This window comes from Hemitrygon akajei, chromosome 4 (assembly GCF_048418815.1).
Source record: "Hemitrygon akajei chromosome 4, sHemAka1.3, whole genome shotgun sequence".
Taxonomy (NCBI): domain Eukaryota; kingdom Metazoa; phylum Chordata; class Chondrichthyes; order Myliobatiformes; family Dasyatidae; genus Hemitrygon; species Hemitrygon akajei.
In genome coordinates this window covers 52,997,641-54,104,660 of record NC_133127.1, presented here as the reverse complement: position 1 = coordinate 54,104,660, position 1,107,020 = coordinate 52,997,641, and the positions used below count along the sequence as shown (strand labels likewise).

General features: G+C 41.3%; 9 protein-coding genes, 3 long non-coding RNA genes and 1 pseudogene across 20 annotated transcripts; 5 read left to right on the top strand and 8 right to left on the bottom strand.

The window, feature by feature from the left end:
• Window positions 1–7,263: 7,263 nt before the first annotated feature.
• LOC140726358 (uncharacterized) lies at window positions 7,264–9,591 on the bottom strand. The gene is made up of 3 exons (XR_012098617.1): window positions 9,526–9,591; window positions 7,552–7,616; window positions 7,264–7,456 (listed from the first exon to the last, which is right to left on the bottom strand). It is a non-coding gene; the product is annotated as an uncharacterized lncRNA (long non-coding RNA).
• Window positions 9,474–41,466, top strand: pigg (phosphatidylinositol glycan anchor biosynthesis class G (EMM blood group)). 2 transcript variants are annotated; one of them, XM_073042625.1, is made up of 13 exons: window positions 9,474–9,720; window positions 13,118–13,323; window positions 14,323–14,532; window positions 15,546–15,734; window positions 15,974–16,112; window positions 18,863–19,075; window positions 20,569–20,786; window positions 27,090–27,371; window positions 27,768–28,216; window positions 30,065–30,256; window positions 35,931–36,240; window positions 38,970–39,133; window positions 40,049–41,466. In XM_073042625.1, the coding sequence occupies exons 1-13, from the start codon at window positions 9,567–9,569 to the stop codon at window positions 40,275–40,277; spliced, it is 2,955 nt and encodes a 984-aa protein (XP_072898726.1). In that variant the 5' UTR covers window positions 9,474–9,566; the 3' UTR covers window positions 40,278–41,466. The 2 variants fall into 2 exon arrangements, with proteins under 2 accessions (XP_072898726.1, XP_072898727.1); XM_073042626.1 differs by lacking the exon at window positions 9,474–9,720 and adding an exon at window positions 11,006–11,131.
• Window positions 41,467–48,260: 6,794 nt separating this feature from the next.
• LOC140726352 (protein Hook homolog 3) lies at window positions 48,261–146,370 on the bottom strand. Of its 3 annotated transcripts, none has more exons than XM_073042617.1 (23): window positions 146,222–146,370; window positions 124,416–124,501; window positions 122,810–122,882; window positions 119,797–119,847; window positions 111,585–111,717; window positions 108,592–108,659; window positions 103,866–103,928; window positions 97,259–97,342; window positions 85,579–85,742; window positions 80,081–80,221; window positions 78,948–79,149; window positions 75,757–75,867; window positions 75,315–75,399; window positions 75,126–75,195; window positions 73,843–73,983; window positions 71,083–71,170; window positions 69,046–69,080; window positions 62,293–62,375; window positions 61,927–62,027; window positions 60,784–60,888; window positions 59,274–59,345; window positions 58,442–58,585; window positions 48,261–49,467 (listed from the first exon to the last, which is right to left on the bottom strand). In XM_073042617.1, exons 1-22 carry the CDS (start codon window positions 146,264–146,266, stop codon window positions 58,445–58,447), a joined length of 2,142 nt encoding a protein of 713 aa, XP_072898718.1. In that variant the 5' UTR covers window positions 146,267–146,370; the 3' UTR covers window positions 48,261–49,467; window positions 58,442–58,444. The 3 variants fall into 3 exon arrangements, with proteins under 3 accessions (XP_072898718.1, XP_072898716.1, XP_072898717.1); XM_073042615.1 differs by having other exon boundaries at window positions 58,449–58,585; XM_073042616.1 differs by having other exon boundaries at window positions 48,261–58,585.
• rnf170 (ring finger protein 170) lies at window positions 145,621–171,738 on the top strand. 5 transcript variants are annotated; one of them, XM_073042620.1, is made up of 7 exons: window positions 145,621–146,225; window positions 148,966–149,118; window positions 155,027–155,114; window positions 157,092–157,200; window positions 160,702–160,775; window positions 166,959–167,069; window positions 171,097–171,738. In XM_073042620.1, exons 2-7 carry the CDS (start codon window positions 148,982–148,984, stop codon window positions 171,364–171,366), a joined length of 789 nt encoding a protein of 262 aa, XP_072898721.1. In that variant the 5' UTR covers window positions 145,621–146,225; window positions 148,966–148,981; the 3' UTR covers window positions 171,367–171,738. The 5 variants fall into 5 exon arrangements, with proteins under 5 accessions (XP_072898721.1, XP_072898724.1, XP_072898725.1 ...); XM_073042623.1 differs by lacking the exons at window positions 145,621–146,225; window positions 171,097–171,738 and adding exons at window positions 146,356–146,560; window positions 170,446–171,071; XM_073042624.1 differs by lacking the exons at window positions 145,621–146,225; window positions 171,097–171,738 and adding exons at window positions 146,357–146,560; window positions 167,761–168,594.
• A 1,682-nt stretch (window positions 171,739–173,420) lies between these two features.
• Window positions 173,421–177,774, bottom strand: LOC140726353 (transcription factor Jun-like). Its single transcript, XM_073042618.1, has 3 exons — window positions 177,465–177,774; window positions 176,573–176,626; window positions 173,421–175,835 (listed from the first exon to the last, which is right to left on the bottom strand). Exons 1-3 carry the CDS (start codon window positions 177,712–177,714, stop codon window positions 175,222–175,224), a joined length of 918 nt encoding a protein of 305 aa, XP_072898719.1. The 5' UTR covers window positions 177,715–177,774; the 3' UTR covers window positions 173,421–175,221.
• Window positions 177,775–209,368: 31,594 nt separating this feature from the next.
• On the bottom strand, window positions 209,369–227,401 carry LOC140726351 (THAP domain-containing protein 1-like). 2 transcript variants are annotated; one of them, XM_073042613.1, is made up of 3 exons: window positions 227,294–227,401; window positions 225,188–225,389; window positions 209,369–210,440 (listed from the first exon to the last, which is right to left on the bottom strand). In XM_073042613.1, exons 1-3 carry the CDS (start codon window positions 227,362–227,364, stop codon window positions 210,105–210,107), a joined length of 609 nt encoding a protein of 202 aa, XP_072898714.1. In that variant the 5' UTR covers window positions 227,365–227,401; the 3' UTR covers window positions 209,369–210,104. The 2 variants fall into 2 exon arrangements, with proteins under 2 accessions (XP_072898714.1, XP_072898715.1); XM_073042614.1 differs by having other exon boundaries at window positions 227,327–227,394.
• Window positions 227,402–239,531: 12,130 nt separating this feature from the next.
• Window positions 239,532–247,359, bottom strand: LOC140726349 (uncharacterized). The gene is made up of 2 exons (XR_012098615.1): window positions 247,259–247,359; window positions 239,532–240,890 (listed from the first exon to the last, which is right to left on the bottom strand). It is a non-coding gene; the product is annotated as an uncharacterized lncRNA (long non-coding RNA).
• On the top strand, window positions 247,311–304,516 carry polr2b (RNA polymerase II subunit B). Its single transcript, XM_073042610.1, has 25 exons — window positions 247,311–247,448; window positions 257,944–258,016; window positions 264,636–264,786; window positions 264,886–264,998; window positions 265,095–265,314; window positions 265,942–266,100; window positions 266,258–266,422; window positions 268,127–268,323; window positions 269,554–269,673; window positions 273,586–273,772; window positions 274,816–274,959; window positions 275,675–275,814; window positions 277,510–277,621; window positions 282,198–282,352; window positions 284,957–285,155; window positions 291,189–291,357; window positions 292,376–292,472; window positions 292,573–292,667; window positions 293,396–293,646; window positions 295,861–295,950; window positions 297,915–298,022; window positions 298,102–298,215; window positions 299,316–299,476; window positions 301,515–301,710; window positions 304,178–304,516. Exons 1-25 carry the CDS (start codon window positions 247,424–247,426, stop codon window positions 304,265–304,267), a joined length of 3,531 nt encoding a protein of 1,176 aa, XP_072898711.1. The 5' UTR covers window positions 247,311–247,423; the 3' UTR covers window positions 304,268–304,516.
• On the bottom strand, window positions 304,506–338,280 carry igfbp7 (insulin-like growth factor binding protein 7). Its single transcript, XM_073042611.1, has 5 exons — window positions 337,817–338,280; window positions 318,771–318,880; window positions 309,515–309,631; window positions 306,702–306,810; window positions 304,506–304,800 (listed from the first exon to the last, which is right to left on the bottom strand). The coding sequence occupies exons 1-5, from the start codon at window positions 338,241–338,243 to the stop codon at window positions 304,790–304,792; spliced, it is 774 nt and encodes a 257-aa protein (XP_072898712.1). The 5' UTR covers window positions 338,244–338,280; the 3' UTR covers window positions 304,506–304,789.
• On the top strand, window positions 325,088–326,871 carry LOC140726347 (pyruvate kinase PKM pseudogene; annotated as a pseudogene).
• A 52,784-nt stretch (window positions 338,281–391,064) lies between the features above and the next one.
• On the bottom strand, window positions 391,065–432,332 carry LOC140726344 (insulin-like growth factor-binding protein-like 1). Its single transcript, XM_073042609.1, is given in 6 exon segments — window positions 391,065–391,770; window positions 393,914–394,031; window positions 395,139–395,255; window positions 396,844–396,953; window positions 431,799–432,260; window positions 432,263–432,332. Coding segments are annotated over 6 exon segments (900 nt in total). The 5' UTR covers window positions 432,318–432,332; the 3' UTR covers window positions 391,065–391,732.
• A 30-nt stretch (window positions 432,333–432,362) lies between these two features.
• On the top strand, window positions 432,363–442,388 carry LOC140726345 (uncharacterized). Its single transcript, XR_012098614.1, has 3 exons — window positions 432,363–432,560; window positions 436,622–437,466; window positions 441,161–442,388. It is a non-coding gene; the product is annotated as an uncharacterized lncRNA (long non-coding RNA).
• A 56,962-nt stretch (window positions 442,389–499,350) lies between these two features.
• adamtsl7 (ADAMTS-like 7) lies at window positions 499,351–990,905 on the bottom strand. Its single transcript, XM_073042603.1, has 18 exons — window positions 990,588–990,905; window positions 924,936–925,022; window positions 922,255–922,327; window positions 908,791–909,116; window positions 892,708–893,071; window positions 882,626–882,728; window positions 864,565–864,701; window positions 570,650–570,854; window positions 547,982–548,157; window positions 546,805–546,910; window positions 544,506–544,739; window positions 526,742–526,871; window positions 525,173–525,377; window positions 522,096–522,269; window positions 515,740–515,913; window positions 514,154–514,333; window positions 511,735–511,879; window positions 499,351–500,457 (listed from the first exon to the last, which is right to left on the bottom strand). The coding sequence occupies exons 2-18, from the start codon at window positions 924,962–924,964 to the stop codon at window positions 500,318–500,320; spliced, it is 2,901 nt and encodes a 966-aa protein (XP_072898704.1). The 5' UTR covers window positions 924,965–925,022; window positions 990,588–990,905; the 3' UTR covers window positions 499,351–500,317.
• Between the last annotated feature and the right edge of the window lie 116,115 nt (window positions 990,906–1,107,020).

Sequence of the window (1,107,020 nt, the reverse complement as noted above, 5' to 3'; positions counted from 1 at the left end):
TATTTAAAAAGTGAGGTAGTGTTCACAGGTTCAATGTCCATTTAGGAATCAGATTGCCAAGGGGAAGATGCTGTTCCTGAATCACTGAGTGTGTGCCTTCAGGCTTCTGTACCTCCTACCTGATGGTAACAGTGAGAAAAGGGCATGCTCTCAGTGCTGGAGGTCCTTAATAATGAAAGCTGCCTTTCTGAGACACCGTTGCTTGAAGATGTCCTGTGTACTTTGTAGGCTAGTGCCCAAGATGGAGCCAACTAAATTTACAACCTTCTGGAGCTTCTTTCAGTCCTGTGCAGTAGCCCCCCCCACACCCCCCACCCCCATACCAGATAGTGATGCAGCCTGTCAGAATGCTCTCCATGGTACATCTATAGAAGTTTTTGAGTGTATTTGTTGACATACCAAATCTCTTCAAACTCCTAATGAAGTATAGTTGTTGTCTTGCCTTCTTTATAACTGCATCAATATGTTGGGACCAGGTTAGGTCCTCAGAGATCTTGACACCCAGGAACTTGAAACTGTTCACTCTCTCCACTTCTGATCCCTCTATGAGGATTGGTAAGTGTTCCTTTGTCTTTCCCTTCCTGAAGTCCACAATCAGCTCTTTTGTCTTACTGATGTTGAGTGCCAGGTTGTTGCTGCGGCAGCACTCCACTGGTTGACATATCTCACTCCTGTATGCCCTCTCATCACCACCTGAGACTCTACCAACAATGGTTGTAGCGTCAGCTAATTTATAGATGGTAATTGAGCCATGCCTAGCCACATGGTCATGTGTACATAGAGAGTAGAGCCATGGGCTAAGCACACACCCCTAAGGTGCACCAGTGTTGATCGTCAGCGAGAAGGAGATGCTATCACCATATCTGCACAGATTGTGGACTTCCAGTTAGGAAGTTGAGGATCCAATTGCAGAGGGGGGTACAGAGGCCCAGGTCCTGCAACTTCTCAATCAGGATTGTAGGAATGATAGTATTAAATGCTGAGCTATAGTCGATGACATAGGTGTTTGTGTTGTCCAGGTGGTCTAAAGCCATGTGAAGAGCCATTGAGATTGCATCTGCCATTGACCTATTGTCGCGATAGGCAAATTGCAGTGGGTCCAGGTCCTTGCTGAGTCAGGAGCTCAGTCTAGTCATGACCAACCCCTCAAAACATTTCATCACTGTCGATGTGAGTGCTACCGGGCGATAGTCATTAAGGCAGCCCACATTATTTTTCTTAGGCACTGGTATAATTGTTGCCTTTTTGATGCAAGTGGGAACTTCCACCCATAGCAGTGAAAGGTTGATAATGTCCTTGAATACTCCCGCCAGTTGGCTGGCACATGTTTTCAGAGCCTTACCAAGTACTCCATCTGGACCTTCCACCTTGTGGGGGTTCACCTATCAGAAATGTCCCATTGTTAGGGCGCATTCCGGAGTTAGGGTATATAGTAAATACTAATTTCAACAGCCGCCAATCTTCAGATTTGAATGTGGATTGCAGATAGAAGTTTAAATGCAGCTCTGAACAATGGTCTTCCTGGAGCTGCAGACTGGGGTTGATCTTCTGGGGTGTCTGCGTATGCATGACTGCAGCTGGACTGAGACAATGGGAATTAGTGTTCACTTTGGGTGTCTGGAGATTTGGAGCTGTTTGAAAACTATATGTAATTCAAAGGAAGCATTGTGGATACATATAGAATTGTGCTGCTGTTACCTTTGACCCTTAGCATATAAAAATGTCATGTAACATTAGAACAGCTCCGGCCTATGGTTAGGCCACACATAGACCCTCTCCAGTTCGCCTACCAGCCCCGACTAGGAGTTGAGGATGCCATCATCTACCTGCTGAACCGTGTCTACACCCACCTGGACAAGCCGGCGAGCACTGTGAGGGTCATGTTTTTTGACTTCTCCAATGCGTTCAACACCATCCGCCCTGCTCTGCTGGGTGAGAAGCTGACAGTGATGCAGGTGGATACTTCCCTGGTGTCATGGATTATTGATTACCTGACTGGCAGACCACAGTATGTGCGCTTGCAACACTGTGTGTCAGACAGAGTGGTAAGCAGCACTGGGGCTCCACAGGGGACTGTCCTGTCTCCCTTTCTCTTCACCATCTACACCTCAGACTTCAACTACTGCACAGAGTCTTGCCATCTTCAGAAGTTTTCTGATGACTCTGCCATAGTTGGATGCATCAGCAAGGGAGATGAGGCTGAATACAGGACTACGGTGGGAAATTTTGTCACATGGTGCGAGCAAAATCATCTGCAGCTTAATGTGAAAAAGTCTAAGTAGCTGGTGGTGGACCTGAGGAGGGCTAAGGTATCGGTGACCCCTGTTTCCATCCAAGGGATCAGTGTGGACATAGTGGAGGATTACAAATACCTGGGGATACGAATTGACAATAAACTGGACTGGTCAAAGAACACTGAGGCTGTCTACAAGAAGGGTCAGAACCGTCTCTATTTCCTGAGGAGACTGAGGTCCTTTAACATCTGCCGGATGATGCTGAGGATGTTCTACGAGTCTATGGTGGCCAGTGCTTTCATGTTTGCTGTTGTGTGCTGGGGCAGCAGGCTGAGGGTAGCAGACACCAACAGAATCAACAAACTCATTCGTAAGGCCAGTGATGTTGTGGGGGTGGAACTGGACTTTCTGACTGTGGTGTCTGAAAAGAGGATGCTGTCCAAGTTGCATGCCATCTTGGACAATGACTCCCATCCACTCCATAATGTACTGGTTAGGCACAGGAGTACGTTCAGCCAGAGACTCATTCCACCGAGATGCAACACTGAGTGTCATAGGAAGTCATTCCTGCCTGTGGCCATCAAACTTTACAACTCCTCCCTCGGAGTGTCAGACACCCTGAGCCAATACACTGGTCCTGGACTTATTTCCATTTGGAATAATTTACTTAATATTATTTAATTATTTATGGTTTTATATTGCTATGTTTCTACACTATTCTTGGTTGGTGCGACTGTAACGAAACCCAATTTCCCTCGGGATCAATAAAGTATGTCTGTCTGTCTGTCAGACAGGCCTCTTCTTCCAAGAGTGCCTGGAGTACGGTGCCTGCTGCTAGTTTTGCTGAATAAAGACTTGTATATCCACTAGCTTCAGTGTCTGTCCGGTGACGTTGTTCACAGTCACAACATTTGGGGGCTCATCCAGGATACGTTCATGACACATCATGTGCCCAGTGATCTCAGCAGTTTAAGTGGGTGAGTATTGTTAAAATTAGCACTAACAAGGTTAGAAGGTGGAGCTTAGGAAGGTTAATGGTGCCTAACAGTGACTCCTTTGCTTGCATCTTCAGAAACAACTGTATTTCGATCTTTAATATCTCTATTTTTCCCTTACAGGGTTCTTTTGAAGAGCCTGACCTGGAGTTACATGCTGACTTCAGTCCTTTGCGGGAATGGGACCCACTCTCGGGGTTTCAGAATCAGCCGTTGTTGTTCAGCCGCCAAAGGCTCGGCCTAAGAGTCCTGCTCGGATTTGGAAGCCAAGGATCTCTGGGCCCTAGAGACAGGTGGATCGAGGGCTGGTATCATGACAGGTGACCTTTGTGTCGTCGGGGAAGTTGGGAAATCTGCGGCTGTGTGCCCAGTTTTTTGGGCACAGAGCTCGAGAAAAGCGATGTGGTGGACTTTTAACATCATAAACCAACAAGTTGTTTGTTATATCTCCCCTCTCGCTGAGAAAACAGAAACACCTCTTTCTCCCTAATGAGGGAGAGAGAGAATTTGTGGTATGTCGAATACCAGGTGAAACGCAAAGTCTTTGGGGTAACTGCAAGTCTGTGTCTTCGCTATTGCTTTGCTCACACTTGAGTGTTCGGTGGCGGTGCCAATGTATTTTTTGCAGGTGGGGGAGGGGGGATTATTGTTCACTGCAGCTTATGCGCAGGAAGGGGGAACTGTGGGGGGACTTTGGGGTTCTAAAATTTAACTGTCCTTCATTCTTTGGGGCACTCCTCTGTTCTCGTAGATGGTTTTGAAGATTGTATACATTTCTCTCACATTAAATTGTACCTTTGAACTAATGCTTGGATCTGTTCAGGCCGGTGACCATGCGATCACAAAGCATCATGAACATGGCAGAGAGCTGAACTGGTGGATTTAAAAGTTGTGTGGTGGGAGTGCGTGCATGTGCTTATGTAAAAGACTAGACATTTTTGTGTAATTTGGTGAGACAGGGCTACCAGTGGCAAAGGGTGGTTACTGACCATTTGGGATGCCAGTGGGGTGCATGCATGTATACTCATTTGGGGAAACTGATTAATAGCAGACTCTTTGTATTTGTATCCTTTAAGAATAATTCTGTAACTATAGAACATTACAGCACAGAAACAGGCCTTTTGGCCCTTCTTGGGGAAATGGCCATTTTTCTGCCTAGTCCCACTGACCTGCACCTGGGCCATATCCCTCCAAACACTTCTCATCTATATACCTGTCCAAGTTTTTCTTAAACTTCAAAAGTGAGCCCACATTCACCACTTCATCTGGCAGCTCATTCCACACTCCCACCAATCTCTACATGAAGAAGCCCCCCCCCCAATGTCCCCTTTAAATTTTTCTCCCTTCACCCTTAACCCATGACCTCTTTTTTTTCTCCCCTAGCCTCAGTGGAAAAAGACTATTGCATTCACTCTATCTATACCAATCATAATATTATACACCTCTATCAAATCACCCCTGATTCTCCTACGCCCCAGGGAATAAAGTCCTAACCTATTCAACCTTTCTCTGTAACTCAGTTTCTCAAGTCCCGGCAACATCCTTATAAACCTTCTCTGCACTCTTTCAACCTTATTAATATCCTTCCTGTAATTAGGTGACCAAAACTGCACACAGTACTCCAAATTCGGTCTCACCAATGTTTTATACAACCTCACCATTACATTCCAACTCTTATACTCAATACTTTGATTTATAAAGGCCAATGTACCAAAAGCTCTTTACAAAACTATCTACTTGTGATGCCACTTTTAGGGAATTATGTATCTGTACTCCCAGATCCCTCTGTTCTACTGCACTCCTCAGTTTCCTACCATTTACCTTGTATGTTCTACCTTGGTTTGACCCTCCAAAGTGCAATACATCACACTTGTCCGCATTAAATTCCATCTGCCATTTTTCTGCCCATTCCTCCAACTGGTCCAAATCCCTCTGCAAGCTTTGAAAACCTTCCTCACTGTCCACTACACCTACAATCTTTGTATCATCATCAAATTTGCTGATCCAATTTGCCACATTATCATCCAGATCATTGATATAGATGACAAATAACAATGGACCCAGCACTGATCCCTGTGGCACACCACTAGTCACAGGCCTCCACTCAGAGTAGCAATCCTCCACTACCACTCTCTGGCTTCTTCCATTGAGCCAATGTCTAATCCAATTTATTACCTCTCCATGTATACCTAGTGACTGAATCTTCCTAACTAACCTCCCATGCAGGACCTTGTCAAAGGCCTTACTGAAGTCCATGTAGACAACATCCACTGCCTTCCCTTCATCCACTTTCCTGGTAACCTCCTCAAAAAACTCTGATTGGTTAAACATGACCTACCACGCACAAAGCCATGCTGACTTTTTCTAATAAGTCCCTGTCTATCCAAATACTTGTAGATCCTATCTCTTAGTATTCCTTCCAATAATTTACCTACTACCAATGTCAAACTTACTGGCCTATAATTTCCCAGCTTTCTTTTTGAGCCTTTTTTAAACAATGGAACTACATGAGCTATCCTCCAATCCTCCGGCACCTGACCCATGGGTATCGACATTTTAAATATTTCTGCCAGGGCCCCTGCAATTTCAACACTAGTCTCCTTCACGGTCCGAGGGAATACCCTGTCAGGTCCTGGGGATTTATCTACTCTGATTTGCCTCAAGACAGCAAGCACCTCCTCCTCTTTAATCTGTATAAGTTCCATGACCTCCCTACTTGTTTGCCTTGTTTCCATAGACTCCATTCCAGTTTCCTTAGTAAATACAGATGCAAAAAAACCCATTTAATATCTCTCCCATATCTTTTGGTTCCATACATAGCTGACCACTCTGGTCTTCAAGAGGACCAATTTTATCCCTTACTATCCTTTTGCTCTTAACATACCTGTAGAAGCTCTTAGGATTATCCTTCACTCTGACTGCCAAAGCAACCTCATGTCTTCTTTTAGCCCTCCTGATTTCTTTCTTAAGTATTTTTATACTCCTCAAGCATCTTATTTCCTCCCTGTTGCCTATACATGTTATACATCTCTCTCTTCTTCTTTATCAGAGATCCAATATCCCTCAAGAACCAAGGTTCCTTATTTTTATTCATTTTGCCTTTAACCCTGACAAGAACATACAAACCCTGGTGTAACACTTTTAACTGCAAAGGAATATAATAAGTGGCAGATTGCAGAATACCTACTCTGCGTTTTTAAGTGTGTACTGCTCAATTTTTATCATCATCTATATTTTGCATAGTATGGGAATTATTGTGGAGATATCTGAGGGAGAGGTTATACCCAGATCTATCTGTCGGGATGGCACTGATTGAGGTCAGGCAATGTCAGGTCGAAAACCCTTATGACCCAAATCAGCCCTTGAACTTGATTACAACCATCCATAAGTCTTCACTCCAGGGAGAAGCAGAGCATTTTGACAGAGATACCCTCACTTAAGGTAACCCATGGGAAAACAGAAATCTGGCACAAGCTCGAGGAAATGATTGGAATTCACTGGATGTACCAAAAAGATATACATGTGTTGGGAAAAACAAAGTATCACAGGAATATGTGGGATAGTATGGCCCAGGGGATGCAGGATGGTACATGGTCAACTACCAGGAATGCCAGTAATGAAGAGAAATATCACTTCTTTAAGGGGGAAGTGAGACAGTGACACGGGGAGGTGAGTGTAACTGGGAAATGATAACGTCAAAGGTTCAGAGAGTTGATGACCCTGCCATGGATTATGCAGAACAGAAATATCGAGTGTATGAGGAGTATTCAGGATTGGATAATCCAGGGAAGAATGACCCAGTCTTACTGAAAATGCTAAAGGAAACCTGAGCTCAACCCACCAAGTTTCAGATTTGGGGATAGCAGTGGGATCAACTTACTCCGTGATGGTATCATGGGCCAATGAGATAGACTAGAGAGGGGGAAGAGAAGTCGTAAAGTGGCTGTAGTGAATGTAGCTGCCATGACATCACAGAGAAATTGCTGGGGCAGTGTGGTGAACTACATATACCTGTCTGGACATGTCCCCCGCTGACTGCTCCTGTGGCTCCTCCCACAGACCCCGGTATAAAGGCGATTGGAGGCACTGCTCCTCCCTCAGTCTCCAGGATGTTGTGTGATGGTCTCTTGCTTCTGATAGTGCTCTCTTCCAGCTAATAAAAGCCTGTCTCTCGCCTCACGTCTCCGAGAGTTATTGATGGTGCATCAGGCACGCAGCAAGGAACTGCTGGAATAGATGAGGGAGGGTAAAAGAGGTGAGTTGTTGCAGCCACAATTGGAGGCAGTGTCCGAAAAATAGAGATAAGTGTGAAAGTCACTCACCTGAGCAGGCAGAATCCATGGCAGTGGCCTCTCTTTCTGATTTGACTGCTGTCCAGATTATGGAGCTGGTGAAGTTAGACAAATAGCTGCCTACAGTCTCTATTGCCAGTAATGGCCTTCCACAGATGTACACAAGAGGTTTATTAGGGGCTAGCAATGTGAAATGCTAGTGCTCAGTTTCTTACCTCTCAATGCAATATCTTTATTAACTCATTTCCAGCCCTTCCATGCAATTGTCAGCATCTTCTGATGCAATATGCTAAAGGCCCCAATTTCTCCAATAACTGAACTACTCTAATACAAGCTCCTCCCAGAGCAATATCTCACTCTCCTCCCCTCCCCATCCCAAATACAATATCCAATGAGCCTCTTGCCTGTTCATCACAGTGCAATATCTCACGCATCCCACCCTGTGCAATATCTGAAACAAACAGAGAAAATGCCAGAAACAATAAGCAGGTCAGGTAGCATCTGTAGAAAGAAAAATCAGAGTTAAAAATTTCAGGATATGATCGCTTCATCAAAACTCAAAAAGAGAGATAAAAGATTAAGGCTAGTACAACCGGGTTCAACACCACTGTAAGGAGTTTGTATGTTCTCCCTGTGACTTCATGTGTTTTCTCTGGATTCTTCAAGTTTCCTTTCACATTCCAAAGATATACAGATCAGTAGGTTTAGGTTAATTGATTATAAGGTTGTAATTGCTTGCATGGGCTCATTGGGTTGGAAAGGCCTGTTATCTTGCTATATCTCTCTTAAAAAATATAAACTGCCAGTAAGGGAGAGGGGAGGTGAATCAGACAAAGGGAAAATCTGTGTTGAGGCCCAGAGTTGTAATGGGACAGTAGGTTGTGACAATAGCCACTGCTCTACACACTGTCCTTACACACCTGGAGAAGAGGGATGCTTATGTGAGAATGCTGTTCTTGGACTACAGTTCAGCATTCAACATCATAATTCCGCCCAGGCTTGACAAGAAGCTCAGAGACCTCGGCCTTTACCCTGCATTGTACAGCTGGATCCTGAACTTCCTGTCAGATTGCTAGCAGGTGGTAAAAGTGGTCTCCCTCACTTCTGCCCCTCTGACCCTCAATACAGAAGCCTCCCCAGGGCTGTGTCCTAAGCCCCCTCCTTTACTGTCTGTATACCCATGACTGTGTTTGCCACCCACAGCTTCAATCTGCTAATTAAATTTGTAGATGATACTACAGTGATTGGCCTTGCCTCAAATAATAACAAGGCAGCCTACAGAGAAGAAGTCATCACCCTGACACAGTGGTGTCAAGAAAACAACCTCTCTCTCACTGTTGCAAAAACAAAGGAGCTGGTTGTGGACTACAGGAGGAATGGAGATAGGCTAGCCCCTATTGACATCAATGGATCTGGGGTTGAAAGGGTGAACAGCTTTAAATTCCTCAGCGAGGATCTCACACGGTTTGTATATACCGGCTAATGTGGTGAAAAAAGCACAACTATGCCTCTTTCACCTCAGGCAGGTGAAGAAGTTTGGTGTGGGTCCCCAAATCCTAAGGACTTTGTACAAAGGGGCACAACTGAGAGCATCCTTATTGACTGTATCAATGCCTGGTATGGGAATTGTACTGACAGAGGTGTAACTGAACTACTCTAATACAGCTCCTCCCAGAGCAGTATCTCACTCTCCTCCCCTCCCCACCCCAAATACAATATCCAATGATTTTTACTCCTCCTGTATGTGAAGGATGTAAGAAATAAAGTCAATGCAATTCAATCTGCGGAGTGTTTTGGATTTCCAACAAGTGTTTTCTTTTTATTGATATGCAATATCTGGCCTTGCTTGCCCATCTTTCAGCATTCTCTGAGTTGACCCTTGCTTACCTATCCCCGTGCATTGTCTTTTAGACAACTTCCTCACCCATTCCTGTGCAATGTCTGAATTCCTCCTTGCTCAGCCTTCCCTTTGCCATCACCTCTCCCTGCACAGACCTTCCCTACCTCCCCGCAGTCAGTGCGCAGGCGCGCTGGAACCGGCAACGATGAGGCTACGTTCGTCCCTGTTCGGCTGCTGCGGCCTCCTGGTGCAGCTCTTTGGAATGGCCCTCTTCCTGCGCGGCTTCTTCCCCGTGCCAGCCAGGTCGTCGGGCTTCACCAAAGCCAAGGTGTCGGATGTGCCGGCAGAGCCAGCCGGAGGTAACGGGAGTGGGGTCCCGGGCCTGCTAATGGCGGTTCCTCAGTGCCGGAGCCGCTCTGCACGGGGAGAGGGGGCAGTGCGGGGAAGTATTTCATTACTGTGTCCCGGCCAGGATTCCGCAGCCCTGTCACCGTCTCTCTACCCCTGCTCTCTTAGGGGTGGAGGGAATAATAAAGTAACTTCCGCCTGTGTTACTCCATCCCCGGCACTTATTCCTGCAGACGCGAGAAGTGCCACATCTGCCCCAACACCTCTTCCCTCCCTCCCTATGATTCAGGGCTCCAAACAGTCCTTCCAGGTGAGGCGACGCTTCACCTGCGAGTCTGACAGGGTCATCTGTTGTATACGGTGCCGCCTCCTCTACATCAGAGAGACCCGAAACAGCCTGGGGGACTGCTTCGTCGAGCACTTCGCCCTGTCCGCTGCAAAAGGCAGGATCCCTCAGTGGCCACCCGTTGGAATTTGACTTCCCATTCCCATTCTGACATGTCAGTCCATGGCCTCCTCAGGTTGGAGCAGCAACACCTCATATTCTGTCTGGGTAGCCTCCAACCTGATGGCATGGACATTGATTTCTCAAACTTCTGATAATTTCTACCCTCTTCCCTTCTCTCCCTTTCCATTCCCATTCTGGTTCCCTTCTCCTTGCTTCCCCCGTTGCCACTCCTTCCCTTACTTCCATGTTCTACTGTCTTATCAGCTTACTTCTTCTTGAGCACTTGACCACTTCCCATCTATCACCCACCCTCCCAGCTTCTTTCTTCACCCCCACCTTTCCCCTCACTTGGGATTTACCGATCACCTGCCAGCTTGTGTTCTGTCCCCTCCCACTGCCGCCTTATTCTGGTTTCTGCCACCTCTCTTTCCAGTCCTGATGAACAGTCTCAGCCTGAAGCATCAACAGTTTATCCCCCCCAACTCAAGCCTGACTTGCTGAGTTCCTCCAACATTTTATGTGTGTTGCTCAAAATAGTTTGAAATTATTATTTTTAAAACTTGATTATGTTACATTCAGTTATTTTTTACTAATTAATGTAGGAAAAAACATTGATTTTCAGTAGTATTGAAGACTGCATTCCAAATGGACTTTTTATTCATTTTTTTTGGATCAAGATCACCCCTTGTCCTTCAGGAGTTGGTGGTGAGGTGTCATCTTGAACTTTGCAGACCACCTTCTGAAATTAATCTCAGTGCTGTGGAACATGTGGTTCCAGGATTCACACCTATTGATGATGAAACACTGGTGGTAGAAGATGGTGTATAACTTCGAGGGGAATCGTCAGGTGGTGTGTTCCAGTGCGCTTCCTGCCCTTGTCCTTGGTGATGGAGATTGCAGATTTGGAAGATGTTGCTGAAATAGCTCTGACTAACCACAGCACTGCTCATCGATAACGAGTGAACGATAATAAGGTGACTCAGTTTTGAAGGAACTGATGCTTACAGAGGTTGGAAGAGAACATTGGAACTATTTAGTCCTGGTGACTTTAGAGGGTCTGTTGAAGTTAAATGGGCAAATGTAAAACAGGGATTTTCTCAAAGGATGAACAGTGACTGAGAAAATCCCTGATTAAAATTTTCACAGAATGCAGCAGAATGGACTGAACCTCGCTGGACTGGGCCCACTATCCAGAATTGTTGTTAATGTCTTCAGGCAACCTTGGGTAGGATGGGAGAACAAATCTTATTGGCTGGTCTGCTGCTCAAGTCATTATTTAGTAGTGTAATGCAGAACTGTGCTTTCTCAATACTGAACACTACCCCATCACCAAGTGACTGTTGAAAGAAGGGGAAGCTGGGGAAGGAGCCTGGCTTGCTGTCAAAGTTGTTAACGACTCAAAAGTTTTCATATGTTTCTGACATTCAGATGTGTGAACATCACAACTGAAGGAAGCTTTTAATTAAAATGCAAAAAAAAGCACTTGGGATTACAGTGGATTAGGATACAGTGTTCATTGGGACACATTGGGATCAGTACATTTTGGCCCAATTCTGTCCTAATTAGCCAAAGTTTCATGGAAATAGTTAAAAACGTATTTTAATAAAAACACTTTAACTGAGTAACAAATTACGTATTTAAATGAAATGCAGAACAAATTAGAACACTGTTACTATAGTACTATAAAACTGTGTATTAGTTCTAATAGTTATCTACAGAGGATACCACATTGAACAAACTCAGCACAGTCACCTAGTGCAGATAATGGACTGCCTTCAAATAATGCATCTTCCAAATCTTCATTTTTATTGTAACATTCAAGATGATTGTAGGTACCTTCACATTCTTTGTTACTCCTAACTTGTTGAAGTGAAATCATTTCATTTTCACTCACAGCTGCTTCTGGCATCTCCAAGCCTGAATGCTTGAAATTGCTGTGAGCAAAAAGGTTCTGAATTGTCTTACTGCTTATTTCTTGCCAATGATCAGTGACAACAATCATTGTTTCTTGAACACAAATACACATAAATGATGCTATTTTAAAAACTGTTCACTCTAAGCACAGTGTAGTGTCTAACAGCCATGCAAGTGCATGCAACTCTGGTGACTGATCATGCACTAGCTCTAGATTCTAAAGCTGGTTCCCAGCACTGAACTCCATGTTGGGTTAAGGGGATTTAGAGGTGTCTAAGCCTCTCCTCGAAGGAGGAAGTAAGTCAGAGGCAACCTGGTATTGATTATTGTAACACACACAAAATGCTGGAGGAACTCAGCTGGTCAGGCAGTATCTATGGAAAAAATTGAACAGTTGACATTTTAGGCCAACACCCTTTTTCAGGACTGAGAAGGTAGGGTCCATGGCCGCCTCTTGTGCCATGATAAGGCCACCCTCCAAGTGGAGGGACAACACCTTGTATTCCATCTGGGTGCCCCGCCCCCCCCAACCTGATGGTATGAATATCAATTTCTCCCTTTGGTAAAACAATTACCCTCCCCCCCAACCTTCCTTTATTCCCCACTCTGACCTTTTACTTACTTTCACCTACCTATTACTATCCCCTGGCTCTCCCCCCTTTCCCTTTCTCCAATGGACAACTCTACTCTCATCAGATTGTTTCATTTCCGGCCTTTGACCTTTCTCACCTGCCTGGCTTCACCTATCACCTTCCAGCTAGCCTCTTTCCCCTTCACCCACCTTTTTCTTCTGGCATCTTCCCCTTTCCATCTCCAGTCCTAATGAAGGGTCTCAGCCTGAAAAGTTGCTTTGGATTTCCAGCATCTAAAAACTTTCTCATGTTTGTGATTGATTATTGTAGCCTCATCACCTTGGGTGCATATCTAATTGTTCAGCTGTCATAACCTAAACATGACATTGTGCCATATTGACTACATCAGGGAGGCTAACAAATTCTAATAGTTAAAGTATGTGTGTAAAGGATATGTTAATTCTTTTGGTTTAGGCTTTGCATCAAATCAGACAAAACCACCACCTCCATTGTTTGGAAGAGTTGTGATTATGCTGGTGGATGCTTTGAGAGAAGATTTTGTCTTTGGAGTTAAAGGAAAGCAGTTCATGCCATATACCAGACACTTGGTTGAACAAGGTTCATCACACAGTTTTATTGCTAAAGCGTGGCCTCCAACAGTTACTATGCCCAGAATTAAGGTATTTTTTTAAAAGAACTATTTGCAGTTAGTAGAAATAAAATAAATTAAAACCATCAATATATCAATAAACACAATGAATTTTGTTTATTTTGTGGTGTCTTATGATAAGAATGACAGGTTAGCAAGTTCCAGTAATGTCATCAATGTTTGAAATAAAATTATCATCAAAGTATGTACAGTATCTGTTGCCATATTGCAGGCATTTATTGGGGGGGGGGCAGGTCAAATCCAATAGAATTTATGTGCATAAAAAAATACTGTGATCATGAATTGGATCAGTTGTTAAAAGTGGGTCTCTGGGTCACAAAATCAGTTCAGAGGAGTGGTGTTTGAAATTATCCATGGCAGTTCATAAACCTGTGGCTCCTGATAGCTTGAATTTCTGCTTTGTGTTCTCTCTCAGAGAAAGGGTTAAAAAATTTTTGAAGAAGAGAGCGTTGCTTTTTTCTTTTATTTATAAGTGGGTGTCATTTCTCAAAGTGATGCATTAAAAAGGGTATGGGAGCATACTGTCTTGTTACGCCTGGGAATAGAGTGTGAAACCCTGATGTTAAGTGGAAACTAACAATTATTCTTGGGAGGGTTTGCTTGAATAGAATTTTAGAGTCGTCAGATGGAATGTTTTCAATGTCTTTTTTAAACTTGAACTTATTTATTTATTAGAGATTCAACACGAAATAGGCCCTTTTGACCCTTTAAGCCACGCCACCCAGCAAACTCCCCCAGTTAACCCCAGCCTGATCGTGGGTCAATTTACAATGGCCAGTTAACCTACTAATCTGTACATCTTTGGACTGCTGGAGGAAACCAGCACATTTGGAGAAAACTACACGTTCCACAAACTCCTCACAGAGGACACTGGGATTGAACTCTGAACTCTGATGCCCAGAGCTGTAATGATGTCAGCGTAGACTTTGAGCATTAATAATGAACTTATGCATATTTTCTTAAATGTTGACAGCATTTTTATTACCTTTTTCTGTGTGAATTTGTTTAGGCAATGATGACTGGTAAAATACCTGGATTTATTGATATAATCATGAACCTGAATTCTGCTGCTCTGACAGAAGATAATCTAATCTGGCAGGCAAAAGCTGCTGGAAAAAGAATTTTGTTCTATGGTGATGACACTTGGGTCCGAATGTTTCCTGATCAATTTATAGAACATGATGGAACTACCTCTTTCTTTGTATCCGATTATACTGAGGTCAGTATATATTCTTGACACCCTTTGAACTTGTTCTGGTGACCCTCCAAATTCTGAAGACTTTTTTAGATAAATCCCTATAGTAACCAAGTGAATGGCAGAAATATACAAAAATACAATAAAATTAAATTTACAATCATAATTTATACATAATTTAAATACATAATTTTTAAATGGGAATAAAATTTGATATTTTATATCATGTTTTGGAACTTTGAACTGGACCTTTGAAGCTTTGAACTGATGAACTTTGACTTTTATCTTCAATAGTTCAGTAGTTCCATTTAATATCAAAGAAATGTATACAATATACATCCTGAAATTCTTCACAAGCATCCATGGAAACAGAAGAGTGCCCCAAAGAATGGGTGACATTTAAAATGTTTAAAAGGCCCCCTACACTCGCCTCCTACGCACAAGCAGCAGTGAAGCTTAGTTTTACATTCTCAGCTCTAAATCAGAAGGTTGCTGGTTCAGTATCATACCTAGAACTGAGAATGTTCTAATCAGGCACAACGGTCCAGTACTGATAATTACACTGTAAAAGAAGATGATGAAATTGAATTTTGGAAGCAGAGTAGAATGAGCAATCACAATTTTAATGCTCATGAACCGGATAAATTCCTATATTAATGGCTTTATAACACTTTAAATCAGCTTGAGGATGTGAAAACAGCTGCTTATTTCTGAAGTTACTTCTTAGTATAAATTGATTTATTCACTTCATTCATTAAGCAACGTTGCTTGTTCCAATATTTACCATATGAGAGTCCTTTTTGATTATCTTTCTTGCACATTGAGAATGTTTTTCTTGTGTTCACCAGAAAAGAAGTTGTAAATCTTATTGCTATTCTTTGCTAAATCATTGGTGTCATTAAAATCAATTCTTTTAAAGTGTTAATTACTATGTTAGTATAAGATTCATAATGCCTCCCTATTTGTTACTCTTGAATGGTGTTAGTTTTGATCATTATTATAAATTTTGAAGTAAAAAATGTCTTTAATATTCACAGGTAGATGAAAATGTAACAAGGCATTTGGATAAAGTATTAGAAAGAAACGATTGGGATCTATTAATTTTGCACTACCTTGGATTAGATCATATAGGTCATCTGGCAGGACCAAATAGTCCCTTGATCGGACCAAAACTATCAGAAATGGATAATGTTGTTCAGAAGATTCATGAAGGACTTCTATCCAAGGTTTGTAAAGTTTTATTAAAATTAGCATTAATCTTGAAACTACTGAAATTCAGCAATGTAAAAGTAATGTTACAGTTGTATAGAATTTGGTCTAACTTAATATGGTGTAATATTTCAGTGTAGAAAATACTTCCTCCTGTAACCATAGGTTTTAAAATTAAAAATAAACATGTAATCCTATTTAGAATAAGTTAAGAATTATGTCCCATGTATTAATGTATTTCTGTATGACTTTACAGGAAAGTGAAGCTTCTGTGCCCAGTTTATTAATATTGTGTGGGGATCACGGGATGTCAGATACTGGCAGTCATGGAGGTTCTTCAAAGCATGAAGTAGACACACCACTAGTTTTCATTAGCTCTGCTTTCACAACGAAGAGTGAGTTACAGAACTTTTCAATAACCGTTATAAAAGTTCTGCTTTTGCATTTTACACATTTTTGTTATTTTGAACCTTTTAGGTGCTGAGTTTTTTCATTGCTATTTAACTTAATGTTTCCAATCTCTTTGTAAAGTTTAAATGTAAATTTTCTCAGTTATGTCCTACCTATGACTGTTTGCTGAGGCTTAAAATCAGAAGAGTGAGATGGTAATTTTATTTAGCCAAGATCAATGCTAAGATTTAACTTAGTGCTCAGGATGTGCTCCCAGGAATCAGTACTACAATTGTAGCCTCAAGAAAGCGATAGCACTGTTGTGGAAATTTGATTGGGAGCTTGAGCCTCTCCTGGCACCCCGAGAGCAATGGTTCGAGTATTGTTGCATGGCTCACTGTGAAGTGAGCCTCATAAGAGGTGGCTCCCTGTGAGCAGAGTTATTGGTCAAGCCAAGGTGAACAATGCATTGAAGTGTAGTACTTCAGGCTGGTAAGTGCAGACTATTGCTGGGGGTTGGCAGTGGGCGGTTCAGATTGTCCAAACTTCTTGTGGATGTGATGGAAGTAGTTGCTGCCACATCTGTTAGGTCCATCACTCTCTTCAGTCTGTGGTTCTCACTATAATAAGAAGTAACATGCCATTTGTTTCCTTCACATCCACAAGGCAGTGCTGAGAGAGTTTACAAAATTTGGGTGGTCTATTCAATAGAGAGGTCTGCAAGTAGCCCACTGTTGCCAAACTTGTCAAGGTGCAGCACTGAATTCCATATCTCAGCACTGTTCACCCCAGCCAGTGCAACGTCACCCATTGCAGGCAGGCCCTACACTTAGTAGCTTACACTGCATTGAGACATGTGGCAGTGAGATCACTGTTCCATTGTTGCAGGAGCTCCAGAGAAGGGCAGGTTCCTGGCACAGGGAGGTGCACACTTGTGAATGTTCTGCTTCCAGGACTAAGTGTGCTATAACAAATTGGTATTCTGTGGAAAATAAGGCTTTGGTATATCTTGTTTGGTTAAACACTTATAGTACTGTGCAAAAGTCTTAGGCACATACAAGATACATAGCTTGGGTTCCGAGGACCTTTGCACAGTATTGTATTTTTCGAAGTGGATCAAGTTTGTAGATCTGGCGGGAGCAAAGGATGTTGGCAATGGCAAGGGTGGAGTACCCGCAGGAGAGGTGTAGGACAGGTAACATAGAAGGAGTGCCAGGGGTGTGGGTTGGCATGGGTGCAGACGTACCTAGCCCTGAGACTCCAGGCAAGGTCATTTGATTCCAAGGAATTTGTATGTTGATCATTATAGAATGTCGCTCAGGTGCTTCCCACTCCCTCCCCTCTCCCTTCCACTTTTCCCAACCATGATTCCTCTCTCCCTGCCCCCTTCCCACTTTCAGCCCACAGCAGAAATCCATATCAGAACCAGGTTTATCATCACTCATGTATATAAAATGATATTTTTTTTGCAGCAGGAGTACTGTGCAATACAGAAAATTACTAGGGAATAAAATTATCAGGGATATTATATATAATGTCCTAAGACTTTGGCACAGTACTGAATTCCATCTTTGATGGTTTTATTTATCGAATGCTTGTTAAGATTTTGATAGTTTTGCTGAAGATGTGAATTGTCCAGTCTTGGGTTCAGTATGATCTTTTTAAACATTATTAATTTGCTTAGCATGAATGTTATGTGATTTGGTATGGTACTTGAACCCACATCATCCTGATTTGGAACAGATTCTGACAAAGCTATCTTTTGCAGGCTGACATCACCACAGTATGGAATGACATGAATCAGGCAGTACATTATAGAGTTATTGAGCACAAAAGCTGGCTCTTCCACTCACTATAACCTTCTTTGTCCAACAACCATAATTCCATTTTCCTGCATTAGCAGCTAACCTATTCTTTGTAGGAAGTGTTACAGGTACCTGAATCTAATATGCTCTGCATTTTGGACACCACTTTTTACTTAAACTCAAATCAACTTATTGGTTGTATATTAGGAAATATAGAAAATATGCAAGTATCAACCTCGAAGATATTCATGGTCCCCCCTCATAGAATTAGTGACTTCATTCTATTAGCCATTGGGCATATTAAAAAAAAATGTTGCAAGTCAATACCTCTTAGACTAGCACTTCCAAAGATGTGCTTTCGCATATTGGTAGAACATGGTTATCCATTTAAAGGATGTCTCATTTTGTAATCCATTCACTCCACTGATATTTTGCTTTTGAGATTCTCAGGTCTACATATAAATGTTTGGAAAGGAGCAAAAACTCAAGAATATGGTTTTACAATGATTTGACTTGTTAAATAGATGGCAATGCTTTTTATGATCCTCATAAAACCAAAAATATGCTCCTTGATGTTTTTATTTCAGAATCAGAAAATGTTGGAGATACTGGAACTGCTGGAGTTTGAGTAGAATATGTGGAGAGAGAAGCAAAGTTATTTCATTTTGCTGAACTTTCATGTATTTTGTTTCTTCTTTCACAGATGCTACCTAACCTTCTGATGAATATATCCAGAATTTTGGTTTTTATCTTGGATATTCAGCATCTAGTTTTTTTTTTGTTTTCTTGGGTGATTCTATTAATTTTGCAGATCAATGAATTGAAATGTTATGAAATTACAGTTTCTGTTGCTTAACTAATCTAATTAGAAGTAACTAAATTTTGTATAATCTTTCTTCTGGATCCTAGATAAAATAATTCATTGATGTTTCTCATTATCATATTCCTAGATTCCTTTGTTGCTTCTGAATATGTGGAGCAAACCGATCTCACATCCACTTTAGCATTAGGATTTGGTTTGCCTATCCCTCGGAACAATTTGGGGCATCTCATTCCATCTGTCCTAGAGGAAAGACCTTTACGAGAACAGCTAAGATACTTGAATCTTAATGGATACCAACTTAGTCTTCTAATTCAGGAGAGCATTCCTGCATATGAGAAAGGTGAGGCCAATTTGCTGTGTTTCGGATAGCACAAGGTTTAACTCATGATCCATTGAGAAGTCTTCACATTAACTCCAAAAATGTGAAGGACATTTTTTTGCCTTTTCAGTTTATGGTTCTATACTTTGATATCATTGCCTCTTCAAAAGTAGTAAGCATATTTTTCTGACTGCTGGTTAGTTTTGAGATACCTTGGGTATGCATGAATCTACTGTAAGAATTTTAATGAATTGGGAATGACACTACTTCCTACTCTTAGCATGTGATATACCCCAAAGGTTTTTAAAGGTTTATTCATGTTTAATTGCATACAAAATCCTGTTCATTTGTACTTTCAACAAGGTTTGCAAAAATATTTATTGTTTGGGCCTCTGCTTCAACTAATTCAGTCTTATTCTACTATCATTCTTCTGTAGAATTGACTGTCTGCTAGTGCTTTAATATATTCATCTGTGATTTTTAATACTTCATTTAGCTTCCCATTCCTATCTTAGTTCCCGTACCCATAATCTTAAAATTCTTGGTATTGACATTCTTCCAAATCTGCCCTCAAGCATCCCTGATTTTCTTCATTTTGTTTTAAAAGTAACCGTTTTGGGAAAAAAATGGGGAATTCCCTCATGAAGCCTCAAACTTTCCTATTTTAAGCTGATACACTAAACCTGTTTCTTTGACCAAGCTTTTGGATATTGTCCTAATATCTCCCTTTGTGGCTTGATAAACAGTTTCATCAGGTAATGCTCATTTAAAATATCCCTGATCTTTTTTTGCTATGTAAATAGCAAGAAGCCATATAATAGCTTTTTACTAACGAGTGGCTGGGTACTGATGTGTGCAAATCCAAGTCATTAAAACAAAGGCAAGGATGGGGAAAATGCTTCACTATTTTTATTTATGCTGCCTAGGTTGAGGGAGTGGTTGCCGTTGTGCCTGTGTTCTAGAAAGGAAGGTAAATTCTATTTTGATTAAATTCAGCTAATCTAATCAACATTATGAATAACTTCTTGGCATCCATAATTTGATGTTAACTTAAAGAACATTTAGAAATGCCAGTATAACCTTGTTAGAAGATAAATTGTACAGAAAGTATTTGTGTTTTTTAAAAGAAAAATAATAATTTGAAGCAATACTGTGTTTATATAACTTTTTCAGAATAAATATCAACAAATTTTACTGTAACTGTTAGAATTTTTTTGAATATGTGATGCAGAAGGAAATGTTAGTTGATGAGCAAGAAGAAAAAATATTACTTCGATTATCCTGTACTATTGTTAGGATGTATTTTGGATTTGAGCTATACCAAAGTTTATATGATCTGTCACAAAGCTTGTTTTGAAAGTTTCCTCTTGTAAATTCTCAATTCTTCCCCAAAAAATCTGTTTTCCAGGATTCATTTCACCATAACTAAGTTACAGGAATCTGAGGTGGTTGAATATTTTTATTATGGCAAATTTCCTCACCCTAAACAGTGTTTTGATTTGATCTTTTTGCAGATGCTGGGTACAAACTATTTCAAATAGCACTAAAATCTCATGGTTCCTGGATCAAACTTTATTTGGAAGGTAACACTTCAGAGACTCTAGCAAATGTAGGGAAAAAAGTGTTGAGGCAGTATTTGGATGCACTGAACTTCATGAGCTCCTCGCTTTCCAAGGTTGTGGCACAGTATGATATGTACTCAATGATTGTAGGAACAATCATTGTGGTAGAGGTAGGGTCAATTGCATATTATTCACTTCTCCTTTCCTCTCCTCACTATTCCATTTTTTTAAATAGTTTTTTTGTAGAGTAGATGGTGGATTGCAATTTGGATTGGCTGAGGCAAGTACAGCATCTGCCATTTTAGTAAAGGCTGCTCTATCTGTGACCACAATGCACCTCCAAAATAGGTTAGGCCTTGTGGTTGTGCAAATGACAGGTCTAAGACATGTCTATGGCCCTTTCTTTAACAATGTTAAACTGTACATGTTTACAGAATGCATGCATTATTAAAGAGAGGAGATTTATTTTAAAACTACTGTAGCGATGTACTACATATAGAGCTAGAGACAAAGACACACAGTCGGTAAGTTGTTTCGAGACTAGTTTATTCAAACTTTGCGGCGCTGGCTTTTAATCCCTAGTTCCCACCTTCTCCAGGCGGAAATGACATCAGAGGTGCATTACCAAAGTTTCCCCCCACGCACTGGCTATTTGTGAGCCGGTTCGCCTGCGCAGAAAGTGGGTCGCCACATAAACCCCCCCCCCCCCAGAACCGGCGATACACCCCCCCCAATGTCTACAGTCTGAATCAGGCTCTGTTTGGCCGTCTGCCTCTGCGCCGCGGTGCCTGAACCTCGACTGGCTGTGCCAAGTCCACATGGGCTGTTTTGAGTCGGTCCACCGTGAAAACCTCCTCTTCCCCCCCAATGTCCAGAACATACGTGGACCCGTGGTTCCTGAGCACCTTTTACGGCCCCTCGTACAGCCTCTGTAGCGGTGCTCGGTGTGCACCCCTTTGTACAAACACAAACTTACAGTTCTGCAGGTCTTTGGGTATGTAGGTTGGAGTCTGTCCGTGCTGTGAAGTCGGTACGAGGGCCAGGATGCGGAGCCTTTTGCATAGTCTGTCCAGGACTGCTGCGGGTTCTTCCTCTTGCCCCCTCGGGGCTGGTATGAACTCTCCTGGGACGACCAGGGGTGCGCCGTACACCAACTCGGCCAACGAGGCGTGCAGATCCTCTTTGGGCGCTGTGTGAAGTCTAAGCAGGACCCAGGGAAGCTCGTCCACCCAGTTAGGTCCTCTCAGGCGGGCCATGAGAGCCGACTTCAAGTGACGGTGGAAGCATTCCACTAGTCCGTTCAACTGTGGGTGGTAGGCAGTTGTGTGGTGTAGCTGCATTTCCAAAAAGCTGGCCACAGCTGACCACAGGCTGGAGGTGAACTGGGCGCCTCTGTCAGAGGTAACGTGGGCCGGTACCCCGAAGCGTGCTACCCATGTTGTAGTCAGTGCTCGGGTGCAGGAATCGGCAGATGTGTCGGTGAGCGGGACCGCCTCTGGCCATCTCGTGAACCGGTCTACCATTGTTAGGAGGTACCGCGCTCCTCGGGACACTGGTAGGGGGCCCACGATATCCACATGAATGTGGTCGAACCTCCTGCAGGTGGGTTCAAACTGCTGCGGCGGGGCTTTAGTGTGCCGCTGCACCTTGGCTGTTTGGCACTGCGTGCACGTTCTGGCCCATTCACTGACCTACTTGCAAAGTCAGTGCCACGCAAACTTGCTGGAGACCAGCCCGACGGTTGTCCTGATAGATGGGTTTGCCAAACCGTGTATGGAGTCGAAAACTCGCCGCCTCTAGGCTGCCGGGACGATGGGGCGAGGTTGGCTGGTAGCCACGTCGCACAGGAGGGTCCTCTCACCTGGGTCTACGAGGAAGTCTTGCAGCTGCAAACCCGAGACTGCGGTCCTGTAGCTGGGCATCGCGTCGTCTGCCTGCTGTGCCTCTGCCAGTGCTGCATAGTCCACCCCCAGGGACAGGGCCTGGACAGCTGGTCTGGAGAGTGCGTCCGCCACGACGTTGTCCTTTCCCGAGACATGCTGGATGTCCGTCGTGTACTCGGAGATGTAGGACAGATGTTGCTGCTGGCGAGCCAACCAGGGATTGGACATATTCGTGAACACAAAAGTCAACGGTTTGTGGTCCGTGAACGAGGTGAATGGCCTGCCTTCTAAGAAGTACCTGAAATGCCGGATTGCCAGATACAGTGCCATCAGCTCCCGGTCGAAGGCACTGTACTTGAGTTCGGGTGGTCGTAGGTGCTTGCTGAAGAACGCCAGGAGTTGCCAGCGCCCCTCGATGAGTTGCTCCAGCACCCCACTGACTGCTGTGTCGGATGCGTCCACTGTGAGGGTGGTTGGAACATCCGTTCTGGGTTGCACCAGCATCGCAGCATCTGCCAAGGCTTCCTTGGCTTTAACAAAAGCAGCCCTGGCCTCATTGTCCCAAGTAATGTCCTTGCCTTTACCCAACATCAGGGTGTACAAAGGACACATGATATGGGCTGCTGAGGGGAGGAAACAGTGGTAGAAGTTCACCATACCAACGAACTCCTGCAGGCCTTTGACTGTGTTGGGCCGGGCAAAGTGGCGGATCACGTCTACCTTAGCGGGCAGAGGTGTTGCCCCGTCTTTGGTAATCCTGTGGCCCAGGAAGTCGATGGTGTCGAGACCGAACTGGCATTTGGCTGGGTTGATCATGAGGCCGAAATCACTTAGGCAGGAGTAGAGCTGGCGGAGGTGGGACAGATGCTCCTGACAACTACTGCTGGCTATGAGGATGTCGTCCAAATAGATGAACGCAAAGTCCAGGTCGTGGCCCACCGCATCCATTAGCTGCTGGATCGTCTGTGCGGCATTCTTCAGGCCGAACGGCATTTGGAGGAACTCAAACAGGCCAAACGGGGTGATGAGTGATGTTTTGGGGATGTCTTCAGGGTGTACTGGGATTTGATGGTATCCCCGGATGAGGTCTACCTTAGAAAAGATTCTTGCCCCATGCAGGTTTGCTGCAAAGTCCTGTATGTGCGGCACTGGGTAGCAGTCAGGAGTTGTAGCCTCGTTCAGTCTGCGGTAGTCGCTGCATGGTCTCCAGCCCCCGGCTGCTTTGGGCACCATGTGCAGGGGGGAGGTCCATGGGCTGTCGGACCTCCATAAGATCCTCAATTCCTCCATCCTCTTGAACTCCTCCTTCGCCAGATGGAGCTTTTCCGGGGGAGCCTTTGTGCGCGGGCGTGGAGGGGTGGTCCCTGGGTTGGGATGTGGTGCTGTACTCCGTGTCTGGGCATGACTGCCGTGAACTGCGGTGCCAGAATTGTTGGAAAGTCTGCCAGGATTCTGGTGAATTCGTTGTCTGACAGCGTGATGGAGTCCAGGTGTGGGGCCGGCAACTTGGCTTCACCCAGGGAGAACGTCTGGAAAGTCTCGGCATGTACCAGTCCTTTCCCTTGCAAGTCAACCAGCAGGCTGTGAGCTCGCAAGAAGTCCGCCCCTAGGAGTGGTTGGGCCACGGCGGCCAACGTGAACCAGCTGGCGCCGAACTGCAGCTGCACTGTGCGGGTGCCATAGGTCCGTATCGTGCTACCATTTGCAGCCCTCAGAGTGGGTCCTGGCTTCCTGTTGCGGGTGTCGTACCCCGTCGGGGGTAAGACACTGATTTCCACTCCGGTGTTGACCAAGAAGCAGCGTCCTGACTGTTTGTCCCAGATGTACAAGAGGCTGTCCTGGTGGCCAGCCACCATAGTCATTAGCGGCACCTGGCCCTGGCCCTTGCAGGGCGGGCAACAACGGCAGGCTTCTGTGCCCCACCGCTGGTGGTAGAAACACCACTGTTCACTGGCCTCCTCACTCCTGCCTCTGTGCTGTGTGCGCCCCCCTGCCGGGCCTGGTCTGGTCTGCTGTTGGGCGCATGGCCTGGTAATCTGACCGATGGATGCCACGCTCTTCCTCTTGGCTTTCCACAGCACGTCTGCCCGGGCCACCACCTTCTGGGGGTCACTGAAATCTGCATTGGCCAGCAGCAGATGTATGTCCTCAGGCAGTTGCTCCAGGAATGCTTGCTCAAACATGAGGCAAGGCTTGTGTCCGTCAGCCAGGCCCAGCATCTTGTTCATTAATGCTGACGGCGGCCTGTCTCCCAAACCATCCAGGTAAAGCAGTCGGGCACCTCGCTCACGCCGTGAGAGGCCAAAGGTCCCAATGAGCAGCGCTTTGAACGCTTCATATTTGCCTTCTTCCGGGGGTGACTGTGAAATCCGCAACCTGGGCGGCCGTCTCCTGGTCAAGGGCGCTCACCACGTAATAGTAACGCGTGGAATCAGAAGATATCTGCCGAATCTGGAACTGGGCTTCTGCTTGGCTAAACCACACGCGTGGTCGCAGCGTCCAGAAAGTCGGTAGTTTTAGCAAAACTGCGTGAACAGATGAAGAGTCGGTCATCTTTGGTCCAAATCCCGTTTGGACCGTCGGGGTCACCAATGTAGCGATGTACTACATACAGAGCTAGAGACAATGACACGCAAGTCGGTAAGTCGTTTCGAGACTAGTTTATTCAAACTTCGCGGCTCTGGCTTTTAATCCCTAGTTCCCTCCCTCTCCGGGTGGAAATGACGTCAGAGGTGCATTACCAAAGTCTCTCCCCGCACGTGGGCTATTTGTGAGCCGGTTCGCCTGCGCAGAAAGTGGGTCGCCACACTACCATGGATATGTAAATTTAGATTGTCCTCCTTGGTGCAGAAAAGGTTAAGAGGAAATGTAATCATAATTATGCCTTTTTGAAAGAAAAGATTTGTTGTCTCTGGCAAGAATATTTTTAACCCCTACGATAAATTTAGTAGCAAAAGAACCCAGAGGAGATGAGGAATTGGGGAGTTTACTGGAATGTTACCTGGGTTTCAGCACCTAAGTTACAGGGAAAGGCTGAACAAGTTAGGTCTTTATTCTTTGGAGCGTAGAAGGTTGAGGGGGGACTTGATAGAGTTATTTAAAATAATGAGGGGGTAGATCGAGTTGATGTGGAAAGGCTTTTTCCATTGAGTAGGGGAGATTCAAACAAGAGAACATGATTTGAGAGTTAGGGGGCAGAAGTTTAAGAGTAACACGAGGGGGAATTTCTTTACTCAGAGAGTGGTAGCTGTGTGGAATGAGCTTCCAGTAGAAGTGGTAGAGGCAGGTTCGGTATTGTCATTTAAAGCAAAATTGGATAGGTATATGGACAGGAAAGGAATGGAGGGTTATGGGCTGAGTGCGGGCCACTGGGACTAGGTGAGTGTAAGCGTCGGCATGGACTAGAAGGGCCAAGATGACCTGTTTCCGTGCTGTAATTGTTATATGGTTTAACTATTTTTATTCATTGAATTAGTTAGGAAGTCATAATGTGTATGGAACAGCATAAAAGCTGAAGTAGTTCTTCAGCTGACCTAAGATTTGATAAAGTGATATCTGTGTCATGCTGTTGACTAGGATAATCAGTAAGTCTAGAGACTTTTGGCATCCTATAGGTCATTGTTGACAAGAGATCTAATTGGCCAAAGCTTTATTTTTGGCATTATGCTGCTTTTATGTTCACTGCTGATCTGTAGGTATTGGCTTGCAGTATAAAGACTTCCTGATTCAAAGTGGCTATCCCACATGGCAACAAACAGTAGTACAATGTAATGTTGACCTACAGGCAAGCCAGAATGAGCCTCTGCTATAAAACAGGAGAAGCAGCCCCCAGACTTTGATTCTCAAGTCTACTTTAGAAACATGCAGAAGCATCAAATAAAATAGAAAAATCAAATATTTAATTGAATATCATTTTAAAAAGCTGCATTCTTTGTTAAAAGAAAAGCATCAAAACTCAATTAAAAGGAGTCCAGTTGGAGATCCACTGCTAAAGGAACACCAACAAGTTCAAGGCTTTGCCTTTATGTGGTTATTTGAGTTCCATGGCACTTGTGTGAATAAGTGTACGATGCAGAATTATTACCTTATTGCTCTTGGAAGAACAGTTAATGGGAATACTATCATCTCTCTCATAGCGCTATCTAGAACAGACATCCTGTTCTTCATCACACTTGGTTAAAATCCTAAAATTTTTCCTTTTCACTTTCTTAGTTGATATGGCACTAATTCCTCTCAGACCTGTAGTTGAACCTCAGCCACAAGATGGAACTTAGCAGCATAGCAAGATTAATATATGATAGTAATTTCTTTATCTTTATTTAGTTTTTGATGTGATGATTGACGCCAAATATGTTGTTGTATAAGTAAGAGGGGTAGGCGTAATAAGCTGTAGCTTCAGCTGCACTCTTTCGGCCTGTTTTAAAGAATATCTATGATTTTGTTGTAATTTTGTCCTATGAAATCATCATTAAGAAATCATCGTTGTAAATGATGCTTTTTGTTATGTTTGTACTGACTGAAATAAATTAATTTCTTTCATTCATTCATCCTGGAAAACTAAGAGCCTCTGATGTATATATTCTGTTTTAGGTTATTTTCCTTCTGTTAGTAAGTATTCCAGAAGCATTGGGCAGCACTGCTGAATTTGAAGTACCTGTGTCATCACCGTTCTACTCCCTCCTATTCTACCTGCTGTGTCTGATGTTTGCAGCTATTCACGTCGTTGTGTGTACATCAACTACAGCATCCTGCTACTTCTGTAATTTATCCTGGCTCTTGGTTGCAATAGTGATAGTACTGATATCTGCATTGCAGTGTGTGCTTCTTTCAACGCTTTGGAAGCGTTTTGGTCATGGAAAACCTCAACGTAAGGTAAGGATTGCTTTGTCTGTTATTTCTAGTTATTGTTTTGGAATTAAGTTTTAGTTTAGACTTGTGGCAGACTCCAGTTTTGTACTTGCATATGGGAATGTTTGTGACTGGGTCATTTCAAACCTAACTATTGGAAAGAAATCTTATGGGAAGATTTTGACTTTATTAAATGTGTAATTTGACCATTCTGAAATGGGCAGTTTGGAAAAAAAATTAACTTGTCACTCCTGATTGAACTTGTCTGGTTCTTCTTGATTTATTCCTATTTTTTTCTTAAAGTTGTATTAGAGCTTTAACACCATAAACAGATTACAAATCTTGCTAAAATTTGTAATTGTTACATTAATATGCAATAAGCACATTCCAACTAACTAGAGAGTTTTCTTTCCCGAATAGAGTTGTGCTGCAGATTGTTCTAGCTGGTCAGAGCTGAATCTGGTTCTATTGCTTGGGACTTTTGGACACACTCTGAGTATGGGTTCCAGCAGTTTTATAGAAGAAGAACATCAGACATGGATCTTTTTAGTCAACACACTTTTATTGGTGTTCTTTCAAGATGCCTGCCGGAAATATTTTGCTGCTATTGACCCTAAAGGTAAAGCCAAAAAATGGAATCCAGAAGATGATGAACAACAGACTACAATTCACGGTTTATTTGAAGTGTCTTATCTTAACCCAGAAGATGATAAATCAAAAGATTGTAGACGATCGGGTAAAAATTATGAAAAATGGTTGGTTTTATCAAGCCCTTGGATTATTCTTGTGTTTTGCCGGGTGCTCCGTGGTTTGAATCAGACAGGAATCAAGTATGCGCAGAAGCCTGACTTTGGCCAGTGGCTGACAAGGTAGATACGTGTAAAATATGATTTGATGCTTAATCAATTTTTATAAATATTTTGATTAATGATTAATGGTCCAACATATCAGAATGGGTATAGCTAAAACTTTTGATGCATGGCTGCTCAGTGCTGGAAAAATGATTAAACTTTGTATTAATTACTGTAATGAATTAAGTTGTTCGGCCAATTATTCCATATTGGTGTTTATTTCAACATATGTCCAGCAGAACCAATTCTATAGCCCTGAATATGTTTGATACATCTTTTGGTAGTTCTTTGAAGAAACCCTCATTTAGCAAGTACAGAATAAGCACAACTTCTCAACATGTATATCTAAAACTTTTGGCTGCCATCTGTTCTAAACTGCTTCCATTGTACTTGTGTTATTTTTGTTCTACACTTTAAGCTACTATACATCTCATCCATTGCCGTTCCAGTGTCTTAGTGTCTTTATCTTTTTGCAGCATACAGTACTTTATATTTGTCTTGTAATCCATCTGCATTCTTTAATATTTAATCGACTTTGTCATGCCATTTATAACATGTCTCGTTCAACACGACTGCTCCTTTCTGGTTTAGGTACCTCTTGGCTAATCCACATTGAATATCTGAATTGAAAATATAAGTAAATTAGAAGCACAATAATTCTGTCATTGTTCTGTGAATATTCAGAATTGCATGCAGTCCAGTTTGACTGTAGCTCATCCACAATTCAAAGATTTGTATCGAATGCTATCACTTTTCACCTTATTTCACATGTTGAACATTGGTTGATCCTTAAGAAAATCTTTACACCAGTACCTTTGTGTTATTTTCTCCCAAGTGGAGGTGGTCAGGCAGTTTATTTGGGTTCTGAATTCTTGTTCATTATTGTTAAGCTGTAATGATTAGAGGATGGCATCCTGTTCATATTAAGTGTGAAAATGTCTGAATGTTACACCAATGCTGCAATATGTGCATGTTGCCACATGGCCCATCTGTCAATAGCTTTGGCAAAATGAAGTGGTGAAGAGCAAAGAAAAACAATAATTGAAACAGAGTTTTTAAAACTTGAAGAAAATTAGTAATTAAGATGCGAAGGAATAAGAGGACAGTCTGTGTTTTCCAGTGTCACATTATGCTTGGGACTGATTTAAGATTTTCCACACCATATAATTGATAATACTGTAATGACCACGCCTCAACTGTGTTTTGCTTCAGGTGTACTGCAGCTTCAGGCCCTTTTTATATGTTTCAGTTCTACGTTTCTCACTGAAGCATCTTACTACAGAATTTCCAGAGAAGCTGAACAAATCTGACAACAGCTTTCTGATTATTTTAATAAATACATGTGATCGCTGGGAGTTGCTGTTCACTTTACATATTATTAACCATGAAAGCTGATAGCCTCAATGTCATTTTTACCACAGAATCTAGACTCAAATGTCTTACAATTTGATGCCAAATATTCTAGAGAAATGTGATAAGCTGGAGATGGGAAAGTAAATCTATATGATAATTTCATAAGTCTAATATAATAAAGTTACATTTCCCATTTTGTAGGAGTTTGCTTATTCATGGTAAACATAAATATTTTATAAGAACACGCAATTTAGAGGGAAGATTAAAACTAACATTGACTGCCATTAAGTAGTTCAGTAGAGATTTAATTTTCCACTTATAAATTTGACCAATATGAGACAGCTATCATACACATTTGTTTAATCAAAGATTTGGCCTTCAGAAATCTTGCAGTACTTGAAAGTTAGAAGCTCAGTCAATAATAATATTCAAACCATTATAGAAATAATGAGCACTTAATTCCAAATACATTCTTTACAGGTGTTCACTTTTTAATTTGTGTTTCTTTTCCAGCTCCAATCATAGAATTGAACTCTCCATATTGACAGCAATTTCCCTGTTTCTGATCTTTATTTTGGTTCAGAGGACATGCTCCTTTGTTTCCAAAGCAGCACTGGCGCTGGGGCTGTTGGGAATCTATTGCTATCGTGCAGCAATTGGAAATGTAGTTTTTCCATGGAAGCCAGATAAATATGATGTTTCGAAGTAAGTACTTTGGCAGTAAGTATTTATTATGTCTTGGTTGAGTACAGTGTGCTAATTTAATGATCTTAAAATAATAACATGTACAGTCATAAAATAGAACATGAAGTAGTATCTTTCATAATGGAGAGATTTTTTGTCCCCAAATTGTAGAATTACCAGGATATTGAAAATATGTAATCTGCATAATGAGTCAATATTCCACTCCAAAATTAGGCACAATGTGCTATGAATTATTTTTGTACTCATTTCTTTTGTATATTGGCCAGCATTGTGTGTAGTCATAAAATAATTTTATAGAAGTGTCATGGCATGTAATCTTATATACAATTCAAGAACAAAGAGGCATTGAGGCCATTGAATTTTATAGTAATTTTTTTTCTCCAAATCTCTTACAGAGTCCAACCCCTAGAGATAGTGTTTCATAGGTTGGCATAATGTTGATTTATAGAAATTCTAAATTCTTGGTTGGAAGTTAGTTACCTAGGCAGCCCTTGGTTACATGAATAAATGGGATGACCATTTTAAAAATAATCCAGTTATGGAGCTGTATCATTTTAGGAGAGTAGGTTTAAATATTGTACAGGAAGCACACAGACCATTGCTTCTGAGGATGTTTGCATCAGTCTTTATGGAACTCTCAAAAACAGTTTTTTTAAAATATGACAATTTGAAATCAGATTGTAAGCAATAATGATCTAAGTGTTTAAGAAAGACAGATTTTCAGGGGATGTACAGTAAGTTTATACTCCTTAAAAATGGGGATTGATACAGGTGGAGTGATTTGCTTGCGAAGATCAGGAGGGTACCTTTTCACTGTAGGACTTTTCTTTCTGCTACGTTGCATTGGTTTATGAAGATTGGTGCGCACAGACCAATTCCACTCTTTAAAGCAAGAACATTCCACGATGGCCCAGTGAGCTGTGACGATTGCGGTGACCATGAGGCTGTAGGGTGACTATTGGAGTTCTCCTTCACCTAGACAGACTAGCTGACAAAGCTAATGAATCGGACTTGTCCTTCTCCTAGGCTGGCTGCCAACCAAGGCTAATAGCCCAGCCTGCCTGCTCAGTTATACCACTGGACACTCAGTCGCACCATGACATAGCAAACTCAGTAAGAACAGGGACGCCAAGTGAAGGTGTTGCTGTGGGCACAGTAGTGTAGGGGACCTTCAACGTGGTAAGCCAAACAGTCGCCCTGTGGTAATCACTACACATGGAAAGGAGACGCTATGGGAGACGCTTCACCTTCCTTAAGTGAGCAGGACATCCAGCCCAGGACTCATCCATCCCCTGGAGTAGCACATGACAATTGACGTAGTTGTGGAGGATTGCTTTATGTGGAGTGAGAGGTGGTGAAACTGAATATTCAGAAGTTAGTTGTGGGAATAATAACATAAGAGAACTTCTTGCTTCTCATATGCTGTAATAGAGTCAATGGTTATCTGAACATATAGAAGTGATTTATCTGCTTAAAATCCCTTTGTAGGGCAGGATTTTCAATTATTCGGCTGTCCTTCATTTAAAACTGCTTTGTGGCACATAGCAGCATACACAGTTTGTTAATTGCAACACTATTACACAGTTTAAAAATCTTGCTTCTGTCCAAAAATGTAGAGCAAAATATATAAATGGATGGAAAGTATCATAAATTACAAAGCAAGCTAGGTTGAGTTTTGGGGCATTAGAATAAATGAAATAATTTAAAAAAAGCAATGGGGGCCTGTCAGGGCTTTCTGCTGAGTTTGAGATCATTTGGATTATTAGGCAATTGGTAAGTTAGAAAGAGTCAACAGGAGAATAGCCATAGTGTGAGTGAGACAAGAGTTAGTGTAAGGCTTTTTGGCTCAAGGAGCTTCTGTCAAGTTTCTGTAAATTAGTGCCTGGCAAGTCAGTGAGAATGGATCCTAGGGCAGTGGTGTGCTCCTCTTGCAAGATGTGGGAGATCCAGTGTCCCTGATTACTACATCTGCAAGAATTGCATCTAGGTACAGCTCCTTACAGACTGTTGGGGAACTAGAGTTGGAACATACAGTTCATTTGGGAGAATGAAGTGATAAGGGATAACATGGATGTAGTCACAACAACTTTGCAGGAGGCAGATAACTGGGTGACTGTCATGAAAGGGAAGAGAAACGGCAGACTGAGTACCCTTGTGGTCATTCCCCTACATGACAAGTATACAGTTTTGTATACAGTACTGTTGGGGTTGGGAGAGCAACAACGAGATCTCTGGCATTCAGTTTGGCTCTGTGGCTCAGACAGGAAGGGGGAAGAAGAGAAGTGCGGAATGGTAGGAGATTCAGTAATTGGGGAATAGACAAAAGATTCTGTGAACATGGAAGACCTTGCCAGATAATATGTTGCCTCACAGGTACCAGGATCAAAGCTGTCTCAGATATGCAACATAGCATTCTTAAAGGGGAGGGTAATCAGCTAGTAGTCATGGTACACATCAGTACCAACAACATTTGTAGGAATAAGGATGAAATCCTGAAGAGCGAATATAGGCAGCTAGATAGGAAACTAAAAAGCAAGATTTCAAGAATAATCTCTGGATTGCTACCTGTGCCACATGCTGGTGAGGATAAGAATAAGAAGATATGGCATTTAAATATGTGGCTGAAAAATTGGTGCCAGAATCATTAGGATCAATTCTGTGTCTATCCATTGGGATCTTTCATATAGGTATGGCCTGTACTAAAGGGACGGGTTACACCTGAACTTGAGGAGGACCAATATCCTTGCGGGCAGGTTTGCTAGAGCTATTGGGGAGGATTTAAACTAGGTTGGTGGGGATGGGAACCAGAGTGATAGGTCAGTGGATGGACCAGTTGGTGTAAAGGTAGATGCAGTGTGTAGACAGACTGTGAGGAAGGGCAGTGGTTAGGGCTTAAATGCAGTCTACTGAATGGGTTGAAATGTGTATTTTTAATGAGGGAAGTCTCAGTAACAAAGGTGGTAAACTTAAAAGCATGGATCAGTAAATGGAACAATGGTGTTTTGGTCGTTACAGAAATTTGGCTGTCACAAGGGCAGAAATGACTACAGGATGTTCCAGGATTTAGGTGTTTCAAAAATGGATGGGAGGGTGGTAAAAAAGGTAGGATATTGGCATTGCTGTTCAGTGATAGTATCAAGGGAGAACATCATGGATAAAACGTCTCCTGTGAGGGTGTGGGCGGAATCCAAAAACAGGAATGGAGCAATCATTGTACTGGGAGTATTCTATAGATCCGGCAATAGCAGCAAAGACACTGAGGTGCAGATCAGGAAGCAGATTTTGAACAGGGTTGTTGTCATGGGTAACTTCTACTTCCCTAATATTGATTGGCACCTCCATAGTGCAAAACGTTTAGATGGGGCAGAATTTGTTAGGTGAGTTCAGGGAGGATTCCTGATAGAATTTGTGGACAGGCCAACTAGAAAGGAGAGGCCGTACTGGATCTAGTACCAAGCAGTGAAGCTTATCAGGTGTTGGATCTCTCATTGGGAAAGCATTTTGGAGACAGTGACCACAACTCCCTAACCTTTACCATGGCTTTGGACAAAGATAAGAACAGATGGTATGGAAAAGTATTTAATTGGAGGAGAATAATTATGATGCTATTTGGCATGAATCTGGAAGCATAAATTGGTAACAGGTGATCAGGAAATTCACTGATAATGTATTGGTTGTTTTGGGAGCACTTTCACGTTGTTCTGGAGAAGTTTGTCCCATTGAGGTAGGGAAAGGAGCCATAGTTTACAAGGAGGGTGAAGTTACGACCAATCAGGAATAAAAGAGGAAACGTCTAATCAAGAGGAAGGTTCATGTAGCAAGGATCAGACAAGGCTCTCAAGAATTATAAGGTAGCCAGGAAGGACCTTAAGAAGGGACATAGAGCTAGAAGGAGACAGTAGAAGGCTTTGACAAGTAGGATTAAGGAAAGCCCCAAGATGTTCTATACATACGTAAAGGACAGGGGGGTGAAGTTAGGGCCAATCAGGAATAAAAGAGGAAACATGCCTGAAGTTGAAGGTTTGGGAATTCGTTAATGAATACTTTGTTTCAGTATTCACCAGTAAGAGGACCTTGACAATTGTGAAGATGGCATAGAACAATCTAATATGCTGGAACATGTAGACGTTAGGACAATGTGCTGGAACCTTTGAAAAACATTAGAATAGATATGTCCCAGAGGCCAGATGTGTTGTATCTCAGATTACTGTAGGAAGTGAGGGAAGATTGCTACGCCTTTGGCAATGACCTTTATTTCCTCATTGGCACAGGAGTAGTACCATAAGATTGGAGGGTGGCAAATGTAATTTAGTTGTTCAGGAAAAGTAAAAGGGATAATCCTGGGAATTATAGAGCTTCATAGTCTTTCATCAGTAGTGGGCACACTATTGGAAGGGATTCCTAGAGACAGGATTTACAAGGATCTGGAAAAGCAGAATCTGATTAGGAATAGAATGCAATCCTTTGCAAGGGGCAGGTTATGTCTCACAAGCCAGATTGAATTCTTCAATGAAGTGACAAAACAAATTAATAAAGGTAGAGCAGTAGATGTGTATATAGATTTTGATAGAAGTTTGACAAGGTTCCCTGTGATAGACTCATTCAAAAAATTAGGAGGTATGGATTCTAGAAGAACCCTGGCTGTGGGTTTCAGAATTATCTTGCCCACAGAAGGCGGAGGATGGTAGTAGATGGAGTGTATTCTGCCTGCTGGTTAGTGACCGGTGGTGTTCCACAGAGATCTGTTCTAGAACCTGTACTGTTTGTGATTTTTATAAATGACATGGATAAGGTTGTGGATAAGTAGGTTATTAAATTTGCCAATGACATTAAAGCTGATAGTGTTGTGGATAGTGTAGAATGTTGTCGTTGGTTACAATGGGATACTGATAGAATGCAGAGCTGGGCTGAGAAGTGGCAGGTGGAGTTCAACCCAGAAGAATGTGAAGAGATACACTTTGGAAGGTTGAGCTCAAAAGCAGAGTACAGTGCAAATGGCAGGATTCTTAGCAGTGTGGAGGAACAGAGGGATGTGGAGGTCCACTTCCGTAGATCCCTCAAAGTTGCCATGCAAGTTGGTAGGGTGGTTAAGAAGGCTTATGGTGTGTTGGTCTTCATTAGTTGGGAGATTGAGTTCAAGAGCCATGAGGTAATGTTGCACCTGTATAAAACTCTGATTAGACTATTGTGGTCAGTTCTGGTCTCCTCATTATTGGAAGGTTGTGGGAGCTTTGGAGAGGGTGCCACGTAGATTTACCAGGATGCCGCCTGGATTAGAGTGCATGTTTTATGAAGACAGGTTGAGTGAGCCAGGACATTTCTTTCAACTGCACTTTGTAACTACAGCACTATATTCTACATTATGTTACTGCTTTTCACTTATACTACCACATTGTACTGAAGTGATGAAAGGATCTGTATGGAAATTTTTCAAGACTTCAGTTCATTTGAATATACCAATTTACCAGCTTGTGTTGGCTATCCACAGGATTATTAAAAACACACTATCAGCATTGACGGATTGTTAATGATTAGGGATTCCTATCTTTGACACATTCTTATTATAAAATTATGTAAAGATGTAGTATGGCATTCCTATAGTGTATAGATTCTAAGTATAACTTTATTTGTATCTTCTGTAAATATAACCATTTTATTTGTTTTTTTTTGTTAGGGGAATTATTGAAGCACGTTTTGTTTATGTATTTATCCTTGGCATACTTTTCACGGGAGTTAAAGACCTTTTGAAATCTGGAGTTGTTTCTTCTGATACAGTCTCGAACAGTCGGGGTCTCTGGGAAATCTACAATGGGCTCGTACTCTTGGCTGCATTACTCCTTCGTCCTCACAACTTGCTGGTCTTATTGTTCGTCCTTATAGTTCAAATGATTTTGACCAGATTTATCTGGAGGACATTGGGTTATGATGCAGCACAAATTACCATCATATATTACTGGTTTGGCCAGGCCTCCTTTTATTTTCAGGTACCTTTTTCATTATCTAATGAGCGGTAAATGAACTGAGCCTTTGTGCTTTCTTTTAGTTCAGTATGATGATATGAACATTAGGGCTTTAAACGCAAAATTCACATAACATTTTGTAATTATTGTCGGTCATGAAATTATATCATTCTGCTGCTAATGTGGAATTAATTTTACTAAAAGTACTTCTCCCTGTGCCACGAGCTGAGCAGATCTGAAATTATATTTTGAAGATTGTTTATACATGAAAATTATTAATGTAGGGCTTTGTGAGGGACTTGTACACTCCACAGTGCTGATCCATAATGAGAACATTCCAGTCAAAATCCTGATGGGGTCCTGTGAAGCTGAGAAAAGCCATTACATTTTACCCAGTTGTCTTGTCAATAATAATATTGTCGTGAAAATGAGTCTTGAAGTTTAATGAACCATCATTTATGTTTTGTAGTATTTTTTAAATTAGTAAACATTCAAGTCCAGCTGAATATCTTAACTTGGAGAAAGTAAGATAATTTAGTATTAAGTAACTTGTACAAAATGCTGGAGGAACTCAGTAGGTCAGGCAGCATCTATGGAAACGAATGAACATTCGACCTTTCAGGCCAAGACTCTTCATCAGGACTAGAAAGGAAGGGAGGAAATGCCAGTATAAGAAGGTGAAGGGAGGGGAAGGAGTACAGCTAGAAGTTGAGAGGTGAAGCCAGCTGGGTGGGGCAGGGTGGATGAAGTGAGAAGCTGGAAGGTGACAGGAAGGAAATGTAAAGGGTTGAAGAAGAAGAAATCAGATAGGAGAGGCGAGTGGACCACGGGTGAAATGAAAGGAGGAGGGACTGCAGTGGAGGTGATATGTAAGAAGAGGTAATAAGGGAGCTAGAGTTGTGAATGAAGAAAGAGAGAGGGAGGAGGAAAAATGACCAGATGTGGAGAAGTCAATGCTCATGCCATCAGGTTAGAGGGTACATGAATGGAAAGCAGTGGGGGGGCGGGGAGGTGCGGTGAGGGAAAGATTAGTTTGGTGTTAGGATCCCTGATGCAGCCTCTTCTACATTGGTGAGACCCATTGCAGATTGGGGGACCGCTTTGTCAAGCACTTCCACTCCATCTACATTTCCAGCATTTGTAGAATCTCTTGTTTATAATTTAATATTGATTGGATATCTTTGGGAGGAAGTTGTTCAGGACAATTCGTTAACTGCAACAGGATTTTCAGACTTCCTGTATACCGCATTAAAAAGTGTTCAGATTCTAGGAATGAAATTTTCCATGCTTTCTGCTCTCTCTGTACTGTTCTGGTTATTTATCACAGTGAAATTATAATAATGCCATTATCTGATGGTGGTATCTGGCTCACCAGGTAGTATTTCCCATGTTCCATTCCCAATCACCGGCATCCAGGTTTCTGCACTGTCCTTAAACTTAAATAGTTTATTGGAGAATTGATTATAAAACTTAATATTAACTAAGTGTTCCATGTTATTAATAGAAATAACATCCAATAGTGTGGAAAATCTGCTAGCCCTGCTCCACCAAAGGCCCAAATAAAGTCAGACAGCACAAAAGCAAGTTCTTTAGCCCAACACGTCCACTCTAAACCTTTCCCCTCCATGCACTTATCCAAATGCCTTTTAAATGTTTTTAATATACTTTACCTGCCTCACTACTTCCATTGGCAGCTTAGTCCATATATAGACCACCCCTGTGGATGGAAAAAGTTGCTCATGAGGTTCTTATTAAATCTCTCCCTTCTAACCTTAAACTATGCCCTCCAGTTCTTGATTCTCCCACCCTGGGGAAAAAGAAATTGCCGTATTATCAGAGTTCACTCTAGTGGTTTAATTGATTTACTGAAAATTCTGAAATAAACTTGTCCAAAGATACCAAGTGAGTTCCAGGATTGCATCCATTCAATACATGAAGCTTTTGTTCGTTCCCAGAATGCTGCATTCTTTTGTAAATTTATTGCAACTACTTCAGTGTACGTAGGTCTGGAATGATCTGTATGTCTGGCATGCAAAATAATCCTTCTCACTGTATCTTGGTACATGTGGGGGGGGGGGGGAGAATAAACCAATTCTCAACTGCAATGACATTCAATGTTGACTTAATGTTCTTTTCCAGTATGCAATACTTGCACATCTAGATAACCAATTCCTTTGTTATAAAATAGTCAATATAAAATAGATTTATCTAGCAGCTGTCTACTCCCCCTCCCCCACAAAGCTTCAGTTTATTGCTGATCTATATCCTAGATTTTTCTTGTCTGATCTGCCAATGATTTTCAGTTTGTTTGATATTATACATGTGAATATATAAGAATCCTCCATTTATTGTACCAGGATGAAATCAAAACACTGAACTTCAAATGTGGCATATTTAAAAAATATATTAACTGTGCATGGCATCTCTGCATGTTACACTTTTAGTTAATGCTGTGATTAGCTCATATTTTAGTGCGTTGAAAGTCTATGAATTTTCCTTTTGGTTTTCCTTATTGTAAAATTAATGCTACAAATTTGATTTTTTTTGTTTATATTTTAGTAATAATTCTTGTTTATTTCTATTGAATTTTGAAATGACATGCCTTTGTCCTTACTGCTCTTTTGTTTTGAAAGTATGTAGCTAAGAATATTATTTCAATATGGTAACTCAGAATGGGTACAAAAGGCATGGTTTTATATGGAAGTTGAGACTGAAATCATATTTGTTAAGATGAAAATGTTAATTCTCTGCAGGGAAATTCAAATAGCATTGCAACTGTGGATATATCAGCTGGTTTTGTGGGCTTTGAGGACTATGTTGAGCTACCAGCAATCCTCCTCACAACATTTGCCACTTATATAGGCCCTCTGCTGTGGGCTGTGCACCTAACCTGTTACATGAGCTCAGAAAGAAGCAGGTAATGACTTAATAGGTTTTCTTCCAATGATGAGAAATAAGCATAACTTGCCCCATTTACTTAGCTTTTACTTGTCAATAGTAACTTTACAGATGTCAAAATCTAATAATTTACTCTTGGATGTTCACTTTGTTATAGTAGTTATATTAACCATTTTGAAGTAGGTTAAACTCAAATGTCTTTATGAAAAGTTAGATTTTGTGTACTAAAACTGTCTTTATTGGTGCTATTTTTCCTTTAAAATGCATCTATGGTGCATTTTAAATGATTTGGTACCAACATTATTCTGTTCTTTTAAAAAAAAACTAAATGAAAAATTTGGTCAGTTCAATTGTGAGAGAGGACATTTGCTATGTATAGATGGTATTCATCATCTACTTGAGAAACATCTTCATTGTTGATTATCAGTTAGTGAATAACATCTTATTAAAGGAGAAATCCTTCCACTGGCTAAGGACATACTGATTATAGTTAGGCCCTCATCATTAATGTCTTTTTAATGTTCTTGCTAGAATTCACTGAGAACCATCCTCAGTCAGTGGTTTCAGTTTCATTGTAAATGGTTGCCCATTCATAAAAGTTCCATCCATTTTGGCTTTCCCACTGCCTCAGCTCTCTTAATATCCATAATATTCACATGTGGAATAAGTTGAGGGTGTATCATTATGAAAAGAAAATTTCAATCTATTATCTAAATCTTTTGGTATTTAGGATCAGAGTTTGAATGTTTTTTCTGTTGCAATTTAAGTTTTTGCAAGTAAAGGAAAACAAGTACTTATTATAAAGCAAGGTACAGTTTTTATTGATTTTATTAAGGATGCCAAGAAGTTTATTTTTCAGTAACTGTTCTACTTGAAAATTGCTTTAGTTCTGTTTCATGTTGAACATACTCTCACACTCTTTCTTTTCTGGCAGATATTCTTCTGTTTCAGTGGGACACAGCTGTTACTGTTTTATTCTGTTACGGACAATTCCAGCAGCAGTTTATATTATTCTAATTACCTCTCTACGTTACCATCTATTTATCTGGAGTGTTTTCTCTCCAAAGTTGCTCTACGAAGGTATGCATACACTTGTAACAGGAGCAGCTTGTGTCATGTTCACTGCAATGGATCAGAAAAGAATGTTGAAAACACTTTCATAAAAATGGTATTGCACTGAATTTGTTTTTCTTTTTTGGGAAAACTAATGTAACAATTGTTGTAGAGGAAAATTATTGAACTGATGTTATGCAAATAAAATCTGTATCACAGGAGAACTCTTCTACTGTAACCTTTGACGCCCTGACTAATCAAGGACTTAGTAACCTCTACTTCAAGTATACCCACTGACCTAGCCTCCACAACCAAATGTGGGAATGAATTCCACAGATACATTACCATCAGGCTAAAGAAATTCCTCCTCATCTCTGCTCTAAATGGATGTTCTTCTATTCTGAGACCCTTTGGTTCTAGAAAATATTGTTAGTGAACGGACTGCTGATTACCAGATGACCATTCATGCTACCATCAAAAGTTGGTTTCATACTTGTAGGTGCTTCTTTGCTAAAATACTTAAATTGAATCCCTTTGGATGTTGTTTTCTAAGTGAGCTACCAAGTTTCATTCCATTCTGTTTGAGTCTTCCTTGCTCAAAAAAAAAGTTAAAATGAAGAATTTTGCTCTGACAATTTGTTGCAGAGAATTCTACATACTAAGCATTCTGTAATTTTTCTCTTAATTTGAAATGACCGAAATTTGTGTCGCTTCTAGTAGACTTACTAGACATTTTCATTTTTTTCTCAAATATTTCTTGTTTTTTTAAATCAGTTTAATCAGTTTCAGAATCATTTGATGAAATTTGAAATTCATTATTATTTTGATGGGCCCCTATTGCCTCTGTTTACTGTTCACTTAACAATGACCATAATTGAGGGAGCACAGCGCAGTTAATCCCATCAGACTGAGGTGAACAATTGGTAGAAACCAGAAAAAACAAAAATGATCCTGTAATGTTTCCAGACCGATAGTAAACATCTTGAATGGACTCATGAGATCTATAAATGCTTTCTATAAATTTGTTAATGGTAGGATGGGTTACATTTTCCAGGTGCTGAAACTAGCATGAACTACATTGATCTGTTGCCTGTGATTCCATGTAAGTTTTTTTTAAATAGAGAATTTTAGATATTCTTTTCAAATACTTTGTTCAGACTATTGTTGGGAATTGATTTGGTGGAGTTATTTATAAAAAATAACAATTATATGTTCCTTGAATCTTTTAGTTGATAATGACAGCAAAACCAGTTGATTTATTTTTCAAAGCAAGGGAATAAAATGACTTATTTTTCAGAAGACTTGCTGTTTGTGTTTTAATTACATGCCTGCAGTTAATGCTACTAATCTGAACTGTAATGTGCAGCAATGAGATATTGTTCATTTAGCCATTTTCAGTAAAACATCAGGCATATTAAGTCAGATGCCTTGCCAATCTGTTCGTTTTCATAAGTTGGCTCATAAAGAGAATTCAACAGCATCCGCATTGGAGCCAACTGTTACAAATGTGCCACAACTCTGAGGGGCCGAAGGGTACAAAGTAGCCCCCTCCTTTTTGAGAATCGCAAGATCGCTATTAATTCAGGTCTGGGACCCAGGAAATGAGAGAGAATCCACAAGGGTTTGGAATGTGTGTCCTAGCCTCAGTGGTACAAAGCCACGGATAACAGCCATTGTCTCTTGGAGACGGAAGTGTGTATTGAGTACTGTACTATTCATTGAAGCCCTCAGGGGGTGACCTGAGTGGGCTGGTTGAGGGATGGCATCATCCCAACCTGATTGACATCTGAGACCCCGTGAGTAAGGATAAAAGAGGGTCTGGGGAACAACCCTTTTAGACGCACCAGGAGAAACGCTAGAAATCCCGTGACAGCGTTTAATAGCGACAGCCGGTGGGGGCCCGCGTGCGTCCTTTTCCATTTGCCTAGGAATTGGCGGGCCTTACCACAGAAGAACGGCTTAGCTAAAGGAGAGGCCACCAACAAAATTTCGAAGGATCGACATCATAAAAAGGAAAAGCTGGCAAGTTCTAAAAATCTGTCTCTCTCTCCAACCAAAAAGCTGCAGCCTGAATGAACTGAGTGACTTTTATATTTCCATCGGACAATACATTATTCCCTGGACAACGATAGAGCTTATTTCTTATTGATTATTATTATACCCGCACTTTGAGTTAGTATTGACAACGTATATTATCTGTATGTTTGCATTGATATTATTTTTGTGTATTTTTACCAATAAATACTGTTAAAAATAGTACCATCAGACTTCAACGGACCTCTCTATCTTTGCTGGTAAGTGACCCAGTTACGGGGTTTGTAACAACTTGGGGTTCTCATCTCGAGATTTGATACCAAATTGGGGGGCCAGTGAATTGGGCTTGTAAGTCCAAACTTGGATCTGGTTGCGTGGGTAGCCAGACGGGAAACCAGCAAAGATGGACGTGGGGGAATTTATAGAAAACCCGACTCTGGAGGCGTTAGAGGCGGTCACAAAGTCGGAATTAATAAATATTGCGAAAGGACTAAACCTCACAGAGGTGAGGTTGTCGATGAAAAAGTGGGAGGTGCGGAGGGCCATAACTCAGTATTATATTGTGAAGAATGTGTTTTCAGCTGAGGTATTGGAAAATATCCCTGAAAAGGTACCAGCTAGTGGGACGGCTCAGTTAGAGTTGGAGAAATTAAGGTTGGAACATGAAATTAAATTAAAGCAACTGAGAAAGAGAAAGAAAGGGCTGAGAAGCAACGGGAGCATGAGCTCCAGCTAAAGGAGTTAGAGGTGAAAAGGGAGCATGAGCTCCAGCTAAAGGAGTTAGAGGTGAAAAAGGAGCATGAGCTCCAGCTAAAGGAGTTAGAGGTGAAAAGGGAGCAGGAAAGAGCTGAGAAACAAAGAGAGCATGAAATTCAGTTAAAACAGCTGGAAGCAGCTGAAAAAGAGGGAGAGAGCCGAGAAGGAGAGGGAGGCAGAGAAACAGAGGCAACATGACTTGGATATGGAGAAGTTAAGGCAAGAGTGAAGATTTCAAGGGTCAGACCGAGAGGAGCGGTTTAATGTTAGTCGGGAGTTGAGGGTAGTACCTCTGTTCAAGGAGACGGATGTTGATAGTTATTTCTTGCTTTTTGAAAAGGTGGCAGTGAATCAGAAGTGGCCCAAAGAGCAGTTGGTGGCGTTGTTACAAAATGTGTTAAAAGGGAAGGCACAACAGGCATATGCGGCGTTGTCCATGGAGGAGGAAGAGTCTGAGAATTATGCCAAAGTAAAAGAGGCCATTCTCCGGACTTACGAATTGGTACCTGAAGCGTATAGATAAAAGTTCAGAAATTTAAAGAAAGGGTGGAATCAGACGTATACCGAGTTTGCCTATGAGAAGGGTGTGCTCTTGGATCGCTGGTGTGCAGCAGAAATAGTGGAAGAGGATTTTTGGCGTCTCAGGGAGTTAATTCTGATTGAGGAATTTAAAGGTTGTGTTTCGGAGGATATCCGGATGTATTTGAATGGGAAGCCGAATAAGTCCATCTCCGAATTTGCTAGGTTCGCAGATGAATATGCCCTAACCCACAAGACAAAGTTTTCCTCGAATAAAAGTTACCAGAGAGACCGTGGGAACGGTAGAGAAAGCCCGCCGGCTGAGGCAGAGGTCCCGCCGGGAGCTAGTGGTAAGATTGGGGAGGAGAGGCAAGACGGCGGGAGAGTTCCTGGCTTGACCTGTTTTAATTGTGGAAAGGGGGGACATATTGCATCTAGGTGCCTTGCTCTGAGGAAGGAGACAGGAAAATGGAAAGCAGCAGTCCCTATAGGATGTGCTGTGGTAATCAGTAAATCGACGAGAGAGCCCCAGGTAGACAGAGTACGAGAAGGGTCTGAGAAATGTATGTCAAAAGGAACCGTGTCTGTGAGAGAGGGAGACACACCAATTGCAGTGCAGATCTGGAGAGACACGGGAGCTGAACTGTCATTGATTAACAGTAAGGTACTGGATTTTGGTCGCAAGACGGGAATGGTAGCTTTGAAAGGAATAGGAAAAGGGACAGAAACGGTGCCCTTGCATAGGATCATTCTGAATTGTGATCTGGTATCTGGACCAGTTGAAATAAGGGTGCGATCAGAATTCCCGAGAACTGACGCGGACGTCCTTCTGGGTAACGATTTAGCCGGTGGTAAGGTTTGGTCAGCAATGAAGCTGACGAGACCACCGGTGGAGGTCCCGCCCCTAGATTCCAAGATCTATCCCGCAAACGCAATCACTCGCAGCATGTCGAGAAAGGCAGCTGAGATAGAGAGCAGTTTAAATCCGGCTAGTATCGATTTGGGCAAGACGTTTTTACCGACCCTGTACCACGAGGGTTTAGAGGATGGAAAAACAGAGAATAGAAAAGTGAAAGAGAGTAAGGGAGAGGAGGTAGACCTGCCCTTAGCGAGGAGAAAATTTATAGAGGCACGAAGATGAGAAACAGATAAAGCTGTTAAAAGGTCCAGGGTTGGACATGGATGATCTGTCTGGTTTGGCAGAACTGTTTGAAGAAGTTGAATATTCTAAAGGTGTTCCCGATAATGAAATGAGGGCAGTCCGAGATGAAAAGGATGCCATTACTTTGAAGAAGTCTGCTGGGTTGGCAGATGAGGTTGTTTCAGCCCGCGGGGTTGAGTTTACTCCGGAAGGGAGTTGCCCAGAGAGTAGCTGGGAGGATCAGGGGAATTTAGAATTTGAAAAGGGTACGGGTATTGAAAGCCTGGAAGAGGCAAATGTCCCGTTTGAGTGTGTCCAAGATGTGGATGCATGTGGTACTAAGCCTAGTAATGGAGCTCAGAAAAAGTCTGAGGTATTTGAGTCAGTTGAAAAGGAATGCAGTCCTTGTGGGTCAGATGGACTTGGTTCAGTGAAGAAAGGGTTAACCTTGGTAATAGTGGGAGGTGAGAATTCCCAGTGGTTTGTGCTCGAAGGTGTGTTAAAAGTTAGTGAGGAGATAAAAGGTGGTGATGTGAATCTAATTATTGAAGGAAAAGGGAAAAGTGTAGTTCCTAAATTGAATGAAGAAATTTTAAAGTCTGGATTGATGTCAGAAGCAGCAACCAGGCTACAGAGACAATGGCGTGGTAACGCGGTGCCTGCGAATCAATTACAGGTTGAGTTGGAATGTAAAGGTGCCCCACATGCTATTGTTATTCAAGAGTGTGGTGTGAAAAAGCAGAATTCGAAATGCTGTTTGAACAAAGGGGGATCGCTTTCAGATCTTAAATTGAGAACTAATAGCCTGAAGGGTCCTGAAGAGAAAACTAGCAACTTGCTTATACTTAAAGAATTGTGTGGAAATTCAGAAAATGGTCTAAGCTTGGAACACATTGTTGATAAAATAACTCCTATGAAAGGAGCGGGCGAAAGCCTATTTCGCCATGGTGCACAAACTCACCACGTGGGAGTTAACTGGAAAAGGGGCGAGGGTTGACGGGATGCCATTTTTAACAGCAGGATCCGGTTTAAAGGGATTTCGACAAAGCATGTGAATAATAAAGACAACCCCCATGGAAGATTGACTGTTAAGTTTGAAAGTAACAATAAAGATTAGTCTTTTGCATGAACTTTTATAGGATACATGTAAGCTAAGATCACAACTCTTTAGTTTTTGTTTGCTGAAGGAAAGAAATTTAAAAAAGGTGGTTATTAAATTGAAGTCTGATGCTACAAGACTTTAGTAAGGTACAAGATGTTAAGATATTAAAGGCAGTGACAATGTAATCGTTAACTGTTTAGATGCTGAATTGAATGTATAACTGTATTACTCTGTAGTGAAAAAAAAACTTTTGTATTGTGTTAGATTCTAAAATCCTGTAAGACTCTGTATTACTTAGTTTTTACCAATGGTAAAAACGCTTTTAAGAAAGGGGGTGTTACGAATGTGCCACAACTCTTGAGGGGCCGAAGGGTACAAAGTAGGCCCCTCCTTTTTGAGAATCACAAGATTGCTATTAATTCGGGTCTGGGACCCAGGAAATGAGAGAGAATCCACAAGGGTTTGGAATGTGTGTCCTGGCCTCAGCGATACAAAGCCACAGATAACGGCCATTGTCTCTTGGAGACAGAAGTGTGTATTGAGTACTGTACTATTCATTGAAGCCCTCGGGGGTGACCTGAGTGGGCTGGTTGAGGGATGGCATCATCCCAACCTGGTTGACATCTGAGACCCCATGAGTAAGGATAAAAGAGGGTCTGGGGAACAACCCTTTTAGACGCACCAGGAGAAACGCTAGAAATCCCGTGACAGCGTTTAATAGCGACAGCCAGTGGGGGCCCGCTTGTGTCCTTTTCCATTTGCCTAGGAATTGGCGGGCCTTACCACGGAAGAAAGGCTTAGCTAAAGGAGAGGCCACCAACAAAATTTCGAAGGATCGACATCATCCTATGATGATGGAAAACTCTGAACATCCTCTACATAGCACCATCCAGAGACAGAGACGCAGTTTCAGCGACAGGTTACTATCGATGCAATGCTCCTCAGACAGGATGAAGAGGTCAATACTCCCCAATGCCATTAGGCTTTACAATTCAACCGCCAGGACTTAAGAACTTTTTAAAAGCTATTATTAATGCTTTTTGAGATAGTGATTTAGATGCATATCATATTTTTTACTGAGTTAAGTATTGTATGTAATTAGTTTTGCTACAACAAGTGTATGGGACATTGGAAAAAAAGTTGAATTTCCCCATGGGGATGAATAAAGTATCTATCATAAAAAGGAAAAGCTGGCAAGTTCTAAAAATCTGTCTCTCTCTCCAACCAAAAAGCTGCAGCCTGAATGAACTGAGTGACTTTTATATTTCCATCGGACAATACATTATTCCCTAGACAACGATAGAGCTTATTTCTTATTGATTATTATTATACCCGCACTTTTAGAGTTAGTATTGACAATGTATATTATCTGTATGTTTGCATTGATATTATTTTTGTGTATTTTTACCAATAAATACTGTTAAAAATAGTACCATCAGACTTCAACCTCTCTATCTTTGCTGGTAAATGACCCAGTTACGGGGTTTGTAACACAACAAAGATATTGCTTTTAATTGAAAGCTGAAAGATTACAAATTAAACTTTGGAAAACAATTGACAAGATCTGTTCTAAGGCAAGGGTAATTAGTGGCTTATGAATCCTGGAGTATAATAATTTCAGTGGTAATCAATAAAGTAAGCTTTGAAGGTCTGGTTCTGACTGATTTCCTACCTTCTTAAAAAAAGGGGGATCTTCCAAATTAGTAGAGAGTTACATAAAATATCTTAAACGTAGATCAGTTAACACTAAACTCAGTTTCACCAATGAGACAGAATTTGAAGTTTACAAGTTCATTCAAACTTAATACAGCTGGCAAATTAGCAGCATAAATTAACCCTATGTTAAGGTACACTCATGTTGCCTTTCCATGACACACATGGTATATTCAAGGTGGGAAGTTGTTTTTTTCTTTGCAGAATAGGTGATGTCTCTTTCCAATTGAAATTAGGGCTTCTAGATAACTCTTTTACATAAGTATTACTTTATTCTTGTTATTACTTTAAGCTCTGATCTATACTTTGAGGTCCTGAGTTGAAGCACAAAGAAACCTGTAGTGATTTCTGCCTGCAAAATCAGCAACTCCCACACTGTAGTAACCAGCTTTAAAACTTACAGCCACTACATAAATAAACATTAAAGTCTAAAACTCAGTATGTTATTTTAAATTTAATTTGTTATGCCTGCACTGTACTACTGCCACAAAATAAATTTCACAATTTATGCAAGTGACAATAAACCTGATTCTGAAATGTGACATGTTGAAAGTCTTCTTTGTTTGATTTGATTGATACTGCTATTGGTGCTAATGACTTTAGGTTAATAAACTATCTGAATCTAGACATGACATACCGATTTCAAAACATGCTGCATCTGAAACTTTATTTCAACTTTAAGGCAATTTTTCCACTGTTGCCCATCCCTAATTGAAGGTTGTGAGTTACTAGGAAGTGCTGTTCTTCGGAAGATGTTCCCCTGGTTGCTCATGTTCCCTGCCAAGGACTCCTTGGTATTGATTTATCAATGAACATTAAGAAAATACACAATCTTGACAGATTTTTATTTACAATATACGGAACTGTACACTCCTTTGCAACATACAAAGCATTCAAAGATGTTTTGTGGAAAGTCTCATTGTATCTTACAGTTCAGTTCACTTTGTGAATATTTCCTGAAGATGTAATTCAGATGTAATTTGTTGTATATACATATTTTATAAGCAGTTTGTAGATTGCCAGCTATACAATGGGATCTATGCAGAGATCATTGACCATTCATACATAATGAAACCTGTAATGATACAGATAATAGGACACAAACACAGGTTTTCCTGAATAATTAAGTTATGTCCTGAAATACTGTAAGTCAAAATACAAAAAGGTAAATAAATATTATAATACTATATTGTGCAAAGCTTTAAAATTTGCACTATGTGGCTTTTCTTTCCATTTGCAGAATCAAGTAGTTAAAGCAGAAAATTATTGGATAGTAAACAGGAACTCATTACTCAAAGAGTAATAATGCTTTATTATAATAAAGCATTAGGACAAATCGTATTTGTGTACAAACAGAGGTGCTTAATGCTCTGAAAATTTGTTACAAATCTAAATAAACAATGGCTGTAGACTATCCATAATGCTTATTTAACAACTGAATAACAGTTATGAAAAATAGCACAAAGTGGTACTAGAGGTGCATCTATTATAGAGAAACAGTTTAGTATTTTTGAGCTTAAGTAAGCAATAGCTTTCTGAGTTCGTAAAATCTTAGTTCTGTTTTAGACAGCTAGAATAGTCATCAAACAACCCCAGATCTGCTGGAGAAAATAATTTTCTGGTTTGCTCAACTGAACAGCACCCTAATAGATCAATTTAAAACATTTTTATAGCAGCTGAGATTGCCAATACAGTACAAAGTAATGGATATGGTGCACAATGAACCTATGCCCACTTGAACTTGTATAAAGCATATCCAAATCTAACTCAATTGATATCAGAGACAAAGGACCACCATGCATCAACCTCTGTTATTCTGGTAGCAAATTCCAAAGGGCAGTGTGTGTTAAGCCATAATGCCTCCCAGTTTCTGGTAATATGTCCAAAATGGAGGACTGGGGCTATTACATCCATAGTAGAGATAGGTTAGAAAATAAACAGCAGCAAATTAAGAAATTATGCATCCAAACTCAAAAGTCATGCAAATGAGTAGTCAGTGCAGGAAAGCCATGCTGCAGATCATGCAATCACGTCACTGGAAATGAACAAAAATACATTAGTAAAGCAAACTAGATAATTAAAAATACAATCATTAAAAGTGTCAATATGTCAAATGGAAGGATTAACTACAATCAATTTTGCTAAGCACTGGTATAAGGGTTCAAACAATAGTTAGCACAATGTTTACAATAACTAAGTTATTGTAGTGCACACTATCCAGCTCATCATGCTTGTTATATTCTTTTGTATTAATATGGTGTCTAAACAGACATTGCTAGTAGTTTAAAAATTAGGATCAGATAGATGAGAGGATTATTATTGAAATTTTATGGTGTATGTAATACTAATAATTAATAGAAGGTAACTTGAATTATGCGCCTATTGAACAAGCAGTATTTTCATAATGTAAATATTAAAATATCATTGCAAATTGTTTATATTTTCTGTTAGTGAAGTCACTGAAGCAAATGTTGAAGCTTATATCATTTATAGAAATTGTGATTTAATTTAAAAGTTGTAAAATAAAACAATGATTTAAAGTAAAGCTTAAAAGCTTAAAATATCTGAACATCCTTTAATCGCTGGAAGAAGTAAAACAGTAAATCTTCCCACATTTACTTCAAAATGAGAGTCCCAATTCTTACTTGCTCACTTAAACTACAAAAGTATTTCTTTGACTTGATCTCTTTTTGTGGAAGAAACTACTTTCAAAAAGTCTAGTTAATTAATATATGTAAAAAAACATTAATATAAATTTGACACTTTCATTATGAAATTATACGAGTGTGTAAAATTTTTATCTTCAAACTTCTCTCCAAATCACTACATATTGTTAGTCTCTTTCTACAAATTACTAACAATGTGGAGCAGTAATTAGATTGCTTTATACTATGTCCACTGTTATTTTGAATGCAATGTAATGAGCTAGAAAAAATAGCTTTGAGAGTTGATTAGCTTCTCTCATTTACATTTTCAAAGTTCCTATTCTGCACATCTATTCTAGATTGTTTATAGGTATCACAGTAGATAATTATTTGTAAAATTAAGCCAATATATATTTTGATTTTTAAAGGTTTAAGATGAGAATTCCAATAAACATCACTATTAAATGTTAAACAAAAATATCTACCAATAAATGCTATTTGAATATCTCTCACTATAATAATTTTTGAACATATGCTGAACAAAATATTCTCCAGAGTGGGCTTGAAGATTAACTGTATTCCAATAAATTCGTTAGAAACTATCTGAAGAACCATTTTGAAGGTGGTACAAATTAGTTGAAACATAATGACAACGACGTCTATTTGACTTTTGAGGCCACCTAATAAGGAGTTGAGTCAGTAAGGATCCTGTGCTTTCCAAAATCATAAACATGTGCAAAACAAGAGATTATGAAGAAATTGACTAAAAAGGAATGAGTATTAGAAAAAGGTATGGTATCAGATTGATGTAAGGTGCTAAGTGAAGAATCAACAGATTTGCTATCATATGAAAGATTTGAATACTGTAGAAATACTATTATTTGTAGTAACAAAATGGAACCTGTATTGTACCAAAATGTTTTGCGAATAGTGTTCATGCAATATTATGCCAATGGATCTTGATTATATGACCAACTGCAGAAAGACAATCAGATGCGTTACTGGAAGAATGCCATTTACACTGATTAAGCAGGTGAGTAGAAAGCACCCCAACCTTGAACTGATGCACAGTAGATAACACTTGCATATAAAGGAGTGATTATGCTGTCTGTTTTATTGAAGCTATTACTGGCTCTTGTGCAGTGCTAGCTTCCTCTTGAGTTAATTGTTGATTGTTATAAAACATAGTGAAAGGGTGCTCAACAGAACTTGGAGGTTTCACTGAGATCACATGTTTTGGTGCAGGAGCAGACCAAAGGGGATTGTGGTGACTGTCTGCTCCCGGGGAAACTCCGACAGAGAAGTGATCACAAAGAGTAACGTAGCTTTCCAGGCAAGTAGCAAATACCGAGTTCTGCCCTACTTCTGTTCCATACACTATGATCTGTGCTACTGATAACTGAGTGGATCAGTATCTCTCTGCAATTCTGATGCTTTCAGCATGGCGACCAGAAACATACCAATATCAATGATTAGATCTGACTGGTAAGAACGCCACAGACACCAAATTTGAACAGCAAGAATATAAGAGACACCTAAGATATGGTGTTAGGGAAGCATCAGTGCCAGTAAAAAAAAGGAAGAGTGGGATTTGTGGAAACTGAGCTCATGAGTTTAATTTCGACAGGATGCTTTAGTGAACAAAAGAAAGAGAAAATGCGATGAGGAAGAGGGACTAGAAATTAGTGATAATGGGACAAGGAGAGTCCTTCCCTGTCCCGAATAAAGGGAGACCAGCATGGTATATGTTTAATAATTATAGGAAGGGATTGATGTTCAGAATTACAGATAGGGAATCCAAGGGTGTACATCAACTTTGGGTGTCAGAAGAACTACAGGCCATAGTAAAAGTTTTGAAAAAGCTATTCAGAAACTTAAAACTATTGTGTGTCACAAAAAAAAGTATTATGGATTTGGAAACCTTAACAAGGCATGGTTAGGCTCCAAATTTGATTTTCATGAGGTTTAATTATGACTCCGCTGGAAATGACAATTTTATACATCAGAAAATGGATCCTTATATATGTAAGGAAATTATTCTATACACTTCAGTAAAACACATGGGTAATTCCAGTATGCGGCAGCAGATCAACTTGCCCACGAAGTTTAGTGGACGATACAAGATCAGAACAGGGAATCCCATCTAACTCTCACAGTTTTCAGAGCTAAGGCGCAAAGGACCTAGGACCAATGATTAAGGGTCTGGGGGTCTGCCATGACGGATGGTCCTGGCAATGACTGGATGAGTCTGTGGCAGTTGGAAGGTGGCAAGGGCTTTCTTTTGTCACTCCCTAGTACATTAGGAGCAGAGGCAATCTTTGAACTGGAAGCTGTAGGATGATTGTTATTCAGTGCTGATATGGAACCTTTACTCTCTCCAAGGTCCCACTGCAACTTTGGGCCCTCCAACTAAGTGAAATGGGTAAGGTGCTCACAACCGAGCTGCATAAAGTGACCATCTACCCAAATGCTCCACTGCCCCACAGGGCACAATACCCTCTTTCCCTGGAGGCTGAAGAAGGGATAGATCGTATAAATCAAACATGGTTTATTGCAAGCTGTAAGTCAAGTTTGTGAAAAAAGTATGATATGTATTTTACAAAATGCAGGGAAACTAGTGAAGGTGGAAGGATCTTGTACACCACCCTCTAATGGACTATTCGTGCATTTACAGATCGATTTTATAGAATTACCTTTGTATGAAGAATATAAATAGGTATTGGTCATTATTGGAAAAGCGCTGCAGCAACTTCAAGTGGGTGATCCTGTCAGTAATGCTACCACTGGTGCTCCATCCTGGGATACACCTACTTCTGAAGCTCTGCCCAAGGAATCATAGCTCACATTGAACAGTCTCCCTGTACAGCACCTCCTTCCAAACTCTGGAGAATTACAAGACTGGGAACAGTGCACCATCTTAAAATTAGCTCCATCATGGGTACTAGCCTCCATAGTAGCCAAGACATCTTAAAGGAGTGGTGCCTCAGGAAGGCAGCGTCCCATCATTACAGATGCCCACCACCCCAGGACATGCCCTCTTCTCATCGTTACCTTCAGGAAGGAACAGCTGCTTCTCTGCCTTCTGATTTCTAAATGGATATTGAACCCATGAACACTCCCTCACTACTTTTTGTTTGTTTTGCAGTACTTATTTTAACTTACTATTTAATAGACATATATGCTTAATGTAATTCTTTTTTTTCTATATTTATCATGTATTTCATTGTACTGCTACCATAAACTTAGTAAGTTTCACGACATATGCTGGTGATATTAAGACCAATTCTGATCCTGATCTGAACTCCAAATAATTACAGGATAAACATAACATGGACTGTACAGTGGCCCCTACTTACTGTGAGAATGACAGTGATTAAACAAAAAGATTGACAGCTATGGCATATGAAACTATTGCTTATGTATTGGCAAGCTAGTGACAGATCAATTGACTATTGCTCAACTGCTGAACAACTACTGAAGAACAAGTAGTGCATCTTAATGAAGAACAACTGAAAGGGTTTTAAACTTTAAAAGTGACATTGTGTACTGCACCTAGATCCATGATACAGTTGGACAATTCACCCTGTATGTCAATGAGAAACACGACAGCAGTCTTATTTCAAGAACATGGAGACCGACAGCATCCTGTTGGTTATTACTCAGCAAAAGATTTGATTCTATACACCAATGGCTTCTCAATGATTGAGAGAGAGATTCAAGTGGTTGTTTCTGGAACGGAGGGTTTTGATCATGTAACATGTCACTGCAACTAGAAGGGCAAGGGCCTCTATCAGAGGAGCAGTGAAGGTACATGTACATATCTCAGTCCTCACTGAATGCTACTTATTGGGTATGTGGTTACTGGACCTACCCCTGGTTGCCAGGCATGTTCCCCAGGTACGAGGGGTAGTGGAGAGCTGTGGCCCTGGAAGGGCTGCTGTTATTTTGCCCACGTAGTGTCCCACATGCAACACCAAGGCGCATAAAAGAGAGAGAAATTCTGGATAATTGCCTTTTTGAGGTTTGACACTGCGAGATTGTCTCAGGAATTGATTAATATGGCATCAACCTTGGAAAAAATAGCGAATGAAACTGCATATGCCTTTGATCAAACCAAACAAGCATTAACCAAGATGTCAGCAGAACTGATGGCTCTTTGTGCAGCAGCATTACAGAACAGAATGGCTTTGGATTTTATTCTATCAGGAAAAGGGGGCACTTGTGCAACTAAACTTGGCAAACCATATCCAAGAAGCTACCAAAGAGATTAAGAAAGGAGGGGATCAAAATCACAATTATATTCTAGGAGGTGGATGATGGTCAAATATTCTACATTATGATGTAACTATTGGTATTATTATAATGGCTGTTATTCCTTTACAATTCTTGTGTGAAATAATAGGATAAAGGAGAGAATATTAATGAAAAGAATGAGTACTTGTTGAAGTGGACAGATGAAAAGGGAATTTTAGGAAGGCTTTGAAACTGCATCATTACTTTTTATGCATATATGTGGATATTTCAATTACAGTATTTGGTGAAATGTAGTGTGGTCAAGAAATGACAAAAAGAAGTGAACATGGAAATGTACTTACAGTAACCAAATGGCATTTTTGTCTGTAACAAAACGGAACCTGTATTGTATCTGTACAGTACTGTCCTAATGGTGTTTGTGCAACATTATGCCAATGGACCTTGATTATATGACAAAGTGCAGAAAGTAGATGCATTACTATAAGAATGTCCAGTACACTGATTAAGCAAGTGAACGGAAAGCACCCTGGCTTTCAACTGGTGTGCAGTAGCTAACACTTGGGTATAAAGAAGTGAGTGTGCTGTCTGTTTTTTCCAAAGCTATCACTGGCTCTTGTGCAGTGATGGTCTTCCCTTGCAGCAAGCAAAATAAATGTGCATATGACTGACCCACTGAGTTAACTGTTGCTTAAGACATAGCAAAAAGGTGCTCAACAAAACCCACTTTAAACATAACAAAAATTTTGATGACACTAGTAAGTAGTAATAGTGATGGAAACAAAGCTCAAAATTTGCAAATGAACTTACCGCAAAAAGGTAGTGTAATAGTATTAATTGGCTGCAAATTAATTAGCAAAATTTTTTCGAAAAAGTATCCAAGAGTAGCAATGTATGTCACTTCATTGCACAGACTAAACATTGAAAATGATTGTGGAAGTTGTAAAAGTTTACAAAGCACTGGTGGAATGACAATTTACAAATCAAGTACAGATCACCAGTGATGCTGAAAATTTGAAATCTTGCCCTAATGAACAATTATTGACTGATAAATCAACTCTTTCCCTACATATGTGCTTTGACTGAGATCTTCTAAAATATTCTCTTTAAATTAAGAGCCAGCAACTCAACACAACTCAAGCACAGATGTGCTCATGTCAGAAAGATCAAAAGTAATAATCCAATTGTGAACAAAAACAGTTTTATGTTCTAAAAGCAAAACCATCACAAGGTTTGTTGTGGATGTTGTGGATAGTATGGAGGGCTGTCGGAGGTAACAGCAAGACGATACAAAACTGGGCGAGAAGTGGCAGATGAAGCTCAACCCAGTTAAGTGTGAGGTGGTTCATTTTGGTAGGTCAGATATGATGACAGAATATAGTATTAATGCTAAGACTCTTGGCAGTGTGGAAGATCAGAGGCATCTTGGGGTCCATGTCCATTGGACACTCAAACCCGCTGCACAGGTTGACCCTGTGGTTAAGAAGGCATACGGTGCATTGCCCTTCACCAACCTTGGGATTGAGTTCAAGAGCCGAGAGGTAATGTTGCAGCTGTATAGAACTCTGGTCAGACCCCACTTGGAGTACTGTACTCAGTTCTGGTCACCTCACTACAGGAAGGATGTGGAAACTATAGAAAGGGTACAGAGGAGATTTACAAAGATGTTGCCTGAATTGGGGAGCATGCCTTATGAGAATAGGTTGAGTGAACTTGGCCTTTTCTCCTTGGAGCAGCAGAGGATGAGAGGTGACCTGATAGAGGTGTATAAGATGATGAGAGGCATTGATCATGTGGATAGTCAGACGGTTTTTCCCAGGGCTGAAATGGCTAACATGAGAGGGCGCAGTTTTAAGGTGTTGGGAGTAGGTACAGAGGGGATGTCAGGGGTAAGTTTTCTATGCAGAGAGTGCTGAGTGTGTGGAATGGGCTGCTGGCGACTATGGTGGAGGTGGATACAATAGGGTCTTAAGAGACTCCTGGATAGGTACATGGAGCTTGGAAAAATAGAGGCCTATGGGTAATCCTAGGTAATTTCTAAAGTAAGTACATGTTCGGCACAGTATTGTGGGCCGAAGGGCCTATATCATGCTGTAGGTTTTCTATGTATCTATAAGGCAAGTGGAAAGGTGAGTTGGAAGAGGTAGAGGTCAAAGCAAAAAAGAAAACCTGAAAGGTTAGTTCACACTGCCACTTAAAAAGAGAACATAATAATACATAGTAAATAAGAGTAAGTGATTATCCCTTCAAGCCTCTCTGAAATAATTCTACTGCCAGGGTCATAGTATAAGGAGAACATGCTTTGAAGAGTTGTTCATAAAAAACATGAAGGCAGCAGATGAATAGAAATGATAGAATTATTATTTTAAAATAGGACCCATAATACTATTTAAAAGGCATGGTAAAAAAGCAAAATTGTTAGCTTGTTTCTATCAGAGCTGCAGTGTTCTAGAGAGCGGAGTTGATGGCTCCAATGATCTTTTCTCTATATAGAAAATGCAAAGTAAATGTTACTCATGGACAAATTAAAATGAAAAAGGATATATTATTAATTGTTTAGACTTTTTCAGAAAATAACTACAAATTGTTTAGCAAGGTGACTTCAAAAGCATGCTTCAGGCTAGGTCAACTGAAAAACTCAACAATGACTGATAGGTTCTACCCAAGGGTCAGACAGGTACTCGAATATAAGTAGATAGAGATGATCTGACTGAATAGCAGAAAAATCTTAGGGAGCTTAATGGTTTATTCTGAAGTGCTGCAGTGGTCTCAAGATTTCTGACCTAAAGCAAGGACAATATGCTGCTGCAGAGCACAATAAACACATGTTCAGATTTTAATTCCAAGTTCGTCATTTTCACACTCAGTTTATCATGAGCAGGTTTCAATTACTTTTTTCAATAAAGTAGCTTATATTGCTTGAATGATCTATGGTTAATTGTATAATTATCTTCCAACGGATGCATCCTAATTGTTAATCCTGCAGGTGGAGCCTTTTGGAGCAATTTTACCCTTCTATCCTTCCCAGCACACATGACACTGTCATAGATTCAAAATTTAAATACAGAATAAAATCATAGTTGATACTGAACAAACTAAAATATCAAAAACTATAGCCTTCCCATAAGGATGAGTAACTGGATCATGAGACAACAGGAAGCAAATAACTGATCATCTGTACTTCAACATTATTAATTTTAAAAAGAGCAATTTGTTTCACTGGTACTTTAAATCTATTTAGTTCATATCACTACAAAAGTCATCACTGTTGAAAAATGGAGCACTTGATGGATAATCAGCAATGCAATGTCAGCAAATAATAAGAAACAATTGTTCCTTTTACTGTGGGAAGGATTATTAGATGGGTTGAATCACACAGTAACTATTTCCTATTCCAGATCATCTGAACCATACTGATGATAACATCAATTTACTGATGAACTGTAAGCATTCTGAGCTGTTAACATGCCTCAAGAAGCTAGGTCAAGTATTATTAAACCTTTTGTGTAGGGAAGACATGGAGCTAGAGCTGGAACAGACAAGCTGCTAACTAGATAAGTTGAAGCTAGTTATTGCATTTAATTATTTTAAAATGTATTGTTCATTTTAATTTTGCATAATGTGCTTCCCACAGCATTAATCTGACAAAGCTGGAAGAATGAGAAAAGGTCAAGCTATTAACAAGAGGCCATGTATGACTGCATCACAAATCATGTATTCCCTGTCTTGACCACACTAATTTTGAGTTCCTACCTTACAGAACAATGAGGTTAACAGTCTCTTTTTAGTAAATATTTTAAATAAAAAGGGATGAAAATTTAACCTACAGGATAAAAATGTGGAAATGAAGCCAAACAGAAAAGTATTCTCAATCACCATTGCTGAATAAATTATTTTGTGGGAATGTGGACCAACAAATTTAATCCACTGATTATTTTATATTACAACTATGGCATAAAATCTCATACATGGGTTAAATAAACAATAAATTCACTACAAATATTAGCACAAAAATTTGAAAACACAAAATGAACAAGAGTAAGTTTACAAGTAGCAGAAGGTAATCAGTTCAATTATATGCTGTATGATTTGTGCTGATGCCACTGCTTGTACCTTCTACCTTGCTGTAGCTGGCTGAACATGTCCAGGGTATGGTCGTCGTGTGCTTGTTGCCTGTCTCTGTCTAGCTAGGAAGGATTGTCCTGAACCAGTGCTGGCAAGTCTCTCTTCTGCTGCTTTTTTGTGAAGTGCCATACCCTAATATCAGAAACAAAATAAATTGTAAATTAAAAATAAAAGAAAACGATGGAAATAGTTAGCAGTTCAGGAAGTTAACATTTTATATTACAAACTGTACAGAATGAGCAGAGTCACTGAATAGTCTTAAGTTCTGATGAAGAGATTTTGACCTGAAAAGTCAATTCATTCTCTTTCTGAAGACACTGATTGATTTGTAGAAAGTTTCCGGCATTTTCTATTAAAGATGCTGACAGGGTTAGATTGTAGCATAATGGCTGGTGCACTCAAAAAAGAACAGAAATAAAAATCATTACAGTGGGTAATAGATCTATTTTTTTGTTTTATTTCTTTGGAAAAGGGATGACCCATAAGGGATATTATTTAAGTGCTTTTTAAGGGAATAGTTAAATGCAATTCTTACATGCTTGTAACTGCAGAACAATAGATAGAATCTTGAAAGGAGCATGGGAGTGTAAAATCAAATGTTCTGTTAAGGTAGGTGTGATGAAATTTAAGGAAAAATTAAGATGAATATTTGAAGATGTGAACAATGAAATGAATTTTCAAGGGGCACAAGGCTGCAGCTTTCTCTGTGTTTCTACTTATATGCTCCCACTTTATCTCTCTAGACACCTTGTATGATGTTAACCCATTTCTTTTCCCATTGTTCACTATCAACAATTTATCCATTTTTTCATATTCTTACCATGTTATACCATGCACTAACAATTAGCTTCTCTTCATGATCTCTCTGAATCTTTGTCTTCTCATATTCTTTCTAAAAGCAAAATGTTTTGGGGAAAAAATAAAGATTTTAGCTCAATAGACTAATTCGTCTAATTCCAAATGGTAAAATACTTGAATTAAGCACTGATAAGTCAAATACAAAGGTAAATAAGGTTGCTGGAGTGAAAGAATTCTGTACACAACCTGCTAGATCATTGAAAACATTGGTTTTCTAACAACACAAAATTAGGAGTACATTTGATGAAAGGAAAGAAAGAAAGATAGAGCTCTTTATTTACATATTTATCAAATTGTTCTTGAAGTAGATGTAGATCTATGTAGATCTTGATGTAGATAGAAGAACGTAGATGTTATTCTGCAAAGAAGATAACAACTGTACTTATTCGGTAGCTTTTACACTTTATTCATTACACTTAATCTAGCTCAATGAACTGTGTAATGGTTTGTACAAAATAATAAACCAATACAAGCTGTTATTATTCAATATCACACTCCAAAAATAATCTCCACATTACATGCACTGCCTATATCACTGCTGATGAGAAAAAAAAATTAAAGTTAAATGGATAGGCTGGAAAAGTTGTTTTCTTGGAAACAAAAAAGGTTAACAGGGATCTGATGAACATATTTAAAATGAAGAAGTGCTTAAATAGAGTGGATATGAGGAAATGTTCCATTGCCAGAATGGCTAGGAAACAGAAGTCTAAGAATGAAGATAACTGGCAAAAGCACCAGAAGAGTAATGAAGAAAAGCATTTTTATGGAGCGATTGGTTAGAATCTTTGGAAGGAAATAAGAGTAACATTCAAATATGATTTTCTAACAGAGCAGGGGAATAAGAGTTTCAGATCACCCGGATTGCTCTTGCATTTAGCCTGCATGGAATCAAAAGGTTAAATGGACTTCTCGGCTGTGGTATTTGTGATTCTGTGAAATGCTCAATTGAGTAATGGTATGTCACATTCCCACCCTCTTCTCATTCTTCATCCCTGTCAAGTCACATTGTCATTCATGGTTAATTGCCGGTAGACAGGTTAAAGGGAGGAGTAAATTTAAGAGATATGCGATTGCAGCATTTGCAGTCTGTAAGTCCAAGGAGACATATTGTAAAGTGGTATTTAAGGAGCAGTATTAGATATTTGAATACCATTATCTTCCATGGTGTCTGATTCACTATTGACCTTAGACACCACAATGTTTGCTCCAATGGTGGTAAGTATTTTATCCTTCATAAGGTTAAGATGAAGCTGTGCCTGTACCAGGTCAGAATGTTATTAGCTAATTAGGTATCAAGCACAAGCCAAATGGGAGGGCTCTTGTTCAACAGATTGCAGTGTAATGAATTCACAATGTAAGAATGAATGCAATTATCGAAATTCTGGGAATAGATTAATTAAATCAGAATAAAATGTAGATAAGAAAACAGAAATACGTTTACTGCTCAGTTAACTTAAAGAAAAGTATCATACCGATAAAGAATGCAACATTCGTTCCTTTTCTTGCAGTTGATTTTTCAGAGACTGAACTTCTGGGGCTGCTCCTTGGTTCTGCTTAGGGTCCAAAGTTCTGATAACCTAAAACAAGTAGAACAATTATGTTCAAACAGTTATTACTTGGTGGCTAATTTTGAAGAAAAGAACAGGAATAATACATAGAGGTATCTTAATCAAACATAGAGAGGCTAACTGAGGGAGCATAAGCACAGGGTATTCTCATGACTATGCAAGTTAATATACAGTGGGGTATATTGGTTCACATACTTTTTCCAACAAATACATAGATAGATAGATAGATAGATAGATAGATACTTTATTCATCCCCATGGGGAAATTCAACTTTTTTTCCAACGTCCCATACACTTGTTGTAGCAAAACTAATTACATACAATACTTAACTCAGTAAAAAATATGATATGCATCTAAATCACTATCTCAAAAAGCATTAATAATAGCTTTTAAAAAGTTCTTAAGTCCTGGCGGTAGAATTGTAAAGCCTACATGTAAATATTACATGTAATATTGGATCATTTTTCTCAATAAATAAATTAACAAATATAATGATTTTTGTATCATTTATTTAATTGGGTTCTCTTTGTCTAGTTTTAGGACTTGTGTGTAGTTCTGATCACATTTTAGGTTTATATTTATTCAGAAATAGGGAAATTCTACAGGGTTCACAAACTTTCTAGCACCACTGTATGATGTACATTTATTACCAGAAACCTCGTATGTTCACTTGCCAGTCTGTTTTCCCCCCCATTTATCCCAATGACATTGTTAATTTTCAAGATTTTCCCTCCACACAATACACTGTTCTAGCTCAAAGTCTTATAATCCTCCTGTCACTCAATGTCATTTTTATATGCCATTGGCAAATGGCTTAGGTGAGTCAGTGATAACTTGAGGTTTGATTTTAAGATCAAGGAGAAACTATATCTACAGCTTCAACATAACTGAATCTCAGCCATACACAACTCAATAACTTTATTTTATTCCCCTGTGCAAAATAAACCATTAAAGAACAACCAAAACAGTATTAGTAACCCTTTTATATTAATAGTAATTTTCAGGATTGTATAATATCTTCAGGGAACTTAGAAATATTTAACTCACACTCTTTGCTTTTTCTAGATACTTCTTATATCTGTCCTCCATTTGCTTCATATCTTCATCCTTCTTTCTTAAGGCTTCCTGAAGCTCTTCAATCTTTTGAGCTATACAAGGTAGGTATACAACTGATCAGCTGAATAAATTGAGTTTCTAAGTCACAGCAAAATTACAGGAATTTTCAAAAGTAAATTACTTGTCACTGTGTATAGTAAGAGGAAAATCATATCTAAGCCTCCAGTACTGAAAGAGTACAGTCAAATTTAAGATTAGATCATATATGATGGATAGGTTTTGTAACAAAATGTTTAATTATTATAAATATAACAATAAATACTGCTTTATTTATGTATATATATTTTTAAAACTTACAGCTGTTGTTGTATTTTGGTTCCAAGTCATCAATGTATGCTCGTTTCTTCTGAAGCTCTGTATGTGCTTCATGAAGCTTCTCCCTGAAACATCCAATACATGAGTTCAACACCAAGACATTATACCACCAAAGTATTGAAAAAATTACTAAATTTTTAGTTTCTTACAATAAACTCCATGAAAAGATTATGACCATTTGTTAGAAACTGAAAAAATCTAGGGGCTTGTAAAATACCAGAAAACAGATATTGCACAAATGAAAAATGCCTTTAATGAAATTAAGCAACTTTTTGAAAGTGCAGATGTGTTACCAATAGCCATCAATGTGATTTGGTCAATGTTATAAAAAAATTCTTCTTCCTTGACACAGTCTTTCCAAGTCTATATGACATACAGAATTTTACAGCATAGGAATAGCCCTTATGTCCACAATATCTGTGCTAACCATGATGCCAACTTAAACTGAACATCTATCTGTACATAGCCTAAATCCCTCCATTCTTTGCCTCTTCATTTGTCTGTTCAAATGTTGCTAGTGCATCTGCTTCCACCACTTCCCCAGCAGCACATTTCAGGCACCCACCACTCTCTGTGTAAAGTAAAACTTTCCTCAAATCCCCTTTAAACTTTTGCCCTCTCACCTTAAGCCTGTGCCTTCTAGTATTTGATAGTTCCACACTTATAAAAAGATAGTGACTACTCTTTCCATGCCTCTCATAATTTTATACACTTCTAACAGGTCACCCCTCAGCCTCCAACATTTAAAAAAAACCAATACAAATTTGTCCAATCTCTCCTCATCACTACTTCTGAATCCCAGCAACATCCTGGTGGATCTCGTCTGTACCCTTTCCAAAGCTTCCACACCATTCCTTAATGGTGTCCAAAAATCATACACAATGCTCCAAGTGTCATTTAACAGAGAAATCAATCCAAGTTTGCCCATTCTCTCCTTAATGCTAATACTTTCTAATGCACACAACATCCTGAAGGAATGGACTTTCCTTACATCTCAAAAGACAAAACACAAAACACACAAAACACTGGAGGAACTCAGCAGTTTAGACTGCATCTGTTGGATTGTATTGTATAACTGTTATTTTCCTTTGTTTAACTTTCTTGTTTGTATTTTTATATAATTATCCATATACATGTAATTGTTCAGTAGGTTCTCTAGTGGTTGCAGTTGCCTCTGTATTTTTTTAAGGAAACTTCTTAGTTTCAGTGGCAGCTATTATGTTACTTAACTAAGGGCCATCCTACAGGTTAATTTAAGATATAGAATTTTCAATAGAATGTGCGCTCTTAGTGGTCTGGTATAAGAAGACCAGACCACATTTTATCGGTCTCTTTGCTCTTTCTTTTCCTCCTGTTTCTTTTGTTCTTGTAGCGCTTAAGAAAACAACCGTAAGAAACAAATTTTAAGCCTCATTCTTGACTCCTGAAAAACCTTGGAATGACAAAAGCATGAGGATCCAAATCATCCTTAAACACATTTGCTGCAACCGATTCTTCTTTACATTGCTCATTTGCTTTGTTCTAACACTCTTCTGCAGGAATGACCTGGGCTTGTAAAAGTGCCTTCCAGGCATACCAAGTACGCACAGGACAGCCTAACTTTTAGCCGCCTCAGTTCCATTTCAGCCCAGATCTGCTGCTCAATACCAATCATTACTGATATCTGCTGCATGACACTCTACTACTCCACAGGAGCAGATGGAACAAGCATATGCAGCTATCTGCACTGGAGGACATAGCTATAGAGCACTACAGCAAAGAAATAGGCCGTCTGGCCCATCTAGTCTGTGCCGAACCATTAATCTAGCTAGTCTCATCAACCTGCACTGGACCATAGCCCTCCATACCCTTCCCAGCCATGTACATATCGAAATTTCCCTTAAATGGTGAAATCAAACCCACATCCACCACTGGCACTGGCAGCTCATTCCACACTCTCACCACCTGTTGAGTGAAGAAGTTCCCCTTAAACATTTCACCTTTAACTCATGGCCTCTAGTTGTAGCCTCATGCGACCTCAGTGGAAAAAGCCTGCTTGCATTTACCCTATAGACACCCCTCATAATTTTGTATATTGCTATCAAATCTTCCCTCAATCTTCTATGTTCTAGGGAATAAAGTCCTAACTATTCAAACTTCCAATTTTATTGATATCTTTCCTGTAGGTAAGTGACCAAAACTGCATACAAATTTGCCCCCAACAATCTTATACAATTTCAACAAAACATCCCAACTCTTGTACTCAATACATTGATTTATTAAGGCCAATATGAAAAAGCTTTCTTTACGACCCTATCTACCTATGATGCCACTTTCAAGGAATTATGGAACTGTATTTCCAGATCCTTCTACTCTACCACACTCCTCAGTGCCTTACTGCTCATCATGTAAGACTTACCCTGCTTGACCCACCCACCAAAATGCAACAGCTCAAACTTGTCTGCATTAAATTTCATCTGCTATATTTCAGCTCATTTTTCCAGCTGTTTCAGATCCTGCAGGATTACATCTCCAATGTTGGTGCAATCCACAAATTTGCTGGTCCAGTCTTCTGCATTACCATCCAGATCGTTGATATAGATACCAAACAACAATGGGCCCAGCACCAATCCCTGCAGCACACCACTAGTCACAAGCCTCCAGTCAGAGAGGCAACCATCTACTACCATTCTCTGGCTTCTCCTGTAATGCCAATGTCTAATCCAATTTACTACCTCATCTTGAATACTAAGCAACTGAGCCTTCAAGGCCATGTAGACAATAGCCACTGCCTTGCCTCATCAACTTTCCTGGTAACTTCCTCAAACAACTCTGTAAGATTGGTTAGACACGACTGTCTTGTAACTAAATTATTCTTAGAGCCTTTCTTAAACAATGGAACATTAGCTATCCTCCAGTCATCTGGCACATCATCCATGGTCAAGGGTGTTCTAGATATCTCTGCTCAGGCCCCTACAATTTCTGCACTAGCCTCCCACAGGGTCCACCTGGTCAGACCCTGGTGATTTATCCACCTTAATTTGTCTCAAGAGAACAAACATCTCCTTCTCTGTAATCTATATAGTGTCCATGATCTCACTGATGTTTTGCCTCACTTCTATAGACTCTGCTTCCATCTCCTGAGTAACTACAAATGCAAAAAAATCCATTTAAGATCTCCACATCACTTACAGCTCCATGCATAGATTACCATTCTGATCTTCCAGAGGGACCAGTTTTACCCCTTGCTACCTTTTTGCTCAATACATCTGTAGAAGTCCTTAGGTTCTCTTTCAGCTTGTCTGCTAGAGCAACACAGTGTATTCTTTTAGCCCTCCTGATTTCTTTAAACACTCTCTTGCATTTCTTGCACTCAAGTACCTATCTACCTCTATCTGTTGTGCACCTCCATCTTTTTCTTAACCAGAGCTTCAATATCTCTCAAAAACCAAGGTTCCATAAACTTGTTATCATTGTCTTTTATTTTACAAGAACATAAAAACTCTGTACTCTCAAAACTTCACTTTTGAAGCCCTTCTACTTACCAAGTTCACCTTTGCCAGAAAACAACCTATCCTAATCTACATTTGCCAGATCCTTTCTGATACTATCAAAATCAGCCTTTCTCTAATTTAGAATCTCAACCAGAGAACCAAACCTATCCTTTTCCATTATTACTTTGAAATAAATGGCATTATGATCACTAGATGTAAAGTGTTCCCCTAAACAAGCTTATGTCACCTACCTGCCCTGTTTCATTTCCTAACACAAGATCTAATATCACACTCTCTCTAGTTGGGATTTCTATGAAGTGATTAAGGAAATTTTCCTGATCACAGTAGACAAACTCATTCCCATCCAGCCCTTTTATGACATAGAAGTCCCAGTCAACGTGTGGCAAGTTAAAATCACCTACTACAACCTTGTGTTTCTTGCAACAGTCTGTGATCTCTCTATATATTTGCTTCTCTAAATCCTACAAACTGATGGGTGGTCTATAATATAATCCCATTAACCTGATCATACCTGTCTAATTGCTCAGTCTACCCGTAAAGCCTCACTAGATGAACTCTCAAGTCTGTCCTTACTAAGCACTGCCGTGACATTTTTCCTGATTAGAACTGCCAACCCTCCCCTTTCATCCCTCCCAGTTTATCATCAAGAACAACAGAACCCCAGAACACTGAGCTGCCAGTCCTCCCCCTCCTGCAACCAAGTCTCACTAATGGCTAGCATCATAATTCCACATGCTGATCCAAGACTTACCCATCTTCAGACCTTTTATCTTCCAATGCATGTTCTCCTTAGTAATAACAACTACGCTCATTTCTGCCCCTTGACATTCAAATTTCTGGCATGTTGCTTTAGCCTTCCAAAGTGAAGACTGATGCAAAAACTCATTCACTTTTTCTGCCAATTGTTTATTCCCCATTACTAACTCTCCAGTGTCATTTTCCAGCAGTCCAATATCCACTCTTGTCTCTCTTTTACTTTTTATAATTAAACTTTTGGTATTCTCTTTTTATTTCACCTCCTCTTACCCCTTCCTTCACCCACTTCCCTTTCCTACTTTCCTCCCACGCTCCTTCTCCCTTCCCATTCCATCATTTCCCTTCATTCTTCTTTCTTCCTTCTTCTTTTCCTTCTTCCTTCCTCCATCCACTGATTGACTTGGCCTGAGCTCCTCTTATGTGCCTGTTTCTCATAATGCTAAATTTTTTAGTCTTTCAAATACTTACCTATTGCCACTTTAAATGGTGTTCCAGAGATTCACAGAGCTCTGGGAGAAGATGTTTCTATGCACATCACTTTAAAATGACCATTCCCTTACTTTGTAGTTATGTCCCCTTGTTCATGGCTCTCTCATTGGTGAAAACACCTCAACAACTACCCTGTCAAGCACCTTAGAAACTTACATATTTAACTAAAGTCGCCCCTAAATCTTCTAAACTCCAAGAATACAAATTACCTAGCCACTATTTAAACAGGACAACTCTCTCTCATCCTAGAAATTAGACTGGTGACTTTCTACTTCCTTCCCTCTTCCCCTCCCACCACCACCCTTCAGGTTCTCTTCCCCTCCCCCACTCTTTCAATTCCCCCCCTTCCCCATTCCTTCAAAGCAGAGATCACAGCATCAGGATAAAGCAGTTAGGACTGAAACCAAAATTTTTCACAATGAGTGTGAATCCTTAAAATTCTCTATCACATTCAGATGCACATGATCAGTTATTTGGATGGTAAGAAAATTGACAGATTTGGATGGTAAAATGGAGCTCAAGCAGAAATTAGCACGTTCCTAATGAATCATGCATCAAATTTAAGAATTTCTGTCTCTTACTTGAACATTAAAAATAAACTGTTTAAATAGTGTGTAGCTTGGAAAATAGATTTGGATTGCTTTTAAAATATGATTTTTCACTTTTATTTGCAATGTCCTTTCATTCGCCAAGTCCTTTTACCACTTTTCTTTTGTTGAGAATACTTTATCCTATTTTCAGTGTCTGGGCATCGCTGGCAAGGCTAAAATTTGTTGATCTATAGAATTCAGCTTTTTATTCCATTTTGGACCAAAGCTGTAATGAGGTCTTGAGCTGCATGCTCTTGATGAAACCCACAGTGAGCAATGGGGGGGGGGGGGCAGTTTATGGGTGAGTTGAAGCACCTGAAAGCTCTTTCCACAATACCTAGCATTACTTTGTTGATTATTCAGAGATGACCGATTAGGCAGTATTAGCAAACTAGAATTTTTAAAAAGGATTTACAGAAAGTATTTCCACATACCATAAAGCATATTGAAAGTGCTTAGATATTTAAAAAAAAATAACTAATAACAGTATAACATTATACTAATGCCTTATTAACAAACTTCTGCAAATGTCGTGTTGAAAGTATCCTGACTAGTTGAACTTTGATCCAGTACGCTAATTTGAATGCACAGGAACTTAAAAAATGATTGCCACAGCTAGCACAACACTAGTGCAGCTCAGGGCGTCAAGAGTTCAGAGTTTAATTCTGATGCAGTCTGTCGGATAATCTGTACATCCTTTCCATAAGTGTGTGGGTTTCCTCCGTGTGCTCTGGTTTACTCCCACAGTCCAAAGACATACTGGTTAGTAAGTTGATTAGTCACTGTAAATTGTCCCATGATTAAGCTAAACAGGTGGGCTGCTAGGTAGTGTGGCTCAAAGCACTGGAGAGGCCTGTTCCATGCTATATCTCTGAATAAATAAGCAAACTGCAGAGTAGTTGACTCTTCCTGATACACCATGGGTATATCCCTCCTACCAGTGGTAGTATCGAAAGGAGGTGCTGTCTGAAGGCAACACCTATCATGAAAGACCCCACCATCAGGACCAGGCATCTTCTTGCAGCTACCATCAGGAAGGAGGTAGAGAAGCTAGAAGTCCTTCGCCACCGGATTCAAGAACAGCTACTTTCCTTCAGTCATTTAATTCATGAACCAACTGGTAAAACCCTCATCACTACAATTTAGCAATACTATGGTCATTTTTCACTAAAATGGACTTAGATTTTTTATTATTGTGTTCTTTCTTGTAAAAATAGTGAATAATTTATACTTTTGTTTTTCTTGTAAAGGCTGCTTATGTGATATGATATGCCTGTGATTTTGCTGCAAGTAAATCTGTCAGACACCTCTATATACAAGTACTTGTGCATATGACAATACAATTTAACTTTGACTTTATTTGGCCTATTCAACATTTCTTTAAAGGAGTTTAAAACCATACTTACAAATGTTCATCCAGTTTCTTTTTCAGCAAAATTGACTAAAAAAAAAGATACACAAATGTAAATGATAAAAATGAAATACTAAGTACCAAATGCAAAGTGAACAGAATATTGAAATACAAACTTAATTAGTGCAACTGTACAAATATTGTGATTTTTGAAGTTTCAGTATTTCAGTTTGACATTAGTAAATGCTGGCAGTTAGCAAGGTAAGATGTTACTTAAAAGAAGGCATACTCACAATAGCCTACAGCAGATGGCCATGGCAAGAAACAGAGATAATATGTTAGTATGAAGCAAAAACACCAGCCAGCAGAAGAAACTCTTCAGTAACAGATGAACGAGAAAAATTTTAAGCCTCTTAATTTGTGGCACATGTATGTTTTGTCTGTCTTCTCAGCTGATACCAGTAGCAGCTCCTTCATCTCTCCTGATCTGGAGAACTTTATTCATACATATTTCTTAATATCCACATTGTTTTCAAGCAAATGAGTGGCTTCCAGTTTCCACACTAAAACACAAATGATATTTACAGAAATGAAACAAATGTACAGGCTGCCATTTTTGATCATTATGTGGAGCAGCATCCAATTTTCTGACTATTGCTGAAACAAATGGAACACAGAAAGGAAAGACTAAGGGAATAATAATTTCTAATGTTACTTTATAATTAAACATTCCTATCGTACAGAAAGTTATTTTTCTTAAATTAATTTCATAAATGCAGAAATTTTGCACACCCATAAAAGTTTCACGATGAAAAGCATATAAATCAAATGGTTTTTAAATTCAAAGGTCTTAAAATGAAGGAAGTCCTGCCTCAAGCACATTATTGTGTTAAAGGAACACAAGAAGGATGCCAGATAGAACTAACTCACTTCTAGCTAATGCATACATTGGTGATGCTGTAAGCATTCCTCTCAACCCTCTCAGTCTGATTGCTAACTACTCTCTTCAAAGTCTGGAACCTTTTACAAACAGTTCCAACTGACAGAGATATGTATTATTTCAGTTTAAATGTAATTTCCAGCTGCAAAAGAGTGCTTGTCTTTGTAAATCTCTGTGCAATACAAAATTATTTTTAAAATGTGCTCATGAGTTCCAAATTCCCTGTTGCACAATAGAAATATATAATTAGTTAAAAAAAAGATGCTAACCATGCTAAAATAAGCTTTACTAATCTGTTAACAGATTCTTGTCTTTAAATAATGACTGTGAAACCTTATCCAAGCTGCAAAATATGCTTGCTTAGGAAAATACATTTTGACTCAGTTTTATTTTGCATTATTTACTTGGCATTTCCTAAAATTGAAAAATAAAATAATGGCATTCACAATGATAGGTTACCAATGTTACACACAAAGCAACTCAAGTTCATTACTAATTTAAAAAAAAATAAGAACAGTATTTTTCCCTTTATTGTCAAGGATATACACTCCTCATTCTTTCTTCAACAGTTTTCAGCAAAAATGAAAATAAAGCTATATGTGAATATGTTTTTTAAATGCTTTTGCTAGAAATTGACTGAAATATTGGATGTAAAATGAATGTATCTAAGAAGTTTAAAAGAAAATAGTAGAACATCAAAAAGCTACTGCACTTCACTGGTCAATGAATAGGTGTTAACCTCTCTGTCATCATTAAGTTATTTACTTTTATAGCAGTCAAATATTTGTATGGAAAGACCAATCAAGTTAAACTGGCAAATTGCAGACTTGAACCTATAATATCAATGAAGCAAGGCTACTGGAGATGAATTCTAATATTAAAATGAATAGTGATTTTTTTGATAAAAGCAACATAAGCAATAACATGAAGGGTGACACTGCTTTGTCAAATGACATACTGCAAGACAGCTGATTTTGAAAAAGCTAAGAAAATAAACTGGACGCAAACAAAATGGCAAAGGCAAGAAGGTTTCAGCTATTTGAAAAGGATTTCAGTTAATTGGTTATTTTAAAACAATTTATGCAGTTTATGAGCATAACTTTGAACTAAGAATGTTATCACAAGTACTTTTTAACCCAGTAGGTAACTCACATCTTCAGCCCTTGACCCCTGATCCTGTAGTGCCTTCTGAAGTTCTTCAACCTGAGACTGTATTTCCAATATCCTCTGATTGGCTAGCCTTTTAACAAAAAAAAAGGCAAGAAATTTCAGTTATCTTTATAGAGCTATGCTTCTCTTCCTCATGCAAATGTTCTCATTTAATTATCTCTTTTTGATGACAACTTGTTTCCTCTGTCTCACACATTTTCCCAAACCACAGTAGTCACCTCAAAACATTGCGGATATCAACAATGCTGTCTCAGCAAAATTAAAGTCTGCACTTCCAAAATTGAAGTCCCAACCTCAAACAACTGGTTCCAATAAACCGGTACAACTACCACATACCCAATAGCCGACTCCTAGAGTAAGCACTTTACCTGGGTTCCCACTATGGTAAGAGATTTACAGGAAGAGAGAGAAACCACTAGATGTCAACAAGAGCATATGAAGGCCACATCCCCAGCTACACATCCATTGCTCCATCAACAGAGGCAGAGTCTGTGTTTCCTGCATTGGACTCTTCAACTACATCAGAATGCACAGGACTGTAGTGACGCAAGACATCCTTGGCCAAGGGTCTGCCTAAGAAACAGAAGGATAGAGTCCATTGACTCTATGGAGCTGTCATTGCTATGTAGGAGTACTTGCACCCAATTACCCAATTGCACCTCGGGATCAATAAAGTACGTCTCTCTGTCTATCTGTCTGTTGTAAGTGACACACAGTAGGTCAGAAGTCTAACCAAGACTATTACAGTCTCTGCTCCTATAACTTTGGCCACATCTTTCCCCAAGGATTTTGAGAGGCCAGAATGCTGTTGTGATTTTCTGGCACATTCATGATATTACAAATACCTGCACCTTGATTCCATAGTGTGTTGCATGCCACATGTAAGATCCTGAACAAAGTTTTTAAATGCTTTATGCCCCGTATTTGCTAATAGTACATAATGAAGAAGTGCACATTGAGGAATTGACTAATCACATATACAGTTACCTTCTGATTTCCGCTGAAATCCGTCGCCAGCATTGGATTTATGAAGACTGTTTTATTTTCAATAACTTTCCCCACAGCACTGCCACTGGTTCTGCTTGTGACCTTTCCAGATTACTGGCACATGATTCTTTAATAATGTATAATTAGTGAGTTTCTAGCTAATATACCCAGCTACTGATATTTCCTTTAAAAATTGATCTTTTTCATAAAAGCTTATCTTTCAAAAATAGTGAAGTAACCTGTTCAAAACTGAAAACAGTTTCAAAACTAATACAGTGCACATTAGCAATTTTCCTCATTGAGCAACCTTCATACAAGATACTGTATGGTAATGTAATTGAGAGAAATGAACAAAATTCACAACCACCGACATTGAGTTGGTTGTCGCTTTTAAGATTCTGGCCTGACGTAATGACGTTGTTACGTAAGAATTTTTAGCTTACTTTGGTTGCGTAAGTTTTGGAGTTCAATAAAATGTGTTATGGGTTTTGTTAAACATAAAATGCCTCACTTAATCTTGTTTGCATAAACCTACATACAATTAGGGTTTATATATCTAGGCTCTGTGGCCTTTCATGTATAATATCCCATTCAAACATCATCTTATCATCCGCCTAACTGAAATGAGCATAGCACAAGTTGAATTCACTTGTTTATGCAACACACGAGAAATTCTTTTTGGAAGCCACTGTACAGTTCCACTATTATACAGGCAGTCCCCGGGTTATGTACCAGTTCCGTTCCTGAGTCCGTCTTTAAGTCGGATTTGTACGTAAGTTGGAACAAGTACATCCGGTATTATTTAGTGTCAGTTAGTCAAACGTTTGTCTTAGTATATAGTATGTATTTTACCTTTCTATGCATATAAAACACTTAAGAAACATATGTATTCCAATAATTATACCACTGCGTTGCTTAGTAATAATCGTAGGTTTCATCGGGGCAGGGCCATTCACACGCTCCATTATTCTCACTTTATCTGTTATCCTTTAAAATTGTTTCGATCGTTGACCGACTGTAACCTAACAATTCTCCAATGACCGATGGCGTTTCACCTCTTTCCAAACGCTTTATTATTTCCATTTTAATTTCAATCGCGATCGCTTCTCATCAATGGAACAGAAACACTGTGGGCGAAGCTCCGCTGGCTCCTGAGGTCCGCCGGGTCTTAAGAACCACCGCGCTGAGACAGGCTAAATGGGATAAGTGGGGGCTGTGCTGGGTTTGGGTATTTGATCCTCCACAATATTCCACATGGGAATTTAAACTGGAGGTGGCAGTGTATTTTTTTACGAGGTCGAGTTGCAAGCTCGACATCAACCCGGCACGGATGGTACGTGAGTCACTGGATCGACATCAACCCGGCACGGGAGCGGTCTCTCTCTGGAATGAACTCAGGAACCTCCATTCCCGGCGCTGATTTCACTGTGCCACCAGCCAACCGGAACGGGGGGGGGGTTTAGGGTGAAACTTACTAAGAAAAATTTGAGCCAAATACAAAGTTAAGCACTCAACACAGTGTCAACGGCAATGACTTAAAATGATGGATGGCGTCGTGATCCAACTTAAAATGGCGGACAGCGTCACAATCTGACTTAAAATGGTGGATGGCGTTCTCCTTCCTCGGTTCGTAAGTACAAGTTGTCTGTAAGTCAGACGTTCATAACTCGGGGACTACCTGTACACTGAACCACTAAGAATAAATCAATTGAAGACATATATATAATTAACATAGTACATAAAAATATTCATCACCTGTTCTCAGTCTCCAGTTCACTCTCTCTCCTATTGGCATCTTCCAGTAAACTTTGTAGTAAAGCTATCTTTTCATTATCGGAGCCCTCTTGGTTTAACTTCAGGATTTTGTTTTCATGTTGCAATCGGATAAGTTTTTCCCTACAAGGTCAGAGATTTAAGATAATAACATGAGACATTAAGGGCTCATTTTTAAGCTCTTTCCTTTTGCATTATCACCAGGTCTCATCACGTATGAAGTACAATAGTGCTCTATTTACTTTTTAAACTTATGCTGCAAGTACTGCATACCTTACACTAAAATGTCCACCTTCTGGAATATATTTTATTATTTGTTCATTTATTGGTGATAATATTACTTTATGTGTTCTGTATGAGTTATATGTACTGTGTTGTATACCTTGGTCCAGAGGAATGTTGTTTCTTTTGTCAGTATACATGTACACAGTTGAATGACAGTAAACAAAAATGAACTATATTCTTATTCACATTTCCTTTCAGTCCTTCCTATTTCCTCAATATACGTTCTATTTTGCTCATGATTTACCTTTGGTATTGTTAATCTTAGCTCCATCAGAAGTTTCCCATCTGAATTTCAATTTAGTATTAATCTATTCATCCATGGAAAGCTATATACTACGATGTATACCTGATACTTAGTTCACCTTGTAATTATTTTGTTCTGAGTAACATGTTTTAATGTTTCTATATAAGTTCATCTAACTACAAAACTCCTGACCTTAGAAGAACTAAACAGCCCGTAATAAGCTTTCATTTAAACCTCAGCAGAGAAAGGTTAATTTGGATGCACACAATATTAATATTCACATCTTCAGTGGTTCTAGTAAAGAGGCAAGGAGGCAGACAAGAAACCCATACCCAATAACCGTAGATTTTTTATACATAAGCAGTTTGAATAGATGATTACAACGCACTAGTTTGTTCATTGTACAAGGAAATTTACATATCATAATATTCGAATAGCAGTGTGGTCTGAGAACTATCAACCTTGTCTTTACTAACCCTGGATTTCAAGCATTTCATGACCTATAATTACAAATAGTGCTGAGGTATCAAAATGAAACTCAAACTTATTTGGAAAAGGTTAAAGAAAAAAATTCTGAAATTAAAGACATGAGAAGCTAGAAAAAATATTAAACATCACTGCAAAATAATTGATGTATATTATATATCCTAAAAGGCAGCCAAAGTTCAATCACATTATTTGCCTATGAAGTAAAGTATGCTCTTATTGAAAGATATTAACAAATCTTTTAACTTACTTGATTTCGGGGGTTATTATCTCTGCTGCTAAACTATCCGATGCCTCTTTACTATTCATTGGAATAAGTCCTATGGAAAATATTAAGGTTATATTGTTATTATAACTGGATGCAATTACTTGTGTTAGGTACATGGGTAATTTAATGAACAATACAAAGCAAAATACAAATAAAATATTAATTACATACCAGCTGTGAGTTGGCCTTGATGCACTTGAACACATCGCAGTTCTTCAATTGTCTCCTTTAAGGAATCTCTTTCTGTTCTTAGCCTCTAGAAGTATTTGAGTTTTAGAAATATTACAGAATCTTGTTTGGATTCAAAATATTACAAAACTTTGTGAATGTGTTAAATTTAAAATAAGCTATATTTCCCCAGTCAATAACTGCTTTATGTTTTTGCAAATATGACAAGTATTTTGATTAGAGATTCCCAAAAACTTTTGCTACAATACCATATTGCTTTCAACAGGTTAGCTGAAAGGGGAAAAAAGTGTATACAAATAACTGCCACACCAATGTAAAGCTTATAAATAATCTATGATGGTTTGTCAAAATAGACTTCAGTTTCAAATATAGCTTAAATATCAGACTTAGAAAAAAATCTCAAACAAACTAAAAAGAATCTTACTTCTTTTTCTTTCTGTAGGGTGTCCACTTTCTCTTTCAACCTTTTATATTCAAATTCCATTTTGTCTGCTTTTTTTGACTCCTCAGACAATCTGCTTTGAAGCTCTACAACCTGAATTAATAAAAAATTGTAGAATTTAGAAACATAATTATTTTCACTAGTCCTCCTAATTATTAGTTTTGGAAATTCAACAACCAATGATGCAAAACAGACACAGCAACTTGAATGATTGCTCCAAAAACATTTGTTAACGTGGCAGTAAGCCTTCAACATTTAAAATGACAAAACTGCAGCATACTTTGCTATAATATAGTCACAGCTAAGAAGATATGAATATTACTCTATTCTTCCATTTTATATACAAACTGTTTTCCTGCTTTGAAGAGCATCCATGACATTATTAGAAATAAAATCATGATAAGGGATAGAGTTCATCTTGAATTTTCTATTAGTTTATGTAATTATTTTGAACATCAAGTGTACCTCTTTGCAAATAGGAAAATAGCAAAAATGTAATAAACAATGGTACAAAATGCATATTAAATTGAATCACTTAAGCATTCATCAAGAAGAGAGTATAAAAAGGCAATTTGTCACAGAGCATGGAAAGTGCTAGAGCTTCAAAACAATCATTACATTATATACCAGTTAATTAAGGATAGGCACGATAATGCTTGAATTAGCTTTATGTACAAAAATATTGCTCCCGATTTAATTAAAGGAAAAGAGGTGGGATCTTTCAAATGTTGGTAATGACAGAAACTTTCCCAGATTATGCCTTTCACTTGAAATTGAAGGAAAATTTCATTAACACTAGGAAAAGAAAGGGAAACTTCAGAAAGGAATCCTAAGATAAAAACAAAGATCCTTTCTGGCAGATTCTCACTTGAAACTCTGCCCCTGATCTCTAACATTGTTCCGACAAAACTCAAAATAATCTTCGAGGATGTTATCTCATCTTTCAGATGAGAACTTCAAAGTTATCTAATCAGAGTATCAAAAAGAGCGAGTTCAGTAATGCCCTTCATTTCATTTCAATAGGTAGATTTATTGCATAGATTAACAAATATGTGACATGCCTTTGTCTGTGCCCAGAGTTTCTGGGTGAGAAGAGAAGACATGATCAGTACGTAGTTCGATCAAGAAAAGAAGTAGGACACTTCAACCTGGTTTATCTGTTCCTCTCGTTTTTGAACTGGTAAACCTGTTACAATTTGTCAGCACCTTTTATCTTAGTATCAGAGTTATTATGTTTTGAAACTAGTTCCCACGTTATTTATGATCTCTTGCACTTTCTTGCCTTGCCCTTGCTATTACAAGTACTGAATTGCTACAGCCATAGAGCTATATATTATGGAAACATTTTTTTCCATAGGATCCAGACTGACTATCGAGGAATCCTTTACACAAACCCATTCATTTTTCCATAACTCCCATCAACTTACTTCAGGTTTTACCAATCATCTGCACACCAGAGACAATTTATAATAGCCAATTAAATTACCAACAGGCACCCAGAAAAAAAACCATGTCACAAGGAAAAACAGTCAGTACGGGAGTTCAGCATTTAATCCAACTAACTGGAGCTGTGAAGCAGTAAATCTACTAATGCCAGTTCTTTTTTCTTAAAATGCTGCCCATTGTTGACTGAAATAATACCGCTAAGCTCATTTCAACAGGACACAATCCGCTCTCCTCCATGGGCTTCCACGAGTGAGAAAGACAGAAGCGCAAACTGGGATCACCCAGCTCTCTCCCAAGATACACACTGTCTTGAATTTAGTCAGCCATAGAGTCATACAGCACAGTAACAGGATCTTTGTTCCAAACACTTGTTCATATGTACAGGCCATAGATAATTTGGGTGTTTGTAATTTAGGGACGACTTGTCTGATTGGATTTTCACAAGACTTTTAAGAAAACATCACTCAAAAGTTTACAGGATAAAATAAAGCCCTGCAGGTTGGGGAATTTATGTATAATATAATTGCTTAAAGGATAAAGAAGGGGACACAGCAACTCCTTTTCAGTTTGACAAGGCTTTTATTAATGGCATGGCACAAGGATTTGTAATGGGTACTCACAATTTACATAAATGAACAACATGAAAATACAAAATATAATCTATATATACAGGTAATATAAAACTGGCTGGTAAAATTATCAATGAGGATACAAAGACTGCAAAAGTACATACAGTAGATAGATTAAGTAAGTTAGTTGGCACAAAGGGGAAAATGACAGCAGACATGATAGAGGTGTACAAGATATTAAGAGGAATAGATAGAGTGAATAGCCAGCGCCTCTTCCCCAGGGCACCACTGCTCAGTACAAGATGACATGGCTTTAAGGTAAGGAGATGGAAGTTCAAAGGGTATATTAGAGGAAGGTTTTTTACTCAAGAGTGGTTGGTGCGTGGAATGCCCTGCCTGAGTCAGTGGTGGAGGCAAATACACTAGTGAAGTTTAAGAGACTACTAGACAGGTATATGGAGGAATTTAAGGTTGGGGGTTATATGGGAGGCAGGGTTTGAAGGTTGGCACAACATTGTGGGCCAAAGGGCCTGTAATGAGCTGTACTATTCTATGTTCTATGTAACTCAGTGGTTAGCACAATTCTTCACAGCGCCAGCAATTACGGTTTAATTCCCACTACTGCCAATGAGGAGTTTGTACATTCTCCCAATGACCATGTGGCTTTCCTCTGTGTGCTCTATTTTCCTCCAACATTCCAAAGACACACAGGTTAGGATTAATAAGCTATGGGCATGTTTTGTTAGCACCAGAAGCATGCAACACTTGCAGGCTGCCCCAAGCACACTGTTGGACTGTGTTGGTCATTGACAGAAAAAACGCATTTCACTGTATATTTGGGTGTTTTGATATACATGTGACAAACAGAGTAGATGCTAAGTAGGCAGCATCCTCTTGGTGAATCAAAATCTAGAGAAAAGGCTATTTGGGAAAATTTTCATTGCCATTAAGTTGCAAATCTCTGGAAATCAACACTTAAGAAGAATGTAGATATTCAGTCTCTGAACATATGTAAACAGACAATCCAATAATCAGGTGGCAAAATAATTGAGGCACAAGATCAATTATGATCTTACTGAGTGGCAATGCAGGCTCAAGAAAAATGTGTTTTATTCCTGCCTCTAATTCATATATTCAAGGTTCTCTGTAATTTCATACCTGTCTCTTGTATGTTTCCAGTTGAGCGCGTGCAGCATTTGCTTTCCGTAGCTCCTCCTCTAGACTGACTGCATTTTGCATGTACATAGTATTCTTCTCTTCAAGGAGCTTCACCTGGCGACGTAAATCACCCAGGTCCTCCAACTTCTTTTTATACGACTCTACCATGCCCTCCAATTTACCCACTTTATCAGAGGAATGTCTGGAAGAAAATGTTTTTATTTATATAACATACTTTTATGTTAAGACATACTAAACCACTGAATTAATTTTCTTTGTCAAATGCATTGCCAGGTTTTTCCAATAATAAAGTACAATATAGCTTTTCAAACAACTTCAAAAATGCCCAAAAAATTCTGCAAGCAGCAAATATATAAAATAGGATTAGAATAACCATCCAAGGTTTCCTATTTATGCTTCTACATTACACAGAAACATTGCTGGTACTAGATATTGAACATCTAGTGGCATTACTGATTATTTATTATAGGATTGGAATGTAATAAAGAGAATTTCAACTTTGCAGCACACACTAAATGCTGGAGGAACTCAGCAGGCCAGGCAGCATTTATAGGTAAGAGTAAATGTCAACTGCTTTCTCTTGTCCATAGATGCTGCCTAACCTGCTGAGTTCCTCCAGCATTTTTGTGTGTGTTGCTTTAGATTTCCAGCATCTGCATATTTTCTCATGTTTGTTTCAACTTCGTAGGTTGAATGAACAGTTCCGAGACAAATTCAGGGGAGAAATGGAAATGCAAACACTTAAACAAAGATGACTTTTTTCAATTTCAAGCAAATTACCGAAGATGAGATAGTACTGGATTTGATGTTAAGCCAGTAGGCAGAAGATTTTGCTGAGAAACCGAGGTGTACTTATCATTGCACGGTGCAGAATTGCAGATAACTGAAATATGTTTAAGAATGCAGGGAAAAAGAATATTCTTTTTGAAAGACCAGAATAGAAAGCTCCGTAAAGTATCTTTAAAACAAAAAATCTGCCAAGGAAATTGAACTAGAGGAAATAAGCTACGAGGAAACAAAGAAAAAGATAGAAATTATCACTGAAGGTAACTCAACAGCTGAAGAATATTAGGAAGGTAAGAGAAAAGTAGTTATCAAAATAGTGAGATTACCTAAGGACATCCATTTCATCCTTTAAAGTCTGGGCTTCCTCTGCAAGGCTAGTAAGTTCTTCATTCTGTTGGCGTAGCTCTAAAAGTTCTTTTTCAAGTTCCTCACAACGAATCCGATAATCATCTTTTGCTGCTTCCAGTCTGAAATAATCACATAAATTGAATGTTAACCTTCATATACTTTAAGTAATCTAGTATAATTATCCCTACTAAGATGCTACATATTTATTAATAATAAAGATTAGACAAGCAACAATATTGTTCCTTCATTGGAGTTTCTGTCCCCACCCCAACCCCACCCAAATTGCGCATCTTCTTCACATTTAAATATGTTGCCAGTCTTTCATCTTCACTGATCTAAACAGTGGAATTCCCTCCCCAGCAACAGTTTATCAGGAGTGTGGGACTTCAAAAAGGCAACTCACCACCACCTGGCAATTATGGATTTGGGCACTTGTCAGTGATGCCCAAATCCTGAAAATGAATTCAAATATATTTCTGAATCCTTCTGGCAAGGTGGATGACCAAATGAGGACAAATGTAGGGGCGAAAGGAGGCGAATACAAATAGCAGATGGGGGGGGGGGGCAGGAAGCTGTAATGAGGCTTCATCACAGCCCTTCAAAACACTTTTTAATAAGTATCTTTAGCCTACAACCAAACTGACTCACCTCTTCCCAGGCAGAACATGAATTTAACTGTATAGGTTTCCTTTCAAACCAAGCTTCACATCTTTAGACTGACAACTATCAAGCATAATTATACTTGGCCCCAGACCTGACCTCATGGAGAACAATGCTTCACTTCCACCCCAGGTTATATATTCTCCTGAAAATGAAACTGGGGAAAAACTACAGATGCTGGAAATCTGAAATAAAAACAGAGAATACTGGAAAGACTCAGTAGATCAAGTAGCATATGTGGAAAGAGAAACAAGACTAACAGTTTAATTTGAAGATCCTTCATCATAACTGGAAAGGAAAGAAAAATAAGTAAATTTTCAAGTTCTCTCCTTTCAAGTTCTAATGAAAAATCTTTGGCCTGAAACAGGAAAACCGTTTCTCCTTCCACATGACCTACCCGATCTGCTAAGCATTGCCAGCATTTTCTGTTTTATTATACAATTGCTTCCCAACCCAAATAGTTGTATGGCAGTCATGAAATTCTCATTTTCCATGACTACAGCTGTAACTCCAGATATATACCGTAGATTCCGGACTACAGAGCGCACCTGATTAAAAGCCGCTGGCTCTAATTTTAGAAATAAAATCAATTTTTTAATTGTACAGGCCGCACCGGATTTTCGGCCGCACCGGATTTTCGGCCGCAGGTGTCCCACGTTGTAATATGAGATATTTACACAGAAAGATATTACACGTGTTGGGCTTCAAATTCTGCCCTGTGTTCGTTTTGGAAGAGAGACAACCAACACCGGATTATAGTGCAGCGTGGCTTTATTGCAGAACGCGTTCTGCCTTCCCCTTACATTCTGCTCTTATTTATACCCCTTTTTCCCCCAAACCAAACCCTCGCTACACATATTTGGTAAGGCTAAACTTTGTTATACCTATTTGGTAACATCGGACACTTGTGTCCTTATTGGCCCGATACCATTCACACACGAGTTTTCCTGTTTTTTTGTTTACTGAATCGCTAGCAGTTTCGGTGCAGCGGAATCCTCAGTTTCGCTCCCTCCCTCCCTTGTACTGCTGTCTAATATCACGTGAGCCACTCCTGACCTGAAGCGGCAGTCCCAAATTAATCCTAACACACGTGAGGATTTTTTAAACTTTTAATTAAATCCGTATGGTAACATAAACAAATACATATTGCAAATGCTTTTTTTCTAACCGTGCCTGTAACACGGCTACTTTTAAAATACATACCTATCGGTAACACACAAATTACGTTGGGTATACTTTTTTACTGAACAGTGCATGAACAACATTCCAACATCTCCTAACGACTGGTTAAAAAAAATATATATACTGCAGCCTACCAGGAAAAGTTATTGATCGCCTTCTTCATCTTCCTCCTGCGCACTAAAACCATCAAAGTCCTCTTCTTCAGTGTCCGAATTGAACAACCTCAGGATCTCATCACTCACTTCAGTCTCTTCGTTGTCGCTCTCACTTGAGCGCACGGGATCCTCTTCATCACGCAGCAGTCCAGCCTTTCGAAACCCGTTGGTGATGGTGGATGTTGTGACATGGCTCCAAGCATTTAGGATCCACTGGCAGACTTGAGTTAAAGATGCTCTTCGCATGTGGCCTGTTTTGATAAAGGATTTCTCGCCGCTCGTCATCCAAGTCTCCCACTCAATGCGTAGTGCCACTTTAAATGCCCGGTTCACGCTGATGTCCAGTGGCTGCAAATACTTTGTGGTGCCCCCAGGAATCACAGCTGGAATTGAGTTTGTACTCTTGATGGCAGCTTTCACTGAATCTGTTATATGAGCCCTCATGCTGTCCATAATGAGCAACGCTTTTTTTATGTGAAAAAATCCCCCCGGTCGCTTGGCGTAGCACTCTCTGAGCCAATCCTTCATTAGACTCTCCATCATCCAACCTTTCTTATTGACTTTCACCATGATTTCTTTTGGGAATTTTTCCTTTGGCATTGTCAGCCGCTTAAAAATCACCATCGGTGGAAGCTTTAGTCCGGATGCTGTGCAGCTCAGAACACAAGTAAAATGCGTTCTCTCATGGCCACTTGTTTTCAGTATGATGGATGAGTCACCTTTTTTATTAACAGTCCGAGTGAGAGGCAGGTCAAACGTCAAAGGTACTTCATCCATATTTATGATTTCATCTGGCCCGATGGAATTCTCCGCTATCTTTGTTTGAGTGAATGTGCGGAAGTTAGCAAGTTTTTCCTCATGGTCGGGAGGGAGCTGCTGACAGAGAGTCGTGCGTACCCTGATGGACAGGCCTTTTCGTCTCATAAATCTAAAACACCACGATGGCCCACCTCTAAAATCTTCGATTTTCATTTTGGTGGCGATTGCTTTAGCCTTCAATCTGATCTGCACGGTGGAAACACCGCGGCCGCCTGCTCTCTGTGTGTTAACCCAGTCTTCAAGAAAGTTTTCAAGTTCGGGCCATCTGCTGTGATTACCTCTGAAAGCTTTTGTCGTCTTTTTGCATTGATTCAGTTCTTCGCGCTGGCGTCTCCACCTTCTCACCATCGATTCATGTATGCCAAGATTACGCGCAGCAGCTCGATTTCCTTCTTCAACCGCCAGATTGATTGCCTTTAACTTAAAAGCTGCATCATATGCTTTTCTTTGAGTGTTTTCCATGTTGATGAGGGTGAGTACAAATGGCTGATTTACAATAATTTGTGAAGTGCGCTTGATTTATCGTACAATTTCATTGGACCTCTGTGAACTACTCATCAATTTTATTGGTCTACTGTTACGAGGTAAAATGTTTTGGCGGCATGAAAAAAACCCATTTATTAGCCGCACCGTATTAAAAACCGCAGTGTTCAATGCTGTTCAAAGCATGGGAAAAAAGTAGCGGCTTATAATCTGACATCTACGGTACATATCTATTTTGGCAGTTTTATAGCCCACTTATGAGGGTCTATTTGGCTGGGGCTAATACACCTCAAGGCACAAGTTATTTCTGGGTCTCTTCACCTTTGGGGGAAAAAACCCCCACAATCCATGTGGCTCAATCCCCTGATCACTGATACACATTTTCACATACAGTATTTACCAACCATTTTTTTCCATTCCCTGGGATGTGCAAACTAAGAACTCTTAAAAATATGACAATGCTGGATTAATAAGTGCCTTCAGGACATTTTTTTCCTGTCTCCTTGTCCACGTCTTAAATATTTCACAGCCCCTACAACCAGCAACATTATTACCTTATAAACTTCTTTATGGACTTGTTTGTATCCTTAACCTGACCTTTGACAACGTAGCTAGTCTTCAGAAAAACTTGCTCTCACTCTATAGGAAAGGTAAGTGGTTGAGATTGCTCATATTTTTCCTAACTAAACTGGTATAATTACCGCATCCACTGCTTTCATCACTACTCTAGCAAGAGAAACTTTTACCCACATTTACTTCATGCCGAATCACTCCTATTCTCTCAAGCAGCAATATCCAGTCCTGGTCACCCAGGTAGCATCACTAGATTCTTTCCTGCTACTGCCTATTTAGGAATAAAAGCAGAGTGACGAACAAACATCCTTTATTGAAGGTTGTCAACACTGTACTTATGTATCTGGTACAATAAAAAGGAATAGCATATTGTACACCCTGATCTTAAGCTACATCTGCACTTTATTTCCTACAGCTAGGAAGTATTGAGATATGAAATAAGGAACAAGGATTGGATGTGTGGGACTGATGATAGTGGAAGTGAATTCTGGGCAATTCCCCTTCTAGCATCAAACTGTTATGACAAATATTTCTTCACTCATGGATACATCACTTTTCACTACATTTGATTTAGAAGATTTCCAAGATATCAGAATACACTATTTGTCAAAAATTAAAATTCCATGAAAATTTAGGCAGTTTCCTTAAACAATATTACTATAAAAGCCTCTTCTTTAAAATAATTTAATTCCATTAAAACTGGTAGATGAAAAAACTTATGGCTGGAAAGTGTCCACCCTGCACTTTCACAGTCAAACTTGCTACACCCCTAGACTAGGAATTATTTTTATAATTATTAATTTATTTCAAACATGCAGATTTTTTTTCTATTTGGTACCTTACTGAACATGATTGTGGTATATTAGCAAAACAATGAGCTGGGACACAGCAAACTCAGCCCATGCCTCAAGAATACACCTAGTGCAGGGGTTCCCAACCAGAGACCCCTACCATTAACTAAGGATCTATGGACCCAAGGTTGTGAACTTTTGCTCTAGTGCTGCCTCTAAATCACACTATGCTTTTTAAGGTCATACTGCTCTTTAGGTCCTGCCATTGTTTTCATTTTGGCCATTCAGTGAGGCTTGGCAGGTCACAAGCTACAATTAGGAAGCAAGGAACTAAAGTTGACAGACTTCAGATGCAGTTGCCCTTTTCATTATTTCTAGGCGTCTCTGATATTTTAAAAGTCAGAATTTAAAAAATACAAGATTGGCAATAGGATTTTTTAAAACTTATTTAAAAACCGCTGTCTGAAACTAGCAAGAAATTATAAATATAAATTTACAAAAAATAAAGAAGGGCAAATACAAAATCCCTTCTAATGAAGGCCTTTACACCAATTCAACCAAATAGCGCCATGCAATATGTAGCAACTACTGGAACAAGCCAATGGGCCAGTTACAAATAATAACTGATCGCTTAGTTCATCAACTTATTGAACACCCAGAAAAGGAATGGAGCAAGAAGTCAGCTGTACATATCCTTGACTTCCAATGCATTCTTAATTTCTGTGCAGTGGTGCAGGCACAAAAATCCCAGTTGGTGATTCTCTAGAGATCGATTGTCTAGCTTTCAGACTAACACAATCTTGTTACATTTACCTGAAAGTCTCTTCCTGAAGTTGTTCCAACTGGGTTTGCAGTTGAAAGTGTCTACGTCCTGCTGGGCTGTTGGGATCTTCAATAGAATCAGACTGATTAAGTCGTTCCATAAGAGCTTGATTTTCTACTAATAAACTACCTTTTTCTTCTTGCAGAGCTGCAACCTGCATCAAGTGACAGAAAGAAAAAAAAAATCATGGTTGCTTATTTGATATGGACTACAAAAATCCAAAGTACATGAATTTTGTTAAATATGTTTAAATAATACAGAAACAACTTCACAGTGCAATAAGACAATAACTGAAATATTAGGATGCTCTCAAACCTTGGTTAGAGGATATGGTTTAAAGGTGTTCCTTAATGGAAGAAATGATGAGAAATTGAGAGATGCAAATACTTAGGGAGGGAATTCCAGTGTTTAGAGTCTGTGCCTGAAGAAACACCAGCTAATTTCCTATCTATATTGAGTCCTTTAATGTAAATTGTGTCTACATTTGCACTACATTTTAATCTGAGAGTGCCAAATATGTGACACTCTTAGTAGCACTTTTCAGTTTAGAATGGCATCAGCTCTCCAGTGAAATGATCTGCTTTCTGTTTTCTCCGTCAATGGCTTTACTTCCATGATTGGTCAAGAAATTGGCTTATTGAAAACTAATACCCAAGATCTCTCATAATATGTGAAATTGCATATTGTATACTATGTTTGGTAAGTGGCTCTTTCAGACCAGGTATTTATTAATTGAGGGAAAATGAGACGTCCTACTGGAAACATTCAAATTTCCTGGGAATGCATGCCTTCAGTGCTCAACCAACGTGGACCATCTACTTTGGAAATGTTTAAGTCCTTATAAACAAGTTCACAGATGAATATGTACATTATTAGTAAGTGAATGCTACTCTCTGGAGATCTGCCAAGACTACTTTCATGCATTATCAAGTGGCAGAACTTCAGGAGTTTCACAAAACTATCCACCCTTCTTTGCTCCTGCTGAGATGTACCTTAATTCTTCACTTCTCCATAATCTCAACTCTGCAAGACCTCTGAATGTCCCTATTTTAGCTGTCTGCAGCTCTACTACTCTGCACTGACAGTGATACCTTCAGCTAAATCCAAAACTTTTGACCACATCTCCATAACCTCAACCTTGCAAAACCTCTGAATATCTCCTATTCTAGGTTCTTATAGTTCTACCATTCTAGCACTGACAGTCCCTATAACCTTCAGCTAAATCCTGAATTCTTGAATAAATGTTTTAAAGTTCTCTCTCTTTTTTTAAAAAAAAAGATGTCTTTTAAATCATATTTAATGCCCATTTTATCCAATTACACCCTGTGAAGCACATTAACATAACTCACTACATTAAAATATTACATAAATGAAGTTATTGGTCCCTAAGTTTCCCATCTCTTCCCATGAACCCAGCCAGTTCTGCTGTGAAGATCTTCTTTCAATAAGGTGTTTGAAAGAAGGCCAGTAACATAAAATATATTTCTGCCTCATTAGAGATGTGTGATCTGCAAAGTCTGATATTTCTATAACTCCATCTCACCTTGCACTTTATTATTTTTCTCTTGTGTGCAGACAATCAATATAAGGTAGAAACAAATTCAAATAGGAGAGGAAATGCTTGGCCAGCAGGCTCAGTAAAGCAATACATATTTGAACTAATCAAGTTTGTTTACAGGAAAATGTGTATGCCAAAAGCAAGTTGACATTCATAAAAACAATTTGCTGGAAGATCACTGCACCTTCTCCTGCCCCTTCTTCATGATTTTCTTCTATTATTTTCTTTATGATTTTTAATAATTCTCCATAATACCATTCAGTGATATTTTAAATTTACAAATAGGATAGAAACAAAATCTGCCTCTGAAAAATCTTCAGTAGAAGCTGGCCAAAATGGTGGGGCAGCAAATGATAAACAGAAGAGATCCTGCACATGCTGGAAATTCAGAGCAACACACAAAGTGTTGGAGGAACTCAGGTCAGACAACATGCACAGAAATGCATAAACAGTGGAAGTTTCAGGTTGAGAACCTTCATCAGTACTGGAAAGGAAGAGGGAAGATGCCAGAATAAGAAGGTAGGGCAAGGGGAAGGAGGTCAAGCTGGAAGGTGATAGGTGAAGACAGTGGGCAGGGGAGGAGAGAATGAAGTAAGAAGCTGGGAGGTGATAACTGGAACAGGCAAAGGGTTGTAGAAGGAGTCTGATAAGAGAGAAATCAGAATCAGAATCAGGTTTATTATCACAGGCATGTGATGTGAAATGTGTTAATGGATCATTGGAGAAAGGGAAGGAGGAGTAGCAGTAGGGGGAAGTGATCGACAACTGATGAGAAGACGCAAGAGGCCAGAGTGGGGAAATGAAGAAGAGGGAAGGGAAAGAAATTGCTGGAAGTTGGAGAAATGAATGTTCATGCTATCAGGTTGGAAGCTATCTAGACAGAAAAGGAAGTGCTGTTCCTGCAACCTAGGAGTGGCCTCATCATGGCAGAAGAGGAGGCCATGGAACAACAAGTCAGAATGGGAATTAGGATAGGGATTGAAATGATTGGCAACCAGGAAATTTCACTTTTTGCAGATGGAGCTCAGATGATTGGTCCCCTAATCTATGAGGTCTCATGGTAGGGTATAATCTTCAATCAGAGAGAGGTCATCTGTACTTTGCTACTTCAAGATTCCCTTTATGAAAGTGGAATATCTGTTCTTATTGTTTTTATATAGACAAGAGCACACAAAAATCCTACTGATTGTACGATCAGTCCAACCAAACAAGTTTTTGCCTATAATAGTATTTACTGGTGCTTCAATGAGAAGAATATACATGCTGAGAGCTGATGAGGGAGTTTCATTTCAACATTACTGTGTCTGCTATCTTAACACCACATGCAGAACTGGACTTTTCTGTATGATACCAAGGAAGATTTCAAACCAAATGACATTGCCATCATAAACACCAATTCTTCATCTCTATTCTGCTTTAAACCATTTGCTACTGAAAATAAAAGAATGCCCCTCTGTTTTCCTAATCACCCTTCTATCCAACATTTTTCATCCAAAATTCTACTGTCTAAATCCTAATTCATACACATTCCATTCCATTGGACTGAATGTGTTTACTAACCAATCCAGAAATGCTTTAAATTTAAAATACACCACCTGGGATTTAAATCCTTTACAGTCTCATCTTTATCTCTGACCCTCTCCAATTCTGGCTAACTGTGCATCTACAATTTACAATGCTCTATCCATTCAGCTGCTAAACCCTCAAACTACAGTACTGTGCAACCTTAGGACATAAATATAGCTAGGGTGCTGAAGACTTGCAAAGTATTGTATTTTTCCAAAGTGGAGCAAAACAGTGAGTTTGTAAATCTGGCGGAAGCAAAGGGAATGGCAAGCTGGAGCGCTGGGAGCGGTGTAGGACAAGTGGCAGGTGTGCAGACATATGCAGCCATAAGACACCAGGCAAGGTAAATGGATTCCAAATAAAGGGTTTATTGACCATTGTAGAGTGTCTCTCTAGTGCTTCCAACTCCCTTCCCTCTCACTTCCCCTTTACCCAACCATGATTCCCCTCTCCTTGGCCCCTTCCTATACTCAGTTCACAATAGAGACCTTTATCAGAATAAGGTTTTATCACCACTCCCATAGGTCATGAAATTTGTTTTATTTTGCAGTAGCAGTACAGTACAATACATAAAATCACTAAAGTACCGTACAAAAGTCTTAGGCACCCTAGCTATACAGTACATATGTGCCTAAGGCTTTTGCCCTCTATTGTATCTCCCTAAGGTTCTTATAAATCTATATTTCAAAGACATTAAAAATGACCATCAGCCATCTAATATCTTTCATGCATCTCAAAGTCAATTTGTATTTGAACATTCTCTTCTAGAGCACTATGCCATTTTATTATGTTAAAGACGCTACGTGGATAAAAGTTATTGTACTGTTTTTCCTCAATTATATTCCACCATTCTGTCTACTTTGTTCAACTTCAACATAAAAATCCCTGTCGAAGCTCACATCACCTCTTCCATCTTATTTAAATATTGAGAGAGTAGGTGGTATATCTACAGAGGCAGTGCTCTGTTCTGGGTGTTAGATGTGGGATTTCCAGGAGACTCCCAGCCACCCAGATGGCCACATCTGCATCAAGATGCAGCTGCTTAGAGACAATATTAAGGAACTGGAGCTGCAGCACGATGACCTTCGGTATTGTTAGGGGAAGTGAAACAGTGATAGACAGGAGCTCCAGGGAGGCTGTCACCCCAAGGCTACAGGATACAGATAAACTGGTGACTGTCAGGAGAGAAAAGGGAACGTCAGATAGTGGAAAGCACTCCTGAGGCCACTCCCCTCAACAATATCAACAATACAACAATAGGTACCCTATTTTGAGTACCGTCGGGGGGGGGGCGGGGGGGGGGGGGGAGAGGAATGACTTATCAGAGGGAAGCAACAGCAGCCATGCATCTGGCACTGAGTCTGGCCCTGTAGCTCAGATGGGTAGGGAAATGAAAAAGATGCCAGCAGTAATAGGGGTCTCCATAGTAAGGGGACAGATAGGAAATTCTGTGGATACGAAAAGGAAACACAGATGGTAGTTTGCCTCCCAGGTGCCAGGGTCCACAATGTTTCTGGCCGCGACTACAAAATGCAATGTTGTCATTTATTTCAAGGGGAATAGAATATTAAACCAAGGAGATAATGCTGAGTATTTATAAGACACTAGTGAGGCTGTATTTGGGAGCATTGTCAACAATGTTGGGCCCCATATCTCTGAAAGGATGTGTTGTCACTGGAGACAGTTCAGAGGAGGTGCATGAGTATGATTCTGGGAATGAAAGGTTAACATATGAGAAGCGTTTGAAGCTTTGGGCCTGTACTCACTGGAATTTAGAAGAAGAATATTGTGGGGGGGGGGGGGGGGGAAGAAATCTCATTGAACCTACCGAATGTTGAAAGGACTAGATAAGGTGGATGTGGGGAGGATGCTTCCTCTGGTGGGGGTATCCAGAACCAGAGTGCGCAGCCTCAAAATCGAGGGGCAACCTTTTAGAACAGAGAAAAGGAAGATTTTTATTTAAAACCAGAGAGTTGTGATTCTGTGGAAAGCTCTGCCACAGATTGTGGTGGAGGCCAAGTCTGTGGGTATACTTAAGGCAGAGGTTGATCATTTCCTGATTGGTCAGGACATCAAAAGATATGGAAAAGCAGGTGTATTGAGTTGACTGGGATCCGGGATCGGCCATGATGGAACGGCAGAGCAGACTTGATGGGCGGAAAGGTCTAATTCTGATCCTATGTCTAATAGTTTATCTCATTTATTCTTTCAACTTCAACACCAAATGCACTTCAGTTATAACTGAAATAAAATTTAATTTTTCACCGTTCTGAATTACAATGCATTTCCAAAAATGACACTGTAACAATCAAATTTCCTCAAAGCAAAAGGTGTTCTGCTGACCTTTCAAGAAATCCTTAACCCATCAATCACTTGTCTTCCCAGTCCTCAAGTGGAATTTTCAGCACCCAAATGTACCTAACAAGTCTTTATTTCTAGTTCATTCTCTCATACAATCTTTGCCCTCTCCAACTCCCTTTCTTCTTCAACAGTTACTTTCCTCAATCCCATTCTCTTTCTCCATCAGTTCATGTCATCAACATCCAAGAACCCACACACTACCTCCCACACCTCAACCCTTCAATGTTCATGACAATCTCAAAGATCCTCAACTGGGCTTCTTGTTATTAATGAACCCCGCCCATCAATCAGCAAATCATCAATTTGATTGGCTATTAGACAAGAAAACAGAAGCATTTATAATTAAATCCTGTTAAATCTGTCAGGACAAATGTGAATCCAATCCTGCCAGGTTTACCCCACAGTATCCTATACTCCTTCTGTCTCCTTATAATATCAGGGTGTACAGTTCAATACTGCTGGTTTCTTTAGAGCTACAGCCATTGTTAAAAGATACATCCAATAACTTTTCAGAAAGGTAAAAGGCAAACACAACAGGCAACCAAAGCATTATTAGTTAGCAGTCTCATCAGGATGACAGTAATGCATTGCTCCAGCTGCATGCTACAATTTGAAAATAAAAAGAATAGATTTACCCTTTCTTCTAGTTCAATGAACTCTAATCTCAGTCTATCAATCACATCTTGAGAAAGGCATGCCTTCAAAGCAAGGCAAATTTGAAGGAGGTTAAAAAATTAATATCAAACAGGAGACAGAAAAGAGGAAAATGAGCAATACAAGTAAAACCATACATGATAGACAATTTAAGGACAAAGCATCCAAACCTTGCTGAAACCAAGGAATATTAGAGTTATGTGAAAGCTCCCTTTGTCACTATGCACTTCAACTAGAAAGCACCATTGTAGCTGCAGTTGTGCTGTTCAAAGAAGAAATAAAAGAATGAAGCTTAGTTTATGTAAGATAAACTTGCATATTAAACCACTGACTTCAATTCTCATATCCATTTACTATCCTTTATTAAGATCCATGAACAGAACATCTAATTTTAAAAAGTACCAGAAGGAGTGGTTAACCTTGTAATTATATTAAAAGTTATATTGAAACACGATACATTACTGACTATAAAATGTCTTGCCAAGCAGATTAGAGAAAACTGCATTAAAAGTGAATGTTAGTAAATTGTGGGGAATTTTTAGGATACAATTGATCACAGTGGTACCGGACATGATTTGCCTTAAAAGTTAGCATATTTATTTTCTAAAATGTTTTAAAAACCCTTTCTAATAGGAAGTCCTGTGAGACACTTCAGCAAAGGGCTTCTGAAATTTAATGTACATGTGCATTTTATGCATCCAGTAATTTGTCATCTCCTCAAAGAATTCTGCAGGCTCTCAAACATGAATTTCCTTCTAAATACTGAGACATCTGATAATGTTCTCATCATGGATTCATACAGCATGGAAACACGCCATTCACCCCAACTGGTCGATGCCGACCAAGATTCCTAGCTAAGCACGGCCACTACCTGAGAATTATATTAGCACCTTTTAGATTTTAGATTAGAATATTTTCTTTCATGTGTATATTTTGGTTGAAGAGATAAATCCTGATATAATTAAAAGTGAAATGAAATGAAATATAAATGAGATAGTCCCATTTGCCTCATTTGGCTCATGTCCCTATAAACTGCAAGTGTACAAGTACCTATCATCTAGATCATATATGTCAAACTCAAGGCCCGCGCGGTGGAATTATCTTTGGCCCGCGAGATAATATCTAATTACTATTAAAGCTGGCCCCAGTAATCGAAGCGCCTATGGCGTATGATATGGCTAATGCTGAGTTTATTCAGGTACCAGGTTTTCAGGGTTTTTAGTGTTTATTCGGCAGTCTTCTTCATAAGAAACGGAATTTGTAAAGTGGAACACTTTGTAGTTATAGCAGAGACTGAGACACATGAGAGCAGGCTGAAAAAACGGAGGCAAAGAAAGCTGCATTTGCACGCGTCCGACTGACATGAAGCTGCATTTTGCTCAATCCGGCCCATGACCTAAAATGAGTTTGACACCCCTGATCTAGATGTTTAACTATTTTGAATGAATAAATTAAATCAACTAAGGTATAAATGAAAATTATAGATTGACTATACTTTCTTTTTGAAAATAAGCACTTATTGGCCAATTTTCAGTCCTTTGACAATAGCATGGCATAATATTGTTTGTACTGACTATGGAATTTCATCCTGCATTTCCCTGAAGAAGCTCCTCAAAGGCTCAGCTCCTTGTTAATTTTCTCCTAACTGGCATGTCTAATAATTCTATTTACTTATTATTATTTCATTTCACTTTTAAGTATATCAGGATTTGTCTCTTCATTCAAAAGATGCACATTGAAAGAAAATATTAAATGTATCCGATCTAAAAGATCTAATATTAGTTTCCATGAAGCAGACTGAAGCCAAAGTACAACTGTGAAATAGTACAAGACTCTACTAGTAAGCTCAAGCAAGTTCTTCATGTACCTCTGACATAACAAGGAATGAAAAAGTAAAAAAATAAAAGAATGTGAAAAAGCAGCGAGGACAGGAGAAACAAAACAGATTCCAGACAGCCAGGTTTCTTCGCTGTTAAAAATATTCACAAGCTATCAATGAGAACAATAATATCAACTTGTAAGTTATCATAGATCAGCATGCACATATCTTGGAGGTTATGTCTCTTCTTTTCAGACTTTCTTCATATTTTCCCACTGCTGTAAAAAGCAGCAAGTCAATGACATAATGGATACATACATTTTTCTTTCACTTTTCATTTATCCCAGAGAACATATAGTAATTTTCTTCACTTCAGATTAAATCTTTCCATCTGATTTTAGTACACAAAAGTGCATTCCATAACAACAATAATTGAAGTGGCCAGCATGCAAGATAGAAATGGCCATCATTATGAAGTTCATGAAGTTGATGGTCAAGGCCACATATAGACATAATACATTAACATATCTTTAGCGTGCTTATCAACTTGGAAGTGGTATCTGCTAATCTTGAAAAGAATTCTCATACATGGATGTTGCTCACTTTGATAAATCCTCAACAACATCAATGAAAGGTTTTCTATCTTCAGTTCAAATATGAATTATAATTTTTAATCACACTTCCTTCATCATCCGAGATGACATTGGGACTCAAGTGGCACCTGAATCCAGGGATTTTATTTACTTTGAAAATGGACAAGAGGACTAAATAATCACCTTCCTTACACAATTCGTAATTTTGCTTTTGAGTTCTGTTCTTTCTTGACTTTGTTCCCAACTTTCCCTCACCAATACCTCATACTGCATCTGAATACCTGCTTTGAGCATTTATGCTCTTACACTTACAAATATCAGCTCTGTCTGCACAAAAAGATTCCTAATGTACAAATATAACTGTGCTTTTAGAGTACAATGCCTTTATTTCATTAGGTAACTAGGGGGAAAAAAGCTATTTAGTTCCTTTTAACTTGTATGCTGTCTCTGTCTGGTTACTGAACAAGTCATACTTTTAACATTTCTTCCTGTTTTTCCAATAATGCCGATCTAACAACCTTGTTACTAATTTGGGAATCTGTAGAAACAATATTTAACCGTTCAAACCTTTAGCAATCTTAAGAGTTCACTAGCTCTATAACTACAACTTTGTAAATTCCACTAAAAATAGTGCTTTTCCCCCAAAACTTTTCTGTCAAATCTCTTTCAATCAAAGATTTTCCACACAACTTTTTATTTACAGTCATACAATACACCATGGATGAGGTACAGCAATACAGCATGGATGGAAGTTCTTTGGCTGAACAATTTCATGCCGACTACAGTGCCCACTGAGCTTGCCCCAATTTCCTGCATTAAGCCTATATTCCTGTAAACTAGTGGTCGCCAACCCATCGATCGGTCAATCTTTGAGACTTTCCCAGTAGATCCCAAAAAAAAAAGAAAAAGAAATACACAAATTCTGTTGAGAGCTTGTTTCCGGGTTGTGAGGTTTTAGTTCCGTTCTTTCTGCCCAGTGCGCATGCGTGTAGCTCCCCCACACTACACAGTGTACTTCAGTGGTCCCCAACCACCAGGCCTAGAGGAAACGATGTCAGTCAGCCGCACCTTTCCTCAGTCCCTGTCATGCCCACTGCTGAACTTGAACCCACTCGAAGTCATCAGTCACCTAAACGCAGTGACACCCTCACGTCAGTGTTCACCTCGCTCGGCCAGCGAGAACTGCCGATGCTACTGGCCCGGAGCGCGGCCGTTGAGAACCACCGATGCTACTGGCCCGGAGCGTGGCCGGTGAGAACCACCAATGCTACTGGCCCGGAGCACGGACAGATGGGCACCACCTCTGAAACTGTTTAGCACACCAAACCTTCGTGGGGAATCCTGTGCTAAAATATTCGCAGACGGGCTCAGGGTTTCGTAAGTAGCAGAGCAGCTACCACGCTGCGATCTACTGAAACAAACTTTTGTCAGCCGATAGATCCTACAAGGGGGAGCGGGGGCGTCCTGTCGCACGCCTCGCTCGGTCGGTCACTCCCCCCAGACTGTAACCACTGCGGCCCCGGCACAGGGACCTCGGGCCCTGACCTTGTCCTCTTACCCCACTGATAACCAGTCGCACCTGGCCAAGGCGTCTGGCGGCGGGTGGGAGGCTGGAGTTTGGGCCCGGAAGCTTTCTAATGAGGCAATGAAGCCCTCAAAACTGCTTCGGTACCCTGAGTCCAAGCACCCTGCACTTAAAGACAAACCCACTGAGTTTTGTCAGCGGAAAAAAATTGAGCAAGCAGGACAGAAGCTAAGTGCCAAGAGCTGCGAAAACTAAATTGCGGAATAGACTGGACATAAAGAACCTGCTTCGAGTATTGCTGTATTCCCGTTGTGTTTAACTTCCCCCCTCCCCCATCAGCTGGTCCGCAAAAACATTGTCGATATTAAACCGGTCCGCGGTGCAAAAAAGGGTGGGTACCCCTGGTGTTTATACATTATTTCTACTTCCGGGTGGTGGGGTTTTACCTCTGGTCCTTTCTGCCCGGTTTGCATGCGTGTAATTAATTGATCTGGGGTCGATCTTGCCTTTTAATAAGGCCGAGGTAGGGGATCTTGGGCTTAAAAAGGTTGGTGACCACGACTGTAAACCCTGCTCCTTCATCCTATCCAGGTTCTACTTAAATGATATCATTGTACCCACCTCACCCAAATCCCCAGGCAGCTTATTCCATACACTCATAACCCTCTGCATGGAAAAGGTGCCGAACAGGATCCTTTTAAAACAGCCCTCCCACCCCAAATCTACACCCCTACCTTGGGGAAAAGACTGTTACCATCCACCTTATCTATGCTGCTCATAATTTTAAACATTTCGACAAGGTCATCGAATTAGCTCTCCCTATAACTCAGGTCCTCCAGTCCCAGTAATATCCCTATGTATCTTTTCTGCAGTCTTTCCAGTTTAGCCTCATCTTTTCTACAACAAGATGACCAAAACTGCACACAGTATTTCAAGTGTGGTCTCACCAACAAATGCACCTTGGACTCCTAGGTCACTCTGCTCCATTGTACTCCGTACTGCCCTACCATTCATAGCACAAACCTTATGTTGGTTTGACTTTCCAAAAATGCATCAACACACATAAATCCATATTGAAGTCCATTTGCCACTCCTCAGTTCACTTCCCTAACTGATCAAAATCCTCTTATAATCTCCAATAAATGTTTTCATTATCAATATCAGCTTCTAATTTTGTGTCATCCACAAATTTACTGATCAAGCCTTGTGCATTTGTATAATAAAAGTGCATTTAAATAAATTACAAGGGTCCTAACACTGACTGCTACAGTGGTTAAATCTAGGTGGTAGGGGTTAAATCTAGGTGATAGGTGTTAAATCTAGATGGTAACAATTAATGAAATTGTTAACGTTGTTATGGGTCACTATATGGTAAATGCTTATTTAAAGTTTATTCCAAGGAAGCTGGTGATGTGATCTGGGCCTCTTTTATGACTCATTGCTGCTCTTGAAAACTAGAGTGAAGCACCTGCCTGAATTGCTGCATTCTTTATGTACAAAGGGCTTCCTGAAATATGATGTTAAAGTCTCATAAGGTAAGGCCATTTAAAATAGCATCAATATTAAGTAAATTAAACAAATATTTTAGACATACTTGCATATCCAGCTCATGGCATCTTTGTGAAATCTCCTCCTTAGCTGCCAATGCTTCATTGAGTTCTTCGGTAGTTTTCTTCAACTAGAAAGCAGAAATGACAGAAGTCTTATTTAATTACAAGGATACAAAGAGTGACAGCTACATGTGCATGGGTATCAAATGATGAAATCTATAATCCTACAAAATATTATGAGTGCATCAAATAACTTTTCCATGAACGAACCTCTAGTTTTCAGTCTCAGACTTATGAAATGTTGGACATGAGTTTACAATAATGGCCAGATAATTTATTTTAGCAATTAGTTGTGAGATAAATATTGCTCAAAATCGCTCCCCCAAAGAGCACTGGTTGTTGAAATGAATTATACATGTTTAACTAGGAAGACACCCAAAAGGTATCATCTCCAACAATACACCTCTTCAGAGCAGCATTGACAACAGTGTGCAGATCTTGATGCCAATGCATGCTAAATGTCTGCCTCCTGTGTATCGTCCATATCCCTCTATTGCCTTCATATTTGAACCTATCTAAAAGAATCTTTATCTCCAACAAACTGCCTGCTTCTACCACTAGCCAGTAGTCCATTCCATGCACAGAAAACTTGTCCCTCAAGTAACCTTTAAACTTCTTCCTTCTAGCCTTAAAAACATATCCTCTGTTGTTTAACATTTCTAGCCTGGAAAAAAGATTCAGAATGTCTCACCTATCTATGTGTCTTCTACTTTTTAAAAACATCAGTCAGATCTCCCCTCAACCTCCAACGCTCCAGAGACAACAACCCAAGTTTGTCCAACCGTTCCTTATAGCTCATACCCTCATCATTCAATAAATAACTTCAGTGCTCTCTCTCTCTCTCTCTCTCTCTACATCCTTCCTCTCATGGTGCAACCAGAACTGTACACAATATTCCAAGTGCAGTCTAACTGAAGTTTTAGATAGCTGTAGCATAACTCCCTTACTTTTATACTCAGCACCCCTACTTCCTAATGAAGGTAAGCATTTCATACACCTTCTTTACTACCTTATCTACTTGCGTTGCCACTTTCAGTGAGCTATCAACCTAAACCCCAAAATCCCTATGTACCTCAATGCTATTAAGAGGTCTACTGTATGCTTTCTCCTTCCATTTGACATCCCAAAGAGCAACACCCTTACACTTGCATGGATTAAAGTCCATCCACCTCTTCTCTGGCCATACCTATAAATAATCTATTTACCACAAGATTCTTTAATAGTCCTTTACATTGTCCACAACTCCACAATTCTTGGTATCACTTGCAAACCTACCTATATATATATATATATATATATATTCATCCAAGTCATTAATATACACTCAGTGGCCACTTTATTAGGTACAGGTATGAAACCCGGTGTGGTTTTCTGTTGCTGTAGCTCTTCCACTTAGAGGCTTAACATGTTGAGCACTCAGAGATGCTTTTCTGCACACCATTGTTGAAATATTGAGTTATCATTGCCTTCCTTTCAGCTTGAACCAAGTCTGGCCAATCTGCTCTGACCTCTTTCATTAACAATGCATTTTTGCCCACAGAACAGCTGCTCAAGGGAGTGATTCCACATAATTCTCTGTAAACTCTAGAGAATGTTGTGCGTAAAAATCCCAGGAGATCAGCAGTTTCTGAGATAGTCAAAACATACCATCTAGCACCAATCATTTCCTGGTCAAAGTCACTTAGATCATATTTCTTTCCCCATTCTGATGCTTGGTCTGAACAAGTGAACCTCTTGACCGTGTCTGTATGCTGTTATGCATTGAGTTGTTGCCACATGATTGGTTGGTTAGATATTTGCATTAACATGCAGGTGTACATGTATACCTAATAAAGTGGCCACTAAGTGTATGCTACAGAGTTACTAGGCCCAACCCTTGTGGAACACCACTAGTTATGGACCTCCAGCCAGAATAACACACTTCCACCCCTACAAAGTCTTCTAAGAGCAAACCAGTTCTGAATCAAAACTTGCAACTCATCCTGGACCTCATGCATTTTTATCTTTTGAATCAACTTACCAAAAAAGCCCTTATGAAATGCCACATTATTGTCCACCACCTTACCTTCTTCAAGCACCTTTGTCATCACCTCCAAAATCTCAAACAATTTGTTAAGGCATGACCTGCTCTGCACAAAGCCATGTTGACTGTTCCCAAGAAATCCTATCCCCCAATAGCCTTTCTAATTGCTTTCTCTATACTTGATGCAAAGCCCACTTGCCTATTACCACCATGATTATCCCAATTTCCCTTTCAGTACAAAGACACATTTGCTATCAGCGGGACCATACCCACTGATAGTCAAAGACACAAAGATCTTTGTCAAAGCCCCTGCAATCTCCTCCTTGCTTCTTTCAATATTCTGGGGACCTGTGACTAGTGGTGTGCTGCAAGGATCAGTGCTAGGTCCACTGTTGTTTGTCATCTATATCATTGATCTGGAGGCTAATGTAATAAAATGGATCAGCTAATTTGCAGGTAAACCAAGATTAGACGTGTAGAGGACATGTGTCGATGTGAGGAAGGCTATCAAAAGTTGCAGCATGATTTGAGCCAGCTGGAAAAATGAGCTAAAAAATGGCAGATGGAATTTGATGCAGACAAGTGTGAGGTGTTGCACTTTAGGAGGATAAATTAGGGTAGGACTTGCACAATGAGCAGTAGGGCACTGAGGAGTGCAGTAAAACAAAGGGATCTGGGAATACAGACCCACAAGTTCCTTGAAAGTGATGCAACAGGTTGATAGTGTGTTAAAGAAAGCTTTCTGGCTTTCATAAATCAAAGTACTGAGTACAAGAGTTGTGATGTTATGTTGAAGTTGTATAAGACATTAATAAGGCCTAATATGGAGTATTGTGCACCATTTTGGTCACCTATGTATAGGAACGACATCAATTAGGTTGAAAGTGTGCAGAGAAAATGTAGAAGGATGTTCCCAACACTTGAGGACATGAGTTCTTGGGAAAAACAACCGCACCAGGTGTCAGACATGGACTTGTCTGACAGCAATCAAGGGCTATTGCTCCTCATTTTTCCCTCCATAATTTGTCATCTCTCACTTTAGTACCTTCTTGCAAGATCTAATTTAATATTTACTCATAACCATCTTATCCCATCCCATATTTATTTATTTATTATCTCCCCCCCCTTTTCTTTTCTCTCTCTCTGCCCCTCTCACAACCATCTCCCTCTGGTGCTCCCCTCCCCCTTTCTTTCTCCCTAGGCCTCCTGTCCCATGATCCTTTCCCTTCTCCAGCTGTGTATCCCTTTTGCCAATCAACTTTTGAGCTCTTAACTTCATCCGTCCCCCTCCTGTCTTCTCCTATCATTTCGGATCTCCCCCTCCCCCTCTCAATCTCTTACTATCTCTTCTTTCAGTTAGTCCTGACGAAGGGTCTCGACCCAAAACGTCAACAGTGCTTCTTCCTACAGATGCTGCCTGGCCTGCTGCATTCCATCAGCATTTTGCGTGTGTTACTTGAATTCCCAGCATCTGCTGATTTCCTCGTGTTTGCATAATGAGTGGTGGTCACCCACAATTAGTTCTATGAACTGGTTTGGCTCATTTCCCAAAATTAGGTTCAGTATACTCTCCTCTCTAGCTGAATTCTCCAAATAGTGCTTCAAAGACCCTACTTTGATGCACTGAAGAAATCCCACAACATCTAAGCCTCTTGTATTAAGAAATTTTTCAATCAATACTAGGTAGGTTAAAGACCCTCCACTAATGACAACAACTCTTGTGTCTACAATACTTTTCCTCCATCTCTTGGTCGCTATTCGGGGGGGGGGGGGGGGTAATGGGTCTATAGTATAATCCCATTAATGTAATTGCACCTTTCTTATCTTGGAGCTCCACCCAAATTGCCTCTATGGATGAACTCTCCAAATGCCCTCTCTGTTATCAATAGTGTAACCCCACACCCCCCCCCCATCATTCCTATGTTTATCAGTCTTCACCTTGCTGTACTTGCTTTCAATCTTATATCATCTTTCTTGTCCTCAACTCAGTTGCTTTGCTATGGTTGCCATCCCCCTGCTATTCTAGTTCAAACACCTCCAAGTAGCACTAGCAAGGATATTGCTTCTCCTCCAGTTCAGATGCAAACCCATCGTGTTTGTGCAGGTCCCACCAGCCCTAGAAGATAACTGAATGATCCATAAACCTGAAGCCCTCCCTCCTGCGCCAGCTCCTTAGTCACATAGTGAATTGCACTAAGTATCTGTTTCCCACCTCACTAGCACATGGCACAGGGAGTAATTATGAGATTATAACCCTGGAATTCCTGGTTGATTGAGCAAGCCAGAAAGAGCATGCATTTCTTCCTGTGGGAAGTAGGATAGATAAGGAACACTTGACTGCATTGGCACAATACCAAATTAACATATCTAAGTGCAAGTTTTGCTTATCTGATTATTGCAGACTATAGACAGAATAACATGTCTAACCTAGGTGTAGCATTGTATCCCATTTCCCATTCAAAGATCAATTTCCATGTATAGGTAATAAAGGAAGAAACACATATGCAATATCATGACATGTTACCCTATGCTGTGAATCTGGAAACCCCTAATGCCACTACAATGCAATCCATGAAACCAATTCAGGCAGCTAACAAGAAACATTGGAAATATTATGTGAACATTAACCTAGTAAGATATCAATATGGCATGAAAGAGCAACTGATCAACTTCAGCTTCACGCCTTCTGGTCAGAATTAGAATCAAAGAAATTATGAATACCTGTATTCATTAAGTGGTTTTTTTGAACATTAAGGAAGTAATATGTGCTAAGTGCTAAGATAATGTATTTGTCAGCTTGGTTATGATATTTTGCCTGAACATCCAACCAAGTCACAGCATGAGAAAGTTCTATTATAACCTAATATAATCAAATTGATTTAGAGATATTCCAGAGACAAAGTTGCAGGGTATTGGAACTGACAGTGAAGTACATAGAGAATGACCTCTTAAGTTTTAGCAGCTATATAGTTTATGGCATTGGTCAGTCTGCTAATATTCACATCCTCTAAAGACATCAGTTTGAGAAATGGACAAGAAATTAATGGTTGTCAATTTCTTATGCCTATCCCTAAAATATATGATATGCACTGCCTCACTGATCTTATTATGTGAAAATGGACTTTGTTAATTTTTCCCATATTATGGTCTAGAAGTTATACATCCGCTAACAGATTAATAGTAAGAACATAGATAGAGGCATTGGTACTGAATAGAATACTGTTTATCTTTTATTTGTGTATAGTTGTAAAATTATAATCACTAGACATGATGGAAAGCTTGGTAAAGTGATTTAACAGAATTTCTAACATACAAGCCAGATATATGCAGGAATGTTTGGTTTTGTAATTGTCTTTGGAGCAGCTGCTGAACTGAGACAGTGCATAAATATTGTTTTGTTAAAATGTCTTTTTCTACATAGTAAGTTAACACAATCAGTTGCCTGTTCTTTAGAAAGACTGTAAACAGAAACCCAGATAAAACTGTATGGTCATTACATTGGCAGAGTCACATGATTACAAAAGTAGCATTGGAAAAACTGAAACTGAACAGAAACCAAGGACTACAGAGAAAAGTAACAACTTGTCACACAACTCCCTTTTTAAGAAATACAGATCAGTAACAAAAGGGGACTTAAGAATTAAATCAAATCATTTTCAGATATATCAGGGAAGACAGACGATGGTCAAAAGAACACAGCAAAAACGGACAGGATCAATTAGCGAATGGAGTTTGAATGGACAGATATTTATGGCAAGCTTTGCTGATGTCCAAACCTATTGTTAAGTATTTTACAGGAACTTATTAAACCTCAGCTTAATGTGCAGCTTGAGTCTGTCCATATCAAAGTACTGATAATGGTTGGGTATTTGAAATTAATAATTTCAGAGATTTCTGCTTTCCCTTTCTGATGATACAACCCAAGATTTTACTTACTCTTTTCCACCACATATTTTCACTCATAATTGCCACAAGTAGCTTATGTTAGCACAGCTTATTTCATTGAGGACAACAGAATGTGTCCTCATCAAATTGGTATGGAACCTATCCAGTTCTTTCTGTACTTAACATACATTCCAAGTCATGTACAATCACAATTAGCTTGGCTTCCTCTAAAGATTAGAGTCTGTTTTGAGCGACAAATTAGATATATTTTTCATGCTGTGGAACCTTGGAGCAAGGGTTACAAAGAACTCATTAAAAACAAGTTCATGATGTAATAATCAAGAAGAAAGGAACATAAGTTATTTTCTCAAAATTCACAATTTTTGGATGATTTGAAAATCCTACATGGTATTACAATTCTTCTGTCCTATCAAATCTCAATCTGAACTTTGAAATTGGGAATAACTCGTTTACATAATCTACAGCAGAAGCAGCCTAGAACATTCTTCTTAAAATATGGTGTATGCAAGGAGAAATGCAGGTTTTGATACTGAAATAAGTATAAAGCAATATGGAACAAAAGTTGATAAAAATATGGTGAGGTACAAATCAATCAGGATCTAACTGGAAGGTTAATCAGACTCAAGAGGCTGACTGAACTAAGTCTATTTCTGTGCTCCTACCTGGCGATCAAGATCCAGATAAGCATCATTACCAATTGATGCTGGTGTTTCTTTACTCATGAGCTGTAAATATAAAATGAAAATTAAACTGTTAAAAATTCAATAAATTAATCAAACAAGTACAAGTTAAGAAAGTGGCTTAAACTGTTCCCACTTAAAATAAAGGTTAATTTAATTTCACAGAGCCTTTGTAAGGACATGGAGAAAAGAATTTAAATAAACAGATTTCTAAGTCCTCTCCTCTGACTAAATAATGGATGCAATTATGAACAAGACCCTAAATTTTGTAAACTTAATCACAGTTAAGTTTATCAATATACTTATTTGAAAGTTGGCTGATGCTTAAATAAGTTTGTTAGCATGAAAAACTCTACAAACACCAATAAAGCAAATTATAAATTAAGCTGTGTTATAGTGAAAGTGAGAATGAAGTATTTTGCAGAACATTAGAAGAACTTCTGTTTTTTTAATTACAGTCCCAAGCATGTGGAAATGTACATGTTGTAACACATAATCCAGAAGTCAATGGTTCAACTTTCTCACAATTCCCAATGAGATGTCAAATTGAAATTCAATTCACAGAAGTGAAGTTTCAACTTCCATTTTCAAAATGTATTAATGCACTCTGGAAACTACTTAATCAGAGATTTAAAACAGATGTATTTTAGAGTATAATATTGATTTTTTTTTTAAAAACTGTTCATCAAGAAATAATCTCTATAAAATGACAAACAAGAAAAAAATCTGCAGATGCTAGAAATCCAAACAACACACACAAAATGCAGGATGAACTCAACAGGCCAGGCAGCATTTATGGAAAAGAGTACCATCGACGTTTTGGGCTGAAACCCTTCAGCAGGATTGGAGGAAAAAAGATGAGGATTAGATTTAAAAGATGAGTGGGGAGGGAGAAACACAATATGACAGGTGAAACCGGTGGGGGGGAAGCAGGGTGAAGTTAAAAGCTGAGAAGTTCATTGGTAAAAGAGATAAAGGGCTGGAGAAGGAGGAAATCTAAAAGGACAGAAAGCCATGGAAGAAAGAAAGGAGGCGGCAATGGGAAGACAAGGAGATAAGGTGAGAGAGAGGAAAGGTGATGAAGAATGGTGAAGGGTGGTGGGTGGTGGGTGGGGGGGGTTAGGGTTTGAGAAATCGAAGTTCATGCAATCAGGTTGGAAGCTACCCAGACCAAAAATAAGGTGTTATTCCTCCAACTTGAATGTGGCCTCATAACAACAGTAGAGGAGGCGATGGATTGACATATTGTTATAGGAATAGAAAGTGAAATTAAAAAGAGTGGCCACTTCTTCTTGCAAACAGAACATAGGTGCTTGGTGAAGTGGTTTCCCAATCTACATTGGATCTCACTGATAAACAGGAAGCCACACCAGGAGCACCAAACATAGTATATGACTCCAACAGACTCACAGGTGAAGTGTTGCTTCACCTGGAGGACTGTTTGGGGCTCTGAATGGTAGTGAGGGAGGTGGTGTAGGGGCAGGTGTAGCACTTGTTCTGCTTACATAGATAAGTACCAGGAGGGAGGTCAGTGGGGAGGGATGAATGGATGAGGAAGTCGCACAAGGAGCAATCCAGGCAGAAAGCTGGGGGGAGAGAAAGAGATGTGCTTGGTGGTGGGATCCCTTTGTAGATGGAAGAAGTTCTGGAGAATTATGTGCTGGATGTGGAGGCTGGTGGGGTGGGAGGCGAGGACAAGAGGAACCCTATCCTATCCTTGGCAGAAGGATGGGGTGAGAGCAGATGTGCGTGAAATGGAAGAGATGTGGTTGAGGGCAGCACTGATGGAGGAAGGGAAGCCCCTTTCTTTGAAAAAGGAGAACATCGCCTTTGTTCTGGAATGAAAAGACATCCTAAGGCCAGATGTAGCAGAGACAAAATTGAGAGAAGGGGATGGCGTTTTTACAAGTAACAGGGTGGGATGAGATATAGTCCAGGTAGCTGTGAGAGATTGCGGGTTTATAATAGACATCAGTAGATAAGCTGTCTCTAGGGACAGAGACAGAGAGATCAAGAAAGGGGAGGGAGATGGCAAAAATGGACCAGCTAAATTTGAGGGCAGGGTGGAAGCAGGAGGCAAAGTTGATAAATTCTACAAGCTCTGCATGGGTGCAGGAAGCAGCACCAATGTAGCATAGGAAAAGTGGGGGACGGACACCGGTGTAGGCTTGAAATATAGACTGTTCACACGTAGCCGACAAAAAGGCAAACATAGCTGGGACCCGTGTGTGCATGTGGCTACAACTTTTGTTTGAAGGAAGTGGTATGAGCCAAAGGAAAAATTATTAAGAGTGAGAACAAGTTCCACCATACAGAGGACAGTGGTGATAGAGGGGAACAGGTTGGGTCTGTTATCAAGAAAGAAGTAGAGAGCTTTATGATCCGCCTGATGGATGATAGAGGTGCATAGGGACAGGACATCCATACTGAAAATAGATGATGGGGGGCCAGGGAACTTGAAATCATTGAAAAGATCCAGAGTGTGTGAAGTGTCAAGGATGTAGGTAGGAAGGGACCTAACTAGAGAGGATAAAACAGAGTCAAGGTATGCAAAGATGATTTCAGTGGGGCAGGAACAAGCTGAAACAATGGGTCTACCTGGACAAGCAAGTTTGTTGATCTTGGGTAGGAGGCAGAAACAGGAGGTGTGGTGTGTGGGAACTATGAGGTTGGTGGCAGTGGGTGGGAAATCCACTAATAAGGTCAGTGATAGTGTGGGAGAGTATGGTCCGGTACTCCTTAGTGGGGTCCTGTTCAAGGGGTAAGTAAGAGGAGGTGTTAGGGTTGTCACTGGGACTCAGCAAAGTCGAGGTCAGTACACCAGATTACTATAGAACACCCCCTTTATCTGCGGGTTTAATGGTGAGGTTCAGATTAGTGCAGAGGGAGTGGAGAGAAGAGCATTCGGAAGAGGTGAGGTTGGAATTGGCGAGCGGAGTGTTAAAGTCAAGACAGTTGATGTCCCATCGTTGGCAATAAAAAGATCCAGAGCAGGCAGAAGACCAGAGCAGAGTGTCCAAGAAGAGGAGGACGGTTGGGAGAAGGGGTCATCAGTGCGAAGTCTTTGTAAAAGAAATAGGCTCAGAGACAGAGGCGGCAGAAGAGCTCAGCATCACAGTGGGCGTGGAACTCACTGAAGTGTGGGCACAGGGGTACAAAAGTGAGGCCCTTACTGGGAACAGAATGTTCTGCCTCAGAGAGGGGAAGTTCAGAGGAAATGGTGAAAATCCGGCGTGGATGAGAGCTGGGATCTCCATAAAATGAGGTCTTTTCAGAATGTATCTTTCCTTTTATAAATATGTCAATTTTTTTGTGTAAAATGTAATTAATATTTAGTGCCTTTAGAGTACAAAACCTCATTAGGTGTTTTACTGACTTAGAAAAGTTGTGAGATCTCAAAAAGGAGAAAAAGGCAGGAAGTTTGATGGAGAAGAGCAGCATGGGCTTATGCAACTAAAAGCGCAGCTGCCAAATGGCAGAGCAAAGTGAAAGAAGTGCACAAACATACAATAAGTCAGAATCAAGAGGTCCAAAATGTTCTAGATGGGGCTAGAGGTGCTGCATCACAGAAGATTAAGTTAATGGGGTCTGAATTCAAGCAAATGTAAACTCATGAAATCTGAAACTGAGGAGCCAGTATGAGATAGTTTTAACTGAGATGATACATACAGGGTGAAAGGTAGAAAAATGGTCAGTAGTGCAATGAAATAACTAAAATGGAAACAAAAATGCTTACCCAAGTTCTGATGAAAAGTTATTGACATGTCAGTTTTTGTTTCTCTTTCCCAAACCATTGCCTGGTTTTGTTTCAAATTTCCAAGCCTACAGTATTTTGTATTTGCATTAAAGTAATTGACCAATGTGATAACGGCACCTAAGATAGATGCAGTGGAAGATAAAGGAGGCAAGAAATACAACAAAAAGTAAAGTAGTGCAATCTCTGTAACAGAAATATATAAACAGAAGCTAAACTCTGCTGAAGATGATTTAGAGACAGCAAAATCTGGGTCATCCTTTTGGCTTTTGTATTTGAATGGAAAGTGGTTCTGTGCAAATGGGTGTGTTGCCAATTACAAAGAAGAAAATGGCATGGAGAAGGAAAGAAAACAAACACAAAGCTAGAAATTATATTGCCATGATGGAACAGTTAACAGGAGAAACAAGCTACAGTCCATTGATTAATATAAGAGAAACTTCAAGGAGGAAATACTGTGGTTTGACTGGGTTAAATGTAGAGAAGAAAGTGAGAAATTTTGTACTAGACTATATTTTTCCTTGGGATTTTGGATGAAGTATTTTGATCACACAAGCAGAGATTTAAATAGGAAGTTACAATACAGCTAAGTATGGATCTATGAGATACTAATATGTTCAAGGACAGAAAGAGGAGACTAGAAATAAAACTGAAGTTTGCAAGGCCAGAAGAGCCTGGGGAATTTTCTTTTGATAATATTGACAGTTTTAAGTCAGGAATTGGTTCCCAAGAGGAGATCACAATATACAATTAGTGCAGCAATCAAGGAAGTTTTTTCAGATCTTCAGTTGAAAGTACATTTTCAGCTTTGTAAGGACAACATTGAGCCTATAGCCAAAAATTGCCTCTGAAAGCATTTAAATTCAATTGTCTTCAACACAATAAAAGGAGTGTAGCATAGCAGTAGAAGGTATTTGATAATTTGGAAGTAAGTGACATGCAAGTACAACATACCTCCTGAATGGCTGCCATGACAACATGCTGAACAGATTCTTCCATCATCATGATTGTTTGTATTTGTTCTGAAAAAACATTGAATTTGTGCTGTTTAACTGAATGTAATCATGATTAACAATTATATGTTATAAGTAACCAAATTTTTCCTCATGTATTGAGTCTAATGAATCAGTGAATATCTACAATCATGCTCTTGAACAATCAATTTTTTGGTGTAAAAAAGAATATGAAGAAAAATGCCCCATTTGAAGACAGTTCATTACATTTTTAAAAAATTAATTTCCTGTATTTTTGAAATGGTAACTTTTAATCTTAAACAACTTTTCATGAGATGACTTAGCAAAGACAAAATCCAAGATGATATTTTCAACTTTTTCTGTGCTAGGCATGATATGCATCTTGAAAATGGTGACAGATGCGACACATAATGGTGCAATAAAAGGAAAACAATGTTCTTCATGCAGCATGAAAATCTAAACAAAAATGCTGAAAATTTAAAATAAAAGCTGAAAATGCTGGAAATACTGAGCAGGTTTGGCAGCATCTGTTGGGAAAAGAAACAGTAACATTTCAGGTCAAATGTACTTCATCAGAACAGAGGATCGTCAACTGCTGTAGCATGTTCCTTTGGTGTATACACATTATCAGGATATCAAGGACCCCAAGAATCTGCTAGTTTCAGACTCCAAGTTAAAACCTACAAAGTAGGCTGATGCACTTAAGCTGTACTAAGGATGTCCCAGTGGTCCGTTAGAACAAGTATTAGAGCAGAACTCCAGTAACCCTGAAATCTGTTATTATTCGGTGGATTTTGCACATTTTCCCTGTGATTACAAGTTTCCTTCAAGTGCTCTGGTTTCCTCACACATCCTATAGATGTGCTGATGGATTAACTGGCTTTTGGAAATTGCCTCTAGTGTAAGCAGATGGGGAGAGATGATGAGCATCAAAACAGAATAGTTAACATTGAAATGAGTGGGATAATGAGAGTGCGCTTCCAGCCAACATCCACTTGGTCACTGAATGGCTTCCTTCTATGTCATAACAAAAATGAGAGCATGAGAACTATTTCACTTGCCTTTAATTAGCTGCACATTTCACTCAACATCCTAATATTCTGGTCAAAAGCCCTCCATCAGCAGTAATTTTCATAATAATGCAGATAAATGGCTAATAACCTAATTGGTAATTAGCCATTTACCTGCATTACTATGGAAATTACTGCAGCATAAAATTTCATATTTGACCAACTCCAGCAGCACTGAGGATGCAAGTCAAAGAAAAGGAACTGTTGCTTAAAATTAGCTGATGGAGAAACTATGTATGAATTATGTAATTTCACATGAAGAGGTTTTCAGCCCATTGTACCTGCTTTCTTCAAGCAATTCATGCATCTCATTCCCCTGCCTTCTTCCTCTATGCTTTAACTGTTTTCGCTGATAGCTATACTCGCTCATTTCAAACTCTTGTTTCCGCAAACTCTTTCCTTTAATCCTCTTCAGTTTATGAGCTGCTGATAAACTATATTTTTAAGACTTAATTTGTTTTGCTTTAATGGACAACAGCAAATAAGCAATGATAATCCTCATAATCAATGATCAATCAACAGAAAATCTTAATGAGATAAGGCTTGCCGTTTGAAATACAGATTTAGCTGCACCATATGCTGCAACCAAAAGTAGGCATGTTATGCCAGATGCATTATGGTAGTACATTCTTAACTGCTGGGAGCAGCATGGACCTAGAGCTAACCAATTGCCAGTTAATCAAAGTTCCAAATGTAGTAAAGGCCTAATGGTAGTAACGCAGCCATGTGTGACTTGCAAGTTGTTATGATTGATACATAAATATAAATATAAGACATAAGACATATTTAGTTGTTTGTTTTTTTCTGTCTCTCTGCCCATCACTCTGCCTGTTCTCCATCTCCCTCTGGTGCTCCCCCCTCCCCCTTTCTTTCTCCCGAGGCCTCCCATCCCATGATCCTTTCCCTCCTCCAGCTCTGTATCACTTTCGCCAATCACCTTTCCAGCTCTTAGCTTCATCCCACCCCCTCCGATCTTCTCCTATCATCTCGCATTTCCCCCTCCCCCCACTACTTTCAAATCTCTTACTATCTTTGTTTCAGTTAGTCCTGACGAAGGGTCTCGGCCCGAAATGTCGACAGTGCTTCTCCTTATAGATGCTGCCTGGCCTGCTGTGTTCCACCAGCATTTTGTGTGTGTTGTAAAAAATGTTATCTAGATTTTTAATCAGCTCTCTCATTCCCATATTCAGACTTTTTCTCATTACAAGTTCTTATTCCCTATTCATTCTTATCCTGTTTGCTGTCCCCCTCTTCCTTATGCAGCCTTCAATTATCAATTCCATGTTCTTCTTTGAAAACTGAGCCAAAATACTTACCTGGCAAGACTGCCATTTCTCAACTTACAAAAGAAATTCCTTTTCATGTCTTAAGTGGCCCAACTCATCCTTAATTTTATTCATATGTTTACAAAGGCCTTCACTATGTCCCAAAAACTTGTTGTCTTAGTACCTTCTTTATACATTTCCTACATACAGCTTATTCTTTCACATTGTTCATTTAAAATATTTTCATCTAAATAAAAAAATATCATATATAGTCTACCGCAATCTAAAGAAAGCACTTACACTAATAGGACATCATCATATCCTCAGGACATCCCAAAATATTTCACAATCAAAGTTTATTGCTGTGCAATCACTGTAGCTAAACACAATGACCAAACTGTATTTAGAAAGGTCACTCAAGCATGATATTAAATTGTAAACACGAGGAAATCTGCAGATGCTGGAAATTCAAACAACAACACACACAAGATGCTGGTAGAACACAACAGGCCAGGCAGCATCTACAGGGAGAAGCGCTGTCGACATTTCGGGCTGAGACCCTGACGAAGGGTCTCGGCCCAAAACGTCGACAGCGCTTCTCCCTATAGATATTAAATTGTAATCTTGTCCATTGTTACCTTGTTTCTGCTCACAGTTTACAGCACAGCCAAGAATGAGTTGTAACATTCGTCCAAGTTCTGCTGCATCTGAGTGTTCGCCAATCAAATTAACATCTGGCAGAGGGAAATCAGTAATCTGTTGCCCCAGCACCTATATAAAAAATTAAGATAAAATTCAACATCATTTATGTCTACTAGCATAAATTCCTACTGGCACTTGGGATAACATTAAAATTAAAACACACTACAGAATGCAATCAATGTGAAACTATTCTATAGTGTTTGCCTTAAACATGTTTCCAGGAGAGAAATATACTGTAAAACAAATATTTTTACTTATTTTACCCTTTAAATCATTCTGGACATTTGTAACTCTGTTGAAATGTTTACAGTACATTCATTAAGATGTTCAGGATCAATTTCAGACTGAAGGTATTTCCTCAATTTATCCAGTGAAAATCCAAATATAACACCCAAATATGCAACATCTGTATTTTATTTGTAAGTATTTCAATTCTAACTCACAATCTTTAAAGAAAATAATTCTTTAAAATTCCCAAGAATTGGGCTATCTTCAGGTTTGGGTTTGTGAGCAGGACACATGTACAAGTATCACATAAGATCATATGAAGGCTATCTGGTCCATAAAGCCTGATCCACCATTCAATAAAATCATGGTTTATCTCACCGTGAACTCAGTTCCACCTACCTGCCTTTTCCTCATAATCCTTAAATCCACTGCTATGCAAAAACTAATCTAACTGTATCTTAAATGTATTTAATCAGGTTGCCTCTAATGGTTCCTTGGACAGAGAATTCCAGACTCACTACTCTCTGGGAAAAGCAGTTTCATCTCATCTCTTCCTTCAATCTATTCCCGCCCCTATCATTTCTACCCCTTTCATAATTTGATGTTTCTACAAGTTCCCCTCCCATTCTTCTGAATTCCATCGAATATAGTCCCAGGTAACTGGAATCAACCTAGTGAACCACCTCCAAAGCCAGTATATCCTGCTTCAAATAAGGAGACCAGTACTGCACACAGGTGCGGCTTCACCAGTACCCTGGACAGTTACAGCATTACCACCCAGTTCTTAAATTCAATCCATTTAACAATGAAGGCCAACATTCCATTCGTCTTCTTGATAACATGTTGTGCCTGCAAACCAACCTTTTGCCATGCATCCCTCTATCAACAGCATGCTGCAATCCTTCACATTTTAAATAATCTGATCTTCTACTTGTCCGTCCAAAGTATATTAGCTCACATTGACCAGCACTGTACTCCATCTGCCATACTTTTTCCTACTCATTTAGCCTATACACTGTAGATAAATCTGCAGACTCTCCGCATTTCCACTCAATCTAGTGTCACAAGAAAACTTAGATATGCTGCACTCGGCCCAGTTCAGACCTCTTGGCTCACCAAAGACTGTCAATCAGAGAAACACCCACTTATCCCAAATCTTTACCTTCTATTGCCTAACCAATCCTTTACCCCCAACTCCATGCATCATTTTCTTATGGATGTCTTTTATGCAGCACCTTATTGAATACCTTCTGGAAATTCAAGTATACTATATCCACCTGTTCTTCTCTATCTACAGTACCCATTATATGGACCTCTTCTATCCATATGTCTCATTATTTCTTCCTTAATGATAACTTCAAGCATTTTCCTGACTACAGTGGTTAAGCTTTCTGGCTTATCATTACCCATCTTTTGCCTACATCCATATTTTAAAGATTGGTGTGATATTTGCTGTCTTTCAATTTGCTGGGACCTGCCAAGTATCCAGAGAATTTTGATAAATTATCACAAACGCATCTACTATAATTTCTGCCATTTCCTTCACATCATTCCTGGGATGCATCCCATCAGGACTGGGGACTTATCTACTTTTAGGTTCACTAGTTTGCTCCTCAGTATTTCTTTCGTGACAGAAACTGTATTTGGTACTTGCCTCCCACCACATCCATAACATTTCTCTTTGGCATGCTAGATATGTACTACACCAACATAAAATAGTCGTCTGAGCTTCAGCCATTTCTGCATTACCTAATCTTAATTCTCCATTCACACCTTCCAAGGCACCTACATTCACTTTAGCCACCCTTTTCCACTTTATATAATCATAGAAGCTTATTATCTGTTTTAATATTTTATGCTGGTTTACTTTAATAATCCATTTTCCTTTTCCTTATTGCTTTTCTCGTGGTTCTTTGTTACTTAATAAAGTTTAATACCTCACCCACTTCTTATTGCCCCAGGTGTACATTTCCTTCTTTGCAAACCTACCTATTGCCTTGCTAACACGCCTATACAATATCATAGGATTATCCTATTTGGAAAAGATGTTTCATGGCCCATTTACCCCTTCTTAATTTACTTTAATTCTTTCCAGCATCCTTTATGTACCTTAAGGACTTCATCCAACAAATTATTTCTTTTCCTTTTCCACTAAACTTGCAAAGTCTCTCGCTACAATCTGCTAGAAGAAGTCAGCAAGCTGGGCAACATCTGTAGGGTGGGGAGGAAAGAACGGTCAACATTTTGGGTTGTGATCCCTGCAGATAATACAGGATTGCTACCCGAGGCATTAACAATTCTCCTCTTCCCACTAATGTCGCTATCAGGTGTAGATTCACCCAGAAGCACCTGCTGCTAATCTACTCTCCCCAGTTCCAGCCTACTATTATTATAATCAAGTTTCCCCCCAAATTGGAACCCCTGCCCCCTCCCTATAGGTACAGTCTTATCTTTATCCATAATTATCTTAAGAGTAAAGTGCTATGATCACTTTCCTTACGTGCTCACCCAAAACTTTGATCATTGATCAGGCCCACTTCCCAGTACAAGTTCAAGGATGGTCCCTTTCTAACAGGCCACTACTGATCCCTCCAACTACAGTACTGACGTAAATGGAAAGGAATGACCTTGCCTTGTCAGGAGTCTCCTTTGTCAAAGCCTCTGAACTTTGAACTTAATTAAGAGAACTTTAGCCTCAGAAACAGCCTCTCTCAAAGTGGCTACTCCAATACAGCTGCTACTACCTCAGAGAAACAATCATATACCTCATGTTTCCATCATTCTTCCTCACTGATCAAACAGAAACTGTTTATCCTCGTTCTCTCTATTATGGTAGAAAACTTCACTACATGGTAAAAGACAACTTAAACATATGCAAGAGGTTTAGAAGGGATCGTAGAAGTAATTTTGTTCAATCAGATCAAATTTATCATACTTACCAAAGGGTTTTTGTTATTTAAAATTTAAAGTAAACACTAAACTTTGTTATCTTATCTTAAAATCAAAGTTGGTTCTTGAGGGAAAACATGAATTTAATTGGCAAAGTAATATGTAAAAAGTTTAACTAAAAGTTAATTCTGTAAAATTAATCTTGGTCTCTATTTCTGAGTTATGGGCCCCCATCAACAAAACAGCAGAAGGATTTTGGCCCAAAACGTGGGGTGGGGTGGCGGGCGGATGGGGTGAGGGCAGATGTGCGGGAAATGGGAGAGATGCGTTTGAGAGCAGAGTTGATGGTGGAAGAAGGGAAGCCCCTTTGTTTAAAAAAGGAAGACATCTCCTTCGTCCTGGAATGAAAAGCCTCATCCTGAGAGCAGATGCGGCGGAGACGGAGGAATTGTGAGAAGGGGATAGCATTTTTGCAAGAGACAAAGGTGGGAAGAGGAATAGTCCAGGTAGCTGTGAGAGTCTGTAGGCTTATAGTAGATATCAATAGATAAGCCGTCTCCAGAGATGGAGACAGAAAGATCAAGAAAGAGGAGGGAGGTGTCGGAAATGGACCAGGTAAATTTGAGGGCAGGGTGAAAGTTGGAGGCAAAGTTAATGAAGTCAATGAGCTCAGCGTGCATGCAGGAGGCAGCGCCAATGAAGTCGTCGATGTTGCGAAGGAAAAGAGGGGGATGGATACCCGTATAGACTTGGAACATGAACAAGCTTCTGCCTGCTCTGCATCGCTTTATTGCTAATTGCCGACGGGACATCAACCGTCTCGACTTCACTGCACCCTGTTCCAATTCCAACCTCACTCCTTCCGAACGCTCTGTTCTCTGCTCCCTTCACACCAATCCCAACCTCACTATAAAACCTGCTAAGGGGGGAGCTGTTGTTGTCTGGCGTACTGACCTCTACCTGGCCGAGGCACAGCAACAACTCTCTGATACCTCCTCTTATTTACCCCTTGATTATGACCCCACTAAGGAGCACCAGGCCATTGTCTCCTGTACCATCACCAACCTTATCAGCTCTGGGTATCTCCCATCCACTACCACCAACCTCATAGTTCCCACACCCCACACTTCCCGTTTCTACCTCCTACCCAAGATGCACAAACCTGCCTGTCCAGGTAAACCTATTGTCTCAGCTTGCTGCTGCCCCACTGAACACATTTCTGCATACCTTGACACTGTCTTATCCCCCCCCTTGTTCAACCTCTTCTCACCTATGTTCATGACACTACTCATGCTTTGAATTTTTTCAATGATTTTAAGTTCCCTGGCCGACACCACCTTATTTTCACCATGGACGTCCAGTCCCTATATACCTCCATCCCCCACCTGGACGGTCTCGAAGTTCTTCGCTTCTTTTTGGATTCCAGACCTAACCAATTCCCCTCTATCACCTCTCTCCTCCGTCTAGCGGAATTAGTTCAAACTCTCAATAATTTCTCCTTTGGCCCCTCCCACTTCCTCCAAACCAAGGGTGTAGCCATGGCACCCGTATGGGTCCCAGTTATGCCTGCCTTTTTGTTGGCTTTGTGGAACAGTCCATGTTCCAAGTCTATACGGGTATCCATCCCCCTCTTTTCCTTCGCTACATCGACGACTGCATTGGCGCTGCCTCCTGCATGCATGCAACTTTCACCCTGCCCTCAAATTTACCTGGTCCTCCCTTCCGACACCTCCCTCCCCTTTCTTGATCTTTCTGTCTCCATCTCTGGAGATGGCTTATCTACTGATATCTACTATAAACCTACAGACTCTCACAGCTACCTGGACTATTCCTCTTCCCACCCTGTCTCTTGCAAAAATGCTATCCCCTTCTCACAATTCCTCCGTCTCCGCCGCATCTGCTCTCAGGATGAGGCTTTTCATTCCAGGATGAAGGAGATGTCTTCCTTTTTTAAACAAAGGGGCTTCCCTTCTTCCACCATCAACTCTGCTCTCAAACGCATCTCTCCCATTTCCCGCACATCTGCCCTCACCCCAACCGCCCGCCACCCTACTCGGGATAGGGTTCCCCTTGTCCTCACCTACCAGCCTCCAGATCCAACGTATAATTCTCCGTAACTTCCGCCACCTCCAAAGGGATCCCACTACCAAGCACATCTTTCCCTCCCCCACTCTTTCTGCAGGGATCGCTCCCTATGCGACTCCCTTGTCCACTCGTCCCCCCCCTTCCCTTCCCACCGATCTCCCTCCTGGCACTTACCTTTGTAAGCGGAAAAAGTGCTACACCCGCCCTTACACTTCCTCCCTCACCACCATTCAGGGCCCCAGACAGTCCTTCCAGGTGAGGCAACACTTCACCTGTGAGTTGGCTGGTGTGGTATACTGTGCCCGGTGCTCCCAGTGAGGCCTTTTATATATTCGCGAGACCTGACACAGACTGGGAGACCATTTCGCTGAACACCTACGCTCTGTCCGCCAGAGAAAGCAGGATCTCCCAGTGGCCACACATTTTAATTCCACGTCCCATTCCCATTCTGATATGTCTATCCATGGCCTCCTCTACTGTCAAAATGAATCCAAACTCAGGTTGGATGAACAACACCTTATATAACGGCTGGGTAGCCTCCAACCTGATGGCATGAACACTGACTTCTCTAACTTCTGTTAATGCCCCTCCTCCCCTTCTTACCCTATCCCTGACATATTTAGTTGTTTGCCTGTTCTCCATCTCCCTCTGGTGCTTCCCCCCCCCCCCCCGCTTTCTTTCTCCCGAGGTCTCCCATCCCATGATCCTTTCCCTTCTCCAGCTCGGTATCACTTTCGCCAATCACCTTTCCAGCACTTAGCTTCAAATCTTTACTTTCAAATCTCTTACTATCTTTACTTTCAGTTAGTCCTAATGAAGGGTCTTGGCCCGAAATGTCGACAGTGCTTCTCCTTATAGATGCTGTCTGGCCTGCTGTGTTCCACCAGCATTTTGTATAAATACACAGTAGATTGTCGACATGGGCATCTAAATAGAGTGCACAGAACTGGAATCTGTTTACCGTAAATTCCGGTGTATAAGCCGAGAATTTGACCCTAAATTTTGGTCCTAAAATTAGGGGGGGGTCGGCTTATACAGAGGGTGCCAGCTTTGGAAAAACAAATACACGGAAGACAGCTTGTATTTATTGGCTGTTTTTGAGTCAAATTCAATCCACCGTCGATGCACGAATTCTTTGAATGGTTTGTTTAAACTCACATCTAGTGGCTGGAGCACAGACATCAAACCACCTGGGATGACTTCAATGTCCGACTGCAATTTTCAGCTTTCAATGCTGCTTCTGTCTCACCTGACAGGTGCGCTTTGAACATGTCCCAGACAAGTAACGACTTTTCCTTTCTGAAACCTTCGAGACATCGACCCCACTCCTCTTTAACCCACTTCAAGCAACCCACTTCATCCATCCAGCAGTGTTCTTGAACGTAAACAACACCCCGTGGGAATTTTCTGAGCAATCTTTGTCTCAACACAAGATCACATCTATTCATAAATCGGGTGTACCAACTTCACGTAGCTTTGAAATTTTCGCAGACCTCACAGTGTTTCTCGTCCCATTTCAACGCTTGAGCTCGAATCGTTTCTCTGGTAACAATGTATCCAGACAATCGCTGGTGATTCACTTTTTCTTCCAGTTCTAGCCACTGGCATGTTTTCCAGCAGTTTGCACATTTCATCTTTGGCATTTCCCTCAGCATGTCCTCTGCCTTTCTCCACTTTCTCACTTGTTTCTCGTTTACACTAAACTTCTTAGCAGCTGCAGAATTATTCGTTCCTTTAGCAAAATCAACAACCTTCAGCTTGAAGCCAGCATCGTATCGCATTTGTTTTAGTCTTTTGTACATGGTGGTCACAAACTCAATACTGAGTACACGTACTGATCCCGCTACCCCATGTTATGTTTTAATGAGATTACGATGGGCACTAAATGGTTTCACGGGGGTTACATTTCAGAGGATTCTTTTCCATTGGAAACCTAATCCAAAATTTCCCTCCCTGATTTACTTATTAAGAACTCGCTTATAACACTCTACAATGTGTCGGCCTGTTTTCTTAGCAGGTACTGGTTCACAAAATTTCCAGGTTCTGGATCCGGCAAAGCTGAGTACCAGCATGTGAGATCTTGTGATTGTTTCTGGTTAAATCAAAAACCTCTACAAAAGGGGTTGGCTTATACAAAGGTAACATAAAAAAGTCACTTTTTTAACCTTGAAAATGGGGGTCAGCTTATACCCTGGGTTGGCTTGTACACTGGAATTTACCGTAAAATGATGGCAAATTATTTAGGCTTTCTTTGGTACTTGATTATATAATGAGGGGATCATCCAGCATTTATTTACTTCCATACTGTCTGATACATATTGACTGCAAACTTAAAAATAGCAACTGTTGCTATGGTAGGGTGAAGATTCAGTTCAGGTTAGCGTCAACAACCTCACTGATGACTGGAAAAAATAGGGTGGAAGAGGTCATAAGGTATTCTGATCTCAGAAAACAGCATAACCAGATAGCTACAAGCTTAGTGACATTCATTCGTTATAAATGGTTTCACTCTGCAAATAATAACAATGGAATTAAAATTCACTAATACACATACCAAAGGACATTTGAAATTTTAGATCCCTTTTACATTATAGTTAAAGTTAAAGTCTGTCTCAAGCCTTATATGCTCATCAGGCTGGTGCTTATGCCAGTTTCCGTGGCGTGAAGTGACTGAGAGTACGAAACTCACTGCCCCCACCACCCCCCCCCCCCCGGATAGGACGCTAGTCCAGTCGCAAGGTTAACCCCCAGCATTTTGCCAGTACCCATTTTCAGCTGGGTGGACTGGAGCAATGTGTGGTTAAGTGCCTTGCTCAAGGACACAACACGCTGCCTCGGCTCTTTTACATTATAGCTAGCCATTTTCAACAGATTATAGAATCTCACAAACTTTCTATTTGTATTGATCATTCTTAAACTTTATTAATGAGAAGCAAATCACCTCACCTCATGATAATAATCCAGAATCCCTTTCAAAATTTTCTTCAAATTGCTAACCTGTAAAGAAAAGTTTAAATATGCTATAACAAAGAAGAATTAACACTTCAAGCCTCATAAGCAGTTCTCTTTTTGTACAGGTGGGGGCCAGCAAAGTGGGGAAACAAACCTGAACTGACCACAATATCAAATACATATGGATAGGGCAAAAGGAGGGAACAAGATTGAAAATCTGGCTAAATGGTGCTTTAACAACAACCTCTTGCCCAACGTCAGCAAGACCAAGGAGCTAATAATTGACCTCAGGAGGAAGAAAGAAGTCCATGAGCCAGTCCTCATCAGAGGATCAGAGTTGGAGAGGGTCAACAACTTTAAATTCCTTAGTGTTATTATTTCAGAGGATCTGTCCTGGGCCCAGAATGTAAGTGAAACTACAAAGAAAGCATAGATCAGTGTTCTACTTCCTCAGGAGTTTGTGAAAATTCAGCATGCCAACTAAAACTTTGACAAACTTCTACAGATGTGTGGTGGAGAGTATATTCACTGCCTGCATCACAGTCTGGTATGGAAATACCAATGCTTTTGAATGGAAAATCTTACAAATAGTAGTGGATATGGCCCAGTACATCACAGGTAAAGCCCTTTCCCACCATCTAGATGAAAAACAGAAAAGCAGCATCCATCATCAGAGACCCCCACCACCAAAGACAGGCTCTCTTTTCACTGCCATGAGGAAGAAGGTACAGAATCATCAAGACTCACACCACAAAGTTCAGGAATGGTTCATACTCCTCAACTATCAAGCTCTTGAACCAAAGGGGATAACCACTCAACTTTACCTCACCATTGAAATGTTCCCACAGCATATGGATTCACTTTCAAGGACTCTTCATCTCCTGTTCTTGATATTTATTGTTTATTTATCAATTATTATTTCTTTGTTAATTTGCATAGTTTGTGTCTTTTGCACACGTAACGAACGCCCAAGTTGGTGTGGCCTTTATCATTGATTCTATAATGTTTATTATTCTGTGATCTCCATCTCAGAGGCCGATGTTAGGTTTCTTTAAAGACAGTGAACTCTCATAAGGCAGAAGGTCCCAATGAGATACCTGGTAAGGCTCTGAAAACGTGTGCCAACCAACTGGCGGGAGTATTCAAGGACATTTTCAACCTCTCACTGCTCTGGGCAGAAGTTCCCACCCGCTTTAAAAAGACAACAATTATACCAGAGCCTAACAAGAATAATGTGAGCTGGCTTAATGACTATCGCCTGGTGGCACTCACATCTACAGTAATGAAATGTTTTGAGAGGTTGGTCATGACTAGACTGAACTCCTGTCTCAGCAAGGACCTGGATACAATGCAATTTGCCTATCGCCACAATAGGTCAACAGCAGATGTAATCTCAATGGCTCTTCACATGGCTTTAGACCACCTGGACAACACAAACACCTATGTCAGAATGTTGTTCATCGACTATAGCTCAGCATTTAATACTATCATTCCTACAATCCTGATTGAGAAGTTGCAGGACCTGGGCCTCTGTACCTCCCTCTGCAACTGGATCCTCAAATTCCTAACTGGAAGACCACAATCTGTGCAGATATGGTGATAGCATCTCCTTCTCACTGACGATCAACACTGGTGCACCTTAGGGGTGTGTGTTTAGCCCACTGCTCTACTCTCTATATACACGACCATGTGGCTAGGCATGGCTCAAATACCATGTATAAATTAGCTGACGATACAACCATTGCTGGTAGAACCTCAGATGGTGACGAGAGGGCATACAGGAGCGAGATATGCCAACTAGTGGGGTGGTGCAGCAGCAATAACCTGGCACTCAACATCAGTAAGATGAAAAAGCTGATTGTGGTCTTCAGGAAGGGTAAGACAAAGGAACACATACCAATCCTCATAGATGGATCAGAAGTGGAGAGAGTGAGCAGTTTTAAGTTCCCGGGTGTCAAGATCTCTGAGGACCTAACCTGGTCCCAACATATCGATGTAGTTATAAAGAAGGCAGGACAGCGACTATACTTCATTAGGAGTTTGAAGAGATTTGGAATGTCAACAAATATGCTCAAAAACTTCTATAGATGTACCATGGAGAGCATTCTGACAGGCTTCATCACTGTCTGGTATGGGGGTGGGAGGGGGGGAAACTACTGCACAGGACCAAAAGAAGCTGCAGAATATTGTAAATTTAGTTGGTTACATCTTGGGTAGTAGCCTACAAAGTACCCAGAACATCTTCAAGGAGTGGCATCTCAGAAAGGCAGCGTCCATTATTAAGAACCTCCAGCACACAGGGGGCATGCCCTTTTCTCACTGTTACCATCAGGTAGAAGGTACAGAAGCCTGATGGCACACACTCAGCAATTCAGGAAACCCTTCTTCCCCTCTGCCATCTGATTCCTAAATGGACATTGAACCCTTGAACATTACCTCACTTTTTTAAAGTATATATTATTTGTTTTTTTTGCATGATTTTTAATCTATTCAATGTATGTATACTGCAATTGATTTACTTATTATTATTTTTTTCTTCTATATTATGTATTGCATTGAACTGCTGCTGCTAAGTTAACAAATTTCACAACAACTGCCGGTGATAATAAACCTGTTTCTGATTCAGATTTATTGAGTATGTCCGCAAAAAACTAAATCTCAGGATTGCATATGGTGATATATGTACTTTGATAATAAATTTACTTTGAACTTTTAAGTAGCACCATGATTATTCCTTGCACTGAAGCTTCACAAGGAATGTAAATGAAATTACTAGGGTATCAAGTAATGATCCAGTGCCTTTCACTGGACTCAGATAACATTAGTTATTGCTTAACAAGTCATGAATTGTATAGCAAGGTTTCAGACTTCACTATTCTGAAACTGCAAGCAAGCTAAAAGGCAATAGCTTTCAAGGGATTTAAAACACTTTTTCCTGTGAGCCTTATGCTCCAGTGTTTCTTAAAGTTGTCTCAGTTAGCTTCAAAGGAAACAAATGGTAACAAACCTTTAGTCGCCAATTCTCCCCCACTTCTGTCTTGATTCGATTTATCCAGGTATCATCAAACCATGATTGATCTCTGTCAATTTAAAAGACATTTTCAACGTGCTAAATATCTTGAAAAATGTAAAATAGTACTTCTTCATTCCAATTGTAATACAAACATTACCTGCATTCACATTCATTTACTGTCATATTCAAACAGCCAAACTTAAGAACTTAAAAATATTGTTATGATATAAAAGTCTCACAGTACAAGATAAGCAAATCGAAATAACCTTATGGTCTCCACTACTGTAAGAAAATGAAGACACGCCATGTTTATTAACAATATTAAGTATTTTATTGATCCTGAGTGGAAAATTATTTTGTTACAGCAGCAACATTTAAAAACACACTTAGCAATAACAATATGTTAACTAATAATTAAGTACAGAATACACACAATAATAATTTACTAATGTGCAATACTGTGCAACAAAAATGTAGTTCGCAGCTGTTGATCCTAGGGGAACATGGGTTTGCGCCTCTGGTGGTCTGTGGCCTCTCCAGGATGCAAATCTGGGCAGGAAGATTTGAAGAACTGGCTGTTGCCCACACAGCAGGTTCCCCCTCTCCATGTCACTGATGTAGTTCAAGGGATAGGCAACTGCCAATACATCTTGGCACCAGTGCTGTCGTAGAGGTTGCCAGAGTGAAGTTGTAAACGACATTAAACTGTCTTAGGGACACCGGCTCCGGATTTCTTCCTCAGGGTTTACTTCTGAAGCCTTACCCGTGGGTGGGTATGGCCACAAGGCAGCGGAGGTTTAAAATCAGAGTTTTCCTTCTCCTAGGTGGGCTACCATCCAAGGCTGATGAGCCCCACCTGCCCGAAGCAACTGGTTTTGAGGCGCCAATGGTCTGCCTTTGCCCCTTCTCTTGTCAGTAGAAACAGTTCCGTTGGGCCTAGTAACTAAACCACACGTGAAGGCCAAGAGTTGGACTTGGCTGTCAGAGGCTGTACAAAAATAATGTACAACATAATATAACAGAGACTATTGTTCTATGATGTGTGTTCTCCTGTTGCTCAGATATGAACTGTTGTATATGCTTACTACATTTACCATCATTTTAGATTTGAAATTCAGTTACAGAAGGGATTACATAATATGAGAACAAACAAAATACTTACCTTTAAGTGAGGATTTCTCATTATGCAATTCAATATATAGAATCATAGAATACTACAGCACAGTACAGGCCCTTCAGCCCTCCATGTTGTGCCGACCCATATAATCCTTTAAAAAAAAGTACTAAACCCACACTACCCCATAACCCTCTATTTTTCTTTCATCCATGTGCCTGCCCAAGAGGCTCTTAAATACCCCTAATGTTGTAGCTTCCACCACCATCCCTGGCAAGTCATTCCAGGCACTCACAATACGCTGTGTAAAAAATGTACCCTTGATGTCTCCCCTAAACTTCCCTCCCTTAATTTTGTACATATGCCCTCTGGTGTTCTTAAAGAGTTGCAATTGTTTTATGCAACATTACCCATTTAACTTGTACTTGCTGATAGCTTGAGAGGTTTGGTACAAATTGAAAAGATGAAATGTGCTTTCAAACTTACATTTTCTGTAGAACCTGTGCCATCACAACTCCACTTGTTAAATCATCTACTTTCTTGCATGGCACCTGCAGACCAAATGTCTGAATCTAAAAGGCAAAGAATAGAAACTCTTAACAATTATCCATTTTTCTTGCTTACTTTAAATTTTCAAAATAATACAATTTCTTTATTTCCTAACTTACTGGCACATTATTTCTAACATCGACAACTAAAGATTCTACAATTACTATTTGGTTTTCCTTTATGAAGTTGACATAGTTTTCCAAATGTTTTAATCCATGGAGAGGGTGTCAAAGAATATGTAAAATATTTAAAAGAAGCAGGATTTTGAGTAATAACAATTTTCATGTTGTCTTTGTATAAACCCATTAGATAATTTATAAAGCTATAGAACATTGTATGAGTTGTATAATCTGATGCAAATTACCATACTCTATCCTAACTTTGAAGTCTCAACTTTTCTGTTGTCCTATAGCCTCATGATAGAGCTTATCTGGACCTGGAGACTTGCCTTCTACATTCCAACTACATTAATGCCCTAATCACTTCTCTTCTTGGCTTACACATGGCCCTCTTTTCTTTCGAATCTATTGTCATCGAACTACAACACAGTTCAGTCCTTGAGCTCTCCTTCCCTGATCATACATTATATTTCTAACCTCATTTTCTTCTCAAGAGGTGAACTGTGTTGTCACTCACAAATCTGTGCCCATCTGTTTCATTGCGTCATATTTGAATCCTTCAAATCAAAATCTTGAACCTAGTCATAGTGACATTAGGACCACGTGTCCTTTGTTTCACGGAGTCATGGTTAACCCCTTCCGTACCAGATGCAGCGACCCAGATTGATGGGTTTACTATGCACCATCAGGATAGATCTGTAGAGTCTCTCAAAAGCAAAGGTGGAGGAGTTATGCCTCATGATCAACTCTCCTTGGTGCACAAATATATCAGTGCTGTCCCAATTCTGCTCACCAGTCCTGGACTATCTAGTAGTAAAGTGCCATCCTTTTTACCTACCACGGGAATTCTCTGGGGTCATTTTGGTAGCAGTTTAAATTCCACCTCAGGCCAATGTCAAGCAGGCTTTAGATGATCTGAGAAATGGGATCAACATGCAGAAACAGCGCATCCTACCGCCTTCACCATCGTTTTGGGAGATTTTAACCAGGCCAGTCTGAAAAAAAATCACTAAGCAATTACCATCAACAGATCTCTTGCAATACCAGAGGAAACAACACACTGAACCATTGCTATACCACCATCAAGAATGCCTACCGTACTATTTCACGCCCTCACTTCGGGAAGTCTGATCACCTAACTGTACTTCTACTCCCTGTGTATAAGCAAGGACTGAAGATTGCAGCACCAGCAGTGAGGACTAAGAAGATAAGGACAAGGGCAGCACAGGAGTGCCTACAGGACTGCTTTGAATCAGTGGACTGGACTGTATTCAGGGATTCATCTTCGAAACTGAATGAGTATGCTGCAGTTGTTACCAACTTCATTAAAACACCTGTGTGGATGAGCGTGTGCCCACAAAGACTTACTGTACATTCCCAAACCAAAAGCCGTGGATGAACCAGGAGGTACATCATCTGCTGAAGGCTAGATCTGTGGCATTCAAGTCTGGCAACCCAGGCCTGTACCAGAAAACCAGGTATGATTTGCAGAGGGCTATTTCAAGGGTGAAGAGACAAATCTGAACGAGGTTGGAGGTAACATTGGATAGGGTCTGCAAGACATTACTTCCTACAAAGCAAAACCCAATAGCATGAATGGCAGCGATGCTTCACTACCAGATGAACTCAACACCTTCTATGCACACTTTGAAAGGGAGAACACAACTACAGCTGTGAAGATCCCTGTTGCACCTGATGATACTGTGATCTCCATCTCAGAGGCCACTGTTAGGTTGTCTTTAAAGAGAGTGAACCTTCATAAGGCAGAAGGTCCCAATGGAGCACCCGGTAACGTATGCCAACCAACTGGTGGGAGTATTCAGGGACATTTTCAACCTCTCACTGCTACAGACAGAAGTTCCCACTTGCTTCAAAAAGGCAACAATTATACGAGTGCCTAAGAAGAATAATGTGAGCTGCCTTAATGATTATCGCCTAGTGGCACTCACATCTACAGTGATGAAATGCTTTGAGAAGTTGGTCATGACTAGACTGAACTCCTGCCTCAGCAAGGACCTGGATCCATTGCAATTTGCCTATTGCCACATTAGGTCAACGGCAGACACAATCTCAATGGCTCTCCACATGGCTTTAGACCACCTGGACAACACTAACACCTACATCAGGATGCTGTTCATCAACTATAGCTCAGCATTTAATATCATCATTCTCACAATCCTGATTGAGAAGTTGCAGAACCTGGGCCTCTGTTTCTCCATCTGCAATTGAATCCTCAACTTCCTAACTGGAGGACTACATTCTGTGCGGATTGGTGATAACATATCCTCCTTGCTGATGATCAACACCGGTGCATCTCAGGGGTGTGTGCTTAGCCTACTGCTCTACTCTCTATATACACATGACTGTGTCACTAGGCATAGCTCAAATACCATCAATAAATCTGTTGATGATACAACCATTGCTGGTACAACCTCAGATGGTGACGAGAGGGCATACAGAATTGAGATATGCCAACTAGTGAACGGTGCCACAGCAACAACCAGGCACTCAACTTCAGTAAGATGAAAGAGCTGATTGTGGACTTCAGGAAGGGTAAGACAAAGGAACACATACTAATCCTCATAAAGGGATCAGAAGTGGAGAGAATGAGCAGTTTTAAGTTCCTGGGTGTCAAGATCTCAGAGGATCTAACCTGGTTCCAACATATCGATATAGTTATAAAGAAAGCAAGACAGAGGCTATACTTCATTACTGTCTGGTATGGACAGGCTACTTCACAGGACCGAAAGAAGCTGCAGAAGGTTGTAAATCTAGTCAACTCCATCTTGGGTACTAGCCTACGAAGTATTCAGGACATCTTCAAGAAGCGGTGGCTCAGAAAGACAGCGTCCACTATTAAGGACCTCCAGCACCCAAGGCATGTCTTTTTCTCATTGTTACCATCAAGTAGGAGGTACAGAGGCCTGAAGGCACACACTCAGCAATTCAGGAACAACAACTTCTCTTCTGCCATCTGATTCCTAAATGGACATTGAATCTTTGGACACCACCTCACTTTTTTGTAAATTCACAGTATTTCTGTTTTTGCATGTTTTTTTAAAAAGCTATTCAATACACGTAATTGATTTACTTGTTTATTATTATTTTTTTTATTTTATTTTTTTCTCTCTCTCTGCTAGATTACGTATTGCATTGAACTGCTGCTGCTAAGTTAATAAATTTCACGTCACATGCCGGTGATAATAAACGTGATTCTGATTCAAATAACATCTGACTTTATAACAACAAAGAACTTCACCCTCCCAAGAGGCAGATCACACCCCCATTCTCACTATGTCTCAGTACATGAGACAGTAATGAACCAATTCAATGGAACAGCTCACTAACAGTACAAGCTGGATAGGACTGCACTCACCTGGTTCTGTTCTTAATTATTTACTCATCATTATAAAGTCACCTATTGTAGATTTCTTTCTTGCTTCCATGTAATTACATAATGTGTCCTACAGGGATCTATCCTCAGTCCCTTCTCAACTACATGTTCACCCTCAATTTCATTTAAATGCCCATAAACCAAGGACATTCAGCAATAACAACAAAGCAGAAGCTGGTAGAACACAACAGGTCAGGCACTTGTAGAAGGAAATAGTCAGTCGAGACACTTCATCTGGACAGTAAGCCCTAACTCACCAATCTTGATCCCGCTACTGTTCCTGCTTTTTATCTTATTACTGCTCCTGCTAAATTATCATTCTGTTTATCCAAAATGAGCAGGAATTTCTCCTTTACTTTATACTGCGATGACCGAAGTCATTGGTGAGCATCACAAATCCTACTCCAAAGACATTGTCTCCTTTGGCTCAAGAGACTTCAATGAGAAGAAATGGAATAAATGAGCAGAGGCTATGGTAAGGTTCTGGTAAGGTCTTTCTTACTGCATAGGTAGAGCAGTAGGATCACTAGACAAATGAGAAATACTTGCAGACCACTTTAAGGAAATGGAGCTGGAGATGTATGTATGAACTCTGGATCATTCAGAAGGCTGAGGGGTTGATAAACAGAATTACAGGGAGGCTATCATACCTAGGTTACAGGATGTAGGTAGCTGGGTGACCATCTGTAGAGATAAAAGTAATAGGGAATCAGTGCAGGATACCCCTGACACTGTTCCCCTGAATAACAAGTATAATGCTTTGGATACTATTGGGGGTGAGAGAGGAGATGACATACCATGGAAAAGCCACAGTGGCCAGTTCTCTGACACTGAGTCCGCTGGCTCTGTGACTCAGAAAGGAATGGGGGAGAACAGGAGAGTGGTAGTGATAGGTGAGTCACTAGTTAGAGGAACACAGAGGAGATTCTGTGGACAAAAACAAAACTCCTGGATAGTACTGTATGTTGCCTTCCAGGTGCCAGGGACAAAGAGATGTTCTGAAGAGGCATGGTTAACAACCAAAAGTCATGATAAACATTGGTACCAATGACATAGCTAGGACAAGTCCTGGAGCAAATAAGGGGTGTTTTGAAGAAAGCTAAAAAGCAGGACCTCAAGGCCAGTAATCTTTGGATTGCTGCCTATGCCATCTGCTAGTGAGAGTAAGAATAGGATGATATAGCAGACGACTGTGTGGCTGAAGAGTTCGTACAGAGGATATGGTTTCAGATTTGTGGATCATTGGCGTCTCCTCTGAGGAGAGTATGACCTGTACAAAAGCTACAGGTTATACTTGAACTTCAGAGGGACTGGCATCCTAGTTTGCAAGTTTGCTAGAGCTGTTGGGGAGGGTTTAAATGAAGTTGGCAGTGGGATGAGAATGAGAGTGTTAGATCGGATGACAGGGCAATTTGTGTAAAGATAGATGCGATGTGAAGACAGACTTTGAGAAAGGATAGTCAGTGGATAAGACGTATATGAAATCAGTTGGATGGGTTGAAATGTGTTTACTTTAATGTGAGAAATTTTAAAACAAGGGTAATTAACTTGAGTGTATGGATCAGTACATGGAATTATGATGTTGTGGCCATTACAGAGACTTGGCTGTCGCAAACTTTAGAAACGTGCAAAAAGGGTTGCTATCATGAATGGCTTCAACTTCCCTAATTTTGACTGGCATATCCTTAGTGCCAAAGGTTTAGATGGGACAGAAAGGCAGATTCCTGACACTTATGTGGAAACACTGATTGAAGGAAAGGCTATAATGTCAGTGAGAGAGCAATTTGGAGATGGTGACCACAACACCCTGACCTTTAACATAGACATGGAAAAATATTTAATGGGGGGGGTGGAATTAATTATTATATTAGACAGGGACTTGGAAGCATAGTTTGGGAACAGATGGTTTCAGGGAAATGCGCAGCAGAAATCTGGAGATTATTTAGGGACCACTTGCTTTCTCTGTCTCAGATGTACTGGTCTATCTAAAACCCCATGCATGGTACGGTAAAAGAACAATGGTTGATAAAAGAGATGAATCATTTAGTCAAGAGGAAGGAGGAGGCATACTTAAGGTTTATGAAGCAAAAATCAGACAGGGCTCTTGAGAGTTCTTAGGTAGCTAGGAAGGAGGGTTCTAGGACAGCTAGAAGAGGGCTTTGATTAAGATGATTATAACCTTGATTAAGATTGAGAACACAAGACCAAGGAAAACCCCAAGGGACTCTACATATACGTAAAGAACAGGATGACAAGACCAAGGATAGGACTGCTCAGTGTTAAAGGAAACATGAGCCTGGAAGCAGAGGTAGTAGGGGAAGTCCTTAATGAATACTTTGCTTCAATGTTCATCAGGGAGAGGGAATGTGAAGTCAGTGTTCAGCATGCTAATGTGTTGGAGCATGTTGAGATGAAGAAAGAGGCGATGTTGGAGCTTCTGAAAAACATTAGGATAGAAAAGTCCCTGAGGCCAGATGGGATATATCCAAGTTTATTATGGGAAAGGAGGGAAGAGATTGCTGGGACATTGACAATGATCTTTGTGTACTCTGAACAAAGGAGTAATACTAGAGGATTGAAGAATGGCAAATGTTGATCCGTTGTTCAAGAAAATCAATAGGAATAATCCTAGGGATTTTAAACCACTTATGTCAATGGTGGGCAAAATAATGGAGAAAATTATTCAGACAGGATTTCCAAGCTCTTAGGGAAGCACACTCTTATTAAGGATAGTTAGCAAGGCTTTGTGAGGGGCAAGTCATTACTCATTGAGTCTAGGTGAGTTTTTTGAGGAGATAACAAAACAAATTGATGAAGGTAGAGCAATGAATATGGTGTACTGTATATGTCTATAAGGTGTTTGACAAGGTTCCCCATGGTAGGCTCATCCAGAACATCATAAGTCACAGGATCCATGGAAATTTGGCTATATGGATTCAGAATCAGCTTGTCTACAGAAGACAGAGGGTGTTCATATCTGCAGCATCATCTGCATGGAGGTCAGTCACTAGTGTGCCTTGCAGGGATCTGTTCCGAAACCACCATTCTTTATGATTTTTATAAAATGACCTGGATGAGGAAGAAGGATGGGTTAGTAAGTTTGCAGATGATACAAAGATTGGTGATGTTGTGGATAATACAGAAGGTTGTCATGCTTTCCAACAAGATATAGACAGAAGAAATGGCAGATGCAGTTCAATTCAAAAAAGAGCGAAGTGATTTACTTCGGAAGGTCGAACTTGAAGGCAGAGTACGAGGTCAACGGCTGGATTCTTAGCAGTATGGAGGAACAGAGGGATCTCGTGGTCTAAGCCCACAGTTCCCACAAAGTTGCTATCCAAGAGATAGCATGATAGCCTTCACTAGTTGGGTGATTGAGTTCAAGAACCTTGAGGTTATGTTGCAGCTCTATAAAACTCTGGTTAGACCATATTTGGCGGGTTCAGTTCTAGTCACCTCATTATAGAAAATATATGGAAGCTTTAGAGAAGGTGCAAAGGAGATTTACCAGGATGCTGTCCTGGATTAGAGACAGCTAGAGCTTTTCTTTTTGGAAAGAGGAAGGATGAAAGGCAACATGATGGAGCTGTATAAGATTATGAGAGGCACAGATAGAGTGGACAGCCAGTGACATTTTCCCAGGGCAGAAATGGGCAATACCAGAGGACATCCATTTAAGGTGAGTGGAGAACAGTTTAGGGAAGATGTCAGAGGTATTTTTATTTATGAAGAGAGTAGAAGGTGCATGAAACACACCCTCAGGTTTGGTGGTAAAGACTGATACAATAGGGACATAAAAAGACACTTAGATAAGCAGATGGAATTAAGGAAAAAAATAGAGGGTTTTGGATTATGTAGGAGGGGAAAGTTAAATTGATTATGGAGTAGGTTTATATAGGTCAGCACATCATGGGCCAAAGGCCCTGTACAGTGCTGTACTATTCTATGTTTGTCTCTCAGTAAAGAAAAAGAAACAATTTCCCTATTATCCCCACAAAATATTGAAATAAAAAGTACATACAAGAACAATACAATTGTTTCTGGTATCCTTAACTTTAAATTGGAAAATTCATGAAGAGGTTGGATATGGTAGTGAAAATATACAATAGAAACTCTAGTTCACCTTAACCAATGTGTTAGAATTGCGGAGGTACAGGAGTCAAAAATTGTTTTGATTATTGGCCTCAACCATTCTGCCCAAAGTCCAAGGCGTCAGACGAAATATGCCATTTGTTGCACATTTTCAGAGCAGAAGTACAACACCTGGTTTTCCTTTCCCAACCTCGGAGCTGAGAGATTTGAAATGCAAGCTGAAATTGATCAGTCATGTGCCTAGGCTACAATTTTGTAGCTTGGCATTTGTGACGGTGGGGTGGGTGGAAAAAGGTAAAGAAAGTGGGAACTTATACCCGGAAATTGGTGGAATACTGCCACAAGATGAGAAGTAGGAAAAGGAAGACAATGCAGAAATTATGGGGTCAGAGGGTGTAAAAACTGGTATCAGGAGTCAAAAAACAATTGGTATACAAATTCAGAAGACAACCAGTATTTTGCATTAAGATTTGCCAATAGGGGCAAAGATAAACTTATAATCATTAATACATTATACCATATGGTCCTGATTAATCTTGGGACATGGGGTCATGAAGTTGATTCCCCAATCAGCAAAATGATGGTTGTACCATTGAAATTTGTACTCTTTTCAGATATTTGATACATTTCCCTAGAGTCAATCATAATAGGGTGTCCAGAGATCACAAACAGTAACAACATTGCATTTAAACTTTTTGCATACAAAAGATCATTCTTCAGATCCTGTTTTAGTTAGACACAAATGTTGAACAATTTTTGTTTGCTCTGATAAATCTTTTCATAATTGTCATCCATACTACAAATGATCACGACTTAAGTGCATTCATTTGTGGGCCACAAGCTACTTTGTTAAGTTAGTATAATAAATACTCAATTCTCTTACAAAAAGACAATTTAAAAAGAGTAGCTTTATGAGTTGGGTCATTTAATAACCATTTGCAAAAATGACTTGTCACACATACAGCTAATTAAGATTCATAATCCTCACATATCTGCAACCTATATGAATACATCATCAGCCCCATGACGGGATGGACGATTTAGCATATTTTGATGGTATTGATTGAACCAAGGGTGTTTTCTACAATGCCAGAAGAATTTCTGCTTATTCTTCAAAGACCCTATACAGCTAATAAAACTATCCAAAGCACCAAACAGGTGCTTATCAGCTATCTAATATTAAGTGTGTATCACCTAAAGCCAAAACTGAGTCAAATTCAAATTGACTCAGAGTCAAATTCCAAGGACATCTTAAAGAGGAAAGAGAGGAAAATTGGTAAACAAGCTTAGTAAGAGAATTAGGGCCAACTGAAATTTAAAATATTTGGGAATGAGCAAGTGACAATTAGAGAAAATGTGATTTTTATGAAATATAATTTGGCCAAAGGAGGCACAGAAAGAGAGGAAGGGGCAAAACTCAGGATGAATTTGTGAACCAAAAAAACCACAATTTTAAAAGCAAAGTCAGAATCCAAACTAAGTCAGTTGTCACAGGAGTGAGGGTATAGTGTCAGGTATAAGTCAAAGAACTGATCTTAATGTTCAGAAAATAGAATTGAGTTTGATAAGCTTCTGAATGCAACAAAGTAATGCAAGTTCAAAGTATAATAGGTATTAATATAGGTTTCAGCAGCAAATAACTTGATGCAGGACTGGTCTATTCATGTTTCAGATGCAGACTTGACTGTTAAGATCCTCATCTTTTCCAAACTTGGTGAAAAAAAACCTTGCCCATATGCATACAAATAAGGTAAATGGCATTTATAGAAATGAATGGGTTTAATCTAGCAGCCAATGAAGAGTATGCAAAGTGACTACATTATGAATAAAGTAGTACAGAAAATCTTTAGGAGAAGGTCAAAATGAAAATGAAATTGAATAGACTTAATTTTAAAGAATTGGATAAAGGCAATAAAGGGGAATAAGCATTGCTCAGAAATTACAGACAGACATACTTTATTGATCCCGAGGGAAATTGGGTTTCGTTACAGTTGCACCAACCAAGAATAGAGTAGAAATATAGCAAAATAAAAACCAGAAATAATTAAATAATAGTAAGTAGATTATGCCAAGTGGAAATAAGTCCAGGACCAGCCTATTGGCTCAGAGTGTCTGACACTCCGACGGAGGAGTTGTAAGGTTTGATGGCCACAGTCAGGAATGACTTGCTATGACACTCTGTTGTATCTCGGTGGAATGAGTCTCTGGCTGAACGTACTCCTGTGCCTAACCAGTACATTATGGAGTGGATGGGAGACATTGTCCAAGATGGCATGCAACTTGGACAGCATCCTCTTTTCAGACACCACCGTCAGAGAGTCCAGTTCCACCTCCACAACATCACTGGCCTTGCAAATGAGTTTGTTAATTCTGTTGGTGTCTGCTACCTTCAGCCTGCTGCCCCAGCACACAACAGCAAACATGATAGCACTGGCCACCACAGACTCATAGAACATCCTCAGCATCATCCGACAGATGTGAAAGGACCTCAGTCTCCTCAGGAAATAGAGACGGTTCTGACCCTTCTTGTAGACAACCTCAGTATTCTTTGACCAGTCCAGTTTATTGTCAATTCGTATCCCCAGGTACTTGTAATCCTCCACCATGTCCACACTGACCCCTTGGATGGAAACAGGGGTAACTGGTGCCTTGGCCCTCCTCAGGTCCACCACCAGCTCCTTAGACTTTTTCACATTAAGCTGCAGATGATTCTGCTCGCACCATGTGACAAAATTTCCCACCGTAGCCCTGTATTCAGCCCTTACTGATGCATCCAACTATGGCAGAGTCATCAGAAAACTTCTGAAGATGGCAAGACTCTGTGCAGTAGTTGAAGTCCGAGGTGTAGATCGTGAAGAGAAAGAGAGACAGGATAGTCCCCTGTGGAGCCCCAGTGCTGCTGACCACTCTGTCTGACACACAGTGTTGTAAGCGCACATACTGTGGTCTGCCAGTCAGGTAATCAATAATCCATGACACCAGGGAAGCATCCACCTGCATCACTGTCAGCTTCTCACCCAGCAGAGCAGGGTGGATGGTGTTGAACACACTGGAGAAGTCAAAAAACATGACCCTCACAGTGCTCACCGGCTTGTCCAGGTGGGTGTAGACACGGTTCAGCAGGTAGACGATGGCATCCTCAACTCCTAGTCGGGGCTGGTAGGCGAACTGGAGGGGGTCTAAGTGTGGCCTAACCATAGGCCGGTGCTACTCCAGAAATTAAAGAACTAGAATTAGTTTGGGTGGAACCAAGAAGCAACAAGGAGTAAATTTGATGGAGTTATAGAAAGAATTTTCTAAGACAATAAAACCATAAGATATAGGAGCAGAACTGGGCCATTCAGCCTATTGAGTCTGCTCCACCATTATATCGTGGCTGATCCTGGATCCCACTCAACCCCATACACCTGCCTTCTCGCCATAACCTTTGATACTCTGAACAATCAGGAAACCTATTAATTTTCACTTTAAATATACCCAGTCTTGGCCTACACCTCAGTCTGTGACACAGCATTCCACAGATTCACTACTCTCTGGCTAAAAAATTCCTCCTTACCTATGTTCTAAAGGGTCACCCCTCAATTTTGAGACTGTGTCCTCTATTTCTGGACACCCCCATCATAGGAAACATCCTCTCCATATCCACCCTATCAAGTCCTTTCAACATTCAGAAGGTTTCAATGAGATCTCCTTGCATTCTTCTAAATTCCAGTGAATACAGGCCCAAAACTGCCAAATGCTCCTCACATGTTAATTCCCAGAATCCCCCCGTGAACCTCCACTGGACGCTCTCAACAACAATACACCCTGAGCAATATTCCAAGTGCGGTCTCTCTGGTGTCTTATGAAGCCTCAGCATTATCTCCATGTCTTTCTATTTTATTCTCCTTGAAATGATTGCTAACATTGCATTTGCCTTTTTTACCACAGACCAAACTTAAATTAACCCTCTGGGAGTCCTGCGTGAGGACTCCTAAGTTCCTTTGCACCTCTGATGTTTGTATTTTCTCTCAATTTAGATAATAGTCTGCACTTCTGTTGCTTTTACCAAAATGCATTATCATACATTTCCCAACACTGTATTCCATCTGCTACTTATTTGCCCATTCTTTCAACTTATCCAAGTCCTTCTGCAATCGCATTGCCTTCTCAGCATTACCTACTCTTCCACCTTCCTTCGTATCATCCACAAACTTTGCCACAAAGCCATCAATTCCATTATCCAAACCAATGAAAAACAATGTGAAAAGCAGCTGTCCTAATACTGACCCGAGGAACACCACTAGTCAATAGCAGCCAACCAGAAAAGGCCCCCTATATTCCAACTAATTGCCTCCTGCCTGTCAGCCATTCCACTATCCATTCCAGTATCTTTCCTGTAATGCCATGTGATTTTATCTTGTTAAGCAGCCTCATATGTGGCATCATAGCAAATGCCTTCTGAAATCCAAGTAAATGCTTCTGCTTCTCCTGTGTCCACTCTGCTTGTTACTTCCTCAAAGAACTCTAACAGATTTGTCAGGCAAAATTTCTCTTTACAGAAACTATGCTAATTTTAACTTATTTTATCATTAGTCTCCAAGTAACCCGTAAATCTCATCCTTAATAATGGGCTCCAACTCTTTCTCAACCACTGCGATTAAGCTAACTGGCCTATAATTTCCTTTCTTTTGTATTCCCCCCCTCTTAAAGAGTGAAGTGACATTTGCAATCTTTCCATCCTCGGAAGCATGCCAGAATCAAATGATTCTTGAAAGATCATAACCATTGCATCTGCTATCTCTTCAACAACTTCTCTCAGAACTCTGGGATGTAGTCCATCTGGTCCAGGTGACTTATCCACCTTAAGACCTTTCAGTTTGCCTAACACTTTTTCCCTTGTAATAGCAAGGGCATTAACTCCTGCTCCCTGACACTCACGCACCTCTAGCACATGGCCAGTGTCTTTCACAGTGAAGACAGGTACAAAATACCCATTAAGTTCATCTGCCATTTCTTTGTCTATTACTACCTCACCAGCATCATTTCCAGTGGTCCAATATCAACTCTCAACTCTGTTACTCTAAACAACTGAAAAAACTTGTAGCATCTTGCTTTATATTATTGGCTAGTCTGCCCTCATATTTAATCTTTTCCCTTCTTATAGCTTTTTCAGTTGCCTTTTGTTGGATTTTAAAAGCTTCCCAATCATCCAACCTCCCACTCACTTTTGCTACCTTATATGCCCTTTCCTTGGCTTTTATCCAGTCCTTAACTTCCCTTGCCAGTCACAGATGTCTACCGCTACCATATAAGAACTGCCTCTCCTATGGAACATATCTATCCTGCACCTTGTGATCTATTCCTAGAAACTTCAGCCACCTCTGCTCTGCCATCTTCCCCACCATGTCCCCCTCCAATCCACCTGAGCAAGCTCCTCTCTCATGCCTCTGTAATTCCTTTTATTACATTGTGTTACTGATACATCTGACTTGTGCTTCTCCATCTCAAATTGCAGTATGAATTCTATCTGTTATGATCATTACCTCCTGAGGGATCCTTTATATTAAACTCCCTAATAAAATCTAGATTGTTACACAACACCCAATCTAAGATAGCCTTTCCGGTACGAGTAGACTCAAGCACAAGCTGCTCTTACAAGCCATCTCATAGGCATTCAACAAATTCCTTCTCTTGTGATCCGGCACCAACCCAATTTTCCCAATCTCCTTGCATATTGAAGTCCCCCATTACAATTATGACATTAGCCTTATTACATGCCCTTTCTAGTTCCCTTTGCAATCTCAACCCCACATCTTGGCTACTATTTGGAGGCCTATATTTAATTCCCATAATAGTTTTTTTACCCTTGCAATTTCTTAACTCCAGCCCCAAAGATTCAACATGCTCCATCCAACCATAAGTCACCTCTTCCTGCAGATGCAATTCCATCCCTTACCAACAGAGCCACACCACGGCCTAAGCCTTCCTGCCTGTCCTTTCAATACAAAGTATATCCTTTGATATTAAGCTCCCAACTATGGCTTCCTTTCAACCATGACTCAGTGATGCCCACAACGTTACACCAACCAATCTCTAATTGCATCACAAGTTCGCCCACCTTATTCTGAATACTATATGCATTTAAATACAGCATCTTCAGTCCTGAATTCTTCCCCTTTTTGAATTTTGCCTCTGTGGTACAATTTAACTCTTTGCTCTGTCTGCATTTGTACCCAGTCAATGGCTTGTCCTTCCTAACATTCATGTTACATTCATCATCTACGTGTAAATCTGCTGGCTCATCCTCAGCTCTATCATGCTGGTTCCACCAACACCCCCCGCCATATTAGTTTAAACCACTCCCAACAGCTCTAGTAAACATGACCACAAGAATATTGGTTCCCCTCAGATTCAAGTGAAACACCTCCCTTTTGTACAGGTCTCACATGCCCCAAAAGAGGTCCCAGTTATCCAGAAATCTGAACTGCTGACCCTGCTCCAATTCTTCAGCCACACATTTATCTGCCATCATCCTATTCCTATCCTCACTGTCACATGGCAAAGACAGCAAACCTGAAATGACTACCTCGAGGTCCTGCTTCTCAACGTTCCTCCTAACACCCTGTATTTTGTTTTCAGGACCTCCTCTCTTATGTACCACGACTACTATCTGCTCACTCTTCCCTTTCAGGATATCGTGGAGGCATTCAGAAACATCACAGACATTGGCACTGTTACGTATCCCGTAACTGGATCACTTACCAGCAAAGATAGAGAGGTCCGCTGAAGTCTGATGGTACCATTTTCAAACGTTTTTATTTATAAAGGGGCACAAAAGTAAGGTTAATACAAACATTCAGATATCATAAGTCGTCAATACTCAATCTAAAGCACAGGTATAGTAATAACCAATAAGAAATAAACTCTATCGTTGTCTAGGGGTAATGTATATATTGTCCGCTGTATATCTGAAAGTCTCTTGCGGTCACTGCAGTTCCACCAGCTGCCGTCTGTTGTGGTGTCACGTTGGTGCACTTTTGTTAGAAAGAGAGAGAGAGATAGAGATTGAATGAAACAGTTACCCGACAGGTTTTCCAACCTTTAGGAGTTCGGCTCCTCAAAGTCTCGTTGGGAAATGGACACTCATTTGTGGCCTCCCCTGTAGCTAAGCCATTCTTCCATGGTGAGGTCGCCAATCCCAGGCAAGGAAAAGATGCACACAAACCCCACCACCGGCTGTCACTATCAAAACGCTGTCGCAGGATTTCTAGCGTCTCTTCTGGTGCGTCTGAAGGGGTCGTCCCCCCCAGACCCTCCTTTATACTTCCTCACGGGATCGCCGGTGTCAATCTCTCTCTCAACCAGCCCACTTTGCCCGAGGGCTTTACACGTGGTCTTCATGAGACAATAGTCAGAGTCGCTTTATTCTGCTTCCCGGGGGAACGTGGTCTTCAGCACGTCTCCCTCTCTCTCCCATTTCCTGTGTCTATTCAGCATGTCTCTCTCCCTCTTGGGTCATTGACCCCCCCCCCCCCCTTCACTAGGGCTCTTGCGATTCTCGCAAAGTAGGGGGCTGGTATCATAACAGCACCTGGGAGGCAAACTACCATCCGTGTTTCTTTTTCATGTCCACAGAATTGCCTATGTATTACCCTAACTAGAGTCCCCTATTACTGCTGCCATCCTCTTCAATTCCCTACCCTTATGAGCCACAGGGCCAGACTCAGTGCCAAATACATGGCCACTGCTGCTTCCCCCAGGTAGGTCATTCCTCTTAACAATGTGTCTCAATAGACCATGGATTTGTGCCTTGGAAAGTTTCCAGGGTGCAAGCCTGGGCAAGGTTTTTTTTTTCTGGAAGACCGGCAGTTGCCCAAGCTGCAAATCTCCCCTCTCCATACCACCGATGTTGTCCAAGGGAAGGGCAAACCATACAACTTGGCACCAGTGTCGTCGCAGAACAATGTGTGGTTAAGTGCCTTGCTCAAGGACACACACGCAGCCTCAGTCAAGGCTCAAACTAGCGACCTTCAGATCACTGGACAAACGCCTTAACCACTTGGCCACACGCCAACACCCTCTCAACAGTAGTCAAAATGGAGTACTTATTGTTGAGGGGGACAGCCACAGGAGTGCACTTCACTATCTGATGTTTTCCCTTCCCTCTCTTGGCAGTCACCCATTTATCTGTCTCTTCAAGCCTAGGGGTGACTACCTCCCTGTAGCTCCTATTTATCACCTCCCCACTTTCCCTAACAAGACAAAGGTCATCAAGCTGCAGCTCCAGTTTCCTAACATGGTCTCTTAGGAGCTTCATTTGCTGACATTTTAAAAGTACGTAAAATACTCGTGCACTGTATATCCCTTTAAGGCAAGAAAGGAAGCCTGATCCAAACAAGAGATGTTAAAGATAATTATTAGGTCAAAGGAAATGACTTAACACATTGCCAAAAAATAACAGACAGCTGAGGATAGGAATTTTTAGGGATTTCAAAAAAAAAGGAAAGAGGAAAATTTTTGATGCATTTACAATGAAAGCACGGCAACAGCTATATTTCATTACAAGTTTGAGGAGATTTGGAATGTCAACAAAGACTCTAACAAATTTCTACACCTGTATCATAGAGACCATTCCAACTTGTTACATCACTGTCTTGTATGGAGAGATCACTGCAAAGGATTGGAAAAAGCTGCAGAAAGTTGTGAACTCAGCCATTATGATACACCTATTACCCAGGACATGCCCTCTCTCTATATATATATATAAAAAAAACTGTAATTTATAGTTTTCTTTTAATGTAATGCACTACACTATTGCCACAAAATAACAAACTTCATAACATATGCCAGAGATACTAAACTTGATTCTGATACCAGCTGAAATCAATGAAGTTATGTGGTGTATTTGGATTTTCTGATTCCTTCAATAAGGCACCACACAAGAAATTATAGGTCATCGCCAACTAATAAGTGCTTGACTTGTGGACACTCATACAAAAGAACAAGTGTTTGCAAGTCTGGGAAAATGGACAAGATTGCATTTGCCGGCTGCTAAAAGGCTGCAGGAAACTGGGTGTTTTTGTTCACCTTCTCTCCCCAACACTCTTCCTCCACAAACCCACACACCAACCTCAAATGAGCTGCAACTTCAGCAAGCCATTAGGAAAGCAATGAAATGGCCTTAATTGCAAGAGGATCTGGTACAAGAGTAGCAACATTATTCCTATTGGGTGACACCACATTTGGAATACAGGCAGTCCCCGGGTTACGTACGAGTTCCGTTCCTGAGTCCGTCTTTAAGTCGAATTTGTACGTAAGTCGGAACAAGTACATCCGGTATTATTTAGCGTCAGTTAGTCAAACATTTGTCTTAGTATATAGTATATATTTTACCTTTTTATGCATATAAAACACTTAAGAAACGTATGTATTCCAATAATTAAACTACTGTGTTGCTTAGTAATAATTGTAGGTTTCATCGGGGCAGGGCTTTTCACATGCTCCATTATTCTCACTTTATTTTTTATCCTTTAAAATTGTTCCGATCATTGACCGACTGTAGCCTAACGCTTTTCCAATGACCGATGGCGTTTCACCTCTTTCCAAACACTTTATTATTTCCACTTTATTTTCATCCGAGATCGCGTCCCGTCAATGGAACAGAAACACTGCGGGCAGCGGGTCCCGAGCTGCACCGGCTTCCGAGGTCCGCTGGGTCCTAAGGATCAAAGTACTGATTTCCCTGAGTCCTAAGGACCACCGCACTGAGACAGGCTAAATGGGACAAGTGGAGGCTGTGCTGGGTTTGGGTATTTGATCCTCCACAATATTCCGCATGGGAATTTAAATTGGAGGTGGCAGTGTTTCTTTTTAAAGAGGTCGAGCTGCGAGCTCGACATCAACCTGGCACGGATGGTAAGGGAGTCATTGGATCGACATCAACCCGGCACAGGAGTGGTCTGTCACTAGATCGAACTTGGGAACCTCCGTTCTCCAGCCCGGCGTTAATCTCACTGCGCCACTAGCCGACCGGAACGGGGGGGGGGGAAGGGTCAGGGTGAATCTTACTAAGAATAATTTAAGCCAAATACAAGGTTAAACACTCAACACAGTGTCAACGGCAACGACTTAAAATGGCAGACGGCGTTCTCCTTCCTCGGTTCGGAAGTATGAGTTGTCCGTAAGTCGGACGTTCGTAACTCGGGGACTACCTGTACAGTGGATTCCAGTTAATTCAGCCAATGATTAATCGGGCCAGCTGTTTATTGAGGACAACTCTGAAATTAAAACTAAAATTAAATGAAGAAAATAGCCAAGATTCCCTTTGTTTATTTGGGACACTATGCCGCTTAATTGGGACGGGGGACTGTTGCCAAACAGTTTCTGACTAACATCAGTTGCATGCACTTCCATGACCGTTAGACTGTTAGATACTACACCATGCTTAAAGTGATCATTTTTTAAAATAGTGTCAATTGCATGTTTTTGAGTTCAAAAACCAGTGATTTCTGTCACTGATAGTTGGCGAGAAATAAGTAGCAAGACAATTCTGAACTGTTTTGCTCACTATAGCTTCAAGAATTCAGGCTTGGAGATGCTAGAAATGACCAGGAGTGAAAATGAAACAATTTTACTACTTCAACAAGTTAGGAATTACAATGAATTTGAAGATGTTAACAATCTTCTTGAATGTTACAATGAAAATTAAGATTTGAAGGATGCAATCGTCCAAAGCATTGTATGAAGGCAGTCCATTATCTGCACTAGGCTAGACTGATTTTGTTCATTTACAATCAAAAGAACACAACAGATGAATCCCTGTGTCGATAAATATTAGGAACTAATACACAGTTTTATAGTACTGGCAGTGTACACTATGAATTCCTCTATTGATAATTATTAGGGACTAAGTAGAGGTTAGTAGACTAAGCTGGCGTTCTAATTTGTTCTGTATTTCATTTAAATAGATACAGTGCTACTCAATTAAATGGTAGTTTGTCTTACTTATAACTTTTAACTATTTCCATGAAAATTTGGCAAACTAGGGCAAGCACTTCATTGGGTAAAAAGTACTGGTCCCCATGTGTACAAATGAACCAAGATCCATTGTATTTTAAAAAGATCTGGTCATATACCCAGGTAAGAAGAACTTGCAATATAGGGAGTGCAATGAAGGTTGATCACAAATAGACAGGGAGATGGTGTTTCTTTTTGTTGGGGAAATCACAAAATAAGGAGCAAGCCATTTAGGAATATAATGACAATAAATGTCTGCACCCAGATCATCATAAATAGTTGAAATTCATCACAAACGCACTGCAGATACTCAATCACTCTGCAAATTCACAGCTGAGATCAATATATTTTCAGATATTAAGGGAATCAAGATATATTAAGTTAGTGGAGAGAATATTGCAGCAGGTATGCAGCCAAATTATTTCTCCTGCTTTTATCCCTTACGTTTTAGCATGTTCACACTGTCACATTTACTGATGGTGATTTAAAAATTCTCATGACCCTCCAAATCTTTCCGCCTCATACTTTAAAGCTACAACCTACATATTGCTACAATCATCCAGCTTTGACACTTTATGCATCTCTAGTTTGCATTGCTGAATACTTGGGATGTGTTTCAACTTCCTAATGTTCTCTATCTCGTATTTTAAAGCCCTCCTTAAGGCCTACCTCTTTAATCATGCTTTTTCCATCCCATCCTAATATCGTTGTACATGATTCAATATCAAAATTAGTTGATGATAATACTATGTGGTATTTCATTTGATTAAGAGGGAAATGAAAATATACATATTACAGTTGTTCTTTACATGGTTTGTTGATTTATCAACAAGAGTTGAATTATTAAAGGATGGGGAGATATCGTAAATTACAAGAGCACAGGCAGTTTGAAATACATACTATTGCTGTAAAGGCCTAGATCATGAAGAAATTTGAAAACAAATATGAGAATCTTAAAACTGAATGAATGCTTAATCAGAGTTAATATGGGCCAACAAGCACAGGGTTCAAGTAAGGAGGCAAGTGAAAAGATTCTGACAAGCAAGAATATTGACTGAAATGATTAAGGAGCATTGCAGTTTAGAGAAGTATTTAAAAAGGTTAAACTTATATTAGAGCTTATTTCTGGATAATATGAAATATATTGCAAATCATTGGACCTGAATGAATTTCTGTAGCTAGACACAAGTACTTTGTAACAATTCTACAAAGAGCCAGGTGGTAATCATCTCTAACCAGAGAAAGCATCCTCTTGGCATTCTCCAGCCTCACTGTCAGTAGATCCCATATCACTAACATCTTGAAGGTCATCAGAAACTTAACTACAGAAACTGGCCAAAGGATGAATATTCCGCAGAAAGTGTTTTCACCCTCTGCATACCACAAAACCCCAGGACCAGAAACATCCAACAAAATCTATAATTAAAGTAGAACCCTTGATCAACACCTTTTAAAAAAAAATCACATCAAATGTTCAATACATTTCCTTCTGTTGAAATCCACATCCTTATGCCTATAACACCAAGGGATTGAGCACAAGAGAAAGCCAGCACCTCCCATCTTGACTTGGAAACATATCGAATTCTCAGACTTCCCAACTCAAAGAGTTCAGTGAGAGAATGTCACCAGTACACTGTAGTGCAGGGGTGTCAAACTCATTTTAGGTCACGGGCCGGATTCAGCAAAATGCAGCTTCTTGCGGGCCGGATCAGTCGGACGCGTGCGAACGCAGCTTTCGTTGCCTCCGTTTTTTCAGCCTGCTCTCATGTGTCTCAGTCTCTGCTATAACTACAAAGTGTTTCACTTTACAAATTCCGTTTCTTATGAAGAAGACTGCCGAATAAACACTAAAAACCCTGTAAACCTGGTACCTGAATAAACTCAGCATTAGCCATATCATACGCCATAGGTGCTTTGATTACTGGGGCCAGCTTTAATAGTAATTAGATATTATCTCGCGGGCCAAAGATAATTCCACCGCGGGCCGGATTTGGCCCATGGGCCTTGAGCTTGACATATATGCTGTAGTGGTTCCAACTGGCAGAGCATCACCAGCTTCTCAAAGACAATAAAAGCTGGTCATGCCAGTGAGAACCAAATTCCACAAATTAAAAAGAACATGATCATTATTATTATTTTTTTAGGATATGGTCAATTCACACAGAGTATTGTACAGACTTCAGATCATTATACTACAGGAAAGACAGAAATATAGAAAAATTACAAAGAATTAAGGATAGGTGAAAAATTGAGAGCTGGCAGCCATAATAAATATTTCACAGGTTGGCTTTTTTATATCTATAAAAAAAGGAAATAGCTAAAGGGATTATTTTTGAATAATTAATGGTTCACACAGTGGTATGAATGGAGATAATGTTGCATGTTTGCGAAAAAGTAAATAACATTTTCTTACTAAACATAGCAATAATTGAAAGTATTTATTCAGACTGTATGGACAATGGCATTTAAAACCACCCAGTGTTAAGATGAAACTTAAGAGCTTTCAAAAGAAAATCAGGGAAGAATTTTTTAAAATTCACTACCAATATATTTATTGTCAATCCCAACTTGTCCTTTAGGTGATGATGAAATGCTGCAGAGCATGAAAGGAAAGGAAACGTAGTGAAAGAGGGAGGCTCAGATGAAGTAAAATATCAACACTGAAAGTTGGACCGAATTGTCAGTTCTGGTATTGTATATTCTGAAGCATGAAAAAAATCCAGGTGCAAGAGAAAGCGATATACTACAGTGAAGGCGCGGGAATAAGTTCAGTAAAAATACAAAAGAGAAACTGCTAACAATGGATTGGAAAACTGCGTTAAACAACGGCGGTGGAAAACTGTACATGCGCGTTATCAGCTGACACATCCCAAGTTATGACGGCGAAGCCGGTTGCCACACTCAGGCCTAGACCGCTGTCAGTCGGACGGCTACCAAGTCTACTGAACGTCGGGCCCTCAGACAGACCCACTCCCGGGACAAACACCGCTCCGCCGTACAAATGGCGGTGGTGTCATTAACCACAGGGACCGGCGACAAAGGCGCGGCCCTCTGTCCTCATTCCGAGGGGGTGACAAGAGGACACCGAGCACCGTGACCGCGGCTGTGGTCGCTTTTTCGGGATGAAACCGCGCCCTCACCCAGGTTAGCAGGCTCTCGCACAGCTCGATCCGATCCACGTTCATCGCTCGCACTCCTCCTTCGCTTGCGCCGCCGCCGACAACAAAGGAACCGCCGTTCAACCGTCCGAGGTTCCACAACGTCACCACATTCCAACCTCCTGCCGGCGACTGCGCCTGCGCACCGTGCGGTTGGGATCGAGGGTGGGGGGCACGTAGTACTGGTCGGCCGTCACCCCCCTTCCTGGTGCGACATGACTTAAGAAAACGGAAGGAAGGAAAGCGTTTGCGGCAGTAGCGAAAGAAACAACCGAGTAACCCTGAACGCGTCAGCGAAGTTGTTTGTGTTTTAACGGGCAGGTAATGAGGGACGGCCTGCTAGTCCTAAGCCTAACACCCTGATTATTTCCCTACTGTGCAGTTGTTTTCTGGCCTTAGAATAAGATTGCTTTAAAGTCTTCCAATTGTTTGTGCATGCATGTAAATAAAAACGCAGATCTGGAAATACTCAGCAGATCAGATATCTGTCGAAGGGGCACCAAAGTTAACATTTCGGGTTGCAGTGGTCACTAGTCGAAACGTTGACTGTTGCGCTTACCACTGGTATTGTATGGCCTGAATATTTTCAGTATTTCTCTCGTGGTTAAGAATTAGGCAATTAGAAGTTTCAGAATAAGACTTTGGATGGGGTGGGGTGTGATATAATGTTTTGGATACAGAATGTTTCTGTAACTCAAGGACAGAATTATAAAGTTTGAACTGAACTGGAAGTGAAACAGACTTTTTCCTGATGTTGAGTTAAATATCATTCTGGAAGGTCGTATATTGCATTCTAGTGGTAACTTCCTAAGAATATATTTAATTCAATATTTTCAGTACTCTTCTGAAGAAGTAGAATTAATTTTTTAGGATCCTCTTAATCCAGTTTATTGTTGGAGGTGCCAGTATTTCAAAATTTTGTTTAATATAAAGAACTGATTATTGCTTTAATGGTATATTGTCAACACTTAAGAATTTTAGTTACTTTAGTTACTTCCACCATCAGTAATCCATTGAATGGTTGTTCAATAAAATGTTAATACAAGTTTGTAGTTGGTCTAGATATGAATTTTCTGAGATAAAAACGGGTGAGATCTTAGAAAGTAAGCATTTATAGTTATTTAAGGGATATAATTGTTTTCTTGCTGCACTTTCTCTTTGTGTTTTAACCTCCTGTATTTTTTACATTCATTTATATAAACTTATCAATTTTTTTAATGTAAATTACTTCATGTTAAAATAGACCTGAGCTCCAGAGGCAACTTTACTAGTATCTATAGTAGATAGATCTCTTCCATTCATAGTTAGACATTCCTTCCCAATTATTGTAAATTTTTTTGTAGGGAAAAAAACTATTGCCCTCACATCTCATATGATGTAAGTGCTGGAGAGGCTGGTCCTGACTTACCTTGGTCTGCTGGTGAGATCTTCGTTGGACCCTCTACGGTTTGCCTACCAACCTCGTGGGAGTGGATGATGCCATCATCTACTTGTTGCAGAGAGCTCAATCCCACCTGGATGATGCTGGTGGCATCATGAGAATCACATTTTTTTTTATTTCTCTAGTGCCTTCAGTACAATCCAACCACTTCTGAGTGAGAAGCTGCAAAGGATGGGTGTAGACAAATCTTCTGTCTCCTGAATTACTGACTACCTGACAGATAGACCCTAGTTTGTGCGGCTGGGTAGTTTTCTGACTGAGATGGTGACTGGCACTGGAGTGCAACAAGGGATTGTCCTGTCTCCATTTTTGTTCACACTGTACAGTGGGGGGGGGGGCGGGGGGCGGGGGAATCTCTTGAAATCTTGGCTAGAGTTTGCCAGAATGCTTGTGGGAGACTCTGAAATCAGCTGGAAGAGGGTTCTGTGGTCTGATAAAATCAAAATTGAGCTTTTTGGCCATCAGACTAAACACTATGTTGGGGATAAGCCAAACCCCACACATTATCAAAAGCACACCATCCCTACCATGAAACATGGTGGTGGCTGCATCATGCTGTGGGCATGATGCAGCAGGCCCTGGAAAGCTTGTGAAGGTAGAGTGTAAAATGAATGCAGCAAAATACAGGGAAATCCTGGAGGAAAACCTAACGCAGTCTGCAAGAGAGCTATGACTTGGGAGAAGATTTGTTTTTCAGCAAGACAGTGATCCCAAGCATAAAGCCAAATCTACACAGGAATGGCTTATAAACAACAAAGTGAATGTCTTGGAGTGGCCAAGTCAAAGTTTAGACCTCAATCCGATTGAGAATTTGTAGCTGGACTTGAAAGGGTTGTTCACTCGAGGCTTGAGCAGTTTTATAAAGAAGAATGGGGGAAAATTGCAGTGTCCAGAAGCATGAAGCTGATAGAGGCCTAACCGCACAGACTCATGGCTGTAATTGCTGCCAAAGATGCATCTACTAAATACTGAGTGAAAGGGGTAAATTTGTAGAGACATGTTTTCACTTTGACATGATTCTTTTCTGTTGATCAGTGTCAAAAAAGTCAAATTAAATCCACTGTGATTGAATGTTGTAAAACAATAAAGCATGAAAACTTCCAAGGGAAGTGAATACTTTTTATAGGCACTGTATTTGGTAATTGTGGTAATAGAATAGCTGTTCTTATTTTACAAACGAAACACTTTTTCAGCTGATAAAGTTCCTGTAGTTGTCATGAATTTTAAATGTATATAGTACAAGGTATAATTTGCTCTGGGTGCTGATCATTTATGTTTTATTTAGGGATCTGTCATCTGGCATGGAACAGCATCCAGAGCATGCACTTGGAACAAGAACTGATGATGTTTCACTGATTGAAGGAATAAGCAATCAGGTTCTTCTGACTATAACAATCACCATTACGATGTTGGGCAGTTTGGTAACATTCCTGTATAGGTGAGAATAAATACTTTGATCTATTTAATTTTATCTTTGACACAATTTTAAATGCTGTGCATTACCAACTCTTGTAATACATTACAGATTTTGCCATATTATACAAATAGTTGCTGATTCTAGTGTGACAGGGTGCAATCAATGAAAGAACAAAAATTTAAATAAAGTGGTCTCCTTTTAAAATGGATTTAAAAGAAATAAAAATGGCAAAATGTCTCATAAGTTGAAAGAACATTTGAGAAAAATGGCAAATTAATTTTTTATTAGAAGACAAAAGACTGCAGATGCTGGAGTCTGGAACAAAATAGCACTGAGCAGATCAAGCAGCATCTGTCAAGGTAAAATAAATTGACATATCAGGTGGAGACATTGCATCTGAATTTTTTGCAGATGCTTTTTAATGACAATATGTGGAGAAAATCCATCACAACCAAGTGATGCAGTCACAATGACAAGTTTGTATGATTTCCATTATTTTTATGAGTATGTACGTTCATGATAGGCACTTTGTTTCAATTTTTTTATTGTTTAGGAACTAGTTTTCCCTGTTGGTTCAGCTATTCATCTTTCAAGAAAGATCTTGTCTTCTGCCTATATGTGTCTTTTCAATGTCACACTACATGCCAGTGAAATGGTTCTGAGACTCACTATTTTGTAATGCAAGCAACAAATATGTTGTGCACGATCATTCAATAAACAATCTATTTCAAAGGAATTTTGCCAAAATATTTCTTGGTATGAAGCATTTCAGTTGTAAGCTGAGACAGAATAGATAGGCAGCACATATTTTTCTTGGATCAGGAAAGACTAGGGGAGGACTTTGTAAATTATTACCGGTATATAGAATTGAGGAGCTTAAATATGGAAGGTAGTGAGAAACTTCCTCAAAATGGAAATATCTAAAATCATGTTTAAGGCAAAGAAGAAAAAAGTCAGAAGAGATCTGTGGAATTGTTTCCCCCAATCTGGAATACACTGCCTGAGAAGATGGAGGCAGGTATTCTTGCAACCTTTAGTGTCTGAATGAGCACTTCAGTGATAAAGGCATAAAAGGCTATGGATTAGTGGGCCAAAGGTGCATTTCTGAAAGTGAGTAGCTCGTACTTGGTAGTATAGCAATGTGGTGTGATTTACGGTAACTGAGGAAGGGAACTTAACCATATAATAAATGTATTTATCCCAGTTGAAGAAATTAATGATTTTAGATGTTAATTGCTTGTTTATATATTTAAATGAAAGAAAAAATTACTAACCAGTTAGTAATGGATATAGTAGTGATCGGATAGTTACCATTTTATTTTACAGTATTAAAATACAATTTTATTACATTTAGAATGTCATCAATATTTGGAAGAATTTGAGGGAATTAGCAGTAACAAGAAATGTATCATGATACAGGTTTTGGAAAGTATTTAAACATGGAAGGCTAACAAAATTTATATTTTAAACATTTTTGTGTGTGTATGTGAATATAATAAATAAAGTGGGATGATAGATAGATAGATAGATACTTTATTCATCCCCAAGGGGAAATTCAACATTTTTTCCAATGTCCCATACACTTATTGTAGCAAAACTAATTACATACAATACTTAACTCAGTAAAAATATGATATGCATCTAAAATCACCCTCTCAAAAAGCATTAATAAATAGCTTTTAAAAAGTTCTTAAGTAGTTTACTTAAATACATTGAGTCCTAACCCCGGCACTTTAACATATCTTACTCCTGGCGGTTGAATTGTAAAGCTGAATGGCACTGGGGAGTATTGATCTCTTCATCCTGTCTGAGGAGCATTGCATCGATAGCAACCTGTCGCTGAAACTGCTTCTCTGTCTCTGGATGGTGCAATGTAGAGGATGTTCAGGGTTTTCCATGATTGACCGTAGCCTACTCAGCGCCCTTCGCTCAGCTACCGATGTTAAACTGTCCAGTACTTTGCCCACGACAGAGCCCGCCTTCCTTACCAGCTTATTAAGACGTGAGGCGTCCTTCTTCTTAATGCTGCCTCCCCAACACGCCACCACAAAGAAGAGGGTGGTCTCCACAACTGACCTATAGAACATCTTCAGCATCTCACTACAAACATTGAATGACGCCAACCTTCTAAGGAAGTACAGTCGACTCTCTGCCTTCCTGCACAAGGCATCTGTGTTGGCAGTCCAGTCTAGCTTCTCGTCTAACTGCACTCCCAGATACTTGTAGGTCTTAACCTGCTCCACACATTCTCCATTAATGATCACTGGCTCCATATGAGGCCTAGATCTCCTAAAGTCCACCACCATCTCCTTGGTCTTGGTGATATTGAGACGCAGGTAGTTTGAGTTGCACCATATCACAAAGTCCTGTATCAGTTTCCTATACTCTTCCTCCTGTCCATTCCTGACACACCCCACTATGGCCGTGTCATCAGCGAACTTCTGCACATGGCAGGACTCCGAGTTATATTGGAAGTCTGATGTGTACAGGGTGAACAGGACCGGAGAGAGCACGGTCCCCTGCGGTGCTCCTGTGCTGCTGACCACCGTGTCAGACCTACAGTCTCCCAACCGCACATACTGAGGTCTATCTGTCAAGTAGTCCACTATCCAATCCACCATGTGAGTCTACCCCCATCTCCGTTAGTTTGTGCCTTAAGATCTTGGGCTGGATGGTGTTAAAGGCACTAGAGAAGTCCAGTAATGTAATCCTCACAGCACCACTGACCCCATCCAGGTGAGAGAGGGATTTGTGCAGCAAATACATGATAGCATCCTCCACTCCCACCTTCTCCTTATACGCAAACTGAAGAGGATCCCGGGCATGCCTGGTTTGTGGCCTCAGATTCTGTATTATCAGCCGCTCCATGGTCTTCATCACGTGCGACGTCAAGGCAACAGGTCTGAAGTCATTCAACTCCTTTGGTTGTGGTTTCTTCGGTACCGGGCCAATACAGGATGTTTTCCACTGTCTGGGTACTCTTCTCTGCTCCAGGCTCATGTTGAAGATGCGCTGTAGGGGTTCTCCCAGCTCAGTCGCACAGGCCCTCAGTAATCGTGAGGATACTCCATCCGGTCCAGCCGCCTTGCTGGTACAGATCTTCCTCAGTTGACCTTCCACCTGTGCAGCCGTAATCCTGGGCGTGGGCAAGGTCTCCTGTGAGTGGCTATTTTCCTGTGAGGGAAGTAAGAGGGAGCACGAGTAGAAAGACAAGCCTGGTGTGGAGTTCTGCGGTGAGGATGAGGTTGTGCTGTCGAACCTATTGAAGAAGTTGTTCAGCTGGTTCGTTTTCTCCACATCTCCGCTTATGTTTGCCCTCTGCTTTGCACCGCATCCGGTGATGATCTTCATCCCATCCCACACCTCCTTCATGCTTTTGTTCTAGCTTCCTCCTATACTGCTCCTTTGCCCCCCTTATCTGTACTCTGAGCTCCTTCTGAACTCTTTTAAGCTCCAACCGATCACCATCTTTAAAGGCCCTCTTCTTCTGATTTAGGAGGCCTTTGATGTGACTAGTGATCCAGGGCTTATTATTGGGATAGCAGCGAACGAGCTAAAGATTTTCATATGTTACATATAAAACAGCAAGAGAGTTAAACAAATTGTTAGACGATTTTAATGAACAGGGAAATACATAAAGGGAACAAATATGAAAAGGATAAATGTAAAATCTTTAAAATTCTTGTTGAGGATGTAGGGGCACAGTGATTACAGTCATATACTTTAAATTTCAATTTCATACTCAAATTTTTAGAAACTTTTTAAGGATGTAGGCAACGCTGACAAGTCCAGCACTTTTTGCTGTCTTTTATTGCCCTTGAAATTGCCACCTTCTGAACTGGTACTACTGTTCTGTTCTGTATGGATTTTTTAGGATTTAGCCTAGGCAATTGACCCTGCCTTATGCAACTGGATCCTGGACTTCCTGTCAGATCGCCAGTAGGTGGTAAGAGTGGGCTCTCTCACTTCCAACCATCTGACTCTCAATACAGGAGCCCCTCAGGGATGCGTACTGAGTCCCCTTCTTTACTCTCTGTATACCTATGACTGTATCGCCATCCACAGCTCTAATCTGCTAATTAAATTTGCCGATGACACTACATTGATTGGCCTAATCTCAAACAATAACAAGGTGGCCTACAGGGAAGAAGTCATCTCTCTGACACAGTGGTTTCAAGAAATCAACTTCTCTCTCAGTGTTGCTAAAACAAAGGAGCTGGTTGTGAATTACAGGAGGAATGGAGATGGGCTAACCCCTATTGACATCAATGGATCTGGGGGTAACAGCTTTAAGTTCCTCAGCATCCACATCACTGAGGACCTCGTGTGGTCTGTACACACCAGCTGTGTGGTGCAAAAGGCACAACAGTGCCTCTTTCACCTCAGATGGTTGAGGTTTGGTATGGGTCCCTAAGTCCTAAGAATTTTCTACAGGGGCACAATTGAGAGCATCCTGACTGGCTGCATCACTGCTTGACATGGGAACTGAGTATAGGAGTTGGGATGTTATGGTGAGGTTGTATAAGACATTGGTGAGGCCAAATTTGGAGTATTGTGCACAGTTCTGGTCACCTAAGTATAGGAAGGATATCAGTAAGATTGAAAGAGTGCAGAGAAGATTTACTAGGATGTGGCTGGGTCTTCAGGAGTTGAGTTACAAGGAAAGATTGAACAGGTTAGGACTTTATTCCTTAGAGCATAGAAGAATGAGGGGGGATTTGATAGAGGTTTACAAAATTATGAGGTTTTTAGACAGAGTAAATGCGAGTAGGGTCTTTCCACTTGTTTAAGAAAGATAAATACAAGAGGACATGGCTTTAGGGTGAAAGGGGAAAGGTTTAGGGGGAACCTTCACTCAGTGTGGTGGGAGTGTGGAAGGAGCTGCCATCTGACATGGTAAATGCGGGCGCACTCTTAGGTTTTAAGAATAAATTGGATAGATACGTGGATGGGAGAGGTCTAGAGGGTTATGGACTAGGTGCAGGTCAATGGGACTAGGGGAATAAAGTTTTGGCACAGACTAAAAGGGCTGAATGGCCTGTTCTCTGTGCTGTAGTGTTCTATGGTTCTATATTACATTGACCTATTTATTATAAATTACTATGATTGTAAATTTAGATGGAGACATAACAAAGATTTTTACTCATGTGTGTGAAGGATGTAAGAAATAAAGTCAATTATTCAATTCAAGGAATAGCAATTAATTTGAGTCAGGATGGTTTGTGACTTCAAGAGCAACCTGTATGTAGGTAGTGATGGTCCCATGTGCCTATTGCTTCTGTGCTTTGGATTGAGGACTGACATTGAATAGACTACAGTTAAATTAAAAAATGATTGTTTTAAAATTTAATTCAATAAATCTGGTTATTTTTGGACCTTATTTAGATTAAGAACCTATTGCATGACCCAAACCCATGAAATTTGTGTAACTTTCGATCTTCATGATTGATGTTTTTTTTAAAAGAAAATCTCTTTAATTCAGATTCACAATCCATCTAAATTAAAATCTGTTTAGACCGTAGGCATAGAAGCAGAATTTGGCCATTTGGCTCATCGAGTCTGCTCCACCATTCCATCATGGCTGATTTATTATCCCTCTCAACCCCATTCTCCTGCCTTCCTTCATAACATTTGGCGCCGCTACTAATCAAGAACCTGTCAACCTCTGCGGTGGTCTTTGCAGCCATCTGTGGCAAATCCACAGATACACCACTCTTTGACTAAAGAAATTCCTACTCCTCTCCATTTTAAAAGGACGTCCCAATATTCTGAGGCTGCACCCTCTGGTCCTAGTCTCCCCCACTATAGGAAACATCCACTCTCTCTAGACCATTCAATATTCGATGAGGTCATGTTGTTTGCAGGAATATTTAAAGTCTTTTTGTGATATTTTAATCGGGCTAGTTTTTTTTTTCATATACTCTTGTAGAAACGAGCAGCAAAACATCCACCCCGAGAATCAGGAACATGTAAGGGAGCTCCGACAACATCTCCAAGCTGAGGCTTTAAATTCCCAGGTAAGAGCTTTATTCAGAATTCAAGAATATTCAATGGCATTTCCAGTACAAAAGGGTAAAGGAGAAGAAATAATTGTTTCTCCGGATCCAATGCAGTAGAATAAGAAACACAATATGATGAAGAACACAATAAATATAAATACTTAATATAGCTTATATCCATTGATTGTATAAATGACGCTAGACACAGGAGTATTTATACATAAGTTGAGTCTGACAGGATGAGTAATAGTAATGGTATAGTAATAGTAATCAGCCTTACTGCTTGGGCAAAGTAATTATTTGAGCTTGGTGGTCCTGGCGTGAATGCTATGTAGCGTTCTCCCTGATGGGAGTGGGGCAGAGTCTGAGCAGGGTGGGTAGGACTCATAAATTTTTTCACCATTTTCACATTATATCATAGAAAACTATTTTGCAGCAAAATTGTTAACCATACCATGTTGTTAAAAATCTTTTATGCACCATGTGTTTGCAGTATGTTTGTAGATGCTTTAAACTGGCCTGCTCTGTCAATTTAAATAGATAAGACCTATCTCATTCTACTCAAAATAGTTTCGTTTTTCTCTTTCAAAAATCAGGTGCTATTATTGCTCTTGCCTATATGCAGATAGGGTGTTGATGAGGTGGTCACAACAAAGCAGAACTGACAAATATATGGCATTGGTGTGCATTTGAGTGCCTATTCCATATTTGTAGATGATGGAGAACCTATGGGTAGAACTCTGAGAAATTTGGAGGTGACTTGCCAAGTTGAGCAAAGTCATCACTAGCAGTAGGTTTGTAGCAATGACTGGCGTGTGAACCATTCAAGTATTGGCAAATAGTTGGATAATAGAGGAAAGACAAAGTGGAGAATAGCTTCATAATATAGTTAATTAAGAGTACAAAGAAAAGTGCACATGACTGTGATCATCTGGTTGTATTGCTGTAAGGTTAGAACAGAATCAAGTGTGATATCACTGGCATATGTAGTGAAATTTGTTAGCTTAGCAGTGGCAGTACAATGCAATATATGATGAATATAAATAAATAGTAAGTATATATGTATACGTGTGTGTGTGAATGTGTGTATATATATCTCAAAATCAAGAAACAAATGATAAGATGTTAATATCTCTTGTGCCAATGGGTCATGTGCACTTGCACAAGACTGCCTTGGTGTTGGGCGTGGCACAGAATTGACACCCAGGGGTTTTCAAGTGGGCACCCACCTTCCTCAATGTTTCATCGATTAGCCCACTACATCTCCAGAAGGCTCAATGGTGATTTGTGGCATTCCTACCTTGATGCTATTTTGGAGCCCAGGAGAGGTCTTTTTGTTCAATCTGAAGCTATGACTGCTTTTTTTTCCACTGGGTTTTTTTTCTAAGTTTATATTTAAATTATATTTAATTTATTTTTAAATTATATTTAAATTAAAAATAGTGTTAAAACAGAAATAATGAAAAAGTTAGTATTCATGAGTTCTATGTTCATTTAGAAATCGGATGGCAGAAGGAAAGAAGCAGATCCTTAATCACTGAATATTTGCCTTAAGGCTTCTGTACATCCTTCCTAACATTAACAATGGAAGAGGGCATTAAGGACCCCCATTACCCAGGTAGATAAAGCAGTAATGAAACATTAGAAAATTGGCTTTTTGAATAGTGCTTGGAGGCAATAAAAAATTTTACTGATCTTAGCAAGGAAAAAGATTACAAATTGATATTGATTGAAGTTCATTTCTTGAGACTTTACACCAATTTTGAAAGCATTGACCCTAAGCAAAGAACAATGTAGTCTGCAAGAATATTGGCAAAGTTTTAACCCTTAAAACCTGCTGTTGCAAGATCTGATTCTAACATTGCAAACACTTAGAGTGAACTATGTAGAATGATGCAGTGATTGACTTCCAAAATAATACTATCAAAATATATTATGTAAAAATCTAGATCTTGAACATCAAATTTACTAAATGGGCATTGTCTTATATTACAGAATGGATTTGAAAGCAATCGTCACCAGTTCTACACTGATACGTCCTGTCCAATTTGCTTACAGCTGGCTGTATTCCCTGTTGAAACCAACTGTGGCCACCTTTTTTGTGGTATGTGATTATTGCCTTGAAATAGATGAGAGCAAAAAGAGTTTTCAAGTACTTGGGTTAGATTTTTTTATTTGAACTTCAGCCCCTTGGTTGGCAGCTGATCTAGGGGAAGAAAAACTAATTTCAAACTATCTTGTGGCTATACTTGCTCATGGGGAAGGCTTCGGGACTAAACCCCCAAGGAAAAATCGGGAGTTGGAGTCCCTAAGGAGTCCAGCGTTGAGTTGAACACTGACTGGCAACTCCGACAATGCCACGGGTCCAAACTATATTGGTTTCTGCCATTCCTTTGGATTAATCTTCTGCATGGAAGGGGGGAGTCTGCTGCATGGGTAACACCTCACTCCTCATATAGTACTGCCCCGGCTTGCGTATGATATAGACAGATAGTACGCAATATCCATGAGGTTCAAAAAAGCTGGATGAACTGCTGACCTGCTGAGTTCATCCAGGGTTTTTGTACGTCTTGATTTGACCACAGCATCTGCAGTGTACTTTGTGTTTACTATGCAATATCCATGGTTGGCCCCGACCAACGGAGGGCCTCGTACAAGGGGACGGCATCCACTTACTGATCAAGTTTAGCTTGATCTGAAACTCAGAAATGTGGAAGGAGGGGTTTAAATTTTCATTACTCTCAGTATTAGTGGGCTTAAGTGGATCACTGGAGAACATTATCCATCGTTTCAGATTGTTCTATGCTTCTAAGCTTGCTGGATAAATATTTAGTTAGACATATTGCATTTGTCTGTTGGAGGGGTTGAAATGTGTTTTCTTTAATGTGTGAAGTATTAATAAGGGTAATAATTTAAAGCTTATTGTGGATCAGTACATGGAATTACAATGTGTGGCTAATACAAAGACGGTTATCTCAAGGGCAGGATTTGACCGCTGGCTGGTCTGTGGTTTAAATGTTTCAGAAAAGATGGGGAGGCAGGTAAGAGGTGGAGGAGATGGCATTGCTAATCAGGGATATTATCACAGCTGCAGAAAGAGAGGATGTCATGGTGGGATCATCTACTGAGTCAGTGTTGATAGGTCAGAAATAGGAAAGGATCCTATTGTCATCGATGGAACTGTAGTTAAGTTCCTTGGTATACATATCACTAAGGATCTCACCTGGACTGCACGTACTGGCTGTATGGTGAAAAAAGCACAGCAGCGCCTCTTTTACCTTTGACAGCTGAAGAAGTTCAGCATGAGTCCCCAGATCCTCAGGACTTTATACAGGGGCACCAGCAAGAGCATCCTAACTGGCTGTTTAACAGTCTGGGGATAGTACTACCTTCAATCGCAGGGCACTGCAGAGAGTGATGTGGACAGCCTAGTCCATCTGTGGATGTGAACTTTCCTCTATTCCATAACACAGAGGAGCAGATTTAGGGCATTTGGCCATCAAGTCTGCTCTGCCATTCAATCAAGGCCGATCCTTTTTTTCAGCCCAGTTCCCTGGCCTTCTCCCGGTAACCCTTGATACCATGTCTAATGAACAACCTATTAAGTTCTGCTTTAAATACACCCAATGACCTGGCCTCAACAGCTACCTATGGGTATAAATTTCACAAACTTACCAGCCTCTGGCTAAAGAAATTTCTCCACAACTCTGTTTTAAATGACACCCCTCTATCCTGAGGTGGTGCCCTCTTGTCCTAGACTCTTCCCCCCCCCCCCCCCCCCCCTCCGGCTATGGGAAAAATCCTTTCCACATCCACTTTGTCTAGGCCTTTCAACATTCAAAATGTTTCCATGAGATCCCCCCTCATCCTTCTAAATTCCAGCAAGTACAGACTCAGAGCCATCAAACATTCCTCGTTAAGTAACCCTTTCATTCCTGGTATCATCCTTGGGAACCTCCTCTGAACCCTCTCCAATGCCAGCACATCTTTTCTTAGATGAGGAGCCCAAAACTGTTCACAATACTCAAGGTGAGGCCTCACCAGTGCCTTATAAAGTAGGCTCATCCAGAAAGTCATGAGGCATGGGATCCATAGAAACTTGCCTGCATAGATTCAGAATCGGCTTGCCCACAGGGTGGTGGTAGATGGAATGTATTCTGCCTGAAGGTCAATGATGAGTACTGTTCCACGAGGTTCTTTCGTGGGGACCGTCCCTCTGCGATTTTTATAAATGAGTTTGATAAGGAATTGAAAAGGTATGTTACTGAGTTTGCAGATGGCATTAGCATTGCTGGGGTTGTGGAGAGTGTAAAAGATTGTTGTGGCTTGTAGAGGGATATAAACAGGATGCAGAGCTCAGCAGAGAAATAGCGGATGACGTTCAGTCCAGAAAAGTGTGAGGTAATACACATTGGAAGATTGAACTTGAAGACAGAGTAGAAGGTTAATAGCAGGATTCTTCAGAGTGTAGAGGATCAGAGGGATCTTGGGATGCACTTCTATAGATCCCTCAAGGTTGCCATGCTAGTTGATAGGGTGGTTAAGTAGGCCTTTATTAGTCAGAGGATTGAGTTCCAGAGCTGTGAGGTAATGTTCCAGTTTTATAAAGCTCTGGATCATTTCTGGTTCCCTCATTAGGAAATATATCGATGCTTTAGAGAGCGTGCAGAGAAGATTTACCAGAATGCTGCCTAGATTTGTGAATGTGTCTTATGAGGGAAGGTCAAGCAAGCTAGGGCTTTTCTCTTTGGAGTGAAGGAGAATAAGAGGCAACATGACGGCGGTGTATAAAGTTGAGAAGCATCAACAGCCAATGCTTTTATCCCCCCACAGGGTAACAATGACCAATGCCAGAGCCAATCAGTTCAAGATGAGTGAACAAAAGTTTAGGGGAGATGTTTGTAGATTCCCCCCTCCACCCACCAAGAGTGGTAGATGTGTGGAACTCACTGCCAAAGATGGCGGTAGAGCTGATACATTAGGGACATTTAAGAGACTCATAGTTAGGCACATGGATGTAGGAAGAATGGCTCCCCCTCACCTCTCCTCTTCTTTTCACCTGCCTATCACCTTAACCTAGTGTTCCTCCTCCTTCCCTTTCTCCTGTGGTCTACTCTCTATCAGATTTCTCCATTCCAGTCCTGTACTTTTTCTACCCGTCAACTCTCTGCTTTACTTCCTTTCCCACCCACTTAGCTTCACCTAACACTTTCTAGCTTGTATTCTTTCCTTTCCTTCCCCTCCCACACACCTTTTACTGGTTTCTTCGCCCTTCATTTCCATACATGATGCTTAACCTGCTGATTTTGTGTGTTATTCTGGATTTCCAGCATCTTTAGAATATTGTGTGTTTATGGTAGTCTTTAATAGTTTGCTGCTGCTTGAAAATGGTTTTAAGGTCAATAAAAAGTGATAACATTGAATCATTGGCAATTGGCCCCTCCTAAGGCTAGAATTCAAGTTAATAAAACTTCGCACAGAAGAGGAAAACATTTGCAGGACAAACATCATATGACTTATTTTTATACTAAAATAGATTATGTGAATTGGTCAAAGTAGTCACGAAACAAATTTATTTTACAATCAATCTTTTTTTTCTCCTTAGGATCCTGCATTGTTGCATATTGGAAATATGGAACTTGGTTGGGAGCTGTAAATTGCCCCATTTGTAGGCAAATGGTAAGGTAAAAGAAGACATGGATTTTTTTCTAGATTCATTCACGGGATAGAAATGTCATTGGCAAAAATAGCATTTTATCCTATCCCAAAATTATTTTGAGAAGTTTTCAAAGGTACATTTAATGTCAGAGAAATGTGTACAATATACATCCTGAAATGCTTTTTCTTCACAAACATCCATGAAAACAGAGGAATGCCCCAAAGAATAAACTGCAGTTAAGTGTTAGAACCCCAAAGTTCCCCCTCCTGCACGTAAGCAACAGCAAGCGACAATCCCCCTCCCCCCACTGTCAAAACAAAAGCAGTGGCACCCACCACCAAGCATTCAAGCATGAGCAAAGCAACAGTGAAGACACAGACTTGCAGTACTCCAAAGACTACATTGTTCACCTGGCATTCGACATACTACAGGCTCTCCCTCCCTAATAAGGGGTGTCTCTGTTTCACAGCAAGAGGGGAGATATAACAAACAGCTCGCTGGTTTATGATGTTAAAAGTCTGTTGTGTCACTATTTTTGAGCTCTGTGCCCAAAGACCTTTGGTCTCTGAGCACACAGCCATAAATCTTCCAACTCCCCCGATGACACACACATCTCCTGCCGTGATGCCGACCTTCGATCTGCCCGTCTACAGAGCCCCAAGATCCTAGGTGAGCCGAACCCTTGGCGTGCTGAACAACGGCCAGTTGTGAAACCCCAAGAGCTGGTCCCATTCCCACAAAGAACCGTAGTCAGCATGTAACTCCAGGTCAGGGTCTTCAAAAGAACCCTGAAAGAGAAAAATAGAGATATTAAAGATCGAAATAGAGCTGTTTCCAAAGATGCAAGCAAAGGAGTTGCTGTTAGGCGCCATTAACCCTCCTATGCTCTGCCTTGAATAGCGGAGATGGCGATGAGCTTATTGAATTACAACAATATGGCTGACAAATATACTCATTATTATTCAATGGAGAGTATTGAAAGCTTTGAATTCCCCAAGTGTGAATATTCCCTAGATCTTGTTGTGTCTCATCAGACTGCTTTGTTATCTGAGTAGTTTCAAACTGAGGTCATTGTCAAAGCTCTTCCAGCTCCCATGACCATTTCTTTGTTGCCCTTTCTTCTGGTGCCTTGTTCTTTAATCTCTGCCTATACGCAAAGTAGGAGGAGGACAGACAGATGACCAGATTTAGCAAAATGCAGTGGAGAGATGGAACGGTAGGCACTCTTGATGGTCGTGTAGCAGTGGTCAAGTGCATTGGGTCCTCTGGTGCTGCAAGTGATGTGCTGATGATAGCTATGATCATCAGTAAATGGCCAGATGGTTGAACGTCTAATGGAGAAAAGGTCACTAAAGATGGATCCATTTATTTATGATGCCAGAATTTTTAAACATTTAAATTTATTTATTGTACATTGAAACATGCTGTGAAATGTGTCATTTATGTTGATAACCAACACAACTAAGGAGGCCTGGGGCAGCGAGAAGTTTTGTTTTTGTCAAGGAACTGATTATGGATTTGAGGAAGGTTAAGTCGAGGGAACACGCACACCAATCTTCGTTGGGGGTCAGCCGTGAAAAAGATGAGTAATTTCAAGTTCCTGAGTTGTCAACACTTCTGAAGATCTATCCTGGGCCCCACAAGTTGGTACGATCATAAAGAAGGAACACCAGTGGCTATATTTCATTAGGAATTGGAGATTTGGTGTGTCAACAAAGACTAACAAGTTTCTACAGCTGTGCTGTGACAATCATTCTAACAGGTTGCATCATTGTCTTGTATGGAAAAGCCAATGCACAAGATTGGTAAAAGCTTCAGAGGGTTGCAACTTCAGCCAGCAAAAACATAGGCACTAGCCCCCCCAGCATTGAGGACATCTTCAAAAGGCAATACCTAAAACAAACAGCATCCATCACCCAGGATGTGCTCTTATTACCACCATCAGAGGAGGTATAGGAGCCTAAAGTCACACTCAGCATCTTAGGAACAACTTCTTCCCCTCTGCCAACAGATTTCAGAACACTTCCTCACTACTTTTACTCTCTTTTTGCAAATGGTGTTTTGCAAAGGAAGCCTGTAGTTTCTGGCTTTGTCTTCCCTTTTTCAACAAAGAGTTAAATTGTAACTTTCCAATGTATTGGAACCTTGTCTACATCTGGAGAGTTTTGGAAAACTAAATGGATCAACTGAAGTTGCTCAAAGGCCGCAGGATGGCATTGCTGATTTGCCATTTTCTTGAATTTCCCCCTCCTTTCCAATTCCTAATTTGCAGTCATTTTTGAGATTATATCATTTATAGTGGAGATTTGAACAAAATATTTATCTCCTATCTCTTGGCACTTTTAATTATTCATACGCACAACAATGCTTGTTTTGTTAACTCTTCAAGATGTATGTAGAAATCCATTTCATCGGTTTTTATATTTCTAACCAGTTTTATCTTGTATGTTGTTTTTCCATTCATTATTAATCTTTTAGTCATTCTTTCTGTTTATTATGTCCAGTCTTCTGACTTGCCATCTGTCTTTGAACAATACTTTTTCTTTTATGTTTATACTCTTTAGCAACTTTATTTACTCAACTACAAATGTACAAATTATTTGTTAATTAAAAACAAATAATTGAAAGACATTAAACCATTAAAAAATTACCGTAGATTTCGCACTACAGAGCACACCTGATTAAAAGCCGCTGGTCTAATTTTAGAAAGAAAATCAATTTTGTACTTGTACAGGCCGCACCGGATTTTAGGCTGCAGGTGTCCCACGTTGTAATATGAGATATTTACACAGAAAGATATTACACGTGAGGATTTTTTAACTTTTAATTAAATCCATATGGTAACAAACAAATACATATTGCAAATGCTTTTTTTCGAACCGTGCCTGTAATACGGCTACTTTTAAATATACATACGTATCGGTAACACACAAATTACGTTGCATATACATTCCAATATCTCCTAGCGACTGGTAAAAATATATATACTGCAGCCTACCAGGAAAAGTTATTGATCGCCTTTAACTTAAAAGCAGCGTTTTGGCTCGGCTAATGGGCTCCCCCCCCACCTTCCCGTTTATCGCAAACCGGTATTTCCCACAAGACGCGGCGAAACCGGATGTGACGTCTAGCATTCCGGGCTGTAGTACAGAAAACATACTAACAAATGAATTACTAAGCGAAAATATTATAAACTAAATAACTGCCATAAAGGCAGCACAATGCTTTTCTTCGAGTGTTTTCCATGTTGATGAGGGTGAGTACAAATGACTGATTTACAATAATTTAATTGTGAAAGTGCGCTTGATTTATCGTACAATTTCATTGGACCTCAGTGAACTACTCATCAATTTTATTGGTCTACTGTTACGAGGCAAAATGTTTTAGGCGGCATGAAAAAAAATCATGCATTAGCCGCACCGTAGTAAAGGCCGCAGTGTTCAAAGCTGATCAAAATGTGGGAAAAAAGTAGCGGCTTAAAATCCGGAATCTACGGTAAGCCATTTTCCCTTTTGCCTCCAAATCATTTGGCCTAGAATCATCATTTGATACTATAAAGTGTCTTTCCTGGCATGGGATGAAAGAGCCATAAATTGAGCCCCATCATTGACCTCCATGTGAAGTACAGAAATGAAATTCTGTGAAGTATGTGGCACTATATGTGAATGTATATGTGTGTGTGTAATATATGTATGTTGTCAGTTATTTAATCCTGACAAAGAAGATCCAAATCATTGTTTGCACCTCTTCTCTGTTTAACACATAATATTAAATTTGCACTCTTATCATAGTCTGTTAATACGGATATTTTCAAAACCTAAAACCTACTTGAAATATTATAACCTGTCCTTTGCTATTTATTGAGGATTCATTTTTTGTTTCAGATTGTTCCTTTGTGCATAGTTTACAGACCATTTAAACAATTTATAGGTAAAGTGGATTCCATTTAATTAGGCCATTGGTTGATTGGTGAGCCGCTTATTTAGGACACTATGCAGCCCAACTGGGACAAGAGACTTGTTGAACAGTTTCTAACTAGCATCAGTTACGCACATTTGTGTGGCTGTTAGACACTACACTGTGTGTAGAGCAAACAGGTTTAAATAGCAGCAGTTCCATGTGTTTTTGTTCAAAAAGTGACTGTTGTCATTGACAGTTGGAGAGAAATGAGCAGTCAGATAATTGAAGAACTGTGGTTTCAAGCATTCAGGCATGGAGATGCCAGAAATGACCAGGAGTGAAAATGAAACTATTTCACTACTTCAAGTTAGGCCCTACGAAGAATTTGGAGATGTCAACAATCATCTTTAATGTTTGGAAGATGCAATCACTGTATAAAGGCAGTCCGTTACTTGCACTGGGTTTGTGCTGATTTTGTTCATTTACAGTTAATCAAAGAACATGGCAGGGTATGAATTCCTCCATTGATAATTATTAGGGTCTAAGTTGAGGTATTGGTAGTGTTCTAATTTGTTCTGTATTTCATTTAAACAAGTAAGTTGTTACACAGTAACGCAGTAGTTTGGCTTTTTTTTAACTATTTCTAATTGGGGCATCCACTTAATTGGGCCAAAATGTATTGGTCCTGATGTGTCCCAATGAACCAGAATTCACTGTATTCACAAGTTAGATCAAAACAAAATTCAGACAACTTGTATCCAGTTCTCATTGCTTATGTCCACATAATCCTATTTATCTCTACTATTTGCAGTTATGCTATGTAGATTGTGCGTTTAAAGCAAATTGGCATCGCAAAGATCAAAGTATGTATACTATATACAGCCTTGACATTCATCTCCTTACAGACATCCGCAAAGAAACCCAATACTGTCAAACACCAAAATGTGCAGAAAATAAATTATGCAAGCAATAAAACTAAGCAAATACATCCGGAATTGAAGTTCACGAAAGCCAGTCATCTCTGCAACCAGTTCAGGAGCCCATTAGTTACAGGGCACAGCCTCAGTTCAGTGCAGAGACGAGTAAATCTCGCGGAGTAGCTGAACCAGCCCTGACACCCCAACCTCTTCAATCCATCCCAGTGTTTAAATCATCCAAACCTCTGTCATTCCTGCTCTCAGACCTAGGCTCTGCTGCTTCTATTCAACCCATATACCTGGTGTTATTCACAGATTGTTTGTTCCATTTGTTTTTTTTTGAATAATTCAATATATCAGACCTAATTTACATATTCATTAAAACGCTGATGCAAAACATGCAATGCCTTTGGAATAGTATCATTTTTGTTTACTTGTTAGGAAGGCTATGTGAACATCTCTAATGTTATATCGGATCATAATAGATTAATTATAGTTCTTCCTTATTGCATCCTTTCAGTGTCTTGGAAGTATGTATGCATTTCCTCCCTGCCATTTTTGGGAAGTTAAATTTGGTGACTTAAAATTTGGTTTGATTATCCTTATATTTGTGCCTTTTAATTAAGTGAAGTGTAGTTTCTCAGAGTCCAGTCCAACTATACAGTTGTATACAACCGGCAAGATTTTATAGGGGAAAAAGTTGGAATAGAATAGCAGTTGAGTTGACTTTATTCCAAACTGTCTCAGAGATGCTATTGCTAGTAGTCCTCGGTAACTGATTCTTGAATACTCACTTGCGTGCTTTGCATTATATGCCATTTTAAATAACACACACACACACACACACACACACACACACACACACACACACACACACACACACACACACACACACACACACACACACACACACACACACACACACACACACACACACACACACACACACACACACACACACACACACACACACACACACACACACACACACACACACACACTCTCTCTCCCTCTCTCCCTCTCTCCCTCTCTCCCTCTCTCCCTCTCTCCCTCTCTCCCTCTCTCCCTCTCTCCCTCTCTCCCCCTCCCCCTCTCCCTCTCATGACCTCTTATAAATCCTGAACTTCGCTTAGTTTGCAGTATGCGGACACTGTATACACCTCCAGGATACTGTTTAATTTGATGGAAACCTCCCATCTTAATATAATTGTGAACACCGTAAGTTTAAAGTTTGAAAAGACATTGCGTGTTCCAAGTAATTATATGAAGTCATACTTTGAGTTAACTTCTGTCAGTTAAAATCAATTAATTTCTTAATTTATTTTAATATGTATGCTTTATGTACCAGGAAAAAGTCACTATTGATTTGAATTATCTTGTGAGCAGGTCACCTTGTTGTTTCCATTGTTCACAATGAATGACCAACATCCAGAGTCTACACAAATTATTCAAGATGTAAATGATTATAACAGAAGATTTTCTGGTCAGCCCAGATCTGTAAGTATGCTAGAAAGTTGTGATGTAAAACAATGAAAAAAAATTAATATCGGTAAACATAATGAGGAAGAAAGCTAGCTAACAATTTTTCTTCAATCAAATTAATATTTTATACTTTATTAGCTCTCCATCTCTTATGCAACATAGTTGTGCATCTTCCCTCTTCTAAATTTCACCCTACTTTCCAAAACACAACCTTTTAAAATCTTTCCTCTTCATATTTGGCAATGAGCTTATTTAGTTATTCTGAAATCTGAAGATTCCTTCTATTTCCAATTTTATGTGGCATTCTTGGCTTTGAGATCTTTCCATGTCAGTTATTACCTATACAGGTGTTTCTCTCCCCCCCCCCCCCCACAAAGGTGAAACCTATGAAACCTTTCTTAAGCCGAAATGGTGTAAAGCGAAGAACCATTAATTTATATGGGAAAAATTTTCATAAAAGCGAAAATCCTCTTTGTAATGCAAAAACAGATTACTAATGTAGGTCTTTTGTAAAAGCGAATTGGCGTAAAGCAAACATTCATAAAGCAGGGGTCACCTGTATCAACAGTATGTTATGAATCAGCCCCCTCTAACTCAGGCTACGTCCACACTAGACCGGATAATTTTGAAAACGCTGCTTTTGCGTAAAAACGATAGGCATCCACACCAGGTGTTTTTGAAAATGCCTCCGTCCACATTAAAACAGGTATTTGGGCGAATATTCACCTACTGGGCATGCGCAGGACACATCTACAGAAAACAAGCGACATGTTTGGTGTCGAATCTCGCCGTGAAAGACTTGGTGCGCGTTTGTCCAGTTACAGACTAGAAAAACTTGGAAGGAAATTGCCAAAGGATGGACAGCTGTTGGCTCTCGTGCAGGAGGACTTAAAACTAAAACAACAAATACTGGAGTGTATGGAGGCAACTGACAGGGAATTCACGGACAGTATGACCCAGCTGACGACGAAAATTGAAAAACTGACTAATTCTGTTGCAGAGGGATTTGCAATGATGAGGAATATGATGGCTCCCCCCTGAGTACTTTTCACCGCCACAATACCAGCCTCACAGCCACTACAATAGCTACACATATCGACACAGAGACCCCTGCGCGACCCCACCAACATCTTCCCCACTCCCACAGAGGGGTCACCCTGGAAACCTTTCCTACAGCTGTAGTCTCTTCACCGATGAAAGTGACGACAGCGACAACTAAATGCAATAAGGCTTGTTAGTGGGCAAAAGTGAAATTTGGTGTTACCTCATTTGTTTGCCTTTACTTTTGCCTTGTCTTTCTGTATTATTTTGCTGTTTTTAACATGTGCAATAAAACGAGTTACTGGGCAAAAGTGATTTTATTTTTACCTGAGTAAAAGTGAAACTTACAATTTTCCATTTTTTGGCCTTAACATTTTCACGTCTATGCCAAACATAAGCTACTACTTTAAAAATGACATTTTGGAAGTAGTGACAATTGTATCTATTGAATGTTTGCACAAGCAATACATTAATAAAGCACCTTGTTAAATGTATAAAACATGTCTGCATCAGTGTTATCTTGTATTTCCATACAATGCTACATTAGGCTGTTAAACATCTATTGACAGAGAGATACTTGCATAAATAGGTAAACCACCTTCATACAAGCAAGGACAGAAAACAAGGCAAAGTGAGTATACTTATTTATTCAGTAAGTTATGGAGTCAAAGTATTTGGTGAGTACATTTCTAACTCTTCTGGCTTCAGTCTCGTTGCCAGTCTGTTCTGAAATTGTTAGGTTGTGTGGGGCGTTGAAATTCTCTGTCATACTGCAAAGCTGCAGTAACATTCTGCTCAGGGACAGTCTCCTAAAGCCATCCGCCATTGTTGTGGTGTTGGAGGTTACGTTCAAGAAAACAATGAAATGCTGCACTGCCACCACGTCATGACTGTTTTTAAAAAGCTTTGGTTACCCCGTACACACTACACCACCTAATCGTTTTTTTCAGATTTACGCACAGAGCATTTTAGAAAAGCTCCGTTTCTCGGGGAGGAAAACGCTGTTTCAGTGTGGACGGAGGGTCAAAACGAAGAGAAAGGGCTTCGGTTAGATTTATCCGGTCTAGTGTGGACGTAGCCTCGGACGATCACTTTGATTAAGTCAAGTTTACTTGGATACATTTTAACTTTTTTCACACTTTGCTGATTTTCTGCTCGATCTATGCAAATACTAATGATAATGGTATTATAGCAAGTTTAATATTAAATAAAATATCCTGAAATGTGTATCATTCCCCAAAATAGCTATGAAAAATTACGTGCCATAACTTGGATGAGCTAGTAATTTGCAATATGACAGACAAAATTGTTTGTCATATTTCACAGCCTTCCCTACCAACACCAGCTTGTGAAATCTTTTCTCAAATCATGGGTACTTAAATTACTTTGAACACTGGCCATTCACTGAATTGCATGCTCCAGTGATCAACCTGTTTTATCAAGCTTTTTTTTAGTTCTAAGTGACAGTTTGACCTCTAGAAATTAGGTGAATGAATGCACATTATTTCATTCTGCTATTGTGACTAAAAAGGACAAAATCCACTCAAACATCTAATCACTTTCTTCCCTTTTTATTAATATCGCTGGTCATATTTTCTCCACTTGCCTTTATGTCCAAGCTTGTATGATTCAGTTATTTTTGGAGCCAGTATAATTTGGGCAGACTCGGAGAGGGTTTGGACAAGAAAACATTCCAAATCTGGCCATAGAGTGGTAGAACAGTGACTGAGATTTATCAGAGATCTCTAACAGGTTATTTTTAAGATATTTTCTATTGCTTAGCAATAAATGTGATCAGTTTTTCATTCTGTTAATTTCATGCATCAAACTAATTGTAACAGACTTTAAAGCTTTTGTCTGCACAGTATATTTCGTAATAATTTATCTTATATTCCCTTATATTCAGATAAGATGCAGAATTACAGAGTCTCCAGTAATGCTGTTTTGTTCTAGATATGTTCTTGCATATTTTATTTTTCAAAAAGCAATCTTGGAAAAACACTACACTGTAAACAAAAAATTGTTGGTTAAAAATTATTTTGTACTAATCATTTGGGAAAATAAAACAGGCATTTTCCTAGCAAATTCTGCATCTCAGGCTGATTTAACTAAGAGAAACATTTAATATTTCCTTTCAGAGACTCTCCTTTAGACTAAAAGATCTCCAACTTGAAGCATTAAATGTTTCTCTTCCCCCAATTGCTGCCGGACCTACTGAATGTTTCCAGTATTTTCTGTTATTTCAGATTTATTTTCTGTAATTTTATTTGCAATTAGAGCTTATTTATTTTGACTAATTATTGTTAGTACTGTTACTTTGAATGAGACTACAATACCAACCACCTTTTAGTTTTGTATCCCATCCTGGCCAAACTCCATCCTCCCCAGCTACAACACTTTTGAATCACCAGCAATTACCCAGAGGGAGGCACTAGAGGGTAAAGTATTGTTTGACTTCTGTTGTGAAATTCGATAGACTTTGCTTATTAAATCCTTGTTTAATTATTCCAAAATTCTGAAGAATTTGTAAACAATCTTTTTCCACATTCTTGTCCCTGCTGCAGCCACACTCCACCCACCCAAAACAATTTTATTTTTACTTTCCTGTTAATATATTTTAATGGATAACCCATTCCACTTGGCAAGTCCTTGGAACAACTTAACCTTTCAACTCAAAGCATGCTTCAGCTCTTTGAAGGTTTACTTGATAGTTTTAAACCAAACTTACATAAAATTTTATAAGAAAAACCTTCGGGCAAATAGTTTAAAAGTAGTTGCCTTGCGCAGTCCAGTCAGTTTTAAACAGATGGTTCAATTCCATTCAATATCATCAAGTTATAAACGTTAAAACTTAATATTTAGACTTTGAGGCATGTTCCTCAATTCTCTCATTTTTAGCTTTGAGCTATTCTTACTTTTGCATGATTGACTTGCACAAAAAGTGTCATCTTTGCACATTACTTGTAACATTTTAAAAATGAGTAATTAAATTTTGTTGCAGCTTATGGATCGCATAATGGATCTACCCACGTTACTGCGCCATGCCTTCACAGAACTGTTTTCCATCAGTGGTCTTTTCTGGATGTTTCGAATACGAATTTTCCTTTGCCTGGCGGGTGCCTTATTTTACTTAGCATCACCACTGGACTTTATTCCTGAGGCTTTCTTTGGAATTCTAGGATTTCTGGATGACCTTTTTGTTATTTTTCTACTTCTCATCTATATTTCCATTATGTATCGGGAGGCAGTGACTCAAAGATTAAATAGATGAAATGTTCCTATTAAAATGATTGCAACTAAGTTAAAATGCATGTTTTTCTGTAAAGGACTTGCTACTTACGATGAGCAGGTTATTCTGTTGCAAACTAATGCAAGTCTAATTGAAATAGCTAAGGAAATATGAAGCTCTATTATACTAAACAGAATCACTGAGAACTGGAGATCATTGAATGAGATATAATTAAGGTGTCAATTTGGGGCCTATAGTCATTTTTTGTTAATGTGAGATTTGGTTACATGAAAACTCAATTGGTAGGAAATTGTAGTTAGATTTCTTGTTTTCACCTTGTATATAAAAACGAGAATTGAATATTGTATGTACAGTTAGGAATTTTAATATTAAAGTGAAAGCCATTATTGTAAATAGCAGTGTGTTTTTGTACCTGTTTTCTACAAAGTTTTATTTTATTAGATACTGTTGCAATAATTTTGGATTTCAGCCATGTAGCAAACTGAACAATTGGCTTATTAAAAATATTGATTTGTACTTAAATTAAATCACCAGTCTTTCTCTAGAAAGCACTATTTTCATAACCTAATCCTCACGAATAAAGATATGCATGCATTGGAGATGCTTAACTGTGAAACAGTTGAAAGATGGGGTACAGTAGTTATGGAGATTGACATGAGAAATGGTATAATAGTATGCTGAATTTAGGGTATTATTTACCCTATGGTTGTTAAGAGTGGGAGATTTAAGCTTTGAAGATAAAGATGGCAAATTGATTTATTATTCTAACATGAAATGTAATGAAAAACTTGTTTTGCATGCCATCTTTACAAACTAAATCACTGACATTACATTGAAGTACAAGGTAAAGCAATAATGATGCAGAATGATGTTACAGTACTGAAGTGCAGTGCAGGTAGACAGCACAAGGCCACAATGATGTAGGTTCCATCTTATGTTACTAGGGAACCATTCAATAGTGTTCCAACAGCAGGATAGAAGCTGACTTTGAGCCTGTTTGTATGTGCTTTCACACTTTTGTATCTGGTGTCCAATGGGAGGGCAGGAAAGAGTACAGGTTAGTGAAGTACTCTACCTTCCTGAACTTAACTAATAAATGTAGGGATCTAATCTTACAAATTGCAGTAATGATAAATTACTGCTATTAATATTTTAGCTTTGAATTGGAAAAACAGCTCAATCCAGATAGCAATGAAGCCTTGGCAAGACTTACAAAGACAATGTACAATAACATCTGAGCAAAGCTATAGTTCCTCTGGTCTTTAGATGCAGGTGCAATGAAAGGAGAATTCAAAAATCCCTTAATCTCTCCCAGCTCTAGGATTCCATCCCCAAGCAATGTTTAGCTGTACTTTTTCCTATCTGGTGCACTGCATTCAAAAGCCAGTATAGTTTCCACATCCTTGGAGAAACTGGTGTACAGAGGACCTTTGTCCAGTCTTTAGGATCAACTTTAATATTTCCTACTGTAACAAGGAGTAATGCAAGTGTCTTTCATTTGTGAAAACTCAAATTTCATAATATAATGATACAGGCAGAAGAATTAAGTCCTAGCTGTAACTTTTAGTTCTACTTTCTCCATTAATACAGCTTGACAGTAATTAGTTTTACTATTACTGTAACAGCTGCCACTACCCATATAACCTGGCTCTCAAAGATACTCCCTTCTATCCATCCCCTGCTTCTAACAGTTTGCTGCAACAGGAAAATTTAACGTTTCAAATCAAAGGTCCTTGTTTTTCTTCAAAAGATGCTGCCTGACTTGTGCTATTTAATTTCATTTTATTTCAGATTTGCAGCCTTTGCAATTTTACATTTTATTCACATGCAGGACATAAGCTTTAGAATAGGAAAACATTTCAGCATGTATTAAAATGCCTCAAAACTAGCTGGCAAATACCAATGTTCTATAAAATATTAGAAATTCATATTACAGATTATATAGAAACACCCTTGCACTTTGTTAAAGATTTTGTGCGTATTTCTAATAATGATAAATCCTTTGGCGAGTATTGTTAATAACTACTTTGCTATAAAGGTTAATGCAAGTAAAATAATACAAAGAAAAACTAAAGTATTTAATAAAACTATTTATTAGAATTTACCAGAAAATCTGAACGTATCAAAAGCCTTTCTTTTGCCTTTCCAAATGTTAATCTGATGCCTGGGAGGCTAGTGCATAGTCTAAGTAGGCAAAATAAGCAATTACTCCTGCCTTTATGATGCTTTTTCATATCACTGATACACATTTTTTCCTCAAAGGGAACAGCTTTCAATAGATTATCAGTTAAATGATTGAAGTTGTTATCCTACCAGAAGTGCAAGTAAACACTGCACTATCCAGACATTTAGGTTTTTCTTGAAGTAGCAAATACCACCCTTGAACAAATAAAATTATAAGTATAAAGGTTATGTATGTACAACAGCTGAAGAACAAAGCAAGGATAACTAGAGAAAGAACCTGCATCTCTATAGCACCTTCCACAATCACAGGATGTGTGTTCTTTCTATGCACAAGTACTATGAAAATGTATCACAATTAAATGAAACATGCAGCAAATTCCAACAAATAATGAAATAAATAACCAAGTCATTAGTTTTAAAATGTTGACAGGGACATGGTGAAATCCATCCAATTTGCATAGTATCCACAAAATGTCAAGGCACAATGCAGAAAGAGCTTTGTATTAGTATCTCAATCCTCAAACAGAGGGTGGTGAACCTTTGAGAGCACGTGCCCAAATAAACAATCTTTTGAAAAATTCCCTCGAGTACCTTGGTAATTTTGAGCAGGGATTATCTAATGAATTAATTATAGTTTTAGACTTTAAGGAACAAGGATGAATCTTGTTCCTTACTTATGTAGATTCATTGTCAACTGTTTGCTGGCACCAAGCTGATGAGACATTTCCTGTGAAAATGCCTCACTAGCTTTCAGGTTGTAAAAAAAAATGATTCGCTGCTTCATTTTGCAGAGGAGGTTAATCGTTATAATTTTATTATGGGTGATTTTACAGAATCAAGGAGCAGCACTACTTTTTATGCATGCCATCTTGGGCATATAGGTTCACCAGCCCTGCCTTAGACAATGCAGGCTTCATAAGAACTTTTAAGTCAGGTATCAATACTGTGATTGAAGCCTCAGCCTAGAACGAGGCAATCAACCACATCTAATACCAAGAAAAAAAGATGTGTTCTACAAGAAATGCTGTTGGACTCTGAGCATCACAGAGCTGAATGGTCCTGTTTGAGCAACGTACCATTTTAACACCAATGAGCAAAATACAGTACTTACAGATGCAAAACTCCTCTAATATACTTAACCAAAACAAATGGAAACAATATTTAAGATCTTAAAGCATAAAGTATCACAAATAAATTGAGCATCTAAAATTTTAATGAGCAATAAATCATAATGTGATTTACCACAATTAAAACATTATCATCCAGTGTATTTAATAGGATATTAAACTTCTGTGATTTGCACAAAAATACAGCATATCAAAACTATTCTTAAAAAACATTATAAATCCTTAAAATTAAGCCTTCTGGATTTCCACTTAGAACAAAATTAAAACTAATTCTTTCACTTTAAATAAACAGCAAAAAGTTTTCCTTTAAACTGCAAAAAAATAATAAGTTTACACAAACTTTCAGAAAACATAATGTTATCGGTATTTTTACTAGGCTTTCATGAGTCAACAGAAGATACATTGGATGGCAGATAATTCTTTTCATTTTTTTCTTCAAGATTTGAAGTTGCTTCCCACAGAATAACTTATTATATTTAGCAGCTTACTGGAAATGCAAGTCAAGATGAGCATCCAATTCAGCAATTCTCCACAGAACTAAATTTTTGACCAGGCTATACTTATATTAAATGCTGCCATTTTCCTCTGGCTTTAGGAGGCTAGAGGATGCAAGAACCACCTGACATCCATTATTGAGATGATTCATTACTTTATGTTTGAGGTGTACCACTTGCTCACGTAAGACACTTGCTGTTGAGTTCAATTCAAAGTTCTCTGATTTTAGGGTCTTTACTTTATCTTCAAGTCTCGCAATTCTCTCTAACTTCCTTCTTCGACAATTTGATGCTGCAATGCGATTTCTCTGTCTCTTCTTTTCAGCTCTGATATGCTGTGCCCCATCTTCTAAGGGGGAGAGTGGTGGAGATTCACTTATTGGGCCTACTTCTGGCACTGTCTGGGGCTCTTCTTGATACTTAGGACACATAAACTGTGCCAAGGCTGAGAAGTGATGCTGTGCTGGTGCTGGGCCAGCATAGGGTGCATGGCTAGTGGGATAACTTTCAGATCCTGCATTGAGCAGGCCTGGATTGTAGTTGCCAAGGTTTGTATAGACAGGGAAATCTGCTTTCGACTGGGCTAAATGCAGACTTCCATGATAAACTGAAGTGGAGGTATGGGCTGGACATGGGGCTCCTGCCAGGACCAGGTGTTGGTTCTGTTTGGTCAAATCCTGCAATGCTTTAAAGACAGAAAAATTAAAGTTATCAGATTATTCACTATAATAGATAGTTTAATGCTAGACATTCAGCCCACATGCCAACTTCTTCAAAAATCCATCCAATTAGTCTACAAGTTATCCTTTTATCCCAATAAATTTAATTTTTTAAAAACTGGATTTTGTGTATCCATTTATAATGAAGAGAACAAATTATAACCTTATAGGTCTGAGGTATGTGCCTCACAGCACCTAGGCACAGAATCCCAAAGATTCACAATTCCTTCCATTCAAAAAGATAATCTCTATATACCATAAGAAAATCTATTAACTATTTTAAGCATTTTCATCTCAAATTTCTTTACTGAAGACTGTTAAAGCATACCCCACATTTTATGTACAGTAATTATTATTCTGGTGAATATCTATTGTATTAGAACTAAATGCAATTGCTATACAATTTCAAGCTTTCATAATCCTATGACAGACGTATTTCAAAGTTTATTTTATATACTGTTCGGTTTAGCAGCATCTTCACAAGGACCTCTAAAGTACCCTAGCACTCCATACTTCTCAACATATTTTCTATATTTTTACTTAAGGTCCATACTAATGATCTCACAGGGTCCAAAAGAATTCCATCCCCTGTAGAATTCCATCTGCCAGTCTCTTAATGCCCCAGTAACTTAGCCATATTATCCTTACAACTCTACATGTAATTACTGGTCATTCAAATGCGTTATTAGATATTAAGACTCACAATAAGGATGTGGATTTTCAATCTCATCTCTGCTTCCCAGCAAGAATCTTCTACCTGCAAATTGTAATACGTAAAATTTAGAAATCAAATCCGTTAAGATATTTGGGTGAAAATGTAAGTTTAAATTAAGAGAAAAGTACTGGTTAGAAATACAAAGGTGAGCAACGAGGTGTAAAAATGGTTCTCACGTTCATCAACGCCTTAAATAGCAATTCCATGGTGGTCTGACCCGGTCAAGTATAGGAATACTTGGGTGATTATAAATAGAAATGAAATGAAAAGTGAAACGTTCGGAAGCCGGCGCAAAAGACGACACAACCGATATAAAGCAACACAAAATGCTGGAGGAACTTAGGTCGGACAGCATCTATGGAAAAGAGTAACAGTCGACAATTCGGGCCGAGACCCTTCATTAGTACTCCCCTTCATTTCCTATGCGTAGCAAGGTAGAGTGTCTCTGATAATGATAGTCAACAAGGGGATAAAACATTAACAACGTTTATCTTGCCACAAATGCTACCCGACCCGGGTGTTTCCAAAATGTTGCGTCCCATGCTCCTAACGCTGAAATGTCGCTTCGATCCACACACCACTTTGAAACAGACCTGATGGTCTCCCATGTGCAGCCAGCCTCAGTGTTAAAAGTTCTTTAAACCACACATGAAGCGATTATGCCGGGACGGTTGGCAATGTAAAGCAGGCAGGGAGTGGGAACTACCGCAGAGTGTGAGAGAAGCAGAGGTAGCAAACAGGCAATGGACATGTGAGCTGCCATACTGTACTCCGAATTCCGACCAGGGCCCCTTCTTGAGCATCAGTCCCCGAATGCCTTCGGCATCCCAGACCCAGTACCTAAACCTTCTCCATCCGCTGAGCCCGGAGCCGCTCTCACCTTTCACAAGTGGATGGACAAGGCCCTCGGGCTCCCGCCTGGTAACGGGCCTGTCGGCCTGGGAAACGGATTCCGGCGAGGGCAGCGTGAGCAGAGTGGAATCAGAGCCGCCGCCGGTGCTGCTGCCCCCGCCACCACCCGCCAACGCCTCCTGAGGCTGCCGCCGATTCGCCGCACCTTTCTTGTCCATCGGCGCCGTCTCCAGGTGTCTGGAGCTCACCGACTCGTCGCGGTAAAAGGGAGCTGCCATCTGAAGTCAGGAACTCGCTGCCAGTCCCGAACTTCGCGTGGCGTGACGCGATACCGCTCGCTGACGCACTTATCGCTAAGCGCTTAACGTCACAACGTCCCCATAGCAACCAGACCCGTAATCCCGGACTGGGGAAGTTTGAATTGAAGTGGCGTATCTCACCGCACGCAATATGCCGGTGGAACTCGGCAGGTCAGGCAGCTCCTGTGGCGACGTTTCGGACCGAAGCCTTTGATCAGGACTGGAAAGGAAGAGGGCAGAATCCAGGATAACGGGGTAGGGGACGGGAAAGCACAAACTGGCAAGTGATAAGTGAATCCAGGTGAGGGGGGTAGGTAGGAGGGTGAGGGTGAGGTGGAGTGACAACAGGAAATGACATGGACTATATTACAAGCCTACACCGCTGCCTAGTTCGTTCTCTCCCGCATTGGGAACCGCACGGTGCTGCTTCCTGCGCCCACGCCGAGTTATCAGTGCGATCTTCGCCCGCATCTCCAACATTTCCCACACGTCTGCTCTCACCCCGTAGATCCCAACACAACAGGGATGTGGCTCTCCTTGCCCTCACCTACAAAACAAAGAGCCTCCGCACCCAATACATCCATATTCCGTAACTTTCATCTTCTCCAGCGGGAATCCAAATTCAGGCAGATCTTCTCCTCCCCTCTCTGTTGTCCTCCGCGATCGCTTTCTCCCTGGATCCCTTGTCTGTTAGTCCCTCCCTACCAATCACTCTCCAGGCACTTCTCCCTACAACCACGCTTATACTTGTCCTTACATCTCCTTCCTCACCACCATTCAGGACCCTAACAGTCCTTCCAGTTAAGTACATCGGTGCACGGTGCAGTGCAGTTACCCCTTCTCTTACACCTCTCCCATGCTCAAGATCTGCCCACCACCTTCATCTTTCTCGCTCTTCTGTTCATTCCATGATCTACTGTCTGTCCTATTAGATTCCTCTTCTTCAGCACTTTGCTTCTTCCACTTTTCACCTCCCAGCTTCTCACATCATTCCCTTACACCCTTCCCCAACTACCTACCTTCCCCCTCATCTGGACTCGCCTATCACCTGCCAGCTTGTACTCCTTCCCCTTCCCTCACCTACCTGAGAACTCATCTTTTCAGTATTATTTTTAATTTGCAAAGTTTGTCTTTTTTACATTGGTCTTTGTTCATGTATGTATAGATTTTAATAAAATTTTATTGCATTTCTTTTTTCCTGTAAATGTCTGCAAGAAATTGAATCTCAAGGTAATATATAGTAACATATGCGTACTTTGAAAAGAAATTTAGTTTGATTTTTTATTCTAGCTTCTGCCCTCAGCCTTTCCACTCCTGATGAGGTATTTCAGCCTAAAACATTCATTTGCTGCCTGAGCTGCTGAGTTTCTCCATTTTATGTGCATTGCTCCAGATTTCTGGCATCAGACGATCAAAGGTGGAGTGGGTCAGCAACTTTAAGTTCCTCAGTGTCCTGAACCCAGCAAGTAAGTGCAGTTACAGAGACGGCAGCGCCTCTACTTCCTTGGAAGTTGGCAAAGATTCAGCATGACATCTAAAAGTTTGACAAACTTCTATAGAAGTGTAGTGGAGAATATACTGACTGACTGCATCACAGCCTAGTAGGAAGACACCAATCCCCTTGAATGAAAAATCCTACAAAAATTAGTGGATATGGCCTTGTCCATCACAGGTAAAGTCCTCCCCATCACTGAGCATATCTACATGAAATGCTGTTGCAGGAAAGCAGTACCATCATCTGAGACCCCTTGCCATCCAGTTCTGGCTCTCTTCTCACTGCCACCATCAGGAGGAAGATACAGGAGCCTCCATACTCACACCACCAGGTTCAGGAACAGTTACTACTCCTCCACTAGCAGGCTTTTGAACCAGAGGTGATAAATTCACTCTACTTCATTTGCTCTATCAATGGACTCACTTTCAAAGACTCTTCATCTCATGTTCTTGATATTTATTGTTTATTTCTTATTTATTTCTTTTTGTATTTGCACAGTTTGTTGTTTTTTGCACATTGGTTGAATTGCCCAAGTTGGTGCAGTCTTTCATTGATTCTGTTATGGTTATTATTCTATGGATTTATTGTGTATGCCCATAAGAGAATGAATCTCATGTGACATATATATGGTGACATATATGTACTTTGATAATCAATTTACTTTTAACTTTGAACTTTTACCTAGTGTCCCTGGGACATTCCCAATCACTCACCATTGAAAGAAGTTTTTGGAGTTTGTTAGGAAATAAAACTGCAAACAAATAAATTTGCAAATATAAAATCTGAAATAAAAGCAAAAATGTTCAGCCAGTCAAACACCATCACTGGAAAGAGGAAACCAGTCAATGTTGTGTGTCAATGACCTTCCCTTTTGAAATGTCTTTGCAGCTGTGATGTAGGACGTTAGTTTTGCATGCAGCAAGTTCCCCTAAAGTGACTTAAATGAAAGGAAATACCCCAAAGCTGGTGAAGAAATAAAAAACAGAGTGAACTGGTTATCTTTCTTCAGACATAAATTTTAAGGAGAACTAAGATGTACAGTGTTACTATTCCTGATTTTATTGTGTTAAAAACATCTCGTGGATATTTTGAGATTTGACACCACACTGCTCAAGATGTCAAGACATGTGACATCTTGAAGTACATGTTAAAAGAGTGCCTTTAAAGGGGAAGGCAGAACAGGGGTTTTTTTTAGGTTCCTCTTGCACTTTATCATATGCTGTTATCTAGCAAACAGGAGATAAGGAGGAAATTTAAAACATTGTCTGAAGTTAGAGTGTGTAATACATTGCAATAATTGATCACATGACAACGGGGAGTATCAGCCTTAAATTAACATCTCATACTGTCCGTATGCAACAGTTTAGGGAACAAATTCCAGGACTGCAGCTGTGAATCATCTGCATTAGCAATTTTGCTGAGGGGAATCAAACATCATATTTACAACTTTGCTGATGATGCAAAACTAAACAGGTTTATGAGTAAGGAAGAAAATATAAAGACACTTTAAAACAACATACCATTTGCCTTCCAAATCGCTTACAATGTGCTGTGATGGGCCAAAGGCCTAATTCTGCTCCTTTATGTCTTATGAAAAAAGAATTTTAATCAGGACAATGCATATCTGAGGGACAATGATGGTCAACAAATACTGCAGAGATATGTGAACAGGCCTTGATGCAAGTTGACATAAGGATTTGATTGATGCTTATAAAAGTTAACGGACAGTCTGGGTATGCATTGAAATAAGTCAATTATACCAAGATACAGATAAAGGGTTCAATCCAGATTAAGCAGAAGTAGGGACTTTTTGGCGACATTATAAATGAGGAACAAGTAGTCCTGGCAATCAATCAGATATGTTATCTGAGTTTATTTTTGGATCATGTATGGCACAAAGACTGCAAACACTTTGGTTCAATTTAAAACACATTCCAGGGAGAGCAATGGGATGAGTGACTAGGGCTGAAGACAAAGTATGCTCTTCAAAAGATATATTTTGGGGAAAATTTCTACTCATCTATTGGTGAATTTTAGACATGCATTTTAATATACAGTGAGAGAGTGGTCATAGCTGGGCATTTCAACATACATGAGGTAAATGACTCTGTCTTCAGATCATCTTGCAGAGGTGATACCCAGTTAAAAAGCAGAGGGGACCATTTGGCTTTCCTTAGCATGGGTTCTTTGAATTTAAAAACATCAGGGGTGCTGTAGTTTGCAGTAACACTGAGAGGGAGCCTAGACTTGCAAGAAAGAATGGGCTCAAGTAAGGAGGAAAACATGAAATATGAAATTAATAATATGTAGGAAACAATGGAAGCTATTAAGCCAAATTACCGTAGTTCATTTTATGGCAATATCTATTAGCCTTGGCTTTGAATTCAAATATGAAGATTTAAGCACGTAATCTGTAATGGTAGCTTTTTGTTATATTGCTATATTGTCTGAAGTGGTATCTTTTGGATGAGATGTTAAAATTAGACCCCATCTAATGAAGATCGCCCTGATGTGAAAGGGTGAGAAGGGGTGGGACTTGTTGAGCTACTACTGAAGAAGGCAGTTTATGACCTAAATTTAGGGAATGGAGCCAGTCAAGTGACTAGAGTGTCAGTGGGAGAGAATTTTGGAGATAGTGACTATACTCTAAAATTCAAGGTATTTATGGAATAGGATAATGATGGAGGGATATTAAAGTGCTGAATTGGGGGAAAGCGGATTTCAGTACCATAAAATAGGGCTTGATAAAACTATACTGACTGTAGTGTACTCAAATGCATCTCTCCCATTTCCTGCACATCTGCCCTCACCCGATCCACCTGCCACCCCACTCGGGATAGGGTTCCCCTTGTCCTTACCTACAACCCCACCAGCCTCCAGGTCCAACGTATAATTCTCCGTAACTTCCGCCACCTCCAACGGGATCCCACTACCAAACACATTTTTCCCTCCCCCCCCCCCCCCCCCCGTCTGCTTTTCGCAGGGATCGCTCCCTATGCGACTCCCTTGTCCACTCATCCCCCCCACCCCTTCCCACCGATCTCCCTGCTGGCACTTATCCTTGTAAACGGAACAAGTGCTACACCTGCCCTTACACTTCCTCCCTCACCACCATTCAGGGCCCCAGACAGTCCTTCCAGGTGAGGCGACACTTCACCTGTGAGTCGGCTGGTGTGGTATACTGCGTCCGGTGCTCCCGGTGTGGCCTTTTATATATTGGTGAGACCCGACGCAGACTGGGAGACCATTTCGCAGAACACCTACGCTCGGTCCGCCAGAAAAAGCAGGATCTCCCAGTGGGCACACATTTTAATTCCACGTCCCATTCCCATTCTGATATGTCTATCCATGGCCTCCTCTACTGTCAAAATGAATCCAAAATCAGGTTGGAGGAACAACACCTTATGTACCGGCTGGGTAGCCTCCAACCTGATGGCATGAACATTGACTTCTCTAACTTCCGTTAATGCCCCTCCTCCCCTTCTTACCCCATCCCTGACATAGTTAGTTGTTTGCCTGTTCTCCATCTCCCTCTGGTGCTCCCCCCCCCTTTTTTTCTCCTGAGGCCTCCCGTCCCATGATCCTTTCCCTTCTCCAGCTCTGTATCACTTTCGCCAATCACCTTTCCAGCTCTTAGCTTCATCCCACCCCCTCCGGTCTTCTCCTATCATTTCGCATTTCCCCCTCCCCCCACTACTTTCAAATCTCTTACTATCTTTCCTTTTGGTTAGTCCTGACGAAGGGTCTCGGCCCGAAACATCGACAGCGCTTCTCCCTATAGATGCTGCCTGGCCTGCTGTGTTCCACCAGCATTTTGTGTGTGTTGTTGTTTGAATTTCTAGCATCTGCAGATTTCCTCGTGACTGTAGTAACCTGCAGGTTAGTATGTATATGACAAGTGGGAGTTAACCAAAAGTGAAAGTGAAAGTTCAGGGTCATTCCATTCTGTCAAGGGTGAACGATAAGCACATCCAGCCACAGAGACATACAGCAGGGAAATAGGCTCCTCAGTCAGTTGAGTCCACACTGATCACCCACTCATTTACACAATCCTACATTGATCCCATTTGTTTCTTCCCCCAACATTCTCATCAACTCCTCCCAGACAGAACATCACATAGAGGACCATTTACAGTAACCAATTAGCTTACTAACCCACACATCTGTGGGATTTGAAGGAAACCTGAGCACCCAGGGGAAGTCCATGGTGTCACAGGAAGGACAGGTAAATTCCAAGCAGACAGTAACTAAAGACAGGATTGAACCTGGGTATCTAACTGTACCACTGCGCTGCTTTGGGGTGGAGGGGAAAGGCAGGAAATTGTTGGGGCTCTGTCAGAGATTTGTAAATCTTCACTGTCTAGAAACAAGATACCAGATAACCAAGGGAGAACAAATATGGTATGTTTATTCAAAGAGGACTGCAGTTAAATATCAATGTTAAAGAAATTATGAAGAAAGCCCAAGGGACTGAATTAATCCAATTGGAGAGGTAGAAATGAATCAAAGGTAAAATTATTTTCTTATGAGAGGTTCTATCTGATCAACTTATTTTTTAAGAGAGAACAAGTCAATTGATGAGAGCAGTATGGTCACTGAAGCTTCCAGGGATTTCAGTGAGGTCTTTGACAAGGACCCATATGGAAGACTGGTCCTGAAGATTGGGATCCAGAGGAAACTGGCTTGGTAAAAGGAGGAAGAAGATGATGGTAGCAAACCACTGTAGCTGTCCAAACAAAATGAAGTACAGGAATTTACAGCACGTCACGTCTTTCAGTCCATTATATCCATGTCAAATCTTCACTAACACTATCTAGAAATTATCCCACCATATTACCAGATCTTGCTTCTGCATTGAATTTCTCTATGGCCCAAAGTCATTAGTAGCGTTTCACAGGGATCGGTACTGGAACCTCTGCTGTTTGTGGTGTATCTAAATAACCTGGATGAGAATGCAGATGAGTGGGTTAGTATGTTTGCAGATGATACAAAGATTGGTGGTGGTGTGGATGGCAATGTATACAACAGAATACAGATCAGTTGCAAATAAAGGCAGATAAGTAGCAGATGAAGTTCAACCAAGCCAAATGTAAAGTGTTGCACCTTGGTAGGTTAAATGCAGAGACAGCACACTACTTATAGCAAGATTCTTAACTGTGTCACTTCCTTCTCTCAATTCCTGCATCTCCACCGCTTCTGCTCTCAGGACAAGGCTTTTCATTCCAGAATTAAGGAGATGACCTCCTTCTTCAAAGAAAGACACTTCCCTTTCTCCACCACATCTCTTCCATTTCATGCATGACTGCCTCAGTCCATCCTCCTACCAGCCCACCAAAGATAGGGTTCCTCTTGTTCCTACCTACCACCCCACCAGCCTCTATGTCCAGCACATAGTTCTCTCTAACTTCCACCATCTCCAGCGGAACCACCAACAAGCAATCTTTCACTCTCCCAATTTCTGCTTTCCACAGGGATCTTCCTTCTCCATCTGTCCCTCCCCACTGATCCTCCTCCTGGCACTTATCTTTGCAAGTGAAACAAGTGCTACACCTGCCCCTGCACCCCCTCCCTCACTATCATTCAGGGCCACCAACATTCTTCCAGGTGAGGCGGTGCTTCACCTTTGAGTCTGTTGGGGTCATCTACTGTATATGGTGCTCCTGGTGTGGCCTCCTGCATATTGGTGAGACCCAACATAGATTAGAAGACCACTTCACTGAGCACATATGGTCCATCCCGAGAGAAAAAGCAGGATCTCTCAGTGACCAACCATTTTAATTCCAATTCCCATGCCAACATGTCCATCCATGGCTTCCTCTACTGTCGTGATGAGGTCACATTCAGGTTGGAGCAGCAACACCTAATATTCTGTCTGGCTAGCCTCCAACCTGATGGTATGAATATTGAGTTCTCGAACTTTCGGTAATGCCTCTCTCCCTTCACCATTTCCCTCCTTCACCTTATCTTCTTCCTCCTGGTGCTCCTCATCCTTTTCTTTCTTCCATGGCCTTCCGTCCTCTCCTATCAGATTCCCCATTCTCCAGCCCTGTATATCTTTCACCAATCAACACCTCAGCTTTTTACTTCACCCATCCTTCCATCTTGGTTTCACCTACACCTTGTGTCTTTTCCTCCCCTTTCCCCACCTTCTTACTCTGACTACTCATCATCTTTTCTCCAGTCCTGATGAAGGGTCTCCACCCGAAATGTCGACTGTACTTTTTTCCATAGATGGTGCCTGGCCTGCTGAGTTCCTCCAGCACTGTGTGTATGTCACTTGGATTTCCAACATCTGCAGATTTTTTCTTGTCCTTAACAGGATAGGCAGAATGATCTTGGGGTTCATGTTCATAGTTCCCCGAAAGTGGCTACACTGGTCAATAGGATGGTTAAGAAGGAATAAGGTATACTTGCAATTATTGGTCAAGACACTGAGTTCAAAAGTCAGGAAGTTATATTGTAGCTTTATAAAACTCTAGTTAGACGGTATCTGGAGTACTCCATACAGTTTTGGTCACCCCACTACACGAAGAGGGTGCAGAAGAGTTTTATCAGAGTACTGCCTGGATTAGAGGATATGTATTATAAGAGACATTGAACATACTTGAGTTGTTTTCTCTGGAGCAGTGGAGAGGTTTATAAGATTATGAGAGACATAGTTAGAGTATACAGGCAATATCTTTTTCCAAGGGTTGAAATGTCAAATACCAGACGGCATGCATTTCAGGTGAGATGAGGTAATTTCAAAGGAGATGTGAGGTGCAAGTTGTTTACACAGAGAATGATGGGTGACTAGGATACACTGACTGTGGTGATGGTGGAGGCAAATAAATTAGGGACTTTTAAAAGATGATTAGATAGGCACATGATGTCATCATGAAGTGCTTTGAATGACTGATAATGACACAAATCAAAGACTTAATTCTTGTCACATTGGACACTCACCAATATGCTTACTGACCAAATTCATCTATAATAGATCCCATAGCATCTGTCATGCATCTGGTCCTGATGCACCTAGAAATCAAGGACGCATGTCAGAATGTTGTTTCTGGATTTCAGTTATCTATTGTCTATTGTATCTGGTGCACCTGCTACAGCCTCCTGTACATTGGTCAGACCTCTCATAAAATGGATGACCTCTGCTCCATCTGTTAAAAGCAAAAGTAGCCAAACACTTTCATTCCCATTCCCATTCCAACATGTCCATGGCCTCCACCTCAGGTGGAGGATCAACATCTTATATTCCATCTAGATAGCCTCCAAGCTGATCAGAATCAGAATCAGAATCAGACTTTAATCGCCAAGTACCTATGCCATATATGTCAAACTCAAGGCCCGCGGGCCAAATCCGGCCCGCGGTGGAATTATCTTTGGCCCGCGAAATAATATCTAATTACTATTAAAGCTGGCCCCAGTAATTGAAGCGCCTATGGCGTATGATATGGCTAATGCTGAGTTTATTCAGGTACCAGGTTTTCAGGGGTTTTAGTGTTTATTCGGCAGTCTTGCTCGGCAGTCTTCTTCATAAGAAACGGAATTTGTAAAGTGAAACACTTTGTAGCTATAGCAGAGACTGAGACACATGAGAGCAGGCTGAAAAAACGGAAGCAACGAAAGCTGCGTTCGCACGCGTCCGACTGATCCGGCCCACACGAAGCTGCATTTTGCTCAATCCGGCCCGTGACCTAAAATGAGTTTGACACCCCTGACCTATGCACATACAAGGAATTTACTTCCGGCAGATGGTGTCTCTCTGCTCATAACAATAATAATGATAAATATAAATGAAAGTATAGATTATACATACAGGTAGTGCAATCCAAGTAATAGTCGACAGTTAACCAGCAGTTAACAGTTCAGCAAAGTGACCGCAGTAGGGAAAAAACTTCTCCAGTGCCTATTAGTCTTAGTCTGGAGGGATCTGAAGTGCCTACCAGACGGAAACAGATCAAACAGTCCGATGGTATGAATATTGATTTCTCCTCCAGTAAAAAAATTCTCTCACCCTCCCTCTATTCTCCACTCTGACCTCTTACCTCTTGACATCTGCCTATCACCTCCCCCTGGGTCCTTTCCTCCTACTCTTTCTCCTATAGTTCACTCTTCCCTCCTATCAAGTTCCTTTCTCTCCAGCCCTTTACCTTTCCTATCCACCTGGTTTTTCCTATCAGCATCTGACTATTCTCTCTCTCCTCCCCCACCCCACCTTTTCATTCTGGTCCCTTTCCAGTCCTGAAGAAGGGTCTTGGCCCAAAACTTTGACTGTTTATTCATTTCCATAGATGCTATCTGACCTATACAAAACAGGTGGAAAAAAAGTGGAGTTGATGTTTCGGGGTGCGACCCTTGGGCAGGACTTTTTTCCATAGATGCTGCCTGACTTGCTAAGTTCCTCCAGCACTTTGTGTGTGTTGCTTGGATTTCCAGTGCCTGCAGAATTTCTCGCGTTTATATTATTGTGAAAAATGGGCTTAGCTGAGGCCTACTTACAGATAGAGATGGAAGAAGAGTCCAAAATGTTTCTCAGCATAAACACTCACAAAGGGCTTTATCATTATAATAGGCTTATTTTTGGAATAGCATCTGCACCTGCACTCTGGCAGAAAGCTATGGACCGAGTGCTGCAAGGCTTCCCATGCACTCAATGTTACCTTGTGGTGAACTACATATACCTGTCTGGACACGCCCCCCCTGCTGACTGCTCCTGTGGCTCCTCCCACAGACCCCTGTATAAAGGCGATTGGAGGCACTGCTCCTCCCTCAGTCTCCAGGATGTTGTGTGGTGGTCTCTTGCTGCTAATCGTGGTCTCTTGCAGCTAATAAAAGCCTATCATTCGCCTCCCGTCTCCGAAAGTTATTGATGGTGCATCATATCTCATTGACATAATTGTTACCAGTGAGGATGACCTCAAGCCAGTGTTAAAAAGATTAGAAGATTACGGGCTCAGAGCATGCAGCAACAAGTGTGAATTCTTTAAACCAAGCATCACTTTCTGTGGTCATGCGATTGACGCATAAGGTTTACTCAAATGTGCTAAGAAAGTTCAAGCAGTGGCGGATGCCCCAAGGCCAAAGGGTGTGTCACAGTTGCGGTCCTATTTAGGATTTGTTAACTACACTAACAGGTTCCTGCCAAAACTGGCTAATGTGCTGCACTCCTGCAGGTCGGGAAGAAATGGCAATGGACGAAGCAGTGTGCAATGGCTTCAAAAAAGATAAAGGAAGTGATGAAGTCAGACACTATACTGATACTATACTGATGGTCAACCTCATCCAGTGAAGCTTGCATGTGACGCTTTGCCTTGTGGTACAGGTGCAGTCATGTCACAGGCTGTGAGTGATGGAAGTGAATACCCCATAACTTTTACATTACTTTCCTTTACCATTACAGAGAAAAAATATGCACAGATTGACAGAGAGGCCTTGAGTCTGGTTTGGGGTGTAAAACATTTCAACCAGTACTTGTATGAAAGAAAGCTTACCCTCATGATTGATCATTAACCACTGGTGTCCATTTTCAAGCCACAGAAGGGAGTTTCACTAACAGCAGCAGCATGAATGCAGAGATGGGCTCTGGTTCCTTGAGAGCACAATTACAAGATCTCATTCAAGAGGACAACTGTCACCAGGTGCGGACATGGCCCCAGTGTGGAGTGAGAGACATTGAAGCTGGTCGATAATTCACAGACTTTAATGCAAACAGTGTTAAAGAGAAAAGAAAACAATAAACGCTAGGCCAAACAGGACCATTAACGAAAACTCACAAATGGAAAACAAAGCCGACACTGCGGGTGAAAAGAACAACTAAGAATAAAATGAATACCACCAGTGTTCAGAGTCAGTTGACTCGACAGTCCAATTTCTCAGGCAAGGCAGAATGCAAATCAGGCAGCGAAGCGTTGACTGTGTCCAAGTCTCGACAAACACTATGATGGAAAGAATGGAGTTAAATACTATCACATTGAAATAATAATTAGCTAACACGTGCATATTCACAAGCGCAATTGCCAGTGCCTTCTGCACTGCTGAATCCGTGGTTGTGACCGACAACTAATCACGGAAATGCTGATGGATTGTCCCGTTTAGCCTTAGAAAAGGAAGTTAGAAAAGTTTCTAAATAAGTCACTCTTTTGGACATATTCTCTCTAACACAAATCAAAAGTTTCCGTATTATGACAGAGATGATTCAAACAGAAACCAGAAAAGAACCCACACTGTCTCAGGTTTACATGGCCATATAAAATGGCTGGAATGTGCAACAGAAATTCCACTTCCCTCATTTTTGCCAGCGCTGAGATGAACTTGCCCTTCACAGAGTAGAGCCAGTTGAGAGTTTGTGTACCATCCAAGCTGAGAGCTAAAGTGTTGGAGGAACTGCATGCCAGCCATCTGGGTGTGGTTAAAATGAATGTGTTGGCTGTAAGCTTTGTCTGGTGGCCTGGGGTAGATCAGCAGATTGAGCAGTTTGCCATGCATCGTACAGGATGCCAACATGTCCAGAAGATGCCAAGAGCAGTGCCTCTCCATCCCTGGGATTGACCTGCATTGCCCTGGCAGAGGAGTCCTGTGGATTTTGCTGGACCGTTCATGGGCACAAATTTCTTGTTAGTAGTGGATGCAGCTACAAAGTGGCCAGAGGTGTTCCCAATAACCTCCACTACAGCCTCACACACTGTCCATGTGTTGAGAAGCCTCTTTGCAAGGACTGGTAATCCAAAACACTTTGTCAGTGACAACGGACCACAGTTTGTGGTGAAACAGTTTCAGTCATTCCTAAAAGTGAATGGAATAAGACATATTACATCTGCACAGTTACAAATGGCCTGGTGGAAAGGTTTGTCCAGAGACAATGTCACCAGTACACACTACACTAAAACTGAAACAGAAGCTCACCAATTTCCTCCTTGTATATCATAATGCAACACACTCTACAGCTAACAACTCACCAGCTATACTGTTCCTGGGTCATCCCTGGTGTTCACACTTGGATCTCCTCAAACCCAATCTCAGAAGGAGTATGCAGGACAAACAGCTGAGACAAATCGAAGGCTCCTCAAAAAAGGAGGCACGATGTTTCCTTCCTGGACAAGCAGTCCTAGTGAGGGACTACAGAGGTGATCAAAAGTGGGTACTTGGAAAGATTAGGGACAGAACTGGACTACTCTCCTACACAGTGGAGATCGAATCTGATATCATCTGGAGAGGATGCATCAATCAGTTAAGGGGAGTAGAGTCAGCTGATAGAGAAAAAAGTTGGCTACTGCTATCAGTACCACTTCCTGTAGTCTCAGAGTCAACTCCTACCACCACCACGGAGGAGGCCCCAGAACACAAGTTTGTTTCACTGCCACATCTCACCTGTTAAGCAGCCAGACAGCAAATATGGAGTGGAGCCCTTAAGGCGGCTGGACATCATTGAACATCCTTCCAACAGCTCCTGCAGACAAGCCGGTGCCAAACGTATTGCTTCAAAAGCTTTCCTTTGGACTATGCTAGTGAGGCTGAGAGGGGGACCTTGAAGGCTGGGCATCTCATGATCTCCATACCTTCTGCCCAGGGTTATGATGATGATCGTCACCCATTGTCCTTCCAAACAGACGGATGCCAACCATATAATACACCGTGTATATAGCTGACATGCATTCTCCATTGAGTTGGATTTATAGCTAAGAGTGTTGTGTATGTAATACTTCAATAATATTTCAGTAATCTTGTATATAATCATTCTTCTCATTTAAATAATTAATTATGGCTTATATGTATAAATACACTAGTACACTATCATGATGCTACCACATAATCAGCAAACATCAGCATACAGGTTTTGCTGATGACTGTGCCCTCATGGCCCACCAGGAGAACCATCTGCAGACTATTGTCGACAAGTTCTCCGCAGCCTCAAAACTGTTCGTCCTGACAAACAGCCTTGCTAAGACAGTAGTTCTCCTACAACCTGCACCAAACAGTCACCCTCCTCAGCCATGCATCACCATCGACGGCACTGTCCTGAAGAATGTGGAGAGCTTCAAGTATCTAGGAAGCACCATCTCCAGTGACGGATCCCTTGACAAAGAGATCATAGCAAGGATCCAGAAAGCCAGCCAGGCACTCAGGAAACTCTGTGTTAAAGTTCTGGAGCACAAGGACATTCAGCTTTCAACCATGCTCAAGGCTGTGGTCCTCATCTCTCTCCTGTATGGCTGCAAAACCTGGACCCTGTACCACAGGCACATCAAACAGCTGGAACAACTTCACATGTACTCTCTGCGGTCAATCATGAGGATTCGGTGGCAGGATCGAATCACCAACCAGGAAGTCCTGAACAGAGCCAACAACACAAGCATTGAGGCAAGGATCCTCCAGGCCCAGCTACGCTGGACTGGCCATGTAATCCGCAGGGGTGAAACAAGGATCCTCAGGCAGCTCTCTACAGTGAGCTTGAGCATGGCAGTCGCAATCAGGGCCGCCCCGAAAAAAGATTCAAAGACAATTTGAAATCATACATCAAATGGGCAGATCTCCAGCCTCGGCAGCTTGAGGGGTCCGCAGCCAACAGGGCTGTGTGGCGCACCCTGACCAGAAAAGCTGCATCTGACTTTGAGGATGACCAAAATCAATGCCTTGCAGCAGCATGAGACCGATGCCACAGAGCTGTGTATGCACCTGTTCCAACAACCGCCATTCCATGTCCAACCCGCAACTGCATGTGTGCTTCAGCATTCGGCCTTCAAAGCCACATGTGAATCCACAGATGACTGCACAATGTTTAGTCTTCCTCGGACCCCGAGAAACAACCATCACCACGTGATACATGCACGCCTCGCTTAAAATAAACTCGAACGAGACTCATATTCCCAGTCTTCCCTGTCTTCCTTTAAATTAGTTTAACGTTTTGAAGTTACAAAACGTAACAGTCCCTGCGAAACTATGAGTGTTTTATGAAGATGGGATGTAACTGTATCAGATAGCGGAAGGGGCAACTACAGACATGAAGAACAGAGGGCTGCCCGTCAGCGTGATCAAACCGAGGGGAAGTCTGGCTGAGCAGCTATCCCAAACTGCTTTGGAAATAGTAAGAGAACCGAGAAAGCTGGGGACAGGAGGTGGGCGAGAGAAGAATATCAGTAAGAGACTGAGTTTTCCAAAGACAGCTCTCACCCCCTCCAGAAGAGCCATAAGGTTTGGCTAACTTTAAAAATGTTGATAAGCTATATGGAAGCAAAACTAGACAGGGCTATACCTAGCTCAAGAAATACTTATTATAATGTGGATTTTACATCACTCAATTTTTTTTATTCATTCATTCACTCCTTTCTCCCCACCTAAATGAGAATATGTATAAATATATATATATAGGAGGAATACACAGGGAAATCTTTTCTGTAAATGGACATACATTTGTTCACTTACTTTTATGGGTACTGCCCTCAACTCACAGGTAGGAGGGGCTATCCCCCGCGGCTAGACATTTCCTCTAGCTCAACCCAGGGTCATCTACTAGAGACCTCAGCCTTAGAATCACACCTTTGTTGCCTTTTTTTAATTATTTGCATTTCTTTGTTCTTATTTGTTCAGGGAGTAGATCGATTATGTTTTATTCTGCTAATTTCAATGATATATTGACAGATAAATACACACGGCTAAGGACAAAGTAAAATTCATTTCTTTTAATGTCAATGGGCTGTTAAATCCAATCAAACACAGTAAAATTCTATCCAAAATGAAAAAAGAACAAGCCCATGTAGTATATTTACAGGAAACTCACTTAAGTGATAATGAGCATGGAAAACTGAAGAGAATGGGCTTCACTGATTTGTTTTTCTCCTCATATAAATCAGGACACAGGAGAGGAGTTGCTGTTCTTATCTCAAACAAGCTAAATTTTGAAAAAGTATTTGGGGACTTCCGGTAAGATGGCGATTGTTTAGCTGCTCCGAACTTTTGTTCCGTTACTGTCGCTATCTTTGCACTAAATGTCTCCATTTTTTAAACCTTAGTTAGGAATTTTTTTGGTATCCTTACTTGCCTGTGAACATATCTAACTTACAATGTCTAGCAAGAGTTCTAAATCCGGGAGAAAGGAAGCTATCGCTCCCTCAGACGAGACCCTGGTTGCACTCGGAAAGCTCTGAGACGAAATTCTAAAGCAATTTAAAACTGCTTTGAAACAGTTGGAAGACAAACTGGATCGGATCAACGATAAAGTGGATAAGCATGCCGAACACCTATCTCGCATCGATTCGACTTCTGAAGATTTAGAAAGTCGTGTTCGATACTTGGAGACTCTCTGTTCCAGTTTAGAGGAAAAATCTAACAAACTTCTTTCCAAAATGGTGGATCTCGAAAATCGCAGCAGATGCTGCAATCTCAGAATTCTTGGATTGCCAGAGGCGACCGAACGGGGATCAACCGTGAAGTTTTTCGCCAAGTTTCTCTGTGAGATATTCGGGAAAGATTTGCTTCCGAACCCGCCCGAGCTCAAACGGGCACACAGAGTCTACGTTCCCCCTGGAATTCTGGGCTCCCGTCCGCGACCAGTAATCTTGTGTTTCCATCAATACCAGGTAAAACACAGTCTGATTGTAGAGGCATGTCGCAGGGGTTCATTTCCTTTCCAGGATACAACCATTCGCTTTGTGGAAGATTTTGCACCCAGACCTTAAAGATGCACGCTGAGTTTAAAGGCATAATGAAAGTGCTTTTTGATCGTGGTTTTAAACCCTCTCTTCGCAATCCTGCCGATCTACGAATCAAGCTTAATACCGGAAAATACAAGTGGTTCAAATCAGTGAAGGAAGCTGAAGCATTTGTGGCAAGTCTTCCGGCTATCCAGTCATCTTCGGAATCTGATCGGACCTCCTAAAATGGTGGATAAGTACTCCTCGTAGTAAAATTACTTTTTCTGGACTCAGACTTCACTTGAATCACTCAGACATTATTCATTGAAACTCTAAGGGCTGTTGACAATCTCTCCCAGGATTTGATGTGTGTGTAATCTATTTTTATTCTTGTATAACTTTATCTACAGAGTTCTACAACTGACTCTAACTTGCTTTGGAGGTTCGAAGTCTTTAGTGAAGGCCTCCCTGTTTGTTGGTTCACAGTTTAATTGCTGATTTATTTTTCCTTTTTTAAATATTTATTTATTTTATCTTTTTTTTCTTTTCTTCACCCCTTTTTTCCTAATCTCTGAATTTTTTTCTCTCTTCTGTAAATGGTTGATAAATACTCGTCTTGAATTTATAATTTTCCCCTTCCTCTCCTTTTTTTTTACCTTTTTTTTCCCTTTCTCTTACTTTATTCTTCTACTATTTTTCGTGGGTAGGTTAGTTTTGGTTTTCTTCCGATTTTCTCTGTATTCAGTTTTATATTTCTGCAGAAGGTGTTCTAATCTGTAGTTATGTTTTCTAGTGCATAAACTAGTTACTATTTGCTATAGTATTTATACGGAACTGTTGTTAATGACACAGATCTGGAAGTTGTATTTGGGTTAATTTTTTTGGTAGAGCTAGCTACTTGTTTTGGTAGCCGTCTAGTTTTGGGTTGTGTGGATGGGGTGGATTTTCCAGTTCCAACATCACTCACTGTATTTATTGTTTCTCTTTATTGCTCAGGACATGTATATGTTTTGATTTTATGAATCTATGTTTACATCTCTGCTCCCAGACTGCTATTGTATTGCTTGACTTTTTATATGCCTGCTGCCTTTTATGCATTAGTAATTGATAATGGCTAGTGCACTTAAATTCGTGAGCTGGAATGTAAAGGGATTGAATCACCCTGTTAAAAGGAGGAAGGTATTCTCACATATCAAACAACTCAAAGCTGACATTGCTTTCCTTCAAGAAACTCATATTCGTTGTTTTGATAACTCCCGGCTTCTGTCAAAGTGGGCGGGTCAGCATTTTCATTCATCCTTTGCCGCTAAAGCTAGGGGAGTCTCCATTCTTATTAACTCAAATATTCCTTTTGAACTCCATAATAAAATATCTGATACAAATGGCCGTTTTATTATTGTTTCTGGTAAACTATATAACACTAAAGTTGCACTAGCAAATCTGTATGCTCCCAACTTTGATGATGTTAACTTTTTTGAATGGTTTTTTTCCTTACTACCAGACTTAAACTCATACTCTCTTATACTGGGTGGTGACTTCAACTGTTGGTTGGATCCTAAACTGGATCGATCGTCCTCTGTTACCAGATCACCTACTAAATCTGCCTTAGCTATCCAATCATTTCTCTCTAATTTTGGTATCTCTGATATATGGCGTTTCCTCCATCCTACAGAGAGAGATTATTCTTTTTTCTCACATGTTCACCATACCTTCAATAGAATTTCTTACTTGATAACCAACTTATCCCATTTGCCCACTCTTGTGACTATCAGAGTATACTGATTTCTGACCATGCCCCAATTACCCTCTCTCTGAACTTTCCTGGTCTCCCTCAGAGGAATAAACACTGGCGGTTTGATTCAACTTTATTATCGGATGATGATTTTGTAAAATTTATTAAGGATCAGATAACCTTTTATTTTAACACTAATACATCACCTGAAGTGCCATCCCAGATTGTCTGGGATGCCATGAAAGCATATCTGAGGGGTCAAATAACCTCTTACACAGCAAGTCTCAACAGAAGATCCCGTGCAGATCGATCAGACCTCATTAACCAGATTAAAGATTTGGATCAAATATATGCCCAAACTAAGAACCCTGAACTATACAAGAAGCGCGTTGAACTCCAAACTAAATTTAACCTTCTGTCCACTCAACCTGTCGAACGCCAACTTCTCGAAAGCAAGAGTCACTTTTACATTCATGGGGATAAGTCTGGTAAATTCCTAGTCAATCAGCTGAGGCGTTCCAAAGCCAAACAACATATTACAAAGATCCGGAAGGAGAACGGAGACTTTACATCGGATCATTTAGAAATTAATGACGCATTTAAAAAATTTTATTCTCGGCTTTATTCCTCTGAATCTCTGAATGACAATATCTCTGTTGATCAATTTTTACAGAATCTGAATATCCCCTCACTTTCATCTGATTTCAAAGCCAAACTCAATGCGCCTATATCATCAGAAGAAATATCTTTTGCAATTTCTGCACTGTCCTCAGGGAAATCCTTTGGACCTGATGGGTTCCCTGTAGAATTTTATAAATCATTCTCTTCACTTCTTTCTCCTCAGCTACTTTCAGTATTATCTGACTCGTTTAATTACGGCAAATTGCCACCCTCTTTCAATGAGGCATCTATTATTCTTCTTTTAAAAAAGGGCAAAGACCCAACAGAGTGTTCCTCGTACAGGCTGATCTCTCTGCTCAATGTTGATGTAAAGATCTTAGCTAAAGTGTTGGCTCATAGATTAGAAACCGTTATTCCCTCCATTATCTCTGATGACCAAACAGGCTTTATTAAAAACCGTCTCCCTTTTTTTAACGTTCAGCATCTATTTAATATTTTATACTCAGCTCCAACTGGGATTCCTGAATGTGTTATTTCCCTTGATGTGGAGAAAGCATTTGATCATATAGAGTGGAACTACCTTTTTGCAGTCTTAGAAAAATTTGACCTCGGCCAAAATTTCATCTCTTGGATCCAATTGCTGTACCTGTGTCCTACTGCTTCTGTTTTAACTAATTTTCAGAAATCCCAAGTATTTAATCTCAAACGTGGCACCCGTCAGGGATGCCCCTTAAGTCCCTTTCTGTTTGATTTGGCTATAGAACCTCTGGCGAAAGCATTTCGAAAATGTCCTGAACTGACCGGGATTTGGAGAGGGGGTGTTGAGCATAAAGTTTCTCTCTATGCTGATGACTTATTACTCTTTCTCTCAAATCCGTCTACATCCTTACCTCTAATGTTTTCACTTCTTGATCAGTTTAGCCAGATCTCTGGATATAAACTTAATTTACATAAGAGTGAACTTTTCCCAATTAATAAAGAAGCACAAGAACTAATATTTCGTGATCTCCCTTTTAAAGTAGTCCATAATCAATTTACTTATCTTGGAATTACAGTCACAAGGAAATTTAAAGATCTCTTTCGTGAAAACTTTGTCAATCTTTCATATGCTATAAAACAGAGTCTGGTACAATGGTCACCTCTATCTATGTCTTTGGTAGGTCGTATTAATGTTGTTAAAATGTATGTTCTCCCTAAACTTTTATATTTATTTCAATCAATCCCAATTTTTATTCCTAAATCTTTTTTTGATTCCTTAGACTCTATTATTTTGTCATATCTGTGGAAGAATAAGCGCTCTAGAATTAACAAAGTTTATCTCCAAAAATCTAAAAAAGAGGGTGGCATGGCTTTACCTAACTTTCGTTTATATTATTGGGCAGCCAATATACGTTGTGCTACCCCTTGGTCTTTTTTCCATGGCCAACCCGAGTGCCCTAATTGGGTGGCAATGGAGTTGAGCTCCACTAAAGAATTATCTATCTCTGCACTTCTCGGCTCTGTACTCCCTAGTAGTCTGCCCAGATCAATAGCTAATCCTCTTGTTAGACACACTTTGCGTATATGGGCTCAGTTCAGGAAATGCTATGGTTTCCAGGGGTTTCCCGTTTCTAGCCTTGTCGCACATAATCACCTTTTTTTACCTACTATGTACGATTCAGCATTCCATGTTTGGTATAGGAAGGGCATTAGACATTTTGAAGATCTCTTCATTGATAATCGCTTCGCTTCTTTTCAGCAGCTCTCTGTTAAGTTCAACCTGCCTAACGCTCACTTTTTCAGATATCTCCAAATCCGACACTTTATTGCTCCTTTAATTCCTAACTTTCCTGAAATGCCTGCGAAAAATGCTATGGACCTATTTCTTTCCATTAATCCACTAGGTAAAGATTTAATATCAATTATCCGAGATAAACTAGTAGCCTTACGACGGGCCCCTGTGGATAAAATTAAAATGGCCTGGGAGCAGGATTTAAATATCTCCTTATCCGAGGAGAGCTGGGACTCAGTTCTCAAATCGGTTAACTCAACCTCTCTTTGTGCTCGCCATTGCCTTTTACAGTTTAAGATTGTTCATAGAGCCCATATGTCTAAATCTAAACTATCTCGACTCTACCCTGGCATTAGTCCGCTCTGTGATAAATGCAAGAGGGGCGTGGCCTCTCTCATCCATATGTACTGGTTCTGTCCTAGCTTGGAGAAATTCTGGAAAGATGTCTTCACTACATTATCGGGTATTCTGAATCAGCACGTAGAACCAAACCCCTTAATTGCTCTGTTCGGTTTTTGGGGCGAGACAGATTTATGTCTGGGTCCGACCAAATGCCGAATACTATCCTTTGCCACTCTCCTGGCTAGACGCTTGATCCTCCTTAGATGGAGAGATGTTGCCCCGCCCACTCATGCACAATGGCTTAACAACATTATGGCCTGCTTGGACCTCGAAAAAATTCATTATTCAGTTCTTAATTCGGATCTAAAGTTCCATAAGGTCTGGGGACCTTTTATCGAGTACTTTCATAACCTTCCTCTTGACTAGGGTTTTTTTTCTTCTTTTTTTTTCTTCTTTTCGGTCCCTTGCTTTCAGCTCCCTTTTTTTTCTGGTAGTAGGCATTATTATCCTCTGTTGCTAAGTGTATTCACAGTCTGGGAGTTTGACTGACCTGACCTATACTCTTTATATTGTGTTGTGGTCAGTCTGGAGTTGTTTTTTTTCTTGTGTTGTGGGGCTTGGGGAGGACACTAAGCTCACTTGTCTTTAATTTAGGTGCTTTTTTGTTAAATTCTCTTCCTTTGTAGCATATTGTTATTGTATGCTTAATTTTGCACTGTATTAATGCTCCTCATTGGGATTTGGGGTTTTTAATTTGTAAAATGTTTTGAAAAACTAATTAAAAAATTTTTTTAAAAAGAAAAGAAAAAGTATTTGAAATGGGAGATAAGGAGGGCAGAAATATTCTGGTAAGGGCAAATATAGATGGAAATTCAGTTACTCTATTGAGTATATACTCACCCCCAGGAAATGATATTTGTTTCTTTCAGAAAATTACTAATATTATGGTAACAGAAACAGAAGGTCTCCTGACATGTGGGGGAGACTTAAATTTACAATTACAATCAAAGTTAGACTCTTCCAATAGATAAACCTATGAAACAAAATCCTTACATAAGAAAGTTAATACACTTTTTGAGGATGTTGGTCTAATTGATATATGGAGGGACCTTTTCCGTGACAGAAGGGATTACACTCATTATTCTGTCTTTCATTCTGTATATACAAGAATAGACTATTTCATAACATTTGGAAAAGACAAAGACAAAATAAACACCTGTGGAATTGGGACAATAGATGTAAGTGACTATGCACCTATATATTTATCTGTTGATTTTGACCTAAAACCAAAGAATACTATTTGGAAACTAAATTCAAGTCTACTCAATGTTCCCTACTTTAAGGAACAAATTAAAAAAGAAATTGGTCTCTACTTAGAATTCAATGATAATGGAGAAGCTTCACCTCCCATTCTATGGGATACTCTGAAGGCTGTCTTAAGAGGGAAAATTATAGCGATATCTTCATATAAGAAAAAAATAAGGAATAACACATTAGAGGAATTACAAAATAGGCTGAAGGAACTAGGAAAAAACACAAATTGAATTTGGCACAGGATACATTAGAGAAAATTTTAAAAATTAGGAATGAAATTAATAGCTTGGCTACACAAGAAATCAGGAAAAATTTAATGTTTCTGAAACAGACATTATGAAAGTGGATCAAAGTCTATGAAAATACTGGTGTGGAAACTGAAAAAAGAGATAGCAGAAAATACAATTCATAGAATTAGGGATCCAAGAACAAAAATGATAAAATAATAAGCTAAGTGAAATTCAAGAAGCTTTTGAAGTGTTTTACAAAACTCTATATTCCAAAGTTCCAGGGGGAAGCATAACCCAAATTGACACTTTTATGAATTCTCTAGGGTTACCCACTTTAAGTGAAGAACAAACTACTGTAGAATGATGACTGTTGACGTAACTGAAGTTGAACTAAAAGCTGCAATTAATAGGCTTAAATTAAGCAAGTCACCAGGATCAGATGGGTATACAGCAGAGTGGTACAAAGAATTTAAAAATGAGTTAATTCCTGTCTTGTTCCCCACACTAAACTGGGCTCTAAAAAAGGCACAAATGCCACCCAGTTGGAAGGAAGTGATAATCTCAGCTACACCGAAAGAAGGCAAGGATAAAATGGAATGTGGGTCATTTAGACCAATATACGTTCTTAATGTAGATTATAGATTATTTACCTCCATCATGGCCAAACAATTAGAAGAGTTTCTACCCATACTGATACATAAGGATCAGACAGGTTTTATACAACAACGCCAAACACAAGACAATACACGAAGGACACTTCACATTATGGATCATATACAAAAAAAATAGAAGCAATAGTGATAAGCGTGGGTGCTGAAAAGGCATTTGATTTGGTTAATTGGAATTTTCTTTACAGAATTTTACATAGATTTGGTTTCCATGACAATTATTAAAACTATACAGGCATTATATGACAACTCTACTGCTAGGATTAAAATCAATGGATATTTATCAAATAGTTTTACCCTAGAAAGGGCCACGAGACAGGGTTGTACATGGTCACCGCTACTCTTCGCATTATATTTGGAATCTCAATACATCAGACAAAATGAAGATATCAGGGAAATTACTATTAAAGGGACAGAGCATAAATTGGCCTGTTATGCAGATGACATTTTGATCTATCTAGGGCAACCAACATACTCTTTACCTAAATTGATACAATACTTTGAACAATATGGTCAATTATCAGGATACAAAATCAACAAAGATAAAACCCAATTACTTCCATATAACTATAGCTCACCAAGAGAAATTGAAAGTAGATATCCCTGGGCATGGCAAACAGAGTATTTCAAATATTTGGGCATCATTATGCCAAAAGGTTTGGTAAAATTATCAGAATGGAATTATCAGTCTATATATAAAAATATTAAGGAAGGTATAACAAGATGGAACCTAATTTCTTTTTTTAGTCTCAGTTCAAGGATTGAATCTATTAAAATGAATATACTGCCCAGACTATTATATCTCTTTCAGACCCTACCAATAGAGACTAATCAAAATCAATTCAATGCATAGAACAAAATGTTATCAAGATATATATGGCAAGGTAAAAGGCCCAGAGTTCATCTCAAAACTTTGCAGTTAGCCAAGGAAAAGGGGGGATGGGGCCTGCCTTCTCTTAGAGATTATTATTTTGCAGCACAGTTGAGAGCTGTGATATGTTGGTGCAACCCATCATATGATGCTCAAAGGAAAAACATTGAGGAGGGGATACTTCCCATCCCCATACAGGCAATTTTGGATGATAACAACCTACAAAGGTATAAAGATAACCCATGGGTGAAATGGACTCTTAAAATATGGAAAACTACTATAAAGGAATATAAACTACAGAGAGATATTGAAATTCTTAAATGGCATGCATATGACTTGGATTTTACGCCGAATAAACTGGATGCTAGATTTAGGGACTGGACAGCTAAAGGAATATCAGTTCTTTGCAATATAATGAAAGAAGGAACACTGTTCAGTTTTGAAATGCTTAAAGAGAAACACCTATTAGAAAAACAAGACCTTTATCGGTACTTACAGATGCGACAGTATGCTAATAGGACAGTTAAAAATGTAAACAAGTCAAGTACATATTTGATAGAGCTATTTGGAAAATCATTTAATTCAGATAATGGTAGGATGGAGGTATCAATAGAAGTGTACCAGTTCACAGGAATGGAGGGAGTTCAGAAGGAAAAACTTGATAAGATATTTTATTACACCCTCTCAGAAATCCCATTATGATAGTAAACTCCCTGTTTGCTGGAGAAATTGTGGAAATCAAAATGCCCTATTATCAAAGACTATTGGAGTGGGATACACAATGCCCTACAAAACATCTTCAAATGTGAAATATCCTTAGAAAGTAAGACCATATATTTTGGGTATATACCTCAAGAATGGTTGAAAAGAGATAAATATTTAATGAATATACTGCTGGTGGCTGGTAAAAAGACTCTTACCAGGAGATGGTTATCACAGGAGAGCCCAACTTTAAATGCATGGATAGAAATTACAATGGACATTTACAAAATAGAGAAGATAACAGCATCTGTTCATCATAAGTTGGAACAATTTGATTCATACTGGGAAAAATGGTTTAATTACGTAACACCTCATAGGCCTGATTTTATTCTCACAGATCAATGAATATGTTGTAAACAGTTGTACGTAGTTTTCTCCTTTTGCTTGTTCTTTCTTTCCTCTCTTTTCTAAGTGTATACCTCAGATAAATATTATGTGAAGATTTGTGGCAAATATGACTATATGATATATATGTACAATATCTGAAATACATCTTATGGAAATGTTTGTTTGATGATGAACTTCAATAAAAAATAAATTATATTAAAAAAACTTAACAGTAACTACCAATTCAACATCTGCTTAACTGTTTGTTCAGGACTAGTTTGGATCTGCTGCCTACTCAGAGATGTCTGGGAAGAAAGCAAACTGCAGTCCACTGGAGAATATCTCATTGAGAGATACACTCCTGGCTTTCCTAAGCCAAAACATTAATAAGATTAAATAAAAATAACTTTTATTGGAATCAGTTATGTTTTGTAACTTTCAAAACATTAAATTAATTCAAAGAATACTCGGGAGTCCAAAATGTAGGTCTATTTTTGTCTTTACTTTTAAACGAGGCAAGCGCCATAAGACCATATGATATAGGAGCATAAGTAGGCCATTCGGCCCATCGAGTCTGCTCCACCATTCAATCATGGGCTGATCCAATTCTTCCAGTCATCCCCACTCCCTTGCTTTCACCCCATACCCTTTGATGCCCTGGCTAGTCAAGAACCTATCTATCTCTGCCTTAAATACACCGGTACCAAGCTGGATGGGTCCTAATGCCCTTCCCTTGGACAACATTGGTGGTGTGGGGAGGGGAGACTTGCAGCTTGGGCAACTGCCGGTCTTCCATAAAAAAATCCTTGCCCACGCTTGCACCCTGGAAACTTTCCAAGGTGCAAATCCATGGTCTATCGAGACTAACGGAGGACTACACAAATACACCAAATGACTTGGCCTCCACAACCGCTCGTGGTAACAAATTCCACAGATTTACCACCCTCTGACTAAAGTAATTTCTACACATCCTTGTTCTAAATGGACGTCCTTCAATCCTGAAGACATGCCCTTCTTGTCCTAGACTCCTCTACCATGGAAAATAACATTGCCATATCTAATCTGTTCAGGCTTTTTAACATTCAGAATGTTTCTATGAGATTCCCCCCCTCATACTCCTGAGCTCGGGGGAATACAGACATTCCTCATACAGTAACCCTTTCTTTCCTGGAATCATTCTCGTGAATCTTCTCTGAACCCTCTCCAATGTCAGCATATCCTTTCTCAAATAAGGAGCCCAAATCTGCACACAGTACTCCAAGTGTGGTCTCACAAGTGCCTTATAGAGCCTCAACATCACATTCCTGCTCTTATATTCTATAGCTCTAGAAATGAATGCCAACATTGCATTTGCCTTCTTCACAACCAACTCAACCTGTAGGTTAACCTTTAGAGTATCTTGCACAAGGACTCCCAAATCCCTTTGCATCTTTCCATTTTGAATTTTTTCCCCATCTAAATAATAGTCTGCCCATTTATTTATTTCACCAAAGTGCACTGACCATACACTTTCCAACATTGTATTTCATTTGTCACTTCTTTGCCCATTCCCCTAAACTATATGTCTCTCTGTAGTCTCTCTGTTTCCTCAGCACTACCTGCTCCTCCACCTATCTTTGTATCATTGGCAAATTTAGCCACAAATCCATTAATACTGTAGTCCAAATCATTAACATACATCATAAAAAGCAACGGTCCCAACACCGACCCCTGTGGAACTCCACAGCCAGCCAGAATAGGATCCCTTTATTCCCTCTCTCTGTTTTCTGCCAACCAGCCAATGCTCCACCCATGTTAGTAACTTCCCTGTAACTCCATGGACTCTTATCTTGCTAAGCAGCCTCACGTACGGCACCTTATCAAAGGCCTTCTGAAAATCTAAATACACCATATCCACTACATCTCCTTTGTCTACCCTGCTTGTAATTCCCTCAAATAATTGCAGTAGGTTTGTCAGGCAGGATTTTCCTTTCGGGAAACCATGCTGGCTTCAGCCTAACTAGTCATGTGCCTCCAGGTACTCCATAATCTCGTCCCTAACAATTGATTCCAACAACTTCCCAATCACTGATGTCAGGCAGGCTAATAATAGTTTCCTTTCTTCTGCCTCACACCCTTCTTAAACAGTGGAGTAACATTTGCAATTTTTCAGTCATCCAGTACAATGCCAGAATTTATCGATTCTTGAAAGATCTTTGTTAATGCCTCCACAATCTCTCCAGCTACTTCCTTCAGAACCCAAGGGTGCATTCTATCAGGTCCAGGAGATTTATCCACCTTCAGACCATTAAGCTTCCTGACCACCTGCTCAGTTGTAATTTTCACAGCATAAACTTCACTTCCCTGACACTCTTGAATGTCTGGTATACTGCAGACATCTTCCACTGTGAAGTCTGATGCAAAATACACATTCAGTTCCTCTGCCATCTCTCATTACAGTATCTCCAGCATCATTTTGTATTGGTCCTATACCTACCCTTGACTCTCTTTTACCCTTTATATACTTAAAAAAGCTTTTAGTATTTTCTTTGATATTAGTCGCTCCTCTCATAAATCATCTTTTCCTTCTGAATGACCTTTTTTGTTTCCTTCTGCGAGTTTTTAAAAGCTCCCCAATCCTCTAACTTCCCACTAGCTATGGCTTCCTTGCATGCCCTCTCTTTTGCTTTTTCTTCGGCTCTGACTTCAATTGTCAGCCATGGTAGTGTCCTTCTTCTCTTTGAAAATTTCTTATTTGGAATATATCTGTCTTGCACTTCCCTCATTTTTCACAGAAACTCTAGCTATTGCTGCTCTGCTGTCCTTCCTGTATATGTCCCATTCCAGTTAACTTCAGCCAGTTACCCTCTCATGCCATTGTAATTTCCTTAATTCCACTGAAATACTGACACATTGGATTTTACTTTTTCCCCTCTCAAACTTCAATGTGAACTTGATCATATTGTGATCACTGTTCCCTAATGGTTCCATAACCTTAAGCTCTCTTATCACCTCCGGATGATTACAAGTATTATGTGGTAACGTATTTTTACATATAACTGATAATGAATTATTTAAATAACCAAGAATGCTTAATCAACCTATATATACTAAAATATTATTGAAATATTAAATACACAACAGAATCTACAGGTTGTTACAACTACTGAAAATTTGAGTATTCTCTGCTCAGCATCAACCAATTTTAAGAGAAATGAGACACACAACAGTACATGGAAGGAACTTAACACCTTAAATAGGGATCTCTCAAATATAATCTAAAATGGCAAGGGATATATTTCATACCATCTTGAGACATTTTTGCAAAATAGTGATCTTTCAAAGATGTTGATTGTCTGTAGTGTCCCATTTAAGATTTATTTGATTCGATTCTGAATATTGCTATCACTGATGAAACATTTATTGCCCATCCCCAATTGACCTTTCCTAATTGCCCTTGAAATATATGGCCCACTGCATCATTTCACAGGACAGTTAAGTCAACTGCATTGTTGTCAGTGGAGTCTCAAAGACCAGGCTCAAGTTTCAAGATTCTTTAAAGTCATTTCTTCTACAGTACCTGGCCTCAAGCTCTTCCACTTTCTCTCTGTAGGCTGTCTTGTTGTTGGTGGTGATAAGCCAACCACTGTCCTGTCCCCAGCAAACTTGACAATGTGATTTTGCTGTGCAGTCATGTGTGAGCAGATGGGCTCAGCAGGCAGCCGCGGGAGGCACCCATTTTGCAGATAATGTTGAGGAAGGAGCAGCTGTGAAATCTGATATTCTGAGGTCTGTTGATTAGGGAGTCCAATCAACTTGATTAGGAGTTTGTTCATCAGGGTCTGTGGGACAATAGTGTTGAATGCTGCACTGATATCCAGAGACATCATTCTGACATGTGTCCTATTTTTTGGTGTATCATGGCTAGGTGCATGGCAGAAGTTAAGGCATCTGTTGTGGAGTAGTTCTCTTGGTAAATATAGTCGTGAGTTTGCAATGCAGCAAGAACGGAGGCTTTGATCTGTACCATTGCCAGTCATTTAAAGACAATAAGCAGTAGTTGTTTAGTTCTGAAGGTGTAGAATTCTTTGGTACAGATTTGAAGCATGTGGGGATAGGATGATAGTTTTCCTACTTTAAAATGACTTTGATGTCAATCTGCTAATTTCATATTTTTATATTCCAAATTTACTTAGTTGCTTTAATTAAGTGTTTAGAGGTTGGTCATGGCCAGAATCAACTCATGGCTAAGCAAAGACCTGGGCCCCTGCAATTTGCCTATCACCACAATCTCACGGGCTTTCCACATTGGACAATAGTAATACCTGCTGCTGCTTGTTGAGTACAGCTCAGTGTTCAATACCATCATTCCCTCTGTATTAATCAACAAGTTCCAAAACCTGGGCCTCAGTACATCCCTCTACAACTGGATCTGCACTGGCCAGTCTGTGCAGTAACATCTCTCTGACAATCAACATTAGTGCACCTCAAGATTGTGTGCTTAGCCCACTGCTCTACTCTCCCTACACCTGCAACTGTGGCTAGGCACAGCTCAAGTGCCATTTATAAATTTGATGCCAACTATTTCAGATGACATGGAGGTACACAGAAGATAGGTAAGCTGGCTGAATGGTGTCCTAACAGTAACATTGCACTCCATGTCAGTAACACCAAGGAATTGATTGTGGAGTTCAGGATGAGAAAGTCAAGGAATCAGCAACAGTGAGCAGTTTCAAGTTCTTAGGTGTCAACATCTCTGAAGATCTATCCTTGGTCCAAAATATTGATGCAACTACAAAGAAGGCACAACAGTGGCTATATTTCATCAGAAATTTGAGACTTGGTATGACATTATAGACTCAAATTTCTACAAATATACCGTGGAGAACATTCCAGTTACATCACTGTCTGGTATGGAGGGGCTACTGCACAGGATCAGAAAAGACTGCAGAAAATTGTGAATTCAGCCAGCTCCATCCTGGGCACTAGCCTCTCCAGCATCAAGGATAGCTTCAAAAGGCAATGCCTTTAAAAAGGCAGAATCCATCATTAAGGATCCCGATCATCCAGGCCATGCCCTCTTCTCATTGCTACCATCATGGAGGTGGTACAGGAGCCTGAAGACATACATCAACACATACACCAACACCTCAAGAATAGCTTCTCATCTATCAGATTTCTGAACGGACAATGAACCTACCTTGATTTTTTGCTCATTTTACAATACTTATTTAAATTTCTAAATATATTCATTGTAATTTAGTTTTAATTATGTATTGCAATATACTGCTGCCACAAAACAAATAGCAAGACATGCCACTGATAGCAAACCTGATTCTGAATTTAAATTCTTTATTCCTGTGGTATGATTTGAACACACTTCTGGATTATTAGTCTGGTAATTAGCGCCACTATACTATCATTTTCCCTGTAGTAAACTAGAGAACTTGTTTTTGTATAATTACATTTACCATCCTTGTTATTCTATCCAATAAGTTTTATTCAAGTTGTTGGCCCAACTAGGGAAGGAAACTAGTATGAGCCTATCATAAATTAATATTTAAAGATCATGATTTACATGCATTTGAACCTACTATTTGTCCAGCATTTAATACTATTTATCCCATGTAAAACTGTAGTTCACAACTAGCTAAATGAGTAATTTACTTGTCCTCTTTTCAAAGAGGTGGCAAACCACACATTCCAGGGGCTTGTGTACAATTCAAGGATTCACTGCTGATTCTGAAGTCTTGCTTTTGTTCATTCAGATATTAAATGAAGACACACAATGCAAGTGAGAATGTTACTTACACATAAAAAATGCAAAACTACAATACATACATTAAAACCCTCAGCATTGTCTTTACAATTAATGACCCCAAGAGCCCCTCTTTAATACTACACACACGGATTACTTAGAAAATTCATTTTGGTTTTAGAGAAAGCCACATTATTTTCATTACGTGTTACTTTTTAACATTGGCTAATATATACAAAATAAAATCCTGCAACTCTGCCCATAGATCCACATGCTATACAGGCTTATAATTTGAAAAAAAAAGGATGCCAAGTAGAAAAGAAAAAGCCAAATATTCAGATAACTCAGTTATTGTGCAAAGATAAATGTATATCCTAGAGCTTTACAAAATTAGCTTAAAATATTACGTTTTATCTTGACCTTCTATGATAATATTATGATCTTGCACCTTATCGTTCATTTCCTCCGTAGCTGTTACCCTTTATTCTGCATTGTTATTGTTTTACCTTGTTCTGTCTCAATGATGTGATTTGTAAGAACAGTATGCAAGACAAGCTTTTCACTGTTTCTTAGTACTCATGACAATAATAAACCAATTCAATACTACCACAATGTACTGACGTGATAAAATGACCTATGTTCATGGCATGTTTTTAGACTGTACTTGGTACATGTGACAATAATAAATATACTAGGAGGAAAAAGGATCAGTGCATTCCAAATTTAAGATACAAACTCTACTCTTTTGCTTCCTTAAAACAGTGGAAACCTAATGTGAAGGGTAAAACTCAAATGAAGTTCACTTAAGTTCAGCTGTTAAAAATTGGGTGCAAATAATTAAGGCATGCAGAGGCAGTTCCTGGTTCTGTATGCTGAAATAAAGTACAGATGTAATAGCAAGTTAGGCTACTAATCAAATAGTATTTATAATTTTGTACAGACCATTATACTGAAAAGACACAAGAATTAGACATTTTTAACATATGTGTAACACAAAAGGAGAAGATTTGCAGTTAGAAGAAAATTTAAAGTATGACTATTTTCCCCAAGAAATACTTTTTACCCCTTTAAGAGATTATATGGTAAACTGATGCAGGTGTTAAATAATTACGAGGGTATACAGACCACTTCCATAGCTCAGATATGCTAAAGACTAGAATTTTATAATTTCAGCTGAAGGTTTTTTTTAAAAAAACTAGCTACAGTGTAGTTAAAATGTGACATTCCCTGCCACAAATCAATTGGATCAGTTCTCAAAATAGCATAGCAAGAAAGATGTGATCATTGGCACTATTCTGATGTCACTTTCTGTAGCTGTGCTCTTTTTATTCCCTGTCAATGTAGTTAGATCTAATTTGTGATCAATTTTCTTTTTCTAACAGAACAACTAGCTGCACTGTGGGCTTTGAGTATTTTTGAGTTCAGTTCAGAAACTTTAGTATGATTCAATAACCAACAAATTTTGCAACATATAAATTTCCACTTTTTCACTAGTTTCTCTCAGTGACAGTTCTTCACAATATAAATTGTGCTCCACTCCAGTATTATGAGAACTGTACACAGTAACCCACCACCCATGTAAATGAATTAGTGGTTTGGGAAACCTTACAAGTTCTGTCAATCTCATCAGGTTGCTTTTTGGATATACCAGAATTTTTGTATATTCTTCTGTTGCTAGTCTACTTGTTCTTTTACCTGTAATTCACCAGCTCCATAATGCATTCAACTTATTAAGTTTGTTCTTATTTGTACATTTTAAACAATTTCCCCAGAACCAACCATGAGAAATTTTTACTTAAACCCCTACCTCAACCTTGGGTAGTAAAAGTTATGATTCTACACTATGCAACAAATGTGATGCTGATAAACAAATTACATCTAAACTTTAATTACTTCATACAAAGTATCATTTAACAGCACACAATTTTGATTTGACAATATATCTCGTGTATTAAGTTCTTGTAATAGCTTTTTCATTCTCTGTAATCGTTGCTCTTGGCGGCGAGACTTCTGCTGTAAGAATTTCAGTTTCTTCTTCAATTTCTCATTTTGTTCCTCCAACTGCTGAATCTTCTTTTTTTGTAAGCATGCATCTCCAACACTGTAGCTATGATCATAAACAGTTAAGAGTCCATGCGCTTGATTCAGTTCCGACTCCTCTATAATTTCCTCTGTTGCATGATGTTGGTCACTTGGTAATGCCATTTCTAACTTCTATCAATAAAGATCAACAGATTAATAGTTCAAGATATATAACTTTGACATTCAGTAAATTAAAGCTGTAAACAAAGGTCAACCATAAAAGCTACAAATAATTTATCAAATCCAACATTTGTAAAGTAAAAATGATTTTATTAAGATTTACAAAAGAAAATATTGTAGATAATACAGCAAGTACTTTGACAAAAGAATGGAACTTGTTAAATTTCTTTTAACAATAAATTTAATAAGACAATTTATTTGATAGAAAACCAGAGATTTTGGATCTATTCAAACCTGAAAAATTCCTGACTTGAAATATTATTTCTTTCCACAGATGCTGCCTGAATTGCTGAGTTTTTGTGACAATTTCAATTGAAAAACAAATTTCTGCTTTTAGCTACATTAAATGCAATGAGTTAAATAAAATTAAACAACATTTTACTTTTAACAATACACCAGTGAAGTCATTGAATACCAGATCAATGTAAGGCCTTTATTCAATAAAATGACCAAGAACAGATGTAATGACAAACCTTAGGATCAAAGAGTTTCAAACTTTTGTTTTCTTAATAAAAGCTTCAGCTCCCAGCATTCACAACTCTATTTTTTTTTAATACATTTTCTACATAGCTACAGATTAAAAAAACCCCTGGATCAAAATGAAGAACGTTGATACAGTGCAAAAATAAACATACAATAATAATATGATACAAAGAAAGATAATTGAGAAAGCACCCAAATTGAAGACATGTAAAATTAGTATCCTCCCCAAGCCCCGCAACAAAAAAAGACTCCAGACCAACAACACACTATAGAGAATATAAATCAGGACAATCAAACCCCCAAAACTGTAAATACACTTAGCAACAGAAGATATTAATGCCTACTACAAAAAAAAGAGCTGAAAGCAAGGGACCGAGAAAAAACCTTCGTTAAGAGGAAGGTTATGAAAGTACTCAATAAAAGGTCCCCAGACCTTATAGAACTTTAGATCCAAATTAAGGACTGAATAATGAATTTTTTCAAGGTCTAAGCAGGCCATAATATCGTTAAGCCATTGAGCATGTGTGGGCGGGGCAACATCTCTCCATCTATGGAGGATTAAATGTCTAGCCAGGAGAGAGGGAAAAGATAATATTCGACACTTAGTCGAACTCAGACGTAAATCTGTCTCACCCCAGAAACCGAACAAAGCAATTAAAGGGTTAGGTTCTAGGTGGTGATTCAGAATATACGATAACGTTATGAAGACATCTTTCCAAAATTTCTCCAAGCTAGGACAAAACCAGTACATATGAATGAGAGAGGCCTCGTCCCTTTTGCATTTATCACAAAGCGGACTGACGTTAGGGTAAAATCGAGATAGTTTAGATTTAGACATATGGGCTCTATGAACAATCTTAAACTGTAAAAGGCAATGGCGAGCACAAAGAGAGGTTGAATTAACCGATTTAAGAATCGAGTCCCAAGTCTCATCGGATAAAGAGGTAGTTAAATCATGCTCCCATGCCATTTTGATTTTATCCATAGGGGCACGTCGTAGGGCTGCTAATTTATCACGAATAAATGATATTAAACCTTTACCTAGTGGATTAATAGAAAGAAATAAGTCCATAATATTTTTCTCAGGCATTTCAGGGAAGTTAGGGATTAAAGGAGTAATAAAGTGTCTAATTTGGAGATATCTAAAAAAAATGAGCATTAGGCAGATTGAACTTAGCAGAGAGCTGTTGAAAAGAGGCGAAGCGATTATCAATAAAAAGATCTTCAAAATGTCTAATGCCCTTCCTATACCAATCATGGAAGGCTGAGTCATATGTAGTAGGTAAAAAAAGGTGATTATGTAAGATAGGGCTAGAAAAGGAAAAACCATGGAAACCATAAAATTTCCTAAACTGAGCCCATATACGCAAAGTGTGTCTGACAAGAGGATTAACTATTAATCTGGACAAACTACGAGGGAGTACAGAGCCGTGAAGTGCAGAGATAGATAATTCTTTAGTGGAGCTCAACTCCATTGCCACCCAATTAGGGCACTCAAGTTGGCCATGGAAAAAAGACCAAGGGGTAGCACAACGTATATTGGCTGCCCAATAATATAAACGAAAGTTAGGTAAAGCCATGCCACCCTCTTTTTTAGATTTTTGGAGATAAACTTTGTTAATTCTAGAGCGCTTATTCTTCCACAGATATAACAAAATAACAGAGTCTAAGGAATCAAAAAAAGATTTAGGAATAAAAATTGGGATTGATTGAAATAAATATAAAAGTTTAGGGAGAACATACATTTTAACAACATTAATACGACCTACCAAAGACATGGATAGAGGTGACCATTGTAACAGACTCTGTTTAATAGTATATGAAAGATTGGCAAAATTTTCACGAAAGAGATCTTTAAACTTCCTTGTGACTGTAATCCCAAGATAAGTAAATTGATTGTGGACTACTTTAAAAGGGAGATCACGAAATGTTAATTCTTGTGCTTCTTTATTAATTGGGAAAAGTTCGCTCTTATGTAAATTAAGTTTATATCCAGAGAACTGGCTAAACTGGTCAAGAAGTGAAAACATTGGAGGTAAGGGTGTAGACGGATTTGAAAGAAAAAGTAATAAGTCATCGGCATAAAGAGAAACTTTATGCTCAACACCCCCTCTCCAAATCCCGGTCAGTTCAGGACAATTTCGAAAAGCTATCGCCAAAGGTTCTATAGCCAAATCAAAGAGAAAGGGACTTAAAGGGCATCCCTGACGGGTGCCACGTTTAAGGTTAAATAACTGGGATTTCTGAGAATTAGTTAAAACAGAGGCAGTAGGACACAAATACAGCAATTTGATCCAAGAGATAAAACTTTGACCGAAGTCAAATTTTTCTAAAACTGCAAAAAGGTAGTTCCACTCTATACGATCAAATGCTTTCTCCGCATCAAGGGAAATAACACATTCAGGAATCCCAGCTGGAGGTGAATATAAAATGTTAAATAAATGCCGAATGTTAAAAAAAGGAAGACGGTTTTTAATAAAACCAGTTTGATCATCAGAAATAATAGAGGGAATAACAGTTTCTAATCTATAAGCCAAAACTTTGGCCAAGATTTTAACATCAACATTAAGCAAAGAAATCGGTCTATACGAGGAACACTCTGTTGGGTCTTTACCCTTTTTTAATAAAAGAATAATAGAAGCCTTATTAAAAGAGGGTAGCAATTTGCCGTAGTTAAACGAGTCAGATAATACTGAAAGTAACTGAGGGGAGAGAAGTGAAGAGAATGATTTATAAAATTCTACGGGGAACCCATCAGGTCCAGGAGACTTCCCTGAGGACAATGCAGAAATTGCAGAAGATATTTCTTCTGATGATATAGGCGCATTAAGTTTGGCTTTAAAATCAGATGAAAGCGAAGGAATATTCAGATTATTTTAAAAATGATTGATAGAGATATTGTCATTCAAAGATTCAGAGGAATAAAGTCGAGAATAGAAATTTTTAAATGCGTCATTGATTTCTAAGTGATCCGATGTAAGGTCTCCATTCTCCTTCCGGATCTTTGTAATATGTTGTTTGGCTTTGGAACACCTCAGCTGATTGGCTAGAAATTTACCAGATTTGTCACCATGAATATAAAAACGACTCTTACTTTCAAGAAGTTGGCGTTCGACAGGTTGAGTGGACAGAAGATTAAAATTAGTTTGAAGTTCTACACGTTTCTTGTATAGTTCAGGATTCTTAGTTTGAGCATACAGTTGATCCAATTCTTCAATCTGATTAATGAGGTCTAATCGATCTGCTCAGGACTTTCTATTAAGATTTGCTGTATAGGAGATTATTTGACCCCTCAGATATGCTTTCATGGCATCCCAGACAATCTGGGATGACACTTCAGGTGATGTATTGGTGTTAAAATAAAAGGTTATCTGATCCTTGATAAATTTTAGAAAATCATCATCCGATAGTAAAGTCGAGTCAAACCGCCAGTGTTTATTCCTCTGAGGAAGGCCAGGAAAATTTAAAGACAGAGTAATTGGGGCATGGTCAGAAATCAGTATACTCTGATAATCACAAGAATAGACAAATGGAATGAGTTGATTGTCGAGTAAGAAGTAGTCAATTCTAGTAAAGGTATGGTGAACATGTGAAAAAAAAGAATAATCTCTCTCAGTAGGATGAAGGAAACGCCATATATCAGAGATACCATAATTAGAGAGAAACGATTGTATAGCTGAGGCAGATTTAGTAGGTGGTCTAGTAACAGAGGACGATCGATCCAAACTAGGATCTAACCAACAACTGAAATCACCACCCAGTATAAGAGAGTATGAGTTTAAGTCTGGTAGTGAGGAGAAAAAACGTTCAAAAAAATTAACATCATCAAAATTGGGGGCATACAGGTTTGCTAGTACAACTTTAGTATTATATAGTTTACCAGAAACAATAACAAAATGGCCATTTGTATCAGATATCTTATTATGGAGTTCAAAAGGAATATTTGAGTTAATAAGGATGGAGACCCCCCCTAGCTTTGGCAGCAAAGGATGAATGAAAATGCTGACCCGCCCACTTTGACAAAAGCCGGGAGTTATCAGAACAACGAATATGAGTTTCTTGAAGGAAAGCAATGTCCGCTTTGAGTTGTTTAATATGTGAGAAGACCTTCCTTCTTTTAACAGGGTGATTCAATCCCTTTACATTCCAGCTCACAAATTTAAGTGTATTAACCATTATCAATTGTTAGTGCGTAGAAGGCAGCAGGCAGATAAAAAGTCAAGCAGTACAATAACAGTCTGGGAGCAAAAATGTAAACATAGATTCGTAGAATCAAAACAGAAACATGTCCTGAGTAAGAGGAAAGCAAAGGAAACAGTGAGTGGTGTTGGAACTGCAAAACCCACCCCACCCTCCCAACCCAAAACTAGATGGCTACCAAAAAAAGCAGCTAGCTCTACCAAAAAAATTAACCCAAGTATGACTTCCAGTTCTGTGTCGTTAACAACAGTTCCGTATAAATACTATAGCAAATGGTAACTAGTTTATGCACTAGAAAACATAACAAATAGGAACAGCTTCAGCAGAAGTATGAGACTTAATACAAAGAAAATCAAAAGAAAACCAAAACTAACTTACCCGTGAAAAATTATAGAAGATTAAAAGGAAAAAAAGGGAGGGAGAAAAGAGGGAAATTATAGATTCGAAAAGAGTACTTATCAACCATTTACAGAAAAAAAAAGCAAAACTTAAAACTATGAATCAACCAACAGGGAGGCCTTCAATAAAAACTCCCAACCTCCAAAACAAGTTAAAGTCAATTGTAGATCTCTATAGATAAAGTTATACAGGAATACAATGGATTGCACAAGTACAAACTAAACGTCCGCAGGGAAACATTAAACTCGGATTATCTATTTAGAAAAAACGCACCAAGTCCAGGGAGAGATTGTCTACAGCCCTTAGAGTCTCAATAGATAATGTCTGAATTATTCAAGTACAGTCTGAGTCAGGAAAAAAAAAATAGCTTTACTACGAGAGGTACCTATCCACCATTTTAGAAGGTCAGACCGGGTTCCTGAGGAGACGGGATAGCCGGAAGACTTCCAACAAATGCCTCAGCATCCTTCACTGATTTAAACCACTTATATTCTCCAGTAGTAAGCGTAATTCGCTGGTCGGCTGGATTGCGAAAAGAGGGTCTAAAACCATGATCAAAAAGCACTTTCATTACACCTTTAAACTCAGCGCGCATCTTCAGAACCTGGGGGGCAAAATCCTCCACAAAACGAATGACTGTATTTTGAAAAGCAAAATTACCTCTGCGGCGTGCCTCCATAATCAAACGGTTTTTCACCTGGTATTGATGAAAGCACAAAATTACCGGCCGTGGGCGGGAACCCAGAGTTGCACGGGGAACGTAGATCCTGTGTGCTCTTTCAAGCTCAGGTGGAGTCGGAAGAAATTCTTTCCCAAAAATCTCACAAAGAAAATCGGAAAAAAATTTCACGGGAGAGCCCTGTTCGGTGGCCTCTGGCAAACCAAGAATTCATAGATTGCAACGTCTGCTACGGTTTTCAAGATCCACCATTTTGGAAAAAAGCTTACAAATCTGCTGCTCTAGGCTGCAGCAGAGGGTTTCCAGATATTGGACACGGTGTTTTAGATCTTCAGAAGTTGAGTCGATGCAAGATAAATGTTCGGCATGTTCGTCCACTCTAGCGTTGATCCGATCCAATTTGACATCCAGCTGGTTGAAAGAAGTTCTAAATTCCTTTAAAATATCTTGTCGATGCTGTTCCAAAGCAGCGAGAATGTCAACTGGCAAAGCCGTAGAAATTTCTTTTTTCCCGGTTTTAGTACTTTTGTTAGACATTATAAGATAGATGTGTTCGCAGGCAAGTAAGAGAAACCTAATAAAATACCTAACTAAGGTTTAAGAATGGAGACATATAGTGCAAAGGTAGGGAAAATGACGGAGCAAAAGTTCGGAACAGCTAAACAGTCGCCATCTTGCCGGAAGTCCTCCCACAACTCTTTATAGTAATTTGGGCACAAAATATTCTTATTTCTCTGATAAGCTTCTGATTACTTGCATGACAATTACAGAAACCAAGCAGGTGATAAGGGAATTTCCCTGATGGTGAAATACCACATTTAAAATATTTATAGATTTGAATTCCAAAAAAAAATGTGTACTCTTGTATCAGATTCAGCTGGTTGTATTCTGCACCAGGATGGTAATAGCAATAAGATGCTACAAAAATGATTATTTTGAAGACAGCAGATGCTGGAATCTAGAGGGAAAGAAAACAAACTTCTGGAGGAAATCAGTGGGTCAGGCAGCATCTTTGTAGAAGAGGAAGAAGAATGATATAGCAACAGAGTGGAGAACTAAAGTGGCTTGCAACCAACTCTAGATGGGTCATAGTAGAAAGAGCATGGGTGTTTGGTAAAAAGGTCACCTACCCAACACTATTTCCCCACGTCTGTTAAACCACCAACTTAACTACTATATTTATGTACTCTAGCAATTTTATCAGCTAATACATTTAATTGTTAAGGTTGAAATTGTTAGCATCTAAGCATTTCATTAGCTATAATTACATCAGCTTTAGTCTGTGAACACCAGTCTTGCATTACAGTACATTTCTCTTGATACAAAATACCTCAACATTGATTCATTATTGTTAGACTTACAATACCCAAGTAAGTAATAACGAAACAAACATCAGCAAAATCTTATCTGGTCATCAACATTAGAGGAAAAAGTATATAACCCGAGCTGCTTCATTTGCAGATCTTCCTAAATATATAGAAATGGATGGTTACTTAAATGATAGTACAATTAGCTTAAAGATGAACACGAGATACAGATCATAGCTCAATTCATCTCCTTGATCCAAATTAAAAGCAAAACTGACAGATGCTGTAAGTACCATAATCATGTCATTACTGCTGTCCTAATAGTGACATGGGGAAAAAACTAATCACATACCCATTTTTTAAAGGCACTCTTTAAGAAGATTTTAAAAGAGCACAGGACCTTTCGGGACTTTTTGGTGGCCTTCAATCATCATGAGCACTTGCTTGTGAGGGAAGCAGCGCAAGATTTTAAAAGAACCTTGGGCCCTTTCGGGACTTTTCCGAGGCCTTAATCATAACGGTCTATTAGGCACTTGGCAAAGCCTAACGAAAAGACAAGAAGTGTAAGCGGAATGGCCAATATGTGAGAGGGCAAGTTTTGAGAATGGTCAGGCTTTGGCAAGAAGAGACTAATACTGTTGCTTTTTCTTTCTTTGTTAATATGCAACTAGTGCAGGGAGAATGGGTCTAGAGGTAGTAGTATGTTGTTAGTGTGAGATGTGGGAGACCTCCAGTCTCCCTGATAACACCACCTGCTGTAAGTGCATACAGCTGCAGCTCCTGAGAGACGGTGTTAATGAACTGGCACTGCACCTCCACCTGGATGACTTTCAGCTCATATGGGAGAATGAAGAGTGATAGATAAGGAGCTACAGGGAAGCAGTCACCTCCAAGTTGCAGGAGGTAGGTAGCTGTGAAACTGTCAGGAGAAGGGAAGGGAACTGGCAATCAGTGTAGCGTACCCCTGTGGCCATTCCCCTCAATAAGTATGCCAGTTTGGTTACTGTTGAGGGGCTGATCTACCAAGGGGAAGACGCAGCCACCAGGTCTTTGGCAAAGTTGGCTCTGTGGCTCTGAAGGGAAGGGGGAGGAATGATAGGGGATTCCACAGTTAGAGGAGCAGATAGTAGATTTTGTGGACGTGAAACAGGATGGTATGTTACCCCCCCCAGGTGCCAGGGTCAGGGATGTCTTGGATCATATCCACAACATTCTAAAGGGGGAAGGTGAACAGCCAGAATTTGTGGTACATATTGGTACCAATGGCATACATAGAATGAGGTTCTGAAGAGAAAAATATAGTGAGTTATGTAGAAAACTGAAAAGCAGGACTTGAAAGGTAGCAATCTCTGGATTGCTGCTTATGCCACGTGCTAGTGAGGGTAAGAATAAGATGATTTGACAAATGAATGCATGACTGACGAATTGATGCAGGGGACAGGATTTCAGATTTCTGGATCATTGATATCTGCTCTGGGGAAGGTATGACTTGTAGAAAAAGGACAGGTTACACCTGAACTTGAGGGAGACCAATATCCTTGCAGGCAGGTTTGCTAGAGCTGATGGGTAGGGTTTAAACCTAATTTGGCAGGGGATGGGAACCTGAGTGATGGGGCTGAGGATGGTGCAGTTGTAGACATGTAGATGAAGTCTGCAATGAAACTGAGGGAAAACAGGCAGATGATAGGGCAAAATAGCAGTGAGTGGGATGATTTTAAGTGTAACATGGGGGCAAAATTGAAAAGGTTGACGAATACAAGACTGAAGGCATATTTGAATATATACACTATATGAATGAAGTAGATTAACCTGTAGCACTGTTGAGATTGGCAGGTATTAAGTTGTGGGCATCACTGACTCGTGGCTGAAAAATTATCACAGTTGGGATGTACGTATCGAAAGGACTGAGGCAAAGGGGGTGGGGTGGCTCTGTTGGGAAAAAATGAAATCAAGTCCTTAGAAAGAAGTGACATAGGATCAGAAGATATAGAATCCTTGTAGGTAGAGATAAGAAACTGCAAGGATAAAAAATAGACCCTGATAGGAGTTTTATAGAGGCTTCCAAACATAGCCAGGATGTGGAATAGAAATTAGAACAGGAGCCATGAGACAGGAGCAGAATTAGGACATTCAGCCCATCGAATCTGCTTCATCATTCCATCATGGCTGATTTATTATCCTCCTCAACCCCCTTCTTCTACCTTCCCCCTGTAACTTTTGACGGAACGACAAAACAAGAACCTATCAAACTTCGCTTTAAACATCCCCAATGACTTGGCCTCCACAGCCATCTGTAGCAATGAATTCCACAGATGTACTACTACCTGGCTAAAGAAATTGCTCCCCATCTGTTCTAAAATGGACATCCCTCTATTCTGAGGTGGTGCCCTCTGGTCCTAACCTTCCACACTATAGGAAACATCCTCTCCACATCCATACCATACACAGGCCTTTTCTACCTCATGAACAGTAGCCCAGGATGTGGGATTAAAAAATGGGAGATAGAAAAGGCATGTAAAAATGGCAATGTTATTATAGTCATGAGGGATTTCAATAATGCAGGTAGATTGGGAAAATCAGGTTGGTGCTGGATTCCAAGAGACGGAATTTGTAGAATACCAATATGATGCCATTTTCAAGCAGCTTGTGATTGAACCAACCAGGGAAAGGCAACTGGTAATGAATCAGATTTGATCAGAGAGCTTAAGGTAAAGGATCCTATAGAGACAGTCATCTTAAAATGATAGAGTTCACCCAGCAGATTGAGACAGAGAAAATAAAGTCAGATATATCAGTATCTTAGTGGAATAAATGAAGTCACAGAGGCATGAGAGAGGTGTTGGCCAAAGATGATTGAAAAAAGGACACTAGCAGGGATGACTTCAGAACAGCAACGGCTAGTATCTGGGAGCAGTTCAGAAGGCACAGGCCCCCAAGCCATCAGACTCCTCAATACCCAGAGCCTGGACTGACACCAACTTACTGCCTCTACTGTGCCTATTGTTTATTATTTATTGTAATGCCTGCACTGTTTCATGCACTTTATGCAGTCCTCGGTAGGTCTGTAGTCTAGTGTAGTTTTTGTACTGTTTCATGTAGCACCATGGTCCTGAAAAACATTGTCTCGTTTTTACTGTGTACTGTACCAGCAGTTATGGTCGAAATGACAATAAAAAGTGACTTAACTTGAGATACATCCCATTGATGAAGCTGCATTCTAAAGGAAGGAAGATGCAACTGTGGCTGACAAGGGAAGTCAAAGACCATAAAAGTAAAAAGGAAGGTGAATAACACAGCAAAAAATAGTGAGAAGTTTGAGGATTGAGAAGATTTCAAAGCTAACAAAATGCAAATAAAACGAGAGAAGAAAAGATGAAAAATGAAAGTAATCTAGCTAATAACACAAAAGAAATGCGACACTGGATATTAGACCACTGGAAAAGGACACAGAAGTAGTAACAGGGGACAAAGAAATGGCAGACAAACTTAATAGTTATTTCATGCCAGTCTTCACTGTGGAAGACACTAGCAATATGCTAGAAATTCAAGGGTGTCAGGGGGCAGAAGTGAGTGCACTTGCTATTACTAAGGAGAAGACACTTGGGAGCTGAATGTTCTGAAGGTAGATAAGTCAACTGGGCCAGATGGACTACATCCCAAGGATCTGAAAAGGGTAGTTGAAGAGATTGTGGGGGCATTCGTAATGATCTTTCAAAAATCACTAGATTCTGGAATGGCTCAGGACTCGAAAAATATAAATGTCATTCCACTTTTCAATTAAAGGAGAGAGGCAAAAGAAAGGAAAATATATACCAATTAGCCGACTTTAGTGGTTGGGAAGATGTTGGAGTCCATTATTAAGGGTAAGGTTTTGGGGTACTTCAAGGCACATGATAAAATAGGCCAAAGTCAGCAAGGTTTCCTGAAGGGAAAATATTGCTTGACAAACCTGTTGGAATTTTTTGAGGAAATAATAAGCAGGGTAGACAAAGGAGAATCAGTGTATGTTGTTTACTTGGATTTTCAGAAGGCTTTTGACAAGGTGTCGCACATGACATTGCTTAACAAGAGTCCATGAAAAGATATGAACATAGATAGGAGATTGGCTAATTGGCAGGAGACAAAGAGTGGAAATAAAAAGGGCTTTTTCTGGCTGGCTGCCAGTGACTAGTGGTGTTATGCAGAAGTTGGTGTTGGGACCACTTCTTTTCACATGTCAATGATTTGGATGATGGAATAGATGGTTTTGTAGCCAGGTTTGCAATATTAGCATTCATTTGGAGTCATAGAAAACTACAGCATAGAAACAGGCCCTTCGGCCCATCTAGCTCATGGGGAACCATTTAAACTGCCTAGACCCATCAACCTGCAGCCAGACCATAGCCCTCCATACCCGTCCCATCCATGTACCTTCCAAACTACTCTTAAACGTTGAAATCAAAATTGCATCCATTATTTGCACTGGTAGCTCATTCCACACTCTCACCACCCTCTAAAGATGTTTCCCTTCATGTTCTCCTTAAACATTTCATCTTTCACCCTTAACCCATGACCTCTAATTGTAGTCTCACCCAGCCTCAATGGAAAAAGCCTGCTTGCATTTACCCTACCTATACCCTTCAATTTTGTATACCACTATCAAATCTCCTCTCAATCTTCTACTTTCTAAGGAATAAAGTTCTAACCTATTTAATCTTTCCTATAACTCAGGTTCTCTAGTCCTGGCAACATCCTTGTAAATTATCTCTGTACTTTCAATCTTATCTAGATCTTTCATGTTGGTAGGTAATTTCATACAATACTCCAAATTAGGGCTCAATAATGTACAACATAACAACCCAATGCCTGCACTCAATACTTTGATCATTAAAAGCCAAAGTGCCAAAACCCTATCCACCTGTGATACTACTTTCTATGAATTATGGACCTGTATTCCCACATCCCATTGTTCTATGGCACTTCACGGTGCCTTCCCACTGGCTGGTCCTCCTAAAGTGCAACATCTCACACATCAGCATAAAATTCTATCTGCCATTTATCAGCTCACTTTTCCACCTGGTCCAAATCCTATTAAAAGATCTGATAGTCTTCCTTGCGGTCCACTCACCCCCAATCTTGCGTCATCTGAAAATTTGATGATCCAGTTAACCACATTATTATCCAAGTCATTGACACAGATGACAAACAACAACAGACCCAGCACTGATCCCTGTGGCGTTCCTCTAGTCACAGGCATCTAGTCAGAGAAGCAACCATCTACTATGACACATTGGCTTCTCCCACAAAGATCATGTCTAATCCAATTTACTACCTCATCTTGAATACCAAGTGACTGAACATTCTTGACCAATTTCCCAAGCAAGGCCTTATCAAATGAAGTTCATGTAGAAAACATCCACTGCTTTGCCTTTATCAACGTCCTTAGTAACTTCCTAAAAAAAATCTTTATAGATTGTTTAGACACAACCTACCATGTACAAAGCCATGCTGACTATCCCTAATCAGTCCCTTACAATACCCTCCAATAACTTTCCCACTACTAATGTCAGGTTCACCAGCCTATAATTTCTGGTTTACTCTTAGAGCCTCTCTTAAGCAGCAGAGCAATATTAACTATCCTTCTATCTTCCAAGACCTCACCTGTCGCTAAGGATGATTTAAGTATCTCTGCTAGGGCCCCTGCAATTTCTGCACTTGCCTCCCACAGAGTCCAAGAGAACACTTTGTCAGGCCCTGGGATTTGTCCAACCTAATTTACCTCAAGAGAGCAAACACCTACTCCCCTGTAATCTGTACAGGGTCCAAGACCTCGCTGCTGCTTTGTTCATTTCTATAGACTGTGTCTGTCTCCTGAGTAAATACAGATGCAAAAAAAAAACATTTAAGATCTCCTCCATCTCTCTTGGCTCCACAGATAGATTACCATTCTGATCTTTCAGAGGACCATTTTTTCTACTCGAAATCCTTTTGCTCTTAACATATCTGAATAAGCTTTTAGGATTCTCCTTCACCTTGCCTGTCAGAGCAACCTCATACCTTCTTTTAGCACTCCTGATTTCTTTCTTTGCATTTCTTAAACTCAACTACCTCATGTAGGAAGGCAGATTACTATCTAAATGGAGTCAAGTTAGAAAAAGGGGAAGTACAACGAGATCTAGGTGTTCTTGTACATCAGTCAATGAAAGCAAGCATGCAGGTACAGCTGGCAGTGAAGAATGCTGGCTTTTATAACAAGAGGAATTGAGTATAGGATAAAGAGGTCCTTCTGCAGCTGTACAAGGCCCTGGTGAGACCCCACCTGGAGTATTGTGTGCAGTTTTGGTCTCCAAATTTGAGGAAGGACATTCTTGCTATTGAGGGAGTGCAGCGTAGGTTCACAAAGTTAATTCCCGGAATGGCGGGACTGTCATATGTTGAAAGATTGGAGCGACTGGGCTTGCATACACTGGAATTTAGAAGGATGAGAGGGGATCTGATTGAAACATATAAGAATATTAAAGGATTGGACGCACTGGCGGCAGGAAGCATGTTCCCGCTGATGGGTGAGTCCAGAACTAGAGGCCACAGTTTAAGAATAAGGGGTAGGCCATTTAGAACAGAGATGCGGAAAAACTTTTTCACCCAGAGAGTGGTGGATATGTGGAATGCTCTGCCCCAGAAGGCAGTGGAGGCCAAGTCTCTGGATGCAGTCAAGAGAGAGTTAGATAGAGCTCTTATAGATAGCGGGGTCAAGGGATATGGGGAGAGGGCAGGAATGGGGTACTGATTGTGTATGATCAGCCATGATCACAGTGAATGGCGGTGCTGGCTTGAAGGGCCAAATAGCCTACTCCTGCACCTACTGTCTATTGTCATATTGTCTATTTGTTCCCACCCCCCTTATATCTTCCATGCACCTCCCTTTTCTTCACAAGAGCCTCAATATCTCTCAAAAACCAAGGTTACCTAAAGCTGTTATTCTTGCCTTTTATTCTGACAAGAACATACAAGGTTTGTACTCTTAAAATTTTACTTTTGAAGGTCTTCCATTTATGAAAAGACTTTATAAGGCTCTAGTGAGGTCTAGCTTGGAACACTGTGAGCAGTTTTGGTCTACCTTTTTAAGAAAGGATATGCTGACACTGGAGAGGACTGTATGATGAACAGTTGATTGATTTGGGCCTGTACTCACTGGAGTTTAGAGGAACGACAGGAGATCTTATTGAAAACTACTGAATATTCAAAGATGTGGAACATTGAAAAGTATAGAAATATAAAGTGAATATAGAGGATGTTTCCAATAGTGGGGGAAGTCTAGGACCAGAGGGAACAGCCTCGGAATAGAAGGAAAACCCTTTAGAATACAGATGAGGAACAATTTTAGCCAGAGGATGGTATATTTGTGGAATTCAGTACAGCAGGTGGCTGTGGAGGCCAAGTGATTGGATGTATATAAAGTGAAAATTGATAGGTTCTTGATTAGAATGCGCATTAAAAGTTACAGGGAGAAGGAAGGAGAATGGGGTTGAGAGGGATAGTTAATCATTCATGATGAAATGGTGGGCCAGACTCAAAGGACAAAGTAGCTCTACTCTGTTCCTATGTCTTATGGTTTAATAAACATTATAAATTATAAATAACCTAAGAGTTACCTTAGACTGTTGATTTGATCGAGTAAAACAGAATATGGATGGCACAGCATTTTCTTCCAGTATTTTATTGTTACAGTTCTTTCTGAAACAGTCCAATGTGAAATGTTCTGAACACAAATTGCTGTTTTTAGTGGGTATAAAATTCCGTCTTCTTACTGCCTCCAGCCACTTTTTGCAGAGCTCCGGCCGCTTCAGGGGAAACCTTCAATTGGGTTTTAAAAATACTGTTAGAGAGAAGACCCATATATTGATAGCTACCAATAAAACTGGTTATTTACAATTGGATTTTCACCATTCTCCCAAGGACACAACTGGTCTCCTGATTATAAACTGCAGCCAAAAGAAACCAAACAATGTAAGTATATACAAAATAATGTCTATTCCATTCTTTAGTATATCATACTCAGTTAATGATTCAGGATAATTGATATTTGCAGGCCACTGTAGTGATGTCACACACAAATAAGTGTTTCAATCTCCAAATTTACCTGTATTGTCCAAACTGGTCCTCACAGCTATTTAATTTGGCCGTGTGTTTTAGCCAAGGCTGCAGTTATTTTACTGCTCTTCTGTGGCCATGCAACTCATTTATTCCTCCTCACGTCCCATTGGCTTTGGCTCAACATTGGAATAGAGGCAAAAAGCAATAAGATCATGGCTTTAAACCCCTTTCAGTATTACTAAATTTTTTTTTTACACCCAATCAAATAATTTTAAAGTGTAATAATAATGTTAAGAAATACAACAGTCAATTTGCATAGATCCAAGTTCCACACATGACAGTAATACACAATCTGTATCTTTATTGGTATTAGTTGAAGTATCAGCCAAGGTCCGGTCCTTTTTGGATAGCACCACAGCCTTTTTCACATCCAAATGAAAAATCCTATAGTTCCAAATGTCAGTATAATGTCTCATCAAAAAAATTAAAATGTTGATAGCACAATTCATACTCAGTGCTACGATATCAGCCTAGATTAGAATTTGATTGAATAGTCACCTTAATCACATGAGAATGCTACCATAGCCATCACTACTACTTCATGGGTAAAACAGCAAAAGGACAAGGTCAAAAGTGAAGAGAAAGACATTTCCACTTTTAGCTTTATTTAAAAATATACTTAAATGCCAGACTGTCATATTTTGTGGAAAGAAAATCCATTAACATTTCAGGTCAAATCAGTTCTGACAAAGGGTCTTTGACCTGAAACATTAACTGTTTCTCAGAGATGCAGCCTGACCTGCAGATGTTTAAAAATATCAGAAATAATGTGATTTCTATCATCCACAGCTTATTTTTTGACTTTCACATATCTGTAGTTTTATTAGACCAGTCTACCATTGATTTCACTATGTACGTTTTCTGAGTCCTACTCACACATCACATCACCAATAAAGCCGGTTTTAGGAATTCATAGAACCTTTAATACATCAAGTTTATCCAGCTGGGGTTAGATCAAGTACAGTACCACTTTGCCCATTAACTTAGATTATCACAGGCCTATCACTCTGTGCCATCACAGCTATCACAATTGCAAAGACTCACTGCAAAATATAGCAAGAAAGTCCATTACCACAGCCAAAAGGAAAACAGTATTTTAAGACATTAGAATTATGGATAAAAATAAAATGCTGCAGATAATAGAAAACTACAATAAGATTTTAGAAACTCACTACTTCAAGCAAGCTTTCCATCATTATTTTCTTAACTTAGTTTTTTTTAAAAACACAATTCTCTATCTCTGATCCAAAGGCACGCTGTGAAATCAACCCCTCACTCCATCACAACTAACCCTAGAGTTATTTACCAACTCCGCCCTCACATACACACTTCCGGATCATCCCCTTGAGTCACTCGCCCTGCTCATCCTGCTACCCTGGAGACCCTTTCAGCTTCAACCCTCCTGCCAAATTTCTTTACCCTGCCCAACGTCAGTAGCTTTCCTACCTCACCATCAACATCCCGCCTTGTTCAACTTCCTTTCTGACGCCATTCAAGGAGTGGCCTGGCTAGTCAGCCAGCACCAAGATTTCAGCTCACTCTATGTGCCAACATAGAGCCACAACCAATACACTCCCCGACGGAAGCCGCCACCCAGAGCCTACCTGTGGAAAGAAACGCCACGGTCTTTATCATACCGATTCTTGCAGCCGTAAGCAGAGCAAGATAACACCATGGCGCCGAGCAGCGTCCAAGCACCAACCGCGCCTACCTGACCCTGTTCACGGCTCTCATTGGCTGGGCCTGCCGTTTCTGCTGTATTGGCGGTGATGTCACTGACGGCGGCTGGGGCGATCGGCACCTTGTACTGTAGTGGTGGCTCTCGAAGAGAAACTAAAGGAAAACTTTGCCGAGGCTAAGAGGACGTAACAATTAATAAATGAAGTTGTTATGACTGACTAATACTGAGCCATATGAAAGCCGTAACTCGGAAATATATTAGTATTTACATAGCGAACGTCTCTGGAAAAGTAGAATCTGAGAGAGTCTCACTCTCCTGACACAAAGTTTTATACTTCTTCAACACAAAGATAACAATTAACGATCAATTGTTTATTTTAACATTTGGAATATAGTCACGTAAATGTACTGAATTACATGTTTACAATGACAGCACACCCTAACAAGCAGAACCCTTTGAATAAGGGGAGAATTCCCACTACCCAGCCCTACCTGAAGATTCATCACCATTTGAATGAAGAACTTCCTCTTAACAGTTAAATGGTCTGACCTATATTATGAGACTATGATTTCCAGTTCTAGGTTTCCCAATCAGGAGATATATATTATATTCTTACAAACCTCGTGGAATATAATAATAACAATAATAATACTTTATTGATCCTGAGTGGGAAATTCTCTCGTTACCGCAGCAATATTTAAAAACATGCTTAGCAGTGTACTTAACTAATAATAAATACAGAATAATATACACAATAATAATGTATCAATATGCAATAATAATGTACAAAATAATAAAATAGAGATTATTATACTATGATGTGTGTCACCTGTGCACAGAGATGAAATGTTGTATCTGCTTATTGCAATTGTTAGGAAAGCTTTTCTGTAACGATCCTTATGACAGCGGAGCTGAATGAGTCTGTTCAGAAGGGTGCTCCACAGTTTATTCAGTAGGTCATGGAGAGAATGTGCCATATGGTCCATAATGGCTAACAGTTTGTTTAGTAACCTCCTCTCCACCACTAACTCAAGAGTCCAGGTTGTAGCCAAGGATGGATCCAGCCTTTTTGATGAGTTTATTTAGTCTTTTTGTATCACCAGCACCGATGCTGCTCCCCCAACATAAAGCAGCAAAGAAGACTGCACTCACTGCAACAGACTGGTAAAAGAGCTCCAACATCCTTTTGAATGATCCAACATCCAACATTGAAGGATCTCAGGTTCCTTAGAAAATGGAGTCTGCTCATCCCCTTGTTGTAAACAACCTTGGTGTTGTTTTTCCAGTCAAGTCTTATAGGTTCATTGCCTTCTCATACAGCAACTGTTCTATCCCAGAAACCAATCTGGCAGACTTTCATTCCACTCCCTCTGTGGCAAGAAGATCTTTCTTTTCAGTACGGAGACCAAAAAAGCAGGTAATACTCCAGCTACAATCTCACCAAGGCTCCATGTAATTAAGATTCATTAAGATTCAAATCTTCATGAAAATGCCAACGTACCAATTGCCATCTTAATTGTTTATGATATCTCCATGTTCTTCATTAACTTTTATATAAGGATGCATAGGTTTCTGATGCATAGATTTGCCAATCTATGACCATTTTTTTAAAAATCCTACTTTCCTGTACTATACACATAAGTGAATGAACTCACATTTAATCCTACTCCTTTCTTCCCACCTGGTAAATTAATTCCCAGTCCAAGACTGTATATTAAACCCAATTCTTTGCATTGATTGAAATTCAATTCCTCTCAGGATCTGTTTCCCTTTTTCTTTTGATCCCATTTCTTCCAAATTCCAACCCTCAGCATTTTCTTCACTAACGTTTTGTTTATCTTCCCCCTCTGTTCCCAAAGATCAGTCTTCAGACATGGCTTCACATTTTCCCCCTGTGTCCCTGTGAACTCTTCCTCTAATTCTGTGTCCATTTCTTCTTCCAGATGTCTTCAGTTCAGATTACAGACCCCTTCTCCCCTCTCCAGAAACCCCAACCCATCTGGACCCTTCCCTCTGGCCTCTGATTATCTATAAAACTATTCATTTATAACTGCTGATGCAATGTTGACTGGCTTGATATTTTAAGTTCTTTCACTTGCTCTGAACTACTCAGTTTTGAACTTGTAGTACTTTGTTTACTAGAAACAATTCTTACATCAGGTGCATTTAAGAACCTCTTAAATAAGTACATTGATGACAGAGAAGTAGAAAGCTATGTTGGAGCAAAGGTTTAGATTGATCTTAGAGTTGGTTAAAAGAATGGCACAACATCATGGATTGAATTACCTGTACAGCACTGTAACGTTCTCTGTTCCATGTTCTTATATTGACACTATACTCATCTCAAAAGATGGTACCATTATGGTCTAGCAAACTGATGTTTATCTACAGAAGTTAAGCATCGTCTCTCAGCTTCCTCCTGTACCACCCTCTGGAGTGCAACTGAGTCCTAATCCCTAATTCAATGTGTCCAACAATGCCCATCCACCCTCCTTTCTTCAGTGTATCTCTGATATGTACATATTTAAGCTCAGCTTTCCCATCTACTGAGTATCTGACACTGACCAACAAACATGCTGGAGGAATTCAGCAGATCCAGTGGCATCTGTGGATGCAAAGTCGAACATTCAGGGGGAGACCCCTTCACCATCTTGCTTCATTTTTAGTATCTGCAGTCTCTGTCTTTTCTTTCTCTCTCTGTGACATTTCTCAGACACGCATTCACTGCCTCCTTCTGTACCAGGTTTCTTACAGCCCTCGCCCTCCTCAGCTGTGAGAGAAACATCAGAAAGATTTCACTAGCTCTGCCCACTTCATGATTCACAGATAACAGATACGTCCTCTTCTCATTGCTATCATCAAGGAGGAGGTACAGGAGCCCAAAGACACACACTCAACATTTCAAGAAAAACTTTGTGGTGAGGAAGGCAAATGCAATGTTAGCATTCATTTCAAAAGGTCCAGAATACAAGAGCAGGCACGTGATGCTGAGACTTTATAAGGAACTGGTCTGGCCTCACCTTGAGTATTGTGAAAAGTTTTGGGCTCCTCATCTATGAAAGGATATGCTGGCATTGGAGAGGGTTCAGAGGAGGTTCACAAGGATGATTTCAAGAATGAAAGGGTTATCATAATGAGGAACATTTGATTACTCTGGGTCTGTACTCACTGGAACTTAGAAGGATAAGGAGTGATATCATTGAAATCTTTCGAATACTGAAAGGCCTAGACAGTGTAGATGTGGAAAAGATGTTTCCCATGGTGGGAGAGACTAGGACAAGAGGGCACAGCCTCAAAATAGAGGGGCAATCATTTAAGACAGAGATACTGTGAAATTTCTTTGGACAGAGGGTGGTGAATTTGTGGAATGTATTACCACAGGCAGCTGTGGAGGGCAGTTTCTTGGGTTTATTTAAGGCAGAGCTTGATAGGTTCTTGATTACACACAATATCAAAGGTTGCAGGAAGAAGGCCAGGGAATGGGGGTGAGGAGGGGGAAAAAAAATCAGTCATGATTGAATGGAGGAGCAGACTTGACAGGCCAAATGGCCTAATTCTACTCATAAGTCTTATGGTCTTACAGTCTAACTTCATCTTTGCTATTGGAATTCTGCAAGGACAATGATCCATGAACATTACTTTTCACTCTCTTTTTCCCCCACTATTTATTTATTTATTTATTTATTTATTTAATGTAATGTGCACACACATACAGTAATTTATAGTTTTTATTCTTATGTATAACAATATACTGCTGCCACAAAACAACAAATGTGATAACATATGCCAGTGATATTAACCCAGATTTTGATATTAGGGAAAGGGATAGAGTATGGAGTTGGGAGAGGATCTGAGCTGTTGATTGAGGTTGAAGCACAGGGCTAAGGCTGCTGTTGCGAGTTTTCACTCAGGAAGGAAGAGGGCTAGAAATGGCAGGAAGCAATGAAGAAAACAGTGGTAGTGAACGCGAGCTGTATTAGGTGACAGGAATATATGGAGGAAGACGAATAGCAGGTTTCTGGAAACAGAAAAATAAGCGACTGATTGAAGGATATAGTGGCTTATCTTCTAGTGATGAAAGCAGTAGACAGGATTTAAATAATAGAAGGAAGGAAGGAAGGGTTTAAAATTTTGCTGAGTTTTGAATGTGGACCTGTTTCAGCTATCAATCCAATTAGACTAACTGATTTGGAAAAATGCAATTGTGGGTGCAAAACCTTTAAGAGAGGAGACACTCCTAGATTTTTGTAAAGATAGTAAGCAGCGTGAGAAAGCTTTGGGGGTTAAAGCTGTGGGAGGAAGGAAAGTAACACAAGGAATTATATTGAATGACATTGGCTTTGGGGAGTAATCTCTGGAGTGTCTCTAGATGTGTATCCATGGACCAAGTTAAAAACAATTTCATCAGGGGAAAGGTTTTGGATGCTAAACATTTAAATGGATTTTGTGGTGGAGTTGGAATATATAGCTTATGAAACAGATAGTTGATTAAATTTAATGGAAAAAGTTGTCGGATAGAGTTAATTCAGGTAATATGAGGTACATGGTGCTGCCCCCTCTGAGATATTTTCAATGCCATAAGTTTGGTCATGTAGCAGATGTTTGTAGTGGTAAAATGTGGTGTGGTAAATCTGGTGGAGAACATGATCAGGGCAATTGTGGAGAATGCGTTAGGCAAAATAGTAGTACAGTAACTGTGGAGGTGAACGTAGCTCTGCATATGCAGGGTGCCCTGTATAAAAGAAAGCTGCAGAATTGCTGCAAGTTCCAGTGGTTTCCTGAAAGGAAAATCCTGCCTGACAAACCTACTGCAAATTTTTGAGGAAATTACAAGGCAGGTAGGCAAAGGAGATGCAGTAGATGTGGTGTACTTGGATTTTCAGAAGACCTTTGACAAGGTGCTGCAGTTGAGGCTGTTTAGAGCCCATGGAATTACAGGGGAGTTACTAGCATGGGTGGAGCATTGGCTGGTCGGCAGAAAACAGAGAGTGGGAATAAAGGGATCCTATTCTGGCTGGCTGCCAGTTACCAGTGGAGTTCCACAGGAGTTGGTGTTGGAGCCGCTGATTTACGATGTATATTAATGATTTGGACTATGGGATTAATGGATTTGTGGCTAAATTTGCAGATGATACAAAGATAGGTGGAGGAACGGTGCTGTTGAGGAAACAGAGCGCTTGCAGAGAGACTTAGATAGTTTAGGGGAATGGGCAAAGAAGTGGCAAATGAAATACAATGTTGGAAAATGTAAGTGTAACTCTCGCTTCGGCTAGCAGCTTAATATAGGGGGTGATAGCTCCCGGCCCAGCCAAACTTAAGAAATCTCATTTGGGTGGATGCGGGGCGGTGTCACCTGTTACAAATTAGTACCCTGAAATAACAAACAGTACACAATATGTGATTAAATTATTAAGCTTTATAGTTCTTACTTTCACTATACGGTTAGTAAAGAAACATAAAAAAAGAAAAAAAGGGCCCAATCTTATTAAACAGTCTGTTGCACAATGTTGGAGCTCACTGATAAGTTGATCATCCACCATCCACCTCCTCCAATCGTCGCTGCCCTTCTGACCCTCGTTCCAAGTCCACCCCATCCAGCGGTCTATCAACTCTCTCTACATGCATCTTCTCTCCTCATCTCTCCCCGGCATGAGACCATGAAAATCTCTCTTCCAGCTCACAAGAAAGAACAACGGCATTCCAAACCCTGTTATCTCTAGTCATAACCCAAACATTGCTGCTACAAAGAAGCCATTACATTACCAGTGAAAACTTACAGCATGTTACACAGCAGTGAAACCTTACAGTAGTGGTCGCCAGCATTTTTAAGCCCAAGATCCCCTACCTCAGCCTTAGTGAAAGGCAAAATTGACCTACTAAATCATTCAGAGAAATAACAGCTCAGATTGTACTTTCAACTTGAGGCCTTTTATTCCGGCTAATTGTATTTGAATTACATAAAATGCTTTTGTCAAACTTTCAAATTAATTCAACCAAGAAAACACTGTAACTAGCATATCAAACAGGCCATAGCTGTCTTTCTTGAAGAATATTACAATACTTCATACCTTTAATTCTAAGTTTCATTATTTAATTTTATTTCAACACGAAAAATAAATGAATGAAAATTGACTGTTACATTCAGTGTGATGACTGGGGCTGAATACTTTTTGCTAGTTCCCTGAAATTTGGCTCATAACTACAGCCAGCCAGTCTGAGGCAGTCTGTGAGGTGTCTGTCAGTAAGACATCTCCTGTACTTAGATTTAATAATTTTCATTTGTGAAAAAGCAATTTCACACAGATAAGTTGACCCGAAGTAGGCACTGACCTTTAGTGCAGATGTGGTGAGATGAGGAAGCTTCTCCCTGCTGACAAGCCCCCAAAAGTCACCGTCCCTTGATCTTGCTTTAAGTTTGATGTCATTTTGCAAATCAATTATTTCCATTTCAATATCACTTGGCACACCAAATACTTGCTGGAATTTGGCTGCTATCTGTTCTATATCGATCGGCAGAAATGGGTTTGAAATAAATGCAGCAATATCCTTCATGACGTTTAACTCCCCTAAACGCCGATCAACTCTATTGTCAGTTTGTCTAGGTAAGCACAGTACTGTTCAGGGCAAAAAGCATTTTTTTTCCTTGACAGCCTGTAACATTTTCTCCAAGTTCGGGAAGTGTGTCAGCCTCACCGTTCATTAAATTTGAAATCCAAATACCGAACTTGGCCTTAAATGCATTTACTGCGCTTATTGTGTGGGGCAGGTGTCGGTCTTTTCCCATGAGCTCATTGTTAAGTGCGATTAATTTAGCCGTTAGGTCTGTCAGAAACCCTAAATCCAGTAGCCAAACATCGTCAGACAGTTCCTCGAGCTCCTTGTTTCCTGTCGACAGAAAAGTCTTTATCTCAGGCAGCAAGTCAACAAATCGTTGCAGCACTTTGCCGCAACTCAACCACCAAACATCAGTATGGAGAAGTATGTCTTCGTAAGTGGCATTGAGCTCATCCAATTGTAACACTTACCCAACAGGCTGGTATATGTCTAGCGGAAAAGGAGATCCAGCCACTCACCAACCCCACCTACCGTACACGCAGGTGCTGAGAGAATCAAGTTTATGCCGCGCGTACACACACAATATCAAACTCACACCAGATACTGTTACAGAATACACTTTAAAGATTTTACTAAAACTAAAAGAGTACTATGCAATACAATATATATGAAGGAAAAGAAAATAAAGTAAAAGGCGCCAACTTATCAAAGTTCAGTCAGTTTAGTGCACATCGTTGGAGCTCAGCCATCGAACCATTCGACCCCTCGTCACTTTCCTCCGACCTCCACGTCCTTGCACCTGGGACCACCCTGGTGGTCCACCGAGCAGTGCAGTGCACGTCCACCATCCTCGGCGTCTCCTTCCCGCCTCCCTTGAAAAGACTGCAAAACCCCCAAGCTCCCAGCCTCACAAGACAAAATAACATTCCCCATTGGTTAAAAAATGAATACAATCCCCATATCAGCAAGTCCAAAGCTAAACAACTGAAAGAGAAAACACTTATCAAACATAAAAGCATTCCTACTCTAGCAAACCAAAGAAGCCATTTTGATTTACACAGTACATTGTACATTCTCCCCCCACCAGCAAATGTCATGCCCTCATGACATTACCAAAGTTCCCCAAGGCTTCTTGCAACACACAAAACCCAACCCAGGTGCAGAAAGCAGCGACATAACTACCCAGAGCAGTAGAAATCACACTCGGTTCTCCTGGCACCACATATGTCAACCGCTCTGGGGGGTGCCTACTCCTCTGAGATCTCCGTACCCCTTCTGCCAACCCTTCCGCCTCACTGGGCTCCCTCTTCACCTGCGAACCCTCTGCCTCGGCCACCCCAGGTCTACCTGTCAGATCCTCACTCCCTCCCTCACGGGGCTCCCCCCTCACCTCAGAACCCTCTGGCTCATGTTTGGGTTCCACCCTCTCTCCCCCCAACGCTGGCTGCCTCTCCATCTGACCATCAACACCTTCCCTCCTCTCGCCCAACTCAGTAGGGGAAGGGCCAGGAGCCTCCTCTTCTGGTACTGAAACGCCAGCGAATGGGAGCAGGGGCCACTCATCTGAGTCATTATCTTCCGAATCGGTATCCATTCCCAGGTTAGGGACCCGTCTCGGCTCTTCAGCAGCAGGCTCTTCCCTCGCTCCACGCCCTCGCAGAGTCCTTGTACTAGGCGCAACCTCCCACTCTGGCTCCTTGTCCACCCGCACCGCTTGACCCGGGGGGCAGCAGGTGATTCTGATGGAGTACTTTGATAGGCCCATTCCCATCCTCAGGTTTCACCCGGTAAACTGGTAGATTCGGCATCTGGCTCTCTATTACATAGGGGCTGGCCGCCCATCGATCTGCCAACTTGTGCTTACCAGGGAGTCCCAAATTCCGTAAAAGGACCCGGTCGCCCGGCAATAATTGGGCAAACTTCACCTTTTGATCATATCTCATCTTATTCCTCTGATTTTTTTTGGTAGCCGCCGCCTCAGCCAACTCGTACGCCCTCTGTAACTCCCTCTACATATCGGACACATACTTTAGATAGGGCTTCCCGGGTAATTCACCCACTTCAGCCCCAAAACACAAGCCAATGGGCAATCTCACTTCCCACCCGAACATCAGATAATAGGGCGAGTACCCTGTAGCATCATTGCGAGTACAATTGTAACAGTGAACCAATTGTCCAATATGACGACTCCACTTATTTTTCTGCCCAATCTCCAGCGTCCCGAGCATATCCAACAGGGTCCTGTTGTACCTCTCTGGCTGCGGATCTCCCTGTGGGTGATACGGGGTAGTACTAGATTTCTCAACCCCAAGCATAGTCAGTAACTCATGGATAAGGCAGCTCTCAAAGTCCCGCCCCTGATCACTACGGATTCGCCTGGGAAGGCCATAATGAACAAAATACTTCTCCCATAACACCTTCGCCACTGTCGTCGCCTTCTGATCCTTAGTGGGAAATGCCTGAACATAGTGAGTGTAATGATCGGTGATGACGAAGACATTCGCAGTGTTGCTGGTGTCAGGCTCAATCGACAGAAAATCCATACGTACCAGGTCCAGAGGTCCCGCACTCTGCAAGTGCGACAGTGGAGCCGCCGACGCCGGCAGGGTCTTCCTCCGGATGCAACGACTGCATCCCCTACAGTATTCTTCAACCTCCCCCCTCATCCGGGGCCAGTAGAACCGGTCTTTGAGTAATCCATAGGTCTTTTCCACCCCTAAGTTGATCAGGGACAGTTCGCCGATTCAGAGTCCTGTAGTCAACACACATGCGCACCCTCCCATTCTTCTTCCATGCCACCACTATTGGGGACGCATAGGGACTTCGGGACTCAGCTATGATTCCGGCTTCCTTCAACTTGCACAAGTGCTGCCACATATCCTCAACATCTGCTGGGGCCAGCCGCCGGGATCTCTCTCGGAACGGGATGTCCTCCGTCACCCGGATGGCATGGCGAGTGCTTTTGGAGCAACCAACATCAAACTCGCCCCAAGAAAAAACAGCTTCCATCTTCAGCATCTTCTCCACTAGCCTGCGTTTCCACTCCGGCGACACTGGAGAATCCCCGAAGTTAAAGGCTTCAGCGGTCAGCTCCTTTCGATGCTCCAACGCCTTCCTGTTAGGGGTCCTCACTGGTGTGCTAGACATTACCGTCACCGGGAACAGATGTGCTAGCGGCATTCCCCTCTTAACGGTGATTTCTCTTGCCGTAGTGTTCCTGACACTTACGGCTATACGCCCCGCATGTACCACCCCTGGTCTCTGCACTTCGGGCCTCACCAGCTCCACCGCCGGAAATCGTGTCTCCCCTTCAAGATCGTCTACTAACAGGGCTTCGCCCGTCGGCACTCCAGGGAATCTGGGGGTCCCCATCACGAGTGCTATCTCCCCTGGTCGAATCACCTTGGGCCTCGCCTGTGTACACCACACTGTCCCTCGTTTACACTCTGGGTCCAGCCCTTGGGGGGCAACCCCTTCTTCGAATACCGCTCGAAACACTGGATGCACCGAGAGGGTCTCCAGAAAGTCTTCCCCCACTTTCTCCTTACAAGCTCCCAGGAGCCGTCGCACAACGGGGGAGTTAGTCTCCACCAGGAGGGCAGCACCACTGGTTTCCACCGGGTCCGGACACACCAACACCAACGTCTTAGTAGCTTCGGACACGCCCACATCGCCATCCGGGATCTCCAGTCTCACTGATAGGTACCCATCGTACGGGTAGTCATCCTCGCTCACACCCCAAATCTGCAGGGCGTCAAATGGGGTTACGGGCAAATGCTTTAGATATTTGTTGTAGAAAGACCGGTACAATAAGGTCACCTGCAATCCCGTATCAAGAACGACTTTTGCGTAAACTCCCTCTATCTGTAGACACACACTGGCACGGGGTCCTATCAGCCCATCCGGAATAGAGGCGTGGGCACCCGGTGGTCCCCTGGCTGATCTCTGGCAATGTGTTCCTCCAGAGGCTCCAGTCCGTTCCCTCACTGAGCCTCTCCTAAGTTTCCCAACACCTCTCCCTTCTTAGTCGCCCAGGGGCTTGCCCTCCGCGGGACTCCTTGTCTCTCACAATCCCACCGCAAATATCCCTCCTCTCCACAGCAATAGCACACCCTTGGCTGCCCACAGTCCCGCCTGAAATGCCCCTCTTTCCGACAGTTAAAGCACATGCTGCCCGCCGCCCTTCCTCTCCCAGGACGGCCCCTGCTCCCAACCCACTGCACGGGCCGCCCCCGGGAGTGAGTACCTTCCCTATTCTTCCCCTCCAGAGGGGGGTCCCTACTCCCCTGGGGGTTTTCAGTCCTCCACCCAGCCATCACTTCCTGTATTGCTGAGGATCGCTCCCGGTGGCCCGAGTCCCTTTTCCATCCCAATGCTCTCTCTTCCTCCTGCACCTCTCTGATCAGTTGCCCGAAGGATGGAGGGGGGCCCTTCCTATAAGCCTGCCGGATAGTCCACACCACCTTGTCCTCCTCCAGAGAGCCACTGAATATCTGACTCATCCTCATGCTAGCCACGTCAGGCGCCTTCACTACCCCCCTGGCGCCGCAACCCCGTAAGCATCCCCTCCATCCGAAATATGTACTCGGAGAGCTTTTCCCCTCTCCATTGTCTCAGGCGTTGGAACTCTGCTAAAAGCAGCCAGGGTTCCCCTGACAACCCAAACGCTCCCTCCAAAACTTATATGCATTCCTCCACTGAAACCCCAGGTTCTTCAGCTTTCAACTCCCGGCCTGTTTTGGTTGCCAAACCCCTCAAACTTCCCACCAATCGCCGCCTCTTCTGCTCCTCCGAGCCTGGCCACTCCTCTAACATCAAAGACGTATGCTCGATCCAGGTCTCATAGTCCACCTCCCCATCCGGGTTAGGCTTGGCTCCGGAGAACACCCCCAGCTTCAGCCGTGGCCTCTCGGCCACTCACACCAGGGAGTTAAGTGCGGCTGCCAGCTCCGAGGCTTCCACCCTACCGGGGGCGGGTGGGGGGGGGGCCTAATCACGCCTTCCCCCTCCGACCCCCCTTTACTAGTGACGGGCACCTCTCTGGGGGCCACCTCTAGCTCTAGCTCCTCCTCTGGTGTCTCATCATCCTCATCCTCGGAGAGGGTGTGGAGCCCCCACGGCCCCGCCTCCCTCGGAACACTGACCGTCGCCGGCAGTTCCAACGTCCTGACGTCAGCACTCGTACGAACCAACACCCAACTAGACTCTACCTCTTTACCACACCGTCTAGCTACCAATTCTACCTGCCCAATACCTTTTACCAAACTTAACCCCCGCGCTAACGCGTCTCCCGAAACTCGAAAATCCACCCTGCTCACTACACAGGCATACTGCACCGATTCATCTTCCAACTCGCACCAGTTAACAATCTTATCTCTGTCCATCTCTGCACTGCTCCCTGCGGGACTCTACAGCCCCTGACAATCCAATCCTGGATGAGCCCCCACAAATGTAACACTTACCCAACAGGCTGGTATATGTCTAGGGGAAATGGAGATCCAGCCACTCACCAACCCCACCTCCCGTACACGCAGGTGCTGTGAGAATCAAGTTTATGCCGCGCATACACACACAATATCAAACTCACACCAGATACTGTTACAGAATACACTTTAAAGATTTTACTAAAACTAAAAGATTACTATGCAATACAATATATATGAAGGAAAAGAAAATAAAGTAAAAGGCGCCAACTTATCAAAGTTCAGTCAGTTTAGTGCACATCGTTGGGGCTCAACCATCGAACCATTTGACCCCTCGTCACTTTCCTCCGACCTCCATGTCCTCGCACCTGGGACCACCCCCAGTGGTCGACCAAGCAGTGCAGCGCACGTCCACCTTCCTCGGCATCTCCTTCCCGCCTCCCTTGAAAAGACCGCGAAACCCCCAAGCTCCCAGCCTCACAAGACAAAATAACATTCCCCATTGGTTAAAAAATGAATACAATCCCCATATCAGCAAGTCCAAAGCTAAACAACTGTGAGAGAAAACACTTATCAAATATAAAAGCATTCCTACTCTAGCAAACCAAAGAAGCCATTTTGATTAACATACACAGTACATTGTACACAATACTGCCTTGATTAAGCGGTGCTGAAGCGCTTTTGCTCAAATCAAGTTTATCAGTTTGACCACCAGTGTCATTACATGAGAAAGGTCCACGACCTTCCCAGCGAAGCTCTGCTGTTGAATCACACAGTGGTAATTCAGGAAGTTGGGAAAATCAGGGTCATTATGGCATTGTGCTATAAAACCAACGCAGACACCACACATTGCTGGGGCCCCATCAGTAGTAATTGCCACCAGTTTATGAATCAGGATGTCATTTTCACGGACATATTTTTGAAATTCATTGTAAATCTCAACTCTTGTTCTCTCCTTTAAGTGCAAAAGAGTGAGGAAGTCCTTCTTTGTTGTAAGACCCTGGAAAGTCATTCTGACAAATATAACAAGCTGAGCTGTTTGCATTACATCCAGGGATTCATCGAACTGTAGTGAAAAATATTCACAGAGTGACAAGTCCTTTAACACTTGTCAATCCACATCCTCTGACAGTGACTCCACCCTCCTTGTCACTGTTGCAGAGCCAAGTGGTATATTACGTATTGCGGTTTTGATGTCGTTTTTGTTTTTAAAGTCATTAAAAACAGTCTCTATGGTAATGGCCATTGCTTCCTTGAATAAATCGCTATTTGTAAAAGGCTTCTTGTGTTTAGCCAAAAGCCAACATGAAATGATGCTTCAATAGCAGCCTTATTTTGAGCAGCATGTTTTGTGAACAACGATAGAAATTCCTCTTCCCATTCTGGATGGAATTTGTATGTTTTCGCCTTCTTTCATGGAGCCTCCGCCATGCTAGCGAACAACCTTGCAGGATATCACCAGTGAGTGCCGTATATTGATGTTTGCAACAGTCTGTACTCTTATCTAATCTAATTGGACACTTTGATGCAGCACAAGCTACGCTGAAAAATACAACAGTTAAATCAAATGTGCTAACTTTTCAGTAAAAACTAAAATTAATGCTAATTACCAGCACACTATCTGAAATGCTAAACATGAATTCACACTATCAAAGGCAAAAAATTCAAAAGAAAGAGCAGTACAACTGATCAAACTTTTGCCTGACGTAATATAAATAGCAGCATAATAGAGTCAAAACCGATTAAAGTTGATCAAATTTTAGTTAAGTCATGAATCCATAAGTGAGTCATTTTTACCCACGTGTTGTTTTCTTTCGCCATTGAACAGTCTGTCCATTTGTTCGTTTATGTTTAAGATAAACAAGGCTCTCCCATGCTCCATGGAAATTTGACAGACAATGGCAATAGTCACATGATGTCAGCACACACGTGATGCATGAAGCTGGGCAGTGGAAAAAGAGAAACACAATAACCAGGGAAAGCAACTAAGTGTGGGTTAAAAACAACACACATATGTGCTCTGGGGTAAAATTTGCTTTTGCATCACAAGGTTTATCAGGCAAAATGTATTTGTGTATTTACTTATTTTTTTTCGGGATTTACTGGGAAAGTCTCAAAGATCGACTGGTTGGCGACCACTACCCTACAGCATGTTACATATGGTCATGCACTTTGGTGGAAGAAATAAATGGGCAGACTATACCAAAACAAAGAATAACCACAGAACCCATTCAAAGAAAACATCAAACACCCAACATGCAAAAGAAAGCCATAATTTTAAAAGTCTATTCAATTACCGTGGCAAGAAAATTGGGATAAGGAGAATAAAGTTTTGCATTAATGTTAGATTCAGAGGATGGTGGAAGTTCAACCAGGAGATGGGTATAAAAATGGGGAAGAAGTATACTTACAAGTTTACTATTGAACATATGAGGTTGAATAATTCCTCGTTCAGAATTAATATGCATGATATAGGCATTCGTAGGGATTGCACTTGTCCAGAACCAGTGCTGCATATGAGGTGCAAAAGAAACATCTAATTGCTAAATTAAGATCTTTGAGACAGACACAGTTTAGCAGGGAAAGTTTGTTAGAATATTATTGCAGTCATAATGTTCCTAAGAGCGTATTTGTCTTTCTGAAAAGCATTAGACTTTTTGATATTTTTCAGTTTTTTTGGGGGGGGGGCTTGAATTTAGTGGGTATACTCCGTCTCGTTGCTCTACACTCCAATTCAATATGAGAATGTAATGCCAACCGCCATTAAACTTTCTTCTTGTTTTACAGCGGTTGGCACCCAGCTTAATGGTGCATTACCGCCACCTTCTGCTCCGGGGTGTGGATCAGACAATAGACTTACATTCTAAGTCCCTTCACCCATTCACACACACACACATACCCTAATCTACACTTTATCTTTCCTTCTTTGGCCATCCTAGTACCCTATTCCTGCTTATCCATCATATCCTATTAAAAAAAACCCTGTACCCCTAAGAAAGCTAACAGTACCCTGACCTGTGCTCTCTCACCCATGCCCAGTAACCCTTTTAATGTGAATTCCTGCACCCCCAATTCCCTTAGATGAATTCTCATAATTCTGTATCCCATACTTCCTGCAACTCAGAATTAAATGTTCTACTGATTCTTCTTCCTGCTATTCCTCACACAATCCTGTCTGGTGTTTCCCTATCAATTTCAATGTTTTGTTTAGTGCACAGTGCCCCAGTCCAGTTTCCTCTCTTCTGTATCCACTGCCTACCCCAGCAACTGTAACACTCCTTTGTATTTGGTATAAATACCTTCCTTTCCCCTCTCTGTCCCATCTTTCTTGCCACATTTGGATGATTTTTTTCCCAGATTACACACTTAGCCTCTGCTTTACTGATACTAATGTGTACTTCTATATTTTCTTTCTTTAACACTCTCTTTGCCAACTCATCCACCCTCTCATTCCCCTTCACCCCTACATGAGCTGGAACCCATAGAAATTTTACCTGACCTCCCTGATTTGCAACTCTTGTGACTGACTGAAGGACTTCATAAAGTACATCTTGCCGGCTGTTTGAGTGAAAAGACTTTAAACTTGCTAGAACTGACGATGAATCTGAGCATATCAACACTTTGACTTGTCTAGCTTTCTCCACCCATCGCAACGCAACCAACGCTGCCAACATCTCCACTGTATCTCCCTAACTTATTAGATGTTCTTTTGCTGTTTCCAATTTCTTTTGCTGGTATAGCCACCCCAAACCCTGTCACTCCTGTTTCAGGTTCCTTAGTACCATCCATATAAATCTGAGTATAATCACTATACTTTTCCATCATATGATAATTAAATGCACTTACCAAATGAGTTTTATATTTTTCTTTCCTTTTTACCTCTAACAAATGCCAGTCTATGCCAGGCCATACAATCTTCCATGGAGCTACAACTAGATAAACTACTGAAGGACTTATCCTTAGATCAAACACTCCACATTCTTTAGCAATATCATTTCCTACCCAACTAAAGTTATCCCTCTGAAACCTCCCATTCTCCCAGCACTCCTGCAACACTCTTTTTGCGGGGTGAGAATCATTGTGCCCCTGCAAATTAGCCCAGTAGTTTGCCATCAATTGCATCTTTCTTAGTTCCAAAGGCATTACAGTCGGCCCTCCTTATCTGTGGGGGATTAGTTCCGGGACCCCTCGCGGATACCAAAATTCGCGGATGCTCAAGTCCCTTATTCAACCTGTCTCAATCCAATGAACCTTAGAACCCAGTGGAACCCCAGACCTTATTTAACCTGTCTCAGTGCGGTGGACATTAGGACCCAGCGCCAGAGCTCTGAATGCCCAGTGTTTCTGTTCATGAAAATAATCACAATTACGATTGAAAATAAAGTGGAAATAATAAAGCAATCGGAAAGAGGTGAAACACCATCGGTCATTGGAAAAGTGTTAGGCTACGTCGGTCAATGATCGGAACAATTTTAAAGGATAAAGTGAGAAAGGCTGTGCCCCGATGAAAGCTACAATTATTACTAAGCAACGCAGTGGTTTAATTATTGGGTTTTGGGGTTTTGAGTTTAATTAACAATTCTTCCTTCCACATCATGTCATAGGCTTTTTCTATGTCAAATAAACACTGCAACTACTGACTCTTTATTTGCCTGGGCCTTTCTTATTTCAGTCTCTAACCTTATCACTGAGTCCATGGAATTCCTTCCCTTCCTAAAACCACTCTGATAACTTGCCAGCATTCCCCTCTTCTCAAGCTCATACGATAACCTTTCTGTTATCATCCTTTCCATTATCTTGCATAAATTGATGTTAATGCTGTTGGCCTGTAGCTAGTGGGTATTGACGGATCCTTGCCAGGTTTCCTTATTGGAATTACTACTGCTTCTGTCTACCATGGTACCAGTTTTCTATCCATCCAATTTTTACTCCTGGGTATAGATCCTTCTGCTGCCATAATAATTGCTGAAGTCACCTGACTGTTTAATTCATCTATATTTCCAGAAATGTCAATCCTTGTCAATGCTTCTTCACTCAACTTCTGGAACTTACCCCAATCTGCTTTTCCAAACACCCACTTTGGGATTCCACCACCTGATCTTACTTCAACTCTTTCACCGACTGAACATGATACTGGACAGTGATTGCTGTCTACTGTTGAAGCAGTCCAAACTCCACAGTTACTAACTCCAGCTAAGGTATTAGACATTAACGTAGTATCTAATACTGACTCAGTTCCTGTTGTTATGTTTATTCTTGTTCCTCTACCATCATTCATACACACCAAATCCTTTTCTTCCATCAACTCTTCAATTACTTTTCCATTTGAATCTGTAAACGAATCCCCCCATATTGTGCTGTGAGCATTGAAATCTGCCCACCACACTACTTTGTCTTTTTTGTCCTTGTATCCTTAGTAGGCTATCCAAATCCAACCTTTTACATGGATTATAGTACCGGGTAGTTAATTATAACCACTTCCTCCCCTCTCTCCCACACTTCCACCACTATGTATTCCTGATCATCTCCCTTTCCCAGTACCCGATCTGGTATACCTTGTTTGATTAATATAGCAGAACCCCTCCTCCCCCTAGATTTCTATCTTTCCTTATCATTGTATATCTATATACCACAAAGTCTAAAGTTGGTTTCAACCAAGTCTCTTGAATACACACTACATCCGGTTTTACAACCATTTCTTTAATAAACTGCTTGAATTCCTGGCTATTGGCTAGTAAGCTCCTTGCATTCCATTGCAAAAGTATCACCATAATTAGTATTAAACAACCCATGACATTTCCTGGTTTGACTGATTAATGAGGTTCTCCCTCACTTCTTACCATGTCAATCCTATTAACCCTAAATGGTTCATTGCTGGTTTGACAACCAGCTGAATTTTTTTACTTTACCTCAGCCGTACTATTAATCACTCCTGCAATGAATGTTACTAGAGCCTTCTTGTCTACATAAATCCTGTCAATCGTTCTTTGTTGCATCTCTCGCATCCAGCTTGCTCCCTGTTCATTAGGAGCGTTATTCTGTTCTCTTGACATTTTTTGCAGCTTCTGCATTAAGTGATCTTTCTTTTCACTCATATTTCTTGAATTTTATTCTCCTGTGTCATAACCCACACCCACTATATGCCACATTATGAGTTCCTCCACAATTACAGTATTTTAGTTGCACTCCTGTTCCACACTTTCCATATTCATGATCACCCCCACATCTGCCTTTTACAGTTTTTAGCTATGTGTCCAAATCTTTGACAATTATAGCACCTCAATGGCTTTGGCACACACTCTTACTGGGCAACTCCTGAAACCCAGGAACACCTTCCCTGGCACTCTTTCTTCTTCAAATTCAATCAATACTGTTTCACTTTACTTTTTCACTCCCTCCTTTGTTGTTTTCAGTCTTTGAACATTCATTACTTTTCCTCCTTTGATATTCCTCTTTTTCACTCCTCTGTATTTATACTCACTGGTACCTCCATGATCACTCCTTTACATCCATCACCATTTCATGTTCCCACCCTCCCTGTGTATTCCACCTTACATTTTCCTAGCTCTTGTAATTTGAGTGCTTTCTCAAGCTGTTCTTCATTCGCACATCTTACCAATAGGTTGCCATCATTAAGGACTTTTGCAAATACTATTTCCCCTTTCTTATTTGCCAGTGTTGTTGTTAGCACAAACACGAGGAAATCTGCAGATGCTGGAAATTCAAACAACACACACAAAATGCTGGTGGAACACAGCAGGCCAGGCAGCATCTATAAGGAGAAGCACTGTCAACGTTTCGGGCCTAGACCCTTCGTCAGGACTAACTGAAAGGAAAGATACTAAGAGATTTGAAAGTAGTGGGGGGAGGGAGAAATGCAAAATGATAGGAGAAGATCGGAGGGGGTGGGATGAAGCTAAGAGCTGAAAAGGTGATTGGCGAAAGTGATACAGAGCTGGAGAAGGGAAAGGATTATGGGATGGGAGGCCTTGGGAGAAAGAAAGGGGGAGGGGGAGCACCAGAGGGAGATGGAGAACAGGCAGAGTGATGGGCAGAGAGAGAGAAAAAAACAAACAACTAAATATGTCAGGGATGGGGTAAAAAGGGGAGGGGCATTAACGGAAGTTAGAGAAGTCAATGTTCATGCCATCAGGTTGGAGGCTACCCAGCCGGTATATAAGGTGTTGTTCCTCCAACCTGAGTGTGGCTTCATCTTGATAGTAGAGGAGGCCATGGATAGACATATCAGAATGGGAATGGGACATGGAATTAAAATGTGTGGCCACTGGGAGATCCTGCTTTCTCTGGCGGACCTAGTGTAGGTGTTCTCCATCTCCCTCTGGTGCTTCTCCACCCCCCCTTTCTTTCTCCCGAGGCCTCCCATCTCACGATCCTTTCCCTTCTCCAGCTCTGTATCACTTTCGCCAATCACCTTTCCAGCTCTTAGCTTCATCCCACCCCCTCCGGTCTACTCCTATCATTTCGCATTTCCCCCTCCCCCCACTACTTTCAAATCTCTTACTATTTTTCCTTTCAGTTAGTCCTGACGAAGGGTCTCGGCTTGAAACGTCGACGGTGCTTCTCCTTATAGATGCTGCCTGGCCTGCTGTGTTCCACCAGCATTTTGTGTGTGTTGTTGTTAGCACAAAAGAGTTAATTTTCTTCATGTTTCCTTGAGCCTTCTCTTTAAACCTTATTATGACAACACCTTCTCTCTGAACTTGTTCATCTTCCTCACTTTCAGAGTGTTCTCCACTATCATTTCTAATTCTTTTACTCCCCGTTGTCTCGGTTTTCATCCATCCGTCCCCTCACTACCTCCACATTCCCTTTACTTCTCCCTTCACAACCATCCATTTCTCCCCAGTGCCTCTCCGCGCGAAACTTCCTGAATGGCCAACAAACTTTACCTCCGCCATTCTCACAACAAGAGGGCACTGCACATGCGTAGTGCCGAGCAGAGGCGAGCGTCTGGCCCCTATCGGCACTTTCAACCCTGTGCCACGCGTCTGGTGAGCGGGTCGGATTCCGCCCCTCTCCGACAGGTCCCGGCGAAGTAACATCGCAGTATCAAAATGTACGACCCCGATGAGGCTGAAGGTGAGTGTTGTATTTGACTTCTTAATCTGTGGCTGTGTTCTGCGTGACGGTGAAGAAAATGGCGCTGCAGCCGGTATTCCGGGCGCCAGAGTGGGCGAACGGTTAGTTCAGCCGAGGCCTCGCTTGCTGCAGAGAGCACAGGCCGAGGTGATGACGCTATCAGTGGAAAGAAGGATGCAAACATAAACTGGAGGTCTCTTTGTCCCTGGGTTAGTACTCACTGACCCACAGAAAAACAACGTTCTTTCAAATGTGATTTATTTTATATACAACACCATAACATCCCATCTATGACCTTCCAAACAGTTTCACAGTTACTGATATTAAATGCTGGAAGAGGCAGCCACTTTGCGTACCACAAGCTGTCCTTGGTGATATTAATTGAGACGCAAATATTGGTCTTGGCAATGGGGATAACTTCTTTTCTTCAAAATAACGCTGTGTTTGAAGATGTGGACTTTTTTTCCTACTTATAACGTGAAAGGATATCTCTGAATGCAGCAGCACTTTAAATACTGGGGTGTGAACCCTGATTTTCATGCTCGCAAATCTGGGATGAGACTTGAGCCAAGACCTTCTGACATGGAGTTTATAGAGTGCTGCTGGTTGTCACATGGACAATGAAGAGAAAAATTTTAAGTTTTAAGTAAGATCCAGTATGCAATCTGTAGAATAATGTCTAATGTTGAAAATCCAAATAACTGGAGGTTGACAATCTGAAGAAAAGGCTGGAGACATTCAACAAGTCAGACTGTCTTGGCAAGAAACAGTTATAGTTGATTACATTTTGTAAATTAGTTACATAAATTTTGTTAGCTGTGGCTTGAAATTTCTGGCTTAAAACTCCTTTCTTGAGATTTGGGCCTCTAATACAAGGAGAACTGGTTAAATATTTGGAGTCAAGGGCCAAGAGTATATCTTGAAGTTCATCGAAGAAATTGATAAAGCTCCATAAAATTCGAAATCTTTATTTGTGCTGCTGCCTTGTAGGTCATTCTAGCACCATCTTCTTTATGAAGTGCTAGCTAAACTACCTTTCCCTTTCTCATTTATATTTGTATTACTGTCCTGTTGTGTTAAAATGTTAAGAAATCTGAACATGCTTCAACTATGTAAGTAGAACCCTAAATCTATCATAGTTGATACATTTACACCCCTGTGTCAGCATTCATTGCAGCAGTATATATATATAATATAAAACCAAATACTGTATACATTTTTCACCCTGGCTACTCTTTCCTCCTGTCAGAATGCTCATGGTGAAATACATGCATGGCTCCACACTTAAGCATCTCGATACAGGTGGCATTTCTAAAAGTGCTAGCATTAGATTTGGTTGTATATTCTGTACTACATCAAATCAATGATATATTCGATTAGTGATAGACGAAACACATTCTCAACATGAGCCCTGAAATATAGTTTCAGAGTCAAAAGGTACAGCACAGAAATGGGTCCTTCAGTCCACTGTCATAGTTCTAGTGCATTTTATTTTGTACAGTAGGTATAATTTACATAATCGATAAAGTAACAGTATTCTTGCGTGAGATTTAAGATTTTGTCTGAATTTTTAGAACAACAGATCTATTTGCTTAAGCACATTTATACTCTTATCATTTTTAATTTCTCCAATTTTGGCAACCACTAGAAATATCCAAAGCATATAGATGTGCTTGCAGGAGGTTTGGGACATTTTAAAGAGGCTTACATTTGTGGGAGAGAATGATGATAATAAAGAAAATTATGAAAACAAGCAAGAGGTGAATAAGCACAAAAGATTCTGCAGATGCTGTAAAACAAAAAATGCTGGAGGAATTCAGCAAGTCCAGTAGCATCTATGGAGGGGAATAAAAAGTCAATGGTTTGGGTTGAGACCCTTCATCATAGAGTCATAGAAATGTACAGCACAGAAACAGGTCCTTTGACCCATTTAGTCCATGCTGAACCATTTAAACCACCTACTCCTATCGGCCTGCACAGGGACCATGGTCCTCCATGCCCCTATCATTGAGATACCAATTTAAACTTAAACATTGGAATCAAGCTTGTGTACCAGTTGTGCTGGCAGCTCATTCCCCACTCTTGCAAACCTCTGAATGAAGATGTTTCCCTTAAACCTCACCTTTCATTCCTACCCATGTTCTCTGGTTGTAGTCTCACCCAACCTTGGTGGAAAAAGCCTATCTGCATTTACCCTCATACCCTTCTTAATTTTGTATACCCCTATCAAATCTCCCCTCAATCTTCTGTTCTGCGGAATGAAGTCCTAACCTATACAATGTTTCCTTATTACTCAGGACTTCCAGTCTTGACAACATCCTTAAAATTTTTCTCTGTTCTCTTTCAACCGTATGTACATCTTTTTTCTGTAGGTAGATGATCAGAAAAGCTCACAATACTCCAAATAAGGCCTTATCAATATCTTCTACAATTTCAACAATCTCCTATACTCAATACTTTGATTTACGAAGGCCAATATGCCAAAAACTTTCTTTATGACCCTATCTACCTGTGATGCCACTTACAATTAATTAGGGATTTGTATTCATATATCCCTTTGTTCTGCAGCACTCTCAGTGCCCTACTGTTCACTGTGTAAGACCTTCCCTGGTTGGTCCTACCAAAGTGCAACAACTCAGACTTATTTGTATTAAATTCCATCTGCCATGTTTCAGCCCATTTTTTCAGCTGGTCCAGAACCTGCTGCAAGCCAAGATGGTCTTCCTCGTTGTCCACTCCACCCCCTATCTTGGTATCATCTGCAAACTTGCTGATCCAGTTAACCACATTGTCATCTTTATCAGGGATCTGGATGATAAACAACAATGGACCCAGCACTGATCCCTGCAGCACTCCTCTAATCACAGGCATCCCATTAGAGTGGCAACCATCTACTTTGCCTTCTCTCACAAAGCCAACGTATAATCCAATTTACACAACAACACACACAAAATGCTGGTGGAACACAGCAGGCCAGGCAGCATCTATAAGGAGAAGCGCTGTCGACGTTTCGGACCGAGACCCTTTGTCAGGACATCAGTATAATCCAATTTACTATCTCATTTTTAATGCCGAGCAACTGAATCGTCCTGACGACCTCCTGTGCAGGACTTTGTTAAGTGCCTTGCTGCAACCCATATAGACAACATCCACTGCTTTGCCTTCATCAACTTTCCTGGTATCTTCCTCAAAAAATGATATAAGATTGGGTATAGATGATTTACCATGTACAAAGCAATGCTGACTATCCCCAATCAGTCCATGTCTATTCAAATACTTGTGTATCTGACCCCTTAGAATACCTTCCAATAACTTTGCTTTGACTGATGTCAGGCTCACTGGTCTATAATTTCCTGGTTTATTTTCAGATCCTTTCTTAAACAGTGGAACATCATTGGTTATCCTCCAATACTCCGGTACCTCACCTGTCGCTAAGGATGATTTAACTATCTCTGCTAGGGCTCCAGCAATTTCTGTACTTGCCTCACACAGGGTCCAGGAGAAGACCTTTTCAGGCCCTGGGAATTTATCCACTCTAATTTTCCTCAAGGCAGCAAGCACCTCCTTTGTAATCTCTATAGGGTCCATGAAATTGATGCTGCTTTGCCTGATAGACTTCGTGTCTATCCCCTAAGTAAATACAGATGCAAAATATCCATTTAAGATCTCTCCATTTGCTTTGGATCCATGCATGGATTACTATTCTGATCTCCTAGAGCACCAAGTTTGTCTGCTAGGACAAACTCGTGCCTTCTTTTAGCCCTCCTGATTTCTTTCTTAAGTGTTCTCTTGCATTTCTGAGACTCCATAACCACCTCATTTGTCCCTATCTGCCTTTATCTGCTATGCATCTTTTTTTTCTTAACCAGGCCCTAAATATCCCTTGAGAACCAAGATTCCCTGCTATCTTTACCTTTAATTCTGACAGGCAGATGTAGGTTTTGCATTCTCAAAATCTCCCCTTTGCGTGAAAACAGCCTGTTCCAATCCACACTTGGCAGATCATTTCTGATATCATCAAAATTGGCCTTTCTCCACTTTAGAATCTCAACCTGTGCACCAGACCTATCTTTTTGCATACTTACTTCAAAAGTAATGGCATTTTGATCACAATGGCAAATTGTTCTCCTTTTCAAACTTCTGTCACCATCCTGATTCCAGGCATTGATCCATGCCCTGAGCTCATTTGTCTTTCCTATGATACTTCTTGCATTGAAATATATGCAGCTCAGGACAACAGTCACACCATGCTCAACCTTTTGATTCCTGACTTTGAGGTGTTACGAACACCTTCTCCACAACCTCTCCAGTAACTTCTGGCACTCTAGTTCCCATCTCCCTGCAACTCTAGTTTAAACCCACTGTACAGCATTAACAAACCTTCTCACTAGACTATTAGTACCCCTCCAGTTCAGGTGCAAACTGTCCCTTCTGTACAGGTTCCACCTTCCCTGGAAGAGAGTCCAATGAGCCAAAAATCTGAAGTCCTCTCTCCTACACCAACTTCTTAGCCACGTGTTAATCTGTATAATCTTTTTTTGGCCTCACTTGCACATGGCACAAATAACAATCCTGAGGTCATAACTTCGGAGGTCCTGTCCTCTAAATTTATGCCTAACGCACCCAACATCCCATCCAGGATCTCGTTTTGTGCCTTGTCTGTTCCCCTAACTAACAAATCCCCTAAACAGATGCATCTGTATTTATTCCGGATATGGACAGAGTCTATAGAAGTGAGGCAAAATGCTATCAACTTTGTGGACCTGTACACATTACAGAGGAGGAGGTGTTTGTTATACTGAGGCAAATCAGGGTGGATATTCCTTAATGACAGGAGAGGTTACAGAGGATTGGGGGATAGCTTGTGTTGTTCCATTGTTTAAAAAAAGGTTCTAAACATAAACTGGGAAATTAAAGGCTGGTGAGTCTGACATCAGTTATGGGAAAGTTATTGGAAACTATTCTAAGGGACTGGAAATATAAGTATTTGGATAGATGTGGACTGACTAAGGATGGTCAGCATGTCTTTGAGTGTGGTAGATCATGTCTCACCAATCTTACAGAGCTTTTTGAGGAAGTTACCAGGAAAAGTTGATGAAGGCAAAGTAGTAGATATTGTCTACATGGACTTTGGCAAGGCATTTGACAAGATCCTGCGTGGGAGGTAGGTCAAGAAGGTTCAGTTGCTTGGCATTCAAGATGAGGTAGTAAATTTTATTAGACGTTGGCTTTGTGGGAGAAGCTAGAGAGTGGCAGTAAATGGTTACTACTCTGATTGAAGGCCTGTGACTTGTGGAGTGCCACATGGATGGTTGCTCTGTCATTTGTTGTTTGTCATCTGTATCTATGATCTGGATAACACACAGAAAATGCTGGAGGAATTCAGAAGACCAAGCAGCATCTACAGAAAAGAGTGTAGTTGATGTTTCAGACAAAGACCCTTCATCAGGACTGGAGAAAAAGGATGCGGAGTCAGTGTTAGAAGTTTGGGGGTGGGGGAGAGGAAGAAACACATGGTAATAGGTGAAACTAGGAAGGGGGGTGGGTTAAGTAAGGAGCTTGGAAGTTGATTGGTGAAGGAGATACAGGGCTGGAGAAGGAGGAATCTGATAGGAGAGGACAGAAGGCCTTGGAAGGGTGAGGAGCACCAGAGAGTGCAGGCAAGGAGATGAGGTGAGAGAGGGGAATGGGGGGGGGGGGGGAATTACCAGAAGTTCGAGAAATCGATGTTCATGCCATCAGGTTGGAGGCTACTCAGTTAGAATATAAAGTGTTGCTCCTCCAGCTTGAATATGGCCTTATTGTGACAGTAGAGGAGGCCATGGATGGACATGTCAGAATGGGAATGGGAAGTGGAATTAAAATGGGTGGCCACAGGGAGATCCCTCTTTTTCTGGTGGATGGAGTATAGGTGCTCAGCGAAGCTGTTTCCCAATCTACATTGGGTCTCACTGATATACAGGTGGCCACACTGGGAGTACCAGATTCAGTAGATGACCCCAACAGACTTTCAGGTGAAATATCGCCTCACCTGGAAGGACTGTTTGGGGCTCTGAATGGTAGTGAGGGAGGAGATGTAGGGATGAATGTAGCACTTGTCCTGCTTGCAAGGATAAGTGCCAGGAGGGAGATCAGTGGGGAGGGACGAATGGGCAAGGGAGTTTCAAGGTGCAATCCTGTGGAAAGCAGAAAGCATGGGGGGAGGGTAGGGAAGGGAAGATGTGCTTGGTGGTGGGATCCTGTTGGAGATGGTGGGAGTTACAGAGAATTGTGTGCTGGGCGCAGAGGCTGATGGGTAGTAGGTGAGGACAAGAGGAACCCTATCCCTGGTGGAGTGATTGCATTGGTGCTGTTTCCTGCACCCATGCGGGGCTTGTCAGCTTCGTCAACTTTCTCTTCACAATCTACACCTCGGACTTCAACTACAACACAGAGTCTTGCCATTTTCAGAAGTTTTCTGATGACTCTGCCATATTTGGATGCATCAGCAAGGGAGATGAGGCTGAATACAGGACTACGGTGGGAAATTTTGTCACATGGTGCGAGCAGAATCATCTGCAGCTTAATGTGAAAAAGACTAAGGAGCTGGTGGTGGACCTGAGGAGGGCTAAGGCACCGGTGACCCCTGTTTCCATCCAAGGGGTCAGTGTGGACATAGTGGAGGATTACAAATACCTGGGGATAGGAATGGACAATAAACTGGACTGGTCAAAGAACACTGAGGCTGTCTACAAGAAGGGTCAGAGCCGTCTCTATTTCCTGAGGAGACTGAGGTCCTTTAACATCTGCTGGACGATGCTGAGGATGTTCTATGAGGCTGTGGTGGCCAGTGCTATCATGTTTGCTGTTGTGTGGTGGGGCAGCAGGCTGAGGGTAGCAGACACCAACAGAATCAATAAACTCATTCGTAAAGCCAGTGATGTTGTGGGGTGGAACTGGATTCTCTGACGGTGGTGTCTGAAAAGAGGATGCTGTCCAAGTTACGTGCCATCTTGGACAATGACTCCCATCCACTCCATAATGTACTGGTTAGACACAGGAGTACATTCAGCCAGAGACTCATTCCACTGAGATGTAACACTGAGCATCATAGGAAGTCATTCCTACCTGTGGCCATCGAAATTTACAACTCCTCCCTCGGAGTATCAGACACCCTGAGCCAATAGGCTGTTCCTGGACTTATTTCCACTTGGCATGATTAACTTATTATTATTTAATTATTTATGGTTTTATATTGCTATATTTCTTCACTATTCTTGGTTGGTGCGGCTGTAACAAAACCCAATTTCCCTCGGGATCAATAAAGTATGTCTGTCTGTCAACTTTGCCTCTAGCTTCCACCTTGCCCTCAAATTTACCTGGTCTGCATCGCCCTCCCCTTTTTTGATCTCTCTGTCTCCATCAGCTTATCTACTGATGTCTACTATAAACCCACTGACCCTCATAGCTACCTTGACCGTTCCTCTTCCCACCCTTTGCATGTAAAAATGCCATTCCTTTCTTTCATTTCCTCCGTCTCCACCACATCTGCTCTCAGGATGAGGCTTTTCATTCCAGGATGAAGGAGATGTCATCCTCCTTCAAAGAAAGGGGCTTCCCTTCCTCCACCATCAACGCTGCCCTCAACTACACCTCTTCCATTTTGTGCATGTCTAGCCACACCCCATCGTTCTGCCACCCCATCAGTCTCTGCATCCAAGTCAAGTCAAGTCAATTTTATTGTCATTTCGACCATAACTGCTGGTATAGTACATAGTAAAAATGAGACAACGTTTTTCAGGACCATGGTGTTACATGGCACAGTACAAAAACTAGACTGAACTATGTAAAAATAAAACAAACAACACAGAGAAAGCTACACTAGACTATAGACCTGCACAGGACTGCATAAAATGCACAAAAACAGTGCAGACATTACAATAATAATAAACAGGACAATAGGGCAAGGTGTCAGTCCAGGCTCTGGGTATTGAGGAGTTTGATAGCTTGGGGAAGAAACTGTTACATAGTCTGGTCGTGAGAGCCCGAATGCTTTGGAGCCTTTTCCCAGACAGCAGGAGGGAGAAGAGATTGTATGAGGGGTGCATGGGGTCCTTCATAATTCTCTTTCCTTTGTGGATGCAGCGTGTAGTGTAAATGTCCATGATGGTGGGAAGAGAGACCTCGATGATCTTCTCAGCTGACCTCACTATCCGCTGCAGGGTCTTGCGATCCAAGATGGTGCAATTTCCAAACCAGGCAGTGATGCAGCTGCTCAGGATGTTCTCAATATAACCCCAGTCGAATGTGATGAGGAGGGGGTGGGAGATGGACTTTCCTCAGCCTTCGCAGAAAGTAGAGACGCTGCTAAGCTTTCTTTGCTATGGAGCTGGTGTTGAGGGACCAGGTGAGATTCTTCGTCAGGTGAACGCCAAGAAATTTGGTGCTCTTTACGATTTCTACCGAGGAGCCATCGATGCTCAGCGGGGAATGGTCGCTTCATGCCCTCCTGAAGTCAACAACCATCTCTTTTGTTTTGTTCACATTCAGAGGCAGGTTGTTGGCTCTGCACAGTCCATTAGCCGCTGCACCTCCTCTCTGTAAGCTGACTCGTCGTTCTTGCTGATGAGACCCACCACGGTCCAGCACATAATTCTCTGTAACTTTCACCATCTCCAACAGGATCCCACCACCAAGCACATCTTTCACTTTCCACTTCAGCCCCTTCATTTCCATTATATTGTTCACCTTTTTATTTCTTCATTTTAATTGGTTTATGATTGTCCTGGTACTGAGGTACAGGAAAATTTTGTTAAACATGACATTCAAACAGATCATTCCAGACACAAGTACATCAAGATAATATAAACAATAACAGGATAACAATAACAGAATGCAGAAGATAACGTTACAGAGAAACTGCAGTGCAAGTAGGTAGGTAAGGTGCAAGAACCATGACAAGATAGGTTATGAGATCAGGAGTTTACCTTTATTGTCAAGAGTTCCATTCAAGAGTTTTAGAATACAGGTTTCCTCCGCTATTCGAAGGTAGAGCATTCCTATGAAATGGTTCATAAGTCGGAATGTCGTAAAGTGAAGAAGCAATTACCATTTATTTATATGGGAAAAATTTGTGAGCATTCGCAGACCCAAAAACTAGCCTACCAAGTCATGCCAAATAACACATAAAACCTATCTGATAAATACACAGCCTATATAAAGTAGGAATACTTTTCTGCAATTATTGCGGCACTGTCCACCGTAGCGAAAATTTCACGCAAGCGGTCTTGGCAGCACTCGCGGCAAAAACACACAGCGCAAGCACTCTCGGTAGAAGCACTCTTTCCAGTAACCTTTAAGCTATGAAGCTGCTAAATCATACGAAATAACACATAAAAATACACAGCCTGGATAAAGTAGAAATAATGTACGTCCAGTGTAGTTTTGGGAAGACAGCGAGCACACTGATGATGGTGTGTTAGGCTGAGTTGTCGGAGGTTAGGGTGGTGGGACACTGGGGTGTCATCTCATTGTCGTCTGTTTCCATCAGGGCAGGCAGGTCACCTTCTTCTGTGTCTGCCTGCCTCGATGTTGAAGGTCGAGGTTTGTTGTCTGCTGTGATGTGGAAGGCTTGAGAGACGACAGTATGCTTGACTGCTTAGCCTCGTGCATTTTTCTATCATACAGTTCTTTGTAAGCATTCAAACCATCCTGCAAATATGCCCTAAACTTACGTACCCTTTCAAAGTTAAAGTCATATTTTTCTGCAATTGTTGCAGCAATGTCAATCGCAGCAAAAATCTCACGCAATTGCTTCATGTTCAGTTCCTGGACGACTTCACTTTCGGGCTGTTTGCTACTGCGTTTGGCTTCAATTGTTACCCTTTCCTCTTCATCAGCTCTTCATCTCTCAGTTCTTGGTCATGGGATGCTTTTCTGATACCTTAGAATTCATCGTGATAATGGATGCACAAAATAAACGGACATAAAGCACAGATGCTCACAGGCATGTGTTTAAGCAATGCCGGCTAGAATGCAGTTCCGGGGGAGGAGGTTGGCTGCTCGGCGTGTGCGCTGCCTTTTTTCGTAACGGTGAAAACACCTTCTGTTAGCGAAAACAGGTAACTAATGTAGGTCTTTCGTAACAGCGTGGTGTCGTAAAGCGAACGTTCAAAAAACAGGAGACACCTGTAGTGGGAAAGAAGTTGTCCTTGAGCCCTGTGGTAGTTTTCAAGTTACTGTATATTCCACCAATGAATTACCAGGATGGGAGGGTCTTTTATTATGTTGGCTGCTTTCCTGAGATAGTGGGACAGGAGCAATGTTGGGCAGGTTTCCTGACATATCATGCATGCTACTTCTCCTATCTCTCAGAATTAGCAAAATGTAACATTTTGTGTTTACCTCTGAACCATCTGTTACTTCTGAAATTATAATTGGAATTGTTTTGGTTTTTTTCTTGAAAGCTCTACATTAATAAAGAACATCCTGCTCATTGTTTCTACTTGATTTTTAGATACCCAATATGATGAGGATGATGATGAAATCACTCCTGATTTGTGGCAGGAGGCCTGTTGGATTGTTATCAGGTAAAGATATGTTCACTTGAACTTGGACAAAAAAAGTTAGAAAATAATTTTCATTTTAAGCTAATTTAAAGTCATGTGAAATTCAGAAAATGGAGGTTATTCGCAGACTTTGATTTTCATTGCTTGCGATACCTTAAATTAAGAAGACAGAAAATGGGAAAACACGAGGAAATCTGCAGATGCTGGGAATTCAAACAACACACACAAAATGCTGGTGGGACACAGCAGGCCAGGCAGCATCTATAAGGAGAAGCACTGTTGATGTTTCGGGCCGAGACCCTTCGTCAGGACTAACTGAAAGGAAAGATAGTAAGAGATTTGAAAGTATTGGGGGGAAGGGGGAAATGCGAAATGATAGGAGAAGATCGGAGGGGGTGGGATGAAGCTAAGAGCTGGAAAGGTGATTGGCGAAAGTGATACAGAGCTGGAGAAGGGAAAGGAGGCCTCGGGAGAAAGAAAGGAGGGGAGCACCAGAGGAGATGGAGAACAGGCAGAGTGATGGGCAGAGAGAGAGAAAAAAACAAACAACTAATTATGTCAGGGATGGGGTAAGAAGCGGAGGAGGAGGGGCATTAACGGAAGTTAGAGAAGTTAATGTTCATGCCATCAGGTTGGAGGCTACCCAGCCGGTATATAAGGTGTTGTTCCTCCAACCTGAGTTTGGATTCATTTTGACAGTAGAGGAGGCCATGGATAGACATATCAGAAGGCAGGCATAACTGGGACCCATGTGGGTGCCCATGGCTACACCCTTGGTTTGGAGGAAGTGGAAGGAGCCAAAGGAGAAATTATTGAGAGTTAAGAACTAATTCTGCTAGACGGAGGAGAGAGGTGATAGAGGGGAATTGGTTAGGTCTGGAATCCAAAAAGAAGCGAGACCTTTGAGACCGTCCGGGTGGGGATGGAGGTATATAGGGACTGGACGTCCATGGTGAAAATAAGGTGGTGGGGGCCAGGGAACCTAAAATCATTAAAAATTCAAAGCGTGAGAAATGTCACAAACATAGGTGGGAAGAGATTGAACAAGGGGGGATAAGACAGTGTCAAGGTATGCAGAAATGAGTTCGGTGGGGCAGAAGCAAGCTGAGACAATAGGTCTACCTGGACAGGCAGGCTTGTGGATCTTGAGTAGGAGGTAGAAACGGGAAGTGCGGGATGTGGGAACTATGAGGTTGGTGGTAGTGGATGGGAGATCCCCAGAGCTGATAAGGTTGGTGATGTTATAGGAGACAATGGCCTGGTGCTCCTTAGTGGGGTCATGATCAAGGGGTAAATAAGAGGAGGTATCAGAGAGTTGTTGCTGTGCCTCAGCCAGGTAGAGGTCAGTACGCCAGACAACAACAGCTTCCCCCTTATCAGTGGGATTTATAGTGAGGGAGCGGAGAGCAGAACGTTCAGAATGGAGTTAGGTTGGAATTGGAACAGGGTGTGGTGAAGTCGAGACGGTTGATGTTCCGTTGGCAATTAGGAATAACGAGATCCAGAGCAGGCAGAAGACCAGAGTGGGGTGTTCATGAAGAGGAGGAGGGTTGAAGACGGGAGAAGGGGTCATCGGTGGGGGTTGGAGAGTCCTTGCCAAAGAAGTAAGCTCAGAGACAGAGCCGGCGGAAGAAGAATTCGGCGTCATGGCGTATGCGGATCTCACTGAGGTGTGGGTGAAGGGGGACAAAGGTGAGGCCCTTACTGAGGACAGAGCGCTCTGCCTCAGAGAGTTGAAGGTCAGAGGGAATGGTAAAGACCCGGCACGGATGAGAGATGGGATCAGAGGGGGGGAGGGAGGCTGGTAGTATCAGTGGAGAGGGAAGGGTTGGGGTGAAAGGAAGATGGAGCCTCTGAGGGCCCAGGAGCTGATGATGGGATCTGAGGGAGAGGGGATTGCAGAGTGGTGGTGGGGGAAGGGGAGACAGGAGTCACAATCGCAGCATGTGAAGACCCAGCCTGGAGTTCAAGGCTGGAGTCGCAGTCGGTGGTTGCGCAATCGCTTTGAAGCTGTTCACTGTCGTTGGAACCTGCGTTGATGGTGCTCGTGTCCAGGTTTTCCATATGCCCTGAGTTGCTGGGGCAGCTGAGATCGACGGCCGAGGCCAATACATGGTCGTTGGAACCCGCGGTGATGGTGCTGGAGTCCGGGTTTTGAATATGCCCTGGGTTGTCGTTGATGGTGCTGGAATTGACAGAAAATGGGAATTGGTGTTTACAATTTTGTAGATAGATGCTGTATTTTGTTTGTATATGGAAATTACTGTTTTTTACAGTATGCAGGTTCTAAATATTTGCAGATTCACAGTGTCCACCATAAATCTAGAGATTCGTTATTAATGGCTGCCTTGGTAGCTTGAAGTTCACATAGGACATAGAACAGTCCAGCATGGGACAGTTCCTTCAGGCCAAGATGTGTTTAACCTACTCCAAGATCAATCCAAGAGCCTCCTAAATCTCCCTAATGTATTCATCCTTTCCACCCACACCCGTCAGTGCATTCCATGCACTTACCATTCTCTGTGGAGTGGGGAACAGACCCTACTTCTGACACCCCCCCTTCCAGATTTTCCTCCAGTAACCTTGAAATTTTCATCCTGGGGTAAGAGGTGTTGATTGTGCGCTCTATATCTCCTATCATCTTGTATATCTCTGTCAAGTCAACTTTCATCCTCCTTTGCTCCAAAAGGAAAAGCCTTAGCTTGCTCAACCTTTCCTCATAAAGAATGCTGTCTAATTGAAGCCACATAGGAAATCTTTTCTGTGCCCTCTCTAAGACTTCTACATGCTTCCTATAGTAAAACAACCAGACTGAGGACAATATTCCAAGTGTGGTCTAACCCAAGATCTTGCTGTTCCTCCACATTGCTAAGAATCTTGTACTCTGCCTTCAAGTCTGAACTTCCAGAGTGCATCAGTTCACACTTTTCTGGATTGAACTCCGTCTGCTGCTCTCAGCCCAGCTCTGCATCCTGTCCAAATGTCCTGTTGTGACTTATGACAACCTTCTACACTATCCACAGCTCCAGCAACCTTTGTGTTCATGGCATTATAGAGCATACAGCACACAGGTGCTTTGGCCCATCTAGTCCATACTTAACTATTATTATTCTGCCTAGTCCCATCTTAATGTACCTGGACCAGAGCCTTCGTATCCCTCCCATCCATATATTTATCTTTAACTTCTCAAATGTTGAAATTGAGCCCACATCCACCAATTCTGCTGACAGCTTGTTTCACACACTTGAGTGAAGAAGTTCCTCATATTCCCTTTAAGCATTTCACCTTTCATCTTTGCCCATGACCTTTCATTTTTGTCTCACCCAATCTCAGTGGAGAAAAGCCTGCTTGCGTTTACCCTATATACAGTTGCAGGAAAAAGTTTGTGAACCCTTTGCAATTACCTCATTTTCTGCATTAATTACTCATAAAATGTGGTCTGATGTTCATCTAAGGTTTTTTCTTATGTTGGACAAATGAACAGAGACCTTAGCAACTTTCAGAGTTTTCTGCAGGTTTTTTGCTGTTACCCTTGGGTTCTTTTTCACCTCCTTCAGCATTGCACATTGTGCTTTTGGTGTGATCTTTGCAGGACACCCTAGGGAGAGTGGCAACAGTACTGAGTTTCCTCCATTTGTAGACAATTTCTCTTACTATGGACTGATGAATACTCAGGTCTTCAGAAATGCTTTTGTAGTCTTTTCTAGCTTCATGCATCTCTACAATAATTCTTCTAATATCCTCTGAAAGTTGTTTTGATTGAGTCATGGTGCACATAAATAGGTATTTCTTGAGAAGAGCAGGCCCTTGTCAGTAACCTGACTGTCTTTTATAGGGCAGGGTACCTCTACAACTCACACCTCCAGTCGCACCTCATTGATTAGAACACCTGACTCCACAAATAGCTTTTGTAGAAGGCATTATCCCAAAGGTTCTCATACTTTTTTATTTGAACCTAGACTGTTATTGTGTAAATGGTGTACTTAGTATTAATGAATACAAGTGTTTGTGTGTTAATATTTTAGGCAGATTGTGTTTGTCTATTATTGTGACTTAGATGAAGATCAGACCACATTTTATGAGTAATTAATGCAGAATGCCAGATAATTTCAGTGTTCACAAACTTTTTCTTGCAACTGTAAAATTCTCAGGGTTGTTCCTCTTCCTTTGCTTAAACAGAGGACCAACATCTGACATCTTCCAATCTTCTGATACTATTCCTTTGGCCAGTGAGGATGTAAAGGTCATCTGCAAAGGTGCAACAATTTCTTCCCTTGCTTCCTGTCGTAACATGGGGTACATCCCATCTGGCCCTGGGGAATTATCTGTCCTTATTTTTTTTCAAAAGTTATAGTACTTCCTTTTTCTGGAAGTCAACATTTTTGAGCATATAGCCTGTTCTACACTGTCCTCATATTTGTCAAGGACCCTGTCACTGGTGAAATGGACCTTTCAGCAGCTATATTACTATCCCTAGTTAATAATGCTACTTCCACACCTCTTTAACCTCCATCCCTATCCCTTTCGAAACATCTAAACACAAGAACATCCAGCAGCCATTCTTGCCCTTGTGACAGTCAAGTCTCTTTAATGGCATTGAAGTTCCATATACTGATCCATGCTCACACATGAAATCAAGAAAATGGGAATTAATGTTTCTAATCTTGTATTTGCAGTATTTTACATATTAAATCTGATACTAACCTGCTCTCAGATGGGCTCAAATTTAATCTTCAAATTAAGTATAACTGCAGATGGGTGGGTTTCCCAGGCATCAGAGGGCCAGCAGTTAGAACTGCTAGATCCAGCAGTCTTTACATTTAATTGCTGTTGTCCCTTTCTCCTCAAATTTTTTGATCCTTCCACCTCTCACTTGTTATGGTCTGATGCTAAAGATATTGCCCTTCAGAATGACTGACACTAATTTGATTGCAATGCACACAGTGTGTTGGAGGTGCTCAGCAGGTCAGGCAGCATCCATGGTTGGGAATAAACAGTTAATGTTTTGGGCCAAGCCGATTCATCAGGATCAGAAAGGAAGGGGGAAGAAGTCAAAATAAGGTGGATAGAGGAGAGGAGGAGGAAGTACAAGGTAGTAGTTGATAGTTGAAACCAGAAGAGGGGAAGAGGGGTGAAGTAAAGAGCTGGGAAGTTGATGGGTGGAAGAGAGGGCTGGAGAAGGGAGAATCTAATAGGAGAGGATAGAAGACCATGGAAGAAAGGAAAGGGGAGAGGGGGAAAGCACTGGAGGGAGGTGATGGGCAGATAAGAAGAGAAGGTGTGAGAGGGAAGCAAGAATGGGGAATGGTGAAGGAGAGGTGGGGGGTGTAATTACCAGAGTTTGAGAAATCTATGTTTAGGTTGGAGGCTACCTAGATGGAATACAACTTTCCAGCTCCTTACTTCACCCCCTCCCCCTCTCCTGGTTTCACATACCACCTGTAACCTTATATATACTTCAGCTCCCCCTCCCCCCACCTTATTCTGTCTGACTCGCCCTTTCTTTCTAGTCCTGATGAAACGTCTCGACCTGAAATGTTGACTGTTTATTGCCATCCATGGCTGCTGTCTGACTTGCTGAGCTCCTCTAGCGCATTGTGTGTATTGCTCTGGATTTCCAGCATCCGCAGTACCTCTTGTGTCTACTAATTTAACAGTACTTGAAGGAAGCTGCAAACATGCTTGACAACAATTTGAAGTGGATAATATGTTACCCTGAAAAAAATCCTTTATGTTCTTTTAAAGACGTTGAAGTCTTTCACCTACTACAATAGACTATTTGTCAGTCTCATTTTGGAAATGGAGATGTCTTGATGTTTATGAAAACAACAGAGTTCTTTGAGCACAAGATTTCTGAACTTGTGATCCTATCTTTTTTAACATCTTAAATACATTGAATTATTGCATGAACTCTGGACTTTGTGGTATATTTCTAGAGGTCTAGGAGCACCTTGATCAGAAAAAAATTTGGTTATGTTAGACAGCTGTTCGGGAAGTCATTTGTGGTGTGGAAAATGAAGGGATTGCATGTTGTATTTAGGAAGAGAATCACTGGTGTCACTGCCTGGAGAGAAGGACAATAACCTTACAAAGTTTTGTTTTCTAAAATCCGTATTATTTACTGGGAATATGTTTTTAAAAATCATAGTCTTGTCTTTGCAATGCATCTTTTAATCAGATTCCTTTTGGATGCTATTGCAGGTTGGTGTTCCTTTTCAGCGCTGTCTGTAAGGAGTTTGTTCGTTCTCCCCATGACCACGTAGGTTTCCTGAGGGTGCTCCAAATTTCTCCTACAGTCCAAAGACATACCAGTTAGTAGGTTAATTGGTCATTGTAGGTTGTCCTGTGATGAGGCTAGTGCTTAAATAGGTGGGTTGTTGGGCGGCATAACTCATTGGGCCAGAAGGGCCTGTTCTATGCTGTATCTCTAAATAACCAAAATATAAATGAGAAGACTGTGCCTACTTAGATAAACTCAAAAGAAGAAGTTTTTGAACAGGTGTCTTAAACCGGGAAGGATTGAATTTTGCCTAATTATTTGGCCACTAGGTGAGTTAGGACCTAACGGTTTGGTCCTTATAATGCAAGTATTCTTTCCAAGATACTTAACGTGCAATGTTCTTGAATATTTGTTTCTCAGTTCCTATTTTGATGAAAAGGGTTTGGTTCGACAACAGTTGGACTCATTTGATGAATTCATACAAATGTCAGTACAGAGAATTGTGGAAGATGCTCCACCAATAGATCTCCAAGCTGAAGCTCAACATACAAGTGGGGAAGTGGAAGAACCGGTAAAAATCCCCACTTACTCTCACCGAACAGAAAATTCAGTTCTATTTTTATCTGTTGAGTTGCATTTTTGTTTTACATGTTATGTTTCTTTGTTCCAGCCCAGGTTTTTATTAAAATTTGAGCAGATTTATTTATCCAAACCAACTCATTGGGAAAGGGATGGAGCACCATCTCCAATGATGCCAAATGAAGCTAGACTGCGAAACCTTACGTAAGTTTCCTTGGAGGGTATATAGACACAAATTTAATTTTTAAACTTTATGTACGAAAGTAAGGATTTGGTATGTTTCATTGTCTTGCTTTATAGGTATTCAGCTCCTCTCTATGTGGATATAACAAAGACAGTGATTAAGGAGGGAGAGGAGCAAATACAAACACAGCATCAGAAGACATTTATTGGAAAAATTCCTATAATGCTTCGGTCCACCTATTGTCTTCTTAGTGGCTTGACAGATCGTGATCTCTGTGAGCTCAATGAATGCCCACTAGACCCTGGTGGTTATTTCATCATCAATGGATCAGAAAAGGTATAGAACATGCTATGAAGTCTAAATATACAGAGAAGTAGAAATTGTTTTCAGATGTTCAGTATGTGTTAGTTTAATATCTGCATGAGTTTTAATTAGAAAGCTAACTACAGTGCTTTTGTAATTAATTTTTTATATAATGTGAAACTCTTTTATGATTATTGGTTAATTGTTTATTCTTCCTGATATAAGTTGAGAACTGGGAAACAATGTTATTCATGGAAGAGGTTGAACAAACTTGGATTATTTTCCCTGAATCATCAGAGGCTGAGGGGCAATTTAACAAATAAAATTGAGAAGTGTTGATAGGATAGATAGGCAGGTCTTTTTCAAAGGATGGAAATGTCAAGTACTAGGAGCCATTCCTTTGTGTAGGAAGGAGCAACTTTAAAGGAATTGCTCAAGGCAAGTCTTTTTAAAACAGTGATAGGTCATCGTGGAAGAACCAGAAAAGACAGCAACATTCGATATTCATTAGACAGACTCATGAACAAGCAAAGAACAGAGGATATGGTCTGTATACAGTTGGGATTAGTTTAGATGTGCATCTTGTTTGGTGCAAATATAGTAAACTGAAAGACCTGTTCTTATGCTGTACTACTATGTTCTACTTTGAAATTTTTCTAGGTTCTGATTGCACAAGAAAAAATGGCAACAAACACTGTATATGTGTTTGCAAAGAAAGATTCTAAATATGCATACACAGGAGAGTGTCGATCCTGTCTAGAAAATTCATCTCGTCCCACAAGTACCATCTGGGTCAGCATGCTAGCAAGAGGAGGACAAGTAAGTCTTTGCATTCACTTTATGCTTTTTTCCTTTCCTTTGAACACTGATCTTGTTTATGAGAACTGTGGTTAACTTATTTGGCATTCACTAAAAATTAAGTCTACAACAAATTTTACTTGCTTCTATCCTTAATTACATGTGGTTTTCTCTTCAGGGTGTACGAAAAAGTGCAATAGGCCAAAGAATAGTTGCCACTCTACCATATATCAGACAAGAAGTTCCCATAATTATTGTGTTTCGAGCTTTAGGATTTGTGTCTGATAGAGACATTCTGGAACACATTATTTATGATTTTGATGATCCAGAAATGATGGAAATGGTGAGTTTCTATTTAATGAAATTTTTTTTGATTCTTCTGCAGTTCTTCTTAATTTGCTCAATGAAATGTGTTTTTGTTTAGTTTCTACTTTTAGAATTTTAAGTCAATTTTCAGACAATGCCATGTTGATCTACTAAAATCTGAACTTGTGAATAAACAGCTGTTTAGGTCTTGAAAGTGATGCTATATTTTCTTCCTTTTCCCATTTTAATATTTTTCCAGTATATTGTTTCGGTGCTACATATGATAAATAACATTTCAGTTTCTCTCTTGAATCTGCTATATTATTGAAAGAATCCTCCTTGCCACTTTTACATTCAAGTACTTTACCTTACTAATAACTGCATGGGATGCAGCCAATTGGCCCATCAGGTTTATGTTGGTTCCCAACAAACCAGTCCCAGTATCCTCTTTTTACTTCCTTGCAACCCTCTAACACATTTTCTCTCACATGCATATCAGCTTCTCTTTGTTTTTTTTTTGCCTCTTAGCTAACAAGTAATTTACATAGATCATCAGACCTACTAGCTCATCTTTGCAATTTGAGAGGGAACTGAAGCACGTGGGCAAGACGTGCAAGCTCTACACACATAGTATCTGTGGTTGGGACTGAACCTAGATCTGTGGATCGTTGAGGCCTTATTTTGCTCCTTGTGCTTTCTTCCCCTATCTTGAGATACTTCTGTCAGCCTGTACACTGTGTTTAAATCAATATTTCTCTCTGTTATTAATTTCACTGTTTTCCTATTATTGTATTTCACCCATCGGGTAAACTCTGCTATTGTACTTAGACCCTTGAGATCAGTCAATCCCTTGGTTTTACCAATGCAATTCTTACTTTTCATGGTCTATACAAAAAAAGGCTGTTACTAATTGCAGACTGAAACCCTAAACTTTCAGCGACTTTATTCATAGGGATTTGTGAAAGAACTGCACTTTTCCTATTGTTTCTCATCAAAGAAGTATTTGTTTAAATTTGCAACTGCATTATTTGATTGAGTTTTTTTTAAATTAAAGTAAATGGCTATGGAAGCACCTCAGTCAGATTTGCCGTTGATCAATGGTCAGCCATCATTTTAGACATCACAAAAATTACATATTTCAAGATTCAAGATTATTTAATGTCATTTCCAGGAAACAAGTGTAGAGGAAAATGAAATAATTGTTATTTTGGATCTGATGTAGCACAAAAAAACACAGTAAGATAAAGAACACAATTTTTTAAAAAAACTCAAATATAAATATATATTAGGTAGCTTCTGTACATTGATTGTACATCAATAAAGTGATGCTAGGCACAGGAGTGTCTGTACATAAAGTGATTCTGACAGGAAATGATGATGTGATGGTGGGGTGGGCTAGTGGATAGAGGTGTTAATCAGCCTTACTACTTGGGGAAAGTAACTTTTTGAGTCTGGTGGTCCTGGCATGGATGCTACATAGCCTCCTTCCTGATGGGTAAGGTCCATGAGTGGGGTTGGTGGGATACTTCATGATGTTATTGGCCATTTTCCGACATCTTTCTGTATATCTTTACCATGAGAAATGTTTTTTATAAAATACTAAGTGAATGAAAAATCTGGGAATCTCGTTAAGAGTAGTCTTGTTAAAAGCTTATCTAGGTTTAGTTGCTTTAAGTAGTTATAACCAGGCATATGTATTTTGTACTTCCTCATGATTATAATTCTAGAGTTTTTATTGCAGGTAAAACCTTCTCTGGATGAAGCATTTGTTATCCAGGAACAAAATGTTGCTTTGAATTTCATTGGTTCAAGAGGTGCAAAACCTGGTGTAACAAAAGAGAAGAGAATTAAATATGCAAAAGAAATTCTGCAGAAAGAAGTACTTCCGCATGTTGGAGTCAGTGACTTCTGTGAGACCAAAAAAGCTTATTTCTTGGGGTATGTTTATTAAGCATGTAAGAGAATTATTGTGTATTTAAAAAAAAGACTTTTGGTAAAGTTATGTTGGATAAGGACTGGCTGGAAAACATTATTCATTCGTGTTGTTCAGAGAAATTTGCTCATTAATGTGGATTCACAGTTAGCAAATGTGTTCCGACTGATAATCTGATGCATCAATGGAGGTGCATTAGTGCTGGGTGTAGTTTGGTGCAGTTTTTTTTATGTTCAATTTATTCGGGAGCAAGGCCATCATTTATTGACCATCTCTAATTAGTATTGAAGATGGTAATGAGTCGCCATCTTGAAACACTGCAGTCTTCCTGGTGTTGGTACTTCTTTCAGTATGTGCTAATGAAGGACCAGCAATGTATTTTGTAGATGGTACATATTGCAGCCACTGTGCATTAGGGTGGAAGATGAAATGAATTTTTAGTGTGTCTTCATCAGACAGGCTGCTTTGTCCTGTATGGTGTTGAATATTGAGAGTTGACAATTGTGGAGGGTGTGTTCATCTAGGCAAGTGGAAAGTATTTCATCATGGTTCTCATTTGTGCTTTGTCTACAATAGAAAGGTCTCTGAATGTCAAGAGGTGAGTAGCTCACTGAAGGATGCCCAGTCTCTTGACTCTTATAGCCATGGTATTTAAATGGCTGGTCCAGTTGAGTTTCTAGTCAGTGATGCCTGGGGTTATTGATAGTGGGGGACTTGGTGATGATAATGCCATTGAATGGCTAGGATAGGTGGTTAGAATTACAAGGCTGAAGTTACAAAGGATGCTTGAGATGTGCAATTGTGCTTTCAATTGAAAAGCAGATAACTGCACACAGTGGAAATCTGAAATAAAATCAATGTTCTCCATATGTTGTGATGTTAAGAGGCTTCTAAAAGAAAAACAATTTTATGTTTCAGGTCAGTGATCTTTCATCAAAACTGGAAAGTAAGCAGCCATTTTAATTTTTCTGGTTCTGATGAAGGGCCATTGTCCTGAAACATTACTTTGATTCCCTCTCAGCAAATGTGCTTTTAATTGTGTTTAGGAACTCAAGTTGGTGCTCTTTTCAGAAATTTGAGTAATGCTTGAGAGGAGGCTATGTAAAGATGCTGCACATTTTGTGTACATTTAACTTAAAAAAAGATGTGCGATTTACATTCTTTGTATTATCATAATAATGGTTGTAGCCCATTACTGTTTGTTCAAAAACAAATTCAAATTTTCTTTGATTCAGTTACATGGTGCATAGATTGCTGTTAGCCGCTTTAGGCCGAAGAGAATTGGATGACAGAGATCACTATGGGAACAAAAGACTGGATTTGGCTGGACCGTTGCTTGCTTTCCTCTTCAGAGGGTAAGGAAAGATTTGCAGTATAGTTCTATTTTGTTGTATGCAGTTAAACCAGACTTGGTGTCCTAATGATTTTTTTTTACCATTTTTCCTCCTATCTTGCTATTGGGAGGCTGTGTAGGGAAAAGAGCAGTTTATAAAGAATTTCTTCGAACATGCCAAAGACATCTGCAGAAATGACCGCAATGTTTCCTGCTTTTAACTGCAGGCTAGATGCTTGTTGGATAGAAATGTTCACTAACTTGCTCCCTGGGCTGAAGAAGTTATATAGGAATAAAAGTTGAGCAATTTATAGCCATACTCGTGGAAGTGTAGCGGATTTAATTGACAGATCCCTTATAGAAGCTTTCAAAAGTCTAAGGGGAATTGACAGGGCAGATACTGAGTGGTTTCACACCCATTGGGGGATATCTGGAAGTAGGGAGCAAATTTTAAAAAGAATGGTCATGTATTCTAGATAAATTAAGAGAGTTTTTCCCTTTTTGAATTGTGAATCTTAAGAAATCTGTACACCTGACACTGGGAAGTCAGATTCATTGAGTCTGTTGAAGGTGGGTTAAATCATTCATCTCTTACCTTTTCACCTACTGATGTATGTGACGACTGGGAAATCAGGCTTTCTGTGGATTAAAAGTTATAAAACTGGTCCTGGAAATATTTGAAGGGCAATTGCTTCTCCTACAAGCAAATTGATACCAGGTTCCTCATTCCTAGTCCTCTGTTAAAACTGGAAATGGACATGTATACAAGGTGTATTGAGTGCTTTGTAGAACTGTACAGGCATTTGGGCACACAATGTGCCGAACCTTTAACCTGGGTTCCACAGACCTCTTGCTTAATAGTGTTGATTCATAGCATAAAAAGGTTGGGAACCTCTAGTCTAGATACTTTATTGATCACAAGGGAAATTACAGTGTCACAGTAGCATTACAAGTGCACAGATATACAAGTATTAGAAGAGAAGTAATAAAAAATAAAAAATAAGTTACCTCAAACAGTCTATAGGTTAACTCATTATAGAGCCTAATGCTGAGGGTAAGAATGACCTTGTAGCACACTTTGGGCAGCGCAGTTATCTTGGTCTGTTACTAAAAGTGCTCCTCTGTTCAGCCATGGTGGCATACAGAGGGTGAGAAATGTTGGCCAGAATTGCCAGGATTTTTTGTAGGGTCCTTTGTTCTACCATAGTGTTAATGCTATTCCCCCAACACATCACCCTAAAGACGCCACTGCATACCTGGTTGTCTGCATTAATAGCTCATAAAATGTGGTCTTATTTTCATCTGTCACAATAATAGACAAACAGGACCTACCTAAACTAATAAGAATTACTTCTTGTCAGTAATGAGTACACCATTTAAACAATCACAGTCTAAGTTCAATAAAGTATGTGATCTTCTAGGGCAATGTTTTCTAGAAATGCTATTTTAAGACTGGTTTTCTAGTCAATGAGATGAGATTGGAGGTGTGGGTTGTAGAGATCCTTGCCCTATTTTAAAGATAAAGAGACACAAAAAGTCAGGTTACTGACAGAGCCTGTGCTCTTCTCAAGAAAGGTCTGTTTATGTGCACCATGGCTCAATCAAAACAACTTTCAGAAGACCTTAGAAGAATTATTGTAGAGATGCACGAAGCTAGAAAAGGCTACAAAATGTATTTCTAAAGACCTGAGTGTTCGTCAGTCTACAGTAAAAGAAAATTGTCTACAAATGTAGGAAATTCAGTACTGTTGCCACTCTCCCCATCTTGGCAGCCTGCAAAGATCACACCAAGAGCACAATGTTCAATGCTGAAGAAGGTGAAAAAGAACCACAGGATACTAGCAAAAGACCTGCAGAAGTCTCTAGAATTTGCTAAAGTCTCTGTTCATGTATCCACTACAAGAAAAAGACTAAACAAGAATGATGTTCTTGGAAGGATACCATGGTGGAAACCACAGCTCACCAAAAAAAACACCGCTGCACATCTCAAGTTTGCAAAGGACCACCTGGATGTTCTGCAATGCGTCTGGGGCAATGTTCTGTGGACAGATGGGACAAAAGTTGAACCTTTGATACACATTGCTATGTTTGGAGGAAAAAGGGCACTGCACACCAACACCAAAACCTCATCCCAACTGTGAAGCATGGTGGAAGGAACATCATGGTTTTGGGGCTGCATTGCTGCCTCTGGGCCTGGACAGCTCTCAATCATCGATTGCATCAAGACATTTTACAGACGACTGTCAGGGTAGCAGTCTGTCATCTGAAGGTTAATAGAAATTAGATGATGCAACAAGACAATGATCTGAAAGACAAAACTAAATGAACCACAGATGATTTAAAAGAAGAAAATTTGTGTTTTCAAATAGCCAAGTCAGAGTGCAGACCTTAACCCAAATGAGATGCTGTGGCATATCTTGAAGAGGGTTGTTCATGCAAGATATCCCAGAAATATTGATAAGCTGAAACTGCTTTATATGCAGGAATGGCCCAAGGTTCCTCACTGTTTTGCAAGTCTGATCAGCAGTTACAGGAAACATTTGGTGGAGATTATTGCTGCTGAAGTTGGTTTCACCAGTTACTAAGTACAAATTTTCACATACTTTTTCCAGTGTGGACGGTGAATGATTAAACAGTGTGTTCAATAAAGACGTGAAAAGCACAACTGTTTGTGTGTTGTTAGCTTAGTCAGATTGTGCTTGTCTATTATTGTAAGTCCCAGACATGGAGGTCCTGGAGCGGGCTAGCACCCACAGCGTCTACACCCTCCTACAGAAAGCCCAAGCCAGATGGGCTGGCCATGTCGTCAGGATGTCTGACTGTCGACTATCGAAACAGTTGCTGTATGGAGAGCTGAGCCAGGGCAAGCGCTCAGTTGGAGGGCAGAAGAAACGTTTTAAAGACTGCCTCTAAGTGTCCCTCAAAGACCTCAACATCAATCCCAGTAGCTGGGAATCGCTTGCTCTGGACCACCCAACCTGGTGGAGCAGGACTGCTAAAGGAGCATATGCAGCAGAAATCAGACGCACTGCAGAGGCTCAGAGGAAACGTGCCGTGCGCAAGGCTCGAGCTACCTCCACTTCCACTGCAGCACCTACCCTCATGTGTCCCACATGTGGACGAGCTTTCAGGGCCTGGATTGGCCTCACCAGTCACCTCCGGACCCACAGTCACAAACCCACCACCTGACAGAAGTCATGGTCGTCTTCGACTCCGAAGGACGAACAACAACAACTAGATGAAGATCATACCACATTTTATGAATAATTAATGGTGAAAACCAGGTAATTGCAAAGGGTTCACAAACTTTTTCTTGCAACTGTAAGTCCTGTCTCTTAAGTATCCTCTCCAATAATTTGCTTACCACTGAAGTAAGACTCACTGGTCAATAATTCTCCAGTTTATCCCTTCCCCCATTTTTCAACAAAGGAAGAAAATTTGCCACCATCCAATCATCTGGTATTCCTCCTGTGGCCAGTGAGGATGTAAAGATCATCACCAAGAGCGCAGAAATTTCTTCCCTGGCTTCCATAGTAATCAGGGTATATCCCTTCTGGCACCAGGAACATGTTCAAGCAAATCAGCCTGTTTTATGCTGTCCTCACAATTGTCAAGGTCTCTCTCACTGGTGAATACTGAAGCAAAAGTATTCAATAAGGACCTGCCCAATCTCTGATTCCATTCACATTTCTTTTGCTATCCCTGATGGTTCCACCCTCACTGGTCATTTTTTTGTTCTACATATGTGTGGAATGCCTTGTAGAATTTGATAAAATTTCTAGTCTTTTAACTACTGTACCTTCCAAAACAAACCCATTTTGTTCAGGGTGACTAGCATTCTTAAAATTCTCTAAAGTGGCTGATTGTAATTACCTTTTTGTAATAAACGCATCTACAAGCAAAGTAAAATTATGGTTCAAATTGTCATCTTCAGAATGTTTAAGAACCTACTGAAAGAAGTCCGGATATACTCACAGAAGTTTATAGACAGAGGGAAAGATTTTAACCTGGAATTAGCAATCAAAACGCGGATTATTTCTGATGGGCTGAAATATTCACTTGCAACAGGAAATTGGGGAGATCAAAAGAAGGCTCATCAAGCCAGAGCTGGTGTATCTCAGGTAAAATTCTTTTACGGAAACATACATTTTTTTTCTATGTATAAATATTCTTCAGATAATGTTTTGATGGTAAGCTAATAAATGTTTCCTGTGATAGTGAATGCAACCCGAGTAAAATTGTGGTAACTTTAGTAATGTTCAATTTTTAGGATCATCTTGTATATCAGTCCACTTTACACAAATCTGTGTCAATCTGATTCCATAAATTTGTCTCCTCTTTGGTCATTGAGATGAGTATGTAACTAAAGCAGAGATGGCCACATCTGGTGAAGAAAAAGTGCCAAAAGAACTTAAAAATATTTGAGCCTGCCAATCAATATAGAGTTCTGGAAAATGATGCTTCATGTGGCAGTGGTGAGAGTAGTCATGTTGAAGCTTGCTGGCTAAATTGTAGGAGGCTGTAGTCTTTATTTTCATTTTAGAATTGACCTCATGTGCACGTACCCCTCTCAAAAAAAAACTGTCTATTCGATTCATCCTATTTGTACATTCCCTATACTTAATGAAAACAAAATTAGCTTGTACCCACACTTAAGTATGGTATTTTGTTCAATCACAAATAGGAGAAAATCTGCAGTTGCTGGAAATCCAAGCAGCGCACACAAAATGCTGGAGGAACTCAGCAAGCTAGACAGTATCTATGGAAAATATGCCTGAAATGTTGACTGTACTCTTTCTTTTTCTCCATAAATGCTGCCTAGCCTGCTGAATTCCTCCAGCATTTTGTGTGTGTTTGCTGGCATTTTGTCTAAATCTCTTTTTTCCCCCAACCCCCATTTGTTGGGCATATCTAAAACAAGAAGCAGTAACCAAAAATTTACTTCAACTTCTGTTGTCTCCTATACAAGCAATTATCAAAAGACCCCAAAAGTATTAATGCATACCTTCAAGCATTGTTTTAACAAAAATCTTTCATATATGTATAAAATGAACTTTTTCTGAAGGTACAGTTAAAAAAACAGCAGGTCTCAGGATTTGATGAAGTGTGCAATTTCTAAAAATACAACCTCGGATTGATTATTTAACTATTCAATTGCAAATAGGTGTTGAACCGTTTGACTTTTGCTTCAACCCTCTCTCATCTTCGTCGTCTTAACTCTCCAATTGGAAGAGATGGGAAGCTGGCAAAACCTAGACAGCTTCATAATACACTATGGGGTATGATTTGCCCTGCTGAGACACCAGAGGTAAGTTCAAGTATTTTAATCAATGAAAATAAAAATTATCATTTTCATCAGTTTTCTACATCCACTGGTGGTTTGTTGAGTCAAAATATGTCTCAGAGACACTAGGGGGCATGTGAGCAAAGCGGAGATATCACCAAAATAAGACAAATGAGCATGGCATATAAAATTAATGACAGTTATTAGTTATACTGAGAAGGGAACACAATGACTGGAATCAGGACTGAAAAATAAACTGCTGGAGGAACTCAGTGGGTCAGACAGCATCTCTGGAGACAACAGTATAGTAGATGTTTCAGATCGAGGCCCTGCATCGGCTCCTGATGGAGGATCTCACTCTGGAATGTTAACTGTCACCTCACCTCCAGAGATATTACCTGACTCTACATTCCTCAGCTCAGGTGAGTGTGCGTATTACTGGACAGCAGGCAGCAATTCCTGGTTGTGAGTAGAGACCAGTGCAATGTGGCTCTTTGTGTTAACTAAGAATGTTAAAGGAATACTTAAGTGCTCTCTCCTAACCTGTGCCTTGAAGAGAAGATGGATAATATTCTAACTGTTTTAGTTGCATTGAAAATAAAACCTGTATTTCTGTTAGTTTGTTCTTGTATTTTTTGACTGGGATGTACAGCTCTGAGTTGGTTACATTGATATTTTAGTCAAATAATGAAATGTGCAGTTGTAAGTTTAAATATAACATCTTATTGTGTTGTTTCAGGGTCATGCTGTTGGACTAGTGAAAAATCTGGCTTTAATGGCTTACATTTCTGTTGGGTCTCAGCCCTCACCCATTTTGGAGTTCTTGGAGGAGTGGAGTATGGAAAATCTTGAAGAAATTTCTCCTGCTGCTATTGCGGAGTACGTGAGAGTAACAGATTGTCTTTTTTTTAAAAAAGAGATCTAATGCGGAATAGGCCCTTGTGTACCGTTTGAGCTGAGCCAGTTCAGCAAACCCCAATTTAACCCTAACTTATAATGGGACCGTTTACAATGACCAATTGACCTACTAACTAGTACGTCTTTTGACAGTGGGAGGAAATAGGAGAAAACCCGCACATTACATGGGGAGGATGTACAGTAGTGGTCACCAACCCTTTTAAGCCTAAGATCCCCTAGCTTGGCCTTAGTGAAAGGCAAGATTGACTCCAAATCGATTAGTTACATGCATGTGCACCGGGGCAGAAAAGACTGAAAGTAAAACCCTGCAACCCGGAAGTAGAAATAATGTATGAACACCAGGGGTCACCACCCTTTTTTTTGTACCGTGGAGCAGTTTAATATTGACAATATTCTTACGGAGCGGTCGACGGGGGTGGGGGGGGTGTTAAACGCAAAAGGAATACAGCGATACTCGAAGCAGGTCCCTTATGTCCAGTCTATTCCGCAATTTAGTTTACGTGGCTCTCAGCTGCTGTCCCACTTGCTCACGTTTTTTCTGCTGGAAAAATACTGAACGGGTTTGTCTTAAAGTGCAGGGTGCTTGGATTCAAGGTACTGAAGCAGTTTTGAAGGCTTCATTGCCTCATTATACAGCCTCTGGGCCTGAGCTCCAGCCTCCCGCCTACCCACCACCAGCCACCTTAGCCAGGTGTGGCTGTTCCCGTGCCGGGGCCGCGGCGGTTGCAGTCCGGAGAGAGCGACCGACCGAGCGAGGAGTACGACGGGGCGCACGTCCGCCCTCCCTTGTAGGGTCTATCGGCCGACAAAAGTTTGTTTCAGTAGATCGCAGCGAGGTAGCTGCTCTGTTGCTTATGAAACCCTGAGCCCAAATTAGGTTGTCTGTGAATATTTTAGCACCGGGTTCCCCACGAACATTTGGTGTGCTAAACAGGTTTAGAGGCGACGCCCATCTGTTCGCGCTCCAGGGTAGTAGCAACGGCACTTCTCGCCAACTGCGCGAAGCGGCTGGTTACCCGAGGCCAACCAGTGATCCCTGATGCGCTTGGGTAATGATCATGTGTGTATTCAAGTTCAACAGTGGGCATGACGGAATAAGGAAAGGTGCAGCTGACTCATTGTTTCCTTGCGGCCCGGTGGTTGGGGACACTAAAGTACACTGTAGTACATGGCAGGGGAGCTACACGCATGCGCACTGGGCAGAAAGAATGGAACTAAAACCCTGCAACCTGGAAACAATCTCTCAACGGTATTTGTATATTTATTTTTCATTTTTTCTCGGGATCTACTGAGAAAGTCTCAAAGATAGACTAGTCAATCGCAATCGATGGGTTGGCGACCACTAATGTACAGTCTCCTTACCAATGGCCTTGGAATTCAATTCCAAATGCCAAAGGCCTGAGCTTTAATAGCATCACACTACTGTGGCACCCATGTATTTAGAAAAAAATAACTACAGTAGTAACCATTGACTCTGAAGAATAGAAATGTAAATGTTTGCATAGCATTGTATGAGGGCATGGTTAGCCTTGGAGTAACTTGATACCCTGCAATGATTCATATATGAATCAGCTCATGGACTTTATTTCCAAAATATTTGCCTGAGGCATTAAATATATATTTTTTAAAAATGTTCTCCATTTTTATTTCCCTTAGTGCTACAAAGATTTTTGTCAATGGTTGTTGGGTTGGTATACATAAAGATCCTGACCAGTTGATGACTACGCTAAGAAAGCTTAGACGTCAGATGGACATCATTGTATCTGAGGTACTCCAAATATCTTTTTCTACTCAGAGATTAGATATTTTACTTTAATTGTATCTTGGAGGCTAATTACACCCTTATCCATAAAATCAAATCTGATATATCTTTTCATTGCTGGCATGCTATCCAATTATTATAAAGGCAGTTTGTTTGGCATTAAGATTGCCCATGTACCTAAAAGAGTTTGGAATAGGATATGGGAAAAATATGCTTCACTGCTTCTTACTTAACCCATGTCAATATCTTTTTGAAAACAAAAGTAAACATTTGGGATTAAGTTTTAAAATTTGTTAAAGCAGTTTATTTTTAAACTTGGAAATTGTTTTTCTACATCTGTTCAAAACAGTTTCATGGTACTGGACTAGACTGGTAGAATCTCGTGTAACATTTAAAATCATAGATGATCTTTTCCAGTGGCTTTTATTACAGAAAACTTGAATCAAGCTCATTTTGTAGCTGTAATAGGGTCATATGATGCTACAGCACAGAAACAGGCCCTTCGGCCCATCTAGTCTGCAGCTGAACCTTATTGACCAACCTCCCTTGGGTACCTCCTGCCTGATGGTAACAATGAGAAAAGGGCATGCTGGGAGTCCTTGATAATGCATGCTGCCTTTCTGAGACACCGCTCCTTGAAGATGTCTAGGTACTTTGTAGGCTTGTACCCAAGATGGAACTTACTAAATTTAAAACCCTCTGCAGCTTCTTTCGGTCCTGTGCAGTAGCCCCTCACCCTCCATACCAGATAGTGATGCAGCCAGTCACAATGCTGTCCACAGTACATCTAAAGAAGTTTTTGAGCATGTGTTTGTTGACATACCAATTCTCTTCAAACTCCTAATGAAGTATAGTCGTTGTCTTGCCTTCTCTATAGCTGCATCTATATGTTGGGACAAGATTAGGTCTTGCACTGCTCACTCTCTCCACTTCTGATCCCTCTATGAGGATTGGTATGTCTTTCTACGTCTTACCCTTCCTGCAGTCCACAATCAGCTCCTTCATCTTACTGATGTTGAGTGGTGTTGCTGCAACACCACTCCCCTACTTGGTATATTTTGCTCCTGTATGCCCTCTCATCTCCATCTGAGATTCTACCAACACTGATTGTATCATCAGAAAATTTATAGATGGTATTTGAGCTAAGCCTAGCACAGTCATGGGTATAGAGAGAGTAGAGCAGTGGGCTAAGCACACACCTCTGAGGTGCGTCAGTGTTGATAATATGTAGGCTTAACAGCATCTTTGTTCATAACCACTCTTCCATCTGGTGCTCTTGTTCTCACACTTCACCTGTGAGTCGGCTAGTGTGGTATACTGCGTCCGGTGCTCCCAGTGTGGCCTTTTATATATTGGTGAGACCCGACGCAGACTGGGAGACTGTTTCGCTGAACACCTACGCTCGGTCTGCCAGAAAAAGCAGGATCTCCCAGTGGCCACACATTTTAATTCCATGTCCCATTCCCATTCTGATATGTCTGTCGATGGCCTCCTCTACTGTCAAAATGAATCCAAACTCAGGTTGGAGGAACACCTTATATACCGGCTGGGTAGCCTCCAACCTGATGGCATGAACATTGACTTCTGTTAATGCCCCTCCTCCCCTTCTTACCCCATCCCTGACATATTTAGTTGTTTGTTTTCTCTCTCTGCCCATCACTCTGCCTGTTCTCCATCTCCCTCTGGTGCTCCCCCCTCCCCCTTTCTTCTGTGGCCTCCCATCCCATGATCCTTTCCCTTCTCCAGCTCTGTATCACTTTCGCTAATCACCTTTCCAGCTCTTAGCTTCATCCCACCCCCTCCGGTCTTCTCCTATCATTTTGCATTTCTCCCCCCCCCCCCCCCCCACTACTTTCAAATCTCTTACTATCTTTCCTTTCAGTTAGTCCTGAAGAAGGGTCTCGGCCCGAAAAGTTGACAGTGCTTCTCCTTATAGATGCTGCCTGGCCTGCTGTGTTCCACCGGCATTTTGACTGTGCTGCAATACACATTTTGAACCACATCATCAAGTTTGCTGATGACATAACCATGGTGGGGCTCATCAGCAAGAACGATGAGTCAGCATACAGAGAGGAGGTGCAGCGGCTAATTGACTGGTGCAAAGCCAGCAATCTGTCTCTGAATGTGAACAGAACAAAAGAGATGATTGTTGACTTCAGGAGGGCATGGAGCAACCACTCCCCACTGAGCATCGACGGTTTCTCAGTGGAGATCGTTAAGAGCACCAGATTTCTTGGTGTTCACCTGGTAGAGAATCTCACCTGGTCCCTCAACACCAGCTCCATAGCAAAGAAAGCCCAGCAGCGTCTCTACTTTCTGCAAAGGCTGAGTAAAATCCATCTCCCCCCCCCCGCCCCCCCCATCCTCATCACATTCTGCAGGGGTTGTATTGAGAGCATCCTGATCAGCTGTATCACTGCCTGTTTTGGAAATTGCACCATCTCGGATCGCAAGACCCTGCAGCAGATAATGAGATCAGCTGAGAAGATCATTGGGGTCTCTCTTCCCGCCATTACAGACCTGTACACTACATGCTGCATCCGCAAAGCAAACAGCATTATGAAGGACCCCACGCACCCCTCATACAAACTCTTCTCCCTCCTGCCATCTGGGAAAAGGCACCGAAGCATTTGGTCTCTCACGACCAGTCCTTGTAACAGTTTCTTCCCCCAAGCTATCAGACTCCTCAATACCCAGAGCCTGGACTGACACCAACTTACTGCCCTCTACTGTGCTTATTGTCTTGTTTATTATTTATTGTAATGCCTGCACTGTTTTGTGCACTTTATGCAGTCCTGGGTAGATCTGTAGTCTAGTGTAGTTTTTTTGTGTTGTTTTCACGTAGTTCAGTGTAGTTTTTGTACTGTTTCATGTAGCACCATGGTCCTGAAAAACGTTGTCTCGTTTTTACTGTGTACTGTACCAGCAATTATGGTCGAAATGACAATAAGAAGCTACTCGACTTGACTTGAGAACCTCATTTCTGTTCCCCTAACCAATGAATCCCCTATCACTACAGCTCTCCCACTGCCTCCCTTCCCTTCTGAGCCGCAGATCCAGACTCCATGCCAGAGACCTGCTTGCTGCTGCTTCTCCCTGGTAGGACCCCTCCCCCCCCCCCAAACATTATGTAAAGTGGCATACTTATTTTTGAGGGGAATGGCCAAAGGGGCACTCTGCACTGGCTGTCTATTCCCTTTCACTTTCCTGACAATTACCCAGGTACCTGTGCCCTACAGCTTAGGGGTGACTGCCTCCTTGTGGCTCCTGTCTATCACCTTCTCATCCTCCTATAAGCTGACGGTTATTGAGCAGCAGTCCTAGTTCATTAATATGTTCTCTAAGGAGCTGCAGTTTGGTGCACTTGATGCAGATGTAGTTAATCAGGGAGACTCCCAAAATTCCCAGGTCTCACACAAGGAACATACATCTAACTGGACCCATTTTCAATCCACTAGTATATACTGACAGAAAAGCAACTTACTGGAAACTCACTTAGAGCCTACGTGTATTTTACCCAAGTCTGTTGAGCCAAAGCCGGACCACTCTTAACATTGCCCCACTCCAAAAGTTGTCACTCTGCTTACACTTTTATTGGCTCAAACAATAATTCACTCCTGCTGAAAAGTTCGTAAATGGTTCCCACCCTGCAAGACGTCAGTCTTGCTACCTCAAACAGTGACTCACGCCCAATGAAAGATTTGATTATTAATTTAAGATTCTTTAGTTGTCCTTTCATGAAGATAAATATTTTCTTTCTGATGATTTTTTGCCAATTTACTTTCTGTTAGTCTCAAGAACTGGAATAAGAAAGTAGTCTGTACTCTACCACCTTGGAGTCCTGATGAAAGATCTTGACCTGAAGCATCAACTGTATTCTTTTCCATAGATACTGCCTGGCCTGCTGAGTTCCTCCAGCATTTTGTGGGTGTACCTTGGGATAATTGCCTGATTTCAAACAAATTAATTTACTGTTGACAAAATTCCAGATGAAGCCTTTTCTGAGTTTGTCTCTATTCCCAGTGATAATGGAGATGTTGTATGCATTATCTTTGCTGAAGAACAAGCTTTTTATTGCTCAGAATTGTCATGTCAACAATCTCAAATCTTTATTGGTAGAGTTTAAATCAAATGCACTTTCCAATGTTGGTGTACTTTCCCTTTTAGTTTTTGCAGCTGATACTTTTAATTTGCAAAGAATAAATGTTTCTAGTCTCTTTTTACATGACCTTTGTTATCCTGTCCTTTCTCCATATTTTAATTTTATCTAAGTTTTCGTAGCTCCTTTTCTGACCATAGACATATCTAGGTTATCCTTGTTACTTAGAGTTATACATTAAAATAGTCTGTGTGGAGCTTATATGACCGCAGAGAGGTGACACACAAAGATGAAATATAGGCAAAAAGAGAGAAGAAAAACATTGCACAAAAGATGCTGTGGAAGGGATCTTTTGTGTGATGCTATAAACTTGTGCCATGAGAACACATCCATGATATGTAATGAGAATGTGATTTAATAAAAATACTTAGAAAATCGTGAGATGTTGTTCGCTAATTTACTAACGGAGTTTTTCTTCTAAAGGTATCCATGGTGAGAGATATCCGCGAACGTGAAATTCGGATTTATACAGATGCAGGTAGAATTTGTCGCCCACTTTTGATTGTAGAGAAACAGAAACTGCTGCTAAAGAAAAGGCACATTGATCAATTAAAAGAGCGAGAGTATAACAATTACAGGTATGTGATGGAAAACATAGAGCAATCCTAAGAAAGTACAAATGTCTTTGCTCTTCAAGTTTCTACTTACCACTCTTTTTTTAAAAAATGATAAGTTTGGCCATATATATTGAATCAAACACGCAGTTTGTGCATGATGAAGGGTCTCGGCCCGAAACATTGGCTACTCTTTTCTCACGGATGCTGCCTGACCTGCTGAGTTCTTCCAGCGTTGTGTACGTATGCAGTTTGTGCAGTTAGCAGCTTCTGAATTTTTCCTTTGCAAGTCCCTTTAGCCTGTCTTTCTGTCCCCATTCTCAAGCATTTTACTTGGCTTTGCCTTGGGTGGCTCTAGTAACTCCTCCAAGTACCAATGTGATAGCAGGTTCCATATTCAAGCCATTCTGTTAGTAAAGATGTCCCACCTGAATTGTACAATTCATTTTTTAAGTGACTTTCATACTTTAAAACCCTTGGTTTTGGCCCCCTTCACCATGTAAATGTTTTTCCTACATCCAGTTTGCCAAATACATAATTTGAAAAAAAAGTAAGTTGGGTCAAAAAATAACTATTATTTAGGAGTTCTCCAGAAAAATGCCAACTAAATATTGTTATGCACCATACCCTAATGTCTGTGTTTGTTTTGTTCCATGTAATCTAATGTATATTAGAATCTGCTGAGAGGCATTATTCTAAAAATCTTAAGACTGTACACTGTTAGATTCCATTTTTTTTTACGTAGTCTTCAACTGTAAGTTTGACTGGTATTTGCTGATTAATACCATTTTGGCTTTTGCTTGTGGCTTAGGGAAGAACACAGAGCAAAGCAAATAAATATTCTTTTAAAAACGAATTATTAAGATCTTCCAGCAAGCTGGATTTCTGTTTGGTTTGTTTAATTTAGTTTTTGGTTGGGGTTATGATTTACGTTACCTCAAACTTGATGCAATAGAATAGAGAGTACTGTATTCCCTTCCTTAAATCAGCTTGCCAACTTTAAAGGAAAAATATCTTTATTTGCATCTCTGAAAAGGTTTACTAATGCCCAAAGAACACTAAAGTTTGTAGTTCATACTCGCAACTACTCTTTGTTCTCATGTTAAACTCATGTTCTCAGTTTTATATTTTGCACTGGTATTTTTTTGCACATTGATTGTTCATCAGTCTTATGCATAGTTATTTGTAAAATTCTGTTGTGTTCGTTCCTGTAAATGCCTACAGGAAAATGAATCTCAAGGGAGTATATGGCAACATTTATGTACTTTGATAATAAATCAACTTTGAACTATCATTCATCTACAGTATTTCAATCACAGATTCAAGTCTTGCTTCAGAGACATGACAAAAATCCAGATTTACACACCAATGCCCTAGTGACTGTAATGCACTGCCTAAGCTCCCATCTTTTCTAGAGAATTTGGAACAGAATTTACTGTTAAATATTTATAAATGATCTTGCCTAAATAGCTAGAGGACACATGGAAAATCTCCTTGCTATGCTGGCCAGTATGCTAATTATTACCTCATCAATATACACTCAGTAGGCACTTTATTAGATACCTCCTGTTCTCCTCCTTGAAGTAGCCCATCCACTTCAAGGTTCAGCATGTGCTTTCGGAGATGTTCTTCTGCATAGACTCCTGTTAGCTTGAAGCAGTCTGACAATTCTCTGACCTTCTTCATTAACAAGGCGGTTTTGTCCACAGAACTACCTCTCACTGGCTGTTTCTTCTTTCTCATACCATTCTCTGTAACCTCTAGAGGCTGTTGTGCGTTAAAATTCCAGGCCAGCAGTATCTGAGATATGCACACCACCACATCTGGCACCAACAGTCAAGCCATGGATAAAGTCATTTAGATCACATTTCTTCCCCATTCTGATGTTTGGTCTCAACAACAACTGAACCTCTCGACCATGTCTGTATGCTTTTCTGCATCGAGTTGCCACCACATGATTGATTAGATATTTGTGTTAAAAGAGCGGATGTACCTAATAAAGTGGCCACTGAGTGTACGTCAGACATTGCTTCGTACAAACAGCCGAAATTGATAAATTTGCATAAATGTTTCTTCTTACACTATGGAAAGTTTCTTCCATATGTGTTAGTATTTGATGGATTTATCATCTTCATATGGCAGTTGCTCTGCCCAAATACGCAAGAAGTAGCAGAGGGTTGAGAACACGGCCAAGTCCATCATGCAAATCAACCTCCCCTCTATTTACTTTGTGTACACTTCCTGCTGCAAACATGGTCAAGTACTCATCCAACCCTATTTTCTCTTCTCCCCCTCCTGTTGGGGAGAAGATATAAAAGCCTGAGAGCATAAGCCACCAGACTCAAGGACAGCAATGGACCCCTTGTGCATTAAAGTATGAATTCCTAATCTTTCAATCACTTTTGTCATGGCCCTTGTCCTTTGTCTGCTTGTCGACATTGCACTGCACTTTCTCTGTAACTGCAGCACCACGTTCTACATTCATTTTTCCTTTTACTGCTTTGATATAATTATTATAACATTTATGACACACAAAAGCTTTTCACTGTATCTTGGTACATGTAAAGATATTAATAATAAACTCAATACTGGATTGAATGTATTGACTAAGTTCATTTCCATCCTCAGCTGGCAGGATCTTGTGGCGAGTGGTGTGGTAGAATATATTGATACGTTGGAAGAGGAAACTGTGATGCTGGCCATGACTCCTGATGACTTGCAAGAAAAAGGTGTTGCATACTGTTCAACATATACACATTGTGAGATTCATCCATCCATGATTCTTGGTGTTTGTGCATCGATTATCCCATTCCCTGATCATAATCAGGTGAGTAAGACTAAACATAACCAAGATGAGTTTAAGAGTAAACTCTTGAAAGATGTAACAAATACCACACGGATTGAGTTTCATCCAGAGAAAGTTGTCATTATATTTGAGTTAATGTAACAACATTTCAGTGGTAGCAAAGGATAGAACATTGGACAGTACAGTAGAAGCATTTTCGTGCCAAACTTTTAATGTACTCTTAAGTTCAATCTAACCCTTCCCTCCCACATAGCCCTCCAATTTTAATTCATCCGTGCACCTATCTAAGATTCTCTTAAATTCCCTAACATATCTGCCTCTACCAGCACCTCTGACAACAGATTCCATGCATCCACCACTCTGTGTGTGTGTGTGTGTGTGTGTATATATATGGTAAAAAAAAAATACCTCTGACCCCCCCCACACTTTCCTCCAGGCACCTTAAAATTATGCCTCCTTGTATTAGCCATTTATACCTGGAAAAAGTCTGGGAGCATGGGAACCAGGAAACTTGGATGCATGGATTCAGAATTGCCTTGTCCACAGAAGGCAGAGGGGGTTAGTAGACTGAGCATATTCTGCCCAGAGGGTGTTGACCAGCGTTGTCCACAGGGAAACTACTAGCGAAAAGTTTGGCTGTCCACTTTACACATGCCTCTTATCATCATGTACACCTCTATCAAGTCATATTTCATCTTCTTTCACTTCAAAGAGAAAATCTGTAGCTCGCTCAACATATTCTCATAAGATATACTCTCTTAATTCTATTAGCACCCTGGTAAATCTCCTCTGCACCTTCTCCAAAGCTTCCACATCCTTCCTATAATGAACATAACATTCAAAGTGTGGTCTAACTGGAGTTGTATAGAGCTGCAATAGTCCCTCGTGTTCCCCCCCATCTCAAGCGGGCCAACACACCACAAGCTGAATTAAACATCCTATCAACTTGCATGGGACCTTTGAGGTATCTGTGGACGTAGATCCCAAGATTCTTCTGTTCCACCACTAGTAAGAATTCTGATACTAAACCAGTACTCTGCTATCAAATTCGACCTTCCAAAGTGTATCACTTCACACTTTTCTGACTGAACTCAAACTGCTCCTTCTCAGTTGAATTCTGCATCCAATCAGTGACCCATTGCAACCTACTACAATCCTCTACACTATCCACAACACCACTAAACTTTGTGTCATCTGCACCTTACCAACTCACCCTTCTACTTCCTCATCCAAATCATTTGTAAAAACACAAATAACATGGATCCCAGAATACATCCTTATGGAACACCACTGGTCAGCACCCTCCGATCAGAATATGCTCAATCTACTACCACCCTCAGCCGTCAGTGGAAAAGGCAATCACGTAACCAAGTTTATCTGGATCTCATGCTTCCTGACATTCTGAATGGCTACTATGGGGAACTTTGAATGCTATTTACATCACACCCACTCACTACTTTCATCAGTTTGTTTTGTCACTTCCTCAAAGAAGTGACCTGCCACTCTCAAAACCATGCAGACTATCCCTAACAGACTATGCTTCTCCAGGTGATTGTAAATCCTGCCCCTAAGAATCCTCTCCTAGTTTGCCCACCGCTGAAGTAAGAAAAACACCAAAATTGCCATGTACAAGTGAAAATTACTTTAAGCTCTTGATGTTTCTTTTATCTGGCATCTGTTACCTCTGGAATCGACTTTTCAATAGATTCACTCACTTTCATTAGTAATTCACTTTCAATTCAGTTTAGTTTTGGGATAACAAACTCTACCTGTTCTTCATAACTCACTAATCAAAATTTTCATTTGGCTCTTGAAAACTTTGTTGTAATTTGTTGTATTACTATTTGTACAAGGCCTTGGTGAGACTACATCTGGAGTATTGTGTGCAGTTTTGGTCCCCTAATCTGAGAAAAGACATTCTTGCCATAGAGGAAGTACAAAGAAGGTTCACCAGGTTGATTCCTGGGATGGCAGGACTTTCATACGAAGAAAGACTGGATCGACTAGACTTATACTCGCTGGAATTTAGAAGATTGAGGGTGGATCTTATTGAAACGTATAAAATTCTAAAGGGATTGGACAGGCTAGATGCAGGAAGATTATTCCCGATGTTGGGGAAGTCCAGAACGAGGGGTCACAGCTTAAGGATAAAGGGGAAGCCTTTTAGGACTGAGATGAGGAAAAACTTCTTTACACAGAGAGTGATGAATCTGTGGAATTCTCTGCCACAGGAAACAGTTGAGGCCAGTTCATTGGCTATATTTAAGAGGGAGTTAGATATGGCCCTTGTAGCTAAAGGGATCAGGGGGTATGGAGAGAAAGCAGGTACAGGGTTCTGTGTTGGATGATCAGCCATGATCATACTGAATGGCGGTGCAGGCTCGAAGGGCCAAATGGCCTACTCCTGCACCTATTTTCTATGTTTCTACTTTGGCCTGCTTCCAATAAAGGAGGTTAAGCTTTCCCATAGCAAGCTTATTGAAATCTTTTTAAAAACATGACAAAACAATCAATTTTACTTTCTCTGAAAGTTCTCTTTGTTTTTAGGCCTGTGTTCTTGGATATTGAAATTGTTAGAGGATCTCTGTATTGAGAAGTGCAATGTGAACTTCAAGATTAAAGATTTTTCATTTTAATGATCCATTTACCTACAATTTCCTTGTATCAGTATTAAATTGGAATAATAGGCAGAACAGCAATAGCTGGAGTTTCAGGGAGATATTTGGAAGTAATCTAAAGGGAGGATGAAACCACTGGCTGACAAGGGAAATCAAGGGCAGCATAAAAACAATAGTGAGGGCATTTAATATAGCAAAAAAATAGTGGGAAGCTAGAGGATTAGGAAACTTTGAAAAACTAGCAGAGGGCAGCTAAAAAGCCTTGAGAGAAAAGGTGTAATATGAAGATAAGAAGGCCAGTAATATAAAAGAAAATACCAAAAGTGTTTTCAGATATGTAACACTTGCCCAACAGGCTGGTATATGTCTAGGGGAAAAAACCCAGCCTCTCGCCAACCCCCCCCCCCCCCCGCCTCCCATATACGCAGGTACTGTGGGAATCAAGTTAATGCTGCGTCGCACACGCAATATCAAACTCACACCTGATACCGTTATGGAATATACTTTAAAGATTTTACTAAAACTAAATGAGTACTAATAATACAGTATATATGAAGGAAAATAAAATAAAAGGCGCCAAACTTCAGGCGCCAGAGTTCAGTTTAGTGCGCATCGTTGGAGCTCAGCCATCGAACCATTCAACCCTTCGTCGCTTTCCTCTGATCTCCACGTCCTTGCACCTGGGACCTCCCTGGTGGTCGACCGAGCAGTGCAGTACACGTCCACCTTCTTCGGCATCTTCTTCCCGACTCCGCGAAAACCCCGCTCCCAGACCCACAAGACAAAATAACATTTCCCCATTGGTTAACAAATGAATACAATCCCCGTTATCAGCAATTCTAAAGTTAAACAACAGCGAGAGAAAGCACTTATTATAACAAAGAAGCATTCCTACTCTTAACAAAACAAAGAAGCCATTTTGATTAACATACGCAGTACGTTGTACAGATATATAAAGAGTAAAAGAGAAGTGAGAGTGGATATTGAGCTGCTGGAAAATGATGCTGGAGAGGAGTAATTGAGTACAAAGAAAAATCTGGATGGATTTAAGTGTTTTGCTTCAGTCTTCACACTGGAAGACACTAGCAGTATGCCAGAAATTCGAGAGGAGTATAGAAGGAAGAAGTGAGTGTAGTTGCTATTGCTAAGGAGAAGGTGCTTGGAGAGCTGAAAGATTTGAAGGTAGATAAGTATTCTGGACCAGATGGATTACAGTCCAGGGTTTAGAAAGAGGTGGCTGAAGAGATTGTGGAAGCATTAGTAATGATCTTTCAAGAATCACTTGATTCTGGAAAATAGCAAATGTCATTCTATTCTTTAAGAAGGGATGGAGGCAAAAAATAAGGAAATTATGTACCTGATAACAGTGGTTGGGAAGATGTTGGAGTATTATGTATGACGTTTCAGGTACTTGGAGGTATATGATAAAATAGGTCAAAGTCAACATAGTTTCCTTAAGGGGAAATCTTGCTTGACAATAGGCATGATAGACAAACCAGAGTCAGTGGATGTTTGCTTAGATTTTCAGAATTTCTTTGACAGAGTGCTGCGTGTGAGGCTGCTTAACAAGACCCAGGATATAGAAAAGATACTAGTATGGATAGAAGATTGGCTATCTGGCAGGAGGTAAAGAGTAGGAATAAAGGAGACCTTCTTGTTAGCTGCTGGTGACTAATTGTATTCCGCAGGGGTTGCTGTTGGGACTGCTTCTTTTCAAGTTATGTCAGTGATTTGGATGACAGAATTGACAACTTTGTGGCTATGTTTGTGGACGATATGAAGATAGATGGAGGAATGGTTAGTGTTGAAGAAGTAGCAAGGCTGCAGAAGGACTTGGACAGCTTAGAAGATTGAGCAAAGAAGTGGCAGATGGAATAGTGTCAGGAATGCACGGTCATGCACTTTAGTAGAAGAAATAAGGCACTGACTATTTTCCAAACGTGGTGAAAATTCAGAAATCTGAGGTGCGAAGACACTTGGAAGTCCTCATGCAGAATTTCCTTAGGGTTGACTTGCAAGTTGAGTTGGTAGTAAGGAAGGCAAAAAGAATGTTAGCATTTATTTCAAGAGGATTAGAATATAAAAATAAGGATGTAATGCTGAGGCTTCATAAGGTATATTTCAGATCGCATTTGGAGTATTGTGAGTAGTTTTTGGGCCCTTAACTAAGAAAAGATGTGCTGGGATTGTAGAGGGTTCAGAGGAGGTTCACAGGAATGTTTCTCGGAGCGTCTGATAGCTCTGGCTGGGCCTGTACTCGATGGAATTTAGAAGAATGATGGGAGATCTCATTGAAACACATCGAATATTGAAGGCCTGCATATGCACAGTCATTTTCCTAGGATTGTTGAATCAAGAAATATAGAGGACATAGACTTAGGGCAAGAGAGAAGAGGTTTAATATAAACCTGAGGGATAACCATTTCACATAGAGGATGACCCTAATATAGAAGGAGCTACCAGAAGAAGTGGTTGAGGAAGATACATAACAGCCCCTAGACAAGGCATTTGGGCAGGGACATGGATAGGAAAGGCATAGCGGAATAGCGGCTAAACACTGTTCAGAGACATTCTTTAAGAATTTTGATTGGCATGGGCCAGTAGGGCCAAAGAGCCTATTTCTGAGCTCTATGACTCTTATTTGCACACTTTGACCACTGGGTGGCACCAAAGGAATGTCTGTTCAAATCTCTGCCAATGTTTGTATTGCATAAGAAGTGATTTGTCGGGGGTGGGAGGGGGATAAAGCTGTCTGTAATTTTCTTGGCTCTCTTATCGACCTTTTAAACAGGTCCCCTGATCCGTCTGAAACTGTTGCAGCTGCTCATGAGACAGTCCAATTTCTGAATCTTACCAACTAAAAATTGCACAGGTGACTTTGGACATAAAGAGCCAGACATTCCATGCACCACCTTTCTTCTTTTCAATTATGATAACTAAATGTTAAACCTTTTTGACCATTCTTAGTTTTTCAGTCTGAAAATTCATTTTCTTACCTCCTTATATACTGAGATGGTGTAACATAGGGTTTACTTTTCAGAGCACTGTGCAGTGAAACTATTTAAATATATATACACGTGTTTTCAGATTCACTACCCTTTTGAGCTAACTCCCCCTCCTCCAAATTACCTCTCCTATTTGATGCTGATCAGACTTTGCACCTTCCTGTTGAGATTGTTGTCCAATTCAGATGCAATATTTGTTTTCCTCCTGTCCCTTTCATTTATTATTAGTAATTTAACAACTTTTGATTTAAGAGAAAAAGCATCATTGATTATCATAAAGGGTCTTTGTTCTATCAGTTCTAGTTGTATTATCATATTTGTAGTGAGGTGTAGAAAATTTTTAATTATATGTTTTATGAAACTAATGCTGAACTGCCATTCATTTGAAGGTAGATTTACAGTTTTGCTGTCTTTTCCATCTATTATTCTAGTCTCCCAGAAATACGTATCAATCTGCTATGGGTAAACAAGCTATGGGAGTTTATATTACAAATTTCCATGTGCGAATGGACACCCTGGCACATGTGCTGTACTATCCACAGAAACCACTTGTCACAACACGTTCCATGGAGTACCTGCGATTCAGAGAGCTACCAGCTGGTGAGTGACTAATAATTTTTTTTTAAACTAGATGTTTGTTACAAGTGCATGGAATCAGTATAGGTGGCATGGTTGAAGTAAAGCCCAATCTCTTTATTGTGTTAACCCTGATCATACATATGAATGCCATTTAAGAAGTTACAGAAATAGAAATTATGTATTTGCAGTGATCTGGTGTTCATTTTAATCTTTTCACTGTGAAGCTTATTTTGAAAGCAGTTACCTTTATTCATAACTATAGGGCAATGTTACAGTTTAAACCTAACACTTTAAGTTTGCAATTCACTTTCCATTATAAATGCAAGAGATTCTGCAGATGCTGGAAACCTGAGCAATACACACAGTGTTGGAGTAACTCAGCAAGTCAGGTAGCATCTGTAAGGGGCAATAAATAGTCAATGTTTTGATCGTTCATCAGGATTGGAAAGGAAGGTGGCGGGGGTGGGGAGCTGTATAAGCTGTCAAGTGATGGGTAATAAGATCAGCTGAGGAAAAGTGGTTGGGTGAGGGGTAGGGGAGGAGTAAGAAACTGGGAAGTAAGAAGTGCAAAAGGTAAAGGGCTGAAGGAGAAATCAAAAGACAGTGGACTATGGAAGAAAGGGAAGGAGGAGAGGAACCAGAGGCAGGTGATGGGCAGGCAGAGGGAAGGGAAGAGAAGAGGTAAGAGTGGAACCAGAATGGTGAATGAAATAAGAGAAAAACGGGTAGAGGGTGTAACTACCAGTTCATTCTACCCATCATCTCCCAGCTTTTTACTTCATCTTCCCCTCCCCATCTACCCACCTAATTTCTGGTCTGAAATGTCAGCCGTTTGTTCCCCTCCATAGATGCTGCCTGACTTGACTAGTTCTTCCAGCATTTTGTGTGTGGTTCACTTTATTACCTGTGTTTCATGAACATAACACTACAGTATAAACACTGAGCTTGTCAACTTTCACAAATACTTTAATGTCCAAAAATGATCTGGACATTATTATGCGCCTTGTGGAAATTTTCACATTGTTCTGTGTGTTTTTAGGTATAAACTCTATAGTAGCAATTGCTTCATATACTGGTTATAACCAAGAAGATTCTGTCATCATGAATCGGTCTGCAGTGGACAGGGGTTATTTCAGGTTTGCTTAACTTGTTTACATCTTCAGTACTTTAAATGTATGTAAACTGCTGCTTTTCCATGTTTTTCTTTTCCATAATAACCAAATTTGTGTTTGTTAGGTCTGTGTTCTACCGTTCATATAAAGAGCAGGAATCGAAAAAGGGTTTTGATCAGGAAGAGGTATTTGAGAGGCCTACACGGGAAACTTGCCAGGGTGAGCCAGAATTTGTTTTAACTTTGTTGGTTGAGATCTGAATTGTGAAGTGTTGCCTATTCACATTTTAATGTTTGGGTTTGTCTTGTGGGATGGATTAACACTCCATTGAGATTGAGATAATAAGTACTCTTTTCTCCAATAAAAGTAAGGGTTAAGCTGGGATCTTACAGTTTTCCAGGAAAATCTTCTCTTTACTATGAAGTATTTACATCTTATTGGAGTCTTGTCATTTTTGGTCACATCTCAAAGCCCAGAATGCTTGTGTGAACCTTGAAATACCAAAGTGTTGTATTTCAGTCCAGATCTGTCCTAACTTATATGTGTATGAATTTGCAGTTCAAACAGAGTTGACTTGTTAGTGGAACATCTGTTGAGGGCACATGAAGTGTAACTGAACAAATGGACAGATCTATCATGTATTTAATATTTTCCTAGTTTGTAGCAATTGAATATAGCTTGTCCCATATAAGACAAAAGTAGCATTTTGTATGACCCCTTGTACAAATATTTGATCACTTTTGATCAAAAATATATTCATTAGTAAATTTACAAATGTATTAGTTTTATTTAATTAAAGTTTCATTACTAAAACTGCTGCAGAAAATGAAGTCAAATATTATGCGAGTGTGGATATTAAAAAAACAATTCCTGACATGTCATTCAGTTTCAACTAAAGTAGATTCCGTGACAGCTATTTTTCTTGTTGCTTTGTGTCTTTGGTATAGGTATGAGGCATGCTATTTATGAGAAGTTGGATGAAGATGGATTAATAGCACCTGGTGTGCGGGTTTCAGGCGATGATGTAATCATTGGCAAAACTGTAACTCTGCCAGAAAATGAAGATGAGCTTGAGAGCACAAACCGACGGTACACAAAGCGGGATTGCAGCACCTTCCTGCGGACGAGTGAGACTGGTATTGTGGACCAGGTCATGGTAACACTAAACCAAGAGGGATACAAATTTTGCAAAATTAGGGTAACTTTTAAATTATAGTTCTAAATTCTTTATTCAAACACCAAAATCATCAATATGTCATCCCTTCACAACATTTTTACAAAATGAAGTAAGAATGCATTTTGGCAATAAGAGTTTTAGAGATTTTCCCGGACATAGACAGAAAACTGTTGGTGCATGTTTTAGTGGAATTTTTATTCAAGGCAAAACAGTTTTAATACTGAAGAAATTATTAGAAGATTTGCCGATCATTGCTTAAAAATTGAATGGATAGTTAGGTTTATCCTTCAACTTAGAATAGGGATTGTATAGCATAAAATAACTACTGCTCTTGGGCACCAGTTGTATCTGAGATCATGTTTATAATCCCTTTGGTTCCCTGGGTCATGGACTCAACTTGAGTTTTTCATCTGCGTTCTTCCCTCTTTACAAAGTCAGAGGTTGTACTGTTTACAGACAATTGAGGTAATATCTCCTTTTGTAATTCTTCACATTCGTGTCCCTTCTGTTTGAGCTAGTAAGTTGTAAGTAACATTGCGTCATACAATTGCTCAAAAATAGTGACAATCAACAAGAGGTAGTTTAACCTTCTCTTGACAATTGTTAACGTTATAACCTCCAGCAGCAGTATTCTGGGAATTAGGCTAAATTTCAATATGATTTGGCTATTGATGGACAGGCAAGAATCAAAAATTAAATATCTCCACTTCGTGTATGAATATTATATGAAGAAAAATTTGAGAAAAATCTACAAAACAGCAGTAGCCAGCTGTTGTCAAATCTCCCAAATTTATAATAATGTTTAATTATACAAAGACAGTAGATTTATGAGAACTCTATCTCTCATGTGTTCTGCATATAAAGCACTATTCTAGCTTGGATGCCACTCATCTGTTGATGAGTTTAGACTTTCCCATCTAAAGAAATGGTTGGAGTGTTTTCATTATGATTCAAATTGAATGCCTACTTTCACCCTCTCAAAATGTGTTTAAAATGTGCCATATTCCCACCATATTGGAGTTCAGAATTCAAGATTGCTTAATGTCATTTCCTATACACAAGTGTAAGGAGATCAAATAATTGTTACTCTGGATCTGATGCAGCACAAAAACCCCCCACAAAAGATAAAGAACACTGATAATAAAAAGAAACAATAAATATAAAAGGATAGCTTATATATGTAGATTGTAGTCCATAAAATGACGCTGGGCTGTACGTAAGGGGACAGGCAGGAAATAAAGTAGTGGTTGAGTTAGTGGGCAACTATACTGCTTGGGGAAAGTAACAGTTTGTGAATCTGGTGGTCCTGTTGTGGAGGAAACGTATCCTCATTCCTGATGGGATTGGGACAAACAGTCCATGAGCAGGGTGTATGGAATCCTTCATGATGTTACTGGCCCTTTTCCAGCACCTTTCCGTATATTTGTATTGATGGCAGGTTGGCTGGTGCCAGTGATGCATTGGGCAGTTTTGACTACATGTTGCAGAGCCTTCCTGTCCACCACAGGGCATTTTCTGTACCAAGCAGTGATGCATCTTGTTAAGGGTGCTCTCTACTGCACATCTGTAGAGTAACATGAGTATGGATGTGCAAAGTCCAGCTCTCTTCAGCCTCCTCCTAAAGCGGAGGGGTTGGTGAGCTTTCTTGACTCTGGAACCATGAATGGTTGTGTATGACATGGTCTCCCAGGAATCTGAAACTGCTTGCAGTTTCCACTGCTGTGCCATCAATGTAAGGGGTGTGGGGGGGCCGGGGTTAGTTCTCCTTAAGACGATAACCATCTCCTTTGTCTTGTTTATGTTGACGAAGAGGTTATTTGCCTGGCACCCAGTATATACACATATATGTGTGTGTGCACGCGCCCTTAACTCGGGCGCTGTCATGACAAGCTTTTTGCACTGATATTTTTGGTGATTGCTGTCATTGTACGGCGTGTCTTGGGCATCTGAAACCTGGCGGAACCCATCCCTCTCATGCACATGTGTACACGCACGCACACACCAACACACACAGAAAGAGAGAGAGACAAAAAGAAAGAGGATTTGCAAGGCTGATATTGGATCAGTACATCAATGGAGCAATTTTAGTTTGTACACCATTGATATAATTTGTGCAGATGTAACTTTCATAACCTTTCTGTTGAGCCTCAAAATCTGGAATAAAAAATTCAGATGAAAATTATATCACTTTTCACTTCATTAGGAATGTATAACCCACATGCTGTTTGTGTACAGGTGAGATCTGTCCGAATTCCACAAATTGGAGATAAGTTTGCCAGTCGCCATGGTCAGAAGGGTACATGTGGTATCCAGTACAGACAAGAGGTAAGATGATCTTGCATTATGGATTCAAAACATTGATTTGAAATTGTGGACAAATAGCTGAATATCAAAATTTGAACTACACATTCTGGAATTCTTAAAATAAAAGCAGAAAATGGAGGAATAAAAAGGAATAGTGATTGAATTTCTGTTTTAGAATAAAATTTGCTATTTTTGATGGTTCATAAAAAAGCTTAATTATCGTCTTTTTGACCTCCTAGCAAGTAACAACCTTATTACCCATAGCTTACGTATTTACTTGTATTATGGCCATATTTTGGGCAAGAGGATGCTGATGGTTTTTTGCCATGTTCTGTTTGGGTTTCCATGACAGAGAAACGACACATGAAAGACAGAAATATGGTAGCCATCCTGTTGCTCTGCAGTTAATCTTGTGGTTCTGTGTAGAAGTGTTCAGTGAATCGCTGAGCACTTGCTTCAGGCCTTCTGGTTTTACAACAATCATAACTGCATTTTGAATGGGTGACCATCAGAAGTTAGGGTTTACATTGGTTTAATTTTATTATTTCTATGTGTGTCTCTTGTAAGTTAATAGCTCTTTCATGTTTTCAATGGATTTACAATTTTAATAAATTATAAATTAAACAACCGTTTCCAGATGTATGTGATTATCAGACAAGGAACAGTTGAAAGGGCCTTCCCGATGGTACAGATTGTAAATGCCTCAAGGTGTTTTGTGAGTGGGGCTTAAGATCCCGCCATTTGTGACCTAGGGTGACCTAGTGACCCTCAACGAAGGGCAGCAGTGGAGCCAAGCAAGTTTTAAAAAAACTTAGTACGACTGTGGAGCTAGAGTGGACAGCAGTCATGAGGCATGGATCATGATGAGCTCAACATATTTTGTTCAATTGTATCTAGAATGGAGATTGTATTCTTTTTCTTTTTACCTTTCCTTCTAGCATTATGTGCGAAACTGCTTTATTGATAGTTATATGGACAATAAATACTGAGTTGGGAAGTGTAGGTCTGTTCCGAGGAGATAGTAAGCTGAACACTTACAGGTATTCCATTTATGCAAATTACAAACAGGATAGGATACAACTGTCAACACTGGTTTCAAGGGTGTTGTGTATAAGAGGTTCTTTGTAAGAGAAATGTAATGTTTAGGCAAAGGCTTTATGATTTGGTATTGGAAGAGGCTACAAAGGAATTAAAACTAGACAGGAATTTAAAATTTGAGTCTTTACACTTGTGAGTTCAATGTAAGTCCACTAGAACTGTGCAATAGATAGCCTGTTTTCAAATCCAAAATTTTTATTTTCTAAACTCATCAGCTGGATTCCTCATCTATTATTTTATTGTCCCTAGGCTTAACTGTTTGGAATGAACTGTTTGTTAGCCTTACTCTTGCTACCCTTTATAAACTTCAAAACTTGAAGTACATTCAGTATCAAAGTTTTAAAAAGAAGCTACTGGTGCTAGACAGCGACTTTTTGCTGGCAGCTCATGGAAACTGCCTGTGGAGGTTCCATTCAAGCATCACTTCTGTGATTGCTGATGATATTGGTTTCTTGTTCAGCAAACCCTTTGTTTCCAATTAATGAAGTTTCAAACAAGCTTATCTTGATAGTTCTAAGGTAACTTTGTTCTTCCAATTCTGACCTTTTGATCATCCTGAATTCAATTGCTCCATCATTGTGTATGCCTTCATTTGGAAGGTCTCTAAGATATGGAATTCCCTCCATTAACCTACCAGCATCTCTGGCTCTGCTTGATTCAGATGATTGTAAATATATTTGTGGAAAATCTCTTAGATCCTTTGCTTTAACATATCCTTTTGTAGCATTATTTGTATGGTATCCCTCTGATGAAGCATCTATAGTAAAGGCGCTACATAATACAATTTGTTGGAAATATAGTTTTTAAAAAAGTGGGTGTTATCTACATTGCTCTTACCCTTTTTGCTCACCATTAACATTAATTATTTGGTTATTTTTGCTTTGTAGGACATGCCATTCACATGTGAAGGTATCACCCCAGATATTATAATCAATCCACATGCCATTCCATCTCGAATGACAATTGGTCACTTGATTGAGTGTCTGCAAGGGAAGGTATGTTTAAAGTCAATCAGAAATTAACTTTATGTAATTATAATTTGATTGTATTCTCATTCTTTTGTTATACTTCCAGGTATCAGCAAATAAGGGTGAAATTGGTGATGCAACACCTTTCAATGATGCTGTTAACGTACAGAAGATTTCAAACTTGTTATCGGACTATGGGTATCACCTCCGAGGCAATGAGGTAATTTTTCCTGTGTGTGTATATATACGTATACACACAGAAAAGAATTTATTCAGTTTGGCACAGCTTTTTAATAAGAGTGACAGAACACTCTTCTTGCAGCTTGAATATTGTTAGATGTATTTCCTTTACTTTCAGTTTCGAAGTAAAGATTAAATACTTTGACACTTAACTATACAGAGATATCGCCAAGAAATCAGCCTTTTTTTATTTGAAGAGGAATATCTTGGAATCATCTAAATGAGTATTTCCTTCTTCCTTTTTCTACATTGTGGGCACTTAATGAAGTATCCATGAAAAGTGAAATTCAAAATTCTAATGAAAATATTTTGATTCCTTTCAATACGTTCCAAACAAATGAAACAGTGCAAATGAAGTCAACAAAAAAAATAAATCTGTCTGTGCCACCTCTAGAATAAATCAGCCTGAAGTGCACTCAAAAACAAAAGTGGTTTTAAGTTTTCTGACATGATGTTCTGGATATGCTATTCATGTGCATTTAATCATTTGATATTAGCATATAGGTCCCATAACTGATATTATTATACAGAAAGGATTTTTTGCAAGCCATTTGATGGCCCTTGTATTCTAATTAGACCATAAGGTAACAGCAGAATTAGGTCATTCAGTCCATTGAGTGTGCTCCACCATTCAATCATGGCTGATTTCTGTTTTTCAACTCTATTCTCGCACCTACTTTCTTTACCCCTTAACCCCCTTACCAATGAACAATACAGCACAGTACAGGCCCTTCGGCCCACAATGTTGTGCTGACCCTTAAACCCTGCCTCCCATATAACCCTCCACCTTAAATTCCTCCATATACCTGTCTAGTAGTAGATGAAGATCCCATCAGTCTCTGTCTTAAATGTACCCTTACAATGCAAATAAAATGACTGGGCATTCACAGCACTCTGTAGCAGTGAATTGCTCAGATTTATCACTCTCTGAAGAAATTCTTAGTAACCTCAGTTCTAAAGGGATGTTGATTTATTCTGAGGCTGTATTCTTGAGATTTAGACCCTAGATTCAGGTTAGGATATATAATTGCTTTTTTCGCATAAAAGAAAAAATTAATGATACGTTCCCTCTCGTTTTAGGTTTTATACAATGGATTCACAGGACGTAAGCTCACATCACAGATCTTTATTGGTCCTACTTACTATCAGCGCTTGAAACATATGGTAGATGATAAAATTCATTCCCGTGCAAGAGGACCTGTTCAGATCCTTAATAGGCAACCTATGGAGGGTAGATCTCGGTAAGCTGAAATTTGGCAAATATTTTCCATTTTTTGAATCTGTGGCAATTTTGAGCAATAATCAAATATTGTGCAATGAACTGGAATTGATTTATAGAGCTTAAGGTAAAGGAACCTTTATGGGAAAGTGATCATAATGTGTTGGAATTCACCTTGCACTTCAAGAGGGAGAAGCTAAAGTTAGATGTTTCAGTATTACAATGGTGTAAAGGCAACATTAGAGGCATGAGAGGAGCTGCCCAAAGTAGATTGGAAGGGGGCTCAAGCCGGGATGATGGCAGAACAGCAATGGCTGGAGTTTCTAGGAGCAATTCCAAAGGTGTAAGATAGATACATCCCAAAGAAGAAGTAGTATGCTGAAGGCAGGATAACGCAACTGTGGCTGACGAGGGAAGTCAAAGCCAAAGAGAGGGCATACAATCGAGCTCAAATTAGTGGGAAGTTAGAGGATTGGGATGCTTTTAAAAACCAATAGAAAGCAACTTAAAAAGTCAAAGAGGGAAAAGATAAAATACGAAGTTAAGCTAGCCAATAATATTAAAGAGGATACCATGAAGGCGGCATGGTAGTGTAGGGGTTAGCACAATGCTTTACAGTACCAGTGACTCTGGTTCAATTCCCATCACTGCTGTAAGGATTTCCTATGTTCTGCCTGTGACTGTCTGGGTTTCCTTTGGGTGCTGTGGTTTCCTCCCACAGTCCAAAGGCTTACCAGTTGGTAGGTTAATTGGTCATTGTAAATAGTCTTATGATTAGGCTAGGGTTAAATTGGTGGATTGCTGGTTGGCATAGCTCGATAGGCCATAAGGGCCTATTCTGCGCTGTATTTCTGTGGAGTGTTGGAGGCTGAGGGGAGATCTGATAGTGGTTTACAAGATTATGAGAGCGTAGATAGAGTATGTTTCCCATGGTTAAAATGCCTAATACCACAGGGCATGCATTGAAGGTGAGAGGGATTAGGTTCAAGGAGGAAGTGAGAGACAAGTTTTTAACCCAGAGTCATGGATGCCTGGAATGCGCTATCTGGTATGGCGGTAGAGGCAAATACATTAGAGGCTTTTAAGAGACGTGGATATAAGGGAGATGGAGTGATTATGGATGTGGTGGAAGTAGGAGGGATTAGTGTTTGGGTGTTTTTGATTTGCTTTTTAGCTGGTTCGGCACAACACTGTGGGCCAAGTGGCCTATTCCTGTGCTGTACTATTCTATGTTCAATTAGTAAATCAACAGTTTCTTCAGATGTCTAAAGAGTAAAAAAGAGGCTAGAGTAGATATCAAACAGCTGGAAAATGCTGCTGGAGAGTTAGTAATATGGGACAAGGAAATGGTGGACGAACTGAATAAGTATTTTGTATCATTGTTCACTGTGGAAGCACTAGCAGTATGCCAGAAGTATGAGTGTGTCAGGGGGCAGAAGTGAGAGAAGTTGTCATTATTAGGGAGACTGTGCCTGGGAAACTGAAAGGTCTGAAGGTAATTAAGTCACCTGGACTCAATAGTTTACACCCCTGGGTTCTAAAGGAGGTGGCTGAAGATTCTTAATTAATTAGGGCATAAAGTGTTACGGGGAGAAGGCAGGAGATTGGGGCTGAGAGTGAAATGAATCAGCCATGATGATATGGTGGAGCAGACTGGATGGGCCAAATGGCCTAATTCTACTCCTCTATCTTATGGTCTTATTCCAGTGTAATGCCACATGGGCTATCTACTGTTCATTATCTTTTGGCTGCCAAGACCTTTCATTTCCGGTTTACATTATTTTGTTTTGTAATTATTCAATAATTGTTCAACTTGTGTGCAAATTCTTGAACAATTTTTTGTAAACAGGTTTGCTATGTTAAATCCTTTTTGTTTATGGGTCTGGATGTATCTAGTAAGGCCAGACTTTACATAGGAATGGGATGGGACAGATAATCAGATTCTGTTCAGTTCTTTCCTAAGCTCAAGAATAACTGGTGGGATAAAATTCAGAAAGACATCTGGCTTTAATTTATTAGCCTTTGCTCCTAGCAGTAAAATGTGATTTGATCTTTTTTAGTGATGGTGGTCTGCGTTTTGGGGAGATGGAACGAGATTGTCAGATTGCTCATGGTGCAGCCCAGTTTTTGAGAGAGAGGCTATTTGAGGTTTCTGATCCATATCAGGTGCACGTATGCAATCTGTGTGGGCTCATGGCAATTGCCAATACTAGAACACACACTTACGAATGCAGAGGATGCCGTAACAAAACTCAGGTATGTATGAAACTGATTATCTGTAGCATGGACGTTTGGTAGATTTTAGCCACACAGTTTCTAAGATATGGTTATTCAGAGTAATGTGGGATATTTTTGTGATTTGTTGAATGAGTATGTTGTTTGTCTATACAGAACTTGCAGTATATATATCAGCACAATTGCCATTTTGGTTGCGGGTTCCCCTATACAAAAGACACATCGTGGTTTCTGTATTTGAATTATTGCATTTCTATGTGCATGAGTAGCCTGTGTCAGTATGTTGCATCTAATTGAGGAAAACAGCTATGTGGGAATATCTATAATAACAATGCTGTCCTAAAGCTAGTTTACATTTTCCTGCTATAGTTTCTAGATAACTGTGACTGTTTTAAATGATCTGCAGATTGAGAGTCAGGTAGATGAAGGATCAGTCCACTCGGAAGTATTTCTGTGTCTGGCACAATGTATCTTCTGGTGGTGCTTGAAGCCTAAAATAGGCCCATTGCAGGCCTTTAGTTTGGCTTGGTGAATTATTTTAATTGTACTTTTCATCTCTGATCTTAATGGAAATACTCTCAGACTGAAGTTGAAATCTCCGCCCTTGTTGTAAGATTCTGTACTGGGTATTTGAAATAGCCTCCATTCAATTCCGAGGTCAAGGGGCAAAAGTCTGAAACAGACCTGAATTGGCTCTGATGGCTTTCCTGACATGATTTCACCCCAGACAATCAAGGAAAGATATATTATTGAATATGGGACAAAACTGTATTACAGCTTTAGAACTGGAGAGTTCTGCTCAGAAATAACCACACAACTATCTAAGCTGTTAAGTGGTAACAATGGAGACATCTACCCAACTATACTAAGTCAAGTTACCAAGTCTGTAAAAAGCAGCAAAATCCAATAACCATATTATAAACCCAATCAGCATACTCTTATTCAATAAAATGATGAAAAATGTTGTAATAAGTAATTATTGCTAATAACCTGCACACCATTGCCCAGTTTGTGTTTTGTCCAGAAAAAAAAACCAATGCCTTGGTCTGTATTGTGGACCAAAAGTCTGAAATTCAAGTGATTGACAATGATCTAGTGATTTGACTCATAACTTGCTCAAAGGAAGATGGCTGCAGGTCAGTGGTAGTTGTGTGGAAGTCGCTGCTGGGAATAATGGTAGAAGCAGATACATTAGGGACATATAAGAAAATCTTAGGCACATGAATGATAGAAAAATCAAGGGCTATATAGGAGGGAAGGGTTAGATTGAACTTAAAGTAGGTTAAAAGGTTGACAGAATATTGTGGACTGAAGGGCCTGTACTGTGTTGTAATCTTCTCTATTCAATCTTCATGGCCCCGTAAGTTCCTCAGGGCAGTGACTTAGCCCAAGTTCCCATCCATTTCAATACTTCATCCTTAGTCTTCCATCCACCGTTTAAGCTGAAATTGGGAATGTTAGCAGCTCATAACTATGTGCAGCAAGATCTAGACCGGGGTTCCCAACCTTTTTTATGCCATGAACCAATACCATTAAGCAAGAGTTCCATGGACCCCAGGTTGGTAGCCCCTGAATTCTAGATAATATTTAGTAATGGGATGATAGGTGGTGAACATCATTTGTTCTTGAAACTGCCAGGCAGTGTCATAAATTTAAAACAGGAAATGCTCAGCAGGTCAGGCAGGATCTGGGAAGAGAGAAAGCAAGTTAATGTTTTCAATTGAAGACCATTGTCAAGAGTGTTCAGACGGAAAGATCTTCAATCTGATACATTAACTCTTCTTTGCACGGAGAGATGCTGTCTGACCTGAATTCCTTACATGTTCTGGTTTTATTTCAGACTTTCAGCATCTTTAGTTTTGTTTTGACTTCTCATCAATGTCTGTAACCAACAGAAGAGTCTTAACCACCTGTCCCTGGCATTCAATGGCATTACCCTGGCTGAGCCTCCATCTTCAACATTTTAGATGGAGGAGGTCACCAGTGATTAGAAGTTCAACTAGACCAAGGGTTCCCAACCTGGGGTCTACAGACCGGATTAATGGTAGGGATCCACGGCATAAAAAAGGTTGGGAACCCCTGAACTAGACGAACCGCATAAATACAGTGAGTACATGAGCAGATCAGAAGCTGAATTTAATGAGGCAAGCAATTAATCTCCTGCTTGGCACATTACTAAGGTGAATAAAAAACTCCACCTGCTGGGGTGAGTGCAGCTTCAACAGCCCTTAAGAAAGCAGCTTGCTGGATTGGATCCCATCCACCATGAATTACAGTGTGCCTCTAGTCTTTACAAGGTTTGACTGATACAAGTGGCTCTGAATTCTTGACGGTAACTGAAGGCAGCAAGAGAATCATTCATAAGCATGATTTTTAATGAGGATAAACTGTGACCAGTCAGAAATGTCAGTATTGTTATTAAGGGGACAAAATTTGAATTATTGTTTTACGAAATTGATTTTTATTTATCTTGTTGTTTGATCTGCAGATTTCTTTGGTACGGATGCCCTATGCCTGTAAACTTCTCTTCCAGGAGTTGATGTCAATGAGTATCGCACCACGAATGATGGTTTCATGATGGACTGAACATGATCATCACACAGACAAACCATCTTAAATATAGATAAAGAAATATGTGACTGGCAAAATTACTTGCAGAACTAAGTGCACAAGTTGGTACAGAAAAGGGCATTTCTTGTTCAAGTACCAGATCTTGAGCCACACTTATTTGTATGTTCTCAGTTGTGAATTTATTTTTTTTGCCAGTGTTGTAAGTAGATTTTGTTGTGAGAACAAAAATAAAATTCTGTATTAAGTTTTATGTAAATTTTGTTTATTTTCTTTGCCTCAAGTATATAACAACTTCTTCCCCTTGTCCTTATTGATTTACATCATTATATTGCAAGCAGAGTAAATATAAAAGCTACGTAAACCATAATAATAAGTAACTGGGTTAATACAGTGTACGAGAATAAGATAGATCCCTGTAAAACTTAATTTATAGGATATGGAAAAAAAAATTGCGCAGAGTCTACACTTAGACACAGAATTCCCTGCAAGTAGCCGTGCTTGTGGTTCAGGCTGCCTTTCGTCATTTTTCTCATGCTTTCTCTGTAGGACAAAACACCAGAGGTTAATAGGACAAAATATGGTTCCTGCACAGTTGGCAAGTTGAGTGCATTTCACTGGATCATTTGTAATAACCATCCATTTGTTTTAGCATTGAATATAACTGCTGTAGCTACATGCAGTCTTTGTCATAAATCTTATGCTTCCATAGGAATTTTTGGTACCAGCTCATCTGACATACACTGGCAATGACATTCACAAACAGAAGAAAAGCTGCAGATGATGGAAATCCAAGCAACACACACAAAATGCTGAAGGAGCTGAACAAAGTACTGTTGACATTTCGGGCCAAGGCCCTTCAGCAGGACTGGAGGTAAAAAGTTGAATAGATTCAAAAGCTGGGGGAAGGGGGGGAGAGAAAAACAAGACTGACAGGTGAAACCAGAAGGGGAAGGAATGAAGAGCTGGTAAATTGATTGGTGAAAGAGATACAGGGTTGGAAAAGGGGGAATCTAATAGAAGACAGAAGGCTATGGAAGAAAGAAAAGGGGGAAGAGCACCAGAGTGAGGTGATGGGCAGGCAAGGAGATAAGGTGAGAAAGGGAAAAGGGGGGTGGGGAAGCATTACCAGAAGCCTGAGAAACTGATGTTCTTGTCCTCAGGTTGGAGGCTACCCAGACAGAACCCAAGGTTTTGTTTCTTCAACCTCGGTGTGGCCTTATCTCAACAGTAGAGGAGGCCATGGATTGACATATCGGAATAGAAAGTGGAATTAAAATGGGTGGCCACTGGGAGATCCCACTTCTTTTGGCAGATGGAGCGCAGATGCTTGGGGAAGTGGTCTCCCAATCTCTGTTGGGTCTCACCGATATACAGGAGGTCATGCCGGGAGAACAGGACACAGTATATGACCCCAACAGACTCACAGGTGAAGTGTTGCCTCACCTGGAAGGACTGTTCAGGGGCCCTGAATGGTAGTGAGGGAGGAGATGTAGAGGCAGCTGTAGCATTTGTTCTGCTTACAAGGACAAGTGTCAGAAGGGAGATCAGTGGGGAGGAATGAATGGACATGGAGTTTCGTAGGGAGTGATCCCTATGGAAAGCAGGAAGTGGGGTGGGGGGAGGGAAAGATGTGTTGGTGGTGGGTTCCCACTGGAGATGGTGGAAGTTGCGAAGAATTAAATGCTGGATGCAGAGGCTAGTGGGGTGGTATGCGCAGACATGCGTGAAATGGAAGTGATGTGGTTGAAGGCAGCATGGATGGTGGAGGAAAGGGAGCCCCCTCCCTTTTTTTTGGAAGGAGGGGGGCATCTCCTTCATTCTGCAACGAAAAGCCTCATCCTGAGAGCAGATGTGGTGGAGATGGAGGAATTGAGAGAAGGGGATGGCATTTTTACAATTAACAGGGTGGGAAGTTTGCCGGACTACTACAGCACCCACTTTATCTTGGGGTTTGATAGTGAGGTTAGGAGTAGTGCAGGGGGAGTGGAGAGCAAAAAGTTTGGAAGGGGTGAGGGGCACAGAACTCACTAAAGGCGTAGGTGCAGAGGGACAAAAGTGAGGCCCTACCTAAGGACAGAAAGTTCTGCCTCAGAGAGGGGAAGGTCAGAGGGAATGGTGAAGATTTGGCACAATTAGAGCTGGGATCAGAAGAGGGTTGGTAGTGTCTGAGGAGAAAGGAGGTTTGGGGTTTTCAGGGATGGTGAGGTGAGAGGAAGATGGAGTCTCTGAGGACTCAAGATTTCAAAGATTTGAATCCAGAGATGATGAAGGAACTATATCATTTTGGTGCATCACTTGGAGGAGGAGTTTTTGCATGTTTGGCTAAATGTCCCTGACCATTTTTTGTGGTTTCCATGTCTTACTGGCTCCCTCTCATCAATTTCTTCAGTTAAACTGGGAATGCACACCTGTATATGAAACCCATCATTTGCTGCACTTACCTTTAAGTTCATCAACCACATGTATACTTCCAGTAGCTGCAGCCTCTCCCTTGGTGTTAGATGCATGGCATTCATATTCTCCTGCATCTGCTTCAGTGAGCGGAGAAATCTAAATATAAACAGGAAGGGAGGGATGATACCTTTAAAATGTTGTGCATTTGTATGGTTTATATTTCCTGTCTCAAGTCTCAGATTTAACACTGCTCAACTTACCCATTCAAATTTGTAGTATGTTCTGGCCTGTTCTTATCCTGAATTATTAGTCCTATTGTCAGAAAATAGGTACCACACTGTGAAATTTAATTCCCACACCTAATGTCATCAGCTTCCTCCTCTTCCCCCTCACCCCCACCACTTTGAACTCTCATCTAAATAGACAGTACATTGGGAACAAAATGTGTAACTTTTAGTATATTTAGCATCAGTACATTTTGGATGTCATTCAGGGATTGAAGGAAAGCAGGATAGCTTAGCAGTTTTGGATAACATGTTGGCTTGTTTCCCAGCAATGAACTTCAATGAGGCTATGAATGGGTGCATTTTGGGGTGGTCTAAAGAAGAGTTAGAAAAGCTTTTGAAATTTCTGCAGACTCACAAGGAGGAATTGGTATTTTGGTGGCAGCCCCTGGGACTGAGAACATTCTAGTTCATTTTCAGAGGAAATTGCTTCATGATTGGGCAACCAATTTGCAGACCATCTTTTTTAACCTCACCCTGAACTTCCAGTTGTTTGTCTCTCCAAATCTCCATCTCACTCACCCTCGTAACACTGTGCAGGAAGCCACAATCAGTGTGGTCAAAGGTCCAAAATAAGTTTGAGGTCAGCACCCCATCTTCTGTTGGAATATGTTGCAGCCTTCATAACTCAATATTGAATTCAAGATACTCAGGAATTCACTTTGCTTACATTAGACTTGCCAGAACTCTTGTCAATTATTCATCTGTAATTTTTTTTAATCTTGATTGACACTGCTGGGCATTTAATCAATTTGACCAATGTGTTGCAGCAGTTATGTATGCTTCTGTTTTTGTCCGTTTTTCCAACTTCCCTCAAGTAGAAGGCTTCAGCAACACTTTATTACCAATAGTAACCCTGGGTTGTCAGAGATACTCCTTTTGTTCTATCTCTCCCTCTGCATCTATTCTGTATCTCAGTTCTCTCCAGGGGTCTTTATCTGAAATGTTAACCTAATTTCTCTTCTACAGATTCTGCCTGACCTGCTGAGTCTTTCTACCACTTCATGTTTTTAGTTCAAATTTCCCACATCTGTATATTTTTAAAATAATTTTAATTTACCAATGTACATGCATGTAGTGGCAGTTGTGAGGAAAGCATTTGGGTTCCTCAGGCTTTTTATATATATTAGTACAAAATAAAGGAAGTTATGTTAAATTTACACAGAACAAACTTAAGGTAGAATATTATATCTGCTTCCAATTGTAACACTTAAGGAAAAATGTGGGAATTCCAAAGAATATATATGGCACATTTATTTGCACAGATCTACTGATGAGAGAATACAGCAACAAGGTTAGTCTAGAGGGATTAGAATTGATCTTGAAGCAAAGAGAGTCACAGCTCGTTTAGAAAAGGAAGAGTTTTTATTAGCAGATTGTAGTACTGATTTAAAATTTGGGGCAAAAGAAAAAAAGCTTTTATGAATTCACTAACTGGAAGGGTGGTGGAAATAGTATATTCATTCTGCAGGGATTTTGAGAGTCAAAGAAGAATAATTTACATGCCCCTACTAAACAAAATACCAAAACAAAATGCCAGTTTTGATAGGCTGAGTGGCCCCTTGGCTGTAATAATTTTGTGTTACAGAAAACTTGTGTACCTATTTTACATTTGTAAAACGTGGGTGACAAGAATAAATTTCTAGGTCCAAGTCTTATTCTACTTTTTGACTAAGCACCATAGAATGTTTCTCAGAGGTTTATTAATTCCAAGTGGCTATTTTGTTTAGATTCTATTGAAAACTGGGAACTAAGATGCAAATTTGCCTCACAGAGAAACTGCAAATTTAGCGCCTTTGGTGGCAGGTTTTAGCTGCTTTAATCAGGAACATTCTGTAATTTTAATCCATTGTTCAAATACATTAGTTGCATTTTATGAAGTGAAAATGTAAAGCAAGTTACAAATAGTTAAAGCAGCAACAGTGTTGCAGTTCAAGTTTGTTCAGGCTCGTTTAAAATGTGAAAAATGTTAAAAGAATTTAGCAGAATAGATAAGGGAAAAAATCTTTTGATAGATTACAAGACTCCACTATGCATTATTTTAAAACTAGTTACATGAAAGACGGGCTGAACACATACTGAAGTCGTAATATTTAAAGTTTTTTCAGCGGAGACGGCATCAGTCTCAATTCTGCTTTTTCCACCCTTTCAGAGACAGAATTCAGCATAGAACTGATCATGATAAATGACAAAATTTGCAGTCTCAATCAGAGAGGTTGTCACGGTTTAGTGTGGAGAAAGGAAATGCTAACTTCCATGATGAGGTGTGTAATTAAATTCTATTTTGGGTCATTTGCATTTCTTTATTTCTGCAGTGGAATTGAAAGAGTTTTACTTCATGGGTAGCCATATCATTACACAAAGAAAGAACATATTAGGTGCTGACAGCCCAAAGTGCTTCACAGCCAATGAAATACTTTAAAATGATATTTGGTGCTGTAATGTGCACTGACTTGAGATTAGTTTGTGTACAAGATCTACTGTAACAAGTACAATAAATGAAGTTTTAACATTTTCTTTTATAAAGTTTATTTAACTTTCTAATTAATATTCTCAGATCGGGATTAAAAACTTACCAACACCCATCCTGTCACCTCGTGCTTCTCTGGCCCACCTCGAGTCTGGATGGCAAGGTTGTCACGGTCACCAGGGAGTAACTCTGCCTTTTCCACACCAGTAGTTGTTTTCATTACCTATCATTTGAAATGCAGCAGATTATCAGCTTGAGAATTATTAATTAATTTTTATCTTGATAATAAAAACAATATTTTAGATACAAGTATACCATTTGGAGAATATTTTATGCTCTGTTGGAAGAATGCTCCTGTAAATATGGAATATTCTGAGGTACCCACAAAGTGTTCTCTTGAATGCAATTCCCAAAAAGTTCAAAGCTAAGACTCTATTTGAATTACTTAGAAGCTTTAACAATGAAATATTTAATTAGCAACAAATTTATTGTTTCCGTGCACTGAACTCAAGGGATCTTAATGCAAGTTTAAAATGGTCAGAAGGAAAATAATGAAACTCGGTAGGAACAATCTCTTTTCAACCCAGATAGATTTTATTACAGGATAGTGAAAAGAGGAATTTGCTAGTTAGAATGTAAACTTGCAGTGCTATTTTCTTAAATATTTGCAAATTTTCCAAACTTGACATCTGTTTGCTCTGTGGAAGACAGCAGCAATATGCCCAAATTTCACGTGTTGAAGGCAGAAGTGAATGTAGTTGCTATTTCTAAGGCAAAGGTGCTTGGGAATCTAAAAGGTCTGAAGGTAGTTAAGTCACCTGGAACAGATGGACTACACCTAGGGTTCTGAAGAGATTGTGGAGGCAATAAATAACAATCTTTCAATATCACTAGATCTGGAATAGTTCCAGAGGACTAGAAAATTGCGAATGCCTGGTCACCACTTTAAGAAGGGGGAGATGCAATAAACAGGAATTTACATATTATTTAGCCTGACTTCAGTGGTGGGCAAGATTAGTTAGAGTCCATTATGAAGGATGTAGGTCGTAGGGTACTTGGAGACAGATGATAAAATAGGCTGAAGTCAGCATGGTTTCCTGAATTGGAAATCTTGCCTGACAAGTCTTTTGGAATTCTTTGAAGAATCATATCTATTTGAAATTCTGTGTGCCCACTACCCTGGACCCCCATCAATTTGCCTAGGTCAACAGAGGATGCCATCTCCACGGCACTTCACTCTGCCCTGACCCACCTGGACAGTCCCAACTTTTATGTCAGAATGCTGTTCATTGACTTTAGTTCGGCATTCAATACTGTGACCCCCTCCAAGCAAATCGCCAAACTTCACCAGCTTGGTATCAGCTCATCCCTCTGCAATTGGACCTTGGACTTTCTAACAGACCCCAATCTGTTAAGTTAGACAACCTCTCCTCCTCCACTCTCACCCTGAACACCGGCGTGCCTCAAGGCTGTGTGCCGAGCCCTCTTCTGTACTCCCTTTTCACCTATGTCTGCATACCTGTACACGATTCTAATTCCATAATCAAGTTTGCAGACGACACCACGGTGGTTGGCCTGATCAAAGGGGATGACGAGACGGCCTACAGGGATGAAGTCCAGCACCTGGCTGCGTGGTGTGCCGACAACAACCTGGCCCTTAACATCCAGAAGATCACTGTGGACTTCAGGCATGCTAGGAGCCACAATCATGTCCCCATTTACATCGATGGAGCTGTAGTGGAGCATGTATCAAGCTTCAAATTCCTTGGTGTCCACATTTCCGAGGATCTCACCTTGTCCCTGAACTCCTCTATCTTGATCAAAAAGGCGCAATAGCGCCTTTATTTCCTGCGGAGCATCAAGAAAGCTCACCTCTGTCCCAGGATACTGTCAGACTTTTACTGCTGTACCATTGAGAGCCTACTCAGCAACTGCATCTCACTGTGGTATGGCAATTGTCCCGTATCGGACCGCAAAGCACTCCAGCGTGTGGTGAAAACAATCCAGCGGATTATTGGCACCCAATTGCCCACCTTTGAGAACATCTACCATAAACAATTTCTGGGCAAGGCGAAAAGCATTATCAAGGATGCGTCTCACCCTAACCATGGACTTTTTACTCTCCTCCCATCCGGTAGGCGCTACAGGAGCCTCCACTCCCACACCAGCAGGCACACGAAGAGCTTCTTCCCTGAGGCTGTGACCCTGCTGAACCTCACATCACAGCGCTAAGCAGTTATTGCACACATATTGTACTGTCTCAGTACTTTTATATTTGTGTGCTGTAGCACTTACTTTTTAGATAGATAGATAGATAGATACTTTATTCATCCCCATGGGGAAATTCAACTTTTTTTTTCCAATGTCCCATACACTTGTAGCAAAACTAATTACATACAATACTTAACTCAGTAAAAAAAAAATGATATACATCTAAATCACTATCTCAAAAAGCATTAATAATAGCTTTTAAAAAGTTCTTAAGTCCTGGCGGTAGAATTGTAAAGCCTAATGGCATTGGGGAGTATTGATCTCTTCATCCTGTCTGAGGAGCATTGCATCGATAGTAACCTGTCGCTGAAACTGCTTCTCTGTCTCTGGATGGTGCTATGTAGAGGATGTTCAGAGTTATCCATAATTGACCGTAGCCTACTCAGCGCCCTTCGCTCAGCTACCGATGTTAAACTCTCCAGTACTTTGCCCACGACAGAGCCCGCCTTCCTTACCAGCTTATTAAGACGTGAGGCGTCCCTCTTCTTAATGCTTCCTCCCCAACACGCCTATTCGCAGTTATTTTGTAAATAACACTATTCTTTGCATTTCTGGTTAGATGCTAACTGCATTTCATTTGGCTTTGTATCTGTACTCGGCACAATGACGATAAAGTTGAGTCTAATCTAATTTAAATAACAGGCAGGATAGATAAAGGAGAGTCAGAAGATATTGTTTACTTGGATTTTCAGAAGACTTTTGACAAGAAACCTCATACAAGGCTGTTAAATAATATAAGGATCTATGATATTGCAGGAAAACTACTAGCATGGACAGAACATTGGCTGACTAGCAGGAGGCAAAGAAAAGGAATAAAGGGGACCCATTTTGGTTGGTTACAGATGACTACAGGTGTTCTGTAGGGGGCAGTGCTGGGTTCACTACTTTTCTCATCATTTTAATAACCTGGATGGTGGAATTGATAGCCACTAAATTTGTAGATGATACAAAGATAGGCGGAGGGGTTGGTAGATTTGAGGAAGCAGGGAGCCTGCAGGATGATCTAGACAGATGAGGAGAATGGCCAAAGAAGTGACAGATGGAATATAGTGTAGGGAAGTGGAAGGTGACAGATCAGTCAGTGGGTGAGCATTTCAGAGAGAGTGACCACAACACCCTGACATTTATCATAGCTTTGGGGAGGGATAGGAGCAGACAGTATAGGAAAATATTTAATTGAGGGATGGTGAATTTATACTATTAGGCAGAAACATAGGAGCATAAATTGGGAACAGAAATATAGAGATTGTTTAGGGAGCACTTTCATGGGGTTCTGGATAGGTTTGTCCCATTGAAGTAAGGAAAGGATGGTGGAGTGAAGGAACCATGGTTGACAAGAGATGTGGAACACATAGTCAAGGTGAAGAAAGAAGCTTACTTAAGGTTTCACAAGCAAGGATCAGACAGGTTCTGAAGAGTTACAAGGTAGCCAGAAAGGAGCTGAAGAATGGACATAGGAGAGCCAGAAGGCAGCATGAAAAAGCTTTAGCAGGTAGGATTAAGGAAAACCCCCAAGGCATTCTACACATATGTGAAGAACAGGAGGATGACTAGAGAGAGGGTAGAACTGATCAGGGATAAATGAGGAAACTTGCCTGGTGTCAGAGGAGGTAGTAGAGCTCCTTAGTGAGTACTTTGCTTCAGTGAGAAGGGCCTTGATAAATGTGATGACAGCATATACCAGGTTGATAGGCTGAAACTTACCAATGTTGAGAAAGAGAATGTGCTGGAACTTCTGAAAAACATTGGGCTGGGTAAGTCCCAGGGATTGGATCGGATAACCAAGGTTACTATGGGAAGTGAGGGAAGATATTGCTGCGCATTTGGTGATGATCTTTGTGCCCTCACTGGTCACAGTAGTAAGACCAAATGATTAGAGGGTGGCAAGTGTTCTTCATTTGTTCAAGTAAGGCATAGGGATAACTGGAAATTATAAACCAGCGAGTTTAACTTCAGTGGTGGGTAAATTATTGAAGAGGTTTCTTAGAGACAGAATTTATGGGCATTCGGAGAAGCACAGTCTTATTAGAGATAGTCAACATGGATTTGTGAGGGGCAGGTCATGCCTCATAAGCCTGATTGAATTCTTTGTGCAAATGGCAAAACAAATTGATGAAGGTAGAGCAGAGGATGTAGTGTATAAAGTGTTTGACGTTGTTCCCTATAGTAGGCTTATTTTAAGGTGTTTGGAGAAAGGTTTGGGGTGATGTCAGAGATGAATGTTTTTCTTTTTAAACACAAAGAATGGTAGATATGTGGAACGAGTTGCCGGGGGAGTGGCAGAGGTAGATATATTAGGGACATTTAAGAGACTCTTGGATAGGTACATGAATGAAAGAAAATTGGAAGACCACGCAGGAAGGAAGCATTAAATTGATCTTGGAGTAGGTGGAAAATCGGCATAAACTTGTGAGCTTTGTACTGTGCTGTACTGCTCTATGTCCTATGACTTTTATAAGGCACAGGTCAGACCAGATTTGGAGTATTCAGAGCAGTTTTGGGCCCCATCTCTAAGAAAGGATGTGCTGGTGTTGGAAAGAATCCAGAGGAGGTTTACGAGAATGGTTCCAGGAATGAACGTGTTAACATATGAGGAGTGTTTCATGGCTCTGGGTCTGTACTCACTGGAGTTTAGAAGAATGGGGGTGGATCTCATTGAAACCTACCAAATATTGAAAGGCCAAGATAGAGTGGACATGGAGAGGCGGTTTCCAAAAGCGGGAGAGTCTCGGATTACAAGGACGTCCCTTTAGAACCAGAGACTGGTCTTTAACCAGAGGGTGGTGAATCTGATGAATAATTACCTCGATGGCTGTGGAGGCCCAGTCATGGGGTATATCTAAAGTGGAGGTTGCTTGGGTCTTGATTAGTAAGGATGCCAAAGATTATGGGGAGAACGCAGGAGACCATGGTTGAGAGGGAGCATGCAGTAAGTCGGTCATGATCAAATGGCGGAGTAGACTTGATGGACCAAATAGTCTAATTCTGCTTCTATGTCTTATGGTCTTAAAAACCTGTTGACCTGAGGACGTGATTAGAATCTATTAGTTCTTTTAAAAAAATTAGCTGATCAATACAAGTCATGTTTGTACAGGAGATACTCATCATTTAACTTTAGTAAATAGATGGGAACAAGAAGGAAAATGGTAAAATAGACCACAGGGATCTATGCCTCAGCATTACTGGTAAACAGTATGGATGAAGAAATAAAGAATGGTGTATCCAAACATGAAGGTGATACTAAGTTAAAGAAGCACGGGAGATAGCAACAAAGGGAAGAATGAATGGACCAAAGAATGACCGATAAAATTCATCATGGTCTTGGATCTGTGTAAAGACGTATTAGTAATCATAAGAAACTGAGGATTGTGACAAAGCGATTCAGGAATCCATGTTGACAGGTTGGTAAAAGTGTTCTGATCAATAAGATTATGTCAAGGAATTTTTAATACAAAATTGAGGTAGTGAGGTTTATTTGTTAAGCAACTTTCCAGACGATCTGGGAAATAATGTGTTCAGTTTTGGCCACTAGAACATAGAACAGACAAGGCCCTTCAGCCCTCAATGTTGTGCCAACCTTTTAACCTACTTCAAGGCTAATTTAACCCCCACCCCTTCTATGTAGCCCTTCTATTTTTCTATCATCCATGTGTCTATCTAATTGTTTCTTAAATGTCCAAAATGTATTTGCCTCCACCACCACCACTGACAGGGCAGTCCAGCAACTACCTGTGTTTAAAAAAAACACTTGCTCTGACATTACCCCAGGCCCCCTTGTATTGTTCATTTCTGCCCTGGGAAAAAGTCTCTGGCTATCCACTCAATCTATGTCTCATGTCATCTTATATACCTCTATCAAATCACCTCTCATCCTCCTTTGCACCAAATAGAAAAGCTCTAGCTCACTCAATCTATCCTATAAAACATAGGAGCAGAATTAGGCCATTTGGCCCATCTGTCTGCTCCAGCATTCATTTAGTGATTTATTATCCCTTTCAACCCCATTCTCCTGCTTTCTCCCCATAGCCATTGACACCCTTACTAATCACGAAGTTTAAATATACCCAATGACTTGATCTCCACAGTCATCTGTAGCAATGAACTGCACAGGTTCACCACCCTCTGGCTAAATAATTGACTCATAAGACACGCTTTTCAATCTAAGCAGCATCCTGGCAAATCTTCTCAGCCTCCTCTTTACAGCTTTCACATCCATTCTATAATGAGGCAACCAGAACTAAACACAATATTCCAAGTGCAGTTTAACCAGGGTTTTGTAGAGCTGCAACAATACCTTGCAGCTCTCGAACTCAATCTCCCAACTAATGAAATCCAACACACCATGGACCTTCTTGACAACCCTATCAACTTGTGTGGCAGTTTTCAGAAATCTATGGACGTGGACCCCAAGATCCCCCATATCTCCACACAGCTAAGAATACTGCCATTAACTCTGCATTCAGTCTTCAAGTTCAAACTTCCAAAGGAATCACTTCACATTGTTCCAGGAATCTACTACACTCCATCTACTACCACCCTCTCCCATCTATCGGTAAGCTAATACTGAATCCACACAGCCTAGCTTCCGTGGATTCCATGCTTCCTGACTTCCTGAATGAGCCTACCATGGGGACCTTATCATATGCCTAACATCCATATAACCCACATCCCCTGCTCTACCTTCAGCAATGTGTTTGTTGCATCCTCAAAGAAGTCAATCAGGCTCATGAGGTATTACATATCCCTCACAAATCCATGCTGACCATCCCTAACCAGACTGTGCTTCTCCAAATGCTTGTAAATCCTGTATGTAGAAATCCTCTCCAACGATTTGCCCACCGCTGGAGTAAGACTCACTAGTCTGTAATTTCCAGGGTTATCCCTACTCCCTTTCTTGAAAAAAGGAATAACATTTGTTATCCCCAATCATCTCCTACTGCTTCTGTGGCCAGTGAAAATTCAAAGATCATTGCCAAAGGGACAATTCCCATGCTTGCCTCCCATAGTAATCTGTGATATATCCCATCTGGCCACAGGGACTTGTGTATCTGAATGCTTTTCAAAAGAGTGCACATCCTCTTTCTTAGTGCTGACATGTTCCAGCATATCAGCTTGTCTTATAGTGTCCTTACAAGCATCAAGGTCCCTTTCGCTGAATAGAGCTCAGGATAGGGATATTGACCTTCAAATACCAAGTAGTTTCAGCACAATGTTCCCAAGGCTCCAAGTTAATTAAAAGGTTAGATTGCATAAACTTAGCTTACATTCCATTGAGTTTAAAAAGTTGTTGCGTGAAGGGGGCTAATCTGATCAACATTTTTAAAATAATAAAAGGGAGTTGTCATGATTGCTATAGTATCTTATGAGAAGTAGTTCTGATAAAAGGTTTGGATAAAGTTAGTACAAAAATTTGTTTCCTTTGTATATATGCTGAGCTTTGGTTTTGAAAAACAGAAGGGCAGATTCTGATCTAAATGGCGGTAGTTTGGGAGAAGTGGAGGTACAATAAGATCTGGGTATCCGTGAGCACCAGTTGCTGAAAACAAGAGTACAGTTACAGAATAGTCAAAGGCTTGTAGTATGTGTGGTAAACTATGTATACCTCTCTGGACACATCCCCCTGCTGACAGCTCCTGTGGCTCCTCCCACAGACCCCTGGATAAAGGCAATTGGGGCACTGCTCCTCCCTCAGTCTTCAACATGGTCATGCTCCCTTTTCGCTGTTAATAAAAGCCTGTCGTTCACTTCCAGTCTCCTAGAGTTATTGATCGTGCATCAGTATGTTAACCTTCACTGCAAGAGGACTTGAGTACAGGAGCAAAGATATTTTGCTGCAGCTGTAAAGAGTCTTGGTGAGAGTTTTATCTGCAGTTTTGGTTGTTATACCCAAGGTGAGATGTCTTTTCCATGGAAGAACTGCTGCAAGGGATTCCAGAATGATTCATTGGTGACAGAATGAATGAAGGATTGGTTAGGCTAGTTATTCACTGAGAGGGAATCTCACAGGAACCCCCAAAATTCTAAAGGACTATACAGACCAGATACAGAGAATGGCTGGAGAGTCCATAACCAGGACTCACAGTCTCAGAAGATGGGGTATGCCATTTAGAACTGAAATCAACAGAAAGTTATTCACCCAAAGATTGGTGAAATTGTGTAATTCTCTACCTCAGAAGGCTATAGTGGTCCAGCCCTTAAATACATTCAGGAAAGAAGAAAATGTATTTCTTAATGGGAAGAATCTGGGAACAAGGGATTGAAGTAGATGGCCCACTATTATTCTGTTGATTGAAGCAGGGTGAGTGGATGGATGGTCTATTCTTGCTCTGACTTCTCATCTTTAGATATAATCTTAAAATTAGACTCAGATTATTCACCATTTAATTTATCCTGGACTAACTTTTATCAATTTATTTTTGTTATAAGGGAGTTCTAAAGGGGAAAGGAGCTAGATAAATTATAGCCATGCTATAAGTAAATGATCGAGCAAGTTTAAATGGCTGAAAAGTTTTTCCCTGTTTTCACTTGAGCAGAACACTTTATTTCGAATTCTAAAATTTTCAGCAAGATCAGTATATGATGTCCATTTAGGAAGTTAGCGAAAATCTTCCATCAACTTAAAATGATTTGTAAATATCTAGAATAATTTGCCTCAGAGAAATAAATTTGACACCATTTCATATTTTAAGGAAAAGTTAGACTAATATTTGAAGTAGGTGAAGCCATAGGGAGAGCAAGAGAGTGGAATTAGTTTTGGATTAATTTAGCAAGGAGTCAGCACAGAAATGATAGGTTGAATAGTCTCACTCTCTGCAGTGCGCATTGATAAGAACACCATAACTGTACTGAATTTGATGTCTTTACTGATATTCCATAGCTAATCAAAGGGACTATTGAAGATCCTGTTTTATTTCAACATAAGTATTAACATATACAGATTCTAACTCATAAAGTGATTGAGGTAAACATTACATTATGAGATTCTCATAACATCTTCAAACACAAAATGCAATTCAGAAAGACACAGAAACCTATTTTTAAAAATGTTGTAAACTTTATGATCTGAATAAAACTGTTGGATAGTTGCTAACCTTGTTCCAGGTGAGTACAGGGGTAGGTACTCCAATAACTTCGCAGCTGAGGTAAACTTGTGATCCACTGACATTCCAAATCTCCTGAGGTGTTGTTACAATAACCGGAGCTATCAAAGGGAAATAATTTCCATTTAATTTCTGTGTTGCTGTCATTTATTCAAAGGAGTAACATTGCTCTGGTAATGATATCTCAGCCATGATCAAAAACCAGTGGGTCCCCAATAGACCCAATCTCAACAAAGACCAGATTCAAAGTCACAGCATTGTCCTGACAGCTCTTTCAATATTTATCATCGTAATGCTGCAACTCACCCATACCAAACCTCTCAGGGGATCTTCAGACTAATGCAGAACTCCTGAACCGATATCAATTACACTCCAGAACCAAGAACACCCTAACCTCAGCAATTAATTTGCAGTCTGTGCTTCTGTGCTCAACTCTATGTTGCCATCAATTCCATTACTGAAGCATACAATAGAATGGGTCTTACAGATAACATCCTAAAGATGCAAGTCCTCTACTATCCTGCCCTGCTGTACAATACTAACCTCCAACAAAAACGAATCACAAGCTAAAAATTGAGAATCACTTCCCATATCTTGGGAGCCATCTCTTTGCAGAGACAGACATTGCTAAGCAACATCATCATGTCTTTAATACAGCAGTATGGTCTTCGGTCATCTGAGGAGAAGGATGTTTGAGAATCTAAGATTTGGTCTAACACAAAACTCAGTCTACTGCTCAGCAGTGAACTTTGCCTTTCAATATTTGCTGAGAGCTGGATTGCCCATTGCAAGCACATTGAGACACAGGAAAGATAGCAAATGTGGTCTTCACAAAATCTTCCAATATCCACTCAAAGAATAACAGAACCAACATCAATGACCTCTCTCAGGATCAACCTTAACACTGAGATTCTGACTACCATCAGCTCCATTGGCAAGGCCACATTGTTTGTATGCCCAACACAAACACAATATTGGAATTGGTTTATCATTGTCCTATGTACAGTGAAAACCTTGCCTTCTATACTGTTCATAAGATAAATCATTACATAGTGCATTTGAAGTAGTACAAGGTAAAATAATTACAGACACCGAGTAATGTGCAACAGCTAGACATAAAGTGGAGTTCAGGCAGACAAAGTGCAAGATCAAAATAGATTGAGATTAAGAGTCCATTTTATCATACTAGGGAACCATTCAGTAGTCTTTTAACAGTGGGTAGAATCTGTCCTTGAGTCTGATGGTATGTCCTTTTAGGCTTTTACATCTTCTGCCCAATGAGAGAGAAGGAGAGTGAAAATCTGGTGTGATGGGGTCTTTGATTATGCTATCTGCTTTACTGAAATAGTGAGCAGTATAGAGAGTCCATAGAGAGGAGATTGGTTTCTATGATGTGCTGGGCACTGATATGGTAAGAGATATCAGGCAAACAGAAGATTCAAGGGTATCCTCAAAGTGTACCTGTAGAAATGCAATGTCTCCACTGAATACTGGGAATTTCTGGCCCATGAGCACACAAAGCAGAGAAGAATTCAGGATAATATTGAGAACCTTGAGCCTATATATCATAATTGTCACTCAGAGGGATATGGTATCTATACAGTACGTAGTAGTGTTTGGTCCTAATGAGATTTGATAATTTTCTTATGTTACTCCACTGTAGGTGAAAAACTGGAGTAGAGGCAACAATTAGAAAGCATCCTATTATTAGATTTGATTAATGGATCTGGTTGAACCACTGCAAAGTTAGGAGACCTGCTGCCTAAACATGGTTGGATAAACTTTTCTTCTTCAAGTGGACCTCAAACAGCCTAAAGAATGCAACCCATCACAGGTTTACCTGGTGGGGAAATTCTCTGCATACAATGCTAATGGGAAAAAATGTGGGGATCATCAAAAAGGATGAGCCTGATTGATTACAAACCTCACTTTGAATGAACTCATTGGCTAAGAGGGCAGAAATGAAACAATGCACGTATGCAAATATTTGGTTTAACAAAATGGAAAGTGCCTATGTGACCAGTACAGCTCTCAGCTTTCATGCTTCATTCCAAACTACGATTAGGTTGACAACAGGTTGGAAGGTCATATCATTAAGCAGAATCAGTAGCTAACAAATCAGATGGACTATTAAATAGAAACAGGAAATTATGGAAATATATTAAATGGGGAAATGCTAAATTGGTTCTTTCTGAACATTTACAGCATTTTCTGTTTATGAAACCCCAATAATCTGGCACCTTTGAAACTATTTTGGGCTGGTTGATCTGATTGTTTTGGGTGTTATTCTTACCTATTAATACCAATCGACTTAAAAGTGATATAGATAATATTAGAATATTTTTTCCTGGTGAATCTGATGGGTTTAAAGCAAGTGTGGAAAATAGAGCCCCAGTGAGTTTCAGGGGAGTATGGTGAGCCAGGTGCCATACTGCTGGGATATCCACACACTCACATAGCAGGGCTGTGGAAAAATCATACTTGGAGGAGAACAGTTTGAATCTGCACATGCATTGGCCTCACTATAAAACTTGTGACAGGCCAAATCCTCATATTAAGCCCAAAACATAAAAGCTTTAGGAGTCGCATGTAAATTTTAAATCTTGTGTCATAAATTTTCATGCAACTGGATTTTGGAATTCAGGATTCATCTGGAAAGCTGTAACAATGCTAAGCATAGCCTTTTCTAAACCTGTGGTCCACAACTTTCAATGTAGGCAATCCAGTGACTGGATTCAACAGTGCGAAAACTATGCAAGAGAGTCAGAAAACATCCCAGACACTGTGAAAACATTTATTCATAATGGAGTAGAAATCTTGCCATAAAATGGTTCAACAAAAATAGCAAAACCTTTTCTGAGAGCATTCTGTCCACTCAGCTGTGTTGTTATTAATCCAGTGCTTAATAGAACTATAAAGAACCAACGGTTAACAGTCACTTCTGCTGATAGATTAGGCTCAGCAAAAAATTAATAGAGTTCAACCATTGAACAAAATTAGCCTGACATGTCAGTGCACGAGGGCTTTTAATAAGATTAGACATGCTGCTGCATAGTTTTAAGCTGAATTTAAAACAGTTTCAGTAACCCAACATAAAGCTAACTTAAGTTAATGAATACACTGTTCTGTTGAGCTGTAATTTCTTACATGCATTCTATTTAAGTCATCTGTATTATTATGTTAATGTTCAAAATATTTTAACTTTAAATTCATTTTAGTCACTTTGCTAGAATTTATAACTTTCAATGATAGTGACAGAACAATCGTATCACCAACAATCTTTAGTAATAACATCGATTCAATCTTCATATATTGGAATTGCCAATGAAAAACTTTTATTGCTTATCTAGCCTTCTTTCAGAGGCTGGTGGTGGGATGCCTTCATGAACATTGTAATCATGGACATCTGGAGAAGATCCTTGAACAGTATTACTAGGTTAGCAGTTGCACTATTTTAATCCAGCAATAATGAAGGAATGGTGATGTCTTCTAACATTAGGATAATGTATAACATGTGGTAGATGTGTAGGGTGGAGGTATCTGCAGGATGCCCTTTGGAAGGCTGTCCTTTGGAAGTGGCTAATTAAGGGTGATGGATGGGCTACCACTCAAGTGGACTGCTTCATTTTGAATGATGTCAACTTCCCTGGTGCTGTAGTACCTGTACTCATTACGGAAATTTAACAGTGTTCCATCACACTTTGTAGATGCTCATTCTAGATAATTAAGAAACATTGGGACTCGGCTTTCTGATTAGCTCCAATTCCCATTGTATTTAGTGTGACAGATCCAATCATTACAAATGATTTTCAAGGTATTAACAGTGGAGGATTCGGGTTATGGTATTGAAATTAAATACAAGGACTTTATTGCAGGGGCTGGATATTTTCCAGTACTTTTGTGGCAGAAATGTTTTTTGTCACATTAATGCGAACCTGGTTGTCAAACTTTAGCTTGCAAGCACCAACTGTTTCACTATTCAAGGAATCACACAAAGGATGAAATGTAACAGTCCTAATCTTACCTACTGATGGCGGGTAGATCCGTAATAAAGCAGCAGAATGGGGATTGGTGTGAGAACAACATTCTCACGCAAGTCAGGATTTCCTCCGTTTTCTGCATTGGTTCCAATTTTACTAGAGCTCTCTGGTGTTTCTCTCTCAGCTGAATGGCGCTTTGTCCTCAAGGAGAGTTACTGTCACTTCACGTCTGGAATGCAACTCTGGAATTCTGCCAAAGTACATTCTACGCAAGTGAGTGCATGAATGTGTTTATGAAAATTAAAATTAAAATAAATATTTTGGCAAGTTGATTGCTGAACAAAGCCATAATATTTAACTGGAGAAGTTCTGGGGAAGAATGATGTTGTTACTCATAAAGTATTCTTGGTTTTATTTAATAACAAATTCTTCACAATAAAGGCAACCGAAGAAGTTCGGCATGAGCCCCCAAAATCCTCAAGATCCCCTCCTCTCCTTTTCTACAGAGGCATCATTGAGAGCATACTGACCAGCTGTATCACCCCCCCACCCCCCCCCGCCATACAGGAACTGCACCAACCTTGATCGCTGGGCACTGCAGAGGGTGGTACGGACAGCCCAGCACATCTGTGGATGTGAACTTCCCTCCAATGAGGACATGTATAGCAGCAGGTGCAGAAAGAAGGCCTGCAAGATCATCGGGGACACCAGTCACCCCGACTATAAACTGCTTCAGCTGCTTCCGTCTGGTAAATGATACCGCAGCATTAAGCCAGGGCCAACAGGCTATGAGATAGCTTCTTTCTACAAGCCATTATTAGACTTAAATTCACATGTCTGTACATTGCAATGGAGTTATAATGCAATTAATTTTACTCCCTCACATTGTGGGATGGATGTAAATTTAAATAAATTCTAAAGGGAAAATAAAACCTCTGATGTGCAACTGTGATCACTAGGAGTAGAGTATGACTACATAATAATACATAATCAGGATGGAGGCATTTTAGTGATACTCTGTCACATCTAACACAATTGTTTGGCTTAAACATTTAAGTGTAAAATTATAGTTGTTGGTCTATTTACACAAGCCTTATACAGATCCTTCTTAGGATATGACAGGTTTCCATTTCTGTTAACTATAAACCTGAACAGTTCATAGGTCAGAAATGCAGCTACAGACAGTTCCTACACAGCAGAAGATGCCTGCAGCAGATGGTAAATTGTCCCACTGGTCTCTCAAACACTGATCTGTATGTACAGGTTGTACATAACTTGGGTACTTGGAAGACAGGGAGGACCAAAATAGCTGCTGATACTGATTGGTCCTTCTTTGTTGGCACGTGATCAAAGGTCAATGTACTTCCAGAGGATGGATGTATTTGTCCTTCAACCACTGGATAAACTCTCTTAGCCATCAGAGAACCCTTAACAGACAGGTTAATACAAATTTAATGCCAATGCATCACCAGTGGAAAACATTCTACATATAATGACATTTTTTCATGGATTTTTAGTATATGTTCTTTAGATCAGGGTTTTCCAACCTTTTTTTATATAGTGGACATCTACCATTAACTGAGAGGTCTGTGGATCCCAGGTTGGGAACATCTTCCTTAGATTTAGGTGTATGTCAATGATTATTTCTAGATGTCCTGAGACGGTGGTGGTGATTTACTCCAAGACTATGTTGAAGATTATTTGCAGCATGCTGATTCTATGCAGTCAGTAACAGTTAAGTTTTTTAGCCCTTTCCTCAGAAGCACAATGTTCTGTCTCCTATAGCATCCCAATGAATGCACATCAGATGGCCTTTGTAGTGAAGAAGGCTCACATTTGATGAAGAGTTTCAAGACTAGCACATGCAACTTGAAGTCTAAACCTGGTCTTTCAGGAGTTATGGTGGAAAAGATGTTAAAATATAGAGTGTGGTATAATCATTTACCCATAATTGCAAATTAATTCTAGGTCAATTGTAAATGCTAGATCTGCGATTGATTGTTGCTCAAAGATTCTGCAGGCATATGAGATCAAAGATCAGCATGATCTAATTGAATGGCAAAGAGCTGAGGAGCTAAAAGACCTCTTCATGTTATTCTTATAAACATGTAACATGAGTAACCAGACTTTTCTCTCTCCAAACCAGTTGAGTTTTTCCATAGGCGCATGTTTATTTCAGGATTTCTGATATTTGTAGGTTAACTTCTGAAGTTTATACTTCATAACAGAAAGTAATTGGATAAACAAGGTTTTTTTTATTCCATAGTCGGACATACAGATTAGGAGGAGAAGTGAGCTTAAATTTGCAACATCTTTGTGCAGTTAAGAGAGGGTAGAATCAGCAGCAACCATACCAACCTCAAAAGATGCGCAACACGAAATGGGAACAGCCTTCATTCAAAGGCAGCAGTTGCATGCTGCTATGGCTGACACTTTTCTGGAGCACCTGTGCTTGTTGAAGCAACAATTGCTTGCAACACTGGCATTATTTGTACCATTGGCCTCGCATCAAGATCTGTTGAGATGCTAAAAGAGATGATCAAAGCTTGAATGAATGTTGCACGGATGAATTTTTCGCATGGAAAACATGAGTACCACGCAGAATCTATCAAGAATGTCCATGAAGCCACAGAAAGCTTTGCTGACAACCCCATCGACTATAGGCCAGTTGTCATTGCTTTGGACACAAAAGGGCCTGAAATCCACACTGGACTCATCAAGGGAAGTGGCACTGCTGACGTTGAACTTAAGAAAGGAGTTAAGCTTAAAATCACACTTGATGATGCCTATAAAGACAAAAGTGATGAAAATATTCTGTGGACTACAAGAATCTGACTAAAGTGGTTGAAAAAGACAGCCAAATCTATGTAGATGATGGCTTAATTAGTGTCCGTGTGTTGGACAAAGGTGCAGATTATTGTAATACTGAGATTGAGAATGGTGGTGTTCTGGACAGCGAAAAAGGTGTCAACTTGCCAGGAGCAGCAGTTGACCTTCCAGCAGTATCAGAGAAAGATATCCAAGACCTAAAATTTGGTGTGGAGCAAGGAGTAGACATGGTGTTTGCCTCCTTCATTCACAAGGGTGCTGATGTTGACGCTGTGCGAACAGTCCTTGGTGAGAAAGAAGATCAAAATCATCAGCAAAATAGAGAACCACGAGGGAGTTTGTCGATTTGATGAGGTCCTGGAGGCTAGTGATGGCATCATGGTTGCTCATGGTGACCTGGGCATTGAAATCCCAAGTGAGTAAGTCTTTCTTGCTCAGAAAATGATGACTGGACATTGTAACAGAGCAGACAAACCTGTCATCTGTGCTACCCAGATGTTGGAGAGCATGATTAAGAAACCCAGACGCACCTGAGCCGAGGGCAGTGATGTAGCTAATGCTGTACTAGATGGTGCAGATTGCATCATGTTGTCCAGAGAAACTCCTAAAGGAGATTATCCCCTTGAGGCCATAAAAACACAGCACTTGATAGCTCGTGAGGCAGAGGTTGCAATGTATCATCGACAATTGTATTTGGAGATCGCTCATCTAGCACTTCCCATGGTAGACACAACAGAGACTGCTGCCATTGGTGCTGTGCAGGCCTGTTTTAAATGCCTTGCTGCTGTTATTATAGTCCTGACCAAATCTGGCAGGTCTGCACACCTTGTGTCCAGATATCGCCCACAAGCTCCTATCCTCGCTGTAACTCCTGAACCTCAGACTGCGTGGCAGGCCCATCTTTACTGGGGTATTTTCCCGGTCCTCTTCAAACCACCAGCCGATGCTATCTGGTCTGATTATGTTGATCACAGAGTGAAGTTTGCAATGGAAGCTGGCAAGGCTCGTGGTTTCTTCAAGCCGTGTGACCTAGTGATTGCATTGACTGGCTGGCGCCCAGGATCTGGATCCACCATCACCATGCGTGTACTGCAAGGTTCCTGAGCATGGTTAGGACTGGATATCGGATGTCCACTGCAGTATCACCTCCTAGAGGCAGACATAGCTTTGTGCACTGCAGAGCATATTCACCTCAGCAAATTAAAGTGAATGCAACCCTTGTAATGTGTTCTGCACCTGATTGTTCTGCTGTGCAGCACCTGACTGCCTGATGTAAGACTATATGCTTCACTCAGTGCACTGTATCATACCCATACAACCGTTTATTTATATTTTAGTTAAAATTAGTGTCCAATAATACACTATTAGTTATACTTCAATTAATTATTTTTAGTTCCAGATTTAAACTGTTTAAATACTCCCTGAATCAGTGTCTGACATTCGGCCTAGTTTCTCAGTGCAACATGCTGTTGTGATTTATAGCAGTAGAATTCAGTTTAAATGGTGTATGTTTGAAGAAGACATCAATAAATGCTATCTTCCTCAATGAGAAAAAAATAATTTGCAACATCTCAGCGGATAGTAATTTTTTCCCTTCAGGACAGAAGATTGAGAGTTCAAACTCCACTCCATAGGTTTGAGCAGACATTACAATGGCACTGAGGTTCAGCTGAGAGTGCTGCAGTTTTAGAGGCACCATCTTTCCATGTAATATTAAACTGAGTCCTAAATTTCCTCTTCAGAAGCATGTAAGACGTTTCATGGGACTAAGTTGAAGAACAGCAACTGAGTTAAATCATGACCAATACTTATTCCCGATTCAATGTCATTGAACGAAACATTATTTCTTAAGTCTAAGAACTTGCTGTGCTCAATTTCACTGAAGCCTGAACTATTATTCTTTTCATTATCCAGAATGGGACTAAATGTGCCTGAATTTGGATGTCATGACAAACAAGAACAGACATGAATTGTTTATTTCCCAATAAAACTGTTAACTATTTATATACATTGTATATAAATACCATGGAGGGGGGAAGCTGGGGGGAGGTCTTTGGGGTTCTAAAATTTAACTGTCGTTCATTCTTTGGGGCACTTCTCTGTTTTCGTGGATGTTTGTGAAGAAAAAGCATTTCAGGAGGTACATTGTATACATTTCTCTGACATTAAATTGGACCTTTGAAACTTCGAACCTTTAAACATTTTTAAAGCACTAGATTCAAAACACCAGCAATCTTTCCTTGCAATGCAAATATTAATAGCATTTCCAGCAGATATGCAGAATAGCTTCAAGTAACCTCTTTAAATGCCAAACTGCAGAATTATGAGATTTTGGGATTTCAAAAGAAATTTAAAAATTTGTTTATTGTGTATCAAGGTACAGTGAAAAACTTCATTTTGCATTTCATCAATAAAGATCATTTACATAAATCAGTGGATTGAGGCAGTACAGGGGAAAGTAATAACAGAATACAGATTAAGTATTGCAGTTACAAAGGAGGTGCTGTGTGTGCAGTCAGTCAAGTGCAAGGTAATAACAAAGTATGTCCATTCTTAACATACAAGGGGATTGTTCAATAGTGTTAGAATAGGGCATAGAAGCATGATGGCACATGCTTTCAGGCTTTTGTATCTCCTGCCTGATGGAGGGGAGAGAAGACAGAATATCTGGGGTAGGTGGGATTTTTGATTACGTGGGCTTCTTTACAGTGATAACAAGCTATGTAGACAAAATCCATGGAGGGAAGGCTAGTTTCTATAATGTGCTGACCATGTCCCCAACTATCTGCACCTGAGTTGTCAGCTGGCCATTCAGCAACCCTAATCCCCTGCCATAGTTCTGTTGCAGGGAAAGGCTGGCAAACTTGATTCTTCCTGGTGGAGAGGCCTTCTTGTTCTTGCTACACTTTTAATAATCTTTTCTTTGCCTTTCACAAGGCCCCACAGAAATTCCTCTGGCTTAATTCACAAACCCTGTGTCTTACTAATGATAGGAGAACGGAAAGCTACAGATTTACCATCTCCTGGGCTCTTTCAGAAATAGTGACTTAAAGAAATGTCACCAGGTTCACTTGGGATTTCTACAAGTTTCAGAAGTCACAATGTAAAACAATCATGTTGGCAGAACTTGCCTGTAAATTCCTATCTCCTTTGATTGTGATCACATAACCCACCAATGAACATCAATCAAAAATCACTTTGTAACATTTACTTGCAAACAAACTAGTCTTGGCATTAAGAAGATAGTATCGCTCTTCGATTGGTCTGAGATATGGAATACTACCCGCCTCTTAACTCGGTGGAAGGTCGCAGATTGTGGAAGTGATATAGGTCCTTCGGCACATGATGTTGTATTGATCTTTTAATCTACTCCATGATTAATCTAACCCATCCCTTCCACATAGCCCTTCAATTTTCTTTCATCCATGTGCCTATCTCTTTTAACTGTCCCTAATATATCTGCCTCTACCACCACCCTCAACAGTGCATTCTACGCACTTATTACTCATTGTGGAGAAACCCTACCTCTGATATCCCCCTATACTTTCACCAAATCACCTTAAAAGTACGTCCTCTCTTACTAGCCATTGCCACCTAGGTACAGGGCCAAGCCAACATTTGATACCACTAGGATCCTGTCTGAAGAACCTCTTACTGATTCCCATGCCATGCTTGATTCTCTTGGTGCCTGTGCTTTTGCCTCTGGATCAGTAAGTTTTAGGTTCAAATATTGTTTCAAAGACTAGCTGATGTTTAGTGTTGTACTGAAGGTGTGCTGCATCACCAGCAGATACTGTCCATTGCTCAATTTCTGAAACTTGGGCTCTTTTCCCCTACTTTAGAAACGGTGCATTTGGAGAAGAACAATTAAGTCCTTTTTGTGCACTAATCAATATTGGGATGACAGGGTGGAGATATTTCTCTACCAAAGGAGGTGCAAGGGACTCCTTCACTCCTTCAGCCTGCAGGTCACCCTTGGGTAAGTGTAGCACCTGCTTACACCCCCCTCCCACCCCAGATCACAGTCACTTGAAGCCATGGGAGCAGGTGGTAGATGGTCGCATGAGCACCTGGTACATATCACACACCCTGGTTATGCAACCACTGATGAGAGGCAGACTATCTCTTAAGTGTATTGACAATGGCTGGGGTCACCCGTCTTGTAATGACACTGCTCAAAAAAAATGCAACGGCAAATCACTTCTGTAGAAAAGTTTGCTGAGAACTATCATGGTCATGGAAAGACCATGATTGGCCACATCATATGACATGGCACATAACTAACGAACAAATCTAGATTAGTCCTTCAGTCAACATCACTGGGAGATTATCTGTTTGTTATTTCATTGCTGTTGTACAGTGCGTATATAAGCTGCTTTGTGCAGTAATGACTAAACCCCAGAAAGAGACTTCACAGGCACCAATGCCTTAGGCTTCAGTATGGCATTTACAAATGTAAAACTTCCTTTGCTTTGGAAATCCACTATCAACATGTTAATTGAGATTCCTTCTGTCACTGTACTTGGAATTTTACTCCAGAACATCACCTCCAAAGAAATTTTTAGAATTAATCTGCAGTAACTTCACTATGAGAAAACATGAAATGCACTCTAACATCTTTTGGAGTTTATTAAAGGGACTACCTTTATCACTTTCTGGTGGTATCTTCATTGATGTCGGCAGTAAATGGGCAAAGTGACAACTGCAGCCACTCGTTGCTGCATCAGCATTAGGGTTGTTGACTGTGGATCCTGGCATTCCATTCGAGGGCAAAGCCACCTCAATAAAATGCCAGCATTAAAGATAAAGATCAGCTTTACTCTCATATGTACACCAAGGATTGTGCTGTGCAAGTGTCACTACACCTCCGGCACCAATATAGCATGCCCACAGCTCACAAACCCTAACCCTACATCTTTGGAATGTGGGAGGAAACCGGAGCATCTGGAGGAAGCACACATGGTCATAGGGTGAACACACAGACTCCTTACAGACAGTGGCAGGAATTAAACCGTTATCTTACAGCACATGCTGTAATAGCATTACGCCAACTGCTGTGCTACTGTACCACAAAGATCATCAAACGTGCTCCATTGAAAATGCCAGCAGAAGGCACTCTAGCCTGTCTGCCAGCCACTCATTTCAATCCTGCTGATCTTCCCACCCTCAGCAACTCTTCTGTGTCAGTTCTCAAACCCCCAATCTTACAAAATAATTGACTGCGTAAGTATTCAACCCCCACCTCCCCTTTAATATGACACACCAAATCATCAGTGGTGCAGCCAATTGGTTTTAGAAGTCACATAATTATTTAAATGGATCTCCACAGTCCTCAGGGGTAGAGGATTCCAGAGATTCACCACCTTATAAGGGTTGCCCCATGTGCCAGCAGGCTACCTGGAATACAGAACCATCAGTACAATTCCAGAGTACAGCAGATGAAACTCCCCACCCTGAGAGTTGTACTTCAAACTGCAAAACCCTTGTCACCATCTAGAAGAGGAGTTGACTTTTGCTCAAAATCGTTACAGGTAGTGTGCATTAAACATGGCCGAGAAGGGTGGGGAGATGTGTTGAATCTAAAGAATTAAAGGTAGTATTACATTTTCTTTATGTGCAATATTCTTTGTGTTTGGCATCAGCAATGGCACATGTTGTCCAGGATTTCCTTGGAATATAGCAGAATGAGGGATAACTTTACTGAAATGTTTAAAATGATGAGAAATATTCAGTGCCTATAAAAAATATTCACTCCCCTTGGAAGTTTTCATGTTTTTTACTACATTGAATCACAATGGATTTAATTTGGCTTCTTTGACACTGATCAACAGAAAAAGACTTACATGTCAAAATGAAAACAGATCTCTACAAAGTGGTCTAAATTAGTTACAAATATAAAACACAAAATAATCGATTGTATAAGTATTCAAACCGTCCCCCCCCCCCCCCTTAATATGACACATCAAATCATCACTGGTGCAGCCAAATGGTATTAGAAGTCACAGAATTTGTTAAATGGATATCTGTTTTTGGAGACCTGTGTGCAGTCAAGTTGTTTCAACTGATTATAATAAAAATACACTTGTATCTGAAAAGTCCAACTGCTGGTGAGTCTGTATCCTGGCAAAAACTACACAACAAAGACAAAAAAACACTCCATGCGACTCTGCAAAAAGGTTATTGAAAAGCAAGGAGATGGATACTAGAAAATTCCCAAGTCTCTGAATATCCCTTGGAATGCAGCTAAGTCAATCATCAAGAAATGGAAAGAATACGGCACAGCTGTAAATCTGCCTAGAGCAGGCCGTCCTCAAACATTGAGTGACCGTGCAAGAAGGGGACTAGTGAGGGAGGCCACCAAGAGACCTACGACAACTCTGGAGGAATTACAAGCTTCAGTGGCTGAGATGAAAGAGACTTCACATACAACAACTGTTGCCTGGATGCTTAATCAGTCACAGCTTTAAGAGAGAGTGGCAAAGAGAAAGCCACTGTTGATAAAAAAATCTTGGCTAGAGTTTGCCAGAAGGCACATGGGGCACTCTGAAATCAGCTGGACGGGGTTTCTAAGGTCTGATGAATCCAAAACTGAGCTTTTTGGCCGTAAGACTAAACGCTATGTTTGGGATAAGCCAAACACCCTGTATAATCAAAAACACACCCTCCCTACCATGAAGCACGGTAGTAGCTGCTTCATGCTGTGGGGATGCTTCACTGCTTGTGAAGATAGAGGGTAAAATTAATGCAGCAAAATACCTGATGCAGTCTGCAAGAGAACTGCGACTTGGAAAAAGATTTGTTTTCCAGCAAGCCAATGGTCCTAAAGCCAAAGCTGCGCAGGAAAGGTTTAAAAGTTACTGTCCTGGAGTGGCCAAGATCAGAGTCCAGGGCTCAATCCAATTGAGAATTTATGGCTGGACTTGAAAATGGCTGTTCACTCATGATCCCCATGCAATCTGACAGAACTTGAGTACCGGTAGTTTTGTAAAGAAAAATGGGGGAAATTTGCAGTGTCCAGATGTGTAAAGCTGATAGAGGCCTATGTACACAGACTCAAGGCTGTAATTGCTGCCAAAGGTGCATCTGCTAAATACTGACTTGAAAGGGATAAATACTTATGCGATCAATTATTTTGTGATTTATATTTGTAATTAATTTAGATCACTTTGAGATGAAAAAGAGTCCTTTTCTGTAGATCAGTGTCAAAAAAGCCAAATTAAATCCTTTGTGATTCAATGTTGCAAAACAATAAAACACGAAAACTTCCAAGGGGGTGAGCACTTTTTATAGGCACTGTAGATAAGGTGTATGTTAATAGCCTTTTCTCCAAGGTAGGAGAGACCAAAACTTGGGAGAATAGATCTAGGGTGTGAAGGGAAAGATATCAAAGGGCTGCAAGGGGCAACTTTTTCATGCACAGGGTGGCAAGTATATGGAACAAGATGCCAGAAGTAGTTGTTGAGTCAGGTGCAATAGTATAATATAAGAAACACTTGGATAGGTACATTGAAGTGGGGCTTAGAAGGATATGGGCTGAAGTTGGAACTAACTGGGTGAGCACCATGTTCAGCAAGGACATTGGGCCGAAGGGCCTGTATCTATGCAGTATTGCTCTGTGACCCTTTGATTGCTAAAGTTTAAATTCTCATCCCAGAGTAGTAAAGCCACCCTTGAATAGTTAATGAAAAAATGATTCTTCTTTTGGATTTACAAGTCTCTTTGAAAAAGATTCTCTACTCACGAAAATGATCTGATTGAAGCATTGACCATAATTCATTTACAGGCATTGCATGACATTCAAAAATAGACTGTTCTGAACAGACACAAACTAACTGAATAATGTCAAGTATGTGGGGGAAGTTCTTTTAGCACACATCCTGGTTCAGCTGCTGTGCTAGCAGATACAATCTTAGAATTCACAGCACAGATTTCATTACAGAAAAACACCTCATTTGCCCACTGTCCTGAGTCAACATTGGCACTTTAAAGTTATCCATGCATAGCCTTTACCCTTTTTACCATATCCCTTCATCTTTTTCCTTTTAAAATATTCATTTGATTCTCTTTTAACCAACCTATATTTTGACAGCCACTTGTAGCAAAAAGAAGTTGTTTACCTTTTGTGATAAATCTCCCCTAATCTCAAAATTCATTCTTTTGGAAATAATCTGGAATAGCTTCCCTTTTGTTAATAGTTCACATATTTATAAATAAAAAATGCCCAATTTTTATACTGATTGCAAGATTTCACAACACATGCTGGTGATAATAAACTGGATTCTGATTCTGAGATCAAACAAATACAAAGGAAATCATCACAGCTACTGAATGAACATTCCAAAGTCTTTACACTTGGCATCATACTGCACAACGACAGGCTCTTCAACTCACCAAGTCTGTGCTAAACATCAAACACTCATTTACAATAGTCCTACATTAATCCCATTTGCTAATCTCCCACATGCAGATTAGCTCCATCTAGATTCTACCACTTACCTACGCACCTGGAGGAATTTACAGTGGCTGTATAACCACACATCTTAGAGATATAGGAACCTGGAGCACTGGGAGGAAATCCATGCAGACGCAGACAGAACATGCAAACTCCACACAGACAACACCTGAAGTCAGGAATGAAATCAGCATCTCGGATACTGTGAGGCAGCAGCTCTACTAGCTGTGTAATGAAGTTGATAATACATATACACAGTGATACAAATTCATAATACACAGTGAGTGGAATGTCAAAGTCAAAGTTAAGTTTATTGTCATATACACAAGTAGATGTATCCACATACACAATTAAAATTTACTTACAGCAGCGGTTACAAGATCATTTCATACATTTGTTGAAATGACAATATTGTATGTTTTGGTTGTGAGAAGAACGTTCAATTGGTCAGTCTTTATGCCCAAATTCCCTATCCGGGAATGTTATCCTCATTCTAAACAATTTGTGATACCACTTACATTTAACATGTAATATTAACATTACTGTACCTTTGATATCTGCCTGTATTACAGGCACCTATCTATAATGAACTCTGAACTGCTTCTCAGATTTAGACTAATATGACCAATTGAACCAAATAACATTTAAATTGTTCTGCATAACTATAATCTATCAACCCTGATATAATTCTTGTAAATCTTTGTCTCCAATGTTTAGATATAGTTTCTAAAACAATAGTATGCCCAGCATTAAGGAGACTCCTTCAGCTCTACTTGTTTTCTATAAGTATAAGAATGACTTCCTGATTTTATTTTCATTGTTGCTGTGAATAAAACCTAAAATTATGTGGCCTTCTGAGCTTCACTTCTACCTGTGCTTGTGTCTGCAGTGCTACATCTATATGTTTGCATAACCTGCTCGGAATATTTTTTATTTTGAGAATAGCTATTCTATCCCCTATATCACACAATTTCATGTATCTGATATTTTGGCATGTAACTAGCAGGGTAGATAAGAAGGAATCAGTATATCTGGCAGACCTAGATACATGGTGGTGCTGGACCAGCAGATTTTAACTACTGAAGACAACAATAATTTAAATTCCAATACTTTGTGGCACAGTAGCATAATACATTTTTCAGTGAACCTGAAATTGGTAGGAGTAGATAGATAGATAGATACTTTATTCATCCCCATGAGGAAATTCAAAATTTTTTCCAAAGTCCCATACACTTATTGTAGCAAAACTAATTACATACAATACTTAACTCAGTAAAAATATATGCATCTAAATCACCCTCTCAAAAAGCATTAATGATAGCTTTTAAAAAGTTCTTAAGTAGTTTACTTAAATACATAGAGTCCTAACCCCGGCACTTTAACATATCTTACTCCTGGCGGTTGAGTACAGTCGACTCTGTGCCTTCCTGCACAAGGCATCTGTGTTGGCAGTCCAGTCTAGCTTCTCGTCTAACTGTACTCCCAGATACTTGTAGGTCTTAACCTGCTCCACACATTCTCCATTAATGATCACTGGCTCCATATGAGGCCTAGATCTCCTAAAGTCCACCACCATCTCCTTGGTAGAGTAGGGGGAAGTGCAGGAAATAAGGCCATGGTGAGTTTTGAGGGAGAAGGGGAACCAGGTCAGTTCAAGGAAGGGCAGGTCCTGCGGTCCAGGTGTTTAAAGGGAATGCGTGAAATAGGACGAGTGAACTTCACTGCTCTGGTGAGCTTCAGAAGAGTGAGAAACAAGGGTTTGATCAGTTCAAGGTAGAGGGAGGGACTAGAATCGGGCTGAGTTTAAATGGAATGCTGGAATCAGCACATGTTCAGCCCAGGACTGAAGAAACATCCAAGATTTTTGAACAATCCAACAGTTTCTTGGAGATTTACTGGAGCTGGATTTTCAAAGGGCATTTTGTGACACCATTCAAAAGTGTTGATGCAGAACATGAGAGCTTGTTGCATTTGGAGTACTGGGAACAGATTAGGAATGTGTTGGAAGCCTGTTACAAATGGAGTATAAATTCAGCATTGGCTCGGGAGTTATTTCCAATCCACAAGAAGGATAGTCAGAAAGAGCAGAATGTACTATGTCCATGTTTGTTGACAAAGGGAGGCAGGAAAGCCAGTGTGAGAAAGATGCAGAATCCATAGAGGAAATAGTCTAATAAGTACTATGTGGGAAAATGTGAAAATATTTACTTTGGCAACATTCTAAAAAGTACAATTTTTTTCTTGACATACAAATTCTGTTTAAAATCCGCAGTAAGGCCAACCCACACTGGTATTACCGACCTATACATGTCATATGCAAGTGACATAGGATCTTAATTTGCATATTTTAATAATGTCCCATCTAAAAATAGGCAGGCCTGTTATAAATATGGAAGTCTGCAATTGCTGGAAATCCAAAACAAAATGCACAACTTGCTGGGGGAGCTCAGCAGGTCAGGCAGTAACTCTGGAAATAAAGAGATAGTAGATTTTCCGACGGAGACCCTTCTTCAGCAATTAGAAGGGGGAAGATGCCAGAATAAAAAGGTTGGGGGAGGAGAAGAGGCTAGCTGGAAGGTGATGGGCTGTGGCACTTCCAATTACAGGACTGCCAGGAAATCACATAAAAATGGATCTTTTCTTCCCTCTTTCTCTTCACTATTCTACTTGGTCTCCCTCCATCCCCCAGTCACCCCACTGCTCCACACCGACATTTTTCCCATTTGCATTCTGCCTTTCTCTTGTTCTGTCCCTGCCTCACCATCCATCATTTCCCACAGTATCCCTTTCCAATCTCTCCCTGATCTATCATCTACCCTTTCCAAATTCTCCCTGATCTATCATCTACCCTTTCCAAACTCTCCCTGATCTATCAACTACACTTTCCAAACTCTTGCACGTTCTTTGTCTCATTCTCCCTTCCTTTCTGTGCTTCATTCTCTGTTCTATTTAACACACCCGCCTCTCTTCAACTTTCCCTTTCAATCCGCACTCGCCCTTCTCACTCTATCTTTTGTTTCCTTCAACCTGTTCAACAGCTTTCTTGCCTCCTGTAGTCTTCCATTTTATTTCACTTCTTTCTCATCTTTGGCTGCATCCATCCCCTCCCTTTCTTCTTCTCTCCCCTCATTCACTATCCTTGCCACCCATTATGCCCCTCACTATTGCCCCCTACCCACGCTATGGCCCCTCCTTCTCATTACCTCCTCGCACTATCTCCACTCCCTTTCCTGTCCCTCCTCACTTACCCCTCCCTTCCTCTCTTTTCCATATATTCCCCCTCCATTTAACGTTTTCTCTTTCACATCTTCCCTCCCTTGTCTCGCAGTCTTCCTCACTCCCATTTTCCTTCCTTTCCCCATCTCACCCTCTTACTCCCCCCTCTCTCTCTACCTCATTTACCATCTCCCTAGTCTCCACCTCTCTCCTTTCTCAACTCCCTCCACCCGCGAGCACATCTTTCTCACAGGTTCCTTTCTCCCTCCCAGCTTCTCTTTCCCCCTTACCTCTCACTTCCTCTCTCTTTCCCTTCCTTTCTCCCCCCTCCCTATCTCCGCCCCTTCCTTCCTGGGCACTACACTGGCTCTCTTTCCCCTCCTGACGAAGGGTCTCGGCCCGAAACGTCGACTGTACTTCCACCAGCATTTTGTGTGTGTTGCTTGAATTTCCTGCATCTGCAGATTTCCTCGTGTTTGCGTTGTCCCGCCTTTCTCTCTCTCTCTACCCCCTCTCCCCATCCCTCCAGTTCACTCTCTCCTCGGGACCTGAGCGCTTACCTTTCTCACAGGCTCCTTTCCGAATTTTGGTCACCGGGCTGCCTCCCGCCTTCTCCACCCGCTGCGCCGCTGCTCTCAGCTCACAGCCAGTGCTGTAGGTGATGCCGTCGCTACCGCACACCTGCTCAGGGGACTTGCAGACGCAGTGCCCCCGGCCCTTCCGCTTGGAGCCGGTACGGACGCACTCGTAGCCCTGGGCGCAGCGGCCGTACTTGGAGTCTCGGCCACCGCACGGCTCTCCCTGGCCGGCGAAGCACACCGTGCAGCAGCGGCACGGACTGGGCGCTTCGCCCAGCGGACAGCCTCCGGGCGGCAGAGCCGGACATTCTGACGGCACGCAGGGTGGGCACCGGGTCGAGCCTGTCTTCAGCTCGGCGCTGGCCGCGAGCAGCAGCAGGAGACACCCACCCAGTAACTGGCCGCTCATCTTGACAGAGAATAACTCCCTCCCGTGAGACCCGTGTCCCCTTATACAGCATCTCCGGCTCCACCCTATAGAAACGTTTCATACCAAAGTCCTACTGTAGCAAATTAACCTCCTCGTGTTAACACAGTTGAGGGAGAAACAAAATTCACGAAAACTTAAACTCATATGCACCCAACTCGAGCTACGATTGATCAAACTAAACTACATGTTACAAAAACAAGTATTTCGAAAACTTAAATACAGCAATGTAATCCAGTTTATAAATCAGATAGACTAAACTTCCATCCAGTCTAAATATAAATTCACAAAAGCTAAACCAAAATCAAGCTCAACTCACAAAAACTCACAAAAACTAAACTGCCATTTAGACAAATTACTTGAATTAATACAACTAAATTGAACTCCATTTTGTCGTGCTAAAATTTAACTCTAAATGTTAAGTTAAACTAAAATTTCAATCGTAAGTTGTAAGCTTTCATTCACATTTATCAGAGTGCGCATTTTGCACACACTAACTTGTCTCAGTTGGCAATAATCTTACTCCTGAGCCAAAGGTTGTGGGTCCAAATTCCACTCCAGGTATTTTAACACAAAATATAGTCAACATATATGTAGCTCTGAGAAGAGCTGAAGTGCTATCCTTCAGGAATCATGGTCCTGTTTATTCTTTCAGGCGCACAAAGATCCCACAATGTTATTTTGAAGAATTCCAAAAGGATCCCCAATATTCATCTCTCAATCAATGTCACAGGCCATCATCTCAGAGCTGCATAATGAGTTGTTTGTTATTTTTCTACATTACAACAATGATTCCCCCCTCAAAAAAACCTCTTTTCACATTTGTGATTTAGATATTGCCCGCAAAATCACTACTCATTGCCCATCCTACTGCTATTGGTGAGGTGCTTGCATAAACATTGAGTACTCCCACAGTGCTGATCAGCATTTAGCTTCATCATTGGTCTCTGATGTATTTCCGAGTCAGGATAATGTGCAATGTGGAGTGGGACTTCTCTTGTCCTCCTTGGTGATGTAAGCCATGAGCTTGCGAGTTGCTCTCTGGGTAGCCTGGGCAGGTATTGTTGCTTTGTGCTGGACTGGCTGTACGTTTCTCTACTGTATTACGTAGCTGTAGAAAACTGAATATATACGTTGACTTCTTTTGTACTCTCACTAGTGACCAATCAGAAGTCTGAGAGGAGGGGACGTCACTCGGGTCCACTGACCAGGTAGGAAAAGGCAGCGGAGGACTGCAGCAGTTTATTTGAGCTCTGACCAGCAACCATTGGTGTTTAGGATTGATTAGCATTAAAGGGACAGGCAGAGTGGCCATCGTCACAGCAGCCATCATTGGCATGGACAGAGTTAGCGTGGTGAGGCTTTAGCTCTTTGAGGCTTCAGTCAGAGAAGGCAAAAATGAAAAGATTCTACGTGAAGTTTTTTTCCTTCCTTTCTTTATATCTGCTCAGTTGGGACAGTAGAGATGCCTGGCAGGATAGCTGAATGCTCCTCTGGCAGGATGTGGGAAGGCAGGGAGACCCCCAGTGTCCCTGACGGGAAGAAGTTCATCCAGCTACAGATTCTAACAATCCGCATTAAGGAGTTGGAACTGGAACTGGATGAACTCCGGATCATCTGCCTCTGTGACTCTGAAGGGAAGGGGTTGGGGGGAGAACAGGCATGGTGTGGTGATCGGAAATTCGTTACTTAGGGGAATGCACAGGAGGTTCTTTGTGGGCGAGAATGAGATTCCCGGATGGTATGTTGCCTCCTGGGTGCCAGGATCAGGAACATCGCAGATTAAATCCTCAGCATTTTTAAGTGGGAGGGTGAATAGCCAGAGGTCGTGGTCCATGTAGGACACAGACAGGATGAGTGACGAGGTTCTGCATAGGGAGTTCAGGGAGTTTGGTGCTAAGTTAAAGGGCAGGACCTCCAGGGTTGTGACCTCAGGATTGATACCCATGCCACGTTATAGTGAGGTCACTACTAAGAAAAGTATACAGTTTAACACGTGGCTAAGGAGTTGGTGTAGGAAGGAGGGTTTAAGATTTTTGGATCATTCAGCTCTCTTCCGGGGAAGGGGAGCCTGAACAGAAGGGACAGTTTGCACCTGAACTGGAAGGGGACTAAAGTCCTAATGGAAAGGGTTGTTAATGCTGCACAGTGGGGTTTAAACTAGAGTTACAGGGGGACGGGTACCAGATTGCCAGAACAGTTCATGGAGAGGTTGTGGAGACAGATGTTGGTAAGACCTCAGACAAAGTCAGGAATCAAACGGTTGAGCATGGTTGTGGTGAACTACATATACCTGTCTGGACACGCCCCCCCCCCCCCCCGACTGCTCCTGTGGCTCCTCCCACGGACCCCGGTATAAAGGCGATTGGAGGCACAGCCCCGGCCGCAGTCTCCAGGATGTAGTGTGGTGGTCACTTGCTGCTTGTTCTTTCTTCCAGCCAATAAAAGCCGATATCTCACCTCACGTCTCCGAGAGTTATTGATGGTGCATCAATGGTGTCACTATTATCCTGAGCTGCCTATATTTCAAAGTGAGAAGTATCGTAGGAAAGGCAGATGAGCCCCGGGCTCACCTGGAATTATGACGTTGCAGCCATTCATAAGGCTTGGTTGCAGGAGGGACGAGCAGCACTTGCAGAGTGTGACCGAGCACATGATTCTGGATCAGCTATTGGGGAATGAGACAGGGCAGGTGACAGAAGTTTGTGTAGGGGAACACCTTACACCCAGTGACCACAATGCCATTAGTTTCAAAATAAACATGCAAAAAGATAGGTCTGATCCAGGGGTTGAGATTCTAAATTGGAGAAAGGCCAATTTTGATGATATCAGAAATGATCTGGCAAGTGTGGATTGGAACAGGCTGTTTTCTGGCAAAGGTGTACTTGGTAAGCCGGTGGCCTTGAAAAGTGCAATTTTGAGAGTATAAAGCTTGTATGTGTCTGTCAGAATAAAAGATAAAGATAATAAATACAGCGAACTATAGTTTTCAAGAGATAGTGAGGCCCTGGTTAAGAGAAAAAGGGAGGTGCATAGCAGGTATATGCAAGTAGGAATATATGAGGTGCTTATGGAGTATTAAAAATGCAAGAAAACATTTAAGAAAGAAATCAGGAGGGCCAAAAGAAGGACTGAGGTTGCTCTAGCAGACTAAGTGAAGGTGAATCCTAAAGGATTCTATTGACATGTTAATAGCAAAAGAATTGTAAGGTTCAAAATTGGTCCTCTGGAAGACCAGAATAGTAATCCATGTGAGGAGCCAAAACAAATGCGGGAGATCTTAAATGAGTTCTTTGCATCTGTATTTACTCAGGAGATGGACACAGAGTCTATAGAAGTGAGGCAAAGCGGCGTCGACTTCATGGACCTGTACAGATTACAGAGGAGGAGATGTTTGCTACCCTGAGGTAAATCAGGGTGGACAAATCCCCAAGGCCTGACAAGGTGTTCCCTTGGGCCCTGTGGGAGGCCGGTGCAGAAATTGCCAGAGCCCTACTAGAGATATTTAAATCATCCTTAATGACAGGAGAGGTACCAGCAGATTGGAGGATATCCAATGTTGTTCTGCTGTTTAAAAAAATCTCTAAACATACACCAGGAAATTATAGACTGGTGAGTCTGACATCAGTTGCGGGAAAGATATTGGAAGGTATTCTAAAGGACCAGGTATGTAAGTATTTGACAGACATGGATTGATTAAGGATAGTCAGCATGGCTTCATGCGTAATTGTATAATTTTTCTTATATTTTTCTCGAGGAAGTACCGGGAAAGTGGATGAAGGCAAGGCAGTGGATGTTGTCTGCATGGACTTTAGTAAGGCATTTCTGCATGGCAGGTTCATCAAGAAGGTTCATCTGCTTGGCATTTAAGATGAGGTCATAAATTGTATTAGACATTGGCTTTGTGGGAGAAGCCAGTGAGTGGTAGTAGATGGTTGCCTCTCTGACTTGAGGCCTGTGACTAGTGGGATGTCATAGGGATCGGTGCTGTTTCTGTTGTGGTTTGTCATCTATATTAATGAACAGAATGATAATGTGATTAACTGGATCAGCAAATTTGCGGATGACGCCAAGATTGAGTGTGTAGTGGACAGTGAGGAAGACTATCAAGGCTTGCACAGGGATCTGGACCAGCAGGGAAAATGGTCTGAAAATTGGCAGATGGAACTTAATGCAGACAAGTGCGAGGTTTTGCACTTCAGTAGGACCATCCAGGGTCGGTCTTACACAGTGAATGGTAGGGTACTGAGGAGTGTGGTAGAACAAAGGGATCCGGGAATACAGGTTGATAATTCATTGAAGGAGGCATCACAGGTAGATATGGTCAAAAATAAAGCTTTTGGCACATTGGCCTTCATAAATCAAAGTATTGAGTACAGGAGGTGGGATGTTATGTTGAAGCTGCTTAATATGTTGGTAAGGCCTAATTTGCAGTCTTGAGTGTACTTTTGGTCATTTACCTACAGGAAAGATGTAAACAAGGTCAAAAGGACAAAATTTATAAGAATGTTGTTGGGTCTGGAAGACCTGAATTATAATGAAAGATTGAGTAAGTTAGGATTGTGTTCTTTAGAACGTAGAAGATTGAGAGGAAATTTGAGAGAGGGAAACATAATTATGAGGGGTATAAAAAGGGTAAATACAAGGAGGCTTTTTCCTCTGAGGCTGGGTGGGACTACAGCCAGAGGTCATAGGTTAAGGGTGAAAGGTGAGAAGCTTAAGGGGAACATGAGGGGAAACTTCTTCACTCAGAGGGCCGTGTGAGTGTGGAATGAGGTGCCAGCACAGGTAGTGCATGCGAGTTCAATGTCAAGGTTGACAAGGAGTTTGGATAGGTACATGGATAGCAGAAGTATGGAGGGCTATGGTCAATGTGCATGTCCATGGGAGTAGGCAATTTAAATGGTTTCAGTATTTGGTCTAGATGGGTCAAAGGGCCGGTTTCTGTGCTGTTCTTCTCTATGACTATATAAATCTTATATGGAAATAAACTGATGGGCCTGAGGTCGAGAGAGTGGAACTGCCCCAATGGAAACAGTGTTTTCACTTTAAAAACTCTCCGCACAGGTTTCCTGTCATTGTCAGACATGATGGACAACCACCATACTCTAGGGCTATATTTATATACCTGTATAATAAGACATTACATAGTTCAAATTCACATGACTCTAATATCAGATAGTATTGGATTAATGCTAGTGATATCAGTCTGAATATAAACTGATAACCAGACCACTTCAATTTATCACTGATATTGGTCTAATATCAGATAAGCATTCAGAGATGAGCAAGGCATTTCAAAGAGACATAGACATATTATGATAGTAGGTTAAAGTCAATGTCAAATTTATTATCATGTGCACAAATACGTGTATGCATGGATTCAATGGAAAGCTTGCAGCAGCTTCATAGGCACATAATGTCAGATACTCAACATTTTCAAGAAAGACATCAACATAAAAATACTACATTTTACAAGAAAGAACACAATTAGAATTTTAAAAAGTCCTCTAATTCATAAAGTGGTCAAGGTGATGTACTGAGGTAGTGATTAGGGTGTTCAGTTGGTTCAAGAACTGAATAGTTGAAGGGAAGTAGCTGTTCTTGAATCTGATGGTGTTGGACTTCAGGCATCTGTACCTTCTGCTCTATCTATTAAGCTGTAGAGACTGGTGGACTTAGCCTAATATACAGTACTAATTCCAGTATTAAACTAACATCACAGTATTGGTTAGATTCAGTTCAGATGGACATTAATCCTTGACAGGGACAACAGGGAAGATGCTGAGGATCTACCCTATCGTCCCTGTGGAGGATTTAGAATTGAGTGATGTACGGGTATCATTCATTTAAGACCAGGATGAGAAAAAAATTTTCTTTCAGATAGTTGTGAATCTTTGGAATTATTGAGAACTGTGGAGGTTGCTCTTTATGTAGCATACACTGAAGGATGGGATTGTAATGTGGAGAGAATAGAACAGTTAACATTGTTATGAGAATTAGGAAAAATATTAAACTCTTTCAGATTGCTCTAACAATCAATAAATCTGCATCTCAATTCTATATTCCTACCATTGAAGAATGTGGTAGAATATGCTCTGTTTGCTGGAATAGTATGACTCACACAAAACTCACAAATCTTGATACAATGCATGACAAAGTGGCCAATGTGTTTCATTCACTCCTTTGAGTACAGAGCACTATTGCTGCAGTGCGACTCCCTAGAAATTTCACTTCATTTATTTGCCCTGGCTACTCTGGCAGCCCCTCCTAAACCCAAAAGATCTACCACCAAAAAGGACAAGCACCAGGCGCATGGAAAAAACCATCTTCATGTTTCCCTCCAAGTCACACATTGCCTTCACTTGGAAATACATTGTTGTTTCATCAGCATTGCTGGCTCTAAATTCTGAAACTTTTCCATGAAGTGCTGAGGAAGACCCTTCACCAGAGGGACTGTTATGGTTCAGGAAGACGGTTCACCAGCACATGTCCAAAGGCAATTTAAGATAGGCAATAACATGTCATTACAAAGAACTTAGTCTGACACTGACAAGGCTTATGTTTCAGTGGCAAGTTTAGATTAGATCTGCTGTGTAAATACCACAACATCACTCCATTCTGTGTATCTCAAGCATAAACTGAAAGCAACTGCCTGAGGTTATTAGCAGGGCAACGATTTTTGAGTTTCTCACTAATGGGTAAATTTGCCCTTGAATGGGGTTACTTTTTTAACAAAAATTCTAATATTAATATTGCCAGTAAAGTCTACATCCCCAAAATATAAGTAAAGCAAAACTTTGTTTAAACAACTGCAACTTTATAAAGGATAGATACATTGTTAAGAGGTAAAATCCAAACATTTTTCCTAATTCTGCTGCACTGCTAATAATAGCCTTAGAAAATATTGCAACTAACCATTCAAGTGTCAGTCGCAGTCAAATTGGTGCAGGAGGTCTCACGCAAGTCAATGAGCGAGAGATTTAAATAAAGGAGCTCTCGCGAAACTTCAGCGGTGTAGTCACAGTTGAATTGGCCAGGAGGCCTCATGCATCAGCAAAGGAAAATAAAATTGAGACAGGGACTAATGGAGCAGCTATTCTATAAGTAGGCTAGTGTTAGAGTGCGGAGGCTTTATGCTTATCGGGCTTGGTTGAGGTAAGTTTCTTCTTTATTCTTAATTTTTTGTCTCTTGGTACATAGTAAGCAATGAGAGTGACTCCATATTGTGTTGTGTTCTTTGTGTGAGATGTGGGAATTCTGGGATACCACATGCACCAAGCTGCCGCCCCTCAGAGAACGTGTTAAGGAACTGTTGCTGCAACTTGATGACCTTCAGCTCATATGGGAAACTGCGGAGATGATAGGTAGAGGCTACAGGGAGGTAGATGCCCCTCAGTTGGCTGTGAGGAGAGTGAAGGAAACGGGCAGTAAGTGCAGAGTCCCCCATGGCTGTTCCCCTCAATAATAAATAGACCATTTTGGATTCTGCTAAAGGGAACGACCTACGGGGGTGGGGGTGGGGGTGGGGGATCCAAAATGACTGTGCCTCTGGCACTAAGTCTGGCAGTGTGGCTCAGAAGGGAATAGGCGAGAAGGGGACTGCAGTGGTGATAGGGGATTACATAGTTGGAGGAGTAGACACGAGATTCTGTAGACGCGATAGAGACACCTGGATGGTATGTAGCCTCCCAGGTGCCAGGTTCAGGGATCTGGTCCACGGGATTCTAAAGGGGGAAACGCAAGGAGGCCCTGAAGAGAGAATTTAGGGAGCTAGGTAGAAAGCTGTATAGCAGGACCTCCAGGGTAGTAATCTCTGGATTGCTGCCTGCGTCACGTGCCAGTGAGAGTAAGAGTAGGATGAATGGGTGGCTCAGAAATTGGTGTATGGGGACAGGGTTTCAGATTTCTGGATCATTGCGATTTCGTCTGGGGAAGGTGTGGCCTGTACGGCAAGGGCAGGTTACACCTGAACCCGAGGGAGACCAATAGCCTTGTGGGCAGGTTTGTTAGAAATGTTGTGGAGGGTTTAGGCTAATTTGGCAGGCAGGTGGGAACCAGAGTGACAGGGCTGAGGATAGGACTGTTGGTTAACAAACAGAGGCAGTGTGTAGTGAGACTGTCAGGCAGGACAGGCAGAGGATAGGGAAAAATTATGATCAGTGGGATGAGTTGCTGTGTAAAAGTGGGACAAAATCTAAAAGCTTGTCGGCTACAGAATTGAAGGTTCTATATTTGATTGCACGCAGTATATGGACTAAAGCAGATGATCTTATAGCGCAGTTAGAGATTGGCAGGTATGAACTTGTGGGCATCACTGAGTCGTGGCAGAAAGAAGACTATAGATGGGATCTTAACATTCGATGATACACATTGTATCAAAAAGACAGGCAGGTAGGGGGTAGTGTGGCTTTGTTGATAAAAAATGAAATCAAATCCTTAGGAAGAAATGACATAGGACCGGAAGATGTGGAATCATTGTGGGTAGAGTTAAGAAAATGCAAGGGTAAAAAGACCCTGATGGGAGTTATGTACAGTACAGGTTTCTGAACAGCAGCCAGACTGTGGGCTAAACTTACAATGGGAGGTAGAAAAGGCATGTAAAGTGGGCAATGTTGCGATAATCATGGGGGATTTTAATGTGCAGATTGATTGAAAAAATCAGGTTGTTGCTGGATCCCAAAAGAGAGTTTTTGTAGAATGCCTACAAAATGGCTTTCTAAAGGAGCTTGTGGTTGAGCCCGTGAGGGAATCAGCTATTCTGGATTCAGTGTTGTGTTGTGAATCAGATTTGACTTGGCAACTGGAATGCTTAGGAGGCAGTGATCGTAATATGATAGAATCTAAGGAGAAGCTAAAGTCAGATGTATTACCATTACAGTGAAGTAAGGGGAATTACACAGGCATGAGAGAGGAGCTGAATGAAGTTGATTGAAAGGGGACACTAGCAGGGATGACAGCAAAGCAGCATGAGCTGGAGTTTCTGGGAGCAATTTGGAAGGCATGGCTTAGATACATCCCAAAGAAAAATAAATATTCTAAAGGCAGGATGATGCAACTGTGGTGAACAAGGGAAGTCAAAGCCAACATAAAAGTAAAAGAGAGAGCATATAATTAGCAAAACTTACTGGGAAGTTAGAGGATTGGGAAATTTTTAAAAACAAATGAAAGGGAACTAAAAATGCCACAAGGGGGGAAAAGATGAAATATGATGGTAAGCTAGCCAACAATATCAGAGAGGATACCAAAAATTTTTTCAGATATATAAGACTATGACCATAAGATACAGGGGGCAGAATTAGGCCATTTGGCCCATTGAATCTGTCCTGCCATTTCATCATGGCTGATTCAATTTTCCTCTCAACCCGAATCTCCTGCCTTCTCTTCATATCCCTTCCTGCTCTGAACAATCAAGAATCCATCCACCTCTGCTTTAAATATACATAAAGACTTGGCCTCTGCAGCTGCTTGTAGCAAAACGTTCCACAGATTCACCACTCTCTGGCTAAAGAAATTCCTCCTCATCTCCATTATATCCTCTAGAAATGAATGCTGACATTGCCTTTGCCTTCCTCAATGCAGACTCAACCTACAAATTAACCTTAAGGGAATCCGTCACAAGGACTCCAAGCCTCTTTGTGCTTCAGTTTTTTTTTGTGTTGTCTCTCCATTGAGAAAACAGTCACCCTTTTCATTTCTTCTACCAAAGTGCATGACCATACACTTCCCAACACTGTATTCCATCTGCCATTTCTTTGCCCATTCTCCGATTGTGTCTGTCCTTCTGAAGCCTCTCCACTGCCGCAAAACTACCTGCCCCTCCACCTATCTTCATATTGCACTGAAAACTTTCCAACAAAGCCATCAATTCCATCATCCAAATCATTGAGAGAAAACATGAAAAGAGTAATAGAGAGGCAAGAGTAGATATTGGACTATTGGAATATGATGCTGAAGAGGTAGAGATGTGGGACAAGGAAATGTCAAATGGACTGAATAAGTATTTTGCATCAGCCTTTACCGTGGAAGACACTAGCAGTATACCAAAAGTTCATGAGTGTCAGGAGGCAGAAGTGAGTGCAGTTGCAATTACTAGGGAGAAGGTGCTTGGGAAACTAAAAGGTCCAAAGGTAGGTAAGTCACCTGAACCAGATGGAGTATACCCCAGAGATCTGAAAGAGGTAGCTGAAGATATTGTGGAAGCATTAATAATGATCTTTCAAGAATCACTTGATTCTGGAATGGTTCAGGAGCTCCGGAAAATTGCAAATGTCACTCCACTCTTCTAGAAGTGAGGAAGGCAGAAGAAAGGACATTATAGGCCAGTCAGCCTGACATCAATGTTTGGGAAGATGTTGGAGTTTATTGTTAAGGATATGGTTTAGGGGTACTTGAAGGCACAAGGTAAAACAGACCAAACTCACTATGGTTTACATAAGGAAAAATCTTGCCTGGCAAATCTGTTAGAATGATTTGATGAAACATCAAGCAGGATAGAAAGAAGAAGGATCGGTGGATGTTATGTACGTGGATTTTCAGAAGGCCTTTGTCAACGTGCTGCACATGAGGCTGCTTTACAAGATAAGAGCCCACAGTATTACAGGAAAGATACTAGCATCGATACAGCATTGACTGAATGGCAGGAGGGAAAGTATGGGAATAAAGGGAGTCTTTTTTGATTGGCTGTCAGTGACTAGTGGTGTTCTGCAGGGACCGGTGTTGGGACCACTTCTTTTTACGTTGTATGTGAACGATTTAGATGATGGAATTGATGGCTTCATGGCCAAGTTTGCGAACGATATGAAGATAGGTGGAGGTGCAGGTTGTGTTGAGGAAGCAGGGAGGCTGCAGATGGATTGGATAGATTAGGAGAGTGGACAAGTAAGTGACAAATGGAATACAATGTTGGGAAGTATATGGTCATGCACTTTGCTGGAAAGAATAAAAACATAGACTATTTTCTAAAAAGGGAGAAAATTCAAACACATGCAAAGGGAATTGGGAGTCCTCGTGCAGGATTTCCTAAAGGTTAATTTGCAGATTAAGTCAGTGGTGAGGAAGGCAAATGAAATTTTAACATTCATTTTAATAGGACTAGAGTATAAAAGACAGGATGAAACGCTGAGGTTTTATAAGGTAGCGGTGAGGCATCACTTGGAGTATTGTGAGCAGTTTTGGGACCCTTATGTAAGAAACATATTGCTGACATTGGAAAGGGTTAAAGGAAGATTCACGAGAATGATTCCGGGAATGAAAGGCTCATTGTATGAGAAACATTTGATGGCTCCAGGCCTGTACTCAATGGAATTTAGAAGAATGTCTTTAAAACCTATCAAATGATGAAAGGCCTGGATAGAGTGGATGTGGAGAGGATGTTACCTATGGTATGGGAGTTTAGGATAAGAGGGTCATCCATTTAGAATGGAGATGAGGAGAAATTTCTTTAGCCAGAGGGTGGTGAATCTGTGGAATTCGTTGCCACAGGCGGCTGTGGAGGCCAGGTCATTGGGTGTATTTAAGACAGAGATTGATAGGCTCTTGACTAGTCAGGGCATGAAAGGTTATGGGGAGAAGGCAGGTTGAAGGGGAAATGGATCAGCCATGATGAAATGGCAGAGCAGACTTGATGGGCTGAATTGCCTAATTCTGCTCGTATGTCTTATACTCTTACTTAAATGTATCGAATGGAGTAAAATTGTTATGGTTGCACAATAGATACATACTCACCTTAGATAGTTAAGGCTTGTCGGCTGCTCTCTGAACTCACTTTCGACATTTTAGGTATATATTTCTGTCAGACAAATTCTCAGAGAATGACAATTAAGTGTAAATATTGAGTTCTTTGGATTTGAAATGCTGGTAATTCTTTTTTTTAAAAAAAAGCTTTTAACTGGTCATCACTCCATTAGTAAAAAAAGTTTCTTCTTGTTTTCCTTTTTGATTTCCTGATCAGCATTTCATTTATTTTCTCTGCTCACTTATCCATTTTCAGATATGAAAGAGTGTGTCTGTGTCAAAAATGCAACGTATCTTTATTCAATTTTTTAAAAAAGTAACCAAATATGAAATCCCTTTTGGCTGTGGTTTGATTTTAACTCATTGATTTAAGATTCCTCTTCCAGTAACTTAAACCATTCTGCCCATATACCCCTGATCTGATAAACATTCAGAAATGAATTGGGGACAAATGATAGCAAAATAGCTTCCAGCTGACAGGGAGCAGCTTGAGATACTGGAACTGGAATCTCTTCTGTTTGAACAGAAGCATAGCTCCAGAAATAATATCTGCATTTTTGAACAGCCCATTTGATGTTCAGACAAGCAAACTCAACTACAATGGTATGTCCAACCACTTGGCACAGAGTGAAGCGGGGGAAGGAAGGTTATTAACCTCAAAGGCAGTAAGAACTAACACACCCGATCTTTGTAATTTATTTCTACAGAATGCACTTGTAACCTTCCTATTCCTTCAACAAAGTTAGTTCTTGGCAAATAACCAGCACTTACATCGCACGCAACTGAAGAATATACAGAATAGGGCAGGCTGTGTCTGTAATGTGTGAAGAGAAAGGGATGATTAAACATCTGAGTCAGAACTTGAACGATTAGGGGGTGGGGTGAGAGTGGATGAGAAAGAAGATTCCTAACTGGGTGGAATATGCGGTGTTTGTGGGGGAAGATTTAAGATCCTGCTAATGATGATGAGTGGAATGATGAAGGAAGCAGGCAGAGAACAAATATTCTCATGAGCTTCTTTGTCACACAACTATAACTTTCCATTTGTGGGAGAGTTTTAGAAAATCTCTTCCACTTTCTATTTATGGTCCTGGCATTCTCCCCAAAGCCTTTAGGCCCAAAACTGGACACATTGACAGTGCTGTTGTTCTCCCTCGTGATTGCAGCAGGCTTACAGTTCTCTGGTTGTGGGAAAAAAAACAAGTGAGGAAACCTGGAGTTTCCATTTGTGTTGCACTGGATACCTCAGACTTCCTTTGGATGGGATGGACAGGGCTCTCAGTTTTATGATGGAGGAGGTACATTCTTCACCCTCACACATGCATTCAATCTCATTGGGCCCACAGTGGTCCCCAAGAAGCTAAACTTCACAGCTTTCTGGTTAAGCTCAGCCACAGTGCAACAAAACTAGGCACAGAAGTGGCTCACCCCTTCTGAAGAAGTAATTAAAAACCTTTGATCTTGCTGTCTGGCTGGCATTTTGGAGTTTTGAGCAGCACCCAGTCAGAGACTGGAAGCCTGAGAAAACGGAGTTCACTCAGGTTCACAAATTGAGTAGAAAAGGCAGTAACTCGTGGCAGTTTGGTGCTTTGAGCTGTGGCCATTCAGCGTTCAGGACTGATTGACAAGAACTATTAAAATAAGGCTGGGGCAAGTGGAGCAGACCATTGCTGGAGCTGCAGTCGTTGGAGTGGTCAGAGTTTAAGTGGGGTTTTTGAGGCTTTAGCTCTCTGCGGCTTTAACAAGGAGAGGCGTGAGTGAAAGAAGGAGAAAAAGCTGTAGGTAGAGTTTCTTCTCCCCCACAGTTTACTGTTTTGCCTGCTTTATACCGAGATGCCAGGCAGGATGGTAGAATGCTCCTTTTGCTGGATGTGGGAAGGCAGGGAGACCTCCAGTGTCACTGATGATTACACCTGTGAGAAGTGCATCTGGCTGCAGCTTCTAACACTTTGCATTAAGGAGTTGGAGCGGGAACTGGATGAACACTGGATCATTTGGGAGGCTGAGGCGGTGATAGATAGGACATACAGAGAGGCAGTTACATCTGTGGTGCAGGACACAGGAAATTTGGTGACAGTCAGGAAGAGGAAAGGGGTTAAGCAGTCATTGCAGAGTGTTCTTCTGGTCATCTCATCCAATAACAGGTCTACCACCTTGGATACTGTTGGGGGTGGGGCGGGGGGAGACCTTGTAGAAGAAAGCCACAGCAGTGTCAGTCTCTGGCACTGATATGAGGTCTGTGACTCAGAACAGGAGAAGAGCCGAGCTGTGGTGATAGGGGATTCTTTAGGGAAACAGAAAGGAGGTTCCGTAGATGAGAATGAGGTTCCCAGATGGTACATTGCCTCACGGGTGCTAAAGTCCAGCACATCTCAGATCTAATCCTTAGCATTCTTAGGGTGAACAGCCAGAGGTCATGGTCTGTATAGGTAGCAATGGCATAGGTAGGAAGGGTGATGAGGTTCTGCGAAGTGAGTTCAGGGAGTTAGGTGCAAAATTACAGGGCAGGACCTCCAGGGTTGTGATCTCAGGATTGCTGCCCATGCCACATGCTAGTGAGGCCAGAAATAGAAAGATTATACAGTTTAACATGTGGCTAAGGAGTAGGTGTAGAAGGGTAAACACAAAGTACACTGCAGATGCTGTGGTCAAATCAACACATACAAGCTGGATGAACTCAGCAGGTCGGGCAGCACCCGTGGAAATGAATATACCTCGACTGTACCTCTTCCCACCCTGTCAAATGTAAAAATGCTATTCCCTATTCCCAGTTCCTCCGTCTCCACCGCATCTGCTCCCAGGATGAGGCTTTCCGTTCCAGGACATCTCAAATGTCCTCTTTCTTTAAGAATCGTGGTTTCCCTTCTGCCGTCATCAATGATGCCCTCACCCGCATCTCCTCCATTTCCCGCACTTCAGCCCTCACCCCATCCTCCCGTCACCACAACAGGGACCGTGTCCCCCTTGTCCTCACCTACCACCCCACCAGCCTCTGGATCCAGCATATTATCCTCTGCAACTTCCGCCACCTTCAACAGGACCCCACCACTAAACACATCTTTCCCTCTCTACCCCTCTCTGCTTTTCGCAGGGATCGTTCCCTCCGCGACTGCCTGGTCCACACGTCCCTCCCCACAGATCTCCCACCTGGAACTTATCACTGTAAGCATAAATGCTACACCTGTCCCTACACCTCCTCTCTTACCATCATTCAGGGCCCCAAACAGTCCTTCCAGGTGAGGCAACACTTCACCTGTGAGTCTGTTGGGTTCATCTATTGCATCCAGTGCTCCCACTGTGGCCTCCTCTACATTGGCGAGACCCGACGCAGATTGGGGGACCGCTTCATCAAGCACCTCCGCTCCGTCTGCCAAAACAGACAGGATCTCCCAGTTGCCACCCACTTCAACTCTGCTTCACATTCCCATTTGGATATGTCCATACATGTCCTCCTCTACTGCCATTATGAGGCCAAACTCAGGTTGGAGAAGCAACACCTCATATAACATCTGGGTAGTCTCCAGCCCCTTGGTATGAACATCAAATTCTCCAGCTTCTTGTAATTCCCTCCCCCTCCCTTCCCCCATCCCAGTTTCACTCTGCCTCCTCTTCCAGCTGCCTATCGCCTCTCTTATGATTCTGCCTTCATCTACTACCCATAGTGCTTTCCCCTTACATTCCTTCTTCACCTTTCCTGCCTATTTCCTCCCCCACCCCTTGATCTTTCCTCTTACTGGTTTTTCACCTGGCACCTACTAGCTTTCTCCTTCCCACCCTCCTCCCATCTTCTTTATGGGGCCCCTGCCCCCTCCTTCTTCAGTCCTGACGAAGGGTCTCGACCCGAAATGTTGACTGCTCATTTCCACAAATGCTGCCCAACCTGCTGAGTTCTTCCAGCTTGTTGTAAGTGTAGAAGGGACAGCTCCAGATTTTTGGATCATTCGGCTCTCTTCCAGGGAAGGTGGAACATGTGCAGAAGAGATGGTTTGCACCTAGTGGGAAAGTTTGCTGGTGCTGGGTGGGTGGGGGAGGGGTTAAGCTAGAGTTGCGGAGAGATGGGAACCAGAGTGCCAGAACAGACAGCAGAGAGATTGTGGAGACAGGTGTTGGTAAGACCTCAGACAAATCAAGAATCAAACGGTTGAGCAGGTGACTATTGTCCTGAGCTGCATATATTTCAATGCAAGAGGTATTGTAGGCAAAGCAGATGAGCCCAGTCAGATGGATCAACACCTAGAATTATGACAATGTAGCCATTTGTGAGACTTGGTTGCAGAAAGGGCAGGACTGACTGCTCATTGTTTTAGATGCGACAGAGTAGGTGGGATTAAAGGGGTGGGGTGGATTTACTAGTCAAGCTGTGCTCAGTCAGGACAGACTGGTGAACTGAGGCATTGTGGGTGTAACTGAGTAATAAGAAAGGTATGGCCATGTTAATGGGGCTATATTACAGACCACCAACAGTCTGAGGAACTTAGAGGAACAAATTTGTAGAGAGATTGTATTGCAACAAACATAAAGTTGTTAGAGTAGGTGATTTTAACTTTCCACATATTGACTGGAACTCCCATACTGTAAAAGGACTAGATGGGATAGAGTTTGTCAATGTGTTCAGGAAAGTTTTCTTAATCAGTACATAGAAGACCCAACAAAAGAGTGTACAGTGCTTGATCTCCTATTAGGGAATGAGACAGGGCAAGTGACAGAAATTTGTTTCGTGGAACATTTTGCATCTAGTGATCATAATGCCATTAGTTTCAAAGTAAATACGCAAAAAATATACGCAAAATCTGCGTGTTGAGATTCTAAATTGGAGAAAGTCAATTTTGATGGTATCAGAAAGGATCTGGCAAGTGTGGATTAGGACAGATTGTTTTTTGGCAAAGGTGTACTTGGTAAGTAGGAAGTCATCAAAAGTGAAAATTTGAGAGTACAAAGCTTGTATGTACCTGTCAGAATAAAAGGTAAAGATAGCAGGTATAGGGAACCTGGTTTTCAAGTGACATTGTGGCTCTTGCTAAGAAAAAAATGAGTTGCATTGCAGGTATAGGCATTTAGGAACAAATGAGATGTTTATGGAGTATAACAAATGTCAGATAACACTTAAGAGAGAAATCAGAAGGGCTGAAAGAAAACATGAGTTTGCCCTGTCAGGCAAGGTGAAGAAGAATCCTAATGGATTCTCTTGATAGGTTAAGAGCAAAAAGATTGCAAGGGAGAAAATTGGTCCTCTGCAAGACCAGAATGATAGTCCATGTGTGGAGCCAAAACAAATGAGAGAGATCTAAATGAATTCTTTTCATCTATATTTACTCAGCAGGTGGACACAGAACCTATAAAAGTGAGGCAAAGCAGCATTAGCTTCACAGACCCTGTACAGATTACAGAGGAGGAGGTGTTTGCTTGTGCTGAGGTTAATTACGATGGATAAATCCTCAGGGTCTGTAAAGTTTTCCCTCAGACCCTATGGGAGGTAAGTGCAGAAATTGCTGGGACCCTAGTAGAGATACTTAAAACATCCATATCAACTGGTGATGTGCCGGATGATTTGAAGATTGTATTGGAGTATAAAAGTTGTATTGTTTGCTGTGTAACCAAAACTATGTAGTCAGCTTTGAGCTTGCTATTTTGCTATGCATGTATCCAATTTAGTAGTAGAATGAAATCTTAAGAATGTAGATGATAATGGTGTGTTAATGAGAGGTAGCTAAGAGATGTAGATTAGAACATGATTAAGTCAATGCGTAGAAACAATAGTGGCGGATGTACTTGTGATACGCAACTGTAGACCGATTGGACATGCTAATGCAACTAAACCAGGAGATTGCTATAAAAAATGCTATGCACAAGGATTGGTGGGCAATCGGCGACTAGCTCAATGACCGTCTCAGCTTTGATTTGCAAATTAAAGTTTAATACTTCTTGAAGCATCTTCTGCGTCTCCTGGTCGTTTGTGGGGCACGAGAAACCACGACAATAGCCAGTGTTGTTCTGGTGTTTAAGAAAAGCTCTAAAGATAAACCAGGAAATTATAGGCTGGTGAGCCTGTCATCAGTAACGGGAAAGTTATTGGAAGGTATTCAAAGGGACCCAATATGAGTATTTGGATAATTGGGGACTGATTAAGGATAGGCAGCATGGCTTCATAAGTGGTAGGTCATGGCAAACCAATCTTATAGAGTTTTTTGAGGATGTTACCAGGAAGTTGATGAAGCAAGGCAGTGGATAGTGTCTACATGGACTTTAGCAAGGCATTTGATAAGGTTATGCATGGGACATTGATGAAAAAGTTTCAGTTACTCAGCATTCAAGATGAAGTAGTAAATTGGATTAAGCATTGGCTGGTAGAAGCCAGAGAATGGTAGTAGAGGGTTGTCTCTCTGACTGGAGGCCTATGACTAGTGGAGTCCTGGGTTCGTTGTTATTTGTCATCTATATCAATGATCTGGATGATAATGTGGTTAATTGGAACAGCAAATTTGCAGATGACACCAGGAATGGGGGTGTCGTGGCAAGCAAGGAAGACTATCATGGCTTGCAGAGGGATCTGGATCAGTAAGAAAAATGGGCTGCAAAATGGCAGATGGAATTTAATGCAGATAAGTGTAAAGAGTTGGACTTCAGTAGGACCAACTAAAGTCGGTCTTTCACAGTGAATAGTAGGGCACCAAGGAGTGTGGTAGAACAAAGGGATCTGGGAATACAGGTCCTTAATTCATTGAAAGTGGCATCACAGATTGATAGGGTCATACAGAGTGCCTTTGCAACATTGGTATTCATAAGTCAAAGTATTGAGTACAGGAGATGGGATGTTATTTTGAAGTTGTAAAGGATGTTGGTGAGGCCTAATGTGGAGTATTGAGTGAAGTTTTGTTCACCTATCTACAGGAAAGATGTAAATAAGATTGAAAGGGTGCAGAAAAGATTTATAAGGATGTCGCCATGTCTGGATGACCTGAGTTATGTGGAGAGATTGACTAGGTTAGGACTTCCTGGAGCCTAGAAGATTGAAGGGATATTTGATAAGAGGTACACAAAATTATGATACAGATAGGGGAAATGAAAACAGACTTTTTACACTGAGGTTGGGTGGGTCTATAGTTAGAGACTATGGGTTAAGGGTGAAAGGCGAAAAGTTTAAAACGAACATGAGAGGAAATTCTTCACTCACAGGGTTGTGAAGAGTGTGGAGTGAGCTGCTAGCGTAAGTGGAGCTTGTGAATTCAATTTCAATATCTAAGAGGAGTTTGGATAGGTACATGGATGTGAGGGGTATGGAGGGCTATGTTCTTGGTACAGGTTGTTGGGAGTAAGCAGCTTAAATGTTTCAGCATGAACTAGATGGGCTGAAGGGCCTGTTTTATGCTGTTCTTTTCTGTGACCCTGCGATTTTAAATATTCAAAGACTCTGCTTCCAAAATCCTTTCAGGAAGGGAGTTCCAAAGGATTATGAGAATCAGAGAATCAAAAATCATCCTATCTGTGTTTTAAATGACTGTGTCTTAAATTTTTAAACAGTATTGAACTGACTTTATTTCTTACATCCTTCACATCTTCAAAAATTTTTACATTACGTCTCCATCTAAATGTGCAATGCACAGTCATAGTAATTTATAATAATTTATAGTATTGCCTGGTTTTAGATTCTTCTACAGGAGGAGAAATTTTGTCTGCATTCACCCTCTCAAGAACCCTCAGGGTACATATAGATTTGAATCAAAACATTTTCCTTCTCCTAAACTTCGGAAGATTAAAACCTAATCTGATCATTTCCTAATATGACTATCTGCCTCTTCTTACATAAGAACATAAGAAATAGGAGCAGGAGTAGGCCATCCGGCCCATCAAACCCGCCCCGCCATTCAATAAGATTATGGTTGATCTGTCCGTCAACTCAGCTCCATCTACCTGCCTTTTCCCCATAACACTTAATTCCCCTACTATGTAAAAATATATCTAACTGTTTCTTAAATATATTTAGTGAGGAAGCCTCAACTGCTTCCCTGAGCAAAGAATTCCACAGACTCACCACTCTCTGGGAAAAAGAGTTTCTCCTCAGCTCCGTCCTAAATCTTCTCCCCTGAATCTTGAGGCAATGTCCCCTAGTTCTAGTCTCACCTACCAATGGAAACAACTTTCCTACTTCTATCTTATCTATCCTTTTCAAAATTGTGTATGTTTCTATAAGATCCCCTCTCATTCTTCTGAACTCCAGAGAGTATAGTCCCAGGCTACTCAATCTCTCCTCACAGGGCAATCTCTCCTTACTCAATACTTTGATTTATGAATACCAATGTTCCAAAGGCACTCTGTATGACCCTATCAATCTGTGATGCAACTTTCAATGAATTAAGGACCTGTATTCCCAGATCAATTTATTCTACCACACTCCTTGGTGCCCTACTACTCACTGTGAAAGACCGACTTTAGTTGGTCCTATTGAAGTCCAACTCTTTACACTTAACTGCATTAAATTCCATCTGCCATTTTGCAGCCTTCATCCCTGGAATCAACCTGGTGAACCTCCTCTGCACTTCCTGATGCTTCTCTGACCTGCTCTCAACACACTGACTTCCTTAAATAAGGAAACCAAAACTCGTCACAGTGCCCCAGATGTTCTTCCTCCAATGTCCAATATATCTGAAATGTATTGCCCCTTTGTTGATTTTTTGCCGTGCACTAGCCATTTGCAAACCATGAACTGAACACTTAGGTTCCTCTGTATCTCAAGAGCCTCAGCATGTAGATAATATGATTGAGATATAGTTGGTGGCTAGTCCACTGGGAATCTTCCCTGTCCTCTTCAAAGTAATTCCATGGCATATTGTACATCTTTCTCATTTTATTTTAATACATTTGACACCGTAGCTCTCCCTCGCTATCCTGTCAAAGTATATTTTCATGGTCTAATCTCAAACTCACAACCTCAGAACCAACCTTAATTATAAAATCTGTGATAACAATATATACTTACTTCTTTACTACATACTGGTTACTATAAATATTTGAGCCCCATTGCTGTTTCAACTAAATTTTAACATGTTATCATTTACTGTTTATTTAATATTTGCTTTCATTCTGACTGCAAGATCTGTTTTAGGTTTCATCTGACTACCAATCCAATTTGTACAACTGTGTCTGACCCTCTAGATTGGCCTCCCACTAGTTTATCTTGTTCTCTACTTTAACGCCATCTGCAGATACACTTTTGGAGTGTTATGGGAATATGATGGAACCCATACAAGCTGTTGAGAGGGAGAGATTGCACAATACAGGAGAAAGTGATGGAGCGTGTTAATGATAAACAGTATGCAGCCTTGACATACATAGGTTGTAACAGATGTTTTCCAATCATCAGGAGGGAGCTCAACTTGCTGTTATTGCGAGTGGTTTTACTGACCAAAAGAGTGCTTAATGTTTGAATCTGATGGGCTGATGGTCCTGCTTTCATGCTTGTCTCTCTATGACTAACACTTGGTTCAATATGATCTGCTGGACTGATTTCAGTCATTTAAGGTATTGTTTGAGAGAAACTCTCCCTATTGGCTGAGGTTTTCTGTTTTTTTCAACCTCTCCCTGGTGATTACATGGCCATATAATCACCAGGAGTTATGCAAGAAACATCTGGTATGTGGGGGTGGTCTGGATGAACTTGGCCTGATGTATCAGTAGTGCATGAGACAGGCTGGTAAAGAGCGAAGTGTATGAAAACTGGATGAACAGGGTAGTGAATTTAGCTGCATCAATATGACAACAGTTCACAAGCAGAAGTTAATCAATTATGAGGATGACTGTCATAAGTGGTTTGTAGCTGGGTTATTTTGTTTATTTTTATGATTAATAATACTTCAGTTGTTAAGGTGTGATAGTGCAGACATTTAATGCCCATGGATCTGTTCCAATACAAAAATTTGGAACTTTCCCTCTAAACAAGTTCATGCCTTCACCATTTAGATTGCCCTGTCGGCATTTGCATTCTATTCCTTCAACTGAAGGAATGTTAAGCACATTAACAGTTTAATAGAGTAATAGAAATGTACGGCACAGAAGCAGCCCTTCAGCCCATCTAGTCCATGCTGAACCATTTAAACTGCCTACTCACATCGACCTGCACCAGGACCATAGCCCTCCATACCCCTACCATCCATGTACCTATCCAAACTTCTCTTAAGTGTTGAAATCGGGCTCGCATGCACCACTTGTGCTGGCAGCTCAGTTCACACTGTCACGATTGTCTGAGTGAAGAATTTTCCCCTAATTTCCCCCCTAAAAGGCCCAGACACAGTGTAGATGTGGAAAGGATGTTTTCCATGGTGGTGGAATCTAGGACAAGAGGCCACAGCCTCAAGACAGAGGGGCATTTATTTAAAACAGAGGCCAGGTCATCGGGTGTATTTAAGGCAGAGCTTGATAGGTTCTTGATTGGACATGGCATCAAAGGTTATGGGGAGAAGGCTGGGGAGTGAAGCGAAGGAGGGGAGAAAAAGATCAGACATGATTGAATGGCACAGCAGACTCAATGGGCCAAATGGCTTAATTCTGCTCCTATGTCTTATGATCATGTTCACCTTAAACTCATCACCCTTAATCAATTACCTCTAGTTGTAGTTCTACCCAACCTCAGTGGAAAAATCCTGCTTGCATTTATCCAATCTGCACTTCTCATAATTTTGTATACCTCTATCAAGTACCCTCTCAAGCTTTTATGTTCCAAAGAATAAAGTCCTAACATATTCAATATTTCCATATAAATCAGGTCCTCCAGACCCTGTAAATTTTCTCTGTACTCTTTTGACCTTGCTTACATCTTTCCTGTAGGTAAGTGACCAAATCTGCAGACTATAGTCCAAAATAGACTGCTCCAATGTCTTATATAACTTCAACATAACATCCTGTCTCTTGTACTCAATACTTTGATTTATGAAGGCCAATGTTTCAAAAGCTTTCTTTACTACTCTAGCATCCTGTGACACCATTCTCAATGAATTATGGACCTGTATTCTCAGATCCCTTTATTCTACCACACTCCTCAGTGCCCTACCATTTACTGTGTAAGACCGACCCTGGTTGGTCTTTCTGATGTGCAAAACTTTGCACTTTTCTGCATTAAATTCCATCTGCCCTTTTTCAGCCCATTTTTCCAGCTGGTCCAGATCCCTCTGCAAGCCTTGATAGTCTTCTTTGCTGTCCACTACACCCCCAGTCTTGGCGTTATCTGCAAATTTGATTATCCAGCTAACCACATTATCATCCAGATCATTGATATAGAGGACAAACAACAACAGGACCAGCACTGATCCCAGCAGCATTCCGCTATTCACAGGCCTCCAGTCAGAGAGGCAACCATCTACTACCTCTCTGTGGCTTCTCCCACAAAGCCAATGTTTAATTGAATTTACCACCTCATCTTGAATACTGAGTGACTTCTTGACCAACTTCTTGTGCAGGACTTTGTCAAATACCTTGCTAAAGCTCATGTAATCAACATCCACTGCCTTGTCTTCGTTAACTTTCCTCGTAACTTCCTCAAAAAACTATCTAAGATTGGTTAAACACGACCTACCACACACAAAGCCATGCTGACTATCCGTAATCAATCCATGTCTATTCAAAGTTACAAACTCAAACTTGCTTGCTTTCACATCACAGAACCATGAATATGGAAGTGTGGGAGGAGATAATCCAGCCCATGATAATCATCGTGAGTTGCCCATTACACACGCTGGAGTAATACAATATTAATCTCACTATTCTACTTTCTACCACTAGAATTATAAATTATTTTGCTTGAAATGTTAATACATTTTGTCTATGAAAGCTCTCAGTCATCCAGGTCAGTGTATATCAAGCAGTAGTAAAATAAAGTAGTAGTTAAAAAGGCAACTGGACTTGGTGTGTTGTCTAGAAGATGTTTCATTACTCATCCAAGTGGCTTCTTCAATTCTGATCCATGGTGGGTAGTTCTCCAATTTATAAACTCTGTAAATTGTTTAAAGTTACAATAATCACTTGAGGAATGTTAAAGTTGTAGATGTAATGAGAGGGTCATTATTCTTACCTTTGCATGAATGGAGGTGTGAACTGTTGTGGGGATGCCAGGGTAGAGATGTTAGGACTGCATTGTAAGTAACTGATAGGTGGTGTTGTACCCCACCCCCTCTGTTCAGGGATGAGTTTTCCGGTTTGATGATAATAAATTGATGTTAATACGTTTTCTTTCCCATTGGAATAAACAATAGGCTCCTCCTGAACTATTCCACCTGGCAAAACATTCCATACTTTAAAACTCTCTAATTATATTAGCAAACCTCTTCACTCTAGAGACAATGTTAAGTGAACAAATCCTCATACAATGAAAATATATTTGCTTATATTATCTTGTTATTTTTTCATGCAGTATTAGGATATGTTAGTAATGGTACTCCACGTCATGGCTGGGGCATGTATTGCATGACCTCAAGCCTCAGCCAGAGTATTATGCATATCTTTGCATATTACAACACTGGAGAGGAGACTGCACAGATCTATGATCAGAAATTAAGGAGATATGTTATGATGAAATATAAATTCCTATGATTCTATTCTGCAAGTTTCCTTGAATGTAAAATGGTGACCAGTTCTTTTGATATGTGGGATTTACAAAGGGGGTTTCTGATGAGGTTGGCAAAAAGGGCAAAAATAGAACTTGCAAACTGCTTAGAAGAAAATGTAGATGAGGAAAAATATTTTATAGATAGTATAAAGCAAAAGTGTAAAGGGACAGAAATAAATCTTGCATGAAGATTGAAGTCAGATCAGATGGAAATCTTAAATAAAAACAGAAAATACTGGAAAATCTCAACAGATTAGGCAGTATTTGTGGAACCAGATATAGGGTTAATATTTCAGGTCAGAAACCATTCAAGTGTGCTAGTATTTACTGGATTTATTTTGAATTGAAAGGAAATTGATTAAAGAAAAATGTGTGGTTGAACATTGAATATTTAGCATTTTTTAAAGAAATGATATTGGAAGTACCGGTAGATTATATTTAGGAGCATTTTACGTTTCTAACATGGGCTATTTGGCCCAGAACATCATTTACGACTACATATACAAAACAGGAAATAGAGCTTTTTCACCTCTCCAGCTTACTCCATCATTCAGTAAAACCTTGCCTGATCTTATGTACCACAAGTCTACTTTCTTTTCCAAGCATGAAGACTCCTGATTTCCTTGCCTTTACCTTTTAAAACATTTTTATTGATACCCAAATTCTTTTGAAGTCAGTGTTGAGTTTCATTTGCCCCACCCATCCATCCTTTGGTAGGAGACCCAAGGGGCTGCAGGTGCTGGCATTTGGACCAACACCAAAATTGCTGAGGAACTTAGCAGGTCCGGCAGCATTATGGAGGAAAATGGGCAGTTTATCAGTTCTGGAAACAACGAGGGGAGGTAGCTAGTATAAAAAGGTGGAGCAAATACTATCAGGTGATAGGTGGATCGAAATGCGATAGGCAGATGAGGGCAGATATGATGTCAGAAGCTTGGAGTCTTTGGAATGAAAGAGATCTTCAATCAGCCTTTGGTTAAACTTGTTTATTTATTGACATACAATGTGGAATAGGCCCTTCCAGCCATTCAAGCCTCGCCGCTCAATAGCTCCCGATTTAATCCTTGTCTAATCACGGGCAATTTACAATACCAATTAATCTACGAACCTTTGAAACTGATGGGAGGAAACCAGAACACCCAAAAGAACCCAACGCAGTCATAGAGAGAACGTACAAACTTCTTACGGGCAGCTGCGGGAATTGAACACAGGTTGCTAGAACTGCAAAGCTTTGTGCTAACCACAAAGCCACCGTGCCATCCATTACGCTAACATGTATTTCCTGATTTTACTCCTGAAATACCTAGCTCTAACTTTCAAACTATTCTTCAGATGAATTAACTTCCTAGTGTTTTTCCAGCAGAATTCATTATAAGTGCCTCAATAACATGACTCAGAACTTCTAGATTTAAGAGTTTATGATATGTTTTTGAAATTTATTGGTATATCTTGACCCTTTGAACCCCAGGAATATTTGGTGCATCTACATTGCATTCATTCCAAAATCAATATATCCTTCAGGAAATGAGATGCATTGACGAAGGGACCATAAATTCACTGTATACTGCTTTCCCTTATGTATGTCTACTTGATGAAAAGGCTCTGTGAAGCTTCTTGACTGCATTTCCTATCTGACAGATGTTTGGTGATATTTGAATATGGGCATCTATCTCTTTGTCTCTACTGCTTTCTCACCATTTAAAAAATTCTAACCTATTTTAACTTACACTTCAATTCCATTTGCCAAAGTTTCATCCATTAGTTTAGTTAGACATTTGTACTCCATCCACTTTGGCTTTTTGGAGCTCCTAGTTGCTAGTCATTTTAATTCTCCCCTCCTGCCCCCATTTCCACATTGCTCCATCTGTCCTTGGCCTCCTCCACCTCAGGGTGAGGCTGAACATAAACTAGAGAAATGTCAATTCATATTCCATCTGGATAGTCTACAACCCGATGGTATGATCATTGGATTCTCCAATTTTAGGTAAGATATTCCCTCTTGGTCCCTTTCTTCTTTTCTCTTGATCTACCTAGTTCTTCCTGCACCCCCATCCCTTCCAGAACTCCACCATTCTGTTTCTCCCCTTTTTCTTCCTCCATTTACTCCATCTGCCTATCACCAATACACTCTTCCATGTCCCCTCTCCCTGATTTTCCTATCTGCCCACTTCTTTTATTTAGGCTCCATGCCCCAGTTTTTTCCCTATCAAAATCTATCATCTGCAGCCTTTTGTTGCCTTCACCTATCACCTCCTAGCCTCTGCCACACTTCCCACCCTTCTGCCAATCACCCCTCATTAAGATGCATGTATTGCTTGACAGCTCCTGCTCCACTGCTTCTGTTCAGTGCAGATGAAGAGCTTCAACCTAAAGCATTGACTATACAGTATATTTCCCTCAGCATATGGTGCCTGACTCATTGAATTCCTTCGGCATTTTGCTTCTTGCGTCGGGTTCCACCATCTGCAGTCTCTCGTGGCTCCCTCTGCAATGTTCTACTCTCATCTACTTGTGTCGTTCATATTGTTTTCTGCAGTCACTTCTCAGGAAACCTCTAATGTTCCTGTATGGCCATTGATAAACAAGGTGAACACCAGAAATCCCATTGCATATCTCTGAAGAATACCACATCACAACCTAACAAATCAGTACACCAATCATTTATTTCTTCCATTATCTCCCACTTCCTAACTCATTAACAATGTAGTTGATGTTTGATTCCATTCCATTAAAGCTTCCATTGTTTGCCAATTCAAGCAATGAGGGAGATTGAAACATCACTGCCTGCCTTTTTATTTCTGAGGGAAATCGCTCTGCTGCCAGAGAGGGGAGACTGCCTTTTGATCACTGGTGAGATTGCTTTGCTACGGAGAGGGAGAATGTTGCCGTGTTTTTAACATTTTGGATGTGAACATGGACTGTGGACTTTTTTTCACTCTTATGGCTTTTTGGTATTCTGTGTTTTTCACCTGATCTTTCTCATTTTTTTTTTGTATGCTGGGGGGGGAGGGGGATTTGGAGATTGATATGCCTGATCCATTTGTTTGTTTTTTAGTGTGGGCAGGAAGGATTTGGGGGTTGACGATTGTGATACCACTCTTTTCTTTCTTGGTCTTGTGGCTATCTGGAGAAGAAATTTTTCAGATATTTATTACTTTATATTTATATAATATATAAATATATTTATATTACTTGATATTTATTATTTATTACTTTGATAATAAATGAATCTTTGAACCCATGATGTGCAAGAGGATTTATAAACAAGTACTGGAAGATCAGAATTAGAGTGAATCTTGAAGATAGACCCTCCAAGTTGCTAAAAGCTATCTGTGTGGAGAAGGCAGGATAGGTAGAGGCAGGTTGGTGTTTCAGGTGGAGTTGAGCTTTTTTCTATCAGAAAATAAACAGCAAAGTCCTCAGCACATTTGTTGTTAAGGTGATATATATTTATTCCTTCCACTGGCCTTTCAGTACTTGGCTTTGCCAGTTTACCTGTTTTCCTTTCTTTGACTATGTTCACTTCAGCTCTTCTCACACCCTAAATGACTCATCTTTTTTGCATCTTTGGTTTCTTTCAATACAACTCCCTTTGATCCTGCAAACAACACTTCTCGTATTTAACGCTTTCTTCTTCTCCATTCAGAAAGCTTCACAGAGGCCTTCAGCTGTGAGCTGCTAGATTGCTTCCTCCTTCCCCACAGCTATATTCACATTCATCTGTAATAGTTTCATTACCATGAAAGAATCAATGTAGAACATATTGACTCCCCTCCTTTGATTTTTTTAGTATTCTCTTGAGATATTTGTGCTGTTGACAAGTCTGTCATGCCTAATTGCTTTTGATTAAGTTGCGGCAAACTGCAGTTTGGAACCACTGTACTCAATTCATTCAATGTATTGCTGTAAGGTTAAAAACAGGAGAGCTCTTTCAAGTTAAATGGCAAGAGACTTGCAAGTGAACTTGGAGTTGCTAGGGTGAGCTTGACTTTCTCTGTGGTAGATATCAAGAATTTTGGAGGTGGTAAGAAGAAACTATTGGATCTGGTGATACGTTCTTCAGAAGTCAAGAATGAGACATGAAACTTGGTGGTTATGACACTTTAAGAAGTGTTACAAGAACAAAGAATGAACAACAAAAGAGCAGTAACAATGAAGTCATGATTGTCTTATACTAAAAAAAACTAGTTCAGTGGAGAAATATAGCACGTTCCACTCATAAGAAACAACCTATGATATAGTCAGGTTCATTGTGAGACGCACATGCGGAATCAGCTATATTGCAGTTATTGACAATTCACTGAACAATTACACACAAGTCATTAAATAAAAATTATAGTTAAACTACAAGAAAAATACAAGTAAAATATTAATTCTATGCTCTAATTCAATACTCCCTGCTTTGATTCTAAATTACACATTTAAGTCAAGTCACCTTTTATTGTCATTTTGACCATAACTGCAGGTACAGTACACAGTAAAACCAAGACAACGTTTTTCAGGACCATGGTGCTACATGAAACAATACAAAAACTACACTGAACTACATAAAAACAACACAGAAAAAACTACACTAGACTACAGACCCAGTACTGCATAAAGTGCACAAAACAGTGGAGGCATCACAATAAATGATAAACAAGACAATAGGCACAGTAAGTTGCACTAAGTTGGTGTCAGTCCAGGCTTCAGGTATTGAGGAGTCTGATAGCTTGGGGGAAGAAACTGTTACACAGTCTGGTCGTGAGAGCCTGAATGCTTCGGAGCCTTTTCCCAGATGGCAGGAGGGAGAAGAGATTGTATGAGGGGTGCATGGGGTCCTTCATAATGCTGTTTGCTTTGCGGATGCAGCGTGTAGTGTAAATGTCTGTAATGGCAGGAAGAGAGACCCCGATGATCTTCTCAGCTGACCTCACTATACGCTGCAGGGCCTTGTGCTCCAAGATGGTGCAATTTCCAAACCAGGCAGTGATGCAGCTGCTCAGGATGCTCTCAATACAACCACTGTAGAATGTGATGAGGATGGGGGGTGGGAGATGGACTTTCCTCAACCTTCGTAGAAAGTAGAGACACTGCTGGGCTTTCTTTGCTATGGAGATGGTTTTGAGGAACCAGGTGAGATTCTCCACCAGGTGAACTCCAAGAAATTTGGTGCTCTTAACGATCTCTACCAAGGAGCTGTGGATGTTCAGTGGAGAGTGGCCGCTCCATGCCCTCCTGAAGTCAACAACTATCTCTTTTGTTTTGCTCACCTTCAGAGACAGGTTGTTGGCTCTGCACCAGTCCATTAGCTGCTGCACCTCCTCTCTGTAAGCTGACTCGTTGTTCTTGCTGATGAGACTCACCACGGTCGTGTCATCTGTGAACTTGATAGATAGATAGATAGATAGATAGATAGATAGATAGATAGATAGATAGATACTTTATTCATCCCCATGGGGAAATTCAACTTTTTTTCCAATGTCCCATACACTTGTTGTAGCAAAACTAATTACATACAATATTTAACTCAGTAAAAAAATATGATATGCATCTAAATCACCGTCTCAAAAAGGCTTAATAATAGCTTTTAAAAAGTTCTTAAGTCCTGGCGGTAGAATTATAAAGCCTAATGGCATTGGGGAGTATTGACCTCTTCATCCTGTCTGAGGAGCATTGCATCGATAGTAACCTGTCGCTGAAACTGCTTCTCTGTCTCTGGATGGTGCTATGTAGAGGATGTTCAGAGTTATCCATAATTGACCGTAGCCTACTCAGCGCCCTTCGCTCAGCTACCGATGTTAAACTCTCCAGTACTTTGCCCACGACAGAGCCCGCCTTCCTTACCAGCTTATTAAGACGTGAGGCGTCCCTCTTCTTAATGCTTCCTCCCCAACACGCCACCACAAAGAAGAGGGCGCTCTCCACAACTGACCTATAGAACATCTTCAGCATCTCACTACAGACATTGAATGACGCCAACCTTCTTAGGAAGTACATTCGACTCTGTGCCTTCCTGCACAAGGCATCTGTGTTGGCAGTCCAGTCAAGCTTCTCATCTAACTGTACTCCCAGATACTTGTAGGTCTTAACCTGCTCCACACGTTCTCCATTAATGATCACTGGCTCCATATGGGGCCTAGATCTCCTAAAGTCCACCACCATCTCCTTGGTCTTGGTGATATTGAGACGCAGGTAGTTTGAGTTGCACCATATCACAAAGTCCTGTATCAGTTTCCTATACTCCTCCTCCTGTCCATTCCTGACACACCCCACTATGGCCGTGTCATCAGCGAACTTCTGCACATGGCAGGACTCTGAGTTATATTGGAAGTCTGATGTGTACAGGGTGAACAGGACCGGAGAGAGTACGGTTCCCTGCGGCGCCCCTGTGCTGCTGACCACCGTGTCAGACCTACAGTCTCCCAACCGCACATACTGAGGTCTATCTGTCAAGTAGTCCACTATCCAATCCACCATGTGAGGGTCTACTCCCATCTCCGTTAGTTTGTGCCTTAAGATCTTGGGCTGGATGGTGTTAAAGGCACTAGAGAAGTCAAGGAATGTAATCCTCACAGCACAACTGACCCCCTCTAGGTGAGAGAGTGATTTGTGCAGCAAATACGTGATAGCATCCTCCACTCCCACCTTCTCCTTATATGCAAACTGAAGAGGATCCTGGGCGTGCCTGGTTTGTGGTTCGAGCTGTGTGTTGCAGCACAGTCGTGGGTCAGCAGAGTGAACAGCAGTGGACTGAGAACACAGCGCTGGGGGGCCCCCGTGCTCAGTGTGATGGTTTTGGAGATGCTGCCTCAGATCTGGACTGACTGAGGTCTCCCAGTCAGGAAGTCTAGTATCCAGTTGCAGAGGGAGGTGTTCAGGCCCAGTAGGCTCAGCTTTCCAATCAGTTTCTGAGGGATGATTGTGTTGAATGCTGAACTGAAGTCTATGAACAGCATTCGAACGTACGTGTCTTTTTTGTCCAGGTGGGTTAGGGCCAGGTGGAAGATAATGGCAATGGTGTCGTCTGTTGAGTGGTTGGGACGGTACACGAACTGCAGGGGGTCCAGTGAGGGGGGCAGCAGGGTCTTGATGTGCCTCAAGATGAGCCTCTCAAAACATTTCATGATGATGAATGTGAGTGCAACAAAAAAGAGAAAGATCAGGTGAAAAATACAGAACATAAAAACTATAAGACTGAAACGATGCCCATAGTCCAACTCCATATCCAAAACGCAGAAAAACCTCGGGAACTTTCTCCAGGCATGGCCGCAGCATCTCTCCTCTCTGGTAGCAGAGCGATCCCAGCAGTAATCAAAATGAGGTCTCCCCTCTCCAGCAGCAGAGCGATCCCACCAGTAATCAAAATGAGGTCTCCCCTCTCCAGCAGCAGAGCGATCCCACCAGTAATCAAAATGAAGTCTCTCCTCTCTGGTAGCAGAGCGATCCCACCAGTAATCAAAATGAGGTCTCTCCTCTCCAGCAGCAGAGCGATCCCACCAGTAATCAAAATGAAGTCTCTCCTCTCCGGCAGCAGAGCGATCCCACCAGTAATCAAAATGAGGTCTCCCCTCTCCAGCAGCAGAGCGATCCCACCAGTAATCACAATGAAGTCTCTCCTCTCCAGCAGCAGAGCGATCCCACCAGTAATCAAAATGAAGTCTCTCCTCTCCGGTAGCAGAGCGATCCCACCAGTAATCACAATGAAGTCTCTCCTCTCCAGCAGCAGAGCGATCCCACCAGTAATCAAAATGAAGTCTCTCCTCTCCGGTAGCAGAGCGATCCCCTGGTTTTTAAAAAGGCAGGCAGTCAGAGCTCACCTTTCACATTCATCTCAATGTTTCAATCTCCCTCATCGCTTTAATAGACGAACAATGGAAGCTTTGATTGGCAAAATGGACATCAACTTGTGCTTCATCCCGCAGTCTTCTCATCACAAGGTTTGTGCACGCTGCCTGTGTATCCCGGAATCCTCTCAGAGACTGCAGAGGGCTGAAAAACCCAAACGATCCCCAAACTGCAAATCACAGGCTCCAGCAGTTTGATAATCACATTCGAGATGAAAAACAAATGTAAAAGACAAAAAGGAAGTGAAATATGTTTTCTTGGTCTATCCAGAAGGAGTCAACCATGAAGCTGTTGTAAACGAGCGCCAACTTGACTGGAAGTTGACCATTGACTTTATGTTATGAAAACATCAAAGGGCATTCATACAATTAGATCATCCGTGGATGGATTGTTCTTATGAGTTGGTACATGAGTTTGGGCAACTCTATTACCCTTACAGAAGTAATTAAGTGTAAATGATGATAAGGCACTTCAGCCCAGCTTCTTAGCTTTGATTTGATCCAATTAGTAAAATCCCATCCATCAGATTGCTGTACTTCATTTTGCTGCTTCTTCATGGATATGATCAGCCAAATCAGTTATGTCTTCAGGTTCGTCAGGTATGTGAGTACAACTTGTTTATAACTGCATATGTTTTCCCCTTCACTGCTAAGAGTAGATCTAATGCCATATGACTTTGAAGAATAATCTTACGCGTTACAACGATTTCTGTTCTACAAAAGGACCTACAGTAGCATTACCTACTCTTTCTAAAACTGCAGCAACATTTTTAATTATACAGGACTGGTAGCAAAACAACAACAGACAACATCAGACTAAATATCACGTCCAGTAGTTACTGACTCTGTTCAACATCTTCTGGCTGGTAAGTGATTTGCTCTCTGTAGCCCAGCAGTGTCAGCATTGGGTCAGAGATTATTAGCACATTAACCTCAGTGCTTGATGTTTCATTGGGTATCACTGCAACTTGCTTGCAGTGGCTAGCATTTCCTTCTACTTCTACTGCCGAGTTCATAATCAACAGATCTTGATAAGGCCTTTCTCACTGAGTGCCCAGTTGCTCCTTGTGTGGTTTCTTAATAAGGACCCACTCACCAGGAATCAGGGAGTATTCTCCTTCTGTGGGATCATTCCAAGCTGCAGAAATCTGTTGAGAAGCAGACTGTGCAGCTTGGGTTGTTTTTGCACAATAGTTAGATAAACTTGTCTGCCATAATATGGTTATCAGCCTCTTTGAGGTCAATGGCTCCAGGTAGTGACATAGGCCGTCTTCTTACCACCTCAAATGGCCTTAACTTAGTATTTTTGCTTAGGGTTTGCTGAGATGCTACTTAAGACCATGGAAAGGGCCATAAGCCTTGTAACACCTTCTTTGTGATACTTAGTCAGTCACTGCTTGATGATCCCGTTTGTTCGTTCCTGTTGTCCTGATGCCTCTGGATGATATGGACAATGGAAGACCTAAATCAGTGTCTTATGGTCTAATTGAATGTTTAGCTTCAGGAACTAATTAGAACAGTAAATTTTAATTAGACAGCAGGAAAATATTTACACATATCCACAACATTCCTTCCTGTGCTCTTACTGCACTGATCTGTTGACACTGAACTATCGTTCATCTCCAATATCTCTTGAAGTTGAGGGAACAGTCGCACTGTCTAACAGCAATAAAAGTCTCGATGTTTCCAAAATCTTTGAAAGTTAATCAGTAAAAAATGCGAAACTACTGATGACATATGTCAATCTTAATTGTTAAACTCAGTAGAATGTAAGGATGTGGAATTGGAAAGGCAAATTTATATGCCAATTTCCAGAATGTTCCAAAGTCCTCCATAGACAATGAATTATTTTTGATGTGTAGTCACTTCAGTAATAGATCCACAAGAGATGAAGTAGGGTCAGGTTAAGTTGAATTTATTGTCATGTGCACAAATACAGTGAAATATGCATTGACAATAATTAGGCCATGATCAGAATTAGGCCATTCAGCCCAACAAGTTTGCTCTGCTATTTAATCATGGGTGATTTATTTTTCCTCTCAACCACAGTCTCCACTTTCTCTCGGTAACCTTTCATGCCCTGACTAATCAAGAATCTATCAGCCTCTGCCTTAAATACACCCAATGACTGGGTCACTATATCTGCCTATGGCAACAAATTCCACAAATTCACCACCCTCTGGCTAAAGATATTCCTCCAACAGACATCCCTCTATTTTGAAGCTGTGTCCTATGGTCCTAGGCTTGCTAACCATAGGAAACATCTTCTCCACATCCACTCCCTCTAGGCTTTTCCACATTCAATAGGTTTCAATGAGCTCTCCCCTCATTCTTCTAATTTGCAATGAGTAAAGACCCAGAGCCATCAATTGCCCCTTATATGATAAGCCTTTCATTTTTGGAATAACTCTTAGATAGATAGATAGATAGATAGATAGATAGATAGATAGATACTTTATTCATCCCCATGGGGAAATTCAACTTTTTTCCAATGTCCCATACACTTGTTGTAGCAAAACTAATTACATACAATACTTAACTCAGTAAAAAATATGATATGCATCTAAATCACTATCTCAAAAAGCATTAATAATAGCTTTTTAAAAGTTCTTAAGTCCTGGCGGTAGAATTGTAAAGCCTAATGGCATTGTCTGAGGATTGCAAACCTCCTCTGAACAGTGCCAGCTCATTGGGACATCAGAGGTCTGTGAACACTGTGGGTTCCAGCTGCCAGGAACCCTGTTCATTACGGACACCCTTTCAGGGCAATGCCACTTATGTGACACAGGTGCTCAAGTGAGTGTACTGCTGGCATTGCCTATTGATAAAAAGGCAAGCAACACCAAAACCTTGTTGGAGGCCACCAACAACAGCAGGATCCAGACTATGGGACTCGTGGGTGACGCTCTGCTTCAGTGGGCAACAGTAAACATGGGACATCATCCTGGCTAAAGTGGCTACACCTCTGCTCGGTGCAGATTTCCTGAGGCTCAAGGACTGTTGGTCAATCTAAAGAACTCCCGGCTTGAGGACGTCAAGGACTTTGGGTTGTTACCCTACTCCCTGAAATGTTCTCCACGACTCTGTCACGCGCATGCACCCATGCATGTGAGTTTACTCGACTGTTGGGTGAATTCCCAGACCTCACCAAACCCACGTTCTCCACTACAGTCAGAAACATGGGATCGAGCACCACATTCCCACAAATGGCCCGCCGGTCCACACCTGCACAGGTCGAATGGAGCCAGAAAAGAAGGCTGAGTTTACCAACATGGAAAAACTTGGCATTGTATGCCAGTCAATTAGCTGGTTGGCTTCACCCCTCCATATTGTCCCTTAGTCTGATGGTGATTGCCAATGCCTTAACGAGGCCACCACCCTAATCATTACCTGGTCCCACACATCCAAGACTTTTTGGCACATTTAGATGAAAAGTTATTTTTTTCTCGAGTCAGTCTAGTTAGGGGCTACCACCAGGTGCCTGTGTGCTCAGAGGACCTTCCCAAAGCATCTGTGATAACCCCGTTCGGCCTCTTTGAGTTTCTGCGCATATGCTATTTGGACTGAAAAATGCAGCCAGACTTTTCAACGGCCGATGGACTCTGTATTAAAAGACTTAATTTTCTTTTTGTTTACCTGAATGACATACTTGTCATCAGTGCATACAATCCAAATACATATCTCATCTCCACACGCTTTTCAAGCATGTAAGCCAACAGGGGTTGGTTATTAACCCTGTGAAATACCAGTTTGGGTTCTCAACCATTAACTTTCTTGGTCCCTATGTTCCCTACGTATGTGATCCTACAGGCACACCCGCTCCCCAACAGACCCATAGACACTACTACTGACATTTCAGACCCTGCTGTGGGTGCTGTGCTTGAACGGTTGGTGGGAGGTGTGTGGCAGCCGCTCGCTTTCTTCAGTTGGCAGCATTGTCCCCCGAAAGGAAGTACAGGATGTTTGACTGTGACCTTCTCAGTCTCTATCTGGCTATCCGCACATTTCGTTTTCCTCTAGATGGTCGCCATTTCACAGTGTTCCTTGACCCCAAACTCCTTGTGCATATGATGGCCAAAGTATCAGACTCTTTGTCTGCACAGCAGCAATGTGTCTGGCTTCTCACGACCAGCCATTGAGGCCGTAAACATAAGGGTTGACTATGGCGGCCTGGCAGCCGACCAAGTTACTGACCCAGAGGTTCAGGCTTACCGAACAGCAGTCATGGGGCTTCGGTTGGCTGACATTAAGTTCAGGAAAGATGGGGTTTCTCTCCTGTGTGAGGTCTCAGCTGCTCACCCTTGCCTCATCATGCCAGCAGACTGGATATGGACTGTTTTCAACTCCATACATGGCCATTTGCATCCATGTTGGTAGGCCTCACAGTTACTGGTTGCACTAAAGTTTGTTCAGAATGGCCTCAGAAAGGACATGTGTGATTGGACTGCAGTTTGTGTGGAGTGCCAGTGGGCAAAAATTAACCATCATGGTCGGGCACCATTGGCACTTTTTGAGGTCCCCAAGCGATGATTTGACCAGTCAATTTTTCCCTCTTACGGTTGTATGTGTCTTCTTACCATGGTGGCCTGTACCACCAGGTGGCCAGAGTTCATCCCTCTAGCACCGACAATGGCCGCAGTTGTGGCTCGGGCGTACATCAGCACCTGGGTTGCTTGGTTTGGCACCCCATCTGATATTTCCTTTGACCGTGATCCCCAATTCATTTCAGACCTCTCACTACGATGACCCAGAACCACAGTGTTAGGCTGCATCACACCACGGTGTATCACCTGCAGTCCAATGGCCTATGTGAGCAGTTTCACCGTTCCTTAAAGGCTGATGGAGGAGTGCTGGTGTGATCGTTCCCCGTGGGTGCTGCTGGACGACTCCAAAAGAGGACCTGCAGTTATCTGCGGCTGAGTTGGTATACGGGCAGCCGTTACAAATGCCAGCTGATTTCATTTCTGACACCACAAATGCCTCTCAACAGCGTTCCACCCTCCTCAGTAAATTCATTTCCTTTTTTTCCTGTCCCTAACTCCCATCATGGCATATAGCACTCTTGGGTTCCTGTTGACCTATGTTTCGGCTCATCTGTTTCCGTCCACTGCGATACACACCAACATCCCTTATGATGGCCAGTTCTATATACCATAGACAAGAGGGGTAAACCTGAACTTATTTTGGTAGATCACTTTAATCCAGCCCATCAAGATTTGGAGTATTCTGCTGCCATGCTCCTAACGTCTCAACATGACCATGAGTATGTCAACGAACCTATGGATGAGCCAGTACACTTCCATTCCTTCACCCAGGGAACACAGGACATCAGCTGGTCTCCAGAGATGCTCACAATGCCAGTTTTAGTGAATTCTGGGCATTGGGGGGGGGGGGGGTGGGGGGTGAGTGCCCGTGTAGGGTAATGTAATTGGGTGATATGTACATAATTCACAATCACCAACACTGAATTGGGGGTTTTGCTTTAAGGGGTTGGTCTGACGTGATGACGTTGTCACGTAAGGATTTTTAATGCGCTTTTAGGTTTTAGGTTTTGGAGTTCAATAAAATGTGTTACGGGTTTCATTAAACATAAAGTGCCTCACTTTGCTTTATTTGCTAAAACTGACACTCAAAGTGAGACCTCACTAGTGACTTATATCGCTTTAACAGCACCAGACAGATTCCTGGTAGGCTTGCTGTCAAACAACTACTACTGTCGAGACCCTTCATCCTGTTCTCTATTGGTGCTTTGGTTACCAGTTACTCCAGAAAGTTATAATAAGAAGATTTATGAGAGCCTGTGGGCTGCGTAAGTTGAGTCAAGGACTAAGGCTTCGTTATCTGATCTCCTCAATTCTAATGTCTAATTGACAAATTTTAAGAACATTATTCTAGGCTCAGAGGCAGATTAATCACTCAAAGTTATGCAATTAAAGGAAAAAAATTAGGGATGAAATCCGCACAATTTGCTTACAGCTCTAAACTTTTTCAGAAATCTAAAAATTACCTTCAGTTTTTAGCACTACATTTGTGCATTTACTCCCAAAGAGTCTTCAATACAGGATGTGAGTGCAACCTTTGAACAATATTCTTGGAAATGGTAAAATTGTGATGAAAGAAAAAAAATTCTTCCTTTTACGATCTATTATTCTGAGGATAAGGAAGAAATGAATATAGGAATCGAGAAAGAAGCAAAGAAAAGAAGGAATCCAAAGAAAGAAAGATGTACTTACACTCCTGCAGAAATATAAGAGTGCAATTACTATCACTGGAAAGGATGGATTAGTGCACTGAAATCAAACCTGAGTCATTAAGCAGTCAGTCTGATTGTCTATGAGAGTATTTCATTGTTGCAAAGTAGACACACCACATGACACTTCAGTCCAATGAGACCACAATTTGAACATAGATGTGATTATAGGAGAGCATTATGTTCACACTGTACCATTGCCAATGGGTTTAAAGTAACAGTGAGATAATCAACACTCTTAGTTGAAAAATCTATATTAGTCTTGAAGGCAGTTGTTGATTGATGGCTTCCTGATCTCCATACCAGGTCTAGACTTTCTGGTACTGGATTTTAATACAAAGAAGATCATGGTTCTTTGTCAGTCTTGCTCGCATTTGCTTCTTCACTTTTGAACTCCACAACTCAGACAGAACTTCATGATAGAGTGTTTCACATCTAGCTCCACTTACCTCCAGCAGAGTTCATTTGATCTACACAAACATTTCAGATTTTGTCACCAACATGAAACCAATGTCCCTTGATAGTAAAAACAGGTGTAATTCTTTATAAGAGCATAAGATATAGGAGCAGAATTAGGCCATTTGGCCCATCAAGTCTGCTCTATCATTTCAACATGGTTGATCCAATTTTTTTCTCAGCCCCAAGCTCCTGCCTTCTCCCCGTATCCCTTCATGCCCTGACCAATCAAAAATCTACCAACCTCTGTCTTAAATATACGTAAAGACTTGGCCTCCACAGTTGCCTGTGACAACGAATTCCACAGATTCACCACTCTTTGCCTCATGAAATTCCTCTTCATCTCCATTCTAAAAGGATGGCCGTCTATTCTGAGGCTGTGTCCTCTGGTCTTAAACTCTCCCACCACAGGAAGCATCGTATCCACATCCACTCTATCAAGGCCTTTCACCATCTGATAGGTTTCAATGAAGTCTTACGAATTCCAGTGAATACAGGAATTATTCCAAGAGCTTCTTACTCAGTTTGCAATATAATTTCAATTGCTCCTTGTGAGAATGTGAGAAGCAAAAATAATGGCTTTTATTTACCCATCATGTATCATGGTGACTTACTGCTGCAGCTAACCAATGAACTGACATGTTATATGCTAACCTCAGTTCATGCATGGTATTGTAATGAACAACGACAGCAGCTGAGTGCTTCTTTTCACATGTTAAGTTTTGGGGAAACCACATGAGATAAACAAAATACCACATATAAATATTCAATCAGATTCTGTGTCAAATTTTCTACATTTGTGTGGAATGCTATGCCATTAAAAAGAAAGCAGATGTTAATGCTCAAGCAGATAGATTCTATTAAGTAGCTTTGTCTCAGCTTGCCCTTGGGTTCTTTAATTCTGTCATGGTGTACAGAGAGTTAAAATTGAAACAATGTTCCTAGTTAAAATAAGTGCTTGGATATTTGTTAATTTGGTTGAGAGAAATGCAAAACCACATAGAATCATATTGTGTGATTTATTTAGATATGAATCTGGTTGGTGGAATTTCAAAGACATTTTGTGATACTCCAGTCACTGTTGTTACGAACCCCGTAACTGGGTGTCTTACCAGCAAAGATAGGAGTATCCGTTGAAGTCTGATGATACTATTTTTAACAGTATTTATTAGTAGAAATACACAAAAAATAATATCAATGCAAATATACAGATTATATACGTCATCAATACTAAACCTAAAAGTGCGGGTATAATAATCATCAATAAGAAATAAGCTCTATCGTTGTCTAGGGGATAATGAATTGTCCGATGGAAATATAAAGTTCAGTTCAGTTCATACAGGCTGCAGCCGTTGCTGATCACCGTGTGGCAATTGTTGGGGGGGGGGGGGGGGGAGAGAGAGAGAGAGAGAGAGAGAGAGAGAGAGAGAAACTTGCCGACTTTCCTTGTTACGATCTTGATCCGTATCCGTCCTTTAGCTAGACCGTTCCATGGAGGACTCGTCACCCAGGCAAGGGTGGACACACACACAAGCCCCCACCGGTCTTGTGTTATCTATAGCTTATACTCGTATATACTGTTTACCAACAATGTAATCCCAATCTCTCTGTACTACTATTGTTATTATGCTTATGTATTTGAAAATTAATAAAAAGATTTAAAAAGAGAATAGCTTGATGTGTTCATTTGATAAATCATATTCTGGAAATCTATTAATTAACCACTACAGTGCAGATGCGGCTTAAATACTTCATCAAACTATTTATTATTTTCTACAATGCTAGGAGCTAAACATTTTAGCTCTGTAAAAAATACAGTCTAATTCACCTTTCTCCCTTCAGTGTGGCATTTATTGCTCAAAATGTAAAAAAAACCCTAATGCTACTCCAGTAAATAATCTTTTAAAATTTGGATTGTGCATTTAGTTTCATAATCAGGTTAAATAAAAGCAAACTATGGATGTAGCTTCTGGCCACAAACATTCCTGTAGCCTAGCAAAGAACATTAATCTCGGCAGTACTGCCAACATTAGAATCTCCTGACAGTGGTAAGTAGACACTGACCTTGTTTAGAAATGTTTCCTTCACTTTCTACAGCTTCCATTCCTTTCATGCTCTCAGATGAACTGATCATACCGAAGCTGGATCCAGAGAGGTAGATCGCTCTTAACGGATGCCTTTCCAGTGGGCTCCAGCCCTCTGCAGATCCAGAGTAAGTGAAGGTTGTAGGTCCTATGAAGGTCTGGTTTCCTTCACACTTCATCCTGTAATCCCAGGAATTTACTGTGTTATAATAAGTGGTGATGGTAGGTGGAGATACAACACTACCAGAGGAGGTGTGAGGCACTCCCTCCCTTTGCTAGCCTGCAGGTCACCCTTGGGCAAGGTGTTGCATCTGCTTAGCCCCCCCCCCCCCCCCCAAGCAGTGTCACATGAAACCACAGGAGCAGGTGGTGGATGGTTGATTGAGCAGCTGGTGCACATCTCGAGTCCTGGTTATGCGACCACTGATAATCTCTAATGAGTATTGAATATACTGGGGTCACCTGTCTTGTAGACATTGCCCAGAAGGCCATGGTAAACCACTTCTTAAGAAAAATTTGCCAAGAACATTCATGATCACCTGTGTCATATGTCACAGCGCATAATAGTGATGATGGTGATATGTGGGAACAGGGTTTGCTCACTTTTCTCTAATGTGTGTTTAGGAATTGAAGATTTCCAAGTGTGACATAGGGAAATCAATCCTTCCATGTTTTATTACCCCTTTTGTCATCGGTATTGGCACATTGCCAAGTGGTTAAGGCGTTCATCTAGTGATCTGAAGGTTGCTAGTTCGAGCCTTGGCTGAGGCTTGTGTGTGTGTCCTTGAGCAAGGCACTTAACCACACATTGCTCTGCAATGACACCAGTGCCAAGCTGTATGGGTCCTAGTGCCCTTCCCTTGGATAACATTGGTGGCGTGGAGAGGGGAAACTTGGGCAACTGTCAGTCTTCCATTAAAAAAAACCTTGCCTAGGCTTGCGCCCTGGAAACTTTCCAAGGTGCAAAGCCATGGTCTATCGAGACTGATGGAGGCCTTTTGTAATCCTCTTTGTTAGGTAAAACCTTAAACAAGACCAGATGTGATCCACCAGTCCTCTCTTGAAGCATCATCGTGAAAAGGAGGGTTTCCTCCATGTCCCAGTTTAGCTCCTGGTTCATTCATATCCCAGGCTTAAAGCCAGGTACGCTGATGAGTTGTCATTTCTGAACAGATCATCTTTCTTGACACTCTAGTTGCCTTTTGTTAGGCTCCTTCTCTGCCTTGTATGTCCAGATCGCAAATGAAAACTCCAGGACCGTTGTTAAAATGCACTTCAAAAACATGGATAAATTGGGAGTGTAGAAAATAAAAGAGGCCCCGAGAGATCTCCAAAACCATGACAAAATGCTTTTTTTTTTAAGACCAGGAAATAGAAATTGTGTTTCACATATTTCTGGTGCACTGCGCTGTCTTTCTGAGCAACTCCAATGCCTAGAAATCACCCCACAGAAAATCATGAAATTAACATAAAAGGTTTGAAGTAGTGCCAGGGTAACTTGAACCCTGATGAGATCTATGGATTGTCACTGTCATTACTGTACCATTGTTGTGCATGGCAGGTTGCCAGAATTTAAAGGACCCATCTCTATGGCAGCCACAGAGCAGCTGCATGAAAAGCTTTCAGAAAGATATGTGAAAAAGTGGGAGAGGGAGGTAATGGAAAAATACAGCTCAGGAACAGGCCCTTCAGAACAACCAGTTTAAACTAGCTGCTGCCATCGACCTACACCGGGACCAAAGCCCTTCCTACCTCTACCATCCATGTACCTATCCAGACTTCTCTTATACTTCGCAATCAAGCTCACCTGCACCTCTTCTGCTGGCAGCTCATTCCACACTCTCATGACCCTCTGAGTAAATAAATTTTCCCTCATGTTCCCCTTGAACTTTTCACCTTTCATCCTTAACCCATGACCTCTGGTGTAGTCCCACCCAACCTCAGTGGAAAAAGCCTGCTTGCATGAATACCTCTCATAACTTTGTATACTGCTTTCAAATGTCCGCTCGATCTTCTATGTTCCAAGGAATAAAGTCCTAACCTATTCAATCTTTTCTTATAACTCAAATTCTCCAGACCAGACAACATCCTTGTAAATTTTCCATTTACTCTTTCAACCTTATTCACATCTTTCCTGTAGGTAGGTAATCAAAACTGCACACAGTACTCCAAATGAGGCCTCACCAACGTCTTACAAAACTTCGACATAACATCCCATCTCCTGTGCTCAATAGTTTAATTTATGAAGGCCAAAGTGGCAAAAGCTTTCTTTATGACCCTATCTACTTGTGCTGCCACTTTCAGTGAGTTACAGACCTGCATTCCCAGATCCCTTTGTTGTACTGCACTCTTCAGTGTCCTACCCTGGCTGGTCCTTCCAAAGTGCTACACCTTGCATTTGTCCGAATTAAATTCCAACTGCCATTTTTCACCCTATTTTTCAAACTGGTCCAGATCCTGCTGCGAGCTCTGGTAGTCTTCCTCGTTGTCCACTCCACCCTCAATCTTGGTGTCATCTGCGAATTTGCTGATCCATTTAACCACATCATCTAGGTCATTGATACAGATGAGAAACAACAATGGACTCAGCCCTGATTCCTGCTGCACTCCACTAGTCACAGAGGCAACCACCTACTACCACCTTCTGGCTTTTCCACAAAGCCAATGCTTAATCCAATTTACTACCTCATCTTGAATGCTGATGACTGAACCTACTTGACAAACATCCCACGTGGTACCTTTTCAAATGCCTTGCTGAAGTCCATGTAGACACCATCTACTGCCTTGCTTTCAATAACTATCCTGGTAACTTCCTTAGAGAACTCTATAAAATTGGTTACACATGACTTACACACACAAATCCCTAATCAATGGGGGATTTCAATATGCTGGTAGTTTGGGAAAATCAGGTTGGCACTGGATTCCAAGAGGGGGAATTTCTAATATGCCTACAAGATGGCTTTTAGAGCAGCTCTTGGTTGAGCTTTTAAAAAACTAGAGAGCAACTAAACAAACCATTAGAAGGGAAAAGATGAAATATGAAAGCAGGCTTGCAAACAATATCAAAGTGGATAGTAAAAGCTTTTTCGAGTATGTAAAAGATAAAAGAGAGATGAGAGTGGATATTGGACTGCTAGAAAATGAGGCTGGAGAAAAAATAAATGGGGGTCAAGGAGATGGCTGAAGAACTAAATGAGCCTACCAGGGAGAAGGCAATTCTAGATTTAGTGTTGTGCAATGAACCGGATTTGATCAGGGACCTCGAGGTAAAGGAACCATTAGAAGATAGCGACCATAATATGATATGTTTTAACCTACAATTTGAGAAGGAGAAGGGAAAATCGGATGTGTCAGTATTACAGTTGAACAAAGGGAACTATGGAGCTATGAGGGAGGAGCTGGCCAAAGTTCAATGGAACAATACCCTAGCAGGGAAGACAGCGGAACAAAAATGGCAGGTATTTCTGGGAATAATGCAGAAGGTGCAGGATCGGTTCATTCCAAAGAGGGAGAAGGATCCTAAGGGGAGTAAGGGGCGGCCGTGGCTGATGAGGGAAGTAAAGGGCAGTATAAAAATAAAAGAGAAGTATAACATAGCAAAGATGAGTAGGAAACCGGAGGACTGGGAAGCTTTTAAAGAGCAACAGAAGATAACAAAAAAGGCAATACGCCAAGAAAAAATGAGGTATGAAGGTAAACTAGCCAAGAATATAAAGGAGGATAGTAAAAGCTTCTTTAGGTATGTGAATAGCAAAAAAATAGTTAAGACCAAAATTGGGCCATTGAAGACAGAAACGGGTGAATTTATTATGGGGAACAAGGAAATGGCAGATAAGTTGAACAGGTACTTTGGATCTGTCTTCACTAGGGAAGACACAAACAATCTCCCAGATGTAATAGTGGCCAAAGGAACTAGGGTAAAGGATGAACTGAAGGAAATTTATATTAGGCAAGAAACGGTGTTGGATAGACTGTTGAGTCTGAAGGCCGATTAGTCCCCGGGACCTGATGGTCTGCATCCCAGGGTACTTAAAGAGGTGGCTCTAGAAATTGTGGATGCATTGGTAATCATTTTCCAATGTTCTATAGATTCAGGAACAGTTCCTGCTGATTGGAGGGTGGCTAATGTTGTCCCACTTTTCAAGAAAGGAGGGAGAGAGAAAACACGGAATTAGAGACCGGTTAGCCTGACATCAGTGGTGGGAAAGATGCTGGAGTCAATTATAAAAGAGGAAATTACGACACATTTGGATAGCAGTAGAAGGATCAGTCCGAGTCAGCATGGACTTATGAAGGAAAAATCATGCTTGACTAATCTTGTGGAGTCTTTTGAGGATGTAACTATGAAAATGGACAAGGGAGAGCCAGTGGATGTAGTGTACCTGGACTTCCAGAAAGCTTTTGATAAAGTCCCACATAGGAGATTAGTGGGCAAAATTAGGGCACATGGTGTTGGGGGCAGAGTACTGACATGGTTTGAAAATTGGCTGGCTGACAGGAAACAGAGTAGTCATTAATGGGTCCCTTTCGGAATGGCAGGCTGTGACCAGTGGGGTACCGCAAGGTTCGGTGCTGGGACCACAGCTGTTTACAATATACATTAATGATTTAGATGAAGGGATTAAAAGTAACATTAGCAAATTTGCTGATGACACAAAGCTGGGTGGCAGTGTGAAATGTCAGGAGGATGTTATGACAATGCAGGGTGATTTGGACAGGTTGGGTGAGTGGGCAAATGTATGGCAGATGCAGTTTAATGTGGATAAATGTGAGGTTAGCCACTTTGGTGGCAAGAACAGGAAGGCAGATTACTATCTAAATGGAGTCAAGTTAGGAAAAGGGGAAGTACAATGAGATCCAGGTGTTCTTGTACATCAGTCAATGAAAGCAAGCAGGCAGTGAAGAAAGCTAATGGCATGCTGGCTTTTATAACAAGAGGAATTGAGTATAGGAATAAAGAGGTCCTTCTGCAGCTGTACAGGGCCCTGGTGAGACCCCACCTGGAGTATTGTGTGCAGTTTTGGTCTCCAAATTTGAGGAAGGACATTCTTGCTATTGAGGGAGTGCAGCGTAGGTTCACTAGGTTAATTCCCGGAATGGCGGGACTGTCATATGTTGAAAGATTGGAGCGACTGGGCTTGTATACACTGGAATTTAGAAGGATGAGAGGGGATCTGATTGAAACATATAAGATTATTAAGGGATTGGACACACTGGAGACAGGAAGCATGTTCCCGCTGATGGGCGAGTCCAGAACTAGAGGCCACAGTTTAAGAATAAGGGGTAGGCCATTTAGAACAGAGATGCGGAAAAACTTTTTCACCCAGAGAGTGGTGGATACGTGGAATGCTCTGCCCTGGAAGGCAGTGGAGGCCAAGTCTCTGGATGCATTCAAGAGAGAGTTAGATAGAGCTCTTATAGATAGCGGGGTCAAGGGATATGGGGAGAGGGCAGGAACGGGGTACTGATTGTGTATGATCAGCCATGATCACAGTGAATGGCGGTGCTAGCTAGAAGGGCTGAATGAACTACTCCTGCACCTACTGTCTATTGTATTTTGCATCAGTCTTCATTGTGGAAGACACCAGCAGCGTACCAGATGTTGAAGGGTGTAAGGGAAGAGAAGTGAGTACAATCACTAATACAAGGGAGAAGATGCTCAAAAAGCTGAAAGAACCAAGGGCACACAAGTCACCCAGACCAGGTGAACTGCACCCTAGGGTTCTGAAAGAGGTAGCGGTAGAGATTGTGGAGGCTTTAACAATCCTTTGCCATTTTCCAGGTTCAGGATTACAATGTTTCGTGATTCTAGGCCACTCTCAATGTTACTGTGTATTAGAATCACAGCCTAGTTTTATCCTACAATTAACACCTGATTCACCTTTGCTTTCCAGCCAAGTGAAGCCCAATGTTCTCTTCAAGTCCTATATAATCCCTTTTGAGTCATGGAGCACTATAGCTCAGAAACAACACCATCGGCCCATCCAATCCATGCCAAACTATTACTCTGCCTATTTCCATCGATCTGCACCTGGACCAGAGTCCTCTATATCCCTCCCATCTATGTGTTTATCAAAACATTTCTTCAATATTGAAATTGAACCCACATCTACCAATTCTGCTGGAAGATCGTTCGACACTTTTAGTACCCTTTGCGTGAAGAAGCTCCCCCTCATGTAACTCTTAAATATTTCATCTTTCATGACCCATGACCTGTAGTTATAATCCCACCCTATCTCAGTGGAAAAAGCCTGCTTGCATTTACCCTACCCATACTCCTCATAATCATACGTACCTCTATCAAAACTCCCCTCGTTCTCCTATGCTTCAAGGAATAAAGTCTTAACCTATTCAACTCAGGTCTTCCAGTACCTGCAGCATCCTTGAAAATTTTCTTTGTTTTGATAAATTGTTGTCAGAAAAAGATGAATTTTGATTTAAAAATTCAAATGTTGTTTTTACTAATCTTGGGGCCAACTAGATGGGCAGCAATGATATTGTGCCTTCCTTCTGCATTCACACTTACCTGTATCTTCCCAAAGCCTGTGATGACCATATTTTACATGAGGCTCCATCTACAAGGAAATATAGACCTTTCTTGAGCTGAAGATTTAAGCTAAAGATGTTAAACTGGTAATGTCCAAACCAACAAGATTTCTTTTGCTTTACTTTTCTCAAATGGATGTGAAAAGCAAGGGTGTGAAAATGTACTTAGAACATAGAATAGTACAGTACAGGCCCTTCAGGCACAATGTTGTGCTGGCCTTTTAACTCACTCTAGGGTTAATCTAACACATCTCTCCCTCATAGCCCTCTATTTTTTCATCCATGTGCCTATCCACAAGTCTCTAAATTGTCCCTGATGAGTGTTTCTACCACCATCACTGACAGTGCATTCAGATGCACCTACCGCTCTCTATGCAAAAAACCTACCTCTGGCATTCCCCTAAACTTTCCTCCAGTCACCTTCAAATTATGCACTTTTATATTAGCTTTCATCACCCTGGGGAAAAGGTCTCCATTCTATCTATGCCTCTTGTAATCCTCTATCAAGATACCTTGTTGCACGAGGCGACAGAGGAGAACCCAAGTGCAGGACACTGGCACGTTGACTGAGTTGGGGAGGCTGGTGTAGACCTGAACGTAGAACAGCAAACCAGAGGAATCTTGACAAGGAGACAGGATTTACAGGGACTATCTTGAAACTGAAACTGGAGCTGAACTTAGAACTAACAGTTCTAATCAGACAAGAATAGACCAACAAACTGGCAACCTATGATAGTGATGTCATTGTACTTATTTCACAGTCTCTGATGAAAACCAGGTGTACTGTAATTAAGTAAACTAGCAGTAATTGGAAATCTAATGACTGAAATTAGGGCATAATCAGGGAGAAAGGAGTGTTAAAGGGGAACACCCAATCAGAACATACACCTCTCTTCCTCTTCTACAAAGAGAAAGCGCACTCAAAATTACCTCAGCAGACATGCACTCTAACCTAAACAGCATCTTGGTAAATGTCCTCTACAGCCCCTCCAGAGCTTCTACATCCTTTCTATAATGAGGTAATCAGAACTGAACACAACAGTCCAAGTGTGGTCTAACCACACTTCTCTAAGCTGTAGCACTACCTCATGGCTCTTGAAATCAATTTCCTGATTAATGAAGGACAACCCACTATACACTTTCTTAACCATCCTATCAACCTGTGCAGCAACTTGAAGGATCCATGGATGTGGACAGGGGGCAGAGTTTCAGATTTATGGATCATTGGGATCTCTTCCGGGGAAGGTATGACTTGTACTAAAATGAAGAGTTACATCCGGACCTATGGGGACCAATACCATGCCGGCATATTTGTAAAAGCTATTGGGGTGGGTTTAAATTAATTTGGCCGGGGGGGGGGGGTGGGAACTGGCTGAGGATGGAACTGCTGGTATACAAGTTTAAGTATTTTATAGTGTGACTCTGAAGGACAGGCAGATGATAGGGCAAAATTGCAGTCAGTGTGAGTTGAAGTGTAACATGGGAGCAAAATCGAGAAGGGTGATAAGCTCAGGACTGAAGATGTTCTATTTGCATGCATGCAGCATACAGAGTAAGGTAGATGTTCATACCATCAGGCTGGAGGCTACCAAGATGAAATATAAAGTGTTGCTCCTTGAACCTGAGTGTGGCCTCACTGTGACAGTAGAGGTGGCCACGGACTGACATATCAGAATGGGAAGTGGAATTAAGGTAGGTTGCCACAAGGAGATCCTGCTTTTTCTGGCAGATGGAGCATAGGTGCTCGGCAAAGCGGTCTCCCAATCTACGTCGGGACTCACTGATATACAGGAGGCCACACCGGGAGTACTGGATACAATAGATGACTCCAACTGACTCACAAATGAAGTGTTGCCTCACCTGGAAAGACTGTTTAGGGCTGTGAATGATTGTGAGGGAGGACGTGTAGGGGTAGGTGTAGCACTTGTTCCACTTGCCTGGAGGAAGATCAATAGCGAGGGACTGATGGACAAGGGAGTCACGTAGGGTGTGATCGGAGGGCGTGAACATTCATTTCTCGAACTTCTGGTAATGCCCCCCCCCCCTTACCATTCTCCATTCCCATTTCCTTCCGTCACCTTATCTGCTTACCTGCCCAAAACCTCCATATGCTGCTCCTCCCCCTCTTCTGTCCTCTCCTATCAGATACCCCTTTCACCAATCAACCTCCCAGCTCTTTCCTTCTCCCCTCACCCTCCCTCCTGGTTTCACCAATCACCTCGTGTTTCTTCCTCCCCTCCCCCCACCTTCTTACTCTGACTCCTCATCTTTTTTTATCCAGTCCTGATGAAGGGTCTCAGCCCGAAATGTTGACTGTACTCTTCCACAGAGGCTGCCAAGCCTGCTGAGTTCCTCCAGCATTTTGTGTGTGAAAACCAGTGGATGCAGCCCGATCCATCACCATCACTGAGACATCTGTAAGGAGTACTGCCACGAGAAAGCAGAGTCCATCATGAAGGAACCCCCAAATCCTTGCTTTGTTTTCATTGCTACCATTGGGAAGGAAGTACAGGAGCTTTAGATCCCACACGACCAAGTTCCTCTTACACGGGGGGGGGGGGGGGTGACGGAGGAGAACCCAAGTACAGGACACTGGCACGTCAACTCAGTTGGGGAGGCTGGCGTAGACCTGAACGTAGAGCAGGAAACCAGAGGGATCTTGACAAGGAGACGGGATTCACAAGGACTCTCTAGAACCTAGAGCGGAACTTAGAACTTCTGGTTCTAATCGGAACAGGGAACGAAGTATCACACGAGAATTGACCAAAGAACTGGCAACCTGTGATAGAGTCGCCATCGTATTTATTTCCCAGTCTCTGATGAAGGCCAGATGTACAATAATTGGGTAACTAGCAGCAATTGACTGAAATTGGGGCATAATTGGTGAGAAAGAAGTGTTAAAGGGGAACGGCCAACCGAAACCATGACAGTACCCCCACCCCCTCAATGGGAGCCTCCTGGCGTTCCTCCAGGCCTGTCTGGATGGTCCCGATGGAAGTCCTGGATGAGGAAATGGTCTAGGATAAAGGAGCGGGGGACCCAGGAACGCTCTTCGGGACCGTACCCCTCCCAGTCCACCAGGTATTGGAGGCCCCTGCCCCGACGGTGCACATCTAGCAGTCATTGGACGGTGTATGCCGGATGGTTGTTGATGAGCCAGGCAGGGGGAGGACTCTTAGCTGGGGGACACAAAGGGCTGACGGAGACCGGTTTCAGCTGAGACACATTGAAGGTTGGGTGAATACGCATGGATTTTGGCAGCGTGAGGCGGACCGCTGTGGGATTGATAATCCTATCGACCTTGAATGGTCCCAGGAAGAGGGGGGCGAGTTTCCTGTGTTCGCATTTGAGCGGGATGTCCCTGGAGGAAAGCCACACCATCTGCCCCGGTTGGTACTCCTGCGCTGGAGTCTGGTGTCCGTTGGCCGTTTTCTTACTTCGATTTGTTGATTTGAGTAGGGCCCTGCGAGTCTCCTCCCAAATCTTCAGGCACCGATCAACATGGTCCCGAACCGATGGTACCACGATCTCTTCTTTCTGTGTGGGGAACAGCGGGGGTTGGTACCCAAGGAAGCACTCGAACGGGGACCTCCCAGTGGCAGAGCTCACCAGGGAGTTGTGGGCGTACTCAACCCATGGGAGATGGTTGCTCCAGGTTGACGGGTGGTTTGCCGTTACACAACATAACGTCGCCTCCAGGTCTTGGTTGACCCGTTCTGTCTGCCCATTCATCTGGGGGTGGAAGCCAGACGACAGGCTGACCGTTGCACCTAAGGCTTGACAGAAGGCCTTCCATACCTGTGAGACGAACTGGGGACCTCGATCGGAGATGAGGTCCGTGGGGATTCCGTGGAGGCAGGTGGAAGATGTGGCGGACGAGAAGATCTGTCTGTGTCTGTCACTCGAAGAAGAGTCCCAGCTCAGTGCCTGAGTTGAAGGCGGATTCCTGTGCGGAAGGTAGTTTAGGGAGAGCCACAAAATGCACTGACTTGGAGAAACGATCCATCACAGTGAGTACAGCAGTGTTTCCATGTGAAGAGGTAGACCGGTGATGAAATCTAAAGCGATGTGGGACCAGGGACGCCCAGGTACAGGTAGGGGACGGAGTAATCCTGCAGGTGGCCGATGGGAGGCTTTTCCACGGGCACAGATGGAACATGCAGAAACATAGGAACGGGTGTCAGCGTCCATGGAGGGCCACCAGAAATGCCTCTTGAAGGAGTGTCAGGGTCCGATCGACTCCGGGGTGGCAGGCGGAGTCCTGCCTCGATGTTCATGCCCAGTGTCTGTGTCTGTCACTCGAAGAAGAGTCCCGGCTCGGTGCCTGAGTTGAAGGCGGAGTCCTGGCTCGACGTTCCTGTCCTGTGTTTGAGTGTCCAAGTTCTGGCTGCGGCGATCCTTGGTGTCCACGTTCTGGCTGCGGCCAAGGTCCTAGTCTCCAAGTCCAAGGGCCACGATGATCCAAGTTCCCAATGTCCAAGTCATGGCCGTGGCGATCCAAGTTTCCAGTCTCCAAGTCCAAGGTCTGCGGCGATCCAAGTCCCTAGTCTCCTAGTTCGAGGTTTGTGTTCCTCTTTGTCCTCCTTGATTTCCCGGTTCTCTGTGTAGCGAGTAATAAATGCTATTTTATTGAACCTAAAAAAGATGTGTTTGTGTCCTGCTTGTGGGTCCTCTCCCAGCACCCTTGCCCCCACCTGGTAACAGTTCCAGAAGAGTTATTACCCTTTAACCATTAGGCTCCTGAACCAGCGTGGATAACTTGACTCACCTCAACTCTGAACTGATTCCATGACCTCTGGACTCAATTTCAAGGTCTCTGCAACTCACATTCTCAGCATTATATATTTATTATTTTTTAGATTTGCACCATTTTTATTTTGCATATTTGTTTTTTGTCAGTCTTTGATAGTGTGTAGTTTTTCATTGATTCTATTGTATTTTTTTGTTCTACCATGAATGCCTGCAAAACTGAATCTCAAAGTGGTATATGGTGATATATACTGTATGTACTTTGATAATAAATTTACTTTGAACGTTGAAGTCAATTGGGAAGGGAGGGGAACTGAAGATTTCTCCAAATTATTCCTGAAAGGTGCTTTGGAGGCTCAGATGGCTACTTGTAAAGATGGAGGAATAAACGTCATGTCCCAAAGGGGATGTGTATTTTGGGACAGCTTGTGTCCTATAGGTACAAGTTGGTTTATTAGAGGCGTACAGGTTAGTTACCTGTTCATTTGTTACTTGCTCCCAGAATTTATAGAATATTGTTGAAATAAATAAGTACTTGAAAAACAAATATTAAAGGTAGTTAAATGTTTTTGAAGAGTAACAGTAATCTTTATTAAAACACTTTGAAAAAGAGTACACAACAAAGATAGCTATTAAATTTCTTAGCTTTCATTGGAAACCTCCATTCTAGATTAGTCATACTAGCCAAGAACAGTGCTGTGTCATACCCAGGAGTTTAGGAAGCATGGTTTCCTAAATTTGTTGGCTGCACAAGTTCCACCATGTTTGTTCATTAAAATTTGAAAGTGAACTTCTTTAAATATAAAATCACAAATTTTAAAAAACTTATTCAAAGACTAATCATTGCACTAAGCACAACACAACTGATGTATTGTTTAAGAATTTTTGCTGAAAGATTAAAACTTGGTTAATGTAACATGAAGTGTCTTCATTATGGTGCTAAGGTATATGACACCCATCTCTGTGTTTTATACAATCACTGTGAGCTTCTAACATCCTCAGTCCCAACCACCTCCTCTTCATGAACATCTAAGGCATTTTCAATTGCACACTGAGGTTCTGCAAATGCCTATCGTTTTATACTGGATGTACTAATGTTATCGTAAAAACTTTAGAAAAGTAGAAGAAAATGGTAGAAAATACATCATTTTCAATTCAATCTGTTACGTTTCATTTTTCTCTAAACTCTAAAATGCAGGAAAAGGATTTATCAATGTGGAGTTAGCCAGGATTTAATTTTCTTCCTTCAGAAAGTCCTTTTTTTTCTTACCTGGAAAAAATGACAAAAGTGAGTAACATTCTAAGCAAGAAGGAAGAAGAAATTCTAAAGATTAAAAATTAGCTTTATACTCAGTGGCCACTTTATTAGGTACATCTGTGCACCTGCTGGTTTACAAATACTAATCAACCTGTCATATGGTGGCAACTCAATACACCAAAGCATATAGACATGGTCAAGAGGTTCAGTTGTTGTTCAGACTAAACAGCAGAATGGGGATGATTGTTGCAGACCAAGAAATGATTGTTGGTGTTTGAGTATTTCAGAAACTGCTTTCATAGGGGGTGGTTGAAGCAGATAGTATCATGACCCTCAAAAGGTGTTGGAAGGGGTACTTTGATAGAAAAGGAATAGTGGGACACAGGCTGATGCAGTCACAAGGACTTCAATAGATAGATGTTATGGTTGGGATGGTCAAGGTATGATGAAAGGATCTGCTTCTGTGCTATACAATTCACTGATTCTGTTCTATGACCTGTGACTATTGATAAACTTCTGCTCCAGAAAACAAGCAAAATCAGATAAAAGTGGGAGAAACTAAAGTAAAACAAAAATGAGAAATGGGTAGGAGAGAGAAGAACACCACCAGAAAACATTCTATTCATTGCTCCTCAACTGAACCAGGAAAGTACACAGCTCCTAGTTTGTCCCAATGTCATACCTTCTGGATACACACCACACCTGTTCCTCTAACTCCTGTAGGAACCTTGATCCAGAGGTGTTACATAATACAGTGCAATAATAATTGGAAAAATGTATTTAAATATAATTTTAACAATTACACTGGTTGTTGTTAGCTCCTTCTCTAAACGTTTTAATTGAAATATTTTCCTCTGGTGAAATTCTAGTGAATGCCATCCAAGCAACACACAGAAAATGCTGGTGGAACACAGCAGGCCAGGCAGCATCTATAGGGAGAAGCACTGTCGACGTTTCGGGCCGAGACCCTTCGTCTGGACTAACTGAAAGAAAAGATAGTAAGAGATTTGAAAGTGGGAAGGGGAGATCAGAAATGATTGGAGAAGACAGGAGGGGGAGGGATGAAGCCAAGAGCTGGAAAGTTGATTGGCAAAAGGGATACACAGGTGGAGAAGGGAAAGGATCATGGGACGGGAGGCCTAGGGAGAAAGAAAGTGGAAGGGGAGCACCAGAGGGAGATGGAGAACAGGCAAGGAGTGATTGTGAGAGGGGCAGAGAGAGAAAAGAGAGAGAGAGAAAAAAAGGGGGGGTACTAAATAAATAAATAAGAGATGGGGTAAGAAGGGGAGGAGGGACATTAACAGAAGTTAGATAAATCAATGTTCATGCTATCAGGTTGGAGGCTACCCAGACAGAATACAAGTTGTTGTTCCTCCAACCTGAGTGTGGCTTCATCTTGACAGTAGAGGAGGCCATGGATAGACATATCAGAATAGGAATGGGATGTGGAATTAAAATGTGTGGCAACTGGGAGATCCTGCTTTCTCTGGTGGACAGAGCGTAGGTGTTCAGCGAAATGGTTCTGTCTGGGTAGCCTCCAACCTGATGGCATGAACATTGATTTCTCTAACTTCCGTTAATGCCCCTCCTCCCCTTCTTACCCCATCTCTTATTTATTTATCTATCTGTCTATTTATTAATTCTCCCCCCTTTTCTCTCTCTCTCTCTCTTTTTCCTCTCTATGCCCCTCTCACAATCATTCCTTGCCTGTTCACCATCTCCCTCTGGTGCTCCTCTCCCCCTTTCTTTCTCCCTAGGCCTCCTGTCCCATGATCCTTTCCCCTTTTCCAGCTCTGTATCCCTTTTGCCAATCACCTTTCGAGCTCTTGGCTTCATCCCTCCCCCTCCTGTCTTCTAGTATCATTTCTGATCTCTCCATCCCCCTTTCAAATCTCTTACTGTCTTTTGTTTCAGTTAGTCTGGACGAAGGGTCTCGGCCCGAAACATCAACTGTGCTTCTTCCTATAGATGCTGCCTGGCCTGCTGCGTTCTGCCAGCATTTTGTGTGTGTTGCTTGAATTTCCAGCATCTGCAGATTTCCTTGTGTTTGAATGACATCCATTACGTTTCTGCAGATTCAGTCACATTTTCTAATGGGACATAATTTCCCACTAGGCTACCAGTCTGTTATTATGTTCCCAAGTATCAATAGCACCTTTAGTCATAATGACTTTCTCCGTGACCGTGATTGTGCCTTCAGTCTGAGCCTCTCCAAGGATGTTGCTGGCATGACATTGATAAACACCTTCGTCTTCCTTTGTCAGTGGATTTATCTAAGTTATAAGGAGGATTTGAGTTACAAATATTATATGTAGAACCAATAATGATTGCACATTGAACTGTAAATAATGATCAACCCATTAGGAACACTATGTATAGTCCATACATTAATGAAATCACAGTACTGGTATTTATTGGTAGAAATACTTGATAGTATTTTTTAATTACAAATCACTAGTCATATTTACTAAGAAAACAATTTTAAAAATATCCATCCAGCTGGTGCTTAAATAGCCCTCATTTTAATAAATAAATTGCCATTAATGAAGACCCATTTAGGAAAATGCATCATCTCCCTCTCTTTTTGATTAAACGTTAAAAAGAGTTATGTGTAGGCGATAAACTTCCCCAGTTTCGAGAAGTCACCCAGTGAAAAATTGCTCTGCACCCGGCATTTTGCAGGGAAGGTTGTCTGATTACTGCAGAGTGGTGTTAGAAAGAAGTATTCACATAAAAAACACCACCAGGGAAATACACAATATCAAAAGTACCCTGGCAACTTTAAAAATCTATAACTGATAGATATTAGTTTTATGCTGATTCTTTTCAGCTGCTATTTTAGACCACTAGCCTTGAAGAAAATTGTTTGTTAATCCACATAATGATTTTGTTTGTGTTTTCATTTTTTTGTTGCTGAAAGGACAAAAGTCCTTTGCAGGAGAAACATAAACGTGTTAACGCGCTGGATGGTGCATATTGATCGGACAGGTGGGAGACTGGAATGGTCTGGTGGAGAAAGGGAAGAGTATTTCCATCGGAGCATCAGAGTATGTGTTTTAGGAAAGGAAATGGCCTCAACCAATATCGAAACAAGCAGGAGAAAGTAGGCGTTCAATATGTACATTGAGTAAATGCCTTCTCTTTGATTCTGTAATCCTTTAATTGAGATCTCTTAAAATCATTCCATTTCTAAACCATACAAAGCAGTCTTATTTTCTCTCAGAGATGAAGGTTAATGCATTCTTCCCGGACTGTCAGAGAACAGTGGTGCTGGTTGTAGAGCAGCTTGTTAATGAAAGAACTTGCCTCTTTATGATTGCCTCAGTGTGCACTCACCACTGGGTTACCTAATCTCTGCACATGTCCAATCTAGTACTTACCAGAACCCATCCGGTGCTTTCGTGTTTAGATGGCCCACCGCGGACCTGAACCGCAAGATTCACTCGATCTCCGGGTAGCTCTTCCAAAAGCTTTATTCCCTTGGGTGACTCGGTGACCTACTCACAGCCAAAGTGTAAATATTTGAGTGATGAGAAGGTAATAAGTACTACGTTAATGCAGATTTATTATGGAAATGTGCAGTAATGAATAAACAGAAGGCTGTGCATCAGTCTACATGCATGCCAGCACTTCAGACCAGACAATGCAACTCTGTTCCCAGATGTGAGGACTTGCAAATTCAATTTGAAATGCGTAATTAGAATTTACACGTAACAACAGGTACCTATTTAGATCTGGTTAGATTCTCTTAAAGGTAGGAAAGGTATTTTTCCATGTAAAGAGTAAACCTTGCTCATCTTGTGTTTGAGAGTCTGGTTAATGGCTGACAACTCATGAAAATGTTGACCTATAAGTGAATCTAGGATGATGGTGGATATGCAGGAAACGGGAGCTGAGGCTAGAATCAGATCAACCATCAAGTTATTGTATTGCAGAACTCGAACGGTCTATCCTTGTTTCTGCTTCTTCTGTACTGTTGAATGTACTAATTTAAACATTGTACGATACTCCTAGTCTATCATTGGCTTTCATATGTGCTTGTGTGCTTCTCTGTAACAGTACCTGATAATAAGGATGAATTGTTACCGAATTTTCCAGAATATTGCAGCAATCAAGTCAAAGCCAAAATGTATCAATTTCACTGAATTCTGCTTTCCTCCTACAAGAACAAAGCACGTAATCTGACATGTTCTTGCGGTGCCTTTTTGAACTTTAAACTTAAAACCTTGTTTGCCATATTTCATCTTCTCCACAGTCTGAAAGTCTTTAGGTCTCAAACTCACCAGCATATCACTCTTTGTTTGCACATCTGGGCCAATACTTTGCTCTGTGGTTGACATCCAGAATGCGCTGGTACAAGTTCAACATGAGTCACACCTTCTGGCATCTTCAGGAGACTCTAAAGGAAATGTGCTGAGGAAGCAACTCTTGATGACAGTGTGTGCAAACTGGAGCTTAACAAATGTAGCTACTGTCATGTGTACAACACACATGGAGGATGAAGGACCCTGCAGCAGGGAAGAAACCCTTCCTCCGTACTGAATATTTCTCCTGTGGATTATTGTGAGCTAGTGTAAATCTAAGTATTCTAGAGTTGCTGGCTTACAGGAAGGCGTGCTCCCAGAGCTCACGGAGGCTGTCTTGACATTAAAATATCTGGAGTTTGCAGTTGCTCTGTACGAAGCAGCAAGGGACTATTTCACTAGGGGTCTGCTTGGCTTCTGAAGATTGTCATCAACAGTATTGGGACTTTGGATTATGTTGGAATTTTGTACCCTGTTGCATCTCAGGACAGCCTGCTACTTAAATAAAGTGTCATCTATAGTAATGGAAAACCTGCAACAAAGTTCTAGACCGCTCTTGGTGATATTATATTTTTGTCACAAGCACAAAGAGTTTTAGTGTGTCTTTAATATCATAATGTTCACTGCAACGTTGAACTACCTTTCACAGTTTCAGACTGTGTCCTAGTATTGCATGGTATCCTTCGGTACAGGTCTGTCTACTACAGTTTTGGATTTTCATCTTCGACTGCCCCTTCTATAAGAGAAAAATAAAATATCCTGTTGATTGCCTGTGTCCTACCTTTCTCCAGGTGACAATCGGAGTTGGAACAGCTTTCACTTCACAGGCCAGGTAGACCTGGGCACCAGTCACATTCTGGACTGACTTCGGGGAGAGGATGATTACAGGAGCTATAAGAAAGCAGATGAAACAAAATCTATTTAATGTTGGGATCTCTGTACATATTGTGAACTGACTTTGAGGAGAGAATGATTACAAATGCTGGTAGAGAATTCGTTGGAGAAATTCATCTTTCAAAAGCAGAGTTTATTTAATATTGGCTTCTTATGTTTCAAATTTCTATTTGCAATCTTTCTGTCCTGCTCTTTCCTACTGTGTGAGAATTTTTCCCTCAACTGAAAATGAATGAGATGCTCCGACCACTGATGGGTAGACAGCTTTAGGAGAAAAATCAGGAATTACTTTTTCCATTAACATTATGATGAAAACCTAGAATTTTTCCCTACTTGTAGGTTAACGAGAGCTTCAAGGTTGAGCTAGTGCTAGTGAGGGCATTAAATATGTGAATAGTGCAGGAACTTAACCAATGGTAGATGAGAGGGTTGCTGTAATGTGGCTGTGCACGCTTGGTTGCAGACTTTTCCCATGCCATAGCAATACTTAACAAGTTAAAGATAACTGCCAGCCTTTGATATGCTGTGGGATCTACTGGGTCTAAATGCATCAGAAGGTAGGTCATATTGGAGCTTTAGGAGCAGATACAACAATTGTGAATACTCTCCCTTCCATCTCATATTTTCTGTACTAATTAATCCATTTGATCAATTGGATGGGATCATTTGTGATTTCCATAAACTACACTTCTATTAATAACAAAATTCCTCTTTGATTAGTTTTCCCTTTATGTAGGGAAGGACAATGTCAGTCAATTTGTGAATGAGTTGAACATACAGAAACAGGTCCTCAGCCCATGACGTTATCCTGAGCTAATTAAACTAGTAATAAAACACTGTCCATTTCCACCTTCTCTGTACATTCATGTGCCTATCTAAGAGCCCTTTAAACAGCTGACAAACAATAGAAAATCTGCGTTCCTCCAGCATTTTGTGTGTTGCTTAAATAGCTCTATTATTTTTGCCTCCACTACCATCGCCGACAGCACATTCCAGACACCCACCACTCTCTGTGTTAAAAAAAACTGCCCTACAATTCTCCTTTAAACTTACCCCCTCTCACTTTATGTGTGTACCTTCTAGAGTTAGACACTTTGAATCTGGGAAAAGCTACTAGCTATCCACTCTATCTGGCATCTCATAATCTCATAAACCTCTTTCAGCTTCTCCGCTCAGCTTATGCCATTCTAGAGAAAAGAATCCTATTTCATCCATCATCTCCTTATAGACCATGCCTTCTAATCCAGGCATCATTGTAGTAAACCTTTTCTGCAGCCTCTCCAAAATCTCTACATCAGTGGTTCCCAACCTTTTTTTGGCCATGCCCCACCTAATCACCTCTAAAATCCTGATGCCCCCTGTGGTGATATATAATTCTTATTATTCAAAGAGTGAACTCCTATTCACCTGGAGGAAGCCTAAAAGACCATTAACTTGGTTTAAACAAACTTCAAATTACCCCCACGTATGCCCCACGTTGGGAACCACTGCTCTACATCCTTCCTATAGTGTGACAAACAGAACTACATGCAAGCTAGCTGGCACATAATGTCAGATTAGATACATTAATTTAAGCATATTGTTCCTAAATCCAGAATATGGTGTCAAAACAATATTACATATACAGTACAATATTATATATAGTACTATCATAACAGCAGAAACCGATAGAGAGAGAAAGGGAGGGGTATCATTCACACACTTACTTCAATGTGAACAGGAAAAACAATAAACAGTAGGCCAAACAGGGTTGACAAACTATAACACTCAAAAGAAAAGCTAGATGCCAACACAAGGCTGGAAGGAATATCTAGATAGTAAACAAATACCACTAGTCTTCAGTGTCAGTCGACTTTATAGTCCACTCTCAGGCAATGAATGCAAGCAGGCAACGTAATGTTGCTGTGCTTTGCCAAAGTCTCGACAAGTGCTACAACGAAAAGATGGAAGTTAATATCACCTTAATTAAATAATTAGCTGACACATGCGTATTCATGAGCACAATTGCCGAATCTGCTGTGCAGCCAAGTCTGTGGTGTGACAGGGCCTCCTTACCCAGGCACAGCTCCTAAGGCACCACAGACCTGTCCCACTGGAAGTTCCAGATGAGTGACTTGTCCAAGATGTCCTTCACTGGGGATCCAAGAATGTTCATCAGAACTATATTCTTCCCAATCCACAAGGTACTGGACCTTACTATGTATCCAGCGAGATGCCAGGAGACGCCACATTGTATTGAGCAGGGAACCATATACCAAGTGAGGAGGAGGGGGAGTTTGGTGTGACTGAAGCCAGGGGAGAGGTAGTAACCGGCTTGAGCTGCGAAACATGGAATACTGGGTGGATCTTCATTGATGCCGGTAGATGCAATCTATGGGAGACCTTGTTGACAGCCTTTTCCACCACAAATAGTCCCACGTAGCATGGAGCCAATTTGCAGCTCTCGACTTTCAGGGGAAGATCCCTTGATGCCAAGCAGATCTCCTCACCTGGCTTTGAAAGGCTTTAACTGTCGGTGGATCCAATCAGCCTGCCGGGCATATTACTTCTGCGCGTTCAGCAGAGAAGTCCTGGCTTGCTTCCAGGTGTGCTTGTAGTGATGGATCAGCTGTTCAGCAGCAGGAACTCCTACATCAATTTCCTGGTCAGGGAAGAGCTGTGGCTTGAATCCCCTCTGGCATTCAATGTGGGACATACCTGTGGGGGACAACTGGAGGTTATTGTGGGTGATCTCTGCCCAAAACAATTGGGAGCTCCAGTATGTGGAGTTGGAAGAGGCAAGCAGTGCAGGGTTGTCTCCAACTCCTGGTTCACTCTCTCAGTCTGGCCATTGGCAGAACCAGACAAGAGACTGGCTGTGGCTCTACAAGACAGCAGAAAGCCATTCAAAGGTGGGAAGCGAACTGTGGTCCACGATCAGACTCTATGTCTTGAGGAAAGCCGTGGAGCCTGAACGTGTGTTGAACCATGAGTGTGGCAGTCTCACGAGCCGATGGGAGCTTAGGGAGGGCAATGAAGTGGGCCTAGAGCATAGAGAATTGATCCATAATGACCAAAATGTAAGTGTTTCCATTAGATGGGGGCAGCCCAGTGATGAAATTCACCTAGAGGTGGGATCAAGGGTGGTGGGGCACAGGATACGGACATAACAAACCAGCAGGATGCTGGTGTGATGTCTTGTTCTGTACACAGGTGGGACAGGCAGATACAAAGTCATGGACATCCTGGGACATAGATGGCCACCAAAATTGTCTCTTAATAAACTCCAGGGTCTGTTGAATTCCTGGATGGTCAGCCAGACGGTGGAGTGACCCCATTCCAACACTTTGGAGCACAATGTAGCAGGGACAAACAGCTGGTTGGGAGGTTCCCCACTTGGGCTTGGGTCCAACTGTTGGGAGGTCCTCACCTCTGTCTCTATTCCCCAGATCACTGGACCAACAATATACGAATGAGGAAGGATGGGCTCCAGATCAGCGTTGTCCCCAGATCAGTCGAACTGCTGGGAGAGAGTTTTGGCCTTGGCATTATAGCTGCTGGGATGATAGGTGAGGATGAAATTAAACGGTGAAGAGGAGAGCCCACCAGACTTGACAGGTGTTGATTCGCTTTGCGTCCTGAATGTAGGAGAGGTCCTTGTGATCTGTCCAATCCAAGAAAGGATGCTCTGTCCCCTCCAGCCAGTGTCGCCATACCTCCAGTGCCTCCTTGACAGCCAGAAGTTCCTGGTTCCCAACATCATAATTACTCTTGGCCAGGGTCAAGCAACGGGGAAGAAAAGCACAAGGGTGCAGTTGATTGTCTGCAGAAAGCACTGAGAGGAGACAGCTCTAATGCTGGCATTGGATGCATCCAACTTGACAATGAATGGCTGCAATGTGTCTGGGTGTTGCTGCATGGGGGCAGTAGCGAAACTTCACTTAAACTTCGAAAATGCTTGGTTGGCACTGTCTGTCCAATGGAATCCTGCAGGTCTTCCTAGTGACTGCATTTATGGGAGCAGCGATAGAGCTGAAGTTCTGGATGAAGCGGTGATACAAGTTTGCAAACTCCATGAAACACCATACCTGTTTGACTGTAGATGGTTTGGGCCACTCTGTAACTGCCTGAACTCGAACACTAGATGGGGTAATTATATAGCCCAGAAACAACACCTAGTCTTTATGGAATTTCTTGGGCTTGGCGTACAGGTTATTTTCGAGGAGCCATCTCCAGACATAGATAAGGATGTCATCTAAATACACAAAAACAAACTGGTTCAACATGTCTCTAAGCACATCGTTAACTAAAGCTTGGAAATCAGCGGGGGCGTTGGCCAGACCAAAGGGTATCATGAGGTACTCACAGTGGCCATTAGAGGTGTTGAAAGCTGTCTTCCACTCATCCCCTTCTGTCATATGAACTAAATTATAAGCATTGTGCAGATCAGTTTTGGAAAATATGGTTGCTCCCTGGAGATGTTTGAAAGCAGATGCAGGCAGGGGAAGAGAGTAAAGGTTCTTCACAGTGATGTTGTTCAGGGGTCGATAATTGATGCAGGGATGCAGTTTGCCATCTTTCTTGTTCACAAAAAAGAAGCCCGCTCCTGCCAGTGTGGTTGACGGACGAATAAACTCCATGGCCATTGCCTCCCTGATGTATTCCTCCATGGCCTCCATTTCAGGACGAGGCAGGGAAAAGCGCCAGCCCCGGGGAGGACTAGCGCCAGGTACGAGGTCTATGGTGCAGTCACATGGCTGGTGTGGGGGGGGGGCAGGGAGGTGGCCATTCTTTTACTGTAGACCTCAAGAAGATCAGCATATTCAGCCGGAATATCAGATAGATCCACATTTTTAACTGATACTGGAACGGAGCTTCAGCTGGACTCAGGCAGATAGACAGGCATCCCCTCCCCATTCTTGGAGTGCTTTAAGAGTCTAGTCAATCCATGAGTTATGTTGGGATAACCAGGGGAGACCAAGCATCAGTGGCATTCAGGTGAATCAACCGTATAGGACAGTTCTTCACTATGGTTGCCTTCGAGCACAAGTTTGAGGGATTTGGTGGAAAGGTGAATCTGGCCGGTTGACTGTCCATGGCTTCGATGTTGATCTTTTCTCTTAGTTCTTGTGTTGGAACTCCCCATCTTTGAGCTAGCGTGGCAAAGATTGTTGGGGCAGCAGAAAAGGAGGACCTGCGAGATGCTGGGAGTGGGACTCATGCGGCCAGAGGCTGCTAAATCGCATTGACCCTGCTGTTCGCAGTGAGTTTGTGGATGGAGGCTGTGAGAGCAGAGATCGCACATACCTGACTCTGTCTGCACATACCTGACTCTGTTGAACAGTTGCGGCGAGGGATGATACCTGTTCTTCTAGATGAGATTGGGCTTGGCGGCACAAGATTATCTGCATCAATGCTTCAGTAACTTCACCCAGGACAGATTCAATTGCCTGTAGTTTGTCCCCTACCTGACCAATGAACCTCAGGGCCGAGGTCAGCTGCTCTCTAACTGCCGGGTCCATCTTTGAGGTCAAGACTTCCGGTCAGGTCATTCGAATGTGGCCCAAGTGCGGAGAGAGAGACACTCAAGTGGGTCGATAGTTCACAGACTTTAATGCAAACAGGCTGTTAAGCGAAAAGAAAATAAAAAATGCTAGGCCAAGCAGGGCTGTTAACTAAAACTCTCAAAATGGAAAACTGGATGCCAACACTGCAGCTGAAAGGAATATCTAATTATAAAACAAACATCACTAGTCTTCAGCATCAGTCCACTTGATAGTCCACTTTCTCAGGCAAGGTCAAATGCAAGCAGGCAGCATAAATTTGCTGTGCTTTTCTCAAGTCTTGACAAGTGCTACAACGAGAAGAAGGAAGTAAAATACTGCTATAATTAAATAATTAGTTGACACATGCATATTCATGAGCACAATTGCCGAATCTGCTGCGCAGTCAAGTCCTTGGCTGTGACAGATACAGCTTAAAAAAGTCCTAGCTAATGACGTGATCTACTGACAAGGTGCAGCTATAGAGGGCTATCTGGCATAAAATGAGCAGAGGACAACAGTTGATTCTCTCTTTATAGAGACTTGTTCACTCAGGTAAGGGCTAGATGTCAGTTCTTACTACAATTATATAGAATTTCTACCTAGGTAACTATGAACTTAAAAGCAAGGGAAGGCAACACAGGTTAATTAGGTAGGTTTTTGGGATGGGGCAAATTGATTTATGGTTAGAGATTTATTAGATTTAGCTGATTATTTTAAGAGAGTTGATTATACATGATCTTATTAAATCCCACAGCAGGTATGAGGGGCCAAATTGAATCAGGCAGCAGCTATGGAGCGGAATTAACAGTTGATGCTTTGACCCGGGAGCCTTCATCAAGACTTGGACCGAAACGTCGACTGTTTATTTGTCTTGATGGCTGCTGCCTGACCTGCTGAGTTCCTCCAAAATTGTGTCTGTTTGTCTCTGTATTTCCAGCATCTGCAGAATCCCTTGAGATTATGAGTCGTCAAATGTTCTGTTTCCCCTTTTATTTCTTATTTTCTTGATGTTGGTGAGATGCTTCTTATCATTACATAATTCTGGTCAATTAGAATTAGTGTACACTTAGCGCGCATTGAATGATGAGCATTTGCAAGGATTAGAGAATGTGAAAGAGACTTTTAAATTCTGTTTTTTGTGAAGGGCAGCAAATTCTCAGAAAATTAATGATTTTTTTTTTGATTTCCAATGTTGGTTTTAATATTTCATCCAAATAACCTAATGGTCTGTACTTTACCCTGGCTCCTAAAACCATGTTAACCCGGTTAACCAGGAAAGGACACCAGATGCCAATCCCACTTGATCCAAACAGCAATTTAATATGCACTGTATGAACCATGCAGTCAGGGTAGATTTGTTTGTTGAGTGGGCTGCTTTAAAGTCAGTTTCACACTGTTAAGGGAAAACAGAGGAGCCATAACAAACTTTGGAATACAACAATAAAAACTTGGCACTTAGGCAACTTAGTAAATACGAGACAAAATTGTCACATAACAGGCATGATAACTTTGTTTCTAAGTAACTGTTCAGCAATCAGAGTCTAGACCTGTGTAACGATTAGATCTGTATGAACAGTATGCAAGACAAACTTTTAATTGTACCTCAGTGCATGTGACAGTAATAAACCAATTCCAATGATTCAGGGCTGTGGGTTCAAATCCCTCCAGAACACCTTGTAAATTTAAATCCAAGCATTTAAAATATTGTCTTAGTAATTATTGCCTTGTAAAACTGTTTCATCAAGCAAAGCAAATCTTTAATTTTTACCCAGTCTGCCCACATGTCACTAAGACTCACCAATGTGTTTGACTTTTAAATGCTCCTTCCATTCAATGCCATTAAGGATGGGCAATAAATGCTGTCATCACAGTCGGAATCAGGTTTACTATCACTGGCATATTTCATGAAATATGTTGTTTTGCAGTAGTGCAGTGTAATACATAAAAATTATTATAAGTAATATAAAAAATGAATAAATAGTGCATAAACAGCCCAAAATAGTGAGGTAGCATTCATGGGTTAATGGACCTTTCAGAAAGCTGATGGCAGAGGGCAAGAAGCTGTTCCTAAAACATTGAGTATGTGTTTTCAGGCTCCCATATCTCCTCCCTGATGGTAGTGATGAGAAGAAGACATAACGTGCATGGTGAGGGTCCTTAATGATGGATGCTGCATTCTCAAGGCACTGCCTTTTGAAGATGTCCTCGATGAAGAGGCTAGTGCACATGACAGAGCTGGTTGACTCTACAATCTTTACCAGCTTTTCTCGATCCTGTGCATCGGAGCATCCATACCAGGTGGTGATGCAACCAATCAGAAGTGAAACTGCACCTTACTGACATTGAGTGAAAGATTGTTGTGAAACCATACAACCTGCTGACCTATCTCACTCCTGTATGCCTCCTCAATGATCAGTCATGTCCACATCCCATGGTGAATGAATAAAATTAGACAGTGTGTCCGATCATCAACAAAACATCCTTGTAGTCACAACAAGTCAGCGTTATTAACTTACCTTCTGCATAATCTGGAGCTTGCTTCACAGTACAAGGCTGCTTCAAGTTAAAAACACTGCACAATATTGGAAATAGGACAAGATTTGCTTGCAGATGTTTCCTAGTGCAAACAAGCATCTAATACGTCCCTGATTGAAGAGGAGTGCAGCAGAAGGGAAAGGAAATAGCACTGTGCTGTACAGCAAAGCAGATGGGAGTTACAGGGTGAAAGAATTGCAGGGGATCTTTCCCAGGGGTTTCAGTGTCAGGGCAGGGGGGGGGGGGGCACAGGGCCAGGATCAGAGCTCCCTCTGCTGAGAACTCTCTGCCTCTGACCTGGCAGGGATCCACCTCTCTTTGTCACACTAGCCCCGCAGAAGTTTATGTATTTGCTGCACTTAGCTTTTCTCCAGTCCTCATAGCTGTACAGCTACTGCAATGAAACTTAGGGTGAGCTTGAATATAATCTTCCTAATTACACTTCCATCAGCACTAAAAAGACTCAGGCTACTCAAACAGCACCAAAATCCCACTGAGTCAAGCCAATGGAGCTATTGACTGTTGAAAACTCAAAGTTAGGACCAAGTTAAGAAGTCCATTGATTCAAAATCCCTAAATTTCTCCATGCTCAGTGTGGAACTGGGAAGAAATGTAGGTAGTAGAATTTACAATTTTATAAGGCAGTGGCTAACAGGTCTTTATAAAAACTATCAAGTGAATGCCACAGCAGGAGCCACTATTATTGAGTCTGTAGTAAATCGTTCCTCTTATTAACAAAGTGGGAGAGTGATTTTAAAGGGGGGCTCCAGAACTTTTGCCAAATATCCTCTTATTATGAGAGAACTGGGGATGTCTGCAGGGAAGCTGGGACTCCCGTGGATCATTTATAGATTTAGTTTTGACAGCTGTTACATTTCACACATCCCCATCTGCTAGTAATGTTCCATTTCTAAGATAATGAATAGGGTAAAATCGGACATAATGTTTTTCAAGAGAGTGTCGAAGGGCTGAAACAGTTTGTGCTTTGACACATTTCCTATAGAATTGTTAATTGACAGCAGCAATACAGATGCATAAAAAGCTATTGGTTCTCTAAACTGCAAGGAGCAAAGGATTATTCTGCTATCCATTTTGGTTTAAAAGTAGAATTCATCTATTATATTGTCCTTCAGCAAATGTTACAAAATAGATTTGCCTGAAATTCCCATAAACCTACTATCTTTTCTTCTCTGGCCCATGTGTGACTACGGACAATATGGACGACTCTTCCCTGCCTTTTGAAATGACCTGTAAAACCATTCACTTATATTATAAAAGCCACATTAAAACAGAATGTTGGCTTTTACCAGAGTTCAAGAAGGTTGTTTATATTTGAGGTTACTATTTAAAAGAGATATGAAGTACAGATTATTCTGTCAGGGGATTGTGAGTCCTTTAAATATCACAGAGTGATAGAAAATGGAAACAGGACCCTCAGCCCGCTGAATCAGCACTGACGATTAAACACCTATTATAATAATTCTACAATAATCTCATATTTTATTTTTCAGGTTTCCCATCAGCTGTAGGTAACAACACAGTCTCTCACTCACCGACACAGTAGGGGAAGTTTACAGTGGCCAATCAACCTATAACACACACCTTTGGGAGGTGGGAGGGAAACGCATAGAGTCATAAGGAGAACATGCCAATGTCATGCAGACAGCACTGGAGATCTGACTGAGCCCGGATCCATGGAGCTGTGAGATAACGCCTCTCTACTAGCTGCACCACTTTGAAGATCTCTACATCAAAGGACATGGAAACAAATTATTTTCATATATATTTAAAATGGATGTAGATAGATTTTCAATAAATAAGACACTGAAAGACAACAGCAGATAAACAGGAATGCAGAATTGAGGTTAGAATGAAATCATCCAGTCATTCTTGATTCAACTGAATGATGAAGGAGGCTCAGTGGTGGGGTGGGGGGGGGGGGGGGGGGGTTGGGAGGCCTTATCCTGCTCCTAATTCATACGTTGCCACCATATACAGCCAAGTTTGATGGGATTTTGCAGCCCATTACCTCATCACAATAGTAATTACCTATATTAAAAATGGGGTAAAATTGGTAGGACAGCAAATTAGCCATGTAATCTTGGCTGTACATAATTGTGGAAGAGTGGGCTTCCATGAGCCTTGAACAAAATGATAATAGGCAAAGTGCCTTTGATGCAGCCATCCAAAAACCAATTTTACTCCAGAGCAACACACACAAACTTCTGGAGGAACTCAGCAGGTCAGACAGCATTTATGGGCAGGAATATAACAGATGACATTTTGGGCTGAGACTGTTCTTCAGAAATTTAACTCTGCTTATCACATCCAATCCATTCCAGAATATGACAAACCTCACAACAGAATCCAAACGAGATTCCACACTTCTTCAAACACATTAGAATTACGATCTAGAATTATGTCTGTGTGGGCACAAGTCTTCTGAGATGAGGACTTGAGTATGTACGGAAGGATGAGTCAAAAGATGGAATAATCTCCACTGTCATGGATTTACCATTGTGATTATGCAGAAATGCCTCAAGTTAAGTCTGGTAATATCTCTAGCCCCAACTTTTGGCTCAACACCCCAAGTACTGTTTGATTGTTAGAAGTTTCAATGCATTCCTTGATCAGCTCAGTGGGCTCTTTTGAACCCTAGCCAAGATGCCAACCTGTATTCATTCTGTTAGTGGTCATTTTACCTCAAGGATAGCAACGTGGTGCAGCTGGTGAAGTTCAGAATGGATGGCTTCACTCACTGCAACACTGAACTGATTCTACAACCTATGAACTCATAAATTCCCCCAAGTGTGTAAGTGATTGTCAGAATTTGAGAGAAGTTGATGGGAATGTGGAGAGATTAGAACAGGGTGGGCAAGGATTATTGTAAAGGGGCATTTGATGGTCATTATAGACTTGATGGGCTGAAGCATGTTTCTTTTCTGTAGGAACCCACAGCTCTTTAAAAGAAAGCAAACTTCCCAAGTCCTGCCTTGGGTGAATTCCTCATTCTCATTTTTGTTTCCTTATGAAATAAAAACAGAATCTGCTGGAAATTCATAGCAGGTCATGCAGCATCTGTGGAGAGAGTAACAGAACAGATGAAAGATCATCCATCTGAAACAGCTAGATCTACACACTGGTGTTTGCATGACCATCTCCACATTTCCAGCCACTCCCATACTTTAGTTGACATCATCTACAGTGGTTTATATTATTTTTTGGCTTGGTTTCCAATCCATAAATTTGAACCCATCCAAAAATTCTCCTGACCATATACAATTCCACTTCCGTCATTGCCATCTGTTCTGTCATCTGCAATTGTCATCAGCTTTGCTGTGTTTAAATTTATCAAAGTATAAATTACCATCTGGGACTGTGAAGATTACAATATATTCAATATAACAAACATCAACAGCAGCCACGAAAGTTTAATATGACAAGTTTGGCTTCTCCTTTGTTCCAACTCTAAGTCCACTATGTCTGCTTTTTGCTCCAATGCTCTCCTGAATTTTGATGTGTGAAGAATAAAATAATCCACTAGAACCAATGAGCAGGGATCCAGAGGCACTGGTGCAAGGCAGAGACAGCTGCCACATCATTTCAACATCACTAATTGTAGTGCTTGGAGTCAACTTCCATACACTGGCAGTAAGGCTCCAAGTCTGAAATTTGTGATGTTGAAATATGTTTACTGTACCAAAGAGGAGGCTAGCTACTGCTTCAGTGAATTTGTCCATGGAGAGTCAGTACAAATGAGATTTGACTTCCTCAGATTTGGGAGAAAATAAAAGACCTGTGAATGCATCTCCAAGTAGATTCAAAACAGAGTAATAGGAGTGAGTCACCGGAACAGAAAGACTTGAATCTTTTCAATCCATTGCTACTACTGGAAGATGTCTGTACAAAGTTTTCATATTGAATTGAAGATATATTGCATATTATACTGTACTTTACACTCAGTGGCCATTTTATTAGGTATCTCCTGTACCTGATAAAGTGCCCACTAATTGCATATCGATGGCCTTCAGCTGCTGCAGCTCATCCACTTCAAGGTTCGATGTTTTGTGAGTTCAGAGATGTTCTTCTGCATGCCACTGTTGTAATGTGTGTTTATTTGAGTTCCTGTCACCTTCCTGTCAGTTTAACCAGTCTGGCCATTCTTCACCGACCTCTCTCATTAACAAGGCCCTTTCACCCACAGAACTGTCACTCACTGGATGCTTTTTGTCCATTTGCACCATTTTCTGTAAACTGTAGAGACTGTTTTGTGTGAAAATCCCAGAAGATCAAAGATTTCTGAGATGCTCAAACCACCCTATCTGGCACCAACAATCATTCCACAGTCAAAGTCATTTAGATGACATTTCTTCCCCATCCTGATGCTTGGTCTGAACAACAACTGAACCTCTAGAGTCTAGACCATGACTGCAAACTTCTGTGCAAGGAGTTCCTACATTACATGATTGGCTGATCAGATATTTGCATTATCGAACAGGTGTACCTGATAAGATGGCCACTGAGTGTATATTCAAGTTTATTCTTTACAATCAGATTCTTTAATATCTCTATTAAAAAGGATGTTTTATATATCTTAACTGTGGAGTGTAGGGTTTTAGCTCACAGTCTAACAGGAGCAAATTGCTACCATTCACTGCTACTATAGCATGTCTGGAGAACATGCATTTAAGCTGAGGGATGGAGTGAGTTTAGCGTTCATGCAGTTAAGGTGAGGGGATAGTATTGAAGGGAGATATATGGGGCAAGTTGTTTTAAAAGACAGTTAGCTGCCTGAAAAGAGGGATTCAGGTACAATAGTGAGGTTTAAGAATCTTTTACACAGACATGTGAATATGCAGAAAATGGAAGGAAAGGAATTATGCATGAGCAGGAGATATTCAGTATAATTTGGCATCTTGTTCGGCACAGACATTGAGGGCTGAAGAACATATTTCCCATGTTACTCTATGGTCTATGTACAGCACAATATGGCATTATTTATGCAATGTCTTCTTTGAGATTGTAGCAAAAATTGAATCATTTTCTGAAATCATCATGACGCCTCATCATTGTAAGAGGTACACATTTCCACTGTACAAATTTCAGTCATCTGTCACTGAGTACCATTCAGTGAATTGAACAATCAGTGTACAACAATTGGTAATCAACTAATGTAGATTATTTGGTGGCCAGCCAGTGTAGACAATTCATTGATCAACTAGCACACACTGGTCTATTCCTGGTTGGCCTTCTACTTTTCACCTTCATTAGGAGAAATGGCGCCTGTCCTAACCTGCTCCAGTTCTGAATGTGGATTAAACCTGACCAACAAGGGATCCTGGATGATCAATTTTAAACATTCCAATTCCTCTGAAATATTGCGGAATATTGGTAGCTCGGGTTGGCTATTTGTAAGTTTGGTTGATTGCCAAGCTTGACAAAATATTTACAGATGTTTCAGCTTCAATCGAGAAGCCATCATCAGTGCACAGTTGAAGGTGGTGTCTCAGAATGGATACTGATTAGACATCATGATCTGGTTGGCTGGTTTAAAACACTGAACAGTTTAGCAGTAGATGATTTTGATTGGCTAGCTAATCCCTCGAAGCTAGCCAGTCAAAATCCTCTACTTGTTTTCAAATCCATCTGTGGCTTCATCCCTCCTTCATTCTGCAACCTCCCCCAGTCTACAACTCGCTCTCCTCTGAGATAGTTGTGTTACATTAAATGTGGCCTCGGCCCTCCACATTCTTGATTTGAATTGTGTTGTCATTAGTGGCTATGCTTATGGACCTCTGCTCTGTAATTCCTTTCCTAAACCCCTTTCCCTTAAATCACTCTTTAAAACCTTTCTCATTGATTAAATTTTAGGTCACACCGAGACACTGGAGACTGCAGCCACTGGAGTCTAGAGCAACAAGCAAACTGCTGGAGGAACTCAGTGGGTTGAGCTGTGTTTCTGATGCAGGGTTTTGAACAAGGATATTGACGAATCACTACTGTGGCTCAGTGTCAAGTGCTGTTGAAACTCTTCTCTGCAACAGCAGTAAACTATAAACACAAATTGTTGTGTTGCTGATATCAATTCAGTGAGCACCACTGGCAAGTAACAAGTGGATAAAATTCAGTGTGTAACTAATGAATTAATGTACCAGTTGCCATGCTATGTATACAGAATTATCTGCACTTGTATAAAAATCCAAACAGATTATCCATGTCCCTTGGGGATATACCTGCTGGTCCCAATGCAGACAGCTTACCTGGCTCCATTCTAATACTTCGAGTGGTCTCAAGGCAGTGCGTGGGGCAATAACTGCTGACTTGTCAGTGCCTCCCACATCTTAGCAATGATCTTAAAAATATTAGTCCAACTTCTTTGTAGAAATACAATTGAACCTTTATATTAACATATTTTTGACCTTAGCTCTGTGAATAAATAAGACTGACATTTTGTATAGCTGGGAGCAGGAATTTACAGAAGGACATGAGCAGATTCAATGAGCATGAGGCTGCAATTCATTGAGAGGAAGCGTGATTAAAAATACAAATTATAAAATTTTCATAAAAGAGGACTGGTTAGTAACTTTTGGGAAGAGAGATCCCAATCTAAATACAGTATGTCTCCTGTAAATCACAACTCCGAATTACTAGTATGAAAAATGTGGAGGAAGCTAAATGTATCCTTTGACAGAAATGTTCACACTTAGAATTAGAGAAGGAAGCAGCTAGCATTTTGTGAGATATAACTCCAGGAAAACTTAAACTCAGCCAGCTGTTGGTGTGCTTGAGCACAAAGTTCCAGATTGAAAACCACTTGACAAAAAGGGAAAATGAAGGAGAGATGAAAGGCTTTGGATTGCAATGAAGAAGAGAAATAAGGGAAGAGGGAGGCTTTGTGGGGAACAGAGAGAGCTGTGGTTAACAATGAAGAGAGAAGCAGCAAAAAAAAGAAAGAAATTTATGGAAACAGTAGCAAGATCTTTAAACACTTCCTGGACTACCAGCCAGGTCCAGGCAACAATTTTAACCGATGTTTTGATGACAAATTCTGTCATCTTCACAGGGGTGATGCATGGGCATGTCTAGTCTGATGGTATATATATTAAATTCCTGTCGTCCATTCCTCGATTGGTTAGGCCTTAACCAATCAAGTTCCTGCTCTCTCACCTTGTTTAAAATCGCTTTCTAGTTCTTACTTAGAGCGAGACCTTCATCTTTCTTGAAATTCTAATTGTTCAGTCTTACTTCAATGGCTTTCTTTACCAGGCAGTCCCAAAAGCCATTGGCACTGTATAGTAGTTCTGTCTGTTGAAGTCAATCCAGTGGTCATTGCATATGCAGTCTTCTGATACCGCCAATTTCTCCGGTAAACCCAAACGGATACACTGCCAATGCTCCTTCCACCATGCACCTGTCTGGCCAAAATACGCTGTTCCTCATTCAAAGGGAACCCTGTAAGGGCCAACCATCCTGAGTTCCAGGTCACCTTTGACCAACATAACCTGGGATTTGAGATTCCTTATGGGTTTGCTGATGGTGTTACCTGGTATTTCTTCAGGATCCTGGTGATCCTTCCAAAAACCATGGAAATATAGGGAAGACAGACGGTAGTGATGGGTTCCTCCTCGTTATTAGGTCTCCTCATTTTTCCGTCAACCCTTTTAAGAGCCTGACTGATTTCCCTCACCTTGTAGCTATTCTGCAGCTTATGCAAGACTCAGGCAAGTTACCTAACCACTGCTGAGCATGAATTCTTCAGTGAGCACAGGCATAAGCAAGAATGATAAAGTCACGCAAACTAAACAGAATACACAATTGCTCAGCTTTGCACAGCCCCATTGACAGTGAAACAAATGGGTGGCATTTATTCACCTACAACTCAGTTGTTTCTGCAGTATATTAAAAAGCAGCAACTGATAAACGCCTACTAAGATAGGTGACCTGTTAATATATTACAATATTAATGTTAATGCATCTGCAGGTCAGGGCAAAGCCTACATCCTGTTAGTATTTCACCAGTAATGAGATGAATGTCTGGGCATGTTCTCTTTATGAAGGTGGACACATGAATCTCATGCAAAGCCCTGGAACCCACATTACTTGTATTGTTATTTATCTGGAGATACAGCATAGTAACAGGCCCTTACGGCCAATGAGCCCCTCTGCCCGATTACACCCATGTGACCAATTAACCTACCAACCCATGTCTTTGGAATGAGGGAGGAAACCACAGCACCCAGAGGAGACCCACGTGGTCATGGGGGGAATGTACAAACACCTTACAGACAGTGGTGGAATTGAATCCGGGTCACTGGCTCTGTAATAGCATAATGCTGACCATTACAGTGTCTTAAGGTTGTCATAGCTGGGGGAGGTAGTGGGGATAAGCTCCCACCACCTATCAAATGCTCAATGGTGTGTGTATCAATTAGCCTCTGACAATCAAAGCCCTTACATGTGGTTTAGCTACTAAGCCCAGCAGAACCATTTCTACTGACAGGAGAAGAAGCAAAGGTGGATTATTAGGCCCTCAAAACCAGTCACTTCGGGCAGATGTGGCTCATCACCTTTGGCTGCAGCTCATCTAAGAGAAGGAAAATTCTGATCTCAAATCTCCACTACTTTGCAGCTACACCCTCTCATGGGGAAGGCTTTGGGATTAAGCTAAAGGAAAAATCCAGAGCAAGAGTCCATACAGCATTTCTACGCTGAGTTCAACGCTGACTGGCTGGCAACTCCTGTGATGTCGCTGGTGTAAAACTGTATTGGTCTCTGCGTTTCCTTTCGATTCATCAGCTGCGTGGGGGGGGGGGGGGGTCCCTGCTGTGTGGGCAACAGCGTTCTCTCCATATTGTACTGTCCTGGCCTGCAGACAGCTGTGGTTGATCCTGACCAATGGAGGGCCTCAACACTACACTACCATGCCACCCCAATTTAACTCTGATCTTGTCCCTCTGCATTGGAGGATTCCTGGAGGCTAGGAGGAGGCACATACTTTAACTAATGCTTACAGAGCCTTAAAATTGAATTTAGGATTTATTCTTTGAGGCAGCAAAATTATGATTAGTTATTCTAAATCTCATGGCCCACAGTATTCAATGTTTATCAGCATGAGTCATTCTTTAGCTGAAGTAAGAGCAGGTGACATATCAAAGGAAGACTGAAAGGGCTCCAGGAAGTAAACCTTCTGATGGGACTCTATATCGGCAAAAAAAAATGAAGAGAGGGATAATGGTACAGAATTCATATGGAGCAGTTTGCAAATTCAAAATACAGACTGAAACTCTCTGGTCTGGTAATCTATAGTTGGGCAACACCCATGGTCCAGCATGTTTTAAATCTGTAGTATACATCTGTACTAGTTCACTAATTCTAAGGTCTAATTAATGTCTAAAAATAACAAAGATCTGTACTAACCTCTACCTCGTTAGCCACTCAGTACAACCTTTGCAATCTCAGCCAACAGCAATTCCAAGTTATGGAAACTTTAGGTTACGGACAGTTCTTGGATCTCATATAACCCAGGATGTCTAAAAGAGCAATGTTATAATAAATAATTCTCCTACTCAGAGTAAGATGATCATGGGGCAAATTCTGTGGTCTGGCATTTTCTGTCATCTGGCACCTGTCAGACTCCAAGGGTACTGGACTAAAGAGTACCAATGTACACGAGATCACCTGTCTTTTAAATGCAGCACCTGATATTTAATACCATTACAGTGAATCGAACTGAGTACTGTACTGGATTTATGTAACAGGTTGATGATCAGTTACTAAGTGTCAGCACCAAAAATGATTTTCTACTCTAATTAAAAGTTTCACACCAAGGATTTCTTTGAATCCCAAAGATAAAGGAAGCAAAGTACTTTTTATTTTTAAAATAAAAATTCAATTGCATAATACTGTATGATTCACAGTTGGGCAAATGAAAATTAATTTTAACTGCACTAAAATGCAATAAAAATAATTTCTAGGTCATTCCGGAAACTTTATCAAGCACTCTGCACTCCTGAGATGATTTTCATAATGGGACTCACAGGATGAATCTATATGCAATTGCTCTTTTGAAGCACTGTAGGAGAATTTAGGCCTCAACTTAAAAGCAACACTTGTTGAACTACATGGAAGATACAAGTTGGAGCCACTGTGTAGTTTCACAATGAAAACATGTCAGTTAAATCCCTTTGGGAGCCATGGCCCCACCATTCCCTACCACATACACTGCATCGATTTCTCCTCAATATTCAGTCTCAATCCTCAACTTTCAATTTCAATCCTCACTTACCAATTTGTCACCCATTCCTTAATCCTGCAATATGAAGTCTAGACTCTCATCTCTTAAACCCTCAGGAGTGTCGTAGACATGGTTCCCTGAAAGTGGCGACACAGGGTGGTGAAGAAGGTGTTCGGTATGTTTGCCTTCATCAAATGGAGCACCGAGTACAGGAGTTGGGATGTCATATTATAGCTGTATAAGACATTGGTGAGATATGCCTGCTGTGTAGTTCTGGTCACCATACTGTAGCAAGAATGCAATCAAGGTGGTGAGACAGGGCGGTAAAGATTCACAGGAATGTTACTGGGAATGGAGAGTTTGAGTTAAAGAGACATTTCCTGGGAACAAAGGAAGCTGGGGTCTATCAAATCATGATGGATGGTCACAGTCTTTGGGCCCAGGGTAGGGGAGTATAGAACTAATAAACTGCAGATGAGATTTTAATGATTTATTAATTTAAAATAAATATTGAAACCTCTCTAAAAACCTCTTGAGAAAAATTACTATCTAATTCCCTCAGAATTATGTTAGGATATTTCATGAACATTCAAAGAATAAAAAGCTAGATTTTTATTTACACAAGAGATTCTGCAGATGCTGGAAGTCCTGAGGAATGTACATAAAATGCTGAAGTAACTCACTGCATCAGGCAACATCTATAGAGAGGAAGGAACAGTCAACTCTTCGAGCCAAGACCCTTCATCAGGACTTCAAGGCATCTGCATTTTCGTTTTTTAGTATCTGATATTTCACTTTCTAATTTGACCTCATGTCTGTAATCCAATTTCCAGTTTGATTTTTTTTCAGGATGAATAAATATTTACTAAAAATAAATTCTCTTTTTAAATCCATGCTTTTTCATTTCCAGACTTGCAACCTGCATGAATTGTACAATCTGATTGGTACCCAGCCTATCTCACAACACCAGGACTACTGAACGGCAATCTATCTCCATCAAACATTACAATTCCCATCAGAAAAGTGTAAATCCTTGATAAAGAACAGTTCTTTTGTGGCAGCTTACTTCAAATTCAATGAGTGGTGACACCTTCAAATAGAGCTGCATATCGTAATGGCTTGTGTGACATTTTGGACTGGACAAGTTCTAAATCACAGATGGCCTTGGATGTGTAAAAGCTGTCAATGTAGAGTTAGGTTGCCCAATCAAATATTAATTAAACTCCACACATTTTATCCAATTCAGGAGTCTGAGTCCAACATCAATTTAACCACCATTGGTGGCTGCTTTGTATAGTATGGCTAGGCATAGTTTGTGATATGCCTTGGTGCATGGAACCTCAATGAACAGGAACAAAAAACTCGAAATGCTAGCAATCCAAAATCAAAGCAGAAACATATGGGAAACAGATCAAGCAGCATCACTGGGGAGAGAAATAGAATCAACATTTTGGGTCAAGAATCCTCATCAGAACAGAAAAGGTAAGACATTGTACGGTAACATGTTTTAAGCTGTAGATGGGGAAGAGTGAGAGAGCAAAAGAAACATCTATGAAAGTGCGGAGGGGAATGTTGCCATGGTAATGATGACATAAAATCAACAGTTAATATAGAGGGGAAAAAATAGAAAATCTGAAACAAATGTACATTCACATCTGTAGATGCCTCAGGTGCAGCATAGATGTGGAAGTAGACAAGGGGGAGAAAAGGCAGATGGAACCAGATTGAAGAAAGGGAAGCGTGAGCTTTAGACGCTTATTCCCTTGCCGCCTTCCATCTGTCATTCATCTGGCTCCATTTCCCAACTCCAACCATGTCCTTCCTTCATCTGTCTCTATCTGCCTATGATCCCTCGCTTCTCCTTGGTCGACCTAACATTTGCTGGCCCCTTTCTCACTCCCTCCTCCTCCCACCACCATTTCCTATTTATACTGGCTATCGTCCTTCACAACTCTCATTGCTGATGCAGAGTCTCGACCCAACACATCGACAATTTCTTCCCACACCAGCATTACAGATGCTGCTTGACCCGTTGGTTTCCTCCAGCCGTTTGTTTGCTTTTGCACTAGGATAGTCAAGTTCCAACATCGATCCCCATAGCATTCCACACAGTACTCAAACCAGATCAGTTTCTCTGGCAGATTCGTGTTTTCTTCTTTTACCCACTTCTCATCAATAATGAAAAGTGCATTTACCTCCGAAAAATATAAAAAATTAAAATATATTCTTCCTTCCTGATTTCCAGTACCTGCAGTATTGCTCTTGCTCTGTTTATATTTCTGAACAAGTAATGGATACCAACTAAAACATTTTTTTTTGTGAAACAGGAACCTAACATTTTTACCAAACTAAACTATGGGTCAGTGCTGTTAATTTTTTATCCTGCCTGTTCACAAGGTTGTTATTCTAATGAGCTGAACCACAAACAAAAGGGACATTATTCTGGATCTAGCACTACATCAACACATTAACGCTTGGACAAGTTTTGTAATTAGTTCATTTGGAATACTCTCAAGTTTCAAGCTCTAATAGGTTTTATTATGAACTCAAAAGTTGCTTGTGTTAGCATTTCGAATCTAGAGATATAGAGTCTGAAAAATTAAAAACAAGAAAAAAATTGCATACTAATTTTTTTACTTAGTAGGATGCCCTTGAGGAATATAACATTGTATCACTTTTGACAATTGCCATATTACCATGGATGACCAAAAGCTTGGTAGGTTTTAAGCAGTGACTTCCAGGCAGAGGTATAGAGAAGTCCAAAGATGTATTCAAGAGCCTGGTATCAAAGTAGATGAATGCATAAACACCAGTGACGGAGAAATAAAAATCTCTGCCAGAAGACAGAACTGGTGTGCTTTTGGATTAGACCAGGTGAGAGGAATAAAGGAAGTAAGGCCATGGAGCGATTACACAATGTTTGATTAGAGGGTTTGTGAGGCAAACAGTACTTAGAGTAAATTAGAATGGATACAGGCTTTGAGATTAGGCAGAGTTTTGTTTAATGAAAATAGGAAGATTTTCAGGAGGTCATTGGCATAGATTGGACAGTATGCCACTGTGGAGGGTTTCATCAGCTGGTGAACTGAAATGCAGTAAAGATGGAAGGATGAAAATGAATTGGAGTGCATCACTAGCATGTGTTATGGTATTGGGTTTGCTGACCACAAAGTTCTAATCTCAAACGAAGTTCTTAAACCCTCTCTGATATAGATAGCTATAGCTATCCTTACTAAAGGGAGGTTAAACCTTCTCCCTACCAAGGAGAAGATACTTCCTGTGAACAAAGTACTTTAAAAACACAGTCCATTTATTTTCAGTGATACATGTATAAATCCAAACAATATTCTTAAAACACATTAAAAACTCACAGATGATTTCTAACTTATAAGAGACTTCCAAACCACAAGCCATTTCTAAAACACAGGATAATTCCTATTAGCTAAAAAGACATATCCATGAGCTGCAGACAAACCAGTTGTCCATCACAGAAATCAAAGGCAGAGGAATGGACTCTAGCTCACCGTGTGTTTCTGTCATTCTTCTTGATATTCCAGGACCATTCCTAATAAACCTGAACTGCTCCCTTGATTTATTCTATTTCTCTGCCACTTAGGTGACTTCACACGCATGCAATATTTTTTCAGGCTACTTTTAACAGAAATGGTTTTAAAGCTTCTGGAGACAGAGATTCCTGGTACTCACAATTAATGCTGTGAAGCTGACTCTTTGAGTACATAAACCTTCCAGCTGATTAATAGATCAGCTGTTTTTTGTGCTATCTGATCTACAAGCTTTCTTGTACTAAACAACTTAGCCAGTGTTGACTACTTTGAAACAAACCAAATTAAATAACCAATTGTCTTATACTGTACCTTTTCAGCAATAAGCCCAGGTGCTGTTACAGACAGCGCTTGTTTGCAAAATTTGCCAGTTATATTGAGAACTGAAGACTGGCTCCTGTTTACAACAAGCAGCTAAACAAAAATATTAGTTGGAAGTTTAACATGTTCAAAAACAACACTTTGATCTTTACAAGTGTCAGTTGCTTGTTTAGAAGGCTAAGCATGGCAAAAAAACAAGGCCGTTTGGCCCTGATCAATGAATATCTATCACAAAAGTAGGTGTCTTTGATGACTGCAGCTTTTGTTTAGTAGTTCAATCCAAGGTCAAATAGGGTGCTGAGAATGGAAACTTTGGTCAATATGCTATTGATAATGTGTATTTGAATAATAGAAAAAAATCTACATTTCCATCACAAATAAATGAATGGTCATGCTTCTGATTTCACAGAAAATTACTAGCTTGAGCTAGAGTTCTTCTTTACCAGTTATCTACATTAGGGCATACTTTAATGGTTTATGTAATGAAATCTGATACGTTGAAGTACTCTGCTTCCATTTATATGGTTACTAAATCTCTACTCACTGCCATTTAACCTTTTGTAAGGATACTGTATTTATAGATCGGCTATTAATATTCATGTTTAATATACAACAGTGCTTTTCAATTAATGTGACAGAGTAATTGCAGCCTCTGTAACCTCTCAGCTACAGAGGTTATTAATTCTGTGAAATTATGTCTATTGTTCGTGGCAGATGGTTATCAAAAACTGATTACCTATTGGAGATAAACACCTTGGCAAAAGTCGCCAATACTTATCTAACTAATATCATTAAGATATTTGACAACAGTCATTGCAGCTATCATCTCGATGGTGGGCATAATTTTTGCAATGTATCTTTCAGTGAACTCTCATTACCTCAGCTAAGTAAATTTGCAAGTAAAAAGAGGTGTTGGATGCTAAAGATCCACACTCCTTGTTGTAACGGAGCTAACTTCTGAAATAATTTAAAAAATTACATTCTTAAATCTCCAGGGCGCAGGCTATTGTTTGCAACAAGTGTTCTCCGATAAATCCGGTCATCAAAGTAGCATTAATTGTAGGTTCTTAAATGGAAGTTAAGCAAGAGAATTAGAACCAATAACTGTGCTCAAAGATTACTTTCTAATCAAGTAAACATGACAAGGACCCAAGTGGTAAATTGCATCCAGGTCTAGTAAGTGAAAGACATGAAGACAGATAAATAGTTCATAAATGATTCTTCCCCATCTTGATATTAAAATAGTATTAGTTGTTAAAAAGAACATCAAGACAATACCCACCAGATAATTTATAATATCTTTGGGTTGTTTGGTTATAATTTGTCACTGATGGGTTTGAGAGAACTGCACATATCCATTCCTATTCTTTAATAATAAGTTAAAGCCTGAATATCATCTGGAACATTATTTATTTTTCTTTTCCACACCTTTACTGTGGTATCCACCAAGGGTCAGTCATCTTCTCACCAATATGCTTTGAGAGGGTGGACCTCTAACAACAAAGCAGCCCCTCAGTGCTGGGCACAGACAGGGTGAATGCATACAGTCTTTTTCCAGGAGAAAGGAAATGGAGAACTAGAGGTCAGTGGTTTACGGTGACAAAGGAAAGATTTAAAAGGGATTTGAGGGGTAATATGTTTATGTAGAAGATTGCCTATGTATAGAACGAGCTGCCAGAGGAAATAGTTAAGACAGGTACAATAACGACATTTGAGAAGGTTGGTGGATATGAAGGGTTTACAGGGACATGGGCCAAATAGGACAAGCTTATTTGGGAACCTTGGTCTGCATGGACAAGTTGAGCTGAAGGGCCTGTTTTCTTTCTGTATTACTCTCTGACTCTATGAAAAATGTAAGTCTTTGATTACATGCCCATATATTCATTAATCAGTTTGGACAGAGATTGCATTTGCCAGAATTTATGATCAAAAGGGTGTTCTCTCTAGGACAATATAGGGTGAAATGACATGCTCAAGCTTCCACCAATATGTACGGAAGCAGCAAACTGAATGTGATGTTAAAGCTCAATTATTAAAGCTTGTATCTTTTACATAGCATTTGGTTCCAATAGTTTTCTGTGCAATAGATCACAATTTCTATTGTGAGATTAAGTACTTGGCTCATGCAATCCTGAATATATAATTAATCCAGAATATTTTCCAGAAATATTCTCATTTCATACCTTGCTAAATTGAAAAGTAGAAATACAATGCATCTTTAAAAGTGTAATCTGTGAATAAATTGATTTACACCTACCTTACAAAGGAGTATTTATTAGTCTACAATGCAGAAAGTGGAATAACCCTCCTTTAATCATAGTTTTCCATATCAAAAAATGTCAGTTTTTGTCACAGTTCTTTGAAATTAAATCATTATTAGAATTAAACAGATGAGCTTCCTTTATATCATGTAATGACTCATCAGAAGGATCCTCGAATTAGAAGTTCTGCTGATATCAGATGCAATGCCAAAACTGATGAACAAGCAGACTGTATTTTGAAACTGTTCTTTATACATAGGGACTCGTGAGCAGGAGGTAGCCTTTCAGGATCCCAAACTTGTCCCATCCACAGTGTCTGCCTTGTCTCTTACCTTTATAGCCTTTTTCTCGCAGTAATTACCTAGAGTCAGATTTTGAATTATTTATAAAGATAGTAGGTGCCACTTTTTGAGGGAGTGAATTCCAGTTTTAATTTTTTTTTGCATAAATATATCTTCTAACCTGTCCTGAATGACCAATGTCTGTGTCTCCTTGTCCTTAAATCCTTCACCAGTGAAACCGAAGCTTTTCTCTATACTATCATTCTAGCACTCTAGTACCTATTCTGATTATTATTTGTACCTGTGAATACACTTTAATGACCTGTGTGTAAGGCTCCCTGGAACCCAGACTTCTATTGTTCATTTTCACTTTTAATATATTGCCTTAGAGAGATATATATACTGTATATTTGATCCAAACACAGGACATTACATTTACCTGCACTCATAGTTGAATGTAGAAACTTTATGTATCAATGTATCATGAGCCTTGGGGATTGGGCCTGTGCAGCCAGCCATAGTGCATTAGGCTCAGAGGTTTTTGTTAATTGTTGTCTTAACTAGAGTCATTAAGTCCTCATGCTTTCCATTTAATCTTGTCAAGTTTATTTTGACTGCCATGAGTTTTCCATGTACCGTGATTATTTAAAATGGTCTCCCGATTAGCATTTATTACTGGGTCCTTGTGCTGAGAATGATTTGTCTTATGACATCACTCAGTCAAGCCACTGATATACAGTTAGAATTTCTATGTATAAACTCTTGTTTCTGTCTCTACATGGGAGACTGTCATTCTTCCATACCCAAGTTCAGTCCTCAGCGCTCACCACGACAGAATGTTCCCATGATCAATGAACCCAGCGGAGGTTTAACAGGGGCTTGGACATTGGTTGGCTAGAGGCAAGGGTGCCTTCTATTCTGAGTTTTCCAAGTTTTGTTCTGAGTGTATGCTCTGAGCCACTCCAGCTTATGTTCAGGGTTTCTTCCTAGGCTCTCTAGATTGACAAGGTTTGCTAGGTCTCCCATGATATACTATGTTTCCGAGTTTAATGGAATGTTTATCAGCCCTGCAGGTCTGTCTTGAATTTAACAGCTGTCTCGGGTTCCCTAGGCCACTAGGTGCTGGCCTTAGGGAGGTAGGTAATGTCATCAGCACTGGGGCTATGTGGCCAGCTGTAGAGCGTTGGATTCTGACATTTCTGGAGAACCTGTATTTGTTAATTGTTGTCTTAACTTGTGTTTGCTCTTTAGTCTTGCCAAGTTTATTTTGACTGGCATAGGTTTTCCACACATTATGATTATTTGAAGTGGACTCCCGATTAGCACTTATTGCAGGGTCATTGTTATGAGAATGATTTTTTTTCACAGTGTTGTTCATTCAAGCCACCAATGTTCTGTTGGAATTCTTTTGTATAAACTCCTGATTCTGTCTCCACATGAGAGTCTGTTGTTCCTCCGCACCTGGGTTCAGATTATGCCAGTGCTCACCGAGACCACATTTATATGCTCCAACCCTCACAATTTCAGTAGTCCCTCAATAAATCTGTTGTAAGCTTGGATACATGCCTCTCTATATTGGGTTAACTAGCTTATCAATAAATACGAGGGGTGATTGATAAGTTTGTGGCCTAAGGTAGAAGGAGTTAATTTTCGAAAACCTAGCACATTTATTTTTCAAGATAGTCCCCTCCTACACGTACACACTTAGTCCAGCGGTCGTGGAGCATACGGATCCCTTCTTTGTAGAAGTGGTCCACAGCAGGGGTGATTGATAAATTCGTGGCCTGAGTTAGAAGGATGTGAGTTACACAGCTCTTGTTACGTGCACATGCAATGCAACTCTTTGAGTGAAAATGCATAAAGTTTGAAGTTAATAACTCATCTCCTTCTACCTTAGGCCACGAACCTACCAATCACCCCATGCTGTGGACCACTTCTGGAGGTCCAAGGTGCCGACTTCTACAAAGAAGGGATCTGTATGCTCCACGACTGCTGGACTAAGTGTGTAAATGTAGGAAAAATAAATGTGCTAGCCTATCTAAAACTGACTCCGTCTACCTTGGGCCACAAACTTATCAATCACCCCCCCACCCCGTACAGTGAGTTGCTCAGGCTGCAGCAGAGATCTTTTCGGAAACTATTAATTTTTTCAAAAATATGACTGTCATTTAATCTTGATAGTGTGAATAATGGTATAAAACTTAATCAAATTCATGTGTTTGTTTAGCTCCAGTTTTCAAAAAGAACAGGACAAGTTATATGGTTAAACCTGACTTTGATTCTGAACTAAGAATCCTCATATGTTCATTTTTATATCAAACTTAGTATTTATACAAGGGACGATGAGCCTCACACTTCAATAATTATGGCATGATCCTGACCTCTGTTGTTTGTGTGGAGTCTGAAAATTCTCCCTATGAACCTGTGGGCTTCCCCCAGGTATTCCAGTTTCCTCCTATTTCCCAAAATACAGTACTGCACAAAGTGTTAGGGTACCTCAGCCTTTCGCACAGTACTGTAGTAATTTTATGTATTGCACTGTACTGTTGCCACTAAAAAACTTCATGACATATATGAGTAATGATAAACCTGATTCTGCTATGTGTCTCTATTGTGGACTGAGAGTGGGAAGGGGGCAAGGAGAGTGGAATTGTGGTTGGGAAAAGGGGAAGGGAGTGGAATGGGAGCAGGAAGCACCAGAAAGGCATTCTATAATGATCAGTCAATGTTTGTTTAGAATCAAATGACCTTGCCAGGTGCCTCAGGGCTGGGTGTGCCTGCACCCGTGCTAACCCTGCCCCTGGCACCCCTTCTCTGTCACCTGTCCCACATCCCTCCCGCGGTGCTCCACCCTCACCACTCCAAACATCCTTTGATCCTGCCACATTGACAAACTCGCTCCCTGCTCCACGCTGCCACAGTATTGTGCAAAAGTCTTAGGCACCCTAGCTATGTATATGTGCTTTAGACTTTTGCACAGTACTGCAGGTCAGTTGACCTCTCTGCAATACCCTAGTGTTGGAGGCTCAAAGGAAATTCATGGAAATAAATGTGCAAATGTGTGAGAGCTAGCACTAAATCACTGGACTGGATGCCCTCTTTCTATACCATTATGAAAAATGAGATGAGCCATATGCTGATTGGTAGGTTAATTGTCTGAAATAAATTACCCCTTTTGTAGATGTGGCAGGAAATTAGGTCACTGCCACTCCCCTACATAATTTGACGGGTATGTGAGATGGAATAGTTTGTGGGAGTTATTGCAATGCTCAGTGAGGTGGCAGAGACCTAATAAGTCAAGTGTGCCCTTCCATCTTGTAAGGAAACAGGGCAGAGAGGCAAAAAGTTTGAAACTGCAGGGGCCCACTCGAATACTCACAGCTGGACATAATGAAGACGTAGGTGATGATTTCAGCAACTAAGGCAAATTTGGTGTCAGGCATTATTACAAAGCTGAAAGTAGACAATGGTGTTGATGGAAGAGCCAGAGTTCAACTTGGGGCCAAATGTGACATTGTGGTCACAGACGATCTGGTTCAGTATCAGACTTGTGCAAGGGAAAAGACTGAATTAGTGTAGGAAACAAAGTTTGTGATGTGGCCAAAGACAATGACTTCAGTCTTTCCACATGTTAGTTGAAGGAATTTTTTGCTCAGCAAGTATTCTGATTCTGATATGGGTCTTGATGACTCATTGACAACTAACAGTAACAATTTAGGGATAGTCAACAGGGTCAAGAGAGAGGGTGACGAGGTAAAGCCTGGTGACCATGACTTATTATTGTATGCTCTAAATGACTTATTTTCCTTCTTTCTGTCCCTAGCTCCTCAGTTGATAATGTATACAGTATTCCCACAGGCAGATCCCAGGAACTGTAAGCCAGCTCCTGATGCAGACTCAGCTTGCAGCTGCATTACAAAGTATTAAATGTTTCAGCCACTGTGGCATAATTAGATCTGACTGTCCCTGAGATGCCTATATTAAACAGCTTTGCATGCCACATCAGTAGCTTTAATTGCCTGCAGGTGAATCTGGAAACTGTACCCCATGCTGGTGCCACATTGAGGATTTTCACAATTCATCTTCACTCCCCTATGGGTAAGAACGTTACGCATAGAAACCAAGGTTAAGCTCTTCATACTTGGCTGCATTTGCGCCTCTGATTTAATTGGCCATTTACATCAATGACAAATCTTGTCTACCTTTCAAATGCCGGCTTGAATTGGTGGAAGGATGACTGACAGTCTGCAGAAGACACCAGGGGTATTCTGCACCTGACAGTGCTTCCTGCAATCTCGGAACAAAACATCATCCTAAATCCTGAGCATTCCAAAAGGCTTCACAGAGGAGCAATGTGTTTTTCACAATGTGGAAGTATTATGACAGTGGGCTTTGTTCTGTTTAATGGTTGGAAAAAAAGGCGTGCATTGAAATGGTGTATGCTGACTGTAAAGATGGAACAATTTGAAAGCATGAGATTAGTGGCTGGAAAATCCCTTAATAGGCTCTGGTGTGTCTTTAGTTTTCTTGGTTGACTATTGTATTTGGAATGAATGAAGAAAGTGTGAAGGTTTTGCTCAATTCAGTCTAGGGATTTTTTTTCTCCAATGTATGGTAACACCACATTATTTGGCTTTGCACAACTGAAAACAAAATGCGCTGATTAACAGGGCATATTGAGGAATTTAATACTGACCATTTATCCAAGATGGATAAGCACACACTTTGGTTATTTATTTCAGCACAAGCTGCTAGTTACTGCCTTCCGGGCCGTGCTTTGAAGTTGTCAGTGCTGAGGTGTAGTAAAGAACTTTTGTGCTTTGGTGAAAAGATAATTAATGTGAAAAATGCCCAGGATTACTTTTGGATACTAATTCATTTGGATGCAAAACGCAGCAGTATTCCCAGAGATTTGTCACAGAAGACTATTGTAGTTGAATTATTCACCCTCCTCTATTCAGAAATGCAGACTGATTCAGCACCCAGACATATCCATTCACAGACTAAACTCAGTGAGAGGATAAGTAAATGGCAGCTGTAATGCTTTTAATGAACAGTACGGATAAAGGTTAGTGAAGGTACGAATCAACACAATTCCCATGAACAAATCCAAAATAACAGTTTAATTCAACCGCCTTGTACCATCAGCATTTAATTTACTGCGGAAGGATATCCATAGAGATTCTTCAAATTTTGAACTGTTTCTTGATCTATTTATAAGTAGCTTTGTAATTGCTATTATAATGAATACACTTGGTCTCAATACGGCGCAATACACTACTTGCAAAAACCTCTATCTTTCCAAGGAAAATTAATCTGTGTTTCCATTCTATTGCACAAATTTGTTTTTTTCACCATTCAAAATCCTTGGAATAGTCTAACTGTTTTAAAAGTACAATGGAAAATCACATTTTTATTGCTATAATAATTAAGTGGTTTTATTCCATGTTTATTATTTAATATTACATGGAAACTAATGCTGAGCAGCAATTAAAATAAGGCAGTGTCATTATCCCTTCTTATTCCATTCCCTTTATATTTCTAGATACCGATCTACTATCTGAATAGGCAAATAGGAAAAGAATAGGAGGCTTCAATTAGAAGAGCAGAGGTGTTGCATTGAAGGATGCTTTAATTGCATGACTGCCTGGTGTGAAAACATCAATACCCAAGAATGGAAAAGCCTGGGTGGATACAGCCCAGTCCATTACAGGCAAAGCCCACTGAGCACGTCTACAAGGAAAGCTGCCACCAGAAAGCAGCATCCATCATCAATGAACTGGGTCATGCTCTCTTCTCACTGCTGCAATTGGGGAGGTGGTACAGGAGCCTTAAGTCCTACACACCACCATGTTCAGGAAGAATTATTAGCCTACAACCATCAAGCTCCTGAACCAATGTGGATAACTTCACTCACCACAACTCTGAACTGATTCCACAATCTATGGAGTTACTTTCAAAGACTCTATAATTCATGCTCTCAGTATTATTTATTTACTTGTTTAGTATTATTAGACAATAGACAATAGACAGTAGGTGCAGGAGTAGGCCATTTGGCCCTTCTAGACAGCACCGCCATTCACTGTGATCATGGCTGATCATACACAATCAGTACCCCGTTCCTGCCCTCTCCCCATATCCCTTGACCCCGCTATCTATAAGAGCTCTATCTAACTCTCTCTTGAATGCATCCAGAGACTTGGCCTCCACTGCCTTCTGGGGCAGAGCATTCCACATATCCACCACTCTCTGGGTGAAAAAGTTTTTCCACATCTCTGTTCTAAATGGCCTACCCCTTATTCTTAAACTGTGGCCTCTAGTTCTGGACTCACCCATCAGCGGGAACATGCTTCCTGTCTCCAGTGTGTCCAATCCCTTAATAATCTTATATGTTTCAATCAGATCCCCTCTCATCCTTCTAAATTCCAGTGTATACAAGCCCAGTTGCTCCAATCTTTCAACATATGACAGTCCCGCCATTCCGGGAATTAACCTAGTGAACCTACGCTGCACTCCCTCAATAGCAAGAATGTCCTTCCTCAAATTTGGAGACCAAAACTGCACACAATACTCCAGTTGGGGTCTCACCAGGGCCCTGTACAGCTGCAGAAGGACCTCTTTACTCCTATACTCAACTCCTCTTGTTATAAAGGCCAGCATGCCATTAGCTTTCTTCACTGCCTGCTGTACCTGCATGCTTGCTTTCATTGACTGATGTACAAGAACACCTAGATCTCGTTGTACTTCCCCTTTTCCTAACTTGACTCCATTTAGATAGTAATCTGCCTTCCTGTTCTTGCCACCAAAGTGGATAACCTCACATTTATCCACATTAAACTGCATCTGCCATACATTTGCCCACTCACCCAACCTGTCCAAGTCACCCTGCATTCTCATAACATCCTCCTGACATTTCACACTGCCACCCAGCTTTGTGTCATCGGCAAATTTGCTAATGTTACTTTTAATCCCTTCATCTAAATCATTAATGTATATTGTAAACAGCTGCAGTCCCAGCACTGAACCTTGCGGTACCCCACTGGTCACAGCCTGCCATTCCGAAAGGGACCCGTTAATCGCTACTCTTTGTTTCCTGTCCGCCAGACAATTTTCAATCCATGTCAGTACTCTGCCCCCAATGCCATTTGCCCTAATTTTGCCTACTAATCTCCTATGTGGGACAATATTATTATATGCATTTGCACAAATTGTCTTCTTTTGCACATTGGTTGCTTGTTAGTTTTTGTTTATGTGTACTTTTTCTTTGATTCTATTGTATTTCTTTGTTCTATTATGAATGTCCACAAGAAAATGAATCTCAGGGTAACACGATGACAGACTTAGGTAATAAATTTACTGTGTTACGAAGGGAATTCTAAATGAAGATAAAAATGTTACTGACAATATATTGGAAATACAGTAACAATTTGCTGTTTGTTGCTTGTTTGAGTAATAGCATGATACCTTGTCTATAGTGATGTGATGTGTATGGCAAAGGCTCAAGAGATTCATTCACACAATGAGGGAGGTGTAGGGATGCTATAGCATCAGTGGCTCAGGATTTAAGATCTTCTTTTCCTCGTTGCTTGCTCAATTTTTTATACAAGAAAGAATGACTTAAGCTGTCATAACTCTCATACCTCCCTGCATCTCTGACTTTGCCATTTCTCTTTAGAATCTAGCGCATTGGTTTTGACTTGAATCATCTCATTTTCTTTTGGTGCTGTTTCCTTTGCTCTGTGTTACTGTGAGAATAGAGTGGTGGATGAAAAGCTATAACATTATACATAAAGTCCCAGATGGTCATAGAGTCATCCACCGTGGAAAGAAGACATTTGGAGGCCATGATGCCCATTATGGACACTTGTTCCATACCCTTCTATGTCATGACATTTCAAGTGTTCATCTAAAACGTCCTTATACCGTATGTGAATGAATCATTTCTAGCAGTGCCTGGCAGATTTCTCCCTCAGGGTGACAAATTTCTTCCTCAAACCCCCTCTAAATCTCTACACTATATTACAATTGAGCACCCTGTTCATACAGTAAAACTCCAAAGATCAGAGCAGCATAAAATACTGGAGGAATTTAGGTCAGGCGGTGTCTAAGAAGAGAAATGAACAGGAGGCAGTTTAGGGGAGAGACTTTCTTCAGGACTAGTCTGAATGGATCTTCCAGCAAAAGCAGAATGATAAAATCATGAATGATGCTTTGAAATAATTAGAAAAATGTAAATTGACTCCAGTCTGAAAGTAAAAGTAAAAACCATTCCCTAATTTGTTTACTTTCTTTGAATTGTTTTTCAGGGTATAAAACAAGCTGGAATCCCAACAAAATACATTTCCAGTACTTACCTGCTTGTTCTATGTTCTAATATTTGTGTAGGTCACAAATTTAATTTGACGGTAATGTGAATTGCCTGGGATGCCTCCCGGTATTGACTGCACTTCATAGATATACAGTAAATTATCAAACAAAACCCCCCACACATGCACCCTTTCGTAGCGCCTGTACACATAATACCAATGGAATTCAAATACCTTAAACTTCCATTAAAACTTATCTAGTCTTAGTTAACTTAAAACGGCTAGTTATCAAACATTTTAATTTACAGTCTGGATAAATGGAATTCCTATTCACCCCAGACCAATTTATAGTCGACTGAAAGAGGTCTTGGAGTAAAACGGTCCAGTCCCTTTATTCCGGAATTCTCGGGCAAATTTATGGATCGTAATTCCAGGGCCGAGGTCTCACAGTTTTCTCGGGGCGTACGTCTTCATTTCGCCGCTTTCTGTTGTTTCCAGGTACACATGGAGAAAAGAGTTTTTTGGAACAATCGACAGAGACCCACGATCTAACCGGGCAAGCCTCCCCCGCACTCGTTCGCCAAAGATCATCCGTCCTAACGAAAGTCGATAACCTGAGCTAGTGATTGATGGAGTTTCTATTTGCCAGAATACCCAATTGCCACGAGTAGAGGCCGGCTCAGATCAAGGGGCACGCCTCAAATATTCTATTAACTAGGGTGGCAGCTGTTTCCCCATCTCCTGTTTGATGTTCACACAAGCGCCTTCTCCCAGAGGGACCAGGAGTGACCCCGGCCATATATCTGCACAATGTCGCTGACAGTAGTGCTTCCTCGGGAATCACAGTTGAAATAATCGGTGTCGGCAAAGACTAGGTATCTGCCAGAGACCAATGCGCTAAATTAAAAGCGTGAAAGGGGAGTCCAGAGGGAGCTTGCAAACAAACCTCGGACAGTTGGGGGAATTTGTAGACACGGCCGGGGCTCATTAGTTTTCTCGGAACCCGATAGCCAGCTGTTCGGAGCACGAGTCCCTTTATTGCCCCTTTTTACATGGCAGATCATCAGAGTGGGCATACGTGCGGACACAGGGAGAAAGTAGCGAAATAAAGGGACAGGAGAAGTCCCAGTCTCTGCCTAACTCTCACTTTCCGCCGTGCGTCTCCTCTCCCCAGGATGGTCTCGTCTCCCCATTCCGCCCTCCCATCTTTGGCACTTGCTGCGTCTTTCTATCCGCTCGCCTTCTCAACACCTGTCTTTTCTCCCCTTTGTTTCCGACCCACTTTTTCTGTTCTTTTCCCTCTCTCAGAGAACCAGGGGGAGCAGCAAACAAAAAGTAAGGCAGAGACAGGCAGACAGATAGATGGATGGATAGGAAGAAGAGGAAACGAGAACGATAAACGAGAGAGACGGATACACCACGCAAATGAAGGAATAACGGGAAGGCGGGGGTGGCGCAGGGGAGGGGGTGTGAGAAAAAGGGAACGAGGAAAGGAAGAAATAAGTGTTCGGCCAGCATGAAGTGCTCAACAATTTAATACAATTGTTCCAGTCCACCCTTCCCCTTCTCCCTCGTTCAGTTTCCCCCTCTACACTTGTTCAAGCTCTCCCTCCTCCGTCCCCAACGCCTAATTTCCGATGTCCTTGCGCCCACTTTCCCTCCGCCCCTCACTTCCCTCCCCTTTCTCCTTCTGCTCCATCTCCTATCTTTTTTGTTTCCTCATCCCATTCTCCTGTTCTTCGCCTTCCTGCTATCTCCTTGACCACCAACCCCACCCCACCACGCCGCCAACCCCCGCTCCCTGCCCTCTTCTTACCGTATTTGCACTCCCCGTCGTGTACTTTGTGGATCTTGCCCTTTTGCTTGTGCACGGACAGCCAGCTGGCCAGATGCAAGGCGCAGATAGTGGGATAGGTGTTAGTGTCCGACCCACACACTGGGTAGTCGTGTTTGCAAACGCAGGACCCGGTGCCCTCTTCTTCCTCCCCTTCCTTCCCCTCCTCCTCTTCCCGCCGCTGTCCGTCCGCTGAGGTCAAGCACACGTATCCGGGGGCGCAGCGGCCGTGCCTTAGACCCCGACCACCGCACCGCTCGTCCTGAACCCCCAGGCATCGGTCACAACAGCCGCACTCGTCCTTCGCCAGTAGTTCGGGCACTCGGCACTGCACGGCCGGGCAGTCGGTGGGATGGCATCGGCCGCACCCTGATTGGGCTCCTGTGCCCCAGATTGCCCCTCCGAGCATTAGCACCAAGAAGGCAAACTCCATGCTCGCGGCTCCTGTGAGAGTGACCCACTCTGGATCCCAGCTGCTAACTCGACGCACACATCATTCATTATTCATTAGGCTTCCACACGCCAGCGGCTGTGCACATTGGACAGGTTTGGATCCAAAAAAACCCACCCCGCAAATTTCCAGCCAGTCATTCACCATCTTCCTAAATAACAAGCAATGCCTGTTCCAATCGCACCTGGGATCCTCAATGCCTGCCCGGAGTTCACAACATGCCCCACTCACCTTCCCGGATACCCAAGCCCGCTCCCCCATCGGTGAAGCGTCTACCACGGTTTCTGAAGCAGGTCGGCAACAGAGCATTGGGCGCGCGATAGGCTTTTTAATGGTCGGACTTCGCAGTGTTTGAAAAGAAAAAAAAGACTTGTAAACACGACTGCACATAAACGCGAAGTCTTTTTTGTTTCACGGCAACAAACAATCTGCTGGAGGAACTCAGCGCGTCGAGCAGCATCTGTGGGGGGAGAAAGGGGTTGTTGACTTTTCGGGTCGACGCTGTGCGTCAGGACTGTGCATTTCCCCTCTCAGTAGCTACTCGACCCTTCCAGCAGGTTACAATATTGCTGTGAAAGCAAAGGGCATTGCGTTCCTGTGGCGCCTTTCGCCATCTGACGACACTCCGAAAACTCCGGGGTCACCAAGGTACTTTTGAAGTTGCTTTTCCCACAGTGAAGTAAGAAAGGCGTCAGACATTCTCGCGCAGCATGAAATTGTCAGCAGGAATAAGATATATAATAATAGTGCCCCTTTCTTTAAAAAAATGATGGAAATATAGATATTGATCATGCCGGTGAGATTTATTGTTAATATTGGTGCGGACTATCATATGTAGAGGACAGGACAAAGCAACTGGAAAACTGGCACCCTTGCAATAGCAGCCTGGATTATGTGCTCCAGTTTCTGGAATGGGACATAGTCCAAACGCTTTTCACTTGGATGTCAAGAAAACGAAGTGCTCCGACCAGTTCTTGCCAGTTTTTAAAGCTCACCTTGCCTGATTGTTCTGAAAGCCTCCCTGCCCCAGAAGGTCACCTGGTCTGACTGATGCAGTTTAAAAGTCTTTTCTCACCTTTTCACCTTCTTGCAGAGGGTTGTAAATTTAGTCGGCTTTATCTTGGATACCAGCCCACAAAGTACCTAGGGCATCTTCAAGGAGCAGTGTCTCAGAAAGGCAGCGTCCATTATTAAAGACCTCCAGCACCCAGGGCAATGCCCTTTTCTCACTGTTACCATCAGGGAGGAGGTACACACACTCAATGAATCAGGAACAGCTTCTTCCCCTCCGCCATCCAAATTCCTAAATGGACATTGAACCCTTGGACACTACCTCACTTCTCTAATATCTGTCTTTTGCACAAATTTTAATCTACTCAATATACATATACAGTAATTGATTTACTTATTATTATTATTATTATTATTTTATTATGCATTTTCTTCTATATTATGTATTGCATTGAACTGCTGCTGCTAAGTTAACAAATTTCACGTCACATGCTGGTGAAAATAAACCTGATTCTGATTCCTTGCATTTTGCCTCTCAGTCACTATTTTCTTCCTGGCTCCAGGTACCCCCTCTGGTACATCAATTGACTTCTCTGCATTTCTTCAACTACCTGTCACCAACATTTTCTTAGCCTCTCCAGCCAGCATTATCCTTATATCCATTGAGTTCCTATTCATGAGACCATAGGAGCAGAATCAGGCCATTTGGCCCATCAAGTCCACTCTACCATTTCATCATGGCTGATATTATTCCCCTCAATCCCATTTTCCTCCCACCTTCCAATAACTTTTAGTACCCTGATTAATTAAGACCCCATCGACCTATGCCTTAAGTGTCCTCAATGACTTGGGCTGTACAGCCATCTGTAGCACAGAATTCCACTCTCTGGATAAAGAAATTTTTTCTCATCTCTGTTCAAAATGGATGTCTTTCAATTCTGAGGTTGTGCCCTCTGGTATTAGACTCCTCTACTGCAGGAAGCATCTTCTCCACATTCACGCTGTCCGGACCTTTCAAATTCAAAAGGTTTCAATAGGGAGGAGGCAGAAGAATGGGGTTGACAGGGATAATAAATCATTCTAATAAATCACTTCCAAAGCCTTCCTGCACCTCTGAATTTTGACTTTCTCCCTATTTACAAAATAGTGCAAAGTGAATGACCATGCATCCCCTACATGATATTCCATCTGCCACTTCTTTGCCCGTTCCCCCAATCTGTCTAAATCCTCTGCAGGCACCCTGCTTCCTCAACACTACCTGTCATTCCAACTATCTTAGTATCGTCTGCAAACTTGGCCACAATTTTACTTTAATGTGAAAAGAAGCAGTCCACTGTGGCACACCACTAGTCACCGGTAGGCAACCAGAAAAGGCCCCCTTTATTCCCAATCTTTGCCACCTATCAGCCAATCTACCTACTATACTGCCTTTCCCATAGTATCATGGGGTCTTATTTTGTTAGCAGCTTCATGTGTCGCACCTTGTCAAAGGCCTTCTGAAAATCCAAATAAACAACATCCACTGATTCTCCTTTGTCTATCACAAGACAAAGAAACAGAAGTAGGCCATTTGGCCCATCGAGTCTGCTCCACCACACCACCATGAGCTAAACTATTCTCCCATCTAGTTCCAATTTCAGGCTTTTTCCCCATATCCTGCTTGTTATTTCCACAATAATTCCAACAGATTTGTCAGGGAAGATTTCCCCTTGAGAAAATTATGCTCTTTGGCCTATTTTATCATGTGACTCCAAGCACCCCACAAACTCCTCCTTAATAAGACTCTAACATCTTTCCAACCACTGAAGTCAGGCTAACTGGTCTATAATTTACTCTTTTCTGCCTCCCTCCCTTCTTAACCAATGGAATGACATTTGCAATTTTCCAGTCCTAAGGACTCATTCCAGAATCTAATGATTCTTGAGCGATCATTACTAATGCCTCCAATCTCTTCATCTACCTCTTTCAGAAAACTGGGGTGTAGTTCACCTGGTCCAGGTGATTAATCTGCCTTCAGACTTTTCAGCTTCCCAACCACTTTCTTCTTAATACTAGCAATGAAACTTACTTCTGCCCCTTGACACTCACACTTCTGGCAGTCTGTTAGTGTTTTCCATAATGAAAATTGATGCAAAATACTTATTAAGTTCCTCTGCCATTTCTTTGTTCCCCTTATTACCTTTCCAGCATCATTTCCCAGCAGACTGATAACCACTCTTGTCCCTCCTTATATGTCTGGAAAAAAACTCTATCCTTTTTTATATTATTGGCTACCTTACCTTCATGTTTCATCTTTTCTCTCTCTATGGCTTTTTTAGTTGCCTTCTGTTAGATTTTATAAGTTTCCTAATCCTTTACCAACCCACAAAATTTTGCTATATTATATGCCCTGTCTTTTGTTTTTATGCTTTCTTTGACTTCTTTTGTCAGCCCAGTTGCCTCATCCACCCTTCATCTTTGAAAGAAGACTCTTCATCTTTGGGTTATATATTTCCTGCACCATCTGAATTTTCCCTACAATCACTAGCCATTGCTGTTCTGTTTTCATCGCTGCTAGTGTCCCCTTCCAGTGAATTTTGGCTAGCTCTTCTCTCATGCCTCTGTAATTGTCACTGATACATCTGATTTTATCTTCTACTTCTTGAACTGCAGGGTGAATACTATCCTATTATGATCACTGACTCCTAATGGTACCCTTACCTTAAGCTTTCTAATCAAATCTGGGTCCTTACATAAAACCCAATTTAGAATTTCCTTTCCCTCAGTGGACTCAAACACAAGTTGCTCTAAAAAGCCATCTGACAGGCATTCTACAAATTCCCTATCTTGGGAATCAGGACCAACCAGATTTTCCCAATCTACCTATATATTGAAATCTCCCATGATTGTCATAACATTACCCTTTTTACATGCCTTTTGTACCTCACATTGTAATTTGTAGCCCATATCCAGGCTACTGAGTGATGGCCTGTATCTATCACTCATCAGAGTCTTTTTACCCTTGTAGATTCTTAACTCTACCTATAAGGATTCTATATCTTCTGATCCTATGTCACCTCTTTGTAAGGATTTGACTTTATTTTATCAACAGAGCCATCTCATACATTCTGCCTACCTGCCTGTCCTTTGATACAATGTGTACCTGTAATGTGAAGGGTTTGTTTACTTGCCGGTTGAAAGCCGCTTCCACCATGCTGGTCGTTGATTTTCCTGTTTGAAGGTTGCAGCAGCTCTTTCCCATCGGTTGCCTTGCACGCCACGTCACTGGTGTCCCCTTCCAGGCACCTCAGGAGTATAAGAACAGCACATATGAGAGACTCACTGGTTTTCCTTCATCTCCAAGGACTCACCTTTACGCTGGGGTTGCGACCAATGCTGAAAAACCATTGGGAAACTATGCCACAGATTCAGAAGAGCCCAATTAGCTAAGTATCGATTTGTGGAATGTTCAGTTTTGTAATTGTGTAACTTGGGGAGATTTAATGAAGTACCTGTTGAATTTGAAATGTTACTGAATGTTTAATGTCCTAGTTTTTGTAACTTGGGTGTCTTAGATGAGTACTTGTTTGACTTAGCTGTTTGCTGAAAGTTTTACTGTTTGTCTGTAAATAAATGGATAGTGTGCTTTTGTCTTCTGTCTCAATTACCAAACCCGTGAACCTGCTTCCGCTTAACAGTATCCTTGGATGTTAAGCTCCTGTGATCTTCTTTCAACCATGACTCAGTGATATCCTCTAAATCATACCTGCTACTCTCTAACTATGTTACACAATCATCTATTTTATTCTGTATACTGCATACATTGAAATATAACATCTTCAGCCCTATATTCATCAAACCTTTTTGATCTTGGCTGCCTGTTACAATTTAACATTCCACTGACTGCAGTCTTGCCCTATCATTTGCCTGTCCTTCCTCACAAACTCACTACACACTGCACCTACTTGTATACCAACTGCCCCAGACACAGCCCTATCACTCCTGTTCCCATCCCCCCACCAAATTAGTTTAAACCCTCCTAACACTTCTAGCAAACTTGCCCGCAAGGATACTTGTATCCCTCGGTTCATGTGTTTTCAACGCACTGCACCTCTGATCTTTTCAATTAACATCCCTTAATACCTGATTTCTGCTCTATTTCAGACGTACCTGGAAACCAAGATCCCATTCTAGATGGCAAAAATGAAGGTAAAAGTCCAGAGTCCCATGAGTCTGGAGGTAGAAAGCCTGAAGGCTGAAAACCAAAATCCTCAAGTCCGGAGGTAGAGGTCCAAAAGTTGGGTCTTCAAGTCTGAGTCAGGAATTGGAGGTTGGAGGTCCGATGTCAAGGACTGGAGACCCGGAAATGGTCTACCCTGGAATTGGTGCCTGCCTGCGGGTGGGAATGTGATAAGGGGCTTGTTTTGCTGTTGTCTTGTTTTGTTCTGTTGCTCTCCCGGCTTGTTGCATTTCTCAGTTCAGCAAGAACTACACTTTCCCGTGCCATCAGGAAAGCAAAATGGAGAATATTCACAGAGAATATACAGCCATTTCTGTGACACCAGAGACATGAACTGTATGATGGCAGGGCGTTCAGACAATAATGGACTCCAAATCCACTATGCACGTCTACGATGGTGGTGCTTCTCTTCCAGATATGCTGAATATCTTTTGCACCGTTTGATGCATGGAACGATGGGCCAGTGAGGAAGCCCCCCCACCCCCCTGAGGAGCTAATGTGAGGAAGACCCAAGCCAGAGTTAACCCATGTAAAGCCGTGGGGCCTGATTACATACCCTGTCGGGTACTGAGGGACTGTGCAGCCCAGTTAACAGAGGTTCCATCAAATGTCAGAATGCTGTGTATCAACTATAGCTCAGCTTTTAATATGATTATTTAATAGCTTTTAATAGGGACGGGAGAATTTCCAAAGGATTGGAGGGTTGCGAATGTTGTTCCTTTATTCAAGAAAGGGAGTAGAATTAGACCAGGAAATTATAGACCAGTGACTCTTACCTCAGTGGTTGGTAAGTTGATGGAGAAGATCCTGAGAGGCAGGATTTATGAACATTTGGAGGGGTATAATCCAATTAGGAATAGTCAGCATGGGTTTGTCAAGGGCAGGTCATGCCTTACGAGCCTGATTGAATTTCTTGAGGATGTGTATAAACATACTGATGAAGGAAGAGCAGTAGATGTAGTGTATATGGATTTCAGCAAGGCATTTGATAAGGTACCCCATGCAAGGCTTATTGAGAAAGTAAGAAGGCATGGGATCCAAGGGGACATTGCTTTGTGAATCGAGAACTGGCTTGCCCACAGAAGGCAAAGAGTGCTTGTAGACTGGTCATATTCTGCATGGAGGTTGGTCACCAGTGGAGTGCCTCAGGGATCTGTTCTGGGACCCTTACTCTTCGTAATTCTTATAAATGACCCAGATGAGGAAGTGGACGGATGGGTTAGTAAGTTTGCTGATGACACAAAGGTTGGTGGTGTTGTGGATAGTGTGGAGGGCTGTCAGAGGTTGCATTGGGACATTGATGAGATGCAAAACTGGGCTGAGAAGCGGCAGATAGAGTTCAACACAGATAAGTGTGAAGTGGTTCATTTTGGTAGGTCAAATATGATAGCAGAATATACTATTAATGGTAAGACTCTTGGCAGTGTGGAGGATCAGAGGGATCTTGGGGTCCGAGTCCATAGGACGCTCAAAGCAGCTGCGCAGGTTGACTCAGTGTTTAAGAAGGCGTACGGTGTATTGGCCTTCATCAATCGTCGAATTGAATTTAGGAGCCAAGAAGTAATGTTGCAGCTATATAGGACCCTGGTCAGACCCCACTTGGAGCACTGTGCTCAGTTCTGGTCGCCTCACTACAGTAAGGATGTTGAAGCCATAGAAAGGGTGCAGAGGAGATTTACAAGGATGTTGCCTGGATTGGGGAGCATGTCTTATGTGGATAGGTTGAGTGAACTCGGCCTTTTCTCCTTGGAACGATGGAGGATGAGAGGTGACCTGATAGAGGTGTATAAGATGTTGAGAGGCATTGGTTGGGTGGATAGTCAGAGGCTTTTTCCCCAGGGCTGAAATGGTTGCCACAAAAGGACAGGTTTAAGCTGCTGGAGAGTAGGTACATAGGAGATGTCAGGGGTAAGTTTTTTTACTCAGAGAGTGGTGAGTGTGTGGAATGGGCTGCCAGCAAAGGTGGTGGAGGCAGATAGGAGACTTTTGGATAGGTACATGGAGCTTAGAAAAATAGAGGGCTATAGGTAAGCCTAGTAATTTCTAGGGTAGCGACATGTTCGGCACAACCTTGTGGGCCGAAGGGCCTGTATTGTGCTGTAGGTTTCCTATGTTTCTATGATCATGACTCAGAAGCCGGTGGGTAAACTGTCCTCACTGGGTCTCAACACCTCTCTCTGCAGCTGAATCTTGGACTTATTAACAGAAAGACCACAGTCTGTGTTTGCAGAAATATCTCTAGCTGCATCACACCTAGCACCAGCACCCTCCGGGGATGTGTGCTCAGCCTGCTGCTGTTCACACTGCTGATGAATGACATTGCTGGATCCGGTTCACTGATGACACAACAGTGGCTGGCCTCATCAACATGACGATGACATGGTGTACAGAGTGGATGTAGAGGGGCTGGTGGAATGGTGCAGGCACAACAACTTGAGTCTCAGTGTGGATAAGGTAGAAGAGATGATTGTGGACTTTAGTCTGACCACTGCTGACTGCACATAAAACAGCTTCTCCGTGGAGAGGGTTTGGAGCACCAAGTTTCTGGGAGTGCACATAATGGACAACCACACCTTGTCTCTCAATACTGCCTCCTTAGTCAAGTGCACACAGCAGTGTCTGCTCTTCCCGAGATGAGCGAGGCTCCCCCCTCCACTCCCATTCTAATCAATTTTTACAGCAGCACTGTGGAGAGTGTCCTGACCAGCTGCATCACTGTCAGATATGGGAATTGCAAGGACTCAGACCACAATATCCTACAGAGGATTGTGAGGACATCTGAGAGGATCATCGGAGTCTCTCTTCCACCCATCCGAATACTTATCAGGAGCGCTGTGTACAGAGAATTGTCAGTGATCCCTCCCATATGTCTTCAGGCAGGAGGTACAAAGCATTAGGACAATAACTGTTAGGGTGGGAAATAGTTTCTTTCCCCAGTCTGTGAGACTACTGAACTCCCTGCCACTATTGAGTTCTCACCTCATATGAAGTGTTATACTATTTACTTTTTAACTTGTGATTTTAAATGCACCTTATTATTTTTGGTAATAGTATTTTAAGTGTTGGTGTGTGAGTTATACGTACTGTATTGTTCACCTTGATCTGGAGGAACGTTGTCTCGTTTGGCAATATACATGTATACAGCTGAAATGACAATAAATTTGAATGTGAACTTGCAGTTGTGGTGTTCTATGGAACATTGTGTATATGCTATATTGGTATCAGAATGTGTGGTCACACTTGTATTCTGCCTCCAGCACATCCTTGGGTATGTTGGTTATTTCGATGTAAATATAATACATTTCTCCAGCATTTTCTGTGTTTTGCTTTGGATTTCCAGCATCTGTTGAATCTCTGTGTTAATGGTATTCTGCCTGACCTGCAGAGATCTTCCAGCATGTTGTGTGTGTTGCTTTGTGATAAGTAAATCTGAATCTGGATCTGAGAAATCTCTGCAGAAGATCACTCCATGTAATAATCAGTATCCTGGAAGAAGTGTTTCCTGATATGTATTTCTTAAGTGTTTCTTAAACATGTAGTTTGTGTATAATTTCCAATTCATATTTGATACCCTCTTTCTGCTGCAATATTGTGCAAATTACAATTGTTTTTTTCTCCTTTGCATTATTTCAAGACTTCACTATCTTTCTTTTCCTTTCCTAGTTCTGCAGTCAAACAGTTTAGACCAAAAGCTTTGAAGAGTCAAATGGAACATTTTGAAGGAAGCTGAAGTTCAAAAGAAGTGAAGAAATGTATTTATAATTTACAATGAACAATGAGCAAGAGCAGAATGTTAAGGCTGCCTCTACATGTCCAACTATATGTGGCTTCAGTGTGTCAATGGCATTCTCTATCACAATACACGTGTTTCATTGCAATACTTCGGTCAGTAACTTATACAGGGATCTCAGCATTTCTGGCCAAGGGAGTAATTCAGAGTTCCACTTTGAGCACACCAGGCTACAAATCTATTGAGAATAAAAATCCTCATCACCCTTCGAAAAATTAAATTCCTTCAAAACTCTGCTCATCACCCTTGTTCTTGCTGACAATGTTAAAGCTACAATGCCTCAAAGATTGTTTTCAAACCCTTCCAGCACTTATCTTTCTATATACAAGCTCATGCAGCCCTTCAAGCCTTTGAAATCTCTGGGCTGCTCTTGGTGGTAACTATACTTCCAAGTGCCAATGTCATAATCACTGAAATTACAAAACTGAACTTAACTTCTCCACTCCCTGTTGACTAGGCTCTCTGTTGAAGGCGGAACCGAGAAGGTGTACAGGAAAGACTTAGATTGGCTGGTTGAGTGACTTTACAACGACCTTGCACTCAACATCAGCAGGACTAAAAAATTGGTTATGGACTTTGGGAAACGGAAGTCGGGAGAACACATACTAGGTTTAGCAGTGAAAAGTGTGAGCAGCTTCATGTTCTTGGGCATCAACAGAGGATGTTGATACAATCACAAAGGAGGCACAGCAGTGGCTATACTGCATTAGGAGTTTGAGAAGATTCAAATGTCATCAAAGACTCTACAGATGTATTATGGAGAGCATTCTGATTGGTCACATCACAGCCTGGTATGGAGGTACCATTGTGCAGAGAGTTTTCAACCCAGCCAGCTCCATCATGGGCACTAGCTTGCTCACCATTGAGGATATTTTCAAAAAGTGATGCATCAGGAAAAGGATATCCCTCAGTAAGGATCCTCACTTTTCTGGACATACCTTTTTCTTATTGCTACCACAGGGAGAAAGTCCAGCAGTCTGAACATTTTAGGAACAGATTCTTCCCTTCTGTCAGCAGATTTATGTACGTTCGATTGACTCAAGAAAGCTACCTCGCTATTTCTCTTTTGCACTATTTATTTAATTTATTTTTAAAATTGCAACCTGGATATTTTGTCAAGTTTAAGTTTATTGTCATTGAACCGTATACATGTACACTGCCAAACAAACCAACAGTCCTCCGGACCAACATGCACATCCCTGTATGTATAACCCACACACAACACATAAAGTAATATTACCATAAATCAGTTAACAAATAGTAAGGTTCATTTTCATCACAAGTTGAAAAGTAAACAGTATAACACTACTGGTACTTCATACATGGTGAGACCTGGGTGATGGTAGAGAGTTCAGTAGTCTCAAAGCTTGGGGGGATGAAGTTGTTTCCCATCCAAAAAGTCCTTGTCCAAATGCTATGGTATCTCCGACCTGATGTAGGGGTCAAAGAAATTTATGGATGGATGAGAGGGATTGCTGACAATGCTAAGGACCCTGGGTATAGAGTGCTCCTGATAAATATCTCAGATGGGTGGAAGAGAGACCCCAATGATCTTCTCAGCGGTACTCACAATCTTTCGTAGGGTCTTGCAGTCAGATATCTTGCAATTCCTGTTCCAGATGGTGATACAGCTGGTCAAGACTCTCTCAATGGAGCTCCTGTCAAAGCCGGTTAGAGTGGGGGAAGGGAGCCTCACTTACCTCAATCTCCTCGGGAAGTGGAGACGGTCAAAGATTCAAAGGTCAAGTTTAATGTCAGAGAAATGTATACAGTACACACTCTGAAATGCTTTTTCTTCGCAAAATATCCACAAAAACAGAAGTGCCCCAAAGAATGAGCGACAGTTAAACGTGTGAACCCCTAAGCCCCCCCAGCTCCCCCCACCTGTGCATAAGCGGCAGCGAGCAATGATCTCTCCTCCCCACCACAAGCAAAAAAGCAGGCATTGGTACCAACACCGAGCCCGTGTGCTAAGAGATAGCAAAGACACAGACCTTGCAGTTACCCCATAAGCTTCACATTTCATCTGAATTCGACAACCCACAGGTTCTCTCCCTGGCATGGGAGAGTGAGGTGTCCCCCATTTTCACAGTGAGCAGGAGACCTAACAACAACCCACTGGTTTACGATCTTAAAAGTTTGTTTCATCACTTTTTTTGAGCTCTGTGTCCGAAGATGGCAAAGACCTTGGATCTTTGAGCCCACAGCGAAAGATTTTCTGGCCTCCCCAGCGACATACGAGTCTCCGGCCATGACACCGACTCTCGATCCACCCGTCTCCAGAGCCCCGAGATCTGAGGCTTCTGAACACGATCGAGACTCTCAGGCCAAACCCTTGGCACGTCGAACAGCGGCCAGTTGTGGAACCCTAAGAACAGGTTGCATTCCCGCAAAGAACCGAAGCCTGCGTGTAACTCCAGGTCAGAACCCTGAAAGGGAAAAATAAAGATATTAAAAGGTAGAAATAGAGCTGTTTCCGAAGATGCAAGCAAAGGAGTCACCGTTAGGCACCATCATCCTCCTAGGCTCCACCCCAAAGCTGGCGTACTTTCTTGACTAAAGAGGTGGTGTTGAGGGAGCAGGTGAGATTCCCCACTATGTGCACTTCCAGCAACTTGCTGCTCCTAACTCTCTCCCACAAAGGAGCTGTTTTATGTGCAATATAAAATTATCAGCCTGTACCTTCCTAAGGTCCACAATCGTCTCTTTGGTCTTGGCCAAGTTGAGACTCAAGTTGTGCTTGCACCATTCCAGCAGCCCCTCTACCTCCTCACTGTAAGTTGTCTGTAATTGTTGATGAGGACAACCACTTGTGTCATCAGTGAACTTGATGATTAATTTTGAACTGGATCAAGCAGTGCAGTCATGTGTCAGCAGCAGACTCAACAGCTCTGGGGGAAGCCCGTGCTCAGCATGTTAAAGCTAGAGACATTGCTGCCAGCATGGACTGGCTGTGGTCTTTCTGTCAGGAAGTCTAAGATCCAGTTACAGAGAGAGGGGTGTTGAGACTCAATGAGGACAGTTTACCCACCAGCACCTGAGGGATGGCTGTATTAAATGCCAAGCTGAAGTCGACAAACAGGCACCATTTTCCAGGTGGAACAGGATAGAGTGGGGAACAGAGGCAGCAGCATCATCAGTGGACCGACTTGAGCGATAAGCAAACTGGAAAGGGTCCAATGTAACAGGAAGATGAGACTTAATCAGATCCATAACCAACAGCTCAAAACACTATTATTGAGGCCAGAGTCACTGGGCTTTAGTCTTTAAGGCAGTTCACTAGCACCCTCATGGATACTAGGATAATGGTAGTTACCTTGAAACCTCCGGGGACAGTGGACTGACTGTTCCAGAGAGATATTGAAGATGTCTGTTAAAACCTCTGTCAACTGGGCTGCACAGCCCTCAGCACCCGGCAGAGAATATTATCAGGCCCTGCAGCTTCAAATGGATTGACCCTGGCTAGGGTCTTCCTCACATCAGCTGCGATCTGACAGAGTGCCTACTTCCTTGCTGGCCCATCGTTCCGTGCATCAAACCATGTACAAGAGATGTTCTGCCTATCCGGAAGCTAAGCGCAGGGCAAACTTGTAGTCCGTTATGATCTGAGTGTCCTCCTGTCTGTGGTTTCACAAAAATGGCTGTATATTCTCTGTGAATGATCACGTTTTGTCTTCCTGACAGCATGGAAAGGCGCAACTCTAACTGATCTGAGAGTCATCTCAAAGGGTTTCAAAGCTACATTTAATGTCAGAGAACTGCATACAATATACATCCTGAAATGCTTTTTCTTCGCAAACATCGACAAAAACAGAGGACTGCCCGAAAGAATGAACGACGGTTAAATGTTAGAACCCCGAAGGGCCCCCTAGCTCCCCTCCCTCCTACACATGAGGGGCAGCAAGCAACAATCCCCCTTCCTGCCACCGGGAAAAAAAATGCATTGACACCTGTCACTGAGTACTCAAATGTGAGCAAAGCAACAGCAAAGACACAGACTCCCAAAGACTTTGTGTTTCACCTGGTATTCGACATACCGGGCTCTCTCTCTCCCTAATGAGGGAAAAAGAGGTGTTTCCGGTTCACAGTGAGAGGGGAGACATAACAAAAAACTCACTGGTTTACGATGCTAAAAGTCCATTGCGTCACTTTTCTTTTTGAGCTCTCTGCCCAAAGATCTCAGGGCTCTGGGCCACAGCCGTAGATCTTCCAACTCCCCCAACAACACACAGATCTCCTGCCATGACACCGACCTCCAATTTGCCTGTCTCCAGAGCCCCAAGATCTTAGGCCTCCAACAACGAGCCGAACTCTTAGGCCGAGCCCTTGGCAAGCCAAAAAAAAAATGGCAAGCTATGAAACCCCGAGAGTGGGTCCCATTCCCACAAAGAACTGTGGTCAGCATGCAACTCCAGGTCAGCGTGCAACTCCAGGTCAGGGTCTTCAAAAGAACCCTGAAAAGGGAAAATAGAGATATTAAAGATGGAAATAGAGCTGTTTCTGAAGATGCAAGCAAAGGAGTCATTAACCCACCCAAGCTCCACCTTCTAATCCCCTGAACTGAAAGCTTCCTGATCTCTCAGCAGTGCCCAGACTTCCACTGTCAACTATGGCTTCTGATTTGCCCTCACAAAGGTGTGTTTAATAACAGTGATGCCCTCATAGCACTTTGATAGCCAGTCACTGATCATCATATTCACGATATTAATGTGACAGTCGCAGATAGCTGCCTTCCTGAACATATTCTAGTCCGTGTTTTTAAAACAGTCCTACAATGTTAAAATTGCTCAATCTGACCAGGTTGCTACCTCCCTTTGAATCAGTGGTGTGTATGCAGGAGTTAGTGGTCAGAGTATCCAAGGCGAGGGCAGTGCGCAGACTTCAATGTGCTAGGATGTGGGTATAAACCAGGTCTAATGTCCTCTCTCACCTGTGGTAGCAAAGTCAGTACTGTTTGAGTTAGCACAGCTGAAGTTGCCTGCAACAATAAAGAAACTGTCAGGGTGTGTAGCTTGGAGGTCACTGATTTTCATCTCTTGCACTGTACTACTGCCCCAAAACAACAAGTTTCATAACATACATCAGTGATAATAATCTGCCTGTCATCCCCCACTATTTTTAATTTTAATGCTCAGTACAAACTACCTCTTACACCAAGCTTTGATCAAATGTTCAAACACTTTTTCTTGATCAACTTTCTAAAGATAACACACTTGAGTGTCACCTAGGGGTGTATGTGTTAAATATGTGCAAATTGATACTGTTGCTTGGAGCACTTGGAATTTGGCTTAGTAGTTGGATCCAGGGTAGTTTCCAGCTCTTCAAGAGCACTGGAGTTGTGTTCCTTCTGTTCATTGATGGATTTTCAATGCAGAATGGATTCTCACAAATAACCTTATTTTGGAGTTCTGACTAGTGCCCAATCCAGACAGAGGTTTGAGAGGAGGGGATTTCACTCAGGTCGACTGACCGAGTAGAAGGCAGCAGCAGCTCACGGCAGTTTGTCTGGAGCTCTGACCAGTGATCAACTGGCATTGGGATTGATTAACTAGAGCAAATTAAACGAAGGTAGTGGACAGAGTCAGAATGGTGAGGATTTAGCTCTTCGAGGCTTCAGCAAAGAGAGGGTTCAGTTAGAGAAGTCAAAATAGAAAAGCTGTAGGTAAAGTTTTTTCCTTTCCCTTTATAGCTGCTCAGCTAGGACAGTAGAGATGCCAGGCAGGATAGTTGAATGCTCCTCCTCTGGGATGTGGCAAGGCCGCGTGACCTCCAGTGTCCCTGACCACTACAACTGCAAGAAGTGCATCCAGCTGCAGTTTCTAAACATCTGTGTGGAGTTGGACCTGGAACTGGATGAACCACAGATCATTTGGGAGGCTGAAGGGGTGATAGACGGGACAGAGCGAGAGATAGTTGCACTCAAGGTGCAGGACACAGGAAGCTGGGTGACAGTCAGGAAGAGGAAAGGGGTTAAGGAACCAGTGGAGAGTACCTCCGTGGCCATCCCATCAACAACAGTTATACCACTCGGTGGTGGGGGGAGAACAGGAAAATCACTATGGTCGGGTCTCTGGCACTGAATCTGCCTTCATGACTCTGAAGGGAAGATGGGAAGAGGCATGCTGTGATGATAGGGGATTTATTAGTTAGGGGAATGGACAGGAGTTTCTGTGGCAAGAACATGATTCCCAGATGGTATGTTGCCTTCTGGTTGCCAGGGTCTAGGACAACTTGGATCTAGTCCTCAGCATTCTCAAGTTGGAGCAGGAACAGCTGGGGGTTGTGGTCCATGCAAATACCAATGAAATATGTAGGTCAAGTCACAAGTGACAAGGTTCTGCACACGGAGTTCAGGGAGTAAGGTGCGAACTTAAAGGGAAGGACCTCCAGGGTTACGATCTCAGGGTTGCTACCCATGCCACGTGCTAGAGAGGCCAAAACTAGGAAGATTATATAGTTTAACACGTGGCTAAAGAGCTGATACAGGAGGGAGGACATAACATTTTGGATCATTGGGCTCTCTTCCAGGGAAGGTGGGACCAGTACAGAAAGGATGTCTTGCACTTGAACTGGAGGGGAACTTATACCTTAGCAGGAAGATTTGTTAATGCCTCACAGTGGGGTTTAAATTGGAATTGCAGGAGGATGGGAACCAAAGTGCCAGAACAGTTAGTGGAGAGGTTGTGGAGACAGATGTTAGTAAGATCTTGGACAAAGTCATGAATCAAACGGTTGAGCATGGTGTGACCAGTGTCCTGAGCTGTGTATATTTCAATGCATCACAGGAAAGGCAGATGAGCTCAGGGCCAAGATCAACACCTGGAATTATGACTTTATAGCCATTAGTGATACCGTTGCAGAAGGGGCAAGACTGGCAACTCAGTTTTCCAGAGTCCTGTTGTTTTAGATGTGACGGAGCAGGAGGGATTAAAGGAGGAGGGTGGTGTTAGTAGTCAGGGAACATGCCATGACAGTGATCTGTTGGGACAGACTGGAGAACTCGACTGTTGAGGTATTATGGATGGATCAGAAACAAGAAAGATATGACCATGTTAATGGGACTATATTATAAACAACCCAACAGTCCTAGGGATTTAGAGGAACAAATCTGTAAAGAAATCACATATTGTTGCAAGAGACACAAGGTTGTTATAGTAGGCGATTTTATCTTTCCGCATAATGACTAGAAATCTCATACTGTAAAAGGATGAGATGGGATGGAGTTTCTCAAATGTGTTCAATATGTAGAAGTCCCAATGAGAGAGCGTGCAATGCTGCATCTATTATTAGAGAATGAGACAGGGCAGTTGAGAGAGGTTTGTGTAGGGTAACACTTTGCATCTGGTGACCATAATGCCATTAGTTTCAAGGTAAGTATGGAAAAAGATAGGTCTTCTCTGTGGGTTGAGATCCTAAATTGGAGAAAGGCCAATTTTGGTGGTATCGGTAAGGATCTGGCAAGTGCGGATTGGGACAGGCTGTTTTTAGGCGAAGATGTGCTTGGTAAGTGAGAGACCTCCAAATATGAAAATTTTTGAAAGTACATTTTTATGTGCTTGTCAAAATAAAAGGTAAAGATAATAGGTTAAGAAAACCTTGGTTTTCAAGAGATATTGAGACCTTGGTTAAGGAAAAAAAAAGAGGTTCATAGCAGGTATAGGCAGGTAGGAAGAAATGAGGTGCTTAAGGAGTATAAGAAATGCAAGAGAACACTTAAGAAATCAAGAGGGGTAAAAGAAGGCACGAGGTTGCCCTAGCAGACAAGGTGAAGGAGAATCCTACAGATATGTTAAGAGCAAAAGGATTGCAAGGGACAAAATTGGTCCTCTGGAAGTCCAGAATGGTAATCCTTGTTTGGAGCCAAAACAGGCATCTGTATTTACTCAGGAGATGGACACAGAGTCTATAGAAGTGAGGCAAAGCGGCATCAACTTCATGGACCCTGTATAGATTACAGAGGAGGAGATGTTTGCTACCAGAGGCAAATTAGGGTGGATAAATCCCCATGGCCTGACAAGGTGTTCTTTTGGACCCTATGGGAGGTCATAAATTGGGTTAGACATCGGCTTTGTGAGAGAAGAACAATCATAACCTATTCAATCTTTCCTTATAGTTCAGGTGCTCCAGACCCAGCCACATCTCACACTTGTCTGCATTAAATTTCATCAGCTGAAAAAAAATTGAATAGTTTATGACTATGTTCTTTAGAACATAGAATATTGAGAGGATATTTGATAGATGTATACAAAATTCTGAGGTGTATAGATAGGGTGAATGCATGCAGGTTTTTTCTACTGAGATTGGGTGGGACTACAACCAGAAGTCATGGGTTAAGGGTGAAAGGCGAGAAGTTTACGGAGAAAATAAGGGGAAACTTCTTCACTCGGAGGGTCGTGAGAGTGTGGAACGAGATGCCAGTACAGTGGTGTATGCGAACTTGATTTCAACATTTAAGAGAAGTTCAGATAAGTACATGGATGGGAGGGGTATGGAGGGCTATGGTCTGGTGCAGGTTGATAGGAGTAGACAGTTTAAATGGTTTTGGCATGGACTAGATGGGCCAAAGGACCTGTTTCTGTGCTGTACCTCTCTATGACTAACTTGGATAGTCCTTGTCAGCATTTCAAAGACCAGCAAAAGTACTGATTTGCTGTTGACATATCACACAGAAAATGTAGCTCAAAATAATTATGGGATTGTGAAAAACAGAGGAATGGGAAGGGGTAGGTGTAATTGGTGGGGTTAGTGAATTTGGGTTGTTAAAATAGGCAAAAGCAAAGCAACAGCTAATTTTACACCCTGCCTGATTTACTTCGTTATAGAAATTAATTAATGAGATATACTGGTGAAAAGTTAATTATAGTAATTCTCTTGCATTTTGTGTTGCCAATAAACACCAGTTTCACTACTGTGGTAAGGGGTGGAAGTGTGGAGATTAGCATTTTGCTATTACAGAGCCAGGGACCTGGGTTCAATTCTCACCACTATCTGTAAGGAATTTGTAAGATCTGTTTCCTCTGGATGCTCCAATTTCCTCGCACATTACAAAGGGTTAGTAGGTTAATTGGTCTTTTGGGTACAATTGGGTGGTGTAGTCTTGTTGAGCCAGAAGAGCCTGTTACTGTGCTGCATCCCCAAATTAAATAAATATTAAAAATTAATAACTGAACCAAATAGAAGCATTTGTTACACAACTAAATGGCTTAAGCAACATCTCTGAGGATCTATCCTGGGCCCAACATATTGATGCAATTACAAAGAAGTCCCAATAGCCGCTGTATTTCATCAGGAGTTTTATGAGACTTGGTATGTCACCAAACACTCTTGCAAATTTCTGCAGATGTCTTGTAGATCATTCTAACTGGTTGCATTATCATCTGGTATGGAGGGGCCACTACAGAAAAGCTGCAAAAATCTGTAAGCTCAGCCAGCTTCATCATGAACACTAGACTCCCCAGTACCGAGGGCACCTTAAAAATGTGATGCCTCAGAAAGGTGGCATCCATCATGAAGGACCCCCATCACCCAGGGTGTGCCCTCTTCTGATTGCTACCATAAAGGAGGCCCAGGAGGCTGAAGACTCACTCAATATTTCAGAAGCAGCTTTTTTCTCTCCGCCATCGGATTTCTGAATGGATAATGGAAAATGAACCCATGTGCACTACCTTATCACTTTTTTTCTTTTTTGCTCTATTTATATTTATATTCTTATGGTAATTTAAACCTTTTAATCATTATGTACTACACTGTACTGCTGCCACACAACATATTTCACAATGTATCCCGGTGATATTAAATCTGATTTTGATGCGAGATGGACACTTGCTAAAATGCCTAACCTCAACAAACATCCTTTATAGGTTGTTGACCTCACAGAAGCAGATTATCACAGTTATATATAGTGATCTGCTTCCCAGAGTGTTTCGCATCAGTGACTTAATTTTGATGGTGATGTGTGTATGTACAAATGCTGCAAAGGTTCTGCTTAATTTTTGGAGGGTCAGTGTTATCTGGCAACTTCAATGCAAAGAAGCATGAAATTATCCATGTTGGACCATGATGGAAGTGAACAGAACACTTTCAAAATGGTGGAGAACTAAAATCAGTGAAGGTTAAAGAGCCTTCATTATCCTTGTATATAAATTAAATGTATTTGAAAAGCATGTGGAGGAAATAATTAAAAAAGCTATTGGTATATATGCCTTTACATTCAGGAGAATAGAATACAAGGGGGTTAAATTTATGCTATAGCAAACCAGAATATTTATTAGGCAGACATGTACTACTATCAATTCTGGGCTACACACTTTGGTATGGATACTTGGCAACACACACAAAATGCTGGTGGAACGCAGCAGGCCAGGCAGCATCTATAGGGAGAGGCGCTGTTGATGTTTTGGGCCGAGACCCTTCGTCAGGACTAACTGAAAGGAAAGATAGTAAGAGATTTGAAAGTAGGAGGGGGAGTGGAATTGCGAAATGATAGGAGAAGACCGGAGGGGTGGGGTGAAGCTGAGAACCAGATAGGTGATTGGCAAAAGGGATACAGAGCTAGAGAAGGGAAAGGAGGCCTCGGGAGAAAGAAAGGAGGGGAGCATCAGAGGGAGATGGAGAACAGGCAGAGTGATGGGCAGAGAGAGAAAAAAACTAAATATATCAGGGATGGGGTAAGAAGGGGAGGGGCATTAATGGAAGTTAGAGAAGTCAATGTTCATGCCATCAGGTTGGAGGCTACCCAGCCGGTATATAAGGTGTTGTTCCTCCAACCTGAGTGTGGCTTCATCTTGACAGTAGAGGAGGCCATGGATAGACATATCAGAATGGGAATGGGATGTAGAATTAAAATGTGTGGCCACTGGGAGATCCTGCTTTCTCTGACGGACAGAGCGTAGGTGTTCAGCGAAATGGTCTCCCAGTCTGCATTGGGTCTCACCAATATATAAAAGGCCACACCGGGAGCACCGGACGCAGTATACCACACCAGCCGACTCACAGGTGAAGTGTCACCTCACCTGGAAGGACTGTTTGGGGCCTTGAATGGTGGTGAGGGAGGAAGTGTAAGGGCAGGTGTAGCACTTGTTCCGCTTGCAAGGATAAGTGCCGGGAGGGAGATCAGTGGGAAGGGATGGGGAGGATGAATGGACAAGGGAGTCGCGTAGGGAGCGATCTCTGCGGAAAGCAGAAAGAGGGGGAGAGAAAGATGTGTTTGGTAGTGGGATCCCGTTGGAGGTGGCGGAAGTTACAGAGAATTATATGTTGGATCCGGAGGCTGGTGGGGTGGTAGGTGAGGACAAGGGGAACTCTATTCCTAGTGGGGTGGTGGGCAGATGGGGTGAGGGCAGATGTGCGGGAAATGGGAGAGATGCATTTGAGAGCAGAGTTGATGGTGGAAGAAGGGAAGCCCCTTTGTTTAAAAAAGGAAGACATCTCCTTCGTCCTGGAATGAAAAGCCTCATCCTGAGAGTAGATGCGGCAGAGACGGAGGAACGGATATTTGGCACTGGAGAGGTATTTATTGGAATGATACCTATCCTGAAATGGTTAAATTATGAGAACAGATTACATAAATTAGGATTGTATTCCCTGGATTTAGCAATTTTAGGAGAGAATTGGTGATTTTTAAAAAAATTTGGGAAATATTTTAGATTACTGACAGAGAAAAAGTAGAGAGAAAAATATTCTGTAGCTTGTAGACTTTTGGACTAGGGAAAATAAAAAAAAGATCCAAACTTCCAGATATGTTAGGGGAAGTATCCAGTAGCAAACAATGGTAGATATTAGGAATCACCTCCTGCAAGTTAAAAAATGAGGTTGATCGTTTTATGATAAATAAATTATTATGTTATCAGTTTCAAAGGCCCAGAATTAGATGTTCAAATACAGTACAAGCTGTATGGCCTCTCCTGTTCTCCAGCTCTGTAAAAATAATTAATTTGTAGTTATCTCCAAGGGTTGTCATGGAAAGTTGTTACAGAATCATGAAATGACATGGCAGATTAAATAGACAATGGATTGATTATACTCATACCAGTTCTTTGATAGGGATCTCCAATTACTTCCACTCCCTCACTCTTCCATAGTGCTGGAACTTATTTGGCTTCAAGTGATTAGATCTGAGTGCAGCACCTTTCCAAGCAGAAGGGTTGCCTGGTCTTACATTTATTATTATTGAGAACTGAGGGTAACAGTCTATGTGAGCATTCCCTGCAGTCCTGTTGTGGCGGGGGGGGGGGGGGGGAGAGAGCAAATGCTACCCCCCCCCCCCCCCCCGCCACAGCCTTTGGATGCAATCCTTATTGCCCTTTCTGGTGGCAAGATTTTGAAATAACACACAAAGTTGTGGAAGAACTCAACAAGTCGGATTTTCCAGCAGAACTTATTTGCTGGAATAACCAGAGGCTGAGAAAGGTGTAATGCAAATGCAAGTGAACGTACACAAAAGAAGAGTGGTGGGGGAGGGGTGGTGGTGGAAGAGGGATTTTTTTTTAACCTGAAGGAGAAATTGATCTTCTTGCCATCAGGTTGGAGGCTTCCTAGATGGAATATAAGCTACTATTCCTCCACCCTGAGGATAGCCCCACTGTGACACAAGAGGAGGCGATGGACTGACAAGTTGGAGTGGGAATGTGGATTGGAATTAACATGTTGGGCCACCAAGAAGCTTCTGCTTTTGGCAGATGGAAAAGAGGTGTTTGATAAAGCGGTCTCCCTCCCCTCTTCTTCCATGTCCGCCTCAGTCCTCTTATTTCAACTCACCTGCTTATCACCTCCATCTGGGGTCCCTCCTCCTTCCCTTTCTCCTATGGATCACTCTCCTCTCATATCAGATTCCTTTCTTTCCAGCCCTTTACCGTTCCCATCCACCTGGCTTCACCTATCACCTTCTAGCTATCCTTCTTGCCCCCACCCCATCTTTTTATCCTGGTGTCTTCCCACTTCCTTTCAGATCCTGAAGAAGGGTCTTAGCCTGAAACATCAACTGTTCATTTTTATGCTGCCTGCCCTGCTGGGTTCCTCCAGCATTTTGTGTATGTTGCTTTGGATTTTCCAGCATCTGCAGAATTTCTAATATTTACAAGTGCAAGTGTCCCTTTTCTTTTTATCCCCACTTATTCTCTCTGGAGAACAATTATAGTTTCTTACTTCTCCATATTCTTGAAGTTTCTCATCTCTGGTTTTAGGTGAAATTTTAGGCTATTTCAGGTTCAGTGCAATGTTCAAAGTCCAAGTACCTTTATTATCAAAGTACACATGTCACCATATACAACCTGAGATTCATTTTTCTGTGTGCATACTCAGCAAAGCTACAGAATAGTACTATAACAGAATCAATTAACATAACTGGTATCACCCCAAAGTCACTACAGAATAGCATTAAACAATTAGGCCTACACAGCAATATTTATGTAAATCACCAGACAGCCACAGTACTAGAATAGTCCAAAAGTTCCCAGCAGTTGAGAAATGAGTGTGCTTGGCCTATACCTCAGGTTTTACTAGCTTGAGCCGAGTATAATAATAATAATAAATAAGCAATAAATATCAAGTACATGAGATGAAGAATCCCTCAAAATGAGTCCATAGTTGAGTAACATTAACCCCTCTGGTTCAAGAGCTTGATGGTTGAGTGTTAATAACATTCTGAACCTGGTGTGACTCCTGAGGCTCCTGTACATTCTTCCTGATGGCAGCAACAAGAAGAAAGCATGACCTGGGTGGTGGGACTCCCTAATGAAGGATGTTGCTTTTCTGTATCTACACTGTTAGATAAGACCACGTGATATAGTGGGAGAAACAGACCATTTGGCCCATCAAGTCTGCTCCACCATTTAACCATGGCTGATCCATTTTCCTTTTCAGCCCCAATCTCCTGCCTTTCTCCTATGTCCCTTAATGCCCTGACTAAACAAGAATCTATCAACTTCTGCCTTAAATAGGCCCCAGTGGCTAGCCTTCCACAACTGCCTATGGCAATGAATCCCCCAAATTTACCACTCTAGCTAAAGAAATTCCTTCTCATCTGTTCTAAAAGGATGACCCTCTATTCTGAGGCTGTGTCCTTGGGTCCTAGACTCTTCCACCATAGAAAACATCCTCACCATATCTACTCAATCGAGGCTTTTCAACATTTGATAGGTTTCAATGAGATCCTCCCTCATTCTTCTGAATTCCACTGAGTACAGGCTCAGAGCCACCAAATGCTCCTTAAATGTTAAGCCTTTCAATCCTGCAATCAGTTTTGTGAACCTCCATTGAACCCTCTCCAATGTCAGCACATTCTGTCCAAGATAAAGGGTCCAAAACTGCTCACAATAATCCAAGTGATGTCTCACCAGTGCTTTAAAGTCTCAACATTACATCCTTGCTTTTACATTCTAGTCCTCTCAAAATGAATGCTAACATCACATTTTCCTTCAAAACCACTGAATCCTTCTGCAAATTAACCTTTCGGGAATCCTGCACTAGGTCTCCCAAGTCCCTTTGCACTCAGTTTTTTGAATTCTCTCCATTTAGAAAATAGTCTACACTTAATTTATTCTACCAAAGTGCATGACCATATACCTCCCGACACTGCCTCTTCCATCTGTCCCTTCTTTGCTTATCTTCTAATCTATTTTTTTTTCCTGTAGCCTTTATACTTTCTTGAAGTGACCTGCCCTTCCAACTATCTTTGTATCATCCACAAATTTGGCCACAAAACCATCGATTCTGTCATCCAAGTCACTGACACATAACGTTAAAAAATGGTCCAAACAGACCCCTGTGGAAACTACTAGTCATTGGCAGCCAACCAGAAGAGGCTGCCTTTATTCCCACTCTTTGCCTCCCGCCAATCAGCCAATGCTCTGTCCATCCTAATATATTTCCTGTAATACCTTAAGCTCTTAACTTGATAGCAGCTTCATATATGGCACCTTGTCAAAGGCCTTCTTAAGTACATAACATCCAATGATTCTACTTTGTCTATTCTGCTTGTTATTTTTTCAAAGAACTTCAACAGAATTGTCAGGCAAGATTTTCCCTGAAGGGAACCACGCTGTCTATGACCTATTTTATCAAGTGTGTACACATACCCCAAAACTACATCCTTAACAATTGACTCTAATACTTTCCCAATGACTGAGGTCAGATTAACTGGCTATAGTTTTCTTTTTTCTTGAAGAGCAGAATGACATTTGCAATTTTCCAGTCCTCTGGAACCATGCCAAAATCAATTGATTCATGAAAGATCATTATTAATGCCTTCACAATCTTTTCAGCCACCTCTTTCAGAATCCTAAGGTGTAGACCATCTGGTCCTGGTGACTTATCTACCTTCTGACCTTTCAGTTTCCCAAGAATCTTCTTGGTAACGGCAACTTCACACAAGTGTGCCTCCTGATACTTTTGAACTCCTAGCATGCTGCTAGTTTCTTCCAGAGTGAAAACAGATGCAAAGTACTTATTCGGTTCATCCGCTATTTCCTTGCCCCCACTACCAACTCTGCAGCATCATTTTCCAGCAGTCCAATATCTTCTTGTCTCTCTTTTACACTTTATATTTGAAAAAAAAACTTTTGGTATCCTCTTTAATACTCTTGGCTAGCTTACCTTTGTATTCCATCTTTTCTTTATGACTTTTAGTTGCATTCTGTTTGATTTTAAGTTTCAGAATCCTCTAACTTCCCACTAATTTTTGCTCTATTTAATGCCTTCTCTTTGGCTTTTATGTTGGCTTTGACTTCTCTTGTCAGCTATGGTTGTATCATCCTGTCTTTAGAATACTTTGGGATGTACATATCCTGTGCCTTCAAAGTTGCTCCCAGGAATTCCAGATATTGCTATTCTGCCATCATCCCTGCTGGTATTCCCTTCCAATCAATTTTGGCCAGGTCCTCTCTCATGTCTCTGTAATTCACTTTACTGTAATACACTCAAATGAGAATAGCTGATCTGCTAGTGGGTAGACTCAACCATGAACTGCTCTAAAAACCCATCTCTTAGGTATTCTTAAAAACTACCCCCTCTTGGAATCCAGCACCTACCTGATTTTCCCAATCTACCTGCGGATTGAAATCCTCTGACTATCATAGCATTGTCATTTTGACATACATTTTCTATCTCCTGTTGTAATTTGTAGGCCACATCTTTACTACCGTTTGAGTGTCTACATATAACTCCCATCATGGTCTTTTTACCCTTGTAGTTTCTTAGCTCTACCCATAATGATTCTACACTTTACAATCCTATGTCTCCCCTTTCTAATGATTTGATTTAATTTAATTTTTTTTAAACCAACAGAGCCATTTCCTCCCCCCCCCACACCCCCCCGCATCTACCTGCCTGTCCTTCTGATACTTTGTGTATCCTTGGATGTTAAGCTGCCAGCTATAATCTTCTTTCAGCCATGATTCAGTGATGAATCATACAACATCATACATGCTAATTTGTAACCGTGCTACAAGTTCAACTACCTTATACCGTATGCTGCGTGCATTCAAATACAAAACCTTCATTCCGTATTCACCCTTTTCAATTTTGTCCACATTTTACATTGCAACTCATCCTATAATTTTCAGTAGGTGTTTCACTACACATTGCCTCTGTTTGTAAACCAACTGCCCCATCCTCAGCCCTATCACTTGGAGGTTTTCAATCAAATGGGGATCCATGACTACCATAACATAGTTTAGACCCTCCCAAACAGCTCTAGCAAACCTACCCACAAGGATGTCAGTCCCCCCTTAGGTTCACGTGTATCCTGTCCCTTTTGTGCAGATCATTCCTTCCCCAGAGGAGATCCCAATGGTCAATAAATCTGAAACACTGCCTGTTGGACCAGTTCCTCAGTCACACATTCATCTGCCAGATCTTCCCATTCTTGCCCCCAATGGCACAAGGCACAGGCAGCAATCCAGGGATTACTACCCTAGAGGTCCTGTTTTTCAGCTTTCTATCCAACTCCCTAAAGTCTCTCTTCACCTTTCCCACCTACGTCATTGGTGTCAATACGTACCAAGACTTCTGGTTGTGTATCCTCCCCCTTTTAGGATGCTGTGGACCAGATCTGAGACATCCTTACCCTGGAAACAACATACCATCTGGGCATCTCCATCATGCCCACAGCATTTAGTCTCTATTCCTCTGATTATAGAATCTTCTATCACCACTGCAGTCCTCTTCACCTCTGTTCTCTTCTGAGCTACAGTGCTAGAGACCCGGTCGTTGTGTTTCCTTCCCATCCCCCCCACCCCCGCCCCCACCCTTGGTAGGTCGTTCCCCTCAACAGTATCCAAAATGGTATAGCTATTATTGATGGGAACAACCACAAAGTCCTCTGTACTGGTTGCCCATTCTCCTTCCTTTGCCAGGACAGTTACCCACCTCTAGTGACCTAGTGGTGACTACCTCCCTGTAGCTCCTACCTATCCTTTCCTCTGACTCCTGTAGGAGCTGAAGGTCATTGAGCTGCAGTTCCAGTTCCTTAACACATTCTCTTTGGAGCTGCAGCTAGGTTCACTTGGTGCAGATGTGGTTATCTGGGAGGATAGAGGTCTCCCAGACTTCCTACATCTCACTCACAGAACAAAATATTGCCCCTAGACCCATTCTTACTGCACTAGCTGCACCCAAATGGACAAGCAATGAAGGGTAAACAGAAGAAACCTACCAGTTACCTACCTTGCCCAAGCCTGATGAGCCAAAGCCTCCCCACTCGAACACTGGTCCTATCACTTATCATCCATCACTCACAACAACAGCCACTCCGCTTGCCACTGCCTTATTCTTATTCACCTTTTCTCATGAATCCCACTAACTGATTGGGCTCAGTCAAATCTCAATGGTGCTCAATGGTTGGAAGAGCTTTACCCATGATGTACTGGCCCATATCCACTACTTTTTGTAGCATTTTCCATCCAAGGGCATTGGTGTTTCCATACCAGGCCATGATGCAGCCAGTCGATATGCTCTCCACCACACATCTATAGAAGTTTATCAAAGTTTTAGATGTTATGCCAAATCTTTACAAACTTCAAAGGAAGTAGAGGCACTACTGTGCTTTCTTTGCAATTGCTATTGAACTGTTTTATTTATTTAATATTGTTTATTTAAATGACTAATTCTCCTGATGAATGAATCCTCTTAATAGTCAGCTTACCATGGAGCACTCTTAGTGGGACTAATACAAGCTGTTATCTGAAATAGACAGTACAGTGGTGCAGATGTTAACGTTGCTACATCTGAACTCTGGTGACTGATTCAAGCATCACCTTGGATGGCATCTGCACGAAGTTTGCATGTTCCCTTTCTGTCTGTGTGACTTCCCCAGGTACTTCGATTTCTTTCCACAACATAAAGATGTGTTGATAACATAACTGGTTATTTGAACTTGTCATTCCTGTAGATGGTTGGTAGGAGAATCAAGCTACACTTGATGGGCCTGCATGAGAGGATAGGTTACAAGAAAATAAATGAGTGAATAGAATTACACTAAGGTCTGACTAAGAGATTGCATTCAATGAACCAAATGGCCTCTCTTTACATTATAAAAATATCTGAAGCAAAGTGAAAAAGATTGTAGATTCTTAAATTTTACCTAGTAACATTAAAAGGCTTCAATCTTTGCAAACTAGCTCAATTTACTGTAAGCAAGAAAAATAACTTTCATTTTTAAGGAAATGATGAGTTTGCTTGTGGAGACTGATTTTTATTTGGTGTCAGGAAAGACTGAAGTGGCCTATTTCAACTGATATTTGTGGATAGATCATATTTATTCTCATAAAAAGTCTTTACAGTATAATCTGCTAGTTATACAATATTTGTGACAGTTTTCTTCATTTTCTGTTTTGATTATAAAGCAATCTACATCAATTGATTGGCTTGATTGGTTAAAGAAATTTTCAGATGACTGTCACATACTGCTTAGAGTCATTAACACAAGGGGCTCTATAATCTTAAATAGCAACATCTATGTATAAGATTAGATGTCCTTGATTCTGTCCAATGAAGAGAGAATTTGTTCCTCTTCAACAATCTGATTACAAGCACATGGAAATCTTCACATGTCCACCCAGAGCTCTTCAGGTTTAATGACTGACAACTCTTCTAAGATTGTTCCTAAATATCCAATTCCTCCTCTGGTGGCCTTCCCCCATTGTTCTAGGTTCCTCCAGCAGGAGGAATAACTTTTCACAACCTCACGTATTTTAATAAGATCTCCTCATTTTTGCAAATGCTGATAAGTGGCCAATTGTATTCCCTTATTCCTTAAAGGATGTCTCCTTATTGCTGGAATCAAGCTGTTATTCCAACACTACATTGTTTCCAAGATGAACATATCGTTTTGGAGATAAGAGAAACCACTGCTGACACAAAACAAAACATTTCCCTCTTCCAGTTTATGCAGGTCAGCAGCTGTTAACAGTGTTTATGAACATAAAGATACAAAAGCTTGAGAACATGTTCCACTAGGCTCAAGGACAGCTTCTCCTGCTGTTATAAGTCTCTGGTAAGATAAATATGAACTTTTGAATTCGTGTCTACCCTTCATGACTCCGCACCTTATCTGCCTACCTGCATTGCCCTTCTTCTGGAACTGTAACATTATATTTGGCATTCTGTTCTTGTTTTTCTTTGTGCTACCTTGATGTACTTAATTTGGAATGATTGGTTGGCATGTAAATACAAGTTTTTTTTTACTGTATTTCAGTATATATATATATATTTTTTTTACAGATAAAGATTAGCTTTATTTGTCACATGAACATTAAACCATAGTGAAACGTGCCAATGACCAACACAATAAGGATGTGCTGGGGGCAGCCCACAAGTGTCACCATGTTTCAGATATCAACATAGCATGCCCATAACTTACTAACTCCAACTGATACCTTGGGAATGTGGGAGGAAACCTGAGCACCTGGAGGAAATCCACACAGTCATGGGGAGAACATACAAACTCCTTACAGACAATAGTGGGAACTGAATCCCTGTCATTGTGCTGCCCTTAGTATTAATAATTGGTATATTATGTGGCAATAAAAAACCTACCACCAGTTAATGAAATGGAGGTTCAGCCAAGCGTATGCTGAAATTTGAGGGTGCAATGGGGAAAAAGAGAGTAAAAAAACAGACAGAATGAGAATACAAGAAATAGGAATACAAATAGGCCACCTAGCTGTTGGGCCTGATCCTCCATTCAACAAGAGCTTGGCTGATCTGGCTGTGGACTCACCTCTACAATATCCTGATGAATCTCCTCTGCCCCCTTTCCAGTGGGGTGATGTCTACAGTCTCTGGAATGGAAGGTGACCCCAAAAATAGGATATAAGAGTGCTCCTTGGGCATCTTGTGGAAGATACAACACTGGTAGCAAACAATTTGCTGGAGGCATCTGTGGGGAGGAAGTGTTAACGGTCTGGGTGGAAAACTCCATTCAGGACAGAGTGGAGAATTCCTTTGGCAGATTGTTGCTCTGGTTCCAGTATCTGCAATCTTTCGTATCTTGATATTACTACACTGGCAGTCGTTTGGTGCTAAAGATGTATTCCCAGCTTCATAAGGCCTAAAGTTAAAATTTACACTGTGCTAAAAGGTTTCATTATTGCATTACATATGGACAGAGCTGCTGTGCTGGGAACCTCCTGCAGCAATGAAGCTCACTGGAGTTTAGAAGAATGAGGGGGATCTCATTGAAACCTATCGAATATTGAAAGGCTAAGATAGAGTGGATATGGAGAAGATGTTACCTATACTGGGGGAGTCTAGGACCAGAGGGCACAGTCCTTTAGAATAGAGATGAGGAAGAATTTCTTTAGCCAGAGGGAGGAGAGTCTGGAATTCTTTGCCATAGAAGGCTGGGGGTGGGGGGGGGGGTGGGATGTGAAGTCATTGGGTTATATTTAAAGCAGAGTTTCATAGGTTCCTGATTAGAAAGGGCATCAATGGTAATGGGGAGAAGGCAGGAGAATAGGGTTGAGAAGGATCATAAATCGGCCATGATGGAATGGTGGAGTAGACACAATGGGCCATATGACCCAAGTCTGCTGCAATGTGTTATAGCGTTATGGAAATGTTAACATGTTCAGTGTACAGTGAGCAATGCAGCCACTTTGTGCTGAGATGCGGAGTTATGCCCTGACTAACCCAACATATAGGGGCCACTGTTAGGAGCAGCCTGCAGCTGTGTCATTCTATCAGATCCTACCATCTCACCTCATCCCTTGTTAGGTGTGACGGAAGCTGCTGTTTCCCCTCCTCTGCTTACTTGGTTGAAACGAGGAGTTAAGAGCAACTGGGAGAGGCTGTAGGACCCAAATGATCCCTCAACACGTGGCAGATCCTGAAAGCCCCCACCATCTTGTGCAGTGTACAGTCCCAAGCTGCACTCCATCTAACACTGCCCCTTTACATGCAACCTCTACACATTGACTAGGTTGTTTCTGGCAGACAGAACCACGGGGCGAAGTGCCACGGGAGCACCGGTGGGGGGGGGGGGGGGGGGGGGGTGAGGTTCACACCAGGTTCGTGGCAGAGAGGCACAACAATTTAGCTAGACACAAGAGATTCTGCATGTGCTGGAAATCTTGAGCAATATGCATAAAATGCTAAAGGACCTCAGCAGGTCAGGCAGGAGCTATCGAATGGAATAAACAGTTGATGTTTCAGGCTGAGATCTGTCCTGTTGGACCTGGAAAGATGTGGCAAGGGATTCTGGTTCCTGTAGTTCACCAGAACTCTCAAATTCAATTAACTCTGCTGATTATGTGTTAGCATAATGCTGTTTTGGAAATTCTGCCCAAATGCACTTTAATGCCAAAATTCAAATCTATATGATTTAATATGTGACATTTTGGCAGCAATATTTTAGGATGCTTATAACCATTTATAACATGTATGGATTGGTTTAAACTCTTGTCTACATTGCCAAGTGCTCAGGACTCCTGTGATCATCAGTTCAATTTGTCCCTTTGGAAGTGGACCTGCTATATTGAGTATGTAAGTCCCACAACACCAGGTTCAAGAACAGCTACTTCCCTTGGACCATTCAGTTCTTGAACCAACTGGCAAAACTCTCATCACTAAAGTTTAGCAATACTATGACCACTTTGCAATGAAGTTGACTTAATTTTGTTCTAATTGTGTCTTCTTGTAAAATTATATATAACTTATGGTTATGCTTTTCTTGTTAATGCTGCACCTGTGGTGCTGCTGCAAGTAAGTTTTTCATTGCACTTGTGCATATGACAATAGACATGTCTGAGTTTCTTTCTTCAATTCTCATAGGTACTTGCAATTAATTTATTGGTATATACACCTGAGCTGAATTTATTCCATCCCTTTTACATTATTTTCTTTGTACTTTATGTCCATGTATTATCTTTAGGACCTCACATCTCAAAAAAACCACTGTGCCCTTTCCCAGAAAACAGTCTACTAGTTCATGGAAAAGAGTAAACAGTTGATGTTTTGGGCCAAGACCCTTTATCAGCACATGACCCAAAATGTTAACTCTTTTCCATAGATGCTGCCTGGCCTGCTGAGAACCTCCAGCATTGAATGTGTTGCTTTGATTTCCTGCATCTGCAGATTTTCTCTTGTTGGTGATTCTACTAGTTCATCTTCATTGTGACTCCTGTTATGATTTCTTTGAGCTAGATATGGTTCCATGGTGACACCTAGAGGTCACTGTTTATCAAACTGGTTATGGTTATTGTAACTTCAAAATTTTCTCAGTATATAAACGTGATCCTAATTCATTTGTATTTTCATTTCATAGTTTGTCTCCTTATGGTTTGTAGCATTATTTAAATGGGAATGGTTAAATATGGCTTAAAGGAGGAAGAATTTTAATGACATCATTAAGCTCTGTTCTGGTTGGATTTTGCAACCACATCATAAATTCTTGCTGAAATAAAATCCATCCACACTGGTCAGGAGACAGGAAGTGGTGCATCATTACTGCCACTGTGCATAGGTTTAATGTCTAGCCATTCCATTGAGGAATTTTGCCTGTACCCACATCAAAGAGGCTGGAGCTATTTTGAGTCCTCACACCTCATAAATGGAACCAGCAGGTGGCCTGTCCAAAAACAGCAGTCTGATCACTGCTGGTGGAATAAACTGAAGTGTTGATGGGATCTCCTGATTCTCTTGACCTCAAAAATAATTTAACAATTAAGTTAACAGGGTCTCCGTACCAGGGCTCTCTTTTGCCACAGATGATTTCACCAGTTTAACTTCTTCCAGTACAACATTTAGCATTTCATCAATGAAGAGATTATTCATTGGCAAAGATTAACAAGGAACATTTATGCTTTTGATGACCTCAGGACATCCCAATGTCTTTTACAACCAATGCAGGAAATCAACACTCAAGAAGGACCTTTTGTCTAAGGATGTCAGGGTTAAATGAGGGATAAATACCGACCAGTGGATATGGACATCATCCTTTGTTCTAGTCTTCTTGTCAATATGTCCATTCTAACAGATAACATGTACTGTATGCCTATTTGCACTTCCAGCAGGATTGTACCTCCCAAGTCTTTTGCTAACATTGAACTGAAGTGAATGCTTGTGCCCACTGTCAGGAAATGCATAGGGGGCTTGACCCAAACTCCGACTAGCAGAGATGATTTAGCAGCAAACAGTAACTTTAATAGCAGACCACAAATAACAAGCCGTGAGGGGCCATGAAACAAGAGAGAACAGAAACCAAACAGACCAGACAACCAGGTTAACTTTAGGCAGAGAGAATGAAAGCCAGAAGCAATGGGTTGAGGCCAACTGGTTTGATGAGTGAACAGGAATGAGAACTGGACATAAATAGGCTGCATGTGAGGAGTCTGGAACGAGTGGCAGGTGAACCCTAGATGGAAACTGAGAGGTGTCAGTGGGAGCAGGTCTGACTCATTTCTTATTGTGAAACAAAAGGAGGCTATTCAGCCAATTTAGTTGTTGGTAGCTCTCAGATTCCCATTCCTCAAATCACCTTGCAACCTATTCTCTCTCACCCCTAGCCTCCATGATTCTCCCACCTAAACCTGGAGTATATTACTGTGGCCAACTAACTTCTCAGCATGACTTTGGAATGTGGGATGTAATCGATGTACCTAGTAAAAACCCACAGTCATAGGAAGAATCTGTAGACACTAGTGTATCAGAAGGCTAACCACTGAGCTAGTATCGATTATTAGTGTTTTCCAACTCCTTTTCCGCCCAAGATCGATTGGTGGAATTTGGGAAAATGCATGAGGATTTTGTTCACAATATTCAAAGCTTTAATGTCTGGGAACTGTCACCAAGACAAGGTTTTAGTTGCCTGTGGCTGTATACCTTGCTGGGACATGGCTCGGTGTTAAATTCTGTAAGATCAAATCAGTGTTTTGAGTGGGAAAGCATATGATCAGGTGACCCCTCAGTCTGTTCCATCTCCCAGTTGTCAGGCATGGTTGGCAATGTATTATTTTATATCAATGTTCTTAAAGGTCATTACAGATGTGATAAAATCTGCAGATGTTAGAAATCCAAAGCATGTGAGGAAGGGTCTCAGCCCAAAATGTCAACTGTTTATCCTCTTCCATAGATGCTGCCTGGCTTGCTGAGTTCCTCCAGCATTTTGTGTGTGTTGCTTGATCATTACATTTACTTTCAAACTTCATCACACTCACTCACTCTTCTGGAGAAAATGCCCTCGAGTCTTATTCTGTGTAAACTTTTCCCAATGCACCAATGCTTTGGTTTCTGTTGGGTGGCCCTTGCAACTTGTCTGCCATTTATTCTCTCCAATCATCTACTCTGCAGTCCATTACACGAAACAACCTCACTTCCATTGACTCTTTCTTCACTCTCCACTCTTGGGAAACAGCCAACATAATTAAGGGCTCCTCCCATCAGAAGGATTCTCTCCCCACTTCCATTGGGCAAAGTATATAAAAGATTGAAACACATACTACCACAGTTTCTATCATACTGTAATCAGACTCTTGAACATTCCTCAGATGATAAAGATGAACTTCTGAGCTCGCAATCTACCATGTAGTGGCCCTTGCACTTCATTTGTCTACCGCACAGGCGGGTAAGCTTAGGGCATGGATCAGCATTTGTAATTAATGACATTCTAACCATTAGCGAGACTTGGAGGACTTCAGATTTTTTGGATCATTCAGTTCTCCTCCAGGGAAGGTGGGACCTGTACAGATGGGACAACTTGCAAAAGATCTGGAGGGAGACTAGTATTCTTGTGCCAAGGTTTGCACTTGTTGCATGGGGTGGGGTGGGGGATAGTGGTAGGTTAAACTAGAATGGGAACCAGAATGACAGAGCAGAGAGTGGAGTGGTTATGGGAAAGTTGTTAAGCCTACATAGAGAGTCAGGAATAGAAAGGTTGAGCAAGGTGGGACCGATGGTCTGAACTGCATATACTTCAATACAAAGAGTATTGTACAAAAGGCAGATGAGCTTAGGGCATGGCTCAGTGAGTGGAATTATGACTTTGTAGCCATTAATGAGACTGGATGTGGTAGGGGCAGGACTGACAACTCAGTGTTCCAGGGTTTCATTGTTTTAGACACAAAACAAAAATCTAATTGAAAGAAAAACAATTGAGTGGGGAGATAAGTCATGTACTTAATTGTTCTTGTTGCAGGACACAGGTATCACATGGTGGTGTCATAAATGCAATTCATGTACTTTTACACTTAACCCATAATGAATTATTTAAACAGATTGAATGAGCATTCAAACTAAATATTTAGAACATTACTCAAATATTACTGAAATATTAAATACAACACTCCTTCCTGTTTAGCTATAAACTCAAATTAATACAGAAAGGATCTCAGCAATACATACAGCATACTCTATATTACAACTACTATAGAGATATCCACAGCATAGTAAATTTTTAATTTGTCCCATTCAGGCCTAAAGATTTAATTATTACACTGAAGGATTTATTGTGGGATAACATCTTTCATGACAAGGGCCATCACTCTGCTTGGCAGGTGAGACTTGTGGCTGTGAAACAATCTCAGGTTCCAGGCCCTCCTCATGGTAATTGAAGGAGTTGACTCTGGCTCTGTAGGAAGTGGTTCTGACAGCTCTGGATACCTTTCTTCTCTAAGATTTGCCTCTGCTCTCCTCAACTGATCAATGTGTCATCCCCAGATGATAGTAGATACAATCCTCACTGTGTAGGTGTCATAACAGGGGCACTGGCAGCAGACCCAAACACAAGACACAGACACTGAAGTACTAGGAACTGGACTGAACTAGAGTTAGGAACACAGCCTTGGGCTAGGAAAGCAGGACAAGGAACTAGTAACAAGGAGCCTGGGCTTAGACTCCAAGCCAGAGACTGGACAAGGACACAGAACCTGGGTCTTGACTCAGGCTCAGACCCCAAAACTAGGCAAAGACACAACTACAGGACTGGACATGGCTTGAGTTCAAGGCTTGGCTGCAGGACTAGACATAGAACTGCTGCACAGGACAAGATACATGGACAGGACAAGAACCCAAAGTCTTGACTTAATCTTTAGACACAGGAATACAGAGCCTTGGTCTTGAGAGAGACCATGAACACAGGGACATGGAACAGAGCCAGGACCCCTCCTAAGGAGCAGGACATAGGGCCATACACAGAACACAGAGAGATAGTTCCCAACACAAAGTAGCATCAAATAGCCAGACCTACCTAGCAAAGGCCTGGACACAGAGAGAGTTCTGAACAACAGACAGTTCCTTATCTACACACAGCAAGGCTCCAGTCTTGCTCCAGCACTCAAACTTGCCAACAATACTTCAGGAAGAAAGTGAAGGGAACAGTCCCCAAAAAAAAAGCTGCACCCAGGAGCTATTTATGTAGCCAGCCCAAAATGAGAATCAGGTGCCTCAATTAGAGCACCCAACAAAACAAGGGAAAACCGGAAAACCTGGAATAAGGTATGATGGACCAGACCATGAACCGGAATGCGGACTTCACGGACTGGACCATGACAGTAGGAGAGTGGTCCAGTTCTGTCCTTAATCCTTCTGAGTACCCACATCTGATATCTCTGTAGTCTCTCACCAGGACTGCTTGTCTAGGAGTGAAACATCGAACCTCCTTATTTGAGGAGCTCTCAACTTGTCGCAGCTCTTTGTCCTGCATATTCCTTCTGAGATTGGGTTTGAGGAGATCCAAGTGTGAACGTAAGGGACGACCTTATATTCATCGCTAGTGAGTTGTTGGTTACGGAGCATGCTGCATTACAACATACATGGAGGAAGTTAGTGAGCTGCTGGTTCAGTATGTTCTGTTGACATTGCCAGAGTTCTTTAGACTCTGGAGAACACTTTCTGCCAAGCCATTTGTAACTGGGTGCTACAGTGCAGATGTAATATATTTTATTCAGTTCATTTTCAGGAATGCCACAAACTGTAGTCTGTTGTCTCTGACTAAGTGATCTGGAACTCCAGTCCATGTGAAGTGGCTTCTCAACATATCAACAGTGTGCGACTCTGTAGTGGAGGCTATTGGGAACACTTCTGGCCACTTTGTCGCAGCATCCACTACTACCAAGAAATTTGTGCCCATGAAAGGTCCAGTAAAATCCACATGAATCCTCTGTCTGGGCAGTGCAGATCAATCCTAGGGATGGAGCAACACTGCACTTGGCATCTTCTGCATGTGTTGGCAGCCCACACAGTGAATGGCAAGCTACTTAATCTGCAGATCTCTCCCAGGGCACCAGACAAAGCTTTGAGCCAATGTTTTCATTTTAACCACCCCTAGATGACCAGCATGTAGTTCCTCCAACTTTTTTATCTCTCAGTACAACAACTGCTTGAATTTTCTCAACACACTTGCATAAATCTTGTGTGCCAATGGTGTGAACACTGTAAGTGATGCTTGATCTAAAGAATTTACATTTGTCACATCGTGCTCTGAGCTTATAATCTTCTAATCTTTTTAACACACTCTTGAGATTTTGTAGATGTTCCTTGTCATCTTCACCAGTAACAATGATGTCATCCAGGTAACACTGAGTGCCTGGGCAGCTTTGCAGCACCTGGTCCACAGCTTTCTGCCAGAATGCAGGTGTAGATGCTACTCTGAAAATAAGCTTATTATATTGATAAAACTCTTTGTGAGGGTTTATGGTGAGAAACATTTTGGACTCTTCTTCAATCTCAATCTGTAGGTTATCCTCAGCTAAGTCCACTTTGCTGAAGTGTTTTTCATCAGAAAGGTTTGAGAAGATACCCGCTATCCTGCACAAAGGGGAACTGATTTACTCTTGTTGCCGGTAACCTTAAAATCAGCACAGATCCTGATAGACCTATTTTTCTTGGCTACTGGCATTGCACATGGGCTCCACTCAGCCTTGGAATGAATTCCTTCAGTCACTATGCAATCTAACTTACTGGCTACTTTTTCGCGAATTGTATAAGGAACTGGATAGGCTTTGCAAAAATTGGGTGCAGCCTTTTCATTTAACACTATTTTATCATTGATATGTTTTCCAATACCATCCTTGAACACTGTTGTGGCATCATGCAGTACCTTTCATAATTCACTTTCTGTTGGTCTTATTGCCAGGGATTTGGCATGCAAATTGTGGACGGATCTCCAATGAAGTTGTAGTTGTATCAGCCAATCACAACCCCACAATGCTGGCCCTCCTGTTTTTAGCACATACAAGTCCAATGTGGCTTATTGGTTATTGTATCTCACTGTTACAGATGTTACTCCCACAGGACTTATCTTTTCTCCAGTATGATTTCTTAGTTGGATGTCTGCAGGCTTTAGTTCAGTATCTTTGAAATGCTGTTCAATTTCATTTTCTGGAATGACTGAAACAGTGTCCAATTCCATTATAATTAATTTGTTGTTCACTTCTGGTGTAAGCCATATTGCTTGTCTATTATTTATTTTCACATTGTAACTCTCAAGGCTACTCAATTCTGTGTCACTCTCATTATCATATTTTTCATCAACATCATCCAGATTAGTGCTTTTTTTGAAACTGCAACTTGACTTTTTATATTTTTTCTCTTCCCTGTGCAGTCAATTTATTTTTGTCTGCATGATATGCTCTTTGTATGTGTCCTATTTTATTGCATTTCTGCAAGTTTTGCATTTAAATCTGCATTGTTATGGTGTATGTGAGCCCCTGCTACAACTGTAACACAATTTGTTCAGCCAGGCCAATTTGTGTTTAGACATTGCAACTTTATTCCTGACTGCGACTCAATTGGGTCTCGATCTGCTGTTTCCATTGATACAGCAATTACCACTGCTCTTTTAAATGTAAGTTGTGCTTCAGTTAGCAACCATTTTTAATGCTTTCTTGTAAGATTCCACAGACTAAACAATCTCTCAATGCATCATTAAGCCCATCATTGAACTGACAATGCTCAGACAACTTCATCAATTATGCCACATATGCTGAAATGGACTCCCCTTTATTTTGATTCTCCTTAAGAAATCTTAAGAGTTCTGCAGTCAACAATGGTTTTGGCTCTAAATGCCCTCTTTGTGTCTTCCTTTCCGAAGAACATGTGCTACACTGCTTTTTAAAAAAAACCCAGATGTCCTGCTGCACTTCAACAGGTAAGTGGTTGTTTTGTGTTTGTTTTAAAAATACCTCATTCCACTGTTAAGCTTTGTAAATCCAAAACATAAAAACTAATTGAAAGGAAAACAAGCGAGCCAGGAGATAAGTTGTGTACTTTTTAGTTTTACCTTTAGCGAGTTGTATACATGTCACGTGATAGCATCGTAACTTATGTATGCAATTCATACATTTAACCCATAAATATCTAAACAAATAAAGAATGCTTACTGAAGCAGTATATTTCCAATATTACTGAAATATTAAATACCCAGCAGTAGCATTACTAGTCAGGGAAAATGGCATGGAGGTGCTCAGACAAGACAGGATGGAGAGCTCGTCTACTGATGCTAACTGGGTGGAACTGAGGGATAAGAAAGGGATGACCATATTAATGGGATTATACTCTTGACTACCCAATAGACAGTGGGATATAGAGGACCAAATTTGTAGAGAGATTGCAGACTGTTGCAAGAAACCTAAGATTATGATAGTAAGTGATTTTAACTTTCCACATCTTGACTGGAACTCTCATACTGTAAAAGGGCTAGATGGGAAAGAGTTTGTCAAAGGTATTCAGGACATTTCCTTAATCAATACCTAGAGGTCCCAACTAGAGTGAGTGTGTTACTAGATCTTCTACTAGGGGGTGAAACAGGGCAGGTGACAGAAGTTTGTGTAGGGGCACACCTTGCAGCTAGTGATCATAATGCCATCAGTGTCAAGGTAATTATAGAGAAGAATATGTCTGGACCTTGGGCTGAGATTCCAAATTTGAAAAAAAATGCCAATCTTGATCTTGTCAGAAAGGATCCGTCAGATAGGGATTGGGATAAGTTGTTTTCTTGCAAAGGTGTGCTTGATAAGTGGAAGGCCTTCAAAGGTAAAATTTTGAGAGTACAGAATTTGTATTTTTCTGTCAGAATAAAAGGCAAGGATAACAGGTTTAAGAAACCTTGGTTTTCAAGAGATATTGAGGCCTGGTTAAGAAGAAAAAAGACGTTCATAGCAGGTATAGGCAGGAAGGAACAAATGAGGTACTTGAGGATATAAGAAATGCATGAGAACTGAAGAAGGCAATCAGGTGGGTTAAAAGAAGGCATGAGGTTGCTCTACCAGACAAAGTGAAAGAGAATCCGAAGGGCTTCTACAGATATAATAAGAGCAAAAATATAGCGAGAAACAAAACTGAAGATCAGTGTAGTCATCTATGCATGAAGCCAAAAAGGATGGGGAGATTTTAAGTGGATATTTTGTATCTGTATTGGGAGATGGAGATGGACACAGCAGGGAGGTCATGGGCTTTATACAAGCAACAGAGGAGGAGGTGTTTGCTGTCTTGAGGCAAATTAGGGAGGAAGAATCCCCTGGGTCTGACATGGTGTTCCCTCGTACCTTGTGGGAGGCTATTGCAGAAATTGCAGGGGTCCTAGGAGAGATATTTAAAATGTCCCTAGCAACAGGTGAGGAGCTGAAGAATTGGAGGTTAGCTAATGTGATCTGGACCAGCAGGGCAAACAGGTGAAATGTGGCAGATGGAATTTAATGCATGAGGTGTTGCAGTTTGGGAGGACAAACCAGGCAGGACTTACACAGTAATTGATAGGGCACTGAGGCATGCAGTGGAATAAAGAGGTTAGAGGATGAAAGATGAACTATTTAAGGAGAACATGAGGGGGGAATTTCTTCACTCAGATGGTGGCACAGATGTGGAACAAGTTGCCAGTGGAAGTGCTGGATGTGGCTTAATTGGAATATTTAGGAGAAGTTTGGATAGGTACATGGATGGGAGAAGTATGGAGGGCTATGGTCCAGGCCCAAGTTGATGGGACTAGGCAGGATTACAATTTAGTATGGACTTGGTAGGTCAAAGAGCCTGTTTCTGAGCTGTTAAGCTCTATGATTCTATGCATGACCCTTTCATTGTGACTGTAACACAGTCTGCTTTCTGTTCTCCTTTTTACTACCTCAAAAATCTGTCTTCATTGCACACAAACAAAATCTTTTCTCTATTTTGCAATAATAAGCCAATACCGAAACTGGACTGTTGCTCCATTCTGAGTCTTGAAAGAGGATCCAACCTTTTGTCTTCCAAAGGCAGCCAGTTGTCTATAAATAGGCACATGCTGTTGACATTTAATGGTCACATGCCCAGCCAGTTTTTTTAATATAGGCCTTCTTTCAGCTCTATTTGTGTCACTAGTTAATAGCTTGATCTAATTAGAGCAACACAGACTGATGTCCTTCAGGAAAAAGCTACAGAGAAAACATAGAAAGAGAACAAGATACTTCATACTGTGCAGGCCAAGTATGTACAAACCCATCATCTGAGCAAGATAAAGTACAATAGCTGTATTAATAATAGCTGGTGTCAAAGCAAATGAAAGTTTTCCTGGGTTCAGATAATAGAATGATAGGTTAGCACATGACTTTACTGAAAACTATTGAGGTGATTTTGCTATTTTTGTGAGCAAAATAGTCTCAAGAAAGAGGTTGGGATCTTGCATAATTGGCACCAATTTATTTATTTAGAGGGACAGCTGTGGCTCTTCTGACCAAATGAGCCGCACTATCCAGCGACCCACCTAATTAGCACAGGACAATTTTACAATATTCAGTTAACCTATTAGCTACTATGTCTTTGTCCTGTGGATAGAAGTGCGGTTGGTAGCATGGTGGTTAGCACAACACATTACAGTAGCATCAACCCGGGTTCAATTCCTGTCACTGCCTGTAAGGAGTTTAAACGTTTTTCCTGTGACCACGTGGGTTTCCTCCGGGTGCTCCAGTCTCCTCTCACAGTCCAAAGACTTACTAGTTAGTCGGTTAGTTGATGATTGTGAACTGTCCCGTGGTTAGGCTAGAGTTAAATCGGGGCTGCTAGGTGGTGCAGCATGGCTTGAAGGGGCCAGAAGGGCCTATTCCGCACTGTATCTCAATAAATGCACCCAAAGGAAACCCACGCAGTCACAGGGAGAGCAAACAAACTCCTTACAGATGAAACTGAACTCTGAACTGCCGTACGTCCCAAGCTGTAATGTTTGTGGTAGTCCTTTGGATCTAAAGAAGACACGCTGTTGTGCAGTTCATCTGTGATCACGGAGGTGGCTCTGCAGTCCCGGTCTGGAAGCGCAGAGTCTAGCACGATGGGGGCACTGGAAGTCCGTTGTTGTAATAATTGTGGCTGCTGTACTGTGACACCGCTCACGGTTTTTCATCAGTTTTTGGCAGCGCCCGTCTTCAAAACTGGTGTAGGTGTCATAGCACAGGGCTCGCCAGTGGGTTCTGTCAGCAGCCGCAGCTTCTAGTTTCCCTGGCTGGATGTCACAGTAGCGTAGGGCTTCCTTCACAGCGTCTTTGTAGCGCTTGCATGGATGACCTTGAGGTCTCTTTCTGGTCTCCAGTTCACCATAGAGCAGCTGGTGAGGCATACGGTGGTCATCCATTCTGATGACGTGTCCCACCCACCGCATCTGGGCTCTGATGATCAGGGACTCAATGCTGGTGGGCTCCGTGCGATCCAAGACCTCCAGGTTGGAGATACAGTCTTGCCAACGAATGCCAAGGATGGAGCATGTGAAATTTCTCCAGCTGTTTGACGTGTTGTCTGTACAGAGTCCAGGTCTCACATCCATATAGGAGGGAAGGGATGACCACAGCTCTGTAGACTTTCAGCTTTGTGGAGATGCGGACGTTGTGTTGATTGAGCACTCTGGTACGCAGCCTCCCCAGAGCCTGGGTGGCCTTGCTGATCCTGGAATCGATTTCTTTGTCCAAAGACCCATCACTCGAGATGATGCTTCCCAGGTATTTAAAGCTGTTTACATTTGTCAGCCGGGTGTCGTCAACAGTGATTTTTGGTTCTATGGGGTTGGTGTTTGGTACAGGCTGGTGAAGTACTTCAGTCTTGTTCAGGCTGATAGTCAGGCCAAAGGGCATAGCAGCGTCTGAGAATTTGTTCAGCATCAACTGTAGATCACAGTCTTTGTGCGCCAGGAGCGCACAGTCATCAACAAAGAGGGTTTGTTGAATGACTGCATGGAGGCACTTCTTCCGTGCGTTCAAGCGATGGAGGTCAAAGAGAGAACCGTCCAATCGGTACCTGATGTACCCTCCCTCCTTCAGACCTTTGACAGCATGTGACAACATGCAAGTGAAGAACAGATTGAACAGGACTGGGGCTAGTACACAGCCCTGATGAACCCCATTGGAAATGGCAAATGCAGCTGACGTATCACCACTACAAAGGACCTGTCCTGTCATTCCTGTCGTGGAGCAGCTGAATCATCTTAATCCGTAACTTCTCAGGATGATCCAGAGAACCTCCCTGTTTACAGTGTCAAATGCCTTTGTCAGGTCAATGAAAACAGAGTAAAGAGGCTTGTTCTGCTCGATGCACTTCTCTTGGACTTGCCTCACGGCAAATATCATGTCTACTGTACTGCGTTCTGGTTGAAAGCCACACTGCGCCTCCAGGAGGTTCCTTTCCGAGACAGTGACAAGTCTGTTCAGGAGAATGCTGGCAAAAATCTTGCCTGTGATGGACAGCAGTGAGATTCCCCTGTAGTTTCCGCAGTGTGATTTGCTTCCCTTGTTTTTGTAGAGAGCCACAATGAGGGCATCGCGGAAGTTGTCAGGCATCTCCTCTGTGATCCGGATGTCTTGGAAGGCCTGTAAAGGAGTTTGGGCCTAACGCTTTGTAGATCTCGGCAGGAATGCCATCCTGCCCTGTTGCTTTATTTGAGTTCATCTGTGAGATCGCTTTCCTGATCTCATCAGTAGAGGGTGGCAGGTCTGGGTCGTCCAGGACTGGCTGCTGAGGGATCTGCTGTAAGACATCAGGACCAGCTGTAGACGGCCTATTGAGTAGGTTGGAAAAGTGTTCAGCCCAGTGGTTTTTTCAGTCCTTTCTGGTCTTTGATCAGGCTCAGCTTGTCAGATGACAGCAAGGGGGAGCATCCTGATTTAGAAGGACCATAAACTGACTTTATGGTGCTGAAGAACTCTCTGGTGGCATGCATGTCTGCATAGCGTTCCACCAGCTCAGCCTTTCTCTGCCACCACTCGTCCTGCATTTCTCGCAGCTCTGCCTGTACTTTGGACTGCAGGTGTTTGAACTTGTCTTTCATTGAGACAGATGACGGGTCATTCTGCCAGTCTGCATAGGCCTTGTTCCTGGCCTGAAGGGCTGCTGAAATGGTCTCGTGGTTTTCATCAAACCAGTCTTGATGCACTCGGGTTTTCAGTCCGAGTACAGTTGTTGCAGTCTGCGTGATGACATCTTTGAACTGCGTCCACTTTTTAGAACAGGTTCCCACAAGCAGTGAATTGCCGGAGAGATTTTCATTAAGTATATCTTGAAAACGTTGGACCTGACCTGGGTCTTGCTGTCTGCTGATATTGAATGACACTCTTGACAGTCTTTGGCTGCTTACGATGCAAAGGGGCTATGTGCATGTTGAGGACTGACCGAACCAGCCTGTGACCTGTCCAACACTCAGCACCTCGCGTGGCCCGGGTGATGGTGATGTCCTGAAGGTCTCGCTGGCGTACTGTGACATAGTTGAGTAGGTGCCAGTGTTTGGACCTGGGATGCATCCAGGGTGTTTGCATTGTGTTAGTGATGCACAGGTTGTGCTCGGCACACTTGCTCAGAAGCAGCAGGACGTTACGGTTTAGTTTTCCCACCCCATGTCTCCATCCCAGTTGTCGCTGTCTGTCCCCACCCTAGCGTTGAAGTCGCCCAAGATGATGAGCTTGTTGCTGGTGGGGGTTGTCCGAATAGTCTGGTCCAAATCCTCGTAGAAACATTCCTTGTTTTCGTCTGGACTCACGAGAGCTGGTGCATAGACACTGACGATGGTGATCTACCAGGACTTGCTGGGAGGAAAGCGGAACTTCATGATACGTTCATTTATTCCAGTGGGTAGAGGAGGGATGTTCTTCAGCAGAGCAGTTTTAATTGCAAAACCTGCTCCGTGGATCCTGTTGTCAGTCTGTGGTTTCCCTTTCCAAAAGAACGTACATCCACTCACTGCTTCCTGTAATGAACCCTCGTCTGCAAGCCTGGACTCACTGAGTGCAGCGATGTCAATGTGATAATGGTGAAGTTCAGCCGCTATGAGTGCTGTTCGTCTTCCAGGCCTTGCCACCTTGTCTCTATCCAGCAAGGTATGGACATTCCAGGCTCCAAAGATGAGTTTTCTTTGTTTTGTTTTTCTTGGTGCATGTCGACTGCTAAGGAGATGATCTGCCAGCCGCGGTTAGCTAGCCAGATATTGTGGGGCAGGCAATGTTCAGGGTACCTTTTCTAAACCCCTCCCTCATGCAAGGCTGTCCTAAAAAGGGCTGCCCAGTCGCCCTGGATGCTGCCCGATGTCTCTGCTGCCCTGGGTACAGAGACAAACGGCCACTGGTCCAAAGGCGGCCTACGTGCAGGTTTGTGACTACAACTGCCGGTGGTCACCTCCACCTGTCGCTTCACCACAGGGCTTGATGAGGTGAGTTTGGACTGAGATGAATCGCACAACAGAAACCTGTGAGTGATGGAGTTTTCAGTGGACAGGGGCAATCCCACTCTCTCAGCAGAAGAGACCTTCATCCAGTGGCACGGACAATCGTTACGGCTGGAGACCTCTCCTGCTGCAGTGGATGACCAGGATGTCTAAGTGTCTTGTTGTGCTCTTAGTGCTCCACAACACCTGCTGGCCTGCCTTCTTGACCGTTGGACCATTAATCGATCTCCTCCGCTCAATCTGCCAGGTCAGACTTCACACACTGGGACAGACAGATCCCCTACCTCACCGAAGGTCGAAGACCCATCAGCTACCTTCACCTGGTTTGTCCCGTCTACTGAGATGGTTTACCAGGGTGTGACTGCTGCGCGAATTACAGCTACTTGGAGCCACAGGTGAGAGCTGAGCGCCAGGTGGGGACCAAAGGTGGATGAGCTGCCCTGAAAAGGGCACGGCAGGCCCCCCCCCCACCAGAGGTGCTACCCCTCCCTAGACACCTCATATCCCGAGCTGTAATAGCATAGCGCTAACTGCTGTGCTACTGTGGTTACCAGGATGTTCTATGGTAGTCACATCATTGGTTTTAAACAGCAGCTGAGTGCACCATACTGAATTTCCCTCAGGTGCCTTGGTTAAAAATTGGATGTACAATAGTAACCTGTAAATATAGACAATAATGCATAATGCACGTGGTATTTCTCATCAACATTACCCCCAAGTTTGGGATTATGGATCTCTGAGAAAAACCTTCTTTCCGATTATATTAAAGCAGTTTTCTTGGTATCACATCTGTGTTCAAAGATTTTTTAAAATTGCTAATTAGAGTCTAAGCCTTTCTTTGTACTTACAGTATGAAGCCAGTTAACTTGTCTTCATCTAGCTCCTCAGTCCGATAATTTTATCAAATATTACTGTTTTTTTGGCATTATGTTAATCTCAGTTCTGTCAGAAAAACACTAACCACCTTCTTGTTTTTAAGATCTCCGGAGGAACCTTCTGATAACTGTTTTCAGCATCCCTTCAGTTTTGAATTTGTATTCATTTTGATTCAATATTTAGCCATTATATTTAAAGAGCACTGCAAGTTTTGTTGCAGTGTGTTGGAGAAAGGAAGAAAAGTATTTGCTGAGGACTGTTCCTGGAATGACTCACAGAAGCTGCAGTAGTTTCCCACTACAGAATTAAGTCCGTCATATCTGTTAGCAAATTAAAAAGAACTGTATCTGTTTTGCTGGCTCACAAAGTACAATACCTCACACTTGCACAGATTAACAACCTTCGTCCCTACTGTCTATGGGCAAGCCAGTTCTGAATCCAAACTTGCAATTTATTCTGGATCCCACGCAAAGTTCCCTCTAAAGTGTGCAGTGCACATCTTCTGCTGCAAGCGCACAAAAGAATTTAAACTTTGCGCAAAAGGCTGTCACCCTCTACCGTGTTGGCATGTTAAGTATTTCATGATCATGCACAATCACATTTACTTTTCTGGTTTTCCGATGCGGATGGTGTGAACAGCGTGGAGTTTGCGATGATTTGTCTGCAGATTTTAGAACTGGCTTATTTATAGCGTTTTTATTGAAGAAATTATTCAGTGCGCTCCTGTTGTTGTCACTGGGCAAAAAAATTGCACAGCACAAGATTTTTGCACATACTGGTCACTACAAATTAGAGGGAACATTGATCCCATGTATTATTATCTTACAAATCAACCTATCACAATGGACTTTATCAATTACATTACTATAATTCACGTAGATGTCATTCACTGTTTTACCATCATCAAGCTTCTTTGTCACCTCCTCAAAAAGCTCAATTCAGTTTGTAAATCATGTCAGGAGGCCCCAAGGGGAGGGGTCGAACACAGTCAGGAGCTGTTAGAAGTAGTGCAGCTGCCTGAGGATGGAGCAATGATTAAAGTAAAGGCTCACCTGAAAGGGGATAGTAAGGAGCAGAAAGGGAACGAGTGGACAGACATCAGTGCCAGGAGGGTGGTGGAAGAACAAGAAGCAACAGAACTTAAAAGTGCACAGGAAAAGACTACAAATGATAATTTAGTAAGATTACCAGGTAACGCATTGAGGGATCGAGCAAAGCAGCAGCGACATATTGCTGATCAGAGAGAGCCAGAGGGAGAGAAGATCGCCCCCTCACAGCCAGGTGACCAAGTCATGGTGAGGGAGCTGGTTGAAAAGACAGGTTTCACTCCCGGGTAGAGAGAGCCACAGGTGGTGCTCCGAATGAATGACACCTGTGTCGGTCCGGTACAGTCCAGGCGAGGCAGCCTGTGGAAACACACTGGACTCAAGTTAAACTGTATGACCCACCTTCTTGTCGCCCTCACAGAGAGAGTAAGAGATCATGTGTACCCGGTGACAGTGTCATTGCAGAGAACCCAAGTGACAAACGCCAGCCGTCTGCATCAGATCTGACCGTACCTAATGGGAACAGATCCACAGCAAACGCAAAGGCAGAGGACACCGAGACAGCACAACAGCAAGCCGTGAATAGCGTGTTAAAGTATAACAGTAACTGTACTCTGTAATGAAGGCTGGTTGCTGAAAGCAGATGATTAGTTATATAACACAGAATAGAAAAATACTGGGGAAAATAGATAGGAAGGGATCCAAATTACAGCAGAAAAGCCATGTTCTACAACTTTGATGGCGTGGCAGAGTGAGAAAGAGAAGAAATTACATGTAGTGTTTGAACACAGTCACCCCTGCCTGAATGGGGAGTGAATACAAATGAGCTGGGCCCTTTCAATGGTTGGACCAGCGATCGAATGGACAGTCCTGATGGGGGTGCCACTGGGATGAGGTCCTTGCAGCCATCAAATAGGGACCACTTCAACCCCTCCTACATCGATGAACAAGTCTGGAAGACTAGTTTGTCTGATCATTCTGACAATCTTTTGTCATGCCAGGGAGATTGAGCTGTTGCCAGAGAGCCTGATACATTTACCTGGTTGGTCTTCCTGACCAGAGAGTAACCAATGACAGCTACTGCTGAGTTTTAGCTATCAGCGAATGAAGAGGAGAAGATAAGAGTGCCAGTAAACCGCAATTGGCCAGCAGAGAAGGAGGCCATAAGACCACAAGACTATAAGATATAGGAGCAGAAGTAGGCTATTCAGCCCATCGAGCCTGCTCTGCCATTCAATCATGGGCTGATCCAATTCTTCCAGTAATCCCAACTCCCCTGCCTTCTCCCCATACCCTCTGATGCCCTGGTTAATTAAGAACCTATCTATCTCTGCCTTAAATGCACCCAAAGACTTGGCCTCCACAGCTGCTCGTGGCAACAAATTCCACAGATTTACCACTCTCTGACTGAAGTAATTTCTCCACATCTTTGTTCTAAATGAATATCCTTCGATCCTGAAGTTGTGCCTTATTGTTCTGGACTCCCCTACCATGGGAAATAACTTTGCCATATCTAATCTGTTCAGGCCTTTTAACATTTGGAATGTTTCTATGAGATCCCCCCCACCTTCTCCTGAACTCCAGGGAATACAGCCCAAGAGCTGCCAGAGGTTCTTCATACAGTAACCCTTTCATTCCTGGAATCATTCTTGTGAATCTTCTCTGAACCCTCTCCAATGTCAGTATATCCTTTCTATAATAAGGAGCCCAAAACTGCACACAATACTTCAAGTGTGGTCTCACGAGTGCCTTATAGAGCCTCAACATCACATTCCAACATTCACCTTATTCACCACTGACTCAACCTGGAGGTTAACCTTTAGGGTATCCTGCAGAAGGACTCCCAAGTCCCTTTGCATCTCTGCATTTTGAATTCTCTCCCCATCTAAATAATATTGTGCCTGTTTATTTCTTCCACTAAAGTACGACCATACACTTTCCAACATTGTATTTCTATTGCCACTTCTTTGCCCATTCCCTAAACTATTCTCTCCTCTAGATGGAATCTTTACATACTCCCTCAAGAACATCTCTTGGATGCACTTGGATGTCATTCTGAATCTCTTTTATTAAGAAGCTTTCATCACTTCCAGGGAAGTTAAAGCCCACACCACTAATGTCAAATCTTGTTTCTGCACCTTTCCATAAAGTCTTCATATCTTTTCCTCCACTCCTCTGTGATTATTGGGGGACTATAGTATAATCCTGTCAGAGTAATTGCAACTATTCCATTTCTGAGCTCCACTCAGATTCCCACTATGGATGAGTCCTCTTGTGGGTTCTGAGTGCTACTGTGACATTCTTCTTATCAATAGTGCAACTCCTCCACCTCTTGTATCCCTCCCCAACCCCCTCCATCTAATACAATGAAACTCAGGAATATTGAGTAGTCCTCACACAACCAAGCCTCCAATGGTGGCCACATCATAATTCCTGTATGATCCAGGCTCTGGTTATCATTTTTACCCATAATATTCCTAGCATTGAAATAAGCATTTCAGCTCATCAGTCCTACAATGATTATTAGCCTTGGAAGAGACTAATTCTGCAGTTGTGGAAATGACTGGGCTAGGGACAACAGGGACCTCCGCATGGTGGAAAGTGTGGGGCATAGAACCCATGGGAGGGTGAGGAGCAGTCAATTGAATGTGAGTACCTGGGGGCCTTCGGAGGGTCTGAACTGAGAAACTTGAAAATGGATCTGGAAGTTATGCGGCACAAGGTGGGGGTGAAAGCATGTTCCCAGGGAAGATACGGGGCTGTGATCGTGTGTTTGGGTGACCACATGGTCGAAGAGCCGGAGGGCCGCAGAGATCACAGAGCAGGAGCAGTGAGAGAGGGTTTCATTGAACTCTTGTCGAAGGGAAGATTTAAACTACTTCTAAGTAGGCATCCCTGGAACAGACCTATGATTATTAGCCTGTCCCTTGCTCTCCTTTTTTTCAGTCTAACTGGTGATACTGCTTTTCTTGCCCTAAACCCTGTTACCCTATAGTACCCATCCCTGTCATTCTAGTTGAAAGTCTTCTGAGTTACACTAGCAAACTCCCTGCCACGAAATCGGTTCCCCTTCAGTTCAGAAGCAAATAATCTTATTCCCACCTGTCCTGAAGGAGAGCCCAGTGACCCATAAACCTGAAGCCCTCCTTCCTGCACCAGTTCCTTAGCCACATATGGAACTGCACTTTGTATCTGTTTCCCACCTCACTAGCATGTGGCACAGGTAGTAATTCTGAGATTACAGACCGAGATGCCCTGCTCCTTAACTATCTATCTAGTGCTGCAAATTCCCTTTGCAGGATGTCATCCCTGCTCTGGTCTATGTCATTTGGTACCTCTGGCTGCTCACCCTCCTCTCTAAGTGTGTCTTGAGAGCCTGGCATCAAGGAGGCCAGTCACTATCTTGGAGACTCAACTGCAACCACAGAAACACCCATTGACACACCCTGAGTATCACGTTCCTTAATGCACTGACTGACTTCCCTTTGATGCCACTGACCTATTTGTTGCTGCAGGCCTCTGAAATGTCATTCCCTCAGCAGTACCCGAAGGTCATACCTATTACTGAGGGGAATGGCTACAGTGGAAGCCTGCAATATTTGCCTGCTCTCCCTGCTGGGTACCCATCCACATATAGCCAGCAGTTCAGGTGACCATCTCGCTGAAGCTCTCAAACAGGACCTCCTTAGCCTCCCAGATCATCCTGAGCACACCCAGTTCCTTAATCTGGTTTGTCAGGAGCTATAGTTGGGTGCATTTCCCACAGATGTTGCCATTAGATGTGGCTCCCCGATGCCTCACGTGACACAGCAGGAGCATGCCGTGCCTGACTGCCATTTTCTCTACACTAAATCAAAGGTCATAGATAAACAAGAAAATAACTAAAACGCCTTAACTGCTGTTCACCTGTGCCTCCTTACCAACTCCCCATTTTTTACAATCCCACCTATTTAACCCTACCTTCCTGTTATTGGCAGAGTTGCCTCACCACTCAGCAAATCAAGAAAAACTTTTAAAAAAGCTGCTGGTTCCTCTCCTCCGCTGCAACTGGAAAAGCAAACTTTCAACCGCAAAATAGCTTTTAAAATACTGCTGGTTTTTGCCCTAGATTTGTTCATGGATAGGAGAGGATTAGAGAAAAATGAGCAAAATGCAGGCGAATGGGATTATCCTTTAGATGAGTTGGGCCGAAGTTCCAAAACCTGGTCCATACCTTAACATTCTATGACTCTTGCCTTTTCCCTACTATAGACGTTTTATTTTGTTCTTTCCTATATAAATTTGTATAATTTATATTTTTATTATGAATGATGTGTCTCCAATGCTATGTGCCTGTGATGCTGCTGCATGTAGGTTTTTCATTGCATCCAAGTTTGTGCACTTGACAAGAAATTTGACTTTGTATATTGTTCAGAAAAACAAACTTTCAACAGCAGATGGCGCAATTTGTACATTTTCTTTGCAAAAGCCATAAAGAAAGCCTTCTCTTGGCACAATTAGGCATCCCTGTTACTCCCAGCAAGCATAATAAACACCCTAAGTATGCATGATGTTGTAGTTGTTTCAGTAGTTGATTTATTCACTTTCTATAATTACCCTTCCATTTTTGTTGTAATGATCGGGTGAATCAACCCTGCTATTTACATCCACTGTGAAGAAGTGATTTAAGAAGTTGGTTATGAAGCATATCGACTCCTACTTGAGAAATGACTTCGATCAGCTCCATTTTGCCTACCATTATAACAGGTCAACAGCAGATGCCATTTCACTGGCCCTTCACTCAGTTCTGGAACAGCCTGTGACAATCATCGGTGTCCAAGAAGAGCAGGATGAGCTGCTTCAATGAGCATTACCCAGTTGCACTCACATCTGCTGTGATGAAGTGCTTTGAGAGGTTGGTCACGGCCTGCCTAAGCAAGGACCTGAACTCGTTGCAATTTGCCTATCACCACAACAGGTCTACAGCAGATGCAATCTCACTGGCTTTTGTTGTTTGCGCAATTTGTTCTTTTTCTGTACATTGGGTGTTTGATGTATTCTTTGAATGGGTTCCGTGGTGTATCTTTGTTTTGTGGTTGTCTATGGGAAGATGAATCACAGGGTTGTATCTGCATACGTGCTTTGATACTTTGAACCCGTACTTTGATAATAAACCTACTTTGAATCTTTGAATGTTTGATGTGCTTATTTACAATATCTAAATGCTCTAGTCTGGTCCTCTGAACTAGCAATCCCACTGCCATTATACAGTAGTACAATAGCCTTTTAGCATCCACCTAAGCAGCCAGACCAGCCTTGGTCTGGACTTTGGTATAGTTTAGAGATTTATCTTGAATAGAATGCTCAGAGTCAGGGTAGAACTTAATCTAATGACTCAGATGTGAGACTACTATCAGTTGAACCAGGTCAACATTCCCGAGCTAACCTGTTTCCCTCAAAGATCCGTTACACTTTGTACCACATCAGTAGACTTTCTTCCATGTCACTTGCCAACTTCAACTTGCAATTCTCTGAAAGAGCCAATATCATTAAGACAATACTTGCCTGATGCCTTTGAGTCCTGATTCGAACGTTCTCCAGAATACTGAGCTACAATCACTCACTTTAATTGAGCACTTTAGCAGCAATGAAGTGAGAAGAAAACAAAAAAAAGTGCAAATGCTAAATAGATTTCACACAGCGGCAACATGCCGTGAAGAACTTGTGAAGAGAATGTGCTCTTGGTTGACCGGTGAAATAATTAAACCTGACCTACTTATGGCTGAGGAAAAGATGTGAAATCGCTAGTGCCTAATTCAGAATGGTAGTGATTTATATAGAATCAAGCTTCAGTTTCCTTCCAGTCATCCACTACTGGTTGCCTTTTGGATATATCCAGCATAGAATAGTTGTAGCTGGCTGTCTGAGAGCTGATGAGGGCGTCCAGCAATTGTTTGAACAATAGGAAAACAGAGTCTGTTAGGACTTAGTCATAAATTAAACTAAAATAGAACAGTGCACTGTAATTGCCATTTTTTATATAACCATATAACAATTACAGCAGGGTATCAGGCCATCTTGACCCTTCTAGTCTGTGCCGAACGCCTACTCTATGATGTTACCTCTTCTTTACTTTTAGATAGACAAGTAACAAGCCTGACTTGGCAGCATTTTCTTTCATATTCTGTAACTGCCTTGTATATTTCAAATGTCTATTTTTCAATAAAAACAGGTTTTGATTTCACCTCTGTCAAATCTGAGAATTATGGTTATTTATTACATTTTGAATACATATAACTTTGAATATTTTGCTTTCAGAGGGATTTTGCACAATTTCAGATTCGCTAAAATTACCTGGATCTTGACCTGCCTCTCAAGGTCTCTGTCCTTGGTAAATTTTTGTGGTTGTGTATCTCGCAATACGGAGAAAAAGGCCTTTTCCACTGCCTTGTTTGTGTCTGATGGTTTGAGACATATGGAAGCAGTTGAAATAAAACTATGAATAATTATTAACAAATGTTTAAAATGACTTAAACATGAAGCTGTGGTTAATTAAAAAAACATAAATGTACATTGAAAAAGGGAAATATATAAAAATAACTACTTAACTTTACCTTTCAGTTAAAGCCTGGCAATCCTATTCAATGACATAGAATTGTGTTGGACATACCAGCCTTGTCTAACGAAATGTAAGGGATCATGTCAGAGGTGAGCTCAGGATTAAATGTGGGCAGATGGAATAGACAGCAGTTCTCTGAGGGTCTGACAGCTAGATGTGTTCTGGACCAGTATCTCTCATCCTTTGCAATAACCTGTTCAATAAATCCATTTTTTAATCTGCTGTAATTCATATTTGCATTTCTTTTTATAGAATCATTCACATTTTCATTGAACAAACCAATTTATGGAGCATAGAAAAAAGGTCCTATGGCCATTCTAGTCCACACTGACCAGCAAGCACCCGTTACACACTAATCCTACCCCAATGCAATTTTATTTTACCTTTTACCTTCTAACAGGATCTAAAAGTCCCTCTGTGTTAAATACAACTTATGTTTTCTGACTCTAGCCCTGTAGGCCTGGTTGCTGTGGAGTTTTTAGTTGGTTGATTTACTCTGGTTTGCCTTCAGGGGTGAGGCCTAAATTCCTTGTCTCTCATGTATGTATGAATTTCTGCCCCCTTTCTTGCTTGGTTCTGTTTAATAAAACAGTATGGTTCATCAATAATGCCATTTCTTGTTTGAAGAGTATACATTGAATTATTAATATATATGTAAACCTTTAATGTTGTCCCGAGGTGCTATACAGGAGGCAATGAAATGAAAACACTAAGCTACATAAGGAGACATTCATGAAAAAAGCCAAAAGCCTGAGATGGGCAGGATTTTAGGAGCAGCATAAGGCAGGAGAAAAGAGCAGAAGCTGAGGTAGGGAATGCAAGCATTCACAACAGCAGAAATTTCCATTTAAGTGACATTTTTAAAACACTTTTTAAAGATGTAGAACACTTCACAGCAGTGTAATCAAATAAAAAAAGAACCTTTAAACCTAAAAGGCAGGCAATTAGGAAATTATCTTCTGCTTTGTTCCGACTGCTAATGCTGGCACTTTACTGTCAATTCAAACAGTCAACAAGATGGTGATGAGGGCAGCTACTGCTATGGTGATCAGGTAGACTGTCAACAACATTGAACATGATCTCCTGCAGACATCACAGCTCGCAGGTGGGAGGACCTTCTTCTGAGCCCATGCTTGTTTAAGTCTGGCAAAAACACAGCACGTCTATTCATATAAATGGGGGTCATCAAATCCTGAGAGAAACATGACATTTCATACCTATTTATTTAGTTGATTTTGTGTGTGTGTGTGTGTGTGTGTGTGTGTGTGTGTGTGTGTGTGTGTGTGTGTGTGTGTGTGTGTGTGTGTGTGTGTGTGTGTGTGTGTGTGTGTGTGTGTGTGTGTGTGTGTGTGTGCGCACATGTGCACTTTTTAAACAAACAGAAGCTAAATTTGGCACAAGTTTCACTTTATCTACTGATATTTTAATTTTTCTTATAAGCCTAGAATATTACAAAAAATTTGTGGACGTTGAAGATGCCCTCCGAAAGTCATCAGCCTGAGTGGACCTTTACTGGCAGTTAATGCTATTCTATGATGGAAACTACACACCTGTCCTCATTGTGGTATCAGAAATAGAAAGGGTGAGCAGTTTCAAGTTCCTGGGTATCAACATCTCTGAAGATCTGTCCTGGAAGCAACATATTGATGCAATATCATGACAGGCTATATTTCATTAGGAGTTTCAGGAGTCTTGGTATGTCACCAAAGACTCCAGCAAATTTCTGCACATGTACCGTGGAGATCATTCTAGCTGGTTGCATCGCTGTCTGGCCTGGAAGGGCCACTGCACCGAATCAGAAAAAGCTGCAGAAAGTTGCAAATGCAGCCAGCTCCATCATAGCCTCCTCCACATTGAAGACATCTTCAAAAGGTGAAGCCTCAAAAATGGGGCATTCATCAGTAAAGAACCTAATCCCATACATGCCCTCTTCACATTGCCCCCATCAAGCAGGAGGTACAGGAGTCTGAAGACACACACTCAACGTTTTAGGAAAAACTTTTTCCTCTCTGCCCTTGGATTTCTGAACAGACAATAAATCCGTGTACATGATCTCACTATTTTTTGCTCTCTTATTGCACTACTCATTTAATTTAATTTTAATGTGGAATTCTCTGCCCAGGGAAGCAGTTGAGGCTTCTTCACTAATTATATTTAAGATACAGTTAGATATATTTTTACATAGTAGGGGAATTAAGGGTTATGGGGAAAAGGCAGGTAGATGGAGCTGAGTTTATAGACAGATCAGCCATGATCTTATTGAATGGCGGGGCAGGCTTGATGGGCCGGATGGCCTACTCCTGCTCTTATTTCTTATGTTCTTAATATTAATATTTATTATTATAATTTGTAGTTTTTTATTTATTGCAATGTACTGCTGCTGCACCACCAACAAATTTGACTGCATATGCCAGTGATATTAAAGCGGATTCTGATTCTGTTTAGAGAACCGCATTGGAAATGGTCCAGAGGAGTGATCCCTTTTGGGGATGAAAGGGATAATATACAGTACTGTGCAAAAGTCTTAGGCACCTTAGATTTTTTATATGGTCTCTGATGGTATGACTTCCCCAGAGCACTGATCTCAACATCATCGAGTGTGTCTGGGATTACCTGGAGAGACAAGCAAGACAGCCAAAGCCTGCAGAAGAACTGTGGCAAGTTCTGCAAGATTCTTGGGACAACCAACCAACCAACTGATTTTCTTATAAAACCTAAGAGAACTGATGCAGTTTTAAAGGCAATTGGTGGTCACACCAAATATTGATTTGATTTAGTTTTTTACTGTTTATTGCTCTTTATAGTAATTTTTTCTGATTTATAAACTTATCATTTCATTATCTTTGAAAGCATCTTTGCTTTACAGAATTTTTTTTTACATGTGCCTAAGACTTTTGCACAGTACTGTATGAGGAGCATTTCATGACTCTGGATATCTAATTACAGGAGTTTAGAAGAATGGAGGCGGTGGGGAGATTGGATTTTGCAAGGCCTAGATTGAATGGATGTGGAGAGGATGTTTCCTACAGTGGGAAAGTCTAGGACCAGAGGACAAACAGCCTCAGAATAGAAGAATGTCTCTTTAGAACAGAGATGAAGAGGAATTACTCACACTGGAGTGCGGTGAATCTGCGGAATTTTTTGCCACAGGTAGCTCTGGAAGCCAAGACATTGGGTATATTTAAAGTTAAGAAGAGGTGAGTCTTTTTCTTAGTGTAGAGTCATCAGGACGGGATACTCCTCCTGTCAGATGTGGGAATTCAGGACACCTTGTGGTTTCCTCGATTACTACATTTGTGGGAAGTGCTTCCAACTTCACGGCCTGACTGACTGGGTCAAGGAGTTGGAGCTGGAGTTGGATTTACTCAGGGTCATTCAGGAGGCTGAAGATATTATGGAAGAGAGTTTTGAAGAAGTGGTCATACCCAGAGTACAGGCTTCAGACAGTAGATTGGTGACCACCAGGAGAGGTAATGGGATTGGGAAGTCAGTACAGGGTTCCCCTGTGGCCATTCCCCTCGGCAACAAGTCTACCTCCTTGGATACAGCTAGGAGGATACATCTGGATGGCAGCAGCAGCCAGGCTGGTGGCCCTGTGGCCGTCTCTGAGGCCCAATAGGGAGGGGTAAAATCAGGTAGTGCAGTAGTTATAGGGCACTCGATAGTTGGGGGACAGAAAGGAGATTCTGTGGCCGCAAAAGAGACACCAGGATGGTGTGTTGCGTCCTGAGTGCTAAGGTCCTTGATGTATTGGAGCAGCTGTAGGATTTTCTCCAGGGTGGGTGGGGGACAGCCTGAGGTCAGTGTGCATATTGGCAGCAAAGATATAGGCAGAAAAGGGGAAGAAGTCCTACACAGTGAGTATATTGAGTTAAGAAACAGGCTGAAGAGAAGGACTTCCAAGGTAGTAATGTCAGGATTATGCCCTGTGCCACGGGCTAGTGTAGGTAGGAACGGAGTGATAACAGCGATGAATGAGTTGCTGCGGAGATGGTGCAGGGGACAGTGTTAGAAGTTCTTGGATCATTGGAACTTCTCCTGGGGAAGGGGTGGCCTGTACAAGAGGGATAGGTTGTATCTGAACTGGAGGGGAACCAATATTCTGGTCAGAAGGTTTGCTGATGCAGCATGGGAGAGTTTAAGCTTGTTTTGCAGGGTCTGGGATCCAGAGCCGCAGGCCAGTGTGGGAGGGATTGGACCAGAGAGCAGAGGTCAGGGAAAGAGTTGAAAGGCAAATTCAAAGTAACGGGTATGATGCATTGGATAGTTTGAAATGTGTAGATTTTAATGCTACCAGTACTGTATTATGGGTAAAGGTGGTGAACTTAGAACATGGATCACTACATGAAATGGACTGCCTGGTATGGTGGTAGAAGCAAACCCATTATAGGCTTTTAAAAGATGTTTGGATAGTCACATGACTGTAAGGAAGTTGGAGGGATATGGACATGGTGTAGGTAGGAGGGATTAGTGTTTGGGTGTTTTTGATTTGCTTTTTAGCTGGTTTGGCACAACATAGCCTGTTCTTGTGCTGTACTTTTCTATGTTCTATGGAGGTTGATAGGTTCTTGATTAGTAAGGGCATAAAAGGTTATGGGGATGAGGCAGGAGAATGGCATTCAGAGGAATAACAAATAAGCATGGAATGGTAGAGCAGACTTGATGTGCAACTGGCCTAATTCTGCCCCTCAGTCTATGGTCTATACTGCTCTGGGTCAGTGTCAGTGTAGCTTTCACTGGAACAAACAGCACGGGTCATGAGCAGGGAGCCAGCAACTCCATGGCTCAGATGATCTACACTAATAATTAGCTGGATGTCCACAAGCTTAGTCAAAGAGCACCATTTAGATGGAAAGAGACAGGTGGAGAGATTTTGGAAGAGAATTCCAGACTTAGGGCCTTGGCATTTGAAGCTATCAGTTGTGGAGCTCTCAAAAGGATGCATTTAACTCATTTAACTATCATAGGTTCTGCATGAACAGATAATTGTTTCACTTGTTTTTTCACATTTTGTGCATTTGTCAGATAAACTGGATTAATTTGGAGAAAGTATGTATTATTAACCACGCGCCAAGAAAAAATATACTGAGATATTGCATTTCTTTCACTTTTTGAATCAAATGTTATATTTTTCAAATTTAAGGATGTTTGCACTGGAAAGATGAGCCTTATTCCAATTTATATGCTAAGAATTAACATAATTTCAAAATAGAAGTTCATTGACCTGAAACTTTAGTTCTGTATTTCTCCATAGATGCTGCATCACCTGCTGAACATTTCTATCCTTCATTACTTTTACTTCAGATTTCCAGCATCTGTATTTTTTTTTTTGCTTTCGTGCAAAGAAAAGTACTTTCTCTAAATAATACATCCTAACCCAAACCTCTGATTTACCATTGTGAATTATTTTACTTCTCTCACCATCTGTGTCTGGAGAAGACCGACGAGATGCTTCAAGCTTCTGCTTTATTCTGGGGCACCTTGCCACTTTGGATATGCAACATCCTGCAAGTGTTAATGCTCACTTTATGTAGGACACACTGGTAGTGAAGACACAACTTCAATTATCATCAATTTGGACAGAAATGTGTCCCCTTAGTATGGTGCACCTAATCTCTGATTTCATTTTCCTCATCAAAAACATACTTTACACAAATAATAGTAAATTATTTTATTTAACAATGTAATAGCCGCTTATCAGTACAGATAGAGAAGTCCAAACATTTCAGTCCTAAAGAGAACCTCGGTTACCTCTCCAGGCAGATAATGGGAATTGGTGGATATGTGACTTCACACAGTTAAATACAAAACAAGTAACAAAATAACATTAGATGTTTAATGAAGCAACATCGCACAAGGGGCTGTCCTAAACACATTCTAATGACTAACTGGGAGCACTCACTACAAATAAAATAAATTATTTCAAATACAAACCGACCATACATTTTTACAATCTCCCAAACACAGGGATATTTTAGTCTGTGATTCAATTAAAATTACTATATTTTACACATCGAACTGCAATCACAGTGTTAAATCCCCTCCTCTTTTTTTCTTTTTGCAATGAAACTTCAATTATAGCCCCTTTTACCAGGTGCTATATCACATGTTTTCTCATTTCCCAGACCTGTGAGGCAGTGACTGTGTAGCAATGTAGCTTCTTTCTAGCTTCATACTATCTGCTGCCCTCTCTGAAACTTTTGTAAGTGTCTTTTATAAATTGCAGTGGTGTTAAATATTTTATAGTGACTACCACAATCTATTGATCAGCTGATATGATAAGATGCTCCAGAATTAGGGTAAGATTGTTATTTGTCTAAATGATTACAAACAGTGTTGTTCTGAAGTCCAAACAGGTCATCCTCTAATCTCATTAGGCAGAGAGTCTTGCAGTGTCATAAATCATCATATATGATTTTCACTTATAGTATTTTTGCTGTTGTCAATTTGCAAAGAACCTGAACTTTCAGTTCCACTGAAAACAGTGGCAATCGTACTGGCTTTGGACCAGTTTTCCTACTGATGCCACTTTGGGTAAATACAGTGGTGATAGTGGGCATTCAGTGATGTGATCAACACAGTTGAACACAATGGATACTTACTTGCAAACAAAATGAGTGTGCGACAGTAAGCACCTTCCACAAACTTGTAATGAGTCACAAACACAATGCAGACTGAATCAGAAATGAACTGTTTGAGGAACCCAGTGGGTCAGGCAACATCTGTGCAGGCAGAGGGATGGTTGAGGTTAAGTGTCAAGACCGTGCATCAGGACTGAGAGCGTAGAGGGGAGACGTCTGGTATAAAGAGGGGTGAGGCAGGAGCTGTTAGGTGAGGGGTGGAATCAAGTGAGGAGGAGGAGGAGGATGGTGAGCAGATGGAGCCAGATGAGGGTTGGTTGGAGTCAGAATACCATTGCTGGTTGGTGACGAATAAGAGAGGTAAAAGAGGTAAACAAAGATGGAAGCAGGCAGGGGGACTGGAGATGGAAACAGAGGCTGGAAGGCATTAAGTGAAGACACAAGCAGTTGAAGATGTTGGAATCTGATAAGCAAGACAGGTGACCCATGGAACCAGCTAAGACAGGGATGATGGGCAGACCTGACCAAGTAGAACAAGTTTGTAGGTGATGGGAAGATGGGGAACAGAAATGGGTGGGTTGGGGTGGGTGGTATATCTGATTGGTCCCATTGAGAATAGAATAGGTAGGCAGGAGTACTGCATTTGGCAGGTACTGTACATTGGACTCATGCAAAAGACTATTAATATTAATATTACACCATTCAGTCTTCAACTTGCTTGCAAATAAAATGGCTGTGCTGCCAATAGATTCAATGCCTTTGTGTCATGGTTTAGTCTGTTTGGAAAAGCTGACCAATGGAGGAGCTCAGTGACGGTGAATTTAGGGGGTAGGTCATTGATCTAGCTGAACCAGGACAATCTAGGCCATTGGGTTTATCCAGTCAAAGTGTCTTTAATACTTCCGGGAGAGTAGTGAGACAGCCTGGTCTGATCACTATCCAATGATTTTTTAGTGTGGACACTTGGCTGCTTCCACACTATTCCTAATTACAGCAGTCCATCATTTGCTCCCACTTTCTGAGCTGGGTAATCTGCATCTTCAGGACAGGAAGGGAGTAAATGAGCAAGTGAAATATAAAATAGTAATTGACACCAGGTTCTATATGGCTCATTGAATAAATTCACTTTATGGTCTGAAGCCATCTAACATGACCAGGAATAAAAATGACTGGAGAGAACATAAGCAACATAGCCTAGAAAGAAAGAAATTAGGAGAACTGGCACAGTCGTAAAATAAATTTCTGGTCAGTGCTACAATAACAAGTAACAAAATCTAGGAAACTGAGTAATACTCAGAGGAATCACTGACTAACAGAGGCGAGAAAATCACAGGGCCACGTATGGGGAAAAGTATGACTATTACTGGATGATACCTAACCTAACTGGTAATGTAAAGTTTCTAAGAAATAAACAATCTTTAAGACCCCTTAACTAATATTTTTCAATTCAAGCCCAACAACAACAGTTATTAAAATACTGCTTTGCTGTAAATGTTGCCAAATGCATTCCAAGCTTCTGCAATAAGCCAGAACATGTATTCCTGCACAGAGAGCTATACAAGAAACACGTATTAGCACAAAGTCTTTTAAGGCAACACTATTAAAATCAGAACATGTTTCACACACCACAGTCTGGAATACATTTAGACTGTTTGCTCAAACTGCCTGCTTTAATCAAAGGGTTCCCGTCAATAACCGGTGTCAGCACAGTGATTACATTAAAATGAAATACATGTTGAGGACCAATTTGGCTCAGCTTATTTGAACAGTCACAGGTTGCTTTGACCAACAGATCTGAATGTTTGAGCTGTGAACATATTCACAGCTTTTGGGAAACCAGTTGACAAACAACGAATCACATCGTAATAATCAAGATGAATGGGGCTCAGAATCACAATACAGAAGGAAATCGAAAACATCCTCTTCGTAATCCAACCAGATCACAAGTCTTTGATAGGGCTTGCTTTAACCCTCCCCGCTTTGGAAAAATGGCATGGACAGCAAGATGAAATGGTTCTGTCTGGATAATTCCCATTTCCCCATTGTAACTCATCTCAGAAAATAGCTCTAGATAGATCCACCTTCCTTTCAGCAGAGGCTGAATTTGCAGCCCAGTGGCATTTAATCGAAATGACATTTGGTTTGGTGTCATCAAACATGTCAGTAGTCAGTCAGAGGCCAGAAATACTCCTGTTGGCTTTTATTTGCACTATTAATCCTTCTCTGAAGTTCTTGGGCCTGTCCGTTCTATTGCTTCTCTTTGGCATCAACATAACGGGAAGAAAATGCTCACCTTGCTGCCCTTCATTCCCTTGGACTCACTAGTATCCCAGGGTTTGTGTCAGCTCTAGGTGCAGGGTGATGCTGTCATATTGCAATGAAATACTGGCTGATAAAAGGTGCCTAGGCATCAGTTTCTAAAGGGGTTCCATTGCCTCTTCTCAGTCCACTCACCATTCTCCAGTTAAAAATTAAGGTGACTATGCAAGTGTGAACGTGCTGTTGCCAGTTTTGAGTAAGAACCCCTTACATATCTTGAACAGTATTAGAAATAGCCTTTATGCTTAGGCTTAAGAGATTCCGCAGATGCTGGAAATCTTGAACAACACACACATGCAACATGCTGGACGAGTTCAGCAGGTCAGGCAACGTCTACAGAGGGGAGTAAACAGTTGAGTTTTGGACTAAGATCCTTCATCAGGATAGGAAAGGAAGGTGACAGAAGATGGAATAAGAAAGTGGGTGAGGGGGCAGTAGGAGTACAAGCTGGCAGGTGAAAGGTAAGACTAGTTGAGGAGGAAAGTGGGTGGACAGGGGAGGGAATGTGAAGTAAGAAACTGAGAGGTGATTGTCTTCATGCTTTTTGAATAATTATTCCAATTCCATACCAGAAACTATTTTTTTTAAAAAGCGTCAGAATATGGAGATCTTAGTGAACAAAAGCACTGTGTTAGAAATTAAATGTTCAAAACTGTTGCCAAATGTACTGAATCAGACTTCAGTTCCTGACATTCACAGTTGTGGCTTGTGGCATCTTAATTCCTAATTGTAATACTAATAAAAACATCACATCAGCTCACTTCATCAATCTGCGTTGCCATAAATAATTTGCCCTGCCCACTTTTGTTGAGTACTGCATCTGCACATTGCTGACATATCTTGAACAGCAGCCTGCATTCACATAAATTCCCGATATAGGAATTTGCCTTGGAGCAACAGCCAAATGCATGCAGAGTGTTAGTTGCCACAGTGGAAAGGAAAGTTTTATAAAAGGTTTTTAAAGGAAGGATAAAGGCTGTGAAGCAGCTTTAGAAGGGAATTTCAGAGAGGAGGGGTGCAACCATTGAACAAATGGGCTTCATTACAAATAGGACAGAAATTTAGTATAAGTTTTGGTACACTTTAGGTTGAAGTGCTCAACTGAAGATGGTCATCCAAGTGAGGATGAATAAAGCCATGGAGGAAGATAAGATGATGATGAGAATCTTTATATACTGATGTTCAAAGATGCAGTGGTTTTGTGAAAATCATCTTATAGCATGCTGGATCCACTATGGTTGGTAAGGGCTGTAGGATTCTACCTTATTCAAAGGACTAGTATTGACAGCCAATCTCATTGAATTTGTTAATCATTTGCAGCCCAAGGCATGGTTCCCCTCTGTGATACTCAAGCATTCAAAATTAAACCTAATTCATGTCTCCAATGTTAAATTGTAAGGTGACTCTGGGATAATTTTGGTGATTGGGAAAAATTAGTACGTTGTGTGTCAAGTGGACAAGATTTCAAAGAGTTTAGGGTCCCATTTATGAGAATAATAAGGACATAAGACATAGGAGCAAAATTAGGCCTTTCCGTCCATTGTATCTGCTCCATCATTCCATTATGGCTGATTTATTATCCCTCTCAACCCCTTTCTCCTGGCTTCTCCCTGTAACCTTTGGTGCCCTTGGTAATCATGAACCCATTAACCGTCACTTTAAATATATCCAATGACTTGAAGGCCAAGTATAGGGAATCCACCCCCCCCCCACTAAAGAAATAACTTCTCCATATTCACTTGATCTAGGGCTTTCAATATTCGATAGATTTCAATGAGATTACCTCACTCCTCATTCTTCTAAACTCCACTGAGTACTGATCCAAAGCTATCAAACACTCCTCATACATTAACCCTTTCTTTCCCAGGATTAGGAAAGTGGTCATTCTGCTGAACTAGAAATAGCACAGTAACAAGTGGAACCCAGGGATGCGATAATAACTATGCCCTATTAAATTAGATAAAAAAATAATTGTTTCCCATTACAGTATTTTCCGTAATACCACTGTCATACTCTCCTGCTTTTCACACCTCCTTTACACTGAAATTTTCCTCCATTCCATTATGCATTAGTGTGTTTGTATAATGAAGGATTTCCTCTTGTTCTACATATTTAGTCCTTCTATCTCATTCCAATATGCTCCTTCGCTAGTCTGTCATTTCCTGAGACACAATGGGAGAATTCTGGGGCTGAGAGCATCCTCAGGTGAGAGATGGACATAGATTCTGGTATATTCCTTTCCTATTTATTACCTCAGCCCACTGTGACGTCAATGACATAGAAATAACTTTGGGATTGGTAACCACATCCATACAACTCAAACAACAACAACATGACAACTGCTTTGTTGCATCTGAAGGTTGAAAAATACTTTCTCATGAGTACAGACACCAACTGTTATAGAATGTGTCTTGGTTAAGAGCACAGGAACATTGGGGGGAAAGGAACAGGAGGTGGCCTTTCAGGCCTTTGAATATGCTCATTACTTCAACTATGTTTGAGATCTGTCTACAGATACTGTGGAGCTAGGATCCATTGTGGCCCTCAAGAAGGAATTGCATAAAAATATGAGGAACATTTGCAAAGCTAAAGAGAAAAAGCCATTGGCTGGAAATTGTGAAGTGCTTTAGTAGAGAGCTGACAAGGAGATGATGGGTAGAATGCCTACTTCTGTGCTACAACCATTCTCTGATTCTCTAGTTCTAAAATTTCCCCTCTTCCTTGATATCCTAAAATCTACCACGCTATTTTTGAAAATTCTCAAAACCCCCAGAGGAAGATAATTTCTTTGATTCACAAACCACTGCATGAAGAAATTTCTCTTCCTCTTGGTGATATATTGACAATGTCTGGTTCTGAAACATTTCCATTCTTACCACCTTAAAGTAATATCTTAGCAACATTTGATCTGCCAAGCTTCTTGAATTTCATATGTTTTCAGAACAAATCACCAGTCAGATTTCTATATTTTGGGAAATATGACCTAGTTTGCAAGATTTCTTCTTAAAGACTAATCTAATGAAATTATGTTAGACTCCCAGAAAGACAAATGTAACCTTGCTCTTAACCTGGGAATGAAATGTATGTTGTATTCCATATACAGTATAGTCTCAGTCAGACTCCATAATTTTAATCTCATATTCTTTTGTAATAGAAGTAATGTAATGTATAGTGTGTCTGCATTTTAACTTTCTTTGGAACCAAGTGTATCTGAATGTTAATATTTCCCAGCCTCCATCTTGTTTAATAAAGGATTCTAACATTTCCTTTTTGAAGTGGTTTGCTTTTGCCACATGCATTTCCATCCAGTTAACCTAAGTTCCTTTTCCTTTCCATCTACCTTTGCATTGTCATCAGAGTAAGTCACTTTAAATTTAGCCTCCTCATCCAAGTTGCTGAAAGTAGCTGAGGTAAACATACAGCAGATTCTTGCAGCACATCAGAGGCTTCACACTGGAAACTGTTTGTGCTTCCTGTCTGTTAACTGATCTTCAGTCCAACTGTATATTACCTTCAAATCCATGAGACCTAGTTCTTTTGTAAGAACCTCTTATGCGTAAGCTCTTTGAAAACCGAAACACAGCACATTCACTAATTCCCCTTTATTACCCCTCAAATACAATTTACTTTTCACATTGACCTTGAAATCACCTTACGATTGTGGTGTCCTGTTACCCTACCTCTAATAATAAACTTGACTTTTCTCCTGATAACTGACTTCACACTTACTGGACTGTCAATTTTGGTTTCTTTTGCCCTCCTACCATGATAAATGAGGTAATGTTTGCTGCTTACAATCTGTACATTTATTCCAAAATGTAGGGAACCCTAGAACCAATATCTTGGGCCAAAAGTTTGGTGAAGTGGTGAGTTGAAGGGCCTTCCTCTGTGCTATACAACTTTATACATCTACCATCTCTTCTAACGCCTGATGATACTGGCTATTAGTTGTAGGGAACTCTTTGTTTTTAGCATATTCATTTCTTTAGTACTACTTTATTATTAATAATATTTTTCTCATCTCCTGACTTGTAGATTTGATTTTCCAAGATTCTTGGATTAGTCACCTACTGTGAAGGCAGACATTGAAAATTTGACTCATGTATATGCCACTTCTTTATTCCCCAATATATCTCTTGCCAGGGATGCTGTTTGTTTTCGCCAATCTCCTTAAGATTTAATGCAAAGTAGCATGAGTTAGAAATAGATAAAGTTTGTCAGCAAGGTTAACAGAAGTAGAGCTATTCAGAATTCTGTTCATGGCATAATGGGAGTGTTACTGCATCAGCAACAAGGGCTTTGATTGAAGAATTCATATACTGGAGAGATGGGCTTCAATACACCATTTACCAGAAGGCTGACAGTTTAATTACAACATTAAGGCTCTTAGAGACATGGGTTTTATGGCAAAGGTGAACGTCAGAGTAATCATGGTTAATGGACTGTGGGATCCAAAGTACCACAATTAAAGGAAAATGGCACTTCCTCAGTCCTATGACATTCTCAGAGGACATGTTTAAAGTAAGTAAACAACTCGCATTTATATCACTTTACTTATCTCTTGACTGCACTGAAATATGTGCAAAGAACCCATCAGGGACTTTAAATTTTGTGTTTGCCTGGTTTAGTGAAAAATGGGAGGTTTGGTTTGAAATCTGTCAGCTCTGATGTTACTGACCACATTGATCCTGACAATATCAGTGTCATTTCAAACTGATATTATTGGCTCACATTGAAAGCTTCTGCTAGTAATTTTCTGATGAATATCCAGATATGAAGTTAAATGCTAGTAGGTGAAATGTGTGCATGAGGAAATGGAGGAAAGCAGGTTTTTACTGTATAACTCCATAGAGTTGGAAAAGTTGCTTTGATGGGATAATTCTCCAGTCAATAGATGTAATTAAAAGTTAATCTACAGATGAACCTTGAATTGAAAACCATATTAAAGAAGAAATTTGGTCAAGAAATAGGAAGAGGTTATTGAGATGCCTTGTATACTTTCTCTAACCAGCCTTCTGAAACTTGAGAGTTATCCTCTTCTACTTGTGTGATGTAGTAATGCCCTTTGAATCCCATTTCTCAAACTTGGTTGCAGGTAGCTCAATGGGACAGGGTTTCAAAAGAGAAATTCAGTTCACATACATTACTACGCTGCATGTCAATGCAAACAGTGGAGGACAAATTTCTACATCCTAGGTTTGACTTCCACAGAGGGAGATCCCAAAACCTATTATGAATACATTTCATTCACTTGTAGAATGCATTTCATATTATCTAAAACAGTAAACTAACAAGAAAATTAGTATTTTGACCAAAGACCAGTATGATAATGGTATAAGATTATATTAATACTATACAGTATATTTCTTCTTTATAAACTAGCCACATCATACTAATTTTGACCATCTTTCTTTACAATTATGATGTTGTCAACACAGTAGAGTCTGCAAGTGCTCCTATGGTTAATGTAACTGCATCACGATCTGTGAGGGAGTCTCAGTGGTGAAAGAGGGGAGTTATCTCTTTCTGAGCTGGGCAGCTCTTCTTCTGGCCTTGGCACAAGATGCACAGCATGCTGTTTTGTAGTACGTGTAGACACAGAGTCTGGCTTGAACCACAACATTACAGTTGAAGTACATGTCCCTGCACTTCTCATCTGCAATGATAAGAGAGGAGGAAATAAGACAGAAGTAGATCTGTAAATTCAACAGCTCAAATATATCGTCACTTGCTGTTTTGGGGGAATACATCACATTTTCAGCAAGTTTACAACAAATGTGAGGTGCTTGCAAGCACCCTGATCATACTAACAGGTTTTCAGGTTCCCCCAGGTTACAAATGTCTTTCTGACGTACAACCTGTACATAAGCTACCGTGGGGCTGCCGGCATCTTCTGCATGGTTCAGAGCCACGTTTCTGACCTGTGAACTGTTTGGTTTCACAGGAACAGGACCTGCCATACCCTGGGGAGAACCTGTACAGCTTACATAGAAGTTTTCACAAGGATAACTTGTTCTGTTGAGCTTTAGCAAGACATTCCAGTTTTATTATACTTACACTCGGGAATGCATACCTCGAACGTGTCCCAGTGTTATTTAAATAGCTCAATAGAATGAGCAGAAACATAAGAAGACAGTAAGAATTAAAAGATGATGCCTCAATAGTAGGTCAGACATGTGTGTAATTAATTATGAAGGAAGATGATGCTCAAGAGAAATCAAGGAATGATTTTTAATTTTAATTTTAGTAAACAGCTGGTGGGAAGTCAGCTGAAAACCAGTTCAACGGTGAGGCAAGTATCAATCCCATGCACATCTTTTCAGGACTACACTACCAATGATGTGCATCAGCAATAAGTGGCATCACATTTTAAAACACAAAATTCACTACTGAAGACGCCATGGGCAGAACTAAGTGCTCAACTATTTTCTTCAGAACGTGAAGTTATACATTTGTTCTCATATCTTCACCATGCAGAGAGGTAGTTTTCATTTTAGCTGTTTTTTTTACAGCTTTTAATGTATCAACTGGAGGAAGTGAGGGATGATTCTCTGTGGCTACTTTTTATGAAGCTACGCTCAACCACAATATCCTCTGAATATTACTTCTATGATGGGCATTCTCATGGACCTCAGGGTTCACTGGGGCAACCTTGTCACAAAAAACTTACAATTTGCAAATGAAGGTATTGATATGTTAGGTACTGTGAATTTACTAAAGAACACAGAGTAAGCATACAATTCATGTAATATTAAATGTTGCATTAAGTAATTTGTCTGCCACTGTTCCTTCTATGGATAAAGTATTCCTTGTCACATTCAACGTCAAAATGGAGTTTATCATCATATGCACAACTGCATGCATGCACAGGTGCAATGAAATGCTTACTTACAGCATAGCATCAAACAAGCAATATTTACAAGAAAAACATTAACTCAATTTTTATAAGAAAGAGTGCAATGAAAACAAAACAAAAACCCTTTTTGTGCAAAGTGATTAAAGTGGTCATGGTGCTGCTTTCTCAAACAATGGAACAACATTTGCTACCTTCCAGTCCTCTGGTACCACTCATGTGGCCATGAGGACATCAAACCTATCATCAATGCTCCAGCAATCTCCGACCTCACTTCGTGTAGCAACCTGGGATATATCCCCTCCTGACTTTAAATTGATTAATGTCCCTCTCCTTGGTGAACACTGAAGCAAAATATTCATTAAAGAGCTCCACTTTCTCATCTGCCTTTCCATGAGAACAAATATTTCCAATTTATGCTCCCAAGTTCCTGTCTAATGCCATCATAATTAGCCCTCCCCCAATTAACTAATTTCCCATATCATGCGTTCCTGTCTTTGTCCATGGCCATGCTAAAGGTTAGGGAGTTGAGGTCGCTGTCTCTGAAATGCTAGCCCACCTAGAAATCTGTCATCTGAACAGGTTCATTGCCTAGTACTAGATTCAGTAAGGCCTCCCTTCTAGTCAGCTTGTCCACATATTGTGGCAGGAATCCTTCTTGAACACACTGGAAAAAAAAACCGTATCCCAGTAACATCTTTTGTACGAAGGAGGTGCCAACTATTATGTATAATTGTATCACATTTATACATATCTCCTCCAACATAAAATCCTTAAACAGCCATTCTACTCCAGACAATATAAGCATCTCACTCCTCATAGCTGGAGAAAGTTCTCTCATATCAGATCATCACTGGCTGCCATTCATCTTGGCCTAGGTACACTCTACAACAGGGAATGTGGTATGTCCTATTTTAGTTACTCATTGACTTCAGTCTCCTGCACTTTTCCAGCAGTCTCCCTCAGATGATTCATGTGGTATTCTTCCTGGTCTTTACTTCGCAAAACCTAGTTGTACCTCCCTGATGATTACAGCTTGCTGCTTTCTTTCATGTCGGTGTCAAGGTTCAATTTGGAACAAATGATTTAAGTGGTGGCATCTTCTTAACAACCTTGTTGCTATAGAAAGCTTGATCTTCCTCTCTCTCTCTCTCTCTCTCTCTGCTTATTCCAGCTAAAAGTTGAAGCTTCAGCAGCATTGCAGCTGTTGGAAGTATTGTTCTGGGTCAGCAGATCATTTGGGCTGGGCATTGACATATTTTTATAATCCAAGAGACTGAGGTATGTGTCCATATGTGCTTGTTTTCCCTTTCTCAGAAGTGATTTGGCTTCTTTTACAGCTTTCTCTGTCTGGACTGCGGGTAGTGTGTGAATGACACTCTACAAGTCAATTAATTCTCACTTGGCTACAAACTTCGAAAAGTCACCTGCAGAAAATTGTGCGCCATGTCTGCTGCAATCTCGTCTGAAATATTACATAAGGCAAAGCTGGCAAACTGAATTATAGCTGAAGAGATGGTCGAATTAAAGTATTGACAAAAGTACACTAAGAATGTACAAAGATTTTGCACTGTAATTTTGTGTATATATTTTATTATGAATAAAGGTTATTTTTAAAATAAAAATTGTGGTTAAATCAGATGGCTATTTTCCAGTGCATTTCAAAAATAATTGACAATCATCAGGTGGACTTTAGCCTTAATTGTGAAGAAGTTGGCCTCACCCAAGCTCTGTTCATCCCCTTCAGTTGGACTTTCTCTACACATAGGTGCACATCACAATTTTGTGAAAAGTCTCTGATTTCTATGTTTGTTCCTGGCAATTCATTTTTTTCCACAAGTTTTCCTCGAATTACCATTCTCTCCTATTTCTCTCCTTTAAGTCTTTGAGACCACTACTCTCTTACCACTGAGGAAGTACAGTTCATTTGGATTGCAGAATTAAGGGACCTTGTTCCTGTTGCTTTCTGGCCATCTCTCAGAACAACTGAAGACAGTTTTTGCAGTAATGTATTAAACGACGTGCCTTGCTGTGGCTCTTCCATAAACAGTTCTGCAATAGTTGGCTCCTTCAGCACATTCACCTTCTCTGATTCCACCAGCCTGCAATCTGTTTTTTGTGCAAGAAGATTTGGATGACAGGAGTGTCTATGAGGTACATCTGAATAGTGAGATAATCTGTATCATATATCTTTGAAGCTTATAGGAGATTCATTACACTCACTTAATGATCTGCGATGAGTACATATCTCCCATATGTGTCCTGGTACAATCTTTCAAGCCTAAATGTGGCAGCTAATAGCTATTTTACAATTTGAGTGCATTATACCTCAGTATTTGTCAGGGATCCACCTGCACGTGCTTTTGGTTGGCCATCTTCCATGGTTATTGCTCTTATGAACTTGTCTAAGGTATCTATGAGTGAGGTCAGCTTTTTCCTTTGGTTTTCAAACATATTTCTGCTTGTACTGTGACTTTTCATTTGATTCACTGGAATTCTTGCTCATGAATTTTCTTCTAATATCTCCTAAAAAAGTGTTAAAAGTAATCAGAAATCAATTCTCCCTGTCAATCTCCACATGCCAAAATCCATTTTGGATATTCAGTGTCCTGATGGTTTTTGCTTTGCTCACATCTGTCATAATATCTTATTTTATGTTTATTTTATTGAAATATTGTGTAGAATAGGCCCACCTGGCCCTTTGAGCTGTGCAGCCCAGCATGCCTGATTTAACCTCAGCCTAATCACAGGACAATTTACAATGATCAACTAACCTACTAACTGGTAGGTCTTTGGACTGTGGGAGGGAACTGGAGCACCCAGAGGAAGCCCACGTGGTCATGGGAGAATGTACAAACACCTTACGGAGAGCACTGGAAATTGAACCCAGGCCACTGGTTACTGTAAAGCGTTGTGCTAATCATTATGCTATTGCGCCTTTAATAGATAACCATTCTTCTTCAGTGCCTTATTCAAATCACTCGGATCTGAAGAGATTGTCAGCCTGCTTGGTTTATCCATCCACACCAAAACCCAAAGCGTAGAAATGTGTACTGGTGCCCACAAAATCACTGCGAGATTCCAGTACAGAACAAGGCCACAACAAAGAAGTCATCCATTAAGCTTAGTAGCTCAATGCACCCCAGCTAGACACAGTGTTTCTTCAGGTCATTTCCATTCTTCTGCTCATCACTTCCATGTCCTGTGGTTCTTGACCAACTACAAATGGGAAGTTGTACATCCCACAACCTCTTTTCCAAGAAGAACAACCCAGTTCCTAATGCAACTAAAGAGCCACATCCCTGGAATCAGTTTCATAAATCTCCTTCCACCTTGGTACAACTTCAGGAAATGCCTGAAGTCACAACAGTTGCACTACCATGAGATGGTGGCAGGTGGTGCTAATTCTCTTACAAAAAACAGATTCTACTACTTTTGGCTTGAGTATTAATACCACTCCCTCCTCTACTCAGCAAGGTCCATGGAACAGAGAACAAGCTTTGCTAAGCAATCTGAGCTGAATTTACAAGTCCACTGGGGGATGTGATTGAGGCCATGGTGTGGGTGGGTATGAATCTAATTACAGGTTCAATTACACTTACAGATGGCTCCAAAATGACATTATCCAATCTAGATGAAATGACTTGAAGTGACTACCAACACTTGTTTTACTGTTCTTGCTGCAGTTGAGGGGGCAGTCATTGCTTTCTGCCAGTTACATGACCCTGACCTTCAGACATCATCCAGCAGAGGTTTTCAGTCAAATTCATATTTAAAAAGGTGCCAGCTTGGTGAAGTTGCACCAACACATCACACGTGAGCTAAGCAGCCCAGAATAAACTGAGCTAACTGATCTTACAGCCAATGGTTCAAACTGGAGCCCTGCAGACCTTCCACATCCACTTGTGAATGGTGATGGACCACGTTGTGTCTGTGCACAACTACATATCAATTAAATAACAGTACACACGTGGGAGACGCCTTTAACTAGTGTATTCACACCGCAGAGAGAGAGGGAGAGAACTGCCCATGGGCGAACAACAGCACAATTGCAGACAACAGATCAATACATAATGCTAAGGGGGGGGGGGGGTTAATGCTCTAAAAGAAATTGATCTATACATTATAGACAAAGAAACAAAGAGAGAAGAGGAGCCTCTAAAAGCATCCTTATCTATAATGATGACTGAAGCATTCAAGGGTCAAGTGGAGGAATAATTTGGCTTCCTCCTGAAATTACCTCCATCACAGAAGGCAGTCTTCAGGCAATTCAGTTCACCCCATGTGGTGTCATGAAGTAACTAAGAACATTTGATTTGGCAAAGGTTATACAGCCAGATAATCTCCTGGATGTAGTACCTACTGAATGCTATGCTCCGTATCTAACTGCACATCTAAACAAGCTGCTCCATTGCAGATACTGGCAACTACCTACTAACAAGGAAAATTGCTGAGGTAACTCACAAACACCAGAAATTCTGCAGGTGCTGGAAATCCAAAGCACCACATACAAAACACTGAAGGAACTCAGCAGTGTCAATGGAAAAGAGTAAACAGTTGACGTTTTGGCTGAGACCCTTCATCAGGACTCACAAGATGGTGCTCCTTAGTGGGGTCCTGTTCAAGGGGTAAGTAAGAGGAGGTGTCTGAAAGTTGCCTAAGGTAGAGGTCAGTCCACCAGACTACTACAACACCCCCACCCGCCCTTATCTGCAGGTTTGATGGTGATGGTGAGGTTGAGATTAGTGCAGAGAGAGTGGAGAGCAGCCCGTTCAAATCAAGCGGGTTTTGAATTGGAGAGAGAAGTTTTAATGTCAAGATGGTTGATGTCTTGTTGGCAGTTACTGATAAAAAGATCCAGAACATGCAGAAGACCAGAGCTGGGTGTCCAAGAAGAGGAGGAGGATTGAAGATGGAAACAGGCATCATGTGAGGGTTGGGGAGTCCTTGCCAAAGAAGCAGGCACGTAGATGGAGGTGATGGAAGCAGAGCTCAGTGTCATAGCGGGCGTGGAACTCACTGAGGTGTGGGTGCAGAGGGAGGTATGTCCAGCACACAAATTGTTGAGGTATGTCTTATTTACAGAAGGCAGGATAAATCCAACCTGACCAATTATTTTAATCATCATTAAAACAATGGAAGCGGTCGTTGACACTGCTATCAAGCAATACCTACTCACCAAGGTTAGGTTAATTTTTTTCCCCAGGGCTGATTGAGCCCAGACATTCTGAACCAAAGGGGTGATTTGATAGGACTGCTCTTTACATCAAGCCAATATTAGCCAAATGCAGCATCAGGGAACCCTGATAAAAATGAAGTCAATGCGCATCAAGGGAAAAATATTCCACTAGTTGGATGATCTGATGGTTGGGAATATTATTATCTTAACACTATTGTAATGCCTTGGTTCACATCTTCACTGTTATGCTGTAGGCATTTCATTCAGCAGTTCTGTAAGAGCAGTCTACTCTGCTTTCAGCCTGTTTGGGTTATTTTTGAAGATAAGGAATGATGAGGAATGTGTGCCGTCCAACTAGGACGGCGGAACTGGAGAGATGTTCTTTGGCGAGGGGCACTATGGGTGGTCTTGGAGCTTTAGTTCAGCGGGAGATGAAGAGAGAAAACACTGGTCATAGGATACGACCCGGTGGGAGACCCGTTTATTCAAGATGGTTTGCAAGTGACGTTTGGAAGGTGGTGTGTGCTTTCACGCTGACCAAGGGCCCAGCGCATGAGTGACACAGAAGTTCAAGATGAGCTCCACTTGTGCACATTTGACTGGTTAATTAGAATGGGCCCTTTTGGTTTTTTTCTTTCTTTTCTTTACTAACCGTTTAGTTAAGTAAGTTTCATAAATATAATTCCTTTAGTTGTATGTAGTGTGCTGTCTGCACTGGGTTGTAACAGGGTAGCAAATTACACAGTGACCACACAAACCGGGACAAGAGTGTGTCTTCCCTAGACTTGTGCAGCCAAGGAAACCAGCGGGGTTTCACTATGACAATATTGCATAATATTTCGGGGGGTGTCTTAGGTTCAACCATCTTCAGCTGCTGCATCAATTCCCTTCCTTCCATCCAAAGGCTTGTTTGCTGATGTTTGCACAACCTCCAATTCCATTTGCAACCCTTCGGCAAACGCCGTCAGCCACAATGAGCAAAATTCCCATCACACAGCATCATGCTGCCTTGGAGATATATTGTTAATTCTTCGTTATTCCTGGGCCTACACCCTGGACTTCTCTTTCCAAAAGGACTGCAGCCATTTGAGAAGGTGGCTCACCAAAGACAAGCCCATCTGGAACAGAATGGTATCATCAAATGTGCAATCAACCCGAAATATCAAAGCAAACTTAGTTACCTGCCATTACAATGAACTGTGCTTTCATGGTGAGTGGGACAATGGACATATGCAAACGAAGGGTGGGAGAGAATATTTGGTTTGTAAGCAGTTGCTACATCAAGAATGCAAAGACCCATAACTCAGAGGTAGAATTGCCAAGAAGGAAGGTCTGAAGCTTTGTTTAAGATTTCTTTGCAAAGACTTGAATGTAACTGTAAGGTGCCCATTAATCTAAATGGCAAACAGAATCCAGCGATTAGTACTTATAAAGGTAACTTTTTCTGTTCAGACATAGACAAGTTTGTGTGGTCAAATTTTAATCTCCTAAGCAGTATTGCACCCATATTGTACTGTCTCAGTACTTTTGTATTTGTATGCTGTAGCACTTATTTTTTATTTGCAGTTATTTTGTAAAAAACACTATTCTTTGCATTTCTGGTTAGATGCTAACTGCATTTCATTGGCTTTGTATCTGTACTCGGCACAATGACAATAAGGTTGAATCTAATCTAATCTAATATATTTTTAAAAAAGATACCTGGAGATGTGCCCAGCAATTCCGTGTTTTAAAATTACTAAATAATTAGAAAATACATTGCAATTTAAGGTTTGCATTTGGCATCGGTGTCATAGGAAAAACACCATTCTTGATTTGACATCTAAACAAAAATGATCAACTTCAGAATTTTTCTTCCCATGCCAAAGAGAAAACGCTCTTATGATCATGAACATTGTTTGTGATTGTTGGTGCTCTACTCAGTTTGATCATGAAATACCGTGTAAGTGTTTCCAGTCTACCATGAGAATCTGAGCACCAATCAGTGTAACTCCTTTGGAAGTAGGTGCACAAGGCTTCTGTATTTTCTTTGAAGCTCCATTTATGGCAGGAGATTGCTGTGAGACTTCAGGGTCTTTTTCGCCTATCTGACAAGGGTGGGAACTCCACAAGGAATTAGAGAAAATGCTCAAGGACTGGTATCAAAGTAGTTAGATGCAATCCTTTCCAGCAAAAATAAAATGGCCAATCTAACACCTCACACATGCTAACTAAGTACCACAAGACAGCAGGTGGATTATTTTCTTTGTAAATAAAAATGTTGAGCTCATTAACATGAGGGCCAGCTTCCAACTGTGGATCAAAGTAACCTGTCCAAATCTCTCAAAAGTGAAGTAAAAATAGCCTTCACACTTCCAAGCTCCAGGAAGGGTGGAATGGAGAGCTACATTATTTATTTTTTGCATGGTCTGCTTTGAAGGGTCTTCTTGGAACTCATGCCAACTCTTAGCTATGGAGAACTCTGCTGAGCTGACTGGTGTGCAATCTTGAGATAGCGTTGGATATAACCTTTTGAAGTGAGGAATGTTGGCCAATAATTGCCCTGATTCTGATAACCAGAATTTAGGGCAGTTGTTTAAACAGGGTGGAGCCCCTTTTAGAATTGGAATCTGCTGCAAATACTCACCCTCAGCTGCCAATCCATCTATTTTCCATCATCCCAGCTGTCAGATTTTGAAGCCAGAAGAGCCTGCCCCTGTTCTTCCACATATTTATTATACTCCAAGCCAAGTCTAGATAGCAATCTCATCTCCAGTTTCTATTGTTTGAAAGCCAGCCTTCCTCATATTTCAAATTGTTAACCTCAATATTTTCAATGGCAGTGTTCTTCAGAAACACTGTAAGCTACATGTGGTTTTAAACAAATGACACAACATTTTTTTTGTATCACAGATGTCTGCAAACTGACCCACTTGTGCTAATGCACCTTCTCCTTTCATATGTATCAGAAGGTTGGGAAAGGTTTGTACTTTTGACACTGGTGGAACTGAAGACAAAATGGCAGGGGGAATAATGAATGTCCGATATATGTTTTTTAAGCACCTTTGAAAATGCAAATATACCTTGTTCTCTTCACAGCACAGCAAGTTCTTAGCCAATATCATATATGAAGGCATTTTTTAAGAGAAAAGGGAGTTAATTTTCGGCAGGCTTCTCTAATCATGACTCACCGCACTGCTGCATGTGCTACCATATGCTTCAAGAACCATTTCCATAAGATGAAACATAATGAGAAAGAAATAACACAGGTGCGCATCATTAGGCCTGATCGAGTGAATTAATTTGCCAGCTGATAACTGGCTGCTTGCTTCTATCACTCTTTTTGCGCATGAGGATAGATAGTTAACAGACGTTGTTCAGTTGAGTTTGCAGATTAGATTGGAGCCTTTCTTTGTCACTGCATTTTACTCTAATGCTGAATCTGACTTGAAATTTGCCACAATTAAATCTAAAACAGAGTTAAAGTGTTTTACACCCAGAAAGATGCACTAAAAGGGACCTGCATATTTTCCAATAGGGCTTGGTTCCATTGACATCTGGCTATGCAGCAATCCTTAAAAGGGTACACTCCCCACGGGAACTGGACAACAGCAACATACACCGTGGCTGTGATGGAGGTCAGACAGGCTGTAGGGGAGAGGGAGAGAAGTCCTGAATTCATTTAATGGGACATGGAAGTCATCATCAGAGGGATACATGCAAAGAGGGAAACTGAGCAGGCAAAGACGACTAGTGAGACCCACAGTTCCACTATAAGGAGCCTGGAAGGCAGTGAAGCATGATAATGCATTGATCACATTCCGCTGCAGTGAACAGAATACTTTTTTTACTACTGGTATTTCATCAGTTCTTGAAATTGTCAGCTTTGAACCTGGCTTAAAAAGAAGCTTACCCAGTGGTTTGCGAGCAACTTCTCATCACTGGAATACAGTGCAATTTATTAGCTTGAAATAGTAGTCTCTCAAGTCACGTCCCTATGACAAGTCAAATCTGATCAATATGTTGTGCAGCTACACTGGCTGTAGTGTTGGATAGCCATTGTGCTCCTATTGTATTGCAATATACTATAGAGCTTTGAGCTCCAACTCATGCCTGGATAATCAGAAATGAGTATTGCATAAATAGTGAAATCATGAGTTGCTCCTGATGCTGGATGAAGAATAGACACACTTGCATGGATTATCAGTCCATAGATTCATAGCAAAGAAACAGGTTCTTCAGCCCATTTTGTCCATGTTGACTAAACTAATCTCCTTTACCTGTGTTGGGCACATATCTCTCTCAAACTTTCCAATCTACAGTATGCATTTGTCCAAATGTATTTTATTTAATATCATAATTGTTCCAAGATCTCCCAGCTCCTCTGGTAGCTTGTTCCATATATCCCACCAGCCTCTGTGTGGACAAGCTTGCCACTCAGAGACCCTTTAAGTCTTCCCCTCGCATCTTATACCTACGCCCTCCAATTTTAGATCCCCTTACTTTGGGAAAAAGACTGTGACTATCGACCTTACAGTACCTGTGCAATGCATTATTTTATCAATCTCTATAGCATCACCTCTCAGCCTTCCTCACCCCAGGGGAACTAGTTCCAGCCTACACAACCTCTCAAACTCTCCAGTTACAGCAGCAAGCCTGTGAATTGTTACTGCGCCACCTCTAGCTTGATCACCTCATTTCCTTTGCCACTTTCACCGAGAAGCAGTCACAAACACAATTTATTCCAGGTAAAATCAAAATTGGACATTGTATGTAGGTATATATTCTATGTAAACATTTCTTAGCACATGGAACAGCAAATTCACTGATAAAAACACAAAAAATGTATTTTAACATATCAAGTACATAAATGATTTTATAAAGGTTATGGACATTATTATAGTCAGTCACTTATACTGTACCTATCTCTGGAATGCACGGGTTGGTGTTGCAAATTTCTCTGTCGACTGGCATTAGGAAGGAATCGCAATTGTTGCTTTGTGTCATGTCATCTGCAAGGCATCGAACCTCCCGAACCCGGTAACCACTTTCACAGGACTTAGAGCACTGAAAAATAAAACCTGGCTGGAGTAAGATGGAAACGAGTGGCGAGTAAATTACATTCATCTTCTATGATAGATACTGGGGAAGGAACACTGCACCAGCAGGTTGCAAATGGCTGACTGACCTCATTGATATGGTCATAACTACAGATTGACACAGACCCTAAAGCAGGCCATTTGACCCAAGACAATCTTGCTGACCATCAAGCAACCACTCATTTTATTTTATTTATTTTAATCCTATTTTATTCTCTTCACATTCCTGTCACCCCTCTAAATTGCACCACTCATCTACACACTTGGGACCATTTATAGGAACTAATTATCCTACCAGCTTTCAAGTCCTTAGGATGTGGAAGGAAAGTGAAGCCCTTGGAGAAACCAACACAAGCAGCAGGGAGAATATGCAAACAACATTGACTTGACACTGGGGTTAGGTCTGAACTCGGTATGGGTGCTGTATTAGTTGTACCGCTGTACCACTGTACCAAATTGTGTATTGCGCTTTTATAGCACTTTGAAAGGGAACATGAAAATTATTTTTCAAATATTATTTTCAAATACCTCCACTCCGTCCGCCACAACAGACAGGATCTCCCGGTTGCCACCCACTTCAACTCTGCTTCACATTCCCATTTGGATATGTCCTTACATGGCCTCCTCTACTGCCATGATGAGGCCAAACTCAGGTTGGGCAGTCTCCAGCCCCTTTGTATCAACATCGAATTCTCCAACTTCTGGTAATTCCCTCCCTCTCCCTTCCACCATCCTACTTTCACTCTGCCTCCTCTTCCAGCGGCCTATCACTTCTCTCATGATTCTGCCTTCTTCTACTACCCATAGTGCTTTCCCTTTACATTCCTTCTTCACCTTTCCTGCCAATCCCCTTCCTGCTTCCCCTCCCCCACCCCTTGATCTTTCCTCTGATTGGTTTTTCACCTGGCACTTTCCCCCTCCCCCCACCTACTTTATAGGGCCCCTGCCCCCTCCTTCTTCAATCCTGACGAAGGGTCTTGGCCCGAAACGTTGACTGCTCGCTTCCACGGATGCTGCCCGACCTGCTGAGATCCTCCAGCTTGTTTGTACGTGCCTATTTACATTGGATGCTTAACAAGAATCAAATATTCCATCTCATCAGTGTTCACATTGGTTACAACTGACCTAGAAGGAGGCTGGTTGTGGGGATTGACAGGAAAGACAGCACCATTTCCTGCAGATGGTGATAATCTGATTCCTGCTTCGTAGTGCACCCTGCTTGTAATTGTTATGTATCCAAATCTGTATGGTGATCCAGTACATGTTTTAGTTACTATAACCACATGTAAACTATTCCAGCTCTGGTATATATCATGCCACCATAGATTTTTAATTGTAGTCTATATATTACTCCTGTATAGGCATGGAGTAGGGCTAAAAGCAAGCTGGAGGAACAGCATCACATATTCCTCCTGGGTAGCCCACAATCCAGTTGTATGACAATGAATTCTCCAGTTTCAGATAGCCTGTTTCCCTCTGGCTCTTTGCTCCCTCTTTCCTGATCTACCCAATTCCTCTGACATCCACCCCAGACCCCATCGCCATAGGCCCTGTGTCTTTCTCCACCATCAGCTATTCTATCTGCTTATCATCTACTCCACCCACTGTTCTCATCTGCCCTCCCCACCTCCCTTATCTGGTCCCACGCTCCACCCTCTTTTCCTGTCAGATTCCATCATCTGCAGCCCTTTATCCCCTCTAGTGTTATCTTCCAGCCTCTTTCATGATCTCCGCTCCTTTCTCCTTCATCTGCCAATCAGCTCTCCTCACCTGGATCCACCCTTCTCTTGCTCCACCCAATCTTCCCATAAAAACAAAAAATTCTGCAGATGCTGGAAATCCAGAGCAACAACACATGAAATGCTGGAGGAACTCAACAGGACAGGCTACGCCTATGGAAATGAATAGATAATAAAGGGTCCAAAACTTCCACTGTTTATTCATTTCCATTGATGCTGCCTGACCTGCTGAGTTCCTCCCGCATTTTCTGTGTGTTTCCTTTCTCTCATTCTTTATACCAGAAATTAGTCCAGAAATGTTGGCTGTCTGTTTGCCTCTGACGTCCATCTGCACTTGACACTGCCTGACCTGCTAATCTCCTCCAAAAGTTTGTTTTGTCTTCCAGAGCCCATCATCAGCAGTCTCTTGTTCTCTACAGAATTAACAAATTCCTCACTGAGAGAATTCTTTAGTTGTGATACTATACCCACCATTGACAGAATCCCTTAATGATTATACTTACTGCACTCCACTCCGTTGTGTACCATTTGACGTCACATTTCCTCAGATGACAGATTTGTTCTGAAGCTGGTCTCTCTAGGTGGGAGCACTGAACATCTTCCGCCACCATAACTTTGTCGTCAGTCTTTTCCAGGCAAACTACACTTCGCAGTTGTGTACCATTACTACAATCTGCTGAGCACTGGTAAAGATCAGGAACACAACAGATTATTTAAGAGTTATGGAATAAAAATAGATAAATACAGATGCACACAAATCATAAACAGAAGTGATTCTGTAGTTGCTGGAAATCCAAAGTAACATACACAAAATGCTGGAGGAATTCAGTAGCATCTCTGGAGGAAAGGAATAAAGAATCGATGTTTTGTGCTGACATATGATGAACAATCTAGCTCTGAAATGTTGACTTTTTATTCCTTTCCACAGATGCAAATCAGCTGTAATGTAACTGAACAGCAGACAAGGCTCGAAGGACTGGTTGCTATACTCCAATGCCTGTACTCTATTTATTGCCTAAATAACACAATGAAATAGACTTAAGGGGCAGATTTCTGTGAGGCTTCTCCAGCTTGTCCACAATTAGCTGGCACAATTAGCCTACAGAAGTCACAAACCCTATCAACAAAGCCTTTCTATGATTTTTTTTTCGGGAACTCCCTGCTAGTTACAGCAGATTAGCTGGAAAATCTCTTTGGAAATTCTCTCCTAGTGCTTCAGAAAAATAACTTAATTGAAGTAAGCAAAAGGAAATAGCCCAGATACTTTCCCTATTTTTGGAAGATGTGGAGCCAACTCTGTGTCCTTGATTTGCACTAAGAGAATACTGCTTTATTCACTCTGGGCCTAAGATCCAAGCAGCTGCAGAATAGAGATGGCCTGAGTCAGGCTGTGAGTAATTTTGAACCCATCCTGTGATGTCTCTATGTAGTCTCTGTGCTTCTGTGGTCAGGCTTGATGTCTCTACATACAGTCCACATCCCTTTGACCCCTCCTTTGATCCAACCAGTGATTTCTTCACAAACAGTCCAGGCTCTTTGATGCAACCTGTGATGTTTCCAAGTATGGGATAGACTGTTTGAGTCAGCCTGTGATATTTCTATAGTCAAGTCCAGGCTTGTGATTCTGACTGTAATGTCTCCATACACAGCACAGTCCCCCTGCAATCAACTCTTGAAGTCTTTAGTTACAGTCTAGCCCTCCTTTATCCTGCCTGCATGTATTGTTAACCAGACTATGAATTTATTGTCAACCTTTTCTTTTTTGCTCGATTTATCCTATTCCCTCAGCTTTTTAATCTCTGACATTTCTCCAGTGTGACAATCTGCTTCATAATTGTCGGATTCATGCTAAGTTTTGAATTTCTGACTGACCCTAATTTAAAGTCTAACATGCATCAGAATGTAGAGACATGTTGCTATTCAATTACCCCAATATACTATTTATATCAATAAATAGTAATATGTCTCTACATATTGTTATTAATCAATAAATGTTAACTTATTGATTATAATCAATATTTCCTTTTCCACCATATGTAGTGATAATTTAATTGACATGACATGTTAGTTTAGTTAATTTGTACTGTACCTGGCTCCATGGCCCTGTAAACCAGCTAAAATTTTCATTGCAAGGACCAATGTTGCAAGGCCGGACATCTGCAGGCTTCTCATTTCCACAGCCTTCCAGAGGTAAACTGCTGATGTGATTCATCAAACACACAACTGATCTTGTCTGGATGCCATTTCCACACTCTGCAGAACACTGCAATAAGACAAAGGTCAACCAAAGGATTATCAGCAGCATTTTTTTTCTTCTTTAGTAGGAGAGACAGGAACTACTCACTTCAAGAACTACTCACTATAGTGGCAGCAGAAAGTAATCGCAGAGGCCTCTCAATCAACACCAAGAAGACAGAAAGCATGGTCACCTCCAGAAAGACAAACATCCCACAATGTGTGATCAAGATCGGAAATACAAACATCAAACAAGTCAACAAATTCAGATACCTTGGCAGCCAAATAACAAGTGATGGCAGGTGTGACACAGATATCAAATACAGAATAGCAATGGAGAAAGAAGCTTTCCAGAAAATGAAGACCATATTAACAGACAGAAAGATGAACACATCCACTAAAAACAGAACACTGCAGTGCTACATTTATTCTATCCTGACTTATGGAAGTGAATGTTGGACCATTTCCCCAGCAATGGAAAAGAGACTAGAGGCAGCTGAATTACGGTTCTCAGGAGAATGTTAAAAATATCATGGACCACACACACATCAAATGAAGAAGTTCTCAGAAGAGCCCAAGCAGTTAGATCACTCATACCAACAATGAGACAACTCAGATTCCTAGGACACATCATGCGGAAAGATGAATTAGAAAAACTCAGACTCTCTGGAAAGATTGAGGGGAGCAAACTGAGAGGAAGACCTCGGCTTATGTACATCAAAAGCCTGGCCAGGTGGCTACACATAAAGGGAAGGGAAGTCATACAAAGAACAAGGGATAGAACTGCATGGAAAACCATGGTCACCAATGTCCACATCGGATATGGTACCTATACTGACAGGAGGGACAGGGGATAAAGGTTATGGAATGAGGGGCAGTGATATGCTTCTCTCACAAAGCTGACACATTTCCAATATCCCTGTTGAATGTGTCTGCTGGAGGTATGTCCAGCTGCAGCTCCTGTCAGATCACAAGTGTACGTAGAGGAGCTGATGTTTCATTCACTACAGGGCATTCAGAATGTGGAAAATATGGATGGTACGTTCAGTGAGTCCATCACACTATTGGTAAACAAAGAGAAAATGGAGGATTATGAAAAACATAACATACATCTAGCAGCAACTAAGGTCATATGGGTTGAACTTAGGAGTAAGGGAAGTGCCAATGATTTACTGTAAACCTCCCAATTGTCAATGGGAACAAGAGGGATGGATATGCAAACAAACCACAAAAAGAGGTGTAAGAGCAAAAGGTTATAGTTGTGTTAGATTTTAACTTTCCCAACATTGACTGGGATTGCCTTAACGCACGACTTAAATAGGGCCAAATTTACTAAGTACACCTGAGGAAGCTTTTTATACATATAGATTCTAAAGAGAGACAGAGCAGTCCTGGATATTGTCTTAAAAATGATTGTGGGCAGGTGACGGAAGTGTAGGTGGGAACTGTGACCTTAATTCTATTTGCTTCAAGGTTGTTATGGAAAGGAATGAGTAGAGCTCTGTTAAATGAAATTTAACCCTGACAAGTACAAGATTATGCATATTGGCAAGTGATTGGGGGGTGGGGGCAGGACATATAGTAAATGTTAGGGTTTGAAGGAATGTTAATGAACAGAAGATCTTGGGAGTCAAATTGATAGATCCCTATAAATTCAAAGTTCAAAGGTTCAAAGTAAATTTATTATCGAAGTACATACAGGTATATGTCACTATATACGACCCTGAGCTTCATTTCCTTGTGGGCATACTCAATAAATCCATGGTAGAATAATAACCATAATAGAATCAATGAAACACCATGCCAACGGGCATTTGACCAATGTGCAAAAGACAATAAATTGTGCAAATACAAAATGAAAGAAAGAAATAATAAAAATAAATAAGCAATACATATTGAGAACATCAGATGAAGAGTCCTTGAAAGTGAGTCCATAGCTTGTATGAACAGTTCACTGATGTGACAAGTGAAGTTATCTCCTTTGGTTCACGAGCCTGATAGTTGAGGGGTAATAACTTGTTTATGAACCTGGTGGTGGGAGTCCTGAGGCTCCTGTACCTTCTTCTTGATGGCAGCAGCCACAAGAGAGCATGACCTGAGTGGTGGGAGTCCTTGATGATGGATGCTGCTTTCCTGCAGCAGCACTCCATGTAGATGTGCTCAGTGGAGCGGAGGGTTTACCTGTTATAGCCTGGGTTGTATCCACCACTTTTTGTAAGATTTTCTGTTCAAGGGTATTGGTGTTTCCATACCAAGCTGTGATGCAGCCAGTCAATATACTCTCCACTACACATTTATAGACAGCTATAGTGGAAAACCAGGGTGTGTGAAGAACATGCATGCCAACATAGAATATTAAAGTTGGAATGTTAAATTGCAATATTATGAACTATGGGTTAGACTGTACTTGGATTATTGTGTGCAGTTCTGGTTGTGAAAGATTAGGTTGTGATGGGGAGAGTTCAGAGGAAATTCACCAGGATATTGCCTGGTTTGGAAGTCCTGAGTTATGGGGAGAGCTTGGATAGGGTGGGTTTGTTTTCCCTGAAGGAAGCTGAGGTGTGATTCGATAGAGGTATATTAGATAATAGCAGGTGGCACAGTAATGTTGGGGTCAGAATGGTAGCGCAACATTTAGTGCATCATGTTACAGTGCCAGCGATCACCATCAGGGATTCAATTCCCACTGCTAGCTGTAAGCAGTTTGTACGCTTTCCCTGCGACCTTGTGGGTTTCTTCTAGCTGCTCCAGTTTCCTCCCACATTCCAAAGACCTACAATTAGGGTGAAGGTTAGTAAGTCTTTCCTAAGTACATGTGACACTTAATGCTAATCTTTATCTTTTATCTTTATCTAATCTTATATTAAATTATAAGAGGCATAGATATGGTAGAAAGTCAGTCCTTTTCCCATGGAAAGAGTATCTAAAACAAGAGGGCACAAGCTTAAGGTGAGTGCAAGGTGTTTTAAAGGGGAGCTATGGTGAAGGTTTTTTACACAGTGTGGTTGATGTCTGGAGGTTTTGGAATCAGATACATTCACTGCCTTTCAGTAGCATTTAGAATTGAAAAATTAAAGCAGAAAACGGAACTAATGCAATCTAATGAGATTAGTGTAGATGGGCAAAACGCTGGCACAGATATGATGGCCCTATTTCTGTGCTGTCTAACTTTATGATTCAATGATTGTGTAGCCATACTTGTCACTACCGCATAGCAGTATCCACAGATAGAATCTCAGCAGAAGTAAAACTCTGAAAGATTAAACCTCCTAGAATTAAAACTCTCAAAGATGAAAACTCCCATAGATTGATTTCCTAGAATTTAATTCTTCCAGGAATCAATCCTGTAGGCAGAATTTCCGAGTGTTACGGTGATCAAATCTCCCACACTTGGAAATTCCCACAGGTTAACCCTACCAGAAATTAAAAACCTTAAAGGTTAGTTTTTCCAGATATTTATTTAGCAATTTATTAACTTAGTGATATAGTGTGGACTGCCCCCTTTCAGCCCTTCAAGCCCCACCACCCCTGCAACCCTAAACCCCGATTAACGCTTACCTCAATCATGGGACAATTTACAATGATTGATTAACCTATCCAGTATTTCTGTGGACTGTGGGAGGAAACTAAAGCACCAGGGAAAACCTACACATTTCACAGGGAGGACGTACATAGACTCCTTACAGAAAAGTGCCAGAATTGAACTGCAAACTCTGGATCTCCCCAAGCTGTAATAGTGTCACAATAATTGCTACACTTACCCTGCTGCCCATTGGAGATAATAAATGTCCTTCACTTCCCCAACATATTAAATCTTTCAGAGATAAAAAGCTTTACAAAATTAAGTGACCAAAGATAAAACTCTCAGAAATAAAAGCTAAAGATGAATTCACAGAGATTAAAATCTCTATTATAAGACCTAGACATTTTCACTGAACTGCTGTGATTCCACATGTGGGCCAAATGGAAGATAGTCACAGTTTTAACTAATCCTCTTTAACTGGAAATTACAGGAAAGCGTATGTAAAACATGGACAATCAGGGGCAGGGAGAAATGGTACAAGTTGACAGGTGGAGTTAATGACAGTTTGAATCTCACCTTTTGTAGCTTTGTGGAGCCACATTTGGCAACTGGGCTTGACATACATTGTCAGACTGGCTTTTTGAAGTAGGATCTGTTGTGGATATTGAGCTGGTCTGCTGGGAAGCACAGGAGATGTTGAGGAGGTGGGGTGGGTGAAGGGTTGTATATGTCCATTGACACATGGTATTGCTGCACAGCAAAGGGAAGCACTCCTCCTCTTCCTAGTTTGAACATCATGGTAAGCAAAAGTTGGAGAACTTTCCATTTCCTTGGTGGATTTTAACAATCCCTTAAAGGATTACGAGTTCATTATACCACCTGTAGATGTGAGCAGTGTGTAGCTGTTGCATGCTTACTCTGTATTCCCAATTTACCATTGGAGTCCTACCCCAAATGGAGAACTTCAGGTGACTGTATTCAGAGCATCATGTCATAGATAGATACAACATGGAAGCAGTCTCTTTGGCCCAACTGACACATGCCCTGTCCAAGTTAGTCCCACTTGCCAGAGCTTGACCCTTAACTTTCTAAACCTTTCCTGTCTTTTAAAACATACAAAATGCTGGAGGAACTCGGCAGGCCGGGCAGCATCTATGGAAAAGAGTACAGTTGATGTTTTGAGCCAAGGCCCTTCATCAGGACTGGAGAAAAAAAGATGATGAGGCAGAGTAAAAGAGTGGGGGTTGTAGAGGAAGAAATACAAGATTGTAGGTGATAGGTGAAACCGGTAGGTGGGGAGGGGTGAAGTAAAGAGCTGGGAACTTGATTGGTGAAAGAGACAAAGGGCTGGAGATGGGGGAATCTAATAGGAGAGTTCAGAAGAAAGAAAAGGGGGAGGAACATCAGAGGGAGGTCATAGACAGGTAAGGAGATAAGGTGAGAGAGGAAAATGGGAATTGGGAATGGGTATGGTGAAGGAGGAGGTGCCATTTCCGTCTGGGTAATCTACAACCTGATGGCATGAACATCCATTTCTTAAATTTCTAGTACTGCTCCCCATCCCCCTCATTCACAAAAAACTGAGGTGCAAAGGGACTTGGGAGTCCTTGTGCAGGATTCCCTAAGGCTTAATATGCAGGTTGAGTCTGTGATGAGGAAGGCAAATGCAATGTTAAGATTCATCTTAAGAGGACTAGAATATAAAAGCAAGGCTATAATGTTGAAACTTTATAAAGCACTGATGAGGTCTCACTTGGAGTATTGTGAGCAGATTTGGGCCCCTTATTTTAGAAAGGGTGTGCTGAAATGAGAGAGGGTTCAAAGGAGGTTCATGAAAATGATTCCAGGATTGAATGGCTTGTCATACGAAGAGTGTTTGATGGTTCTGGGCCTATATTCACTAGAATTCAGAAGAATGAGGGGTGACCTCATTGAAACCCATTGAAATGGTGAACGATCTTGATAGAGTTGATGTGGAGAAGTTTTTTCCTATGGCAGGAGAGTCTAAGACTAAAGGACACAGGCTCAGAATAGAGTGGTGTCCCTTTAGAATGGAGATGAGGAGGAATTTGTTCAGCCAGAGAGTGGTGAATCTGTGGAATTCTTTGCAACAGGCAGCTGTGGAAGACAAGCCTTTATGTAGTTTTTAGGCAAAGGTTCATAGATTCTTGATTGGTCAGGGCTTGAAGGGAAATGGGAGGAAGGCAGGAGACTGGGGCTGAGAGGAAAATTGAATCAGCCATGATGAAATGGTAGAGTAGACTCGATGGGCCAATAGGTCTAATTCTGCTCCTATATCTTATGGTCTTATGGTCTTAATTTGTGTTAAATAAAATTATGAGCAACCCCTACTGAGTAAATGAAAGGATGTACTTCTGTTAGCAAAGAGATCAAAACTCAGGGGAATAGATTGAAAGTAGAAGGATAAAAGGAGATATAAGAAAAAACGTTTTCATACAGAGGGTGGCAAGGATCTAGAACTCATTGCCTGAGAGGGTGGTGGAGACAAGAACTTTCACTACACGTAAAAATGTAGTTGGAGTTACAGTGTTGTGATCTGCAGGACTCCTGATCTAGTGATAGGTGGAATTTAAGCTGGTTGGATGTTTTTAATGTGATGGGTCTAATGGCTTCCCGATGGAATGGTTGTAGTATGAAACGATGTGATATCAGAACAATGTTTTTACCCTTGGACTCCAGTCCGTGTGGAACCAACTCTTTGCACATGGGCCCATGTCACAGTTTTCAGTATCCACAGGCTTCAGCTGCATGTTGCATTCTTCATCATCAACGATGTCGCCGAGGTTGTCAATGCACTTCACATCCCTGAGTCTTTGCCCCACACCACAAGGCACTGAGCACTGAAGAAAAGAATAAGATTTAAATTACATGGCCAGAAAATGCTCTTGAAAACAAGAATCAGAACCGAACTATTCTGTTCTCACTGTTCTGACTAACTGTTAACAATTGTGATAGCTATCTTTATTAGAAGAGACTGCAGTTCCCAGGACTCATTTCTCCAATACTATTGGGGCAGAGTAAAGACCATACTTGCTTTAGACTCAGGTAGGAGACCCCAAATCACTCTTTCTAATGTTAATTAGTCAATGTAAATTGCCCTGAGTGGTAGAATCTTGAGTGAGTTACTGAAGATAGAAGAATATTACAATAACACGAGAACTATTATCGTATTCTTGGTGGTGCAGACTCAGTGGATCACCTGAAGCTTTCCTCTATGACTGTACTATTTTTGTAATATATAACTGCTCTTTTCTATTCCTATACTATATGACTCTATTTTAGTTTGCTATTTCAAAGGGTAGGGGCATGTGGGGTGACTGGGGAACTGAAGAAGTGGATGTTGGAAAGAGCACCTGTGTGCCTCCCTGTCAGTTTATGGTTGAAATACGCAGACATAAGGTAGCCTGAAGATTGATAGTACAAAAGTTTCTCAATCCAAAGTTTACTGTACCCAGAATTTTATTTTCCTGCTCCAGCTTTTTCAGTCCTGCTCTCCCTCTGATGCACAAGACCATTAAAACTTGACATCATCAGGGAAACTATTGGTCTTTAGAAGGCAGTGAGCTATTGTTTTTGGGAGTTGACACCAAAAGGGTTTAAGAACCTACAATGACACAAATTACAAGGTAATATAAATACATGGAGGAATTTACATCTCCTTATGAATTTTAATTTACAGTTCAATTTTGTACCTAATGAAACTGTTAATTTTTTTGTTTCTCCATCCAAAAGTTGAGTTGCCGTTAACTATTCTGTTATACTGTGCCTTTCACCCCTCTTGTAAAGTACTCTTGCTCATGGTAATAGGGCCATAGTGATCAAGTCAACCTCATCTAACCTCTTAAATACTGTGCTCCCTATGCACCCACCAGACTCAGGTAAGATCCACATTAACGTTGGAAAATATAGTTAGCAGAGTGTAATTAGAGACATTAAGCAACATTACGGGACTGTGTGAATTGCACAGTGCTGCACAATTATAATAATGGGCCCAAAATGACATCTGTAATGGTAAGGGTTCAGGGGAATAATACAGGCTGCTGTTGATCTGAGCTTCCACTATGTGAAATATCCAGCCACTTGTGGACCCTACCAATATGCTGAAGGAAATAAATTTAGGGCTGGTTAGTCCAGCACTGCTTAAAGATTAGACAAAAATTAAAGATTAGGTCTGTTTATCATGCATACATCAAAACATTCAGTGAAATGTGTCAAATCTAATCAGCATGGATTGTGCTGAGCAGCCTGCAAGTGTCGCCAGGCTTCTGGTGTCAACATAGCGTGTCACAACTCACTAACCCTAACCATACATCTTTGAAATGTGGGAGGAAACTACAGCACACGGAGTTAGCTGTAGTTGAATAACAATTTGGGAAGTAAAGTTCGCTGGCAACTTCTTAATTAAATTTGACTCTTCAAATGATCAAGAGCTACTCTAGCAGGTATTAGCAGGCTGACCATTTTCTGGTTAATAATTCTTGTCTCCAATCAATTCCTACCTGAAAATTCTTGAAATTCTATTAATTCAGGACAATCCAGTTGAATTACACTAAACCTGCCTACCTAACCAAATTTCTATAGCAAGATGAGATTATGGGATAGTAATTGATAGTTGATTTGCAAGTAGATTTTTTCAGCAGTAAGAGCGACTGCCCAGGAACCAGGCTTGACTGGTGGATGAAAGAATATTGGTTCATGGGCTTGATAAGCATCCTGAGCATTGCTTTATCAGTTAATGCATCAATGTTGAAAAGGATCTTGCCTTTACAATTCCAATGAAATATATGATTGAACCACAGCCTGACCATTTTTTTGATATGTGTTTCCACTGAGTGAGTAGTCTGCATCACTTGTTTTCACTCCAAACTATTTTAGCTGCTGTGAGATCTATGGTAAGTACATTGATTGGAGGCTTATGGGCATACACCATTTTAAATTGCTGGCTCTTTTGGAATTTGTAATATGAGCTAGAGGGTGATAAAAGGCGACATTGCGTTGGAATTGATGTCTCAAAACCAGACCCAAGACAGCCACCAGCTAGCTAGAATTGGTTAACATGATAATGGATGCAGGGATCCTAAGTGCAACTATCTAATTTGATCAGTATAGTTTTTTTTTGCTGCTTTCAGGTAAAACCCCACACATGGGAGGCAAATCACTTGCTCTGGGTTCTCACCACTCTGGCTTGGATTGACTAATGTTCAGTACTGCTGAGAGAAAATGGTTCCTCTGTTAACGTACTCCAGATATAGGTTTAGATGGAGATGATCCTGGGAATGAAAGGGCTAATGTATGATAAGTGTTTAATGGCTCTCGGCCTGTACTCATTGGGAGAAGAATGAAGGGGGATCTCACTGAAATGTATCATATATTGAAATGCTGAGATAGAGTGGATGTGGAGCGGATGCTTCCTATAGTATGGGAGGTGTAGGCCTTTAGAACAGAGACGAGGAGGGTGGTGAATCTGTGGAATTCATTGCCATAGGTGACTTTGGAGGCCAAGTCATTGGGTATATTTAAAGCGGTGGTTGATAAGTTCTTGATTAATAGGACGTCAAAGGTTAGGGGGAAGGCAGCAAGATAGTGTTCAGAAGAATAATAAATCAGGCATGATGTTATGTCAGAGCAGACTCGATGGGCTGAATGGGCAAATTCCGCTCCTATGAATTATGATGCCAGAACAAAACTTGTTGTGCCCTCTATGCCAACTGTTTCTGCCAGTCCTCCCATGAGATTGCTTTACCTCACTCCACTCTGTCCTGATGTGCCATTCACTGCAGATTTTCAACTGGCAAGTAGCTGTAGTTTCCGGTTTCTCCAAGTGCCGGCATCTCTCAGGCTGAACACTGGTCGTTCGATTGGCATAGACCTGTCTGCAGAGAATTTGCCGATGTTGTACCCCAGGTCCACATGTCTTACTGCATTCAGACCATTCACCTAGGTCCCAACTTTGATTAAAACAATAATATTGGTTAATAGAAGAGATCTCTCCAAATCAGAAACCACTAGGAAGAACTATGCTTCCAGCGTTGTCATTATTATCAGTGGCAACAAACAAGCAAATGCAAGGAAATGTGAATTAATATTTGCAGCTCTCACTTGTCAGCGAGTTGCATAAACTAAGGAAAGAAAAATAATAGAAAATAAGGGCAGTAAAAGAATAAAAAGCAGATGGACAGTAAGCAAGCATTCTTTTCACATCCTCAAGAATCCTTTTATACTCAATGGAAAATGTTTCTAAAACTGAATGTGTAATTAAAAAACTAAGCTAAATGGGTTCACAGGTCGCTCGATCCTTGATGCTTTTTTTCAAAGCTCGTACATTGTAGAACTCTAGGTCTTTCCACAGAGTTTCACCTTTCACCACAATTTTCAGGGATTCTGAGGGAAATACTGCAGATGAAGGGAAAACCATGCAGAGTATCTATCCCCAGTGTCTTTAAGACCTTCATACAACATGCAAAAGTCAAAACAGAGGAAAGGCTTTATTTTCATTCTTCAAGATTTCCCTGAGATCTGTTGAGTGATATAAACAATGCTCAGAACCGAAAACGAAAAACAGGTTAGTCAAATTTATTTTAAATAAGTAAGTGGGTTTTTGATTGAAAACTTCTATTCCCAATTTCTGTGGAAATTAAGATTTGATGATGGAAAAGTTTTGCAAAGTTGCGCCAATTTGTGTCCTTGCAGATGCTAAATAGAACTTTTTTTGTTTCAGATTATGGCTGATGGGGGAAATGGAAATGCTTCAAATGGTATGCTGGCTAATATTAAGGTATTTTATTTGGCCACACGAGAGAGGGAGCTTTAATTCTGTCCAGCTCCCCACCACCCCACTCTTTGCTTATCCTGGGAATAATATGTTTCAATGCCTCCCCAAACCAGCCTACCAACCCTCATCCTAATGAGCCAAATGCAGATCTTCCCAGAAGATCAGATCAGTCCATGTCATGACCATTATCATTCAATAGAACTACCAGGTGTTATATGTTTATGCAGAAAACTTTGCTTCCATTTTCGCTACATCTGCTCAATCTCTAGTGGTTACTTGTTATTACATTGCAATTTCATAGCCTTCACGGGGCTTTGATTAAGTCTCTGTTTCTGCTGGCCCCTGGCTGGATTGCATCCAAACTATGGAGACTGCTCTCCAGTTTTATGAAGGGTTCCATTTAAAGTAAAATTAAGTTAGGTTTATTCTGTGTGTGATTGCACTGCACTTCCCCTTCAGATCAACAGCAGATAAACACAAAACACGTGTAGTTTTAACTGTAGACAATTAATGTAATAAGCAATGTCTGTGTGAACGTACTAAGCTGGACAAGGCTGGATGTTGCAAGCTTCTTCCTCTGGTGTTGGTCTCATTGCAATTTCACACAAGTTTTCTGATACTTCTTCATGAGTATTCCTGTTAACACACTTAAAGATGAGAACACGGCTCCCTAAAAGTCAAGAAAAGATATTTATTATTAATAGGAGGATTTCCTACATCTGCATAACTTGTTTAGTGAATGCATTACTACAGATAAAGCAAACAACAAAAGTTTTCAACTTCAGGGAGAGGCAATTTTTCTTAAGCAGAGAGTAGAGCCTATATGGAACAAGCTGCAGAGAAAATGGTTGAGACAATAACATCATTTAGGGCATTTGGGTAAATACATGTACAGGAGGGGTTTAGCAGGTTATGGGGCAAATGGGACAAGTTTTGGGGGCATCATGGTTGGCATGGATGAGCTGGGCATAAGAGTCTGTTTCCATTCTGCATTACTCTGTGACTCAATGTACCAGAACTGCCAGCTTACATTTTACTAAGGTAATTTTTGTTAACTCAGGTTATTCCGAGTGACAGAACTAAGGTACCAGGCAATCATGATACCGGTTAGTGTGGTGCCAATACAGTTCAGGTGTTGGAGTTCAGAGTTCAATTCCGATGTCACCTCAGCAACACACACAAAATGCTGGAGGAACTCAGCAGGCCAGGTAGCATCTATGGAAAAAAGTACAGTTGAAGTTTCGGGCTGAAACCCTTCAGCAGGACCGGTTCGATGTCAACTATAAGGAGTTTGTACGTCCTCCCCATAGAATGCGTGAGCTTTCTCCTCTGGTTTCCTCCCACAGTTCAAAGGTGTACTGGTTAGCAGATTAATTGGTCATTGTAAATTGTCCACTGATTAGGTTAGGGTTAAATTGGTGATTGCTGGACGGCTTGGCCAAAAGGGCCCATTCCACACTGCATCTCTAAATAAATTCTTAAAAAATGATGTAGCTAAATGCAGGAACAGATTTGTGAGCCTCCATGATTGATGCTTGTTCTGATGTTCCAATTTAAGCTGATGAGCGCTTTTGCTTGTCACGCCACTTTTAAATTTTAACTACTAACTTTAAAGATTGAAGATCAAGACCAGCTGAAGTTCAAGTTCCCCATTGAATGCAGCAACATGGACTACCCACACAAGCACAAATATACAAAGTCAAGAAATATCAAAATGAAACTCAGTTTGATTGCTAGAACTGGATGATGAGGTTGTTGTCCAATTTGCAACTTGCAGTGTACTTTGCACTTAACAGCGGTTTCTTATAATTCGGGTAGGTCTCTAACCATTTGTTCATTATAAAGGATTGTACAGTGTGAGTTTGTAGAACTGACCACCTCCTAGTGTGCTAAGTAAAACTATTCTCCAGATCATCTGATATGTAATAAAGGTTTTCTCTGTATGGTGTTAGCTTTTCAGCCGGCATTCTAAGTATTTCATTTGAGGTCTTTAGCGCAATCTTATGGTTTTTATATTCTGTGTTTTTGCCCATTATTTCTTGTTTTTTCGTGCAGGGCGGGGTCAATGTTCTTGTTGTGTTTTGTGTGGGGAGTGTGGAGTCTGGGGGGGGGGTCGATGTTCCTGTTGTGTTTTGTTAGCTTTTTTAATGCAGGGAGGTTGATTTAGGGGTCAATATTCTTGTGTATTTTTACGGGGAGGGGATTTGGGGGTAGATGTTCTTGTTGCATTTTATGCAGGGGGATGGGGGTTTGGTGGCGGTCGATATTCTTGTTGCATTTTGTGAGGGGAAAAGGGGCTTGGGGAGGGGGTTGATGATCGTGTTGCCATTCTTTTTTTTGTGCTGGGTGGTCAGTTTGCTGTTTCTCTTTGAACTGACTTCCATGGTTTTCTTTGTTTTGTGACTAGCTGGAGAAGATGAATCTCAGAGTTGTATACTGCAGACATACTTTGATAATAAATGAACCATTGAATCTTTTTCTTTGAACCTTTGAATCACAGTTGAGTTGGTTGCCCTGTTTGCAAATCTGATTCACGTCTGCTATAATTAAAGGAAAGATCTTTATTTCACTCAGCTAAATCAACTACAATTAATTGAACCAAGTAAACAGCGTTTATGGAGTTGATGGGGAGGACCTTCACAAGACTGTGTAGTGGGGAGATAGCAAGTGTAAGAGGTGAGAAGGTAGGGTGAGCAGCAGCTGGCAGGAGATAGGTGGAACCAGGTGAGCAGGGATAAGATGGCCATATGGAACCAGTTGGGGTGGGGGAGGGGAGGGGTAGAGTCAGGAGACAGTGGGCTGTGGGTGACAGTAGATAAGAAAAGAGAACAAAGGGGGGTCAGATAGATAGGTGGGTGAAGGGAGAGGGGAAACGTAGGGACAAAGGCTGGATGGTGGGAAAGGGAAACAAAAGGCTGCAAATATGGAATCTGATCAGGAAGGAAGGTGATAATGTGGAAAAAAAATAAAGGAGAGGAACACAGGGAACTAGTTGTGGAAAGGGGCACATCTCAAAACATGAGGTGCATTAGGGAGATAGAATTTTGTGGGAGGAGGGATATGAAACTGGGTGATGGGTGGAGGAGTGTGTTGTGGGGGGGGGGGTGTGGATAGTGAAACTCGAATGAAAGAGAAAGAAGCATACTCCCTGGAACAGATTTTTTTTCTTGGAAGAGATTTGCCTTCTCAGTTTCCATATTAAATATTTTATATGGCCTCACACTGTGAACCAGCAACTGCATTCTTAAAGACAATGTATCTGTTTGCTTACAGTGTGGAAGATGCATGTAAATATTTTTTCTTGAAGACTGGTTGTCTTTTTAATTAACTAACCCCTGAAAATATTTGCACTCCTGTAACCAATATTCCTGTCTTAAAGAAATTACTTAAAAAATTTATGGGAGAATTTACATGAAGTTGTATTTTTGGAGGTCGGGTCTTCTGTAACCAATGAAACCTCTGTAATCTGCTTTGCAGATGTTTTAACTTAGTTGTTTTATGTGTATAACTACAAGTAGACCACATTTGAATTGGGAGTACCCTATCTAAGTTATCAACAGGACAGCACATACAAAATGCTCTGCTGGTCAGGCATCATCTATGGAAGGAAATGAACAGTTGACACTTCAGACCGAGAACTGACTGTTCATTTCCCTCTCTAGATACTGCCTGACCTGCAGAATTCCTGCAGCATTTTGTGTGTGTTGCTCCACATTTCCAGTCTCTCTTGTATCACCAGAACAACATTTAATTACAGAACAAAACACCGTCAATATGACAATAACATGAAGACAATAACATCATTATTCCAAAATGCAGAAAATAAAACAAGTCCTGTAAAACAATTGCAGAAGGCTGAAGGCTGGAAGGTTATTTATTTTTAACTTGGCAAAAAAGAAATTATTTATTTATTTAGAATAGACTCCTCTGGTCCTTCAAACCACGCCACCAGCAGCCCACCAATTTAACCCTAGTCTAATCATAGGCCAATTTACCATGATGAATTAACCTGCTAACTGGTATGTCTTTGGACTGTAGGAGGAAAATGGAGCACCCGGAGGAAACTCACACATTCCACAGGGAAGATGTATAATTTCCTTACAGAGGATGCCGGATTTGAACTCCAAATTCCAATGCCCTGAACTGTAATAACTTTGCGCTAACCACTACTCTACCTTCAAACCTATTCTTCTAATTTTGATATTATTTTAATATCTGGAATTAAAAGAAAAATTTAAATATCAGTAGTCAACTGGCTGTTTTTATTAAATCCAATCAAGGAATATCAAATTTTAACTTTTTGACTGAGCCGGGGATATACCTTTCCTTCCTAAGCACTCAATCAGTTGATGACCTCCCAGCATTCAGCGGAAGAGGTGCGCTGAAAAGTATCAACACCGTCTGGGCTCACAGAAATGCAGCGAGGAAAATGGTGGTGGAAGGTCAGCAGAGTGCATATTGGTAACTAATGAAATATTATCTACTGTGCCCCAAAGCGACTAGGCTGCTGAAAATTGCCCCTGGTATTTAGGTAGGAGGTGGAACTGCTAGTAATGTGAAGAGGATAAAATGGGAATAATGCAACTGGGTGGTTGATGCTTTGTGCAGACTCAGTGAGCTGAAGCTCCTGTTTCTGTGCTGTGTGACTCTGACTATAAAAAATATGAATGAAAACATATTATAAATGTAGTTTGTCTTTTATAGCAATGTACTGCAGATACGTTTTGACATGAGTATGTACTGTTGTACAGTTCAAAAGTAAATGAGGCATATTCAGTGTTAGTTCTAGTAATGTAAGATCGATGGAATTTGGATGTTCCCTAGCCAGGTGTTACATATCTCTATAATATTAACTGTCTAAGGACTGCATGGGAAAAATTTGATCCACTTTACAGGAATCTCACAATATAAGAGAATCAAAGTCCCAAAAATGTCAAGTCCTTGAAAAGCGTAATTTGTAAAGTCCTGTTCCTCTGGAGGCAAGGTGAGAACTGGGAAATCAAACCTTTACCCAATTAGATCCTTAGTACAATTCCAGGTTACATAAATTAACCTCTCTCTGTCCTCTGCAATATTAATAATGTAGAGTACTGTAATGTGATGTCAGGATGCTGGAAGCTTCTGTAAAACAACTCAGTGAGACCCTTTAGATTCCCTTTCAGTGACCATGTGGAATGGCTGGTAAAGATTTTTTTCATTTGTTGGCCAATTAGAAAATTGGGTAGAAGATTAGCTGACTGGCAGGAGGCTAGGAGTGAAATGAAGGGTGCCTTTTCTGAATGGCTGCCAGTGATTAGTTCTATTCTGCTGGGGTCAGTGTTGGGGCCACTTCTTTTTATGTTATATGTCAATGATTTGGATAATGTAATTGATGGATTTGTGGCCAAGTTTGCAGATGATGTGAAGATAGGTGGAGGGGCTGGTATTCCAGAGGATGCAGGGAGTTTGAAGAGAACAGGCAAAGAAGTGGCAGATGGAATACCATGTAGGGGAATGTGTGGTCATGCACTTTGATAGAAGGAATAAAGGCTTAGACTTTGCTAAACAAAGAGAAAATTCAAAAATCAGAGGTATAAAGAGAATAGGAGTCCTCGTTAACTTGCAGGTTGAGTTGGTGGTAAAGAAGTCAAACGACTAGAATATAAAAGCAAGGATGTAATGATGAGGCTTTATAATGCATAGGTCAGACTATACTTGGAGTATTGTGAGCAATTTTGGGCCCCTTATCTAAGAAAAAATGTGCTGGTATTGGAGAGGGTCCAGAGGAGGTTCACGAGAACGATTGCAGGAATGAATGGGTTAATGCATGAGGAGTGTTTGATAGCTCTGGGCCTGAACTCGCTGGAGTTTAGAAAAATGAGGGTGATCTCACTGAAACCTATTGAATATTGAAAGGTTTAGATAGATTGGATGTAGAGGGGGTATTGCCTATAGTGGGGGAGTCGAGAACTAGAGGGCACAGCTTCCGAATAGGGGGATGTCCATTTAGAACAGAGATGAGGAGGAACTTTTTTTGCTAGAGGGTGTTGAATCTGTGAAATTCATTGCCACAGACCGCTGTGGAGGCCTATTCATTGGTTATATTTAAAGTGGAACTTGACAAATTCTTGATTAGTCAGGATGTTTAAGGTTTCAGGGATCAGGCAGGAGAATGGGGTTAAGAGGGATAATAAATCAGCCATGATGGAATGGTGGAGCAGACTCGATGGGCCAAATGGCCTAATTCTGCTCCTAAGTCTTATTGTTATAAACACACCCTCCCCCAGCCTCCCATGATCGGGTTGTTCCAGTACTGCAAAGAAAAGTTGTTAGTTATCCTGAATGAGCTGGCAGCCCGTCTCTGGACACTCCTTCTCCTGTTACATGCCAGAAATACCTGAATAATGTTGGTATTAACCAAATTCACATTCTCAGACAAGGTCAGCTGCCCTATATACAGGTGCAGGCAAGACCAATGCTGCCAGCCAGAAAAGACCTGCTTTCACATAGCATCTTTCACGACTTTAGGAAGTCCAATCTATTTCTCTGATAACATATTTTGGAAGTGTCATCACTTATAATAGATAGAGGAATACAGCAGGTAAAGTGTGCATAGGAAGGCCCCATCATCATTAACAAGTGACCAGACAATTGTTACTATTGAGGGATAATTGTGGTCTGGACATCGGAAGGACTTGGTGTCAAAAGAGTAGCATGGGATCTTTCCTGCCTACCTCGGAGGACAACGAGGATTCGGTTTAACATATCGTCCAATTGACAGAACTCTACTCTATCCGTTGCACGTGCATTTCACCCTTTTTCATCTACTACTTCTAAGACTTTGGTCAGTGCCAGTGATACTAATGCCATGTTTCACGTCTTTGCACACATTAACCCATTCTGCACCCCACAGTTTCAACTATTTAAGTGTTCCCCACACATTTCACAAGGTCATAACATGTAAAGATAGGCACAGAATTTCAAGGACCAAGCACAAACAGGTCTATTATTCTTTTGTAGGTCAGCTATCTGTCAGGTATTTTGGAATGGCTATTCTTGTTACTAGAGAAGAAGAGAAATCTCCAGTTATTAAAAACTATTGGCTGTTTTTGTTGGCAATGTCTGACCAGGTGCATTGTTCCACAGAATGTGAAGGATGCACTGTCTGAAAGGCAGCAGCTTGAAAATGTAAAAGTATATCTCTGATTATAAACCATCCATTGATCATATTCTTAAAAGGGTTCCAAACAACCTGGCCTTTATTACAGGGAGTTTTGTCTGCAATGGTATTTGATTATGTTCATCCATCAACCTCCGACCTTGCTGCTTGCATAAAATAGCCACTTCTCAAAGGCAATGCAGAGTGTTATTTTTCACTATGTTGTTTCTGATGTGGGTATCTTGAGATGCCAAAGCACTATTCTGCATTGGTTTACTCAAGAAGACACCTGAATGATGAAAATGTGTTATGCAGAAAGACATGGAGGCTACTTTCCACCCTGCGGTAACTAGCCCAGCTGGTGGTGTAGTGGCTGGTCCTGAGTTCAAATCCAGTCAGGGCCCAGTATCTACATGGAAGAAAAGCCTGGTAATCTACTTTGGTATCTTGCCATGAATATCCTATGGACAACTACACTATCCATAGGGTCACAACGAGTCGACAACATCACAATAAGTATCTGAATAGAGAGCTCAATTGGAATTGTGTCTATTCTGCAATAGGTGGGTATTCTTCTCCACCAGATCACTGTCCTGATAGCATGGGCATGAGTTCATTGACTCCACAATAAAATCTTGTTGGATTGACTATTTTAAAATATGTGGTCCAATACCCCACTGACAACGAAGCAGAGTAAAATTCTCACTGAATGTGGCGCACGTATAACTCTGGACCCTGTTGATTAATAAATATCAGGCAACCAACGTTCTTACTAATTTCTCAAAGTTGTTTGTACTTTATCCTTATATAAGTAATATCTAAAATAGTTGCAAATTTAATAAATTCAGGAGGCTACTAAATGTTGCAGTTACAAATTCAGCCATATTACATATTTATGGATGCTAATTGGCCCAATATGACTGTCTTGAAGTGCTAGAATTGGGTAAGAAATTGCTGTAGTCAGAGAAAAGTAAACATAGAGCAGTTACAGCACAACATCGGCCCTTCGGCCCATGATGTTGTGCTGACCAATATAAAGCTACTCCACAATCAATCTATCCTTTCCCTCCTAACACAGCCCATAGTTCTCCATTTTGCTTAAATTCATATGCCGATCTAAGAGTCTTTTAAACGTCCCTATTTTAGCAGCCTCTATCACCACTCCTAGCCAGGTACCTACCACTCTCTGTGTAAAAAATCTACCATTACCATCTTCCCTAAACTTTTCTCCACTCATGTTAAATGGAAGTGCTTTGGTATTGGCCAATGCTGCCCAGGAAAAAAAGATGCTGGCTGTCCTCTCTATCTACACCTTTCATAATCTTACATGACTCTATCAAGTCACTTCTCACCCTTCATCACTCCAAAGAGAAAAGCCCCAACTCACTCTATCTTTCTAGTCTCAGCAGCACCCTTGTAAATCTTCTCTGCACCCACTCTAAACCTTCTTCATTCCATCCATCTAATGAGGTTAGCGTAAATGAACACAATGCTCTTAGGTGTGGTCTGACCAGAGTTTTACAGAGCTGAAACATCACCTTGAGGCTCTTGAACTAAGTCATCCAACTAATGAAGGCCAGCACACCATGCATCTTTTTAACCATCCTGAGCAAACTTTGAGGGAGCTATGGACTTGGACCTGGACAAACTTGGAATGACTTAAATAGGAGAATAATTTATTTAAATTAAGTTTCAGCGCTTCTTGAGCATTGCTATTACTTTTTGATCACATTAAAATAAGCAAAAACTCATTTAGCAATCACAAATTATATCTACTTGAAAGCAAATGGAAAATTAAAAATAACATTCATGAGATCCTCATTCTCAACCTTTCATGTTTATTTCTCTGTTCTTAAGTCCCAATGACATTTCAGTCTTTGACAATTAGCAAGCTTCTGAGTTTCCACAGGAGGGACAACTATAAGTACTGGTCACTGATGGTTTGGCTGTATGATGTAGTGCAGGCAGAATTAATATTGTGTTGTGGCATTAACAAGGCACTGGCAGAATGGGTATGGGGGGGGGGGGTAGGAAAACTGACATACTTAGAGGACAGACAGATCATCTCTGGGCATGATTCCTCACCATCTGTGGCATTGTGTAAAAGCAGATTTTAGGGTTATTGGTTGATTACCAATGGGTGGTAAAATGTGACTGCTGTTGTCCTTCTGTATTGTTAGAGCAGTGGGATATTCTAGAGGACAGCTAATGAACTACTTATATCTGAGAAAGCATGATGTGCAGCTGGGATCAAGTTTATTTTTAATCCAGCCACTATCAGACTCAAAACAGTGAATGGTTGATATCCTAATCTACCTTGTTGTGTCCCTTGCACTTTATTTGTTTGCCTGTACTGCACTACCTCTCGATCTCCTCAGTAACTTCCAATTTCCTGATCCTCACTGCCTATTTTCACCATAGATGCCCAGTTCCTACACACATCTATTCCCCATCAAGAAGGCTTCAAAGCCCTCTGCTTCTTTCTCAATAAAAGAAATAACAAGTTCCCCTCCACCACCACGCTCCCCTGGCTGGCAGAACTGGTCCTCACCCTCAACAGTTGTTCCTTTGGCTCCTCCAACTTGCTCTAGGCTTCTCTGGGCACACACATTGCCACAGCCATGCCCACCTCTTCATTGGCTATGTAGAACAGTCCATGTTCCAAACCATCCCCCGTAATGCTCCCCGACTCTTCCTCCACTAAATAGATGACTGCATTGGTACTGCTTCATGCAGCCATGCTGAGCTAGCTAATTTCATCAACTTTGCCTTTAATTTCCACCCTGCCCTTAAATTCCCTTGGTCCATTTCTGACACCACCCTCCCCTTTCTTGACCTCTCTGTCTGTAACTCCAGAGACAAACTGATGAGTGACATCTTTTATAAACCCACCGATTCCAACGGTTATCTTGTCTATCCCTCTTCCCACCCTGTCTCCTGTAAAAGTGCCATTCCCTTTTCTCAGTTCCTTCATCTCCACTGCATCTGTTCCCAGGATGTGGCTTTCCTTCCAGGTCACTAGAGATGTCTTCCTTCTTCAAGGAACTGCATTCCTTTCCTTCACTATTGATGCTGCCCTCACCTGCATATCCTCCATTTCCCGAACATCTGTGCTCATCCCATCGTCCCTCTGCTTTAACAGTGATAGAGTTCCTTTTGTCCTTACCACCATCCTATGAGCCAAAGGGATCTTACCACCAAACATATCCTTATCTCTCCCCTTGCCCCGCTTTCCGTAGGGATTTGTTTCCTCAATTCCCTGTTCATTCGTCCCTCTCCACTGATCTCCCTCCTGGCACTTAGCCCTGCAAGCAGGCAAAGTGCTACACCTGTCCATTTACCTCCTCCCTCACCTCCATTTAGGACTGCAAACAGTCCGTCCAGGGGAGGCAACACTTCACCTGCAAATCTACTAGGGTTGTCTATTGTGTCCGGTGCTTGCAATGCAGTGAAACCCGTTGTAAGTTGCGGGACAGCTTCGTCGAGCAGCTCCGCTCCCTCCACCACAGGCTGAACTTCCCGCTGGCCAAACATTTTCATTCCCATTCTGATTCCCATTCCCATTCTGACATGTTGGTCCATGGCCTTCTCTTGTGCCAAGATGAGGCTTCCCTTAAGGTGGAGGAGTAATACATTATATTCCATCTGGGTGGTCTCTAACCTGATGGCATGAATATTGATTTCTCCTTCCGGTAAAAATATTTTCCCTCCTCCTTCCCTCTTCTATTTCCCACTCTGGCTTTTTACTTCTTCTCAGTTGCCTATTACCTCCCCTGGGTGCCCCCATTTTTCCCTTTCTCTTATGTTCCGCACTCCTCTCCTATCAGATTCCTTCCTCTCTATCCCTTTACCTTTCCCACCCATCTGGCTTCACCCATCACCTTCTAGATAGCCTCCTTCCCCTTCCCCACCTTTTTATTTTGGCAACTTTCCCCTTCCTTTTCAATCCTGAAGAAGGGTCTTGTCCTGAAACATTGACAGTTTGTTAATTTCCATGGATGTGGCCTGACCTGCTGTGTTTTGTGTGTGTTGCTTTGGATTTCCAGCATCTGCAGAGAATCTCATGTTTGTGGTTCTCTGTAACTGTAACACTATATTCTGAATTCTGCATTCTAGTTACCTTATTGTTACCTCGATGTGTGGAATAATCTGTCTGGATAATGTGCGAGGATGACAATAATGAATCAAAACTAATAACAAAACAATATTGAGTACCCAAATGCAAGAAATTCTGGCATCATGTTGCAGTTATATCAGAGACACAGCAGTGAAAGATAACTGCACTTGGTTAAAAATAACTTTTTTACTGCAGGCTGTAAACTTTACGAAGTTGCCTTTCACATCCAACTCAGGCTTTGAAGCCCTTGATGACTTGACACCCAGAACCAAGAAGGCAGTCACTTGAGATTGGTTGGCACCAGTCTTGTTGCTGGTCTCTGCAGAGGTTGCTTCAAAGAACGTGTTAGAAAAGAAATATCAATGAGTAGCAAGATATAACATAATACAGCCACAGGTAAAAAAAAAGCTACATAAAGGTTGAAGAATGCAAAAGATTTTATAAAAATGAATAATCTTGCAAGTAAAAAAGTTAAGAGACCTTGAAGTTTTATTAGACTTTAATCTATTTACCCAATCAGCAGAAATGAACAAAGGGAATCCAATGGTAACTGCACAGTTTGGACAGTAGAATATAAATCAGAGGAAGTAGTGAGCCAACTTTATACTTTGAGATTTACACCTCATTCTGGTAAACAAGAAACAGAAAAGTATTCATACATTGCTGACAGAGCAAACTATCATGGAAACAAGAAGGATGTTCCTAGAATCAGAAGTCTGTCTAGTTTGTGAGGAAATATGGAAGAAACTTGGAAGTGTAGTGCTAGTGAAAAGACATATTAAAGGTATGAGAAAACCCCCCAACTATTTAAATACAATAAGAAAAGAACAAAGGAAACCTAAAATTATGAAATGGAAACTTGAGGAGTGATTATCATTAACTTTTCTTCGAATTATCAGAGTAAGTGTGACCGCGTGAGGGTATAAGACTGACTGTGTATTTGTTACAGATTCATCCAATCACACAGTACATTGAAATCAAACTAGGGGAAAAGAATTTTAACAAAGACAAAGGCCTTGCTCTCAGTAAGAACTGAAATTTGATTGCAAATGAGGTGGGACAACAGAAACCTGATCGTATGAGGACTAACCAATCAAAAGGGTGGACGACAGGGGTATAAATACCGCCAGACTAGACATACTGAGGCATTATCCCTGATGAAGATGGCAGAATTTGTCACTGAAAAAACATTTAAAATCAATACCTGTACCCAGCTGGAAGCCCAACAAGAGTTTATTCGATACAGTACATTATTTCAAAAGCGCAATTGAAGTACAGGAGAAATCCCTGGAATCCTTTATCAAATAGCTGTAAGTATTGCTCTGGAAGGATGGGCCAAATGGCTTCCCTCATCCATAATTATTTGATCCCTGCAAATGCTGGTTTCCTATTCTGTGATTTTTACATTCATTAACATGAATGACCATAAAATCAGCTTGGTATCGTTTGATTTCCAGAGGCAAACCCTAGCACCGGGTCATTAAAATGCAATGGAAATTATAGAATCACTTTGTAAAAGAGAAGTTATGAAGCTTACTTGAAATTGAAGAAATGGAATTAATGACAAATTAGACAGCTGGAAGAAAAATTGGTTTGGTGCAGGAAGGAGAAGAAAGCTCAATATGAAGGGTGACTACAATTCTAAAGAGTCATTCTACACTCATTCTTCACAAAGAATACAGCAGAGAGACTTCTTGTAAGATTATAAAATTTGTTGCCAACAGCTAGCTATGTTCAGGAATTACTTGTGAAGGGTAGATTGCTAGACAAAAAATCTGGACAAATTTAACGGATGGGCCAAGGAATGTAGGAAAGATTCAATGAGGATAAAATGTACAAAGGCAGCGGAAATCTGAAACATATGCACAGGGAAGGGACTGAAGTTTGGTTTTGATTAGTTAAGGCAAGCAAGAAGATGATTTGGCCACAATTATTCACCACACACTTATGTATGTAGATATTATTCATAAGTCTGACTATGCAGTAATATGTATTACGAAGCAATTAGTCAATAACTGAACACATTCTTTTTTTTAACACATTACTTACTAGCAAAGCTTAGATTTAAAATGCAGTTTAGATTCTCAATGTAAATTGCTGAGCTACCTAAGCATTTGTCCATTGAAAATTAATACCCAATCCAAGTTAGTTGGTATGCTAGTAATTATATTTATATTATGATCTAAGTTATGATATCAGGATTTCCAAAAAAGACCTCCCAGTCATCTAATTACCTCTGAAGAGTAGAAAGATTTATAAAAGCTGTAAAACTAGATGATGCATAGCAAGGTCCCGAACTTCTGGTTTAAGATGGCACTGGTGAAGCACAGCAATGACTTGCTGGCAAAAACACAACTGTTATCTACTTTATTACTCACACTTGTTCTTAAACACAATCACTGCAATCAATAACCTGTCATTTCTCATCTGCAGTTGAGCTTTTGAACTTCCTGTACAATATGGCATTTTTGCAGCATGTCTCGAAGGCCAGGATACTTGCGTGTGGTATGTAGTGGCCAAGTCGAGGTGGTGGGGCCCGGGCCCGAGAACAGGAAGCGAGCCAATATTTGGTCATTACTGGAGTAGACTTGCAGCTGATCTGAAGTGGCAAAACTGAGGCGAAGCAGGGTGCAGGCAGCGGGGCCTGGGCCTCAGAGAGAGGAATGATCCGCTGCTTGGCCAATTTAAATGCCAGGCCAGATTGGAAAAGTTGGGTATGGGCTGAATTCAGTTGCTGGGCCCAGGCTCGAAAGTGTATTGAAGTGGTAGACCCTGGGTCTGAGAGTGAGGAACGACCAAAGGTTTGACTGATTTAATTACCAAGCCAGATTGGAAAGGTCAGGTATGGGCCGAATCAAAGTAGGGGGGCATGAGCCTGAGAGTGTATTGAAGCAGCAGGACCTGGATTTGAGAGCGAGGAACTGGGTCAGATTGAAAAGGTCGGACTGGCTGGCGTTCAGCTTGCTGTTCTGCAAGGTTTACTTGTCTCTATGCTAAACTGAAGCTGTGGCCTGAAGCTAACGGGCTCTTGGATTTGCTGTGACTGGCATCGTGGCTGTGGACTCACTTCTGTGAACTTCATTTCTGAATGTTATTTGCTTACTTTTATTGTTTGCACGATTTTCTTTTGCACTTTGGGTGTTTGATGGTCTTTTTTGATGGTTCTCTGGGGTTTCTTTGTTTTGTGGCTGCCTGAAAGGAGATGAATTTCAAGGTTGTATATAGTATACATACTTTGATACTAAATGACTTTGAACTTTGAATTTTGAGTACATGAGATAAATAAAATAGCGATTCTTCGAGGCAAAGCTAACTCCACTGAATCACTCCTGACATGATAACTTACAAAGCAGAATTCGGGTTCACTAAAAAATAATTAGCCTTAAGATACTTAGCCTGTACGGATCATGATATGCACAGAAAACACAACTAATCATGACTGCGTAATCTCATGATTTTACAGTCCCAGTAGAGGGGAAGAAGGACTTATATATAATGTGCAATACAGTCCGCCCTCTTTATCTGCAAATTCCGCATGCGCGAATTCAACCAACCGTGAATCGCGAAAACCCGGAAGTGCTCTTCCAGCACTTGTTCGAGCATGTATAGACTTTTTTTCTTGTCATTATTCCCTAAACAATGCAGTATAACAACTATTTTACATATCATTTACATTGTATTAGGTATTATAAGTAATCTAGAGATGATTTAAAGTATACGGGAGGATGTGCATGGATTATCCTGGATCAGGATCGGAAAAAATCGTAAGTTCTCTTACTAAGTAAGTCGGAACAGGTACATCTGGTATTATTTAGCATCAGTTAGTCAAACGTTTGTCTTAGTATATAGCATATATTTTACCTTTCTATGCATATAAAACACTTAAGAACGTATGTTTCAGCGCCGGGCTCAGGAACAAAAGTTCCCGAGTTCGATCCAATGACAGACCACTTCAGAGTGTGCTCTCCACCGTGCCGGGTTGATGTAGAGGATCAAATACCCCAAACTCCAATAATTAAACCACTGCATTGCTTAGTAATAATTGTAGCTTTCATTGGGGCAGAGTCTTTCTCACTTTATCCTTTAAAATTGTTCCAATCATTGACCGACGTAGCCTAACGCTTTTCCAATGACCGATGGCGTTTCACCTCTTTCTGATCGCTTTATTATTTCCACTTTATTTTCAGTCATGATCGTGATTATTTTCGTGAACAGAAACACCGCGGATTCAGATCTCTGCCGCTGGGTCCAAATGTCCACTGCACTGAGCCAGGTTAAATCAGGTCTGGGGTTCCGCTGGGTCCTAAGATCCACAGCATTGAGACAGGTTGAATAAGGGACTTGAGCATCCGCGAGGGGTCCCGGAACCAATCCCTCGCGGATAAGAAAGGCCGACTGTATATCCAACATGGATACATGAATCAAGGGCCTGAAATTTCTTTGCTTCAAGAGACATGTTAATTAGCAATGCACAGATGTCAATGCATATTTTGTTCCAGACTCATCATTGCAATATTGTGATGCTTAAATACACATTACACCTTAGAACACCACTGCACATGTCCATGCATTTCCATACAGATAGACCCACGGCAAACTGGGATTGATCATTGTCATATTTCTGTTCAGCTCTACTGTGTAACAGAAAAGCATTGAATTATGCAAAGATCTTCTTAGTCCTATTCTGCTTACAAGGATCAATACATTGTGAGTATACTGAAATGGCACTGGATCACAGCCCGTAAATATAGTTATATTTCCCACTCTCTGTAGATGTCTATTAGCATGGAATGAGCTGCACACACAAATTGCAGGAGGAACTCAGCAGGCCATGCAGCATCTACGGGAAAAAAGTACTGTCAACGTTTCAGGCCGAAACCCTTCGGCAGGACTGGAAAAAAAAAGCTGAGGATTAGATTTCAAAGGTGGAGGGAGGGGAGAGCGAACCACCAGGTGATAGGTGAAACCTGGAGGGGGAGGGATGAAGTAAAGAGCTGGGAAGTAGATTGGTGGAAGAGACAGAAGAAAGGAAAAGGGGTCAGGAGCACCAGAGGGAGGCGATGGGTAGGCAAGGAGATGAGAGAGGGAAAAGGGGATGGGAAACAGAGAAGGGGTAGGGATTGGGGGACATTACCGGAAGTTTCAGAAATCGATGTTCATGCCATCAGGTTGGGGGCTACCCAAACAGAATATAAGGTTTTGTTCCTCCAACCCAAGTGTGGCCTCATCACAACTGTGGAGGAGGCCATGGATAGACATATTGGAATGGGAATGGGAAGTACAATTAAAATGGGTGGCCACTGGGAGATCCCACTTGTTCTGGCATATGGAGTGTAGATGCTCGGTGAAGCGGTCCCCCAATCTACGTTGGGTCTCACTGATGTACAGGAGGCCACACTGGGAGCACTGAACACAGTAAATGACCCCAACAGACTCACAGGTGAACTGTCGCCTCACCTGGAAGGACTGTTGAGGGCCCTGGATGGTAGTAAGGGAGGAGGCATAGGGCCAGGTGTAGCACTTATTCTAATTGCAAGGTTAAGTCCAGGAGGGAGATCAGTAGGGAAGGACGAATGGACAAGGGAGTCATGTAGGGAGTGATCACTGTGGAAAACAGAAAGTGCGGGGAGAGGAGGGAAAGATGTACTTGGTGGTGGGATTCAATTGGAGGTGGTGGAAGTTTTGGAGAATTATGTGCTGACGTGGAGGTTGGTGGAGTGGTAGGTGAGGACAAGAGGAACCCTATCCCTGGCAGGGTGGCGGGAGGATGGGATAAGAGCAGTTGTACGTGAAATGGAAGAGATGCGGTTGAGGGCAGCATTGATGGTGGAGGAAGGGAAGTCCCTTTCTTTGAAAAAGGAGGACACCTCCTTTGTTCTAGAATGAAAAACCTCACCCTGAGAGCAGATACGGTGGAGATGGAGGAATTAAGAAAAGGGGAAGGCGTTTTTACAAGTGGTAGGGAAAGACGAGGTGTAGTTCAGGTTGCTGTGAGAGTCCATGGGTTTGTAATAGACACCGGTGGATAAACTGTCTCTGCAGACAGTGAGATGGTGAGATCCAGGAAGGGAAGGGAGGTGTGAGACATGGACCAGGGGAATTAGAGAGCAAGGTAGAAGTTGGAGGGAAAGTGGATGAAATCGATGATTTCAGCACAGGTGCAGGTAGCAGCACCAATGCAGTTGTCGATGTAGCATAGGAAAAGTGTGGGAAGGTCATCAGTGTAGGCTTGGAACATAGACTATTCCACGTAGCCGACAAACAGGTGGACAAAGCTGGGACCCATGCGAGTGCCCATGACCACACCTTCTGTTTGAAGGAAGTGGGAGGAGCCAAAGGAGAGATTATTGAGAGTGAGTGAGGAGTGTCCTCGGTCTAGGAACAAGAGAATGGCAGGTTGGGGTGGTGCGGAATGTGGGAGAGTTCTTGTGAATGGAGAGGAAAGGGAAGGTGCAAGAGAGAGAAGAAAAACTGAGGGTGCTGGTTAAGGGCTGATGTCAGACATCAGCTCTTCCCACTCTTTTTATCTTAACTATCAAACAGCACTATTGTTCTTTCCTTCCCCAGATAATATGAAACATTAATATGCATGAATTATTCCCTTCAACCATACTTTACACTGGCAAGTTGCACCACACTGACAGCATCTTGTATCTATTCTTGTGTAAACATTTAAAAATTCAAAATGAGTGGCAAAATGAGAGAGAATTCAAGGAAACAAACTGGAACAGAATGGCAGGGTTCACATTAAACTTGGAAAAACCAGCTTCAAACAAACACCGGAGAACTAAAAATAACAGAATATTAACCCTGTCAATGCCACTTAGTTGTGCCTCTAAGGTGCAGCCATTTCAATATGCTTCTCCAGTGTAAAGCTATCTGATAGGGATTCACATCAAAAGCACTTCTATCATAATACATGGGGTTTCAGAAAAGCAAAAACTGGAAAATCTTTACAGCTCTGCTTACTGCAACATTATTCTGACAGTTTTCTGCCAATGCTTTGAACTTCGTACTTGAATGACAATAAATTTGGTATCATTTCTCACCTGTACCACAAGATACGGTGCATTCTGTACTTCCAAATAGTTTCCAGTTGAATTCCCTCTTTTTCCTTGGCCCCTCTCCCCAAGCGTTCAGCCTTTCTTCGGGATTCTTCTGGTAATTTCTGGATTGCAGCTGATTTTCATCGACCCCACTTACAAAGTTTCCCACCTCCTTTTCGCGTAGCACGTACACTTCACCATCAACTCCGTATGACAACTGACCATTCAGAGCTTCTTCTGGAACAGGGGAAAAGGGTTTTGAGTTTTCAATTGGCATTGATCAAAATCCAAAAAAAAGGGCCACCCAAGTGGGCCATATTGGTATACCGGTGGCAGAGTAGTTAGGTTCCTGGGCTAGTAATATAGAGGTCTGGGCTAACAATCTAGAGACACAGGTTCAAATCCCACCGTGACCGCTGTAGAATTTGAATTAAATTAATATACGGAATTAAGACATAAACAACTTAGATCAGCAATAATGAGCATACAACTATCGGATTCCTATAAAATGCCATCTGGTTCACTATTGTCCTGCACGTAAGGAGACCTGCTAACCTTACCCCGTATCTCCTACATGTGACACCAGATTCAGGTCAAAGTGATAGATTTTTAAAAATAATGCTCTGAAGTGTTTCAGTAAGGCACTTAGTTTAGGAGCACTGAGGGATGGTCAATAAACACTGGCGTAGCCAGCAATGCTGGATTCTGAGAAAGGAGTAAATAGAAGAAAAACGTGCTGTTTGAGTCATATGGGGAAAGCTCAACATTCGTCAGAGCAGCTCTCAGCTGTCAACAAAACAAAATGTACATAAATCATTACTTATGACATATTAATTATCAATAAAATGGAAGAAGCTGCAAAATCACTTAGCCTCAAGATTTTGACATGCTGCAGCATTCCTACCCCTACATTATTCTGCATTAGTTTTTTTCTCATTTTCTTAGTGGGAAGGGATTAGAATTTAGTTTTTAACTTTGGACGTACTGGGACATAGACTAAGTGAAGGATGGCTCTCTGAAATAAGTATAAGCTTCCCCCGCATTTCCATGAAGTAACTGGGAGAGCAGGAGGAGCTCTGAGAAATTGCACAGTCTGCAATTAAGTCAAGTTGAGTATATTGTTATGCGCACTAGTATGGTGCGATGCAGGTACAATGAAAATCTTGCTTGCAGCACTTCACAGGCACATAGGTACAGACAACACACAGAATATGTGTCGAATTGGGTGGTGTGGGCTCATTGGACCAGAACAGCCTGTTATTGAGCTGTATCTTTAAATTAGAATAAAATATAAATTGTAAAAGGCAGTGAAATGATAAGGAGAGGTAAAATTGAGCAAAGGCATTAGTACTAAAGAAAACCCAGTCCGAGACTAGTCCATGGTAGTGGAAGAGGTCAGATTAGAACTGTGCACCCAGGTTCAAGAACCTGATTGTTGCTTGGAAATTGCAGAGAGTCACAATATTAAAATAATCTAAATTTAAAACTAAATCATGAAGTGAAAGCTTTGTGGACATATGGGTTGATGTTCCAGTGTACACTAGTAGTTATGCCTGGCTAGTGTTGCCAATAGCGTGGAAAGATCAATAGAGAGTGATGCACATTGCAAACTTTAGCTCCACTGCAGCCATAGCTCGACAGCCAACTGAGAATTTGGACTGAGGCTAGGTTGGCTGGATTTGAGGAGGTGAGGGTAGGATTGGATAGTAGGAATGGCCACAGGTCTCAACAGGTTGTTGAGGCTGGGGATATGGGTAAATGACTGCAACCAGTGCAAATGGTGGTAAGGCGGTAGTGTCAGGTGCATAAAGAATGATTACACTCTGTGTTGTGGATTGGGCTGCTGGAGTGGGGGGAGTGTGAAGTTGATCATGACCACTTTGGATAAATTATCTGTTTGGTCAGTGGGGGAAGGTATTGAAGAACACATTTTCCATGCCTCCAGGATGGGGATACTTGGTAGGACTGTATAACTCCTTTTTGTTGGTAATTGCTTAATATCTACATACCAGTTATGGACCTTTCTGATTAGGGAAATATTTCCCCTAAAACTTCCACTGCTTTGGAGGAAACAACCACCACCTAGCCAATCCTTTTTCTCAACTAAACTTATCCAACCCTGACAACACCCTTCTAAATTTCTACAGTGGTTATTGACAGGGACTATGAACATAATTTATTTTCTTTTTCCATTTCCTTTTGATTTTAGTGAACCTATTCATATACTCTCATGCAAATTGCTTTATCGTAAAATATCCTGAAAGTGACATGGTCATGAAAGGAAGAGGAAAAAGACTTTTACCTAAATGGTGCCCTGATGTATGTGACAGTGAATGGCTGCTGACTACATTGTCAGTTGGCAAAACATATTCAAAATGAACCTTGGGGTTTGCTTGTTGATATATCACCTGAAAGATATAAATAAAATACAATTGTTTATTTAAAAATAAATCAAAGGTTTGATGAATGAGAAAGGGGTTGCAGCATAAAACCTGAGATCAAATGTCATTTGAACTAACCAAGATTTTTAGGATTATGCATACAATGTGGTGATAGTCACTTGCATTAATTAGCAATCTCTGTGAAAATGGAATTATATTAATATCCTCTCTACAAACAGATGGCATTCATAAAAGCAACAAGGCCAAGGACTTTCTAATTACTGAAAGTGCTGTAACATTCTTAGTAATTGCTGTGATAATTTCTACTTTACAATAAATTTAATATTCTTATTCTTTCTGGTGCACATCTACATGTACCAATGAGGAAATGATTATTTAAGAGAGAAATTCATCCTCATATCTGCATTTCTAAATAACTGATATAAAAGTTTGCTGTTATTTAATGGAGCTGAATTTTGAAAGCAGGACTCAGTATTGTAGACCGAATGACATTGCACAATTTGCACTACTGATTGAAGGACAAATTTCAAGATGATTCTTGTTGCCTGCCTACTTACACACTCAATAGTTCCCTTACACTGGGTGTTAAGTTAAAGATACCTCAATTGACCATACTTTTTTTGCTTAAAATCTCATGAAAGTTTGTGGATAGCAGTAGATTTGATGAATGCCAAGTACCCTCTGGCCACAAAATGCAGGTGATAAATTCAACATTCTCTCAAATGTTATAAAACCAGTTTATTCAATCAACAAAATTATATTAACATTCCTTCCAATCATAAGCATCACAGTGACACAATGACAATCAATTTATTTTTAATACTGTACCAATATTTTTTTATCACTCACACTTTATTGACACTTTATGTTTCTTATTCATTTCTATTTTTCTGGGTTCTACACCTTTTCCCTACAGTTATTCTTTATTGATTTTCAGAAATTTGCGCTTTTCTTTTGCTGGAATAATTCTATTCAAAGATCAGGGGATTACAGCCTTTGGCTTATGAACAGAAGCATTGTGAAGCTTTATTACCATTCCAAAGATATTGCCCACTTCAAACTACAGTTTAGACTTACGTAGACATTCAGAATTTCACTGGTTGGTCCGTCAGCAATGAAGGATTCCCCTGCTGTGGTACTTATCTCATTTGGCCTCTTGTACTTGAATAAAGTTCCTGCGGCCTCGTAAGAGCCTGGCCGATCTATGGCCCAGTTTCCATTAATGATAGGTTGGCCAAAGTGACTTCTCAAAGCTGCAAATACATGCCAGTTAATAAAGGTCAGTTCATAGGATGGTAACACCACGCACTAACAGTCACAAATCTTCTTGGGTACGCCATGCATTAAATGCAACTCAAGAACAAGATGTCTGATGAGAATTGGAAAGACAGAGAAATTGAACAGACAGAACCTTATACCTTCCTCAGCTACTTAGTGTGCTAGGTATTGGCTCCCATTCAGTGCAGCTCCCAACAGAACAATCTCATTTGTCCCATTCTCTCTTCTACTTATTTCTCCATAGACTAGTAACATACTTCATTTACATCCCATTGATCTCCCTTTGTTTCTTTTGCCATTTATGTCCACCGGGGGTAATTCACAATGGACAAGTAACCTGCCAGCACCATCTTTGGGCAGGGAGGACCAAATCCACCCTGTCTTAGAAAATGCAAACTCCACACATCAAATTTGGCTGCCTGTGCCTGTGAAGAAGCAGTATTAACCACTGCATCACCACGATAAGCATAAGAATCACAAGGAGAAACTAGGAATCTTCAACTATAAGAGGTCAGAGTACTTTTTTCCCTTAGGCCCAGATATTTTGGCCTCTGAGGCAGAAACAACTGAATTGAAGGCACAATCTTATTTTGTCCATCTACTAATATGGAAAAAAATACTTTTGATAGTTTTCCCTTTATTTTGCTTTAGGTTTGCAATTTTACAATGAGTTAAGTATTCTACTATCCCCTTTTAAAATCAGTATGTCTCATTGAGAAATAATCAGTAAAAAGAGAGAACTGTTCTGGTCAAGAACATTAAAAAGTCAGCAATTTAAAACTTATGAAAATCAATGCAAACAGTCATATTGTTAAAGTGAAACTAGTCCTGAAACCCTGTCTCTCTCTCTCACTCTCTCTCTCTCTCTCACACACACACACACACACACACACACACACACACACACACACACACACACACACACACACACACACACACACACACACACACACACACACACACACACACACACACACACACACACACACACACACACACACCAATGTTCAGACACCTTCCATGTTTGATTGTTTAATATCAGAGTCTTATATTACAAATTGAAATATATACTTCCCCTTCATGTCTACAGGGTTCTACAGGATCAACAACGTTCCTTTATTTAAGCATTAGACATGAGGTGCCAACTACTTCCTATGACGCATCAATCAAGCATTGACAGATTGTTCCACAATAAATCCAATTTTTCAATACAAAATTAATCAGAAACAAAGTAAGTCAGCAGGTATAGGGAATAATAGTGTAAAGATAACAATAACAAAGCATTTACAAATTCTTTAGAGGCCTCCTTCTGTTCTCTCATTCGCAGAACTCTGTCTGCAAACTGCAATGCAGAGCCAAAGAGTTGAAATGTGAGAAGTGATAGCTTTTCCAGGAAGCTTCTGACATCTCGGATCAACAACAGATACTTTACCACGGACAAATGTAGTTGTTTAAAAAATCAGCCCCTTTCTAAAAAACCCAGTAATCAATTTGAATGATTTTTCTCCTATGAATGAAGAATTATTCCCTTGGTTTCTATCTAATGTCTTATAGCTTGTTGCAAAGTGTCATGTTTGGAATTTCTGGCTTTGCTGCCAGTGGAGAGCCTTGGGATTATATGAAATGGGAACATTAGCTCTCTGGCAGTTGAATTCATTGGTCGGCAAGCCTGAGATGTAGACAGTCAAGGTTAAAATTCATATACATTGTTTAAGGCTATGAGCTTCAAACAGACACCATTAATATGGATTCTCAGTGATATACTGTACTCTGGCTGACATGGTTCAATTTACTTGCAATTAGCAGCAGCTGTTGTTAAGTCAATCCAGTGAGACTCAAATTCCTGATGCTAGAGATAACAAAGGAGGCTGGTTTTGCCCATAAGTTCCAAGCAAGTTGCAGAAAAAAAGGCAACCGGTAAAATATGTTTCTTCAAGCAAGAGATGTCTGTCACATTTTTTTTCAAATCTGTTGATTGCATTCACTGTCAAGTTATCTTTAACAATTCCCTTCTCTCGTTAGTTCAGATGTCAGAGCAATTGCTGGTGAGTGTGTAATTCCATTCAGTATTTCACCAACAAAGCAGCCATTTTTGACCGGGTGCAGCAACATCTACAGACAGAATCAATGCTTTGAGTTTTAATTGGCAAGCAACATTGATGGAGGGAATATGCCACAAAATGAAGACTGCCATTAAGAATGGGCAATGCATAACCATTCTAAGAACACCCACCTCACCCCCACGGCATTCTGGCATTGACATGGACCAAAGACTCAATCCGAATGGCCATATTAAATTTGCATTTGCCGTAGCAGGACAGAAGAAATTCAGGTGCTCTTTAAGCTTCCAGTCAGCTGTTTGGCACAATAGAAGCATGCTATAACACTCTCCACATCTCTTGAAAATTGTTGGTCAATTAATGGACATACAAAGATGGGGAATGTCTTGACAAGATATCATGTAGAAGGATGCTCACGAGGATTAAAAAGTGTGGGAGAGGATAGTGGGTGGAAATCAGCTTTATTTTGAATAGTGTTGAAATTTACTTTACTTTATTGTTACCAAACAATTGATACTAGAGCGTACAATATTTGTTTCTGCGCTTTGCGCTCCCTGAAGTACAAATCGAAGTAAATATAATAAAAATTTAAATTATAAATCATAATTAAAAAATAGAAAAGGGAAAGTAAGGTAGTGCAAGTCAGGTCCAGATATTTGGAAGGTACGGCCTAGATCCGGGTCAGGATCCGTTCAGCAGTCTTATCACAGTTGGAAAGAAGCTGTTCCCAAATCTGGCCATATGAATCTTCAGGCTCCTGAACCTTCTCCCGGAGGGAAGAGGGACAAAAAGTGTGTTGGCTGGGTGGGTCGTGTCCTTGATTATCCTGGCAGCATTGTTCCGACAGCGTGCGGTGTAAAGTGAGTCCAAGGATGGAAGATTGGTTTGTGTGATGTGCTGGGCTATGTTCACAATCTTCTGCAGCTTCTTCCAGTCTTGGACAGGACAACTTCCACACCAGGTTGTGATGCACCCTAGCAGAATGCTTTCTACGGTGCACCTATAAAAATTAGTGAGGGTTTTAGGGGACAGGCCAAAGTTCTTCAGCTTTCTCAGGAAGTAAAGGCGCTGGTGGGCCTTCTCGGCAGTGGACTCTGCTTGGTTAGACCAAGTCAGGTCATTTGTGATATTCACCCCGAGGAACTTAAAGCTTTAGACCTGTTCCACCTGTGCACCACTGATGTAGATGGGGTTGTGTGGTCCGCTACTCCTTCTGAAGTCAACAACCAATTCCTTCATCTTGCTGAAGTTGAGGGATAGGTTATTGTCTTCGCACCATGCCACCAGGTTCTTAATTTCCTCTCTGTACTCAGACTCATTATTACCCAAGATACGGCCTACAATTGTGGTGTCATCAGCAAACTTATATATTGAGTTCGATGGAAACTTGGCTACACAATCATGGGTGTACAGTGAGTACAGCAGGGGGCTGAGTACACAGCCTTGTGGGGCACCGGTGCTCAGAGTGAATGTAGAGGAGAGCTTGTCCCCTATTTTTACAGCCTGTGCCCTGTCTGTGAGGAAGTTGAAGATCCAGCTGCAGATCTGAGTGCTGAGACCCAGGTTCCGGAGTTTAGGAATCAGTTTATTTGGAATGATGGTATTAAAGGCAGAGCTGTAGTCAATGAAACGGAGCCTTACATATGCGTCTTTATTTTCCAGGTGTTCTAAGGAGGAAAGTAGTGCCAGAGAGATGGCACCTGCTGTTGACCTGTTGCTCCGGTAGGCGAATTGCAAAGCGTCGAGGTTGACCGGTAGGTTATGGTTGATGTGTGCCATAACTAATCGCTTGAGACACTTCATAGCAATTGATGTCAGAGCCACAGGTTGATAGTCATTCAGGCATGGCACCTTGCTTTTCTTCGGCACCGAGATTATCGTTGTCTTCTTAAAACATGAGGGGATTTTAGACTAAAGCAGGGAGCAGTTGAAGATGTCAGCAAACACTCCAGTTAGCTTGCTCGCACAGGCCCGGAGAACCTGTCCCGGGACGCCATCTGGGCCCGTCGCCTTCCTTGAATTTATCTTCAGGAAGGCTCTTCTAACGTCTTCCTCGGTGACGATGAATCTCGATGCCACCAGGTCCGGTTCATCCGGAGGGGGCTGGATGCTCCTCTTCTGTTCGAATCTTGCGTAGAATACATTAAGTTCGTCAGGAAGAGAAGCGCTACAGTTATTGATATTCCCAGGCTTTTCTTTGCACCCAGTGATCTCATTTAGACCCTGCCATAGTCTTCTGGCATCCCTCTGGTTAGCCTGGGCTTCCAACTTGGCTCGATATTGCCTCTTGGCACCCTTAATGGCTTTCTGGAGTTCACGCCTGGATTCCGTGTAGCGACCTAAAAGCCGCAGCTCTAGCCTTCAAAAGGGACTGGACCTCATAATTCATCCAAGGTTTCCGGTTAGGGAATACCCGGATCAGTGCATTTCCAGATAAAATCCGTGACGGCTGAGACATACTCATCGAGGTTAGCTGCTGAGTCCTTGAATACTAACCAGTATTACTAACTAAATTTGCTGATGATATAACACAATGGGAAATGTAGCTATGTCTTTGAAACACAGTAAAAATGCAATGTGACAGGTGGACTTTAATGTCCGTACGTAAGATGTTATTTTATTGTTCTTAAAAGTAAACATAACAATTTTTAATGGATGTGACCTTAGACTGTGAAGTTAAGCAGTGGGAGCATTAAAAGTAACAGAAAACACAAAAGCAATAAGTAATTATAAGCCTATAATAATATCTAGCATTCAATGTAGAACTGAGCTCTAAACTACATAATGGAAGTTGATTTACAATTTACAGTGCTGGTGATCAGAAAATCGGTGATCTATTCCTGCCGCTGTCTGTAAGGAGTTCGTACTTCCTCACCATGATGTGTGAGTGTGTGAGTTTCCTCCCACATTCCAAAATGTATGGGTTAGGATTAGTAAGTTGTGGGCCTGCTATATTGGCACCGGAAGCATGGCAATACTTGCTGGCTGCCCCCCCCCCCAATATATTTGGTCTGTGATGGTTGGTCATACAAATAATGCATTCACTGTATGTTTTAATGTTTTTATGCACATATGACAAATAAAGTTAATCTTCAAGAATCTTTTATCTTTAACTACAGTGCAGATACATTCAGATGCTTTCTTGATATTATCACAAATGGAAAGCCTGCATGACCAGCCTCTAATATTTCAAATGTTTTGCTTTTCTAGTGTTAAAACATCATTGGATCTCTCTTTAATGCAGTTGTAAGAAGATCAATGATTTTTCTTATGCAGGGTTGACCAGCAAACAGGGATGACACTGTGGTTCACCTCACAGTACCAGAGGCCTGGATTCAATTCTGAACCTGGGTGCAGTCTGTATTGAATTTGTACATTCTCCCTATGGAGACATGGGTTTCCTTCCAGTGCACCATTTTCCTCTCACATAAAGATTTAAAGAAGAAATTAGTTTTATTTGTCATGTGTACATTAAAATATTGAGAAATGTGTCTTTTGCATCAAACCAAATCAACGAAGATTGTGCTAGGGACAGCCCACAAGTGTTGTATCTGTGGAAACGAGAAGTCAATGTTTCAGGCCCAGACCCTTTGTCAGTTGTATGTGTTGCTTTGACCACAGCATCTGCAGTGTATTATGTGTTTACCACAAGTGTGGTGCTAGGGACACACCAACATAGCATAGCGATACTAACCCTAACCCTAACCATATGACTTTGGAATATGGGAGGAAACAAGAGCACACAGAGGATGTCCACGTGGTCATGGGTGGGGTGGTGGGAATGTACAAACTCTATTCAGACAGCAGCATGAATTGATCCCTGATCACCAATCGCTGGCACTCTAAAGCATTTGTGCTAACCGCTATGTTACCTTGCAGCATCACTGAAAGTGTGAGGGTTGTTAGGTTAACTGTGTGCTGTGATTGGTCTCTAATGTGTAGGTGAGTCCCCCAAGAGGACCACAACCTTGTCGTGGTTTGGAGGCTTGTGTTTCTCAATGACTCAGAGAGCTAAGCTGGCTAGAGTCAGGGCTTTATGCTTTGGCTCTTGGTAGGGTCACCCATGCCAAATTAAAAGTGATCCATTGGACCTCCCGGTTCAGGGGTTCAGCTCAAGGTTAACAACCCTGACTGGTCAAGAAAAATTGTTACGGAAATAGCAATGAAGAATCCTTCTATACCTGTGTGTGATCAAGGACAGACAGAGATGGAGGACCTTCACTGCTGCCCTAAGTGCGAGCGGTGTAATGGGCAGTAAGTGTAGGTGAGTGATAGAATGTAAACGGAGTTGAAGAGAATAATGGGAGAATAAAAATGAGATTGATGTTGGATTACTATAAATGGGTAGCTGATAGTTCAGTAAAAGTGATGGGCCAAAGTGTCCGATTCCATGCTGTTATCTCTCTATTATTCTATTCATGGCTAATTTTGCATTCACATCTATCCATATTGATCTTTCACCATCTCGTCAATGAAGTATGTATTTACTTGTATCTTAATAATAATCAGAGTCTCTGTTTCCACCACCATTTCAGGAAGACAGTCTCAAAAACTGTCATATGCATAGCTACGTCTATGCACAGGTGCAATGAAAAACTTACTTGGAATGTAAGTTAATATTCACCCCATCTCTTAACCAGGAGAACCCTTATTTTTAATGTTCTTGTTCTAGATAGGAGGTTCCCAACCTGGGTTCCTCATTCAATAGTAGGGGATTATGGTATAAGAAAGGCTGGCAACCCCTCCTCTCAATTCTCCCACAGGAAGAAATATCCTCAGCATATCTACATTCTCTGGATCAACGATATGCTGGAATGAGGGATGAAGTTGGAAGGAGGGTGACCTTGCTTCCGCTGAGAAAACAATCCAGTGTCAGGTGAGACCTTGTTCCTGGAGTTTTATGAAGTTACAGATATGACTGAGGGCTACCTTGTGGGAGTGTAGGTTGCATAGATGCTGCTCCTCAGAAAGGTATAGGCAAGAGAACGGCTCTCTCTCTGTTGAGTCTGTCTGAGTCCTTGTATACCTGAGGCACGGCCCTCATCGGTACCTAAAAAGTGTTTGTTGTACAGTATTCTCATGTCATCCTTGTAAAGGAGCATTAGGTCTAGACAAATAGGTTTTGTATGTCAGTTTTGGCTCAAGCAAAAGTTTTAAAGCAGCCAGGAGGGTTCAGTTTTCAGGATAAGCAGTGTGTGGAAAATGTTGTCAGCTTGCAGAGTAGCATGATTGCAGGATGAATAAAATTGGCTGTCTAAATAATATTTTTGAGCCTTTGGCCCTCGTTAAAGAGGGCTTTTCCAGGGGTAAATAGTAGCTGCCACTTTTGAATTTTGGGTTTATGCTCCCAATTATGTTATTCAGGGAAACTAGGTGCCCAAAAGGCAATGCAGGCAAACATGAAAATCTTGCCTGATGATGATATGTGATGGTAGCAATCAGTTTAAAATGCTGAGAAATGCTCTACTTTGTGAACAATGCTTAATCACAGAACTTTACTTTGTGATTAAGCAATTTTCAATTTGTAATGCCTTCTTCCAGTCTTAGAAAATTTTTCCATGTGAACTCTTATTAATGCAAGCAAATTACACTGTGATAACCATAGATGGAATTAAAATCATGAAAGGATGGGACAGGGTAGGTATAGAAGCAAACTCTTTAGCCATTGATGTAAAAAGGAAAAAGAGTAACAGAATTAAAACTAAGATAATAAAGTAAGAAAGTACTGGTGGGGTGGTGGGGTGACTTGGCGATGTAGGCGGTATAGCTTCTGCCTCACAGCACCACAGATCTGGCTTTGATCCTGACCTCAGATGCTGTCTGTGTGGAGTTTGCCTGTTCTCCTTGTGAAAGTAAATAATTAAAACAAAATTTAAAATGACAATTCTTTTAAATAAATTAAAGCTAACACAAACTCATAAACAACATTTAAATAATTACTTTCCTCCTTTAACCTTGCTCTACTATCCCTATTAAAACGATCATGTGGCTGTTCAGACAGGTTGTGGGCTCCAAGAGGCAATTCCCTGATGGAATACTGGGGAATCCCAAGAAGTATGGGCTTTTCCAAGTCCATTAGTAAATTTCAGACTTCTACGTTTCACTGACTGTACACCCAAGTCCAAGACTTACTTCAGTTTCAATGGCTGAGCGCCAGCAATTCTGATCAGAACTACCGGCAAAAGACAACATGATTCTGCCCAATTAAACATGAATGTGAACTCACTACTGACTTTGTACCAGCAGGAGATAACATAAGATCAGAGAGAAGGCTGGAGGAGGATGAAAAATGTGTGATAATTGGTAACAGGAGTGAGGTGGCCCAGTTTATGACCTTGATCTTTGTTTAGCACCAAAAGTATAGGTCTGGCCCCAAACATCCTGCTTCACTACAAATGATAATCAGGTCAATACAAAAATCAGTTAACTTGTTGAGGTATTCGTGGAACGTGAGGTGAAATTATCAAAACATGAAATTGTTTGGAAAATCACTGCTAAACATAACACGAACTTAAATGACAAATGAAGTGTCAAATAATAAGAAAGGATACCATTGTTCAGTTTGGACAGGGATCTATTTTGAAAGATTCATGGGGTTTTCTTCATATTTTTTTCTTGGACAGATATTAATGAGTACTAAATCAAACAGTCTCTTCCACTCAGTCTAACTGCTGCTTTCATGGCTGTGTGGCCATTATTTTCAAAAGGATGCTCAACCAGAGAGTGAGTATTCCCACAGCAACAATTAGTCAGCCAACTTTACAAAGCTAAATGACACTTAAAAGTTCATTATTCTGAATGAAATTTTCAAATGCTGCTGATTTTTTTCTTTAAACATTACAGATAGATATCAAACAAATAATCATGCCTTGATTTGATATCTGATATTACATGATGGGAACTGGCTAGGCAACTGATATTGTCATACAAGGGGTGGGTATTGTGTGCAGCTATAGAGGAAACATGGGTCACTTTATGAGGAAGAGACCAGTTCTGGAACCTTGTAAGTGGGAACATGCTCTGGGGTTCGACAACATAGTGACATTTCTAAATGTGCACTCACGTATGACTGAACAGCTCGCTGTAAATGCACCCAATGATACTCTTGGCCGTGAATGTTCATCACATTTCCCATTTGGTTTGTGATTTGAAAACATGAAATGTTAGCATTTCTGATACTCCTGTCACCCAAACACAAGATCATTTACAACACTCATGCCAATGCATTTCCCAGCTCTTTGACTGAGGGTATATCCAAAGTACATTAAACCCCTGTAGAATTCCCATCCAGTAGAAGCCCAGGGAATTGCCCAAGTGAAGAGAAAAAGTTGAAGAGGCATGTGGGAACTCTGCTTGTTCATTGCAGGAAAGAGAAGTTACACAGGGAGTTAATTCCTGGAAAAACTTTTGAGTCTATTTCCTTAAAGTTGTTGAGTACTTTACGTTGGATATTTAAATATACTGTACAGGAACAACTGAAGGTCAAGGTCTCTAAACTCTTGTATAAATCCTGATGAATTATCCTTCGTGTGGCTGCTATCAGCCTGCATTCTCACCCAGTACTTAGTTCATTTCTATTTGCTTCAATAAACTGTTTAAAATGAAAGAAAGAAGATGTTAAGAATCTGAGTTATTAGCTACAGCATGCACAAATTCTGAAATTATATTTACCTTGCCTCATTGATTAAATAAACTATAGAAGGGTATGCAGGTTTTATTCTAAATAGACTCCTTATTTACTACAAGCCTCAAGCAAGGCAGAAAATGGAATGTTTTTCCTCCACAGGAGAGAGGAAGTGGGGATCAAACTCCCACAGAAGGGCGTTGAGTCAGAGTCCACCAAAAAGTTTAAAAGGAGCTGGACTGATGAGTGTTGAGAAGCAGACAGAGGATCAGAGAGTTATTAACAACACCATCTGATGTTTTCTTTCAGAGAAGGAAATTAAAGGGTGGCTGTTTTTTGAGTGGATGCGATTTCCTGCTATATGCTCACAGTAGGCAGTGTTAAGGCTACATATTTGGAACATCATCCCCTTAGTGATCCTTAAAATAAAGAATCAAATGGGGCAAAAGATCAATAGAGAATGAGGCAAAGGTGCAGGATATAATAATCAGTCATTGCCTCTGGGCAAAGCAGGACCGGGAGAGTCCCTACTTCAGTATTTAGACATGGACTCTGGGTAGAAGAAATAGAAGAAGCAAATCCATGGAAAATATCTTGCATTTTCACAATCCTATCAAGTTATTCCAAATCACTTTACAGCACTTGAAATGATTTTTGAGGAGCAGTCCCTGTTGTATTGCAGGAAACACAGCAGTCAATTTACATAATGTAAGCTCCCATTAATAGTAATGCAACAGTGTTTGGATAATTTCTTTTAGAAACTTTAATTGAGGGAGAAGTGGTGATCAAGGTACTGGTGATAACAGCCTGCACTTTCTTACAGCAGAATTCATTGTAGATGACACAGATTGGTGGAGTTGTGGATAGTGGCGAAGATCGTCAAAGGATACAGTGGAATATGGATTAGTTGCAGAAACGGCAAGGGTGAGATGTTGTAGGCTGGAAGATAAAAATGTAACTGGAAAGTAACTGTTAATGTGTAGGATATTTACAGCATTGACATACAGAGGGATTTAGGGGCCCAAGTTTATAACCCCCTGACAGTGGACACACAAGTTTATAAGGTGGTAAAGAATGCATTAGTTGAGTTTGTGAGTCAGGAAACTATGTTGCAGCCTTCTATAATTCTGTTCAGGCTGCATTAGAGTATATCAATTCAATTCTGGTCATCCCATTACAGGAAGAATGTGAAGGCTTTGGAGAGGGTGCAATTGAACTTTACCAGGATGTTGCCTGGAGGGGTTGGACAAAACAGGGTTGTTTTTCACAAAGGCTGAGAGGAGGCCTGATAGACTTTTATAAAATTACAAGAGGCGTAGAGAGAACAGAATTCTGGTATCTTTTTCTCCAGACTCAAATGCCTAATACTAGAGAGTGTGCATTTAAGGTGAGTGGGGAAAGATCAAAAAAAGGTATGCGGGGCAAGTTTTTTTTTAACAAAGGATGGTGGGTGCTTGGAATGCATTACCAGGGGTAGTGGCGGAGGCAGACGTGATTGAAGCGTTTAAGAGTTTTCAGATTTTAGATCAGATCTCAGATTTATTTATCAAATGTATATCTAAATATACGGGGAAATGCATTGTTTGTGTTAACAACCAGCACACCCAAGGACGTGCTGGGAGTAGCCTGCAAGTGTCATTGTGTATACTGGTGCCAACATAGCGTGCCCACATTCATATAAGGTGCTCTTAGATAGGTACAAAGATAGAGGGATAGGGATCACATGAACGCAGAAGGGACTAGTATAACTAGACATCATTGGCTTAATTAACTTGGCACAACACTAATAGCCAAAGGGCCTATTCCTATGTTCTAAAATGTGATCTGTTACATCAAGTTCAATTTTATTGTCATTCAACTGCATACGTTCATGTCGCCAAATGAAACAATGTTCCTCTATACCAAAGTGCACAACACAGTACATGTAACTCACACACAACACATAACGTAATATTACCACAAATAAAACTAACAAATAATAGGTTGCATTTATGACACAAGTCAAAAAGTAGACAACATACTCTACTGGGTGGTGGCCGAGAGCTCGGTAGTCTCAAGGCCTAGGAGAGGAAGGTGTTTTCTATTCTAATAGTCCTTGTCCTAATGCTATGGTACCTCCTGCCAGACGGTGTGGGGGGGGGAGGGGGTGGTCAAAGAGATTGTTGGACGGATGAGAGGAATCATTGGCAATACTAAGGGCCCTGCGTTCACAGTGCTCCTGATAAATATGTTGGGTGGGTGGAAGAGAGACTTCAGGAGAGGGAAACCAAAGGACCACGAGCCAGTAATCACCAGAGGATCAGAGGTGGAGAGGGTCAGTAACTTAAAATTCCTGGGTGTCACTATCTCAGAGTCATCCTGGACCCATCATATAAATATAATTGCAAAGAAAGCACAACAGAGCCTCTACTTCCTCAGGAGGATAACTACACTCATTCTATTTCTGGTGTTCCCATAACTGATGGTCTCATTTTAAGGACTCTTTATCTTGTTATTTCATGCTTCTTCACTTCATATCACTTCATACTTGCTATTTATTTATACTTGCATTTGCACGGTTTGTTGTTCTTTGATCCTGTTTACAATTCCTTTCTTCTCGATTTGCTAAGTCTGCCGGCAGGAAAAGAATCTCAGGGTTGTATGTGGTGGTATGTATGTACTCTGATGATAAATTTTACTTTGATTTGGACTTTGAGAGACCCTAATGTTCCTCTCAGTAATCCTCACAATCCTTTGTAGGGTCTTACTGTCAGATGCCTTGCAATTCCTCTACCCGACATGAAGCAACTGGTCAGGACACTCTCAATGGTGCTCCTGTAAAAATGCGTTAGATTTGGAGAGGGGGTGTGCCTGTGCTCAGAGCAGTGGAACAAGAGATGTTGCTGCCAACGTGGACTGCCTGTGGCCTTTTAGTCAAGGAGTCAAGGTCTAGTTATAGAGGGAGTGTTGAAATCCAATGAGGACAGTTTATCCACCAGCATCTGAAGGATGATCATATTAAAAGCTGAGCTGAAATTGAGAAACAGCATCTTGGTGTATAAGGTACCATTTTCTAGGTGGCACAGGACAGAGGGAGTGCAGAAATTATGGCACCATCAGTGGACCAACTTGAGTGATAGGTGAACTCGAAAAGGGTCCATTATAGCAGGAAGGTGGGATTTAATGTGGTCCATAAGTAGCCCCACAAAGCTCTTCATTGTTGTTGGGATCAGTGCCACTAGACAGCATATGTTAAGGCAGGTTACTGTCACCATCTTGGGCACTGGGATGACGGTGCCTGTCTTGAAACCTGTGGAGACGATGGACTGTTCCAAAGAAATGATGAAGATGTCTGTTAGAACCTCTGTTTGCAGGGCTCCATAGTCTGTCAGCACCCAACCAGGTATGATACTGGGCTTTGCAACTTTATGTGGGTTGACCCTGGCTGTCAGAGTGCCTGCTCCTCAAGGGGAGGGGGTGGCATTCCACACCAGCTTATTGTTTGGTGCATCAAACCATGTGTAAAGGCCATCAGCCTACCAGGAAGAGAGGCGCAGGGTGGACTTATTTTCTGAATGCCCTGCCACATGTGCCTCGTGTCCCTGGTGTCACAGAAATGGCTGTATAATTCTGTGAGAATAATCCCGTTTTGTCTTCCTGAAGACACAGAAAAGCACAGCTCTTGCTGAACTCAGAGCCATCTTATCTCTCTATCTGAAGGTAGCATCCCAGTCTCTCAGCAGTGCCTGGACCTTTGTCATCAACCATGACTTCGACTTGGGAGAGCAGATCACGCCTCAGCCTACAATTAACACCTTTTGCAGTTTGTGGATAACCAAGTCCATGTTTCAGTAATTAGACCTAGCCTCTGTGCATTACAGGGAATGAGAGAGAAGTCTAAGTACACAAGTGCTGCTTTTAGCATCTAAACATGCGGCAAGTATCAGCTGGACATTTGTCACGCTAACACAGTAGGTGCTTCTACCAAGGTCTCCAATAGTATTCTCAAAATATTATGCTCCTACCTTTAGGGATGATGGCAAGATAAATGGCCCAATTAGCAGTATTGCTACACTGTTGATGTATTGGTCAATGCTTTATATGCACCCTGGGTGAACTTAGAGATGATCAGTAGAAACACTGAAAACAATGGAAATACACAACAGGAACTTTCAACACTACACAGGATGATAAAAGTATCATAATAGTGGGGCTGTCAATACTATGAATGATGTGATCCTGCTTTATACCATTGTCAGTTCAGTTTACTTTCAGAGTTACAACATTTCAGATTCTCTTTTCATTAACTTTTTTTTCTGAAAAGAGTATATAGTGAGGGCAAGATCTTAAAAAAACAATAAGAAGACATTAGATGATTAAAATTAAGATATTTCTCAGTGATAATGTGCCAGTCGGCACAGAATGGAAAATTTGCTTTGGCACAGGCCAAAGCTATGATTTAACTGTCTCTCCTCCCCTAAAATAGGGATACAGCATGTTTTTCAATAAAATGCCTGCTTCTACTTTATTTCGAGGAATTATGCCTCAGTGGCAGCATTTTCTCAAGTAATTTGGAGACCAGTTTCCTTGCAACCCCAGAGCATGCAAAGGTCAGGAGAAACCTAATTTTATAAACTTAAAATGGTTTCCTAGTGGGTCAGAAACAGTGTCCCCACTTGACCTTGATTATGCCCAAACTCATGCTCCCCTAATGACATATCCTAGAACAGAAATCATATCTGTTTACCTTGATAGTAATGTCATTCCATCTGACCTTCTTTTATTACCACTGGCAGTGGGTGATACTGGAATATAGAAATGCCAGGCTGGGTGTTAAAATGGTTGGAATGATCGAGTGAGCTGTCTGCCTTTATCTTACCCACCTACCCTAACATCTTACCCGTGCTTTTAGTTAAAATTGGCGCTCAACTTTTCTGTAAAAGGTGTAATTTAGTAGAAATGGGGCCAAGCAAAGTTGAGCAAATATAAATAGTATCAATAGAGCATGGTATAATATCTTAATTATTAAAGGCTAAAAAACGTTGTACTAAAATTTTGATTTGTCTTTTCTTCTTGTCTGCATCAAGCCTGTAACATTATTGAGATTGGATTTGCAATTTGTAAGCTTTCCATTGGAAACAATTCACAAAGAAATATGAGACACTGGTGAATGCTAGTGGCAGAGCTAAACTGGTGAATCAGTCTTCAATGTATAGATTCACAGAGACAACCCCTTTGACTCACCAAGTCTGTACTGACTATCATACATCATTTACATCAATACCACACTAATTTCAGTTTATTCCTCAACAATTCCTCCAGATTCTACCAATCACTGACACAGTAGGGCAGCCTATAGTGGACATTAACCTACCAGCCTGCAAGATGTGGGAGGACACCAGCACATCCTGAGGAAACTAAAGCAGTCAGAGGGAGAACGTGCAGACTCCATACAGGCAGCACCAGAGGTCAAGAATAAACTCGGGTCATTGGAGCCATGAGCCAGCAGCTCTATTAGCTGGGAGAACTTGCGCACCTATAGTTACTTTAGCACTAGTAAAAATAAATACTTCATGTGCAGTGGAGGTCCTAGGTTAAAGATATTCTCATAACTGCTATCTCCACCTTGAATGACTGACTGTTATGAGAATGTATTTTCTATCAGAAGACCGAAGCCAGAGCCTGTTTACAGATGAAATAAATCGGTGTTTATTAATTTTGCCTTAGTAGCACCTGTCTAGCCATTGAGGCAGTTGATCATGGACCTCACGCTGAGCATGTAATCTTGGATGAAGTAGGAATACACCATTGTTGGGGGTGTCATCATTTGGATGAGATATCAGACTGAGGCCCAGTTTGTACACTCAAGTCTGTATAAAGGCACCAAATTGAAAATTGGTAAATCAGAAACAGTTACCTTGAGTAACACACACAAAATGCTGGAGGAACTTATAAGGTCAGGCAGCATCTATGGAGAGGAATGAACAATTGATATTTTGGGCTGAAGCCCTTCTTCGGGACTAGAGAGGAAAAGGGAAGAAGCCAGAATAAGAAGGTGGACTGGGAAGTGATTGGCGGAAAGGTAAAGGGCTGAAGAAGTAGGAACCTCTTTGGAGAGGGGAATGGATAATGGAAGAAAGGGAAGGAGGAGGGGTACCAAAGGGAGGTGATGGGCAAGTAGGAGAAGGGAAGGGGTAAGAGGGGAGCCAGAATGGGTGAGAAGGGGAATGGGGGTTGAAATTACCTGAACTTACAGAAATCAATGTTCATGTTATCGGTTTTGGAGGCTATGTAGACAGAATATGAAGCGTTGTTTCTTGTGGCAGTGAGAAGGCCATGGACTGACCTGTTGGAATGGGAATTGGAATTAAAATGACTGACCATCAGCAAAACCCACCTTTTGTAGTGGACAGAGCGAAGGTACTCAATGAAGATTTCCAGCATTTGTAGAATCTCTTGTGTTTATAATGGAGTAGCCTTGATTTTACAGCTATATTTACCCATCAACTGATCTTATTAAATAAAGATTATTTGATCATTTATTTCCTGACATAGGAATATTGTTGTTGGGCAAAGTTGCTGCCATATTTCTTATATTACAACAGAGATTGCATTTCATTGGCTCTGAAGCATTCTGTGTTGCTCAGTAGCTGTAAAAAATACTTTAATTGAAGAAATGTTTTGCTTGTTTCTAATGTTACCTCTGCATTCAATCATGGATTTTAAAGTACTTAAAAGTTACCTAAATACAACTTTTTTTAGTCAGAATAAATTCATGGGAAAAAGACAGTAAAAAAAATAACATTAAGTCAAAACAGAACTTTCAGCAGTTAAATAAAAAAGGCAAATGTAACTTTCACCTGGATTGAAAATCATTGGGAACTTGGCCAAAATTGGAAAACTTTTAAGCAGCACTGTTTTGAATCATAGTAAAATGTCCTGAAATGGGAGCTAGTGGGAAAAGGAAAGTGAAATACAAACATGAAACTCAAAATTCAAAAACAATGCATAGAAAACAAGATTAAATGATATAATATTGAAGTTACACAGATGAGTGTTAAATGGTTGACACAGACACCAGATGAAAGGCAGTTTTTAATGCTTCTGAAAGAGAGTTTGAAGTTATGATCACTACACATACTGCTGTTTCTCAACCCGGTAATATCATGAAGTAACAGAACCACAGAATGGTTACAGTATAGAAAGAGGCCATTTGGCCTTCTGAATTCATTCAGGCTTTATGGAAAAGCAATCCAGTCAGCCACAAACGCTGGTGCTCTCCCCATGGCTCTAAAATTCTTTCCTTTCAGAGACTTAACCTGCTCACTTTTCAATATTATAATTGAATTTTCCTCCACTTACTCCACAGAACATTCGAAACTTTAGTCTATTCCTGTTTGAGAAACTCATTTATCTTTTGTGTTTTTTTTTGCCAATCATCTTCATTCTACGTACTTTGCCCCTTCTGCCAATGTGACCAAATCGTCTCTATCTGCTCTGTCTATACCTTGGTGTGTTTCAGTACATCCATTTTTGAAGACTCCTTTGTTCCAAGAATTCCACCATCTCCAGCCTATTCCTATAACTACTGTCCATCATCTTTGGAATCATTTTGGTAAATCTCTTCCATACCTTTTCCAAAGTTTTCACTACTTTCCTAAAGTGCAATGAGCAGAGCAGGGCACGATACTTCAGTTGAAGCCAATCCCAGGATTTCAGAATGCTTATTGTACTATCAACTACCACTTGACACACTATGCTAATATACTCCTAGATCTCTCCTTTCTATTATCTATTTTAGAATTGCACCTTTTAGTTTACATTTCTTCTTTTCATTCTTCACAACAAAATGTAACACTTCATGTTTCCCTGCTTTAAGTTTCATCTTCCACCTTTCCACAGATTCCATCAGCATCCTTTAAGGCTGCTAGCATTTTCCTCCAAGTTAACCACACACTTCCACGTTTTGCCCCATGTGTAAACTTTGAAATTATGCCATGTACATCCAAGTAATCGAGTCATATAGTACTGCCGCACAATAACAAACCCTTTTGTCCAACACACCCATGTCGACCCAGGTGCCCACCAAAGCTAGTCCGATCTGCCTATGTTTCACCTGTATCCCTCTTCTATCTACATACTTATTCAAATGCCCAAATCATTTCTATATATATTGTGGTCCTCGTACCAGTGTGTTGGCACGTGGCCAAGTGGTTAAGGCGTTGGTCTAGTGATCTGAAGGTCGTTAGTTCGAGCCTCAAGTAAGGCAGCGTGTTGTGTCCTTGAGCAAGGCACTTAACCACACATTGCTCTGCAATGACACAGGTGCCAAGCTATATTGGCCCTTGCCCTTCCCTTGGACAACATTGGTGGCGTGGAGATGGGAAACTTGCTGCATAGGCAGCTGCCGGTCTCCCTGCCCAAGTCTGCTCCCTGGAAACTTTCCAAGGCGCAAATCCATGGTCTCTCGAGACTAATGGATGCCTATTAGTACCAGCTCATTAGGGTATATGGTGAAAAACAAATCACTGTCTCTGTTTCCTACTACTCAACCAACTTTCTATCCATAATTCTACAGCTTCTTTTATTCTATAGCCTTGAATATAGCCTTGAGTATAACCTTGAATATTGTTAACAAAGCTATTATATAGCATCCTATCAAATGCTTTTGGAAAACCATATGTACCATATCAATTGCATTTCCCTATTGGCACTCTTTGTACTTTGTAACAAAACTCATGTTAGCTGGAGACAATTTGCCTTTAATAAATCCATTATGTGATGCTAAGGATGCTGAACCACCTTTAATGCAGTGTTTCCAACTTCTAAAACATGATCTGACAGTAAAGGCTTGAACTGACTATTAAATCCAAAAATCCTGAAGTTGGTTAGCAATCTTGAAGTTCGCTAGCTTTATATTTTACAGGAGGCAGCGATCTCTGTATCATGCCCATGGGATCTGTTACAAATGGTGTATCAGGCCTCCATACCACCAAGGGGCTCAGAATGTAATTTTTACTAGATAACTGAAAGGAAAAATGGCAACAAATTTCCAACCAGCCCATTCCTACATCCATTTTATGGGACCAGAAGAGTCTCAGAACTATTAGTTTAAAAATACTCATTTTATTTCTCGTAAAAGCAGGAAGAAGTTCTCAGAATTTTGTTTGAGTTTATCCTTGTCCTTACCCTAGGTTGATCAGTGAGATCCTTGTGGACTGGCTTGCCATCTATCAGTGCATATTCTTATTATTTTCAAACAAAGTGAGTTGATGTTAGCTTGCACTGACTTCTAAATCCGAGTGCAACATAAATGGGGCACTGGACCTAAGGTACCAGGATCTCCCAGTTTTGCCATGGTGCTTAAATTTAAACTGACATGTAAATGCACCCATTAAAAAATAGCCCCCCAGTTAAAATCAAGGACACTGTGGGGAAGATCTACTCAATATAATGATACATTTCAAGGAATGGATTTCTCCCAAGTCAACCCTGGATACGAGCAATCAATAGCATCCTCACGCTGGCTCTGAGGTTGGCTCTGTGGCCTGAAGTTAATGAATGACACAGTGCAAGATTGAACTGAACTGAATATGCTTGGACTGTCTTGATGATTAGTGGTTTGATATTTTATATTCTGTGTTTTTCACTCTTTTTTTTGCCATTTGCTCAATTTGTTCTTTTTATTGTGCATTGGGGGTTTGATGTTTTTCTTTGAATGGGCTCCATGGTTTTCTTCCTTTGTTTCGTGGCTGTCTGTGGGAAGAGGAATCTCAGGGTTGTATACTGCAAACATACTTTGATCACAAGTGTAATTTGAACTTTGAATCCAGTTAGGAAAACCAATTCTGAGAAAATGGGAGCTGGGCAGCATAAAAGAGTTAAATGTTAGAAAATGAAAATGAAAACCTGTTAACAAATGTGACAAAAAGCATGATAAATTGCAACTGAACTTGGATCCCAGAAATGTTATGAAGCTATTAAAATACTATTACAATTTTCCAACAGATTAGATATTTATGGCGGTTAAGTAAAATATTTTAGCAGTTTAGAAACCTCCTATGGTTTCTGGCAAAGAGACTGGATGATATAAGATCCAAGCTATGCATATTCAATATTCCTTATGGGAGGTGCAGATTCCTACAGATTTTCCTCGTCTTTACTTCATACTGAAGGTGCTTACTCATCAAGAGATGATGTAACAGACAGGGCTCATCCAAGGAGGAACAAAATGATAGCCTAATGAAAGTAATTGAAGTTATTAGATGAGGTAATCTGGAAGTTAAAATGGAGAACTATGCAGCTTTGTTACAAAAGAGGACTGTCATTTAATGATGATGTGATTAGTCAAAGTACTGGGCAGGTGTAGGATTAATGCCTCAGTTATTGACCCGAGTTTAAAAATCTTCTAGGTTTAATTAATAAACATAATCAGTTGTAACCCTTTGCAATTTCATCATGTTTTAGGAAAGGAAAATAAGGAAAGATTAATAAACTCAAAAAAAATTTCCACTTTCACAAGCGAGTGATGTCAGTTAGCACATACATATATTATAGACATTGAAAAAAACACACACACAGCTAATTGTTCTGCTGTATTATAAGAACTTTTGAAAGATATATTGTCTTTTGCAAATGCAAAGAATTGTGTACAGGATCCAGAAATATGATCAAGGGTGTCACATACACTAAGTGAATTTACTTACACTACTTAGTATGGGAGTGCCAAGAATCTGACACCATGGACTTGTCAGCAATGTAATATGAAATTAAATGACCTCACCACAGCTGCTTGGGTAAAGTGGCTCCTGTGCAGCTTTCTTACAACTCTAACAACCCTGGACCACTTTACAGTGCAAGCCTTGTCACTCCATGCCCCATTTCTTCCCTTCAGTCACAAAACCACAATTCTTCATCCACACTGCTTTCCCAATTGGTATCCATTTTCTCCCCCATACCCGCTGCATCTTTCCTACACAATGCACACCACAGGCAGGATCGCCATGCTTCAACAGATCACAGTGACGTATTCTCACTCTTCTTCCAGAAAAAGGTGCCACACAAAAGGAAGAAACCCTTTATGAATTCAGAAAGGGTCATCATCATTCCAAGAGGTTTCCTACTTACAGCAGGTGGAGATCAAGAGTATTAACTGTAGCAGACAATAAAATGGGAGAAATCACATATTTGAATGGATGGTCTCAATTACAGTATAGTGCAGTCACTTAAAAGAATGTAGACGGGGCTGTTGGTCTGGATGAAAGAGAGCAAAGCATGTAGCTATCAGAAAACCTGAATGGGATTTAAGCAACACACACAAAGTGCTGAAGGAACTCATCAGGCCAGGCAGCTTCTATCGAAAAAAGTAAACAATCGATGTTTTGGACGAGGCCCTTCATCAGGACTTTGCTTGGATTTCCAGCATCTGCAGATTTTCTTGTCTCTGGCAGAGATGCATATTGCTTATTTCATAGTGCAGTGTAAATCAGAAGTTTTGTTAAATGGTCGTGATATAAACTGGAAGTTGTTAATTTCCAGAATTCCTCATTTATACTGTACCCGAGTGAACCTAACAGACAAAATAACAGGCATATTGTACATGGACTGCCATCTATTCAAAACTCAGCTCCCTTTCCCGTTGTGGACCAAGTTCACTTACTTATTGTGGATGTCTCCACTTCTTTTCTGGTTGGCAGACTTCCAATCATGTTTTATTTCTGCCCCATTTTGATTTAAATTAAATTTTCTTACTAAAGTGATTTTTCTGATTTTGATTTTTATCCTTCAAACTTACTTACGTCTGGGGGTAGTTATGAAAATTGAAAATAGTTAGCGATATATCTGCAACAGCCCAATATGCTCACTGAACTGACCAACCTTTTTGCCAATGATAAGATACCATTAAATGGCCTCCCTGAATCAATGATGACCTATGGGAGGAGCAAACAATTTGAAAATGACAACCTGATTAGCCAGAAGAAGAGCATATATTTCAATGACAATTATCTAAATGTTGACATTTGTCATAATATATGGATTACCCTCAGATATCACATAATGCTTTTAAGAGTTGTCTTGATAGGAAACAATTTACAGCAGCCTTGACAATTACTCAATAATACTGAGTGGTGCAAAGGAATCCATAGCAATCAGTCAACTGAAAAACATGCATCCTCCAGTAAATGCAAAAAACACGTCGATACTTATTTCAAAGACAATAACTATCTGAGACTCTGAAATATTCTCTATCAAATTTACTACAGACTATGATATGAATCCAGAATAATATTAAAACAGAATGCAGGAATTGAGAATCCAATAACAATAGACTGTCCTGAAAGCAGGATACTTTAATTATTAAAGGCCAACCCCAGATAACATCAGTTTTCCATTCCCAAACAATTCACAAGTCAGAAATATGGCAGACAATGCCTGTAACCCCACAGCAGCTGGTTAACCCAGATCACTGGTTTCCAAACCACTCACAATATATACGTGGGTTGGGTGTTCGTTACATGTGGAGACCTGTATCTATTCTGAACCATTTGATTAAAATGCAGGAATAATTAAAGATGGACTGACTGAAATTTAGTAAGAAAATAGGGAACCTTGAAACAAAACTCTGGCCTCAAAATTCTGCATTTTGGTCAAGGTCTTTCATCAGGTTCTGATTATTCATCAGCACGGCAGGATGTAGAAGGGTAATTCCACTTGAGTCTAGTAGCAGGAAGCTAGGGGAAGCCTGTACAAGATACTGTGTATAAGTTAAGCTTATTGAATATGTGAAGAAGCCAGAGAGCTTACCCAGATAGTTTCTGCTTTTGGTCATCTCAGTGACGTTAATTTGTGTTGCTCCTTCAGGAATTTCGAGAATCTTGTGGTATCCCACAGACATGATGGTTTGCTTGAAGGTTCCAGATATCACCTTGCATGTGGTATTGTCACCTCCACAAACACCACATCTGTCCATGACTTTGTTGGAGCCCAGTATCTCATCACAGCCAACGGTCTATAAAGATAGGAGTGGAATAAGACATTAATATGTTTACAGTTTAACGTAACAACACTTTCTTTAATGTATCTATTCATGGGCAGTTGCAAGACTGGCATTATTCTCCACATTCTAGGATGTTTCTAGGGCAGTTAAGAGTCAACCATATTGGTGGGTAAGGACCCCAGTAAACCAGGTGGGCTTTCACAGCAGTAGTGATTTCTTAATCTTCATTAATGATGCTAGCTTTTTAACTTGGGATAGTTCATTAACTTGAACTTAATTTCCACAAAATTTAAATTGTTGTGAGACACAAATTCACGTATCTGAATTAGAGGTTTGGGCTGCTGATTATTAGTTCAAGAAATGAACCACAACACTATGTCCTATTTCACAACCAATCTACTACAGAGAGGCCTACAATTCTTCATCAAAGTATCTACAAAAAAGTTACAAATCAAGCTTTGTATAAAACACTTTTTTAACTTGAGTGTGTCTTCTACTAAATTTTATTATTATATGACAGAGGATATCGCAAAAGAAGTCACACCACTGATTAGGGAGATAGTATCAGTAGTTACAGGGGATATCACGGATGGATCATTCAAGGAGACCATATGAGTAAAACTTAAGAATAAGACATGGGTTATCACTTTGCTGGGGTTATACAACAGACCTCCTACTAATCAGTGGGAACCTGAGGGACACGTAAGTGAGCAAGTCACAGAAAATTGTAATGTATCATTTGAAAAAAAAACCCAGAGCCTATACTCTTGTTTCAGTGTAAAAGCTTAATGAAATTATTGAAATAACAACGGTAATATGGGAGGGGGTGGTGGATTTACACTTTGCCAAAACAAGTATGGCTTTTGGTTATACTTAGACCACCGGGCAGAGTGATGCAATGAGCATGGACACTGAGTTATTCAGTTTCCTTGCTGACTGCAGTCGATTATATGGAATTTGCCAGAGACAAGGTTCTGCCATCATAGCTGAGTAACTGGTTTGTTTGTGAGTGCAATCTCACAGAGCTAGTATGAATGAGACCAAAACCTACTGGCTGCTGAACCTTGGGACTATTTTGCAATTTAGGGATAAACGGCACCATTGTTAGAAAGAGTAATGATTATGGTGGAAAAAATGGGTTGAAGATTGATGCAATGCTATTGTCCATCCATTAAATGGGATGGCAAATTGTGTATATTCAATTTTGCAACAGAGCACTTAAACCTTTGGAGTTGCTACAATAATATTGGCAATTTTGTTGCAATTCATCTTTGCTTGTGATGGAATTTCAGATGGAGACATTTAATAATGCTCTTACAGTATGGCCTGACAAGCAGGGAGTAGCACAAGCACTGGATACTTAACCACCATCTGGGTCTTCTCCATTATCTTGCAGAGCACAGGTAGCAGTTTGCATGTGACTAGTGTCCACTGCTGAAGTAAGAACTAAATGTGCTCAGTTCTATAAGACTAGGTTCAGGGCAGGAGGATGCTTCACCAGTCTAGAGGAGTCTCAAACCAGGGTAACGAGATCTCATGACAATAATTAGAATAACAACTTAAGGTTAAGATGATAGATATCTTTTTTCAAAGGCTTGTGAAGCTTTGGAACTCTATACTGCAGAGTACTATGGAGATCCCTGGTTTACTCAAGGCAAAAACTAAAAGATGTAGGATGGCACAGGCAAATGCGTGGGCAGCACCGGCCTTATTCCGTTCTTCTTTTCAGTATCTATTAGGACGCACCATTTAGTAGTGCCTTGTTTCATCCTCCACTTCAACCCTAACAATCAGACCGACTGTACTGAATTGTGCAACGGGCTTGCAGAGTCAAAAGACCTAACGCTGTTCTCATTTATTGTGTTCTTATGCTATCAGGGTACAGGTCATGCTCACAGCTAAACAGCTTGCGTAATTGTGTCCAGTTCAGTCAATGACCTTGAACAAAAGGACAATTTATCATGGAATCAACAAATGGAACCTCCAGGGAGGGCCCTGATCTTTCTGATGTATTAAGTGGTAATTTGTCTATTTCCTTCTCTACTTACTTTTGAGAAGTGAATTAATTCTTTTGTTAGAGCAGAAAAGACAGAGCTTCAGAGGCTCTGTACTAACTAAGACCCAGAGTTCCACATTGCTACCCAAACTTCTGATATTAATGGAATCTTACACTGTGCAGATTCAACTATATTCTAATGTCAGAGAAATAAGTTTGCTAGATACCTCTAGCTTTACTAAATATTGTTCTTGAACAGTTTCAATACAAAGTGAGCAATAGGAATAGAGTTAATTTCTCCAACTTCTGGTGATTGCCCTCCTTCACCATTCTCTATTCCTGTTTCCCTCTCTCTCCAATCTCCTTACCTGCCCATCACTCCCCTCTGGTGCTCCTCTCCCTTCCATTTCTTCCATGATCTTCTACCCTCTCCTATCAGATGCCCCCTCCTCTGGCCCTTTAGCTCTTTCACCAATCAAGTTCCCAGCTCTTAACTTCACACTCTCACTTCTCTCAATTTCACCGCGCACCTGCCATCTTGTGCTTCATCCTCTCCTCCCCCCAACTTCTTGCTCTGACTCCTCATTTATTTTGCCCCGGTCCTGACGAATGGTCTCGGCCCAAAACATCGACTGTTCATTTATTTCCATAGATGCTGCCTGCCCTGCTAAGTTCTTCCAGCTTTTGTGTGTTTTGCCTTGGATTTCCAGAATCTGCAGATTTTCCTGTGTTTAGAATAGGAATAGAGCCCTAAAGACAATTAAAGCCTTGTAATTCTCTGCTAAATAAAGCCCTTGTTCCAGCTTGTGCATAACATTTAAATATGCATTCTTTTAATGATAATCAAGATAATTTTTCACCACATCTGCAACTTCATATACTCAGGAGAGGTGCACAAGCTGGGAGTGTTTGTTATTAACAGTAAAAGAAACATTTGAAATCATTTACGATATAAATTCTCTGTACAACATACCAAGACAAACATTTTACTTCCCATTTCCACAGTTGCCTCATAGCACTGTGACCACTAAGGTCATTTTATTAGATTAAAAGATTATCTTATGCCAACTCGCAATTATTAAGGTAAACCACACTGGCCTTTTTATTCACTACAAAACATTATGCAGACTGTTTATTCAGCAAATGCCAGCACTACAGCTACAGCATTGTTTAATATTTGGACTGTTTTTGCAGTAGAGTACCATGGAGAATTTTCAATTAAACATGTCACAGCTTTTTCCCCCTCTCAGATGAACTGTTTGATTTGCATCCCATAGATTATGTAACTCCCAAGTTCGGGCAATCTGTGCCGGAAATCCCTGACACCTCAGATTTGGTGGCTTGCTGCCTTGCTCTGCTTTCACAGTTTGACGCAGGATGTTTGGAAAGGGCTGCTGGTGCTTCTGTCTCATAGTGACAAGTTTGACGTTCAGTGATAGCACCCTCATTTATGTCACAGTCACGCCTTATTCAACAGGTGAGCACGTAGACACATGGATGCCACACTGAAAGACGGTGGCATTGCCAGTTTTCCATCGTTAGTATACGTACTTTGCCTAGATGTTGTACATGGAATTTTTGAAGTACATAAATTTAAAGGCACTGGTGTTATTGGTGGGGGGGAGAGGATCTTTGTGAATAATACTCTTAATTTTAGTTTGACTGATCATCAGTTTAAAAAACTAGCCAAGGAACAGACATGACAAAATTGGAAAAGGCACTGAATATTGATACCGATTTCATTGCTGACCCCCTGTACAGGTGGAACCAACAGATGAGTATCAATGCATCATTATTACAACTATTCCACCTGTCAATCATCATTCCGAGAGGACACCAGATATCAGGGCAGCACACACTCTGCCACGAGCACTCCTCGCCCGCTGAAGTGTCATGGCATATCATTTCCTCAACTGTAAACATTAAGGTCAAAATTACAGCGGTAAAGACTTTGCACAGGTAGATAGCATTAGGCATCGAGCCACGTGACACAGGATTAAAAGTGCTCAAGATGATGATGGAAAAGAATGCAGGCACTCGAATCTGCAGTAACAAACAATCTGCAGGATGAACTTAGTGGGTCAAGCAACATCACGGGAAAGGGAATTGTTGATGTTTTGGGCCAGGACTAAGAATGGAGAGAGGATACAGCCTGTATAAAGAGGAGAGGGGCAGGTGTGTGAGTGGTGGATAGAGAAGAGGTGAAGTATCATGGGCAGATGGAGCCAGGTGGGGGAGAAGGAGAGGTGGAGTTGGGAGTCAAAGGTGTCTGATAGGTGGAAACGGATAGACAAAGAAAAGTAAAAAAAAAATTCATCAACAACACACACAAAATGCTGGTGGAACACAGCAGGCCAGGCAGCATCTATAGGGAGAAGCGCTGTCGACGTTTTGGGCCGAGACCTTCGTCAGGACTAACCGAAAGGAAAGATAGTAAGAGATTTGAAAGTAGTGGGGGGAGGGGGAAAATCAATTCATCTGTCTTTTTCCTTTCTTTGTCTGTTTCTACCTATCACCTACCTGCATCTGTGTCCCATCCCTACCCTTCCCCTCTCACTCTCCCATTTTGCTACATCTGCCCATCATCCTTCATCCCTACTTGATCCACCAATCAGCTAATGGCTCCTTTATCACACTTCCTTTCCTCTTTATTCTGGCTATGTTCCCTCTCTACTCCCAGTCCTGATGCACGGTCTCAATTCCTTCCTCCACAGCCCCCCCCCCCCCCCCCACAGACAATGCCTGACCCACTGAGTTCCTTCAGCAGATTGTTTATTGCTCAGAATGGCCACATTTGCATGGTACATGGTCCAGCAGAATATTGAGCTCCTGTCTGGCCAAACATTGTTACACTATTTATAGGCAATCATTTGCAACTTACATACATGTGGAAAAACTTCCTTTAATCCACCTGAATAAATGGTGCTGAGCCTCAAAGGGCACAGTATTCTGCAGAAAGCTGCAGTAGTCACAAATTGAAATAAAGTACGAAGAATCCACACTCTGAATAAGCACTTGAATGGCTGAAGGAACTGGAAGTTGAAGTCTGATTCAACACAGAAGTGGTCAGTATTTCAGTGACACTCATTTCATCTCTCATGTGGACATAAAGGTGCTATGACATTATTGAACAAGGAGTATAGGAGTACATTTATGGGTAATTAGTTTATCATGTTCCATGTACCAAGATACAGTGAAAAGCTTTGTTTTGCATTCCTTTGAGACAGGCAATTCCAAGCATAACTGCTCAAGGTAATACAAAAGGAAAAACAACACCAGAATGCAAATTATAACGTTACAGTTAAGAGAAAGTACAGCGAAGGTAGGCAGATAAGGTACAAGAGCCACAACAAGGTCATTTATGAGATCAAGAGTTCAAATTTATTAATCGATCAATGTCATTGAACATAGCTTAACTTGTCACTTAGCTCACTGTAAGACCTTTTTATGCATGAACATATAGGTGTGTAAATATTTTGAAGTACCTTGTTAACTGTGAAAATGCTCTGGGCAATCCTGAGATTGTAGTTGGTGCTACCTTTTATATAGAAAAATCAACTTATTTTATATGAATATGAACAGGATCCTTGATTAAAACTTAATATTTGGTGATTCACAGGAGAAGGAAATCTGAGGTATGTGAGCCAGTCCTCTACGGAGGATCAGAGGTGGAGAGGGTCAGCAATTTGAAATTCAGTGGTATCACTTCAGACGGCTCGCTTTGGGCCCAGAGTGTACGTGCAATTATAAAGATAGCCCGGCAAGGCTTCTTAGGAGTTTGGGAAGATTCGGCGGGGCATCTAAAACTTTGACAAACTTCTATAGATGTATGGTGGACAGTACACTGACTGAATGCGTCATGGCCTGGTATGGAAGCACTGATGCCCTTGAATGGAAAAATCCCACAAAATGTAGTGGATACAGCCCATTCCATCATGGGTAAGGCCCTCCCTGCCATTGACCACATCTAGACAGAGCGTTGTCACAAGAAAGCATCATCCACTATCAGGGATCCCCACTCCCTAGGGAGGTCCTGCTCTCTTCTCGCTGCTGCCATTATGAAGAAGACACAGGAGCCTCAGGACTCATACCACCAACTTCAGGAACAGTTATTAACCCTCAATCATTGGGCTCTTGAACCAAAGGAGATATCTTCACCTCAACTTCACCTGCCCCCTTATTAAATGTTCCCACAACCTATGTACACACTTTCAAGGACTCTGCATCTCATGTTCTTGATAGTTATTGTTTGCTTGCTTATTCTTTCATTTAATTACTTATTCATCTTTTCTTTTTGTACTTGCACAGTTTGTTGCCTTTTACACACTGGTAGAAAGCCCGTTTGATGTGATCTTTCCTTGATCCTATTGTGGTTATTGTTCTATTATCGATTATTGAGAATGCCTGCAAGAAAATGAATCTCCAGTTTGTATATGGTGATATATAAGTACTTTGATAATAAATTTATTTTTTAACTTTTTGGTCAAAGTTACTCTGCAAATGTGCGTTCCCCGCCCCCCCCCCCCCCCAGTTTTTGTGGGTTAAAACTGGCACTATACAGCGTTAAGTGTCTAAGTACAAGGGACAGAGATGCATAGACAGGAGAGGTGATGTATGGAGCATTGCCTCTGGCCGCTGTGTTGACTGCTGGAATTGAGATGAAATAGTAGAGTGCAGCTGTAACAGCTGTTGTGTTGAGAGCTATGCACCGTAACAGCTTGCTATTTTACGTAAGTAGACAGACAGGAAGGCAGCTGTTAATGCCAATACCACATGTGCAGATTTTTATAATAAGAGTAATTTTTAGAAGTCTTATAACTACCAAAGTCTACAATAAAATAGAGCAAGGTAAAAAAAGAAGTAAAAATATGGAAATAGATCCTGATAAGTACACCAGCCTGGAGTTAATCCCTACTGACTAAATAGGTGTCAACATTTATTTTAAACAGGTTAACACCTCATTTTGAGACAGTAAGAAGAATTTTGGATGAACATGTTACACAATTATCTTGACCACTCCTCAAGGTGTAATTTAGAGCCATTTATTTTTCACGTAAGTAATGATACTTAGATTCTAAAACAAATATAGCTCCCCTGGTTATTTCTGTCTTTTGTCATCTCAGTAAAATTAATTCTTGTAACTTGGGCTGAGTAGGTTCCCTTGGATGCTCTAAATGTCACATGCAATGTCATATTGTATGACTTTTCATCGTAGAACATAGAACACAGAACATGCAAGAACAAGATTTTCAGCCTACAATATTGTGCAAAACTATTGAAACAAGTAATCAAATACCAAACTAAACTAATCCCTTCTGCCTATGTAATGTTCATATCCTTCCAGTTCCTACACGTCCAAGTGCCAATCTAAGAGTATTTTTAATGCCTCTCTCATTTTGCCCCACCACCCTCCAAGGCAATGCATTTCAGGCAGCCATCACTCTGCGTAAAATACCTGCCCCACATATTTTTTAATTTACACCCTCTCCCGTTGAATGTATGCTTTCTGGTATTAGATAAGACCATAAGACATAGGAGCAGAATTAAGCCATTCAGCCTATTGAGTCTGTACCACCATTCCATCATGGCTGATCCTGGATCCCACTCAACCCTAACATCTGACTTCTTGGAATATCCTTTGATGCCCTGACTGATCAAGAAACGATCAACTTCTGCCATAAATATACGCACGGACTTGGCCTCCACCACAGTCTGTGGCAGAGCATTCCACAGATTTACTACCCTAGCTAAAAAAAGTTCCTCCTTACCTCTGTTTGAAGGCCCCCCTCAATTCTGAGGCTGTGCCCTCCCGTTCTGGATACCCCCACCATAGGAAACATCTTCTCCATATCCACCCTATCTAGTCCCAATACCGACCCCTGAGGAACACCACTAGTTATCGGCAGCCAACCAGAAAAGGCCCCTTTTATTCCCACTTGCTGCCTCCTGTCTGTCAGCCATTCCACTATCTATGCTGGTATCTTTCCTGTAATGCCATAGGATTTTATCTTGTTAAGCATCCTCATGTGTGGCACCTTATCAAAGGCCTTCTGAAAATCCAAGTAAATGAAGTCTGCTGCCTCTCCTGTGTTCACTCTGCTTGTTACTTCCTTGAAGAATTCTAACAGATTTGTCAGGCAAGATTTCCCTTTTCAGAAACCATGCTGACTTTGACTTATTTTATCATTAGTCTCCAAGTACCTTGAAACCTCATCCTTAATAATAGACTCCAACAATTTCCTAACCACTGAGGTCAGACTAAATGGCCTATAATTTCCTTGTTATTTGCTTTCCTCCCTTCTTAAAGAGCGGAGTGACATTTGCAATCTTGTGAAAAAATAGAGGTGGGGATCTGGCACTGTTAATCACAGATAGTGTCACGGCTTCAGAAAAGGTGGACGTCATGGAGGGATTGTCTACCGAGTGTCTGTGGGTGGGGGTTAAGAACAGGAAGGGTCAATAACTTTACTGGGTGTTTTTTATAGGCCGCCCAGTAGTAACAAGGATATTCAGGAGCAGATAGGGAAACAAAGCTGTCGTGATGGGAGATTTTAATTTCCCAAATATTGATTGGCATCTCCCTAGAGCAAGGGGTTTAGATGGAGTGGAGTTTGTTAGGTGTGTTCAGGAAGGTTTCTTGACACAATATGTAGATAAGCCTACAAGAGGAGAGGCTGTACTTGATTTGGTATTGGGAAATGAACCTGCTCAGGTGTCAGATCTCTCAGTGGGAGAGCATTTTGGAGATAGTGATCATAATTTTCTTCTTCTTTACAATAGCATTGGAGAGAGATAGGAACAGACAAGTTAGAAAAGCATTTAATTGGAGTAAGGGGAATTATGAGGCTATCAGGCAGGAACTTGGAAGCTTAATTTGGGAACATATGTTCTCAGGGAAAGGTACGGAAGAAATGTGGCAAATATTCTGGGGATAATTGTGTGGAGTTCTGTATAGGTACATTCTAATGAGACAGGGAAGTTAAGGTAGGGTACAGGAACCGTGGTGCACAAAGGCTGTAATAAATCCAGTCAAGAAGAAAAGAAAAGCTTACAAAAGGTTCAGAGAGCTAGGTAATGTTAGAGATCTAGGAGATTATAAGGCCAACAAGAAGGAGCTTAAGAAGGAAATTAGGAGAGCCAGAAGGGGCTACGAGAAGGCCTTGGCAGCCAGGATTAAGGAAAACCCCAAGGCATTCTATAAGTATGTGAAGATCAAGAGGATAAGACATGAAAGAATAGGTCCTATCAAGCGTGACAGTGGGAAAGTGTGTATGGAACTGGAAGAAATAGCAGAGGTACTTAATGAATACTTTACTTCAGTATTCACTATGGAAAAGGATCTTGGTGATTGTAGTGATGACTTGCAGTGGACTGAAAAGCTTGAGCATGTAGATGTTAAGAAAGAGGATGTGCTGGAGGTTTTGGAAAGCATCAAGTTGGATAAGTCACTCAGACCGGATGAGATGTACCCTAGGGTACTGTGGGAGGTGAGGGAGGAGACTGCTGAGCCTCTGATGATGATCTTTGCATCATCAATGGGAATGGGAGAGGTTCCAGAGGATTGCAGGGTTGCAGATGTTGTTCCCTTATTCAAGAAAGGGAGCAGGGATAGCCCAGGAAATTATAGACCAGTAAGTCTTACTTCAGTGGTTGGTAAGTTGATGGAGAAGATCCTGAGAGGCAGGATTTATGAACATTTGGAGAGGTATAATATGATTAGGAGTAGTCAGCATGGCTTTGTCAAGGGCAGGTCGTGCCCTACAAGCCTCATTGAATTTTTTGAGGATGTGACTAAACACATTGATGAAGGAAGAGCAGTAGATGTAGTGTATATGGATTTCAGCAAGGCAGTTAATAAGGTACCCCATGCAAGGCTTATTGAGAAAGTAAGGAGGCATGGGATCCAAAGGGACATTGCTTTGTGGATCCAGAACTGGCTTGCCCACAGAAGGCAAAGAGTGGTTGTAGACAGGTCATATTCTGCATGGAGGTCGGTCACCAGTGGAGTGCCTCAGTGATCTGTTCTGGGACCCTTACTCTTCATGATTTTTATAAATAACCTGGATGATGAAGTGGAGGGATGGGTTAGTAAGTTTGCTGATGACACAAAGGTTGGAGGTGTTGTGGATAGTGTGGAGGGCAGTTAGAGGTTATAGCGGGACATTGATAGGATGCAAAACTGGGCTGAGAAGTGACAGATGGAGTTCAACCCAGATAAGTGTGAAGTGGTTCATTTTGGTAGGTCAAATATAATGGCATAATATAGTATTAATAGTAAGCCTCTTGGCAGTGTGGAGGATCAGAGGGCTCTTGGGGTCTGAGTCCATAGGACACTCAAAGCAGCTGCACAGGTTGACCCTGTGGTTAAGAAGGCGTACAGTGTATTGGCCTTCATCAATTGTGGAATTGAATTTAGGAGCCGAGAGGTAATGTTGCAGCTATATAGGACCCTGATCAGACCCCACTTGGAGTACTGTGCTCAGTTCTGGTCACCTCACTACGGGAAGGATGTGGAAAGCATAGAAAGGGTGCAGAGGAGATTTACAAGGATGTTGCCTGGACTGGGGAGCATGCCTTATGAAAACAGGTTGAATGAATTCGGCCTTTTCTCCTTGGAGCGACGGAGGATGAGAGGTGACCTGATAGAGGTGTATAAGATGATGAGAGGTTTTGATCGTGTGGATAGTCAAAGGCTTTTTCCTAGGGCTGAAATAGCTGCCACAAGAGGACACAGGTTTAAGGTGCTTGGGAGTAGGTACAGAGGAAATGTCATGGGTAGGTTTTTTACACAGAGAGTGGTGAGTGCGTGGAATGGGCTGTCAGCAGTGGTGGTGGAGGCGGATGCAATATGGTCTTTTAAGAGACTTTTGGATAGGTACATGCAGCTTAGAAAAATAGAGGGCTATGGGTAACCCTAGTAATTTCTAAGGTAGGGACATGTTCAGCACAATTTTGTGGGCTGAAGGGCCTGTATTGTGCTGTAGGTTTTCTATGTTTCCATCTTCCAGTCCTGTGGGACCATGCCAGGCTCAAAGTGATTCTTGAAAGGTCATGACCGATGCATCCGTTATCACTTCAGCAACCTCTCTGAGGGCTAGGGGATGTAGTTCATTTGGCCCAGGTGACTTATGCACATTAAGACCTTTGATTTTGCCTTGCACCTTTTCATTTGTAATAGCAATGGCACTCACTCCTGCTCCCTGACTTTCATGGACCTGTGACACACTGCTAGTGTCTTCCACAGTGAAGACAGATGCAAAGTACTCATTAAATTAATTTGCCGTTCCTTTGTCCCGCATTACTACCCCACCAGCTTAATTTCCAGTGGTCTAATATCAACTCTCACCACTCCTCCTTTTTACTCTTTATATAACTGAAAAAACTTTTGGTATCCTGCTTTATATTATTGGTTAGTCTGCCCTCATATTTTATCTTTTCTCTTCTTATAGCTTTTTTTTAGTTGCCTTTTGTTGGATTTTAGAAGCTTCCCAATCATACAACTTCCCACTCACTTTTGCTACCTTATATGCCCTTCCCTTGGCTTTTATGCAGTCTTTAACTTCCTTTATCAGCCACAGCCATTGCCTACCCCAGCCATTTGAGAACTTCTTCCTCAATGGAACATATTTATCCTGTGCCTTGAGAACTATTCGCAGAAACTTCACCCATCTCTGCTCTGCATCACCCCTGCCAGTATCTTCCCCTCTCATGTTTCTGAGATTCCCTTTATTCCATTGTGATACTGATAAATGTGAGTTATGCTTTTCTGTCTCAAATTACAGTATGAAAATTCAATCATATTAAGCTCCGAAATAAAATCTGGGTTATTATGCAATACTAATCTAAGACGGCCTTTCCCTGAGTAGGCTCAAGCACAAGCTGCTCTAAAAAGCCATCTTGTAGGCATTCAACAAATTCCCTCTCTTGCAATCCGACAACAACCTGATTTTCCCAAACCCTTGCATATTGAAGTCCCCATTCGAACGTACCAATACCCTTATTACATGCCTTTTCCAGCTCTATGCAATCTCAACCTCACATTTTGGCTACTATTTGAGGCCTATATATGATTCCCATAACGGTTGTTCTACCCTCACAATTTCTTAACTCCATCTACAAAAATTCGACATTCTCTGACCCTATGCCACCTCTTTCTAAACCTGTAATTCCATCTCTTACCAACAGCGTAACACCACAGCCTATGCCATCCTGCCAGTCTTGTCGATTCAAAGTATATCTTTTGATGTTAAGCTTGCAACTATGGCCTTCTTTTGGCCACGACTCAGTGATGCCCCCATTGTCATACCAACTAATCTCTAAATGCTCGTCCACCTTATTCCGAGTGCTACGTGCATTTAAATACAGCACCTTCCATCCTGCATTCTTTGCTCTTTTGAATCCTGCCTCTGTGGTACAATTTAACTATTTCTCTGTCAACATTTCAATCCTTGGGATATTTTAATCCTTGGAAAAAATACTGGCTGTCCATCGATGACTCGCATTAAAATTCTATCAGGTCTTCCCCTCAGTCTCTGCTACTCCAGAGAGAAAAAAAACAGGTTTATCTACCCTCTTATTATAGCACCTGCCCCCTAATGAAGGCAGCATCCTGATAAGCCTCTTCTGCACCCTCTTCAAAGCTTTCACATCCTTCCTATACTGCGGTGACCAGAATTGAATGCAATACTGGAGATGTAGATTAACTAGAGTATTACAAAGCTGCACCTCTCAACTCTTGAACTCGACTCCTCAACTACTGAAGGCCTTGGAGTCTAAGATCCCTCTGCATATCAACAGTCAAAGATTTTGCATTAACTGTCTATTGTCCCTTTACGTTTGATCTTGCAAAGTGCGACACTTCAGATTTTGCCAGGTTAAACTCCGACTGCCATTTCTCTGCCCATAACTTCAACTGATATACACTCAGCGGCCACTTTATTAGCTACAACCGTTTCCTAGGCTATCCCAGAATTCAATCTCTGTCATAGGAATATAACCACAAGTTATCTTAAAAGTCATGCAACATTCTAACTTTTAAATACCAAATAAAGAGTGGTCTCCTTATTTGGTACCTAATAAAACAGCAAGTAACAGTATGTTTGTGGTCTTCTGCTGCTGTAGCCCATCCACTGCAAGGTTCACAGTATTGTGCATTTAGAGATGGTCTTCTGCACAAATTGTTATAAATGTATGGTTACTTGAGTTACTGTCTCCTTCCTGTCAGCTTGAATCAGTCTGGCCACTCTCCTCTCTCTGACCACTCTCATTAACTTGATTTTGCCCACAGAACTTCCACTCACTGGGTATTTTTGTTTATTTTTTGCACCATTCTCTATAAACTCTTGTGCATAAAAATTTGAGGAGATCAGCAGTTTCTGAGATACTCAAACTACCCTGTTTGGCACCAATAATCATGCTATGGTCAATGTCACTTAGATTACATTTCTGATGTTTGGTCTGAACCACAACATGCTCTTGAACATGTCTACATACTTTTATGCATTGAGTTGCTGCCATATGATTGGGTGATTAGATATTTGCATTAATGAGCTGGTATATAGATATAATTAATAAAGTAGCTACTGAGTGGATATCCTACTGTATCCTTTGCCAAACTTTTATGCTATCCGCAACAGCACCAATCTATATATCATCTACATATTTACTAATTCCCTATCAATATTTTCATCCAGGTCATTTATATACTGTATATCACAAATAGCAGAGGTCCCAATATGGATCACTGCAGAACACTACTAGTTACTAATCTCCAGCCAGAATAAGTCCCATTGGTCACTATCCTCTGTACTCTATGGGCAGCCAATTTACCATGGATCCTATTCATCTTAATCTGGCTGAGACTAAGGCCAAACACCTTACTAAATTCCATGTAGACAACGTCCACAGCTCCACCTTCAACAATCATCTTCATAACCTCCTTGCGAAAGTCAATCTAGTTAGAAAGTCATGACTTATCCCACACAAAGCCATGCAGATTGTTCCTAATTAGGTAAATTTTCCAGATGTTTATAAATCCTATGCCTAAGAATCCTCTCCAGTAACTTCCCTAGTACTGATGATAGACTCGCCAGTCTATAATTTCTAGGATTATCCCATTTCCCTTGCTGTTTAAAGGACAGCATTAGTAGGATTAAAGGGGGCCTTTTTTGGTTAGCTGCTGGAGACTAGTGGTGTTCCGCAGCGGCCAATGTTGGGACTGTTTCTTTTTACATTATATGTCAATGATTTGGATGACGGAATTGATGGATTTTTGGCCAAGTTTGTGGACGATACTAAGTTAGGTGGAGGGGTAGATGGTGCTGAGGAAGCAGGAAGTCTGCATTAGGACTTAGACAGATTAAGAGAATGGGCAAAGAAGAGGTAGATGGAATCTAGTGCAGGGAGATGTATGGTCATGCACTTTGGTAGAAGGAAGTAAACCATTTTCTAAATGGGGAGAAAGGTACAAAGGGCCTTGGAAACCCTCATGCACGATTCCCTAAAGGGTTAATCACAAACACAAGAAAATCTGCAGACGCTGAAAAACCAAAGCAACACACCTAATGCTGAAGAAACTCAGCAGGTCAGGCAGCATCTATGGAAAGGAGTAAACAGTCCACGTTTTAGGCTGAGACCCTTCTTCAGGACTAACTTCCAGGTTGAGTTGGTGGTAAGGAAGGTAAATGCAATGTTAGCATTCATTTCAAGAGGACTAGAATATAAAAACAAGCATGTAATTCTGAGGCTTTATAAGGCATTGTTCAGACTGCACTAAAGAGTATTGTAAGAAATTTTGGGCCCCTTATCTAAGAAAGAATGTGTTGGCATTGGAGAGGGTCCAGAGGAGGTTCACTAGAATGATCCCTGGAATGGAAGGGTTAATGTAGGAGAAGCATTTGCTAATCCTATGCCTTAACTCCCTGGAGTTTAGAAGAATGAAGGAGGATCTCATTGAAACTTAGTGAATATTGAAAAGCTTAGATAGAGAGGATGTGTAGAGAATAATTTTTACAGTTTAGGAGTCTCGGACCACAGGACACAGTCTCAGAATAGAAAGACGTCCCTTATAGAACAGAGATGAGGTTGGAGCTGACATTGGATGCATGTCAACTTTGACAGGTTTTCAAGACATTACTTCCTACAACGTGGAATTGAACAGAATGGACGGCAGCGATGCTTCACTACCAGATGAACTCAACGCCTTCTATGCCCCCTTTGAAAGGAAGAGTATAACTACAGCTATAAAGATCCCTGCTGCACCCAGTGACCCTGTGACCTCTGTCTTGGAGGCCAATGTTAGGCTGTCTTTCAGGAGGCTGAACCCTCGCAAGGCGGCAGGCCCTAATGGAGTACCTGGTAAGGCTCTGAAAACTTGTGCCAACCAACTGGTGGAAGTATTCAAAGACATTTTCAATCTCTCACTGCTATGGTTAGAAGTTCCCACTTGCTTCATAAAGGCAACAATTATACCAGTGCCTAAGAAGACTAGTGTAATCGGCCTTAATGACTATCGCCCAGTAGTACTCATTTCATGATGATGAAATGCTTTAAGAGGTTGGTCATGGCTAGAATGAACTCCTGCCTCAGCAAGGACCTGGTCCCACTGCAATTTGCCTATTGCCTCAATAGGTTTATGGCAGAGACAATCTCAACGGTTCTTCACATGGCCTTAGATCACCTGGGCAATATGTCAGGATACTGTTCATTGACTATAGCTCATTGTTTAATACCATCATCCCCACAAGTCCTGATTGATAGCTACAGAACTTGGGCCTCTGTATCGCCCTCTGCAATTGCCAGAAGACCACAATCTGTGCAGATTGGTGATAATATCTTCTCCTTGCTGACGATCAACACTGGTGCACCTCAGGGGTGTGTGCTTAGCCCACTACTCTACTCCCTCTATGTGCATAACTGTGTGGCTAGGTATAGCTCAAATGCCATCTATAAAATTGCTGATAATGCAAACATTATTGGTAGAACCTCTAATGGAGATGAGATGAGGATCTAACCCGGCCCCAACACAATGATGCAGCTATAAAGAAGGCAGGACATTGGCTGTATTTCATTAGAAGTTTGAAGAGATTTGGTTTGTCACTTAAAGCACTTGAAAACTTCTATAGATATAACGTGGAGAGCACTCTGACAGGCTGCATCACAGACGTGTGTGTGTGTGGGGCGGGAGGGGGTGGCTACTGCACAGAACCAAAAGAAGCTACAGAAAGCTGTAAAATTGGGCAGCTCCATCTTGGGTACTAGCCTCTGTAGTTCCCAAGACATCTTCAAGGAGGCGTGCCTCAGAAAGGTGACGTCCATTATTAAGGACTCCCAGCACCCAGGGTATGGCCTCTTCTCATTGCTATAGACAGGACAGAGGTACAGAAGCTGGAAGACACACACTCAATGATTGAGGAACAGCTTCTTCCCCTCTGCCATCTGATTCCAAAATGGACATTGAACCCACGAACACTAACTCACTTAAAAAAAAATTACTCCTGTTTTTGCACTACTTTCAATCTACTTTTTATATATATAAACTGCAATTTATTTATTTATTCTTTCTTTCTATATTATGTATTGCATTGAACTGCTGCTGCTAAGTTAACAAATTTCACGTCACATGCTGGTGAAAATAAACCTGATTCTGAACTGTTTCAGCCAGAGGGTGGTGAGTCTGTGGAATTCATTGCTACAGACAGCCGTGCAGGCAAAGTCACCGGGTATATTTAAAGCAGAAGTTGATAGGCTCTTGATTAGTCAGAGTATCAATGGTTTTGGGGAGAAGCAGGAGAGGGACAATAATTCAGCCATGATTGAATGACAGAGCAGACTCAATGGGCCAGGTGGCCCAACTCTGCTCCAGCATTTTATGGTTTTATGGTTTATTAGCTACTTGCCAATCCTCCAGGACATCACTTATGGCTAGAAAGGACATGAAAATATTGCTCAAGGTCCCAAAAATCTTGTCTATTGCTGCTCTTAATTAACCTGAGGACATCATTCTCTAACACTACTTTATTTGACATCTTGAAATGGTCTGAAGGACCGGCTTCTGTGCTGTATATCTCTGTGTTTCTATGTCTAGCTGATGCTTACATCTCAGGTGTTAAAGGAGGTGGCTATGGAGATAAGGAGAGTATTGGTTGTATCTTAAATTCCATAGATTCTAGAAAAGTTCCCACAAGTTGGAAGATAACAAATGAACACTTTTTCATGACTCATGAACACTACCTCACTATTTTTCTTTTGCACTATTTATTTATTTTATTTTTATTGTAACTTGTAGTAGTTTATTTTCAAGTTCAAGTTGAGGTTTATTGTCATTCAACCATATACATGTATACCATTAAACAAAGCAATCTTCAACGTGCATTAGGTGAGAAGACAGGAGATTGGTGCTGAGAGGGAAAATGGATCAGCCATGATGAAATGGCAGAGCAGACTCAACAGGCCAAATGGCCTAATTCTGCTCCTATATCTTAAGGTCTTATAATACAGTACACATAACTCATAAACTGACACACAACATGTTACCACAAATAAATTAACAAATAATAAGGTACATTTGTGAAAAAGGAAGGAGAGAGTTAACAGAGGACGACAAACTGACATTGGTAACTAGAATCTATTTTGAGCCACAGAAATGATAATCTGATTGGACAGAATCACCAATAAGATTCATGAAAGAAAAACCATGTCTAACATTGAAAGAGCTTTTCTATGTTGTATCTAGCAAAACAGATAAGGTGGAATTGGTGGATATGAAGAATTTAGATTTTCAGAAGCTTTCAGTAATTGGTTATTGGTTTATTGTTGTCAGTTTTGCCATAATACAGTGAAAAAATGTCTTCTGGTAAGATGGAAGCTCGTTTGGTTGCAGCAGCTTCCATGGGGTCGAAAAGATGTGCTTCTGTCTGATTGAAAACTATTTTTAACGATCACAAGATCTTGCTACACATTAAGAATTTAAAGAACTGCAGGTTGCACCATCAGCGAGTTGCTCACTGGCGGAGAGAATGAAGGAGATGCTTGTCTGAGTTGATGCTGGTTTACAGTCAAATAGTGAACGGCTGTCATGGTTGGCTTTTTAGTGATCAAAAGACCCTTTTGGACATTTATAATCTGGTGCGCTATAAGATCGATTTGCTGATCTATTGGCTAAGAGCAGGGTCAGATGGCGGAGGAGCTGTGTGAACTCGGTTGTGGTGAGGACCAGCCTTCAAGCAACTGCAGAGCCACCTGTTTCGCAGCCACTGGGAGGGAGGCGACCGAGCCAGGTGCTCCACTGGGGGTGGCGTGGCATGGCGCGGCATCCGGGCTGACTCCTTAGTGTGTGCTTGCGTGAAGACGAGCTCTTTTGTGGTCGGCTCCAGATTTTGGCGGCACTCAAAGGACTCAGGGCGTCGAGCAGTGGGATCACCTGTTTTACAGCCGCCGGGTGAGAGGCATCTGGTGCGCTCCACCGAGGCTGGAGTTGGAGCACGTCCAGAGTGCTTGCTTAGCCAAAGACAAGCTCTTTTGCGGTCGACTGAAGATTTCAATGGAATAAGGATCTAGACTATATTCATGTATATATTGAATGGTTGTAATTTTTTCTTACTGATATCCTATACGGGCTTGTTATCTTGTACATGCAAGGACTGGGCCTCAAGCCATGATATCCTGTGGGGTTGGGTGCAGTGGGGCTGGTGCACCCCGAGGAGTGTTGTGGTCAACTGAAATTTTTGACGGGTATTTTGTGTGGTTGTATCTTATTTATCTGTTATTTTATACAGGCTTGTAGTCCTGTATGTGCATGGATTGGGCCCCAAGCTGCAGTTCCTGGGGGGCTTGGAGCGCGGAGTGGCGCAGCATCCAGGTTATGGAAGTCAGACTCTATTGTAGACAACTGCGGATTGACGGCACGAGCTTTTGTTTACGCTTTTATTGTGATACTTTTAAAATTGTGATTGTGATACTTTTTTGTGTATCTCATGTGTGCTTTGTGCACCCTGATCCCGTAGCAATGCTGTTTCATTTGGTTGTATTCATGAATATTCATATAAGTGAAATGACAATTAAACTCGAATTGAATTGAAAAGGTTCTGTTTGCATGCCATCCATACAGATAATTCTCTGCAGAAATACATTGAGATAGAACATAAAGGGAAAACAGAATACAGAATATAGTGTTACAGTTAGAGTTAGTGCACTAGAGGTTGGCACAGAGGTGTCAAGAAAACAACCTCTTCCTTAATGTCGCAAAAACAAAGGAGCTGGTTGTGGCTAACCCCCATTGACATCAATGGATCTGAAGTTAAGAGGGTGAACAGCTTTAAGTTCCTCGGCATACACATCGCCGATGATCTCACGTGGTCTGTACACACCAGCTGTGTGATGATTAAAGCACAACAGCGCCTCTTTCCCTCAGACGGTTGAAGAAGTTTGGTTTGGGCTCCCAAATCCCAAGAACTTTCTACAGGGGCACAATTGAGAGCATCCTGACTGGATGAATCACTGCCTGGTATGGGAACTGTACTTCCCTCAATCACAGGACTCTGCAGAGAGTGGTGCAGACAGCCCAGCACATCTGTAGATGTGAACTTCCCACTATTCAGGACATTTACGAAGACAGGTGTGTAAGAAGGGCCTTGAAGGACCTTGGGGACCAGAGTCACCCCAACCACAAACTGTTCCAGCTGCTACCATCCGGGAAACGGTACCACAACGTAACAGCCAGGACCAACAGGCTCCGGGACAGCTTCTTCCACCAGGCCATCAGACTGATTAACTCACGCTAATATAATGTATTTCTATGTTACATTGACTGTCCTGTTGTACATACTATTTATTACAAATTACTATAAAAAGCACATTTCACATTTAGACGGAGACATTACGAAAAGATTTTTACTCCTCATGTATATGAAGGATGTAAACAATAAAGTCAATTCAATTCAAATAAAATGCAAGGGCCATGACAAGGTAGGCTGAGAGATCAAGAGTTCATCTGTAGTGTTTGAGGCGTCCATTCAAGAAAATGATTATGATGGGCTGGAAGATGTTCTTGAGTCTGATGTTCTCAAGCTTTTGTACCTTCTGCCCATTGGGAGGGGGGAGAAGTGAGAACGACTAGGGTGGGAGAGATCCTTGATTATGTTGGCTGCTCTCCTGACGCCGCTGTGATGCATCTGGATTGGGCGTTTTCTATAGTGCATCAGAAAAAAATGGTGAGGATCACCGTGGACATGCCATACCAGAGGTTACTAAATATAATTAGGGCACATACGGTAGATATGTAAATGACATGAGCAGATGGAGCTATCAGCATATTGTATATATAGAACATTGAAATGTTGCTGTAAGTGAACATAGCAAGGTCCTGGAGAAGTTGCTTTGGACTGTGGATCAGTTCTTACTCAAGTTTGAAGTGAAAACCTTGAAGAGTCATCTTTGATTGGTGCCATCACAAATCTTTGAGAGCCATGGATCTGGCACATGTAAACGAGTGACCAAAGGAAGGACGGAAGCATTGAGTAAAGGAGCTTAGACATCATGTTGCAGTTTACAAATCATTGGTTTAGTAGCACTTGGACTGGAGGGTTTGAGTTGTGAGTTCCGAATGGATAGCCTAGGACTGTTCCCCTGGGTGAAGAAGGTGGGGTGACCTGCAGAAATTTATAAAATTATGAGGGACATAGATATGGTAGGCAGTCACAGCCATTTTCTAGTGGTAGGGGAGTCTAAAACTAGAGGGCATAGGCTTAAGGTGCGTGAGTAAAGATTTTAAGGGAATGTAAGCAGCAAGTTTTTAACACAGAAGGTGGTGGGCACGTATATGGATTGAGCTGCCTGAAAAGGCAAGTAAAACTACAGTATTTAAAAGACATTTTTAATGGACAGATACATGGACTGCAAAGGTTTAGAACGATATAGGCCAGACATAGGGAGATGGGATTAGTATAGACAGTCATCTCGGTTGGCACAGACAAAATTGGGCTGAATGGCCTCACAACTTTATAAGGATAAGAAGTGATTGAACCACAAGTGATTGAACAACTTTGATCATTTATATCAGTTGACTGTTTACTAACTTCAATAAAGGATATTTTGTTGATATTTCTACATCTATAATTTGGCTTTGTAAACAGCATCACTCACTAGCATCTAGGGATTCTCATTATTGCCCCACTGGTGACACAAAGGTCGAAAGGTATCACCAGCAGTCAAAGGGAAAGTGGGTGGAATTCCTGATGTTTATTCTTTAGGAAGAGGTCCAGTGGTCTGTCTGATGAAGACACAGAAGGAAATCACAGTTCAATGTGGGGTGCCAGACCTCTCCCTGGGGTTATGGAATCTTCCTGGAATATTAAACCTGTTTCAGTGTGTCAAAAGAAAGCCCAGTCCCAAAGTTATTAAAGGAAAAATAATCGAAATAAACAAACAATTCACTGACAAATCCATTTTAGGTATGCGATTTGGGAAAAGAGTTAATAGTCCTGACGAAGGGTCTCGGCCCGAAATGTCGACAGCGCTTCTTCCTATAGATGCTGCCTGGCCTGCTGTGTTCCACCAGCATTTTGTGTGTGTTTAATAGTTATCTTAAATTATTTTACAGCAAACAGTACCACACATAAAATGCTGAACCATCTTAGCAGGTAAGGCAGCATCTACGGAGGGAGATGAAAGTGGATGTTTCAGACCAAGATAATAAGGACTCCAAAGTCAGAAGGCAGAAGTCAGAATAAACCAGTGGGAGGAGTTGTGGTAGCACATGAGCTGGTCAATGACAGGTGAATCCCGGTGAGCCGGGGGGGGGTGGGGTGGGGATGGTGTAAAAGTGGGATTGATAGCTGGGAGGTGATAGGTGGAAGAGCAAAGGGGTGAAGAAGGAAGAATCTGATAGGAGGGGACAGTAGACTCTGGGATAATGGGAAAAAGGGGGGAACCTGAGCAAGGAAGGTGTGGGTAATGGGCAATGATCAGATTCTTCCTTCTTTGGCCCTGTATCTCTTCCAGCTATTTTACCTCCCAGCTTCTCATCGTATGATCCCCATTTCACCCTTCCCCTGCTCATCTATCACCATGCTCCCACCCACTTACACCCTTTTATTCTGTTGACTACCCTCTTTCTCTCCAATTGTGATGAAGGGTCTCGGCCTGAAAAGTCCATTTCCCTCCATGGACGTTGTCTGACCTGCTGAGATCAACCAGCATTTTGTGCGTGTTGCTTCAGAATTCCAGCATCTGCAGTTTTTTGTGTGTCTCCAATGCTTCAGGGAGGTTTGAAATTGATGCTATTGTGAACAGTTTATCTACAGGATTACTTCCATACTGTCTACTGACACAAATACTCTTAACGATCGATTCTAGCATCAGTGAAACTGGTGTTTGGTGCATTTCAGCACAGTACATTTTCCCTATTTAAACTTCCATTATTTTGTCAAAGAAGTGTTATAAAACAATTTAAACACTACAGGCAAGATGTGCAAACTGTCACTTGACAAAGCCATTTACTTTAACAGGGATTAGCAAGGTCAGCCAGATCTATGAAAATATGATGCTGAACCAGGTGCAGAATTTATTGGCAATGTCAAGTATTAATCATTGTTCTTAGGAACTGGAACCCTAATGAAATCGCAACTGGAGTTCAAACTGACATGGTTTTTAGCTTCATTTCCCAGATATTCTGGAAGTCCACACCTTTAGGTCACAACCTAATGTGTTTACCATCTTTAAAAGAGTCAAATTGCCAAGACTGATTTAAAGTCTTCTGATGCTCCATATGTCCCATTGGTACATTTCTCTGATGAATCCAATGTACTAAACTGAGCTTACATTTCCTGATAAAAATAGCCTTGATTTCCTGGCATTTTTATGTAATGTTGATGGACATTTAGTGCATGTGAGTCAGCAGTGGCAGGATCACACACCTTGCCCTCAGTTTCCGAGAGTGAGACTTCTGGAGCTCGGCAAGTTTAGATTGTTAGGCTGCCAGATGTGGTACAGTGCAAGATTTCCAAATGCCTTGAGACTTTGCAAAAACACTGGAAGCCTAATGACTCGATGTCAATCCTGAATTTCCTCAAAACATTGGTAACAGCCTCATCAACAACATCCATCATTATTCACTCTTTCAATGCTGCCTGAACATTTAAAGCAGGTCCAGAGATTTCCTTGTTGTGGTCTCCCTCACCCATCCTGTTGCATCATCTGTGGAGATTCACAAGGATAATTCTGGGAATGAAGGGGTTAACATATGAGGAGCATTTGGCAGCTTCGGACCTGTACTCACTGGAATTTAGAAGGATGGTGGATAGGGAAGAAATCTCATTGAAACCTACCAAATGTTGAAAGGACTAGATAGGATGGATGAGGAGAGGATGTTTCCTACAGTGGGGATATCCAGAACTAGAGGGCACAGCCTCAAAACTGAGGGGCGACCCTTTAGAACAGAGATAAGGAGGAATTTTATTAGCCAGAGAGTAGTAATGTGTGGAATGTTCTGCCACAGACTGCGATGGAGGCCAAATCTGTGGGTATATTTAAGTTGGAAGTTGATAGTTTCCTGATTGGTCAGGGCATCAAAGGATATGGCAAGAAGACAGGTGTATGGAGTTGAGTGGGATCTGAGACTAGCCATGATGGAATGGCAGAGCAGACTTGATGGGCTGAATGGTGTAATTCTGCTCCTATGTGTTGTGGTCTTAACAGCACGTAGTAGTTTCCTTTAGTGCTTAAGCATCTGTGTTCCATCCTTTTTTCATAGATGCTACCTTGCAAGATTTTTTTTGCACACTTCTTTACCCATGGCGGTTAATATAGGGCAACATGGTAGCGTAGAGGTTAGTGTAATGCCAGTGAACTGGGTTCAATTCCTCCGACTGTCTGTAAGGAGTTTGTACATTGTCCCTGTGACTGCTTGGGTTTCCTCCAGGTGGTCTTGTTTCCTCCCATGTTCCAAAGACGTACGGCTCAGTAGGTAGTTGGTCACATGGGGTAAACTGGATGGCACAAGCTTGTGGTTCAGAAGGGCCTAGTACAATGCTGTATCTCTAAACAAAATAAATATGAAACCAACAATTGTAGATTCACAGAAAGGGAGTTCCAGGCTGAGGGAACAAAATTGTTGATGACACTGCTGCCTCAAATCAGGAGCTGAGCTAACCACAGCCATCACAGCACATCTGAAGTTATTTCGGGGGTTCCATTCCTTGAGAGCTGTTATCTCACAGTTCTAGTGACCCGAGATTATGCATCCTCCCTGTGACTCTGTCAGTTTCCATTGGGTGTTGTAGAGTAAGTTACACAGGACATAAACAGGCTCTTCGGCCATTGAGTTGACACCCACCATCAATGATCCGTTTACACTAATCTCATTTTATTCAGAGTCAGAATCAGGTTTAATATCGCTGGCTTATGGCATGAAATTTGTTGTTTTGTGGCAGCAGTACAATAGAATACATAATAATAGAGAAAAAACTGTGAAGTACAGTAAGTGTGTGTGTGTATATATATATTAAAAAACAGGTAAATTAAGTAAGTAGTGGAAAAATAAAAAAATAAAAAAAAGTAGTGAGGTAATGTTCATGGGTTCAACGTCCATTCAGAAATTGGATTGCAGAGGGCAAGAACCTGTACTTGAATTGTTGAGTGTGCATCTCCAGGCTCCCGTACCTCCTTCCTGATGGTAGCGTTGACCACCTGTACACTATGTGCAATTTCCAGCAACTAATAAACTTTATCAACCCTCACGAACCTTGAGGATGTGCAAGGAAATCAGAATACCCGGAGGAAGCCCACACTGTCTCAGGGTGGATGAGCAAACACCAAGGTTCTAGTGCTTCAGTTTCCTCCTAGATCCCAAATTCATGGAGGGTGGTAGGCTATGTGGCCACTGAAAATTGGTTCGAATGTGCAAATGAGTGGCAGAATTCGAATCCCTGCTTAGAGGAGGATTAAGGTAAATGAGGCTTGTTCAATTCTGTTTCTCTGTGTGATTCTATGTGATTTGATATTCGCTTCATATTTTTGTAATGGTCACAGGGAATCAAAATAGGGGACTTACTTAATGATGCCACCAAGCAGCACAACCAACCACTGTGATGATAATATCCTGTTGTAGACACAATAATGAAAATGCATTGCTAAAGGACATTGTGGCTACGCTTGTAAGGTTCAGTGCAGTGCCTGAAGACGCATATATGCCTTTAGGATTCTTAATCTATTCCACTTTGTCTTTGTGCCCACACAGATCATGTACAGAAATCATTCTTAGAAGACCAGGTAAAGATGTGATTCATTAATGTCCGTCAGCCCCCACCTCCACCCTTACTCCCATTCACAACAGCTCTCACCCATGCTAACCCCTCCCTAACCCATGCTTAGATAGCTGCCCTGGATAAGAATTCATGGCCCTATATTGTTAACGGGACAGCCTGGTGCAGTGTCTCCATTCGCCTTACCCTGCCTCCTTCTCTTTTGTGTCATACACTTCATTTCTCTCTTTTGGATTCACTATGCTGGGGGCCCTGTACTCTGGATATCAGAATCAGAATCAGAATACTTGCAAATTGTTGTTTGTGCCAGCAAAGACATAAAATTACAAAATAAATGAATGGTGCATTCTGGCGACAAGCAGTCAGGTTAGGGGTCTCCAACGCAAAGGGAGGAGAAGTATTCCCATTATGTGTGCTTGAAGTGATTCTGTGCACAGATCCTCTGCTGTAGTACTAGTACTGTGCTGCTTCTGCAAAGATATGGCCGAATATGAATGACTAACTGGGCCTGACGGATTGTGTGTCTAAGGCAAAGTTAGCATCAGTGAGACTTGCCCTGGCATATGTTCCTTACTCCCCAAATCCTAGCACAAAATAGAATCTAAGAACAGAGGTTTATACTTCAACAAGCTCTTTGTACAGGCAGTTAAAGTCACAAAGCCCTGTCTTTTATTGGATTCACTGGTGTTTATGGTGTTTGGCTGCTATACAAAGTGGATGTTAAAATGAATAGAGCTTCTCAAATATTCACATGGCATTCAGAGTAAACCAGCAGGAATATTGTTTACTAGGTCTTTTTCTAAAACAAGTTACTTTCTGTAGGTGTACCTCCACTCAGCCAATAGATTTTTGGATGTTTAAGTTCAGGGAGTTATTACATGACAATGACAATAAGGTAAAAGATTAGTCATGGTCTTAATGGAGGGTGAAGCAGGCTTGAGGGCCAAAAGGCCTTCTTCAGCTTCCTTCCTTATATTTAAGTTCTGAAAAATATATTCTGAAATCAGCATCGAATTGGCTCATTGGTTTCCCCACATCTCTCTTGCTAGTCATCTGGATCTGGCAGCATACACTAAAACACAGCCGTGCTGCTTTGCTCTGGCTGCACTTTGGCAGTATAGTCAACTTGTTTGGGGGAGAAATGTTGTGGATATTTGACTTGAGAATCAAGCAGTTATTTTCCCTGCAGATAAAGGGCTGATTACTTCAAAATGCAACCTGAACCTAACAAATGGGGGGCAGGGGTGGGAATAAGCAACGATGCAATCCTACTTTAAGGAAATGCCAATAGTTGATTTTTTACAAAATAAGCCAAACATATAACATGGTATACACAGTGCTTTAGTTGTTAGCAATTAGGCAATTATAGAAGCATCCAAAAAAGTAACATGCATTACTGGCACCTTTCATGACACCAAGTCAACATAAAACATATTACAGACAATATATTAAAGTACTTTTGAAGCAATATTACTTGGTTATGAGGGAATGACACTATTTGCACATCCCCACAAACAGCACTGGCCTGATAATACAGTATTAAGTGTTAGTCGTGTAAATTGTGGGATAAGTATTGGCCAGGACACTCATGAGAAACTTTATACTCTTCTTTAAAATAGTACCATAGAGTTTAAATATATATATATATCTGAGATTGCAGGTAGAGCCCTAATGTAAGATTTCATTAAGTAGATACCTGACAGTTCAGAACTACTTCAGTAGAATATGAAAGGGGATGGGGGAGAGGGCTTAAAGTTTTCACTCATTGCTTAACAATACTTCCACCCACTCCTCCAGAAACAGACAGGAGTGCCATCCATTCTAATGACTCATAATATACAATCATCTGACTGCAATAGCCTCAGCCATTACTTCCAATGGACTGTAAATGTATGGTGTAGAATCCACGGAAAACTGTGTTGTCATTAAATTGGTCAGCAATGGAAAAACAATATTTTTTTCTGGATCTGTACTACACTTTTTCAGAATTTGAAGTACTATTCCCTCATGCAAGAGACATGGAGACCTACAGCATGGAAACAGGTCCTGTAGCCTACAGAGTCCTTGCTGAACTAATTGAGAACTTAACATTCAGTGAACTGGATTATCTGTTACTGTGCATTGATATCTCCTCCACAAACAACCAGGAGCTTGGGAATAAATCTGTCCTTACATAAACCATTATTTCAGCTTTTTAGAATACTCTTTTAGCTACACATGAAGGATGTGGGATCAGAAACATTTATCATTCCACCTTTGCTGAACTGACCCCGTGACCTACACTGCCACTGCAAACTTGACATTTTCCTGTGATTGCCGTTTGCAATTGAAGTATGGTTTGGGTTAGGACTTTTCCCCCAGCTAACCTCTGTAAGGTCTGCAGGATTTTTTCTATATTACAAACCAGTTGCCTCTTCTCCCTGATGTATTAATTTAAAAAAAAGATAGCAAAGTCTAGACCTGCTTGTAAATGATTTACACCTGTTTCACTTTCAGTCCAGCCGCCACTGTTTGGAATGTGAGAACTAATGCAGAGTCTGGATGTATACTGACATCAGCATGGAAAGAAGGGACCTAGACGCAGGTCTGCTGAGACTAACCAGAAGGACATTTGTTTTTCCACAATTTTAAATTCGCTGAGAAAGTGGTTATTCTTGCAACTTAACCATTAATTACAGTTATTCAAAAAACCCATGGAGAATAATCATTTATGAACCATAACCCTGTTTGGAAAGCTTTAACACCTCCATTAAGACTGTAAAGGGAGGAACCTGACACTGTGTGATAACATGGCAACATGCCATCACAATGCAGTTTTACACAAAACTTCTGATTTGCAAAGAAAATCCCCATTAAGTCAAGATTTTGCAAGAATGGCATTTTCTTTAGTTAGAAGAATGGATTTCACATGACTTTATAACCACCTGCTCCTCCCTAAGTTGAAGATTTGCTGAACATCTCCAGTTGAGTATGATGTTCTCCCAAGGGTTATTCCTCTATGGAGAATGCCTGCGAATTTCTTTGTTTAATGTGGTGAGACTAATGTGCACACAACCATTACACGGTCTGTGACAGATCGGGGCCAGGGACCGTGACTGAGGCCTTTCACTGCTGTAACCTTCTTGCCATTGTGATGTGTCATCATCTTCTGCCAGCTCTGCCAATGAGGTCTTGCTTGGATCTCTCTGTCAGGAGCCTCTCCTTTGACCTTACTGCCATGGGTGACCTGACCAAGAGATCAACTCCAGATGGCATTGCTGTCAGGATCTTAGGAACTCGTAAGCTTCTCCACCATGACAAGGTGATGATCCTTGGAGAATTGTTGAACCATAGAATCAAAGATAATAGAAACAGGTCCCTTGACCCTCTGAATTCATGCTAAACAACAAGCAATCATTTACAATAACACCATTTTATTCTCTCATTCCCTCCAACTCTTGAGATTTTACATTCAACTGCAACAAGAGGTAATTTGCCTACCTACCACTGTATGACTTCTGGATGCAAGAGGAAACTGGAGCATCAGGGGAAACCCCGTGGTCTTGGGGGAATGCACAAATTCCACACAGACAGTATTTAAAGTCAGGGTTGAACCTGGGTCACTGGGATTATGAGGTCACAACACTACTACCGGTCACTGATGAAAAGCCTGTCCAGGAGTTTTCTCTTCAGCACACTTGTTATAAAGATGGAGATTGCAGTACTTTGACTGAGTGAGAAGTTGCTTTTGGAGCCGTGAAGGTTATCTTACAACAATAACCTTCTTTGCATACAAACAAGTCACTGATAACAAAGAGGTGCAGATTACAGTGCTTCAGTCAGTATTGGAGAATTAGAGAACAAACCATGGAAGATGCATTAAAGATGGGTAGATCTACAATAGAGGACCCAATCCTGCAAAAAGTTGAGGGAAGTAACAGGGAGAATTGAACAAATCAATGCACTCACCTAGACCTTCACATCACATAAGTACAGATTGTATAGACTTCATATATTCGGTGACCAGTTTATTAGGTGCACTTGTACACCTGCAGATTAATGCTAATATCTATTGAGCCAATCATGTAGCAGCAACTCAATGCATAAAAGCATGCAGACATGGTCAAAAGGTTGACTTGTTGTTCAGAGCAAGTATCAGAAAGGGGAACAAAAGGCTCTGGAGTACAGGTTCCCAACCTGGGGTCTACAGACCCCTACCGTTAACAGAGAGGTCCGTGGACCCCAGGCCGGTAACCACTGCACTATAGCGTGAAAGCAATTGTAAAAAATCCAGTCAGCGGCAGTTCTGTGATGGAAAATGCCTCCTTCATGAGAGGTCAGAGGAGAATGGGCAGATTTGTTCAAGCTGACAGGAAGGTGACAGTAACTTAAATAACCACACATCACAGTAGAGTATCTCTGAATGCACAACATGTCAAATCTTGAAGTGGATGGGCCATAGCAGAAGAAGACCACATACATAGACTCAGTGGTCCCCTTATTTCATACAGCAGCTTAGCTGATAAAGTGGCCACTGAGCGTGCATTGCTTGGAAACTTGCTGTGCATCAATTTACTGCCAACTTTCTTATGACAGTGAATGTCCTTCATAAAACACAGATAGAGGAAAGCTTGAAAGGTGCCATATAACATGTCAGCTATGAAACCTTATCTTTCCTCTCACAGTCTGCATTTCCCGACGTAGCTGCATGCATGTAAGTGACAAATAGGAACTGTTAGTCAAACTCGGGAAAAGAAACAATAAACAATGGTTTGATTACACAATGGAGAGCCTGGACACCTTCAGCAAAACCATCCTTTATTGGTGTTGTGAGTAAACAAGAAAAGGAAGACCTGTTACGGAGAAAGGTTATTTTCATCCATTAGGTGGTTGAAGCCTGGGTCATACATACTGAGTCAGTGGTAGAGGCAGATACCCTTACTACATTTAAAAAACTATCCATGCAAGCACTGGAATTGCCACTGCCTGGAAGGTTACGGACAAAATATTGTAAAATGGGATCAGTACAGACAGATATTTGATGATCAGTGTGCTGAAATGCTGTTCCTATGCCGTATGACCATGACACCATAATGTCAAAAACTATGTTAAATGCCTATTGTAAAAAATAAAGAATCACGGGGAAGTTAATGGGCATGTAAGACAGAGGAAGCTGTATGATTCTATAAATCTAAGCTGGTACACCATCAATTATATATATCAGACACTCTTTGAATGAATATTGCTTCTAGCTTGCTATAAATCGAACAGAATGGCTTTAAATCAACAGTGTTCTGACAGTGCTATCCTTCATTTACTAGGAATGGAAAATGATGTTGCTAAAAGTCAAACAGTAATGGGATATACTGCACTCTATCAAAGATAGAGCACAGACTGGTAAATTCTGGAACTGACAGCACGCAAACACCATCACACATGAAACAGTGTGAAAATAGAAGATATTACAAAACTTAAGTATGTTATACAGCAGTGTTTTCATCCTTTTTTGGACATGTCCAGTTTTTGCTGCAAGTAACAACATAAATAGAAGAAGGAACAAATAAAAGGATAAAGGAACAATGCTTAGTTATGCTTTGCCGGACCATTCATTATAAAAGGTGGGATCAGGAACTATTCTTAAAACAATGGGTCATGATTTACAGTAAGAGACATTGATAGAAGTTTTACAGATCAGTTTAACAACAAATAAAAGCCTCATTTAAGGCTACTCATCCTTCTGTAGAGCTGACTGGAACTCCAAAATCCTGGCTATATTATGTTAAGCTCAGAATATATTTGGCATCTAAAATCAATTATCAAAACAATCCATCTACATTCCTTAGTTGCTCAGGGACTTAGAACCCGCCGAAGATTAGGCAGTCGCAATCCAGCTGCTCTGCCAAAGTGAAAATAAACCTCAGTTTTTTGCTTGTCATTTCTAAGATTGGCCTGCAAATCCACTCATGTTTCAAAACGCCATTTTCTTTCCTTAAACTTTATGAATACCATATTAAAGAAATAATGTAGGTGTTACTTGCCAATTGGCCAATATCCCTAACATAAGCCATTGGTTTTATGCATACCATATATATCCACACTTCTATAACAATGAATTGCATATTTTTTTCAATGCGTAAATGACAGCAGCATTCAGTTAAAAAACAATTAGAATTGTTTTTTTGACCATAGTGACTCAGTGGGCAGGAACCCTGCTATACTAACTATTGCATGTGGAAGCTTATGTTTAAAATGTGAAAGCTATGAAAACTCTGTAGTAAAATGTTCTTCACAGATTTCAAGATGTCTAACTATTAAGCAATAATTTTACATGCTACCTATTAAAAAAGTATTCCAACATAACTCAGATTCAGATTATTGTCATTTAGAAACCACAAATGCAATGCAGCTAAAAAATGAGACAACGTTCCTCCAGAATGATATCACACAAGCATATAACTCTCATCCCTTTTCAGATAATTATATTTGCTCTCAGTTGCTTAAGAAGTTGCAAACAAAGTGATATCAGGATCTCTCAAATCTCTCCATATTGAATGTTCTTTGAATTGTGATCCCTGTTATTACATTGGTAAAGACCTATAACTGCACTTCCATCTCCAGGGTCAATTTGATTGTTCAAAGCTTACAATTCACTTGGTACATTTGCTTGCATATGAGATAGAGGAAATCCCACACTGCAAGCAGAAATATAAATTCATTTTCAGTAATAAAACTTGCTGGACTGTGATCTGAGAAAGGCTGAGATGATGAAAGTTGGGGCCGGGGGGGAAGCAAGTTACAAAAAAAAATGGCTGTTTCCAGGACATGTCTTTTCTTACAATTTCAGTCTTCTCTCCCAATTAAACTGCCATTAATAATAAAATCTACTTCTACAAAATTTTCTGTTTTATTTCTCTCTTCCACATAAAAGCACACACACAAAACATTGGCCCAGCTCTTTGTGCCAGGAAATGGGTGGGTATAAATCCAAGATGTCCTGAATGCTAACATATATATGTAGTCTAAATGGGAAAACTGCCATGAATTTCCTGCCAAGTTAAAAGAACAGGAAGAAGATCCAGACTAGAAGAAGCTGTCAATATATATATATTTTTAATGGGAATTGTTGCCTGGGAAAGTGGCTGAACCCTTATGGGTTCATTAAGAGAGGTTCATTACTTTTAGCAACCCCACTCCACCCAATCTTGCTGAGTCTTCAAACCTTCCTTTACAGAAGACTCTCTGGCACCTCAATCCCGATGATTTGTTTTATTACTCTTGACCATTTCTGACCATATAATGCTAGCATTCTCCTTCCCTGGCACTCTGCTTCCTCATTTTGGGTGGAGAGGGACCTCTAGAGTGGGGGTGAGGTATCAACGCCAACCAGGTCTCATGCTGCTGAGGAAAATGGTCACAATCACAATTGAAATACACAGACGGAAGACGGCAATAGTATTACAATAACTTCATCAGTCTTGCAGAATTGTACCTTTCAGCAAAAATCCAAGATGACCATTGGGATCTTTGGGTAATTCTTGTTGGATGAACAGGCCAGACTCACCAGAGGCAGCAACGCAATGAAACACAACTGGGAAGGAGTGATCCTGGGAGTCCTCAATTTTGACTCCATGAAATTTCAGGGCATCAGCATTGAGGCAAGAAAACACTTGCTGATTACCACATATTACCCTCTGTCAACTGTGTGATGAATAATAATTGAAAGAAACTTTGAAGGTGACAAGAGCACTGAGCACTAAACTGTAAGTCTATCATACCATTGACTGAGCTAAGCAGTCTGTGGATCAGAACTAAGCTCTGTGGTCCCATCACAGTGGTGGACAATTAAACTCTCAATATGAGGAAGAGCATCCACAACAATCTCAATCCTTCATGATGGCGAAGCCCAACAGTGAAGACAAAAAATAAGTTTGAAGAGTTAGCAAGCTTCTTCATCTGAAGTTTCTTCTTCTAAGGGGCCCACGAGTGTCAGAAAGTTTGTTCCTCTTTCTGAAAGCAGAGCTAATGGCAGAGCATAAGCTTGCATCTTTAAAATCTGACTGCTAAAGATGCAACAGACGGGACCTGGCTCAGGAACGGCATTTCACTCATTTGAATGAGGTGGCACTATCACAGAGGGCAGGGGTCAATGTTGTGTAACTTACAATTATTTTGCTTTGTTATGCTTTAATTGTTTGAAGGATTTACTGAAATATTATTCAGTGCTTTAGTTATCAATATGTTTTTAATATTTTTAAGTGTTTAATTAAATTTGTTCATTTTGGTATGTTTCTGAAAATTAATGATTTTTAGCAGCATTCAAAGTCCATGATGTGACTGGCAGTGGACAAAGCCTGAAAAGTCATTTAGTTATGTGTCACAGACTTTATTTTTGGTGAGGTTTGTTCTTCCCATCCATGCAATGGTGCTGCCTGAGAGATATCCTGTCACTGTGCACAGTCTCATCAATTTGGATTTGCATGTCTTTGCAAACAATGGCATATTTGCAAAAGATAATTGTTATGCCTGCTACAGGCAAGAATGTGTGTGCCATTATAAATAGATATTATGGTGGTAGAAACAGCTTGACCCATCTTCAGTCCACTTTATCCTCCCTTGAATAGGCTCCAGAACATGTTGTGGTATCTTTCCGGATGGTACAATGCCACACTTAGTAGACTTGCTCCCTCAAAGCTCCAGCAATATCCTAAACACAAAGTACACTGCAGATGCTGTGGTCAAATCAACACATACAAACAAGCTGGAGGAACTCAGCAGGTCGGGCAGCATCCGTTGAAACGAGCAGTCAAAGTTTTGGGCCGAGATCTTTCGTCAGGACTGAAGAAGGAGGGGGCAGGGGCCCTATAAAGAAGGTGGGGAGAGGGGGGAAGGTGCCAGGTGAAAAACCAATCAGAGGAAAGATCAAGGGTGGGGCAGGGGAAGCAGGGATGGGATAGACTGGAGAGGTGAAGAAGGAATGTAAGGGGAAAGCACTATGGGTAGTAGAAGAAGACAGAATCATGAGAAAGGTGATAGGCAGCTGGAAGAGGAGGCAGAGTGAAAGTGGGATGAGGGAAGGGGGAGGGAGGGAATTACCGGAAGTTGGAGAATTCTTCGATGTTCATACCAAGGGGCTGGAGACTACCCAGATGGTATATGAGAGTTCAATCCTGACCTCTAGTGCTGTCTGTGACAGTATAGCTTTTTTCCTGGGTGCTCTGGTTTCTTCCCATATCATAAAGATGTGCAGGTTGGTAGATTAATTGACCACTGTAAAAGGCTCTTACTGTGTAGTTGAGAGATAGAATCTGGGGTCACGGTGGGGGGTTGATGGAGGAGATAAATTGGAGTTAGTAGAGGTTAGTGTAGGTGGGTTCTGGATGGTTATAGGATGTGGTAAACTGAACAGCTTGCTTCCATGCCATATATGACTATGATTCTATGGATAACAAATTGTAAATTACTCTAAATGAAGAACTCCAATTAGAATTCTACCACAGCAGAATATTCAGGTCTGGAGGTTTCTAAACAAGCAAGGGAAAGGATAGATGAACGATTACCTACATTACCCCGTTCCACTCTACTGAACAGTGGTTCTCAGTGATTTGACATACAGTAAATTTGTTTCCAGGCTTTCTTGTTAAACTATTGTTAGCATCTCTCCCATCTCTTTCAAACTTCTCTTTTCAATCAACGAGTTAAAAAAAAAATTCCTAAATTGATGGTTTGAGGGTATTCTGGAAAACATTATGTAACTTGGTGGCTATGCCTCATAAGCCACAACCAAGATCAGGACCAGGCTGGTTCTTCATTTCAGAATTTGCATACTCCTTAAAGAAACAGCTGGAAATCATCTAAAAGAATTAATGTTTATTTAACCACAAATTAATTCCACCTTCTTTAGGATTATTACAGTGCTTATCTACGCTCTCACCTCCAAAACTATTGTTACAGTTGTTACAATGAATCTTTGCAAATTGCCTATGGATTTTATCCCGTTTTGTAATCTATAAAGCATTTACCATATTGCAATCTACGTACATGTTTATTAACTTAATGCATGCAGATTTGTCTGGGCACAACCATCAATATAAACTAAAGTTTTCCTTTATTTTCCTGATTCTGTTTAATAGAAACACCTTTTCTTTATGTCGGGCTGCTCGTTGCATTCTAACATCATTTTGTCAAAGCAGCTAAGAGTTCCTCTTTCTGTCTAAAGCACCATACCTGCTTGTGGTACAAACTCTAGGCTGGAATTTTCTGTCAATAAAATAAATTGATGTGCATTCTCAGCAAGTTTGGGGTACATTGTACAAAATCATTCTACGTCTCTAGGTTTGAATTTATCTCCATGATTTACCTTTGGATTTATCTCATTTAACATCCAAATCAGCTTAAAACATTCTATGCATGCTTTGAACTGAAGAGGATTGGAAAGTCACCAACCCCAACAGTCTCCAAGGCACCTGAAACCACAGTCACCGTTGTGGACATAAGATCAATCTTCCAGCAAGTGAACCCAGAGAAAAAATCTGGCCCAGATGTCTCTAGCCGTGTCCTTAGATCCTGCACAGATCAGTTGGTGGGAGTATTTGCGGACATTTTTAATCTCTCCCTTTTTCATTCTGAGGTCCCACATGTTTAAGAAGACCATTATCATCTCTACAGTTAAGAGAAATAAGGTAACATTCCTTAATGACTACCATTTGGCGGCTCTGACATCTACTATCAAGAAGTGCTTTGGGAGGCTGGTCACGGCACACATTACATCCAGACTCCCGGTCAACCTCAACCCACAACAATCTGCCTATTGCCAAAATGAGTCTACGACAGACACCATCTCCCTGGCCCTACACTCATCTCTGGAGCATCTGGATATTAAAGACACAACTCATTGCTTCTGCTATGATGGTGGTGCGTGCGAATGCAGTGGCCTCTCAGGAGCCAACCAAAGGTGCTTTTCTCTTTGTAAAATTTATTTTTTATGATCTGACTGATCAGAGTAGCTGGACTGATGTCGGTGGCGGAGCCAACCAAGCTGTCGAAGGTGCCGGCCGGGATATTGGGAAAAGAGATAGTCAGGATATCAGAGGAGTCCGTTGGGATATCGGAGGAGCCGGTTTGGGTTTGGAACAGCTGGCCTGACTGCAGACCATGTTGCTGCCTGCCACTCAGAAGCATTGAAGTTGGTGCAGTAAAACCGTGGGAGATTGTCTCTGACATTTCCTTTGCAAGACACTGTTGGACAGTGCTAATGTAAGTTGCCACAGGCATGTCATCCCTGGACAGACAACACTGGAACTGTGTAGCCTCGGTTGAATTGAGGACTAGGCCTCAAGGCACGGGCTTGTGTGTTGCTGCAGACCAGGTGGGAAGATGTAGCAGCATGACTGCATGGCACCCGAGCTCGACTGGCTCTGGCCTCTCCTGCTGGTGCTACCCTCCCATGTCTGACTGGTGGAATGAAAGGCTGGATTGCATGCGTCTGTACCATCGAGTGCCGGACATTGTCGCTCAGGGTCTTGGACTATATGAACAGTATGTTTTTTTCTCGAGTGAATATAATTCTTTGCTTACTATTTTGAATTATGTTACTTACTATTTTGAATGTTACTCACTATTTTAGATGTTTGCTTGCTTTTTTAAATGTTCTACACCTTGGCCCCAGAGGAATGCTGTCTCGTTCAGCTCTATCTACATTAAATGATAATTAAACTTGATTTGGCACATTAGAATATTGTTTATTGACTACAGCTCCACATGCAATATCATAATTCCAAGCAGACCCATTTCCAAAGCTCCTAACCCTGAGATTCAACACCTTCCTTTACAAGTAGATCCCTGACTTACTGACCAGCAGACCTTAACAGACTTCTGCCATTGTTATTCTAAACACGGGCAGCTCATAAAGCTGTGTCCTCAGTCTCTGACTCTATTCCCTATACAATCACAACTGCGTGGCCAGACTCTGCTTAACTCCATCTAAAAGTTTGCAAATGATACCGCTGTAGCAGGCCATATCTCAAATAATGATTACTTGGAGTCCAGTCATTGACATCAGGAATGGAAGGTGGATAGGGTGCACATGCTCCTGTTTACACTAACAATGTTGTGGTAGAGCGTGTTGAAGACTGCATGTTCTTAGGAGTAAACATCACCAACAGCTTGCCCTGATCCAATCACATTGATACCAACTCTAAGAAAGCTCACCAGCTCCACTATTTCCTCTGGAGGCTATAAAAATGTGACATGTCCCCTCTAACCCTCTCCAACTTTTATCAGTACATCATAGAAAGCATTCTATCCTGATACATCTCAGCTTGGTATGGCAGATGCTCTGCCCAGACCCTAAGAGCCTGCAGACTATTGTGGACATATCTCAACACATCATGGGAACCAGCCTCCCCTCCATCTACTCTATCTGCACTTTTTGTTGCCTTGGTAAAGCAGCCAAGATGATCATAGATCCTACCCATCCGGATATTCTCTATTCTCCACAACCCCCCCTTACATTGGGCAGAAAATACAAAAGTCTGAAAGCACGTACCACCAGGCTCAAGGACATCTTCCATCCGGCTGTTATAACATTATTGAATGATTGCCCAGTACAATAAGAAGGTCTCCTCACATCACTATCTACTTGGCTGTGATCCTACATCTTACTGATGACCTGCACTGCGTTTTCCTGGCACAGTAACAATTTATTCTGCATTTTGTGGTTTATCTTGTACTACCTCAATGCACTTTTGTATAATGTATATTGATATAATATTGATATATTGATATAACGGAAGACAAGTTTTCCACTCTTCCTTGGCAAATGTAACAATAATAAACCGACTAAACAACTTAATTAAGTTGTGGCATGCTTTTATATTTTCCTACTCTAGCTATCTTAACAATAGCTCATTAAGACTCTTAGCTGTTGAACAGAAATAAATAATGATGAATAATTAATATGCAGCACATTTACTAATACCAAAAATGACAAATTTTTAATTCTGTTGGTTCACACAGTCCATGGTTAAAGAAAATATTTTCTCCCTCTCCTCAGGAGTTGAGGTCACTAGCTCAGAACGTTTTTGCTGCCTGGACAAGATCAGGAAGCTTTGAAAGTTTTGTTTGCAAATGCTCTGCAAGCCATACGTAGCATTGTACTGTAATTAAAAATTATTTCAGAAATCCACACCATTGTAGATGAGGAAATTTTTCAGTTGCTTTGATGTATGTGAACTCCTCCTCTGCACCTCTGTGGCCTGGGATCAACCTTGAGAAACTGAGGTGAGGGAACGATAGTATCTTTAGTGATTATGTGGCCCCACCCATTCAACTGATTGTCTGGCATATTTACTTAATTATTAATTATTGATGGGAAGAGGGGATCTTATCCAAGAATGAATGATTCTTGTTTGCAATGAAGCCAAGAACATTGGTCTGAACCAGGAAAGAACTTGGTCAGATATTCTTACCTCAAGTCTCAGCTGTTTTATCAGTGTCTACAGAGTACTTACTTAGTGACTCTCGGACTTTGATGAGACAAAGACCATAATATTGCTTCATATTTAATACATTAAATAAATAAATTACTGTACATAGATTACATACATTAATAAAATAAGGACAGATTTTCCAAAACAGATTATGTTTTGCAGTTGAAGTATTGTGCAAGGAAACTGGCACCACTGAGATCTATCTGCAGTAATCTCAGCAGCTTGAGAAACTTTAGCTCAAAATTCATGAGCTACAGTCTGAACTTCAAGCATGTGAAGCTTTGGGGGAGGAAGAACATGATTCTGAACATTTTGTTCCAGGAGGCCATCATACTCCTTACACCAAGTACTGCAGAATGATTAGCAAGAGAGAGAAGAGCCTGTGACTACAAATGAGGCACATATGGGGACCGAGTATGAAGCATGGGAGGAGCCTCAAAGACTGCACTTGTTCAACAGGCATGAATTTCATGCTTCTGGGTGAGAAGAACACTGTAGAGAAGATAAACCTATTAATTGTAACATTTTTCTTGTTCAGGGAGCCGCTCAAGATGAGAAAGTGAACAGGTATTAATGATGACAGGAAACAGTATAGATAAAATTATAGATACTATTCCCCGTAGCTATGAACAGTGTTCCCAAAGGTTGTGTCATGGCTAAGGACAGGTCCTCCGCTATTAAATGAGAAGCTGAATGAAATTAGCATTCATGAAAAAAGCTCATTTAAAAACAAATCAATGTGACTGAAAGCCAAGAACTGATTGTCTGTAGTCAGGGAGGAAAGTAATTTCATTTCTTACTGGAATGGACATATTGCTAACATTTTGGATTCAGCATTTAACATCTAATCCAATTTTACAAATGTGTTGGCCATTTTCATACCAGTAGACATACTGGCCTTCACCAGTTTACTTTTATCTCTGCATGTATCCCAAGGATTTTAAAGAGGCAGTGATGCATATTCTGGATGTCCTGGTTTCTTAACTCCCAAAGCTCCACTGATTTTAAAAATGATTCTCACTGACTAGACAGCAGCAAATATATAAGAAAGGAGGAAGAGAGGGAACAAGGAATTACAGAAGAGTTAGCCTGACACCAATAATGACCTTGCTGGTGGATGGAATGGGGATTTCAAACAGCAAGTTACTGCCAAGGAGGTAGTTTTCAGCACACAGTTCAGCAGGCCAGAGGAAGGGGAAATGGAGAGTTGGAGAGTACTGTGCAAATGGGTGACAAAGCTACCAGTTGACACTTCTGTCACTCATCACAGAAGTGGCCAAAAACATTTCACGTGCTTTTGTGTGAACTCATTCTGCTGACCAACTATGAATGTGCTTCCAAGAGATTTCTACAATAGGGCAAAGCGTCTAGAAAGAGAGCATTTGGAAACAATTCTTCTAAATGTGACAGACTGATTGTGACTGTGAATGGAACTTCCCCTATGATGCATCTAAGGGCAATCTTATCAGGGATGCCATTATTAAATGCCATCAACTAACTCTTTATAAGTGAAAGACTGAATTTGGAATATTTTCCAGGCCTTTAGCCTAACATATGACAGCAAATGCATCTAATTGGGCACCACTTTTTCCCCCCACATTTGCTAAATTATTCCATCCCAACATTATGCCAAAAGGAGTCCCTCATATTCTCAGTTTCAGTTCCCAGAATGCTTTAAATATACACTCGTTGACCTGTACACCTGCTCGTTAATGCAAATATCAAATCAGATAGTCATGCAGCAGCAACTCAATGCATAAAACGCACACAGACAAGGATTTTCATGGACCACAGTTTCAACAGCATACAGAGAATGGTTCAAAACTAAAAAAACAAAACTTTGCAGTGAGCAGTGGATTGTGGTGAAAATATCTTGTCAATGAGAGAGGTCAGTGGATAATGGTCAGACAGGTTCAAGCTGACAGTAGCTCAAATAACCAAGCATTACAACAGTGGTGTGGATTTACTTTGGAAGGTCAAATTTGAAGGCAGAAAACAGGGTTAATGGCAGAATTCTTTGCAGTGTAGAGGAACAGAAGGATCTTGGGGTCCATGTCCATAGAGCCTTCAAAAGTTGCTGTGCATACTGATAGAATGGTTAAGAGGATAATTGTTGGCCTTCTTAGGCAGGGACTGCATTCAAGAGCTGAGAGGTAATGTTGCAGCTCTAGAACCCAAACATTAAAAAAAAGTCTTCTTCAACCAGAAGCATGGGATGAACCATGAAATCTGCAATCTGCTGAGGGCCACATCAGTGGCATTCAGGTCTGGCGATTGAGTAAGATACAAGAGGACCAGGTATGATCTCTAGAAAGCCACCTGAAGTGTGAAGTGGCAATTCCGGACCAGACTTGAGTTACTGGGGGATGGTCATTTACTGTGCAAGGCTTGAATGCAATACCTCTAACAAAGTGAAGCCAAGTGACATTGATCGAGTGGACATGGCTAATATGAGGGGGCATAATGTTAAGGTGATTGGAGGATGTCAGAGCTAAGTGTTTTTTTTCACAGAGATAGTGAGTGCATGGAACACCTTGCCAGGGGTGATGGTGGAGGCAGATTCATTGGAGGCATTTAAGAGCCTCCTAAGCACATGGATTTTAAAAATAAAGGAGGGCTATGTAGGAAAGAAGGGTTAGATTAATCTTTGAGTAGGTTAAAAAGTCGGCATAACATTGTGGGCCAAAAGTCCTGTACTGTGATGCAATGTTCTGTGTTCCATGTTGTGTTAGAGGTAAGTAGCACAGATGCACATATAGTGTGAAAGAGAGGCAAGAGTGGATATCAGACCACTGGAAAATGATGCTGGAGAGGTAGTATTGGGGACAACAAAACAGCGGACAAACTGAATAAGTATTTTGCATCATTCTTCACTGTGGAAGACACCAGCTGTATGGTGGAATTTCCAGGAGTTAGGGGCATGAAATGCGTTAAGTTACTATAACTAGAGAGAAGGCTCTTGGGAAATTGAAAGGTTTGAAGGTAGATAAGTCTCCTGGACCAGATGGTGTACACCCCAGAGTTCTGAAAGAGATAGCTGAAAAGATCATGGAGGCATTAGCAAGGATCTTTCAAGAATCACCAGAAGGAAGACAGGAAAATTGCTGATGACACTCCACTCTTCAAGAAGGGAGAGAGGCAGAAGAAAGGAAATTACAGGCCAGTCAGGCTGACCTCAATGGTTGGTAAGATGTTGGAGTTGATTATTAAAGATAAGGTCTCAGGGCAGCTGGAGGCACATGATAAAATAGGCCGTAATCAGCATGGCTTCCTCAAGGGAAAATCTTGCCTGAGAAATCTGTTGGAATTATTCGAAGAAGTAACATGCAAGATAGGCAAAGGAAAAACAGCTGATTTTGTGTACTTGGACTTTCAGAAAGCTGTTGACGAGGTGCCACACATCAGGCTGCTTAACAGCTACGAGCCTATGGTATTACAGGAAAGATTCTAGCATGGATAAAGTGGTGGCTGATTGGCAGGAGGCAAAGAGTGGGAATAAATAGAGCCTTTTCTAACTGTCTGCCAGTGACTAATAGTGTTGTGTTAGGAATAATTCTTTTTTTATGTTATATGTCAATGATTTGGATGACGGAATTGATAGTTTTGTTGCTAAGTTTGCAGACGATATGAAGATAGGTGGAGGGGCAGGTAGTTTTGAGGAAGCAGAGAGGGTACAGAGGGTACATTAGGAGAATGAGCAAAGAAATGGCACATGGAATACAGTATTGGGAAGTGTATGGTCATGCACTTTGGTAGAAGAAATGAAAGGGCTGACTATTTTCTAAGTGGTGAGACAATACAAAAAACTCAGTTGCAAAGGTACCTGGGAATCCTTGTGCAGGATTCCCTAAAAGTTAATTTGCAGGTTGAGTCTGTGGCGACGAAGGCAAAGGCAATGTTACTAGAATGTTACCTGGGTTTACCAGAATGTTACCTGGGTTTCAGCACCTAAGTTACAGAGAAAGGTTGAACAAGTTAGGTCTTTATTCTTTGGAGCATATAAGGTTGAGGGGGGACTTGATAGAGGTATTTAAAATTATGAGGGGATAGATAGAGTTGATGTGGATAGGCTTTTTCCATTGAGAGTAGGGGAGATTCAAACAAGAGGACCTGAGTTGAGAGAGGGGCAAAAGGTTAGGGGTAACACGAGGGGGAATTTCTTTACTCAGAGAATGGTAGCTGTGTGGAACGAGCTTCCAGTAGAAGTGGTAGAGGCAGGTTCTGTATTGTCATTTAAAGTAAAATTGGATAGGTATATGGACAGGAAAGGAATGGAGGGTTATAGGCTGAGTGCAGGTAGGTGGGACTAGGTAAGAGAAGTGTTCAGCACAGACTAGAAGGGCCGAGATTGCCTGTTTCTGTGCTGTAATTGTTATATGGTTATATAGTTAACGTTAACATTCATTTCCAGAGGACTAGCATATAAAGGCAAGGATATAACATTGAAAATTTATAAAGCAATGGTGAGGCCTCACTTGGGAGTATTGTGCGCAGGAATGGGCCCCTTATCTTAGAAAGGATGTGCTGAAACTGGAGAGGGTTCAAAGGAGGTTCACGACATGATTCCAGAATTGAATGGCTTGTCTTATGAAGAGCATTTGATGGCTCTGGGCCTGTATTCACTAGAATTCAGAAGAATGAGGGTGACCTCATTGAAACCTATTGAATGGTGAAAGACCTTGATAGAGTGGATGTGGAGAGGATGTTTCTTATGGTGGCAGAGCCCAAGACCAGAGGACACAGCCTCAGAACAGAGGAGCATCCTTTTCAAAAGGGGATGAGGAGGAATTTCTTTAGCCAGTGTTGTGAATCTGTGTAATTCTTTGTCACAGGCAGCTGTGAAGGCCAAGTCTATGTATATTTAAGGCAGAGACAGATAGATTCCTGATTGGTCAGGGCATGAAGGGATATGGGGAGAAGGCAGGAGATTGGGGCTGAGTTCTGATGAAGGGTCTCAGCCTGAAACATTGACTGTTTACTCTTTTCCATAGATTCTGCCTGGCCTGCTGAGATCCTCCAGTATTTTGGGTGTGTTGCTTGGATCTCCTGCATCAGCAGATTTTCTCTTGTTTAAGAAAGAAATCAGTCTACTGAGAATTATGAAATGAAATAAAACAGGAGGAGGGTTAGTGTGTAACATAAGCACCCCACAGTTGGTCCAAGTAACTTGCTTTTGTGGTGGATATTGATTGAGGTTCTTCAATCTTGAAAGCATTAGTGAATTAATTTGATAGAATAAGGTATTTGCATTTTATAACATTTCAGTTTAATAACAAGCTGCATAATTTTTCAGGAGTTGATTAGACTGTAAAAATACATCCTCTTTTGCAATTCTTTTTTAATTTATGCTTATTGTAATTTATAGTTTTTATTGCTATGTGCCGCAGTGTACTTTGATGTACTCCAACACTCCACAGAGAGCGAAGGGCACGACAAGGCACAGAAGACATTATGATCGTCTACAGCAACCAAGGAAAAACCCAGTTCATGATGCTTGTTTGTGCCACCGGACCCAGATTTCTGTGGTCAAGTGAGTGGAACTGCCCCAGTGCAACGGCTTTTCCACCTTAAAAATTCTCCCGCACAGGTTTCCTGTCATCATCGGATATGCTTGACAACTACCATTGCAATACTGCTGCCTCAAAACAACAAACGCTGGTGAGATATTAAACCTGATTCTGAAATGAAATTATTGTGATGTGTACATTACTCTAACCTAATACATGATTATGTAGCTAACAGAAATGAATACATGTTATGGTCATATATGGGCATGCTTATGTAATTCACCTCTCTAAGGTATCAATACATCTATTTTGGAAGTAACTTATTGTGCCTCTGAAATCCTGTAGCAGCACCAAGAGTTTTTACAATGTTGTGTAATTTTTCCAAAGTAAGCATGGAAATTGAACCAGCCTGCTTGAGCTAAGCTTCAGACAAAGATAAAATAACAACCGTTAAACAAAATTTCATGCATTGCTGGCATCCATTTATACTTTTTGAGGTAAGTGAAAGCAAAAGTGGGAAGACGACCAAACCCTCAGGAGAAGCTGTGGGATGTGCTTAAACAGTTACAGATGCACAATTAATGTTTCAGGATCACTCTGAAGGAAAGCACGACTTTTATCTTGTTTGATCTGAAACGTGTGTCAAGGAGATTTCTGATTAATACTTCAAAACCCTCTATCTCCCTCTCTATCCCACTTTCAAAACCCTAATCCATATGTTGGTCACCTGCAAAGTGGATGCGCCCAATATTTCCCTTGCCAATGCCTCCCCTCCTCTATATAATAACCCAAGCAAAGAAGAGACCACAAGACCAAGTTCATGTTTGTTGTTATTCAGTGTGTAAACAGCTAAACAAAATATTGTTCTTATGGGGCCAAAGTGCATAATCACAGTAAATATAGCCACACACAGCACATAGAGTTATGATCTGGCTCATAATAGCCACAAAGTAATATTAGCTTAAGTGTGTGAGTGGCATGGCCTGAAGATTGACAGAATAAGTATAGCTTTGCATTTTGGGGGTCAATGTACCTGAAATTGCCAATGTCTGTGGATACACACCAAACAGTTCATTGCTGCAGACTCAAATAAGCTTGAATGGAGCAGTTTGCATACAGATTTAGAACTCAGGTTGCTATGACGACATAGATGAGAACATTAAGTTTGCTGGTCCTTTTGAATGACTTGACACAATTATGCTGCTACTTCTGTGCCATGTTTCCTTAGGAAGTTCATCTTTTTGATGTGTAAGCTGCCTTTGATGTGAGATGAAACCAATCAGTCAGTACTTCTGGCTGAAGATGGCTGCAAAACTTCAGACTTATCTTTGGCACTTGCTTGTTGAGCCACGCCATCATTGGGAATGGAATGTTCTTGGATCCTCTTCCTCCTATGAACTGCTTAACTGCTCAACACTATTCACAACCAGATGCAGAATGATTTCTAAGCTTTGTCCTGATATGTTAGTTGTGGGATTATTGTGAATATACTGTAGCTTCATGGCGTTGGGACCCAATTCTTTGTTGGCATCTTGTGCTCTGATTTGCTCTTCCACACTCCTCACAGAGCCAGAATTGGTCCTGGCTCATTTGTAATATTGCAACAAAGGATATGCTGGGTCATTAGATGGTAGAATGTGGTGGATTGCAATATCTAGTATGGTCAGTATTGGTGCTACAGAGACTCTCGGACATTGAAGTTCCTCCAGCCAGAATACGTACAGTGCTTATAAGAAGTATTCACCCCCTCAGAAGTTTTCATGTTTTATTGTTTTATAGCATTGAATCACAGTGGAATTACTTTGACATTTTTGACAGTGATCAACAGAACAGCCTCTTTTGTATCAAAGTGAAAACAAATTTCTACAAATTGGTTAAATTATTACAATTAATAAACACAAAATAATTGACTGCACAATTACTCACCTCCTTCTAATCAGTATTTAGTAGATGTACCTTTGGCAGTAATTATAGCCTTGAGTAGATAGGTCTTTATCAGCTTTACACATCTGGACATTGCAATTTATCCCCATTCTTCTTTACAAAACTGCTCAAGTCCTGTCAGATTGCATGGGGATTATGATTATTTCTAGTCCAGCCACAAATTCTCAATTGGATTGAAGTTTAGCCTCTGACTTGGCCTCTCCAAGACATTAACTTTGTTTTTAAGCCATTCCTCTGTAACTTTGGCTTTATGCTTGGGGTCATTGGAAAACCAACCTTCTCCCAAGTTGCAACTCTCTTGCGGACTGCATCAAGTCTTCCTCCAGGATTTCCCCTGTATTTTGCTGCATTCATTTCATCTTCTGCCTTCACAAGCCTTCTGGGCCTGTGCAGTGAACCTGTGCTTTTGATGATATGCTGTGGTTGGCTTATGCCAAACAAGGCATTCAGTCTGATGGCCAAAAAGCTCAATTTTTGTTTCATCAGACCATAGAACCTTCTTCCAACTGACTTCAGAGACTCCCACATGCCTTCTAGCTGAGATTTCATGTGAGCTCTTTTCAACAAAGGGATTCTCTTTGCCACTCTCCCATAAAGCTGTGACTGATGAAGTACTCGGGCATCTGTTAACTTAACTGTACTCCAAGGGAAATTCAGCGACTTGGAAATGTTCTTGTATCCATCTCCTGACTTGTGCTTTTCAATAACCTTTTCACAGAGTTGCTAGGACAGTTCTTTTGTCTTCATGGTGTAGATTTTGCCAGGATACTGACTCAACAGCAGTTGAAACTCCCAGATACTGATGTATTTTTACCAAAATCAATTAAAACACCTTGCCTGCACATAGGTAATCTCCTTTTAACTGATTATATGATTTCTAAAACCAATTGGCCACAACAGTGATGATTTGGTGTGTCATACTAAAGGGGATGAATACTTATGCAATCAATCATTTTGTGTTTTATATTTGTAATTAATTTAGATCACTTTGTAGAGATCTATTTGACATGAAGGAGACTTTTTCTGTTGATCAGTATCAAAAAAGCCAAATTAAATCCACTGTGTTTCAATGCTGTAAAACACTAAAACCTGAGAACTTCCAAGGGCATAAACACTTCTTACAGGCACTGTACTGGGCTCTTGTTCAGTCCTTACACCAAGTGCTCAGTACTTAATCCAACTGTAGCTCAACATGGAGCAGCAGTGATTCAGTTGCTGGGAGAAAATGAAAGGTGGCAATCAGGAGACTTCCTTGCCATGATTGACAAGATAACATCAAACTTTATTTAGCTTGTAGTCAATACTGAGGATATCCTGGGTCATTCCTGCTCACCTTAATCCCACTGTATGTTTTTGACTCTGTCCTATTGGTGGAACCTGAGATACCCAGGAATTGTGATGGAGAAGTTCTGGAATGTTGGCCATGTGATTGACCTAAGGAATTTTAAGTCCATATTATTGTTGTTTTACTGGTCTGTGGACAGTTGTTCTCATTTAGACACCATTGCCCAGTTGATCGTAAGAAAGAATTTGCAAATTTTATTGAATGGCCCAATTCTGGTCCTTGGATCAATATCAAAAGGAGTGTCAAGTTTTATACTTAGCATGTTTCAGTGCGACAGCTTTGATACAAAATAGCTTGCTGGGTTGTTCCTGAGGGCAGATAAGATTCACACACATTTCTGGGGGTCTTGAGTCAAAGGGTGGCCTGACCAATGAGATAAGGCTGGCAGATAGTACATAGTGAATCAGATGAAAAAAACAATTAACCAATGTGTTTTTTGTCAAGATCCTGCATCATCAATTATCCCCTTGCCTCCACAGATGCTACTTGATTCACTGATTTTTTTCCAGTGGTTTGACTTTGGTTCAAAACTGTAATATTTAAATATAGTTGATGAAATAAATTTAAGTTTTTAAAAATATACTTATGCCAGGTATGGTGACTATGAAACCATTGTAAAAAAAACACATCTGGTTTACTAACTTCCTTTAGGGAAGTAAACTAATATCTTTATCTGGATAGTTCAGCCCTTATGTATTTCTAGACCTCCTTCTGAAAATGGCCCAGCAAGCCATCAAGGCCACCTCACTAAAAAATAAGAATTAAACTGGAATGATCCATTGGCAGCTGCCCTATTCTGCTTTACCTTGGGTGACTCAGTGGAGCAATGGAAGTGTCAAAATAGCAGTGTGCGGTAAATGGGCAGAAACTGTACACTTCCTTCCCAAAGTTGCTAAACCGTGAATCAATATTAGCTCCTATTGTTGCATTTCAGGAGAAGCTACACAAACGCATGAGGAAGAAAGGGATGTTAAAGACATGACGTTTTGGTGAAAGAAGAAAAATGTTCATGTGTGGCATGAACACAAGCTGTTTCAGTAGAGCCTTAAATGGCATCCATCCAACTGCATGGAAAATAGTTTAAGTATCTGTTGTTCATAAAAAATAGAGCACATCTAAATTGGCCAATTACTGCTCCACTAACCCACTCACAGTCATCAGCAAATTCACAGAAGTTGTTGAGGATATCAAGTGCCATTAATACTCAGCTGGATTTTAGCTGGAAACTGCAATGGATTCTAATTAGTAGTCATAGATTTATTCCTCTAAATCTTTCTTATCCAGGTACCTTTCCAAATGTCTCCTAAATGTTGTAATATTATCTGCCTCTCCACTTCCTGTGGCAGCTTGTTCCACATACTCACTACTGTGTGGAAAAACTTGTCCCTTGGCTTCCTTTTAAAATCCTTCTTCTCTTAGAAACTTATGCTCACTAGTTTTAAACTCCCTACTTTGGGGAAAAGCCAGTGACCATTCACTTATAACCAAGGTTGGGAGTGTTTTTCTCTACTGGGTGTTTTTTATAGGCTGTCGAATAGTAACAAGGATATTGAGGAGCAGATAGGGAAACAGATCCTGGAAAGGTGTAATAATAACAGAGCTGTTGTGATGGGAGATTTTAATTTCCCAAATATCGATTGGCATCTCCCTAGAGTGAGGGGTTTAGATGGAGTGGAGTTTGTTTGGTGTGCTCAGGAAGGATAAGCCTACAAGAGGAGAGTCTGTACTTGATTTGGTATTGGGAAATGAACCTGGTCAGGTGTCAGATCTCTCAGTGGGAGAGCATTTTGGAGATAGTGATCATAATTCTATCTCCTTTACAACAGCATTGGAGAGAGATAGGAACAGACAAATTAGAAAAGCATTTAATTGGAGTAAGGGGAATTATGAGGCTATCAGGCAGGAAATTGGAGGCTTAAATTGGAAACAGATATTCTCAGGGAAAAGTACAGAAGAAATGTGGCAAATATTCAGGGGATGTTTGTGTAGAGTTTTGTATAGGTACGTTCCAATGAGACAGGGAAGTTATGGGAGGGCACAGGAACCGTGGTGCACAAAGGCTGTAATAAAACTAGTCAAGAAGAAAAGCCTACTAAAGGTTCAGAGAGCTAGATAATGTTAGAGATCTAGAAGATTATAAGGCTACTAGGAAGGAGCTTAAGAAAGAAATTAGGAGAGCCAGAAGGGGCCAAGAGAAGGCCTTGGCAGGCAGAATTAAGGAAAACCCCAAGGCATTCAACAAGTATGTGAAGAGCAGGAGGATAAGACGTGAAAGAATAGGACCTATCAAATATGACAGTGGGAAAGTGTGTATGGAACTGGAGGAAAGAGCAGAGGTACTTAATGAATACTTTGCTTCAGTATTCACTATGGAAAAGGATCTTGGTGATTGTAGTGATGACTTGAAGCAGTCTGAAAAGCTTGAGCATGTAGATATTAAGAAAGACGATGTGCTGGAGCTTTTGGGTAAGTCGCCGGGACTGGATGAGATGTACCCCAGGCAACTGTGGGAGGCGAGGGAGGAGATTGCTGAGCCTCTGGCGGTGATCTTTGCATCTTCAATGGGGATGGGAGAGGTTCCCGAGGATTGGAGGGTTGCGGATGTTGTTCCTTATTCAAGAAAGGCCGTAGAGAAAGCCCAGGAAATTATAAACCAGTGAGTCTTACCTCAGTGGTTGGTAAGTTGTTGGAGAAGATCCTGAGAGTCAGGATTTATGAACACTTGGAGAGGTATAATATGATTAGGAGTAGTCAGCATGACTTTGTAAAGTGCAGTTTATGCCTTATGAGCCTGATTGAATTTTTTGAGGATGTGACTAAAAACATTGATGAAGGTAGAGCAGTAGATGTAGTGTATATGGATTTCAGCAAGGCAGTTGATAAGGTACCCCATGCAAGGCTAATTGAGAAAGTAAGGAGGCATGGGATCCAAGGGGACATTGCTTTGTGGATCCAGAACTGGCTTGCCCACAGAAGGCAAAGAGTGGTGGTAGATGGGTTATATTCTGCATGGAGGTCGGTCACCAGTGGAGTGCCTCAGGGATCTGTTCTGGAACCCTTACTCTTCGTGATTTTTATAAATGACCCAGATGAGGAAGTGGAGGGATGGGTTAGTAAGTTTGCTGATGACACAAAGTTTGGAGGTGTTGTGGATAGTGTGGAGGGCCGTCAGAGGTTACAGCGGGACATTGATAGGATGCAAAACTGGGCTGAGAAGTGGTAGATGGAGTTCAACCCAGATAAGTGTGAAGTGGTTCATTTTAGTAGGTCAAATATGATGGCAGAATATAGTATTAATGGTAAGACTCTTGGCAGTGTGGAGGATCAGAGGGATCTTGGGGTCCAAGTCCATAGGACACTCAAAGCAGCTCTGCAGGTTGACTCTGTGGTTAAGACGGTGTAATGTGTATTGGCCTTCATCAATCGTGGAATTGAATTTAGGAGCCAAGAGGTAATGTTGCAGCTATATAGGACTCTGGTCAGACCCCACTTGGAGTACTGTGCTCAGTTCTGGTTGACTCACTACAGTAAGGATGTGGAAGCCATAGAAAGGATGCAGAGGAGATTTACAAGGATGTTGCCTGGATTGGAGAGCATGCCTTATGAGAATAGGTTGAGTGAATTCGGCCTTTTCTCCTTGGAGTGACGGAGGATGACAGGTGACCTGATCGAGGTGTACAAGATGATGAGAGGTATTGATCGTGTGGATAGTCAGAGGCTTTTTCCCAGGGCTGAAATGGTTGCCACAAGAGGACACAGGTTTAAGGTGCTGGGGAGTAGGTACAGAGGAGATGTCAGGGGTAAGTTTTTTACTCAGAGAGTGGTGAGTGCATGGAATGGGCTGCCGGCAACGGTGGTGGAGGTGGATATGATAGGGTCTTTTAAGAGGCTTTTAGATAGGTACATGGAGCTTAGTAAAATAGAGGGGTATAGGTAAGCCTAGTAATTTCTAAGGTAGGGACATGTTCAGCACAACTTTGTGGGCCGAAGGGCCTGTATTGTGCTGTAGATTTTCTATGTTCCTATTTTTCCAGGAACCCCAGTACAATTGAAGTCAATGGGAAAAGTTTCCAGTGGTTGAAGGAACGTAGTTATAGTTGTTGAAGGTCAATTACTTCAAGCTGAGAAGTGAAACAGACATTGATGCAAGGATTTGACTTGAAATGTCAACAATTCCTTTCCTCCCACTGATGCTGCTCAATCTGGTAAGTTTCTCCAGCAAGTTGTTTGCTATGCAGTTAGTTACAAGCCCAGGAATTTTCCTTTAGTAATTTTTGTCATCTAGCTTCACTAAACAGTAGCCAATTAACTTATCAATACATTTTTGGGATGTAAGCAACTGGCAAAATTGATTCTGGGTCACTGGAGTTGTGAGAACTAATGCACCACCATGCCACCTTGTGTGGCACTGATCTCACAACTTGTTAAAGACTTTCCAGCCTGTCCAGTACAAGTCAGGAGAGTAATAGAACACTTTATGCTCGACTGGTGAACTTAGATCCAGTAACTCAAGAAGCTTGATACATTCAGAACACAGCAGGTCGATTCATTGGCATCCTATCCACTACCCTAAAAGATCACCTTTTCCTCGAGAGGCAAAGTGTGACTGCAGTGTGTATTACTCATTAAAGCTATTCCAACAGTGCCTTTCAAATGCACAACCTCTCCAGCAAGAAGGATAATGACCACAGGTGCACAGAAACATCATACACTGTATGCTTCATACTAAATCATTCCTGATTTGGGATTAGTTTGCTGTTACTTTATTGTGAGAGTCCAAAATTCTGAAACCTTTTGAGGGAATACTTTCACTAGAAGGACTGCCACAGTTCAAGAGAGGGCTAATAGCTCTATTGGGCATTAAGAAATTCGTATTAAATGCTGGCCTTCCCAGTGTCATTCACATATTTAAAATAAATATGTTTAAAAAAAATTAGGAATTGCAGACCAACACAGGAAAAGCAGAAATCTAAAAGCAAATGTTGGCACTTCAGAAGAACAAGGCCATAGGGCCCGGCTGAACAGAAAACAAGTTGAAAAATATGGCATTCATCAAGGGACTAATGGAGAACTCGTTTGGAGTGGTGTAATGAATCAAAAGGCCTCCTCCTGTGCTGTAAAATTCTACTATACGTTATTAACATTCCCAGGTATTTTACAAGAATTTCTTTTTATAAACATACTTGCACTTGTATACTGTGGACATGTGAACAGTACGATCAAGAACTAGTGTTAAGATAATCCAGCATTATCTTTGACTCGTACAATCCCCTTATAAACATGACAGAATTCAGATCAATCTTGGTCAATATCAATCTTTCCCTGAGAATGTTTCCGTAGTACTTAAATACCAACATTTCAACATTAAAAACTTTTTGTTAAACTTCTTCATAAGCACATGCCTTACTAAAAAGTGTTTCCCAACATTAATTAGTTACTTTTAACTGCAATGTCTTTGTTAATGTTGGGTGTTTCCTTTATAGCTAACTAGATGATCTTTGACACTATCCAATAAAGTCTGATGAATCTGTTTTGAATTTGCTTTATTATGGATTGGAGAAATTTAGTTGCTACTCTAACTGCTGAACCTACAGATTTTGATTTTAATTTTCTTTTTATTCCATTAAAAATAACATTATGTAAAATAAAGAAACTAACCAAATGTCATAATTTTTATAATATTTTCCATTCCTAACTCTACTCAGTCAAAGTGTTCCAGGTGACTTTTGCACTTACAGACATTACACAGCTGTTAATCCTCAAGCAATTTATTCTCATCAACAGTTATCAGAATCAGCTCTTCAAATGTAAAGTGAGGTATTCCATAAGATATAGGAGCTGAATTAGGCTATTCTGCCCATTGAGTCAGCTCTGCCATCCAATCGTGGCTGATTTTCTTTCTCAACTCCATTCTTCTGCCTCCATCCCCACCCCCTGCACCATAACTCTTAACCCTGGCTTGCTGCTGGTACTCCTCTTCTAAATGCTCTTAGTTTTACATCCCACTGTCATGGGAGGCTTGGCCAATACAGTTGCCCTGAGGATGGCAACATCATGTATCCACAAATGCTGGCTGGGCTTGATTCCTATCATCAATGTTATCTTCTTTCTCCTACCCACCTTGCAAAATGGTAGAAAGGCACTTAGAACTGATGAGCCTCGTCCTCTTGGGAGTAACGGAAATAGAAAGTCGAAACTGTTTGGTGGTTAACAGTGCAGGAGCAGAGTCAGTTACTGCATGTGCAAGATGTTGTGAACCTCAGCTTTTCCCCTGGCTAAACCTTAGTGGAGCCCAAACAGTGGCCTGACTTGGCAAGCATTATGTGCCAGTTTCTGTTATAAGGAGATACTTAGTTGCGGCTGAGGAAGTTATGGCAACCAGCACAGATAGAGTAAAATGATCTTGGACAGTGGAAATGTTAAGGGATAGGTGACCTTTGGGACTTCAGGTATAAGCTGATTGGGTAGTTGGAGATTGTCCTAGTCGGAGAGGGTTGTGAACAGTTAGTTGTGGATATATTGTTTTAAAATGACAGCAACAGAGTGGGAAAGGAGTTGCTGTCTTACCTGTTCTGTGATAGTTGTGGAAGTTCTTGAAGCTCTGTCTCTTAAGTCAGATTGAAGAATTTAGAGGTCGGTGGAAGATCATAAGAGCCTGCACCCAGCACTCCCTTCACCCTTACTGAGGTTTGAATAGATGAATTTGTACGTGCTTCACTTCTGACTTGACTCTCTTTCCTAAGGGCAGAGAAAGCCCTCAAATATTCAATAACTGCCCAAATTATTTGACAATATTTACATGATGGGCAGCAAGTTAACTTGAGACAACAAAGAAAGAACATGCTCAAAGTCAATACAAATGTAAGCTAATGTTGCTGTGATGTGTCCTTGACTAGTTGAGACTAAATGTTGCAGATTACAAATACGCACAGAGTTGGTTGTCTTGTTAGTGTGGTTATTAAACTATGCAATCACCCATCTACAGACATTGGCTCAAATTATATTTAAGAAGTTTCAAAGCAATGAGGGACAAAACAGTGACTTTATCTCTTTGAATACAGAGACAATATTTGAAAATCTATTTTGAACACAACTTTAAAGCAGGCCATGAAAAATGTTTGGAGAAGGAAAACAGCAAATTCTTGCAAATTTTGTTAAGTCCATGATTTTAATCCTGATTTTCTATGTGTCTTCTGTGTAGGACATAAAGGCCACCCAAGCATAATCACACCTTCATGGCACAGGGAACCAGCTAAGCATCTGGAAGTTGTCTTGATCATGGCACTTTAGATTGGCATGTTGTCCACATAATATGATCAGAATTGTCTGTATGAGGAGGAGGAACTGAAAAATATCCTAAAAATAGATAGCTAGTTAATTTTTAAGAGCTGGTAAACTTGGAGCTGGACTATGCAAGGAGTTCATGATTGTTTGCTGTAGTGCCAGTAGGAAATATGCCAGATAAATGATGTGTGGAATTTTATACTGTTTCTTCAGTGTTCCCATTGATCCTCCATAGAACTTATAATGGATGCTTGAGCAAACCCCCTTGAACATTCTGGCTGCCGATCAATTTCTTGACTACAACATTCAGTGTTCATCAGAGCACAGTATGCCACTACTGGTAAATGAAACAACTTTAAAATCAGGAATTGTCACCGTTAAATAATCATTCCCTGGCTGGATTCAGTGTACATTTCAGTCCAGATTATACATTGTAGAAATAGCTTGGTATTTTTATCCAATTTCTTTACCAATAAACCAACCCTAACTCCGTCTGTGATATATTGGACTCACTTTCAAGGATTCCTTATCTCATGTTCTCGATATTTATTGCTTATTTATTTATTATTATTGCTTCTTCTTTTGCGCTTGCACAGTTTGTTGTTTTCTGCACTCTAGTTGAGATCCCGAGTTGGGCGGAGTGTCATTGATTCTTTATAGTTTTTATTCCATAGATTTGTTAAATATATCTAACAGGAAAATGGATCTCAGGGTTGTATATGATGACTATATGTACTTAGATAATAAAATTAATTTGAACTCTTAGAAATAGCTCAAACTTCAATGAAAGTCAGCAGGAATTTGGAACATGTTTAAACATCTACCCCTTAGGAAAAATGCATTGGTGGACTTCCCTGATTTGTCCCTTGATAAAGCTTAGGTACAGTTGGACTTGAACTTAAAGCTGAGGCACTCAATATGAAGTTTCATCAGCACTTCAGCACAGTACCTTATGGAATGCCCCAGACGTAAATGCTGAGCACAGGGCAAAGCAAGATGTCAGCTGCCCTTGCAAATGACCTCCAGTACCTTCCCACTTCCTTCTCATGTGTGGAAGCCTGGTAGCCTAGATCACACTGTACAGTATGTAAGAAGTCCAGCTCAATGTAACATATATTAAAGATTACTGGAATGAATCTTGCTTCTTCTGTTATGGCCTGTTCTTGTAGTCTAGGCCCAATGGTTCCCTCAGTGTTGTAGCTGTTGCACTAAACATAATTATTACAATTAATGAATGGCTTCTGCATTCTCAGTGGCTTTCATATGGAGATAATACCTCAGACATGGAGGCCACCAAAACCATGTCATATGGAAGTGCTATTTATCAGTGAACTTGAACCTGTTGAAGTGTAAGCACATAATCATGAAGCACTGCTTGATTTAATTCCACTGCTCGCTTATTCACTTCACACAGATCTCAGATACGCTGTAGAAGGAGCCATCACATTTTTAATGACCATAATTTCCATTGTGAAAGTCCAGCTCTGTGGGGAAGGTAGATATCATGATGTGCCAACAATATATGGCTGCACCAAATAGAAAAGTTAGGCTATTAACACTAGTTCAGGTTACTTTAAAATAAAGCTCTGTGGTCTCAGAACAGAGCAGGAGTTAAAAATATTAGTGTGTGATGTATAAAATTGTCACATGATCAGGTGTCCCCAATTAAGGTTTTATATTTCCAAGTGCAGTAGTCAGATACCGATTTTGCAGATTTCTTAGTCCAGTGTGGCTTCTTGGATGGTATCTAAATGGTCCATCCAAAAGACTGTGGTTAGAAACTTGATATTTTTTTATTTAAATCCTGAATGTGTTCTGCATGAGTTATTATTTTCTTCTATAAACTGGGAGATCTGAAAGAAAACTGCACCCAATAGGCTTGCCTTCACTCCCGCCTCCCCTCCTTTTAACTTAACACCATTGTGGACAAGGGGCCCTTTATAGCTTGGGTTTATGTGCAAATATAGCATTGTCGAGATAGTTCTGCACAGAGTTTAGAAATAATTCCATTAAGCCAGGTAAGTGGTTAAGCAAAAATATTTAATAGTGCCTATAGGTATTATGGGGAAGTAAAAACCAAACTGTAACTTTTTGTGCATAAATGCATATGTTTGGTCGAATTAGTGGAGTTGTTAGGGTGTGGTGAACCTTGACTGGGTAGAATAAAGCTTTTCTAGGGATTTATGGACTGGAATAAGTAACTCATTTATCACCAAAGTGCATCTTTTTCTTGATAATAAAATAAATGCTACTGCTTACAATACAATCAGTAACTTCATCAACAATGCGTCCAAAACTCCTGATAATAAAGGTCTGGATTTTACACTGAGAATAGTAGAAAGACAATTGTTGATCAGTAATAGTGAGTCATTATATGGAAGGATATTTAATCAGGCAACATGATGGACCAGGTACAGAATCAGCTTAAGTTCCACCTTCTTGGATCAGAATAGCACTGGACCCAATGATGAAGCTTAGGCAGAACAAGAGGTCCAATGTGAATGTTAGTGGTGGTGTGTTCTTAACATTGGCAACATTGCGATTATTGCTAACATCAACAGTGCAATCAAGGCTACTGTTAATAATGCAATGCATACTTCATACTGTCATCACAATCAACAACACAAACTGCATTACTGTTAATAAGTAATCATCACTGTGAACAACGAAGTTTTGATTGCACTCTGGACAATAGTGTTAACAATGAAAACAATGATGTGGCCAACACTTCTGTCGACAGTACAACCATCAACTGTTATCAGCAATACAACTAATATTGCAGTCAACAATGCAACTAACAGCATTACCAATATAACGATCATCACTACAATAGGCAATGAAACCTACATCACTGCCAAAATTATAGTAAACATCATGATCTTCTACAATTTAATCAACAAGATTATGATAAAGAATATTCAACAATGCAATCACTGCTACTTTCAATAAAGCAAATAAAATTGTGCTTACACCATTGTCGATAATGTTACTCACATCACTGTTAATAATGTCATCCACGTAATTGTTTGTAAGATAAGAAACAGAAAAGGCAATAATCTTAACACAAAGAACTACAATATAACTGGAGCATTTTTTTTGTTTATTACAAATAAAAGTGTAAAATCATCCCCAGAGGCTTAGTTGATATTTTTTAACACCAATAAAATTATCTGCCAACAATACATGTCAACTATGAAGAACGTATACAGTATTTTGTTTCAGAAAGCTGTATGTGGTTTTCAAAACACGCTAATTCCTTCTGTCTGTGGGGTGTATTGGCAGACTTCAGATGGTCAGGATGCACAACTGCTCCTCCCTCCTCAACATCGTGCGCAGCACAGGGTGGTGTGCTGAGCCCACTGCTGTACACTCTGCTCGTAGGACACTGCACGGCCAAACACCCGAGTAACCACATTGTCAAGTTTGCTGAAGATGCAACAGTGATGGGGCTCATCACCAACAACGATGAGACAGCCTATGGTGAGGAGGTGGAAAAACTCAACACCTGGTACCATGCAAATAAGCTCTTCCTCAATGTGAACAAGACAAAGGAGATGGTTATCGGCTTCAGGAGAACTCGCACCACTCCCACCCCTCTTTACAGTGGTGGCACTGCAGTGGAAACTGCGAGCAATTTCAAACTCCTGGGAGTGAAAATCTCACACAACCTCTCATGGTCCCGTACACATTCTACACAATCAGGAAAGCTCACCAATGCCTCTATTTTCAGAGAAGGCTGAAGAGAGCTGGACTATGCATGTCTATACTCACGTCATCCTACAGATGTGCAGTGCAGAGCAGCTTAACAAGCTGCATCAGTGCCTGGTACAGAAAATGCACATCGGTGGGCAGGAAGGCTCTACAATGGGAAGTCAAACACATTACTGGCACTAGCCTACCCTACATCAAAGACATACACATATATATACACACCCACGTATATATATGGGTGTGTGTATATTTTATATATACATATATATATATAGTAGCAAAAGTTTTGGCACCCCAACAGATTTGAGCTCTCAGATAACTTTTAGCAATGTCTCAGACCTTAAATAGTTTGTTAGGGCTATGGCTCGTTCACAGTCATTGTTAGGAAAGGCCAGGTGATGCAAATTTCAGAGATTTATAAATACCCTGACTCCTCAAACCTTGTCCCAACAATCAGCAGCCATGGGCTCCTCTAAGCAGCTGCCTAGCACTCTGAAAATTAAAATAAGTGATGCCCACAAAGCAGGAGAAGGCTATAAGAAGATAGCAAAGCTTTTTCAGGTAGCCATTTCCTCAGTTGGTGATGTAATTAAGAAATGGCAGTTAACAGGAACGGTGGAGGTCAAGTTGAGGTCTGGAAGGCCAAGAAAACATTCCGAGAGAACTGCTCGTAGGATTGCTAGAAAGGGAAATCAAAAACCCCGTTTGACTGCAAAAGATCTTCAGGAAGATTTAGCAGACTCTGGAGTGGTGGCGCACTGCTCTACTGTGCAGCGACACCTGCACAAATATGACCTTCATGGAAGAGTCATCAGAAGAAAACCTTTCCTGCATCCTCACCACAAAATTCAGCATCAGGAGTTTGCAAAGGAACATCTAAACAAGCCTGATGCATTTTGGAAACAAGTCCCGTGGACTGATGACGTTAAAATAGAACTTTCTGGCCACAATGAGCAAAGGTATGTTTGGAGTAAAAAAGGGAGCAGAATTTCATGAAAAGAACATCTCTCCAACTGTTAAGCACGGGGTGGATCGATCATGCTTTGGGCTTGTGTTGCAGCCAGTGGCATGGGGAACATTTCACTTGTAGAGGGAAGAATGAATTCAATTAAATACCAGCAAATTCTGGAAGCAAACATCACACCATCTGTAAAAAAGCTGAAGATTAGAAGAGGATGGCTTCTACAACAGGATAATGATCCTAAACTCACCTCAAAATCCACAATGGACTACTTCAAGTGGCGCGAGCTGAAGATTTTGTCATGGCCCTCACAATCCCCCCAACCTAAACATCATCGAAAATCTGTGAACAGACCTCAAAAGAGCAGTGCATACAAGATGGCCCAAGAATCTCACAGAACTGGAAACCTTTTGCAAGGAAGAATGGGCGAAAATCCCCCGAACAAGAATTGAAAGACTCTTAGCTGGCTACAGAAAGCGTTTACAAGCTGTGATACTTGCCAAAGGGGGTGTTACTAAGTACTGACCATGCAGGGTGCCCAAACTTTTGCTTCGGGCCCTTTTCTTTTTTTGTTATTTTGGAACTGTAAAAGATGGAAATAAAAAAGTAATCTTGCTTAAAATATTAAAGAAATGTGTCATCTTTAACTTTATGCCTTTTGGAAATCAGGTCATCTTTTACTCGCTCGGCTATTCATAGTAACTGAAATTTTTAAGGATCCTACCCACTCTGCTCATGGTCTTTGTTCCCTTCCCATCAGGGAGGAGGCTATGTAGCATCCATGCCAGGACTCGCAGACTCAAAAATAGTTACGCTCCCCAAGCAGTAAGGCTAATCAATACAACGAGCCTGCCAGAGTCACCTTATGCACGGACGCTCCTGTGACTAGCATCACTTTATGGACATACAATCAATTTATGTCTATAAGCTATCTTATGTATTTACATTTATTGTTATTATTTCCATTAAAAATTATTATTGTGTTCTTTTTCTTGCTGTTATATTTGTGCTGTATCAGATCTGGAGTAACATTTATTTTGTTCCCCTTTACACACAGTATTACTGGAAATGACATTAAACATTAAACAACAACAAACAAACAATCTCTTCACTGGAATTACAAGCTTTTTCCAAACATTAGCGACCAAAAAACACCTAAATTCAACTGAAAATAAAAAACTAAAAAATTCATATAACCTACAAAGTGCTACATCACAGCCTTGTATGGAAACACCAATGCCCTTGAATGGAAAATCCTACAAAAAGTAGTGGATACAGGATCATGGGTGAAGGCCTCCCAAACATTGAACACATCTACATGAAACACTGTCGAAGGAAAGCAGCATCCATCATCAGGGACCTTCACCATCTGGAGATGCTGTCAGTTTGGTGTCTCCCTAGTTGGGCAGTCTTTCATTGGTTCTGTTATGCTTAATATTCTATAGATTTATTGCGTATGCTCCCAGGAAAACCAATTTCAGGGTGGCATACGGTGGCATATACTATATGAACTTTGATAATAAATTTACTTTGAACTTTGAAAGTGGTAACTTTGTCAATAATGTTATACATTATTGTCAATGATGTTATGCAGTCTATTTTTATTAATAATACAGCTAGCATTTTGTGTTTTATTTATTTCTCAAATAGATTAGGCTTCACTATTAACAGTGAGTGTTCTAGAGTCACTGGATAATACAACACAGGAACAGGCTTGTGTTGACTATCCAGCACCCAATTATACCAAACTACACAAATCCAACTTTATTTCTCTTTGCATTCCCATCAACTCCCACCCAAAATAATACTCCGTACCTACAGTCTAGAGGCAATTTTTGGTGGACAAGTGAAGTACCCATCAGAACTCTGGGATAATGGCGGTAACTGGAGCCACCGGAGGAAACCCACAATAGGTGGTCGCCGGGAGAAGGAAACAATTTGACTAGCTGTGCCACTCTGCGGCCCTTAAGTTATTAGTGGTATTGTAGATTATATTATTGACTGAGGCAAGGGTGACATTGTGGGTAACAATCAGTGTTATGTAGACACAAAAAAGACTGCTGGAAATCCTGAGCAAGGAGGAAATATCTTCAAGCAAATAATTTTACCCTGAAATTATGCAGCAGAAATTCATCAGAATTATAGTGGCTGTGAATAGTTTCTGGTTATCTTTGCCAGTAACAAAAAACTGTGTAAACGTATGTGTAGTGGATAACTGTCTGGATGCATAGGAGGAGAAAGGTTATGAAATTATTTATCACATTTAGATCATGATGATTGTTGAATATCAACAATATTTGTGTCCGCATTCTACTAACATTGTTTCTTTTCTGAAATTAAAAGGTGATTACAATATGTCATGTCCCATTAAGGACTTTACTCCTTACAACATAAAATGCTTTGGAATAGGATGTTTAGAGAAGGGTTTGTTTGGTGGTTACCAGTCGGCATTCATATACCTGCCTTTTTATGGATTGCAAGCAGAGACTTCATTGATGTACTGTACATACGTGACAAGTTGAGCAAATTTTAAAAAGTTACAGCTTTTCTTCAGGGTGCTAGATTACAAAGACAAATGAGAGTGAATTAAATCTTTGTGAAAGTGGCATTTACTGGACGAACAGTTCTAGACAGCAGAGAAGTTTAGATTAAGTTTTTACCATTTGGGCCGCTGATCTCCATGATGCAAGGAAACATTTTCATGTCTGTATTTCATTGCTATTGGACTTTTGAACAGCTTGCCCAATTAAGCATCTCCCGCTGCTTAGTGATTCTCAACCAACAAGAAAGTCTGGGGAAAGAATCAGATGTATTAACACAACTACGAGCTTCCTGGGTAGGTCCAAGGTCAGTAATTCTGCCAAAAGGAGCTAACTCCTTCCCAACCTACAGACACAAACTAAGGAATGTAGTGACTATGTGCTTTATTAGCACTTCATCCACGTCTCATCATCTGCTCCTCTCCAATTCCCTGATGAGGTTGTAAGGCACATTGCCCAAAGGAAAGACTTGTTGCTTCCAAACACAAAACTTCCCCTAGCAAGAAAGACAAGAACATCAGGTGCAAAGAACCACTATCACCTCAGGTTTCGCCCATCACCCCATCCTAACGAACATATTTCACTATTACTTAATTCTTGCTTCAATATTCAATTTCTCACGCTTCCAGTGGAAGGCCTGTCACTATCTTCAACTAGCAATATGTAATGTTTAATTACTTTATATAATCACAAGCTTCAGGAGGATCAGAGGCATTAATCATTCATCTAATTGATTACTGCATTATCACATCATATTCAATATGATCAGGAAAAATAGTATTGTGAGATAAATCTGGATACAGTAGGTATACATGTGAAAAGGGAGGCCACAGGGTTTACAGTAAATTTGTTTTTGTCGTGTTTGGTTTTTAATCTAGATTACAGCATCTGCAGTTTCTTGTTTCTTTGATTGTGATATTTGTGCAGTTTTGGATTACTTCTTTCAGGCAGTTCCCTGAGCTGAGGAAGATTTGCTTCCACTCAAGTTTTGTGAGTTTTGAGGTCTCTGAAAGGCCAACATAGGACCTGCAGTTTCTACCACAAGTGATACAGTGGTTACTGACAAGCCGGCAAGTTGTAGTTTACACTGGTCCTGACAAATGGCAAAATTTAAGTCATGTCATCCCAAATGCACCTTCTCCATTTTGAGGAGCCACAGATCAGGAATTCCAGTAGGAGGTAAGGATATTGTACAACCTTAAGAAAGCTTTGGAAACATCCGCAGTTCATCAGCTAGTTTCTTATCATGATGGCGATTAAAGCAGTCTGTTTCAGGAGCGTGGTGTCGGGTAAACAGATGATACAGCCTGTTGTGTGGAGATGACAGGTTGTAATTGTGGCCTCAGTGCTGGGAATGGTGACCTGGAAAGGAACACTGATATTGGTTTGCCAGTTCTCCCAATGAATCTGAAGGATTTACAGAGGCAGAGTTGCTGGTATCTCTCCAGTGTTACAGACTGAAGACTTAGAAGGATGCAGGAGTGGAAAGATCAACGATGCCCAGCGGAACATTGTGATTTTTGGCATGTTTGTTTCTTGATATTCAAACACTATTTTTTTTTTCCGGTGTACAAAGACTGTGCTGATGCAGTGACAGTGATGAATTTCCAGGGGACAATTTTGAACCTTGTAGAGGAACCTTGTAGATGTTCAGTGGAAGTTCTTTCAATTGTTTCATCAAGTAAGTTGAAGGTGACTCTGAATATATGCATATTCAAGGTTTGTTTGCATAACAGACTGAAGTTGGGTGTAACCTTGACCTGGAATGGAGGCATTTTGAAGATTCCTGATTGGCTTGTAGATTAGGTCTATTCCAGCTGCAGGATTGACGGGAGAGAGGTGCAGATTGCCACCATTCGGCATGGAGATTGGGTCTGTTGTACCCCGTTGGGTAAGATCACGGATTCCATGCCACCATATGGCTGAATTAATACGGAGGCTGAATTTGATTAAAAAATGCTCTAACATTCTTTTAATTAATTACCTTTGTATGATGGTTATCCTTACATTGCCCTTGAAGATGGTGTATGCAGATGGTTCCTTAAGCTTCTAAGTGGACAGAATCCTTATCGCAATTCAGGGAACAGTTGTTCAGCAAGCGGAAGGAAGTGGCTGAGAAAGATCCTGGTGATAATGCCTGCAGACTGCAGGAAACCCCTCTGCAAATGTGAAGCTAAGCTGGTAAGGCCCAGTACAGTGCACTGGTATGAAAATTGATGATTCATTCAAGACAAATCTATTAAATCAGCAATGCCAGTGAAAGGGGTGTTTTAGTGAGAAATTTAGTTTACTTTCACACTTCTTGCTAGATAGTTACTCTAATCAGATTTGATGCCTTTCTTGAGGGCGATCCGATCAGTGGCATATCTAGACTCTGCTAGGATGTCTACTCCTATCCAGACATGCAAGATGAGGCTTTGGAATTGATGCCGAATTCTTCCACCAGTTTTAGAACTTTGCCTAGGATACCGTCTGCTCCTGAGGCCTTGTTTCTCAGTCAGCACGAGGCTTTTCCAGCTGTTTGTCAGTCACGGGTGACAGCAAAGTAGGATGAGGCATCTTGCTGTGGAATCGAGTTAAACCATTGCCATCAAGGACAGGGTTTTGGTTTACAAGTTCTTCAGGATATGCTGGCCTCCCCTCTGTGCTTGATCACTTTGCATCCATTTGATGTTCTCAGCTGAAACGGCCCTTGGATATTTGGGGCAAAGACATGATGTGTGTGCTGAATAATCCACACACATCATGGCTATCTATCTATGAATTGCGGTTGCTGCAACTCTTGTACTCTTTCCACCCAGGCAACTGTTTTTCAGGTCATGGCTGTTCTTTTAAACTTACGCCTATGAATGCATTTTTAGCCCTGCCTGTGTACAGTATTCCTCTCTCAAAATCTGGGTGTGCTGAAGTCAATAATGCCAAATTTCAGGCATGAAGAGTTCCTATAACTGTTCATTTAGTACAACTGATCCAAGTCAAATTTCCAGCCATGTATCTAATAATACGAATACAAAAGAGCTGAGACCAGGCTACACCCTAGTGATTCCAGAAGCATGAATGAAGGAGTTTCCGGAAACAATGTGATACACTCAGTGGCCATTTTATTACGTACACCTGCTCTTTAATGCAAATATCTAATTAGCCAATCGTGTACAGCAACTTTGTGGATAAAAGCATGCAAGCACAGTCAAGAGGTTCGGTTGTTCTTCAGATCAAACATCAGAATGGAGAAGAAATGTGATCTAAGTGACTTTGACCATGGAATGATTGCTGGAGCCAGTCAGGGTGGTTTGAGTAAACTGCTGATCTCCTGGGACTTCCTTGCACAACAGGCTCTAGAGTTTACAGAGAATGGTGTGAGAAACAAAAAACATCCAGTGAGTGGAAGTTCTGTGGGCAAAAATGCCTTGTTAATAAGAGAGGCTAGAGAAGAATGGCCAGACTGGTTCAAGCTGACAGGAAGACAACCACGCGTTACAATAGTGGTGTGCAGAAGAGCATCTCTGAATGCACAATAGGTTGCACCTTGCAGTGGATGGGCTACACCTGCAGATGACTATGAACATTACAGAAATACACTCAGTAGCCATTTTATTAGGTGGAGGAGGTACCTTATCCTGTGGCCACTGAGTGCATGTGTGATTAGAACAAGGAAAGGTAATCATCTTGAAATGGATAGTGGAGCATTTTGGAGGAAAATGTCATGGTTCCAGAGAGAGGATTGGAGAAGGATTAATATATGTGGTGGTATCATGGAGATCATTGTTGTGACAGAGCTGCTTTAGTGTTGTTGTAGAAATTCAAATAAAGGTTCACAGGAGCAACGCACAGAAAATGTTGGTGAAACTCAGGAGGTCAGGCAGCATCTGTGGAAATAAATACACAATTGATGTTTTGGGCTGAGACTCTTCAGGTCTGAAAAGGAGGTAGGAAGATGCCAAAGTAAAAAGGTTGAGGGGGAAGGAGGACTAGATGGAAGATTGGAAGATGACAGGTGAAGCCTTGTAGATTGGAAAGGCAAATGGATGGAGAAGGAAGAATCTGGTGAGAGAGGAGAATGGACCATAGGAGAAAGGGAAAAAGTAAAAAAGGAGGGGTACCATGGGGAGGGGATAGGTGGGAAATATATGGACTAATCCTTGTCTTAACACAATGTTCAAGATTTTTAGAAGGAAAAGAACATTTGGAGGTGCAATAGTCATTTGAAAGTAGGACACTCATGCGATTTTATTTGAAATCAGATGTGATGAATGAAATTTTTTGGAATAGAATTTAACAGTAACCAGTGTCAGATAGCTAAATGGGGATGGATTCAAGGGATCAGCATTGAGTAAGTTCAATTTCAAGTTCAAGCTTAAGTTTTTTGTCATTCAACCATATGCATGTATACTGCCAACAAGACAGTGTTCCTCTGGACCCAGGTGCACAACATAGTACATATAATTCACTCAAATAACACATGAAGTAATATCACCACAGATAAACTAACAAATAATAAGGTCAATATACAATACAAATTCAATTGTAAACAGTAAACTGGCATTTCATATGTGATGAGACCTGGTTAGTAACAGGGAGTCAATAGTCATATAGCCTGAGGGAGGAAGCTGTTTCTCATTCTGTCAGTTCTTATCTAATGCTACAGTACTTCCTGCTTGATGGTGGGGGATCAAACAGGTTGATGGATGGATGGGAGGAATCTCTGACGATGATAATGGTTCTGTGGATGCAGCATGCCTGATATCTCTAAGGGGTGAAAGAGAGCCCAAGGATATTTGGATAAACAAGATGGCAGATGCTGGATATCTGGAGCAACACACAAAGGTGCTGGAGGAACTCAGCGGGTCCGGTTGCATCTATGGTTCCTCCATAGATGCTGCATGACCCATTGAAATCCTGTAGTTCCTTTATTTGTTACCTCTACTTGGATCGTTTGCTAAATAGTTGAATAGGAATGCCTGAGAGTGGCCTCCATAAAGGAACATCAAGAATTATGAACAGAGTCTCAAATTCCAAAAGCAAACTTCTGTTGTGCTGTGTGTACTACCATTCTTAAAACATACTACCACTTGTAACACATTCTTAAAAAAAAGATGCTGGCTTGCACCCCAAAGCACCTGTGCTGGGTCCTCCCCAAATACTATCACTAACTAGCTGTAAGGCTTTTGTGGAAAGGCCTTATGGAAATTCATCTGCAAGTGATGAGTGGGGCTAAGGGAGAGCTTCCCTGATTAAGCAATAACTACACAGTATAAGGGTTTTTATCCTTCTCTATGCAGCAATGTTGGGCATCAGATAGACAGATAGATAAATATTTTATTGATCCTAAAGGAAATTACAGTGTCACGGTAGCATTAAAAGTGCACAGATATACAAACATTAGAAGTGAGAAACAATAAAAAATAAGTTACCTCAGTCTAACAGGAGGGGTTTCACCAATGTGGATGTAGTTGGGTAATCTGTGATTTTGTTAAATATGATCATAATGAAAATTAGTACAATTGAGGACTGATGGTAACAGTGAGAAAAGGGCATGCCCTGGGTGCTGGGGGTCCTTAATAATGGATGTTGCCTTTCTGAGACACTGCTCCCTGAAGATGTCCTGGATACTACGTAGGCTAGTACCTAAGATGGAACTGACTAAATTTGCAACCCTCTGCAGTTTCTTTCGGTCCAGTGCAATAGCCCCCCTCCCCATACCAGACAGTGATGCAGCCTGTCAGAATACCCTCTACCACACATCTATAGAAGTTTTTGAGTGTTTTTGTTGACATACCAAATCTCTTCAAACTCCTAATGAAGTGTAGCCGCTGTCTTGCCTTCTTTATAACTACATCGATGTGTTGGGACCAGGTTAGATCCTCAGAGATCTTGACACCCAGGAACTTGAAAGTGCTCACTCTCTCCACTTCTGATCCCTCTATGAGGATTGGTGTATGTTCCTTCGTCTTGCCCTTCTTGAAGTCCACAATCAGTTCTTCCGTCTTCCTGGTGTTGCTGTGACACCATTCCACTAGTTGGTATATCTTGCTCTTGTAAACCCTCTTGTCTTCATCTGAGATTCTACCAAGAATGGTTGTATCATCAGCAAATTTATAGATGGTATTTGAGCTATGTCTACACACACAGTCATGTGTATATATTGAGTAGAGCAGTGGGCTGAGCACACATCCCTGAGGTGCACCAGTGTTGACTGTCAGCGAGGAGGAGATATTATCAGCAATCTGCACAGATTGTGGACTTCTGGTTAGGAAGTCACGGGCCCATTTGCAGAGGGTGGTACAGAGGCCCAGGTTCTGTAATTTATCAATCAGGATTGTGGGGATGATGGTGTTAATTGCTAACCTTACTCATTCTTTCATCTTAACTTATCTTCACTTCATATTGAACATTCTCTGAATATACCTTCAATATAGTGCAGTCCACATTGAAATGTAATGGAAGGCCACAGCCTGCTGCTGGGCCTCCCAAACCTAGAGCTGCTTGAGACCATCCTCCAACACCACCGTTGGGGGGATCTCAGTGGCTTTTCTCCTAAGCTCTGGTGCTGCAGAAATCCAGGGCAGAGACAGAAACAAAGATTTTGGAATAGGGTAACCAGTACATGCTTTCAATGCTAACATGATTTGATTATGATTGCTTGGAAAATTTACATTTGTTTCTGACCTGAAGTGAAGGAAAACTATTGAGGTTGTAAGAAAGATGTAATCACCACGTGATATTGCTGGTGAGGGAGCCTTTCGATCAACAAGCACTATACTGTACTGTGGAGCACAGCATATGGAAGTTACATGCTGGGCTATCAGGAAATAAATGGACCCTGCATAGTGCAATTTACATAAATTATTGCTCATTTTTAACATGGCTCATGAGTGCTCCTTTGTGTAAATCTTTATGTCAGAGTGATTGCAATTGTACCTTTGCCAGAAATGAGCATATACTTCTTGGCTCTTATAAAGAAAGCTTGGTCGGCAATCAGCATGTTACACTGCTTGGCAGAAAAACTTATGGATCAAGATATTCGTTTTGAGGTATTATGTCCAAAACTAAACACAATGCTCCAAATGGTAGCTGATCAAGACTGTATAACTAAGGCACAATTTCCTCAGTCCAACGCTCAGTTTAATCTTGAGATAAAGAATCCCCATAATCCAGGTTTTGCCCTCTTCTCACTGCAGCTGTCAGGTAGAAGGTGCAAAATCCTAAAGTCCTACACCACCAGGTTCAGGAACAGGAATCAAGATTTGAATAGCTCAGCAGAAAGCCATTGATTAGACAATCAAGATTTGAATAGCTCAGACTCAGCAGAAAGCAGCTGATTGGGCAATCGAGGTCAGGTGACCAAGCAGTTTGAAAAGCTCAAACAAATAAATAGAGGGTTACCTCAAGCGGAGCAGCCAGTGAGTGAGTGGGCCAGTGAAGGAGTGGAAATTTGAGGCTTTGACTTGAGAGGCTTCGACAAGAAGAGGCTGAGGATGAGTTTCACTCCAAGTGAGGGAAGGCCAGGTAAGTTCCTTTCAAAGGAGAAAGTTTCAAAAGTTGAAGCAAGTATTGGGTAGGTCATGGCAGCTGAGATCGGCCCCGTGGTTTGTTCATCCTGCAGCATGTGGGAAATCATGGATACTTCCAGAGTCCCTGATGACTATGTGTGCAGGAAGTGTGTCCAACTGCAGCTTCTGGCAGACCGCATTGAGCGTCTGGAGCTGCGATTGGATTCATACTGGAGCATCTGCGATGCTGAGAAAGTCGTGAATAGCACGTTCAGTGAGTTGGCCACACCGCTGGTAAAGGCTACACAGGCAGAAAGGGAAGGGGTGGCCACTAGACAGCGTAGCTGTAGGCAGGTAGTGCAGGAGTCCCCTGGGGTCATCTCCCTCCTAAACAGATATACTGTTGTGGATACTGTTGGGGGAGATGTCTCATCAGGGGAAGGCAGCAGCAGCCGAGTTCATTGCACCATGGGTGGCTCTGCGGTACAGGAGGGAAGGAAAAGGAGTGGGAGAGCTATAGTGATAGGGGATTCGATTGTAAGGGGAATAGATAGGTGTTTCTGTGGCTGCAAACGAGACTCCAGGATGATATGTTGCCTCCCTGGTGCAAGGGTCAAGGATGTCTCTGAGCGGCTGCAGGACATTCTGGAATGGGAGGGTGAACAGCCAGTGGGTGTGGTGCACATAGGTACCAATGATATAGGTAAAAAACGGGATGAGGTCCTACAAGGTGAATTTAGGGAGTTAGGAGATAATCTAAAAAGTAGGACCACAAAGGTAATAATCTCTGGATTACTACCAGTGCCACGTGTTAGTCAGAGTAGAAATAGGAGGATATTTCAGATGAATATGTGGCTTGAAAAATGGTGCAAGGGGGAGAGATTCAAATTTCTGGGGCATTGGAACCAGTTCTGGGGGAGGTGGGACCGGTATAAACAGGACAGTCTGCACCTGGGCTGGACTGGAACCAATGTCCTAGGGGGAGCGTTTGCTACTGCTGTTCAGGAGGCTTTAAACTAATGTGGCAGGGGGATGGGAACAAGTGCAGAGAGACAGAGGGGTGTAAAATGAGGGTAGAAGCAAAAAGTAGTAAGGTGAAAAGTAAAAGTGGCAGGCAGGCAAATCCAGGGCAAAAAGCAAAAAGAGCCACTTTTCAACATAATTGTATAAGGGCTAAGAGTGTTGTAAAAACAAGCCTGAAGGCTTTATGTGTCAATGCGAGGAGCATTCGTAACAAGGTGGATGAATTGAATGTACAGATAGTTGTTAATGAATATGATATAGTTGGGATCACAGAGACATGGCTCCAGGGTGACCAAGGATGGGAGCTCAACATCCAGGGATATTCAATATTCAGGAGGGATAGACAGGAAAGAAAAGGAGGTGGGGTAGCATTGCTGGTTAGAGAGGAGATTAACGCAATAGAAAGGAAGGACATTAGCCTGGAGGATGTGGAATCGATATGGGTAGAACTGCATAACACTAAGGGGCAGAAAACGCTGGTGAGAGTTGTGTACAGGCCACCTAACAGTAGTAGTGAGGTTGGGAATGGCATTAAACAGGAAATTAGAAATGCGTGCAAAAAAGGAACAGTAGTTATAATGGGTGACTTCAATCTACATATAGATTGGGTGAACCAAATTGGTAAGGGTGCTGAGGAAGAGGATTTCTTGGAATGTATGCGGGATGGTTTTTTGAACCAACATGTCGAGGAACCAACTAGAGAGCAGGCCATTCTAGATTGGGTATTGAGCAATGAGGAAGGGTTAGTTAGCAATCTTATCGTGCGAGGCCCCTTGGGTAAGAGTGACCATAATATGGTGAAATTCTTCATTAAGATGGAGAGTGACATAGTTAATTCAGAAACAAAGGTTCTGAACTTAAGGAAGGGTAACTTTGAAGGTATGAGATGTGAATTAGCTAAGATAGACTGGCAAATGATACTTAAAGGGTTGACTGTGGATATGCAATGGCAAGCATTTAAAGAACGCATGGATGAACTACAACAATTGTTCATCCCAATTTGGCAAAAGAATAAACCAGGGAAGGTAGTGCACCCATGGCTGACAAGGAAAATTAGGGATAGTATCAAGTCCAAAGAAGAAACATATAAATTAGCAAAAAAAAGCGGCACACCTGAGGACTGAGAGAAATTCAGAGACCAGCAGAGGAGGACAAGGGGCTTAATTAGGAAAGGGAAAAAAGATTGAGAGAAAGCTGGCAGGGAACATAAAAACTGACTGTAAAAGCTTTTATAGATACGTAAAAAAAAAAGATTGGTCAAGACAAATGTAGGTCCTTTACAGTCAGAAACAGGTGAATTGATCATAGGGAACAAAGACATGGCAGACCAATTGAATAACTACTTTGGTTATAATCTTCCGGAAATAGTAAGGGACCAAGGGTCTAGTGAGATGGAGGAACTGAGGGAAATACATGTTAGTAGGGAAGTGGTGTTAGGTAAATTGAAGGGATTAAAGGCAGAAAAATCCCCAGGGCCAGGTGGTCTGCATCCCAGAGTGCTTAAGAAAGTAGCCCAAGAAATAGTGAATGCATTAGTGATAATTTTTCAAAATTCCTTAGATTCTGGATTAGTTCCTGAGGATTGGAGGGTGGCTAATGTAACCCCACTTTTTAAAAAAGGAGGGAGAGAGAAACCGGGGAATTATAGACCAGTTAGTCTGACATCAGTGGTGGGGAAAATGCTAGAGTCGGTTATCAAAGATGTGATAACAGCACATTTGGAAAGAGGTGAAATCATCGGACAAAGTCAGCATGGATTTGTGAAAGGAAAATCATGTCTGACGAATCTTATAGAATTTTTTGAAGATGTAACTAGTAGAGTGGATAGGGGAGAGCCAGTGGATGTGGTATATTTAGATTTTCAAAAGGCTTTTGACAAGGTCCCACACAGGAGATTAGTGTGCAAACTTAAAGCACTCGGTATTGGGGGTATGGTATTGATGTGGATAGAGAATTGGTTGGCAGACAGGAAGCAAAGAATGGGAGTAAACGGGACCTTTTCAGAATGGCAGGCACTGACTAGTGGGGTACCGCAAGGCTCAGTGCTGGGACTCCAGTTGTTTACAATATATATTAATGATTTAGACGAGGGAATTAAATGCAGCATCTCCAAGTTTGTGGATAGACAATAGACAATAGGTGCAGAAGTAGACCATTCGGATGACATGAAGCTGGGCGGCGGTGTTAGCTGTGAGGAGGATGCTAAGAGGATGCAGGGTGACTTGGATAGGTTAGGTGAGTGGGCAAATTCATGGCAGATGCAATTTAATGTGGATAAATGTGAGGTTATCCACTTTGGTTGCAAGAACAGGAAAACAGATTATTATCTGAATGGTGGCCGATTAGGAAAAGGGGAGGTGCAATGAGACCTGGGTGTCATTGTACACCAGTCATTGAAGGTGGGCATGCAGGTACAGCAGGTGGTGAAAAAGGCAAATGGTATGTTGGCATTCATAGCAAAAGGATTTGAGTACAGGAGCAGGGAGGTTCTACTGCAGTTGTACAAGGCCTTGGTGAGACCGCACCTAGAGTATTGTGTGCAGTTTTGGTCCCCTAATCTGAGGAATGACATTCTTGCCACAGAGGGAGTACAGAGAAGGTTCACCAGATTGATTCCTGGGATGACAGGACTTTCATAAAGACTGGATCGACTAGGCTTATACTCACTGGAATTTAGAAGATTGAGGGGGGATCTTATTGAAACGTATAAAATTCTAAAGGGATTGGACAGGTTAGATGCAGGAAGATTGTTTCCAATGTTGGGGAAGTCCAGAATGAGGGGTCACAGTTTAAGGATAAAGGGGAAGCCTTTTAGGACCGAGATGAGGAAAAACTTCACACAGAGAGTGGTGAATCTGTGGAATTCTCTGCCACAGAAAACAGTTGAGGCCGGTTCATTGGCTATATTTAAGAGAAAGTTAGATATGGCCCTTGTGGCTAAAGGGATCAGGGGTATGGAGAGAAAGCAGGTACAGGTTTTTGAGTTCGATGATCAGCCATGATCATACTGAATGGCGGTGCAGGCTCGAAGGGCAGAATGGCCTACTCCTGCCCCTATTTTCTATGTTTCTATGTTAACGGTTACTTACCCATAACCAGCAGGTTCTTGAATTAACCTGCACAACCCTAATCCTTTCCCAGAAATGGAACAATAGTGACCACAACTTGGACATGTTTCTAATTGTGCTTTTGTGTTAACATCTTGTTTTGTACAGTCTTTTTCTTTAAAGCCTTCTACTTTATGCTCTATCTGTATGTGCCTGTGATACTGCTGCTCATTTAGTTAAAACATAGCATAACTTTTTCATTGTACTTGTACCTCACTACGCTTGTGCAAATGACAATAAGCTTGTCTTGACTTGACTTGACATCCTAATAGCCTTTTATTTATTATGTTTAGTCTGTTCAAACTATCACTTACTAACTTACATTGACATACATCTGAATGTCTGCTTTTTTACAGCTCATACTCTGGTACCACATAGAAAATAGCCTCAGTTTTATTTTCTTAGACTTAAAATAGATAGCTTCATACTTCCCAACTACATCTACCATAGCTTTGTCTATTCATCCAAACTGTTTGCATTCTTTTGTAAACTCCTCTCATCACTTCAATACTGTGCCTCCTTTCAGTCTGCACAGGCTGTTATCATAATACACACAAAACTAAAACTTGCACAAATAGTAGAAAGATCAATCTGTTTTAAATTTAATACTAAATTAAACTTGATTGTGCCATTTGGAAGATACACCATTCAGATTAGTGGTCTACTTGGCAGTAAAATGTATCAAACTTAAAAGGAAGGGCATATACAATATGAAGTGACATTAGAAATATTTGACTGATTAGAAATAGCAGCAATGATGGAAATTATGATTTATCACCAAATGAATGCTCCCTATTTGGACAACATCCAGCATAAGCTTTCACAGTAACATATCCTTTTCTTTCACAGGGTTTACGACATGGCAGGAACAGAATAAGTGAAATGACAAATTATAGTAAACCTGCAGAGTCAAATAGCATTTGAAAATATGCCCTTCAATATGTTATTTACAAGTGTGGACTTCTGCTAAAGTAAATGAATAGGGTGCTCTGAGGAGGCAGGTGGGACTGGCGAGGTTCCGAAGAAATAAACATGATAAATTAGATTACAGATTTTAAATTCCTATCAGGTATTCAATTTTTAAACTTTTTTTCCTTATTTATAAGAGGGGAAAATAACTGAAGGTGATAGTTAAAATATACCACAAAGACTGAATAGGATAAAACAGAGATATTAACTCAGGAATGTTACTTAGGTGGGACAAAATCTAAGATTTAAAGTGTCAAAGGCCTCAGGAAGGGAAGTATGAAAAGATTACGTTTTATTTATTTATGTGAGACGTGCAGACTAACATTTATTGAACATCCTTAATTGTTCCTGAGTTTCTTTTTTTCAGCCACTGTAGGGCTCACGGTTATTCTCACAATGTCTTTGACTAGGCATTCTAAGGATTTGGACCAAGGAATGACAATATTTTTTCATGTTTGGATGGTGTGGGGAAGTTATAGATGCTAGTTCCCCCCCATGCATTTTCTTTATGTTTCTTTTGATGATAGAGATTCATGTTTAGAAGGCGCTGGTAAGAGCATAGGCATGCAACTGTGATGCAGAATTGTAGATGGTATACACTGCGGCTACTACATGCTGGTGGTAAAGGGAATGAAAGTTTGGGGTGGGTTGCAATTCCATTCAAGCAGGCTGCTTTGTCCTGGGTGGTGTTCAGTTTTGTGAATATCATTGGCAATGCATTTATTCAGACAAGTGCCAATACTCCATCATGTTCCTAACTTGTACCAAAAAGATAGTAAAAGGTCTTTGAAAAGACAGGAGGTGAGTCACTTCCCACAGCCTCTCATTTGATCTTGTAGCCACAGCATCTGGTTGAAATGAACAAGTTTTGAGGAGGTAAAAGAGAGTGGGAGTGATTATTTACCCACTGAATGAAAGGCCAAAGAAAAGGAAGGGTATTTTTAAATGGTAAAGTGAGAGGTTGACAGATGTGGGTCTGTAGAACGATCTTGGTGTCCTTTTACATAAATCACTAAAGCTGACATACAAGTTTAGCAAAATAGTAGAAAGGCAAACAATATGCTAGGCGTTATTACAAAAGAACTTCAGCACAAAAATACAAACATCTTGCTTTGATTACATGAAGCCCTGTGAAACTGTATCTAGAATACTGCGTACAGATTTGGTCTCTCTACTGAAGGAAGGATATAATTCTGATAGAGGAAGTGTAGTGAAGGTTCAGCACATTGATTTCTGAGATGACGTTTTGACATATCTGTAAAGATTAAGTACACTGGGCTTCTGCTCCTAGTGTTCAGAGAAATGAGAAGTGATCTCATTGAAACATACAAAGTTTTTCAAAGGCTTTAAGTTGTAGATTTTGAGCAAATTTTTCACTGAACTGGAGTGTCCAGAACTATGGCTTGGATTCTTGTTACGATAGACTAGCTATTCAGAACTTAGACGTAGCGTAAGTCTGTCCTTCATAGGGTGGAGAATCACTGAAATATTCTACCTAGAGAAGGCTCAATCAATGCATATATTCAAAAAATAAATCAAAATATATTTAGGTATTATTAATTGGTTATGTGTTCTGGGCAAGAAAATGTCCCAGAGGTCCATTTTGCTTGCAGAAACAAAGATCTAAATGTCCCAGTTTGGGTCCTATTTCCTATGTTCCTGGGAAGCACTGATCAATATGGTGCTTATAAAAGATAGAGAGAGGCAAGAATGTTTGATTTAGAAATACAGTTTTAAGAGAAGGACTGTTTGCTTAATTAATAGCTATAATATTTCAAACTTCCCAGGAATGATAAGAATACTAATTCCCAAAATGAACATACATCATGGGACCAAATATTCTTGATCAGAAGTACACTCAGGGGCCACTTTGCTAGGTAGTACAGGAAGCACTGAATAAAGTGGCCACTGATGTATTCCTGCATGTTAAATGTCTTCTGCTGTTGTAGACCATATACTTCAAGGTTTGAAGTGTTGTGCATTCAGAATTGTTCTTCTGTAAACTATTGTTGTGACTGTATGACTATTTGAGTAACCGTCGCCATCCTGATAGCTTGAACCAGTCTGCCTATTCTCCTCTGACCTCTCTCATTAAAAAGGTATTTCACCCACAGAACTGCTGCTCACTGAATGCTCCTTTGTTTTTCACACCGTTTTCTGTAAAATCTCTGTAAAAAATCCCAGGAGATCAGCAGTTTCTGACGTACTCAAACCACCTTGTCTAGCACCAACAATTATTCCATGATCAAAGTCACTTAGATCACATTTCTTTCTCATTCTGATGATTGGTCTGTACATCTTGACCATGGCTGCATGCTTTATTGCATTGAGTTGCTGCCACATGATTGGCTGACAAGCAGTGTATAAGTGTACCTAATAAGGTAGCAACTGAGTGCAGGAGTACTCATCCTTAATATGTAGAATTCACAATAAACAAACTAATTAGTGTCGAGATGTACTTTTGCTGTGGATGATATTGTGCAGCAACAAATTTCATATTGCTACAAAATTACTCCATTCTTAATAAATATGAATAATAATTCTTCCTACTGTAGGCTTCGCAATATTTGGAAAATGCATTTGAACAATTTAGTAGAATCTATTTTACTACTCAGGATCTGGAGTTCATGAGAGAAATCCATTATATTAAAGGATTAAAGGTTCCAAAGTAGTAATTTGTATGATTAATTGGCTTCAGTCCCACTGGGATATTAAAAACAACTTATTGGAAAGAATTATACTTGTGACATGGGTGGGGAGGGAGCTGGTGAGATGAAATGGCAGGGGAAAGGTGAAAGGTTGAACATCTTTTTCATTCCTTTTCAAGGTTCCACCTCATTTCTTTCTCTTGCTTTCCTCAATCGTAAGAGTTATTCTGTAAACTCACAGATGAGTTTTCTCATATTTCTCTGCAAGATAAGGCTATTGAATTCCCTGAGTGTATGCAGATTCCCAGTCCAGCCATCAGCCCTTACATCCTTTCAATCTATTCCCTCTCACATGGTCATCAAGGTTTTCTGATTTCCCTGACACCTAAATGCAATGACGACAATTGGCAATGGCCAATGAACCTTCCTGTAAGGCTTTGAGATGTGGCAGGAACGTAAATATCAGGAAACTGAGGGGAGCACACACCTCTGTATGTATTGATAGTGCTGAGGAGGAGTTGGTTGAGAGCTTCAAGTTCCTAGGTGTATATATCACCAACAGCTTGTCCTGATTCAACCACATAGATGCTTTGGAGGGTGGCTTCAACAGACTGGAGAAGTATGGATAAAGTAAAAGAGAAAAGAGTGGACAAGGATAAAGTAAAAGCAAAAGTTAAAAAAAGAGAAAAGGGTGAAGTGCAGAAAAGTCAAGTGCATAAGAGACAGAGATTATTAGACTTTAAAGGCACAATGTGTGCAAGGGCACTTTATCTGAATGCCTGTAGTATTTGTAACAAGGTCAGTGAACTTGTGGCATTAATTAGTATAAGGGGTTATGGGTATGATTTAGTGACCATTACAGAAACCTGGTTGCAGGGTGCAGAGAATGGGGATTAAATATTCAAGGATATCAGGTAATACGGAAGGATAGGCAGGAAGGTAAGGGAGGTGGGGTAACGCTCTTAATTAAGGATGAGATCATGGCGATAGTGAGAGACAATATAAGATCTAAGGAGCAGAATGTTGAATCCATCTAGGTAGAGATTAGGAATAGTAAAGGGGAAGAGCACCGGTCGGAGTTGTCTATAGGCCACTGAATAATAGTATTACAGTGGCACGGGCAATAAACCGAGAAATATCTGAGGCATGTAAGAATGGAACAGCAGTTAGTATGGGGGACTTCAACTTGCACGTAGATTGGGTGAATCAAGTTGGTCGAGGAAGTCTTGAGAGGGACTTTATAGAATGCATCCATGATGGCTTTCTTGAGCAGCATGTTACTGAGCCTACAAGGGAACTTGCTATCTTGGATCTGGTCCTGTGCAATGAGACAGGTAAAATCAGCAATCTTGTAGTTAGCGATCCTCTCGGAAAGAGTGACCACAGTATGACTGAGTTTCTCATACAAATGGAGGGTTCAATAGTTCGATCTAAAATCAGAGTACTATGCCTAAATAATGGAGACTACAATGGGATGAGGGAGGAGTTAGATAGGGTAGACTGGGAACACAGGCTATATGGTGGGATAGATGAGGAACAGTGGAAGACTTTCAAAGAGATTTTTCATGGTGCTTAACAAAAGTATATTCCAGTTAAAAGCAAGGACAGTAAGGGTGGGGAGAGCCAGCCTTGGATAACTAAGGAAATAAAGGAAAGCATCAGACTAAAAGCTCATGTGTACAAAGTCACCAAGAGTAGTGGGAAACTGAAAGATTGAGAAATCTTTAAAAAGCAACAAAGAACCACTAAACAAGCAATAAAGAAATGTAAGATAGATTAGAAAAATAAATTAGCACAAAATATAAAAATGGATGGTAAAAGTTCTTATAATTATATAAAGCAGAAAAGGGGGGCCAAAGTGAACGTAGGTCCCTTGGAAGACGAGAAGGGGGAATTGATATAGGGTAATGAGGAAATTGCTGCGGTTCTGAATGACTATTTTGTGTCCGTTTTCACGGTGGAGGACATGTCTAACGTGCCAAAGAGAGATGTTATGGATGCACTGGGAGCTGAAGACCTTGATACAATACCTATCACTAGAGGTAGTGCTGAGTAAATGCTTGAAGCTATCACTAAAGAAGAAATAGCGAGGCATGTGTAAAGAAATGGATCCATCAGGCAGACACAGCATGGATTCAGCAAAGATTGGTCCTTCTTGACAAACTTACTGGAGTTCTTTGGGGATGTAACAAGCACAGTAGATGGAGGGGAACAGATAGGCGTTATATACTTGGATTTCCAGAAGGCGTTCAATAAGGTGTCACATAAAAGACTTATCCATAAGATAAGGATGCATAGAGTTGGGGGTGATATATTAGCATGGACAGAGAATTGGTTAGCCAAAAGAAAGTAGAGCATTGAGATAGATGAATGTTTCTCTGGTTGACAATCAGTGGTGCAGTGGTTGATGCTGGGCCTGCAATTGTTCACAATATACATTAACAATCTGGAAGAGGGGACTGAGTTTGCTGATTACACTAAATTAAGTGGAAAAGCAAATTGTACAGAGGATATGGAGAGTCTGCAGAGAGATACAGATAGGTTATCAAGTGGGCAAGAGTCTGGAAGATGGACTACAATGCTGGTAAATGTGAGTTCATCCACTTTGAAAGGAAAAATGGAAGATCAGATTATTATTTAAATGGTAAAAGATTGCAGCAGGCTGCTGTGCAGAAGGACTTAGGAGTGCTAATGCATCATAGCTAAAGGTTGGTTTGGAGGTGCAGCAGGCTATCAAGAAGGCAAATGGAATGTTGGCCACTACTAGAGGGATTGAGTTTAAGAGCAGGGAGTTTATGCTGCAACTGTACAGGGTACTGGTGAGGCCATACCTGGAGTACTGTGTGCAGTTCTGGTCTCCTACTTGAGGAAGGATGTACTGGCTTTGGAGGCGGCACAGAGGACGTTCATCAGGTTGAATTCAAAGATGAGGGGGTTAGAATATGAGGAGAGATTGAGTTGCCTGGACTGTATCACTGGAATTCAGAAGAATGAGAGGAGATCTTATAGAAACATATAAAATTATGAAAGAGGTAGATAAGATAGAGGCAGGAAAATTGTTTCCACTGGTAGGTGAGACTAGAACTATGGGATATAGCCTCAAGATTCGGGGGAGTAAATTTTGGATGGAGATGAGGAGGAAATGCTTTTCTCAAAGAGTGGTGAATGTGTGGAATGCCCAATGAAGCAGTGGATGCTACCTCAGTAAACATATTTAAGACAAGTTTGGATAGATGTTTGCATAGTAAGGGAATGAAGGGTAATGGGGAAAAGGCAAGTAGGTGGAGATGAGTCCATGGTCAGGTCAGCCATGATCTGATTGAATGGTGGGGCAGGCTCGACAGGCCAGATGGCCGACTCCTGCCCCTATTTCTTATGTTCTTATGTATGTAAGAAAGCTCGCAAGACCCTCTCCTCCTACAGAGGGCTAAGGAAAGTCAGTATGGTCCGTAGTGACCCTCATCGGTTCTTACAGGTGCACCATAGAGAGCATTTTATCTGCATACATCACATTTTGATTTGTCAACTGTTCTGCCCAAGACAGCAAGGCACTACAGAGAGTTGTGAACACATATGATAATTAGCCTTCCCTTCATTGACTCTGTCTACACTTCCCACTGCCTTGGGAAAGCAGCCAATGTAATCAAAGATTCCTCCCACCCGTCATTAGCTTTTCTTCTCCCTTCCATCAGGCAGAAGATGGAAAAGCTTGAAAACATAGAACACCAGGCTCAAGGGAAGGTTTTATAAAACCTCAATAGTCCTCCTGTATAATAAAAATGCACTTTTGATCGCCGAATGGCTATTACACCTTATTTGTCTACTTGTACTACACTTTCTCTACTACTCTAATGCTATATTCTGCATTCTGGTATTGTTTTTTTCTCAATGTAATTATGTTTACAAGGACCTGTCTGGATGGTATGCAAAACTAAGATTTTCACTGTATCTTGGTACCTGTGACAATAATAAATGAATTGTAATTAGTAAACCCATAGAATCATAGAAAGAAAGTGAATCCAAGGTCAGCATAGAGCCATGGCCAGTGGAACTGGAACTGACTGCCAGTAGCACTGAGTGCTGTGCCACTGTGTTGCCAGATCAGAAAGCATGGCCTTACGAAACTTTTATCTTATGCTGTTGGTTTTGAATACAAAGAAAAATTATGAAGAAAATTAAGAATAAGTACTTAAAAGACCCTAGCAAGTTTCTGCTAGAGACAAAAACATGCCACTATAATATGTAGGAAAATGACTCATTGCTAAATATAGCTGACCTGTCTATTTTTTGCAATGGTTCAGCTATAGAAACATTACGTCATTTTAATGTGGGAGCCACATGTATATACTTGAGAGGCTTCAGGGCAGTTAGAAAACTTGACATCTCACAAATGCAATGTCCAAGACTTTGTTCTGTAAAAAAAAAAGTAATAAGTAACTGGCCAATAATAGACTTGAAGTGAAAACAGTGCTCTGCAAAATAGTTCTTTTTTTTGCAGCAGAAAAGTGCTTCAACAAAAATTTCAGCTGTGAAGATCACACATCTGCATTAGGTCAAATGTCACCATAGTGGAAAAATTGTAGATGCAAGTCCAAACCGCATTTTATTTTACAAATTATAGATGATTTGCGAACAATGGAATAATTTAGGAGCAAGTTGGAAATACAGTATATTATCTAACTGAACCATGAAAGGCAACTCAGGCAGACAATCATCATAGTCTTGACTTCTCCATAGGATAGAGAACAGATCAAGAAAGATTATTGAATAGATATTTAGAGCCAACCTAGTACTAAGCCACTTGATTTAATTAATTGTTAAATGCAAGGATCTAATGAAATCTTTGTCAACAATTGTAGTCTCATCTAAAATGGCAATCAAGTATATTTTATCACTATCATGTATTAGTTTAAAATGTGAAGATGTAAACATTTTTCATTGATGGATATATGCATCAAATATTAATTGACCAGAAATTTTCTATGCAGGCTGACCCCACATTATTAGCATCTGAGTTACATACAGCAGTACATACACACAAGCTCCTATACTTTTATTAAATTCAAAAGTCTAACATACATGCATACATTTGTTTCTAAGAATAGCAGAACTAGCTTTGACTCTCCCACTCCACTTCTAGTAATTATTCTTTCTTATCAATCTTAAGTGCTTTTGATGCTTTTCATTATAATTATGTAGGGCATGGCTACCATTTTTGTGCATCCATTGGACATCGATAAAATGGAACCTGTTTATTACCTGGGGATGACTTATAAAATTCCTTTTCACAAATTACTAATTTTAGCTGTTTGGTATTCACCTGAGTCCCGTTCTCAAATGGAAACACACACATTCAATGGTATTGGTTCTTGACTGTTACAGTAAAAACTACCTCTGTTATTTAGCTCTGAGGCCTTCCCTTTGTCATTTCCCTCAACTCTGCTGTTTCTGTTCAGGGAGTCTCTAAGCTGTCTCTCCACTGCACTGAGGCTAAAGATCACATTGGATGTCACTCATTTCAGATACACTTAATTGTTGAAGTACGAATCTGGACTCAGTTACAGGTTCATTCTTTAAATCAATTAAAAGGCAGAATGACAATATAAATAGGTGAACTTTTTTTAGAAAAGTGATGGAGATAGATTATCTCTTTTGTGGGCAGTTCTATTTGTGGACATATATTGTTATATTATTTTGAAAAATAATTTCTGGAAAATACTTCTTGAATTTATTACAAACTTCATTTTGTTTACATGGCTATTCTATAGAGTCATAGGAAACAATGTGATTGGAACAGTATAGGAAATTACCAAATCCATCTCTTATATTAACCTTTAGTGTGAGTGGGATCTGAATTTAGCCTATTGCAGATTTGTTTATTGAAGACTACTCATTAAGGTCTAATGGTTAATTAGCTTTGTAATTAAGACTTGAATGACGGTGATAAGTTGTATTGGACATTCCAACTGGTTACTTTAGATCACCAGATAGATTTGGAGAGCAAGAGGTCAAACTTAGCTTCCAGATTTCTCCCTATTCCCCCCCACCCCCAGTGTTGTGAGTGTGCTGTTTGTCCAAGAATACATGCCTGTCATTGGGCAGCGTTTGATTTAGTCCTGAATGAGCTAAATGGCTCTACCTGAGAGGGAAATTCCATGACAGATAAGATCAGCTAAAATGCACAAACTGATTATGGTTACTGTTAATATTTTCTTCACAACAATTGGTTATGGTTTGAAATATACTGCCAGAAAGGACGTACTAGTGATCCAGATTCAATAGCCAATTTCAAAAGGGAATTTCATAAAGAAAAGGCATGGCAGGGTTATGGAAAATGACCAATGGAATCAGAGTATTTTGGATTGGTGTTCAAAAGAACTGATGGTAGAATTGTTGGTCTAATTGGTCTTTTTATGTATTTCTCTGCATCTCAGCTTTATTCCTGCAATAAGGAGAAATCTTAATACAGCTAGTCTTGTGACCTAAACTAATAACAGAAGACTAAACTGACCAAAACCAGCTACAGAATAAGTCACAATTTTGAATTTTAAAATACTTATTGTATTCACCAACCTGCGGTCCTGTGCTTAATTGGTGCTCCCTGGTCCAAAACAAAAGGATGCTGCAGTGGATGGAACAATGAGGGACAACAGAATTCTACAGTTTCCTGCTTATGAAACTTCTACTGGCATAGGTCCAGCTTGACCTTATTTCCACCCTGGCCTCTGAACTCTAATGTGGACAAAGTTCTGCCCACAATTGGTAATTCAACATACATTGAACTTAGAACAGTACACACAGAACAGGCCCTTGAATCTTTGATGTTGTGCTGACCTCTTAACCTACTCCAAGATCAACCTGACACTTCCCTTCTACATAGCTCGCCTTCTTTTCATCTATATGCCTATCCAAGAGTCCCTTAAATGTCCCTAATGTATCTGTGTTTACCATTACTCCTGACAGGGCGTTCCCTGAGCTACCAATCTCTGTCAATAGCCTTCTTCTGACACAATACTGCAAGAGTTACAACATTACCTCATGGTTTGAACTCAATTCCCTGACTAATGAAGGCGAACGCACTATACACCTTTTAAACCATCCTATCAACTTGTGCAGCTTGTCATGGATCCCAAGATCCCTCTGTTCCTCTACACCGTAAAGAATCCTGCCTTTAAGCTTGTATTCTGCCTTCAAATTCAACCCTCTACTTCACACTTTTCTGGATTGACGTCCATCAGCCTCTTCTCAGCCCAGGTCTGCATTCTGTCAATGTCTTATTGAACCTACAACGTTCTGCACTATCCAAACACCACCAACTTTCAGGTCATTCGAAACCACCAACAGCCTTCATGTTACTGCATGTGTTTAATCTCTGTTGAAAGAAGGGAATTTTATCCCTTTTTCCAACATTTTTCAATGTTGGTTGATATATACTCATTGCGCATAGTCCTTGTGCAGACTATCCTATACCAATTGGAATGCCTTTAAAATCCGGGGTATCAAACTTTGGATTGCAGTGATTTTTTTCTTGGATGCCAAATCACCAGTCACTCTCATGTGTGGACCCAGCTCACCAGCCTTTAATTAGATGGTAAAACTCACGAAATCTGAGAGACAGCTCTCGTTCTGTGTATCGAATATTATGGCCTCGACCCACTGATCTATCTGGCAGAAAGATTAAAAGATATTCCTACAAGGCATCCGATAAACAGCTTTATATTCACATGAAATGAGTGAATAATAAAATGCATCCATTTCATGTTGCTCCTCATGAATAAAAAAATCATTTCTGTGCATCACAGGCCAAATATGCTTACAAATTAGCCTTATTCTTAGAAGTTGCTCCACATCATATTTTATGACTTAAAACAGCTTTGTTTAACACTCTGAAGCTGTTTGCAAAGGTGACATAAAGAGCAAAAGATTCAATTGTGAGGTTCACAGAATAGCATTGTAAGTTTTTCCTGTTCTCAGTTACAATCTGGCTTTCCTTATTAATATTTTGCGAGTTCTCACAGTAATCACAATGTAGCATAACAGGTGCAATCTTTGCAGGCTGCTCTTAAAGGCACATACTGCAATATCAGTAAAACTCTTCCAATAATGGGGAGTGTTGCTAACGAATTGACGTAACCTGCCATAAAGTGAGAATGTAGGAGAGTGCCCTCAGGATGAGGGATCTGGACAGCTTGATGAAGAACACATCCTTTAAAGAAACATGTTCTTTGTTAATGGGGGCCCTGGAGATCCCCCAGCACAACAGCAAGTTGCTTGTGGCAAACATTTACCAAGTAACTAAATGAAGTTTTTTAATGTGTGCACTTGGGTAAAGCCTGGGATACAGGCAAATGGCTGCACTACTCTGTTTAAATCCTGTAGAAAGAAGGAGGAGGAAATATAATCTATCTTCTTTTATAGGCAAACTTCACAAAATAATAGGCTTCTGTGGGTTAGGTCATACTAGCCATCATTTCTGACAGTTGTAAGGAAATTAGCCCAGGCACCTCCATGAGCAGTACCCTTTAACATGGATGATGTTTGCACAGTGCCAGTCGCTCAGTTAATGATGTCACCTTGTGTGTAGCAGCCACTTCCATGATTACCAGATTAAATTAAACTCAAACATATGACCTTTATTTATTACACACCAAGAAACAAGGAACAAACCCCACAGCAGGTCAGCAAAGAGATGTGAATTAAAAAAGCAGCTGTGAGTTGTCCACACGGAATCGGGTTTATTATTACTGACATATGCCATGAAATTAGTTGTTTTGTGGCAACAGTCCAGCGCAAGGCATAAAAAATTACTATAAGCTACAATAAAGAATGAAATAAATAAACAGTGCAAAAAGAGGAGTAGTTTGGTAGTGTTTATGGGCTCATGGATCCGATTTCAGAGGAAAACAAGCTGATTCAAGATTCATCTTTGTTTATTGTCTTCATTCTGCACACGAGTGTAAAGGAGAATGAACTGATTGTTATTCCAGACCTGATGGAACACCAGAAAAACACTATAAGCAGAAAGCACAAGATAAAGAAACAAAAAACACAATAAATATAAATATAAAAGCAGTCATATAAAACACAACGTACAAGAAGTGTTACATACATATTCTGATTGTATGTACATAAAGTGACATGGGTGATATGTCACTTGGGAGTGGGAGGAGTTAATGGATGGAGGTTTTGATCAGCCTGACAGCTTGGGGGAAGTAACTGTTTTGGGTGTAATGGGCCGCGTGTAGGTGCTGCATTGCCTCTTCCCTGATGGAGTGGAACAATCAGTCCATAAATAGAGTGGGTGGGATCCTTCACGATATTTCTGGCCTTTTCCTGTATCTATTTCCTTGATGGAAGGTTGACTGGTGCTGGTGATGCATTGAGCAGCTTGAACCGCCTGTCGTAGAGCCCTCCACTGCACATTGGCAGAAGGTTGTGAGTATAGGTGTGCATGGACAAGCTCCCTTCAGTCTCAGAACGTATTGATGAGTTTTCCTGGCTGTGCAGGATGTGTCCTGGAACAATGAAAGGTGGTTGTGCACCCCCAAGAGTTTGAAACTGCTTCCACTGTGAAGAGGGTGATGAGTGGCGTGGGTTCTCCTAAAGTTGATAACCATCTCCTTTGTCTTGTTGACATTGAGGAAGAGGTTATTTGCCTGAAGCTCTTCCACTCCTCTCTGTAGAGCACCTCACCATTGTTGGTGCTCAGCCGCACGACTGCCGTGTCATCAGCAAACTTGACGATGTGATTATTTGGGTGTTTGACCATGCAGTCACGTATGAACAGAGTGTACAGCGATGGCTCAGCACACAGCTCTGAGGGCAGCTGTACTGAGGATGATGGGAGGGAGGAGCGGTTGTGCATCCTGACTGCATGGGGTCTGTTGGTAGGGCAGATCAATGCCCAGTTGCACCGAGGAGTAGGACTTTGTTCACCACGGTCTGTGGGACAATAGTGTTCAATGGTGAACTGAAATCAGGAATTCTGACATAAGTGTCCTTGTGTTCTTGGTGTGTTAGAGCCAGGTGTATGACAGGCAAGCAAAATCAAGTTTCTTGGCAAAGATAAACACAAGAGATTCTGCAAGAGCTGGAAGTGCAGAGTAACACACACAGAATGCTGGAAGAAATCAACAGGCCTGGCAAGGAATAAAGAGTCGATGTTTTGGGATGAGGCCCTTCATCTGTACCCGAAAGGAAGGGGAAAGAAGCCAGAATAAAAAGGTGGGGGGAGGGGAAGGAGGCTAGCTGGAAGGTGATAGGTGAAGACATGTGAGGGGGAAGGTAGATGGGGAGGGGAGTGGGGAGGATGAGAGAAGCTGAGAGGTGATAGATGGAGAAGGTAAACTACTGAAGGGGAAGGAATCCGATAGGAGAGTAGAGTGCACCATGAAAGAAAGGGAAGGAGGAGTAGAACCAGAGGAAGGTGATAGGCAGGTGAAGAGAAGAGATATGAGGGGAGCCAGAATGGGGAATGGAAAAAGGGGGGGGGGGGGTAGAAATTACCAGACATTAGAGAAATTGATGTTCATGCCATCAGGTAGGAAGCTACTCAGTGAGAATATGAGATGGTCTCCATCCAGAGAGTTGCCTCATTGTGGCAGTAGAGAAGACCATGAAGCAACATGTTGAATGGTAACGGTCTTCCAGATTGTTTTGACCTGTTTTGTGTTATGACCTGTGACTAATATTACTTTCATACACTGCCATAGTTTTTTCTTCAGAAACAAAAGCTAAACTTTAGCCTTTCCGTAAATCAGAAATGTAAACCAAAATTAATTTAGAGTGACAGTGTGGCGACCCACTTTCTGCGCAGGCGAACCGGCTTACAAATAGCCAGCGTGCGGGGAGAGACTTTGGTAATGTACCTCTGACGTCATTTCCGCCCGGAGAGGGCGGGCGCTAGGGATTAAATGCCAGCGCCGCGAAGTTTGAATAAACTAGTCTCCAAACGACTTACCGACTGCGTGTCGTTATTTCAGCGCTGTGTGTAGCACATTGCTACATTGGTGACCCCAACGGTCCAAATGGGATTTGGACCAAAGATGACCGACTCTTCATCTGTTCACGCAGTTTTGCTGAAACTGCCGACTTTCTGGACGCTGCGACCACACGTGTGGTTTAGCCAAGCAGAAGCCCAGTTCCAGATTCGGCAGATATCTTCTGATTCCACGCGTTACTACCACGTGGTGAGCGCCCTTGACCAGGAGACGGCCACCCAGGTTGCGGATTTCATACAGTCGCCCCCGGAAGAAGGCAAATATGAAGCATTCAAGGTGCTGCTCATTGAGACCTTTGGCCTCTCACGGCGTGAGCGAGGTGCCCGCCTGCTTCACCTGGACGGTTTGGGAGAAAGACTGCCGTCAGCATTGATGAACGAGATGCTGGCCCTGGCTGATGGACACAAGCCCTGCCTCATGTTCGAGCAAGTGTTCCCAGAGCGACTGCCCGAGGACATACATCTGCTGCTGGCCGACGCAGATTTCAGCAACCCCTGGAAGGTGGCGGCCCGGGCAGATGTGCTGTGGAAAGCCAAGAGGGAGAGCGTGGCGTCCGTCGGTCAGATTACCAGGCCACGCGCCCAACAGTGGACCAGACCAAGCCCGGCAGGGGGGCGCACACAGCACAGAGGCAGGAGTGAGGAGGCCAGTGAACAGTGGTGTTTCTACCACCAGCGGTGGGGCACAGAAGCCTGCCGTTGTCGCCCGCCCTGCAAGGGCCAGGGTCAGGGCCAGCTGCCGCTAATGACTATGGCAGCTGGCCACCAGGACAGCCTCTTGTATGTCTGGGACAAACAGTCGGGACGCCGCTTCTTGGTCGACACCAGAGCGGAAATCAGCGTCTTGCCCCTGACGGGGTACGACACCTGCAACAGGAAGCCAGGACCCACCCTGAGGGCCGCACAGTGCAGCTGCAGTTCGGCGCCAGTCGGCTCACATTGGCCGCCATGGCCCAACCACTCCTGGGGGCGGACTTCTTGCGAGCTCACAGCCTGCTGGCTGACTTGCAAGGGCAACGACTGGTACATGCCGAGACTTTCCAGACGTTCTCCCTGGGTGAAGCCAAGTTGCCAGCCCCACACCTGGACTCCATCACGCTGTCGGACAATGAATTCACCAGAATCCTGGCGGACTTTCCATCGATTCTGGCACCGCAGTTCACGGCAGCCATGCCCAGACACGGGGTACAGCACCACATTCCGACCCAGGGACCACCCCTCCATGCCCGCGCACGAAGGCTCCCCCCGTAAAAGCTCTGCCTGGCGAAGGAGGAGTTCAAGAGGATGGAGGAATTGGGGATCGTATGGAGGTCTGACAGCCCATGGGCCTCCCCCCTGCACATGCTGCCCAGAGCAGCCGGGGGTTGGAGACCATGCAGCGACTACCGCAGACTGAATGAGACTACCACTCCAGACCGCTACCCCATGCCGCACATACAGGACTTTGCAGCAAACCTGCACAGGGCAAGAATCTTTTCCAAAGTAGACCTCGTCCGGGGATACCATCAAATCCCGGTGCACCCTGAAGACATCCCCAAAACAGCACTCATCACCCCGTTCGGCCTGTTCGAGTTCCTCTGAATGCCGTTCGGCCTGAAGAATGCCGCACAGACATTCCAGCGGCTAATGGATGTGGTGGGACGTGACCTGGACTTTGCGTTCATCTATTTGGACGACATCCTTATAGCCAGCAGTAGTCGTCAGGAGCATCTGTCCCACCTCTGCCAGCTCTACTCCCGCCTGAGTGATTTCGGACTCATGATCAACCTGGCCAAATGCCAGTTCAGTCTCGATACCATCGACTTCCTGGGCCATAGGATTACCAAAGACGGGGCAACACCTCTGCCACAATCCGCCTCTTTGCCCAGCCCAACACGGTCAAAGGCCTGCAGGAGTTCATTGGTATGGTGAACTTCTACCACCGTTTCCTCCCCTCAGCAGCCCATATCATGCGCCCTTTGTACACCCTGATGTCGGGTAAAGGCAAGGACATTACTTGGGACGAGGAGGCTGCTGCCGCTTTAGTTAAAGCCAAGGAAGCCATGGCAGATGCCGCGATGCTGGTGCACCCCAGAACGGACGTTCCAAACACATTCATGGTGGACCCATCCGACACAGCAGTCGGCGGGGTGCTGGAGTAACTAATCGAGGGGCGCTGGCAACCCCTGGCGTTCTTCAGCAAGCACCTACGACCACCCAAACTCAAGTACAGTGCTTTCGACCGGGAGCTGTTGGCATTGTATCTGGCAATCCGGCATTTCAGGTACGTCTTAGCAGGCAGGCCGTTCACCGCGTTCACGGACCACAAACTGTTGACCTTCGTGTTCACGAAGGTGTCCAATCCCTGGTCGGCTCGCCAGCAGCGACATCCGTCCTACATCTCCGAGTACACGACGGACATCCAGCATGTCTCGGGAAAGGACAACGTCGTGGCAGACGCACTCTCCAGACCAGCTGTCCAGGCCCTGTCCCTGGGGGTGGACTATGCAGCACTGGCGGAGGCACAGCAGGCAGACGACGAGATGCCCAGCTATAGGACCGCAGTCTCGGGTTTGCAGCTGCAGGACTTTCTCGTAGGCCCAGGGGAGAGGACCCTCCTGTGCGACGTGGCTACCGGCCAACCTCGCCCCATCGTCCCGGCAGCCTGGAGGCGGCGAGTTTTCGACTCCATACACGGTTTGGCGCACCCAACTATCAGGACAACCGTCCGGCTGGTCTCCAGCAAGTTCGCGTGGCACGGACTTCGCAAGCAGGTCAGTGAATGGGCCAGAACGTGCGTGCAGTGCCAAACAGCCAAGGTGCAGCGCCACACTAAAGCCCCGCCGCAGCAGTTCGAACCCACCCACCGGAGGTTCAACCACATTCATGTGGGTATCGTGGGCCCCCTACCAGTGTCACGAGGAGCGCGGTACCTCCTAACTATGGTAGACCGGTTCACGAGATGGCCAGAGGCGGTCCCACTCACTGACACATCTGCCGATTCCTGCGCCAGAGCACTGATTGCAACCTGGGTAGCACGCTTCGGGGTACCGACCCACGTTACCTCTGACAGAGGCGCCCAGTTCACCTCCAGCCTGTGGTCGGCTGTGGCCAGCCTGTTGGGAACGCAGCTACAACACACTACTGCCTACCACCCATAGTCGAACGGACTAGTGGAACGCTTCCACCGTCACTTGAAGTCGGCTCTCATGGCCCGCCTGAGAGGACCTAACTGGGTGGACGAGCTTCCCTGGGCCCTGCTTGGAATTCGCACAGCGCCCAAAGAGGATCTGCATGCCTCGTCGGCCGAGTTCGTGTACGGCGCACCCCTGGCCGTCCCAGGAGAGTTCATACCAGCCCCAAGGGGGCAAGAGGAGGAACCTGTAGCTGTCCTGGACAGGCTATGCGAAAGGCTCGGCAACCTGGCCCCTGTACCAACTTCACAGCACAGACGGACCCCGACCCATGTACCCAAAGACCTGCAGAACTGTAAGTTTGTGTTTGTACGAAGGGGCGGACACCGGGCACCACTACAGCGGCCGTACGAGAGGCCGTTCAAGGTGATCAGCAACAACGGGTCCACGTACGTTCTGGACATTGGGGGGAAAGAGGAGGTTTTCACGGTGGATCGACTCAAACCGGCCCATGTGGACTTGGCGCAGCCGGTCAAGGTTCAGGCACCGCGGCGCAGAGGCAGACCTCCCAAACAGAAGCTGATCCAGACTGTGGACATTGGGGGGTGTATCGCCGGGTCTGGGGGGGTAGTTATGTGGCGACCCACTTTCTGCGCAGGCGAACCAGCTCACAAATAGCCAGCACGCAGGGAAAGACTTTGGTAATGCACCTCTGATGTCATTTCTGCCCGGAGAGGACGGGCACTAGGGATTAAATGCCAGCGCCGCGAAGTTTGAATAAACTAGTCTCGAAACGACTTACCGACTGCGTGTCGTTATTTCAGCGCTGTGTGTAGCACATCGCTACAAGAGTTCCATTATAGACTCAAACAGCTGAAAGAACCATTTGCTGTGCTATTGTTATTTATGACTGATGCCACAATGACTCTCTGCAATCCCAAACATTCTCCCCATTGTAACAAAATCACCCTTAACTTCACCCATAACATGGGAATAGAAAATAACAAAACGTTTTTTTTCTAAATATCCATCCTTGATTGTCAGCATAGAGCATATTGTATAGAAGTGTTATAAATTAAATATATCTTCGAGAGAATTCCAAAATGGATGACAACAATTAGCATTACTTTGTATTACTTGTATTACTTTGTGCCTGGTTCTCTTTTCTGATGTGGCTATGGTATGGTGGTTGAGGTGAGGTTGGGGGTGACTTGGGCAGGATGAACAGAAGTGAGGCAACACGTTTCCAGTAAATTTCCTGCCTGCTCCAGGTTATGCCAGTGGAGTTGGCATAGGCAAAGAAATTATCCCACAGAATTGTGAAGAGATCAGAAATATAAGAGGGGTATATCCAGACTTTAGAAAAGATTCATATAACAATCTTGTTTAGGTGGTCAAATGAAGCTGGAAAACACATGATTGAAATTGAAAAATATGAGGTGATATGGTGGTACTACAAGTAACAATGCTGCCTCAGAGCTGCAGAGAGAAGGGTTCCTGATGCTGTCTGTGTTTTTCTTGTGACTGTATGGGTTTGCCCAAGGGTACTTTGGGTTTCCTCCCAACTTTCAAAGACTGGTTGGTAGGTTAGCTGACTACAATAAATTACCCCAGTCTAGTCTGTGCCAGGAGAAGGCACGGGTTGCAAGGAAAAAGCTGGGTGGGGGGGGGTAGGGCCAGAAAGATTGATAGGTTTTCTCTGAGAGCTGGCATAGATATGACAGGATGAATGGCCTCCTTCTCGGTCACGAGAAATATATAAACATAAGTGAGACCTTTGGAGGGCAAGTGCTGAAGCATTCATTTCACTCTTTGGTGAGTTAGTAACTGGATGGAAGTGTATCAGAAAGAAGGGAAGTTAAAAGTTTGCTGAAACTTGGCTATAAGGCAGAACTTAAAATGTAATTTAAAAGATGTTTGGATGAAATTTAAATAAGGAAAAAAATAGACGATTATGAGGAAAGGCCAACAAATTGAGTGCAGCAATGATAGGCCCTTGAGTCCAGTTGAAGGACAATTACTCTACAATGTGTTTACTGACATTTTTAATCTCTCCCTCTCCTAGTGTAGAGTGCCCTCCTGCTTCAAATTCTCCACCATTGAACAAAAAAGACCTAGGTAACATGCCTGAATGACTGGCGTCCTGTTGCACTTACCTCAACAACAAGCAAATGCTTTGACAGACTGGTCAGGGATTATATCTGCAGCATTACTATCACCCAAACTGGACCCCTACAATTCCCCTACCGACAAAACCAATCGACAGTTCTTTTGAGACTCATGGGTAGGTACATGGAGCTTAGAAAAATAGAGGGCTATGAGTAACCTAGGTAATTTCTAAAGTAACATATTTGGCACAGCATTGTGGGCTGAAGGGCCTGTATTGTGCTGTAGGTTTTCCATGTTTTTATGTTGACACAATAGCCACTGCTCTACATACCATCCTTACAAATCCAGAGAGGAAGGATGTTTATATGAGAATGCTGTTCAGCATTCAACACCATAATTCCAGGCTCGACAGGAAGCTCAGAGACCTTGGCCTTGACCCTGCGTTGTGCAGTTGGATCCTGAACTTCCTGTCAGATCACCAGCAGGTGGTAAGAGGGGGCTCCCTCACCTCCATCCCTCTGACTCTCATCACAGTAGCCCCTCAGGGCTGTTTACTACGTACCCTCCTTTATTCCCTATATACCCATGACTGTGTTGCCACCCACAGCTCCGATCTGTTAATTAAATCTACTGACAATACTACATTGATTGGCCTAATCTCAAACAATAACGAGGTGGTCTACAGGGAAGAAGTCATCTCTCTGACACAGTGGTGTCAAGAAAACAACCTCTCCCTCAATGTCACAAAAACAAAGAAGCTGGTTGTGGATTACAGGAGGAATGGAGACAGGCTAACCCCTATTGAAATCAGTAGATCTGGAGATGAGAGTGTAAGCAGCTTTAATTTCCTTGGCATCCACATCACTGAGGACTTCACTTGGTCTGTACACACCAGCTGTGTGATGAAAAAACACAACAGCATCTCTTTCACCTCAGACAGTTGAAGAAGTTTGGTATGGACCCCCAAATCCTAGGAACTTTCTACAGGGGCACAATTGAGAGCATCCTGACTGGCTGAGTCACTGCCTGGTATGGGAACTGTACCTTCCTTAATCACAGGACTCTGCAGACAGTGGTGCGGACAGCCCAGTGCATCTGTAGTTGTGAACTTCCCATGACTCAGGACATTTACAAGGACAGAGGTGTAAAAAGGGACTGAAGGATCATTGGTGACCCGAGTCACCCCAACCACAAACTGTTCCAGCTGCTACCATCCGGGAAATGGTACCACAGCATAAAAGCCAGGACTAACAGGCTCTGGGACAGCTTCTTCCACCAGGCCATCAGACTGATTAACTTACGCTGATTTGAGTGTATTTCTATGTTACATTGACTGCTCTATTTATTATAAATTACTAAGATTGCAAATTGCACATTTAGACAGAGAAGTAACATAAAGATTTTTACTCCTCATGTCTGTGAAGAATGTAAGAAATAAAGTCAATTCTGTCCAAACAGAGCGGTCAAATAATCTTTTTCAGTGCTGTCTCTATAATGGTTCTGCTTTTAATTCTGTGCTTCTTTATTTCAGAACATTCTAATGATTCTCGAGACTTTGAATTTGTACATGATTATCAATCATTTCCTGCAACAACATCAGTTAAAGATTACAGTGTGGGTCTAAAATCACCATTCATCAAGGATAAAAGGTTTTCCTTATGAAAAGAGTCAACTATAATTGGGGCTCCTTTCATGAGAACAATGAAAATTAAGTGATGATCTGATCAAGCTGGGTAATTAGATGTAAGAGTGGCTGCATTTCATTAATTGTGTTGATTGGTAATGAAAGCATTTTCTGATTTTTGGCTGTCAATAACAGGGGAAAGCATAATACTATGAGTTTGGCACAAAATTAAGGATTAGCTGCCCAGTTATTTTGCCTCCTGACTTTCAACAACCTTCCTAAGAGTAACAGATAATTTAAGTTGCACATCTCTGCATCTAAAAGACAACTGCGACCATATCTAAATTCACATGGCCAATTAACAGGAAGACAAATCCATGGTGCATATCAGGAATTAGTTATATTTAGCCTGTCAGCTGCTTACCCTGGGATAGTAAGATTCCTTGGCAAAATAAATTGTCAACAAAGCCATTTTAAACTGTAGCCAAATCCACATGTATGCAGCCATAATCTCAGTGTTGTTGCCAGTCGTGTCTGTGAAATGGAAATTGTTACAAAGGGCTGTTTTTCCCCAGAATTTCCCATCTGTGGCCCATTTGTAGAATGCAATTTAAGCATGCCTGGTTACATATTGTGTTCTCAGCAGTATTTTACAAGTAGGACTGAAGGGGATTTCAGGAGCATGGTGGGACGCTGGGTATTTCTGCTTGATTCAGGAAACAGCTTTACCTCAATTGCTTACACTCCTGCTTTTGAGTCTTATTTCTAGCAGGAGGAGTCTTCTCCCCAGGGTTGGAGAATTAAGAACTAAAAGGCATAGGTTTAATGTGAGAAGGGGAAGATTTAATAGCAACTTGAGGAGCAACATTTTAACAAAATGGTGGTATGCATGTGCAATAAATTGACAGAGGTACGATAACAACTTTTAAAGGACAGTCGACAGGTACCCAGATAGGAAAAGTTTATAAAATTATGGGTTGGTAAATGGGACTAGTTTGGATGGCCATCTTGGAGGGAATGAACCATTTAGGCTGATGGGCTTGTTTCCGTGCTGTATGACTCTAAGGAGATCAAACCCCATTCAAGGCAGTAAGCTTTCATTAAGGAGGTAGATACCCACTTGAAGAAATACTCTGGTAATCACGAAAGGCAGAGCAGTGACGGAGACAAAGACAAGGTGACATGGCCTGTCAACACCGACTTGCCTTCCTTTGGCCCTGCCTTGCTCCACACACTCATGTGGCATACTTGATCCAGCTTACATCCTGTAGCCAGACGCCTGAGTGCCCGAAGTGCTCCACTGCCATCTGAAATATCCTAATTCAAGGCCCTTCATCTCCCAATCTAAAGGCACAGGGAAATAATTAATGGAGGTATCAGAACAGAAAAGCAAAGAGTTTACCCAACTGTGATAATTCATGTATTTTTGTCAAGGATGCCATATGAAAATATAAAGATGTCTGAGATAAAAATATAAAATGCTGTAAATACTCAGAAGACGGGCACTATCTACACACTGGGAAAAGAGAAAGAGAATTAATGGCTTGGATTAGTGACCATTCATCTGAACTGGGGAAAGCTTTAAATCAAGCATGTTTAGGATGAAGAGTATTGGGGTGAATCCAAGAGAGGGTGGAGATTAAGGGAAATGGAATATGATAAAAGTTGTGATGTTGCCTGAGTGAAGGTGATGTAAGGTTAATTGCAGTTGATTATACTGGAGCAAATTAAAATAGAAGGGGATGTATAATAAGCGATTAAAAATGCTAGATATATATGAAAACAAAAACAAGAAATACAGTACTGTGCAAAAAAATCTTAGGTACCCTAGCTATATATATATGTGTCTTAAGGCATTTGCACAGTAGTGCAGTTGATCAAAATCTGAAACAAAAGAGCTTGCTGGAAATATTCAGCAGGTTAGGCAGCATCTGTGAAGAGAGAAAAACTGAGTTAATGAGCAACAGACAATGTACCGGAGGAACTCAGTGGGTCGTGCAGCACTGTGGAAGAAAAGAACTGGTTGATGTGTCATGTCCTAATTCAAGGTGTCACCCTAAACTTCAACCATTTCTTTCCTCCCACAGATGCTGCTTGACCCACTGACTTTCTCCAGCAGATTGTTTGTTGCTCCAGATTCTAGCATCTGCAATCTTTTGTAACTCAACTGAGTCAATGACAAAAGGTTGATAACCTTTCATCAGAACTGGTTATCTGACATTGTTGCAGTCAATGTTCAGTTGTGTGTGCCTGCAGAGCGGATGAACTGCTGTTCCTCAAACTAATGATGAACTTTGCTAGAGCAGTGTAAGATTTTTTGTCTAGTAGTAAAGTGAATGTGAACACTATGTAACTGCAGAGAAGAAGTTGGAAGAGGTAGAGTACGGGTGAATGAGGGATGCAGAGATGGTTTACATGGTATAGCTTGCTGAACTTGTCCCTGAAAGCTCTGAGGAGGTGGAGGTGTTCTTACCTCTTCTTCCTCTTGTTTCTTCTCATTTCACAATGCTTGCCCCTGCCCCATCACTTTGCTCTGCTGCTGCTTGTTGTTGCTCTTCTGGTGATTTTGGTTTGCCCTTCATGTTTCCGAAGTAGCGCAAAAACAACAAATATTTCCAATGATATGTTTTCCCAGGATTAAATGTCTGAAGACAATTCTCCAGATTGTCATCAATAAACACTTGATACCAGGCCATGCAAAGCAAAGAGTTTAAGGTAGTGAGGAAGAATTTGGAATTTGGACCCTTGGTACTATTGCCACAATGGAGCACGGTGATCAACAACAGTGAGAATACACAGACCCTGGGTGACTTTAAGCAAGGAGCAGATACATAGATAAAGACACAAGGTCATGAAGCCAGTTGAAAACGAGGAACCTTTAAAAGTTAAGTATAAAAGCCTGGCTCCTGTTGTGGACCTGTTCTGCACTTCGCTTATGTTCTCTTTGCTTTTCTCTTTACCTTCTTCTTTACCTGTCCTTTCCTTTGGGATGCAAAGTGATATTTGATGGTGGGAAATTCAGGCACCAAAAATTTTGTGGCAATCTCTTGCCCTTACAAGTCCCCAGTTACTCACTTGTAATACATGTTCTTAACTTCCCCAACCACTCTCCTTCTTCAAATTGTTTGCTTTTTGAACGACCAAGTCAAGACCTACTCCTTTCCTCACCTCTGCTTTACTCTTAAACACTTTGTCCTTAACCCTTCATCCAATCACACCCATTTGTTGTACCAGAAGCAGCTACCAAGAAACAGCAAAGCACCTGTCTTCGACCTTACACTCTCTATATGTATCTTATATTCTCTGTAGATGTTGCTGCTGATTGAATTCTTCCAGCAGATTGTTTGTTGCTCCAGATTTCAGCACTTGCAGTCTCTTGTGTCTCCTTTAGCAGCTTGGAACTGGATATTGAAAGCGTGAAGGGGTGGGTCATGAACCAACAGCAAAACCTGTAACCTCAATCTGTAATTATCATCCGAAGCCCACGTCATTTATGGGGAGGAGTATAGGAGAAATGCTAAAGCACCGGAATACTGCAGCAGGCTAGGATGGGGCTCATCAGCACAGAGCAATTAGGGGTGGAGGATAAATCCTGACCCAGACAGTGACACTCACATCACACCAGTGAACTGAGAAAAAAATGAATTAAGTGGAACCTAGAGCAGTGAGATAGTTCATTTGGCCCAACCAGTCTTGATGGTGCATATGTTCCTCAAGTTCTTCCCAAACTTTAATTATCTCTCCCCATCATGAACCCAATTCCATTCTCTTTCATGCAAACACCATTATTCATTAAACTGCTTGCTTCAGCATTCTACACAGCAATGACTTTCACAATCATACCTGGGTGAAGAAATGTGTTAAATTCTTTATTTCATCTGGTGGTAGCTAGATTTTCCTGTGACTTATTAATAATTCCTGAAGAATCTGGACAGGCACCACTGACAATGATTTCAAATAACCCACTGGAAGATCTTTGAAGCCAATATCACCAAGTTAATGTTCAGGCTTCAGCTCTGCTGAACTGGAGATTAGAGTGTGAAGGTCAGAGTTTTGTCTATTAATTAAACGTTCTACACTCAGCTCATCCATGGATAGAGAACCCATAGTGATCAGAAGAAATGTCACAAGGACCTGCTGAATGAGGTAGAACAATTGGTCTTCAAAGCTGAAAAGAGAGGAAGGTAACGTGCAAACCACCCCTGCTAATAGGCAGGTGACCTATGAGGAAACGTCTAGACCTTCTGCAGCTGTGTTAATGGTTCTGGAATCGGTCTCCTGAGTCACCTCTGAAGCCATAAGTAAATCTGCGGTAAAGATCATCTATGAATTGAGGGTTTCCAATGACAACTTTCTTAAATTTACGGCCCCTTGATCTTGGATTCAAACTGTAATGGAAATAGTTTCTGCACATTTATCCTATCAAAACCATTTATAATTTTTATGACCTCAGTCCACCTTTTCAGGAAAAATAGTTCGTACTTGATTAGCCTTCTTGCTGGTCCAATCCTATTAACTGCAGTAACATCCGTGCAGATCTTTCTATTCTATCTACTATTGCAATATTTTTTTCTGCTGCCAAGACAGCAGAGTCACAAAACTTTCCAGATCTGATTTTAACCAAAGCACAAAATATATTTTACCTTCCTGCAATCATATTCTATTTAACTGTAAATTAATTCCAGTGCTTTGTTTGTAGTCCTATGCCTTGTGTTTCTAGTTTTATTAATTGTTATTTCAATTCCCTTTGTTCTTAACCATTTAGTTCCTTATTTCTAATACATAGGTGGCTTCTCTATTCTGCCTATTACAGTATACAACCTCACAGTTTTCTATATTGAATTTCATTTGATGGTTATCATCTCACTCTGCAAGTCAATTCATGGAGTTTGGGATAATGCCTCCATGTTTACTGTAAACATAGTATTGTCTCTACTGTTCAACATCACATTGCCAAATTATTAATGTCAAAAGAAAACAACTTGAACCCAATTGTTTCTATTTGTCAGCGAATGGGAGATTATCGTAAAGCTGTGTTCTGAATCAAAGTCCCATTCTTGGAATTTCAGCACAGAAATACAGGTGGATAATCCAATCCCATGCTAATGGGAGTGCTGCCCCACTGCAGCTCTTCATTTTGGGATGAAATGTTAAACCAGGGACCCTATTTTGAAAAGAAAACACAATAGAGTTTTCTCTCATATCTTTTCTTATTAATTCTTTTGAGGGGGCCACTGGGAGTCAACAACCTGGTTCTGAAATCACTGGAGGCTTGATTAGAGATAGATGCACATTTTCTTCACTGATGGACGGGAGCTGGCAAGCCTGCTAGTATGATTTGCTCAAACATTAGTACTCAGAAAACAATCAGAATCAGCTTCGGGTTAAACATCAGAACTGTGAAATTTGTTGTTATGCGGCAGCAGTACATTGTAAATAGCCTGGTTACCCAGGCACAGTCCCAATGCTCTTTCTGTGAGCTGGCTGTGCACATAGCAACATTCCTGCATGACAACAGTGATGCTTCATATTCCAGCATTTGTAGTCTCTTGTGTCACTATCCAATAAAACTTCAAAGGGATGTGAGAGATAATGAGACACACTTGCCTTTAATCCCCAACCCTTCCTCAGCTTTCACTTGGTTAATCATTTTTCAGCTCCCTCTGCACACTGACTGCTTACTTTCCACGGTTTAATTTTCATCCTGAGTCACTTCTGTGAACTTCATCCTTATTTCAGCACCATCTGTAAAAATTGCTTAAGGCACATTTCCTTCTTTGTGAATTGAATGCTAAACCTGAGCAATTTAACGGAATTAAAATACAGTAAAACATACTGTAAAATAACCACTAATTCTGATAAAATATATTTATTTTTTAATATTCTAATAAAATGGTCAACTGCTTTATTTATTCATTTAAAGGACAGGGATGGTTGCAGCATTTTATTCTTCATCCTGTGAACAGGGGCAGTTAAGAATTAGCCATATTGTTGAGTTTACCTCAGCTCAATACCTGATAATAATACTAGAATTCCTTACCTAAGAGATATTACTGAAGCAAATGGATTGTTACAGCAAACTGAAAAGATCCTGGTCACCATTTATTGATTCTAGCTTTTTAGCTCAAATTCAAGTAAGTACCTGAATTTCATTTTTCAGCTGCTATGGTGGGATTTGAACTCACATCACTGGATAAATAATCCAGAAACATGAGAACTTTGCTTTCATATCCTCACAGCTAAATAAAGGCAAAAACAATATACAAATTTAAAGTTAGAAATCTTTAACTGTACACATGTTTTATTTTTGGGAGAAACAAAAGTTGACCTTGAATCCATTCCATCAAAAGTCACAATTAATGTACTCATGAGAATGATGAAAAGCCAAGTAAGGAGGATGGGTGAACAGTAGGAAGTACAAGGGAGCTGCCACAAAACAATGCTACTTCTCCTTGAGACAGGGTGTACAGAAGCACTTCTTGTTTCTGCCTCAGTGCATCTGAGCTCTTCGTGTACACCTGATGGATGTTTTTAGCCAATGTTGTAAGCAGTGACTGTGAGCCCTTTACGAGGAACTGGACTCTGTCCAACTTTTTGGAATGAGAACAGTGTTGATAGTTTTCAGAGGCCAAAATCACTGCTTAAAATGGGTCATTAGCTTCCACAATGCAGAGGCACTGTTCCTAAGTGTGGAGCACCAGAGACTCTTTTGAAAGGGGGAAAACAGGGTTGTGAGTTGTCACCAAATGTCCCTTTCTACAACTGCAATTCTGCAAAACATCTTCCAGTTTCCACATCTGAAAGAAGACTAGCCCTTAACTCGGCAGTGGGGTTATCGGGGCACCGTCATGACGGTGTTTCCGTAGCAAGCTATTCTTGTTTTAACGAGGCTGAGTTGCTAGCTCGACGCTCAACCCGACTTGGATTCGAACTCGGGAACCTTCACTCCGAAGTCCGGCGCTGATATTATTGCGCCACCAAGCGGGTAAGCATTTCCACATCTGGAGCCGTAAAATAAAAGTTAGTAACTAAGTGGCTTTCTTCAGTCTCCTAAAATAACCCAATGTATGTAAATATTTATTAAATAAAAGGCCATCGCAGAGAAAAATACCAGCAATGAGTGACTAGATTTCCTGTTTTTTCCAGCCAAACAAGCAAAAAACATTGCACTGGCAATGTACATTCAGAATCATGCCTATGCTTTTTTAAAAAAACTTCCTTTCTTCCTTTATTCCCGCTCCTTACCTCTTCATATTGATCTCCCACTTCCATCATCACTTGGCCTTTCTTTCTGTCTCCTTTCCCTTCGTTCAGTCACCCCCTCCCTTCTATTTTCTCACCTTTTCTTTCCCTTTTTTCACAGCCTCCCATTTCAGTCCCTCACTTATACCCTCTCAGGGATTTCCTTTTCTCAGCTCTCATTTCACTTCACCTCTCTTTTCCTGAGAAGATACTAAAAACGTTTAAGGCATAGTTTTGAAGCTTCTGGTTCTGACATTCACCATCATGAAGAGATTTGAGAGGCTGGTCATGGCACTCATTAACTGCAGCTTCCCAGACAGCTTTGACCACCAAAACAGGTCTACAGCAGGTGCCTTCTCCCTGGCCCTACATCTGGACAGTAAAGGCTATTGTTTATTGACTATATCTCCACCTTCAAGACTATAATTCCAAGAAAACTCATCTCCAAACTCCTAGACCTGAGACTCAACACCTTCTTTTGGAGTTAAAATAAGTAGTGCAAAAGAACAGAAATAAAAAAGTAGTGAGGTAGTGTTCATGGGTTCAATGTCCATTTAGAAATCAGATGACAGAGGGGAAGCTGTTCCTGAATCACTGAGTGTGTGCCTTCAGGCTTCTGTACCTCCTTCCCAATGGTAACAGTGGGAAGAGGGCATGTCCTAGGTGGTGGGGATCCTTAATGATGGACGCTGCCTTCCTAAGGCACAACTCCTTGAAGATGTCTTGGATACTATGGAGGTCGGCACAATCTACAAATTTGCAAATGACATTACAGTAGTGGACTCAAATAACGATGGGTCTGGGTAAATAAAGGAGATAGAGAGTCTCGTGACACGATATCATGACAACAACCTTTCCCTCAAAGTCAGCAAAACAAAGGATCTGGTAATTTCTTTCAGGAAGCGTGGGTGGGGAGTATTTGTGGCACATGTTCTTGTTTACATCAACAGTGTTGAAGTTGAGAGGGTTGAGAGCTTCAAGTTTCAAGGAATGAATAACTCCTCCCATTCCAACTAATTGACAGAACAGCCAACAAAGCTCACCAACGCCTCTACTTCCTTAGGAGAGAAATTTGGTATATCCCCTTCAGCCCTCACTAATTTTTATCAATGTACCAAATAAAGGATCCTATTCAGAGCTTGGTATGGCAACTGTTCTGCCCAAAGCTATAAGGAATCACAGAAACCAGCCTCCACACTAGACTGCACTTCTTGCTGCCTCAGTAAAGCAGCCAGCATCGTCAAGGGCCCCATCCAAATGAACTTGCTCACTTCCTACACCTTCCATTAGGCAGAAGATTAAAAAAAAGTCTGAAAACGTGGACCATTAGGTGCAAGATAGCTCCTATCCTGCTGTTAAGACTACTGACGGGTTCCCCAGATTATAAGATGGACTCTTGACCTCACAATCTACCTCGTCATGACCTTGTACATTATTATCTACCTACACTGCAATTCTGCACTCTGTTGTTGCTTCCCTTGTACTACCTTAATACTCTGTTGTAATGAATTGATCTGTAGGTACAGTATGCAAGATAAGTTTTTCACTGTTCCTCAATACATGTGGCAGTAGTAAACCAATTTACACCATGCCTCCTCATCCAAGTATTCATATAAGATTGAAACATCTGTTGATTGTCTACTCTGTTTATTCACAGAAGTGATCACTGCATAACACTAATTGTAAACATAATTCATAAGACCATAAGACATATGAGCAGAATTAGGCCATTCAGCTTATCAAGACTGCTCAACCATTCAATCGTGGCTGATTTCTTTTCAATCTCAACTCCATTCTCCTGCCTTCGCTCCGTCACTTCTGATGGCCTTATTAATCAAGAACCTATCAACTTCCGCTTCCAATATACCTAATGATTTGGCCTCCACAGCCATCAGTGGCAATAAATTCCATAGTTTCACCACCTCTGGCTATAGAAATACCTCTTCATCTCTGTTCTAAAGGGATGTCTGTATATTCTGAGGCAGTTCCCTCTGGTCCTACACTCTCCCATTATTGGAAACATCATCTCCATGTCTACTTTAGCTAGGCTTGCTAATATTAAGTAGATTTCAATGAGTATCCACCCCCACCCAATCCCCAATTCTTTTAAACTCTGCCAAGTACGAGGCCCAAAGCCTTCAAATGCTCCTCATACATTAACTCTTCCATTTCTGGGAGCATTCTCATAAACCTCCTCTGGACTCTCATCAGTGCCAGCACATGCTTTCTTAGATAAGGGGCCCAGAATTGCTGACAATTCTCACAGTGTTGTGTGACCAATGCCTTATAAAGCCTCAGCGTTACATCCTTGCTTTTATATTCTACTCCTCTTGTAGTGAATGCTAGCATTGCATTTACCTTCCTTACTAGTGACTGAGCTTGCAAGTTAACCTTTAGGGGATGCTACGTTAGGACCCCCAAAAGTTACTTTGCTGATAGTGGCTGTTACCTTTTTCCCACATTGCACTTCAGAAAGTATTTAATTGACTGTTAACAGCTTTGAGACATCCTGAGGTCATCAAAGGTGCTATACAAATGCCTTTCTTTTTTCCTTCCTATTATTTTGGCAAAATGCCCAAAGCTTTATAACATATTAGAATGGTGGGCAGGACTCTACGTGACTTGCCTACACATTGTGCTGTTGGAATGTCAGGTGCCTTCATGTTACCACTCAAGGAAGTTGTCAAGATAAAATTGCAAAAACAGCCTACCTCCTTTCTGAGCAGACAGGGACCATTTTGCTGAAGTTTGGAGAGCTTCCAGTTATAAACAATTTAAAATCAGTGTTAGTATTTCATACAGTCTAAATATTTACAGACGTGTCGATTTTTTCATTAAATATCTTTTGAAAAGTGCTTCAGCTTTAATTAACATTTCTGTGGTTCAATCACATTTGTAGAGAGATGTTAGCTGCTTGCCACTGAATGTCAGTGAATAGGGCCTTTGTGCATTGTGAAGTCCCACTGCTTGATTTCTGTGTTTATATAGGAAATAGACATGTATGGCAAGTCAGGGGAAAAGAGAGAACATGTACTGTATCTTTCCACCTGAGCACAGGATGTATAAAGTTCATAATTACTTAAAGATACAAACCACCAATGTATTTATTTACTTTGATTTCTCACGAACAGTGTTGGTAGAAATCCAACTTCCATATATTAAACTTGTTTTATAAATTTTATACATTGAAATAAATATAAGCTATGAGTTCTAATTAATTACATATAATTTCACAAAACAGTATCTGAAGGTAGGATCATTTTGTTCAAGGCACACTGACAACTATTTCCATAACCTCAGGGATGGGCAGAGGAACTTAAAATTTGCCAGTGTTAGAAAAATCACTTTCATATATTGTTAATGTCACCGAGCCAACATATGCACACAGCTTATTACTGTCATGGAACCATCTTCCGCATCTGCTTAGCTAATGTTATATAGCAAATCAACACAATTGTGCCTAATCTCATTATTTTTTTCAATGATTACTGAGGGGCCAGGAACGCTGCATGCCTCCCTCCCTCCATGTAAATCCTCTTTGCATCTGCTCATTCGTCATTTTCCATTATGGAAAATGTTTACATTTGTTCTCATTTGGTCCGATCAGATAACAGCAAAAAATTGTTACACAGTAAATCTCTTAAATGTGATATTTCAGTCCAGCTGCATTCTGTCTCTTCACAAATACACTGTAAAAGTAACTCATTTTTTCCCCCTCCTGGATAACAGAAAATACTAGGAATCCTCAGCAGGCCATTCGATAATTGTTGAGAGGGAAGGCTTAACTGTGGATTCTGCTGAAGAACCCCTCATTCCTCTAACAGGGTGAATGACTGCTGCATAATTTCTGAGTTTATTTGAGATTTTCAATTTACATTTATTTATCCTTTCTGTGGTTGAAGGGACCTTGAGATCGAGAGTCAAATTAAATTTCAAATGGACTGTTTGCTACAATTTCAATAACATTTATCTTGCTCTTTCAGCAAGCAGTGTAATGTCTGTTTCCAGTTAACATCAGCAGATTTAACAACTATTATCTCTATCAGAGTTCCAGATTAACTGACCTTCACTGATTATATAGAGCTATACGTTACCATTGTTGTAAAGAGCCATTGCTGATTATTACTGAGATGAAGTTTAATGGAAAATAGGATAGACATCATTATTGCGTCCATAAGGATTTCATTTGAAAAAATACTCCAGCTCTGTACAATTTGAGATTCTGTTGCGACAAGAGGCATGGATGAACATCACATAATCACAAACTTCCCAAGTTCTCCTACATGGTAGTTAAGGGAAATCTTAGATTCTCAGACAGATTCATTCCTCATACATATTGCAAATCTCAATACACATTTTGCGATAACATTTCTTTATCTGCTCAGAATGGGAAGTAATCCAATTCAGAAGCTTCCCTGGTAAATATTTTATGTGGGGCTGCTAAAGCTCCGTTATGGTCTGTGGAGTTCAGCAAATATAGAGTTCCTTATGATTTCAGCAACCTCCCATGGCATGTTTACAGTGCACAAAATAAAGAAAAATACTGCAGATACAGGAGATCTGCAATAAAAACAAAATCAGCTCCTGTTTTTATTTGCATATGATAAATATTAGTTCTGGTAAAACACAGTGAATAAGTAAGAATCCTTATGATCAGAACTACTTTGATTCAACTTTCATAAGGATTCTAATGCACTTTTCAATTATCAATCAAAAGCTGGCAGATAAGCTGTACCGTGTAAAAAGGAACTCAAGAAAACTAAATTTACCCCAACTTAAGTAACAAGGTAGGGCTGGTCTACTGCGTCATTTAAACTGGTCCATACAATATAACTCCCTGTTGGTAATAGAGGATTCTGTCAACTGAATACGGTTTCAATAGAAATAGTAAACTAAGAAATCAAGAGGCTTACAAATAAGGCTGAACATTTAGCACTCCTACGCAATACCTCCCAGCAGGTCGGTAACTGTTTAAGACTCACAATATGCAGGAAACACAGCATTGTTCAGAAAAGAGAAAAGGTAATTGACCAGAGGAGGTCAAACTGCAGCAATTCATTATTTTCAAGTGCACTCCTTGTTGTGGCCAATAACACCTCATTGCTTTGCACAAATATTGCAAAATAATAATTAGCTGAAACTTTTCTACAGTCTTAAAAATGAGAAAGCTCATTATTTCTGAAGGGCTCAATCACTGCAACATTCCAAACAACACAGTTTGAACCAGCACTCCTGCTATCTGTTGCCCTGTATTTGTCTCATTTATTCTTTACCTTTTTGATGACATGTCCAAAACTAACTGAATTAAGTACAAGCAGGCAGCTGCAATTACATTCTAATGATCGTATCTGAAAGAGGAATCAATATTACTCCCAGTAACAAAATGATTTTAACTGCAGTTTCACCTATTTCAAATATACTTCTCAGCTGTAGAGTTAATAACTCAGACAAACTGATTCCTTCTAGAAGTGTAACCCCTTCCTGTTGCCATTATACCTTATTACAAATAAAACAGTAATTGCATGGAGTTACATCAGTTAAGTAATTGCATAGTTTATCTCACCACTTACCTCTCTCATAAAACTGAAATTTGGAGGTAGTGACACACAAGGTTTAAAACAAATTAGCAAAGTTTCCAACAGCACAGCAAGGGAAATTCCAGCAGTAGCCTTCATTCTTACAGTCATAATACACTTTATCTTACTGATTTGCATTGGCAGTAGCAACCATCAAGGAAGCAAGCTCTCTGTTTGTTAGGAAAAGCTGAGGGGGACTGCAGCAGAAAGCCTGTGCAATATAAATGATGCCAATTTTAGATGCCTGTAGGCTTTTAACACTGCGGTAGTGGGAGGAACGGTAATATCAGCTTCTAAAAACTGGAAGGTAACCTTCCCACCCCCTTGCGTAGAGACACACCTCCCACAGTTTTTAGCTATCCCAATAGAAACACCTAGTCCACTTTCCAAAACAACAAAGTAAAAGAACAGGAATGGATAAAGGGAAACCGTAGGCAATTAATTCCCTTCAAAACAACTGAGTTTGAAGCAGATGACTTTCTCGGGTCATATTTCATTTGCTTTGCTAGAATGTAAAATAGAACGTAGCAACAATGCAACTAAGAGTCACAATATGTGACAGCACTAAACTGAACCAGCTTTTAATAAATCCAAGCATTCGTCACATGACAGAATTCTGATGATCTTACTGAAAGAGAAAGATATAACTAAAAATATTTATTGAGCTTCATTAGCACTGCACAAACATTGGGAGAAGAAAGGAATGATGTAAACAAATTGGCTTTTAATGTTGAATTGAATTAGCAAGCAGTTCACTAGTGCCAGTTCCAAAAGGTGAAAATTTACAATGTTCTCATTTCTATGCAAAGCCATTATCAGGTGAAATAAGGAGAAAAGGATAGAACTAATATGGTTCAGCTAAACTTCTTCATTAAAATCGACCCGTTCTGACGAGAGGTTAGACCCGGTATGTACTCTCTCCAGATGGTGACAAACTCCAGCAGTTTTAGTTTTCATTTTAAATTAAACCAACATTCCGTTTCTTTCAGAGGAATGTAGCAGAAGTTCCAAAAGGATTAATAATTTAGATCAGTAAAAAAAGGCAATAATAGCAATGTTAACCAATAAAAGTGGGACTTTAAGTGAGATTCAATTATGATCTGTAGGAATGAAAGCAGCAATAAAAATAGGGCATTAAATCTCAGATCTGAGATCAAATCAGTTGCTTGTAATACTGATTTTACTATGCAACTGTGGAAAGATCACTGGCAAATGACTGTTCCAGATTACATCTGATATGAAGAAGGAAAGAAGTTGATGTACTAATGCATTCTATTCAGAAAGTGATGACCAAAGCAAAGCTTTGCTGTATGTTTATCACACTGTGCCAAGAATACATTTATTCAGCAAACAGAGCAGCCTAACTTGTAATATTTATGTGTTTTTTTATCACAGGCAAAATAAGACAGACAGGACCCCAAGATGTGCCATAGCACCGAAACAAAAACAGTACCTTATAATGAAGGGATCACAGTAGTGTGGTAGTTAGTGTCATGTCACTACAGATTGGTCTTTGGAGTATGGAGCTCAGTTCTGGTGTCCTTTGTAAGTAAGTTTTGTATGTTCCTTCCTGTGTGTGCCTGTGTTTCCTCTGGGTGCTCTGCTTTCCTCCCACAGTCCAAAATGTAACAGTTAGTAAGTTAATTGGTCATTGTAAACTGTCCCGTGTTTAGGCTTGGATTGAATCAGTGGGTTGTCGGATGGTGCGACTTGAAGGGCCAGAGGGGCCTATCCTACACTGTATCTCTAAATAAAAGAAAAATATAGTTCTGGCCATGATACTGCTAGACAGTCTATCCTCAGATTCCCATAGGGAGGTACAGCGTAAAGATGTTGTGTAACTGTACGCTGCAGTGCCTGTTTTAGAGTTCCAAAATGGTGTAAACACGTGCAAGCTGAATTCTCTGCATGCTATTTTGGCGATTTTGTTTGCAGCAAGTGCTTTATTTGAACATTCATAGCAGACTAGTTATGATGTTATTTGGTTTGAAGTGCTCATTTGACTCTTGGCCTGCTATTTCAGAGATTAGGCCTCCAGCTAACAGATTTTATAATGGTCATGTGTCGTGTGGCTAAATGCGAGTTCAGCAGCCAACCATCAAGAGAGTTATTTAAAGAGACCATCTTTAGGTCTGGTTCGTTGATTTCTTTTGGCCTGCTACTATGATACTACAAGTAACTTCAAGTGGGGTGGTGGGTCCTGACCTGCACGATTCAGATGCTCACTCACATGGTGCATAGGTAGTCCTTGGGAATGCAGCATAACCAGCTGAATGAGTGGCAAACAGATATATTAGGATGAAATGCTACAAGTGACAAAAGGAAGGGAGCAATGGTTCTTAGCAGCAGACTGTGTCATCCTAGTACGTTCAGGAAACAACAATCTGACAGAACCTCAGTGAAAAGGAAATGGAATTCCAAAGGGATTTCTCTGTATAATCTATCCTTCAGTATCACCTGTATCCTCAGTGTGGGCTAAATACTAGTCATATAGCCACAAAGCAATTCTTCATGCCTACAGGCCTTTCAGCCCACTGAGTGCATGTCAACCATGGTGCCCACCCAACCAGTCCCAATTTCCTGCATTTTTCGCACATCCTTCTCAGCCCCCACTTCCTTGTACCTGCCCAAAATCTTCTTAACCCACATTGTTGTACCTGCTTCAACAAGCTCTCCATGAAAAAGTTGCTCCTCAGGCCGCTTTTAAAGCAACCCCCCCCCCCCACCCTAAATACAGTATATTTCCCCGAGATTTGACCTCCCTTTCCCTGGCAAAAAGACTGTCACTTTATCTATAGAAACATAGAAAACCTACAGCACAATACAGGCCTTTTGGCCCACAAAGTTGTGCTGAACATGTCCCTACCTTAGAATTTACTAGACTTCCCCATAGCCCTCTATTTTTCTAAACTCCATGTACTTATCCAAAAGTCTCTTTAAAGACCCTATTGTATCCCCCTCCACCACTGTTGTCGGCAGCCCATTCCACACCACTCAACACTCTGAGTAAAAAACTTACCCCTGACATCTCTGTACCTTCTCCCCAGCACCTTAAGCCTGCGTCCTCTAGTGGCAACTATTTCAGTCCTGGGAAAAAGCCTCTGACTATCCACACGATCAATGCCTCTCATAATCTTATACACCTCTATCAGGTCACCTCTCATCCTCTGTTGCTCCAAGGAGAAAAGGCCAAGTTCACTCAACCTGTTTTCATAAGACATGCTCCCCAATCTATGCTTCTCATAATATTAAACATCTTAGATGGTTGCTCCTCATTCTCGTATATTTAAGTTATTAAGGACGAGCCTGCTCAACCTCTCCCCACAACTCAGGCCCTCCAGTCCTGGCTGCATCCTAATAAATCTTTTCCGCATTCTTTCCAGTGTAACTACATCTATCCAATAACAGGGTGATCAGAACTGTAACAGTATCCAAGTGCGACACTATACTGTCAACTGTGCTCTGGTTTCCTCTCACATCCCAGACATGCTGGTAGGTGAACTTGCAGCTGTATAAGAATCAAAGGGAGGCTGATGGATATGTGTGAGAGAAAATACACTGGAAACAGATAGGGAAGTAGGGAGATGGAGAATGAGACTGCTTCTCTGGAAGTTGAGACCTAATATGCTGAACGGCCTCCTTTTGTGTCAATATAAAGTTTGTGTTAGTCTCCTTTCAGATGAGAGGAGGAGCTCTTCGCACTGTGTCACATTTTGCTATCCACTAATATGTCAGAAGGACATTGAAGCACTCCATTAAAAGATATTTCTTTCCCAGAGCAGTTTGGTTTTAGAAAGCCTGCCAGCACTTGGTTCAGCTATAATGCATGTCTGCATGAAGAGTTGCAGACTAAGCATCTAGCTTTTAAGTACAGCTAGCTACCATTGGCTCCCTATTATTGCTTCCAGCCAATCAAAGGTAAAGGTAGCATTAGCTTGGTCTAGAGCTATTTGTGGTGAACTACATATACCTGTCTGGACACGCCCCTCTGCTGACTGCTCCTGTGGCTCCTCCCACAGACCCCTGTATAAAGGCGATTGGAGGCACTGCTCCTCCCTCAGTCTCCAGGATGTTGTGTGGTGGTCTCTTGCTACTAATCGTGGTCTCTTGCAGCTAATAAAAGCCTATCGTTCGCCTCCTGTCTCCGAGAGTTATTGATGGTGCATCAGTATTTAAATAAACTTTACTTTGGGAGATAATGAATTTAAATTCTATTGCACTCTTAAATATAACTCCCAGGTGTTAGAAGTTCCAAAACTACACCGCAGAACCAAACTTCAAGGAACAAATACAATATTCAATTAATTCCTTCCAGCCTCTTTTATTGTAACTGAGGGGCAGGTACCTGACATTTTAAATATGATTTCTCCAGGTAAAAAATTTTTCTATTTCTTCTCCTTCCATGGCCAGTGCAGTAGATGAGCTTGTCGTCACTTCTCCAACAATGTTGTGTTTGGAATCAAAACACAATTCTTTACAAGGGCTGTGTGTTTTGGGGGCTTGTCACTCACTGTAGTGTCAGTTTGATTAATGCTCTCTTGTGCATTTTACAGGTGATCAGTAAATGTGCAAAAATAACACGATGTAACATTGAAAAATCAGGTCCTTCAATGGTGTCAATATACCTGAGGACTTTGAAAGAAAATAAGAAACTGCAGCTTTAAAAATCAAGACAATTATTAAAGATTGAACTTGTGTACTTTACCTTAAACTTAATGCTTTTACATACTTTAAATCATCTTGCAATATGAGCAAGATAGAGTACTTCAAGGTGAAAGAGGCAGACTGTCCTCAGCCAATTTAAACTGAGTTAATGGCCATTCAAAGCTTTGTGTAATGTAGACAGAAAATACACCAGGCACATTAACAAAGATGTAAGAAAATAACTGATGGATACATTGGAAATTTCTTTTGGGAGAGTCGCTATCCAAGTGAGTGCTTTGTTACTGAAGAGCATTACAAGGAATGGTATATATGACACTTTTAATGAAGATTTATATTTCTGCTTAACATGACTTATATTGCATCTGCTGGGCACATTCTTGGAATTGCTGCCTGGCATTTCAAAGGCAGAACTGTACTTATGTACAAACTTTATAATTCCCTGTTTTTGCCAGTATTACTAACATCTGGACCAGCCGGTAATTAGAGGTTTTCTTTCTGCTACATTTACCATTCACTACATGCGCACTGTTAAATTATCTTTGTGTATGTCAATTCCTGTTTAGAAATCTGCAGACTACAGCAACTTTATGACAGAGCTCTTTGATGAAATTATGCAGGTTTCCCACATAAGAAGGACTTTGTTTATTCCCAAAATTATTAGCTGTTTTAGTCACTGTCAAAATATGATTTGCTCCATAAATCATTAGCCACGTGTTCCTAATTTGTGATTTTCCCAAATTCCAATCAGGGATAGGCAGAAATTATGGAATACTATTCTTTGATAGCAGATCAGTACATGGAATGAAGTCACTGGTAAATGCTCAAAATTTTCCTCACGTGATGAAAATAGTCCTTGCTGGAGAAAGCTCAGGTTTCTCTGAGAAGACTGATCAGCTCAGTTCCTAGTTATATTTATTTGGAACCTCATTAGATTTAACAACTGCATTTCACCAAGCAATAAATAAGCCTATAACATCGAATGACAAATGTTAAACATCCCAGACTCTTCATACCCGAAGAAGATTTAGTGAGTGAGGAAAAACAGTAGTCAATTTGCATACAGCAAGGTTCTAAAGACAGCAAACACTAGTGTCAATCAAAGAAATGGTGCTGTCAAGGACATTAGGAGAGCTATTCTTGTCTTCAAATACAGTCAGGACAAATTTTATATTCCTTGAACACGGAAAGTTGCAACCATTATTGTTTTAACCAGAAAGGGTGAGTCAGTGAGGCAAAGGAGAGAATAACAGCAAAAACCAGAGAACGCTTTTGGCTTTATTGTGAGGAATACCTTCTTTGCTCTTAGTTCCTTTCACTTCCTAATTTGTCACTTAGTAGAGACCACAAATTACTGGAGCCTTATACTGTGTCCTTACTGTTAGCTGCCATTTTTGTCTACTTGCAAATGAGTAGCTGGGAGGTGCAAGTTCTTCAGTATTGCAGTGAGGTGGTTGTGTGAGGGGGCTTTTACTTTTCTGAATGCTCCAGGGCATATTTTTTAAAAGGCAGCATCATGAACCTGATCATAGTACTTTGGTAACAAAGACAGGCTGAAAGGCAGAGTTGCAGCATATTTGGGTATTGGGGTCTCTACCTTTCTTGGGGGGGGGGGGAAATGTACCAGACCTTAGATGATCTTATTGCTGATGTTGTGGGTGATGTGACATAGCCAGGTTCTAATGAGCAGAAGAAAGAGCAGGGGCCAGAATTGTGGCAACATTGAGCTTGAGTGCAGTTAGAAACTGCTCCTAAAAATGTTACAGTCATTTATTTTGTTAAGTATCAATATCAGTCTCTGTAAGTTTTTCTTGCACTGCAGATGTGGCATCTGTCCAACAGCTAAGATTTTCTCATTATCCATTCTAATGCCTTTACCAGTGAAGATTTCACCAAGAATTGACAGCTCGATGACTTGAAACACATATTTGCCTTTATTAAAGTTTTGGCTTGTCTCTTTCAGTAATTTCAAGTATCTTTTGAAGTATGTCGTCATGTTCCTCTTTGGATGAATCCAACACTATTATGCCAGGCTCTGGTGTCAACACCTTCAACATGTTCATATATAATATGGGTGTTTTTCTATAGCTGAGGCAATGCCAAGGGAAAGCTGTAAGAATCGATACCTCCCATAAGGAATATTGAACTTGCATAACTTGGAACTTGGCTATCCGATTGCAGTCGCTAGAAACACTGGATGCAACTTGCTTGTTAAAATATTATACTTTGGCAACCAGTGCCACAAAATGTTTTCATGAGTTGAAGTCTTGTTGTCCCTTATACATTTTTTTCAACATTCTTTTATCTCATTCTTTTCTTCAACAATTATTAATTTAACATTCCATAGATTTGCCCCTTCATTCTATCGCAATTCAACTTTTAATTATATGTGCAGCAAAAAAAAATTGTAGGAATTAATTGCTTTGAACTTGTCAAACAAACAAGCCCACACTTTCAAGAAAGTTCCTGTATTCACAGTTTGAATATGAATATTCTTTCATTAAATCATTCTTTATCATCTTGTCTGCTACAAATAAATTGGATGCCAAAGTTGGTTATAATGGTTGGATAACAAAATTAATATGAAATTAAAAGTGCAGGTTATCGTAACAATGGCTAGCAGATTGTTGTAAATATTCTTCTGGAATGATATTCATTATTCATAAATTGTCAGTGTGATGGAATATTTTCCACTCATCTGTTGATTACAGCTTCAACACTTAAGAGCTTTAACAACAACCAGCCTGCTTGACTCATGGCGCATCTACTACTTACATATCAGTGTTTCCACCACTAAAAAACCTTTAATTAACGTGAGGGTCAATACTAAATTCTGTACTTTTGGCATCAGTTCTCCATTCTGGTACAAGGCCTGCTATGCATCTTCAGTTTTCTATCTCTCTGCCACTCATTTTAATGCATGTCGTAGCTAAATCTGAAGATATACCGTGTCAGCAAACTGTGGCTTCAGTTCAGCCTATTTACAAGATGCATCGTAGTCACTTCAAATGCCTCTCTCAAACTTGTGATTTCTACTACAGGCAGCCCTGGCTAATGATAGGATTCCATTTTTACGGATCTCCATAGGTGTTTTCGTCTGTAAGTTGGAAAATGAACAAAAAAAGTCATCCAATATGGTAACAATAACTCCACCACATTGAGATGAATGGCATGAAAAGCACATGGACTGATTTGAAAGAAAGAGTAGATGAAAGTAAAACAATGGATATTGTCGATATGGACTTTAGCAGGGCTTCTGACAAGGTCTCTCATGGCAGATTATATTGATATGATCCAGGAGGAGGTGGAGGCTTGGATTCATTGGCTCAGTGGTAGGAAGGAAGGGGTGAAATGGAGGATTTTTTTTCTCAGACTGGAAGCCTCTGCTTCATGGTCAGAGGTCAGTGCTGGGATTTTTTGTTTGTAATTTAAATAAAAGACTTGGATGCGAATGTATGAGGAATGGTTATTAAGTTTGTGGATGACATTAAAATAGGTGGTGTTGTAGATAGTGTAGAAGGTAATGAAAAGTTACAAATGGATCTTGATTATCTAGGTAGGTGGGCTGAGGATTGGCAAATGGCTTTGAATTCAATTAGATGTGAGTTATGCATTTGGGAAATCAAACCAGGGTAGAACTCATACAGTGAATGGTAAGAGTTTAGGGAGAGTTATGGAACAGAGGGGCCTAGCAGTGCAAGTGTCTACTGCTAAAAGTGGCATCAGAAGTAGACAGGGTGGTGAAGAAGACTGTGGCCGCACTGGCCTTCATCAGGCAGAACACTCAGTATAGGAGTGCGGAGGCTGATCCAGAAGGCTCAGTCACTCGGCATTCAGAATGAAGTCACAAATTGGATTCAAGATTTGCTTAGCAGGAGAATCCACAGAGTGGCCTTAGGTGGTTGCCTCCATGAGTGGAGGCCCATTACTAGTAGTGTGCTGCAGGGATTAATGCTGGGTGGACTGATGTTTGTCATTGGTATCAACGATCTGGATGACAATGTGCTAAACTCCATCAGCAAGTTTGCGGATGACACTATGCTATGGAGTTGGGGTTGAAGGTTATAAAAGCCTGCAGTGGGATCTAAATCTGCTCAAGAACAAGGCTGAAAAATGGCAGAGGGAGCTTGTGTCCTCATATCTCAATTCCATTCTATCTCGGTCCTACTCCACCTACATTCATGACACTTTTCATGCCCTCGATCTCCTTGGCAACTTTCAATTCCGTGGCCCTGACCACATCATCTTCATTATGAGTGTACAGTCCATATACACATCTATCCCTTCTTATTGACAAAAGAACTAACCAATCCCCCTGCACCAGTACCCTCCTCCGTCTGGCAGAACTGGTCCTCCACTTGAACAATTTTTCCTTCAGCTCTTCCCAATTTCTCCAAACTATGAGAAGTAGGCATGGGCTCTCTCATGGGCCAGAGCTATACCTCCTTCTTCATTGGCTGCATAGAACAGTCCATGTTTGAAGCCTTCCCCGGTTATACTCCTCAACTCTTCCTCTGTTACATTGATGACTTCATTGGTGCTGCTTAATGCACCATGCTGAGCTTGTCAATTTTATCAGCTTTGGCTCTAACTTCCACCCTGCCCGTTAACTCACTTGGCCCATCTCCGGAACCTCCCTCCCCTTTCTTGATCTCTCTGTTTCCACTCTGGAGACAAACTGACAACCGACTGATAAACCTACTGATTCTCACTCTTACCTCAATTCTAAGTCTTCCCATCGTACCTCACGTAAAAATGCTATTCCCTTTTCTCAGTTCCTTCACATCCACCACATTTGTTCTTAGGACGTGGCTTTCTGTTCCAGGACATCAGAGATGTTGTCCTTCTTCAAACAATAGGGTTTCCCTAACTCAATTCTTGATGCTGTCTTCACCCACGTTGCCTCCATTTTCCGTACATCCACACTCACCCCATCTTTTTGCAACCTCACCAGTGATAGAATTCCTCTTGTCCTTACCTACCACCCCATCAGCCTCTGCATCCAACATATTATCCTTCGCAACTTCTGCCATCTCCAAAGGGACCCTACCATTAAACACATCTTTACCTTCCCTCTACCTTAGCTTTCAGCAGGGATTGCTCCCTCCGCAATTCCCTCGTCTATTTGTCCCTCCCCACTAATCTCCCTCGCGGCACTTATCCCTGCAAACAGCCGAAGTGCTGCACCTGCCCATTCACCACCTCCCTCTCCTCCATACAAGGTCAAAAGCAGTCCTTCCAAGTGAGGCAACACTTCACCTGTAAATCTGGGGTCATCTATTGTGTCTGGTGCTTCTGATAATGGCGCCTAATGGTGACTCCTTTGCTTGCATCTTTGGAAACAGCTCTATTTCCACCCTTAATATCTTTATTTTTCCCTTTTAGGGTTCTTTTGAAGATCCTGACCTGGAGTTACACGCAGGCTTCAGTTCTTTGCGGGAATGGGACCCGTTCTTGGGGTTCCACAACTGGCGGTTATCCGACAGGCCAAGGGCTTGGCCTGAGAATCTCGATCGTGTTCGGAAGCCTAAGTTCTTGGAACTCAGGGAGACGGGCGGATCAAGGGTTGGTGTCAAGGTAGGAGACTCGTGTGTTGTCGGGGAGGCTGGAAAATCTTTCGCTGTGGGCCCGAAGACCTGAAGTCTTTGCGATCTTTGGACACAGAGCTCGAAAAAAGCGACAAAACAGACTTTAACATTGTAAACCAGCGGGTTGTTGCTATGTCTCCTGCTCGCTGTGAAAATGGGGATACCTCCCTCTCCCTTGCCAGGAAGAGAGAGAACCTGTGGTTTGTCGAATGTCGGATGAAATACGAAACCTTTGGGGTAACTTTGGTCTGTGTCTTTGCTATCGCTTAGCTCACGCTTGTGCTCAGTATCAGGTGTGCTTTTTGTTTTGCCGGTGGGGGGAGGGGAATTGTCGCTTATGCGTGGGGGGGAGCTGGAGGGGTACTTTGGGGTTATCACGTTTAATTGTCGTTCATTCTTTGGGGCATTTCTCTGTTTTTCATGGATGCTTGTGAAGAAAAAACCTTTCAGGATGTCTATTGTATACATTTCTCTGACATTAAATTTATCCTTTGAACCTTTGTACCTTGATGCGGCCTCCTCTACATTGATGAGACCTGTTGTAAATTGGGGGATTACTTCGTTGAGCACCTCTGCTCCATCCTCCACAAGTGGGACTTCCCGATGGCCAAACATCTGAATTCCAATTCCCATTCCTGTTCCGACGTGTCAGTCCATGGCTCCATCTTGTGCCAAGATGGGGCCACCCACAGGATGATGGAGCAACACCTTATATTCTCTTTGGGTGACCTCCAAATTGATGGCATGAATATTGATTTCCTCTTCCAATAAACAAATCCTCCCCCCTTCCTCTGGTCCCCAGTCTGACCTTTTAACTCATCTCTCCTGCCTGGGTTCCTTCCTACTGCCCTTTCTCCTATGGTCCACTCTCCTCTCCTATCAGATTCCTTCTTCTCCAGCCCTTGACCATTCCCATTTACATGACTTCACCAATCATCTTCCAGCTAGCCTCCTTCCCCTCCCCCCACCTATTTGTTCTGGCATCTTCCCCTTTCCTTCTCAATCTGGAAGAAGGGTGTTGACCCAAAACGATGAATATTTATTAATTTCCAAAGATACTGCCTGTCTTGTTGAGTTCCTCTAGCATCTTGTGTGTATTGCTTTGGATTTCCAGCCTCTGCAGACTTTGACGAATAAGCACCAGATTATTTTTCATCTACGGATGTTCTCGTATGTATGAGATGGAACATAATGCAAAGAAATGTGAGGCATTGCACTTTGGGAGCCAGGATAGATCTTACACAGTGAATTGTAGGGCACTGAGGGATCTGGGAGTACAGAGTCATAATTCCTTGAAAGTGGTTTCACAGGTAGATAAGGTCATAAAGGGAGCTTTTGGCACATTGGCCTTCATAAATCAGAATACTGAGAACAGGGGAACACACACAAAATGGTGGAGGAACTCAGCAGGTAAGGCAGCATCTATGGATCTATCTTTGGCCTATCTATCTTCAGGACTGAAGAAGGCTCTCAGCCTGAAACATCGGCAGTTTATTCTTTTCCATAGATGCTCCCTGACCTGCTGAGTTCCTCCAGCGTTTTGTGCGTGTTTCTTTGGACTTCCAGCATCTGCAGACTTCCTCATGTTTGTGCTTGAGCACAGGAGTTGGGATATTATGTTAAAGTTGCATAAGATGCTGATGAAGCCAAATGTGCAGTATTCTGTGCAGTTCTGGTCATCTATCTACAGTAAAGCTATCAATAAGATTGAAAGAGTACAGAGAAAATTTACAAAGATGTTGCTGGGACTTGAGGACCTTAGTTATAGGGAAAGGTTTAATTGGTTAGGACATTATAACTTGGAACATTTGAGATTGAGGAGAGATTTGATGGAGGTATAAAAATTTTTGAGGAGAATAGATTTTCTATGACTGTAAGTTATGTTGCAGTTATATGAGGCTGCATTTGGAGTGTTGTATACAGTTTTGTTACTATTATAAGAAATAAGTTATTAAACTAGACAGAGTGCAAAAAAAATTATCAAAATATTGTCTGGTCTTGGGGGCTTGAGTTACAAGGAAAAGTTGCATAGACTAGTAGTTTATTCCATGAAACATAAGAGTTTGAGGTACCTGATGGGGATAAAAGGGTGTGAAGGGACATAGACTGGGTGGCGGATCGGATGCTAATATCACGAGGGCAAGGTTCAAGATAAGAGGCGAGAGATGTAAAAGGAACCTCGAGGCTGTTTCTTCCCATAAAAGGCAGTGTGTATATAGAATGAGAAACAATAGTTAAAGTGGGGACATAAGCGACATATAAAAACCATCCAGATAAATACACAGAGAGGAGAATTTTAGAGACTATTAACCAAAGGTGGGCAGATGGGACTAGCCTGCTGCAAAACAGAGTCAACATGAACGAGTGGGGCGGAGGGGCTAGTTTCCATGTTGCATGATTTTATGACTCTAATTGTACAAGTGGGAGGACAGAGGAAATTACTTCTGCTGCTCACAGACCAGATGTATACTTTACTTTATTGTCACCAAACAATTGATACTAGAACGTAAATCATCACAGTGATATTTGTTTCTGCGCTTCGCGCTCCCTGAAGTACAAATTGAAGTAAATATAATAAAAATTTAAATTATAAATCATAATTAGAAAATCGAAAAGGGAAAGTAAGGTAGTGCAAGTCAGGTCCAGATATTTGGAAGGTACGGCCCAGATCCGTGTCAGGATCTGTTCAGCAGTCTTATCACAGTTGGAAAGAAGCTGTTCCCAAATCTGGCTGTACGAATCTTCATGCTCCTGAACCTTCTCCCAGAGGGAAGTGGGACAAAAAGTGTGTTGGCTGGGTGGGTCTTGTCCTTGATTATCCTGGCAGCACTGCTCCGACAGCGTGCGGTGTAAAGTGAGTCCAAGGATGGAAGATTAGTTTGTGTGATGTGCTGGGCTATGTTCACGATCTTCTGCAGCTTCTTCCGGTCTTGGATAGGACAACTTCCATACCAGGTTGTGATGCACCCTAGAAGAATGCTTTCTACGGTGCACCTATAAAAATTAGTGAGGGTTTTAGGGGACAGGCCAAATTTCTTCAGCTTTCTCAGGAAGTAAAGGTGCTGGTGGACCTTCTTGGCAGTGGACTCTGCTTGGTTAGACCAAGTCAGGTCATTTGTGATATTCACCCCGAGGAACTTAAAGCTTTTGACCTGTTCCACCTGTGCACCACCGATGTAGATGGGGTTGTGTGGTCCGCTACTCCTTCTGAAGTCAACAACCAATTCCTTTGTCTTGCTGACATTGAGGGATAGGTTATTGTCTTCGCACCATGCCACCAGGTTCTTAATTTCTGCTCTGCACTCAGACTCATCATTACCCAAGATATGGCCTACAATTGTGGTGTCATCAGCAAACTTATATATTAAGTTTGATGGAAACTTGGCTACACAATCATGGGTGTACAGTGAGTACAGCAGGGGGCTGAGTACACAGACTTGTGGGGCACTGGTGCTCAGAGAGATTGTAGAGGAGAGCCTGTCACCTATTTTTACAGCCTGGGTCCTGTCTGTGAGGAAGTTGAAGATCCAGCTGCAGATCTGAATGCTAAGACCCAGGTTCCGGAGCTTAGGAATCAGTTTATTTGGAGTGATGGTATTAAAGGCAGAGCTGCAGTCAATGAAACGGAGCCTTACATATGTGTCTTTATTCTCCAGGTGTTCTAAGGAGGAATGTAGTGCCAGAGAGATAGCATCTGGCGTTGACCTGTTGCTCCGTATGTATGTACATATGTTGGAATACTGTATTTAATATCATGGGAGCTTGTTTATATGCAGGGTTATCTGTAAGTCAGGTGTTCGTAACCCAGGATCACCTTCCACAGGAGAACAGGAGCAGCAAACATATTCTTACTAAGTCCAACACTATCCTCTTTCGGAAATATTTTCACATCATTGAAAATACAGGAAACTATCCAGTTAACAGCATTATGGGAATACCTTCATCACATGATCCAAGTTTGATCATTTGAAGGGGAGTGGGGGAGATCACCATGACCTTCCGAAGGGAAATTGGTGATAACACATACAAATATCATATAATAAGCCAACATTGGACCTGGGACCTGGCATTTCTTCTCCTCAGAATGTGCTGGAAAAAATGTGCCTACTTGCAATTGATCTCTTCTGAAAAATCTTTCAGTATATGAGCTGGTCAAGCATTCACATGCCCAGAGTAAGTCACATTAAGGAAACAAGTCAGTGTTGTTTGTGCCAGGCAGACAGCCAGATTATGAAACAACAATAGGCCAGATACCAGGATAGAGATTTCACAGAAAATACATTGACCTCAAAAGTCTCCCAAAGGTCAGGAAGGAATAGGAAATGGACCAGCCCAGGAGGAACAGATTCATGGCAAAGGTCAGCAGAACAGAAAATAAAGTTTCAAAGGCAACAGAAAGCAGTGAAGCATCAGTTGAAGCACATGAGACACCAGCCTCAGGCCATGGGGCTGAGCTACGGCGAGAACAAAAGACACATTAGAAATGAGCATCTCTCTCCAACAAAGACATCGCTCCGAAGCTCCAGTTCCATGACTCTTATCCCAATGTGCACTTACAGCAGAATCGACTTTGTGATGTGAGAGGGTGAGACAGATGATGTCATTCCTGCAGCAACATTTCCTGTAAGGACTGGATTGCAGGAAGCCACAGCACGCCTCCAGATGAATTTCATAACTAAAAGAAACCAAGAGCGAGTTAACACCTGGCAGAATGGGATGTCAACCAATTTCCAGTTGACCTCTTGGACTTCTGTTGACACAATTCCCTCCCGGGGTCAGGAATTTCAAAGTGTCTTTCTATTTATTATTGCTGGCAACACTTCTCCATTCCAAAGCTGAAACCTCTTTCTTAATAAGTAAAGTTCTGTCCATTCCCTTTCTCAATAACTTGTAATGTTTAGTCTCCTAATGGCCTGGGTAATTCAGGTTATAGCAATGGTACATTTTCTCCTGATAGTATCGTTTCTAATTCCCCCTCTTCACTCCCACTGTTTTGTGAAATGTTGCACATTAGTTTTTTTTTTCATTTTCAGTCTAGGTTCAATTCTGTACTTTGTAGTACTATTACGTTTTCCCTCTCTGACTCCCCATAAAGCTACAATTCCCTAATTTCATGCACAATGTATACAATAAAGTAATATTTTCAATTAAAGCTCTTTATTTATTTAATTTTTGACATACAGCGTGGAGTAGGCCATCTGGCCCTTTGAGCTACGCTGCCCGGCAATCCTCTGATTTAATCCTAGCCTAATCATGGGATAGTTTACAATGACTGATAAACCTGTAAACTGGTACGTCTTTGGAACGTGGAAGGACACTGGAGCACCTGGAGGAAACCCATGTGGTTGTGGGGAGAATGTACAAACTCCTTTCAGGCAGTGGAGGGAATTGAACCCATGTTGCTGGTACAGGAAAGCATTGTGCTAACTACTAAAGCAACCATGCTGTCCCAATTCCATTCAGTTCCATTCATTTCAATGGTGCTGAATGATGGCGGTCAATTAAAGAGTTACCGAAGGTAACAGGCATAAACATCCCACCCTGAGTGATGGTGGAGCCCTGCATATCAAAGACAAGGCTGAAGCTTTCGCAATCATCTTTGTAAAGTAACACTAAGTGAATAATCATCACCATGTTTTCCTGAGGTCCCCACTGTACAGAAGTCAGCCTTCAACCAATTTGATTTACTGCACCTAATCAATGGATAAAGCAAAGGCTATGATGACAGCATTGCTGTTCATGTACTATTAATCCAGAGACTCAGATTTAAAATCCATAGATCCAAGTTCAGTCTCCACCAAGGCACCTGTAAAGTTAATCATCTGGAGAGGAATGAAAAGACTGATGAGCCTCACTAATTGTTATCACTGGACAGTCATAAATTTTTTCCTGGTTGTTTAGAGTCCTAAAGTGGTGGAAATCTGCTGTCCTTTCTTGGACTGTACAATTTATAGGTGAATTTTAAATTCACTTTTTCATCTAAATCACAAGTTTGTGATAATCCCGTAGCCTTACCATTAACACTCTCTCATAGACCTTAACTAAAAATGATGATGTAGCAATCAGAATATTTTGCAATAGATGACCATACGCGTGCTATACATCAAGCACGACATGGAATAGAGCTCGCAGAATCAACAGAGCAGATTGAAGCTCTGTTGTCCCACCTCGACGACACATAATGTTGATGGACAATTAAAGGCGAGCAGAAGGAAAAATCTTCAAGATATGGCCCTACAGTCCATAATGTGCTGAACTAATTAAATTAGTAATCAAATGGCTAACCTATCTAATCTCTTCTGCCTACAGAATGTCCATATTCTTCCATCATCCTTACATTCATGTGCCTATCTAAAACCTTTTAAAAGTCTCTAATGTTTCTGCCTCTACCACCACCCCAGGGTGCGCATTCCACCACTCTCTGTGTAAAAAACTTACCCCTCACATCTCCTTTGAAATTACTCCACTCACCTTAAATGCATGCTCGCTGGTATTAGACATTTCAATCCTTGGAAAAAGATATTGTCTGTGTTCTCTATGCCTCTCATAATTTTATAAACTCCTATCAGATCTCTTGTCCGCTTCTGGCACTCTAGAGTAAACAACCCAAGTTTGTCCAACCTCTCATTATAGTATACAGTATGCCCTCTAATCGAGGCAACATCCTGGTAAACCTCTATACCCTCCCTAAAGCCTCACCATCCTTCCTACAACAGGGTGACCAGAAATGTATGCAAAGCTCCAGATGTGGCCTAACTACAGCTTTATAAACCTGCAGCATAACTTCCTGATTTTTTAACTCAATGCCTTGACTAATAAAGCAAGCCATATGCTTTCCTAACCACTCTATCAATCTGTCAAGCCACTTTCTATGAACTTGGACCCAAAGCTCCCTCTGCTCATTAGCATTGTTAAGGGTCTTGCCTTTAACAGTGTAACGTCCCTTTACATTTCACATACCAAGGTGCAACACTTCTCACTTGGCTGGTTTAAGCTCCATCCGCCATTTCTTCGTTCCTATCTGCAACTGATCTATATCCTGCTGTATTCTATGCCAGTCTTCTACACCATCCACAACACCACCAATCTTTATATCATCTGCAAACTTAGTAACCCAACCATTTACATTTTCATCCAGGTCATTTCTATACATCAAAAACAGCTGAGAACCCAGTACAGATCCCTGTGGAACATCACCAATCACAGACCTTCAGCTAGAATAAGTGCCCTCGACCACCATCCTTTGCCTTCATTAGGCAAGGCAATTCTGAATTCAACGGCCAATTCAGAGTGGATCCCATTCATCTTAACCTTCTGGAACAGTCTCTTATGAGGGGCCTTGTCAAACACCTTACTAAAATCCATGTAGACAACATCCACAGTTCTATCTTCATCAATCACCCTTGTCACTTGGTCAAAAAACTCAAACGAGTTATGAAGACATGAGTTGTCTTGCACAAAGCCATGTTGGCACTGCCTAATTAGGCCATGTTTCCAAATGTTCATAAATCCTATCCCTAAGAATTTTCTCCAGTAACTTCCCTACCTCGGGCATAAGATCCCTTGTACCCTTCAATATTAACTACTTGCCAGTAATCTGAGACTTTGCCTGTGGTTAGAAAGAGCACAAAGATATTGGTCAAAACTCCAGCAATCCCTTCTTTTGCCTCTCTCAATAACCTGGGTATATCAGGCCCTGGGGATTTATCCATTTTAATGCTTTTTAAGACCCACCAACTCTACTTCCTCCTTTACTCATAATACTCTAGCATATCAATACACTCAGCACTCACCTCCTTATCCTCCACATCTTCTTCTTGGTAAATAATGATGTATCCAACCAAATGCTCCCCCTTTATAACTGAATGGTTCTACCTCTCCCGAGGACCAGGCAACATCCCAGCTGTAGCACAGAAGATCTTACTTTCTGAATTAATTGTACCCGAAGCCAATAGCTCTGGCATCTACCCAACAGAATGAAAATTGCCTACACATGGCTTATTCATAAGGAGCTGTACAATCCAATCTAGCTGATTACTGTCCAATGTCAATTTTCAATCATAGGCAAGTGATGGAAGCTGTTGTCAACAGTGTCATCAAGTTACATCTACTTATGAATAACCAATCCATTAATACCCAGATGGGGCTTCCTCAGGACCACTTAGCTATAGATATCATCAGTGCCTTGGTGCAAACATGGACAAAAGAGACATGCGAGTGACTGCCCTTCACATCAAAGCACCATTTCAAAGTTCAAAGTAAATGTATTATCAAAGTACATATATGTCACCTCTGAGATTCATTTTCTTATTCATACTTAATAAATCTATATTAGAATAATAACCATAAAGAATCAATTGTTGACTGCACCAACTGGGCATTCATCCAGTGTGCAAACAATGGCAAATACCAAATAAAAAGCCATAAATATTGAGAACATGAGATGAAGAGTCCTTGAAAGTGAGCCCATAGTTCATGGGAGCATTTTAATGATGGGACAAGTAAAGCTGAAAGAAGTTATCTCCTTTGGTTCCTGAGGCTCCTGTACCTTCTTCCAGATGGAAGCAGTGAGAAGAGAGCCTGACCTGGGTGGATGAATGCTGTTTTCCTGCGATGACAGTCTGTGTAGATGTGCTTAATGGTGGGAAAAACCTACCCCATGATGGACTGCACTGTATCCACTACTTTTTGAAGAGTTTTCCATTCAAAGGCATTAGTGAATAGAAAATCCTACAAAAAGTAGTGAATACAGCTCAGTCCATCACTGGTAAAGCTCCACTGAGCACATTACATGGAGCACAAATCGTCATTTGACTAACGCTGGCATCTGGATCCAATAGCAAAACTGAAGTCACTCCAATGGTTGGAGTCACACTTGCACAAAGGACAATGGTTGTAGGTGCTGGAGGTCTGACCAAGTCAGCTACTATATATCACTGCAGGTATAATATTGTCTTATGCCTAAATATTTGCAACTGTTTCATCAATAACCTTCCTTTTATCAAAAGTGCAGATGCTCGCCAATGATTATATAATGTTCAATTGAATTTGCAGCACCTCAGCAAATGAAGCAGCCCTTGCATGCAATATGGCAGGATTGAGACAATATTCAGACACTGGCTGATAAGTAGCAGATAATATTTATGTCACATAATACCACACAATGCCTATTACCAATAAAAGAGAGAGTTTAAACCCCTATCCTTGACATTGAATTCTTTTACCATCACCAAATCTACCACCATCAAAATCCTGGGGAACCACCATGACCAGAAAATCAAATGAATCAATCACATAAACCCAGTGACCTCAAGAGTATGCTGGGTATTCTGCACTTCCTGACACCTGAATGGCCCAGGTTAAAAGCAGAACAGAATATTTTGTAGAATGTTCTCCAGTTGCCTGGATAAATGCAGCACCAAAAAATCCAAAGAAGCCCAGTGCAATCCAGGACAAAGCAACCTAGATAACTGGCATTCCATTTACCTCTCTACACATTCATTTCTCACCCACCAGGATGCAGTGGCTGCAGTGTCTGCTGTCTACAAAATAACACTACAGTTCCTTGCCCATGTGACCCTGACAGTACTTCCTAAACTCATAAACAAGACCACAAGTGCATGGGAAAACCATCATCCGCAGGTCTCCCTGTAAGTCATGTGACATCCTGACTTGGAAATATGTCACCAGTCCTTCATCATCACTGGGTCCACATGCCCTACCCAACAACACTGCCTTCATCAGCAGGACTGTGGCACCACCAAGAAGGCTGATCACTACCACCTTCTCAGGAGATAGGACTATTTCTACAAGGGTAATTAGAGAGGGGCAATAAACACCAGCCTTGCCAGCAACACCTAAATCCCAAAAGTAAATTAAATTAAAACAAAAAATGCTGGCTATGGAACTGAATATTTGTACTCTGGACAAGCCACATTCCTGGCCAAGCTGATAACCTGATAACGTGGAAATTGCCAGGAGTATCCTGTCCACAAATTGCAAGACAAATACAATCTGGCTAACTAGCACCTAATTAGTCTACTCTGATTCATCAGCAAAGTGATAGAAGATGTCTTTGACAGTGCTATTCTGCACTTACTTATAAAAATCCTGACCATGAGGTTACAGAATGTACTGCAGTAGAATTTAATTCTGCTGCCATTCATGGCCCATAGCACCACATGGATTTTGAGTTTTAAGTTAAAGATTAGCTGAAATTGTCACACCTATATTAAAACATCAGAACGTACAATAAAATGCACGGTATTGCGCAGTCTGCAGGTATCGGCATGCTTCTGGGCCCAACATAGCATACTCACAACTTATTAACCCTAACCCTAACCCTAACCTGTACATCTTTGAAATGCTGGAGGAAACCTACATAGTTATGGGAAGAACATACAAATTCCTTACAGACCATGAACTCTGATCACCGGGATTGTAAGGTTTTATATTAACTGCTGTGGAGTTGTTAGATCTGTTCTGAAAGCTATCTTATTCCATGATTAGTAATGCCATGTAAAATGCTGAAGGTCTTGTAGCACTTGGTAAGAAAGAGTTAGGAATGGATTCATAAATACTTGTGTGGACCCTCCCACTATTGCTTGACCCAGTCACTGATGGATGTAGCTGTAATAGGGGAATTATGAGGTTGAGTGGGTTTTCCCTTGTGGTGGTCTTCTCACTAACTGTCACAGGCAGGGTCTGGCAACTATATCCATTCATACTGATCACTTCAAACACTTGCAGTGAAGCTAAGCAAATCTGAAAGGAAGTTAGAGTCTCTGTAATGTTACCAAATTTCTTTTACCTTCTTATACTTGGGTGGCGGGGTGAAGTTATGTCTCTACCAAAGGAGGTGTAAGGCATTCTTTCCCTCTGTCAGCCTTACCCCGGGCAAGGTGTAGCACTTGCTTAGCCCCCAATCAGGGTCACGTAGAGCCATGGGAGCAGAAGGTGGATGGTTGTATGAGCAGCTGGTGAATATCACAAGTCCTGGGCTATGCAATTACTGACGCCAGGCAGACAATCCCTGAAGAGTATTGATAATGGCTGAGGTCACCTGTCTTGTAAAGACACTGCACAGAAGAAGGCAAGACCATGATTGCCCACATCATATGACACAGCGCATAATGATGATAATGGCATGTGCAAGCTGACTTGCTTGAAACTTTCAACATTCTTTTTAATTTCGAATTTCCAACAGGTGTCTCACGAGTCTGCCAGCCACTGACCTACCAGAAGCAGAGAACATTTTCTCCAACTGTTCTACCAGCGGATTGTATCTCACAGTTGCAACATTCTCCTCTTCAATTTACATCTCTTCCAGACAGGTCACCCAGAATGGACAAACCTTCATTGCCTCTCCCTCACGTCACTCCTGCCACTTGCATCAGGGTCTCTCTTGGTCTCCACTCTATTAAAGAAATTTCCTTTATTCTCTCCACTTTAACCTCTTCACTGTAGAAAGCGTGCTTTTAATTTTGCATGGTTCTGATGAAAGTTCATTGACTTGAAACTTTAATTCTGTTTCTCTCTCTCTCTACAGATGCTGCCTGCCCAACTAGATATTTTCAGCATCTTTTGTATCTATTTCAGATTTTAGCTTCTGCATTTTTTTTTTGCTTTCTGAAGCCCCCATATGATGACAAGTTTCTTCTTGATATTTTTAGTACTTTTTGCAAGAGCATAGAATAATACTGATTCATCAGATAAAAGAAAGTAGAAGTATTTAACAGGATATAGTTGACCTAATGTGATTATACTTTAATGAGCCCTGAATTAATATTGAGAATACCTACAGTTATTCCCTACTGACAGAATATGACAGAACTGTTCACAGATAGGAAAGGTTTAAAGGGATATAGGCCAAAGATAGATAAATGGAACTAGCTTAGATGAGTATCTTGGACTGCATGTACATCAAGTTGAAGGACTGTTTTCCAGGCTGTATTACTCTAAGACTAAGATAGATGCAAAGGAATAGATAGCATAGCAGGACAACCATTCGTGCTGTTACCTCAGAGTTCCAGGTACATGCCTCGGTTCTGACCTCAGGTGTAGTCTCTGTCATGTTTGCACATTCCCCCTCTGACCACATGGATCTCTGTCATGCACTCCAGTTTCCTCCACATTTGAAAGATGTACTGATAATTTAATTGGTTCCTGAAAATTAACTTTTATGTAGCAAACTGATAGAAAGAATAGAAGAATCACTGAGCATGTGAAAAAGAGAAAACGGATGAAGGAGAATGGGGTGGAAAGTATTGATGGACTGGGAGCCAATGGCCTCCTATTGTGTGGTAATAAATAAGCTAGCATTCTGAGCATAGCAATGTGAAGCTGCTCTCTGTCCAACCTGTGAGACCATTCTCACTCGGTCACTTTTCAAGATGTTCAACAGGAGAACAAACTCAGCCAGATAAATTACTGTGCTGGTGGAGAGGGACTGTTTGAGCCTGTGCTCAAGAAAGAAATGGACAGCCCTCAAACCATGCTGACTTAGGATGGAGGTGTAAAGAGATTGTACATCCATGGCAAAGATGACCCTGTTGGAACTGTGAAAGTGGCAGCATTGGAGGTTCATGAATGTAAGTGGGAAAAGACTGGATTACAGAAAGAAAGGATAGAATTTAGGCAAGAAGAAATTTGTCCAATGGAGAAAGAACAGGCTGAAAAGATGGGTCTGCCAGGGCAGTCTAGTTTGTTGAATTTGTGCAGGAGGTAGAAGCAGTCTGTGTGGAGCTGGCATTCTATACGACTGTAAGTTGTGAAAGGCAGACCTCTCAAGGAAATGAGGTTCATGGCTGACTGTCTGACTCCAAAGGGAGACATGAAGAGGTGTTAGAGAGCTGACATCTGGCTTATATGAGAAAGACATCGGTTTGCCAGTCCACCAGAATGCTACAACTTAATGACTCCTTGGTCTACATCAGTCATCCATCTGTAACATTAACTCACTTTGTTTATTTACCCTTCCTTTTTCTCTCTACAGGAATTGAGGACTTCCCTCAGTTGACCTGCTGGGCTTGTCTTCCTGCTGTGCATTTTGCAACTCCCATGTTTTTTTGTTTAGGTTGTTCTGTCTAAGCTCTCACCCTTTAGCTGCTCCCTGTTTCCCTGGGTGGCATGGCTAATATGAGAGGGTATAGCTTAAGGTGATTCATTAGAGAAATGTATAGGGCGGTGCTGGTGGTGGGGGGTTTAATGTGAGTGCTTGAAACACATTGCCAGGAGTGGCATAGAGGCAGATACATCAGGGACAATTAAGAAACTCTTAGATTGGCACATGATGAAAGAGGAAATTATTTATTTATTGACATACAGTGCGGAATAGGCTCTTCAGGCCCTTCGAGCCACTCCCCCCAGGATTGACCAATTAACCTACCGACCAGTACGTCTTTGGACTGTGGGACGAAACCGGAGCACACAAAGGAAACTCATGTAGTCACGGGGAGAAGGTACAAACTCCTTACAGGGAGCTGCCTGAATTGAAACCAGTTGCTCGCACTGTAAAACGTTATGCTAACCATTTCCCCTGCAGCTTTACAAGCTTCTTTTGCCTCCTCAATTCTGACTATCTGAAACATTGACTCCATTTTTTCTTCCTGCAGATGCAGCCTGACCTAAGGAGAATTTATGGCATTTTGTGTCTTTGCTTCAGTTACAGCAGGGGTCAATCAAACTAGCACTGCTGGCCCTCTGGCTGCTGCCAGCCCAAGCAACCAAAATGTATATGGCATTCAAAATGTATGTGCAAAGCAATGGCTTCACCCTGGTTTCTGTCAGCTCTTGCAAAGGTGAGCCAATCAACACCAACTGACTGTATTTTTTCATTTTCCTTCTGATTTGAATGACTAATATGGATACTGACATTGTAACGGTCAATTTCTTTCTGTTGATATCAATTTCCCTGGGTCATTGTTGCAGGTAATTTAACTACCCCGCATCTATATGCTTCTTTGTATATATTTCTATTGTTATTATCTTTGTGGACTTCTGTACTTTTATTACATATCTATGTTCCATCTGTATTTATAGTATACTCTCTATATCATTAAAGTTCATTTCAATTTTAATGTAACCACCCAAAAACAGGTTTTGTAAACTTCAAAAGGGAGTTTAAGATGTATGCTTGAAGGGCTCAAACTTGCAGGGCTGTGGAATTAAAGCGGGATGAGTGTGTTTCATTTGGGCAACTTCTCCAAACAGCAAATATGATGGGTTGAATGATGTGTTGTATCACACTGTGACGGATGGTGTGAACATACACACACCCACAGCTCCAGTTAAATACTAGTGATATTGTACAAAGCTACGCTTGTCTTGTCTGCCCCTATAAAGGAAAAAAATGACTTTAGGAGACCACTTTAATAGGGTTCCTCTTTTGCATTTTACGTTTCTTCATTCCAGCTCCTTTTTTTCTCATTCTCTTTCTTCTTGTGTACTTTCCTTAATGCTGTAATGAGCACATTCCACAGAATTCTAGTGCCCTGACTTGTAATCAGCTTCTGCCACTTCCTTCATCATCTACTGTAGGAGGACAGCCTTAGGCTGAGTACTTACTTGTAGTTTTGTTTTAAGACAGTCTCATATTTCAGCAAGTTTGTCTCATTGTAAGTTTATTTATTTATTTTGAGATACAGCACAGAACAGGCCCTTTGAGCCACACTACCCGGCAACCCACTGATCTAACCCTAGCCTAATCATAAGACAATTTACAATGAGTGGTTTACCTACAATTTACCTACTCACTGGTATGTCCTTCAATTGTGTGAGGAAAGCACCCGAAGGAAACCCACGTGGGAAGGAACATACACACTTGGTTACAGAGGATGTTGGAACTGAACTCCAAAATCCGACACTCCAAGCTGTGATAGCGTTGCACTAACCGCTACACCACCATGGTGTCTACTATCACAGCATAGTTTCCTATGGGTTAACTTTTACTATTCACTTTTGAATAACATCTGCTTTTATGCATTTTGACTCTATTTAGTCTTACCAAATAACATTGATAATTTAAACTTTTTGAAGGCTTGATTAAAATTTCAGTACAGTATTTATTTTTACTTCCGTCATTCTCAGAGCTAATCAACGATTTCTATTCCATTTTTGATACTGTCACTTGGAATCTTGGTTGCAGGTTGCCATCTGGGTAAGTCACATAGGAAGCCTCTTTTTCTCAAGATTACTTCCTAAATGTTCGTGGCTAAGTTAACACACATCTATTATCTATAGTGACTTCTATACTAGAGCGTTGCTTACATCAGTAAATAGGTGTGCTCAGTTTTCTTGCAGTACCAGCTCTCAAGGGCTATCGTTCAGTGAGCCAACAACCTGCTGCAGGAACGCAGTGGGTGGAGCAGCATCTGTGGGGTGGGGGGGGGGGGGAATGATTTGCTGTTGGCTCAGGCTGAAACCCTGCACCACAACCTCCGATGAGCTCACATTTTTTATACTTTCTTACAATGTAGGAGGCCTTTTGGCCCATCAAGCCTATATGGAATACCCCGAAGCATCAAAATTCCAATTCCACCCCCCCCCCCATAGATGCTGTCTCACCTGCTAAGCTCCTCCAGTGGTTTGTTTATGGCTACAGATTCCAGCATCCACAGACTCTTACATGTTTCCTTTCCACATGCAAATCAAATCCACCCTGATTTTGCTCTCATTCATCTGCACCAGGGGTAACTTACAAAAGCCAGTGGACTTACCAATCAGCATTCTTTGGGTATGGGAGGTAACTGGAACACACCTGGGGGAGGGGGGGGGTACATATTCACAGGGGGAAAGCGCAAACTCCACACTGACAGCAACTGAGGCCAGCATCAAACTCAGATTGCCAGAGCTGTGAGGCACCTTAATTCTGCCAGTCTCCAGTGCTCAGGCAATATCGTCAGGTCTCCTGACTTAATGACTGCAATACTGAGTGCCTGCAGTTTGAACTTGCTCAAAGCTGCAGAAATCAGACAGGAGCATGTTAACAGCTAGGGCTAATCCACCTCCTGTCTGTATTGGAAGAATCTGGGAAGTTGGCAGGAAGCAGAAGTAAATAATATGTCTCATAATTCATCTGTAATGATGAAAATATCAGAACTAGGTCAACAAAACTCAATATGAACATGAAAAGGACACTACCAGCTTGGGCAAGTGCCATTATAGGCTAAGGAAGAGCAAAGGAACCTGAGGACATTGTCTTTGGGTGGAGGCTTAAAATTTTGTGAGATATGTTGATTAGCCAACCATTCTTTTAATTCCTTTTATTCCACTGGTTCATATTTAACCCAACAGAAGTAATCCATCCCTTCAAGGTTATGAGATGTTTCCACTAGAGGCTACGTTTTGGTGAGTTAACGTTCCACTTCATGCATGCTTTATGTATTAACTGACAGGATATTCAAATCACAGAAAAATATGGCACAAGTGCCAACCAGGGCTATTTTTTTTTGATTCATCTAAAAACTTTAATTTGTATTTAAGAACACTATTTCATTATCCTGGAGTGGAAGAATAATATTTATGTATTATCAGTCCACTTTACTAAGTAATAGAAGCCATTGAATCTCACGCAGGCAACTCCAAATGTATCATTATTTAAAGGGCAAATCTCAAGCCTACCTTCCAATGTTCCAGGCACAATGTAAAATCAACTCAAGGATTGTATCGTTTTATGTGAAACCAGCTCAAACTGCCGGTGTTGTGCTGCGATATGTGAAACTTCTGCTCTTGATTAACCAGGAATGTCACTTGGCTGAAATGCATCCCACACGCAAGTTGGATCAAAATATGTTTGTGACAGTGGATTTCGCTTCTGACAGCTATGAAAAATTTCTGCAGAGATTACAATCTTCAAAAACATCATTTCTCATAACACGAGCAGAAAGCCTGTACATGAATTGTATGTTACTGTTGGTGAATCTTAGGAAAATGTAGGGTGCTCTGTTTTTTAATACTATGCCTTAATTCGGAGTGAAGAAAACTGTATTCATTTCCAAATGTACAAGTCTCCAATTTTTTTATTGGCAAGAAAGATATAACAGCCAATTCATAATAATTAAGCCATCTCGCACGTGGAAATGATTTTCAATATTTATTTTTAAAAACTTAAACAAAAACATTGATATTCCTATCCTTGAGTTTAAGAGAAAGTAATCTCAAAATGGTGTAATACGCATTTTTAAAATTTTTCATCGAGTTAGCAAATTATTTTAATGGCAGAATCTGATAAAGCAGACATTTTCCTTGGCCAATGTTTACAACACAGATAAGTGCAGTTCAAGTGTCACATTGAGTATCACAGAGATGAATTAATCAAATTAACAGCTCAGACTGCTTACAGCATCATGCTGCACCCAGTTCACATTTTTTAACTTTCAGACTCCACTCATGGGTCACACCATACTCTAAGTTAAGCCAGTGCAAATTTCTTTCTTACCACTTATAAAACATTAGCTGAAACACAATAATTATCTGTATTTCTTGTACATAGACATCTTAGATTCCTCTTTGCAGTAATATTTCCAATACTACCTTTTAATAAGAACACAGAACAGAATAGCTCTGGGAGGTCACTCAGCATATGACATTGTGCTGACCTTGATGTCAATTAATACTAAATGTTCTTCTCCTGTTTACCATCATTGTCTGTCCATTCCCTTCATATTCATACGTCTATCTAGAAGCCTTATTAACTTTGCCAACTGACCCTTGTAAACCATTCCAGGCACATAAAAAAAGCTGCTTCTTACACCTCTTTAAACTCCCCCCTCCCCTTCAAACCTTAAAAGCACATCATTTGCTGATGGCATTTTGACCCTGGGGAACAAATTCTGACTGCCTACTCTATCCATGCCTTTCATAATTTGAAAAAAAAAACAGTCAGGTCTCACTTCAACCTCTGATACTCTACGGATACCAACTGATGTTTGTCCAACCTGTCCTACTGATGTATTGTAGGACAGGTGAGCTTGGGGCTATGGATCAACACCTAGATTTATGATATTGTAGCCATTAGTAAGACTTGGTTGCAGGAAGAGCAGGACTAGCAGATCGATATTCCAGGATTCCCTTTTTTAGACGCGACAAAGTGAGAGGGATTAAAAAATGAGGGGTGGTGCTAATAGTCAGGGAAAATGTCACAGCAGTGCTCAGTCAAGGCAGACTGGAAAATTTGTCCAGTGAGGCATAACGGGTAGAACTGAGTAATAAGAAATGATTGACCATGGTAATGGGGCTACATTACAGTCAACTGAACAGTCTGAGGGATTTAGAGGAACAAACTTGTAGAGAGATTGTAGACTGTGGCAAGAAACATAAATTTGTTAGAGTAGGGTGATTTTAAGTTTCCACATTTTGATTGGGACTCCCATACTGTAAAAGGACTAGATGGAGTAGAATTTATCAGATATATTCAGGAAAGTTTTCTTAAATCATTGAAGCCCCAATGAGAAAGTGTGCGATACTTAATTTGCTGTTAGGGAATGAGGCAGGGCAGGTGACAGAAGTTTGTGTAGGTGAACATTTTGCAATTAGTGATCACAATGCCATTAACTTCAAAGTAAATATGCAAAAAGGTCTGGTCTGCGGGTTGAGATTCTAAATTGGAGAAAGGCCAGTTTCGATGGTATCAGAAAGGATCTGGCATGTATGGATTGAGACAGGCTTTTTGGCAAAGGTGTACTTGGTTAGTGGGAGGCCTTCAAAAGTGATATTTTTAGAGGAAAAGTCTTGTATGTGCCTGTCAGAATAAAAGGCAAAGTTAACAGGTGTAGGAAACCTTGGTTTTCAAGAGATATTGAAGCCCTGGTTAAGTAAAAATTAGGCGCACTGCAGGTATAGGCAGATAGGAAGAAATGAGGTGCTTAAGGAGTATAAGAAATGCTAGAGAATACTTAACAAAGAAATCAGGGGGGCTAAAAGAAGGCATGAGGTTGAGTTAGCAGACAAGGTGAAGGAGAATCCTAAGGGATTCTACAGATATATTAAAAGCAAACAGATTGTATGGCTCAAAATTGGACGTCTGGAAGATCAGAATGGTAATACATGTGAGGAGCCAAAAGAGATGTGGGGGATCTTAGATGCATTTTTTGCATCAGTATTTACTCAGGAGACTGTAGAAGTAAGGAAAAAAGGAATCAACTTCCTGGACTCTAAACAGATTGCAGAGGAGGAGGTGCTCAGTGTCTTGAGGCAAATTAAGGTGGTTAAATTCCCAGGGTATGACAAGGTATTCCCTCAGTCCCTGCAGAAATTGCCAGGGTCCTAGCAGAGATATTAAAATTATCCTTAGTGACAGGTGAGGTGCTGGAGGATTGGAGGATAGCCAATATTATTCTGTTGTTTAAGACAGGCTCTAAACATAAACCAGAAAATTATCGGCTGATGAGTTTGACATCAATAGTGGGAAAGTTTCTAGAAGGTTTTCTAAGGGACTGAATAGATGAATATTTGGATAGACATGTGCTGATTAAGGATAGTAAGCATGGCTTCATGCTTGGTATGTCATGTCTAGCCAATCTTGTAGAGTTTTTTGAGGAAGTTACCGGGAAAGTGGATGAAGGCAAGATAGTGGATGTTGTCTACATGGACTTTAGCAAGGCACTTGACAAGGTTCCGTATTGAAGGTTGTTCAAGAAGGTTCAGTCGTTTGGCATTCAAGATGAGGTAGTAAATTGGATTAGTCATTGGCTGTGTGGAAGAAGCCAGTGGTAGTAGATGGTTGCCTCTCCGACTGGAGGCCCATGACTAGTGGAGTGCTGCAGGGATCAGTGCTGGTTACATTGCTTGTTATTTCTATCAGTGATCTGGACAATAATATGGTTAACTAGATCAGTAAATTTGTGGATGACACCAAGTTTGGGGCTGTACTGAATAGCAAGGAAAACTAGCATGGCGTGCAGTGTGATCGGGACCAGCTAGAAAAATGGGCTGAAAAATGGCAGGTAGAATTTTATTGCAGACAAGTACAAAGTTTTGCTCTCTGGTACGACTAACCAGAGTAGGCCTTACATAGTGAATGGCAGGGCACTGAGGAGTGTGGTAGGGCAATGCAATCTGGGAATACAGGTCCATTATTCATTGAAAGTGGCATCACAGGTAGCTAGGGTTGTAAAGAAAGCTTTTGGAACATTGGCCTTCATATATCAAAGTACTAAGTGCAGGAGATGGGATGTTATATTGAAGTTGTATAAGAGGTTCATGAGGCTTATTTTGGAGTATTGAACGCAGTTTTGGTCACTGCCCTACAGGAAAGGTGTAAATAAGTTTGAAAGAGTAAATGGAAAATTTACAAGTACGTTGCTGGGTCTGGAGGATCTGAGTTATAAGGAAACGTTGAATAGGTGGGACTGTATTCTTTACAATGTTGAAGATCAAGAGGAGATTTGAAAGAGGTATACAAAATTATGAAGAGTATAGAAAGGGTAAATGCAAGCAGGCTTATTCCACTGAGGTTGGGTGGGACTATAACTAGAGGGTTATAGATTAAGGATGAAAAGTGAAATATTTAAGGGGAACATGGTGAGAAACTTTTTCACTCAGAGGATTGTGAGAGTGCGGAACGAGCTGTTAGCTCAAGTGGTGCATACAAGCTCAACTTCAACATTTAGGAGAAGTTTGGATAGGTACATGGATGGTAAGGGTATGGAGAGCTATGGTCCCATTGCAGGTTGATAGGAGTAGGCAGTTTAAATGGCTCAGTATGAACTAGATGGGCCAAAGGGCCCGTTTCTGTGCTGTACTCTTCTATGACTCTAAGTCCTCACAGCTCTCTCTAATCTATGCAGCATTCTGGTAAACCTCTTCCTCACCTTTTCCATATTCTCCACATCCTTCCAGAACTACAACATATACTCCAAGTGTGATCTGCTTAAAGTTCTTTTATAGCTGCAACATGATTTATGCACTCTAACACTCAATATTCACACAAATGAAGGCAAGCATTCCATCTACCTTCTTTATCACTTTATCTACTTGTACAGCAACTTACAGTGAACTATAGAGCTGGACCCCATAGTTCCCTTGTACCTCAGTGACTGACTATCAACTGTAAACTTTAAAAAATGTACACCTTATAGCTGCCTGGATTAAACTCCATCTGCCACTACTCTGCCCCTAACTGTAACTGATCCCACTATATTCTTTGATTGCCCTTTGCATTGTCAATAACTTCACTAATCTTTGTCTAATCCACAGAATTACTAATCTCCATCTACATTTTCATCATTGATATACATCACAAATAACAGAGGTCCCAGCACTAGTCCTTGTGAAACACTCAAACAACTGGCGAGTACCTAATTTTGTCTCTTTACTTAAAAAGTGAAATAGGGATAGACCAGTGATTCTCAAGTCAGACATAGGAAAGTTATTGAAGAGGATTCTTAAGGATAGGATTTATGAGCAATTCCTTCATTGTCATCACCAGGACATAGCCACAATCTTCATAATGAAACATTGTAGATAGATTGGACCTGTGATGAAAAGAGAGGCCAACTTCATCATTGAGACAGAACTTCACTGGATCTCTGAAGGGCAGCAAATTGTGTGAGACCCAAGACAACTTGGCACCATATGGTAGAGGCAGAAATGAGGACCCAGACCACACCTGGGGCACAATAGAGAAGAAGATGGATAAGGACAGACAGAGATGGAGGACTTTCATTGTTGCCCTAAATGCTAGTGGTGTAACAGGCAAAAATAAGAAATCTCAAAATATTTCAAAAAATATCAGCATGCTAATTAGCATGTTTTCAATATCTTCTCCTTCCTAAATTCCAATGCAACGTACTCATTTAATATGCCAGTCACTTTCTGTGACTGCAAGCACAAATTCCCTTTTATTCTTGGGTGGTCCTACCTTCTCCTTAGTTATACCCTTTCTCTTAATATAAGTATGAAATACCTTGGGATTATTCTTGACCCTGGTAGCCAAGAGCAACTTATGGTCTCTTCTGGCCTTCCTTCTTGCCTGCTTGATCACTTTCCTTCTGTCTTTATACTCCACAAGGGCCGAGCCTGATTTTACCTTTCTAAACCTTACTTTTCCTTCTGGATTAAACTTAAGAGCTCTTGAGTTATCCAAGATTTCAGTTACCTTATCATCTTTGTCCTTACTGCTTACTGGAACGTGCTGTGATCTTGAACACTGATCAGCTGGTCTTTAAACAACTCTAATATGTCAGACATGGACTTGTCAGACAGTAGCTGCTCCCAATCAACGTTTCTTAGCTCTCTTCTTATCCTGTTATACTTTTTCCTCCCCCAGTTTAGTACCTGCCTGTAAGATCCAATTCTATCTGAAACATTCTGAATTGTGGTCGCTATTCCCAACATGTTCATCCATTATCAGGTCTCTAACAAGGCCTGGCTAATTTCCCAAAACTAGATCCAGTATGTTTTCTCCTCTAGTTTGATTTTCCACATACTGTTTCTAGAAACCCTCTTGGATGCACTGAAGAAATCCTGCCCCACCTAAGCTTCTAAGCAACTAATATTCTGCTTTTGTAATTTGCCTAAATATTTGCAAAAGATAAAAAAAACTTTGCATTTCCCCATATTAGAATCCATTCACAATTATTCATTGGTCAAACTATGATGACTTAGCAACTTACTTTGTCCTGGTGTAGGAGTATAGAATGCTTGCATACTTGGCAGATGGGGCAGTGTTTGGACGGAGGTGTGATAGATTGGTATTTGCGGTTAATGACCACATTCTCTTGCCTTCTTTCCGCAACGTTCAATGCCTTGACTAATCAAAAACCTATCTACCTCCTCTTTAAATATATCCAAAGATGTGGCCTCCGCAGCTGTATGTGACAATGAATTCCACAGATTCACCACCCTCTGACTAATGAGATTCCTCCCCATTTCTGTTCTAAAGGGACATTCTATTATTCTGAGGCTGTGGCCTCTGGCCCAAGATTCCTCCACTATATGAAACATCCTCTGCATGTCCTCTTTATCTAGGCCTTTCGGTAGTCGATAGTTTTCAGTGAGGTATTTCCTCTCATTCTTTTAAACTCCAGCAAATATAGGCCCAGCGTCATTCTAGTGAACCTCCTCTGGACCCTCTTTGTCTACGTACAAAGTCAGGTACCAAAAGGTTGAGCATGGTGGGACTACTTCTGAACTACGTATATTTCAATGCAAGCAGTATTATAGGAAAGGTGGATGAGCTTAGGGCATAGATCAGCATGTGGAATTATAACACTAGCCATTTATGAGACTTGGTTTCAAGAGGGGCAAGACTGATAGCTCAATGTTCTGGGGTTCCATTGTTTTAGACATGATAGAGTGGGGGGATTAAAGGGTTAGGGGAGGCATTACTAGTCAGGGAAAATGTCATGACAGTGCTCAGACAGGACAGATTGGAGAGCTCGTCTAATGTAGTTTTATGGATAGAATTAGGAATAAGAAAGGTATGACCACATTACAGGGATTATATTATTGACTGGTGAACAGTCCACGGGATTTAGAAGATCAAATCTGTAGAGAGATACAGACTGTTGCAAGAAACCTAAGGTTGTGATAGTAGGTGATTTTTGCTTTCCATATACTGGCCAGGATTCTGATACTGTAAAATGGCTGGATGGAAAAGAGTTTGTCAAATATCTTCAAAATTTCCTTAATCAGTACACAAATGTCTGAACTAGACAGAGTGTGATACTAGCCCTCCTATAAGGGAATAAGACAGAGCAGGTGACAGAAGTTTGTGTAGGGGAACACCGCATCTAGCGATCATAATGCCATCAGTTTCAAGGTAATTATGGAAAAAGATAGGTCTGGTCCTCAGGTTGAGAGGATCTGGCTTTTGTGGATTAAGGCAGGTTGTTTTCTGGCAAAGGTGTGCTTGGTAAGTGGGACGCCTTCAAAAGTTAAATTTTGAGCTGGTATACACCTGTCAGAGTAAAAGACAAGGATAACAGGTTTAGAGAACCTTTGTTTTTAAGAGTTATTGAAGCCCTCATTAAGAAAAAGGAGGTACAGATTCAGTTTATTGTCATTTAGAAACCACAAATGCAATGCAGTTAAAAAATGAGACAACGTTCCTCCAGAATGTTATCACAAAAACGCATGACAATACAGACTACACCAGAAAATCCACAAAACGTTTGGCAATCCCCAATCCAGAGTCCGGAGAGGCTGCTGCGTATTAATATCGCACTACCATCTTAGCGAGTTCCCCGGAAAGGAGCTCCAATCCCACCAGACAAAGAAGACCAAAAACTAAAGCTACAAGACCTGCACAAAACCACATAGTTACAACAGTGCAATGATAATCAGGTATAGGCAAGTAGGAATGAATGAGATACTAGAGGAGTATAAGAAATGCAAGAGAACACTTAAGAAGGAAACCAGTAGGACTAAAAGAAGGAATGAGGTTGCTCTAACAGACAAGGTGAGGGAGAATCCTAAGGGCTTTTACAGATATATTAAGAGTGGTAATCTATGCGTGGAACCAAAAAAGATGGGGGAAATATTAAATGGATTTTTCGTCTGTATTTACTTGGGAGACAGACACGAAGTCCACAGAAGTGAGGCAAAACAGCAGCGAGGTTGTGGACCCTCTACAGATTACAGAGGAAGAGGTGTTTGCTGTCTTGAGGCAAAATAGAGTGGATAAATCCTCAAGACCTGACAAGGTATTCCCTCAGACTCTGGGAGGCAAGTGCAGAAATTGCAGTGGTCCTAGCAGAGATACTTATAACATCCTCAACCATGGGGGAGGTGCTGGAGGATTGCAGGATAGCTAATGCCGTTCTGTTGTTTAAGGAATGCTGTAAGAATAAACCAGGAAATTAAAGGCTGGTGAGCCTGATATTAGCAGTGGGAAAGTTGTTGGAAGGTATTCTAAGGGACTGGATATATAAATATTTAGATAGTCAGGGACTGATTAGGTATTGTCAACATGGTTTTGTGCATGGTAGGAGGTGTCTAACCAATCTTACAGAGTTTTTTTTTCAGGAAGTTACCTGGAAAGTTGATGAAGGCAAGTCAGCGAATGTTTTTTACATCGACTTTAGCAAGGCCTTTGTTAGGTCCTGCATGGGAGGTTGGCCAAGGAGATTCAGCCATTTGGCATTCAAGATGAGGTAGTTATTTGGATTAGACATTGGCTTTGCAGGAGAAGTCAGAGAGTAGTAGTGAATAGTTGCTTCTCTAACTGGAGGCCTGTGACTAGTGGGATGCAACAGGGATCAGTGCTAAGTCTGTTATTGTTTGTCATCAATATCATTGATCTGAATGATAATGTGGTAAAATGAATCAGCAAATTTGACACTGTAGTAGACAATCTATCAAAACTTGCAGCTGGATCTAGATCAGCTAGGAAAATAGGCTGAAAAATGGCAGACAGAATTTAATGCGATCAAGTGTGAAGTGTTGCACCTTGAGAGGACCAACTAGGGTAGGTTTTACAGTGAGTGATAGGGCACTAGATCTGAGGGCTCTGGGAATACAGATCCATAATTGCTTGAAAGTGCTTCACAGATAGATAGAGCTGTATAGAAAGCTTTCGGTACATTAGCCTTCATAAATCATTTTAGTGAGTACAGAAGGTTTGGATGTTATGTTAAAAGAGTATGAGATGTTGGTGAGGTCTAATTTAGAGTATTATGTGCAGTTTTAGTCACCTACCTACAGATAAGATGTAAGTAAGATTGAAAGAGTGCAGAGAAAATTTACATGGACATTGCTGAGACTTGAGGACTTGAGTTATAGGGACAGTTTGATAGGTTACAACTTTATTCTATAGAACATAGAAGATTGAGGGGAGATTTGATAGTGGTATCCAAAATTATGAGGGGTATAGATAGAATAAATGCAAGCAGGCTTTTTCCTCTGAGATTGGATGAGACTAGAACTAGAAGTCATGTGTTAAGGGTGAAAGGTGACATGGTGAGAGTGTGGAAAGAGCTGTCAGTGCAAGTGGTGGATACAGGATTGATTTCAACATTTAAGAAAAGATTTGGATAGTTGGGAGGGGTATGGAGGGCTATGATCCGGATTCAGGTCAATGGGACTAGGCAGATTAATGGTTTGGCATGGACTAGGTGGGCCGAATGGACTGATTCTGTGCTGTGGTGTACTATGACTCTAAGACTCCGCAATGCCAGGAAATCCTTTCTTAGATAAGGGGCTCAAAGCTGCTCACAATACCCCATGTGCGATCTGACCAACGACTTATAAAGTCTCAGCATTCCATCCTTGCTTTTATATTCTAGTCCTCTCAGAAGAAATGCTAACTTTGCAATTGCCTCCTTTACCACCGACTTCAGCTAAAAGTTAGCCTTTAGGGAATCCTACACAAGGACTCCCAAGTCCCTTTGCATCACTAACCTCTGAATTTTTTCCCAGTTTAGAAAATAGTCTGTAACGAACTATTAAGTGGCATCATACTGTATGACTTTTGGAAACCCACTACATATCCTAGCCTCCTTTATCAACTCCAAATCCTCCAAAATATCAAATAAATTATCAGTTTTTATAAAATTATGTTGAGTCTGCCTATGAATTTTAAACAAGCATCTTCTTCTCTTGATAATAAACTTCCATGTTCTCCTAGCTAGCCTACAGTTTCTTGTTGTGTTTGCTTGTGTGTGTCTCCTCCCCTCTTGCTGAATAGAGCATCAATTGTTAGAACACTGAAAGATCACACTCAATCTTCACTACTGAAGCACGTCATGAGCAATATCTTGCCTTTTTAAATTGTACTTATAGAATTACTGTTTCTACTAGATGAACCAGTTGTGTGTGAGTGAGTGAGTGAGTGAGTGACTGTGAGGGAGAGAGAGAGAGAGGGGGGGAGGGGGAAGAGAGACAGAGAGGAAGAAGGAGAGTGGGACAGGGAGACAGAGAGAAGAAAGAAATATGTTGTATCTATACACCATCAACACAAATTATTCACAGATTTTTAAATGTCTAAGTGATGATGGCTTTCTAATAAACTGTGAAGAGTATTGGGGGATTGTACCTCAGATTCTCGAACTTCCGCCATACTGCTAGTGTCTTCCACAGTGAATGCTGATGCAAAATACTTATTCAGTTCATCTGCCATTTCCTTGGCCCCATTCCTACCTCTCCTATATTATTTTCCAGAGGTTGTATACCTACTCTCATCTCTCTTTTTTACTTTATATTTCTGAAGAAACTTTTGGTATCCTCTTTATCAATATCAGCTAACTTAGCTTTGTGTTCAATTTTTTACCTCTTTGTTACTTTTTTAGTCGCCTTCTGCTGGTTTTTAAAAGCTCCCCAAATCTGTAAATTCCCAGCAATTTTTGCTCTGTTATATGCCCTTGCTTTGGCTTTTATGTTCACTTTGACTTCCCTTGTCAACCATGGTTGATTCATCCTGTCTTCTTCTTTGGGATGTATCTCTCCAGCAGCTTCTGGATTACTCCCAGAAACTCCAGCCATTGCTGTTCTGCCGTCATCCCTGCTGGTGTCCCATCCCAATGGACTTTGGCCAGCTTGTCCCCCATATCTCCGTAATTCCCTATAATTTCCCTGTAATTTTCTTATAATACATCTGAGTAGCGTTTCCTTCTCAAATTGCAGGGTAAATTTTATCATATTATAATAACTGCCTTTGAAGGGTACCTCTAACTTAAACAACACCCAATCCTGAATAGCTGATCCCCTAGTGGACTCAAATACAATCTATTATATATATTTTCTCAATGTCAATACCATTAGTTGTTTAATTTTAATTGGTGATAAATCACACTGTGTAATGAACAATGGTGCCACAAAGAACTATAATAATAGCTGCTTCCTCTAGGCCAATCTTTTGTGTCGTTTGCCCATGAAGTGAGTGAATACTAGAAGACACACAAAATGCTGGAGGAACTCAGCAGACCAGGCAGCATCTATGGAAAAAAGTACAGTTGATGTTTCTGGCCAAAGCTCTTCAGCAGGGCTAGAAGAATTAAACTTCTTTAGAGTAGGCATCCCTGGAAGACGCTTTGCAGAGTAGTAATCAAACCCCAAAACGTCGACTGTACTTTTTTCCATAGATGTTGCCTGGTCTGCTGAGTTTTGCCAGCATTTTGTGTGTGTTGCTCGGATTTCTAGCATCTGAAGATTTTCTCTTGTTTGTGATTTGAACACCAGAAGATGTTAGAAGAAGTGGAGGATAAATGCGTGGCTGAGGGTTTGGAGCAGGGGACAGGGATTCAGATTTCTGGATCATTGGGACCTCTTTTGGGGCAGGTGTGAACTATACAACTAGGACGGGTTGCACTTGAATAAGAGGGGGACCAATATCCTGGCAGGGAGGTTTCCTAAGGCTATTGGGGAGAGTTTAAACTAGAATTGCTGGGGGGTGGGAACTGAACTGAAGAGATGGATGAAGGGGTGGTTGGCTCACAAATAGAGAAAGCTTGTAGGCGGTGCAAGAGGGAGGATAGGGCAGGTGATAGAGAAGGGATACGCTCAGACTGATGGTTTGAGATGTGACTATTTTAATGCAAGGAGTATCATGAACAAAGTGGATGAGCTTAGAGTGTGGATCAGTACTTCGAGCTATGATGTTGTAGAGACCTAGATGGCTCAGGGGCAGGAATGACTACTTAGAGTACCAGGCTTTAGATGTTTCAGAAAGAACAGGGAGGGAGGCAAAAGAGGTGGGGGTGTGGCACTGCTGATCAGAGATAGTGTCATGGCTTCAGAACAGGAGGAAATCATGGAGGGATTATCTACTGAGTCTCTGTGGGTGGAATTTAGGAACAGGAAGGGGTTAATAATTCTACTGGGTGTTTTCTATAGACCACCCAATAGTAACAGGGTCATCAAGGAGCAGATAGGGAGACAAATTCTGGAAAGGTGTAATAATAATAGAGCTGTCGTGGTGGGAGATTTTAATTTCCCCAATATTGATTGGCATCTCCCTAGAGCAAGGGGTTTAGATGGCATGGAGTTTGTTAGGTGTGTTCAGGAAGGTTTCCTGACACAATATGTAGATAAGCCTGCAAGAGGAGAGGCTGTACTTGATCTGGTATTGAAAAATGAACTTGGTCAGGTGTCAGGTCTCTCAGTGGGAGAGCATTTTGGAGATAGTGATCACAATTCTTTCTCCTTTACCATAGCATTGGAGAGGGATAGGTACAGACAAGCTCGGAAAGCGTTTAATTGTAGTAAGGGGAAATATGAAGCTATCAGGCAGGAACTTGGAAACATAAATTGGGAACAGATGTTTTCATGGAAACGTACAGCAGAAATGTGGCAAACGTTCAAGGGATATTTGCGTGGTGTTCTGCATAGGTACGTTCCAATGTGACAGGGAAAGGATGGTAAGGTACAGAAACTATAGTGTACAAAGGCTGTTGAAAATTGAGTCAAGAAGAAAAGAATGGGCTGCCGGCAATGGTGGTGCAGGTGGATACGATAGGGTCTTTTAAGAGACTCCCAGAGAGGTATATGGAGCTCAGAAAAATAGAGGGCTTTGGGTAACCCTGGGTAATTTCTCACTAAGGACATATTTGGCACAGCTTTGTGGACTGAAAGGCCTGTATTGTGCTGCAAGTTTTCTATCTTTCTATGTTTCTAAAAGCTTACAAAAAGGTTCAAAAAAACAGGTAATAATAGAGATCGAGAAAATTATAAGGCTAGCAGAAAGGAGCTTAAGAATGAAATTAGGAGAGCCAGATGGGGCCATGAGAAGGCCCAGTCAAGCAGGATTAAGAAAACTCCAAGGCATTCTACGAGTATGTGAAGAGCAAGAGGATAAGACATAAGAGATTAGGACCAATCAAGTGTGACAGTGGAAAAGTGTGTATGGAACCGGAGGAGATAGCGGAGGTAACAAATACTTTGCTTCAGTATTCACTCCAGAAAAGTACCTTGGTGGTTGTAGGGATGATTACAGCGGACTGAAAAGTTTGAGCATATAGACATTAAGAAAGAGGATGTGCTGGAGACTTTGGAAAGCATCAAGTTGGATAAGTCACTGGGACCGGATGAGATACACCCCAGGCTACAGTGGGAGGCAAGGGAGGAGATTGCTGAGCCTCTGGCATTGATCTTTGCATCATCAATGGGGACAGGAGAGGTTCCAGAGGATTGGAGGGTTGCAGATGTTGTTCCCTTATTCAAGAAAGGGAGTAGAGATAGCCCAGGAAATTATAGACCAGTGAGTCTTACTTCAGTGGTTGATAAGCTGATGGAGAAGGTCCTGAGAGGCAGCATATATAAACATTTGGAGAGACATAATATGATTAGGAATAGTCACCATGGCTTTGTCAAAGGCCGGTTGTGCCTTACAAGCCTGATTGAATTTTTTGAGGATGTGACTAAACACATTGATGATGGTAGAGCAGTAGATGTAGTGTATATGGATTTCAGCAAGGCATTTGATAAGGTACCCCATGCAAGCTAAAAGAATAGGTTGAGTGAACTTGGCCTTTTCTCCTTGGAGCAACGGAGGATGAGAGGTGACCTGCTAGAGATGTATAAGATGATGAGAGCCACTGGTCATGTGGATATTCAGAGGCTTTTTCCCAGGGCTGAAATGGCTAACATGAAAGGACACAGTTTTAAGGTGCTTGGAAGTAGGTACAGAGGGGATGTCAGGGGTAGGTTTTTTACGCAGGGGGTAGGTTTTTTACGCAGAGGGTGGTGAGTGCGTGGAATGGGCTGTCGGTGACTGTGGTGGAGGCGGATACAATAGGGTCTTTTAAGCGGCTCCTGGATAGGTACATAGAGATTAGTACAATAGAGGGCTATGGGTAATCCTTAGTAATTTCTAAAGTAAGTACATGTTCAGCAAAGCATTGTGAGATGAAGGGCCTGTATTGTGCTGTAGGTTTTCTATGTTTCTATTTGATTCAAATTATAAACTACCATTTACCACAAAGAAGAGAAATGTATGGAACAACTGGAATGACCAGAATTGCTCAATCGATCAATACAAATTACGTATTGCGATTCAAATTAAAAACACTTTAACATCACTTCAAAGGGTCAGCTTAATGTAAGCAAGAAAAATCCTTTGGCTGCCTGTTCTATCACCCTCTCACCATGCTCCAATATATTCTGAAGCTCTTTAATATCTAGTTACATAATATTTTCTTTCCAAAGGCCCAGCTGCTCTTCTTTTCTGTCAGAGAGCTGAACCCTCTCCCAGCCAGGCAGAAGTCAGATAGTGTCTCACAATCTTTATGACTAATTGCCTTAAGTTTCTTTCTTAAGAGCTTTTTTAATTAGCATATTAACTAATTAGTGTGGTTATAAACAATGGTGAATACAAGTGATATGCAAGATGCTGGAGGAACTCTATGGGTCAGGCAACATCTATGGAGGAAACAACAGTTGATGTTTCAGGGTGAGATCCTTCATCTGGTCCAGATGCAGTGAGGGAGGATCAGATGATTACAATAGTGCCCGAGGGGATACACAAGCTGGTAATCAGAACCTCCAGTAAATAATAAAACATCTCAAACTGCAATATCAACTTCCAGTTCCCTCCATAGATGTTGTTGTGCCTGACCCACTGAGTTTCTCCAGATTCCACTGTCCATGATCCCTTGTGTCAAAATATGAATTTGTTTCTTTATGAAAAGTTGCTTCAAAGTATTATTATTCTTTCATTCATCTCTGTGAAAAGGAGTATTAAAAAGTATCCTGTCATCTACCACTCCGGCCATAGTTATTCATGGAAAGAAGTTTAACCAATTCTATTACTTGTAAATGCTTCAGGTGCAAGGCAGAATTTACACCCTCCCCCATTTACCAATGTCAATGTAGAGTAATTTTGTACAGGAAGTAAAGCTATTAGTCTAACTATTTTGATAGGATTCCCATTTGGCTCATAAAAGAAGTATGTTATTTGACCACGATCATATTGAGGTGTAATTAGATACAAGGATGGGTTTGGAGGTTCCTGTCTCTACATTTTTGGCATGGAGCACAATCATTCCTCAGCACTGCAATCCACACAGGTTCTGCTGTAACCTTTGTGGTTAAGGCTGTAGCAACGCTGGTGATTTTGACAATCCAACTCTCCCTTGTTTGTGTATAGATCAATAGTAAGGAGACTTGGATAATGGATCCTCCAATCATGCTTCTACATGTTTAGTCAAAGTCAAAGTAAAATTTATTATCAGAGTACATTCATGTCACCACATACAACCCTGAGAATCTTTTTTCTGCTTGCATACATAGCAAATCTATGGAACAGTAACTGTAAACAAGATCAATGGACAACAAACTGTGCAGATGCAGATATAAATAAATAGCAATAAATAATGAGCATGAATTAACAAGATAGAAGAGTCCTTAAATGAGTGTTGTTATCCCCTTTTGTCTGGAGCCTGATGGTTGAGGGTAGTAACTGTTCTTGAACCTGGTGGTGCAAGTCCTGAGGCTCTTGTACCTTCTACCTGATGGCAGCAGTGAGAAAAAAAAATGGCCTGGGTGGTGAGGATCTTTGATGATGGATGCTGCTTTCCTACGCCAATGTTTCATGTAGATGTGCTCAATGGTTTGGAGGGTTTTACAGATGATGTACAAGTGAGGAAATCCAGGATCCAATTGCACAAGCTGGTATTGAGGCCCAGGTCTTGGAGTTTACTGATTAGTTTTGAGAGGATGATGGTTTTAAATGCTGAACTGTAATCGATAAACAGCATCCTGATATATGCATCCAGTTGGTCAGCACAGGTCTTCAGTACTCGGTCAGGTACTCCGTCCAGACTGGATGCTTTCCTTGGATTCACTCTCTTGAAGGCAGCCCATATGTCATCTTCAGATACTGAGACCTATTGATTATCCAAAGACATGGAGATGTGCTATGGTTCCTCTCTGTTCTGGTGATCAAAGCGAGCAAGAAAGCACTGAGCTCATGTGGAAGTGAAGCTCTGCTGTCCCCTATGTCAGAAGATTTAACCTTGTAGGAGGTTATGGCATTCAAACCCTGCTACAACTGTTCCTCATTTATTCAAGTCTAGTCCGGAAACTCCACTTTGCCCATGAGCTGGCTTTCTGGAGATCATACCTCTTGTAGCATTCTTGATCTCCAGACTTGAATGCTTCTGATCTGGCTCTCAGCTGATTGCAGATTTCATTGTTCATCCGGAGTTTCTGATTGGGGAAAACCCTGAACAATTTTGTGTGGACACACTCATCCACAGCTGTTTTAATGAAGTCTGTAACCCTCCTGGTGTAGTCATTCAGGTTCTCAGATGTGTACTCGAACACGGTCCAGTCTACTGACTCAAGACAATCCTGTAACCATTCTTGTCTTTGGCTACAATAACTAGTTTCCAATCTAATTGTGAATACTATTAATAAAGACCATAAAACGGTAAGACATAGGAGCATTCAGCTCATCAAGTCTGCTCCGCCAATCTGTCATGGTTCATTTATTATCCCTTTCAACACTATTCTCCTGTCTGCTCCTTATGACCTTTGACAAACTTACTAATCAAGAACCTATCAACCTCTGCTTTAAATATACCCAATAAATTGGCCTCCGCAGCTTTAAGACTTCTGTTGTCTTGCTGGTTGTCTGCTCCCACACTAAGTACGGATGTGTTGAGAGAGTATCCAGTAGCAGGAGATGAATTCAGCATGATTTTGCTGCTGTTTATCGTCAGTCTCCTCCACCTATCTAAATGTCAGCAGATATTCCCCAGATAATAAGCATCAACATCCAGATGTGGAAAAGCCGTTCCACTTGTCCACATACAGGGAAGGAAAAAACAACATCAATTTCAGGGAGATCCCAATAGACAGGTTATGTCAATTTATAAGCTGGGCAAACGTAAACTCATTTTGATTGCAACACTGAGAAAATGCTGTATCATTGGACAGATCGAAAGGGCTCTTTAGATATGAAGTGTCATGTCTGTCCTTTCAAATGGATGTGAAGAATTGCTTGTGAGTATATAAGGAAGAGAAGGAAATGGATTCCCGTGAACATGGCTGCTCTTTTTCTACACTGCCATGGCAACTATATCTCATCAACGTTTTAAATGGTTTTAAATGGGAAGTCCTGATATCACAAATGATTTTTGTTCCCCTATTGTGGAAGTTCCTAGAAAAGGCATGAGAGAGGTTTTAAAAAATACATAAAAACAATGCAAATAAGGGCTGACAGGATAAGGCATGCACTGCTTACTTATAAGGAAATGATTAGAACTGACCGCATGGTTCCACACCCATACATCAGAAGTGGTGCTCATAGAGGACATATGTTTGGGAATTACTGACGTGTAATCTGTGAAATATTCCTTTCCTCTAAAATGAAAGGGCTTGCTTTAATTACAACCCCTACTGGGAACAGGATTTCAGATTTTATTTCAACATTATTAAGAAAATTTACTTCTGCTACTATGTAATAAGACATTAGCGGATCACAGAGGAAGCAATATGGAGAGGGCAGTGGGATGGTCATGGGGCCACTGTTTATTATATGTAGGTCTGTGAATTTACCAGCAGAGACAATTAGAGAAGACCTCAGGCACAAACAAACCTGGAACGAAATATTTGCTAACACGAAAAAAAGTGCTTTCTAACTTGGAATTTTTCTTGGGTGATCAGATTCTCATTTCGATATTTGATTTCCTCCCCCCCTCCCCCCGATCTGCACTAACTTCTCACTGGGTGGTAAAATATTTCTGAGGCAACAGATATCTTAAAGTCTTGGGTGGCATGAGATATTCTCCTTTATCCATTCATTATATTATAAAATAATAGAGGTTTTATGGATTTGCTGTGCTTGTATTTACTAAGCATTCAATAGCAGCATTGCTCTTTAACTGTCATTAATAGGAATAGTTTTGCTCAACATACACTTCATCTTACTAATTTGCCTTTCCCTTTAGAAAAGCTAGGCATGGATACTACTTTAGAGTAGAGAAATTGTACCTGTTACCTTTAAAGGGATTACAAACCTACACGTCACCAAGCACCTGTACACTGCTGGATTTCTAAGAGTCATGTGAATTATAATGTGGGGACAAGTGACGGTATCCACTTTGGTAGGCAAAATGGAAAAGCAGAACATTTTAAAGAAGATGGAGGACTGTTTGATGTTGAAACTCAGAAAGCTTTGGCTGCAAAGTTAATTCATTAGTTACATACATATAAGAAGGATAGCTGGGAACTAGAATTGTTCTGATAGAAACAATCCCCAGGTTTCGAATATGCATGTGCATATGCAGGCTGAACATCCACTCCATAATCTTAAGATATGAAGTCAACCAGTTTGGATGTCGAGGAGTAATTTCTTCATTCAAATAGCTGTGTATCTTTGGAATTCAAATGCTCAACTCCAGGTGGTTGGGGTTAAGGTTAGAAGTGTGGATGCTCAGTGTTGTGTATTTAAATTTGGGATGAATGCATTTCAGGGAAGGAGAATCACAGGAAAGTAATGTCAATGTTCAGACATTTTTTTGTTGAACAACAGATCTGTTTGTGGGGGCTGTAAACTCTACAAATGGACACAGATTCCAGCAGATACCTGAAATTCAAAGCAACACAAACAAAATTCTGGAGGAACTTAGCAGGTCAGGCAGTATCTATGGAAGTGATTAAACAGTTGGCATTTCAGTCTGAGATCCTTCTTCAGGACTGGAAAGGAAGGGGGTAGATGCCAGAATGAAAATAAGGTGTTGCTCCTCCACTCAAAGGATTGCTTCAGCATGGCACAAGAGGCGGCTAGAGGCTGACATGTTGGAATGGGAGTGGGATTCATAAATAAAATGTTTGGCCACTGGGAATTTCTGCTTTTGGCAGATGGAGTGGAGGTGCTTGATGAAATGGTCCCCCATTTTACATTGGGTCTCAGTAATGTAGAGGAGCCAGACACAATAGATGACCCCAGCAGATTCGCAGGTGAACTGTTGCCTCACCTGGGAGGACTGTTTGGGGCCCTGAGTGGAGGTGCAGGAGGAGGTGTAGCAATTTAGCTGCTTGCAATGATAAGTGCCAGCAGAGAGATGAGTGGGGAGAGACGAATGGACAAGGGAATCATGGAAGGAGCGATTCCTCCAGAAAATGGAGAGGTGGAGGGAGGTAAATATGTTTGTTGGTAGCATCCCTTTGGAGAAGGCAGAAGTTGTGGAGAATGATGCATTGGATGCAGGTAAGGGGTGGTAGGTAAGGACAAGAGGAACTCTATCACTGTTAAGGTGGCAGGAAGATGGGGTGAGTATAGATGTTCGGGAAATAGAGGAGATGCAGCTGAGGGCAGCGTCAATGGTGGAGGAAGGGTAACCATTTTACTTGAAAAAGAAGGACATCTCTGCTGTTCTGGAAAGGAAAGCCTCATCATGGGAACAGATTCATTGGAGACAAAAGAAATGAGAAAAGGAAATAGCATTTTTACAGGAGACACTGCATAGTCAAGATAAAAGTAGAAATTGGGAGGATTATCAAAGATGTTGGTCAACAGTTTGTCTCCAAAGATGGAGATAGAGAGATCGGGAAAGGGGAGAGAGGAGTCAGAAATGGACCAAATGAATTTAGCGCAAGGTGGAAGTTGGAAGCAAAGTTGTTGAGATTGATGAGCTCAGCATGGGTGCATGAAGCAGCACCAAACAATCATTTATATAGCAGAGGAAGAGTTGGAGAGCATAACATGAACTGTTCTACACAGCTAACGAAAAGGCAGGCATAGCTGGGGCCCTGCCGGTGTCAATGGCTGCAGCCATAGCTACCCCTTGAGTCTGGAGAAAGTGGCAGGAGCCAAAGGAAAAATTGTTGGAGGAAGGAGGAGAACTGGTTGGTTCCTGTACTGAGAAAGAAGTAGATTTTGAGGCCTTCTTGATAGAAGGTAGAAGTGTACAGGAACTGCATATCTATGGTAAAAATGAGGTGGTAAGGGCCAGGGAATTGAAAGTTAGTAAGGAGACCGAAAGGATAAGAAGCATTGCAGATGTAGGTGGAAAGGGAGTGAACCAAGGGGGATAGAATAGAGAGGAGGTATGAGGAGTAGGGCAGAAGCAGGCAAAGGCAATGGGCCTGGCCAGACAGAAAGCTTTGTGGATCTTGGGTTGGAGGTAGAAAGGAGTAGTGCAGGTTAAGGGAACTATGAGCTTGATGGCAGTGGATGGGATTTCTCCAGAGTTGATGAGGTCAGTGATGGTGTCGCAGACAGCATTCTGATCGTCCAACATTCTGTACATATTTCTCTTTCTTATGTGATTATGCCTGATAAATTTCTAGTTTGAAAAAGCTGTTCATAAACTATTGTTGAAATGTAGATTTAAATTTCATGGCTGGAAATGCTAGTGCCTGTGGTTCAAAGATCAAGAATGCCATTTCCCAAATTGGAACTGTGTTTGATGATATTCTGCAAAGAATATTGGATATGGAGGTCCGAATTTTCTTTCCATTAAAATTAATGGTGCATAAAATTTAAGCTCCTCAAAAAGTATGATTAATGCAGAATAATAGGCTTCTATAGTTTGGAAAGAGGCCATTTGGCCCATTATGCTGTTTGAAATAAAAATCCAATTAGTCTTGTTTTCCCATAGTTATCCAATTTTCCTTGTTTCTTCAATTAATTATCCAATTCCAATTGATCTATTTCAGTCATATGGTTGCTATTAATTAGTCATAATAAGCCAACACTAAGCACTGTCACTTTCAAGTCAGGCAGCTTGTATAATGCGGACAAACTTGTATTTATATACATGCTTTCTAGCTAGCTCAATGTGCTACATTATCTTTCAAGTATGGCCAATGTTTGGTTGCTCAAGAATCTCCAAAATCAGTAAAAGAAAGAAACGTGCATTTTTACAATTCCAGTCAAAACTTGGGAGGCCTCAGTATACTTTATAGTCAATGTAGTTCTCTTTTAGATGCAGTGACTGTAGTCTAGCAATTTGTGCACATCATGGAAATGGTGAGTGGGATTAAAGGGAATGCTGTTCAATATGAGAGTAAATTCTGCCAGGTGAAGGAGGCTGGAGGTGTTCTGCCAATTTCTGAGTCTCTGTTCAGAGAAGAAGCAAAGGCACCTCACATATAATTCTTCTAGTTTAGTGCAGTGGTCCCCAACCACCAGGCCGCAAAGCATGTGCTGCCGGGCCATGAGGAAACGATATGATTTGGCGATATGAAGCGATATGAGTCAGCTGCACCTTTCCTCATTCCCTGTCACGCTCACTGTTGAACTTGAACACAAGCGAGGTCATTACTCACACAAGGTCATCAGCCACCTAAACGCAGTGATACCCTAGCACCAGGGATCACTGGTTGGCCTCGGGTAAACGGCTGCCTCACTGGGCTGGCGAGAAAAGCCGTTGCTACTGTCCTGCAGCGCGGACAGATGGGCGCCGCCTCTAAATCTGTTTAGCACACCGAATATTCATGGGGAACCCGGTGCTAAAATATTCGCAGACGACCTATTTTGGGCTCAGGGTTTCGTAAGTAGCAGAGCAGCTAACTAGCTGTGATGTACTAAAGTCATCCCTCGAGCCAAACTTTTGTCCGCCGATAGATCCTACCTACCTACGGGGTGGGGGGGGGGGGGGGCAGGCACGCACCCCGTCGCACACCTCGTTCAGTTGGGCGCGCTCTCCGGACTGTGACCGCCGCAGCCCCAGTACGGGGACCTCCGGCACTCACCTTGTCCTCTCACTGGTGTGTTGCAATGATTTTATATGTTCATGTGAGGAAAATATGTGCTGTGTGTTTAATATTAAATTCGTTAGATAAACCCTTTTAGAAACAAAATTGAGTGTATTAGCCACATATAAGTGACTTATAGTTGACTTATCACCTATATTCCAGTCGTGATTAACACCACCCCCACCCCCCCGTGGGCTGGTCTGCAAGAATATTGTCAATATTAAACTGGTCTGCGGTGCAAAAAAAGGTTGGTGACCCCTGGTTTAGTGTACTGTATTTGATGTTTATACTGTGGTCTCCACTATACTGGAGAAACCAAATGCATGTTGGGCAACCATTTTATTAAGAACTGCAGCCAGTCCACTGGGATGGGCCTGAGCTTCCAGCTTCCTGTTGCTTTAATAGTTCATCACATTTAGACCTACCCACAGACAGCTCCAGAGTCCTACATAAACTCAAGTCATTTTAGAGTACATCTGAACATATTGCAGCCTTCACGGCTTGATACAAAATTCAACACTTTAGATAATTCTCTTTTTCTGTTTGTAGGATAAACTGCTGATTATTGATCTTCAGCGATAATTCAATTTTCAGTATTCATCGACACTGTCTGATTTTTTGGGACTTTCCAACATCCATCTTTTGATTTCAGGTTACATCATCAGATAACACCTGAATTTCACACTTTTTACTTTGTTTCTCACTACCTGCATTAATCAATCAACTCTGTAACCCTTGCTTTTCTTGACCTTACCCAATCTGAACTATTCCCTTTGTCATATCCATCACTGCATCCCTTCTTATTTTATAACCTAACACTAACTTGTACTCTCACTTTCCCAGTCTTTATGAATGGTCTTTGATCCGACACATAAATTATCTCTCCACAGATGCTGCCTGACCTGCAGAGCATTTCCAGAATTTTCATTTTTTCTTTTAAATTTCCAGCAATTGCAGTTTTTCTGCTGTTTCATTACCCTCATCTCTAAAAGTCTTGACAGATCATCTGCAGCTCATAATGGCAGAGCATTCCAAAGATTCACTGTCATCTTTATCGAAGGCCTCAGTTCTGAGTACACCCATGGCTCTAAACTCCTGAGCCAGAAGGAATAAGCTTTTTCAGCATCCACCCTGTCAATCCTTTTCAGACTCTTGTGTGTCCCAATGAAATCACCACTCATTTTTTAAAAAAACTCCAGCAAGCATGGAATAATCTTACTCACTCTATTCTCATGGGACAATTCCCTCACTTCATGAATTAATGAAGTGGATCTGCATTGCATGACTTCAACTTTAAGTATATTCACCTCAAAATGTAATCATATAACAGTATTTATTTCAGGCTTATATGATTGAAAATTCACTTTGTTCAGAGTTAAAATGCAGTACACAGTATTTAGAGATATTTTAAGGGAAATAAGACTCATTGAGTGGGATTCCCCAAATGTTAATTTGCAGGTTGAACCAGTGAGGAAGGTAAATGCGTTGTTAGCATTCATTTCAAGAGGGCAAGAATATAAAAGCAAAGATGAAATGTTGAGGCTTCATAAAGCAGTGGTGAGGCCTCACTTGGAATATTGTGAGCAGTTTTGGGCCCATTAACTGAGAAAATACGTCTGACATTGGAGAAGATAGATAGATAGATAGATAGATAGATAGATAGATAGATAGATAGATAGATAGATAGATAGATAGATAGATAGATACTTTATTCATCCCCATGGGGAAATTCAACTTTTTTTCCCAATGTCCCATACACTTGTTGTATCAAAACTAATTACATACAATACTTAACTCAGTAAAAAATATGATATGCATCTAAATCACTATCTCAAAAAGCATTAATAATAGCTTTTAAAAAGTTCTTAAGTCCTGGCGGTTGAATTGTAAAGCCTAATGGCATTGGGGAGTACTGACCTCTTCATCCTGTCTGAGGAGCATTGCATCGATAGTAACCTGTCGCTGAAACTGCTTCTCTGTCTCTGGATGGTGCTATGTAGAGGATGTTCAGAGTTTTCCATAATTGACTGTAGCCTACTCAGCACCCTTCGCTCAGCTACCGATGTTATACTCTCCAGTACTTTGCCCACGACAGAGCCCGCCTTCCTTACCAGCTTATTAAGACGTGAGGCGTCCCTCTTCTTAATGCTTCCTCCCCAACACGCCACCACAAAGAAGAGGGCGCTCTCCACAACTGACCTATAGAACATCTTCAGCATCTCACTACAGACATTGAATGATGCCAACCTTCTAAGGAAGTACAGTCGACTCTGTGCCTTCCTGCACAAGGCATCTGTGTTGGCAGTCCAGTCTAGCTTCTTGTCTAACTGTACTCCCAGATACTTGTAGGTCTTAACCTGCTCCACACATTCTCCATTAATGATCACTGGCTCCATATGAGGCCTAGATCTCCTAAAGTCCACCACCATCTCCTTGGTCTTGGTGATATTGAGATGCAGGTAGTTTGAGTTGCACCATATCACAAAGTCCTGTATCAGTTTCCTATACTCCTCCTCCTGTCCATTCCTGACACACCCCACTATGGCCGTGTCATCAGCGAACTTCTGCACATGGCAGGACTCCGAGTTATATTGGAAGTCTGATGTGTACAGGGTGAACAGGACCGGAGAGAGTACGGTTCCCTGCGGCGCTCCTGTGCTGCTGACCACCGTGTCAGACCTACAGTCTCCCAACCGCACATACTGAGGTCTATCTGTCAAGTAGTCCACTATCTAATCCACCATGTGAGAGTCTACTCCCATCTCCGTTAGTTTGTGCCTTAAGATCTTGGGCTGGATGGTGTTAAAGGTACTAGAGAAGTCAAGGAATGTAATCCTCACAGCACAACTGACCCCATCTAGGTGAGAGAGTGATTTGTGCAGCAAATACGTGATAGCATCCTCCACTCCCACCTTCTCCTTATACGCAAACTGAAGAGGATCCTGGGCGTGCCTGGTTTGTGGCCTCAGATTCTGTATTATCAGCCGCTCCATGGTCTTCATCACGTGCGACGTCAAGGCAACAGGTCTGAAGTCATTCAACTCCTTTGGTTGTGGTTCTAGGAGGTTCACAAAATTGATTCGGGGATTGAAAGTCCTGTCATATGAAGAGTGCTTGATGGCCCTGTGCTCGTACTCAGTGGATTGCAGAAAAATGAGGGTTAACCTCATTGAAACCTATCAAATGTTGAAAGACCTCAATAGAGTATATGTGGAAAGGATGTTTCTTGTGGTCTAAGACCAGAGGATACAGCCTCAAAATGGAGGGGCATCCTTTAGAATGGAGATGAGGAGGAATTTCTTTAGCCAGAGAGTGGTGAATTTGTGGAATTCATTGCCACAGGAGGCCAAGGCAATGGGTATATTTAAGACAGAGGTTGGTACATTCTTGATTAGTCAGGGCATGAGGGGATACAGGGAGAAGGCAAGAGATTGGAGCTGAGAGGCAAAATAGATCGGCCATGATAAAATGGCAGAGCAGTCTTGATGAGCCAAATAGCCTAATTCTGCTTCTATATGTTGTAGTCTTATGGCCTATATTTTACCACAACTCTAGAAATTTGATTGGGTATTTTCTAGAAAGATTCACCAATATGTGCCAGATGTGATTGCTGAGTCTGTCACTGAATCATGCTCATTTCTGGAGTGATTATAATATTATCAAATAGTGTCTCTCCAGAAATTCAACAGGACATTGGCGGACCCAGTTTGCTCTAGTATACCTGCTGCAATCTTAAAGCACTGCACGCCAAATTTGCTGCAACTGCTCTGAGAACTTCTAACTGAAGAGAGTCATTGGAAGCAGGTCTAAGCCAAGCACTAAAATCCCAAACCAGGTAGGTTCCAGCTAATTTTTGCAGTATACCTGCTTTCTATTGTCCCAGGTATGACTATGAACCACTGTAGTAAACTTCTTATCTCATAACACAAGTAGTAACAAATCAACCAGATAATATGGAGAATTATTATGGATGACAGACTTTTAACAGAGCAATACTATTTCAATTTAACAGCCCTCCTGTTTATTCGTTCACTGCTTGCAGTTCTGGAAAACCTCTGTTTATTTGCACTTCCAGTCTATGGGGTTTTCTTTACATTATTGCTCTTTATGAACAATTACGTTTGTTTGTACAGCTGATGTACATGAAAATGTACTTTTTTTTTCCACATGGGCCTGCCGTCTGTCTTGCTGTACTTCTTCAAAGATTTCCTCAGTTGACATACTCTCCAAAAAATCTGGAAGTTATTTTCTGCCTGTATGCAATTAGTTTCAAAATTACATCAAGTTAAAACTGAACAGATTGAAAAAAAAAGGGAACCACAATCAACTTTTTAACATCTGCACCAGTTAACCTTGACAATGTGAATTTAGGTTAGAATATATCGTTTGCTATGCCACTCAGCTACATGTAAAAGGAGGAGTTGGGTGATAAAGTGATCGGTAGGCTACATACCCAGCAGGAAATGATTAAGGCCCCAGAGAATAACTGCAGTCCTGACTGAGGATTCAGTATTCTCCTAGGTTAGTGATTTCAGTGCAAGGTTATCCCAAATGAATTCTTGAAGTTCTGCTCCCAGTTGTGAAACTCAGAAACAAGAGCATAATCATCTATGTTTAGCAAATGCAGACTATCCATGATGCTTGGAGAAATGCCTTCTTCCCTGCGAGCTACAGACTTGACATGGGCACGATAAACAGGGAGAGAAACTGTAGTGCTACATGGTCTTCCTGCTGGCCATGTGCAGAGTCTCTGCCAACAGGGAGGAAACTGGTGATAGATCTCCATTTACCACATTTCCCTGCTTTTGCACCCCATGATCTACCAAAGCATCATAAAACAAATCAAACACACCCCAACTTCAGTCAAGTTCCCTCCAGCTACATGAAAATAACCAGATAGCTTGTTTTACAGATGCTGACTAGGGGAAATTTACTGGTCAGGACATAGTGCCATAGTAGTGTTTATAATCTTAACAAGATGAGGGCTTGGTATAGTGACTCATCTGAAAGATACATCTCCACCACTCATATGGTGAGCACTACAGTGTCAACCTGGGTTATTTTATCACAGATTCATACTGCACAGAAACAGACCATCATGAACCATCAAGTGTCCATCTACACTAATCCCATTAACCAGCATTTAATGGTAGCCTTCTAAGGCTCAGCAATTCAAGTACTTGACTAGATGTTTAGGTATCAGGCAATGCATTCCAGATTTCAAGGTCTCTGAATAAAATAAAAATCCCTTCTTAATCCTTTTCCTTTAAATTGGTGTCCTCCAGTTTTAGACTCTTCTGCACTGTACTTGACTATCTGGAGTTGGACTTGAAGCAAGACCTATGGCTCAGAGGTGATGCCAACTAAGCCACTGCAGACACAAACACTCTATCCTTCCCCTCCCGTTGGCAATGCAGCCTTCTAATGTGGAATTTGCAGAGAGAAAATTAGTTTTGCTACTGTTTCCAATGCAAATTCTTGCTGGTAGCATAGATCAGAAATTCATACAAAGAAGTGAGCAAGAAAGTTGAAGGTGCTCAAGAACTTGTTATTCAGGAAGCAAAAACAATGATTTTTTTTTAGGGTTATAAGGACAGAGGGGTCAATATCTGAAACACTTCCTGTTTATATCCCAGCCAAATGATCTAGGTATTAGAGACAGCTATGAACAGATCAAATTTCCTAAAGATATACAACCAGATAGAACTACATTGGAATGAATTGGGAAATTCATGGTCACCAAACTTCAAGGCCCGAATCCCAATACTTGAGCTAGAATATATTCATTTAAAGTCCAAAAGTGGTCTTTAGTCCCTTTCCAAACATGCACATCTGGTTAAAATAGGATTTAATTCCAATGTTGGTTTGGGACCAATGTTAAATGGCCTAGCAGTTAATGACCTTTGATCAGCTGGGAGCAGTATCATGTGACTCTGATGTTCAGCTCGCCACAATTCAATCTCCCTGAAAACCCATCTGAGGCCAACATCTTCTGATTTTCCTGACATTCAAGGCTCCTAACCCCAGCATTCAAAGCTCTTTATGATTCAGAAATGTAATAAGATATCCAGTGATCCCAGCCTCCCAAGGTCTTTTCCCCATCCACTTTCCCTCAATTTCTCACACAGCCTGTGAACCCCTGCAACATCACTGTAGCAATACACACAAATTGCTGGAGGAACTCAGCATGTCAGGAAGCATCCATGGAAATGAATAGACAGTCAATGGCTTGGGCTGAGACCCTTCATCAGGACTGAGTCTTGCTCTGGATTTCCAGCATCTGCAGGATCTCTTGTGTTTATAACCATAATAGAAGGCTCTGGTTACCAGCCTCTCCATCCCTTTGATCACATCCCTGACCTGGTCTCTGAGCCTTTCTGAAGACTATCGTCTTCAGCACTACATATCCTTAAAAGACCTCTCTACTCATGATGCTGTGTGAAGACATTCTCTTCCCCACTGCTAGCTACTCACCTTCATTAGCACTCCTTCTCCACACCATAATCCTCAGCCTTAGACTGCTAGTCTTCCCTTTCCCTGAAATCTCAAACCACTTCTCATTTTTCTGTCACGAAATTTGCAGGGCATTATCAGTAGTCTCCGAGATCCAACTTGCAGTGGAGGGTGGCAGGGTGGGGTAGAGATTGCCAACAAAACAGTTTAGTACCCAGAGTGGTATAAACTCAGTAGTTCTTCCAGGTTTTGGGAATCAAGAATCTGAGGTTTAGGGGATCCCTCAGTCTTTGCACCTTCAGGGAACAGAACCTAACTTTACAAATCTTTTCTCTTGTAGCACGTACCTTTCTCATCAGGACAGCATCCTAGTAAACCTCTTTTGTACCCTCTCCATTGCTTCCACATCCTCCCTATAATGGGGTGACTAGAATTGAGTGAGCTGCCATAGAAAGTGGTTGAGGCAGGTACAATAATAACTTCATAAGACAGTTGGTCAGGTACATTAATAGGAAAGGTTTAGAGCCAAACACAGACAAATGGGGCAGACTTAGTCACCATGGACTACTTGGAATGATTGGATCTGTTTACATGCTGTATGACTCTATAAACTCTATGCAACTCCCATCCAGTTCCCATATGAAACTAGTATTTTTTGGTAGATCATTTGGTGAGCCTGAAATACTCGGTATGCTGAAAGCAATTAAAACAACCCTGTGATATGGGGTAAATGTTGGGTCACCATTCAGGAGAATATTCAATTAATTGAGATAGGATATAATTGCTGCTCTATATGATTCTTATTGAGGGCTGTGACAGCTTTGGGCTCTGGTGGAACAGTGTAAGCATTGATGTGAAGGGACAGTAGAGCCGATAGTGGCTGTGCACCTTTGTTCTTTTCTTGGACAGCCTCCATCCAGCGTATTTTGTTCTGCTCTTCTCATCTTGGTCCAGATTCAGAAATTGCACCTGAATTGCACTACTAGCATTGCTTGCTTGAGCACTTAAAAAAAACCTCTCAATTCGGAAGAAGATAGAAAGGTCATTATGATAGGAACATAGGAACAGGAATCATTCACTGAACCCCTCAAGCTTCTTATAACATTCAACTAGATCACGGCTGAATTGTACCTCAACTCCGCTTAGACTTCTTTGTTCCACATCCATTGGTCTAACAAAAACCTATTGATCAATATTTTAATTGACCCTATAAAATGGTCTTTTGAGAGAATGAGTTACAGATTTCAGTACTCTTTGTGTGGAAAAGTACTTCCTGATTTCACTCTTAATTGGCCTAACTCCAATCCCATTGTTAATGCCCCCTTGTTCAGGTTTCCCCACCAGAGGAAATAGTTTCTTTGCTTCACAAGTACCATTACTAAAGCCAATTCAGTTTTATACTCACATACAATTACTTTAAGCTGACTTAAGGCGGATTTTCATATGAAAAATGTTACTCATTCATCAAAAGCCATAGCTGTTTGCTATAAAACTGTTCAGAATGTTTAATGTAGATCTGTTTATTGTCCCCACAGAATAAAATCATTGATTCAGCCACTGATTCTGAACTAAACAGGAATATTGGTTAGTGACAGAGTGTGTTAGTGTTCTTCTAAAGCACTTGAATCAGGGAACAGCAGTTGGTAACTAACCAAGAAGCTGCTCCCCTGAGCAAGCATGAGGTGCCATCAAAGGCAAACTACCTTCCAAGTATGGTTTGATAGAAGTTACATCTCCATATATCCCCCGGTACATGTTTTTAATGGCCTGGTTCAAGAAGCAGGTTCATTTTTAACATGTATCACTTTGGTGAAATAGCTCAATCCAGATAGTCTCAGCCGTTAAATTTCCTAGACATGTTGAATTGAACTGGAAATCTGGTTAAGACCTTATGTCCATAAGACATAGGAACAAAATTAGGTCACATCACCTATCCAATCTGCTCTGCCATTCAATCATGGCTGATTTATTAACCCTCTCAACCCCTTTATTCTGTTTTCTTGCTGTTACCTTTGATGCCCTGACTAATCAAGAACCCATCAACCTTCAATTTAAATATACCCAATGACTTAGCCTCCATACACGTGGCAATGAATTCACAGATTCACTCCCCTCTGCCTAAAGAAATTCCTTCTTATTTCTGCTCTAAAGTGTTGTGCCCTCTGATCCTAGACTCCCCTACTATAGGAAACATCCTCTCCATATTCACTCCATCTTGGCCTTTCAATATTTGCTAAATTTCAATGAGATACACCCTCATTCTTCTAAACTTCAATGAGTACAGCCCCAGAACCATCAAAAAGTAATCATATATTAATCCTTTTGTTCCTGGAATCATTCTTGTGAACCTCCTCTGGACCCTCTCCAATACCAGGAAATCTTTTCTTAGATGAGGAACCAAAATTGCTCACAATACTCCAATGCCTTATAAAGCCTCAGCATTATACTCTTGCTTTTATATTCTAATCCTCTCAAAATGAACGTTAATGTTGTATTTGCCTTCCTTACCACTGACTCAACCCGCTAGCTAACCTTTAGGAAATTCTGCATGAGGATTCCCAGGTCCCTTTGTACCTCTGATTATTGAATTTTCTCTCTGTTTAGAAACTATTCTGCACCTTCATTCCTTATACCAAAGTGCATGACCATACACTTGCCTACACTACATTCTATCTGACACTTCCTTGCCCATTCTCCTAATCTAAGTCCTTCTGCAGCCTCCCTGCTTTCTCAACATTATCTGTCCCTCCACCTATCTTCATATTGTCTACAGATTTGGCCACAAAGCCATCAATTTAATCATCCAAATCATTGATGTATAATATGAAAAGGAATGGTTCTTATAGATGGTATATATAATTATCTGGATAGACAGGGTCTGATTAGGAACAGTCAACATGGATTTGTGTGTGGAAGGTCATGTTTGACAAATCTTATTGAATTTTTTGAAGAGGTTACTAGGAAAGTTGACGAGGATAAAGCAGTGGATGTTGTCTATATGGACTTCAGTAAGGCCTTTGACAAGGTTCCACATGGAAGGTTAGTCAGGAAGGTTAGGCATTAATATTGAAGTGGTAAAATGGATTCATCAGTGGCTGGATAGTGGCTGGGGGGTGCCAGAGAGTAGTGGTGGATAACTGTTGGAGGTTGAAGGCCGGTAACTAGTGGTGTGCCTCAGGGATCTGTATTGAGTCCAATGTTGTTTGTCATATACATTATGATCTGGATGATGGGGTGGTAAATTGGATTGGTAACTACGCAGATGATACTAAGATAGGTGGTGTCGTGGATAATGAAATAGGTTTTCAAAGCTTGCAGAGAGATTTAGGCCAGTTAGAAGAGTGGGCTGAAAGATGGCAGATGGAGTTTAATGCTGATAAGTGTGAGGTGCTACATTTTGGTAGGACTAATGAAAATAGGACATACATGGTAAATGGTAGGGCATTGAAGAATGCAGGAGAACAGAGTGATCTAGGAATAATGGTGCATAGTTCCCTAAAGGTGGAATCCAATGTGGATAGGGTGGTGAAGAAAGCTTTTGGTATGCTGGCCTTTATAAATCAGAGCATTGAGTATAGGAGTTGGGATGTAATGTTGAAATTGTACAAGGCATTGGTAAGGCCAAATTTGGAGTATTGTGTACAGTTCTGGTCACCGAATTATAGGAAAGATGTCAACAAAATAGAGAGAGTACAGAGAAGATTTACTAGAATGTTACCTGGGTTTCAGCACCTAAGTTACAGAGAAAGGTTGAACAAGTTAGGTCTTTATTCTTTGGAGCATAGAAGGTTGAGGGGGGACTTGATAGAGGTATTTAAAATTATGAGGGGGATAGATAGAGTTGACGTGGATAGGCTTTTTCCATTGAGAGTAGGGGAGATTCAAACAAGAGGACATGAGTTGAGAGTTAGGGGACAAAAGTTTAGGGGTAACATGAGGAAGAATTTCTTTACTCAGAGAGTGGTAGCTGTGTGGAACGAGCTTCCAGTAGAAGTGGTAGAGGCAGGTTCGGTACTGTAATTTAAAGTAAAATTGGATAGGTATATGGACAGGAAAGGAATGGAGGGTTATGGGCTGAGTGCAGGTCAGTGGGACTAGGTGAGTGTAAGCATTTGGCATGGACTAGAAGGGCCGAGATGGCCTGTTTCTGCGCTGTAATTGTTATATGGTTATACCTTGAGCATTGGGCCAAAATGGGCCAAAAAGCCTACCTCAACATTTTTAACATTATATTATTTCATGAAAACAGAAGAATAACATTGGAAATTTGTAGGTGAGGTATTTCACTCTTGGCTACAATCAGAAGAATCAGAAACAAGGTATCTGTTGTGTTTGTAGTGGGGGGGGGGGCTGGCTTGCATCAAAAAATACTCTTCTCCTTAATGCAATGCATACCTAGATGGAATTTCTGCAGCAGTGTCTCCTCCAACACTCAGAGAGGTGGATATTTCAAGGTCAGTGAGAAGATCTGTTGAAAAAAGAAGCTGAGGCTCTAAGTCTGGATCTGTTCTGGATCCTAACTAAAATACCAGTGCCTGCATGTTTCCTCCAGCCTGCTCCCTCCTCCCATTCCCACCACGAGGCAAATGCCAACAACAACGTTGCAATTTTAAATGTTATCCTTCATAACATGAGGTTCAGGGTACAGGAGGAAGTGTGTCACTATAATTGTACAGGACCTATAATTGGTAAAGCTATGGTTAGATTACCTCCTAAGAAATTACTTACTTGCCAAAGAGGAGTTCCAACAAAAGTTCACAAGATTCATTCCTAACAGGGCACTTTCCATGAAAAGAGATTGATTAATTACTTTTGTACTCACTAACATGAAGAAGAATGAGTTGGAATCTAATTCAAATTTACAAAGTACTTATAAAACTAGAAAGGTCAGAAGTAGGGAAGATATTTTCCCTAGTTGTTGTTTCTAGAACAAGTGATCAGTGTCAGATTGCAGGGCAAGAGATTCGGACTGAGATGAGGAGAGATTTCTTTACTCAAAGTCATAATCATGGTGTCATACAGCATGGAAACAGGTTCTTCAGCATAGCCCGTCCATGCTGATGATGTTGTCCCGTGAGCAAGTCCCATCTGACTGAATATGACCCAAAATCCTCTAAAGCTTTCCTATTCATGTATTGATATAGATGGCCTTTATACGTTGCTATGTGGTCATCTGTTGCTATCTGCACTACTTTTAGAAGCTCATTCTAGATTAGCTCCTCTTTGTGTGAGGACGCTCCTCTAATGTCCTTTTTAAATCCCTCAAAATATACTGAAACTCAAATTCACCTAAACAATAATAAGGGAGCAGCTCAAGTGATCCATCAACTTGAATTTGAACTTGATGATGGAGCAGTCTAGAGAGAATGAGGGACATTGAAGGTATCACTCAGTATCTCCAGCAATGGAGAAAGCAGGAAAGAGAAACAGTTTGAAGCTTCAGACCATGTCTGTGTTAACACTGGGAAAGAGAAAAGCATGTTACTTTTCGGTAAAAGAGATGGTTGGGTAGACCAAAGGGAATACCTCTGAAAGGGTGAGACCAAAGGGATTAATGCAGACAATTAGAACAGCAGTAAGAAGCACCAGAATATCAGAAAGGTCCTGGAACAATAATGCATTGTAACTAATTGGGAATATAATGGGAAGAAAGCTCTCCCGTTTTGGTCAATAGTATTAAAATCAGACAAGACACCTGGAAAATGAAGATGCATATGTCAGGATGTTCTCTCATCACTCAAATCTAAGACCTGGGCCTTGGTACCCTCCTGTTCAATTGGATTCTTGATTTCCTCACTCACAGAAACCAGTTAGTATGGATTGGCAACAAAATCTCCTCCACAATCATCATCAGCATTGGTGCATCACAGGTCTCTGTGGTTAGCCCCTTGCTCCACTCACTTTATACATATGGTTGTGTGGCTAAGTATAGCTCGAATGCTGTATTTAAGTTTGCTGATGACAACAGTGTTGTTGGCCGAACCTGCATATAGAAGGACGATTGAAAATCTGGTTGAATGGTGCCGCAACAATAACCTTTCACTGAATGTCACCAAAATCAAAAAGCTGATTATTGACTACAAGAGAAAGAAGCTGGTCTGTGAGTCAGTCATCATTAGGGGACTGGAGGTGGAGAGTGACTGTAGCTTTATATTCCTTGGTGCTAACATATCAGCCAGTTTCTCCTGGGTCTAGCACATACTGCAAATGTCATCACAAAGAAGGCACAATAGAGTCTTTACTTTCTTAGAAGTTTGTGTAAATTCAGCATGACACCAGAAACTTTCAAGGACTCTTAGTATTATTTTTATTTGCATAGTTTGTCTTCTTTCACATTGGTGTTGTCAATCTTTACTTGTTTATGCATAGTTTTTCCATAAATTCTGTTGTATTTTTTTCCTGTAAATGCCTGCAACAAAATGAATCTCAAGGAAGTGCACCCTAAACTATACGTACTTTAATAATAAATTTACATTGAACTTTGAATCAATCGCCTGCACATTTTATTTTGTAATGGAGCTAAATGGGGAAGATGAGTAGAACTCTGGGCCAGTACTCCAACAAAAGCGAAGTACCACAGATGGTGAAAATCTGAAATAAAAACTGAAAATGCTGTAGATATTCAAACAGAATCTGTGCAGTGAGAATCATAATTAATGTTTCATACTTATTAGTTGTAGCTGTGCACTTGCACCTACTTAGTGATTTCTCTCCAAATTTTACATGAATTCTATTTCACTAATTTCTTTTAAGGAAAAATGTGCAATTTAAAAGTAAGTAGAAAGCCTCATTTGGAGAAAGGTGAGTCCTGGGCTGGACGTCCTACTCACTTGAGGAGGGTAAAATGTCTTCAGAGTCTCTCCTTTCTGTGCATATTGATTACCACAGGACCACTGTTTGGCTTACCATGCAGAAGGCCACTCACATATGACCTCTCCTACACCATCATGCCGATAGCAACATCTTCACGTGGTGTCCCTGTTCTTACTGAGTTTACTATGTCATGGCGCAACCGAGTGTCCAGTGGTATAACTGAGCGGGCAGGCTGGGCCCATTAGCCTCGGTTGGCAGCCAGCCTAAGAAAAGGACAACTCTGATTCCAAACCCAGGTAGACGGGACTCGTTAGCCTTGCCAGGAGCAGGAAAACTTCGATATTCAGCCTTGTGGTCGCTGCAGTTGTCGCAGCTCGCTGTGCTATTGTGGAACGTCCCCCGGCCTAAAGAGTGGAATCGGTACACACGCACCATTCTTCACTATAAACCTACGCAGTGCAAGCGGGAAGGAAAGTCCTACAGCGATGGAATTCCCTCCTAACCTTCACAAACGAAGAACCAGCCATTATAGTCATCACAAAGCCTCATTTACAGAAAGGAAACCTCACCTCTGTGGCATTCCAGTTTACATCGATGAATCACGATTGTACCTGAGGGAACTAAAGCAACAATGTTCAGTCCTGTTGCCGGCTCTCCAAGGTATCATTTAAGTTTCATATCCAGAACCTGACTGTGCTCTTTTTCCACTGGTACATTGAGACACTGGACAGAGTACTAGACTAAGAGTGGAGCAGCACAGTGACTGGGAGAGCTGTTGCCTTGCGCTCCAGAGAAGCCGGTTTAAACCTGACATAGTGGAGCTCGTACATTGTATCTTTGACTGCTTTCCTCTGGATGTTCAAGTTTCCTCCCTCAAACCAATGGTGTGCAGATTGGTAGTTAATTGGTTACAGTAAAGGTGGTAGAATCTGAGTGGAATTGATGGGAATGTGGGCTCAATAGGTTTCAGGCAAAATGAGTGGGAGAATGGGATTGCTTAGAATGAAGCCATCGACATACCTAAATAACCTCCTTCGTTGTTAAAAGGAAAAATGGAAATAAAGAGTCTATTATCTGACTAATCTATGCAGTGGAGCTTCTGGAACAGAAACTAATAAGTAAGTTCAAAAAAGACAAAATTATACATCAGATATTATAAATAAGATCGGTTCTACAATAAAGCTATTGACAGTGACAATATATTGATGTTTGATACCACTTGTAACTGTAAAGCTCTCATTAACACAATAGAGAAAAGCCAATAAAATAGTTTAATAAAGATTAATAGAACGCATCAAAATATTTAGCAGTCGACCATTTGGCTGATCTGCTCTAGAACTGATTCAGATTTTATCCTTATTGAGATGAAACATGCTATCTAGCAAGAATTCCTTGAGAAATTTCAATCCAAAGGCTCTAATTTTCAAACAAGTTTTAAGTTAACCTTACACAATAATACATTGTTCAATTCTGCAATCTTTTGCAGTTGCTTCTTGACTAGCAAACATAGCAAACAGCATTTGACTGATAATTCATCAGAACTGTTCTTATTTCAGCCAGTCATGACTTTTTAATACATGAAAATGAGGATCAACCTACAACTGTGTACAATTCAGTCTCCTAGGTAGTGAAGGTGAAAGTCACTCTAACACATTACTGACATCGTCTACTATGCAGTGAATCACAGATGGAAGCTAGTCTACCAATGCACCTGACCTGGCTTGACAACAGGAATTTTATAATGCCATTTTCCCCAAATAATTTCACATCTCTTTTTTTAAAAAATTATCCAATTCAACTTTAAACTAAATATGAAGTACTGCAGCTGCTACAGGAAACTTAAAGAAAACAGAAATTGTTGGAAATGCTCGGTGAGTTAGGCAATGTCTGTGGAAAGAGTAAGCCTGTGGTAATGTATTTGCATTTAACTTTCTTCTGAAATACAGTTGTAATAAATTCAGACCAGTTGAATTTCAGAAATGGAATTCAAAGCTCAGATGTCACTTCCCTGCTGTTTACTGCATACACGAAATGACAAATTTCTAGCCAGCAGAATTAATATTTTAGATTAATGAGAGAAAACGAAACATTACTCTCTCTGCTAATATTCACTGATCTCTTCAAGTATTTCTAGCAACTTTCACTTTGAATAATGCCTCAGCAATGTGCAATGAAGTTAAGCTAGTAGAGTCTACATTTGTAATCTGTGTGATGAACATTATCTTCATTAATAACATTTGCAGATGGTTTTCTGCAATCTTTCTACACTTTTCCTATTCTGGTGAAAGCCTTTACATTTGGAATGTGAACTCAGAAGAGAGCAATCCAATAAAAACAGTCAGCAGCCCTTCTGTTGATCGTTTACAAAAATTACATTGACCTTTACGGCTTCCAAAGAGACAGGAAGCAGGACATCTGCAATTAAATAATAATGTTTTTTTTCTCTCCTCCTCCCTTACCATTAACAGAATGGACTGTGAATTTATCTTCACCAAGTACTGACTGTTCATTTCCTTTCCGGTGAATGTTAGTTACTGTGTATTGCACTTTCTGTGGTTCTAGCACTCTTACTTAGCTGGACCCACTGTATATAATACTGTCAATATAATGATGTTGGTTGACTCAGTGTCCCAGGGGAAAGTGTTAGCATTTAATAATAAGTGAGGTCAACACAGTTTGGGCATGGACATCCTTAAAAGATCATGGTACTTTACAGACAGAAAACTGTAGGTGTTACATCTTCCGTGTACTTACATCTGTTCTCAAACCAGTCCTCTGTCAAACAAGGATCTATGCCAGAAGTGAAGTGCGTTGGTTTCAAACTTCTTAAACACACAGGCCTAATTTCATTTTAGAAATGGCACGCCACGTGCAATGTCACTCTCTATTCTTTAAGCCATACCCATAGTAAAAATATATATAATGATTATATTTACTGTCAAATGAAGCAACAAATTATAAGAGTAGTGAGATATTTTCACAGGGATTTGCTCATGCCAGCTAGACATTGAGAGAATTCGTGATGTTGGATGATACATTTGAAAATCATCACAGACCTTGTTTACATACCAGTATTTGTACCAGGAACAGTCATAATAACAATACTCTTTAGAAATGTCTTTATTTTTAATTGTCTTTTTAAAAAATTCATATTAATAATTTTTGAACAAATTTTCTAAAATAGCTCATTGATCTCAATCTTGGTTTTACTTTTATTAATAGTACAATGAGGAACACACGTAAATACACAATGGAACTCATCCTTTTTCCTTAAAATGTCTATGATTATTGTTACCAATTCAGTAGTCAATGATAATCTCTGCTCAAAATTACCATATTATGCAAGAGATTTTTTTTAGAAAATTGCTGCAACTTTGGGTACATGCACTCAAAAAGGTTATATAGACTGCCTTCCTACCCCCTGGAACGTGCAAGAATAAGCTGAAATAAAAACAGTTCAGATGAATCTGAATTAATTTGATTCTCTTTCCACATACACTGACTGACTTGCCAAATATTTCAAACATTTTCAGATTTTACTGCAGATTTTCTAAGTTTCAGTACTAAATGTTTGAAAATTTTATAAAGATTACTTATTTGAAAAAGAACAGTTTTGTCTCTCATTAGAGAGAACAGAATGAGATGACATGGCCCCAACATTAAAGCAACTCATTCAGGACTTAAGCCAGAAAGCATGTTGCAAAGAGGAAAGTCTGTATTTTTGGGCCATCTTGCCTTCTTCCAGACTTAGAACATATTAATTCATAGAAGAGCAAGTTTGCATAGCGGGAGAAATTAAGCAAATTAGGCCTTTAACCACCTGACTGCAAAAGAATGATGCAATCTCTTTGAAAGGTACAACATTTTTACAGGGCTTCACAGGGTAGATGTAGTTAATGTTGCTCCTGGCTGGGGATCAACTTTTTCAAAATTAGAATAACATTATTTAAATAATAAATAATATTTACAGTAGTAATATTTATAATAATAATAATATTCAGGGTAACAGTATATATAACTAACATTTGACTTTATTAAGTGTGATAGCCATTCAGGACAAAGATGAGGAAAAATATATTTATTCACCTGGAAGGTGGCGATTCTTTATCATTCACTTCCCAAAATTTCAGATGGTATCAGTTCAGAGACAGACATAATTTAGACATTAACAAAGTCAAGGTATATAGTATGGGCCAAGTTCTGTAAATTATAGCTGAGTTAAATGATCACACATGATCTTATTGAATAAAGCAGTACACCTTGCTTCCATTTTCTATGTTCTCCTCTTCAAAAAAAAATCTTGACGTTCAGGAGTTTATTTCAGAACTTTTGTTTGTCAAAGCTTAAAAAAGTGAAAGACGTATTCCCATTCACATAGTCCTTTCCAAAGGATGAAAAAATTGGATAACTCTTGTAACTTTGACTACTTGTAGGCTTGCACTTAAAATTCCACCTCTCTATATTTTTAGAAATAAATTCTGAAATCCCACACCTAGCAATCAAGTAGCTGAGCAGAAGATTAATAGGTGTTTAGAAGCAGTAAAGTGTTCCACAGTCAGTTAACGCTTCAAAAGCTCAACAAAAGTGGCCGACCCAAAACTGTGCAAAAACTTCCGCCACCATGGAAATTCAAACTTCAAACTCAATGAAATGAGACTGGGACTAAGATCCCAGCTTCTGTCTACACTGTCTGTTTAATTTTATATTTTCATAGCATAGCAAAAATTAATTGGACAACATACAGGAGTAACCATGGGTTCATTCCCTGTGGCAAGTTTCTTCATAACTGATTAACTATTCTTTTAGGATAGAGCCACAGAGCACAAAGTAAAACAGCATGGAAACAGACCCTTCGGCCCAACTCATTCATGCCGACAATTGTGCCCACCAAGTGAGTTCCGTTTGCCCATATTTAACTCACATCCCTCTAAACCCCTCCTATCTACATACTTACCAAAACAACCAGATGGTTTCCTATTGCCCTTTCATAACATCTATGGCTAAGTATCAGATTTTCTCCTTCTAATACCTTGAAAAAGTTCGCTGTTATGTTTTGATTTACTTAACAGCAACTTATCTTATTTCTTCCCTATATAACAAAATAACTTGCTTTACTATTACAGGTGATAAAACATTTTCCTTTGGGCACATTAAAGTATAAATTAAATATTGCTTAGTGGAGTCACAGAGTCATACAGCACAGGAAAAGGCACTTCAGCCTACCATACCTATGCAGACCAGATTCTGAAGGTGATTTTAGTGCAGCTTGACCTGAGTAATCAAATCTCCTAACACAGTTTGTATATTTCCAGGTCAGTAAATTGGAATTGTGCAGGGTCAACCCAATAAAGCAGATGGAGCCTTATTGTCTCTTCCAAGAAAGGTCATCTTTGACAATAGTGCATTGAGAGTCAGGCTTTGGGTTTGGTAAGTTTTAAATGCAATCATTCAATCACAGCTGTAATTCAATGAAGTTAATAAAATTAAAAAGAAACAGAACAGTTAGATAATGATGAGTGACAGCTAAGGACAAATTGCATGAGATGAGTATTAGTTTCAAATACTATATTCTATGAAGAGTGGGTGTATTCCACCCGACCAACTGTCAGTCAATCGGATCATTCTTTGGCAGAAGTGGACACATAAGGACGCTGGGGCCTCTGGATAGAGGTAGTACCTTTGATGTCTGGCAGCTGAACTCTATCTAGTAGGATGGATGGCCATCGCTAGTATTCATCCATTTAAATCTCACATGTCTGCCTCCAAGTGACATACCTTGGTACACCGCTTCAAGTGGCAGACTAGACGTGAGGGGATGGTGTTAACACAGCGCTACTAGGCGAGGAACCGTGTCGATGAAGTCACTGGCCAGGGTAGATGATTTACCGGAAGAACTACGATGGCCATGTGCTCGAGACCAGGATGAGCCACCGAGTTGGAGGATATCGGCTGTGGTCTGGCCTGGAGAGGGATGGGTGCTGCCAGGCCTCACCAGCCCAAGACATTCAACATAATCAACATGATGGACACCACAACACACTGGATCGACCGCCACCCGGGTCACCAAGGTCTGTGCTATCCATTGCACGCCAGGTGTTAAGTATGCTATTGGTGTAATCTCATCACAGAAGATCCGTGGGAGAGACTACTTCTCATTAGCCACGTGGAATGTGAGAACTCTTGCCCAATCATGGAAACTGCTGGAGCTCGCATGAGCTAAAGAGGTAAACCTGGGACATTATGGGGCTCTGCAAAGTCAGGTGAGAAACCTCAGTGAACATCTTACTGAGGAAGGCCAAATACTATACTGCAATGGAGAATTTGACAATAGCATAGGATTTCATAAGAATTCAATACTCGGGTGCCATCTTATATCCAGCAGGCACATCTCCAACCGCTTTAGAGCAGCACCTTTCAATATCACACCAACATCCGACTACAACGATAACCAAGTGGAGGAATTCTGCACCCAACTCCAGGGCATTATTGACAAGGTGGACCAAAAGGACCAGACACAGAATCATGGTGCAACTCAGCAGGCCAGGCAGTATCTACGGAAAAGAGTTTTGGGCCGAGAACTTTCATCAGGACTGGAAAAAGAGATGAAGAGTAAGAAAGTAGGGGGAGGGGAGGAAGATCCACAAGCTAATAGGTGAAAGCGGGAGGGTGGGGAAGAGTGAAGTTGATTGGTGAAAAAGATAAAGGGCTGGAGAAGGCGGAATCGGATAGGAGTTCATGGTAGAAAGAAAAGGGGAAGGAGCACCAGAGGGAGGTCAAAGGCAGGTAAGGAGATAAGGTGAGAGAGGGAAATGGGTGTGGGGAATGGTGACGGGGGGGGGGGGGGGGGGGGGGACACTACTGGAAGTTTGAGAAATTGATGTTCATGCCTTCAGGTTGGAGGCTACCCAAATGGAGTATAAGATGTTGATCCTACAACCTGAGTGTGACCTCATTGCAACAGTAGAGGCTGTTGAGGTCAACTACTGTATCTGGTGCTCTGGTGTGGCCTGCTGTATATTGATGAGATCTGACACAGTTTGGGAGACCACTTCACTGAGCATCTATGCTTTGTCCTCCAGAAAAAGTGGGATCTCTCAGTGGCCAGCAGTTTTAATTCCACTTCCCATTCCCACTCTACTGTTGTGATGAGGCCTATTGGTAAGTGGCCAATGGGGCTGGAATGGAGTCCTTGACATAAGCCTCCATCAGCCATTCCAAGCACTTCATGATGACTGGTGTCACTGCCACCAGGTGGAAGTCATTTAGTTAAATAAGTTAACCAATAATATATATTCCAGAAGGTTGATGTTCAGCATAAGGTGCATTGAAGGCACTTGTCAGAAAGTAAACAGTATAACACAGCCCTGGATGGTGGCAGGGAGTTCAGTAGTCTCACGGCCTGTGGGGGAGGAGCAGTTTCCCATCCTAACAGTCCTTGTTCTAATGCTACACTACTTCCCGCTGGTGGTAGGAGGTCAAAGAGATAGTGGGATGGAGGGAAGGGATCCTGGACAATGCTAAGAGCCCTGTGTAGGCAGCACTGCTGTTAAACATCTCAGATGGCTGGAAGAGATCCTCTCAGCAGCATTTGCAATCCTTTGTAAGGCTTGCAGTCAGATTTCCGCTGTGATGCAGCTAGTCAGGGCACTTTCAATGGTGCTCATGTAAAAATTGGTTAGAATGGGGGGTGGGGTGGGAGGGCTCTCGCTTGTCTCAGTCGCCTCCAGAAGTGGAGACAACATGGTGCTTTCTTGGCAAAAGAAGCTGGGGTAAATGGCTTCTAGTTTAGCCATATGCACAAATTCTTAATTGCTGAAATTCTTCTGCTGCTTTCAAGGTATATGAAACCAACATGGAATTGAGCTGATGCTTTTGAGTACTTGTCCTCTGTTTGTGGTGTTGCCGATGTGACTCTGCAATGTTTTTCTCTGGTGCCAAGTCTGAATTTCTGTTAAATAAGGAATGGAAACTTCTTAGTGGTTAAGTCTGTCGGCAGCAACTTAACTGTTTCTGCCCATAACAAATAGTAGATAAAACTCCACAAACAGCAATTCTCCAATGAATGCAAGTGGATGATGATCACCTTCTTTGCAGGTGATATCAGAAGGTGGACTGTGGATTCAAAATAAAAGCAAATTACTGACAATAACAAGCATTCTTTTGTCATAGAGTCATACACCATGGAAACAGGACCCTCCAGTCCAACTTGCCTGTGCTGAGCAAGATGCCTATGTAAGCTGATCCTATCGGCCTGCTTTTGTTCATATTCATCTAAACCTTTTCCATCCATGTACTTGTCCAAGTCTTTGAAATGTTGTTACTGCACCTGCCTCAACCACATTCTCTGGCAGCTCATTCCATACCATATTTATATACCATATTTCGTGTGAAAAAAATTATCTTCGGGTTTCTATTATTTCTTAATTGAAAATTAATGCAAATAACTGACAGCGACAAGCATTCCTCTGTCATACAAGCAAAGATATTACAGATAATGCCTGAGAATAAGATGCAGAGGTGGAAGACAAAGCTGGAAATTGATGAATCTTGTGGCACAGGAAAGAGTCACAGGAGATTGTACACCACAGAAGTTCTGTGCTAAGCAAATCTTGGTTAAAGATTGACAATTGTTTTGTTTCTTTTGTGTTTATCCTCAGAGAGATCTTTAAATGAGATTAATAGGAAAGTAAACTTGACATCAGAAAACTCAATTATTCTTGGGAGCTGGAAAAGCTGAACAAAGGAGTCAGCAAAGAGAGAGGATGTGCCCATGCCAGAGTCTTCAAATCCGGGCAACGCCTGCAGAAAATAACCACCATGAATTCCATCAACTGACAGTCAATAAAGTAGATGAGAAATTGACTGAGTTCAAGATAGCAAGGAATTTGCTGGTAGAGGCTGAGTATTCGATTAGCTGTCTAGCATTAAATGATTGCAGGTTTCTGGCATGGTGAGACAGTGTTTTGCAACTTTTAATATAAACAATACTGATTCTACAAAGATGTAAAAGGTGTACATTTGGTCACATAGGAGATAATTACTCTTAAACTACTTATATAAAATAGTGAAAAATGACTTTGAAGGTAGCCGCACTTAAATTTTAAAATGGAAGTTTACCAACTATTGAAACCTGGTGCGGAGAGAGTAAGTTAGTGTTCTATGGGCATTACATTAATGAGCAGCAGAAAGTTTTAACAGAGTGTTTGTGAAGGGATAAAAGGGTCACCAAATCTCAGATACATCTGAATGATTGTTTTAAGTCAATGAATAGCAAGTAGACTGATGTTTTTGTGTATTCGAAAGTAGTATTACATTGTTTTGATGCAAATACTGTGGTAGCTTTGGGAAGTCATCAGTTGAAGTTGGGAGCCTCTAAAATATACTAAAATGTTTTATGCATTAAATAATTTACCATATGGTCATTTAAATTATTCTTATTTAATATCAATAGTTGTTTTTTTAGGATAGTGTCTATAGTGAGGTCATCATTTATTGTCTTCAACCATTTTCCCTGGATAATTAAGAGTCAACCATGTTGTTGGATGTCTGGGGCTTTATAAAAGGCAGACCTGGCAAGAACAAACTTCCTTCCATAATGTACTTCAGTGAATAAAGTAGGGTTGAGGAAAAAAACACATTATCTTATACGTTTGGTGAAGTAAGTATTTTTGCTTTGATGAAAAACCAAAAACTGCAGATGCTGTTAAGCTCAAATTAAAGTAAGGAGAAACACTGAGCAGGTCAGGTAGCATCTTTGAGAAAAACAACAAAACATTTCAGGTCCAAAACCCCTAATCAGATCTGGGTCAAACCCTAAAATATTAAATGTTTCTCTTTCTACAGATGCTGTCTGACCTGCTGAGTGTTCCATGTGTTTTCTGTTTCCTCTTTCATATTGTGCACTGAGCAAATGTGCTATCACAAGACAGGTTTTTTTTTACAACAATCAGTAGGTTTTGTGGTCACAGTACTAATATCTTTATCCTTGATGAATTAATTGAACTTTATTTCTCCACCCACTGTGATAGGGTTTGATTTTCTGTCTTAGCACTTTTTTTCCAGTCTCTTTGAGTGAAATTCCAGTGGAAAAACCATTATGCTACTGTTTCCCTAATTGGTCATTTCGACTTGATGGCCCACTTTACACATTTCGCTTTGATGAATTCTGTTGAAGGCAATTTAAAGGTTGTGTAAAGCCAATGCATCCATCAAAGTCTAAAATTCCAGGCTAATTTTGCACAGTTTCAAATCATTATGAACTTTGGTTAAGCAAAGTTTGTAGAACTGAGGCAGTGATTTTGTTAAAAATACTGAAGCACAATTCTTCCAATCATAAAACATATTGCAAATTGCATTAAAGTAATTAAATTTCACCAATGTGTTTCAAGGCTTGTGTTCAATAATTACAAGAAAATACATACATTGTATAAATATATATTATTGAGAAAATGGAAAGAAATCCTTCTTGTGCTACACTACAATATTTCTCAGTGTCAAGGATTTAATCTGATCAGACTCTCGAGGTTGTCTTTATGCCCTAAATCACTGGGGAGGCTTCTTCCAGCTAATGCAAACAGTGAAGTTAAGACTTGGCATGAATTAGAATGCATACTGGAAAGAAAGAGTCATAACACTGACTGGAACATCTCTGAGCCCAAAGCCAACATTGAACCACATACTGTATAGAAGAGGTTTCCTTCCATTGTTACTTGAACACTGTTTAAATGTATTTTCTTTTACTTTACCTTATTCCATGTGAAAATGAGTGGATGTATGATTTAATTCACTTCAATCATCTGTTCACTAGGGCATACAAGGATATACATATCTAAGTTACGCATCTAATTACAGCTCCCATTTCTTTGTATAACCTGATTAATAATAGTCAAGTTTTTGTTGTATTGATCATAACTTATTCTGCATCCAGAATTAAGATCCAGGAGATTGCAGATACAGGAATCTGGAGCAACACACAACAATTTGGAGAAACTTAGTAAGTTCCTTCCACTTCCCTCTACCATTTAAACTGGCTTTCTTTAATCTAGTTTTCTGTCCAGATGAGGGGTCTGTATCCGAAAAGTTGACTGTTCGTTTCCCTCCATAGATGCTGCTTGCCCTGTTGTGTTCCATCAACGTTCAGTGTGTTGTATCGAAAATGGCCAAAACATCACTCAGGTTTAGTAATTTAGACTTTGGATTCCCACTATTGTTTTTTCAGTTGCAGAACTAAGCTCCCCAATGCACAAAGGGAAAATTACAATGAAATAAAAGATAAAAGAGCAGTATCCTGAGATGAATTCTGCATTTGAAAGCTTGTTATATTGCAACTGCTGAAACTAGATTTTGCTTTTCGCCTGCTAGTGCCAAACATCTGCCATGACACTGATACAAGGAGGTGTAGCTTTCTTTTCAATGAATTGTTGTTGATGACTAATAGAATCCACCGTCAGATGAAATGAGTTCACATAGTAACTGAGGGCTTGCAGCGTTTCACCTCAGTGTCAGGAAGTTCTATTGATAGAGGAAAAGCATGAATGATTAGGAAGAGAGTTCTTTTTCTCAGCTGCTGCATGCTACCTTTTCATTTGGTTTCCTGCCCTCTACACCCAACTGAGAAATCATTTTTACCTTCAATTCTCTTTGAGAGACCCCCCCATTTAAAACATCCCCCCACCAAAGATCATGTAGCCACTCTAAAGGCAGTGACTCCCTCTCAGCTAATTAAGACACATTCTATTTAACTTCCAAAAGATCACACCACTTTCCCTCCTCCTTCTGACTCAGTTAGAACTGTTGATGTGTTCATCAACCCACAATCTATGGTGTAAGAGGAAGAGTCTGTGGATTAACTACTGTGCCACAGGGGCAAGCAGAGGTCCATGCTCAACAATAAATGGAACAATTATTCAGCCCCAATAGTCATGAGAAGCTAAGCTGAGAATTTTTTTTTTCCAAGTTCAATGAGCCAAAACAAAAATTATTTACAGAAGCTTTAAACTTCCTTCACATGACTACCATCCTTTGGGATGGTACTACCATACTTTGTGATCTTGGTGAACCCAAAGAAAAAGCAATGTATACATTGCATCCAGACCCAACTTTATACTGAACTGGATGGATCTCAGACCAATGCCTATAATCTAATGAAATGCAGAATGCCAACCTGTAACAGAACATTGGAATGAAAAGCTCTGAATTTGTACAATCACATTTCAAGGGATAGGGTAATGGACATGAGGCTCAAGCATGCTACTGATTCATAATACTTAATGAACAAATATTTTCAAAATCTGCACTATATCTCTGGACTCCTTGCTCTTTAACTGGTATGCCCAAAATGCAACACCTCACCTGTACCTACTATAGTTTGCTCAATATTGCAGACATCTGTTGCCCTCACACATTAGTTATACAGTTACATTATTATTTGGGATTTTATTTCAGGAAATCAGCTCCATGAGCAAAGACTGTTAAATACTTTGCTAACCTCACACAGGATTGCTCCCTGAAGCTTGGGTAATAAATAAATACATTGCTTGGGGAATATGCTAAACATAAACTCACTGTATTTCAAATGAACATAACTTCTGAAATCAGATAGCTAAATAAATATTTTTGTGGTTTTGAGGAACAGATAACAGTTTGAAAGTAGATATGAACAAATCATGGCAGAACGAAATAAATAAATTCCTCACCCACCAATAAATAAATGGAGTGAAATGAATAAATATATTACATGGCATAAACTAAATAAAGAATTTGTAGCATAATTAATCTTAGTCAAATTCTTCCTGAATGAATCACACACAGTCTTCCATGAACATACCAGATGCCGAATTGTACATTTTCCTGAATGTTTTACGGTCACTTGCTTACAATAATTTGCATGTTTTATGGTGCCTGATGTAAAAGGTATCTCAAGAGAATTCACATAGGGAACATTTAAAGTAAAATCTGACTTAGGAAGACAGAAAGAAGCACTGAGAGAAATGATGGCGTACTGGTAAAGAGGTCAGAATTAGAATTAAAGGGAACCAGCATCGGTCAACGAGAACCATCAGATAGATCACTGTACCACTTTTGTAGAATGGGATGTGCAGAGCTGAGCTTTGAAGAAATAGGAACACAATGAGGTTGGAAGACAGGAGGCTGGATATGAGGATTCTTTCAGGTTGATCACTCATCATCTCAACCATTTATTGGTTTAATCTTGGGATCCACCCAATGCATGGTCTTTTCCCTTTACCTTTTAAAAGCTGCTTCCCTCATGCTAGAATGCTACGAATTGGATTCATTAATGCCTCTGGACTGCAACATCTTCACTGAAATCACATGTCCTGAGAAGAACATCCCCCTTTAGTTTGACTCCTTCCTGCTTCTTTCTCATCACCTCTCTGATTGGCAGTGCCGATCATAGAACATTAGGCCACAGCAGGGCCATCCATAATGCAGCCCCAAGAGATTTTCTTACTGTTGATCCTGCCATCACAGTGAAAGATATTGATGGTATCAGTTATTTTTAGCAATTTCAATTTAGCCACTGTTAACTGATTATAAACATAGGAGATACTTCGAATGCTGGAAATGCACAAAAATGCTAGATGAACTGACCAGGTCAGGCAGCATCTATGGAGATAAATAAAAAGTTAACAATTTGGGCCAAGACTCTTCATCTTGAAACATCAGCTGTTTATTTCTCTCCATAGATGCTGCCTGACCTGCTTGGGGGTGGTGGGGTGGTGGCTGGACTTCAAACCAGGCTGAAACACAGAGGACTAAGACACCCTCTATCCAGCATCTTGTTAGCAAATGTGTAGTTGCTGGAGAGCAAAATTGAGGACCTGAGCAAGAGATTGCTGTATCAGAGGGAAATGAGAGATTATTGTGCTTTGTGTGTAACTGAGACATGCTGAACTCCCAACATGCCAGAGATGGTGATCAGACCCGAAGGCTTCTTGATTCACATGATGGATTGAACTACTGATTCAGAAAAGGCAAAAGGTGGATTGTGTGTTTCATGATAAACTCTTGGTAGTGCTCTGATGTAGAGGTTTTGTTGAACTTGTGTTGTTACGACTTTGAACAGGCAATGATCAAATGCTGTCCATTCTGTTTACCTATGGAGTTTGTATCCGCAATCCTCCGTGGAGTTTACCTAACACCTGCTACAACTATAAACAAGTGCTTGAGATACTGCTCGATGCCATCTCAAACAAGAAACATTCCATCACATTTTTAAAATAATATTCGGAGACTATGAAAACCCTGCTCAGTTACCATCAACATATAACCTGTAGCCCAGAGGTGTCAACACACCAGACTACTGTTATACTAAGATAATGAATGCCCAGACCGCATTTTGGTAAATCTGATCACTTTTCTGTGATCAAAATACTTGGTAGAGAAGATTTCTTTCCTCTGCTTACAGGCAGAAGCTAAAGAGCAAAGCTCCAGAGATTAGGACAACAAAGAGGTGGTTGCAGGAGGCAGAGGAGTGGCTACGGGATAGCTTCAAGTCGGTGAAATGGGTTGTGTTCAAGGGCTCATCTGTGGATGTGAATGAATCCATCCATGGTTGTCATGGATGTTATAAAAACAGTTGTAAATGAGTGTGTCCCCATAAAATCATTCAGAGCTTTCCCCAAACAGAAGGCCTAGATGAACAATGCCCAGGGCACAGTCTTCTGAGGGCTAGATCAGAGGTACTCAAGTCCGGTGACCAAGAAAGTTATAAGAGTTACTGGTAAGATCTCCAGAAAGTCATGTGATAGGCGAAGTGGCAATTCCAGACTGAACTTTAATCAACAAAGGATGCTCAACAGTTATGACAGGGCATGAATGCTATCACCACGTATAAAGTAAAATCAAGTAACATAGGTGAAAACAGGGCTTTGCTTCCAGATGAGCTCGATGCTTTCTGTGCTTGCTTTGACCATCTAAACATGGGGGAACCAGCAGAAGCTCCCACAGCACCCAATGATCCTGTGATTTCAGTCTCTGAGGCTGACGTGCAAGCAGCCTTCCAGAGACTGAACCCACGAAAAGCATTCTGCTCAGTCAGGGTATCTGGCCAAGTACTAAAGGCCTATGCTGATCAACTGGCTGGAGTGTTCACTGAGATCTTTAACCACTTGCTTTGGCAATCTGAGGTACCCATCTGCTTCAATCAGACTTCACTTATACCGATGCCTAAGAAGAACATGGTAACCTGCCTCAATAACTATTGTCTATTAGTACCTACATCCACAGTGAAGTGTTTTCAGAGGTTGTGATGAAACATATCAACTCTTGCCTGAGAAGTGACTTGGATCCACCTCAATTTGCCTACTGGTGAATCAGGTCCACAGCAGATACCAACTCAATGGCTCTTACTCAACCCTAGAACATCTGGACAGCAAAGATACTCTTTATCGACTTTAGCTCAGCATTTGATACCATAATCTCCTCAAAACTAATCAATAATCTTCAAGACCATGGCCTCCTTGTGCAACTAGATCCTCAATTTCTTCACTTGCAGACCCCAGTCAGTTTGGATAGGCATTATCTCCTCCACATTCTCCATCAAAACAGGTGCACCACAAGACTTTGTGCTTAGCCCCCTGCTCTTCTCGCTTTACACTTATGACTGTGAGGCTAAGCTCAACTCCAATGCCATACTCAAGTTTGTAGGCCGAATAAAAGATGGTGATGAATCAGCATATAGGAGGGAGATTGAAAATCTGGTTGGGTGATGTCACAACAATAGCCTCTTAATCAGTGTCAGCAAGGCCAAGGAGCTGATTATTGACTTCAGGAGGATGAAACCAGAGGTCCATGAGCCAGTCCTCATCAGAGGATCATAGGTGGAGAGGGTGAGCAACTTTAAATTCGTCAGTGTCGTCATTTCAGAGGACCTGTCCTGGGGTCAGCACGCAAGTGCAATTATGAAGAAAGCATGGCAGCGCCTCTACTACCTTCGATGTTTGCGAAGTTTTGGCATGACAACCTTCTATGGATGTGTGTTGGCGAGTACATAGACTAGCTGCATCACAGCCTGGTAGAGAAAGACCAATGCCCTTGAACTGAAAACCCTACATAAAGTAGTGGATAGAGCCCAGTCCATCACGTGTAAAGCCCTCCCCACCACTGAGCACATCTACATAGAGCATTGTCCTGGGAAAGTAGCATCCATCATCAGAGACCCCCACCACTCAGATTATGCTCTCTTCTCACAGCTGCCAATAGGAAGAAGGTACAGGAGCTTCAAGACATGCACCACCAGGTTCAGGAGCAGCTATCATTAGTTATCGAGAGCCTCATCCATAAAGCTCTTGAACCAAAGGGGATAACTTCACTCGACTTTACTTGCCCCATCATTGATAGATAGATAGATAGATAGATACTTTATTCATCCCCATGGGGAAATTCAACATTTTTTCCAATGTCCCATACACTTATTGTAGCAAAACTAATTACATACAATACTTAACTCAGTAAAAATATGATATGCATCTAAAATCACCCTCTCAAAAAGCATTAATAATAGCTTTTAAAAAGTTCTTAAGTAGTTTACTTAAATACATTGAGTCCTAACCCCGGCACTTTAACATATCTTACTCCTCCTGGTGGTTGAATTGTAAAGCCGAATGGCATTGGGGAGTATTGATCTCTTCATCCTGTCTGAGGAGCATTGCATCGATAGTAACCTGTCGCTGAAACTGCTTCTCTGTCTCTGGATGGTGCTATGTAGAGGATGTTCAGAGTTCTCCATAATTGACCGTAGCCTACTCAGCACCCTTCGCTCTGCTACCGATGTTAAACTCTCCAGTACTTTGCCCACGACAGAGCCCGCCTTCCTTACCAGCTTATTAAGACGTGAGGCGTCCCTCTTCTTAATGCTGCCTCCCCAACACGCCACCACAAAGAAGAGGGCGCTCTCCACAACTGATCTATAGAACATCTTCAGCATCTCACTACAAACATTGAATGACGCCAACCTTCTAAGGAAGTACAGTCGACTCTGTGCCTTCCTGCACAAGGCATCTGTGTTGGCAGTCCAGTCTAGCTTCTCGTCTAACTGTACTCCCAGATACTTGTAGGTCTTAACCTGCTCCACACATTCTCCATTAATGATCACTGGCTCCATATGAGGCCTAGATCTCCTAAAGTCCACCACCATCTCCTTGGTTTTGGTGATATTGAAATGTTCACTCACCTATGGATACACTTTCAGGGTCTTTTCATCTCATATTCTTGATAGTTATTGCTTATTTATTTATTATTATTTCTTTCTTTTGTATTTGCATAGTTTGTTATCTTTTGCATATTGCTTAGTGCAGTCTTTTATTGCTCCATTATGGTTAGTATTCTATTATGGATTTACTCAGTATGCCTGCAGGAAACTGAATCTCAGGATTGTATCAGGTAACATATATGTAGCTTGATAATAAATTTAGTTTGAACTTTAAATTTTGAACTTTTGAGTTCCTCTAGCATTTTGTATGAGTAAGTTAGATTATGTATAGAGTAAAGAATGTTTAAATATAAAGCACAGAGCTTTTTCTCACTAAACATTGAGAATGTTTTGCAGTATGACAATAACAAGATTTTGGGAAAAGTTTTACAACTGATCAAAAACATGAGCCATGTTCCATGAGAAAAAGCCACGTAAGCAAGATGATTTAACTTTTGCTTGTACAAGCACTGAACAGACCAACCTCTCTAGTTTCAGAAGATCATCCTTCATCTAGAACACAGACAACTGTATCTACTTTATCTTCCCTAGAGAGCTTAGAGTGATTAAGATAAATGTTCTGGCACATCCATTGTTTCATGTTCGAATATTTTTATTCAAAATGGCATCAAAGCATTCCAAAATATGAACAGACGAATATCCAAATTATATTGAATTGTAGTCATTGTCAACTAACATTTAATTGGCTGAATATTCCAAAGGAAACAGGAGAAACTGGTCGCCCCACTGTATTATAGATCTTACATAAAATATGTAGCAGATGTCAACTCCATCTGGAGGCCTGCCTTTCCTTCATTCTAGTTCAATGTGGACATAGTTACTGTTTGCCTATTTCCTAAAGGTATATGCTTTGTGATTCCAAAGCATATTTCCAGGTTTCACAGAACACACAGGAGTTGGAATAGAATTTACAGAGTTGGAAACAGAAAAGCTCCCTGATTCTCAGGAGTTCTCTGCTATGTTTGATTGAGCAATGCAACAGAGATTGAACTTGTCTAAACTATGTACAGTCTCTCTAATTATGACATGACATTATTTCAGAGTAGGACATTCATAAGGTTAGTTCCAAAACCTGTAGGATTCAAAATGTTACTTTTATTTTATTCATTCAAGGGATGTGGGCTTTGCAGGCATTTGCTCACCCTTGAGAAGATGGCGGGGAGCTGCCTTCTTGAACCACTTCAATCCTTGTGGTGTTAGGAGTGCTGTTAGGGAGGGAGTTCCAGTATATATATTTTCTGGAATATATTAAAAGCAATCTATTTTCAAATAGATATTTATTACGGCTTGGAAGAAACTTTCAGGTGGTGGTGGTGTTCTCAGGATCCTTCTCATTGGTTGAAGTTTTTGATTTGGAAGGGGCTGTTCTGACTGTGACTGAGTCACAGGAAACTGTTAAATAATAAATGCAAAAGCTCTTTACTCGTCATGACAAACAGGCATTCTACTGAGACCCTCTCAGTAAAATCTCTATAAACTCAACATACATCGAGCTTTTATACTTTTAAGAACAAAGGTAACAGTGGGTGATTCAATATAATTCCATGGCTTACAGTGGTATCATTTACTTCACTATGTTGTGTCTGACAAATACCCACTGTGTTATGTATCTTCAATGGAAGCACAATGTAAATGACAAACCACCTCTGAATGTCTTTACTGGGACAAAGCAATTCACATGGATAGTCAGAGGTTAATTTACAAAGTGGTTGATTGGTTCTTGGGCATCAGAATCAGAATCAAGTTTAATATCACTGGTGTATATTGTGAAATTTGTTATTTAGTGGCAGCACTACTTTGCAATATACAATTAAAATGTATAAATTTCAAGAACACACACACACACACATATATATATATATATATATATATACACATAAATAAACTTTTAAAGGAATGCAAAGAAAGAGCAAAAATAAAAGTAGTGAGACAGTGTTCATAGGCTCATTGTCCATTTAGAAATCTGATGGCCGAGGGGAAGAAGCTGTTCCTGAAAATTTAGTGTGTGCCTTCAGGCTCTTGTACCTCCTCTGACGTGGTAGCAAAGAGAAAAGGGCAAGTCCTGGGTAATGGTGATCCTTAATGATGGATGCTGCCTTCTTGAGGCATTGCCTTTTGAAGGTGCCCTTGACGTTGCAAAGGCTAGTGACATGAAGGAGCTGACTGAGTTTACAACCTTCAGCAACTTTTTCCGATCCCATACAGTGGCCCCTGCATACCAGATGGTGATGTAATGTTACACTGCTCTCCACAACACACCCGTAGAAATTTACAAGGGCCTTTGGTGACATACCACGTCTCCTCAAACTCTTCATGAAATATGTAATTACATCAATATGTTGGACCTAGGATAAATCTTCAGAGACATTGACACCCAGGAGCTTGAACCTGCTCACCCTTTCCACTGCTGGTCCCTCGATGAGGACTGGTGTGTGCAGTGGCGTAGCTAAGGTATGGCAGGTATGACACGTGCCCTGGGCACCACTTGAAGGTAGGCGCCAATGAACAGTTTATATTAAAGTCAGACAAGCCATCCTCAGATAGTGAAAAAAGAATTTTCTTCAGATGTATGATCTGTCTTTGATTATCATGGGTGAGAAGCACAAGGATGGCCTTATTTCACAGCATTGTGTAAGAAGACCATGAAACGTTTCTTCACGAAGAAGAAGGAAAGTGGAGCTGAAGGATGGAAGAGACGAAAGTTGGAGGCAGAGGAAGCCAAGAAGTCAAGCAAGTTCTTCATGCACTTCTTTGAAAAGCCCGGAACACATAGTTCAACACGTTCCATGGACTCTCCTGCACCTGCTACAAGATGGTTAGAATCCGAAGGTGGATCAAGTAAAAATACATCACAAGCCAAGGAGAAAGTCAAGTCAGATAAATCCGAGTATGACAAAATTAAGAGTGAGGCTGCCACAGAGAACGTGGACATGACAGGAGGGGAAGACGATGGTGGTGGTGGTGATGTTGAGTTTATTGATGAGATTTTACCTGACGAGATTGAACCTGACGACACTGAACCTAGTGAACTGGATGGTGTCAAAGAGCCTTGAACTGTCACACCAGAAATGATTGAACAGCATGAAATTGGACTTCTGAAGCTCGATAAGGATACTGGAAAAGCAATTCTGCCTGATGTGTTGAGAACAGTAATAATAAAGCTGGATTCGGAGTATTTCCAGAACAGTGAGGCACCTTTCCTACCAACAAATAACCGCTCAATGAACAAAACTCAGTTCAAGAGGAAATTGGGAAATGGTCGTGGTGAGGAAGTGACTAGCTCATGTCTGCTCTATTCCCCTTCTACAAAGTCTGCATTTTGAACCTGTTGTCTTCTCTATTCCTGGTCAGACCATCAATCCTCATTGGAGCAGGAAAGTGGATTCAACCAGTGGAAAGCACCTGAAAGGATTAGTGTTCATGAAAATGCCGAGAATCATCGGGAATGCTTCACACAGTGGAAAGAAACGGAAAGAAATTTAGCTGGAAACACTGGAGTTATGGACACGGTATTTCAGTCACAGATTGAGAAGGAAAAGCAGAAGTGGCGTGATATCTTGATGAGAATCCTTCACTGCATAAAATTCCTTACGACTCAGGACCTGGCATTGCGAGGACACAGGGAGTCACTTCAGCTAGATGATGACTCCAATGTGGGAAATTTCCTTGGCTTACTGAAACTACTGGCCATCTTTGACCCAGTCGTAAAAGAACACCTCACTCATTTGGAACGTCATCCTAGATCCACATCTTATCTTTCACCAGGTATCCAGAACGAATTCATCCACTTGATGGCATCCACTGTTCACCAGAGTTTTACTGAGAAGTATTCGTAAAGCCAAGTACTATGGTCTCATGTTCGACTCGACTCCTGATCAGGCACACCGTGAGCAGATGTCAGAAGTAGTGAGGTGTGTGGAAGTTGATTTTGAGAGGAAAATAGTCTGTGTTAGAGAGTCCTTCCTTGGTTTTATCCAGATAAGCCAGAAGGATGCTGAGAGCTTGGTTGAAGACATCCTGAAACAGCTAGAGAAGGATGAAATGGAGCTACAAGATTGTCAGTCATAGTGCTGTGACAACGCTGCTGTGATGGCTGGACACAGAAGTGGTGTTCTTCAAAGAATAAGTGAGAAAAACAACCTGGCAGAGTTTGTGAATTGCAACAATCACTCACTCAACTTGATCGGTGTACATACAGTCAAGCAGGATACAATGATGGTGACATTTTTTGAAAACATTGAAGCTCTCTACGTGTTTTTCTCTCATTCAACACAGCACTGCGAAAAACTCAAAAACGCTGTGCCTGTGGTTGTTAAGTCGGAGTCCGAAACCAGGTGGAGTGCAAGGACAGGAGCAGTGAAGCCCATCAACAAGTACCTGGAGGAGATACTTCAATTTCTCCAGGGCATGACAGACAATGAAAATGAGATCAGTGAAACAAGAAGTGACATAAGGCAGCTGTACAACCGTATGTTGAGTTACAATTTTCTGATTTTGCTAGGATTTTGGAACAGAGTACTCATTCACATTGACCATATTCAAAAGAGGCTGCAGGATCCTAGCATGAACTTCCACAATGTTGCTCTGGATTTGAAAGCCCTCCAAGATAATTTTAATGATGAAAGAGAAGTGTTGGTCAGTGAGTCACTTAAAGAAGGAGTCGGTCTCTGTCAAGAATGGAATATTGAAGTTGAAAGACGTCAGAGGCAAAAGAAATGAACGGCTGATGAGAACTCGAGAGACACTGGGTTAACAGCTAAGGAGGAAATGGAAAGAGTCATGAAGTGAACACTTGACCATCTTCACTGAGAAATGGACGAAAGGTTCACTTATTTGCACCACACTGATGCCAAGTTTGGGTTCCTTCTCGATGTCGAGGGACTGTGTTACAGCACCGACAGTAACAACCTAAAGAAGAGGTGCGAAAATTTGGGTGATTTGTATAGCTCTGATGATGATGGACAACAGCTATATGAAGAAATTTTGGATCGCAGAATGTTACTATCAAGGTGGATCAACATGAAAATATCAAGACCTGAAGAGCTTCTTGAATTTATTCTTCAGTATGGAGATGAGAGCGTCTTCCCCAATCTTCACATTACTATTCAGATAATGCTACCCATCACAGTTTCCATCGCCAGCTGTGAGAGATCATTCCGCTAGATATTCCGCTTGTATTTGAGAGCCTCCATGGGTCAAGGCAGACTCTGTGATCTTGCTCTGCTGAGTGTAGAAAGAGAAGAAACTGAAAAAACTGACGTTGATCACATCATAGACCAATTTGCATCAATGAAAGCAAGGAAGGTGCAGTTATAATTTCCATGTAGTGCCATTACTTGTTAATTGAAAGATTAATGAGCTTGACTTGTATTTTTGAGCTGATATTATGGTAAAGTTATCTAAAAGATGGGTGTCAGATGTTTGGACAGGGGCGCAATTTCAGTGCTTGCCATAGGCACTATTTTCCGTAGATACACCCCTGGGTGTATGTTCCCCTGACTTTCCCTTCCTGACATCCACAATCAATTTCTTAGTTTTACTAACATTTGAGTGCAAGGTTGCTGTGACAGCACTCAACCAGCTGATCTATCTTGCTCCTGTACACCTCCTCATCACCATCTAAAATTCTACCAACAGTAGTTGTGTCATCAGCAAATTTATACATAGCGTTTGAGCTGTGTTTAGCTACAGAGTCGTGGGTGTAGAGAGAGTAGAACAGTAAGCTAAGCACACATCCGTAAAGTGCACCAGTGTTGATTGTCAGCACGGAGGAAATGTTATTTCCAATCTGCCCTGACTGTGGCCTCCCACTGAGTAAGTTAAGGATCCATTTACAGAGGGACATGCAGAGGCCCAGATTCTGGAGCTTGGTGATTAGAACCGAGGGTATGATTGTGTTGAATGCTGAGCTGTAATCAATAAATAGCAGTCTGATGTATGTATTGCTATTGTCCCAGTGATCCAAAGCGGGTGGAGAGACAGTGAAATTACATCTGCTTTAGACTTAATGTGATAATCAGAGGTTAAGGGGAAAAGGCAGGAGAATGGTTTTAGTTGAATAATAAATCAGCCATGATTGAATGGTGGAGCAGACTTGATTGGCTAAATGGCTTAATTCTGCTCCTATATGTTATGGTCTCATGGTATTCTAAAAACTTATGGGCACAGAGAACCTGGACACCCAAAATTGATGCTTTGGGAGGCGGACTCTTTGTGGACACAAAAATCCCAAATCTTTATAGATAGAGGAAATATGACAATGATTATGTTTGATGTGTTTAGTGAAGATATGTTTGGCCAGGAGCTTCCTTTGCTGAGGAAGTCTCTTGCCTGAGAGAAACAAAAGATTGCAGATGCTGGATCTGGGGAATCTCAGTGGGTTGTTCAGCATCTGTGGAAGGAAGGGAACTGTCAAAGTTTCAGGTCCAAACCCTGTAGCAGGACTGAATCATGATTTAATGTAGACAATTAACATAGCCCCATTGTCTTACATTCAGCAGATGCATATGAGAATGTCCTCGAGTAATGTCACTTCACAAACCATATCTCCTGAGCAGTCAGCCTCCTCCTGTGGGCCAGTAATCTATGCTCTGCAGACAGTTCTGAGTTCTGTTTGTTTTCATAGCTGGTCTTTTAATTTAAAAACTAATTACTGCTTGTAATTTACATTTGAACATGTTGTTTCTTTTTCAAGACTGGTTCTCATTTGTACTAATGCTGGCTATCCACATAATTCCGGAAAGATGTTATATGTCTCTAAATTGCAAAGCTCTGTATAATGAATGAGTCTTGGTGAGTTGCTGAAGTGCAAGCTAAAACTCTAGTGTGTTGGTGGTGGGGTGAGCGAATGGTTGTGGGTAGGGGTGCTCATCAAGTGGACTAATATGCCATTATCTGGTGTTAATCTTGTTGAGCGTTATTTTTTGTATTTGCACATTTTGTCTTCTTTTGGTTCCTTGTCTGTCTTTGTGTGTAGATTTTCATTGGTTCTTATGTATTTCTTTGTTCTCTGATGAATGTTTGCAAGGGAATGAATCTCCAAGTAGTATATGGTGACTTATGTGTACTTTGATAAGTAATTTATTTTGAACTTTAACATCGAGGCTGCAGTCTTCCCAACAAGTGGAGAGTATTCTATATACCCTCTGACTTGAACTTTGTAGATGCTGGACAGGCTTTGGGATGTTAGGAGATGAGTTATTCACTACTGGATTCCTTGTCTTTAACATGCTCTTGTAGCCAGATCTGTGAATAGGTATTCCATTTTAGTTTCTGGTCAATAGTGAATCTTCAGATATTGGTAGTGGGGGATTCAGTGTCGGTAATGACAGTTAATGTTAGAGGGTTAAACACTGATAATTTTGGGATAATACATTTTTTGGAGTCTTACCTGTAGAGCACACATCAAAGCTGCACAATCCCAGCTGGTGATCTGCCATTCATTCATAAATGTAACTGCTGTATTTAATTTCACAATATATGCTTCAGACATCTGTTGGGAATTTTAGACCTTCACAAAACTATGTTTGCCCATTCTTTTTAGTCTACTTTCTAAATGCTATTAAATTACAATAGAAGGAATATTGAAGTTGAGCCTATCAAGGGAAATAGGTTTTTCTTAACTGTTTTATCTCAGTACCGCAAATAAGTTTTCCCTCTGCCTCCTCTGTTCCAAAGCAAACAAGCCTGTTGTCATAACTAAAATTCTTCAGCTCTGACAGCATCCTCAAAATACCTCTCTGATGCTGTCACAAACTTCCTGTAACATGGCACCCAGAAATAATTGGAATAAATGGTCTATTGTTTAATGGAGTCCAAGGATGACTGGCATTGTCTTATATAGAAAACAAGGTAGACTACAGAAAATGTGCCCCAACTACTATCCTTTCTTGACACTAACTCAAAAATGTTCAATCCATTTGGACACCTTCCCTAGTTAACACTATCTTCTCACTGCTAATTCCTTCAATCTGTTTGGTTGTGACTAATGCAATTGCTTTTCCCATTGACTCAGATCCAAGATGCTCTTTGTTTTTATTGTAACATTATCAGCTTAATTCTAGCATCTTGCAAGAGGAAATGTCATTGCAACCACCAATTATGAATCAATAAATCACTAACAAGTAATTTTTGACCACATTTAAAATTATGCAATATTTTTATTGCAGCAAGGGCCCCAGTAAAGATATTTAAAACATCTTTAGGCACAGATGATGTGCAGAAGTTTGGAGGATAGCTAATGCTGTTCCATTGTTTAAGAAAGGCTCAAAAAATAAGATGGGGAATTATAGGCCAGTGAGCATGACATTAATAATGGAAATGTTATTGGAAGGTGTTCTAAAGGACCCGATATATAACTATTTGGATAGACAGGGATTGATTAGGGATAGTCATCATGGTTTTGTGCATGATAAGTCGTGTCTAACCAATCTTAAAGGAGTATTTCAAGGAAGTTATCAGGAAAGTTGATGAAGGTAATGCAGTGGATGTTGTCTACATAGACTTTAGCAAGTCTTTGACAAGGTCCTGCATGCGAGAAGGTTGAGTTGCTTGGTGTTCAAGATGACATAGTTAATTGGATTAGCCTTTGGCTTTGTGGAAGAAAGCAGAGAATGGTTGTATATGGATGCCTCTCTGGCTGGAGGCTTGTTACTAGTAATGTGCCACAGGAATTGGTGCTGGGTCCATTGCTATTTGTCATCTATATCAACAATCTGGATGATAACGTGGTAAACTGGATCAACAAATTTGTGGAAGACACCTAGATCGGGGGTATATTGGACAACGAGGAAGATTATTATAGTTTGTAGTGGGTTCTGGAGCAGCTGGAATTTAATGCAAACAAGTGTGAGGTGTTGCACTTTTGGAGGGTTGGCCTTAAACGGTGAGTGGCAGGGCACTGTGGAGTGCGATAGAACAGTGTGATACGCGAATACAGATCCATGATTCCTTGAAAGTGGTGTCATAGGTAGATAGGGTTTTGAATAGTTTTTGACAGAGTAAGTTTTGTCCTTCATAAGACAATGTATTGAGTACAGGAGATGAGATGTTATGCTGAAATTGTGTAAAACGGTGAGGTCTAATTTGGAGTATTGTGTGCAGTTTTGGTCACCTACCTATGGAAAGGATAGGTGACAGAAAGAGTGCAGAGAAAATTTACAAGGATGTTGCTGGGACTTGACCATCTGAGTTATAGGGAAAGGTTGAATAGATTTGGACTTTATTCCCTGGAATGGGGGGAAATTTGATAGAGATATATAAAATTATGAGGGGTATAGATAGGATAAAGATGAGCACACTTTTTCCACTGAGGGTGGGTGAGACTACAACTGGATGCCATGGGTCAAATGTGAAAGGTGAAATGTTTAAGGGGAACATGAGATGATCTTCTTCACTCAGAGGGTGGTGAGTGAGAGCATGGAATGAGCTGCCAGCACAAGTGGTGGATACAGGTTTGATGTCAACATTGAAGACAAATTTAGTTAGGTACATAGATTGGAGGGGCATGTAGGGTGAAAGTCTGAGTGTATGTTGATGGGACTAGGCTGATTAATGGTTCAGCATGGACTAGATGGGCCAAAGGGCCGGCTATTCTGCCGTAGTGTTCTATGACTCTCTGACTCGATGACAGCAGCTCCAATAACCACACATTACAACAGTGGTGTAAAGAAGAGTATCTCTGAACACACATGTTAAACTTTGAAGTGGATGGGCTGCAGAAGACCACAAACATATACTCAGTGGCCACTTTATATGTACAGGGGGTGCCTAATAATATGGCCCCTGAGTGAATTTACTACTTGTCCCAGATATATACTAATGATAATGTGAAGAGTTAGGCTGTAAATTCGGAATTTCTAGTCCCTGATAAGGATGATTGACACCAAAGGAAATCTTGGTGGCTCTGTTGCAGAGATGAAATGGAAGAAAGCCAGAAAGGTAACAAGACCACTGAACAGAAGAAGTAGCTGCATAAGTATACTCAGACAAAAAAAAATCTCCTACTCTGTAATCTGGTGAAACAGAGCAATAGCAAACACAGAATTAACCCTGAAGATCAAACAAACAACTTCAAAAAGACACAGAAAAGCTAGCAAATAGAACGTGTAGATATCAGCTGAAATTGCAAATAGTGAAATATGAGGCAATTATTCAGGACCAAGCAGAGACTGAATGGTGAAAGTTTAGAAGAAGCACTAATGTAGACACAGATGTAGCGGTTGAGTTACTGGACTTGCAGCCAATCTTCTGGACTATTGATCCATAGACTGGTGCTCACATCGCAATGCAGCTGCTGGGGAGTGTAAATACCAGCCATTAAGTAAGTCTAACCTTGGTAACCTTGAGCACATCAGATTGTTGTAAAAACACCTGGCTCTTTGGGAAAGGTGATAGGAAACAGAAAGCTGATACAGTTGAAAAACAATTGAGATACCTAGGTTAAAACCAAACTATTTGGAAGTTGTAGTGTTGTCAGTCATTGGGTGTGCAAAAAAAATGATGTGATGCAGCAAACGGACAACTGATCGGGCATTGGTCTGATGAATTCAACTTCAACTTTAGCTAAGTACAGCTCATTTTTTTGTGTCATGTGGCCCTTCTTTCTAATGTATAGGATCAGTCTGTGTGCCCATCAGATAATCAGAAGAGATGGTAGACTGGGGTACCGGGAAAGAGCAGGGATGCTTCAACCTAAAAGGGAGGGAGAGGAGTTAATGGTTAGGTACAAGCTTTTTTTTTGGGTGGTGGTGTTGGTGGGGGGGGGGGGGGGAACTGTAAATATTTTGCTTACTTTTGAAAAGTAAAAAAAATCTCCTATTTGCATCAGATACACCCAGGATAATGTACAAGTTCCTTTGCAATGTTCCAAAATGAGTGCAAAGTGATGGATGTTATCCTCTTGTGGTCCTGACATGGGAATAGTAAAGGAAACTGCACAAAGCATTCAGTCCAATTTCCTCCGGGTCAACCATGGATGTTGTAATGTCTCAGCTGTCTACGTGATATGCAAGCTCATGATATTTAGAGCATGTTGTTGCCCATGTAACAGGGTCCCCCTCTCCATGTAGCTGATGAATCCACAGGAACGGCAGAGACCAATATAGTCTGGCACCGCAACATTGCAGGAGTGGCCAGTCAGCGTTGAACTCAACTTAGGACTGCAGCTCCGGATTTTTCTGTGGGGTTTACTCTCGAAGCCTTCCCCATGAGTCGGTACAGTTGCAAGGCAGCTGAGGTTTGCGATCAGAATGTTCATTCCCTTAGATGAGCATTCAACCGTGGCTGACAAGCCTTATCTGCCCAAAGTGACTAGATTTAAGGCACTAGTAACCCGCCTTTCTCCCTCCTCCTGTCAGAAGAAACAGTTCCACCAGGCTTAGTAGCTAAGCTACACGTGAAGGCCAAGAGCTGGACTTGGTTGTCAGAGGCTTTTTGAGACGAACACCATTGGCAGCATTTAATAGTTGTAGGAGTTTATCCCCACAACCCCACCCCTGGTCTTAACCTTCAGACATCATCAGCTGCAGAATACTGAGAAAAGATGTTACATAAATGAATCTAAAAAAAACCTGAAGTGGCTGGTAATCTGAAATAAAACAGAAAATGCTGGAAACATTCAGCAGGTCAGTCAGCATCTGTGAAAGGGGAAAAAAATAACATTTCAATTGTGATAACAATGCTTTTCTGATGTAATATCTTGGAGTTGAAATGTTAACTCTGTTTCTGCTTTCACTAGTGCTATCTGGTCTGCGGAGCATTTCTAGCAATGCCTGTTTTATTAGATGATTGAATTACAAGGCAAAGGAATATAACAAAACTGCTAGTACCAGACAAGTCACTTGATTTGCTGTCTCCTAGAGTTGTGTGTTTTGACCTTTTCATCAGGAAGAGATTGACCCCTATCTCAATTGTTGTCTATGTGGTGTTTGCACTGTCTTGTATAATATATGTAATTCATATTCTGTAAGATGTCTGAACCTACATGTCTGTGATGATGCTCTAAGCAAGATTTTTTTCATTGTAGCTGTACTTGTACAATGGCAATAAACTCAAATTGACCTGATGTTTATCCATTAACTTTGAAGGTTCCCACAGCACTTGAGTTTAATACCGCATTTCAAAGGTTGATAAAGCCATTGTAAATTATCCCCAATGTAGGTGAGTGGTAGTAAAATAATGGTGGAGTTGATAAGCGTGTAAGAGAGAATAGATTATACGGAAATAAATAGGAGAATGAGATTGAGTTTGGTCTCAGATCAGGTTCAGATACAATTGGATTAATGACTTCTTTCTATGTTGTAATGAAAAATATGAAATATGATTCAAGGTAATGGAGTGAGCCCAGGAGAGATCCACTAAAGTGATAAAAGAAATGAGAGGCATTAGCAATCTTGAATTATTAAAGAACATCTCTTTCCCAATGGTGGACTCAGAAATGTGATCATTAGAGGGAGATCTCTGAGAGGACCACTCACTGAAGGGTTGATGGGAATCTGAAGATATTGCTGTGGTAAATTCTGAAGGATTGCATCTAATAATGGATGAATAAAAAACAAAAGAGGATTATTTCTGGAATAGGGGAGGATACAGACTTTTTGGCAGGGTTATTGGTCAAAATCATGCTTCATTATATGACCTACCGACAATCTGGGCATTGAACTGGCTCTCCGTCTGCTGTAATTTCTATCCTTCCTTAAGAGTGCTGGACTGTAGCTGTATGCAAAAATACTCCATCACAGGTGATCCAGATACCATATGATGCGCTTTTTTGCTAGCCCTTTGTACTAGCCACCAATGTGAATGAGCATTGCCTGGGCTAAATTAATTATGTTTATTTAGTCGTTCCACTCTTGTTTCATGCCTAACACCAACACAAAAAGAACCGATAGATGCTCTACCAAGGTGATAGCAAAATATTTATGGATTCTTGATGGCACCCTGCTTCTTCCCATGTAAACTGGAGAAACAGTTTGTTCCCACTTCTCTCCTATAGTCTCTGTTATTTCATTTATCTCTGCACAACTGGATCTAATCCACTTTCAGATGGCAACTTGCCTTCTGTCTTAAAATTCTGCCAAAGAATTCCCTGTATGAACAATCCTTTGTGAAAAGAAATTACCATTCCTCAAGTGGTAACTCTCAGCCTATAGCCTTTGTTATTGATTCATCAGCCAGTAGTTTCAACCACTTACTGCTCCCCCCCTCATGCCTTCCATAATCAGAAACAAATCTATTTTGATGCTGGATCTAAACATTGGCCAAATAGAATTCCCTCCCGTCTCACCACTCCCCCAAACAGTGCAATTGCTTTATTTTTCATTTTGAACCAGAATCAGAAATGAAAAACATTATTTAAGAAGCTGGAATCAGTGTGTAGACAATTTTGAGATAAGGGAAACTGTCTGATAGATTGATATCATGCTGAAAATAAACGTGGTGCCAGACTACAATACACACTGTGACATTCAGCACATTGTCTATGAAGCACAATAATGGCCCTTGGCTTGTCGAGTTCTTTGTTTGATAACAGATGACTTTGCACAGCAGGTCAAGTGCTCTATTGCTGTCGAGTTTAAATTGTCTGTCTGCCTCAGGAGGGAAAAATGATCTCTGAAGATAGTCTCTAACAAGTGTTATCTTGGGTACTGAACAGACCCAGGGTCTAAAACAATCATCATTCTGTTTAAATTGTTCTGCTACAAGCCACATTAGAAAATGTGAAATGGGATCATTTGGCAGTATTTGATTTTTGGCTGGGAAAAGATCGGATGATTGAAAACACCGGACTGAGTAGATTTCTTAAAATGTATAAAATTACAACACATCGTTTTTATTGCAAAATCCTCAAATGTCAAATTGTGTTAGATGTTTTCCTTTGATAGTAGAAGGTATGAGAAGAAAATTTTGATTAGATACAGAAGAATATTAGCTAAAAAGTTTGTGTTGTGGTTAGTAACATTCAACGACCTACTTTATGAATTGTAATGTTTTCTTTTAAGCTAGCTTGGTATGCATTGATTTCAAAAGCCATCAGAATGCCTAATGGGTAGATTGCCAGCTCTGAAAACTTGGAAGACCAGTATAGCACTGGCAATTCATTAACGTTCTATATGTTAGCCTGATGTTTTAGGTTTACATTCACCAGGGAGTGCCTTTTGACCTAACTCCCTTTTAGACTCCCTTGCCAACTCCCTACCAACTCTACGTTGAATGCCAATACTAAAAAGTGACTGTTAGGGAATAGTAAAAACGTATGGAATATGAAAGCAAGATTGAAATTTTTTTTGTTCTACACAAAACTACATCTTCACTGTACCAGCATTGCAAGTTGTACAGAATTAATAAACAGCCTATTTATACTACAGTCTCAAAAGCTTTTATGGCCAATGAAATGCTATTGAATTATTAGTCAATTGTGATATAGAGAAATAGAATGGTCAATTTGCAAACAGTGCACTTCTATGTGACCAGAAATCCTGTTTTCTTCTTATCCAGGCTGAAAACAAATAAAGATAGGGCAGTCATTAAGCACAGGAAGATGACATAAGGTTGTGTTATGGTAGGAAAGAGATGAGAGTCTTGGAATAAGAGAAGTCAGTTTTGCTGTTGGAAATCAGGGGAATGGTCCTATGTTCCCTGGCTTGCTGTCCAGTATTTGTATTAGAGAGCCATTTGTACTGACAAGTCAGAAGCAGGTGGCTCAGCCTTAAAGAGAAACATAGAAACATAGAAAACAGGTGCAGGAGTAGGCCATTTGGCCCTTCGAGCCTGCACCGCCATTCAGTATGATCATGGCTGATCATCCAACTCAGAACCCTGTACCTGCTTTCTCTCCATACCCCCGATCCCTTTAGCCACAAGGGCCATAGCTAACTTCCACTTAAATATAGCCAATGAACCGTCCTCAACTGTTTTCAGTGGCAGAGAATTCCACAGATTCACCACTCTCTGTGTGAAGAAGTTTTTCCTCATCTCGGTCCTAAAAGGCTTCCCCTTTATCCTTAAACTGTGACCCCTCATTCTGGACTTCCCCAACATCGGAAACAATCTTCCTGCATCTAGCCTGTCCAATCCCTTTAGAATTTTATATGTTTCAATAGGATCCCCCCTCAATCTTCTAAATTCCAGTGAGTATAAGCCTAGTCGATCCAGTCTTTCTTCATATGAAAGTCCTGCCATCCCAGGAATCAATCTGGTGAACCTTCTCTGTACTCCCTCTATGGCAAGAATGTCTTTCCTCAGATTAGGGGACCAAAACTGCACACAATATTCTAGGTGCGGTCTCACCAAGGCCTTGTACAACTGCAGTAGAACCTCCCTGCTCCTGTACTCAAATCCTTTTGCTATGAATGCCAACATACCATTTGCCTTTTTCACCACCTGCTGTACCTGCATGCCCACCTTCAATGACTGGTGTACAATGACACCCAGGTCTCGTTGCATCTCCCCTTTTCCTAATCGGCCACTGTTCAGATAATAATCTGTTTTCCTGTTCTTGCAACCAAAGTGGATAACCTCACATTTACCCACATTAAATTGCATCTGCCATGAATTTGCCCACTCACCTAACCTATCCAAGTCACCCTGCATCCTCTTAGCATCCTCCTCACAGCTAACACCGCCACCCAGCTTCATGTCATCCGCAAACTTGGAGATGCTGCATTTAATTCCCTCGTCTAAATCATTAATATATATTGTAAACAACAGCGGTCCCAGCACTGAGCCTTGCGGTACCCCACTAGTCACTGCCTGCCATAATGAAAAGGTCCCGTTTACTCCCACTCTTTGCTTCCTGTCTGCCAACCAATTCTCTATCCACATCAATACCATACCCCCAATACCGTGTGCTTTAAGTTTGCACACTAATTTCCTGTGTGGGACCTTGTCAAAAGCCTTTTGAAAATCTAAATATACCACATCCACTGGCTCTCCCCTATCCACTCTACTAGTTACATCTTCAAAAAATTCTATAAAATTCGTCAGACATGATTTTCCTTTCACAAATCCATGCTGACTTTGTCCGATGATTTCACCTCTTTCCAAATGTGCTGTTATCACATCTTTGATAACCGACTCTAGCATTTTCCCCACCACCGATGTCAGACTAACCAGTCTATAATTCCCCGGTTTCTCTCTCCCTCCTTTTTTAAAAAGTGAGGTTACATTAGCCACCCTCCAATCCTCAGGAACTAATGCAGAATCTAAGGAGTTTTGAAAAATTATCACTAATGCATCCACTATTTCTTGGGCTACTTCCTTAAGCACTCTGGGATGCAGACCATCTGGCCCTGGGGATTTATCTACCTTTAATCCCTTCAATTTACCTAACACCACTTCCCTACTAACATGTATTTCCCTCAGTTCCTCCATCTCACTAGACCCTCGGTCCCTTACTATTTCCGGAAGATTATTTATGTCCTCCTTAGTGAAGACAGAACCAAAGTAGTTATTCAATTGGTCTGCCATATCTTTGTTCCCTATGATCAATTCACCTGTTTCTGACTGTAAAGGACCTACATTTGTCTTGACCAATCTTTTTCTTTTCACGTATCTATAAAAGCTTTTACAGTCAGTTTTTATGTTCCCTGCCAGCTTTCTCTCATAATCTTTTTTCCCTTTCCTAATTAAGCCCTTTGTCCTCCTCTGCTGGATAGCAGAAGATAGCAGTTGCTCTCTGGTTAAGAGCAACTACTGACAAAACAGGCTCCTTGCTTCAAACCTGACAATGTACAATTGGCTGTAGGCAAGGACATTGCAAATCTGCAAAATCTTGCAGTTTAATACCAGAATCTATTGATGGGCTTGTACCTTGAGCTGCTGGAGCATCTCTGCACCTGGAGCAGAGAAGAGTACCCAGACAGTGGAAAACATCCTGTATTGTCCCGGTACCGAAGAAACCACAACCAAAGGAGTTGAATGACTTCAGACCTGTTGCCTTGACGTCGCACGTGATGAAGACCATGGAGCGGCTGATAATACAGAATCTGAGGCCACAAACCAGGCACGCCCAGGATCCTCTTCAGTTTGCGTATAAGGAGAAGGTGGGAGTGGAGGATGCTATCACGTATTTGCTGCACAAATCCCTCTCTCACCTAGATGGGGTCAGTTGTGCTGTGAGGATTACATTCCTGGACTTCTCTAGTGCCTTTAACACCATCCAGCCCAAGATCTTAAGGCACAAACTAACGGAGATGGGAGTAGACTCTCACATGGTGGATTGGATAGTGGACTACTTGACAGATAGACCTCAGTATGTGCGGTTGGGAGACTGTAGGTCTGACACGGTGGTCAGCAGCACAGGAACGCCGCAGGGAACCGTACTCTCTCCGGTCCTGTTCACCCTGTACACATCAGACTTCCAATATAACTCGGAGTCCTGCCATGTGCAGAAGTTCGCTGATGACACGGCCATAGTGGGGTGTGTCAGGAATGGACAGGAGGAGGAGTATAGGAAACTGATACAGGACTTTGTGATATGGTGCAACTCAAACTACCTGCGTCTCAATATCACCAAGACCAAGGAGATGGTGGTGGACTTTAGGAGATCTAGGCCTCATATGGAGCCAGTGATCATTAATGGAGAATGTGTGGAGCAGGTTAAGACCTACAAGTATCTGGGAGTACAGTTAGACGAGAAGCTAGACTGGACTGCCAACAGAGATGCCTTGTGCAGGAAGGCACAGAGTCGACTGTACTTCCTTAGAAGGTTGGCGTCATTCAATGTCTGTAGTGAGATGCTGAAGATGTTCTATAGGTCAGTTGTGGAGAGCGACCTCTTCTTTGTGGTGGCGTGTTGGGGAGGAAGCATTAAGAAGAGGGACGCCTCACGTCTTAATAAGCTGGTAAGGAAGGCGGGCTCTGTCATGGGCAAAGTACTGGAGAGTTTAACATCGGTAGCTGAGCGAAGGGCACTGAGTAGGCTACGGTCAATTATGGATAACTCTGAACATCCTCTACATAGCACCATCCAGAGACAGAGAAGCAGTTTCAGCGACAGGTTACTATCGATGCAATGCTCCTCAGACAGGATGAAGAGGTCAATACTCCCCAATGCCATTAGGCTTTACAATTCTACCGCCAGGACTTAAGAACTTTTTAAAAGCTATTATTAATGCTTTTTGAGATAGTGATTTAGATGCATATCATATTTTTTTACTGAGTTAAGTATTGTATGTAATTAGTTTTGCTACAACAAGTGTATGGGACATTGGAAAAAAGTTGAATTTCCCCATGGGGATGAATAAAGTATCTATCTATCTATCTATCTATCTATCTATCTAATTAACTCAAAACCAACCTGGCTTAAATGTGATGAAATATCCCATGGCATTTCCATTAAAGCTACAAAATGAATAAAGCAGGTGAGTTAAAATGGTTAAAGAGAAAGGTTTTATGGAGAAGATGGAGAGATTTAGGGATGAATCTAGGTGAAGGTATGCTGCCAGTGATGGGGTAATTAAAACCAGGACACATACAAGAAGTGAGAATTCAGGGAAGGCAGAGATTGTGGAGTTAGAGGATGTTACAGAAAGAAAGAATGGAAAGGTCATGGAAGGATTTGAAAACAAGGATAAGAATTTTAAAACAACATGCTGAGTTTTTAGCAGTCAATCAACCTTAAAGAATTTGTCTACAACAAGCTTGAGATTAACTCCCTACGGTTACCTGTCTTTCCTGGCTTATTTTAATACCAACAACTCCCAGTTACTTTATCACACAAATGGGATACAATTTTTCAGAGTGCCAATAGCTTTCCAACATGCATTTTAGCATATACAGTACCTTTTCCCTAACCTCCAGCAATTAAATTCTATTCTGGAATCTTGCATCATCATTTATAGAAATAGGTATCCGAGTTACCTTTTTTATTGTTGATAGGATGCAGATGCTACCTGCAAAATGTTTTCATTCCTCTTGTAATTAGTCAACTACATTTGAGGATAAACAGTCACATACAGGCCAGCCAACACAACGATAAATATTATCTTCCCAGTTTGGGTAACTAACACCATTAGATGTTCACTGCAGAATGGTCTTTGGCCTGGGACAATTCTGGGCTCCAATTGGCTTATTCTTGTCACATGTCCCAAGACACTGTGGAAAAACTTTGGTTTGCATGTCATCTATACACTGCAATAGTACAAAGGGAAGTGCAATAACAGAATGCAGAATATAATGTTACAATTCCAGAAAAAGTTCTGTGCAGGTAGTCAATAAGGTTCAAGGGCCACGATGAGGTGGACTGCAAGCTCAGTTTAATCATACAAGATGTTCTTTCAAGAGTCTTATAACAGCAGGACAGAATTTGTCCTTATGGTGCATTTTTCCAGCTTTTATACATTCTGTCCAATGGAAGGGGAGGAGAATAGAGAATGTCTGGGACGGGAGGGCTCTTTAATTATTTTGGATGCTTTAGTGAGTAAGACGTTTAGATGGAGAGGATGCTTTCGCAATAAAAATCTCTTAAGCTTGTTTTAAAATCTAATTCTCCAAGCAAATATAGGCTGTCATATGTTCCTGGGAAATGGCACCACTTACTAAATAGACCATAAGATATATGAACAGAATTAGGCCATTTGGCCCATCAGGTCTGCTCCACCACTTTATCATGGCTGATCTGTTTTCCCTTTCAGCACCCTGTATTCCTTTAAGCCCTGACTATTCAAGAATCTATCAATCTCTGCCTTAAATAAACCCAATGACTTGGCCTCCACAGCCACCTGTGGTAACAAATTCCACAAATTTACCACACTCAGGCTGAAGAAATTCCTCCTCATCTCCGTTTTAAAAGGATGTCCCTCTATCCTGTGACTGCATCCTCTGGTCTAAGACTCTCCCATTAAAGGAAACATTTGTTCCATATCCACTCTATTGAGACCTTTCAACATTTGACAGGTTTCAAGGAGGTCACCTCTCATTCTTCAGAATTCCAGTGAGTACAGGCCCAGAGCCATCAAATGCTCTTCATATGACAAGCATTTCAATCCCGGAATCATTTTTGTCAATGTTCTTTGAACTCTGTCCAATATCAACACATCCTTTCTTAGATAAGGGGCCCAAAACTGCTCATAATACTCCAAGTGAGGCCTCATCAGTGCTTTATAAAGTATCAACATTACATCCTTGCTTTTATATTCTAGTCCTCTTGAAATGAATGCTAGCCTTGCATTTGCGTTTCTCACCACTGACTCAAACTGCAAATGAACCTTCAGGGAATACTGCATGAGGACTCCCAAGTGCCTTTGCAACTCAGATTTTTGAATTTTCTCTCCATTTAGAAAATAATCAACCCTTTTATTTCTGCTACCAACGTGCATGACACTGTAATCCATCTGCCACTTCTTTGTCCATTCTTCTAATCTAAGTCCCTCTGTTCTCTCCAGTTCCTCAAAACTATCTGCCCCTCCACCTATCTTTGTATCATCCACAAATTTGGCCACAAAGTCTTCAATTCCGTCATCCAAGTCATTGACATAACGCAAAAAGAAGCAACTCCCACACAGACCCCTGTGGAACACCACTAATCACTGGCAACCAAGCAGAAAAGGACCTCTTTATTCCCCGAGCAAGCACAAGGAAATCTGCAGATGCTGGAAATTCAAACAACACACACAAAATGCTGGTGGAACACAGCAGGCCAGGCAGCATCTATAGGGAGAAGCGCTGTCGACGTTTCGGGCCTGACGAAGGGTCTCAGCCCGAAACGTCGACAGTGCTTCTCCCTATAGATGCTGCCTGGCCTGCTGTGTTCCACCAGCATTTTGTGTGTGTTGTTCCTCTTTATTCCCACTCCTTTTCCCCTGCCAATCAGCCACTGCTTTAACCATGCTAGGGTGGCATGGTAGCATAGTGGTTAGTATGGCAGGTTAGAGTATCAGCAACCCTAACCCTAATTTATTACACCCTAATTAACTAACCCTAATTTATTTCAATGCTTTAATTAAAACTAAGAAAATATGAATTGGTTTACTGAGTTCAAGAAAACTGAAGAAGTCTTAGTGAACTTAGCTGACGCAAAACCAGCAAAGGGTGGACTACAATGCTGAATCCCAGGGCTGAAATGGCTAGCACAAGAGGGAACAGTTTTAAGGTGCTTGGAAGTGGGTACAGAGGAGACGTCAGGGTTAAGTTTTTTACAGAGAATGGTGAGTGCATGGAATGGGCTGCCAGCGGTGGTGGAGGCAGATATGATAGGGTCTTTTAAGAGACTCCTGGACAGGTACATGGAGCTTAGAAAAATAGAGGGCTAGGGGTAGGCCTAGCTAGTTCTAAGGTAAGGACATGTTCGGCACAGCTTTGTGGGCTGAAGGGCCTGTATTGTGCTGTAGGTTTTCTGTGTTCTATGTTTTAATGCACTACCCCAGTAAACAGGAACTTCAGTGGAACAGTACAGTTTCCTCAGCCCTGAGGTCTGCATGGAACACGATGCCAAATTGAACTATGAATCTTCTACCTATGTTTCACATCCCTCCATTACCTGCATATTTATTTGACTACCTAAAACCCTTTTAAATGTCTCCATCATATCTACTTTCACCACCCTGGCATTCCAAACCAGGCACCTACCACTCACTGAAGGCACAGATTCGATAGGTCAAATGGCCTCATTCTAGTCATAAGAAACATAGGAATAATACGACAAATGTTGCCAAGAAAAGCAAGCAGAGAAAAGGGACTCGAGAGAAAGTATGACCTAGAAATTTGAGAAGATAGCACTTTTATTTCAGTGTTACACAACAAAAAAAATGGAACTTTCCAGGCTTGAAATATGTTAATGACCACTTAGAAGTATAAAGCATAGAAATTGGGATAGAAATAGACCAGATGGGCCTTCGAACCTGCTCTCCCATTTAGAACAACAAATCTCTACTCTCCCTCACACCCCTCGATGCCTTTTGTGTCTAGAAATATATTCAGTAATTTGGTCTCCATGATCTAATGTGGTAGGCTATTAAACGTTTACCAACCCCTGAAAAAATAAAAATTCTCTCCATCTCTCAAAAAGGTGTCTAAATTTACCAAAATGGGTACCATCATATTTATCCACGTTTTGCCACAGGTGGTAGGTACTTTTGAGATGTTTTGTTTCACTACAGAAACTCAGCAGGCACATTCAAATGTCCAAGATACTTTCCACATCAGATGGGCGTGTTCGCTGGAGGGCCTGTTTCTGTGTTGTATGGCTTTGCACCACCATTCCCTTTGCACAATGCCTTTTGTACTTTCCTTAGTGGCTGAGGTCTTAATCCCTGCCCCCTTGACTGTCCCTGCTCTTACCTTCCCTACCATGCCCAAAACTCCCAACTTCATATTTCATGACCTCTGAAACTCACTGAATAAGGCCCAAATCTCAAGTGCCAACATTACAGATCTCTGGCTAGTTAAATCAACAAGTCATGAATGCAGCCGTGATGTTCAAACTCCAGGGTCAAGCTGGATACTCCATGTCAAAAAAAAAACTCTTTTCCTGAAATACCAAACAGGTTTCTGACTGCTGCACCTTAACGTCCCCAATTCCCTGGAATCTGTCTCAGACCCAGATGTCTTGTGTTCCTTTTGTCACTTGCTTTTTCTTTTGCAATTAATCAAATGGGTTTCCCCCATGGGAATCCTGTTGCTTTGCCTTTGATACTGTGCGCTTTATTCGGGAAGACGGAATCTTACAGCAAGGTTCAAGATAGGGCAAGCAACATTATTATGAATGCTCTCCATCGAGTGGAAATGTCACTTCTTTTCCTGATGATCTCATACCATGGGAGGAACAAAATTATCCAAAGGATCTCAAAATTTCACAGTTTGTCGGAATTTCAATGCTGTCTAGGGAAAAAAAATATTGTTCAAAAATTATTCCCTTTTCCAATTCCCATTCAGGAACTAAACTTTAGGCTGTGCTCTGGATCACATGATAACAATTTCTCTCAGCTGATCCTATCAACTGGAATAATTCATTCTCAGTATTCCTTATTCCAGTAGGAGCATAACTCACTGGCATTCAGACTGACCTTATTTAAAATACCCCACAATGATGAACCCATATTATCACTGTATCGGGCATTCCATTTCATAATGCCAGCTTCTGAGTTAAAGAAACCATCTGCCTCTGAGTGGAAGTCTTGACAATGTCAAACATACTGTATAATTTCAAGATCTGGGTGTCAGTCCACCTGACACTGCCAGCAACTGTGGCGTCAAGACAGCTGTTTAAAGTGCTCTCGGCTATATCTGACAGGAAACATGCTGACGAGTTTGAACATTAATTGATGCTTATTTGTGAATGAAAGATGTGCTTTCAAGCAGTAGTGCATTAAATTGGGGGGTTAGAAAAACATTAAACGCTGGTTTGAGTTTAGAAAGATTATGTTGCATTGAAAAACCATGCAAAAGACAGCTGTGATGGGAATTCATATGGTGCGACTCTAAATACTGACTGCGTCCTTTATTTTCAGGTGTTCTACATGTAAATTCTTCTGAGAATATTTCTCACAAGTGCTGATGAGAGAACACATCATTAAATTGGGTGCAAGGGACAATGCATTTGACTTGTGACCTTTCAATTTTAATATTGAAAGTATGAACCAGAGGGTACAGCTTCAGAAGAGGAGATGACCAGAAGAAGAGAATAGAATCCTTTACAACAGAGATGAGGTGGAATTTCTTTAGCCAGAGGGTGGTGAGCCTGTGGAAATCATTACCACAGATGGCTGTGGAGGCCAGATCATTGGGCATATTTAAAGCAGGGGATGATACGTTCTTGATTAGTAACAACACCAAAGATTATGGAGAGAAATTATGAGAATCGGCTTGAGAATGGAAGAGAGATGCTGATCATCCTCTCAGTAGTTCTCACAATCTTTTGTAGGGTCTTGCAGTCAGATGCCTTGCAATTGCCTTACCAATAAGAGGATGGTGCAGCTGGTTAGGACACCCTTGATGGTGCTTCTGTAAAAATATGGGGGGGGGGGAGGAGAAAGTCTCATTCTCCTCAGTCTCTTACAAGAAAATGAAATACTGCTGTGCTTACTTGATCAAAGAGGTGGTGTTGAGGGACCGGGTGAGATAATTGGTTATGTGCCCTCCCAGAAACTTGGTCTCCATGGAGAAGGTGTGTACGTGCAATGAAGAGTGTTTAGTCTGCAGCTTCCTGTAGTCTACAATTATCTCTTTGGTCTTGCCCATGTTGAGACACAAGTTGTTGTGCTCACAAAATAGATATTTGATGGTCCATATGCATTTAGTGGGCTAAAGGACCTGTTTCTGTGCTGTATCTGTCTACCATATTTATTGTCACTACTCATTGACATGCTTTCTGTTTATGAGAATGAGGATTTCTGCAAGGTCCAACAATTGAAAAACATTTCAAAACCAAAACACCGATACACACTGTTGGCATATGTATTCTGAAGACGTGTCTTATCAAACCATTCCTCCTCTTTATATACAAGGTCCAACTCTGAAAAAATGAATGTAAATGAAGTCTTGTTCAAACTTGTGTCGCTTGTGCAGAAATTTAATTTCCTATTGCATTACTAAGTTCTACATCAACTGGAAACATCCAAGTGCAGATCACTGACTTCTATCTAAAATAGCAGCCCTGTAATAATAACCCCTAGGGATATCCTTTTTCAGCCTGAGAAACACGTTGTCTACTGCTATCTCTTTCCAATCCATAGCCTATATAATTTAGGTAATGATCAAATTTTGTGCACCCTTATGAATCCATATCCATAACTTCAGCTAAAGTACTCTCATCAACCCTACCCCTTAATTCCGAGCAGCTTCATCAAGGTAATCAAATTGAAATTTCATTTAGTGTATCTGTACTGGCTTTAATTTGTTATTTCATGTTCTTCTAACACATGTTACTTTGACGTTAAGTATTTTTCCCAGCACCAATGTTAGGATAACTGGCCTTAGTTGTTCGATATAACTATTTTATATATAGGAGTAATATTTGCAATTCTTCCTTCTTTTATCATAACACTCATATCCAAAATGTGTGGAGGATATTGAGTATAGACTCTGACTTATCCTTATCCAAAACAATTAGTAATTGGTTTATTATTGTCAATTTTACTGAGATGGAGTGAAAAACTTTGTTTTGCATGCCACGAATACAGATCAAGACATAAGTGTGTCGAGGCGGTACACTGGTAAAAGCAACAACAGGATAAAATGTTACACTTACAGGGAAAGTGCAGTGCAGGTAAACAATAAAGTACTAAGTCTGTAATGAGGCAAATCATAAGGTAAAGAGTGCATCTTTATTGTAGAAGATTTATGTTCAAGAGTCTTATAATAGCGGGTAGAAGCTGCCGTGAGGCTGGTGGTATGTGTTTTCAAGTGTTTGTATCTTAGGCCAGATGGCGGGCAGGGGAACGGGGGGAGGTGGGGCGGATAGGATAGAATACCTGGGTTGGGAAAAGTCTTTGATCATGTTAATTAGATCTGGAAAAAATGTTGTTCTGTGGGCCATCAGCCTTCAAAAGAGACCTTTTCCCAATTTTTTAGCCTTTTTCTTTATTGTTATTGCTCCTCTTTTTCTGTTACATTTGTCTACGTTGAAGGCAGTTGCAAAGCCTTCATTTTACACATATGCCTTCACAATGTATTTCCTTTTTATTCTTGAGTGGCTTTGCCTTTACTTTGATTTGGTTTTCACTATTAAAGGGAATGTATGGATATAAAGTTTTCAATGGCAAGGCACTTAATTATTTTCGTAACTTCTATTTTCTATATTTAGAATGCTCTACTGCTGCATTATCCCCATAGATACCTCGTTTTATTCTTGCACCACCATTTGATTTCTACGTGATTAATTAGAACTCTACCCAGAAATTGCCTCCTTCGCTCTGTCACGTACTCACTTACTGGTTCACTCTATATCTTTCAATTCCAATTCACCCTGCATCATGTCCATTTTCAGCTCACTGAGTGAGCTGTCTTTCAGGTATAAGTTCAATTTAATGGTTGAGGTTATCTTGTTTGTTCTGATAATTTGTATACTGATTACATAATGATCACTATTTCCCCTATGGTCCCCATTGTAGTATGTTCTGCAGTATGTTCCATTTATTCTTTAGAAAATAAATCTAGCAAACATTTTTTCTCCTTAGGCTTTTCATATATTCCTCCTCCCTTTGCCTTTTATACAGACACTACCCCAGTGACTAATACAAAGATTATAACTACCCAATTTTTCAGTCTTTCATTGTTCTCTTTTTCTGTAATCTAGTTTAATTTTGCTCCTTTAGATCTTTCCTATTATTTAGAATCAGAATTATTATCACTAATAAGAGTTGTTGTTTTATTGAGAAATACAGAGTGGAACCGAACTTTCCAGCCCTTTGAGCCATGCCATCCAGCACACCTCTGATTAACCCTACCCTAGCCTGATCACAGAGCAATTTACAATTACCAACTAACTACTAACCAGTACATCTTTAGACTGCAGGAGGAAACCAGAGCACTCAGAGAAAACCCACGCACTCCATGGGAAGGACATACAGACTCCTTACAGATGACATTGGAATTGAACTCTGAACTCTGAGCTGTAATAGCATTCTGTTAACCGCTATACTTCTGTGACACTGTTACTATCAGTTAAAAAATAAATATATAGATAGCTCAGAAGAGGAATAGAGGCATGGTATATTGTCCAGATATGTAATAGGTCCCCTTGTGTTCCTGAATTCAAACTCGCAACAACTTCATCCTTCTGCAGTGTACTTATGGTTCTAATTGAGACAATAACGTATCAGTTCAATGTTATCAGCAATTTTATCAAAGACAATATTACTGTATCACTTTTTCACCATTTGCAGTTAAACATTGCAGAAAGCAGATGTGTGCTGGTATTGCAAAATACACACCAGAATCCAGCTGACATACAGCATGAGACAGGCTCCTAACATTTTACACCACATGGATTAAAGCTTTTTTTTTCATATGAAACATAAGACTAAAACATGAAGGGGTTCTGCTTGGAACTCCTGTGGACATTTGAAATTTGTCTAAGTTTTGATTGAATGTTTTGTATTTTTAAATGTTAAGTGATACAATTTTGTTCATTGCATTCTCTAAGCCTTTGAAATGAGTGTAAAGGTATCTGAGACGTGATTAATTAGAAAGCTTTGCTTCCTAAGTACTATTAACCCAAAAGTGCAATTTAAATAGTGTAGCATTGGATTGAGAGAACTAAGGTAACACATCCAATCATGGACAGGTGATTGAGCTTGGGAAAGGAACTATAATCAAATGCATGTGTCTACATAAGCAAGCAGCAATCTTAATGCAATCTAGTAGAAGTTTACAGCAGGAAGTACTGTTTAGAGCTGATGCTTCATCTACCATTATACAGAACAAAGAACTTAAAAAACAGTACAGCACAGCATGGCTTTAACATAGAACAATACAGCACAGTACAGGCCCTTTGGCCCACAATGCTGTGCCAACCCTTAAACTTTGCCTCACATATAACCCTCCACCTTAAATTCCTCCATATACCTGTCTAGTAGGCTCTTAAACTTCACTAGTGTATCTGCCTCCACCACTGACTCAGGCAGTGCATTCCACACACCAACCACTCTCTGAGTAAAAAACCTTCCTCTAATATCCCCCTTGAACTTTCTACCCCTGACCTTAAAGCCATGTCCTCTTGTATTGAGCAGTGATGCCCTGGGGAAGAGGCTCTTAATATCTTGTATACCTCTATCATGTCTCCTCTCATCCTCCTTCTCTCCAAAGAGTATAGCCCTAGCCCTGCTTTGAGCAATGCAAATCAGAGATTGGAAGCCTGAGGAGATGTAGCTCTCTCAGGTTCACTGATTGAGTAGTAAAGTCAGTAACTCACAGCAGTTTGTTGCTTTAAGCAGTGGCCAATCAGTGTTCAAGATTAATTGGCAAGAATAAATTAAAGTAAGGCAGGAGCAAGGGGAGTGGCCATTGTTGGAGTGCTCAGAGTCGGAGTGGAGATTTTTAGGCTTTAGCTCTTCAAGGTTTCAGCAAAGATAGGCTTGAGTTAGAAAAAGCAAAACAAAACTTACAGCTAGAGTACTTTCCCTACTCCCTCCAACAGCTTATTGTTCTACCTTCTTTATATTTGCTCAGTTAGAACAATAGAGATGCGAGGCAGGATAGTGGAATGTTCTTCTTGCGGGATGTGAGAAGGCAAAGAGACCTCCAGTGTTTCTGATTGATGACTTCACCTGCGAGAAGTGCAACCAGCTGCTACTTCTAAACTTCCACATTGAGGAGTTGGAGCTGGAACTGGATAATCTCCGGATCATTCGGGAGGCTGAGGGGGTGATAGATAGGACATATAGAGAAATAGTTAGACCCAAGGTGTAGGACACGGGAAACTTGGTGACAGTCAAGAAGGGAAAAGGGGTTAAGCAGCATAGTGCAGAGTACCCCCGTGGCTTCCCCCCCAACAACATACTGTTGAAAAGGATGATCTTGCACAGGAAAGTCACAGTGGTAAAGTCACTGGCACTGAGTCTGGCTCTATGACAGAAGGGAAGAGGAGAGAAGAGGCAAGCTGTATTGATAGGGGATTCATTATTTAGGGGAACAGAAAGAAGGTTCTGTGGACAAGGATGAGATTCCTGGGTGCCAGAGTCTGGGACATCTCAGATCGAGAACTCAGCATTTTTAAGTGGGAGGGTGAACAACCAGAAGTTGTGTTCCATGTAGGTACCAATGGCATATGTAGGATGAGAGGTGAGGCTCTGCAAACTGAATTCCTGCAGTTAGGTGCTAAGTTAGTGCAGAACCTCCAGGGGTGTGATCTCAGGATTACTACCCATGCCATATGCCAGTGAGGCCAGAAGATTATACAGTTCAACGTGGCTAAGGAATTGGTGTAGGAGGGAGGGCATAAGAATTTTGGATCACTATGGTCTCTTCCAGGGATGGAGGGGCATGTACAGAAGAGACAGTTTGCACCTGAACTGGAGGTGGACTAATATCCTAGAGGGAAGGTTTGCTAGTATGCATATTGTGGTTTAAACTCAAGTTGCGGGGGGGGGGGGGGGGGTGGGGACCAGAATAACTGGGGAGATAGTGGAGAGGTTGTGGAGAGAGATGTTGTTATGACCTCAGACTAAGCCAGGAATCAAAAGGCTGAGCATGTGTGACTAATGTCCTGAGCTGTGTATATCTCAATGCATGAGGAATCTTAGGAAAGGCAAATAAGCTTAGGGCATCAATCAACATCTGGAATTATGACATTGTAGCCATTAGTGAGACTTGGTTGCAGGAGGGGCAGGGCAACAGCACAATATTCTGGGGTTCCATTGTTTTTAAATGCAACCGAGAAGGAGGGATTAAAGGAGGAAGGGTGGCATTATTAGTCAGGGAAATGTCATGGCATTGCTCAGTCAGGCCAGACTGGAGAGCTTGTCTAGTGAGGTATCATGAGTGGAAATGATTAATAAGAAAGGTATGACCATGTTAATGGGGCTATATTACAGACCACCAACAGCCCGAGGGATTTAGAGGAACAAATTTGTAGAGAGATTGCAGACTGTTGCAAGAAACATAAGGTTGTTACAGGAAGTCATTTTAACTTTCACATATTAACTGGGACTCCCATACTGTAAAAGGACTAGGTGGGATCAAATGTGTTCAGGAAAGTTTCCTTAATCAGTATGTAGAAGTTCTAATGAGAGAGAGTTTGATAGTTGATCTGCTATTAGGGAATGAGACAGGACAGGTGACAGAAGTTTGTTTAGGGAAACATACTGCATCTAGTGATCACAATGCCATTAGTTTTAAAGTAAGTATGCAAAAAGATAGTTCTGGTCTGCAGTTTGAGATTCTGAATTAGAGAAAGGCCAGTTTTGATGTTACCAGAAATGATTTGGCAAGTGTGGATTGGGACAGGTAGGTTTCTGGCAAAGATGTACTTTAAGACGTACAAACAAGCTGGATGAACTCAGCAGGTCGGGCAGCATCCGTTGAAATGAGCAGTCAACGTTTCGGGCCGAGACCCTTCGACAGTCCTACTACTGGAGAGAGGAGACTGACTTTAATCGCTGGTGGGATCACTCTGCTAGCGGAGAGAGGAGACTGACTTTCAATCACTAGTGGGGTCGCTCTGCAATCGGAGAGAGGAGACTGCCTTTAATCACTGGTGGGATCGTGCTGCTACTGGAGAGCGGATACTGCCTTTTGATCACTGGTGGGATCACTCTGTTGTCAGAGAGGGGAGAGACTGCTGCTGTGTCTGGAGAATGTTACCCAGGCTCTCTGTGTTTTCAAGATGGACTTGGGCTATGGACTATTTTCAGATTTATAGTTTTTTATATTCTGTGTTTTTTGCCCGATCTTTCTCATTCACTTTTTTGTGCAGGGAGGGCTATTTGGGGGGTTACGATTGTGCTGCTGTTCTTTTCTTTCTTGGTTTTGAGGCTACCTGGAGAAGAAGAAATTCAGAGTTGTATATTTTGATGATGAATGAACCTTCTAACTTTGAACCTTTGAACTTAGTAATGAGAAGGCCTTCAAAAGAGAAATTTTGAGAGTACAAAAGCTTGTATGTTCCTTTCAGAATAAAAGGTAAAGATAACACGTTTAGGAACCTTGGTTTACAAGAGATATTGGGGCCCTGGTTGAGAGAAAAAAAAGAGGTGCATAGCAGGTATGGGCAGATAGAAACAAATGAGGTGCTCATGGAGTATAAATGCAAAAAAACACCTGAAATGGAGATTAGGAGGGCTAAAAGAAGGCATGAACTTGCCTTAGCAGATCAGGTGAATTAGAATCCTGAGGGATTGAACAGATATGTTAAGAGCAAAAGGATTGCAAGGGACAAAATTGGTCCTCTGTAAGATTAGAATTGTGATCTATGTGTGGAGACAAAAGAGATGAGGGCAATCTTAAATGAATTTTTTGCAACTGTATTTACACAGGAGATGGACACAGAACCTATGGAAGTGAGGCAAAGCCGCATCAACTTCATGGACCCTGGACAGATTACAGAGGAGGAGGCATTTGCTGTCCTGAGGCAAATCAAGGTGGATAAATCCCCAGGGTCTGACAAGATGCTTCCTCAGACCCTGCGGGAGGCAAGTGCAGAAAGTGCCTAGCAAAGATATTTAAATCATCTTTAGTGACAGGTGAGGAGCCAGCAGGTTGGTGGTTAGCCAAAGTTGTTCTGCTGCTTAAGAAAGGCTCTAAAAATAAACCAGGAAACTATAGGCTGATGAGCCTGACATCAGGAGTGGGAATGTTACTGGGAAGTATTCTAAAGGACCAGATACAGGATATAAGTATTTGGACAGACATGGACTGATTAAGGATAGTCAGCATGGCTTCGTGAGTGGTAATTCTTAGCTAGCCAAATTTATAGAGTTTTTCGAGGAAGTTACCAGGAAAGTGGATGAAGGCAAGGCAGTGGATGTTATCTATATGGACCTTAGTAAGGCATTTGACAAGGTCCCGCATGGGAGGTCAGTCAAGAAGGTTCAGTCGCTCAGCATTCAAGGCGAGGCAGTAAATTGGATTAGAGATGGCTCTGTGTGAGAGGTATAGTAGATGGTTGCCACTCTGACTGGTGGCCTGTGGCTAGTACAGTGCCACAGGGATCAGTGCTGAGTCCACTCTTGATTGTCATCTATAATAACAATCTGGATAATGTGGTTAACTGGATCAGCAAATTTGCAAATGACACTAAGATTGGGGATTAGTGGACTGTGAAGAAAGCTATCATGGCTTGTAGCAGGATCTGGACCAGCTGGAGAAATGGACTGAAAAATGGCTGACTGAATTTAATGCAGGCAAGTGTGAAGTGCTGCACTTCGATAGGACCAACCAGAGTAGGTCTTACTTGGTGAGTGGTAGGGCACTTTGGTAGGGCCAATCAGAGTAGGCCTTACATGGTGAGTGGTAGGGCACTTCGGTAGGGCCAAACAGAGTAGGTCTTACACGGTGAGTGGTAGGGCACAGAGGAGTGGGGTCTAAAGGATCTGGGAATACAGGTCCATTATTTATTGAAAGTGGCATCACAGGTATTTAGAGTACATTGGTCTTCATAATTCAAAGTGTCACGTACAGGTGATGAGGTGTTAGGTTGAAGTTATATGAGACTTCGGTGAGACTTAGAGTATTGTGTGTAGTTTTGGTCACCTGTCTACAGGAAAGATGCAAATAAGGTTGAAAGAGTACAGAGAAAATTTAAAAAGATGTTGCTGGGTCTGGAAGACCTGAGTTATGAAGAAAGATTGAATAGGTTAGGACTTTATTCCTTGGTACATAGTAGATTAAGAAGAGATTTGATAGAAGTCTACAAAATTATGAGGCGTATCGATAGGGTAAACACAAGCAACCTTTTTCCACTGTGGTTGTGAGGGACTGCAACTAGAGGTCTTGGGTTAAGAGTGAAAGTTGAAAAGTTTAAGTGGAATATGAGGGGAAACTTCTTCACTCAGAGGTTCATGAGAGTGTGGAACAAGCTGCCAGCACGTGGCAAGTGGTGCATGTGAGCTTGATTTCAACGTTAAGATATGTTTGGACAGGTACATGGATAGTAGGGGAATAGTGAGCTATGGTTTCATTGCAGCTCGATGGGAATAGGCAGTTTAACTTGTTCAGCATGGCCTAGATGGGCTGAAGGGCCTGTTCCTGTGCTGCACTTTTCTATGGCTCTATATGAGCACGCTCTTCAGCCAATGATGTTGTGCTCAACTAATTATGCTGATGATGCCTATACAAACTAATCCCTTCTTCCTGCACGGGGTCCATGTCCTTCCATGCTCTGCAATATTCGTGTGCCTTTCTCAGACCCTCTTGAATACCTCTATCGTATCTACCCTCACACTACCCTGGCTGCACATTCCAGGCATTCACCATTCTCTGTGTTAAAAAAAAGTTCCCCATTCATGTCCTCTGTACATTCCTCCTCAAAGATTAAAAAGTTTCAAAGTGCATATATTATCAAAGACTATATAAATTATACAACCTTGAGATTTGATTGTTTACAGGCAGCCACAAAGCAAGGAAGCCAAAAAAAAAATTAAAATACCAAACCCCCAGTGCCCAGAGAGAGAGAGAATACACAAAACAAATCACATAAGCAACAGAAGAGAGCAAAAACAACAACATTCCAAACCAAATTGTGTCCTTGGATTCAAATCCTTGGAGCAGTCCAGAGTAGGCCCAAAGCCTTGATATTCAGCTCATCACATTAGCAGGGCAAATCGCCGCATATTTTGCAGACATGAAGCACGGCAGCTGGGGGCAGTCTCACAGCCTTAACGTTATGGAGAGAGAAACCCTCAGATTAACTGGGTCAACGTTTAAATTGTCTGAACCTCGCACTAGGACCTGGGTCCCACAGCTGGCAAATTGCTCCAGGCCTAGATTTCGCTGCCTAAGGAGCCATTCTCGACCTCTCCAAATCGGCTCAGCACCCAGAGTGATCCAACCTTGCCAGACTCTTGATGCCCTGCCTTTCCAGTCTATTTGGGCCGGCATTTAGATCATCGATACAGCGGACTGTACCTCGAGTTAGGACCTGGGCTTTACTGCAGTAAGTCACTCTGGACCTTGAATGTTGCCCATTGATTCACTTCAGACCCTGATTTTGCTGCCGTAGAAGCTGTTCTTGACCTCTCCGTTTTGGCTCGACCTTTAACTGCATGAGCATCAGAATTCTTCTGTCCCATCTTCCCTTCTCCAAATCGTCCACTCCAACCAGCATGGCTGCAACTCCAAGTGCGTCGATTTTGGAGTGCATCAGCGTGAACATCCATGAATTTGCTTTGCCTTCTGTCACTTCTTCATTGCTTGTGGTGATAGCTTACCAAAATTTACTTCAAAAAGAGTGTTATTAATAATGGTATTAATTAAATTCCTTGGCTTTTAAGCTACTAGTAAGCTGTCACACAACTTCAGTAGTGCCATCTTAAACCGGAAGTTTCACCTTAAATACATGCCCTCTGGAGTATTGTGAGCAGTTTTGGGCATCTTGTCTAAGAAAGGATGTGCTGCCATTGGAGTGGGTCCAGATGAGGTTCATGAGAATGATCTCAGGAATGAAAGGGTTAATGTATGAGGAGTTTTACATTCAGTGCCTATAAAAAATATTCACTCCCCTTGGAAGTTTTCATGTTTTATTGTCTTACAATATTGAATCACAGTGGATTTCATTTGGCTTTTTTGACACCGATCAACAAAGACTCTTTCGTGTCAAAGTGAAAACATATCTTTACAAAGTGATCTAAATTATTTACAAATATAAAACACAAAATAATTGATTGCATAAGTATTCAGCCCCTTCAAATCAGTATTTAGTAGATGCTGCTTTGGCAGCAATTACAGCCTTGAGTCTGCGTGGATAGACCTCCATCAGCTTTGAACATCTGGACACTGCAAATTTTCCAGTTTCTTCTTTACAAAACTGCTCAAGCTCTGTCAGATTGCATGGAGATTGTGAGTGAACAGCTCTTTTCACGTCCAGCCACAAATTCTCAATTGGATTGTCTGGGCTCTAACTGGGCAACTCAGAACTTTAACTTTGTTATTTTTAAGCCATCCCTGTGTAGCTTTGGCTTTATGCTTGGTGTCATTGTCTTACTGGTAAACAAATCTTCACCTAAGTTACTGTTCTCTTGCAGACTGCACCAGCTTTCCTCCAGGATTTCCCTATATTTTGCTGCATTAATTTTACCCTCTACCTCCACAAAGCTTCCAGGGACTGTTGCAGTGAAGCATCCCCACAGCATGATGCAACTACCACCATGTTTCGTGGTAGGGATGGTGTGTTTTTGCTGATGTGCTGTGCTCAGCTTACGCCAAACATAGTGTTTAGTCTGATGGCCAAAAAGCTCAATTTTAGTTTCATCAGACTGTAGAACCTTCTTCCAGCTGACTTCAGAGTTTCCCACATGCCTTCTGGCATACTCTAGCCGAGATTTCATGTGAGTTTTTTTCAACAGTGGCTGTCTCTTTGCCACTCTCCCATAAAGCTGCAACTGGTGAAGCACTCGGGCAACAGTTGTTGAATGCCCAGTCTCTCCCATCTCAGCTACTGAAGCTTGTAACTCCTCCAGAGTTGTCATAGGTCTCTTGGTGGCCTCCCTCACTAGTGCCCTTCTTGCACAGTCACTCAGTTTTTGAGGATGGCTAGCTCTAGCCAGCTTTACTGCTGGCTATATTCTTTCCATTTCTTGATGATTGACTTAACTGTACTCTAAGGGATATTCAGAGACTTGGAAATTTTCTTGCATCCATCCCATGACTTATGCTTTTCAATAACCTTTTCACGAAGCTGCTTGGAATGTTCATCTGGGTGTAGTTCTTGCCAGGATACTGACTCACCAGCAGTTGGACCTTCCAGATACAGGTGTATTTTTACTACAATCAGTTGAAACACCTTGACTGCACACGGTGATCTCCATTGAACTAATTATGTGACTTCTAAATCCAATTGGCTGCACCAGTGATGGTTTGGTGTATCATATTAAAGGGGGTGATTACTTACGTAATCAATTATTCTGCATTTTATATTTATAATTAATTTGGATCACTCTGTGGAGATCTGTTTTCACTTTGACATGAAGAGTCTTTTTCTATTGATCAGTGTCTAAAAAGCCCAATTAAATTCACTACGATTCAATGCTGTAAAACAATAGAACATGAAAACTTCTGGGAGGGGGTACCAGTTAATAATTTTTATAGGCATTGTAGCTCTGAGCCTGTACTCAATGGAGTTCGGAAGACTCGGCAGGGTTGGGCTTGAAATAGTATTGACAGGCCTAGATACAGTGGACGTGGAGATGATGTTTCAATAGTGGGTGAACCTAGGACAGGGGCAGAGAATCAGAGTACAAGGATGTCCCTTTAGAACAGATATGATGAGGAATTTCTTTGGCCAGCGGGTGGTGAATCTGTGGAATTCATTGTTACAGACAGCTGTGGAGGCCAAGTCATTGAGTATATTTAAAGCAGAGGTTGAAAGGTTCTTACTTAGGGCATCAAAAGTTTGGGGGAGATGGCAGAAGAATGCAGATGAAGGGGAAAATAAATAAGCCATGCTTGAAAAATAGAGCAGACTCAATGGGCCGAATAGCCTAATTTTGCAGATGTGTCTTATCGTCTTATGGCCTATGCCTCTTGAGTTTATAAACTTCTATCGGATCGCTCCTCAGCCTCCAATGCTCCAGAGATATCATCCCTAATCAATCCAATCTCTCCTACAGACATGGCCTCTCATCTAGGCAGCATACTGCTAAACTTCTTCTGCATCTTCTCCAAAGCTTTCAGTCATTTCAGATGTTTGTATAGTACCAAAAGTATGAGCAAAACCTTACAGATGACATCACTATCTAAGCAAGTACTAATCTCAGCAAATGGGATACAATCATGGTAAGGGTGGATGGTGCATCAAAAGGTTTCCTTTCATCTTGTTGCTAGTAACAATGTGTGCTTCTTTTACATATGCCAACTTTTCCAAAGCTCTATGAGTCTTTTTAATTCTGCAGGTTGGGCAGAGTCCAAGGAATAATATTGGATGGTGGCAGGGGAATTGGTTATGATCTGATGATTCAAGTAGCCTCCACAGTTCACATAACATAAGCACATTTTCACTGAACAGTAAACTCTTGATTATCCAGTACCCACGTGTTCAGAAATCTCACGCAACTGGCAAAAATTTGTTTTTATAAAATTAAACTCAAACGATTAATTGTATATCAAGTGTCATACAAAATAAGTGTGAACTGACATTTTTAGTTTATTTCCATTTCCACACAAGGATAGTACAATTATAGGCTGATTAACGACAACTTTCTTTTTGTAGATCTGGTACTTTATGTGACAGTAAATACAGTAATTCATTTGATTTATTGCTGCTGTTTTTAAATTAATGCTGATTAGCCTTAAAACAGAATTGCAGAGTAAAATATTGCTGTTTAAAAGGGTAAAGAGATGGCATATAATTCAGAAATTTATGTACTGAATACAAACATGTGTGGTAGGTAATGTTTTTTTCAATAATTCTCATATAACCAACATATTCATGAAATTGGCACTCCCTTACCCCCATTCCCCATGGATGCTGGATGTCTGAGAGCAGACTGTAACTTTAAATCTAAAACCATTGAATATCATTGACTATTGTGCCCATCAGCTAACATTTTTGTTTCTCTACCAGCTGTTAGTCATTACACCAGAAATATTTATTTTAAAAATAACTCCAGTAATAAATATGCTTGTGTTGAAATAATTTCAGTAGAAAGTTTTCTAAGAAACATTAAAAGGTTTTCCACTACTTCTCTTGCAACACAGTATCTTGTTTTACAGGAGCTGAGATCAACAGGAACACTGACAAATACCGATGCAAACTTGGACCTCCCCACCTTAACTCTCTCTTCTTTCCCAATGTTGTCCTGGCACTATTTCAATAGAGCTCAACACAAGTATCAAGAACTACAATAACTTTCTTAGAATAACTAGGCAACCAACTAGGCTGAACACTAATTTTGGGGATTACTTCCCCACAGTTTTAACTCTGTTTCAATTCCATATCCGTTCTCAGTTTTTCCATGATTTTACGTTTCAAATTTCAAGGCTACCATACATTTTATAATTTAAGCATTGCACGATTTGTAATATCTTGCCCTCCGCCTCCCTAAACTATTCCCCATGCATTCACAACTGCATGGCCAGATCCTGCTCTAGCTCCACCTGCAGGTCCACCCATGACACCACCATAGTGGGCATCACAAGTCATAATGAGTCGGAGTTCAGGAAGGAAGTAGAGAGCTTAGTAACATAGTGTCATGACAACTACCTTTCTCTCAATGTCAGCGAAACCGAAGTGTCAGGAAGGGGGTCATTGGATATGTTCCTGTTTACGTCAATGGTGCTGAGGACGAGAGGTTTCAGAGCTTCAGGTTCCTAAAAGCGAAAATCGTAACAGCCCGTCCTTGTCCAGCTGCATAGATGCTATGGCCAAGAAAGATCACTAACTCTTCTACTTCTTCAGGAGGTATTTCCTCGTTGATCTTCATCAATTTTTATGGATGTACCATAGAAAGCATCCTATCTGGATACATCCCAGCTTGGTGTGGCAACTGATCTGCCAGTGACTGCAAGAAACCGCTGTGTTGTGTACACAGTTGAGCATATAATGGAAACCAGCCATTCCTCCATGGATTCTGTCTACACTTCTCCTACCTCAGCAAGGCAGTCATCATAACTAGTGACCCCTCCCACTCCACACATTCTCTCTTCTCCAATCTTCCACTGGGAAAAAGTTCAAAGTAAATTTATTATCAAAGCACATATACACTCAGCTGTACACCTGCTCACAAATGCAAATATCTAATCTGTTAACCACGTGGCAGCAACTCAAGGAATAAAAGCACGCAGACATGCACAAGAGGGTTCAGCTGTAGCTCAGACCAAACAACGGAATGGGGAAGAAATTTGATCTAAGTGACTCTGACTGTACATTGATCATTGGTGCTGGATGGGATGGTTTGAGTATCACAGAAGCTTCTGATCTTCATGGGATTTCCACGCACAACAGTCTCTAGAGTTTGCTGAAACTTTGAGAGAAACATCCAGTGAGCAGCAGCTCTGTGGGTGAGATCGCCTCGTTAAAGAGAGAGGTCAGAGGAGAATGGCCAGGCTGGACAAAGCTGACAGGAAGGCGACAAATAACAATGTGTGCAGAAGAGCGTTTCTGAACACACAACACATGGAACCTTGAAGTGGATGGGCTACAGCAGCAGAAGACCAGGGGTATCCATCAGTGGCCTTTTTATTACGTACAGGAGATACCTAATGAAATGACCACTGGGTGTATGTCACCATTTACTACCGTGAGATTCACTTTCTTGAAGACATTCACAGTGAAAGAAAGAAATATAATAGAATCAATGAAAACCTGCACACACAGTCTGAAAAGCAACCAATGTGCAAAAGGCAGCAACCTGCAAACGCAAACTAAATAAATAGATAATTATCACTGAGAACATGAGTAGAGTCTTTAAAAGTGAGTCCACACTACCTCAATGCACTGTTGTCATGAATTGATCTGTATGAGTGATATGCAAGACAAGTATTTTACTGTATATTGGTACATCTCACAATAATGGACATATTTCCCAATTTAATATCATACAGAAATGCTGGAGGAACTCAGCAAGTCAGCCAGCATCTATGGAGGGGAATGAATAGATAACCTTTAGTGCTGAAACCCTTTATCATGATGAGAAAGGAAGGGACATAAGCCATCATAATAATAATAATAATAATAATAATCATCATCATCATGATAATTTATTACCCTCGATGGGTGCTGCCTGACAGGCTGAGTACCGTCAGCGCATTGTATGTATTTCTAAAGATCCAGCATCTGCAGAATATCTGGTGTTACGGATTTAATATCATGCCATTTCTTTCTTGATAGAGATGTTTGGCAAAGCTGTTTTATATTTCAAGATTCAAGGTCCAAGCTTAGTTATCACACATATGCGAAACATACAGTGAAATGTGTCGTTTGCATCCCGAGGGATGTGTGCTGGAATGCCACACGTTCTGGCACTAACACAGCATGTCCACAATGCTGAACACAACAAAACTGAACAAAACAACAAAAGTAAAACATGTCCTGTTCCTCCCTCCTACCCGCTCACATACACAGGACAGGCTGTCTTATTCGGCCTCTAGCCTCTATATTTTTATCTCTCTCTATTTTCCTACCTCTTGTTCATTTTAATGCCTCCCTGCCTCTTTTTTCACTTCTGATCTAGGATTCATATATGAACTGATAACCCGCATTCTTCCTCCCTTCATGCTGTTGAGACTTTCCAGTAAAGTTGCAGGGTAGATCTCAGGTACCTGATGTCCTGGCAGTTCCTTTTAAATCCATGTAGTTTAATCATTTTCATGGTCCTTTGAACATTAGAAACTTGGAAAAATTTTGACTTTTCTAACAAACTGAGCAGCGAAGTTACGCATCAAAGGATAAGTCTTTGACGTGAATAGGTTCAATTCATCAAAGTAGCACAGAGCAGTCTGAGGTCGCAGTCTGCTTGTTGCAGGTATCACTGAAATATCTGTGTTCCTCAATACCAGTTTAGGTGCTTTGGGATTCTTTTTTATGAACAATAATCAAATTATGGGACTCTGCAATGTTTCTCAATATTGCTTCAGTATTGCCTAACTGTGTGCTGAATGAAGGTTATCCAAGTAACATTAAACCAGTGCTGAGTTTTCATTACAAATCAGGGTTTGGTGGTTTTCTTTGGTCTTTCTGGTGGATTTTATTCTTCTGATCAATTTCTAACTGTAAATATTTTACAATCAGCACTCACATTAAGCACTGCACCACCCACCACCCCCTACCACTAATTCAACACATCCAGATGTGCACGACAAACTGTATCATCCTCTACATTTCGAGGTAAATGCTAACAGACGGACTGGTCATTTGATATAGATGGTGATCAGTCACATAAAATGCCAGACTCCCAAAACTTCTTAAGATTCTTGGCTCTGACCAGTTCAATATGAATCAATATTTGCTCGGTTGTTACCATTTCATAGCAGCAAGTGGGACAGAACTCAGATCCAACTAGCTGTATGCATTCTCTGCTTTCCTGTTTTTATAAATCTTCCAGCTAACTGTCTATTGTATGTTTGACTTGAACATTCTGTAAGTGTTTGTGATAACACAAAACATGTCTAAAATAACATCTGCTCAGTGCATTCCACTCTCTTTATACCAGATAATCCAAATAATAGAAATTCCTTGCAATCTGAGACAGAACAAAGAGAAAACAATGGCATTTCTAAAATCCAAGCAATGGTAATTAAAGACTCCACACATAAGGAAAACATCACAGAGTTTATGACAAGCTCAAATAACACATTGCAATAGTTTTAAAGATGAATAATATCCAATATTAGAATTTATATGCAAATTATTTGTGTGTTGGCAATTATTATACTAGCTACTGTGCCGCACATCATTTGTTAAAGTGTTCCTGTCAGGGAAGGAAATACTGTAAAAATATCAATACTAAGTAGCGTGCCACTTGTGAATGTCTGCAAATTAAATGGAAGAGGCAGCAAACATTCAAATAGTTGGGACATGATCAGCGTTGCTAGATGTTTTTTTCTGGTTATTTTGCTTATGATATGCAATATAAATAATTCCAAATGATCTTCTCCAGCACCAAATGGCAAACTAAGTATGCATCTGAGCAAGGGAAGGGCTAATTGGATAGATGGCCACAGAGAAACAGCCTATAGGATTGAGGCTCTCTATACTCTCAGGAGCAGTCGAGCAGGCATAGGAACGTTCATTTCACTGAGTTGGATGCCAATAATGAACTGAAGGTGAATATGTCTCCTTTTTGCTGCCTTTATAATTGGAAAAAAAAAGTTGTGAAAAAAGTATATGTTTATCACCTACATAGCCATTATCAGTTAATAAATCCTAAACAGCGAAGAAAAAATAAAAAACATTTAAAGAATTAGATTTGCTCATTCAGTTCAAAAGTAACACGCACAAAATGCTGGAGGAACTCAGCAGGTCAGGCAGCATCCCTGGAAATGAATAAACAGTTGACGTTTTGGGCTGAGACTCATCATCAGGACTGGAAAGGAAGGGGGAAGGTGCCAGAATAAAAAGGTAGGGTAGGGGAAAGAGGACAAGCTAGAACCAGGAAGGTGGGGATGAAGTAGGAAGCTGGGAGCTGACAGGTGATTAAGCCAAAGGGCTGTAGAAGAAGGAATCTGATCGGAGAAGAGAATGGACCATTGGAGAAAGGGAAGGAAGGGAGGTAAGGAAAAGAGGTAGTTGCTAATGTGGCAAATAGAAGAGGGAAGGGAGAGTGTAAAATAATTACTGGAAGGAAAATCAATGTTTATGTCATTAGGTTGGACACTACCTAGAGAGAGGTTTGCTTCTCCACCCAGAGAGTGACCTCACTGTGGCTGAAGAAGAGGCCACGGACTGACATGTCAGAATGGGAATGGGGAATTAAAATGGTTGGACATCAGGAAATACAGCTTTTTGCAGATGGAGCTGTCTCTTTCTTCACTCAGATTCTTTTGCTTTTCATTCATTATACTTCTTTAATCATTCTATGTAGTTTTTAAGTAAATGTAAATTCTCATTTGGATATGTTTTGTTCTTGAAAATCATTTTAGGTTTAATATTTTGTATTTTGGGAGTAGCATCTCCTTGAGTGAAAATACCCCTCAAGCAGCATTTTCTTTCATTAGCTTTTCTGATTAACATCAATGCATTACATATTGTACATACTAATTTGTCTCCGTGATTATCTTGAGCACGGGATTAAAACAGATCCGTGTTATCTAATGTGCAGCAGTGCAAAACTTTAGAAAAATTGCAAGCACATGGGAAAAAAATTCAACAAATTGAAATCAGTGACACTTTATGAAAGGAATGTTAAATAATCCAGAAATGCAGACAAATGGGATCAAGCATTGGTCTTAAAATTTGCACATCACAATAAAGTCATTGAGACTGTACTGTTCTACTGCCCATTTAATACTAATAAAAACAGCAGAAATATGGGAACGAAGGATAAAGAAAATGGTGTTAAAGCAGTTCAGAAAAACACTTCCAAAGTACTTCAGCACTTACACAACTTCTCTTGCACCTGATCCAGCTATGTGCAAAAAAGATTGAGGAATGCACCAGGCAATGGTAAAATATTTGTGTTAAATCTAGAAGCTTACATGTAGACAAACACCGAACATAAAACAAGCATTCCAATTCACCATTAATAGAAGAAAGCAGCACATACTCTCTCCTGCAGCACCTGCACACTCGCTTTTCAATTTACACACTTCCTCTCCGCAGTAATGTATAAATACCTTTGCTCCTATTTATACATTCTTCCTGTACCACTGTACACCTTCAAAGCCATTTACACATACTTTCTGGATCAGTTATAAACCTTTGAAACCTTTGTTTCAAATTCCACACTCCTCCTCCACCAACTGTATACCTCTCCCACTTACACACTCTTCCTGCACCAACTGTACACCTGCTCTCCTTATGGGCAGGAAGTTAAAATTAGCCCACAAATTTCAACATTCGCATGCTGTTAATCCTTCGGGAGTTCTTCAAAAATATAGTTAATATTGGTAAAAGGTGACTGTTATTTGTAAAACCCCTCAAGTGGTGTTGAGAATCAATTGAAATATGTTAATTGAGAAGATGGCACAACGATGCTCCACGTTGAGCAGTTGATAATTTTATAAATCTCTGCAAGTCTCTCGACACTTTCAGTATTGCTAGGTTTCAATGACACTGCATTGAGATGGGACAATGTTAGGGGAGGGAAGCCCAATTAATCACCTTCTGTCTTTCAGATAACTTCAGAATGGTACCAATCTCCATCCTAGATTGTAAAGGTTTAAAGGTATATGCAGGCAAATGGAACTAGCTCAGTTAGAAGTCTTGGCCAGCATGGGCAAGATGGGCCTAAGGGCCTTTTACATGTTGCATGAATCGATCACTCAGACTGTTCAACCCCTCTACCCAGCTCCGCCATTCAATAAGGCCATGAGTGATCTTCTATCTCAACAAAGATTCATCATCCTTTCACTGAAAGTTGCTTCAATCCTGATAGCCTACTCATTATTTTGAGGTTGCGATCCTTAGCTTTAGGATCTTCAATCAGAAGAAACATCAAATGTAAAATTCCTACATATACAGTTCTGTGCAAAGTCTTAGGCACACATATATAGCTAGGGTGCCTAAGACTTTTGCAGAGTACTGTAGTAATTTTACGTATTGCACTATCCTGCTGCCGCAAAAGAAAAAAATCATTTTATGACGTGACTGATGATAAACCTGATTCTGACATGGGTCTCTATTGTGGATTGAGAGTGGGAGGGGGGCAGGGAGAGTCAGAATTGGGTTTAATATCACTGGCATAAGTCGTGAAATTTGTTGTTATACTGCAACAGTATGATGCATAATATAATGATCAACTGTAAATTACAGTAAAAAATATATATTAAACTGTTACATTAAATAAATAGTGCAAAAAGAGAAAAAAAGTCCATTCAGAAATCTGATGGCAGAGTGGAAGAAGTTATTCCTAAACCACTGAGTGTGCGTGCATGCCTTCAGCTTTCTGTACCTCCTCCCTGAAGTTAGCAATGAGAAGAGGTCATGTCCTGCGTCATAGGGTTCCTTATCCTTAGATGCCCCCTTTTTGAGGCATCGCTCCTTGAAGGTGTCCTTGATGCTGGGGAGGCTAATGCTTATGATGGAGCTGACTGAGTTCACACATTTTTGCAGCTTATTTCAATCCAGAGAGGGGAATCATGGTTGAGAAAAGGGGAAGGGAAAGGGGAGGGAGCAGGAAGCACCAGGCAGATATTCTATAATAATCAATAAACCAATTGCTTGGAATCAAATAACGTTGCCTGGTGTCTCAGGGCTGGGAGCGCCACCACCCGTCCTGATACTCCTTCTCTACCATCTGTCCCACACCCTTTTCCATGGTGCTCCACCCTCGCTGACTTGCTTTCCACTCCACATTAACTGAGGCACTCAGCCTACTTTTGCACAGTACAGTGCAACAGCACTACCATTCCAAGAAATAGTGTCATGAACTTTTACCATAGTCCTTTCCTTCCATTAAGAGATCAGAATCATACACAATATACCAACTCCCTACGCCATTGTAGAACAGTATTTCTTTCAGGGTACACAAAGAATTTAGTATATTTTCTACTTATTTTCTAGGCAAAGCTTTTCTTCCAATTTTCCCCTTTGTTTTGCAGAGATAATTCTGTGTTTATGCCTGCTTGTATTTCATTGGAATCTAGAATGCTATTAATACTCCAGAGCCTGAGACAATTTGGAACACAATTTTCTAACAAAAGTAACAGGTTAGCTATTGTAACCTCCATGCATTAAAGGAATGGATTACATGTTCTCTGAATTAGGCTCGTCCAGATAAATTGCAAATAGTGCAAAAAATAGAGAGTCAAGGAAATCCCATGACAGAGCTAAGGTGAGATGCACAAGAAATATCTCAACCTCTATGTGTTTGATTAAGAAAAAGAATTAATATTGTACATTAAGATATTCAGTGCCGTTAAGTACAGTCGGCCCTCCTTATCCGCGGGGGATTGGTTCCAAGACCCCCCGCGGATACCAAAAAACGCAGATGCTCAAGTCCCTTATTTAACTTGTCTCGGTGCGGTGGTCTTTAGGACCCAGCAGAACCCCGGACTTTATTTAACCTGTCTCAGTGCGGTGGACATTAGGACCCAGCGGTGGAGCTCTGAATCCTCAGTGTTCCTGTTCACAAAAATAATCACGATCATGATTGAAAATAAGGTGGAAGTAATAAAGCGATTGGAAAGAGGTGAAACACCATTGGTCATTGGAAAAGCATTAGGCTACAGTCGGTCAACGATCGCAACAATTTTAATTGAGCATGTGAAAGGCCCTGCCCTGATGAAAGCTACAATTATTACTAAGCAACGCAGCGGTTTAATTATTGAAATACGTATGTTTCTTAAGTGTTTTATATCCATAGAAAGGTAAAATATATACTATATACTAAGAAAAACGTTTGACTAACTGACGCTAAACAATACCAGATGTACCTGTTCCGACTTCAAATCCGACTTAAAGATGGACTCAGGAACGGAATTCATTCATAACCCAGGGATTGCCTGTACTTTTAAGTCATTTCTAGATTACTTATAATACCTAATACAATGTAAATGCTATGTAAATAGTTGTTATACTGTATTGTTTAGGGAATAATGACAAGAAAAAATAGTCTGTACATGCTCAAACAATGAGTGCTGGAGAGAGAACTTCAGGGTTTTCCTGATTCGTGGTTGGTTGAATCCACGCATGCGGAATCCGCGGATAAGGAGGACCAACTGGCATGGAAGAATAGTCATGGTGAGCTTAGATGATCTTACCTCACTGTAATTTATACGTTCTTCAAATGTAATCTTAGTAAAGTGAAATAGTGTATTTCCAGTAAGATGGAGATGCACTCAGATGTAGTGGCTTCAATGAGACCAATCAAAGGTGTTATTGTCTTTATTAAATGTGTTTTTAATGATTGCAAGGCCCTGCTGGACATTAATAACTTAAAGTACTGCAGGTCTACCCCATCAGTGAGTTGCTCATTGGTGGAGAAACTGAAGGAGCTGGACTTGGTACGGATCGTGCTGCTGACTGCATTGGATAGGCACAAAGTCTAAAACCAAATGAAAATTTTAGTCACTTTTTCTGTGATAGCAAGACCATGATGGACATTGCTAATGTGAAATCCTCCAAGTCCGATATACTGGCTTATTGGTGAATGGCGGGAGCGAACGACGGGGAGCTGTGTGTCCTTGGTCGTAGCGAGGACTGGGCCTTACATTGCGGTGTTGCTTGCTTGTAGCTACCCAGGTGAGTAGTGTCAGTGCCATCCACCGGTGATCGGGAGGTGACGTGGCGCATCATACATGCTGGAGTCAGTGCCGTCCTCTAGTGTTTACTTTGCAGAAAACACGATGTATCGTGTTCAACTGCAGACTGCTGCAACACTCACCAACTCAGGGACTTGGAATTTTTTTTGTGTGCCTATATTGTACTGCTGTCTTATATGTGCATGTATGACTGTTGGTACTGTGTTTTGCACCTTAGCCTTGTAGCAACATGCTTTCGTTTAGCTGTATTCATGAAAATTCATGCATAGTTGAATGATATTAAAATTGAACTATATACAAAATGCACAAAAGGACAATCAACAACAGTAAAGGCAAAATCCACCTAAAACTCCTATTCCATCTTTTCCCCTTACAGAGATTGCAGATCTTTGGTTAGCTACGATTGCTCCTGTTCAATTAACTTTATTTTATTTAAAATTTTGTTTCATGGAATATCATACAAGGATACGGCTCAGGACGAGGCAATTTGGTCTATTGTTCCTGTGATAATTCCATGAAAGGGATATGTAATTAGTCCCTTCTCTACTTTCTACTTAGCCCGGATTTTTAAAATCTATTTATCTAGTTCCTTGTTTGAATGTTATTATTGAATCTGCTTCCTTAAAGCTGGGTCTTCGGGTAAGTGACTCTCAGTGAAAATATTTTCTCTGACTTAGTTTATTTTATCAAAATACTTCATGAAAAATCTTTCACCTCTTCCAAATCTTATTATAACTTTCAACTATTTGGCTAAAGTTTATACTAGCACAGAATCTATAACTACTGTAACATTGATTATTATAAACTAGAGAGAATATCCTTGCAAATAAAAATTGAAGACTGCGTTCAGGGATCACTGTATGTATTTACCTTGTAGCAAGTATGCTTGAGGATTACACTGTCTTGCACCAAATATTCATGAGACTCGCTGGGCATCCTGCCTTATAGACATTGTAAATCCCTGCCTCATGAAGGCATTTTCAAAAGCTACTGTAAAACCTTATCCAGTAACAGGTTCTCTTGAAGGTGCATTGTACGTATTCCCTCCCTGTAACAGGCAAGTTCAAGAATTAACCTATATCCCCGTCTCAAGTGGTACACTAGAGCTTTGCCTTGAAGTAAAGGGTCTTGAGGGTTACTATATATTCCTGATGAAGCAGGAGTCTCAAGGGTGGAAGGATATCCTCCCCTTGTAGCTTGCAGATTTCAGAGTGAGTGTATATCTCTGCATTGTAACAGGCAGTCTTGTGGGTTATTGTGTGTACTTGCCGTACAGCAGGCAGTCTCAGAGGATACTATATATTCCTGTTTAATGGCAAACAGCCCGACTGTTATTGGTCATGGTGATTTTGTTAACAGAAAGGCATTTTTATTTTTGGAAAGTGAATTGAGGCAGTCTGCAATTCATAGAAACGCCTCCTCAAAAAAATCACAATTGCTAACAGAATACTCATTTTTTGTTAACTTTATTAGACTTTGTAAACAGAAATAGATCCCAATTCTGAACAGCTTTGTACTTACAATGGAACTAATGGTGCAAACTTCCTCATTAATTCTCCCCATCTACAGACTTGTGGGTATATTTTTATTATTAGCCCTTCTATGCAGTGTACATAAGCCCTGATTTCCAAAAGATACCCTGGCACAATAAAGCTTTGCTTATGGTAGACCTATGTCCAAAAGCATGGCTCTGAACCTCCCAGGGCTTATTCATTGGATACCCAATTTTCCATGAAATAAATCAAAAATAACGAGACTTTGTCAGAAAATTTTCCCAAATCAGATTCTTTACAGAGTGAGAGATCTGTTAAGCAAAAAATCAACAAGGCTTCAAATCTCTGTAGAACAAGGGCAAAGGAAGAAAGAGTCAGAAATAAACTGAAGCAACATCTTGGTCATTTGGACCGCCCAGAGAGGGTGCCTTCAAAATCCTCACCATCTGTGCAGTTCTATGCACAACAGAGCTAGGTATACCCATGGCACTGCAGACCCAAGAAGAAAATGGCATTGCAGACATGTTGGAAGGAGCTAAAGAACTGTGGTTCATTTGTGGCAGGGAGAATGTTTACTGTAAAAAGCATGAGTCTGTGGGAAAATATATACTTGGTACTTGGTACCGGGTGATTGGTGCAAAACTCTGGTTTCATATTCTGTAGTCTGTAGCTCTAATTTGTCAGTGAGGCCCAAACTTTTACCATCCCAGAAACAGATAACTCACATTAAAAAAAAGCAATCTGAGAAAGATCAGTTGGTTCACCAGGTTTTTCTTATTCGGGAATTTTCCTTTGAATCTCTACCTGCAGTCACTGCTTTGTCTTCTCAATACACCAAATCTAAACCACAGCTACAAAATACCAGGACTAATCAAGCGAATGTGAACAATATTTTTTAATAGACATCAATGAAACTGAATTACAAAAGCTGACTGCATTGCATTGCCAGCATTGGAATGTTTACTTGGCACAAGTGACCATGGATAAATTTCTGCTAAACAATCTCTACAAAATTAGATCCATTCATCAATCTACTACAATTTGAAAGAATTCAACAAGGCACAGCATCTTCCCAAAAGCCATGGATGCAGGACTCTAATAACTCCAGAACCTATGTTTCCATGGGTTCTGGAAGGATTGCCAGGATCCCAAAGAAATACTGTATCAGTACCATTCCCCAACTCATTAGGAAGCTCAAATTCCAGCTTATGCGGGTCAAAGATGACCTGGGACTCAGGACGGCTTGTATTTACAGGGTTCCCTGTGAATGTGGAGCAATGTATATCGGTTATACGGGATGCACGGTGGAAATCCGCATCAAGGACCGTTTGGGTTACCCGGAGAAATCAGTGATAGCAGAATACTACAAGCGCAACGGCCATAGGATTGACTTCAACGTCACAAAACTACTGTGCCGTGCCAATGGCTTTTGGGGTCGCCTGGTGAAGGAAGGCATTGAAATAAGATTAGAGAACAAGAATTTTAACAAAGATGAAAGCCTCTAAGAACTGGAATACAACCGTAAACAAGGTGGAACAGTGGAAACCTGATTTGTTGAGGAGAGGGGTATATAATCCTCTAGACTAGACATGCCTAGGCATAATTTCTGATGAAGGTGGCAGAATTTGTCATTGAAATGTCAGTTAAGCTCGATACCTGCATCCAGCTGGAAGCCCCAGAAGAGTTTATTTGTCATATATGCTGGGAAAGCACTAGATCCTTTTTCAACTCCATAACAGCCATGGAGATTGTATAATATAATCCCTTCTCTAATAGCCTTGGTGTTATAACTCATATAAACTTAACAGCTATGTCTTCAGCTTCTGGTTAATGGAAGTCAATGCTTTGAGATGTATTGAGAAGTTGGAACTGATGTGCAAAGTGATGGTGTTAATTGTGAGGTGGATGTTCTGAGGTTACTGAATAATATTGATCAGTAGGTAAATTGGATGGAGCAGATCACATTTATTCCCAACAATTGCAAGACCATTGTGGGAGATCTAATGGCGTAAGACATATGAATTACAGAGCCCTGGGGAGAACAGAAGAACAGAGAAATTGGTATACAAGTCCACAGATCCCTAAAGGTGGCAGCACAGGTAGATAACTTGGAAAAGGTGGCAAACTGAACACTGGCATTCATTGCCCTGGCTATACTACATAAGAAAATGGAGATGTTGATACAACTTTATAAATCTTTGGTCAGATGACAACAGGACTATTATATGCATTTCTGGTCAGGACACAAGAGAAACTATTTCATTAGAGATGATGTAGAGGAGACTTACAAGGCTTTTGATTGGTATAAAATATTTCCATAATGAGGAGAGGCTGGATGGGCTGGATTTGTTTTCCTTGGAACAGTGGAAGTTGACAGAGGCATATAAAAATGATAAGTGGCATAGATAATATCTTTATTTTCCCATAACAGGGGCACTGAAAACAAGAGGACGTAGGTTTAATTTGGGGAGAAGGAGTTTGAAAGGGGAAAGAGGGAAATTTGCCAAGTACGCCACAGGTAAATCCCTGCCAACCATTGAGCACATCTGCATGAAATGCTGTCACAGGAAAGAAGCATCCATCATCAGAGATCCTCCCAGGCCATACACTTTCTTCGCTGCTGCCATCAGGTAGAAGGTCCAAGAACCTCAGAACTCACATGCCAGGTTCAAGAACAGTTACTACCCCACAACTATCAGGCTCTTGAACAAAGGGGATAATTACACTCACTTGCCCGTCCATTGAGATGTTCCCGCAACCAATGATCTCACTTTAAGGACTCTTTATCTTGTTATTTCATGGTCTCATTATTGTTTTAGTATTTATTTATATTTGCACAGTTTGTTGTCTTCTACACTCTGGTTGGTCTTTCATTGATCCTGTTATAGTTACTATTCTATAGATTTGATGACTATGCCCGCAAGAAAATGAATCCCAGGGTTGTATATAGTGACATATATGTACTTTGATAATAAATGTACTTTGAACTTCTTTTATACAGAGTGGTGGTATCTAGAACTTATTACTAAAGGAGGTGGTGGAATCAGATACAATCACTGCATTTAAGAGACATTTCGAAAGACCCACAAATAAACAAGTTATCAAAGGATATGGACCAGAGGCAGGCTAATATCACTAGTGGAGGTGGACAAAATGTTGGCATGGACATTGTGAGCTAAAGAGCTCAGTTCTGTGTTGTACAATAATTCTATGACAATATGGCAAAAAAATGGGAAGCCTAGACAGAGTGAATAGTGAGGATTTATTTCCTCATTAGCAAAGTCACTAAAATTGGAGGATGTAGTAATAAAGTTTAGAAGGGTCTGGAGTAATTTGTTTTCATCTAGCCTGATGAAATCTAGACATGAGAAAATGGAGGCGGACACGCACATAATATCTTAAAAGCATCAGGGCTGGACGAGCACTTAAAAGACTGTGTATGTGTGCAGGTGGGATGGAGGGAGGAAGGGGGCTGGTTTTGCTGTTGTTGCTTTGATGCTTGGTATGTCCTGTTTTGTTGTGTCCTTTGTTGTTCTGCTGATATTGTGGGCATGCTATGTTGGCACTGGAATGCACGGTGACTCTTGTGGGCTGCCCCCGGCACGTCCTTGGATGTGTTTTTAACACAAGCGGCATGTTTTATTTATAAATTTCAATGTACATGTGATAAATAAATCCAAGTTTAAATCTGAAATCCAAAATCTAAATTGCCTACGCATAGAAAATTATGGAACAAGTGTGATAAATGGAGTTAGTACAGATGGATATAAAATGTCAGCAGGGTCACAGTGGGACAAAGGGCTTATTTCTGTGCAGCATGACTCTATGAAATGTAAAATGGCCTGTCACCTCACAAACAGGAATTGTAAATTACTATACAAAGTCAATATCTACCCTGCTGTGCCCTCACTAGAGTTTTTGGGTCCAGGATGACAGCTGTACAGTATTAATGTAGATGCCATCTATTCAAGCAATGCCAACAATTCAAAAATCAAATGGAGTTTTTAATTTTCAATATATCTTTAGAAAGCTGAACATTCAGGCTTTCAAATGCATGCCTGCCTTTTCTACTTTGTTAGTGCCAGGCATCCGAGAAAAACTTTTAAGAGCTAAAGAATCAGAATAGACCTACACAGCAGAATCCATTTGTCACATTGAATCTGTGACAGATCCTTTGCAAAGGACTCCAGTTAATTCCACTTCTTCAAACTTTCCCTGCAATTTTTTGCCTTGTCAGATATTTGCCCATTTGTTATGAAGACCAATGATCCTGTTCCCAATAGCCAATCGGGCAGTGCAATCTAAATCCAAATGACTTATTGTGTAACAGAAGGTAACAAACTCATTGTGTGCCAATCATCTTAAATCTGTGTCATCTGATTAGTGACCCACTTGTCACTTATCTAAATCCTTCTTGATTTTAATAATTCCCTCAAATCTCCAAGGCCTTCTTTACTTCAAAGGCGACAACACCAGCTTCTCACAAAACAGTAACTTCTCATTCCTAGAGCCATTTTGATTAATCTCTCCCTTATCCTCCCCAAAGATTTTAAATGTACTGTGCCGAGAATAAAACACAAAAATCCATTTGGGGTTCATTAGTGTTTTACAAATGCTTAGTGTCACATCTTAATTTTTTTATGACTCAATTAATAAATATCACGTGCTTTACTAACTGCTATGAAAACTGCTCTGTCAAGAATTTTGTGCTCAGATGCTCTTTGGCTTTTCTGTTCTTGCACCTTTTAAAAAATGTACTGCTTAGCATGACTTGTCTCTCCTTGTAACGTTCTCGCTCGGGTGTGAAGTAACGCCGAGGTAAACGTCGAGATAAACCAGAATCAATGCAAACGAGACCGCAGTAAGATTAACCATTTACTGTTCACTCTTCACATTAACGCATGGTGAAAAAGCGTTGCTTTCACTGTGTCTTTGGTGCATAGAGAGACCCTAGTCAGCGTTATGGTCGCACATGTGAGTGACCCCCACCCTTGCGTGAATCTCAAACCGGTAATTCCCCACAAGACGCGGCGAACCCGGATGTGACGTCATCGCAGCCGCGATGTATTACAGACAAATCAATTGATTTAAACAATCCTAACTTTAACTGAAAAATGCTAACAAATTACTATGCGAAAATATTATAAACTAAATAACTGCCATAAAGGCAGCACACTCCCCGCTTGGCCTTCGTAAGGTCACAATGAACATAATACGAACTTCAGTCTCTAAATCAGTCGTTAGGTAGAAGTAGAATGACTTCTGTAACAGGCCTTTGGTAAATTTTCCCATCGCCTTGGTCGGTAGTTTTCAATTCGACTTCCCTGACATGTCCATCCCTACTAGGGAATGTGGCAGTGATTCTGGCCATTGGCCAGCAGTTGCCGGCGATTTGCTTGTCCTTGAGCAGGACTAAATCTCCAACTTGAAGGTCCCTTCTCCATTGCTTTGTGTACAGGTCCTTATCGGAGAAGTCCCCTGGTGGAGGGGCAGCTCCTGCCTTCTGCGTAAGGAGCATTGATGGCGACAGTATGAAGGGGTTTTCCGGGTCAGAAGACACGGGTAGGAGTGGTCGTGCATTCATAATGGCTGTGACCTCTGCCATTGGTGTGCCCAGTACCTCGTGGGTCGATCGGATGCTTTGCTGCATCTCAGGTCTCCTTTTCGTGGTTTTTTGCAAGGGCGTGAACCGCTTGACTGCCTGCTCTTTGTTGTTTGGCAAGCACTGGCGTGGTTCTCTGAAAGGTAGTGGGGCGACCCCACTATTTGCTTTGTCTCTGAAGACCTTGGTGTCCTCCGTTTTTAAGATGATGGCGTCTTGAGTCGATGGAGCAAGTTTATTATCATGCTCCTTTTGAGCAAAGACAGACTGACCGAGCGTCTCGTCAGTTACTTTGCGCTTGTTAAAGCCTTGTGGTGCTTCCTGGACGCACATGGAACTTGTGCGGTGTTGAAGAATCATATGGCGGCTACTCTCTAGCACATTGGTCTTGAGTGTGTTAACCGTTGATTTGTGTTCGTTGCCAGGGCACACCTCTCCTATCACCACCCAGCCCAGATCCAGGCGTTGGGCAAAGGGGGCGTCGTGTGGTCCATTGACCTGCTGCCTAACCTTGTGTACCCGGAGAACATCCCTCCCTAATAGCAGGAGTATTTCTGCTTCTGGATCCAGCTCTGGGATGTGTTTGGCGATGTGGTGGAGATGTGGTTGGTGTAGCACCGCACTTGGCGTCGGGATCTCAGTGCAGTTATTCAAGATTTTCTCGCACTCTACGAGTGGGGGGAGACAGATGAGGACTTTACCATCCAGGGACTCGATCTGGAAGCCTTCGGCCCTCCTTCCGTAAGTTTTCATATTGCCTGAGCAAGTTCTAAGGTAGTATGGGAACTGCTCACTCTCAATGTTGAACAAGTTAAAGAACTTTGGACTGACTAGCGAGCGGTTGCTCTGATCGTCCAGAATTACGTAGGCTTTGATGGCCTTGTCTTTGGCTCCCTTAGGGTACACCTTAGTGAGACAGATCTTTGAACAAGAACGGCTTGCCTGAGCTTGACCGCAAACTTCCGTACAGCTCGAGCTGACAACAGTTGTCCTGGAGTGAGCTTCTCCCTCCCCGCCGTCCTGTTGTGGGGGTGAAGGAGCGTTGTCGGTTTGCGGTGACGGGCCAGGATGCATGGCCCAGTCGTGATTAGTGCTATCACATTCCAGGCACTTCACGGCGATCGTACACTCTCTCGCACAGTGAGAGGTCGAGGAACAGCATCTAAAGCATATTCCTTTCTCCTCGAGGAGGGCCTTCTTCTCTTCGAGGGGTTTTTCCCTAAACGTTCTGCATCTTTTGAGGGGGTGGGGTTTGTTATGCAATGGACAATTCTTGCTAGAGTCGTTGTTAGTTGTAAGGACTTCAGTCTTAAGCGCTGAGACTGGTTTAGTGATGTTGGAATTATTCGAAGTGGATTTATCTGGCTTGGTGTAAATTGTACTGCTTCCTGGACCTATGAGGCTAGGATCGTTTCGCTTCTTCGCCTCCTTGCACACGAACCTGGTGAAATACTCGAAGGGAGGGAATTGACCTTCGTGTTCTTCCTTGTAATCTGAGGCAACGGACAACCACCTGTCCTGCAGCCCAAATGGAAGTTTGTCCACGAGTTGTCTAATCCCGGTTGGAGTGTCTAGGTATACTAGACCAGCTGAGTGGCCGTCTTCTTTGGCGCCTTGAATCTCCATGAGTAAATCTCCAAATTCTCTTAGCTTGGTGTGGTCCTTGGCTGACACCTTAGGAAAATTTCCCAAACGTTGGCATAGCGCCGCCTCGATAATTTCGGGGGCTCCGTAGCCCTCCTGAAGTCTCTCCCATGCTTTCTTCAATGCTAGCTCGGGTTTGTTGATGTACACTGAACGCATGCGTCTCACCTGTTCGCATGATTCTTTTCCCAGCCATTTTGCCATAAGATCCAACTCCTGGGTTGCCCTGAGCTGGACTCCGTCGATAGCGTTGGTGAAAGTGGAGTACCATGCACGGTAATTTTCAGGTTTATCGTCGAACCGGTATAGTCCTGAAGTGACGAGATCCCGTCGTGCGAAATACCGTGCTGCGGATTCGTCTGCAGGTGGCGTGCGGGCTGAGGGAACATGTCCACAGGTACATGACTGAGGGCGTACATCTGTTATGGGATTTGCTGGTCTGGACTCAGTCTTTGCCTCTCTTCTCCCCAAATCCGGTAAGTTCGGTGTCGAGAAGTACTTGTCGTGAGCCCTTGCATTCCTGGGTTCATCGCGGAGTTGCGAGGGTAAATTATCTTCCTCGGATGGACGTGATGCCGTCGGGCCTCTCCAAGACTCCTCGTGAAGTGGGACGTTATCGAATAAGTAAGGAGAGGAAGAAAGAGTCTTCCATTCCATTTGAGATTGGACATAGTCCCTTGTACGTTCCAATCCGATCTTTTCTGAGGTAGATTTTCCGTCCTTCGGATCATGCATTTCTTCGGCGTCTTCTATTAACTCTGCTTCCACCTCGGCAGCTGCTGCTTCTCGTTCTAGCTTCAGCGCTTCTAACCGTGCCTCTACCCTTTTCCTTTCCAATTCGTTTTCGGCTTCTCTGGCAGCCGCTTCCTTCTGGTTTTCGGCTTCTCTGGCAGCCTTTTCCTTCTGGTTTTCGGCTTCTCTGGCAGCCTTTTCCTTCTGGTTTTCGGCTTCTCTGGCAGCCGCTTTCATCTTTACTTCTAATTCTTCTTTGGCAAAGCGCGCTCGCACCTTGGCGGCTTCTGCTTTCGCTCTTGCTTGGGTGGCCTTACTTGATGCCCTACTGCCCCTATCGCAGGATGACGATGACTTTGACAACGACTTGATGCTGGATCGGGTTGACATGGCTGCACTTTAAACACCTGATAATGCCGCTTTTTCACTGTAACGTTCTCGCTCGGGTGTGAAGTAACGCCGAGGTAAACGTCGAGATAAACCAGAATCAATGCAAACGAGACCGCAGTAAGATTAACCATTTACTGTTCACTCTTCACATTAACGCATGGTGAAAAAGCGTTGCTTTCACTGTGTCTTTGGTGCATAGAGAGACCCTAGTCAGCGTTATGGTCGCACATGTGAGTGACCCCCACCCTTGCGTGAATCTCAAACCGGTAATTCCCCACAAGACGCGGCGAACCCGGATGTGACGTCATCGCAGCCGCGATGTATTACAGACAAATCAATTGATTTAAACAATCCTAACTTTAACTGAAAAATGCTAACAAATTACTATGCGAAAATATTATAAACTAAATAACTGCCATAAAGGCAGCACACTCCTCATTCTTGATACCAGAATGTCTCACATGTAACTATGTTGTCTTCTGTCTGCCAGCTGCCTCCCCATTCTACCAGCATGTTTTTGCCAAATTGAACCCTCCCATATCTACCCCTTTATTTATTGCAATTCAAAGACTTGTGCCATTGCACAAAATTGTGTTTCGTACCCTGAAATCCAAATCATTAATTTGTCAAACACTTGAAGTAATCTTTAAACAATCTTTGAAAAACTTCTCTGCAGACCTCTTTGCAGTCAGCTGAACAATCTGGCATTTTGTTTTCACCACCGAATTTTGTAGTCCATTTGTGCCTAATGCTTTTATACCATATACTGCAGTTCAATAACAAGCCTACTATGTGGTATTTCATTGGAAAATCCATGTACACAACCAAAATTACACTTTGATGCCTTCTGTCAAGCTCTCATTACAAAGCAGAAAATAAACAATACACCCAATTATCAAAGTATGTATATGTCACCAAATACTATCCTGAGATTCATTTTCTTGCAGGCGTTCACAGTAGAAAAAAGTATATCAGAATCAATGAAAAACTACACATAAAGTCTGACACATTGTGCAAATACAAAAAGAAACAAGAAATAATAATAAAGATAATTATAATAATAAATCAATTAAAAAAACTGAGAACATGAGTTGTACAAAAACTTAATCAAATATTTTTCCCTTTGTGAATTGGTGTAGACTCTTCAAATTTGTTCATGCTTGTCTAAGTGCATGTTAACTCTTTCCAGGTGTTTCATTTCTATATTCTTCCTCACCACTGATGTTACTGTCTGTAATTATTAGTTTAATCCGTTTTCCTTGTCAATGTACACGTCATTGCTACTGAGTGTAAATAAAAACAAGTTCTGTTCTGACAAAAAAGGGGACCATTGTATTTAAATACACTGCCCATTTTATGGCAAATACCTTTTCTATCCCTTGGACATAACAGTGAAAGAATGTGCAGGTGCTCAAGTGGATGGGCAGATTGGTGGGAAAATCTGGGTTTAATTCTGATTTCATATTGCAGCTCAATAAAAAAAATGATGAGGTGCAAAATTTCACTTAAGTCTGTGAATGAGGAGACCTTTAACACTTTCAAAATGTGTTTCAGGTGGCTTCATCATTCCTTGTGGAAAGTATGCCTAATATTAATAGCATGCTGTATATCTTATAAAACATTGCCAGCTCTGCTGGGGTGGAGGTACATTTGAAGAACGTGTAACCAATCAATCGGGAGTCCAAACTAAGAAGCAATCAAACTTTGGGCCACACATTTCCATGCAAGCCAGGAATGCAAGACCAAGCCAATTAATGTATACCTGCTGAATAAGGGGAACTATTCCAATGTATCCAGCCTTTCTTTATGCTACACCATATTGGAAACGTTTCATTTACTAATGTGCAGACCAGATTAGATTTGTTTAGTGCAGTGTACACCAGGGTGCAATAAAATTCATTATTCATATGAAACTCAACTCAGTCATGGATGGAGCCAAGCCTGGCTGAGAAAGAAGGAGGGTTAGGCATGGGGCAAGCACACCATCCTCTGAAAAACCCAGAGCTGCAAAACATCAACAGCAGCTCAAAAGACCTCATCTCTGGGAGTGGAAGGACATTCACCTAGAAGACGTACAATGGGTTACACCTGGGAACTTGAAAGACTGGCCCAGGACAGGGGAGAGGCATGCTACTGTCAGCAGCTAATGCCCCAGTAGGGTTACTGGCCTTAGCTAACTAACTCAGTAATGTGAAACTCACGGAGTAAACCAGACACACAATCAATAGAGTGTTGAGCACAAAACAAAGGAATATTGTAAAGTTCAATAGAATGGTGCAAAGATAAGAGTGCATTCTGAAGTTGTGCCAAAGGAAATGTTACAATGGCAGTAATGGAATAACTGAGAGAGGTGGAACTAAGATACAGAGAAAGTAGCTGCATCACTGGGAAGAAAGATGTGAAAGAGGTAACAAGTTCTGAAGTCTGATGGTAGGGGGAAGGAGGATATTCTTGAGTCTGGTCTTCTTCAAGCTGCTGCATCTTCTCCCAGAAGACACAAAGAAAAGGGAATGGTCAGGGTGACAGGCATGTACCAACAATGAGAGATGTGCGTTTGTCAGGTATGTATAAGAAAACCAGGTATGGCTTGCAGAGGGCTTTTTCAAGAGCCAAGAAACAGTTCCAGGAGAAGTTAGAGGCACCCCAGGGTTTGCAGGCCATTACTTTCTACAAAGCAAAACCCAACATCATGAATGGAAGTGATGCTTATCTACCAGATGAGCTCAATGCCTTTTATGCTTGCTTTGAGAGAGAAAATAAAACCATAGCTATGAGGATCCCTGCAGCATCCAGTGACCCTGTGACCTTTGTCTTGGAGGCTGATGTCAGGCTGTCTTTCAAAGGGCCCAATGGAGTACCTGGCAGGAGTATTCAAAGACATTTTTGATCTCTCACTACTACAGTTGGAAGTTCTCACTTGCTTCAAAAGGACAACAGTTATACCAGTGCCCAAGGAGAGCAGTGTGAGTGGCCTCAACAACTATTGTTTAGTAGCACTCACACCTACTGTGATGAAATGCTTTGAGAGGTTGGCTATGTCTAGAATCAATACCTGTCTCAGGAAGGACCTAGATACATTGCAATGTGCCTATTGCCACAAGTCTACAGGTCTACAGCAGATGTGATCTCAATGGCTCTCCATGTAGTCTTGGATCACCTGGACAATGCAAATACCTACTATGTCAGAGTGCTGTTACTGATTATAGCTCAGCATTTAACATCGTCATTCCTACAGTCCTGATCAAAAAGCTAGAGAACCTAGGCTTCTGTACCTCCTCGACTTCCTAACCGGAAGAGCACAAACTGCGCAGATTGTAAATAATATCTCCACCCAGCTGACAATCAGCATGGGCACACCAGAGGTTAGCCCACTGTTTTACTCTCTCTAAACCCGTGACTGTGTGGTTAGGCATAGCTCAAATGCCACCTATAAATTTGCTGATGAAACAACCATTTTTGGTAGAACTTCAGATGGTGATGAAAGGGCAGATAGGAGTGAGATATACCAGTTAGTTGAGTGGTGTTGCAGCAACAACCTTGCACTCAATGTCAGCAAGGCCAAAGAGCTGATTGTGGATTTCAGGAAGGGTAAGACGAGGGAACACAAACCAATCCTCATTGAGGGATCAGAAGTGGAGGGTGAGTAATTTCAAGTTCCTGGGTGTCAAGATCTCTGAGAACCAAACCTAGATGCAACATATTGATGCAGAAAAAAGACAGTAAAACAGCGGCTATATTTCATTAGGAATTTGAGGAGATTTGGTGTATCAACTAAAATACTCGAAAACCTTTTACAAATGTACTGTAGAGAGCACTCTGACTGCTGCATCACTGTCTGGTATGGGGAGGCTACTGCACAAGATCTAAGTAAGTTGTAGAAACTTGTGAAATTAGTCAGCTCCATCATGGGTACTGGCCTCTGAAGTACTCATGACATCTTCAAGGAGCGGGTGCCTTAGGAAGGCGGCATCCATCATTTAGGATCCCCACCACCCAGGGCATCCCTCTTCTCATTGTTACCATGGGAAGGAGGTACAGAAGCCTGAAGGCATAAACTCAGCGGTTCAGAAACAGTTTCTTCCCCTCTGCCATCTGATTTCTAAATGGACATTGAACCAGTGAGCACTACCTCACTACTTTTTTATTTCTGTTTTTTTTTGCACTATTTATTTTAACTTAACCTATTTAATAAATATATATATTTAATATAACTCAGTTTTTTCTCTGTATTTATTTATCATGTATTTCATTGTACTGCTGCCATAAAGTTAACAAATTTCACAACATATACCAGTGATATTAAACCTGATTCTCATTCTGTTGTCACAATGATCTTGAGAATCAAGTATACAAGATTAAATAAAATAAAAATTCCTCACCCTAAGGGTGGTGAGTCTTTTGAATTTGCCACCTCGAGTTGTTGAACATATTTAAAACTCAGATACCTCTTTAGGACATCAAGGGGATAAAGCACTGAAGGATCTTTAACTCAAACCGTATCAGGACAGCTTCTGCCAAGATTCATACTAAACAATATTGCAACAAAGAAAACCAATAGTTCTATAATACTAAGTGTTACAGCCATAAAACAGTAACAGAATATGAAAAACAGGATCGGAAATAATTCAGTTGTCCCCTGAAGCATGTCACACCATTCAATATGTATTATCATGGGTGATGTGCTGCAGATCTCATCTCCTCTTCTGTGCCAATTCCCTATAGCCCTCAAGTCTTTGATCTTCAAAAAACATGTATTAATTCCTCTTGAAATAATCCACTTTGATCTCATCTCTACACCCCTATGGAGTAGAGAGTAGCAAAATTTTGACACCAGAGCTTAGTCAAGATGGCACTAAACAATAACTCCTTTGCTTGTGTTTTGGAAACAGCTCTATTTCCATCTTTAATATCTCTATCTTTCCCTTTCAGGGTTCTTTTGAAGACCCTGACCTGGAGTTACACCCTGACTTTGGTTCTTTGCAGGAACGGGACCTGCTCTCGGGGTGTCACGACTGGCTGTCATCCGACATGCCAAAGGCACAGCCTAAGAGTTCGGCTTGCCTTTGGAGGCTTCAAACTGGAGACGGGCAAATCGCAGTTCAGTGGCCTGGATTGATGTGTCTTTGGAACTGGAAGATCTTTGGCTGCATGCCCAGAGACCTGAGACCGGAAAAAGCGACGCAACGGACTCTTAACATCGTAAATCAGCGAGTTGTTTGCTATGTCTCCCCTCTCGTTGTGAAACAGAGACATCTCTTACTCCCTTATTAGGGAGAGAGAGACTGTGGTATATCGAATACCAGGTGAACACGTAGTCTTTGGAGTACTGCAAGTCTGTGTCTTTGCTGTTGCTTTTGCTGCACACTTGAGTGCTCGGTGGCCAGTGTCGATGCTTTTTTTTACCGGTGGGGTGGGGGGGGGGGGGAGAATCGTCGCTTGCTGCAACTTATGCGCAGGAGGGAGGGGAGCTGGGGGAGTACGTTGGGGTTCTAACATTTAACTGCCATTCATTCCTTGGGGCACTCCTCTGTTTTCGTGGATGGTTGCCAAGAAAACACATTTCAGGATGTATATTGTATACATTTCTCTGACATTAAATGTACCTTTGAAACTTTTGACCTTTTGCGAGAAGTTCTGACGCAGCTCAGTTTTAAATGAGAAGCTTGTAAATATGTCACCTCATTCAAAATTCTCCTAATGTTCAACATCTACTCTGTCGTGCCCCCTGACGAACTTATATGTTTTATTTAGGTCACCTCTCATTCTTTTTCTTTAGCTGCTCAATGATAATTTTCATTAGCTGCTCAATCAACCAGTAATACAAATGACACATTTCTTCTCAGACAATTTCTTGGGACTGAGTACAATTTCCTTCTTCTCTGGCTTTGTGGATTTTGAAGTGGTCAATATGGGGACTGCAGATTCATCCACAGGTGAGGCCAAAGTGGCTGATGGAACAGGTGGATAGGAAGTTTGCAAGCTAGTTCCCTCTCTCCACTGCTTTCACAGAGCTTCTGATGCTTGGCTTCAAGGTTCTCAATCATAATCCATTTTGAGATTCCAGGAGTTGGTGGAAATGTTGAACTTCTTCAAGGAAACTCTGTCATCCCTGAATATTTCTCTCTGTTCAACAGGTAATCTCATACAGCAGACCTCCTAAAATATTGTAAATTGTGGGGTTTTGGTACTGGGTGTATGAGCAATGTGGCCTACTGTAGTTGACAGCATAATAATAGATTGTAGAGTGATAGAAGTAGGTCTCAAGACAGGAGATGTTGGCCTGAGAAAAGACATAGATATTGATTTGTTTATCTTACCACTGAGTATGGAGGATGTTTCTGAGACAGCATCGGTGGTGTGTTTGCCAATGCATTAAGATGTAAATAAACAAGAGGTTTTTTTTTACCTTATATGTCTTGGAACTATCACACCCATTCCTTTTCTCAAAATGGACAAGTGTACACCTTCAGCAGGACCAAAGGATGGATGTAGTGACTATTACTTTGTGGTGAGATTTTGCTTCTCAAAAGCACAGAGCATTGTTATACAAGAGATTCTGCGGATGCTAACAATCTGGAGGAACTCAGCAGTTCAGACAGCATCCAAGAACGGAAATAAATAGTCTTGATAAAGGGTCTTGGCACTTTATTTTGCTCCATAGATGCTGTCTGGTCTGCTGAGTTCCTTTAGCAATTTTTCTGTGTTTCTCTAAGCATTGTGATGTTCCTTTTGAAAGAGGTAAGGAAATCCTTCTTTTTAGGAAGCCATTGAAAAAGATGAGAGCAAAGAGGAACAATTAGTGGGGCAAGGGTAGTGTGGGAGAAGAAAACTTGCAAGACATTGGAGTCAGGGAGCGATTTGGAGTGATATAATTATGGTAAAAATGAAAAGGACAAAGTTTAGGTGGCCAGGAAAGAGCAAAAGGGGTGGAAAATTTAAGTAGTTATGGGTAATCAGAAATTATCAGGAGAAAGAAGGAGAGGAGCAATTAGAAGGGAGGGTGTATGTCAGTGAGTTAGAGAACAGACCAGGCAAATGAACTTGCATGAACACTCTTGCTACTCCAGATGAACATATTTAAAGCCAACAGGTAATGCTTTGCAGATACCTTTAAAAGTGCAACAATAGCACCACTTTTAAGAATTTTTCTTAGTATGTAATGACCTTATTTCTTCATTTTGTCTATTAATGTCAAATTGGTCACCATACCAAGTTCTCTACACACGTAACCATACATTTCAGAACTCTGACCCCTAAGAAACTACAGTGTTTTGATTTGTCTTCAGTGATGCTATCTTCTCAGCAAACTTCCTTTAGACGCTGCTAGCATTCTTCAACACAAAGTACACTGCAGATTCTGTGGTCAAATCAAGACGTACAAAAAAGCTGGATAAACTCAGCAGGTCGGGCAGCATCCGTTGAAAGAAGCAGTCAACGTTTCGGGCCGAGACCCTTCGTCCTGACGCTGCCCAACCTGCTGAGTTCATCCAGCTTTTTTGTAGCATTCTTCAAGTTGTCCTTGAACACCTGCCTTACACAGAAGCATTTGATACTTTCAGAAATCAAAATTTGTTACTTGTATAGAAGTTGGCAAAACATATGCTATTTATTAACAAATTGAAGGAGGTAGTTGAGAAGGTTATCAACTACAATAAAAGTTTCTATCCGCAAAAATGTATTTGTTTCCCTGTAGAACGTGTATATTTGTTTGAATATGAAAGGAAAATGAGGCATGTCCCTTTTACCCCAACACCACTAAAGCCATGGATTTACTGAAATGAAGTGAACAGTCAGGCTTTGTTGGTATTGGTTGAAAGCCACTATAGATAAACTAAGAAACTAATCTATTTTGGTGACAGTGTCTTTTCTCACAGTAGCCTCGTTATGATTGAGATGGCCAGGGATAACTCTGTATTTGAGAATACGTAGGAAACTAAGAATACATTATAATAGGTTTTTGCAGTTTGCTGCACTTCATCCAAAATAACGTTCTTGTTACATTACTTCTGTTTATTTTCTCTCAAATGTAGGACCACACTTAAATTCATAATAATGTATCTGAAGTATTTCCTGTACTGTCTACAAACCCCTGAACTGGATTGGCAATGTTATTTATAGTGCCAAGAGATCTGGGTGCACACAGCTCATGAATTTTAAACCAGTGAGAAACCATGGTGAGCATGCCTAAGCTCCTAATATGTCCTCACAGCAGGAATTTTGTACAACAGTCTGAGACCCCAGCAAGGGAAGAAAGCAACTCTTCTCTATACAGAAAAAGAATAATTACAACCATTTGACTTTACATCTACCAATTTTATTCCTTGAGTCAATCCTAAAATGATTTAAGAATTGGAACCAAAGGAAAATAAATCAAGGTAAACAGGTGTAATGGCCCTGTTACAGGATTGGAAGATCGGAAGTTTGGACCAACAGCCAAGGGAATGCAAGATCAAATTACAGTTTGAGAATTTGTTTTTGGAATTAAAAATGGAATTTTTTTATCTGCATTAGTAGAGGTGATGATTAACTTGCTGGATTGCTGTAAAAAACTAGACTGGCTCATTTGAGTTCTTGCGAGAATAAAGCCAAGTACTGCCAAAGCCAGGTCTAGACTATGCGTGACCCTGCACCAATGTACTGGCTTATGACCAAGCAAGCAAGCCATTAATTTTAATCAAATTGAGGTGCTGGATTAAGAATATTCAGTGCCCTCTTACAAGGCTAAGTAGAGACAGGCATTGAATGCCCCAAGTTTTGAACAGTAAAAGTGAGACTCGAGAGAGAAAAATAAAACTCACTTAACAAGAATTCTAAACTGTTGTCAGAAATGCTCCTTTTAACTTTCGACCACTGCATCCTACCCTACATTAGGGCCCAGTGGTCAGGTTTCTTGGTTCACGCCCATATGTAACGTTCAATAGTTGTTTTCTGATCTCAAATGCCCTTCTAGTCTGACAGCACCAGTTCATGGAAGCAACCCTGAAAAGACTATACGGCATAGGCCACTATAGCAATTGTCAAAGAGTGCCCAAATAACCTTAAAGAGGTTAGAGCTGTAGAAAACCTAAAAAAAAACTTTGGCCCAATGCTTTACAGTATCAAATCCATGTGCAAGGGCTAGCAATAGGCAACAAACTATGAGATCTATGACTTATAAACAATTTTTGGGACTACCACGTTGAAAGGTCCTTCAAAAGTTGTTTGATAAGGTTCCTCCAATGATTCCTACTCATGAGGTGTCAACAATATGTTAAGTTGGGAAACTTAACAGCATGGATTACATATCATTCAGTGAGATTTAAAGGCAATCACCAAATTAAGCACAAACTTGATGGCTGACATTATGTGTTTACTGGCATTTTGAGACGCTTTCCCACTGAACCTTTCTTTTACTGATGTTTTACTTCCCTTGTGCTGCAATATGGGAAGGGGTAGTTCCCCAAAATTCAGAGGGTCAGAACTCCCAGTTCTGACACTTGGGCATATAGAATAAAGCAACAGTGTGGTACTGAGTAACTTCCGAACTGTCGATAAGATGTTAAAATAAGCCAAAATTTAAAATCACATTATATTATTTTGGTGAATGCCACAAACTAATTCCAGAGTCCCAGCAATATTTGTTCTTCAAAAAATATCACTAAAACAAAATAGATGATTTAGTGATTATTACGTTCATGTTTGTGGGAGTTCAAAGTTCAAAGTAAACTTATTATCAAAGTACATATACATTACTATATACAACCCTGAGATTCATTTTCTTTGAGGCACACTCAGTAACTCCAATAAACATAATAGAATCAATGAAAGAATGCAGCCAACATGACGGTCAAACAACCAATGTGCAAAAACAAAAGAAAAAAAAGTAATAATAATAAATAAGCATATAATATTGAGACAAGCAATAAATATTGAGAACATGAGATGAAGAGTCCTTGAAAGTGACTCCATAGGTTGTGTGACTAGCTCAGTGTTGGGGCAAGTGAAGTTGAGTGAAGTTCTCCCCACTGGTTCAAGAGCCTGAGGGTTGAGGGGTAGTAACAGAGCATGGCCTGAATGGCGGGGGTCCTTGATGATGGATGCTGCTTTCCTGTGACAGTGCTCTGTGTAGGTATGCTCAATGGTGGGGAGGGCCTAACCTGTGATGGACTGGAGCATATCCACTACTTCTAAAAGGATTTTCCCTTCAAGGGTGTTGGCGTTTCTGTATTAGGTGGTGATGAGACCAGTCAATATCAAGACATCGGTGAACACTCTAGCCAGTTGATCAACACAGGTCTTTAGTGTTCAGCCAGATAACCCATCTGGGCTGGATGCATTCTGTGGTTTCACCCTCCTGAAGGATGCTCTAATGTCAGCATCAGAAACTGAAATCACAGGGTCATCTGGGCCTGTGGGAGCTCGTGAAGCTTTCTCCTTGTTTTGATGGTCACAGTGAAGATATTGAGCTCATCTGGAAGGGAAGCCTTGTTGTCACCTTTGTCACTTGGTTTCACTTTGTAAGAGGTGCTAGTTCAAGCCCTGCCACGGCTGTCGAGCATCCTTCAATAATTCAAGTTGCCACTTTGCCCGTGAGGTAGCTTTCCAAAGATCATACCTGTTGCTCTTGTATCTTAACACAAACAAGAGAAAATCTACAGATGCTGGAAAACGAAGTAACACAGATGAAATGCTGGGGGATCTCAGCAGGCCAGGCAGATCTGTGGAAAAGAGTACAATCGATGTTTCGGGCCGAGACCCTTCGTCAAGATGGGACTCTTCTGCCCTGCCGAAGGGTCTCGGCCGAAACGTTGACTGTACTATTTTCCACAGATGCTGCCTGGCCTGCTGAGACCCACCAGAATTTTGTGTGTGTTGCTCTTGTATCCTTCTTGGTTGCCAGACCTGAAAGCTACTGATGTGGCCCTCAGATCTCATGGTTCACCCAGGGCTTCTGGTGCTTGGGGAAGACTGAATGATTTTGTGAGAGACACACTTGTCAATGATTGTTTTTATAAAGTCTGTGATAAACATGGTGTATACATTTTGATCCTCTGATGATTCCTCAAACATGGCCCAGTCCACCAACTCAAAGCAATCCCATTGTTACTCCTCTACCTCCCACTACCACCTCCTCACTATCCTTATCTCTGGTGCCTTGCTCTTTAGCTTCTGACTGCATGAGGTACAAGGACAGCCGAGTTTGCTCCGCACTAATTGTACATTGCATTTCTTACATTACACTGTAGGTATACAAAATGATCTTGGTGGAATGACTAAGAGGGTGGAAGTGGAGGGTTATTGGAGTTCTGTGATCAATGTTCCCTCTAGGCAATTCAATGTGGCAGAACTGAGGCAAAGTGAGGCAGCGGGCCCATCGCTGAGAGCGTGGAAGTGCATGAAAGATCAGGCCGAATCAAATCCAGGCGCTAGACATGACTGAGCACAATGTGCAGGTGGAGATTTACAGGTCAAATTGAAATAGTGGCGTATCCAAGCAGCAGAACCTATTGTTCAGATGGAGAGCTAAGCGCTGGGTCAGATTGAAAAAGTCAAGGTATCGAGGCCCGAGGCGAGGTATGGGCTGGCTCAGATCGCTGCTTGCAGATGTTCAAATGGAGAGTTAAGAATCAGAACAGATTGAAAAGGTCAAGGTGTCGGAAAGATCAGGGTGGCAGGGGCTGCAGGATGTGTAAAGTCCACAGGGTGCTTGTTTATTATGTAGAGCTTACAGGAAAGCACCCATTGTGATGTATCTACAAGATTGTACCCACTGTGTAGGTATCCAGGATGGCACCAACTGTGTTAACTCTGGAGACTAGTGCCCACTGTTATGTCTACAGGGCATTCACTCATCACATGGAGTCTGAACGATGCTGCCCATTGCAATGCCCATGGTGTTGGAACTGTAATGAAATGGTGTACTATGGCTGAAGCATAGTGGAGTGAGCAAAGGATGTCATGCTCAGATGAGAGTGGATAAAGAAAAAGAAAGTGTATTACAGGTACAGAGAATGGAAAATGGGGACAGGCCAGTCAGGATATCAAAATTAGAGGTGGGGGGAGGGTGCTTAAGAAAGGCATCAGAGAGCCAAGAGGGGGTGTAAAATACAATTCCAATCTTGTCCAAGCGTGATAAAGTATTTTACAGGTTTATTAAGGGCAAGACATTAACCATAGTAAGTGGAGGCCCCATTTGGGATCAAATAAGCAGTCACTGTGGAAGGAGAAGATGCACACAAGAACATAACCATGTTCACTATGGATAAGGACACTGTGGTTGGAGAATTCATGGAATTTACAGCGAAATTCCAGGAACGGTGGTCATTAAAAAGGAGAAAATGTTTGATATTGTAACAGAATCAGAATCAGTTTTATCATCAATGAAGAATGTTGTGATATTTGCTGTATGTTGGCAGTAGTACATAAAATATTACCATAAATTACAGTAAGAAATATTTTAAAATATAATGCACAAAGAGAGCACAATAGTGAGGTTATGTGTTGGTGTCTGTCGTTTCCAATGATGATGTTTGTCTGTGCAGCTTATCATGGGTAAAGAGCTCCACGGAGAAAAATCTGTGCAGGAGGAGTTTTATGGTGAAAAAAACCATTGCACTGGGGCAGTTCCCACTCTCTCAACCTAAAAATTCTTGCTCCAAAGGTACAAAAAATCGTCATGACTGCAGACTTCCTCAGCTGCAGTAGATAGCCATGTCGCCTCCTGTGCCCTGTCATGCCCTTTGCTTTCCACAAAGCATTGCAGCACCACCTTCTTGGCTGTCGGATCTTGTAGCTGATCTCATCTGCCCAGTCCGCCAGAACCAGCTTTGCATGGGATAATGCTCCATTCAGATATCTGAGTGTGCCACTTCAGTCTTCAGTACCTTCTTCCTGATGGTGGTAATGAGAAGAGGGCATATCCTGGAAGGTGAGGGTTTTAATGATGGATGCTGCCTTCTTCATGCATTGTCTTCTGAAGATGTCCTCGACAGTAGGGAGTCCAGTGCCCATGATAGAGCTGCTGAGTCTACAACCTTTTGCATCCTGTACATTGGAACCTCCATACCAGGCAGTGATGCAACCAGTCAGAATGCTCTTCACTGTACATATACTGTAGAAAAAATTGCTGGAGTCTTTGGTGACAGATCAAATCTCAAGTTCCTAGTGAAATGTCGCTGCTAGCATGCCTGCTTTATGATTGCAACAATATATTAGACCCAGGATAGATCCACTGAGGTGCTGGTGGCCAAGAACTTGTAGCTGCCCAATGTTTGCACTGCTGACTCATCAATGACGACTGGTGTGTGTTCTCCCGACTTCCCCTTCTTGAAGTTCACAATCAATTCTCTGGTCTTACTGACGTTGAGTGCAAGATTATTGTTGTCACACCACTTAACCAGCTGAACTATCTGATTACCGTACATCTGAGATTTTGCCAAAAAAATCCTGTCATCAGTGAATTTATAGATAGCAGTTGAGGTGCGGCTAGCCAAAAAGTCACATGAGTGTAGAGAGATTAGAGCAGTAGGCTACACACACATCCTTGATATGCATTGGTGTAAATTATCAATGAAACTTAAAACTGGATAAAATTCCAAGGCCTGATGAAATATTTTCCAGGCTGCTACTGGAGGCAAGGGACAGGGGGCAAAGCGGGGAACGGGCAAGACATAGAAAGCTGGTGGCTAAGTGCTAGTAGATATGATTAGCTCAGGCATCAATCTATATGATTGTATTTACTAGTATTCAGCAAGTAAATGGGATTAGTATAGTGATTGCTGGCATGCAGAGCTGAGGTTGATTCTGATTGTTTAACTTTATAATTCTAGGATCATTTCTAGAAATGTAATTCAATGTTGTGGCAGGGACAAAATACCGAAAGGAAGGATTCAAAGATAACATTGGTGGAAAGACAAACAAGATTTTGGGAAGCAAAACACATTCAGAAGTTAGGAGGTAGCAGGAATATTGCTGTTAGGGTCTTTCAAGAGTATTGGAATCAATACATTGGTGAAGCCGAATTTGGAGTATTGTGTGCAATTTTGGTCATCTACGTACAGGAAAGATATCAATAAGATTGATAGGGTATAGAGAACATTTACAAGGATGTTCAAGACTTGAGGACCTGAGTTATAGGTAAGGTTGAAGTGTTAGGACTTTATCCCTGGAGTATAGCAGAATGAGGGGAGATTTGATAGATTATGAGGGACATACATAGGGTAAATGCAAGCAGGCGTTTTCCAGAGGTTGGGTGAGACTAGAACTAGAGGTCATGGGTTAAGGAAAGAACATGAATGGGAACTTTTTCCACTCAGAAGGTGGTGAGAGCGTAGACCAAATTGCCAGTGGAAGTGGTGGAAGCTTGTTTGATTTCAACATTTAGGAGAAGTTTGGATGAGTACATAGATGTGAGTGGTGTGGAAGAATGTGCTCTGGGTGCACGTCGACAGGACTATGCAGAATAATAATTCGGCATGGACTAAATAGACTGAGGAGCCTGTTTTTGTGCTGCAATGCTCTAGAATAAGTACAGGATTTTTGAGACAGCAATGAAGATACTACCTTTTAAAGGGATGGGATGCTAATTGAAGAAATGGTTCCAATATCATCCAAATTGGACACAAAGGAAGGTAAAGTGTTCAGCAATTTGCTGAACATAAGATCAGAGGAGATGGAAATATCTGTCATTGATGATATGAACTTGAAGATGGAGGAGGATGTGAGTCCGGATCAGAGTAAAGGAGTGTATCGGGAGAAATCCAGCCTGGTGGGCCAGAGCAAGGCAGGGAAGCAACATAACCAGCTGAATGGCGGATCTCTGGTCAAGTTTTCTGTGATCAAAAGACACAAGCTTAAGTCATAACTATGAACTGAAACTCAACCCCAAGTATATATTGTTCAACTTACTCTTAATGTTTTGAACTTAAGAATTTATTAATCTAACAATTAACAAGCTGCTGATACTTTCGCATTCTTAGTAATCATACACTTCATGCTGTAGTTTTACGAGCAATTTTTAATTAGAAATAAAATTAGAGATTCCACTGCACTTTGTTTTAAAATGATTTGGGACATAATGTACTGGAATGGGAGGTGAGGATGACTTTACCCACTTTCTTAGGTGGTAAGTATAAGTGGTGGAAGACAGGAAGAAACAACACATTCTCACAGAATGTCCAACCTTCACTAGTCAATCTGGGGAAGCTATAAAAAAATCTCTGATCAATTCTGAACATTTGGAATTAATTCTGTTCAATGAAGTGGCCTATACAGCCTTCCGTCACTATGTTATCATCTTATTCCAATGGCCCCATCTAGTGTGAACAAACAAGAACTGTGTATAGAATCCACTGGATTAGTTTGGTTATTTTCACTCATGAACAGGAATTACGATACAAACCAAAACAAAGGAAAAACCCACTTTAATTGTAAATGCAGCACAATGAAATCTTGATTTGCAGGAAGTTTTAAAATGTGTGCTCTGTAATGTCCTTGGCTGTTTATACGAGTAGTCAGTAAACCTTACAAATAACAAACAACTCACAATAGGTGAACGGCAGCAAGACCAATTAAACATGTACAGGGTGAACACTGCTTTATAAACAATTCAGTGAAATATTCATAAACTATTAATAAAGGGCTGAATGATTTAATAATAATACTGCAGATACTGGAATCCTGTAATAAACTCTGGAGAAACTCAAAAAGCTACTGAGCATTGAGAAACAAATTGATATTTTAAGTCCAAGACCTTTCTTTCAAGGGTTAGGTGAAAGGCATTAACCTAAATGAGTGCATACAACCCTGTATACATTGGAAACCTCCTCCCATAATTTTATTATGCTTTTCCCATCTTAAAATTTACTAAAAAAGAACACTTCACAATGCTTTTGGCAAACTTTCCACAATTTCTCTTTTTTCCCTGTCTGCTGAATCTTTGGGCATTTTAAAACTTTAAAAGGCATGGCATAAGCATGAATTGATTTTGGTTTCTCTAATCTCATGATAAAAACAAACACAAAGTTAAAAAATATTTTTTATCACAATAATTTCAGGTCTTTAACAGAATACAATATCTTGAAATGTTTCAATGTGAGATATCAAACAAAATTTGAGTTGCTTGAGGAAAGATTTAAAAAAATGATAGCATTCCTTTAGAAAGGACTAGAATATAATACCAAGGTTATAATGCTGAGTCTTTATAAGGCATTTGGTCAGATTACATTTGGAGTATTGTGAGCAGTATTGGGCCCCTTATCTAAGAAGGGATGTGCTGGCTTAAGAGGGGATCCAGAGGAGGTTCATGAGAGTGATTCTGGGAATGAAGGATTAATCTATTAAAAGTGTTTGATGGCTCTGGACCTGTACTCACTGGAGTTTAGAAGAATGGGGAGGGGAAATCTCATTGAAATCTATCAAGTATTGAAAGGCCTAGATAGAGTGGATGTGGAGAGGATGTTTCCTGTAGTGGGTGAGCCCAGGACCAGATGTCACAGCCTCAGAATAACGTCCATTTAGATCAGAGACGAGAAGAAATTCCTTTGGCCAGAGTGTAGTGAATATGAAGAATTCACTGCCAAAGATGACTGTGGAGGCCAGGACATTGGGCATATTTAAAGTGAAGGTGGATACGTTCTCGATTAGTAAAGGTAGAAGAATAGGGTCGAGAAGGAGAATAAGTCAACTCTGATGGAATGGCAGAGCAGACTCAATGGGCCAAATAGCCTAATTCTGTTCCTATGTCTGATGGTAGATCATCAAATCCTTAGTTAAAGGAGGAGGGTGTATGTAGAATGACCAAGAAGAAGGTATCCCAGAGCCACCAATTCGTTTAGAATGATTCAGAGGCTAGGTTTCCAAAATTACAGATAAATGAGAGTCCTGTGGCAGAAGATGACAACAGACATGGGGAAATCTAATGGAGAGATTGGAAAACAATATGTTTGATCATAAATTGCCCCTTAGCCATGAAATAATGTGGTCAGCAAACACAGGATGATGAGTGCATGTGACTTGGTATGAATTAGGAAATGGATGGCAATGCCCTTCAGGATTTTAAGTCTTGAGAGGTGGTGAAGGGTGGAACATCTTTGCTGACCCTGCCCTTATAGATGATGTTAACCTAAAGGGGCATGTTGGAAGGGGCCAAAAATGAGGAAAAGATTCTACAGTCAATCCTCTGGCTATCACTAGACCAGGAAAGTTAAAAATGTAACCAGAAGAGAAACAATCTACACACACCAGGACAATAAGACTAAGTGCTAGAGAAGATATGTTCAGTCGTATCAAAGGTGTCAGACATTTGGAAGAACAAGCAGAGTCAAATTTGCAAGAATAAAGTCTTAGTTATTTGATAAAGAACTGACTTGGTGCAAACACAAAAGCAGAAATCGGTGAAATAAGGAAAGGTGGGCATAAATTTCAAAGGTAAAAGTTGTTTTAAGAAGTTTACAGAGAGAGGAAAGATGAAGATAATCCATGAAGATAAATTTGGGGGTGTAATGGCCTGCTTTATTTTGCGGGAAGAGGCTGATTTTGAAGGAAGATAGGTACTGTTAACAATATTGATGAATAATGATGACCAGAAAGAGATGGATGCTCTGGAGATTATGTTAGGTAGATCAGAGAGGGCGTGGGGTAATATGGGAGATAAAATAAATGTGGGTGTTCAGTCTGAGGAAATAAGCTTAATGTCCTGGAAGAAAAATGGGAAGTAAAAGAGGCAGTAGACTCAATTTCAGTGATAATGAACCTTGTGATCACCTCCAGCTTGGATTTGGAGGTGAGTATGGAAGCAAGATTGGGAGTGGATAATGTTGACAACATGCAGGGGTGAAACAAGCCATGTGAAGTGGTGGTATGGGTATCAGTGGTATCTTTGTAGATCCTGGAATGGAGAGCATGTTCCTCTCCCAGGCAGAAGCAAGACATATGCTTGAGCTGGCAGAGGTGAAGGGAGAATAAGAGGCCAGTGAACTCAGGAGAAGATGCACAATGAATTGAAGTACTATGTCTGCAAAGAAAGAAGTTATCTGATGCAAAAGCTGAGGAGGACAAGACGTGACAATATCCTGGTGCAGGAGATGGAAGCGAGTGAGGATTTTGAATGAGGTTGAGTGGGGGTGTGGAAAAAGACGCTATTTCGATGAGAAAGTACCAAAAGAGAATGTGACAAACCAATATGTGATTTGCTAATGAAGGCCAGCATTTATAATACTGATGGAAAGAATAGCCACACTGGAATTTAGTGTGTAGGTGCCAACATTTGATGGCTAAGTTTTCATCTCAGGCTTGATATCATTGCAATTATCCAGATTAGATAGTAGGGGCCTTTTTAATAAGAGAGCAGACAAACTGGAAAAACGTGCGGAGAATCCAGTGTTAATTGATCTACAGGTCAGCACAAGGTGGAAAAGGGATTGGAAAAATATCCAAACTGGTACATATACAGGCGAGGTAGTGGTCCGGGGGCAGGCTGGGGAAGACAGATATCAGCCAATAATTTGCAAATCAGAATTGCTAAGAAAAGATCTTATACACAAATGTATAATTAATTACCATATTAATCACCCACATATGGATTGTTTGAGATGTTATTCTCTGAACATTGCTTACCAATTGACTACTACTTGTTTGTAACTTTGAATCTATCCCCCTCTGCTGGATTTACTTTGAATATATCTCCCTCGGCTAGGAATACATATAGGCAATCAACACAGATGAGACTCCACGGATGCGTGGAGCAGTAACGGCAGAGGGTCCGCTGCAGAAGTGTACTTAGGCACTGTGGGGGTTAATCCCGCAAACTGCATGCATCTTGCAATGCTCCATGCTGATGTTACTGGCTCAAAAGGCAAGTCTTACTTAGTAAGTTATCACAAATAAAATTATACTCTGCGCCGGTTTATCGAGGAATCAGCCTCAAGGGTCTTTGTGGCGGAGAATGAAAATACCATTAGACATTAACATGATAGGAATAAAGAGGGGAGGGCAGAGAGCACTTTCTCACCCAGAGAGGAATAAAATTATTGAGGAAGTTAGCAGGGCAGATCACCAACATAGTCAGCTTTAATAGGATGCCTTAGCAGCCAGTCTAGCTTTGCTCCCTTCATGGCAGAAAAAAGGTACGTGCAATATCTTTATAATATTGAGGTGAAGGACAATCACCCTGTGCAAAACCAGGCTGGGACTTCCAGCCCTTTTTTTTGTAAATAGTGAAAGAGAATAAATTAAACTGAGAATGTGTTGCAATGAATTGCCACCGAGTTATCTCAGCTTTTTTTTTCTTAGATTTACATTAAAATTGGTTTAAGTGAAAGGGTTCACATGCATGCTTGACTCAAGTGGTGGGTCAATTGACTCACTCAAGGGATTAACTGGTTTGGTCCAAGTGACTGATGTCACAGAGGTCTATTGGGGATTGACTCCAGCACCAGGGTTCACACGTGCAGAGCTGCCATTGGCTCCTGTGGCAGGGTCCACATTTGTGGAGTCGGAATTGGCTCCAATAACTGGTCCTCAGGGGAAGGACTGAAAAGAGCTTTGATGCCAGTACCCATGTACAGATTTGCTATTGGCTTCAGTGACAGGGCCCATAGGGGTTTGATGGGGATTGCCTCCAGTAACAGGTTCCAGTAGCAGAACTTGAAATGGCACTCGCAACAGGACTCACAGAGCAATAATTAGGATTGGTTCCAATGATGGCATTGCCAATGCACACACAAGGCAGGTGTTAATCACCTAGCCAGGAACTGAAATAAGGGCCAGGAACTAAAATGTTCATACAGCTTCACAATATGTGTTTAACTCATACCAATTTATACAGAGCCTATAAAAAATATTTACCTCCCTTGAAAGTTTTCATTTTTTATTATTTTACAATATTGAATCACAGTGGACTTAATTTGGCTTTTTTTTGACACTGATCAACAGAAAAAGACTCTTTTGTATCAAAGTGAAAATAGATCTCTACAAAGTGATCTAAATTAGTTACAAGTATAAAACAAAAAATAATTGATTGCATAAGTATTCACATCCTTCAAGTCAGTATTTAGTAGATGGACCTTTGGCAGCAATTACAGGCTTGAGTCTGTGTGGATAGGTCTCTATCAGCTTTGCACAGCTGGACACTGCAAATTTCCCCCATTCTTCTTTACAAAACTGCACAAGCTCTGTCAGATTGCATGGGGATCGTGAGTGAACAGCCCTTTTCATGTCGAGCCACAAATTCTGATTGTTATGCCATATTCTTTCCATTTGTTGATGATTGACTTAACTGTGGTCCACGGGTATTCAGTGACTTGCTATTGGCTTCAGTAACAGGGCCCACGGGGGATTGATGGGGATTTGTTGATGAATGACTTAACTGTGATCCTTGGGACTTGGGAATTTTCTTGTATCCATCGCCTGACGTGTGCTTTTCAATAACCTTTTTGCAGAGTTGCTTGGAGTGTACTGTTGTCTTCATGGTATAGCTTTTGCCAGGATACTGACTCACCAGCAGTTGGACCTTCCACGTACAGGTTCATTTTTACTACAATCAATTGAAACACCTTGACTGCACACAGGTCTCCAAAATCCAATCTCCATGTAACTGATTATGTGACTTCTAAAACCCAGTGGCTGCATCATTGATGAGTTGGTGTGTACTTAAGGGGGTGAGTACTTATGCAATCAATTATTTTGTGTTTTATATTTGTAATTAATTTAGATCACTTTGTAGAGATCTGCTTTTACTTTGAAATGAAAGAGTCTTTCTCTGCTGATCAGTGTCAAAAAAACCAAATTAAATCCACTGTGATCCAATGCTGTAAAACAATAAAACATGAAAACTTCCAGGGGGAATACTTTTTATAGGCACTGTAAGTTACATTGAGACATGAAACCTGCTTTCTGAGTTCATCTTTTTATTACTGGCCACTTACAAAAGGAATGATGGGTAAGTTACCATCAGATATTATGAGTATCATCTGTAAACTAGCATCTAGATTGTGGTCTTCTGCAGGCTATCCATAAACCATTTAAGGAGGGTACATTCTGCACTTAGCATACAAAGTTCAATGAATTGACTGCTAAAGATCTGTATTTGATTAGTTGTATTCATAACCTTTTGAATTCACTTAAAGTTCCTGCAGACCACCGGGAAATATAAATGAATTGCCATTAACTTCACCAACTACAACAGAGCCAGTGCAGGAAGGCACCAATCTAGTTTCAGATTCTACAGTTGTAACCTACCGATTTCTGGGAGCCAAGCTCTTAGCTCCTCAGGAAACAGAGTGATAGGGCTGAGGATGGTCAAGTCAAGTCAAGTCACTTTTTATTGTCATTTCGACCATAATTGCTGGTATAGTACACACACGTAAAAACGAGACAACTCTTTTCAGGACCATGGTGCTACATGAAACAATACAAAAACTACACTGAACTACGTAAAAACAACACAGAAAAAAACTAGACTACAGGCCTACCCAGGACTGCATAAAGCGCACAAAACAGTACAGGCATTACAATAAATACTAAACAAGACAATAGGCACAGTAGAGGGCAGTAAGTTGGTGTCAGTCCAGACTCTGGTTATTAAGGAGTCTGATAGCCTGGGGGAAGAAACTGTTACATAGTCTGGTCGTGAGAGCCTGAATGCTTCGGAGCCTTTTCCCAGATGGCAGGAGGGAGAAGAGTTTGTATGAGGGGTGCATGGGGTCCTTCATAATGCTGTAGTGTAAATGGCTGTAATGGCAGGAAGAGAGACCCCAATGATCTTCTCAGCTGACCTCATTATCCGCTGCAGGGTCTTGCGATCCGAGATGGTGCAATTTCTGAACCAGGCAGTGATGCAGCTGCTCAGGATGCTCTCAATACAACCCCTGTAGAATGTGATGAGGATGGGGGGTGGGAGATGGACTTTCCTCAGCCTTTGCAGAAAGTAGATACGTTGCTGGGCTTTCTTTGCTACGGAGCTGGTGTTGAGGGACCAGGTGAGATTCTCCGTCAGGTGAACACAAAGAAATTTGGTGCTCTTAACGATCTCTACCGAGGAGCTGTTGATGTTCATCAGATAGTGGTCACTCTGTGCCCTCCTGAAGTCAACAACCATCTCTTTTGTTTTGTTCACATTCAGAGGCAGGTTACTGACTCTGCACCAGTCCATTAGCCACTGCACCTCCTCTCTGTATGCTGACTTGTCATTCTTGCTGATGGTCGTGTCATCGGTGAACTTGATGATGTGGTTCGAGCTGTGTGTTGCAGCACAGTCGTGGGTCAGCAGAGTGAACAGCAGTGCACTGAGCACATAGCCCTGGGAGCAGTTGATATACAAGTTGATTCAGTGTGTAGTAAGACTGTGAGAGACTGGCAGATGATAGGGCAAGATCCTTGTCAGTTGAATAAGTTGAAGAGAAATCAAAAAGTTTGATGAATACAGGACTGAAGGTGTTCTATTAGTAGAGGATCTTGTAGCACAGCTGAGATTGCAAGTATGATGTTGTGGGCATCACTAAGTTGTGGCTGAAAGATCATAGTTGGGGACTTAACATCGAAGGATACACATTGTAGCAAAAGCACAGGCAGATAGGCATACTGTGTGAGGTGGCTCTGATAAAATCAAATCCTTAGAAAGAGGTGACATAGGATCAGAGGATGTAGAATTCTTCTTGGTAGAGTTAAGAAATTACAGGAGTTATATACTATACAGGGAGTGATCATAATATGATAGAATTCACCCTGGAGTTTGAGAGGGAGATAAAGTTAGATGTATCAGTATTACAGTAGAGTAAAGGCAGTTACAGAATTAATGAGGGAGGAGCAGGCCAAGGTTGATTGGAAAGAGATACCAGCAGGGATGATGGCAGAACAGCAATGGCTGGAGTTTCTAGAGGCAATTCAGATCATGCAGGATAGATACATCTGGATGATGAATAAGTATTCCAAAGGTAGGATGAGGCAACCGTGGCTGACAAGGGAAGTAAAAGACAGCATAAAAGCAAAAAAGTGGACATATAATAGAGCAAAAATTATTGGGAAATTAGTGAATTGAGAAGTGTTTAAAAAACAACAGAAGGCAACTAAAGAACCATAAGGAGAGAAAATATGAAATATAAATGTAAATGGAGTATTCCTAAATTATCCTATCATGGAACCAGAAAAAAACGTGATGCTTTGTTTTGTGTTGTGGCGTTTAAAAGAGTGGTAATATTTCAAATTCCAGTTAAGAAGCAGCTGAAAAATAATTGAGTGAGGCAAAATGCACAGCAACCAGAGAATGGAGGAAATGATAGTTTGGAAAGTTTTAGACATCTCTCCAAAGAAAGAGCCATCAAAATTCCCATGCTAATCTATTAGTATGGTTGGATCGCCTGCAGACCAGTATCAGATGACATAAACTGATATTAACCTGGCCTGTAGGCTTTGGTATTGACCTGTAAATCCATCCAAGGCCAGATCCACCACTGAGCCTATCACACAAAATGAACGAGTTCATCTGCTAAGGATCAAATCTAGCTTGCGGCGGAGACATTCAGGAAGAGTACCCTCTGCACGACACCGCCACAAAAGATCTCTGAAAGGAAGCTTGAGTCTTTTTTTTTGAGAGTTAATATGGGATTCTTAATTTATACATCTTATGCAAGTTATCAGACAGATATCTTCTGATGACAAAAGATAGTGGGATAATTTTTTATTCAGAGCTGCTTCTTATCTTCTGTCATTTGAATATGATCAATAAGTGCTGAGAGAAGATGTAGAGGTTATTACTGCCATTTTTCCAGTGCTTTTGCTGACTTTCCACCCAGGTTGGATTGGAGGCAACATCCTTGTAAATCTCCTCTGCACCCTTTCTATGGTTTCCACATCCTTCCTGTAGTGACGTGACCAGAACTCCAAGTGGGATCTGATCAGGGTCCTATATAGTTGCAACATTACCTCTCAGCTCCTAAATTCAATTCCACGATTGATGAAGGCCAATACACCATATGCCTTCTCAACCACAGAGTCAACCTGTGCAGTTGCTTAGAGCATCTTTGATCACATGCTGCCTAGTTGGGACCTCCATGTACTGATTAAGGAAACTTTCCTGAAAACATTTGACAAACTTTATTCCATCCAGTCCATTTACAGTATGAGAGTCCCAGTCAATATATAGAAAGGTAAAACCACTTACTATCACAACCTTATGATTCTTGCAACAGTCAGCGATCACTACAGATTTGCTCCTTTAAATCCCATGGAGTATAAAATAACCCATTAATGTTGTCATCTTTTTCTTATTCCTCAGTTCCACCCATATAGCCTCAGTAGACAAGTTCTCCAGCCTATCCTGTATCAGCACTGCGGTGATATTTTCCCTGGCTATTAATGCCACACCTCCCCCTTTATCACATCTAGAGTCCTGGATCACTGAGCACCAATTTTGCCCTCCTGTAACCAAGTTTCTCTAATAGCTACAAATGTCATAATTCCATGTGTTGATCCATGCCCTAAGCTCATCTGCCTTTCCTACAATGTGTTGAAATATATGAAACTCAGGACATTAGTCCCACCATGCCCAACGTTTTGATTCTTAACTATGTATGTATGTTTAATAACACCTCCCACAACCACTCCACTATCTGCTTTGGCACCCTGGTTCCCTTCCCACTTCAACTCCCCCCCTCCCCCCCACAGCACTAGCAAACGCTTCCCTAAGACCATAAGATATAGGAGCTGAATTAGGCCATTTGGCCCATTGCATCTTCCCCAGCATTTCATCACGGCTGATCCATTATTCCTTGCAGCCCCAATCTCTTCCTAAGGATATTAGCCCCCCACTGGTTCAGGTGCAAGCTGCTCCTTCTGTACAGGTCCCACCTTCCCTGGAAGGGAGCCCAATAATCCAAAAATCTGAAGCCCTCCCTCCTACATGATCTCACTAGCCACGTGTGAAACTGTATGATTTTCCTACTTCTGGCCTCATTAGCTCTTGGCACAGTGCTGAAGCCTTGCAAGGTTAATGTACTTTATCAATATACTAGGAAAGAGGAAATCCCAGGGGAAGAACAGTATCCCTCAGTGCTGGTCTTCGCAGCTGCTGGAATCCTGTCCCTGGATGCTGCCTACACAGAGTTTGCATGTTACTGCGTGGGTTTCAGTTCAAAGTTTTCATCTCCTCCTGTAGATGCACAGATGGGTTAAATAAGGGCTGGAAGTTAACCCTAGTTATTGTAAGTTCTAAAAGAATCAAGGATATTAATAGGCAAGTGAGAAATGATAAATTGAAGAGCTACAGGGAAATATAGTAATGGGAATTGGGTTGACCGATTGTTTTGTTAGCAGGTAGCATGGACTCAATGCGCCAAATAATCTCTATGTGGGTGATGAGGGAAACAGGTACATTTCAGGTCCGGGTCTGGGTTACAGTAGGAAAGTTAGGCCTTAAAGGTTGGGTCACTGTACAAAGGTGACATGACCCATTGCTGGGGTAAGAGAATGCACGAAAAGGGTAGCCTGTGAAAAGCAGCCATGAAGGTCAAGTTCTTTCACTTAAAGTGGATCTAGCCACAGCTCTGGATTCTGCGGGATAATCTTGCACAAGGAGGGAGAACTTGCATGTAGAGAGGGCTTCCACATTTGAGTGAAATCTGCTATGCATCACTGTGACGTACTGTACTCTTCTGCACTTAAACACACTATACAAGAAGGATGCCACAAAGAAAATCATGGGCCCCATGTGGATAAGGAAGATATTGCATTACATATTGTTTACAATTTGTGTTTTTTTGTGATAGGCATACACACACAGAGCAAATAAATACTGCCCTATGCAGCAGAATTTTTTGGTTGTACTATAGAATCTATATGTGGTCCTTCAATAAATCAGCTTATGGTTTAATACTAATCCACAAAAATTAATTTACCTCATAACGTATGTTTTTGTCTTGAAAATCTAATATGATAAATTGCACTTGCTTAAAAGGGTCTTTTATCAAGATGTCAACTAAGTGAACACGGATTATTTATTTACTTCATACTAGTACACTTGCCACTAATGTTCAAGGCCAAATATACAATTATGTGCAATTATTTAATTTGTGCTAATATAATAAAAATAATGGATTTTTTTTATAAGACCAGAACATGAAGTGTGTTGTTCGTTGACCAAAAGACACAATTCATTACAGTCTTTTATATAGAGTGTTTAGAATTTCAAGACAAAAACAGAGGTTATGAGGTAAATTAATCTTTGTGGATTAATATTAAACCACAAGCTGATTTACTGAAGGACAGGTCGTACTGATCGTAGGTAAGCACGGAGTTTTAATGAACAGCCCTTTGTCTGCAAAGAGGCTCATCCATCTTCTTTTCTATCCCCTCAGGCCATGGCTGATTTTTAAACAACACTTCCAAATTTTAAGCCACTTTTCATGATATGTCACAGCTTGTTTTAAATTAAAACATCATTCCCAGTTTCCAGGTGTTTTATATACATTTCAAAGTGTCAGTATGAAAAGAGGATGGGTGGCTTGATAACCAGGGGCAAACATACACATGTTTGCTGTATAGAAAGCTTTCCAAAGGTAAAGCAGCAAGCAGTTAGATGATGAATGCATTGATTTACTGGCCAGGCGATCATGCTGTGTAAGCTGATGAAAAACATGTTAACAGCAGTGACTTACCATATCCAGAGAGGAGTTAGCTGAAATTATTCAATTTCTTCACCTCATTGAATAGAAATGAGGTACAGCTTATGCTGCTGATAAAGGTCGAGCCCAAAATTTACTTGCAATGTAGTTATGGTGTAACTGCCTTCCTGACATAATCACCCATTAAAAAGGAACAGATCTGACCACACAGAAGTTTGATCAAATAGCCATGTATGGTTCAGACTGGCATGCACTTTGCCATGACAACAGAATAGGCCTGATATCCTGGTCAATTCAATTAAATACTTAAGATTCACTTGTTTTGTGTGTGGGAAGGATACCCTGAAAAATCAGAGGCAACTCAGGATGTAGGCTCATTTTTAAATTTTTTAACTTGCCATGTTCACTCATGCGATAATGGTCAATGCAAAATGGAAATATATATGAGAAGTTGTAGTTCTGAAATTCAGCTAAAGTCAGTAATGCCCAAATTTGGAAGCAGAGCCAAACACTTAATACTAGCAATCAAGAACAAAGTTATCTTTAATAAGTAAAATGGCTTTCCAACAGCATAGATTACTGGCTGGATGGCCCAAAATTCAACTCCATGAGGTGTTGCCCATCAGTCCGAACAACTCTTGTTTATAAACACCCACAGGATAAGTCATTCAGAACACAAATAGAATCACCCTGCAATTACTTCTATAGATTTACAAGGATGTTGCCTGGATGGGAGGGCGTACCTTATGAGAATAGGTTGAGTGTACAGGTACTTGGTCTTTTCCCCTTGGAGTGACGGAGGATGAGAGGTAACCTGTTAGGGGTGTATACGATATTGAGGGGCATTGGTTGTGTGTATAGCCAGAGGCTTTTTCCCAGGGCTGAAATGGCTAACACAAAGGGGCATAGTGTTAAGGTGCTTGGAAATAGGTACCGAGATGAGATTGGGGTAAGTTTTTCCACAGAGAGTGGTGGGTTAGTGGAATGCACTGCCAGCAGTGGTGGTGGAGGCGGATACAATAGGGTCTTTTAAGAGCTTCTTAGATAGGTACATGGAGCTTAGAAAAATAGAGGGCTATGCGCTGGGGAAACTCTAGGCAGTCTCTAGAGAAGGTTACATGGTCGGCACAGCATTGTGGGCCGAGGGGGCTGTGATGTGCTGTAAATTTCTATGCTCAATGTTCCTTTGCCAATTGCCACAGGTAATTCAATCATAGGAAATCAATTACCTCACCCACCCTGGACATTCACTCTTCTCCCCCCTCCCATCGGGCAGAAGATAAAGAATCCTGAACGCATCACCTTCTACCCCACTGTTATCAGACTCTTGAATGGACTTCACAATCTGCCTTATTATGATCTTGCATTGTTTATCTGTACCGTACTTTGTAAATTTTACAATTTACTGTGCACTGTTATTGTTTTACCTTCTACCCAATGCAATGTGTAATGACTTGATTGGTATGAACAGTATGCAAGACAAGCATTTCACTGCGTCGCCGTACATTTGCCAATAATTAACTAATTTCAATTTCAGTTCCAAAACTACACAATACCACTAATGTTCCTTATCCTTACTTAGCTCTTTCTGGAATTAGCTCCCTGTCTCCATAATGATTAGTCTTGCAGGCTTACCACTTTTTAATAAGATAATGTCCCATGTAGAGTCTAATTATGCTACACATAGATGTCTGTCCAGTTTACCATTCAGGCCTGCGAATATACGAATAACCCTTAACTTTCACTTCTACACTGTGAGCATCACCACGTACCTGACAAGTTGCCCATTTGTGGCATCCTCCCCATGCCATTCTCATGGCTGTGCCAGATTTGTAAAAAAAATACACCAGGAAATAACAGACAAGTGCAAGACAAGGCCCAATCGCATATACTTCATGGTGTATTTTCTCTCTCACAAGGACATCTGCAATCGGATTCAAAAGCTGGACAATTATTTATAAATGTGGCCTCATGCATCAGGTGATATTCCAATGAGCAGCTGCTACTAAAATGGCAGAATACTTCTCTCTCCTTTTCACTTACACTGCCAATGATCTCTTTGCTGGTCACCTCCGCTTTCAGAGAAGGAAGCAATATACTGGACAATTTAAAACTGATCTCAACATAAAACTAACAAAATAGATAGTAATCCAATAGATCCATGAACTCCTTAACATCGAGATTCCAATAATCACAATGCTACCGTGGTTGCTACTGCTGATGCCAATTCTAATGGTTCAAGAAAAAGTGAGCCACCTCTTAATCTACTGCAGCCCATTTGGTGAACATAATGCCGTGGCGGTGGGAGTGCCAGGATTTCAATCCAATGATGAAAGGAAAAGCCATGTATTTCCAAGTTCAGAGAGGAATCTATAGGCTGGAATATTTCCCCGTGCCTGCTTCCCTTGTAATTCATGATGGTGGTGGTTGAGGTGCTATCAGGTAGCCTAGTATAGAAACCGTGGGGCATTATGTCAATGGTACACACTGCATACAGTGAGTGTTTAGGGTGGTGACTAGTTCATCAATCAGTGAAGCTGATTTTCCTGCAGTCTTTTGAATTTCTTCTGTATTGTTGGAGCTGTACACTTCCAGATAAGTAAAATGTATTTCATCACACCCCTAAACGTGTGCTTTGTAGATGGTGGAAAGTAAGAGAGTGAGTTACTAACCAAAGAATATGGGGCTTCCGATCTGTTCCTGTGGCTGCTCCAGTTAACTTCTGATCAGTTTGTAATGCCGCTGAGGCATCATTTCTTCAGTATCATTGGACCTTTTCGACTCTTTAATGTTAAATGTAATGCCACTGTCATTTAAATATATTGCTAATGCCCCATCTAAACTTTATCATCAAAAAACAATTAACCTATTGAAGTTAACTGAATATTAAATTGTCGTAAAGTTGATATAATGTGGCAACTTAAATGACACCGTAATCCTCCAGATTCTGATACATCCAAGATTTCCATGTACTTACAGGGAAAATACTACTACTACGTCCCCTCAGGCCATTAGGCTTCTGAACTCCCTGTCACATCACATTTGAAGTGTCACTGGTTAACAGCATTTAAATAGTCAGTCCATGTGGGCTGCAATGTCTCTAGTCGCATTACGATGAGCGCTGGCATTCTCCAGGGCTGTGTGCTCAGCCTGCTGCTATTCACACTGCTGATGCACGACTGTGTCACAGGATCCAGCTCAAACTGTGTCATCAGGTTTGTGGATGACACAACAGTGGATAGCTTCATCAACAACCACGATGAGGCAGAGTACAGGGAGGAAGTGGAGCAGTTGGTGGATTGGTGAGAGAAGAACTATCTAAACCGGAATATAGAGAAGACAAAGGAAATCATTGTGGGCTTCAGAAAGGTGCAGACGAACCATCCCCCTCTGCAAATAAATGGCTCCTCTGTAGACAGAGTTAAGTGCACCAAGTTCCTGGGAGTTCACGTCACGGATGAGCTCACCTGGTCTCTTAAAGTCACCTCCCTGAACAAGGCGGCACAGCAACACCTCCACTTCCTAAGGAGATTGAGGCGAGCAGGGTCCCCCACCCCAATCTGAACTGAATTTTATAGAAACACCACTGAGAACTCTCCAACTGGTATGGGAGCAGCCGAGACCCTACAAAGGACTGTGAGAACAGCTGAGAGGATCAGAGGGGTCTCCTGACCATCTACCAGGGACATATCAGGGATGCAGGGACCATAGTATTATTAAGGATCCCACCCACCCATCCAGCATCCTCTTTGACTTTCTACCATCAGTCAGGAGATTACGAAGCATTACAAGAACAGTCAGGATGGGAAATAGATTTTCCCCTCAGGCCATTAGGCTTCTGAACTCCCTGTCACATCACATTTGAAGTGTCACTGGTTAATTTGTTCTGTACCTTACAATATTTAATTTATACATTTTATTTATGTTTAATTCATCTGTAGATGTTACCGTAACTTCCATTAAGTTATTGTGTGTTATATTTGTGTTATGTGTACTACTGTGATTTATACCCCAGTCCGGAGAAACGTTGCTTCATTTAACAGTACACATGCAGAGTATATAGTTAAATGACAATACACTTGACTTCACGGGTGCAAAAACAAAATACAACACATTCTGGGATTCTGGAATACAAGAGGGAAATGCTGGATTATCCAGGGTCTGGCAATATCTATGAAGAGAGAAACTGTTTGAGTTTTGAAGGTTGTTTTCAGGCATAACACAAGAAGTAGGAGCAAGAGTAGGCCATCTGGTCCATCAAGCCTGCTCTGCCAAGCAACAAGATCATGGCTGATCTGGCCATGAACTCAACTCCACCTACCTGCATTTTCCACATAACCTTCAATTCCCCTGCAATGCAAAAATATATCCAACCTTGTCTTAAATATATTTACCGAGGTAGCCTCTTCCCATCCATTGGGACCTGCTCAGAATCCAGAGAATTTTGGTAAATTATCACCAAAACCTCAACTATAACTTCTGTCATTTCCTTCAGTACCCTGGGATGCATTTCATCAAGACCAGGGAACTTGTCTATCTTTAGGCCCACAAGTTTTCTCAGCACTACCTCTTTAGTGATAGCTATTGAATCGAGGTCCTCACCTCTCATCGCATCTGGCATGTACCCCGTGATGGGTTAAAGAACCAGCAGAAATGGAAAACCCTTTGGAGTCTGGTATTGCTAATAACTAATAGTGTTTATTAGTAACTACGCAATACAGTACTATAAATGCAGATATATTAAACAGGTTAGCATTGATTATATAAGTGTGGAAATAGGAAAACCAAGCTTTTTCAAGTCTAGGGGTAAACAGATACAGTTTCACGATGATGTAGAAAGTTCAGTTCAGTTTGTGGTATTTAGTTGAGCTGAGTTGGAGAGAGAGAGAGAGAGAGAGTGAGATTTGTAATCCAAAGGCGTATGTTGTGAGAAGGCAATTATGTCGATATTCCAAAACAACAATAACAGTAGGTTTTATCTCCGAAGTCGTTCCACTCCACACACGAAGTATCACCGACAGTGATCTTCAACGAATATCCTTTCAACACAAGTGGTACCACACCAAAATTCAGCTACAGGTCATCCCAAAGTGGTGGCCACAGGATACTCAAACAGAATCCACGTATGGATTATCACCAACAGTAGCTTATCACTGAGGTACCATCTTCAAGTGGTAAAACTACCAACACAGGCCTGGATTATCACACACAGGTAGTGTCTACACAAGATTACCCCAAAATACTCAACAGTGATAGCCACTTATCCAGTTCCACGACATACGAAGTAACTCCTACAGTGATTTGCCACAGGGGTGCCTTTCTTCAGTGAACTACCACCCCCAGACAAGGGTAACACACAAGTGGTAATCACAAAGGTTTCCCCCTCACCACAGAACCCACTCCTGTGGATTAACTATGTGACAGTCACACCCTCGTATTCGAATGGAACTCAAACTCACCCTTACGGGCTACAGAGGAGAGAGTCTAAACAGTAACCTCTTTGTCACTAGGTTTCTTCTGTTTCAAACCTTCTTCTCCTCTCTTCTCTTCCTTTAAAGTCACCGACTGTGACCATAACCAAGGTGACCATTCTTCTGTGGTAGAGTTATCAACCCAGGCCAGGATTGGACACACAAATAACTCCCCACTAGTCACACCTTTTCTGCACTGCAAGAGCTACTGATCGATCCTCCAAAAACCCACCTTCCTGTGGGCACATCTAGCTCATCCAGTGTCCAAAACCGTGTGTGTGTGTCTATCAGCGGACCTGGCATTTTATCCCCGCATGCTGGACACCAGCTCTGCCCTCCTCTCTCTGTAAGAGTTTTACAAGCAGGCAAGTGTCCTTGTGGAATGGTAAACAAGCTTGTAGAGAAACCATAACATCAATCTTCCGAGCAGTCTCTGTGTGTGTGTCTCTCTCATTGCGTTGGACGCCTCCTTCTCTCTCTTAATAGCAGCACAGTTCATAGGGTCAATCCTGGACCCCGTCACAAACTAGGGTCATTTCTGGACTGTCAATTCCCTTCAGCAAATTAGACGCGTTCTCCACTGTGAAACCTGACACAGAATAGTCATTTCCTCATTACACAATATCAATTTGCCCTTCTTGACCCCCAAGAGACCTACATTCACTTTGGCCACCCATTTCTACTTTTATAATTATAAAAAAACTTTTACTATCTGTTTTTATATTTTGTGATAGTTTATGTTCATAATCTATCTTCCCTTTCTTTATTAGTGTTTCTTTGTTGCTTTTTAAAGCTTTCCCAATCTTCCAGCTTCCCACTACTCTTGGCAACTTTGTATGCACAAGGTTTTAGTCTGATGCTTTCCTTTACTTCCTTAGTTATCTAGGCTGGCTCTCCCCATCCTTACTGTCCTTGCTTTTAACTGGAATATACTTTTGTTGAGCAAAATGAAAAATCTCTTTGAAAGTCTTCCACTGTTCCTCATCTATCCCACCATATAGCCTGTGTTCCCAGTCTACCCTATCCAGCCGCTCTTTCATCCTCTTGTAGTCTCCCTTGTTTAGGCATAATACACTGGTTTTAGATTGAACTACTGCACCCTCCATTTGCGTGAGAAACTGAATCATACTGTGATCACTCTTTCCAAGAGGATCCCTAACTACAAGATCACTAATCTTACCTGTCTCACTGCACAGGACCAGATCTAAGATAGCATGTTCCCTTGTATGTTGAGTATCATACTGTTCAAGAAAGCAATCACATATGCATTCTATGAAGTCCTCCTCAATACTGCCTCAGCCAATTTGATTCTCTCAATCTATATGCAAGCTAAAGTCCCTCATGATAACTGCTGTTCCATTCTTACATGCCTCAGATATTTCTCGGTTTATTGCCCGTGCCACTGTAATGCTATTATTCAGTGGCCTATAGACAACTCCGACCGGTGCTCTTCCCCTTTACTATTCCTAATCTCTACCTAGATGGATTCAACATTCTGCTCCTTAGATCTTATATTGTCTCTCACTATCACCCTGATCTCATCCTTAATTAAGAGTGTTACCCCACCTCCCTTACCTTCCTGCCTATCCTTCCGTACTACCTGATATCTTTGGATATTTAAGTCCCAATCCTCTCCACCTTGCAACTATGTTTCTGTAATGGTCACTAAATCATACCTCTTTATACTGATTTGTGCCACAAGTTCACTGACCTTGTTACAAATACTATGGACATTCAGATAAAGTGCCCGTACACTCATTGTGCTTTTAAAACCTAGTAATCGTTGACTTTTCTGCATTCCACCCTTACTTTGCTCTTTTTTAACTTTTGCTTTTACTTTATTTTTAATCCACACTTTTCTCTTTTACTTAATCCATACTTCTTCAATCTGTTGAACTCACCCTGTCCATAACCCTAGTTATATGATTTGCCAGGATCCGGGTCCTATCATGGTTCAGGTGGATCCCGTCCCAATGCAGCAACTCCATCCTTCCCCAATACTTATGCCAGTTTCCCATCAATTCAAACCCACTTCTCCCACACCAATCCTTAAACCACACATTTAACCCTCTAATCTTCTTAATCCTTTGCCAATTTGCACGTGGCTCGGGTAATAATCCATAGATAACCACCTTTTTGGTTCTACTTTTTAATTTAGTTCCTAGCTGCTCAAATTCCCTCAACAGAACTTCTTTCCTCATTCTACCCTTGTCATTGACATCCACATGGACTGGATCTTGCCCTCCCACTGCAAATTCCTCTACAGGTCAGATAAGATGATACATATCTCTGCTTCAGTCAAACCACCTTTCTGTCACTTCTATTGTACTTCTGGGATGACTATCTTCCAAATTTGATTTTGCTTAATATTCTGATGCCCAGATCTAAACTTGTAATGCTTCTGTTCACTTCTTGCTCCTGTGCTTCCTAACCTACACTGGTACCCAGTTTCACAAAGCTTACTCTTTGTTTTCAAATCCCTCTACGGGCCACAACTTACTATTCTTTCAGCCCATCAATGATCAGTTGTGACTGCAATCTGCTAGTTCTGACCGGTTGATCATTATCAAACAACACAGCTCCACCACTAGAGTAACAAACACTATGGCCTGGCAACATCCATGTGTGGCAAAGAAACAGCTGCTGCTGTGGGTCAACACCCTGTATCAGACCACTCCTGTGTCCTTCACCATTGGTACTGGTGAACTCAAGTGTCTCTCTTCTGCAAAACTTTCTCAAATTATCCACTACATCTCTTTCTGTTTAAGATACTCCTAAAATCTACGTCTTTTATCAAATTTTCGTCATTATCGTGAATAATAAGTGCTCAGTGAAGATTTATGCTAGACAATACTCCTATGAAATCCCTTCTGATATTTAACTACAATACTGGCATTATTGTAGTTAAATTCTCACCATCTGGGACATGCCCTCTTACCATCAAGGAGTTTGAGGATGCACACTCAATGATTCAGAATCAGGTTCTTCCCCTCTGTCATTAGATTTGTCAATGGTCCATGAACATTTGTTCATTATTATTTTGTAATGTATAGTAAATTTATTTCCTTGCAGTGTAATGCTGCCACAAAACATCAAATATCATGTCATAAGGCAGTGATAATGGACCCAATTCTGATGATTTAAGTAACTGCAATCTGAAGCCAGTGATATTGCAGAAGGTACAATGTTCTCTGTAGTTCCATGAACAAATGATTGAAGACTATTTCTTAGCCTTACCAAACCTTTCACCTCTTTTATGCATCAGTGCCCTATCAATAAACATAATGGCAAAACATTTAACACTGTTTAACTAAAAACATAACTGATGTAAGAATTCACAGCAATGATGATTATAGCCTAAACAACTAAACTTGTATAATGGCGACCACCACTCTCCAAGGATTGACCACATGAAAGACAAATTTCTTCATCTTGCTGTCTCACTATCACTGTGCTCCATTCATTATGGATCTTTTGCTTTAAAGATTCCAGATGGACCAAATGCTACGTTTGAGAAAAGTGTCTGCTGACATACTGGACACACAAAAGGCTGCATATGTTGTAACTTGGTGCTAAGCACTAATTATTGGAGGAACTCAGAGGATCGGGCAGCATCAGTAGAGGGAAATAGGCAATCAGCGTTTCGGATCCAGACCATTCATCTGGACTGATGGCATAGTAATGGCGGCATGTTTGCTCCAGCAGTGAGCTATTCCACCCTCCATTATTGCTTACAGGGTGAGTGGAAAGATTCAAGTAAAGTCAAGTGTATTATCATATGCACAAATATGATAAAGTACAGATACAATGAAAAACTTGCTTGCAGCGGCATCATAGGCATGTGGGTAAACAGAATACAAATTAATTATATAGTTTCTACATTACCACCACTTGGTAACTTTGCCTACTCTGAGAAATTATTGGTGTGGTACGATTTAGTGAACTTGAGGATATCTGTCTCAGACATTCATGATTTCAACCCAAACTAATCCTGCATTATTTGCTGACATTGTATCTCAACTTAACACTGAAGTGTGATATAGAGGTTGTGGACAGGTGTGTGGAAACAGTCCATAATTTACTGTGTGTTGGGGAGGAAGCATTAAGAAGAGGGACGCCTCACGTCTTAATAAGCTGGTAAGGAAGGCGGGCTCTGTCGTGGGCAAAGTACTGGAGAGTTTAACATCGGTAGCTGAGCGAAGGGCACTGAGTAGGCTACGGTCAATTATGGATAACTCTGAACATCCTCTACATAGCACCATCCAGAGACAGAGAAGCAGTTTCAGCGACAGGTTACTATCGATGCAATGCTCCTCAGACAGGATGAAGAGGTCAATACTCCCCAATGCCATTAGGCTTTACAATTCAACCGCCAGGACTTAAGAACTTTTTAAAAGCTATTATTAATGCTTTTTGAGATAGTGATTTAGATGTATATCATATTTTTTACTGAGTTAAGTATTGTATGTAATTAGTTTTGCTACAACAAGTGTATGGGACATTGGAAAAAAAAAGTTGAATTTCCCCATGGGGATGAATAAAGTATCTATCTATCTATCTATCTAATGTAGGAGCAAAATTGGTGAACAACACAAACTTGCCCATTCTCCCTTTTGGTCTGTTCTTTTGTAATACTGTAGATAGACAGATAGATAGAAACTTTATTGACCGCAAAGGAAATTATATTGTCACAGTTACATTACAAGTGTACAAAAATAAATATTAGAAGAGAAGTAGAAAGAATAAAACAAAAATTACCTCAAGCAGTTTAAAAGGAGGGGGCCATCACTTCCCCGGCTACAGGATGACTCATTATAGAGCCTAATAGCCAAGGGTAATAATGACCTCATAGAGCACTCTTTGGAGCAGTGCAGTTGTCTTAAGTCTATTACCGTATTAAAAGTGCTGCTCTGTACAGATAAGGTGGCATACAGAGGGTGAGAAACATTGTCCAGAATTGCCAGGACCCTTTGCATAGGGTCATTTTTTCTACGACCGCCTCCAGTGTGCCCACTTTGACTGCTGCAACAGACCCAGCTTTTCTATTCAGTTTATTAAGCCTGTTGGCATCACTCATGTTGAAGCCATTGCCCCAGCACATCACCGCATAGAAGATTATAACCTGGAACATTGAGTACTTCCTCCTGGACACACTATGACCACTTTGATTGTCACTTTCCTTGATACTATCACATTCCCTTTTGTAATCTGAAAGCTTCATTATGAAGGTCAAATATTCAGAGGAAAATTTAAAATGAGCAAGATGCTTGATGTACAGATTGAAATATACTAAAACAAATCCTTCATCCTTAGTACTCTTATGCACAATCACGGCTGCTTTCTCCTGTCAATATTCATCCTGGCTTGTGAAGATATGACATAATAAAATAGAAACAGCATCGAATAATTAAAGGGAAGTTATGTTTGAGTATTCAGATACAGCAGTGGGGGTGAATTAAATGACTGCAGCTCGTGTTCTGCATGTGGACAAAGGATTTTGCTTACAAATAAAGTGCCTGTCCTAAACTTATGAACTAACAGGGCAAATAGCAACACTGATACAAAACTGTTTATTTATTACAAGTTCCAGCATCTAGAATCTCAAGATTGTAGAGGCTGGAACCCCTAACTGAAAACCCCCAGGATCTGTGAAGGCAAAAAGTGTATGTTGACAAGATGCAGGTTCTTTACCTGCTGTGTACATACATATACTGATGCTTCTGGACACATCATCAGTGATGTTCCTGGAATCATCGGGTGTTTCGGGTCTTTCAACATCATACACCCTCCTCCAGGTGACCCAGCCGGGGCTGATCAGACCCCAGCTTGTGTCCAGATGGCTAGCTACACATGACTCCATGGCTCCCCTCTCTTGAGCCACAGCCACCTTGAGGCCCTTTCTGCCGCATTGGTGATACTGCAGATGGCTCTCCTCTTCCTCTCTCCCTCAATGCCCAAGTTGCTGTAGGCTCTGGTTAAGGAACTGGCTGTGAATCCCCTACAACCAACTTCCACTGGGAGACACCTCGCTCTCTATCCAGCCTGCTGGCAGTTGCTGACCAGTCCTGCGAACTTCCTTTCAAAGGCCGCTTCCACGTGATCTTCCCATGGGACTGTCAGCTCCAGCATCACCACCTGCTTTGTAGACTCAGACACAAGGACAACGTCTGGTCGCAGGGTAGTGGCTGCGATATGGTTGGGGAACCTCAGCTGTCTTTCGAGGCCCACCAACAGCTGCCAGTCTCTTGCAGAGGTCAGGGTACCTGTCGATGTTCTCTTGGTGGGTATTGATTGCTCCCCAGCTCTGACAAAGGCAATGGTCTGCTTGGAGGGTCAGGACCACTTCGCCCACTCCACTCCTGCGCTGATGGCTTCAGCGATGGTCTTCAGGACCTGATCATGCCTCCATCGGTACCGTCCCTCACCAAGTGCCCTTGTGCAGCTGAAATATTATCGTGTATCTTTTGCCTCCACAAGTGTAGTATGGTGGCTCAATTTTCCCAGCATTCTCTTTATGAGACAGAACTACCTCAGGTATAGGGTATAGATGTTTCAATAGAAGTTTATCAATCTGGAAAGAAGTATACACCAGTATTCTTCAAGGCTCAACATTGGAACTACTGGTAGGTAGGCATGAGCCTCCACATCACCCTCCACAATGTCCACCATCTCCAAAGGGATCCTACCAACAGACATATCTTTAACTTCACCACCCCCCACCCTGCTTTCCACAGGGATTGCTCCCTGCATGATTCCCTTGTCTACTTGTCCCTCCCGCCAGTATGGGTCCCGGTAGTTATCCCTGAAAGTGGCCTAAGTGCTACACCTGCCTATTCACCTCCAGTTCGGGCCCCAAACTGTACTTCCAGGTTGAGAAAACACCTTACCTGCAAAGCCAGTACTCCCGCAGCTTTGTTGAGCACCTCTGCCCCATCTACCAGAAGTGGAACTTCCCGGTGGTAAATGTTTTAATTCTGATTCCCATTCCTGTTTTGACATGTTGGTCCATGGCCTCCTCTTGTGCCAAGATGAAGCCACACTAAGGCTGGAGAAGCAACAGCTTATATTCCATCTGGGTAGCCTCCAGCCTGATGGCATGAATATTGATTTCTCCTTCTGGTTAAAAAAAAAATTCCTCCACTGTCCCCTCTTCTTCTATTCCTCACTCTGGCCTCTTACCTCTTCGCACTTGCCTATCACCTCCCCACGTGCTCTCCTCCCTTTCTTTCTCCTATGGTCCACTCTCCTCTCTTATCAGATTCCTTCTTTTCCAGCCCTTTAACTTTTCAATCCACCTGTCTTCCCTTATTACCTTCTAGTTGTCTTTCTTCTCCTCCCCCCACCTTTTTATTCTGGTGTCTTCACCCTTCCTCTTCAGTCCTGAAGAAGGGTCTCCACCCGAAACATCAACTGTCTATTCATTTCTATAGATGCTGCCTGACCTGTCGAGTTCCTTCAGTGTTTTGTGTTGTTGCTACTGATAGGTGTTAATATATACTAATAATTGGAATTCTGGAATCCAGCTTACAGATATACATTTGCAGATGGTGTGAAAGTTGGAAAATGAAGAAAACAAAGAAAGCGAGTCCACCCCAGGAAGACATGATGCAAAGTAATTAATTGAGAGATGACACATCCTGCTAGGAAGAATGAGGAGGGACTATACAAACAAAAAAAAAAATAGGCATGAGAAACTAACCATAGCTAAGCCTTTGGCAGCGAATAAATAAATCATTTAGTCCCCTAAGTTTATATAAATAAGGATGTTAGCCAAATTTATGTAAAATACTAGTTCCCCCCACTAGAATATTTTGCTCAGTTCTGGGCACTGAAATATCATCTTCAATTCTGGCCACATTTGGAATAATGTGATGGCTTTGGAGAGATCTGCTGGAATATACACAGGGAAGAAACTGTAAAGCAGAGAAGGCTCAGGCGTTTGATTTAAGTATTTAAAGTCATGAAGAGATTGATTAAAACAGAAAATGCTTTTTAGTGAGTAGAAAATCAAAAACTAGAGTGATTTGAGCTTTGGCCAAGGAAGCAGGAGTATGGAGAAACAGATTAAGTTCTGGAATACAATGCCTTTTTTTTTTAAATTGCAGCTACTAATTTTGTAGGAATTACATAAATATCATATGAAGAAAAATGAATGAATGTGAGGATGTGTGTACTTGTGGGTCTAATAAGGTAGCTCTTCAAAAGACCCAGCACAAAATTGATAGACTGTCTGGCTTCTTCAGTCCAATATGATTTTGTCATTCTATGACGTTAGTACCCTTATCTGTTATGGTATACTGTAAACATCATATAATCGTCCCTCTAATCTCTTTTCAAAATCTTCATTCTTGGTTAAGCCAAGCTTTAATTTTAAAATTCTCATTTTAGTTTCCAAGTCCCTCCATCTCACACATCAACACAAAACCATCCCAAATCTTTGTAACATAATCTAGCTCAACAAGTCTTGAATCTTTCCTTTATTCTTATAGATTCCTGCTCAAATTAACCATCTTCAATCTTACTTTCTTCAGCACTAGCATTACACGTGCTTCAATGTTAATTTATGTTGGCTAACTCTCCTGTGAAGTGGCTTGGCATATTTTATTTCATTAAAACACCGCATAACTCTAGGTTTTTCTAGTTATAGTGCTATAGTTACTTGGAATATGTGAACAAATTGTACTGTGTTCCAGTCAATCCCTAAATCATTTATTTGGATCTCCTTAGTGAATTGAGAATAATATTTACTCAGTGTGAAAGCAACGTAAAGACGCACCAATAGGTTACCTTGTAAAATTACAAGTCTGTTCTATGCTAAAAATGTTTAGTGTTGAATGGCAAACATTCAAACACACAAAAGGCAACATTAGAATTAATGAGAGAACTGCTCAGTCTGTGGAAGCTGGTAGCAAGTCTTTGGATTCTCTTCATTAAGATGACAGCAGTTTTAAAGATGGAATAGGATGAGCTGAGTTATGCTAAGCAAAACTGTTGTTCTCATCCATAATTATCATGTGATTTCATGCTTTTTGTGACTCCATCAGCAAGTTCCTCACTGAATATTTTAATTGCCTTTCTAAGCTTCAGGCTTTTAAAAAAATCTAGGCATACACTAAATAGCAATCTGCAGTGTACGGGGAAGTAATAAATAACTAGAACATTTTTGACAGACTTTTAAGTTGGCAACCTTAACCTTGGTATGCACAATAAATCATACTGCTTGAAAGCAGTTAGCTTTCAAATTATGCTTCGATTTATTTCTTACATAACTACACTATAAATAACTGACAGATACTACTTTATTTAGTTTTCTTTGACACATGCTGCTAATTTTATTTTAATGAGCAGTAAGACAAATTTCCAAGTTCATAATTCAAGACAGGAACTCCAATAAAAGTTGTGCAGGTCAGAATATTAATTTACAATCTCCAATCTTGTTGCCCATCATTTGTTTCTTGTCTTACTACTTCCACAATCACAAGTTTAGTTCTGTCTTTTTATCTCTGCACTCAGAGATGGTCCTCTCTTCTATCCTTTACTTGTGTGTTAAAACTAGCTTTTTCTCCTGCTTATTTCCCAGTTCTGCTGAAAGGACACTGACTTGAACCCTTAATTCCATTTTTTCCACTGCAGAGCTTGGCCGGCCTGCTGACTATCCCCAGCACTTTTGTTTTCATTCCCTGGCTCAAGATGTTGGAGTTTCAGATTATCTTCTAATGAAGACTGACACACAACAAAAGACCATAAACTTTCCAAGGACTTCATAACAGTCTTGCAATTTTTGAGGGTAAATTTGTTTACAATTCATTGAACAACAATGAACAATGAACATATTCTGTGCAATGCTAAAGTGAAAGGAAGACTTTTCCTCCCTTCTGAATGTGATTTACTTGTTACCATAGAACCATAGAACATTACAGCACAGAAACAGACCTTTTGGCCCTTCTTGTCTGTGCCAAAACATTTTTCTGCCTAGTCCCACTGACCTGCACCTGGGCCATATCCCTCCAAACCCCTCTCATCCATTATAATAAAAAATTATTCAGATTTCACGTGTTGATTTTTATTTAATTCATTCGCTGATGAGGGTTAACATGGGGGTGTGCAGAAACATCGAAGCTACTCAGCCTCCCTATAACGGTGCTAGCTTAAAATTCTTAGATAGCGTTTCAAAGTTTCTAATCTGGGGTTTCAGTTGTCCAGAGCTCCACGAGTACAGCGCTGCTGTAGTTTTACACAAAATTGCCTTTAATCTGCTGGTGGCAGAGGTAGTAGCGGTGCTCAATGGACTAGGGATTTTATAGACACCAACTCTGGTGACAGCGACCTAGCTTAAAGCAGCTCAGCCGTGCAAGCGGCAGATGCAGACTGCGTGAGAGGAAGCAGAAAGGTGACAAGAAAGCTGGAGCTAGCAAGGCTGAGAGCCAACCCAATCTGACCAGTGATACCATCACACTTTCTGGTGAACATCTGCTTGCTAGATAATAAAATGAATTTACTGAGACCGAAAATGAATGCACAAAAAGAGATGAGAAACTGCTGCATTCTGGTTTTCACTGAAACCCGGCTGAACAACAACATACTCGATTCGGCATTCCATCTTGACAGGATAACTCTGTTCTGTGCAGATAGGAACTCCCTGTCAGGGAAATCCATAGGAGGGAGAAATTGCTGTGTACATTTACAACAGTTGTGTACAAACTCATCTGTAGTTAGCAGTCACTGCACAGGGAGAGTTTTACAATATCATCATCTCTCTACAAAACAAACATCCGGACGATCTTCATAATTGCAGGAGACATTATTCATGTTAATCTGCAGGGGATTTTACCCAAATTCCACTAACACATCGCCATGGTCACTATGGGAACAAACAAGACTTTACAACCAGACATTGTACTTACATCTTGGCCATTTTGACCACATCTCCATAATATTAATCCCAGCATACCAACCGCTGCTGAAAATGGACAAACCAGTCGAGGACCATCACTGTATGATCTAATGAGGCAATCTCTATGCTACAGGAATGTTTTGAATGGACTAACTGACAGATATTCAACGAGGCCACCACAAGTGGAGAAGGACTCAGATTTTGATGAATGTGCCTCATCTGTAATCGGCTACATCAGTAAGTGTGTAGCTGATATTAGTACCTCAAGAGCTGTTATCTCAAGGCCCAACCAGAAGCTCTCACTCAACACTAAAAGCCCTGCTAAAAGCCTGGGAAGCTGACTTGACAGAACAGCTCTCAGAAAAGCCAGGAAAAGAATAATCCTGAGCATCAGGAAGAGCAAAGACTGCCTATGCACAAAAATATTCAGGAACACCTATCCGATCTGATATGGATCAGGGTTGTATGTGGCTGAGCATCAAGGTAATTACAGAATTCGCAAGGAAAAACAGCATCGATTGCACCAGAGATGACTTCTTCTCTGACGCTCTAAACAAATCATATGCACACTTCGAGTTATGCCACACAACGCCTGCCATGAAAGTCTACCCCTTTTCCAGCTGAGCAGCCTCTGTCTGTAACAGCAGCAGACATGAGGAGGATATTGCAGAGAGTCAACCCCCATGAGGTATTGGGGCCAGACAACATTCCAGGCCAAGTACTCAGGGAGCATGCACACCAGCTCACATGTCCTCACGGACATCTTCAACACTTCACTGATTCAGGCTGATGTCCCTATGTGCTTCAAAATCAGCCACCATCATTCCTGTACTAAAGAACTCTATACTATCAGAATTAAACGATTACCACTTGATGCAAAGATGCCGATCATTATGATGTACTCTCACTCACTATGGAGCGAAGTGATGATGGCGCTAAACGGTGAGTCCTTTGCTTGCATCTTCAGAAACAGCTCTATTTCTATCTTTAATATCTCCTTTTTTTCCCTTTCAGGGTTTTGTTTTTTAAGACTCTGACCTGGAATTACACGTTGACTACACTTCTTTGCAGGAATGGGACCTGCTGTCAGGGTTTCATAACTGGCTGTTGTTCAGCACGCCAAGAGCTCAGCCTAAGAGTTTGGGCTTGACTTTGGAGGCCTAGGATCTCGGGACTCTGGAGATGGGTGGATCGAAGGTCAGTGTCATGGCAGGAGATCCATGCGTCATCAAGGGAGTCTGAATATCTAAGGCTGTGTGTCCAGTGACCCGAGACCTTTAGGCATAGAGCTCGAAAAAAGCGACATATTGGACTTCTAACATTGTAAACCAGCCAGTTGTTTGTTACGTCTCACCTCTCGCTGTGAAACGGAAACACCTCTTTCTCCCTTATTAGGGAGAGAGGGAGAGCCTGTGGTATGTCGAATACTGGGTGAAATATGAAGTCCTCGGGGTAACTGCAAACCTGTTGCCTTGCTCACACTTGAGTGCTCGTTGGCGGGTGCCAATGCTTTTTTTTTGCTGATGGGAGAGGAGTTGCTTGCTGCTGCTTACGTGAGGGAGGGAGGGGAGCTGGGGTGACTTTGGGGTTCTAACATTTAACTGTTGTTCATTCTTTGGGGCACTCCTCTATTTTCGTGGATGGTTGTGAAGAAAAAGCATTTATTGTATACATTTCTCTGACATTAAATGTACCTTTGAAACCTTTTGAAACCATTGAAACCTTTGAAATTAATTAAATAAATTTTACTTCTTAAGTTACTATGCTGGATTTTGAACTCATGTCACTGATCTTTGATTGAGATGATGACATAGTAATCCAGTAAGTTAACTGGAACAGCAAGCCATAAAATTCATTACGTTACAAATGATATTTATCAGAACGTGAATGACAGAGGCATGATGCAGCTTATGGTAACATTCTGCCTGGAAATTAGGCTATGATTTTTGGGACAAAATAAATATTCAGTTTTGCAGAAATTACAGAAAGTTTAAACTGGTCAAAATAATAGCATCTCAAGTCATTGGATTCTCAGCACATCCGTACTAAGATGGGTTGAACCTGTACGATAACGTAAAGCTGGTATGGTAAATATTTCCAAACTTTTGTTGGAGAACACCCAGGCATCAATCCAGCAGAATGCTAGCTACCAACAGTAATACCCTCCTCTGAAAGCTTTCAATGAACTGTTCACCACAGAAAGGATACCACCAGAGAAAAATGGAAACTGTGGCTTGAAGTTAATATGTTGAGCTAGGACGAACTGCACTTCCATTGCTGGTTCCCTTACTTCCATTATTCAGGGCAATCTGTACACAGATTCTACATGAGGTCACACTGCTGAACATAGAAATAAAGGGTTACCTTACCCATTTACACAGGTGACCTACCACTCCATTACCCTGTCCTCATATGCAGATATACAGTATAGTTCCTGCTGTAACTGTTGACTGCAGTTGTAAACAGAGCAGGTGAATGAACCAGAAAACTTTAGACTTTGAATTACTCATTTCAGATAGAAACAAAATATAGCTACATAAACAGAGAGAGACCATTTCCATGGTAATATAAATTAAACATGAGGCCCAGCACACCAGAGATTTAAAGTGAATAAAATACAAATTTAAGATCAAGAGTTAAACATTCAAAATGTAAAATAATATGCATTTGGCCAAATGCATTGTGCTAAATAATACCAGGCACAGTGCAGCGCTAAAAACACCACACTTCATTGTGCCAAATACCTCAAAAGACCAACACTATAATGCTCCAGATAATGAAGCATGCTAAATAATAGCGAATCAAATCCTGTACTGCTATATACTACACGTTGCCAAATGCTATTAACTGAGTCCAAAATTTTATTACGTTAAATAAATCAAGCCTTTCAGCATATTCATTTCAACTACCTATCCAATGCTCTTGATAGGTTATAATCTTTATCAAAGAGCTAACTGTGATAAAACATGCCATGTTTGAAAATTTCATTCTTTTTAGGATAATTCTGTGAGGTTCATATTGTTGAGGATCCTTTCCAAAATCCCAAAGACATGGTCTTGCTACCCCAAAGGAACACCTCTATTAAGCTTATGGTAAAATATCTCTTTTTTAGGCAGTCTTGGTTGTGAATTCCGAGGTACCTGATAAAGCCCATGAGGGAGTTGTAGACTCCCTCGTGTGGGAAAGAAGAGCTTGATGGAGCAAGTAGGTGAACAGTTTATCAGTTGATAGTCTTCCCCACCATTTTTGCAAAACTTCAGTGTGTATCCAATGCACGGCATCAAGGTCTCCAATATCAATTATGAAAGCCCTTCCTTAAATTTGTGAGTCATGGACCAGAGATTTCCAAGGCAAATATACAAAACTTTTGATTCAATTCCCCTTGGGAATGTTTAAAGATCCTGGAACAGCAATTCCCTTGCATTGAACTATAATTCAGCACTGGAATTTTAGAGTTTCTCTTAACTGATTTTACCTACATTCATGGCTTTGACCATTCATATTCACTTCCACACATCTCCACACACACATTCCAGCTTTTACTCAGGACAGAGAATTTCACGAGAATACCACAGAGAAGCAAGAGAAACTCAGCTAAAATTCTCGTGTTATTGTTGTCCACAGGCATTCTATTCCTAGAATTACATTCAAAGCCAGGAATTTTGAGAAATTGTGAAACAAACATTTCAAAAAACATCCAAAAGTTTGAAAAATGTTCTACTCTGCTGAGTGACACAGCACGTGAAACTTACGCTGGGCAACACTCTAGCACCAAAAGTACGATATATTAGTAATGGAGAGCTGGAGGGCAATAAATTATTCAAGGAGAGCAAGGCCAGTTTGAAGTGCCAAGTTCCTTGCTTCAATAAATCGGTGATAGCATAGTGTGTCATCAACAAACTTGAAGACATTGAGAGATGTACCCAAAACATGAAAGTCAAAAACAAAATTGCACATGCTGGAAGTCTAAAATAAAAACAGAAAATTTTGAAAATACTCAGAAAATCAAGCAGCACTTGTGGAAAGAGAAATAAGAGTTAACATTTCAAGTTTGGGATTGTTCCTCAGAACTGAAAGGCAGTGGAAAAAGAAGTCTGTAAAGATGCAGGGAAAGTGGAGAAGAGGTGCCTCTGATAGGGTAAAAACTAGAGAGCCCATGCCGCTAACTGCAAACCGTCAGTGAGTGAACGGCAGCAATCAGAGAGTAGACAAACGGTCTCAGGTATGAGTACATGGGAGCTGTGAAATGCAGACTGGGAAGAACTGGCAAGCAATTCCCAAGAGAAGAAAAACCAAGTTGGGCAAATATCACAGATAGATAATGGTTACAGATCAAGAAATCAAGTTCCCTGAAGTTGTAGAATTCATTAATGACTGCAGAAGTCTCCAACTTGTCCAGACAGAATATGTAGTGCTGCTTCTCAAGTTTATATTTGGCAGTACAGGAGGCCAGAGGTAAAAGAGGGAGTGGGCTGGAGAAAAGAGAGACTTCAAAAGGTTTCTAAGGGTTACCCAGCAAAATGAATGCAGGTGCTTGACAGAGTGATCATTCAGCATTCGATTCCTCCTGTGCACAACACCAAATTCAAGTACATCATGTTAGCATTTTCCAGGGGCCATTGCCTTCATGGTTCCCTGGTTCAGTTTTCCATTCCCACCAATGAATCCCATTCTTTGGGCACTTCTTGCAACCAGCAGTAACGCAGTGTTTGCCCTTTCAGCTCTTTCCTTCCCATCATCCAGAGAGCCAAGGGTAGCAAGGGTTCTCATGCATTTTTCCAATTGGGTGCATTGCACTGGATGTTCACAATATGATCTCCTCTACACTGGAGAAACAAAACATGGGTTGAGTATTTTCTTTGGGGAACACCTGTGTTCAGTGTGCAGGGGAAACCTAGTGAATCCTGCTGTCTGCCACTTTGCTTCCTCTTTGCAGTCTGACCTAATGGTCTACGGCCTTCTGTACTGACTCAACATGCGAACTTCCCTCTCGTTCCATCTGGGCACCTTGCAGCTTTCTGAATTCAACATTGAATTTTACAACTTCAGGTAACAACTTCTTGACACATCGGTGAAATTAACTCAGCTTCTTTCTTTTTTACTTTCTGGGGTGAAGGAATTTACCAACCGACCCCCCCTCGGCAGGTTCTCCCACTCTGCACGTCACAATTCCCACATTTCTTGTCCAAGTGCTTTTGTGTACGGTTTATTCTCACCTGTTGACTGCTCCTATTCAGTCACTGATACTGTTTACACTTGGTCACACCGGTTTTCCCCCCATCAGAAACATCTCCTCCCCCAACCTCCCTGCGGATTTACAAGCTTCATTTGTCCCCTTTCAAGATTCTGTTTCACTTCCCATAGGTGCTGTCCAACCCGCTGAGTATTTCCAGCTTTTTCTGTTATTGTTGCACCCTGTCAATGACTGATGCAGATTCAAAGACAGCACAGCTATTTATGATCTGGCATTCCCAATGGAGAGTGGTAGACGGTAAAACAACAGAAAATGCAGACAAAGTCTCTCCAACCTCCTGAGACATGCTGCCAGCAAAGAAAACTTCCATCAGTGGAGTCTTGGACTGCAGAATCCGCCCTAATATGCCATAGTTCAACGAACTGAAATGCTGCAAGTTTAGCAATAACAATTAGCAATAAACATAATTAACCAACTGATTTATTTATTGAGATACAATGAGGAATAGACCCTCTGGCCCTTTGAGCCACACCGCCCAGCAACCTCTGATTTAACGCTAGCCTAATTATGAGACAATTTACAATGACCAATTACCCTAGGCACTGGTACGCCTTTGGACTGTGGAAGGAAACTGAAGCACCTGCAGGAAACAGGGAGACCATACAAACTTCTTACCTTAAGCTTCAAATTCAGATGTGAGGCATTACATAGATTGCCAAAATAAATGAGTAGTCATAAAAATCCAAGACAAAATTAAAAATCATAAGACAAACATTATATTGAATGAAATATACTTTAATATACCAAATTTAGGATTTTAGAAGGTTTGAATCTGCAATTTGTTGAAAATTAATGTGATTTAATAAATCATTTCAGAATTGCAAAAATTAGTCACTCACCTTATTGACAACAAATGTTAATTTACCTGTTGGATAGCACTTGCAGTTACCTGTGCCTTGTTGTTCTGTAGCATTTAATTCTACAATTGGAGTGTTTGTGATTAAGGTAGCTGACACTTGTCACTACGTGCAGCAATTCTATCCACTTCCTAAATCTTTCATTGATGATGAATCTCAAATATTTATTGTTCAATTTCTATGCAACATATTCAGGCACCAGAATCACATTGAGTTTACATTGCAATTTCATAAATAATCTTTTTTCATTGCTTACTGATAATCAAAGTAGATCTATGTAATAAAATAATACTCATCTTTAAATTTTCAGGCCACAGAACATATTTTGCAGAAAGTGTTTAGGTACAAACTCAAAACAGCATCTGCTATTTACTTTTACCATTTAGTAGTGATCTAGATCAAAATTTTATTTATATGCATTTGGAAGTACAAGTAAAAGCATTATGTTTCTATTTGCAAGAATGTATCAAAGGTGAAATGAATAATAATTGAAAATCTATTAAAATTGAGCTGAAAATACATACAAACTATTTTCTTTCATTTTTACTAACTGAAAATTTCAGAACATTGTCAATAATAGAATAAACTCTAAGATATGATTAAAATATTGGCTTGCCATAAATAATTCTTCTATCTTGTTTAACACAGCTAGTGGAGAAACAAATCAACAACACAAAGCAAATACACTTAGAAATTTAGCTGCCCTCAGCAGTCCACATTTCATTAAACATAGTGCCTTGAGAACATCTTCACAATTTTGCTCTCAAAATTTCTTCTGGATGAGCATTGCAGAAATTGGCCATTCTTCATTGCTCAGGATCTTTCTACATTAGTTGATTTTGTGAGGCTGGTTTGACCTCTGGATGAAATAGTAGGAGCTTCTGCATTCACTACAATAAACTTGGGAATTTCTGGAGCATCCCTCAAGCCTACCATTGCATTGAGGGCAATGGAATTGTGTCGTGTCTATGTTTGTGTCATTCAAGTCTGTGCCAGAGTTACACTGCAGAATAGGTGTAGGAAATCTTGAAAATAATAATTTAAATTCCTGAGCGATAAAACCCATGTGGATAGAAAAGCAAAATTCAACTTCAAACTTACCTTGCACTGTCCACCGACACAAACGTTGGAAGAACCGGGTTCACAAGGTGTTCCATCAATGACTTGAGGGGCGTGGCGTATGTAGAATTTGTACCCAATGGCTTTACAGTTCAGCTCACATTTTTGGTCATCTGTAACTGAAGACAACAAAAGGCAAATGTTCAGAAATGAGATTGAAAAAGCACTGAATGTTTTAACTGAGCCATTTATTAAGGGCCATAGTTTCTGGAGAATGCAATGTTAACAGAAATCATGTGAAAATGCAGTACAGTGCTAATTGATGCAGCACTGCCTTACACCTTGCTGGCTACACCTGGCTTGCAGGTGGTTCACGCTGACACTCCCAGGTGAGCTACAAGCTGCCTGTACTCCTGCACACACTTAACTGTAGCTACAACTGTACGGAACACCTTCCCACCAAAGTGTGATTCCGGAACTCAGAAGTACATTGACAGCTAGCTAAGCTACATCTAGAATTACTGGTGGTCAGAACTGTCAAAGATTTTGTGATTATTTTAATGTCAGTGGCATTTAAATTTTAAAGAATATTCTAAGACTATTGTTAAAAGGTTAAAAGAAAAAGATAAAGCTCCTCCCTGCACCTTGTTTGGCACATCAGGTGGCAACTTGCCATTTCTTTAGCGTTTGTCCGTTTTACAAGGGTGAGCTGCGAGCTCAATTTACAACCCAGCATGGATGGAAAGTGTGCAAGGAACCAGCCGGATTTGAACCCAGGACCATTCGCCCTGAAATCTGGTGCCAATACCAATACACTACCAGCAACAGACATTACTATTTAGACATGTTCTTACATCAGTAAAACTTCAAAAATGGTAAAGAATTAAAAAATAGTTAAATACTAAAAGCATAGTGGGTACTCTAAATATACCTGACATTTTATCAAACCTTGTGAGAAAGGGCATAAAAAATTTAATCAATAGGGCACAATATTATACACAAGGGGGAATTCTTAGTGTATTGATAATCAAAGTGTTCTGTAGATATCAGAGATGAACAAGGTACAGTTTCTGAGGAAAACATTGCACTATACATTTCTGGATGATGGGGATTCAAAAAAGAATCTTAAAATATGAGCAGAGGTCAGTAATTCATGGTAGCACTATGGGAGTATTACACTGCAATGAAAGCAGCACTACTTTAAAAGCAAGGGAGTTGGCTTGATGTCCAGGACAAATCTACCTCTGATCCACCATCAGTAAACACAGATTGTTTAGTCTCCACATCTAAACAAGTTACATCTGTGCTGATGTATTTTCTGCACAGTTTCAATATCTTTGAAAGATAACAAATGATTCTAAAAAGCTTTGAAGTATCTCAAGGCCTGAAGTTAGTACATTAAAGCAAATCTTTCTGAACATCGGGAGGGTTTAAACTAGGTCAGCAGGAGGATAGGAACCAGAGTGATAGGACAAATGATGGAGCAGCTGATGTATGGGTAGATGCAATGCCCAGAGAGACTGGAAGGAAGGAGAGGCAGTGCATGAGTTCAAATTTGTTTACTTTCATGCGAGTATCAGGAACAATGGTAGTGAACTTGGAACATTGATCAGTACACGGAACTATGATGTTGTGGCCATTATAGTCACTTGGCTATCACAAGGGCAGGAATGGCTGCTGGATGTCCCGGGCTTAAGATGTTTACAAAGTGACAGAGAGGGAGGTAAAATAGGTGGGAGAGTGGCATTGCAGCTACAGAAAGAGAGGATGTCATGGAGGGACCCTCTACTGAGCCATTGTGGGCGGGAGTCAGAAACAAGGAGGAGAAATCACACTATGGGGGGCATTCTATAAGCTCACCCCCCACCCACCCCTACCAATAGTTACAGGGGTGATGAGGAGCAGATCAGTAGACAGATCTTTGAAATATGTAAATCTAACAGGATTATTGTCATGCATGGCTATGGAGCAAACTTTGTTGGGTGTATTCAGGAAGATTTCCTAAGACAAGATGTGGACAGACTAGAGGAGAGGTCATACTGGATCTGGTACTAATCTTGGTCGCGTGATAAGACCTCTAGGTGTGTGAGCACTTGTGACTTTGGAGACTGTGACCACACTCTCTGATAGCCTTGGCCAGGAAGAGGGGCAGATGTTATGTGAAAGTATTTAATTAGTGGAGGGCTAAGTATGATGCTATTAGGCAGGAACTTGGGTGTGTAAATTGTGAAAAAATGTCCTCAGGGAAATGTGAAAGTATTTAGAGAAGACTTGTGCCCTAAATTATGGATAGGTTTGTCCCAAGGAAAAGATAGGAGGATGAAATAATTATGGTTAACAAGAGAGAATGAACATTTAGTCAAGAGGAAGAAGGTAACATAGTTAGGATTCAAGAAGAAAAGATCAGACAGTGCTCTTGAGAGTTATGTAGCTAGGACAGAGCTTAAAAAGGGACTTAGCCAAGCAAGAAGAGGACATGAGAAGGCCTTGGCAAGTAGAATGACAGAAAGGCATTCTACACAACAGGAGGGTGATTAGTGTGAGGGTAGGACTGATCAGGGATAAAAGAGGAAATGTAACTGGAGTCAGAGGACGTAGGTGAGGTCCTGAATGAATAATTTTCTTCACCAGTGAGAGGAACATTGCTGAAGAATTGACGTGGGGCAAAAACTGTAATCAAACCATTGCACTTCAAAATAACTATCACTCTGTGAATACCAGTGTCAGCAAAATGCTTCAAGATATTTTCTATCTAATTCTAAAACCCCTATTTTAAGGTGAGTGTGAATAAATGGATGGTAAACAAGGAGACCACAAGCCACCTTGACTTTGACAACATGAAGCCAAGGTCTCTTTTCCACCCAGCATTTTGGTTCCATCTGACAGGGTGCTGTACCACTCATGTTGGGAACAGAATAGCTCACACACAGCTACCTTGACTGCATTTCCTCCCATTCTGCCTCCAGCAAGGGCACCATTTCACTCTTAGTTCTTCCATATCTGTTGTGCATGGGCAGCTTACACAAGATTCCAGGCAGATGGTTCAAAAAAATGTGTCCCTTTTTCCTGAATTACGACTCCTTCTCTATCATAGAACCCTTGAAAGGACCTCAACTCTGACAACCATCAGGCTCTTAAATCAGAGAATAACTTCACTCGCCCTGTGTATGTATGTATATTATATATATACACACACGCATGCACAATAAAATTACTTTGAACACTACTCTGAGATCGGCCCTTTCCCTCCAGGACAGAGCAAAGACAGAGTCCTTATTTTCCACCTTGCCAGTCTCTGCATTCAAAAGATCATTCTTTGCAAAGTTTACTGTTTTCAGTGATATTTCACACCAGACACCACTATTTCCTTGCCTCTCTTTTAGTATTCCAAAAGGACCATTCTCTTTGTCTGGTCTGGTCTTCTGTCTCCAGCAACCACTTCATGCTTGTTTCCTCTACCTTCCAACAAAGTAGATGTTGTACACTTGAGCTAGATGAAAATATAACAACTGACTTGAGCCCAGCTTCCTCAGTTCATTGATATTCATCAACATATTAATGCCAGGAAGCAACAAACTCCAATAACAATTTAGATTCACTTGGAGTGCTGATCAGAATACGCTTCTGCCCCATCCTTGTCCCAGGCATTGCTGCTGTGATTCTTCTGAAACTAATATAAGCTAACAAGAATATGGAAACACGAGAAACTGTTGATGCTAGAGTCCACACAACAAACAATGTCAATGTTTTGTGTTGAAACCTTGCAGTATGACTCACCAAAGTATGGTTTGGCTTGAATCTAGAGGTATTATTCTGACTGGTTAAAATCAAATACAAGAAAGCTGAAATAGAGATAGGAAAATACTAGTTTTGGCACTCCTGTTGATAAGCAGACAGTTTGTTACACTGGCAGATCGTAGATTGACCTTTTTCTTTATTAGTATGAAGAATCTATTGTTTTATGTAGTCTTACTTAAGTAAGTTTTACACAGAAAACTTAAAAAAGGGACTTTTATGTGTGTGTTTAGCAGAATTAATTTAGGTAGCTGTACTGGCCTGTCACCAGCAGATACATAAATGTCATGGACAGTCTCAAATGAGAAGAAAAAGAGAAAGCAGTTCAGATAGTCACTCACATACAGTAGGGACTCATCGTGAACTGAAACTCAAGCAGAGCATATAGTGTTACTGTCAAAAGTGAGGTCACTTAAACAAATATAAATGAAGGATAGTGATTCACCATAGTCACTCATATAACAAACTGTAAAAACTCAGAAACTCTGCTAACCAACAATATCTACAAGAAAACCCAACCAATGGTTCTAAATGTCATTTTAGAATGTAACCTTCACTTCCTGTAATAACCACTGTTTTGTGCCTATAAATATTAATTTACATCAAAAACGTTGTTCTCAGAGATTATTTTGTTAATTAACAATTTTTATGAATGATCTGTGGTTTCTTAAGGTCGTTATAGCCGGGAGTGGTAATGAGGACAAGCTCCCACTACCTATTAAATTCGCCTCAAATAGCCTCTGACAACCAGCACTAGGCTTTCATGTGTGGCTTGGTTACTAAGCCCAGCTGAACCATTTCTACTGACAGGGGAAGGGGTAAAGGTGGGTTACTAGCACCGGGCAGATGAGGCTTGTCAGCCGAGGTTGGCAGCTCCTCTAGGAGAAGGAAATCGTTAATCTCAAACCTCACTGCCTTGTGGCTATATCCAGTCATGCGGAAGCCTTCAAGAGTAAATCAAGAGGGAAAATTCCAGAGCAGGAGTCCACAAGGTGTGGAGTTCCTATGCTGAGTTCAATGTTAACTGGCAACTCGTGATGCTGCTGGTATCAAACTGTATCAGTCTCTACAGTTCCTTTGAGTTCATCAGATACATGGAGAGGGGGAGCTTGCTCTCCATAGTGTACTGCCCAGTCTTGTAAATCTAGACAGCAAGGCCACAACATCCATGGTTGACCCTTACCAATGGAGGTGTCACCATCTGCATCTCTGTCCACAGGATGATTATGCTGCAGATACTAAGCATTTCTTTTTATGGGTTCTTTTAGGTTTCCTTGTTTCGTGGCTGCCTGTAGGGAGACGAATCTCAAGGTTGTATAATGTATGCATACTTTGAAGTGAAATAGCATTGGCAGAGATAGAAATCAAACTCAAGAGATTCTACAGATGCTGGAAATCTTGAATAACACACACCACCACCACCCTCCTCTGGTGGAACTGTTTCTCAGGCCCAACGATTTCTCTTTTGGTCCTCCTACTTTTGACAAAGCAAATGTGTAAATATGGGCTCTTGCACGTGTCCCAGATATGCCAGCCTTTTCTTCAACTACACGGAAAAGTCCATGTATCAAGCTTATACTTGTAACACTCCCCAGCTCTTTCTCCACTGCATTGGTGCTGCTTCCTGCACACATGCTGAGTTTGTAAATTCTATTAACCTTGCCTCTAGCCTCCACTCTAACATCAAAGTTACTTGGTCAATCTCTGAGACCTCTGTCCATTTACTTGATATTTCTGTCTCCATCTCTCGAGACACATTATCTACTGACATCTTTTACAAACCTCCTGACTCTCACAGATATCTTGACTATACCTCTTCCCACTCGTGTCACTTGTAAAAATGCTTTTCCCTTCTTAGTTCCTCCATCTCTGCTGCATTTGCTCTCAGGATGAGGCTTTCCATTCTTGAACATCTCAGATTATCCAGCACACCGTTCTCTGTAACTGCCACCATCACCTAGAGGATCTTACCACTAAGCACATCCTTCCTTCCCTCACCCTTTCCACTTTCCATAGGGAATCGCTCTCTATGTGACTTCCTTGTCTACTTGTCCCTCCCCACTGATCTATCTCTCTCAGCATTTATCCCTGCAAGCACAACAAGAGCAACACATGCCCCTACATCACTTCCCTCACCACCATTCAGGGCCCCAAACAGTCCTTCCAGGAAAGGTGACATTTCACCTGCAAGTCTGATAGGGTTAGATATTGTAGCTAATGCTCCTGGTGTTGCCTCTTCTACACTGGTGAAACCTTAAGCAGATTGGGGCACATTTTCATCAAGCACCTTCGCCCCATCTGCCACAAAGGGAAGGATCCCCCAGTGGCCAGTCATTTCAATTTGACTTCCAATTCCCATTCTAACACATCTGAACCTGACCTCCACTACCGCTATGAGGAAAGCAAGCTCAGTTTGGAGAATCAAGAACTCATATTCCACTTGAGTCACTTCCAATCTAATGGCATGAACATTAATTTCTTCAACTTCTAGTAATTACTCCCTCTACCCCTTCTCCCTTATTTCATTCTCCATTCTGGTTACTCTCTAACCCACTTCTCTTTTCCTCACCTACCCATCACTTCCTTCTGGTTCCACTCCTCCTTCCCATTCTTCCATCATCCACTGTCCACTCCTATCAGTTTCCTTCTTCTTCAACTCTATAATTCTTCCACTGACTCCTAGCCTCTAACTTAATCCTCCTTCCCACACCCCCACCCCCACACATCTTCTGCCTCACCTGCCAGCTTCTATCCTCCCCCCCCCCCCACCTTCTATATTCTGGCTTCTGCCCCCTTCTTTTCCAGTGATAATGAAGGATCTCAGCCCAAATTGATGACTGATTATTCTCCTCCATTAATGCTACTTGACTTGCTCAGTTCCTCTAGAATTTTGTGTGTTGTGGAGAGAGAAACTGTGTTAAATTTCAAGCTGATGACCTTTCATCAGAATTAGAAAAAAGTAGAAATCAAATATGTTTTAAATTGCAGAGAAGGGAGGTGGTGGAAAGAAGGAACATCTGTAATATGGTGGAGGTCAGGTTACATGTGGTGTTGTTGGCTGGGTGAGGTGGACAAAACTTGTTACTCAAAGCTGATCTACCTAGAGGAGATGTTAATAGAAAGATATGAATGAGAACACAGGTAGGAATATTTACTAACATTTAAAAGGCACTTCGATAGAAAACATTTAGAAGCAGGGGTTCCAAACCTGCAGTTCATGGACTCCTCCGCTAATGGTAAGGCTCCATGGCATAAAAATGGTTGGAACCGCTGATTTAGAAGGACCTGGATGAAAGCAGGTAAGTAGAATAGACATCTAGGTCAGCCTGAACCAGATGAACCAAATGGCTACTTCCCTTAGCAACACACACAAAAATGCTGGAGAACTCACGTGATCAGACAGCATCTATGGGGAGGAATAAACAGGTGAAGTTTTGGACCAACATCCTTCAACAGGACTGAAAATGATGGGCGAAGAAGCCAGTATAAGAAGGTGGGGAGGGGAAGGATTACAAGCTGGCAGATGATAGGGGGAGATGGATGGGTGGGGGAGTGGGCTAAAATGAGAAGCTGCGAGGTGATAGGTACAAAAAGTAAAGGACTGAGGTATGAATCTGATGTGAAAGGTGACAGGACCATGTAAGAAAGGAGAGGAGGGGCACTAGAGGAGAATGATAGGCAGGTGAGGAGAAGAGAAGGGGTAAGAAGGGAGCCAGAATGATGAATGGAAAAGGAGAGCGGGGAGGGATAGAAATTTTTGCGAGTTAGAGAAACATAGTCATACCACATGGGGCTTTTCCTATGCTGTATGATTTGATGACTCAAGGTTGGAACTATCAAGTACAAACATTGCTGTTTACTGTAAATAAAAACTCAAGACATTTTGGGCTAAGGCCCTTCTCTCTGCTCAAAATGTCATCTGTTCATTTTCCTCCATAAATGCTGCCTGACCAGCTGAGTTCCTCCAGCAATTTGTGTGTGTTACTCAAGGCTTCTAGCATCTATATAATGTCTTGTGTCCATAATCAGACACACACTCCTCTTGATTCTAATTACTATGTAGCTTTAACAAATAGTCCTCAGAGTCCAGAACATGCTGGTGTTGACAAGGTTTGGAAAAAAAAGGTTATTTCCATTTGAGAACTCCCTTCTTGCTTTTTTCAGTTAGCAAATTCTCATCAGTAATGAAATCATTCTTAAGCAAGGTGTAAACAATTAATTGTAAATGCACACAGCTCCAATTTTGGCTGAAATAATCACATTTTAAATGAGCTGCAAGCAGTGAGACCTAATTAAACTACTTTGCAAATGTAGTTGATTGCTGGGATGTCGACACAAATGAGCATTAACCCAATAAAGGAAGTTACCACAAGTGAACTGTTAGTCGAATTATGGGAGTCTAATCCAATATGGGTGTTCATAGTTAATATTTAACTAGAATAAGATCAACCATTCCTCAAAGCAAGACCTTAAACAGGTGATAAAACTCCAGAGGGTTTTGCCAGTGAGGACCCTGGTGCAGAGATTGAGAATATTTCCATTTGCTTGGTATGGATTAGTTGGGATACCAATATCCAACATTCTTTCCACACATGCTGCTTCCTGTGCAACTTCCACTAACAATGCAAGTATGTTGCAGAACTTCGTCTATTTATAAAACTATCTGAATCCATTATAAGGCTCTGTGAATTGCAAAGGGAACGTTGTAGAAAAAGTTCTGCACAGTACAAACAGTGTTTGATTTATGAACTCAGTAGAAATCTGGCCAAGATCAAAAGAGTAATATTCTCCACTGGGCCACAAAGCTAAACATGTGAGTGGTGCCTGGCATTTCCATTCAATATCTGACATTCAATTCCTCAGTTATGTGTTGGAGGCAAGTCCAATTAGCAGCCAACGCCTTTGTTCACATTTGGCAAAACTCACCACTAATAAACTTCTCTCTCCCTGTTTTACACATGCCAATGACATACTAATGAATGAGCATTGTGTATTGTGCAGGCAGGAGGACAAGCTTTCATAAGGATCAGATATCAGTTACCGGGCAAGGGGGTGCAGGAGGGCGGGGGAAGAATTACGATCATAACCATATGTGTCCAATATTAATCGGAATGATGCTAGGAAGAAATGCGTGGAATGACGTGTTTAGTACCCTCTACATTCCAGACATTACTGACAATGCTCTCAATTTCAGACAGTTAATAATTCACTATGGTGACAAAAAGGTAGATTGTGTACCATTTGTGGTGTTACCTTTATGAGACGATTAAAAGCAAGGGTTTAAAAAAGAAGTGCAAATTAGGAACCTGGAGGGCTTGAATCCTGCAGGATCAGTGCACTGGAGAGAAAGGAACACAGCGGATTTGAATGAAGATTTACCAGAAAGAGAACCGAATGAATCCCCAATTCCCATCAAATTAGTTCAAGTAGAACGAATGTTACAATCGGCTTTGAGTACTGGGTAATTATCTGTGGCAGCTGAGGCTGGACAGTAGGCAGGAGCTGCAGCTGTTCGTACTCTCATCACTTTACAATAGTCACAAAAGACCGGGCCTCTCCACGTAATTTAAAGCATTTTTAATAGCTTTTCAAATAAGGAATATATCTATCACCGAGGCATTTGTTAAAACATATTGTTAACTATTTTCTGAAATATTTCATCTAACGTGATGAATGGCTTTTCAGTAATGCAAGCTTCTTGAAAGAAAACTGTTCTGCCTTTCACAGATCATTTAATGTGATGAACAGATAGGCGAAGGACTTTCAAACAAAGACACCAGGAGACCTTAAGAAACTAAAAGCAAGAGAAAGATTTCATAAACAGCGGAATTCCACTTTAAACAATGAGAGTAAACAAATGGATGAGGTAACTTAAGACATGAAACCTCAGTGGCTATGTTCTACCATTTAAATTGCCAATCACTTCTTATAATCCTCTTTCAATACAGTAGGTATTGACTAATTCAATAGCTGGGAATTAATTTCATGAAGTGGACAAAAGATCTTCAGCCTGAGATATTGTCTTTCTCTTTCTAAAGATGATGCTACTGTTGAGAGTTTCCAACATTTTCTGTTTCTTTTCATCAATAGGTAGCTGGCTCCACTTAAAAGTTACAGTATACAGGAGTGGCTGATTGGTTCCATAGGTGGTTTGCCATTAACAAAAAGCCTAGCAAATACCTCTGTCATTCATTACCATAAAGATAGGTGACACTCTGCTTTACTGTGGATTGTACAGTAGCATGCAGGGAGAAGCAGGAATGTATTAAGCAATGTCCCAACCTGGTGAAGCTACAAGGCTGTGCAAACATGAAAACTAAACAATCCCGTCAGCTCAAGGCCAATCCTGTCTTCCATAAATAAAGGTGAACAACTAATTTAAGGGATTCACTAATATGCCAGAATCCAACATAAAAAATGTATTTTTTATGAATTTACTAAAATATAAGTATGCTTATGAATTTTACCAACATGTTTGGCTGGAAGCACTTAATGGAAGATTATTCCTTAAGTCATCTGTATTATATATGGTGATAAGTTCTGTTAACTCAATGGAACACAAAGGTTGCCTGAATGTAGCCCAAAAACAGTCCAAATTAAGGCATCAGAGACAAGAATTATCCACAATGGTTAACAATGAAGACACATCACACCAACACTCCTCTGACTTTAAGTGTATTAAAAATGTGCCAAAAGTCAAGGACTCGAGGCTTTCAGATGGAAAAGCTATTGGAAGGTCTGAATTCCAACTAAACATTCCTGTTGAATGGGAATTCCAATTACAAATATCATTCAAAATTAATCTAAAGTTGAGGTACTTTCCACCTTCCCTTCTGCCTAACTGAGCTATCAAAGCACTAACAGAGAGCTTGCCACTTCACTGGACAACAGTTAGCACCTTGATGGTTCAATTCAGCCAGCAGTTCCATTAACCAAGCAACAGGTTTCCTGTCATCACCAGTCCCATTATCTCCTGCAGCAATATTCAAAACTCTCCACCGTCATCTCACCTCTTCACAGGCTCACTCACCCCCAACAGGATCATGGCTGATATTTACTTTTTCCAGTGTGTTTCAGATTACAGATCTGTTCTATGGTTACAGAGAGAGGGAGAGAGAACTAGATTTTCATTTCCCTTCCTTAGACAGTGATCTGCAATTCCACCAAAATTAATCAGTTGGTTCTATCAAGGCCATACATTTCCATTATCCAGATTTCAAGACAAGAAAGAGGAATATGGTAAATCATAATCAATTTTTTTGCTAATCTGACAGTTCTCTTTATTATCTATTTGGTTTCTTCTCTCCCATGCCCCTTACTACTTAATTTAAAAAATCTTTGTTAATTTCATTTCATTGTTTAACTAGTAATTATTTCATAATGGTTTGTATTTCATAATTACTAGTAATAGCTAGTAATTATGAAATACAAACCATTAAGTACCGGTAAATATTTCTGGGCTCCAGGCAAATTACCTCACTTTCCATGTAATTGAAGTGGTTCAGTTCACTTACTTGAATGAAGAAGTTCTCAGAGCATTAAAAGTTAACTTAACAACTTTCTTTTCAGTACACATGACAATCATATTCTGATTATTGGATGCCCAAGTTAAATAAATTAATACTAAGGACAAAGCATTCATTTAGACACAAACAAGAGAAAATCTGCAGATGCTGGAAATCTGAGCAACACACACAAAATGCTGGAGGAACTCAGCAGGCCAGGCAGCATCTATGAAAGAGTAGAGTTGACGTTACGGGCTGAGACCCTTCGGCAGACATTCATTTCCTTTCGTGTATCCAATCTGCCGGAAGTTTAAGAGTGTCAGGGGGCAGAAGTGAAAGCAGTTGCTATTACTAGGGAGAAGGTATTTGGGAAACTGCAAGGTCTGAAGGTAGATGTCACCTGGACCTGAAGGAGAATCGGTGGATGTTGTGTACTTGGATTTTCAAAAGGCACTTGACAAGGTGCCACACATGAGGCTGTTTAGCAGGATAAAAGCCCGTGGTATAACAGTAAAGATACTAGCATGAATAGAGCATTGGCTGATTGGCAGGAAGCCATCGTCGTGGCCATCCTTCGAGGTCAAGGATGATGGTCTTCGTTCTGTTGATCTATTTATGGGCTCTCAAGTGGCTTATGAGTCCAATCTTGGCTTTGAAAGTTCTTCTGCATTCAGGACAGGTAGTTCCAGGTGGCAGATCAGGCTTTGGTTGTTGCTGCCTCTCTTTCCATTTTCTTCTCTTTTCTTCTAATGCTGCACATCTGTTGGCTTTGAAAGTTGCTGTTCCTTCTGGGATGATGGCTTGCCAGAGTTTCCTGTCCTTGGCATTGGTTTCCCAATTGTTGATGTTGACGTTACATTTCTTCATGTTGGCTTTTAAGACGTCTTTGAATCTCTTCTGTTGTCCGCCTCTTTTACGTTTGCTTTCTTTAAGCCAGGAGTAGAAGATTTATTTCGGCAGCCGCTTGTCTTTCATCCGAACAACACGACCGCTCCATCTTAGTTGGTTCTTGATGACGTAGGCTTCAATGCTCATTGTTTTTGCTTCATTTAGCATGCTGACGTTGGTTCTTCTATCTTCCCAACTCATATTTAAGATGGTTTGAAGACAGCATTGATGGAACATTTCAAGTGCCTTCAGATGTCGTCGGTATGTTGTCCAGGTTTCTGATGCATACAGGAGCGTTGGGATCACCACTGCTTTGTACACTAACATTTTGGTGTCTGTTCCGATGTCACAATCCTGAAAGACTCTTGTTCGGAGACGTCCAAAAACTGTTCCAGCACATTTAAGACGATATTGGATCTCGTCATTAAGGTCGACATTGGAGGAGAGGTGACTTCCAAGATACGGAAAGTGGTCCACGTTTTCCAGGGTTATTTCGCCAAGTTGAATTGTTGGTTCTATCCAATTTGTCTCAGTTGGTGACGGTTGGTAGATGATCTGAGTCTTCTTGGAATTGATGGTAAGTCCAAGTTTCATGTATGCATGGTTGAAGGCAGTCAGAATCTGTTGCAGGTGGTTTTCTGAGAGAGCTGCAACACTGTTGTCATCTGCGTATTGGAACACGATGAGGGAACGCATGGATGTCTTATTTTTGGACTTGAGATGAGTAAGACTGAAAAGTCTGCCATCTGTTCTGTAGACAGTTTCGATTCCTGGGGGTAGGTCATCCCTGATGATGTGGATGATTATCACAATGAAGATGGTGAGCAAAGTTCAGGCAATCACGCATCCCTTTTTTACTCCTGATCTAACTTGAAAATGCTCACAGTTACTGTTGCTGACCACGACTGTGGCAAGCATGCCATTGTGGAGGAGTCTCAGGATTCGAATGTACTTTTCAGGGCATCCATAGGTGGATAGGACATCTCATAGGAGTTCCCTCGATACCGAGTCAAAGGTACAAAGGTTGAAGTTGTTCATGACATTTTTCTTGTAGTTGTCGCATCGTGTTGGTTGCTCCACGTGATGGTCTAAAACCGGCTTGTGTCTCCGGAAGGATCTTCTCGGCTAAAGGCCTGAGCTGGTTGTTCATGGTGCGGGTGAGGATCTTTCCTGCTGTTGCTAACAGGAAAATTCCACGATAGTTTCAACATTCGGATCGAATGCATTGGATAGATGCTTGGATAGAGCATTGGCTGATTGGCAGGAAGCAAAGAGTGGGAATAATGGCAGCCTTTTCTGATTGGCTGCTGGTAACCAGTGGTGCTCTGCAAGATTCGGTGTTGGGAACGCTTCTTTTTACATTGTATGTCAATGATTTTGATGACAGAATTGGTGGCTTTGTGGCCAAATTTGCAGATGATACGAAGATAGATGAGGGGGCCAGTGGTGATGAGGAAGCAGGAAGGCTGCAGGAGGACTTAGATGGATTAGAAGAACGCACAAAGAAGTGGCAGATGCAATAGTGTTGGGAAGTGTACGGTTAAGCACTTTGGTAGAAGGGATAAAAGCACAGACCAATTTCTAAATAGGGAGAAAACTCAAAAATCTGAGGCAGGTTGAGTCGGTGGTGAGGAAGGCAAATGCAATGTTAGCATTCATTTCAAGAGGACTAGAATATAAATCAAGGATGAAATGCTAAGGCTTTATAAGTCACAGGTGAGGCCCCCTATCTAAGAAAGGTTGGACTGACTAGGTTACAAAAATGATTCTGGGATTGACAGACTTATCATATGAGGAGTGTTTGATTGGGCCTGCACACACTGGAATTTCAAATATGAGGGGGGATGTCATTGAAACCTATCGTATGTTGAAAGGCATTGATGTAGTGGATGTGGAGAAGATGACTCCTGTAGTGATGGAATCTAGAACCAGAGGGCACAACCTCAGAGTAGAGGGACATCTATTTGGATCAGAGATGAAGAGGAACTTCTTTAGCCAGAGGCTGGTGAAACTGTGGAATTCATTACCATAAGTGGCTGTGGGGGCCAGGTCAACGAGTGTATTTAAGGTGGAGGCTGATAGATTCTTAATAAGTCAATGCATGAAAGGTTACAGAGGGAGAAGGCAGGAACATGGGGTTGAGAGGAAAATGGATCAGCCATGATCAATGGCAGAACAAACTTGATGGACTAAACATCCTAATTCTGCTCTAATATCTTATTGCCTCATGGATATCCCAATGTGTTTGATTATAAACAAATGTAGTTCATGGTGTTACGTGGGTCCTCGGACATTATTGACAATTCAGCCACCTATTGATACAGCTGGTGGGACAAATGATCAGCAGTAGTGTTCCCTTCCATGTCAATGAACCCAGATTTGATGCTCTCGTTACAATCAGCCAGCTTTGATGTGTGTACCATAGTATTTGCAAGCCAGGCACCATCATCTTGAAACAAGCACTCTACTTTCAATTGTCATAACAAGAGATTATGAGCATTCATTCAAGAGAAAACATGTCAAGCCTCAAGTCTCACAGAAAACACTTAAAGCCTCCATGAAAATTAGTGTGGGAATCTTTGGTCCTTGAACGATCATAATTAAGAAGCAGCATCTGGAACGGCACTGAGAATCTTCAGTCTCTTAATTTGGAGCACACAGAAGCCTGGGGAATGTGACAGAAGGAACGCACCAACTCCAATTTTCCTATCCATCCAGTCAGCTGCTACTCCAGCTGTGACAGGACCTGTGCAACCCACACTAGCCTCGTCAGCAACCAGAACCCACATAACTGGGATGGAAACAATTCATTTAATCCTGAAGAAATTATAAGAACAACATAGAAGGGAAAATTCCTAGGTTTGTGCTCTGACCAGCTTAACCCTCAGCAACAGAGAACTGGGCATGGTAACATTGTTGACAATATAGAACATAGAATAGTACAGCACATTACAGGCCCTTCGGCCCACAATGTTGTGCTGACCCTCAAACCCTGCCTCACATATAACCCCCCACCTTAAATTCCTCCATATATTTGTCTAGTAGTCTCTTAAACTTCACTAGTGGGTCTGCCTCCACCACTGACTCCGGTAGTGCATTCCACGCACCAACCACTCTCTGAGTGAAAAACCTTCCTCTAATATCCCCCTTGAACTTCCCTCCCCTTACCTTAAAGCCATGTCCTCTTCTACTGAGCAGTGGTGCCCTGGGGAAGAGGCGCTGGCTGTCCACTCTGTCTATTCCTCTTAATATCTTGTACACCTCTATCATGTCTCCTCTCATCCTCCTTCTCTCCAAAGAGTAAAGCCCTAGCTCCCTTAATCTCTGTTCATAATCCATACTCTCTAAACCAGGCAGCATCCTGATAATTTCCTCTGTACCCTTTCCAATGCTTCCACATCCTTCCTATAGTGAGGCGACCAGAACTGGACACAGTACTCCAAGTGTGGCCTAACTAGAGTTTTATAGAGCTGCATCATTACATCGCGTCCCTTAAACTCTATCCCTCAACTTATGAAAGCTAACACCCCATAAGCTTTCTTAACTACCCTATCTACCTGTGAGGCAACTTTCAGAGATCCATGGACATGTACCCCCAGATCCCTCTGCTCCTCCACACTACCAAGTATCCTGCCATTTACTTTGTACTCTGCCTTGGAGTTTGTCCTTCCAAAGTGTACCACCTCACACTTCTCCGGGTTGAACTCCATCTGCCACTGCTCAGCCCACTTCTGCATCCTATCAATGTCTCTCTGCAATCTTTGACAATCCTCTACACTATCTACAACACCACTAACCTTTGTGTCGTCTGCAAACTTGCCAACCCACCCTTCTACCCCCACATCCAGGTCGTTAATAAAAATCATGAAAAGTAGAGGTCCCAGAACAGATCCTTGTAGGACACCACTAGTCACAACCCTCTAATCTGAATGTACTCCCTCCACCACAACCCTCTGCCTTCTGCAGGCAAGCCAATTCTGAATCCACCTGGCCAAACTTCCCTGGATCCCATGCCTTCTGACTTTCTGAATAAGCCTACCATGTGGAACCTTGTCAAATGCCTTACTAAAATCCATGTAGATCACATCCACTACATTACCCTCATCTATATGCCTGGTCACCTCCTCAAAGAACTCTATCAGGCTTGTTAGGCATGATCTACCCTTCACAAAGCCATGCTGACTGTCCCTGATCAAACCATGATTCTCTAAATGCCCATAGATCCTATCTCTAAGAATCTTTTCCAACAGCTTTCCCACCACAGACGTAAGGCTCACTGGTCTATAATTACCCGGACTATCCCTACTACCTTTTCTGAACAAGGGGACAACATTTGCCTCCCTCCAATCCTCCGGTACCATTCTTGTGGACAATGAGGACATAAAGATCCTAGCCAGAGACTCAGCAATCTCTCTCCTCGCCTCGTGGAGCAGCCTGGGGAATATTCTGTCAGGCCCCGGGGTCTTATCCGTCCTAATGTATTTTAACAACTCCAACACTTCCTCTCCCTTAATATCAACATGCTCCAGAACATCAACCTCACTCATATTGTCCTCACCATCATCAAGTTTCCTCTCATTGGTGAATACTGAAGAGAAATATTCATTGAGGACCTCGCTCACTTCCACAGCCTCGAGGCACATCTTCCCACTTTTATCTCTAATTGGTCTTACCTTTACTCCTGTCATCCTTTTGTTCTTCACATAATTGAAGAATGCCTTGGGGTTTTCTTATACCCTACTCACCAAGGCCTTCTCATGACCCCTTCTTGCTCTTCTCAGCTCCTTCTTAAGCTCCTTTCTTGCTACCTTATATTCCTCAGTAGACCCATCTGATCCTTGCTTCCTAAACCTCATGTATGCTGCCTTCTTCCACCTGACTAGATTTTCCACTTCACTTGTCACCCATGGTTCCTTCACCCTACCATTCTTTATCTTCCTCACTGGGACAAGAAAAGACACTGGAAAGAAAGACACTGGTGAGGAGTTGCTGATTTTTAAAAATATATACAGGGACAAAAGTTGAGGAGACAGGTGGAAATTTTATTAAAACAATGCCAAAAGTGCCAAGGACATTCAGACAGTAAATCTGCAACAAATAATGGAGTTACCAGGTAACAACACCTAAGACTGCTGTGAGGTGATCAGAGCAGCCATGGCAATGCTATCTATTTGATGGAGAATGAATCCCAACATCCCATTCCTTTCACAAACACAAAGAACAATTGTAACGTAAAAGTAATGACAGATGTTGCTTCAGAACCACCAGATACAAGAACAGCTGCCTCTCTTCAACTGTTCAGTACATGACCCAACCTGCACAACCCTAATCACTACCTCAGTATAGCCACACTAAGATAACAAAAGAGATGAGGAGAAATTTCTTTAGCCAAAGGGTCGTGAATCTGTGGATGGCTGTGGAGGCCAAGTCATTGGGTATATTTAAAAAGTAGAAGTTGATAAATTCTTGATTAGTAAGAGCATCAAAAGTTACGAGAAGAAAGCAGGAAAATGGAGTTAAGAGGGATAATAATCAGCCATGATAGAATGGCAGAGCAGATTTGATAGGCCAAATAGCCTAATTCTGCTCCTATATCTTATAGTCTTAAACATAGTTAATATTTAGTTTCTACTTTTTCTTAAGAATGTTTTGTATCTGATGTTATGTGCCTGAGATTTTGCTGCATGTAAATTTTCATCACACCTGTACAAACATGTACTTGTATACATGACAATAACCTCAACTTTGACTTATTGCTCAATTAGGTAATTAAACAAAGGTAAAGTATAATATGTGATATCTTAATACAAAGAATACAAACAGCACTCAAGCTCTCGTGTGGTATTTACATTTTGTACTGAACTATATAAAGACAATTGCTTTTGTCCTTGAGCCTGTAACTGAAGGGCACTCACCATCTGTAAAAGGTTCCCATTCATAATACTTTCCCGTAAAAGATTTGTCATTATAAGCTGAACACTGCACCTCCCGAAAGTCTCGACTCCCAACTGGGCAGGGCTGTCATAGACAACACACACAAAAAAATTAGGTTAACCTTTATGGAGCTTGCTTATTGTAGATCTATTTAATAAAGTAAATGTTGCTCCACAGCAAACAATATAACAGGACTTCTTTGAGGTACACTGAAAGTAATAAGCAATATTGATAGTAAATGGCATGAATCAGCACAGGAATTTATAAAAAGATCACTGCAATCACACTTTAACCAGACATGCACTTGGCAGTGAGGAATGAAATGAAATATCCACTTTTACAAGTTATACACAATCTGTTGTTCTCGGCAAAGAATTAAAAAGATGGGATAGTTGCAGTGATATTTTTGTTCAAGAATTTTCCTTTAACCTTGCACAAAGGAGATATTATTTGTCTTCAAACAGCTGCTGGTCTGGAAATATTTTGGATCTCATCCTTTTGTCAGCGAAGAACTTGACAGAAGGAAAAGTATAATGCAATGGCAATGGCTCCAGACCCTCATTCTCCCTGAGCAAGGACCTGAGCACAGAGAGAAAGGCCCAGACTGAAACACAGTAAGTTTCTCATTTTAGCATCAGTTCTATAAATTACAACAGGCAGCATATTAACGGCAACCATGTACTTTTGTTATAGAACACAGAACAATAACCACGAAAGCCTTTCTGAGAATATATGATCTTGTATTTAAATAATGCATTCCATATCCTAAGCACAACATTGTCAAAGATTATCACTTTAGTATAGACACAGTCACGGTGCAGGAAATATGGGAGCCAACTTGCACTCTGTCAGGCTCCACGAACACTACAGATATGAGTAATAAGCCAATGATAACCTATTTTTGGTTAGCTGAAAGAGAATGCCGTAAGAATTCTTTTCCCTCCTTCTTCATAAAAAAATGTCAACATTAATGTTTGCATCTGGACTTTTTTTTTATTAACCAGTGAAATACACTCTGCTCACAACAGGCATCAATTGAATCCTTTCCTCAGTTATGCACATTAATTTTGGGGAAGTACGCACCTGCACCATTAACACCAACTCTGCAGCTCTCGGGGTGGCTAGACATCACAAAGCTGATTACAGAGGGTATGGTAGAATGGTGAGATGGACATCGGAGATGGGAGCATATTTTGCCATTGCTCATGTGGAATTTGTGGTGGATGCCAGAGAATTATGCATGACATCTTCCAAAAAATTTACAACAGGCTTCACATGGTAATAAATAGAACCCTTCATTTATCTAAAGGACCTCCAAACCAGGAGACGAGTGGCAATAGATGATGATAAGTAGCACAAAAGCAGGTTGTCAGTAAGATCAATGTGCTGGATGTGCGTGGTGTACGATGTTATACACCTAATGTGACCCAGGCACGTTAGATGTACAGCAGATATTGATTGTGAGTCACAGCGATATGTGTACAAGAACGATCATCTGCAGCACAAGGAGATAATCAGAATCAGGTTTATTATCACTGACATATATTGTGAGATGTGTTGTTTTGTGGGAACAGGACAGTTCACGATATAAAAATTACCATAAGTTACAATGAATACCTGCATAAATAAATAAATAGAATAACTAGGTAGTATTCATGGACTGTTCAGAAATCTGATGGCAGATAGAAAGAAGCTGATCCTAAAAGGTTGAGTGTGTGTCTTCAGGCTCCTGTAACTCAGCCCTGACGATAGTAATGAGGAGGCATGTCCCGGATGGTGAGATCCACGACGATGAATGCCACCTTCCTGCGACGCTGCCGTTTGAAGATGTACTTGATAGTGGGTTGGGTTAGGAACACTACAGCACAGGAACAGACCCTCCAGGGTTGTGCCCTTGATGGACCTGGCAGAGTTCACAACCCTCTGCAAACTCTTGTTTGATTTTGCATATTCAGAATCAGAATGAGAATCAGGTTTAATATCACTGGCATATGTTGTGAAATTTGTTAACTTTATGGCAGCAGTACAATGAAATACATGATAAATAAATACAGAGAAAAACTCTGAATTACATTCAGTACACAGTATATAGGTCTATTAAATAGTTGAGCTAAAATCAGTAGTGCAAAAAAAAAGAAATAAAAAGGTAGTGAGGTAGTGTTCATGGGTTCCATGTCCATTGAGAAATCAGATAGCAGAGGGGAAGAAGCTATTCCTGAATCACTGAGTGTGTGTCTTCAGGCTTCTGTGCCTCCTTCCTGATGAGAAGAAGGCATGTCCTGGGTGGTGGGGGTCCTTAATGATGGAAGCTGCCTACCTAACCATTGCTCCTTTAAGATGTCTTGGATACAATGGAGGCTAGCACCCATGATGGAGCTGACAAATTTTACATGTTTCTGCAATTTACTTTGCTCTTGGCAGTACCCCCCATCCCCAGTACCAGATGGTGATGCAGTCAGTCAGCATGCTTTCCACGGTACACTTGTTGATGTTTTTGTGTGTTTTAGTTCACAGACCAAGTCTCCTCAAACTCCTAATGCAATGCTGGTCGAGCCACTGTCTTGCCTTCTTTATAGCTGTATCAATCTGCTGCACCCAGGGTAGGTCCTCAGAGATATTGGCAGGGATGACGGCAGAGCAGCAACGGCTGGAAATTCTGGAAGCAATTCGGAAGGCACAGGATAAATACATCCCCAGGAGGAAGAAGTATTCTAAAGGAAAGATAACACAACTGTGCCTAACAAGAAAAGTGAAAGCCAACATAAAAACCAGAGAGAGGGCACATAATAGAGCAAAAATTAGTGGGAAGTTAGAGGACTGGGCTTTTAAAAACCAACAGGAGGCAACTACAAAGTCATTAAGAAGGTAAAGATGGAATATGAAAGTAAGCTAGCTAATAATATTAAAGGGGATACCAAAAGTTTCTTCCGATAAGTAAAGCGTAAAAGAGAGGCAAGAGTGGATATCAGACTACTGGAAAACAATGCTGGAGAGGTAGTAATGAGGGACAACAAAATGACGGATGAACTGATTAAGTATTTTGCATCAGTCTTCACAGTGGAAGACACTAGCAGTATGGTGGAAGTTCCAGGTGTCAGGGGCCATGAAGTCTGTGAAGTTACCATAACTAGAGAAAGATTCTTGGGAAACAAAAAGGTCTGAAGGTAGATAATTCACCTGGACCAGATGGTGTACACCCCTGAAAGAGGTGGCTGAAGAGATTGTGGAAGAATTAGTAATGATCTTTCAAGAATCACCAGATTATGGAATGGTTCCGGAAGAATGGGATTTTGCATATGTCACTCCACTCTTCAAGAAGGGAGAGAGGCAGAAGAAAGGAAACTATAGGCCAGTTTGCCTGACCTCAGTGGTTGCGAAGATGTTGGAATCAATTATTGAGGATGAGGTCTCAGGGTTCTTGGAGGCACTTGATAAAGCAGGCCGTAGTCAGCGTGGTTTTTTTCAAGGGAAAATCTTGCCTGACATATCTGTTGGAATTCTTTGAAGAAATAACAAGCAGGATAGACAAAGGAGAATTGGTTGATGTTGTGTACTTCGATATTCAGAAGGCATTTGACAAGGTGTCACACAAAGGCAATTTAACAAGCTATGAGCCCATGGTATTGCAAGAAAGATTCTAGCATGGATAATGCAGTGGTTGATTGGCAGGAAGCAAAGAGGGGGCATAAAGGGAGCCTTTTCTGGCTGGCAGCCAGTGACTAGTGGTATTCCACAGGGATTTGTGTTGGGGCTGATTCTTTTTAAGTTATATGTCAATGATCTTGATGATGGAATCAATGGCTTTGTTGCAAAGTTTGCAGATGATATGAAGATAGGTGGAGGGACAGGTAGTTTTATGGAAGTAGAGAGGCCATAGAAGGACATAGACAGATTAGGAGAATGGGCAAAGAATTGGCAGATGGAATACAGTGTCAGAAAGTGTATGGTCATGCACTTTGGTAGAAGAAATGAAAGGGTTGAGGATTTTCTAAATGGAGAGAAAATACAAACAACTGAGGTGCAAAGGAACTTGGTAGCCCTTGTGCAGGATTCCATGAAGATTAATTTGCAGGTTGAGTCTGTGGTGAGGAAGGCAAATGCAATGTTAGCATTCATTTCAAGAAGACTAGAATATATAACCAAGGATATAATGCTGAGACCTTAGAGAACACTGGTGAGGCCTCATTTGGAATATTGTGAGCAGGTCTGGTTGGGCCCCTCATCTTAGAAAGGTGGATTTCTAAGATAAGGTGGAAAGCTGAAGCTGGAGAGGGTTCTAAGGAGGTTTACAAAAAATGATTCCAGGATTGAATGGCTTGTCTTCTGAAGAGAGTTGATGGCTCTGGGTCTATATTTGCTGTAATTCAGAAGAAAGAGGGGTGACCTCATTGAACCTATCAAACGGTAAAAGGCGTTGGTAGAGTGGATGCTTCCTATGGCAGGAGAGTCTAGGACCAGAGGACATAGCCTCAGAATAGAGGGACGTCCTTTTAGAATGGAGATGAGGAGGAATTTATTTAGCCAGAGTGTGGTGAGTCTGTTGAATTCTTTGCCACAGGTAGCTTTGGAGGCCATGTCATTGGGGGTATATTTAAGGCAGAGGTTAATAAGATTCTTGACTGGTCAGGGCATAAAGGGATACTGGGAGATGGCAGAAGATTGGGGTTGAAAGGAACATTGGATCAGCCATGATGAAATGGCAGAGCAGTCTCAATGGGCCAACTGGCCAAATTCTGCTCCTATATCTTATGGTCTTATATATTGGCGCTTGATACCAGATGGTGATGCAACCAGACAGAATGGTCTCTACCATACATCTGTCGAAATTTGCCCGAGTCTAACTCCTAATTGGATATAGCCGCCAGCAGCCTTCTTCCTGATTTCATCAGTGTGTTGGGCCCAGGATAGATACTTGAAGTTGCTCTCACTCTTTCCACCATTGACCCCTCAATGAGGACTGGTGTGTATTCTCCGGACTTTCCCTTACAGAGATCCACAATCGATTCTTTGATCGTTTGATATGTGCTAAATTAATAAATTCTCCGACCGTTATGTGTAACAATCTCAAATTTAGTGTTTTGACCTGAATCTTCGACTGTACTATTTTCCTAGATGCTGCCTGGCCTGCTGAGTTCCTTCAGCATTTTGTGTGCACTACTCCGGTTTCCAGCAACTGAAGATTTTCTCTTGTTTGTTGACAATTCTGAAGCCTGGATTATTGGCTCAAAATGCTTTTGAATTAATAATTTCCTTTTTCTCATATGGATAAATATTCTACAACAAAGCTGAAGTGGGATTTTAGCTGATGATTCTATTATTGGTAATGGTGTGGCATAAAGTAGTACCTTCAGTATTTATACTATGCTTACCAAAATAATTATTTAGTTAAAGATAATTTTGTTCAGGTGTAATCATAGCCAGAGGTGTCATTCAGGCAATATTCCTTCAGATACTTTGCAGAAAGTTGGAGCAGTAGGTGACCCGAACAAATACATGCCAGTTGCTTCTAAAAGTTCTTTCTATTTTTATTTCCAGCTGCACTGACCAACCATTGCTCTGAGCACGGAAGTCTTGTATAGCCTGAAAACCGCATTGCACTTTAAATATTTTTTATGTAACTATGAATATTTCAAATGAAAATTGAAAAATCATGTACTTTTGATTTTACTTATTAATTGAAGAGTATAATGAAATGAAGTACAACAAAGATCTTCCACATTTCGTAAACTTTGATCTTGATTGTCTTTATTCCAGATGCGTGGCAACAAAGGCTATGTGCGTGGGGGCATTTCAGTTACTGTGCAGCCAAGTACCCGTGCAGCTTAGAGGGAACAGTTGCAAAGATATCACAGAAATTATCTCAAAATATCTTCTAATATTGAAACCATGTTCTCTATCAGCACCAATGACATGGAAGCATGGTTGAGGTGTTTTAGAACCCATTTCTCCCGGATTGATAAAAAATTCTCAAAGGCGGTCATCTCTAATATTTTGTGTGTCATATGGCAAACAAATAAATGAGATTAGAGAGGGTCCAGAAGAGGATCACGAGAATGATTTAGGGAAAGAAAGAGTGAACGTATGAGGAGTGTTTGATGACTCTGGGCCTGCGCTCACTGGAGTTGAGAAGAATGAGGGGTAAATCTCATTGAAATTTATTAAACACCAACCTTTTCCCCGGTCAAAATGATGCCAGCGAACAATAGTGTATCAGCAGCCATTTTTCAGTTACTCCACGAAACTGTTTCACGTTTTCTTTTTATTTTAAACGTGCTTTTGGCACTTTAGAGCCTGTGATCTGCAACCTGAAGATCGGTTGAGTGATCTGGACTTTCTGAGTAGATTCCAGGAGGTGAACAGCCTGGAGTGCAACAAGCTTAGAGAGCCCATGATCAACTCCATTTCTTGCTGATCTTGCTGACTAAAGCGTCAAAAGAAGATTGAGACATGGAGGTGAGCACAGAAGGTGAGTCACTATTCAGCATTGTGTACCAGCCTCTTACTTGCTGTCGTCAGAGGTAGGCATCTGTGTATAACGGTCTTTCACTTGCTGCTCCCGAGCAAAGGTTCCTGTGTTCAGATGGTCTCTTTCTCCCTCAATGCTGTCGGAGGATGGTACCGAAGTTCTGTGTCTGCGATTTATGGATTGAACTGTAGTTCACTTGGACTCTTTCAGTTTTATGTTTTTGTAGTTTGTGTTTACTCCTGTTCTTCCTTGTTGCTGCTAGTATGATCTGTCTGTTCTTTGCATGGGAGAGGGGTTTGGTGTTCTTGTTTCTGTTTGCCCAATTTGTTTTTTTGTGCATGGGGCTTTGATGTCCTTGTTCCCAGTCGCGGAATTTGTTTTTTCGTGTGTGGAGTGGGGGACATGAAGCTGATATCTTGTTGCCATTTGCATGATTTATTTTTTTTGTACATGGGGGCACTGACTGTTTCCATGATTTTGTTTTTCTTTGCACTGGGGGGAGGGGGGGTCGATGTTTTTCTTTAAACAGCCTCCGTGGTTTTCTTTGTTTTGTGGCAATCTGGAGGAGGTGAATCTCAGAGTTGTATACTACATGCAAACTTCGATAATAAATGTACCTTGAACCTTTAATACTGATTATCGAAAGACTTGGATGTGAGGAGGATGCTTCCTATAGTGGGTGAGTCTAGGACCAGAGAGCACAGCCTCAGAGTACAGATGAGGAGGAGTTCTTTACCAGAGGGCAGTGAATCTGTGGAATTCATTGCCATATATGGTTGTAGAGGCTAAGTCATTGAGTACATTTAAAGCAGAGGTTGTTAGCTTCTTGATCAGTCAGGCATCAAAGTTATGGGAAGGAGGGGAATGGGATTGAGAGGGATAATAAATTAGCCAAGATGGAATGATGAAGCCAAATGACGTAATTCTGCTCCTATGTCTTATAAAGGCATGGCTCGTGCTGAAGGGAAGAGTTCACATTCTCAGCACAACAAAGGAGACTTGCTAATAATCAAGGATTGCAATGTCAAAGGGGTGATTACAACCTGATCCAAAATGACACCAATTAAGAAGAAATGCTGGAGTTTAAACCAGCATGAAAAGAAGAGAACTTAGCTTGGGTGTAGAGAGGAAAAATCAGTTAAACTGATCAAATATAGACAAGGAAGTCCTGAACTTGCTGACCGTATATTGAGGGAGACTTTTTAGCGATCCATTTAGGTACATAAATATGACCACAAGCTTTGTCTGTTCAGACTTGGTGAAGACTGGAGAGAAAAGGCCGTAATGTCAAGGCATTTTAAACTAACTCTGTAAGTTTATAAGTATTTAATTGTGCTTATATGCTCTCTAATGTTTCAAGCATTTTGTTTTAAATTTTTAATAATTTTAACATTCCTTAACATTTAATAGTGTTAAGTATTTTCAAATATTTGTGGGTCAGAAAATTCCCAAACTTTTAATCTACTTGACAGCTGTACTGACTGGGTGCGTGCCTTGGCTGGATCATGAAGCACCTCCTTGGGAATTAAATTTCTCAGGCCCTCCACCACACTGTTCCCGGCCAAGCAGTCAGAGCAAATTTCCTGGACCAAACTGTCACTGGAATATCCTATCCAAATGCAGACCTCATGGTTAGGGAATCAAGTAAATGGCTTCCTGGAAATTCAATGCCAATGTTATCAGAAATAAAAAGAACAGAATCTAGAGGTAGAGAGGATTTATCTGTTTAGCAGCTTGTTTGTTAGTGGGCATGACATTACAAACACTACCAGAGAATTAGAACCATTAACCATTATGGAAGCAGAGATGTTCTTAGACTGAAAAATTAATGCACCTTTAACAGATTTAAGACGTATAAAAATCAGACAAAATTATTAATGAATAATCCATTAACACTGTTAATAGAGATATTCTGGGAATTACTTAAAATCAATCTGGTTAAAATTAGGTAATAGGAAGGGTAAAATTATAACAGGTAAACTTGCAGTAGGTTACTGGATTACGGGTATGTCAGTTTGGTGGTAGGAAATGAGACAGTGGGACAATTCATCAAGTTAAGTAAAGTTGTTTTCACCATACCAGGCTAGGACTGAGATTAACATACCACTTGTGGGAAACATATTCAAGGTTCCAGCTGGTGTTTCTTCCCATAAGGGAAACAAAAGTCTTTCTTGTTTTCATAATTCATTTAGTTGGAGTAAATTAGAAAGGAAAATGAACTAATCTAATAGGGAAAGACTAGAAATAAATCAATGTGACAGTGTGAAAATAGCAGAAAGAAACAAACTGAGAAATGTGACAAATTTAGATGAGGTAAAAAGGGACAAGGCCATCTTCAGTTTTAGATAATAGGGTATAAAACAGATCTAAAATTATTTTTAAAAATGTGAAAAGTTTATTAAAACCATAGTTAAACTTACTGTATACAGAGATGTAGAATGCAAATCCAGTGCTACACACAGAGGAAAATAATTAAGTTTGTTCAACAGACGAAAAGTAAAAGGGAGAGTTACTACTGCTCAGAAAATGTTTTTATCAACATCAAAAATTAGATCCTACATGATCATGTTATCCAGCTGTCTTTGTTCCTCCTCGCTCATCAGCAGCTTCTGATACTACCAAACATCCCATCCTTTGATAACTCACCACCAGTTGGACAGTAGGACTGCATTCACCTGTCTCCATTCTTACCTGTTAGCCAGACAGTTACCTGCAATGACTTCACCTCTTGCTCCACTACTTGTTGGTTTCCCCCAATGATCTACCTTGCCTCATAGAACAGGTATAGCACAGAAACACACCCTTCAGCCCACAATGTTTGTTCCAAACATGTGGCTGAATTAAACTCAATCTCTTCTAACTGCTCATAATCTATATCCTCCAGTCTCTTCGTATCCATATGTCTATCTAAAGCTTCTTAAAAGCCATCATTATAGCTGCTCCCACCACCACCCTTGCAACCTGTTCTAGGCACTCTCTCTAAATAAACTGCCCACCATATTTCCCTTAAACGTTCTCCCTCTTCCCTTGAAAGCATGTCCTTCAATATTTGACATTTCTACCCTGAGGAAAGGATTCTGACTGCCTACCTTATCGATGCCTCTCATAATTTTATAGACTTCTATTAGGGCTCCCGTCAGCCTCCAATGCTCCAGAGGAGCCTGAGAGTTAAGGTTTGACCTTAGAGCTCATACTCTCTAAACCGGCAAGCGTCCTGGTAAACTTCTTCCGTGCCCTTTCCTATGCTTCTATGTCATTCCTATAATGGGGTGACAAGAACGGCAAACAACACGCCAAGTGCAGCCTAACCAAAGGTTTGTCCCTTGCTTCTCATCTCATCCTAGGTGACATCTGAAAACATGCTCAACATGTGAGCTGAGAACACACTGCCATCTTTCCCAACCTCTCCACAGTTCTTAAGCTGTTAGAGGGTTTGGTTGCCAGTCAGTTTCAATGCCGTACACTCTCTGCTCATTTACCTTCCATCACATCTTCATACATTGCCCCAGCAGTTGTTTTATAATCAAACATTTGATAACCAGCGAGCACTGCAAATAAACTTCAGCAATAAAGCACAAGGGTAATGTTGGCTCATACCTGAGGGTTACATGACTTGGACTGTCTGAAAGCACCAAGACAACTGAAACTCGCGGGACTCCTTGAGACCCTGTGCTGCCGTTGCTTTTCAGGCCGCTCTGCCTGAGTTTGTTCATCAGCTTGAGCTTGGGTTTCAAGTTGTGGCTGGAAAGGCTGTGGCACACCCCTCTGGTGGAACACCCAGTCCTCAGTTTGAGGCTGATAGAGCTGTCCCCAGTTTCGTAGCATTCTCATGCTTGTCTGATGCTGATATGAGTGGAGTGAGTCCTCCTGGTCTGGGTTAGAGCGATGGAAGTGTGAGGAAGTTCTTTGAAAAGAAGATCTAGCCCGCAACCTCCTTGATCTCTCTGTGCTGAGTGATCCCCTGCAAACCGACGAAGGTTCATTTTAAACTGATAAGAAACTAATTTACAAGCAAAGTAAATCTTCCCTGTCATAACATAGATGAGGGTTAGGTCCAATCATTGCAAAACAGAGATATTAGAAATATTTCCATTTAGTTATGCCAAACTCTATATATTTTGAACATATTATTCCAAGAGCAGCAGGAGAGTTTCCCTCATCTCCAATTACAGACACACCTTTCATCAGTCTACCGAATAATCTATTATATTTAAGATAAAATTTATGGTCATGGACTTGCATACCCAGGATACAATGACAGGAAAATAAGTTTTACTTTGCAGCAGCATGACAAACAAACGTAAGGTAACACAAAATATACATAATTTACACAACACAATAAACAGAAATAACATAATGACATAGTGTAAGTTGAGGAAGTATCATTACCTCCTCTTCTTTTTTGACATCATCATTCCACTCACGATAAATAAAACACCCTCAACACTCTGTTCTTAATCACTCAGTAATTCCATTCTCCCTATTAACTTCATCATACTCTGTTCGGTCTACCTGTTTTTAGCTAAGCATAAGTGTGGCCAGGCAGTAAAACCTGCCCACTTTCCACTTCAACATGGCAGCTCCAAGGGTAACAATTCCTGCATCAAAATAAATGTAAGAAGGTCCCACGGTTTACCCAGAGAATGTTTTTTTTGGGAAGCTTTGTGACTTTGCATTTCTGTCTATTCCTTACATGAAATGAAGCCCCAAACTAAAATAACTGAGCAGGGGGCAGGGAAAGGGAGGTCTGAGCTCACTGGCAAAGAGGAATTGGGGGGAAGCAAATGCTATTGGTGAAAAGTTAAGGAAGGAACCCAAATGAAGAAGAGAGATGTCTCTGTCCAATTCCAATTTGAATCATCCCATCTTCAATATTTGAGGCCTAATGTGTATCAGATAAAATTTATTCAAGCAATACTATAAAATGTTGCATGGCATGTCAGAAATTTAGGTGGCAGCATAAAACTAGTTTTCATGACAAAATACTGTAAGTATATTCCATAGCAGTGAAACTGTGTAAGGAATATGTGACATATGTAAAGTTCAGTAATGCACCAGCTCTAAGGGAGTTAAATCTCCAAACACAATGGGCCAAGTTATGTTGCTGACCAGCCAGAACTTCCACGGTGAACCATCAGCCTGATGCAGAGCATGGTTCAGATCTCCGATGACTTCCATGCCTGTGCTTTGCAACAGAAATTGGGAAGAAGCTAGAGGTCTAATGGCAGCTAACCTGACCTTTCACTCCAACACGGATCTACCAAGACATCTGACCCCTCAGCTTTTTGAGGGATACGGCTGATGGGTGCTACGCCCCTCCCTTACATATTAAAAAGAGCTACCAACCTTCATAGTAACGTTAAAGTCAGTTAAGTTGTTTGTTTTTATTTCTTTTTAAAATAATATCAGATGCAGTATTTAATTTCTATCATTAAGTGATTAAACAAAATCTTTTTAGTAACTTTTTAAAATGTTTCTGATCAGTAACATCTAATAACTGTTAAAAAGTCCTTACAGGAGTGAAATGTCAAAAGGTCATCAGGGCCGGGTGAGGGGTAGGATCTCAGTATCCTCTGTATGCAACCTGGGCAATGTGTATGGCAAAAAAGCTTGATGTTCCATGAAATGATGGGAGCCATTTCAAAAGTGATCTAACCCAATGACATATAGATGCAAATATGGACATAGATACCCATCACAGAGAGAAGGCAATTAGTCTATCGAGCGATAACTATCCAATTAGACGTCATTTCTACAAGAAACTTTCTCTTTCCCACAGATCGAATTAGTCTTGAATTACTAATGAATCTGCTTACACCAACTATTTGGCTGTGCATTCCAGAACACAAAACAGTGTAAAATAGTTTCCTCTCTGATTCCTCCCACTAGACCCTGGATATTTTCACAGCTTTTTAAGATCTGTGACCTCTAGACATTGATGGTGCTGCCAGTGGAAACACTTCTCCATATCTACCAAAGCTATAGATAAACTGTTACACAGCTGAGAATTGTGTAGGACTTATGCCAGGCAGTGGATATTATTTTAAAGAGTTCCATAAATTCAGGGGATGACTGTAGATGGGAGTGTAGCTCAAATAATTCTGTTACTATAAAAGGAATGAGATTTGATTCAAGGACTTGTTATAAAAATAAAAGAAAGTTTTATATAAATAAAGAGTAATTGAGCAGATAAACTGGAATAAAGAGTAAGTATTTAAACATCTGCTGCTGCAAATTTGCATCTCATAGATGACCCTGAATATTGTTAAAAAGCTCAAAACTGATCCATATGTAGATAGGCTAGTAAAGAAGGTAGGTTTATGTCATGACTGCTGTTGCCCCACTCTTCCATGAGCCCTCCATCTTTGACGCCCTGTAATGTCGCAACAGTGCTCAATGGAAGCTTGAAGAACACCATTATAACTTCCATTTGGGCACACTGCAACCTTCAGGACTCATCTTCTAGAAGGCATAAAGAATATCTCAGTATACACGACAATAATAAATCAATAATACTTCTTCCTCCATATAGAAGCTGTTGGATAGCTAGCTTCATTGTCTGTTTTCTTTTGTGTCTGTGAACTTGGCCAGCACCCTTTACTCTCTCTACCCTTCCCCCTCTCTGCAACTTAAAAATATGTGCTTTCTCAAGATTCCAGCACTGATAAAAGGTTCCTGACCTGAAACGTTGACTAGTTCTGTGTACAAGGATGCTACTTCACTTGCTGAATATCACTGAACATTTAGCTTTTGAACTGTGCTAGGCACATTTTCCTGCTGAGCATTATGCCCTAGTTCTGGTTACATCTATGTAACATTATAGGATTGATTCAATTCCATAACAATTATTGCATTTTCTTAATGAAAGGAATAAAAACTAGTTCTCCCCAGCATACCTTTGATTTGTTATGGTGTAAATTAGCTGATTTTGTGGTTTAATTATTTTCTGGAACAACAGAATAGAAAAGATCACACACAAAATGCTGGAGAAAGTCAGCAGGTCAGGCAACAACCATGGAAATGAATAAACCATCTTCAGGCTGAGACCCTTCTTCAGTTCTGGAAAGGAAGGGGGAAGATGTCATAATAAAAAGTTGGGGAAGCAGGAAGAAGGATAGCTAGAAGGTGATAGGTGAAGCCAGTAGGGTGGGAAAGATAAAGGACTGGAGAGGAAAGAATCTGATAGTAGAGGAGAGGAGAAAGAGATGAAGGGGTACTGGGAGAGGTGATAGGCAGGTGCGAAATGGCCAACGGGGACTAGAAGAAGAGAGAAGGGAAGGGATTTTTCTTTAAATAACCAGAAGAAGAACTTCATATTCATGCCATTAGGTTGGAGGCTGCCCAGATGGAACATAAGGTGGTGCTCTTCCACCCCAAGGAGGAGAAACAACACCTTTTAGAAGTATCTTATAGAATAGAAAGGATTCAAGAAATGAAAGGTCGTCAACTCAAGTTAGCTCTGAATCTATCTCTCCAGATGTTACCTGACCTGCTGAGTGTTTCCAGCCTTTTTTTTTGTTTTTTACTACAATTTTTCAGCAGCTATAGAATTTTCCAGCATTAGAAGAGGATGTGAAAGGTTCATGCTGTGACTTGTTTTTGTTGGCACATTGGAAAGTGGTTGGTTTTGTGATAGGTGGAACAATAAAAACAAATCAATAGCTGTTATTTTGAAGGAAATATGCCCTTTTTGTGGTCTTGAAATGCCTTAACTAATTATCACAAACAGAAGAGAACAGAGTGTGACATGAAAAGTCGAAATTTTTGTTTAAACAAGTTGTAGAATAAAGACTGATTTTGAAATTTTGTTATACTTCTATCCAGAGAACCTGGGGTAATTCCATTTTCTTTTATGTATACTCAATGTATAAAGATATTGTGATGAATACAAACGAATAATTCAGGCCAACTTTGTAGGTTCCAGTTATCTGCACAATGGGATTAAATTTCAATGAATGAATAAAGGTGCACAAGAAAACTTGTAGACTTTAAGATTCTTACACACACATTTACAATTTTGAATTATATTTTATTCATGTACTTGGGTAATATTTTCTTTTACGTGCTGTGTGTGATATATATTTGTGGGTGTACCATGGTCTGGAGGAATGTTGTTTTGTTTGGTTGTATATGTGTACAGTCAGACAATAATAAACGTGAACTTGAATTTTTTTCCCCAGATCATGCTACTTCATGGAGGAGCCTGGAACTGCAAATAGTTTTCAAAATTGTGTGACGAGGGAGACATCCAGGTTTTTTAACCTTGTGTGTAAAGTGCAACGGAGCCCTTATCTTTACTGTGGACCTGCCTGAACAATTCCGAGCTAATACTTTCCAATGTTGCCTCAGGTAGGTTTTTTGCATGTTTCTTCAGGGCCTCCATCATGACAACCCTGAAGGATCTTCAATCGTTCCTTCCCCACCAATTCTTATCTGCCAATCCCATTCTGTCCCCATCTACTGTCACCCTGCCCAGCACAGACCTCCCTTCCCACTATCATCACAGTCTAATTTACAACTGATGAATGTTCATCCCAACTTGGGTTAGTCTACTCACAACCTCGCCTCCTTTCCAACTCAGACCAGGAAATACTGATCTGAAGATAGAAACTAGAAACCATCAACCAGCAATCCACTGGTGGAACTCAGTGGGTCAAGCAGCGTCTATGGGAGGAGAGGAACTGTCAATGTTTTGGGTTGAAATCCTGATGGAGGGTATATCCCCCTCAACAATTTATCTCCCCCCACAGACGTTGTTCAACCAGCTGAGATACTCAAACTGATTGTTTGTTGCTCCAAACTCCAGCATCTGCAGTTTCTTGAGTGTCCAGACAGAAACACAAGTAGGCCATTCAGGCTGTGATGTCTGCTTACCCAATTAATAAGTTTATGGTTTTGTCTCAGTGCTACTTTCCTCTGCTACATCCTTATCCTTTGATTACCTTAGTACTGCATCTAAACTGCATTTCTGTCCAGAATATATCTGTATCTGAGCCTCCAAGCCCTTCTTAGCTCAATTCATTACCCTCTGGATGATATGAGCAATAGAAAGGGATAAGGCAAGGCCTATTCACTGGTACACATTGCCTTTGTCCTTGTGTGCGACTGGTTTCCCCAGCCATCAAAAACAAAATGCTCATTGGTCAGTTGCCCACAGCCTCTGTAACTACCCTTTACCTCTTCCATCCGATTTCTAAGCCATTACAATATATAAATAACTACATTTTATTACTGCACATTTCAATTAACTAACACTCTGTCAATCATTCTCACAAGTGAATGGCAATAGGGTTATAAAACTAGCAAAGGAAAGAAAATTCAAGAATACCTATCAATAGTCTTACTTACCATACAGCCACAACATTATACCCTGTGGACTCGGTACATTGTAACTCAACACTCTGGAATGTATGCCATTAGATTTAATTGCAGGTAGTGAGAAGGACTATCAAAACACCAGAGTCACTTTGCATCAACATGCATACATTCGGATATGGGACCAGGAGATAAACTTTGAATGACAGATATCATTCAATTGATGTTCATGAATCTGATGACTCATGAAGAAACACGGAACTTTCATTCAACAAGAACTGTTACTGAAAACATAACAAAGAAAAACAGCAGAGACCAAGTAGATGGAATTAAGCTACATTCTTTTACTGTAGCGAGAGGAACGGAAATTATGAGCACACCTTTGTAAAGCAGGTTGATATGCAATGGTTAAAGGTTGATATTAAGTGCCAATTAACAAAAATACAATAAAAATTCTTTGTGAAATTCAGATACCCATCCCAAAGAGTTGTTAGTGATGGAGAACGGTGCTTGGAAATTAATGACATTTGTTTCAATAAATTATTGGTTTTGTCACAAGCTTATTATTGTCACTTGTACCAAGATACAGTGGAAAAACTTAGTTTGTGTGCCATCCAGACAGATCATGACATACATAAGTACATCAAGGTAGAAAGAAAATGGGATGCAGCATATAGTGATAGAACTACAGAGAAAGTGAGCGCAACTAAATAAAATGAGACTAGGTAGATTGAGAGATCAAGAATTTATGAATAAACCATGCAAGAAAAGCAAGTTTTGTGTTTTCGAAGTTTTTTGTTCATTTCCTGTTGAAGACCTACTCGTTAGGAATTTGCACTAGGCTCTTCCCGTCACGATTCACTGGTTTCACACCTGGGCAAAATGGGTGGGAGATGACTTATAGTTTACACAACTCAATCCAATTACAGTGTAAGAAATTGGATGAGCAGGTCATGCCCCAAATTTCATAAATGATTCAGGAAACAAGGAACACATCATGCTGGTATATCATTCCCAGTATAGATCAATTTGATCTATATTTGATAAAGTGAAGCACAATAAATTATTTAAAATATTACAGGAAACTGTAGATCTAGATTCAAAAGACCTTCGCCTAATCAGAAATCTGTACTGGGAAGAAACTGCTGCTGTAAGAATATGTGGAGAAGTGAGTCAGTTTACGAAAATCAAGAGAGGTGTTAGACAAGGGTGTGTTTTCTCCCCGATTTGTTTAATGTATACCGGGAAACAATATTACAAAAAATAAGAGACATCTTGGAAATCAAAGTTGGCGGTGAAAACATCAATAATTTCAGATATGCAGATGACACTATGTTAACTGCAAGTACAGAGGAAGAATTACAAAACTTAATTGATACAGTTGTTGAAGAAAGTGCAAAAATGGGTCTATCAATTGCAAAAAGACAGAATGTATGGTGATATCCAAAAAGAAGGAAAATCCTATCTGCAGGCTGAGAATAAACGGGGAAGACATAAACCAAGTACAGAAATTTTGCCTCTTAGGAAGCTGGGTGACATCAGACGGCAGGTGCAACATGGACATCAAAACACGAATAGGGATGGCAAAAGACACCTTTACGGGAATGAAGAATATTCTGACCAACACTAAACTAGGCATGACAACCCACCTCAGAGTACTGAAATGTTACATTTATCCAGTTATGTTATGAATGCTCAGAATGTTGGACAATCTAGTAACATGAAAAAACAAATTGAAGCAGCAGAGATGTGGTTTTTGAGGAGGATGCAAAGAATATCATGGATGAAACGAATATCTAACGAGGATGTCATGAACAGAGCAAGCACAAAAAGAGAGATAATGTATGAGATCACAAAAAGGCAACGTGACTTCATTGGACATGTGATTAGGAAAGAGGAGTTGGAATGCACGGTAATTATGGGAAAGATTGAAGGGAAGAAAGCAAGAGGAAGGCAAAGACAAATGATGATGGAGACAGCAGCCAGAGAACTGGAAATGAATACCAATGAATTGGTCCACTTGACCCAAAACAGGAGTGTGTGGGCCATGGGAGTCAAATCTCAAACTGGGCATGGCACCTGATGATGATGATGATAGATCAATGGGTCGTTGAACTGGTAATGCAAGCTCGTAGACTGGTAGACAAGTTTCTACACACAAGCAGTGCATCATTTGAGCATGTCTACCCTGCCCACTATTCATGTGGTTCAATATGGATCATTTGCCATCCAACAAATGGCAGGCTCCATTGGGAGTGTGGAACAAGGATTAGTTTACATGCTGGGCAGATGTAACTGGTCTGTCTACAATACACCAAAGTAGGAATGTAGGTGTTTTGTCCTATGTAGGAATCTTTATTGCATAGTCCTCAGGGATTGGACATTAAAAATTTGTTGGCAGAGGCTTTGCACCTGCTTAAAAATTCCCCAGATTTGACCCACAATTCACAAGGACACCTTAACTTTAATCTGCCTATGTGTACCAGGACTAAGATCTTTCAGGTCAGTAAGGTGGTCATACATCACAGGGACTGGATCAAACTTATGCACCTAAGGGAAGTAGATGCACTAAGAGTACCTTGAGGCCTGCGGCCTGAAAGGACTCCAGGTCAGATCCTTCAGAAGCCTCCCAGTGGAAAAGTACCCTGATGTGCAGTTACTGAAAGTTCACGACTGTGTCTTTTTTTTAAACCTTGTAATCAGTTAGTTATAAAAATGGACCCACCCAGGAAAAACAAACTTTCTGTAACAAATTTTGGAAGGAAGAAGGCCAAAGATCTAGCTGATAGTGTACAAATGTAAATAAAATAAAACATTAAAACACTTACCTTTCTGTCATTCCTGAGCTGACCTACTACATCTCTCTGAACCAGGAGAAATTCATGCACTGTGCATGAATACACAAGTCCAGTTCTACATGGGGCCAATTTTCAATACATCTTCAATGCAGAATGAGCCAGCAGCTCCGCAGTCCCTGCTCAGCGGTTGGCATCAATGCTAGTCAGCTATTTATATTCATCAAGTCACTAAGTCTGTGATGGGTAGGGGCCAGGGGAGGTGATAGAGTTTATGTTTGTACAGTGAAGCAACTGTTACAGGTCCAAACTGAACGTTTGTTTGTCAAGATTGGACAATTGTTTTGGGACTTGTGGTTGATGCTGGGGAGGTGTTAGGTGAGGGAAAGGTGGGTTTCTTCACACAAATATTGCTTAAATGGAATCCAAAGTTGGGATTCGGAGATTCAGGGAAGGTGGCACTGGGTGGTTTCCTCATTTTCAACTTTACTTACACGAGGATCATTGTGTTACACTGGAGAATTGTGAATAGCTGGGTTGCAAACAAAAGAAAATTATAAATTATCGGTTTAATAGATCTAGAGTCATATGCTAATTGATTAAGGTAATGATAATTGGTGGTGTTACAATGTGAAGAACCTCCCTATACATTGGTTCAGGACTGATAACATCATCATGGGAAGTGAATAAGGAAATTAAAATGAACATTTCTTCCTTCTTGCCAACACCTTTTGATTATAATTGTGTGCAATCTTTTTCTTCTTGCCATATCTAATAGGAAACTACCAAGGTAAGCTTGCTACTTCATGATCTCAGCTGGAAGTGTATTTATGTAAACTGGCCCACTCCCTCTTGCAAGCTGAATTTTATTGAAGTCACCAACTAGATCAATGTCACTGCAACCAACATTTCCACAGCATATTGCCATGGATTTTGTAGTAATATTAACAACGAGTTTGCCTTCCTCACTGGGCCAAATGGTGGACTCCAATCATCATAGAGAGTCACTTGTTTGCTTAAAAAAAAGCTCAAGACCTTTCAGGACTTTTCGGCAAGCTTCAATCGTAATGATCTATTAGGAACTTGGCAAAGGGCAATAAAAGTTTAAACGGAGAGTCATTATGGGAATGGCCATAGTGTGAGTGGGCTAGTGTCAAGAGTGGTTAGTTTCAGGCTTTAGCTCAAGAAGCAAAGGGTCTAGTTACATTTCTGCTAAATTTCTTTCTCTATGTATTAGTACATAGCTAGTGCAGTGAGAATGGGTCCAGGGTCAGTGGTCTGTTCTTCGTGTGAGATGTGGGAACTCTGGGAGACCTCCTGTCTCCTTGACAACTACATTTGCAGTAAGTGCATCCAACTGCAGATCCTTACAATCCGTGTCAGGGAACTAAAGCTACAGCTGGTTGACCATTGGTTCATATGGGAGAACAAGGAGGTGATAGATAGGAGCTACAATGAGGTAGTCACCCCAAAACTGCAGGAGGTAGGTAGCTGGGTGACTGTCAGTGGAGGGAAGGGCCAACAGTCCACAGCATCCATGGCCATTTCCCTCAATAATAAGTATATCGCTTTGGATACTGTTGGGGGGTGGACCTACCAGTGAAGAGCCACAGTGACCAGGTCTCTGGCTCTGTGACTCAGATGGGAAGGGGGAAGAAGGGGAGTACAGTAGTGATAGGGGATTCCAGTAGCAGATAGGAGATTCTGTGGATGTGAAAGAGACACCCGAATAATATGTTGCCTCCCAGGTGCAGGGTCAGTGCCACCTCTTTTTAGGTCACAGCCTTCTAAAGAGGGAGCTGAACAGCCAAAAGTCATGGTACATATTGGTACAAATGACAATGGTAGGAAAAGGGAGAAAGACCTGAGGAGAGAAAATCGGGAATTAGGTAGAAATCTGAAAAGCAGGATGTCAAGGGTGGGTTTCTCTGGATTGTTGCCTGTGCCACACAGCAATAGGATGCTTTGGCAGATATATGTGTGGCTGACAAATTGGTGCAGGGGGCAGTTTTTCAGGTTTCTGGGTAATTGGGATCTCTTCTGGGGAAGGCATGACCTATACAAATGGACAGATTACACCTGAACTTGAGGGGGAACAATATCCTCCCGGTCAGGTTTGCTGGAGTTGTTTGGGAGATTTTAAACTAATTTGGCAGGGAATGGGAAACGGAGTGATAGGACAGATGATGGGGCAGGTAGATGTAGTGTGTAGAGAGGCTGTGGAAGAGTAAACAGATGGCAGGGCAAAATTGTAGTCATTGGGATGGTTTGAAGTGTGGCTTTAAATAAATGGTAGGTTCAACAGTTTGGAAACTGAGATAAACTAAGAGGGAAGGAGAGGGCAGGAAAGGTTATGAAAGTCTCCAGAATAAATAAAAAGGCAAAAAGTTTAGAAAGGGATAAAAATTTAACTTCTGGTAACACTGGGCAAAATTGAAAAGGGTGATGAAGGACTGAAGGTGTTATATTTGATCGCACGCAGTATACTGAATAAGGTTGATGATCTTGTAGCACAGTTAGAGATCGGCAGGTATGATGTGGGCATCACTGAGTTGCAGCTGAAAGAAAATCACAGTTGGAAGTTTAACATCCAAGGTTACACATCGTAACACAAAGTCAGACTGGTAGGCAGAGACGGTGGGGTGGCTCTATTGGTTAAAAGTTGGCTCCTTAGAAAGTGATGACATAGGATTGGAAGATATAGAATCTCTGTGGGTAGCGTTAAGAAACCACAAGGATAAAAGGACTATGATGTGAGTTACATGCAGGCCAAGGAGTGGGGTACAAATTACAATGAGCTACGTTACAAGAAAATGATGGCAGAACAATAATAGATGGAGATTCTAGGAGCAATTCAGAAAGCACAGGATAGATACATTCCAAAGAAGAGGTTACTGTGGCTGACAAGGGAAGTCAAAATCAGCACAAAAACAAAAGAGAGGGCATAAAATATGGCATGATCATACACTTCCCTATTGTCATGCACTTTAGTAGAAGGAAAAAAGGCAGAGACCATTTTCTAAATGGGAAAAATATTCGGAAATCTGAGGTGCAGAAAGTCTTGGGAATCCTTGTGCAGGAATCCCTAAAGGCAAGGACAAGGAAAGCGAATGCAATGTTAGCATTAATTTCGAGAGGATTAGAATCTGAAGTCATGGACATCGTGCTGAGGGTTTCTCGGCATTGGTCAGTCTGCACTTGGAGTATTGTGAGATGTTTTGACCCGTTATCTAAAGATGTGCTGGCATTGGAGAGGGCTCAGAGTTGGTTCACAAGAATAAATCCTAGAAATGAAAGGGTTATCATACGAGGAGTGTTTGATAACTCTGGGCTTGTACTTACTGGAATTTAGAAGAATGAGGGGGGATTTCATTGAAACCTATCAAATATTGAAAAGTCTAGATAAAATAGATGTGGAAAGGATGTTTCCTATAGTGGGGAGTCCAAGTCATGGGCATCTTTAATGCAGACAATGATATGTCCTTTATTAGTATGGGTATCAAAGATTATGGAGAGATGACAGGAGAATAGGGTTGAGCGGGATAATAAATGAGCCATAATTTGACAGGCCAATTGTCCTAATTCTGTTCTGACGTGTTATGGTCAAAACAGTACAGTACTCAAACTCTATGGTACTCCTACATACAGCTAAAGGCAACATCCACAAGCTGCTCTGGGTCAGAGCAGACACATAGAAGTGTGTTCCATCTCTAGCTCTCCACTTACTTTAAAACTTATAACTTATTTCATTATATGTCGTACTTCAATGAAAGTTCTTCACCTGAAATGTTAACTGTTTTTTTTTCTCTCCACAGGACGTTGACTGACAATTTGAGCATTTCTAGTATTATTCGCAACAATAGGAGGGATGGATAAACAACCAGATAAGCATTCCCATGAAATTACGGGGGCAAACTCCTCAAGGGAGTTAGAGGAAGATGCTGTAAAATCTAAGGGTGAGCCGGACTGTAGTTTGCACATTAAACAGGTTATGCAGAATGTTAAGTCTATTTTTACTGACATAAAATCTGTGTCAGGGGCTTGTCCTTTTCTCATCCTGCATCAGTCATGAAGCATTACTCCAGAAAATGTTCTTTATTATATGTGCGTAGGCCTCCGTTAGTCTCGACAGACCATGGACTTGCGCCTTGGAAAGTTTCCAGGGCACAAGCCTGGGCAAGGTTTTTTTTAAATGGAAGACCGACAGTTGTCCAAGCTGCAAGTCTCCCTTCTCCACGCCACCGATGTTGTCCAAGCGAAGGGCATTAGGACCCATACAGCTTGGCACCGGTGTCATCACAAAGCAATGTGTGGTTAAGTGCCTTGCTCAAGGACACACACACAAGCCTCAGCCAAGGCTCGAACTAGCGACCTTCAGATCACTTAACCACTTGGCCATGCATGAAGTATGTAGTGCATGAACCAGTGTAGTGTTTTGAGTGAAAGATTACAGTGAAAACTGAAAACTCCACTTTGGTTTTTGAAAACCCACAAGTAGTGACACTTACAAATTCTGCACACAATTCTAGCTACTGAGATTCGGAAGAACACATGATACAAAGGCAACCCATTCAAGCATTTGCTAGATATGGAGACACAAAAGACTAACGTTGGGATGTGGAGCAACAATTATTTATTTATTCATTTAGTGATAAAATGCAGACTAGATCCTTTAGGGCCTTTGAGCAATGCTACCCCAGCACCCTGACTTAACCTCAACCTAATCATGGGACAATTTACTATGATCAATTAATAAACCCAGTACATCTTTATATTACGGAAGGAAACCAGACACCTCAGAAAAATGGGGAAAGCCCACACATTCCACAGGAAGGAAGCACAGAGACTCCTTACAGATGACACTGGAATTGGACTCTGAACTCCGACGCCCTGAGCTATAACAGTGTCGTGTTAACTGCTACGTTCCGATGGCACCCAATCTGCTGGAAGAACGCAGTAGGTTAAGCAGCATCTGTAGGAAGAGAGGAATCATTATGGGCTTGAGTTAAAAACCCTGCATCGGTACTCAGAGTTTCAGGATTACGACCCTAAATATTGACAATTCTTTTCCTCCTACAAATACCAGATATAACTATGAAGGAAAATAGAACGTTGTTCTTTCACCTTTAAGAATACTGGTTTCAAAAGAGCTGAGGGATTTATCCATGATCTGGGATTAGGAGAAGATTAACACTTGCCAGTGTCAGTTAATCAGAAGAAACAATTTATGAATATTACCTGACCTGAGCCAAGGAAAAATTACTTTCCTGATATCATAAGATACAACGCCTTGTAAGTAATATCTCAGTAAAAGAAGTCATCTCCCAGTTGATGTTTTGACAGGCACTCAGCTGTGGACAATCTAGATTGGATGTTAAATGGGTTCAGGAAGCCTACTGCCAAACCAGACATTATCTGGAATTAATTCTCTGTCTAACAACTAGATCATTTTTCAGATGCAGTCAAGCAAAAACTCACTTCTCCTACTATACTCACAGAGCCTCAAGAAAATTGATGTCAATATGAAACAAACCCTTTGGCTGGAGTTGCCAGTCCCTAGTGAATTATCTCAGCTTCAGGGCATTATCAGGATCGCATCCTTGTCTGGTCATCTTCAGCTAGCTCATTATTGTATTCTTCATTGTCTTGGTGTGGGAAGTGTGAATGTTCATTGATAATTGAGCAGTATTCAGTTCAGTTTGAAACTCTAGGCAAGTCTACATGATGACTACATGTGGTGAGGATGAGATGACATTCAGGCATGGAAATTCTTTGCTACTAATTAACCTATATCACGGGTGTCATGCAATGACCATCTCCAACCAGAGAATACAACAACTCAGCTTTGACATTTAAAGGCACTATTAGTACCTAATATCCCAAACATCAAAATGCAGAAGCCACCATGACTAGAAACCAAAGTAGTCATTCAAAACCTACAGCAAAAGGAGCAGACCACAGGCTACATGTTCTATTCTGACCAAATGACCTCTCTGTCTCCCAAAGCTTTTCCATTTATAAAAAGCAGATGGAATACACAGATTGCCTGGACGCATATAACTCCAACTTTTATGAAGCCTGACAACAGCCATTCAATTAGAACCTCATCTGCCACTCTAAATATTCACTCCCTCCATGACTGACATACCAAAGTGTTGTTATGCACCGTTGACAAGATACACAGAAGCAATTTACCAAGCCCCTTTGAACACCCATCTCGTAAACTCTACCACCAATGATGACAAGGGCAGCTGGTGCACAGTAACATCACAACTGGCTGGTTCTTTTCCAGCTGCATGGTATCTTGTCATGTAAATATATTAAAATTGCTTCTTTGAGGCTGATTTAAATTCTAGAACCACTTGCCTTACACCACAGTGGGAATACTTACACACAGACAATGCAGCAGTTCAACAAGCTGCCTTGCCAGCACCTTCAAGGAGATGGGAATGTGCAGCAAGTGCTGGGCTTGCAGTAACTTAGAACAGTCCAGCACAAGAACAAGCCTTTCAGCCCACCATGTCTGCACCAATTATGATATCAATCTAAACAATTCCCATCTGCCTGCACAGTGTCTATACCCCTCCTTTCCTCACCTATTTATGTGCCCATCTAAAATGCGTCAAGCTTTTCTTTTGTACCTGTCTCTCCTGACAGCACATTCCAGCCTCCTACCATACTCAAAGTTCTACACTCAATGATTTGCTTTGCAAATCTCCTTTAAGTTTTCCCTCTCTCACCTTAAATCAAACCTCTAATATTTGACATTTTCAACCTTGGAAAAAGACTCTGACTAACTACTGTATAACTCTTATTATTTTATATATACTTCTTCACCTCTCCCCTTCCCCCAGCTCTCATGTTCCGAGGAAATCCAACCAACCTCTCCTTACAATCAGCAACATCCTGGTAAATCCTGTCTATATCCTCCGCATCCTTTCTCTATTGTGCTTACTAGAATTACACACAAATGTAATACCAAGTGTGGCTGAACCAAAATCTTATACAGCTGCAACATGACTTCCCATCTTCTGTACTCAATATCCCAATTAAGTATGTTGTACACCTGATGCACCATCAATAACTCTGAGACGTGGGTTAAGGTAGGCTTTTATTGGCTAGAAGAAAGCACAAGCAGCAAGTGACCATCACACAACATCCTGGAGACTGAGGAAGGGTCTGTGGCTCCAATCGCCTTTATACCGGGGTCTGTGGGAGGAGCCACAGGAGCAGTCAGCCAGGGTGGGGGGCGTGTCCAGACAGGTATATGCAGTTTACCACAACACCACCTTTACCAACCTAACACTTGTGCTGCCAACTTCAGGGAGCTATGGATGCACCCAAGATGCTTATAAACACCAATGTTCCTCAGGGCACTGCCATTTACTGTATAACGCTAGTAGCCTGCGTGAGATCAAATATCTTTTTGAAGTAAGACAGGTCTACAAAAATTATTGGACTTGGGCCTTGGCAAAACATTTCTATAGTTATGGAACTGGTATAAATCCAGTCTTTCACCATATGAGAGTGAGCTCAGTTTTGTTTGGCCTGAAATGAGGAATGGATTTACCTGTTAGAGCTCTGATAGATTTGGTTGATGCTGCTTCCAGGTAGCCTGCTGGCTGAACTCCGATGAAGAGGTACAGAATGACGAATGGCGGACAGCACTTGCCCATGAGGAACGCGATATACCACTAGGGGCTGATCTCCTCTTGCAAACTGGAATGTAGACTGACTTCTACGGTTTGTCTGAGGAAGGCAGGGTCTGGTCTGGTGCATTACTCCACCATCACAGGTCCTGGTGCATGCAGTCCAAGGACCCCAGCTGCCCCACAAACCATGAGGCTGGTCTTCTGCAAAGGTGTCAGCAATCTGTCGTTTCATCCGGTTCGATACCTTTCACAGCAAATAAAAAAGTATCCGTAAGCATCCGGAGGAAATATGGACGTGGTTTTTCACTTTTATGATTGTAAACCTGATTTTGTGGCAGACTCCTGTGAGTGAGAAGATGATTACACCTTTCAAGTACACGCAGCTATTGTAGTGTGACATCATACAGCCCCAACCTTCACACTCTTACCACTATATTTCCTATTCCAAATTTTAATTTTTTTAAAAAAAGTATTCCCTTTCTGGACCCAGGAGAATACCCATACACCCTCTTTCATAAAGAAACTGTAATATCCTGGTTTAAGGCCATGCATTATTTCATTAATACAGTAATGTTGTTAGGTATTTGATTATTTTGCAGATTTTCTCAAAATATAATAAGAAGATAGTTTAAGCTTCTTTGGTCCCTCCTCATAATCCAAAGCTTCTTTTCCCTGACATTATTTGTACAAACTTTTGCTGCCACTTCTTAATGGCTCTGAATTCTCTGCAGAATTAAAATGGTCAGAACTGGAGAAAATATCTGAAGGGTCATTTTAACTGATACTGTATACAGGGTTAACTCAGACTTAAGTCTTGTTCAGCCCAAACCCCAGATCCTCTTTCGATCTTAATTGAGGATTGCTTCCATTTCCAATTTCCTCCTCTTCAAATTCCTCTGTGTCATTACTCCTAAATATCATTTTCCAGCCTCCTGCAACTTTTCAAGAACTTCACATACCTTCTTGTTTCAGCCAATTTCCCTTGGCAACACTGCCTTCAATTGTCTACACCCTAAGCTCTGGAATTCCCTCCTCAAACCAGTCAATCGCTCTCTCGCTCAGCTGTTATGACAACCTACACTTTGATCAACATCTGGTCGCCAATCTTATAGCTCCTTATGAGGCTTAGTGTAAAAATTTGACTGATAACACTTCCAGAACATGCCCTGGGATACTTGACTTCATTAAAGTTATCTAATGAAAATTGCAGTAGACATTTTTTTTTCTTTTGCATGCTGCAGCTCTATTTATAAAACTTTATTCTTTATGAAGGTTTTATCCCCTAATGTCAGTGACAACTAACAGCATTATCCCATGATTAAATCAATTTTCTACAAAATAAAATGATTGTTTAGTATATTTTTTCTGGCTAAATAGAATCAGTGACAGGAGAGGCAGTTTCAAAAGACTTGTCTGGAGCATGCTGGCATTTTAGCCAAGTTGCCCAATCCATCCAACTGAATATCTTTGAACCAAAAATATGCTTCTCTCTCCCAGCTTTCAGCCTGATCTGCAAAGTATTTTCAGCATTTACCATTTTTATTTCAGATTTCCAGCTTTACAGTACTTCATATATGAACTCAGAACAGTATTCATAGCAAAAGGATTTGAGTACAGGAGCAGGGAGGTTCTACTGCAGTTGTACAAGGCCTTGGTGAGACCGCACCTAGAATACCGTGTGCAGTTTTGGTCCCCTAATCTGAGGAAAGACATTCTTGCCATAGAGGGAGTACAGAGAAGGTTCACCAGATTGATTCCTGGAATGGCAGGACTTTCATATGAAGAAAGACTGGATCGACTAAGCTTATACTCACTGGAATTTAGAAGATTGAGGGGGGATCTTATTGAAACATATAAAATTCTAAAGGGATTGGACAGGCTAGATGCAGGAAGATTGTTTCCGATGTTGGGGAAGTCCAGAACGAGGGGTCACAGTTTAAGGATAAAGGGGAAGCCTTTTAGGACTGAGATGAGGAAAAACTTCTTCACACAGAGAGTGGTGAACCTGTGGAATTCTCTGCCACAGGAAACAGTTGAGGCCGGTTCATTGGCTATATTTAAGAGGAAGTTAGATATGGCCCTTGTGGCTTAAGGGATCGGGGGTATGGAGAGAAAGCAGGTACAGGGTTCTGAGTTGGATGATCAGCCATGATCATACTGAATGGCGGTGCAGGCTCTAACGGCCGAATGGCCTACTCCTGCACGTATTTTCTATGTTTCTAGTACAGCACATGATCAGGCCCTTTGGCTCGTGATGTCTGTAATAAACTCTATGCTAAATTAAACTTTTTGCTGCTCATGATCCATATCTGCCCATTCCATGCATGTTCATGTACCTATCTAAAAGCTTTTAGACACCACAACTTTATCTAGTTCCATCATGACCCCTGACAGCCCATTTCACTTTCTACGTGAAAAAACTTGCCCTTTACATTGCCTGTAATTTTTCCTTCTCTTATGTTCTATGCATGTCCTCTAGTATGTGACATTTCTACCCTGAGAGAAAGATTCTGATTGTCTACCCTATCTAGGTCTTCTATAATTTTATAGACTACTATTAAGGTTTCACTCGGCCTCTGACTCTCCAAGAAAGAGAACTCAAGTTTGTCCAATTCCTCTGTATAGCTCATACCCTCTAATCCAGGCAGATCCTGATAAATTTCTTCTTTACCTTTACCAAAACCTGTACATTTTTTCTGTAATGGGGTGACCAAAACTGCACACAATACAGTAAGTGCGGCCTAACCAAAGTTCAATACAGGTATAACACACAAAATGGACAGTCAACATTTTGGATTGAGACCCTTCTTCAGGACTGTAAAGAAAGAGGGGAGATAGCTAGTTATAAAAGGGCTGGGGTGGAGTGAGAGCTGGCAAGAGATAAGTGAATCCAGGTGAGACAAGGGATATACCAAATATTTTCCCTTTCTCACTTGGATTTACCCATCACCTGCCAACTCTTGCTCCACCTCTTCTCCCAACCCATTTATATTGACCATCCCCCTCTTTATTTCCTGTCCTGAAGAAGGATCTCAACCCGAAACGTTGATTGTCCATGTCCCCTCCACTGATGTTGCCTGACTTGGTGAGTTCACCAGCATTTTGTGTGTTGCTCCACAGTTTCCAGCATCTGTAGAAACATCAACTATTTTCATCTCCAGAGATCCTGCCTGACTTGCTGAGTTCCTCCTCCAGCACTGTACGTGTTACTGTATAATCTCCTGTTTCCTTATAGCTGCAACATGATATCCTGATTATTATACTCAATGTCTCAATGGCTTAAGAACAGCTTCTTCCTCTCCACCATCAGATTTCTGAATGATCCTTAAACCATCAACATTGCCTCATTATTCATCTTTTGCACAATTTATTTATTTTTGTAACTTACAGTAATTTATGTCATGCACTGTCATTAAATTTCACATTTAATGATAACGAACCTGATTTGGATTCTGCCCCAACCAATAAAAGCAAGAGTGATACAACTCTTCTTTACCACCCTATATCTTTGTACGTCAGATCACCAGCTATTCCATCAGTTTACTCAAATAATGTTAGTTCCCTTGTCAACACCATTCCGCTGGTCATTTCCCTATATGACTGCAGCTTGCACTTCCACAAATTAGCTAAGCAAGTATGAAGGATGTGGAAACATATCTACAAAATACATTAGGTGACCTCATTTGCTTTTCAGTTTTAAATCTGCCCATTAATGTTTGGAGTGACTACAGCAAAATTATGTTAAAGACTTCAACTGGACCACAAACCTGTTTTTTAAGGAAGTGAGCAGAAAGCAATATATTACAGATACTAGAAATCAGGCATGCAGGAGATGCATTTCTCAACATTGCTGATTATCCCAAAGACAGCCAGGGAGCTCTCTCCTTAATGTCAGGTACTGAACATACCTTAGGCCATCTTCAATGTTAAATGGTCGGTCGGTCGGTCGGTCTCTCTCCCTCTCTCTCTCCCTCTCTCCCTCCCCCCTCCCCCCCCCCCACCCCAGTACTGTCCTATGTCAACCCAGGGACTGTCCAAGTATCAGCTGGGGGACATGGCCAGCACTCCTCCAATACTGACTCATGGAGCACCCACAGCCCAATGCGAGTGTTGATCTAGGGGCTCCTACAGCCCTGTCCATCAACCGTGGGCTGTCGCAGTGTTTGCCTGCCTTCCATTATCTTTGACCTGGATACTCCACCAGCACAATCTTGATGCCGACACTGATGGGCTGGGTACTAAAACATGCTGGATAACTGAGCTTTTACTGTACAGACAGATATACTGGGAATTTGCAGAAGGCATGGAGGCTTCTATGGTGAGAAACATAAATTTTTAAGTCCATCATTGACTCTTTGCCAGTCCTGGCTAAGGTTAATCGTGTGTATATCTTAAGATGCTGAAGGAGAAAGAACAGGGGGTGGGGGGGGGGGGGGAATTTCTTCGGAAAGATGAGAGATTAAATGAGTGATGAAATAAAGTGCTTTACATTATGTTATACATTAGCATCATTGGCAGAATTAACATGTCAAATTGATAAATTTTCATCAAAAAGTGATGAGTTCAGAAACATGATACTGTTCTTGTGGAGCTGTACAAGAAAGAAGCAGAACCAACACCCAAAATCACAAAAGGAAAACACTACAGACGATGGAGATGTGAAATGGAAATAGAGGATGCTGGTAATTTGCTGGAAGTACTGGAAATAAAAAAAATGCTTGTCAACCTCTGACAAATCAGAAAATGTAAACACTGGTTTGTAAAACTACAGCAAGATAAATTGCTTCATCATAAGTACAATTAACAAAGAAAGCATCGCAGCACCTCTACTTCCGTAGGAGTCTGTGAAGATTCAGCATGACATCTAAAACTCTGATGAACTTCTATAGATGTGTGGTGGAGAGTAGATTGACTGGCAGCATCTGAGCCTGGTATGGAAACACCAATGCTATTGAATGGAAAATCCTGCAAATAGGAGTGGATATGTTCCAGTCTATCACTGGTAAAGCCCTCCTCACCACTGAGCACATCTACTCAAAACATTCACAGGAAAGCAGCATCTATCATCAAGGATCCCCACCACCCAGGACATGCTCTCTTCTCACTTCTGCCATCAGAAAGAAGGTGCAGGAGCCTCGGGATTCACACCACCAGATTCAGGAACAGTTATTAACTCTCAACTATCACACTCTTGAACCAAAGTGGATAACTTCACTCAACTTCATTTGCCCTATCATTGAAATGTTCACACAACCAATGGACTCACTTTCACAAACTCATCTCATGTCCTTGATATTTATTGCTTATGTATTATTATTTCTTCTTTCTTTTTGTATTTGCACACTTGTCTTTTGCACACTGATAAAACGCCCAAGTTGGTGTGGTCTTTCATTGGTTCTATTGTTGTTAGTATTCTATTATGGATTTATTGAGTATGCCCACAAGAAAATGAATCTCAGGATTGCATATGGTGACATGTATGTACTTCGATAATAAACTTACTTTTAACTTTAATCTCATTGCTTCAAGCTGCAGCCCATACCTATTCTTAACATTCAGCAGCCACAGATCAGCAAGATCCAAGCGAGTGCTGAAACGTCCCGTCTATCAAAACAGTAGACTATTGCTGCTAAATAACAATGAATGATCATCAGGATTTACATATTTGTGGTTTATTCTGTCAGTTTGGTGCCCAGAGGCTGATAATTATCTACAGACAGAAATCAGTCCCCAATCTCAGTGGAGTTACGAATATTTTTAGCATAGGCTTTTCTTTGAAAGGATGATTTTCCAGCAGTTCTAACTTAAAGATTCAGTTTGGGATCTAAGAACAGCTCCACCTCAAGGCCAAATAAACTGCAGGAAACTATCAGGGAGAACACAAGATATTTGCCTGAAAATGACAAAATAAAAGAATGGAGTCAAACAGGAAAATTAGCTATCTGTCCTCATACTGTTCCAGATTTGGAACTCTTTAACAAATTTACCATTACTAATATAAAACAATACCCCAGATAATAATTTGCAAACTTCTACACAGTGATTAAAGAGCAATCTGCCAAACTAACTGTGCCATCACAGAGGGGATTTGTAACATCGTGCAATGATTAACAATCCAGAGCAACTGGAGAATTTAAATTAATTCTGAAATCTCAAAGTTAGCGTTAGTTACATCAAAAATAACCTAAGTAGATAACAGATACTCTTCACAGAAAGTTCATCTGTGGCTCTGGACTCAAGGCAACCTGATGGTGGCTGGATTTTATATGCCCTCTGAAATGCCTAGCAAGTCACTTGATTCAAGAAGCATTAGAGATGAGCAGTACAGAAGTGAGTTTACCAGCTATTCCCACACTCTGGGTGAATAAATTAAAAAAGGAAATTTCTTCTGTCACTTTTTACGCACGAGTCAAAGTTCTATTTGTGTATCTCTGGATTTGCATCGGGCAATACCATTCAAGAGGAAACATGAAGACCCCAGTCACTGGAACTGCAGATTCACACTGGCGAATGTGTTTCAGAGAAAAACCCACTTTCTGAATGAGGCAATGTCCAGTCTCTCAAAAATGTCCTGTGATGGTGGGGACAGGAATTTATTCATGTAATGCATTGTTAAACTATTGGATTACATTTGTTAGTTGGAAATATATACATGTCAGTGATCAGAAGAAGAAGCAGGAAGTAGGACATCCCTGAGCGAGTAGACCCTCAGGTCTCCTCTGCCATTCATCTAGATCATGACTGACCTTCTGCCTCAGCACCACTTTTTTGCATTATTGCAACATGTCTTGACTTATTTAATGTTCATTAATCTATCTCTATTTTGACTAAATTCAATGGCTAAGTTTCCATCTTCCTCAGGGCAGAGAATTCCAAAGATTCAAAACCCACTGTGTAAAGAAAATTTTCACTTCTCAATCTAAATTCTTAGAAGGTGATCCCTGACTCTCGATTCTTCAACCAGCTCGTGCATCCTCCTTGCATGCAGTACTGTAAGAGTTCTGTAAATTTCAGTGAGATCCCCTCACAACACAATGGGCCTAATCTAAACAATTTCTCCTCATATGGCAAAGTCACCCTCCCAGGAACTAGCTCTATGAATTCCCATTGAACTTGCTCTGAGGCAAGATTATTCTTTCTTGAGAAAGGAGACCAAAACTGTGCCAATACTCCAAGTATTCTCACCAAGGACCCCATACAATCATTCCTTTTCCTATATTCATATTCTCCAAAAATAAATCAATAGCACAATTTGTTCCAGATAAACTCCTTTTTTCATTGAACTGCAGAGTATAATTACAAAGAATATTTTTCTCCACACCTCAACTCTCAATCTGATTTTTATGAAAATTTTACAGGACATCAATGATGTCGCTATTATTCTTCAGTGACCTAAAGATTCTGAAGGTTCCTTTGGGTTGACAAAAGTCCCTCACTTATCCTAATTCCCCATTTCACTTAGCTGTACATTATTCCAGTTACTTCACGAGTGCAGAGGGAAGGAACTTGATTTTACATCTAATATAGCAGCATCTACATGATGCACTTGGCTTCCCTCCAAAAGTGCAGCTCCTGGACACTTCTACTCCACACAGTTAACACTGCTCTTTCCAGGGATTTCTAAGCATGAAGTCACCACCTTGCAGAATTTTTGCTGAGTGTGTTTCCTCTAGCCCTTAAGTTGCAAGTTAGCCAAAATTTACATCAGGAACCATCAATTATCCTGAAATTATGCTAGCAGGCCAGGGCCACGTTCTGGAGGAGATGCTCTCCCATAGATTTACAATCAGCTAAGCCTGTCTGAGAGTGGAAGCTGGATCCAGATTCCAGCTGCATCTGCACTTTTGGACCTGTAGCAAAACCTCCAGCTGGTAGAGGAGTAAATATTATGAGGGCAGGCAAGGATTGATTTATGGAACCAGTAGTGCTGCCTCACTGTTCCCGGAATCTGGCTTTGATCCCACCTTCATGCACCATCTGTGTGGAGTTCTAATGCCCTTTCTGTCTCAAGTGTTTCCATTGGGTGCTTTAATCACTAGCCACATCTCAAAGACCGTAAGACAGAGGAGCCACTCAGCTCATCAAGTCTGCTCCGCCAGTCCATCAGATGAGCCAACAGGTTCACTGGCTGTAAATTACATTTTAATATATGTAAATGTCAAAAGAATGAAAGAGTACGTGGACATGCGATCAACAACAAATTTCAGGGAAAATAGGAATGAGATTGATGGGATTCAGCCCTGGTAGGTTAAAAGTCCTGAATCCCATTGTAATGTGAGGATTGGCAAGAAACTCCTGCCATCCCAACTAGCACGTCACAAAATGCTGCCTTAATACGCGATTATTTTCTCCTGGGACTGGACATTAGCCAGCTCTCTCTGAAGAGAGATCAAAACCAAACTCCATACCTACACTGCCAGCTTACTGATAGAGAAGCACAATTCATATCACACATGTGGTGTGAATGGAATCTTAATGTCTCACATTCCCAGATGGTTTAGTAAAGCAAAGCAAAGCAATGAGTCACTGGGCTTCAATTCCAAGTATGCATATAACTTGCACAGTGCCATTGGGTTAGGGCAGAGAAATTCAACCAGGTTTCTTGTTCCTGATCACTACCATGAGCTAATTAAGGGTAAATATGCAAACACAGATCTCCTTTGGTATCAGGTAAATGGAATTAATATAGACAGGATTTGATGGTTGGCATGAACATGATGAGCTGAAGGGAGTGTTTTATGCGCTGTATGTCGATCAGCTTCCTTTGATTATCTATCACAATAATGATTATTACATAGCTTCACAAGTTCACACACTGGACATCATATCAATGGAGTTTATTACATTTGGAAATACAATACTTCCCTCCAACATGGAGTCAGTAACTTCAGAAGTTACTGGGGTGTGGTAGTTATAATGTTGGGAAGCTAATTAACTAAGAGAAATGTGGGAAACCTTCCAGTTTATGATGGGCTTGCAGTTTAAGATGGTGCTACCGAAGATGAGTGACGGTTTACTGGTAAATCACAAGGCAAGAGAATCAACGAAAACATTACTTATGCCATCTTTCATGAAGCAGATTGCGGTGAACTATCGCTGGAGGCAGACAGAGTAAGACTGGCTCAGGGGATGAGCCATGCTGGGCACTGCCAGGTGCAACTTGTGCGAGTCATCGGGTTCACAGATGGAGTTTGTATAGCTATCGGAGATGGAATGAGCAGTTCAGAGAGGAGTCAATGCAGAAGGTTTTCGATGCCCATCTACCTAACCTGGGTGCAAAATTGGATTACTCCAAGCACCAAGACGACTTGGTGAGATTGAGAATGGCTTTGGGCAGGGCGGCCCAGGTGTTTCGGGTGCCAGCGTCCAGGTCTCTGAACTTGACACTACTCAGTGCTTGGACAATTTAAACACCAGCACAAATAGACTGGAAACCCGAGTGTCAGGTACAGAGGCAAGGGTCAGGCTAATTTCACTCGCTGTCCTGCGAATGCTCATTCCTTTCTCCGCGGTGCCGAGGCTGTGAACTGAGCTGGATTTCTGCCCCACTGGAGTGAAAACCGGCGACCGAGGCTTGGCTTGGGCCTGCACCGGCTGCTCCAGGAGCAGATCAGGCACTCAGTCTGGTTCGGGGTGCTGTTGGCTTGCTTCTATTGTTTGCACGATGTCTTTTATTTATTTTGTTTATTTTTTCCTCCCTCTCTCCCTCCCCCTATTTTTGGCCTTTGCTTTTTAATTGAGTTATTGAAGTTTCTTGCTTTGCGGCTGACTATAAGCAGGCAGGTTTTAAAGGTGTAAAACATATACACTCTTTGATAATAAATGTGCCTTTGAAATTTTGTGTAGGATCAACTTAGTCTGTATGTGTCAATTAAAACACTGAAAATAATTTCATTTGAGGTTATCCGTGGAAACCAATAAAAATTGCAAATGCTGGAAGCCAGAAATGAGTCATAAAATACTGGTTGCATTCAGCAGATCAGATCAGTTACTAATCTTAGAGAAACATCAGACAAGTGCTATATAACTCTTCATTCAAACATTGTCTGAAAATAAGGTTACTTACTAATTTATGGCTTTCTTCAGGGTGAGTCAGTAGATATCACCATCATGCAATTGAGCCACAGTTAGGGACGGGCATTAAGTAGTGGCCTAGCTGTGACATATTAATTTTCTCAAAATGCATCCTTCCACTCTTCCGTCCACCCAACCATATGTACAAATATAACTGCCTGTGCTCATCACTTTTTGTTTTAATTTTCTCCCCCTAGCTCTACCATGCCTTTTATTATGGGGCAATTTGGTGTCTTATATCCAGGTACAGTTGGATGGTGAAGCGATAGAATACGATCAACTTGAAATTTAGTTGTTTTTTTTTTTAGCTACAATGACTAATTTGATCTTGCCCAGATGATTTCTTTCAGACCGGAGAAATGTTGCCCAATTCCTTAGCCTTTCACTGTCAATCCCTAATGATTCACCCTCCAGTCTTCCTTTTCAGTATAGGTTTCATCGTAATTTCTTCTGATGATCATTATTACTACTCAGTCAATCACATCCATTCAAACCTTGTTCCAAGATGCTTTTGCCTTTTCTGCCGAGTCAGGCTCCAGCTGTCCTAGTCTTCTGATGCAGTTTGAAATGAATGCCTCAAGTTATTTGTGCTAATTCCTCTCCCCATAAATACAGTTGATTTAGCTCATGTTTATATATACATTTCATGGTGCATTGATTTTAAGTGGTCCATATGTTGTTTTATGGATGTGAACATTTAACATCCATTTGTTTTTCTTTAAGATACATTTCTGTACATTCACATAATCTGCTGGAGCCAGGTCCTTCTGTTTCACTCTTCATGCACCAGATTTTCTTCACCTCAGCCTCACATCCAGCTACACCCGTCCTGTAGATGGAGGGTCTCTATTCAAATCATCGATTATCCATTTCCCACAGATGCTACCTCACCCACGAAGTTCCTCTAGCTTCTGTGCTTCCTCTGCCCACCAACGACCAACCTCATCTGCAAATCTGCCTCTTCTCCTTTTTGCTGCCTTTCCTATATATTCATCCATTTCTTTTCTCTCTTTCCTCATTTACCATCCTCCACTGCCTCTCTTCACCACCCCTTCAATCATTTTAAAACTGGGTTGAGTATCTGTCATGTGAGTAATGTGGCTGAATATGTATACAGAACATTAATCTACACTCAAATCCACACACAAATATATTTTGAAAAAGTACATTCCCCAAATAAATTAGCTTTGGAAGAAAAACAGGAAATATTGGAAATACTCAACAGGTAAGGTTGCCCTGATACATTAACTTTCCACCTGTACTGCCTGACTTGATGAATATTTCCATCATCTACTGCTTTCATCTCAGAGTCCAATATCTGCAACTTTTTGTTTTCAAGTTAACTCTCTCAGCTGAAAACTCACTAAAGCAGTTAAAAGTTCATATTGTGCAACGTTATTGGGATGCATCTGTTTAAACTGTGCACGTTCCTACGTCAGTTAATTATATTTACATCAGTAATTTTTGTTCTTGTTTTAAACAGCGGTAAGAGATTTCTTAGTTATCAAGTGTACTTGACCATAAGACAGAGGAGCAGAATGAGGCCATTCAGCCCATCGCGTCTTCTCCGCCATTCCATCATGGCTGATCCTGGATCCCACTCCACCCCATACACCTGCCTACTTGCCATACCATTTGATACCCTGACCGATCAGGAAACTATTAATTTCCGCCTTAAGTATATCCATGGACTTGGCCGCCACCACAGTCTGTGGCAGAGTACTCCATAGATTTACTACTCTCTGGCTAAAAAAAAAATTCCTCGTTACCTCTGTTCTAAAGGATTGTCCCTCAATTTGGAGGCTGTGCCCTCTAGTTCTGGGTACCCCCACCATAGGAAACATCCTCTCCACATCCACCCTATTTAGTCCTTTCAACATTTAGTGGGGTTCAATGAGATCCCTCCCCCCCATTCTTCTAAATTCCTGTGAGTACAGGCCCAAAGCTGCCAAATGCTCCAGATATGGAGCAGACTCAACGGGCCAAATGGCCTAATTCTGCTCCTAGGTCTTACAGTCTTATGTTAACCCCTTCATTCCTGGAATCATCCTCGTGAACCTCCTCTGGACCCTCTCCAATGGTAACACATCCTGTCTGAGACATGAGGCCCAAAAACATTGACAATACTGTAAGTGCAATCTGACTAGTGTCTGATAAAGGCTCAGCATCATCTCTTTGTTTTTATTTTCTATTCCCCTTGAAATAAATGCCAACATTGCATTTGACCTGCACTTTCAAAGAATATAAAGCTGATTAAACATTGCTAGCAAGTTACTTGTAGTTTAAGAAACTCACAGCTCCTCGTAGTTTGGTCTTTAAAGGTAGTGCTGGTATCACATTTATACATTGGATTAAGTTACAATCCTGCATCAAGATCTCTGGCCTGTTTTAATCAAGAACATGTCAATAGCCAGCAACATAAAATGACTTAAAGATTGATTTACTCCTCGATATTGTCAGATAAAACCATTTAAATTGTATCCAGCAGATCTTTGTGCCTAAAACATACAACTATATGCACCGAACATTGACCCCATCTGCCTTTCCTCTGCTATGTTATTTCAGATCTTATATGGAACTTTGCTACCCATGTTTGTTCCTATATTGAATCTCCTCAATCCTTATTTGCATCTACTAACGCCATTATAGCATCTACTAACACCATTATAACTGTCAAATACTGAACTCTCCTTGGCCTTCTTATATTAACAGGATATGAGCATCAACAGCAGGGTCAGTAGTTATTCCCATCTCCAACTGTTTGCTAAACAGGAGGCTTGCTAAGCCTGTTCACAAGATGGTTTACAATCAAGCACCTTGCTGGGGCTGGACACACGTTAGACATACTGGGTGACGATGGCAGATTTCCTGCACCTGAAAGACGTTATTGTACCAAATACTTTTTTTTGACAATAAGTGCATGATTACTGGATTTTATCAATTACCATACATAATTATCATTACACAGGTAGAATTTAAAATCAGCTCATCAACATTTACCCTAACTTATCTATTGATTAACTTTAGCCTAGTTTGTAATCTCTTTTGTTCCAATATCAATCCCAAAGTCTGTCATAACCCTCCATTATCACACCCATAGATTCTTTGTATATTTTAGGACCTTATAGTTCTTGTCTACAAGTTTTCATCCACATCCTTGTTTACTCCGGTGGCCTCTCCTTAGCTACTTCATGCTGTTCTCCTTCGTGTCCATCATTTATGTAGCAACCTTGGCTGGTTTTTGAAAGGAAGGATGGAGTGCAAGAGTTATTACAGTAGCAACAACAATGTTGGTGGAAGAGACTCACCGATCCACTTGCATTTCCAGTAACAATACCAGCATCCCTCTGTAAGCTGAAAATGATTCCGGTTACAATCAACCTTTAAGAGCAAAAAAAATAACAACCGTCAAGGCTTATTGTTCTCGGTTTGGTTACAGAGACATACAAAATAGAGAAATGGCAGAGGAGAACAAAGGAGCAAGCTGGAGTGAAAGACTGGATTAGTGCAAGATGAGTGTAAATAGGTTCTCAGTGAGGCTCAGAGGGCTGAATGATCTACTTATATGCCACATGACGATCAAACCAGCACTCAAATGTCTTGGCAGCAATTGACTGAGGTGGAAACCTTATTACATACACTCAGTGGCCACTGGGTGTATGTTCATGGTTTTCTGCTGCTGTAGCACATCTACTTCAAGGCTCGAAGTGCCATGCATTCAGTAATGCTCTTCTACACAACAATGTTGTCACACAAATTTATTTGAGTTACTGTCACCCCTCTGCCAGCTTGAACCAGTTTGGTCATTCTCCTCTGACATATCTCATTAACAAGGCAATTTCAAATTCAAGTTCAAGTTTAATTATTATTTAACTATATATGTATACAGCCAAACAAAACAACATTACTCCAGCGCCAAGGTGCAAAACACCGTATGCCAACAGTTACACACAGCATGTAGCACACACAAGACAGGAGTATAATTGTCACACACAAAAAAAGTCCAAGTCCCTAAGTCCATGAATGTTGAAGCAATCAACAGTTAAACATAATACATCTTGTCTTCTGCTGAGCGAGTGCACACTGGAGAGCAACCGACTCCAACATATATGCCATGCCACACGGCTCCAGTACTTCAGTGGACTGCACCAACTCCTGTGCCTCCTCCTTGGGCAGCTGCAAACAGGCAACACTACAGCCCGAGTCCTAGTCTTCGCCACAACCAAAGCTACACAGCTACCCCACAGTACAAACCCCGCCATTCGCCAACAAAGCAGTGAATTGGATTTGTAGCATTCCCCATTAGCAACGTACAACACAGTCTTGCAATCACAAGGAAAACAACCAAGATCACTGTTAGACTACACACCTCCTTTGCACACCAACTCCGACTCTCCGACGCAGGCAGAAGCATGACCTGTACTGAGTCCAGCTCCTTCAGTTTCTCTGTCAGTGAGCAGCTCACTAATGGGGCAGACCTGCAGTACTTATAGGCCTTAATGCCCAGTGGGGACGAGTGGTCATAAAAACCACTTTTTAAAAAAGACAATAACATCTTTGGTTGGCCCCACAGAAGGTGCTGCATCCAAGCGTGCTGCCATTTTACCAGAGATCCAGAATTTCCACTCACAAAATTGCTGCTCACTGGGTGAATTTTTTATGTACCATTCTCCATAAACTTTGGAGACTGTTTTGAGCAGTCTGCAATCAAACACAATACAAAATCCCAGGAAATCAGCAGCATCTGAGATACTCAAACCACCTGGTCTGGCACCAACAATCACACCATGGTGAAAGTCACTTGCATCACATTTTCTCCCCCATTCTGATGTTTGGTTGGATGGAACCTCTTGACCATGTAATGCACTGAATTACTACCACGTGATTGGCTGATTAGATATTTGCGTTAACAAGCAGAGTACAGGTGTACATAATAGTGGTCACTGAGTGCATGCTTTCAAAGAAATATGAGAACTTGAAGTTTTGATTAAAAAATTCTGTTTGATTAATACATAGAACAAAACATTACACTTACAGTATATCAAATATTTCAGCTTAAAATATTAATATTGAACAAATATTAAAATGAACAATAACATCTATACTAGAGTAGTGAGGGAAAGATCGGTGCTATGCTGGGATGAGAAATACACTTCATTTTATTCTAAATGATTCTGCAAAGCAAACTGCATTACCAAGGTCTCTGAAAAGTGATTATTAAGTCAGGTAATGAATTTAATAATGTGATTTGGAGAGAAATTAGATGAAAGATTGGTAACTAATAAAGATTGATGTGAAATTAGTGACAAAAAGTCTATATCAAGTAAGAACAACGAGGAGGGAACACTTAATTTCCTGCAGTGATCTTCTGCACTGAGTCCGATGACTTTTAAATTCACCAGCTCTTCCCATAATCTGCCAAACCTACTGATCTTTATTCATTTGTATTTACAATAAATTGAAATTGTTCAGTCCTCATTTAATTCTCACTATTTTAAAGGACAAAATGGTAGACTTGGTTTTGAAAAACTGTGTATTGAGTTTAGTAATGAAGATTGGTGGATTTTAATGTGGAGCTTGAGAGGGTCTGATCGGCTTAGGCAATAATGTAGAGTGGTGCTGGAGCTTGCAAATAATGTGGAAGTGCAATGTAAGGTTAAGTAGAATTGGGCAATGATTCCTTAGATGCAGATCGACTGTTGATCCGACAAATTGTCATGGCTTTCAGCAATGAGAAGATGACACAACCAAGATGAAATAACCAAGTAAATATTGGGATCATTGACAATCTAAATGAAAGTACTTTGATATGCAAGTCTTAACAGTCCAAGGGATTCTCTTCGGGAGCAATGAAAATGCATAAATGGTTTGAAATTGGCTGCTTATACCTTTTCACTAGAGATTCAGTCAGCTTCATGACAAAGCTACAACGGGAGATTAGGGGAACCTATGAGGAAATTTGGGAACAGTGTAGAAGGCAATCACTCACCCGATCAACCAGTCCGCAGCGTGCAACATTGTCCGGTTGGTGGTTCCAACTGTACACCATCAGCCTGCCAGCAGTGTGCAGCAAACCCTGCCAACCATTAAAAACAGTGACACGTTTCTCTGCGAACACTTTGGTGCAATTGCAAGCAAACACGCAAAGGCTATTAAAAGTCATTCAGAAATTTCATGGGGATCATGTCGATTATCTGTTTTAGCTCTGCAGGAGGTCAGCAGAACTGCGGAGAAATTCTTCTTTACGAGATCCTAAGGGGCAATTATATTTAGTTTGAGGCAGCAGAGTGGGAAACCTCCTGAGGATATCCAGAGCTATTATATTTTAATGAACCAACATAAAGAAATATTTTATTAACAATTATCCTTGAATAACAGATTAATATTTATACAAGTCATACATTCTGTCAATCAAGCCGAGTGCTATGATTTAATGTAGAACAACATTTCTAAGTAAAACTGCAGATGCAATTTAAAAACCGCATCAAAAGTCTTACTTAATGATTACCCAGTAGGGAGTGACTAGTCAGCAACATCCTGGCAGCCACATCATCACTCTCTACTTTAAGAATGCCAAAACTATATTTTAAAAAAAAATCGGACTGATCGGCAATTATATCATTCTCTGTTGTTCTTGGAACTACTTGCTGAATCCTTTTCCAAATCTCCCAAGTCAAACTGTACCATTCCTATTACCTCCCACCATGCTGAGAATGGTTCATACAACTTCGGCAACTTGAAATAGAATGAGATTAAAACTTTAGGGATTCTCTAGCTGGAGATTAAATTGTACTTATCTCAGCAAATGTTTGAACTATAGAGTAAAGTAGGATGTCCATTGCTGAATGAGGCTCCAAGCTATATCAGCAAGCCTCATCATACTACCAATAAGTATTCATACATCAATATTTTGCATAACATATGGAATTACATTGATTTGATGAATGAAGAAGATTGTTAATACAACAGAATGACTGAGGTTGTAAACATGAATGACTAAATTGAATTGACTTTATTACTTACATCCTTCACATACATGAGGAGTAAAAATCTTTACATCTAAATGTGCAATGTGCAATTTATTGTCATTTGTAATAAGTAACGCGTACAACAGGATGGTCAATATCGCATAGAAATACAATTGTATCAGCGTGAATTAATACTATTGTATTTCTGCGCTTATATTGACTGTATCAGTATAATTATCAGGAAAACAGGGGAATGCTTCATCCAGGAATTTCCCTGGAACTTTTCCCGTTCCACCACAGTGTATTTAAACACCATTCACACGTGCAAGTGGCATTTTGGCAGCACATCTGGTAAAGCTATGAAAGGAAACCAGATGCAGCTCAGAGGAAATTCTTGGTCATAGATAAACAAAACCAATAGTGCAATGAAACTATTCTTCCCAAAGATAACCAAGGGAATTACTCAGTCATTTGTATGAAAGAAGCCACTTAGTTCTCAGGGGAGAAATGTACAATTCACTCCCTCAAACCTGAGATTTTATGGTCTACACAAATATTCCATATAAAAAAGATTTTAAGTGAATTAGAAAAGAAGAAACTCTGACCTTTATGTATTTTACATACTTTTTAGGGTACCCTGATACGCCTTTGCTCTTGATATGCTGAAGGCTTGGCTCACAACAAACCATCAGTTAATTTAGATTTAAATTTGATTTTTTAAGATTACTCTATTAATTGGTACCTTTGACCTAACTTGCCATGCTCTCCAAGGTGTCCATCTAAGCTAGTCCCATTATTGTTCCTGCCCCTCTGGACTTTTCCAATCCACATACCATCCAAGTATCTTTAAAATATTGTAACACACACAACACGCTGGAGGAACTCAGCAGTCAACGTTTCGGGCTGAGACCATTCGTCAGGACTGAAGATGGAGGGGGCAGGGGCCCCATAAAGAAGGTAGGGGGAAGGTGGAAGATGCCAGGTGAAAAACAAATCAGAGGAAAGATCAAGGGGTGGGGGAGGGGAAGCGGGGGGGGGATAGGCAGGAAAGGTGAAGAAGGAATGCAAGGGGAAAGCACTATGGGTAGTAGAAGGAGGCAGAACCATGAGAGAGGTGATAGGCAGCTGGAGGAGGAGGCAGAGTGAAACTGGGATGGGGGAAGGGAGGGGAGGGAATTACCAGAAGTTGGAGAATTCAATGTTCATGCCAAGAGGCTGGAGACTACCCAGATGGTATATGAGGTGTTGCTTCTCCAACCTGAGTTTGGCATCATCATGGCAGTAGAGGAGGCCATGTCTGGACATATTGGAATGGGAATGTGAAGCAGAGTTAAAGTGGGTGACAACCGGGAGATCCTGTCTGTTGTGGTGGATGGAGCGGATGTGCTCGACGAAGTGGTCCCCCAATCTGCATTGGGTAGACGGAGCAAAGGTGCTTCCTCCCTGCTTCCCCTTCCCCTCCCCCACCCCCTGATCTTTCCCCTTACTCATTTTTCACCTGGCACCTACCAGCCTTCTCCTTCCCACCCTCCCCCCCTCTTTATAGTGCCCCTACCCCCTTCCTCTTCAGTCCTGACAAAGGGTCTCTGCCCGAAACGTTGACTGCTTGTTTCCATGGATGCTGCCGGACCTGCTGAGTTCCTCCAACGTGTTGTGCGTGTTGCTTTGACCCCAGCATCTGCAGAGTTTACGTGTTTTAAATATTGTTATTGTACGTGTCTCAGCTACTTCCTCTGGATGTACACACCACCCTGTATGAGAAGAGATTACCCCTCAGGTGTCTTTTAAATTTTTCCCCTCTCATCTTAGACCTCTGCCCTCTAGTTTATGATTCCCTTTCCCTGGTTAAAAAAAATTCAAGGTGAATTCAATCTGTCTATGCCCCTTCTGATTTTATACTCCTATTTACTCCAAAAATTGAAGCTGAGAAGCTTATTTGCACAACACAGAATGTTCTATTTGAATACAATTGAAATAATTACAATAAATGCAATTAAAAATCTATTTAGGTCAGAAGTAAAACTTGTTACCAAGCACTTCTGTGTCATTTCTCATCGATCTATGTCATTTTGCATTTAATTCCACCAACTTCCAATGTAGTTTCTGCAGCTGGGCCATCGAGAATGACATCATTTTCTGAACAACAGTCTTTTAGTCCTTTGTGAAGGAACTGAAAATTGACTGCTCAAAATGACAATGAACCATTCAGCTGGATTGAAGATGATTGGGTAATTCTCCATCTTTTAAATTGCTTTGGGAGCAGCAATTGCAGGGCCACTCACTCCCAAACAAAATGTACAATGTCTGTTCATCCACTTAAGAGACCCTCTGGCATAACTCCATTGTGGAGCCCACGAGTGAAATAGTTTTGGGCCACTTGTTGCAATGGTAATCATGGACACCTAGAGAAGTACCACAAAAGTTCTAGGAAAGCATCTGTTTAAAGAACAAAGGATATCAGGATATAGATAAGTAATTTCCCTAGGATTTGGGAATCCAGAACTAAACTATCCTGGGGCAACACAGTAGTATAGCAGCTAGATAATGCTATTACAATTGGGTTATATTCCACCACAGTCTGTAAGGGGTTTGTATGTTCTCCCTGTGACCGCGTGGGTTTCCTCCGGGTGCACCAGTTTCCCCCCAACATTCCAAAGACATATGGATTAGTAGGTTAATTGGTCACATGGATGCAGTTGGCAATGCAGGCTTGTTGGGCCTAAAGGACTTGTAACCACTCCATACCTTTAAATAAACAAAATAAATTGGAAGTAAACTGCATGGGTTTAAATTGAGAAAGGAGAAGTTTAATAGGAACCTGCAAAGCAACTTTTTCACCCATTGAATGATCAGTATATGAAGTGAACTGTTATAGGAAGTGGCAGAGAGAGGGACATTAACAACATTTAAAAGGTACTTGGGCAAGATTATTGATAGGAAAGGTAAAGAAGGACATGGGCTGAAAACAGGTAAGTGGCATGAGGTTAAATTGGAAATCTTGAATGGTATGGACCTGTTGGACTACAGGGTCTGTTTCTGGGCTGTATGGCGCCAACTCTGAACCAAGCAACTCACTCAATAAACACACAACTATTTCTCCAGGAAATTTGCACTGAATAGAGGACACTTACAAGTTGTTCACAGAGAATCAACCTTGATCTTCATAGTAACATGGCCACCTCGTGGTGAACTGGATGCTTTGAGAGGCTGCATCTGCAGCATGCTACCACCCACACTGAACCCCCTACAATTCACCTACCAACACAACCGATCAACAGATGACGCAATAGCCACTGCTCTACATACCGTCCTTTACACATACAGAGAGGAGGGATGCTGTTCTTGGACTACAGTTCAGCATTCAACACCATAATTCTTGACAAGAAGCTCAGAGACCTCAACCTTCACCCTGCTTTGTACAGATAGATCCTGGACTTCTGTCAGATCGCCAACAGGTGGTAAGAGTGGGCTCCCTCACCTCTGCCCCTCAACACAGATGCCCGTCAGGGCTGTGTCCTAAGCCCCCTCCTTTAACCTCTATATACCCATGACTGTGTCACCATCCACAGCTCCAATTTGCTAATTAAATTTGCTGATGATATTACATTGATTGGCCTAATCGCAAATAATAATGAGGCAGCCTACAGAGAAGAAGTCATCACCTTGACACAGTGAAACAACCTCTTCCTCAATGTCACAAAAAACAAAGGAGCTGGTTGTGAACTACAGGAAGAACGGAGACAGGCTAGCCCCTGTTGACATCAGTGGATCTGGGGTTGAGAGGATGAACAGCTTTAAGTTCTTTAGCATACACATCACCGAGAATCTCACATAGTCTATACATACTGGCTGTGTGGTAAAAAAGGCACAACAGGGCCTCTTTCACCTCAGATAGTTGAAGTTTGGTATAGGCCCCCAAATCCTATGAACTTTCTACAGCTGCACAATTGAGAGAATCCTGAATAGTTGCATCACGGCCTGGTATGGGAACTGTACTTCCCTCAATCGCAGGACTCTGCAGAGAGTGGTGCGGACAGCCCAGCGCTTCTGTAGATTGTGGTAATCTATGTATACCTGTCTGGACACGCCCCTCTGCTGACTGCTCCTGTGGCTCCTCCCACAGACCCCTGGATAAAGGCAATTGGAGGCACTGCTCCTCCCTCAGTCTCCAAGATGTTGTGGTCTCTTTTGTTGCTAATAAAAGCCTATCGTTCGCCTCCCGTCTCAGAGAGTTATTGATGGTGCATCATAGATGTGAACTTCCCACTATTCAGGACATTTACAAGGATCATTGGGGACCAGAGTCACCCCAAATACAAAATGTTCCAGCTGCTACCATCTGGGAAATGGTACTGCAGCATAAAAGCCAGGACCAACAGGCTCCAGGACAGCTTCTTCCGCCAGGCCATCAGACTGATTAATTCATCCTGATACAATTGTATTTCTATGTTATATTGACTGTCCTGTTGTGCATACAATTTATTATAAATTACTATGAATTGCACATTTAGACAGAGATGTAAAGATTTTTACTCATGTATATGAAGGATGTAAGTAATAAAGTCAATTCATTTCAATATTGCATCATCACTTTAAGCATCTTTAAAGAACAAGAATGTCAGTTTAAGGAACTGAGGGTCCTGGAGTCAATGTACGTCACTGCCATAAATGCTGATGTATGAGAAATATTGGTTTACGTTACAATATGGGCAGCAAAGTTTAAGGTTAGTGGAGAACAGGAGAGGTGTTGAGGGAACAACAGAAGTTTAGAAGAGGCCACGAGCAACTGAACTGTGTTTGATGTGAAGTTGATCGGACTCAGGTCTGAATGTTCTTTAATATTATGCCTCTAAAGGGAGGGTGCACTAGATGCAATATTCTGGAATGACTAATCATTTCTTTCCACAGATTCACCTTATTTCGTCTGTCATCTCTATTTTGATATCTGTGTTCTTTTTCATTTCTAATGACTCAGCACATTACTCTTTAAATTGTATTTTCTTAAAATGAACCACAAGATGTTCCCCAAAAAAGAAAATCTGGGAAAATGAACACTAGAGAGATGAAAATAAGTTGAAATACATAAAATATTTATAAGGGATTCAAACTATGAACTTTAAGCAAACTTTAACAGTTTCTTGAACAGTGCCAGACAAACAGCTGGGCAAGGCAGATCAAACCAAAATGAAAATGCATCTGTGGGCTGCTGGTTTATCCAAGACCAGAGTCCTCAGGATTGCCCAGTATTTCCTCAGCAGAAGTTCAGCAGCTTTTTCCTCCCGGGTGTAAATCCCTGGAGAGATGGCTGTGATTAAGCTAGTGAGGGTGCAGAAAAGTTTCACAGGAGGACTTGAGTTCTAAGGAGAGACAGGACAGGCTGGATTGTTTTCCCTGGAGCGAAGGAGATTGATTAAGAGGTTTATAAGATCAGAATCACAATCAGGTTTATTATCACTGATACATGGTATGTCAAGAAATTTGTTGTTTTGCAGAAGTAGAACTACTGTCATGGCTTCTTCCTGATTGCATATAATGTGCTGGGCCCAGGACAGATCCTTTAAGATAGGGCTTCCCAACTTTTTTTATCCCATGGACCAATACCATTGAGAAAGGGGTCTTTGGGCTCCAGATTGGAATGCCTGCTTAAAGATATTGACATCCAGGGTTGTTCACCTTCCACCGCTGGCCTCTCGAAGGAGATAGGTATGTATGTACTGACTTCATGAGGAGCACAGGTAAGGCGGAAAGGGGATTCTAAAAGCAGAGGGCATAGATTCAAGATGAGAAGAGAAAGACTTAAAGAGGACACCAAGAGCAGGATTTTCCTCACAGAGGATGGTGGGTATATGGAACGAGCTGCCAGATGTGTAAATCAGATACAATCACAATGTTTACAAGATATTTGGGCAGATTCATTGATCAGGAAGATTAAGGAGGGATAGGGACAAAATGCAAGCGAATGGAACTAGCTCAGGCAGGCACATTAATCAACATGGAAGGGTTAGGCCGAAGGGCATGTTTCTGTGCTATATAATTTCATAACTATAAAGCCCCTTACAGAGGACTAGAAGGAGAAAACAAAATCAATAACACATGCTTGAATGGGACTTTGCACTAAATCAGTATGCACATAGGTAATAGCAATGATCATGCAATTTCAAAAGTATAATGTTTTGGTAGGAAAAAATGTCCACTTTTGTATAAAATTTGGGCATCATCGCACTGGGATGTTTGAAGGTATTGATGTGATGATTGGCAGAACTAGGTCAAATGGACAGAGGAGGGGTAGCAATGTTCAGAATGCTTTGTCATTAACAATTTTGGCAGCTCACTGCATCTGCGTTGCCAGACTGCATTTCTCTGTATCATTCAGTTCTCCATCTTCCTGCTCACCATCTCCTCTGCATTTCTCTGTATCATTCAGTTCTCCATCTTCCTGCTCACCATCTCCTCAAAGTACCTTCGCTTTTTTGTCAAGATAGCAAAGAATATAACAATATGTTCTGGGTTTCATGAAGAAACAGCCCAAGGAAGGCAGTATTGAAGGACACCAATGTTTATTCCATCAGAATGTCATAGCTCAATACATGGCTTAGATTATTTATCTGTGCCCAACATTTGGGTCCCAGTTCTGAACAGAAACTGAGAACTGATTGAGCTGAGGATCTCCCACCAGCAGCCGTCACCGAGGATGAACGCAAAAGACAGTAATGTAGTCAATTTTAGAAGAATATTGCAAGGACTTGAGTTGTTAGGAGATGTTGGGCAGGATAGGACTTTATTCCTTGAAATGTAGGAGGTTGAGCTGTATATAAAATATATAGGGCCAACTTGCACACTTTTCCCCAGTGAAAGGGAATCAACAAATAGAGATCAGAGACTTAAGGTTAAGAGGAGAAAGATTCAAAAGAGATTTGATGGATAACTTCTTTACACAGAGAATGATGTATATATGAAATGAGAATAACATTGGAAAGACGTTTGGATAAGTACATGGATAGTAAGGATTTAGAGGGATACGGGTTAAATGGGACCACATCAGGTGTGGACCTTGATCAGCATGGATGAGTTGGGTCAAAGGACCTGTTTCCATGTTATATTAATCTAGGACTCAATTTCCAGTTGCTGTAAGACTGTTTACTACTGAAAAAAGACTATCACACCTACGAGAAATGACTGGAGTAAGTGAGCTTTCACCCTGAAGTGGGGTCAGAGGTATAGTGATCATATGGAGGCATTTAAAATAGATCAGAGCATGGATAATGATGATCTGGGCCAATATATTAAGCTGCAAGAGTAAAGCCTCGGAAGACAGATTCAAGCTAGTAAAAGGCAAATTTATAACAGCCATTGGGAAATTCTTCATATGTGGAGTGGTCAGCATATGGAATGGATTCCATATAAAAGGAAAGAGGCAAAAGTGCTGGAAATAATTGGATATCACAATGAAAAGAGATTTCATGTCCTTGTGGCTAGCCACATTAAGATGGTCTAAATGCCTTTCTCAGCAATTCTTCATGAAAACAATAATTGGATAACCATGCTACCACCTGGCCAACCCCAGCTGCAGGCCTAAACAAATCACAACTTTCTGTCACAAATCTAAGCACGTTTGTGATTAGGTTCAACCAGCAAACTCCTCGTGGTTAAAATATAGTTCAGTACACATCATAAAAACACTGCACGTTACTGGGGGAAAATGGATGAGCTTGCCAAGGCATTACTCAAATAACACACAGACACGAATTGCTGAAATCCTGTCCATTGGGAAATGCCATTACAGCAGTCAAGTGGATAGCAAACCTGAAAAACCAGGATATGGTGCTAACTAAATTATGAAAACAAGCAGAGGGCACGGGTCAGGAAATAGTAAAATCTTCCAATCAGCTAACTTACCTCTTATGAATCATTCTGTTCATGGGTAATGGTGCTCACAGAACTCAAACACTTATGTTCAGGGTCTAGTGACCCTTTTACCAGCTTTCTTTATGGCTTAGGTACTTGAAAGGCAAGAGATGGTTTGGAGACAATGTATATTAGGTGATGTCCTTCGGTCATTTACTGACATTATGTGGAGAAAGCAGTATGCATTGAACCCATGTTGCTCGTTTGTCCTGATGGAGGAATGAATTTGGTGTCAGAATGTGATCCGACACAAGACTATGGCTGGTTTTGACAGGAAAAGTAGAGGAGGCTAGGAGACCTGACCTGGAAATCATTCAAGAACCAGGGGGACAAAGCTTTAAATTTTCAGCCAAAAGAAACAAATGTTAAATAAGTTAAATATTTATTTTTCTTTTAAATGCAAAGCAACAATAATCTGTGTTGGAAGTTAGAATGAAGCAAAACTTATTTAAATCTCATCACATACATTTCAAAACATTAAAAAAATAAAAACATGTCTATGAAGTTATGATAGTCTTAAAATCCAACAAGTTCACTGATATAGGTCAGAAAGAAAATCACTTTCTTCTTCTCTAAAATAGCTCGTATACAAATCTGGTTCTAAGCTACATCTTAACTCCCCTCCAAAATGGCCTCAGAAACTACTCATTTGGATTAAATCTCTGCTAATAAGAAATAAAACAGCTGGATCGCCCAGCTGTGGACTGAATAAGGAAGCAATAAAGGCCTCCCAGAAAAGTCAACTCTACAAAACACTTCTTGCAAATGTACAGGGACTGATATCAATATTGACAGAGCTCTCATATGGACAAGCCCAGCAACAGGTTTTGCCATGGGTATGATACTGTATGTTGCAAACATAACTGACCATTGTACTTTTAAAGGGTCTGATTAATTCGACCAACTAATTCTTGCATAAAGAAAAACAATGGACATTTACTACTATATCCAAAATAATATGCAGGCTCATGACTATAGTTTTAACGAAACAAAAGTTTACGAGGGGTAATTGATAAGTTCATGGCCTAGGGCAGAAGGAGTCAATTTTAGAACACCGAGCACATTTATTTTTCAACATAGTCCCCTCCTACATTTACACACTTAGCCAGTGGTTGTGGAGCATACAGATCTTGGATCTCCAGAAAATGTCCACAGATGGGTGATTGATAAGTTCGTGGCCTAAGGTAGACGGAGGTAAGTTTTACAACTCCTGTTACATGCACATTCAGCTCAACTCTGAATGAATATGCTGAAAATTTGAAGTTAACAACTCATCTCTGTCTACTGTAGGCCACGAATTTATCAATCACCCCATTGAGTTATTAACTTCAAACTTTCTGCATAATCACTTAGAGTTGACCTGCATGTGCATGTAATGAGAGCTGTATAACTCATCTCCTTCTACCTTAAGCCACGAACTTATCAATCACCCCTGCCGTGGACACTTTCAGGAGTTCCAAGATCCGTATACTTGATGACCACTGGGCTAAGTGTGTAAATGTGGGAGGGGACTATGTTGAAAAATAAATGTGTTAGGTTTTCTAAAATTGACTCCTCCTACCTTAGGCCACAAACTTATCAATCACCCCTCGTATTTACAAATGTACTAACAGAGCATAAAGAAAAAATCAGAACATACCTCTGACCCACTTTTAGATTTTGTTATTCTGCTATGAGGCTCTCAGATGTGAGAGCAGTTTGTGTTCATAATCAGATGTGACCTGGTGATTCCTGGTTCCAGATCTATTGCATCAAGTGAGTTCAGTAAGTCTCTTTGTCAATGATGAGGGTATTCATTTCAAATTCACTAAAAGTGGATGGTGTATGTGCCTTGAAAAATGTTATTTCCCTCAGGATTGGAAAGACAAGACCGAGGGGGCATAGGTTTAGAGTGGAAGGTGAAATATTTAAGGGGAATTTCTTCACTCAGAGGATGGTGCAAGTGTGGAATGAAATGTCAGGGAAGTGCAGATGCTAGTCGAACTGTAACGTTTAAGAAAAGTTCAGATAGGAATGTCGATGAGAAGGTCATGGAGTACTCTGGTTCAAGTGCAGGTAGATGGGGCTAGGCAGAAGACCAGGCCAGCATGCACAATATGGGTCGTGAGGCCTATTTCTGTGTTGTAGTACTCTACTAACTCTAATGCTTTGTACACGAGCAAAACTATGGCCACAGATCCATTTAGAATTCCCTTGCACTTATGAAAGTATAGAAGCTGAGTACTGGATGATGGACATTTTCCTGCATTTGCTTTCATGGCTAGTCTTGTTGTCTTTCAGAAGACACTAGAATACTACAGCACAGTACAGGCCCTTCAGCCCTCGATGTTGTGCCGACCCATATATTCCTTAAAAAAAGTACTAAACCCACACTATCCCGTAACCTGCTATTTTTCTTTCATCCATGTGCCTGTCCAAGAGGCTCTTAAATACCACTAATGTTTCAGCCTCCACCACCATCCCTGGCAAGTCATTCCAGGCACCCACCTCTGTGTAAAAAACCTACCCTTGATGTCTCCCCTAAACTTCCCTCCCTTAGCTTTGTATGTATACCCTCTGGTGTTTGCTATTTGTGCCCTGGGAAACAGGTACTGGCTATCCACCTTATCTATGCCTCTCATAAACTTGTAGACCTCTATCAAGTCCCCTCTCATTCTTCTACGCTCCAAAGAGAAAAGTCCCAGCTCTGCTAACCCTGCCTCATAAGACTGTTTTCCAATCCAGGCAACATCCTGGTAAATCTCTTCTGCACCCTTTCCATAGCTTCCATATCCTTCTTATAATGAGGTGACCAGAACTGAACATAATACTCTAAGTATGGTCTCATCAGAGATTTGTAGAGTTGCAACATGACCTCTCTACTCTTGAACTCAAATCCCCCTGTTAATGAAGCCTAGCATCCCATAGGCCTTCTTAATTATCCTATCACCTGTGCAGCAACCTTGAGGGATGTATGGATTTGAACCCCAAGGTCCCTTTGTTCATCCAAACTCTTAAGTAACCAACCATTAACCCTATACTCAGCCTTCTGGTTTGTCCTTCCAAAATGCATCACCTCACACTTATCCAGATTGAACTCCATCTGTCACATTTCTGCCCAACTCTGCATCCTGTCTATATCCTTTTGTAACCTTCGACAACCTACAGCTCCATCCACAACTCCTCCAATCTTCGTGTCATCCGCAAACTTACTCACCCATCCTTCTGCCTCTTCATCCAGGTCATTTATAAAAATCACAAAGAGCAGGGATCCCAGGACAGATCCTTGCGGCACTCCACTAGTCACCAACCTCCAGGCAGAATACTTTCCTTCCACTACTATCCTCTTCTCTCTTCTTGTAAGCCAATTTTTTATCCAAACAGCCAAGGTTCCACTGATCCCATGCCTCATGACTTTCTGGACGAGTCTCTCGTGGGGGACCTTGTTAAATGCCTTGCTAAAATCCATGTAGACCACATCTACCACCCTACCCTCATCAATTTCTTTTGTTACCTCTTCAAAAAAACTCAATTAGGCTCGTGAGGCATGACCTTCCCTTCACAAAGTCATGTTGGCAATCCTTGAGTAGACTGTACTTCTCCAAATGCTCGTAGATCCTATCCTTCAGAATCCTTTCCAACAGTTTGCACACCACAAATGTAAGACTCATCGGTCTATAGTTCACAGGATTCTCCCTATTACCTTTTTTAAACAAGGGAACTATATTTGCCATTCTCCAATCCTCCGGCACCTCCCCTGCAGCCAAAGAGGATTCAAAGATCATAGCTACTGCTCCAGCAATCTCTTCTCTCACTTCCCACAGCAACCTGGGGTATATCACATGCGGCCCTGGGGACTTATCAATCTTGATGTTTTTATGAAGTTCCAACACTTCTTCTTCCTTAAATCTCCACATTGTCTAGCACACAGGCCTGTTCCATTTCAACTTCACCCTGATCAAGGTCCTATTCACTTGTGAGTACTGAAGCGGAGTATTCATTTAGGACCTGCCCAACCTCCTCTGCCTCCAGGCACGTGTTGTCTTCTTTATCCTTTAGATGCCCCACCTTCACTCTTGTCATCCTTCTGTTCTTCACATACACTTACAACGTCTTGAAGTTCTACTTAATCCTACATGCCAAGGCCTTCTTATGCCCCCTTAAGCTCCTTCTTGGCTACCCTATATTTTTCATGAGCCTCTCCTGCTTCCTGCTTCTTATATCTAACATATACTTCCTTCTTCCTCTTGACGAGTTGCCTCACGTATGTCATCAGCCACAGTTCCCTTTTCTTACCATTTTTTCTTTGTCTCAGTGGGACAAACCTATCCTGAACCCAGCACAAGTGGTCCCTAAACTTCCTCCACATTACCTCTGTGCTTTCACCCTTGAACATCTGTTTCCAATTTACTCTCGCTAGTTCTTGCTTCATCCCTTCAAAGTTAACCCTTCCCCAGTTAAGCACTTTCCCATTTTGTCTGTTTTTATCCTTTTCCACAGCTATGCTGAAGCTAAGGGAATTGTGGTCACTCTTATCAAAATGCTCCCCCACCAAGAGGTCTGCCACCTGACCAGGTTCATTACCCAGAACTAGATCCAGTATGACCTCTCCTCTTGTCGGCCGGTCCACATACTGTGTCAGGAATCCATCTTGAACACACCTGATAAATTCAGCCCCATCTATACCCCTTGCAGTCAGGAGGTGCCAGTCAATATGAGGGAAGTTGAAATCACCCATAACTACAACCCTGTATTTCCTGCACCATTCTAAAATCTGCCTGCTTATCTGCTCTTCAGTGTCCCAAGGGCTATTTGGGGGCCTATAGACTACTCCCAGCACAGTGATTGATCCCTTCCTATTTCTGACTTCCACCCAGACTGACTCAGTGGACATTCCGTCTGCAGCGTCCTCCCTTTCTATAGCTGTGATACTATCCCTGACTGGTAATACTACCCCCCCTTTTCTACCTCCCATCCTATTCCTTTTAAAACACCTAAACCCCAGTACCTGCATCAGCCAATCCAGCCCTTCCTCTAGCCAAGTTTCAGTAACGGCCACAACATTGTAGTTCCATGTACTGATTGATGCTCTAAGTTCATCCCCTTTATTCCCAATACTCCTAGTGTTGAAATAGACACATTTCAACCTCTCTAACTGGCTACATTTATGTTTTGTCCCCTGCCTGTACTTCCTCACCAACTCAGAACACAGAGCATCATGCCCTTGTCCTTCTACCCTAATCTCAGCACTCACATTCTGATTCCCACCCCCCTACCAAACTAGTTTAAACCCTCCCCAACAGCTCTAGCAAACTTGCCCGCCAGGATATTGATCCCTTTCCAGTTCAGGTGCACCCTGTCCTTTTTGTACAGGTCAGACCTTCCCCAGAAGAAATCCCAATGATCCAGAAAACTGAACCCCTGCCCCCTGCACCAACTCTTCAGCCACGCATTCATCTGTCATAACTTCCTGTTCCTACCCTCTCTGTCTCATGGCACAGGCAGCAATCCCAAGGTTACCGCCCTTGAGGTCCTGCTTCTTAACTTTTTTCCTAACTCCCTATATTCCTTCTTCAGGACCTCATCCCTACTCCTGTCTATGTGGACCACGACATCTGGCTGCTCACCCTCTCTCCTAGGAATATCAAGAATGCGATCCGAGATATTGCGGACCCCAGCACCAGGGAGGCAACAGACCATCCGGGATTCTCGATCTCTCTCACAGAACCTCTTATCTGTCCCCCTAACTATCGAATCCCCTATCACTACTGCTCTCCTCTTTTCCTTCCTGCTTTTCTGAGCTGAGGGTCCAGTCTTGATGCCAGAGACGTGATCACTACAACTTGTCCCTGATAGGCCGTCCCCACCAACAGTATACTTATTGTTGATGGGAAAAGCCACAGAGGTGCTCTGCTCTTTCTGTCTATTCCCCTTCCCTCTCCTGATAGTCACCCAGTTACCTACCTCCTGACTTTTAGGGGTGACTGTCTCCCTGAAACTCCTGTTTATTTCTGCCTCTGCCTCCCAAATGATCCGAAGTTCATCCAACTCCAGCTCCCTAACACAATTTGTCAGGAGCTGCAGCTGGATGCACCTTTTGCAGGTGTAGTCATCAGAGACAATTGTGCTGTCCCTGACTTCCCACATCCTACAATCGGAGCACTGGACTGCCCCATCTACTGCCTCCATTACCAACTCCTAAGTTAATTAAATTAATTAAAGAAACTTACCCGGCTTTACCTCACTGGGAGCAAGCTTGTCCTCCGTCTCTTCTCGCCAAAGCCTCAAAGCTCCACTCCTTCACTTGCCCACTCACTCACTGGCCACTCTGCTTGAGCTACCCTTCTTTTTGTTTGAGCTTTTCAATTTTTGATTGCTCAATCAGCTGCTTTCTGCTGAGCCTGAGCTATTCAAATCTTGATTGACAAGATCGCACAACCCAACTGCCAAAACCTCTCAAGCCAAAGCTTCAAAGCTCCACTCCTTCACTGGCCCACTCACTCATGTACCTGATGGTGTTTCTCTGGAAGACACTTAAGCATTGCTTGTGCAAAGGTGTAAATGGTGTATTCCAGTACTTCAGTTTAAAAACAAAACTCTTGCTTCCATGATTTCTCTTCACCCCAAGCAATATGAATGATTTCCTTTATCGTTCACACAAACCCTTTCACTGATGGGTGACCAGTGAGGTGTATTGTTGTGATATGAGTAACCTGGTTAATTGTTAAATCCCCTGCTTCAGTGGCATTCCATTATGGACTACTGGAAGTAAAACCAATGGTACCAGATCAAGCATTGGAATGGCAGCCTTGCTCGAAGTAAAATTAGGAATTTTCACAATATCAAGCAAATGATAAGAGTGGAGATCTAGAAAATCAATGCTAAAATTAACCAAAAGGCCCTTTGGGTGACTCTAGCACTTGCCGAGGTTCGTGTAGATTTACAATTTTACCAGTTTGATAAGCTGGAATTCCATAGACTTGTGCTCAAACGAACAATTTTATTCCTGGGGACCATATCTTCTTCAACAATTCCTTGATGGCTGTCATGAGTAACATCTGTAGCATGTTCTGCTGGTGACTGCAGGATAATAATGTAGCACAAATTTCAAGAAGGTACAATTATAAGTTCACAAACTTTGTGCAAATCTTGCAGAGTATGTGCAGGATCATCGGGGGTACATTTATCACAATCCATTTCCATCTTTGTGCAGAAATGCAGTTGTGCACAACCACAGGGAAAAAATCTTGCTTTGTTGAAGCTTCCACTCCTACTACTTATTTGGTCATTGCTTTTATCCACCCATTACAGATATACTATTCTATGACCTCCTCTTCAGGACCTCCGGGGGAGTCCGACAAAGACACCGTGAATGGCAGGCTGTGTCAAAACGCAGAACAGCATCACAGTCTTATGAAATTTCAAATAAGAACATGTTAATACTCTAGAATTTGAATGTGATTTGTGATGTGAATGTCCCCTGAACTGTTAAGAATGGAGTATTATAAAGGAAATATCCCGGCATTTCCTTTCCAAGTAAGAAAAGGGAAGAAATTCAGCTTCCTTGTTCACAGCATGTTGACAGATATAAACAGCGTACAGATACATAAATCAAACATGTTCACTTCTATCCATGGCTGAATGTTCTGACACTTGCTGTGAATAACAAACTGAGTACTCAAGATCATCGGATTGTTACCCTCCTCTGCATTGACGCTCACAGCTGTTACATTGTTTGCTGAGTTTTGGTACTCTGAATTTGCTGAACAACCAACTCTTATGAAGTTGTCAAATTATCCATACAGTTTGTGCTTTCTCCTTCACTTCTTTGTGACTTCAAGATAACAGCAGTCTCATTTTCAACTTATTTTGATGATTCATCTCTTTGACAATTTCAAACAGAAGTATTTTGCCCTGCAGTTATCTTTTCCTCTGATCTTGTTCACAACTACAGGGCCTTTTGACCTCAAATGCTCTGCCCTTTCAAGTGACCTCAGATTCAAGATTCAAGATTCAAGATTGTTTAATGTTATTTCCTGTACAAAAGTGTAAGGGAGAATGAAATAATTGTCACTCCATTTTCAATGCAGCACAATAAAACAAAAGAACATAATAGCAGTCATAAAAAAAACAATAAGTATTTAAGATAACTTATATACATAGATTGACTGAGTCCATAAAGTGATACAAGGCACAGGAGGCGACTGAAAGGAAATAATAAAATAATGGTGGCTGGAGGCATTGCAGGGTAGGTTAGTGGGTGGAGGTGTTGATCAGCCTTACTGCTTGGGCAAGTAACTGTCTTTGAATCTGGTTGTCCTGGTGCGGATCCTATGTGGCCTCCTTCCGATGGGAGTGGGACAAACTGTCCGTGAACCAGGTTGGTGAGCACCTTTCTGTATATATTTACAGCAGGTAGGCTGGCACCAGTGATGCTTTGGGCAGTTTTGACTAACTGTTGTGGTACCTTCCAATCTGCAGTTTCTGTACCAAGCACATATGCAGCTTGTCAGGATGCTCCCTACTGTGCATTTGTGAAATGACGCGAGTATGGACATGCAAGGTCCAGCTTCCTTCAGTCTCCTTAGAAAGCAGAGGCATTGGTGAGCTTTCTTGACTGTGTAGGATGTGTTCTGGGACCTTGAGATGTTGTGTGTGATGTGTACTCACAGGAGTTTGAAACTGCTTTCCCACCAATGTAAAGAGGGGTGTGGGTGGTACCTGTAGATAACCACCTCTTTTGTCTTGTTGACATTAAAGAAGAGATTATTTGCCTGGCACCAGGCTTCAAAATCTCAGAATCAGGTTCAATATCACTGGCATATGCTGTGAAATTTGTGGTTTTGTAGCAGCAGTACATTGCAATATATAATAATAAAATCTACAATGTTATATACATTTCTTATTTTAATTTAATATAAAAAGAGAGAAAAAAATTTAAAAAGTGAGGTAGTGTACATGGTTCATTGACCATTCAGAAATCTGATGGTGGAGAAGGGAGAAGCTGTTCCTGAAACATTGAGTGTGTGCAGCAACGAGAAGAGAGTACGTCCTGGGAAATGGGGGTCTTTGATGATGGCAATGACTTTATTAACTGAAGCAATTCAGGACGCCTAATATTCTCTCCAAGGGACCTCCCTCAAAGTTGCTTTGATATAGATCTTTCAGTGATCTGCATTTCTAGGTCAAGGTCAGCATGTTTATCATGTTGTCGCAGATGCGTGTAATGTTGTTCAATCATTTTGTTCATATTTTGCCATTGTATCAGGAAAGCATTAAGTATGCCTGCTACCCTGACAATTCCCTTTTCACCCTTCTACCTTCTAGAAGAAAATACAGGAGCTTGAAAGCCCAGATGACCAGACTCAAGAACAGCTTCTTCAATTGGTATCTGATTTCTCAACCAATCAGCTCTTTCAGATCCCCTTCCCGGCAGTGCTGCCATGTTCTCAAACCCTTAATTTTACCTCTTTGCGATGTCACTTTAGCATTTCTTTCTGCACTAATTCCATTTACCTTTCAACGTTCCATTGTTATCGCACTCACTGCATTCATTGTTACCATGTGCACAGTTTACACTGAGCATCATGCAGGCAATTTTATTGCACACTAGTGTATATGACAACAAACTAATCTAAATCTGTGCAACACAACTCAATTAACTCAAATTCCACTTTCTGCCATAGAATGATTAATTTCTATGCACTTAACAGCTGTGGAGGATAACATGTCATAAATATACTTCACAAGAGTGTAACAGACGTGCTTTATTTCTTACATCATTTGTAATTCCACACCCTTTATTGGCCTTGAAATGTGTGAAGCCACTTATCCCAGCAGAACAAAACCCAGGATAGCTTAGTATGCACACTGAACGGTGCGAGGTTAGGAACAGCTATCTGGATGCAAACTCAACGGCTGGTACAGAAAGTGTTATCGTCTATCCAAACATTCACACTTAACTTTGGTTGGCTCATTCATATTCTGATTAAGTTAGGTATTAGAATTCGATGCCTCCTTGACAGCTGTAGGTTTAACTGGCAGGGTCAATTACACACTCAGCTTGGAAGGGATCCCTCACACCAGTCTAAAACAATGCATTCTCAGTGATACTCACTCTGAGAACCATGCATGTTCAAAGCCACAGCAACTGCATTTCCAGTTTTTTGTTCATCCTTGTTGCCAGTGTAAACTGACCAGCAAGCCCATGATGCTTATGATTATTTGGACATACCCAGTACTGGATGATAAAAAAAATGGCAGTTTTCTTTTTGAAAAATAAATGCATCTAAGATATAGTGCAAACTTATAACTTATCAAAATTCAAGAGGAAATTGACACTGTATTTTAGAGAGCAAATGAACCAACATAATAAGCACACAATCACTTTCAGAGAGCAGTTCCGATTCCTCAGTCACTTGAACAGGTTTTCCCCTCACAAAAGGCATGGTTGTGTTGCGATATAGAGTTTGCTGTAGTGGATTTGGAACTCTTCAACATTGACCTTGAACCCCATAAACATTTGCGACTGCCGGTAAAACAATGCTCAATGCACAGATTGACACTGTCTGCCAGAGTACGTGGAAATATTCAGCCAATCAATTGGAGCTACACTTAAACCTAACTTGCAAAAGTGAAATGTTGTCACCTGATCGATTGTAGCCTTTAAAAGAGTTTTAGCACCACTGGCATATATTAAATTAAATTATTTTGCTTCATTAACATTTGGTCCTGGGAGGACCTTAAAGTCTTGGTATTCTGGGTCTAGAACCCAGAAATGACTCCTGCCACAGGATTCTCCCTCAAAGAGAAGCAGAAAGTGATAATCTGACAGTACCAAGTATCATCTTAACAATGATGAAAAGCAGTATTTCGGAGTTTGAGTTTGTACATGAGCGATTGTGACCTAACGCTTCATGTCTTTGTACTCTGCTGCAGTACTTTTACCCTTCATGCTTTAAAATCTTCCCTTAATTAATGGACTGGAAATGCCAATAAAAGCAAAGCACTGTCCATTCTTAATCAGCGATATTAACTTTCCCAAAAACTTTGAAACATGCACTAACTAGATCAGTAAATGATGGATAAGCACATGTGAACCTCCATAGAACTCAGGGCCAAGGTTGTGTTTAGAGTCAGCCTAATCTTTCCCAAAGCTACAAAAGTTGGAGTTACTTAAAATTGTTACCCACACATAGATTCAATTGCTCCTAGCTACCAAATGGTCTGGGACTAGATCTAGGCAAATGTAGAATGCATTGTTCAGCTGGGCAATTTTCTAATAAAATTCTAGTTCCCTTGGTGTATTTGGGGTCAGATTCCCAATGAACTGGCCTGTACTAAGATGCCTTGAAATCACTACCATAATATTTATTTTTAAGTATTGCTAACATTTCCAGAAGACACCAGTTTCAGTCTGAAAGGGAAGAGCACAGTAACAATTCTTAGATGTATTTATTAAAAAAAGGCAATAAAAGGCTCTAAAAAGTCTAAAACTGTGCCAAAATTCAAAATTTACTTTCAAAGATGTGGGAGAACTCGATATGATACTTTGTCAGGATTAGATTTTGTAATCTTGCATTCATCTATTTCGGAGATACCTGCTGTAGTTCAGTGCGGCAGGCGTCTTCTCACAGTCTGACTGATGCGACGATGGGAAAACTTGCAGCTTAATTCTTTAGTTTCAGAACAGGGTGACAGGCTACCTTAGTGTGCTGGCAACATTAAAAAGGTGCAATTCAAAATTAAAAAGGTCTTAATTTAATAGTAATGATTGAAAACTTGGGAGGGAGCAAAAATAAACCATGCCAAAGTTAAGTGTAACAAGAAGTTTAGAATTTCTGGTTTAAGACTGATTCAAGTGGTGATAGAACTGGGGTCAACCTACTGAGAATATCTGGAAACGTCCATGAGATAAAGATTTATCTTCTGCACGGGACTGAAGAGCATTCATGGGAAAAGTCACATTTAATCCTGGACTTGTTAAAACAAACAGCACAGACTCATACAATTTAATAATGAATGGATTTTCTAGTGTCCTGCTCGGGTTATGGCAAGGTTCCACTACTGCAAATTATTCGTAGTCTGAGCAGTTCACAAATCAGAAATGTGGCCACAAACCAAATTCCCATAACAGAGGATGCCTGCAGCTGGCAACTCCATCCTCTGGTACTTCATATGTACGGGCTGTATGCAGGTCCAGTATTTATAAGCTGAGGAGGGCCTGTAATTCAGCCATCAGCAACTTTACATCAATTGATGACGTTTCCAGGAATACCCACAAGCCGAAAAGCAACCCTAAACTTGTCAGCAGAATGCTGAAGCAGAAATGGCGTTCTTCTTTTAGGAGTAGCCATCTGTGGACACTGAGGGCAGGTTAGCGTCAAATTTATACTTTAAGTTTGAAAATGACAGTGCCGAAAAGCACAAGCTGCACAAATTGCCTAATACTGGTTATTTCTCTAATTTGGAGCCCATTGCCTCTATCCTGCGGTTTGATCGGAGTTTACGGAGGAGGAAGCCAAGGGGTAGAGCAGCTGAGTACTTCAAGTGATTTCCATTTTACATGAGCCTAAACCGCACCCAAAAAGAAACCGTGATTTAAAACATACAGAATGAAAGACTCCTGCTCCAGGAAATCCTACTCCGCCTCACTCTGATGCCTGATTAAACCCTCATGCTATACTTGGATTTACATGCACAGCAAACGCAGCATCAACGTGAAATCCAATCCTATATCCAGAAGGAAAAACGTGGCTGCTCAGTGTTATCACTCCTGAGCACTACCCCCTACCCATCCCCTCCCAACCCCACGGCCCTGTAGCTTTGCCAGTGGGGCTAGAGCAGTTTAACATGGCTCACCACCACATTGTCAATAGGTGTGGCGTAAAGAGTATTAAAAACGGACCTTGTCAGAGACACCCACACACACAAAATCCTGATTTTACTTTCTTGATCAAGTTCACATCATATGACTTTTTTTAAATCAAAAAAGCTTGTTTTTATGTAGTTCAGCTAAAAATCCATTGCAGGATATAGCTGAGCAATCCAACAATGACCAGACAATCTGCTTGGTGTTGCTGAGCTGAGGAACAATGGGGGGGAAGCTCCCTTGCCGTTAGAATTAGAGAGTCAGGAACAAGGAACATAGATACAACACATGGGGCTGGATATTTAAAACTGTTTGTAAAAAAATTCTTCATCAGACACAATGAATCTATGGAATTCTATGCATCGAGAGTGGTAGAGCCCAATCATTAAATATATTTAAGGAGGAGACAGATAAATTCTTGAAAGATTGAGAAACTGAGGATCATGGAAAATTGGCACAACAGAAGGGAATTGAGAGAACCAGGAATGGCAATAAAAAGCCCTTGGCAAATAAGAATCTGAAGGAATTCTGTCTAGACATCAAGAGCAAGAGCGTTCAACAGGGATCTGCACTTGACCTCTGCCTTCCTGGATGGAAATGTGAATGGGTGGGTTAGTAAAATCAAAGATGGTACAGAAAGAGATTGGATGACTCAAAGATAAAGGAAGGAGCATGTTCTTGGAGGTAGAGAACATTGGCAAGGTCTTAAACTGAGTACTTTGTGTCTGTATTTACCTCAGGCATGGTCCTGGAGGACTAGCAAGTAGCTATTATAGCCATTATTGAAGGAGGAAAATTAGGATAACCCTGGAAACAACAGATTAGTGAGCTTTATGTCAGTGGTAGGGAAGTAAAAGGAGAAGATTCTTAGGGTTAGGATTTATAAGCATTTGGAAAACTATGACCTAACTGGGGGTCAGACAGCTTGATTTTGTGTGGGACAAGTCATATCTTACCAACCTGAGTGAGCTTTGAGGAGGTGATGAAGGTAGAGCTGTGCATGTGGTCAATATAGATTTTAGTAAGACATTTGACAAGGTCCCTCATAAGGGGCTCATATAGAAGAATAAGTTGGATGGGACCCACAGCGACTTAGTCATCTGGTCTCAAAAAATGTCTTCCCCAAGGAAAACAGAGTATAGTAGTCAAAAGGACTTATTCTGTGAATAGCGATATTCAACAGGGATCTGTACTTGACCTCTGTTGTATGCATGTGTATGTTTGTGCATAAATAAAATCCTCGATGAAAATGTGAATGGGTGGGTTAGTAAAAGATGGTATAAAGTTTAATGCCATTCTGGAAGGTGGAGAAGATTGCCAAAGGATATGGCAAGATATAGATCATTGCAGATATCGCTAGAGAAACAGCAGGCAGCACCCAGTTTGGCCACGTGCAACATGCTGGACTTTGCGATCAAATATTACAAAAATATAGGGACAATACATAGTTAAAGGCAGGAATCTTAACAGTGTTGGTGTACAGAGGGACCTCGGAGTCTAAGTCCTTGAAAGTGACTGTCAAGGCCGATGGGGTATTAAAAGAAAATATGTGGCATGCTTGCCTTTATTTGTAAAGGTATTTAAAGAGTTGGGAATTTATGATGTAGCTATATAAAATATGGGTAAGGGGATTAATAATGTTATGGGAATGATCCTGGAATGGAGTCATAATCCAAAAGTAGGAGATAGGAGAACTCTATCAAGGGACATTTAATTAAAAAATCACTAATGTTGACCAAGAATCTGCTGGATTGTTTAAGAAATGATCAAATTTCTAAAGCTAGAAGGAAACCTGTCATTTTTATCCTATATGTAACTCAAGACTCAGAGTCAGAAATGGATGACTGATTACTGAGTGGTCTTGGAATCCTCTTCAGCTCAAGGGCAATTACAAATTAGGATTAACTGAGATCCATTTGAATATGAAGCACTTTTTTTCTTTGGCACCAATTTAGGGAGTCATACGCTACCCTCTCTTTCCTCCCAGAGACTTAATTATTTGCCTAATGTAGGTTGACCACTGCAAAAAAAAAGTCTCACCCTAATAAAATTGTCAGAATTGTGGAACTGGAGCTTGAATGGGTGAAATGCAGCTGCCACTTACCACGTGCTGCTAAACTGGTACTGGATGTTATATCCAATTATCATTAAGAAATGTTTTTGCTGCAGGGAATGATGACTTTAAACTGCATTATCTGCAGACATGGAAGGAAACAGAAGCAAATAATAGTATATTTTTGATAGAATGTGAAGAGAAATCAAGTTGCAGAGTTTTACAGAGATAGGATATTACTGAATGAGGTAAAATTAGGTAGCACAACCAAAGACCCTTGCGAAATGTTGGAATTGTCACTCATTAGTCAACCCAAGACTGTTGAATTTATCATAATTTCTTCCTATTAGAATTTCACTGCAAGTCACTTCATTCAACACTAATATTTCTTCTTGTTAATTACTGTTTATCACTATGTGTAGAACACTCAACTACATTGCAAGACAAAGAAGAATGCTTTAAGTTCAAGTAACAATTTAAAACAATGCCAGCCTAGTGATATATTAGAATGGTATCTACCTTAAGCAGCGTCTCAAGAGTGTGCACAATGATCAGATCAATAGGGTTGAGAGCACCTGCAGTTCTTTCAAAATGGATCTTGTCCGGCTTCCCACGGTCCCTTCCTTTTACCTACGAAGCTTTGATTGCATCTGTGAGCACAGGCCTGAAACTTTACCACAAAGAATGTTGGAGTAGGTATGGGCTATAATTAGCCAATAAAAGAACAAGTACTTTTTATTGAGCGTGTGCTGCACTGTCAGTGGTGTCATCTTTCAGTTGAGACATTAAACTGAGGCCCCTTCAGTTCTCTCAGGTGGATGTTAAAGCAAGCAGTAATTCTAAAAGCAGGGGAGTTATTCCCATTTCTGTAGAGCGTATTTTTCAAGAGCACTAACACAGAATGCTGTTGGTGGGGACTTCCTATGCACAAATTGGTCACTGCTTTGTTTTTTTATATGTACGAGAGCTCTGCAGAAGTACTGCCTTTACTGTAAACTGGAGACAAAAGAGACTATAGATGATGGAATCTGCAGCAACACACAAAGTGCTGAACGAACTCTGGGGGCAATCAAACTGATTGGTAGACCAGATATAAGGACTAAATGGCCTCGCTCTGCATCAGAAAAAGGCTCTTCAGCCCATGAAATCAGTGCTGAACACGATACCACGTTAAATGAATTCCTTCAGCTTGCACGCGATTCATATCCCTTCATTTTTCTGCATATTCATGTGCCTACATAAAAGCCTCTTAAACATCACTATCAACTTTGCTTCCTCCGCACCCCAGTGGTGTGCTCCAGGTATCCACCGCTCTGTGCAAAAAAACTTGTCCCACACATCTTTAAATTTTCCCCCTCTCATCTTAAAGCTATGCCCTCTAGTATTTGACATTTCTACCCTGGGAAAATGATTCTGACTGTCTACCTAAACATGCATCTTATAACTTAAAAACCTTCAAGTGGGTCATACCTCAGCCTCTGAGGCTCCAGAGAAAACAATCTTGATTTATCCAAACTCTTGTTCCACCTAATACTTTTCAACAGAAGCAGCATTCTGGTGAATCACTTCTGCACCTTCTCCAAAGTCTCTACATCCTTTCTGTAATGAGGTAACCAAATCTGCACCAAGTATTTTAAATTCATATTCCACCTTGTGCTGTCACTCAAATATACTTCATAAGACAACAGGCATATTCCGAAAACTGATTCAGACGTCTACTTCTTGAAGACAGACAGACAGACATACTTTATTGATCCCGAGGGAAATTGGGTTTCATTACAGCCGCACCAACCAAGAATAGTGAAGAAATATAGCAATATAAAACCATAAATAATTAAATAATGATAAGTTAATCATGCCAAGTGGAAATAAGTCCAGGACCAGCCTATTGGCTCAGTGTGTCTGACACTCCAAGGGAGGAGTTGTAAAGTTTGATGGCCACAGGCAGGAATGACTTCCTGTGACGCTCAGTGTTGCATCTTGGTGGAATGAGTCTCTGGCTGAACGTACCCCTGTGCCTAACCAGTACATTATGGAGTGGATGGGAGTCATTGTCCAAGATGGCATGCAACTTGGACAGCAACCTCTTTTCAGACACCACCGTCAGAGAGTCCAGTTCCACCCCACAACATCACTGGCCTTACGAATGAGTTTGTTGATTCTGTTGGTGTCTGCTACCCTCAGCCTGCTGCCCCACCACACAACAGCAAACATGACAGCACTGACCACCACAGCCTCATAGAACATCCTCAGCATCGTCCAGCAGATGTTAAAGGACCTCAGTCTCCTCAGGAAATTGAGACGGCTCTGACCCTTCTTGTAGACAACCTCAGTGTTCTTTGACCAGTCCAGTTTATTGTCCATGTCCAAATTTTATTTATTGTCCAAACTGAATGATGCTAAATGTAGAACTAAACCCCCTTCTAAACCATTCTTTCCTTCTGCATGAGAAGTTACAGCATTTTAAAATAGCCACCACTTCAGTCTGAATATACAACTTGGGTTCTGCCTTTCATGTCTGGTGTTAAAAATCTCAATCTTTTGAGGATGGTATGAGGTAATCAGATGTGGAAGCAATGAGAGGGAAAAAGAATGAGGAGGAAGAGGAGGAGGAAGCTTGAGAGAGCAAGCAGGAACACAAGTGTGATAGAATGTAGGAAAAGGAAACTTCTACAGAGGGGAAAAGAGAGAAGTAATGGAAATAGCGGGGGAAAGCTTCATGTATTGAGATAAGTAGTCAACCATGGAGAGAGGGATAGTATTGTACAGTAAATGAAAGAGAAAGCAAGCACAAGAGTGAAGAAAAGAATTTTGCAATTGGAAGATTCTTGTATCAGAAAAAAAAAGAAAGGAAATTCAATTAATAACTATGACTGTGAGGTCAAGAATGTAGCTCAGTAAAAGGTCAAATTCATTTCCCTGATTAAGGCATCTCTTTTTCTCATACAGGATACCATGGATTATAACTAGATCCTTCAAACACACATGAAAATGAGAAAGATGATGGATTATCTTGAATCCTGATGTCATTCAGGATCCAATCCATAGTAAATGTTAGGAAATGATTGAAGATGTAGCAAGTAACTTCCTTTACATGGAATTATAATACAAAACAGACTGTTGAGTTTAATATCCCCAGGAGAAGGGAAAGATAAATCAAAGTGCCTCTAATCTCTTTTGCTCATATGCCCAAACACAATTGTTCCCATTTTTGCTCGTTATTTGGAGAGAGGAGTCTGAATTCTATTCACTGCTGGCAATAGACACAGATCTAAATGAGTGATTAACCTAGAGACATTCATTTTCTGATATCAGCTTCATACCACCTACTAATTATAACAACTGTAGCTCCCAATCACCGTTGACTGGCTTGACGAGCAAAAAGGGGCTGATGTCATTAGTGGCAAGCACAATTTAAAAGCTGTTCAGGACTGCCTAAAGCCAGCTTGCACATCAAAGGGGAGATTCTATTGGTAGTGGATTTTACAAATGAAATAGATCAGAGAAACCGAAGAATGGTGCAACACAGGGAAGAGCATGGCTTAGAGACATTGCATCGACTTACAAGAGGCAGAGATGACAAAGAGGAGGAGGCGCTCCCGCGGGTGGCCTTCCAGACAGACTCATGTACAGAAAGCTGATGGGGTAGGCGTAATCAAAATCACCGAGACCTGGATGCTGTTCTGCAATTTATTGACTTCACACAAGCGAATTTAAATTTAACTGTCATAAGCCACCACCAGCATGGCCAGTTTTAGACACTGTTCAATGCAATAAACCTCAATTATCATCTATCAAATTTTTCCATATATCTAAAATGATATTCATATGATCTTCATACACTTAGCACCAATAGGAACATTGGAACAAAAGTAATCTATTCCACTCCTCCAGTGCTTTGTTATTATAAAAATCAGCTAGTTCTGAAACATCCAAGTACATATTTTAACCTCTATCTTTTAATAGTTCAGGTCAAGAACAATACGCTATTTCAGAATTAGCAACCCTTCAAGCATATTCACAGGAAAGAGTTTCAAATGTCTTCCACCTTGTGTTCAGATGTGCTTTCTTACTTCATACAGTAAAGGTTTGGCCCTAATTATTAAAATGCAGCCCTCAGTCCTGGACTTCAGAGAAGGCACTTCCTTCTATTTACCCCAGGAAAATTTCAATGAAACCACTCACTAATCCTCTAAACTCAGGAATACAAGTCTTGTGTAATTTGTCCTTGTTATCAACTCTCTGGAGACTTGTATTTAAGCTACATTCTCAAGGCCAGCGTACAGTATGCATTTGTAAAGTATGGTAACCAGAATTCACTGTACTCCAGTGTGGTTGATACAAGGCTTTGCACAGCTGAAGCATACTTTCTATCCTCTTTAGAATATAAACTAGCAAATAATATATAAAACAAAATATGTAGCACTGGCTTCTATCAGGAATGAAATGCTTGAAAGGAAAATGGTTGGCCCTTTGCATGATTGGAGAACTGGGGAATTAATTGAAAGCCAAGAAATGGCAAATATCCTGAATACTCTTTATTGAATCAGCTGTTCATGATGGAAGATGCTAAATACATCCCAATAATAATAAATAATCAAGAGGCCTTGGGGGTCAGGGTAGTGCTGTTAATGAGAAAATAAACTGGAAAATCTAAACACATGAAAATCTGCAGGTGCTGGAAATCCAGAGCAACACACACAAAATAGTGGAGGAAATCAGCAGGTCAGGCAGCATCTATGCAAGGAGAAATAAAACAGTCAACGAATACTGATGAAGGGTCTTAGCTTGAAACATTGACTGTTTACTCCCTTCCATGGAAAATCTAAAGAGGCAAAAGCTTGGCAGTTCCGCTGGAGCCAATGTCCTGCAATCTAGACTCTTAAAGCGAATGGCAGCAGAGGTAGTGGATGTGGTGTAATCTCTACATTCTGGAGCAATCCCAAAGATTGGAAAACTACAAATGTTACATCACTGTTTGAGAAAGGAAGGGGCCAGGAAGCAAGAGACAATAGGTGCAGAAGTAGACTATTCGGCCCTTCGAGCCTGCACTGCCATTCTGAGATCATGGCTGATCATCTACTATCGATACCTGGTTCCTGCCTTGTCCCCATATCCCTTGATTCCCCTATCCATAAGATACCTATCTAGTTCCTTCTTGAAAGCATCCAGAGAATTGGCCTCCACTGCCTTCTGAGGCAGTGCATTCCAGAACCCCAAAACTCTCTGGGAGAAGAAGTTTTTCCCTTAACTCTGTCCTAAATGACCTACCCCTTATTCTCAAACCATGCCCTCTGGTACTGGACTCTCCCAGCATCTGGAACATGAACATATGGACCATGTGCCAATTAGCCATATGTGACTAGGAAAATGCTGGAGGCCATTAAGTTGCAAGTAATAGTGGGACATTTAGAAAATTATTAGACAATCAAGTAAAATCTAATATGTATCTGTAAAGGAGAAATCGTGTTTGCCAAACTTGCTGGGGTTCTCAGAGTATATAACAAACAGGATGCATAAGGGAGACCAATCAATGTGATGGGTTTGGATTTTCAGAAGGCATTTGATGAAGCGCTGCATAAAAAGATAGATGGATTATCAAACTGCAAGAAGGGCACAAAGAGTAAAAGGTAGGCGATATTAGTAAGCAGGACATTTGCAGAAGGAGTACAATGAGGGAAAATGCAAAGTTATTATTACACTTTTGAAGAAAGAATTAAACAACAAATTATGATTTCAAATGCAGTGAGATTAATATTGCACAACCGATGGAATTTGTGGGTCTTAGTACATGTAATGGGAAAGTTCAAAGTAAACTCATTATCAAAGAACATATATGTCAATGTATATTACCTTGAGATTCATTTTTGCAGATATATACAGGAATATAAGAAAATGCAATAGAATTAATGAAAAACTATACATGAACAAAATCTGACAAACAACCAATGTGCAAAAGACAACACACTATGAATGCCTATATTGCAAGGCCATTGAACATAAAAGTAGGGAAGTTTTAATGCAACTTTACAGATGGTGGTGAAACTGTACCTGGAGCAGTGCATACTATCTCCATACTTAAAAGATATATTTGCCCTAAGGATAGTAAACCTTCACTGTACTTTCTTCAATACAAGTAGTGATTTCTGGGATGAAAGGATAGATATGTGAAGATGATGGAACAGTCTGAATCTTGAAGAGTGTTGAAGAGTGCACGATGATCACATTGAAAACAGTCTGAAAGGGATTAAATGGATCTTTCCCTTTGGGGACTATCAAGACCTTGGGTGCATAGTGTCAGAATAAAGAGTTGCTTATTTAACATACTGATAAGAAATACTCCCCCCCCCCCCCACCCCCAAGGAACATAACTTTTGGGAATCATTTATCCAGACAGTTGTAAAGAAACTGTCTTTTAATATATCCAAGGTTGATATTGACATATATTTGAATTACAGGAAATAAGTGATATGACGAAGGAATGAAAAGTCATGTTGGGGTCATTATTAGATCAGCTATGACCGAACTTAATTTCAGAAACGACCCAAGTGGTTCATCCTGCTCCTGTTTCTTATGCTTTTTCTAGTCATGTATCAGGGCTCTCTTTGGTGAAGATGATTCTTGCCCCTTCAGGGTACAAACTAGCCTTGTATCACATTAAGTACCTTCTTCTTAAAAAATGTAAATTTCTGTTGATGAAGTGAATTACCACAGGAGACCATTTAACCTATTAAGCTTCATTTGTAAGCGGATTCATAGATAAAACTGTTTTCTTTTGTTAATTGTCTATGTATGTTTTCTTTGGCAAGTAGGGATCTTGACCCCTTAGGGTATAAAATGGTTCTGGATCACATTAAGTTCTGTTTTTGATATTTTTCACAGGTCTACTTTAGTTACATCCTTTAGCAGATTTACCCAGCCTACTCTGGCTTACCCAAATCAAGAATATAAGTGTTTTTTCTCTAAGATTCTCCCTTCTGGTTATTACACCAGACCCATGATGGTTATTAGACACTTCCACACTATTACCATAGTAGATTCCAGGGAGATTCATGGAAAATAAGTGCATATATACAGTAGTTTGTTTGAATTGTCTTGTTACCACATCATTTAACAGATATCATCTTATCTAAATCTTGTTTATCAAATCTGATATGATCTGTGATTTGACTTGGGTTAGAGCCACAGAGTAATACAGAGCATGCAATCAGAGCCTTCCATCCAACCATGGTGCCCAAACTAGTTCCATTTGCCTGCATTTCACCTATATCTCTCTAAACCCCTCCTATCCACGTACTTACATTTGAATTCAAAGGACCCGGGTATATGGAATGAGTATTTACTTTCTCTGGCAGCTCATCCCTCAATCCCCTACACTCCAAGGAATAAAGTCCAAGTCTGCCCAACTTCTCTCTACAATTTATGCCCTCGTATCCCAGCAGCTTTATCATAAACCTAGGAAGTTTTGATGGAGAATCTATCTTGTACAAATTTTGGAAATTTACTACCTTTAAGACAGATGCTGTTCTGTTATCCTGATATACATTAAAGTTACAATTTCTGATTAGAACCATTCTACTTTGCTGTCTCCTTACCCGACTGTAGGCCACAGTTTAAGAATAAGGGGTAGGCCATTTAGAACAGAGATGCGGAAAAACCTTTTCACCCAGAGAGTGGTGGATCTGTGGAATGCTCTGCCCCAGAAGGCAGTGGAGGCCAAGTGTCTGGATGCATTCAAGAGAGAGTTAGATAGAGCTCTTATAGATAGCGGGGTCAAGGGATATGGGGAGAGGGCAGGAACGGGGTACTGATTGTGTATGATCAGCCATGATCACAGTGAATGGCAGTGCTGGCTAGAAGGGCCGAATGGCCTACTCCTGCACCTACTGTCTATTGTCTGTATTTATGCACCTGCTATTTCAGAGTATTTGTCGATGGAAACCACATGACCTCTAGTCTTGGTTCTTGATCCTCCAAAATATTCCGCATGGAATTTAAACTGGAGGTGGCGGAAGGTGGACTTAAGAAGGAGATTTTTGAAATAGTCTTTCTCTATTCCTTAATTCTGCACTGTGTCCCTTTATATAATTCTGTGCCTCTGGTAAGATTTCATGCTTAATTGTAAGGCTACTCCCTCCCTATTCTTTTCCCCATCTTTCTAATAAGCTTTACAACCAGTATACAGTATCCTAAAACTGGCCAACTTGTAATAAAATCACATACAGTACATGCATATCACCCCACAGCATCTAAGTTGAATGTGGACTTGCAGTTCATTCACTCTGTTCCTTGTATTTGATGTTTTTACTTATTTGAACTAATATTTTAGTCACACATTTCTTCTCTCAACTGAATTCAAGTACCTTAAATATTTTTGCCTAGAAATTGCATTCAACTCTTTGCAGTGGCAAAAATTGATCCAAAATCAAAGCAAAACAATTGCTGCCAGCCTGCAATCCATAGACGGAGTTGTTATGCTTGAGTGACATGCCCACACCTCCAATGATTTCTCCAAAACGTTGAATTCCTTTATTTTGATCCTTTATTAGCAATTAGCAACATACAATTAAACATAATGGAGTGTTATCTCCGCTGTCAAAGACACAGCCTCCGCCGGACCCAAGCTACAAACTTCCATGAAATAAGCAAGAATACGTGACTTACCCCTTTTGCTTTTACCACTCCCCCACTAATCTGACTATTTACCATAATGAATGCCCAACACAGAATACATGGCTCCTACACCCTTCCTTAGTGCATTAAATACAAAGACACATAAACGTATACCATTAATGTCCAATTGTATCCACATTAAATTGGCTGAAACTATATTAAAAAAAAACAATGCTATTGTTATGGCCTATTTCCAGAATCATGGGCTAACACAATATTGTTCGCATCCAGAGCTGCAACTGTTGCATTACTGCTGCACTGATCTAGGGAAACAAATCAGACCTTAAAAGGAAATTCCCCATGGCAATAACAGACCAGCTGCTACAAAAGCCCACACACAAAAAATGCACTGGGGCTTGGAGGGGAAGTGAATACTGCCATCCTTTGAGTATGGGGCACCCACCAGACAATGACTCCCATGTCACAGGTGGCTTGGCAAGTGTAAAAAAAAAGAGGCTGCAATCAATCCGAGGAGTTAACAGTGATGAAGTTTTCATTATCAAAAGCACTGGAAACAAAGGTCAGCAGATACCGTTAAAATGACATTGGTGTGGATAACCGATTGCTAACACCTCACCGCTGATCCCTGTATAATGTCATCCTGGTTTATTTTTGTGCAGTGTTTCAGCAAATATTGTAGTTTGTACCTGAACTACACCTTGTGTTCAAAGGATGAGATGAACCAAGCTCACCAGTGTCTAGGCCAATATCCCAATGGGTATGATTCAACATGGCAATTCTTGCTAACCCAATCTACACCGGGTACAATTGGCTTTATCTAGTGTTTGTGCATGAAAATCAAGTACTATTAGATTCCATTTCTAGAGTGTCCCAAGCATCATTTCAGATTATTTGCTAACTCTCATCTTTTTCATTTGTTTTGAAGATATTATTAATACAAATGTCTCCTTCAGTTTTCATGTTCATCTCTTGTTCACTACAGTAATTACAGCCCAACTCCACAGTTCCCTACTGACCGGTGTCAAATTACCATAAACTACAACCCCCTCGTCCCCATTCTTAATCTGTTCATTCAGATACATTCTCACACCTGCAAACTTGCTCTGACATCTCACAGGCCATTCAAGCCAATAACCACATCACACAGTAAGGAAGACTCACTAACACAGATGCCTCTCTCCTCCAAAGCAAAATGCTGCTCAGCTAGATAGACAGGGGTCAAGCAGAACTGTAGGAGACGTGCCAGCATGTCATGTTTCTCGGAGGAGACTGTGCCGATCAGTAGTGCTCTCGGTGTTGCTGAAGGTGCAACCAGCAACTGGAGCAGTACTCTGGTCTGCACGATGGTGACCTCACGCTTAATCCACTGCACATTGACAGTGACAGTGCACCACTCACATTAGCGAGCACCATCTCAGATGCCAACACTGCACAGAACTCAGAGGTTCTACTCGTGTGAGGACTGAACTTTGTCTCTGTAACCCAGTGTCTTCCTGTCATGCCATCCAGTTTCTTCCCAGACCCCAAAGACATACTAGATGGTAAATTAATTGGCTAACGTAAATTACTCCTGGTGTAGGGGAGAATCCGGAGAAGTTAATGGGTATCTGTGAAAGTATAAGCTATAGGGAAATGAGTGGGAGAATGCGGTCAATGAGTTGTACTGAAAGCTGGCAAGAGCTCAGTCGATCATTTGTGCTCTATCCATATCGTAAGAGAACATGAGAAGATGGCAGACATGCGTGATTTGCAGCAAGGCCAAGAGTGCAAGTACGATACAGGAGTCACCTCACCAGGATGGAGCTGCATCAGTGTTCTGCTAAGAAGTGGGCTTTGATAGAAGAGGCTTTAAAAGAGATCTGATCACTATGTGCTTGTGCTTCCCAATCCCTTGAGCGCAGAGCAGCGTGGCACCAGCAAGGCTATCGCTTCCAGTGCAACATAAGCTGCAGTCTGAGCGCTACAGGGAAACTGACTGGTGCTACGCAAGCTCGGTTGTTGTTGGCATAACTGTAGATGATGGTGTACAAAAGGAGCAATGTGATCCACTGCAAAATGGCTTCATAGTATCCCGTTAGTACATCCTCCACCAGATCGCTAGGAGTGTTGAGGAGCAACCCGTGACGGTGATAGTGATTTCATGGTAAACCAACTTGCTTTTGTCTTCCAGAAAACTCCCTACATCCAACCATCTTAGTTGCTCTGCTAGTGCCTTTGCCCGACAGATAATCAATTTGATTGGTGCTGGGGTGTATGTAGTGGGGCATAGAGAGATGACACAGAAAGTGGAACAAGTGTCATACCTGCTCCTGCACCTCCTCCCCCACTACCATTCTGGGCCCCAAGCGACCCTTCCAGGTGAGGTGACACTTCACCTGAGGGTCTGTTGGGGTCACCTACTGTATCCAGTGCTCCAGATATGGCCTCCTATAGAGTGGTGAGACATGATGTATATTGGAAGACTACCTTGCAGGGCACCTACACTTTGTCTGCCAGAAAAAGCGGGATCTTCCAGTGGCCACCCACTTCAATTCTACTTCTTATTCCTATTTCGACATGTCCGTCTGTGGCCATCTCTAATACCTCGAAGAGGCCATACTCAGGTTGGAGGAGCAACACTTTAAATTCTGTCTGGATAGCCTCCAATCTGTTGGCATGAACATCAATTTCTCAAACTTCTGGTTATTGTCCCGCCCCCACACTCAACATTCCCATTTCCCTCTCTCACCTCATCCCCAAACCTGCCCATTGCCTCCCTCTGGTGCTCCTCTCCCTCCCCTTTCTTCCATGGACTTCTACCCTCTTCTATTAGATTCCCCCTTCTCCGGCCTTTTATTGCTTTCACCTATCAGCTTCTCAGCTCTTTAATTTACCCCTCCCCCTCTCCCAGTTTCACCTATCACCTACCTACTTCTTCCTTCCCTCCTCCACCTTCTTGCTCATCTTTTTCTCCAGTCCTGATGAAGGGTCTCGACCTGAAACATTCACTGTGTATTCTTTTCCACAGATACTGTCTGGTCTGCTGAGCATATTGTGTGTACTGTTTCAATGATATTGAGGTCAGGGTTCTGTGGAGGTTTTACCATCAGAAACTAGATCTAAAACTCTGGCGTGTCCAAGGCTATCACACGGTGCAGTAGGAGCAGGAGTATACCAGCAAACCTCTCAGGCTTGCCAACACAATTCAGTATAATCACAGCTAATCTTTGCTGGCCTCAACTCTGTTTTTTTGGGTTGGATATCCATAACTCTCAATTCCTCGATTTTAAATATTTATCTTACTCCACATTGTATATTTCTGATGGTGTAGCCTCTGAGACTACCTGATCCTCCCATGGCTGTCTTGCAGGGATAATCCTGGAAAGTCCACACAGCTAAAGCATTGTCAATTAACCTTATTACAGTTAGCCTTTAGCATGGTTTTCTCTATACACATAACGGCCCTTCCATGTGTTGGTTATATGACTGAACTATTCCTTTAACTACCTATGGGAGCGAATCACAGGCTGGTGCACAGTAGGCTGACATATAATGAGGGTACCACAGCTCCAGCAACATAGCTGGATACTGTCAAATATTTAGATGGTTGTAGAGGAAGTGAAATTCCAATGTAGAATAAGGTTGTCACGATGCATCCAATCAACACAAGGCAAATGCAATCAATGGTTCCAAACAAAATCTGCTGGTATCTGGCATGAAAGAATGAAAGGTGTCTGCTCTCTGTAGATAGAAAGTCTTAATTACAGAACAGAAATATTTTAAATAACCAACATTTTGCTCAAAACATAATTTCCCATAAATCAACCAGCAGTGATAAACAAATGTTCTACTACCTTTCCAAGTTCAAGTTTATTGTAATTCAACAGTATACATGTACGTGGGGTGATTGATAAGTTCGTGGCCTAAGGTAGAAGGAGTCAATTTTAGAAAACCCAGCACATTAACTTTTCAATATAGTCCCCTCCCACATTTACACACTTAGCCCAGTGGTCATCAAGTATACGGATCTTGGACCTCCTGAAAGTGTCCACAGCAGGGGTGATTGATAAGTTTGTGGCCTAAGGTAGAAGGAGATGAGTTATACAGCTCTCGGTACATGCACATGCAGTTCAACTCTGAGTGATTATGCAGAAAGTTTGAAGTTAATAACTCATCAGTTAATAACTCATCAAGGGTGATTGGTAAGTTCGTGACCTAAGGTAGAAGGAGATGAGTTATTAACTTCAAACTTTCTGCATAATCACTCAAAGAGTTGACCTGCATGTGCATGTAACGAGAGCTGTATAACTCATCTCCTTCTACCTTCGGCCATGAACTTATCAAACCCCTGCTGTGGACACTTTCTGGAGGTCCAAGATCTGTATGCTCCACGACCGCTGGACTAAGTGTGTAAATGTAGAAGGGGATTATGTAGAAAAATAAATCTGCTAGGTTTTCTAAAATTGACTCCCTCTACCTTAGGCCTCAAACTTATCAATCACCCCTCATACACCACCAAACGAAACAACATTCTTCTGGACCAAGATGCACAACACAACACACATAAAAATAATATTATCACAAAATAAACTAACAAATAAAATATATTCCAGAAGATTGATGCTTAGCATAAGGTGGATTTACGACACAAATTAAAAAGTAAACAGTATAATGCTACTGGTGCTTCATTAGGGGATGAGATCTGGGTGTGGCAGGGAGCTCAGTCGTCTCACGGCCTGGGAGAAGAAGTCGTTTCCCATCCTAATAGTCCTTGTCCTAATGATGTTCCCTGATGGTAGGAGGTCAAAGAGATTATGGGATGGGTGGTTGCGATCCTTGGCTATGCTAAAGGCCCCGCACACATAGTGCCCCGATAAATATCAATAATGGGTGGAAGATGATCCGCTCAGCAGTCCTTGCAATCTTTCGTAAGGTCTTGCAGTCAGATGCTTTAGGAACCAACATTCTTCCTTTCTCAGCAGAAAAGTGGTTTTCTGTTGAATTGAAAGGGTTTGCTGTGTACAACATCAAATTCAGTCCCAACACTTTTTCTCCAAACTAAGCTTGCCAAACCATAATGATTAGAAATCTCAATTCATTCTTCCAAGTGAAGGTTAAAAATTACTTTCTCCAAAATTGCTGGCTCTTGCCAGATAATCTCAAATGGAAGTGTTACTTTTTAAATAAAAAAACGTGTCAAACTGTTGTATAAAAAGTGATTTTGGAAGATTATAACACAACAGATGCATTGGCATTGATGTAATTTTTCAACAACACAGCAGCTAACTTTACTCATTCCTACTGCCTTTCAAGATCATCTCATAACTTTTCACACAATGATTTGTGGCCTGATTCGAGAATCTTCCTAAAGCCTTCCGACCCCAAGACTTCCATCCTCATTACTCTCCCATCAGGGGATGCACTTTTGCTGCGGACAGTAACAGATGAGATGACATGATTTCAGGTTTCCAGGATGTAATAAATATTACTGATGAGGGCATAGAGTACTGCCAGGGCTGGAGTCAACTGTATATAGCGAGGCTCTCGCAGGACCACAAGGCTTCCAGCTGGTACCTTCTCCTAGCTGACTGTTCAAGTGCTGATAGGCTTTTGTCCTGCATCACAAGCAGTTCAAGCACTAACCCAGGCTGATCATTCTTGTGAGAATACCAACTGAGGCTCTATCACTTCTCTTAATAAATCCTTTAATATTATTTCAGAGTTGAGAAGTTATCACAAATCTCTGGACAGATCCCTTTTCTTTCAAACATTGATGTTTCCCAATTTAATCATCACTTAAATAATACTTTGCCTTTCTGGTTAAATATGAAAATGGTTGACCTTAGATTTATCCATCATTTGTTGCATCTGCCATGCATTTGCTCAGTCACTCAACTTGACTAATATCTTTGCTTACTCTTCACAACCTTATCCAGTTTCATGTCATTGACAAATTTAAAAATATTACATTTAATTCCCTCAAATAATCAAATTGTAAATAGCTAGAGTCCAAAGAATGACTCATTTATTTCTATTCTGCTTGTTTCCTGTCTGTCAAACAAATTCATTCCATGCCAGAATATTAACCTCAATTCCTTGTCTCCTAATTCTGCAAACTGGCTCTTAAGTTGGACTTTATCAAAGGCCTTCTGAAAAATGTAAGCAATCTTAATCTCCATTCCAAATAAACAAATTACTGTCCTATTTCATCATATTCCAGAATCACACGGATGTCACATTCCCTCGACCCCACCCTGGAGTTAAACAATGTTAAAATGCTAGATACCCAAGTTATTTTGATTTAGGCAACACACACAAAATGCTGGAGGAACTCAGCAGGCCAGGCTGCATCCAGCATTTGCAGATTTGCTCTTGTTCAGTTTGATTTAGTTTCTCACCTGCGACCTATTTAAATACTTTTGCCTCTAAAGGTGACTCCAAGGTTCTAAAGAATTTTGACAGCTCAGTGTTGAGATTTAGTATTAATTGGCAATGAATAATTGCACCCAAATACCTTTTGTCTCTTTCTCTCAGAACAGCTTTTTTATCACTTCTGCTTGGTAATTTCCTATTTCAATGTCAATTTTTCAGCATTCATTACCATAATCCATCTGCTATTCTTTAGGCCACCTGCTTTAATGTAACTATTTGGAACACTATTTATTTCATCTCAATTCATCACCAATCACAGAGTTTGGTATTTAAAATTTATAAATATTGCTAAATTTTGAGCTGTAAGTGTGTGAAGATCCACAATATTTCTTAATTAACCTAATTAGTTCAGCATAAAATAAATTGGTCTAGGAGCCTATTCTTGTGCTGTACTGTTCTGTGTACCTTGTTCTGTCTCAGTTTCTTTTCATAGCCCTAGAGAAATCCCATTGTGAATCTCAACCTTCACCGAGAATAATGCAGCTTTGAACAAAGCTCTGACTGCAGTTTGAGTCTGTAGGGACACACTACATGTATCTGAAAAATACTGAATTGATATAAAATAAAATAGAAAAGCGGAACATAACCAGAATGAGAACCAAGTTTTAAAACCTGCTTGCTATCAAAAAGCTAGTGGACAGTTAAAAATAAGGGGAAGAACTTGCCTCTGATCATACCTGAAATGATGACCTCAGATTTGGTATACATAACTGGAAAAAAAACAAACAAGGTCACTTTTTACGTGGGAAACAATAGAGGGTTGAATAATGACCTAACAATTTTGATAAAGCATAACTGGAGACCATTGATACAAGAGATATGAAGAGATTCAACAGGGAGCTTGAAAGAAACACCATTAGTCAAGGAATGCTGAGAACATGGACCTCACCATCATTAGGAGTGATTAAAGTAAATTATTTGGATACATTTAAGGGAAGGTTGAGCAAGTAAATGAAGGAAAAGGATATCTAAGTGGCAAACTTAGATTTGGAAAGATAGGAGGAGACTTCACTAGAGCTTTTCCTTTGTCAACCCACAGACAGCCAGTGAGATCATACATAGAATTGTGACTATATAGCAGCTTGGAGATCTTAATTAGGACAAGGAAAACCTATACACACCTGTGGGATTTATATATTACCAGAAAGCCAACATTTACCATCCACCTCCACCTGTCCCTTGATGGGAGCTGGTCTGTTTCAACAGGAAGTTCTGAGTCAATCAATTTGGTTGGTCTGGAATCACATACTGAATAACCGAGACGATGCAGGGACGGTTGATTTCCTTCCCAGAATATATTCAGGAAACATATTGGTTCCCCAATTATTGAATTGAGGCTCATTCTGAAATCCATTTAATTAACTGAATTTATATTTTATCAACTGCCTTCATGTGTTGAAATTGTCTTTCGAGATCAATTGCCCAGGGCTTTAGATACCTGTCTATTAACACTATAAATTACCATTAAGTCCCTTGCTCTTCTTCAAAATAATGTCAAGGAATCTATTATACTAACCGGAGAACGCAGACAGAGTTCGTTTAACTTTCCATCTAAATAACTGCACAAGGCGCAAGGAACCCACTTCTCAGTACCGTCCTAGAACAGCCTAGATTTTAATGCTTAATTTTCTGGAATGAGAGCAAACCACACAACTTTATGATTCACAATTTCCAGAAATTGCTTACAGCTAGAATTAACAATTGCCAGAGCAAGGACCTGAACCCACCACAATTTGTCTATTACCACAACAGATCCATAGCAGATGCAATCTCACTGGCTCTCCACTCTGCTTTGGAACACCTAACAACAGCAAAACATATATCTGGCTTCTAGATATTACATAGCTCAGCTTTCAATACTATCATCCCCTCATTATTAATCATCTAGCTTCTGTATCCTTAACTTCCTCAATGGGAGACCACAGTCAGTATGGATTTGTGATAAAGATCGCCTCGTTGCAGGCCATCAGCACAAGCGCACCTCAGGATGTGTGCTTAGCTCACTGTTCTATCACAGCAACCTCACACTCAGTACCAGCAAGACCAAGGGCTTGATTATGGACTTCAGGAGGAGGAAGCTGGAAGAACACACCGATCCTAATTAAGAGGTCAGGGGCGGGAAAGGTGAGTGGCTTCAGGTTCTTAGTCTCAGAGGATCTAGCCTGGGCCCAACGCAATAATGCAATCATGAGGATATGACGATGGTTCCACTTCATTTGGAGTGTCACCAAATGCACCTTACCGATTTCTACAGATTTATGCTGGAGAATATTCTGACTGGATGCATCATAGCCTCCCCATCATTGGGGACTTCTTCAACAGGTGATACCTCAAGAAGGTGCATCCATCATCAAGGAAATGCTCTTTGCATTGATATCATCATGGATGAGTACAGGAGCCTGAAGATCCACACTCAAATACTCAGAAACAACTTCCTAATGCCCCCCCCCCCATCTGATTTCTGACAAGTCCTTGAACACTACCTCATTATTCCCTCTTTTTGCAGTATTTATTTTGTAACTTATAGTAATTTTAAGCATTTGTACTGCAATGCAAGGCAATAAATTTCACATCAAATAAGAAGGTGATAATATACCTGATTCTGATTCAGAGGCAAGGCTGTTATTAATTCAGCCATGATTATCCATATGATTAAACCACTGCTTTTAGCAGGTGAACAAGACACTTATGAAAGCAGCAAAGTCCCAACTTTACCAAAACCGCTAGTCAGACTCACCCGCACCTGCAATGTTCAGCTTGCCCCATTGATTCCTTATATGGCTAAAATAAACAAGCTCAGAAAGGTTTTATTTAAGTAATGGTTTTGGTTTGGACTAGGGGGACATCCACCAAGCTCCTCTTCCTTTATCCCCCCCCCCCCCCCAAGAATGGTTCCTTGATCCCTTTCCCTTCACAGCCTCTAAATGCCCAACTTCCAGACCATAGTTCCTGTCATTCCAAATTCACATGACCAACTTGGAAGAACGGCTAGGAACTACAGAGTTAAAAACCAGTCCAATAGCAATGGGAAGGGCCAGCTGGTTCCCCATCTTCTTCGCACCTGCTGTTATGTATTTAATATTTCAGTAATATTGCAAGTATGTTGCTGATTAAGCATTCTGTTCATTTAAAAAAATCATTACAAGTTAAACGTACATGCGTGAATTGCATATGTCATCACACTATCACGTGAGGTGTCCGTGCCTCATCAAAAGTAAACACAAAGTTACACCCGCATTCTTGGACTCGGTGTCATCCTTTGAATTAGTTTAATATTCTGAAGTTTCAGAACTTAACACCTGTCCTCAAGACTTACTCACCATTTAAAATTCACGTCAAAGTGCTGTGAATCCTCAGAGAACGTTAGAGCTCAAGAAAAACAAGCCAATAACTTGACTACTTGGCTCAAGTAAAGGATGAAATTCCTATACATCCTATGATCTGTTTTCAGAAAATACATTAACTTCTGGAACATGGATCTTACCAAATGACCTGTCCAAATGGATTGGAACCATTTACCAAATAGGAGAGGCTGCAACTCATTTAATGGGCCTACTGGGGACCAGAAAGGATTGGAAGCAGCACTGCAATCTTTACTGCAGAACCCTTCTACTCTTGTATCAGCCTCCCTCCACTCAGAAAGGACCATAGATCCACTTCACATTAATGCCGTGACTTTTTGAAAGCTCATTTTAAAAAGGCATTGACGAAACTGACCTTGCAGTTAAATTTTAAAATAGGTCTCCAAACAAGAACAACATTTTTATTAAGAGTATTTCAACCTGGCTCACTGCCATGAACATTATACTGTAACAGGGATGTTGACAGATGCTCTGAAATGTCATTCAAAGTTCAGGGAAGTTACTTTGCACAGAAATATAATATTTTGACGAGTAAATAAGAAGGAAACAGATCTAGCGAGGAGTAGGGGATAGAATCACTTAAACTTGTTAAAGGATAATAACATTTTTCAGTACATCTGCAGTTCTTAATAAATATGCAGGTAACACTTATATAATTCTCCTCATCCCATAAGCAGCTATGTGACTTATAAGTAAAGAAACAGATACTTCAACAGTGGTATCTTATTTTGTACACAGAAAACAAATCGAGTCATTAATGCCAGTGTAAGAATGGTACATTGGCCTTATGCTGTGATAATATACAGTGCTTATAAAAAGTATTCATTCCTGTCCCCCTCCTGGAAGTTTTCATGTTTTATAGCATTGAATCACAGTGGATTTGATTGGGCTCTTTTGACACTGATCAACAGGCAAAGACTCTTTTGTGTCAAAGGGAAAACAGATCTCTACAAAGTGATCTAAATTAATTACACATATAAAACACAAAATAATTGATAGTGTAAGTATTCACCCCACTTTAATATGACACACCAAATCATCACTGGTGCAGCTAATTGATTTTAGAAGTCATATAATTATATAACCATATAACAATTACAGCACAGAAACAGGCCATCTTGGCCCTTCTAGTCCGTGCTGAACGCTTACTCTCACCAAGTCCCACCCACCTGCACTCAGCCCATAACCCTCTATTCCTTTCCTGTCCATATAACTATCCAATTTTTTTTTAAATGACAAAATCAAACCTGCCTCTACCACTTCTACTGGAAGCTCATTCCACACAGCTACCATTCTCTGAGTAAAGAAGTTCCCCCTTATGTTACCCCTACACTTTTGCCCCTTAACTCTCAATTCATGTCCTCTTGTTTGAATCACCCCTACTCTCAATGGAAAAAGCCTATCCACATCAACTCTATCTATCCCCCTCATAATTTTAAATACCTCTATCAAGTCCCCCCTCAACCCTCTATGCTCCAAAGAATAAAGACCTAACTTGTTCAACCTTTCTCTGTAACTTAGGTGCTGAAACCCAGGTAGCATTCTAGTAAATCTCCTCTGTACTCTCTCTATTAGTTAAATAGAGATCCATTTTTGGAGACCTGTGTGCAGTAAAGGTGTTTCAATTGACTGTAGTAAAAATACACCTGTATCTGGAAGGTCTAACTGCCGGTGAGTCAGTATCCTGGCAAAAATTACACCATGAAGACAAAAGAACACTCCAAGCAACTCCACTAGTAAAAAGGGTATTGGAAAGTACAATTTAGGGGATGGATATAAGAGAATATCCAGGACACTGAATATCCATTGGAGTACCGTTAAGTCAATCATCAAGAAATGGAAAGAATATGGCACAGCTGTAAATCTGCCTAGAGCAGGCCGTTCTCAAAAACTGAGTGACCATGTGTGGTGAACTACATATACCTGTCTGGACATGCCCCCCCCCCCCCCCCCCGCTGACTGTTCCTGTGGCTCCTCCCACAGACCCCGGTATAAAGGCGATTGGAGGCACTGCTCCTCCCTCAGTCTCCAAGATGTTGTGTGATGGTCGCTTGCTGCATGTACTTTCTTCCAGCCAATAAAAGCCTACCTTAACTCATGTCTCCGAGAGTTATTGATGGTGCATCAATTTTATTGGCTGGAAATTTTAAAACATGGGAAGTATTTTACATCTGGAAAAATTGGACATCGATCCTCAAGACTCAGAAGCAGCTCTTGCCTTTGAACTCTGGCTTGCCTGCTTCCAATCATACTTGGAAGAGATTCCCATGACTGAGCTCGCTATCATGCACAAAATCCTCCTTTCGAGGGTCAGCCCGAAAATATACTCATCAGGGACCTGCCGACCTACCAAGGGGCACTGGACGCCCTCAAAAGACAGTACCTGCGGCCGGTGAACACCATCTACACAAGACATCGCTGCGACACGGCGGCAGCGGACCGACGAGTCGAGCACTGAGTTTGTCCGGGCCCTACAGACACTCGTGAGGGCCTGCGAATGCAGGGGACTGACGGCAGAACAGCATGCGGAGCTCCTGGTAAGAGACGCCTTTGTTACGGGGATCAGGTCAGTGTACGTGCGCCAGCGGCTGCTGGAAAATGCCGATCTTACCTTACGCTCGGCGATCGAGATGGCCGACACGCTGGAGGCTGCTCTGCACAACGCTGACGCTGTCCAGCCGCGTGATCCCCCGCCGGTTCCGTGGACGCTGCAGACCCCGCCACCCGCGAGCGAATCGACCACCGCTGCTGCCACTCGCGAGTCCACAAACTCCCCGAAACCAACCACAGCTGCTGCCAGTCGCAAGTCCGTGCAGTGTTACTTCTGCGGACTTGAAAAGCACCCCCGAAAACGCTGCCCGGCCCGAGAAGCTACCTGCTCCAGCTGCAGAAAGAAGGGCCATTTCGCCAAGGCCTGTAAGTCTAAACCATGAGCGGGGTCGAGCAGCGCCACGTGCGAGGCATGGGGGTCGCCATCCTGGTCACCACCATCTTGCCTGCCCGCCGCGTGCAAGGCATGGGGGCGGCCATCCTGGTCACCACCATCTTGCCTGCCCGCTGCGTGCGAGGCATGGGGGTCACTATCTTGGTCGCCGCCATCTTGCCTGCCCGCCTCGTGCGAGGCATGGGGGCGGCCATCTTGGTCACCGCCATCTTGCCTGCCCGCCCCGTGCGAGACATCTTTGTCGGCACCACCTCGCACCGCCTCCGACCCACGGGTGCTTACCGGGCACCAAGACGCCGATTCAACTCTGGCCTCCATAACCCTCGACCAAAGCACCCCACACCAGCTTGCAAGGTCAATGATGGACATCCTGGTGGAGGGGCACAGGACTAGCTGCCTGTTTGACACGGGCAGCACTGAGAGTTTTACTCACCTGGACACGGTGCAACGCTGTGAACTCGTGACACGGCCGGTAAGCCAGAGGGTCACCATGGCTTCTGGGTTGCATTCCACAGACATCCGGGGGAGGGGGGGTTATGTAGCGACAATGGTGGTGCAGGGCACAGAATATCGGAACTTTGCACTACTGGTCATGCCTCAACTGTGCGCGCCTGTGCTATTGGGGCTGGACTTCCAGAGCCACCTGAAAAGTGTGACTACGGCACATGTCGGGCCCCTCCCACCAATCACTGTCAGGAATCCTCAGCTTTGTGGGACTTCGTCATATACCCCACTACTGACCACACACACACACACCGACCCGCACATCTCACCCAGCACCATGCCGACAGCTGCGCTACTGACATCACTTGCAGCCTCTCTACCCTCAAGATCCCTCCCCCACCGCTGTTTGCCAACCTGACCCCCAACTGTAAACCTGTGGCAACTAAAAGCAGGAGGTACAGCGCGGGGGACAGGGCCTTCATTCAGTCGGAGGTGCAGCGGCTGCTCAGGGAGGGGATCATTGAGCCAAGCACAAGTCCTTGGAGGGCCCAGGTGGTTGTTGTTCGGACCGGGCAGAAAAATAGGATGGTCGTGGACTATAGCCAGACCATCAATAGGTTCACGCAGCTTGACGCGTACCCCCTACCCCGCATCGCGGATATGGTCAACCAGATAGCTCAGTACAAGGTGTACTCGACCATAGATCTGAAATCCGCTTACCACCAGCTCCCCATCTGCCCAGAGGACCGCCCCTATACCACCTTCGAGGCGGGCGGCAGGCTCTATCACTTCCTGCGCGTCCCCTTCGGTGTCACGAATGGTGTCTCTGTCTTCCAGAGGGAAATGGACTGGATGGTGGACCAGTGCCAACTGAAGGCCACGTTCCCATATCTGGATAACATCACCATCTGTGGTCACGACTGGTCGGATCACAACACCAACCTCCAACGATTTTTCCAAGTGGCCAAAGCCCTGAACCTTACTTATAACAGGGACAAGTGTGTGTTCGGAACCACCCAGCTCGCTATCCTTGGGTATGTCGTGGAGAATGGGGTAATTGGCCCTGATCCCGACCGTATGCGCCCCCTGTTAGAACTCCCTCTTCCCACCACCCTCAAAGCCCTCAGACAGTGCCTGGGCTTCCTTTTCTATTACGCCCAATGGGACCCTCATTATGCAGACAAGGCTCGCCCCCTGGTCAAGTCCACTGCATTTCCCCTCTCAGCCGAGGCCCGCGCGGCCTTCAGCTGCATTAAAGGGAACATTGCCAAAGCAACGATGCATGCGGTGGACGAGACCATTCCCTTCCAAGTAGAGAGTGATGCCTCTGACTTCGCGCTGGCTGCTACCCTCAATCAGGCAGGCAGGCCAGTAGCATTCTTCTCTCGTACCCTTCAAGGCCCTGAAATTCGGCACTCCGCAGTGAAGAAAGAAGCCCAGGCCATAGTGGAAGCTATTAGGCACTGGAGGCACTATCTCGCCAGCAAAAGGTTCACCTTGCTGACCAACCAGCGCTCAGTTGCGTTCATGTTCAGCAACCAACAGCGGGGCAAAATCAAAAAAGATAAAATTTTGAGGTGGAGAATAGAACTCTCCACCTACAACTATGATATCCTGTACCGGCCTGGAAGGCTCAATGAGCCCCCTGATGCCCTATCCCGGGGAGCATGTGCCAGCGCACAGCTCAACCAGCTATACGCCCTCCATGCAGATCTTTGCCATCCGGGGGTCACCCGACTTTACCATTTCGTGAAAGCCCGGAACCTGCCTTACTCCCTTGAGGACATCAGGACGTTGACCAGGGACTGCCAAGTCTGCGCTGAGTGCAAACCGCACTTCTACCGTCCTGAAAAGGCGCAACTTATCAAGGCCACCCACCCCTTTGAGCGACTGAGTGTTGACTTTAAGGGCCCCCTTCCCTCTACCGACCGCAATGCCTACTTTCTCAACATTATCGACGAGTACTTGTGGTTCCCCTTTGCCATCCCCTGCCCCGACACCACTGCCACGTCCGTCATAAAAGCCCTGCACCAGCTCTTCACTCTGTTTGGATATCCCTGCTATATCCACAGTGATAGAGGGTCCTCCTTTATGAGTGACGAGCTGTGCCAGTACCTGCTGGCTAGGGGCATTGCTACTAGTAGGACCATGAGCTATAATCCCCGGGGAAATGGACAGGTGGAGAGGAAGAATGCCACAGTGTGGAAGGCCACACTTTTAGCCCTTAAGTCAAAGGGGTTGCGGTCTCTCGATGGCAGGAGGTCCTCCCCGAGGCACTCCACTCTATCCGCTCCCTGTTATGCACGTCCACCAATGCCACCCCTCATGAGCGACTCTTTTCTTTTCCCAGGAAGTCTGTCACTGGGATCACCCTACCGGCTTGGCTGACGTCCCCAGGGCCAGTGCTGCTCCAGAAACATGCGAGGAGCAATAAATACTCCCCGCTGGTCTAGAGGGTTCACCTACTTCATGCGAACCCCCAGTATGCCTACGTGGTCTTACCTGATGGGCGGGAGGACACGGTCTCCATCCACGACCTGGTGCCCGCAGGAGCACCAGACCCCTACCCCGAACACTCCTCGGTAACTATGAACCCTGTACCCACCGAGGTGTATACCCACCTGACACCGCGCACACCAAGCCCTACACAGACTCCTCACGACACTCCCATACCAGGTACCTCACACACGCATGAGGGATCACTGACGCCTAGTGGGCTGACACCTCCAGTCAGGCCGGAACCAGCACAACCACCGTCTCCGGTGCAATCACCACCGGCACCTGTGCAATCACAGCCGGTGCTACATTGATCGCAGCGACAGATTCGACCACCTGATAGACTTAACCTGTAAATATACTTGTAAGAAACTTCGCCCCCTGGGGACTCTCTTTTAAAACAAAGGGGGGGGGGTGAATGTGGTGAACTACATATACCTGTCTGGACATGCCCCCCCGCTGACTACTCCTGTGGCTCCTCCCACAGACCATGGCTCCTCCCACAGACCCCTGTATAAAGGCGATTGGAGGCACTGCTCCTCCCTCAGTCTCCAGGATGTTGTGTGGTGGTCGCTTGCTGCTTGTGCTTTCTTCCAGCCAATAAAAGCCTACCTTAACTCACGTCTCCGAGAGTTATTGATGGTGCATCACCATGCAAGAAGGGGACTAGTGAGGGAGGCCAACAAGAGGCCTAGGACATCTCTGGAGGAGTTACAAGCTTCAGTGTCTGAGATGGGAGAGACTGTGCATACAACAACTGTCGCCCGGGTGCTTCACCAGTCGCAGCTTTATGGGAGAGTGGCAAAGAGAAAGCTACTGTTGAAAAAAATTCGTACAAAACCTCAGTTAGAGTTTACCAGAAGGCATGTGGCAGACTCTGAAGTCAGCTGGAAGAAGGTTCTATCGTCTGATGAAACCAAAACTGAGCATTTTGGCCATCAGACTAACGCTAGGTTTGGCTTAAGCCAAACACTGCACACAGTTAAAAACACACCATCCCTACCATGAGTCATGTGGTGGGGTGTGCTGTGGGGATGCTTCACTGCAGCAGGCCCTGGAAGGCTTGTGAAGGTAGAGGGTAAAATGAATGCAGCAAAATACAAGGAAATCATGGAGGAAAACCCGAAGCAGTCCGCAAGAGAACTGTGACTTGGCAGAAGACTTATTTTCCAACTAGACAATGACCCCAAGCATAAAGCCAAAGCTGCACAGGAATGGCTCAAAAACAACAAAGTTAATGACCTGGAGTGGCCAAGTCAGAGTTTAGACCTCAATCTAGTTGAGAATTTGTGGCTGGACTTGAAAAAGGCTGTTCAGTCACAATCCCCATGCAATCTGACAGAGCTTGAGCAGTTTTGTGAAGAAGAAAGGGGAAAAATTGCCATGTCCAGATGTGCAAGCTGATTGAGATCTATCCACACAGACTCAAGGCTGTAATTGCTGCCATAGGTGCACACTGACTTGAAGGGGTGAATACTGATGCAAACAATTATCTTGTGCTTTATATTTGTAATTACGGTAATTTAGATCATTTTGTAGAGACTCGTTTTCACTTTGACAGGAAAGAGTCTTTTTCTGTTGATCAGTGTCAAAAAGCCAAATCAAATCCACTGTCGATTCAATGTTGCAAAACAATAAAACAGGAATATTTTCAACGGGGGATGGGGGGGTGGTGTGTGTGTGTGTGAATACTACAATCAGGATGCACACAAGATGCAGTGGCGCTTTGTTTGAAACTCAAAAAAATTTTAGAAATTGAATTATTATCACATGTACTAAGACTGTGAAAAGCTTAATTTTGCATGTTATCCATCTAGGTCATTTAAAAATGCAAAGAGAAAAGCAGAGTTATGGTTATGGAGAAAGTTCCGTGCTGATTGCCAATAAGGTGTACGGGCCAGGATGAGGTAGACTGCGAGGGCAAGGCTTTATTGTTAATGCCTGCAGATGTCCATCGGGTACTCAAGGAGGCCAGATGTTCACCAGATTATACAAGGTAAATACCAGCTAGTCAGTCCAAACAGAGATGCTTATGGTTAAATCTTTGCGATATCTTGCCTGAGTACATTAAAAAAAACAAAACTACAGGCACAGGAAATCCAAAACAAAAACAGAAAATGCTGAAAAAACCTCAAGCAGGTAGGACAGCATCTAAAACAAGACAGTTAATGTTTCAGCTTGAAGACCTTTCGATAGCAATGAGGCTCTCTGATTTGTTGAGTCAGTGAAAACGCCAGTAAACAAACCTGCCATTCCTGTGATCCAAAGTGTTCTATATTCTTTATATTGGCAGACTAAGAGATGTAACCTGACCCCCCCCCCCCCCCCACCATCTTGGCGATGTTTCCTGCTGCTCTACATGACCTCCTCTTTCTTAACACGCTTTCAAGACAAGGCTCAGGCCCAGTGCCAACTGATAATTCATTTAACAACAGAGCTACCTGAGCAACATGTAGTAAGTAAAAATCAAACATACACTGTTCACTTTCATTCTCTTGCACAATTCAATAGGTTGCTACTCCAGGCCAACCAGTTCCTCTCCCAGCTCCATTATTGGGCTATAAAAATGTTAAAACTGCAAAGATGTAATTGCATAAAATTTTAAAAGGGAAGGCAAAGATACAGATGGATTGATAGCAAATTAAATTAACTAAAATGAAATGGACAAGATAAAACTTTACAAAGTATTACGAAAATCACAACACAGAAATGGACCAAATGACCTAACTGTTTGTTCCTGTGTTCATTCTCTCTCTTGTCTAACTTCTAATTATGCTTTAACAAAGCAAATCTCAAATTCTGACCACTGTCTATATTTTTTTTAAAAAACTCCTTTGAATTGCCCAATAAATGTACTGGAGTCTTGTTGCGGGGGGGGGGGGTTGCTTTTATCTATACATGAAATAAAAGCATCTTCTCAATACCTAGCCATGCAAAACTTCTTGTAATATTGACTATTTCTGTCTGCTAAAGAAGTCACAGCCTGTCCTATGCAGCCTCTCAGAGTTGGTGTCATTCTATTCAATCGTTTACAACTTGCAACTTCTCCAGAGTTTCTAAGTCCTTGTCTTCATCAAATGGAGATCACATTAGTTAGAAGCACCTCATAAGTTACATAATCAATGTGCTCTAAAACACCAACATCCTGTCCCTCTTTCTCAATTTTATACATAATCATAGAGCACATACTATGGAGCTTTTTGTTTTAAGAAGCAAATCTCAAATTCTGACCACCTGGTCTCCTGCCTAGACCCATTACTTGCACCAAGACCATAGCCCTCCATACCACTCACATAAATGTACCAATCCAAACTTATCATAAATGTTACAATTGAACCCACATTTACCACTTCCACTGGCAGTTCATTCCACTCTCACATCACTCTGAATGAAGGAGCTCTCCCTCAGTTTTCCCTTAAATACCTTTCACCCTAAACTTATAACCTCTAGACCGTAAGACATAGGATCAGAATTAGGCCATTTGGCCCATCGGGTCTGCTGCACCATTCAGTCATGGCTGATCCCATTATCCCCCTCCTCAGCCCCACTCCCCGGCCTTCTCCCCATAACCTTTGATGCCAGTCCAATCAAGAACCTGTCAATCCCTGCCTTAAATTCACCAAATGATCTGGCCTCCACAGCTGCATGTGGTAACAAATTCCACAAATTCACCACCCTCTGGCTAAAGAAACTTCTCCGCATCACTGTTATAAATGGATGCCCCTCTATCCCAAGTCTGTGCCCTTTTTTCCTAGGCTCCCCCACCATGGGAAACATCCTTTCCAGATCTACTCTGTCTAGGCCTTTCAACATTCAAAAGGTTTCAATAGGATCGCCCCCCCCCCATCCTTCTAAATTCCAACAAGTACAGACCCAGAGCCATCAAATGTTCCTTGTATGATAACCCTCTCATTCCCAGAACCTAGTTCTCATCTCACCCAGCCTAAGGGGTAAAAAGCCTGCATCTGTTAATAATCTGTTTTCATTTTGCTAATCAAGTAGATTTATTAAGCTGTTTTTTTTTACTTTCAGTGATATGTATAGTCATACCCCAAAATCCTGTGCTCCCCTACCCTATTTAGAGACCATTTCCAAGAAGTATCAAGATACATTTTCAAATTACCTGTCAAAATGTATTTGTCAATTGCAAACTCCCAGAGGTACTCCCAGAAATCTTCCTGTATTTTGTACACCTTATCTCTGTATTAACCACACCCCAAATATACTACCAATCACAAATTTTGCAATTGCTTTTTCAACCCAAATTATTTAAATGACCGGTGCACAATCTTTTTTCTTGAAGAACCAGACTAAGAATCCAAATTATATCCAAGGGCTGCTCATGCAAAACATAATTTATTTCAAGCAAGCACTCTCCAAGACTGAAATTTATAATCATGAGTATCAAGGTACAAATTCTATAGTTCTTTATGAAGAGTTTATATGCTGTGTGACTATGGGACTACAACACCACCGCATACATCATCCCAGGTGCTCCAGTTTGCCACCCCATCTCAAAGATATGTGGGTTGGTATATTATTTAGAACATAGAAGTTCAAGCCCTTCAGCCCACAATGTTGTGCTGACCTCTTAATCTACTCCAAGATCAATCCAACTCTTCCCTCCCCATAGCCCCTCATTTTCCTTTCATCTTCGTGCCTCCTTTTTATTTATAGATATGCTATGTACTTAATATTTCAGTAATATTTGAATAATATTGTAAATATATTGTTTGATTAAGCATTCTTGTTGTTTACATAATTCATTGTGAGTTATAGGTAAAAACATGTGAATGGTATATGTCATTATGCTACATCATATTGGCGCATCTCACTAAAGTGAAACAAAGCGTACATGTTCTCCCCGGCTGCGTGTTTTTCTTTTGATTAGTTTTTGGAGTTACAAAGCATAGCAAAATACAGTGTGAAACAGGCCCTTCTAGCCCCTTCAAGCTGCGCTGCCCAACGACCTACTGATTTAACCCTAGCCTAATCATGGGACAATTTACAATGACCAATTAACCTACTAACCAGTAGGTCTTTGGACTGAGGGAGGAAATTTGAGTACTCGGAGGAAACCCACAGTGGTGTTGCAGTTAGCACGATGCTATTACAGCTTGGGGTATCAGAATTTGGAGTTCAATTCCAGCATCCTCTGTAAGCAAGTCTGTACATTCCACCTGTGAAAAACATGTTACCTGTCCACTCTGTCAATGCCTCTTATCATCTTAGACATCTCTATCAAGTCGCCTTTCAGAGAAAAGCCCTCGTAAATTCTGCCCCATTTAAACCTTTTGCACTGAAAAGTTGCCAATCAATATTGGAAAAGTTGAAGTCTCCATGACAATAACCTTGTTATTTTTGCACCTTTCACCTTTCTAAAAGTTGCTTCCCAATTTGCTCCTGTGTCTCTGGTGCTGTTGGGGTGGGTATATAGAGTATTTCAATAGAGTGTATGCTCCTTTCCCGTTTCTGACTTCCTCCCACATTGCCTCAGTAGACAATCCCTCCATGGTGTACTCCCTTTCTGCAGCAATGATACTATTCCTGATTAGCAGTGCTACACAAACACCTCTTTTACCTCCCATACCTTTTGAACCATCTGATCCCTGGAATATCCATTTCTGACCTCGTGACAGTCAAGTCCCTACATCAGTAAGACAAAGGAGATAGTGAGGGACTTTATTAGGAAGACCAAGCCTGCACTGCTCCCTGTTACTATTGATGGAGAGGACGTGAATATGGTGAGGGGATGCACCTGGATGACAGACCTGAGTGGAGCACCAACACAGAGGCTGTGTACAAGAAGGGCCACAGTCACCTGTACTTCCTGAGGAGACTGAGGTCCTTTGGAGTATGCAGGCCTCTCCTTCACATGTTCTACCAGCTTGTTGTCACCAGTACAATCTGAATATGATGGTATTCTGGGGCAATGGCATCAAAACGGGTGATGCTAACCAGCCCAATAAACTGATTAGGAAGGCTGGATCTGTTATAGGAGTCAAACTGGTCAAGCCAGAGGCTGTGATAGAACAAAGCCCCTCCAGAAAATCCTGCCAATTCTGGACAAGGTTTCTCACCTTCTGTATGCCAGCTTGGCTGAACAGAGGAGCATTTCCAGTAATAGACTAAGAGAACTGCACTGCTCCAAAGAGCTCTATATGAAGTCATTCTTACCCTTGGCCATTAGGCTCTACAATGGTCCACCTATAACTGGGGAAGTGATAACTCCCTCCTGTTAAACTGTTATTAACCTCTGTTTATCACATCCTGCTATCACGGACACCCTGTGCAATACTACCATCATTTATCTGAACAGTGTGCACCCATTACTGTATAATATTATGGTCATTCTTGCAGTACATTTTTATCAGTGTGAACTTGCAAATCTTAAATAGCTCCATCCTCTGACCTGTCACTCTGGTTCCAAACTCCTTGCTAACCCAGTTTAAACCCTCCCAAAAGCATTAGCAATCCTACCTGCTGTGTTCCACCAGCATTTTGTGTGTGTTGCAGCAATCCTACCTGCAAGGATATTGGTCCCATTTGAATTCAGGTGTAACACATTCCTTTTGTACTGGTCATACCTTCCCCTGAAGAGATCCCTAAGATCCACAACTCTGAAACCATGCCCCCTACATCAATTCTTCAGCCATGCATTTATATGGCGTATCATCCTATTCTTTCCCTCAATGGTGCATAGCACAGGATGCAATCCAGAGATTACTAAGCATCAAGGTTTCAGCCTTCTACCTAGCTCCCTGTAATTACCCACTGTAAACTTCCCCCCTGTGTACATATAAATATTGAAATCTGGAAGGATTCTGAGATGTAAATATAGCAAGATTGAATTACAGGTGTCCCCCCCCCTCCCTTTACAAAGGTAGAGCGTTCCTATGAAACCTTTCTTAAGCCGAAATGATGTAATGCGAAGAACCATTAATTTATATGGGAAAAATTTTCGTAAAAGCAAAAATCCTCTTTGTAATACGAGAAGAGGTTACTAACGTTGGTCTTTTGTAAAAGCGAAGTGGCGTAAAGCAAACATTCGTAAAGTGGGGGAGACCTGTATAGGGAAAATTATTGTGTGGATCTGGGAATGCTCTGTGAATCAGCTCAGCCTCAATAAGCAGAAATGATCTCCTTCTGTGTTATAAGAAAATGTAGTAAGTATGGAATTATGAGCATCGGTTATAATGTAACTGAATAATTTGTCTTGAAACTATTTTACTTTGAATAGCCCCAGTTATTCAATAATTGTTTAATAATATCCTAGTTTTTCAAAACTACTAGTATTGCACCTTGGATACTAAAATTTCGATTGCATTACAATGAAATATTCCTGTGTCAAGTACGTGCTCGATTGTCATTCTTGATTTTAATTTTTCCTATTTTCCTTTCCATGTCTCCTCTCCATGTTGTATTTGGCCTGTTGCATCTATGTTTTTCTTTACTATATAATCATCTTTTAAATTGGATGATCCTGGAAATTTATTAGATACATTTTTGATTATAAATTGGGGGGGTAGCTTTAATATTCTCTGGTTTCCTAGTAAAATGATAGTCTTCAAAAGGAATTTTTTTTAATTAATTTCATTTCATCTGAACTTAGTAAATGACTCAGATGCGATGGATTGTGTTTGCAACTACAACCTTTATTTTTTATTGAATAGAAAGAAGTGTTGTTGAAGATGAATTGTATTAATGTTCTGAAAAAAAAGACCACTTTGTCTCTCAGCCTCTCCCACCCTGGCATTAAAGTTTGTTTGTTTTTTTTTTCATTTTCTGGCCAGTCAAATGTCAGACCACAAAGAAGCTACAATCATCTTTGCAGTTTCCAAACCAAGCTAACAAAACAGTCTGACCAAGCAGAGTTTCTGATTCTGATATGCTATGTGCATAAAGTACACCTTACCACCCCCTCCCCCAGAAAAAGTCTTGTCAACTCAAAAGCAAGTATAGCAAAATACTACCTGCTTCAGAAATCTAAAATTAGAATAGAGAGCTCTGGAAATGATCTATTCAAATTAGGCAGCATCTGTGAAAAGGGAAAGTTCATTTTTTTCTGCCCAAAATGCTTTCCAAGGGTTATTAACCTGAAATGTTCAGGCTGTTGATTGTTTTAGAGAACATAATTTACCACTATTTATTGGGCCATTTAATTACTTTTTACCTACTGCTTTTCATTTCTCAAGCAATTTACAATGATTTACAATATTTCATTAATAGTGCCTATAATTCATCAATATCACCAATGGTTTACAAATATCCATTTCTTTATTACAGGGTTTCTCAGCTGTGGGAGTTGACCAGAACAAGGGTTCTGTGAGAGATAGTGATTAAAAAAAAAACATCGTTTTTGAACTTCACGCAATGTGAGATACTAGCATTTGCAGTGGTGGGCATTGACCGAACACATCCATTAGCAATCTCATTTGAGATCTCCCAGCCCAATATAGCAGTGCACAGTAGGACAGTGTTTATTTGGTTGAGTCCATTCTCACTTTTTGACACGAGTGAAGGGAGGCTGTTGATATTTGGTGAGCACTGGATTGCATGAAGTGGAGGATGATAAGCTGATGAGGAGCATAATTGGTATTGCACGGAGAAATGGATGGCAAGTTGATGGTGAGCACTGAATTGCACGGAGAGGAGGTCGGTAGGCTGATGAGAAGCATCAAGCATTGAATGGACTCACCCAACTTGGGATGTGACATCAGCTACTCCCTCCCAAATTAACTCCCCCAACTTCCCCTTACATGCTGCCGACTGACTTATGGGAGTGAACAAACTACTGGTGTGCAGAAAATGGGAGGGAAATTTTCATTCCAAACACTATCCAATGGGGTGATTTTTGAAGAGGAGATATGAAATGGAAGAGGAGGATGCTAGGCCTATGGATAATTCTGATAAGGTTAATGATGAAGAATTACAATCTTGTGAGTTATTTCACTGCTCTAGTGCAACAACAGACACACAAAAAAAAATCCGTCTTTATATTGAAAGCTACTTATCAATGGGTTTTACATGGATTGGTAATCCAAGATATCCTATTACATTGTGCCTTGTTTACAGCAAAAACTTGCAAATACAGCAATGGCTCCAGCAAAATTGAAAAGACACAACTGCAAATCACAGCCACATTAATTTAAACAGCTATTGGAATCTAAAAATAAACACAAGGTTTTTTGTTAATACAGTCACAGTCAGTAAAAAGATCTAGGAATCAAGTTATTTAGTAGCAGAACTTGTAACCCAGAAAAGGAAAAGTCACACAGTTGGTGAGAACCTAATAATGCCAAACTGTAAAATTAGAGTGGGTAAAATGCTAGGACAAGAGGCAGGATGAGAAACTGAAAAGGTTTAACTTTCAAACAGTACAATAAGTCGACGTATTGATGACATGTCACCTGATGCTGAATGTATTTTGTGTGATAAACAGAAAAAAAACAACAGCGTCTCTAACCAGGTTGATGAGTCAACAGATTTCACCAATAAATGTCATGTTGTAGCATTTTTAAGATTTGTAAATGATGGTGAAATTCAAGCAAACTTTTTTCTGTTGCAAAGAGCTGCCCAAAACAAGCAAAGGCCAAGATATATTTAATGTCTTGTCTTCACATCTTGAAACAAAAGGTCTGTCTTGGAGGAAATATGCTGGCATCTGTACTGATGGTGCCCTATCAATGGTTGGTTCCATAAGAGGTTTTGTTTCTCTTGTAAAAAAAAAAAGAAAATCATGACATTGTCACAACACACTACTTTCTTAATAGAAGAGCAAATATCAAAAACTCATGGAGATGAAATGAAAAAAATTTTGATACAATGCTACAAAAAAAAGGTTAACTTAAACATAGACCAGTGCACTCAAGAATGTTTAAAAACCTGTAAAAACCTGGACAAAAAGCATACCAATCTCCCGCTACCTACAGAAATCCAGTGGCTTAGCAGAGGAAGAGTTCTCACAGGGTGTTTGAGTTGAAAGGTGAATTGCAGGAGTAATTTCAAGAAAATAATAAGCCAGATTTTGCTGAGTGCTTTGAAGATGAAGAATGGCTGCAGAAACTAGCCTCCTTAGCAGGCATCCTTCATCATATGAACCAGTTGTACAAGTCTCTGCAAGGCTTGCAGAAAATGTTTTGACTTCAGATGACAAGATTCTTGGATTTAAAAGGAAACTGAATCTTTGGAAAAAATCATGTTGGAAAAGGAAATCTTGAAATATTTCCACTGCTCCTTGGGCATGAGAGTGAGGAAGGATATCAGAAAGTCTCCAGTGTTATTGAAAACAACCTGAAAGAACTGCAGAACAAAATTGAACGGTATTTTTCCTCCTTTTTAACAGAAGGATATGACTGTGTAAGAGACACTTTCTTTGAATCTTCTACTCAGCCTGAGAACTTGAGTTTGAGAGAAGAGGAAGAACTTTGTGAACTGCAGTCTGATTGTGCACTCAAGATGCAATTTACTGACCTGCCCCTGTCCAAGTTCTGTATTTCTGAAAAAGAGCATCCTGCCATTCATAGGAAAGCAATGAACACTTCCCTGCCATTTTCAAATTCCTACATGTGTGAGCAAGCTTGTTCTTGTTTAACAAGCATTAAGAGCAAGGACAGAAATTGTGATTTCAGTTGAAGATGAAATCCACATGTGTATATCTCAAGTTTGACCCAGAATTAAGTATTTGTGCAGCAAAAAAAAAATCACAGGTTTCACATGCTAGGCCTAAATTTGAGCCTAATCACTGATCATGTCACTTAGTCACAAAATCTTGTATAAAATTGTCTTATTTTTATTCATAATGCTTCAGCTTATGGTTTTTAGTAACTTTTCTATTTAACATTGTCAACAATTTTTCAAGTTGTAAATAACATTAATTAAACCCTTTATTTAAATCAAATCCACCGAGCCTAGCTTTTTAAAAAATAAATCCCATTTTGGATTAAGCCAGAAATTTATTATGTTTGCCTTAAGAGTTTTTAAAATTTATGAAATGGAAAGAAAGAAATCAATTTGAAGAAATATAAGCTTAACTAACTGTCTTTTTCCCAGGAAAAGTTGGCTATAAATTCATTCTCTACTCAAAAGAACATTGACAATTATTTTCTGATTATTATATCTGCAACGTATTGATCATGCTAACGTATCGTGAGCTGTAGATATAATACTTATTTATTTTAAAATACAGTGGTTCCCCAAGACCTGAAAATTAATTCAGGGGTTCCTCCATGGCAAGAAGGTTGAGAAAGGCTGCTTTGTTATCACCAGTGGTTCATTAATTATTAAAATAATCAAACGTCATTTTTGTAATGTAAAGAGTAGGTAAAGATTAGGTAAATGATAAGGTTGCAAGGTGAAATTAATCTAATTGTTAGCACTAAATTCTTTTTGTAGGTATCGGTCATCACCATCTTCAGTGAAATGAGGGAAAAGGCTCATAGAACAGATCAAATATTTTAAACAGTCTTCTAGAACTTATAAAGTTGTAATTAATCCATATCTGTGACTATCTCACAAATCAGGATCCAACCCTTTTAAATTTCATGATCATCTCAGTAAAAGAATTTCTAGGTCTCCATGTCCACTTGGCCACCAACACTTGTAGCCTCACCTGCAGCCCGAAAGTGGTAGGAATACAGCACAATTTTACAACTACCATCTGTTTATCACAGTCAATTCCAGCTTTCTCTCCTGAAAGGACAAATTTGTCAAGAGCTCATTAAAATAATGGCCACACTGAAAAAAAAGATATTCACCATAAATGTCTCATTGCTAGAGCAATTCACACCATTGATTCTTCTCTCTATCTTTTTCTGCTTTAAATATTTATCCAATTTTCCCTTAATAGTGCAAGGGCCTTAACCACTCCTGTTGCAAAATGCAATTTGCATAAATAACTCTCCATGAAGAGATTTCACCTGACCTCTCTCCTCACTTTTACATTGTTAACTTTGTGTCTCAGAGTTCCCCATTTGAAAGGATTTTGAATAATAGCAGATTGTATCTCAATGGGTACGTCCAGTGATTTCAGTATTTCTACACGTTTAACATAAGAACATCAGAAGTAGGAGCAGGAGTATGCCATCTGGCCCTTTGGGCTTGCTCAGGAGCACAGGAGGAGTATCCGTTTGGGTGACTCAGAGAAATCGGCAGTAGCAGAACATTGCATTTGCAATGGCCATGGGATTGACTTCGACGGCACAAAACTACTGTGCCCCGCCAACAGCTTTTGGAAGCCATTGAAATAAAACTTGAGGAAAAGAATCTTAACAAAGATGAAGGTCTCGCTCAAGTAAGAACTGGAATTCACTTGTAAAGAAGTTGGGTCAGCAGAAACCTGATTGGATGAGGGACAGATGACAGTGGTATAAATACCACCAGATTAGACATACCCAGGCACCATCCCTGATGAAGATGGCAGAGTTTGTCATCAAAAGATCTGTGGAAATCAGTACCTGTACCCGGCTGGAAGCTGGAGAAGAGTTTATTCGTCACATATGCTGGGAAAACACTAGATACTTCTAGTGTTTTCCTTTAGCAGGGAAATCAAGTAGAGGTCTGCTGACGGCTTTGACCTTCAGTTTGAAAAAACATAAAATGTACAGCTTAGCATCTGCTAGAGGTGAAGCACATTTCAACAAGACAACAATCTTAGTCAAGAAAACATTGCTTGATTTTGGAACCAACTAGACTAAGGCACATCCTTCAATCAAGGTGCACTGACTTTTGGGAAGTTGACCATATGGACAGAGAGTGACATACCAAATGACATGCCTCGGCATTGTTAAAGCATTGATGTGCACATTGCTTCACACTTCAGCAACATTTGTTATTACCCGAGTTGAAGAGATATTATGTAGTCTTTTTCAAATATGTAGTATCTTATTTATATCAAACAAGTGCACAGCCCCTTGATTCTAACCAAATCACTTAGTAAACAATGTGTTTAACATGCAAAGTAATGATATGGCATCATATTTTCAGAGAGATTATTTAATTTTTCAGGTAAGCATATGTGAGGAAATACTCTGGGCAAATTTGAATGGATTACCCAGCCTCAGTCCGAAAATCTCTGCTGCTGTTTTATACTCTCAAGTCACTGTTTAAAATGGCAAAGTTTTGATGTAAAATGATAATAACATTACTTAGATCTAATTCCAGGTTCACCACTGCCTTAAGTGTATTTTCAGTTAGAGTGGTTATAATAAAGGATTTCACTGAAACCTATTGAAAATTGCAAAGCCCAGATAGAGTGGATGTGGAGATAATGTTTCCTATAGTGGGGGAGTCTAGGAGTAGAGGGAGGGATATCCATTTAGAACAGAGATGAGGAAAATATTCTTCATCCAGTTGCTTCATATCAGGCTGCTTAATAAGGTAAGAGTCCGCTGTATTACAGGAAAGGTATTAGTATAGATAGCAGATTGGCTGACTGGCAGGAGGCAAAGTGTGAGAATAAAGGAGGACCTTTCTGATTGGCTGCCAGTGTCTAGTGGTGCAGCGCAGGGATTGGTGTTGGGACCACTTCTTTTCATGTTATGTATTAATAATTTGGATGAAGGATTAATTATTAATTGATTGCACTGTGGCCAAGTATGCAGATGATACAAAGATATGTGATGAGCAGGTAGCATTGAGGAAGCAGACTGTCTGCAGAAGGATTTAGACAGGTTAGGGGAATGGGCAAAGGGGCAAATGGAATATAATGTAGGGAAGTGCACAGTCATGCACTTGTGCAGAAGGAATAAAAGCATAGAGTATTTTCGAAATGGGGAAAAAAATTCAAAAATCAGAGGTGAAAAGGGTCCTTGTGCTGGATTTTCTACAGATTAATTTACAGGTTGAGTTTGTGGAAAAGGTAACTGAAATGTTGGCATTTATTTCATGGGAAATAGAATATAAAAGTAAGGAGATAATGCTGAGGCTTTATAAAATGCTAGTCAGGCCGTACTTGAAGTACTTTCAACAGTTTTGGGCCCCGTATCTCAGAAAGGAGGTGTTGTCATTGGAGAGAGTACAGAGGAGGTTCACGAGGATGATTCTGGGAATAAAGGGGTTAACATATGAGGAGCATTTAGCAGCTTTGGGGCTTGTCTCTTTGGAATTTAGAAAAATGCAGAGCAATCTCATAGAAACCTGCCGTATGTTGAAAGGAGTAGATAAGGTGGATGTGGAGAGGATGTTTTCGGTGGTGGGGGTATCTAGAACTACAGAGCATAGCCTCAAATTGAGGGGCGACCTTTCAGAAGAATTTTTTAGACAGAGAGTAGTGAATCTGTGGAATGCTGTGGAAGCCAAGTCCGTGGGTATATTTAAAGCAGAAGTTGATCATTTCTTGATTTGGCAGAGCATCAAAGGAAGTGGTGAGATGGCAGGTGTATGGGGTTGATTGGGATCCAGGATTAGCCATGACAGAATAGTGGAATAGACTTGATGGGCTGAATGGCCTAATTCTGCTCCTATGGTCTTTAGTTGCATGTTGAGTTGGTAGTAAAGAAAGCAAATTCAATGTTAGCATTCAATTCGAGAGGACTACAATACAAAAAGCAAGGATGTGCAGTAAGGCTTTGGTCGGGCCACACTTGGAGTAGTCCCTATCTATGAAAAGATGTGCTGGCATTGGTCTAGAGGAGGTTCATGAGAATCATGCCAGGAATGAAAAGGTTAACATATGAGGAGCGCTTAATGGCTCTGTGCCCGTACTCACTGGAGTTTAGAAGAATGGGGGGGTGGGATCTTATTGACATTTATCAAATACTGAAAGGCCGAGATAAAGTGGATGTGGAGAGAATGTTTTTATACTGGGGGGAAATCTAAGACCAGAAGGGCACAACTTTGGAATTGAAAGACACCCATTTCAAACAGAGTTGAGGAAAAATTTCTTTAGCCAGAGGGTGGTGAATTTGTGGCAATAGACCGCTGTGGAGGCCAAGTCATTGGGAATATTTAAAGTGGAGGTTGATAGGTTCTTGATTAAGTCAGGGCATCAAAGGTTATGGGGAGTAGACAGGAAAATGGGGTTGAGAGGTATAATAAATCAGCCACGATAGAACGACAGAGCAGCCTCGATAGGCCAAATGGCCTAATTCTGCTCCCATGTCTCATGGTCTAAAAGTTTACTTTTATAATCAGTGTCTTCAAATGGTACTGTATTATTAAATCAGAAGCAGAAAAGTTATAGGAAAACAGTCTCATTGACAAAATCAGTCTATTTAAAACACTTTTACCCACTGACCATTAAATAAAAAGTAGCACTGATGCTAAGACAGGAGGCTTCTCAGGATAAAATGAGCTTCTGCATATATATGTATCCATTGAGGAAACAGGAGACATTTTTTTCCTTTTCAAATTTGTCTCCCTGTTCTGATGACTGATCAAGAATGCAAAACAAAATTTACTTTACGTTTAAATTGAGTACCCTCTCTGTGTTTTGGCAGTAAATTCTTTGCACACCACTAACCACACTAATCTCTTGCTTCTCAATCTCCATTCTTCCAATTATTTCTTTAAAATGAATGGAACTAGGTGCCCCAAGCTTTATAGCACTCGACCTTCACTCAAACAGAAAAAGCTTCAAAAAATTTCTCGTAATATGACCACAGCAGGTTACCTAGCAATAAAATTCACAGTACGTTTGTCTGCCCCAATAACCAATAGCAAGCTGATGGGTGTTTAAAAAAAACACAACAGCATTCCAAATATTTCCCTCCCCGGCTTCTGGGTCCAATTTCCCCATCCCTCAGTAAAGCTCACCAAAGCAAATTAACATTTCTAATGAAAATACATTCAAAGAATATTCTCAATGACCACCTAACACCAAGTGTTCATATGACTGCATATATTAAAACAGAACCTGTGGTAAGCATTCAGAACCAGTTTGCAAGCTAGTAAAGGTTAATAGGAACTGCTTCTGAATGCTAAAATGCATGGTGGTGACCTGGGAGTAACTGTGATTATAGGCCATGCTTAAAAGTCTATGAAAATGTGGAGTTCATTTGCCTAATTCCTTGCATTACAGTGGCATTCCTTGCAAATTCCCTTGGGAGAACCAAAGTTTGAATGCTGTTATATTTATGTCTTCTTCAAGACCTTATATCAATAATTAAATATTAGAAACTCAATTGGCCATACTAGAAAATTATCTCAAAAGTTCAGCTTCCACTCGATACAGGATACATGTTTTCAGCAGAACTGGTGCATAAGGAAATGTAATTTAGAATACATTTTTACTATAAATTAATTGTTGTAACTTTGTCTAATTTTTGTAGACTATAGCTGATGCACGTTTTGTGTTACGCCTTCCAGAATGCCCAGTTCCGCCAACTCCCAACAGCCAACTTTCTTCAGTTCATCTGTTTCTGCTAAATTCTTTATCATGACTTCTAAACATGTCTATTCCATAACACTACTAGACAATGTTCTTTATTCTTCTTTTTATGAACTCAAAGTTGCCCATATCTACCATCAATATTCAGCTCCAGACCCTTCATCTGGACAGTACCCTAGGTACTCCAGTCCAAATGAAGGGTCTGGAGCTGAAACAGATCTTGCTCGACCTGCTCAGTTCCTCCAGCATCTTCTCTGTTGCTTTAGCTGTCTGTGTTAGGGCTTCTTCCTACAGGTTTGCATCAATACCGTTTGACAACACACCTGCTAAAAATGTCAAGGGTGATTTTTTAAAATCCTAATAGAAGTTGTTAGCTTAATCATCCTGCTAAACAGGGGCACCAGATTGGAATATGGTGATCACATTCAAAATTCAGATTATTTTGCAGTGTAATACAGTCATGTCAACCACTAGAACTAATAATTAAAGAATACTTTAAAGGAGTCCTAATGTGCAGAAGGTATTTGTGCCCATGAATCATTATCGCTATCATTATGTGCCTTGTATGTGATGTAGCCAATCGTGGTCTCTATGACCATGACTGTTCTTGGCAAATGTTTCTACTGAGGTGGTTTGCCACCTTTACAAGATGGGTGACCCCAGCCATTATCATTGCTCTTTAGAGATTGTCTGCCTCGCGTCAGTGGTCGCATAACCAGGACTTGTGATATGCACGAGCTGCTCACACGACCATCCCATAGCTTCCCATGCCGTGACCCTGACTTGGGAGTGGGCTCAGCAGGTACTACACCTTGCCCAAGGGTCACCTGTAGGATAGCGGAGGAAAGGAGCGCCCTACACCTCCTTTGGTCGAGACGTATCTCCACCACGCCACTCTATACAAACCCTGAACTGGATTCGGACCTCACACATTCACCTCCCGCAGACCAGTAACAAGTGTCATTCTGCTTCACTTAACCGAGAGGCCAGCAGATGGCAGCCCCCAAGTGAAAAAAAGTGTTTGCGACACAAATATACACGCACCGCACGCACACTACACCAAATTAACTTTACATTTGAGCAATACCATAAGGAAAGAAGAGATGCGTTCAGAATAAAAAAGGGAATATTTCACAAATCGAAACAAAAAGGGCGCTGCGGTTCTCGTTAAACGCATCCGTTGTTTAAATAAGCCAGCTATTTTTCCTAAAAGAGTCCTTTCTGTCACTTTCAAAGTCTAGGGTTACCTGTTCATGTCCAAAGCGAACGAGCTGATGGCGGTGCAGGTCCGAAAGACTGGGTACTCTGCTCAACTTTTAACTGGCGTCCCCGTCAGAGAGAAAAAAAGCTCTTCCGCCACAGCTGCCTTGTCCACACAGCCTGGGACAGACAGATCCCTGCAGTCTGCACGCCGCTGAAGAAGCAACTGAAGCCACGCATATACAGCCAGTCCGCGGACTCTACCTGAGCAGCACCGCGCCGGAAAAGTAACCCACTCCGTGAATCTAGGCGACTCTCATTCATCAAATGAGCAACAGTCCACTTCCTGTACCTGGCCTGCTGCCTAACCGTCTGTACCTCAATTACCCTCACCCTCCCCGGCAGCGGTGCTACTCAAAACTTGGACACTCGCACGTGTTGTAAAATAGCAATGCTATTAGTATTCAGCATGGAGCCGTTCCACTGCACGGGAGGTATACACAACTCAGCTAGCACATTACTCTGCCAGATCAGGCCCACCCTACCAGCACCACACCAAAGGACGCTCGTTTCTGAATTCTCCTGGTGATAGCAATCAGGATTAAATATATCTCCCCATTCACACAGAAGGACAAATCTTTGGTCACCCAATCACCTTTCCCTGAAAGGTCATTAACATGTTCATCTGTGTTTCCCTCTCCAGAGATGCTGCTGAACTGTTGAGTATTCCCTGTTTTTCCACATTCCATCAGATTTCCACCATTTTGCTTGTGGAGCGTGATTGGGAGACACAGAAGAAGTTGGATTTGCTTTATTAATGTCATATGCAGAGAAACAGTGAAAAGTGTCTTGTATGCTGTACATGCATAACATATTATTATAAATGCATTGAGTTACAGCAAGCTAATAACAATGCAGAATAAAGTGGAAGAGCTACATAGAAAGTGCAGTGTAGGTAAACAATAAAATGCATGATCATAATGAGATAAAATGAGAGGGTGAGGGTGAGGACATCTGTCGGTCAGAGTTGACCATGGGTATTGCATCCCAGCTATATAGATACGTAAGCCTGGGCAGTACGATATGGAAAACAAGTTGATGCCCATGTAGCAAGCTCCCCCTCTCCACGCATCTGATGAATCCAAGGGAATGGCATAGACTGATACGTTTTGGTACCAGCAGCACTGCAGGAGTTGCCAGTCAGCAAAGAACTCCTCGTAGGATTGCCTTAGGGACTTCTGCTCCAGATTGTTCCCTTGGGGTTGACTCCCGAAGCCTCCCCATGACTGGGTATAGCTGCAAGGAAGCGGAGGTTTGAGATCAGAGTTTTCCTTCTCCTAGGTGAGCTGCCAACCATGGCTGATAAGCCCCATCTGCCTGAAGCAACTGGTTTTAAGCCACCACTGCCCCTTCTCCCATCAGTAGAAATGGTTCCGCCAGGCTTAGTAGATAAGCTACACATGAAGGCCAAGACCTGGACTTGGTTGTCAGAGGCTATTTGAGGCACGCACCATTGGGAGCATTTAATAGTAGTGGGAGCTTGAACCCATTACCACTCCTGGCTATAACAACCTTAAGGATCCTAGAATGAGAGGTCAGGACTCCATTTTATCATACCAAAGAACTATTTCATAGTCTTATAACAGAACAGAAGTTGCCTGACCTTGGTAGTATGTGTTTTCAGGCTGGTGCATCTTCTGCCTGAGTGTCTGGGGTGTGTGGTACTTTGATTGTGCTGGCTGCTTTACTGAGGCAGCGAGGACTATAGACAGAGGGGAGGCTGGTTTCTGTGACCTGCTAAACTGTGTCAACAATTCTATGCAGCTTCTTGCAGTCACATGCAGCTCAGTTACCATACCAAGCTGTGATGCAACTAAGTAGAATGCTTTCCATTGTGTATCAGTAAAAATTGGTAAGGGTTGACAGGGACATGCCAAATTCCTTTAGCCTCCTGAGGAAGCAGAGATGTTGTGGATTTTCTCGGCCATAGTGTCTATGTGGTTGGACCTGGGCAGGATACTGATGATGTTCGTTCTTAAGGTCTTGAAGCTCTCAACCTCATTACCATTGATGTAGACAGGAGCACATGCACTGACCCACCTTCCTGATGTCAATGACCAGCTCTTCATTTTTCCTAAGATTGAGAGAAAGGTTGTTGTCAATGATGTTGATGATAATGTGGTAGACTGGATCAACAAATTTGCAGATGTCACCAAGATTTGGGGCACAGTAGACATCAGGGAAGGCTATCAAAGCTTGCAGTGGGACCTAGATCCACTAGAAAAATGGGCTGAAGATTGGCAGATGGAAATTAATGCAGACAAATGTAAGGTGTGGCACTATGGGGGGGACATAGCAGGATAGAACTTATACAGTGAACTGTAGGACACTGAGGATTGTGACGGAATAGGGGGATCTGGTAATATAGGTGTTTAATTCCTTGAAAGTGGCATCACAGGTCGGTATGGTCGTAAAGAGAGTTTTTGGCACATTACCCTTTGGCACATTGATTTATGTATTGAGTACAGGAGATGGGATGTTATGTTGAAGTTGTATGAGACATTGGTAAGGCCTCATTTGGAGTATTGTGTGCAGTTGTAGTCACTTAGCTACAGGAAAAATATCAATAAGATTGAAAGAGTACAGAGAAAATTTACAAGTACATTGCTGGGATTTGTAGAGAAACACTGAACAGGTTGGGGTATTATTCCCTGGAGGGTAGAAGAATGAGGGGATATTTGATGGAGGTATACAAAGCAGGCTTTTCCCACTGAGGTTGAGTGACACTACAACTAGAGGTCATGGGTTAAGGGTGAAAGATGAAATGTTTAAGCGGAACATGAGGCAGAGCTTCTTCATTCAGAGGGCAGTGAGAGTGTGGAATGAGCTGTCAGCAGAAATGGTGGATGCAGCTTTAATTTCAACATTTAAGAGAAATTTGGATAGGTACATGGATGGGAGGGGTAAGGAGGACTATGGTCAATGAGACTAGGCAGAGTGGAGCACCTTCGCTCTGTCCACCAAAAGTGGAACTTTCTGGAAACCCAACATTTTAATTCCAGTTCCCATTCCCATCTTGGCATTTTGGTCCATGGCCTCCTCTTGTGCCATGATGAGTCTACCCTCAGGGTAGAGGAGAGCAACACCTTATATTCCATCTGGTTAGCCTCCATCCTCAAGGCATGAATATTGATTTCTTCTTTTCTTCTCTAGTAAAAAAAAATTCCCTCACCCTCTCCTCTTTTTCTATTCCCATACTACCCTCTTACTCTTCTGACCTGCCTATGGCCTACTCTGGGTCCCCAACTCCTTCCCTTTCTCATATGGTCCACGCTTCATTCCTCACCAGCTCTTTACCTTTCCTACCCACCAGACTTCACCCATTACTTTCTAGCTATCCTCCTTACCCTCCCGTCCTCTCCTTCTTTTAAGTTCTGGTATATTCCCCCTTCCTTTCCAGTCCTGAAGAAGGGTCTTGGCCTGAAAAGTCAATGGTTTATTCTCTTCCAAAGAAGCTGCCTGAACTGCTGAGTTCCTCTAGCATTTTGTGTGTGTTGCAGGTAGAATTATAGTTTGGCATGGCCTCGATGGGCTGAAGGGCCTGTTTCTGGGCTGTGGTGCTCTATGGTTGCATGACTGATGACACCATATTACTAAGTTCTTTGTCTCCTTTCTGTACTCCAACTCATCATCAGTGGAGATTTGACCCACTATGGTGGTATTATAGGGTTAGAGGAGAATCTGGCCACTCACTCATGAGTGTTCAGGGTATAGACTAGGGGTCTGAGGATGCACCTTGTGTTTAGAATAATGGTGGTGGATAGGTTACTGCCTATCCTTAATGATAGCCATCTGTTGGTCAGGAAGTCAAGGATTCAATAGCAGAAGGGGGCATTGGTTTGGAGTTTGGTGATGCTTGTTTGGAATTATAGTAATTTAGGCGGATCTGTAGTAGAGTCTGTAAAGTCTGACATCTGTATTTTTACTGTCTAGATGCCCCAGGGATGAATGTAGGGCTTGGGAGATGGCATCAGCCACAAGATCTATTTTGGTTTGAGGCAAATTGCAAAGGGTAAAGGTTATCTGGAAGACTGGTGTTAATGCATGCCACAACAAACCTCCTGAAGCACTTCACGATGGTAGATGGGCGGAGGGGGTTAAGACAAGCTACCTAGTTTTTCTGATGTACTGGGATGATTTCTTAAATGAGAAAGGAACCATTGATTGAAACAGAGAGAGGTTAGAAATGCCTGCAGATAACCTGGCAGCTGATCTGCTCAGGATCTAAGGACACAGCCAGGGACATCATCTGGGCCTGATGCTTTTCACGGGTTTAATCTCCATAAGACTGATGTTACGTCTGTAAGTGGCTGTGGGTTCAGGTGCACTGAAGGCTGTTGGGGTGGATGGTGACATTACCATTCCCCTCTGTTCAAAACAGAAATAGAATGTGTTAAACTCATCAGGAAGGGATGTGCTGTTGTTGGCAGTGCTGCCTGATTTCAGTTTATAGCCCTCTATAGCATGTAAGCCCTGCCACAACTGATAGCTGCTCTGTGACTCAGATTTGCACTGGTACTGCAGGTGCTGCAAAAAGACTGCAGTTGTTGGAATCTGGAGCAGCATACGATTAGCTGGTGGAACTCAGCTGGCTGAGCAGCATCAGTGGGAGGAATGGAAGTATAACAAGTATAAAAGTGAAGCTTAACTTTGAGATCAGCAGAGCTCAATTTTTCATCATTTGCTTTCTTTGGCAGTTTATTTAGTTTCAGATGATATGTTCCAGCTTCTTGCCAACACAATTTCTCACTGAACTGAAAAAAGTCTTCCATTTGTGTAACTTTGTTGTCCCTGAGCAATTCGCAGCTTTTCACAACTCATGAGTTCATTTTGAACTGTTGTCACTATTGCCTTGGAGCCATCCACATTACAAGACGTTAAAAAAAGCAATCAATTAAATGAACCAGCGGATACTGCCTAATCTGCTGAAAGTCTATTGTAGCACCATCCAGATATGCCACCTTCTCACGGCTACCATGGGTAGGAGGTACATTAGTCTGGCGTCTCATACATCAGGTTCAGGATCAGCGACTTCCCTTCAACTATTCAGTTCTTGAGTCAACTGCACAATCCTAATGACTAGAGTTTAGCAATACTATACCCACTTTGATCACTTTGCACTAAAATGGATTTTTAAAAAAATCTAATAGTGTTTTTGTAAAAATTACTGATAAGCTGATTATATGATATGATGTGCCTGTGATGCTGCTGCATTTAAGTTGTTCAGCATACCTGTGCATACGTGAACTTGTCCATCTGACAATCAACTCATCTTTGAATTTATTTTATGTTTTTATTTCAGATTTCCAGCACCTGCAGTGTTTTATTTCTGAGTGAATTACATAATTTGTTCTTGGAAGAGTTAATTGAGAAAAGGCCAATTAAATTTAAAATTTTAATTTAATTAAATTTTTTCAGGGTGTCTCAAATCACATTACTATACTGTTTGTTATATTCTGATTGATTAGTGTATGTTTTCTTAATTTAAGATATACAACAATAAATGGTGTACAGAAGTTTCCACGAACAACAATGTGGGTGATGAAGACACAAAAGTCAAGTCAAGTCAAATCAAGTTTATTATCATTTAACTATATACATATATACCATCAAATGAGACAACGTTTCTCCACACCAGGGTATAAAGCACAGTAGTACACATAATACTCATGTAACACACAATAACTTGGGAAAGTAAGAATAAAATCTACAAATGAGTTATGGATAAACAAGCTAAATTGCGTAAATTACATATTATAAGGTATAGAACAAATTAATTAATTGATGACTGTTTGAATATGATGCAGTGAAGAGTTCAGAAGCCTAATGGCCTGAGGGAAGAAACTGTTTCCCACCCTGACCGTTTTTGTCTGATGCGGCATCAGAGCCTCCTGCCTGATGGTAGAAAGTCAAAGAGAATGCTAGATGGCTGGGTGGGATTCTTGATAATACAAAGAGCCCTGTGTACGCAGAGCTCCTGGTAAATGTCTCTGACGGATGGTAGGGAGACTCCTATGATCCTCTCGGCCATTCTCACAGCCCTTTGTAAGGACTTCTGTTCTGATGCTTGACTGCTCCCATACCAGATGGAGATGCAACTTGTCAGGATGCTCTTAGTGGTGTTCCTGTAAAATTCAGTCAAGATGGCGGGGGTGGAGAAGTCTTGCTTCCCTCAATATCGTTGGCAAATGGAGGTACTGCTGTGCCTTCTTATTCAGGGAGGTGATAGTAAGAGACCAGGTGAGGTCATTGATGATGTGAATTTCCAGGAATTGGTACACTTAACTCTCTCTATAGAGAAGCCATGTATGCACAGAGGGGGATGCTTTATCTGCTTTCCTGAAGCCCACAATCATTTCTTTTGTCTTCTCCATATTCGGAGTTAGGTTGTTGTTCTCACACCAGTCCACCAGCCACTCCACTTCCTCTCTTCACTCTGTCTCATCTTTGTTCTTGATAAGGCCAACCACTATTGTGTCATCTGCAAACTTAATGACACGGTTTGATCTGGATCTTGGGATACAGTCAGGCATCAGCAGTGTGACTAGTAGTGGGCTGAGCATACAGCCCTGGGGAACACCAGTCCTCAGTGTAATAGGACTAGAGACATTGCTGCCCTCACAGACTGGCTGTGGCCTTTCCATTAAGAAGTTCAGGATCCAGTTACAGAGGGAGGTGTTGAGACCCAGTGATAACAGTTTCCTCACGGGTGTCTGGGCTCTGATGGTGTTAAAGCCTGCAGGTGCTGGAATCTGGAGCAACAAACTCTCTGTTAGAGGAACTCAGTAGGTTGAGCAGCACTAGAAGAAGGAAAATGAATTGTTGACATTCTATGCTGAAATGCTCTATCAGAAATATATGTGGAGAAGGAAGATAGCCATTTTAAAGATGAGGGGGAGGGTGGTGAGACATGGGCCAATAGTGACTAGGGACCAAGCATGAGTGACAGATTACAGGCAGGTTGACCCAGGTAGGGGAGAAAGAGATGTGGGCAGGTGGATGATAGATAGGGGCAGGCAGATTGTGCCGTGGGTGGGGGGAGAAGGTGAGGGTGAAGACAGAGATTGCTGCTAGAGGGTGATGTGGAAACAGAAAGGCTACCAGAGTTAGAGTATCAGAAATAAGGAAGATGATAATGGGGAACAGTAGAGGAGAGTTAGGCAGATGGAGCCAGCTGGGGGTTTGTGGGTGGCTGTACAAAATGGGATAAAAATAAATGGGCTAGAGTTGGATCAGGTTGGGGGGGGGGGGGAGATCACATGAAAATGGAAAATTCAATGTTTCCACTATCAAGGTGGTATCTGAGGAATGGTCCAGTAGTTTCTGTTGGGCCTCACCCTGTTAGTGGAGAAGGTCAACGACTGCTGTCAGAACAGGAAGACATGCAACCCGGAGCTCAGGATGGCCATTGTGGACAAGCATAAGTGCTTTGCAAATCAGTTGCACTTGTTTGCTTTTGTGTGGAGTTTGCATGTTTCCCCTGTGACCACGAGAGTTTACTCTGGGTGCACTGCTTTCCTCCCATTCCTAAAAGATGTGCAGGTTAGGAGGTGTATTGACCACCATAAATTGCTCCCAGTGTGCCGTTAAGTGGCAGAATCTGTATAGGAGGCAATGTGTGCATTAATGACGAGATATGTTTTAGTGATTCTGCTTCACGGATGAATATTGGCCTGGGCTTTGTGAGAGATTTGCCATGAGATCATTTACATCTACTTAAATAAACAGATGATTTTGTCATTTAAGTTTCAGCTGAGGATTGGCACCTCTGGGAGGGTACCATCTGTTTATTTTTCAATGAATCATCAGCCAAGAATTTTGTGCTCTTGTACATGAACACAACGTCTTTCTCAAAAGAAGACATTTCAGGTTAGGGGAACAAATCTCTTCAAATTGTGGCAAGGAACTTTTTAAAAATATGAACCGACAGACTACACACCTGTTATGCATTCACTTGGATTATATCTCTGGTTCATTAAACCATGTACCTTTCTAAAAGATGGCACAACTCTGTCAGTGCCTGCAAAGGTGATGTATTTCTAGTTGTTGGTGAAATTACATTGATAATTCAGGTGAAGACAATGCACATCATGTACAATCACACTCAAGTGAGACTCTGTCTTTGATCTTTCAAATTGCTCAAAGACATTGTGATCTCATTACAAGCACAATGTTACAGTTATTAGAGCCACTGCCTCACCACTCCAGTGAACCCAGTTCAATTCTGAGTCCTGGTGCTGCCTTTGTGGAGTCTGCATGGACCTGTGACCATGAGTTTACATTTGGTGCTCTGCTTTCTTCCCATCTCCAAAAGGCATGCAGTGCAGAGGCTATTGTAAATTGCCCCCAGCATGCAGGTGAGTGATAGTATCTGAGGGGTCTTGATAGAAATGAGGTGAGAATATAATGGATTGGGATAGGATTTAATATAACGGTAGGTGTCTGATGGTTGGTGCAGACTTAATGGGCTGAATAGCCTGACTTCATGTTACATCTCTTTATGACAGGTTATGCATGTTGTCAATTATAGGTGATGCAACAGAACGAGAATGGCCCAAGCCTTCAAAAACAAAAATGCAATAGCAACAAATGCCAAACACAAATCTCCACCGAAAATGCAAATTGAATATATTGTAATTACATAACACAAGTCCCTTTGTGGCCTAACATTCATTGAGTGATTGTCACAGTATTACTGCAATGCCCACTTCAAACTGGGAACATTAATTCACATGGAGTCCAGTAGTCCAATGGAATTCTGAATATGTCCATCAATAAATAGTTTCATTTCACTTGAATTTTATTAGAAAATGCTGGATCAGTGAGCACCTGTTACATTACTGATCCAGAAAAAGGAGTAGATCTTTCAGTCGCTTAAGCTTGCTCTATCATTCAATTAAAAATGGACCTATTTCCTATCTGTCGTGGTTCTATAACCCTAATACCCAAGCCTAATCAATATTTATCAGTCTTTATGTGGTCACAATGCATATTGATTAGGGAAAGGGCGGAGCCACTGTGAGTGCTGAGTGTGTTCTGTCATTGTCTCTGTGTTTTGCATCACTGTTGGGTTTTGCATTAAAGAGCAATGTAGAGGGAAGATGTGCATCTGTTGAGAATGAGGATCAAGCAGAAACATTGATGCAGGAAGCAGTCAGTCACAGGCAGTGACAGGATGGTGCATTGAAATCAAGGAATTGAGGCAGTCAATGAAGCAGGTTGTACAGTGGCATCACTCAGCCTTTACTTATTCAGAGCTTAACTCATGTAGGTGAACTGTTACCAGAATCTATCCACGGACTTTTACCATTTCATGAATTTGCCTGTGTGTCCCCTGGGAATGAGTGGATTGGCTGCAGGAAAAATTGATTCTTCAGACTGATGCCTTCATATGTAAACACTTATAGATTAGATTGGTAATCAGTGTGTGGAGCTAAAAGAGATCTAAAATGGAGTTTTGGCATCAGTATTTACTCAGGAGATGGACGCATAGTCTATAGATATGAAGCAATGCCAGCGCATGAGGAGCATGCGGGGTAGATTTCAACACTTAACAGAAATTTAGATAGGTACATGGATGGGAGGACTATGATCTTGGTGCAAGGTGATGGGACTCAGCAGATTAATAGGTTGGCACAGACTAGATGGGCTGTAGGGCCTGTTTCTGTGCTCTAGTGCTGTATAACCCCATTTTCATTTGATCCAGGCTCAGTAGTGTTTTAAGGTAAAGACTTCCAGATTTCACAACCTTCGTGTGAAGATATATTAGGGACATTATCCTGAATGGCTTAGCTCTAATTTTATGGCTGTGCATCATTGCTCTGGATTCCTCTGCTAGAGGAAATAGTTTATCTACTCTGTAATCACCTTAAACATCTCAATTCAAACCTCTCATTAATCTTCTGTACAAACGGCAGACATACCTATACAATCTGGTATTGTAATTTAACCCTTTAATTTCAGGGAGCCTTTAATTGGTGAATCTGTGTTACATCCCCTCCAGTGTATCTTTCCTGTAGTGATATTCAGAATCACTGGCCAACTCTGTTTGCTCACCACCACAGCAACAGGCTCACACCTCTAGAGTGCAATACTTTCCACTACTTGATACACAATTAGCAGCTGTTGTTCACAAGATTATTTGTGAATACATCGACTAATGGTCTCACTGGCAAGATGAGAGGAAAATCATGGAAAATATAATGAGGTTTACTGCAGACCACCTGGGACTTTCCTCACCATGTTCCCCTTCAGCCTCCCCTTCTATCTCACTCTACATACCCCTCATACTCAAAGGCACATTCCTCCAAATCTGTGAATTACTGGGGCTGGTGATTGTTGTTTTTCTCATTCTCAAGATGTCAAATTGCTTGGGAAGGTTAGCATTTACTGCTCATCACTGGCTGTAATTCTTTGTCTTGAAGCACTGGGTTGTATTATTCAACGCAGCCAGTTAGGACTTCTAAGCTCCTTCAAAGTCAACCACAGCTGCAACACCACAGTCAAATATCGTACAGTGCAGGTAAGCATATCATGTTTCCTGCTCTAATAAAGTACACTAGCTTTGACATTACAGTTACTGGTGTCAGCTTTTTATTTCCAGGTTTTAAAAAAGGAATCCGAAGTCTCAATTGCATGATAAAATGTGAACTTGTTCATTTTGATACAGATGGCATATTAGCACCACAGTTAGTACTATTGCCTCACAGAGCCAAGGGCCTGGGCTCAGTTCTGAACTTGGCTGCTGCCAATGTGGAGTTCTGTACATTCTTCCTGAGGCACTGTGAGTTTCTGGGTTTCGGATCCTCCAGTTTTCTCCCAGATCCCAAAGACGTGGTCATAGATTAATTAGCTAAAGCAAATTACTCCATGCTGTGTGGCAATGGCAAAAAGATGAAGTGGAGTGTCATACATGAGGGAACTGATGAGAGAAGGTTGCAAGGCTACAAGAGAGAAGGGGAATAGAATGGGGGGGGGGGATTAGCATGGACTCTATGGCCTATGTCACAGCATGCAAGCGCACAACAAAACCACTCGATAACTGGTTCAGGCCACACCCACACCAGCCAGAAAGTGATGATAATGTCTTTGCCTTCACTCAATGAGGGACTCGGACCTTCTCTTCCACTGCTCTGCCTTCCCCGGACTAACATTAGTCTTTAAATTTTCCTGTATTTAGGGTGCTTATGCTGAACAGTTTACATAACCAGGCAATTTTGGGTTCCCTTAGGAACAGGAATTGCAACAGATCGCTCCTGTCCTGAGATAATGGGTTACAGCTCCAGATGTGCCAACAGATGCTGTACTCTCCAGAACATCAGGAGATGACTCCCAGACAAAGTGCACACTTCATGATAAATAGCAGATAACTGAGCCTGGAGTACCTGGGTTTTTAGCTAAGCTCAAGTTTCGTTGCTATTGATCTAGATAATATTAAACAGGTTGTTCTATTCCAAACAGCTTCAACCACAAAGCTTTTGAACATCATCACCATATTATATTAATTTTGTTACCAAAGCCAATGTACTTTTAGCTCACTAGAAATAGAAACAAAAACAGAAAGTCTATTTTAGCACCATCTTAGTTTTTTGTTGTATACCTAACATCCCTGTCTATTCCATGAACGAATTTTAATCCTATGGGTTTGCCCTAACTCAGGAACCAGGATGCAATACAATCATAGCTACAGTAAATCTGCTTCAGCACTCGGTACCTGTAAATTGTGCGTGAAAAATAGCTGACAGTTAATATAGTGAGAAAGCTGTAGGAACACTGACTGCAACAGCCCCTTCTCAACAATGATGCCACGCAGATCAGAAGAGGTAATTGCTGGGCAAACAAAAGGCCTATTTCATGTCTAGCCAGGCAGCCAGTCAGCATACTTCACACCCTGGGCTTGCAAACTTGTGGCCACACAGTGACATGCTTGCAAATAAAGTATACAGTGAACAGTACTCGAAACGGCTTGGCTGCCCGTTATATTGCAAAAGCAAAATTCTGCAGTTTTTGAAATCTGATATTACATGCAGCTACAAACTAACATAAGGTAATCAATCTGAAACATTAGCTTCTCCCCCTGCTGAAGCTGTCTGAACGACTGAGTATTTCCAGTCTCTTCTGATTTCTTTTCCTAGATTATTGGTCGTAATGTATGTATTGGAATGCTATCAATGAGTATTTAAAGCACAGAATAATACGCTTAAATGAGAACTGCAACTGTATAGAATTGTAGTCCGCTCTAAACTATAGCTGTCAATTCCAAAATTTGTGTGAGTCAGCCAACCTAAGGTAAAGGGGGCCCAAGGCTGGATTATGTTAAAGAAAAGATACAAAACAATTCGAAGAATAAATGGGCCTTTAGCTACATAAATTCTTCTAGGATACTATTGCAATAGATTGATATTTTACTGCTTGAAGCAACAGTTTAGGTTCACATTTATAAACATTATCTTCTTCAAGAAACATAATGCCTTGATGATTGATGGTGCAGTGACTCATTTGGTAGCATTCTTGCCTTTGTCGGAATGCTATGGGTTCAAGTCTCACCAGAGACCACAGTCCTAGAGTTTAGTCTAACACAACTGTGTGGTTCTGAGTGAGTCCTGCACAGAGGTGGTACCTTTCAGGCAAAGGTGGCAACCAGACGGCAGCATTCCTCCATGAATATCTCAATGCGCGAAGTTGATGAACTTCCAGCAGCACCTGATGCCTGTTACACGTGTGTGTGTGTGTGTCTGAAAGCTGCCCATAGACCTGACAACCCACTGTCACACAGGATGAACCGTGACACGGGCCTTTCATCTTTCTCCACACCCTCTTCACCAACCCATAACCAGCAAAGAGGTGAGCAACAGTCTTGTCACCAACTCAGTCCTCTAGCGGGCAGCACACTGTGGAGTGATGTTCCAGATATGCTGGAAGGATCTGACAGCAAGGGCCCCTCTCACTACCAGCCAAGCAAGGTCTGAATGTCTGTCTGTGAGATCTGGCGAGAAGGCATTCTGCCAGATGGTCTGGACACACTGCTCAGGGAACTGCCCCACTTCATCTATCGAGTTCTTCTCCTGCAGTGCCTGCAGGATGTTCCATGTTGACCACTGTCTGAGGGACTTGTGGTTAAAGGTGTTGCTCAGGAAGTATTTTTCCATATGGACAGGTAGTGTGACAATGCCCTGTTGACTGGGACATTGCGCAGCAACGGGGCTAGACCCAATGCGGACAGAAAAGACCCTGGCATGTAGTGATACTTGGTGTCCATTACTTAGGTCCCACACACAGCCTAATGCAGCCACACACAATGGTGGTTTTCAGGGTGACGGTGATATTGGGTATGTTTTTGCCACCATTATCCGGGGATGTGTGTATCATGACACATCTGACTCGCTCAATTTTGGATCTACAAATTAACCAGAAGGCAGCCCAGGTGATTTCCAAGCTGTTGGAGTGGGAGAGGGGCCACACTTGCACCAAGTACAGCAGGCCTCAGAGAACCTCACACCTGATGACTAAATCTTTCCCAGATATTGAGAAGGAACATCCTCCTAACAGTCCTAACTTCGGGTTTACCTTCCCAGTCAGCTCCTGCCAATTCTTGTTGCATTTCTTGGCCCCTCTAAACCAGATCCCCAGAATTTTCAGGTAATCAGACCTAACGGTGAAGGGAACTCTGGATCGGTTGGGCGAGGTAGCAAAGAGCATAGTCTCAGTCTTTGTGCAGTAAACCCAGGCTCCTGATGCCAACTCAAACAGGTCGCAGATGTGATCAATCTACAAACTGATCTCGAATTCAGGCAGAAGGTGGTGATGTCATTCATGTCCAGGAAGGTTTTCACCTGGGCTGTGTTGTCTGTGGCCTTTCTGTCATACAAACCAGCATAGAAATGGATCACAGAGCTCCCTTTGAACCTCTTGGATGAAAAAGTGGGAACATGTCTCATCCTACTCAGTGGCAACCCTAGACTGGAAGATGACCTTGGAGGATTTGGAGGTGAATGGCTGGGCTTTCCAGTAACCACTCCCTCACATTCAAAATTGACTGCAGAACTGCTGCATCTCTGTCTGGAGTTGTCGCATTTCCCCTGGCCCTATCTTCCTTACTGAACCCCTTTTCAGATTAAGAACCTTTTTGATGTTCTCTTTGGTCACTTCCCACCAGTGAACAGGGGAATCAAAGAGGGGTTTCAAGGTTCTCCAACCTGCATATTCCCTCTTTAGTTCCTTAATATTCTCTGAGATAGGTAGCTTGATGTTCAACTTTCACATCCCTCTGCCTGCCTTCTGACCCTCCTGTAGGTGACAAGGGCTCAGAGGAGGGAGTGTTCAGAGAACAGTGGCGTGATGTCAGTAGATGAAATCTGTCAAAATCCTTTCAGCCATCTGCACCACGCACATCATTTCTTCATTTCCTTTCAACAGAAAGCCAGGTGATTGGTAATCAGTTCAAGTTAAAGTCCTTTTTATGAGGGATGTGCTCATCAACCTTGTACAATGTTGGCCTAGTTCTCACCAGTGCCTGGCTTCTTATATAATATCTTCACTGTTTGGAGTTCGATTCTATTGAAGATTAGATGTCTATGATGTGTGGCAGGGAAGAAAATGGGCCAAATCCACTGTCCAATAACTTGAGATTGTAGAAAGAGTGATTAGCTTTCAACCATTCATGGCTCAGTTTGCATGTGTATGCAAGTTTAGCCAAATAGATTGGTTGGAGATGAGCTGGTGGTCAAATGCCAAAGATCAAGTGCCTGTCACTCTACTGGGTGGACTCACCAATGTGCCATCAACTCTTTATGCCAAAAGCCGGTGGAATATAATTGAAAGGTGTTAACCACACTTTATTTAAAATATGTATTTTTAATTCTTGTAAAATGTTTAACATATTTTACTTCAATTTAATATGTTAAGTCATTGAAAAATTGTTATACTTCTAATTTTATATGTAGGTAGTTTGTTTAATGTATTTGAACATCAGGACATTTAAACATGATTTAAAAGCCTACTTTGAGGGCTGAAAAACTATATTGTTGTTTTCTGAAGCCTATTTTCAGCTTGGACCCTGTTCTGCCTCATGGGAAGACTCCCAGGTCTCTTGGAAAGGCTGAAGGACTGGTGGTGGTGGTCATCTGGTTCAGCTCTCTGTATCTGGAAATGCGATGTGCAGGCAGCTGAGGAATCTGATGGTTTGGGTTCAGCACAGCCAGACCCAATATTAACTGTACGATATGTAACACTGCATTCTAGGTAACTGCAGGAACGAGAGCAAAAATATAAAATGACGAAACGGGCAGGAAGATCTGGCATACCTTCTAATAACTTGTTTAGGTTTTATACCACCTTGCTATCCCAGAGCACTTCCAGACTCTCTTTTCAGAATTTACTTTCTACTGCTCTCTTGAGTCCGGTGTTTCTTAGCCTCTGTATTTCACACCACTCAGTGTTCCCCTTTCCTTCGTGTCTACACTCTAGCTCTGCTCTTTTGCTTTGCTTCTCTCCCACCAGCACTTTTACACACCTATCTGCCAGTATCAACAAACTAACTGCTATTGAGTCCCAATGCCTGTTACTAAATGTTACATAAGGAGATGGGAGACTCTTTAATCCAATATAAACCTCAATAATACTTTGTGCTTTTTTGTGGTTTCTGTCACATATAATAAAAAATGTCTTTTTTCATGTCAGAAGCTTTTTCTCAATTTTCAATGAATAACATATTGTGCATAATTTATATAACATCCCAAAGTGGTTCCTTATCAAACAAAATCATATGGTAAAGAGATATTAGTACAAGTGACCAGAAGAGGTCAAAAGCAAAGAGGCAACCTTTAAAGAACACACACAAAATGCTGGAAGAACTCAGCATCTATGGAAAAGAATAATTAGTTGATGTGTTGGGCCAAGACCCTTCATCAAGACTGGAAAGGAAGGGGGAAAATGAAGATAAGAAGGTGGGGGTGGGGAAGGAGGACAAACTAGAAGGTCATAGGTGAAGCTAGATGTGTAGAAGAGGGGTGATGAAATAAGCAGCTGATAGGTGATAGCTGGAAAAAGCAAAGGGCTGGAGAAGAGAGAATCTGATAGGAAGGAGAGTGGACCATAGGAGAAAGGGAAGGAGGAAGGGCAACGGGGGAAGTGATAGGCAGGTGAGGAAAGGGGTAAGAGGCCAGAGTGGGGAACTGAAGAAGAGGGAAGGGGATGGGAAAAATATTGTAAGTTGGAGAAAACAATGTTCATGTCATCAGGTTGGTGACTACTTAGACGGAATATGATGTGTTGCTCCTTCAAGTTGGATGTGGCCTTATCATGGCAGAAGAGGAGGCCACAGACTGACATGTCAGTATAGGAATGAGGACAGGAATTAAAATGGTTGGCTACTGCGAAATTCCACTTTTGCAGATGGATCAGATGTGCTCGACGAAGCAGTCTTCCAATCTATGTTGAGTCTTACCAATGTAGAGGAGGTCACATCAGAACCATCAGACATAGGAAATAACCCCAACAGATTTGCAGGTGAAGTGTTACCACACCTGGAAGGGCTGTTTGGGACCCTGAATGGAGGTGAGGGAGTAGGTGAATGGGCAGGAGTGGCATTTCTGCTGCTTGCAGGAGTAAATGCCAGGATGGAGATTAGTGGAGAGGAACAAACAGATGAGGGAATTGATGCCTTGGATGTGGAGGCTCATTGGATGGTAGATGAGGACAAGAGGAGCTCTATCCCTGTTAATGTGGCAAGAAGATGGGATGAGTGTGGATGTCTGGGAAATGGAGGAGATGTGGAGCAGGAATGGCATTTTGGCAGGAGACAGGGTAGGAAAAAGTATAGTCAAGATAGCCATGGGAGTTGGGAGGTTTATAAAAGATATTGGTAAACAGTTTGTCTCTAGAGATGGGGACAGAGAGATCGAGAAAGGGGAGCGAGGTGTCAGAAATGGACCAAGTGAATTTGAGGGCAGGGTGCAAGTTGGAGGCAAAGTTGATGAAATTGACAAGCTCAGTATGGGTGTATGAAGCAGCATCAATGCAGTCATCAATGAGGCACAGGAAGAGTTAGGGAGCATTACCAGAGAAGGTGTGGGCCATGGATTGTTCCAGGTAGCCAACAAAAAGGCAGGCCTAGCTGGGGCCTACATCTTGAGTTTGCAGAAAGTGGGAGGAGCTGAAAAAGAAATTGTTGAGGGTGAGGAACAGTTCTGCCAGATGGAGTAGGGTGGTGAAGAGGAACTGGTCTGGTCTATTGTCAAGAAAGAAGCAGGGAGCTTCAACGCCTTCTTGATGGGGAGTGTATAGGGACTGGATATCCAAGGTGAAAATAAGGCAATCAGGGCCAGGGAATTGAAAGTTGTTGAAGAAATCAAGAGCATGTGAAATGTTGCAGATGTAGGTGGAAAGGGACCTAACCAAGGGGGATAAAATGGAGTCGAGGTATGTGAACAAGAGTTAAGTGGGGCAGAAGCAGGCAGAAAAAAATGGGCATACCCGATAGTCAGATTTGTGGTGGGAGACGGGGTAAGGGAACTATGAGCTTGGTGGCTGTGGATGGGGGATCTTTAGAGTTGATAGGGTTAGTGATGGTGTGGGAGACAATGGCCTGATGATCCTGAGTGGGGTCCTCTTAGAGGGGCAAGTAAGAAGAGGTTTCTGAACATTGTCACCTGGCCTCAGCAAGCTGAATGTCAGTGCACCACACTGGAACAGCACACCCTTTGTTTGCAGGTTTGATGGTGAGGTTGGGATTGGTGCAGAGAGTGGAGGATGGTGTGTTGACAGGGGGTAAGTTTAAAAGAGGAGAGAGGAATGCTGAGGTCGAATTGGTTGATGTCTTGTCAGCAATTCAGAGAGGAAAAGAACCAGAACAGGTAGAAACCAGAGTGAGGTGTCCAAGAGAAGAAGAGTGTTGGAGACGGGAGAAGGCATCATTGCTATGGGTGGGGAATGCTTGCCAAAGAAGTGGGCTTGGAGATGGAGGCAAAGGAAGAAGAGTTCAGCATCATGACGGGCGTGGAACTCACTGAGGTGTGGAGGAGGTAAGGCTCTTGCTGAAGACAGAATGTTCTGCCTCACAGTGGGGAAGATCAGAGGGAATGAAAGAAACAGCAAGAATTGGAGTTGGGATCGGGGGGAAGAGTGTTGATGGTGTTAGAGAAGAGGGGAGGGTTGAAGTGTTCAGGAAAGGTAGTGTAGGAGAAAGATGGAGGCTCTGATGGTCCAAGTGGTGATGGGGGAGCCTGAGAGACCCGGGGTTAGAAGTAGTAGTGGGGGAACATGTCTGTTAAGGTGGTGGGAAGATGGGGTGAGTGCAGATGTCTGGGAAATGAAGGAGATGCAGGTGAGGGCAGCATCAATGGTGGAGGAAGAAAAACCCTATTCTTTGAAGAAGGAGGACCTCCCTGATGTTCTGGAAAGGAAAACTCATGTAGAGAACAGATACGGCAGAGATGAAAGAACTGAGAAGAGGGAATGGCACTTTTAGGGGAGACAGGATGGGAAGAGATATAGCCAAGATACCTACGGGAATCAACAGCTTTTAAGGAAGAAGATTAGCTTTATTAATTGTATGTGCATTGAAACATACAGTGAAATATAACATTTTGTGTTATTGTCAAAAACAATGCCTCCATAGATATTTATTATGAATGTTATTTTGAAGAAGCATATTAGATAGATGCTTGATTAGTCATGTTGCAGTTGTACTAAATATTGGTTAGGACACACTTGGAGTAGTATGTGCAGTTCTGGTCACCACATTATAGAAAGGACGAAATTAAGTTGGAAAGAGTGCAACACAGGAGAAATATTCTTACACAAAGAATGGGGAGTATCTGGTACGAGTTGTTAGATGGAGGCAGGAGCAGTAACAACTTTAAAGAGGCATCTTGACAAGTATTTGAATAAGCAGAAAGTATAGGGAAATGGGGCTAATACAGGCAAGTGGGATTAGTATAGATAGGCATGGTTGACAAAGATACAGTGGTCCAAAGGGCCTATTTCGATGCTGTGCAACTCTATGAAAGGAATAAAGAGACATCAGAGAACTTATATCTAGAAGATATCCCATTAAACTAGCAATACTGAAGGTGAACACATCCAGAGGTGAGACTGCACAGCCTCCACAGTTGTGTGCAGCAGCATTATCAGATTATTCCAGCATTATTAGATCCTACCAAAGCATCTGAGGAGCACCCAGGCTAGAGCTTAGGTCTGTGCCCTTCCATAAACCTGGACACTTGGATTTACCTGGCAAACAGGTATTACACAATCAGAAAAATAGGGCTATGGGGAATCCAGGCAAGGAAAGCCATTTCATTGATCTTGGTTTTTCTGCTGTTGAAGATGCTGGTAATGCAAACCACTGCCTGCACAAGGCCCCAGCAGAAAATGTCTGTCAGCTATTGTAGCTTCCAGATCCCACCAATTTCCCATTTGCTCCACTTAGCATTGAGGTTAAAAATATACCCACCATCCTGAGCAAATTAAGGCTAATATGTTTTGTCTTTTTAAAGGAAGTCATTAGCAATTGCTTTCATTAAATGCAGATGTGGAACCTATTCCAATATAAAGATTCACTTTCTTACTCATGACCTACATGAGATAAATGAAATTGTGATTACCCTTCTTTGAATTTCTCCATTCTAAGCCAACCAATAAAGATCCAAGTTTGCATATATATTTATTGGCATTGACTGACAATCTATTTTCCACATATTTTCAGATTTAAATACATTAGGTATGAAACAAAACCAGCTAAGAGAAATCCTGAAGTGTATGTTTTGCCTTGTGTTTAATATTTGTATATTGCAGAATAATGCAGAAAATATTCTGGCAAAGATTTGAAGAACTGTCTTAGCTTTCTACAAGTCATATAAATTCACCACAAGTTTGTGACTTATTGAATACCATATCCTGCAAAATGAACTCACAGATAGAAATGGAAAGGCCTAAAGCACCTAGAATATATTGTGAAGCTTTAAGGAACTAAATAAATGGAACCTTCTCTGTCCATGTGACCTTTTCTGTTCTGGCCAGTTCCACCAGTAAATTCAGAAGGAAGGTTACACTATCAGAGGGGCTGGCTCTCAGATTAGGGAGAGAGTTGCTGAAGTCAAGAGGGATAACTTAACTTGACCGACATCCAGTGCCGCAAGGATATCTGAAATACATCTAATTCTACAGTGGGTGGGACCAGTTTACAACAGTCTGGGACTGTTCAACAGGTTTCCAAAAGGAGACACTTTAGCTAACAACAGTCACAAACATATGTTTCTGTTTGTTTGTCTGCGATGAAGCCAGGGAACATATGGGCATATCTCTGACCCTGGCTCCAGACTCCAGACCCCCAGGGAATTTCACCACCATCATGTAACCTGACATCCAGGTTTTCAGCTGGAAGTTCATGGCCAAGAATCAAAGAAATGCAGTCAGTTCTCCCGAATTCTTGGTTACCTTTCATCCCAGCACCGTCTTCTAAAGAACAGATTACCTGTCCGTTTGTGTACTATTAGTGTATTTTGCTATACACAAGAGATCCATCCCTCTAACATTTCTCAAGCCACTGAAAAGAGATGTCATCAAACAAAAAACTGACATTAAGCTGAGAGTCAGGTCAGAGAAGATGGCCAAGGATTTGCTCAATGATACAGGAAAATTCTTCCTCCCAATTCCATTTTAAATGAACCAATATTAGATCTAAAGCTACAACATTTAAAACTGAAGTGCGCAGACATTTCTTCTCTCAGGATAATGAATATCTGGAGTTCTCTGCTGCTGATGGTGGTGGACACAAGATCACCAGACAGTGGAGATAGATAAATATTTGAATAATCTAAGAATTAGGGGTAATGGGGAAATGGTACAGAAAGAGAGTTGAGGCCAGCATGGATCAGCCATGATCACATTGAACGGTAAGGTTGAGTGGCCTACTCCTGAACCAGTTTTGACGTGTTCTTGAATGAATTAAGCTGCGTCATTGAGCAAATAAACAAGATGGCTTGAATTATCTTTATGTTTGTCTGCTCATGCTTAAAATGATGAACAGTTTGTCTTTGTTTCTTGACAAGCTACTGCTTTGGGTGAAAACACAATGGTACTCAGGTAGCTTTCACCTTTAGAGCTGATAAACGTAACAGAGATGTTTATTAGTGTGGTCACAGAAAAGGTACAATCATGATCATTTATATCTAAAACTGATTATGTTAAAGCATGTATTAGTTAGGACAGATTACCGAAGCAGTATGAAAGAAGTTTCATTTGCAGCTTGTTTTTATTACACATGATGGAGAGAATCATGTGAAGAGAAAGATCATCTATCGCCAGCATTATGATGGATGCAAAGATTCACAAGGACAAGTGAAAATAAAATAATAGCATTACCGATTGTCAATCATAACTGGGCTACCAATGTTAACCTTGAATAAATTTAGAAACATAAGGTTAAATTTTGTTCCTGAAACTCCTATAACCGTCTTATAAATGTCTATAACCTTGTCCTTATGCTCTCATTACGGAGCACAGATGGTGGAAATACAGCAGTGGGTCTGTGCACTGTGGCACTGTGTGGGGATCAGGGATATACACATTTCAGCTTAATAAACCACATTGTCCAGAGTAACTAGTTACTGGCTAACTGTTACCACAAATCTCCAACTCAGCTTATTGGGAGATCTGACTGCTTGGAAGTTGTCCCAGGACTTGTCCTTTTTACATTAATAGGAGCCAAAAATCCATCTTCAAACACTAGAAATCCTATAATCCTCCCTCCTATCAGCAGCAGCTGAATTCTTTAACACAGCTGTTCTTGACTGATTAACTATATGGTTATAAGGATGGGGGGGGGGGGGGGGGAGGGGGAAGTGCAGAGGACAATTTAATCTTGCCTGGTCTTTTTGTTAGCTTTTATAGCATTTAAGTAAGAAATACTGTAGGTATTTTACTCAAGGCCAATAACTTAAATAATTAACCCCTTCTATTAATTCAAAAATATTTTCAATAGCCCTAAATCCTCCTTTAATTAATACTGTAGTTTTTTACTTTCACAATAAGGCAGATGATTGATAGCTCTGAACATAGGCAAGTCCAATAATCTTTATAAATTACCACAGCCTTGATTAAAAGAAGGCTGTCTAATTTTGCATGTACGTCAATAAAGTACCAAGTTTAGCCAAGGTCCTTGTTGCTGTTCTTTTCAGTCTCTTCAGTTTCACATTTCCACTTTTCCCTTGTTACCTTCTTTATCTCTTTCACATATTGTTCTACTGCCTACACAGTGTTTTATAAACTTCCTCCTCAGATTCTTCAAAATGCTTCCTTTTCACTTTGATTTGGGAATTACTGGCTTTACGTTCAGATCCCTGGGCCATTAATATCATCTTAGCAGTTCAGGAAGTCAAATTTGACTAACTAAATATGTCTGGAATTAAAAAGGTAACGCCATTGGTAATTAAGAAATCATTGTCATAAAACCAATTCAGTTCATTAATGTTCTTCAGGGAAGGAAACTGGCACACTCTCCAAAGTAGCTGAATCTTAGTTGGTCAAAAAACTATTTAACCTACGGCAGGGGCTAGTTATGCAGGGACAATAAATGCTCCCCTTGCCAATGCTGACTACTTCCTGTGAACAAATATTATTCACAGCTGATCAGGTTTGGATACCTCCAAAAGGGCAACAACCTTGTCTTGCCTCAATGACTCGGAGAACTATGCCGGCAGGAGTCAGAGTTTACGGTTTGACTCTTGGTTGGATCACCCGTGCCAAATAGGTCAAAGGGTACAATTATAAGATATAGGAAGAGGCCAGACTAAGAGTGGGCCACCAATTCTTCATTTTCGAGGGTTCCGATCAGGGCTAACTACCATGCAAGGTGAAACAAAACTGTTACAGAAACAGCAATGAAGAATCCTTCTACATCTGTGTGTTATGGTATTCCTGGGTCTCCACCCGGCACTTGCATGACTGAGTGTGGTGAAAACCGAGAGGATGCTACTGGCACAATAGAAGAAACCCTCAACATGCTAAGGACAGACGGACATGGAGGACCTCCAGTGCTGCCCTAAATGCCAGTGGGTTAATGGGTAGTAAGTAACTAAGCAGGTTTGTATAGGAAGTCAAGGAGATCAAGTTCTTCAAGAACTTTCTTGCCTCTAATCCTGTTTTAGTGAAGTGAAACTTGAGGTATATGACCAATCCACTCTCACGAGAAAGTTTTACCATTTAGATATAATGGTCAAGTTGTGGCTTTCATTTCATAGTCCTCACAAAGCCCAATAGGTAAAAGGAGTTAGGAAAAAAATGAAACTACAGAATATTCCATTCCAGCTCCACTGGGGCGTAGGAGATGAGCTGTCTCACCACAATGTGCCTGCAGCATCCATTGTGGAATCAGAAATACCACCCCCATAACCAGACCCTCCCCAACACTGATTACAACTACCCTAATTTGGCTGTGGTCTTGTCTTTAGGCTTTTCCTCCTGATGAGCAACTGGAAGCGGTACAACAGAAATAAAAAGGAATATACAGGGTAAAAGGTTATTGGGCTGGGTTGTGTTAGACCTGGTTTGCAACCACACTCGATGTTTCCCACAGTTCTGTTGAGCTTCAGGCCTGGCTGCTGAAGCTACTCATCACACAAAGTGGACCATAAGTGGTAACTATGCCTCAAGATGCAGTTCTTGAGGCATTGCCCCAAAAAGTTCTGGTAGTTTTTTTGGTAGCTTGCTCATATAGCTTTTTTAAATGTTTCTGAAATTAGGATATTTAAAACATTTCAGATGGATTTAAATAATTTTCTAAAAAATATATTTACTTAAAAATGAAACTACTGGAAATCAACGTAAAGCCGATTTATCTTTTATCCTTTTAATCAGAATCAGGGATTATATTCAAATGGACGTTGTCACAGATCAGCGGGTGTAATGATTGGGGGGCCAGAAGTCCATGACATTCATCCTACAATTTGTCTCATACTAGGCAAAACAATTTTATTTGAAATTTGCAAAGATTTTGCATGACATTTAAAACCTTGATAAACTTCTATCATTGTATGGTGGAGAGTACGTTCACTGGTTGCATCACGGCCTGGTAAGGAAACACCAATGCTCTTGAATGGAAAATCCTATAAGAAGTAGTGGATATGGCCTTGTTTATCATGGGTTTAAGCCCTTCCCTCCAATGAGCACTTCTACATGGAGCGATGTTGAAGTGAAAGAGCATCTATCATCAAGGACCTCCACCACCCAGGTCATATGCTCTTCTTGCTGCTGTCATCAGGAAGAAGGTACAGGAGCTTCAGGACCCACAACACCTGGTTCAGGAACAGTTATTGCTCCTCAACCGTCAGGCTCCTGAACCAGTGGGGATAACTTCACTGAACTTCACTCAGCTGTTACTGAACTGTTCCCACAACCTATGGACTCACATTCAAGGACTCTTCATCTCATGTTATTTATATTCTTTCTTTCTTTCTTTCTTTCTTTCTTTCTTTCTTTCTTTCTTTCTTTCTTTCTTTCTTTCTTTCTTTCTTTCTTTCTTTCTTTTTCTTCTGTATTTGAACAGTCTGTTGTCTTTTGCATATTGGTTTTTCTCCGTCCTGCTTGGTGCAATCTTTCATTGGTTTGGTTATGTTTCTTGTATGAAAAATGATTCTTAGGGCTGCATATGGTGACACATATGTACTTTGAAAATAAATTTACTTTGAACTTTGAAAACAGTAAACCTGCGCAGTCCACACAGCTACTGCATGGAGTCAGAGCTACCAACACTGCTTCTAGCTGCTTTAGCAATGTCTGAACATTGAATACGACTAGTTTTACTTAAAGGCATATTGCACCTCTTAAGGGGAGGTTATTTGCAGCTAGAAAAAAAAGCAATCCAATTGAATGTTCTGTGTTTAATTCTGCATTCTGCCTCTTTGAGCAATGGCCCTCTTTGCAAATCGAAGGATAGTTGAAGAAAACTACAAAAGTATCTGTAAATAAAGTAATAGAGGAAATAAATATCAGAAAGTTCCAGAAGGTTGTTATAGCCAAAGGGTGTTAATAGGGACAAACCCCTACTACTGCAGGGCAACGTAATTGGTGGAAATGTACATAATTCATTACCACTGTCATTGAGTTGGGGTTTCACTTTAAGAGGCTGGCCTGACGTAACGATGTTTTTGCATAAAGAGTTTTAGCAAACTTTTGTGTGTAGGTTTTAGAGTTCAATAAAATACGTTACAGGTTTCATTAAACATAAAATGCCTCACTTCATTTTATTTGTGAAAATCTACATTACTTATTAAATGCTCCCACTGGCATGTGCCTCAAATAGACTCTGACAACCAAATCCAGCTCCTGGCTTTCACCTATGGCTTAGCAACTAAGCCCAGAGGAACTGTTCCCACTGATAGGAGAAGGGACAAAGGCAGGTTACTGGTGCCTCAAAGTCAGTTACTTCGGGCAATGGGGCTCATCAGCCATGGCTGGTAACTCAACTAGGAGAAGGAAAACTCTAATCTTAAACCTTCGCTGCCTTGTGGCTATGCCCACTCATGGGTAAGGCTTTGGAAATAAACCCCAAGGGAACAATCCAGAGCTGGAGACCCTAAGGCAGTTCAAAGCTGACTGGACATGTCAATCTTCTCAGAGTCAATCAAGGTTGACCATGTGTCTTGTGTCTTAGCTGGCCAGATACACAAGCTTGGGCAGTAAAATATGGAGAGTAAGCTGTTGCCCATACAGCAAGTTCCCCCTCTCTAAACATCTGATGAGTCTAAAGGAACAACAGTTCGGCACCAACGATATCACAGCAGTTGCCAGTCAGCATTAAACTCAATGTAGGATTAAGGATTCCAGCTCCAGATTTTTCCTTAGGGTATACTCCCAAAGTGTTTCCCATGAGTGGGTATAGCCACAAGGCAGCAGACATTTTGAGATCAGAGTCTCACCTGTAGCTAAGACACAGGTGAAAGCCAGGAGCTGGACCTGGTTATCAGAAGCTGTTAGAGTCGCACACCATTGGGAGGACTTAGTATGTAGGTGCACACCATGGTTTGCAAGAATGTTGGTTTGTTTGGTTGTATATATGTACAGTCAGATGAGAATAAACTTGAACTACTTTGCCTGTGACTGCAGGAAACTGCACAGAATTGTAGACACAGTTCAGCGCATAACAGAAACCAAACTCCCCTCCATGGACTCGGTCTATTCTTCTCACTGCCTCAATAAAGCAGCAAGCATAACCTACCCCAGATATTGTCGCTTCCTCCCTCCTCCATCGGGCAGATGATACAAAAGCCTCAAAAAACGCACTACTGGACTCTAGGTTCAGTTTCCATTGAAAACCTGACCTCACAATCTGCCTTGTTGTCATCTTGCACCTTATTGTTTACCTGTACTGCACTTTCCCTGTAGCTGTTATACTTTATTACCTTTTCTACCTCAATCTGATGTATGCAAACAGTATGCATAACAAGCCTTCATTGTACATCAGTACATGTGATAATAATAAACCATTTCCTTACCTTCTGTGCCTAATTTAACATTAAGTTCACTTTTCTCACTTCCTATTCCTGGTAGAGTTACTGCAGAGTTCTTTGGTTGATTGGGTAAGAAGCCACACAGTTGCTTTCCCCATTCACACAGTTCCCAGATGACCTGTAGTTGATACTGTTTTGATGGATGTTTGATTTGGCAGGAAACAATTGCAAAATTCCAGAGAAAATCCATGGAAAAGCGTATGCTCCACACGTAAAATCCAGCTCATTGTTCTTATTGAAATTTCTGATATAGTCCAGGATCACAGAACGTGGTGGAGGTAGTAAGAGAATTTTTTTTTCACTCTCAGCAATATCATTCAGAGATAAGTAGAGATAACTTTGGAGCATTGCAGCAATCACTACTAATTTGTTGCTTTAATCATAGCACGATATCCCAAAACATTTCAAAGGGCTATTATCATCTATGTTTGATCACAAGCTACACAGAATTACAGCAGTTAACCAAACATATAGGTTTTAATGGGTATCTGAAAGCAGGAGAGAGAACGGTAGAGACGATTAGGGAAGGAATTGTTGAACTTGGCAACTGAGGGAATGGCTGCTAATAGGCAGTGAATATTATAAGTCAACACCAAGAACCCAGAAGGGAAGAATTGTGTAAAATACTGTTAGTACTGAACTTAACGTACTCTGGACTCATGTCAGAAATTTGGGCTTGGAGGAAATGTACCCAAAAGGACATTTCATTCAGAACTAATTCATAATATACACACAAAAAAACCAAAGACATACTGGCTTGCATAGAGGGAGAGTTTAAAAGAAGTGAGTGGGAGTAGTCAGCACGTTTTGCATGCCATAGACCTGAGGAGACACCAGATTGATTAGAAGGAGAAAGAGTTTAAAAGAGGCGAGCAGGAACAATTGGCACATTTTGTGTGCCACAGTTCTGAGGAGACACTGGATTGAGTAGACGAAGAGAGAGTTTAAAAGAAGTGAATGGGGGAGTCAGCACTTTTTGAGTGCCACAGTTCCCAAGAGGACATTAGATTGTGCATAAGAAGGACTTGTAATGCACTTAACAAGGACCAATAAAAAGAAGTTCAAGTGGAGCAGCCATTGTGTGAGTGGACCCTTGTTGGAGTGGGGAGCAGTAGCGATGCCGGGCAGGACACTAGAATGCTTCCCCTGAGGGATTTGGGAAGGCAGGGACACCTCCAGTGTCCCTGACAACTGTACCTGCAAGATATACATCCTGCTGCAGCTTCTAACAAGCCATGTTAAGGAGCTGGAGCTGAAACTGGATGAACTCTGAATCGTTCAGGAGGCTGATGGGGTTGATAGACAGGATATAGTTACACCTGAAGTGTAGGACATCAGTATGTAGTTTTATGCAAAGTGCAGGACACAGGTGACTGTCAGGAGGGAGAAAGGGGTAGACAGCTTGTGCAGAGTGCCCTGTTGCTGTTCCCCTCAACAACAGGATCTGGATACTGTTGGTGGGGGGGTGACCTTGCAGAGTAAAGCCACAATGATTATCTGTTACTTGTGAAGTGGGGTGCCGTGCACAACCATAATCGATTGAAAACGGACGTGGGAGCACGGAGGAACATCGGGAAATCTCCAGGAAGACCTTCTTCGTTGCTGCTGCTGCTGTGAGGTCCGGGACTCTGCTGGGAAGAAGAGGCCCCCAGTCCTCGGGGTGGCATTGCCGATGGCTGTTGGCGGGGCCGTCTTAATACACTCGGCAGAGGATGGTGCTCGGAGAAGCTGTGCTGGAGGGGACGGTCGTCGGCTCGGAGGTTCGACTGACTCAGAGTCCACTGCGGTCAGGTCACTTTCAGTGTGTGCTGCGTCTGCAAGGCTGGTTTCGACAGAACTTTCATTGTGTTCTGCGTCTGTGAGGCTGAGTCGGGCGGCGCCGTGGAAGTCCATAGCGGGGGTATTCCCTTCTGTCGCCGGCGTGGGGTGGCGAGTCTGTCGGGACCCTGGGGACTTGTGGAAACTGTGTGGTGATTTCTTTTGAACTTATAGTCTTTTAACATCTTTGGACTATTTTTACTGTGCCCATGGTCTGTTTTTTTAAAAATCAATTATGCTATTGTTTGCACTGTTGTAACTATATGTTGTAACTATGTGGATTTGTGCAGGTCTTATAGCTTTAGTTTTTGGTCTTGTTTGTCTGGTGGATTTGGAGCTCCTTTCCGGGGAACGCGCTAAGACGGTAGCGCGATATTAATACGCAGCAGCCTCTCCGGACTCTGGATTGGGGATTGCCAAACATTATGTAGATTTTCTGGTGTAGTCTGTTTTGTCATGTGTTTTTGTGATATCATTCTGGAGGAACGTTGCCTCATTTTTTTAACTGCATTGCATTTGTGGTTTCTAAATGACAATAAACTGAATCTGAATCTGAATGGTCAGGTCTCTGTGGCTCAGAAGGGAAGGGGGAGAAGATGTGAGCTGTTGTGACAGGGATTTGTTGGTTAGAGGAACAGAAAGGAAGTTCTGTGGACAAGAACAAGATTGCCAGATGGTTTATTGTCTCCTGAGTGCCAGGATCAGGGACATCTCAGATCAAGTCCACAGCATTCTTAAGTGGGAGGGTGAGCAGCCAAAGGTGGCAGTACCAATGATATGGGTAGGAGGGATGATGAAGTCTTGTTAAGTGAGTTCTGGGAGTTAGGTGCTAAGTTAAAGAACAGGATGACCAGGGTTGCGATCTTAGGATTGCTACTAATGCCATGTGCTAGTGGGGCTAGAAAAAGGAAGATCATACAGGCCTACATACAAAGTCAGGAACCAAAAGATTCATCATGGTGGGGTGAGTGTTGTGAGCTGCATAAATTTCAGTGCAAGGAGTATTGTAGGAAAGACAGATGAGCTCAGGGCATGGATCAGCACTTGGGATTGTAAAAGTGTAGCTATTAGTTTGACTTGATTGTAGGACAGGCAGGATTGGCATCTCAATGTTCTGGAGTTCTGTTTTAGATGCAATAGAGTGGGAGAGATTAAAGGGGAAAGGATGGCATTACTAGTCAGAGTAAATGTCAGGACAGACTGGAGAGCTTGTCTAGTGAGGATCTATGAGTAGAACTAAGAAATAAGAAAGATATGACCACATTAATGGGATTATATTTGTGGTCTGCCCAACAGTCCATGGGATTTAGAGGAGTAAATTTTTTGAGAGGTACCAGATTGTTGCAAGGACCATAAGGTAGTGATGGTAGGTGATTTTAACATTCTACATATTGACTGGGACTCCCATACTGTACAAGGGCTGGATGGGAAAGAGTTTGTTAAATGTCATCAGGAAAGTTTCCTTAATCAATTCATAGAAGTCCCAACTAGAGAGAGTGAGATACTAGATCTCCTATGAGGGAATGAGACAGGGTAGGTGACAGAAGTTTGTGTAGGGGAAAACTTTGCATCTAGTGATCATAATGCCATTATTCTCAAGGCAATTATGGAAAAGGAGAGGTCTGGTTCTTGAGATTCCAAATTGGAGAAAGGCCAATTTTGATGGAGTCATAAAGGATCTGGCAAGTGTGGATTCAGCCAGGTTGTTTTCTGACAAAGGTGTACTTGGTAAGTGAGAGGCCTTCAAAATTGAAATTTTCAGAGTATAAAGCTTGTATGTGCCTGTCAGAATAAAAGGAAAACGTAACAGGTGCAGGAAACCTTGGTTTTGAAGGGATATTGTGGCCCTGGTTAAGAAAAAAAGGAGGTACATAGCAGGTGCAGACAGGTAGGAACAAATGGGGTACTTATGGAGTATTAAAATGCAAGAGAACACAAGAATGAAATCAAGAGCGTTAAAAGAAGGACTGAGGTTGCTCTTTCAGATTAAGTGAAGGAGAATCCTAAGGGCTTCTACAGATATAGCAAAAGGATAGCAAGGGACAAAATTGGTTCTTTGGAAGATCAGAGTAGGAATCTATGTATGGAGCCAAAAGAGATGGGGGTGATCTTAAATGGATTATTTTTCATCTGTAGTTACTTGGGAGATAGAAATAGTATCTGTAGATGTGAAGCAATTCATCAACTTCATGGGTTCTATACAGATTACAGAGGAGGAAGTGTTTGCTGTCTTGAGGAAAATTAGGGTAGATAAATCACCAGGGCCTGACAAGGTGAGGCTGACATCAGTAGTGAGAAAGTTATTGGAAGATATTCCAAGGGACCAGATATATAAGTATTTATAGATATGGAGTGATTAGGGGCAGTCAGCCTGGCTTTGTGTGTGATGTCATGTCTAACCAATCTTCTAGAATGTTTTGAGGATGTTACCAGGAAAGTTGATAGAGGCAAGGCAGAGGATGTTGTCTACATAGACTTTTGCCAGGCCTTTTACAAGGTCCTGCAAAGGAGGTTGGTCAAGAAGGTTCAGTCACTTGATTAGAAGCTCAAGAGTGGTTGTCGATGGCAGCCTCTCAGACTGGAGGCCTGTGAATAGTGGTGTGCCGCAGGGATTGGTGCTGGTTCACTGTTGTTTGTCATCTGTCTTGATGATCTGGATGACAATATGGTAAACTGGATCAGCAAATCTGTGGTATTAAAATTAGGGGTGTAGTGGACAGCGAGGAAAAGCTTGCAGCAGAAACTGGACCAGCTGGGAAAAAAGGCTCAAAAATGGCAGATGGAATTTAATACAGACAAATGTGAGGTGTTGCACTTTGGGAGGACCAACCAGAGGAGGTCTTACAAAGTGCATGATTGAGCACTGAGGAGAGTGGTAGAACAGAGGGGTCTAGGTATACAGAGATCCATAATTCCTAGAAAGCAGCATTCCTGTGGCTAGGGTTGTAACGAAAGCTTTCAGCACACTAGCCATCACAAATCAATACATTGAGTACAGGAGTTCAGATGTTATGTTGTGTTACGTACCCCGTAACTGGGTCACTTACCAGCAAAGATAGAGACGTCCGTTGAAGTCTGATGGTACTATTTTTAACAGTATTTATTGATAATGTTACGTACCCGTGACACGTGACAGTGGTACCCTTGTCACGTGACTGGGGTTGAAGTTATACTGGACATGAGGTAATGGTGGAGTGATGTCATTTTCCCGCCAGTAGAGGTCATGTGACAGGTTTTTTCTACAGGGTATAAAAGGAAGACCCACCCTGTCAGGTGGGGCAGTTCGTGGCTGGATTTGCCAAGATGACTTCATATCACTGTGTGATTTAATGTGATGACGCAGTTTAGTTAAAAATGAAGTTTTATATAATGCCTAAAGTTTAAAAGGTCAGAGGCAACGGTTTCTTTGCTGATGGAGAGTGAAGAAAAGTTTGGAAAATGGAAATTGAGAAGAATCGATTTTCGATGGATTGACTTCGACCTTGTTTGATCCTCATTCGGAAGGATTTCGTTGACTATTCTCGCTGTTGACCCCTGGGATGACCAGAAAGGGTTTGAGAATAGTGTGGAAGAGAGGTCAGTCACTTTAAGTTGTTATATTTAATAAAATTCGACGTGGGAGTTCGACGCTGGGAATCGAAGGACATCGACGTGGAAGAGAATTTACATCGCTTTAAAAAGTCTCTCCTTTTAAAAGTACCGTGAGCTTTTGAACTGTCGGCATATCGTTTTAAAATACTGCTTTCATTCGGAAATTCGCTTTGGAGAACTGTTTTTTTCAATACTACTTTAAAGACTGTTTGAGACTGCAAAGCTATTAAGAACTGTCTGACCAGCTGCCAGCAGCTGAGCTCGGACCATTGTTTGGGTTTGTTTACATTTGAAGGGGGTTTGTTATCAGTGTTTAATAAACGTGTTATTCGTTATAATACCCCTTGCCTAACTCATCTATATTATTGTTGCCCGAATACGTAACATAATTATGGGGGCTCATCCGGGATTGAATTATTTGATTTTAAAAAGTTTTTTGAATTTTGAATCGGTGTTTTGGTAACGGGGATTGCTCGATTTTTTTTTGTTTGATTGGCTTGTGAGTGGTATTCGGCAACGATGAATATTGATGAGTTTCTGGATTCGCCAGTCGCGGATTTGTTAGCGAAGGCGAAAAAAACTGAAGTCTCTGAACTTGCTAATCGGTTGCATCTTAAAGGGATTTTGCCAACTACGTCAAAAGCTGTAATACAGAGAAAGATCGCATCACATTTTGTGGCTTCGGGTCATTTTGAAGAATCGATTTTAGAATCGTTTCCAATAAGTAATCTGGAGATGCAGTTGCAAATTGAACAAATGATGTTAGAAAGGTGTAAATTGGAAATTGAGCAAAAGCAAAGAGATTTTGAATATGCAATGGAGAAATTAAGGTCTGTAGAACAGTCTGCTGATTCTAAAAAACCGTTTGTTGCTAGCCAAGAAATTAAATTGGTCCCTCCATTTAGTGAAACAGAAGTGGAGAGATATTTTCAACATTTTGAAACTATTGCTCGGATGTCAGAGTGGCCGAAAGATAAATGGTCAGTGTTATTACAGAGTGTAATCAAAGGCAAGGCACGAGACGTTTACACAGCTTTAACTGCTGCGCAAACATTAGATTATGATATTGTGAAAGAAAATATTCTCAAATCGTATGAATTGGTCCCAGAAGCGTACAGGGAAAGATTCAGGAGTTTGAAAAAGTCTGTGGAAAAGACTTATGTGGAATTTGCCTATGATAAAGCTACGTGTTTTGAGAGATGGGTTTCTTCTAAAAATGTAAATGAGGACTATGATACATTGAGAGAGCTGATTTTGATGGAGGAATTTAAAAGAAGCATTCCTGTTGAAGTAAGGACCTACTTAAATGAGAGGGATACTGAGAAATTGCAGGACTGTGCTAGATTAGCTGATGAGTATGTTTTAATCCATAAGAATAAATTTCCTCAGGGTAGAATTTTTAAGAGGAAAAATAATATGGAGACTCCAGGTAAATCAGAAATTAAATTAGAGGTTAATGAGAGAGGTAAGGAGGAAGGAAAACCTGTGAAGGAAAGACAGTTTGGTCTTATTTGTAACTATTGTAAGAAGCCTGGCCATGTAATAGCTAACTGTTTCAAATTGAAAAAGAAAGAGAAGGAAGCAGTTCCAGATGCTTGTGTGCAACATACTAAAGCACCTGTAAAGTTACAGGGTTTGGTAAATACAAATGAGGATTTGTTAGAGTCTGACAAAGTTAGAAAGGGATATGATCATTTTATAACTGAAGGGTTTGTATCCTTGAAAGAAGGATCTACTCTGGTGCCAATAAAGATTCTTAGGGATACTGGAGCTTCTCAATCACTGATGTTAGATAGTGTGTTGAAGTTTAATGAAGAGAGTGATACTGGTGAGGTAAATTACATAAGAGGTGTTGGAAGTGATTTTATGCCTGTACGTTTACATGAAGTAAATTTAAAGTCAGGGTTAGTTACAGGATTTGTTAAGGTAGGATTACAGCATAGCTTACCTGTGAAGGGTATTTCTTTATTGTTAGGTAATGACTTGGCAGGTGGACAAGTTTTTCCTGAAGTGCATTTGACAATGGAATCAGAGGAACCAGAGGTGAATTCTAACACAGATTTTTCTTGTGTTGTGACTAGAGCTATGGCTAAAAAGATTGATGTGCAGAATGAGGTTGTTACTCATGACTGTTCAACTCAGGATTTGAGTTTTGAGGATGTGTCAGAAACTTTCTTACCTTCGTTGTTTGAACAAGATTCTGGGAGTAAGTTTGACTATGAAGATTTATCTCTGTCTCGGAAGGAGATGATAGCAGAGCAGAATAGAGATCCTGAGATTGTAAAATTAAAGGAACAAGCTTTACTAGGTAGTGAAATTGAGAAGGTGTCAGTAGGATATTACTTGGAAAAAGGAGTGTTGATGAGGAAGTGGAGGTCGCCTACAATTCCTGCAAGTGAGGAATGGAATGTTGTTTATCAGTTAGTTGTTCCTAAAGTTTATCGGAATGAGATTTTGACTTTAGCTCATAGTGTGCCTTTAGGTGGACATCAAGGGATAAGGAAAACTGTGGACAAGATTTTAAAACATTTTTACTGGCCTGGTTTAAGAAAAGATGTGGCGATGTTTTGTAAGACGTGCCATACTTGTCAGATTGTGGGTAAACCAAATCAGGTTACACCAGTAGCTCCATTACAACCTATTCCAGCATTTGGTGAACCGTTTTCTAAAGTTATTGTAGATTGTGTTGGTCCATTACCAAAGACAAAAACTGGTTATCAGTATTTGTTGACTATCATGTGTACTTCGTCTAGGTTTCCAGAGGCAGTACCACTTAGGAATATAAAAGCTAAAACTGTGACGAAGGCTCTTATAAAATTCTTTACTTATTTTGGATTGCCTAAGGAAATACAAACTGATCAAGGTAGTAATTTTATGTCTGGATTGTTTCAACAGATAGTTTATAAATTGGGAGCTAAGCAAATTACTTCGTCTGCATACCATCCAGAATCGCAAGGTGCTTTGGAGAGGTTTCATTCTACTCTCAAGAATATGATTAGGACATATTGTGTGGAGAATGAAAGTGACTGGGATGAGAGTATAAACTTACTTTTATTTGCAGTAAGGGAATTGGTACAGGAATCTTTAGGGTTTAGTCCATTTGAACTTGTGTTTGGACATAGAGTTAGAGGACCTTTAGCTTTATTGAAGGAACAGTGGATTAGTAAGGAAGTGCATACTAATTTGTTGGACTACGTTTTGAAATTTAAGGACAGGTTACATAGAGCTTGTAGCTTAGCCAAGGAAAATTTGAAGTTGGCTCAGGAGAAAATGAAGACTTGGTATGATAAGGAAGCTAGGATGAGGATGTTTAAGCCTGGAGATAAGGTGTTGGTTTTTTTCCCAGTGCAGACAAATCCTTTACAAGCTAGATTTCATGGACCTTATGAAATTGTGTCTAGAGTTAATGATGTGGATTATGTAATAAAAACTCCAGATCGTAGAAGGTCAACACAACTTTGCCACATAAATATGATTAAACCATATTTTGAGAAACAATCTGATACTGTGACTGTTGTGGTTAGTGAGAATGAGTTGGATTTAACTGGGAACATGATAGATGATTCATCTGACTTTCATTCTAAATCTAACATTGTTTCCGTTAGGTTACCTAATTCGACTATTTTGGAAAATATGGATGAGAAATTAGCACATTTACAGCTAGAGCAGAAACAACAGATGAAGGAATTGATTTTTAAGTATAAGGATTTGTTTCCAGATGTTCCTAGAAGGACTACTATAGCTTCACATGATGTAGATGTTGGAGATGCCAAACATCCATATAGAATGAACATGGAAAAATGTGAACTTGCTGAGAAAGAAATTGAATACATGTTAGAGAATGATATTATTAGACATTCTAACTCGAATTGGAGTTCGCCATGTGTTATGGTGCCAAAACCTGATGGTAGTATTAGGTTTTGTACGGACTATAGGAAGGTGAATGCTGTAACGAAAACAGATGCATATCCAATTCCTAGAGTAGATGATTGTGTAGATAAGGTTGGAAAAGCAAAGTTCCTTACAAAGATTGATTTATTAAAAGGGTATTGGTGTGTTCCACTAACGGACAGAGGTAGAGAGATTTCTGCATTTGTAACTCCATCTGGGTTATATGAGTATAATGTTCTTCCATTTGGGATGAAGAATGCGCCAGGTACTTTTCAGAGGATGATTAATTCTGTGATTCAGGGTTTGAAAGATACTGATGCTTATATTGATGATTTAGTGACAGGAAATGATACTTGGGAAGCACACATTATTGCGGTGGAGAAATTGTTTGAAAAGCTTTCAAAAGCTAACTTGACTATTAATTTAGCCAAGAGTGAATTTGGACATGCTACTGTGACTTACCTTGGTTATGTTGTAGGTCAAGGTAAGGTAGCTCCTGTTCAGGCAAAAGTTCAGGCAATTTTGGAAATTCCCACTTCGACGGGGAAAAAAACTCTCAGAAGGTTTTTGGGAATGGTAGGATATTATCGAAAATTTTGTAAGAATTTTGATAATGTTGCCCTTCCATTAACTAATCTTCTGCAGAAGAATGTAAAGTTTGTGTGGACAGTGTTTTGTCAGGAAGCATTTGAAAAATTGAAAACAATGATATGTGAACAACCTGTGCTTAAGGCACCTGACTTTGAAAAACCTTTTTCATTAGCTGTGGATGCTAGTGATGAAGCTGCGGGAGCAGTATTGATGCAAAGGAATGAGGGTGATGAGGTTGATCATCCAGTAGCATACTTTTCTAAGAAATTTAATAAGCATCAAAGAAACTATTCAACAATAGAAAAAGAATTGTTATCTCTTGTTTTGGCTTTGGAATATTTTGAGGTATATGTTGGTACAACTCAAAAACCACTTATTGTTTACACTGATCATAATCCGTTAGTTTTTCTGAGTAAGATGAAAAACAAAAACAGAGGATTGTTAAATTGGAGTTTGATGTTACAAGAGTACAATATTGTGATAACTCATATTAAAGGTAGAGATAATGTGGTTGCTGATTGTCTATCTCGATGTTGAATGTACAATGTTTTTTTTTTGGAGTGGTTTTTTTTTATTGTAACACTCCTACTGTATTGTATATTGTGTATGTTATATGATTTATACATTTGTTTTTTTTTGTAAGTAATTGTTAAAAATTTTTGTTCTTGATAGACCAAAAATGTTTTTTTTTGGAGGGAGGTGTTACGTACCCGTGACACGTGACAGTGGTACCCTTGTCACGTGACTGGGGTTGAAGTTATACTGGACATGAGGTAATGGTGGAGTGATGTCATTTTCCCGCCAGTAGAGGTCATGTGACAGGTTTTTTCTACAGGGTATAAAAGGAAGACCCACCCTGTCAGGTGGGGCAGTTCGTGGCTGGATTTGCCAAGATGACTTCATATCACTGTGTGATTTAATGTGATGACGCAGTTTAGTTAAAAATGAAGTTTTATATAATGCCTAAAGTTTAAAAGGTCAGAGGCAACGGTTTCTTTGCTGATGGAGAGTGAAGAAAAGTTTGGAAAATGGAAATTGAGAAGAATCGATTTTCGATGGATTGACTTCGACCTTGTTTGATCCTCATTCGGAAGGATTTCGTTGACTATTCTCGCTGTTGACCCCTGGGATGACCAGAAAGGGTTTGAGAATAGTGTGGAAGAGAGGTCAGTCACTTTAAGTTGTTATATTTAATAAAATTCGACGTGGGAGTTCGACGCTGGGAATCGAAGGACATCGACGTGGAAGAGAATTTACATCGCTTTAAAAAGTCTCTCCTTTTAAAAGTACCGTGAGCTTTTGAACTGTCGGCATATCGTTTTAAAATACTGCTTTCATTCGGAAATTCGCTTTGGAGAACTGTTTTTTTCAATACTACTTTAAAGACTGTTTGAGACTGCAAAGCTATTAAGAACTGTCTGACCAGCTGCCAGCAGCTGAGCTCGGACCATTGTTTGGGTTTGTTTACATTTGAAGGGGGTTTGTTATCAGTGTTTAATAAACGTGTTATTCGTTATAATACCCCTTGCCTAACTCATCTATATTATTGTTGCCCGAATACGTAACAATAAAAATACACAAAAATAATATCAATGCAAACACACAGATAAGATACGTTGTCAATACTAAATCTAAAAGCGTGGGTATAATAATAATCAATAAGAAATAGCTCTATCTTTGTCTAGGGGATAATGTATTGTCCGATGGAAATATAAAAGTCACTTTAGTTCATTCCAGCTGCAGCTCTTTGGTTGGAGAGAAAGACGGGTTAAAACTTGTCCATTCCTTTTATGATGTCAATCCTTCGAGAGTCGTTGGGAGTTGATTTCCCCGTTGTTAGCTAAAAACCATTCTTCCGTGGTAAAGGCCACCGATTCCGGGACAAATGGAAACGGACGCACGTGGCCTTCCACCGGCTTTCGCTATTACGGGATCACTAGCGTTTCTTCTGGTGCGTCTGAGGGGCTGTTCCCACAGACCCTCTTTTTATCCTGACTCACAGGGTCTCAGATGTCAATCAGGTTGGGATGATGCAATCCCTTCACCAACCTCCCCCTCAGTTCATTGCCTGGGGCTTCGATGCATCGTACAGGATGCAATACACAAGTCCGTCTCCAAGAGAAAATAGCCGGTATCAATGGGTCCGCCTTTCAAAGGCCAGGACACATTCCAACTCTTTGTGGAGTCTGCATGTCTTTCTCTCATTTCCTGGGTCTCCCGAACTGACTTAACAGTGATCTTGCGATTCTCACAAAGGAGGGGGCTACCCCGCACCCTTCGGCCCCTCAGAGCTGTGGCACATTCGTAACAGTTGAAATTGTATAGGACATTGTTGAGGTCTCATCTGGAGCACTGTGTCCAACTTTGGTCATCTACCTACAGGAAAGATAGCAGTAAGATTGAAAGAGTACAGAGAAAATTTACAAAGATGTTGCTGAGGACCTGAGTTGTAGGGAAAGGTTGAATGAGATAGGAATTTATTCCCTAGAACATAGAAGATTAAGGGGATATTTGATAGAGTTATACAAAAATATGAGGGGCATAGATAGGGTAAATGCAAACAGGCTTTTTCTACTGAGGATGGATGACAACACAAGGTCATGGGTTAAGAGTGAAAAGTAAAATGTTCAAGAGAAACATGAGGGGGAACTTCTTCACTCAGGGGAAGGTGAGAGTTTGGAAGAAACTGCCAGTACAAGTGGTAGATGTGGGGTTGATTTCAACATTTAAGAGAAATCTGGATAGATACATGGATGGGAAGCATATGGAGGGTTATATTCTGGTGCAGGTTGATGGGACTAGGCAGACTAATGGAATAGTACAGACTAAATGTTTCTGTGCTGAAATGTTCTATGATTCCATGACTCTTCAAAAAAATCTCTGCCTGCATTTTGGTGTAATGTGCTTTAGAAATCGCATGGCTTCAATAATATGTATCTAAAATCGAAACCACACACATAAATGAAGGCAGAAACTTTTGGGTAACCAAAGACCACCTGAGAGAAACCTCTTGAACCACTGCACTGTGGGTTCTTCTGGCAAGCTGGGATTTGCTTGTAACTCTTAGTAAAGTAATGAAAAAGCTATTGTGAGCAAAGATGAATGTGAATGAGGAAAGAAATATGGAAACAAAGCTTTTCCAAATAACAAAGGAAGCACTGGTGGTCAGTGGGAAATATTTGGACAGAATGTATATGATGTGGTAAATATTTTGTTTAAAATGTCACTGTCTAGACAATATAATGGAGTAATTCTGAATAAAACAATTCAATGAATCAAAGTGAATATACTCCAGCACCCTCAGTTCCATTACACTTTTACTGTTGTTCATAATTTTTACATCGTTATTTGCAAGAACTTGGTATCACCAGCACTGATTGCCCATTGCTAATCCCCTTCATGATAGTGGCTAAAAAAATTTGGCATGTCCCCTTTGATGATTTTTATCAATGCAGATAGAAAACATCCTACCTGGATGCCCTATGTCTTGGAATAGCAACTGCTCGGCCTGTGACTGCAGGAAACTGCTGAGCGTTGTGGGCTTAGCTCAGCACATCACGGACACCAGCCTCACCTCCATGGATGCAGTGTTCACTTCTTGCTGCCTCATTAAAGCAGCCAACATCATCAAAATCCCACACACCTAGGGTTTTCTCTTCTCTTCTGTCCCACTGGGCAAAAAGATACAAAAGCCTGAAAGCACTTAACACTAAACTCAAGGAAGCCTTCTGTCCTGCTATTATAAGATTATTGAACAGTTGTACGCTATGATAAGATGGACTTTTGATCCTGTTATGATCAAATACCTTATTATCTACCTGCACTACACTTTCTTTGTACCTGTAACACTCTATTGTTTTACCTGCTACTTGTCAATGCACTGTTATAATGAATTGATCTATATGAAAGGGATGCAAGACAAGTTTCTTATTGCACCTTGGTACACGTAAACCAACATACTACCACATTACTATTTACTAGGAAGCTGCTTTCTTAAACTAACACAATCCTGGTGTGGGTACTCCCAAAGTGTTGTTGACAGTATTACAGTACTGAAGTTACAGCCCACATCCGGCCCACTGTTCAGAGGCCTGTATGTAACTCCCATCAAGATCTTTTTAACCCTTGCAGTTTTGTAACTCTACCCACAAGGATTCTACAAGCGCTTGTACATCTTCTGATCCTACAGTCTATCACCTCTTTCTAAGGATGTGATTTCATTTTTTACCAACAGAGCATGTCCTTTCAATACAATGTGTGTCCTTGGATGTTAAGCTCCCAACTATGATATTCTTGCAGTCACGACTCATACTTGGCAACTTCTTACAATACAACAAAATCATCTAACATATTCTATATACTGTATTTGTTTAATATAACAGATTCAGTCCTGTATTCCTCACCCTTTTTTTATTTTGGCCCCCTGTTACACTTTAACTCATCCCATTGCTTGTACTTTTGCCCTGTCATCTGCCTGTCCTTCCTTGCAGTCTCACTACACACTGCACCTAGCAGAAATAAAAACTTCCTAGAAACTTACCACAGGCCCAAGCCTTTCTTGCCTAAGCCTGTTGATCCAAAACTGACCACTCTAACACTGGCCCACTCCAATAATGGCTGTTCAGCTTATACCTGATTTCTTTTTATTAGCTAATTGCAGCCTGCCCTAAAAAGCCAAACGCACCCAATCTCTTTTTAAATGTCACACTGTGTCACCAAGAAATAACCTCTCATACTGATTGCAGCCTGCCAAAGAGCTAAAAGCATCAGAGCCCTTCTTAAACCTCACGCTGTGTCACTAGTGAATAACCTTTAGCGCAAATTGCAGAAGTAAAGTACAGGTCAACTTTCTGTCAGTGCTGTCTGTAGTTATTCCATGGCCTTTGGTTTACATTCTTGCATACAAACTGTTTTTTTTAAATTCTAGAACCACAATAGCACAAAGAAAGGCCATTTGTTTCATTAAGTGTGTGTTAGTTCCCAGTAGAAGGATCCTCTCAGTCTCTTTTCTTTATTCTTCATACAAGGCTCTGCAAACTATTTTTTCGCTAAGTTTTGTACTCTCCCTTTTGAAAACTTATGAGCATACTGTACAAAGATACAAATAAGGAGTAGAAGTCGGCTACCCTGCTCTTCAAGATTGTTCCATCATTTCATAAAGTCATTGTTAACCTCACCTCTGCATTCCTTCTCTTTTTGGAGCAACCTTTCACCCTCTTGGTTATCAAGTATACATCTACCTCTGCCTTAAAAATATTCAAAGATTCTGCTCTCACTTCCATTTGAAGAAGAGAGTTCTAAAGTCTCATGACACACAGAGAGGGAATATTTTGCTTCAGTGGATTTTTTTATCTTACATCACAAGATGGTGGCAGGTATGATTGCTGCGGCCTCTCCCGTTCCAATCAATGGCAAAATTTCTTGTCCTGTTCTTCTTTTCTAAGATTGAAAAACACTGTGGATCAGAAAGAACAATAAAATCTGCAAGTCTACCTTGCCAGAGAGCAGGAGAATGAAGATGCTCTGCAGTTACAGTCTAATGCGAGGAGTGGGCCCTCACTCTGCGGCTTGGTCTACTACAGTTACTCGGGGAAGCATACACTGAAAGCAGTGCGTGAGGACACGGCAACACGGTAAACATACTGGCATTCGAGTAAGAATTAAAGCAGATCCCTGCAGGCTCACATTCTTAAAGATTCTACTCCCTAATATCCAATCACCAGAAAGTAAGATAGATTACCTGGGTTTGCATTTGAACCAGCAGGAAATGAGGGACTGCTGCACACTCATATTGATAGAAACATGGCTCCAGGACTCAGCCATCCACCTAGAATGCCTAATCCGCTTTCAGGTGGACAGAAATGCTGCAACCTCTGGTAAGACCTGCTGATGAGGTCTGTGTGTCTATGTCAATAAGAACTGGTGTGCGATTGCTTTGGTAGTAACTGCACACTGTTCACCGAAAATAAAGTTGTTAATGGTGAAGTGCAGGCTCTCCTACTTACCAAGGGAATTCGCTGCCTTTGTAATTGTTGCTGTTTACATCACCCCCTGTGCCAGAACTCGAAACCACTCACCCCAATGGCTTCATCATTATTGCTGGAGACTTCAATCATGCCAACTTAAAAACAATCCTGTTAAAGTTTTACCAGCTTGTCAAATTTGCAACCAGAGGAGAGAATATATTAAACCTGTTCTATACCAATGTTAGTGCAGCCTACAAGGCTGTCTCCACACTCAGAATACATACACATTTTGGTAATCCCTGCATACAGACCACAGGTTAAATCAGTCAGCCCAGGACTGTTTGAAAAGCATGCACTGGAGTATATTCAGTCCTATGATCTACCTGTGATCATCACATCCATATTGATGAATACGCAGCATTGATGACTGTCTACTCAGGAAAATGCATTGAGGACGTTACTGTGATTAAACACTACACTGCCAGGGCAAACCAGAAACCACTGCCGACTGCCAAGGTTTGTGCACTGCTCAGGGACTGGGACACTGCTTCAGAATGGGGAATAAGATGACGGTAACAGCCCTCGCTGTAAATGGATCTTAGACTTCTTGATGGAAAGCTCTCAGTCAGGCCAAGATGGCAGCCATCTCAGGCTACATCACACGGACCCCTGGTGCCTGCCGGGACGGTGTGCTCAGCTGACTGCTGCTGATTCACGACCTTTTTCCAGATCCAGCTCAGATCACATCACCGTTAGCTGATGATACAACCATGGTTGGCCTCATCAACGGTGTACAGCGAAAAGGTAGAGAGGCTTGTCAAATGAGAACAATAACCTGAGTCTCAACTTCGACATTACAAACGAGATGATTGTGGACTTCAGGAAGGTGCAGGTTGACCACTCTGACTCTGCTGTAGACAGAGTGAAGAGCACAAATTTCCCTGGTGTGCACATAACAAATGACCTAATCTGGACCCACAACATCTCCTCATTAGTCAAGAAGGCACAGCAACATCTTCACTCTCTCAGGAGATTGGGCCATACATGGCTCCCCATCCCACAAGAGTCATAAAGTCATAGAGAAGTACATCACAGAAACAGGCCTTTTGACCCATCTAGTCTATACTGGAAACCATTGAAATGGCTTATTCCAAAAAACTGCACCAGGACCATAGCCCTCCATATCCCTACTATCCATGTACCTATACAATCTTCTCTTAAATGTTGAAATTGAGCTCGAATGGACCACTTGTGTTGGCAGCGCATTCCACACTCTCATGACATTCTAACAACTTTCTACAGGAGCACCATCAAGAGAGTCCTGCCTAGCTGCATTGTTATGTGGTATGGAAGCTGCAAAGCACTGGACTGCAAGACCTTACAGAGGATAGTTAAAACAGCTGAGAGGATCACCAGGACCACCCTTATTTGTGACATTTACCAGGCGTGTTTGATACAAAGGACCCGAAACATTGTTGAGGATTCCTAACACCCAGCCCACAATCTGTTTGACCTACTACCATCAGGAAGGAGGTACAGGAGCATTAGGATTAGAACTGCCAGGCTTGGTAACAGCTTCTTCCCTCAAGCCTCCTTCCTGACGGAAGTGGATCAGACAGATTATAGGATGGGTGTTGGGGTTCCTCAACAATGTTTCGGGTCCTTTAAGTTCATACTCCTGGTTTTTGAACCTCGTGTTTCCCTATAATAGACCCATTCTGAACCTGTGCATCTTCTTTAAGTAATTCTTTTGAAAAGGCACCTGAATCTGAAGGTACCAATGACATAAGTAGGAAAAGGGAGGAGGTCCTGAAGAGAGAATTCAGGGAGTTAGGTAGGAAGCTGAAAGGCAGGACCTCTAGGGTAGTAATCTCAGGATTGCTGCCTGTGCCACATGTTAGCGAGTGCAAGAATAACATGATCAGGCGTATTAATGTGTTGCTGAGACACTGGTGTAGGGGGCAGGGCTTCAGATTCCTGGATCATTGGGGCCTCTTCTGGGAGAGGTACAACCTGAACAAAAAGGATGGGTTACACCTGAACCCAAAGGGGTCTAGTATCCTAGCAGACACATTTTAATCGAGCTGTTAGCAGAGTTTAAACTAATTTGGCAGGGGGATAGGAACCGGAGTGATAGGGCTGAGGAAGGGGAAAACAGAAATACATCAAAGATAGCATGCAACAGAGATTATAAAAAGAACAGGCAGGAGATGAGGCTTAATCACAGCCAGTGGCATGAGCTACAGGGCAATAGAGGTGTGGTGCAGTTAAAACAGAAAGCAGCAGATACTTGACTGAGAGTGTTGTATTTGAATGCACGCAGCATAAGGAATAAAATGAATGACCTTGAAATTCAGCTACAGATTGGCAAAAATGACGTTGTAGCCATCTCTGAAACTTGGCTAAAGAATGGCTGCTATTGGGAGCTGAACATCCAAGGATATATGGTGTATCGGAAAGACAAGTTAATAGGCAGAGAGGGTGGTGTGGCTCTGTGTATAAGAAATAATATTATATCACTAGAAAGAGATGACCAGATTGGAAGGTGTAGAGTCTCTATGGGTTGAGTTAAGAAATGGTAAGGGTAAAAGGACCCTAATGGCAGTTGTATACAGGCCTCCAAACAGCAGCCAGGATGTGGATTACAAATTACAGCAGGAGATAGAAAAGGCTTGTCAGAAAGACAATGTCATGATAATTGTTGGGGATTTTAACATGAAAGCGGATTGGGAAAACCAGGTCAGTACTGGCCCTCAAGAAAGAGAATTTGTAGAATGTCTAAGGGATGGCTTTTTAGAACAGCTTGTTGTTGAGCCCACTAGGGGATTGGTTGTGCTGGATTGGGTGTTGTGTAATGATCTGCAGGTGATAAGAGAGCTTAAAGTTAATGAACCCTTCAGAAACAATGATCACAATATGACTGAGTTCACACTGAAATCTGAGAGGGAGAAAATAAAATCCACTGTTAGTATTTCAGTGGAATTAAGGAAATTACAATGGCATGGGAGAGGAACTGGCCGAAGCTGACTGGAAAGGGACATTTGCAAGAAGGACAGCAGACAGCAATGATTGGAGTTTCTACGAAAAATGAGAGAAGTGCGAGGCAGATATATTCCAAATAAGAAGAAATTTTCAAAGGGAAGAAGGACACTACTGTGGCTGACAAGTGAAGTCAGAGCCAAAGTAAAAGCAAAAGAGAGGGCATACAAGGAAGCCAGAGCTATTGGGAAGACAGAGGATTGGGAATCTTTTAAAAACTTGCAGAAGGAAACTAAGAAGGTCATTAGGAAGGAAAAGATGAATTATGAAAGGAAGCTGGTGACTAATATCAAAGAAGATACTGAAAGCTTTTTTAAGTATATAAAGGGTAAAAGAGAGTCGAGAATAGATATAGGACCAATAGAAAATGATGTTGGAGATATTGTAATGAGAGATGCAGAGATGGCAGAGGAACTGAAAGCATATTTTGCATCAATCTTCACAGTGGAAGACATCTGCAGTATACTGGACATTCAACAGTGTCAGGGGAGTGAAGTTTGTGCAGTGAAAATAATGACTGAGAAGGTGCTCAGGAAGCTGAGGGTGGACAAATCTCCTGGACCTGATGAAATGTACCCTCAGGTTCTGAAGGAAGTAGCTGAAGAGATTACGGAGGCATTAACAATGATTTTTCAAGAATTGATAGATTCTGTCATTGCACCGGATGACTGGAAAATTGTAAATGTTACTCTGCTATTTAAGAAGGGTGGGAGGCAGCAGAAAGGAAATTATAGACCTGTTAGCCTGACATCAGAGGTTGGGAAGTTATTTGAATTGATTGTTAGGGATGAGATTACGGAATACCTGGAGGCACATGACAAGATAGGCCAAAGCCAGCATAGTTTCCTGAAAGGAAAATCCTGCCTGACAAACCTACTGCAATTCTTTGAGCAAGTTACAAGCAGGGTAGACAAGGGAGATGCAGTAGACATGGTGTACTTGGATTTTCAGAAAGGTGCCACACAGGAGGCTGCTTAGCAAGGTAAGAGCCCATGAAATTACAAGGAAGTTACTAGCGTGGGTAGAGCATTGGCTGGTCAGCAGAAAACAGAGAGTGGGAATAAAGGGATCCTATTCTGGCTGGCTGCCAGTTACCAGTGGAGTTCCACAGGGATTGGTGCTGGGACCACTGCTTTTGACAATGTATGTCAATGATTTGGATTATGGTATTAATGGATTTGTGGCTAAATTTGCCAATGATACAAAGATAGGTGGCAGAATGGGTAGTGTTGAGGAAACAGAGAGCCTGCAGATAGACTTAATTAGTTTAGGGAAATGGGCAAAGAAGTGGCAAATGAAATATAATGTTGGAAAGTGTATGGTCATGAACTTTGGTAGAAAAAATAAATGGGCAGATTATTATTTAGATGGGGAGAAAATTCAAAATGGAGAGATGCAAAGGGACTTGGGAGTCTTTGTGCAAGATACCCTAAAAGTTAACCTCCAGGTTGAGTCAGTGGTGAAGAAGGTGAATGCAATGTTGGCATTCATTTCTAGAGGTATAGAATATAAGAGCAGGGATGTGATGTTGAGGCTCTATAAGGCACTTGTGAGACCACGCTTGGAGTATTGTGTGCAGTTTTGGGCTCCTTATTTTAGAAAGGATATACTGACATTGGAGAGGGTTCAGAGAAGTTTCACGAGAATGATTCCAGGAATGAAAGGGAATGTCTGGCCGCTCTTGGGCTGTATTCCCTGGAGTTCAGGAGAAGGTGGGGGGGATCTCATAGAAACATTCCAAATGTTAAAAGGCCTGAACAGATCAGATATGGCAAAGTTATTTCCCAAAGTAGGGGATTCTAGGACAAGTGAGCATGACTTCAGGATTGAAGGACATCCATTTAGAACTGAGATGCCAAGAAATTACTTTAGTCAGAGGGTGGTAAATCTGTGAAATTTGTTGCCACGAGCGGCTGTGGAGGCCAAGTCATTGGGTGTATTTAAGGCAGAGATAGATAGGTTCTTGATTAGCCAGGGCATCAAAGGGTATGGGGAGAAGGCAGGGGAGTTGGGATGACTGGAAGAATTGGATCAGCCCATGATTGAATGGCAGAGCAGACTGGATGGGCCAAATGGCCTACTTCTGCTCCTATATCCTATGGTCTTATGGTCTGGAAAGAATGTGGTACCATTTGTAAACAAACTAAAAGCAAGATATGATCTGAAACAAACATTGCTAATTATAATTTGTCGGTAAGGACCTATCATGGACTATTTTAATGTGCTGGCACAAAGAGCACTTCTGCAGTTATGACAAAGTACTTGTAAATAAAACAGGAGTCATTAGCCGAGGCTCAACTTGGGTTGTGTTCTCTGTTGCTGTTCAAGAGTTGCTCATTTCCTCTGCCGAAGCAGTAGGAAGAGGTTAAAAAAATCTTCCTTGAGAGGTTTAGAAAAGTCAATTTTCTTGCCGATTAACAATTAAGCAAGGGATAAAGGCATCTTCTGTGTTGAGCAAAACTGATGATAACATATCGGCACACTGTCACACACACTTAATCTTATTTTCTTCTTGGATGATTTTTATCCCAGCAATTCTTGACCTTCGTCTATTTTGTCAGGGCAAAAGCAGCCTCCTGGAGAGATGCCAGGATGAGATGAGACTCTGGCTGGAAAATGCCTGCTGGATCACATTTCTGATAGAAAGTGTTCCTGGCCAACTGACTTTAAGATGAACAGGAATGGCAATCATTCACAGAAAAAATTATAACCGATATACAGCGACACAGCTCAGCAATTCAGTAACTGTTAGTAACCGAACCTCAGGAAATCTAGACTTTCTAAGAGGAAAACTTGACAGTGGAAAGACAAGCAGTTAAAATCTCCCGCAGAGCCCACCTATATACATCCCATGCTCACCTTGTATTTCAGTCCTTTTCCTAAGCAAGTGAGAGAGAAAGAAACTGTTTGGACCTATGTTTTAAATAATACATATTATGGTCAGATTTTATCATCTGTAGCTGCAAGAATGAGGAAACCATTGTAACTTTTTGACAGTGCAGTCAAAAAGACTAGAGACTCCAAGTGGGAAACCCTTTAGCCACTTGCAGTATCTTTGTGGGTATCCATAGAAGAAGGGCAACACCAGGACACCAAAAGGCAGCTTGGATTCCTCTTTCTCAGATGTGACTGCTTTCTCTCCAGATTCTACTCCCTAATTTCCTTCAGCACCCAGGAAAGGAGGTTTTGTTTTGTTTTTGCTGTCAGTTTCTATCCATTTTGGGTGCCATGAATGACTTGGCCTGCACAGATCAAGCCTGATAATTAAAATTTGCCAAGTATCACATCAGCAGTCTCACACTGCCATGGCTGGGCCAGATGGCCACCCTATATATATGTTTGATGAGTTAAAGTTGGACCCTGAGGGACAAGTTGCAGAAGGAACAGGTAGCAGAAAGGGGTAAAATGGATGTTCTTTGGGTACAGTGGTAATAAACTGTTGGAATTTTTGACTGGGTGTTCAAACTTGGACCTACTTGCTAAATAATTTGTTTTAATCATGCTTGAAGTTAAAGCAAACTTAAAGTGGACATTTCAGCACACAATTATCAATAAAAAAGAATTTTTCTGGGACTGTATACATTACTTCCACACATCTATTTCAATGGAAGAAGTTGAATACATTGAGTATTTTATAGTTAGACCAAGGGAGGAGGGATCTGAGGCACAGGGTGCCTGATGGCAGAGTGCAGAGGGTGTTGTAAGCCATGAAGAGTGGAGGGAGCCCAATTGCTGTCCAGTTCTCCTCTCCTTCTGCAGGTGAGATTAATCTGCCAGGTCTTGTTTGTTTCTTCCTTCCCATTACCAAATCACACTCTTCCCCAAGAAGATCCTCATGGACTAGCATCCTGATGTACCCCATCTCCAATAAGCTACCACAGGCCTTTAGACAATTCTTTGAGAATATCCAGAATAAAGCCTCCTGCAGCATGTGTATTGTAAAAGCTGTACATGGCTTTAGCCAGCTCTGGAAATCCTCAGTAATTACTTTTGCTCACCTGGTTGTTGTTAAGAAAGGCTGCTAGATGAATTGCCAGCTACCAAAATGCCCCGTTGACTCTTTAATGAGCACTCACAGACAACTTACGTACTGAGCAGCCATTCTCGGTATTATTTCTAACACATGCCAAATCTTTTTTTAATAAGATGGTAAACTGTGTTGAAATTAGGTTAAACTGGCAATGCAGCTCAGAACCTCAATTTGTCCTCCTCAATATCTCTTTAGCATTACTGTCCTGCAAAAATTGCTCCCTCAGAGAATGTAATAGATTGTGGCCTTTATTGCCTCAGAAAGATTCTTACTAAGGGAGCTTTCCAGTCGTTATACTATGTGCCCAATGGAAGAGATTGCTGGGGCCATGATAGAGATATTTGTACCTTCGAAAGCCACAAATAAGTTGCCAGAAAACTTGAGGATAGTTAATGTTTTTCCTTTATTTAAGAAGGGTAGCAGGGATAAACCAGATCCTTCATCTCACATGCCAATTCATGATTTTTTTTTGCCTTCCTAATGTCCTTTTTAAGTACTGTCACATCTTCTATATTCCTCTAAGGACTTACTTGATTGTAGTTGCCTTCCTGTTACGTTTACTTTTTTTTCCTGACAAAACATTCAAAAAATAGCATTTGTCATTTAATCATGCTGTCTTTTCCTTTCAACCTTCCAGAACATGCCATGTCTGAACTCTTCAAACTCTTTTTTCAAAGTATCCCACTTTTGTCAAATGTTGTTTTCCATGCAAGCATCTACTTGTAGCCTACTCTCACCAGCTCTGTTCCAGCTCCATCAAAATCAGCCCCCCCCACTCCCTCCCCCTCGATTAGGATTCACTCTCAAAGTCAGCAAAATGAAGTAAGTGACTTCAGGAATGGGGCAGAGGTGCTAAGGTGGAGATGGCTGAGAGCTTCAAGTTTCCAGCTGTAAGTATCACCAACAATTTGTCCTGGTCCAGCAATGTAGATGTCACAACCAAGAAAGTGAACTAACACCTCTACTTGCTCAGAAGACTAAAGAAATTCAGCATGTAATTCTTACCACTGAGTACATTCCCTATCATTGAGTACAATGGAGGGTTGCCACAAGAAAGTTGCATCCATCATCAAGGACACCTACTATCCAGGCTATGCCCACTTCTCCCTACTACCATTGGGCATGAGGTATGAAACCTTAGGTCCCATACCATCAGGTTCAGGAGCAGTTATTACCTTATAACCATCAGCCTCTTGAACTGGTGTGGATAACTTCATTCACCACTTCTCTGAGCTGATTCTACGACCTACAGTCTCACTTTCAAGGACTCTTTATAACTCAAGTTCTCAACATTATTTTAATTTGCACATTTTGTCTTCATTGTACATTCATTGTTTGTCAATGTCTGCCTTGCTGATGAATAGTTTTTCATAAAATTCTTTTGTATTTCTTTTTTCCTATAAATGCAAGAAGATAAATCTCAAGGTAGAATATAGTAACATATCTGTATGTTGATAATAAATTTACTTTGAACTTTGAACAAAATTTTCACTAAAGAATGTACCTGATTTGGATTGCTATGGCAACTGTTTTGTCCAAGACCACAACACATTCCAGAGTTGTGAATGCAGCCCAGTACATCATGTAAATGAGACTCCCTTTCATTGGTGCTGTCTACACTTCCAACTACCTCAGGAAAGTATCCAAAATAATCTAAGACCCATCCGTATCAGTTATTCTCTCATCTCCTGTATCCCATTGAGCAGAAGGTACAGAAACTTCTAAGCACATATTACCAGACTCATTGCCAGCTTGTATCAATTAAGAGGGACAGGAGAAGATGACCAAGAGCAAGACACATATGAGAATCCAGAAAGTAGTTGCTGGAACATAAGCCTGGGCACTTTTTCCAATAGGTATGAGTTTCTTGCAACCCATGAGGATGAAAGCAGAAACTGTATGAGGGATGAACAGAATGACCTCAGCACCATGAAAGCTTGGTTTCAAGAGGGTTGTTGTTTTGACTGGAAGTCTGTGACCATTGGTGTTATGCAGGGATCAGTGCTGTAATATTAATATATATATATAAGATTTGGATATAAATGTAGATGGGCTGGTTAAAGCTGGGTCCAGTAAAACTGAGAGAGTGAAGAGGAATGCAGTGGTAACATGGGTAGTACAGTTATTAGCTATGTTCTTCTCAGCTGCATTTGTGAACTCCAAAGGACATATTTATGAGGCAGAAGTGAACTTAGAGTAGTAGGAGAAAGAATAGGGCATTAATAACATAGATAGGACAGAGAAAGAGAGTCCACTGAATGAATCTGAGCAGCAGTCATCTAAGTAACAAACAAAAATATGAAGGTGTTAATTTCTGGATTACTATACAAATCCCATCCAAATTGGGATAGATCAAAGCATTGATTGGTGTTCAATTCATGATTCACTAGTAACAATACTTGAGAAAGTCTGCTATGCTTTTATTTTAATTGCACTGGTACCTTATACAATTTGCCTTGAAAAATCAAGTAACTGAGAATATGGGGTTGCAACAAAGGCTTTAAGCTGAATAGCTGGAGGTGTAAGTGGGATGGTGGGGAGGAGAGAAGTTTTTAAAGTTAAACAGATAGGACAAAGTAAAACTGCAGGATAGCATGATAGATAATCATAATCTGAATCTGTCAGGAGGGGACAGAGCAGGTAAACGTAAGCATATGCTTCTGTCGGGCCAGCTGGTGGTGTAGTGGCATCAGCACTGAACTTCAAGGCAAAGTTCAAGTCCAGCCAGGTCCTAACCTGGGCAGCAACAGTATCTGTGCGGAAGAAAGGCCCAGCAATCTACTTCTGTATTTTGCCATGAAAACCCTACGGACCCTATGGACCATGAGGTCACAATGAGTCGGACTCAACTAAACAACTGAACAACACCAAATGCTTCTGACAGAGATAAATGACAAAAAGGGAAAAATTCAAGGTTATGTACTTAACTATTTGTAACAAGGGTAATAAGGGGCTTAAATTGAGATATGAATTGGATAAATCAAATTACAGATAATAGGATGGAAGGGTATAGAGATAGTTTTCCATATCCTTTAAGTAAGGGTGAATATGATATCATGGAATGTTATATACGGAATAAAAGCAATTTAATTCAGTTAGAAACCTGTGCCTTAAATTTAAATAAAGTTATCAGCAAGGGGATGAGACATACACTCAGTGGCCACTTTATTAGATACACCTACACAGATACTCATTAAGGCAAATATCTAATCAGTCAATCATGTGGCAGCAACTCAATGCATAAAAACATGCAGACATGGTCAAGAGATCAGATGAAATATCAGAACAGGGAAGAAATGCAATCTAAGTGACTTTGACCATGGAATGATTTTGGTGGCAGATGCAGTGGCTTGAGATCTCAACACTAGTGAGAATGGTACGAAAAACAGAAGAGAAACTAATGAGCTGCAGTTCTGTGGACAGTTAAGCCTTGTTAATGAGAGAGATTAGAGGAGAATGGCCAAACTGGTTCAAGCTAACAGGAAGGCAAAAGCAACTCATAATGCGGTGATTAAGGGGTGACTCTTTGCTTGCAGCTCAGATACGAGTCATCAAATATTCCTGCTCAGAGCTACTGCAGATGGAATCCACAGTCACAGTCATGTGTACTTCAGTAAGCAACATCATTTTAAGATGTTTAAAAAAATTGATGGATGCCAGACAGCAGATTCAGTTTGTGAGTGCAAGTTTCCTTTAAGAAAATGGAAGTGTGGAACAGTTGAAAGCCTCCAGGTACAATTGAAATGCAGATGATATAAAACACTACTCCTGATTGTCCCACTAGTGAATATACAGTGTCTGAAAATTAAATTGAAGGCCTCAGAGCAAGATGCTGTAGCAGAGGGATATCAGGGACTGCTCTGTTCTTTGTTTCATAGAAATGTGGGTATACCAGCCGTTTTGGACACAGCACTGCAGCTTGATGGCTTCACCATTCTCCACAAAGACAGCACAGCTCAGTCTTTTAAAGGGAGAAGAGGTGGAATATGCTTTGTGATTAATTCATCGTGGTGCACAAATGTAGTGGTTCATGCTCAGTCCTGCCCACCCGACCTGGAACATCTCATGGTCACATGTTGTCCTTTTTATCCGCTGAGGGAGTGTGGTGAACTACATATACCTGTCTGGACTGCTCCTGTGGCTCCTCCCACAGACCCCTGTATAAAGGCGATTGAAGCCTGAGCCCGGCCTCATTCTCCAGGATGTAGTGTTGTTCATTCTTCCAGTCAATAAAAGCCGATATCTCGTTTCTTACGTCTCAGAGTGAGTTATTGATGGTGCATCAATTTTATTGACTAGAAGTTAAAACATGGAAACCGTTTTACATCCGGAAAGATTGGATTTGGACCCCCAAGACCCTGAAGCAGCTCTTGCCTTTGAACTCTGGCTTGCATGCTTCCAATCATACTTGGAGGAGGTTCGTGCAACTGACCCCGCTGTTAGGCACAGAATTCTCCTCTCGAGAGTCGCCCCAAAAGTTTACTCATTCATCAGGGACCTCTCGACCTACGAAGGGGCTCTTGATGCCCTCAATAGACAGTACCTGCGGCCGGTGAACTCCGTCTATGCCAGACATCACTTGGCCACGCGCAGACAGCGCCCTGCGGAGTCATCCGCCGAATTTCTCCGAACTCTACAGGCACTTGTGTGGACTTGTGACTGCAAAACGCTCACGGCGGAACAGTATGCGGAACTCTTGGTACGAGACGCCTTTGTGACCGGAATTAGGTCAGTGTATGTGCGCCAGCGGCTGCTGGAAAATGCCGATCTTACCTTGCGCTCGGCGATCGAGACAGCCGACACGCTGGAGGCTGCTCTGCACAATGCTGACGCTGTCCAGCCGCGCGATTCCCCGCTGGTTCCGTGGACACCTCTGACCCCGCTGCCACCAGTTCCCGTGAGCGAATTCGCCAATGCCACTGCCAGTCGTGGTTCCACGCACTCCCCGAACCCGCCCAAGCAAAAGCTGTGTTATTTCTGTGGGCTTGAGAAACATCCTCGAAACCGTTGCCCAGCTCGAGAAGCGACCTGCTCCAGCTGCGGAAAACCGGGCCATTTTGCCAGAGCCTGTAAGTCTAAACCGCACGCGGGGTCGAGCAGCGCTGCGTTTGAGACGTGGGGGCCGCCATCTTCCATGCCCGGATGTGGGCGGCCATCTTTGCCGGCGTCACCATGCCCCGCCCCCGACTCGCCAGTGTTTATCGGGCACCAAGACAGCATTTCAACTCTGTCCACCGTAACCCTCGACCAAAGCGCCCCACACCAGCTCGCAAGGTCAATGATGGACATCCTGGTGGAGGGACACAGGACTAGCTGCCTGTTTGACATGGGCAGCACTGAGAGTTTTATTGACCCGGACACAGTGCAACGCTGTGGACTTGTGACACGGCCGGTAAGTCACAGGATCACCTTGGCTTCTGGGTTGCATTCCACAGACATCCGGGTGGGTTGTGTAGCGACATTGATGGTGCAGGGCACAGAATATCAGAACTTTGCGCTACTGGTCATGCCTCAACTGTGCGTGCCTGTGCTATTGGGGCTGGACTTCCAGAGCCACCTCGAAAGTGTGACTATGGCAATTGACGGGCCCCTCCCACCACTCACTGTCAGGAATCCTCAGTTTTGTGGGACTTCGCCATATACCCCGTTACTGCACACACACACACACAACGAACCACACGTCCCGCCCAGCACCATGCCGACAGCTGCGCTACTGACACCACTTGCAGCCTCTCTACCCTCAAGATCCCTCCCCCACCACTGTTCGCCAACCTGACCCCCGACTGTAAACCGGTGGCGACTAAAAGCAGGAGGTACAATGCAGGGGACAGGGCCTTCATTCTGTCAGAGGTGCAGCGGCTGCTCAGGGAGGGGATCATTGAGCCAAGCACAAGCCCTTGGTGGTCCCAGGTGGTCGTTGTTCGGACTGGGCCGAAAAATAGGATGGTTGTGGACTATAGTCAAACCATCAATAGGTTCACGCAGCTTGACGCATACCCCCTACCCCGCATCGCGGATATGGTCAACCAGATAGCTCAGTACAAGGTGTACTCGACAATAGATCTGAAATCCGCTTATCACCAGCTCCCCATCCGCCCAGAGGACCGCCCCTACATCGCCTTCGAGGTGGGCGGCAGGCTCTATCACTTCCTGCGCGTCCCCTTCGGTGTCACAAGTGGTGTCTCTGTCTTCCAGAGGGAAATGGACCGGATGGTGGACCAGTACAACCTGAAGGCCACATTTCCCTATCTGGATAACATCACCATCTGTGGTCGCGACTGGTCGGATCACGACGCCAACCTCCAACGATTTTTCCAGGTGGCCGAAGCTTTGAACCTCACTTATAACAAGGACAAGTGTGTGTTCAGAACCACCCGACTCGCTATCCTTGGGTATCTCGTGGAAAACGGGGTCATTGGCCCTGACCCCGACTGTATGCGCCCCCTGTTAGAACTCCCTCTTCCCACCACTCTCAAAGCCCTCAGACGGTGCCTGGGTTTTTTTTCCTATTACGCCCAATGGGTCCCCCATTACGCAGACAAGGCCCGCCCCCTGGTCAAGTCTACCACTTTTCCCCTCTCTGCTGAGGCCTGCGCGGCCTTCAGCTGCATTAAAGGGGACATTACCAAAGCAACGATGCATGCGGTGGACGAGACCATTCCCTTCCAAGTAGAGAGTGACGCCTCTGATGTCGCGCTGGCTGCTACCCTCAATCAGGCAGGCAGGCCTGTAGCATTCTTTTCTCGTACCCTTCAAGGCTCTGAACTTCGGCACTCCGCGGTGGAGAAAGAAGCCCAGGCCATAGTGGAAGCTATTAGGCACTGGAGGCACTATCTTGCCGGCAAAAGGTTCACCTTGCTGACTGACCAGCGCTCGGTTGCGTTCATGTTCAGCAACCAACAGCGGGGCAAAATTAAAAATGATAAAATTTTGCGGTGGAGAATAGAACTCTCCACCTACAATTATGATATCCTGTACCAGCCTGGCAGACTCAATGAGCCCCCTGATGCCCTATCCCGGGGAATGTGTGCTAGCGCACAGCTCGACCAGCTGATATGCCCTTCATGCACATCTTTGCCATCCGGGGGTCACCCGATTTTACCATTTCGTTAAAGCCCGGAACCTGCCGTACTCCCTGGAGGACATCAGGACGATGACCAGGGCCTGCCAAATCTGCGCTGTGCAAACCGCACTTCGACCGTCTTGACACGGCACAACTTGTCAAGGCCATCCGCCCGTTTGAGCGACTGAGTGTTGACTTTAAGGGCCCCCTTCCCTCCACCGACTGCAATGTCTATTTTCTCAGTATTATTGACGAGTACTCGCGATTCCCCTTTGCCATTCCCTGCCCCGACACCACTACCGCGTCCGTCATAAAAGCCCTGCGCCAGCTCTTCACTCTGTTCGGATATCCCTGCTATATCCACAGTGATAGAGGGTCCTCCTTTATGAATGACGAGCTGTGCCAGTACCTGCTGGCTAGGGGCATTGCTACTAGTCGGACCACGAGTTACAATCCCCGGGGGAATGGACAGGTGGAGAGGGAGAATGCCACAGTGTGGAAGGCCACACTTTTAGCCCTTAAGTCAAAAGGGTTGCCGGTCTCTCAATGGCAGGAGGTCCTCCCTGAGGCACTCCACTCTATCTGCTCCCTGTTATGTACGTCCACCAATGCCACCCCTCACGAACGCCTATTTTCTTTTCCCAGGAAGTCTGTCACTGGGACCACCTTACCAGTTTGGCTGATGTCCCCGGGGCCAGTGCTGCTATGAAAACATGTGAGGAGTAATAAATACTCCCCGCTGGTCGAGAGGGTTCACCTTTTGCATGCTAACCCCTAGTATGCCTACGTGGTCTTGCCTGATGGGCGGGAGGACACGGTCTCTGTCCGCGACCTGGCGCCCACAGGAGCAGCGGACCACTACCCCGTACACTCCACGGTAACTATGAACCCTGTACCTGAGGTGACACCGCGCATACCGTGCCCCACACAGACTCCTCACGATGCTCATGTACCAGGCATCTCGTACGCGTATATTCCGGGCGCCTCGCCCACACGTGAGGGATCCCTGACACCTCCAGTTAGGCCAGAACCAGCACAACCTCTGTCTCCGGTGCAATCACCACCTCCGGCACCTGTGCAATCGCAGCCGGTGCTACGTAGATCGCAGCGACAGATTCGACCACCTGATAGACTTAACCTGTAAATATACTTGTAAGAAACTTCGCCACCTGGGGACTCTTTTTAAAACAAAGGGGGGGGGGGGTGAATGTGGTGAACTACATATACCTGTCTGGACTGCTCCTGTGGCTCCTCCCACAGACCCCTGTATAAAGGCGATTGAGGCCTGAGCCCGGCCTCATTCTCCAGGATGTAGTGTTGTTCATTCTTCCAGTCAATAAAAGCCGATATCTCGCTTCTTACGTCTCAGAGTGAGTTATTGATGGTGCATCAGGGAGTTTCCACCATCATCCTGGTAGCAGTGTATACCCCACCGCTGATCAATGTCAAGAAGGCACTGGAGGAGCTAAGCTCCATAATCAGCAGGCATGAAACAGAACACCTTAAGATGCCTACCCTATCATTGTGGGGGATTTCAACCAGGCCAGCTTGAAAAGGTCTCTGAACAACTACCACCATCATATCACCTATGGAACCAGAGAATCCAAGAGCTAACACTCTTGACCACTGTTACACCACCATCAAGAACACTTACTGTGCCATCCCAAGTCCACACTTTGGAAAATCCAAATACCTGGCTGAAAATCTACTCCCAGCATATAAGTAGAGACTGAAGAGCATAACATTAGTGGTGAGGATCAAGAAGGTATGGTCAAGGGAAGCAGAAGAGTGCTCATAGGACTGCTTTGAGTCAGTGGACTGGACAATCTTCATGGATTCACTTTTGAATCTGAATGAACATGCCACATTTGTTACTGGCTTCATCAAGACCTGTAAGGATAAGTGTGTGCTTCAGAAACATATTGGACATACCCAAACCAAAAGCCATGGATGAACCAAGGATTTGTAGTCAGCTGTGTTCTAAGTCTGTGGCATCCTAGACCAGTGATCCAGAATTATCCAAGAAGTCCAGGTACGACCTACGGAAAACAATTTTAAGAGCAAAAGAACAATTCTGATTGAGGTTAGAGATGGAATGAGATGCACATCAGTTCTGGCAGGGTTTGCAGGCAATTACCTCCCACAAAGCAAAACCTAATACCATGTGATGCTTCACTCTCAGATGAGCCTTGTATGTACACTTTGAAAAGAAAAATAAAACTATACCTTTGCCAATGCTTGCTATGAACACCAGTACAAATTCCTGCTCTGAAAACCTGTGCCATCCAATTTGCAGGAGTGTTCAAGGATAGCTTCAATTTCTCACTGCTGGAGTCGGAGGTTCCCACCTGCTCTAAATCATACCAATACCCAAGAAGAGCAGGGTGAGCTGTCTCAACAACTATCACCCAGTGGCACTCACATACACTCTGATGAATTGTTTTGAGAGGTCATTCATGGCTAGAATCAACTCCTGCCTAAGCAGGGACCTGGACCCGCTGCAATTTGCTATTACCACAACAGGTCTACAGCGGTCTCTGTACCTTGCTCTGCGACTGGATCCTTTGGTCTCCCATATTTCTGTATTTTTCCTTTGTCCTTGTGCATATCAGTTTTTTAAATGCCACTAACGTATTTGTCTCTACAGAAGTACAGGATAAAGAAGATATACATCATTCGGAAATATGGGTGAAGAAATGGTTGGTGGAGTTTGATCCAGAGAAGTGCAAAGTGTTGCATATTGGGAAATCAACATAAAGACCCTTAGGAGCATTGATGTATTGAGGCTCTTGGGTTGCAAGTCTGTAGCTGGCAAAAACTAGCCACACAAATAGATAAAATGATACAGAAGGCAGATAGCATATTTGCCTCAATAGGTTGTAGCAAGTCATGTTGCAGCTATATAAAACTTTGGTTAGGACAGGCTTGGAATATTGCATGCAGTTCTCATTGCTACATTACAGGAAGGAAGTGAGGGATTTGGAGAGGCTGCAAAAGAGGATGTTGCCTAGTATTCACTATAAGATGAGGGTGGAGAAACCCTGGCTCTTTCTGGTGAAGCAGTGGAGGCTGAGCGGCAACCTGAGAGATGTTTCTAAAGTTATGAGAGGAACGGATAGGGCAGATAGTCAGAGTTTTTATCCCATGGCAAAAATGTCAAATACTTGAGGGAATAGGTATGATGTGACGAAGGAAGAGTTTAAAGGAGGTTTGGAAGGCAATTTTTTTTACAGTGAGTGGTCAGTAACTGGAATGTGTTGCAAGAGGAAAAGGTGGAAGCAGATATAGCGACATTTAAGAGGCATTTTGACAGTCACGTGAACAGACAGAGGATGGGGGATGTAGACTACATGCAGGTTGATGGGATTAGTTCAAGGAGGCATCACGTTTGGCACAGACATGCTGTACTAAAGTGCCTTTTCCTGTGTTGTACTGATACAGGTTTTATGTTCTAGAACCGCAAACCAACAGTCTCCAGCATCTAAACAAATAAAATGCATCCCTTTGAAATAAGGTAAAATGTGATCCAGTTATGATTATCAAGAGAAGTTACAGATCATTTTAACTGAAAAAAACCAGGCTAATAATGCTGCCAAAAAAGGTCTAAAGATTGAGAAAACTCAAGAATTTAGCAAAGGGAGACTAAGCCATTGAGAGGAAAGGGGAAGTGAAATATAGGTAAGGTGAGGGAGGGACCTTAATCAATCTGCAAGAGCTTCCGAAACATTCACAAAGAAAAATACTAGCAATATAGGTCCCATACTGAGACAGAAGAAATGTTGATGGGGCACAATGAAACAGCAGAAAATTGAACTAAATATGTAGCAAAGAAACAGCAACAGAACATTTTCAAAGAAAACAGAAGACTACAAGAAACAGAAAATTTCTCAGAAATTGTGGAGCATTAAAGGTCTAAAGTGACATGCTCAAAGATAGTAGAGTTAATTTTATTTTAAAAATCTAATAATGGGAAATTTAATGGTACTGAAAATCAATAAATTCCCAGGAGCTCAAGACCCACATCTGACTCAACACCATAATTAGCTTTATTTTCATTGATATTTGTCATGAAATCTGTCATTTCTCAGCAGCAGTGCAGCACAGGACATAGAAGTTACTAAAAGTTACAAAAACAAATAAAAAGTGCTGAAGATGAATCAAGGGGATTGTTCATGAGGTTAGAAATCTAATGGTGGATGGACAAAAGTTGTTTCTAAAATATTGAGTGTGGGTCTTCAGGTTCCTGTACTTCCTCCCCAATGGTAGTATTGAGAAGAGGGCATGCCCTGAATGGTAAAAGTTGTTAGCTATGGAAGTGTCACTTGGAAACGCTCTCAATGGTAGAGAAGTGCACATGGCAGAAGAGCCTTCTGCAGACTCTTTTGATCCTGCATATTGGACCTCCATAACCAGGCAGTGATGCAACCAGTCAGAATGCGCTCTGCTGTGCATCTGTGGAAAATTGCAAGAGTCTTTGGTAACATACGAAATCCCCTCAAACTCTAATAAAGTAGAGCTGCTGGCATGCCATCTTCATGATTGCATTAATATGTTGGGCCCAAAATAGACGCTCCAAGATGCTGGCTCCCAAGAACTTGAAACTACTGTCCCTTTCCACTGCTGAACACTCAATAAGGACCGGTGTGTGTTCTTCTGACTTCTCCTTCCTGGAGTCCTTATGAAAACCTTTAGAAAGAGGCATCTATGAAGATTGTTCATGCACTGGTCATCATATTCTAAAATCCCACAAATACTAGAAATGATCTTATTAATTGAAAGGTAGGGTTCTAACCAAGGTAACTAAGAAGGTGGGGGGACAGAAAAACAACAGGGAACCACAGACCAGTTAGCTTTTCCTCGATAGTAGGGAAAAGTCCATAAATTATTGTTAAGGATATGGTAAAAAGGCATTTGGGAACAATAATAGGATTGGGAAAGTCATCAAGGGTTTGTGAAGGAGAAATTGTGTTTAACAAAACTGGTAGAATTTTTTGAGGCTGTAACTGGCTGAATAGATAAAGGTGAGGTATTTTATATTGCTGTGGCAACAGTTGCTCACAATCACAATATTTATTAATTATTTGGATGAGTGGATCTGATGTGATATATAACCTGTTGATGATACATAGTTGGTTACCAGTGTGGGCTGAGAGGAAGAGGGGGAGGAATAGTCTGTTCATATCACTCTGAAAGCTCTAAGGGAATGGGGAATAGGCGAAGGAATGCCAGATGGAATATAATGTGGAAAAATGTAAGAAAGTCCACATTAGTGGAAAAAAAATGGGAAAACGGGGTATTGTTTTTAATGGTGAAAATTTGAAAATCTTCAAAGAATTCTGGGTGTACTTGAACACAAATCACTGAAATTTACCAGGTATCTTCAGAAGGCAAATGAAAAGCAAATGATAGTACGTCAGTATTTATTGGAAGGGAAAGGAGTACAAATGTAGATAACTTCCTACAATTTTGAGCCCTGGTGTTTCTGTTTCTGCTACATTGTACTCAGGTGTGGTCTCCCTACCCAAGGATGAATAAGCACTTAAGGATCCAACAGATTGGTTCATTGTAGTGGGAATGATTGATTTGTTGTATAAGGAGAGATTAGGCAGAATGGGCTTTTATTCTTTTGATTGTAGAATTATGAGATATAATATCATCAGATGTACGTAAATGGTGTTCATTTCCCCATCTGAGGTGTGTAGAACCAGGAGTCACAGTCTCAAATTGAGGATCAGCTGCTCAGTAAGAGAGATCGGAAGAAATCAGAAGGCAAGGGAATCTTTGAAATTCACTGCCCAAAGAGGCGGTAGAGACTAAGTCACTGAGTATGTTCAAGAAGTGTTCCAGAAATCAAGGAATATAGTATTTTATTGCAAATTAACTCCAAAGTTAAAAGATCATTTGTGATCTAATTGAATGGCAAAGCAGATAAAAGGCCAAATAGCCTGGGCCTGCTTTTACTTCTTCGGTTCTCATGCCTGTTGAGAAAGGGGCCCTGGTAGACTTTGCATTCAATCCCTCAGCTTCATGCTGGGGAGGGCTGGCGAACAAAGTTAAACCCATTTCTTTGAATAGAATTGTTAATGTTGTGGGTAAAAGGGAGCTATGCTTTTGAATAGTTTACTTTATTTTACTCTATTTTAATGTTCTAAATTGTTTTTTAGAGTTTAATGCTTTTCTAAATTGATTTCAATATTTAAAAAAATACTTTCATTCATTGGAGTAATTTTGTTTTAAAGTATTCCTGACTGTAAAAGCATTTAAAAGGTGCTTGAATGAAGTCCTTTAATAGCCAGGTAGCTATCAAAGACTGTCAGGGTGTTCTAGGGCTGATGCCTCAAGAAGGCATAGCATGAGGTTTTACGATTTCATCAGCTTGCTAGTTAGCTCATTCTCTCTACCTGGAGAGTGTAAGTGCTGGCAGCAGAGGTTGTGGCTGGCAAATTCAGGCTGTGGGCCAGGCCCAAGACAACCCAGCTCATTAATTTTAATAAGGGAATTTGTCAGAGCGACAGGCATTTAAGGATCGGGAATTAATGATAGCCAATACAGTGCCTATAAAAATTATACACCCCCTTTGAAGTTTTCATGTTTTATTGTTTTACACCATTGAATCACAGTGGATTTAATTTGGCTTCTTTGACACTGATCAACAGAAATTGACTCTTTTGTGTCAAAGTGAAAACTGATCTCTACAAAGCGATCTATATTAATCAAAAATATAAAACACAATATAATTCATTGCAGAGGTATTCACTCCCTTTAATATGACACACCAAATCATCACTGCTTGCCCCCAATTAGTTTTACAAATCACATAATTAGTTCAATGGAGATCATCGTGTGCAGTCAAGGTGTTTCAATTGATTGTAGTAAAAATACACCTGTATCTGGAAGGTCCAACTGCCAGTGAGTCAATATCCTGGCAAAAACTACACCACGAAGACAAAAGAACACTCCAAGCAACTCTACGAGATGGTTATTAAAAAGGACAAGTCAGAAGATGGATACAAGAAAATTTCCAAGACGCTAAATATCGCTTGGAGTATAGTTAAATCAATCATCATGAAATGGAAAGAATATGGCACAGCTGTAAATCTGGCTAGATCTGACCGTCCTCAAAAACTGAGTGACTGTGCAAGAAGGGGACGAGTGAGGAAGGCCTCCAAGAGACCTAAGACAACTCTGAAGGAGTTACAAGCTTCAGTGGCTGGGATGGAAGAGACTGCGCATACAACTGTTGCCCGAGTGCTTCACCAGTCCCAGCTTTATGGGGGAGCAGCAAAGAGAAAGCCACCGTTCAAAAAAAAAACTCACATGAAATCGCAGCTGGAGTTTGCCAGAAGGCATGAGGGAGACTCTGAAGTCAGCTGGAAGAAGGCTCTATGGTCTGCTGAAAACAAATGTAACTCTTGCTTCTGCTAGTGACTAAATATGGGGGATGATAGCCCCAGGCCCGGACAAACTCGTTTAGGTGGATGCTGCGCAATGTGTCCCCTGTTACAAATCAGTAGCCTGAAATAAAAAGCAGTACACAATATGTGATTCAACAATTAAGCTCTGTAATTCTTACTTTGACTATATGGTTAGTAAAGAAAACAAAAAAAAGGAAAAGGGCCCAGTCTTATTAAACAGTCTGTTGCACAATGTTGGAGCTCCCTGATAAACCGATTGTCCACCATCGACCTCCCCTGATCGTCACTGCCCTCCGGACCCTCGTTCCAAGTCCACCCTGTCCGGCGTTCTATCAACTCTCTCTATTTGCCTCTTCTCTCCTCATCTCTCCCCGGCAAAAGGCCGCAAAAATCTCCCTTCCAGCTCACAGAAAAGAACAACAGCATTCCAAACATTGCTGCTACAGAGAAACCATTACACTATCAGTGAAACCCTACAGCATGTTATATAACAGTGAAACCCTACAGCATATTACACTCTCCCCCCACCAAATTTAGTCATGTCCTAAATTTCATGAAATTTAGTCATTTTGGGATAGCGGGACTGTCATATGTTGAAAGATTGGAGCGACTGGGCTTGTATACACTGGAATTTAGAAGGATGAGAGGGGATTTGATTGAAACATATACAAACCCCATTTCCAGAAAAGTTGGGATATTTTCCAAAATGCAATAAAAACAAAAATCTGTGATATGTTAATTCACCTGAACCTTTATTTAACTGACAAAAGTACAAAGAAAAGATTTTCAATAGTTTTACTGACCAACTTAATTGTATTTTGTAAATATACACAAATTTAGAATTTAATGGCTGCAACACACTCAACAAAAGTTGGGACAGAGGCACGTTTACCATTGTGTTACATCACCTTTCCTTTTAATAATACTTTTTAATCATTTTGGAACTGAGGCTTCTAATTGTAGTAGATTTGCAATTGGAAATTTTGTCCATTCTTGCTTGATATAAGACTTCAGCTGCTGAACAGTAAGTGGTCTCCGTTGTCTGATTCTCCTCTTCATGATGCGCCATACATTTTCAATAGGAGATAGATCTGGACTGGCAGCAGGCCAGTCAAGCACACGCACTCTGTGTCTACAAAGCCACGCTGTTGTAGCCTGTGCAGAATGTGGTCTGGCATTGTCCTGCTGAAATAGGCATGGATGTCCCGGGAAGAGATGTCACCTTGATGGCAACATCTGTCTCTCTAAAATCCTAATATACGCCTCAGAGACAATGGTACCTCACATACATGCAACTCACCCATGCTGTGGGCACTGATACACCCCCATACCATCACAGATGCTGGCTTTTGCACCTTTCGCTGATAACAATCAGGATGGTAATTTTCATCTTTGGCACGGAGAACTCGATGCCTGTTTTTTCCGAAAACTAGCTGAAATGTGGACTCATCTGACCACAGCACACGGTTCCACGGTCTTTTGGTCCATCTGAGATGAGCTCGGGCCCAGAGAACTGGCCGGCATTTCTGCATAGAGTTGATGTATGGCCATTTAGAATGGAGTTCAGGAAAAACTTTTTCACCCTGAGAGTTGTGGATCTGTGGAAGGCTCTGCCTCAGAAGGCAGTGGAGGTCAGTTCTCTGGATGCTTTCAAGAAAGAGTTAGATAGAACTCTTAAAGATAGCGGAGTCAAGGGATATGGGGAGAAGGCAGGAACAGGGTACTGATTGAGGAAATATCAGCCATGATCACATCGAATGGCGGTGCTGGCTTGAAAGGCCGAATGGCCTACTCCTGCACCTATTGTCTATTGTCCTCATGACATTTAGATAGTCTGCCAACCCTCCCTACAAAACATAAAGCCCAATCCAGGTCTAAAAGGCAGTGACATGGCTCCCCAACACAATAGGGGTCACACTCTGTTCCCTTGGCGCTACGTAGGTCAGCCTATCTGGTGGTCTCCTAATTCCCTGAGACCTCTGCACCCCATCATCTAACTCTTCTGGTTCAGACACTACTGGGGATATTTCCTGTCTACCTGGCGAGGCCTCCCCTGATCTATCACTCGTGCCCACCTGCAACTCAGAGCCCTCTGTCCCATGTCCAGGCCCTGCTTCCTCTCCTTCAGGGTCCTGCTGCAACCCAGGCTGCCCACAAATAGCACCCCCCCCCACTTCTGTCTTGATGGGAGAAGGGCCAGGAGTCTCTTCCTCAATCAATGGGGAGTTAGCGAAAGGCAGAATATACCACACATCCAGGTCCTTACCCTCCAAATCAGTATCCCTCTCATGGGCAGGGCCCGGCTCAGCCTCTCCTGCTGTGGGCCCTGCAGTCACCCCGCGTTTTTGCAGAGTCCTCTTATTAGGTGTAGGCTCCAAGTCGGGCTCCGGGTCTACCTGCACCTCTTGACCCGGGGCAACAGGTGGTTCCAATGGAGAATCTTGACAGGCCCATTCCCCTCCTGTGGTTTTACCCGGAAAACCTGTAGGTTTGACATCTGGCTCTCCTCCACATAGGGTGTGGCCGCTCAGCGGTCAGCCAACCTATGCTTTCCAGGTAGCTCCAAATTCCTTATGAGGACTCGGTCTCCCGGCAGGAGTTGGGAGAACCTCATTTTTTGATCATACCTCCTCTTATTTCCTCGATTCTGTTTGTCGGCTGCAACCCCAGCCAGCTCATAAGCCCTTTTCAACTCTTTTCTCATGTCAGACATATACTTCACCTAAGTCTTCGGTGGTAAGTCACCCTCGTCAGTCCCAAAACAAAGGTCAATGGGCAACCTCGTCTCGCGCCCAAACATCAGATAGTATGGCGAGTACCCAGTAGCTTCATTTCATGTACAATTATAACTGTGGACCAGATGTCCAATATGTTGACTCCACCTGCTTGTCTTGCTGATCTCCAGGGTCCTGAGCATGTCTAACAAGGTCCAATTAATCCTCTCAGGCTGGGGATCACCCTGCGGGTGATAGGGCGTGGTCCTCACCTTCTTGACTCCAAGCAAGCCCAGTAACTCATAGATGAATCTGCTCTCAAAGTCCCATCCCTGGTCACTATGTATCTGCCTGGGAAAGCCATAATAAACAAAATACTTTTCTCATAATACATTTGCCATCATAGTCGCCCTCTAGTCCTTGGTAAGAAAAGCCTGAGCATATCTGGTGTACTGGTCCCTGATGACTAAGACATTTGCTCTGATGCTGGCATCAGGTTCTATGGACAGGAAATCCATACACACCAGATCCAGGGGCCCTGCACTCTGCAAGTGGGACAAGGGAGCTGCCCGCGTAGGCAGTGTCTTCCTCCGTATGCAGAGAATGCATGACTTGCAGTATTCTTCAACCTCCGACTTCATTCGGGGCCAGTAAAACCGGTCTCTGAGCAATCCATAGGTCTTTTCAACCCCCTAATGTCCAGAGTTATCATGAAGTGACTTCAACACCATCCTCCAAGACCTCTTGGGCAGAACCAGCTGGCAATGCCAGGGTCGATCTGCGGGTGACATTACCCGGAATAAGATCTGGTTCTTCAACTCCGACCGAAGCCATTGTCTCAGTAACTGACGCGTGTTTCGTCCTGTCCGCCTGAGCCATATCTCCCTTTTCCTCCGCTGCCCAAATGGTACCAATGCCTGGAACACTCTCCCACTCCCAATCCCTGTCCAGTCCCTCATGCACCCATCAGGCCAAAGCATCAACATCAATGTTCTGGCTCCCCGGCCAGTACTTCAGGCTGAAATCATAGGCAGACAACGCGCCAACCACAGTTGGTCTATGGCATCCAGTTTCGCTGAGGTTGCGATATGAGTTAGGGGGTTGTTGTCCGTCCTCACCTCAAACTTGTCCCCGTAGAGATAGTCACTCAGCTTATCCACCACCGCCCATTTCAATGACAGAAATTCCAACTTATGTGTGGGATAGATTTTCTTGGATGGCACATACATCCGTACCTTCCCATTCTACTTTCAGGCCACTACTATTGGGGATGCATAGGGGCTTCGGGACTCAGTGATGATCCCAGCTTTCTTCAATTTACACAAATGCTGCCGAACATCCTCCATCTCTGCAGGGGCCAGTTGTTGCGATCTTTCTCTGAACAGGGTATCCTCAGTCACCCGGATAGTCTGATGTGTGTTCTTGGAACAACCCATGTCAAACTAATCAGTGGAAAAGACACCTTCCAGCTTCAACATCTTCTCTTTAAACCTCCTCGTCCAACCCACAGGAACTGGGGAGTCCCCGAAGTTGAATGACTCAGCGGTCAACATTCCCCCCTTTTCCAATAGTTTCTCCCCAGCGTGTCTCACAGGGGCACGAGACATTTCCGTCACCGGGAACAAATGTACCAAGGGTATCTCCCACTTGAAGGTGACCTCCCTCTTTGTAGTGTTCCTGATTATCACTGTCATCCTCCTCGCCTGTACAACCGAGGGCTTCTGCAATTCAGGCCTCAACCGGTACCCCAGCAGGAAATCCCAACTCCCCCTCGTGGTCTTCCAGAGCGTCCACTAAGAGGGCTTTGCCCTCAGGCACTCCAGGAAATTTGGGGTCCCCATCACTCTCACTACTTCCTCCAGGCTGTACTACCATTGACTTTGACTGGGTGAACCACACAGTCTCTCGTCTAAATTCGGTATCTGGCCCAATGCTGCCATGCACTTCCTCAAAAGCAGCATGAAACACTGGGTACACGGACAATGTTCCCAGAAAGCTCTCGCCAGCCTTCTCCTTGCAGGCCCCCATGAGCCTCCTCACAAGAGGGGTGTTGGTCCCCACCAGAATTGAAATGCCGCCCTTCTCAACAGGGTCCGGACAAACCAGCACCAATGTATCAAGAACCTCAGACACTCCCACATTGGCCTCTGAGAACTCCAACTTCACTGACAAATAACCATCATATGGATAATCACTAGCACTGAGGCCGCAGATCTCTAGTGCACTGTATGGTGTCAATGGTAAATGCTTCAGATACTGGATGTAAAACAAACAGTACAACAAACTGACCTGCGACCTGGTGTCAAGTATGGATTTAGCATAAATACCCTCTATTCATAGTGACACACTGGAGCTTGGACCTACTAAGCCTTCAGGAATAGGGCCTTTCACTTTTGGGAGTTCCTTGGTACATTGCTGGGAACATGTTCCCCCAGAGAGACCAGGCCATTCCCTCACTGGGTCTCCTCTACGTTTTCCCAACGACTCTCGCTGCTGAGGTACCCGGGGGCTCACTCTCCTTCTGGTGTGACACCTGCTGCCAGCAGCCCTCCGCATTGTTCGTCCCCTTGGGGAATCCCCCCCCCCCATCAGCTCCATCTTAGGGGCGGGGTCACACCCGCTGATAACAGCCGACGCATCTCCATTCTCAACTCTGCTGCAATCTCCTCTACTGCTTCCCAGGGTAGGCTATCTGTGGTCACTTTACTGCAGGGGAGCACTACCGAGGACTGTACCCTGCTGACGGAGTCCTCCCGCGCCTCCCACGTTCTCCTCTTCCCATAACTCTCTGATCAGCTCAACAAAAGATGGAAGGGGGCGCATCTTACGAGACTGTCAGAGACCCCAAGCAATCCGGTCATGGGACTGGGCGCCCCTGGCTATCTGGTCCATTCTTAACTGATCCACCCCTCTGTGCTCAAGGAATTTAACTGCCTCTCTAGCTGAAAAATAAAAGCAGAAAGCTTCTCCCTCTTCTCCTGACACATGTTCTGAAACCCCACCAAGAGCCAAAAGCATTGTCCAGTGCTTGCATGTAATTGACAGCTGTCGCTACCAGATATTTCAACCGACAGTTCTCACAACATTAGTGGCCCGCCCATTCAAACTTTCAACCAATCTCTGTCGCTTTTCATCATCAGAGCCCTGCCACTCATCTAACAACCAAGCAGTCCGTTCCGCCCACGTCTCATACTCCTCCTCCCCTTCAGGGGTGGGCATCATTCCAGAGAATAGGTGGAGCCTGTCATAGCTGGGACTTTGTTTCTGATTTTTCCGTTTATTCGCCAGAGAAGTAAGGGCGGATACTAAGTCAGAATTCTCACTCTTCACCAGGGGACATGGACTAATTAGACATTCCAAATCTGACCACTCTTTCCCCTCACTCCTCAGAAACAAGAGAACCCTGTCTTTGAAATCTCTGCTCCCAGCTATCGATACCTGAGCTCTGGTCTGTATTAAAACAAGTGCTTCGCCAGCCATTTTATCAAACCTCCGCCCTCAATCGCAACATCAACAGTACTTAACAAGCAAATTGATCCAGAGTACATATATCTGCCCCACTGGTTCATTGCTCAGGGTAATCAACAGCATCCAACGGAATCAATCCTGGATGAGTCCCCCACAATTGTAACTCTCACTTTGGCTAGCGGGGGTGATAGCCCCCGGCCCGGCCAAACTTAAGAAATTGCATTTGGGTGGATGCTGCGCACTGTCCCCTGTTACAAATCAGTACCCTAAAATAACAAACAGTACACAATATGTGATTAAATGATTAAGCTTTATAATTCTTACTTTGACTATGTGTTTAGTAAGGAAAATGAAAAAAAAGAAAAAGGGCCCAATTTTTTGCAACAGTCTGTTGCACAATGTTGGAACTCCCTGATAAGTCAATCATCCACCTCCTCCAATCGTCGCTGCCCTTCTGACCCTCGTTCCAAGTCAACCCCATCCAGTGGTCTATCAACTCTCTCCATTTGCATCTTCTCTCCTCATCTCTGCCCAGCAAAAGACTGCAAAAATCTCTCTTCCAGACTCACAAGAAAGAACAACAGCATTCCAAACCCCATTATCTCTAGTCATAACCCAAACATTGCTGCTACTGAGAAACCATTACGTTATCAGTGAAACCTTACAGCATGTTACACAAAATTGAGCTTTTTGGCCATCAGACTAAACACTACGTTTGGTGTAAGCCACACACTGCACGTCATCAAAAACACATCATCCCTACTGTGAAACATGGTGGTGGCTGCATCATGCTGGGGGGATGTTTCACTGCAACAGGCCCTGGAAGGCTTGTGAAGGTAGAGGGTAAAATGAATGCAGCAAAATACAGGGGAATCCTGGAGGAAAGCCTGATGCAGTCTGCAAGAGAACTACAATTTAGGAGAAGATTTGTTTTCCAGCAAGACGATGACCCCCAGCATAAAGCCAAGGCTGCCCAGGAATATCTTAAAGATAAAAAAGTTAATGTCCTGGAATGGCCAAGACAGAGTCCAGACATCAATCCGATTTAGAATTTGTGGCTGGACTTGCAAAGGGCTGTTCAGTCATGATCGCCATGCAATCTGACAGAGCTTGAACAGTTTCATAAAGAAGAATGAGGGAAAATTGCATTGTATAGATGTCCAAAGCTGATAGGGGCCTATCCACACAGACTCAAGGCTGTAATTGCTACCAAAGGCTGACTTGAACAGGGTTAATACTTGTGCAATCAATTATTTTGTGTTTTAGATTTATAATTAATTTAGATCACTTTGTAGAGAAGTTTCACTTGACACAAAGAACCTTTTTCTGTTGATCAGTGTCAAAAAAAGCCAAATTAAATCCATAGTAATTCAATATTATAAAACATGAAAACCTCCATGGGGAGGTGAATACTTTTTATAGGCAGTGTGTTTGTCAGAGTAACGATGTCAGGTATACAGTAAGTCAGTGGTACACCACATCATATTATAGTATCCCAAACAATTATCTTTATGATAGGGTGTGGATATTGAAAACATCAGAGAAAATCAGTAACCCTCATATATTTCTACCAATATACCATGAAGAACATTCTAACTGGTTGTACCACCATTTGTTATGGAGTGGCATTGCGCAAGATCTGAAAAAGCTGCAGCAAGTTGCAAACTCAGCCAGCTCCATCATGGGCACCAGCCTCCCCAGCACTGAGGACACCTTCAAAGAGCGATGCCTCAAAAAGGCAGCATCCATCACTAAGGACTCCCATCACCCAGGACATGCCCTCTTCCCATTGCTACATCAAGGAGGAGGTACAGGAGCCTGAAGACACCCACACAACATTTCAGAAATAGCTTCTACCCCTCCACCACAAACAAGAGAAAATCTATAGATGTTGGAAATCCAAGCAACACAAACAAAATGCTGGAGAAACTCAGCAAGCCAGGCAGCATCTATGGAAAAGATTACAGTCAATGTTTCGGGCTGAGACCCTTCAGCAGGACTGGAGAAAAAAGATGAGGAATAGTTAAAAAGTGGGGGAGGGGAGGGAGAAACACAAGGTGATAGGTGAAACTGGAGGGAGTTGTGAAGTAAAGAGCTGAGAAGCTGATTGGTGAAAGAGATACACAGCTGGAGAAGGGGGTGTCTGATAGGAGAGGACAGATGGTCATAGAAGAAGGAAACGGGGAAGGAGCAGCAGAGGGAGATGATGGGCAGGCAAGGAGATAAGGTGAGCAAGGGAAAAGGGGGGAGGACATTACCAGAAGTCTGAGAAATTGATGTTCATGTCATCAGGTTGGAGACTACCCTAATGGAATAGAAGATGTTCTATCTTCAATATGAGTGTGGCCTCATAACGACTGTGGAGGAGGCCATGGATAGACATATGGGAATGGGAAGCGATATTAAAATGTGTGACCAGAGGAAGATCCTGCTTTTTTTGGGAGACGGAGCGTAGGTGCTCAGTGAAGCAGTCGCTCAATCTATGTCCGGTCTCACTGATATACAGGAGGCAACACTGGGAGCACCAGGTACAGATGACCCCAACAGACTCACAGGTGAAGTGTCGCCTCACCGGGAAGGACTGTTTGGGGCCCTGAATGGTAGTGAGGGAGGAGGTGTAGGGGCAGGTATAGCACTTGTTCTTCTTGCAAGGGTAAGTGCTAGGAGGAAGATTAGTGGGGAAGGATGAATGCAGAAGGGAGACACGTAGGAAGCGATTGCTGTAGAAATCAGAATGTGTTTGTGGGGGGGGGGGGGATTAGGGAAAGATGTGCTTGGTGGTGGAATCCTGCTGGAGATTGTAGAAGTTCTGAAGAATTATGTGTTGGACATGAAGACTGGAGGGGTGGTAGATGAGGACAAGAGGAACTCTATTCCTGCTAGAGTGGCGGGAGGGTGGGGTGAGAGCAGATGTGCGTGAAATGGAAGAGATATGATTGAGGGCAGCGTTGATGGTGGAGGAAGTGAAACCCCTTTCTTTGAAGAAGGAGGACACCTCCCTCGTTGTGGAATGAAAAGCCTCATCCTGAGAGCAGATATGGTGTAGATGAGGAATGACAGAAGGGGATGTGGGTAATTTTATAAATACAGGGTGGGAGGTAGTATAGTCCAAGTAGCTGTAAGAGTCTGTAGGTTTGTAATAGACATTAATAGATAAGCTGTCTCTGGAGATACAGGCAGAGAGAAAAGGGGAGGGAGGTGTTGGAAATGGACCAGGTAAATTTGAGGACAGGGTGGAAGTTGGAGGCAAAGTGGATGAAGACGAGGAATTCCGCATTGGTGGAGGAGGCAGCACCAATGCAGTCATCAACGTAGTGTAGGAAAAGTGCGGGATGGGCACCAGTGTAGGGTTGAAACATAGAGTGTTTCACGTAGCCAACAAACAGGCAGGCATAGCTGGGACCTATGCAAGTGCCCATGGCCACATCTTTTGTTTGAAGGAAATGGAAGGAGCTAAAAGAGAAACCATTAAGAGTGAGGACATGTTCCTCTTGGTGGAGGAGAGCAGTGGTGGAGGGGAACTGGTGTCTTAAAAAATAGAGAGGTTTGAGGCTTCCTGGTGGGGAATGGAGGTGTATAGGTACTGGACTTCCATAGTAAAAATAAGATGAAGGGAGCCAGGGACCTTGAAATCATGGAAAAATATCACAAGCAAATCAGGTGTCATGGATGTAGGTAGGAAGGGACTGAACTAGGGGGGATAAAACAATGTTGGTGTATGGAGATGAGATCAGTAGGGCAGGAACAAGCTGAAACAATGGGCCTACCTGGACAATCGGGTTTGTGGATCTTAAGTAGGAGGCAGAAATGGGAGGTGCAGGGTGCAGGAACTATGAGGTTGGTGGCAGTGAACGTGAGATCCACAGAGTTAATAAGGTTGGTGATGGTGTAGGACCCAATGGCCTGGTGCTCCTTGGTGGGGTCCTGTTTGAGGGGTAAATAAGAGGAGGTGTCTGAGAGTTGTCGCTGGTGGAGGTAGAAGTCAATACGCCAGACTAGCCTACACTGGTGATGTCCTGCATTTTTCCTATGCTACTACAACAACAACTGTATAGGTGCTGCTTGCTGCATCCATCAACTTCATCCACTTTGCCTCCAACTTCCATCCTGCCCTCAGATTTATCCGGTTCATTTCCGACACCTCCCTCCCATTTCTCAATCTCTGTATCTCTATCACTGGAGACAGCTTATCTGCTGATGTCTGTTACAAACCTATGGACTCTCACAGCTACCTGGACTATACCTCTTCCCACCCTGTTACTAGTACAAATGTCATCGCCTTCTCTCAATTCCTCCATCTCCACTGCATCTGCTCTCAGGTTGAGTCTTTTTCAAAGAAAAGGGTTTCTTTTCCTCCATCATCAACACTGCCCTCAACTGCATCTTTTCCATTTCACGCATGTCTGCTCTCACCCCATCCTCCCGCCACCCTACCAGGGATAGGGTTCCTCTTGTCCTCACCTACCACCCCACCAGCCTCCGTGTCCAGCACATAATTGTCCACAGTTTCCACCATCCCCAACTGGATCCCACCACCAAGCACATCTTTCCCTCCGCCCCCATGTTCTGCTTTCCACAGGGATTGCTCCCTACGCGACTACCTTGTCCATTCGTCCTCCTCACTGATTTCCCTCCTGGCATTTATCCTTGCAAGCAGAACAAGTGCTACACCTCCTCCCTCACTACCATTCAGGGCCCCAAACAGTCCTTGTAGGTGAGGCAACACTTAACTTGTGAGTCTGTTGGGGTGATTTACTTTGTTCAGTGCACCTGATGTGGCCTCCTGTATATTGGTGAGACCCAGCATAGATTGGGACACTGCTTCACTGAGCACCTACACTCTGTGCACCAGAAAAAGCAGGATTTCCCTGTGGCCACCAATTTTAATTCCACTTCCCATTCCCATTCCAATGTTTATCCATGGCCTCCTCCACTGTTGTTATGAAGCCACATTTAGGATGGAGGAATAACACCTTATATTCCGTCTGGGTAGCCTCCATGCTGATGGCGTGAACATCAATTTCTTGAACTTCCAGTAATGCTCCCCCCCCCTCAGCATTCCTCCTCCCTTTTGCCTCTCTTACCTCATCTCATTGCCTGCCCATTGCCTCCCTCTGGTGCCCCTCTCCCCCTTCTCTTTCTTCCATGGCCTTCTGCCCTCTCCTATCAGACTCTCCCTTTTCCAGCCGTGTATCCCTTTCACCAATCAACTTCCCAACCCTTTACTTCACTCCTCCCCCTCCCAGTTTCACCTATAACCCTGTGTTTTTTCCTCCCCTCCCCCCACCTTTTAACTCTACTCCCCACTTTTTTTTATCTCCAGTCCTGCTGAAGGGTCACAGCCCGAAGTGTTGACTGTTCTCTTTTTCACAGATGCTGCCTGGCCTGCTGAGTTCCTCCAGCATTTTGAGTGCATTTTTTCCTCTTCACCATCAGATCTCTGAATGGACAATAATTCCATGAACACTGCCTCACTATTTTCCCTCTCTTTTTGCACTACTTATTTAATTTAATTTTAATATATGCTTCTTATTGGAATTTACAGCTTTTTTTGTTATTATGTATTGGAATGTACTGCTGCCACAAAACAACAAAATTGGTCACAACATATGCCAGTGAAATTAAACCTGATTCTGACTCTGAGGTAAATCATGTATATTATTGAAAGTATTCTTGTCTAGATTCTTTAGTTGCAGAGTTGCTGCTTTAAAGTAGACAATTTGTTATTATGCTGCCTGATAGATCCCCACAATTTATAACTTAGAAACTGTTTCCTAATGTTTTCCAAATGTCATTGAACTGATTAACTTTAATAGGACTTTGTCTGTCAGTTGCAGAAGATCCATTTGATAACGTGATTTTAAAATTCATCTATCATATTTCATTAAAACATGACTCACTTTGCTTATACTTCCCAGTAATCTGCGTACTTATAGCCTTGTGCATGTATGGGCAACATAGCATTAGTATTTGATGCAAGTTTTCAATCTGAACTCCAACGAAAAAATGGCAAATAAAATCTTTCATTGCACTTTGGTCCAAAGCATTCCCCAAGCTCTGATGCAAGTCATTATAATCATCACAAAAAAATTGCCAAGTTTCTAGAAAGTTTAGTGTTCCATAATCTGCCTCTTCAGAACTATTATTCTGTCACTAAGCAAACCATATCCCTCCTAACGCATGTGAAGAAGGTACACATTTCAGAAAGAGATAAGCAGTCTTGTCAAAAGTGCAATCTTTCAAATGAACTTCAGATTAAATTGGGAACCGTTGAGGTCCCTGGCCAGATTTACAGGATAAATTCTATTGTGCCATTTGAAGAGCATGTAGTCAGATCATTACCCAGGTCAACAGTGGCAAAACACATTTGAGGCTCAATGTTACTGTGAGTTCTTGCCATGCGGAGGTGTGTGTTTGTGAGTGACCACTGTAGCCACAATTGAAAGATAATTAATTGGGAGCCAAACATTTAGTAATGATGCGAGAAGGTAAACGGTGCTACTTAAATGCAAGCTCTCTCATTATTAGAAATGACATGTTTAGAATTCTCTCTCTGTGTCACTGGCCCACTGTGGCTGATTCTTGTACCATGTGCAAAAATTTGCCAAGTCCATCATCTAGAAAAGCAAGGACAGAAGGCACGAGGAGACTTTCCCCGTAAGTCAAACAACATGCTATCCTAAACTACAGCAAGAACTATACAGATCTCCTTTCCTTATTTAAAGAGGAAAGTTCAAAGGTTCAAAGTATATAACTCAGGAATTCTTCAGTTCTCCGGGTAGCCATGAAACCAAGAAAGATAAAGAAAAGAAAGGCAGCAACCCCCAAATCCCACCTCCCCACAAAAAAAAACGAGCAAAACGGATCAGGTACATGACCCCAAATCCCTCCTCCTGAAGAAAAATACAAGCAAAACAGATCAGGCACAATGACTCCCCAAATCTCCCTCGCCCCACAAAAAATGAGAAGATCAGATGTAAAAACACAGATTATAAAAACTATAAGACTTAAGAATAGAGTCTATACGTCAAAGTCCAAATCCAAACTGCAGAAAAATACTTGGACAATATTGACACAGCCCGAATGCAGCAGCAGGCTTTCCCTTCTCTGGTACAGAGCAACCGATCAAAGTGCGGGCAGCTGGCGTTTGTCTTCTGCACTTGTTTTGATACTTCATTGGCCTCATAACTTTAATCGGCAAACAATGAGAGCTTTAATCGGTGAAATGGAGCCAAACATCGGCTTGTGCCCCATCCTGTAGCCTGCCCATCACGAGGTCTCTGCCTCTCAGAATCCTCTCAAAGACTGCACGAAACATTCTCCAAACTCCTGCACTAACCTTGATGTTTCAATGGCCTTTATCAATTTAATCAGCAAACAACGGAACCTTTAATTGGCGAACAACAGAAGCTATAATTGGCGAAATGGGGTCAAACATCAGCTTGTGCGCCATCCTGCATGCTTCTCACCATGAGGTCTGCTTACACTTCCTCAGCCTTCCGGAATCTCAGAGACTGCAGAGCGCTGAAGCATCCAAACATCTCCAAACAGCAAAGGCCAGGCTCCGACAGTTCCAGAATCACATTCAAGACATTAAAAAAGTGGAAAAAATTGGTTTCATGATCTATCCAGAAGATGTCAACCAAAGGAGCATCGTTGTACGCAGGACCTGCATTCGGGGCAGTTGTGAAAAGGTTCACTTGGTTGATTCTTTAATGAAAGAATAGTCTAATGAAGAAAATTCAAGTAGGTTGGAGCTTAAATGAGAGACTATCTTATAGCAAATACAAGATTCCACAGGGTAAATTCTACGAAGTATGCTCTTCTCTTAGATAATCTGGAACGAGGAGGCATAGTTTCAGAATAAGAGGTCACCCATTTCACATCAAGTCAAGTTCGGTTTACAGACATGTACACAGTACATGTAAAGTGTGGTACAAGTGAGGTACAAGTAAAATGAAGAACTTTATAGTAAATTTTATCTTTGCACTGTACTGCTGGTGCAAAACAACAGATTTCATGCCATGTAACTCAGTGATAACAAATTTGATTTGAATTCTGATTCTATGGCCTATTCCTGCTTCAATGTTTTGTGTTTTGGTAAAAATATCATCTTCTTCCTTGTGTTGAATCTAGCACCTGGAACTCCCTGGCCAGTGAATGTATTCAATACATAGACTACAGCAGCTCAGGGACATTTGTATGAATGTATTCATTTCAAGTACTCTATTGGGGGTTATGAGAAAATTCCTACTGTCAATCTTTCAGTTCAAAGTTCAAAGTAAATTTATTATCGAAGGATATATATGTCACCATATACTACCCTGAGATTTGTTTCTTAACCATATAACCATATTAGAATTACAGCATGGAAACAGGCCATCTCAGTCCTTCTAGTCCATGCTGAACGCTTACTCTCACCTAGTCCCACCTACCTGCACTCAGCCCATAACCCTCCATTCCTTTTCTGTCCATATATTTATCCAATTTTTTTTAAATGACAAAACCGAACCTGCCTCTACCACTTCCACTGGAAGCTCGTTCCACACAGCTACCACTCTCTGAGTAAAGAAGTTCCCCCTCATGTACCCTTAAACTTTTGCCCCTTAACTCTCAACTCATGTCCTCTTGTTTGAATCTCCCCTACTCTCAATGGAAAAAGCCTATCCACGTCAACTCTATCTATCCCCCTCATAATTTTAAATACCTCTATCAAGTCCCCCCTCAACCTTCTACGCTCCAAAGAATAAAGACCTAACTTGTTCAACCTTTCCCTGTAACTTAGGTGCTGAAACCCAGGTAACGTTCTAGTAAATCTTCTCTGTACTCTCTCTATTTTGTTGACATCTTTCCTATAATTCGGTGAGCAGAACTGTACACGATACTCCAAGGCTCTTGAGGGCATTCACAGTAAATACAAAGAAACACAGCAGAATCCATGAAAACTGCACCCAAGCAAGATTGACAAACAACCAACAACAAATTGTGCAAATACAAAAAGGGTAAAAACAAAATAATAATAATAAGAGAGAGAGAGATAGACAGAGACAGAGCGAGAGAGAAATTATCCTTCCGCGATATAAGACCTGAGCGCCACTGATCTAGACCTCAGTAGATCCAGGATCTCTTGGTTTATCTAGGGCTTCTCGGTGAAAAAGACTTGCTTTTGAGGATAACATTTGTCAATGTGCCTTCATAAAGAACGTGTCAACTGCTGCATATTTGTAAAGATCTTCTGATGAGCCCTTGAACATAGCCCAATCCACCAATTGAAAACAATTCCATTGTCTCTCCTCTGCCTCCCGTGACCACTTCTTTGTTTTCCTTACCTCTGTTGTCTTGATCTTTAGCCTCTGCTTGTATGTAGGTCACAGCAGGACAGCTAGGTGATCAGATTTCTCTAATATTGTCGAGGGGCAGAAAAGTAGGCATTCATGATCATAGAGTAGCAGTGGAAAGAGTAGGTAACTTTAAATTCCTCAGCATTATCACTTCAAAGGATCTGTCCTGGGTCCACCTCTTAAGTGCCATCACAAAGAAGCATAGCAATGCCTCTACTTTCTTAGAAATTTGTGAGGGTTTGACATGTCATTTAAAACTGAGAAACTTCTGTAGAAGCTCAGTGGAATGTACACTGACTGGTTGCGTCATGGTCTGGTACGGAAACAACAATGCCCTTGAATGGAAAAGCTAAGAAAATAAGTGGATGCTGCCAATTCCATCACAAGTAAAGCCCTCCTCACCATTGTGCACATCTACAAGGAGCATTGTTGAAGGTAAGCAGCAGCTATCACCAGGGACAGCCTCATTCAGGACATGCTCTCTTCTTGCTGTGGCCATCAGGAAGGAGGTACAGAGTCTTGGGTCCCATACCACCAGGTTCCGGAACAGTTATTACACCTCAACCACCAAGTTCTTCAACCAAAGGGATAACTTCCCTCAACTTCACTTGCCCCATCACTGAAATGTTCCCACAGTCTATGGACTCTTCATCTTACATTTTCAATATTTATTATTATTATTACTTTGTTTTTGTATATGCACAGTTGGAAGGAGTTGAACATTGGTTGTATATCCAATTGGTGCACTCTTTCATCAGAATCAGAATCAGGTTTATTATCACCGGCATGTGTTGTGAAATTTGGTAACTTTCTATTATGCTTATTGGATTTTTTGAGTATGTCCACAAGGAAATGACCCTCAGGGTTATATATGGTAACATATACTGTATGTACTTTGATAATAAATACACTTTGAACTATTGTTTAATGTAGTCCTCAGATAAAGAAAAAAAACTACTGCAGTATTGAGGTGGTAATAGACAGTAGAAATGTTGTTCACGTTCTGTCCATTGATACCTGGCTTTGAGTGTCCAAGCTAGAAGTTCTCAAAAGGGCCATAGCGGGTAATGCCAATGAAGATTTCTTTAGACCCCGTAAGTCTCCTTTATTGCAACATAAAAAAAACACAGATCTGATCCACAGAATGGCAGAGCCTTTCTCCACCTTTGAAGATTGCCTGAAATTAAATTTTACATTTTGTTTTCATGTGGGTGATGGCCATAATAGAATATGGAAAATCTAAAACATAGCTGAGAAAAGTTGAACACTGATGACCATTAATTTCATAACCAATTGGCAATATAACAACATCCATTAAGTATTCTAAATAACTTAATGGTTTGTTTCAATGTGCTTCTGAACATAATTTATAACAGATGGATACACATCAAATATTGCACTTGCACACTGAAACTCAGCACACAAAATGTTTGCTCATTTTTTCTTCTCACTGTTTAAACTTGATCTATCCAATTTCAACTCATCTCAAACTCCTGAGGTTTTAATACATGACATTACTACTGAAATTTCTCTAATGAATGTCTTCAATTTTAGCACTGAATCTCCCCTAGTAAAAGTCAGAGAAATATCTGATGTGATTGTAAGGTGATATATATTTTCTGTGTCCATTGACTTTCAGAATAGCTTACTATGGTCATCCATGACTTCCTTTGGTCATGTCTAGTCCATTATCTAGCTGAAAAATGCAGCCCTCATATGATGTAAATATTTACTGTCCATCTGTAGTCAGCAAGGGCATCTCCTAACTGGTTGGCTGCCAGTGACTAGTGGTCTTCCGCAGGGGTCAGCGTTGGGACCACTTCTTTCACGTTATATTTCAATGATTTGGATGGCTTTTTGGCCAAGTTTGCAGATAATATGTAGATCGAAGGGCAAGTAAAGTGTTGAGTGAAGAAGAAGCCTGCAGGACTTAGAGAGATTGGGAGAATGGGCAAAGACATGGCAGGTGGAATATAGTGAAGGAAGTACATGGTCATGCACTTTGGTGGCAGGAATAAAGTTCATAGACTATTTCGAAATGATAAGAAAATTCAAAAATCAGAGGTGCAAAGGGACATGCGAGTCCTCGTGCAGGATTCCCTAAAGATTAAATTGAAGGTTGAGTTGGCAGTAAGGAAAACAAACGCGATGTTAGCATTTGTTTCAAGAAGACTATAACATAAAAGCAAGGATGTAATGCGGGGGCCTTATAAGGCATTGGTCAGACTACACATGGAGTATTGTGAACATAGAGTCAACATGCAGAAGATGTTTCCTATAGTGGGAGATTCTAGGACCAGGAGGCCTTAGAATAATGTTCACATAGAACAGAGATGAAGAGGAATTTTTTAGCTAGACAGTGGTGAATTTGTGGAATTCATTGTCGCAGAAAGCTGTGGAGGCTAAGTCATTGAGCATATTTAAAACAGAGGTTGAAGGTTTCTTGATTAGTCGGGGTGTCAAAAGTTATGGGGATAAGGCAGGAGAATGGGGTTGAGGGGGGAAATAAATCAGACATGTTGGAAGAGCAGATCACATTTGATGGGCCAAACGACCTAATTTTGCTTCTATGTCTTATGGTCTCCTTCCCAATGACTGCTCTGATACCACTTTCATTCATGGAGTCATCCTTGGATGTTTAACTGAAAAGCAAGATCTATCAGCAATAAGGACACCGTTATCAAAAGGTCATCAGCAAATGTCCTGACAGATGATCAACCGAGGCAATGGCTGCAGACAGGGAAGGATGAACAAAAGCGGGAATTCATTAGGCTAAATGACCTCCACAACAATAGTGGGTAAATGAGTGGTAAGCTCTGTATTGGAGAGAAAAGGGAGGGTGTCATAATTTCACTGTAATGTTAAGTGCTTTTAATCTTTCAACCTAATTTACAAGAATGTTGGCAAGACTAGCGAGGCTGAGTTATAGGAAATGTTTGGCAGAGGAGGGCTTTATTTCTTAGAACACAGGAAACTGAGGGGTGACATTAACAGAGGTGTATAAAATCATGAGTGGTACAGAAAGGCTGAATGAACATAGTCCTTTTCCCAAGTGATGCACCATCAATAACTCTCTCTGAGACGTGAAGACGAGATATCGGCTTTTATTGACTGGAAGAAAGAACAAGTAGTGGTTGACCACCGTACTACATCCTGGAGACAGGGAGGCTGGTTTCAGGCCTCAATCGCCTTTATACTGGGGTCAGTGGGAGGAGCCACAGGAGCAGTCAGCAGGGGGCGTGTCCAGACAGGTATATGTAGTTCACCACATTCACCCCCCCCTTTGTTTTAAAAGAGAGTCCCCATGTGGCGAAGTTTCTTACAAGTATATTTACAGGTTAAATCTATCAAGTGGTCGAATCTGTCGTTGTGATCTACGTAGCACCGGCTGCGATTGCACAGGTGCTGGTGGTGATTGCACCGGAGACGGTGGCTGTGCTGATTCCAGCCTAACTGGAGGTGTCAGCCCACTAGGCGTCAGTGATCCCTCACGCGTGTGCGAGGCGCCTGGTATATACGCGTACGAGACGCCCGGTATAGGAGTGTCATGAAGGGTCTGTGTAGGGCTCGGTGTGCGCGGTGTCACCTCAGGTACAGGGTTCATAGTTACCGTGGAGTGTTCGGGGTAGTGGTCTGCTGCTCCTGCGGGCGCCAGGTCGCGGACGGAGACTGTGTCCTTCCTCCCATCAGGTAAGACCACGTAGGCATACTGGGGGTTCGCATGAAGTAGGTGAACCCTCTCGACCAGCGGGGAGTATTTATTGCTCCTCACATGTTTCCGGAGCAGCACTGGCCCTGGGGACGTCAGCCAAGCTGGTAGGGTGGTCCCAGTGGCAGACTTCCTGGGAAAAGAGAATAGGCGCTCTTGAAGGGTGGCATTGGTGGACGTACATAACAGGGAGCGGATAGAGTGGAGTGCCTCAGGGAGGACCTCCTGCCATCGAGAGACTGGCAACCCTTTTGACTTAAGGGCTAAAAGTGTGGCCTTCCACACTGTGGCATTCTCCCTCTCCACCTGTCCATTTCCCCGGGGATTATAACTCGTGGTCCGACTAGTAGCAATGCCCCTAGCTAGCAGGAACCGGCGCAACTCGTCACTCATAAAGGAGGACCCTCTATCACTGTGGATATAACAGGGATATCCGAACAGAGTGAAGAGCTGGCGCAGGGCTTTTATGACGGACGTGGCAGTGGTGTCGGGGCAGGGGATGGCAAAGGGGTACCGCAAGTACTCGTCGATAATATTGAGAAAGTAGACATTGCGGTTGGTGGAGGGAAGGGGGCCCTTAAAGTCAGCACTCAGTCGCTCAAAGGGGCGGGTGGCCTTGATAAGTTGTGCCTTTTCAGGACGGTAAAAGTGCGGTTTGCACTCAGCGCAGACTTGGCAGTCCCTGGTCATTGTCCTGATGTCATCAAGGGAGTAAGGCAGGTTCCGGGCTTTCACGAAATGGTAAAATCGGGTGACCCCGGGTGGCAAAGATGTGCATGGAGGGCGTATAGCCGGTCGAGCTGTGCGCTGGCACACGCTCCCTGGGATAGAGCATCAGGGGGCTCATTGAGCCTTCCAGGCCGGTACAGGATATCATAGTTGTAGGTGGAGAGTTCTATTCTCCACCTCAAAATTTTATCATTTTTGATTTTGCCCCGCTGTTGGTTGCTGAACATGAACGCAACCGAGCGCTGGTCGGTCAGCAAGGTGAACCTTTTGCCAGCGAGATAGTGCCTCCAGTGCCTAATAGCTTCCACTATGGCCTGGGCTTTGAGAGTGGTGGGAAGAGGGAGTTCTAACAGGGGGCGCATATGGTCGGGATCAGGGCCAATGACCCCGTTTTCCATGACATTCCCAAGGATAGCGAGTAGGGTGGTTCCGAACACACACTTGTCCCTGTTATAAGTAAGGTTCAGGGCTTTGGCCACTTGGAAAAATCGTTGGAGGTTGGCGTTGTGATCCCACCAGTCATGACCACAGATGGTGATATTATCCAGATAGGGAAATGTGGCCTTCAGTTGGCACTGGTCCACCATCCAGTCCATTTCCCTCTGGAAGACCGAGACACCATTGGTGACACCAAATGGGACGCGCAGGAAGTGATAGAGCCTGCCGCCCGCCTCGAAGGCGGTATAGGGGTGGTCCTCTGGGCGGATGGGGAGCTGGTGATAAGCGGTTTTCAGATCTATTGTCGAGTACACCTTGTACTGAGCTATTTGGTTGACCATATCCGTGATGTGGGGTAGGGGGTACGCGTCAAGCTGCGTGAACCTATTGATGGTTTGACTATAGTCCACGACCATCCTATTTTTCTGCCCAGTCTGAACAACCACCACCTGGGCCCTCCAAGGGCTTGTGCTTGGCTCAATGATCCCCTCCCTGAGCAGCTGCTGCACCTCTGACTGAATGAAGGACCTGTCCCCTGCGCTGTACCTCCTGCTTTTAGTTGCCACAGGTTTACAGTCGGGGGTCAGGTTGGCGAACAGTGGTGGGGGAGGGATCTTGAGGGTAGAGAGGCTGCAAGTGGTGTCAGTAGCGCAGCTGTCGGCATGGTGCTGGGTGGGACGTGTGGTTCGTTGTGTGTGTGTGTGGTCAGTAGCGGGGTATATGGCGAAGTCCCACAAAACTGAGGATTCCTGACAGAGAGTGGTGGGAGGGGCCCATCATATGCCATAGTCACACTTTCGAGGTGGCTCTGGAAGTCCAGCCCCAATAGCACAGGCGCGCACAGTTGAGGCATGACCAGTAGCGCAAAGTTCCGATATTCTGTGCCCTGCACCACCAATGTCGCTACGCAACCCACCCGGATGTCTGTGGAATACGACCCTCTGGCTTACCGGCCGTGTCACGAGTCCGCAGCGTTGCACTGTGTCCGGGTCAATAAAACTCTCAGTGCTGCCCGTGTCAAACAGGCAGCTAGTCCTGTGCCCCTCCACCAGGATGTCCATCATTGACCTTGCAAGCTGGTGTGGGGTGCTTTGGTCGAGGGTTACGGTGTCCAGAGTTGAACTGCCGTCTTGGTGCCCGGTAAGCACCCGTGGGTCGGGGGCGGGGCGAGGTGGCGCCGACAAAGATGGCCACCCCCATCCAGGCATGCAAGATGGCGACCCCCATGCCTCGCACGAGGCGGGCAGGCAAGATGGCCGCCCCCATGCTCACACGCAGCGCTGCCTGACCCCGCTCGTGGTTTAGACTTAAAGACCCTGGCGAAATGGCCCTTCTTCCCGCAGCTGGAGCAGGTCACTTCTCGGGCTGGGCAGCGTTTTCAGGGGTGTTTTTCGAGTCCACAGAAGTAACACTGCACAGGCTTGCGTCTGGCAGCAGCTGTGGTCGGGTTCGGGGAGTTCGTGGAATCGCGACTGACAATGGCGTTGGCAAATTCGCTCGCGGGAACCAGCGGTGGTGGGGTCTGAGGTGTCCACGGAACCAGCGGGGAATCGTGCGGCTGGACAGTGTCAGCGTTGTGCAGAGCAGCCTCCAGCGTGTCGGCCGTCTCAATCGCCGAGCGTAAGGTAAGATCAGCATTTTCCAGCAGCCACTGGCGCGCATACACTGACCTAATTCCTGTAACAAAGGCGTCTCATACTAGCAGCTCCGCATGCGGTTCCGCCATGAGCGTTTTGCAGTCGCAAGTTTGCACGAGGGTCTGTAGGGCTCAGAGAAACTGGGCGCTCGATTCTGCAGGCCGCTGCCATCGCGTAGCTAAGCGATGTCTTGCGTAGACGGTGTTCACCGTCCGCAGGTACTGTCTTTTGAGGGGGCCCCTTCATAGGTCGGCAGGCCTCTGATAAGTGAGTAAACTTTCGGGGTCACCCTCGAGAGGAGAATTCGGTGCATAACAGCGGGTTCAGTTGCACTAACCTCCTCCAAGTATGATTGGAAGCATGCAAGCCAGAGTTCAAAGGCAAGAGCTGCTTCAGGGGCTTGGGGGTCCAAATCCAATCTTTCCGGACGTAAAACGCTTTCCATGTTTTAAAACTTCCAGTCAATAAAATTGATGCACCATCAATAACTCTCTCTGAGACGTGAAGGCGAGATATCAGCGTTTATTGACTGGAAGAAAGAACAAGCAGTAGTTGACCACCATACTACATCCTGGAGACAGGGAGGCCAGGCTCAGGCCTCAATCGCCTTTATACCGGGGTCTGTGGGAGGAGCCACAGGAGCAGTCAGCAGGGGGCGTGTCCAGCCAGGTATATGTAGTTCACCACACCAAGCAAAGTGGAACAAAAACTAGCAGGCATAAGTTTAAGGTGAAAGGGGAAAATGTAACAGGTGGCTGAGAGGCAACCTCTTCATGTAGAGGGTGGTGTGTCTATGAAAAGTTCCTGTTTCTGGAACTTTGCTGTGTGAACATGTTTCCTCACTTATAAAAGTAACACTGCTTCCTTGGCTAAAAAACGTTTTAAATATTCTGAAACGCTTTTATAAATGAAAGTCATTTCTTTTCCTTTTCTCTGACATTTCCAAAGGCCCTGTGCAAGAACACAGATTATTATTTAGGGAATCCCAATTCTTATTACTGCTCTCTTAAAACATGAGTCATCCAACTGGGCCAAGGAAATGCTGAAGATAAACCTTGCAAGCTGCTGTGCCTGTTATTTAATCTGACAATTTTAATGTGCACTCTTAAATCAATAGCAGCACTTGGGAAGACTTAGAATGAAAATACAATAGTACTAGCAATTGAAAATCTGGGAATGTAATGAAGTTTAAACAAAGGATCTGCAGAAACACTGGATTGGGACATTACTTATAAACTCTATAATTGTCAGATTGTTTTCCTTTGTGCAAAGACCATATTTCAGATTTCTCAATTCCTATCAAATGTAAGAATCCTAGTGTACTATAGAAGTCCATATATGATGAGTTAACTCTTTATTGGATTAGTGCTACAAGCCATAGTCATTGTTTAGCTTAAGAATGGAAATACAGCACTAATGAACACAGATTGATACTTACCATATGTCTAAATTGATTAAAAGTACAGTATCATGCAACTACAATGGTTATTTTTCTTTTCAATAACAAATGAAGGATCTGTACTCCAGTCTTGTCCTTGTGAAAATCAAATGTACTTAAATAATCAAATTTAATGCAAAGCACTAAATACTCACATTTTTTAATTCAAGAGAACATGGGCTAAATAATAACAGTTTGCTTTAGGGACAATATTTGCTTAGGTTTTTTTTGTTGTAATGCTGACTACACTTACAGCTATAACAAAATTTATTGGATTGTTTGATCATAATAGAAGGCAGGCTCAATAGTACGAGGTTCAGAGTGTAAAATGCCTCCTTCTCTCTCCGAAATCTTGGCAATTGCTATTCCTGATGTGTTTTATATTAAAACAATTCCAGAAAAAAAAATTGCTATTATTTTAAAAAAGGCGCAGGCATTAGGAAAAAGCATTTGGCAGGCCTGCTCCATTTGTCTCTTAACGTATTATGGTCATATTCCAAAAGGATCATAAGGTAACTTGACACAAAGCACATCATAATTTGACATCCCGTGAAGAAAATTACACAGTATCCATCTGTGACATCTCTGTTCTCAAATTAAAATCTTTGCCCATCATTTTTCATAAAATATTGAAAGCAGGAGTCAAAAATCAAGGAACTAGGATTATTGAGCTTCTTCTGAGCTCAGTGCATCCAAGGTGCTTCCCAACCACACTTTTGCCATATAGCAACTGCCACAATCTTTTTCAGAGACAATACTCCTGGAACGACAATGATTTGCTTCCATTCCAGTCATGTGGGTTCTGTGGTAGCTGATGGGATCAAAAAGGGAACAGTAGATTTTTCCACAAATGGGGCAAGAGGCTCCTGGTGGTACCGAGAAGTGACTGTTCTTGAGGTGGTATGCCCATTCGGTCATATACATGGAGCCGATACATGAAATTGAGGTTCACAATGCTCCTTCTTCACTCTGAGTTTTCATGGGTCAGCAGTTCTCCAGAGTTAGTGAGGAAGTTGCATTTCTTCAAAGTGGATTTTGATAACATCCTTGAACCTTTTCCTCTGACCTCCTGGTAACCCCTTCCCATGAGAGAGCTAGAAATAAGTAAGTGTAACTGGAGCCTCAGTTGGCCTGGGAAGCACACTGACATTAGTTCACTTTTCTTCCTTGCACTGAAATTGGAGTATTCTGCGTCGACAGTGTGGTGTTTCTTTCCGGTTCTTGAGGTGCCTGATGTCAGTCATGTAACTGTAGTAATGCAGGAAAAGTGCCAGCCAATTTTTTTTTTTGCCAAGACTCCACACACAAAAATGTGATTTTGAACTGATAAACATCTTTTGTGATTTTGCTTGAGGTATAAACATTAACCAGCACACAACCTACCTGATTCATTATGCATTTCTTCCACTGACTTTACAATCAACTCTGTCATCACCTCAATCATATTTCCTTGGGGAATTACTACTCTTAGTTGATTCTTCAAATCCTAACTTGCTGAAGCAGTTTCATTATTATTCCCCTTGTTAATATTTTCCTTCAATACGGAGAGTATACTTGTATGGCAGAAAGGCATGTACAATCCTAGATCTGCCTAAGCTGATGGCAGCATACCTTTTCAAAGAGTCACCAATGCCAGTAAGGTTGAAATAATGTTCTATTAGCAGCCCACTAGTGTTCCTCACAGAGGTTTGCTGCTCATGCTTATGGACCATTCAGAGAGGGTAGCACAATTGCTTTACAGCAGCAGTGATTACCATTTGGGGTTTAATTCCCACCATTGTCTGTAAGGAGTTTGCACGCCCTCTCCAAGTCTGTTTTGTTTTCCCCCGGGTGCTTTGGTTTCCTCCCACATTCCAAACGTTTACGGTTTAGGCTTACTTAGTCGTGTGCATGCGATCTTGTCGCCAGAAGCATGACAACACTTGCAGGCTCTCCCCAGCACAATCTTTGGACTGCGCTGGTCGCTGACACAATACAATGCATTTGACTGTATGTTTCCATCTTCTGATGTGCTTGTGACAAATAAAGAAAATCTTCAATCTTTAATCTTAACTTCATAATCCCTAGATCTCTCCCCAGTAAGTTCAATGGTTGCTTTCAAACCACATTCCCAACAACAGGATTTGTAATGATGCACGGTAACTAGTACAAAGAAAATAAAGAGAAGGTCCAGTATGACAACAATGAAGAAAGGAGGATGAAATAGAATCAATATGCCGTTATAAACAAGTGACTATTAAGAGGAGACACAAGTGACTTCACATGCTGGAATCTGGAGCAACAAACAATCTGCTGGAAGAACTCTAACAGAATCACAAGAGGCTGTGGATGTTGGAACTTGCTGAGTTCCTCCAGTAGATTGTTGGAATTAAAGACATTTTAATAAATGCTGTGGCAGGGTGGGGATACGTCTCTACTAAAGGAGGTATAAGACACTCCTTCCCTCTGCTAACCTGCAGGTCACCCTTGGATAAGGTGTAGCACCTACTTGTCACCCAATCAATGTCACATGAAGCCATGGGAGCAAGTGGTGGATGGTTGTATGAGCAGCTGGTACATATCACATGTCCTGGTTACGCGACCACTGATCCAGTCAGACAATTTCTGAAGAGTATTGATAATGGCTGGGGTCATCTGTTTTGTAAAGTTATTGACCAGAATGACAATGACAAACCACTTCTGTTGAAAAATTTGTCAAGACCATGATTGCGCATCATATGGCACATAATGAAATAATTAATGCATAAGAAGTTGCTTGAGGAAAGGAAATAATGAGGAGGATGAATGAATTTATTAAGTAGTTACCAATGTAATGCAGAATGGGCAGTAGTCATTTTGTAGTTTACTGGGGAGATTAGGATAGGCATCCGTTAGTCTCGTGAGACCATGGATTTGAGCCTTGGAAGGTTTCCCAGGCCTGGACAAGGTTGTATGGAAGACCAGCAACTGCCCATGCTGCAAGTCTCCCCTCTCCACACCACCAATGTTGTCCAAGGGAAGGGCACTAATGCTGATACAGCTTGGCACTGGTGTCGTCGCAGAGCAGTGTGTGGTTAAGTGCCTTGTTCAAGGACACAGCACACTGCCTCAGTTCAGGATCGAACTACTGACCTTCAGATCACTAGACCAATGCCTTAACCACTTGGCCACCTGCCAACACTGGGAAATGTATATGTAGTGAGAAGACATGCTGGCAAGTAACTAATTGGGAACTTACACAGCAAAGTTTTTGAGATGCACTTATATGTGGATAAAAATGAACAAAGTTTATTTTTGACAAAAATTAAGAAACAAATTCCTAAGTTCAAGACATATTCTGAAAAATACTTCCAATAATAAATGCAGTGTAAATGCAGTTTGTTATTGAGGAGTTTTGGGCAAGCCTCAAGCAGTGGGAATAAATTATAATTATGTATCTAGTACAGTATGGAATTTGTCATCATACAAAACTGTCTTACAACCTGAAATTGGCATGAGGTAAAGAAGGTGAAAGAGAATGATTCAAGCATTGTGTGGATAGATTGGAGGCATTCTTCTTAAGATAACTAGTCATGCAATAACCAAGGGAGAAACCAAAGGTAATACTGGTGAAAGTGAGCACTAGAGAGGCACGGCAATCACTTGCACATATTTTAAAAACTGGGAAGAATTACCAAGTTTTATGAATCCATGTAAATTATTGCATGATGAGTATAGGGATTTTAATTTGAAGATTTATGACAATCACACAGGTTCAGTATCATCTTTATCAATATCTGTGCTCACAACATTATTTTCCCTAGTTTTATCGGTAAGGCTTGAATTTTATGGTCTTTAAGATTAGAGTGTTCTGGTGATTTTTATGCATGATAAACAAAAAACTGTGTTTTGTATTTGTTGTTATTAGGAAAATTTCCCTCAAAATATGCATCAACCTTTCAGTCCCTATAAAACAAAACCAGAATGAAAGTAGTACAAATAACAAGTATAGAATGCCTTAGGTTTTATATTAATTACTAATTTTTATTCTCTCTCATACCATTATGAATTCATTTTGTTCCTTGCCCCATTTCCAACTGCACTTTAACCATCCTGGACATTTTCACCACTGTCACACCACTGACCAGTGCAGACTGCCAAAAATAAGGGATCTGTTTATAGGATCTGTTAGTCAGTCTTCTAATGGGACTAGTCATAATGAGCATTTACAAGCAACAGGCAAAAGCAGTAGGTGGCCTCATCAACAATGATGATGATAAGGCATACAGTGAGGAGGCAGAGCGGCTGTTAGAACAGAGCAAGCACAGCAACTTGAGTCTCAACATGGAAAAGACCAAAGAGATGATTGTGAACTTTAGGAAGCTGAGCACTGCTCACCGCACATAAACAGCTCCTCAGGCGAGAGAGTTCGGAACACCATGTCTCTGGAAGTGCACCTACGGGTCGAACTCACCTCAACAACACCCCTTTGGTCAAGAAAGCACAGCAGCATCTCCACTTCTTAAAGAGATTGAGATAAGTGAGGCTCCCAACTGCTCCCCTCCCATTCCAGCCAATTTTTACGAGAGCACCATTGAGAGTATCCTGACCATCCACATCACCACCTGCTATGGGAATTGCAAGACATCTGACCACAAGCTCCTACAAAGGATTGTGAAGACTGCTGAGAGGATCACCGGGTCTCTCTTCCACACAACAGAGATATTTATCCAGAGTGCAGCGTCCACAGTGCCCTTAGCATCGTCAATGATCCCTCCCAACTGTCTAAGAATCTCCTTAACCCTCTACCATCAGGCAGGATACTGTAGCATTAGGTCAAGAACTGTTAGGATGGGGAACAACATTTTCCCCCAGGCCATAAGACTACTGAACTCACTGCCAACACACAGGTCTTATCATGTTTGAAGCGCGCCAGTTGTGTTATACTATTAACCTGCATCTTAAAGCACCTTATTATTTTTTAAATTTATTTGTGGTAATATTACTTGATGTGATAAGTGTGTGTGAGAGTTATATGTACTGTGTGTGCACCTTAGTCCAGAGGAACAATGTTTCGGTTAGCAGTATACATGTCTACAGTTGAATAACAATATATTGAAGTAGAACCTGAACCTGCAAAAACAAATGTAAGTGAAATTCTGCTGCAAGGTTAGCACAATTACCAGCATGGAGTTTGATCAGCAAAGTAAAATGTCAGGCATGTCTTTGGAGGTTCTTTATTATTTGTTTTATTCAGTTAGAAATAAATATTCAAAGCCTATTTGTATGTTAATTGCAAAATATCTGATAACTATAATTATTATACTAGGGTATGATAATCATTTGGCTACTAATCCACAAGATTGCCTCAGTGATCTAATAACCAGAATGAATAATCCATGGGAATACAAATTAAAATTTAAAAAATAATTTAATAATTTTTGAAATAAATTATATTGATCATGAAGTTGTCTCAAAATGTCAACCATATCACATTCTTAGAAAGGGTCTTTTAGAAAATATCTTTCTAGATTATAGCTCTAATAGCTTACATTTCATTAGCCAAGTTAATTAAAGGTAATAGCATACAGTATTTTAGAAACTTAGAGGCTTGACTAGAAGAGAATTTGATTCATTGTGCAGTTTACTATATATTAACTGTACTCCAAAATGATTAAAGGGAATGTTATCTGGCTCAACATCAGTGAGTGCACATCTATGGAACAGTATCCCCTGGATTCTGAAAAGAATGCTTATTCAATGCTGCCTGAACATGCACTTCCTGCTATTGAAAAGACTTCTTGATAATAAAATGAACACATGTGTTTTGTATTCATTATCTTTATATAAACAGATTGCACAGGGTATGTGTTTCTGTGCAAAGAAAAGTTAATATTACATTTTTTTAGTTACTTACCGTTCTCACCTTTTGTCGCTTTCTACTGTATAGCTCTTTGTGCCTAGTGCATATGCCTGTAAAAACATAAATAACTTTGAGCACAAAATAAGTAAGTACCATAATTATATATGTCTGAGCTTTCCCCATTACTGAAATCACTCATCATGTCGCTCAGAAAATAAACTCCAACCTTCATCAATCCTTTTATTTGTGTAATGATTCACAAAAATCTTAGCGGCAGAATACAACATAAACACAGCCACCTTTACCTTTCCATTATCACTGGGTACACTTCAGTGCCCATGTTTTACACATTATCTTTCAGCATTTAAGCTTTGAGTAGGACTGTCGGAATGTCTTTTACAAAACAAATCCAGCTGATGACAGCACAATTTGCACGGTGATAACCTTGAACAATAGCTTTATTCTTTGCACAGATTTCAACTGTCAAGCATAGAACACAATAGACAAGTTTGTTAAGGTCAAACTTTTCCCAAATCCTTCTAAACTATCATGTGTAGGACTTACAACTAATCCATAATGGACGCAAGTGTCAGATAGTTCACTGGTTCACCTGTCAAGATCCAAGTCTTTGTCAGTAGTTCTGTGGTTATCATATAGGGCAGGAATTTCTCAGAAGTGAAATAATTGGGGCAACTTGTTAACAAAATGGGGGCACATTATATAGGCTTCAGCCAATGATGAAAGAATGAGAACTCACAGATTCAATGTACATTGTGGAATGAAGTAAAATTAAAACAAATAAGGAGTAAAAAGGATTTTGGAATTTGGAGTCTCCATTGAACTGCTGAACAGAATATCAGGTGTGGGAAGCTAAGGAGTGGGACTGGGTCAATTGAGTAATATAAGTAAATGGTGAGCATCAATTCAAACTGAAATTTAGAGTAGTACACACATTATGAAAAGCAGCTGGTCATGGAAGCTTGGATTTTGAGGAGGCATTCTAAGTGCATTATACAATATAGTGTAGTTCATTGTTAAGTATTGATTATGAATTGAAACTGGGAGGATTTTAGAATGTGCCATTCTGCAAGTAGATAATATACTGTGGAATGGACACATGTACAGTTTAAGCTGGTGGATGCAGATGATAGGTTATGGTATCGCATAAGCTAGGAACACAAGGACAGGAAAAGGCTATGTAAGCCCTTGCATCTGTTCTGCCGGTCAGTGAGATTATGCATCACTTTTGATCCTAGCTGAGTAGATTACTAGAAAGTCTTGCAGGAAAGACTTTTTCAGGAAATATCCTTGATGAAACCAATACCATCCCATTAAAAGGAATACTGCTGCAATTTTAGATCTGCTCATTGAACATGATCCTCTTTGCTGGACAAATCCAGGAACTCTGAGGGTCATATCCCTGTCTCCCATTCAGACACTCTCCTCCCTCATCTGACTCACCCATCAGCTTGTACTCCTCTCCTCCCCCTCACTTTATTCTAGTTTCTGTTCCCTTTCCTATCCCGTCCTGAGGAAGGGTCTCAACCTGAAATGTCAACTGTTTATTCCCCTCCATAGATGCTGCCTGACCTGCTGAGTTCCTCCAGCATTCTGTGTGTGTTACTCAAGACTTCCAACATCTGCTTTGTCGCAAGATAGCCTTCGATAATTTGGCAAACTTGACTCTGTCATTGAGCTGTGTAAGGTTCCAGCAAGATTTTCACTGTCCTTGAAATTGTTTGAGGTCCTTCGTATTCTCCACAATCAAATGATTGCTGCATCTGAAGATAAATCAAACCTTCATCCAAGCTAGGGTAGTCAAGGTTATGTATTTGTCCTAATCATGTTCTACAGCTTCCTGGTTGGAATTGTTGCCCTTGGTAAAGAGTGCCTTGCAACTGCATCTGAATAATTGCATCCAATTAAGAATGGACAATGGATAACAGTTATCTCCTGCAACATGAATAAAGTCTTCAATAAAACCATCACTGATCTTCATTGCACCAGCGACCGTGTCATCTTCTCTCTCTCTCTCACACACACACACACACACACACTCACACACACACACTCACACACACACACATTCACACACACACACACTCACACACACACATTCACACACACACACACACACACACACTCACACACACACACACACACACACACACACACACACACACACACACACACACACACATACACACACACAGATCTTCTCACTGGATCTGTTTGCAGAAGCTTAGGATTCTCATTTAACAATGAAGAGGGTAAGATGTTCTGATGGCCTCTTTCAGAGCCTTGCTCATGAACAGTTACAAAACATCACTGAAGGATGGATTTTGGAGAAAATCTAGTTCTTCTATTAACAAGATAGCCATCTCCAAAATGTAAACGTTAATTGAGATTCAGTACAGGATCTACTGCATAACCTTTCATTGTAATCTGCTCTGATACATTTCCTTTGATTATGATCTAGGAAAGGGCATCAAAATCCAAATGCATATATTCCTCAATGGAAACAAAATCTGTATGACAATACCTCAAGAGTCTGGAGAGCCATCATTAATGATGCCTTTGGAAGATCCTTCTCGACAAACGGGAAGGTTGCCACGCTATTTCCAGTGTCCTGACTAAAGCCTATGTTTCCAACAGTGAATCAAGAATCCTCATGCAACAACTTCACTGAAAAAGACATCACATGCAGATCCTGGGCCCCCAACTGGGACCTTTACGCCCAGTTCGTGCAGGGTCAGAGTTTCAATGGTGGCCAAATGAAATGTTGCAAGTGTACTTCAAGTAAAGAGATGAGGGCATCACAAGCTGAGAAGGTCAATTGATCAGTTGACCTCCATTTGAAAATGGCATACTATGAGGTGAAATATTCTGATTAAAGCTGAAAATATTAAGAGAAGGGAATGAAACCCAATCAGCAGACAGAAGAACAGTGATGACAAATCTGTATCCTGTTTAGCTAGGTTTTAGTTCAACGGCCATTCTCTGGAGTTTCCATAAGGAAATCCATGGCAGAGCTCATCCCTGAACTGATGGATTGGTGTCATTACCAGTGGTCCAGACCTCTAGGTAAAAGGTTTGCTTTCCATGAATGATTTTGGATATTTTCAGTACCTGTCATTATATTTTACTTATATTTTATTAAAATGGTCTTTATCTGTCTGGGGTCATGGCCAAATCAGGATAGCAAGGGTCATCCTACAGGGAGGTGACGGTCACAACCAAGGGTAAGTAGTCTAAAGCAGACCCAACATGAAGCAGGTTCTCTGTATCAAAATCCATTAACTAATTGGGTCCTACTGAATCAAGCCCCTCATACATGCTACAAAGACCTACATGCGCAGACTACACCTGCTGAGAGTCATACACTGACCAATGAAGCAGACAAAAATGGACATTTAATGTATGCCATTAGAGCCATTTGTGCTTACCTTTGCATCTCTATACAATATGGTATTGGACATGTGAACTGTGCCACTCACCAAGTAAGTCTTTAATTTTCTTTCACACATTCTCCTCCACAGTAATTACACTTTGCAGATACATGATCATTGTGCTATGTGACAGGTTTCTAGGCCTGTATCCATTATTTTGGATTCCTGCAATTTCCTGTGATGACAGATATCAGCTAACTGGTCTATAATTCCCAGATATTTTTCATCACTTTTCTTAAATAGCAGACTGGCATAAATAATTTGCATTTTAAAGAATCGTTTCTTAAAAAAATTGGCTAGTGCATCACAAATGTTTTCAGTTAAAACTCTGGGATGGAAACCATCTGGCCTAGCAATCTATCACATGATGTTCCATGATGTTCTTCATCAGTTTTATGTTGCTTACATTTATGTAGATGCACCCTCTCCCCAATTCTATACTTTCCTTGGGCTGAATGTAAATGTTGGAGTATTCATTCAATGTGATCATCAATTCCATTTATGATTGTTTGTGACTTCCTTTCAGTGTATAAAGGTATTATTCATCAGAATATAAATTGGGCCAGTATCATATTCCTCAAGAGGACCACAACTTTGTCGTAGGGTTTGGAGCCCTGCGTGCCGCAATGACCTGGAGAGCTATGTTGGCTAGAGTCAGGGCCTTGGGCTTTGGCTATTGGTCGGGTCACTCATGCCAAATAGGTCAAAGGGTAGAGGCCAAAGGGTAAGAGTGGTCCTCCGGTCCTCCAGATTCAGGGGTTCAGCTCAGGGTTAACAACCCTGTCTGGTCAAAAAACTTGTTATGGAAACAGCAATGGAGAATCCTCCTATATCTGTGTGCAACGTGTAATCATTGCTTACAAACTAAACATGGCTCCAGCTTGTATACTGCTAAATCCTGGAAGCCACAGTTGAATAAGTATCCAATTTATCTATTTTCATAACACGATAGGCTTTGGTCAAGAAATTAGGATAAATTAATTGTTCTTTTTCAAGTGGCGCAGAAAATTTTTGAACACTGCCTGTGTGGGCAGGTGCATCCCTAATTTAGTGTTTGATTGGATAGACAGGTTTTCTTTTAGTGTGGCAGTCTAATCTAGTCAACCCAGATTAGAACATAAAACATTGACCATTACAGCATTGGGCTGGCTATTTAGACCACAATGATGTCCTGATCTTGATGCTAATATATACTAATTGCCCTCCTCCTGTTTATTGTCCATGTCTCTTCATTCCCTTCTTATTCACGTGTCTGTCTAAAAGCCTCTTAAACTTCACCAACTTCAACCTATTCCATGTACCTACCACTCACAGCATAAAATACTTGCCCCTTATGTTCCTTTAAGTTTCTCCCTCTAACCTTAAAGCATGTCCTCTGGTGTTTGACATTTTTACCCTGAGAAACAGATCCTGACTCTCTGCTCTACCTATGTCTCTCATAAATTAAAAACCTGTATCAGATCTTCCCTCAGCCTCCAATGTTCTAAGGAGAACAACCCAAGAATCTTAGATCTGTTCTTATAGCTCAACCCCTCCAGTTCAGGCAAACATCCTGAATCTTGGTGTCATCTCCAACCTTGTTAATCCACCATCTACATGTTCATCCAAGTCACTGATACATTTCACAAAGAACAGAGGTCCCAGCACTGATCATTGCAGAACACCATGACTGAAGCCCTGGACCTTCACCCAGAGTAACAGTCTTCTATTCACACTTTCTGTCTTTGATGGGCAAGTTGAGTCTGGCTTTGGAATTTACCTTGAATCTCATATATCTTTATTTTCCGAATCAAGCTATCATGAGGGTCTTTGTCAATTCCCTTATGAAAGTCCATGCAAATAATGTCCATTGCCTTACTCTCATCAAGGATCTTTGTTTCCTCAAAAAAAAACAGTTGTTTAAGGTTCATAATGATGATTTGGGGCATTAGGATTAGGGTTTTAAGAACAGGAATGTATGTAATTAGAAGTCAGGCTGGAATCTAAGTCTCTACTCTGTGTCTGAAGACCAACTATGCAGATGTACACTATCTGTGGTTGGATATCAGATGTTGGATCAGCAGAGAGTGGATGAGTGCATCCCCCAGGTCAGCGAGTTGTTGGCGTGTTCTGGAATTGGAGTTCCATGCGAGCTGGAGGAATGAGTTCTAATGATTCTGTGGGTTTGTGAATTGGTATGACCAGAATTTGAGGCCTAGTATTCGGGATCAAGGCCCGTTGACTGGAGCCAAGTCAGTGGATCTCTGTGAGTCCACTGGGGAGATTGAAGCCCAGCGTCTGCAGGCCTGAGTCCGCTGGAGGCCTTTCCTGGGTTTAAAAGACTGTGTATGTGCATGCATGGGAAGGAGAAATGGGACTTGTCTTTGCTGTTGTTGTTTGATACTTGTTGTGTCTGTGTTGTTCTGCCAAGAATTGTGGGCGTGCTAAGTTGGCACTGGAATATGTGGTGACACTTGTGGGCTGTCCTCAGCACACCTTTTGTTTGCTAATGCAAATATATTTGACTCTATGTTTTGGCTTAACAAATAAAATTAAATTTTTAAAAAACTTAGCAATTTTATTAGACATGACCTGACCTGCACAACATCATAATGTGCATAAATCCTATCCCTCAGTATCCTTTCCAATAGGTTTCCATTGTTCCTAAAAATTCTAATTTTGTTAAAGAAACATTGTGTGCTGGCTCGCCACTAGAATATTTTAAATAACAACTAAATAAATTTAGCTCTCTAAAATTACAATTTTTTTAAATTGTCTACTTATTAAAAAGTATTATGTATATGTAAAATGAACTTTACAGAGAACAATAGAAGCCTTTCAAAACTTTCCATAATAGGTATATTGTTTAGCATAACACATTCTATCCTTGTTCACAACAACAGAAGTTGATTCATTTTTATATGGTTCAGTTTTCACTATTATCAATCATTGCAATTCACTCATATTGTGCTAGGTTAGAGTGAAGTCTTTGTTCACTGATCTGACAATGCATATCCTGAGTGACACACATAAAAAGATGGGAAATGACAACAAGAGTTCTTGCTGGCTGAGGCAAAAGCTCTTCTGCTCTTAAACTAGATATTTATAGCCTTTAGCTGGGATCAAATGACATCAAGGAACATACATTAACAGAGATCTAAGGTTCTAAAGTACACTTAGATGTTGCTTCAACAAAGGTAGAATTTTTAGGAAGAGTAGTAACCTAGAGGTCCTGACAAGTTCTGGTCTTGTTTGAAAATCAAACCCACCTTCTCATTTTTATCAGTCTCTTCTATTATCATTCAACTATCTGCACAAGGTTGTCCACTTGTTTATGGCTTACTGGCAGTTTGCAGAGCAGGTCTTTCATAAGCAAGTACGAGGTCTTTATTCTTTGCTACATATAGTTCAACATGTTCAGAATCTACAAGTTACTCCCATCAGTGGCATGTTGGAAAATTTATAGGCAACCATTTTGGATGTCTGGTCTTTCCAACAGTTCAAAATAAAGAACCTCAGGGTCTACATGCAAATAATTTTTGGACGTAGTAAACACAAATAAACTGGAACCTGTTGAAAATTCACAAGAAAAGCTGTCCCTAGTTCCTGCTAATTTTCTATTTTTCAAATCCATTTTAATCCTTTTTTCTCTTAACCCAGGAAAATTGCCTTTGACAGGGTTACCTTATGCAAGGATTGAGAGTTGTTGTACCGTCCAAGCTGAGAGCTAAAGTGTTGGAGGAGCTACATGCCGGACACCTACACATGGTCAAAGTCAAAGCGTAGTCTCAAAGCTTTGTGCAGTGGCCTGGGATAGATCAGTATATCGAGCAGCTTGCCATGCACTGTTTGGGAAGCCAATACATCTGGAAGATCCCAAGAGCAGCACCTCTTCATCCCTGGGAATGGTCTGCATTGCCTTGGAGGAGGATTCATGCGGATTTTGCCGAACCATTCGTGGGCTTAAATCTCTTGGTAGTAGTGGGTGCAGCTACAACAGCCTCCACCTCAGCCTCACACACGTTTGATGTGCTGAGAAGCCTCGTCTCAAGGAATGGTGTTCCAAAACACTAGATCAGTGACAATGGACCACATTTTCTTGTGGAACAGTTTTAGTCATTTCAGAAAATAAATGGAATAAGACATTTTACATCTGCACTGTACCACCCAGCTACAAGTGGCTTGGGGAAAAGTTTGTCCAGGGTCTAAAGAACACACTGCAAGCAATATCAATAGAACACACTAACAAGTTTCACTCCTGGACAAGCAGTCTTGGCGAGGGACTACAGAGATGATCAAAAGTGTGTACTTGGAAAGATTAAGGACAGAACTGGAACACTGTCCTACACAGTGGAGATTGTGTCTGATGTCATCTTGAGATAACACATCGATCAGTTGAGGAGAGCAGAGTCAATTCAGAGCTGTCAGAGCCACTCTCTGCACCCCAGAGTCATCTTATACAAACCCCACAGAGGAAGTCCAGAACCTGAGACTGTTTCACAGCCATATGTCTCACCTGCCAAGCAGTGACCTTCCTTGTCATGAAAGATGTTATTCCACAAGAGTAGAAATCCTTCATGGCAATTTAATCTTTAGGCCTGAATGGGACAATTTAAAATTGACTATGCTGTAGATGTCTATATAGTAGTTGTATTATATAGTATACTATGTACTGTATATAGTTGAGATGCATTTTATCTTGAGTTGGAGTTTATCGTTAAGCAGGAGGAGCGATGTATATTTTTAGTGATATTTGAGCAACATTATAAATATATTTCAAGCTTCCTTGTTTTTCTTTTGAATAGTTTTGTTTTGGAGTTATAATAGTTAAGTAATGGGTTGACTTTATTGATACTTGGAGGGAAACAATTTAAAGTGGTTGGGAAATTTGTGGATGGGAACTACAAGTGAAGAAGTAGAGCCACAATCAATTTGCTGGAAGAAGTTGGTAAGCCAAGCAGCATCTCTTATCCATTAGTTCCTCCAGCAGACTGTTTGTTGTTCTCGATTCCATTATCTTCTTCCCTTCCTTCTGGATATACACAAGCCATGACCACTTCAATCCCTTTACAGCCCACCCAAGTTTTTCTGTAATTATGATGATATTAACCTATATAAAGGTGTCTTTCTTGTATTGAGGTCTCAGAATATTAGACAATAGGAGCAGGACTAAGTTATTTAGACTCTCAAGGCTGTCCCATCATTCAATTCAACATTGACTCATCTGCCCAGTATAGGAACTGAGGGCACAGCCTCAGAATAAAGGGAAATCCTTTCAAAACTGAGATGAGGAGGAGGAACCACTCCACTATGCATAAGTGTGTAATACTCTTCTGTTAGGTACCTTCCTTCTGCTCTTCTTAATCACCTCGAATTTGTGCCCCTTCTTATTAAAGTTAAATTCTTTCTATGTTGAGAAGCTTACTTTTGATCATCAAGAAATTACAAATTTATGCCATTCTGCACTTGATGATCTGGTGTTCCAGTAGGGGAGTGTTATTCAACAGCACTGCAGTTTAGACAATTGGCTGTGGAGCTCTGAAAATCTGATTCTTGTCCCTTTCATTTCCTCACTGATTGAGATTAACTACCGAAAAGAAGAACAGCTGCAATCTGGTTGCAACAATCTCCGAGGCTGATTTACCGTCAACCCTCCTGCAGTTAAGCAAACCTTCTCAGTGGGAGCAATAACTTATAAAATTGCAAAATATGAACTCAGTGTGATCAACCTTGGAAAAAAAGTATTAATAAATGTAGAGATCGTAAAAATGTGTACACAACACACCATCAAATCTCTCTTTCACATGGGAAGGAAAATGGTCAACAACCTCCTCTCTATAATTCCGTGCATACTGAATGATTTGTATATATGACTTCATACTTTTTTTAATTTAAAGTTTAAATAAAACTCACCTGTGAGTAATGCTTTGTGGCCTTTTACTTCCAGGAAGCACACTGCTGTGTAGTGCTAGAAGAATAATTTCTTTTAGCTATTATAAAGGTTGGGGGAAAATCCATAAGACCATAAAGCAGGGAAGTGACTACTCTTTTAAGTGGCAGAATAGATAAAAGGGTTAAATGACCTCCAAATAGCACAGTGGGCCTCTGGACCTTATCCTGATCAGATTTCTGAAAAAAAAAAGGTCCTTCTTTCTTGCATACCTTACTGAATTCACCTACTTTATCCCCCTATGATCTCCGTGCTCCATACCCCAATGATGTTCTCGTAACTTTCTTGACTGTTAGGCATCATTCGCATAGGTTCACAGGCGCAGCCTCCCTCTCTTTACATTTGCCTGGCCTATCAACAATGGTGTTGAGCTCAAGCAGGAGTCAGACCTGATATAAATCTATTTGAATTGAATATCTGAAAGAACAGAGAACTATTTGCCCTCTGACACCACTAAGGAGGCAACTTTTGAGTTGGTGGTGAAACAGGCAGAGTGGGAGAAGGAAGAAAAACACTTTCCCTGAGGGAAGGCACCGATTTCACCAGACTTACTCTTCTCCAATCAATTATTCATTCACTTACTCTCTTTTATTTTATTTTATTTAGCAATAGGATGCAGAACTAACCCTTCTGGCTCAACAAGTTGCACTGTCCTGCAACCCACCTATTTAACCCTTGCCTAATCACAGGTCAACTTATATGACCAATTAACCTACTAACTGGAACGTCATAGGAATTGTGGGAGGAAACTGGAGCACCCAGAGGAAATCTATGTGTTCACAGGGAGGATATACAAACTCCTTACAGATGGCGTTGGTATTGAACTCCAAACTCCGACGTCCTGAGCTTTAATAGCATTGTGCCAAGCACAACTCTACTGTGGCACTCTTGCTGTCATCCATGCTAATATTGAAGCATAAAACCAGGGTACAGCACACCTCATGTAGTTAACAGTTGAATAGTTACCTATCCTACAAACAGAACTCTAAAATACTTTTTGCTTCTGCAAACATCCCCCAAAACACCATGTGTAGCTCCAAATGCCATACAAGACAAAGCCTTCTGGCATACTGTATTACTCATTTCATGCATGTCCAGTCATTTTGAGGAGGTTACACTGGTTGAATTACTGAGTGCAGATGAACAGCGACATGTGGTTGTGGTAATGAAGAAATGGAAATCTGCTGATGAGAGTTCTGACTCCTGCTACTAATCCCCATGAAGATTCAGCTCAATCTGTATGCTTTCTGCAGTGTCCCAGGATTTTAACAAACATTTGGGAATTTGCTGTTGCAGAGAGGGCTGTGGAATACCACTCCCACCAGATGCTGCTGCCTGCAACAGCTTAGAGGGCCGGAAAACATTGTTGGCTTTCATTGCCAAACTTGTATAGAGGTTGTGAGAAAACGTTTGTCAGTTGGTCACCAGATCCACTAAAGTGATTGTTGGTTTTAATATCCTTTTCTACTTGTATTTAGGATGTTATGCTGCCCAATCTTAGAACATGCTTGTACCTTATCTGTCAGATTCTCCACCCAAATCTTACATCTTTGTACATGTTCAGATACAGAGCTAGAACTAGAATCTGAAATTCAGAGTCGTATTTTTAAGTCACCAGAATTGTTCACCTTAATCCAATAAACAAGTTAAGTTCCAAATTTGTGAACAAATGTATTGAAAAATTAAGAAAATAAACCATTTTTATTTGTGTTGCAACTGCAAAACTGCCATGCATTGCAACTCTCTTGATGTGCTTGGATAGAAATTCCAAGACTATGATGAAGAAAACATAATTTACTGTATGCGTTAAACAAGGTGGGGTGTGACCCACAGGAGAACTAGAAGATAACGTGTCTGCATACATTTGCTGCCCTCACTTTTCAGGCTTGGCAAATGTTTTCAAAGAATGTTGGGTTCATTGTTTATCTGGATTGCATCCTGCATAGCACACGTTGACAATGTTGGTGCTTGGTCTAGTGGATAAAATGTCAGTCAGGAGGCCTGTTGAAACCAAACCCAGTAAGGAAAGGATTAATTTTCATTCCTCTTCATCTGTGCCTTGCCGATAAGAAAGAATATCTGAATCTTAAAAATCCACTCAAATAACCCTTTAATGTTTGAAATCCAATGACATTAGTGTGCTTTAAGTAATCTTTCCTGCTCATCATGTAAATGTTGGTGTCTAGATGATGTTCTATTAAGTTTACCTGGTATTCCTTTCAAGGATAATATCTCCAGTATACATATATTTCAGCTCTATCAACCAAACTACATAAATTCAAATTTATTTAAACCCAACATTTCTTACCCAGTCCAAATTATGACCCACCATTGCCCTAAAATCATTGAAAGTCAAATCCTTATTGTTTAAATCCCAATATGCTATGATAGGACTTGGATTGTATTTGAAATGGGTAACAAATAAAGGTAATGAATATCAATGATAATCTCTTTAACCATAAACAAAAATCATATTCGCAATTCCAACTTCATGTCCCTTTGCTGACTATGGAGACCAGTTGTGAATCTGCAGCCTAAAATTTTAACGTTAGACAACAGACACAAAATGCTGGAGGAACTCAGCAGGTCAGACAGCATCTATGGAAATGAATAAACAATTGACATTTCGGTCTGGGACCCTCCTTCAGGACTGAAAAGGGGGAAAATGCTGTAGTAAAAAGTTGGAGGAAGTAAGTTCACTGGAAGGTGGTAGGTGAAGATAGGTGGGTGGAAAAAGTAAAAGGCTGGAGAAGAAGGAATCTGATGGGAGAGGAGAGTGGACCATAGGAGAAAGAGGAGGAGGAGAGGACCCAAGGGGAAATGATAGGCAGGTAAGAGGCCTTAGTGGGGAATAAAAGAAGAGTGGAAGTGGAGGAGGGAAAAATTACCAGAAGGAGAAAGTGATATCCGTGTCATCAGGTTGGACGCTACCCAAATGGAATATAAGGCAGTACTCCTCTACCCTGAGGATGGCCTCATCTTAGCACAAAAGAAGGCCATGGACCAACACATCGGAAAGGGAATGGGAATCAGAGTTAAAATGTTCAGGCACCCGGAAGTTCGGCTTTTGGTGGATAGAGCGGAGGTGCTCAATGAAGCGTCCACCAATTTACGACAGGTCTCACCAATGTAGAGGAGGCTTCATGGGGAGCACTGGACTCAATAGACAACCCCAGAATGTTCACAGGTGAAGAGTTTCCTCACCTAGAAGGACTGTTTGGGGCCCTGAATGGAGGTAGGGAGGAGGTGAATGGGTAGGTGTAGCACTTAGGCCACTTGCAGGGATAAGTGCCAGGAGGAGATTAGTGGAGAGCGACAAATGGACAAGGGAATCACTGAGGGACCGATCCTTCCAGAAAGTGTGGGGGGGGGGGAAGGTAAAGATATATTTAGTGGTAGGATCCCTTGGGAAATGGCCAGAGAAGCCAGAGAGTGGTCGTAGATTTGCCCCTCTGACTGCAGGCCTGTGTCTAGTGGTGTGCTGCAGGGAATGGTGCTGGGTCCTTCCTTGTTTGTCACCTATATCAATGATCTTGATGGTAATGTGGTTAACTGGATCAGCAAATTTGTGGATGACACCAGGATTGAGGTGGGGGGTTACTGGACAGTGAGGAAGGCTATCATGGCTTGCAGAGTGATGTGGTTCATCTGAAAAAATAGGCTGAAAAATTGTAAATGGAACTTAATGGAATCTAGTGCGAGATTTTGCACTTTGGTACAATCAACCAGGGTAGGCCTCATACAGCGAACAGTAGGGCAATGAGGTGTGTGGTAGAACAAAGGGATCTGGGAATATAAGTACATAATTTGTTAAAAGTGGCATCATGGGCAGTTAGGGTTGTAAAGAATGCTTTTGGCACATTACCCTTCATAAATCAATGTATTGCGTTCAGGAGATGGGATGTTATGTTGGAGTTGTGTAAGACATTGGAGGGGCCTAATTTGGAGTATTTTGTGCAGCTTTGGCCACCCACCTACAGGAAAGATGCAAACAAGGTTGAAAGAGTGCAGAGAAGGATGTTGCTAGGTCTGGAGGACCTGAGTTATAAGGAAAGGTTGAAATAGGTTAGGACTATGTTCTTTAGAACCTAGAAAATTGAGAGGAGATTTGATAGAGGTATAATTACAAAGGGTATTAATAAGGTAAATGCAAGCAGGCTTTTTCCACTGAGGTTGGCTGGGATACAATCAGTCATGGGTTAAGGGTGAAAGCTGAGAAGTTGAAAGGGAACATAAGGAGAAACTTCTTCACTCAGAGGGTCGTGAGAGTGTGGAATGAGCTGCTGGCACAGGTGGTACATGCAAACTCAATTTCAACATTTAAGAGAGGTTTGGATAGGTACATGGATAGTAAGGATATGGAGGGCTATGGTCCCAGTGCAGGTTGTTGGGAGTTAAATGGTTTTTGGCATGGACTAGATGAGCCAAAGGGCCTGTTTCTGTGCCACACTGCTCTCTGACTCTATGGTGGAAGTTGCAGAGGATGATGTGTTGGATGCAAAGGCTCATGGGGTGGTGGGTAAGGACATGAGGAACTCTATCACTGTCAAGGTGGTGGGATACTGGAACATTAAATTCTAATGTTTTTTGTTTCTAGGCCACATCACTGAATTTCCACGAGAATATGTCCATAATAGAACACTACAAACTTCACGATGCACGTGATCAATCCAAGACTAATACTTGGAGGCATCTGGCATTGGATGACGTGTGAAGTATTATTTGCTTTCTGTGAGTTTCACAATCATTTGGGAACACATGTGGCTCAGGTTCTCCGTGTAATAGCAGCCTGCCAGATATGCATTGAGGCTAACTTCATCATTAAAAACTTTGGACCAGGGCAGATCCCAAGCTGTCAGATCTGGTCCTGGACCCTGTCTAAGGTAGGATCTCTAAGATAAAAGTGCATCACATATAATGGTTCTTCCTCAGATACCATTACCTTTCCCCACCAAGATAACACTCCCACTCCTGAAGCAGAGAGTGACCTCAACAAGCCCTTCCCAATGACTCTATAAGCAACCATGAATCCAATCCAGCCTAACGATACTCCATTCTACCTCTCCCACTGTAGCCAGAGACTGTCCCAATATGTCCACACCACTAGTCGCAAATCCCACAACCCCTGCCACTAGGCCTACCTACTTTCTTTTGCATGCTCAAGAGTGACTGCTTTGAAAAAATGTCCTTTTAGCTTGTTGGTTTTGTAAGGCTACTGCTAGAGTACACAAAGACTCTGGGTTCATACACTAGAGGGTTGTGCAGCTGTGCCGACTGCAGTGTATCATTGCTTTATGTGTCTTTCAAGGTGTCTATCCACTTCTCATCCTTCTACTTTTCTGTGAAGATTTGTTTGTCTAATAAGTTGCCTTTTAGACAACTCTGACTGTTTGCCAAAGATTAGATGCTCAGCCTAGTTTATCTTTCCGTTTCTTAAACATGTTTCAGCTTCTAACTTGGGAACTTCCCATCTGAGATCATAATGTTCACATCACCTCTGCATTCCGAGCAGCATGAGAGTGTATATGAAGTGCTTGTTATGGGCTTAATGAGCAAGTTTTAAGTACTTTGTTCAGACAGATTTGTGCCATTACATCTGTAACATTATCTGCAGCTTTTCCTTTCCAGTTCTAAGGCTATTTTAATTGTTTCTTCACAGCTTTTAAACAGCTTTACTGAAGTTTCCCACTATATAGCACCAATTCTTTATCACATTTTTCCAGTTATTATTTAATCACTTTTTCCCTGCCTACAAAATTTGTGAAATGTGTCGATGGAAACAACAATTACAAGCTTTTCTACTCAGTCCCCAAGCTGACATTCTTGTCTCTACTATAGAATTTCACTGAAGAACTCACAGATATTGTCATGCCTGAAAAACAACGTCCAACCACTCAAAATTAAGGCACAGGTGAGCACTAACTGAAATACAAAATCAACAAAAAGGTGCAGCAGAAAGAAAGCAGTATCTAAAGTGCGTGATCACCAACATATTTGTCTAGAATTGCAAATTCAGCAACAATAAAAAAAATTAAAAGGACTACAATTCCCATATTTCTCTAAACTAATTCCTGTGACAAAGTATCCTTCAATCATTTGTGTGAGAAAGCCATTACCCTTTAAAATATTTAACAACGGCCCTCCATCAAATGTTCTTAGGGGGTGGGCGATAGGGTGAATTCATGTTCCAAAATTAGTTCAGTAACAAATGCAGACTTCTCAAGAGAAATGACAGGACATCATCTTCAGAAACATGTGAGTACACAAATAATTAACCTTCACCAGAAGTTAACTACACGTAAGACTGGTAGACTGTGATATCTACCAGCATATAATGCTTCCAGCTAGGATGGCGCTACTGAATGTGGGCAACAGCTCACCGGTACTTACACAGACAAGAAATCTGACTAAAAGCACCTTTTCTAAGGTAAATTGTGTTAAATTATTGCCACAAGCAGTGAAGGGGCGAGCTATGGCAAGGTAAGTTCAGGGGATGGGCTGGGATTGTGTTGCAGAATGGCAGAATCGATGCAGATGGAGTGAACCATTAGGAGAGACGAAGTCAGGGCAGTAGAGTTCCAATGCCTGCACAACTGACTGAGGTGCAAGGCTGGATCAATCTGGGTGCTGAGCTGATTTGAAGAGCTTCAGAGCTGCTTTGGGCTGGGCGTCGAAATCTGGGACTGTAGCGAGTCACTGGGCAGCACGGTCTTGGCCCCGCACCCTTCACAGCAGCCAGGTTCTGGTGCAAGGCACGATCCACTGTTTGGACAACTCAAGTACCAGCTCAGATTGGAGGCAAGAGCCAATTTTGCTCGCTCTCCATGATGCTCCCCCCTTGCTACAGGGTGCTGGAGCCTTTCACTGTTCTGTTGCTTGGTCAATTTAAATGGCGGCCCAGATAGACTGAAAAGACAGAGTGTCGGGATCTGAGGGAAAGCCAATTTCACTTGCTCTCTGCAATGGTCACTCCTCTCTCCATGGCACTGAGGCTATGAAGACTGCCCTGGCTGCTGTGCTCTGTACCCACTAATATGATAAACTGATAAGGGAGGTTTCGGGCCTACTCCAGGCTGTTCCGGGGTTCGGATCAGAGGGCTCAATTCGGTTCGGAATGTTGTTGCTCACTTCAATTGTTGGCATGATTTGTGTTTTTTTTCTCTCTCTTGACCTTCTGGTGTTGGTCTTTTATTTTTTTTTAATTGGGTTCTTTTGGGTTTCTTGATTTGTGGCTACCTAAAAGCAAACAAATCTGAAGGTTGAATAATTTATATGTTATTTGATAATAAATGTACTTTGAATCTTTGATTTGATTCCTGCACTATGTTGAGGCACAAGATACTCCAGACTCCAGAGTCTGGAGCAATACACGTGCTGCTGGAGTTAACTCAGCATGTTGAGCAGCATCAGTGGGGGGAAAGAAATCATTGATGTTACAGGTCAAATGGTCGACAAATTTATTCTGCTCATCTGCCTTACCTCGTTGGAACTCTATGGTTTTATGGTGTACTGTGCTGCTGCTGCAAATGGCTCATTTCTGTGGCATTTATAACCCTGCTTATTATTCATGACAATAAATCTGAACAAACTTATAAAGTTAATATACAGTACTAATAATTTGCTTTCCAGGAGCCAATTTTTTTCCAACCTTCGAAATAAATCTAAATGAATCGTGTCTCTACAGTGAACTATTTACTTCAGAGGCACTCAATTCCAGTTCCAAATTGAAGTCATAATTGTAATGAATGCAAAAGCAAATAATCTCACAATAAGCAGTAAGGCTATATCTCCACTCTTACAATGAAAAAAATACACTTGTGTTTTTAAAAGTACAATGGTTGTTAAATATGCTCATTTAGAAGATGTGTAATTTTTATGGTGCTATTATTTGTCAGGGAGTACTCTGGAGATATGTGAATATAGCAAATAGATTTTCAAAACAAGAACCAGGTCTGAGTTCTTATTGTAAATGTATGTTCAAAAAGCTTGCAATTAGCCTTTAGTTTATTTTGTGAATTGCACACAGCAAACTGAAGTTGAAAGCACAGGCCTGCTCCACAGAATAAGAGATTGCATATGCAAGAGCGAAACATTAAAACAATAGGGTTGTGTTAATTGCCTTGCATCAAACTAGTCAACATGGCTAAGCAATTTGCACCGATGTGACTTGAGTGCAAACTGGCAAAGCAGATGGATGTTGTCAGGTAGCAAATCAAACATGGTCACAGGTATAGGCAATCAATGATTTTTTTGTGGCCTTACCATATTTGTGTACTCAGAGAGAGCCCTGACAACATTCCTTTTGGAATTTATTCAAAAGATTTTAGAATATTTGAGCTAATTAGTTTTTCCCAAAGGCATTTGGAGCTTCAGAGGTGTCATTACAATGTGTATCCACTATGTAGTTCAATGGAACAATTTGTCAACCGAAAGTATTGAAGTAAACAATGTCATTGTAACTATTGAAATTGTATTGAATCACCTACTGTTACCTTTGATCTTAAAGGGTATAAAAATGTGATATATCTTTAGGTTTGTGAGCTTCTCCCAAGAATGAGTCTCCAGAATGTTGCCTCCTTGTTGTGCTGAATAAAGACTTCCATATCAGTGTCTCTCCAGCGTCTTTAATCATAGTCATAACACTAATTATTGTTATTATTATTAGTTTGGGCTTTTTGGTATTTGCACAATTTGTGGACCTTTGCTCATTGATTGTCTGTCCATCCGTGCAGTTTTCCATTGATTCTATTGTGGTTTTTTGTATATACCACAAGAAAATTAATTTCAGGGCAGTATATGGTGACATATATGTACATACTTTAAATAAATAATGTCTTTTGTACCATGTTGTCTTCTTTCTTGCAACAAAATGACAGGATTGCTCAATGTACTTTTCCATACTGTCATAAGTTAATGATGAAAAATACACCAATATTTATTATTGAAGTTAATACAAGAAATAACATCCTGTCAGTACCTCCAGTTATAACCATATAACAATTTAACAATTACAGCACGGAAACAGGCCATCTCAGCCCCTCTAGTCTGTGCCAAATTCTTACCCTCACCTAGTCCCACCAACCTGCACTCAGCCCATAACCCTCCATTCCTTTCCTGTCCATATACCTATCCAATTTTGTTTTAAATGACAATATCAAACCTGCCTCTACCACTTCTACTGGAAGCTCATTCCACACAGCTACCACTCTCTGAGTAAAGAAGTTCCCCCTCATGTTACCCCTAAACTTTTGCCCTTTAACTCTCAATTCATGTCCTCTTGTTTGAATCACCACTACTCTCAATGGAAAAAGCCTATCCACGTCAACTCTATCTATCCCCCTCATAATTTTAAATACCTCTACCAAGTCCCCCCTCAACCTTCTACACTCCAAAGAATGAAGACCTAACTTGTTCAACCTTTCTCTGTAACTTAGGTGCTGAAACCCAGGTAGCATTCTAGTAAATCTTCTCTGTACTCTCTCTATTTTGTTGACATCTTTCCTATAATTCGGTGACCAGAATTGTACACAATACTCCAAATTTGGCCTCACCAATGCCTTGTAAAATTTTAACATTACATCTTTACATCACTCCTGAGTTTATAATGAGTTTTCCTGAGCCTTTCCAGTATTCATATCTGTACTCTGTCTGAATATCGACTCTGCCTGTTTCCCGATTCTGGTGTTTAGATTTCTCTGGATGTCTATCTGAATTTGACGCTGACTTTGTTTGCACCTTGGGATATGCTACTCAATTAATATCGCTGTGTGCACAGTAAGGGGTCTGCAATTGGATCCCTGCTCTGGCATCCTGACAGATCCATAGACAAGGTGAAATGAATGGAGTACTTGTAACTGGCAGGAATAACAAGTGGTAATATGACTTTCATAATAGGGAACATAGCAAAATCAAACAGAATACATCAATTTAAAAGTTTCTACACACTAGTTCCTCAACTGGTCCAATGTTCCCGGTAGAATTTACCTAGTTCCTATCAGAGGATCAGTTAGAGGACAGTCAATAACTTTTAATTCCACAGCCAAGACTAGAAAAACATCAGCTCGGTCAGGCATACCCTGGAATATATCTAATGGGTACACTTTCCTTGTGATTCCTTCAATTGCTGAAGGGAATCTGAAATGAATGAGAAAGCATTCAATTAAAACTAGAAAATACAGCCTTACCTGGGAGTTTTACCTCAGTAGTGAATGTCACAGTAACTTTTCCTGGTGATTGCAAGTTGGAGGAGAAACATAGAAATCCCATGTACTTAAGATACTTTAAGCATACTGTGATGGGAGTACCAATTCTATTTTCATATAGAAACTAATTTTTGTATGTAAACACAATGCACTCAAAATTATCTTGAAGTGTTCAAAATTTCACAAGACACCCCAAAATTAATTCCACAGATCATACTGGAATCAGTTTATTGCCACATCTACTGAGATACAATGTCTTGCACACTGTTCATACAAGTCAGATCATTATACAGTACATCGAAGTAGACCGAGATAAAACAATGCAGAATAAAGTTACAGAGAGAGTGCAGTGCATGTAAACAATACAGTGCAAGATCATAGTGAGGTAGATTCAGAAGTCAAACATCCCATCATATCGTATTAATGAATCATTTCATGGTCTTATAATAGCACAGTGGAAACTGTCCTTGAGCCTGGCGGTACATGCTTGAAGACATTTGTATCTTGTGCTCAATGGAAAAAGGAAGAATAGAGAATGTCTAAGGTGGGTGGGTCTTTGATTATGCTGACTGCTTTACTGTGGTAGTGAGAAGTATAGACAGAGTCCGTAGAGGGGAAGCTGGTCTCCTTGATGTGCTGGTTTCAAGCTGGCACTGAGCTCCGACCTCGATTGAGTCACAGCTCAGATTCAGTTGTTTAAATGTTTTAATTCATTTTGGATTTGTAAGGATGGTTTTGGGGATAGAGAGTGGAGTTAGGGGTCAGGTTAGGGTTTAGCACCAAGGACGTTGGGGCTAGATGTCAGGCCAGGGTCTAAGCTTCTACTCCACGTTTGAAGATCAGTGAAGTGGACGTGGGACATCCATTGTCAGATGTCAAACTGCCAGAGAGCATACGAGGGCCACCCCCAGGTCAGTGAGTTGTTGACAAGTTTTGGAAAGTTCTGTGCAAGCAGAAGGAACAGTTTTCAATTACTCCCCTGGGCTCATAAATTGGTGAGACCAGAGCTCGAGGCCTGGTGATGCCGAGGGTTGAATTGGAAGTCAGGAAACTGAGGCCTTTGGCTGGAGCTGAGTTTGTGAATCTTGGCGTGTTCACTGGGGAGGTTGAAACCCAGTGTCTGCAGGGCTGAGTCCGGGCTACTGAAGGCCCGAGCCTATCCAGGAGTTAAAGCACTGTGTATGTGCATGGGTGGGAGGGAGGAATCGGGCTTGTTTTGCTGCTATTGCATGTTGTTATGTTCTGTGCTGTTCTGTCAAGCATTGTGGGTATGCTAAGCAGCCACCAGAATGTGTGGCAACACTTGCGGGCGGCTGTCGGCAAACCGAAGGTATGTTGGTTGCTAATGCACATGTTACGAACCCCGTAACTGGGTGTCTTACCAGCAAAGTTAGAAGTGTCCGTTGGAGTCTGGTACTATTTTCAAAACAGTGTTTATCAGTAAAATATACGAATCAATATCAACAATGCAAATATACAGATAATACACGTTAGCAATAACTAAACCTAAAAGTGTGGGTATAATAATAATCAATAATAAACAAGCTCTATCGTTGTCTAGGGGATAAGGAATTATCATGGGAAAGTATAAAGTTCAGTTCAGTTCATACAGGCTGAGGTAGTTGTTGGTCGATATGTTGTTATAACCGTTGGAGGGAGAGAGAGAGGGCGAGCAAACAGTGACAGCTACAGTCATTCAAACCTTCCTTTATTTTCTTGATCCGTCGATGTGTTGTTGTGGCCATTCAGGTATGACCCCTCTGTCCTTTAGCTAGACCGTTCTTCTATGGTGGACTCATCACCCAGGCAAGGGTGGACACACACACAAGCCCCCACCGGCCTCGCTATAAACACTGTGAGTTAAAATTGACCGATCCTTCGTTCGGTCTCCGATGCCCCACACTTTTCTCGTGGGTTCCAACACTTAAACAGTGCTCACTAGTGTGTCTCTTGGTGCGTCTCCTGGTGTGTCTGAGGGGTGTCTCCCCAGACCTCACTTTTATCCCTACTCACAGGGTCTCAGGTGTCAATCAGTTTTGAATGGCTTAGCCCATCAAACCAGCCCACTTCGGCTGTCCACTGAGGAATTTTAATGAACAGAATGGTACCAAGTAAACAGCCCTCTCCGGAGCCGTGAGTCTTACAGGAGTCATAATATGGTCTCTCTCCCCCGGTGTTATCTCTCCCTTGTCTGAAGCAAATGTTCCAGTCCCAGTATGTTTTGTTCCATCTCTTTCTCTCTCATTAGCAGCCTGGCAACAGTAATGGTTTGTAATTCTCCCAGGGGAGGGGGACATGGGCAACCCTGCACCCTTCTGCCCATCAGAGCTGTTCATCCTTCGTAACACACACAACACATTTACTGTATGTTTCCATGTACACATGACAAACAAGAGCCTGAGAAGCAGCAGGGCCTGGGTCCAAGACCGTGGAACCATCCAAGGTTTGGATAATTTAAGGGCCACGCCAGATCAAAAGGTTAGGGTGTCAGGGCCAGACGCAATGGACAGGCCAGTTCAGCTCGCTGCTCTGTGAGGTTGGCTCGTCTCTGCGCTGAGCTGAGACTCTCACCTGCCACCAACAAGCTCCTGGATTGGCCGTGGGGAAGACTGACTTAGTGGCTGTGGACTCACTTTCGTGAACTTCACATCTGAACGTTAGTTGCTTACTCTTTTTGTTTGCACGATTTGTTTGACAGCATTCTTTTCTTAATGGGTTCTTTTGATTTTCTTTGTTTGTGGCTTCCTGTAAAAAGACAAATCTTAAGGTTATGTATAGTATACATGCTTTGATAATAAGAACTGTGTACTTTGTAAATAAATGTGAATCATGAATTTTGAGCTGTGTCCACAACACTCCAATTTCTTGTAGTCATGTGCATAGTAGTTACCATACCAAGTCACTATGTATCCAGATGCTTTCTGCAGTGCATGATTAAACATTGGCAAGGCTTGTCATAAACACGCCAAATTTCTTCAGCCTCCTGCAGTAGAGGTGCTAATGAGCTTCCTTGAGTGTGACATCAATGTGGTTGAACCAGGACAACCTGTTGGTGATGTCCACACAAGATACTTAAAATTCTCAACACTGTTGATATAGACAGGAGCATGTGCATCACTCCTCTTCCAGAAGTCAATGATCAGCCCCCTTCTTTCGCTGACATTGAGGGAAAGGTCGATGTGATGACACCACGTTACTAAGCTCTCTCCATCTCCCTCCTGTACTCTGAATCATTGTTATTTGAGGGATGACCCACCACAGTGATATAATCTGCAAACGTAAAGCAGGATCCGGCCCTGCAGTCATGAAAGTACCAGGAGCAGAGTAGGGGACTGAGAACACAACCTTGTGGAGCACCAGTTAGAACAGTGTGGTGGAAGTATTACTGCCTGTCCTTACTGATTGTGGTCTGCTGGTTGAGAAGGCTTCTTAACACTGATAAATTTATGATAATTTCGTATCAATATTGTAAAGCAGCAAACTTCAAGTGCTGGAAATTCAAAACAAAAACAAAAAATGCTCGAAATACTCACCTAGTCATACAGAGAGAGAATGAATTAACCTTTCATCTTGATCACCTTTTATTAAGTTATTTCCAATCAATATCCTCTGCTTCACTCTTCATAATCAAGAA

Coding starts and splice junctions, on each gene's coding strand:
- pigg (XM_073042625.1), top strand. CDS start 9,567: ATGAGGCTACGTTCGTCCCTGTTCGGCTGCTGCGGCCTCCTGGTGCAG. Junction 13,324..14,322: donor TTACTATGCCCAGAATTAAG/GTATTTTTTTAA, acceptor GAATTTGTTTAG/GCAATGATGACTGGTAAAAT. Junction 30,257..35,930: donor GATAAATATGATGTTTCGAA/GTAAGTACTTTG, acceptor TTTTTTTGTTAG/GGGAATTATTGAAGCACGTT.
- LOC140726352 (XM_073042615.1), bottom strand. CDS start 146,266: ATGAACGTGGATCGGATCGAGCTGTGCGAGAGCCTGCTAACCTGG. Junction 85,743..97,258: donor GCCATGAGCTGGATATGCAA/GTATGTCTAAAA, acceptor CACTTGATGCAG/GTTGCAGCTCTGCAAGAAGA. Junction 62,028..62,292: donor ACCAAAATACAACAACAGCT/GTAAGTTTTAAA, acceptor TACCTTGTATAG/CTCAAAAGATTGAAGAGCTT.
- rnf170 (XM_073042620.1), top strand. CDS start 148,982: ATGGAACAGCATCCAGAGCATGCACTTGGAACAAGAACTGATGATGTT. Junction 157,201..160,701: donor CTGTGGCCACCTTTTTTGTG/GTATGTGATTAT, acceptor TTTTCTCCTTAG/GATCCTGCATTGTTGCATAT. Junction 167,070..171,096: donor TTTCTGGTCAGCCCAGATCT/GTAAGTATGCTA, acceptor ATTTTGTTGCAG/CTTATGGATCGCATAATGGA.
- LOC140726353 (XM_073042618.1), bottom strand. CDS start 177,714: ATGGCAGCTCCCTTTTACCGCGACGAGTCGGTGAGCTCCAGACACCTG. Junction 176,627..177,464: donor TGTCCATCCACTTGTGAAAG/GTGAGAGCGGCT, acceptor TACAATTTGCAG/GTAGAAGATTCTTGCTGGGA. Junction 175,836..176,572: donor TGAAAATCCACATCCTTATT/GTGAGTCTTAAT, acceptor CTGTCTTTAAAG/CATTGCAGGATTTGACCAAA.
- LOC140726351 (XM_073042613.1), bottom strand. CDS start 227,364: ATGGTGTTATCTTGCTCTGCTTACGGCTGCAAGAATCGGTATGATAAA. Junction 225,390..227,293: donor CGTGGCGTTTCTTTCCACAG/GTAGGCTCTGGG, acceptor ACCCAATTGAAG/GTTTCCCCTGAAGCGGCCGG. Junction 210,441..225,187: donor GATCAAATCAACAGTCTAAG/GTAACTCTTAGG, acceptor CTTTATTGATAG/AAGTTAGAAATGGCATTACC.
- polr2b (XM_073042610.1), top strand. CDS start 247,424: ATGTACGACCCCGATGAGGCTGAAG. Junction 275,815..277,509: donor TCTCCTGCTGCTATTGCGGA/GTACGTGAGAGT, acceptor TATTTCCCTTAG/TGCTACAAAGATTTTTGTCA. Junction 295,951..297,914: donor GTATCCAGTACAGACAAGAG/GTAAGATGATCT, acceptor TTTGCTTTGTAG/GACATGCCATTCACATGTGA.
- igfbp7 (XM_073042611.1), bottom strand. CDS start 338,243: ATGAGCGGCCAGTTACTGGGTGGGTGTCTCCTGCTGCTGCTCGCGGCC. Junction 318,881..337,816: donor GAAAGGAGCCTGTGAGAAAG/GTAAGCGCTCAG, acceptor TCCCTTTGATAG/CTCCGGTTATTGTAACAACA. Junction 309,632..318,770: donor CTGTACTCACCTGGAACAAG/GTTAGCAACTAT, acceptor TTCAAATGATAG/GTAATGAAAACAACTACTGG.
- adamtsl7 (XM_073042603.1), bottom strand. CDS start 924,964: ATGTTGCACGCTGCGGACTGGTTGATCGG. Junction 515,914..522,095: donor ACACGGACTGGAGTCCAAGG/GTAAAAACATTG, acceptor GTCTTATTGCAG/TGTTCTGCAGAGTGTGGAAA. Junction 500,458..511,734: donor CCCGTGCATTCCAGAGATAG/GTACAGTATAAG, acceptor TTATCATTGCAG/ATGAGAAGTGCAGGGACATG.